Here is a 1,138,241-nt window from a genome sequence, read left to right as displayed (position 1 = left end):
CAAACCACAGACCTATGGCATCTGCCCTCACAGCTGGGCCTGACCATCAAGCCTTGTTTTGTTTCCTTGTCCCCTGATTTTGTGTGTTTTGTTTGAGACAGGGTCTCGCTTTTGTCGCCCACACTGGCATGGGGCAACCTCGACTCACTGCAGCCTCCAGATCCTGGGTTCAGTAACAGACTGGGCAATGTAGTGAGACCCCATCTCTACAAAAAATAGAAAAATTAGCCAGGCATGGTGGTGCGTCCCTGTAGTCCTAGCTACTTGGGAGGCTAAGGTGGGAGGATCACTTGAACCTGGGGAGGTCCAAGACTGCAATGAGCTGTGATCAAGCCACTGTAATCCTGTCTGGGTGGCAGAGTGAGACCCTGTCTCAAAAAAAAAAAAAAAAAAAGAAAATTAGCTGAGCATAGTGGCATGCGCATGTAGTCCCAGCTACACCAGAAAACAGAGGCTGAGGTGAGAGGATCCCTTAAGCCCAGGAGTCGGGGACTGCAGTATGCCATGATCATGCCACTGCACTCCAGCCTGACAATAGAGCAAGACCCTGACTCTAACAATAATTAAAGATAGGTAGATAGATAGTTGGCAGGGACAGAGAAAGTTTCTTGAAACTGACCCTGGCCCCCTCAAGCCTCCAGCCTGGTGTCAGGGAGCAAATAGTCCACCTACTTGGGGGCAAACCTCCCCCTAGAGCAGCTGGGGGCCGTGCTTTCATTCACCATCAGGTGGCAGGGGCAGGCTTCCTTCCACCCCTCAGCTCAGTCCCCAAGAGCCATTCTAGAATCTAAATGGTCTGTATTACAGCAATCAGCTCTGAAAATGCTGGCAGCAGGCTTCTTAGAGAGAAATTGAGCACATTCTTGAGAGGAAAGGAGCCTTGAGTCAGAGTCATGAAAGGGGGAAACTATAACTGTCCTGTGAAAACACAGCAGAATTTATGACAAAATGCCAGCCTTGCCATACACAAATTATTCTATAAAAAGATGGGGCTTAGCCGGGCGCAGTGGCTCATGCCTGTAATCCCAGCACTTAGAGAGGCTGAGGCAGGCGGATCACGAGGTCAAGAGATTGAGACCATCCTGGCCAACATGGTGAAACCCTGTCTCTACTAAAAATACAAAAATTAGCTGGGCGTGGTGGCTTGCGCCTGTAGTCCCAGCTATTCGGGAGGCTGAGGTAGGATAATTGCTTGAACCCAGAAGGCGGAGGTTGCAGTGAGCTATGATCGCGCCACTGCACTCCAGCCTGGCGCCTGGCCACAGACCAAGACTCTGTCTCAAAAAAAAAAAAAAAGATGGGGCTTTACAAGGCCAAGGCAGGAGAACCACTTTAGGTCTGGATTTCAAGAACATCCTGGGCAACAAAGGAACATTGTCTCTACAAAAATTTTAAAAACTAGCCAAACGTGGTGGCACGTGCCTGTAGTCCCAGCTGCTCAGGAGGCTAAGGTGGGAGGATCACTTGAGCCCAGGAGGTTGAGGCTGCAGTGAACTCTGATTGCGCCACTGAACTCCAGTCCTCCAATCTGGGCAACAGAGCAAGACCTTGTTTTGGCAGCTGGGCCTGAGCTTCCCCTGAGAATGCTAACAGTTCAGACAAAACAAGAAAACGGGAAACTTTGTGAAGTGTGCTAAACAGTCTACCTTCTCCTCTTTGCTCTCAACTCCATCTGATGGGGAAGAGTCTTCTATGCCCAGATGCTTTTTCAAGGAGGTTCGTTTTCCACAGCTAGACCAGGAAAATATTAATTGCTGGTACAGGTACCAATCCCTGAAGTGACAGAAGCTGTGATATTATGAAATATATATTTGGTCTTCATCTTAATTTCTTGGCACAGAACTCCTAAAATCTCAAGAATCTCTGAAGCGATGTCTTTTCATATGCTAATGAGTTGACTGATAACTGGTAGCCCTTAAGACTCCATAAAAAAACAAAAAGGGCAGGGTTTAGAGAGCTTCCAGATAACTGCACACGTGAAGCTTCCTGGAGAACTGAGTGCTTGGGGAAGGCATGGAAGCTCCCCACCCATTCCTCTGCACCTCACCCTATGCATCTCTTCATCTCTATCTTTATAATATTAAGCCAGTAAAAGTGTTTCTTGGAGTTCCGTGAGACACTTTAGCAAATTAACCAAACCCAAGGAGGGGGTCATGAGAACCCTACTTTATAGCTGGTTGGTCAGAAGCACAGGTAAAATCTGGGGCTTGTGATTGGCATCAAAAGTGAGGGGCTGCTTTGTGGAATGAGCCCTCGATCTGTGAGGTCAGACACTACCTGCAGATAGGTCGTGTCAGAATGGACTGAATTAGAGGTTGGAATGTTGGGGAAAACCCCTATACACTTGGTCACAAGTCTTTTGTGTTGATTGTTGTGGGGTGACAGCGGAAGAAACACTGTTTTTTCCAGCTGGTCTTCTCTACTCAGGGGCCTACAAGTCTTAGCAGTAACTACATACTTCACACTGTGCATGGCACATTATTGCTTTACAGACATCATCTCACCCCTGGGTGGTCTAAGTTATGAACACACTCATTATACAGATAAAGAAAAAAGACTCAGAAGTTCCATAGACTGGACAAGGACATAGCTGAAGACCAAAGTCTGTACCTCCAATCATTTTATTATTCCAGTTTCCAGGGGTATGGATATATAAAAAAGGGGGTCCCTGCTTGACAGCTTAGATTCCTCTGGTTGAGGAGGCTATTTGTTGAGGTTTGAGGCAGAGAGCTCAGGAGCAACTAGCCAGGCAGCCTGGCCAGGGCCTCTGTTGCAATCCTCAGCTCTCCGCTCCTGACTCGGCATCATCACTCTGGATGCTGGCACTGGAGCTGCTCGAAGGCTCATCCAGGGAGGCAGCCTCGGCAGCAGCTTTTGCTGCCCTCAGCTTTTGCTGCTTCTGATACTTCACCCTGCGGTTCTGGAACCAGACTCTCACCTATAATTGGAGACAGTGGGGCAAAGATCAGAATGTGACCAGCAGGTCTCACTGCTTCCCAATTCCTAGAGTGAACACCTCCCTCTGCCTGGCCAATGTTTGCTCTTCCTTCTCAGGAAGGCGCCTCCTCCAAAACACCCCATTCTATAATTCCAGACAACATTCATTCATCCGAGTATTTATTGAGTGTGATGTTGATACAGTGGTGAGCAACAGAGGCAAGCTGCCTGCCCTCATGGAGCTCACAAGCTAGTGAAGAAACACTGGCAACAAACATGTAAACAAACGAAGAGCTATGTAAACACAAAAGGGGGTACAAACAGGGATTTGGGTAGAGGAGTCCTCCCCTGAGGAACCAGCACTAAAGCTGAGGCTCAAAGGAAGGGAGGCCCACCTGATGGGGACAGAGAAGAGCAGGACCGCAGGGCAGGGAACAACCTGTAGAAAGGCACTGAACCAAGCTTGGAGTGTTTGAGGTCTAGGAAGGAGCAAAGCATGGATGAGAGAGGAGAAAATCAAAGGAGGGAAATGGGAGAGGTCAGCAGGTGCCAGATCACCCAGCACCTGGAAGATCATAGATAAGGAGTGCTACCTGTGGGGAGTTTACGTGGGCCCACATAATCCTATTTACATATGGAGTGCACTGTGCACCTGGCTGCTGTGTGAAGCATGGATGGCAGCAGAAGCAGGAAGACAGGAGGGAGGCCACCACAGCGGCCCAGGGAGAGCTGGGGCATACACTAGGGGTGATGGAGAGAAGTGAAGCCACTCCAGCTGTATTTTGGAGGTAGAAATGACAAGGCTCACTGATGGTTGGAAGTGGGGAAGAAGGAGGAATCTAGGATGATTGGGTTTTTGAGTAACCAGGTGGATGGTGGAGTCATGTATGGGAAAGGAACAGATTTGGGCAGGAAAAAAGTCAGAAATTGAGGTTTAAACTTGGGTTTGAGATACGTGCCCACGAGACATCTAAGTGGAGTCACCAAGAAGGTAGTTAGAGATAAAGTCAGATGAGATGGTTGTGCTGAGGATACAAATTTGGGAGTTATTGGGTTATAGATGGTATTTTAAGCCATGGGAATGAATAAATGAGACCAGCTGGGAAGAGATTTCGAGGTCTGCAAGGGAAAAGTAGCCTGCCAAGGAGACAGAGCTGGGAGGAAAAACCAAGACAGCATGGTGTCTGGAGGCTATGAGGCACATGTTTCAATAAGGGATGGGGTGGCTGAGTGTCCAGTACTGAGAGCTGCTGAGTGGTGGACTAGGTTGAAGAAAGGAAAGCATCTGTTGGCTTTGGCAACATGGAGGTTTATTAGGGACCTTGCTGAGAAGTTTTGATGCAATGGTAGGGAAAAGTCATGTTGGACTGTGTGAAGGAGTGAGTGGGAGGTGAGGACAGGGACAAAGTGAACATGACAAGTTCTTGAGAAGTTTGCCGTGAAAGGAGCAGAGAAATGATTTAATAGCTGGAGAGGAATATAGGGATCAAAGAAATATTGATTATAGTTAGTCTCTTGAATGTCTACTTAATTTTACTAGCAGGTCCTTATTTGGCATGGAAACACTTTGTTATCAAGTTTTAGACTAATAACCTAAGTTAATATCTTATGTTGTTCACATAATGTAACTTCAAATGGGACTGTTTCTTTCATTATATAGAGAGTGCAAAAAGTCAGGGCCTGCCCCCCTCAACAGCCTGGCACAGGGAAGAGGGTCCATGTCTTCCTCCCACCCTCCGCTTAGGGCCTTGCTGAGGTAGTGTCTATCCCCAGGTGCAGCGCAGGCCCAACAGGAGTCCCTGCTTCCACCTGGTTCTCTGTAAGATTAAGCCGAGCTGCCAGCTGGGCTCTCTTCTTCCCCACCAGATTGTGCTGTTTTACAAACATTCTCTCCAACTCTTCCAGCTGCTCCAAGTTAAACATAGTTCGGACTCTCTTTTGCTGTCTCTCTGTGTCCTGTAGGTCCTCCGTTGGGGCCCAGCCTGGGAAGGCCCGGAGTCTTGAGCAATGAGCCAGCTCCAAGCCTAAAGAGCAACCAGCAGCAGGAGAGGTTAGTCAGAAGCCCCCTGCGCACCCATCTTGGCAGAGTGAGAAGGCACACCCAGCTCCATTACCTTGCCTTCCCCTTGGCTAGGTAACAGGGCAAGAAGACCGTGAGAAGAGACTGTGCAGAAACAACAGGAAACAAACAAATGGAAAAGAAGGGACAACGCGATGAGACTGTCTGCCACCACTGCTCTCAGGCAAGTGGCTTAACTTCTGGCCCCAAATAAGGGTTGCCAAACCTCCCTTCTCTTTGCCTTGCTCTCCTTTCCTTGACTGCTTCTGGCAATGCCATAGGATGGGCAGGGAAAGGAGCCCCCCAGGGGTTCACCCTTTTAATTCAGTGAACAAATATTATACTTTTTGAATGTCTACCGTGTGTCATGCATGGTTTCAGGACAAAATAGAAAATCTCTGTCTTTATGGAGCTTACATTTTAGAAGTGAGGTCAGAAGAGATACAAGTCAGAAGAGTGGGTTGAGCTGAGGACACAAATTTGGGAATCATTGCTGAGCACGGTGGCTCATTCCTGTAATTCCAGCACTTTGGGAGTCCAAAGTGGGCAGATCACTTGAGATCAGAAGTTCTAGACCAGCCTGGCCAACATGGTGAAACCCCGTCTCTACTAAAAATGCAAAAATTAGGTGGGCATGGTGGTGCACACCTATAATCCCAGCTACTTGGGAGGCTGAGGCAGGAGAATCACTTGAACCCAGGAAGCAGAGGTTGTAGTCAGCCAAGATCGAGCCCACTCCACTCTAATCTGAGTGACAGAGAGAGACTTGGTCTCAATTAAAAAAAAAATTGGGAGTCATCAGCTTATATAGATGGTATTTTAAGCCATGGGAGTAGATGAGACCAAGCTGTGGGCCACTGGAGATACATCAACCAGGAGCAGTTCCTAAGTCAAGTCTTGATGGAGATGAGGGAGTGAGCCATTGGGCTATCTGGGAGGCGAGTATTCTAGGCAGAAGAATGTCAAGTGCAATGCTAACACTACTCAGCCCCCGCTAGCCTTGGGGAGGCCTCAGGGCTGACAGACAGACTGCCCCAACAAAGGGAGTGCATCTGGGGTTCTGGCTGCTCAGAACTCCAACCACTGGGCCCACTAAGCTAACCACGTGCCTGCCAAGGTAGACTAAAAGATCAGGAAAAGCCCATCAGACATACAGCCTGGTGTACCTAGTCTGCCTTGTTTCAGAATTGGAAGTTGACCTTTGGAGAAGAAAGTAGGCTGTATTATGTGTTCCTTAAGAGCTCTAGTTGAGGCTAGGCATGGTGGCTCATGCCTGTAATCCCAGCACTTTGGGAGGCTGAGGCGGGCAGATCACCTGAGGTCAGGAGTTCAAGACCAGCCTGGCCAACATGGTGAAACTCTGTCTCTACTAAAAATACAAAAATTAGCTGGGTGTGGTGGTGGGCACCTGTAATTCCAGCTACTTGGAAGGCTGAGGCAGGAGAATCACTTGAACCTGGAAGGTGGAGGTTGCAGTGAGCCGAGATCGTGTCACTACACTCCAGCCTGGGTGATAGAGTGAGACTCTGTCTCAAAAACAAACAAACAAAAAAACCAAGAGCTCTAGTTGCAATCCTAGCTCTGCCACCAATTACCAGCCACAGGACCTTGGGCAAGTCAGTATACTTCTCTGAGCCTTGATTTCCTCATATGTAAAATGGTGATAATAATCCCTACTTCCAGATATGTCATAAAGATTTTAACATGGTGCTGTCTGGGCGCGGTGGCCCACACCTGTAATCCCGGCACTCTGGGAGGCTGAGGTGGGAGTTCATCGCTTGAGCCCAGGAATTTGAGACCACCCTGGGCAACATGGCAAAACTCCATCTCTATAAAAACTTTAAAAATTAGCCAGGTGTGGTGGTGCACAACTGTAGTCCCAGCTACTTAGGAGGCTGAAGCAGCAGGATCACTTAAGCCCGGGAGGCAGAGGTTGTAGTGAGCAGAAATCACACCTTGGCAATAGAATAAGACCCTGTCTCAACAACTACTGCTACAGCAACAAAAACAAAAACATATGATGCTTACAGGGTGCTTAGCACTGTGCCAGGCACAGAGCAAGAAGAAAGTCAATGGTTATTATAAAAATTAAAACAGAAGTGATAATGCAATGGGGAAGAGAGGGATTATTTCCAAATCTATGAAAAATTAAGCTGGATCCACATCCAATACCTTGCACTAAAAAGAAAATCCAAATGAAGGAAATATTTAAATGTAGAAAGGTAAACCCACAACAATTTAGAAAAAAAAACAGGGGGAAGTTATTTTATGACCTCACAGTGAGGAAGCTCTTTCCAAGTATCATATAAAACACAGGGCCAGGCACAGTGTCTCATGACTGTAATCCTAGCAGTTTAAGAGGCTGAGGAGGGAGGATCACTTGAGCCCAGCAGTTCAAGATCAGCCTGGGTAATATAGTGAGACTCTACCTCTACCAAAAAAAACTGTTTTTAATTAGCCGAGTATGGTAGCGGATGCCTGTGGTCCCTGCTATTCGGGAGGCTGAGACAGAAGGAGTGCTTAAGCCTGTGCACCACTGCACTCCAGCTTGAGTGACAGAGAACCTGTCTCAAAAAAAAAAAAAAGGACAGAACTCATTTGTAAAAAGACATCAAACATAAAAAAGTTAAATTTTTTTTCTATGTAATGAAAGAAAACCACCATACTCAAAGTCAAAGGCCAATAAACAGAAAAAATTTTGCAACTCATTACAGTTAAAGGGCTAATTTCTTTTTTCTTTCTTTTTTTTTTTTTAATTTTTCGAGACAAGGTCTTGTTCTGTCACCCAGGCTGGAGTGCAGTGGCTTGACCTCGGCTCACTGCAACTTCTGCCTCCCAGGTGCAAGCAATCTTCCCACTTCAGCCCCGGCAAGTAGCTGGGACAACAGGTGTGCACCACCATGCGCAGCTAATTTATGTCTTTTTAGTAGAGATGGGGTTTTGCCATGTTACCCAGGCTGGTCTCAACTCCTGAGCTCAAGTGATCCACACACCTTGATCTCCTTCCAGAGTGCTGGGGTTACAGGCCTGAGCCACTGCACCCTGCCAGGGCTAATTTCCTCAATAGAAAACAGCATCTATAAATAGATTGTTTTAAATGACCAACTATACATATGGGCAAAATAAAGAACAGATAGTACAGAAAAATACAAATGGCTCTTAAACATGAAAATATGTATTTTTCACAGAAAAATACAAATGGCTCTTAAACATGAAAATATGCTCCATTTCACTTATGTTACAGAAATGCACATTGAACTAACACAGAGATACTGTTTTCCTTCTATCAGATTGGCTAAACTAAGATGGACATTATGTAGGTGAGATTGAAGGAGAAGGGAGCACTCTCACACAGCTGGTTTTGAAGTCCAGGAGGGCAGAGGGGCTACAAGCTTTGTGGAGGGCTATCTGGCAAAACTACCGCAAGCCCAGCCCAGCTATACTAGAATAGCCTATGTGCAAGGTTATTCATTGCTGTGCTGTATATAATAGCAGTGACAAAAAATCAATGGGACCTAATTAAACAAATTATGATATATTCCTACAATGGGCTACTCTGTGGTTGTAAAAGAAACTCTTTATGGATTGGAAAAATCTCCAAGATATATGATCAAGTGACTAGAGTAAGGTACAGAGTGTATGGTGAGTGTGGGGAAATGAAAGAATAGACATGTTTGTGTATATCTGTATTCAGGTAATAAATATGCATAAAATATCTCAAGAAGTAGGTGGCTAGGTGACAGGCAAAAGAGAAAAGTACTCTTCATATATTTCATATATCTTAGTATAAATTTTGACATTTGGACTGTGTAGATATAATACCCATGCAAAAACTAACTTGAGGCCGGTGCAGTGGCTCACACGTGTAATCCCAGCACTTTGGGAGGCTGAGGTGGGCAGATCATTTGAAGTCAGGAGTTCAAAACCAGCCTGGCCAACAGGGTGAAACCCTGTCTTTACTAAAAATACAAAAATTAGCCAGGCGCGGTGGCTCAAGCCTGTAATCCCAGCACTTTGGGAGGCCGAGGTGGGTGGATCACGAGGTCAAGAGATCGAGACCATCCTGGTCAAAATGGTGAAACCCTGTCTCTACTAAAAATACAAAAAATGAGCTGGGCATGGTGGCGCGTGCCTGTAATCCCAGCTACTCAGGAGGCTGAGGCAGGAGAATTGCCTGAACCCAGGAGGCGGAGGTTGCGGTGAGCCGAGATCGCGCCATTGCACTCCAGCCTGGGTAACAAGAGCGAAACTCCGTCTCAAAAAAAAAAAAAAAAAAATACAAAAATTAGCCGGATGTGGTGGTGGGCGCCTGTAATTCCAGCCACTCTGAAGGCTGAGGCATGAGAATCACTTAAGTCCGGAAGGTGGAGGTTGCAGTGAGCAGAGATCTCACCACTGCACTCCAGCTTGGGAGACAGAGCGAGACTCGGTCTCAAAACAAAACAAAACAAAAAACAACAACAAAAAAAACTAGCTTGAAAATGAGACAACACAACTGTAACATGAAGTAGCAAACTTTAATTCAGACCTCAGGTGTGTGAAGAGCTCAGAGAAAGGTGACTTGGAGTGATTGGCACAGCTCCCAGATCCAGTGGTGTTGAATTTGGATGGGGCTGGCAGTCCAGGGGTTAATGCACTGCTGAAATGGGGTGAGGAAATGCAGGACTGAGGCCGGTGCCCTGAGTAGGAATCCAGCAAGATTGTGTTACAGTTATCTTGGTATGGGTTGATAAGGCCTGGACTAACTTTGCTCCTGTTTTCTTCGTGGGGCCTTGGGGAAACATGAACCTGGCAACCAAAAATGGCAAAAGCACATGTAAGGTGGATGTTTAATGCTAGAGGGCAAAGTTCCCTCTACAGTTATTTATTTTATTTTTTTTTTTGAGATAGAGTCTCATTGTCGCCCAGGCTGGAGTGCAGTCATGCAATCTCCGCTCACTGCAACCTCTGCCTCTCAGGTTCAAGTGATTCTCCTGCCTCAGACTCCTGAGTAGATGGGATTACAAATGCGCCCCACCACGCCCAGCTAATTTTTGTATTTTTAGTAGAGACAGGGTTTCACCTTGTTGGCCAGGCTGGTCTCGAACTCCTGTCCTCAGGTGATCCACTCGCCTTGGCCTCCCAAAGTGCTGAGATTACAGGCCTGAGCCACCGTACCCGGTTTTACAGTTGCTTTCTCCTGAGATTTAAGTGCCTGGCCCTTAAGCACCACTTTAGAGCACTGCAGCCATGCAGGCTCAGAGCGGAGAAGTGATGCCCAAGTTCACAGACGTGAGCTGTGGCAGTGGTATTCGCTCAACAGCACGGTCCGGAGCATCCACTTCTCCCCAGGGGAAAAAGAAAAAAAAAAACAGGGCCATCGGTTCGGGTTGAGAGCCGCTTTGGGAAGCGTGTGTGCCACCAAGCGCTACCCCGGGGTGTGCGAGGCAGTCAAGGAACGGAAGCAGGGCTGGGTCCCCGTGCAGCCCCAGCGTTGACCTCCTGCCCACCGCATTTCCGCACTGCGCCGCCCTCACACCCATCCTCTCCCACCTCAGCAGCGTGCAAGGAAAGCTTCGCACCAGAGGCTTTCTCGGCAAGACTGTCTCGGTCCTCTGCTTCAGCGGCAAGGTCAACGGTGGCAGAGCCCCTTCCCACTCCAGCCATGTGTGACTCACAACCCAGTGCCCTCTCCTGCCCTCTCCGCCGGCGGTGGCGACCTTGGCCCTCCAGTCCGGGCGCGCAGTACCTGTGACGCCGAGGTCCCGCAGGCCGCAGACGGGAGCCACGCGCGGCCCCGGCACGGGGCGCGGGCAGCACAGCGGGTAGAGACTCACGCTCAGATAGGCAGGCGGCCACGATGCCCGGCACGGCCAGGACAGACTCTGGGCAGTGCACGGAGAAGGAGCTGTCCAGAGGTTCGGGTGGGCGCAGGCGGAGCCCGACAGCGGGGAGGCAGCCGGCGCGAGGGGGTCGGGCCTCGCCAGGATGGCCTCGACGGAGAAGGGGGACTGGAACCCTTCTCCCCGTCCGGGAGTGCGGGGCGTGTTCTGGCCTGTGGGGGACCCGAGCGCCGGAGAGGGGCTAGGGCCAGAGCGCGGAGGCCGGACCCGAGTGCCCGAGGGAGCGGGCGGCACGCTGCCTGGCGGCCTGGGGCTGGGCTTGGCGCGGCCCATGCCCGGACGGGAGCAAGGAGGGGAGCTCGGGAGGAGTGAGAAGATTCTGCAAATGGTACGAGCAAGACCGGTTGTCTGGGAACGTCCGGCGCTGGGTGTCCGGCGCTGGGCGGAGGCGCTTAAATTTGGCGGGGCGGGGCATGGGGCGGCCTCTCCACACTGCGGCTCGGGCGGGGCCCCCAAAGCCTTTGAGTGCCCGCCCTGGGCGAGGCAAGGTGGGCACGGCACCAAAGAGTGTGTTCCCTCCCTTCAGCCGCTTTTTAAAATGCCCACCCTGGGGCGATCAGGGGAAGGACCCTGAGCTCTCTGGTGATCCTGGGCGAGACGCTCAGCTTCGGTCAGGTGAGCAGGGATGTTCGTTTCCCTGGGGCCTTGCAGAGGCAGAGCTGTGATCTGGCGAGAGGTAGGGCAGTGCCTGCGGGTCCTGGCCTCAGCTGATCCGCGCCATCCTGACCCAGAAGGCTCCGCCAGATTCACCCAGGTGAATTCACCAGATTCACGCAGACTTTTTTTTTTTTTTTGAGGCAGAGTTTCGCTCTTGTTACCCAGGCTGGAGTGCAATGGCGCGATCTCGGCTCACCGCAACCTCCGCCTCCTGGGTTCAGGCAATTCTCCTGCCTCAGCCTCCTGAGTAGCTGGGATTACAGGCACGCGCCACCATGCCCAGCTAATTTTTTGTATTTTTAGTAGAGACGGGGTTTCACCATGTTGACCAGGATGGTCTCGATCTCTTGACCTCGTGATCCACCCACCTCGGCCTCCCAAAGTGCTGGGATTACAGGTGTGAGCCACCGCGCCCGGCCCGCAGACTTTTTTTTTTAGTTTACATATTTTATTTATAAGCACGGTGATAAGTAAATTTCCCACCCTGGCCCTAGCCTTTTAATATCCCTGCCTTGAGATACCAATATAGTTACCAATTTCTTTCTTTTTTTTAAAAAAAAAACTTTTTGGCCAGGTGCAGTGGCTCATGCCTATCATCCAGTACTTTGGGAGGCTGAGGCTCGAGGATCACTTTAGCCCAGGATTTGATTTGATTTGATTTCAGGGTAAAAGATATGGCTACTATGTCTCTAGCTCTGGACTTTTAGTATATAACTCTCTGTGTTTCCATATATAATTGTCAGTTTTCTGTTGTGTCATTTATTCCTTCTTCAGACTGTGAACTCCTGAGCATAAGCATTAATATCACCAATGTACTTGTTAGTAAATACAGTAAAAGAAGTTAACAGAACTGCCTTGATTCAAATTCCCTAGGTATGTGGTTTTAACTTGCATTTATTTCCCTGAAGACCCTTCAATGTGAGCATCTTTGTATATGCTTATCAGCCACTTGGATATCCTCTTTTGTGTGAAGTGCCTGTTCAACTGGTTTGCTTATTTTTGTATTGGGTCACTATCTTTTTCCTATTGTAAGAGTTTTCTGTATAGATAATTTGGAATCAAGTCCTTTGTTTTAATATATACAGAAGCAGAGAACTTCTGTCACTCTGTGGTCTGCCTTTTCATTCTTTTAGTAGTCTTTTTTTATTTTTATTTTTATTTTTGAGATGGAGTTGCCCAGGCTAGAGGGCAGTGGCATAATCTCGCTCACTGTAACCTTTGCCTCCCAGGTTCAAGCGATTCTCCTGCCTCAGTAGCTGGGATTACAGGCACCTGCCATCATGCTGGGCTAATTTTTGTATTTTTAGTAGTGACAGTTTCACCTTGTTGGCCAAGCTGGTCCGGAACTCCTAACCTCAAGTGATCCACTGGCTATGGCCTCTCAAAGTGCTGGGATTACTACCACACCCAGCTCTAGTGGTCCTTTTGATGAACAAAAAAATCCTAATTTTTTTGAAGTTTAAGAATCTGCTTTTGTGTCTTTTAAATGAAATATTTGCCTACCCCAAGTCATGGAGATATTCTCCGGGCATTTTTCTGATTCTTCATTATTTTACCTTTTACATTTAGGTCTATAATTGATTTTTGTGTAGGTGTTAGGGAAATGACGTTTTAAGGATAAGTCAAAATCTGAAGTTATAAAGGAAAATATTCATTGATTCCAAGACACAAAATGAAAGTATACCAAAAATAAAGCAAAACTAATAACAGACGGTATTTTTTAAATTATGCATTTACTTTTGAGACAGAGTTTTGCTGTTGTTACCCAGGCTGCAATGGCACCATATTGGCTCACTGCAACCTCCACCTCCTGGGTTAAAGCAATTCTCCTGCCTCAGCCTCCCAAGTAGCTGGGATTACAGGCACTTGCCACCACGCCCAGCTAATTTTTTGTATTTTTAGTAGAGAAGGGGTTTCACCATGATGGCCAGGCTGGTCTTGAACTCCTGACCTCTGGTGATCCACCTGCCTCGGCCTCCCAAAGTGGTGGGACTACAGGCATGAGCCACTGCACCTGGCCCTATAGCAGACTTTAAAAAGACCACTGAGACAGGATAGTACATGAACTAGGCACTTTATAAAAGGAAATATCTGAAAGCTTAAAACCATATGTGGCTGGGTGCGGTGGCTCACACATGTAATCATAGCACTTTGGGAGGCCGAGGCGGGCAGATCACTCGAGGTCAGGAGCTCAAGGACAGCCTGGCCAACATGGTGAAACCCCATCTCTACTAAAAATAGAAAAATTAGCCAGGCATGGGGGCAGGCGCTTGTAATCCCAGCTACTCAGGAGGCTGAGGCAGGAGAATCTCTTCAACCCAGGAGGCAGTTGCCGTGAGCCAACATTGCGCCACTGCACTCCAGCCTAGACAACAAGAGCGAGACTCTGTCTCAAAAATAATTAAATAATTAATTAAAAATAAATAAATAACTTTTTTTTTCTATGGCACACAAGGAAGAACCAGTGATCTCTTTACCCCTGGCAACCTCTGGTAAGGGTTATTTATGCCTTTAAATCTAATTAGGTCACAGAATCAATTCTAGGTGACCCAGACTGAACTCATCACTCACTAAGGTTCTGTTGCTCTTAGAACCATGTCCAGTAGCATATTCTCTATTAGTCATGATCCAATCAGAGAAGTAGGACCCCTAGGAGTGACAAAGAATAAAGGATATGTTTTTGAGATGAGGATCTTGCTATGTTGCCCAGGTGCCTCTTGAACTCCTGAACTCAATGATTCTCTTGCCTCGGCCTCCTGAGTAGCTGAGATTACAGGTGCACACAGAATAAAGGATTCCTGTGCCTGACAGAATGAAGGATTTATTTTTATTTTTTTCATCATATTCAACCCTAAAGAACAAAGGGATTTTATTATGGGAATTTGACCTTACACAATTGTGGGAACTGGTAATAGGTCTCTGTGAGGATATTACTTCATTGTCTGGGTCTGGGAATAAAGTCCACAGGCAGGCATTGGGGAGGGAAAGATGGATGTGAAGTGGGAGAATGAGGACACACTGGTACCCAGGAAGAAAAGCAAGAATGAGCTAAAACCTGCCTCAGTCTCACACCACCTCCAAGCCTCTCATTTTGTTAATGCAGGTGACATGCAAGGAAGTCTGGTGTCCTTCATTCTGAAACTAAGTACACACTTAGCTCAGGAGCTGGGGAAACTGAAGAGGGTCTGTTGGGAGCTAAAGGAATTACATGCCCAGCTGTTGCCCCCATCAGCAAAATGAGCCAGCAGATCTGCCATAATGCATGTGAGCCGCTATAGCACCTGCCCGGAACTGCTAAAACATGGCTGCTGCTTCACTTCCAGGTCCTGAGCATCATGCCCAAAACCATGCAGGGAAGGAAATTATGGGAAATGTAGTTCCAGCTTAGATAAGTTGACACAACACAAAGTCATATATAAAAAGGTTTAAACATGTATAACATAAAACATAAATACCTTGATAAAGGTCTAAAGGCATTCTTAGGCATGATAAACATGACAATCAAAATAAAGATGATTGTCGCCTTTATCATGCCTAAGAATGCCTTTAGACTTTTATCTAACAGCAGGGCAGGAGAAGGGAGTAGGATTAGGGAGGGTCACCTGGGCTGTCAACTTTCTGTATTGTTTTATCTCTTAACACAAAACAACCATACTGGGAATTTGACCTTACACGAATGTTTTTAAAATGTTGTAAAAATGTTTGATAAAACTGAATAGTGGCAGGTGTATGGATATCCTCTTTATTATTCTCTATACTTGTCTATAGATTTGAAGTGTTTCACATTTTTTCCCTACCCCCCTGTATTTAAAAAAAGTTTTTGGCCAGGCACAGTGGCTCACGCCTGTAGTCCCAGCACTTTGGGAGGCTGAGGTAGGCAGATCACTTGAGGTCAGGAGTTCCAGACCAGCCTGGCCAACATGGTGAATCCCCATCTCTACTAAAAATACAAAAATTAGCTGGACGTGGTGGTAGGCACCTAAAATCCCAGCTACTTGGGAGGCTGAGAAGAATCACTTGAACCCGGGAGGTGGGGGTTGCAGTGAGCCAAGATTGCACCACTGTACTCCAGCCTGGGCAATAGAGTGAGACTCCATCTCAAAATAAAGAAATAAATAAATATTTTTTAAAAGCTTTTTTTGTAGTGATGGGGCCTTGCCATGTTGCCCAGGCTGGTCTCAAACTCCTGGCCAAAGGTGATCCTCTTGCCTTGGCCTCAAAGGGCTGGGATTATAGGTGTGAGGCATCTAGCCCAGCCACTCCCTCCCCCTTGCCTCCTTGCCACTGTATTTTTATTTTTATTTTTATTTTTATTTTTATTTTTTTTTGAGACAGAGTTTCACCTTTGTTGACCAGGCTGGAGTGCAATGGCACTATCTCAGCTCACTGCAACTTCTGCCTCCCAGGTTCAAGCAATTTTCCTACCTCAGCCTCCTGAGTAGCTGGGATTACAAGCATGTGCCACCACGCTCGGCTAATTTTTTGTGTTTTTAGTAGAGATAGGGTTTCACCATGTTGGCCAGGCTGGTTTTAAAATCCTGACCTCAGATGATCCAACCGCCTTGGCCTCCCAAAGTGCTGGGATTACAGGCATGAGCCACCATGTCCAGCCAACACTGTATTTTTTAAAAGATAAAATACAACTTGAGAAAATGTCACAAAAGAAGAACCAGTCGATAGACAAGTTTCCCTAGCATAAAAAAGTTCTGATGGCCAGGTACGGTGGCTCACACCTGTAACCCTAGCACTTTGGGAGGCTGAGGTGGGTAGATCACCTGAGGTTAGTGTAAGGCCGGCTGCCTCACCGGGAGCTCAGACGCATACCCCCACGACTTTTTTCCGAAAGCTCAGACATGCTCGGGCATGTTCCCTTTTCCCCTTCTTGCACAGCCTGGCTTTCCCTTAAAGAACCCAGTATGCAAGCAGGGTCTTGTGATTCTAGCCAATAAGCAGCCAAGTCTTTCTAGCCAATAGCAGCCGAGTCTTTCTAGCCAATAGCAGCCGAGTAATTCTAACCAATAGCAGCCAAGTCCTGTATGCAAACAAAGGCTTGTAACCTTACCCAATAGTAGTCCTGCTCTCCCACAACCAATCGAGCTCCTTCACTCCCTATAAAACCCCACGTCTAGGCCGGGCGCAGTGGCTCAAGCCTGTAATCCCAGCACTTTGGGAGGCCGAGGTGGGTGGATCACGAGGTCAAGAGATCGAGACCATCCTGGTCAACATGGTGAAACCGTGTCTCTAATACAAAAAATTAACTGGGCATGGTGGCGCGTGCCTGTAATCCCAGCTACTCAGGAGGCTGAGGCGGGAGAATTGCCTGAACCCAGGAGGCGGAGGTTGCGGTGAGCCAAGATCGCACCATTGCACTCCAGCCTGGGTAACAAGAGCGAAACTCCGTCTCAAAAAAAAAACCCACGTCTGAGAGGAGTCCGTGCGACTTCTCCGGCCCCTCCTGTCGGACCGCAGAACCTCGCCCGGGAGCCTGAATAAATTCCTTCATATTGGATCTTCTTGGCCTCATCATATTGGCCTCAGTTTCTTCTTTTTAAACTCAGCAAGAACAAACCTTACAGTTAGGAGTTCAAATCTCTATTAAAAATATAAAAATTAGACGGGCATTGTGGCAGATGCCTATAATCCCAGCTACTCGGGAGGCTGAGGCAGGAGAATTCCTTGAACCTAGGAGGCGGAGGTTGCAGTGAGCCGAGACTGTGCCGTTGCACAGTCTGGGGAACAAGAGTGAGACTCCATCTCGAAACAAACAAAAAAAAAGTTTTTACAAATCAATAAGGAAAAAGCAGATAGCCCCGAAGACAAATGAGCAACATAAGTCACAGAAGACATACAAACAGATTATGAGGAACTCATTAAAAGATGCTTAATGTTCTTAAAAGATTGTAAGTACATTAAGATGCTTAAATTGATATAAATATGATAAATGATATTTTTGACTATTTGAGTCTCAGGATTAAAAAGATCAATAATATCCAGTATTGGTAAAAATATAGGGAAATAGGCTGTCTCATATATTACAGGTAGGCATGTAAATTAGTTCCATTTTTTTGGAGAATTTTTTAAAATTTGTATTTCTTTTTTTTTTTTTTTTTGAGGCAGGGTCTTGCTCTGTCACCCAGGCTGGAGTGCAGTGGGGTGATCTTGGCTTACTCCAACCTCCGTTCCCAGGTGCAAGCCATCCTCCTACCTCCACCTCATGAGTAGCTGGGACCACAGGCACATGCCACCGCACCCAGCAATTTTTTTGTAGTTTTAGTAGAGACAGAGTCTTGCCATGTTGCCCAGGCTGGTCTCAAACACCTGAGCTCAAGCAATTCGCTGGCCTCAGCCGCCCAAATTGCTGGGATTACAGGCATCAGCCATTGTGCCTGGCATTTTTTTTTTTTAAAATGGGGTTTCACCATGTTGGTCAGGCTGGTCTTGAACTCCCGAACTCAGGTGATCTGCCCGCCTTGGCCTCCAAAGTGCTTGGATTACAGGCGTGAGCCACCGTGCCCGGACTTTTTTTTTTTTAGATAGAGATGGAGTCTCACTATGTTACCCAGGCTGGTCTTAAACTCCTGGGCTCAAGCAATTCGCCTGCCTCAGCCTCTCAAAGTGCTGGGATCACAGGAGTGAACCACTGAGCCCAGCCTGGAGAATAATTTGCAGCTACTAAAATGTTTAAAGATTCCTTTTCAAAGATTCCTATATAAGGATGTACGTTTGGCTTTTCCTTCAGGGGGAAAAAAAAAAGGATGTATGTTGTGGCACCTCTTATAGTAGCAAAAGCCTAGAGATAACTTAAGCATTCCATAGATCTTTAATGCCTAGAAGCAACCCAGAATTTTCTTTTTTTTTTTTTTTTTAATTTTTTTTCTTTTTAAAGATGGGGTTTCACCATGTTGATCAGGCTGGTCTTGAACTCCCGACCTCAGGTGATCCACCCGCCTTGGCCTCCAAAGTGCTTGGATTACAGGCGTAAGCCACCATGCCCGGCCGCAACCCAGAATTTTCTGATGAAATTAATTTTGGCACTCACCTTGAACAGTTTTGTTTTTCTCACTTAACCATGGAAATTCCTCCAAGCTACTCAGTTTATATCTAACTCATTCTTTTTAGTGTCTGCATAATGTTCCACAGTATGGGTGGATCACAATTTATTCAACCTTTCTTCTGTTGAAAGGCATTCATGTTTCCTACTTCTGCCCTACAAACAGAACTGATAATAAACATTATTTTAAACATATATTGTACACTGGCTCTTTTATTTCTGTGCAAAAAGATCCCTGAATAGTATTAATGGGCAGAAACCATTACCATGGACAGAAATAGTATTAATGGACATAAGTAGTCCATGCCAGGGACTCAGCCAAAAGAAAGTAAAAATATTTTAAAAGAACAAATAAATTTGTCCAGAAGCTCTCAAGCTGTCCTCCAACCAAATTCCTCCCCACTTTCCAAATCTTTCTCCCCACTAAAGGATTCTTCCTTTTTTGTCTAAACCCATTAGTATGCAAGTGAACTGGGTATCAAGGAGGAGAAGGAGGGGGAAATGGTAATAATAATAATGGGTAATATTTACAGATCACTTTTTTTTTTTTTTTTGAGATGGAGTTTCGCTCTTGTTACCCAGGCTGGAGTGCAATGGCGCGATCTCGGCTCACCGCAACCTCCGCCTCCTGGGTTCAGTCAATTCTCCTGCCTCAGTCTCCTGAGTAGCTGGGATTACAGGCACGTGCCACTATGCCCAGCTAATTTTTTTGTATTTTTAGTAGAGACGGGGTTTCACCATGTTGACCAGGATGGTCTCGATCTCTTGATCTCGTGATCCGCCCACCTCAGCCTCCCAAAGTGCTGGGATTACAGGCTTGAGCCACCGCGCCCGGCCTACAGATCACTTAAGCTTTGCACTTGAGTTATCTCAAGTAGAGAATGAGTTTCCTTCTCTGGATTGAGGGAAGAAATTTTTTTTTTTTTTTTTTTGAGATGGAGTCTCACTCTGTTGCCCAGGCTAGAGTGCAATGGCACAAGATCAGCTCACTGCAACCTCTGCCTCCCAGGTTCAAGCGATTCTTCTGCCCCAGCCTCCTGGGGTAGCTGGGATTACAGGCCTGCACCACCATGCCTGGCTAATGTTTGTATTTTTAGTAGAGACAGGGTTTCACCATGTTGGCCAGGCTGGTAGCAAACTCCCGACTTCGTGATCCCTCCACCTCAGCCTCCCAAAGTGCTGGGATTATAGGTGGGAGCTACCACGCCCGCCTGAAGGAAGAACATTTTGAGGGCTGGTTGAGATTTCAGAGCCACTGAGGAAGATGTGTTAGGAAGCCCCTTTGCTGCCCTTTCTCCCAACGCCCTCATGAATCCTTGTCCCTTTTCTCCTTTTTCACTATCCTTTTGTGGGGTCTTTCTTCATGTCTCTTTCTTTCTCTCGCTCACTCTCTTCCCTCCCCCACTCTCTTCCCTCCCCTATCTTTGTCCCTCCCTCTATCCCTTGCTTCCTCTTTCTCTCTCTTTTCTTCTTTCTTGTCTTTCCAAAGGGAAGCTTTTCTTGCAGAAGAAAGGTGCTAAATGGTGATGATGCAGTTCGTTGGAGCTGGATGGAGGGCTGCCAGGCATTGTGCCTTAAGTCAAGCCCAGCCTGCAGGGTCAGAGGGCCTCAGAGCTGCCTTGGGGAAGCCCCATGCCTCCTCCCCCTGCCCCCTGCCCCCTGCCCCCTGCCTGGGCTGTCGAAGCTTCAGCCCACACCTGCTTCTCCCCTCCCCTGCCCCTCCTGCTTCCCCTGCACCTGACAGGCCAAGAGCAAACAAGGTTGGTTGTTTGTTCCTCCCTCCCCGGAATGCACAGCTGACACATTGCACTTTGCAGTTACCTAGTGTTTCCTAACTTTTTATTATGTATGCTGCTTTTAAGACTTTCTCTGAAATCCTATGCCCTTCAATTAGACTGAAGTCGACAAGCATTTACTTGTTTGAGGCCTATTCGATGTGTTGGGTTTTATGAGGGGTACAAAGAGCAATGAAATATACAATTCCTGCTCAATAGGAGTCTTATGGTGGGAGTGGAGGGAGGGGACAGAAAGACTCGTCCACAACTAGCTAATGCAACTGCCAAACTAAAGGGACAGATTCTATGGGAGTACAAAGGATGGAGAGATTAGTAATAACTTCATAGGCCAGGCGCAGTGGTTCACACCTGTAATCCCAGAGACCAGCCTGGCCAACATAGTGAAGCTCCATCTCTACTAAAAATACACAATTAGCCAGGTGTGGTGGTGCATGTCTGTAACCCCAGCTACTTGGTAGGCTGAGGCAGGAAAATTGTTTGAACCTGGCAGGTGGAGGTTGCAGTGAGCCAAGATCACACCACTGCACTCCAGCCTGGGCAACAGGTGAGACTCCATCTCAAAATAAATGAATAAATTTTTTAAAAAAATAGTAACTTCATAGGTCCAGGAGGGTTCTGTGGAGGAGATTTTCCTCTGTAGAAACATTCAAAAAGAGAGAGGCATATTAAGGGATGACAGTGGGTGAGATCACACAGAGAGAAAATGCTGTAGTAAAGGGTCTTGTATGGATCCCTTGGGGACTTCTATGTTTAAGGACAGCAAGGACAGAGGAAGAAGGATTAGTCAGAGAGGAAGGTTGAAAGCCAGGGAAAATAACCATTGTACAGTGAGATAAGTATGTTTTCTATCCATTTGGAGTACTTTATAGCTGGTTGGGACTTTAGCAGCAAACTAGTCAAAGCCCTTCCTTTTTTTTTTTTTTTTTTGAGACAGAGTCTCACTCTGTCACCCAGGCTGGAGTGCAGTGGCGTGATCTTGGCTCACTGCAACCTCCACCTCCCAGGTTCAAGCAATTCTCCTGCCTCGGCCTCCCAGGTAGCTTGGACTACAGGTGCCCACCACCAGGTCTGGCTAATTTTTGTATTTTTAGTAGAGACGGGGTTTCACCGTGTTGGCCAGGCTGGTCTCGAACTCCTGACCTCAGGTGATCCACTCTCCTCAGCCTCCCAAAGTTCTGGGATTACAGGTATAAGCTACGGTGCCTGGCCCTGGCTCATTTTTTTTTTTTTTTGAGACGGAGTTTCGCTCTTGTTACCCAGGCTGGAGTGCAATGGTGCAATCTCGGCTCACCACAACCTCCGTCTCCTGGGTTCAGGCAATTCTCCCGCCTCAGCCTCCTGAGTAGCTGGGATTACAGGCACGCACCACCATGCCCAGCTAATTTTTTTTTGTATTAGTAGAGACGGGGTTTCACCATGTTGACCAGGATGGTCTCGATCTCTTGACCTCGTGATCCACCCACCTTGGCCTCCCAAAGTGCTGGGATTACAGGCTTGAGCCACCGCACCTGGCCTTCTGGCTCATTTTTTAAGTTCTTTTTTTTTTTTTTTTTTTTTTTTTTTTTTTTTTTGCAGAGATAGGCTTTTGCTATGTTGCTCAGGCTGGTCTCAAATTCCTGATCTCAAGCAATCTTCTTGCCTAGCCTCCCAAAGTGTTGGGATTATTGTGTGAGCCACTGTGTGCCTGCCCTGAAAGCCCTTTCTTATACTGAAAAGGGAAGACATTGAAGTGTGGAGTGATTTGCCCAAGAAAAAACTCAGTCCAGGACTGTGAACCTCCAGCTCACTCTGCACACCCCTGTGACAATCCAAGATCCGCTTCTGCACCTTATTCAACTTTTCATCCACTAGTCATACCTTCCATGGTGCTTAGCACATATTGGTTGAGTTGAATTCTCTCTCTCTCCTATCACTCTAGTTTCTGAAAAAAGGGACAAGAAGGCCAGGCACAGTGGCTCATGCCTGTAATTCCAGCACTTTGGGAGGCTGAGGCGGGCAGATCATGAGGTCAGTCGTTCGAGACCAGCCTGGCCAACCTGGTGAAACCCATCTCTACTAAAAATACAAAAATTATTCAGCCGTGGTAGCACGTGCCTGTAGTCTCAGCTGCTCAGGAGGCTGAGGCAGGAGAATTGCTTGAACCTGGGAGGCAGAGGTTGCAGTGAGCCAAGATTGCACCACTGCACTCCAGCCTGGGTGACAGACCAAGACTCCATCTCAAAAAAAAAGGGACAAGAAAGAGGAATGATCCTCCAGTGACCCCCTATTATACCACAAGCATATTGCAAGGGGCACACCTGTGCATTCTTTTTGATCCCTACAATCATAGTGTTATCCCCATTTTACAAATGAGGAAACTGGATCTTGGACAGTAATGAGATTTGTGTTACAACTAGTGATCTGCCAGAATTCAAACCTATTAGGTTGGTACAAAAGTAATTGTGGCTTTTGCTTTTGAAACTAATAGCAAAAACCACAATTACTTTTTTTTTTTTTTTTAAGCCAAGGTTCTCTCTGTCACTCAGGCTGGAGTGCAGTGGCCCAGTCTTAGCTCACTGCAACCTCCGCCTCCTGAGTTCAAGCAATTCTTCTGCCTCAGCCTCCTGATTAGCTGGGATTACAGGCGCATGCCACCACACCCGGCTCACTTTTTTGTATTTTTAGTAGAGACGGGGTTTTACCATGTTTGCCATGCTGGTCTCGAACTCTTGACCTCAGGCAATCTGCCCCACTTGGCCTCCCAAAGTGCTGGGATTACAGATGTGAGCCACCATGCCCAGCATAACCACAATTACTTTTGCACCAACCTAATAGTTCTGTGGACTCAAATCCCACAATGACAGTGTGAGGAAGGAGGTTTATTTCCTTTGTGGTGTAAGTGGGAGATGGAGTTGTAAAAGGGGGAGAGAATCATTTTAAGGGGCCATTATTTTATTTTATTTATTTATTTTGAGACGGAGTTTCGCTCTTGTTGCCCAGGCTGGAGTGCAATGGCGCGATCTTGGCTCACCGCAACCTCCTCCTCCCGGGTTCAGGCAGTTCTCCTGCCTCAGCCTCCTGAGTAGCTGGGATTACAGGCACGTGTCACTATGCCCAGCTAATTTTTTGTATTTTTAGTAGAGACGGGGTTTCACCATGTTGACCAGGATGTTCTCGATCTCTTGACCTTGTGATCCACCCACCTCGGCCTCCCAAAGTGCTGGGATTACAGGTTTGAGCCACCGTGCCCGGCCTATTTATTTTTTTTAAAGACGGGGTTTCACCATGTTGGCCAGGATGGTCTCGATCTCCTGACCTCGTGATCCACCCGCCCTGGTCTCCCAAAGTGCTGAGGTTACAGGCGTGAGTCACCGCGCCCGGCTATTTTATTTTATTTTTTGAGACAGAGTCTTGCTCTGTCACCTAGGCTGGAGTGCTGTGGTGCAATCCTGGCTCACTGTAACCTCCACCTCCCAGGTTCAAGCTATTTTCTTGCCTCAGCTTCCTGAGTAGCCCAGATTACAGGTGCCCGCCACCAAGCCCAACTCATTTTTGTATTTTTAGCAGAGACAACATTTCCCCATGTTGGCCAGGCCAGTCTTCAACCCCTGACTTTAAATGATCTACCCTCTTCAGCCTCCCAAAGTGCTGGGGTTACAGGCATGAGCCACTGTACCCAGAGGGAGACAGTTAATTTTAACTACTCATAACTGACTGAACTTCCAATTCCTATAGGAGAGGCAAACAAAGGTATGAGTTCTTTAAAAATCACTACCTGTCTTAGACTTCAGCTCCTTTTACAGCATCTTCACCATTTAAACCTGATCTGAGGGGTATTGTTGAAATGGACAGACACAAAGAGAGTTGGGTTGTGATGTGTGTAACCTCCCCAAGTGCCATACATAGATGGAGTCAGAGAGGGGAGAGGATGCAAGAACCACCTAGAAATAAGTTTCTGTGCTCAGGAAAAGCAGGTGGTGGTGGTGGCGGTGGTGACGTGTGTGTCTTACAGGTAGATAGTGTGAGGCAGGGGCAAGAGGACAGTCTTGCTGTAAGCCTTACATACCAGCTCAGACCTTCCCTCCTCCCCGGGAAGCTTTTCAGAGCTCCTTCACAAATGAGTTTCTAGGGTTGTCACTGAGCCTTTGCCATTCACTACTAAGACTAGAGAGGTTGAGTCCAGGAGGAGGGAAGGTTGGGAGAAAATGGGTGCGGGAGGGCACTGGAAGTCCTGGGAAACCTCATTATCCCGGCCAAGCACAGAGGCTGGACCTTGCCACCACTGGGGGTCTAAGAGTGGGATGGGGGCTCTGGTTGGCTGTTTGTTCAGCACTGAACTGAGGTTCCTGTTAGGAAGTTTGTGTCCAGACGGATTTGTTTGCTGTTCACACTTGCGGGGAGAGCTGCCCCTTGGAGGCCTGGCTTCAAACATAGGCATGAGTGTGGGAAGGGGGATTATGGGTTGAACTCAGAGTCCCCAGAATCCAGGGAAAGTCAACATCTATAAGCTCCTTTTTTTTTCCCTCTCCACCCAATCTTTAGAACATGTGAATACAAGCTCTTGAAGAGGAGAATAAAGGGTTGGACCCCACTGGAAGCTGTATAATATGGCGAGGGGCTCAGACCTGACTTCCTCTCTTCCAGAGAGGAACCATGCGGGGCTAGTCCCATGAGGAGTTCTGAGTCAGGAAGGGTTTAGAGTTTGGCTTCCCCACTCACCAGGGGAACTCCTTAGTGAGGAACAAATTATCCTAATGGTAGAGTTCACCTCTGAGATTCTGACTTAGTTGGTCTGGGGTGTGGCTGGGTGTTGGGATCTGGAAAAGCTTCTTAGGTGATTCCACTGTGCAGCCAAGTCTGAAAACCACTGGCTCTAGAGGCTGCCAGCTCCTCAAACCTTAATGTGAGCACAGATCCCCAGGGCATCTAGTTCAGTTGTAGCTGCTGACCTGGGAGGTCTAGGGTAGGGCTTTAGGTTCTGCATTCTAACACTCTCCCAGGGGATGCTTGTGCTCCTGGTCCAGGGACCACTTGTCAAGCAGCAAGACTCTGGCCTGCTTTAGACTCTTTATTCCATTTGTCCTCACTGCTCAGAGGGAAAGGAATAGAGCCATGTCTCCAGGCTTCCTCCACCTTTTCACCTAGACCACTCCTTCCCTCCACCCTATTTGATAGTGATCAACAGACCTCATAGCTTCTTGGGCCAAGGCTGGTCCTCTAGGCCTTCTCCAGTTCTAAATGGACAAAACAGATCTCTGACCCTGCCTTGAAACAAACCAATTCAACTAACCCCAGTTGGGGAGTGTGGCAGAGTGGGGCAAAGGGTGGGAGCAAAAGCAGTAGGCGTGGGCAGGGCATGGTGGCACGTGTCTATAGTCCCAGCTACTTGAGAGGCTGAGGTGGGAGGATCTCTTGAGCCTAGGAGTTTGAGATCACGGTGTAATATAATTGTACCTGTGAATAGCAACTGCATGCCAGCCTGGGAAATATATTGAGACCTGACTCTAAAAAATTAAATAATAATAAAAAGTAGCAGGCACATCTTCTCCTAGTCCTTTTAGGAACTCAGGCCTGCTGGGCAGGTAAGACATAAACATTGTGTGGTAGGGTGTGTTTCCAAAGATGACTGCAATAAAATCTTCCTTTCCACATGCCTTGTTGCAAAGTGACCTTGCCATTTCCCCAACCCCTCTTCTTTGATCTGGGCCAGCCCTATGATTTGTTTTGGTTAATAGAATGTGGAGAGAGTGATGCTGTGTAACTTTTGAGGCTGGCCCTTATGACCTGAGGCTTTCCTTCACTGCTTGGGATTTTCACTCTTGAGATCCAGCTGCCATGTGAAGAAGCCCAAGCTAGTCATGCAGAGAGGGAGACAGAGAGGTCCCAGCCTCCCTGCCCACCATACTAAGACCCTAGATTTGTGAATGAAGCTATCCTGGCTATTATAGCCCCAGCCACCATCTGATTCTAACCAACACAAGCTACACAATTTGCAGACCCCAATGCACAATGGAAATGCAAAATCCATTGTTCAAAAAGTATTTAGAAACTAACTGCAGGATCCCTCTGAGTGTGGGGCCCTCTGCAGCTACACAGGTTGCATGCCTGTGAAGTTGACCCTGACTGCAACCTTATAAGATATCCCAGCTGATACCACATGAAATAGAAGAACATCCCAGCTGAGCCCTGCCCAAATTCCTGACCCCTAAAATTGTGACTGAAATAGTTGTTGTTTTCAACCACAAAGTTTTAGAGTGGTTTTTACAGAACAGTAGATAACCAAAACAAACTACATAGTATGACTTTTATAGAATGGGAGATCCCTGAAAGGAGGTCCTGACAGGTCAATGACTCGGGAATCTCAAACTATAGGCCAAATTCCAGTCTCTTAGTAAATGATAATACTTGTTCACTAAATCTCCAGATCTGTGAAGATGAGGACAGTCCACAGAATGCAATAGAGTCAAGAACTAACTATAATTTGACTAGATGTGGTGACTAATGCCTGTAATCCCAGCACTTTGGGAGGCTGAGGTGGGCGGATCACCTGAGGTCAGGAGTTCAAGACCAGCCTGGCCAACACGGTGAAACCCCATCTCTACTAAAAATGCAAAAATTAGCCAGTTGTGGTGGCACACACCTGTAGTCCCAGCTACTTAGGAGGCTGAGGAAGGAGAGTTGCTTGAATCCAGGAGGAAGAGACTTTAGTGAGCTGAGATTGCGCCACTGAACTCCAGCTTGGGCAACAGAGCAAAACTCTGTCCCCCCGCCAAAAAAGAACAAAGAACTAACTATAATTCAGTGTTTGAATGTGTAAATTTCCCAGAATACGCTGACCTCGCTGAAGACAGAGGAATGCAGGGATAGGACTACCACTCTTGCTTTGCCTTTTCCTTGGAGGAGACAACTTGAAGAAGCCAAGGAAGGAAGGTCTTTGGCATCAGGCAGACACAGGATTACATCAGGCTTGTGTGCATTCACCCTGTGAGAGCGACATCCTCCTCATCTGTCCCCATCCTACTCCTTCAACAGCCTTTCCTATCTCAGAAAATGGCAGCTTCATCCTGCCAGCTGCTCAGGGCAGAAAACTCAGAGTCATCCATGGATATACTCTTTCTCTCACTCTCACATCCAGTTCAGCAGGACCATCCTCTTGGCTGTACCTTCAAAATACATTGAGGCCAGGCACAGTGACTCATGCCTGTAATCCAAACACTTTGGGAGATCAAGGCAGGCAGACCGCTTGAGTCCAGGAGTTTGAGATGAGCCGGGGCAACATGGCAGAAACCCTATCTCTACAAAAAATACAAAAATTAGCTTGAGCCAAAGAGGCAGAGGTTGCAATGAGCCGAGATCGCACCACTGCACTCCAGCCTAGGTGACAGAGCAAGACTTTGTCTCAAAAACCAAAAAATACATTCAGAATCTGACCTCCTCATCCCCTTCCACTGACAATCCTGCAGGCCAAGCCTCCTGTCTCTCACTGGGACCAGTGCAGTAGCTCTCTTCTCCCTTACTTTGCCCCTTCTCCCTCAGCAGCCTTCAGCACAGGAGCAACCAGAGTGGCTCTGGTAAAGGGAGTCAGGTCATGTCACTCTGAGCAGAGGCTCAAGACCCTCCAGTGACTCCCCAAGTCAGCCCATATGAGGGCTGACAAGGTCCTATCCTCTTTCTCTATAAACTCGCCCACTGCAATCCCCTTCTCTTGCTCTGCTCCCCGACACTGGCTCTCTGGCTTTCCCTTGACCGTGTGTGCTCCTGCCTCAGAACCTTCGCATTCGCTGCTCCTGCTGCCTGGAGTGTTTGCCCTCCAGATGTCTGCGTGGCTCATTCCCTTACTTGCTTTGAGTCTTTGACGAAATGTCACCTTTTGAATGAGGTCTGGCTGGGTGCAGTGGCTCATGCCTATAATCTCAGCACTGTGGGATGCCGAAGTGGGTGGATCACCTGAGGTCAGGAGTTCGAGACCAGCTTGGCCAACATGGTGAAACCCTTTCTCTACTAAAAATACAAAAAAATTAGCCAGGTGTGGTGGCACACCTGTAATCCCAGCTATTCGGGAGGCTGAGGCAGGAGAATTGCTTGAACCTGGGAGACGGAGGTTGCAGTGAGATGAGATAGCGCCATGGCACTCCAGCCTGGACAACAAGAGTGATATTCTGTCTCAAGAATAATAAATAAATAAATAAATAAGGTCTTTCTTGACCTGACCAAAATGGAAATTTTGGCTTCTATTCCTTATTTTCCCTGTATTGCTTAGTTTTTCTCCGTATCACCATCCAAAAGATATCTTATTTATTTTTATTACCTTTTTCAACAAGAATGTATGCTCCCTATGGGCAGAATTTGTTTTGTTTTGTTTTTATAGAGATAGGGTGCCCACATGTTGCCCAGGCTGTACTTCAATTCCTGGGCTCAGGGGATCCTCCTGCCTCAGCCTCCAGAGAAGCTGGAACTATAGGTGTGCACCATCATGCCTGGCCATGACAGAGATTTTGCTCTGCTTTCTTAACTGCTTTTTCTCCTTGGTGCCTAGAACTGAGCCTAGGAACCCCATAGATATTTGTTATATGAATAAACCAATGAATGAACCTAGTTGATAATAGCTTCACCTGATACAGCCCACTTCACTGGACTGAGTTGAGTCTAAAGGAGGTAATAAAGGCACAGTTGTGGAGCAGGAGTTCATACACACATACGTGTGGGAATCAGGGAGGGGACATGAACTGGGCAGTAGCAGCTCATCAGTTTAGTGTCTGCATCTTTGGCCAGGTGTTCCTTTCAAGAAGCCAGGTAAGCCATCGCCAGCCTAGGATTCTGGTTTAGGATTAACAGGGCTTCAGCCTTCATCTAGGGAATTCTGGATAGGGATTGATTTGGCCTAAATATATTGCCATATCAGTTGAAACTTGTAGCCTTTCTTTTTCTTTTCCCCTTCCTTCCTTCCTTCCTTCCTTCCTTCCTTCCTTCCTTCCTTCCTTCCTTCCTTCCTTCCCTCTCTCCCTCCCTCCTTCCCTCCTTCCCTCCTTCCCTCCCTCCTTCCTTCCCACCCTCCAGGCTGGCAACAAAGTGAAACACTGTCTCAGAAACAAACAAACAAAAACCAAAAATTAGCTAGGCATGGTGGAACGCACCTGTAGTCCCAGCTATTTGGGAGGCTGAGACAGGAGAATCACTTGAACCTGGGAGGTTCCTCCTTCCCTCCTGCTTTTCTTTTCTTTTCTTTTTTTTTCCCCAGGCCCCTCCTCGACCCCCTTTTCTTTTCTTTCTTCTTCTTCTTCTTCTTTTTTTTTTTTAAGACAGAACTTTGCTCTTGTTGCCCGGGCTGGAGTGCAATGGTGTGATTTTGGCTCACTGCAACATCTGCCTCCTGGGTTCATTTGATTCTCCTTCCTCAGTCTCCCAAGTAGCTGGGATTACAGGCATGCACCACCACCACACCTGGCTAATTTTTGTATTTTTATTAGAGACATCGTTTCACCATGTTGGCCAGGCTGGTTTTGAACTCCTGACCTCAGGTGATCTATCCACCCTGGCCTCCCAAAGTTCTGGGATTACACCACTCCCAGCCAAATGTATTTCTTTTCTTTCTTTCTTTTCTTTTCTTTTCTTTTTTTTTTTTTTGAGATGGAGTCTCACTCTGTCACCCAGGGTGGATGGAGTACAACAGCATGATCTTGGCTCACTACATCCTCTGCTTCCCAGGTTCAAGTGATTCTCCTGCCTCAGCAACCTGAGTAGGTGGGACTACAGATGCGTTCCACCACGCCCAGCTCATTTTTGTTTTTTTTTTAGTTTGTCTCTGAGACAGTGTCTCACTTTGTTGCCCGCACTGGAGTGCAGTGGTCTGATCTCTGCTCACTTCAACTTCCACCTCTCAGGTTCAATCAATTCTCCTGCCTCAGCCTCCCAAGTAGCTGGGATTACAGGCGGGCAGCACCACACCTGGCTAATTTTTGTATTTTTAGTAGAGATGGGGTTTTGCCATGTTGTCCAGGCTGGTCTTGAACTCCTGGGCTTAAGTGATCTGCCCATCTTGGCCTCCCAAATTTCTGAGACTACAGGCATGACCTTGAACCACTGCACCACTGCACCCAGCCAAAACTTGTAGCTTTTCTAAGCAAACATAAATACCTGAACTCAAGCAAGCTCCTCTACCCACCTCTCTCCAAATCTTATATTTAGTTCATCATTTAATTCAGTGATGCTCAGCCTTTTTTCTGTATTTTTTTTTTTTTTGAGACGGAGTCTCACTCTGTCACCAAGGCTGGAGTGCAGTGAATTTTCTTCTAGCTTTTTCACAAAATTATCTATCACTGCTTTTGCTTTTGCTTGCGTTGTTCTGCTGCCATATACTTTGACTACTATGATTCTGGTCCTTCTTGTATTATTTGGATTATGGTGTTTGCTGTATTTTGTATATGCTTTATTTTTGAACCACCACGACCCATCACCACGCCGACAAAGTGGTTCTTCAAAGCGAAACATAGCGGCAGTTCCCTGTGACCAGCGGCCACGGCCTTCGGGGGCCTAGAGGTGCCTCTCCAGCAGCCACCTCTGACGACCCTATATCCCTCCGGACCTCCTCGATTCAACTTCTCCTTCGACCTCCTTTCTGGTGCCCGGGACGCTGTCGAACTTCGTTGGCCAGCAACGACCCATGTAGAGGCCTTGGGGGCTTCTCCGTGTTGGGACATGGTTCCAAGAAAGGTCGCGTCCAACGTTGTTGCCGTCCAGCTCTGCTCAACCTGACCGTGCCGTCGTAGGACTAAAGTCCCTACTTTTATTTTTAAATGATTTTTTTTTCTTTTGGATCTCAGGAGCAGAGGGCTGAGATAATCTCTCGTGCTTTTTCGTGGGCATTGCCATCAGAGGTCCACACCAGACCCCACTCTTCATTCTGTCTTTTCCTCTTTCTCCCCATTTCCTCCTCCTCTCCTAGTAAGCCCGTCTCTTGTATATTTGCTATTGATTAGTTATGGATCCATGTAAAATGTGCATGGCTGTTCTGTATACGTGTTTTTAATTTACATAAATGGTATCGTTATAATTTTTTTTCTTTTTTAAAACTATTTTTAAAGTCTCTCTTTGGTGCTGTATGCACAGAAGTTTCATTGCTTCTAATAGCTGTTTTCTAGTATTTCATGTTGCAGATGAAAAGTCTACCGTCAGGTTGACTATTTGTAGAAAATCTTTGTTGTTAAAAAGCTTGGAAGAGCCGGTTGTGGTGGCGCGTGGCTGTAGTCCCAGCTACTCGGGAGGCTGAGGTGGGAGGATCGCTTGAGCCCAGGAGTTCTGGGCTGCAGTGCACTATGCCGATCGGGTGTCCGCACTAAGTTCGGCATCAATATGGTGACCTCCCGGAAGCGGGGGACCACCAGGTTGCCTAAGGAGGGGTGAACCGGCCCAGGTTGGAAACGGAGCAGGTCAAAACTCCTGTGCTGACCAGTAGTGGGATTGCGCCTGTGAATAGCCACTGCACTCAAGCCTGGGCAACATAGCGAGACCCCGTCTCTCAAAAAAAAAAAGCTTGGAAGAGCCGGGCGCAGTGGCTCACGCCTGTAATCCCAGCACTTTGGGAGGCCGAGGTGGGTGGATCACCTGGGGTCAGGAGTTCAAGACCAGCCTGGCCGTCATGGTGAAACCCCGTCTCTACTAAAAATACAAAAAATTAGCTGGGCATGGTGGCGCATGCCTGTAATCCCAGCTACTCAGGAGGCTGAGGCAAGAGAATTGCCTGAACCCAGGAGGCGGAGGCTGCGGTAAACCGAGATCGCGCCATTGCACTCCAGCCTGGGTAACAAGAGCGAAACTCTGTCTCCAAAAAAAAAAAAAGAAAGAAAGAAAGAAAAGAAAAAAAAAAGAAGAAACCCCATCTCTACTAAAAATACAAAATTAACTGGGCGTGGTGGCACGCGCCTGTGGTCCCAGCTACTCGGGAGGCTGAGGCGGAAGAATCGCTTGAACCCAGAAGGCGGAGGTTACAGTGAGCCGAGATTGCACCACTGCACTCCAGCCTGGCGACAGAGCAAGACTCCATCTCAAAATAATAATAATAATAATAATAAATGAAAAATTTAAAAGCTTGGAAGGTTTTTTTCTTTATCGTCAGTATTCAGAAGTTTCAGGAAGATGATTGGATGTGTATCTTCTCTGAACATGCCTTTCCAACTGCAGGCAATAGGCAGTTGGAGGGGGTAGTTATCGAGTTTTGGATGTGATGAGTCTGAGCTTTCTGAGAAACAGCCTAGTGGAGCTACCTGACCAGAAACCCCATTTTCCCAGTCTCCACAGAGCTGTACGAGGGGTCCCGTGCTCTGGAGAATTTAAGCCTCCGTTAGTGGTCTGTAAAAGTCTAGACTTGCTGTTGGGAAACCTGGGCTCCAGTCTTGCTGCTTGATGCAGCAACGTCACGGAGTCCCCCTGAAAAGTGGGGTGATAGTGTCAGGTGGTACTGAGCCCACTGATGGAGACAGCATTTTGTTTTGTAAACGCTTGTGCCTCCAGGGCGCTGTCCCAGAGAGGACGCGGGAACGCGCTGGGATGTAAGCGATGGGGTACTCCAGAAACCCAGGAACTGAAGGGCCTAGCGGACGGAGGCCGTCATTTCTCGCAGCGGGCAGCAGGGGGCGCGCGCAAACCGTACGATGCTGGCGCCTGACCTCGCGGCTGCGGGCCGGGACGCACCCAGCAGGGCTCCGCAGAGCTGGCGAGCGCGCGGGAAAGGGCTGTGCCGGGAAGGAGAGAAGGGGTCTGTGCTTCGAAGGAATCTGTACGCCAAGATGATCCTAACTCCTTACACAGGAGCTTCGAAGCTACGGGAAATGAAGCTGGAGCGGAGGAGGAGGGGAGGTGTGCTGTGCCCCGAGGGCAGTAAAGGATGGGTGGGGAGGAGGAACGGGGACGCTGTGTCTAGCGCTGACCATCGCTGCGCTCGGGCTGCTGGAGTCACTGCTTGCTAACTGTGGGGAAGAAATAAGCTTTTCCCGTCCCTTTTCCCGGGAGGAAGACCCGGCCACTTCTGGAAGTCCCAGCAGCTCACTACGGAATTTAGGGGAGGGTGAAGAAGAGAGGTCGTGGAGCGGGGAAGTGGCTTGGTCAGTTCGGAAGCACCAATAGCATAGGACTTCATAACCTCCCAAGAAGAGGGCTGGTTGCAAAGCGTCATCGCCTCCCAGGGGCTGGGTTGGGGGTGTCCCAGGAGCCAGTCAGAGTGAGGCATGAGTGGGGAGTCCCTGCGTGCCTCCAGAGAGGGGGCCCACTTGGGCACAGGCGCCCCAGCGACCAACCTACTGCCCTTTCAATCCCCTGCGTCTTTGATCCTATCCTAGGCCAAACCTCCCAGCCCAAACTGAACATACCGCTTCTTTGAAGGAAAAGGCAGGGGCTAAAGACCTTCACAGAGGGACCCTGAGATAGAATCAGATGCTAAATTTGCTTACAGCACTCTGAGCTGGAAAACTGGAAAGCTTCCTGAAGGAAGATGCTGGGAGCTAGCTGAGCCCTGATAGTGGGCAGGATTTGGAGAAGCCCGGGCAAAGGCTTGTTTGTAGAAATGAGCAGTCTGCCTGGGGAACGGGAAGGAGCTGGGATTTGGGATTTGTGGGGCGGGAGGGCAAGGCCAGGGCCAGAGGAACTCTAGCTGCGCTGCAACCAGGAGAGGAGCTGGTTCTGGAGTTCTAGGCTGTCCTTCCGACCTCTGGGGTTCCTGAGATCTGGTTTAAGACTAGGACTCAGACTCTGGGGTTACTGGACGCCTGCCGAAGTCTCGCTTCTCGGAGCAACTGAGGACTCAGCGCTGTGGCTGCGGTCCGCAAGTTCCCTGGACATCACGGGCGTCGTGCCCACAGCCCCGCTCTGCGGCCGAGGCCGCGGGCACTGACCCCTAAGTGTGCATCGGACGGGTCCCCACCACTCTCCAGTCGTCACCCCTCCGCCTTTGGGTGTTTTTCCTTCCTTTCCGCAACCAGTTCCCCATTCCCCTCGCCCCACCAGGCAGATGAAGAACTAGGGGTGCGGAGACCGGAGGGTTAGAGCCAGGCCTAACCCGGGCGCGGCGAGGAGTGCCTGAGCGTGGGGCGAAAGGAGACCGTGCCCGGATGGCCTCTCCCGAAGGAAAAACCCATCGCTCCCCACCCGGTGCCTGCCTCCCCGAGTCTCCCCCGGGGCGGGCGCCGAGGGCTACCGGGCGCTGGGGCCGGGGTCTCCTTCCCCCACCACCGAGTCACGCCCGGGCAGGCGCCGCCGCGGGCGGAATCGAGCACTGGGGATTGAGGCGGCGGCCGCGTGTTTGCCCAGCGCCCGCCCCCGCCGCCGCGAGCCCTAATCTCCGATACACTTGCGAGTTGGCTTCCTGCCCCGGGGCCCCGGCTCTGCAAGCAAACAGGCCGAGCGCGGCGCTGCATCCGAAATGCGGCATTTGAGCAGCGCGGCGAAGGCGAGCGGGGCGCGGCCCACCCGCGTAATTGCCCTTCTCAGCTCCTAATCCCCCGGCTGGACCCCTCCCGCGGGCTGCAGCCCATTGATTGGCGCGGGAGCCGCCGGCTCAGCCCAGCCCTCGAGGGGCAGCCACAACCCCCACCCTGGGCCCAGGAGGCTGTCAGGACCTCCGCAGGGTCTTTCCGGACTCAGGAGCGGGAGCGTGCCCCTGGAAAGGGCAGCGAGATTGCCTGGGAAAAGATAGGGTTGGGGAGAAGAGGGACGTCCAAAAACTTGCAATGGAGCCCAGGCTGAGAAAGGCGGAACCCCAGACCTCGCTGTCCTGGTAAAGGAGACAGTGCAGAAGGCTGGTAAGCGCGGCTGGGCTTGACACCCCTGAGAGCTCACTGTGGAGCCCAGGTTAGGAGGTCCCCAACCACCCAAACGCAAATCACCCTCAAGATCCGGTACTTCTGCAGTGGCCTGATCCTGCTTCCTGTGATCTGCCCAGAAGAACCTGGGCCTGACCTGGGTGGAATGCCAAGTGCTCCGAGCTGGGAAATAGACATGGTGCATTCCACAAGATAGGGGTCAGTGCAGGTGAGGAGAGAAATAGGTTCTGTGGAGCCTTTGGGGGCAAACCCACTGATGACTGGGTAATAGCTTCACAGGGACAAGACCCAATTGCCATCTGGGGTGACTTTTGTTTCTTCCCTCCCACCTTTCAGCTTCCTATCTAGGCCTAAGCTTACACACCTGTCCCCTCCCAGAACAGCCACCCTAGGTCAAGAAAACCGAGCGTTTGCCAACTGAGTCGACCTCCCTGGGTCTAGGCCCGCAGTTCAAAGCCTGACTTCTCCGTGTAGGGACAAGGCTTGCTGCTGTGGCCCTCTGGGGTCTGGTGAGCAGGGGTCTCTTCTGACACCCTGGGAACAAACGCTGGGGTTGGGGGTAGAGGCTGGGCCAATGTAAGAACACAACAGCACAGACACAGGAGAGAAATCAGGCTTCTGGCTAAGAGGAATTAGTGCAATCTAGACCCTCATGCCTGTGACCCCCCTTTATTACCCTTGAACAGGGCTGGACTAGGGTAAGGCAAGTAACGTTCCATTGAGGCACACGTCTTAAGGAGGCACTCCCTCTCAAGGCCTTGTAAATGCAGGGTTAGCACCTGAAGGAATGCCTCTTTAATTTTGCACCCCGGGTGCCTCCTCCCCTCACTCTCATCCTCGGCCTGCCTTCATCTTGCCTAAGAGAGCTATCCCCTGGCCTGAGGCAGCTCCAGTCACTCCCATAACCTGTTGATTTGGGAGTCAGAGCCCTCCCCCGCCCCACCACCTAGAAGTAGCTGTCATCCTCACTATTCACTTGGTTGGTACTGACTGTATCTTAGGTGGAACAGCCTGAGGCAGGGACCTCATGCCTTGCAGTCACTGCCAAGAGAAGTAACTGTGTTATTCAGACCCAAAGCTAGGTTCTATTCAGACATGGAGTGCTGAATAATAGCTGATAAAATAAATACCCTATGTCTCCCACCCTCTGCTCAGCCCCTCAGCCTGAGTGTGAGTTTGCACAATTGGTGTGTGCTTGTTATGTTGTATGTCTTCTGGTTCTAAGCCCTGTTTCTTTCTTTCTTTCTTTTCTTTTTTTTTTTTTTTGAGATGAGTCTTGCTCTGTCACCCAGGCTTGAGTGCAATGGTGCTATTTTGGCTCACTGCAACCTCCACCTCCCAGGTTGAAGCAGTTTTCCTGCCTCAGCTTCCCAAGTAGGTGGAATTACAGGCACGTACCACCATGCCCAGCTAAAAATTTTTTGTATTTTTTAGTATAGACGGGGTTTTGCCATGTTAGCCAGGGTGATCTTGAACTCCTGACCTTGTGATTCTCCTGCCTTGGCCTCCCAAAGTGCTGGGATTACAGGCTTGAGCCACCACACCTGGCCAGTCCTGTTTCACTTTCCAGCTGGATGCTGAGTTCCCTGAGGGCAGGGACCAAGCCTGTCCTGGAACTCCTTATCTGCCCTGTATGATGAACCCTGAGGCCCTCTCACCCACCTCTGAAGACTTTGGTCAGACAAGTCCTCCTAATGCCTATTTCTGGTTGAGGAGAGGGTGATCCAGGTCATGTGTCTCTAGTGACAGAGCTGGACGGAAGTCAAGGTTCTGGGTCCTAGAAGCCTCTCTTTGTGCATGGACTATGAGATCTCCTCATACTCAGTAATTGCATCAGGCAAATTATGAAGATGAGGCCAGGCTCTATGGCTCACACCTATAATCTCAGCACTTTTGGAGGCTCGGGCAGGCAGATCACTTGGGGTCAGGAGTTTGTGACCAGCCTGGCCAACATGGTAAAACCCCATCTCTACTAAAAATACAAGAATTAGGCCAGGCACAGTGGCTCATGCCTGTAATCCCAGCAGTTTGGGAGGCCAAGACCAGTGGATCACCTGAGGTCAGGCGTTTGAGACCAGCCTGGCCAACATGGCAAAACCCCGTCTCTACTAAAAATATGAAAATTAGCTGATTGTGATGGCGGGCACTTGTAATCTTAGCCACTCAGGAGGCTGAGGCAGGAGAATCACTTGAACCCAGGAGGCGGAGGTTGCAGTGACCCGAGATCATACCACTGCACTCCAGCCTGGGTGACAGAGGGAGACTCCATCTTAAAAAAAAAAAAATTATTGAAGATGCAATATTCTCTGACTCACATATGTAGTTATGGGCTGGCAGAAGTTTCTCAGCCCTTCTCGTCGCCCAACTACAATGAATGTGACGGTACACATGTGAGCGGGCAGGGGTGTGCATATCTGTTGGTGTGTGTGTCTGTGTGTGTTGTCTGCTATATTCAAATGTGTGTGCCTGGGGAGTTGTGTGCATGTGAGTGGTGTGTGTGGATTCTGTTGGATATGAGTGTAGGTTTGTGAAGGTGTTGCTGGGTGTGTGTGTATTTTCTCCTGGACTGTCTGTGTCTTTGTAATGTTTGCTAAGGGTAAGGGTAAGTGGTGTCTGTGGGGCATGTCTCCAGGGTGTGTGGTGCTGGCTGCGATGTTTACATGCAATGCCTGCTCTGTGTGCATGTAGGGGGCTGGGGTGCCTGCAGGCTACATCATAATGATGTAAAATGCCTGGTGAAATCCCCCTCCCAGTGACTGTGCCAGCCAGAGGCTGCTACCCCTTAGAAGCAACCAGGGAGGGTCTGGGAAGTCCACTGTCTCAGGCTGTCAGGAAGCTGAGGGACCACAGTAATTGCTATGCCCAGGGGCATGGAGATCTAGGCAGGGACAGGTGCTGGCTACAATAGGTAGACAAAGGCCAGTGCCTGGAAGCCTTGAATCTGTGTGAATACAGATGGCAAGGCTACATGCACAACACAGATCTCAAGCAGGGGATAAGGATGGACATGTGAAGTCTGGATCTCAATCCAGACAACATATTCAGGCTCAGGACAGTTCAGAAGGAGAGGAGCCCTGGGAGAAGACTGAGCTCAGATGGTGGGGGCAGGTGGGGAAAGAAGTGAGCCAGCTCTGGAGGGCCAGGCTAATCCATATGGCACCCTGCTGGGCAGAGGCAGCTCTATGCCAGGGCACAGGACTTGGTGAGGGGAACAAGAGCTGGACCTCAGTCCCATTGCCTCCCTGGCTGGGTGCCCTCTTATAGGAGCCCAACTGTATATGGTGACCCTGGATGTTGGCCTGGGAACCCATGATCTTCTACTTCATCTGGGGCTAGCAGAGGACTGAGGGGCTGAGAAGAAGACATGGTCCTATGATCTGGAGGAGAGGGAAGGCCTGGCCAGAAGGGACTGGCTGTGCAGCAGGATAGCTGGAGGCCTGTTGGCTGGGCATCCTGCTTCCTGGATCCTGGGCTGGTCTTGACAGCAAAGTCAGGGCAAAATTGTACCAGCAAGCCACAACCTTCCTGCTCCACAGAGCACTAGAATGGCCACTCATCAGCCACAACAGGACTATAATGACTACCAAGAAGAGAAGACAAAACAGCAGGGGGTGGGTAGACAAGAAAGGAGTGTTCAGAAAGAAGCCTGAAAGAGGAGAGGAGAGAAGCTCCTGAGTAGTAGCAGCAACCTACCAGCTAGATTTATAACCTCCAACTACTACTTTCTGGCCTCACTGTTGTCACCTGACTATGAGGATTGGAATAAAATGAATTTAAGTCTCTTACTTTTGACTAGGACTGACCCAGGCTGGCCTTTCACCAGCTCCTGTCCCCATTCCCAAGGGAAGCTGGGTCAGGGGTAGAGAGTGTGGACGACTTAGTGTGGTCCATCCTCAGACCAGAAACCCAGGTCAGGGCCCACACATTACTGTCTGAAACACCATGTTCAGGTGTGAACAAAGATGCTTGGCTACTGTAGACTTTCAGTTCCAAGAAGGGCTGTGTCTTTCTTCACTCAATGGAAGAATCAAATTAGGAGCTTGGCTGGGTGTGGTGACTCACACCTGTAATCCCAGCACTTTGGAAGGCTGAGGCAAGAGGATCACTTGAGATCAGGAGTTCAAGACCAGCCTGGGCAACATAGTGAGACCGCCCCCCCATCTCTTACAAAAGAAAAAAAAAAAGATTCCCAGGACTGAGATTCTGGGAAACTCAGCCAAACTCCAGAGCTGATGCAAATAGCATGGGACCTTTTTTTTTTTGGTCACTGGGGTCTAGAGGACAGACAAGGGCAAGAGGCAAAGAATTCCAGCCTTTACAGGTCACAGAGAAAGTGGAGGAGGAGGAGGTAGCTGATGCCTCCACACCCAGGAGGGAAGGGGAAGTGATAAGCAAGATTTTTCACCCTTTCAGTAAAACAAAAAAAAATTATTTCTCCTATTTCCTTCTCTGAGATTAATGATAAACTGTCTATCCCCTAAAAGAAAATGATAAAGACTCTAATTTTACTTGGAGGCTTAGAAATACCATTTCTACGCAAAACAGGGAGCCCATAATCAGACTTGAGCGGGGCAGAGCTTTGATAGAAAATGTTTTCCTCTCTCCCTCTATTTCTTCCCCTCGCAAACCAAGATGCCCGACAGCTAAGAACAATGCTCAATAAAGTGAAATAATATTTTAGTCAAAATAGGCCGAGACTGCTCCCAGCCAACTGTAAATTAGCATTTTGAGGGCAAATATGCAGACAATTTGAGATAATGAAGCCTGATTATTCAATCCAATGAATGTTAACTAGGGAGCAGAGGCTCCACAGCCTTATCTCACTCCCTTCCATTTATTTTTTTAATCGTTTCACATTTGAACTCTTTATTTGTTTCTGTTTTTTGCACCCCCCTTCCTCTGTCTCTGTCTCTCTCTGTCCCTCTCTCTCTCTCTCTCTCTCTCTCACACACACACACACACACAAACACACACGCACAGCTACAGAAGGGAACCCTCGCGAGGGCTGTCAGTCTTTCCACCCAGCCTGGCCTTTGGGTTGGGGTCAGTACACCCCATGGAGCCCCTACTGTGTGCATGGTCCTTTGTAGAGTTGCAAGGGCTTGGGGGTCAATGTGCACGAAACAGATGACACAGTCCCTGCTTCTCAGGGCTTAGAGCAGGACTGGGCGCAGGAGCTGGAGAATGGCAGGTTTATAAAGAACATGGTGGGTGTGTGTGGGGCTCAGGGAAGCAGCAGGTAGAAGGACATGAAATTTGAAACAACAGAAGAAATGCCTTTTTCATGTCCCTCAATCCGCCCTCCATGAAAGGTCTGTGGGGAGCACCCCCTGCCTCCAGGAATCATGGAAAACTTTCTTAAATTATTTTTTAAGAAATAATTATTTTTAAAAAATAATAATTATTTTTTAAGAAATCCTGTTCCAGACAGGATTCACTACATAAATTGCAAGACCCAGTGCAAAATGAAACGCAAGGCAACTTATCCAAAAATCATGGAGAATTTCAAGATAGTCATGGCGGAACATTATGACACCAAGCAGGGGCACCTTCTGAGCTCAGGGCCCAGGCGACTGCACAGGCCACACACCCATGAGCTGGCCCAGCTCCAGCAGCTAAGGGGCAGCCTCAAAACCTGGTGGAGGTAACCTAAGGTGGCCTTCTGAAGGAGGGAGGAAGTCCTTCTCAAGTGAGGAGAGCGGTTTCTGAGACCCTAGGAGGGTCCCAGTTGACTAGGGCTAGCCCCTGGGGTTGGCGGTGCCATAGGCAGGAGCCCCAGCGCCTGAATAGCTGTCAGCACAGCTTTTCCCCTTGAAGGGGGTTTCCCCTTGAAGATGCCTATCCTTCAGCCTAGAGATAATGCTTACTTGGTGGTGGAAAGAACAGCTCCCACCTGGGCGAGGCTTCCCGCTGCTGTGGTACTCACTTGGCCTTAGCCTCTTCCTTGGGTCCTGGCCCTGCTGTTTCCCTCACCAGTGCGGCCTCCCAGTCCCTCCCCTGTTCCCATGAGCTCTTGCCTGGGGCCAGCCCCTGCAGCTGCCCTTCCCTTGGGGCTCCCTTACCACCCCTCACGGTGTGTGCAGCAGGAAGTCCCCACCCGAGCACGGCCTCCCGCCTTGTCTGCCCTGCTCCTCCGCTTGCCCACTCCCCACCAGACCTCCTGCTCTCCCTGTTCACCACTCTCATCCTCCTGCTGCCTCTGCTCCTGCTGGGCCCTTACCTGAAGGGTCTGCAGCCCCCTCCCACCTCCTGTCTCCTCTCTTTCCACCCATCCCTTCACACCCAGCCAAAGAGCTCAGCTCTACCTTTTACGGGGTGTGCTCTTGGGTGGGTGATTTCACCTCCCTGAGCCTTAGTTTCCCTGTGGGTAAACGGGGTTGTCATAGGGCCTGTCTCAGGAGGTGAATGAGAAGACTGACCCAGCTGGTGCAGGTAAAGCAAGCCCGGGCTGGCCTACCTGAATGTGCATACCTGTTAGCTTGCACTCTGGGAAGCCTCTGGGAAGCTTCTGAACACCACAGCCAGTCAGGCCAGCTGCCCTCCCAGAACTTCTGTAGCCTTTGGAATCCTGGTCACACAGTGTAGCCTGCGTTCTTACTCTTTCCTCCACCTGGTATGAGTTTCCCAAGAGTGGTGTGGTGGACACTCAGGATGGGCTCCCTCAGCCTCCCATGCCACCCTCTTTTTGTCTGGAGAGGCTGGATATTAAGAACTGCATCTCCCAGACTCCCTTGCAGCTAGGCTTCTGGAAGTGAATTGGGTGATACCGATCAGGACTCCTGAAACTCAGAAGGTGGACATGAGACTCTTTGCTGCCCTGGGTTTATAATGGCTAGCAAGGTAGAAGAAACACGGTTGCCTTTTTTCTGCAGCAGATTTCCATTGTCCAGCCTCTAGCTTCTGGGTGTCAAGAGGCAAAAGCTGTTATTTCAGTAATGGCTTGATTCTGGTTGGTCTCTTTCTCTCTCTCTCCCCTCCCCTCCCCTTCCCTTCCTTTCTTTCTTTATTTTCCTTTTCCTTTCTTTTCTTTTCTTTTTTCTTTTGAGACAGTCTCACTTTGTCGCCCAGGCTGGAGTGCAGTGGTGCAATAATGACTCACTGCAGCTCCAACCTCCTGGGTTCAAGCAATCCTCCCACCCCAGCTTCCCAAGTAGCTGGGACTATAGATGCCATGAGGCCCAGGTAATTTTTAAATGTTTTGCAGAGACGGGGTCTCAGACTCCTGCTTTAGATTACAGGTATAAGCCACTGTGTCCAGCTGATTCTGGGTTTCTTGATCTCCGTATTGTAACTACAGTGGTTTCAAACTCAGTTCAAGGGGTGGTCTCAGAGGTTGTAGTGCCACTGGGAGTCATTTCAGAATTCTGGAATTCTTTCCTGGATGTTCAGATTAGAACCCACCATTCTGGCCTTTCCAACAATTTCGAAAGTATCTAATTCTCTATTAAATCTCTCCTTGGTGTCTGGACGTACTGGATCATGCCTGGAATCTGAACATTTTGGAAGGCTGAGGAGAAGGATCACTTGAGCCCAAAAGTTTGAGAACAGCCTGGGCAATATAGTGAGATCCACCTACCCCCTGTCTCTACAAAAATATAAGTTTAAAAAATTAGCTGGGCATGGTGGTATGTGCCTGTAGTCTCAGCTTCTTGGGAGGCTGAGGTAGGAGGATGGCTTCTTGGGAGCCTGAGGTAGGAGGATGGCTTCAGCCTGGGAAATTGAGGTTGCAGTGAGCTATGATCATGCCATTACACTCTAGCCTATCTCAAAAAAAAAAAAAAAAGAAAGAAAGAAAGAAAAGAAAAAGAAAATCTCTCTTTGGTTAAAATGCCCAGAGGGGCTTTCTACATTAAATCCTGACAGGCACAGGAACAAACTAAGCCGTCTCTTCCTCCTATAGCCCCACAGCACAGCACCTAGCATAGATCTCCCTCTCCCTAAGAAAGCCTCATGCTCCGTACCAGCTGACCGGCACCAAGGCTGGTCTCTGAGCTGCCTGAGCACATGCTGGACATTTGCTTCTTTGTGCATCATTCATTTCCTGCCCTTGCCCTGCTCTGTCCTCTATGCAGGAAGCTGACGCCTGCAAATTACATCTCCCTTGTCCATGTGCACAGTGCCTTGTCCACTGGTTTCATGTTGGGTTCAACCAATGCAAGGCACTGGTGAGAAACTGGAGGGTGAGAGAAGGGGAAAGGCCAGAGCATTTCTTGTCCTCTCTCTTGTCCTCTCTCTCTCTCTCTGCTTCCAGTGGCAACTATTTTGTGGAGCCAGCTTCACATTTTGGGAACATGCACCATGGCCCCCCAGCTCCCAGCTGTTGGCCCCTCCAGAGTTAAACCTCTGCCCTGGCACCCTGGCTCCTGGAGTCATGTAAATACTATCTCCCTGCTCTAACTTTCTAGATCTATGGGTAGTAGCAGCTCCTGAAATTGCTAATCTTCAAGTTGCCTCACCTGCCCCTGTTTTCAGTTCTTTCCAACACTGCCATAACTGGTTCTTAAATGAAATCACCTCTCTAGTGAGCTACCTGGTAAGCGGGGTTTTTCTGACAGTGTGGTTCCTTCTACCCGCTGCAAGTGGGGCTTGGAGCCACGTCTTCCCTCCTGGCGGACACAGTCTGTCTCCCCTGTGGCCTCCCTGGCCATTTTGTCCTGGCCCAGCCTGAAGAAACATCTGGGTAAAATCCTTGGGGGTCCCTTTCCCCAGCTGGGGAGTAGGGGGGCAGGGGAGGAGGCAGGGTGAATGGCAGCTTTTGCCAACACCTCACTCTTCTCGACATGTTTACTCACAGGCTGTCTGGGAAGTGAGAATCCTCCCTAATGCATGTTTCACCCAATTAAATAATTAACTCCAAGTGTTGCTCAGCATCCTCGCCTCTCGCCTTCCAGTCCTGGAGGCTTCCTCATGCCAGGCCTCCACTGCTGCTGCTGCTGCTGCTGAGACAGGAGCCTAGTGGGAGGAGCCAGGAGTGGGGGACAGTGCCCCTGGTGCTTCTGTACAGGGTGAGGGAGATAAATGCGCCCAAGGGGGAAAGTAAGGAGAGCTGTTCAGACAGGAGGCTGAGGGGAGGCTGAGGCTCACAAGAGGCGGCATTAGAACCTTCTGGAGCCTTTCTATTTAATATTAAGTCCTTCAAGGTTTTCCCTCTCCCCTGATTCTTCCCATACCCCGCAGCAGGGTTCTTGTTCCTTCAAGGTAGGGGAAAGGAAGGGACACAGGCTTCTTCCTAATGGGTGGTCTTGAGTTATGAGGCCTTACGGAGCTGAGCTGCTCTCCTAACTGGACAGTCAGGTAAGGAATCCTGAGGGGAGAGACTACATATATTCATACTGTGGAATATCACTCAGCCCTTAAAAAGAACAAGATACATCTACCTGTACAGATAGGAAAAGATCTGTAAGATACTATGAAGTGAAAAAACACTTAATTTAAGTAAAAATAATGTGCATATGTATGCCTATACTTGTCTACCTATGCAAGAAGGACTGGGATTAGGCACACCGAACTATTCCAAGGGGTGACCTCTGTGCCTTAAAATGGAGTGGGGAGAAGGCTAGTGCTCTCATTTTATTCTCTGTACCCCTGAAATGCCTGATGCTTACAAGAACGTGCTATTATATCACTGCCACAATTAAAACAGCAATAGAGGCAGGAGGCGGTGGCTCATGCCTGTATTTCCAGCACTTTGGAAGGCTGAGGCAGGTGGATCACCTGAGGTCAGGAGTTCAAGACCAGCCTGGCTATCATGGTGAAACCTCATCTCTATAAAAATACAAAAATTAGCCAGGCATGATGGTAGGCACCTGTAATCCAAGCTACCCAAGGGGCTGAGGCAGGAGAATCAGCTGGATCCGGGAGGTGGAGGTTGCAGCAAGCCAAGATCTCACCATGGCACTCCAGCCTGGGTGACAGTGAGATTCCATCTTAAAAAACACAAACAAACAAACAAAACCAATACAGTGAGGAATTTTTTTTTGTACTTTTTTTTTTTTAATCGTACTCTAAGTTCCGGGGTACATGTGCAGATCATGCAGGATTGTTGCATAGGTACATACACAGCAATGTGGTTTGCTGCCTCCATCCCCCTGTCACCTATATCTGGCATTTCTCCCCACATCATCCCTCCGCAACCTCCCACCCCCTGCTGTCCCTCCCCTCAACAGACCCCAGTGTGTGTTGCTTCCTCCCTGTGTCCATGTGTTCTCATTGTTCAACGCATGCCTATGAGTGAGAACATGTGGTGTTTGATTTTCTGTTCTTGTGTCAGTTTGCTGAGAATGATGATTTTCAGATTCATCCATGTCCCTACAAAGGACACGAACTCATCGCTTTTTATGGCTGCATAGTACTCCATGGTGTATATGTGCCACATTTTCCTTGTCCAGTCTATCATCGATGGGCATTTGGGCTGGTTCCAGGTCTTTGCTATTGTAAACAGTGCCGCAATGAACATACGTGTGCATGTGTCTTTATAATAGAAAGATTTATAATCCTTTGGGTACATATTCAGTAATGAGATTGCTGGGTCAAATGGAATTTCTATTTCTAGATCCTTGAGGAATAGCCACACTGTCTTCCACAATGGTTGAACTAATTTACACTCCCACCAACAGTGTAAAAGTGTTCCTATTTCTCCACATACAGTGGGGAATATTAAAGTAAAAAAAGAAACAACCATGTTTTTAAAAAATGGCATAGAGGAGCATGTGCGAGTTAGGACTTTTTTTTTTTTTTTTTTTTTTTTTTTTTTTTTTTTTTTTGAGATGGAGTCTCACTCCGTCACCCAGGCTGGAAGGCAGTAGTACAATCTCGGCTCACTGCAACCTTCGCCTCCCGGGTTTAAGCAATTCTCTGCCTCAGCCTCCTGAGTAGCTGGGATTACAGGTGCCCACCATCATGCCCAGCTAATTTTTTTTTCAAGATGGGGTTTCATCGTGATGGCCAGGCTGGTCTTGAACTCCTGACCTCAGGTGATCCACCCGCCTTGGCCTCCCTAAGTGCTAGGATTACAGGCGTGAGCCACCACACCTGGCAGCCCAGCTGATTTTTATATTTTTAGTACAGACGGGGTTTCACCATCTTGGCCAGGCTGGTCTTGAACTCCTGACCTCGTGATCCACCCACTTTGGCCTCCCAAAGTGCTGGGATTACAGGCATGAGCCACCATGCCCGGCGGAAAATACATTCTTTTTTTCTTTTTTTCCTTTTTCTGTACCTCCAATCATTTTATTATTCCAGTTTCCAGGGGTATGGATATATAAAAAAGGGGGTCCCTGCTTGACAACTTAGATTCCTCTGGTTGAGGAGACTATTTGTTGAGGTTTGAGGCAGAGAGCTCAGGAGCAACTAGCCAGGCAGCCTGGCCAGGGCCTCTGTCGCAATCCTCAGCTCTCCACTCCTGACTCGGCATCATCACTCTGGATGCTGGCACTGGAGCTGCTCGAAGGCTCATCCGGGGAGGCAACCTCGGCAGCAGCTTTTGCTGCCCTCAGCTTTTGCTGCTTCTGATACTTCACCCTGCGGTTCTGGAACCAGACTCTCACCTGGTTCTCTGTAAGATTAAGCCGAGCTGCCAGCTGGGCTCTCTTCTTCCCCACCAGATTGTGCTGTTTTACAAACATTCTCTCCAACTCTTCCAGCTGCTCCAAGTTAAACATAGTTCGGACTCTCTTTTGCTGTCTCTCTGTGTCCTGTAGGTCCTCCGCTGGGGCCCAGCCTGGGAAGGCCCAGAGTCTTGAGCAATGAGCCAGCTCCAAGCCTGTGACGCGGAGGCCCCGCAGGCCGCAGACGGGAGCCACGCGCGGCCCTGGTACGGGGCGCGGGCAGCACAGCGGGCAGAGACTCACGCTCAGATAGGCAGGCGGCCACGATGCCCGGCACGGCCAGGACAGACCCTGGGCAGTGCACGGAGAAGGAGCTGTCCAGAGGTTCTGGTGGGCGCAGGCGGAGCTCGACAGCGGGGAGGCAGCCGGCGCGAGGGGGTCGGGCCTCGCCAGGATGGCCTCGACGGAGAAGGGGGACTGGAACCGTCCGGGAGTGCTAGGCGTGTTCTGGCCCGTGGGGGATCCGAGCGCCGGAGAGCGGCTAGGGCCAGAGCGCGGAGGCCGGACCCGAGTGCCTGAGGGAGCGGGCGGCACGCTGCCTGGCGGCCTGGGACTGGGCTTGGCGCGGCCCATGCCCGGACAGGAGCAAGGAGGGGAGCTCGGGAGGAGTGAGAAGATTCTGCAAATGGTACGAGCAAGACCGGTTGTCTGGGAGCGTCCGGCGCTGGAAAATACATTCTTAACCCTAAGGAGTTTAGATTCTTGAATCAATATTTTTCTATCATTTTTGCCTGAAATCACAGTAAGAAATAGATTTTCATCAGATCCCAGTATACACATGCATACTTATATTTTTGTATTTGAAACAGACTTTCCAGTAAATAATGCTTGCATTTAGTATACATCATGCACCCTGGTATTTTCTAATTTTCCCTTTAAAAATACTGGTTGTGGCCGGGTGCGGCAGCTCATGCCTATAATCCCAGTACTTTCAGAGGTAGAGGCGAGCGTATCACCTGAGGTCAGGAGTTTGAGATCACCCTGGCCAACATGGTGAAACCACGTCTCAACTAAAAACATAAAACAAAGTTAGCCAGGTATGGTGGCGGATGCCTGTAATCCCAGCTACTTAGAAGGCTGAGATGAGAGAATCACTGGAACTCAGGAGGTGGAGATTGCAGTGAGCCAAGATCATGCCACCATTGCACTCCAGCCTGGGACACAAAAGCGAGACTCTGACTCAAAAACAAAAAAAATACTGGTTATGACTTTCTTTATGTGTGTGTGTATGTATTTATTTATTTTTGAGGCAAGGTCTCACTCTGTCACCCAGGCTGGAGTGCAGTGGTGCAATCTCAGTTCAATGCAACCTCTGCATCTTGGGTTCAAGCAATTTTTAGTAGATGTGGGGTTTCACCATGTTGGCCAGGCTGGTTTCAAACTTCTGGCCTCAAGTGATCCGTCTGCCTCGGCCTCCCAAAGTGCTCGGATTATAGGCTTGAGCCACTGCACCCGGGCTAAAAATACTGGTTGTGACCTACTAAATAGATTTCATGAGCATTAATGGGTTCCAGACAGCAGTTTGGAGAAACTGCCTCAACTAATGGGGCTCTGGGCCCTCTTGGGAAAGGTTTGACCATCAAGCTGTCAGGGACCCAACAGGTCAGGAGGGAATCCCTTAAGTCTTTTCAGCCTCAAGTCCCTGAAGGAATGGGAAGAGGGGTCCTTCCAGACGTGACCACCGGGTGGCAGTGCCGGCTTCATTTCCCACCAATCCAGGTGCCAGCCCAGAGGCTTATCTTTTCTTTTTCTAGTTTTAAGGAGCAGGGAGTTTAGTAGGCAAAAAGAAGGGGGAAGGGAGAAAGAAGAAGCTCTCCTGTACAGATGGGGGGGTCCAAAGCCGAGAAAGGGAACCCCTGAGGCTTATTTTTTAAAACACTTATAAACCAGAATTGAACCATTGCCTATCTGCCAGCCCACCTCCACAGTGCTCCTGAACTGGAAAGCATTTGAGATGGCACCCAAATAGGAAAACAGGAACCCAAGGCACTCTGGATGAGAGGCCCAGACCTCCTTCTCCGCTAGTGTAGCCCAGTCAAGAATGGAAGCTAATCACACCCAGGTTCAAAACCCAAGTCCTTACTACTAGTTGTGTGGCCTTGGGCAAGTTCCTTAACCTCCCTTGTCTGTTTCCTCATCTGTGAAACGGGCATAGATAATAATACCTCCTTCTCTCAAGGAGCTGTAAAGGCAAAGTGAGCCAATACATGCAGAGCCCGGAGCTGAGCGCCTCAGAGCCAGCGGTAAGTAATAACAAGCTATCATTAGACTGCTTTCCCTTCTGATTCTACCCTCTGTGGAGGTGGCATGGCATTGGGAAGTGCATTAGGGGTCAATTAACTGCAGAAATGAATGAAACCCTGGAGAGCCCATTTCCACCCTCTGCCCTAGGCAAGCAGTAGGCTGGAGCCATGGGAGTGAGGGGTGGTGAGGGTGAGGGGAGGGTGGGGTATGGCAGGCTCTGATGGGGCTGATAAGCCACGACTCCCAACTCCCACTCCCTGGTGACTGAGTCCTGAGCCCTGCGGCCTGTGGCCTGGCCACTACCCCCTGACTTTTCCTTCTCACCCCACCCCGCAGGAGCCAGGCCTATCTCTGCCATCACTGGCCCTCGAGCCAGGCCTACCCTTCCCCTGACCCTATGGGGCGGGGCAGGAGACAAACTGAGCCCTGTAGACCCAGGGACAGCTCTTTCCACCCTCTCTGTGCCACCCTATCTTCCCCTTCCTTCCCTCCACACCTCTTCCAGGTGCACGGCTCCTGCCTGTGGCCAAGGCTGCCTCCTCCACAGGGCTCTGCATCCCCGGCAGCCTCCCATTTCCCTCCGCCCCTCTCTGGCCCCACTGAAAAGCATCCTTAATGTACCCCTTCCCGAAAGCCTTCCCCTAACACAGGTCTCTTCTCCATGCACACCCAGAGCCAGGCCTCTCTCCACCATCACTGAGCCCCATGGCCAGCACCTTCAACTTCCTCATCTTCTGAATATTAGGGCATGATGCTATCTATTTAGAAAACAGCTTCCAGAATATTAAAAGTATACCTTGGAAAAGGCCATTTTCCTTCTTTTGAAATTGCCTAATTTGGCATAAACAATGCTAGGGTGGGAAACAAAGAACCAGAGAAGTAACCGCAGCGTTAAGATTTGAACACAGTAATATTCACTCTTCCTGGTGTACAGGGTTATGAGCTTTGACAAATGCGGAGAGCCCTATGCCACTACCAAAATCAAGATATAAGATAATTTCAGGCTCCCCCCAAATTTCCTTTACTGTCTCATTTCAGTCAACTGCACCTCCACCCCTAAGCCCTGGCAACCACTCATCTGCTCTCCTTCCCTATAGTTTCACCTCTTCCAAAAGTGTCATCTGGCCAGGTGCAGTGGCTCACGTCTGTAATCCCAGCACTTTGGGAGGCTGAGGCGGGTGGATCACGCGGTCAAGACATCAAGACCATCCTGGCCAACATGGTGAAACCCCGTCTCTACTAAAAATACAAAAATTAGCTGAGGGTTTGGCACACTCCTGTAGTCCAAGCTACTCGGGGGCTGAGGCGGAAGAATCACTTGAACCTGGGAGGCGGAGGTTGCAGTGAGCTGAGGCTGCACCACTGCACTCCAGCCTGGCGACAGAGCAAGACTCTATCTCAAAAAAAAAAAAAATATATCATCTAAGTAGAATGCTACAGCATGTAGCCTTTTGAGTCTGCATTGACTCAATGCATTTGAGAATCGTTCTTATTATTGCATTTATCAATAATTTGTTCCTTTTTTATTGCTGGGTAGTGTTCCATTGTCTATATGTTCTATGGTTGATTCACTCATTATCAGTTGACAGATATTGGGTAGTTTCCAGCTGGGGACTATTATAAATAAAGCTGCTATATGTACATTGGTGTACAGGTTTTATAAGAATATGCATTTTCGGGCCAGGTGCAATGTCTCACACCTGTAATCCCAGCACTTTGGGAGGCTGAGGCGGGCAGATCACCTGAGGTCCGGAGTTCAAGACCAGCCTGGCCAACATGGAGAAACCCTGTCTCTAGTAAAAAATACAAAATTAGCTGGACATGGTGGCAGATGCCTGTAATCCCAGCTACTTAGGAGGCTGAGATAAGAGAATCCCTTGAACCCGGGAGGCGGAGGTTGTGGTGAGCTGAGATCGTGCCATTGATTTTGCTCCAGCCTGGGCAACAAGAGCTAAACTCCATCTCAAAAAAAAAGAAAAAAAAGAATATGCATTTTCAGCTAGTCATGGTAGCTCATGCCTATAATCCCAGCACTTTAACATACCAGTTATTTATTTTATTTTATTTATTTTTGAGACAGAGTCTCGCTCTGTCACCCAGGCTGGAGTGCAGTGGTCTGATCTCAGCTCACTGCAATCTCTGCCTTCTGGGTTCAAGTGATTCTCCTGCCTCAGCCTCCCGAGTAGCTGGAATTACAGCCATGCACCACCACGCCTGACTTTTTTTTTTTTTTTTTTTTTTTTTTTTTTTTTTGTATTTTTAGTAGAGACAAGGTTTCACCATGTTGGCCAGGTTGGTCTTGAACTCCTGACTTCAGGTGATCTGCCTGCCTTGGCCTTCCAAAGTGAGCCACAGCACCTAGCCTCAGTTATTTATTATTATTATTATTATTATTGCTTCAAATAGCTTTATTTCCATTTGGTCCAAGGCTTGTAAGGGTAGTTAGAAAGCTGCCTAGTGGCTGGAGGGAGAGGCTTAGGCAGAAGCCCTGTTATTTTGCAAAGGCCCTTCATAAGTGGCTGGGCTGAGTAGGCTCTTAGTCGTGCTTGAGAGTGAGCCTTTCAAAGAGATACTCGCCCAGCCCAGCCTGTGGGCCGGCCAGCCTGCGGAGGTTGGTCAGGTGGTCACCCATCTTCTTGATGATTTTCACTTCCTCATCTAGAAAGTGACTCTCCAGGAAGTCACAGAGATGGGGGGTCCGTGCGGGCAGAACCCAGGGCATGAAGATCCAAAAGGGCCTGGTTTAGATTTTTCTCCAGGGCCATGGTGGCTTCCATGGCATCCAGGGTTTTACCCCACTCATCTTGAGCCGGCTTCTTGATGTCCTGAAAGAGAGCGCGGCCGCCATGCTGGTTTTGCATCTTCAGGAGACGCTCGTAGCCCTCGTGCTTCTCGGCCACTTCGCGGAAGAAGTGGCTCACGCCTTCCAGAGCTACATCATCGCGGTCGACATGGTAGCCCAGAGAGAGGTAGGTGTAGGAAGCCTGCAGGTACACATTGACCAGGCGGTTGACGGCTGCCTCCACATCGGTGGAATAATTCTGACGAATCTGGGAGCTCATGGTTGGTCGGCAAAAAGGAGCTAACCACAAAAATGGTGTTAGCAGGTTCCCGGAAGCAGGAGATGACTGAGAAGATGGTCCCGGAGGTTGCAACTGGAGAGGAAATTGGAGGGCGGTCGGAGGCTGGAAGAAAGAGTCCCGGGGATCTGTTCCGTCCAAACACTGTTGGAGCAAGAGACAGATCCGCGGGACCGCCGAACTGCTATCAAGTTATTTTAAAATAAAGAAAGAGCAGCCAGGCACAGTGGCTCACGCCTGTAATCCCACTACTTTGGGAGGCTGAGGCGGGTGGATCACCTGAGGTCGGGAGTTCGAGACCAGCCTGACAGACATGGAGAAACCCCATCTCCACTAAAAATACAAAATTAGCCAGGCGTGGTGTTGCATGCCTGTAATCCCAGCTATTTGAAAGGCTGAGGCAAGAGAATGGCTTGAACCCGGGAGGCAGAGGTTGTGGTGAGCTGAGATTGCACCGTTGCACTCCAGCCTGGACAAGAGTGAAATTCCATCTCAAAAAATAAAAATAAAGAGCAAGTCCATTTCCCAGTCTTCTAGCTCTCCATTATCTTTTTCTTTGCATTTTTCTAAATATATTGTGTGTGTATGTGTATGTATCTGAATATGTGTATGTGTGTACGTGAAAAAATATAGTCTTTTTGGCCAGGCATGGTGGCTTATGCCTGTAATCCCAGCACTTTGGGTGGCCGAGGCAGGTGAATCACCTGAGGTCAAGAGTTTGAGACCAGCCTGGCCAAAATGATGAAACCCCATCTCTACTAAAAATACAAAAATTAGCTGAATGTGGTGGCAGGTGCCTGTAATCCCAGCTATTTGGGAGGCTGGGGCAGGAGAATCACTTGAACCCAGGAGGCAGAGGTTGCAGTGAGTCGAAATTGCGCCATTGCACTCCAGCTGGGTGAGAAGAGCAAGACTTTGTCTAAAAAAATAAAAAGGGCCGGGCACGGGTCGCTCATGCCTGTAATCTCAGCACTTTGGGAGGCGGAGGTGGGTGGATCATGAGGTCAGAAGATCGATCGAGACCATCCTGGCCAACATGGTGAAACCCTGTCTCTACTAAAAATACAAAAATTAGCCAGGCATGGTGGCACGCACCTGTAGCCTCAGCTACTCCGGAGGCACAGGAGAATCGCCTGAACCCGGGAGATGGAGGTTGCAGTGAGCCAAGTCACTGCACGCACACACACACACACACAAAAGAATACCAACCCGACTCAGCATCTTGCTACCCGCAAGAGCTGTTCCTCACCTGCCTGCCCCAGCTTTGTTTCTGGAGCTGCCATATTCATAAATGTACTGTTGCCCCTCTCTTCTACCACTAGTCACCCAAAGTTCTCCTTCCCAAAGTTTTTCCCACCAACCACCCTAGGGCTAGGCTGCTTTTAACAATACAGGCTAACTTTTACTCACCATTTACTGTGTGCCACGCAGTGTCAAGAATTGCCAACCAGTTGTGTCTTCGGTGGACAGAGAAAAAAAAAAAAAAGAATTGCCAACCAGTTGTAAATTTCACACAAACTTGTAAGAATACTATTAGCACTTAATAGTGAAGATTCAGTAACACAGCTAATAAGGATGGATTCAGGATTTGGTCCTAAGCAGTCTAGAGCCTGTGCATGTGGCAATGCCCTTGCACCCTCTTACTCATTGAGATTGTCTTTTTTTTTTTTTTTTAAGATGGGGTTTCTCCTTGATGGCCAGGCTGGTCTTGAACTCCTGACCTCAGGTGATCCACCCACCTCGGCCTCCCAAAGTGCTAGGATTACAGGCGTGAGCCACCGTGCCCAGCTGAGATTGTCTTATAACAATCTTTAGACCTTTAGACTTTACCAAATATGCCCTTCACTTGGCTCACAGATTGGTCTTCCTAGAGAAGGGGTTTCCAACCCCGGGCTACTGACTGGTGTGGGTCTGGTGGCCTATTAGGAACCAGGCCACACAGCAGGAGTTGAGTGGTAGGTCAGTAGCATTACCACCTGAGGTCTGCCTCCTGTCAAATAAGAGGCATTAGATTCTCATAGGAGCACGAACCCTATTGTGAAGTATGCTTGTGAGGGATATAGGTTGCTTGTTCCTTATGAGAATCTAATGCATGATGATCTGTCACTGTCTCCCATCACCCCCAGATGGAACTGTTTAGTTGCAGGAAAACAAGCTCAGGGATCCCACTGATTCTACATTATGGTGAGTTGTATAATTATTTCATTATATATTGCAATGTAATAATAATAGAAATAAAGTGCTTCTTTTTAGGAAAAAAAGAAAAAATAATAAAAAATAAAAAATTTTTAAAAACTGCTGCAAATTGAGGTTCTGCAAAAAAAAAGAAAAAGAAAAAAAGTGCACAATAAATGTACCATGCAGCTGGGTGTGGTGGCTCATGCCTGTAATCTCAGTACTTTGGGAGGCCGAGGTGGGTGGATCACCTGGGGTAAGAAGTTCGAGACCAGCGTGACCAACATGGTGAAACCCTATCTCTACTAAAAATACAAAAATTAGCCTGGTGTGGTGGTGCATGCCTATAATCCCAGCTACTCAGGAGGCTGAGGCAGAGAATTGCTTGAACCTGGGAAGTGGAGGTTGAGGTGAGCCGAGATCACGCCATTGCACTCCAGCCTGGGCAACGAGAGTGAAATTCTGTCTCAAAAAAGAAAACAAGTAACATGCTGCTGGAATCATCCCCCCTACCCCTCCATCCATGGAAAAATGTTCTTCACAAAACTGGTCCCTGGTTCCAAAAGGTTGGGCACTGCTGGACTAGAACACTGCTCTAATTAAACAACTCCGATCAAAAGCCTTCACTGTCTCCAAGGAAAGCCCCAATGCCAGACTTGCCATTCAGGGCCCTCCATGCATGGGGCCCAACCTGCCCATCCTGCCTCCCGTGGGCACTGTACCCTCCAGCTGTCCCTGGTGTGACCCTCTCATTCTCACATCGCCATCTCAGCTCATGCTGAGGAGTACCATCACCATCTCAGCGAGGCCAAATCTAACCCAGCCTTTGTGGTTCAGCTGAATGCCACTTCCTCCACAAAGCCCCCACTTCACAAATAAAAGTCGGCATAAAAAAGAAATACCTTCAATTTGTACCCCAAAATTTCCTCTCCCTTAACATGAATCCCATCCTCTACGCTCCCACCCCAGTCATTCTTACCCTCTTGAAGGTCTCATTTTAGCAACTACGCTGGACTGAAATCAGTTTGGCCAAAATCAAGCTGAATGGCATAACATTTTTATTTATTTATTTATTTATTTATTTATTTATTTAGAGACAGAGTTTCGCTCTGTTCCAGGCTGGAGTGCAGTGGTACAATCTCCATCACTGCAACCTCCACTTCCTGAGTTCAAGCGAGTCTCCTGTCTCAGCTTCCCGAGTAGCTGGGATTACATGTGCCCACCATCACACCTAGCTAATTTTTGTATTTTTAGTAGAGATGGGGTTTCACCATGTTGGCCAGGCTGGTCTTGAACTCCTGACCTCAGGTGGTCCACCTGCCTCGGCCTCCTGAAGTGCTGAAATTATAGGTGTGAGCCACTGTGCCTGGCCAATTTAATTTTTTTAAAAAGAAAATATTCCAAAGTCATTTAAAATTTATTTACTTATTTCTGGCTGGTTAATAAATTTACATTGTTAAAAATTCACTTTTTGGCTGGGCATAGTGGCTCACACCTGTAATCCCAGCATTTTGGGAGGCTCAGGCAGGTGGATCACGATGTCAGAAGTTCAAGACCAGCCTGACCAAAATGGTGAAAACCCATCTCTACTAAAAATACAAAAATAAGCTGGGTGTGGTAACATGCACCTGTAATCCCAGCTACTCAGGAGACTGAGGCAGGAGAATTGCTTGAACCCAGGAGGCGGAGATTTCAGTGAGCCGAGATTGTACCACAGCACTCCAGCCTGGGTGACAGAGTGACTCCATCTCCAAAAAAAAAAAAATCAATAGTTTCTGCCTCCTAGGCTCAAGCCATCCTCCCACCTCAGCCTCCCAAGTAACTGGGTCTACAGGCATGCACCACCATGCCTGAGTAATTTCTGTATTTTGTGTAGAGATGGGGTTTTGCCATGTTGCCCAGGCTGGTCTTGAACATAGGAGCTCAAGCTATCTGTCCGCGTCAGCCTCCCAAAAGAGCCACCTGCCCAGCCTCAAAAATCCTCAAGATAAAATGAGTACGAAGTAAAATCCTTCCTTCTTCCTGTCTCCCAGCCACCCAGTTCTTTTCCTTACAGGAACCAAATTTTATTAGTATCTTATGTATTCTCTCAGAGATATTTTGTTGTGGTAGGTTTTTTTTTTCTTTTGAGACAGAGTCTTGCTCTGTTGCCAGGCTGGAGTGCAGTGGCGCTATCTCAGCTCACTGCAACCTCCACCTCCTGGGTTCAAGCGATTCTACTACCTCAGCCTCCCAAGTAGCTGGGATTACAGGCAGCATGCGCCGCCATGCCCAGATAATTTTTGTATTTTTAGTAGAGACGGGGTTTCACCATGTTGGCCAGGATGGTCTTGATCTCTTGACCTCATGATCTACCCGCCTCAGCCTCCCAAAGTGCTGGCATTACAGGCATGAGCCACTGTTCCTGGCTGTGGTAGATTTCTTTTTTTTTTTTTTTAGCGGCAAGATCTAAGTGTATGTGGTAGTTTTTAAATGTCTAACATTTATATGATACTCTCCCCTTCAGGAGATGACATTTAATTCCACTCCCCTTGAGTGTGGGTTGGACTTAGTGACTTGCTAATAGAATAATAACACATAGACATTCTATTCTAGCAAATAGAATATAGCAAATGTGGTGGTGATTACAGGCGTGAGTCACTGCCCCCGTCCTGGAATTCTGGGTGTTCTTTATGTACGTTTGTTTGATGGTATTTTCTGACTTTTCCTGAAATGAGCATGTATTACTTTGTGATATAAAAATATGATAAAACGGGTCGGGCACAGTGGCTCACGCCTGTAATCTCAGCACTTTGGAAGGCCGAGGTGGGTGGATCACGAGGTCAAGAGATCGAGACCATCCTGGTCAACATAGTGAAACCCTGTCTCTACTAAAAATACAAAAAATTAGCTGGGAATGGTGGTGAGTGCCTATAATCCCAGCTACTTAGGAGGCTGAGGCAGGAGAATTGCCTGACCCCAGGAGGCGGAGATTGCGGTGAGCTGAGATCGCGCCATTGCACTCCAGCCTGGGTAACAAGAGCGAAACTCCATCTCAAAAAAAAAAAAGTATGATAAAACATTAAAAAAATTAAAATTATATCATTAGATATGTTTGTTCCAGTTAGTTACTTATAGTTGGACCATTATTTTGTAGTAAATCTCATCTTGCTAGGTATTTATTTGACCTAACCAATCCCTTACTGGACATGTAAATAATTCCATCTTAAACCATATGACTTTTGCCCACATGTTATATTACCTACTCAATCCCCCTTCTCTTGTCCTTCTTCTGCAACTTCTCCTCACGGGTTCCAGTTCCTTCCCATCTGCAATTAAACCCCCTCGGGTCTCTCCCATTAAAACAAACAACACTGCTCTCTGCCCCTTCTTCTCTCCTAAACTCTGGTTCCACCTTTCTTGAACACTGCTCCACCTTTTGCCTTCCTCTATTAAGCAGAAGTGTTCTCTCAATCTCCTTGTGGCTAATAGACGCTTCTCGGTCCCTTATTACTCAGAGACGCCACCTCTCACTCCTTCCCGAAGCACTCTCCCTGGGTTTCCAGGTCACACACTCTTTCCCTGCCTGTCTAACTGCTCCCCTGTGGGCTCCTATGCTTCAGAGCCAGTGACCTTGGGGTTTGGCTCTGTCGTCCTCTCCTCACTCTACACCCCCTCTCTGGGGGCTCATTTGCCCCCATGGCTTCAGTTACCTCTGTCTGTCGAGGGCTACCAACAGATCCTATCAGCTCCCAGCTGTCACTGCTAGTGCTAACCTGAATAGCAGCCACCTAATAAGCCCCTTGCTGGGAAACGCCCCACATACTCAGCTTGTCCCACGCAGGACCCATCATCTCACACCCCTAGCCTCTCTCATTTGTTCTTCCCTGTTTCCATTCCAATTTCTCAGGCTAGAAACTTGGGGGAGACTCCCCTCTCTTCCTCAGACTCCACACACAGCCTGGCACTCAGGAGTAGTTAATAAATATTAATATTTATTTAATGACTAATCAACCACTGCGTCCGGATGACTTTATCTTCTGGATGACACTAAAAGGGATTCTGTTGGCCTGCTTCCACCATCTTCGCTTGTGTTACTTGTCTGTCTCTCCGTGCGGCTATGGGACCCATCTCGGAAGTGGCAGAGCTGTGAACCCAAGACACCTTAAGATGCTACGGGAGAATGAAATCCAGGTTGCTTTCAGGGCGACGTGCTGTGGGACCTCATGCTGTACCCCAGGCGTCCCTACTTCCATCCAGGAGGAAGGGCGCCTTTTGAGCTGCATGTCCTTAGGGCTGCATCCGAAGGGGCAGCTCCTTCTAAGCACCCAAAGGCGAGGCGAGTCCAGGTCCGGCAGGCTGCACCCCCCTCATATTGGCTCTGTCTGGCTGAGCCCAGGGGCGTGGGGGGCTTTCGGGAGGTGTGCCCCTAGGCTGTGAGCTAGGGGAGGAAGGGTGTGCGTCTAGTGGATGAGTGGGAGCAGTGAGGATGACCCGGGTCTGGGAAAGGACGGATGACCGACTTCCTCACTGCTCTCAGCCCACCCGGGAGGCGGCCTTCCTGGTTGGAGCCAAGCGACCTGAGTCCGTGGAGAGACGCCAGGTTGGAACCCTGATCTGGCAGCGCCTCCAGGAGCCGGGCTGCTCGCAGGAGTGGGAGTTCTGGGACAGCAGCAGAGGGCGCCCTTGGTTCATCGCCGCGCCCTGCAGAAGGTGCCTGGGGACTTAGGGGCGCACGTTCCACTGGCAGCGGAACAGAGGGTAAGGCCAGAGGCAAGGCAAGCTCCAGTCAGGAGAGCAGGCAGGAGGAGGATGAGATCTGGTAGGAGGCACTCTGTTGTACAATGACCGTGACAGCGGGGATGGAACCGGGATAGGAGTTAGGATGTGATAGGAAGGTTCTGATGAGCCATGTGTGTGGGGAGCAAGTGTGAGGGCCTGGTGAGCTGACTTCCGCCTTTGTCTCCTGGATGACATCCAGAACTCGGATAGGAATACAGGAGAGGGGCCGTGTGATACGGTCAGGGAAAGGGAGTAGGGTTTTGTGGAAAATGAGGTCCTGAGGTCATCCTGTAGGAAATGTGTACTGGCAATAGACAAATAATTCTGGAGCTCTGGGGAAAGGCTAGATCTGGGATCATTATTTTGTGTGCAACCATGCAAGCTCTGAAGTGGTTGAGAGTGCCCAAGTTTCAGGATAAAGGTGGGCCCAAGGCAGAAGCGCTGGGAAGTGTCAGCATCAAAGGGACTGGGGGTGTACATTCCAGAGAGGTGGGAGAGAAACCAAGGGAGTATGTGGTGAATGCAAGGGGCCAAAGAGTCTAAAAGTGGATGAGGCCGGGAGCAGTGGCTTAGGCCTGTAATCCCAGAACTTTGAGAGGCTGAGGCGGGTGGATCACTTGAGGTCAGGAATTAGAGACCAGCCTGGCAAACATGGCAAAACCTGGTCTCTACTAAAAATACAAAAATTAGCTGGGCGTGGTGGCAGACATGGTAGTCTCAGCTATTCGGGAGGCTGAGGCAGGAGTTTGAATCTGGGAGGTGGAGGTTGCAGTGAGCCAAGATTGCACCACTGCATTCCAGCCTGGGCGACAGAGCAAGGCTCAGTCTCAAAAAAAGAAGAAGAAGAAGAAAAAAGGCCGGGCGCAGTGGCTCAAGCCTGTAATCCTAGCACTTTGGGAGGCCAAGGTGGGTGAATCACCTGAGGTCAGGAGTTCAAGACCAGCCTGACCATCATGGTGAAACCCCATCTTAAATAAATAAATAAATAAATAAATAAAATAAAATAAAATAAAAAAAGGTGGCTGAGTGCTGCATTTGCCTGCCCTCTAAAGAAAGTTTGTGCTGGGCGCGGTGGCTCATGCCTGTAATCCTAGCACTTTGGGAGGCCGAGGCGGGTGGATCACGAGGTCAAGAGATCGAGACCGTCCTGGTCAACATGGTGAAACCCCGTCTCTACTAAAAAATACAAAAAATTAGCTGGGCATGGTGGCGCATGCCTGTAATCCCAGCTACTCAGGAGGCTGAGGCAGGAGAATTGCCTGAACCCAGGAGGCGGAGGTTGCAGTGAGCCAAGATTGCGCCATTGCACTCCAGCCTGGGTAACAAGAGTGAAACTGTCTCAAAAAAAAAAAAAAAAGAAACTTTGCCAGTCTTGTCCCAGGATCTTTTATGATGTATGGTCCCAAGTGGGAAAAGAGAGACAAACTAAGAGGCTGGAGGGAAGCTGGGGCCCTCAGCCAGAGAAGCGAAGTTTAACTATTCAATATAAGCAGGTGTGTTGAGAGGGTTGTTAAAGAAAGGAAGTCCATGGTGGGGGCAGGGGTGGGGTCCCTGCACTGGGGCTTAAGGAAAGCTTCAGGGTTTGAAAGTGTAAGGTTTTCCAAAACAGTTCTAGGGAAAAAGAGAACTGGGAGGGAAGATCAAATGGGTCTTTAAAAGTGTGTTCTAGTGGAGTATAAATTGAATTTCTTTTTTATTTCTATTTGGAAGTCAAATAACACATATTTGAATAGGACTCTATATCTATGTTGAACCACATAGGACCTCAGCTTTCAGTAGAATTAATTAAAATTTAGCAAGCTAGGATTAGAAAAAAACCTTAACATGACAAAGGGAAACAATCAGAAATCAATTGCATACTTAATAGTAAAATGGTGAAAGCATTCTCACAAAATCTAAGACCAACTCATAAATGCCCACTATCATTGCTATTATTCAACATTATACTGATGGGCCTACTAAAACAAGAAGACAAAAGAAAGTATACATTCTGGGCCAGGCACCATGGCATGAGCCTTGTGATCCCAGCACTTTGGGAGGCCAAAGCAGGCGGATTACCTGAGGTCAGGAGTTCAAGACCAGCCTGGAAAACATAGCAAAAACCCATCTCTACTAAAACTACAAAAATCAGCCAGGCATGGTGGCAGGTGACTGTAATCCCAGCTACTTGGGAGGCTGAGGCAGAGAATTGCTTGAACCCAGGAGGCAGAAGGTGTAGCGAGCCGAGATTGCACCACTGCACTCCAGTCTGGATAACAGAGCAAGACTCCATCTCAAAAAAAAAAGTATATATTTGGAAATATTAACTGGAATTCACCTATTGGAAACTTTCCTCTATTAACTACTTGACCAAAACGCAACTAAAAATATCATTATTTGCAGATGCTGTTACTATATTATGTACCTAGAAAAGAGAGTTAACAGAAAAACTATTATAACTCACAAGATAATTAAGTGGCCACTACAAGATTAACACATAAAAATCAATAGTGTTTCTATATTCTGCCTCCCCTCCTCACAGGCATTCTTTGTTTTATTGGAGCATTTAAAGTGAATTTCAGATATATTTATGGATCAACTGCTACTTCTTAGTTCTCCTACATACCAGTAACAAGTGATTAAAAAATACAAAGGTCAAAAGATACCATAATTACTCAATACAAGCAACATTTGTTTACCTACATGTTTATCAATTGATTTGCTCACCATTCCTTCTTGAATCTCTGACATTCCTTATAGGATCATTTTCCTTCTTCCTGAAGAATAGTCCTTGGCAGTTCTTTAGGACAGGTTTATTGGTGCTAAATCAGTTTCTGTTTATCTGGATATGTCCTTAACTCACCTAATTCTTCAAAGTTGGTTTTGCTGATATATGATTCTAGCATGACAGTTATTTTCTCTTAGTTCTTAGACTTAGTCCTTTCTCTTAGTTCTGTGTTATTCTGTTGTCTTTCGTTTCTTTTGTTTTTTTTTTTTTGTTTTGTTTTTGAGACAGTCTCACTCTGTTGCCCAGGCTGGAGAATTGCCCAGGTTCAAGCAATTCTCGTGCCTCAGCCTCCCAAATAGCTGGGATTACAGGCATGTGCCACCATACCCAGCTAATTTTTGTGTTTTTAGTAGAGACAGGGTTTCACCACGTTGGCCAGGTTAGTCTTGAGCTCCCAACCTCAGGTGATCTGCCCACCTTGGCCTCCCAAAGTTCTGGGATTACAGGCGTGAGCCACTGTGCCTGGCCTATTCTGTTATCTTCTGTTTTGCACTCTTACTTTTGAGAAAGTCAGTTCAATAGTTTCTTTGTAGATGATACAACTTTTCTTTCTGATTACCTTTTTTAAAAAAAAAATCTTATGGAAAATTTTATAAACGTACCCCAAAGTAGAGAGAACAGCATAATGAACTGCTACATTCCCCACATCCAACTTCAACAGTTTAATGACATTTTGCTGATAATGTCTCTAAATTCTGCCTCCCTTCCTCACAGGCATTCTTTGTTTTACTGGAGCATTTAAAGCAAATTTCAGATATATTCATGGACCAAGCTTATTTCTTAGACATAAGGACCTTTCACTTTATTTTTATGTTAATTTTTAAATATCTAATTCCTTATGCATGTTTAAAAGTGGATGAGTATCCCCATTGCCAGTTTGATTGTTCCAAAAAGCCCTTTTTACAGTTGGTTTGTTGGACTCAGCATCCAAAGTCCACACTGTGCATTTTGTCTTTTAGGTCTCCTTTCAGCTATAACAGTCCCTCTCCATCCCTTTCTTACGATATTTATTTGTTGATTTGAAACAGGCCATTTGTCCTGCAGAATTTCCCACAATCAGATTTTGGCTTCCTCATGGTGTCATCTTACTTTTTCCTCCAGCCCCTGTATTTCCCATAAATACTGATATGTAGAGCCTTAATTTATTATTTTGGTATTTTTTTGGCAAAAACATGTCACAGGTGACACTGTGTACTTTCTATTATGTCAGTCTAGGAGGTACATTGTGCGTGGTTGTTGTGCTTTGGTGTTAAATTAATCAATTACTTAACTAGGGATTGCAAAATGGTGGTTTCCCTCCAATTCTGTCATTCCTTATCTAATTATTAGCTGGAATTCACCCACTGGAAACTTTCCTTTATTAATAACTTGACCAAAACACAACTAATATCCTATGATTGATAAGGTGTGGCAGTGTGTGTGTATGTGTAATGATGGAAATTTTCAGTAAAATGAAGTTATTATTTATTATGATGCTGCTAATACTATCTCATCTTTAGCAAATGTCCCTTCAAGTTGATTCCTGTGTCCTTTTAATTTATTAAATAATTTGTTTATTTGAGATGGAGTCTCACTCTGTTGCCCAGGCTGGAGTACAGTGGCACCATCTCAGCTCACTGCAACCTCTACCTCCTAGGTTCAAGTGATTCTCCTTTCTCAGCCTCCTGAGTGGCTGGGACTACAGGTGTGAGCCAACATGCCCGACTAATTTTTTTTTTTTTTTTTTTGGTATTTTTAGTAGAGATGTTTTTTTGCCATGTTGGCCAGAGTGGTCTCAAACTCCTGACCTCAAGTGATCCACCCACCTCAGTCTCCCAAAGCGCTTGGATTACAGATGTGATTCCCTGCACCCCACCTCCTGTGTCCTCGACCTTAGTCATTGCTGACAACTTCCTTTCTTTATAGCTCAACCAGATTTCCCAGGTTTCTCTTGTCCATTTCTTGCCCTAGAACTGGCACCAGCCATTTCTCCAGGGAGCGCTAGTTCCTTTTAGTGAGCAAAATTGGGCACTAAGTGTGCTGATTGCTACTAGGTTGTCATTTCTTCAGAGGACAGAGCTGGAAAATACATATTAAAAATAAGACATGAGTTTATATTGATATTCCTAATTCAGTTGTGAGAGGATACAATCTTTTTTTTTTTTTTTCAGACAGAGTCTTGCTCTGTCACCCAAGCTGGAATGTAATAACACAATCTCAGCTCACTGCAAAGTCAGTCTCCTGCGTTCAAGCAATTCTGCCTCAGCCTCCCAAGTAGCTAGGATTACAGGTGCCTGCCAGCACACCCGGCTAATTTTTGTATTTTTAATAGAGACAGGGTTTCTCCATGTTGGCCAGGCTGGTCTCAAATTCCTGATCTCAGGTGATCCACCTGTCTCGGCCTCCCAAAGTGCTGGAGTTACAGGCATGAGTCACCATACCTAGCCAAATAATAAAATCTTTAACTGAACTTTTATTTTCAATCTCTGGCTGCTTTTACAACTTTGTTTTCAATATTCTTCAATTTCCTTACAAGAATCCTACGTGTGAAATTCTTTGTATTTATACTTTTTGATTTTATAGTCCTAGAAATGGGAACCTACAGCAAAATTTACAGAATTAAAACATAGAAATAACTTAAGGCCAGGCGTGGTGGCTTACGCTTGTAATCCAAGCACTTTGGAGGCCAAGGTGGGCGGATCACCTGAGGTTGGGAGTTCAACACCAGCCTGACCAACATGGTGAAACCCTGTCTTAAAAAATAATAATAAATAAATAAATAGAAATAACTTGAAGGTCCATCAGTAGGGCGAGAGTTTCATGAACTATAGAGCATCAGTAAAATGAAACACTATGGAATAATTCAAATCAAGAAGAGATGGACCGAATGTGTGATGACATTAAAAATCTCTAATGCATTGGGTTAGGCCATTCTTGCATTGCTATAAATCCCTGAGGCTGGATAATTTTTTTTTTTTGAGACGAAGTCTTGCTCTGTCGCCAGGCTGGAGTGCAGTAGCGCGATCTCGGCTCACTGCAGCTTCCGCCTCCCGGGTTCAAGCAATTCTCCTGCCTCAGCCTCCTGAGTAGCTGGGACTACAGGCATGCACCACCAGGCCCAGCTAATTTTTGTATTTCTTAGTACAGACGGGATTTCACCATGTTGGCCAGGATGATCTCGATCTCTTGACCTCGTGATCCACCTGCCTCGGCCTCCCAAAGTGTTGGGATTACAGGCGTGAGCCATCGCGCCCGGCCAAGGCTGGATAATTTGTAAAGAAAAGGGGCAAAAAAAAAAAGAAAGAAATAAAAGGGGCTTAAATGGCTCACAGTTCTGTAAACCATACAAGCATGGCAGCAGCAGCATCTGCTTGGCTTCTGGGGAGACTTTAGGGAACTTTTGCTCACGGCAGAAGGTGAAGCGGGAGCAGGTACATCACATGGTGAGAGCAGGAGCAAGAGAGAGTGAGGGAGGTGCCACACCCTTTAAACTGAGTCACTATTTAGAAAACAGCACCAAGCCATGAGGGATCCACCCCTATGACTCAAACACCTCCCACAGACCCCATCTTCAACACTGGGGACCCTATCTCAACATGAGATTTGGAGAGGACAGACATCTAAACTATATCATACATGTTGTCAAGTGAAAAAGCAAGCCAGGATTCTATGTGACATGACCCAACTTATTACTGGCAAAACCAAGCCAGAAAAAGGCTTTGAAGAGTCCACAGCAATCTGTTACTAATAGTTCTGTCTGGGGCAGGAGGATGCAGAAGTAGGGGGTGGTGGCTTCCTTCCAGACACTCAGCTAAGGCTGAGTTTTACTCTTTATATACATTGGTATGGTTTGATTTCTTTTTTCTTTTGGTATCACCAGAATGTATTTACATATTACTTGTGTAAATTTCCTTTTAAAAAGGAGGTTGTCTGCAATGTCAATTGCCTCAGAGAGGCCAAGAAAGGACTGTAAGAGTCCACTGAATTTGGCAGCTTGGAGGATATTGGTGACTCCACGAAGAGCTGCCAGTGGGGTGGACACCAGACTGTAGGGGTGAGGAGAGAGCCAGAGGGGGCATGGAAGTGGGAAGGTAGCCTGTGAAAGGAGGGAGAAGGGTGGGAAGACACTAGATAAGAGCATAAAGCAGGGTAAGTACAGGTTTCAGTTGGATGGTGTTTGAGAGCACAGGGGCAGCTTGAGCCAGGTTTGATGGGCAAGGTGTGCTTCTAAACACAGGAACAAGAAACCAGAAGTTGGAAGTCAGGAAGTTCCTGATCAGGAACAGGTTGGGAAGCACAGATGGGTCAGGATGATTTGTTAAGGAAAAAGGCATGAACATTATTTAAGGACATTAGTGGCCCGTTTCTCTGAGTGTGTGTGTTGTGTATGATGTATAGTATGGGGGCTGGGGATATTGGTGCCAGATTAAAGGAGACCTGCAGAGCAGGATTGTTGAAGTTGCATAGGGGACCCTTGTTTGGGGCAGGTGCAGGAGAAGCTTGAGGGGCTAGGTTGAGAGTGCTGTGGGAGATGGCTTTAAGGATGTCCCTATGAGTCCAGTTGAATAAGAAAGGGAGTTGGAAAGGAAAGTATCTAATACTATACCTGGCATGTAATAGGTGCTTGATACATACTTGTTGACTGTTGTCAAGGCAAGTGTTGTGAGACTAATAGTGTAATAGGCTGGACAGGCACAGTGGCTTATGCCTATAATCCCAGCACTTTGGGAGGCCGAGGTAGGCAGATCACCTGAGGTCAGGAATTCCAAAGACCAGCCAGGCCAACATGGTGAAACCCCGTCTCTACTAAAAATACAAAAATACAGGCATGGTGGCAAATGCCTGTAGTCCTAGGTACTGAGGAGACTGAGGCAGGAGAATTGCTTGAACCCAGGAGGCAGAAGTTGCAGTGAGCCAAGATTGTGCCACTGCACTCCAGCCATTCCAGCCTGGGTGACAGAGTGAGACTCCATCTCAAAAAAAAAAAAAAAAAAAAAAAAGCAGAATATTGAGAGGTTAGGATTTTAACAGTGGGGCGGGAATGTTTTGGTTCAGCTGTGCCTTAATGGAAGGTGGTGGAGGATAAGGTATTTGAGGCAATTACAGAACAGGGGGGATTTTAGAGTGCTGGAAAACTTAAAAATGGGGGTGCCCAACTCCAGTTTGTCTCAGCTTTTCCAGTGTTCAGTCTCTGGCCTCCCTATTCACTTGTCTTTGATTATACACACTCCTCTGCCCACGCCATTACTGGCCCTTTAGTTGACAAGTTGAAGCCTGGCCAATCTCCTAGGCACACCTCGAACGATTATAACACTCTGGCTGAGCATTCTCTACTGCCTCAGGATTTGCTTTCACCTGACTTACAGATCTTCAGCCAATGCAGGGTTTTGTCTGTAAGGCCCTGAGCATCCTGTGATGATGTGAGTATCTATTTACCCACTCAGAGAGAAAGGGACTATTAGAGTACAAAGATTAGATATTTCTTTGTTGTTCAGACCCTGTCAACTTTCTAAAACTTTCCCGTAAGCACCATATCTACCCCTTGCATTATCCCAGAGAGTTACAATGACACAGGAAATATGAGCAGAGGGAGTCTGGTGGTGCGGGCAGGGATGGCACCTTACCTTGGAGACCCTATGGATTGTGGTCTGTGCATTCAATTTGCTGAACCAGACACTTGAATTTTGGGGGATCCCCAGAGTAAATAATCTCACCAGGACTAATTGACACTGGCCAGCTTGATAAGAGATTCATGTGCAAACCAGATCTAAATTTTTATCTGCAGTAGGAAATATATTGTTCAAAAGGTGCCTCCTGTATGCATACTTCTCCCTCAAGAGATCTCTAGGCTCAGGGCTTTAAAACCTCCTGTGCCCTGATGACTCTCAGATAGGTATCTCTAGCCTCAGTCTCTCTCTTTATTTATTTATCTATCTCTTCTTCTTCTTCTTTTTTTTTTTTTTAGACGAAGTTTCGCTCTTGTTACCCAGGCTGGAGTGCAATGGCGCGATCTCGGCTCACCGCAACCTCCACCTCCTGGGTTCAAGCAATTATCCTGCCTCAGCCTCCCAAGTAGCTGGGATTACAGGCACGCGCCACCATGCCCAGCTAATTTTTTAATATATTTAGTAGAGACGGGGTTTCACCTTGTTGACCAGGATGGTCTCGATCTCTTGACCTCGTGATCCACCCGCCTCGGCCTCCCAAAGTGCTGGGATTACAGACGTGAGCCACTGCGCCCGGCTCTATCTCTTCTTCTTTTTTTTTTTTTTGAGACGGAGTTTTGCTCTTGTTACCCAGGCTGGAGTGCAATGGCGCGATCTCGGCTCACCGCAACCTCCGTCTCCTGGGTTCAGGCAATTCTCTTGTCTCAGCCTCCTGAGTAGCTGGGATTACAGGCACGCGCCACCATGCCCAGCTAATTTTTTGTATTAGTAGAGACGGGGTTTCACCATGTTGACCAGGATGGTCTCGATCTCTTGACCTCGTGATCCACCCGCCTCGGCCTCCCAAAGTGCTGGGATTACAGGTTTGAGCCACCGCGCCCGGCCGCTCTATCTCTTCTTTAAGTTGACTAGTAGGCATCTCTTGGCTGCTCCAGTTTTTGCTAAGCTGGGATTTTGCTTGGGCTGTTGGCTCCCTACCCAAGTTAAACACAAGAGAAATTAGAGAGGGAAACGTGAAATCCAGGAAATAACAACAGAGAAGAAACCCCTGGGGAGTTGACAGACTGTTTAGAACTGAGGAGTGTGTACATGCATGTGGGTTGGGGGGTGCCTGCAGCCTGAGGGGGGTGACTGTGATGGTAAAGACAAGGAAGAGAAAAGTGATTGACTCTCTCCTCTTGACTCTCCTACACCTTTGCATTAGCCAGTCATCGCTTGTCCTCACCGCAGAACTACAGAGCCTCAGACCACTCGTCAGGATGTCCATGGGGATGAACTCAGGGCAGCACAGAGCCCTGCCAGGGTGAGGAGTTGAATTAGGGAACAACCATTTTTGAGCAATCCCTCCACTCTTTCCCCTCCAAATCGCTAGCCTGGCCTATCCCATCAGTGGAGACAGCTTCCTTCCAACCACAGGGTGGAAAGTGAAACCAAGACCCCTGGGCAGGATGAAAACAAACTTGTGGTTGTGCAGAATCTGGGGTGCTCCACTGAAGATCTGAGTGCTCATCCTCTCCTTGAACTTAACAGGCTGGTGGATACTAAGGAGTGGACTTCTGCCTTCCCCAAAGGGCATTACAAGGCAATAGTGAGACACTTGAAGGGCAAAACTAAACCAGAAGAAAAAAGGATTGCACAACATATAACACCAGAAACAGCAGGACTGGGCAGGAGTATTAGTACAGATGGACCAACGATTTAAAATCAGCTCTATAGGCTGGGCACAGTGGCTCATGCCTGTAATCCCAGTGTTCTGGAAAATCTTACCTGACAATAAACCCAAGCAGCACTCAGGGGATCAGAGGAACACACTTTATTACGCTGGCGGGCCCAGAAGGGTTTGCACTCAAAAGTCTGGACCCCGGCTAAGAAAAGTACACAGTTTTTATAGGTAAAGAGGCAGGGGAAGTAACTCAAGACTTTAGACAATGCAGCAGGTTTTAGACAACGCAGCAGTTTCTCTTAAGGCTTTCCAGTTAGTAAGCAATAAGCTGATGTACAGAAGCAGAAAGAGGCAGTTACTAACAAAAATAGGGACAGTCTCCAAATAGGGACAGTTACAGACAACTTGCTGACAAAATTCTGGGCAAAATTTCCACTTCACCAGCACTTTGGGAGGCCAAGGCAGGCTGATCACTTGAGTTCAGGAATTTGAAACCAGCCTTGCCAACATGATGAAATCCTGTCTCCACTAAAAATACAAAAATTAGCCAGGTGTGATGGTGGGCACCTGTAATGCCACCTACTCAGGAGGCTGCGGGAAGAGAATCACCTGAACCCAGGAGGCAGAAGTTGCAGTGAGCTGAGATCACGCCACTGCACTCCAGCCTGGGCAACAGAGTGTGACTCTATCTTAAAAAAAAAAAATCAGTTCTATAAATACATAAGATATGATAAGTAAGGTATGAGCAATGTAAAACAGAACAAGAAAAAAGTTAAAAGGACCAAATGAAAATAGTAGATATGGGCTGGGCGCAGTGGCTCACGCCTGTAATCCCAGCACGTTAGGAGGCTGAGGTGGGCGGATCACCTGAGGTCAGGAGTTCGAGACCAGCCTGACCAATATGGTGAAAACCCATCTTTAAAAAGAAAATAAAATAAAAATAAAACATTAGGTATTAAAAAGATAATGGAAAGAAAGAACAAATAAACCAGGTAAGTAATACATGAAAAATAAATTAGAATATCATATTTAGAAACTGTAAGAGGGACTCACTGAAGAATGAGGAGGAGAAAAATAAAGTTAAGAAATAAGAAGATGTAGGGCCGGGTGCGGTGGCTCACGCCTGTAATTCCAGCACTTTGGGAGGCCGAGACGGGTGGATCACGAGGCCAAGAGATCGAGACCATCCTGGTCAACATGGTGAAACCCCGTCTCTACTAAAAATACAAAAAATTAGCTGGGCATGGTGGTGCATGCCTGTAATCCCAGCTACTCAGGAGGCTGAGGCAGGAGAATTGCCTGACCCCAGGAAGAGGAGGTTGCGGTGAACCGAGATCACGCCATTGCACTCCAGCCTGAGTAACAAGAGTGAAACTCCGTCTCAAAAAAGAAAGAAAGAAAGAAAGAAAAGAAATAAGAAGACTAGAAGCAGAATACCCACGTTCATATAATGGGAATCCAGAAGAAAACAACAAAAATGAATGGAAAAATATATATATATTTATTTTATTTTGTTTTATTTTATTTTATTTTTTTGAGACAGAATCTCACTCCATCACCAGGCGCCAGACTGGAGTTCAATGGCGCAACCTCCACTCACTGCAACCTCCGCCTCCTGGGTTCAAGCAATTCTCCTGCCTCAGCCTCCCGAGTAGCTGGGACCACAGGCGTGTGCCACCACGCCCGGCTAATTTTTGTATTAGTAGAGACAGGGTTTCACCATGGCCAGGATGGTCTCAATCTCTTGACCTCGTGATCCACCCACGTCGGCCTCCCAAAGTGCTGGGATTACAGGTGTGAGCCACCGTGCCCGGCATCTAGAAACATTTTACAATAGAAAAAAAGTTAAAAACATTTTGGAGAAAGTACTCAAGAAGAAAAACAAACCTAGAAGACTTTGCAAGAAATATTTAAATAAGGGTTATTAAATACATTGGTGACATATTCTGTTGTCTAAACAACAACAGCAAGAATAGCAACAGACTTAAGACCAAAGTCAAAGGGAAAGCATACCCATAAGAATCCCAAATTGGCCAGATGTGGTGGCTCATGCCTGTAATCCCAGCACTCTGGGAGGCCAAGGCGGATGGATCACCTGAGGTCAGGAGTTCGAGACCAGCCTAGTGAACATGGTGAAACCCCGTCTCTACTAAAAAAATACAAAAAATTAGCTGGGTGTGGTGGCGGGTGCCTGTAATCCCAGCTACTCGGGAGGTTGAGGCAGGAGAACTTCTTGAACTCAGTGGGCGGAGGTTGCAGTAAGCCAAGATTGTGCCACTGCACTCCAGCTTGGGCAATAGAGGGAGACTCCATCTCAAAAAAAAAAAAAAAAAAGAAGAAGAAGAAGAATCCCAAATTAAAATTCTGGGCAATATTACATTGATAGTGGGTTGTGAGTATGTAGAAATTTGGGAAATCCCCAAATATTTGGAAATTAAACAACATATTTTTACATTATCTATGGATCAAAGAAGAAATCACAGGGAAAATTATTAAATCTTTTGTATTAAGTGAAAAAGAAAATGCAACATATCAAAATATATGGGATGCAGCAAATAAGTGTTTAAGGAGACTGTATAGCTATAAATACCTACATTAGAAAAGAATGGTCTTATATCAACAATCTAAGCTTCTACTTTAAGAAACTAGACTCTATTAAAAAAAAAAAAAAGACCGGGCGCAGTGGCTCACTCCTGTAATCCCTTTGCCTGTAAGCACTTTGGGAGGCCGAGGTGAGTGGATTGTTTGAGGTCAGGAGTTTGAGAACAGCCTGGCCAACATGGTGAAACCCCATCTCTATAATAAATAAATAAATAAATAGAAATAAAAATAAACTAGAAAAAGAAGAACCAAGGGCCGGGCGCGGTGGCTCACGTTTGTAATCCCAGCACTTTGGGAGGCCGAGAAGGGTGGATCACGAGGGCAAGAGATCGAGACCATCCTGGTCAACATGGTGAAACCCCCGTCTCTACTAAAAACACAAAAAATTAGCTGGGCACGGTGGCGCGTGTCTGTAATCCCAGCTACTCAGGAGGCTGAGGCAGGAGAATTGCCCAAATCCAGGAGGTGGAGGTTGCGGTGAGCCGAGATTGCACCATTGCACTCCAGCCTGGGCAGCAAGAGTGAAACTCCATCTCAGAAAAAAAAAAAAAAAAAAAAAAGAAGAACCAATTAAATCTGAAGCAAACAGCAAGAAGAAAATAATAAAGATTGGCATAGAAAAAAAATAGAGAAAAATCAGTAAAACAAAGGGTCCGTTTTTTTGAAAAGGTTAACAAAATTGAGAAATTTTTAGCAAGACCAAGAGAACGAGAAAACATAAATTACAAAATCACTACTGACCACACAGAAACAAAAATAATTCCAAGGAAATATTACAAATTGAACAATTTGGATGAAATGGACAAATTCCCAGAAAGATACAGATTAACAAAACTGACTCAAGAAGAAATAAAAAGTCTGAATAGGCCTATAGCAAGTAAAGAAATGGAATCAGTATTTAAAATCTCCCCACAAAGAAAAACCCAGTCACAGAATACTTTACTAGTGAATTCTATCAAATAATTTAAAAATACATAATACTGGCTGGGCGCAGTGGCTCAAGCCTGTAATCCCAGCACTTTGGGAGACCGAGGCGGGTGAATCACGAGGTCAAGAGATCGAGACCATCCTGGTCGATATGGTGAAACCCCATCTCTACTAAAAATACAAAAAATTATCTGGGCATGGTGGCGCATGCCTGTAATCCCAGCTACTCAGGAGGTTGAGGCAAGAGAATTGCCTGAACCCAGGAGGCAGAGGTTGCGGTGAGCCAAGATCGCGCCATTGCACTCCAGCCTGGGTAACAAGAGCGAAACTCCATCTCAAAAAAAAAAAAAAAAAAAAATACATAATACCAATCTTTCACAAATTATTTCAGAAAATAGGGGAGGAAAGTACACTTCCCAAGTTATTCTGTGAGGCCAGTATTATCCTGATTCAAACCAAAGATATCCCATGAAAAGAAAACTACAGACCAATAACCTTTTTGAACATAGATGCAAAAATCCTTAGCACAAAATTAGCAAATAAAACACAGCAACACATAAATAGAAGTATATGTCATGACCAAGAGGGCTTTATCCCAGGAAAGCAAGGTTGATTTAACATCTGAAAACCAATTTAGATGAATCACTGTAGTAATAAAATAAAGGACAAGGCTGAGTGCAGTGGTTCACACCTGCAATTCCAGTACTTTGGGAGACTGAGACAGGCGGATCACGAGGTCAGGAGTTCAAAACCAGCCTGACCAACATGGTGAAGGAGTTCGAGACCAACTTGACCAACATGGTGAAACCCTGTCTCTATTAAAAAAATATATTTAATTTAATTTAATTTGAAAAAATAAAATAAAGGACAAAAATCGTATAATCTCAACAGATGCAGAAAAGACATTTGACAAAATCCAACGTTCACTGATGATTTAAAAAAAAAAACAACCCTCTTAGGAGGCCGAGGTAGGTGGATCACCTGAGGTCAGGAGTTCAAAACCAGCCTGGCCATCATGGTGAAACCCCATCTTTGAAAAAAAAAAAACACTCAAACTTGGAATAAAAGGGAACTTTCTTAACTTGATAAAGCATATCTAACTGAAACCTACCATCAACATTACGTATAATGATAAAAACTGAATGTTTCTCTTTAAGATCAGGAACAAGGCAAGGATATCGGCTCTTGCCTCTTCTAATTAACATTGTCCTGGAGGTTCAAGTCAGTGTGATAAGGCCAAAAAATAAAAATAAAGGCATCCACATTAGAAAATAAGTAAAACTGTCTTTTTTTCACAGATGACATGATCCTGTATATAGAAACAACAAACTACTATTGTCACCTATAATCTCAGCACTTAGGGAGGCCAAGGCAGGCAGATTGCTTGAGCCAGCCTGGGCAACATAGCAAGGACCTTCTCTAAAACAAAACAAAACAGAAAAACTACTATTGTTAAGGTAGCAATATTGTAATATTGCCCAAATTGACCTGCAAGTTTAATGCAATCCTGTGATGTAATAAGAAATAAATATGTATTTGATCTCTGCCCTGGTTTCCTAGCACAGAACTAAAACTCTTGTGATTTCCCTGAGTGATAGGGGTGAGAGGAACACTTTGGTTATTCATAAAAAGCCCCTTTCAACCATACTGGAGTTTATGCTAATAAGGTGACTCTTGGAGGATGGGGGCTGGTTGACAGAGGAACCAACCTTGTAATTAGAGGGTTGGAATTTTCAGCCCCATCTCCTTGACCTGTGGGGAGAGGAGAAGGGCTGAAGATTGATGCCAATCACAGAAGGTCAATGATTTAATAAATTGTGCCTATATAATGAGACCTCCATAAAAACCCTAAGTGACAGGGTTTGGAGATCTTCCAGAACACATTAAGGTCCTGGGAGGGTGCAGGGCCTGAAAGGCCATGAAAGCTCTGTGCCCCTCCCTCCTTGTACCCTGTCTTGTGCATCTTTTCCATTTGGCTGTTTCTGAGTTGTATCCCTTATAATAAACTGTAGCTGTAAGTACTCAGCTGAGTTCTGTGAGCCACTACAGCAGATTATTGAATCTGAAAAGGGGGTTGTGGGAACCCCTCATTGTAGCTATGTCACACAGAAGTGTGGGTAACCTGAAGACCCATTACTTGAGACTGGCATTTGAAGTCAGGGGCAGTATTGTGGGACTCAGTCCTTAAGCTGTGGGGTCTCACTAACCAGGTAGCTACTGTCAAAATTGAATTGAGTCATTGGAGACCCAACTGGTGCTTGCAGAGAACTGAAGAATTGCTTGATGTGGGGGGGGGAAATAATCCCAGACATTTGGTTTTAGAAGTGTTTTTGAGTATAGAAAAATCTGTTCATTTTTTCCTTTAAATCCCTATCAAAATCTTCATTTTTTAAGCTCGCAGAAATTGGCAAGCTTATTCTAAAATTAATATGGAAATGCAAAGGATCCAGAATAGCAAAAACGATCTTGGAAAAGAACAAAACTGGAGGATTCACACTTTTCTGATTTCAAAACTTACGACAAAGCTACAATAATCAAAACAATGTGGTTCAGGATAAGGATAGACGTATAGGCCAATGGAATAGGATTGAGAGCTCAGATCTCACATGTAAGGTCAATTTATTTTTGGCCAAGCCCAAGGATGCCAAGGCAATTCAGTGGGAAAAAGATATTTAATACAGTGTTGGTAAGGATGTGGAGAAACTGGAGCCAGGCGTGGTGGCTCACACCTGTAATCCCAGCACTTTGGGAGGCTGAGGTGGGTGGATCACTTGAGGTCAGAAGTTTGAGACCAGCCTGGCCAACATGGTGAACCTCCATCTCTACTAAAAATACAAAAATATTAGCTGGGTGTTGGGGCACATGATAGTCTCAGATATTCGGGAGTTTGAGGCAGGAGAATTGCTTGAGCTCAGGAGTCAGAAGTTGCATTGAGCTGAGATTGTGCCATTGCACTCTAGCCTGGGCAACAGAGGGAGACTCCGTCTCAAAAAAACAAAAACAACAAAAAAAAGAGAGAATGTTAAATGTGACAGCCACTTTGAAGAACAGTTTGGTAGTTTTTTTTTTTTTTTTTTTGAGACAGAGTCTTGCTCTGTCACCAGGTACCAGACTGGAGTGCAGTGGTGCAATCTCGGCTCACCACAACCGCTGCCTCCCAGGTTCAAGCAATTCTCCTGCCTCAGCCTCCCGAGTAGCTGGGACTACAGGCGTGCACCACTACACCCAGCTGATTTTTGTATTTTAGTAGAAACGGGGTTTCACTATGTTGGCCAGGATGGTCTTGATCTCTTGACCTTGTGATCCACCCACCTCGGCCTCCCAAAATGCTGGGATTACAGGCATGAGCCACCATGCCCTGCCTGGTATTTCCTTAAAAAATTAAAATTAAACTTATCATTTGACCCAGAAATTCCATTCCTAGGTATCTACTCAAAAGAAATGAAAACATATGTCCACAAAGACTTGTACATGAATATTCATAGCAGCAATATTCATAATAACCCCAAACAGGAAACAGTCCAAATAGCCATCAACAGGTTAATGGATAAACAAAATGTGGTATAGTCACACTACAGAACACAGCATAAAAAGGAACTACTTTTTAGTAAAAAGGTCAGGCATAGTAGCTCACATTTATATTATAATCCCAGTACTTTGGGAGGCTTGGGTGGGAAGATCCCTTGAACCCAGGAGTTGGAGACCAGCCTGGGTAACATAGAAAGATCCTATCTCTAGAATAATAATAATAATAAAAGATGAAAAAAAAGGAACTACTAATATACACTATGACATAGATGATCCTCAAAAATATTATACTAAGTGAAAGACAGACATAAAGACTATATATTGTATTATCTCATTTATATATATATTTATATTTTGTTTGTTTATTTTGTGTTTTTGAGACAGAATCTCACTCTGTTGCCCAGGCTGGAGTGCAGTGGCATGATCTCTGCTCACTGCAACCTCTGCCTCCCAGATTCAAGCAATTGTCCTGCCTCAGCCTCCAGTGTAGCTGAGATTGTGGGCATGTGCCATCACACCCGGCTAATTTTTGTATTTTTTGTGGAGATGGGGCCTGTACCGCCCCACCTTGCCTCTCCCTTCCTCCCTTCCTCCTTTCCTCCCTTTTTTGACAGAGTCTCCCTCTGTTGCCCAGGTTGGAGTATAGTGGCATGGTCTTGGCTCACTGCAATCTCCACCTCCCAAGTTCAAGCGATTCTCATGCAGCTGGGATTACAGGTGCGCATGTAATCCTGGGATTACACCTAGCTAATTTTCATATTTTTAGCAGAGATGGAGTTTCAACATATTGGCCAGGCTAGTCTTGAACTCCTGACCTCAAGTGATCCACCCGCCTGAGCCTCCTGAAGTGCTGGGATTACAGGCGTGAGCCACCACGGCCGACCAAATCTGTGCTGTTTTAAGTGACCAAGTTCATGGTAATTGTTACAGTGGCAACAGGAAGTTAATATTACTATAATATCCAACCTCAAGCATATTTGATTTCTATAATTTTTGAATTAGTTGTAAACATAGAAAATTCTAAAATTTCACATTAAAATCTGGATTTATAGTTCTGTTATTGTTATTTAACTGGAAAATTAGACAGCATAGATCTTCCCCAACAGCATGGCAGTACTAACTGCCTGGAGCTTGGCTAGGATGCCCCAGGACCCTGGGGCCCGCTTGCCTCCCTGTGATGCCCGCACGGCTCCTACAGGCATAGGAGTGTGTGACTTCCACTTTAGGCTGCGTACCAGGGCTTCCTGCAGCCATATTTGGATCTGAGGATGTGACTGAGTCACTTTGAATGAATGTGACTTTTTTTTTTTACTAGCATGAATTACACTTATCCGCTTTTTGAGAGGTTCAAAAGGGGGACAAGAGGGGCTACTTCTCCAGCTGCCTGATTATTTCAGCCTGTATCATCTATACATCTTCTGGCTGAAAATCACCTGCCCATGTTATTGCAGGGACTTGTTCTTTTTATCAAGCTTCCGACTTTTCTGAAATATTTGGCGAGTGACAGAGTCTCTCCTCTTCATACTTCACTTGTATTTTCTGCTTTGCCATGTACTGATGCTTACCTCCTGGAGCTCCAGGACCACCACCCTCTCTTGAAAGATGAGAGCATCGGCCAGGCACAGGGTCTCACATCTGTAATCCCAGCACTTTGGGAGGCCAAGGCAGGTGGATCACCTGCAGTTGGGAGTTCGAGACCAGCCTGACCAACAGGGAGAAACCCCGTTTCTACTAAAAATACAAAATTAACTGGGTGTGGTCGCGCGTGCCTGTAATCTCAGCTACTCGGGAGGCTGAGGCAAGAGAATCACTTGAACCCAGGAGGTGGAGGTTGCGGTGAGCTGATATAGTGCCATTGCACTCCAGCCTGGGCAATAAGAACGAAACTCTGTCTCAAAAAAAAAAAAAAAGAAAGAAAAGAAAAAAGAAAGATGAGAGCATCTTGGCACCCTCAGCAGTGCAGGAAAAGGGGGCACTGAGAATGTTGTTTTCTGTCTGGGACAGGGACACAGGCCTGTTTAATTATTTGCTTCAGCACAGGTGGAAGGTTAACAGACTTATCTGAAATCTTGGTGTGAATTACAATGCACAAAAAAAGAAATCTTAAAAGTATACATTAGAATGCTCTAGTACTCAGAGGCCAAGCTTTTCCACTTAAGTTTCCTCCTGAGCACTCCCGCTCCCTATCCCTCAAGAAATGATACCCATAGCAACTCCCTCCACCCTGAGTCCTGGTCTCCTGCAGCCCTTGTCTTAGGTTAGGATTCTGAGGCTGGTCTTTCAAAAAGACTGACAGCTTTACCAAAATTGACCCACTGGCTGCACCCCCATCCCCATCTGAGAATACCATGATCCTCCAGTCTGCAGTCTGGATCAGCGGCCTGGGCTTTGGCACTGTCAGCAAGTCCCTCCGGAGTCTTCATGCTGAAGAGGAGTTCCCCTGGAGTTCTTCCGGTTGCCTTCCTGGCCCTCCTCCCATTTTCCTCTGGGTAACTGCTTCAACCAGGATATACCCGCACCCTTGCCCAAAACATGGCTACAGAGACTGCCTGGTCTGAATCATATTTTTTAAAAAGAAGCGTTTTTCTAATCCTTAAATGATTTTGCATTGCCCTTAGGAGGAAATCCCAAATTCTTAGTGGCCCATGAGGCCCTGAAGGGTGGTGCCTGCCTTTCCTCCTGCTCAGGCCCCACCAGCCTTTTCCTTCCCTCCCTCAATTGCCTTTGTTCAATTTTTTTTTTTTTTTTTCAGATGGAGTTTCACTCTTGTTGCCCAGGCTGGAGTGCCATAGTGCTATCTCAGCTCACTGCAACCTCTGTTTCCCAGGTTCAAGCAATTCTGCCACAGTCTCCCGAGTAGCTGAGACTACAGGCATGCGCCACCATGCCCGGCTAATTTTATATTTTTAGTAGAGACAGGGTTTCACCATGTTGGTCAGGCTGGTCTGGAACTCCTGACCCCAGGTGATCCACCCACCTTGGCCTTCCAAAGTGCTGGGATTACAGGTGTGAGCCACTGGGCCCAGCCTCCTTCTCTTCTTCTCTTTCTTTCCTCTTCTTTTTTCTTTTCTCTTTTTGAGACAGGGTCTTGTTCTGCCACCCAGGTTGTAGTACAGTGGCATGATCATAGCTCACTGCAGCCTCAAACTCCTAGGCTCAAGCAGTCCTCTTGCCTCTGCCTCCTGAGTAATTGGAACTATGGGTGTGTGCCCCCACTAGCAGCTAATTTTTTTTTTTTTCCTGTAGAGATGAGGTCTCACTATATTGCCCAGGCTGGTCTGGAACTCCTGGGCTCCAGAGATCCACCTGCCTTGGCCTCCTAAAGTGTTGGAGTTACAGAGATGAGCCATCATGTCCAGCATTACTATTTTAAGTCATGCAGAAATCCACATACTTATATTAATACAACATTCTTTGAACACCTGTGTGAGGATTTCCATAGGGTAAAGTCTTAGAAATGGAGTTGCCAGATTAAAGGAACCACCCATTTAAAATTGTTGATAGATATTACTGAATTTATTTCCAAAAAGGTTGTGCCAGTTTGTGTTTACATCAAGGGTATCCTTCCCCATCACTGCTGTATTAATTTCAATTTTAAACTAGTAGTGAGGTTAAGCATTTTTTCATGGGGTTAATTGCCCTTTATATTTCACTTGTGAACTATTCATTCAAATTCTTCAAGTAGTTGAGTAGAATGCCAAATATAAAAAATAAACTCATATATATATTAGACAGAGAGAAAAGGCACCTCCCACGCTGTCATGGGAGAGGACCCAGAGAGGGAATCTTAAATTCCTATATTTTATTCTGTTACTTTAGTACAGTTTCATGTTTAGATCTTTATTCTATCTGACATCTTTTTTATGAGCTGAGATTTACCTTTACATTTAATATTTATTACTATTATTTTTTACAAATAAAAGTAAAATTGTCTTTTTCCTACATATTTGAAATACCGTCTTTATAACAGATCAAATTGTATACATATGTAAGACTATTTCCAGACTTTCTATTCTGTTTCTGCTGACTCTGTAGATTTCTGGCTCCATCTCACATTGTTTTAATTATTACAGCTTTATAATACATACCTGGTACCTATTAAGCACTCACCAAATATTTGTTACCCTCTGAATCTACTCTTTTGAACATGCTTTGAAATCAATTTGTCAAGTTATTAAAAAATTTATTGAGATTTTAAATTCTTTTGCTTTCAAATTCTTTTTTTTTTTTTTTTTTTTTTGAGACAGAGTCTTGCTTTGTTGCCAGGCACCAGGCTGGAGTGCAGTGGGGCAATCTCGGCTCACTGCAATCTCCACCTCCCGAGTTCAAGCAATTCTCCTGCCTCAGCCTCCTGAGTAGTGGGACTATAGATGCGTGCCACCATGCCCAGCTAATTTTTGTATTTTTTAGTAGAGACGGGGTTTCACCACGTTGGCCAGGATGGTCTCGATCTCTTGACCTCGTGATCTGCCCGCCTCGGCCTCCCAAAGTGCTGGGATTACAGGCGTGAGCCACTAAGCCCGGCCTACTTTCAAATTCTTTATGCAATATTTTTTTTAAATTGACCCACAAACTACACACAGATGGGGTCTTGCTGTGTCATCCAGGCTAGTTTGAAATTCCTGGGCTCAAGTAATCCTCCTGCCTCTACCTCACAAGTAGCTAGGATTATAGGCACATGCCACCACACCAGGCTGCAATTGTATTTTAAGCATATCTTTTATTAATAGCATATGTTTGCATTTAGTGTTTTTAAATATCATCTGAAAGTACTTAATTTTAATTGGCGAGTTTCTGCCAATCAATTATAGCGCTACAGATAGATTTAGTCTTGTCATCTTCTGTTATTTCATGTTGCTTTTTAAATACTCCCTTATTGTTTTTCTTGTTTTCTGTCATTTGTTTTCTGGCCTGTGTTTTCTTTGTTGCTTTTCCCCATTCCTTTTTTTTTTTTTTAGACAGAGTCTCACTCCATCACCAGGCGCCAGGCTGGAGTGCAGTGGCGTGACCTCAGCTCACTGCAACCTCTGCCTCCCGGGTTCAAACAATTCTCCTGCCTCAGCCTCCCTAGTAGCTGGGACTACAGGTGTGCGCCACCACACCCAGCTAATTTTTTTGTATTTTTAGTAGAGATGGGGTTTCACCATGTTGGCCAGGATGGTCTCGATCTCTTGACCTCGTGATCCGCCCGCCTTGGCCTCCCAAAGTGCTGGGATTACAGGCGTGAGCCACCGCACCCGGCCTTCCCCACTCCTAACAATTTGAAAAATGTAATTGTGTGCAACACACAATTTACTCATGTATCAAACCTGCACACGTATCCACCAAACCTAAAGTTGGAAAGAAAAGAACGTGTAATTTTTCAAAACTATTACTTTAGTTTTTCATTTGGTTTTGTTTCTTTTCTCTGTTCTTTCCTCCCCTAGAGACCAGATCTCTGTCCATCACCCGGGCTGGAGTGAAGTGACTCAATCACAGCTCACTGTTGCCTGAAACTTCTGGGCTCAAGCCATCCTCCCTTTTCAGTTTCCTGAGTCATTGGCCTATTTTTAAACTTTTAAATAAATACGCTTATGCCTGTGCAATTCCAAAAGTCACTACTTTTAGAGACCGAGAGAGCAATCAGAGAGAATATAAATAGGGACTTTGAAAATCTAAACAGGCCGGGCGCGGTGGCTCACGCCTGTAATCCCAGCACTTTGGGAGGCCGAGGCGGGCGGATCACCTGAGGTTCAGAGTTCAAGACCAGCCTGACCAATATGGTGAAACCCTGTCTCTAAAAAAAAAATCTAAACAATACAATTAATACATTTGATCTATTAGATACAATTGAACTCCACACCCAGCAGAGAATTCACATGCTTTTTAAGCGCTAGAGGAATACTTAAATTGGCCTAAAAGGAACTGTAATAAGTGTCACAGAATCAGTATCATATAGACTAAAATTAGAAGTGAATAATAAAAATAAGGCTGAAAAGCACATGACTTATAATTTGCTGGCTCTACTGTCCCTTCTGATCTCTACTACCTGCTCATCCCTCTTGGATTGCTGGATGGCTCGGGGAAACTGGAAATTTTTACTCTACACAGCGATTTAGTTCTTCAGCATCTCCTCTCAAACTCAGCTCACAGACCAACTGTCCTCATTAAGAACCCATCCATGTGCCCAGCAAAAACAAAAGGGTCATCTTCTGATTTACCAGGATCCACCTTCCTAAGTTTTTTTTTTTTTTTTTAAATTGTTTTGTTTTTTTTTTTGGACAGAGTCTTGCTCTGTTACTGAGGCTGCAGTGCAGTGGCACGATCTTGGCTCACTACAACCTCTGCTTCCGGGGTTCAAGTGATTCTCTTGCCTCTGCCTAATAGATGGGATTACAGGCATCCGCCACCACACTGTACTAATTTTTTTGAATTTTTAGTAGAGATGGGGTTTCACCATGGTGGCCAGGCTGGTCACGAACTCCTGACCTCAAGTGATCTGCCTGCCTCAGTCACCCAAAGTTCTGGGATTATAGGCATGAATCACCACACCCAGCCCTAAGAAGATTTTACTGGCAGCTTACATACACACTAGTAAGCAGTATCTATTGACCTTCCTTCTCCACCTTTATGAAAAGAGAATAAATAAGCTAAAAACACTGTGGTAATTCCCTCCTCCTTTTTCCCTTCCCCACTCCACCTTTTGGGCATGTTTTGTCATTTTTGTTTCTTTCTTAAATCAACAAATATTTCTTGAGCACCTGCTGTGTGCCAGGCACAGCAGTGGAAGCTAAAGATGTGGAGGTCAACCAGGCAGGTGTGGTTCCTGCTCTCATGGAGCTTACAGTCTAGCAAGGAAAGAGACACAAACACGAATAACCACTCAAACAAGTATAACATTGCCCCTGTGGATGGTGATGACAGCCTGTGGTAAGGAGATCTTACTATTAAAGACAGTTATTCAATGACATTTGTTAAAGCATGGTAAGGAAGACTTTATTCAAGACCATGACAATAGGCATAGGGATCACTACAGTGGGATTTTTCAACAGGGGAAAGAGACTGGGCTCAATTCTGAATACAGCATGGGCAAGTGGGAATTTGTAGCCAAGAAGCAGGGTGGGGTCAGTGGATGGTAAATGACTAAGAGCTAACATCTAGGTTAAGGGGTCATTCTGGCTAAACCGACCTCACAGGATTCTTGCTAAAGTCAGTCCAGGTGATCAGCTATCACCCCAGGGGATAGGGGAGGGTGCGAAACCCAATCAGATATCAAGGGTAATCGAGATCAGATATCCAAGGGAGGTGTTCTTGATGACTTAGCAAGATTCCTTGCTAAAACTAGATTTTACAAGGAAATGCGCAGATGGGCCTAGGACAAAGTTCAGGAGGTTGACCGAAGTTTAGTCAAGCAAAGAATCTTTGTCACTGCCTGGCCAGGGAGCCCAGGGAAGGCTGGACTGTTAGAGGGATGCTGGGATGATGTCAGTGGAGGGGTAGGAGTTACTTTGGTAAAGAGGAGGGAATAGTGTGCTGGGAGGAGGCAATAGCACGTGCAAAGCCCTTGTGGCAGGAAGGAGCAAGGTAAATGTGAGAGACAGAAAGGAAGCAGCCTGCCTGGGTCATTGTGAGGCCCGGAGAGGCTGCAGAGGTGGGCCAGGACCAGGCCATACACAGCCTGGCTGGTCAGGCTGGGGGCGTGATTCTAAGAGCTGTGAAAAACCATTATGATTATTTTGTTTTTGTTTTTATTTGTGTTGTTAAATATAACATGAATTTAGAAAATCACATCAAGCAAATGTACCATTTAATGAATTACTATAAAGTAAACATCACAGATGGGAGGAAACTGAGGAGACACGATGACTAAATGCAGTGTGGGATCCTGGATTGGATCTTGGAACGGAAAAAAAAATTAATGGGAAAACTGGTTAAATCTGAATAAAGTCTGTCGTCTAGTTAATTGTATTGTACCAAATGTTGGTTTCTTAGTTTGGACAAAAAGAAAAAAAAGTAGGGAAAAAGTATTATGTACTAGTAAAATGTTAACATGAAGGGAAGCTGAGTGAAGTGTATATGGGAACTTTCTATACTATCTTTGTAACTTTCTGTAAATCTAAAATTATTCCAAAAAAAATTTAAGCTGACAAATACAAAAAACATACTCAAATCCAGAAAATAATATGATTTTAAAAATTAACTTACAACCTGTGGGATTGTAAAAAAGAAAAAAAAATTAACTGCCTCACCTACTTCTGCAGTACTTTTTCCCTACTTTTTTTGGGTTTCATTCGATTGTGTCTTTTTTTGTTTTTTTCCAGACGGAGCCTCGCTCTTGTGGCCGAGGCTGGAATGCAGTGGCGCAATCTCAGCTCATTTCTGTTAAAACATGCACTCTAAGTGAAGAGACCCCCAAACAGGCTTTGTGTGAGCAACACGGCTGTTTATTCACCTGGGTGCAGGTAGGCTGAGGCCTAAAAGGGCATCAGCGGAGGGCAGAGGGATAGGAGTTGGTTTTATATGTTTGCGATAAACAATGGAAAGTTACAGAAGTAACTTTAGGGCAGTTTTTTGCAAGCTGGGAGGGGGTCGGAGGGTGTGGAGTCACAAGGTTGACCAAGGTCAGTTACAAGGTCCAATGGCCTTATCAATTGGAGCAGGAATGAGGAACAATAGAGAATGTGTTAATTTAAGTTAAGTAGGCACCTCAGGGGTTGATCATTTCTTCCTCTTTTCATGGTCTTCCAGTTACTTTAGATTTTCCAGGAACTCATCTGGAGTGTCCATGCAGGTCACAGAGGTTAACATGGCATCTAGTGGGCGGTCAGTCGGCCTAAAAGATCTTACAACTTCTGCCTCAGCCTCCTGAGTAGCTGGGATTACAGATGCCTACCACCACACTGGCTAATCTTTGTACTTTTAGTAAAGACAACGTTTCGCCATGTTGGCCAGGCTGGTCTCTAACTCCTGACCTCAGGTGATCCGCCCGCCTCAGGCTCCCAAAGTGCTGGGATTACAGGCATGAACCACTGGGCCCAAACTTGATCATGTCTTATATAACAATGATTTTGTAATATTTTGTAGAGTTAGAATAAAATGTAATTTAGTCTTTTTTTTGTTTGTTTTTTTGAGACAGAGTTTTGCTCTTTCACCCAGGCTGGAGTGTAATGGCGTGATCTTGGGTCATTACAACTCCTGCCTCTCAGGTTCAAACAATTCTCCTGCCTCAGCTTCCCAGTAGCTGGGATTACAGGCGTCCGCCACCACACCCAGCTTATTCTTGTACTTTTAGTAGAGACAGGGTTTCACTATGTTGGCCAGGCTGTTCTCAAACTCCTGACCTTGTGATCTGCCCGCCTTGGCCTCCCAAAGTGCTGGGACTATAGGCGTGAGCCACTGTGCCCAGCCTAATCTTTTTTTTTTTTTTTTTTAATGCAGATAAAACTAAAAGATAGTGTTCAGGGCTTGCACTTGGGAGATGCATTTGACAATGACATGCACAGCATAGGTCCCCTCAAGGGCAGATATATCCTGTTAGTTTCCTCTTCTTCATGATGGTTTCTTGGTTTTTCCTTGTGTATCCTGATCTTGACACTTTTGAAGGGTACTGATTGGGTATCTTGAAGGATGGTGTTCAATTTGGATTTGTCTGATGTCTTTCTCTTGATTAGAAAGCAGCTATGGGTTTTTGGAAAGGCACAGAGTTGATAGGCATGTTTTTTCTTTCTTTCTGTTTTTTTTTTTTTTTTTTTGAGACGGAGTTTCGCTCTTGTCACCCAGGCTGGAGTGCAATGGCGCGATCTCGGCTCACCGCAACCTCCGCCTCCTGGGTTCAGGCAATTCTCCTGCCTCAGCCTCCTGAATAGCTGGGATTACAGGCACGCGCCACCATGCCCAGCTAATTTTTTGTATTTTTAGTAGAGATGGGGTTTCACCATGTTGGTCTCGATCTCTTGACCTCGTGATCCACCCACCTCGGCCTCCCAAAGTGCTGGGATTACAGGCGTGAACCACTGCGCCTGGCCTCTTCCTGTTTTTTTTTTTTGAGACAGTCTTCTTCTGTCGCCCGGGCTGGAACAGTGGTGTGATCTCAGCTCACTGCAACCTCCACCTCCTGGGTTCAAGCAATTCTCCTGTCTGAGCCTCCTGAGTAGCTGGGATTACGGGCACGTGCTACTATGCCCAGCTAATTTTTTTGTATTTTTAGTAGAGATGGGATTTTGTCATGTTGGCCAGGCTGGTGTCGACCTCAAGTGATCTGCCCTCCTAGGCCTCCCAAGTGCTGGAATTACAGGCGTGAGCCACCACGCTGCATATCAGGGGTACATGCTGTCCTTGGGACTTATCACTGGTGATGTTAATCTGGACCACTTGATTAAGGTGATACCTGCCAGGTTTTGCTATTGTAAAATTGCTATTTTTCATACTCTGTTCTTTGAAGGTGAGTCTCTGAGTCCAGCCCACACTCAAGAATAGGGAAATTAAACTCTACCTTTTATGTAATATATCTACATATATTACTTAGAATGCCGTAAGGCAGATTTTTCTCTTTTCTCTCATTTACTTTATTTATTCAATCATTTATTGATATCACTATAGATACATGAATATTTACTTTATTTCATGGGTTATAGTCCAATACTATTGTAATTTCTTTTGTGGCTCAAAGTATTCCAGCTCTGACCATTGGGAGCTTGTTTCTGGTTGGCTCCTGCAGTCTCTTGACATACTGCACCTTCCTCACCCCCTTTTCTTCCCTGACAACTTCCTTACTTTTTGGCATTACAAAATGACCCAGGCTAACCTTGTGTTTTCTCTGCCCTGGTCCTAGAATCAGATATTTCTTGAAGGAGTCTGGTTCTTTATATTGGAGGACAGTATTTAGAAACCATGATCTGACTGCTAGATGTGCTCATTGCTACTGGTGTATTTACCTATTTTTAAAAATGTGTTTTTCAAGTTTTAAGGTTCTTCTACCTCTTTTTTTTTTTTTTTTTTTTTTTGCAATTTGTTGAAAAATACTGGATTTTTTTGGCAATTTGTTGAAAAAACTGGATTGTTTGCTGTTTGTTGAAAAAAACTGCGTTGTCAGATAAAGTTTCCCATTGTCTGAATTTTGCTGATTGCATCCCTATGTTATTGGTTTAATGCTTTCTCTGTCCCATATATTTCCTGTAAATTTATATATAGTTGCATATAGACGTTTGATCAGATTCTGGTTAAATTGGGGGGTGGGACAAAACTACCTCATAGACCGTGATGTATTCTTCCATCAGGAGGCACACAGTTCCTAGTTATCTCTTTTATGTTTGTGGTGTCAACAGCCATTGACAATCGCTGCTTAGATCCATTAATTCCTTATGGGCTATGAAATGGTGCTATTCCAACTCAATAATTCCTACTTCATTCATTTTCTGGAACACTTCTATATTTCAAATCTTTGGCTTGTTATTCTTATTGGTGTTCAATTTGTTGTGCCTTTGTCCAGTAGAAGCATCTTGACTTGTCTCCAGATCCTTTTGACACAATCCTGGTGGTCTTTAGTGGCTTTCCTACAAAATGGCATCTGGGAATCAGGAAAGAGGCAACAACGCCCTCTGCAGTGTCTAGGTGGGAGTGCTTCTTTCCCTTGAAAAAGAAAACACTTCATGGTTAGGGCCTTCAGAGATTGATGAAGAGAGGGAATAAAGGAGAGGGACCAGGTGGGGATGCGGAAGATGATGAGTTCAACTTTTAATTTTATTATGGGCTGAATCGTGTGCCTTCAAAATTTATATATTGAAATCCTAACCCCAGTGCTCCAGAATGTGACTGTACTTAGAGATAGGGCCTCCTTCTTTCCTTTTTTGAGACAGAGTCTTACTCTGTCTTCCAGGATGGAAAACAGTGGCACAATCATGGTTCACTGCAGCCTCGAACTCTTGGGCTCAAGTAATGAACATGAATATAGTCTTTTTTTTTTCTTTCTTTTTTTTTTTTACTTGGAGTCTTGCTCTGTTGCCCAGGCTGGAGGGCAATGGTGTGATCTTGGCTCACTGCAACCTCTGCCTCCCAGGTTCAAGTGATTCTCCTGCCTCAGCCTCCCAAGTAGCTGAGATTATAGGCAGGCACCATCACACCTGGTGAATTTTTGTATTTTTAGTACAGATGGGGTTTCACCATGTTGGCCAGGCTGGTCTCAAACTCCTGACCTCAAGTAATCCACCCGCCTCAGCCTCCCAAAGTACTAGGATTACAGGCGTGAGCCACCGTGCCCGGCCTGAATATAGAGTCTTTAAAGAGATGATTAGGGTAAAATAAGGTCAATTAATGGGGGCTAATTCAATCTGACTGGTGTCCTTGTAAGAAAAGGAGGTTAGGGCTGAGAGTGGTGACCAAGAGGTAATCCCAGCACTTTGGGAGGCCAAGGCTGGAAGATTGCCTGATGCCAGGTGTTCAAGACCAGCCCAGTAAGCATAGTGAGACTTTAGTCTCTACAAAAGTAAAAAATTAGGTGTGGCGATGCATACCTGTAGTACCAGATACTGGAGAGGCTGAGGAGGGAAGATCACTTGAGCCCAGAAGTTCAAGGCTGCAGTGAGCTATGATTGTGTCACTGCACTGTAGCCTGGGCAACAGAGCAAAAACCCTGCCTCTAAAAATAAATAAATAAAATTTAAAAAGGTAACAAGAGATAGGGTATAATCAATACACAGACTGAGAAACAACCATATGAGATCATATAAGAAGGTGGCCAACTGGAAGCCAAGGAGAGAGGCCTCAGAAGAAACTAAACCTGCCAACACCTTGATCTTGAACTCCTGGCCTCCAAAACTGTGATGTTTTAGTCACCCAGTCTATATTATTTTGTTATGGCAGCCCTAGCAAACTAATAAAATTTGTTGAATTTGAAAGTATGGGCTGGGTGTGGTGGCGCACACCTGTAATCCCAGCACTTTAGGAGGCCGAGGTGGGTGGATCATGAGGTCAGAAGTTCAAGACCAGCCTGGCCAATATGGTGAAACCCCGTCTCTATTTAAAAAAAAAAAAAGAAAGAAAAAAGAAAGTATGTGTGCGTATACAATGAATACATGCAATTTTATATGTCAACTTAAAAATAAATAAATTTGAATTTGGATGCCAGGCGTGGTGGTTCATGCCTATAATCCTAGCACTTTGGGAGACCAAGGTGGGCAGATCGCTTGAGCCAAGGAGTTCAAGACCAGCCTGAGCAACATGGTGAAATCCCATTTCTACAAAAGATAGGAAAATTAGCCAGGTGTGGTGGCAGGTGCCTGTGGTTCCAGCTACTCAGGAGGCTGAGGCTGAGGATCACTTGAGTCCTGGATGTTGAGACTGTCGTGAGCCATGATTGCACCACTGCACTCCAGCCTGGGCAACCCCCTGCTTTGGGGGAAAAAAATTTGGGAAAGGAAGAGAAGCCCCCTGAAGGAGACCCAGAGGGTTTAAAGGAGAGGCAGGAGCAAAGGCATGAAAGAGTGGAGTCCCAGAGGCAGAGAATAGGTTTGAGACAGTTTGGAGGAAGGCAGTGGTTAACTACCACATGCAGAAGGGAGGTTAAGATAAGGACTGAAGGAGGGCCTGAGATTTTGCAATTGTGAATGCAAAAACCACTAGGATGGAGAGCCAGGCTGCTGTGGAGTGGGGTATGAATGGGGCAGTGAGCAGATAAAGTCAGGGGAAGTTAATCATATTTAGGAAATGTCTCAGAAAGAAGGACATGGTACCGGCTGATGTTGAAAGCGTGTTGTGGTTTTCTGGCTTTGTTGGGAAGGACGTGAGCATATTTATATGATGAGAGGAGGAGACAGTGGATGAGAGGTACAGAAATGAAGGATAGGATAGAACCCTGGACTGCCTCAAAGTAGTAGAAGGAAAATTAAGCACTCAGGAACAACTCTTCCTCTGAGATGCAAAAAATGCAGGTGGAGATTGTAGGTTTGGGGTAGGAACCTGGAGATGAATATTGATGTTCAACTTTTTGTGTGGACACATGTTTTCATGTCTCTTGGATGTATACCTAGGAGTGTGAAATTGCTGGGTCATATGGTTACTCCATGTTAACAACTGAGGATCTGTCAAACTGTTTTCCAAAGTGGCTGCACTGTTTTACATTCCTACCAGCAGTGTATGAGTTTCCAGCGTCTTCACAACCGGAAAACACTTGTCATCTGTCTTTTTATTATATCCATTCTGGTTGGTGTGAAGTGATACCTCATTGTGATTTTGATTTACATTTCCCTAATGGCTAGTGGTTTTAGTGTCTTTTCACGTGCATGTTGGCCACTATATATCTTCTATGAGAATTATGTATTCAAATCATGTGCCCATTTTTAAACTGGGTTGTCTTTTTATTGTTCTTCTGTTGTTTTTGTAGACAAAAGACCTTACGGCTCATGCTTGTAATCCCAGCACTTTGAGAGGCTGAGGTGAGTAGATCACCTGAGGTCGGGAGTTTGAGACCAGCCTGATCAACAAGGAGAAACCCTGTCTCTATAAAAAATAATAATAATAATTTAAAAAAAAAAGAAAGAAAAGGCCTCACTCTGTTGCCAAGCAGTGGCAAGTTCATAGCCTACTGCAGCCTCAAATTCCTAGAGCTCAAGGGATCCTCCTGCCTCAGTCTCCCAAGTAGCTAGGACTACAGGTTAGTGCCACCATGCCTGGCTAGTTAAGAAAAAAAATACTTTTTGGCCTGGCGCAGTGGCTCATGCCTGTAATCCCAGCACTTTGGGAGGCCAAAGCAGGAGGATCACAAGGTCAGGAGTTCAAGACCAGTTTCAACATGGTGAAACCCTTTATCTACTGAAAATACAAAAAAATTAGCCAGGCAATGGTGGTGCATGCCTTTAATCCTAGCTATTCAGGAGGCTGAGGCAGAAGAATTGCTTGAACCCGGGAGGCGGAGGTTACAGTGAGCCAAGATCGTACCAGTGCACTCCAGCCTGATTGACAGAGCAAGACTCTGTTTCAAAAATAAATAAATAGGAGGTGGGTGGGCAATAAAAAAATAAAAATTAAAAAAATAAATAATTTTTTTTTTTTGTAGAGATGAAGTGTTTTTATGCCCAGGCTAGTCTCAAATTCCTGGCCTCAAGCAATCCTCTTGCCTTGGCCTCCCAAAGCATTGGGACTACAGTGTGAGTCACTGTACTCAGCCTGTCTTTTTATTGTTGAATTATAAGAGTTCTTTATGGTTAGAAAGAAAAAAAAAAGAATTCTTTATATATTTTGGATACTAGCTCCTTATGAGATATATGATTTGTAAATACTTTCATCCTGTGGAGTGTCTTTTCACTTTTTTTTTTTTTTAATACATACAATGTGATGCCAGGGAGGATTGTCACTTTTTTTTAAAATGGTATTCTTTGAAGCCTAAAAGTTTTAAATTTAGATAGAATCCAGTTTGTTTTGTTTTATTTTATTTATTTATTTTGAGATGGAGTCTTACTCTGTCACCAGGCTGGAGTGCAGTGGTGTGATCTTGGCTCACTGCAACCTCTGCCTCCCAGATTCTAGCAATCCTCCTATCTCAGCCTCCCAAGTAGCTGGGACTACAGGCACCCGCCACCACACCCAGCTATTTTTTGTATTTTTAGTACAGTTGGAGTTTCACCATATTGGCCAGGATGGTCTCAATCTCTCGACCTCATGATTTGCCCACCTCTGGCTCCCAAAGTGTTGGGATTATAGGCATAAGCCACTGCATCCAGCTGTTATTCTTTTTCAAGGTCGATTTGGCTATTTTGGGTCCTGTGCATTTCCATGTCCTTATCAGGATCAGCTTCCCAACTTTTGCAAAAACAGCAGTTGGAATTTTGAAAAGGAATATGTTGAACCTGTAGCACAATTTGGTGAGTATTGCCAACTTAACAATATTAAGTCTTCACTTCCATGAACGTGAAATACCTTTCTATGTATTTAGGTTATTAATTTCTTTCAACAATGTTTTGTAGTTTCCAGGGTATGAGTCTTTAACTTCTTCTTCTTTTTTTTTTTGAGACAGGTTCTCGCTCTGTTGCCCAGGCTGGAGTGCAGTGGCACGATTAACCTCTGCCTCCCACGTTCAAGCTATTCTCATGCCTCAGCCTCCCAAGTAGCTGGGACTATAGGTGTGCACCACCACGCCCAGGTAATTTTTGTATTTTTTAGTAGAGACGGGGTTTCACTATGTTGGCCAGGATGGTCTAGATCTCTCTTTTTTCTTTTTTTTTTTTTTTTGAGACGGAGTTTCGCTCTTGTTACCCAGGCTGGAGTGCAATGGCGCGATCTCGGCTCACCGCAACCTCCGCCTCCTGGGTTCAGGCAATTCTCCTGCCTCAGCCTCCGGAGTAGGTGGGATTACAGGCATGCGCCACCATGCCCAGCTAATTTTTTGTATTTTTAGTAGAGACGGGGTTTCACCATGTTGACCAGGATGGTGTCGATCTCTTGACCTCGTGATCCACCTGCTTAGGCCTCCCAAAGTGCTGGGATTACAGGCGTGAGCCACCGCGCCCGGCTCTACCATTTACTTTATATATATTATCACTCTTGGCTATGAGTCTGTATACTAAAGAAAAATTACATATATATACACACACATACACGTACACACGCACATAATCACATTTACCCTTGAAGACAACCATTTAAAGCAAGTGCTATTGCTCCCCTCATTTTCACTGATGAGGAAATGGAAGCAGAAAGAGCTTGGGTGATTTTCCCAAGTCTCCAACTGGAAAATTGCAGAGACTGAGTGACTCTACTGCCTATGGCACTCTACTTTCACACCAGCTTTTTGGTCGTCCAAGCACTAGATCCATTTAAAGTTAAAAAAGTAGGAAGTGTTCTCATACCCATTTTACAGATGAAGATTGAGGTAACCAAGGTTACAAGAGTCAGGACGAACCCCCCACTTTAATAGTGAATTCCTCGGCCAGGCACGGTGGCTCATGCCTGTAATCCCAGCACTTTGGGAGGCCAAGGCAGGTGGATCACAAGGTCAGGAGTTTCAGACCAGCCTGGCCAATATGAAACCCCATCTCAATAATAATAATAATAAAAAGTGAATTCCTCAAGGGCTTTACAAGTGAGGATATCATCACTAAACTTCAACTAACATAAATGGGTCACTCCTTTAGCAGTTGTCTTTCATCTGTTTGCCTGCTCTCCAACATGACTGCTCCTACCTCCTCCCTCCCTTCCTCCTTCCTCCACCAAGGAAGAGCAAAGCACCAGGAAAGGGGAAAGGGTGGGGAGAACTCAGATGGCTCCTCTGCCTCACCTGCCCTCTGGCTCTCTTTCCTCCTGCCTTGGCCCTTGTAGATTGGCAAGCTCAAGCTTCCTGTTGGCTGTGGACTGTGGCTTGCTATAGGAGGGCAGCGAAGCCAGCCAAGGCTCCCACCCCAGGTTGCCTGGCCCTAGAAGGAAAGGTGGGTCTGCTAGCTGTCTGTGGCTGAGAAAAGAGCAGAAACACCAGATACTGAGGTCTCGGCCATCTAAAAGTGTGTTTCCTCTTCTAGAAGATGAGACTCTCCCCCAACTCCCTGCAGCAGCCTGCATAAGAGTTAGGCAAGAAGACCCTGGAACCATCAGTTTCCTCTGCCTCCCCAGGGCTAGGTGTCCTCACCGCCTTCCTGGGTCTCTCTCGTCCATTGGAGGCAGTTCTTGCTTGAAAAGCACCCGCCTATGTGTAACTTCCACTCATTGCTCCCTCTTCAATATCCCTAAGCCCATTTGCTTTCCCATGTAGACACTTCAACATGTATTTGTCCTGCTCTTCCAGCTACATTTTCCTCTGTTTTTCACCTCACCTTCCCGCAGCTATTTTCTAGGCCCCTCTTTATAGCAGAGCCACATGCCCAGGTCCAAGTCCTGGTGCCCCCACTTACTAGCTGTATAAGTGTGGGCAAATTACTGAACCCTACTGAGTCTGTATTTGCAAATTTTGTATTTGCCATATTGGCCAGACCGGTCTCGAACTCCTGACTTCAGGTGATCTGCACATTTTGGCCTCCCAAAGTTCTGGGATTACAGGTGTCAGTGAGCCATTGCGCCTGACCTAGACTTCTTTTGTTAAATTCATTTCTAAGTATTTTATTTTTTGATGTTATTATAAATGGAATTGTTTTAATTTTATTTTCAATTGTTCATTGCTAGTATATAGAAATATAATAGATTTGAGTGTGTTGATCTTGTACCCAAATAACCTTGCTGAACTCATTTATTCACCCTAACAGATTTCAGTGAACTCCTTAGGATTTTCTATTTACAAGATCACGTAGTCTACAAATAGAGATAGTTTTACTTTCCCTTTCCAATCTAGATGGCTTTATTTCTTCTTCTTGCCTAATTGCCCTAGCTAGAACCTCAAGCGCATGTTGAAATAGAAGTGAAGAGAGAGGACGTTCTTGTCGTATTCCAATCCTAGGGAGTATACCATGATTTTGAATGGGATGTCTATGGTTTATAAAGATGTCAATTGTCTGGGCATGGTGACTCACACCTATAATCCTAGCACTTTGGGATGCCAAGGTGGGTGGATCATCTGAGGTCAGGAGTTCGAGATCAGCCTGGCCAACACGGAGAAACCTCATCTCCACCCATCCAACATGGAGAAATATCATCGCTTGAACCTGGGAGGTGGAGGTTGCAGTGAGCTGAGATAGCACCATTGCACTCCAGCCTGGAGAAAAAGAGCGAAACTCCATCTCAAAAAAAAAAAGTGTCAATTTTTTCTTACAATAAGTTGTCTCATAAATCCAAATAGAATTAGAGCTCATGTGGATGGATACATAAGTGAGAGTATAAGATCTTTGAGTGGAGATTTGCTCTTTCGTTGTAATGAAAACATTTAAAAGGCAACAACAATTAAAACAGAACCATATAAATCTCAGTGAAAGAGAATATGGAGTTGAGACCCTGTCTACAAGTATATGTATAAACTTAAACCCAATGGCTAAGGTATAGGGCTTTGCAACAAATATTGGGAAACTTGGATAGCTGTTGGGGGAGAGCAGGTTAGAGAGTCACCTGAAATCATTCACCAAAATAGTTCCTAGAAGAATTTAAAGAAAAATGAAGGAACAAACAAAAATCCAAACAACTTAAAAACTTGAAAAAATCCAAATGAATATTATTGGACCTGTAAGTTTGGAAGAACTCAAGCTTATAACAATGGAAGAAATTCAAGGATTTGATTATCTAATTTTATTTACTTTATTTAGACAGCGTCTGAGCTCTGTCACCCAGGCTGGAGTGCAGTGGCATGGTAATGGCTCACTGAAGTTAGGCCCTCCTGGGATCAAGCAATCCTCCTGCCTCAGACCTACTCCAACCACCCGCCTCCAATTTAAAAACAATTTTTTTTTCTTTTTTTTTGACTGGTAATAGAATTTATTCAAATATGCCTTAATATAAGCGCTGGGGCTTGCCCATGGTGCTCTTGATATATAAGGCCCAGACATTCTGCCAGTTTTTCTTGAGCAATGACACCAAGAAATTGACAGCCAGGTGAATGTTATACACAAGCTCATCTGTCATCTTCACGTGACCAACAGCCACAGCTAGACATAACACCTTCTTCATTTGGAACTTGATGGTGGACTTTACCTCATCCACTTTGGCCACCATGTTTTCTTTGTGCGTGAGCAGGGAGGGGAACTTTCCTGCCTTATTTAGAAAAATATGGAACGCTTTACGAATTTGCGTGTCATCCTTGCGCAGGGGCCATGCTAATCTTCTCTGTATCGTTCCAATTTTAGTATATGTGCTGCTGAAGTAAGCGCTAAAAACAATTTTTATTTTTATTTTTTCATTTTTTTTTTTTTTTGAGACAGAGTTTCGCTGTTGTTACCCAGACTGGAGTGCAATGGCGCGATCTCGGCTCACCGCAACCTCCGCCTCCTGGGTTCAAGCAACTCTCCTGCCTCAGCCTCCTGAGTAGCTGGGACTACAGGCGTGCGCCACCATGCCCAGCTAATTTTTGTATTTTTAGTAGAGATGGGGTTTCACCATGTTGACCAGGATGGTCTCGATCTCTTGACCTCGTGATCCACCCGCCTCGGCCTCCCAAAGTGCTGGGATTATAGGCGTGAGCCACCTCGCCCGACCTAAAAACAATTTTTAAAAACAGACACAGTCTTGCTATGTTGTCCAGGCTGGTCTCGAACTCCTGAGCTCAAGCAGTCTTCCTGCATTGGCCTCCCAAATTGCTAGGGTTACCCGCATGAGCCACTGTACTCAGCTCACCTAACGTCTTATGTCAAAAACGTTGTCGGCCGAGCGCCATGCTTCACGCCTGTAATCTCAGCACTTTGGGAGGCCAAGAGGGGCAGATCATGAGGTCAGGAGTTCAAGACCAGCCTGACCAACATAATGAAAGCCCATCTCTACTAAAAATACAAAAATTAGCCGGGTATGGTGGCGCATGCCTGTAATCCCAGCTACTCGAGGCTGAGGCAGAAAAATTGCTTGAACCTAGGAGGTGAAGTTTGTGGTGAGCCGAGATCACGCCATTGCACTCCAGCCTGGCAACAAGGTGAAATTCTGTTTCAAAAAACAAAACAAACAAACAAAAAAACCCACATGTCTAGGCTGGGAGCGGTGGCTAGCACCTGTAATCCCAGTACTTTGGGAGGCTGAGTAGGCTGGATCACCTGAGGTCAGGAGTTTGAGACCAGCCTAGCCAACATGGCAAAATCGAGTTTCTATTAAAAATGCAATAATTAGCTGGGCGTGGGTGTGCACACCTGTAGTCCTAGCTTCTCAGGAGGCTGAGGCAGGAGAATTGCTTGAACCTGGGAGGTGAAATTTGCAGTGCGCCGAGATTGTGCCACTGCACTTCAGCCTGGGTGACAGAGTGAGACTCCATCTCAAAAAAAAAAAAAAATCTGCAGTAAATATGAACAACAAAGTGTTACTATTCTTTTTCTTTTTCTTTTGAGACAGGGCCTCACTCTGATACCCAGGCTGAGGTACAATGACATTATCACAGCTTATTGCAACTTTGACTTCTTGAGCTCAGGTGATCCTCCCACCTCAGTAGGAGCCTCCTGAGTAGCTGGGACTACAGACATGTGCCACCACACCCAGCTAATTTTTGTATTTTTTTTTTAGAGATACGGTTTTACCATGTTGGCCAGGCTGATCTCGAACTTCTGGACTCAGGCAATCCTCCCTCCTCAGCCCCTCGAAGTGCTGGGATTACAGCCATGAGCCACTGTCCCTGGCCATGTTACTATTCTTAACATATAAAGCATTCATGTAAATATTTAATAAGAAATTAAAGCTTCATAGAACAATGAGCACAGAAAATGGACAATTCAGAAAATAGACAATTCATTAAAGGAGGATATACAAATGACTAATAACTGAAAAGAAGTTCAATCTCACTGGCAATCAAAGAAATGCAAATGAAACAACAAGAAGGAACAACCTTTTGCCTTCAGCAAAGATTTCTAAGATGATGATTCATGCTCATTACTGCTTAAGGGCTGTTGAGATAGCTCTCATAGTAACCCTTTGAGGTAATTTCCTACTAGCAGGCCCATTTTACAGAGGCGGAAACAGACTCAGTAGGGTTCAGTAATTTGCCCGCATTTATACAGCTAGTAAGTGGGGGCACCAGGACTTGGACCTGGGCATGTGGCTCTGCTATAAAGAGGGGCCTAGAAAATAGCTGCGGGAAGGTGAGGTGAAAAACAGAGGGAAATGTAGCTGGAAGAGCAGGATAAATATATGTTGAAGTGTCTACATGGGAAAGCAAATGGGCTTAGGGATATTGAAGAGGGAGCAATGAGTGGAAGTTACACATAGGCGGGTGCTTTTCAAACAAGAACTGCCTCCAATGGACTAGAGAGGCCCAGGAAGGCGGTGAGGACACCTAGCCCTGGGGAGGCAGAGGAAACTGATGGTTCCAGGGTCTTCTTGCCTAACTCTTATGCAGGCTGCTGCAGGGAGTTGGGGGAGAGTCTCATCTTCTAGAGGAGGAAACACACCTTTAGATGGCCGAGACCTCAGTATCTGGTGTTTCTGCTCTTTTCTCAGCCACAGACAGCTAGCAGACCCACCTTTTCCTTCTAGGGCCAGGCAACCTGGGGTGGGAGCCTTGGCTGGCTTCGCTGCCCTCCTATAGCAAGCCACAGTCCACAGCCAACAGGAAGCTTGAGCTTGCCAATCTACAAGGGCCAAGGCAGGAGGAAAGAGAGCCAGAGGGCAGGTGAGGCAGAGGAGCCATCTGAGTTCTCCCCACCCTTTCCCCTTTCCTGGTGCTTTGCTCTTCCTTGGTGGAGGAAGGAGGAAGGGAGGGAGGAGGTAGGAGCAGTCATGTTGGAGAGCAGGCAAACAGATGAAAGACAACTGCTAAAGGAGTGACCCATTTATGTTAGTTGAAGTTTAGTGATGATATCCTCACTTGTAAAGCCCTTGAGGAATTCACTCTTTTTATTATTATTATTATTATTGAGATGGGGTTTCATATTGGCCAGGCTGGTCTGAAACTCCTGACCTTGTGATCCACCTGCCTTGGCCTCCCAAAGTGCTGGGATTACAGGCATGAGCCACCGTGCCTGGCCGAGGAATTCACTATTAAAGTGGGGGGTTCGTCCTGACTCTTGTAACCTTGGTTACCTCAATCTTCATCTGTAAAATGGGTATGAGAACACTTCCTACTTTTTTAACTTTAAATGGATCTAGTGCTTGGACGACCAAAAAGCTGGTGTGAAAGTAGAGTGCCATAGGCAGTAGAGTCACTCAGTCTCTGCAATTTTCCAGTTGGAGACTTGGGAAAATCACCCAAGCTCTTTCTGCTTCCATTTCCTCATCAGTGAAAATGAGGGGAGCAATAGCACTTGCTTTAAATGGTTGTCTTCAAGGGTAAATGTGATTATGTGCGTGTGTACGTGTATGTGTGTGTATATATATGTAATTTTTCTTTAGTATACAGACTCATAGCCAAGAGTGATAATATATATAAAGTAAATGGTAGAGCCGGGCGCGGTGGCTCACGCCTGTAATCCCAGCACTTTGGGAGGCCGAGGCGGGTGGATCACAAGGTTAAGAGATCTAGAGTATCCTGGCCAACATGGTCAAACCCTGTCTCTACTAAAAAATACAAAAATTATCTGGGCATGGTGGCGCGCGCCTGTAGTCCTCAGCTACTCCGGAGGTTGAGGCAGGAGAATTGCCTGAACCCAGGTGGCGGAGATTGCAGTGAGCTGAGATTGTGCCACTGCACTCCAGCCTAGCGCCTGGAGACAGAGCAAGATTTTGTCTCAAAAAAAAAAAGTAAATGGTAGAACCAGGACTCCAAAGCCCACAGATTTAATAGTTACACTCTAGATGTCTCAAAACCATAAAAACAAACACACATAGTATAAAGACTAGAAAGAAATACAACAAATTATTAACAGTGTTTATTTCTGTATGGTTGGATTATGATTTATTTTCATTTTTTCGAGACAGAGTCTCACTGTTGCACAGACTGGAGTGCAGTGGTATGATCTTAGCTCACTGCAACTTCCATCTCCGGGGTTCAAATTATTCTCATGCCTCAGCCTCCTGAGTAGCTATGATTACAGGTGTGCCCCACCACGCCCAGCTAATTTTCATATTTTTAGTAGAGACAGGGTTTCACCATGTTGGTCAGGCTGGCCTCAAATTCCTGACCTCAAGTGATCCACCCGCCTCGGCCTCCCGAAGTGCTGGAATTATAGGCATAAGCCACTGCACCCAGCCTCATTTTTTATTTTTTTGAGACAGAGTCTTGCTCAGTTGCCCAGGCTGGAATGTAGGGCTCAATCTTGGCTCATTGCAACCTCCACCTCCCAGATTCAAGTGATCCTTGTGCCTCAGCCTCTGGAGTAGCTGGGACTACAGGTGACCGCCACCACACCCAGGTATTTTTTTTTTTGGTCTTTTTAGTAGAGATGGGGTTTCATCATGTTGCCCAGGCTGGTCTTGAACTCTTGGCTTCAAGTGATCCACCAGCCTTGGCCTCCCAAAGTGCTGGGATTACAGGTGTGAGCCACTGTGCCTGGCCTAAGGTAAGAATCATTATCCCTATTATCCAGATGAAAAAATAAGGCCGAGAAAGGTTAGAAAGTTGGCTTAAACTTCGGGTTTCATAGCTACTAAGAGGCAGAAAGCCAAGATCTGTAGGTGGATCTGGCTGTCTCCAAAGCTAGGTGCTATCATCAGGGATGCTGGACCGTGGGGCTGGTGCCTAGGACTTCCCCACACCAGTCTTCTGATGGAAGAGTTAAGGTGGGAGGCTGTGAGGACTGGGCCTATGCTGGATGTGCTCTCATGGGTCTCCTCTGCCTGCTCTATTGGTTTCCTAGGTTCATATTCCTGGTAGAGGGCATAGCTTGGAAGGTGGACAGTCAAGGGGTGCCGTGGAGTCTCCCTAAGCAATACCTGTTTCTCCTGTTGGGTATCCTATAGAGCAGTGCTTCCTAACCTTTTTGGCACCAGGGACCAGTTTCCATGGACTGGGGGTGGCAGGGATGGTTTCAGGATGATTCAAGTGCTTTACATTTACTGTGCACTTTATTTCTCTTATTACATTATGATATATAATGAAGTAATACAGCTCACCATAATGTAGAATCAGTGGGAACTCTGAGCTTGATTTCCTGCAACCAGATGGTCTCATCTGGGGATGGGAGACAGTGACAGATCATCAGGCATTAGATTCTTATAAGGAACATGCAACCTAGATCCTTTGCATGGGCAGTTCACAATAGGGGTTGCACTCCCTAGGAGAATCTAATGCCATAGGAGGTGGAGCTCAGGCAGTGATGTGATAGGACTGTAGGACGTGGCTGTAAATACAGACGAAGTTTCACCAGCTAAGACCACCACTCACCTCCTACTGTGCTGCCCAGTTCCCAACAAGCCATGGAGAGCTACCAGTCTGTGACCCAAGGGTTGGGGACCCCTGGTATAGAGGAACTAAAAATAATAGAATAACTACAAAAGACTGAGGGATGGAAGTGGGTGTTAAGGCAATAGACAGTGGCCAGTCCTGATAAATCCAGACGTAGCTATGTGAGCATGTTATGTAGTGATGTGGAGGTAACCATTAGACCTGAAAACATCAGTGGCTTTAAGCACTATCCCTGGATTGAAGGATGGAGAGGGAGTTCTTGCTTTTCATTGTAAGCTCTTCTGTCATATTTGATTTTTTTAAAAAGCTGTGTGTATTATTTTAAAATTATTATTTTAAAAGAACAGGTTTGTTTTCTGTTTTTGTTTTTTGGTATAGGCTTTGGGGGCATCTAGGGGATTCACATCCCTTCCCCATCTAAGCTGAAATTTTATCTCCTGGAAAATAGGGATAAAAACCATACTCACCCCATGGAGTTGCTCTGAGGATAAAATGAGGTAATGCATATAAAAGCACACAGACCAGAGTTGGCTGAAATTCAGCATCTATAATTACTAAACATTGTTATTATCAATAATAAACCAAATATGCAGTTAATACCCGAGCCCTGGCACATAGTAGGCACTTAATAATGGGTGAAAGTAGTTACTTAACCCCTCACCAAGGCCTTATAATTCCGCCCCCAACCCGTGACATACTGGCCCCAAGGCTCCGAGTGAACACTTAAATATTGATGTGGTTACTCATTTATTCATCACTCGGCTCTCCGCCGCAGAGTTCGAGGAGGGTGAGCCCCGCTCTCTGGCCTCCCGCGCAGCGGCCTGGTCGCATGCAGGTCCACTGCGCCGGGAGGTTGGAGGCGGCGGCAGCTCACCCGCTTCCAGGTCGCCGATGCGGGACGGTCACGTGGCCGGGCGGTAGTCGCTCCGGTTTCACTCGGGCATTTTCCAGGGCAGGGGCGGACTGGAGGAAGGGAGATCAAGGCCCGGGGTCAGGGGAGCGGCAGGGGTCCCCATCACCCTAAGTCCGCGCCAAGAGGATGGCCATCCCGGGAGGGGCGGGCCAGGACCCTTTTAGGACAAGGGCTTTCCAGAGCAAGGACTTCTTGAAGGAAGACGCGGGATTGGCCTGGAGGCGCAGAGCGGGTTTTTTGTACTGGCCGCCGGTGTTGGGCTCCCCACAGGCGAGGCGGGGTTGCTTCAGGCGCCCCCAGCCAGGGGCGGGGCCACCGCGAGAGCCCCGCCTACCCTCTGCAGAGGCCGCGCGCCGCCCCGTCCCGCTCCGGGCGGGTCTGCGGCGGCAGGGGCGCAAGCAGCGTACCCGCAGCCCTGTCGCACCGCCACGCGGGTCGGGGCGGCGGGCGCGGGGCGGGGCAGGGGGCGGGGCGCTGACGTCGCGGGGCGGGGAGGCGGCGGCAGGTCGGCCCGGCCCAGCCCGCAGCGGCAGTGGCGCTCGGAGCCGGCTTCGGACAGCCCTCCGCCGCGGCCGAGTTTGTCTCCAGGTCCCGGGGTTTGCACCGGCTCGGCCGGCCCTCGCCCGCCGCTTCCCCGCCATGGCCCTGGTGCGGGGCACGGAGCCGGCGGCGGGGCCTTCCCGCTGGCTTCCCACGCACGTCCAGGTGACTGTGCTGCGGGCCCGCGGGCTGCGGGGCAAGAGCTCGGGCGCGGGCAGCACCAGCGACGCGTACACGGTGATCCAGGTGGGCCGCGAGAAGTACAGCACGTCGGTGGTGGAGAAGACGCACGGCTGCCCAGAGTGGCGTGAGGAGTGCTCCTTCGAGCTGCCGCCCGGCGCCCTGGATGGCCTGCTGCGGGCGCAGGAGGCCGACGCGGGCCAGCCCTGGGCCGCGGGCTCCGCCGCCGCCTGCGAGCTGGTGCTCACCACCATGCACCGCTCACTCATCGGCGTCGACAAGTTCCTGGGCCAGGCTACGGTGGCGCTGGACGAGGTCTTCGGCGCAGGCCGCGCCCAGCACACGCAGTGAGTCGAGGGCGCGGGGGCACAGAAACGGCTAAAGACCTAACCGGTCTGGACTGGTGGGGGATCAGGACCTCTGAAGTTCGGCTGGGCCGGCGAGCCCCTTGCCTCACGCTCAAGGGCGTAAACCGACAGACCCGTTGCTTCTTCGCATTTCGGGGTCGCCTTCAGGCTCCCCGAACGTGCGCTGTGAGGGGCTCGGCCGCTGGTGGGTCCGTGGGAGGACTGGGGGAGTTTTAAGTGGTGGCGAACGTTAGGAGTAGATTGTCAAGTAAAGTTAGGAATGAGATCCAGAGGCTTTGGGGCTATGGAAACCTCAAGAAGGGCAATCTTGGGGCCACTCTTAGAACCTCTGGGCCTGCCTCCCTTTCCTCAAAGGGGAGGAGAACTGCGGGCACCTGTCCCTCAGGGGAGTGGAAAGGAACAGCCTTGCCCTGCGGGGGAAGGAAGTCCAGGTGTCTTCCTCCAGGGCTAGGTTGAATGTTGATTTCCCCTCTAAAGGTAGAAGCTGGCTGCAGAGGGCATCTGCCTCTTGCCTGGCTCTCAAGATGCCCTCCACCATCTAGAGATGCCCCACCTGGATCCCGTCTTGTGTCCCTGGTCTGGGGACTGGAGGAGCTCCTAAGTAAAGGAAGGAAACGCTTGAGTCAGCTTTCCAGTGGCCTGCCTGTCTGCCCTGCCCTGCCTGCCTGAGGTAGAGGCAGCCGCATGGTTAATGCACAGCGGGAGATTATCTCCTGGTCACTCCACCTCAATGGGCCAGTGGGTTTTTTAATCATTTATTTTGGCAGCATTTAACCTTGCCTGTGTTAAGATCAAAGCTTCAGCCTTGGAGCCCCATTTCCTGTTTTGGGCTTGGACAGGAGCTGGAAGCCAGTCCCCAGGGCTGACAGCCTGCTGTGAGATCAGTCAAATGGTTAACTTCGGAGTGACCTGGGTAGGAGGGTAAGGGGATTGGGGCAGGACTGTGCCTTAGGTCTGGAGAGGTGCTGGAAAGGTTTGCCCCAGTGGCATGGCATCCATTGAGTAAATAAATCCAGGAAGGCTTGCTGGAGGAGGGAGATGAACCTGGTGCAAACCCAAATGAAAGCAGGATTTAGGTAGAAAGGATCTGACCTTGAATGTTTTCCGAAACGTGGGTGTGGAATGGCCTTCTTGGCTGGCTCTCTGTGGCCTAGGATGGGGAGGGTGTTATTGCAGGGCAAGTTCCAGGCGTGGCTGTGACCTGACTCCCTCTACCCATCCCCTGGCCTGCTCCCCTCCTTCCTTCATGACTTGCTGTTTGGTGGCTGGGTGTAGGATCATGTGGTATAGCGTGGCCCTTGTTTTGTTTTTTTCCTCCTTTCTGTCCTCTCCCTCCTGCCTGGTCCCTGGAGCCCAAGGGGGTGGGTATGTGGGGCAAAAAGCTCTCCCCTGGATCTCTTACCCCATTCTTTTTCAGAAGAGGTGCCTGTCCCCCAAATCATTCCGCCCCTTCCCCCAGTCCTTCACCCTCCACCAATCAGCTACTCTGACCAGACTGGTAGATGACACATCTGTTCGGGGGTGCTGGGGGAATAGGAGGAGGCAGACCAAAAAAAGGCTCCAGGCCTGCAGGGAGCAGCTTCTTTGTTTTTTCCAGTCCCTGCCCTTGCTTTCCTCTTGGCCTCTGGATCTTCCTTAGCTGAGCTGGCCAAGCCTGTAGGTCCAGGTGGTCCTATTTTCAGCCAAGAACAGTCTGTCTTGGAGAATTTGACTTACCACCCCTTGATCTGAATGGGAGCCTTAGTTTACTTTATAGAAATCATCTTTTCCACCAGGATCTTTCCACACCCACCTGGCTGTTTTCTCTGATGTATCAACTTGATTTATTTATAGAACCGGGAGGGAACAGGAGTAAGGAGGGTCACTTAGGGAGGACAGAGGAAAGTCTGTGAAGTTGACCTGGTCCTCTAGTTTACTGGACCTAACAGCATGCCCACTGACAGAGGAGGAGGGCTGTCACCCCCACAGTGGTCCCCACCTCTGGCTCTACTGGCTATTCCTGGTGGTATTTTCTGGAGCACCCTGGTGTGGGCTACTGGGACTGAGTCTAAATGCTTCCTGGTAGGGAGAGGGCAAGGCAGAGAAGACCAGGGTGTACCCTCCTCAGCTTTGAATAATGGTAGAACAGTATCTACTCCTTAACTCCAGGAGTTGGCTCTGGTGGTCTCAGGCAGGGCAGATGGTGGACCTTTGCCAAGAGAGAACCTGAGTGGGGAAGAGTACTGTCGTGGTTAGGAAGGGGCTGTGGAGTGGCACTGGACAGATCCCAGTCTCAAAACTGCCACCTGTGTTTACAGGTGGCAAGTCATGTAAACTCTTGGTGCTTCAGTTTTCACATCTGTAAAATGGAGATAATTTACACCTTCATAGGGCTAATAATGTGAGGGATGAAATGAAAATGCAACTTAAGTACCTAGTGCAGTCCCTGTACATGGCAGGTGGTCAGTACAGAGCCGTGATGGTGAAGGGAGCTTTTGGTAACAGTGTCTGGTAGCCGTAGTGTGGAAGAGTTCCCTTGCCCTAGAAGACCTTCTTATGTGATGGGGGAGAGAGTCCAGAACTTAGAGCCTAGGAAAGCCTTAGGATGGATTACGCATAAGAGTACGAGAGTTGCCAACAAAATGAGCTGGCCCTTTGCAGCTCTCTGCGTTCTATTTGCTGCTAGAGGGTCAAGAACTAGGGCTGGGCTTGAGAGGCCTCTGCAGTCCTGAAGCCAGGCTCAGATAAGCCTGCATCTCTACAGCTTTCCTCCCTGGCAGTCCTGCCTGGAGCTGACCCTGCCCTGTTGGGAAGGAAGGACGGCCCAGGACTTAAAAACCTGGAGGCTGGGGTTTCACTCCCAGTTCTGTGACTTACCAGCAGGCAGGTTACTTACCCCACTTTCTCACTTCTAAAAAGATTATGATAATAATCCTAGAGCTGTACAGATTAAATAAGACATCATCTGTAAAAGCCTTAATATAGTTCTGGATACATAGAAACTCTCAAAATATTGAGAGTGCGGTGGTGACTCTGGGGCCCTCTGCTTTGTGTGATGATGGTTGCTGGGGTTGTAGGTGCCTCAGCAGCCTCCAAAGGTCTTGTGTCAGTGGGGCAGTCTTTGAGATGAGGAATTTAATCGGAGGCTTCCAAATAATTGAAGAGGAGATTCTCAAAACAAAATGTAATGGTAGTACACAAGGAAACTAATGATCTCCACCTCCCTCAGTAGAACTGTCCAGGGATCGCCATGGTTCCCGTGGGTCTGGAAATCCTGAGATGCTTCTCAGCGATTTATTTTCTGGTTTTTACCTTCAACATCCTTATTTTTTTTCTTTTTTCTTTTTTTTTTTTTTTTGAGACAGCATCTCACTCTGTTGCCCAGGTTGGAGTGCAGTGGTGGGATCTTGGCTCACTGCAATCTCTGCCTCCCAGGTTTAAGCAATTCTCGCCTCAGCCTCCCGAGTACCTGGGATTAGAGACACGCACCACCACATCCGGCTAATTTTTGTATTGTTAGTAGAGACAGGTTTCGCCATGTTGGCCAGGCTGGTCTCAAACTGGTGACCTCAGGTAATCCACTTGCCTTGGCTTCCCAAAGTGTTGGGATTATAGGCATGAGCCACTGGGCCTGGCCCAACATTCTCCTTAGCACTCTCCAGTGGGTGCCCTGTGTTTGCCTCCCTGCCTCCCAAGACAGGGATGGGATGGTGGTGGTTAGTTAGTGCTTTTGTTCCCTGTGGGGTCAGATGGGTCATTTGGACCTTTCTGGCCTTTATGCTGTTGGTGTGGATCATACCCCCAAGGGAGTGGACCTGGATATATCAGGAGAGGGAGGGAAGGAAGCAGCAGCAAACGTTTTGGAGAAGACAGGGCATCTCCCATAAGGCCATTTTGCTTGGGGAGACCTGGTCTTTGCCCTCTGGAATGCTGGTCTTTGTGTGTTTTACGGGAGGAGGAGAGAGCACAACTCTGTTATGTGGAGCCCCTGTCCACCTTCTCCCTTATCCTGATAGGGGTGAAATGAATGGTCCCTGTGGTAAGGCCTGGAGTGTGGTAAGGCCTGGAGTATGGCAGCCAGGATCATCATCCCGGGCCTGCTGGATCAATGGTTAGAGGCTGGGCTCTTGGGAAAGCAAAGGCTGTGGGTTCAGCTTGAGTTGGGATCAGTTTGTCTTTTTTCATCACAAAGACTAAAACCGTTGTGACCATGAATCGTGGCCCCCAAGAGGCTCCATCAGCCCCTGCTTAGACTGTGGCACTGGGCAAGGGAGCTTGGGGACCCATGACTGTGGAGGATGTAGGTTGGAGACAAGAGCCTTCTGCCTGGCTGGTCATGGTGTTCTGAGACCTCCTTAGGAGGGTGGGTTTGGGGGCACTGGGTGGTGCCGGAGGGGACATGCATCCTGTTGGCCTAAGGTTGGGATGGTCTTTGAGGGCTTCCATCTATGCCCTAGCCCACAGACAGCCTGCATGAAACTGTTGTGGGCAGATGGTGTGTGACCCCACAGCCTTCTCTCTGCTGGCTTCTGGGTGTGACTGCTCCTCGGGAAACAGCCATGGTGACTTGAGCCCCTGGCCTTGGCTCCTGCTCCAGCCCCAGAGCTGGCATGGGAGGCCTGTGGGGCTGCTGGGGAGGTCTGCTCTGGCTGCAGAGGAAGGGTGTGGCTGCACTCAGAAGCCAGTCATTGGTATGCAGAGGCTCCACTGCCCTTAGTTATGGGGTAGTTTTTATTTGGGGTTTGAGCAGCAGCGTCTGGGGGTGTGGGGTGGGGTAGGAAGTGTGACTCCTCAGTCAGGCTGGTCAGCTTCTCTTCTCTAGCCCAGCAGCTTCCCCTGCCCTCCCCATCTGCCCCTGGCTCTGAGCCCTGGCTGGGAACAGGGAGTTTCAAGGGACCTGTGGTCAGCCCCATCTCTGCCCTGCCTGCCCCTCCTTGTAGGCAGCTGGCTGCAAGGCACAACTCAGCAGAGCCACATCCTGGTGACCTTGAGGGCTGACCTTCTGTGCTAGGAGCTGCCCGCCCCACTTGTCACTGCTGCCACCTCAGTGCTGTGACGTTCTTGTCTAAACCACTGGTCTGGCCTTGTTCAGATGTTCTCCAGCCCTTCCCACCCTGTGCAGGGACAGATGATTAACACAAGAACAGGAGCTGTCATTGCTCTGCTCTAGGGGAAGCAGTTCTCTTTTTCTTTCCTCTGCAAAATGGTGTTGCCATGAAGCAGTTTTGTTCTTCCCCACGGCCAAGTAATAAAAATGAGTCCTCTGTGCACCTGGCAGTCCCGTCTGGAGGAGTCTGATCACTGTACCCCTACTAAGGTGGCCTGAGGTTCTTTCTACCTTGGGAACAATGGTGGCCAGAGAGGAGAAGGGCTTGGACGGTCACATGAGGCCTCTGTGTGGAGCTGGGGCCTTGCCACTCAGGAGCAGTAAGTGGGGCCTCCCAAACCAGGGTTCCCAGGAGCAGCCAGCACCTCCGAGAAGCTGCTGGGTAGGGGGTACCACAGGCCACCTTGACCTTCTGTTCTCTTGGTAGTGGGGAAGGGAGCACACCCTTACTCATGGGACTGCAGCATGGGAGTTGGAAGAGGGCTCAGATGAGGAAATTGAGGCTTGCAGAGGGAGAGCAGCACACTCTTACCACCCAGCACTTAGTGGAGGCTGTGCTCTGTGTGGTTTCCATTAGACCCTGGCAGCCCACAGAGCTGCAGGATTTTGGGTGAAGGAGAGATGGCATTCAGAGCCCTGCATGCATCCCAGGGTTTCTGTGGAAGTGCCTGTGGGGTTTTAGAGAGATGGGGACATCGGGCTTCTCTGCTGACCTGGAAGAGCAGTGCAGTCCAAAGGCAGTTCTGGAGGCCTGAAAGGCCAAGTGTAGACTATTGGTGGGGGAGACCTGGATATCCCCCTACTCTTGGAGGAAGTTCTGCGGCCAAGTGCTGTGTTTTGGGGCCTAGGCAGGGAGCCCTGGAGATGTTCAGAGCAGACAGAGCCACTGGGGCCGGCTGTGGTCAAGACAGACCTCTGTAAGGAGGGCACATACACCAGAGATCTGTTGGCCATCATGGAACCCATCTGCCTCCCCAGCCTCCTCTGAATCCCCACACCCGGAGCATGTGGCACTCTGTTTTGGTGCATTATTTTCATTGCCTGGTTGGTATAGTTTGTTGCTGATGAAGGCCTCTCTAGGTGCTGGCACTGTTCTAAAGACTGGACTTCTATTTGCCCACGGCAAGTCCTTGAGGTGTAGGTGCTGTTTAACAGCTGAGGAAACCTTGGCACGGAGCGGTATAGTGACTTTTCTTTTTCTTCCTTTTTTTGGGGTGGGGTCAGGGTCTGGCTCCTTCACTCGGGCTGGAGTGCAGTGGTGCCATCATAGCTCACTGCAGCCGTGAACTCCTGGGCTCAAGTGATCTTCTTGCCTGAGCTTCCCAAAGTGCTGAGATTATAGGCATGAGTCACTGGACTTGAACTGAGTTGGCTTTTTTTTTCCCTAAAGGCACACAGTACATGGCAAACTTAGGATGTGAACCCACGCAGTCTGGCTTCAGAGTCTATGCTCTTGGCTACCACACCACACTGCCCACCTCAGTCTTCCCCTATGACTCTGCTCTGCACAGGGCCAGGCACTCAGCCGCTGCCTGCCGAGGATTCCTCTCTCCTTCTTGACATGGATCTTGGGCGTTAATTTGGTGCTCTGTAAGCATGATCTGCTTCTCCTGGGTGAGCCCTTGGTTTATTGGGATAAGCACATTTGGTCTGCAGCTCTAGCCTTGTGTCTGTCCCAGAGGCTGAGGGTGTTGTCTGGTACTTTGGGAGGGAATCGCTGCAACCAGATACCTCTCAGGAGTGGAGTGAGGGCTGAGTGTGGTGACTTACACCTGTAATCCCAGCACTTTGGGAGGCCAAGTCAGGAGGATCACTGGAGGCCAAGAGTTCAAGAGCAACCTAAGAACATAGCAAGACTCCATTTCTACAAAAATACAAAAATTAGCTGGGTGTCGTGGTACGTGCCAGTAGTCCCGGCTACTCAGGAGGCTGAGGTGGGAGGATGACTTGAGCCCTGGGGGTCAAGGCTGTAATGAACAATGATTGCCCCACTGTATTCCACCCTGGGTAACAAAGCGGAAAAAAAAAAAAAAGAGTGGAATGAGGCCTGAGACTATTGGCCAGGGCGCTTTCCACCCGGGGGAGATTTGCTTCCTTCAAGCAGAGCTTGGGGGTATCAGCACATACCAGACTCTGTGATCCTTCCTTAGACGTCACATGCTGGTTTTACTGTGACAAAACACCAAGCTATCCTATTCTTCTTCCTGCAGCAATATAGTTATTTGCTGTTTTTCCCCTTCTGTTTAACAACATCCAGGAAGCAACTACTGGACAACCATTGTAACTACTGTGCCTAGGTCAGTGCTGTGGAGGAAACCAGGGAAATGAAGTGGGTAGCCTTCTCTCTAGAAGGGCTAAAATATGTTTGAGACAAGCCTAACGCAGCAAGGACAATTCCTCTGCAAAGCAGCATATAAAAAGTTTGAGAGCCGGGCAGGGTGGCTCACGCCTGTAATCCCAGCACTTTGGGAGGCTGAGTCGGGCAGATCAGGAGGTCAGGAGTTCAAGACCAGCCTGGCCAATATGGTGAAACCCCGTCTCTACTAAAAATACAAAAATTAGCCAGGTATGGTGGTATGCGCTTGTAGTCCCAGCTACTCTGGAGGCTGTGGCAGAAGAACCGCTCGAACCCAAGAGGTGGAGGTTGCAGTGAGCAGAGATCGTGCCATTGCACTCCAGCTTAGGTGACAGTGCATGACTGTCTAAAATAATAATAATAATAAATAAATAAATAAATAAATAAACAAACATGTGAGAGAATGAGGATGTCAGGAGAAGGGAGAACTCACCAGTCGGAGTGATCAGGTGGGCTTCTTGGGAGAGGCGAGGCCTTGAATAACAGATGAGACCTGATTGGAGGCAGGGTGAGTTGGAGGCAGGGAAACTGTGAGTGTGGTGGGACTGGGCCAGGAGAGTGAGTGAGGCGAGCCAAGCATAGTTTCCTGTGTTCTGCTCTCAGCAAAACAGCCTGACTTTCTTTACTTTCTATTTACTGTTTTTTTTTATGGAGATGGAATCTTGCACTGTCACCTGGGCTGGAGTGCAATGGCTCGATCTCGGCTCACTGCCATCTCTGCCTCCCAGATTGACACGATTCTCCTGCCTCTTCTGAATAGCTGTGATTACAGGTACATACCACCACACTCGGCTAATTTTTTGTATTTTTAGTAGAGACGGGGGTTCACCAAGTTGGCCAGACTGGTCTTGTACTTCTAACCTTGTGATCCACCCGCTTCGGCCTTTCAAAGTGCTGGGATTACAGGCATGAGCCACTGTGCCCAGCCACTTTTTTTTTTTTTTTTTTGAGATAGAATCTTGCTCTGTTGCCCAGGCTGGAGTACAGTGGTATGATCTTGGCTCACTGCAACCTTTGCTTCCCAAGTTCAAGCGATTCTCCTGCCTCAGCCTCCCAAGTTGCTTGGACCACAGGTGCATGCCACTACGCCCAGATAATTTTTGTGTTTTTAGTAGAGATGCGGTTTTGCCATGTTGGCCAAGCTGGTCTCCAACTCCTAACCTCAAGTGATACCCCTGCCTCAGCCTCCCAAAGTGCTGGAATTACAGGAGTGAGCCACTGCACCTGGCCCCTATTTACTTTTGAGTAGTTCACCTGGTCCAAATTCTAAAGGTACAGAAGGGCACAAATGAAAAAACTTTCCCTTGCCCCAACCTTGAATCACCTAGCTCCTCTCTTCAGAGGCATCCAGTATTACCAGTTCTTGTGTAACCTTCCAAAGGTATTTTCTGCATTTTGAGGCAAATGCATTGTGTATTTTCTTCCCTCCCTCCTTTCTGTTTGCCCAGATGCAATATTCTCACCACACAGTTATATACCTCCCATGAGCCTGGTGGGGGAGTTACTGTTTTTTTCTCCCTCTTGTGGAGTCTAAACTGAGACCTTGGCAGAGGGGTCTCAGAAGACAAAACCATTGCCACTTGGTTTTGTCTTCCTGGATCTGAGTCTCCTGCTCAGTGTGAATAGGGGTTAGGAGCACACTGGGGAGGGGGATGTGTTAAGTGGAATTTCTTCTTTGTTTTTCCACTTGCCAGAGATCCCCTGAGAGCAGTCATCCTGCTGGTTCTCTCCTTCCTCCTGGGCAGGGTTGTTGCTTTTTGGTCCTGGGCCACCTCACTTACATGGGGCTAATACTGGCCTGTAAAAGGCCTTTGATAGACAACCCACATCTTTCTGTGTGGTTTGACCTACTTTTAAGGATGGCTTCCCAGCATCACCTCATTTCATTCATCCCTGAGGGCAGATGGGGGACCATCATCTTTGCAAATACGGAGACTGGGGTCTCAGGAGGTAGACTGACCTGTCTAAGGTCACACAACTCTTTAGTGGCAGCCAGATTTCTGATATCTAAGCCTGATGCTTTTCTCTGTACATTGTTCTATCACCCCTACATCTTTTTTCTGTTGCTTTCTGTGGTTTGACTTGTCTCCAGGCATTTTTGCAGCTTTTCCTTGTGCTGGGTGAGCTGACTGTGACAGACCGTTGGAGCTACAGCACCAGGATGAGGATTAGACGAAGCGCTTGTGCCCAGGAGGGAGGGAGGCTGGACCTGGCTGTAGTCTGAGGAGGGCCGAGTGAGCTGTCCCCACAGAGGCAGGGGGAGCTAATGAGAACCTGGGCTCCCTCCAAGAGTTGCTGGTGCCAGGCATGGTGCCAGAGGAGGTGATAAGAATCATCTTCTGGCCTGATAAGAGGCCGTATCCTGTCCTGCAATTATGTCTGGCTTGCAGTTTTACTGTAGATACCAAATCAAAGGGTTGGGTAGGCAGTGGATGCCGGGAGACAGCAGGGGTTGGCTTGAGACCCACACAGCTCCTGTGTGCTGGTGTGAGGCAGGCTGCTGGGAGAGGAGAGGAGGCATCAGGGTGGAGAAGGCTGTGGGGAAAAGGGTTTTCCAACTGTCTCACCAAACTCTGATTATAATAGTTCTAGTTTTACTTTACCTTGTCTTTAGCTGCCTGATTTTATCACCCTCATTTTATAGAGGTGAAATGGCTGCTTCAAGCCATTTAGTAAGGCAGAGCCAGGATTAGAACCCAGGTCTCCCATCTTCTAGTCCTCCGTGGTTCTCACACAATGCCCTTAATATCATTGTTTTTCCAACTTATTTCTGAGACGAAAGCTGAGCCCTGCCAATTCCGTCATTTACCCAGTACATGTTAGAAGATGTTCTACATCTTGGGCCCCGTCTCAGGTGGTGAGAGATAGGTGGTAGATGACTGTCCCTGCTGCCAACAGTAGTGACAGTCCAGAATGGAGGGGCTCTGCCATAGTTCTGATGCAGGAGGTGAAAAGGGGGTGCTTCCAGGGGACCCCCTGGCCTTCCTACCTTCCCCATTGTTCCTGTCCTAGTTCAGGCTTTAAAAAAAAATTTTTTTTTTAACCTCTGCTCTGGACTGTTACCTTAGCTCCTGCAGCCATTTTATAAACCAGAGTGCCGGTTTATTAATTAATGGTGAGAAATAACTGCTAAGGCACTAGGAGTTGCTTAGGTCAGTCTGACCATGGGACCTGCCCTGGGCTGTGACTGCCCCTTGCTGGTCCCCTGCCTCAGCTCTCTGCTGTCCCTTTCCCTGCCGTCCCTCCCTCTTCCTGCAACATAGTGTCAGTCCTATCCTTGTGTTGTACCCTGTCATGCATTTCAAGGCCCAGAATACAACTGTGTCTCCTTAGTGTGACGTTAGGGGCAGTCTCCTCCTCCTGTTGCACATCTGTAGTCTGTGTGTTGTGTTCCTCACACCCGGAATGTCTCCCTAACCCGTCCTCACCTCTTTCCCACCTGTTGTTCAGGGCCCAGTTTAAATGCCACGTCCTGCACCCTCCTCCTGAAATCATCAAACCCCTCCCCTTGAGCCTTCCTGTGCGTTTCATTTGTGCATTTTTTGTGGTGTCAGTCACCACCTTCCGTCCGCTATGTGGCTGTCTTCTCCACCAAGGCATAAGCTCTTCAGAGACACCTTGGTTCTTGTTCCTGGCAAATACTTGGGGGACACTGGAGCAGAGGCCTGGCTGAGGTCTCCTCTGGTTGGGTGGGATCTCGCCGATGTATGCTTTGTGTCATTAAGGGGTGGTGGTTGTCAGGCTGGCTGTCAAGATCCCATGTGGGGCTGTCAGCCCTGGTGCAGTGGTGAGCAGGTGGGCTGATGAGTTCACAGGTGTTCACAGGGGTGCTGATGAGTGCAGAGGGAGGAGAGCAGGGGTTGGGGTTCAGTCTTAAGGAGAGAAAGCCTGTGTCCTGGCCCGAGACCTGCCCCGCCTGACCTCTGTAGGAGTCTGATGTCAATCCACCATCAGTCCCAGGTGGGAGCAGGAGAGTGTCAATGCACCCTAAATGCTTCAGTATGCCTCTCCAGACCACTCCAACAGATGTGGGTGCCTTTAAAAAAACATAGCCTTAATCCCATCCTCACACAAAATCAACAATTCCTTAATAATCATCTAATACCCAGCCCACATGTAAGTTGTCCTGATATCTAAAATGCCTCTTCATAGGTGGTTTGTTGAGTCAGGAGCCAAATGGGTACCTGGCTGTTATGTCTGCCCATGGCATATCTCCCCCTTTGGACAGTTCCTGCCCCTCCAGTTCATGCTGTCACCTGGTGAGGAACCAGGCCATCTGTCTTTGAGACTGTCAGACATTATGGCCCTGGCTACTTGGTTCCTTGTGATGGCCTGTACCCTGATTCACCACCCCTGGACACTAGGTCCCCTGGCAAGAGTCCTTCCAAGGGGCTGGCCAAGGCTTGCCTCACCTGGGGAGGCCCACCTGACTGCAGCCCACCCTCAGCGAAGCCCTGATGAAGCAGTGGGTTCTGGATGGTTAGCCCCCCAGCTATTCTGAGTCCTCCCCTGACACCAGCCTTTCTCCCAGAGCTTTCGGTGTCCATTGATGATTGTCTGTATAGGTCTGAATTTCTTCTATACCAGCAGGAAGACTGGCATAAAGATGAGCTTTCTCTCTCACTATTTGGTCACTGCAGCAGGAATGGCAGGCCGGCGTAGGTTGCAGTGAACTGAGATTGCACCACTGCACTCCAGCCTGGACGACAGAGCGAGACTCCATCTCAAACACACACACACACACACACACACACACACACGCGTGCGCACGCGCACACACACACACCCTGTTGGGAATGGCAGGAGTGACGATTCTTGGCCATTATTTTTCAGTTTGGGGCCAGGCATGGTGGCTTATGCCTGTAATCCCAACACTTTTGGAGGCCAAGGCGGGCAGATCACTTGAGGTCAGGAGTTCAAGACCAGCCTGGCCAACATGGTGAACCCCCATCTCTACTGGAAACACAAAAATTGGCTGGGTGTGGTAGCACATGTCTTTAGTCCCAGCTATTCAGGAGGCTGAGGCAGGAGAATCGCCTGAACCAGGAAGGCGGAGGTTGCAGTGAGCCAAGATTGCACCACTGCATTCCAGCCTGGGCGACAGAGCGCGACTCCATCTCAAAAAAAAAACAAAAAACCACACAACCAAAAAAACCCGTTATTTTTCACTTTGGTGGTGACTTTCACACTAAATATTTGCCCTGCCCATGGTACTGTCCATGATACCAGTCATTGAAGGCTGCAGGCCTTTTGTGGGCACATGATTTCTTTTGTTTTTTTCTTTTTCTTTTTCTTTATTTTTTTTTATAAGATGGGGTTTCACCATGTTGGTCAGGCTGGTCTTGAACTCCCGGCCTCAGGTGATCTGCCCGCCTTGGCCTCCAAAGTGCTTGGATTACAGGCATGAGCCACTATGCCCGGCCCACATGATTTCATCTATACAGTGTCACTTGAAACGGCGTATCACTGGCCTGCGGTGGAAATCTGGGGCCGGCAGTATTATGGGCAGGTGTTATGGTGTTTTCCCCAACACATGCTTTTTGAGTCATATGCCTGTCCAGAGGGTTCCTCTGGAGCCCCAGAGTCTCCCTTTTGTACCAGCTCTAAGGGAAGCTAGGTAGGGGGAGCGAGGCTGGGAAAGGAGGCCTGGATCAGTATTTCTTCCTCTCCTTCACATTGGTACCCTACTTTCCCTCTTAGAGGACTCTCCCACCCAGTATTTTGGGGCAGCTCTGTTGTCATGACTAAGTTCATCTTGACTTCATTTGCATTGGGGTTGGAGTTTTATTCCTACAACGGTCAGCTCTCCAGGCCCCTTGTCCCCAGGGTGGTGGTAGCTGTTCGCCAGCTGAGGTAAACCCTGTCTTTGGAAGAGGCTGGGGCAGTGGGTTGCAGCCATAGCAGGTGAGGCTCAGGTGGAGACCAGCCCAGGGAAATTGGGGACTGCGATGTTGGGGACATGATCAAAACTAGCTCTGGAGTAGCCTGCTCCCAGCTAGCAGGTGCACGTGGCTGTTGTTGTTTCTCTGGAGTCACCTTCATCGGCATGCAAGGGTTTGAGGGTCAGCCTGAGCACTGTGGCGTGACGCTAGGGAACCTGAGGGCCTTTGGCCAGCTTCTTGCCCTTCACCAGGCCCCCTCCCTATTCTCCTAGCTGGGTGGGAAATGGGAGCAGCACCCATCTTCTGCTTGGAGCTCTCAGCCTGGGTGTCATGCAGTGGGCAGGGAGGGGAGGACCTGGCCTTCTGCTGAGTTTGCTCCCTTCCCACTCTAAAGCAGGTATTCCCAGCCCTTTTGGGTCCATGGATTCCTTCTCAAATAAGGTCTTTAAATATACAGCATTGTGAAGTACACCAATGATGTTGAAGTATAGTTCTCAATACAAAAGCCAGCACTTTGGGTGGCCGAGGTGGGCAGATCACCTGAGGTCAGGAGTTCGAGACCAGCCTGGCCAACATGGTGAAACCACATCTCTACTAAAAATACAAAAACTAGCTGGGCATGGTAGTGGGCACCTGTAAGCCCAGCTACTTGGGAGGCTGAGACAGGAGAATTGCTTGAACCCAGGAGGTGGAGGTTGCAGTGAGCCGAGACTGTGCCGTTGCACTCTAGCCTGGACAACAAGAGTGAAACTCTGACTCAAAAAACAAAACAAAAAACAAACAAACAAAAAAAACAAAAAACAGTTTACTAAAGAAACATACATGCTTTATTACTGTATTAAATAATGAGATCTACTGGAGGTCTAATGACTTTACAATTCAAAGTAGTGATGAGTGTAAATATTTGTGACATCTGTAACAGCTAAAATGTGATAGGAAAGTAATCCAGTTTCTCTTAGTGACAAATGTATAGGTGCTGCTTCTATACTACTACTGTTGCAAAAATTCATAGTTGGAAGACATGCTAAATTTTGTTAGAGATTAGGGGAAATAAGGATGTGATTTTTCTTCCCATCTAACACATACCCCGTGCTCTACAGAAATAGAGGGGTAACTTTACTTTAGATTCCTTGGTTGGACAGAGACATGGGAGCTCCTGGGTGTGGGGGTGAGTGTGCGTTGTACTTGCAGAGGGAGGCAGCATAGTACAGTGGTCAGGGTTGGGGGCTCTGGAGGCAGAGAGCCTGAGTTCCAGTTCTGGCTCTCCTGCTTACTGTGTGACTGGACCCAGGGCATGTCTCCTTACCTCAGTGCTCACACCTGCTGAATGTGAGAGCTGATGCTCCTGTGCATTTCCCATGTAGCCGGGCCCTGTTCTGAGCGCTCCACGCATAGGACATGGAATCCTCATGCAAGTTGAAGATCCCTTATTCCAAATGCTTGGGACAGAAGTGTTTTGGAGTTTGGATTTTGGAATATTTGTATTATCTGGCCAGTTGAGCATCCCTAATATAAAAATCAAAAATGCTTCAGTGAACATTTCCTTTGAGCACCATCAACATTGATGCTCAAAAAGTTTTGGAGCATTTCAGATTTCAGATTTTTGGATTGGGGATACTCAGCCTGTTGTCTTGTGAGGGGAGGGTAGGCTGCTACCACCATTTTATAGATAGGTGAGGAAACGGAGACATAGAGATGAGGTCACACCACCAGCACATGGTGGGGCTGGGGCTTAACCCAGGCTGCCTGGCGCCAAAGTCCATGCTCTTAGCCACTCCCAGGGTCTGCCTCCCATATCAACCTCACAGTGTTGTTAAAGAGGATTGAATAAGATGTAATTCCACGTATTCAGTGCTTAGTATCGTGCCAGCACACAGTAAGTGCTAACTGAGTGATTGTAGTTGGTAATGGGGATAAGATTAGTGGCCTTTTAGGGCCAAGAGATGGGATAGAGTTGGGTCAACTCCTCTATTCACAAAGCTGGACACTTCCCACAGCTGGCTGGGCATCTTCTCTCCCAGGGAAGTTAGTGAGATTCTTAGCTTAGCTGGGGGGCCGAGGAAGTGCCTCACAGTAAAAGAAGGTGTCATTTTGGAAACCTCCCTTTAAGTCTGGCATCTCTGGCTCCTGCCCTCCGGAGGCTTCTGTTTGTAGGGCGGGGTGGGGATCCTCTTTACTCTTTGGGAGCTCCAGCTCTCACGACTAAGACCCATGGGTTTGTAGCAATAGAAAACCGTGGAGCAGTTGTGAAGGGGGCCCAGGTTAGTCACAGAATAATTTGTTGGCTCATTGAGCAAATATTTGAGTGTCTACTGTTAAGTGCTGGAGGTACAGAGATGAGCAGAATAATGCAGTTGGCTGTAGAGCGAGGGAAGACAGATGCTAACAAGCCCTATACGTGTGCAGCATTTTGCCACGTGGATGTGCGCATGGGGACACATGCGTGCGCACACACACAGTGCCAGCTTGTGGTCAGTATGATGATGCAAGAGGGTGAGGGGGGCAGAGCGCAGTGGCTCATGCCTGTAATCCAGCACTTTGGGAGGCTGAGGCAGGAGGATCACCTGAGGTTGGGAGTTCAAGACCAGCCTGACCAACATGGAGAAACACCGTATCCACTAAAAATGCAAAATTAGCCAGGCATGGTGGCGCATGCCTGTAATCCCAGCTATGTGGGAGGCTGAGGCAGGAGAGTTGCTTGAACCTAGGAGGTGGAGATTGCGGTGAGCCGAGATTGCATCATTGCACTCCAGCCTGGGCAACAAGAGCGAAATACCATATTAAAAAAAAAGCACAACAAAAAAACAGGGTGAGGGGTAGTTGCAGTTGAGGTACTTGGGGAAGATTGAGGAGGCTCGAATGAACAGAGCCCTGACTCAAGCGAGTAAGTAAACCGTGGCCAGAAGGTCTGGCCTGCATCTCAGGCAGAGGGAGCAGCAGGTGTAGTGGCCTTGAGGTGGGAACACAGCTGATGGGTTCAGGGACACCAGGAGGACCAGTGTGTCCCAAGTGGAATGAGAGATGCAGACAGTCGTAGGAGCCAAGCCCCAAAAGAAGCTGAGTGAGGGAGGGAGGGTGGGGCATGATGAGCTTCAGACTTCACGTCTTTGCTGGGTGGAATGTGGACGTTAGATAAGCAGGGAGTTCTAATGTCCGTCAGGGAGGTGGTGGTGAATGAAACAATGGGGTGACAGCGGTGAGGGGATGAGTTCTGGAGATAATTGCTGGTAGAGTAGACAGAGTTCCAAGTTTAGATGTACGGTGTGAGGAGGAAAAAGAGACAAATCTGGTTTCTAGGTTTGGAGTCTGGAATAAATGATGGGTGGGGGCTTAGAAAGGGGCATTGTTATTTGGGTCTGAATTTTGGACTGATAAGAATTGGGGGTGAGTAGGTGTGTCTGGGCCTGCTGTTATAGCTACCCCCAGCCCCCATGCCCCTGCCTGTCTCTGACTGGAGTCCCCTGTCACTTGCATGGGTATGTGTGACAGCTGGCCCAGGTCGGCTCTCCCCTGAATTCAGGGCCTCCCTACTTATGCTACACGGCATCAGTTAGCCCAGCTGCATTTCCTGAGAACTGGGTGGAGAGCTGGTTATGAGGGTCTGGGGACCCCACCAGCAGGAATAACTAGGGCTGTAATCTTGGGGAAGGTGAACAGACTTACTCCTCTCCAACCCTTCCATCTGCTTTGTCCTCTGCTTCGGGGGTGGATGCGAGGAGGCTGAGGGCCAAGTGCCAAGTCCACATGGGGTCTGCGAACTTTGTCCGGCAGAGAGAGCCTGGGGGAGGTGTTCCAGCTGAGCTGGGGGCCCCCTGTAAGAGCTTCCCTGTGGTCCCAGCCTCTCAGGAATTCTGGACCCTGATGGCTACTGGGGGAGGCTGGGCTGCTCTCTGACAAGGTTTTGAGGGGCTGAGGACTGGACAGAACCCCGAGGCCCCCTCAGGGCATCTCAGGGCTCTGTGTTCTGGGATTGTGTCAACCTTTTGAAAGGGGGTTTGGTCTTCAGGGTCTTTGATGTGTATGCAGGCCTTTTCCAGTCTCTGTCCTCTCAGGGTACCCAGGGCAGGAGTATGTGCATTCAGCTTTTCTGAAAGATGCTAAACCTTAAAGGTTAAGGGCATGGCTTGGAGTCGGGCACCTTCATATTCAAGTTCCAGCTTCATTACTTACTAGCTGTGTGGCCCTGGGCAAGTTACAAACCGTCTCTACAACTTAGTTTTCTCATCTGTAAAATGGTCCTCCCATCTCCTGGGCTGGCTGTGTGGATAGTGAAAGAGCTGCAGAGCCGGGCACACAGTGAGCCCTCAGCAGGGTCAGCTCTGGCCATTCTCTAGCCCCCTTGTGTGCAGTGCTCTGCAGAGGTGTGTCCCCTGAGCCAGCAGCAGCATGGGCAGCTGGGAGCTCTCTCAGGCCCACCTACACTTTGGGTATCAGAATACACATTTTAACAAGATCCAGTGATTTTGCACTTTGCAGTTTGAGAAGCACTGATGTGTGTCTTCTGAAGAGCAGCATCGGTAGCTGCGTGCGCCTCTTCAGTTACAAAGAATTTTCTCTTACGGTGCCTTTCCATACTGTGCCCATCATGTTCTGGTTGCAGAGGCACCTGGGACAAGTCCCAGATAATCATCAACTTCATCAAAACCCTTGTGTCCTGAGCATGTGCTGCCTGGGCCTTGGAGAGTTCAAGTGCCCCAGATGGTGCTCCTAACAGAGAGGTGGAGTCAAGGTGGGTGCTTTGCAGGTGGAGCAGTTTAGTCCCTGCAGTGAAGGATGTGCCGGTCGGTGATATATGTGCTGCAGGCAGCCCGGAGTTTGATCACCAGGTGGGTGTCAGGGGAATTGTACGGGGGCAGAATCACTGTCCTTCCTGTTGTTTTGGTGACAGTGTTGTTTCTGAAGTGGTTTCTGAACTAGGAGGCCTAATTCATCTTAAAATTCTTTTTTTTTTTTTAAGACAGAGTCTTGCTCTGTCACCCAGGCTGGAGTGTAGTGGCGCAATCTCGGCTCACTGCAAACTCCGCCCCCTGGGTTCAAGCTATTTTCCTGCCTCAGCCTCCTGAGTAGCTGGGATTACAGGCACATGCCACCATGCTAGGCTAATTTTGTATCTTTAGTAGAGACAGGGTTTCACCATATTGGCCAGGCTGATCTCAAACTCCTGACCTTGTGATCTGCCCGCCTCCCAAAGTGCTGGGATTATAGGTGTGAGCCCCCACATAAGGCCAACACTCCTAATTTCTAGAAAGTGCTTAATGCTGCCTGCTCCTCCCCCATGTGTTCCTTTGGTAACTTACCCACTCCTGGAGGAGGGATGAGTATTTCTAGGGTCAGTCCTCTCAGAAGCAGCGTGTCCTCGGGATTTGGGAAGGCAAGCCTTACTGGGCAGGAAAGAGACACAGGCTTCTCCCAGGTACCGACTGCGTGTCCTTGAGGACAAGCCCAGGTGGAGAGAACATTGGCCGCTGACCTTGGAGTGATACAAAGTGGCAGGTACCATCCTTGTGATTCTCACTTGGGGTCTAGGTGAGTTTGCTCATCTGTGAAGCCTCGCCCCCAACCACGCTGAGAAATATAGATAACCAGGCTGGGACCTTCTAGTTCAATAAGTCAGGGTGGCATCTTGGGTGGATTTATATCTATATATAAATCCTGCACTGATGCATAGCAGGCTTGGGTGCCACAGCTATGAAGCTCTGAAAATGAGAGCTGTCTTGTGAGCTACTGTTTAGATGAATGTTGGGACCTTGGTCACATCCTGATTGATTTTAGCCATGTCTCTGTCCTGGACGAGAGTAACAGGTCAGGCCTCAGCTTGGGCTTTGGAATTCCTAGGGCTGAAGGGCCTGGTGAAGGACACTGAGAGGGAGAAAAAGCCTTGGTCAGGTAGGGAGGAAGGAGCAGGAGCAGAAGCTCCAAAACTGGAAACCAGGGCCTGTCTCTCCCATGGTCAGATCTTGGAGAGTTGAGGTTGCTTTTTTTTTTGAGACAGGGTCTCACTCTGTTACCCAGGCTGGAGTGAAGTGCTGTGATCTTGGCTAACTGCAACCTCCACCTCCTGGGTTCAAGTGATTCTCATATCTTCAGCCTCTCGAGCAGCTGGGATTGCAGACATGAACCACCACACCCAGCTAATTACTGCATTTTTAGTAGAGACAGGGTTTCACCATGCTGGTCAGGCTGGTCTTGAACTCCTGACCTCAAGTGATCCACCTCCCTTCACCTCCCAAAGTGCTGGGATTACAGGCGTAAGCCACTACGCCCAGCTGAAGTTGAATATTAAAGGATCTGGCACCTTCCCTTGAAGGCCAGGCACAGTGATCGGCGTCAGAGATTCAATAGCAAGAGTCCTAGTTGCTCACAGTTGTGGGAGAGAATGAGAGGATAAGTGGGAAGCACTGGCTGCTTGCCGACCAAGCTTGGCATGCCTTAGCCTCTGAGAGGATGGTTGTTCCCACCTGAGGGCCAAGGAAATGGAGGCTGAGGGAGGTGAGCTGGTCAGTGGGGGACCGAGCACTCACCACCACGCCCTGCTATCAGGCTCATTCAGATGAAAGTTGCAGCTCCAAACTGTGCATGTGTGATTTCTTTACTTTGGAGCTGTGTGTCCCAGGGGATAGTCAGTCAATATCCATAGGAAACACAGTCTAGGTGGGGAAACCTTGGGTGCCCAGGACATGACAACACCAGGCGGTCCTGGAGCACAGTGCTGCCAGATCTGGCTGTAGGGTGAGTTTGATTCAGAGTGTGTATGCCAGGCCAGCAGGATGATGGCAGCTGAGGGAGCTTCCCAGGGAGGTGGGATTTGAACTAGGTCACAGGACCCTGCTGTCACATTCTCCGTGAGAGCTTCAGTCTCTAGGGATGAGGTGCTTAGAGCCCGTTTGCTTTGCTGTGTGTGGGACTCTGAGAAAAGAAAGTCTCCATTTGTTTTCATCGCGGGCTCCCCCTTGACAGCGTTCATAGTTTCCCATCCTCTGGTGGACCATGTCATGGTGCCCGTCAGGTCTGTGGGGCTGTCTGTTCCAGGCACCGGGAAGCAGGAGCTCTGGGGAGGGGGAAGATTTGGCCATCTGCTCGTGTAGGCCACACTTCTGGGAGAAGGCCTGCTCTGGTTGAGTCCCTGGGGTGCCCAGGGTGCCGGGCAGAGTCCCAATCAGTCCTGCTCTTGACTGGGCTGCAGAGGGAGGTGGGGCTGGAAGGAGGTAGATGGGTGACAGTAACTGGGGTCCAGAGGTCGGTCCTGGCCCTTCTCTACTTCACTGTGCTCTTGATGATGGGAGAGCCTGAAACATATTCAGGGAAGCCTTTTCTTTTTCCTTCCTTGCTTCCTGGAAAAATAGGTACAAAGAGAAACCCAAATTCCCCGTGGGGGAGGGGCGGGCAGAACAGGAGAAGGGGAAGTGACCTTATAGGTTAGGGAGTTCCAAAAGGTCCTAGTGGCAGAGGACCTGAGCCTTGGTCTCCCGCCTTTCTCTGAGGGCTGAGAGGCAGAGGACAGCGGCCCGTTCTGTGGCTCAGGAAGCTGAGATGAGATAGGAGTGGAAGCTTTCCCTTGTCTCTTTTTCCTATTAACACAGTAATATATGCTCCTTATAAAACATTCAAATAGGACAAAAATAGGCAGTGTAGGAAGTGCTAGTTCCCTGCAGCCTCACCTCCCTGCCCGGCCCCTAGGTAATTGCGTTGCCGCTGTGGTGTGTGCAGTGTGATCGGCTGGAGCCGAGGGCCCCAACCTGTCTGCCCCAGCAAAGACTGGCCCTGCTTGCTGATCTAGTTACTCAAGGCTTGGGTGATTTGGGGCTAGAGTCCATACCCTTCTCTTTTGCCCCACCTCCCAGGACCTTCCTATGCTAGACAGGGCCTACTCCAGGTTTAGGGAAAGCCACTAGGGCGTGGTCTCTAAATAGGTAAAGGGTCAGGCCCAGGATGGCCATTGGGCTGAGAACGTCAAGGTGTAAGGCTATTGATGCTGTAGCTGGTCTTTCTGTCAAACTTCCTCTCCTGCCCCACAGACACCCTTACACACACATCCTTCGGTCTGTCTCTCTTGCTTGGCCTCTCCTCCCCTCACTCCCTGCCTGTGCCTCAAGAGAGAGGCACACACACCCTAGGACATGGTGCACCATCTGTCCCTACCCCGCCTTCTCAGGGGATCGTCTGTCAGGTTTGAGAAGGAAAACCAACAGCCTTGACTTAGCCTGCTCCAGCCTTGGAGTGGGTCTCCAAGGAGGTGGGACAGGCCGGCCGTAGCCCACCAGGGTTTCATCGTGATGGGCTCTTCTACGGGGATGGTAGTCGGAGGTGCCCCAGGAAGCCTTTTTTTTTTTTTAACTTCAACATTAAATAAAAAATAATCAAAATACTACCACCAGTACCATTAAGCTTTTGCAGTGACTTAATTTTGGATCTTTGGATGTATAGGGACTTTTCACACAAAGGCTCCCCATGCCCCACCCTGTGTCCACCAGAAGCTGGGGAGCTGGCACTGTGGGGTGGGCAGAGGTGTCCCCTGCACCATTGACTGCAGCTTGGGTGGCTGTGTGTGTGTGTGTGTGTGCGCGCGCGCGCGCATGCTGTGCAGTGTCTTATTAACATCTTGCATTAGTGTGGCATGTTTATTGTATTTGAAAGCCAACATCAATACATCATTGTTAACTAGGGTCTATATATTACATTAGGTTCACTCGTTGTATTGTGCAATCTGTGGGTGTATGACAATGTGTGCCCATTGGTATGGTAGCATGCAGGATAGTTTTTCTCTCCTGAAAAGTCCCTGTGCTCTGCCTATTCACTCCTCTGTCCTCCCTTCAATCCCCCAGCAACCACTGACCTTTTCACCGTTTCCATAGTTTTGCCTTTTGCAGAATGTCAAATAGTTATGTCATGCAAGCATGAAGGCTTTTCGGATTGTCTTCTTTCGCTTATGTATGTAAGACCCATCCCTGTGTGTTCATGGCTTGGTGGCCTGTTTCTTCTTATCATTAAGTAGTATTCTGTTGTCTGGATGTACCACAGTTTGCTTATCTGTTCACCTACTGGAGGACACCTTGGCAGCTTCCAAGTTTTGGCAGTCACGAACAGAGTTGCTATAAACATTTGTGTGGAGGTTTTTCTGTGGACGTAAGTTTTCACCTCAGTAGTTTAAGTACCAAGAAGCGTGATTGCTCCTTGTATGGAAAGATTTTGCTTAGTTCTCTAAGAAACTGCTAACCCCTGCACAAGAACATCCCTCCCCAGTAGGGCAGGCCCCAGCCACCCTGTGCGGTGGCCATGTGTATTGGGGGCTGTCTCTGTGTCTCTCTGGGCACAGTGGGTGTGCACTGGGAAGAACTTAGGCTTTGGGGAGCTGGACGCCTGGCTCTGAGACTCCACTGTCCTTTACCAACCACCTGTTTTTGGATGGGTCCCTTTACCTCTGAGCCTCACCCTCCTGGTCTGTACAATGGGGTAGTGCCTCTTACCTCACACACTTCTTGGGAGGTGTATGTGGGAGCAAAGGCCCTCACGCTGCTTGTAACTCACTGTAGATGCTCAGCAGGTGCGAGTGCTCTTTGTCTTTCCTGGGTCTCTTTCTGCCATTCTTGTCTGCTCCTCCATCTTGTAGAGGTATTCCTGACAGGGCTTGGAGTGAGTCAGTGTGTGAGGGGTGTGTGTGTGTGTGTGTGTGTGTGCGTGCGTGTGTACGTACATGAGTATGTGCACTAGCTTTCCTGTGTTCCTGGCCCTGGGCCTCTGGGTGAGCTGTTCTTTCCTGGGCTCACTGGTGCCTGGGAGTAGAGCTTTGGCTGGGACTGGCCAGAGGAGATGATATCAACAGGGAGAAATGTGGGTAGGTCTGTCTGTGCTGGGGCATGGAGATGGGAGGGGAGGGCTCTCCCAAGCTCAGCCTTGCCCCTCTGGGCCTCAGAGTTTCACATATAGGGGATATGGGGGATAGGAGGGGTCTCTGAGCTCCAGGAGAAGGTCCTGGGGTGGGAGGGGGCATGGCGTGGTAACTGCCGCCCTACCTCGTGGCATCCGAGGAGCTTCCCCATTCAGGATGTGGTTTTCTCCATCATGGAGACATTTTGGTTAGTTTCTCAGCTGCATCTGAGGCCTGGAAGCCCAGGCCTATGGGTCAGAGCAGGAGCCTTTGGGGAGAGGCTGTCAGTGACCCTCAGAGCAAGGGTGGGTCCGGGTGGTGTCTGGTACTGGGTGGGAGTGAGGCTCCCTGGGCCCATGACTGAGCTCTGCCTGCTCCCCTCCTCTCACAGGTGGTACAAGCTGCACTCCAAGGCAGGCAAGAAGGAGAAGGAACGTGGCGAGATCGAAGTCACCATCCAGTTCACACGCAACAACCTGAGTGCCAGCATGTTTGACCTGTCCATGAAGGACAAGCCAAGGTCCCCCTTCAGCAAGATCAAGGACAAGATGAAGGGCAAGAAGAAGTATGATCTGGAATCTGCCTCTGCCATCCTCCCAAGCAGCGCCATAGAGGATCCTGACCTGGGCAGCCTGGGCAAGATGGGCAAAGCCAAAGGCTTCTTCCTCCGCAACAAGCTGCGCAAGTCGTCCCTGACCCAGTCCAACACCTCTCTGGGCTCGGACAGCACCCTGTCCTCAGCCAGTGGGAGCCTGGCCTACCAGGGGCCTGGCGCCGAGCTCCTCACCCGCTCACCGAGCCGCAGCAGCTGGCTGTCCACTGAAGGGGGTGAGTAAGCACAGGCCGCCACCCTGGGGAGCAGGGTGCTGGCTTTTCCCTTGGGTGATGGTGAAGACCTGGGGCCAGGAAATGGGGCTTCTCTTCCTGGGAGCTAACTGGGTGTGTTTCCTCTACAGGCAGGGAGTCTGCACAGTCCCCCAAGCTGTTCACCCACAAGAGGACCTACAGCGACGAGGCCAGCCAGATGCGCGCGGCTCCTCCTCGGGCCCTTCTTGATCTTCAGGGCCACCTGGATGCTGCCTCCCGCTCTTCGCTCTGTGTCAATGGGAGCCATATTTACAACGAGGAGCCCCAGGCCCCTGTGCGGCACCGCAGCTCCATCTCGGGCTCATTCCCATCCTCTGGCTCCTTGCAAGCTGTCTCTTCCCGGGCCTCCGAGGAGGGGCCTCGCTCCACAGATGACTCCTGGGCCAGAGGCAGTCGTAGCAACAGCGGCTCAGAGGCAGTGCTTGGACAGGAGGAGCCGAGTGCTCAAGCTAAAGTCCTGGCCCTTGGGGCCAGCCGCCCTGGAGAAGAGGCGGGGGCCCAGCTGCCAGAGGGCAAGCCCGTCCAGGTCGCCACACCCATAGTGGCCTCCTCTGAGGCTGTGGCAGAGAAGGAGGGATCCCGGAAGGAGGAACGCAAGCCCCGGATGGGCCTCTTCCACCACCACCACCAGGGCCTAAGTCGGAGCGAGTTGGGGCGCCGAAGCTCTCTGGGGGAGAAGGGGGGTCCTGCCCTGGGGGCCTCCCCACATCACTCGTCCAGTGGGGAGGAAAAGACCAAGAGTAGCTGGTTTGGCTTGAGAGAAGCCAAGGAACCAACTCAGAAACCCAGGTATGTCCTTGGCAAGACCAGCTTTGCTCCTTGGGGAGGATGCTGGGGTGTGTGCTGCCTGGACCCTGGGGCAGGGAGGAAGGAGCAGATGTGAACCTCAGGCAGGCTGCTGGGGCTCTGGCTTTGCATGGTTAAGTGGGGGTATCTCTCTAAGCCAAGGTTTGTTCTGTGCGCACGGACACAGGTGAGTTACCAGGGCACAGTGCTCTGAGAATCCCATGGATTGAGGGGTCCGACTTCTCAGCCCTAGGCCTTGCTGCATGAGTTGGCATGCCTACCCCCTGAGCTGGAGGGAAGCAGGGAAAGTCCATTTGTATGAATTCTTTGCTTCCTGACCTCTTGCCCTCTGGCCTCAAGGTAAGGAAGCTGTGGCAGTAGAGAGATGAGAACTGGAGACTGCACCCTCAGACTTCCCTCCCTCTCTGGAGCTAGAGGACCTCTCCCCAGCTGTCTCTGTGATCACTTCCCTCTGGGAGACGGGAGTCAAATAACTGAGGCCTCCACCCCTTCCCCCATACATTCACCCCCAGTTGCTTCCCAGCCTGGCAAGAGGCTGTGGGCAGCTCCTATGAAATTTCTAACCCATCTCTGTCCCCAGAGATGCTGGGGGCTCTGGCTCTCTCTGGTGTCTCTTGGTCTTGAGGTTTGGCACTGTGGGAAGTGCTGGCAGTAGCTGCTCCATTTTGAATGTACTGAGTCCCCCAGTTCAGGTCCTGGGCAGAGCCCCTGGCCCCCACCCTTTGCTTCCTCTTAACTCTGAGCCAGGGGAGGCTGCAGAATTGTATAGCAGGGTCCAGGGAAGGACTCTAGGCACAGGTCACAGAAGCATGTGTCCCACCTTCCCAAGGGCTTGGGGCCAGCTGCTGATGGGCAACATCTGTGGCAGCCCTGGCCAGTGTGGCAAGGGCCACTGTTTCTCAACAAGCCTGCCCTTCCCACTCCACAGCTGTGTGGACAGGTTTAGAGGACAAGCACAGTAGCGAGGGGGCAAAAGCAAGTAGTGAGGGGGCAGAGGAAGGACCCTAAACCTGTTGCCCAGAGGGGAGAGGAGTCTTGTAGTCCTGGCTTTTCCTTTCCCTGTGGCACTCTGAGTCTGCTGAGAGGAGTGGAGGGAGACATGCAGGTCTTTCTAGATTTGGGCCATGATAAGCAGGCAACCCCTGTTAGACCCTTATAGACAGGGGCATGGGGGGTGGATCAGTTTCAGAGGCATGCCACTCCCTGCCTCCCCTGCTTGGTACAGCAGCCCCTGTCCCTCTGCCCAGCCCATACTCATCAGAGCCCAGGCGAGCTGCTGGCCATCTGCGGGGGAAGATTGGGAAGAAGGGGACAGGCCTTTCCTAGGTGCCAGGCTGAGCCTGGTGGCCCTATGACAGCCAGCCAGTGGTATTTGGAAGTGATAGGTAGGGTAGAGGGAGCTGGCAGGAGACCAGGACAGGACATTTGCTGGGAGGAGCTGAGGGCCTGGATTGAAAGGGTCAGACCATGGGCTCAGTGTGGTTGTCTGTATGGTGTCTCTGGGCCTTTTCTGGGTCAGGGCGAATGCTGCGGCCATTTGCAGGTGAGTGCCCAGGCTTTGGGCTTGGACGCCCGCAGGCCTGACTGTGAGTCTTGGGTTTTCACTGGCCTGGGGCACTTATAGTCTCCATCCTCTTTCTCCTGCTTCCCGTGTCTCCTAATGGTGTCTTGGAGTCTGGTGGATTTGGGTCACTGATGGCCATAAGGAAGCTGAGGTTTCTGTCCTGCTCTCACTTGAATTCTGAGCCTTATCTTTAGCAGGATGGAGGGCACTCAGCATCCCTCCCTAGATACGGTCCATTTGCAGGCTGCGGCTGCAGGGCCAGGCTCTGTGGTCGTGCATTCAGATGGGGTGGGAGGGGCTGTCAGATGTGACACCTGGCCTTTGAGCTCAGTCAGCAGCATCCTGGCCTCATGTGCCTTGCAGAGAGGGGAAGGGTGGCCTGGAAGAAAGGACTGTTGGCACTTCCCCAGAGGGCTTGCTTAGCTGAGGAGAGGCGAGGTGGGCTGCCTCATGGCAGGAAACTGTGGGTTAGACCCAGAAATGGAGTGACTGAATGTAGCTGCAGGATCTCCAGCTGGGGCCTGGGGAGCCTGTCCCCAGGTCTAGAGACTGGGGGCCTCTGCCCTGGGGCTATGGTTGCAGATTGCGGGATGTTCCTCACTGGCAAGAACAGCGGCGCCCTCTAGTGCTCCCGTGTGGCACTGATGCCCCACAGAGAGGCCTGAGGCTGAACGTAATCGAGTGCAGTATCCAAAGAAAGGCTGCTGCCACTGGGAAGGAATGAACGAGGCTATGCAGGGCGGAAAAGAGGCTCCCGCTGTTCTTCTGACTTGGCCTTCGTCTGCTGGGGCCCATGGTGGTCACACTAGGCCCCTACCAGTGTGTGCCGGAGCAAGTAGTAGGTAGTTGAGACCAAGCTTGTCTCAGCCACAGGACTTGGCCTCGCTCCCCGCCCTGTTATGAGCCATTCACGCTGAGCTGCATTGCAGGCTACTTCTTGTGTGTTTGAGGACAGGCAAGACCTCGCATGTGAAACCCGCCAGGGCCAAAGCGGATTGTCTTTGTGTCTATCCAAGGTCGTGCTGTGTTCCCCTGATCCCTGCCCCCCACACTAACTGTGGGACTCTATGCACAGAAGGGGATCAAATGTGGATTACAAAAACTTTTAAAGTTGGAAATAAGTGTGGTACAAAGAGGTACGTGTATCATTATGGTGGCCTCTGGCAATCTCCGCAGTGCCTCCCCACACCAGGTGTGGTAGGCAGCAAGGTCCCTGTGGGCCTGGAATGTGCTGTGGCAGCGGAAGGAGCTTGGCTGCATTCTTGGTGGTGTAAATGGATAACTCTCACGTGCGCCCAGTGGCTTGGAGTTAGTGCAGCCTCACGTCCTGCTTATGCCTGTTCTCCTGGCATGGTTACTGTATTAACAGTGCTCTGGTTTGGAAGATAAATGATACGCTCTCACTACTTACAGCTTACAAGGCCCCTCTGTCACCTCATGGTGCTCAGGTGATGGGAGAGGATTTCTGTCTCTTGGACATGTTTTCTGGACATTGGGCCCATCTCAGGAGGGTCAGGAGGTCATGCCTCAGGAGGGAAGGCTGAAGGCATGTTGCTGGAGGTGGGCGTGCCTCCAAGGCTGGCTTTGGCCTTTGGGGGATTGCCTGGTAGAGAGCCTGTGCAGATCCACTTGCCATCTCTGGGACCAGTGTGTGGAAGAGACACACTAAGGAAGAGGAAGCCTAAGGAATTACTGTCCACTAGTGACACCTGGCCTTCAGCAGAGGTAGCCCTACAGAGGCAGAATGTTTAAGAAAAGGGGCTGTTGGGGTGAACAGGTGGTTCCTGTGTTGAATGGCAGGTTTAACCAATTGTTCAAAGCTTCCTGCAGGCAGTAAAGTTTTATTCCCTTAGGTTGTGGGAGCAGAGACATCTGGACTTCTGACTTCCTTCCCAGCATTTGGTCCTAAAAGAGAACACAAGTCAGCATATGTTGTTGCCCCCACCACTTGGGGGTGGGGAGACTGTGCCAGGCTGGCACGGTGGGTTCTAGGATGCAAAGGTGTTTGTTTGTTCTCAGAGCACGGCCTGCAAAGACAAGTGCACATGGGAATATGTCCATGACCTGGGCCAGGCGGAGTGGGAGGGAGATGCTTTGAAGTGAGAACCTTCAGAATGTGCACTTGATGTGGAGCAAGGGAGAGGAAGGCATGAAGGAGGGATGTGTTACCGGATAGGCAGGTGGACAGGATGCTCTCAGAAGTGCTGCTGGCTCAGTAAGGCCCGCCAGGCCCGGTGCTTGGAGTCCCTTCCTCCAGGGAGAGCCCTTTGCTGATTCCATGCCAACAGGTTTGTGTGTACCTCTGGGGAGCTGGTGGGGAGAAGGGAGGTTTTCGAGCCTAACCTGGGGCTCCCACTCTACTCCCCTGCCGCTCTTGTCCCTGTAGTTCTGACTGCCAGCCAGATTGCTGAAGGACTGCAAGGGTGAGTGCAGGCCAGGCCAGGGCTGAGGAGGCAGAGCTAAGCTTGGTGCTTTTAATGTTGATGGGACTCTCTTCCTTAAAGGGGGCTGGGGAGAGAAGTAGCTCAAAGTGCTCTAGCCCTATTCCTGGGGGCCCTGGTCCTATAGGCAGGGTTGGGCTGAGTGCAGTGTGGATGCTGTAATGGTGAGTGGGCTGAGGTCAGGCTCTTTACCTGCTGGTGGTGTATGTTGCTTCTCACTCCCCTTGGTCCCCAAGGCTGGCATGTGTGCCTTGGCCTGGGGCTTGTCTGGAATGAAGGAAGAAAGGACGTCTGCTGGGGTTGAGGCTCTGGGCCCATGATTCTTCCTCTTTTGGTATCTTCACCGTGTCCGTAGAGGCAGAGTAGTAGTGGGAAGCCCAGGTGGGGTGGGAACAGGTGGGAATTTTTACCTCCCTCTTCCTCCAACTCTAGGTGGAGGGGATGAGACTGAAAATTTACCCTTGGGTGGGGAGTTATTGTAAGGGGAAAAATAGGGTCAGGAGACTCTCTGGAAGCTCATTCTTATGAGAAATCCATGGGTTTGGGACCCAGCTGTGTTCTGCCCATGAGGCTGACCTCCCAGCTCCCAGAACCATCTTTGGAGCCACCTGTGATTTTTGGCTGGATTTCTTCCTGTGGTCTGCCCCTGGTGGTAGCTACTGAGCTGACCTGCCTCAGCCCAGCTCTGTGTGGGCCTGCCTTCTTCGGGCCCTGGGTTCCTGGGAGAATCTGGGCAAGCTCTAGACAGCTCATCCTCTCTCCATAGGTGCCCTTCCTACCCCAAGCCACACTCCTTATGGGCTGGCTGGTAGAGCCTGGCTTCTGCCCCTTCAGGACTTACTGCCCGCATTTCCTATGGAAGAAGCTGATTGGCTTGAAAAGATGGATGTGTAGGAGTTTCCCCAGGATATTTCCACCTGGACAGGCAGGAGCCAAGGAATGGGGGTCCTGGAAGCTTAGAGCCAGGGCTGGGAGACCAGCCATGAGGAGGGAGACTGCCCAGAAAGCGGAGGGTGAGGTCACTGAGGTCTGCCTCTGACAGGTGGCTCAGTGGCAAGGCAGCCTTCTGTGTCCTGGGGAAGTGAGAAGCGCTAGTTTGAGAGCACACCCCTGCCCGAATCTCTAGAGTTGGCTGCTCTCTAGATAAGCACCAGTGCAGGGAGCGTTCCTCCCAGAAAGGACCCTGCTCTGGACACTTGAAGGCCAGCACCTGTTCTCCAGTGTCCTAAGAGGACCTGTCCTGTCCCCATCCCCAGAGTCCCTGAGAAGCCCCTGGTGACATCCAGAGTTGCTGCTGACACATTGCCAACCTTGGGAGACAAAGGCTGGACCGTCAGGGCACCTGTTGATTGGCTTTCTCCACAGGTGGCTTATCTTCATTAGTCAGTTAGGCTGCCCTTCAAAGAAATGAGACACCTTTTCATACCTGATGACAACCTGTCATTACTTCCTGCTTCTGCAGGTGATCAATAGAACCCAATCTGTTTCAAATATCAGAATTCCAGGTGCCCTGCGAGGTGCTATAAGTGCTAGCTTTGTCGAGATACCTAGGCCTGGCCTTTCTCTGGTCTCTTTATCCCCCCATGCCAGCTGGCATTTCCTTTGCTCTTAGTCCTAAAAGGTGCCAGGCACAGTGGCTCATGTTTGTAATCCCAGCACTTTGGGAGGCCGAGGTGGGCAGATCATGAGGTCAGGAGTTCGAGACCAGTCTGGCCAACATGGTGAAACCTTGTCTCTCCTAAAAATACAAAAATTGTCCAGGTGTGGTGGTACACGCTAAGGCACCAGAATGACTTGAGCCCAGGAGGCAGAAGTTGCAGTGAGCCGAGATTGCGCCACTGCACTCACTCTACCCTACCCTGGGTGAGGGGCAGACTCTATCTTAAAAAAAAAAAAAAAAAAAGGTGTAAGGCACTTTCGGATTAGTTTTGGATTAGTTTCCCTAGATGTAAATTCATTGTTGAGTAGAACCTTAGAAGCTTCAGCATGGGATAGAGGGAAGAACACTTGGTTTAGGTTTGGATCCTGCCTGTCAAATGGAATGATTTCCCTCTGGGGTTGGAGTGAGGATTAAAATAGCTCTGCCCAGCATCTTTCTCCTTGAGAGGCACTCAATAATGTTACATGTTGGGGTCTTCCCTGTGTCCCCTGGCCCAAGTAGGTAAATCCAGCCCATGTGTGTGTTGTGGCCCCTGGTCCTGAGGCGGGGGTGGGGCATGGGACTCAGGGGCCTTTCCAGTCTTGGCATTAACCAGGAGGCTCACGGTTTTGTCTCCCTCCACAGCCTGGACGTGTCTCCTCAGGTAGAATCTGACCCAGCTGCTCTTCCTCACCACCTCCCCTGCTCCCCCTGGGCTCTGGCCCCCCCTACTCCTGCTCCCACTGCTGCTCCCATGCTAAGCACTAACCTTTTTGCAGCTGCCTCCCCCGCTGCTGCCACTGCTGCTGCCACCACCACCGCCGCCCCTGAAGCCACCCCACCTGGATTCTTGGGTCTCACCAACCCGTTCCTCACCTCTTTGCAGAGCAACCCCTTCTTCGAGGAGCTCATAGCCGACATAGCACTAAACTCTCCTTCACCTGCTCCCTCTCTCCCCAGTGCCTCGAGGGCCAGCCCCACCCCCCTGGCCTCCCCTGGGAAAGCCCTGCCTGAGTGGGACAACACCTTCAACATCTTTGCTGCCAGCAGGCTGCGTCCAGAGGCCAGGAGCAAGATCCTGGCCCCTGCAGGAGTGGGGCTGGAGGCCGCACGGCTGCAAGACCCAGGCCCCGGGGCCGTGACTGCGAAGGCAGCCGAGCCCGAGAGAGAGCCCGGGGGAGGAGGAGGAAGAGGTGGGAGCAGCGTGTGGCTGGAGCCCAGGGTTCCTCTGGACTTAGGACTGGACCACCAGAGCACAAGTGCAGCTGACCTGGGGCCTGTTGGGTCTGTAGGGACTGGTGTGCCCGCCTCGTCAGCTCAGCTGCAGCTGAGAGCCTCAGCGTCAGAACCAGACAGGGAGCTGCCAGCCCTGGAAGGGGAAGAAGGGCAGAGTCCAGCAGACAGTGGGACATCTCTGTTTAGCTCCCCAGAAGTGATCAGTGTGTGGGAGAGGCTGCCGGGCCCAGACAGCGCTGCTGAGGGCCAGGACAATCAGGCCTCCCAAGGCGAAAACCAGCTTTGCCGTGATGTCGAGACAGCTGACGATGCCTGGCCTTGGGATGTGGTCACCATTTCTCCTGCAGCTGAGATGGCCTCACTCGTCTTGCGGGGAGAGTCTGATGAGCCTCTGCCCCAGGTGCAGCCTGAATTGCCAGAAACTGTGAGCCCCCAGGGGAGCGAGGGGCTTCCCCCGCTGGAGCCTGAGCCTAAACCCGGGTGGGCGTCTGACGAGGGGCTGCAGCCCAGCACCCCACCTCCCAAGCCACCGCGCCTCTTCACACCCTCAAGATCCCAGGAGGAGGAGAAGGCCGCAGCGGGGCTGAGTAACAGGGGGTCAGAGACAGAGGGAGAAGATGCCTCCCCAAGTGCACTGGTTGTCAGTCCCCCAAAGACAAAGGAGGAGGGAGAGAAGCCCGAGTCGGAGGAGTCTGACAGCCACTCCTCTGCAACCCTGCTGGACGAGCCTGGCCTGGAAGAGCTAGTGGAGGATGCTAGCCCTACTGTGTCTGGGTCCTGCCTATCTGCGCCCACCAGCTGCCCTGAGGGTCCTGCCCTCATACCGTGTCACTCAAAGAGCTTGCCTCTTCAGAGTCAGCAGGGGTCTCTAGAGATTGGAGAAGGCCCTGAGGATCCTGAGGCCCAGGGCCAGGGTCCAGTAGGAGAGGCCCTTGGGTCCCCATCAGTTACCTCCCAGCAGGCTGATGTGTGGGTCTCCAAGGAAGATGCCTTGAACCCCTTCTTGTTTCAGGGGAGCCGAGATCCTCCCAGCCTCTCATCTGCATCCCCACCAGGGTCCAGGGAATCTTCTATTCATTCTGGCCCAGAAGAGCTGCCCACTCCCCCAGAGCCTGGTTTTCCACCGCCCCCTCTCCCGCCTTGGGCCAGCCACCACCGTGAGCCCAGCCCTCCGTGCTCTCCCCTGTCTGGAGCCTGGCCCCCGACCTCATCCTCCCCACCACCAGGGGAGCCAGCCTCACTCCCTGGCCCCCTTGAGCCCTCCCCACCTGGGGGCTCCCCTGCCCCACTTGGGGAGGACCTCGCTGCAGCCACCCCAGCCTCCCCGCTTGTGCTTCTGCCCTTGGAGACACGACCAGCTGAGGAGCCGCAGCCCAGTGCCAGGTGAGCATCCACCCCTGAGAACACTGTCTAGGAGGAAGAGGGTGGACAGGGGGCAGAACAGCCCAAGGGACTGAGGGTTCACACTCCAGCCTCATCCTTTGTAGGGGCAGGTAAGGGTCTCTTTTACCCCAGGGGTGAGACGGTACGGGCTTTGAAGACATGAGCTCTCTGTGGTACCACCTCTGAAGCTGCCTTCTTGGGACCTGGGATAATCAAGGCAGACCCCCACAAGCCAGGGGTTTGGAAAACAGAACCGATGAGGTACAGGGCATAAAGAATTAACTGAGGGGAGCCGATGTGGATTGGCAGGGAAGGACAGCTGTGCTGTGGGCCTTTCTGGAGCGGGTGCACTTGGCCACAGGGGAGCTGTGGGCGGGGGGCAGTGGAGCTTGTCAAGTAGGGGGCAGTTCTTGGGGCAGACCGTGGGAGAGCAGGCTGGCAGTGGAGCCTTGAGCAGTTTCCTGTTCAGCTAGAGTGAGGGTGCAGCCTGGGGAAGGCAGAGAGCCAGAGGAGGGACCAGCACTTAGTTCAGAAAAGAAAGCTGGAGACAAATTCAGAGGAAAAAAAGGAAAAACTAAAACACTTCCACATATGTAACTGTCAGAAGAAAGGTTTCCCACCCTCAGCAGTTGCTTCGTTGGTTTGCATTTGGTGCCTTTCAGGGGTTGGTTCCGATGCACTTAGGACTGCTGAGTGGACAGCAGATTCCTGTGTGATTGTACTCACTGTGGCACTGGTATGTTTGGAAGAATTATGAAGCTGTGACCTCACCAGGTAGCTGGTGAGGGGTGATGTGAGCAGAGGCCTGGAGACTCAGGGCACTGGGAAGTGAAGGGTGTGACTTAGAAGGCAGCAAGTCCCTCTGGGATGGTAGTGCTCTAGGAGGACCAAGTGAAGGAGGGGAGAGCAGGACAGGCTCCAGCACTGGCCTCCCAACCAGGCACTCATGTTTCATCATCCACATTCACTGAGCATCTTACTATGTGTCAGACACTGAACAGATGAAAGACATGGTCCTCACTCCATTCCCAAGGAATGTCCAGTCCACTGGGGAAGACAGAGTGGACCCAAGAAGGGAAGAAGCCCCAGGGGGCCAGCACTACATATGGGGACCGGATAGGAGGGAGTCCAGGCTGCCCCCAGCATCCCTCCCTGGTGGTGGTTGTGACTCTGCTCCCTTGAGCTGAGGGAGAGGACGTGGGGGAGCTGGTGGTTGCAGTGTCCTCGGCTGGCCCTGCTGTCTGCCAGTATGACCTCTAATCATACTTGCCACTTTTTATAAGTTTTATTCTTCCCAGAGTTGGCTTCATGTCTGTATTGGGCTTGTTTCCTCTATCATGAAGTGGATGGGCCAAATAGAGCTGTCTCATTCCTCAAAGGAGGAAATAGAGGCCATGAAAGCTGCAGGGTTTAGGATCCTGGATCCCTCTGATGTAGGGGGCAAACAAGCCAAGGCCTCCGGGTCCCTCATTCAATGCACTTTTATGCTACACTGGTCATCCTCCCCTTCCCTGGCACAGCCCATAGGTGGCATTAGAGCTGCTTTTACACCCCCATCCCTAGTGCAGGCTCCTAGGTGGCAGGAAAGGACTGAGATGTATTCTTTTTCTCAACTGTCTGCCCAGAGCCTGGGTGCTCTGCCGCTTTTCCCGGTTTGTGAGAATGAATGCATAGATCTAGTCTGAGAGTCTTTGGGTCTGGGTGATCCTTCCTTCAGTGGAGTTCAGAGCCTTGGACTAAGCCATTTTGCTTTCTATTCCTGAATGGTCTAAATCCTCTGTGAAGTAAGCATAGATTTGTAAGAGGGTCCCCCTGGACAGGATAGTTGATTTGGAGGCCTGATGCAGTTTATGTTACACAGTTTATATAACTGTCACAGGGTGCTGGAGGATCCCAGAGGAGGGTCATCTCAGCCTGGAGGGATCAGGAAGGCTTCCTGGAGGAAGTGGACTTGCACAACTGTGAAACATGAGTAGGAATTAGCCAATGGGAGGAAGAGGCAGTGTTGTTCCATATGGAAGACTAGCTTTTGTAAGAGCTTGATAAGAATGTGGCTGGGGGAGTAACAGACCATGAAGAAAGGGCAGGGGCCAGATTGTGTTAGAGATAGTATTTTCTTACCTTGATAGAAGCCATTAAAGGATTCTCAAGCTTTGGAAAAGCTGAGCCCACTATCCTGCAGCAGAATGGGTTGGAGGTGGGCAAGACTGAGATGGAGCAGCTGATTTAGTGGCTGTGGCTGGAAGAAAGGTTTAAGCAGTGGCCTAGAGAGGAGCAGGGTGGCTTGAGAAGGCAGGAAGGTAGCAGGGCTTGATTGTTAAGGTTGAGGCTGAAGAGGATGAGCCAGAGGGACTCCCAGGCTTCTGACTTTCTGATCTGAGCCAGGGGAGACCAGAGGTGCTCCTCACTGCTGGAGCAGCACAGAGGAGGTGTGGTGGGGAGTGGGATGCACCTGAGGGGAAACCCAGGGGAGCAAGCCAGCCTGCACCTGACTCTGCAGGTCTAGGGTCCAGGGGGTGTGGTCTGGGCTAGAGATGGAGATTAGGGGGTTGTAGGAGCCAGGGAGGAGGAGAACAGAGAACCCAAGGGCAGACTAGCAGTTGTTAAGACTGAGAAGGGGCTGTGGGGTCAGAAGACGAGATGGAGGTCTTGAAGGGAAGGGGAGGCGAGCAGCCTAAAGGAAGGAGTGGTCCAAGTGTCACTTCCACAGAGGTCAGTGAGGTGAGAACCAGCAGGGCTTGGTGACCTCAGCAAGTCCACTTGTGGTGGGCTGGTAGGGACTGACATCCTGTTCTAATGGGTTAAGGAGCCAATAAAAGGTAAGAAGTTAGACAAATGTAGTCTCCATCCTGCGGAGAGGCTTGGGTGAGAAGAAAGGGGAAGGTGACTGGGAGTGTTAGCTAGAGCAAATACAAGGTCAAGGGAGGGTTTTGCAGAGCTGTGGAAACGCCGATGGGAAGCAACCCATAGAGAGAGCTGGGTGACCAAGTGTCCCAGTTTGCCCAGGTTTTAGCACTCAAAGTCTCATGTCCTGAGAATCCTGACAGTCCTGGGAAACCTGGGAACTTGGGAGGGTTGGTCACCACAGTAGAGGAAGGTTACAGTATAGAAGAGGATGGAAGGAAGATGGCTAGAGGAGGGCATCGGCTGACAGAGGCTGGGTGCAGGTGCAGAAGAGTCTGTAGCATGGCCTCTGCTGTCCCCGTAAAGGGGCCAGATCACCAGGTGAATAAGGGAGTGAAATGGGGAGGGAGCAGATGGTGGGGCAGGGATTGAGGCCAGCCCAGGGGGTTGCTGGACACGGGTTGCAGTACAGCCCAGGAGTACTGGACATGGCTGCCCGAGACCTTGACTCTGTAGGGGCAGCCACCACCCAGTGCTGGGCTTTTTGCCCAGCAGACCTGGAGGTTCCCAAGGGAAGGCAGCCTCACCTTTGACCCGTGCCACCCTTCTCTCCGCATAACCCATCTCTTGTACGTCTTTGCAGTCCCCACCCTGTGAAGCCCCTCAGTGCCGCTGCTGTGGAGGGCAGCCCCGACAGGAAGCAGTCCCGCTCCAGTCTGAGCACAGCCCTGAGTAGTGGGCTGGAGAAACTCAAAACAGTCACATCTGGGGGCATTCAGCCTGTGACCCAGGCCCCCCAGGCTGGCCAGACGGACACCAAGAGGCTGAAGGTAAGGCCCAGCAGGGTGTCGGGGGCATCTGACAGAATGTGTGGTGGAGTCTTAGGGCTTGGTCCTGGGGAGGGTGGGGCAGTGAGTAGGCCAGGTCCCCTACACCAGAGTCCTGAAGCCAGTTAGGCCATCTCTGGCATTGGAGACAGGCAGCCCAGGGCCCTGTGGTGGTGAAACTTAGGTGTTGGTGGGCAGGCGGGCGGGCAGACAGGCAGGCAGGCCTGGAGCTGCCCTGCTCACTGTCTTCGGTCTGGCCACAGGACTCAGCTGTGCTGGACCAGTCGGCCAAGTACTACCACCTGACCCACGATGAGCTCATCAGTCTGCTCCTGCAGCGGGAGCGGGAGCTGAGCCAGCGGGACGAGCATGTGCAGGAACTGGAGAGCTACATTGACCGGCTTCTGGTGCGGATCATGGAGACCTCACCCACGCTGCTGCAGATCCCCCCGGATCCCCCCAAATAGCCTTCCTCACCCCACCCCCAGGAGGGTTGGCATGGACCTGCTGCTGCCTGCCCTCCCTCCTGCTGAACTCTCATCTGCGGCGGGTCATCATCTGTCCCGCCTCATCACTCCTTGCCCCCCTCTCCTGCCTCGACTGGGGCTGCTGGAAGGGGGGCGCTCTGGATTCCCTCTGGAGGCATCAGGTTCTGTGCACAACTTGCTTGTCTTTGGGAGCCCTGGGTCTTTCCCACCTGCCTATTTTGGAACTCTTCCCCCCAAGACAGAGCAGGGGTGAGTTGTAGCTTGATGCGGTATCTGGGACAAGACTGGTTGCTAGCACATACTTTATTACGCCGCAAGGATGGTCAGCCATTTCTTCCCACAGCTAAACCCTCATCCCCTTCATTTTCCTCCAGTCTCTGGAGGGGCTTCTAGTATTACTGGGACAAGGACCACGCTGCCTGTTTGTGAGTTATGGGCAACCAGGGTGCCTGCTCTTCAGCCTCACACCCATTCCCCTGAGGGCAAGGAGCCTGTGTGATCTGGGCCAGTCTCTGCCACGTCCTGAGTCTGTTTCAGTCTCGAGCTGTCTGTCAGGCGAGTGCCGTGTGGACAGAGGTAGATGATGTGTATTCTTTAGGCTGCTCCCTACCCCCTCTGACCTTCCAAAGGTGTCACATGGGAATGTGTGGGGTGCAGAGGCGGGTGCAGGGAGAGCTCCTCCTTGCTTTTCAAGCTCTTGCCCACCTCCAACATGTAGGCCCCTCCAGGCTGGGGCTTGGGGCTGCTTATGTTTTGGGGATCAAGCCTCCGTGTCTATTCTTGTTGCCTGTCCAGATGCCAAAACTCTGTGTTGCTGCAGAGTTTGAACTTTTGGAAACCAATTAAAATGTGCCTTTTGTGGGCAGGGTCAAGAGCCCCTGGATGTTGACCTCTCCCGCTGTGTGGCGTCCCCCTCCCACCTGTTGAATACATAGGGATGGCTCTCTCAGCGCCCTGGGAATGAGAATAGGTGGCCCTGCTGTGTGCTCTTCCCCTTTCCTAGAATTAATCTCTTGGTCTGGCCAAGTTACTGCACCCTCAACCTTCCTGCCATCTTCCCTTCCCTCAACCCCAATAGGAGGATCCCAGGATAAAAACTACTGCTGGGCAAGTGGGCAGGCTACTGCTGACTCTCATTTTGTCTGGACTCAGAACTTAGCCATGCTAGACCAGTCAGCTTGCCTGTAAGTGGGAGGTCCCACTATACCTTTGGGAGACACCTATACTTAGGAAAAAACCTCTGTTGCCCTCCCATCCATCCACTAAGCTGCTGTCCCAGCCTGTCCTTCTGTCCCAGGACCTTGCCTGGCTTGGCTGCAGTGCACTTTGAAATGAAGTGTCTGTCCTTTGGCCCAGCCCCTAGTTTGCTTGTAGAAAATATGGCAGGCTTCCCCAAGGCATCTGTAAGGAAACTTGGCAGCTTTGGCCACCCTGAATTAGCAAAAATGGGGGGTGATGAGGTACTGAAGGAGGATACTTATGGCCTAGTGAGGAGGCAAGAGCTCCTCTGCGACCACCGCTTCTTCAGGAGAGGGCCTGTGGGCTTGCTTGGAAGGCCTTGGGCAGACACGAGCCCTCTGGGTGATGTCTGTCTGCCACAAGGATGGAGCAGAGGAGCGCCACACATGGAGGAAAGCCCTTGTAATATTAACTACCTTTAACTCCACTCATCAGAGCTGAGAAAAGTGTCCACTAGTCCCCAGGGCTTCAGTCATGCTTTTTGGGGGTCACTGGGTATTAGAGAAGTAAGTATCTTTTCTGAGAGAGGGGGAGTCACCCCCCTACTGGGTATTCATCTGGGCTTTATTCAGTCCCATCCCTGGCCCTGACCTTTGATTGTGGGCCTCCCTAATGCCCAGGGCATGGATGTCTTCAGAGGAGTTTTTGAATCGAAGCCCAGCGTCCTTGTTGATGTTTCTTCTCCTAGCCACACTTGGAGGAGAGTGGGCAGGGAGCAGGCATGGTTCTGCTTTGCTGTTTGTCTTCCTAGTTGTAACTCCTGTTTATAAAGAGCTTGTTCTTCATGTTTTAAGCACTTTATGAAGAATAAAACATTCATGTACTGCAGGTGGCTCTTGTGTTCCTGTTTTGGAAAGAACAGGTACAGGAGGCTGCTGTGGGAGAAGGCACCTTAAATCCAGGTGATGGGATTCTTGGATGACACTGTCCCCGCCCTGACATCAGGGGGCAGCAGCACAGTGTTGCCCAGTAGCCTGAACTGAGTCTTTTCTCACTCCCAGGATACCCACATTTATTGGGCACTTAAGATGGGCCCATTTATTGGTAATACAGAGAGTAAGAAATAGATTCCTATTCTCAAGTTGCATGGTCTAACGGGGGAATGGAAGACAGAAATCTAAGATACAAATTGTTCTTCATAGCTAGCTAGAATCTCCCTCCAGCTTTATGAAAAGTGTTTCTTGTGGTTCAACTACTAGAGGATGAAAAACTTTGCTACAGCTCATGCAGTGTCCAGAAACACTGACAGACATGAGCCAACTCTGCACGTCACCATGAGACTGAGACCCAAAGTAGGGTTCCCTAGAGTCAAGACCAAATATTTCTACTGTCATCTTGGGTAAAACAGGCAGCTCCCCAACTCCCCCAGCCTGGGCCACTGATCAGGTAATTCAGCTGGGAATATTCAGTTAATCCATTCTGCAACTGTGTGTGTTTATTATCCATGCTGGTGCTTACTCCACAATCTGTAGTACTCCCCCTTACCTAACGCCCTCCCCACCCACCAGTCCCAAGTTCTCCTGCCCAGGAATTAGGCCCAGGAGGGATCTTCCTTGGTTTGCCAGAGAAGGTGAAGGTTGCCAAGGCCCTTAAGTCCCCACTGATGAACTCACAGCCAACACATATTTGAGTCTGTACTGTGAGCTCTCTTATGTCTGGTTCTGAAGATTTAAGTGAATTATAAAATCACAGTCCCTGCCCTGTGAACCTTACAGTAAGAAAGACTGTCTAAAACAGTAAGTAATCGTGAATGCAAGCGATAAGTGCTGGGCGCCACGGAACCTGTATGGGATTTTGTGGAAGCAGTGATGGACTGGGAAATGCAATGTTTAGGCTGAAGCCAGAAAGACAGGCAGCATCAGGCGAAGATTTAGTCTTCTGGGTACAGAATGTTTAGGGGTCGGAGGGGGAGGGGCAGGTCCCAGTATGCTCCAGGAACTGAGTGTTAGGGCAGCCGGAGAGCACAGGCGAGTAGGCAGGGTGGCGACGGAGGAAACTATGAGAAGGTTCCGCAGTGCAACTCCCTGCAGAAAGCCTTCTGAGGTTAACCCTACTCCGCCTGGAGTCTTTGCCCATCTGGTCTCAGGTCGGGCCCGCTCGAATGGGACTCTACTGGGCTGCCTGGCCTCGGGAGCGACGGCCACGGCAGCAACTTTAACTTCTGGGTGCAGGTAAGCAGCGAGGGGTGACCCGTGGTCCCCTGTGGGGATCTAAGCGTAGACAGGAACACCATTTGTGGGCTGCCGACCTTGTACCTTGCAACGCGGGCGGCGCGCACCGAGACCTCTCCGTTCCGCCGCAACTCCGCAGTCTAAGGTTTTAAGCGCCATGACGCGAAAAACTACACTCCCCACAACCCCTTGCGCATCTCTCGCTGCGGTTGCTTAAGGCCAATCGGGAGAGGAAGCTGTGGCGGGGGCCGAGGAGGGACATTTTAAAAGGGCCGGAGATTGCGGGCGTCAGTGGCCATGGCGGATACAGCGACTACAGCACCGGTAGCGGCAGCTAGTGCCGCTAGCGCGTCGAGCGATGCACCTCCTTTCCAACTGGGCAAACCTCGCTTCCAGCAGGTGAGGACCGGGCTGTGGTCTGCGGGCCTCGGGTGGCAGAGACAGGGCCAGCAAACTCCCCTCCAAAGTCCCCTTCAGCCCGAGGGTCTCCCACCCGCGGCCGGCGGAGCCTGCAGCTAGCGCCTGGGGGGACCTCGGCCACAGCCACCCCGTTCCCATTGGTCAGCGGGGCGGGCTCGGACTTCCACTGTGGCTTCCCATTGGCTCTTGGCGCCGTCATTCCCCGGCTGCCCGCGCCCTCTAGCCTTTCCCGCCCGCGGCGCCCTGTGATTGGCCGCCGCCGGCTGCGGTCAGGGTCCCGAGCGCCCCGCTCCGAGCGGCTGCTCAGGGTCTCTCCCGGCTGTGCAGCTGCCCGCCCGGAGCGTAAAGTTCTAGTCCGGCCCTGGATGCGAAGTTGGCGTGGCCGGGATGCCTTCTAACTTTTTTCTCCGGTGGGGACTGACGTTCCTTTCGAGCTGCTGGCGGAGCCGCCGGGCAGCATCGCGCCCCGCGGTCATCCCCCAGCCCTGGCCCCCAAGCCGGGCCCGGCGCGCGCGGCGGGTTTGGGGGCGAGTGCCGAGGCGAGAGGCGGCCCGGCGACCCCCGTGCCCGCGCCCCCTCGCGGGCTGAGGATTCGCTGACGCAGCTAGCCGGCCGCTGCCCTGCGGGGATGCAGCCCGGGCGTGCGGGGGAAACGCTGTGTCATCCCCTGAGACCGCCCTCCCTTCGAGGGGCTCGGGAGCCCCCCCCACCTCTCCTTCGCTGCGTCCTCTGCAGAGGTCTCCCGCGCCTGGGCCCTCGCACCGCAGGGCACTGGCTCTAGGCAGACCCGCTTGTGATCTTCGGGACACGGCGACAGGGGTTCTTTCCTTCCGGGACCCCCTCTGGGTCGTCGCCGACTCGGTCCTGGTCTGCGGAGGCGCGGGTGGAACGCCGAGCCCGGGCTTCTAGCTGGGCCCGGAGCCGGAGAGGGGCCGCTCCCGCGCCCCAGACTCTCCGGCTGGCTAGCCTCCCACACCGAGGAGACGGAGTTTATTAGGAAACGGACAGAGAGACCGCTGAAGTGAACCGGGGATTGCTAGGGGTGGGCGGCAGCCGAAGCGGCCAGAAAAGAACTTTGCAGGAAGAAAGGAAATTGTGCAAAGGTCGGTGCGGTGGATTTTTTTTTTTTTTTTTTTTTTTTCCAAATCGTGGTGGTTGAAGGGGGACAGGTTCCAGCAAAAGGGGGCCTCGAGCTTCGCTGATAATTAGGGAACTTGGCTCCTGAGCCGTCTGAAAAAAATGTCCCCAGTGTTTCTTAACAGGACTTTAATTCCTTTTAAAAGTAGGCCATCTCAGCATGTAGGTATCCAAGGCGAGACTGGCATTTTCCTTCCAGCGTAGGAGGCCATCTAGGGTGAGATTATTGGGGTGCACACCTCTTCGCCAGCATACGTCTTTGGCCACCCTGAGTGGGATCCTCATAGCTCTGCATACAGTCTGTCCTGTGGTCCTCTAAATGTTTGCTGTGTGATGACTTGGTTTCCTCAATCCCCCTGCAGGCCTCTTGCCAGAAGGAGTTGAACTTGTCCTTCTCTGCCTCTGTCTTACCCTGATAGAGGCAGGTTAGGCTGAACTTGCCCTTCTCTGCCTCTGTCTTACCCTGATAGAGGCAGGTTAGGCATATAGTAATGTGCCGAGTAAAAGATTTGTGAGTTTTTTTTCTCTCCAGGTGTCTATCTGTATGTGGCACTTGGGACATTAAGTTACCCAAAAGACATTTATCAAATATGTCTTAGTGGCTTAGATGACTGAGCCCTTTGTTGTGAGCACTGCTCTAGAGCTATAGATAAATATTTTGAGGTTATTGTTCCTGCAACCATTGCGGTACTTCTTTTTGGCACCGCTCTTGAAGGTAGTAAAAGTATTTGTTTTATCCACTTTTGAAGCTCCCTTCTCCATCATAGTGACCTGCATAAAGCACATTACATGTGATTCATCAATGTTAAGCATCTTCTCTTTCTTCCACACCTGCTCCTCCTGCGTGGCTCCCTGGCTTGCAAGCAGCCCAACTTGCCACCCAATCAATGCAGTCAGAAACCTGGGAGCCTCCTGTGTTCTTTCCTTCTCCCTCACCCTCTAAATGGAACCAGAGACCCAGTGATCTTACCTCTTACACAGCTCTCAAGTCTACCCATCTCTACTGCCAGAATCCTGGACCAAGCTCTCATCGTCTGTTTCCTGGGCCACTGACTGCAGTAGCCTCGCAGCAGGTCTTCCTGCTTCCATTCTGGCCCTCTTCCAGCGCCTCCTCCTTCTGCAAGGCTGTGTCCCAACAATGCAGATCTGATCAAGGGACTCCCCACCCCCTTGCACCTTTAAATACCCTCCAATGGCTTCCCCTGGTTCTGAGATAAAGACCTCACTTCTGAAGGGGCCCTGAAAGTGTGCATGGCCCACCCCTCTGACTAATTCTTCCTTAAATCACACCATCCACCCACCCACCCACACCTTGCACCCTCCCTCACATCACACTGGCTGCTTTTCAGCCTCTGAACCCACCATGTTTCCTCCCACCACTGGGCCGTCTGCTTGGAACATCACCTCTTCCTCTGTCCTAACTCTTGTTCCCACTCTTTATCCCTGGTGTATCCATGAAGTATCACTTTCTTGGAGAAGCCTCCTGCCACTCCCAGATTGAATTTTTGACTGTTCCCTTACTGCAAAGCACCTATCTCAGTGTATACATTGATTTGTGATGATTATTTCCTTGCCGTTTGTGTCTCCCTTTCAACTGTGGACTTTGTGGAAGTGAGGGCTGTGTCTGCCTTCACTCCATGTTGCCTCTCCCAAAGCTCAGCACAGTGCCTGGCAGTTAAGAGGTGCTTAATGAAAATTTGTTGTATACCTGAATATCTTGGAGACAGTTAGGGCTTTGCAGACTTGAATTAAATTGACTTGTAAGATTGTGATTGGGGAGGTGGGCCAACTTTTTTCCAAATTCTCCCTTAGGGATCTTATAAAATTACAGCCAAGTGGGGGCATGTTTGACAGTGTAAGATTCATCAGTGCTGAGACACCCCAGAGTTGGAGTGTCTCTAAGGAGGTGAGTCTAAAGACACAAAGGTCGGCCACATATGTACTGGGTTGACAAGCTCTTTTAGGGCCCATCCTACATCTCTCTGTCCTGCCCTGGCATGTAATAGTTGTGTAATATGTGCTCATAGTACCTTGGGCTGGCCTGACACAAGCCTACTTCAAGGTGGTTGATAATCCAGGGTTCATTCCCAGCACCCATGCCAGGGACATGACTCTTGTTCCCCAACTAATCTCACCACTTTCTGCAGGATTTGGCACCAAGGTCTTTCCTTATTCCCTGGAGTCACTCCAGAACTCTTCTTTACTTCCTCAAGGGTCTCCCTGTGCAAATGGACAGGGGGAGGAAGAGGGTGGAGGGTGTGGAGGATCAGAGGGTGAAGAAAGATGATGAGTGTTGGTCTGTGACCATCTTTCTCCCCATAAGATGGTGATGATAGCCAAGCATCATTCCATCCTTTTTGTGTATTGTCTTATTCAATTTTCACAACAACCCTGTGAGGCAGATGTAATGATCTTCATTTTATGGGTAATAAAACTGCAGCACACAAACAGATTAAGTAACTTCCCAGTCAGTCTGGCTCCAGAGTTCATATTTGTTTATTTATTTGTTGTCAACTTTTTATTATGGAAGTTAACAAACATATAAATCTGGAGACAGTTGTCAGTGAACCCTTATGCACCCATCATCCAGTTTCAGCAGTTGCCAACTTAAAGCCAACTTTGTTTCATCTATACACCCAACCCCCACAACTCATATTAATGAACTATTCTGAAGCAAAGCCCAAACATCCCATCATTTCATTGAACCTATTAGTAGGTGTCTCTTAAAAAATAAAGACTCTTTAGTTAGCTTTTTGAAAATGAACTTTTTTACTTTGGAATAATTTTAGACTTACAGAAGTCAAAAGACAATAGAGAATTAATTCCTGCCTAGCCCTCATCCATTGTCCTCTATTATCGTCTTGCATTGCCACAATACATTTTTCAAAACTAAGAAACTAACACTGGTACGTTATCATTAACTACACTCCAGACTTCGTTGAATTTTACTGTTTTTTTACACGAATGCCTCCTTTCTGTCCCAGCATCCCATCCAGGAACATGTTACATTTAGTTACCCTGTCTCTTTAGCCTCCTCTGGTCTGTGACAGTCATAGTACCTGGGAGTTTTTCTCAGACTTTGCTTGTTTTTGATGACCTTGACAATTTTGGAAGGTTTTTTTGTAGAGTGTCCCTCAACTTGAGTTTGCCTACTGTCTTTCTTTTGGGTAGACTGGAGTTATGGTTTTCTTTTGTTTTCTTTTGTTTTGTTTTGAGACTGGAGTCTTGCTCTGTTGCCCAGACTGGAGTGCAGTGGTGCGATCTCGGCTCAGTGCAACTTCTGTCTCCCAGGTCCAGGTGATTCTCTTGCCTCAGTCTGCCGAGTAGCTGGGATTACAGGCATGAGCCATTACACCTAGCTAATTCTTGTGTTTTTAGTAGAGACAGGGTTTCACCATGTTGGCTAGGATGGTTTCAATCTCGTGATCCACCCGCCTTGGTCTCCCAGAGTGCTGGGATTACAGGCGTGAGCCACTGCACCTGGCCTCAGAGTTATGGGTTTTAGGGGAAGTATATCACAGAGGTGAAGTGCTCTCTTTATCATATGATATTGGGGGTTTTTTGATTCGTTTAACATAACCACACCCTTAAAACCTAAAATCATTATTTCTTTTTTCTCTTTTTTAGAGACAGGGTTTCTGTCTGTCACCCAAACTAGAGTACAGTAGAACAGTAGGGCTCAAGCAATCCTCTGGCCTCAACCTCTGGGTTAGCCACCATGCACAGCCATATTTATATATATATTTTTGTAGAGACAGGTGTCTTGCTATTTTTCCCAGGCTGGTATCAAACTCCTGACCTCTAATGATTCTTCTGCTTCAGCCTCCCAAAATGATGGGATTTATAGGCATGTAAATAAGCCACTGTGTCTGGCCCATTAATTCTTAATATCATCAAGTAGCCAGTCACTATTTATATTTCCTTGATCATCACATTATTTGTAGTTGGTTTGTTTGAATCAGGATCCCATAAGCCCCACATATGATTACCTTTGAGTATTTCTCTTTTGTATCTTTTATTTATTTTTTTGGAGACAGAGTCTCTATCACCCAGGCAGGAGTACAGTGGTGTGATGTCAGCTCACTGTAACCTCCGCCTCCGGGATTCAATTGATCCTCCTGCCTTAGCCTCCTGAGTTGCTGGGATTACAGGTGTATGCCACCCCACCCAGCTAATTTTTGAATTTTTAGTAGAGATGGGGTTTCGCCATGTTGGCCAGGCTGGTCTCAAACTTCTGACCTCAGGTGATCCACTTGCCTCCACCTCCCAAAGTTCTGAGATTACAGGCATGAGCCACTGCACCTGGCCTTTTTTGTATCTTTTAATCTGTTAGTTTTGTCTTCCTCTTTTCTCTTTATATTTGTTGAAGAAATGGTTGTTTGTCCCTGTAGAATTCCCTCCTTCTCAGTGTAGCTAATGGCATCTCTGTGATAGTGGTTAGCATGTTCCTTTGTTCCTTGTGCATTTAACTACTACTCCAAGTGCCTAGTCAAAGGGAGGAGATGACAACACAGCACCCAGGGAACCTCTGAGAGCTACTTTGCTTCTTTTCCTCTTCCTTTTCTGCTCATTTCCTCTCCTGAACTCACTGTTTGCCCTTCTGGCCCAGACACCATGTTTACCAAGTTGGGGCCTCCGGACAGGAAACAAACACACATACTTTCTTCCATTTGTGTTTCAGTCCATTTATAAATTGTTGTCCAGGGCCAGGCGCAGTGTCTCATGCTTGTAATCCCAGCACTTTGGCACTTTGGGAGGCTAAGGTGGGCAAATCACTTGATGCCAGGAGTTTGAGACCAGCCTGGCCAACATGGTGAAACCCCATCTCTACTAAAAATACAAAAAATTAGCTGGGCGTGGTGGCAGACACCTGTAATCCCAGCTACTCAGGAGACTGATGCAGAATTGCTTGGACATGAGAGGCGGAGGTTGCAGTGAGCTGAGATCGTACCATTGCACTCCAGCCTGGGCAACAAGAGCAAAATTCCATCTCAAAAAAAAAAAAAAGATTTGTTGTCCAGGTGCAGTGGCTCATGCCTATAATCCCAGCATTTTGGGAGGCCAACACAGGAGGATTGCTTGAGGCTAGGAACTTGAGACCATCCTGGACAATATAGTGAGACCCCATGTCTACAAAAATTTTGAAAACCAACTGAGCATGGTAGCATGCCCTTGTAGTCCCAGCTACTTGGGAGGCTGGGGCAGGAGGATCCCTTGAACCCAGAAGTCTGAAGCTGGAGTGAGCTATGATCACACAGCTGCACTTCAGCTGGGCAACAGAATGAGACCCTGTCTCAAAATAAGAAAGAAGGAAAGAAGTTTTTTTAACAACTTCCGGCAAGGTGTGGTGGCTCATGCTTGTAATCCCAGCACTTTGAGAGGCGGAGATGGGCAGATCACTTGATTCCAGAAGTTTGAGACAAGCCCAGGCAACATAGTGAAACCCTGTCTCTACAAAAAATATAAAAATTAGCCCTGTGTGGTGACACACAGGAGTAGCCTGTAGTCCCAGCTACTCCAAAGGCTGAGGTGGGAGAATCACCTGAGTCCAGAAAGTAGTGGTTGCAATGAGCTGTGTCATGCCACTGCACTCCAGCCTGAGTGACAAAGTGAGACTGTGTCTCAAAAGCAAAAATTCCTTGCTCCTTTGGAAGTCTCATTTATCTGCTGAGATGACTGGGGGTATGAGTGTGCTGGGGATCAAGGCCTAGGTGAGCAGAGCAGGCTGGTTCCACAGGGCTGCCTCTGGGGCATGGAGAGCTTGCTTGCTGGGCAGAAAAATGCTTTCTTCACTTCAAGGTTGGAAGGTTTGTGTGGGCTGAGAGTTGGGAGGCAAGGGGGAAATTTCTCTTAGTTTGCTTGAAATAAAGTTCTAAAATCACAGTACCCTGCAGGTAGTTATGTATTTTAATCATTTTCTTCCTATAGCCGAGACAGTGAGTTTTTTCTAGTGCTGCTCTTGGGCTGGTTTGTGCAGTGAAGAGGGGTCATCATTTCCAGGAGTCACACTGGGCAAGTTTTAAAATAGACACTGATGCCTGGAGGCCACCCCCAGAGCAATAGAATCAGAATCTGTGGGTGTATGGCCTGGTTTTTGAAGTACCCAGGTAGTTCAAGGTGCAGCTGATTCAGGACTACTGGGCTGGCGCAGCCTTTCTGCTTTGGGTTGTAGGTTCAGTGAGTATATTATTCTTAATCCTGAAGAGCAGTAATTTGGAGGTCTGGTGTGTGTAGTTGGGGGGCAGTGTCAGCCTCTGGGATATTTGTCCTCAGCTGCTGCTCTCAAGGCCTGGTCTCCCTGGGGGTCTGCAGATGGGAGAGAGCTGGCTGGTGGAGGTGGGAAGGCAGCTGCTGCTGCAGGCCCCAGGCTCCTGCTGAGAATTAGCTGACTCACCTTTCTTGTGAAGGGAAAGAGAAGGAATCACTTGGCTGACTCATTCTTCCTGCAAAGAAAAAGGGGAGGAAAATCATCCACTGATTGTGTGATTGGGTAAAGATGGGAGCTGAATTTGGGAGGGAGGCTCTACATTTTAGATGATTGAGAAAATGAAAATGAACTGTGACTGAGAAAGTAAAAACCTTCCTTGCCATTCATCTGGCAGGGAGGACAGACACAGCCAGCTGCAAAGAAACAGTGTTTCTCACAAGAGCTATAAAGTATGGGAACAACCTTCTTCCAGTAACCACCTCTTTCATACTCCTGTCTCACTCTGTAAGGTCCTAGACTGCCAGGAACTTTGCTGTTTAAATCATATCATTAGGAATGAACCGTCCACCTCTTGATTGGCAGGTCTAAGTCACTCTGCCTCAGAGAATCGACCCATAGCTGCAAATAAGGGGTTCCTGGTCATAACATTTCTCATTACTTTTAACTTTATAGTTTTTAAGGAAACAAGACTATGAGTCATTGGTCCAGATCTATGTTGACTCCTTTCCACACAGTCTTGCTTTCCTTGGAGCCTGTTGAAGCACTGCTTCATTTAAATTTTACTCTACTTTCCTTAAATCAAATTCTATGCTAAATATTTTTTTCTTTGTTTGTCAAGGCACCCCATAATTCCTCTGTTGTGTGCCCTTCTTAGTTGAGTGAGTCAGTAAATCTGACTTTGTCAGACTATAGGTTTGTTGTCTCTATAGTGGGTAGATGGGTGGGTCTTAGGCCAATCTGTGCCTGACATTTCCAACTCAGAATCTCTTTCTTGAATCTCAGTCCAAGTGTTTGCTGAAAAATTACATCTGGAAGGCCCTTTAAATATCTCAGACTAATATAATCAATACAGAGTTTTTATCTTCCTCCCGCTTAATCTGTATGCTTCTTGCTGTCCCTATTCTGGTTAACAAACATTCATGTCTCACTAGAAAGCTAGGCATCATCTGTGGATGCTCTTCCTCATTTCCCTACAGTCAGTCAGCCTTGCTACCTCCAGGACTTAGCACAGTGCTGGGCACACAGTGGGCCCCCTTGGTACTGGGTTGAATGGTGAATGAATGAAGAGACCACAGGAGTCTGGTGCAGCTTCTGATCCTAAGCTTCATGCCTTCATCCTCTTGCATTTACCCTCCTCTGTTAGGTAAACTCATCCACCCTGTGGTCCCAGCTCCACTGGGATACCTCCTTGACTCACACTAGGAAGACATAAGAAGAACTCTGTGTGTCCCCAGTACACTTTGTGATGCTTCATTTAAGCTCTGATCGGTGTTTTGTAGTTACTTATTTATTTGTTTATAGTTATTAGTCTGTCTTGATGGGCTCTGAGCTCTTTGAAGCCTTGTTCATTTGGTATCCCCTGAGCCTAGCTCATTAGGAGTTTCTCGATGTCTGTGGACCAAAATGCTTTATCTGGGAGTCTCCCCCGTTAGCTGTGGTTGAAAGTGACACAAGAAGGCTGGCAGGGCTGGGGGCTGGATGAAGACTGTGCCAACTGCAGGACAAGTCAGAGGCTGAAGTTTCTGCCGGACCATCTTCAAGAAGTTGCTTTGCTCAGGCCATTCTCCTTGCAGGTTCTCTCGTCTGCCCCTGGTCATCCTCTTCCCTCCTTGGACCACTGGCCGCCATACTGCTATCCTTTCCTAATCCTGTCCTCCCTTCAAAGCCCAGCCCACCTCTACCACACCCAGAAGCCTTGAGGCCATTGGCTGCTCATCAGCCCACTCATGCATTCCTGTGGCAGGAGACACTTCTTTTCAGATATGTAAGGAGACTTGGAACCAGGGAGGATAAGGAAGGAACATTCAATAGCCCATGTCCTTCAGGAGCTCATAATCAAGTGTAATACTTAAAATATCAGTTCATATTTTACTTTATTTATTTATTTTTCTTTTTTGAGACAGAGTCTCACTCTGTTGCCCAGACTGGAGTGCAATGGTATGGTCTCGGCTCACTGGAACCTCTGCCTCCTGGGTTCAAATAATTCTCCTGCCTCGGCCTCTTGAGTAGCTGGGACTACAGGTGCCCACCAACATGCCCGGCTAGTTTTTGTGTTTTTCTTTTAGTAGAGACAGGGTTTTATCATATTGGTCAGGCTGGTTTCAAACTCCTGACCTCAAGTGATCCACCCATCTCAGCCTCCGAAAGTGCTGGGATTACAGGTGTGAGCCACCATGCCCAGCCTTTACTTTATTTTATATTATTTTTGGAGACAGGCACTTGCTCTGTCACCCAGGCTGGAATGCAGTGGCATGATCCTGGCTCACTGCAGCCTCGAACTTCTGGGCTGAAGTGGTCCTCATACCTCAGCCTCCTAAGTAGCTGGGACTACTTACCACTATGCCTGGCTAATTTTTAAAATTTTTTTGTAGATAATGGGGTCTCACTGTGTTGCCCAGGCTGATCTCAAACTCCTGGGCTCAAGTGATACTATCATTCAGCCTCCCAAGTAGCTGGGATTATAGGAGCAAGCCTCTGTGACCAGCTTGCATTTTGCTCTAAATATATATTTTTAAATATAGTATCATTTCTGTGTATTATGTATAATATTGATTTTTTTATTTCAAAAGCAATTTACAGACTTGGAAATATAAATCGTATATAAGCCTATTACCCAGAGGCAATCTCTGTTAGTATTTTAGTGTATTTTCATTTAGCTTTTTTGAAAATACAATTTTTGCCTTTTTATTTTGGAATACTTTCAGTCTTACAGAAACGTTGCAAGAAGTAAAAGGAAAACTTCCTATACCCTTTGCCTAGACAACCAATTTTTAGCATCTTATCACATTTCCTTTATTATTCTCTTTGTCTACAGGTAATCATAAAGTCTAGACACGTAGCAAATATACATGATATCATCAGGACATCTTTAATCTGTAAATAAATGAAATTATAGTACCTACATGTCCAGATTTTATGGCTGCTCTGTATTTTTGCATGTTATTTTTCTTCAACTATTTACGAATAGGCTGTATTCATTCATTTCCTAATACATCAGCTATATCTCCTTTTTTTTTTTTTTTTTTTTTGAGACGGAGTCTTGCTTTGTTGCCCAGACTGGAGTGCGGTGGTGTGATCTTGGCTCACTGCAACCTCCACCTCCCAGGTTCAAGTGATTCTCTTGCCTCAGCCTCCCAAGTAGCTGGGATTACAGGTATGTGCCACTGCAGCTGGCTAAATTTTGTATTTTTAGTGGAGAAGGGGTTTCACCCTGTTGGCAAGGCTGGTCTCGAACCCCTGACCTCAGGTGATCTGCCCGCCTTGGCCTCCCAAAGTGCTGGAATTACAGGCGTGAGCCACCGTGCTTGGTCTAGCATGTATTTCTTAAGAATAAGGACATTCTCTTATATAACCACAATGTAGTAAGTACATTCAGGAGATTTAACATGGATACAACACTTTTATTAAGCTATGGCCCGTATTCCACTTTTGTCACTTTTCTTAGTAATGCTCTTGAAATCATTCCCCACTCTAATCCAGGATCCAGTCCTGAGTCACACAATGCATCTAGTTCTCTCTTTAGTTTCTTTAATGTGGAACTGTCTCATTCTCAGTCTTTCTTTGTCTTTATGACATTGACGTATTTGAAGAGCAAAACCAATTAATTTATGGAATGTCCCTCAATTTGGGTTTGTTTTGTTTTCTCATGATTAGATTCAGTCCCTTTGGAATATTATGTGAGTGATGCTGTGAACTTCTCAGATTATCGCATTTGGAAGAACACGCTGTGCCACCTACCCTTCATTGATCCTTTTAACATGTCCCCATCATTTTTGGGGGGTAAGACTTCATTACTTTCTGGTGCAACAAAATGTACCAGTTTCATCTTGTACCCTCCCTTCTCCAGCCTTCAAATCAGCTCCTTTCGTAAAGAACCCTGGTCCCTCTTAGTGGACCAGGATCTAGATGTCATTTGGTCTTTTTGCTTTTCACTTAGTATCTGTCTAGCTCTGTTTATCTGCTTGTTTATTGAGTTGGAATCACACTGCTTATATGCATTTCATAAAATTATGAGCATTATTCCATGTCATAAATGTTTGAAAACATAGTTTTAAAGGCTGCATAGTATTTGGTTTTATGAATGGGCCATCATTTATTTAACCATCCACCTTTGTAAATAATACAGCAGCGAACATCTTGGTGTATCCACCTGACCACATCTTTGAACATCTTGGATTGTTTCCTTAGACAACCTTCTTAAGGGTGAAATTTTGCCAGGAGAGCATTGTGAGCCTCCCCTATGTATGTCTTAAATGGGGAAATGGTCCAGGCTGTCTGGATTATAAGAGGTTAGAGAGGCAGCTGTTTCTGTTAGGAATGGATTGAAGCTTGATCTGGTTTGTTACAGACAGCACCTGGAAAGTGGTGGCATTAGGGGTTAGAGGTTGCTTCATGCAGGGGTGCCATGGTGGAAGAGAAATGGAAGTGGGATAAGAACTCTTGTGTTGGGGGACTTTGAGATGACCTGGAGCCTATTGCATGGTCTTTATTGGGAAGGGAAAGGAACAGGAATTGACTGCAGAGTCTCGTGTCCTACTAAATAAGGGGAGAGAATGTGGAGGCTTCTGTTTTCTCCACTCTGCAAAGGATGGTGCTTGGAGAGTTGTGGGGCTCCAGGGAGGAATTTGGGGCAGAGCCCAGAGTGTAGTGAGGCATGAACGCCCAGCGATTGCAGCTTCCCCTTCATCCCTGAGCTTGGCACCCTCCATCTTCCCCTTGAGCTCGGCTTTGCCCAGCTGGCTTAGTCCCCGGGACAGAAGGCCCAGCAGCCCCGTTGCTTGGTTTCCTTTCATTGTGCTCTAATGCCTGTGGCCACACTTAGCACAAAGCCCTCCTTTTCCATGGCCCTTGCTCTGGGGCAAGGTTGAGGGAGCTGCTCCTTGTCCTGCACCTCAGCAGCTACAGGGCTATGGGTGAAGGATGACCTGAGGGTTGTGAGCTTGGTGCTTTCAGGCTTGAGCTGCGCTTGGGGACCTCTCCCTGGGGGCAGAGCTGGATCTTGGGGAGGAACCCTGTGGGGGGAAGGTAGGACACTGTATCACTTGAGGTCCTCAGCAAGGAAGGGGGTCTGGGGACCAGGCCTCACCTTCAGCCTGCGTGTCCAGGGATGCTTGGGAGCTTCTAAAGGGCTCAGAATAGATCTCAGGGCATTGGGAGAGAAGGGGGAAAATGGGAGGCACCTGGACGAGCAGATGGGCCTGTCCCTGAGTATCTCAGTGGTCTCTCTGAGTTGACTTTGGAAAACTGTCAACCCTAGGAAAGCTGTCTTCAGATTTTTGAGGCCTCATTGGCATTTATTACCCACATGGGGAGTTCTGGGGACTGGGGGACCCCAATCATAAAGGAGAGCTGTGGGTGGGGTTCCTCAGTGTCTGGAGTAGGGTGTACAGCAACTGATCCTTTTACTCTTCTCTCTCATCCCCTTCCTCAGACATCCTTCTATGGCCGCTTCAGGCACTTCTTGGATATCATCGACCCTCGCACACTCTTTGTCACTGAGGTAAGTCATGGCTGTCACCCTCAGTGGCCCTTTGGCCTTTGTACCTTGTCATTTCAGAATATGTGGGTCATTAAGGGGCCAGGGAGGGTGAGGATGGGGGAGTGAAGAGAATAGGGGAGGTGGGAGGTGAGAGGAAGGTAACAAATTCTCTCTACCTGTAACTATCTATGTATCTATGTGTCTGTCTGCCTCTGTCTGAGTTCATACATTGTGCTGTATGCTTTTCACATAATGTCATTTGGGTCTCTCAACACCCCTTCAAGATAGATATTATTGTTATTATTTAAAACTTTAATGAAATTATTGTCAAGTACCTAAATTATTTGCTCATTAGAAAAGTTCCTGTAGTACAAATATGTTTAAGTAGAAAAAAAAGTATCCTTTAATCATCCACCCTACTTAGTTCTGTTTTCTCATAGATAACAGCTGTTAATGGCTTTTAACATCAAGTTATTAAGATATAATTTACCTTTCCTAGGTGTGCAGTTCTTTGAGTTTTGACAGTCATATTCAGTCATGTATCCACCATCACAGTTGAATTAGTCTGGTCTCAAACTGCTATAAAGACATACCTGAGACTGGGTAATTAATAAAGGAAAGTGGTTAAATTGTCTCACAGTTCCTCATGGCTGGGGAGGCCTCAGGAAATGATCATGGTGGAAGAGGAAGTAGGCACCTTCTTCACAAGGTGGCAGGAGAGAGAGGAATGGAGGAGGAACTTCCGAGCACTTATAAAACCAGCAGATCTCATGAGAACTCACTATCACGAGAAGAGCATGGGGGAAACCACTCCCGTGATTCGGTCACCTCCCACCACGTCCCTCCCTCAACATGTGGGGATTCTGGGGTTTACAGTTTGAGATGAGATTTGGGTGGGGACACAGAACCAAACCATATGGACAATCAAGATGTGAAGCATTTTCATCACTCTAACGTGTTCCCTCATACCAGTTTATAATCAATTCCTCCCTGTCTCCGCCCCTTGTCAGCCAATCATCTGCTTTCTGTTTCTATTGTTTTGCTGTTTCCAGAATGTCTTATAAGTGGAATCCTACAGTATGCAGCCTTTTGTGTCTGGCTTCTTTCCCTTAACATAATGCTTTTGAGGCTGGGTGCAATGGCTCACACCTATAATGGAGGATTGCTGGAGTTCAGTAGTTCAAGACCAACCTGGGCAACATAGTGAGATCTGTCTCTACAAAAATTTAAAAAATTAGCCCAGTGTGGTGCATGCTTGTAGTCCCAGCTACTTGGGAGGCTCAGGTGGGAGGATTCCTTGAGCTTGAGAGATTGAGGCTGCAGTGAACCATGATTGTGGCGCTGTACTCCAGCCTGAGTAACAGAGCGAGACGCTGTCTTTTAAAAAAAATGCTTTTGGGATTCATTTGTGTCATTGCACGTATTAGTAATTAATCCCTTCTTCTGCTGAGTAAAGTGTCCCATTGAAAGGATGTTCCAGAATTTGTTTATCCATTTGCTTATTGATAAACACCTGGGTTCTTTCCAGTTTTTTGGCTATTATGAATAAAACTACTATGAACATTCTTTGTGTGGATATATGCTTTCATTTCTCTTGAAGGAATAAGAATGGGATTGCTGGATCCTATGATAAGTATGGTAAATATATGTTTAACTTTTTCAGAAACCGCCAAACTATTGTTCAAAGGGCTGTACATTTTACATTTCCATGAGCAATGCATGGGAGTTTCAGTTGCTCCACTTCCTCACCAACACTTGCTATTGTCACATTTAAAACTCTTTTTTTATTCAACCATTCTAAGAAGTATGTCTTGACAGACTTTTTATATGTATTTACAAATGTGTGTAGGAATACATGTACATATAAAATATTGGTTTTTTTTTTTTTTTCAGACAGGGTCTTGTTTTGTCGCCCAGGCTGGAGTGCAGTGGCGCATTCTCAGCTCATTGCAACCTCTACTTCCCAGATTCAAGCAATTCTCGTGTTTCAGCCTCCTGAGTAGCTGGGATTACAGGCGTACACCACCATGCCTGGCTAATTTTTTGTATTTTCACTAGAGACTGGGTTTTGCCATGTTGGCCAGGCTTGTCTCAAACTCCTTTTCTCAAGAAATCCACCTCAGCCTCCCAAATTGCTGGGAAAATAGGTGTGAGCCACCGTGCCCAGCCTAAAATGTCAAATATTTATTAAGTACTATAAACAAGGCAATTTGTAAGCATTTTACATGCATTAGCTTATCAGATTAACTCAAAGCAGCCCTAAGATGTCGATGCTATTGTAAGTTCCATTTTACACATGAAGAAACAGACAGACTAGAAGTTAAGCCTCATGCATATGGTGTTGGCAAGTGATGGAGCCAGGGTATGAACCCAGGTACACTGGTCTCCAGACCCTTATTCTCACCCCATTTGCATTCCTGTTCAAATAACTTGAGTTTAGGGAACTTGACCAAGATGACACGGCAGAAGGCCTGAGTATTGGTCCTGGCCCCAACGTGGGCAGCACTTCACTGCACATCTTCTCTGTACTGACGTTGGCTTACATGCTTTAAGCCCTGGAGTTGACCAGTTCTGGGAGAGAAAAGTCATGATAGAAGGGAGCACAAGGCTTGCTGGGCACCTGGGCCTAGAACCAGGCCCTGTCGTGTTTAGGGGAGCAGCTCAGTAACATGAAATGTGGGAATTACCCTGGCATGTGGTTTCCTACTGCATCTCAGAAGGACAAAGGGCTTAGGTATTTTAGTAGCTGACCTGGCCTCTGTCTGGATTCTCCTAAGAAGTAATCAAGGAATAATCAATGCAATTACATAAGTTGGAAGAGCACAGAATTAGAGAAACTACTTAATCTGGCCCACCTAATGTCCTGGGAGGTAGCGCGCAATGGTTGCTGCCTAGCTGGAGGAAATTTGGATGAGCCCCTTTGTCTGTGATGATGGGAGAACAGTAGAGGTCATGAGGACTTGAGGAGGTGGCTCTGGAAGCTGGGGAGTCCAGAAGTAGAAAGAGCCTAGGCAGCTTGAGCCATCTGGTGACCTGGTTCTGAGGGACATTAGCTGAACCAATGGAGAAACTCCTCTTCAGGGAATTTTGCAACTACTTCTTTGTAGTTTCTTCCAATTGACCAAGCTTTAAAAAGATCCCAACCCTTGTATGTGTAATAAGGCAGAGGAAATTTTATTCACTGTAATTTCTCTTAGGAAGAAGGCTGTCTTTGTTCTAAGAATGCCTTGAACAAAGCTTCAGAGGAGAAGCTTGCTCTGCTTGACAGAGAGAAGAATGGTGCATTTTGATCCTCAATGGAGAAAGGAGAGGGAAGGAAGAGGAGAAAAAAACAGTGGGAAGGAGAGCATGATACTGGGATGGGCTGAAAGACCAATAAAGAAATGCCACAGTGAGGTGTGGCTGGGGCTCTTTTGAGTTAATGATGCTTACTGTGTTTGTGAGAACTGTGAATTTGCGCTGTTATTCCCTCTACCATAATTCCTGGGAAGTTGTCAGAAAATATACCTGGTTTGTGAAATCTCTACAAGGGATTATTTAGGGGGATTTTGTTGTTGTTGTTGTTGTTGTTGAGGCAGAGTCTCACTTTGTTGCCCAGTTTGGAGTGCAGTGGCATGATCTCAGGTCACTGCAGCCTCTCTCTGCCTCCTGGCCTCAAGCAATTCTCATGCTAGCAGCCTCCTGATTAGCTGGGACTACAAGTGCATGCTACCACGCTCAGATAATTTTTCTATTTTTGTAGAGACAGGGTTTCGCTATGTTGTTCAGGCTGGCGAAAGTGATCGGCCCGCTTTGGCCTCCCAGAGTGCTGGGATTACAGGAGTGAGCCACTGTGCCTGGCCATTTGGGGGAATCTTGAAAGGCTGTGAGTCTCCTTGCCAGGGTGCAGTGTGTGCAGAATTATTTCCAATGAAATAAGTCACCAGGATCTTGCAGAAGCAAAAGGGAGAAATCTTTGGCCTTCCGTGTAGGCCAGGGAATTAGATCTAGATCTCTAAGGGCAAGGCTGTATGACATCTGAATTACTCTTAATTATGGACCAAAGATGGAAGGCATTTGCTATTCTGAATTCAATAATTACTTAAGGAAATGAATGGCTGACACATCATCATCATGTAGGGCATAGAAAACTAACTGAAATAGTATTAATAACAGCAATTCAATACTAGAACTGGTGTTATAATCTGAAACTATTTGAGGTGTATTATAGGATAGAATAAATAATTATACTGATGTGGAGAACCAGCGTTCTCACTGTGGGAGATGAGTGATACAAGTATAGAGTAGGGGAAAAGACAGAAAGGACTATGTGATGTTGTATTTGAATTAGAGGTACCAATATGCACTCATCACACACATACACACAAACATTCTCTCTCTCTCTCACTCACAAACACACAATTTCCTAATTTTCTGTCTCTGTTTTCTGAAAGGGTGTAGAACTTAGGAACACCACAGTAACAATGAACACAGCACCCAGATCTTGGTTTCTAAATACCACTACCCACAAAAAGGGCCTCTTGGATACATGGTAGGATCCAGGTCTGAGGCTGCATGTGTTGCTACAGAAAGCAAGAAAATGATCAAAGAATGATGGAGACACAGGAACTGGCTTAAAAGGAAATCCACTGGCCACATTGGGACAATTTGAGCATTAAGAAAAACAGCAATGGATTATAAGACATTGAATTTAAAAAAAATCCATGAGTCCGTAAGCTATGGTTTGAATGTGTTCATTCCATACTTGATGGTGAATGTGATAGTGTTAAGAGGTGGGGACTTTATGAGATGATTAGACTGTGACTGGAATTAAGACCCTTATAAAAAAGGCTTCCCACAGCTGCTAGGGTCTCTTGCCCTTCTGCCTTCTTCCCTATGAGGACACAGTGTTTCTGCCCTCTGAAGGATGCAGACCTCACCAGACACTGAATGCTTTTTCCTTGATCTTGGACTTCCAGCCTCCAGAACTGTGAGAAATAAGTTTCTGTTCTTTATAAATTACCCATCTGTGGTATTCGGTTATAGCAGCACAGACGGAATACAACAGAAATTGATACCACAGAAGTGGGGTGTTGCTATAACAAATACTTAAAAATGTGGAAGCAGCTCTGGAGCTTGGTAAAGGGTAGAGGCTGGAACAGTTTTGAAATGAGTGCTGGAAAAAGTCTCATTGCCATGAACAGAGCATTAAAGGCGATTCAGGTGAGGGCTCAGAAGAGCTGTAGGGAAAGCCTCCTTCTTTTTAGAAGTAACTTACATGATGGTGACAGTGAAGACCCTTCTGATAAGGTGTGAGACAGAAATAAGGAACAAGGTATTGGAAATGGGGGAAAGGCCATTATTACAAAGTGACAAAGAACTTGGCTAAATTATGCCTGTGTCCTAGGATTTTGTAGAAGGCAGGACTTAAGAGCAGTGAACTAGGATATATGGCAGAAGAAATCTCTAAGCAGCAAAGCGTTCAGGATGCTTCATGGCTTCTCTTAACTGCTTATAGTAAAATAGAAGAGTGAAACAATTCAACGATAGAATTTATAATGAAAAGGGAAGCAGAACCTACATATTTGGAAAATTCTCAGCCTGGCCATGTAAAGAATAAAAAATCATGTTTAGGAGAAAAAACCAGGAGTGTGGCCAAGTGACTGTTTGATAAGGAGATTAGTATGGCTAGAAGGAAGTCAGGTTCTATTCATTAAGACAATGAGAGAATGACCCCCAGAGGCATTTCAGATCTTTGAGGTTGCCACATTCATCACAAACCCAGAGTACCAAGGCCTTAGCGGTAGAAGTTTCTAGTGGGGAGTACAGAGTGTCCATGGGACTTCAGGGCTCACTGCTCGTTGTCTCTCCCCACTGTTACTGGCACAGTGCTTCTCAGCCACCCCAGCTGTGGCTCAGGCAGACCCAGGTGCAGCTTGGGCCACTGCTGCAGAGGCACAAGGGTAAGCCTTGGCAGCATCCATTTGGTGCTAACTCTGCAGGTGTGTGTGTGAGCTGGGGCTGCAGGGCTACCTCCACCCAGATTTCAAAGGACGTTGCAGACAACCTTGGGGACCATGCAGAAAGTTACCGCAGGGGTGGAGCCACTGCAGTTTTCACCAGGGCAGTGCTTGGTGGCATTGTGGAGATAGGGCTGTCCCTGCAACCCAAGAACAGTAGCGCCACCAGCATGCAACACTAGCCTGGGAAAACCACAGGAATACAACGTTAGTGTGTGAGAGCTGAAGTGTGGCTGTCTGGCAAAGCCATGGGAGTGGGGCTGTCCAAGGCCTTGGGCGCCCAACCCCTGCACCAGTGTGTCTAGAAGGCAGGACTTGGAATCAGAAGTAATTCTGACAATCGAATGTTGTTTGCCCTGTTGGATTTTAGATTTACTGAGGACCTAGTACTTCTTTTTTTTTTTTGTACTTCTCCCTTTTGGAAGATCAATGTTCATTTTGTGCCTGTCCCACCACTGTACTTTGGAAGCATATACTTTGTTTGATTTTTACAGGCTCACAACTGGAGGGAAATTTGCCTCAGGATGAATCACACCTTTGAGTCTCATCCATATCTAATTTAGAGGATTCTAGATGAGACTCTGGACTTGAGATTTTTGAGTTGCTGCTCGAATGACTGACTTTCAGAGCTACTAAGATGGAATGAATATATGTGAGAAGGACATAAATGAGGGGGCGGTGGGGTGAGATGCTGTGGCTGAAATGTGTTCCATCCAAAATTCAAGTGTTGAAACTTAATGGCAAATGTGATCGTATTAAGACATGAGGCCTTTAAGAGGTGATTAGACCATGAGGGCAGCTCCCTTATGAATGGAATTGAGGTCCTTATAAAAGAGGCCTGGCTGGGTGTGGTGGCTCATGCCTGTAATTGCAGCACTTTGAGAGGCCAAGGCTCAAGAATCACTTGAGCCCAGAAGTTTGAGACTAACCTGGGCAACACGGCCAGACCCCATCTCTAAAAAATTTCTTTTTAAATTAGCTGGGTGTGGTGGCATGCACCTGTAATCCCAGCTACTGGAATCACTTGAGCCTGGGAGGTCAAGGCTGCAGTGAACTGTGATCATGCCACTGCACTCCAGTCTGGATGACAAAGTAAGACCCTGTTTCAAAAAATAAAAGAGGCTTCACACAGCATTTAGTCCTCTTGCCATTCTGTCGTGTCGAAGACACAGCCTTCCTCCCCTCAGAAAGATGCTGCCCTCACCAGACACCAAATCCTAGTTCTTAGTCTTGGACTTCCAGCTTCTGGAATTGTGAGGAATAAATTTCTGTTCTTTATGAATTATTTAGTCTGTGGCATTCTGTCATAGCAGCACAGATAGTCTAAGATACCATAGTAATACTAAAAATGTGGGTGGGGAAGCGCCTCTTTTTACCTTTGGTAACTCTCAGTGAAGTAACTGATTCTGTCCAGGATCATTAATAAAAACTATTTCCAAAGAGTAAAACATTATTGGGAAACTGAATACTCATTTGATCTCAAAGTATCACTCTGCGATTACTTAACAGTTACAAAGAGGAAAGGGTACCTTTATAATGGAGACCTTTAAAAAGTCTTCATTCAGAAATTTCATTTCCAGAAATTTATCCAAAGGAATTAAGAGAACTACAGTGAGATTTATATACAAGGATATTAATTGCAGTATTATTTATAATGGTGTACACCTTTTAGCTAGATGACCAAACTTAGCATCCCTAACAATTGAAGAAAACCTGACATTGTGTGCTTCCTGATGTGATGTGATTCTGGTAGTAATTCCTAAATACTGGAAGACATATAAAAGTCTAAAGAAAATAAAAACTGCTCATCATCCAGCCTGCTAGAAATAATCACCATTAACATTTTGGTGCATATGTATGTACAATATTGGGATGACTGGCTGGGTATAGTGGCTCATGCCTATAATCCTAGTACTTTGGAAGGCCGAGGCAGGTGGATCACCTGAGGTCAGAAGTTTGAGATCAGCCTGGGCAACATGGTGTGGTGGCACATGCCTGTAATCCAGCTACTCCTGAGGCTGAGGCACAAGAATTTTGAACCTGGGAGGTGGAGGTTTCAGTGTGCCGAGATCATGTTACTGCACTCCAGCCTGGGTGACAGAGATTCTGTCTCAAAAACAAACAAAAAAACCAAAAAAATTGGGATGATGATATAATATGAATATATCTATATCTCTATTTAAATATAGTGAATCATGCACATATGCATGATATTTATATATATGATACATAGATGTCATACATGGTTATTTATATAGAGATGGATATCCATGGTATGCATGATACCTATAGTATATACTTTATGAGTATATGAGCATTTTTTCATGTCATGAAATGTTTCGAAGTGTTTAACTGCACAATAATTCATCACATGGTTATTCTGTATAACTTATTTTCTCTATTGACCATTTAGGTGGTTTCAAGACTTTTTCATAAATAATATTGCAATTAATATCCTCATACAAAAATCTGACTGTACTTCCTTTAATTCCTTTGGATGCATTTCTAGAAGTGGAATATCCAGATGAAAGACTTTAGATAATATTTCTAAATTTACCGTATTAGTCTGTTCTCATGCTGCTAATAAAGACATTCCCAAGACTGGATAATTATAAAGGAAAGAAATTTAATGGACTCCTATTTCCACATGGGGAGTCCTCACAATCATGGTGGAAAGTGAATGAGGAGCAAAGTCACATCTTACATGGCAGCAGGCAAGAGAGCTTGTGTAGGGGAACTCTCATTTATAAAACCATCAGATCTCGTGAGACTTACTCACTACCATGAGAACAGTATGGGGGAAATTGCGTCTATGATTCAGTTATCTCCATTTGGCCCAGCCCTTGACATGTGTGGATTATTACAATTCAAGATGAGATTTTGGTGGCAATACAGCCAAACCATGTCATTGTCCTGCAAATTGTACTAACCTGTACCAAGATTTTATATTTATACTCCCAATAGCAGCAAGTGAGGATGTCTATTTAAATGTATTCTAGAAAAGGAAAAATAGCTAAAACAGAAAAAAGAAAAAAATGTATTTTAGACAGCACTAGATAGTGTAACTTTAAAACATTGAATGGGATTTTTAAATTTAAAACATACCCATTGTCAGTATCCTTCAAGTTCTTGTCCATCTGCATACATTTTGGCTGTTATGACATTGAACACGTACTTTTTTATTATTTTCATTTCTAAGTCTTTATAACTTTACAAAAAATTAGGATGCAGTGTCAACAATCATGGTTCACTGCAGCCTTAGCCTCTCAAGCTTGAGATCCTCCCACCTCAGCCTCACAAGTAGCTGGGACTACACCAAGTCTTTATTATTTTTAAAAATCAAGTTTTGTAGCGTAAATAATCATCCCATTACACTTTGTGGTCTAACAGATAGATTGTTTCCTATCTTTTGCTTTCTTGCACAGAACAGTCTTAGACATACCACTTTTTTTTTTGAGATGGAGTCTCGCTCTATCACCCAGGTGGGAGTGCAGTGGTGTAATCTCAGTTCACTACAGCCTCCACCTCTCAGGTTCAAGCAACTCTCCTGCCTCAGCCTCCCGAGTAGCTGGGACTACAGGTATGTGCCACCACACCTGGCTAACTTTTGTATTTTTAGTAGATACGGGGTTTCACCATGTTGGCCAGGCTGGTCTCGAACTCCTGACTTCAAGTAATCTGCCTGCCTCGGCTTCCCAAAGTGCTGGGATTACAGGCATGAGTCACTGCGCCCAGCCAACATATCACTTGTAGTTTTTGCTAAATTTACTGTTTAGAATAAACTCCCAAGAGTAGGGTAGCCAGACTGGAAGCCATGGTCGTATTCAGAGTTCTTGGGATAGGTGGATTGGTTTCTTTCCTGAAGGGATGCGCAACCTGTCATGCTGCTAGAACTGCATCAGTTTACCTCACTTGGCCTCCTAAGGTGACTAGAGGTCAGGGCAGGGAAAGCCATGTGTCTCTGGTTCCCCTTCTTTGGGCCTCTTAGAGGGTGGGCTCCTGGCTAATGGGAGCCAAGGACCCATCCCAGCATAGACAGGTAGAACCCTGGGGGTTCTAGGACTGCTGGGTGGGAACATGGAGTTTGGGATGGTTGAGGGAAGACAGGAGAAAAGCTTGGGACTTTGCCTGCGCATAACCATTACCTTTGGCCTTCAAGACCCACTGCTTAGAGGTGACTCTAGTAATGGTCAAGCCTTGGTAAGGATGCACGGCCCTGCCCTCGGCGGTGCAAGATTGGCCCAGTGAGAACAGCTACTGAACCATCAAGGCATGGTGGAACATAACCTCTCTGCCATCCTGCATGCCCCACTGCCAATTCCTCACCCCCATACCACCCCACAGTCTTTTACTTCTGTAAGCATTTGGGCTTCCAAACTGCCTGAAATGGCCCATGTTTCAGCTATACCTGCCTCCTTTCTAAGCATGTTCTCTGTTTTTCCTGTGTTAGGCTGGGCTCAGCTTTGAAAGTAAAAGAGGCTGTTTTTTCACTTGGGGTGCCCTGCCTCAGAGGCCATCATTTCTGGGGGGCTTCCGGTATTACTGAGGTTTCTTTGGGAGACGGTTGCTGGCGTGAGTACAGCAGGTTCTTCTGTGCAGGTGGCTCATGGAAATGGCTCTGAAATAGAGGTGAGGTTTCCTGGGGTTTCTAGGTGTCACTCACCCACTCTGTTACCTTGGGCAAGGAAGAACCCTTCCCTCTTGGCCCCAGTTTTCTCAGAGAGGGAATGGCCCTCATGTTTCTAGGATGTGGACCTGCAGAGAGGTAATCTTATCCACATCCCGTGTGAACAGGGCACGGTCTCCCCAAGAAGAGATGGGTTTTGCTTCCGATGACTCGTCCTTAGCTTTCCTTTTTGTGCCTCTTTTTCTTCCTTGTCCCCCTGTCCCCATTTCCCTCCATTGAGGTATCCTGCCCTCTTCCACCCTTCCCCCTCACACAGGGCCTTGAGGCAGGACCAGTGGGGCCAGGATTCTTCTCTGTTCAAATTCTGTTCTGCTGGAGCAGACCTCCCGGGTGCAGGCCCTCCAGAGGGATCTTCTGGAGACCACCCTCCTCTCAAATAAATGAAGGGACTCGCATGGTGAAACTTGCTGGCAGGCTGGCAATGGAGTAGTGTTTGGGAGCAGCATCCTGGGCTGTGTCCTCCCGCTACCCCCAGCTGGATCCCTCACAACCTTTGTGTTCAGGGGCTGGTGCCTGTTTGTTCCTGGTTGAAAAGATTTCCTGCAGAGTTCACCCTGCCACCCACCTTTCCCCACCCCTCAAATACTCAGGCCCTTCTGCCGAGCCTCACAGTCCAGGGGCATGTTTAAACAGGGAGACTCTCCTCTCATTCCCCAGGTGTCCATGATATAGGCCCTTTCTCTGAAACAGGGGCACCAGCCCCTAGGACAGCCAGGCCACAGTGCCCTCTCCAGACAAGTGGCCTGGGGCCTTGCCTGTCCCACAGGCCTGGAGCCCCAGCCCCTCAGCCTTTGACAGAGGTTTCCTAAGGTCCAAGGCCAGGCTGTAGCTCTCAGAGGTAGAAAAGCAGATTCCAGCTTCCTTCAGTCCTGGGCCCTCAGATTTGTCTGCAGGAACCTTGGATCTCATTCTCCCTCAACCAATGCCCTTCGCCAAGATTAGGGCTCTTTGGATTTTATTCTTTTGGCAGGAGGGCTCCCTTTGATGACTGTGTCAAGTGAGATGGAATCTGGCCAGGTTGTTATAGGAACTCAGGAGAATCCCTAGAGTGGGCAAAATAATGAGAACACGGGGCTATTCACCAATTCAGCATTGGAAAGTAGAGCATTCATTGTCTAGTTCCGCAGAGGCTGAGATGATGGGAGGGGCAGGCTTAAGGGTGGGGGCCTCACTGCATCACTAGGAGGCTTTAGGGGTATTGAGGGTGTGTGTGGTGGGGTATACAGAGAGGGGTCTGACTAAACTCGGTTCAAATACTAAATCATCCACTTGCTATTTTTGTGACTTTAAGCAAGTTAAAACAAATAACAGAATCCAATTTTGTTGATAAACGTATTATGTCTAGAAGGAAAATCATCCTCACTTTTAGAGTGGTTATCTCAGGGGTGTGTTTACATGTTTAAGATTACTTTTTGTACTTTTTCATGTTTTTTTCTGATATTTTCTTTAAACAGCATGAATTACTTGTAAAATGGGGAAAAAATAAAAACAACTACAAAGCTCTCTCCACTTTGGAAATGAACAGTACCTAGGAAGAAGGGGCTCTTTGGAATCTAGGAACTGCTGGACCCTTCCATATTTGGAAGGGAAGGCACAGTACTTTTCAGTCTTCAAGCCATTGCAAGTGAGAAAAGTGTTCTTGGCCCCCAGACTGCGTACGGTTCTGTCTTGGGCCAGGCCTGGGTTAGACCAGTGCTGGCCACCACAGTGTTTCACATGTGGGTGCTTCACATGCAGGCCTGAGGGGTCGAGGGTGGCCTCACTGGTTTGTCTGGGTTGGCTGTTCATTTTCCACTCTGTCGGCCAGCTCAGAAAATCCTGCCTGCCCCACTGAGGGCCCTTCCTGAGACTGCATTCTTCTTTTAGACTAAGGGGCCTATGTTGAGGCCTCTGCACTCCCATGCCTAGCCAGTCTCATCTCTCCATCAAAAGGGGAACAGGGCAGCTTCACTGGGTTTCTTCCCCCGTCTGGGCTTCCTTGGTGTCTTGGTCCCTCATCTGGACCTTGATATGAGCTTCCTTCTATCACTGTTGTGTTTATTGTTTTTGCTGTTATTTATTTTTTTGAGACAGCGTCACTCTGTTGCCCAGGCTGGAGTGCAGTGGTGCGATCTTGGCTCACTTCAACCCCCACCTCCTGGATTCAAGTGATTCTTCTGCCTCAGCCTCCTGAGTAGCTGGGGTTACAGGGGTGTACCACCACACCCAGCTAATTTTTGTATTTTTAGTAGATACAGGGGTTTCACCAGTCAGTCTGGTCTTGAATTCCTGACCTCATGATCTGCCCACCTTGGTCTCCCAAAGTGCTGAGATTACAGGCATGAGCCACTGCACCCAGCCTAAAAGCTTTCAAGGTTAATTAAGATTAAAGTTCCTTCTGACACCCTTTGCCAAGTCTTGGCCATTTCCTTCTACCCCGAGGTAACCCCAGCCACCAGGTTGGTTGCTCTCCTTTTAGGGCTTTTCTCATACATTGACATATACATATAAATGTTCATATAGGAAATACTGTTTTATATGTGTGTGTTGTTTATTTGATACAAGAAACAGCATCATACTGCTGGGCCATTTGCTTTTTCACTCAACAAAATATCTTGGAGAGATGACCATGGAAGCACACATCGCTCTACTTCACTTTTTAAACTGCCAAGTAAGAACATTTAGGTGGTATTTCTTTATTATTTTGTGTGTATCCCATGAACTGAGGGCAGGCCCAAGACCTTTTGCTTGCAGTATTTGATACTGATGTAATCCCACAAAAGATTTGCAGGAGCCCTGGATCTGTGCCTCTCAATGTCTCTTTTCTTTCTTTTGCAGAGACGTCTCAGAGAGGCTGTGCAGCTACTGGAGGATTATAAGAATGGGACCCTGCGCCCAGGGGTCACCAATGAACAGGTAACCCTGTGGGAGGTGGGAGCATGGCCAGTGGGGAAGGGAAGGAGAGTGATACATTCACAACCCCTTCCCTGCAGCCAGAACCACTTATTTCCTCCAGTATCTACTTCTGCTGGTACATAACCACTGTGGACTAAAAGCTCTTTGGAGATGGCCAGATCTCTCCTGTGCTCCAGGTCCAGTGGGAAACATAGAGGCTGATAAGACTAGGGTGACCCAAAGGTAGTGACTTGGTGAGGCCGGCTTGCACTGGCTTGCGAGAGCTGACTGTGTGCATCTCTTCCCAATTCCACATTCAGGGACAACACAGTGGGAGCTTGAAATCAACCATGATTGGAGTATTTATACTATAGAAGTTGACAAATGCTACAAATCAGGACTTTTTCTCCAGAGAACAGATTACTAAACCAGCATACCACTGTTCAAAAAATTCAGGTTAAGGGTGGGAAGGATCCAGGAGAATGTTGAGGATTAGGCTAGTATACTGTCGTTTTATTTTTTAATATCATGTAGGAACTTGAATTAGAGATACCTGAAATGTTGAAGATTGTGTTTTGTTTTGTGGAGGGGCAGGGGAATATAGTACTCGATGATTACAGAGACTGATGGTTCATGTGCCAAAGTCTATCTTTTTGTTCATAAACTTTATTTCAAAAACTTTTTCACATTTTGGGAAGCCGAGGCGGGCGGATCACAAGGTCAAGAGATTGAGACCATCCTGGCCAACATGGTGAAACCCCGTCTCTACTAAAAATACAAAAATCAACTGGGTGTGGCGGCATGCGCCTGTAGTCCCAGCTACTCGGGAGGCTGAGGCAGGAGAATTGCTTGAACCTGGGAGGCGGAGGTTGCAGTTAACCGAGATTGTGCCACTGCACTCCTGCCTGGCGCCTGGCGCCTGGCGACACAGTGAGACTCTGTCTCAAAAAAAAAAAAAAATCCTGGAAGAAATGGTCAACCCCTGCAGCACCTAACTAACCTGAGACATTCTTCTATTGTTTCTTATTCCAGCCTCAACTGACAAAGCCACTGGACTTTGTAATTGAGCTTGGCCAACCTCATGACTCCAGACCCTATGACCCCTTCCCAGCTTGCAAACCTGCAATCCCTTCCCAGCTTGTAAAAAACCACCAACTGCAACTTTTGTAACTTTCCACTGCCTCCCCTGCAACCTATAAAACCAACTCCTGGGCGGGCGCGGTGGCTCACGCCTGTAATCCCAGCACTTTGGGAGGCCGAGGCGGGTGGATCATGAGGTCAAGAGATCGAGACCATCCTGGTCAACATGGTGAAACCCCGTCTCTACTAAAAATACAAAAAATTAGCTGGGCATGGTGGCGTGTGCCTGTAATCCCAGCTACTCAAGAGGCTGGGGCAGGAGAATTGCCTGAACCCAGGAGGCGGAGGTTGCAGTGAGCTAAGATCGCGCCATTGCACTCCAGCCTGGGTAACAAGAGCAAAACTCCGTCTCAAAAAAAAAAAAAAAACCAACTCCTGTCCCACCACCCTTCGCTGACACCCTTTTCGGCCTCAGCCCACCTGCACCCAGATGAATAAACAGCCATGTTGGTCACAAAAAAAAAACAAAAAATAAAAAACAAACAAAAAAAACTTTTTCAAACATTAATTTAAATATTTTCAAAGTCATGTGTACATAATTCAAGAAGTCAAATAGTACTAAAATGCTTATAAGGGGCCAGGCATGGTGGCTCACACCCATAATCCTAGCACTTTGGGAGACTGAGACAGGCAGATTGCCTGAGCTCAGGAGTTTGAAAAGAGCTTGGGCAACATGGTGAAACCCTGTTTCTACTAAAATACAAAAGAAATTACCCGGATGTGTCGGTGTGTGCCTCTAATCCTAGCTACTCAGGAGGCTGAGGCAGGAGAATCTCTTGAGCCTGGGAGATGGAGGTTGCAGTGAGCTGAGATCACACCGTTGCACTCCAGCCTGGGCCACAAAGCGGAACTGTCTCAAAAATTAATAAAATTAAAAAATAATGCTTATAAGGAAAAATAGTATATGCTCCCCATCCCTCCCCAGTTCCCATGCCTGTTCCCTAGGAGCAAATACTTTTCACTGTTCTTCAGATAGAATTCTGTATTCTATATTTCAGACGAATATGCTTATCTACACTGCTATTTCTCAATTAGTTTTTTTGGATTATCTATTATGGTAGTTGAGGATTCAGCTCTCTTATCATCCAATCCTCTAAACACACTTCTTTCCCCCATCCATACCCACTCTTGAAATAGTTATCATGGTTTTGGGGCCTATACATATTCAGTCTTCATGTTGTTACAATTATAGAAATAACATTTACTGCATAGTCAGACTGGCTGTATCATGATTATGTCTCTTTTTCAAATTTGTTTTATCTGGGGTTAATAACTACCTCAGATTTTTTCATTGGCATACTTTGCTTTGTACTATCTCTCACTCCCACTGTACCCTCCCATGGCCTTTCAATACAATCATGCACCACATAATGACATTTTGGTCAACAAAGGATCACATATATGACAGTGGTCCCATAAGATGATAATGGGGACCAGGCATGGTGGCTCATGCCTGTAATCCCAGCACTTTGGGAGGCCAAGGTGGGCAGATCACTTGAGGTCAAGAGTTTGAGACCCTCTTGGCCAACATGATGAAACCCTGTCTCTACTAAAAATTTTAAAATTAGCCAGGTATGGTGGTGCATGCTTTTAATCCCAGCTACTTGGAAGGCTGAGGCGGACGTTGAGGGGATTGCTTGAACCTGGGAGGTGTAGGTTGCAGTGAGTCAAGATCGTGCCATTGCACTCTGGCCTGGGTGGCAGAGTGATACCCTGTCTCAAAAAAAAAAAGATGATAATGCAACTGAAAAATTCCTATTGCCTGGAGATGTCTTGATTATCCTGACCCTGTGCAGGCCTGTGTTTGTGTCTTAGTTTTTAGCTAGTTTTGAGAGTTTAAATAGTTTTTAAAAAGTTGAAAATTTTAAAATAGAAAACTTACAGAATAAGGATATAAAGAATAAGGACATAAAGAAAAATGTTTTTGTACAGCTGTACAATGTGTTTGTGTTTTAAACTAAGTATTATAAAAGTCAGAAAGTTAAAATTTAAAATTTTATAAAGTAAAAATGATACAGCAAGCTAAGTGTCATTTTATTGAGTAAATAGTACTTTTTTTTTTTTTTAAGAGACAAGATCTTGCTCTATCACCCAGTCCTGGAGTGCAGTGGGGGATGTAGCTCACTGTAACCTCAAACTCTTGGGCTTAAGCTATCCTCCCACCTCAGTCTCCCGAGTAATTGGGACTATAGGTACACACCACCACACCTGGCTAATTTTTTATTTAAAAAAAAATTAGTGTGCTTAAGTGTACAGTGTTGATAAAGTCTACAGTACTGTACAGTAATGTCCTAGGCCTTCACATTCACGCATCATACATTCAGTGACTCACCACAGCAACTGCTAGTCCTGCAAGCTCCACTCATGGTAAGTGCCCAATGCAGGTAACCATTTTTTATCTTCTATGCCATATTTTTATTGAACCATTACTATATTTACATATACAGATATCCACCATTGTGTTACAGTTGCCTGTGTATTCAGTATAGTAATATATTATCCAGGCTTGTAGCCGGGAGCAGTAGGCTATACCTACCATGTAGCCTATGTGTGTAGCAGGGTTGCCCATCTAGGTTTGTGTAAGGGCGCTCTATGCTGTTTGCACAATGATGAAATCACCTAATGATGCATTTCTCAGAACATATCCCTGTTGTTAAGTGATGCATGACTGTATTTTCAGTCCTCCTTTCAATCTGAAGATTTCTGACTTTGAGTTTCTTTTTGTTTTCCTGAAATTTTTCTTTCTGGGGCCTACCTCCGAGTTCCAGGTCTTCCTTTTTCTTAGCATATTTCATCATTTTGGCGGAACACCTCTTCTAGTAGCTTCCAGAAAAAGGGTAAATGAGAAGAAAGTTTTGAGTCTTTTTATGTCTGAAAAATTATAATTCTGCACTCAGCCTTAATTGACAGTTTGGCTGAGGAGAAAATTCTAGGTTGACAATCATTTTCCTTCAGATTTTGAAGACCATTGCGCTATTTTCTTCTGGGTTCCAATATAGCTGTTGAAAAACCTGATGCCGTTTCATTCCTGATTCTTTGCGGTCTGTTTTCTTTCTTTGGAAATATTTAGGATCGTCTCTTTATCTGTGAAATTTGTTTCTGAAATTCCACAATGCTGTTTCTTTTAAAATGTATCATTTTGGATTCTTGATGACCCCTTTCAATTTGAAGACTCCTGTCTTCAGTTCTGGCAAAATTTTTAATTGCTTTCATCATTTTTTTCTTTCATCCTGGAACTTCTGTTAGTCAAATATTAGGCATTGTAGGCTGACACGTAGGTTTTCTCACCTTTTTTCTCTTCTATCCATCACTATGGACCAGATGTGAGGGTAGGGCTTTGGGGAATAGAGCAGGTAGGAAGCTGGATGAGGTTCTTAATCTGCACCACCAGAAACCAGGCAGTGACAGTGAAAGCACAGGATACCGTGGGAGAGCTATGGAAGGGGTGACCCTCCCAGACTCGGGGCGTCTGGAAGAAATTTCTTGCCTGAGATGTGAGGGCTGACAGGGCTGGTGAAGAGCGGGTAGGGGTGGTCCAGGCAAGGAGGCACACACTGTGCTAGAGGTAGAGGGAGCAAGACCCTGCAGAAGGAGGGAATGGGCGAATGTGCTAGACTGGAACATGGTGATGGGAGTGGAGGGCAGATGCATGAGTGGAAGCAGCACCTTGTCTAGATGCCCCTGTGCAGGGCCCTGGGGGAGTGACAGACTCACAGTGCCTGCTTACGCAGGGCTCACCTGAAGGCATGTGCACCGTGTGCTGAGTCATGGGCAGCCGTCAGCCAGGAGGGCAGGCTGCGATCTCCTCTTTCCCGAGCAGTGGGACTTCTCTCTGGCCATGAGCATCTAAGACCCTGGACGGTGTGACCCGGTACCGCACCCTACCCAGGCCGAAGCAGTCCCCAGCCCCTTTTGTGTTTTTCTCAGACCTGTGAGAGTTAGATCCTGCCTCTATGCCCTCCTGACCCTGTGTTTGCTCCCAGCCCAAGCTCCGCTCTGCCCCTTTCTTGCTGAGGTTGGCCTCTCGGGATCCGTTCCAGCTCCCATAGTTTGGAGAATGAAGCCACATTTCCTCCTCTTTGCTCCCTTCAGTAGCTTAAAGCTGCCTGTCCTGTTTCCTGGACCTCCTTTGTTTTCTGTCCTGAAAACCCCCATGTGCCTCCAGGGAGCTGGGGAGGAGGGGAACTGGGGGAGTGGTTTGGCACTAGCTGTGCTTCCTGATTCTGGCTCCTGTTGGTGGTGCCTGCAGTGTCCATCTGGTGGCTGGGTAGCACAGTGCTCTAGGTGTGAGCCTGCCACTATGGCCCCCTAGAGGCAGATCCTCCCTATCCCTCCCTTCCCCCAGCCTCCTGGGTCCCCCAGCACCAGCTCTCACAAATGCTTCCCTCCCTGGGCTTCAGTCAGCCAATCTACACCCTCCTCTGGCCTCCACAGACATAGGAACAGAGGGGATGGGTGGTGACATGGCAGCTCAGGACTTGGGGGGCTTAGCAATTCATAATTAACAGTCACTGTTCCTGGCCCAGGCTAGCCCTGCTCATCTGAAGCAGCCTGGGTGGTTCTTGGTCTCAGTCTGGACAGCGGCCTTGCCTGCACCTGGGCTCTGCGGCTACTCTGATGCCATTGCAGGTGTGTGGGCTAGAAACCTGCAACTGGGTCCCGAGGCCTGCAGGTCATCCTGGTGTTGTGGGTGGGACTGATTAACTTGTGACACTCTCCTTTGCTACCCAACTTGTCATATAACCTGCCTTTCAGGTACAACACCTCACCAGTGGGTGTGCGCAAATGTATCAATAGTTTGTTCTCTCCTGATGGCCTTGGTTTGGTCTTCTGTTGTGTGTGGCTGCTCTCTCCAGGACTATTACCTTGTTAAAACGTTGCTATACCAGCTGAGTGCAGTGGCTCACACCTGTAATCCCAGCACTTTGAAGGCCGAGGTGGGTGGATCACCTAAGGTCAGGAGTTCGAGACCAGCCTGACCAATATAGTAAAAACCCGTCTCTACTAAAAATACAAAAATTAGCCAGGTGTGGTGGCAAACACCTGTAGTACCAGCTACTTGGGAGGCTGAGACAGGAGAATTGCTTGAGGCGGAGGTTGCAGTAAGCCAAGATCACGCCACTGCACTCCAGCCCGGGTGACAGAGTGAGACTCTGTTTCAAAAAAATAAAAAGGTTGCTATATCAATGAATCACTGGTTCCTAGGACAAAATAAAAATGAGTGTAATTTACCTTTTGGGTTTAGCAGGTGAAAATTTGATGAGTTAGGAACCCTAATAAGGACTGTAGCTATCAGTTAAAAAAACAAAGCCATAGTGTGCAAAAATGTAAGCATAGACACAGCCAACTAAATTTCTGAATGTTGACTCTGATCTGTACACTTGTATGTGCTGGGGCTTTGCCAGAATGGTTTGGTATGGATGGAGGTGGGTGGGGCTAAATATGGAAGACCCCCTCCCCATGGCGAGCCTCTACTCCCTGTGTGCTTTTGAAGTGCTGGGTATTGTACCATACGTACCAGCACTTTCCACATATTATCTCAGCTAATTTTCCCATAAACTTGTCAGTAGGTACCTATATAAACCCTATTTTACAGGCAAGAAAACTGAGACTCAGAGAGGTTGCATTATTTGCCTGAGGTCACATAGCTAGTATGTGGTACGGTAGAGATCTGACACTGGGCCTCGTAGATCTAATGGGAGAGACATCTTCTGGAAGTGAGAGAGACAGAGAGAAAAGAGTTAAGAGAGAGAAAGCTGGAAGGAAGTTGGAGGGTACAGGCCAGACTGTGAAAGTCTTTGAAAACCAGGCAGAGATGCTGGATGCATTGTATGGGGTAAGAGGAAGCTACTGAAAGCTGTTGAGCGAGGGAGTAGCATGACCGTGGTATTGTGGTAGGATCAGTCGGTGGCAGTGCCAGAGTGGACTGGGAGGAGTAAGTGCTATTACGGAAACCAGCTTGGAAGCGACTGGAGTGATTGGGAGTGCGGTGAGTAGGTTATTGGGAACCACTGTAGCTCCTGAGTGGTGGGACTTGTCCATCATTCCACATTCCTCAGAGGTCGGGAACCAGCCAACCTTTCATAAGTGCCTACCCTGCAGCCAGTGTAATGAATGTGTGGGTTGCTCAGAACCCTCATGCAGGATGGATTTCTGTCTGTGACCTGCCTAGGAGAAAGAGTTGCTGGGATGCAAGAGATCCTGCAAGTCTTCTCTGGCAGAAAGGAAATGGGGTCAGCTGTGTTTGGGCTTTGCTGAAAATAGCTGAGCAAATACCAGAGGTTTAAAAATACTTGTGCCCCAAGTCTTCTGTGGGTGTCAGCAAGTTTGTCAGATGCTGAAGGGAAGGCTTGGCTGACCCACCTGTCTTACCCCGACTCCTAGCATCAAGCTGTGTGGATCCTGGTCAGCACCCTTCCCCTCTGGGCCAGCCCCAGCGTGGCCCTAACTGATAGCACAGAACAGAAGAGTGATGAGTATAAGCTAAGTCATTTGTATGATGTGCTAGGTGTCGTACTGAGTGCTGTAGATGCATCTGTGGGCTGGGTCCCTGAAGTGGCCTCCCAGATGATCTTCCCATGCTAGTTGGGTCCCTTTGTCCATTGCCAATACAGCAGACAGAGTGATCTGTGAAATTATACATGACATTGTTTGTTCCTCTGCTCCAGGGCTTCTCAGACTTGGCACAATTGGCATTTGGAGCCAGATTATTCTTTTTGCAAGGGCTGTCCAGTGTACTGAGGGTGTTCAGCAACATGCCTGGCTTTGACCCATTAGATCCCAGTAGCTTCCCCTCCCTAGTCATGATGACCAAAAATGTTTCCTGATGTTGCCAAATGTCCCCTGGGTGCAAAATCCACCCCCAGTTGAGAACCACTGCTCTAGTAGAAACTATAGTGTTCCTCTTTTGCACTTAGAGTAAAAGCCATAGTCCTTAACCTGGCCTGCAAAGCCCCCAGTCCTCTCTGACCTTGTCTCCTACTGCTCTCTCCTGTTGGGTTCACACCAGTCACACCAGCCTCCTTGCTGTCTCTCAGACCTGCCAGATAGGCCCACTTCTGCCTCAGGGCCTTTGCACTGGCTGTTCTGTTGGCCAGAACAATCTCTCGCTAGATAGCTGCCTGACTCATTCCCTCCTTCAAGTGTTTCCTCCAATATCACCTCAATGAGACCCACCCTAACCATCTTATGTCTGTAATCTGCATCTCTGCTACCAGCTCACACTCGCTATCCTCTTGCCTTGTTCTGTTTTCCCTAGTTTCCTGAAGCACGTATCCTTCTAACATGTCAGAGAATTTCCTTATTTATTGTTTGTGTTGCTTATCGTTTGTCTGACTGCGCAACCCTGTAAACTCTACAAAAGCGGAGATTTTGGTCTGTTTTTTTGTGACTGATGTATCCTTAGCACCTAGAGCAGTGCTCAGCACATAGTAGATGCTTAATAAATATTTGTTAAATAAGTGAATTTGTTAAATGAATTATTTTCACAATAACCTTCAAAGTATTCACATCCTCATATTACAAATGAGGAAGAGGAGGCTCAGAAAGATTAAGTACATTGCCCTAAATCACACAGCCAGCAAGTGGGAGAATTTAAACCCCAGTCTGGATAGAAACAAGCTGCACGTATAGGGAAGTTGCAACTGCTGCTGTGTGCTATGCAGCAGAACTGGGCAAAGAGTCTCCTCTTTCGTGAGTCTGTAGAATTGGGGGTACCCTCACCCGACATAGATTTGCAAAAAGTACATATTACCTGGGAGTAACCATGGTTACAAAATTAATGGTGAGGTATAATGCGATTGGCCCAACTGATAAATTAGGAAGTTTTTTTTGTTTGTTTTATGGAGGCATTCTTTGCCTTACAGAAGGATCCCCTTCAGGCTCTGTTTAATTACCTTCTGGAGGTTGTTTTAAATAGGCTCTGTCTTTGCTGCCTTGGGAGGTTTGGAGAAGCAGCTTGGAAGGAGGCAGAGGGGAAGGGGAGTGAGCCAGATTGGGGGTGGGGCTGGGCCTTTCCTCCTCCCTCTGGGTGCTGGGGATGTGCCCTGCTCTGGTCGAGAAGCCCAGTTGATGAATGTGCTCTACTCCTCCCTTGGACTCTTTCAGATGGCAGCTCAGCCGAGATGCTGGCTGTTTTTGAAATTATCCAACTTCTGGGATCTTCCAGCCACCTCTCACCCAGATTGCTTCTCCACACCTCCTCCTTGTCCTCATTCATCGAGTTGAGAAATCAAGCAAGGTTCAAAGTCTCATATCCACACTGACTTGTTGTTGGAGCCAATAAGTCCCAAGGGATCAAAGCTGCATATTTTTATGCTCAGCAGAGGCACAGAGGAGATGGGCTGAGCCCACACGAGATTAGGTCTTAAGCAGGAATTGTAGTTTAAAGTGGAGATGATTCAGTGGTCTAGTGAGAGGGTGCTGCGGGCTCCCTGTCCTAGATTCCCAGTGTGGATGGCCTGTCCACTGTACCTCATTTGACCTCTCATCGAACTCTTTACATCCCAGGATGATCCTCCCCTATCACTTGTTCACAGGGTTGGCTTGTAAAACTTCAAACTAGCAACTAACTCTTGGCTTGTGGGTGGTACCTTCCCTGCTGACATTTTTGCATCCAATATTTAACCCGTTAAAGTCAACGTTTAATCCAGCAGGTCCCATGGAAAAGCGTAGACCCAAGGAGTCAGACCTGAGTCCTTGTCCTGTTCTCCCTCTAAACTGGGCCTGGTATCATACACCACAGGACAGGAAGGGGCCCTGGAGAGACTTGCTTCTACCTCCTGTCCCTGCTTCTGCCTAATTTAAAAACAATACAAGTCTAAGCTGTGAGGTAACTTGCACAGGCAGACTATGTAAGTTAGTGACTGAGAGAGGGTCAAAGTCCATGATCCTGACTGTTGTCACTGCAGCCTGGAGATGGGATCAGCCCAAACAAGATAAGATCATGACTAGGAATTTTTCTTGAAAATGGAGATGTTCCTCCCACCTCACCCAAAACCTCTGAGGCTGGTGTGTTGTCAGGTGCCTCAAAAAGAGCCTCAGGCACCACTTTAGCTTCCATTTCTTTCTTTCTTCCCTGGAAATCTTTCCCTGATATCACTGGAGGCAGTTTCCTGTAACCCCAAATGGGTTATATTTGTTAAAGTGATACTAGCTGCTATAACAAAAAGATCCCGAAATGCACTAGCTTAAATGAGACAGTTTATTTCTCTCCTGTGTAACAGCTCAAGTTCCAGGTGGGCAAGTCGCTCCGCTCCACAGGATCATTCAGGGACCCAGGCTCCTTCCATCACCTATCTCTACCATCTCTTTGTGTGTTGTGCTATATTCATGGCTGAGACTGGGCTGTAGCCACATTCTTGCACTGGCTCACAGCAAGGGGACGGAAAGCATGGAGGGGGAGGCACTGGCCTGGAAAAGGCACATTACTTCCCCTCAGATGCCACTGGGAGTCTCAGCCACATGGACAAGCCTCATTGCAGAGGAGGATGGGAAATGTGTAGCAGGCCAGCCACTTGCCAGCTTCTGTTCCATGACTATGGACAACAGGAGATAGATTTTATTGGACAGTTTGTGGTCTGTACCATAAGGGTCGATGAAGGGTTTGGAATTTGTGCATCTTCTATTGTATTTTTCTAGTAGTTACCTTTAATTTTTAAACAAATATTTTAAAGTAAGTAATATATGAACAAGATACAGAATTCTAAAGATATTTAAAAAATAGGGTTTTTAAAAAAAAAAAAAAAAAGTCTCCCTTTTTCTCTCCCCTGTTGCCCATTTTCCTTCCCTAATCATTGGTTTCTTTTGTATTATGCCAGAGATAGCTGTATAATTTATCCATTTTCTTTAAATGCTCACAATATAATAACTCCAGTGAAATTCACCAGAGCATGGTTTGCAATAGCAGAAAGATAAGACAGTCACAAAAGAGTAAGTACCATGTGATTCCACTTATATGAGATACCTAGTGTAGTGAATGTCATGGAAACAGAAACAGACAGTGGTTTCCAGGAGCTGGAGAAGGGAGGAATGCGTAGGTCGCGTTTAATGGGTAGAGGGTTGCAGGTGGGGAAGCTGGCGGTGTTTTGGAGATGGTTGGTGGTGATGTCTGCCCATGATGTGAACATACTCAACGCCAGAGAACTGTATACTTAAAAATGGTTGAGATGGTGAATTTTATGTTATGTATATTTTACCACAATGAGAAATGAGAAATAGCTTAAAAGTCCATCAATAGGAGACAGTTTATAAAATATTCTGTCTGGGCAGGGTGGCTCACACCTGTAATCCCAGCACTTTGGGAGGCTGAGGTAAGAGGATTGCTTGATGCCAGGAGTTTGTGACCAGCCTGTTCAATATAGGCAAGATCCTGTCTCTACAACAACAGCAACAATAACACACACACACACACACACACACACACACACACACACACACACATATATTTGTTTATTCATTCAAGGGTTTTGGTTGGAAGAATAAGACTGTTTTCTGTGCACTCATGTGGAAAGACCTCCCAAATATATGACGTGCCTGAGGGGCAGAACAGTGCAGTGGTAAGCTAGCCTTTAGAGATGGAGGCATGTGGTAGTTAAGGGTAGGGACTCTAGGCCGGGCGCGGTGGCTCACGCTTGTAATCCCAGCACTTTGGGAGGCTGAGGTGGGCGGATCACGAGGTCAAGAGATCGGGACCATCCCGGCCAACATGGTGAAACCCCGTCTCTACTAAAAAATACAAAAATTAGCTGGGCATGGTGGCGCACCCCTGTAGTCCCAGCTACTCGGGAGGCTGAGGCAGGAGAATTGCTTGAACCCAGGAGGCGGAGACTGCAGTGAGCCGAGATTGCGCCACTGCACTCCAGCCTGGTGCCTGGCGACAGAGCAAGACTCTGACTCAAAAAAAAAAAAAAAAAAGGGTAGGGACTCTGGAGCCAGACTGCTTGGGTTCAAATCCCAGGGCTGTGAGACTTTGTTTTTTTTGTTGTTGTTTGTTTGATTTTAGGTTTGTTTTGTTTTGTTTTGTTTTTTTGAAACAGAGTTTCACTCCTGTCACCTAAGCTGGAGGGCAATGGTGTGATCTCAGCTCACTGCAGCCTCCGTTTCTTGGGTTCAGGCGATTTTCCTGCCTCAGCCTCCCAAGGAGCTGAGACTACAGGCATGCACCACTGCGCCTGGCTAATTTTTGTATTTTTTCTAGAGATGGGATTTCACTATGTTGCCCAGGCTGGTCTCAAAACTCCTGAGCTCAAGTGATCCGCCTGCCTCAGCCTCCCAAAGTGCTGAGATTACAGGTCTGAGCCATGGCGCCCAGTCTTCTTTGGGACTTTGGGCAAGTCACTTAATCTCTCTGAGCCTCAGTTTTCACATCTATAAAAATGAGAGATATATTAATCCCAACATCCTAGGGTCGTTGAGGGGATTAAATAAGTGAATAAATCACTCTGGCCAACTTCAGACGTTGATGTGCTCCAGTGCGGGGGAGACTCAGATGAGGAGGCCTGGATGCCTGTCTCCGTCCTGCCACCGGCCCCTGGGGCCCTGGCTTAGTCACGTAGTCTCTCTGAGATGCCTTACCTAGTCTAAAGAGCATCTGTCTACCTCCCAGGCATTTGGGGGATAAAACAATAGAGATGAAGTTAAAATTTGAAAGATGATTAAATCCTTGAAAAAAATATTGCTCATTTGAATTGCTTCCATTTTAGGCAAAACTATTGAGCACGTTCTATGAGTCAAATATTTTATATATACATATGTCATTTAACGCTCAGTGTTAGTCAGATTGAGCCAAATGTTAGTACAAATAACGCCCAGGTTTTGGGGGCTGAACACAGTCAGGTCTGTTTCTCATTCACATCTGACTCCATTGCAACTCGGGGACCTGGCAGAGGCCAAAGATGATGCCAAGATGCCTCCTTTCACTTATGTCTTCTAGTGCCCCACTGTCCTCCACTGGATCCTCTGCGGGAGGCTCTGTGGACAGGCCTGGAACAGGCAAACGTCATTTCCACCCACAGTCCATTAGCCAGCACCCGGTCCCAGGAGGCCACTTGACTTCGGGGGAGGCTGGGAAGTATAGGCTTAGCTGTGTGCCCATAAATGCAGACTGCCAGGGCCCCCTCCCTTACAACAACTCATGTTACTGATGGAGAACCAGCCACTGAGGCAAAGTGATTTGCTCAGGGCCACACACGCAGTAAGTGATAGAGTCAGGATTTGTCCCCTCTCTCTTTTTCATTGTATCCTCACGTCTGTGTGCTCTGAAGATGGTAGAGTGTTTTAAAATGTTCTTTATTTCCTGCATTGTCTCCTTTCCTCAGAATTCCTTTTTCTTCTAGAATTCCTTTTCTATGTATACATGTGTAGGCTCACTGAGCAATGATCTGTTTCATTGGGGTCCTCCAAATATCAGTATTTCTAGGCGGAGCTGACTATGTCATGCTCAGTGCAAAATAGAAATGCAAGACCCTTGTTCAAAAAACAGAAAGAACCTTTTCCTTCCTTTCTGAGTTCTCTCTCTCCCCTTATTTTCTCTCTACCTGGCAAGGTGTTTTTTTATTTGCTATTTAATGTTTTTCTTCCTTAGCTACAGGGGACACTCGTGGGACAAGTGCAGACCCTCACAGGCACCCGAAGTCCTGCCTCACATGGTCCTCCCTGTGCCCAGCTCTCTGACAGGAGTAGAGGGTGCAGCAGCCTCTGGGTGGCCAAGAACCCAGTTCAGGGAGGTGGCTGAGGCAGTGAGAGGCAGGACCACATGTGAGCTGAGGCTCCAGGCGCATTGTTCCACTGGACTTAACTTATAAAGTGCAAACTCAAAGATAAAGATACAGTCATGCCTCACCTAACATCAAGGATATGTTCCGAGAAATGCATCATTACGTGATTTTGTCATTATGGGAACATCAGAGAGTGCGCTTACACAAACCTAAATGGTAGAGCCTACTCCACACCTAGGCTGTATGGGGTAGCCTGTTGCTCCTGGGCTACACACCTGGACAACATGTTACTCTACTGAATACTGCAGGCAATTGGAACACATGGTATTTGTGTATCTAAACATAGACAAGGTACAGTAAAAATATGATATAAAAGATTAAAAAGATGGGGCTGGGCAGAGTGGCTCATGCTTGTAATCCTAATACTTTAGAAGGCTGAAGTGGGAGGATTGCTTGAGCCCAGGAGTTGGAGACCAGCCTGGGCAACATAGGGAGACCATATTTCTACAAAAAGACACAAAAAATTAGCTAGTGTGATGGCATACACCTGTGTGCCCATAAATGCAGACTGCCAGGCCACCCTCCCAGAACTATAGTAGCTGGGACTAGCTGTAGTCCCAGCTAGTCCCAGCTACTCAGGAGGCTGAGGTGGGAGGATTACTTGAACTGGAGAGGTGGAGGCTGCAGTGAGCTGTGATAATACCACTGCACTCCAGCCTGGGTGACAGAGCAAGCCCTGTCAAAAAAAAAAAAAACAGTACACCTTCATAGAACACTTACCATGAATGGAGCTTGCAGGACTGGAAGTTGCTCTGAGTGAATTAGTGAGTGCTCTGTGAATGTGAAGGCCTAGGACATGACTGTATACTACTGTAGACTTTATAAACCTGTATCCTTGGGCTGCACTAAATTTATTTAAAAATTTTTCTCTCTTCAAAATAAATTAACCTTAGCTTACTGTAACTTTACTTCATAAACTTGTAAATTTTTAAAACTTTTTGACTCTTTTGTAATAACACTTAGCTTAAAGCATATACATACTGTACAACTGTACAAAAAAATTCTTGTCCATAAGCTCTTTTCTATTTTTAAACATTTTTACTTTTTTTAAAAACTTTTTTAATGTTTTTGTTAAAAAGTAAGACACACTCGTATTATCCTAGGCCTACATGCAGTCAAGATCATTAATATCATTCTTTTATCTCCACATCTTGTCTCACTGGAAAGTCTCTAGGGACAGTAATATGCTGGAGCTGTCATCTCCTATGACATAGGAGCTCCATCTCCTATGCCTCTTTCTGGAATACCCCCTGAAGGGCCTGCCTGAGGCTGTTTTACAGTTTGTTTGGTTTTTTAAAATATAAGTAGAAGGTATACACTCTATAATAATAAGTAACTGGGCACAGTGGCTCACGCCTTTAATCCCAGCACTTTGGGAGGCTGAGGCAGGTGGATTACCTGAGGTCAGGAGTTTGAGACTAGCCTGGCCAACACGGTGAAACCCCATCTCTACTAAAAATACAAAAATAAGCTGGTTGTGGTGGCACGCCCCCCTGTAATCCCAGCTATTCAGGAGGCTGAGGCAGGAGAATCACTTGAACCTGGGAGGTGGAGGTTGCAGTGAGACAAGATCATTGCACTCCAGCCTGGGCAACAAAAGCATCTCAAACTCTGTCTCAAAAATAATAATAGTATTAATAATAATAAATAATAATAAAAAGTGTGGCATAGTAAACATAAACCAGTAACATTGTCTATTATTGTCAGGTGTTGTGTAACCATACATAATTATAAGTGCTAGACAGCAATGCAGTAGATTTGTTTACACCAGCATTACCACAAATGTGAGTAATGCATTGTACTGTGACTTCAGGACAGCCACGAGGTCACGGGCCATAGGAATTTTTCAGCTCTCTTGTAATCATATGGGACCACTATTGTATATGTGGTTTGTCATTGACCAAAATGTCCTTAGGTGGCAATGCCTGTATTAAAGTCAAGACAGCAACCATGTTGGGTGAGGTGGCTCACACCTATAATCCCAGCTACTGAGGAGGCTGAGGCAAAAGAATAACTTGAACCTGGGAGGTGGAGTTTGCAGAGGGCCGAGATCATGCCACTGCACTCCTGCCTGGGTGACAGAGTAAAAAATAGCAACCACATGGTATCAGACCACTGGAACAGGGACCTCCTTCTCAGCATTGTGCTAATGGTCTGTTCATGAATCCAGCCTTCTTAGTGGGTCATTTCTCTGGGAGCCTTTCTGTTTCTCTGGAGAAGGTGTCTCCATCCTCCTGCCTATGGTGTCCTGGGAGCTGGATGCAAATGGACTCCTTGAGAGACCTGTATTCAGCACTCAGACCCTTGCCTGGTCCCCCTGGTCCCCCTGTGCCTGTGACCATATCTGCTGTGCTGATTCAGCTTCTCTGGAGAATAAACCTCCATCACCTGGGTGGGGACTTTGGGCCTTCCTGGTCTGTGCACAGGGACATTTGCAACCTCTCTCCCTGTTTTTTGGCCCTGCTGCCTGCACCTTTGCAGTGTCTGGAGTGTCTAGTTGAGCTGAGCCCACCCACTCCCCACTGAGCATGTGGGGGGCACTTCCACCCTATGCAGCATTGCCGACCGCTCACCTCTTTCATCAGCTCACCACCTTTCAAAGATGTGTGCCATCTTCCGCCTGCTATCATGTCCCCTTCCTCCCTGAGGGGGTTTTCAGCTGGTTTATTCTTTTGCTGTTCTTTTATTGAGGATTTGGGAAGAAAAGGAGATGAAGCTGTGCATTGGCCTCACTGTGCCTTTCCAGAAGTCAACTTAAGTCTAAGGTATACGTCTGTTTTAGAAGATGATATTCCTTCATGAGGCACATATTGAGCACCTACTGTGTGCTAAGCCTGTGGGGATGGGACGCGCTAGGAGACAGTGCTGAAGAGCCAGTTCCTGCCTCTGAGGGGCCTGACTGTGAATCCAGAGGGGAGAGGATGCAGAAGGTTATGACTGAGGGGGAGGGTGTGGGGTGTCAGAAGTCTGTACACAGGGCCTGGGGTGGCACCAGGGACAGAACCCAGACTTGAGGGTGCACTTCAGGAAGGTGCTTACTGAGCAGAGAGAGGAGGATCAGCCTTTTATTTTTATTTACTTTTTTTTTTTTTTTAATAATCTCTTTGCTGTTAGGCTCTCACTTAACCTTTGTGCTAGAAGTGATTCTGCTTTTGGCTTTTCTCTCATCAGCCCCTCTCTGTTCCCCAATTATTATTTTTTTTAAATCAACTCCTTCTAATCTGCCTGGGTCTGGAATAGCAGACAATCAAGTGTGTTGGAAATGTGTCTAAAATAAGAGTTAATTAGGCTGTGAAGTAAGGTTTGAGGAACTCAGCTGTGAGTAAAATGCATAAACTTTAATGTATCAATTTTATAACTTCTATTTTTACTACCCAGTAGCCTTCTTAACTTCTGCAGCTTAATTTATGTTCCAGATGACCAACATTGCCATATACATGAGGCATAACAACCATTCTATTATAAAACTTTAAACATCAGCTGCTGTCTGTATATTTCTTCTATCCGCATAGCCTTCTTTCTCCATTAAAAAGATATACCAGGCCTTTGGTTTGCCCATGGTGTAAATTTTTTATTTTTTATTTTTGAGACAGGGTCTCGCTCTGTCATCCAGGCTGGAGTACTGTGGCACAGTCATGGTTCACTGCAGCCTCTACCTCCTGGGCCCAAGCGTTTTCCTTGCCTCAGTCTACTGAGTAGCTGGGTCCACAGGCACATGCCACCACGCCCGCTAATTTTTAAATTTTTTTTGTAGAGATGGGGTCTCCCTTTGTTGCCCAGGGTAGACTGATTCTGGGCTCAGTGATTCTCTTGCTTTTGGCCTCCCAAAGTGTTGGAACTACAGGTGTGTGCCACTGTGCCTGGCCCCCAGCCCACAGTGTAAATTTTTATTTACCATGTTTCTTTGATTTTAAAAGGCCTACTTTATCACATTATAACATCTGTAAAATGAAATGAGTCTTTTAATTGATGGGGGTCTTGATATTACATCATAGTTTCCTTTCGTATGTGGCACATAATAGTGTATGTTAGGATCAGTGGTGTCTTAGATTCAATGCAATACAGTATTTAGGTCATTTGATGGGATTGACAAATTATTCTGTTTCTCCAGCCTGTCTCTGTGCTGGAAAGAGACAACCTCATCGTCATTTGAAAGGAACTTTTTTCTCCCTATAGCCTTCTTATAATAATAGCAAGCATAATAATGCCAACAACAGTAAGCACTTATAAGCACATGATACTGTGCTGACACTGCTCTGAGAGCTTCCCATTCACCTCTTAAATGACTCTGTGTTAGAGGCGTGGCTATTATGCCCATTCCACAGATGAGGAAACTGAGGCTGAGAGGTAGAAGTGGCACAGCAGGGAATCCAGGCTATCTCTGAAGAAATTGTATATACTATGCTGCCACTAGTGATTCTGGGAGACAGTTGAAGTATCTTCATTTAAATCAGAGGTTTTTTTTTTTTTACTTAGTTTATTAAACTAATAAATCAGAGGTTTTTACTTGCTTATGACTTAGAGTCAACTAGGGAGCTTTAGGAAAATGCTGAAAAAATTCTCCAAGGAATTCTTGAGTGCAGGCAGAGTCAAGAACCCCTGGCTTACTTGATCCACCTGAGGTCCCCTAGCTTTGTCATTCTGGAGCCTCTCTGGCCCTTACTATCTGATGCCACACCTCCGGGATAGGACAGCTGCCCAGTGTGGGCTGGCAGGGACAGCCCAAGCCTCTTATGCTTTTGGAGCTGAATCCCTTGGTTAGAAAACATGGGTGGGAAACCTTAAACTGATATGTGCTTTTAATTTTTGTTCCTCATTTTCTTTTCCTTTCTCTCTCTTTCTTCCAGCTCTGGAGTGCACAGAAAATCAAGCAGGTAATCCAGTTTTGGATTCTTTATTTCCTTCTTCATGCTATCCTGGACTCCACCCTGCCCTGTCCCAGGGATTTAGTGGAAGCCCCTCCTCCCATGGCTCTTCTGTGCTCTCACATTTGCCCTTGGCCTCCCTCATCCCTTCCTCCTCCTCGGGCATCCGAGGGCCAGAGTCTGTGAAGCCTGGAGATCAGGCCAGGCCGGCCTTTCCCTGGGTTCTCTGAGCTCCGGGAAGAGACAGGGCTCTGCCCACAAAATCCTTCTTGACCTCGTGTGCCAGGCATGGGGGTAGAGGGCCTGTAAGGTAGACACGATCCCGTTCCCCATGGACTTTGCTCTCCCCTACATTCAGCTTTTAGGGTAAGTCAGGAGGAGGAGTGCTGTCTGTTTATGGCCCATGTTTTGGTATTCTTTTGCCTTGAGTGGTGTAAAGGCCTAACTGACGACAAGGCAACATACAGCCACTATGTTTGAATCTTCTCAGGGAAGTTGTCCTCTTCCCTCCTTCCTCCCCTAATGCCTCTGCTTGTCTTCCTCGTCCCTCCTCTTCCCCCTTCCCCCTCCCTGCATAGCTGTCCCCACCCATTCTCTGTTCTCGCTCTTGCCAGGCTATTCTACACCCGGACACCAATGAGAAGATCTTCATGCCCTTTAGAATGTCAGGTAAGCTCCTGGGGCCCTTCTGGTTCTGGTCAGACTGGGGTGCTTACTCCAGTCACAGCTCCAGGAGTGTCCAGATGTGTTGGCCTAAGGATCACAGCCTGTCACAATTGTGGCCACATTTGCACCTACACGTTCACCTCGGCTCAACCGGACAAGACACTGGCCAGGCCTCAGAATCCTCTATGGAGCTTGCCTGCCTTTTCTGCATGAGCAGTTGGTGTGGAGCTGGGGCTTCCACAGGTGAATCTGGTTGTCCCTGCCACCACCCAACCCACATCACTCAGCACCCACCAGGACAGCCTCAGTGATGCCTCCATAAGCAAGCCCTGGCTTCTACAAGTCATTCCCCATCTCTTATCCATGCATGACCTGCTGTTTCCTTCCAAGTCATACTCCCTGCCCTGCCCTTTTAGGCAGCCAGTCTCCAGCTTAATTTTCTGTTCTCTGATCCTGCAATGAGCTCTCCCTTCCCTTCAGAATGGATGCACTGTTATTGCACTTGCACTGCTGTGCATATACAGTAAGGTGGGATTCCTGTTCTGTGGAGACCAGTGGGCAGAGTGGGAGACAAGATCCCTACCCCAGGAAGTCCTATGGTCACTGAAGGGGCAGCTGTGTATATGTGGGCTCTAGGGCTTAGAAAGCACTGGCATGTACACGAGCTGGGCTGGCATGCTTGTCTCCCCAACGGTTCTGAGAGTCACTGCAGAGTCACACTCATGGGTGTGCTGATGCCTCCTCCTTGCCATTTCTCAGTGCAGTGGGATGCACCCATCTTGAGTGATGAGGGTGGGATGGGAGGGTACTGCTGCTGCTGCCTTGGGAAGGCCTCAGGGGGCTGGAGGAAGGCAGTCTCAGTCAAATGGGTCAGTCAGGCTCCCCACCCCCAGAGAGCCTGACCTCATTGTGGGCAAGAAAATAAACAACCAGGAAGTGGATGGACATGTGATGTTATTGGGTAAACTGGGTCAGTGAGTGCCCTGTGACCCCCTTGCTTTGTCATGTCAGAACTCCAAGGCTTTGAGCATTTTTTTTTCTTTATATTTGAGACAGAGTCTCACTCTGTTGCCCAGGCTGGAGTGCAGTGGCGTGATCTCTGCTCATTGCAGCCTCCACTGGCCAGATTCAAGCAATGCCTTAGCCTCCTGAGTAGCTGGGACTGCAGGCACACACCACCATGCCCGGCTAATTTTTGTATTTTTTAGTAGAGCCGGGTTTTCACCATGTTGGCCAGGCTGGTCTTGAACTCCTGACCTCAAATGATCCATCTGCTTCGATTTCCCAAAGTGCCAGGAAGGGCTCTGAGCATCTTACGGTTGTGGTTGTAGACGCCCCCAGTCCCTGTACCCGGCATAGCAGGCTCTCACCCTGAGCCTGGCTTCACTTGTAATTCCTGACCTTTTTGAGTCATGCATTCCTCTGAAGCCCCAGTCAAACTCTGGTTCTCTCCCCAGAGAGCAGTGATTCTCTCCCCAGAGAGCAGTGAGTAGGAGAGTGATGGCTCATGTGTGTGCATGATTATGCACACTCAGGATGCAAAGCTTCACTTGAGATGTAAGTCAGATAAGCCCGATCCTGCTGTCCAGCCACTGCTTACCGGCTGCCACGGTTAGAGGTTGGGGACAGGAGGCTGTCCACTGATAGCAGTTGGAGCTGTGGAGGGAGCCTTGCCTGGGGGCTGAGAGCAGTGAGAAGGCCATACCCAGGGCCTGGCTGCACTTCACCCTTGCTCCCTACTGAGCCACTGGGGATGCCACAGATTTAAGAAGCTCTGGCACTTAGAAGTGCATGGCTCAGATGGGGAGGGAATTTTCTTTCCAGAAATGGCCATGATGCTGGGGAAGTAAGGGCCTGTGTTAGAAAGACAAGCTAAGGGAAGAAGGAAGACATTCTGGGGTCCTTGGAGGATGTTCAGCTTCACGTAGTGAGTGTGCGCAGGGGTGTCATGCCTCGCAGGAAATCGTGGGAGGATCACCACATGTGGAGCGGTGGTGCTCGAGGCAGCGGCAGCCCTGCCTGCAGGAACAGGCCTCTGGGTTTCAGTGGAGAGTGAAAGCTGCCTGGCCAAACACAGCAGAGAAGAGGAGGCTGGGGACACAGGGGACCCTCTGCCCTGGCGAGGGCTGAGCTGGGAAAGGATCTGTGAGATTGGAGATGCCTCCCGCCTAACTGACCTGAGCCCCTTCGTCAGGACCATTGACGGCCTCAGACCTAACCTGGAAGCTCCTGGGTATCTCAGGTGAGATTCGGATGGATTTTAAGGCCTGACTCTTTTCTTCTTGTTCACAGGTTACATTCCTTTTGGGACGCCAATTGTAAGTGTTACTTTCAAAGGATTTCCTTTTAAAAAATTATTTTAAATAATGTCTAATGTTACATTATTGCTCACAGATATTTGACTGAGTTGTTGATTCAGGATAAATCAATTCCTGGAGGGAAATTACCAAATAAAATAATACGTATTTCTTACCGTTTCTCTTGATGCTGATTGGCAAACCTCTTTTCATAAAAAGCCTGGGCCGGGCGCGGTGGCTCACGCCTGTAATCCCAGCACTTTGGGAGGCCGAGGCGGGTGGATCACGAGGTCAAGAGATCGAGACCATCCTGGTCAACGTGGTGAAACCCCGTCTCTACTAAAAATACAAAAAAATTAGCTGGGCACAGTGGCTCATGCCTGTAATCCCAGCTACTCAGGAGGCTGAGGCAGGAGAATTGCCTGAACCCAGGAGGCAGAGGTTGAGGTGAGCCGAGATCGCTCCGTTGCACTCCAGCCTGGGTAACGAGTGAAACTCCGTCTCAAAAAAAAAAAAAAATAAAAAATAAAAATAAATAAAAAGCCTGATGACTTAAATCCAGTGTGAGTCGAAATTGCCTTCTTCCCTGCACGTTTTCTGTCCCCAGTGTTGTCATTAGCACCTGCTAGTCATAGAGAAGTTTTCTCAAAGAACTTGGGAAGTAGGAGTGGAAGCATGCCTTCTGAAAAATCTAAGTTTAAAATTAATTCAGAAAGAATTTTCAGCACTTTTTTTGTTCAGTTTTAGAATCAGGATTATGTTTACACTTTATTTTTATTGGAATAAAACATACAGAAAGGTGCATTCATCATAAATGTACAGCTTGGTAAATTTTCAAAAAGCAAGCATATCCAGTAAACATCATTTAGATAAGGAATCAGTCTAGTATTCTCCCAACTGAGCTACTTCAGCCAGCTCACTTAAAGATTCAGAACTTCATCAGCATCTCAGAAAGCTCACATGTGTCCTTCCCAGTCACCACCCCCATAGGAAATCACTTTTCTGACTTTTGTATTTTAGTTTTGCTTGTTACTGAATTTTATATAAATGGAATCATCAGCATGTGCTTGTTTGTGTCTGGCTGCTTTTACTCCATATTGTGAGATTTGTTCGTATTGTTATCTGTAAGGTTTTTCTTTTTTTATTGCTATATAATATTCCATTGCCATAAAAATTCAGAATTTCTTTATACTACTGTTGGTGAACATTTGGGTTTTTCTAGTTTTGGGTTTACAACAAATAGTGCTGTTTTGAACATGCTTGTACAAGTCTTTTAGTGGATATATGCTCTCATTCCTCTTTGATATAGACCTAGGAGGCTAAATTAAAGCAGGTAACAACTATAATAAATGCAATATGTGATCCGAGAATGGATCTGGGTTGGAGCAGGTGGTGTGTAAACTGTATTGCAGTTTCTTACAATGCTAAAGATGCACTTACAATGATAACCCTACTTTTAGGTATTTATCTAAGATAAATGAATATGTTTGTCTGCACAAAGAACTGTATGTGAATGTTTATAGTAGCATTTTTCACATTAGTCTAAAACTGGAAGCAGACAAAAATGACCAACAGATGTAAAACTACTGGGTAAAGAACTAATTGAGAACAGGATATTTGCCTAGTCTCAAATTTTTCTATAGCTATCATAGATATTATTCCTTCTATGTTAATAATAGTTGGCATCCTCTTCAGTTTCCCTTCTGCCTCTTCCTTTAATGTTTTCTTGAAACTATCAGTATTTAGGCTGGGCGTGGTGGCTCACGCCTGTAATCCAAGCACTTTGGAGGCCAGGCGGATCACCTGAGGTCTGGAGTTCAAGACACTATCAGTATTTAGATACTGTTAATACAGTCTTTGTGTGTGTTTTTTAATTCAGTATTTAAAAATTTACTCCTGTCATTATTTATTTTGATATGCAAATTGGGCCACTTTTGACCCAACCTTAAAGCAGTTTCTCTATTTGACATGTCCCCTTAGTCTTTGAGAGCTTCAGTACTCTCTGACACAACAGGATATTCTCGGTTCATCTTTTCTTTCCCCTTCCCTTCCCCTTCCCCTCCCCTTTCCATCTTCTTCTCCTCCCCTTCCCCTCTTTTCTTTCCTCTCTTTCCTTCCCTCCCTCCCTCCCTCCTTCTCTGTCTTCCTTCCTTTTGTTCTTTTTTCTTTTATTTTGTCTCATTCTGTCACCCAGGCTGGAGTGCAGTGGCAGGATCATGGCTTACTGAAACCTCAAACTCCTGGGCTCAAGTGATCCTCTTGCCTCAGCCTCCCGAGTAGCTAGGACTACAGGCATGTGCCACGATGCCCAGCTGACTTCTCAAAATTTTTTTGTAGAGATGGAGTCTCATTATGCTGCCCAACCTTGTCTTGAACTCCTGAGAGAAAGCATCTTCCCACCTCAGCTTCCTGAAGTGCTGAGATTACAGATTTGTCTGTACAGTACTTTCTTTGCCCCCATCCTAGAATAATTGATTTCTCCAAGGAGCCCTATTTCCTTTTAGAGGGAAATGATACTTAGAAACCAAGATCTTCATGCTAGGTGTACTCATTGTTACTGGAGTGTCATTGCTTCTAGCATTCTTAGAGCTAAGTGATACAGCTTTTAAAAATTCATGAGTTTATACTGATACCTCTAATTCCCATCAGACATCTCAGTGTTCATTTGTTCTCCCATTTCATATTTGGATCTCCTTTCTCCCCGAATGAGAATCTAACAACATTTTTACTCACTTGCTAAATCTTACACATACAGATAAGAGTTTTCAGAATTGCTACACCAATACCGCTCTCAAAATACGTATTAACTAAAGCCTAAGATTTCTTTGAAGTTCTTTTTGTCCTTAGAAAGTATCCTATTGAGAGTACACAGTCAGAGAACCATGTTCAAAAGTTACTTGAATTAATTTTTTTCTTATGTGTTTGTGTTATCTATTTGATATGCAGTTAGGTTTAACTGATTTCTATTGGCATTCCATTTTAGTTGTTTCCCCATTTTTATTAATTTATTTTTTGATATTTAGGAGATAGGAATAGTTTAAAAGTTAAAGCTGTTTAAAAAGATATAAAAGTTCCACTCCCTATCCCTTCTACCTCCTTCTCACTCATCCTCTATAGGTAAACAACTTCTCCTTATTTTTTTTTCCGTAAGAATAAACAGATACAAATATCTGCTTTCCTCTTTTTTTCTTATATAAAGAGTAGTATACTGTATACAGATGTGTCTGACTTAACGATAGTTCAACTTACAATTATTTGACTTTATGATATGTGACAGCAATATACATTGAGTGGAAACTGTGCTGACAATTTTGAATTTTGATCCTTTCCTGCGCTAGAGATATGTGACATGATACTTTAACCATGATGGGCAGCGGCAGGAAGTGCAGCTCCCAGTTAGCCATGTGATCATGGGGTAAACAACCCATACTGCAATGTACAGTGTTGCCAGTGTATTTTTGAATATTGCATTCTGTGTTCCGCATCCCATCATGTCAACAAAATGCCCATTTTCAACTTATGATATGTTCAATTTATCGTGGTTTAGCAGGCATAACCACATCATAAGTTGAGAAGCATCTGTATACCCTTTTGCACAATGTTTTTTTTTACTCCATTTATGTTTCTTTTCTTTTCTTTTTTGAGACAGAGTTTCGCTCTCTCTGTCACCCAGGCTGGAGTGCAGTGACATGATCTTGGCTCACTGCAGTCTCTGCCTTCCCGGGTTCAAGCGATTCTCTTGCCCCAGCTATTACAGGCGTGCACCTCCATGCCCAGCTAATTTTTATATTTCTAGTAGAAATGGGATTTTGCCATGTTGGCCAGGCTGGTCTTGAACTCCTTGCCTTAAGTGTTGGGATTACAGGTATGAGTCACTGTGACAGCTCTTCGATTTGATATATCTTGAAATCACTGTATATCGATTTATAGAGCTCTTCTTCATTATTATTTTTTACAGCTATATAGTATTCTATTAAGTGGAAGTACCATGATTTATTTAATTTCTTACATTAGATTATTTGTAATACTTTGCCATCATGAATAATGTCAAAATGATAATCGTGTGATATTGTTGGAACATACCTTGAGGCTGAATTCCTAGGTTCTATGGAAGGACTATTAAATAGACATTTCTAGCAAGATTGATCAAGACAAAAGAGAGAAGATATAAATAAACAGTATTAGCAATAATAAGTACAGTAATTATAGATGCAGTAGCAGATTAAAAGATCAGAATGCATTGAACAACCCAAGGCAATACCTTTAAAGACTTAGAAGAAATGAATACATTTCTGGGAAAATATAGCTTACCAAAACTGCCTAGAAAGACAAAATATAGAGTCTTTTTTGTTTTCTTTTTTGGAGACAGGATGTCACTCTGTCTCCCAGGCTGGAGTGCAGTGACACAATCATGGCTCTCTGCAGCCTCAAATTCCTGGGCTCAAGTGATCCCTTCTGCCTCAGTCTCTCAAAGTGTTGGGATTACAGGCATAAGTCGTCACATCTGGCCTTAAAATCTGAATAGACCTATAAATAGAAGGAAATTTAATTTGCAGTTTAAAATATTTGCACCAAAGAAGAAACAATCCAAAAATTATCACTGGGCTCTGATCTTCCAGGTGACTATAGCCAAAGGAATAGCTTAACTCCATTTTATAAAGCTTTTAAAAGAGAAAAAAGTACCAGGCGTGGTGGCTCATGCCTCTAATCCCAGCACTTTGGGAAGCTAAGGCAGGGGGATTGTTTGAGCCCAGGAGTTCGAGACCGGCCTGGGCAACATAGCAAGACCTTGTCTGTTTTAGAAAAAACAAAGAGAGAGGAAAAAAAGGAAATCTTCTCAGTTCATTTATGAGGCACTTTGAGACTAATACCAAAGTAAGTATAAGAAAGAAAAAGTGTAAGTCAATATCACTTCTGAAATTACATGTAAAACTTATGAAATAAAGTAATAGCAAACTGAATCCAGCAATACATCAAAGTACATCATAACGAAATGCCTTTTACCAAATATAACATTAGAGAATGTATTAATATAGTTCATCACACTAAGAAACTGAAGGAGAAACATAATTTTCCCAGTAGATAAAGAAAAAGCATTTGATAAAATAAAATATAACTCAATTTACAGTAATAATTATTATGATAAAAACAGATCAGATTAGGTCTAGAAGGAACTTTCTTAACTTGATACTGTCTATAAAAAAAATATGTAAACCAACCATAGCAACTCCTGTCTTCAAGATGAAACAGAGGTAAATTCTTAATGTCTTGGACAGGTTAAGAATGCCTGATAATGTTGCTTCTATCTAATATTTTCCTGGAAGACTAGCAAATGCAGTAAGACATGAAAAAATAAACAACGGGTATTAGAGTTGGAAAGAAAGAAACAAAAACATTTATGAGAATAGACAAGTTTTTGGAACTATTTAAAAAGATTTCTGGATGTAAGACAAGTATACAAAAAAATTTTGTATGCCTATAAACCTAAAACAAACATCTAGAATGTGATTTTTATAAAAGCTGTCATTTACAATAGTATTTTAGACAATAAGGGATGTAAAAATAAATTAAAGAAAAACTATTCAAGACCTTTATGTTGCAACTTTTACAACTTTATTGAAGAACATTGAAGATCTAAATAAATGGAGAGCTATATTATTTTGTTTTCTTCAAATTAAAATCTATATTCAATGTACTTTCAGTCATATTCTCAGCAGGATTTGTCATGGAACTTCACAAGTTGCTATGAAAAATTATATGAATACAAGCTAAGGGATAAGAATAGCCAAGACAAGAATAAGGTGGTGGGATAGGACTCACCCTACCAAATATTATAAGACAACTTGGTTATGGTACAGGGATAAGCAAATATGTCAGTGGAACAGAACAGAGAACTTGGAGACATGCCCACATGGAAACTTAAGATTTGACTAAGGTGGCATTACAAATCAGTGGAGAAAAAGGACAAACCATTTAATAGTTTTATATGGTGCTGAGACAGCTGGCTACCTATCTGGAAAAGAAAGAAAGTCTCTACATCACCTTATACACAAAAGGACATTTAAATATGAAAAGAAAATATTTGCAGCAATGTTTATGATAGCAAAAAATTGGAAACCGCTGAAATTCCATCAACAAGAAGTGAATCAGTCATGGCTTAGTCACGCAGTGGAATACTTAACACAGGAAAGAAAACAATGAGCAAGGGCGACATTTATGAATATGAATAAGTCTCAAAAACAATGTTGAATGAAAAAATAGTAGCAGAGTAGTAATGCTCTCTGTCATTTATATAACGTTAAAAAATATGCAAAGCAATATTATATATAGTTTATGAGTACATTTTTAATGCATCCTTAAAAACATTCATGGGAACAATAAGCACCAGGCTTCGTGATACTGTTTACCTCTGGGGAGAGAGAACGCAATGAAATTTAGCAGAACAGGGGGTGCTTCATTTGTATTTATAGTGTTTCATCTTTTAAAAACATCTTCACAAAAAATTGACGAAATAAGATTGGACATATATGGGTGCTCGTTATCCTCTAGACTTTTCTGTATCCTTGAAATATTTCATTTTATACATATATTTAAAAATATATAAATATATCGAGAGAGGTATTATTCACATCTCTATTTTTATGTCGTTGCCCTGAAACTACTACATTGTTCTGAAATATTCTGAGAAAGGTTTATAAATTTCCCACCATAATTGTGTGTATGTTCGTGTGTGTGTTTCATTTCTTTGCATTTCTTGCAGATGTTACTGTATAGATTTCAATGCAGTGGTGTTTGGTGTGTTCAGACAGTTTTGTCTTCGTGATATCATCTCTGTTTCTCAGACAGACACACACACACATACACGCACACGAAATATCCCTATTTCATTGATTATTCTTGCCTTGAATTTTACTTATATTAATATTTTTATTCCTTTTTTGCTTAACTGACTTGCATTCCATATCATTGCCTATACGTTTGTGTCAAAGTCATTTAATTTCTGTGCCATTTTGTATTACACATCTCTTTTGGACAAAATATAGCTAAATTCTACTTTTGCTGCATAAAAAGGCTACTTACATTTAACCCAGTTTGAGAAACACTGCCTTTAATTTTAATGAGAAATGGAACCCATTTGTATTTATTCTGCCACTGATAATTATGACTGCATATCCCAGCTGTCAAATGGGTTTTGTTGTTGTTGTTAGCTTTTATTAAGCTTTGTTATTGTTTCCACTTCTTTTCCTGATTTATACTGGAGGATAGATCTTTTAGTTTCTTTAGTGTGGAAGGGGAGCATTCTAATTTTCTCTACTTAACATTCATCTGTAATATTTTGTAGTACAGAGAGGTTGCATTATATATACTTTATAATCAAGAATCAAATAATAAATATGACTTCCCCAACCCTACCTATATAGGAAGAGACTTTTAGCATGCAGTTTCCCTCTACTCTCCACTTGATTATTTTACCTCCATACACCTGCCAAGTTTTTGGAAATCATTTGGAATGTCATCAGATTTATAAAGTCTTTCTTAACACCTGTATTATACTTTACAATTATTTAGGCTGTGTGTGTCTATGTGTTGTTTGGCTAGAATACGTTTTTGAATGATATTCAGAGTATATGGGCAATATGCCTTTCTGAATCTTTGCATATCTGGAGATATTTTTTTCCCTTTCATACATGAACAATAGTTGGCCTGATTTTCTTTTCCTTTCTAGGTAAACTTCCCCCCTTCCCCTGGAATAGTTTGGTATTTTTTCTCTGTATCTTTGGAGTTCAGAAATATCTCCCAGGATTTAAAAAAAAATCTTCTCTGTATATTTTATAAAATTATACAAGTAATACATGAATATGTTCTTTGGGATTCAAAAATACCACCAAGAATGTTTTAAAAGTTACACAAGAAATACATGAATGTTCTCTCAGCTCAGAATTTAAACAATACAAACAAAAGTAGAGGTCTTTGTGATGCTCCTCAACCCCAAATCTCTGCCCAGAGTCACCTCTGTAAGAAGTTTAATGTATGTCTCTAGGCTTTTTCTAGATATCTGCATACATATAAGTCATCATTTAAAGTTTTTTTTTGTTTTGTGGATTTTTCCATTAAAAATATAACAGTATACTTATTTATCTATGGTTAACTTATGACACTTAGCAGTTTGCCTCCATACCGACTGGCTTCATTTATTTGTTCATTTGTTTGTTTTCTCTGCCGAGTGGCATCTTCTCCTCCAGTGTGATGGGTTGAGGTTCTTTCTGATTATTTGCTATTGGAAACAATTGTGCTGTGAAAAATCTATGTAAAGCCATTTTTGCACAAGGATAAGGGTTTCTCAAGGGCACTTCCAGAAAGTGAATTTGCTGCCTAAAAAGCTACGCACATTTACATCTTTAACAGATATGGCTCAATTTCCCTTCAAAAAACAGTATTTCCCCACGCTTTTGTAACACTAGTATTCATTCATCTTTTTAACATTTTTGCCAATCCAATGGGGGAGGGGGTATATTCTCATTATGGTTTTAATTTTTATTTCCATAAACACCAAAAAGATTTTGGTGCTTTTAAAATCTATTTATTGGCTATTTGTATTCCCTCTTCTCTGAATTACCTGTTCATACTCTTTGTCCATTCTTCCATGGGCCATATTTTTCTAGTTGATTTGTAAGAGCTCTTTATATATTCTGGACATTAATCCTTTGGTTTATATATATGGCAAGTCTCTTCTCCAGCTGCTTATCCCTTATTCTCTGGTGTCTTTGTTATAGAAAAGTTTTAAATATTGAAGTCTTTAAATATAATGATCTATCTTTTGATTGATTTTGAGCCTTTTTCCACTCCTCCCCTCTAGCTCCTTTATTAAAGTAACTTAGGCCAGGAGTGGTGGCTCATAACTGTGATCCCAGTACTTTGGGAGGCCAAGGTGGGAGGATTGCTTGAGTCCAGGAGTTTGAGACCAGTCTGGGCAACATAGGGAGATCCCATTTCTACAAAAAAGTTAGAACATTAGCTAGGCATGTTGGTTTGCACCTGTGGTCCTGGTTGCTTGGGAGGCTGAGGTGGGAGGATCACTTGAGCCCAGGAGTTTGAGGCCTTAGTGAGTTTTGATTGTGCCACTGCGCTTCAGCCTGGGTGGCAGAGTGAGACCCTGTCTCAAAATAAATACATAAATTATATTACGATAAAATAAAATAGATTTGTTAAAGCTATGTCTTGGAATCAGCTCTTGGATATATTTATCAATTCTATATTTTAATTATTCATTTATACTTTTTAAAAATAATATCCTTTTTTTCCTCCTTTCTTTGTTTGTGGTTGGTTTTCTTACTTTTTGCCTTGAATGCTTAGTTTATTTATTTTCCTTTTAATGAAAGTGTTTAGTGCTGTGAATTTGCCTCTGAATATATCTAAAACATGGTTATATCTGATATGTTTTCATATATAGTGATCTTATGTTGTTATTTTCTAAATAAGCTTGAAATTATAATTTCAAATCTTCTTTAGTCAATTAGAAGAACACATTTTAAATTCTAAGTGGTTGGGTTTTAAAAAATGTATTCTTTTGTTATTTTCTAGCTTATTTTCAGAGAGTGACCTCCACAATTTTGCCATTTTGGATTTATTGTGGTTTTCTTTGTAGCATGGTATCTAAATATGTCAGTTAGGATCAGGATCATCTGCATGTAACAAAGTCCAAAATAACAGTAGTTTAAACAAAATAGTTTATTTCTCTCTTACTTCAAAGAAGTTTGGAGATAGGCAGGATCCTCACAATGTCATGGTTGTCTATTGTAATGTACTGGCTTCTATTGTAAAAAGTCACCCCCATAGCCCAAGATGGCTGCTGAAGTTCCAGCCATCACAGTCACATTCCAGAGAGGAGAAAGAAAAGAAGAATAGTAGACTGTATCTCTCAACTGAGTTACATTTATCTTTAAGATACAGACTCTCTTTAAAAAGGAGTCTTTTTGGAATTTCCATGTAACAGTTCTGCTTACATTTCATTTAGAATTTAGCTGGGTATATAGTTGATTCCCCAATTTTATAAGGAGTCTATTAGTAAGAAAGAAGGGAAGAATGATTGATAGGTAGGCAAACAAGAATGACATAATAACTTTTATAAATTTTCCATTAACACTTTAAAAGATACACAATTTGGTAATATCATCTTTTTGTCAAACCGGAGAACTGGGTATTTGAAATGGCAAAAGTTGAATGTGGGGCCCATTTTTCCCTGAGAAGCCAAATGGACCCTTACACAATTACCAGCTGCCATCAGGTGGGAAGAACTGGCTAACCCAGTAGATGCCAGCACTGCCTTCAATTCACAAGGGGTTACTGAGGCGTTTCCACTCTCTCCTTACCTTACCCAAGAAAAGCCCATCATCGCAGGGTCCCTGTGGCCCTATAGGCAGGAGGGGGACGTGGATGCCAATCCACTCCCATGCCATTCAGGGGTCCATTACTGAGGCAGATGCTGTGAATGTCCTATCAGGACCAATCCTCTCCCAGCCTGGAGCAAACATCCCTCTATGAATAAACACGTATGGTGTAAGAAGAGGATGCCCTGACCCCCAAGATCCTGTGTGAATACTTGTTGGAGGCGAAATGGGCAGCATGGCCTGGGACACCTCCCAGCAGCTCTCTGAGGCAGCCAGAAATGACAGGGCTCACCTGTTCCCACTTCCTAGGCCCAGATATCTGTATTCTGAGGTTCAGAACAGCCGAGCCAGAGGCTGGGTCTCCAGAGGAGCCATTGGATTTGGAGAACTTGTGGCCTTCCACCTTGGCACTTTCACGTAGACAAGCAACATGGTCCATCCCCACTCCTTCCCACCCCCAGGCCACTGCCTCGCCTTGTGTGGAAGGAGCATGCTGGCTGCTCCAGCGCTTCCTGCAGCCCCATCAGCTCCTCTGAGGCCCTGCCGTCACCTGGTAGCACGGAACATTTCAGCAAATGCCTGGTCTGAAGGGGAGTGAAGGTTCCAGTCCACACCTTAGGAAAGCCCCTGGTCTGATGGAGTGGGTAAGAAAATATACGCATGCAGAAGCCACTAAAAATGCTTACCAAAATAGAAACGAGGGTGCCAGCGAATGTGCTAGGAACTGGGTCCCTGAGTGATGAAGGGAAGGGGCGAGTAAGGCTGGCAGGTGCCTGAACTGAGAAGCTTCTGGAAACCACAGTCAAGCTGCCTTCTGCCCAGGTGAACATCCCCAGCTTGACCCTGATGCTGTTCCCACTGTGCCCGGGAGTCACCTCGCCCTACTCTGCTCACCCCCTGGTGCTCAGGAGAAACAAGCTGGTTTTCTCCCAGAGGCTGGTGCCAGTTTAGTCAGCAGATTTCACAGATCCACTGGCAACCATGTAGTGTCTTATTTTAAGCTTAACATTTGAAGATGGGAACTTTTTCCCCCTTCGGTGTGTGGCAAAGAGATCCCAATTTATACATAAGCACCACAGCTAAGCCGGTGCACCAAGGCTGTCCCTGAGGCTCTGCGGTTCATCGCTCCTTTTCTTCAGGTATCTTTCCAGAAAAACCCTGCCAGCATGGTCGCTTCTGATACATGGCCTCTCCCTTCCCAGGTTTCCCCTAAGCGCAGCACTGCCGCTTCCTTGCACGTGGCCGGAGAGAGGCAGAACTAGGCTTGGCCCTGATGGTCTGGCCTCATCCTGCCCGCTCTCTCCATTTCTCCACTGCTCCTGTGCCCGCTTCCCTTGGCTGCTGTGGAATGCCTCGGATGCCAGGGCCTGGGTTTCCCTCATGGGCCCAGGGCTCTCCCAGAGAGCATTTGTGCCTCTCTCAGCCCTGAGCTCCCCACAGTGCTGCTTCCCACCCTTCCCTTCCCCTGTCATATCTGTAACTCTCAGAACTCAGGAACTATTTCCAGCCCAGAGTGCTGAGGAGGACGGACTGTGAACACCTAGTCATTGAGTCTGGTGGCCTTAGGTTAAGTCTAAATCCAATTTCTGTCTTGAGACATTAAGAGCTTGGACTTTGTACTTTGCACTTCTTCATTTTAACACACAGATGATCACTTGGACTTAGAGATGCCAGGTATCAGTAGGTGCTGGTGTAGGTCACTTCATCTCCAGGGGTAGGGTAGACCACAAAGAGTTCACTTTATGTTAGGACTTGGCATGTTCCAGGGCCCTCCTAACATCTCCCAAGCTTCCTCATCCCTCCTTTTCTTTTTTGCACATTTAAATCCCAATCCTAGTGTTCTCCCTGGCCTTCCTCTAGCATTACCGGACCCCAGCCTCGTTGACCTAGTTCACCACACAGGAGGTGTCTCTCCACTGAAGCTAGAATCAACCAATTGATATGGGGTAAACGTTAATTTGACAGAGAGATCTTCTTTAACTGCTGGCATCCTTTAAGTAGCAACACCCCCAATACACTGAAGTGTAACTTTCAGATCATTAGCCACATAAATCAGAAGACGGAGACAAAGTAGAAAGAAAAAATAGGATACTTGTTGGGTATTGGGGTACTGGGGCCCATGGCGGGTCTATCAATGACAAAGAGGAACATTTTGGAGTTGAGCAAGTCAGTGTGGCAGAAAGGGATGAGATGTAAAGACACTTGCTCTACCTGCGAGGGCTCCTGGGTATGCAGGGAGGCAACATTGAGGGGCCTCATTTCTCTGAAGCTCATGGAAGCTCTCAGGGAAGACAGACTTTCCACAGCTTTTTCCTGCTGAGATGAATGGTGCAGAGAAGGCACACAGGGTGCCGGGGAGCGGGTGATGGACCTAACCTCACTATGAGGGTCAGAGGAGACTTCCTGGAGGAAGTGATGCCTAAGCTAAAACCTGAAGGATAAGGAAGGAGGGATTAGCCAAGTAGAGGTGGGGTGAAGGGTGAGAGGGTTTATTTCCACCATTATTTTGGCAAATGAGACAGTTCTGTACCCCGTAGTCTTCCCCTGGCTTCTGTTTTACCGCCCAGTTGTTTTGATGCATACCCCATTTCCTCTCCAGATTTCCGACGCTTTTTAAAAAAAAAAAAACCCTTCTCCTGTAGTTTGAATCAGTTTTGTATGGGAGGTGGCCAAGGGGGTGGGGGCTTGCTCAGTTCTGAGTCCTGATATCATGGAACACAGAACTGTGGCAGTGGCCTTACCCTTCCTGCCTTTATCTTCAGCTGTTCATGTCCCACTTCTGTTCAAGCAGATTGAGATATTTGGGGGTGCCTCTCTCCCAGATTGAGACCTCATCTTTCTGCAGCAGTTAGAATACTCTGAAGGAGGAGGTCCAAAGTGAAGATGTGATTTTTCTTGTAGCAAGTTACCATATGGGTGCCATTGGCCCCATTCCTTACTCTGTCTGGAGACAAGGCTCAAGCACAAACTGCCCCTCTTCCTGGGCCTGTCAAGGCAGCCCCAGAGTTGGGCTAATAGCCCCTAGGTTGGGTGGGTTTGATAAGCAAGGCTGCTTAGGAACCAACATCCCTAGTGAAGACTTAATTCAAGGCATATTCATAATGGTACAAAATTTTGGATTAAAAAGGACAGTATAGCATATGTAGTAAGCCATGTATTAGCTAGCTCTTGCTACCACAGTGCCGTGTAGAAAACGTCCACAACACTTCAGTGGCATCCGTGAGCATTCATTCATTCATTTTTTTTTTTTTTTTTTGAGACAGCCTCGCTCTGTGGGCTCTGTTGCCCAGGGTAGAGTGCAATGGTGCAATCTCGGCTCACTGCAACCTCCACCTCCTGGGTTTAAGCAATTCTTGTGCCTCAGCCTCCCAAACAGCTAGGATTACAGTCATCTGCCACCACCCTCAACTATTTTTTGCATTTTTACTAGAGATGGGATTTCGCCATGTTGGCCCAGTGGGTCTCGAACTCCTGACCTCAGGTCTTCCTCCTGCCTCGGACTCCCAAAGTGCTGGGATTGCAGGTGTGAGTCACTGTGCCTGGCCCTGTGAGCATTCATTCTTAGGGATCTGCGGTTGACTGGGGTTTGCTGGTCTAGACAAAACTTGACTGAGGCAGTTCTGCATCTCACTGTGGTCAGCTGAAGGTGACCTGACCTGGGATGGACTGTGCCCTCCTGTCTCTCCTCCTCCTTAGACCAGGAATTTGTCAGGGATATCTTCTTGTGGCAATGTTAGATGCCCAGCAGGGTAAGCAGCAAGGCATGAGGCCCCTGAGGCAGGACTCAGAACTGACACACTGCCACATCCTCCCACATGCCATCGGCCAGAGCAAGTCATATGGCCAAGTGGAGCCAAAAAGAGGGGAAATAAATTCCTCCTGGGATGAGGCTGTGGCAAGGATATGGATGCAGGGAGTGGGAAATAATCTGGACCAAAGACTCAATTTCCCACCCCACCCCCCTGCAATTAGGACTTAATAAAAGGAGTCAGGAGCGGATTGTCCCAGTCCAGCAGAGGTCTTTCCCTGGCCAAGAATTATTTAATGACTAGCAGTGTTCTTCCATACCCGAGTGTGGGCCCAGCTTAGTGCTGAATGCCATTGGGAGCATCAGGAGAACAGGGAAAAGCCCTAATTTTACCTTCTGGAGCTCTGTTCCCTGAAGGTTAAGACTTGTGTTCCAAGACAAGATGGAGATGAGACGATGTTCGGTGGTGTAATGCTGACTGCAGAGCTCAGAGAAAGAAACCAGCAAAGGCCAGGAAAGAACTCCATGGGAGAACAGGAATGACACTAGCAACTGGCACCCAGGGAGTGTTTGCTGCAGGACACATGCTGAGCCCAGTTCCTTCCACACCTTACTTCCTCATAACCATCCTGAGAGGTACCGGGATTGTCCTCCGCTTGACAGGTGAAGAAACAGGCACAAAGATCTTGTGTGACTTGCCTGTGGTAACACAGCTGGTAAATGCTGGCACCAGCATTTGATGACCAGAGCCTGAGCGTTAATCACTAGGTCCATGGCAGAACACCCAAGGGGAAGGGAAACAGCAAAAGTACAGACAGATGTGCAGAGGACTCAGCTGCCAGGGGGCTGGAGCAGCAGAGAGGACTTCAGCCATGTTACGAACTATAAATGGGAGCAGAGATAGGATGTGCGATTTGGCCAAGGTCCTGCAGCAAGATAGGGTGGAGGCTGGGCTAGAAATCCTAGCTGTTGGCTCCTGTTTCCCTCTCCTTCCACTTTCCTTGGTACCAGCCACATTCTGGGCGCTCTCCACCCGTCTGCGTGGCCACGCCTGAATCGTTTCCCTCTTGGAAGAGGTGCAATCCACTGGCATTGAAGCTGGGTGGACTGGCTCCCTCTCTCTATCCATCTCTTTCTTCCTTTCCCCTGCCATGTTCTGGAAAGGGCAGCGGGAGAGAATGTGGGCAGGTTGCACCAGAGATATACATCTGAGAGCTGAAGGGAACATTTATTTTTAATTTAGACTTAAAAAGAAAAAAGGAAGTTATAAAATATCTGCTCTTGCTCCTGGGATTGTGCAGATGGTGCTGCATTTTGCCTAATAGGGAATAGGGCTGGCATCCTCGTGCTTTTGGTCCCCGCCTGACTGTAAGGACCTGGAGGGCAGGATCCCTGCTTCCCTGCCTCAGCCTCACATGGCCCCCTAAGGCTCCGTTTGGCCGGTGCAGCTCAGTGCTCCCTGTCTTCTAACCTCAGCCTCTCCAGACTCTCTTCTGGGCTCCCAAACCTCCTCTGCAGTCAGACCAGTCTCTCCACTGTCTCAGTTGTCCCTGCTCCTGTGTCTGCACCCCCTCGACTCACTCCTACCTCCGCCTTCATTATATAGCCGGGACACACTCACCCCTCCCTTCCTGAACTCCTGTTTGAATGTTAAAATTTATCAACTTTACTCACACCCAAATACCTCATTAAATCATCCTGTCATTTTCAAGTCTAGGTGTTATAAAGGATGTTCTCCTACATTTTCTTGTCTGGTTTTTGTTTTTATTGTGATTAAGGAGTGTGTGTGTGTGTGTGTGTGTGCGCGCGCGCGCGTGCATGCGGGCACATATGCGCATTCCTTCCTCTTCTCTGGCATTCTCCATTGGGAACAGCAAACAACTTGGTACACAGAAGAAGCTCCCCATAAATGGATGTGGAGTGCTGACTGGATCCCCTCTCTCTCTGTGCTCAGGGGGATGAGTTGGAAAAGGAGCACCCTAAAATCAGTCAGGGCCCCCAAGCCAGGAACCAGGAGACCTGATTCTCTAGCTTGCAGTGAAGCCATGGACAGATTGCTGAATTTCTCTAAGCCTCAGTTGTCCCATTTGCAAAATATCAAAAGTAATGTCTGCTTTGATCCCCAGGGTTAGTATGAGGATTATGGTAAGTGAAATGCTTGGCAAAATCTATCAGTCAGTCCATCTCTTTAAGAAAGAATGAGGATACTTATAACAGTTAGAGGTGGCAGCATGGACCCCACACCCATGTTAGGGCAGGAGGTTGGGATAGGAGGTGGGGGTTGTCCAACAAATTAAAAGCTCACTGGTCACAGAGCCATGGGCAATGTGTGTGTGTGTGTGTGTGTGTGTGTGTGTGTGTGTGTCTGTGTGTGTGTGTGTTACATAGCCCGGATACTAGTTTAGTTTAGACCTCCAGTTTGTTCTGGAAAATACTTGATGTCACTTTTAAAAATGCATGCCACTAAAGATAAATCAAGTGAAGATGAAAATGAGACAAAGAGAAGGTTAGGAAAGGGAAGATAAAATGAAGCCAGAGTGAGGTTTGGATACAGAATCTAGCAGTGTGGGTCTGTACACTTGGCAGATATGGCCATGGAGAGCTGGCCTGAACTTCTTGATGGTGCAGAGAGACTCAGTTAAATGGCCCAGTGTCTGCAAGGCACACCAGTTACTCAGATGCACAGTTTCTGACACTGAGACTGGAAAATCTTTCCCCTGAGAGGATTATAAAGGGAACCCTGTGGTGGTGTGGGCAGTGTCCTGGACAGCAGTCGTCTGTTAAATGCAGTGAGTCCCATTGGGCTGTATCTTATGACGTTCTTGGTGGTCCAAGCACAGTTCCAGGGGTAAGTATTGATTCAGGGGAGAAGACAGTGTAGTCCATAAGATACCATGTTCAGTAGATTCCAGATCAGGGGATGACCTGCTGGGCTCCAAACAGTGAACAGCCTTATTAACTTCCTCCGGTGGTAGGAGGCAGTCAGACCTGCATACACTACACATACGAGCACATTCCCCTTCACCCACCCCCCGCCCTGTCCCTCTCCCTTCTCTAGGCTCGGTGTCCTCCCTCTGGTCTGGCTTCTAACTGGGCCCCCAGCTAGGAGGAGGTCCTTGGTTTCCTGGGATACTCCTTAGCAGATGGGATCCTATTACAGACAATGAAACCGTCTCTGTTGATTTCACACCTACTACCCAAAATCTGGGAGTAGAATTTTAAACTGAGGTCAATGCCTTCACTTCCATAGGTAAGAAAGTTAGAGCCCCAAAGGGGGTCATCTTCTGCCAGAGATCACACAAGGACGGAGCTAAGTCTAAGATCCAAGTTCCCCTGATTCCCACTTTAGTTCCCTGAGCTGCCATTGCAAAGAAAAAAAAATCAAGTTGGGACCTCATTCTGGGGGAGAAAATCTCATAATTCCTCATTGGAGCTACGAAATAGCTTTATATTATAAAATTTTATTCAAACTGATACGAGCCAATAAATATAGATTGTGTGTGTGTGTTTGCTGTTTTAAAACATTTTAATGTTTAAAACATGATTTACTAATGCTGCTGGGGATGTCTAGAATTTGATTTACTCCATATTATTGAGTGTTTATACTTGTTCCTTACAGAAATTCTTGCCAAAGAGCCATTTTATCTATAGGAATAATAAATAAGTCAATATGTGGATGGTTGTGCACATTTTTCCCATATGCAGCGGGACTTGGTAGATGTTATTTTGCCTACAAACACTCAAAAGGTAAACTGGAGAGATGCATGTGGATCCCTGAAGTCCAAGCCTTGGCCAGTGTCAAAATCAGACCGTTCATCTTGGCTTAAACCAAAAAAAACAGTCAGCAAGTCTAGGTCTTAGGTGATATTTGGGCTTTGGGAATAATGGATCCACACCTGTGTTTCCATACTTAGCCATATGTGTATGTTTGTTTATTTCTTCATTCATTCCTTTACTCATTCAACAAATATTAGAAATCTATGTTTCATTCAGTCACTTAAACATGGTGTAGGTTTTTGCTTTATGGAAATTTACAGATAACATACAAATTCCCCCAACTTGTATTTACAAAGCACTTAAGGCCTTTGAAATTATTTTTGGTTAATTCTCACAAAAATCTTATGGGATGGCTAGGGTGAGAAGGAGTCATGTAACCTGAGTGGAAACGAAGGGATTCCTTTTGTTTGCTTGTTTTTATTGCCCCCCAGTTGTGGAAATTAATGCAGCATGTCTGTTGTTAAAAAGAATACAGAAATATTTAAGTTTGTGCAAAAGTATCCTGTAACCCAGCCTCCAGAGAGATCCATGCTACAGATTTTTTCATGCTTAGAGGTGTGTGTGTATGCATGCGTTTGTGTATATGGTTATATATATAAGACGATTTTTCTTTAAATAAATAAGAATATAATGTAATTCTGCAACTATAATGTAATTCTATAATATAATTCTGCAACTTGGTTTTTTTCCATGGCACACCCTCTCCCTCAGTGGGCCTCAGTTTGTGTGGACATGGCATACCACATCAGTTTGTACAGATCCAGCTCACTCGTTTGTGGCAGTGTATTTTTTCTTTGTGAAAGCATAGGATGTTTCTTTTGCCTTTTTCAGCATTTCTTCTCTCTTGCTCATAGGTAGTCGGTCTTCTCTTGCCCAACCAGACACTGGCATCCACTATTTTCTGGCAGGTAACAGTCTCCCAGCAAACAGGGCTCCTGAAGGAAGGGCCCACACACGTAGTGGTTAAGAACTCCCTGTGCTAGTGTCTCCTGCCCCGTCCAGACCCTACACAGGGTCAGTCCACCCCCACACCTCCCCTAGCCCAGAACCGACTGAAGGAAAACTAGGACTTTGGCCCTGCTGAGCAGGTCTCCAGCAGTCCAGCATGTCTCAAGCCACCGTGTGTCACTCTAACCTCTGGACATAGGTGATGAGGGCTGCGTGTCCCTGCCTGAAACATGCTGGCTTGCCCCCACTCTGCCCCTTGGCTGCTTGTCTGGAGGCCAGTGACCCTGAGGCCCATAGCCTCATTTTGACATCAGCCTCCCCCACATCTACAGAGGATGGTAAATCCACGCCTAACCTGAGGTCGTGAAGTGCATCACAAACCCTGGTCCCTGCCCTTGGAGACAGTCTGAGGTGAGACTCCATGAAAATAGTTGAGGATGTCTCTGTGTTTGTGTGTGCAGAGAAAGAGGGGCAGGAGAAAAACCTATCTGTCTTCTAGGAGAAAATGTCAGTCTTTCCCTGAACAAAACTCCTGACAGCCTCTGTGTCTGGGAACCGGAAGTGCAGGACATGGGACTGGGAGATTTTTGAAAGAAGCGCAGGACTGTCAGTCATTCTAGGCCACTTTTTGTCCAGCAAGTCATATAATAAAGATGGTGTGACAAAGGCAGTAGGGTGTGCAGGGGCAGTGAATGCCATCATTCCAGGAGAGTTAACTGTCTCAGTATCAGGTGGACTGCTGGGGTGCACAGGACCTCATCCAGGAACCGAGAGGCTTCCCAAGATGCAGGGCTTCCAGTGCTAACACCAGCACAGTCCTGGGCAAACCAGGATGGTGAGCCATGCTAACCAGCAGCATGGGCGGCACCATGTGAGCTGGAGACTGCATGCTGTGCCTTTCTGGGGATGTGTGGCCTCCTGGGGTCCAGGTCTGGCTTCCCAGGAGGTGACCACTCCCCTGACGTCTCTCATCATTGCCTTTCAGTGGCTGAACCAGAGCCACAATGCCTGTGTCAACTATGCAAACCGCAATGCTACCAAGGTGAGCATCACTGCCCTCTGCCCAGTAGTGGGGTTCAGGATGGGAAGGCCCAGTCAGCCTCCCTACAGCGTGACATGTCACCATCAGTGGCTGCCTCTTGGTTAAGCATTGCCCTCCTCCAGATATCTTGTTTAAAATGCCAACCCTTCAGGTTGATTGGCTGACTCAGACAGTACTTGGCTGAGGTCAGCTGGAGTCTCTGGGCTGGGAGTCCTCTGGGGAGGGGCTGTTTACATGAAGTGAAGAAGGCCCATTAAATGGGAGCAGTGCAAGGGATGAGTTTCGCTGGCTTTTGGATTCTTTGATAGCTCCTACACATGGGTTTTGGATCATGATGATATCAGCTACTTGGGGACCAAATTCCCCTAAAGCTTCCTCCAAGCTTTCTGGAAGCTGCCTCAGTGTCCCCAGCTCCTGACTGCTGGCCACAAGCTGAAGAGCTGCTCCTGAGTGGGGAGGATCCAGGGCTGGTACCTCCTCCCCAAAGTCCCCTGCACTCCTTGGAGAGCTTGTGGTGGAGGCCTAGTCACCCTTCTGTTGTCCAGGAAGGGCATGCTGGGCCCCTGCTTTGATGGCAAGGCCACATCTCCCCTACTTCAGTTCAAAGGCAAAAAAGGCAGGATGCATCTAGGTCCCCTTTGGGAGCCGGTTGGTTTGCGGGTAGAGGAGAGTCTTAACATTTGCTAACCCTGGGGGAGAGGAGGGGAGTTAGGAGCTGACCTGGGCCATAGGAATTGAGAGGCCTGATACTCTCTGAGTACCCCTGACATCTAAACCTCCAACCCAGGTCTCTCTCATAGGCTTCATATATGGACATCTCTGCTTGGATGACTCCCATTTATCTTAAACTAAACATCTCTAAACCTGCAATTGTAGCACAGGACAAGTTCCTTAGCTTTTTCTTAATTGTCTGAGTTGGAACTTGGGATATATTTTTCTGTAGCGATATTGGGCAGCTATCATCTGTTGACGTGGGAGCCCAGTTGTTCCATGGGCTGACCAGGCCTATGAGAGCCTTAACCCTGGCATTTCTACCTAGAAAGCGCTCCAGGTGCCAAACAGCCCCCTTGCAACATTTAGCCTCTAAACTGAAGACTGCTTGCCCCAGCCATCAGTGGTCCTTGTTGGGCTTGCTGTTCTCCACCTCCAGCTAGCACTATCTGCCAGTGACCTTTTTACAACAGGGCAGGAGTGAAGTAGGCCCTTCAGCATCTCCCTGGATAATAGCGCTTCATATTTCTACATTGGGAACTGAGCTGAGGGTGGCTGATTCCTTGTGGTCCTGTGGGACCTCTTTTCACCCACTTTCCAGGCTGGTGGGCAGGATGCTTCTTGCTGGCTGGGACAGCTTACGAGGGGGAGTATGGGAGCTTTGGGCACCCAGTGGGCCTGAAATTCTGCCTCTGTTTTACAGCCTTCACCTGCATCCAAGTTCATCCAGGGCTACCTGGGAGCTGTCATCAGCGCCGTCTCCATTGCTGTGAGTACTCCCTCCCTTGCTCCTTCTTGGCTCTGCTGCTTTGGGGCCACCGCACTCAGCATTGCACATGGATGCTTCTCTGAGGGCCAGGCCAGGCAATGATGTGGCAGACAGGTTTCTGTGGGTGGGCTGTCAGGACAGGCTTTCCAGGCCAAGAAGAGGCTCCAGTAGACAGAGCACAACCTGGCGCTCCCTGTTTTGGAGAGCAGGTGAGGAGGTGAGGTGGTGCCTAGGGACACCAAGGCAGAGCATCTTCCTTGAGTGGGGCCGCGGTTGCCCAGCACTCTGCTTAGAAGAGCCGCTCCGCATTCTCAGTAATGTGGCTGGGGCAGGGGGCGCACAGGAATGACCCTGCAAGGCTGGCCCATGTGCCCACTCCCCTGAACTCTTGCTGAGCTGCCAGGATGCTGCTGTTCCCTCTCTGTGGCCTTACTGGTGGCACACGTCCATCCTCTCCTGAAGACCTGTCAGTGCTGAAGACAGGGGCATTAGGCTCACTCTGAGTCTCCACAGTACTTTGAGGCCAGAGCAGCTACTCATTAGGGGAGGTTCAGAGACCGAGCGTGAGCTTAGGGTAGGTGTGACTCCCTGCTTCCCAGAGAAGGTCAGAGGGCAAGTGACACAGTCAGGGGCCTGGGTCAGAGCCAGAGTAGATGCTTAAGCTGCCAGGGCCTTCTGCACACTTGTCCCACCCTGAGTCCACCGCTGTGCCTACATCTGGCTCTCTCTGGATCCCCACTGGGCTGGCCATCTATAGCTGACTCTAGAGGGCAAAGGACCCCTTCACAACTCTGTCATTTCATTCATTACACAATAAATTAATGTAACTGGTAAGAAAAAATAATTAGAAAATGAAAACCAAACAACATTCACATAGCTGAGCACAATGGGGCATGCCTGTAGTCCTAGCTACTCAGGAGGCTGAGGTGGGAGGATCACTTGAGCCCAGGTGTTGGAATCTGTAGTGTGCTATAATTGCACCTGTGAACAGCCTCTGCACTTCACCAGGGCAACACAGCGAGACCTCATTTGAAAAAACAAAAGGCCGGGTGCAGTGGCTCACGCCTGTAATCCCAACACTTTGGGAGGCTGAGGCAGGTGGATCACCTGGGTCTAGAGGTCAAGACCAGCCTGGCCAAGATGAGGAAACCCCATCTCTACTAAAAAAATACAAAAATTAGTCAATATCATGATGGGCACCTATAATCCTAGCTACTCAACCCAGGAGAATTGCTTGAACCTGGGAGGCAGAGGTTGCACTGAGCCAAGATCACGCCACTGCACTCCATCTCCCCACCAAAAAAGATAATAATAAATAAATAATAAAACTTGAAAAAAATTAGGAAAAAAAAAACCATTCAGCTGGGCAAGATGGTGTGCCCCTGTATTCCCAGCTACCCAGGAGGCTGAGATGGAAGGATCACATATGACCAAGTTGGGCAGCATAGCAAGACCTTATCTCTAATGAAAAAGAAAACATTCACATATAATGAAGAATTCATATATAATAACATTTTGGTAAAACCCACTTTCCTCATCTTTCCGGTGCCATTAAGTAAATACTGTATAATAACTGTTCACAGCTGTATAATCACCCATTGTACCATACACTACAGTTTAATTCACCATCCTTCTAAAGGAGGGATTTGGGGTTGTCCTGAAATGGCCTCATTTATTTCACTCCCACGTAGACCAAGTCATCTCCAAATAGCTGTGAAGTGGGATGTCCCATCTCATGCCCAAAATCTCTTCCCTAAATCCTTACGTCTTCACAAAAGCAAGAAGCCAGACATTGCAGACCTATTCAGATGACTCACCAAGAGACTGCTGACCTGCCACCCTACTTGCCCTGCAGCCCAGCTGGAGACTTCATCTGGGATTCTGACAAACTGGGGGTCCCTTATTCTGGGGACTTGCTGGGTGAAGGCCAAGGGCTCTCCTGAGTAGGGGAAAGGGCTTTGTCACCTCCTCCTTGTTCCTTTTGATGAGAGAAGCTGATAGTAGGCTTAGCTTAACAGATCAAAAATCCCCTTCCCTTCTTTGAGACTCGGGGTGAGGTGGGAAGAGGAGGCCACATAGGGAAGGATGCTGAGTGGCCCTGAATGGAAAGGCGTGAGTGAAGGGGATCATTGTCCTGCTGGACTTCCTTCTGCAGGCCTGGGGCACGGAGAACAAGAATTCAGTTTCTCAGCCTGGGTAACATGGCAAAATCCTATCTGGTAATATGGCAAAATCCTATCTCTACCAAAAATGCAAAAAAAATTAGTAAGGCATGGTGGTGTACACCTGTAGTCCCAGGTACCCAGGAGGCTGAGGTGGGAGAATCGCTTGAGCCCGGAAGGTCAAGACTGCAGTGAGCCATGATTGTGCCACGACACTGCAGCCTGGGCGACAGAGCAAAACACTATCTCAAAAAAAACTTTTTCTGAGAGCTCCAAGCCCTCTGTATGTCCAGTCCTTGCTGCCCCAACTGAGGGACCGTCAGCCATTCCATCCCAACACTTGCCAAGGCAAACCTAGCACAGATTTGTGTGGTATGGATTCTGAAGACAGAGTTATTGGGGGACTTGGAGCCCTCTGGGGTTCCCAGAGCTGAGAACTTGCTAGGCAGGGGCTGCACCTCACTTGGGGCTGTGCCTGTGCTGGGTACTCCCTCCTTTCTCCTCTCTGGGAGCTCCTGCAGCCCTTGAAAGGCTTTCCCCAACCACTCCAGCCCGTACCACTCTCCCTCCCTACAAGTCCTGGAAACTCCTGTCCTCCCCACTCATACTCAATTTCACCGTGTCCCCTTCCCCTCAGTGTTCTGCAGTCTCAGCCCTATCCTCACTGGATTACAAGTTAACCAGGGACAGGCACCATGGTTTCTCCCCCATGGAGAGGAGCACAGGCCACTGCCCCATAAATACTTCTTAATTAGGCCGCTGATTGATCGCTGGCCTTGAGGCCCCTCTCCTTTCCGATCTGCAAGTCCTAGCGGTGGCAACGTCCCTCTGCCTGACGTCTTCACACAGTGAGGGTCTAACTCTGGCAGATGGAGTGGAGTTTCTGACTTGGAAAATCGGCAGCTTGCTTGCTTTTCTTTTGTGTGTGTAAATCACAAAACCTCTGAAGAAAGAGGCTTTATTTTATTTTCCTTTCCCTTGTTCTCTGGAACCCCAGGTCCCATAGCCTCATTAACTGATCTCTGCTTCAATTAGTGACAAATCCCCTCCCAGGGTGAGCCTGTTAGGAGGAGATGACCTGCAAACAAGTGTCATGGCCCCAGTGGTTGGCCCAGCTCTGGCATTAATTAAAACGAGTCCCTACAAGCAGGTGGCATGGATGGGGGCCGACAGGCTGCGAGCAGTTCCTTGGGACTGAGGGCAAGTGGGAGTGGGGGCCAGCCTCTTCTGGGGGCCCTGAGAGCCCCCTCCCCCACTCAGAGGAGCCCTGACCTTGGCAAGTGACCCCGGGATCAGGGATCCCCAGTTTGCATGCCCCCAAGTGAAGTCTCTGGCTGGTTGCTGGACCACCAGGGTGGGATTAGCAGCCTCTTGGTGAACCTTCTAAATAGATTTGACAATGTCTGGCTGCTTGCTTGAGAATAAAAAAGAAATCCCGTCTTAAGTTATTTTTGAAATCTAACAGTTTGCTGTCTTTTAACAAAGGAAGCCTCTCTCAATCCTCACTGTTTTTTAGTTTGAGAGTTTGTGTTAAGTGTTTCTGTGGGCGGCCCTCCCCCGGCCCCAGCTACACGAGGGTGAGAGGAGGCAAGACCCGTTGACTCCCATCTGGGGACTGTGATGTGCCAGCACTTTGCAGGCTCTGGGGGCTGCTGGGACTAGTGTATCCTTCAAGGCGCTGAGAGGGGAAGCTAGAACGCTCTGTGGTATAATCAGAATTATGATGAAGGTGACCGAAGGGTGTGGTGGGAGCAGGGGAGGGGCCCCTACTTCACACAGGGCTGACTTGTAGGGCAGAGTGGAGAGATCCAGGGGCTGACAGGATGGGTGTTCCAGAGAGAGGGCTCGGCACATGCAGAGATGCAGAGGAGAGCATGACCAACTCCAAGCGCAGAACAGGAGGGTAGCCAGCAGGTAGGGAGTGATGGTGATCGTGAGTGGAGGAGGATCAGGGCCAGTCAAGAGGCGCTGTGAGTGCCTTGCTCAGGGGGAAGGAGGCCACACCTAGAGCCCTGCCTGGGCTCTGGGAACTGGGTGTTGCAGAGGGTGAAGGTAGAAGTGGGCTGGAAGAGAAGGGGTGGGGCCACCCTCATGGACGAGGGGCCTGGATGAGGATGGATGTGAGGCTGCAGAGGAAGACTCAGGGATGAAGGGCTGTGGGCCAGTCAGGAGCTACCTGGGGGAGCCACATGATGACAGGCACTTCATGTCCATTCCTCACACCCTTCCTTCCAGCTGGGTCTTAGCTCCCTGAGGTCTTTCCCTGTTGGGGCAATGCTGAGCTCCATTCCCAAAGGGTCTGGGCCCTGGGGGGTCCTTTCTGTGTAGGATGCAGTGACTGTTAACCTTCACTACCAGACACTGGCATTGAAAGAGGGGTTCCAGGGGATTGCTGGGCTGAACCTGTTCACCTTCCAGTTCCCATTGCTTACTGACTACTCCATATCCCTGGATAGTCAGACTGGAATGGCTAGCACTTCTGGAGTTTCCTACAGTGCACCAGGCATTATTTAAGTGTTCACCCTCATTTTACAGATGAGGAGACTGAGGCATGGAGGTGAAGTAAGTGACAGGGCCTACCCAGGCTTAATCACACACAGAGACCCCTTTTTCCTCCTGCTCGCATAAGGAAGTGAGAAGAGCCAAGTGGTGTTCTCAGCTTCTAGGTTGGAGAAGCTATTACCATGCCGCCTGGTAGACAAGTCCTTCCCCAGTTACTCTGAGAGCAGTGGGGACTGGAAGACATTTTTTGAGAGGTTCTTTAGGTGGAACAGAGTTCAACCCTCTGCTCGCCTTCATACTTGGTTCCTGGGCTTGTATTTTCTAACCATAGTCGTCAGTGGCATGTATTTGTCCCTGGCCCAGAGCATGCCCCGCCACCTGCAAGACAGGGCCTGGCTGGCTCTGTGGTGGAGGGTGTATCCCAGGCCCTCTGTTCTTCTCCAGGCTGGAGAGAGGTAGCAGGGTGACAGCACCTGGGAATCCTGGACCAGACTGTTGTCTTGCTGGGTTCAGGGTTTGGAGGGCCCATGGCACGGACCCTGTAGCAGAATCTGCAGTGTTCAGAAGCCTGCAGACAGTGACGGTGGCAGTGCGGGTCAGACACCGAAAGCAGCTCTGTGTCTTTTCTGGGTAGGAAAAGTTGTTGCCCCCTCCTATGTAGAAGGGGTCTGCTGTAATCAGTTTCCCAGCAGGCAGCCCCCAGCCCTTGTGGGGCATGGTTCAGGGGTCAGGGTTGGTCACTATTGCCAGCAAACAAGCTATTTGGTCACTGCTGGAGCAACTGATGTTTTAGCCTGTGCAGAGCTCTGCCCAGCTACTTGGCCACTTTGCTGCTGACTCCATTGCCAAGCAACAGGCTGGCTGGGGGTTGGAGAACAGTTGACCTCCGTGGAGGGTCTTGGGTCCACTTGACCACCAATGTGGTCTACCAAGTGCGCCCTCTGGTGGATATCTTTGGTACTTCAGCGATTCCTTGACCTTCCCCAACCCTTGCCCACAGTGCCCACACAAACCCCTAACCCTTGGTTACATTGTTATCCGCCACCTAAGAGGGACCCTCCTTTTAGGCATGCCCCTTACTCCATTGTTCTTTAGGGTCATTTGGACCCTCATAATGACTGGTGCAGCAGAGTCTGCAGACTGTCGTCTGAGTGCCCTGCAGACAACTTGGTATTTCATGCTTCTGATCCTCAGCTGAGTCCCGCTCCCTTCCTAGCCTCCTACTCATCCTTCAGGGCTCAGTTAAGCATCCCCTTCCTCAGGAGCCTCATGAACCTTGGGCCCACTCCCTTAAGGCACCTCCTCGTAGCAGGTAGCCAGATCCTTGCAAGCAAGCAAGCCAAGCAGTCCTGCATGGCTGTGTGGCTCTTCCAGTGCCACTGAAGGCTTTAAGTAAGTCGCCATGTGTTTTCAGACTTCACTCTGACTGCTGTAAAGAGTAGATGGTTGGGGGCAAGAGTGGAAGCAGGGGGCCTGGTTAGGAGGCACACAGTCATCCAGGGTGAGAGGCTGTGTGCCGAGTAGTGGGAGCAGGGAGAGCAAACAGCTGCATTCATGACATCTGGAAGATGCACCAAGGTGCCATGGTTACATATGGACCCGGGGAGGCTCCTGCCCAGGAATGCTCTGAGGTCTCTGGCATGAGAAGCAGAGCTGGAAATGGGCGAGGAGGCTGGGGTGTGGATGAGGAAGAGCAAGACAGCCTTCATTTGGGGTGTGAGAAGGTGGAGCGCCTAGAGCCCTTGGACACAGAGGCATCTGCCAGGCAATGGATATTCAGGCTGGAGTGGGGACGCAGATGGGGGAGAGGGATGCAGGCATTCTTCCAGCCCCATCCAGTGTCTCCTTGCTGGCCTGCAGTTGGCCCAGAAAGCCCTTGGTACTTAAGGCCATCAGCTGCGTAGCTCATGACACTAAAGATTTGGTGTCTGAAGCTCCCACCCCACCCACAGTTCCTCGTGCTGGTCGGCTCTGTTCCCATCTCCATGGGGACTGTCATGAAGCTGGCCTTTCCCCCGTTTTCCCCTGGTCTTCTATCAGCTGCTCATGGCAAATTCACTGGCCCAGTAGCCAGACCTTGGAAATAGGTGGTCAAGAAGGCCTATTGCTTCCTTCAGGATGTTGCTGATGTCCTGTGGGGCCTGAGCTCTGGTTTTCCCAGAACTCCTGTCTGCTGGCCATATGGGAAACTCTTGCGCAGAATCCACACCCTGTTTGTTTTCCCCATCTACCAAAATGGAGCTCCTGTTTGGTTACTTTCTATTTTGTGGCTTATTTGGATGCTGTTAAAACAGATCCTGGGGACCCTCAGCAGTCATTGTTCCGCATCTCATTATCTTTCCTGAACCCGATTATTAGCTCTGATTTTTCTGATCGCTAGCTGCTGTTTGTGATGAGCTGTGTGCCATTAATACCAGCTGGTTCCCTTAAACAGGACCCACCGTGCCAGGGAAAACGAGCTGGCATTCAGAGCCACCAGCCTTTTGGCTTTTTAATTTTAACAGACTCCACCAAATGTTCCAGGCCAAAGGGCCCTGAGGAACTAGAACAGACGGGCTCCCAACCCCTGGTCTGCAGCCATCTTGGGTTCCTTCTCAGGCTATGGCTGTCCTAGGTGCTGGGGTGGTAAGACCTTGGCTGGGGCCCGGGAAGGGGTAAGGGTAAGTGGCCATTTGCCTCCTCTGTGTCCAGGCCCTCCCTGCCATTGGGCAGTATAACCTCACTGACTCCTCGTGAGGTCATAGTTACATACATGCCCAGGTCTCCTCCCCACTTTGCTGGTCCCCAGCCCCTTTCTTGGGCTCAGGCATGTTGGTCATACTCTCAGAAACATGTGTGCCTCACTAAATGTCACTCATCCATGCTGGTAGACCCTGGTGAACTTCAGGGAAGGAGGGGCCAGAAACCTGGGACAAGGACATTGTTTTCTCTCTTTATTCCTCCCTACCCTGGGGTGGGGGAGACAGGGTGGGTCACTCACTCTGGGCTGTGCCAGTCCTAGCCAGGAAGAACGGCCAATAGTGGGTGGGAGGCTTCCGAGAGAGGGAGGCAAATGTGACAGCTGCTTTTCCTCCTTTCCCTCCTGCTGCTCTGCAGCCCTGCCCACCTCCAAGAGGCTATCCTGGGGAAGGGTCCCAGCCTCTCTGCTCTCACTTCCTTAAGGGAATGGCTTTTGCTCCCCACCTCTTCCAGCACTTTCTGCATCCTCTCAAATTGGCATGCAGGATTTTGAACCCAGATCTTCTGACTTCCGGCTGCCAGGGACAGGGGTGGTTCAGGGCCCTATCTTCCCTGCAGGAGTTGCCTTCTATTTTCTACCCTCTGCACACCAGGCCCAAGGTGGCCATTATCAGGGAGGTGCTTGCTATGCAGATGTGCCATTAAAAGGCATGTGGACATGAACGAATCCCTCCTTCAGGCGGAAGACAATGGAAAAGTGATAGCACCGTGGTTAGGAGGAAAGCGTTGAAACTAGCAGGCTGTGTGTTCACATCCTAGCTTTACTTGCCTCATAATAGCTGTCTATCCTTGAGCAAAATTATTTAACCTCTCTGGACCTGTCTGTATCTGTAAAAAGAGCCAACATGGTCTATCTAAAAGCCTTGTCATGGGGATCTCATTAAGATATTTCATGTGAATATGTGCTGAGTGGCCTCACGTAGGAGGTGCTCGCTGACATCTACCGAGCCCCCCTCCTCTTCATCACTACTGCCCGTCTGCGTGTCCTCCAGCCTCCTCCCACGCTTTCTCTCACTGCACTTTTTTGGGGGTGAGGGAGACCATTTCTGAGTCACTCACTCCTGGACTTGATGAATTCCATTTGTGTAGCGGGGGCAGCAGGGCCCAGTGTGAGCGGGCAGCTCCCCAGCCCTGCCCTCGATACCACTGAAGTGTGTCCGCACTGTGATGCCCCTGCTTGCCTCCCAGCCTTCCCTCAAGCGAGCTGGGAGGACAAGGACTGGACTCTGAGGATCAGCCTGAGACTGAAGATGGAGGCTGTGTTCCCGAGAGCCCAGGCTGGGTTTCCCAGGAAGCACTCTGGCTCCACAGGATGCTGTTGTCTTCCTGGGTCTCACAGTTGCAGCTTGGACTGGGCTGTTTCTGCCTTGCCGCACCCTGCCCCAACAGCAGCAGCAACCTGGCAGCCCTGAAGGCCTTCCCAAGGCTCTGCGTCTTTGCCAGCCACCCATAACATTAAGGCCAGAGCCAGGCCTGAGGGCACAGGGTGGCCTGCTGAGCCACCAGGTGTGCCAGAGCTGACAGCAGGCTGCCCCGGCCCATCAGGCCAGGAGTCCTGCCACTGCTCCTCCCCCGCTTCCCAGGAAAGACAGTGCAGGGACTGGCTTTGGCCTCTGTCTGGGGAAGCAGAGGCCTCTCAACTCAACTCCTAGTCTGGTTTCATGCGTCTTGTCATTTCTACCTCCAGGCCTGCAGTGGTATGCATTTCTCCACCAGAAAGTCCTTCTCTTTCTAGCCTAACCCCATCTTTCTCTCCTCCGCAAAGCCCCACTCCCAGCCTTTGCTGTCTCCATGCAGTCATTTGCTTGTTGGTTCCTGCATTTATTCCTCAGTCACCAGTTTATTGAGCATGTACTATGTGCCAGTGAGTGCAACCCTAAGTGGTGGACATACAAAGATGAAAAAGGTGCAGTCACCCCTCCCAGTCCAGTGACATGATTATATAACTTCATTTATTGAGGTATCTTACATGCCAAGCCTACACCCAACACTTTACATACATTCTTATACCAGCACTTGGATGTTGTAGGTATTCCCATCTCTTTTTACAGATAGGTAAACTGAGGCAGAAAAAGATGAAATGACTTACCTGCTTAAGGTCCCACTGTAAGTGACACTGGAGGTGGAACTCAGAGGTGGGCCTGAAAGAACAGGTGTGGACTGAGTGGAGGAGGGAGGCATCCCAGGCATGGGAGGAAGGCTCACAGAGCATCTGATGAACAGCAAACTGGACTCTCGGGGTTGAACGTGGGGTTTGGGGAAGTGGGGAAGAGGTTATGGAGGCCAAGGCCGCTGTGCGAAGGGGGTGACACCTTCTCAGGCAGGTTGGTCATAGAGAGGAGCTGATGTGGCAGACATGAGAAAGCCTGTGCTTTAGAAAGATGAAAGGGTCAATGGGATGGACTGGATGGACTGGAGTGATGAGGCAGGCAGGGGCTGGGGTGAGGCGCCTGGCATCCTGGGCCAGGTAACAGGAGTGAAGGTGATGACAGTGAGTCCAGGATGTCTGTCTCACCCTCCGTCCTGCTCTGAGCTATGCTGCTTAGTCCTGCAGCCTGTGGGCAGGTGTGGGGGTCTCTCTGTCCTGAGTCCTTATGGTCTGGCTGGGCCCAGACCTGGACCTACTGTGGGGTTTCAGAAAGGTGGTGCTTAGGGGCTGGGGTGGGAAGGAGGCCTTTCTATGCTTACATTTATTCATGGAGTATATATCCTTCTAGCAGCAACCGCCACGGCATCCCATCCCTTTTCCCCTCTGCAGCATGTGTGTGAGTGTGTAAATGTGTGTGTATGTGTTGATGCTTTACCTTTCTCCCTCTTTCTCATGGGCCAGTTACCTGGGATGACTGGGCAGTGGTACTTTAAACAGCCACACTGGACCTCTGCAAACTCAGGTGATGCTGAGGATTAGGTGTGTGAGGCGCAGTTGTGGGAAAAGATGACATCCCCCACTCTCTGGTCTTCCTCCAGTCCAGCCCCTCCTCCCAGAAGCCACTGCAGCCTCATGTACTTTTCCTGTGTTTTTATTTTTTCTTTCCAAGGTGGGCCTTAATGTCCTGGTTCAGAAAGCCAACAAGTTCACCCCAGCCACCCGCCTTCTCATCCAGAGGTTTGTGCCGTTCCCTGCTGTAGGTAAGACCTGTACAGCACATAGAGATGTGTACTGTGGGTGGGTGTGGTGGACCGCGGGGCTCCCGGGAGACAGATGACCTTTCTACACCTCTCCTGATTCCCAGAGGGCACCCGGCTGGGGGGATTGGCACAAAATATGTAGCTAAAAGACAGGATCGTGGGGTCCCACTGACCAGCTCCATCCTGAGATTCTGCTTTTAGCATAGGGATTCTTAGCCTGAGGTCCCAGACCCCCAGGGGGTCAATAGACAGAATGCCGCACATCCCATGAGCTTGGTCTGGGAAGAGATTTACATTAACCTCTAACTGCATTTTAACATTTCCTTCCATGACGAATGTAGGCAGCAAACCACAGTCAGAAGCAGGACCTGTGACTTTGTCACCAGTAGAAATCACAGATGTTTTCATGGCACATTACAGTTGTTGCAGAAATCTTAAAATATCATTTATGCTCAACACTAGTTCATATTATCATTTTTTTTTTTTGAGACAGAATTTTGCTCTTGTCACCCAGGCCAGAGTGCAGTGGCATGATCTTGGCTCACTGTAACCTCTACTTCCCGGATTCAAGCAATTCTCCTGCTTCAGCCTCCCAAGTAACTGGAATTACAGGCATTCACCACCACGCCCAGCTAATTTTGTATTTTTAGTAGAGACGGCATTTCACCATCTTAGCCAGGCTGGTCTTGAACTCCTGACCTCATGATTCACCCGCCTCAGCCTCCCAAAGTGCTGGGATTACAGGCTTGAGCCACCACACCCACCCGCTAATTCATATTTAATACATCAACTGATAGATATTGTTTTTAATTCTTTAGTTAAAAAGCTCATCTATTACTATATCACAGTTTAAAAATAGTTTGATAATTTCTTTCAGGATGATCCCTTTGTGATCCTATATTCTTTGTTTTATGCATTTAGAAACATTATTCTGAGAGGGATAGGTACATAGGCCTCACCAGACTGCCAGAGTGGTTCCTGGCACGAAAGAAGGTTGGAAGCTTCTGCTAATATAGGTTTCAAGACTTTGGGCATTGTGACCCTCTAGGTTTCAGAGGCCTTCGCTCTACACAGGTGATTGTGGGCACACAGGTATATGTGGAGGGGATTTCTCCTGCCTTCAGCTGCATCTTTGCTGAACTCGGAGTCTATGAGCTCACGATAGATGCCCCAGGCCGGGGCCTTGGAGATACCACAAAGGCCTGCCTGGCCCTTAAGAAGCCTACACCTTGTTTGGGGAGAAGGACAAAATAGCGGAAGGAGTTTTTAAAACTAAAAAGAAATAATATTGAGAGCAATGTAAGGCAGTGCATAGTTAGTTGTCAAGAGAGAAGGATAAACCAGTGCTTGAACCGTAACACTGGAGCTCCCCATCTGTGCCCAAGGACGATGGGGACAGGCCCTACACAGGGCATGAGGACCCATGCCCTCTGTGGCACCAAGGCACAGTCTGAAGAGGCAGAGTCAGACCCAGGTTCACGGTCCTGACCCTGATCATCATCTCCAGGGCCCTGCTTCTCAATCTGTAAAATGTGGGCACCAGTACCCACCTTCCTACAGCCCAGAGCTCTGGGAGGAGCAATTGAGGCCACAAACAAGTTTCAACTGAGGAGAAGGTGCTTTGAAGCACCTGCAAAGCCCCTGTGAGAGGGTGGGAAGTCATTGCTGGGCAGTCCCACCCCTGGATGGCCCAGAGGCTAATGAACTCCCAGAACCAGCCACCTGGCTCAGCCTCAGCTGGCCCAGATAATTGCTATGGCAACTCCACACTTTTAATGAACTTTCAGCTATTTCTGTCGTGGGCCATTAATGGAATAACCCTTTAGATCTGACTTCGTTAAGGGGCCTAATAAAGCAAACACGGCTGCCCAACTGGTGTTCCTGGCCATTCAGCCTGCAGGGTCAGATGCAGCCTGAGAAGGGGCAGCACTCGGCTGCACTGGGCTGGATCTGGGATTCGGCCAAGATGTAATCTGTACTTAGCCAAGCTTTAGATAAGAACTTTGCCGGGGGCCCATTCCAGCCCTACCAGCCATCTTGCTGTGTGACCTTGGAGTGGTCTTAACCTCTCTGGGACATCTTCAGGAGGAGGGTCCCTGCTTCAGGTCTGAGACTTTCTGACCTGCCCCTCTTCAGGCTCCAGCTTAATTCCCTTTCTCTCTTCTTTTTGGGAATGAGGCTTCAGCCGCTCACACAGGTGCAGCCACTGTTGGAGTCTTGAGATCCTGCACATCCCTCGAGGGTCACATAATGTGGTTTTCAGCCCTGACAGTCCTAGCTCACCAGGATCCAGGGAGAGGCAGGCCCTTTGTGGCTTCTTCCTCCAGCCTGGCTGCTGAGTCCTGGCTGGGTGCCTGCCTGACTTCTGCCCCAGCCCCAGTCTCCCCTCCCCACACACAGGCTTCCATCTCTCTGGTCCCCATGTTCTCCAGCCCTCTCATCTTCAAGTGGGCTCTTGCGGACAGCCCTAATTAATGTTGATACAGTTGCAAGATGAATAGGTATGGCCCTTACCCTCCAGGGACTCAAAAGTCCCCTGGTCCTCTCAGGTCACTGTCCAGTCCCTGTGCTTGGCCCCTCTTTACCTTATCCCCAGGACCCTTAGCCAGACAGAATATCTCTAAGCTGCACTGGGTGCTGGCAGGGCCTAGGTCCCACCCGGCATTCACTCCAGAACTCCGAGGCTAGGCCAGACCAGGCTGGGCCACCATTAAAGGTGACCAAGAAGCAGGCTTAGGCTATGCTTGACCTTGTGGAGGGTCCCCTGTCCCTTTAGGCTGCTTGCAGAGACAGGAATCAGTAAGTGAAGAGTGCACATGGGAAGGAGGTTGGGGCAAGTGGCAATGATCAATTAGGCCCTCGTTGTTGGGATGTGAGTGAAGTGGGAGGGGTCTTCAGGGTGATGGGGGGTCCTGAAGAGGCTTCTACTCTGTGGTCAGAGGCCACATCCCAGCTCTCATCCTTCTGAGCTGGCTGGGAACTCAGGCTCTGGGGAACAAGGAAGCCCCAGGAGTCAGTTTCTTCTTCCCAAGGCTCTGCCAGCTCCTCCACAGGCTCCAGCCTGAAGCCTGGGAGGTGGGTCACACGCCACTTGAGTGACCTGAGACACACATGCTTGGGCCCCACACCGAACTCCACCACTCCTACCCCATCCTACCTGCTGTCTCCTCATCTGGAAATGAGGCCTCTGACCAGACCTCCCTTCAGCCAGGGCCTCTGTGACCGCAGGCCTCCTGAGGTTTGCAGAGCTCTTAGGGGCTGCACAGCTCCCCTCATGTTCCCCAGGAGGCCTCTCTTCTCCCTCAGTTCTCCTCTTTCTGTGCTGGGAGGGTCTGAAGGCAGAGTGTGCCATCCCCCTCTTACAGAAGAATGAACAAAGTCAGACTTGCTGTAAGAGATACTGAGCTAGCCAAAGCCCAGGCCTCCCAGGCCCAGCCCAGAGCTCTTTCAAGCCCCATGGGATAGCCCCTCACTCCTATAGCTGAGAAACTGAGCACTGTGGCCACAGGCAGCCAAGGCTACTCAGTGTCCTCCCTGTTCTGCCTCCAAGTTCTCCCCTAGTTTTCCAGAATGTGTGTGTGTGTGTGTGTGCGCACATGCCTGTGTCACATGACTGATGTGTGTGGACACACGTGTGCTGAGTACGTGGGAAGTCCTGGGATGCTCACTACAGCCATTTCTCTCCCCTTGGAGAGAGGCGGTTTCAGGGCCATGCTGTGCCCCTGGTCTAGAACAGCAATCGTGTGGAAGATCGCAGTTTCTATTTATACATGGAGATGTTAGGAAAGACGGTGAGCCCAGGAGCATGTGCGCTGGCATCGGAATCGATTGGGGACTGGTAATTAATTTGCTTAGACCTTAATTAATTCTCCAGTTCTTTCTTATTTGTGGACTGTCACGCCTAATTGTGTTCAGGAGCTCAAGCTCGGAGCGGGCCCTCCGTTAATTGACGTATGGTTGCTGCGAGGTGAAGTTAATGGCTTGGGAAGCTGGGCAAACAGTGTAATTAAAGGTCAGTAGAGGAGGCATCGGAAAAATACACACCCCCAGGTCCAGCCACCAGTCTCTGTGAGCAGAGTCCGTTCCAGCAGATGCAGGCCCCACAGGCTTCTTGAGGGGCCTTGGAGGAGAGGGACTGGAGCAGTTACCAGCAGGAAGGAGGGTCAGGTTCCAGGTCCCAAGGCGGGCAGTGGCCAGGGGAATAAACACATCTCAATAACAGTAATGGGTGGGGCAGGGGCTTTAGGGAGGTGGAGACCACGTTGTCACATCTATAAAGCTGGCCCTCTAGATTCCCGGTAGGTGTGTGCAGGGGAGGGCAGGAAGTCCTGAAGGTCACCCCAGGCTGCCTGGCTACATCCACTTGGAGCAGGGAACAGGCAGTGAGTGTCATGTGCTCATCAAGACCCCTAGCTTGGCCCTTAGCTCCCGAAGAGGGAGGCTTGAGCCTTGGCATCAGCCAGCTGCTCCTTCTAAGGAGAACAAGCTTCCTGCAGGCACCGGAAATGCCAGCCTCAGCAGCTTCTTGCTGAGAAATGACTTCCTGTGCTGTCCTCCGCAATCTCTTATGTTAAATGTCACAATGTATTTTGTTGCCATGAAAAGATCTCTGTGTTCATCAGTGAGTCCGTTGCCCAAGGGTGTCCTGGCAGTGTTTGAGAGGTCTTCTGTTCATTCACAGGTAGGCAAACCTGCTCCCCCACATCCATACCCCCTTCTCCCCCAGTCTGCATGGGCCTTTGTGTCATTGAACCCCTCTTCACTTCACTGCTCCCACTTTGTGCTCAGTCCATCCTGCTTCCTCCATCTAGGAGGTGGCCATGGCAGTTCTGCCCAAGTCTGGGGGTAGGCCCCTGTGAGCAGGAGGCGGCAGCATGCACCCGTGGCAGCTGTGTGACATCAAGGTCCCTGCATCAAGGTCAGTGGTGCTTCATGTGGCATCCATGTGCTTCATGTGGCATCCATGCCCTTCAGGCAACTCCGGATGCCATGAGTCCTTTCTTGGACCTACCCTGCTCTTGCCTCTCCTGTGCCCCACTGCAGCCGTGATTCCTGCCATCCTTCTCTTTTCCCTCTTGCTGGGCCCTGGGCCTTTGCATGTGGCCCTGATGTCTGGATACCTGCTCTACCTATTGCCTCAAGTCACCCTCTGCTCTCCCTCGACTGCCAAGCCTTTGTGACTCAGTTGAAACACCATCTCCTCTTGGAAGCCCTCTCTGGGAGTCCCAGCCAGGGTTAGATGGCAGCTACCTATGTGTACCAGTGTCTATCTGGGGACTGCCCATATTGTTTCCAAGCCTGCCTCTCCCATCAGACAGTGAGTGCCCCAAGACAGGGAGTAGATCTCATCCACCACCTCAGCCCCTCAGTGCCTGGCACACAGTCGGTGCCCAATGTGGGTTTATTCAATGATCAAACGAGTGCATTAGCACAAAAGGTTTGAGATGAGGCACTCGCAGAAGAACCTCACCCTGATGGCAGTGGTGCCCAGATTCTGTAGCTACCTGGACATTTATCTGGACCTTTTCCACTTTTTAAAATTGTTTTCGAGTGCTCTGTTTTCTTATATACATTTTTACCATCACTGTGGTCCACTCTTAGTCAGCAGGCCTAGAGTGATAGACCATGGGCCCACCCCTTTCCAGGTCATCCTGGGCACATTATCCAAACTTTCCAGGCTGTGATGGCCCCATTTATAAAATGGAATATTAGTATCTCTAAGCAAAATTTTCATGGGGATTAAACATGTCAATTTCCCAGCATAGCATGAGCACCTACTAAATGTTGATCCTCTTCCAGCTCCACTCTGTTCCTCCTGCCCCAATCGGGTGGCAAGAACCAGAGAAGACACATTCCTGCCATCAGGAAACTTGTTCTTTTGGGGGTAAAAGGTGGTCAGATGTTGAAAATGGCACACACACACACACAAAACAAAAATTCTGGTGATAAGGGCAATTAAGTTTTTTTTGTATATATACTTTCAGTTCTAGGGCACATGTGCAGAACGTGCAGGTTTGTTACATAGGTATACACGTGCCATGGTGGTTTGCTGCATCCATTACCCCGTCATCTACATTAGGTATTTTTCCCTCCCCTATCCCCCTACTCCCTGCTATCCCTCCCCTAGCCCCCCACCCCTTGACAGGCCCCGGTGTGTGATGTTCTTCTTCCTGTGTTCATGTGTTCTCATTGTTCAACACCCACTTATGAGTGAGAACATAAGGTGTTTGGTTTTCTGTAGTTGTGTCAGTTTGCTGAGAATGATGGTTTCTAGCTTTATCCATGTTCCTGCAAATGACATGAACTTATCCTTTTTTATGGCTGCATAGTATTCCATGGTGCATATGTGCCACATTTTCTTTATCCAGTCTATCATTGATGGGCATTTGGGTTGGTTCCAAGACTTTGTTATCGTGAACAGTGCTGCAATAAACATATGTGTGCATGTGTCTTTATAATAGAATGATTTATAATCCTTTGGGTATATACCCAGTAATGGGATTTCTGGATCCTTGAGGAATCGCCACATTGTCTTCCACAATGGTTGAACTAATTTACACTCCCACCAACAGTGTAAAAACACTGCTATTTCTCCACATCCTCTCCAGCATCTGTTCTCTGATTTTTTAATGATCGCCTTTCTAACTGACGTGAGATGGTAGCTCAGTGTGGTTTTGATTTACATTTCTCTAATGACCATTGATAATGGCTTTTTTTCATATGTTTGTTGGCTACATAAATGTCTTCTTTTGAGAAGTGTCTGTTATATCCTTCGCCCACTTTTTGATGGGGTTGTTTTTTTCTTGTAAATTTGTTTAAGTTCTTTGTAGATTCTGGATATTAGCCCTTTGTTAGGTGAGTAGATTGCAAAAATTTTTTCCCATTCTGTTGGTTGCCGCTTCACTCTAATGATAGTTTCTTTTGCTGTGCAGAAGCTCTTTAGTTTAATTAGATCCCGTTTGTCTATTTTGGCTTCTGTTGCCAGATAAGGGCAATAAAGTTTTGTAGAGGATGAAACCCATTTGATATTCTCTCTAAATTATCTTCCATCACCTCTAAGATTTTAGGAATCTAATAAGAACTGAATTATTTAGGGAGAGGATGTTTGTTGAAAAAGGCTGGGAATCATTATATCATGTTATCAAAGAAATATGTGGGCATGGTGGTGTGGATTTTGAGGAGCTATGGAAGGCTGAGATGGGCTGGGTGCTGGAATTGGTGGCAACCTCAGAACTGGCATGGACCCCTGGTGTGCGTCAGGCCCCAAGAGGACACAGGCGGTGGGTCAGAGGCAGCCAGAGGGAAGTCTCCAGTGGCGTGTCCCAGGGCCCTGTCTTCAGTCTCATTCCCTTCAGTTATTTTGACTGCCTTAGACGGAGGAGGCCTATGGCTCACATTCAAGAAACAGGGACACCAACCTGGCAGGGATTGTGAATTCATGGGCAAGAGCACCAGGATCTAAAAAGAACCGTTAAGGTGGGCCGATGAGATCTCACAAGGTTTGATGTAAGTCTTGCTGTTCAAAAAAATGTAAGTGTACAAGTGTGAGGGTGCCAAGACCTGACTTAGCTAAAGTTCTCAGGACAGAGATCTGGGGATCTTGTGGGCCGTGTGCTCAGAATGCGTCCCTGGTGTGGTGTGTGCTTCTGATGAAGCTCACTCAGATTTCAGCTGCATTACTAAAGATAGAACATCCAGAACAAAGGAGTCTGTTTAATTCTGGCTCTACACGTCAAGAGTAGCTCTGATAAGTGGTAGCACCACAAGAGTGACAGGATCTTCTGAAAAAAATGAGAGTCTGTTATTGGAATGAGCTGCCTGACCCCTGGATTTGAGGGAAATGTCTGCTATGAGGGGCACTTGCATATGACCAAGTCACCTGTTTCTAAGCAGCTTGCTCAGGATCTAGCATACAGTAGGTGCTCCATAAGTGCTTGTTGCGTAAATGGCTTTCCAGTTCCAGGGTTTTATAATTCCTGAAATCCAGAAGATAGAGAATCCCAGAGGCAGAGAAAGTGGGGAAGTGTAATGTGGAGGGAGGGAGGGGTTATGAATGCTTGAGAAAGCAGTGGGCCTGGCTGGGCTGGGCTGGCCTACTGGGGAACAGAGGAGGGCATGTAGGCACTATGAGTGTTAGCTTGGGGTTTGAGCTTTATCTTTGGTTGATGGGGAACCACTGAAGAATCTCAAGCTAAGAGGCAGCTGTGATAAAAAGGGGCTTTTTAGAAGATGGCTGTGTTAACAGGAATCATATTAAGAGATTCCAAGCTTCCGAGTCAGCCTACACCTAGGCTTACAGGCTGGTTTTTCAATCCAGAAATTCCCAGTCCTGAGTCAGTGACACTTCAATATGGGTTGTGAAACTCTCCCCAAATTCTCAAGCTATTTAAAAGAAAATTTGTGCTGCTTACTTAGCACTGCCTCTCAGGTGGAATAACAGGGATTATTGTGAAATCAAGCAAATACGAGGGCTTACATCTTTCTTTGATAATCATCACTCTAAGGCAGAGGGGTTATATTCTGCTGTGATTCGAGTGTGAGAGAGTATGTGTGAGTGTGTAAAGGTGGTGATGTGCATACATGTACATTTTCAATGCATAGACCATCCCAGACAGGGACATGAGAACCTGGCTACAGTGGCTGCCTCTGGGGAGGAGGTGAAGCTTAGGGTTGGGAAGGAGACTTACTTTTTATTATTTCTCCTATTACACCATTTGAATCATTGACTGTATTGCCCACAACAGTGGAAGGAAGGAAGAGAGGGAGGGAGAAGAGAAGAGAGAGGAGAGGGGAGGCCAGCATTACCTCCCACTTCTTGCAGATGAGGAAGTAAAATCTGGAAGTACTTAGCCCAACATCAGTCTGGAGCCAGAATAGCAACTTAAGTCTCACAGTTGCTACTAGAGTGCTTGTTTGTTTTAAAGAAAACGGCTCTATTTCTTTCTGATAATACGTAATAGTATAAACAATCCTACTTCTTTCTCCAGAGTCAAGCTTAGTATATATCCCTACAAATTCAAGTTAACACCTATAAGTGTATGAATTTCTGCCTATTATATCTATATGTAGTGTAAATAATGTCTATAGAAATATAATTTAATACAAATGGGTTTATATGTAATACAGAATATATATATTTACAGAATAATATATATATTTTTTTCTGTAAACTGCTTTTTAACCTCACAGTCAAGTTTAGATGTCTTTCCATGGCAGTCATAAAATTCTAACTTCTCCTTAATAGTCACAATAGTTTCTTCCATGGCTATTTTTAAATTATTTAATTATTTATTTATTTTTAGATGAAGTCTTGCACCGTCACCCAGGCTGGAGTGCATTCGCATGATCTCGGCTCACTGCAACCTCCACCTCCTGGGTTCAAGCAATTTTTCTGTCTCAGCCTCCCGAGTAGCTGGAATTACAGGCATGTGCCCCCACAACCGGCTAATTTTTGTATTTTTAGTGGAGACAGGGTTTTGCCATGTTGGCCAGGCTGGTCTTGAAATCCTGACCCCAGGTGATCCACCCACCTCAGCCTCTCAATGTGCTGGGATTATAGGCATGAGCAACCATGGTTGGCCTATTTTTTTAATTATGAAATTTTTCTATTAACAGAAAATTGAAGAAATAGAGAAAGAGAATGTTAGATACATTCAAAGCACCCTGTGCCCTCTGCCTTCTTGATTCTGGTTTCTTTCTCTCCCCACAGAAGGCACTGACCTGGAGTTAGTGTATGCTCACCATTTAGGTTTCTGTTTTAGCGTATGTGCATGTACCATAAGCCATCAATTGTATTGTTCATTAATTTTTTAAAATTCATATTAACTGTACCATACTGTACATGTCCTTTTGAAACTTGCCTTTTGTTGTGGTTTTGAAATTTATTTATGTTAATACATATACATTCATTTCAGCTGCCATAGGCATTTGTTCTGTGTGGCTATCCACAGGTGATTAACTGGGGACATTTAGGTAGTTTCCAGTCTCTCATTATTATACAGTCCTGCTCTAAACAACCTTGTACTCTAAACAGCTCATGTGCGCATGAGTAAGACTTTCTCCTGGGCAAAACTTTTCAAACCTTTATCTGTATTATAATCACCTGGGGAACTTAAACACATATGGGCCTACTTCAGCTTTGGTTTCACTTGTGCAGCAGGTGCTGTGAATTGCCAGGCTAGGATGTGTACCCAGATATGGAATGGACACACTAGAGTGTACGCACGTTTCTAACTTCATTAAATATTGCCAGGTAGGCATATGGGCTTTTACCCAACCTGCAGGGTATGAATTTTTGTTTCCCTACCTCCTTTTCGACATTTGGTATTATCAATCTCGTAAAATTTTTGTTCATCTGGGCCAGGTGCAGTGGCTCACACCTGTAATCTCAGCATTTTGGAAGGCTGAGGCAGGTGGATCACCTGAGGTCAGGAGTTCAAGACCAGCTTGGCCAACATGATAAAATCCCATCTCTACTAAAAATACAAAAATTAGCTGGGCATGGTGGTGGCCACCTGTAATCGCACTTACTTGGGAGGCTGAGGCAGGAGAATCACTTGAACCCAGGAGGTGGAGGTTGCAGTGAGCTGGTGCAATCTTGGCTCACTGCAGTTTCTGCCTCCTGGTTCAGGCAATTCTCCTGCCTCAGCCTCATGAGTAGCTGGGACTACAGGCGTGTGCCAGCACACCCAGCTAATTTTTGTATTTTTAATAGAGATGGGGTTTCTCCATGTTGGCCAGGCTGGTCTCGAACTCCTGACCTCAAGTGATCCACCTGCGTCAGCCTCCCAAAGTGCTGGGATTACAGGCATGAGTGACCACATCCGCCTAGAGTTTCTTAACAACACAAAATGTATATACCAGGAAGGAATATTTATCTGACTATACATTAAACTGTATAAGAGAAGACATCATGTTGTGAGAAAAACAAGTCACAGGCTGGAACAGCTATTTGTAAACCCTTTAACCAATGAGGTTTAGTCTCCAAAACCTATAAAGAACTGCAGATTTTTTTCCCTCAGATCTAGAAACCTAACCTTGATTATTAGTAAGATCGAGTTCATGTTTATTAGTTTTTTAATCTTTTATGAATTATCTACTCATTTATTTTTTCATGATTTTGATCACCATATCTTTTTCTTAATTTTTAAAGCCTTTACACATTGTATGGCTATTTTGGCTAAAATTAGCTGAAACCCTCAACACAAACTGTTGAGGTTTAAATAATAAGGGAATCTATTATTACTTTACAAAAAGGGGGTCTCAGGTGGGGCATCCAGGGTGGTTCCCCCGACACTACTGTGCTGGCTTCCCTGTGGGCTTCATCTCAGGCTCCAAGCATCACATCCAGTCCCACAGTGTTCAGAGGATCGCCTCTCACCCCTTCTTAGATGGGAGGAGACCTTCCCTAGAAGTCCCCAGCAGATATTCCTGGTTGTCTGGGATCAGGTCATGTGCTTCTTCCTAGACCAGTCACTGCCTGTTGGAGGATTATTACTATTAGTTTGGATTAATCTCAGAGGGGTAGAATAGCTCTTGGGAGTCAGTCGTCATGACCTCCATAACTTAAGATTAGTAGCCCTTTGTTTATCATATGTAATAAATATCACTTCCGAGGTCCCCATTTCTTATAGTATGGTTTCTAAATCGATCTTGAATGCCGTGTTTCTAAGATGCCTGAGTTATAAGAGGTATTAACATAATAGCCTTTTAGAAGAAGAGAGAACTATAATTAGTGTCCATTGGAAGGAATAAGCCAGCATTCACTTACACATTCAATACAAGTCACTTTCTTTAGTACCACAGAGTTGGAGTCTAAGCCTCCTTCACATTTTTCTTGTTCTTTTTTGGGCATTGGTTGTTAAACACAGCATCGTGGCCACCACTGCTTTTTGTAGTCCTGCTTCTAATCTTGACTCCTTTAGCCCATTTAAGATGAATGGTATAATTTCAAAGCATGTAAAAGAATATTGGGAATTTTTTGTTTGCATTTCTGATTTGGTTATACTTGTGTCTCATTTTTTTTCTTTACTTGAAGAAAAAATATTCCTGAAATTAATCAGCTCCTTTAAGAAGCTGTAGGTACCGAAGTGTGGGACCCAAGACTAGGTTACATCAATCCCTGTTCTCTTTAAAATTTGTGTGATCTTCTTCAAGAAGTTTGGCAGTTTTTTTTGGGGGGGGGGATTGTAATTGAAACATGATTATATTCTCACTCTAAAAATTTAAATATTATAGAAAAATTTGATGTAAAAACGTGGAAGTCTTTCAACAATCCCTAATTCTCAAATTGAATTCCTTTCCCTAAGCGGACCACTCTGTGAGCTGTGAACCTTCCAAAACATTACCTGTGGATTTATGCACACATATATGTGCATATGTCAATTACAGGGTTTTACATACAGTAAATCATCATGTACATACTCAGTAGCTTTTTTCACATAACAGTTTGTTTTGGAGATCTTCCCATGTGAGTTCCCTAATGGTGGACATTTAGGTTGTTTCTAATTATTTGCTCTTACAAACAGTGCTATAATTAACATCCTTGTAAATGTCTCTTTGTGCATATGGGCAAGCATTTCTTTAGGGTAGCTATCTATGGTTTGGCAATTTCTACTGTCTTTAATTGCATTGCCTGGTATCTGGCAGACGATCTTCTGCATGTACAATAACTTTTCATGTCCGTGCTCCATTATAGTGTAAGTTTTAGAAAGATGTTTTAGGCAACAATTAGGAATCTAAGTTTAAGTTCAAATTCTGTATGGATTGCTGTGGTCAGCTGAGGTGACACTTGAATGAACGGATAGCTCTGCACATGGCTAAGTTCACACATGTACAGGCAATTTTGAGTAGAAGGTAAGGTTCCTTTTTTGCTGACTTTCATTGTAAGGCACATCATGATTTTTAAAACATTAAAATCTGGGAAAGTGCATTGTAGAATTGAGGAGTTATGGTAGTTTATTTTCCCCAAATCAGTAGCCTATTGCTACGCGTCCATGTTTAAATGGTCCTTTCCCTGTGAGTTGATATAACGGCTTTTCCACCAATTAATTTCCCCAACAGGTGGGTGTGTTGCAGGACCAGGGTACTGCATGGATCTGCTTGTCTATTCTTGCCCTAGTTTGGGGGGCAGGCTCCCCTATGATCTTCTTTTGGAAAACTTTCTTGCACATTTGTCTTTCCATGTACTGCTCTTTCTTCTTCCCCACACTGCCCCTTTTACACTGGGTGCTTCATTAGCTTTTCACAATCCATGATTTTGCATCGTAATGGGTCAGATGTGAGAACATCTGCAGCAGGCAAGAGCAAATTTTCCTCGGGACTTAACACTGAGCTTGCCATCATCAAGAAGTCATGCCTTTCTCTCTCCTCTTTCTCTCTCATTCCTTGACATCTCCCACATTGCTGCTCAAACATCAGTTATGCCTGAGTCTTGAGTGGTGTCAGTCTGAGTTGAAAATGTGCCAGCTTTCTTAACATCATTACTAACAGGCTGCTTAATTAACCTGCTGATACCATCAATAATAGATCTGGCTGGTGTGTTAGAGAGGAGACCCGTGGCCCAGGGTTGTGCGTGCTCTCGTTCTCTCTCTCTCTCTGTCTCTCTCTCTCTCTCTCTGTATCGTTTGCTTAGTCTCAGTGTCCCTGTCACAAGAACTGGACTTGCCGGGAGTGGGATGGGAGGGATCTGGGACAGTTTGAAAAGGATATGGCAGAATTGAAAGTTCCAGATGAACTCATGGAAATGAAATCAATGTGACAGGCTGGCATTCCCATTGCTGAAGGGCAGGGATGGCTGGTAGCCTGTGCATACAGCAGGTGCTCAATAAATGGCTAACCAGTGTACACAGTCAACAGAATTGCTTGCAGGTCATGTACCATCTATGGAGGCAGTAAGAACTGGCTGTTTCAAGGGAGGAGCCTGGGGGGTACCATCATTCTGAGATGGCTTTTAGGGTTTTCTCTGTCTTTTTTTCCATCCAGGCAGCTTTGGAGATGTCCTGGAGGGGCTGGTTGAGGGGAAGGAGGCTGGGTTTTTACTTCCTTTTATGCTTCATCTTTCTTCTCAGTGGTTTTGTGTTTGAACCAAAGCTGTCCTGCTTGGCCCATGTTTTATGTTTGGGGATTATGGGGAGGGAGGGAGATGCTGCCATGAACCAGGGCTGGTCCACCACCACCTGCAGATCCACACTCTCTTCTCTTTGTCCCCGCTATGCATACACACCTAAAATGGGGGCTAGAGGCATTTAAGCTATCCCCAGCTTCCCCTGACCTGGGCATGGGCACAGGTGCAGAGGCTGACATTTTGTGTGAGCTCAGCCAGCACCCAGAAATCCCATGGAGACCCTAAATGCTGCCCTTTATTTTATCCTGGGAGAAGCCGAGGTGGGGTTGGGGTGGCAATGGCTTAAGTTCCCAGAGTGAACTGGTAGCTCCCGACCTTAGCAGGATGCTTGTCTCCTGGACCACATTCCTGTAACTTTGCCTTTCCTGGAATGGTGGTGGTGATATGGTGGACAGGGTTCTCAGAGGGCAGGGATGGATGCCTTTCAGGGCAGAAATCCCCACTATCCTCTTCAACAGTTTTCTTTTCTTTTCTTTTCTTTTTTTCTGAGACAGAGTTTCGCTCTTGTTACCCAGGCTGAAGTGCAATGGCACAATCTCGGCTCACTGCAACCTCCGCCTCCTGGGTTCAAGCAATTCTCCTGCCTCAGCCTCCCGAGTAGCTGGGACTACAGGCGAACGCCACCACACCCAGCTAATTTTTGCATTTTTAGTAGAGACAGGGTTTCACCACGTTGACCAGGATGGTCTCTATCTCTTGACCTCGTGATCCACCCGCCTCGGCCTCCCAAAGTGCTGGGATTATAGGCATGAGCCACCTCGCCCGGCCTCTTCAACAATTTTCTTAGGTCTCCTGGGAACCGAGAGCATGACCGCCCCAAGGGCGTGAGGGATGCATAGCCTCCCTACGGCCACTAGAGGGTGTGTCACTAACACAGAGTCCAGGTGGCCGCTTCCCAAGGCCACCCTGAGGGGCCCTTCTGGGCCCTGAGCCCTGGGTGCCTGGGGCTGAGAGGGGAGAGATACAGAGCCAGAATTGGAACCCAAGCCTGATGGTCCCAAACTCAGGCTTCCAACCCCTCTCTGTCATGCCCTGCTGACCGGATCTCCTTTACCTTGGATTCAGCTTCCTAATTCTGTCCCTCACTGCCTGTGGTAAAAATGAGGGTTTCTCAATGTCAGCACCATTGACATTTTGGGGCCAGATAATCCTTTAGTGGGGAGACTGTCCTGTGCCTTGTGGGATGTTTAGCAGCATCCCTGGCCTCTACCCACCAGATGCCTGCAGCAACCTCCGACCCCCAGATTACAATCACTGAAAATGCCCTCAGATGTGGCCAAATGCCCCACAAATCCGCCCCTGGTGGAGAACAGCTGTTTAGAGCAGGTGAGCATGCCTGTTGCGGGGCAGGAAACCCTGGGCCGCAGAAGGACTGCCTTTGGTTCCTGCTGCGCTGAACGTTGGTGGAAGCAGGAGTGATGCTCGAAGATGGCGTGTGTGCTGTAAATACATTTTAGAACTGTATTTGGCCTCCTGCTTTTCTTCTCCAAAGACTGCAGAGCCTCTCTGTCTTGCCCTGTTTATTCCACCTCCCTATTTTAATGAAACAGGCGACTGAGGCCCCCAGGGTCTCAAGCCACACCTCACCCACAGAACCTTGTCTCCCAGCTGTGAGCACCCTGGACCGCTTGTTGGCTCAGGCCCCAGGAGCATCTGTGGTCTCCCTCCCACTCCGCCTGCCCACTAGGCCCCGCCACCCTCCAGCTCCCCAAACCCTGGTGCCTCCCCCCACTGGAGGGAGGGGGAAGCAGCAGGTGTTGATGCTAATCAGCGTTCACAGCCCAGAACTGCAGTCGCTCCCAGGCTCACACACTCCCCAAAATTAAACACTCATTATACAAAATTAATTGACATTAATTAGCAAAAATTAAAACTTTAAACACAGCAAGGCGCTTTGGGGGGAGGAGTGAGGCAGGCAGGCTCCGAAATTTGTCACCCCCTACTCCCCACCTGCCCACCCCTCCCAGGTTCCCCCACTTCCAGCCTGAAGCAAGGCTGGGAGAGTTCAGGCAGGGTCAACACCCACACTGCACCAGGCCATGGAGCCTGCCCAGTCATGTGAGTCCCAGGCCAGGGGAGCAGAAGGAGGCTCCCTGAGCTAGTCGCCAACTGATGCGTGGCCCCAGACTTCAGCAACCAGTACTTCACTACGGAACCAGGAATCCTCCCCTTAGCCCAGGTCCCCAGGATCTCAGAGGGCAGAGGGGCCTAGCCAAAGGCAGGAACTCAACCATAGGAAGCAAGAATGGAGAAGGTCTTCCTTTAACTCAGCCCACCGCCCCCGCCCTAACCCTCCTGCCCCATGGGTATTCAGGAGGCATAGGCACTGTAGCCTTTCTGCTCTGTCCCACTCTGCTGTGTGACCTCAGATAAGTCACTCCTCTTCTCTGATCCTCAGTGTTCCATCCATATGATGAGGGGGTGGTGCTGGGTGAACACTGAGGTTTCTGCCTCTCTGGCACCTGCTTTCAGGGTAGGCAAATTTCTGGGAACCTGATTCACTCGGAGACAGAGGGGGTTGAATGTGGGATGGGTAATTCAAGAGAATGGGGCAGCCCAAGGGCCCCAGTGACAGTGGAACATCAGGCCTGGGTTGGTGGGGAATGTGGCTTCAGGCCAGAGAGCCCTCCCAGATGGACACCCACTTGGCCTGGCTAGGGGGCCTGCCCCAGAGGAGAGGAAAGCAGCCTCTAGATACGTGGCCGCTCCCTGAGCCCAGGTTCCCAAGGGCCCCCAGATCCCTTGCCAGGCTAATAGGCAGATGGACAACAGAACCACCCCTTCCCCAACCTTTGCCCATGCATTTGAACGCAGAACCCTGTGGCTTGGGTAGGGAGAAGCACAGTGACCTCCCTTCAAGTGGAATGCCATCCTCCTCCTCATCCTGCTCTCTGCACCCCCTCTCTCTGCAGCTAGTGCCAATATCTGCAATGTGGTCCTGATGCGGTACGGGGAGCTGGAGGAAGGGATTGATGTCCTGGACAGCGATGGCAACCTCGTGGGCTCCTCCAAGATCGCAGCCAGACACGTGGGTCTGGGGGCTTGCAGGGTTGGGGAGGCCAGCAACAGGGAGGGGAGTGGTTTTCCCTTAGCATATGTCTTCCACAGGCTTCTCTCCAGAGTACCCTGGTTTTCGCCTCTTGATGTCTCCTCCTCACCCCGCCCCCACCTCCAGCCTGCATGAGTTCAGGCCTCTGGCTTCCAGCCTGTTCCCCTGGACATGCCCTCACTGCTGTGAAAAGTCCTATCTCTTGTCCCAGCCCCTCAGGATCCAGATTCTTGCTTGTCTCACCCAGAGGAGGTGTTAATTGGTGAGGGCAGAGGAGACTCTCCCAGAGCTCTCTTCCCTCTCCCTCTGCCCAGGGCCCTGCCTCCCAGGCCCTTCACATCCTCTTAGATAGGGCAAGGAAGCCTAGGAGGCCAGTGGCTTATGGTTCTGGGGTAATAGGCACTTCTGCAGGTGAGAGCTCACCGGGGAGCGAGTGCCGTGAGGTCCAGGGATTTGAGGCTTGCAGAGGTTTAGAGAATATTTTGTTACAAGACCCTCTTTCACCCCTGGTTACATAGGCTCCACCACTCTAGCAATTGCAGTTTAAAAAATGAAAACACAGGCCAGGCATGGTGGCTTACGCCTGTAATCTTAGCACTTTGGGGGGCTAAGGGGGTGGTCACCTGAGGTCAGGAGTTTGAGACCAGTTTGGCCAACATTGCGAAACCCCATCTCTACTAAAAATACAAAAATTAGCCAGGTATGGTGGTGGATGCCTATAATCTCAGCTACTAGAGAGGCAAAGGCAGGAGAATTGCTTGAACCAGGGGGACAGAGGTTACATTGAGCCAGGATTGCGCCACTGCACTCCAGCTTGGGCGAAAGAATGAAACTTCGTTTCCAAAAAAAAAAAGAAAGTGCAGCCCATGTGTACATCCCCCTCTCCTTTCCTAGCCTTTGTCCAGATGATGGTTAGTGGCTTGTCCTGCTGCCCTGGGCTCTGGCCTCTGTGCTGGGCATGGGACAGGATGGGGGCTGAGGGTGAGCCATGAAGTGGTTGAGCATGCACGCCTGCTCTAGCCACTGTCCTCATCAGCTCCCATGAAGGCTCCCAAGCCCTACCCCAGTCATGAGGCCTTCTTATTCAGACTTTGGTCTGGGAAGAGCTCTGTCCAAGTCAGTGTCCCTCCAGGGTTTTTAGGACAAGGGGCTGGGGGTGTCGTGCTCACACTGCATCCTCTGCTGCCTGCACTGGCACTGGACCCTCATGTTATTCCCAAACCTGTTCCAGAGACTGGAGGGGCCTCTCCCAGGCCTTCCTGAGGCTGACCATAAAGAGCCTAGGTTCCTGGGAGAAATGTTCAGCCCTGAGCCCATCAGCAGAGGGTATTTAGTCTCAGTTTCCTACCTTCCTATCCCAGCCCTATTCTTTTCCCCAGCCCCCATGAGGGAGGACAGCCATGATAATTCCTCTCAGTGTCATACAACAAGGAAACCCAAGTGGTCTGGGCTCTCTTCAGTCTGGCTTGCTTAGTTCTCTGCTGTCTGGGGAGGGACTCCTGGCGTCTGTGGGCTGTGAGCTGTTCCTGGAGCCTCATCTGAGGACTGGCACTCCTGGGGCTAAAGGAACTCACCACAATGGCTGTTGGAGCTCAGAATCACCACTGAGCTGTTCTCCGGCCAGGGACACCGCCCCCCCTCCCTCCCCAGGAATCCCTTGGGAGCCCCTGGAGCAAGGCCCCAGGCAGACCCCCAGGGAAACCCTGCAGACACCCAACTGAAGAGTGTCTCCCTTATAGATCACACCTCTTGTCACTGAGAAACTCATCCATAGCCAAGAGACACAAGATCTTGCAAATCTTTGTCTTTAAGACATGTTTAAAAAATAAATAAATACGAGGCTCATGCCTGTAATCCCAGGACTTTGGGAGGCTGAGGTGGGCCGATCACCTGAGGTCAGAAGTTCGAGACCAGCCTGGCCAACATGGTGAAACCCCATCTCTACTAAAAATACCAAAATTAGCTGAGTGTGGTAGCTCATGACTGTAATCCCAGCTACTGGGGAGGCTGAGGCAGGAGAATCCCTTGAACCCTGGAGGCAGAGGCTACAGTGAGCCAAGACCACACCACTGCACTCCAGCCTGGGTGACAGAGCGAGACTCCATTTCAACAACAACAAAAAGTAAATTCCAGAAGCTCGGTCTTCCTCTGGCTCCATGAGCCCCAGTGGCTCAACAGGCCCCAGCTGTCTGTGTCAGCCTTGCTTTTAGAGCTGCTCCCCAGTCCCCGTGCGCACTGGGCATGGGAGGCTGCACCCGCCACCCCCAAGGTGCTCAACCACCTCCCTGAGCACTGCGCATTCCTGGGGCTGCCAGGGTGTCCCCCACATGTGGCAAATGATGGGAATCTGCTCTTCTCAGATGTGTGTGGTAAGACCATTGGAGCCTGGACATAGTGGCTCACGCCTGTAACCCCAACACTGGGATGCTGAGGTGGGTGGATCACCTGAGATCAGAAGTTCTAGACCAGCCTGACCAACATGGTGAAACCCCATCCCATCCCTACTAAAATACAAAAATTAGCCAGGCATAGTGGTGTGCACCTGTAATCCCAGCTACTCAGGAGGCTGAGACAGGAGAATCACTTGAACCTGGGAGGCGGAAGTTGTAGTGAACTGAGATCACGCCACTGCACTCCAGCCTGGGGGCCAGAGCAAGACTGTCTCAAAAAAAAAGATAAAAGAAGGCCAGTGGCTTTTTTTGATGTTTGGAATGTGACTTCCTGAGCAATCCCATGAATAATGCCATTCAGCCAAATGTGCATTGTGGTGGCACACACCTAGGGCTCCACGTGGGTGTGTTGTCTCATTACCAGCCATCAGGCCCCTCTCACCACAGCCTCTGCCTGCCCCTCAGGCCCTGCTGGAGACGGCGCTGACGCGAGTGGTCCTGCCCATGCCCATCCTGGTGCTACCCCCGATCATCATGTCCATGCTGGAGAAGTGAGTTGGGGCAGCCAGGATGGAGGGGCCACCCTCGGGGAGGAGAGGGAGAGGGAGGGAGAACCAGCTGGCCCAGGCAAGGGATGAGGGGGCAGCAGGAAGCCCGTCCCAGTTTGTATAGAGGGTGGAAGGTGTCTTGCTCTGTCTCGGACTCTCCAGGTGGTGCCATGGAATCACTCTGTGAGAATTCTTGGACTTTTACTATTCAGGACCCTGGGCTAAGTGCCACGAGGGGTACCAGGATGACAGTGCTGGCCCTCCCCTGAGGAGCTGGTGGTTCGGGGGTTTGTGTGCTCACATGCTCTCAGTGAATAGTGCAGGACCATTTATGAAGGCAGAGGCTGAGGATTCAGGGAGGAAGATGAGATTCAGGTAGGTATCCGCTATGGGGCAAATCACCACCTTACTGAGCCTCAGTTTTTCTGCTTGCAAAATATAAATAGTAATAGCCTCCTGCCTCCCTCAGAGGGATGTTCTAAGCACTCATATCTGTCATGACTGTAAAGAAATGAGAGAGCATAATAATAGTAATGGAGTGAGTCTATTAATTAATGAGTGCTAAACTGAAGGGGTGGACTGAAATGCTGCTGGAGAAAAGGCTGCGTGGAGAGGGCAGGCCCTGGGAGAAGGCAAGGGGAGGGTCTTAGGTGGAGGGGGCCTGAAGGCACAGACCCCTGGCTGGTCAGGTGACAGCAAGGAGACCCTACTCCATGGGGACACCTCAAGATAGCAGCTGGAATTGGGGGTGTGTGGGATAAGGATAGGGATGGGGGTATTCCATCTGGGGTTCTAGGACAAGGGATTCTTCCCTGTTTGGGGACTTTCTTATTCCCACAATATGAATTATAATAACTGACATTTGTTAAGCACTTACATATCCCAGTCCTCTCTCAGTCAAGTTTCTGCCCGAATGCCACCTCCTCAAAGAGGTCGTCCCTGACTACCCCATCAGAAGTCACCATTTCTCATTACTACCTCTCCCTTGCAATCCTTTATTTTTCTTACGGCCCTTATCCATATCTGAGATTGTTCCTCTAGTTGCATATTCTCTGTCTGCTCTACTAGAATGTCATCTCCATGAGGCACGTCCATCCTTTTGTTCACTGCCCTGCCCAGCATCTAGCACAGTTCCTGGCATACAGTAGATGCTCAGTAAGCATCTATGAGTGAGTGAATGAATTCTCTCATTTCACCTTCAGGACAGCACAATAAGGTAAGTATAATATCCTCATTCTACAGATGAGGAGAGGAAGGCAAAGACAGGTTGTATCATCCGCTTATGGTCATCTACTAGGAAATAGCAGAGCCAGCAGTGGCTCAGGAATATGGCTGCAAAGCTTGGTCTCTTCAAGCCACACTGGCTGCCTCTTGCATCTTCAGGTCACACCATGCAATCAGCGTGTGTTTGAGTCCTGCCCTCAATGGAAATGGGAGGAGTAGATTTGGGGTCTGATCTCAGGAAGCCTGTGTTTTTATAAGGGTGATGGACAAGACCTGTACACAGGTCAGCTGCAGGTGACAGCAGGCAGTGAGTGAACTCAGCCAAGGTGACCTTGAGAAGAGGAAGCACTGTGGGCCCAGCAGTAAGGAGGGCTGGTCCCCAGAGAGGGGCTGCGGCCAACCCAGAGAGCAGGATAGGATTTTTGTGGAAGGGCGTGCTTTCTGGGCAGGGTGTAGGCCTGTGGCATGGACACTGAGGTGTCCAGCCTGGCTAAAGGGAAGTACACTCATGGGGCCAGCTGATGAGGGGTCCTGTGTGCCCAGCTGAGATGATTCCTCTCTCACCCTAGAAGAGGGTGGAGCCTCTGGGGATACCTGAGCATGGGCATGGCCTGGTGAGCACTGGGATTAAGAAAATTCCTGTGGTATGGAAGTTTGCAGCAGACAAAAACAGGTGTAGTCTCTTTTGTGCCCCTGACTCATATATGTAGCCCCTTCATGAACTGAGTTCCCTAAATACCAGGGACTGCATGTACGCACAGGGAGCCAGCAGGGCAGGTGAGGAAGGTAGTTCTGTCCTTGAGACTGCTGAGTCCTGAACCTTGGAATTCTGGAGCAGGTTCAGTGAGCACTGCTCATTCTGTTACCTGCACCACAAGTTCAGTGAGGTAGAACGCTCGCACAAGTCAAGTGCAGCAGCTTGATTCCTCACGGGTAGGCTTCAGGGACAATGGGTGCCTGAGACTTATGGCACGCTGGTGCCCCATGGCTTGAGGAAGCTGCCCAGGGAGGATGGAGTCTCTTCCACCCACATACCACATCACACTGCAACTGAGGGAGCCTGAAAGCACTCCACCCTGGGGTTTGCACCCAGGGGGACATCGGCTTGCTGTGCTAAAGTGTTGCAGGACATCCTGTTCCAGAAGAGGTGGGAACATGAGCCCAGGCTGTCCCAGAGAGTCCCTCCTTATCTCAAGATGCTGTATTCCCAGCACATCTACAGCTATCCTGAGAATGACAAGAAGGCGGGGGGTGGGGTGTGAAGCTGGGTCAGCTACGCTCATCCAGGGACCTGTCCTTCTGCAAGAATTTGCTGGGGAAAAACATGCTCTGCGATGCCTCTCCAGTTGGCAGAGATGTTGGCAGAAAATGGAATGATGGTTAGTGTCCCATTAGCTTGAGGGCTTGAACTTGGCTTTGGGAGTCATGGTGAAACAGGAAAAGTTTCCTTGTCTCCCTCAAAGGGAGTATGATGGGGGTATGGCTTGCTTCTTCAGTGCCCCACTGCTCAAACCTCTAGGGGAGCATACAGAGGGACAGGTTGTGGGGCTCCACCCCCACAACAGTGTCCAGGAGTGAGTGTTTACAGCTGAAGCCCCAGTGGGCGTGTGTTACAGGGTGCTTTTTTAGTTTAGCCATTCATAGGCAGCTTGTGTTAGCTCAATTAGACTCCTCCCTTATCGCAAGGACAGAGGGCTTTCTTTATCCCGGGGTTCTTCCCTTGGTGTCCCAGAAGAATTGGATCATACGTGGGCTTGGAGAATGAGTGCAAGGTTTCATTGAGTGGAAATAGCTCTCAGCAGATAGGGGAGCCAGAAGGGAGATTGGTTTTCCCCTGGAGTCAGGCTGTTCAGCGGCCCAGGTTCTCCTCCCTACTGCCCCAGCCAACCTCCGCATTGTTCTGCTAGTCGGTGGCCAGCGTCTGTCAGTGTGCTCTTCTGCCAATGTGCTCCCCTCGATGTCCTCTCAACATCCAGCCACTTGTGTGTTTCTCCACTGATGTGCTCTTCTGGATGTCCACCTGCCTGTGTATCTGCCTGCTAGGGTCTCGGGGTTTTGTTGTTTTGTTTTTTTTTTGAGACAGAGTTTCGCTTTTTGTTGCCCAGACTGGAGTGCAGTGGCATGATCTTGGTTCACCGAAACCTCCACCTCCTGGGTTCAAGTGATTCTCCTGTCTCAGCCTCCTGAGTAGCTGGGACTACAAGCTCGTGCCACCATGCCTGGCTAATTTTTGTATTTTTAGTAGAGATGGGGTTTCACCGTGTTGGCTAGGCTGGTCTCGAACTCCTGACCTCAGGTGATCCACCTGCCTTGGTCTCCCAAAGTGCTGGGATTACAGGCGTTAGCCACTGCACCTGGCCAGGTCTCAGGGCTTTTTTAGGCACAGGATCAGGGTGTGGCAGGCCAGGGTGGTCTTGGGAAATGCAACATTTGTGCAGGAAAACAAAAAATGCCTGTCCCCACTTAGGTCCCTGGGCCCCTGGGTGCAGGCATGGGGGTGGAGCCCTAACCAGGGGCCACGCCCTTCCCTTCCCCCATTCCCTATCATTTAAAGGGACCATGCCCTTCCCTTCCCAGCACTTCCCTTCCCCACTTCCGTATCAATGGGAAGTAGGGTGATGATTCTGGGTCTGAACCTCCCCAGCCTGGGACTTGTCTAGTGTCTGGGGTGCCACATACTCTCACATCTCAGGCTCCAAAGGAGCCCCTGTGATAAGGTGAAGAGAGGTCAGAGTTTGGTGTTCCTGGCAGCCTCATGTTTCATTGGTCCTTCCCTTGAGTTCCTTGGAGGGTCCCTGGGAAAAGAAGAGCTCAGCCCAGCTTCCCCCAAGAATATGAAGATGAATAATACCCAGTTTATGCCCTCGAAGGCTTGCTAATCTCACATGTACTCTGGAAGTGCAGGACTGTGTGGTAGGAGAGGCAGGGCAATGTAGCAGAGCGATCTGAGGCTCTGGTAGGAAAATAAAATCTAGATTCCTGCTCCACCTCTTTCTGCCAGTCTAATGTGGTTGTGGAGCCTCTCTCAGTCTCAGTTTCCCACCTGGAAAATGTGGACACTGCCCTTCATCACCTTACTCGTTGGGGCTTTGCATTTTGCACCACCCAGCAGTTCTTTGGCTCTTTGTTGGGGGCCTGCCACGCACCCCATAGCCTTTGGGTGCAGGGGCACTAGTGCAGGGCCTCCGCTGAGGAGGCTGATGAGGAAGGCAGCCCCCATTCTTTTGGGGAGCCCCTGTTTGGGTGAGGGAGTCAGGACAGCCAGGGAAGAAAAGACAAAAGAACACTTACAAAGCAGCCTATGTGCAAATTAATGGAGTGCAAACTAAAACTGTGCTCCAAGTGCTGAAGGAATGCACAGCAATGGTGGGGACAAGCTGTTGTGTGGGGCCAGGGGCTGGGACCTGCGTTGCTTCGCCTCTGGCGTCAGTTGATACTCTCAGAGCCAAGATCCCTGGGCTTCCTGCTGGGAAGAGAAAGGTGGGAGCTCTGCGTGTTCAGTTGGCCTTGACTCTGAGACTGAAAGGAGAAGAATCTCAAGTCAGAAGCAGAGGAGCTTCCATCCCCAACCCAGAGCACTGGGCTGCCTCTGGGGCTGCAGTCCACTGAGTGCCATCCCTCCCTCTCCACCACCCTCCAGCTCCCCTGAGTGTACCAGGGGTTCACACTGCAGCACCAACCTTGTTGGGGAGGAAGCTAGTTTTAGACCCAGGGTGGATCAGGAGGGCTCTAGCTGGCTCAGACCCAGCCCAGCTTTCCAGTCCCTGGAATGAAGGGGGCCAACAGAGGCACCAGGCTGGGTCTGAGTTGGCTCTGGGTCCAGGCCACAGCCCTGAGTCCGCTCCCCCAGCTTCCTTTACTTCCTGGACTCCGGGTCTTTCCTTTCTCCCAAGCATTGCACATCTCTCCATCTGCATATTTTAATTCCCCCAGCTGCTTTTCTATCCCTCCTTGCCATTTTCCTCCCCCCTCCTCTCCCCCTGTCCTGCTGTGTTCACTCTCTGGCCTGCTCTGGGCTGGGGCTTCCAAGGCTCCTGTTTCAGCCTCAGGCCTGCCTCCTTCCTGAGCTGGGATCCCAGGCCTGGGGCTTCCTGGACCCCTTTCGCAGTGAAGACTTCAACCAGCCACCCTGAGAAAGGAGCCTTGGTCACAGCCCCGCAGGAAGGGGTCTGTCCAGTGTCCCCACAAGCAGGTCCCAAGGACTGAGCCCATGGCCTGCTGTTCACCTGCCATCAAGGAGCTCCTCTGTTTATTTTTCTCACCCTTCCCTGCTCTCACGGCTGTGAGCAGGGACGGACCCTTGGAGCTGTGCTTCCAGGGACTCCACACCTTTCTAGTCACTGCCACTGGAACAGGAGGGCAGCCCCATCCTTCCACAGCCTCCTCCAAGCAGGGCTATGGGCCCTGTATGAAGCTTGGAGAATGAGCTTTGTGTCCCCCTCTCCTCCTTGTCTTGCTTGAGAAGTTCATCTCAGGGCACTCTCAGCCTTATTCCCAGCCCCTCCGTGACCCCTAAGGAAGCCCAGGCTGGCATGGGCTAGCATGGAGGAGAGAGAGAGGATGGGGATGCTATCTGTGGGTTAGGGGGATCAGAGGGATTTGAGGTTGATTTAGGCACCTTGGTCCTGCTGCTCAATCCTGTGGAAACTCCCCTTTCCAATTGCTTAATTCAGGCCAAATTTAGCAGCTGGACAAACCTCGGGGTCTGGGCCAGTGGGAAGGGCTGCAGGACAGGTGGGCTACCAGTATCCTACCATCCTGCAGGTAGCATGAGCAATAGCAACAACAATAATGACACGCATTCTCTGAGCACTTACTGTATGCCAGACCAGGACTCACCCTTTTGCTTGCATAGTATTTGCAAGTAATGGGATCTTTATTTATTTATTTATTTATTTTCTTAGGCAGAGTCTTGCTCTATGGGCTGGAGTGCAGTGGTGTGATCTTGGCTCACTGAAACCTCCATTTCCCAGGTTCAAGAGATTGTCCTGCCTCAGCCTCCCGAGTAGCTGAGACTATGGGCGTGTGCTACCACACCAGGCTAATTTTTGTATTTTCAGTAGAAGCGAGGTTTCACCACATTGGCCAGTCTGGTCTTGAACCCCTGACCTCAGATGATCCGCCCGCCTTGGCCTCCCAAAATGCTGGGATTACAGATGGAATCTTTATTAATACCTGAGCAGGAACATCCAGGGGCAGGATTTGTCAGAAGTGTGATCTGGGATCACCCTTTTAGACTTCATGAAGGGTTGATTAAAATGCACATTTCCAGGTCCAGTGCCCATTGAATCTGGATTTCTTGGTTGTAAGCAGCCCCTGGGAGTTTGCATGTTTAACTAGCTGCCCAGCCCATCTGATACACTTTAACTTTTGAAAACTACTCCCAATTTTGCTGCCTTAGGCCCAGGTGCTGTTGGGATTCTCGTCTCAAGAGGTCAAGGTATATGGGGTTTACTGCCCTCCTACATTGGGGCTCTGCCCTTAGGAGGGCCCCTTACCTGCCTGTGGCCATGGTCAGCCCTGCTGGGGGCGGCAGACAAGAGCCTGGATTATTTCCCCTTCACACCAGGAGCCTGTCACTTGAGGCTGCCAGTTACTGAGGTCAGATTTAGTGCCTGCCCAACATCCCCCGGTACAAAGTCTAGTCATCCCAGGCCTCCCCAAGTGGAATGCTGCTGTCCCCGATGAAGGGCCTGCTGTATTAGGCAAAACGGGAAGCTCCAAGGAACGTGGTACAGGCACATTGGCCAGTTGGTATGTCCCCACACTGTCTGGGGATCCTGGGCCCTGCAGGGAGGTTTATCATGCCCTCTCTCCTGCCCAGGAAACCAGCTCCGAAGCCAGCCATAGGGAGAGGGTGCCAGCTGTGTTGTGTTGGTGACAAAGCTGGCAAAGGAGACCAGCTGGGGTGACAGCACCCTCGGGGAGTCAGGCATCCAGGCAGCAGCTCTGCTGGCCTCTTGCAGACTTGGTCTTGGATGAGTCACTGCCCCCTCTGTGGCCCTTGGGTTTAAATGGATGAGGTGGCCAGTGGGTATCTTCTATTTTCTCACACAGAGGAGGATCACCTCTCTCCTGGCTGGCATGTGCCCACGTGTATGTGCTTTGTCATCTCCCCTGAACTTTGGACCTACTTTTGTTGGTTGGTTGTTTAATTATGTGCCACCTCAAGATCGATCTTAGGTTCCTATGAGTCTCCTCAGGAACAGGGGCCGACAGCCTCTTCCAGCGTCTCTCCCACATGGGGCCTTCTTGGCATGGAGCTGTATGCATGGTGGGCGGGTGCCCCGAAAGTGCTCATTCGTGAACTGAGTAGTTGAGAGTTCAGCCAGCCATGCCCTTCAAGGCAGGGCCTTGGGATAGGAGTGCCCATTGGGAAAGGTCCCAAAGACCTAACTCCGCTATGTCCATTTAGCTGCACACTGGCACTGCTCCCAGAACCACGCTTCCTGGGCCCTGAGACAGAGTGGGACCCAGCATGGTGGCTGGCAGCCGGCCCACCTCACCTTGGGGTCTCATGGGGCTCTCTCCTCTCTCCCCCACAGGACGACTCTCCTGCAGGCGCGCCCCCGGCTGCTCCTCCCCGTGCAAAGCCTCGTGTGCCTGGCAGCCTTCGGCCTGGCCCTGCCGCTGGCCATCAGCCTCTTCCCGCAGATGTCAGAGGTCAGTGGGGAGGGGCTCAAGGACAGGGCAGGGAACACCATTTGGTGATTTCTGAACAAATACTCATATCATGCCGACGCCTTAGCACTGCTAGGTGCTGGGGCTGGAATTGTGCATGAGGCTGACCCAGGCTCTGCCCCTCAGAGTGAGGGTCACACAGTCAACACCGTGATTAAACAGAGGCCAGCAGATGAGGAGCCGGGAGTGTTAGGGTGGGAGAAGCTCCACTGGGTGTGGAAGGAGACAGCAGACCAAACTGAGCCTAGAGGGAAGTGGCATTTCACTGGGACTGGGAGTGTGGCTGGAGTTGGCCAGATGAAAAGGGATGGGAGGGGAGATAAGAGGTTGGCGGACACCTGGTGTGAAGGTTCTGAGGGGAGGAAGCACATGCCATGTCCAAGAGCTGACCAAAGTCTGCAGCACGACCAGAGAGTGCCACAAGGTGACATGGCCCAAGAATGAGGGGCTGAGGCTGGGTGGTGTCAGGAACTTGGAAGCTGAAACAGAGAGGGTGAATGTCCTCCTAAGGGCTGTGCAAGGCAGACCACAGATTCCTGATTCTGAGCGGCCCTTGTGCTGCTGCATGGGGCTGGGTTGGAGCTCCGGAGAAGGAACCATCAGGAGGCTGTGGCAGGCGTCCAGCAAGCAGTGATGGTGGCTTGGACCAGGCTGTTGGCAGTGGGCATGGAGAGAAGGGCCCCTAAAGAGGGAGTCAGGAGGCAGCTTCTTCAGGATCCGGTGAAGAGCTGTCTGTGGTGGGAGGGAATGGGAGCCGGCTGGATGTGCGCCTGGCTTTTGGTTTTGAGCAACCAGACAGATGTAGGTGCTTAACGAGATGGAGCCATGTGGGGGCAGGTTTGAGGGAGGGCAGCGGGTCAGTTGGATGGACACGCGGGGTTGAGGAGCCTGTGGGATGTTGGCCCTGCATCTGGAATGAGGAGAGAGGCTTAGACTGGAGGGATAGAAGTAGAGGATACCAACATGCGAATGGCGCTGGAAGTGAGTGAGGGTGGTAGGTGAGGCTCCCACCCCAGTGGGGTCCAAGGACAAGCAGCCAGGGGGTGAGGGCAGAGCCGGACCACATGTGATCAGGATAAGTGGGCATCCACAGGGTCAGACTCTGCCGAGAGGTCACACTTCATGAGATTACAGAGTATCCATTGGTGTCTCAGGCAATATAGCCAAACCCTGTTCCCAAAGAGGGGGCCCAGGTGACAGGTAAGGGGAAAAATGAGAAAGACAGGTCCACAGCTGCAACAAGATGTGATATTAGGAGGGGCTTTTATTTATGTATTTGTCCTTGGTTTTTTAAGGGGGGGGAACAGAGTCTCGCTCTGTCACCCAGTCTGGAGTACAGTGGCACGATCTTGGCTCACTGCAGCCTCCACCTCCCAGGTTCAAACAGTTCTCTGCCTCAGTCTCCCGAGTAGCTGGGATTACGGGCACCGCCACCATGCCTAGCTAATTTTTGTATTTTTAGTAGAGACGGGGTTTCACCATCTTGGCCAGGCTGGTCTCGAACTCCTGACCTTGTGATCCTCCTGCCGCAGCCTCCCAGAGTGCTGCCCAGCCTATCCTTGTTTTAAATGGGAGAGACAGGGGCTTGTGTAAATGCAGTAGGGAAGGCACCAGGAGAGATGCTGAGGACACTGAGAGGATGATGCTGGGGGAGGAAAGTCCATGAAGAAGAGGGGGAACCAGAACACAGACGAGGGAATCAGCCTTGGCACGGGGAGACCCCTCCCCACTTCAGTAGGTGGAAGAGGAGTGGGGTGGGAGTAAGATACCGCTGGGCATGGGGTTCAGGGGTGGGAAAATTGAAGAAGTTGTTCCAGTGGCTCCTGTGTTCTTGTGACTGAGCAGAGAGGAGTGGAAGGGGCAGAAAGTCAGGGGTCTGAGGACACAAAGAAGGGGTGAGACATCCAGAGGGGAGAATGAGAGGTGAGGGAGGCTGAGCAACACATAGTCTGGGGGTGTGGCCAGGGCCTGTTCACCAGAAGGTGCTATGGGCCAGAACAGGGAGGGCCAAACTTTCTGCTGGAGTTTTGTCAGGTTGAGAGTAAGGGGGCTTCAGAGATGGGCAACAGCCTAGAGGAGCCGAGGACCACAGGATCCATGCTGGGTTGGAGTGAAGGTGGGAGCTAAGCTGACGGAGAGGAGCAGACCCAAGAGGGCCCAGAAGGTGTCTGCACTGACTGAGCTCACAAGAAGACAGGGGCTGTGGCCAGAGGGAGTTGCTTCTGAATCTGTGATTTCAGGATGGACCTGCTTCAGTCAGGGCCCCATGTGAGGTAGGGGAGAGGTAAGGGCTCCTGGAGAGAGAAATTGGGGAAGTGAAAACAAGAGGCTGGGGGTATTGGGGCTTCGAGGACTTAGAGCAGGAGGAGGGGGTGACCTGCCTTAGGCCCCAATGTCCCTGGGAGGCGAGAACTGGGGTGGCTTCCTTCCAGAGCCCCAGAGTTTGAGGAGGACTCCCACTCTCTGGGAGTGGGGCTCCTGTCTTGGGGGACACCATTCAAGGCACACCAGGATGGAAGTCAGCAGGACCTCATCTCATACCTACAGGGCCCAGCCTTGTCATGGATGCTGGGATGCTCCCTCCCCTACCTCCCACCCCGGGAAAGCTGCAGTCTGGGAACTCCAAATGGAGCCGTGGGCTCTGGGTTGCCTAGGAGCCCTGAAGAGGGAAGGGCCGGTATTTCTCAGTGGTCTCTGGCATCCCTGTCCCAGCCCAGCACTCCCTTAAGCCATTGTATCTGTCTGTGCAATCAGCCTGAGCCCAGGGTCCTAGGCCAGGGCCAGAGTCACCCATGTGCTTGTATGTACTTCTGTGCTTCTAGTAGCTCTCATAACTCCGCCTGCCTGCACAGAGAAGGGACCTAGGGCAAAGAAAATGCATGACACAGAATTAAAGACCCTCCCAATTGGAAGGATTTTCAGGGTCATCCAGTTCACCTTGCTCCTGGCTTTTCTGGGGAATTGGTGGCCCAGAAAAGCCATGGTACTAGCCCAAGGTCGCAGAAGCCAGGTGCTCATAGGAGAGGAAACACCAGAGGGCTTGGACTCCAAGTCCAAGCCCCTAGGAAATGCTACATCTGATTGTTTTCTGTGGCTGAGTTTCTCTCCTTAGTCAACCACCTTGCCTGCCTTGGGACAGCTAAGAGAAGAGGGAGCTGGGGGCTGCACTGTGGTGGGAAGGGTCTAGAAGTGCTGCAGGTCTTTGGCAGGTGTTCCTCTGGAGCACATAATGGAGAGATGGCCACCATTCACCCACCAGGCCTCCAGCTCTGGCTGCAAAGCAGTGGTGGAAAGTGAGCCACCCTGGTCTCACAGATGGTGCAGGTCAAAGCCCAGGCTCCCCTCTCCCGCCATGCCTACCTCGAATAAACATGGGAGTTAGTTCTTCTGCGTATTTAACCTAAGTCCCTCTTATTGCAATCCAAGCCCCTCTCTCTAGATTGGGAAGAGGATAGTCATTGCATGTTAAGTCTTTGTCCTCTGGGAAGGGAGGGTAGAAGCATGATTTTCAGAGCTTCCTCCTCAGCTACATGGATCCCAACAAGATGCAGGCTGGCCTGGGCATTATGGGGTGTTTTGAGGCCTGTCTGGAACCCATGGCACCAAAACCTTCAGCCAACTTGCTGAGAGGACCTTGTTCCCCTGTTCACTCTTCCAATTAATTCTCCCTAACAAGGTGCTTCTTCTGCCGTATGGGGATCATGTCTCACGTCCCAGAAGCCAGTGGGATTTGCCACAATAAGTCTGGGCTTGCTTGGGCTGACCCAACCTTGCCAAAAGCCACCAAGGTTGTCAACAGAAGTAATCACTGGAACACCAATTAATTAATCAGGGAACTCTGAGATAGAATTTAGGAACTAGTTCCTAAAATGGGTGGCCTGCAGTGATTGGTATGGGGTTTCCAACTTACTAACCCCAGAGATTGAGGCAAGGACTTCAATCCTTCTCTCAATTCCTGGGGGAGAGTTTTGTCTGCTCTTTTCAAATTAGTAGTTTTGCCTGTTAAAATGGTACTGAGGGTCAAATTGCAAATAATAATAATGGCTACTATTTGCCAAGTATCTATTGGACCAGGCAGCGTGCTGGGAGCTTGGCATGCCTTACTGTATTAAGTCTTCCTAATGCCCTTTAAGTCCAAAACATTGAACATCAAGTGGTGATTCCTAAACAGTCAGATAGCTCTGGGGAGAGATTTTGACTGGAAATATGGAACCTTCAGTGCATAGGGGAAAATTGAAGCTGAGAAAGGGGATGCGGTCAACTACAGGAGAAAGAAAAACCATCAAGAAGGGAAAGAAGCAGCCAAGGGCACAGGGAGCACCCAGATGGAGTAGCTTCATGGAAGCTTCAAAGAGGAGGGGCTGTCTGCAGAGTGGGTGAGTGCAGCGAGGTCTAGAAGGAGCGGAGGAGACCTGGGTGGCCATAGCTAGACAGGGCAGTCTAGGAGGCAACATGGTAGTCAGTTTCTTCTTTGTTCAGAATATTGAGCTCAGGGATGGGGAACAGTGGGAGAATACAGCAAAGAAACTGTGAGATGGAGATTAGGGGGGCTTGGAGAGAGGGCAGTGATGGGGAAGGAATGCCCAGAGCCCAAGGTGGGAAGGCACGGCCTCTGTGGAGTCCCCGGGTCCAGTGAGTAGAGGGGCCTAGCTGGCTATGGTGGGGAAATGGGGGCCCAGATCCTGACAGTTCTCCAAGGTAGGTACCAATATTCCTTGTTTACCAATGAGGAAACTGAGGCACATTAAGATAAGACCTTGTCCAAGAGCCAAAGTTGCTGATGATGGAGCAGGCTTTGTACCCAGGCAGAAGGAGTCTGACCCTCCCCAGCCCACCCATACCTTACTATATAAAGAAGAGGCCCACTTCTGGGCCCCAGACTGCTTGCTGCTAATTTATCAGCAGGAACGTCCCAGTACCCTCACCCAGCCCTCCTCCCTTCCGCAGGAAATCTGTGTGTTTTCACAGGGACCTTTTGGAGTAAGTGTTTATGTCATTTCCAACCCAGAGGTGAGGAAGGGGCAGGGCAGTGGAGGGGCTGGAGGGAGGATAAAGGGCCAACAGATGGGGCAGGGAACCTCCTTGTGGTTGTGAGAACTGGGGAGCAGAGCCTGGGCTCCCTTCTGGACCCCAGTGCTCTTGCCCATGCAGGGAGTACAGGGTCTGCCCTGGTGGATGAGGTGGATCTGGAAACCTACCCTACCAGCCTGTCCCCAAACTTGGACGGGCCCATCATAGCCAGAATCTGCTCCCTGCCCCATGGAGCCTGGGCACTTTCCTCTTTTTCTTGTTACAAGAATGGCCACTTAGGAGCCCTTTGGTCTCAGCGAGCCTCCCTGCTGGTGGTAGAGACAAAACTCAGTAAACAAGAACTGTCAGGTGACAGCACAGGTGATGATGGAACTAAAGCAGAGGCTGCACTGCAGCTTGCCAGGGCCTCTGTAGGTGGGGTTGGTGATGGATGCCTCCCTTGTGGTAGGGCCAGATTGTGGTGGCCTTTCTGGCCTTGTCCCCATTGGCAGTTGGGGCTCTGGATTCCAGGCAAATGGGGTCCTCTCTGTCCTCCCCACCACAACGCAGACATACACTGGGGCCTCAAGTCCCTCGAGGGAGATGTGCAGGGTCCAGTGTCCGGGAACATGGGCTTGGCTACCACAAGAGGCTGGAGTGGGCGGTGGCAAATGTCCCTCTAACTCTGACAGCCGGTATTCCCCACCTGGGAGTGCTTCCAATCCCATTTCATGATCCTCATGTCTCTCTGGAGCAGGCAGCAGTACCTTGGCCAAGGCCCCTCCCCAGGTCCCTGCCTCTGTTTCTGCCTCGATCTTTCTTTGTGCCTCTTTATCCCTTCCTTGATTCCTCCGCGGCTCTCCCCCACCCCAGTCCCCTCTCTTTTCCTCACTCTTCCCCCAGGAGCTCGGGGGCTGGGGAATGGGGCTGCACGTACAAGCCGGAGCCATTGTTCAACAATCTGTTTTTGTCTTCATCTTGTTGGCAGGCGGCAGGAGAGGAGCAAAAGGTTAATGAGGCACTGTGCAGCGGGATTACTGCGTGAACGGGCGGGCGGCGGGCGGGCGAGCCAGCCGTGGTGACAGGGAACTAATTAGGAGCAGTTTAACAGGAGGAAAAAGTGAAATCTCCTCTTCACCAACTGTCAATAATTAGCTGATTTGGTGAGGCTGAAATGTGTCCACAGAAGGTGGGGCTTGTCTGTGGATGAGTGAGGCGTGGGGAGTGGGGGCAGCCAGGGGCTCGACCCTGTCCCTAGGTGATGTTGGGGTGGAGGGGCCATCCTGTGGCCCCAAGGCCTGCCCCCTGCCCCTCTGACTGGCATCCCTCTGCCTCAACTCTCCGTATGACCTTGGGTCTTAACCTCAAAGACCTCAGTTTCCCCAGCTGGAAGATGAGGTGTTGGAACTCAGTTTCTTCCTGTAAGAACTGAGTTTCTCCCAGTAAGATTAGGGAATTGAAAACTCGAGACAGGGCCCTGGTGCTAGACAGTGGTCTGAGTGAGTCCACTTAAGTCACGTGCTGCCCCTCAGGTGCCCGGCCTGCAGCAAGGGTATGCCCTCTGGGAGCCACCCTCCAGGGCTGGGCCTGGCAAGTGGGCAGGGCCTTGGCCTTCCTGGGAACTCGTCTAATGGCCCCTAGACCCTCACTGGCTCCTTTGTCCTCCCTGCAGCTGTCGGGGCTGAGGGGGGAGATGAGAGAGATTGGGCAGTGTGCCCCCTGGCTGGGGCTCCAAGCAGGGGAGAAGGCCCTGGGCCGCCCTCGTAGGGGCTGGAGGCCATGAGCGTGTGTCTCTTCCCTGCCTCAGCTGTTGCAGGGGCCCCTAGGGGCAGGAGTGAGGCTCACTGGCCAGGAGGCTTGTTTCCTGTGGGCCTGTTCCCTCCTGTTTGTCTTGTTGATTTGTTGGCCTCTGGCCTCTGCCTTCCCTGAGACCTCAGCGAAGAACCCGTCTCCCCCTGCACCCATGCCACCTGCTCCTGCCCCTTCTAGCTTTTGCCAAGTGCCTTGACTAGAAGAAAAGTCATCCTAAGAGACCCCCAGGGCCAGGGCTGCCTGCTCTGAGCCTCCCATGTCAGCCCTGGGAACTCCCCAGGCCCCTCCCTCTGCGCTGAGCCCCTCATCACGTCAGCTCTAGAGGGTTCTAGGGATTAGAAGCCATGTTCTGAGGAAGGCTAAAGCTTTCCCTGCATTCTCAGCACCATTTATGAGCCATGTCCCATCCTGGCCACAGAGGGTGGCTCTTAGAGGCCACACCCATGTGGTAGCTGAGGCAGGAGGGCCAAGCCCAGCCACCCCTTACTCCTTCCTGCCTCCCCACTTACAGCTGTCAGGGTTAAGAAACAGAGAGGCACACCCTCCCTTATGGGCAAAAATGTGGGTACCCAAACCTCCACTATCTCCACCCTCTTACCAGCCCTGATGAAAATGGCAGTTTTGATGAACCAGCCTGACTAGACAGCTGTGAGCCACCAGAAGCAAAGGTCCCCCCTTCTTATCTCCCTTTCTCTGAGAACGTATTTGGACCCTCAACCAAATATAGGGAAGAGTAACCAGAAGTAAAGGTTCCCCCCAGCTTATCTCCCTTTCTCTGAGAAAATATTTGGACCCCCAACCAAGAATAGGGAAGAGTTGGGAATAAGCGGGAATGTGAGTCCACATTCAAGCTGTTCTAGAAATGGCGCCTCCTCCAGGAAGTCCTCCCTGATCTTCCCCACCAGGATCTGTCTCACCTCACCTGTGTAGGCTCTGGTGGCGTGTTTTCTGGTTTGCATCTTCCTCCTTGGGACAATAGACCTTTCTTCCTTCCTTGACACATAAGGTGTTCCTGTAGCTAAGAACTAGTACTCTTTATCAATACCAAGTACAGAGCGTGGCTCATCTGGGTTCACCGTGACTTTGTTGGTTCCTGCTTCTCCCACTCTCCCAGGGTTGATGCGAGGCCAGAGACAATGTCTAGGGGACATTGTGTCCCTCCTGAGTCCAAAGCAGCGTTCAGCGTCTCCCAGAGCAAGGGCCTCCTCCCCTCCAGTCTCAAATCCATCTCCTACTTTGCTTGGAGATGTTTGTTTGGGGTTTTTCTCGTTTACTGGTTTAATCAGTCCCTACTGAACTCTAAAGTGGGCTATTTTTGCCATCAGAAATCTGCTGCCTCCCCGCCCGCTGCTTTCTTGGAGTTTGCCCACAGGACCCCCCAGGAGGGACGAATGGGAATGGCAAAGCTGCTTGGAGCCCAGGAACGCCAACGCCACCTGTCATGTTGCCGTTCTCCACACCCCCACCCCAAACCTGCATGCACACACAGGCTTGCACACATAAGCGTGCACGCAGGAACATGCACACATGCCCGGATGGCAGGCCTCGGCCGGGCTGCCTGACAGCCTTTCCCCACTTGTTCTCCTTTCCAGGACCTTCTAGGACACCTACCTGAATCCAGGACAGGGAGGGAGAAGGGTTGGTTGTGCAGAGCTTCCGTTAAAGGCATTAATATGTGCAAAGTGGAAGAAGCCTGGCCCGCAGCAAGGCTCAGCCCTGCAAGCTGAGTGAGCGGGACTGGGGCTGAGTGTGGGTACCTGGGGTCCTGCCCTCTTTACACAGCATCACGCAGGTTTCTAAGCCTCCAAAGGGCCAGCCTGTCCATTTTGTGATACCATCCTCATCCTGGGCCCAGGAGATCTTAGAAAATCTTCCCAGCATACATGTGGGGAAACTGAGGCCTCAAAGCTGAGAAGATAGAGGACAGAGAAATGATTCTGAGATTGGTCCACCAGAGGGCACCCAGGAATGGTGCAAAGCTCCAAAATGGTAGGGGGCGGGGTGTGGTCTGAGCATTTGCTGGGTACACATAGCACAGGGGAGACGGAAAAGTGTAAGACAGGATTCTCACCTGTGAGGCACTTCAGTGTCATTTAATTCAGCTGTTACTGAGGACCTACTGTGTACAAGGGACAGGGATACCAAGCTCCCTGGAGCGACTGGGGTGGGGGGAACTACTGTAGTCACACCTCTGTAGAGTGCAAATGAGCCTGTGCCTTTGGATGGAATGGAGATAAAAGCATGTGCTGGGGACACCAGAGGCAGCAGCAGTGGATTTGGTCTAAGAAGATCAGGGGAGGCTTCCTGGAGGAGGCAGCCTTAGAGGGTCGGGATATAGCCTGGACTCAGGCCTCAAAGCTAGACTTAGAATGTACAGGAAATGGACAGCAGTTGATGGGTGAAGAAACTGGAGAATGTCCCAGAAGGCCTGGAGTGTCCAGCTGAGGGGTCTTTCACTAAGAAGGTAGTGGGAGCCTAGAGCCAGCACCAGAGGCCTGACTCAGGGGTCCAGGGGTCTAGGCTTAGGCCTCAGCTGCTCCCCAGCCCCAGCCTAATGCCTCTGGCTCCCAAGGACACTCGGGATAGCTTTCCTAAAGGTGGTACCTGGTTGTGTGTGTGTCTGAGCAGGACACGAGGCCTGCCCAGCCCTGGTGAGAAAGGGTGGGATGTTGTACCCAGTGGACAAGGCAGTTCCAGGCCTGGCAGAAGCCTCAGGCACACAGGGTCAGGCAGGTGCCCACCTGGGCTTTGGGCCCTGTGTCAATGTTGCCACCTCCTCCTGACCCTCAGAAGCCCAGACCTCTGGCCAGGAGCAGGTGGTGGCTTTGAGCTATGTCACAGGGTCTCACTGAACACCCCACCCCCCTAGCCCTGTGCCTTTGAAAAGGAGGCAGAAAAGTCACCAGAAGAAAGACCAGGAGGAGGAAGTTCTTTGTAGTAGGTAAAAGCCCCTGAGAATGGGGCACAGGCGGGGGATCCAGTTTCCTGTTTATGTCTCTGCACCTTAGCTCCAGGTTCAAATATGTAAACTATCCGCTGGCCTGGCTGCAGGTGTGTGTGCTCCCAGGCTGTAGAGGCAGAGGTGGCCCCAAACGCATTCCTGACTCTAGCCCCCCACCCACAGTAAGCCATGAGACAGAGACAAATAGCTCAAGGTTAACCCTTCCCAAGCCACAAGGGAAGGTGATTGGCTGTTCTAGCTGGGCCTTGGGGTGCCCGGGGAGGCTGGGGAGATGCTGGACGGGATGCTCCATGTCTGGGGACATCTCCTGGAGGAGCAGCAGGGTCTGAGCAGGGTTGGAAGGGTGGGGTGGCACTCCAATACTGAGAGGGGCACATCCGGAGGGAGCTGACTGGGAACTGGTGTGCAGGCTCTGCCTGGAAGTCAGGGAGTGCTAGCAGGGCGACACTGCTTCTTTCATGGCGGGGTGGGGTGATCCTGGCAGCCCACTTCTGTGGCGGTGAGGGGAGGGACCATCAGCCAGTGCTCCATGGTCCCTGCAGCCCCTGCCCTTCAGGGCTTTGGCTTTCCATCCCAACACCCCCTCCCTTGGGAGCCCCTGTTGACTGGCTCTCGGGTGCCAGGGGAGGAGCCTACCAGTTGGAAGAGACTGGACCCACAGATTCCAGCCTGCCCTGCCCCGAACTGGCTGTCTGGGGCTGGGCCACCCCTTCTTCCTATGGCCATTCCTTGTCCTCTCTCCTCATCTTCTTATCCTTTAGAGAAGGCCCCTCAGAGCCAGTTTGTGGTCACAGCCAAGTCCCTGCACCTCAACCCAATACCCTGGGGCTCTGGCCTTTTCCAGGGTGGGGCTGAGTTGGACAGCAGGAGGGGATGCTCTCTTGTCCTTGCCCAAACCTGTGTCACCTTCATTACCCACGGGTCCAGAGGCCACTGCCAGGCAAGACCCTGGATATGGTTTCCTTGGAGAAAACTTGGCCCCACGCTTAACCTCAGAGAGGTGGTCTTCAAGGGAGACACTTAATTCTTGATGGACAGGGGAGGAAATATCACATATAGGCCAGCAGGCAACTCAGGGGTTCCTGCCCCAGCCTCCACCAGCAAAGCCCAGTGGGGACCCCAGTGGTCCCAATACCCATGAGACCTAGAGATGGTGGCCATCAACCTAGCACCTGGCCAGAGAGCTTGGAGGGGTCCTAACAAATGACCATTTGAATTGGCCTGGGGTAGAGTGAGCGGCTGTGAACCAGGATCAGCACTGGGTGGGGAATTGGGCAATATGGATCTCAGGCAGTCGCTGAAATCCAGTCGCCAAGACCAAAGCCTCTGAGTCCTTATTGGGACCACTCAGAAAACTCTGTTTGCCTGATGCTCACGGCTGCTCAGTGTTTGTGACACCCTCTGTCACTGTGTCCACTCCTCAGGCTGGTCCCCCAAGGCCACCATCACGGGCTTGTTCCTTCACTTGCCCTTCAAATGTGCCTGTTCCCCAGGCCTTGGCACCCACCCCTCCGTCTGCTTCCCTGGGCCAGCTTCTCCACTCTGGAGGCTCTGGCTGTGCTCACACATCCCAGGCGCTCTCTCCTGCCCAGAGCTCCAGAGCCTGGACCCATCTGTCTCCCAGGCCTCTCCACCTGGGGAACCCACTGGCACCCCAGACTCAATGTGGCCACCCTGAGCCTACCACCCCCCACCCTGGCCCATTCCCTCCCTCTGAGAATGGCGTCACCAGCCACCCCAGCTCCTGAGCTAGAATTAGGAGTCATCCAACGCACAGTCATCCTCAACACCTCCCTCTCACCCCCACGTGGAATTGGTCATCAACTCCTGTGGATTTCATCTTCAGAAAGGCTCCTCCTGTCTGCCCCCACTGGCAGCATTATAGGGCAGGACCGGGCACTTCTCTGATTCCCACAGATGCTCCCCAGGAGGCCTCCCCACCCCTTCCTTACCCCTCCAGTCCATCCTCCACACCCACCATCCTAAAAAAGACCTTTCTAAGACAGTCTAAGGCCAGGCACAGTGGCTCACCCCTGAATCCCAACACCGGAAGGCTGAGGTGGGAGGATCACTTGAGGCCAAGAGTTCAATATTAGCCTGGGGCAGCATAGCGAGACCATGTCTCTATAAAACATTTTTAAATAATTTAAAAATTAGCCAGGCATAGTGGCACATGCCTGTAGTCCTAGCTACTCAGGAAGCTGGGGCAAGAGGATGGCTTCAGCCTAAGAGTTCGAGCCTGCAGTGAGCTGCAGTCACACTACTCCAGCCTGGGTGACAGTGAGATCCTAGCTCAAGAAAAAAATAAAAACAGGGTCTGGGTATGGCCCACTCCTGCTCAGAGTCCTTCTGTGGCTCCCTGTTGCCCTCAGATAAAATGCTGACACCTTCATGCAGACTACAAGATTTCTGCCTGTCCCAGCCACACCTCCATTTCCTGCCATATTTCCACATCCAACATTGCCCCGCCTCCCAGAAACGGGCTGTGCTAGCCAGCTAATACTTTTTTCTTCACCTAGCAAGCTTGGTCTGCCCTTTCTGATCAAAATCCTCCATTCTCTTCCTGGCCCACCTCCTCTGAGAAGTCTTCCTTCCTTGTTCCTTCATCGATACATTGGAATGCCCAGCCCCTCCCCAGTTGCCATGGCACTCTGCATGTCTCTCTGGACTCCATCTGCTTTCACCAGCCAACTCCTCTCTAGACTGTAAGCTTCTCGAGGGCATGAGCTCTCTGTGTGCCCAGCCTGGGTATCTGGTGTTGGCGACCATCAACATCTGCTGACATGAGAGTGAATTGACTTGAAATGAGAGAGGAAGCCTAGGATGCCAGGTCTGTCTCCGGGCCCCCACTCCCGATCCCTCAGCCACCTCCCCCAGGAGGCTTCCCACTGCCTGTGTCTCCCCCTGCTCCTACCTGCTGCCCTCAGTGTGGCGGGGAGCCCAGGGGAGACGGGGTGCCAGGAGGAGGCGGCCTCGATCTCCCCCGGGGCCAACGTGCTCTAGGGAGTGGCACAGTGGGCCGTGGCCCTGGGCCGTGGTCCTCCCTGGTGGTGCTGAGCAGCCTCTCCGATTTTAATGTGGGCCTCAGTGCTTCAGTGAAAGCCGGCATGGGAAGTTGCTAATAATGGCACTAAAATAAAATATGCTACATCTGTTATGGGTAGCAGAACAAAATTAGCTGCTCACACCTCTGACATCCAAGATGTCTTAACTTAAAATACTCCTTGGCTTACTTTACATCATTTACTGATTATATTTAAAAGAAATACAATTTTGCAATTACTGTTCTTTCCAGCGTGATATCTATGCATCATTTTCCTTTTATGTTTATATATTTCTCCTTCATTAGTGCAGTCTGAAGGGTGATTAGGATTCTTCAAACATTTTACAGAGGTTAAACGTTGATTAAGATTTAATTATTACTGTAAATAGCTTGGAATGACATATGGTGCAAAAGCCTGACATATGTGCATTTGAATAAATGAAGTGCTATTTCCCAGGATGCCTCAGTAGCTGTTTAACAGCTTTCCCGAAGGGTTATGTTACACCTCATGGTAAGATTGCTGGGATGTTATATTTTGTTGGTTTTTGCAGCTGAAAGCTAAGAACAGTTTTCCAGTTTTTTAAAAACATTGAATATTTTAAATACCTAAATTGTTTTGCACAAATTTTTGCTAATTTGTCTAACTAGGTTAAACATTTTCAAAAGCATTTAGATTTTTAAGCGTGGGCGCTGTGCATTGTGTCAGTGGCAGCGTGGGGACGAGGGGAGCTGGCGGGGTGGAGGGGACTGGGGGTGGCAGGGGTGGGGTGGGAGAAGGTGGTTTGAGGAGAGGGTGTGGGGAAGAGGCCTGGGCCCTCAACCTAGCTCTCCTCTGTCTGGCCATCTTGGGTGACCAGACTTGAACAATGGGGTACCAGGGACTACAGAGGAAGGGTCCTCCTTCTCCCACTGTGCCCACCAGCTCTAGTCCACACCATAATCCCTCTTTGCGTGGACTCTGCTGTGCACAGCCCGGGCATGACAGAGCTCTCTGAAGGCCAGGCTGGTCTGTGCCACCTTCTGCCCACTTCCCAGGGTTGCCACATCTTGACATATGGCGGGTGCCCAGAACCAAGTTCAACCAACCTAAGTTTCAAGAGGCCTGGTGCCTCCTTGACTGTGTCCAGGGCAAATGTCCAGCGGGGACCTTCTCACTGCAGGAGTGTCTTCCTCACCAGCCCCCCTCAAGCTAGGGGCTCAGGCGTGAGATGAAGGCTGACCTCGGGGCTGATGTGGTGTCTCCAGGGGGACCCTGTCTTCCAGTGCCTACTACCTCTTCCTTCTGCCCACGTATTCCACGCTGAGGGAGCACCTACTGTGTAGCAGCATTGTGCCAGGCTTTGAGGACACAGGGGTGAGCCAGATCCACACGTCTGCTGCCTCAGGGAGCTTGTGATCTAACGTGGAGAGGCCAGGATGGGAGAAGTTCAGGGAGCTATGGGGGCCACAGAGGTGGCCACACCCAGCCTGGGGGAGGAAAGGTGGCTAAAGCTGAGACACGCAAGATGATGAGCTGAAGATGGGAGAGCGGAGTAGGGGCAGGAATGGAAGTAGGAGGGGGCATCTCTGGACAACTCGGGCAAAGACCAGAGTGCAGATGCAGCCCAGGGTGTGCGAGGAACCAAAATCAGTCCATGAACCCTGTGTCTCCAGTCCAAGGGGCAGGGTGGTGCGGGGATCTGACTTGATCCCTGAGGATCAGGGTGCCACAGAGCCATTTCACAGTGAAGAGAGGCAGGGGCGGACTTGCAGTTTAGAAGGCCAGCACTGGCTGTGGTGGGGAATGGACTGGGCTGGGTGAGACCTTGTGGGGAGGGCGGGGGAGAGGACGCAAAGAGGCTCCAGAGTCTTTGGCCAGAGCGCCACTCACTGGATGGCCACGTCATTCCCAAGATGAGGGGCTGGGTGGGGCCAGGGAAGAGGCGGGTTCAGTTCCATTTCAGGTGGGTTGAGTTCAGGTTCCTGTGAGACATCCACAGCAAAGTCTGGCAGGCAGGCAGCTGTGAACCTGAGGCTCCAGGGAGAAACAAGACTGGAGAACTCTGGTGTGGGGTAACCTGGGGCATGTGCAGAGAAGAAGGCCCAGCCAGGCCAAGTCCCCAGGACCCACAGGAGCATGCAGTGGGTGTCGTGAAATGGGAGGTGGCAGTGACCTTGGAGAGAAAGATTTTTCTGGAGTGTGGTGAGAACAGAAGCCAGATTTCCTGTGGGTTGAAAAGTCAGTGGGAGGAAAGGAGGTGGACACAGCCATTGTAGACAGTTTTTTAAAGAAACATGGCTGCTGGGGAGGAGAGATACCAGGTAGTAGCTGGGCCTGCCTCAGGGTGAAGGGAAGGTGTCATCAGGGAAGATTCCTGTGTGTGGAACACTAACAGGCAAAGGTGGGAGAGAGGGATGATGACCCAGGAGGGGGTCCTGGAGTGGGCAGGGGACGGGGAGCCAGGTGGGCTTCTGTCCTGCGAGGGTAGGGATGGCAGCTGTGGGGTAGCAGGAGGGCAGGTGGGAAGCCATGCATGGACACGGGAGGCAGCGGGTTTGATGACAGGAAGCTGAGGGGTTCTCCTCTGACACCTTCAGCTTTTTCTCTGAGTAAGAGGAAGTCTCACGTGCCCGGGATGAGTGGGAGCAGGGTGGGTAAGATGGCTGAGGAGAGGACAGCAGCAGGTGTCCGGTGGCCTCTGAGAGTGGGTGAGGGAGCTGACCTGGCTATGAGGGCCGGGGTAGGGTGGTTGTCGGCCATGAGTGAGGGTCCAGCCAAAGTCAAAAACAGGGACTTTTGAAGGTCTCCATTACATGGTCAGGTTCAAGTGTAGGAGCAGGGTGCATGGCAGGATTCTCCAAAGCAGGGTTTCTGCCAGCAGAGTGGGAGGAACCCTTGGGCTAGGGAGTAGATGAAGGGATGGCCCCCAGAATCCATGTTGCAGGGGTGGGGAAGATGTAAAGACTGAGTGGTAGGAGTATGGGTCCTGAGGTCTAGTGGGCTGGAAACAAAAGCAGGAGTGAGTGGGGTGCGGGAAGGACAGGGGCTGAAGAACCCAGGAGGGTGGGGTTTGGATGGAAGGAGTTGAGGTGGAGCAGCCCTGGGTGGTCATCGGGTCCAGGGGATGGCCCTGGGCAGGGCTGTGGTAGGTCTGCAGTTTGGTGGACATGGTTCTTGGAGGTGAGGGGGATGGAGAACTCAGAGGCCAGCGTGTAGGATGTCCACCCACGTGGACATGCCATCAGAAGAAAGAGGCCAGGTCTGGGCTGGAAGGGGTGCTGTGAGCCCCATGGCGGAAGGGCAGTGGAGAAGGAAGATTTGTCACTAGGTAGGGTATGTAAACCCTGGCTGGGGCAGACATGGGGGGTGCAGAGGGATAGAGCTCTGGGCCCCAGGGTGGTCCTCACTGCAGCTCCCAGCCCTGCTATTTGTGCCTTCCCACTCGCCCACTTTTCCTCTTTGTTCTCTCTCCGCAGATTGAAACGTCCCAATTAGAGCCGGAGATAGCCCGGGCCACAAGCAGCCGGACAGTGGTATACAACAAGGGGCTGTGAGTGTGGTCAGCGGCCTGGGGACAGAGCACTGTGCAGCTGGGGAGCTATGGGGCAGGGCCAGAGACTCAGGCTGCACCTGCGGGGAGCCGCATGCCAACCCCAGCAGTCCCGGGCCCGGGAGAGTGCTCAACCTGTGGTGGAGGGAAACTGACCCATTCACATTTTAACATAGGGGAGAGGAGTTATAACACATTTCCTACAAAGCATAATCAAGTGCATTTCTGGGCCTTACGTGGGGTTGTCAAAACTCCACTCAGCACAATTATGTGAGAAGCTGAAAAATCGTAGCGTGCCCATGGGGTAGAATTAGAATCCTTTTATACTTTTGATTTCTTTTTTATTTTTATTTTTTATCAGAATCAAATCTGAGCCTTAGTTTCAGCTGACTGGAAATGGCAGGAGGACAGGTGGGGGGAGCCAGATTAGGCCTAGAGCTGGGTTGGTTTGGTGGCCAGGCTGGCAAATTTAGGATATTACAGTGGCCAGCCCAGATGGCTCCCCAGGCTGGCATGGGGAGGGGAGAGAAGGAGGTCTGCACTCCACAGGATGAACTAGCCATGACGAAGGTCCTCAGGAAGTGGTCCAGGGGATCAGGGAGCACTGGAGGCCTCTGCACAATTGTGTGGGCAGCTAGATCTGAATGTAGCCAGCCCATGTCCATTCCAGAGCTGCAAACCTCTGAGTGAAGCCCAGTGACCCTGGAGCTAGGGTCCCCTTTCGTGGAGCTCTGATTCAGGGCCCCTGAGGTGACCCCAGCTCCAGGCAAGAAGCCCAGAGAAGGAATGGTGCTTGGCAGGAGCCATGGACCTGCACTTGACCTCTTTGAGAAGATCCTCCTTCCAGGCCCCAGGCTGGACGCTGGGCACTGGGGCTGAGAGTGGGGCTGGAACTGGGCTCGCTGCCTTCTGCAGAGCTTCTCCAGCCACCAAGTCTGCCTGCCCCATCCCATCCCTTTCTAAGCAGGAAGGTCTCATGCCTGAGAATGCCTAGGCCAGCTCCTTAGACACCTATCAGAGAAGCAGCATCAACCCAGGAACAGCTGGGCCTGGCTCTGGCCCTAAATGGCATTGTGATGTCGGACAAATTCATTTCTTTCTGTGAGCCTCCGCTCCCTGTCTGAAACCAGAAGACTGGATCAAGGGGTTCCCACTGGCTCCTCCAGCAAGACCTTGTCTTTGCCTGTTGTGCCTAGATGCTGGTCATCCTGGGCACATCCCCAATGTGGACACTGGACTGGGAAGGGGGCAGGCCCCTTTGGACCAGCAATTGGCCTCAGAACCTGGACCTTGCCTTCTGTATGTGACCCCATATCCCGGGAGCACTTGACCTTTGCCAAACACTTTACAGTTCTGGAGGAGGAGGTAACACAGATGCCTGGGCCTGATGGTGTGGCCTCTCACTCCTGCAGCCTCAGAGGCCCCTTGCTGCCAGCTCCCATCTCCTTCCCATTTGCTGGCCAGGAAGGAAGAGCAAGCTCTACAGAGGGAAGCAGAACCTGGGGTGGGTGTGAGCAGGTGACCCCTCATCTGAAAGGCCCAAACCAAGGGGAAGCACTGGCCTCAGTGCAGCCCTCTCCTGACCCCACCTGGAAAGTAAGCCTCCACCTGCAGCCCCGGGCCTCCCTCCCCTGGGGACTCCACCTCAAGGGAGATTTGGGCCAGAGGCGAACATGCATGTGTAGGAAAAGGCTGGCACAGGGCAGCATCTTAGTAAGTGTGCTGAGGCAGGTCTTCCTTGGGCATTGCGGTTGCCTCTCTGCCAACCCCTGGTTCCCACAGCTGGCTCTGCAGCGCATTGCCCTGAGGGGCCTGCCATTCTCTTGAGGAGCGGCCCACCTGCTGCCTGTGAGGAGAGGGAGAGGCTTAGACAAGCCTGGAGGACAAAGCACTGGGGGAATGGGGGGGTGCCATGGTGTTGGAGTGGCAGGCTTTTTTGAGCCAATCCCACCATCATGTGAATATGCCAATGACTGCTGTGCTGTGCCGGTTTCTAGGCCTGGATTAGGGGCTGGCATGTCTGGGTCCTCTTTTGAAAAGCTCACTTTAAGCTCACCCTGCTCCTACCTATCATAGAGTCATCTTCTTGTGCACTTTATCTTGAGACCAAAACTGCCTAACCACCCCCCTGCCCTCCCCTTGCCAGAGGCCTGGCAGAGATGGGTGCCCTGGCCCAGCCTATGGCCTCAGCATCTCATAACTCACTTGGTTTGTCTCCCCAGTGATTTCCATCATGCTCGCAAATGCAGTTTCAGGTGAGCCGAGGGGTCTGCTCCTGTGGCGGTACAGTGGCAGAGGATCCAGATAGCCCAGGGTGAGGGTGACAGAGAGACAGTGGGCCATGCCACTAGGCCCCGGTCTGGCTTTGGAAAGCCCCGTGAGGGGAAACCTTCACCCAGCACCCATGTCCCACTTTGCTGATGCCCAAGGAAGGGAGGCCTGAGGGGTAGATTGGTTCATGCCTGGGGCGGAGACTGAGCCCGGAACCACAGTCAGGGCGGGTGGGGCTGGCCAGCTGTGCCAGAACACAGGCCACACCTGCAGTGGTTCTCCAGCCCTGGTGTCCCTGCCCAGCCCTCCTCTGGTCACTTCAAACATTCCCTCAGGCTTGGGGATGCCCTTCTTCCATTTCCAGACAGTAATGTGAGGGTGCAGGGACCAGAACCCCAAAATGTCAAGCTGGCCATGGAGTCAAGCTGGCCGACAGACTCCTTTCACTTCCTGGTTATGAGCTGACTTGTTTCGCGTTCTGGCCTCTGGCCTGGGAGAAGGGCAGGAGCCTAGAGGAGAAAGGCCGGTGGACAGACCTGGGGTGGTCGTTGAGCCTGGACCAGTGAGAGTGGGGCCCCAGCACACAAGCCTCAGCCACTCCCAGGGGCCTTTGCAGTGTCTTTTTAACCTTCTCAGAATATTTCTCAATCTATGTGATTTATGTAATACTAATGAGCTTTGGGCAATAAATAAGGGATTTAAAGCATCAGGGTGTGGCTTTGTGAATTGTGGGTGGGAAGGGAGGCGGTGTATGGAACCCAGTGGAAAAGGGAAGGACTGCCTGAGGATTTTGTGGGAAGGCCCCCAAGGAAGGTGCAGACCCAGGTTCCAGGCTGGATCGGGCCAGCTGGGAGGCCCAGAGGGAAGGGGAGAGGAAAGGATGGAGACCATGTGAGGGCGCAGGGGTGAAACTCCGCAGGACTCCCCTTACAGAGTGTTATTGAGCACTCACTAAGGAGCCCGCCCTCAAGGAAGGTGAGTAAATAAGACTTGGTAGATTCCCATACTGTTTATATCCATGGGGCTGGGAGGCCGGAGGGGATCATTCCTGGACCACCTGGAGCCAAGAGAGGCCTCCTAGGGAGGGAAGATTTGAGCCAAGTGGAAAGGTGCCTCATGGCTGCAGTGTGTGTGGTACCAGCCCTGGGAGCTCTTCCTCTTCTTAACTCCTCCACTATCCCTTGTGGCTGGGACTTGGCCACCTCCTGATAGCAATGGTTCTCTTCTTCCAGGCAGCCCCCAGAGTTCCCTGCAGAGAGAAGGGGGCGGGGAGCTGGAAAGCCATCATGGTTGGGGTCAGACAGACCCCAGTTCCAGCCGTAGCTTGGCCCAGCGTGACTGGGACTTCTAGTTAGATGCTTCCTTTATTCACCCATCAATTTGGTCAGACGTTTATTGACACCGTCTCTAACTGAGCCTTGGTGTCCTTACCTATAAAATGCCAAGAACAGCCTCACTCCCTGGACTGTTGTAAGGATGGAGAGCTGGAGCAGGAATGTGCCCGGACTCCTCTTTCCCATCCCAGGTGTGTGGGGGAGGGCCTGCCTCCTCTTCTGGGCGCTGGGCCCCTCACCATTAGAGAGAGGAGAGAAAGGGATGGGGGAGGGGGCCGTTCTCAAAGTGATACCTCTGGGCCAGGGGCTTCTGGTCTCTGGGGAATTTCTTTGCTAAGAGCTCCACAGGCCACAGCCTCCATCCGGGGCGGAAATCCTTGACTCTCAGGACAGACACAAATCCCTCCTGGGAGCTGTTTGTTGTTTTTAGCTGGTTTGGGGGCTCAGCTCCTACCCAGCCCAGAGATCATTAACACTCCAGGAATGTGGCCTCCCCTGCCCCCAGCCCCTCCTGCCTGGCCCATGGGGCCTCCCTCCTCCCACTCAGGCCACGGTTAGAAGGAGAGTCAGAATGTGAGGGGATGGGGACCACGATGAGTGACCCTGATGCCTCAGGCACCTAGCCTCATTTTCATAGCTCCCTCAGTCCCCTAAAGCTGCGGCAGTTTCTGCCATCTCACCCATCCCTCTGCCACCAATTAGCTCCCAAAACAGGAATGCCTCAGCCACTTCCTCAAAGGCCTAACCCCTGCATGCCCACCCTTCCCTGTAGAACTGAGTCTCTCTGGACAATGGCTGAAAAGTGTTCACTTTCCACCCTGCACAATGAGCAGCTGCTGGCAGCCTCGCCTAAGGCCAGAGCTGGTCTCCTTCCCTTCCCCACAAGGACACCTTCTCAGCCACAGCAAGAATCTGGGGCCCACCCCAGCTCCCTGGGTCTTACGGAGGGGTGGAGAAGAGAACAAAGGGAGAGAGAAGATGGACAAATGGACAGACAGGCCCCAGACCACCAGACCCTCTCCTGGAAGACCCCATGCAAATCCATGAGGAAGTGAGGGAAGGGGCCACCCTGCATCCCAGGCCATCAGATGTTATTAGAGAATAGAAGGGAGACCCAGGAGCGGTGCTATGGCCACAGGCCAGCGGAGAGCCCCTTGAGGCTTTAAGTAGACGAGTAGAAAGACCTGGCTACAGAGTGGAGGGTGGAGTGGACACAGGCAGGCTGCTGGGGGAACTGGGTGAGGGACCCCTGCAGCAGTCATGGTGAGGAAGATGTGGGCCACGTGGTGGAGATGGAGGGGGAAGGAGAGAAGTGAAGATTCAGGACTGCTCAGCTCTCCATGAGGGTGGCAGAGAGAAGTAAAGGATGACCCTAGGTTCCTGACTTAGGCAGCAGAGAGGGGGCCATTTCTGAGCTAAGGCACAGAGAAGGAGGAACAAACCCACAGGAAAGGGGATGCATTCTGATTTACAAGGCATCGGAGGCTTCTGGGAGGTAACCAAGTGGACACCAAGAGACAATGAGGAATGCTGGCCTGGAGCTCAGGAGACAGGCCGGGATGGGGAATGTGGATGTGCCTGTTATCCATGTCTAGGGAGCACCTGGAGCTGGAGGAGCAGAGATGGCCACCCAGGGAGGAGTGGCCTCTTCTGAGAGGAAGACTGGAACGGAGCTTTGAGGAGCCCCACCTCTGAGGTCTGGGCAGAGACAAGGCAGCTCAGCCACAAGGGAGGTGTGAGGGCTGAGCTGTGTCCTCCCAGAACTCATCTGTGGAATCCCAATGCCCAGGGCCTCCGAATGTGACTGTATTTGGAGAAGGGTCTTTACAGAGGTTGTGAAGTTAAGATGTGGTTATGAAGGTGGCTCTCATCCAAATGAGAATCCAAAATGACTGATGTCCTTTTAAGAAGAGGAGATTGGATGCAGCCACACTAGAGGAAGAAGACCCTGGAAAGACGAAACTGCCATCCACAGATCAAGGAGAGAGGCTTCAGAAGAAACCTGTCTTGCCAGCCCCTAACTCAGGCTGGTAGCCTCCAGTGCTAGGAGGAAATACATTTTGGTTGTCGAAGCCACTCAGTCTGAGTGCTTTGTCATGGTGGCCCAGCGCACCAAGGTGAGAGGTGAGGAAGGTGGGGAGGGCGTGGCATTGCAGAGGACAGTGATGGGAGTGCTTCAGGCAGAAGGGGCTTCCATGTATTTCACTGAGGCCGAAGAGGTAAAGGCAGACACAGACCAAGGCAGGCCCCATGGAGGACCCAGAGAGAAGGGCCTCAATGGGATGTGGTCAGGGCAAAAGACAGATCTCCACAGGTCGAGAAGTCAGTAGAACTCCCACCGATGGCTGGCGTAGCTCATTCCTTCATGAAATTTGGCTGACGGGCAGGAGTGGGGCAGCGTGACATGGAGCTGAGGGGGCGCTTAGAAGGTGGACCCTCAGGCAAGAGTCAGAAGAGAACATGTCGCAGAAGGAGTTGCAACAGCCTCTCAGTGAGCACCTCCAGGCAGGGAGACTCTGAAGCCAAGGTTGGAGGTAGGGGGTAGGGGTGGGTCCTCCTGAGCCAAAAGGGGAGAAAGTGGCAGGTGGTGACAGGAGGCAGGTGGAGAGGAAGGGCTGGCTGCAGGCAGTGTGGGGTTGAGGGCAGGGAGCTCCTGCCCCTCCAGATCCACTCTGCACCTGTCCACCTGCTCTGATGCTGGAAGCCGACTAAGGGCTTGCTGTCTGGCTTCCACCACTGGGAGTCACAGCAGGAAACTGGAGGGTTGGAGGAGTGAGGCTGGGGGATTTTTCCCTCCTGGTCCCTCCTGCCATCTCTGGGTCTCTCTGTACCGAAGGTCACAGCTCCTGCCTGGAAGCCCTCTTCAGCCAGCTGTCTCGTCCAAGTTCCAGTAGCTGCCCCTGCCTCCTGCCTCTTCAGGCCTCAGGGCCATACGGGCTCCCCATTGTTACCAGCTCTGGGGTACTGCACCATCCCTGTGGGTTCCCCAAAATTCAATTGTTCCTGTAGTAAACTCCTCAAAGTGCTGTCTGAAGGTACCATCTGACTGATGCAATGGTGTCCCCTTCCAGGGCTGTCTCTGAAGGTAAGAGTAAGGCCCTCTGCTGAGAGTCAGGCAGAAGAGAGGCTTGGAGGGAGGGGGACAGGTTGAGACATTGCCTTTGGAGACGGAAGACGACTTACCAACAGGGCGAGGCCTCAACTGAGGCTGGGACCTGCAACATTGAGGGGCACTGTCCCGCACAGCTGCCTGCTGTCCTCACAGACTCAACTGCACGGGCAGGTGGAGAAGCCAGTTCAAGCAGGGTTTCAATTCTGTCAGGCAAGTGCAACCAAGGAATAGTGGGACAAGGATGTGTCGGAAAGAGAGTGGGGGGCTGAGGGCCCCCCACAAGGTCCTGCACTGCTGCAGAGGGAAAGGAGCAAGCCAGCGACTGGGAAGAGCTCGGGGTTCAACGGGAAAAGACACCCGCATGTGTGATTTGAGAGAAGGCCCCATTCTGGGCTCTGCTCATCCCTGAGAGGGTGGTGAGGGGGAGAAGAGGGAGTGAGAGGCTAGGATGATAGGTGGACTGTCCATGCAGACCCCAAGGTCTAGGGGACAGGAAGACTGTAAGCCATAGCCACAGTTTTCACAAATGAGGGGCCATGACCGGGCCACGCAGCCACAGACCGCACACGTGCACAGCCGCACACATGCACAGCCGAACGCCCACAGGCACCCACAGTCACACTTGCACACACACCCACAGCCCTCCCAGACACTCCAAACACCCTCACATGCACTCACCCTCACACACACCCCAGACAGCAGATGGGGCGCTCGGGTAATTGGTTAAACCTGTTCCGATGTCTGGCTCCGCCTTGGCAGCGCCCGTCTGACAGGAAAGCTGGCTGGGCCTGCACCGCTCAGCCTGCTGGCTGCCCCTCCCCTCCGCTCCCCTTGCCTGCAGGGCTGCCCTGGAGTGGGGCTACAGAGGAGGCCCTGGCTGGCTCCCTGCGGGCAGAGCCCAGTTCACTTAGCCAGGGCGCCTCGATGCCTCCGGGAAGCGGTCCCAGCACCTGTGAGGAGGAGGTGGTGCACACCCAGTGCAGAGATGCTAGGAGCCTGAGCCATACTGCTGCGAAGGCCGTGGGGACAAGTCCTGGAAAGTTCCACGGACAAGAGGATGTGCAAAGATCAGTCCCTGAAGGTGAGGCGTGTGGATTCGGCCACCAGGGTTCAGAACAGGTCCCCTGAGCTACCTCTACTTCAGCTGCATACAATTTGGAGCTCCTACAGGTGCTCATGATACCTCAGCCCACGAGATCTGCAAGCCCTGGGGGACCAGCCCAGCTGAGGGGAATGGACAACCTGGGCTCCCTCAGAGAAGGCCTGGCCACGCAGCGCCTGCCCACCAAGGGCACCAGCAGGCCAGTGTCCTAGTGTCCTCACCCTCTGCAGGATCCCCCGGATCTCCAGGTGGGAGGAGCCGTTGGGGGAGGGAAGGGAGCAGCAGTCCTCGTCGTCTTCCCTTCTCGGCTGCATCTGTGTCTCTTCGAGAGAGACTTTGGTTTGTTCCCTGGAGAGGGCCCAAAAACTCCCAAATTAGCAAACCTGGCAAGCCCGCAGCTCAGAAAATAGTTCATCCTGATTCCATGTTTTTCAGGCTCACAGAAGCCTTTATTAATGAAGTCACAACACCAATATTTACCGTCTGCAGGGAGAGGCACAACATGGGGGGTGGATGGGAGTATGGCAGGGACTCCCCGCCCCACCCCCCGCAGGCCTGGCCTCAGGAGATTGGCAGGTTTCCTTGGGTCCCTTCCAGCCCTTTATTCGGATGACAGGGGGTGCTCTGCTGTGATCTTCCTGGACCCCCTCCCCCTATCAAGTGAGGCAGGATCTTGAGAGGAACAGCTCAGCCCTTTCTCCATCCCCGACTGGGGCCAAAAGGATGACTCTTCCTCGCACCTTCCTTCCACACCTGGGCATGTGTGCTCCCAGAAGTGATCCCCCTGCTTGGCAGTAAGGGTCTCCATGTGGGTTAATCTGGACTTATCCAGGTCAGGACTTTCAAGAGGTGCAGAATGCATTCCTGGCTGATGGAGGGAGACAGGGCGTTGGGATGGGACAAAGCCCTTTGGTTTCTAGCATTGACTGGACGGACACAAGTGAGGTGGGCAGAGGCAGGGGAGAGACGCTGAGAGTGGGAATGGACCTCGGTCTGTGGCCCCAGCAGAAGGACCTTGTGTGTTTGGATCCCTGTATGTGACCCAGGCCGCAAGGCTGGGCCTCTGACCTCTTTCCAGTGAGTTCAACATTGATCGAGCACCCAACATTCCAGGTGGGAAGAACAGCATGAGCGAAGGCACAGCACAGGGAAAACCTGTGGCTCACTCAGGGACGGGGATGGGGACACTGAAGCAGATACGAGGAGCAAGGCAAGAAGACAGGGCAGAGGAGCTAAGGGGGTAACTCTGCCCTGTTTGGGTGCAAGGAAGAGAAACCTAGCTGCAGCATGGAGGGCCTCCTTTGAAGTGGGCCTTGTCCTTGACATTCACAGAAGCCTTCCTGGAGAAGCAGGGCCCGGCCAGTGGCAGGGGGAGCTGCGGGAGGGGGGGCGGTGGGGGGGCTGCAATAGGGAGGTGTGGTTGGGAAGCCAGTTTAGACTCCATCCGCCAGATGGGAATGGATGGGGCTGGGGAGGAGAGGAAGCTTAAGGAAGATTCCCAGGTTTCCTGTGGCCGGAGAAACCATGTACATGGCTAATGCTGTTTGCCAAGGTGGGTGATCCTGGAGAAGCACAGGTGGGGAGGTGAGTCCAGCTGTGGATGTGTTGGCTTTGAGGTGCTGAGGGGCAGGGGGTGCAGCAGGCAGCTGGCTTGATGGGTCTGCAGCTCAGCAGAGGTCAGCTAAAGACACAGAGCAGGGAGCCAAAGAGAAGTCCTGGAAGTGGATGTGAGCCCCCGAGGCAGAGGGCACAGCTACCAGGCAGGGGAGCAAGGGCGGACCTGGGGATGGCCAGAGGTGACAAGGCATGGCACACACTGAATGAACTCAGGCTGGAGGAGGAGTCAGAGCTACTGAAATGAAGGCAGAGCGGGGTGGGAGAGTCCAGGAGGGCATGGCCAGCAGATTGGGGAGCAGGTGAACCCAGGCAGGAAGTGGTTGAGTTTGGCCACAAGGGGGTGGCCAGTGACTGTGGTTGGTGACTGTCATTAGCACCAGTGGAATGGTGGCACGGAGGCCAAAGAGCAGAGGTTTCAGGAGCACATGGGAGGTGAAGAAGAAAGAGGTCTGGATGTCGTAAGGGAAAGACTTAGGAATGCAGATTTGCTTGTCAGGAAACCTTCATCCTGACAAGTGGGAAAGACGAATGGACAAACAGAAGGGCAGGTGAACGCAAGAGCTCAGCGGGCCCAGTGCATTGCTCTTTCTTGGGCTGGGAAGGCCATGCATGAATCCCTCGGGACTGGTTGCAGGCTCAGCCTCAAGCCCTGTCTCTGCAGTCTTAACTTGCCCAGGGGTTCTCCAAGGACAGGTGAGCATCCTGGTGGGCCCAGGACTTAGGTCTGGAATCGTCAGGCTTTGTGAATGGTGTTCCCTCCCCCAGGCCCCCCTGCTCCCCTTTCCTCTGGTTTCTCCTCCACTGGAGAAGCCACCAGAATCTCTAAGCAGAGGGAAGCACTCTCCCTCTCCCACTGAACTAGCTGGACCTGATTCCCACCCCTCAATACGTTAAGACAGACCTGGGCCCGTCCTCCCTCAAGATACAGGGTGGCCCTTCCCTAGGTCTAGCTTATTTCTCCTGCTGTGGAGCTGGAGGTAGAGACCAGGGTCCCCCAACAAAAGAGAGGAGTTAATGAATTACCCTTGCCCCACCCCCCACCAGTACCCCACCCCAGGCTCCCAGACCCTGAATGCGTTTGCTCTACCAGCCCCCACTGGCCCTCAGAGCCAGAATCTACCACCCCAGGCTCTGGGGCTGGAGCTGGATGCCCGTGTCATTAAGAGAGAGGCTTTTATTATTCCCATAGGGAAGGGAGACACAGGAGATCACTAAACTACAGAGGTGCCTGGAAAATAAATTAAAACAGAAACGCATCAAAACAAAAGGGAACTCGGAGACATGGAGAGCAGCTGGGAGGCTGTGGTGGCAGGCGGCCCGCCCAGGCAGGCAGGCTCTCCGAGGAGAAAGCCAAGTGGTCCCAGGCCTCAGCCAGCCCATTGCTTGTCCCTCTTGTCAATGGCGGCCCCGGGCTTCGAGCCCTGTGGGGCCATGACTCCAGGCCTTCCCGAAGCCTGGCCAGGGAGTGGCCAGAGTCCAGCTTGGGCCCATGCAGGGGCCTGGCCAGCAGCAAGCAGCACTCTGCCCTCGTGGGTTTGTGGTTGCCCACCCTAGTCATTGGAGGTGACATCGATGTCCTCCCCATTGGCCTGCTTCGTGGCGATGCGCCACCGGTTGATGTGATGGGAGCCCTTCTTCTTCTGCTCGGACTCAGGCCCTTCCTCCTCCAGCTTCTGCCGTTTGTATTTTGTCCTCCGGTTCTGGAACCACACCTTCACCTGGGCCAGGGAGGGAGGGGCACAGATGAGAAACTCAGGAGGCCCCCAGAGCAGCCACGGGGGCCTCAACACTCAGGCCGAGCTGTGAGAGCCTGATGGGAAGACAGAGGCTACATGGGGTCAGGTCCCCCAGGCCAGGGTCCCCTCTGACCAGCTGCCCCCGTGGGTCTGACATTCACAGAAGGGGACAGCAGGGCAGGAAGAGGACACAGTGGGCCAGAGAGAAGGGTGGTTTTCCTGCTCCTCTCACACAGGGTCATAGAGCCGATGCGCATCCTAGCTCCACTAGCCCCGGCAAAGCAAAGCCAAGGTGGGGGAGCCCAGGCTCCAGAAGCCGGCAGACCTGGGGCTCCACAGTTTCTAGAGGAAAGCTCGTAATGAATCCTTCACGGAGTGGATGTGAACAGTAAATGAGAGAGCCTCATGGGTTCCCATGAGCTCCCACAGGGCCCAAAGTGGACACCACCCCACGGCCCAGCCCCATGCCCTTTTCCATACACAGAGGCAGAGTGGGCATGGCGTCATAACCAGGAGGTGGTGTCGCTAACAAAAGCAGTGCCTGGACAGCCAGGCTACCCCTGGGGGCACAGAACCCGCTGCTAGACTCCAACCTCACACACTGTGTGGTCTCCTTCTTCAGGGGAGGCTTTCTTAGCAACCTCATGTGGCTCTCCCCTGCCCCTCATCAAAGGCAGAGCTGTAGAGGCTGGAGCTGGGCAGGTTGGGGGGCCTTGTCCCTCAGGTGTCAGCTCCTCAGGGTAGTCCAAAACCCACCAGTGAGACCTCATTCTCCTTGGGCAGACAAGGACAGGGAGGAGGCGGGTCTGAGGGAGGTGTCCTGCCCTTCACGGACAGCTCTAGACCTTCTGTCCCCACAGCGCTGGCTCCTGCAGCCCATCCAGATGTGGGACCAGGTCACACAAGGAACAGTCAGGAGAAGCCCAGGGGACAGAAGGGAGCTCCACTTTGAACCCAGGGAGCCCCCTATTCTGTGTCTGGCAGTGAGAGCCCTGGCAAGGTATGGGGTGGGATTCAAACAGAAACTGGACAACCATCCTTCATGATGGAGGAGGCATGAGGTGGAGGGCAGGTCTATGGGTCTAAGCCATCTCCTCTAGGAAGCCTCCCTAGACTTTATCCCCTTTCTTATCCCACTCTTTTGCCTCCTCCTCCAGCATCTGTTCAGTGTCCAGGACACAGCCCTGAATGTCCTCTCATGTATAATCTGGGAGGCTTGCCCTGGCTGCTGGACTAGCCGTAGTGCTTGTGGACTGTGGAGAAAGCCTTCGTCTGTCAACTCTATCTGACTCCATGGTTCTTTACTTAGCTTTGCAGAATCAGGCCAGACCCAAACCATCTTCAGCGTTGGCAGGAGGATCCTGGGTGCTGATTCTCAGCTAAGTCCCTTCCCCCTCTGGGCTTCAGTCCTTCACGCCTAGGAGAAATGTTGTGGGGACCCTTGCAGCTCCAGGGTACCTTTTGGACTCTTGCTCCAGAGGACCCCTGGGGGAGGAGGTGCAGAGGGCAGGCTACAAGGCATGGATGGTTTCCAGGAAATGACAGCACATTTAAAAGCAAGTGGGTGTGACCAACTGCAGCTGTGCAAACGGTGGTGCGTGGCAGAGCTGCGGGTGAGGAATGGTGGGGAGCCTCTTGGTTTCAGCAGCAGCAGTGATGCTGAGGGGAGATCCTTGAACCCTGGGCGGGGCTGAGGGCAGGTCTCAGAAAGACTGCCAGGTCCAGCCCCTGCTCCCAGAGAACTGGGGCAGAGCACAGGCCTTAGCCACAAGGCCAAGCCGTGTATCCAGAGGCAGGCCTGGCCCCTGGGCCCTACAGATGGTTTCACGCTCAGGAGGTGCTGCCCCCACACCCTTCTCAGGCTGTCCTCTCTATCCCACCTACCTCAGGACTTCCCCTCACAGTCCCCTCTTGCCAGGGCTTCCACTGTGCCATCTGCCCTGGTTTGAGAGCACTGATTTTAGAGCACTGAGGTGGGGATGGGGGCAGCTGGAACTCAGTGCTTGCAGAGCAGCCAGCCAGGGGCAGGAAAGCTAGCCCAGGAAGGGGGGCACCTGACTTCAATGGATGGAGTAAGGGCAAGGGGATTCTTCCTTCATTTGTAAGCCCATAACCTGTACACCTCACCTAGGCTGGCAGTAGAGGACGGTGGGGGCTCTGGGCACAGGCTGCCGGACTCCAAGCCCACCTATCTTTAGGCACAGAGCCACCTGGACCCTGGGTGGTTCTCAGCACAACCATTTGGCAGCGGCCTGGCCCCTGCCCCCCACCCTGGAGCCTGCTGTGACTATGCCTGTCAGTGGGCGGGTGAGCTCACCCTGCCTCCTGCTTGTGACTCAGGGCTAGATGCAGGGCCAGGGCGTCATTCCTGAGAAGCCCGAGTGGGCTGGCCGAGGGTGCCCGTCAGGTGATGAGGGCAGCACCAGGTACTGAGAGCCCTTTTCTGTACCTTCCTCCCTCCACACACACTTGCAAGTGTCCTTCAGGAAGGAAACTCTGACAGTCACATTAGCCTGTAGTGGGACGGACCCAGCATGCTGCCCTTGTCTAGCAACACTGGCTCAAAGAAGGAAAGCTTTGATGGAGGCTTCAGGCACAGGGTAGGCCAGAGGCAGCTTCCTAGGTCACCCAAGTGAAAGGAGATTCTGAATATTTTCTCCATGAACAATACTGGGGTCAAGTAGGCATCTCTCTAGGAACAGGGACATAACACCCTCTCCCTGAGCCGCCTGGCCATCTTCCAGAGAACGGCCTTCGGCTGAGTGTCCAGATGCTATTTACAAAGACTGCAATAACAGGGTGGTGCTTATGACTTCATAGCAGTAGTGGAAACGCCAGGATGCACAGGCCTGGCACAGTGTGATCACAACCATAGAAAAACAAAATCTACACACGGCGAAAAAAGACTAGAAGGAAATGTACCCAAAGTGTGGGTGACGTTTCTTTCTTCTTTCTACTTTTCTGAATGTCCCTTAATAGTTATTGATAACGAGTTATTTTTTACTTGGAAAAAGAAAAGGAACGGGGCTCTGAGTGTATTAGGAGATAAGAGTGACATTTCATGACCTCTCCAACCCAGCTGGGCAACTCTGGATCCTCCAGAGCCCCTTCCCTAGAGAACACAGGCCCTGGGAAGGAGCCAGGTCATATGGCTGCCCCATCACCTGCCTGTATTCCTTAGTACCTTTTCCCAGTCTCAGTAACAGTGACCCCCACTGTGCACTAATTTATTATTTACATCTGTCTCCTCATGGGACTGTGAGACTGGAGAACCAAAGTGGTGTGTGAGTCCCAGTGCCCTGCCCCGAGGACATGTTCCATGTAGAGTCATCTGGCTGGACAGAGGCAAGGTGACCTAGCCCTATGCTCTAGGCAAGAGGTACCTGGGCCAGACCTGGAAAACAGGAGAAAATGAATAGAAGAGGGGGAGAATTCTAATCACCAAAGGGTTTAGGAAGTGCTCAATGATAGAGACAGGATCTTTTTCTTAGTTTTGTGGACACTTTTGCAAGAGGGCCAGTTCTTAATCCTCCACGTGGTAAATTGGATTGGCCACTTTTAGGGGAAGTTGGAGGAGGGAGACCTACTGCTGGGCAGAAGAAGGGATGGCTTGAGTCAGGCAGAATGAAGAATGTGAAACTGCTGTGGATGAATGAATGTATCAATTTGCTAGAGAATTGATCAATGTATGCATTAATGAATGAAGGCATGGATGTAAGAACAAAAGGAAAAATGAACTAACAAACAAGCAAACTATATCTCCAGCCAATGTTTCACAACTAATCAGACTTTACTGTGGAACAATCTGTTATTTTGAATGAACGAGGTCTGGATTCCTTCTTTTTCACTATTCCTGCAAATGGAAAAGTCTGTGGCTCCAGGCCCCTGCACACTCTCAGGTGAATAACTGTCTTGTCTTCAAAGAGTTCAAATATCCCAGAATAGACAGAAGCCTGGAGACATCAATCAAGCCACCCTTCAGCCTACTCTCTTCCTTGGGGACCCATTTCCTATCATTTGATCATGTGAGCTGTTCCTATTCTCAAGGTCAAGCCCAATGCCATGCTAAGTTCAACCCTCACTCCAGTAAGCTGAGGTCACCTCTAGCTCCCCACAAACCATAACCATAATCTCCTAAGCCTCCCTATCTCCTCCTCTTTCAGCCCAGCCTGGACCCTTCCTCTCTCTCTCAGGGAGACATCATAAGATTCTCCTCAGGACATGTCTCCGGTCCCAGCTCCTCAGAGAACCACTCTAATCTCCTTTATCTCCCCCTCATCCTCCCACACAGGACTCCCGGAACATGAGATGCAGAAGTTCTTGAAGAAAAGCCAAGACTTAGAGAAGAGATGTGGACACACCGTGAGCTAGAAACAAATGTCTCTCAATTTTTCCCTAAAATTCAGGTCACCTGGATAACCCCCTCTTATTCAACCCTCTAAGGGTAGAACATTCCAGAGCAGGAAAGGACCCTCCAAATCCTCCTTTCCATGCCTCTGAGGGGAAAAAGCCATAGTCAGGTGACCATATACTCCTGCCTCCCAAGATCTCCCTGCCCTCGGGCTCCAAGATGGTGGCTGGTCTTGACAGCCCCTGCTCTATCCACCTGCCTGCCTCAAACCCTCCCCTTCTTTCCCTCCAACGTATCCTAGGTATCCCCCTCAAGCCTTGCAGGTCTGAGGCCTCCTGGAGTCTTCTCAAGCATTTCTCTCCTGACACCCCTAAGCACACAGCTGTGACTTCAAGGGGACCCTAGTCATTCATCCTGTGCATGTTTCACAAGTGTGCAAGCTTTGCACTTAGCCACATCACTTAGTGAGGAATCTTCAAAGCCACAGACCACATTTCTGTACCCTTTGCCCGCACCGCTCAGCTAAACTCTAACCCAGACAAGGTCAAGAAACACCTGCTGGTCTGTTCAGAGGAGAAGGAGTAGCTGGAAACACTGACCAGATCAGCCTGGAGCGACCAGATGCTTTCTCTCACTCCCCCTTAAACTAACTTACCCCTTCCCCTTACACACACATGAACACACACAGAAGCATGCAAGCTGCACTCCATGTCATGTGACTGCCTAATGGCATCTGACGTGTACCTATGCTATCATCTGACCTTTGGGCATCAATCACATGAAGCCCGTTGGTGCCCCACACGGTGGGCAGACATATGTTGCACACACCCATTATACACACTCATTCAACCTGAGCCTCTGAAATGACCCAGGCCCGGGTCTGCCCAACCAGCAAAGAGAACTGAAGCTTGGACTGGTACCTTACTGGTCATCCTCCAGGGCTGCACCATAGCAGTGATGAGCAAGTCATCAGAACCTGAAGGTAGAACTAGCTCCTGTCCAGGGCTCTTCCCTCACCTCCTAGATTGAGGCACTGGCCTTCCCAGCACAAATATCCCACTCTTACTAAACACATACAGTCACTCAGCGTGCCCACCTCCCAGCACCTCATGTGAAGCTTTGGGAGGGCACAGACCTCTGAGCTCTGGATTAAGAGCTCACTCACACACTGAGCTGAGTAACTAACCCTTCCAGAAGTTTTATCTACAAAGTGGTATATGTATAATCTAAATCAACAATCAGCTGAGGAAGTGCAAGGGAAAGATAGGAGGAGAGGGACAGGGAGGAAGCAGTGACAGCAGAGAGCAAGGGCAGTGACTGACAAAGTTAGTATGTATTTGTTTGGGCAAAGAGAAATGTGCTCATTAATTCAATACATGTTTATTGAGCATCTACTCCATCCTGGGCACTGACATGGGCCCTGTGAGAAATAGACAGGCTTGGCCTCTGCCTCCCAGAGCTAAGATGCTCAGGCCTGTTACTCATCACAATCACCCAGATAACTGTTTTTAAACTTTTTCCTGCACCCTATGCTGGACCTCCTAAGAAGATCTCCTGGGTGAGGCCCAGAAGTCTGTATTTTAAGATCTCCCTGAGAGACGCATGCTGCTGGTCTACAGATTGATGTTTGGACATGGAAGATAATTAAGTAATAACAGTAAAGTTTGATGCATAGCATGATAGGCAGGGGCTGTGCGGTGAGCTCTGAGAATGAGGAGAAGGGAGTATACAGAAACACAGAGAAGTAGAATGTAGAGGAGCCACAGAAACTCGGCTAGAAAAATCTCTGGAATTTGTGTCATTCATTCTCACAGATACAGAAACTGAGGCCCAGAGAGAAGACAAAGCCAGAGCCAATAAGATAATAGATAACCATTAGCAGATGTATGAATATGCTGTCAGTTGCTAAACAGCTCTGTAGAGATGAAGTTTGAGATGAATGGTGGACACAGAGAAGATAAAATAGATGACGAAAATAATGAACAGATGGGTAAATAGTACTTATTGTTATGAATAATGTATAATTAATAGAAAAATAAGAAATATAAATTAACCAGTTTGGTGAGGCAGTTTAATGACAGTAGACAGAAGTAGATGGCTAGATGTAAAACAGGGACAGATTAGAGCTTTGAGAGACAGGTATAGATATTAACAGTAGAAATGCATGGCAGGGGGCTGATGGGGGTGACTGATGCTTGACAAATAGCTGATGGCTGCAAATGACAGGTAAGCTTGCCTGGTAAGTACCAAGAGGTGGCTAGAGAAGTAGTTAATTATATATCCTGGCTCCAAATGATAAGTTATGAGGGCAACAGAAGGTAGTGTTGATGATGGAAACCAGATAAAGCAGGAAGAACGCTGGACTAAGAGGACACCCAGGTTTGGATCTTCTTATGCTACTAATCTGACATACTACCTTAAACAAAGGTAAGGGACTAGAGATGGTGATTAATATTATTTGAACTCATATGAGGTACCTTTGTTAATCATTAAACAACCCATTTTCTGGATGAGGAAACCAGAGCTCAGAGAGGTGAAGTAACTTGCCCAGGGTTACACAGTAAGTTAGCAGGTATTTAAAATTGTGTTTGCCTGCCTGGGAAGCTCTGCGCAGTACATCTCCCATCTCAGGGTCTTCACCTGGAAGGACAGGCTGCCACAGAAGGTTCCTCAGGCTCAATCAAACCTCTCCTCATTCTTTTTGTTATACCATATGCAAAAAGCATTTACAGATGGAAAGATTAGCCCTGAGTTTTGATAGTTAATGAAGCTGGATGCATTATGTTATTCTATCTGATTTTGTTTAAAATATATGTTTTAAATGTCTCAATAAAAATGAAAGAAACAATCGATCCATTTACTAACTAGCATTGTTAGGAACAAATATTGACAGGCAGCTAGAGTCAGTTTGAAAGAGAGTTAATTAAAAATGCTCTCACTGAGCTAAAAAATTGAAAGTTTAAAAACAATGACATTATTTCAACAAGTGTTAATCTGTGGGTGGTAAGATTATAAACCATTTTTGTTTTCTTACACTTCTGCAATTAAAATTTAATAAATATTACTTTTTAAATGAAGTTAATTATAAACACCATTCTTAAACTGACACCTTGTTTCAAACAATAATTTTAAAACACTGCCAGGAGGGAAAAGGGAGTGTTATTTTATTAACTTATTTTTTTAAACAGATCTTTCTTTGAAACGTTTTTAAAATTAACTCTTGTTTTGTAAGCTTTTCCCCTGTAGTTAGAACAGCCCAGCCAGCAAATCTGAAAACCCATGGGTCCTGCCTCCCGCCCTGTGAGCGATTTGTCGATTAAGTGGGGCATCAGATAGATATGATGACAATAGATGATGCCAAAATGCCACCGAAGGAGGAGAGGGTGAGGTCCCCTGAGGAGAGCTGGGGATGCAGCTTGGGTCTGGGCTTCCTCACTAGGTTCCCTTCCTATTCTCGCTGCTAAAGGGAGGCTCCGGCTGCCCCCCAAGCCGGGTATCTTCTCACTGCCCGGGACGTGGGAGGGGATGGTGGTGTCTTGGAAGGGGAAAGACCAGGAGGAAAGGGGACCGTAGGGCAGACCTCTCGCAAATCTGGGAGCCAGTAGGCACGCAAGGCCCATTCAGAGACTGAAATCTGCCTTGAGGGCAGCAGCTGGGCTGCGGGTCGCTGAGCCGCACTCCAATACGTGGGACCCTGGTGGACCAAGAGCTTATGCAGTGCTCCCAGGCAGCATTTATTTATGGCAAAGTCTTTACTTACAATGAACCCAAATCCACCTCCCTCTAACTTTCATCTAATTCTTTAATTTTTTTCCCTTAAATTAATGATCAGTTACAAAAATACTACACAGTAATTGTTAATTTCAGTCGGTTCAAGCCTGGACACCGTTGGAGTTTATCCCCTCTCCCACTCGACAGCCTTCTCAGTGATTCAGAGCAGCCCCTGAGAACCCGGGGTCTGCTTCCCACCAGGCCCAGGCCCAGGCCCCTCAGATGCTCCGTGAGTGCACACTGTGACTTCCACAGCCCTACCAGCCGGCCTGCGCCGGATCAGTGCCACCCTCGGACCTCAAGCAGGGGCTGTCCACTCCCTGGCTAAGCCCCTCTGTTGATAGTCTGAGAACACCTGGGCTTTCTCCCCAGACTATCCCTGCTGGTGGGCAGCCAAGGCCCCATCAGTTTTGCCCAGGAATAGCAGCAAAGCCAGTGCGGACTGGCTCCCCGCAGGACTATGAGCGCCCCGGCACAGTGTGGGGGAAAGGGCTGCAGGAATGCCAGGGCTGGGGCCAGCTCCAGTGGCCTCGGTGCTGCCTGCGCTGCCCGCTCCCGAGGCGGCCCGCTTCCTCCAGGGAAGCTGGTCTCCCTGTGATGGTCTTTGGGAGCCGGGCTCGGGATACAGTTTGCATTTACTCTGCCTCCTGCTAGGTCCTTAGCGCTTGACGAAAGTCCTGCGGCCTTAGCAGGGGCACGCAGTCTCCAGGAAGGGGCTCTAAAGACGGGCTTGATCGCAGCGCCGCGGGGAATGGGGGCCTTTTGGAACCCAGCAGGTGAGACTCGAGGCTGGGCTGGAGCGGGCTCAGGGACTCTCCTGCACCCGCGCACCCTCAACTCCACTTGGGCCCCGCGCGCAGCGCCCGGCGCCGCGCGACCGGAGGTAATTACCTGCGTCTCGGAGAGGCTGAGGCTGCCGGCCAGCTGCTTCCGCTCGGCGCCCACTACGTAGTGGTTCTTTTCGAAGGCGCGCTCCAGCCGCAGCAGCTGCGAAGGCGAGAAGGCCGTGCGGATCCGCTTGGGCTTGCGTGCGAAGGGGCCGTGCAGAAGCAGCCCGTCCTGGGGCACGTCGCTGGCTGCTGCCCCGCCGCCGACGGCAACAGACGCAGGTACAGACAGAGAGAAGGGGCGCCGTGAGCCGGGGCCGGCGGATACCGGCCTCCAGCCCCGCTCCCACGTGCCCTGCCCTCTCCATTCCTCGGTACGCACACACACCCCATTTCTCCCTTTGCCCCTTTGCTGCCCCTTTCCTAGTCCACTCCCCTCCCCAACTCCTCCCCACACTCGAGAGCCATTCCGCGGGGTGGGCGGGCGGGTGACGCGGGGAATAACAGCGCTGCAGAGCCCTCTGTTAGGCCAAGAGATGGTCCAGACCCCGCGAGGCGCCGACTAGCCCAAATCCACAACGCCTGGGGCAGCGGAAGTGGCCAAGAAAAGTCCCTTGGCGCTCTTTCTCCGCCCTTTCCCAGAGGGGCTGCCCTGGCCACTAGCCCCAACCATTTGCTTTTAGCTAACTGGTCGCAAAGCATCTCCCTCCAAGAAGACTAAGGGTAGAGGCAGCGCTGCGGGTCAGAAAGGTAATAAGGGGAGCAGCAGGGTTCTAGGCACACCCTTGCCAAACACAGATTCAAGAACTAGAAGGTACCCAAGGAGCAATCCCTTCACACCTGCTTGCACTATTCTTGTGGCTGAATGCTCAGGCTACTAGCTCATTAAAAACTCCTGCCAACAGGCTCTAGCTCTGTCTTGCAGGGGGTATAAATAGGCCAGTAGCTAGGTCAGTGGTCCAGGCAGCACCTGGAATTGGAAAGTCAGGCTCCTTCTTCCCCCTTCTCCACCTTTGCCTCCCCAGGTCTTGGCTGTCCAGAGACCCAGCCTCTAGCGTAAGCCCCAACCCCCCACCCCAACATACACACTGGAAACTCCCAAGTACTGTCTGGTGGGAAAAGCTTCATCCCTGCTTCATCCCTGAATAGTCCCTTGCTAAAGAAACATGTGTATAAATATCTAGATGTCATCTTTCTCTCTAATATATATAGATATAGATATATTGGTTTCTGCATGGGCGTGTGTAAATATATGTTCCAGCCTCCCTACTGTCTTTTTCTCCCATCTACTGTATAGGATTTTTAGAGTGTGACTGTCCCTTAGCAAATGTTGGCCAGCATAGGGACTCAGCTCCCACATGCAGGAGGAGGGGATAACTCTGGACTGGATGAAGCTGGGGTAGGGGAGATTGGGGTCAGGAATGATCAATGCCAAAACAAGCCTCCACCCACAGCCCCTGTCTCAATGAACCCCCCACTAGACCTTCACACAATCTCTGGCTTGTCACAGGCCCTGACACAGGACCTTTGTCACAGGCCCTGACAAAATCACCCATGGATTCTCATGCAAGGGCTCATAACAGCCTCCTATCCACCAACACCACAGAACCCTAGATGGAATATTTTGACAGAATTAGCTGTTGGGATTGACTGATCCAATTAACTTCTTCAGAGATGGCTACTGGTTGGATTTGATTTGACCTGTTGTTTTGCTCTAAGACAATCACCTGGATAATTCAGTTGACATCACCCATCTCTGGAAATATCTATGTAAGTGAAGCAAAGGCATACAATTGAGATGCTGTAGCTAAAATTCTCCAGGTAACTGTCCTTGTCCCTTTTCTGGTGGAAACTGCCTGACCTTACTTCCTCCAAGTCTCTGGGCTTTGGGTACTTAAACAGGCCAACTTTTTGCTGGTGTTTTCTGTGGAACAGAGTTGCTAGGATTGGGGGACTATTGCCTGGGAGAAGTCAGTCACTAACCTCCAGTCACCTTATCAATTTCAAGTGGTTAGATCTGTGTGGCTACAAAAATGGTGGGACCACATCATAGGGAGAAGGATGAGGGACACCCCATTTCGTTATTCAAGTGGGGGCAGATCTAGGGCCCTCGGGTCTGACTGAAGGAAGAGAAGTTTGACTTGGGGTAGTGGAACAGACAGATGGTCAGGGGAGGTGGTCTGGCAGAGAGAAATAAAGGTCAGAGAAACAAATATGGAGCCTGCTCCAGGTGGGGAATAAGGAAGATTAAAGTCTCTGGGGTGGAGCCAGTGAGGTAGGCCAGGGAAAGGTGGGTGGAAAGCAAATGCTGCTTGCTGATGTTAACAACTTGCTTCAAAAAACAACATTGTTATGAACCTGGGTGAAGTCCCAACAGTGGTTTCCTCCAGACAAATGAACCAGAGAGGGACAGAGAAAGCCTAGCTCATCCCAGCGCTGGCAGGGTTTGGCCTCAGCTGCTGGGCTGGCCTAGGTTGGTCAGAAGTGAGGCTGCAATGTGGAAAGCCCTGTAAGTGTGTGACTAGGATGCAGAGGTGTGATGGGCAGTGTGGGGCTGAGGAAGCAGGTTTGCAGTCCGCTCCAGTGTACGTGGCTTAGTGACTATGTTGTGATTCTGTCGTGTATGTCACCTGTGTGGTGGAGTGCTCTGTGTTTGTCTTTATAAACCAGATTAGAGGATGAAGGCGACAAGCTTCTGCCCAACATACACGCTCCTCTGCCTCAAGTCTGGTTATTTTAGGGAAATGCTAGGTTGCTTTGGGTCTGCCTTACTGAGAAAACGTCCCCAGGTCATTGTCATGTCCAGTTGTGGTAGACAGCATGTGTCCTAAAGGGCATATTCACATGCATGTGCAAAAACATAGGGGTCCTTCTACCCCATCACAGAGAAGCAGGATACTGCAAGATTAGTCAAGATGCTAAGTGATGACAGGTTATTTGATTCCAAAAGAATAAGGATGTTTCCCTGTTAGAAAGAGGATGTTTCCTACACCAGCCATCCTGAGAAACAGATCAATTGCTACAGATTTCTGCAAAGACAAGGGTGATGCCTTAAGTGCACAAGTACCTGTACCCCTCTGACCTGTGGGAAGGAGGCCAGAACCCCAACTACCAGGGCTTCAGTTTCCCTTGACTGGACCACAAGGGCAGAACAAACTTGGGGCTAGGGTGCGGCCTGTTTGGACGCAGTAGTTCCGAGCTGTGAGAACGCGCTGTCAGTTTCAGACTAGGACAGTTAGCAAAGTGGAAAGGGACTGGCATAGCCTTCCCAGGAGCTAGGGAAATGAACACCCCTCTCCCCACTGCCTCCTTACCCCTCCGATTTTTCTACAGCTGCTCTTTTAGGGTCCCTTCAAGGGAATGGCTGGGAACTAGCAACAGAATCTCAGGAATGAGGCGGCTGGAGGTGGGGGCTAGGGTTCCGAAACACCCGGCGTCGGAACTGCGGTCTTTGCTGGAGAGGCCGCCGCTGGCCTGGGGCTCAGGGCCAGACGGCTGGGCGGAGGGCCCTAGGGCTAGGAGGAGGAGAGGCAGGACGGGCAGCGGAGATAACCTCATTCCCACTCTTCCTGCCCGTACAAAGGCGACCTTAGAAGCTCTGGCTCATTTTCGTTGCGGGTCCAGGGGAGGGGGGAGGGCTAGGTCTCTAGAGCCCCATCCCGGCGTTGGTCCCAGGCCCGGAAAGTTCCTGATCTCGGGGAAACAGCACCGAAAAGCGGCCCAATCTTGGTCTTCGCCTGCCCCTCCCCTTTGGGCCTCGCGAGCAGCTCCGACCTTCGGGGTCCGGGATGATTCCGCATTCGCTTTTCCCCTTCCCCTGCCTCGGTAAGCAGAGACGCCGCTTCCCCGCGCGCCAGGACCGCGGCGCCCAAGCGCGCTGCGCACAGAGCACAGACATGTTCCTTTTCGTTCGTGTGGGGTTTCGTTTGTTGCATTAAAACGGGGCCGAAAAGAGCATCGCTGAGACCCGGTTCTCTAGAAAACGCGGCGCCGGAGGGCCCGAGACGGCTCGACTCCCAGCCCCGAGGCCTGGCCGGGACCGGAGGGCGCAGAGCTGCCGGGGAGCGCAGCGGTCTGCAGCGGCGACGATGGGCCCCGAAGCCACAGTGCTTCAGGGTTCGAAAAGTCCTTCAGTACCCAACGGATTTCCGGGTCTGAAAACGCAGCCACACTTGGGTTCATCTCCGCGTCCAGACTCGGTTCTTGAGAGAAAAATCCAACTGTTTGTGCAACTCGATAACGTACCCGCTAGAACTGAGGGCTCGGAGAGCGGCGGCAATTTCCAAGAGGGTTTTGCGGAGGATTTATTCGCCTCGCCCGGCTGGAGAAGCTCAGAGCCGGAGCTGGATCTCTCTCGAGGCGCCCCCGGCCCTCGGCGCCCCGAGGCGGGAACTGCGGCGCGGAGGGCGTCGGGTACTGTATTCGAAGCCGAGGGTACGGCCCAGGAGGCCGCCTCCGGACAAGCTGAACCGCTGGAGGCCACAGGACCTAGGAGCGGCCCCGCCCTCTCCTCCCAGCCCCTGTCCCTCCACCAGCCTCCAACCCGACAGCCCCTCGGCAGGCCGCGGTGGACTGAGGGCTCCCACACTGCCCCAACTCCAACTCGGCCCCTGGGCGCCAGGTTTCGAGACCCAGGCTGTGGATCGAGCCCATGGAGGACCACGGTAGATTGCTCAATTTTGAAAACATCCTCATTTTATCAGTAAACATTTATTTTTAAGTGGCAGAAACTCTTGCCCAAGGCAGAGGACATTGTAGGCATTTTTGTTTTTTCGGATTTGGATTTGGGCAAGTCTTTGAAATCTTCAAAGAGGAGATAAAGCTGCCCACAACAATTCTTATTCTAGTAATTACATTCTCTGGTTTTGTGAGATCTGCCAGGTTAGCATCTATTGGCCAGGTGGGGCTGAAAAAATTGCCTGACAAATCGGGACCCGGGAAAGCAGCTTTCTGTGAAAGTCAAAGCGTCAAGAGGTAATTTTTATTTTATTATCTAAATAATTGTGCCAAACATCTAATTGACTGTAGACCTAGACTGTAGGCCGTCACATTAGCTCCCGGAGCCGAAGCTCCAGCCATGCCCCTTTCATTTGTTTCTCTGAAAGCAGGGTTACCTAGCTCTGAGCCATGGACCCTCCTCACAAGGCTGTGGTGTGCTGTACACTAATAAAATAAAACTAGAAACTAAAACGATTACTGTATAAATCAAGGCCACTCTTTAAAATAAAAAGAAATAAAAGAAAAACTCCAACAAATTTCAAGGAAGAAAACGAACTCAAACAAATGCAACTCTCTTTTCTCCAGGAAAGTCAGATAATTGAAACGTGTGTGTGTGTGTGTGTGTGTGTGTGTGTGTGTAAGAATAGTGGGGGGTCCTCATTAGCAAGCCGACTGCAGGGTGCAAACCCCGGGGCTCGGACTGGCTACGACCTTAAAAGCCCTCTGCCCCCGCCCCCTGCCCAGGAAGACTGGCCTCAGTACTCCAGCAACCGGGTGGGATCCCGCCCGATGGCGGCTAGCAACGGTGGAAGCCAGTTTGCTTATAGCAAACCTTCCCCACCTTGGGTAGGAGAGGCACGTGTGACTTGGAGAAGTCGGGCCAAGGTTGCCGAGAAACATCCCAAGACAGCCGGGCCCTCGACACTGAACATTAACTCTCCCGATTCGCCCTCCCCGCTGCCCTTGCGTCCCACAGAGCTAGGGCACGAGGATGGACTTTCCCCTGCCCGGACGCGCCAGCGAAGGCTGAGATCTGGGAGGTGGTAGTGGACATGCGAGCGAAGTGTGGTGCCAGGTCAAGCCGGGTGGAGGGAGAGCCGGCGGAGTTGTACTCTGGGGCTGAGACTGGCTCAGCCGGGAGAGAGAATTGGGCAGGCCGCGGCGAGGGCCAGCAGAAGCTCCGAGGACGCGCCTGGGCTTGCGTCCGAACTGTTATCGTTTCTAGAAAAGCCTGGAGGTCTCCACCTGGTTTCCTGGGAGAGAGACCAACGCAGCAGAGGCGCCGGTGGGTCCTGTACGGCTCTTCCCTGCCTGGGAATCAACCTCTGTGGACCCGCAGCCTTCTGGGCAGTAACTTCTGAACAGCCCCGCGCGCCCCCGAGCCTCCCCCGCATCGCCGCAGCGCGGGCGCCGGCCGGCCGCCTCGGCAGGCACAGCATGGGCACTCACCCTGGAAGCGGTGGCCGAAGAAGCGGTTCCGCAGGACCCAGGGGTAGAAATGGAGAGGGTCCCGGTGTTGGGCGCCGAAGAAGGAGTGCGGGGGCTGCAACGGGGAGGCGCCCAGCTGGTGCGCCGGGTGCACGGTCAGCGCGGGGTGGTTCATGGCCTCGGGGAACACGAGCTCGGGCCCACCGTAGAGCGAGCGGCCGGCGCCCGCGGCGGCCGCGGCGGGGAAGCCACTCACGAAGGCCGCCTCCGCCGCGCTGGGGTGAGGGTAGTTGAGCGCCGTGGGCCGGAGCGGTTCCTCGGAGGCGGCCGCCGCCAGGAGATGGGAGCCCGCGCCCCCGCCGCCAGTGCCCCCGCCGGTGCCGCCGTCCTTGGCCACCAAGGACTCTATGGTAAAGCCGCGCTTGGCCGCGGGCTGGAACATGGTCGCAGCCGCCGGAGCTGTACGAGGCAGCCGGGTTCTGGGGAGCGCTCCGCGTCCTGGCGCCGCCGCCGTGCGGGGTGTGCACCCAGCCAGGCACATGCACACCCGCCCGCACCCCTCACCTCCCCCGCCCGCCCGCTCGCGCTCGGCCCCCGCGGGCGAGCCAGGCGCGGAGTGGCGAGGGGTGTGTGAGCTAGCGAGAGCAGGGTCCGGCCACAGCGCACAGCCAGGCACGGCGGCTGCTGCGGCGGAGCGGGCAGCTCCAGGCGCCCGCACAGGCGCGGGCTCCGTGCGAGGCTGCGAGCTGCCGGTAAGGCCCGAGGGTTGAGCCCGGCTCCCTCCTTTCGGAGTCCCGCCAGGACCGACCCCAGACCCCGGTCTCCCCGCACTGCCCTGCCCGGCCCTGGCCGCCCAGCGCTGCGAAGCGCGAGTTAGCGGGCACCTGCCCCGCGCTCGCCCATTGGCCGCCGCTCACCTGCCCCAAGGTGGGGGGCGGGGCGGGGCGGGGCGAGGGACGGCGGGTGGGGAGGGAGCCCGCAGTCGGAGGCAAAAGCCGGACTGGAGCCTTCGCGGGGAGATCCAGGTCTCCTCCTCCCCTAGCCACTGGCCTCTCCTCGCGACTCCGCCCTTTAGCTGAGTCTGGTGGCCGCTGCCGCCGTCTCAACCCACGCGGGAGCAGAAGAAGGCGCCCGAAGGGCTTGGAGCTAAACTCTAACCCCCGCTCCGCGGTGTGTAGCTCAGCCGAACTCTCCCATTCGTCCCGGGATGTCGTTTCAGTTCTGAGAACTTGGATCCGAGCGGAGGGTGGGTGTTTGGGGTCCAACACATTGGTTTTCCCGAAAACCAGCTCTCTGCTCCCCTGGTTTCCGGGACCCTCCCACTCACCCACCATCGACCTCCTGGGCCGCTGTCTGAAGCTGCGGCCTTGTTCCTGAGGTTTCGCGCTTTCTGGATGTCACGGGGACAGCTCTGGAAAGGGGACGCTCACTCCCTTCCCGAGGGGCCAGGTGGGGCACGGAGCGGGAGAAGTCGCCGGAGCGGTCACACCGTCGCCCTCCAGCTGTTCGCGGGGCTGGAAGCAGCTCCTGTGCCCAGCCACGGCGCCGCGACCGGCTCGGACCAGAACGGCGGGCCTCGGCGCAGGGCGATCCACCTTCCACGCCTTCTCTGCTCGCGGGGCTCAAGTGTCGGTGGGCCGGACCAGGCCAGGGCCTCGGAGACACTGTGGCTTCAACTGAAGCTGGCCAATAGCCCGAGCCCATCCCGAGAGGACACGCAGGCCGTCCGGACACGCAGCGGCAGCCTGACCTCCCTCGACCTTCACCTTCCACCCATGACCACGGAACCGCGGACGACTCTGCTCTGACCAGTTTCCGTGTTGCGCACGAATTCCCCGGGGGAGAGAGGACGACTGGCCGCGAGAGCCTGGACTCTGCAAACTTTCCCACCCCGACCTTCCAGGCCGTAGGAAGGCGCCGCCGCGAGGCCTAGGAGGGCGCGGGCTGCGGTGGGGAGGCTGGGACCTGGACCTTGCCAGCGCACCGCGGAGAGGGAGCCGCAGAGAGTTCTGATTCCTCGACGCTGCCAGGGTCCGTCCGAGCGGCCTGAGAGCTGACCGGGCGCGCGGATCCGGGCTGGGCCTGCCGACGCCCCAAGGCCACGGGGTCCGCGCGCCGCGCAACTCTGTGGGGACTCCAGGCCGGGTCTTGGCAGCGGCTCGTCTGAGCGCCGGGAGCCGCGGTTTGCAGAGCGCTCCGGGCGCCCCGGCCGCCACAAAGCGGGTTAAAGTCTATTTTCCACTTCACTGCTCCGAAAAGCCCCCGCGCGCCGACGCCGTTCCGGCCCCCTTGGGCGAGGTGGGGAGGGGCGGCCAGGGGCGGGGAGGCGAGGCGGCCGCACCCTGCACTCCTCCGCGTCCTGGGAACCCCGGGGCCTGGCACGGCGCAGACACCGCCGAGGCGCCTTCGTAAGGAATGATGGAATCCGTGGCGAGCGCCGGGGTCTCTTTCGCTGGCCTCTCCGAAGATTTCCGGCTTTCTGTGATGGTCTTTTCCTCTCTCCCGTTTCTGTCTCAGGCACTTTATCTTCCCCTTCTCCTGCCTCCCGGCTCCCCTCCCTCCCGACTTTTCCTCCCCTGATTTCTTCGCCCTCCTCCTTTTCCCACCCTCAGTCTGGGAAAAGGGGAAGTGCCGCCGAGTGGGGGACCAGGACTCGACCAGGCCGTATCTCTGAGGGAGCGGGGGCGCGGAAGTGGGCAGAGGTACAGAAGGAGATTTTCACTCCATATGGAAGGAGACGACGACGGGATTTTGTTGGAGCAAGGTTCCCACAGGGATGCGGGTTCAGTTGGGTAAACGTTGCCTGGGCCTGTGCTCTGCGGCGACTGAGCAAGTGCTGGGGGCTGAGACAAGACGGGAGCCCAGCAAGCTGAACTCGGCCCCAGGGCCTTGCGCTCTTAGCTTGTGAATGAATCCCACCCGTCCTGTCGCAGACCCCCGCTTCCTACCCCCACCGCGAGGCTGGCCAGGGGCTGCGAACCTGTTTAACTGGTCAGGTGGAGCCTGGAATCTACCGCCTGCCCTAGACTCACATCTACACTGGCTATCTCTTCATTCATTCGTGTGGCTCTGGGTATACTTGTTCATATCTAAATCGAAAGACCTTTATTATAATACCACTTTCCCTTGCAAGGCTTTCAAATGCTGACACCTCTACTCGGGAGGCTTAGGCAGGAAGATCTCTCGAGCCCAGGAGGTCGAGGCTCCAGTGATCCGTGATCCGACCACTACACTCCTGCCTGGGCGACACAGGGAGATCCCATCTCTAAAACAAACAACAAAAATGTTGACATCCAGCTGTCTGTCATTAACTCCACTTTACAGATGAGGAAACAGCAGAGGATCAGTAACCTGAGTCTGGTCACCGTCTGGGTTGGGCTGGGACAGCCCAGGGGTCCCAGCCTGACCTAGGTTCCACTCTCATTCCATCTCTACCAGGATGCAGCTGGAGACTTCCCTGGGGAGAGGGAGGGGGTGGCTGGAATGCGCTGGGCGATAGTAATTCTGTTTTCATCCTCCCTCATCTTTCACTCTCCCAGCGCCCCTTTCTGTCAGCTTCCTCTCCTGTAATTCCCTAATTTTCTTCCATAGCTCTGCTTATCTCTATCGCTTTCCCAGTTTCCTCTATTTTCACTCCTCTTAGGACCTCTTCTCCTGTAGTTTCCCCTGCGGCAGGTTAAGAGAAGAATATGTCACCCGCGGGGGCGGGGGGGCCTCTAAGCCTGCCACTGTGTTCTGGATTCAGTATCAGTGCCCCAACCCCCACCCAATCTCCTGTGCCATCTCCCCTGCCCTGTTCCTCCGAAAGTCTCATACTGTTCCCTCTATCACCATCCCCTACAACTGATCTTATACACAAATACTTCCCCTCTTCACCACCGGACAGCTGCCCATCTTAACCAAAACCTGTTTCCCCCACCAGCTTCTGTTCCCTGCCCTTCCTTTTTCCTCCCACCCAAGCCGCTGAGCTCTGCCAGAGGCCGGAGGCTCCTCACGCTGGAGTACCCTACACACCACCTATCTTCAGGCTGCTTACCTTTCACTTTGCCCGGTCCAACCTCCCACCCGCTTCCTGGAGTTCCCATCTCCTGCAACCGAGAGCCTCACTTTCTGGAGAACAGCCCAATGCCTCCTAGGCTGATACAGCCTGGCCTACCTATTGTGGCTCTGGCCCCACATTAAGGTTTTCTCTCCCTGCCTCCCTCTATCTCTGGAATAAGCTGGCCCCAAATCCAGACTCTCTTGTTTATCAGTGGTGAGCCCTGGGCCAATTATTTTGCCTCAGCTTGTGTATCTGTGAAATGGCAAGCATTATATGGGACCTCTGTGAGGATTAAATGAGATAACATATGTGTGCACTGGATCAATGTCTGACTCCAGAGAAGCACTGGGTTCAAGTTACTGTTCCTGCCTTTGTCCATGCAGAGAACTTGGGAATCACCTCAAATCCTCACTCTCTCATCCTCCACATCCAATCAGTGCTAGTTGTCCAGTTATGTAATTCTCAAGTCTATATCCTTTTCCTTTGGCTTCTTTGCTGGCTAACTTCATTATTTACAACTCAGTTATCTCCCTGCGAAGCTCCCACCCCATTCTTTCATGGTATTCACCTGTGCGATGGGGTTGTGTGTCTCCATCTGTCTCCCTCATCAGGCCAAGACTCCCTGCTCCCTCTAGCTGGGAAGCTGCTATGTACATCTCCCCCCAGCACAAGCCAGGCAATGTTTCTCCAACAGAGCTCTTGTGAGAATTTGGACGAGCAGCACCCGCAGCCATCTCTCACCTTTCTCCTCCCTCTTTCCTATTCAGCCTGACTTCATCTTTATGTCTCCTTGCCTTACAAAGAGGTTTCTGCCCTCATGTTTCCCTCAATCTGTTGACTTTTCTTTCCCTCAATCTGTTGACAAAACTTCTTGAATGATTTTTAGTCTCTCTCCAACTCTCTCACTTGCCCTCTACCCAAGCCTTTGCAACCAGACTTGGACACCCATCATATTAGGAAAATGGCTTGCAAAAGCTCCAGACATTTCATTATAGTGTCAGGATGAGAGCAACATGTGCTTATAGAGATCACAATAAGTTCAACCTCGTGGAGTTACTGAGACTAAATGAGTTATAATCTCCACCTGATGAACTTAGAGCAGTGCCTGGAAAATAGTAGGCTTTCGATAAACATTAACTGCTATTATTTCACAGAGCTGTGCTGTCCAATATAGAAGCTAGGAGCCAAATGTGGTTATATGGTACCTGAGAAGTGGATGGCCCAAATTGAGATGTTCTGTAAATGTGAATACCCACTGCATTTAGTGTTTAAATAGGCTTAGTGCTAAAAAATTTAAAATATTAATATTTTCTATATTAATTACCCGTAGTAATGGATATATTGAGTACAAGAAAATATCTTAATAGATAATTTTATTAAGCCACTAGAACATTTAAAATTACATATGTGTCTCACATTATATTTCTGTTGGACAGTTATAAAAAATACAGATAATCCAAAAGGGGGGAGTAAAGGGAAAACAGAGATCTCATAATTGTCAAATCCTATCACCCAGAAACAACCTTGTAAAATTCGTATAGTATATCCTTCCATATCCTTCAGTTCTTTCTAAACGTGCCTCCCTTTTAAAACAGTGTGCTGTACATATTATTGTAACTTCTTTACATCTTTGCCTCTCATTAAATATTCTTTATATAGTTTATAAATTTTCACTGTTTTTACAAAATTTTGACAAACAGCTCCAGAGCTGTATCTTACTGCATGTGTGTTTCTTTTCTACATATTTCTAGCCATATAATTTCCAGATAGGCAATATTTTAATTCTGTTGATTCATTGTCACCAGTTTGGCCTCTGGAAATGTTCTATACAGTTATTATTCCACAGGCAGACTTTAAGAATCTCTCTTCATCCTCTGAAATGTTCATTAGGACACCTTATTTCCAAATTTGAGTCTTTTTTAGTCACGATTGTTCATAGGCTCCTCAGCATTTGAGCACCTTCAATCCCCTTTTCTTTTGGAAACTCTCTTCCCTTTATTTTTCAAAAAAGATGCTTGCCTGGATCTGCCACCTCTGGGAGTTGTTCCTTCATGGGCTACACTTTCTTCTCCTAACTGTGGTTATCCATGAAGACATCTTTATCCTTAGCCTTTCCCTCATTCCATGTATTATGCCATCTATCTATCTATCTATCTATCTATCATCTGTCTATCTCTATTTTATCATTATCCATTCCCACAGTTTCAACCAATACCGTAATGCAGACCTTGGCAGGTTTGTAATGCCAGCCCTATATTTTTCCCCAGATCAAGTCACTGATTTTCAAATGCTCGTGAGATGCTTCCTGGAGGGGTCCTACAGGCCCCCTAGACACTCACCATACCCCCTAAACTGAGCTCAGCATCATCCCCACCAAGTCTGTGCCTCTCTGGCTTCTCTCTTCTGACAATGGCTGCCCCTTTCTGCAGGACACCTAAAAGGCATCTGTTATATCCCCTTTCTCTCGGTCACTGCTTTGTACATCAGTTAGTCTTTGCATTCTTTGGTTTCTTTCTGTTCTCCTTGCCTCTGATTTGGATTCTTGTTACTTTTTCCCAGTGATTCTCTTATGATAGCCATTAGTGATCTCTCTACAATTCATCTTACACGTGGCTGGCTACCAGATTTCTACAACACAACTCTAACCTGTTAAAATTTTTTCACACAATTCTGGAACCAGGGTTGTTTCTTTATGTCTCTGTGACTCAGTTTTTCATCAGCAATCTTAATAAGACCTACTCTGAATAGTTAAGAGAATTAGAATGAGGTGGTTCATGCATCGCTCTTAGCACATAGTAAGCACTCAGTAAACATTAACTGTTGTGTCACTGTTCCAATAAAGTTTGAACTTCTAAGCTTGGCATTCGAGGCCCTTCATGAGCAAGTTGTACCTTTCTAGCCTCATATCTTCTGCTCACCTTTGGGTAGCCTGCCCCCTGACAATACTGCCACCAGCCAGGGCATTCATCCAGGGACTCTGTGATCTCTGTGCATGTCCTGTACATTTGCTTTGCTCAAAAACATTACTCCACGCCAGGTACAATGGTTTACACCTGTAATCTCAGCACTCTGGTAGGCTACACCAGAAAGACTGCTTGAGACCAGGAGTTCAAGACCAGCCTGGGCAACCTTGTGTCTACAAAAAATTAAAAATATTAGCCAGGCGTCATGGTGCATGCCTGTAGTCCCAGCTACTCTGGGGGCTGAGGTGGGAGAATCACTTGAGCCTAAGAGTTCAAGGCTGCAGTCAGCCATGATCACACCACTATACTCCAGCCTGGGTGACAGAGTGAGATCCTGTCTTAAAAAAAAAAAAAAAAATTACTGCAGAGTGTGTATCAGTCCAACTTCTGAGAGGAGGAAAATTGTCAATAGTGCACATAGTCAACTATTTAGAATGCCAACTTCATGAGAACGTCTAGTTTGTTCACTGCTGTTTTTTCAACACAACATGGTTGCCTGGCATATAATAAATGCTCATTAAAGATTTGTTGACTGAACATATAAATGTGAGAAACATGACTCAAGGTTCCATTTGTTCTGAGATGTGTAAAAATGCAAGTTTTCATCATAATAGAATGTAAAGAAGATACAATCCTTGCCCTGTAAGGTTTGCCACACCTCCCAAGAGAGCTGGAATTCTTGCCTGATCCTCAGGGTGGGCTTCCCATCCTAGGCCCCATCTTTGAAGAAGATGCTTCTTGCAGAGCCTCTGACTGCTGGGAAAGGAAACCCAGACACTTTGAACTGAGAGCCTGCCCAATAATTGTCTAAACTCTTGAGTGGGAAGGACTATAAATTCCAAGTTTCTAGTGTGACTCTATTACATAAAATGTGTGAACTTGGAGCAAATATCCCTTTCTTCCGAAAAAAAAAACACTTCAATGGATGCCTTGTAAATGCAAAGATAAACCACTTCAACGGATGCCTCATTTTTGCAAAGATAAACCGAAGACTTAATTCTTGAATGGAATCTACTAGAGATCGCAAACTCAAGTGTTCTGCATAATGTATAAATGTCTTCTCTTTAACAGGATATTATCTTCACAGGTTATTTTATCTGAGCAAAATGTTGCTTTTTAACATTTGGCTCTAGTCTGCTCTGTCTCTGAAAATTAGGGTTCCTTCTTGGGAATATATATGCATTCTGATTCAAATTGTTCTCTATCAAACTGGAAAATGAAGGGTAGGGAGGCCTATATTTTCATCTCCCACTGGTAGAGAACTTTTTTTTTTTTTTTTTGAGACAGAGTCTCACTCTGTCACCTAGGCTAGAATGCAGTGATGCAGTCATAGCTCACTGCAGCCTCAAACTCCTGGGCTTAAGCAATCCTCTCGGTTCAGCCTCCCAAGTAGCTGGGACTATAGGTCTTTGCCACCACACCCAGCTAATTTGGTAGAGTGTTTTGACTTGAATTGCCAAGCCCACCCTGAGCTGTTCTGCTGAATGCTCACTCAGAATTTCAGTTTAGAAGGAATTTTTGGACTTTGGGAAATGTATTTGCATCAGATAATTATGTAGTGGGAGATTGGCTCAATGGGGCTCTGGGCAAGCTCAGCCCCTAGGAGTTCTGGAATGGGCACACTGACTCTTGCACATAAATGAGAGGTGAATGAGAGCAGGTGAGATTTGGGCTGGAGCTGGGAGACGGTTTCCCCTCCCTAAAACTAGAGGGGCTGGACCTACGGGAGGGAAGAATTGTGATTTTGCTATTACAGGGATGGGACTATCAACCAGCAGACATTTGGGCCATGAAATGCAATTGAAAAATGGGGCCATTTGGTATAGCTCAATGTCAAGACACTTCAATAGGCCCATCCCTACCTATTTTGTTGTTCTGCTGGCCTGATGACCTGCCTGACTCCCACCTGCCCACTTATACAAATTTATTTGTTCATATCTGGATCTGAACAGCTTTGTATTACACAACAAACACATTGTGTACGTTTTCTGAGTTGTTGAATAATTTGGCTAGGGTCATTTGTAGATTCTTTGTGAGCGTGATTATCTGAATATGATGTCAAATTTGTTTCTAATAATATGGTACACTAGATGTCCAGAGAGACTTCCCAATACAGAACATCTAAGAACTTGTTTTATTGTGATTTTTAATTTAAAAAAATTCCAAACATACATAAAGATAGACAAAATAGTATAATGAATACTCACATCCCTATAACCTAGATTTTATAATTATTAACATTTTTCCATTTTGCCTCATCCTTTTTTCTCTGAAGTATTTTATTTATTTATTTATTTAACAGAAACATGGTATCTCTCTGTCACCCAGGCTGGAATGCAGTGGCACAATCAAAACTCACTGCCTCCTCAAACTCCTGGGCTCAGCCTCCCAAGTAGCTGGGACTACTGGCATATGACTGCACTGGGCTAATTTTATTATTATTATTACTATTTGGAGAGATGGGAGTCTCACCATGTTGTCCAGGCTGGTCTTGACCTTCTTGCCTCAAGCAGTCCTCCCATCTTGGCCTCCCAAAGTGCTGGGATTACAGGCATAAGCCACTGTGCCTGCCTTGAAATATTTTCAAGTAAATTACAGCCATCATGATGTTTAACTACTGAATCCCTCACTATGAATCTCTATTGGGAATTCTTTTTTTTAAAAAGCCAACTTTCATTATGGGAAATTTTAAACATATTTTGTAGAGAGAACAGTATAACAAACCTCTATATATTTACCATTTAATATTAGTTAATAATTTTTTGCTCATCTTATAAATATCTTTTAGAATGATGGTTGCACTTGCACAAAAGTAAAGAAAAATCCCTGGTTTCCCAGAGATCATATAAAGTTTGAATTGAGACAAGGAAGTGAGTTCTGAAGCTAGAGTGTGTGTTAGAACAAACTCCAATTCCCTGGTGGCCCAGAGCTTGGGTTTTAAAGGGCTCCAAGTGGGAGGGATAACACTTGGGATTCATCCAAGGCAGGAAGTCAGAGCAAAGATTCCTGAAAGGTGACATCCTTACTGACTGAATGAGAAAAAATTTCACCCCAACAAAGGGAGGTGGTGGGCATATGTGCCTGTCTCAGCTTTGATGCTGTGTAGAAGGGGAAGAAAAGAAAACATGTTTTCCTCAGAGTTTCCAACCACAGCCCCACTCTCACTTGGATTTGGGACCAAACATTTTAGGAGGCCCTAAAAGACCCCAGGCTGAAAATTTAGTATTTATTGGCCGAAGAAAACAAGTGTAATTATTCCTCTTCTAGAGGAATATATTTGATAGCCAGACGATTTCCCCAGATAAAGTTCCAAGAAAGATAAACTCATAATCAAAAGTCATCAAATATACAGGAAAATAAACTATCACAAACTGCAGAATGAGGCCTTCAAAAAGACCACATATATTAGAATTATCAAACATAGACTATAAAATATGTCACAATATAAAAGAGGGAATTAAAAAGAAACTAAATAATACCTCGTGTAAGAGCGTAAAATGGTACAACTCTGGAAAATTATTTGGCAGTCTGAAATAAAGTTATAACCACTCAGCCATTCTACTCTTAGATATATGCACAAATGAAAAGAGTGCATATGTCTACAGGTGATTGTTTCCAGTCACCAAAAATTTAAAACAATCTATATGCCCATAAACAGCAGGATAAATAAATTGCTAGATTCATACAATGAAATGCAGCAAAAAATAATAATAATAATAAAATAACTATTGACCCATGCAACAACATAAATATATCTCAAATACATTATTGGGTAAAAGAAGCTAGACAGAAAAATGTGTGTGCTGTAAGATTCCATTTATATGGCACCTTAGAACCGGCAAAATTAATCTATGTTGTTAAAAGTCAGAATAGCAGGCCAAGTGTGGTGGCGCCACCTGTTATCCCAGCACTTTGGGAGACCAAGACAGAAGGATCCTTGAACCCAGGAGTTTGAGATCAGCCTGGCCAACATAGGAAGACTCTGTCTCTACCAAAAAAGAAAAAAATAGTCAAGTGTTGTGGCACATGCCTGTGGTCACAGTTACTTAGAAGGCTGAAGCAGGATTGCCTGAGCCCAGGAGGTTGCTGCTGTAGGAAGCCATGATTGTGCCACTGCATTCCATCCTGGGCAACAGAGTGAGACCTTGTCTCAAAAAAAAAAAAAAAGAAAAAGATTCCAAAGTAAGAAAAGCAGTTATCTCCAATGAATTATTGACTGGAAAGTGGCACAGTGGAATGTTTTGAGGTACTGGAAATGTCTATATTTTAGCCTTGTGTTTACATGGATGTATACATAGAGGAAAGTTAATCAAGACATATACTTCATATTTATGCATCTTACAGAATATAAATTTCAACTCAGAGTAAACAGAGGACCCAACTGATTTGGGAAAGTACCAAAGAGAAATAAAAATTATAATAACTAAAATTAGAAACTTAATAAGAAATTAGCAGATTAGATGTAGCAGAAGAGAGAATTCATGAACTAGAAATCAGAAGAGCTGAGGAAATGCAACACAGAGAAAGGCAAAGCTGTGGGTACATTGAGAGGTTACGCAAGATGGAGGGTTGTGTCTGAAGGATTATCATGTATCTAACCAGGGTTCTAGAAGTAGGAAATAGAGGGACTCAGGGAGAGGCTTCCTTGGAAGAGCTAATGGCTAAGAGCTTTTTAAAATTTGATAAGCCAATTGCTATGGTATGAATGTTTGTCCCCTTCAAAACTCATGTTGAAACTTAGTCTCCAACACGGCAGTATGAAAGGGTAGGGCCTTTAAGATGTGATCAGGTCATAAGGTCTCTGTCCTCATGAGTAGACTAAACCATTAATGGATTAGTGGGTTAATGAGTTATCATGGGAGTGAGACTGGTGGCTTTATAAGAAGAGAAAGAGCAACCTGAGCTAGCATTTTAGCTTCCTCTCCACATGATTCCCTGCACTGCCTTGGGACTAAAAAGACTCTCACCAAATGTGGCCCCTCAACCTTGGACTTCTCAGCCTCCATAAGTGTAAGAAATAAATTTATTTTCTTTATAAATTACCCAGTTTTAGGTATTCTGTTGTAAGCAAAAGAAAATTAACTAAGATAGCAATCCTTGAAATAAAGCCCATTGAAATCCAACAAGATAGATAAATCTACATATAGGCAATGTAATTGCAGAATGGGAAAGGAAAAGGGATCTTAAAAGTAGCTAGAGAGAGGCCAGGCGTGGTGGCTCATGCCTGTAATCCCAGCACTTTGGGAGGCTGAGGCGGGCAGATCACTTGAGGCTAGGAGTTTGAGACCAACCTGGGAAATATAGTGAAACCCCATCTCTACTAAAAATGCAAAAATTAACTGGGTGTGGTGGCGTGCACCTGTAGTCCCAGCTACTTGGGAGACTGAGGCAGGAAAATAATTCGAACCTGGGAGGCAGAGGTTGCAGTGAGCTGAGCTCATGCCACTTCACTCCAGCCTGGGCAACAGAACGCGAAACCCCGTCTTTAAAAAAGAAAGACAGAAAGAAAAAGTAGCCAGAGAGAAAATATAGATTATTAGAAATCGACAATTGGACTGACAACCAATTCTCAACAGTGAATAACAGGAGAGAGTGGGATGTATCTTTGAAGATAACTACATATATAGTTATTACATATATATAACTTTGATAAGTTATTTTCAAAGCACTGAGAGAAAATAATTTACAACCTAGAATTGTATTTCCAACAAAAATTGTCTTTCAAAATAAGAGTGAAATAAAGACATTTTCAAACAAATAAAAAATGAAAATTTCTACCAACTGACCCTCCTTACAGGAATTTTAGGCAGAAGAAAATTATTGTAGAAAAAATGTCTGAGCTGAAAAGATGAATAGTGAGTACAGTTAATAGAATATAAATGAATATTTACTATATAAAACAGTAATGTCCTTTTATAATTTGTAGGACTAAAAAATAGAAATAAATATTGAACAACAACAGCATCTAAGTTGGGGCAGTGTGGCGATTAACATTAAAGTACATTTGGATCATACATGTTTTCTAAAGGAGAGTAAAGATGATGATTAACTTTAGATTTGGAGAAATGAAACGTGCCATCCAAGGAATAGAAGTGGGCTATTACTTCCAAATCAGTACCAGGAAAAAAATAGAATTTAAAAAACTAGGACAAAAGATAATTAAATAGCAATAAAACAGTTTCTTAATAAAAACAATAGTCGGGAGAAAAACCTTAAATCCATGGTTTCTAGGCTATAGCAGGAGTGCATCACTAGGCTGAAAGAGCCTTGCTTTGGGACATTAATCTTGTTAGAAAATAACTGAGAAAACCTGGAAAGTGTCTTAACAAGAAGTGTTAGAGAATCTGTCATTGGCATTCTCCTCTTGTAGATGGAACACAATCACTGAGCAATTCTAAATAAATACTTAAATCACAGGAATCTAAAAAGTGATGTCAAAACAAAGGTTTGAGTTTCTATTTTTCACAACAATTTCCAAGAGTTTATCACCAAATTATGATGCCAATAATAATAGTGAGGAGTAGTCAAATATTTCATCATCAAGAAGAAATGTGAGTTGACATGAGGGTGGGTAGGGAGAGGAACACATTTTAAGCCAAGATTCTGCACATGGCTTGAAATTTGAAAGGAAGTAATAGGCCTTCTCACCCTCAAACTACCTTTAAAGTACAAAAAGTTCAAGGCAAATGAAAACATTAAAAAAAAAATCTGAGTAATTGGATTTTTCATGGATGGAACAGAGCACTGTAAAGGACATGCACTTCTGTTACCCATTCTAGTTGTTCTGCTGAAACAATTCAGGAATGAAAGAGCAATCATAACTTGAAAAAATTTTCTGTAAGTTTTCAGAACACCAGAAAAAATATAAAATGCATTTATATCTGGTGTAGTTTTATAGTAAACATATATTTTTTGGTGATGTACACTGTTTTTTGTGAAGTATTACCTGATTAACTAAAACCTAATGAGGAAAGTAGGATGTATTTGAAGCTGAAGATATTTTATTTCTGGGTAAATTGTGTCTGTCATGGGCATAGGGAATCTAATTTGTAAATGAAGGCAAGTGTTTTGAGTTTGAAATAAAAAAAGAGGACTTCATAACTAATTTAAGTGGGTTTCTACAAATTGTGCAAACTTGTGAAACTTGCAAGTTACTTAACCTTTAAGTGCTAATTTCCTTATCTGAAAAATGGGAATAAATCATAAAACCTACCTTGGAGTTTTTTGGAAGGATCCCATGAGTGTGTATATATGTAAAGCACTTAGAATAGTAATAGTGTCTGGCACATAGCAATTATTTAGAATTATTAATGAAATAATATACATGGGTGTTGTTTCCATAAACCACTCATAAGATACAATGAGACAGCTGAGGGTAAAATGGTGCCTAGCTCTCAACCTGTGCATGCTCCCTGCAGAAAATGTCCAAGGCCATCTTAATTAAATAGCCCTTCACAGGTGCTATGATGTGTTAGTCTGTTTTTGTGTTGCTATAAAGAAATACCTGGCCGGGCATGGTAGCTCACGCCTGTAATCCTAGCACTTTGGGAGGCCGAGGTGGGTGGATCACCTGAGGTCAGGAGTTCAAAACCAGCCTGGCCATCATGGTGAAACCCCATCTTGAAAAAAAAAAGAAGTATCTGAGACTGGGTAATTTATAAAGACAAGAGGTTTATTTGGCTCATGGTTTTGCGGGCTGTGCAAGCCTGGCTCAGCATCTGCTCAGCTTCTGGTGAGGCCTCAGGGAGATTTCACTAATGGCGGATATCAACTGGGGGCAGGCATGTCACATGGTGAGAGGGGGAGGAAGGGGTAAGGGGAGGTCCCAGACTCCTAAACAACTCAAACTCAGAGGGCGCCTCCGGGCCAGTCATGAGAGATCCACCCCTATGATTCAATACCTCCACCAAGCCCCATGTCCAACATTGGGGATCACAGCTCAACATGAGATTTGGAAGGGACACACATTCAAACCATATCACATGGGCATGGATTAGATCACTGGGAGGCTCTCACACCCAATTATTATGGAAGCCGATTTTAATAAAATGTATGGCTGTGTCTACACTGGAGCTGCTGATACAAGTGGAAGATTTGATGTGTTGCCACAACGTTTATGGAAGATGAGCCAAAAGCTTTATACACACATTGTCATGTACATCTTGGGGAGTCATTGGTGTTGAGATTTGTCGGGATATGAAAGAACTCTGAAGTGATCTCAGTACTGTCAATTATTTGTATGACACTATTCATGCATCTCTGAAAAGCTGGCAAATTTTCAAAACATTTGTAAGTGGAATGGAAGCATACTGGAAACTCCAGGACTATTGAAAATGTGTCGGATTATTGATCATGATCGAGGGGCTTCTGCAGATTATTCAAACATGGAAAGATGTGTCAAAATGTACAGGTGGCCAGTGCAGTGAGGTCTTGACTGATTTTTGTTTCCAAATTTCAATTCACCTTTTGTTTATAAATTTTAACAAAATTTAAACAATGGGCTAAGTATTACAGGCACTGTTTTTCTAAGTAGCTTCTAATTGAAACTAAAGACATTTTTCTTTTTTCCATCCAAGGTTAAATCAGTATTTCATGGTTTGTCATCTCACAGAAGCAATAAATACTTTTAAACCATTTGAGACAAAACAGAGAAATTATGCCAATATGTAATCCCCAAAGGTTTCCAAGAGGAAAAAAAATTCTTTTAAGAAAAAAAAGTTTGTGATAATTAAGGTAATATATTTTCCCCTACTACTTCAGAAAAACAATTTAGTATAAATGCTTATTTCCAATAAATAGTGGCCATATCACTAAACTTATGTTTTTCAAAAACCATTAATAGCAAAATGAAAGAAATTTCAGCAACACTTTCTCATGGGACAGTATGTTAAATCAAGAAATAATTGGATACATGCAAAAATTTTCAGTGTGTCTGTCTGCCATGCCCACACCTCCACACACCCCTTACTGGTCCTGGGTGAACCCTATGGCCTTCCTTCTGGTCACAGCCAATTGCATCAGGGTGGTCCCCATGGGCTTATCACTGAACTTGATTTGGGGCCAGGCTCAATGAGGTTCTCTCTAAGGCATTTGAACTAAGTGCCCCAAAGGGGAGGGATATTTGGTAATGGGCAGTGGGCAGAGTGAGTGCGGCAAAACTGGGAGGTGGGACAGTGGCTGGAGCATGTAGGTCTGCCCCTCAGTGTGAGCCCAGGAGAGCAGTCCCCGTCGAGAGGCCCTCCTGGCTTCAATCCTCATCCCCCACCCCAAAGGCCTCTTGTATTCCAGGTCAGGAGCACTTCCTTTAACATGAAACTGCCCTACCCATGTCTATCTCCCCCAAGCAGCTCTTAAGACGTTGAGAGCAGTGCTTATGTCTGTTATCTCACTCTCCTCTCCAGCAGATGGTCTCCAGGCACGCTAGGAAATGGGTTGATTAGGTTAAGAGGGCAGTCAGGAAATCCGGCCAGCTGAAGGATGCGATGAGTGTGGAAGGCACTGCAGGAGGGGACTCTCGACTGGATCCCCTGGATGGTGGCCATCAGTGGTGGGGAGAGGCCTGGAGAAGTCTCAGAAACCTGCTGTTGAGAACAGTGGCCTGATAATGTAGACACTCGCCCCCAGGAGAGCGGCTCCATGTGAGCCTCTCTGCTTCAAAGGCATCTGTTATCTAGTCTCACCCACCTCTCTCTAACAGACCGCAAACCACCAGGCTAGCTGGAATCCACGTTCCCATCCCATGCCCATTCCCTGCACAGTGCTTTTGCTCACAGGGTTTGGGCCAGCTAGCATGCCTTCTTTCTCCCCATCAATGCCAACCCTGCTCAACCTTCAAGGCCTGTTTTAGTCTCTCGTCTTCCAAGCAGCCCTCCCTACCCATTGCCCCTAAGCGGTGCTCTTCGGAGTTGTCAGATTGCCACTTACACTTGTATTGGCACAACTCAGGAAGGCCATGTGGAAGAGACCACGGATTCCAGGGCCAGGACATGAACAGAACAAGGTGCCCACTACTCTTGGTTCTCATGCAGAAATTCAGGCCCTCCTCACCCACTTTTTGCCTCAATCTATGGCCCATCCCCCAAAACAAAAGGAGAGTCAGAGAGGTTCCTTTCTCCCACATCCATGTCTGGGTCTGCAGTGTGTCCAGGGAGCCTCTGGTTTTAGCACTTCTAGAAAGAAGCCTCCTCAAAGGCACAGGGACACTTCTCCCAGGCTGCAGCCCACCCATCACTCCTACCCAGTCCTGGGGACAGCCCTGTCTCTGCCCCACCCTGCAACATCAGCCCAGGCCCCCAGACCCAGCCCTTTGCAGCCAACCCTCATTTGACCTATGAAGGGGCTGAAAAAGAGGCCCTAGGCCAACCAGATGCTCCCTTTTAGAAATGTGAACTGAGAGACATGGAAGGCAGTTGCCGTTCAGTGTGGGCCTAGGCCTTGAGAACAGGCCTGCATGCATGCTGAAGTCACAGGGAACAAAGATGAAGTGTGAGCAGAGGCGGCGTGCTGGGAGAGAGGGAGGGGATGCGCGCCGACTGGCAGACACCACAATGGGCCCCTGAGAGACAAGGCTTGGGCTCCCGTTCCCACTCATCAGACATCTGGACAGCAAACCCCAGAGCAAAAGAGGCTCCACAGGAACAGCACAGGCCAGGCTTGCCTGGGGAGTAGGACAGGCCAAGGAAGGTGCTGAGGATGTGAAGGATGGGGAAGATTTAGCCAAGCAGGAGAGGGGAGGGAGGGACTTTCCTGGAGGTGAGAATGTTTACCATGGACCTCCAGGGGACATAGGCTGTGACTGCCATAGCCGCAAATATTACAACTGTGGGTAAAATGGTGGAAATTTCTTTTTTTTGAGACAGAGTCTCAGTCGCCTACACTGCTGGAGTTCAGTGGGAGATCTCAGCTTACCGAAACCTCCCCTTCCTGGGTCCAAGCAATTCTCCTGCATCAGCCTCCTGAGTAGCTTGGACTACAGGCACACACCACCATGCCTGGCCAACTTTTTTTTTTTTTTTTTTTTTGGATTTTTAATCGAGATGGGGTTTTGCCATGTTGGCCAGGCTGATCTCAAACTCCTGACCTCAGGTGATCCACCCACCTCAGCCTCGCAAAGTGCTCGGACTATAGGTGTGAACCACTGCACCTGGCCAAAATAATGGAAATTTAATAGAGGTCTGAAACAGCAGAACTACATTTGCTTTGAGCAGAGTAAATACATCTGCCTTTCTTCCTTCTTCCCTTCTCCCCTTCCTTCCTTCCTTCCTTCCTTTCTTCTCTCTTTCCTTTTTTCCCTCCTTCCTTCCTTCCTTCCCTCCTTCCTTCCCTTCTGTCCTTCTTCCCCCGCTCCTTCCTTCCTTCTCTCCTTCCTCTCCCTCTTACAAATTACACTATCTTATGTATCAAGGTATTGCATGTTCTCTGTGGAAAAATTTTCAAGATACAGAAAAGCAAAAAAAGCTCGATAAAATCCCACCACTCAGATATTATTTTTAGATCTTACCGTTAATAATAATCATAATAGATAACATTTGTTGGGCTCTTTCTAGATACAAGACACTGCTCCAAGACTTTTCATGCATTATTTTATTTCTCACGACCGTATGAGATGGATATTCTTTTTTACTCTACTTAACAGATGAGGACACTATTGAAGTGGGCGACAGAACTGTGACTTGAATTCAAGCAGGCTGACTCAAGCGATAATCAGTGTTCAAAATTTTGATGTACATATCTGTGGTCTTTTGAAAAAGTTCATAAACTGACATGGACTTCTTTTGTGTTTCTTTTTACAATATAAGTTTTGAAAAAATGTCAAGTAACGAAGGCATAGCTTAGATACTTTATGTTGTTCAAATAATGTATCTGTGCAACAGAGAGTTAAAAATACAGATGATTTGAGAGAGGAAAACGAAAATCACTTGGAATCCTGCCACCCAAAAGACCGCTGTTTACATTTAGGCCTCTATCCCCAACTCCTGGAATGAATTTAAGATTAGGAACACAGGTGTGGCTCCTGAAGCCGGCACCTACACTCAGGGAGTCTTTCAATGGCCTGGGGAATCACAGGGGCTTTCAGCAGTTAGATGCACAGCGAAGGATGTGAATTGTGTTTGGAATCAGCCTGTTCATGTTGAATGTTGCACAAAATCTTTATAAACCACCCTGGTTGCAGCAGAAAGAGAGCTGAGCTGGGGAGTCAATGAAGCTGGTCTCTCTTCCCCTCCCAAGAGGCCCAAGGCCAGGGAAGTCATTTCCTATGCGGGCCTCAGTTTTCTCATCTGTATAGTGAGCCACTACTATTCTAGCAGGGAGTGACTGGCAGCAGAGCTTCCTTTCTGAGTTATCTGCAGTATTTTGGGCGATTCCTGACACAGTTCCCACCCAGCTCTGGCACAAGAAACAAGAGGGCCGGTATTATGAAAGGGCTGGGGTCAGGGAACACCAAAGGCTTAAGGCCTCCCAAACGAGGGTGTGAGCTCTATTTTCCTGGAGGGCTGGGCCAGCCAAGCCGATTAGGGGCCCGGAGCAGCTGTGGGCTGAGGGAGGCCGCTGGGAGTAAGGGGATTGAAACGGCTCTTTCCCACCCTCTCCCCCACCAGCCTGCTCTGTGTAAAAATTCCAAACTCCCAATCAAACCCCCTTCTCTTTTCTCCTTTCATTCACCTGCCCATCTTCCTCTCCTCTTCTCTCCTTTTCTATCCAAACTCATAATTAATCGCTCAAGGCAAAAGTAATGAATGTTAATTGGCCATCTGTAGGAAGACTAATTAAAATCTACCACGCTGGGGTTTCAAACATACCTATAGCAACGGAGTGAATCGGGAATGAGGCGAGGAGGGACTGAGGTAACAGCTGAAAGCCTGCAAAACACCATTGGGCTTAGGTGTGAGGGAACGACGCCAGAGAGGGGCCGAGATGCTGGGGAGAGGGAGAGATGGAGAGGGAGGAAAAAACTTCCTCCATTTGCCGCGCCACTGCAGGACCTGGCATTTTGTGGCTGTTCTGTTTTGTGTTCAACAAACATTTACACATTTCCTTCTCACTGGACATGGCCTAAGTGGTCTGCAGCTTGTCAACACACAATTGTTGTACCCCAGTCACAGGCCTCAACGCACTCATTTATCCAGGGACACCAGCCCCGTGTCAAAATCACACACACATGCCGGTTCAATCTCATGCACAGCTTTGCATGAGTTCCTGCTTGCAAGGTAACAACCTGTCACGTGTGCACACGTGCACACCCGATTATGAATGGAGAGCAACCCAGAAATACAACATGTGGTTATATACCACCACTCATAATCACATACAGGTACACTGTTGATGCATACATGATCGAAACACACAGACCCACTGGTAGTTTTCAAAGTTACACTCACATTCACACAATAGGCTTATAGGTGTGCGTGTACAGCTACACACCCAAAGCCACATTTGCATGCCATACCGTTATCTGGTAAGTTTTACATTGGAATGCTTATACACAGGTACACGTACAATTATACCCTTCCATGCGTAAGCAAAGCTGAATGTTGAAACCTCCATAAGACTAATTCTAGGGTAGCAAACAGTTATACACACACACACACACACACACACACACACACAGCTTGGTCTAGGGCGGGCCCATGTGTGATTCATATACATCCATAATGTGCATACATGGAGACCCAGGTCCCTGGTGAGAACACACTCCAGGTGATGGCTTCTGGGCTTGAACTGCTGATACAAGTCTTTGGCTTCATCTTTTCTCTCAGAACACCCTGCTGTGAGCACCACAAGCATCCAAAGCCTGTTAGATTGTCCCATCCAGCCTTCAGGCAGAAAGAACCATGGATCTGAGAACAGTCTGAGAGATGGCCCGGGGTTAAGATGGTCTCTGATGAGGCCAGGACGGGGTTGAGGGTGCCAGCCTGTGGGATGGGTGGCAGGGCCTTTCTATTCATGTCTTGAAGGGGTCAGCTCCGCGGGTCGGGGGGGATTAAACGGGGTGGGTATGGCATTGTGGGAAGCGCACCGATACAGGGGTGTGGTCCCTTTGGCCAGGGTCCCTCTTTCCTCTGACTCGGAGTAAAAAAGCTGCCCTCCTTACTAGATAGCTTCTGGGGCCTCTTTCTTATTGCTATAAAATTTCTCTATGATAAGCTTAGATTAAAGCAGGAGGAAGTGCAAACACAAAAAAAGAACGTCCTGACATTTGGGGCAGGGAGGGGGGTTGGAAAGAGTCAGCAGAGAAAAGTTTCTACCCAAGATCCTTACAGGAAAAGCCTCACCATTCTCAAGTCATCCAGGCAATGCGCCAACACGCCGTGTTCCTGGAGACTTGGTGTTTGAGGTTCTTGGACCTTTTGCAGCCCAGAGTCGGTGCCCAAGGCCCATCCTCAGGTCCAGCAAGGAGAGTGGCGTGGAGAAGAGCGGGTTGGACGAGGGCAATGTTCTCGGCACCCCAGAGGGACCTGGGTGCGGGATCCATTCCCAGAACTGGGAGTAAGACACAAGAAGGACTTCCCAGCTCTCAGAGAACAATCCCTGACTACCAGAAGTGACGGACGTACACCAGGCCAGGTGCTTATCACCGCCTCTCTGGGTTCCTTCCAGGTGGTATGGCTACCTGACATCCCAACCTGACAAGTAGGAGACCCAGATGCTCTGAGAAGTGACTGCCCAGGCCACGAGACAGGCCACAGAAGCCCAAGTCCAGTGGGCCATCTCCTAAAGCTGGGCGGCCCCATGGCCACTCCCTGTGCAGGAAGGGAAGGAGCAGACCTGCTTTTCAGGGCTTGGACTTCCTGGAGAGCCTCCGGGCCCTTGGGAATCTCCCTCTGCCGACTAAGGCCTCAGAATTCTCTGGGAGGAACAGGCATGCACACACACTCTCACACTTACACACACACAGTCCTATGACAGCTTCTACATTTGGAGCTGACAGATGTGCAAGGTAACAGCTCGGCAACGCCTGTGCAGCTGAGGCCCTGGCGTCGCGAACAGGAATATTTCCAGCAAGGCTCAGGGCGGCTGCGTGAGCGCACGCCCGGGTGTGTGTGTGTGTGTGAGTGTGTGTATGTGAGAGAGAGAAGGAGGGAGGGAGAAAGGGAGTATGAGCGTGTGCGAGTGTGTGAGGGTGTGTGGCTTCTCCCGCCATCTCTCTCCCTCCATCTAAATCTGTCTTACTACATTTTCGAATCTTTCTGCCACTCTGTTTCCTCCCTGTGTTTCTGTCCCTTTCTCCATCTTCCTCTCTCACTGTCCGGCTTGCCCTGTCTCTGTCTTTGATTCTTGTGGTGTCTGCTTTTGTTTCTCTGCCTGGATGCTCCAGAGCAGAGAGGGGACTTACCTCCTCTCAACTCCTCACTTTGCCCCGTCCCTTTCCTGTGTCACCTGGGCAGGCCAGAAGGAGGGACTCAGAAAAAGCCCATTTTGTTCCAGAAAATGATGCAGCTGTCTCTGTCCTCTGCACAGGGCGCCTGTCCTGCCCAGGGGGTCAGATAGGGGATCTGGGGCTGTCCTTGGGCGGTCCTGTGGATAAGAGACCGCTAGACAGCTTTCAGATTAGTTAGCTAAGGAACCACGCTGAGCCACTGAGGTCAGCAGGGGGAGGAGCCCCCAAGGGATAGGCATGTCCTTCTCTCTCCCTTCCTCCTTTACCCCAACTCCTCACTGAAAATAGAAATCCGGGGCTCCCCCAGCTCACACGAAGGGCCCTTAGGGCTGAGGATGCACTTAGCACGGCTGAAAGGAGAGACAAAGGGTGAGGTAGGGGAGGCTGGCTGGGAAGCAACAATAATTCCCTGGTGGGAGTGGGCTCTACTTCAAAAGTCTGAGACAACATCTGCGCTCTGCGCTGCTCCCCGTCTCCCAGCACCGCAGGTGGGAGACCTCAGGACTGGGGAGTGGGGCAAGGATGGCTGGCTCCAGGCTCAGAGCCCTGCCTTCTATCGGCTCCTGCCGCTGACCCCAGAGGTTCGGAGTGATTCCTCAGCTCACTTCCAACAAGCTGTCTTGTGGTTTCTGGTCCACTCCCCTCCTCTTTTACACCCCAGATCACTGAGAGATGATGTGAGGGCTGGAGAGGTGCCACCCAATGGGGTCTCCACCCAGGGGACTGGGAGTCATCTTCACCCACGTCCCTGTCACCACACGGGAGCCCAGCGGTGAGGGCATGCATGGGCGCTCTTGGGTGTGCTCACACAGGGGTGTGCACACCTGCCATGTGAGTCAGAATAATCACGTGCATTCTAGCCTATGCCACCCTGTTCTGTGGGGAAGGATGAAGGTGAAGGAGGCCAGAAGGCAGCATCCCAGGGCCCGGCTCTCTGGGGTGAGGCACGGGGAGATGCTGGGATGGAGTAGTCCTGGGCGAGTGACCCTGATGGCTGACAACAGACTCAGCACCAGCCTGGCTGTGGGGCATGCGTGTGTATTCACGGGAGGAAGGACAGGAATTGGGGATTGAGGGGAAGCTCTTGACCACACTAATCCCAGCTGGTCATGCTCTTGGACACTGACTTTGGCCTGGAATATTCCCCTCACTACCCCCTGCCCCTCACAAGCCAGCTGCTGGCCCCAGTGCAGGTGTATTAAACACAAAACCAAAAACTGCCAGTGCTCTCACACCAAAGACAAAGAAGAACCTTGTTTGTCTTTAGGCTCATCTATGGCCCTGCTCGCTCCAGCAGCTGGGCCCTGGGCATGTGCAGGCATGTATTTGTGTGTGCACTCGCATGTGCTCATGTGTGTGGTGGCCAAGGCCAGGTCATGCAGGCGGGGAACACAGATGGTTAGCCCCTGGAGGGTGGCTGCTTATGGCCTAGAGGCCACCACAAAAGCCTCCCTGCCCCAGTGTCTGAGGACCTGGGGAGGCTGAGTCCAGGGTTGGGAACAAGGTCTGGAAAATCTCTGTGGGCAGAGACTGTGGGTCACTGAAGAGGCCTTGGGACCTGGCAGGAAGAGTGATGCTGCCCCTCCCTGATCTCCCCAATTCCCTGGTGCCCGCCTGCCCGCCCCCCGCCCAGTCTAGAATCCTGGGCTGCAGGGAGAGACAGGCCAAGGGAGCACTTCCGAAGCTCCTATGTCTCTGGGCTCAGAGAAGACAAATGTCAGGCATGGGAGGGCCTCGCCACCTCGTGGGGACATGCGGTACTCCTCACTAAGCTCCTGGGCAACCAGCCTAGCGGGGAGGGAGGGAGTCAACCCCAGTGGATTATCCACAGAGTAGGACTGGCACTGACCACCCTCACACTCCCACGGGAGCAAGGGGCCGAGGGAGGAAACCTACCCACCACCCACCACGGCACAAAAGGAAGCCCAGACTGCCATAATCCACCACCTGACCACATAAGAAACGCCTCAGAGGAAGGTGTCCAGGAAGGAATCTTGGAGTTCACTGCTCTAAGGAAACTGAAGCCCAGAGAGACAGCAGGGCTCTGCCCAACACCCCACGGCACCTCTGTCACAGACAGCGTAGTGAGACTGAAGGTTCCTGACTCTAAAGCTCATGTATTTTCCTGTAAGCCCAAGTCAAGGTGTCCAGACCAGACTCCACCCTCACCTCTAGGAGGCTGAATAGGGGCAGTACAGTGAGAGTTTTTGCCTCAAGTCAGCCAGGGGAGGATGTCTGGGCCGACTAGAGGAGAGGAGGCTGCCAGCGGGGCTCCAGGATGATCTGGATCTTCATATTGAAAGGCAATAAATACTAGCATCTACGGGGCACTTACCGACTGGAATGCTAGCACTGTGTTGAGCATTTACAAACATTAGATCGCTTAATGTTCAAAACAACCCTTTAGGGTAGGTGCCATTAGAATCCACATTTTTCAGATGAGGAAACTGAGGCACAGAGAAGAAACTTGCCCTGGGTTACCAGCTGGTAAGTGGCAGAGCAGGAACCTGAGCCCAACGATTTTGACTTCAGTGGGGGCATGAGGGCAAGGGCTCTGCTGGACCAGTAAAGAGCTCGCTCATTCCCTCCTAGGGGACCAGGCAGGCTGTTGCCAACTTCAGCCGCCAGCCTGCCCTTCAGCAAGAGGAGCCGCCCGGGGTTCTCCGGGAGGCGCGGCCTCCATGCGCCCTCTGCTGAGCACAAGGAGGAATTCCCTTCTGCACACTCAAGAGCCAGGCTGAGTCCTGTAGTCAGCTAGCAGGGGACCACGTTTCCTCCTCCCAAATATGGCCGGGGCCAGGGTGCTGGCTGCAGACCACCACGGCTGTGACGCTCAAGCCCAGCCTACGTCCACCAACCTGCGCAAGGGTTGGCTTGGTGGCAGCCCTGATTTCTCAGAGCTTCCCTCTCTTGGAATCTTGCCCATCTCCCCCAAAGGCATGCTGGTCCCAAGCCCACCCCACCGAGGACCTGGACCATGGGCCAGATGGACAATGCCAAGAGGGCCAACAGCAGCTGGCATCCATTCACAGCATTGCCATGTGGACAGGGGGTGGAATTGGGAATCCGCAGAAAGTCAGGGAGAGGACCCAGGCTCCAAGGCCAAGCGGAGAGCAGGCTGTAAGTTGGGCCCTGAAAGATGGGTATTCTGAACAGCCCAGGGTGAGAAAAGGGCTGTCAAGGTTGGGGTCAGTGAGGGCAACAGCACAAAAGAGCAGGCATCTGGGCATGCCGACTGTGGGCAACTTGGGACCTGGGCTTGCCACTGAGTGGGGCTCAATGATTGGAGGCAGATGGCCCCAGGACAGCTCCCTAGGAAATAAGGACAACACCTCACATTTGGGTTAACTGCCTCGGGAATGACTTTGGGCCCAGTGAACCAGGCAGTTAGTCACAGGCCCTGTATCAGATGAGAAAGCAAGCATGAAGAAAGGACAATCTGTATTTTATTTGTATCGGCCTTTGCGGTGTATAGACACCCAGGAGCCCCTTCTCCCAGCCTGGGGAAGGGATGGTGGATTCTGGAGGAAGGAGACATCAGTGAGGACACAGAGTTCAACAGAAGGCCCTTCTCCTCTCAGCCAGGGGCATGTGTGTGGGCTGGAACTTATACTGTCTGCACACTTCCTCCCCTCCAGGCCATCGAATCTACATGGGTGCTCCTATTCAACACCAGATCACTCTTTCGTCTCCCCATGGGCTTGCTATGAGCAGGAGACACAACTTCTTCTCCAGCTTCTTTTCCTGCTCTTCCCACCCCTTAAGTTCTATTCCTGGGGATAGAGATGCCAATACCCATAACCTCTCTCCTAAGCCTCCTCATAACCCAGGGTGCACAGCACACACTACTGACAACTGGTTAAGGCCAACGACCTGCGAGCTCACAGCTGGCTGTGCCTCAGGGCAGGGCAGTAGGCATGAGTGCTTATATATCTAAGGCAGGACTGCCCTATGACAAGGTGTAGGGAGCCACGGGGCTCTGGGGTATGTCTGAGTGGGGACAAAAAGGTTCAGGAAGCCAAAGGCATGGGCTTATTTGTCATAGAAGTCCACGTGGGCTCCAGACTTGAACTCATTCTTTTGTAGCAAGCTCAGCAGTTTCTGGGCTGACACCCTGCAATCCACCAGCTCTCCCTTTGCCTTCAGCTCCTGCAGTCCTTTTCGCATGTCTGGGTCCATGGAGGTCTCCCGGGCCAACTGCTGCATGTCTGTGTCCAAAGGACCTAGAGGATGAAAAGCAGATGATGAGGGAACATGGCCGAGGCAGGGACAGAAGGTTTCAGGTCTCCGTTGTATGTTGGGGGTGGGCCTGAGTCAGGTCTGGCCAGAGGAAACACGTCATCTTGGCTGAAATGTGTGGTCAGGGTTGCCAAAGGCTCCAATTTGTCACTATTGAATTCTGGGCTGAAATCCAAAAGCTCATGAACACGGACTCTCCAGACTACCATGTCTAAACCCAAGCTCCTCATCTGTTCAACCAGCACTACCTCCTGACATCCCCATTTCTATTAGTCAAGTATTCTTTTTCCAGAGTCAAAACCTCCATCACCTCCTCCTTCCATGCCCCATCGCAAACACAGCCAACCAGGCACCAGGTAGGACCCTTCAGCATCTACACATCCCAACCATCAGGCCCTTTTTACAACCTTGCTTCTCTCCCTGCCTTAGCTCCTTCTGTAGCCCACTACTAAACTCATTCTACTCACACATCACTGGGGGCCAGGTGCAGTGGTTCATGCCTGTAATCCCAGCACTTTAAGAGGCTGAGGTGGGAGGAACACTTGAGGTCAGGAGTTTGAGACCAGCCTGGCCAACATGGTGAAACCCCGTCTCTACTAAAAATACAAAAATTAGCCAGGCATGGTGGCACATGCCTGTAGTCCCAGCTACTCTGGAGGCTGAGGCATGAGAATCACCTGAGCCCGGGAGGCAGAGGTTGCTGTGAGCCAATATCACACCACTGGACTCCAGCCTGGTGACAGAGCAAGACTGTCTCAAAAAAACAAACAAAAACATCATTGGGATCACACCATTCCTCTGCTCAAAACCACTCAACAGCTTCCCAACAGACTGGCCTAGTACTCAAGGCACCTCTGTCTGCTCTCCTCTGGGCACACCACCTACCCTACAGGCAAACAGGACGATCTGCCACTCCCACAATGAGCCATCACACCTTCATTTCCTTTTATCAGGAATGCCTTCCACCTGCTAACAACCAAGGTCAATGTCCAGTTCAGCTACCTCCAATAAAGCCATCCCTAGTCTCCCCCGAAGGGAATTGTTCCCTTCTTGAACTGTTGTAAGCATGTTCTGTTCTTCACATAGGAATCACTCATGCACCCCAGAATTTGCAGTTAATGGTCCTCAGGGGCAGAAAATCAGAGAATTCCAGGGCTGAAAGAAGAATCTCTCTCCTGGTCCTTGACTGTTTTCCAGTGACCTGTGCATCCCTGCCGAGAGGGGACTTGCTGCCTTTCCAAACAGCCCATCCTATCTCTGAGCACCTGTTAGAACATTCTTCCCGAGACCAAAATGAAAACCTTGGTTCAGGCCCTGGGGACCTCCTGAAAAATCTCAGCTCCCTCATAATGCCCAGGGCAGCCTCCTGAGACCAAACACAGCCATGTGGCCTCTGCTCCTAGCTGTAGCTTACATTTGATCACCACCGTTTGTGCGAGTCCTTGGGCTGGGCTCAGAGTGGATGATGAGTTGAATGTCGGTTGCAAGAATAACTGCGCATGTATGTTGGGGGCGGGGGTGGTCGGGGGTGGTAGGGGCTGGGGTACTGGAGAACATGAGGAAGAACCTGGACGCAAGGTGGGATCTGGCCCTGCCACATCTGTGCTTTGTGCAAGCCATTCTACCTGTCTGCCCTGAGATCCTGGTCCTACTCCCCAGGGGCACAGACTACTGGATCTCTGCCCAAGTTGCTAGGCATTCCAGGGCTGCTCTGTTACCACCTTCTGACTGCAGCAACCTCAAGCCTAGAAGAGAATCCTATTAAGAAAGGGGTGCTGTGGCATCAGAAACCAGACCCAGTATCACAAAACTCCCTGTCCTTTGGTGTTCATGAGAACAAGGGCTCTACCGTTATTTATCCCAGTATCCCCCATAGTGTTCCAGCACAGTTCAGCTGGGGATAGTCAGCGCTCAACAATGTCTGTCCGCTCTCCATGCAGCTAGCATGTCCTGCAGCCTGCCTTAGTGCAGTGCTTTGCTAGGTGCTATGCACAGCGCCAAGGCTTTCCTGTCAAGGGAGGGAAGGAGGCAAGCAAACATATGCAGACAATATGGTGTGGTCAGTCCTATTTAACAATGAGGCAACACATCAGAGGTCAGGGTCATTTTCACATACAGTATCTCATTCAGTCTTCCAAAGTGCCCTGTGAGGCAGGAAGCATCTTCCCCATTTCCCAGGAGGAAGGCCTGAAACTCGAAACCCAGTCTTCTCCCAAACTCCATCTAATATCTTAGACTTTCCTGCCTCAAACCTCCAGTCCAGGCAACTCCTCATTCTCTGCCAGTATCCCAGCCCCTGCCAGCTCTTACTTCCTTAGGTCCATATTTCCCCTAAGGGGTGATGGGTCATGATTCAGGAACGAAATACTCTGTGGGTTGTTTCCTGGAGGGAGTGGACTAGGCCGCTTGCCCAGCCCCCAGAGGGGGACCAGTGGGTCCTGGAGGACAGGGATGGCAGGACTTCCCACCTACCTGGGGCATAGTTCAGCACCCTCACGTTAGGTTCCTCCAGCGCTAGGACCTGGAACAGCATATCACGAGCAGCCTTTCCTGCACAGTACAGCGCCCAGCCTTTGAAGGGCTGCAGGGCACAGAGGGACGAGATGTTAACCACGGTTCTGTTGAGGCCAGGACTAGCCGGGAAGGCCTTCAAGACGCCGGAAGTCAGGCAGAGCATGGAGGTCAAGTTCAGCGCCCAGTAGTTGTTCACTTGAGTGGAGTCACTCAGGTCTGTGAAGCCTTTGGACACATCCCCAAGAGAGCCTGAAAAACCAGAGCTTAGGAGTAACTCAGTGCAGATAGGGCTTTCTTCTCCCCCAGCTCTCTGCAAGTTCCTCCAGATATCCTCTTCCCATGCAGACCTAGAGGAAGAAGCTGCCTAGCGCTTCTGAAGAGGCTTCTCTCTACCCCAGCTCTGCGGACAGACACACCTGGGGAACCCAGCCATCCCAAGCTGAGAAGGCACATTTTACACATTTGCAGAATGAGAAGGCACAGTTTACTGCCTTGCCCTGGGGCTGAGGGATAGACTTCTAGGGGTCCTTTGGAAAAGCAGGGAGTTTACTAGTTTGAAGACTCCAAGCCCTGACTCAGGCCTCCACCAGAGGGCGCAGAGCAAGGGGATCGGGAAAGTTCCACAGGCGCTTTGGAAAACCCGGCTGGCCAATTTTCCAGCAAGTGGAGCAGACTGTTGCCCCGACGGCACCGAGTCTCCCCGTACACCTCGCCTACATTTGCTACTCAAACTGGAACAACTAGGGCTTTGGATTTCCAGGCGTCCTATCCGACTCCCTAGGAGTCGCTCTTAAATTCGCCAGCGGTCGAGGAAGTGGACACTCACATGGGAGTCCGCTCCAGCCCCGGTGTCTTACCCGCGTTGTTGATGAGCAGCAGTCGCTGCAGCCCCTTGGGCCTGGGGAGCTCGCGCAGGGCGCTGAGCAGCTGCTGCAAGCCAGCCTCGGCGCCCAGGTCGGCGGGCACCCGCACCACGCGCAGGCCAGACCGCTCGGCGCCCAGCTCGGCCTCCAGCTGCCGCAGTGCCTCGTCATTGCGGGCGTTAAGGACCAGCACGGAGCCGCGCGACAGCAGCGAGGCCAGGAGCGGGGCCAGCGCCCGGCCGAAGCCGCGGGAGGCCCCGGTCAGCACGCACACAGCACGCCCCAGGCCGCGCTCCATGCTACCGTCCTCCGCGCTACCGTCCTCCGCCGGTGGCGCTGGGCCCAGAGACCAGGTGGGAGGCCGGGCGGCGGTGGAAGGGGTGGGACCACGACGGGTGTGGGCGGGGCCGCCCTGCCGGGGAGGGGCCGGAACCTCAGGCTTCGGGCCGCAAGGACCCAGGGGTGCTGGTTCCACCTGAATCTGGTTCCCTTGGCTGCTGGTAGCGGAAGTCAAGCTGTGGGCGGGAGCCCAGTCCGTGTCAAGGGGCTAAATAGAAAGCGCTAGCAGGCGCGGCCCACACGGAAAGCCCTAGCCGGGTTCCCGGAGCTGCCTTGCTCTTCGCCCGCACGCTCAACCCCCGGCTGGGACGCATGCTCGGAATTTCCTCCCAGTTCCAGCCCTAACTTCTTTGCACAACTGACCTCTTCCAGGGCAGGCCCTGAACTCGGTGCTGGGCGTCCCCCTGGTCATGGCCAGTGAAAGCCCTGAATGAAGCTCATGCCCATTTAGGGATTGAGGTCTCTGCTGGCTTGGGAGCAGACCGCTGTCTGGATGACAGGAGCTTCCTCTGGGAGAACCACAGTGGCTCCAAGTGATAATAAAACCTTTCCCTTTTACTAGACTGTGAGCAGCTCCTTGCTGTCACCAGTACCCTCTGCCTCTTTGAGATTTCTGATTTCTGTTCCTAAAAGTGTATTCCTTAGGATTCTGCCCCTGCTCATGCTACAGTCTCCCTGGTAGCGATTCTGTCCACTCTCAGCTTCGAGTTTATGCAGTCATCTGTCTGTACCTCCAGGTAGGTGCTTCAGAAAATTCACATTTTTTTTTTCTAGGAGAGAGGGAACGTGAGACAAGTTGGCATGCAGCTGCATGTATTAAAAATGAATCTCTTCATGGTTTCCTTCTTTATGGCCAAATGGTATTCCATTATGTATATACATATGTTCAAATATTGTGTATGAGTTTTTAAAAAATGAATCTCTTTAGAGTTTAGCAAGGGCAGTAAGTAAGTAACCTCTGATAACAACTCAATTCCCCACAGGGCTGATCCCTCCCCTGGGGCTAAACAGCAAAGTTACCTTCCAACTATTATTGCCAATTCCAAGAAAGAAACAACTTGGAAGAAACTTTTTTTTTTTTTTTTTTTTTAGGTCTCGCTCTGTGGCCCAAACTGGAGTGCAATGGTGCAATCACAGTTTACGGCAGCCTTGAGCTGTTGCGCTCGAGCAATCCTTCCACCTCAGGCTCCTGAGTAGCTAGGACTACAGGTGCACCACCACGCTTGGCTAATTGTTTTTAAGCTTTTGGTATTTTAACGCTGATAGGACCCTGTATACATGTATACCATTTGAAGTTGCCCTGCTTTTCACTTAGCTATTCACACTGAAAGATAAAGATCTTATTGGCCCAACAGCCTACTCTTTAAAGAATTTTAATAGCTTCTCCCTGCTCTCCTTAGAAGCAACCTGCTCTCCTTCAACCTGCCTTAGAAGACAGGTTGATGAAAGCACGATCCCATCCATCCATTCATGTGACATTTATTAAATTTCTACCATCTGTCAGACTTTGAAGAAAAGGAGGGGACAATGAAGGGATGGCAAAGCATCAGACTTAGCCTCTTCTGAACCTAGCTGCTTCTAGGAGGAACCACTTAGGAACAGCCCCTAAGGAGAGTGTGGTTTTCCTAGACTAGGAGAGAGTCTGGAAAATTCTTTTCTGAGGAAGACGATTATCTGCTTTAGCTAATTTTTGTATTTTTTGTAGACATGGATCTTGCTATGTTGCCCAGTCTGGCCTTGAAATCCTGATTTAAAGCAGTTTTGCTATCTTGGCTTGCCAAAGTGCAGCAATTATAGGTGTAAGCCACTGCACCTGGCCAACAGTAACTTTTTTTAAAAAAAAGATACAAATGTCTGAAAGGTAAGAAATATGTAAAAATTGTGTTAAAAACATAAGCCTGATGAAGGACATGGGTAGGGGAATGGGTGAAATTTGAATATGGTCTGTAGGTTAGTTATTGGCATTGAATCATTTCCTGATTTTGACCAAAGAACTATTGTTATATCAGAGAATGTTCTTGTTTTTGGAAATACACAGAAGTATTTAGTAAAGGGGCATCATATCTGCAACTTACTTTCAAATGTTTCTGAAAAAAAGTAGAATGAGTAAGGCAATGGTAAAATGTTAACATTTAGGAAACCTGCATTAAAAATATTCAGAAATTCTTTATACTATTCTTGAAACTTTTACGAAGTCTGAAATTATTTCTAACTAACAAAGTTTTTACAATGAACCATACTTGGCTCATGCCTATAATCCCAGCACTTTGGGAGGTTGAGGGAGGAGGATCACCTGAAGTTAGGAGTTTGAGACCAGCCTGGCCAACATAGTGTAAGCCATCTTTACTAAAAATATAAAAATTAGCTGAGTGTGGTGGTGCATGCCTGTATTCCCAGCTACTCAGGAGGCTGAGGCAGGAGAATCGCTTGAAGCCAGGAGGCAGAAGTTGCAGTGAGCTGATATCACACTACTGTATTCTAGCCTGGGTGACAGAGCAAAACTCCATCTCAAAAAAAAAAAAAAAAAAAAAAAAGAACCATACTTACAAGTCAAAAATAAAGTTTAAAAAAAAGTGAGCAAAGGATGTGAATAGACATTTATCCAAAGAAATTACACAAATGGCCAATAAGCACATAGAAAGATGTTCAACATAATTTGCCATCAGAGAGATACAAATTAAAATTACAATGAGATACCACTTCACATCCATTAAGATGGCTAAAATAAAACAGACAGATAACAAATATTGGCAGGTGATATGATTTGGCTGTGTCCCCATCCAAATCTCATCTTGAATTATAGTTTCCACAATTCCCATGTGTCATGGGAGGGACCCAGTAGGAGGTTAATTGAATCATGGAGGCAGGTCTTTCACATGCTGTTATTGTGATAGTGAGTAAGTCTCATGGGATCTGATGGTTTTATAAATGAGAGTTCCCCTGCATAAGCTCCCTCTTGCCTGCCACCATGTAAGACGTGCCTTTCACCTTTCATCTTCCACTATGATTATGAGGCCTCCCCAGACATGTGGAACTGTGAATACATTAATCCTCTTTTTCTTTATAAGTTACCCAGTCTTGGGTATATCTTTATCAGCAGTGGGAAAATGGACTAATACAGTAAATTGGTACTGAGAGTGGGGTGCTTCTGTAGAGATACCTGAAAATGTGGAAGTAACTTTGGAACTGGGTAACAGGCAGAGGTTGGAACAGTTTGGAGGACTCAGAAGATAAGAAAGTGTGGGAAAGTCTGGAACTTCCTAGAGACTTGTTGAATAGCTTTGACCAAAATGTTGATAGTGATATGAACAATAAGGTCCAGGCAGAGGTGGTCTCAGATGGAGATAAGGAACTTGGGAACTGGAGTAAAGGTCACTCTTGCTATGCAAAGAGACTGGCAGCATTTTGCCCCTGCCCTAGAGATCTGTGGAACTTCAAACTTGAGAGAGATGATTTAGGGTCTCCAGCAGAAGAAACTTCTAAGCAGTGAAGGATTAGAGAGGAAGCAATGCGTAAAAATTTGGAAAATTTGCAGCCTGATAATGCAATAGAAAAGAAAACTTCATTTTCTAGGGAGAAGTTCAAGCTCACTGCAGAAATTTGCATAAGTAACAAGGAGCCAAATAAGTAACAGGAAGCCAAGACAATGAGGAAGGTGTCTCCAGGGCATGTCAGAGACCTTCACAGCAGTCCCTTCCATCACAGGCCCAGAGACCTAGAAGGAAAAAATTGTTTCAAGGACTGGGCCCAGAACCCCTTGCTGTGTGCAGCCTAGGAACTTGATACCGTGTGTCGAGCTGCTCCAGCCATGGCTGAAAGAGGCCAAGGCACAGCTCATGCTGTGGCTTCAGAGGATGAAAGCCCCAAGCTTTGGCAGCTTCCACATGGTGTTGAGCTTGCTGATGCGGAGAAGTCAAGAATTGAGGTTTGGGAACCTCCACCATTTCAGAAGATATATGGAAATACCTGGATGTCCAGGCAGAAGTTTGCTGCAGGGCAGGGCCCTCATGGAGAATGTCTGCTAGGTCAGTACATAAAGGAAATGTGGGTTTGAAGCCCAGACACAGAGTCGCCACTGGGGCACTACCTAGTGGAGCTGTGAGAAAAGTGTCATGATCCTCCAGACATCGGAATGGTAGATCCACCAACAGCTTTCACCATAAGCCTGGAAAAGCCACAGACACTCAATGCCAGCCCATGAAAGCAGCCAGGAGGGAGGCTGTACCCTGCAAAGCCATAGGGGTGGGGCTGCCCAAGGCCACGGGAGCCCACCTCTTGCATCAGCATGACCTGGATGTGAGACATGGATTCGAAGGAAATAATTTTGGAACCTTAAGGTTTAATGACTGCCCTATTGGATTTTGGACTTCCAAGGAGTCTGTAGCCCCTTTGTTTTGGCCAATTTCTCCCATTTGGAATAGCTATATTTACTCAATGCCTGTATCCCCATTTTATCTAGGAAGTAACTAACTTGCTTTTCATTTTACAGGCTCAGAGGCAGAAGGGACTTGCCTTATCTCAGATGAGACTTTGGACTGTAGACTTTTGAGTTAATGCTGAGATGAGTTAAGACTTTGGGTGACTGTTAGGAAGGCATGACTGGTTTTGAAATGTGAGAACATGAGATTTGGAGGGGCCAGGGGTGAAATGATATGGTTTGGCTGTGTCCCCACCCATATCTAATCTTGAATTCTATCTCCCACAATTCCCACATGTGGGAGGGACTCCATGGGAGGTAACTGAATCATGGGGGCAGTCTTTCCCGTGTTCTTCTCATGGTAGTGAATAAGTCTCACTAGATCTGATGGCTTTATAAATGGGATTTCCCCTGTGCAAGCTCTCTTGCCTGCCACCAAGTAAGACATGTCTTTGGCCAGGCATGGTGGCTTACGCCTGTAATCCCAGCACTTTGGGAGGCCAAGGCAGGCAGATCATTTGAGGTCAGGAGTTTGAGACCAGCCTGGCCAACATGGTGAAACCCCATCTCTACTAAAAATACAAAAATTAGCTGGGCATGGTGGTGCATGCCCGTAATCCCAGCTACTTGGGAGGCTGAGGCCAGAGAATTGCTAGAACCCAGGAGGCGGGGGTTGCAGTGAGCCAAGATTGTGCCACTGCACTCCAGCTTGGGTGACAGAGTGAGACTCCATCTCAAAAACAAACAAACAAACAAACAAACAAAACACGGTGTGCCTTTTGCCTCCTAAGTAGCTGGGATTACATGGGATTACAGGTGTGTGCCACCACGCCCAGCTAATTTTTGTATTTTTAGTAGAGACAGGGTTTCACCCTGTTGGCCAGGCTGGTCTCAAACTTCTGACCTCAAGTGATCTGCCGCCTTGGCCTCTTAAAGTGTTGGCATTACAGGCATGAGCCACTGCACCCGGCCTGGAGGCCAGAATTCTGAAATCAAGGTATCAGTAGGGTTATACTCCCTCCAAAGTTTCTAGGGGGAGAATTCTTCCTTGACTCTTCCAGCTCCTGGTGGCTCCAGGCATTGCTACCAGCAATCCTCAATGTTCCTTGGCTTATAGCTGTGTAACTCCAAACTTTGCCTCTAACTTTACATGGCCTTCTTCTCTGTATGTGACTTGTCATTGAATTTAGGACCTGTCCTGAATCCAGGATTATCTCATCTCAAGAAACTAAATTTAATTATAGTTACAAATAAGGTCATATTTTTTCCAAATATGATCATATTCACAGGTTTCAAGTAGACATATCTTTTGAGGTCGAGGAGGGGGGACATACAACTCAACCCATTAGGATATATGATAGAGAAGCAGGGCTTTCTCATTAAGAAATTTGCTGGACAATTGAGCCCCAAATCTTGGCTTTTAGCCAAATTTGAAAAACTGATTTTTGAGAGATACACACAAAGGAAGCACCAAACACATTTCAATGGATACATTTATGAAGACACTGTTTCTGACATCCCAGTCATCACTTTTATGACATGGAAGTTACTGGAGCGAGTGAGTAATGCTTTTTGAAAAGGATGGGAACAATAAGATTTCATGTAGCTTATGGGCTTTCTGGGCAAATTTGAGTAAAGGGAAAAGGACTGGGAAGCAGAGGCACACAGAGAACAAAGATGTGTTTGATAAGAAAGATGGCAATGAAGTGAACCTGGGCTGGGTTAGGAAAGCAGGCTTTCATCCCTGCAGTGGCACTCCAGCTTCAGAAGGTCAATGCTGGACAGCTCCCACCTTTTCTTAGTAGCTTGAAAGAAAGGAAAAGACAGCCACGGTCCCTCTGCCTTCCTTTCCGCCAAGACCAAGCATTTCATCCCCCTCCCCCTACCCCCACCCCAAACTCATCTTTTCTTTATTGCTTCCTTTGTTCTGGGATTTCTCAATAATGTGTCACCTGGTGACAGCAGCTTTATGCATATTCTTTAGTTTCATTCATTCATTCATTTATGCATTCATTCAATAACTATTTATTCTATTTACTGAGTACCTACCAAGTACCAGACTTTGAAGACACCACGTTCATGCCACATATAGGTACTAGAGATACATCAATTTACAGAATAGGTAAAAATTCCTGTCTTCCTCAGGCTTACATTTTTGGAGAGAGAAACAGACAAAAAACAAATAAATAAATAAAACCTACGGTATGTTGGATGGAGCTTTGGTTTGAATATGTCCCCCAAGGTTCATGTGTTGGAAATTTTTTTTTGAGACAGGGTCTCACTCTGTTGCTCAAGCTGGAGTGCAGTGGCATGATCTAGGTGCACTGCAACCCCCACTTCCCAGGCTAAAGAGCTTCTCCCACCTCAGCCTCCTAAGTATCTGGGACTACAGGTGCATGCCACCATGCTCAGCTAATTTTTAAATTTTTTGTAGAGATGAGGTCTCACTATATTGCCCAGTCTGATCTCAAACTCCTGGACTCAAGCAATCCTCCCACCTGGATCTTCCAAAGTGCTGGGATTATAGGTGTGAGTCATGGCGCCCAGCCGTGTGTTAGAAACTTAATCCTTAATGCAACAGTGTTGGGAGGTGGAGCATAATAGGTAATTAGGCCAGTGGGCTCTGCCCTTGTGAATGGATTAATGCCATTGTCACATGAGTGAGTTATTATTGCAGGAGTGGGCTTGTTATAAAAGTGAGTTTGGGCTGGGCATGGTGGCTCATGACTGTAATCCCAGCACTTTGAGAGGCCAAAGCAGGTGGATTGCCTGAGCTCAGGAGTTTGAGACCTGCCTGGGAAACATGGTGAAACCTCATCTCTACTAAAAATTCAAAAAATTAGCTGGGCATGGTGGTGCGTGCCTGTAGTCCCAGCTACTCTGGTGGCTGAGGCATGATAAGTGCTTGAATTTGGGAAAGCAGACCTTGCAGTGAACTGAGATTGCACCACTGCACTCCAGTCTGGGTGACAGAGTGAGATTCTATCTTAAAAAAAAAAGAGTTTGGCTCTCTTGCTCTCTCATTCTCACACATACTCTCTTGTCCTTCTGCCTCTGCCATGGAATGGTGCAGCACAAAGGCCATTGCCAGAGTCTTGTGCCATGCTCTTGGGCTTCTCAGCCTCCATAATTATGAGCCTAATAAACTTCTATTGTTTATAAATTACCCATCTCAGGTATTCTGTTGTAGCAGCATAAAACAGACTAATATACATGATGATAAGTTTCAAAGGAAAATAAAACAAAGATGGTAGTTATGGAGTGCTGAGGTGGAGAGTGCTTGCAATTTAATACTGGGTGATCAGAGAATGCCACATTGAAAGCATAGTATTTCAGAAGAGAGCAGTAGGAGGTGAGAGAATGGCCCATGCAGCTATCCAGAGGAAGACTATTATTTCAGGCAGAGAAAACAGCAAGCACAGAGGCTCCTAAGTGGGAGGCTGCCTGGGTGGTCTGAAGAACAGGGAAAGGGCAGGGTTGCTTTAGTAGTGTTAGCAAGGCTAACACTACTATATATATATATATATAATAAGTATATATATACAATAAATATAAATATATATATATATATTTGGAGTGAAAAGGAGAGGTCTAGACTGTTGGTACAAATTTGAAAGTCTTCATCAGATAGATAGAAAAAGAGACAGATACAGGGCTACCAAATGAAATAAAGGACATCTAGTTAAATTTTAAACAAATAATTTTTAGTACATCTGATGCAATATTTGGCATATACTTATACAAAAAGTTATTTGTTACTTATCTGAAATTCAGGCTTAACTGTATTTTTGTTTGTTAAATCTAGCATTCCTAGCCTGAGAATCACTGGCCATGGAGGCAGGAGGAAAGTCATGAAAGTGTGACGTCTTGGAAGTATAATACAATTTTAAAAGTACTTCAAGAAGAAATGTGTTATCAAAATTTCACAAACTCCTGGTAAGTCAAGTAAATAGAGAATTGATTTAGTAAAATGGAAGTCATTGATGACCTTCATATGAGATGTTTCTGTGAAATGGTGGGTGCAAAAGTTTGGTTGAAGTAGGTTCAAGAGAGAATAGAGGCAAGGAACAGAAAAATGCCAAGGGCAGGATGTGTCGTTTGCATGAAAAAATGCCAAGGGCAGGATGTGTTGTTTACTCACTATCCATTTTTCTGTTACTGTTGAATCTTAGTCACAGATCTACAGCTGAAGCACAGAATACTGTTGGTAGCCCCAAGGATCATTCCATGTTTCCCTGTTTACAACAGGTTTTCTCCCATATGGACCTGCTTGTTTGCAGGACACATTCTCCTCCTGTCACCGTCTGATTCTAATTTCTGGAGCCTCTGTCTCTGCTTACAGTACTGTCTGCGGGGACCCCACTCCCCAGATTAGAAGATGCCAGTGTCAGCTTCCCTCAAAATTATATGTTACCATCAATATAATGTGTTTAGCAATGCTAATAAGACAAATGAGGTGTGTCATTAAGAATTGCAGCTGACATCTGAATATTCATTGCAAATACAAGTAAGCATGCTAGATGCAACTTGAAGTGAAAATAGCATTCATTATATACTTTTTATGTGTTGACATTTTATTACACTTTAAAGTATTATTGCAAGAGTAAAATTATGAGGTAATTAATGATGACTATAAAAACTGTTAATTTTAAATATCAAAAATTGCTAAGAGACTTTAAGCATGGTGACTCATGCCTGGAATCCTAGTACTTTGGGAGGCTGAGGTAGGAGGATTGCCTGAGTCTAGGGGTTTGGGACTAGCCTGGGCAACATAGGGAGACCTCATCTCTATAAAATAAAAAAATTAGCTGGATGTGGTGGCACATGCCTGTGGTCCCAGCTACTTGGGAGGCTGACGAGGGAGGATTACTTGAGCCCAGGAGGACTCAAGCTGTGATTGCACCACTGTATTCCAGCCTGGGTGACCCAGCGAGAACCTCTCTCTCTCTCTCTCTCTCTCAAAAAAAGAGATTTTAAGTAAATAGGGGGAATAGATTGAACTAATAGAAACCTTAAACAAGTACGTGAGATAATTTAGGAACAAATTTTTATTTCTTTTGATTGAATAAGCATTTAAATTATAAATAATAATACAGGCAAAAAAATTAAAATTACAACTGAAAACTGCTATAAACAGAAAACTTTGTAAGGTCACTAGTATAAAATAAATATTCTGAAATCAATAGTTTCACAGCTCATTAGAAGACATAATAGAAGACTACATCTAATAGGGCAAAAAAGAGAGAATAGTAGGTATAAATTTTAGCAAAAATGTGCATATCTACATAAGGAAAACTAAAACTTTGCCAAAGAACAAAAAAGTAGATGAGAATAGAAAACTATAAAGTGTTCTTGAACAGGAAGACTCAGCATTATATTACAAAGATGTTAGTTCTCCTTAAATTAATTAAATATTTTTAATAGAATCTCGATAAAAATACTAAGTGTTTTTCTCAAATGAAACCAGCAAGAATAGATATAAACTAAATGTAATGCTGGGCACTAGATTAAATCCTGTATTGGAGGTGGGAGAAATGCTAAAAAGGGTATTATTGGGTCAAAGGGCAAAATAAAAACATGAATGGTTGAATAGATACAAGTATTGTATCAATGTAAATTCATGAGGTTGGTCATTGTGCTGTGATTATGTACAAGAATATTCCTAGTTTTAGGAAATGCACATTTGGGGAACTGAGGGGTAAAGACCATGATGTATGAAATTTATCCTTAGATGGGTCAGCAAAAAAGTTATGTATGAAAGAGGAGAAGAAGAGAAGATGAAACTACAAAACAAATATTAACAAGTGTGATCCTGGGTAAAGGTATGTGGCTATTTTTGTACTACTTTTGTGTTTGCAACAATTTGTGAATTTAAATGTATTCCAAATAAAGAGTAAAAAAGAAAAGAATGGGTAGAAAGAGTCTGAAAAGAAGAGCAATTGAAGGAGATTAGTCTGACCATAAAGATACTATTGAAATGGTATGGTTTTGGTACATGTATAGACACACAGACAAAGAAACAGAAAGAAAAGTACAGAAAAGGTTGACTAGCATAGGGAAATTTAGTTTATTATAAAGGAGGCATCTCAATGTCAATAAATTGTGTTGTGATAACTGGGTATCTATCTGGAAAAGATAAAGTTGGATCCATAACCCACACTATTCCTCAAGATAAACTCCAAATGTAGTAAAGATTTTTATAGAAAAAAAAACCCCTCAAAAATAGTAGAAGAAAATATGGACAAATTTCTTTGTAACATTGGAGTGAGGAAGGCCTTTCTATGATTCGAAGTCCAGAAACCAAATAAAAAGAGATTTATATATTTTACTACACAAAAAGATTCTGATGACACAAAAGTAGTTATAAGGCAGAGAAAAATAGGAAATGTTTTTGCATTTCATAAGACTGAAGAAGGGGTTTTTGTTGTTGTTTTTTTTTTTTTTGAGACAGAGTCTTGCTCTGTCGCCCAGGCTGGAGTGCAGTGGCACAATCCTGGGTCACTGCAACTTCTGCCTCCCAGGTTCAAGCAATTCTCTTGCCTCAGCCTCCTGAGTAGCTGGGATTATAAGTGAACACCACTATGCCGAGCTAATTTTTGTATTTTTAGTAAAGATGGGGTCTTGAACTCCTGACCTCAAGTGATCTACCTACCTTGTAAGGTTGCTAATATAAAATAAATATTCTGAAATCAATAGTGTCATCGCACCTCCCAAAATGTCATCATACCCACCCCCTCTTTGTTTTTTAAAGATATAAGGATTTCATTGAAATGAAGACAAAAAGACAACCCAATAAAAATAGACAAAGGATATGAACAGATAATTCTGAGAAAAAGAAATACAAATGACTTTAAACTCATAGAAGATGCTCAATTTCACTCAAAATATGAGAGCTGCAAATTAAAACAAAATTGACATGCCATTTATCATCTATGAGCTTGGTTAAAAAAAAATCCAAATGTTTGATGACACATAATTTTGGCAAGAAACTCTTATGCATTGCTTATTGGAGTCCCAAAGATTACAATCCTATGTAAAGCAATTTGGAAATATCTCAAAATTACACGTTTCTACCCTCTGACCAGTAATCTCACTTCTGGAAACTTACATCAAATATACTTCACATGCATGAAATAACTTGTGTTAAAGGTCATGCATGGCAGCATTGGTTATAACAACAAAACACCGGAAAAGATCCAAATGGACCTAGTTAAGTACTCTTAAGATACAGCCTACAGAATGGAATAATAGGCAGCTATAAAAATGAATGAAAATTGCTCTTTATACTGATGTGAAAAAATCTCTAGAATATACTGAATGAAGAAGGCAAAGTAAAAAATAGAAAAAAGTGTATCTTATGCAAAACGCAATCCTGTGCAATAAAGGGGGGAATAAAAATACATATTTAGATTTTCTGTATTCACATATTAAATACTGGAAAGAGCCTCAATAAATTATAAAACTAGTCAGCTATAGAGGAGGGAGAGGGAAGTTGGGGTGAAAGTGAATATACTCAGGGTGAGTCTTTTGCATTACTTTGACTTTTTAAACCATCTAAATGTATTCCCTCTTCAAAAAATAAACAAACAGCTCCTTAAAAACATAAATGTTCTTAAAAAGTTAGGAGTGATAATAGAATTATAATCTTTGTAGACTTGCTTGGTATTTTAGCATTCATAACGTTCAATGAAATCTTCAAAAACAATATTTAATTTTTAGATAGTATCATTTAGCTTTGAGTCTTTAGAAAAAAAGTCTTATTTGAGAGAGTCTAAAAAAAAAAAGAAGTCCTATTTGAGAATTGTTTACATCTTGTTGAGGATGACTTCAAAGGAGAATATCAACTTTGCCACCCTAGAGTTTATAAGGAGGAAAACTCTAAAATGATGTAGAAAACCACCATGTTGAAACAGCTTTGATTAAGATAGAATATAAACAATGAATAGACTAAGTTCTGAGAAAGATGAGGTATCTCAAACCCATTCTGTTTTCACTAATCAAATTTCAAAACAACAGGCTTTTAAAAAGTGTTTCAAGAAGATAGTTCCTTTTACTCTTGAGTCTATGCAAAAATTTAAATAGAAAGCTTGATAAAAATATTGCTATAGACTGCCAACTATTTTTAGTGGTAGATGAAGGATTTTTGACATTTGATGAAGATATAAAGTTCCTTCTATAAAATGTGTTACTAAAAGCAGTTTCTAGAATTAAAGTCTGCTGTGTATAAGAAGGTTAATGATATTATTAAATGTGCTACTTTTATACCCTCTATATCAGACACTTGGACATGAAGAAACAACCAGAAGTTTTTTTAAAATAAAGATAGCACGATGGGTTACTGGCAATAAACAGAAAGAGAGTAGATCTTTTCCATATTCTTCAGCCAAAGCAAACTATGTGATATACAAGATACTGTGGAGTTGCCTTTGCCGTGTCGTGTACTTATTTGAGATGTTCACAGAAGATAACGCAACACTTATGACATATTAGGAAGGCTGCTTAAATAGCAAAATAAAGCCTTGACCTTTTACTTTGCAGATCACTGTAGCAACACAACAACCCATGTGATTTGCAGAGAAAAGAGTTTACTGCCTGGAACCTGCCGTAGCCATAATCAACTCGGTTGTCTTGTGAGGGCAATATTCCTTTCACTGAAACCCGTTGTAAAGATCCTCCTATCAGCTTATTCTAGTGACAGTTGTGAAACTGATGAACATGCAGTAAAACCTGAGATGCAGATGTTGTGATGGTTAATATTAAGCACCAACTTGATTGGATCAAAGAATGCAAAGTGTTGTTCTTGGATGTGTCTGTGAGGGTATTGCCAAAGGAGATTAACATGTGAGTCATCGGATTGGGAGAGGCAGACCCACCCTCAATCTGGGTGGGTACCATCTAATCAACTGCCAGTGCAGCTAGATTAAAGCAGGCAGAAGTTGGAAAGAGCAGACTTGCTGAGTCTTCTGGTCTTCATCTTTCTCCCGTGCTGGATGCTTCCTGCCCTCAAACATCAGACTCCCAAGTTGTTCATTGTTCAGCTTTTTGACCCTTGGACTGACACTAATGATTTACTAGGGCCTCTCGGGTCTTCGGCCACAGACTGAAGGCTGCACTGTCCGCTTCCCTACCTTTGAGGTTTTGGGACTCACGCGGGCTTCCTCACTCCTCAGCTTGCAGATAGCCTATTGTGGGACTTCACTTTGTGATCATATGAGTCAATTATCCTAATAAACTCCCCTTTGTACATACATATTTCCTACTAGTTCTGACCCTTTAGAGAACTCTGACTAATACAGATGTAAATTCAGAATTTAAATTATATAATTCCATCTTATCCTATTTCAAGATTTAGGATTTAAAGTCAAATATTTTCTCAAGTGATTGTTTTGCAGCAGCAAGTACATGGGAAAAATATTGTAAATAAAATTATATTTGAGGACAATTATCTTAAATCTGATTTTGAAAATATTAGAGGCCAGGCATAGTGGCTCGCACCTGTCATTCTAGCAAGATTACAGGAGTGAGCCATCATGCCTGGCCTCTGAATAGTTTGGGAGGCTAAGCCAGGAGGATCATTTGAGGACAAGAGTTTGAGACCAGTGTCAGCAATAAAGCAAGACTCTATCTCTACAAAAAATTAAAAATTTAGCCTGGTGTGGTGGCACATATGTAGTCCAACTACTCAGGTGGCTGAAGCAGGAGGGTCACTTCAGTCCAGGAGTTTGAGGTTACTGTGAGCTATGACTGGGCCACTACCACACTCCAGCTTGGGTGACACAGTGATACCCTATCTCAAAAAAGAAAAAAAAAAAAGAAAATAGTCATAAAGCATTTTCTTTCAGCAGTGCACTAAGCTTCAGTTTGTAAAACTGCCATAATGAAAATGTACTGTTACCATCAACTTAATCTTTAATCAATAATGAAAGAAGATGTTTTTACCTTGATCAGGTACTATTAAAGAGAAAGAAAAGTTCAATAGCATGGTAGCGGCATCACCATAAGCAGTGTCTAAATGGCAGAGAAAGCCAAAAAAAAATATTTTGCTCTTGTACCCACCTCCGATGAAAATGAGCATCTATTTAGAATTACAGATATTCAGTATAGTAACCACAGGAGCAAACTGACAGTGCTGATGAATTACTATAATGGGTTAAAATCTGACGATTAACACTGTAATAATACAATTCAAAAAACTGTATATTTATATTCAAGTGTTCATGGCAGCATTATTCACAATAGCCCCAAATTGGAAACAATGTGAAAGTCCATCAGCTGGTAAATGGATAAATAAAATTGCTGTATCCATACAACCCTTGACAATAAAAAGGAACAAAGTCCTGATATATGCCACAACGTAGGTGAACCTCATGAAAGAAGCCAGACAATGCATAACTACGTATTGTATAATTCCACTTATATGAAATTTCTAGAAAGGGCAAAACTATAGAGTCAGAAGGAAAATCAGTGGTTATCTCAGACTAGGAGTGGAAGAGCGATGAGCTGCAAATAAGCATGAGATAGCTTTTTACAGTGATAGGAAGGTTCTAAAACTAGATTACAACTGTCAGAGTTATACAGTACAGCTCTTAATTTAGTGTTTTGATCCATTATGAATTAATTTTTTGCTTTGCCTAAACAACAGACATTTATTTTCTCATAGTTTTGGAGACTAGAAGTCCAAGATCAAGGTGGTGTTGGGGCTGGTGTCTGGTGAGGGCTCTCCTCCTGGCAGGAGATGGCCACCTTCTCATTGCGTTCTCACATGGACTTTCCTCTGTGTGCATGGGCAGACAGAGAGCACTCTCTGCTGTCTCTGCCTCACTGCAAACAAGAGGATCATCAGAAGACTAAGTGTCCCTCTCTCTCTCATGGGGGGCCACCTCTTCCTTCGAGGCCATTACAGCCACAACCTCACCAACCCATCTGACAAGGGAGTCAGGCTGATCTCGAACACCTGGGCTCAAGCAATCCTCCCATCTCAGCCTCCCAAAGTACTGGGACAAACATGAGCCACTGTGCTCTGCCAGATGGCTATTAAAAAAAAAAAAGAAAAAAGAAAATAACAAGTGTTTTAAGGATGTGGAGCAACTGGATCTCTTGTGTACTGTTAGTGGGAATGTAAAATGGTAGATATTTTACATCCTCCTTTCAACTTAGGTGATTTTTATTTCATTTTCTTGCCTAATTCTTTGGCTGGAACTTCCAATACTATATTGAATAGAAGTGGTGAAAGTTGGCATCCTTATCTTGTTCCTGATCTTAGAGGAAAAGTTTTTAGTCTTTCACCATTGATTATGATATTTGCTATGGGTTTTTCATATATGGCTTTTATTACATTGAGGTGATAGTCCTTCTATTTCTAGTTTAATGTGTATTTTTTTTTTTTATCATAAAAGGGTGTTGAATTTTGTCAAATGCTTTTTCTATGTCAATTGAGAAGATCAAGTGGTTTTTCTCCCCACAAAACCTGTTAATGTGGTGTATTATAATAATGGATTTTCAAAGGTTGAACCATCCTTTCATTCCAGGAATAAATCTCACTGGGCTATGATATGTAATTCTTTTAATGTGCTGCCGAGTTCAGTTTGCTGAAGATTTTGTTGAGGATTTTTGCATCACTGTTCATAAAGGATATTAGTTTGTAGTTTTCTTCTCTTGTAGTATCTTTTTTTGGCTTTGGTAGCAGAGTAATGCTGATCTCATAGAAAGAGTCAGGGAATGTTTTCTCTTCTTCAGTTTTTTGGAAAAGTTTAAGAAGGATTGGCATTAGTTCTTTAAATGTTTGGTGGAATTCACCAGTGATGCCATTAGATCCAGGGCTTTTCCTTTCTTTTCTTTTCTTTTCTTTTCTTTTCTTTCTTTCTTTCTTTTTTTTTTTTTGAGACAGTCTCGTTCTGTCACCCAGGCTGGAGTGCAGTGGTGATCTCAGCTCACTGCAATCTCCACCTCTTGGGTTCAAGGGATTCTTGTGCCACAGCTATCCAAGTAGTTGAAATTACAGGCACGTGCCACCACAGCTGGTTAATTTTTGTATTTTTAGTAGAGACAGTGTTTTGCCACATTGGCCAGGCTAGTCTTGATCTCCTGGCCTCAAGTTATCTGCCTGCCTCAGCCTCCCAAAGTGCTGGGATTACCGGCATGACCCACCATGCCCGGTCTAGATCTAGGGCTTTTCTGATGCCCCAAATCTGGAGATTTTTAATTAATGATTCAATTTCCTTATTCTTTATAGGTCTACTCAGATTCTCTGTTTCTTCATAATTTAATCTTGATAGATTTTGTATTTCTAGGAATTTGTCCATTTCATGTGGGTTTTTCAATTTGTTGACATACAATTGTTCTTCACACTCTCTTATAATCGTTTTTATATCTGTAGAATCAGTAATAATCTCCCCACTTTCATTTCCAGTTTTGGTAATTGATGGCTTCTTCTTCTTCTTCTTATTTTTTTTTTGAGACTGGGTCTTGCTCTGTCTCTTAGGCTGGAGTGCAGTGGCCTGATCATGGCTTATTGCAGCCTCGACATCCCAGGCTTAAGCAGTCCTCCCACTTCACCCTCCTGAGTGGCTGGGACTACAGGGGTACACCATCATACCCAGTTAATTAAAAAAAAAATTTTTTTTTTTTTAGAGATAGAATCTCACTATGTTGCCCAGGCTGATCTCAAACCCCTGGGCTCAAGTCATCCACCAACCGCAGCCTCCCAAAGTGCTGGGATTACAGATGTGAGCCACTGCAACTGGCCTCATTTTAAAAGTCCATCTAGCTAAATGTTTGTTATATTCAAAGAACCAGCTTTTGGTTTTATTAATTTTCTTTGTTATTTTTCTGTTCTCTACTCTGTTGATCTCTGTGCTCATCTTGTAAGTTTCCTTTTTTATGCTAGCTTTGGGTTTAGTTTGCTCTTCTTTTTCTAGTTCCGTAAGTTTTAAAGTTAGGTTTGACATCTTTCTGTTTTAATGTAAACATGTAAGCTATAAATTTCTACTACAGCACTGCCTTAAGGCACAAGACCATAAATTTTGGTGTGCTTTGTTTTCATTTGCATTTGAATTTCTTCTCTGATTTATTGGTTATTTTCATAAGTTTGTAAATTTTCTGGTTTTATGTCTTTTTTTTTTAATTTTTTATTTTTTATTGCATTTTAGGTTTTGGGGTACATGTGAAGAACATGCAAGATTGTTGCATAGGTACACACATGGCAGTGTGATTTGCTGCCTTCCTCCCCATCACCTATATCTGGCATTTTTCCCCATGCTATCTCTCCCCAACTCCCCACCCCTTGCTGTCCCTCCCCTATTTCCCCCCGACAGAACCCAATGTGTGATGCTCCCCTCCCTGTGTCCATGTGTTCTCATTGTTCAACACCCACCTATGAGTGAGAACATACAGTGTTTGATTTTCTGTTCTTCTGTCAGTTTGCTGAGAATGATGGTTTCCAGGTTCATCCATGTCCCTACAAAGGACATGAACTCATCATTTTTGATGGCTGCATAGTATTCCATGGTGTTTATGTGCCACATTTTCCCTGTCCAGTCTATCATCGATGGGCATTTGGGTTGGTTCCAGGTCTTTGCTATTGTAAACAGTGTTGCAATGAACATTCGTGTGCATGTGTCCTTACAGTAGAACGATTTATAATCCTTTGGATATATACCCAGTAATGGGATTGCTGGGTCAAATGGAATTTTTATTTCTAGGTCCTTGAGGAATCGCCACACTGTCTTCCACAATGGTTGAACTAATTTACATTCCCACCAACAGTGTAAAAATGTTCCTGTTTCTCCACATCCTCTCCAGCATCTGTTGTCTCCAGATATTTTAATGATGGCCATTCTAACTGGTGTGAGATGGTATCTCAATGTAGTTTTGATTTGCATTTCTCTAATGACCAGTGATGATGAGCATTTTTTCATATGTTTGTTGGCCTCATGTATGTCTCCTTTTGTAAAGTGTCTGTTCATATCCTTCACCCACTTTTGAATGGGCTTGTTTGTTTTTTTCTTGTAAATCTGTTTTAGTTCTTTGTAGATTCTGGATATCAGCCATTTGTCAGATGGGTAGAATGCAAAAATTTTTTCCCATTCTGTTGGTTGCCGATTCACTCTAATGACTGTTTCTTTTGCTGTGCAGAAGCTGTGGAGTTTGATTAGGTCCAATTTGTCTATTTTGGCTTTTGTTGCCAATGCTTTTTGTGTTTTGGTCATGAAGTCCTTGCCTACACCTATGTCCTGAATGGTTTTGCTTAGATTTTTTTCTATGACTTTTATGGTGTTAGGTCTTATGTTTAAGTCTTTAATCCATCTGGAGTTAATTTTAGTGTAAGGTGTCAGGAAGGGGTCCAGTTTCTGCTTTCTTCACATGGCTAGCCAGTTTTCCCAACACCACTTATTAAACAGGGAATCCTTTCCCCATTGCTTGTTTTTGTCAGGTTTGTCAAAGATCGGATGGTTGTAGATATGTTGTGTTGCCTCCGAAGCCTCTGTTCTGTTCCATTGGTCTATAGCTCTGTTTTGGCACCAGTACCATGCTGTTTTGATTACTGTAGGCTTGTAGTATAGTTTGAAGTCTGGTAGTGTAATGCCTCCTGCTTTGTTCTTTTTGCTTAGAATTGACTTGGCTATGCGGGCTCTCTTTTGGTTCCATATGAAGTTTGAGGTGTTTTTTTCCAGTTCTGTGAAGAAGGTCATTGGTAGCTTGATGGGGATAGCATTGAATCTGTAAATTACATTGGGCAGTATGGCCATTTTCACGATATTGATTCTTCCTAACCATGAATGTGGAATGTTTCTTCATCTGTTTGTGTCCTCTCTGATTTTGTTGAGCAATGGTTTGTAGTTCTCCTTGAAGAGGTCCTTTACGTTCCTTGTTAGTTGTATTCCTAGGTATTTTCTTCTCTTTGTAGCAATTGTGAATGGCAGTTCGTTCTTGATTTGGCTCTTTTTAAGTCTGTTATTGGTGTATAGGAATGCTTGTGATTTTTGCACATTGATTTTGTATCCTGAGACTTTGCTGAAGTTGCTTATCAGTTTCAGGAGATTTGGGGCTGAGACGATGGGGTCTTCTAGATATACAATCATGTCATCTGCAAATAGAGACAATTTGACTTCCTCCTTTCCTGTTTGAATACCCTTTATTTCTTTTTCTTGCCTGATTGCTCTGGCTAGAACTTCCAATACTATATTGAATAGGAGTAGTGAGAGAGGGCATCCTTGTCTAGTGCCAGATTTCAAAGGGAATGCTTCCAGTTTTTGCCCATTCAGTATGATATTGGCTGTTGGTTTGTCGTAAATAGCTTTTATTATTTTGAGATATGTTCAGTCAATACCTAGTTTATTGAGGGCTTTTAGCATAAAGCGCTGTTGAATTTTGTCGAAGGCCTTCTCCGCATCAATTGAGATAATCATGTGGTTTTTGTCTTTGGTTCTGTTTATGTGGTGAATTATGTTTATAGACTTGCATATGTTGAACCAGCCTTGCATCCCTGGGATGAATCCTACTTGATCATGGTGGATAAGCTTTTTGATGTGCTGTTGCAATTGGTTTGCCAGTATTTTATTGAAGATTTTTACATCTATGTTCATCATGGATATTGGCCTGAAGTTTTCTTTTCTTGCTGAGTCTTTGCCAGGTTTTGGTATCAGGATGATGTTGGTCTCATACAATGATTTGGGAAGGATTCTCTCCTTTTGGATTGTTTGGAATCGTTTCAGAAGGAATGGTACCAGCTCCTCTTTATATGTCTGGTAGAATTCAGCTGTGAACTCATCTGGACCTGGGCTTTTTTTGGGTGGTATGCTCTTAATTGCTTCCTCAACTTCAGACCTTGTTATTGGTCTGTTCAGGGTTTTGACTTCTTCCTGGTTTAGGCTTGGGAGGATGCAAGTGTCCAGGAATTTATCCATTTCTTCCAGGTTTACTAGTTTATGTGCATAGAGTTGTTTGTAATAATCTCTGATGATGGTTTGTATTTCTGTGGAATCTGTGGTGATATCCCCTTTATCATTTTTTATTGCATCTATTTGATTCTTCTCCCTTTTCTTTTTTATTAATCTGGCTAGTGGTCTATTTTGTTGATCTTTTCGAAAAACCAGCTCCTGAATTTATTGATCTTTTGAAGGGTTTTTTGTGTCTCTATCTCCTTCAGTTCTGCTCTGATCTTAGTTTTTTCTTGTCTTCTGCTAGGTTTTAAGTTTTTTTGATCTTGCTCCTCTAGCTCTTTCAATTTTGATGATAAGGTGTCGATTTTAGATCTCTCCTTGCTTCTCATGTGGGCATTTATTGCTATATATTTTCCTCTAGAGACTGTTTTAAGTGTGTCCCAGAGATTCTGGTATGTTGTGTCTTCATTCTCGTTTGTGTCGAAGAACATCTTTATTTCTGCCTTCATTTCATTGTTTATCCAGTCGACATTCAAGAGCCAGTTGTTCAGTTTCCATGAAGCTGTGAGGTTCTGAGTTAGTTTCTGAATTCTGAGTTCTAACTTGATTGCACTGTGGTCTGAGAGACTGTTTGTTATGATTTCCATTCTTTTGCATTTGCTGAGGAGTGATTTACTTCTAATTATGTGGTCAATTTTAGAGTAGGTGTGATGTGGTGCTGAGAAGAATGTATATTCTGTGGATTTGGGGTGGAGAGTTCTGTAAATGTCTATTAGGTTTGCTTGTTCCAGGTCTGAGTTGAAATCCTGGATATCCTTGTTAATTTTCTGTCTCATTGATTTGTCTAATATTGACAATGGTGTGTTGAAGTCTCCCACTATTATTGTGTGGGAGTCTTAGTCTCTTTGTAAGTCATTAAGAACTTGCCTTATGTATCTGGGTTCTCCTGTATTGGGTGTGTATATATTTAGGATCGTTAGCTCTTCTTGTTGCATTGATCCTTTTACCATTATGTAATGTCCTTCTTTGTCTCTTTTGATCTTTGTTGGTTTAAAGTCTATTTTATCAGAGATGAGAATTGCAACTCCTGCTTTTTTTTGCTCTCCATTTGCTTGGTAAATCTTCCTCCATCCCTTTATTTTGAGCTTTTGTGTATCCTTGCATGTGAGATGGGTTTCCTGGATACAGCACACCGATGGGTTTTGGCTTTTTATCCAATTTGCCAGTCTGTCTTTTGATTGGGGCATTTAGCCCATTTACATTTAGGGTTAATATTGTTATGTGTGAATTTGGTCCTGCCATTTTGATGCTAGCTGGCTGTTTTGCCCATTAGTTGATGCAGTTTCTTCACTGTGTTGATGCTCTTTACCATTTGGTATGTTTTTTGAGTGGCTGGTACTGGTTGTTTCTTTCTATGTTTAGTGCTTCTTTCAGGAGCTCTTGTAAAGCAGGCCTGGTGGTGATTAAATCTCTGAGTACTTGCTTGTTTGCAAAGGATTTTATTTTTCCTTCACTTATGAAGCTTTGTTTGGCTGGATGTGAAATTCTGGGTTGAAAGTTCTTTTCTTTAAGGATGTTGAATATTGGCCCCCACTCTCTTCTGGCTTGTAGGGTTTCTGCTGAAAGATCTGCTGTGAGTCTGATGGGCTTCCCTTTGTGGGTAACCCGACCTTTCTCTCTGGCTGCCCTCAGCATTTTCTCCTTCATTTCAACCCTGGTGAATCTGACGATTATGTGCCTTGGGGTTGCTCTTCTTGAGGAATATCTTTGTGGTGTTCTCTGTATTTCCTGGACTTGAATATTGGCCTGTCTTGCCAGGTTGGGGAAGTTTTCCTGGATAATATCCTGAAGAGTATTTTCCAGCTTGGATTCATTCTCTCTGTCACATTCAGGTACATCTATCAAACGTAGGTCTTTTCACATAGTGCCATATTTTTTGGAGACTTTGTTCATTCCTTTTTTCTCTATTCTTGCCTTCTCGTTTTATTTCATTGAGTTGATCTTAGACCTCTGATATCCTTTCTTCTGCTTGGTCAATTCGGCTGTTGAAACTTGTGTATGCTTTGCAGAGTTCTCGTGTTGTGTTTTTCAGCTCCATCAATTCACTTCTATTCCTCTCTAAGTTGTTTATTCTCGTTAGCATTTCATCAAATCTTTTTTTCAAGGTTCTTAGTTTCTTTGCATTGGGTTAGAACATGTTCTTTTAGCTTACAGAAGTTTCTTATTACCCACCTTCTGAAGCCTGATTCTGTCAATTCATCACACTCATTCTCCATCCAGCCTTGTTCCCTTGCTGGTGAGGAGTTGTGGTCCCTTGTTGGAGGAGAGGTGTTCCGGTTTCAGGCATTTTCATCCTTTTTGCACTGGTTTCTTCCCATCTTTGTGGATTTATCCACCTGTCATCTTTGTAGTTGTTGACTTTCAGATTGGGTCTCTGAGTGGACATCCCGTTTGTTGATGATGAAGTTATTTCTTTCTGTTTCTTAGTTTTCCTTCTAACTTTCCCGTTTGTTGATGATGAAGTTATTTCTTTCTGTTTCTTAGTTTTCCATCTGGTCCCTCTGCTGTAGGACTGCTGAGGTCCACTCCAGGCCCTGCTTGCCTGGGGATCACCTGCAGCAGCTGCAGAACAGTAAGGGTTGCTGCCAGTTTCTTCTTCTACTATCTTTGTCCCAGAAGGATACCTGCCAGATGTCAGTCTGATCTCTCCTTTATGAGGTGACTCTTTGGATATATGTGGGTCAGGGAGCTGCTTGAGGATACAGTCTGTCCTTTATAGGAGCTCGAGTGCTGAGCTGTGAGCTCCATTGTTCATTCAGAGCTGCTGGGCAGGTACGTTTAAGTCTGCTGCAGCAGAACTCATAAACCCCACCCCCCCTTTTTTTTCCCCAGGTGCTCTGTCCCAGGGAGTTAGGGCTTTATTTATGAGTTTCTGTTGCACTGTTGGCTTTTTTCAGGGCTGCCCTGCTGAGCGAGGAGGCAGCCTAGTCACTGTCTGCCTGCAGAGGCTTTGCTGAGCTGCTGTGGGCTCCGCCCAGCTGCTGTGTGAACTTCCCTGCAGTCCTGTTTATAAGGGGGGAGTTGGAACTGCCTCGGCAATGGCAGCCCACCTCTATAATGGTGGACTCTCTCTGTAATGGTGGACTGCCTCAGCAAAGGCGGACTGCCTCAGCAATGGTAAACTACCACCATAGTGGTGGACTGCCTCGGTAATGGTGGACGCCCCTCCCCCACAGAGCTGGACCATCTCGGGTTCAGCTGTCCCTGCTGTGAAACTCTCAATCCAGAGCATTTCCGATTGCTGTTTTTTGTGGGGGTGGGACCAGCTGAGCCTGATCACCTGGCTCCCTGCCTCAAAGCCCCTTTTTTTTTTCTTTTTTTAGTTGAATGGTTGATTCTGTCTCCCAGGTGTTCTAGTTGCCTGTTGAAAAGGCACCGGGATCTGTGTGATTTCCCATGCGGCAACCCACTGCACCAGCTGAAACAGCTGCACTGAGATTCACGCTGCTTTTTGCCCAGGAATCTCCTGGCCTGGCTCCCTGTTTAAGTCCCCTTTTTAATCAGATGAATGGGTGACTCTGTCTCCCAGGAGCTCCAATCGCCAGCTAAAACGGCTCCCGGACCTGTGTATTTTGTATGGAGAACGGCCGTGCTGGGGCGCCAGCAAAACAGCCACTCTGACGAAAACAGCTGTGCCAGCCAAAACAGCCGTGGGGGCCAAATCAGCCACGCTGACGACCCATGGGGCTCCTCCACCTGGGAATCTCCTGGTCTATGGGCAATAAAAAATCCGTCTGGAAATGCAGCATCCACTCACCCTCTGTGCTTTCGCTGGGAGCTGCAATCCTGAGCTGCTCCTAATTGGCCATCTTGGATCCCTTCTCTGTTTTTTTTTTTTTTTTTTTTCTTTTCTCTTCTTTTTCACATTGTTTTGATTAGTAAACATGACTATTTAGTATCAGATATAAATTATGAGTGCCATAAATTAGTACCATTTCTACTTACTATCCACAATTACCAGAATAATCTTTTAACTTCATAATTCCTATTTTTTTCTATCCTTTTACTTTACAACTAATCTCAGCTTCTTTAGATTTTTAAAAGTAGGTGCTTTATAATACATTTTCATCAAGAAATACATTTAACTAAAAAAGAAGTTAAATGAAATGCTCTTATATATTGAATTATCAAGAATACCAGAATACCAAAGAATAATAATTCATAGTTTATGTAATACATTTTCATAAAGTCAAATACATTATTTCATTTGATCCTTACGATGTTTCTGAAATAAATTATCACCATTTTATAGTTGAGGCAACTTAGACAGTGGCAGAGCTGGAATGAGAATTAAGAACTGATTGATTGTCGGGCGTGGTGGCTCATGCTTGTAATCCCAGCACTTTGGGAGGCCGAGGCGGGTGGATCACGAGGTCAAGAGATCGAGACCATCCTGGTCAACATGGTGAAACCCCGTCTCTACTAAAAATACAGAAAATTAGCTGGGCATGGTGGCGCATGCCTGTAATCCCAGCTACTCAGGAGGCTGAGGCAGGAGAATTGCCTGAACCCAGGAGGCGGAGGTTGCGGTGAGCCGAGATTGCGCCATTGCACTCCAGCCTGGGTAACAAGAGCGAAACTCTGTCTCAAAAAAAAAAAAAAAAAACCAAAAAAAACTGATTGATTTACTTACATTTCCCTATATGTTATATAATCAGAACAATATTCTATGTAGGATTGTAAAAAGGTTAAAATATCCAATAAGAATGATAGTGTAAGGCCAGGCATAGTGACTCATACCTGTAATCCTGGGGCTTTAGGGTGCTGAGGCGAGAGGATCATGTGCTGTCAGAAGTTTGAGAATAGCTTGGGTAACACAGCAAGACCTGTCTCTACAAAAAATAAAAATTGGCTGGGCATGGGGCACATGCCTTAATTCCAGCTACTTGGGAGGCTGAGTCAGGAGAATTGCTTGAGCTCAAGTTCAAGGCTGCAGTGAGCTATGATTGCACTGTATAACCACCTAGTGGATTTACCCTGCCTGCTGCCTAGACAAAGCCGATTTACCAAGACAGGGGAATTGCAATAAAGAGTAATTCAAGCAGAGCCATCTATGTAGGCAATCAGAGTTTTTTTATTACTGAAATCAGTCTCCCCATTGACAGTGGGGTTTTGAAGTCTCCAACATTTATTTTAGAAATGTCTATTTTTTTCTTCAGTTCTGTCAGTTTTTGCTTGATAAGTTTTGATTGTCTGTTATTAGGTGCATAAATGTTTATAATTATTATATCTTCTTGCTACATTGAACCTCTTATTAATATATGATGTCCTTCTTTGTCTCTCTTAATCTTTTTTGACTTAAAGTCTATTTCGTCCATTGTTAGAATAGCAACCTCTGCTCTCTTTTGTTGCTATTTGCATGGAGTATCTTTTTCCATTGTTTCATGTTCAGTCTTTCGTGTCTTTGAATCTAAAGTGAGCCTCTTGCAGACAGCATATAGTTCAATCATGTTTTTCTGTCCCTACTGCTAATTTATTTTGATTAAAGAGTTTAACTCATTTACATTTAAAACAATGAAGGATGAGGAGCTACTTCTGTCATTTTGCTGGGTGTTTTCTATATGTCTTGTAGATTTTTGTCCCTCATTTCCTACATTACTATCTTCTTTTGCATTTAATTGATAATTTGTAATGAAAATTTTCAATTCCTCTTTCATTTCCTTTTGTATACATTCTATAGCTGTTTGCTTTGTGTTTAGCATGGAGATTTCATTTATTATCCTAAAGTTATAATATTCTAACTTGAAATTATACCAGTTTAATGTCAATAACATACAAAATTCTGCTCCTTTACAGCTCTGCCCTTATACTTTCAGCTTTCAGTACCACAAAATTACATCCCTATACATTTTGTGCCTGAAAACATAAATTAATAATTCTTTTAAGTACATCTGTCTCTTAAATTATGTAAAAATTAAAATGTACAGTTACAAACCAAAGTTATAGTAATACTGGCTTATCTTTTATTTCTTTTTTAAAAATTATTTTATTTCATTTTATTTTTATAGAGACAAGGTCTTGCTCTGTTGCCCAGGCTGGAGTGCAGTGGCACAATCATAGCTCACTGCAACCTCAGACTTCTGGGCTGAGTGAACCTCCCACCTCAGCCTCCTGAGTAGTTGGGACTATAGGTGCATTCCATCATGCCTGGATAATTTTTAAATTTTTTGTAGAGACTATGTTGCCCAACCTGGTCTCCAACTCCTGATCTCAAGTGTTCCTCCCACCTTGGCCTCCCAAAGTGTTGAGATTACAGGTGTGAGCCACCATACCCAGCAATACTGGCTTTTAGACGAATATTTCTTTAAAAAATATATTAGTCTCTTTTTGTCATGTAGCATCTTTTAAGTCATATAGAAACAAAAAATGATGCCACAAACTATTGTTAAAATATGCTAGCTTTTATAATTGCCCATGTATTTAGCTATTGAGATCTTTTTTTCTTCATGTGGTTTTGAGTTACTGTCTAGTATCCTTTCATTTCACCTTGCATGACTCCTTTGAGCATTTCTTGCAAGGCAGCTGTAGTGGTAATGAACTCCCTCAGCTTTTGTTTATTTGAGATTGTCTTAATTTCTTTCCCACTTTTGGAAGACATATATAGTCATCCCTTGGTATTTGTGAAATATTTGTTCCAGGATACCCTGTAGATACCAAAATGCATGGATTTTCAAGTTTCTTATGTAAAATTGCATAGTATTTGCATTTAGCCTATGCACAACTCACGTATACTTTATATACATGGTTGCTTATAATACCTAATACAATATAAATGCAATGTAAATAGTTGTTATATTATATTCAGAATTGTTTTTAAATTTGTATTATTAAAAACAAAATTTTAGGCTGGGCATGGTTGCTGACATCTGTAATCCCAGTATTTTGGGAGTCCAAGATGGGAGGATCACTTGAGGCTAGGAGTTTAAGACCAGCTGGGGCAACATAGTGAGACCCTGTCTCCATAAAAAAACTTAAAAATTAGCTGGGTGTGGTGGTACATGCCTATAGTCCTAGCTACTTGGGAGGCTGAGGCAGGAGGATTTCTTGAGTCCAGTAGTCAAGACTGCAGTGAGGTATGATCATGCCACTGTACTCCGGCCTAGGCAATAGAGCAAGGACTCATTTCTGTTTATAAATATATATATTTTTGATACACAGTTGGTTAAATCTGTGGATGTGGAATCTAGAAGCTAGGTTTTTGTTAGTTTGCTCATGACATCATCATTTATTTATGGCACCAAAAAGTTGTGTTCAATATTAATTGAATGGTTAAATAAAATAAAGCACATTGAAGATTATCTATGATGCAACCATTAGAATTATATTTGAATTCTAAACTCGGAAGGCTGAGCTTATGGAGCTTTTTTTTTTCCTTTTCCTTTTTTTCTTTTCTTTTTCTTTCTTTTCTTTTCTTTTTTTTTTTTTTTTTTTATGTTCTGGCTTCCAAAAGGAAAAAAGAGTAAAATGAAGAGAGGGAAAAAAGGGCATTAGCCCTTTAAGTGTCTTGGAAGTCATGTCAGCCAGAGACGGAGGGAGTAACAGTGGAGGGAGGTACTACAACAATAGCTGCTGCCTCTTTGTCTTTTTTTTTTTTTTCTTTTTGAGATGGAGTCTCACTCCCTCCCCCAGGCTGGAGTACAGTGGCATGATCACTGCTCACTGCAGCCTTGACTTCCCAGGCACAAATCATCCTCCCACCTCAACCTCCCTAGTCACTGGAAATACAGGTGCATACCACTATGCCCAGCTAGTTTAAAAAATTTTTTTGTAGTGACCGGGTCTCACTATGTTGACTGGGCTGATCTCAAATTCCTGGGCTCAAATGTTCCTTCCACCTCAGCCTTCCCAAGTGCCTTTGTCTTCACTTCTGTGATTAGAAGCAACAGTAGACCATCAAAGCACAGATCCCTGATAGCTGAAGGACCAAGGTCCTTTTTGCCCACCCTTGGCTCCCACAGGCTGTTTGCGTCTACTGCAGGAACACATGCATTGCTGTCTGTCATGGGGCAGGAGTGGGAATTAATTACTGCTACTATGCTAAGAACTGAAATTGACTGAAATTAACTACCCATTAAGGTTCAAACCTTTTCCTAGCAGTTGCAATCTTTCAGTAGACTCCAGATTTCTAAAATAGTTATATCAGACAGATGCTGCCAGTGTAATTGTTTTCTAGGTGAGGAGACAGATTCTTGGTGCTTCCCTGAATCCTGAGTTAATTTTTGTGTATGGTATGAGGTAAAGGTCCAACTTCATTTCTTTTGCATGTGGATATCCTGTTTTCCCAAAACACCATGAAGAGACTGTCCTTTCCCCCATTGAATAGTCTTGGCACCCTTGTCAAAAACCAAATAGATATGAAGATTTATTTTGACTTTATTCCATTGATCTATATGTCTACCCTTATGCCAATACCACACTGTTTTGATGACTGTGGCTTTGTAGTAAGACTTTGAAATTGGGAAGTGTGAGTCCTTCAACTTTGTTCTTTTTCAAAATTGTTTTGACTCTTTGGGGTCCCTTGAAATTCCATATGAATTTTGGGAAGGGCTTTTCCTGTTCTGAGAAAACAAAACAGTAAAAGAAAAAAATGCCATTGGGATTTTTGATAGGGATTAGATTAAATCTGTATATCCCTTTCGGTAGTATTGTTAGCTTAATGATACTGAGTTTTCCAATGTATGAAGTGCGATATTTTTCCATTTACTTAGGTCTTCTTTAACTTTCTTCAGCAATGTTTTGGGGCTTTTTTTTTTTTTTTGGTAAATAAGTTTTGTCCCTTTTTAGCTAATCTCTGAGTATCTTCTTTTTGATTTTAAAAATGGAATTGTTATCTTAATTTCATTTTTGAAATGTTCGTTGCTAATGTATAGAAATACAGCTAATTTCTGTTTGCTGATTTTGTATATTGCAACTTTGCTGAATTCACTTATTAGCTCTATTCTATGTGTATGTGTGTGTGCACACACGTGTGTAATTTTTACGTTCTTTCATGTATGAGATCATGTCATCTGTTTATAGAGGTAATTTTACTTCTTTTCCAATTTGGCTTTTATTTCATTTTCTTGCCTTCTTGTTCTACCTAGGACTTCCAGTACTGTGTTTAATAGAAGTGGCAAGAGTGGGCATCCTTGTCTCGTTCTTGATCTCTTGTGAAGGTTTTCAGTTTTTCACCATTGAGTGTGATGTTTGCTATGGGTTTTTTGCGGATTGCCTTTATCCTATTGAAGAAGTTCCCCTCTGTTCCTATTTTATTGAGTGTATTTATCATGAAAGAGTGTTGGATTTTTATCAAATGCTTTTTTGCATCAATTGAGATTATCATATGAGATTTCCTCTTTCATTCTTTTTCTTTTCTTTTCTTTTTTTTTAGACAGAGTCTTACTCTCTCACTCTGTCGCCCAGGCTCCTCTGTCTCATGGGTTCAAGTGTTTCTCCTGCCTCAGTCTCCTGAGTAGCTGGGACTACAAGCATGCACCACCATGCCCAGTTAATTTTTGTAGTTTTTGGTAAAGACAGGGTTTCACTGTGTTGGCCAGACTGGTCTTTCATTCTTTTAATATGGTGTATTTCACTGATTAATTTTCATATATTAAACCAACTTTCCATTCCTGGGATGAATCCTACTTGGTAATGGGTATGATTCTTTTAATGTGCTGCTGGATTCAGTTTGCATTTTGTTGAGGATATTTGCATGTATATTCACCAGTGATATTGTTCTGTAGTTCTTTTTTCTCATAATGTCATTGTGTGGCTTTGGTATATTGGGTAATAGTAAAAGATGTGAACAATACAGTTAAAACTTTGACTTAAAAGATATATGCTCTGTGTGTGTGTGTGTGTGTGTGTGTGTGTGAATAGCTATTTTTTTCAATTACTCAAAACATCGACAATTTATCATATACATTAAGGTTTCCATAAATACCCCAAATTCTCTTAATACAATGTCACAAAATAAAAAACAGAAATAAAATAATTGTCCAAAAACTCAATTGGTGTTCTAAAAGTATCTTTGCAAATAACTCAGGTAAAAGAAATAAAAGTCTGTTCAGAAAATAGTAACAGGCCAGGCATGGTGGCTCATGCCTGTAATCGCAGCACTTTGGGAGGCTGAGGCGGGCAGATCACTTGAGGTCAGGAGTTTGAGACCAGCTTGGGAAATACTAAGAAATACCACCCCTAAACCCTATCTCTAAAAATAAAAAAATTAGCCAGGCATAGTGGCGTATGCCTGTAGTCCCAGCTACTTGGGAGGGTGAGGCAGGAGAATTGCTTGAACCCAGGAGGCAGAGGTTGCAGTCAGCTGAGATCGCACCACTGCACTCCAGCATGGGTGACAGAGCAAGACTCCAACTCAAAAAAAAAAAAAATTGTAACAGTGAGAACACTATTTTATATAACAACAAAATTGTTCCCAGAGGAAAATTTATGTTACTAAATCTTTGTATTAGAAAGAAAGAAGTAGCAAAAACAAATGAGTCAAGTATTTACCTTGTAGAAATTCAGATTCTTTGTTTGCAAAAGCAGAAATCAACTCAGACAAAATAAAACATAAATTCTTGTTTCAGTTTATAGAACTGAAAGAGAAAGCTGAAAAGTTAGGCCCCAAAAGAGCAGGAACCAGGATGACTCTGGGGAACCAGGTAACAGAAAGCAATGAATCAGCTGCAGGATGAATCAGCTACCAGATGAATTAGCTACAGCTGTTCTCAGTCTTATTTTTCTTAAGATTCAGTTGCCATGGAGAGAGCATCCAACGATCCTAAGTTAGGTTTCACATCTATTTTTTAATCTAAAAATATTCAGTGCATCTTAATTGATTGTCTGCCAATTATTATCCAATAGAGAAATGTTAGTTCGCCAAGAAAAATTAAGGCAGTATTATCAGAAGAAGGGGCAATGGATGTGGGGTGGCAAAAATAACAAATTGTTCCTTAGAAGCTAGATTTTTATTAGTTTGTTCACTATATCATCATTTATTTATAGCATCAAAAAGTTATGTGTTCAATGTTAATTGAATGGTTAAATAAAATATAGCACATCTAAGATAGTTTATGATGCAACCATTAGAATTATGTTTTAAATTAATATTTAAAGATGGAAAAATCATTATGGAAAAATAGAAAAAATAGAATAAAATCTGTATACTGTCTATGAATTAGATTTCATTTAAAAGTTTTATTTCTGCATAAAACCAACACCTGAAAAAATTCATCAAAATGTGAATAGTAGAATTGTAGCTTTTTTTTCTCTTTTTCCATATACGTGTGCATAAAAAACATGCATATATGTGTGCACACACACATATTTGTAATGGGTTGAATCACAAGCCCTAAAAAGATCTATATCTTTTTAAAAAGATGTCCTAATACCCATGCTCCTGAATAGTGTCTTTGTAGATATAATTGGGTTAATGATCTTGAGATGAGCTCATCCTAGATCATCTGGATGGGTCCTAAATTTAACAATCCATATATAGGAGACAGAAGAGAAGACACAGACACAGAGAAAGCCATGGCCATGTGAGGACGGAGACCGAGATTGGAGTTATGAAGCTATAAGCCAAGGAACTCCTGGAATCACCAGAAGCTGGAAGAGGCAAGAAACAGTTCTCCTCTAGAGCCCTTGGAGGGAGCACAGCCCTGCTGACATCTTGAGTTCAGCCTTTTGCTCTTCAGAACTGGCAGAGAATAAATCTGTGTTGTTACCCAGTTTGTGGTAATTTGTCCCAGCATTCCTAGAAAAGATATCTATATATCTATATCTATATATATGTGCGCACAAATAAACAGCAGTCTTTCTATGTGTTATACAAGATGTGTTTTCTCCAATTTTCCATATTTTTCCACAATAAAGATATTAATATATTGTTTTAAAAGTTGGGTATAAAGAAATTTAGCAAATTTAATATCAGACAAAATAAAAGTTAAGGAAAAAATTCAGTGGCCTTTGTTCTCCTAGGGCCCTTCCCTATGAGAAGCCCGCCTCTGTGACTCAGGGAACCCCTCCAGCCGCGTCTCCTGTTCGCTGCTTTGAAGGCTTGGGCTCTGATGTAGGCCTCTTCCTTTGTGACTTCGTTCGGATTCCTGTTTCTCCTTCCCAGCTTCTGGCTTCGCTTTGCTTGGCTGGGGTTGACTGGAACTTTGGTTTCTCACCTTTGGCTGCGGCCACCTGAGTTCCTGCCCTGCGTGACCCTGGCACTCCGCATCCTGGCTTCTCCCTTGTCTGGGCAGGGATAATTAATTGCACATTTACACCAACTTTTCAGGTGCCCACAGCCCACAGCACGCATGGAGGGATGGTGGGTAAACGTGACGGTAACATGCCTGCACCTCCTGTGAATTCCGAAAACAAGTGCAAGGTAGGGCTTGTTTCCTACGCCAAGGGCTGGGGATTAAGGTGACTTCCTTTTGTTGGTAGGGTGGGGTGGTGGGAAGACCAGGCACTGAAAACTCAGGCCACCTTATTTTGGGAAACCCAGAAGTAGAAAGTGGACCTTCATGTCCTGGATGTTCTCATTGCCTGGTCTCCCCAGATGCCCCCAACATGAAAATCATGTTGAGAAGCAGGTGTGGATCCTGGAGAGCCTGTAGCTCTGCTGGGAGACCCCGCCTGACGGAGACCCCTCCCAACAGCACCCTCAGCATCCCAACCCGTCTTACGCCAGAGCTGCCATGCCACCACTAGGTGGCGCCAAAGCGCAGCCGGGACCTGGTGGGTTCGGGCGAGCAGCCTCAGCCTAGCAAAGTCCGTAAGACCGAGAGTCTGCTGCTGCGTTGGTTTCTGGGCCTCTGTCTACAGAACCCCTCCAGGGGTTGAAACTGCCCTGAATAATGTAGGAAAATCCCCCCAGCTAGAGATGTGATATTGTAAAGTGCACGTTTCCGGGACAAACGGAATCAATAAGCCTTGCAGAAGTCAGCCCACAGTAGCTGCGTGAACAATGAAGGTTGTCAAAGGACTGGAGGAGATCGGTCAGCCTCACGTGTCTTCAGATCCTGGAGTTGCTTGCGAGAATATGCAAAGATTTCCCTTTGCCCAAGAGGGGCACTCAGATGGCTGGGAAAGTGGAAGTGGCCTCGAGGTCCAGTGCAGAAATGCATGTGCCGAAAACTAGGAAACATGGGAAACAGGTCGCTGAGCTAATCTCTGTGGAAGGCCTCAATGCCAGAGGGCAAGACGACGTATATCTCAATGGATGCTAAAGTGGAAAGGTGATAACCCCAGAACATTCAGATGCCCCTCCCTTGATGCCACAAAAGTATCCCCATGACTTAGATCCAGTCATGGAAAAGGTGGAAAAGGGGAAACACCAATTGGGAAAATCCTGGAAAAAAAATTATTCAGTTTACCTGGAGATGATTAACATTATGTGTGTGTGTGGTTGGTGGTTTGTTGTCGTTTTTATTTTTTTAAGTTATTTAAAAAAAATTTCGGGGAGAGAGATCCAAGATGGCTGATTACTAGCAACTCGGGATTGTAGTTCCCAGAGAAAATGCACAGAACGAGAGGACACCACACTTTCAGACTAATTTTTGTTACCCACGGACCAGAAGATTCCCAGCAGAGGAGCCCCACGGGTCGCCAGGGTGACTCTTGTTGTGGTGGTTTTACCAGTGCCCGGGCACGGCGGTTCTCGGTGCAGAGTAAACAGGACTGGGTCCCCTTTTGGTCGACGTTTGGAGCTCTGGGAAGGCAGAGTTGCCCATTTACTTGATTGAAAAAGGGACTCAAGAGGGAAGCCAGACCGGAGATTCCTGGGCAGAAAAGCACCATGAATCTTAATGCTGCTGTTTTAGCTGGCACAGTGGGTTGCTCAGATTTCAGCATTGGGAATCAACAAGTTGGACGTCCACTCAGAGACCTAATTTGAAAGTAGGCAATTACAAAGGTGACAGGTGGATGAACTCACAATGACGGGAAGAAACCAGCGTAAAAAGGCTGAGCATACCCAAGATCAGAATCAGTCTCCTTCTACAGGTGATCACAGTTCCTCATCAACAAGAGAACCTGATGGAGAAAGAGTACATTCCATTAACAGATTTAGGCTTCAGAAAGTGGATAATAAGGAACTTTACTGAGCTAAAAGAACATGTTCTAGCTCAATATAAAGAAACTAAGAACTTTGCAAAAAGGTTTGACAAAATGCTAATGAGAATTGACAACTTAGAGAGGAATATAAGTGAATTAATGGAATTGAAGAACACAATACGAGAACTTTGCAAAGTATGCACAGGTTTTAACAGTCAAATTGATCAAGCAGAAGAAAGGATATCAGAGGTCGAAGACCAACTTAATGAAATGAAATGAGAAGACAAGATTAGAGAAGAAAGAGTAAAGAGGAATGAGCAAAGTCTCCAAGAAATATGGGACTATGTGAAAAGACCTAATTTACGATTGATAGGTATACCTGAATGTCATGAAGAGAATGAATCCAAGTTGGAAAATATTCTTCAGAATATTATTCAGGAAAACTTTCCTAATCTAGTAAGGCAGGACAATACTCAACTCCAGCTAATCCAGAGAACACCACAAAGATATTCCTCAAGTAGAGCAACTCCAAGACACATAATCGCTAGATTCACTAGGGTTGAAATAAAGGAGAAAATTCTAAGGGCAGCTGGAGAGAAAGGTCACGTTACGCATAAAGGGAAGCCTATCAGACTCACAGCAGATCTCTCATCAGAAACCCTACAAACTAGAAGAGAGTGGGGGTCAATATTTAATATCCTCAAAGAAAGAATTTTCAACCCAGAATCTCATATCCAGCCAAACAAAGCTTCGTAAGTGAAGGAAAAATAAAATTTTTTTGTGAACAAGCAAGCACTCAGATTTCATCACCACCAGGCCTGCTTTACAAGAGCTTCTGAAAGAAGCAGTACAAACAGAAAGGAACAACCAGTATCAGTCATCCCAAAAATTTACGAAAAAGTAAAGAGTATCTCTATAATGAAGAATCTACATCAACTAATGGGCAAAATAGCCAGCTAGCATTAAATGACAATATTGAACTCACAAATATTAATATTAATTCTAAATTTAAATGGATTAAATGCCCCAATCAAAGACACAGACAGGTAAATTGAATAAAAAGTCAAAACCCATCGGTACGCTGTATCCAGATCTGTTTCACAAGCAACGACATACAAAGACTCAAAACAAAGAGATGGAGGAAGATTCACCAATTAAATGGAGAGCAAAAAAAAAAAAACAAAAAAACACCGGAGTTATAACTTTCGTCTCCCACAAAATAGACTTTAATAGTAATAAAGACTAAAAGAAACAAAGAAAGACATTACATAATGGTAAAAGGATCAATGCAACAACAGGAGTTAATGATTGTAAATATATATGCACCCAATACAGGAGCACCCAGATACATAAGACAAGTTCTTAATGACTTACAAAGAGACCTGGACTCCCGCACAATAATAGCGGGAGATTTTGACACCACATTGTTAATATTTGATGGATCAATGACATAGAAAATTAATAGGGACATCTATGATTTGAACTTAGACCTGGAATAAGTAAACTTAGTGAATATTTATAGAATTCTCCATCCCAGGTCCACAGGACATACATTTTTCTCAGTATCACATTACACCTATTTTGAAAGTGACTACATAATTGGAAGTAAATCACTCTTCAGCATTTGCATAGCATTTCACAGACTTAAATGAAATATTGGTTGGCTGTTTGTTTGTTATTTTCTTACCTTATTCCTCACTGTCTCCGTTGTTAAGCACAATTATCGGCATAAAAGAGGTTTTTAATACCTATTTTGAGATTGCATTCCAGCTCGGGCAATAGAGCAAGACTCCTGTTCTCTCTCCCCCTTTTTCTTTCTCTTTCTTTCTTTCTCTCATTAAAAAAAAAAAAATTCTGTGAGTACATGCATTAGGAGTAATGGATATTCAAAATAGAGGGAAAATGTGTAATAGAAAATAATGTTACATTTTCTAACCAAACTTGAAGCTGTGGCCTGTGAAAAGTGTATCAGCTACAGATAGTCATAAAAATGGACTGCATATCAGAAACTTTAATAAATTTTCAGAAGCAGAAATCATATAGACCACATCCTCTAGCCACATCGTAACCAGTGAATATCTTGAAACAAAACAACATGAAAACCCAACCACTTGAAAATCAAAAAAGAGGGAAAATTATCCAACAGCACAAGAGTCATAGAGAAATTAAGATGACCATATCAGGTTCTTTAGAAAAAAAAAGAATAAGAAAATGCAACATTTTAAGCGTGAGATACATGGACAAAGCTGTGTTTTCAGATATAATTTCATAGCTTTAAGAGCTTTTGTTAGCTGAGAGAGAATTAATAAACTGAATATTCCACTTTGAATTTTAGAAAAATAAAAAGGCCATTAAAAAGAGAGTAAAGACAAAACTATGAAAATAATTTTAAAAAGAACAGTTAGCTATTTTTAAAAAGTAAAAGACAAATTTCACTAGAAGAAAATGCAAAATACCAACCCCTTATTTACCTTATACTTTAGGAAGCACTTAGCCGTCAGTCTTAGTAGAAGGTCTTCCTCCCTCTACTTTGCCCATTGTATCCCTTTAAAAAAGTCAGAATACACCCTTCCTCATAGGTTAGAGCTCATGCCCAATAGATTTAAAGGTGACCTTGGAATCCTGCAGGTTCCATACCTGCATATCCTAGATAAGATAGGGAACAGTCCTCCTTTAGGTTGCTTGACAAGATTGGCATAAGGATGAAATGATTTACTATAACCAATTGGAATGTGCTTCCCCTTTTGTGTGAGTGTGTGTGTGTGTTCACAAGTGGGTGTGTGTTGTATTCTTTCAATCTTGGAATTACCCTAACTTGTTGCATCCAGATAGTTTCTAGGCATCCAATCCCAATACAGAAGCACATTTTTTTGTGTGTGTTCCACGGCCAGCGATGAACATGCCTTATAAACCAAGAATTTTGATTAGTTACAATTTTGCACCCAATGTAAAAAAAAGGAAAAGGCTCCCAGAAAGGAACTAGCCTGATTTCCTTGTTCACCTATGATATGGTTAGGGTTTGTGCCCCTCCTCAAATCTCATCTTGAATTGTAATCCCCATAATCCCCATAATCCCAACGTGTCAAAGGAGAGACCAGATAATTACGTCATGAGGGTGGTTTCTTCCGTGCTGTTCTCATGATAGTGAGTGAGTTCTCAAGAGATGTGATGGTTTTTTAAGAGGCTCTCCCCCCTTTGCTTGGCATTCCTCCTTCCTGCTGCCTTGTGAAGGTCCTTGTTTCCCCTTCCCCTTCCACCATGATGGTAAGTTTCCTGAGGTCTCCCCAACCATGCTGAACTGTGAGCCAATTAAACCTCTTTTCTTCATAAATTACCCAGTCTCAGGCAGTTCTTTATAGCAGTACAAAAACGGATTAATACAACCTATATCAATCATTTGTAATTAACCAAGAATCATATGCCAGGAACTCAGTGCCAAACAATCACTGTCTTATTTACCCTCTCATCATGAGGGAGGTACTATTATTATTGCCGCTTAATAGGGCTCACAGAGGGGTAAAAGTGACATGCCCAGCATGACACAGCTAGGCCAATGCTGAGTCCTGAGTATAAATGAAGTGTGGAGTATAAATGAAGTTTGAATAGCTTCAAAGATACTGTTCTTATCATTATGCTATAACCTCTCATGCTTTAAAATGTTTTGTCTATTCTTGTTGTATGCATATGCAAAATACTATGTATGCTTGCCTTGGCATTTTTTTTTTTTTTTTTTTTTTTTTTGATCCTACAATAGACCTGAAGCAGGAGCCCTAGCAAAACCTGAGCATGGGGACCATGTTGTAATCTGACCACCACAAGGTGGCAGTAGAATCCAAAGGTTTTCCACCTTGCTGTTCACGTATCTGCGCAGGTAGGGGAGGTCTCCCTGTTCTCAAAATCCTTTGGTCTCTAGTCTGACTTCAGAGTCAACTTTGCATCATTCCACCACACTGCCTCCCAACAAAATGAACAACACAGCACTGGTTTTCTTCAAGACACCACTGTTGTTAATATACAGTGAATTTTCTGTGCTTGAGTACCATTCCAGATATAAATTGTATAAAGCAGCTACTCCATATACTGAATGTTTAGAAATTTATTTTGTTTTACAAAGTGTTCGTTTTAATTTATGAATAATATAATAATATGAAGCTTTCCTGACTTGCCACTTCTTTTTTTTTTTTCGAGACAGAGTCCCACTCTGTCGCCCAGGTTGGAGTGCAGTGGTGCGATCTTGGCTCACTGCAACCTCTACATCCTGGGGTTCAAGCAATTCTCATGCCTCAGCCTCCTGAATAGCTGGGACTATAGGCATGCACCACTATACCTGGCTAATTTTTGTATTTTTAGTAGAGGCAGGGTTTTGCCCTGTTGGTCAGGCTGGTCTTGAACACTTAATCTCAAGTGATCTGTCTGCTTTGGCCTTTCAAAGTGCTAGAATTACAAGCATGAGCAACTGTGGAAAAACTGGAATCCTCATGCACTGCTGGTGGGAATATAAAATGGGACTGCCCCTTCTTCCTCCTCCTCCTCTTCTTCTTCTTCCTTTTTTTTTGAGATGGAGTTTTGCTCTTGTTGCCAGGTTTGAGTTCAATGGCATGATCTTGGCTCATGCAACCTCCGCCTCCCGGGTTCAAGCGATTCTCCTGCCTCAACCTCCCAAGTAGCTGGGATTACAGGTATGCTCTAGCACACCCAGCTAATTTTGTAATTTTTTTAGTAGAGATGGGGTTTCTCCATGCTGATCAGGCTGATCTCGAACTCCTGACCTCAGGTGATCTGCCCACCTTAGCCTCCCAAAGTGCTGGGATTACAGGCATGAGTCACTGCGCCTGGCCAGGGACTGCTTCTTTGGAAAATGATCTGTCAGTTCCTCAGTTCTTCGAGTGTTAAATACAGAGTTACTACTTGACCTGGCAATTGTACTTCTGCATATATACCTAAGAAAAATGAAAACATATGTCAACACAAAAAATTGCGCATACATTTTTATAGCAACATTATTCATAATAGTCAAAAGGTAGAAACAACCCAAACACCCATCAGTGAACAAATGCATGAGTACTTTGTGATGTATTCATATAATAGAAAATTATTCAACCATAAAAAGGAATGAAGTACTGATACATTCTACAACTTGGTGAAACTTACAAACATTGTTAAGTGGCAGAAGCCAGAAACAAAATGTTGCATGTCATATCATCTTATTTACATGAAATGTCCAGAATAGAGAAATCTATAGAGACAGAAAGTGGATTAGTGGTTGCTTAGGACTGGATAGGGAAAAGGTATGGGGTTTCTTTTTGAGGTGATAAAAATGTTCTAAAATTGTAGTGATGGTCACACAACTTTGTGAATACATTAAAAAACATTGAATTGCACACTTCAAATGTGTGAATGGTATGGCATGTGAATTTTGTCTCAATGAAGCTGTTACAGAAATAAAAACAAATTGTCATCTTATATCACAGGTAAAATATGTTCTCCTTAGCAAAGCAATCTTCCTGAACATGTTATTAATGGTGGAGTTTTGAGGGGTTTCTTGTTTGCTTGTTTGTTTTAGTTTCCCTCTACTTCTTATATTATATCTGTTGCCATCAAGTTGCTTTTCTTCCTGTTTATCATGGACTCTGTTTTTCATGTTGGAGGCTTTCCTCAAATGTCTGGTGATGCCTAGTTATCCAGAGGAGCATTAGAGAGTTGATTGGAAGATGTGTGTGTGTGTGTGTGTGTGTGTGTGTGTGTGTGTGAGAGAGAGAGAGAGAGAGAGAGAGAGAGAGAGAGAGGGAGAGAGAGAGAGATGGGCACTTACTAACTAGTGGGCCAATGAGAGTGAAAGTGTTCTACCAGTCCTCCAGCGGTAGGTGAATGGGAGGTAGGGGAGGGGCCCAGTTGTTTCACTAGGGAACTCAAATGTCAGCACTGAGTCATCTTTCTTAGGTTGGTCAGCTTCTCCTGGGGTTCTCCAGTCTGCAGCGTGAGTATGTGAGCCCAGCCCAGCATCCCGCATCTGAGTAGATGATCACATGTTAAATGCTTATCCAGAGGCATAAGCATTAGGCTTGGGAACACAGGGGATTGGGGGCTTATCTTGCCATGGGCTCAGAGTACAATCAGTCACTCCTTTCTGGAATTTGGGATAAGAGGGATAGGAATGTCTTTCTTATCTACTTCATAGAGTTGTTGGGAGGGTAGAACCAGACAAAGCATATGAATATGCTCTGGAAATAGTAAAACACCATAGGGGCATATTACTGAGCACTGGAAAGAGAGGAAAAGGGAGGACTGTTGTTCTCAAGGTTTCGAAATAGAGGAGGTGGCTGGGTAGGCTGACGTTATACCTCAGTGTGTTTCATGCTGTGATAAAGGCTGGCACAGAGTCTAGGGAGGACATGTGGGATGTGGCTCTCATTCCATGTTGTTGTGGGGAGAGATCAGGAAAGCCTTCCCAGAAGTCATCTTCAAGGATGAGTAGTGGGTAATTAAGAGTAGAAGGGAGAGTGATCTGCAAAGCCCAGAAGCATGAAAGTGAATCGTGTGATTAAGAAATTACATGTGGCTTCCTATGGCTGGGTGTGGGCTATGAATGGAGCCCCGTGAGGCTGGGTGCTGTGGTTTGGCTGCAGCGTGTCCTCACCAAAACTCATGCTGAAATGTGATCCCCAATGTGGCTATTGTGGGAGGTGGGCCTAGTGGGAGGTGTTTGTGTCACGAAGGCAGATCCATCATTAGTAGTTTAATGTCCTCTTTTAGGGGTGAGTGAGTTTTCTCTTGTGCTCTCTCAGAAATGGATTAATTCCCGGAGATCAGGTTGTTAAAAAGAGTCTGGCTTCCTCAGTTTCTCTTTCTTACTTTCTCTCTTACTATGTGATCTCTTTGCACCCACCCACTCCCCTTCTGCTTCCTGCCATGCCTTGAAGCAGCACGAGACCCTCACCAGCTGCCCAGTCTCGAACCTTCCAGACACCAAAATCATGAGCCAACTAGACCTCCTTTCTTTATAAATTACCCAGTCTCGGGTATACTGCTATAGCAACATGAAACAAACTAAGATTCTGCAGATGCTGGCAGGGTCGGTAACAGATCTGATACATCCTCCTAAGGGTCTGTATTTGAATTTTATCCTGAAGACAGCTTTATGACTTAATCAGATGTGCAATTGTAGACATCACATCCTTCTTCAGTTAGTGTGGAAAATGACTTGGGGGGATGATGCTGGAATCAAGGAGGCCAGTGAGGGGGCTGTTGCAATAAGTCAAAAACTGGAAGAATGAATATAGAGGAAGGATGGATTTGAGAGATATTTACAAGGCGAAACCCACAGCACTTGGTGAATAGCAATATGGGGAATGAGAAGAAAAAGGCATCAAGGCTGGCTCCCCGGTTTCTGGCCTGCACAAAGGATAAATGGTGATTTTCAGTCTCTGAGAATGGAGCACAGAAGTGGATTTCACCCATTAGTTCTGTAAATATTTATTGAGCACCTACTATATGCCGGTCACTCTGCAGAACACTGGGGATACAACAGTGAGCAAAATAATACCATGTTTGCCTTCAAGGAATGTACAATATAGTGAGGTAAATAGATATTATAAAATAATCAGAAAACTATGTGATTACGAATTGGGGAGTGTGTGCAGGGGCTTTTAAGAAAATATATCTCATGGTCTAATTTAGAGTTTTTGATTGGGGCAGGTTTCCTTCAGGAAGTGATGTTTGCAATAAGGTCTGGAGGATGAAGGGGAATGGAAGTGAGGGGTGGGGGCAGTGGAGGAGGGAGGAGTGTCCCAGGGTAAGGGGCCAGTGTGATGGACAGCTGAGGTAGCTTGAAATTGGATAGTGAGTGGGAAGTGGTGCAAAGTAAAGTAGGGGCTTGGGGGACTAAAAATTTGTGTTTTTTCATGGTATCAATGGAAGGCCTTTCAACTGTTTGAAGCAGATTAATGTTATAATCTGATTTGTTTTTTAAATATCTGCAAAATGATTTGGAGTGGGGTAAACATGTCAGGAGGATAAAGCTGTGGTCTAAGTGAGAGATGATGGTGGCATGAGGGTGGCACTGCGGAAAGGGAGAAGGAGCCTACTTAGAACCTGGGGTTGAGGGATGAAAGATGCATTTACAATACAAGGAGGAGGCAATTTTCCTGCAACCATACTCAGCCTTCCACACATACTCACACCTTCATTTACACTTTCTCTCCCCTTTCCTTGTGGACTCAGTGCTTTGCTACTTGCACAAATGCATGGATGCCAACAACAGACGCCCATATCTCTGGTGTTCTTTCTCTGTCAGTCCTTGGAGGGAAAGTTTTCTCTGTCCATCATCTCAGAGAGAGAAATCAGGGTGGCTTTGGGTAAGGAGATAAACACACAGGAGTGAGATGAGTAGAGTGAGATCCCAAGATGTGGTCACTCTAGCTCAACGAATGTGTGACTTCAGTTGGCTGGGCCCTCCCCCTGAACCCTGGAGAAAAGCTAGCCAGCTGCTCCTCTGTAGACCAAGATCCCTGAGTCCTGGTCCCTGGAGAAGTTGCACCAGAGTGCCATGGTGACAGAGGTCATGTGACAGACGTAATCCCCCCTGCGCCCCACCCTCCCGCAGTGCCCCAAGGACTCAGTGCACCACAGGTGGCAGAAGGCCTGGGAACCGGACCCCTGGGCTTTCCTACAGGGCTGCTTAGTTGTCTTGGCAACTGACACAGCTGAGCTGGGGTGTTTTTTTGACTTCAGCCCTCCATGATGGGCTAGTCAAACCCAGCCTGAGACAAGGGGTAGAAGGGCTAGTGTAGGAAATGCCAGAGGCCACTGAGGAAGGAGGCAGGTGCAGAGAGATGAAGAGAAGCTAGCCACTGGCCTCCAAGCAACAGAATCAAAAGCAAGGAAATGCTCAAAAAACAAAAGGATGGGGGCATGTCAAGAAGATACGGGAACCGACCTAAATGAGCTCCCAGTGGCCAAAGCTAAAATAATTTGTACAATAAAATAAATAGTATGGTATTGAGTTATTGCCCAAAATATAAAATGAATACATGTGTGTTTATAATGATAAAAGTATATGTTTGAATAGGTAAATGGGGGGTGATGAGAGAGATCTTCTTTCCCAAGAATTTTATTTAACATGTGTAGATATTTCCTCCTCTAGGACATGGAGCTGAGTTCCCCTTCCACCCATGACGGTGGATTTGACTTAGTGACTAGATTCTAAAGAAGACAGTTTGGAAAGGGAAAAATAGTAACATCAGGGTGGAAGAGCCTGGCAAACACTGCCTTAACCAGCGCATGTTGCATAAACATTGTGTGCATTTATATACCCATCACTACAATGCAATGAGAAGGCATCTTACTTCTGTGGTTTTCACTTCCAAAAACCCATAATCCCAGCCTAGTTATGAGGAAAACATCAGCCAAACCCAGACTGAAGAACAGCCTACAAAATATGTGACCAGTACTTCCCCAAACCAGCAAGCTCATGAAAAACAAGGAAAGCCTGAAAAACCACCACAGATTGAGAAAACCAAGAGACATAATGGCAAAATGCAATGTGAGATCTAGAACTGGATCTTGGAGCAGAAGAGGACATTCATGGAAAAGCCCAGTGAAATCCAAATGAAATTTGAGTGTAGTTAACAGAAATATCCCAATGCTGGTTTCTTAGTTTTGATAGCATACCATGTAATATGAGATGATAATATCAGGGAAAACTGCAACTGGGTCAAGGTATAAGGCTTCTCTGCATTCTTTTCACAAATTTTCTCTAAATCTAAAATTATTCCAAAATAAAAAGTTCATTAAATATATGTATGTAGGCCAGGCACAGTGGCTCACGCCTGTAATCTCAGCACTTTGGGAGGCCAAGGTAGGTGGATCACTTGAGGTCAGGAGTTTGAGAACAGCTTGACCACCATGATGAAACCTCGTCTCTACTAAAAATACAAAAATTAGCGGGGTGTGGTGGCAGATGCCTGTAATCCCAGCTACTCGGGAGGCTGAGGCAGGAGAATAATTTGAATCTGAGACGCGGAGGTTGCAGTGAGCTGAGATCGTGCCATTGCACTCTAGCCTGGGTAACAGAGTGAGACTCCATCTTAAAAAAAGAAATGTACATTGATTCAGTACATGAAGAGCATCCTCATTTTTTTCACTGCTGCATAGTACTCCATTGTGTGGACTTACTATAATTTATTTAACCAAGTCTCCTACTGTTTGGTATTTAGGTTGTTTCTTCTTGTTATTAAAAACAGCGGTAAGCCCGGATGCAGTGACTCATTCCTGTAATCCCAGCATTTTGGGAGGCCGAGGTGGGCAGATAGACCATCCTGGCCAACATGGTAAAATCCCGTCTCTACTAAAATACAAAAACTTAGCTGGGCGTGGTGGTGCACACCTGTAATCCCAGCTGCTTGGGAGGCTGAGGCAGGGAAGTCGCTTGAACCCGAGAGGCAGAGGTTCCAGTGAGCCAAGATCATGCCACTGCACTCCAGTCTGGGCAACAGTTCGAGACTCTGCCTCAAAAAAACAAACAAACAAACAAAAAACAGCGGTATGCTATGTTTCCCAGTCTGGTCTCGAACTTCTGCCTCAAGTGATTTTCCTGCCTCAGCCTTCCGAAGTGCTGGGATTACAGATGTGAGCCACATGCCCAGCCCTGCTATAAGTTTTAATTTTAATTTTTCTTGTTATATATAGGGCTGAGCATCTTTTCATTTGTTTCCAAGGCTTTCTTTTCTTTTTCTATGAACTGTCTTTAGAGAATATTTTTGTAAAAAAGCAAAAACAAAAGGCTGAGCACAGTGGTTCACATCTGTAATCCCAGCAGTTTGGGAGGTCAAGGTGGGAGGATTGCTTGAGTCCAGGAGTTCAAGTCTACCCTGGGCCACAGAGTGAGACTCCCATCTCTACAAAAAGTTTAAAAAATTAGCTGGGTGTAGTGGCACATGCCTGTAGTCCCAGCTACTGGGGAGGCTGAAATGGGAGGATCAATTGAGCATGAGAAGTTAAGGCTGCAGTGAGCTATGATTGCACCACTGCACTCCAGCCAAAGGGACAGAGTGAGATTCTGTTTCAAAAAAAAAAAAAACAAAAACAAAAACAACAACAAAAACCCTCCAAACCTTCTAGATGTTAAAATTCCCAAAACATCAAAAAATTGGAAAGAAGAGGATGGTAATGAACTTAGCAGTTTGCAGGTTCTAGGCAGCAACTCTAGGCTGCTGAGGCAAAGTTCTCACTTCTGGGGCTCACCGCCTCACTGGGGGGCTGCTTTCATCCTCCTGGCCAAGGTTCTGTCCCTGGCTTTCCGCATAGTGGTCTGCTCAACAATGCCTGGCCGTAAAACTGGGAATGGTGCTGAGTGGGCTCTGGCAGATAAGGCTTAAAGCTGGGGGGAAAAAAACCCACATACAACAAAACTCTCCAAAAACAAACCAAGAAAAATGCTAAGTACCTCATATTCCTAAAGAAAGTTGCCAAGAATTTAAATCACACCTCTCTCCCAGGGATTATGAAGAGGGGGTGAAAATGGCCCCCACCACTGACGACAATCAGCACCCTCTGTGAGAAGCGGGAGGAAGGAGTCTTTTCCTGTGAGGGTCAAGTCTCCTGGCCACTCTTCCCACAAGCCAGGTCAGGAAGAGACTCGAAGAGGACAATTCACAGAGACTGGGAGAGAATGGTGCTCCGTTTCCTGAGGGATGTCAGCTTAGACAGTGGAATTCCTGATCTTGCCCTGGTTTAATCTAAGCATCAAAGAAGAGAGATAGTAGCAGGGAGGAAGCAAGAGCAGCCTGCATTAGTGTCAAGCTGCCTGAGCTTCCTGGCAAGCTGGGCAAGCTGGGCTGGGCTTCCCGACAGGCAGTAATCCCTTGCCCTGTCCCCGGCCTGAATGAAAGGGGCTGTGGGTCTGATGTGTTAGAGGATCAGGTGCTGACCCTCTGCCAGCCTGGTCCTCTCCAGTGTCTGAGACGTCGACGGGGCCAAGGGGATGGATGTGCCCACCCAAAACCTGTGCCTCACCCTGTAGACCGTGGTCCAAGACCCAGGACTCCAGAATTCCCTGCCCAAATGGATCTGAGCTCCCTCTGGCACCTGTGTGGGTCTCTTCCTTCGCATCCTGAGGGCAGACCATGCTGCTGCAGTTGTATTCACCCTCCACGTCTAAGGAATGGCCAAGGAGCCGCTGTTTGTACAGCTGTGGATGGAGTGTGGACGTTCAAGGCATCCACACATGTGCAGATCTAATGGTCAGAGCCTAGGCAAAGAGTGTTTCTTGCCACACCTGCATGTTCTCACATGGAAAGCCGAGCAGTCAGATGATTCTAAATTCAAATCTGGCCTTCTAGGTCATCATAAAGGTATATTTATTAAGGTATGAGGATAGAACATATCTTATTTAGATTGACTTATAACTTCTACATCAGCAGACATGTGGTATGTGGGTCTCCATGTTTGCCCTTGCTGCAGACCTGGCAATGTCAGTGTGGGCTGGCAGGCAGGACCCCATCCCAAAGGACCATCAACTGTCACGGAACCCTGGCACTGGGAAGATAAGAGATGTCCTCCTATGGGTGGGAGCTGAAGGAGGTGGAAGGTGTTGAGCTGCATCACCCATATCAGGGAGGAGCAGAGTGGGACAGGTCACAGAGTCCTGGAAAGAACTCTGGGCATCCCAACTCTATTCAAGATGGAGGTGAGCATGGTACATGTTTACCTGTGTAACAAACCTGCACATGTGTCATGGAACTTTAAGTTAAATTTAAAGAAAGAATAAAATCTAATAATAAAAAATTAAAAGAAATAATGAAATAGAATGAAAGAGAACAGAATTTATCAGTGTGTATCTCATCCAAAAAAAAAAAAAAAAAAAAGACAGGGGCAAGCGACTGGGGATGGAAGGAAAGCATTTTCCAGAAGCACCCAGAAGCTTTCCTTTTGGTCTTATTGCCCAGAAGTGGGTTACACGGCCACTCTAGGGAAGCTGGTTTCTAACAGCATATCTTACAAAGGGGAACAGAATTGTCAGTCTTATCTCATGGTTCTCAAACCTGGGTGCACATCATCATCACCTGGGCAGCTTTTAAAAAAAACCAATGACCCAGACCAGCTAAGTCAGAATTTCTGAGGATATAACCAGAATTGTCATTTTGAAAAATCTCCACAAATGATTTTAAAAAGAATTTATTATTGTTTTATTTATGTATTTATTTATTTTCAAGACAGGGTCTTGCTGTGTCGCCCAGGCTGGAGTACTGTGGCATAGTCTTCTGCCTCCCGAGCTCTAGCGATCCTCCCACCTGAGCCTGCTAAGTAGCTGGGACCATAGGTACACACCAACATGCCCAGCTAATTTTTTGTAGAGACAGAGTTTTACCATGTTGCCCAGGCAGATCTTGAACTCCTAAGCTCAAGCAATCCTCCTGCCTCAGCCTCCTAACGTGCTGGGATTACAGGCAGGAGCCACCATGCCTGACCTACAAAATAATATTATAGTACAATATGCATGGAAGAATTGACCATTTTAACCTCCATGGGTGATTCTGAAGCACTTGAGGACTGAGAATCACTAAACAATTATTATTTACAGCCCATGGCCCAACACTCTGCCTTGAACTACATTCAAGTTCTTTCAGCAAGAAAGAAGAGACAAGGCTATGTCTGCGTTACCTGCCACAGTACACGAAGCCAGACAGTACTGTGGCCATCGTCCCCAGAAAAGGGTTGAAAAATGAAGTGTCCCCAAGTCCCCTTTCCTCTTGTTGGACTATAATTTTGAAAGATAGTGGTGGGTTTGGAGCAAGCTATTCCAGGCTGAAGGAATAGTACAGTAAAGATCAGGAGAAGACATTTTGGGTTTGAAAAGCCTCTAAATATCAGGGAACCCGGGACTCAGTTCTTGAATTTCTTCTTCGGTCTGTGCTCACTCCCTCAGGAATCCCATCCAGTTTTATGGATTTAATAACATGTACATTTTTATGACTCCCAAATTTGCATCTCCAGCCCTAATCTCACATGAACTCTAGACTCATATATTTAACTGCCTACTTGACACTGCAACTTGAATGTAAAGTAGACCTAACATGTTCAAAATCAAATTCCCAATTTCACCATCCACCTCCTCAACTTGATCTCTCCCAAGTCTTCTGGATCTTAGAAAACAGAAACTCCATTCCTCCATTTGCTCAGGCCAAAAACCTCAGAATCATCCTTGACTCCTCTCTTTCTCTCACACCATATGTCTAATCCATCAGCAAAATTTGCCAGCTCTGCTTTTGAAATACATCTGAAATCCAAATGCTTCTCACCACCCCTGTAGTGAGACTGCCACTGTGTCCAAGCCATCATCGACTCTTGCCCAAACAGTCACAGTAGCCTCCTTCTAATTTATGTGCCTGCTTCCCTCCTTCTGGTCTGACAATCTGTTCTCCACAGAAAGGCCAGAGTAACCTTTTAACACATAAGTCAGATCCTATCGCTCCTCTTCTTAGGAGACTCGGAGTCTTCCATCCAGCCCCAGTTACTTCTCTGCCCATGACTTTACCGCACTCCTCACTCATTCCACTGATGACCATGCCTTGATGTTCCTTGACCAGCTGGGAAGTGTTCTATTCAAGGTATTTGCAGTTGCTGGTCTCTCAGGCTCTTGTATGTTTCCCAGGTCTCCACATGGCTCTCTCCCTCACTTTCCCTTTCAGAAAGGTCTCTCAAGATGAGCCATCTTAGGTGAGATTTAAACCACTTCAGGTAGGTGGTCTCCCAAGCTCTCCAAAGACCACCTAGCATTGTCTTCCCTATTGCTCCCCATCGTCCTTACCTTGCTTTATTTTCTTTATAACACTGATCACATCTGACATCTACAATTATTTGTGTTATCATCTCCACCTCTTCTTGTGTTCCTAGTACCTAATATAGTGCCTGGCACATAGATGGTGTTCAATACATTTTTATAGAGTCGAATGAGGAATATAAGGATGGAGGACATTAGAAAGTTTAGGAAGGGGCTGGATTTTAGTGCCATGCTAAAGGTCTCAGTTTCATTTTGCTGGCAGTAATCATTAAGCATTTATAATAGGGTATGATATGCAGGATAGTGGCCCCAAAAGACGTCCACATCCTAACCCATAGAATCTGTGAATATGTTACCTTACATGACAAAAGGGATTTTGCAGATATGATTAAGGATCTTGAAATGGGAGATTAGCCAGGATGATCCAGGTGAGGCCGGTGTAATCACAGGGGTCCTTATAAGTGAGGAGGGATGCAGGAAAATCAGAGTCAGAGAAGATGTAATGAGGAAGCAGTGATCAGAACGGTTGGCTATCTGGTGTTATGGATTTAAGAGACCATAAGCAGAGGAATGCAGTCAGTCCATAGAGGCTGGAAAGGTCAAGGAAATGGATTCTCCCTGCAGGCCTCCAGAAAGAATGCAGTCTTGCTGACACTTTAAGTCCAGTGAAACTCATTTTAGACTTCTGACCTACAGAACTATAAGATAATACATTTGTTGTTTTAAGTCATTAAGTTTGTGGTAATTTAGTACTGCAGCAAAAGGAAACTAATACGTGGTAGTTGTGATGTAATTTTTATGGTATAGGAATATGACTCCATCACATCTCTACAAACTAAACCTCAAGATAGTTGCATCTGTAGCCTCTCCCTGTTAAAATGGATGAATACCCCTGCCCCTATCAAAAGCTGGTATTAACTGCCTATTCCCCAAAATATCATTAGAAAAATCTGTTAATCATCTTTAAAGTAGCTGTGTTAGACTCACTGTAATAAAGGACCTACACCCCTTTGCTGGAATCTTAGTAGTGGCTCAAGATGGAGAAATTAGAACGGGGTATTTATTGAGTTTTAGGGCCTAGGCTAGATGGTTTGAAGGTGGGTTTTGCAAGGTGGGAAACTGGTTAGGATTGGATAACAAAGTATAAAACAGCTAAGGATTGGTGGGCACAGTTAGGCGAAGGTTTTGAAGTAAGTCTTCATGAACAAGTTATTTTAGCTGGTTCATAGTATTACCTTCCAGGAACAGATATTTTCTGGAGCAATCAGTTATTTTCACTTGGTCTCAGTATCGTCTAACACAAGGACGTGTTATGTTCTTGTGTTACGCCCTGTCCCAGCATTGTTAAATTTAGTAATGTGGAATTATGCTGGTATCAGCTCTCTCCAAACACTCTGCTAGTGGTGTGGGTTTCAGTCCTTCTCTTTACTCAGGACTTTAGTTCTCCAACTTTACCTCTCTCTTGAGCAATGTCGATTATCCCTCTCTACTCAATCATTCTCACCTTGAACAAAATAAAAAAATAAAAAACTCCCCACCAGCCCCTTTGACATGTGCCCTATTTCTGTTTCTCTTTATAGAAAAATTTCTTGATAGAGCTGTCCATGGTGATGGTGGTCACCTCTTCATCCTCTATTCCAGCTGGCTGTCCCTCCTTTGCCTTCTCTGCTCCTGCTGCACCAGCCTTCTTTTAGGTCCCTGGAACACTCTAGACGTGTTTCTGCCTTAGGGCTTTTTACTGTCTGTCCCCCTTGCCTGCCCTGCTCCCCATCATTCACTGTCTTCTCATGTCACTTCTCATGTTATGGGCTTCTTCTTGTCACTCAGAGCTTGAGCTTAAATTTCACTTCCTCAGAAACACCCTCTCTAACCATCAGTCTAGAAATGACCTGTGCAGGCTCATTATGCTACTCCATTAAAAAATATTTACTGATTCTCATTGTGGTAAAATATACATAGCACAGCCAGGCATGGTGGCTCACGCCTGTAATCCCAGCTCTTCGGGAGGCCGAGGTGGGCGGATCACAAGGTCAGGAGTTTGAGACCAGCCTGGCCAATATGGTGAAACCCTGTCTCTATTAAAAATACAAAAAAAAAAAAAAAAAATTAGCCAGGCTTGGTGTCATATGCCTGTAGTCGAGAGGCTACTTGAGAGGCTGAGGCAGAATTGCTTGAACCCGGGAGGCGGAGGTTGCAGTGAGCTGAGAGATCAAGCCACCACACTCCAGCCTGGGCGACAGAGTGAGACTCCATCTCAATATATGGAGTCTCTCTCTCTCTTTCTCTATATATATATATCACATAATTTACCATTTTAACCATTTTAAGTGTGCAATTCAGTGACATTAATTGCATACGCATTGTTATACAATCATCACTGTTATCCATCTCCAGAACTTTTTCATCTTCTCAAACTGAAACCCTGTATCCATTAAACAACAATACTTCATTCCTCCCTCCCTTCAGCCCTTGGCAACCTCCATTCTACTGTCTGTTTCTATGAATTTCAGTATTTTAGGTCCTCCATCATAGTGGCATCATGCAATATTTGTCCTTTTTTGTCTGGCTTATTTTATTTAGCCTGTTTTCAGGTTTCATTCGTGTTGTAGCATGTGTCAGAATTTCATTCCTTTTTAATAATGAATAATATTCCATTGCATTATATCTATATACCACATTTTATTTATCTGTTCATCTGTCAATGAGCATTTGGGTGGTTTCTACCTATTGACTATTGCGAATAATGTTGTTACAAACACTGGTGTACAAGTATCTCTCTGAGTCCCTCCTCTCAATTCTTTTGGCTGTAGGCCTAGAAGTGGAATTGCTGTATCGTATGGTAGTTTTAGCTTTAATTTTTGAAGAAGTACCACAGTGGTTTCCATAGTGGCTGTAACATTTTGTATTCCCATCAGCAATATACAAGTATTCCAGTTTCTCCACATCCACACCAATACTTGTTATTTTGTTTGTTCATAATAGCCATCTTAATGGATGTGGGTAGTATGTCACTCCATTTTAATTCTTTAAATAGCCTCTGCAACTATCCGAGATTTTACACACACACACATACACACACACATCCCCTTTTCTCCCCTGACCATATGGTATCCTCCATAAGCACAGGGATGTTGCCTCTCTTGTTTACCACTGTATCTTCAGCATCTAAGAATGCCTGACAAGTAGTATCTACAACAACGGTTACAATAGCAACAGCAAATAAAATAGTCAACATTTATACAGGACTACTTATATGCCAGACACTTTTATTTTTATTTATTTATTTATTTATTTATTTATTTATTTGAGACGGAGTTTCACTCTTGTTACCCAGGCTGGAGTGCAATGGCGCGATCTTGGCTCACCGCAACCTCCGCCTCCTGGGTTCAGGCAATTCTGCCTCAGCCTCCTGAGTAGCTGGGATTACAGGCACGCGCCACCATGCCCAGCTAATTTTTTTTGTATTTTTAGTAGAGACGGGGTTTCACCATGTTGACCAGGATGGTCTCGATATCTTGACCTCGTGATCCAACCGCCTCGGCCTCCCAAAGTGCTGGGATTACAGGCGTGAGCCACCGCGCCCGGCCACACTTATTTTTGAGATCAGGTCTCATTCTGTTGCTAGAGTGCAGTGGCATGATCATGGCTTACTGCAGCCTTGAACTGCTGGGCTCAAATGATCTTCCCACCTCACCCTCCTGAGTACCCAGGTCCACAGGTGTGCATCACCATGCCCAGCTAATTAAAAAAATGTTTTTGTAGAGATGGGGTTTCCCTATGTTGCTGGTGTTGAACTTCTAGGCTCAGGTGGTCCTTCCTCCCTGGCCTTCCGAAGTGCTGGGACCACAGGCATGGGCCACCATGCCCAGCCTCAGGCACTGTCTTATAACAATATAACATTCATGTAGGAGAGATATTATTATTATCTGGATTTTACAGATAGAAAAATGGAAGCACAAGGGATGTCAGCAACTTGCCCAAGTTTACACAGTTGGTGTCACTGTCATTGCTCCAAAAATACTTTTTGAATAGAAGAGCAAAGGAATGAATACTGGTGAAGGAGGATTTTAGGAAAATAAATTGGTGAATTATTATAAAAGTCCTGGCACAAGATGTTGCACCTTGACATGTGGTACTAGCAATGGTGCAAGACGAGGAATGCAGAGATCCAAGCCACTGTGGAAACAGAATCCTTGACAAGATTTCATGGTGTAAACGTGTATTGAGGGGTGTCTCTCTAATGTGCAAAAAAATTAGATTGCTGACCAGATGTGGTAACTCATGACTGTATTCCTAGAACTTTGGGAGGCCGAGGTGGGAGGATCGCTTGAGCTCAGGAGTTTGAGACCAGTCTGGGCAATATAGAGAGACTTCCATCTCTACGAAAAAAAAAAATTGTTGGGCATGGTAGTGCATGCCTGTAGTTCCAGCTACTCAGTAGGGAAGTGGGAAGGGGCTGAGGCAGGAGGATGGCTTGAGCCTGGGAGGTCAAGGCTGCAGTGAGCCATGATCGTGCCACTGCTCTACAGCCTGGGCAACAGAGCAAGACCCTGTCTAAAAAAAATTAGAATGCCTAGGATGGGCACATAGGTTGTGAGAGAGGGGTCTTCAAGACAGACTAGAGGTAAGAAATAAGCTAACCCCAAACAGTTCTGATCACACCATACATTTGGTACTTGGTTATTTTCAACTAAGCAGATTGTTGTATTTGCCTTTGTGGAGTTTCCTCTCTGGTGTAGAACAGGATAATGTATCAAGTTTTTATTTTGTCTTCTATTCTCCTGATTTTCTTCTCTCATTGCAAGGAGGCAGCCAGGCTTTGGATACAATTGGCAGAGCCATTAGCAAGGCAAAGCAGAAAGGAAAACAGTCAGAAGGAAATCTAAATTCCGTGCTCCCTGGGGAGGAGGAGTAGGCTAGTATCTGAAGGGATAAGGCTGAAGTGGAGAGGTAGAGAGGAAGGGAGAGCCCTTCAAGATTTGGGGGTAGTTCCCAAGCAGACGGGAACCCTAAGCTGCCCCCTTGGGGCACCCCAGACAGGTGGTGAGACGGTAAAAGGAATGGCTTCTGAGTGGACTCCAGACCCCAGGGGTCCTAACCCCACAATACCTCCTAAGGGGAGGAGCGGTCTGGGAGTTGCAGAGCTACTTTACATGGCCACCAAGGCTGGGGCAATGAGCATCTCACCTGGAGAGTCCCCTAAATGTTCTGCTCTAGGAAAGCCCCTTAGGTCTTTTCCCTTCCCTAGATTGGGACTGAATTTCTCACTAATCAAACAGAATGGGGATTTGGAGGTAGATTTAAATTGATTGAAGGGAATTGAAGTAACATACCACTTCCTGCATATTCAATTTATAAAGCAAAATGTATACCTGCTTTGCATATGCTATACCACCTTCCCCAAACAGATGAGAGAAGCTCTCTGAAGGTACAGATCACCTTCATCATTCGTTTGGTCATCAAATATTTATTAAGCACCTACTATGTGCCAGGCACTGATTTATGTTCTGAGAATACATTAAACAAATCAGCCATGATCCCTGCCCCTTTTGGATTTACAGTCTGGTGAGGGAGAAAGAAAACAAACATACACAGAAATATTGTTTAATTACAAACGGGGATGAGTGGGATGAAGGAAAAGGATGAAGTCTTCATCTTAGCCTTAGATGATCTAATTCAGGAGCTGGCCATTAAGCCAGTGCTGTCCCAGTGAGAGGAACCAGGGGAACTAAGATAGCCCATGCCTCTGCTCCTCTATTGGAGCAGCATCTGGACCTGAGGCCTGGGCCCAGTGCTGCTTTCTAGAATGGTCAGGCTCTCCCCATCCTTTCAATTTTGACTTTTAATACTGCAACTTCAATTCCCACGCTCAGGTGGTCCCACACTCTGTTTGTTACTATGTCTAAGGAGATGACTAATCTAAGACCTATAAACTCTGACTTGTCATGCAGGTCTCATACCAATTGCAAAAGCCTGAAGTGGTCCAGGTCTTAGTGTGTTTGGGGGTCTGAAAGGTGGCTGATGTCGCTGGAGGGGAGTGGATACAGGTGGATACAGGACAAGCGGAACAGGATGAAGCTGGGAGTGGCCAGGGGGAAGGTCACCAGGGCCATGGTATAGTTTGGATTTTATTCTAAGTGCAATGGGGCTATGTAAGGATTTAAGGTAGAGGAATGTCTGTCTTGTTTTGGTTTTAAAGCATATCCCATAATGCCAAGCACTAGGGTAAACAGCTGTCTGTTTGGTTGCTTGATGATTACTTGCCAAATTTGAATTAAAGTAGGAGTTAGTGGAGAGAGGGAGAGAATCCCTCTCTGGAGATACTTTTCTTAAGGCTAACAGAGACAGGCAAGTGAAAACCCCCAAAGTTCAGAGTTGAAGCTCTTACAAGTTTCCAGCTACTTTAAAGTAAAGCAGCCTTGTCACAGCCAGATACTGGAAAAGTTGATGAGTCGTCCTAATTTCCTCTTGCTCAGCTTTTCCCTTTTCCAGTCTGAAAAAATCATAGGAACATTTTTTTTTGGTAATCCCCTGTGTTTCCTAATTTAGACTAATGTGTCAGAGATTCCAGGCCATCTGAGTAGAGCAAAGTTCTGAGTGAAGCTTACAGTTATAGAAGACAAATAAGTTAGGATGAAGGACAGGGAGGAAAGCTATCCACCCATGGAAAGAGATCTCTGAGCAAAGGAATGGATCTCCAAAATCAAGATCACAGACGTTGTCTCAGGCAGGAACATGTGGACGATGTCTGAGTTCCTTACTAAGCTCGATGGAAACAAGGGTGATGTCAGTATGATTGTGGACTCAGGGGCCTGGCAGAGACGGAGGGTGACATTACTGCCCAGGGGACCCAGTGAGCTCACACTCCAGGGAGGCCTCTTCACAGCCCCCAGTGACACCTGGAACAGCAAACATGTCCAAGAGGGCCCTGGGGGCTGAGCTGTTTTTGTTGCTGCTCAATTATCATTCTTTGTCTTTATCCTTCTGCCAGCATAGAATCATCCCTGAATATCATGGAGCGAGATAGAAGGAAAGAGTATTGATGCGCACGGCACCTAGGCAATATTAGGCCTTATAGGGAGACAGACTTCTTCCTCTAAGAGAACCATCTGCTGGAACAGACCCCTGCCTCTAAGAAGCTCATGGTATATGTGGAGAGACAGACTTGCAAACTACTAAAAGCAAAAAATTAAAATAAAAAGTGTATGAGCTTTGAGGTTATGCCTGGCTACTAACCTCAGTCTGTCACTTGATTATTAACCATCTGACCTTGGGCAAGTTATTTAACCATGCTGAGCTTCAGTTTTTTGATAAATAAAATGAAGACAACAGTTCTTGTCTTACAGCAGATGATTGTGAGAATTAAATGAAAGAAATCATATTATAGTCCTAGCACCCAGCAGGTGCTTCATAAATGGTAGCTGTGATTATTGCAATGACTCAAAGTCACACAGTGTGACAGGAACAATATAGAGTGATTGCCTGTCTGGGGTGGAAGGGAAGGCTTATCTTTACATAGGAAGGCCACACAAGCTGGATCTCAAAGAATGAATTCATCAATTAAGCAACAGAGAGGAAGGGGAAGAGTATTTCAAACATAAAGAGCAGAGTAGGGCAGTCTCGGTGGTTCATGCCTGTAATCCCACCACTTTGGGAGGCCAAGGCAGGTGGATCACTTGAGGTGAGTCAAGACAAGCCTGGCCAACATAGTGAAACCCTGCCTCTATTAAAAATACAAAAATTAGCTGGGCGTGGTGGTGCATAGTGTAGTCCCAGCTACTTGGGAGGCTGAGGCAGGAGAATCACTTGAACCTGGGAGGCAGAGGTTGCAGTGAATGAAGATCATGCCACTGCACTCCAGCCTGGGCAATAGAGTGAGACTCTATCTCAAAAACAAAACAGCAAGTAGTTAAGTTTAATTTACTTCAGTTCAAGCTATGTTAACTAAGTATCTTCTCTGCCAGGCCCTTTGTTAAAGTGCTAGGGCCACTGAAGTAAATATAATGTTAATATTGACAATTTAAGTACTTTGCATCTATTAATTCAATTTAATCCTATGAGGTAGATGCTAGTATCATCCCCATATGATGGATTAGGAAACTGACGCATAGAGAGATTAATAATTTGCCAAATCACACAGCTAAAAACTGGTAGAGTCAGGTTATTATTATTATTTTTTGGGAGATGGGGTTTCACCATGTTGGCCAGGGTGGTCTTGGACTCTTAACCTCAGGCAATCCGCCTGCCTCAGCCTCCCAAAGTGCTCCGATTATAGGCATGAGCCACCGCGCCCAGCTTGAGTGAGTCAGGATTTTAAACTATACAGTCTGACCCCAGAATCTGTGCTCCTCACTACTCTGCTAGTAGAGGAAGAGCTGTCCTGAGGGTAAGAAAGTGGTAAAATCATATGATAATTTCTGGGACAGAGGTATACACAGGAGATCATGAGGCCAAAGGGGAGAATGAGATCATATAGGGAAGAATCCCCAGAGGAGACAGTAACTCTGCAGTTGAGTCTTACAGAATCAGTGTGTTGTTCCAGGTGGAATGAACAACACTAGTAAAGCAATGTTAAGAATGAAGGCAAGTAGACTGATTATAATAGATCTGATGTGAGATGCAAGGACCTGGACTAGGTAGGGATGGATGAGATAAAGAGGAGTGAACAGAAAAGCAAAATTAGCAGGATTTGGTTGTCTATTGGAGGTAGGACATAAGGAAAAAGGAGGAATCTAGGATGGCTACCAAGTTTCTGGTGAGAGCACCTGGGTGTCATTAACTGGATGAATTTGAGACGTGAGAGAGCATAAAATCAATTTTGAAGTACCTAAAGACACTTAAGAGTAGGATCCCTTCAACAAAATAGTTGGAGACCTCATTTTTCCATTTTCGATAATGGGTAGAACAACTAGGAACAAGAGAACAGTAGACTTGAACAACAGTAGAACACATATTCTTCTTAAGAGCACAAAGAACACTCTTTATGAGAGATCACACACATACAGTTTAAAAGATTGAAATAACACAAAATATGTGTTCTGCACCACAATGGAATTAAGTTAGACATCAGTAGCAGAAGGAAATTTGGGAATTCACAAATATATAGAAATTAAACAACACATTCATAATAACCAGTGGGTTAAAAAAATCACAAGGGAAATTAGAAAATTTCTCAAGATGAATGGAAATCAAAACACAACATACCAACACTTATGGGATACAGCTAAAACAGTACCAAGAGGGAAATTTATAGCTATAAATGCATATATTAAAAAAGAAGAAAGTTCCCAAATTAATAACTTAAACTTCTGCCTTGAGAAATCAGAAAAATAAGAGCAAATTCAATCTAAAGCAAGCAGAAGAGAGGAAATAATAAAGATTAGAGAACAAATAAATGAAACAATAGAATAAGGCAGTAAATCAAAAGCTGGTTCTTTGAAAAGATCAACAGAATGGAAAGACCTTTAGCTAGACTGACCAAGACAAACAGAGGGAAGACTCTCCTTCTCTAAATATTGTAACTTTAGTAAAGAAGTGCAAGGGTTGGCACTAAAATCTGCAAAATATTTTTGTTTTGCAGCTAAAAAAATTGATAAAGAGCAAAATAAATGGAAAGATATGCCATGTCCATTGATCAAAAAAGTTAGTAGTCTTAAGACGGTAATATCTCATAACTGAACTGCAGATTCACTAAGTCCTTATCAAAACTCACTAGGTGGCTGTTTTTGTTTTTGTTGTTGTTGTTGTTGCGGAAATTGACAAGCTTATCCTAAAATTCTTTTGGAAATGCAGGGACCTAGAATAGCCAATCTTGAAAAAGAAGAACAAAGTTGGAGGGCTCACCCTTCCTAATTTTGAAACTTACTACAAAGTTATAGTAATCAAGAAAAGTGTTGTACTGACATAAAAGTAGAAACATCGATGCCTGAAATCTAATTCAGAGTCCAGAAATAAACCCTTACATTTATAATCAATTGATTTTCAACAAGAATGACAAGATAATTCAATAGGGAAAGAATAGTCTTTTTCAATAAATGGTATGTAGACAATAGGGCATCCACATGCAAAAGAATGAAATTGGAGCCCTATCTCACAGCATTTATAAAAATTAACTTGAAATGGATACAGACCTGAGCTAATACCATAAAACTGTTAGATAAAGACATAGGATAAACATTCATTGGCTTGAGTTAGGCAATGGCCAGGTGTGGTGACTCAAATCTGTAGTTCCAGCATTTTGGGAGGCTGAGGTGAACAGATCACCTGAGCTCAGGAGTTCAAGAGCAGCCTGGCCAACATGGTGAAACCCCGTCTCTACTAAAAATACAATAATTAGCCGGGCATGGTGAGGGGTGTCTGTAATCCCAGCTACTTGGGAGGCTGAGACAGGAGAATCACTTCAACCTGGGAGACCCAGGTTACAGTGAGCCAAGATCATGCTACTGCACCCTATCCTGAGTGAGAGAGCGAGACTCTGTCTCAAAAAAAAAAAAAAAAAAAAAAAAGTTGTAACTGCCACTAATTGGAGTGTGTATTCAGGGCAACTTGAATCTATGCTCCCAGGTGGCCTTCTTCAACCTTTGTGCTTGCATAAACTCTTTTTAAACTAGATTCTGAACTTTTGGATTTTTTAGGTTGACATTTGATGAGAAAAAAATGGATATCCAGCCAGGGCAGCTGTCTGTGTGGAATTTGCACATTCTCCCTATGTCTGCCTGCATTTTCTCCTGGTACTTTGGTTTTCCTCCCCAAACTTCGGTTTTCCTCCCACATCCCAAAGATGTTCACGTTAGGTTCTTGGCATATCTAAATTGTTTCTGTCTGAGTGAATGTGGGTGTGTGTGAGTACACCCTGCCACCAAATGGCGTTCTCTCCAGGGTTGGTGCCTATCTTACATCCTGAGCTGTTGGGATAGGCTCTGGCCACCTGCAACCCTGAATTGGCATAAGTGAATTGGAAAATGAATGAATACACTTATTGTACAAGACATTCTAAAGTATCTGTTAATCATTTGGTGCACAACAATGAATGATGCTGCACTAAAGCCCTCAGTGATTGTTTTTGAATCTTGGGTGGGAGTTACTCCTTATAATTTTTGCATTGTAAACATGTATTCCTGGATGTAACCCACCACCCCTACAACTGCTGTCACTCACTGGTTCACCAAAAAAAATGGGTAAATCATTATCTTGTTTTTATTAATCTTTAAAAAAACGTATGTCTAGCTCTTATTTCGGTATTTAACGGTGGCAGTATTTTGGTGTTTATTTAGAAGTTTGGTAATGTTTTTGAGACCAGAAATAGGCCGTAGGAACTTAACTCTTGTCTATATCAATGAACTGTGGTAACATTGGTTCATTATACACAGTTATGCCTTAACTTTCAGTTTCCAAGAACCTATTGGTGATTTTAAGTGACGACTTACTGTATTAAGGTAAAAGGTGAAGCCACGAATGGATTGCTTCTGTGGCACCAGGAAACTGGCTGGGATAGTTGGGATTGATTCATGAAGTCAGAGTTGTCAGCATGCATAGTCCTGATGTTGAAGTTCCTCAGGATGATGATAAGGAACAGGGTGGAGAGAAAAGCTGTTGAAGAAGGAAATTTCCCTGACCCCTTCTTGGGTGGGAACTGGAGTGTACAAGCACTGGCAGGGGCGATCTCCACTCACTTGCTGCTCCCCCGCTTGTGGAAAGGAGAGTGCAGATGAATGGGTGCAGGAGCTAGGAGAAGAACTTTTGGGTGCCAGCAAGACCCAACTCCATACAGGCCCTGTAGCATTGTCTAGGGGAGGGTGCCCATGACCCCTGAAGCCCCAGAGGAAGTGTTGCAATGCCCTTTTAGTTTGCCATCCATGGACAGCTTAAGTGTTAGCAGCTCAGAGGAGGGTCAGTATGACAGACTTTTGCACCTGCACCTGGCATCCAGGAGGAATGAGGTCACACAGAGTTGAAGATGGTAAATGTGGGGGATTTTATTGCTGATGAAGGTGGCTCTCAGTGGGGAGGGGAGCTGTAAAGGGGACAGAGCGGGAAGGTAATCTTTCCTCAGAGCTACTCTGTCAAGCTATCCCTTTGAAGTCAAGCCCCTTATCTCCAATGTTCAACCATAGTCTCTGACGTTTAGCTGCTTCTCCTCTCTGCTGGTTGAGCCTGGGGTTTTTATGGGCACAGGATTGGGGGTGAGGCGGGCCATGGGTGGTTTTGGAAAAGGCAACATTCGAGCAGGAAAATTATATGTTCTCACTTTGGGTTCCAGGCTTGAGGGTGGGGCCCTTCCTGGGGACCTGCTCTCTTCTGTCCAGAATTTCCCTGCCTCCTGTCCCTATCACTGTGATCCAAGAGGTAACATTTCCAAGGAATAAGGACATTAGTAGATAATTATGGCACAATCTGATTCCCTAGACTTCAAAGGAGAGTTGGGGAATCAGGGTGTTATAACAGCCTAGACATGGTGGTGGAGAGTAGTGAGAATGCTGATGCCGCCTATCTACTGATGCGGGAGAAGAGAAAACCAGTTCATTCTAGGTAAGTGGAGGGATGTGGTTTTGTGAAGAGGTCTTGGAAAGGATACAATCCATTATATTAATGTAGAAGCTGAGGCAGAGTGGCAGAATGATCACACAATAAACTCGTGGCCCTAAGGGCCTGGGTGGGGCAGCATGGGCTACTGGTTAGGAAATAGGCTTTTGAATCAGATGGACCTGCTTTGAATATCAGCTTCATTACCTACTGTATATGAGATGTGGGGTGCCGCTTAATATTTCAACTTTCTCATCTGTAAAATGGGACACATGATGTTTATTGCAAAGGATTGTTGTAAGAATTTAATGAGGTTGATGTATATGAAGTACTTACTTTGTATATTGTGCCTGCCACACAGAAAGTGCTCAACACATTTTTTGTTTGTTTGTTTTTGAGGTGGAGTCTCACTCTTTCACCCAGGCAGGAGCGCAATGGTGTGATCTCAGCTCACAGCAACCTCCACCTACCAGGTTCAAGTGATTCTCCTGCCTCAGCCTCCTGAGTAGCTGGGATTACAGGCACCTGCCACCACACCCAGTTAATTTTTATATTTTTAGTAGAGACGTGGTTTCATCAGGTTGGCCAGGCTGATTTCAAACTCTTGAACTCAAGTGATTCACCTACTTCGGCCTCCCAAAGTGCTGGGATTACAGTCATGAGCCACTGTGCCCAGTCTGCTCAATACATTTTAACCACTAATGCTGGAACTGAATCAATGGGACTCACATTCTTTCTATTTGGAGGACATTAACATTAGACAGGCCATCTTCACTGGAGGGTTCCAATACTGCTTACTCCAGACTCATTCCCTGTTGCTAAGATATGTGACTTCTGGCCTCTGTGGAGGCTCACAAGAACTGCTGACAGTAGCAGAAGCTAGTTTAACCACTACTGAACATATCTCATCTATGCAGCAGCCTGCTTCCTGTGATGGGTGAAAAATTTGCTGAGTGAGATGCTAAAATGGGTGTCTGAAGGGACCCTCGGTCATGTATTTCAAGAGATCTTTAGGAATACAAAAGGCTCCATACTCTCCCTACCTCTCCTACATCTGTTTGGAATTGTTTAAACATGAGTAATAGAACAAAACGAGGACAGCCAGAGATTATCTGGAAACAGGTTTATCAACTTTCTCTCTTCCTGGCAAACCAGGACTTATAACCCATTCCCCTCACTGCTGGTTTATTGTTAAAATGTGTTTTTGGTTAATAACTACTATTTTTATTTAAAAAGCAATGCAGCCAGGCACGGTGGGTCATGCCTGTAATCTCAGCACTTTGGGAGGCTGAGGTGGGTGGATCACAGTGTCAGGAGTTCAAGACCAGCCTTGCCAAGATGATGAAACCTCGGCTTTACTAAAAATACAAAAATTAGCCTGGTGTGGTGGCGGGTGCCTGTAATCACAGCTCCTCAGGAGAACAAGGCAGAGAATTGCTTGAACCCGGGAGGTGGAGTTTGCAGTGAGCCGAGATCGTGCCATTGCACTCCAGCCTGGGTGACAGAGCGAGACTCTGTCTCAGGAAACAAACAAACAAACAAAAAAAAAAGCAATGCATGCACAAGGAAAATAATTTCAAGAGTGCAAATGATAGATAATTAAAAATACCTTCTTTCTACTTCAGACCACTTCTTTCCAATTTTTTTCCTGGCTGCCACTACTATTAACATTATTTTGGTCATCTTTTCAGAAATATTCTATGTAATATTATATATATGTATGTGTATATGTGTATATCAAAGCATATATGTGAATATTTATTATTATTATTATTATTTTGAGACAGAGTCTTTCTTTGTCACCAGGCGCCATGCTGGAGTGCAGTGGCGCGATCTTGGCTCACTGCAACCTTCGCCTCCCGGGTTCAAGCAATTTTCTGCCTCAGCCTCCCGAGTAGCTGGGACTATAGACGCATGCCACCAAGCCCAGCTAATTTTTATATTTCAGTAGAGATGGGGTTTCACTATGTTGGCCAGGATGGTCTCGATCTCTTGACCTCGTGATTCGCCCACCTCAGCCTCCCAAAGTATTTATCCTTTTAAAAAGCAAATGAGGACAGAGTTTATATATTGTTTCATGCCTTGCTTTTTTCCACTCAACACTACAGCTTGGAGACAGCTTCATGTATGAATGTAGAGTCTTTTGTCTTTCTTTTTAATGATTGCATAATAGTCTATAGTATGGTTGTAGCACAAACTATTTAGCCTAAACTTCCAGTTTGGTTCTTCTCACATGCCTTTTTTTTTGTCAGTGGAAACCCTCTTCTACTAGTTACTCTAGTACCAAACCTTGGAGTAATATCCAGCCTCCTTCTTGGTATCTAGTAAATCTTGGCAATTCTCCCATTTTGAGGTTTTTCCTACTTGTTCATTCTTTTTCATTCTCATTGCTGCTTCCCTGGTTTAGGCCTTATCATCTCCTATAGTGTTTTCCTATCTTCAAATTCTCTATCTCTGCACATCTGGTACATTTTCTCTTCACCAAATTTCCTAATGCCCAGATTCTGATTGTGTCACTCCTCTTAAAAACCTTCCGTGGCTTCCATTCATTGTGTTATGCAAAAACTCAAGCACTCATCAATAAATCTGATTTTTAGATTGTAACTGGGGAGTTTATGAAATGCAGATGCCTGGATCAGAACCTCCAGATGAATGACCGTTAATCAGTCTGTATTAAAAAAATAATGTTTCCAGGTGCATCTGTTGCAGTTTGTTGTTGGATCAGTGGAACCGTTAGAACAAAGTTCACATTTCTCAGACCAGTATTTAAGGCTCCTCACAATTTCTCTCCAACATACCTTTCCTGATCCATCCCTACTACTACTTCTTTACAGGTCAGCGCAAATGAAATTCTTTTTTGCTGTCTGGGTTCTCCTCACAGCTTCCAGTTATGCCTTTTAACCTTCAAAACCCGGTCTCTTTATGAACTCTTGGCAACCAGAAGAGATCCCTGAACTCCATTCTCTGAAATGGCTTACAGCCCACAGTTTTGAGCTCTCCAGCTCCTCATCTCCCCCACTAGATTGTAAGGCCTCTGTCAGACATTAAGTTAGTGTTTATTATTTGCACCTACAGAGCCTTTGCACTTTGTGGCAAAGGTGGTTAACAAGAATTTATAGGCTTAGTGCCACTGCCTGCCTTGATCATCACTGGTTACGCAGTGTTGTTAACTGTTTTTAGCTTATAGTGGGCTTTCAACAAGTATTTGTGGATTCAATGCATAAATGAACGGAATCCAACCTAGCACTTCCCAGAGAACTACAAATCCCAGGGGACTTTGCGCAGAACGCCGACGGACGCGGTGACGCAAGGGGGCGTGCCAAGCCTGAGGGAGGGGTCGGCCTGCGGGTAGCTAGAGGCTGGGGCGGCTGTGGAGCCTGGGGTTGGAGAGAGAGTGTGGGGCAGCTAAAAGGTGAGCCAAGCCGACGGAGGGGACGCGCTGCGGGGCGCCCCCAGTCTATGGAGCGGGGTAAGATGGCGGAGGCGGAGAGCCTGGAGACAGCGGCAGAGCACGAGCGGATCCTGCGAGAGATCGAGAGCACTGACACGGCCTGCATCGGGCCCACGCTCAGGTATCCCGGGTGCCGGGGCCACCGACGGGCGGGAACGGGCGGGAACGGGCGGGACGAGGCAGGCTCCTCTGGGTCTGGACTCCGGCTGGCTGTCCCCAGGGCCGGCGCCGGCCCCTCCCTTCGGAGAGACCCTGCATCCCGGGCGAGGCGGGTCTCCCTTCGCAGCTCCGACGCGGGGTCCCTTCCCGGCGCTCCACCGCCCAGTGACTCAGGAGGCTCCCGCTGCCTCCCTCCGGGCTAGAGCAGCCTTCGTTCTCCCTCCGAGCTGGCCCGGCGCTGGGGAACGAGAGGGCACCCGACAGATGGTGGTGGCTCTCGGCATGTCTTCCCCCGGGACATCACCCTTCTCCCTCAGACTCCAACTCCGTCCTGTCCTAGACAGGAGTCCTGCTCTTCAGACAACACAGAATTTCACTCCACGGTCTGGTGCTCGAAATCAAAGTCTTGGCTCAGAATCACAGCCGCTTCTCAGAAACGAGTCCCTGAAAATCCTAGGCCTGGATGGAAGTTCCCCCAACCCGCGCTCCTCTCCTGGGAGCCGCTGCTCCTTTATCCCTGCTTCCCTGTTACCGGCACGACCCTCGCCCACGGTGCAGCTTCCTCATTGCTGGGGAAAATTGACCCTGCTGCCGCCCCCAGTTACCACTTTTTTTTTTGCAGTCACATCTCCATTTTATTTGGAGATGTCAAAAGAAATCCCGACTTACCTCAACTTATTTAACAAATTTAGGTAGCACTTGTTACATAAAGTTCAAGACGTATAAAGTGATTTACAAATGTAACTTATTTAAGCCACAAAACAACCGTATTAGGTAGGTTCTATTACTCTCCTTTTACAGCTGGGGCACAGAGAGGTTAAGTGACTTGCCCAAGGTCACAGAAAAAATCAAGTGGGGACTCAGATTCCTGCTCGGGTAGCCTGGAGCCAGACACTTAGCCACTGTTGTTCTGCCTCAGCTGGGGATTACCGGCTACCCCAACTTCCTGTTGATAATTACTCACTAAGCCCAGTTTTTTTTTTGTTTTTGTTTTTGTTTTGAGACGGAATTTTGCTTTTAGTGCCCAGGCTGGAGTGCAGTGGCGCGATCTTGGTTCACTGCAACCTCCGCCTCCCAGGTTCAAGCGAGTCTCCTCCCTCAGCCTCCCGAGTAGCTGGGATTGCAGGTGCATGCCACCACGCCCGGATAATTTTATATTTTTAGTAGAGACGAGGTTTCACCATGTTGGCCAGGCTGGTCTCGAACTCTTGACCTCAGGTGATCCACCTGCCTCGGCCTCCCAAAGTGCTGGGATTACAGGTGTGAGCCATCACGCCCAGCCTAAGCCCAGTTTTGAACTACTTTCCCCTTTCCCCTCATGTTTCTGGTGTTCTAGAACAAAACAGACTCATCCTTATCCCATACTGTTGTGCATTCTGATCTCCATGGAGCCAATACCTAGATAACTATCTTACCCTTCTTGCACAGTCTTGGGTCACTGCCCCTCCCGTCAGAAAACTTATTACTCACTGCTTGCGTTTTCATGGAGTGAGTTGACTCAGCAAAGACTAATTGAAGGAGGGCAGGCTGAAAACTACTCCTCATCTCCATCTGCACAGCTTCCTTCTCAAGGACACATTGTTAGCACATTTCTTCCAGTACCACCCCGGGTCATAACTATCCTTAGTAGTTTGCCTTTTGTCTCTTTATTTATGAAAAGTAATGGCAAAAACCACCTAATATTCATTTTATTGAGACAAGGTCTCCCTCTGTCTCCTAGGCTGCAGTGCCGTGATGTGATCATAGCTCACTGCAGCCTTGACCTCCTGCGCTCAGATCCTCCCACCTAAGCCTCCCGAGTAGCTGAGACTACAGCTGTGCACCACCACCACACCTGGCTAAGTTTTTAACTTTTTCTTGAGATAGGATTTTGCGGTGTTGCCAAGGCTGGTCTCAAACTCTTAGGGTCAAATGATCCTCCCACCTTAGGCTCCCAAAGTGTTGGGATTACAGGCATGAGCCACTGTGCCTGGCCCCTTTGTTCCTTTAAAGTGACTTTTAGCTCCCGTTTTTGGAGCAGTTCTTCCACACAGTTGCCTGTCTGTCCACCAATCCCCATTGCCTTATGATCGGGACCATTGTGCTTCTCTCAGTTCCCATTTTCTTCAGCTCATAAGGGTCAGTGATCCTACACACTTTTCCTGTATATTTCAAATCATCTCTAGATTACTTATAATACCTAATATAATGTAAATACCATGTAAATATATGTTATACTGTATTGTTTAGGTAATAATGACAAGACATATGTCTGTAGCATGTTTAGTACAAATGCAACCATTCTTTTTTTTGAGACAGGGTCCCAATCTGTTGCTCAGGTTGGAGTGCAGTGGCACAGTCACTGCAATCACTGCTCACTGCAGCCTCGACCTCCTGGTGATTCTCCCGCCTCAGCCTCCTGAGTAGCTGGGACTACAGGCATATGCCTCCATACCTGGCTACTTTCTTATATTATATGTAGAGATGGGGCTTCACCATGTTGCCCAGGCTGGTCTTGAATTCCTGGGTTCAAGCAATCCACCTGCGTTAGCCTTCCAAAGTGCTGGGATTACAAGCGAGAACCACTGCGCCCAGCCACTGTCCAACTGTCCAATTATTTTTTTTTTTTTGAAAAAAACTTTGATTTCAGACGTTGGTTGAACCTGCAGATACAGAGGGTCAACTGTATATACATTACAGTTTAAAAATAAGTTGCCCAGTCTCCCTAAAACTTGTTTCATTGTTATTACTGAGTTTTTTTTCCACTGAAAAGTGGGATTTTGTGTAGGGAGATAAGATTAAGAGATCTTTTACCCTAAGGGGACATTGTTAAAAAAAAAAGTTTGAGACTCACTACCAGTTTTAGTTGCTTTTCCTGACTTTCTATGTGATTATCATGAGCTTTTCATTTTTGGTCTCAACCCTTTTTTTTTTTTTAAATAGATTACACTAAATTTTACTATCAGACCCAGGGTTCATTCACCTGAACATCCTAGAATACAAGGAGTACCCACTGTCTTTGTCTTTACTCTGGCTGTCCCTACCCATATTCATAGGGGATGATCTCACCTTTTTTCCTTATTCTGTTCAGAGGCAGTAGCATGCACAGACTTGATGTTTCAGATCCCGTGCCTTACTTAGGATGTGCCTCTATTGTCATTATCTCCTGTTTTTCATCACTATCATTAAACAGCTTTGATTAAGGCAGTGGCTCTCTTGCCTTAACTACTCAACTGTAAATCTCAGACTTCTCTACTCTTCATATTATATCTTTCCTCTTCCTTCCATCTTTTGAGGTAACATTGTAAAGACACCAGATTCTTAACTGTTCCTGAGATAGGTTTTCTAGCTGTAGAGAAACCAAAGAACAAAGTAAATTGAGAGCAGATATTAGATTAGTATATCTATCCTTAAAATACCTGCTCTTCAAAAAAATCCACTTGGCTATCTTGCCTGACCAGACTCTTTACTTTGCCAGCTATTATTTGTGTATCATTACTTGCTTGCTTTCTTTGCTATGATACTAGATTATTTTTCCAGTCTTACTCCTTTTTTGTTTGAGGAGTCACAGTGGCTTGACTTTTTCATTATATTACTATTATTATTTCAGTTTTGCACTGTACATGCAATGTTGGTAGATTCCCATATATCATAAGGTATACCACCTCTCCTTTTTCATTGTAATTCTGAAAGGCCCAAGCATATCCACACATGGAGAGGTTGTTGCCTAGCAAGTTCTTTCAGGAAAGTAGCTATCTCTTTCTTTGTCTTTATCTTAAAAATCATTTTATTATCTGTGAGTCCTAATTTTGGAAAGAGGCATATAAGATGTTAAAACCTGTCCTGTTTTTAAAATAGTATTGATTCCTGTTTTGTGTTATAAATACTAAATTTTTGATCACAAATCATGGACAATAGCTCTCTGTTTTCATTTTTCAAATCCCATCCTTATATCTCTACTCTTCCTTTATATCACTTACTCAGAAGTCATTTCTTCACTTTGTACTCTGGGTAATAGCAATTAACATTCAGTCTAATCGTTATTTAAGACTTTGTTTTCAAACTTAAAATTTTTTTTTTTTTTGAGACGGAGTCTCGCTCTGTTGCCCAGGCAGGAGTGCAGTGGCGCAATCTTGGCTCACTGCAACTTCTGCCTCCCAGGTTCAAGCAATTCTCTCACCTCAGCCTCCTGAGTAGCTGGGATTACAGGCACATGTCACCATGCCTGTTAATTTTTTGTATTTTTGTAAAGACAGGGTTTCACCATGTTGGTCAGGCTGGTCTCAAACTCCTGACCTCGTGATCTGCCTGCCTTGGCCTCCCAAAGTGTTGGGATTACAGGCGCGAGCCACCGTGCCCAACCTCAAACTTAAAATTTAATAGTGAAATACACTGCCATTTAAAAAACAGCTATATTGAGGTATAATTAATGTTATCATACAACTTACCCGTTTAGAGTGTACAATTAAATGTGTTTTGGTATGTATATTCTCAGAGTTGTGCAGCAATCACCACAACGTAAGTTTAGAAAATTTTCATTATCTCAAAAAGAAACCCTGTACCCATTAGTGGTCTCTTCATTCTGTTCCCTCTCCCTCCTAGGCAATCACTGCTTTTCTTTATGGATTTGGCTGTTCTGGACATCTGAACATTTTATATAAATGGAATCATACAATATGTGTTTTTTGGTAATTTAATGTTTTCAAGGTTCATCTATGTGGTAGCATGTTATCAGTACTTAATTTCTTTTTATCGATGAATAATAAATTCATTGTGTGGATGTACCACATTTTATTTGTTCATCAGTTTATGGACATTTGGGTTGTTTTCCATTTTGGGGCTGTGGAACAATGCTGCCATGGCCATTTGTATTCTAGTTTTTGTATAGGCATATGTTTTCATTTTTGCTGAATATGTACCTAGGAGGAATTTCTAGGCTGTATGGTATCTCTGTGTTTAGCATTGTGAGGAACTGCTAGTGTGTACCATTTTACATTCCTATAGCAATGTATCAGGGTTCCAATTTTTCCACATCCTTGTCAACACTTGTTATTATCTTTTTTACTTTGCCATCCTTGTGGGTGTGAAGTTGCATTTCATTGTAGTTTTGGTTTGTATTCCCCTAATAGCTAGTCTTTTCATGTGCTTATTGGTCATTGTTTATCCTTTTTGGATCCTTTGCCCATTTGCTTTTTTTAAATTTTTTATTTTTGGTTGAGTTGTAGGAGGTCTTTATGTATTCTGAATATGTCCTGTATCGATACATTATTTGCAATACTGTATCATATTATGTGATTTGTCTTTTTCACTTTTTGATATCTTTCATGTTCTAAACTTTGGCTGCACAAAAGCTTTTAATTTAAATGAAGTCCACTAATCATTTTTTTTTCTTATTTTGTCTCGTGCTTTTGATGTTGTTTTTAGGAAACTTTTGTATGATGCATGATCGTGAAGATTTGCTCCTATATTTTTCCTAAGTGTTGTATAATTTTATCTTTTACATTTAGATCTGTGATTCATTTTGAATTAGTTTTTGTTTATGATGTGAGGAAGAGTTTTCTGTATCATTCTTTGGCATGTGGCTATCCAGTTGTTCTAACACCATTTGTTGAGTGCTGTCTTTTTTTATGAAAACCCCAGATTCCTGGTTGATTTATTTTGATCTCCTTATCATGATTTATGTTCCTTATTTGTGGCAGAAATGCAACATTAACCCTGTTATTGAGTTTATTTGATTTTGCTAGTTAGCCTAACTTCCTTCATTTAGTATTCTCACCCAAGGAAGTTTGCTCTGGTTTTCAGCTAAAGGTTTTCTCTTTTTAGCTCAATTTCTGTATCATAAGAATGATCTGATTGCTATATTTGATCTTGGTAAAGAACTTTAGGGACTGATATTTGTTTTATGGAATTATTTTGTGTCATACTACCCAGTCTTGTGTAACATAAAGTATATTAATGATAAAGTCTTACCTTTTTAACTGTTAAAACAGTATGTCAGCATATGGAATTTGGAAACTAGATAAAAATTACTTATAATCCTATGACACAACTGCTGTTGTTTTGGTGCTTTTCCTTCTAGAACTTTGCCTTATATGTTTTATTGTTAAAAAGCTGTACTTATGGGTGTAGGAATAATTTCCTGTCTTGCTTTTTAAAGTTGTTTGTTTATAAAGCTAGCTCTTACAAGAAACAAATTGAAGGGAATATTTTCAAAAGGCTGTTTTATTTAAGGTCATTTGATAATTAAAAATGCGGGAACCTGGCATCCCCACTTACTACTTCTGTGACTTTGGCCACATGGCTCTTATTTTTCCATCCAGCACCCCCTCCCATTAATTCATTTGTACAGAGATCAGTTAATCATAATCCTTGGTTCATGACACTTTCTCATTATAGGTCCATGGCTCTCTTTAATAAATTAAATCAACTTACTTTTACAAGCAACTTACCACCCAAGTGGGCAAATTTTTCTCATCTAAAAAATGATGAGAAAAATGAAGAGAAAGCATCCTTCATGGTATCTGCTACTGCCTAGCAAGGTACCAAGCTAAGACTACTGCCTAGCAAGTATCATGAAGGATGCTTCCTTTCTCTCTCTCTTTTTTCTTTTCTTTCTTTCTGTTTTTTTTTTTTTTTTTTTTTTTTTTTAGACAGAGTCTTCTTCTGTTGCCAGGCGCCAGGCTGGAGTGCAGTAGCACAATCTCTGCTCAGTGTAACCTCCGCCTCCCGGGTTCAAGCAATTCTCCTGCCTCAGCCTCCTGAATAGCTTAGACTACAGGCGCATGCCACCATGCTCAGCTAATTTTTGTATTTTTTAGTAGAGATGGGGTTTCACCATGTTGGCCAGGATGGTCTCGATCTCTTGACTTCGTGATCTGCCCCCCTTGACCTCCCAAAGTGCTGGGATTACAGGCATGAGCCACTGTGCCTGGCCTCTTTTTTCTTTTCATACTCTTCCTCCAACGTAGATGGGGTGCCATGGTACTTGTGTGAGTCATCTTCTGCCTTTACCCTTGGGTTTGCTATGTGGACTTAAGTATTTCTATTTTTTTGAGTTTTGTTTGTTTAGTGGGTAGCCTATTTTTTTTTTTCCTTTTCCTGCTCGCACATATCTAAGGGATATCATACTTATCAATAATCAGATCCTGGGAGGGCTTATTTTGGGATGGAGTGGAGAATGGAGGAGGAGATAGAAAATAAATGTATAAAAGCCCTTCAGGTGATTGTGATATACTCCATCCTTGACAATCACTGAGGGGGAAGGACATTCCCATTGCTCATGGCTTATTTTTTTAATAGTAGTTCCCTTTTAAAAAGAACATTTTTATATTGTAATTATAAATGTAATAGAATGACTTAAGAAGAAACAGACAACTAACTTAATTCTACTACCTTCCTACCACTTTTATATTTTTATATTTCCTTTTAACTTTTTTCATATGCATTTTATTACATTAAGTATTAGATGATTATTATGTGTCTTGCCTTTTCAGTTAACATGTCATATACAGGTTTATACATTATAATGATGTCACTTTAGTGGCTTTATTAATGAATTGATTCATTCATATGTTCATTCAATACTGAGCAATGTCTGTGTGCCAGATACTCTTCCAGGCTCTGGGGTACAGCAGGCAATAACATAGACAAGCCTCTACCTTTATGGTGCTTATGGAGTCTGTAGTGGGCACTTACAGAATAAATAAATAAATAAATATATAATGTAATGCTATTTAGCAATTAATGTTACATAATGACTGGGTTATTGGTTTCAATTAGGGGGTTAGAAAAGGTAGCTTTGGCAAAGGTTTGAATAGAGTGAAGCAACAAGCCATATAGCTCTCTGTGAGGAAAATACCTTCCATACAAAGGGAACAGTAAGTGCCAAGGCCCTCAGGAAAAGGATAATGGTGGGAAGTGATTGTAGGAAAGTAGTCAGGGTCCAGATCATGTAGACTAGGGAAGAGATTTTATCTTAAGTGATATGGGAAGGTACAGGACAGTTTTTATTCTAAGTATTATGGGAAAGTACAGGAGAGTTTTGAGCAGGAAAGTGACATGTGGTCACTTAGATTAAACAAGGAATGTGGCCAGGTACGGTGGCTCATGCCTGCAATCCCTGAAATTTGGGAGGCTGAGGTGGACAGATCACTTGAGGCCAGGAGTTCAAGACAAGCCTGGCCAACATGGTGAAACTCCATCTCTACTAAAAATACAAAAATTAGCTGGGTGTGTTGGCAGGCACCTGTAATCCCAGCTACTCAGGAGGCTAAGGCAGGATAATTGCTTGAACCCTGGAGGTGGAGGTTGCAGTGAGTGGAGACTGCGCTACTGCACTCCAGGCTGAGTGACAGAGCAGACTCCGCCTCAAAAAGAACCACCACCACCACCAAGCAAGGAATGTTCTGGCTGCTGTGTGGAGACAGAGTAAGAGGAAACAGGGTAACCAGTTAAGGCATATTTGCAGTAATAAGAGGCAAGAGGTGGTTATGGCATGCAATATGGTATTAGGGAGGAGGTGATGGGAAGTAGCTGGATTTAGAATATGTTTTGAAGGTAGTGCCAAAATGGTGGATTAGTTATGGGAGTTAAAGAGAGGATCAAGGATGATTCCAAGGCTCTTGACCTAAGCAATCAGATGATGATGATGCCAATTATTAGGATAGGGAACAATGAGGAGAGGAACTTTACTTGTCTTTGAATAACTTATTACAGACTGACATTTATTTTTTGATTGTCTACCCTATTGGAATGTCTGTTTCAGGGATAAGGGATTTTGTTTCTTTTGTTTGTTGCTGTATCTTGGGAACCCAAAGGATGCCTGGCATATAGCTGGTGCTCAGTAAATATGTGTTGAATGAATAGAAGAATTTAAAAATTATATCACCAACTGTTAATTATCTGGGAATTAATTAACTGATTTGCAAGTTAACTTTCTTAAAAATATGACTACCTTTTGAGAGAAAAGAAACCTAATGAAAATTTAGAAAGCCTCCACATATCATAAATGTCTTTTTTTATAACTACATATAGTTTTATAGTTCTTCTTTCTCTTTATCAGTGAAAAGTGTGATCTAAAATAATTGGTCCCTAAAGCCTGTCATTCCTCAGTGTTTGTAGTGTTGTCAAAAGTTTGCAAGTTTAAGAATTGTAACTCTAGGCCGGGCGCGGTGGCTCAAGCCTGTAATCCCAGCACTTTGGGAGGCCGAGGCGGGTGGATCACGAGGTCAAGAGATCGAGACCATCCTGGTCAACATGGTGAAACCCCGTCTCTACTAATACAAAAAATTAGCTGGGCACGGTGGCGCGTGCCTGTAATCCCAGCTACTCAGGAGGCTGAGGCAGGAGAATTAATTGCCTGAACCCAGGAGGCGGAGATTGCGGTGAGCCGAGATCGCGCCATTGCGCTCCAGCCTGGGTATCAAGAGCGAAACTCCGTCTCAAAAAAAAAAAAAAAAAAAAAAAAAAAAGAATTGTAACTCTAATAATTAAAGCATTATAATCTGACTGTATGTTATATAAATAAAGCTTAACATTTAGCGAAAATTTGAAATTGTACATTTGGGTAAAAAGGGGTGGATAATGTTAAATAAGTTTCATCATAATATGGAATAGGAGGATAAATTTTTTTGTGGTTTGGTAAAGAGAAATTTGTTTTTTAAAAAATGTCCTCATTGAGTTATCAAGCAAACTGGAAAAATAAAAAAATTGTGAAGAAACTGTGGCAAACAAGACAATGTTGATTTGGTTCAGTTAGCTAGCAATGGGCTCTGTGTCTGATTTGAGTTAAATAGACCCAAATTTTCACTGAAGCTCTTCCAGTGGAGGTTATGCTGATTTGTTGTCTGATTGACTAGATTCAAACCACAGAAAAATTAGTAACCACAGAGAAAAATAAATGGGAGTGTAGCATTTGGTAAGTGTTCCTGTATTAAATTTCGAGAGTTTATTAGTTATCATCAGATCAAATGTGTAATTCTGAGGAACCTGAGCTCCTGGAAATCTTATTTGCACTAACTTTGAAAATAAAAAATGATACAGGTAAATTATCTTGTCTGGGTTTGAAATATTTTATTTAAAACATGGAAAGAAAAGGATATGAATCATAGATTTAATAAACATTTTTTATCTCATTCCTTTTATTTCCCCATTTAATTAGTTTGTTTACTCTTCCATTGCTTTCTTATGCAAATAGAAGCATATATTATCTTATTTTTTTCTTCCTTTTACAAAATAGTGTTATTGTATAGACTTCTGTAGCTTAGTTTTTTAGTTGTACATATATTTTGGAGATCTGTTCATATCAGTATATAGAGGTTTTCCTTATTTTTAAAAATAGCTACATACACTATTCCATTATGTAAATATACCATGGTTTATTCAACTAGTCCTCTGTTTCTGGATATTTGGATTATTTCCAGCCTTTTGCCAGAAAAAATAATGCAGCAGGGGATAGCCTTGAATATCGGTCATTTTTATTGTGCATTTTATTTTTGTTTTGTTTTGTTTTTGAGATGGAGTCTCACTCTGTCTCCCAAATGGGAGTGCAATGGCGTGATCTCTGCTCATTGCAACCTCTGCCTCCTGGGCTCAAGTGATTCTCCTTCCTCATCCTCGTGGGTCGCTGGGATTATAGGTGCCCATGACCATGCTTAGCTAAATTTTGTATTTTTAGTAGAGACAGGGTTTCATCACGTTGGCCAAGCTGGTTTTGAGCTCCTGATCTCAAATAATCTGTCCGCTTCCACCTCCCAAAGTGCTGGGATTACAGACCTGAGCCACTGCACCTGGCCTTTTGTACATTTCATACGGTATCTATAGGATAGATTCCCAGAAGTAAGATTGATAAGTAAATGATGAATGTATCTGGAGTTTGGTAAGTATTATCCACTTTAGAAGCTGTACCATTTTGTTCTCCCCCTAGCAGTCTATGAGATTGCTCATTTCTTTATAGCCCTTTCAATAAAGTTCTTCATAGCTTTTTTTTAACAACCCAAAGGCTTTTGGGCTTTTGCTAATATGATAAGTGTTAAATAGTATTTCAGTATAGTTTTTATTTTTATTTTTTTATTGTGAGTGAGGCTGAAAATCTCACAATAGTATGTTTAAGGTATTTTGTATGTGTGCTTTGCTTATTTTTTGTGTGTCTTTTGCTTATTTTTCTATAAGGGGGGTATTTTCTTTTTTGAAACAGGGTCTCTCCCTCTCTCGTCCTGGCTAGAGTGCAGTGGTACGATCTCAGCTCACTGCAACCTCTGCCTGCTGGACTCAAGCTATCCTCTCACCTTAGCCTCCTGAGTAGCTGGGACTACAGGTGTGTGCTACCACGCCCAGCTAATTTTTTGTATTTTCGGTAGAGACGGAGTTTCGCCATGTTGCCCAGGCTGCTCTCAAACTCCTGGGCTCAAGGTATCTGCCTGCCTCACCTCCCAAAGTGCTGGGATTACAGGTGTGAGCCACCATACCCGGCCCAGTTATTTTTCTTTTTGGTATTTGGGAGCCCAGGGTAAAGAACCTTTGATAGTTACATGTTCTTTAAATGCGTGATGAGTATGTACACTGAAATTAGTTGTGATTGCTAAATAAACCAATTTTTTAAGAAAGGAAAGCTTCAAACCTACCTCTTTATTATTTTAGTTATAAAGAGACATCAGTAAACAAAGGCATTTTAAAAGAATTTTAAAATATTATATTCGGATGCTGTGATAATTTGAAATTAGAAGCTTTTACTGGTGAATGCAGTTATATCATTAGATAATGCTGCTTCAGGCAGGTGTGGCGGCTCACATCTGTAATCCCAGCACTTTGGGAGACTGAGGTGGGTGGACCACTTGAGGTCAGGAGTTCGAGACCAGCCTGGTCAACATGGTGAAACCCCGTCTCTATTAAAAATACAAAAATAAATCGGGTGTGGTGGTGCAGGCCTGTAGTCCCAGCTACTCGGGAGGTTGAGGCACGAGAATCGCTTGAACCCAGGAGGCAGAGGTTGCAGTGAACTGAGATTGTGCTACTGCACTCTAGCCTGGGTGACTGAGCTAGCCTCTGTCTCAAAAAAAAAAAAAATACTGCTTCACATACAAATAAAATTCTTAGCAAATCAGGGAATATCAACAGTTTAATAAATTCTTTACCTTGAACTTTTATGGCATGTATTTGTATGTGTATGTTATGTTCAGCATCAACACAATATATGAATTAGTTATAAAAACTTATTGATGAAAACAATGATTTAGTATGGTTTTGCAAGTAGTTTAGAATTTTGGTGACACATCTCACATAGCTTTAGCTGGAATATGATACATATGAATATTAATTAGGTCATTGAGGAAAATAAAAATATTTTGATTCTTTTCATCATTGAAGTTGGTACTTTGTAGTATTCACTAATGATTTAATAATTATTGTAATCATATACTGAAATCAAACTTCTATCTGTAAGCAACTAGAAGAAATAAAAATAGTCACTTGTCTGTGAAATGTGTCACATTTTGAGATCCTGGGCATTTCAAGTTTGCTTAGGGAAAATAGCAAAAATAGTGAGGGAGAGAAGTTGGTAAAACTGTTACACACCTAAAATTAAATAAACACTTGAGATCTGAGGCGACTAACAAGTTATTTCTTAGTGATATCTGTCCTGGATTAGGAAAAGAAGAATAAACCCATTTCTGTGATGTAGTAGTGTCTGCTGGAATAGTTAGAAAGCAGGGGACATAGTATGCACAAAGAAAAACTGATATTGCATGGATTTTATTCCAGTATTTGAACTAAGGGGAGTTCATCTAAAGAACAGATAATAATAATGGAATATTTTAATGTTTTGGCTATTTTTAAAAAGCAGTTTGATGTCATATATTATAAATTGTATTTTATATTTCTAGGTATCTATAGAATGATAAATGTTTTCCTTTAAATTGCATGTCACTTAACATTTATATTTTATACCACATTTTGACTCTTTTTTGGGGGGATTAATTTTATTTTAACTTTGTTTCTGAGTTGTTCTCAATCTTCTTCTCCTCTTATTCTGGGTAATGGGCAATTGATTTTTCTTTATCTTTCTTTGTCTCTGATTATTTCCTTCCCTTGTTCTAGAAAGGAATTAGTTTCCAAAAAGCTGTGTAATTTAAAAAATGTACATAATAGATACACTGAAGGTGGTGAAGAAATTGGGGCAAAGGGAAAATAAGGGTAGGAAGGAGAATATGAAGTAAAGAGTAAAAGCAGTTAGAGGATTCAAAGTCAAAAAGTGGTTATTAGGAGAGGTACAATTATTCTTGGCTCTGAGTTTAACGTTAGAGAAGTGTTTTTCCCATGTGTCCTGACAGAGAAACCCCTGTATAATGTAACTTTGATATCCATATAGTAAATGCAGCAATATGTGATAGGCTCTTTGTTAGACTGCCATTTTGTGAAAGCATAAGGCGTAACCAAAGTAAAATTTAGTGAAAGCCTTCTTGCAAGGAGCCAAAATAAAGTGGTCCAGGAATACAGTTCTTTGCTGGTCTTGGCTTAATGAAGGCATAGATTTTATAATACCTAGAGAGTAGAAGGTGGAAATGCATTACTATTCTCCCCCTTGTGTTCAGTCTAGTCTCCATGATTTCTAATCTGAAAGAATGTATGTACCTCATGTGTGTTAATTTTTTATAAGTACAACTTTTAGTTGTCAAGCCTTTTGATAAGTATTGACTCTCATTGAGTTCAAGTGGTATTTTTCTGCCTTTTTTTCCCCGAATATGTCATTTGCCTGTGTTCTTGGTTAAGTACAGAGTGATATATGCTTTAAAAGTAAACCAGCTGTAGGTAGGTTTAATATTTTTTTATGAAAGTTGAAGAACCTGAATAAACTACCTTATGCCATTAAAATAAATGGAGAGAGGGCGAATACCCCAGGATAGGGTCAAGAGTCTTCCCTAAAGTAATCTGGGGTGCATTCTAGCACGGAAACTAATGCCGTTAATGCCACAATAATTTTGTTTGGTACCAAAATTTTGTTTGGTAACATCTTGCAAACTATAATATATCTTAAATTTGATGTTTAAAAAAAATCAACTCACCTTGGGCATTTGAAACATTACCAACAAATAAAATGACCAGAGATGTTTTGCCTTATACTGTATAATCTACAAATTATACTAGCGGGAAAAGGTATGCCTTATTAAGTAGATTATTTACTTACTAATTTCAGTAAGTAACTGGCATGTCTGGAACCTACCCTGTTCCAGAATTATAATTTTTTTTTGAGATATGTTAACTCCCAAGAGGGCAATGATTTAATGAAAGAAATTTAAGCATGTAATATAAATTGCATGCCTGTTAGAGCTTTAAAGTGTACATTACCCAGTGAAATATTTAAGGGAGCAAGAACCATCACAATGCAACCAACTAGATTACTTAATTTGGTTTGTGGTGATACGTATGGACTGGGACTCTGTTAAAACACCTACCTGTCATTTAGTCTTGAAGATCAGCATACTGACATGCACTTTGAACTTGCATGAATTTACTTTCAGTTACTACTGTGGTTTGATAATCAATTGATCATTACATAAAAGCAAAAGCAAAAACAATGACAACAATACAAAACTTCTTTTAGAACAGTTCTATCATTTTAGTATTTAGATGCCTCTCGTGTTTAGAACTCTAAATAAGTGTTCTATTGTATGTTAGATAAACGACGAAGGCCATTTGCCACACATGATGATTTGGATTAAAATATAGGCTCTCTTTCATTATATAGTTTTTGATTAAAAACCTGTGGAGGAACACAGACTTTCAATTTTAGCCTTGTTTTTACAGGTCTGGAACATGACAAATTCTGTGACTCAAGCATATCTTTTGGTACGATGATATTGTGTAGTGACATACTGATATCTTGTTGCACATTCCAGCCAAGTCTCTCTTCTTATTGTTCTCAATATCTCAATTTTCAAAACTTCTTTATTTTTTTCCCTTTGCAAATTGTGCCATTGTTTTTTTCCTCCTATTTGTGCTTCCCTTTATATCTCCCTACCAATTCCTGTAACTTAGAATTTTAAAACACACATTGTCCAGTGAAATACCTAAGTGAGCAAGAATCATCACAATGCAAACCAATTTCTACTTCCTGAGGAAGCTCTGGTGCTAATAAACAATGAAATTCTAAAGATAATGATATGAAATGTAGTCTTATCAAGCAATATGAATGAATAAAAATAGACAATAGGCTGGACTAAATTTATGCCATGAACCGTTTTTGGCATGGAGTTTGATTTAAGGAAAGACAACTTATGGAACATATATTTTAAAAAGGAAAAAAATAATGGAGCTAGCCAAGTATTTTGTTTTTGGTCAGGTAAAGGAGTTCCTTGACATTTATAAGGAAGAGATATACAATGATATTTTGTCATTGGATTAGCAAAAATAAGAGGAAAGTGAAATGAGAAGAGCTCCTGAAATCCCAAGAAAAATCGATTATTAGAGGCATTGTAAGTGGTAAATGTGGATTTGATGGTATACTTTTTTATTTGACTTTTAAAAATTTGGCTGGGTGTGGTAGTTGACACCTGCCATCTCAGCATGTTGGGAGGCTGAGGCAGGAGGATCACTTGAGGCCAGGAGTTTGAGAGCAGACTAGGAGATATAATGAGACCCTGGCCTCTGCAAAAAAGCAAAAATTAGCTGGGCATCCTGGCATGCACCATAGTCCCAACTAACTAGGGAGGCTGAGGTGGGAGAATCACCTGAGCCCAGGAGGTTGAGGCTGCAGTGAGCTAATGTCATGCCACTGCACTCCAGCCTGGGTGACAGAGTGGGACCCTGTCTCTGAAATAAAGAAATAAGTACAATTAAACTTTTTGAGATAATTATAGAATTCCCATGCAATTGTAAGAAATAATACAGAGATCCTCTTTATTCTAGATACTAGTCTACTGTTTGATATATGGTTTGCAAATTTTTTTTTTCCCGCTCTGTAGCTTGTCTTTTTACCCTCTTAAAAGGGTCTTTTGCAGATCAAAAATGTTTTAATTTTGATGAAGTCCAACTTATCAATTTTTCCTTGTATGGAGCAGGCCACAGTCTTTATTAGTGTAGCTATATGTAACATCCTGATATTGGGTAGACTGATTCTTCTTTATCTTGTTAAATATTTAATCTTCTTTATAAGAATATTTTAACCTTCTTTTATCAAAATAGTTTTAGCAAACATTTCTTTGCCTTTCTGTATAAATTTATTTTATTTATTTTTTAGAGATGGGGATCTCCCCCAGTCACCCAGGCTGGATGCAGTAGTGAAATCATAGCTCACTGCAGCCTCTAACTCTTGGGCTCAAGCTATTCTCCCACCTCAGCTTCCCTAGTAGCTGGGATTACATATACACAGGCCACAGTGCCTGACTGCCTTATATGTTTTAGAATAATCTTGTCTATGTCAGCAAAAAAGTCTTGCTGAGATTTTATAGAATTTGCATTAAATCTATATGTCAATTTGAGGAGAACTGACATTTTTACTAGTATGAGTCTTCCACTCCATGAACATGGTATGTATTTCCATTTATTGACTCTTTTGACTTTTTTCATCAGCATTGTATAGTTTTTAGCATACAAGGTTGGCACATGTTTTGTTAGATTTATCTGCAAGTAATTCATTTTTTTAAAGTGATTTTAAATGTTACTATATTTTTAACTTTGGTGTCTGTGTCTTCATTGCTATTATACAGAAATTCAGTTAGTCTTTGTATGTTTCTCTTGTATCTTTGTGATCTTGCTGGACTCATTTGTTAGTCTAGGAATTTTTTTGTAGTTTCCTGGGAATTTTCTACGTAAACAATACTGTTATCTGCAAATGGAGACAGTTTTCATTATTTGTTTCCAATTTGTATGCCTTTTATTTTCTTATTTCACTGGTTAGAACATCTAGGACTATGTTGACTAAGACTGGTGAAAGTGGGTATCTTTGCTTTTTTCCCGATCTTAAAGGGAAAGCATTCAGTCTTTTCTCATTAAGTATCATGTTAGCTTTAGGTTTTTTTGTGGATGCTCTTTATCAATTTAAGGAAGTTTTCCTCTATTCCTATTTTCTGAGAGTTTTTGTGAAACAGTAAATTTTGTTAAATGCTTAAAATGCATCATTTGATATGATCATGTGATTTAAAATATTTAGTCTGGTGGAATCTATCAGTTTGTTTTGAACATTGAATGAGCCTTGCCTCTTTGGAATAAACCTTACTTTTACACTTCTTTTTATTTATCTCTGGGTCTATTTGCTGATATTTTGTTAAGGATTTTTGATCTATACTTAGAGATATTGGTCTATAATTTTATTTGTTTTTTGTTGTCTTATGTCTAGTTTTGATATTAGAGTAATAGTAGTTTCTTAACATGAAGTGAGAAGTAGCCCCTCACTCCTCTTATATTTTCCGGAAGAGATTTTAGAATTCATGCTAATTCTGCTTCACACATTTGTAGAATTATTCAATGAAGCCATCGAGGCTTGGAGATTTTAAATTGCAAATTCAATTTCCTTCATAGTTATAGGACTATGTAAATTTTGTCGTTTTGGTGAGTTGTGGTAGTTTGTATTTTTTGAGGAATTGGTTTATTTCATCTAAGTTGTTACATTTATTGTGCCTTTTTTTTTTTTTTTTAGCAGTCTTGAGTCTTACTGTCACCCAGGTGTAGTACAGTGGCGTGATCTTGGCTCACTGCAACTGCTATCTTCCAGGCTGAAGCGATTCTCATGCCTCAGCCTCCTGAATAGCTGGGATTACAGCTGTGCACCACCACACCTGACTAATTTTTCTATTTTTAGTAGAGGTGGGCTGGTCTCGAACTCCTGGCCTCTAGTGATCTGCCCACCTCAGCCTCCCAAAGTCCTGGAATTTACAGGCCTGAGCCACCTCACCTGGCCTATTGTGTGTTTTGTTTTTTTTTTGAGATGAGGTTGCTCAGGCTGGAGCGCGGTGATGTGATCTTGGTTCACTGGTACCTTCACCTCCTACGTGATCATCTTACCTCATCCTCCCCAGTAGCTGGAACTACAGGTGAGCACCACCATGCCACCACTTTTTGTCTGTACAAAAAGTACAAATTTATTTACTTTTCATAGAGACAGGGTTTTGCCATGTCACCCAGCCTGGTCCAGAACTCCTGGACTCAAGTGATCTACCAGCCTCAGCCTTCCAAAGTGCTATTGTGCCTGGCCTATTGTTTTCTTTTATTATTGTTTGCTGACTACAGGACATATGGTGATATTCCCTTTTTCATTCTTTCTATTGGTATTGTATCATCTTTTTTGATTTGCTAAATATTTGTCAATTTCATCTTTTCAAAAAACCAAACTTTATATTTCTCTGTTGTTTTTCTGTTTTAAATTTTATTGATGTCTGTCCTTATTATTTCCTTCCTGCTGCTTACTTCGGGTTATTTTACTTTTTTCTTCTTAGGGCTTGAGGTATAGGAGCTTAGATTATTGATTTGAGATTTGTCCTCTTTTCTAATGTATACATTTAGGGTATTAACATTTTTCCTTCTAGCATTACTTTACCTGTATCCCATCAGTTTTGATATGATGTGTTTTCATTTTCATACACTTCAGTGTATTTTTATCTTATTATTTATTTATTTTAGAGACAAAGTCTCACTTTCTCATCCAGGCTGGGCTCAAAGAATCATCCTGTCTTAGCCACTTGAGTAGCTGGAACTGTAGGCACGTGCCACCACAGCCAGCTAATTTCAGTTTTTTTTTTTTTTGTAGAGATAGTGGTCTCACCATCTCATCCAGGCTTCAGTGTATTTTTTAAATTTCCTTTAGGCTCCTATTTGATTAATTATTTAAAAGAGTGTTGTTTAGTTTCCAAATGTTTGGACATTTTCTGTCTTTCTGTTATTGATTTCTAGTTTGATTTCATTGTGGTTGGAGAACATACTGTGTATGATTTCATTTCTTTTACATTTGTTACAGTTTGTGTTATGGCCCAGGATATGATTTTTCTTGGCATATGTTCTGTGTTTGCTTGAAAATAGTGTGTGTTCTACTGCTGCTAGGTGTTGTGTTTTGTAAACATTGAGTAAATTTCATTGGCTAATGGTGTTATCTGTTGATTTATGATTTTCTGTCTAGACAGAAACAATTGATTAGTTCTGTCAATTGTTGAGAGTTGGGTGGTGAAGTCTCTAAGTATAATTGTGGAATTATTATTTTTTTCTCTGATTTATCAGTTTTGCTTCACGTACTTAGAAGCTCTGTTCTTTGGTACATATACATTTAGTATTGCTGACCTTTTTTGTTTTTGATAATTTTCTTTGTTCTGAAGTCTACTTTATTTGATGATAATATAGGCATTCCTGCTTTGCTGTGATCAATGTTTAGATGATACATCATTTTCCATCCTTTTATTTTGAACCTGCCTGTACCATTATATTTGAAATGAATTTCCTATCAACAGTATATACTTGCATTGTTTTTTAAAATCTACTTCGTCAATCTTTATCTTTTAATTGGTGTATTTAAACCATTTACATTTAATGTGATTATTTATATCCTAAGGCTTAAGCTTGAAGTTTTATTTTTTTGTTTATTTTTTCTTTTTTGTTTCTGTTTTCTTTTTCATGCCTTCCTCTGTGTTATACTTGAATATTTATTTTGAACTCCATTTTGCTTTGTTTGTTGTGCTGCTGCTGCTATTGTTAATTGTTTTTTTTTTTGAGACAGGGTCTCACTCTGTCACTCAGGCTGAAGTGCAGTGGTGTAGTCATGGCTCACTGCATCCTCGACCTCTCAGGCACAAGTGATCGTCCCATCTCAGCCTCAGTAGCTGAGACTATACCACACCCAGCTAATATTTAATTGTCTTTCGTAGAGGCAGGGTTTTGCCATTTTGCCCAGGCTGATCATGAACTCCTGGGCTCAAGGAATTCTGCCTCTGCTTTCCAAAGTGTTGGAATTACAGGCATGAACCACCACAACTGGCTGTGTGTTTTGAGATAAGATCTCACTCTCTTGACCAGCTGGACTGTAGTGATATGATCATGGCTCATAGCTGCCTGAGTCTCCTGGGTTCCAGTGATCTTAGCCTCCCAAGTACCAAGTAGCTGGGACCATAGTTTTGTACCACTATGCCTAGCTTTTTTTTTTTTGTAGAGCCTGGGCCTCATTATGTTACCCAGGCTGGTCTTGAACTTCTGGGCTCAAGCCATCCTCCCGCCTTGGCCTCACATAGTGTTAGGATTACAGATATGAGCCACCACACTTGGCCTCTGTTGTGTTTTTGAGTGTACTTTTTAGTATAGTATTTTTTTCTGTGTGTGTATGGTTTCTCTAGATGCTGCATTACTTATATGTAACATCATAGTCTACTAGTGTGATTTTACCAGTTTGAATGAAACCTTGCCTTCCATTATGTCTCTTTACATCATCCACTGTTTATAATTGTGTTAAATATTTCCTACACATACCTTGGTATTATATCAGACAGTGTTTTAATTTTTTTCTTCAAGTGTCAAACTTAGTTTGGAAAACTTAGGAGATGTAAAGCCTATTGTTTTTACCCTTAGTTTTTCTTATGGTGTTTTTTCTTCCTTTTTAATGTTCCAGAATTCCTTTTTGTTGTTGTTGTTGTTAAATCATTTCTTTTCTAATTAGAGAACTTACTGTAGCCATAGTAGGTGTTATACTTATGGACTATAGGAGATGTTTTGATACAGGCATGCAAGGTGTAATAATCATATCATGGAAAATGGGATATATATCCCCTTAAACACTTATCCTTTCTGTTACAGACAATCCAGTTATATCTTTTAGTTATTTTTAAATTGTACAATTAAATTATTGACTATAGTTATCCTGTTGTGCTACCAAATACTAGGTCTTATTTATTCTTTTGATTTTTTTATGTACCCATTAACTATTCCCACCTCTCCCTGAACCATCCCATTACCCTTCCCAGCCTCTGGTAACCATACTTCTACTCTCTATCTCTATTAGTTCAATTGTTTTGACTTTTAGATACCACAAATAAGTGACCTCTAGTTGTAACCATGTTATTGCAAATGACAGGATCTCTTTCTTTTTAATGGCTGAATAGTACTCCATTGTATATAAGTACCACATTTTCTTTATCCATTCATCTGTTGATGGACACTAAGATTGCTTTTAAAACTTGACTGCTGTGAATAGTGCTATAATAAACATGGGAGTTTGATTTTATAAACTCATATGGAACCAAAAAGGAGCCCAAATAGTAAAAGCAATCCTAAGCAAAAAGAACAAAGCTGGAGACATCACATTATCTGACTTCATACTATACTATAGGGCTTCAGTAGCCAAAATGGCATGGTACTGGTACCAAAACAGATACATAGACAAATGGAACAGACTAGAGAGCCAAGAAATAAAGTCACACACCTACAATCATCTGATCTTTGACAAAATCAACAAAAACAAGCAATGGGGAAAGGACTCCTCATTTAATAAATGGTGCTGGGGTAACTGGCTAACCATATGCAAAAGACTGAAACTGGACTCCTTCCTTATACCATATACAAAAATAAACTCTAGATGGATTGATTAAAGACTTAACTGTAAAATCTAAAGCTATGAAAACTCTGGAAGAGAACCTAGGAAATACCATTCTGGACATAGGCACAGCCAAATATTTCATGATAACACCAAAGCAATTGAAATGAAAACAAAAATTGACAATTGAGACCTAATTAAAGAGAGAAACTACCAAATGAGAAAACAGAACAGACAACCTATAGAATGGGAGAAAATATTTGGAAACTATGCATCTGACAAAGGTCTAATATCCAGAATCTATAAGGACTTAAAGTAATAAGCAAAAAACAAAAACCCATTAAAAACTGGGCAAAGGCCATGAACAGACACCTTTCAAAAGAAGACACACATGCAGCCAGCAAGCATATTAGAAAAAAATGCTCAACATCACTAACCATTGGAGAAATGCAAATCAAAACCACAGTGACATAGTATCTCACACTAGTCAGACTGGCTGTTATTAAAAAGTTTTAGAAAATGATAGATGCTGGTGAGGTTGCAGAGAGAAAAGGGAATGCTTATACACTGCTGGCGGGAATATAAATTAGTTCAATCACTGTGGAAAGCAGTTTGGAGATTTCTCAAAACAGAGCTAACATTTGATCCAGTAATCCCATTACTGGGTATGTACCTAAAGGAAAATAAATCGTTCTTCCAAAAAGACACATGCACTTGTATGTTTATCGCATCACTATTCACAATAGCAAAGACATAGAATCATCCCGGTCTTTGCCAATCAGTGGTAGATTGGGTAAAGAAAATGTGGCTGGGCGCAGCAGTGGTTCACACCTGTAATCCCAGCACTTTGGAGGCCAAGGTAGGCAGATCACAAGGTCAGGAGATCGAGACCATCCTGGCTAACATGTTGAAACCCCGTCTCTACTAAAAATACGAAAAAAAATTAGCTGGGCGTGGTGGCCCAGGTGCACCTGTAGTCCTAGCTACTTGGGAGGCTGAGGCAGGAGAAGTACTTGAACCCGGGAGGTAGAGGTTGCAGTGAGCTGAGATCACACCACTGCACTCCAGCCTTGGTGACAGAGCAAGACTCCATCTCAAAAAAAAAAAAAACCAGAAAATGTACATATACACCATGGAACACTGTATAGCCATAAAAATGAATGAAATCATGATCTTTGCAGCAGCATGGATGTAGCTGGAGGCCATATTCCTAAGCAAATTAAGACAGGAACAGAAAACCAAATACTGCATATTCTCACTTATAAGTGGAAGCTAAACATTGAGTACACATGGACATAAAAGTGGGAACAGTAGATACTGGGGACTACTCAGTGGGGAGAGGAGTGGAGAATGGATTGAAAAACTACCTATTGGGTACTATGTCACCAGCTAGTGTTGGAATCTGTACCTGAGACCTTAGCATCATGCTATATACTCATTAACAAACCTGCACATGTATCCCCTGAATCTAAAATACAAGTTGAAATTATAAAAAAGAAAAAATAGAAAATGTATTTGTATATATAGTAGAATACTATTCAGCCTTCTGAAAGAAGGAAATCCTGTCATTTGTGACAACATGGATGAAGCTAGAAGTAATTATGCTAAGTAAAAGAAGCCAGGCACAGAAAGAGAAGTACTCCATGATATCACTTATATGCGGAATTGAAAAAAGTTGAACTCATAGAAGCGGAGGGTAGAATAGTGGTTGCCAGAGGCTGGAGGGGGACAGGATGGGGAGATACTGGTCAAGGTGTATGAAGTTTTAATTAGACAGGATGAATATGTTTAAGAGACCTACTATACAGCATGGTGACTGTAGTTAATAATAATGTACTGTATGTTTGAAAATTGCTGAGAGTAGTTCTTAAATGTTCGCAAAAAAAATGCGAGGTAATTACCTTGATTTAATCATTTCACAATGTATACATATGTCAAAACATCATATTGTACAGCATAAATTTATATGATTTTCATTTGTTGATTATGCCTTGACAAATACTAAAAATAAATTGTAAAAGTAAATAAGTGAAATTATATGTTTTTGCCATTAAAATAAAAATAAAGTAGCCTCTTTCAGTATACAAAGTTCTGGTAGTTTATAAAGCTGGGAAAACAAAGCCTACAAAGGTGCACCAGATTTAAACTGTCATCACCTCAGTTATCAAATTTATGCTTTGGACAATATGATCCAGAATTTGTCCCTGTTACCAGACTTACTAAAATAAGTCAGAAGTTTATTATAAGTAATTCTAAAAGAGAAAAAAATCCCAGGTGTCAGCATTGTGTTTTTATTTCTCACATCATCTCACAAACTTTGTCAGGAGTTTTGTTTTTGCTACCTGGCAGCCTTTGACAAACTAGGCACCAGGAGGACAAGTGCCATATTGCTTAGATCAGCTTTAGGTTACAACAGTTTGTCAATAGAAGGAGAGAAATTTCTCAAGATGTTTGAGGCAAAGTTCTAGAAGGTTTTCATTTTATTGCAACAAGTTATTAGAAAGACTTTGAAATTCTTTTGATTCTCCTTGTTTTCCTTAGTTGGCTAGTCTCTAAGGCCAATCACATATGGAGATGGTATCTGGGATATCTTTTTTAAGAGTTTAAAGGCTGGGCGCAGTGGCTTATGCCTGTAATCCCAGCACTTTGGGAGGCCAAGTCAGGTGGATCACCTGAGGTCAGGACTTCAAGACCAGCCTGGCCAACATGGTGAAACTCGTCTCTACTAAAAACACAAAAATTAGCCGGGCGTGGTGGCAGGCATCTGTAATCCCAGCTACTTGGGAGGCTGAGGCAGGAGAATTGCTTGAACCTGGGTGGCAGAGGTTGCAGTGAGCTGTGATTGCACCATTGCACTCCAGCCTGTGTTACAAGAGTGAAACTCCATCTCAAAAAATAAAAAAAAAAAGTTTAAATGAAGGATAAGTGATAATTTTATCTGGTCCAGAAATTCACATTGTTGTATACCTGAGTAGATATATGAGCATTTTTTTGCAAAATTATTTCTGGTGCTACTTTTTTGCAAAAAAGTAGCATTAGGTTCCGTTCATCAGATAAAAATTTTAAGTGACATTTTATCCAAATCAGTATGTTGTCAATATAATAATGACTTACTAATAAGCAGACCCCTCATTTTTCTATGGGTTCTAGGAAGAGCTTCATTAAATCTTGTTTATTGTAGCATTCCTGTTCTCTGAGGCATAATAGACAAAATTAGGCAGTCAGACCAATTAAATAAACAAGTAAATAAGAATTAAATTCACTCAGGAGCATATGAAGAGTATGAGTCTGCAGGAAAATCCTTTGAACTAGTTTTGCCTTTTCTACATCCTAGAATCAATAATCAAAGCAGTATTATTCCTGTTCGATGGAAGCCAAGGGTCACAGAACAACCTGTTCTTTGTCTGCCTGAACCTAGAATCCCAGGGCTGTATTTACTTTATCGGCAATAACTTGTAAAGATGAAGCTATAGGTTATATACATAGCTGGGAGGCTCCTGTCAGCCTAACCTCTGTGAACTATATACTCTGATATCTTAAAGATTTCTAATTAACTGTGGAGGTAGGAGTATGGTCTAAATTGGTTAATTTTTAAGTATGGTTGCTTTGTACAGTTGTGCTGGTTGTATAGTATGCAGCTGCACCATATCTAAGGTTGTGCCATTTATAGCTTAGAGAGTATAGATTTGTATATTTCTTAGGACAATTATAAAGCAGATGGCAGTCAAATATCTTGAACAATGGAAAGGTACTAGTGGGCAAGTATAGACCCTATTTTTAAGTATTAAAAATTTCTTTCAAAACTAAATGAGAACTCTAAACTTGCATTTATAGCTGCAATAATTTTAAGTGAATGGTCTATGTATTCCTTTTTTCCTGTGTTTATTATTTCTCCCACATTTTCCTTATTTTAATACTGATAGAATTCTTTCTTCTTCCCTTGTAGGAAAGAGCTCTTAATTTGCTCTTGAAGTGTTTTGGATTTTTATTTTTGATGTGTTTAGTTTGTTCACAATTTCATAAATGAAACCTTAATATGGATGTTCTTGCCATGTTGAGATGACAATACTTGGATCCAGTTAATAGCTCCATTGTATGTTGAATAAACCTCACATCTTTGCCAGAGATTTGGTTATTACTCAGTTGTGATTCTGTCATTGTGTGGTCAGTTGGGATTCCAAGTTAATTTGTTGTTGCTTGGAATTTCCAGAGAGTTGCTCTGGGTATCACTAGGCTCTTTATATTATTCACTATTTTGAGATGTTGTTTCTATAGTTGGTTTTGGAAATTTTATTTGTTCTTTTTGCATCCGTTGTCAGTGCAGTTGGAGTTACTGTCTTATTTCCGATATTTCTGAATATGCTTGAGATCTTTATCCCCCAAAGTTTATGAGCAAGCAGGATCTCCTGGTGGAGACATTACCTATATTTGTTTGAATTTGATTTATGTGGCACTAACAATTCCAAGAGGAATTTAAATTGGCCTTTCAGGTCACCAGGTTTTGAATTCATCTTAAGAAGTGGTTTTCTAACCGGAGTGTAGCAGAACCACTGGGAGGGCTTGTTAATACAGATTGCTGGGCTCAACCCTCAGAGTTTCTAATTCAGTAGGTCTGGGGTGGGGCCTGAGAATTTGCCTTTCTATCTAGTTTCAAATGATGCTCATGTTATTGGTTCAGCTACCATACTTTGAGAACACTGCTGTAAGATAAAATTGTTCTTTTTTGTATCTATATTTCATAGCATCTAGCATGAAAGGAAGTAGGTTTAGGTCTTTGAGAAAACTATCGGAATCTTAGATTTTTTTTTTTCCCCAAGATGAGAAGGGCCTTTTTTCTTTCTGATTTTGAAATAATACATCTATATAGTGAGGTAATTCAAACCATACAGAAAAACTTAATGATAAAAGAAAAAATTACTTAAAGCCACATTATCAATGTGGTAAATGTTTTGGTAAACATTTTAAATGTTTTCCTATGTATTTATAAACATTTATAATTTTATTTAAAATGGTTCCATTTATACTTGATATTTTATAGCCTAATAAAAGTCAACAATGTACAATAGACACAGATATATATTAAGTATTCTGTTATATAGATTGCACAATATATTTAGCCAATGATAGTGGTAAGCATTTAGATTGTAGTTTTTTTTTTTTTAGCAGATACAAGTTCTTATACTACATCTTTATATATGTGTCTAATAATCTTATTATGAGTTCCAAGAAGTGATATTGCTGGGTCAAAGGAGATGTACATTTACAATTTTGATGCATATTGTCAAACTGCCTTTCAGAAAGGCAGTTATGAGTTGACACTTCTGCTAACAGTGCCTGCACTTTGCCTGTAAAATGAAATGGTTTTAAGGAGACGGCAGTAACTTCCTTTACCTGAATCTTCTTATGGTAGAAAGGTTTTCTTTAAGACAGACAATGACTCTAGTTGGAGCAAATAAGAATTCTGATAGTTATGGAATGGTCAGAGGTCCTTAGTTCTATAGTATTCCTTCAAATTTCCATCATAGTTTTGATAGGATTATTTAAACTTGTTAAACTTCAAAACATTGTTCCGGACATTTCTTTATTTTCGTGTTATAGAAAGCACCTTCTTAGATGACAGCTGTATTATTTGTCCTTCGTAAGTTTTATGGAAAGTTTCTGAAAAGAGCTTTTACTGCAAGATAGAGACCATCAACAGTGCTTTAGAAATCATCTGGAGACCAGTGAAACAATTAAAAATATGCTTAAACTTTAGGGTGAAAGAAAATCTTTAAAATAAAGTCAGACCATTTTTTCAGTGATGTATTTTTTCATTTTATTAATTATCTCTATATCTTTTGACCTATTGATAAACAAACAGCACACTTTCCTTCTTTTAAGTGTGTTATTTATAAATTATATTCAAGTACTAAAATCTTTATGTTATCAAAAATACACAGAAATATAGAAATTTTAAAGGACAAGATAAAGATATTGCTAGAGCAGGGATGCCATTGTTTTCTTTCTGTACCTCAATAGAAATTGCTGTTCTAAGCAGGGCTTATTCTTAAAGTGCCATTTTCTACAGATAACAAGGGGCTTCCTAATTTGAGGCATATATCTGAACTGAACTTTTGTATCTATCACCGTTCTACCAAGCCCAAATACCCATTCTGATATTCCTAAGCACTGTAATGCACTTTAATGTTTCTTTAATGTTTTTAATATTTATTTAGCAAGCTTTGAAAAACTGGTTATTTGTAATCACCGCAGTAGGGAATGAGAGGGAAAGAGGGTATTATTATATTTGTTCCTTTAGGTAGATGGAGAAAGTCTCCTATTTTATATCGTTTATGTAGTGTACATCATCTTGACTTTAGATCCAGTTCTATTCAGATATTATAAAAGGTATCATAAAAATAATCTTGGCTCATCTCTTTTTATTACCTAATTTTATTATGGTAGTTAAGAGTCCAAGTTCAGACTCTGGAGTTAGATTACTTGAATTCTCTTTCTGGCTCTATTACTTATTTACTGTGTGACTTTGAGGGGGACACTTTATCTTTGTGTGCCTCACTTTTCTCATCTGTAAAATGGAGCTAGTAAGAGGAGCTCTCTTATAAGGCTGTTGTGAGAAATGATGTCTGTCTTGTAGCCAGTGCTTTTATTAAATGTTTGCTATTATTAGTAGTTATTATTACTAAATTAACTTCAAAATAATATACAAAGAAAAAACCTTGTTAAAAAATTCACCTATAAATTAGCCAACAGGTATATTGATTTTTTTTTTTTTTTTTATGACAGGCAGAATGGTATAACTTTCTGGAGTCCTCCTGCTTAGTTTTGAACGCTGGCTTTATTCACTTTGGTCAAATCAATTTATCTTTGCCTCTGATTATTCATCATTTAAGTGGGAGATAAGAATAGTGCTTATCTCAAAAAATTGTTATAAAAATTAAATGAATAGTTAGTTACATGTATAGAGCTTAGAAGAATGCCTGGGAATAATAAGTGATCGATAAGGATTATATATTTTATCTTTTACAGATAATTGAAAAAATACATTTATACATTTTACTTTTTAAAATCAATTATTTCATAAATTCTTTTTATGTTCACATTTGGTATATTGGGAATTTTTAATGTCTGTATACTACTTTTTTTTTTTTTGAGATAAGGTCTTGCTTTGTTGCCCAGGCTAGAGTGTGGTGGCACAATCTCAGCTCCCTGCAGCCTCCTCCTCCAGGCCTCAAACCATCCTCCCACCCCAGCCCTTGGAGAAACTGGGACTACAGGTGCATGCTACCATGCTCATCTAATTTTTGTATTTTTTGTAGAGATGGAGTTTTGCCATATCACCCAGGCTGGTCTTTAACTCCTGAGCTCAAGCGATTCTCCCACCTTCGCCTCCCAAAGTACAGAGATCACAGGTGTGAGCCACCATGTCGAGGCACTATTTTAAAATAGTGAGAAACTTTCAATTCTGAACAATAATTATCTTACCTCTATGTTAGAAATGAGGTGTTTTGTTTTGGTTTTCCTATTTCTTCAAAAAGAAAAGGTTATTCTTTTTATAAACATTTAAAAAATATAGTTTCTTTTGCATACATTTTTATATTAAAGTACATTTTAAAACTTTAGAACACATTTTATTTTATTTTAGTTTTTTAAGACAGGTTCTTGTTCTTTGGCTCAGGCTGGAGTGCAGTGGTGCTGTCACAGCTCACTGCTGCTTAGGCCTCCTGGGCTCAATTGCTCCTCCCACTTCAGCCTCCTGAGTAGCTGGGACTACAGGAACATGCCACAATACCAGGCTAATTTTTGTATTTTTAATAGAGATAGGATTTTGCTATGTTGCCCAGGTTGCTCTCAATCTCCTAGGCTCAAGTGATTCACCCACCTCGGCCTCCTAAAATGCTAGGATTATAGGCCTGAGCCCCTGCCTAGAACATATTTTATTTTATTTTATTTTTTGAGACAGGGTCTCTTTCTGTCTGTCACCCAGGCTGGAATGCAGTGGCAAGATCTTGGCTTACTGCAGCCTTGACCTCCTGGGCGCAAGTGATTCTCCCGCCTCAGCCTCCCAAGTAGCTGGGACTGTAGGAGCCTGCCACCATTCCTGGGTAATTTTTGTATTTTTTTGTAGAGACAAGGTTTCCCATGTTTGCCCAGGCTGGTCTTGTACTCCTGGGCTCAAGCAGTTCGTCTACCTCAGCCTCCTAAGGTGCTAGGATTATAGGTGTGAGCCACTGCACCCGACCTTAGAACACATTTTATATGTAGGTCAAATGACTGCATGTAAGTATACCTGGAAATAAATTCATCATTGTTACTATCTCATCTTACTGTCAAGCTTTTTGTTGTTGTTGTTGTTGTTACCCAGTTGCGCAACCTTTTATTTTACTGGGCTGTTAGTGAACTTTTTAACTGTATGTGTATGATACATATCGTCTTCTCCATGTTTTTATGAGTAATTATGGTGTTGCTTTGGCCTGTGTTCCCTATCTTTTGTGGCTCAGTCTTTAAAACTTGAAATAAAAATATATATGATATGGGATAATTTAGTTACTATTTGCTGAAATAATGGAATTTTTGTGGTTTATGGGAACCTAAGGGACCAAATATTTGAAAATGGCAAAGTGTGCAGATCACTGTATATATGCTGCTTTTCTCCTGCAATCTTAGAACCTGCTTAGGTGTCTCACAAATATGTGCTACTTAGTACTTTTGAGTCTCCACATAGTTATTTTGATTAGTATTAAAAATGTCTAGCATGTTGCTGTTTTAAGCCAATATGTTATAGATCAGAGTTTAACTTTAAAAAAAAAGTATTTAAATTTCATATACCTTTTTTTCTTTTTTTCAATTACAATCTGGTTACAGTAACTATGAGTTTGTGATAAATGTAGCTTAAGAATTGTTTAAAATTAGATGTAATTATTTTTCGCTGCTCTCTACGGTTACACAGAATGAATTCTCATTGTTTATGTTTGTCTTTTGCAAGAGGTAAATCTTTAGGATGGAAAATGGCCAAATTTACTTTTTGTCTTTGTAGGTGTTCTTATTTATTTATTTGGCTTATAAGCATTTCTTAAATATCTACTTTGTCAATTACTGTGTTAGTCCTAAGGGATGTAAAGACAAAATTATGAGAGCAGAGTTTACTAGGAGTATCTTTGACAGTATACTCAAATTCTTAACTTGAAAAATCATGTTTAAGTAATTTTTCTGAATGTCAGATATATTTTTATTCTCAAGGAAAGCAGTTCACAAAATATGAAAAATATAGGAAGTGAAATTTTTGCATCATCCCTTTTTTGAGTGGTTAGTTTTTTTCATTGAGAGTGGGGGTAGGGATGAAACAAAATTCTTCATATGCTGATAACTTTTATTTATTTATTTATTTTGAGATGAAGTCTCACTTTGTTGTGTAGGCCGGAGTGCAGTGGCACTATCTTAGCTTACTACATCCTCTGTCTCCCAGGTTCAAGTGATTCTCCTGCCTCAGCCTTCTGAGCAGCTGCAATGACAGGCACTCGCCACCACACCCAGCTAAGTTTTGTACTTTTAGTAGAGACAGGGTTTCATCATGTTGGCCAGGCTGGTCTCGAACTCCTGACATCAGGTGATCTGCCCACCTTGGCCTCCCAAAGTGTTGGTATTACAGGTTTGAGCCACTGTACCCAGCCTGATAATTGTTGAAGCTGGATGACAGGTACATAGTAGGAGATTGAGTTAATCTAGAACTTGAATCAAATGAAATATGATTTTGGTAAATATTTTGATGCAGTTTAGCATTTTTAGAAAAAAATAGGTTTAACTTATGGTAAATTAATTTTTGTGATTTAACATTTGATTCAGTTTGTAGTTAAGTAAAATTATGGTTTAGTCCTAGATTAACTGAATAAAGATGGTAAAAGATATCAGTAAAAACAAATATAGAAATAGCATATTACTTTTATAGTGGGTTTTAACATGTGACCAAAAAATATTACTTTCAATCATGTTTTTCTTTTCCTTTTTAATAAACAGAATATATCAAAATTTATTCTGGTATTTTCTAGATAATAAACTTTTCATTATGTACATTTTCAAAAATGCACAAGAGTAGAGAGACTAGTAATATGAATATCCCTTCATTTTCTTATCATATATATTTAGCTACTAGAAGAAGGGTGAATGGGGTCTGGTTTAATTTTTCTAGACTGCACAAATGTTCAGAGAGGCAATGCAGGCTATCTACTTGATGGTTTTATTTACAGATTATAAAAGTGAAGAGGAGTTTTAAGAGCACTGTCCAGAGAGTGGGTGATAAAGGCAAGGATACACTAGTATCCTTAAAGCTCATTTCAAATTCTACATTCTATATAAAGTAAACTGAGGCCCAGAGAGGTAAAGTGAATTGCTTGAGATCACAAAGTTTAGTTAGTTTGGGAATTTGGATTTAAGCTAGATTCTCTAACCTAAATCTGGTGCCTTTTCTCCTTAACTTTGTCTGTTAGCCGAGGATACTGTTTTGGCTATTTTTCTATGGCTTTGAGTTTATGGTAATATTTCCCAGTGTTGCAATGCTGGAATGATTTCTTGAGGGAGCCCTTACATTCTTAATTTAATTTTAGAGTCTCACTCTGTCTCCCAGACTGGAGTGCAGTGGTGCCATCTCGGCTCACTGTGACCTCTGCCTCCCAGATTCAAGCAATTCTCATCCCTCAGCCTCCCGAATAGCTGAGATTACAGTTGCCTGCCATGATGGTAGGCTAATTTTTGTATTTTTAGTAGAGACCGGGCTTTCCCATATTGGCTAGGTTGGTCTTGAATGCCTGACCTCAAGTGATCTGCCCACCTTGGCCTCCCCAAGTGCTGGGATTATAGGCATGAGCCACCACGCCCAGTCACATTTGTATTTTTTACTTCGTCTTTTCCCTCTGATCCATTCCCTACTTTGTTCCTTTTCTTATAAAATGTCCAAATGCTAGATCATTTTATCTTTTATATTCTATTATATAAAGACCTTCTCTTATCTTTTTATTATTCTTTTCCCACATTAAACTAAAAAATAGGATTTTTTTTTCAGAGACAAGAGTCTCTCACTGTTGCCCAGACTGGAGTGCAGTGACTCAATCACTGCAACCTCCACCTCCCAGGTTCAAGCCATTCTCTTGCCTCAGCCTCCTGAGTAGCTGGGATTACAGGTGGCCACCACAACGCCCAGGAAATTTTTTGTATTTTTAGGAGAGATGGGGTTTCGCCATGCTGGCCAGGCTGGTCTTGAACTCCTGACCTCATGATTTGCCCACCTCGGCCTCCCAAAGTGATGGGATTACAGGTGTGAGCTAAAGAAGTTCTTTAGCTAGCTAGAGTACCTTTCTTTTCTGAGGGGTTCAGAGAAAAGGGACTTATTTTGTCAGGACTAGGCAGAGATATGGCAAGAAACTGAGGAATGTTTTGTAAAAACAGCTCTTTCCTTATCACTTCAGAAGACCATCCTTGCTGAGGAAGAGGACCAAATTAATGTTGCCTGGTTAGTACAGGAAGGGTTGAATCAAAGAAAATGATGGTGTGGTCTGTGGTGCCCATTGGCTACGAGCATGATGATCCCAGTATTGGGATCTATTCCAGGGGAAGCTATTCCTATGGCTCCCATTCCTTTTTATCTAAAGTTCCCTTCCTCAATTTGAAGTCCTCTTAGAAGGCTAATTTACTCTGTGCCTCCCCTGCTGAGAAGTACTTGAACTTGAGATATATTTGTATAGCATTAACTCTGCCTTTTCGGGAAGTTTACTTTGTAATATAATCTTATTCCCTCTTGATAAAGTATCCCCTCCTCTTTTACGGGTACTCTCCTGAGGATGGAATGACATTCCCTCTGGTTGCAGATTGAGCTAGCTATTTCCTCTGGCAATGGAGATGAGTGGGGATGTCTAGGAGCACTCTTCCTCCAAATCTTCAGTATGTTGAATGGCATATGGGTTGTGCAAGGTAGAGGGCCTGTGTGTAACTGGCACTATGCCAAGATTTATGGGCTAGGAAGAATTTTTTAAATAGGATTCTAAGCAAGTGCTGTGGGGTGGAAGGGGAAGATAGAGACGTGAAAGTGAAGGTGAAGAGATTCATTTGTTAAAAAATGAATTATTTAGTGCCTAATATGTGTTCAGGATAGAAAGATCAATAAAATATGGTTCCTGTTCTTGAAGAGCACCTTGTCTAGTGGGGAAAAGGATTATGTAAACCAAGCTTGTCCAACCTGCAGCCCATGGGTTGCATGCGGCCCAGGGTGGCTTTGAATGTGGCCCAACACAAATTTATAAACTTTCTTAAAACATTATGAGGCTTTTTTTTTTTTTTTGAGACAGAGTCTTACTCTGTTGCCCAGGCTGGAGTGCAATGGCATGATCTCAGCTCACTGCAACCACCACCTCCCAGGTTCAAGTGATTTTCCTGCCTTGGCCTCTAGAGTAGCTGGGATTATAGGCACTTGCCATCACGCCCAGCTAATTTTGTATTTTTAGTAGAGATTGGGTTTCACCAGTGTTGGCCAGGCTGGTCTCAAACTCCTGACCTCAGGTGATCCACCAGCCTCCCAGAGTGCTGGGATTACAGGTGTGAGCCATTACACCCAGCCTCTCTGTCTCTTGTGTTCCTCTTCCACTTTTAAAAATGCTTGAAGGCTGGGCATGGTGGCTCACGCCTGTAATCCCAACACTTTGGAAGTCCAAAGTGGGCAGATCACCTGATGTTAGGAGTTCCAGACCAGCCTGGCCAACAATGGAAAGCCCGTCTCTACTAAAAATACAAAAATTATCTGGGTGTGGTGGCATGCACTTGTAGTCCCAACTATTTGGGAGGCTGAGGCAGGAGAATCACTTGAGCCTGGGAGGTGGAGGTTGCAGTTAGCGGTGATCATGCCACTGCACTCCAGCCTAGGTGACTGAGCAAGACTTGGTCTTAAAAACAAACAAACGAACAATCACTTGTGATTATGATGGGTCCACCTGATTAATCCAGGGTAATTGCTGTATGTCATGTCTGATAAGCAACTTTAATTTCACCCGTAACCTTGACTTGCCCTTGCCATGTGACCTAATATATTCATAAGTTCCAGTGATTAGGACATGGGCATCTTTAGGGGACCCTTATTCTGTCTGCCACAGAAAAGGGGCAGTTATTTGTCATTCACTTATTTAAAAACTTGTTTGATTTATTGCTTACAAAAGATATTTTTAATATTTTTGGGGGAACTGGAATCCAAATGTGATGAAATGTCTGGTTCCTTTCACCAAAATTACGTTTATGTGGAACTAGTTTCCAGAGGGGCCTATTAGACGTCCATCCTGGCTTTTAAGGCCTTTTCAGTCTAGCCCCAACCTAACCTCTGGCTCTCTTCTTCTCTAATTCCATCTTCCAACCCTAGTAATCTATGTTTCTAGGCCAGTGATTCTCATACTTGTCTGTACCTCAGAAGTATCTGTGAAATGACAAAAAAATTATATGCCCATTTGAGAATCGCTGATGTAGCCACACTGGACTAATTATTATTTCTAGATGACTGCATGTGTTTGTGTATTTCATGCTTTTGCCTTTGTGGTACCTTTGTATTTGCTTTGAATTTAATTTCTTTCCTTTCTTCCCTTTATCTCTGCTGGATAGATTCCTAATAATCAAGGTCTAGGTGAGATGGCATCTCTTCTATGATGTTTTCCTGACTCATTTCCTATTAGAATATCTCTGTTAATTTCTTTCCTACGTTATATATTTCTGTTTTGGCAATTTGCTCATTATGTGTACTTGTTCACATTTGTTTCCTGAACAGGTTTATGAATTTCTTGTTTCTATTACCTGTTATATACAGTAAATGAGTCATGGTAGGTGCTCAGTGTTTATTTGGTCATTTATCAAATAACAGTCACTGAATTTATTTATCTGCTTCTGGTTTGATCATAAGCTATCAGCACCTTCTCCAAGAAGTGAACAGAGGACATAGGTATTTAAAATCTCAGGATGACATTTGGGATTGTTTGAGTAAAATTAAAGGTTATGTGACATTTACTTTGGTGAGCTCTGGTCACCTTAAAGTTAGGCAGTTATCATTTCCAAGCAGCTGATACTGTCTTAAGAGATCCATGTGACTGCCAGTTGGAGACCCATGGGACACATACTTAAGATGCCATAGTCAGAGAAACAGTGGTTTCAAAAAAGAGCTCCACATCAAGTCAATTGGCAGATTTTCCGTGTTTGATCAAAATTGAGCTGCTTCTGCAAGGGCAACTGTTTAGCATGTGACAGGATGTTTGTATACGACGATTAATGTGAGTGTGCTGAGCAACATGGCATTGATTAGCAAGATGGTGATTAGTTGTTTATAAATTTGTATTTATCTCTCATGAGCCCCAGTGGACACCTCTTTCCTGGACTGAGATTTGGAGCAGCTCCTGCTGGCATACCATGGCTTATGTGGATGCTGAGTTATTTTCTCAACATGCTGTTTTCTTCCATTTTGTTAATGTGTTTCTACATACAATTTACCAGCTTTTTGCACATGTCATACTTGCTGCTCTGGGTAAAATTATTTTGGTATCCTCTTTTCTTATATCTCTCTTCTATTTCAAGTCTATACCTTCTCAGAGGCAAAAGGAGCTCGTCTTCTAGTTGAGTTATCCCCCTTTAATCATTTTACCTGAAACTCTACCCAGTGACTTCCTCTTACATCTATGTACCTTGCTAACCTGTTTGCAAGGGGTGTTCTTTTCACTGTTTTCTGTATGACAGCCATACTCATTTTTCAAGGCCAGTTCAAATGTCATCTCTTTTTTTCCTGATTCCTCCAGCTAGTTCAGTAGTTTATTTTATTTACTTCTAAAGACCATACCTGTTCATATCTCCAATATAGAATTTATTACATTACTCTTAGTAATGTAATAAATGGCAGTTCTTCTCTTCTCTCAAGACTAAGCATTTTACCTTTTTGTGAGTTTTATATTTGGAACCAATGTGTGATGGTATGATTTGGGATTGGTGAGGGATAAGCCTTTATTTTATAAAGTTACTCTATATTAAATGCAGCCTGTTCTTATTTTAGGAAAGAGTGGATATGAAAGTTCTGGTTCTGGAATTAGATTATTGAAACACAGTATGTACACTTAACATTTGGAAAATCTTTGTATATTCTTTTTTTTTGAGACGGAGTTTCACTCTTGTTACCCAGGCTGGAGTGCAATGGCGTGATCTCGGCTTACCGCAACCTCTGCCTCCTGGGTTCAGGCAATTCTCCTGCCTCAGCCTCCTGAGTAGCTGGGATTACAGGCACGCACCACCGTGCCCAGCTAATTTTTTGTATTTTTAGTAGAGACGGGGTTTCACCATATTGACCAGGATGGTCTCGATCTCTTGACCTCGTGATCCACCCGCCTCGGCCTCCCAAAGTACTGAGATTATAGGCATGAGCCACCGCGCCCGGCCTGTATATTCTTTATGTACCCTTTGTTTACCCTTTGTGTCGATCTGTGTTTGTTTGAAGACTACTGCCTGAAAGAAATTTTTGTGCATTTCCCAAAATTCAGTTGACAAGTAAAGGAAATGTTCACAGCACAAATGTACACAGTAGCTAAAACTTGAAAACAGTTCAGATGTCCAAAAATGTGATTGATAAAGAAATTATAGTATGTTCATACAGTAGAATATTATACAACAATGAAAATGGATGAACCATAGGTAAACCAGAACAATGAATTGAGTTCCTTATTTATGTAATATTGAAATAAACAGAACATAAAAGAATGCAGTCCTCTGATTCCCTTTTAAAATAGTCAAGAATAGGCAAAACTAATCAATATTGTTCATGTATGTATACATATGTGGTAAAATATAAAGGAGAACAAGAAAGTGGTTACCAGAAATCTTAAGGTAATGGTTTTCTGTGGGGGAAGGAAGTTAGTGATTGGAGAGAGATACTTGCTAGAGTAAAAGTAAAAATGATTGTGGTAACCAAGCAACTTTGGGCAAATTATCTCATCTGTTAGCCTCAGTTTTTTGACTATAAACTGGAATAATACAACCACCTAGTGAAAGTTATAAGGATTGAGATAAACTATATAAAACACTTAGCTCAGTGACTGGTTCATAGTAAACACTTAAGTGTAGTATTTTCCTTATTATATTGTGCGTCTCATGATGACTCGAAGCAGATGCTATAGGCTTTTGCTAGGGAGGATGAAGTTTGAAAGTGATGAAAGTGAAGTATGAAGAAAAGCTAGAAATGATAAGGACAAGGAAACATTTGAATGCTGCTGATACTTTATGCCATATACCGTGCTAATTGGGCATATCATTTTATTTGATCTTCAAAATAACCCCAAGACTAGATTCAGTTATGATAAGCAGAGTTAACTCATATCTTTTTGGCTTAGGTGTCATTATCACCATTTCATAGTAGATTAGTTCTACATCTAGATAAAAGGTTCACAGTTCTATATCTAACAAGTGGCCAAGCTGGGATTTGAACAGAGATTTTTTCACTGTGCTGTTATTAATGATTAAATTTGGCTTGGAAGTTGTTACGAAATAGTTCTTAGTCTGCATTCAGTATACATTTAAATGCTCTCAGAAGTAATTAACTGAGATGTATCTTTGAGAAAGTTCTAAGGAAGAACATTGGATTCTATCCAATTCCAGGGAGTTGCTCCATCTTCCATAGCTAGGCAACAGAACCTGGTTAAACTAATCCAGTTTATTACGGGGATCTAGGATACATTCTTTAACAGAACTCAGTCTAAAATACTGAAGCTTGGACTTTGGGAAATTATTTAGAATCTAAACTTCAGTGAATTCAAGATTATAGGCAAAAACTAACAGGGCTGGCTGCTGAATTATATTTCATGTTGATTCATTATATGTTCACTGCCTTTGATGTTTATTGTGGTTAGGCCAGGTTTGATAGTTTGCAATCAGATTTACTATGTACTTGAAGGTTTAAAAAGATAACTTAATTAAAGGTTCCTTATCGACTAGGTATTGTAGATACATATCCTTTGGGTATTGACTCCTTCCAAGCTCTTACATAATTTATTCTCACATCATTATTATTTGTTAATAAGCATTTATGTAGCCCTTGATTTTAAATTTATTTATTCCTGTTATTTTTAGTTGGCATGTAGTAATTGCACTTATTTATTTAGTTTTTTTTGAGACAGAATCTCGCTCTGTCACCAGACACCGGGCTGGAGTGCAGTGGGGATCTCGGCTCACTGCAACCTCCACCTCCCAGGTTCAAGCAGTTCTCCTGCCTCAGACTCCTGGGTAGCTGGGACTACAGGTGCACACCATCACACCCAGCTAATTTTTTATTTTTGTATTTTTTAGTAGAGATGGGGTTTCACCATGTTGGCCAGTATGGTCTCGATCTCTTGACCTCATGATCCGCCCGCCTTGGCCTCCCAAAGTGCTGGGATTACAGACTTGAGCCACTGCGCCCAGCCTTATTTAGTTTTTTGAAACAGGGTCTCACTCTGTTGCCCAGGCTGGAGTGCAGCGGCACTGTCTTCGTTGCCGCAGCCTTGACCTCCCTGGCTTAAGCCTTTCTCCAACTTCAACCTCTCTAACAGCTGGGACTACAGGAGTGTGCCATTATGCCTGGCTAGTTTTGCTTATTTTTTGTAGTAACAAGGCCTCACTATTTTACGCAGGCTGGTGAACTCCTGGGCTCAAGCAGTCCTTCTGCCTCAGCCTCCCAAAGTTTTGGGATTATAGGCATGAGCCAACACACCTGGCCAAGCGTACATATGCATGGGATACAGAGTGGCATTTTGATGCATGTATGCAATGTGTAATGATCAAATAAGGATAATTAGCATACCCATCACCTCAAACGTTTATCATTTCTTTGTGTTATGAATGTTTAAAATAGGATAACTACTAGCAGATGACAGTTATTGAAATCTCAATAATTTATTGAAAATATACACTAAATTATTCTTAACTATATTTACTCTGTAATGTGATAGAATACTAGAACTTATTCCTCCTATCTAGCTGTAATTTTGTATCCATGCACCATGGCTAGTCATCCTCCTCTTCCCCAATCTGTTCCCAGTCTCTAATAACCGTAGTTCCACTCTCTACTTCTATGAGTTCAATTATTTTAGCTCCCACATGTGAATGAGAACATGTGGTATCAAATGTATTTTCAATAGGCCTATTTTTAGTTCAGAAAGTATGGTTAATATTGTTTTCTATTTTGGCATATAGTTAAGTGACTTGTTAAAAACCACCTAGAGAATTGTAGTGATATCAAGATTTATGATTTATATTCCCAGCTACTTGTTAGTTCTAATAGTAATGCCCTAGTCTAATTTTCTAGACTCTTATTTTGTTTTCTCCCTAGCAGTTTTGTATTAAAATGGACTACTTTTGTCTTACCTCCTATATTACTTAAGAAAGGAGAAATGAATAATTTGTTTACTTAACTTTAAAATTTGTTTATTTAACTTAAAAATTTTGGCAGTCCAGAGTAAGTTGAAAGCATAGTTTTTGTGTGACTGCTTCAGATTCCAGAAACCAGTTGTAAAAGTCACAATCTTTACCTTATTTTAAGTTTGTTCCCTAAGAAAGAGCATATTATAGATTTATTCTGCCTGCAGTTGAATTATTAATGGAATACTAAATGCAGAATTCCTTTCTCATTTCCATTTAGATGAAAAACCCTCACTTTTGCCACTTGGGTTGTAGAAACTTACAAGTTAGTGCTTCTGCATTACTATTTTAATTTTCTTAGGTTGATGTGATTGTATTCAGTATTTTCCCTCTTATATTTAAAAATTTAAAGAATTACCTCACCAAAGGTTTCTACTGTTACCATGAGTGGAAGTATTTTTTGTGTTAGAGGCTGGGAATACCCTTAGCAGAGCAATCCATTTCACTTTACTGTTAGCATGGGGATTTATGGCTGCCAGATGGGAATTATTTTTCCTAGTTAGCCCTGTACCATTCTTCTGAGTGTGGTTAGCCTTATGGGGGCAATCTGTGAGCATCTAGGTAAATTGGTATAGGACTTGGTAAAATTTATGAAGAGAGGAAAAAAAGAGCAGTTTTGTTTTCTATTAATTAGATGGAGTAGACAGCAAATTATTTATTTTTCTGAACACTGGGAGTGCTAGTATATGAGTGTATCAAGTTCCCTTCTGCCATTTGCTGTCCAAACTTTTTATTAAGAAAAATCCCGATCATATGGGAGAGAGATCCAAGATGGCTGATCACTAGCAGCTCGGGCTCGTAATTCCCAGTGAAAGCGCAGAGAACGAGAGGACGCCACACTTTCAGACGAATATTTGTTGCTCACGGACTAGGAGATTCCCAGCAGAGGAGCCCCACGGGTCGCCAGGGCGACTCTTGTGGCCTGTGTGGCGGTTTTGCTGACGCCTTAGCGCACTAGATCTTGGTGCAGAGTCCGGAGATTCCCGGGCAGAAAAGCACCATCAATCTTAACACCGCTATTTTGGCCGGCGCAGTGGATTGCTCAGATTTCGGCGCTGGGAATCAACAAGTTGGACGTCAGCTCAGAGACCTAGTTAGAAAGTCGGTAATTACAAAGATGACAGACAGATAAATATATAATGAAGGGAAGAAACCAGTGTAAAAAGGCAGAGAATACTCAAAATCAGAATGCCTCTCCCTCTACAGGGATCGCAATTCCTCATCAGTAACGGAACAAGGCTTAATAGATTACGAGTGTGTTCCAGTAACAGAAGCAGGTTTCAAAACGTGGGTGAGAAGAAACTTCTGTGAATTAAAAGAACTTGTTCTAACCCAATGCAAAGAAACTAAGAATCTTGAAAGAAGGTTTGACGAAATGTTAACGAGAATGGACAATTTAGAGAAGAATATAAGTGAATTGATGGAGCTGAAAAACACAACACGAGAACTTCGCGAAGCATGCACAAGTTTAAACAGTCGAATTGATCAAGCAGAAGAAAGGATATCAGAAGTCGAGGACCAGCTCAGTGAAATGAAACGAGAAGACAAGAATGGAGAAAAAAGGATGAAAAGGAATGAGCAAAGTCTCCAGGAAATATGGGACTATGTGAAAAGACCTAATTTACGTTTGATAGGTGTACCTGAATGTGACGAAGAGAATGAATCCAAGTTGGAAAATACTCTTCAGGATATCATTCAGGAAAACTTTCCCAACCTGGCAAGGTGGGGTAATATTCAACTCCAGGTAATACAGAGAACACCACAAAGATATTCTTCAAGAAGACCAACCCCAAGGCACATAATTGCCAGATTTATTAGGGTTGAAATGAAGGAGAAAATACTAAGGGCAGCCAGAGAGAAAGGTCAGGTTACCCATAAAGGGAAACATATCAGACTTACAGCAGATCTCTCAGCAGAAACCCTACAAGCCAGAAAAGAGTGGGGACCAATATTTAACATCCTTGAAGAAAAGAACTTTCAACCCAGAATTTCCTATCCAGCCAAACTAAGCTTTATAATCGAAGGAAAAATTAAATCTTTTGCGAACAAACAAGTACTTAGAGAGTTCACCACCACCAGGCCTGCTTTACAAGAACTTCTGAAAGAAGCACTATACATATAAAGGAACAACCAATATCAGCCTTTCCAAAAATATATCAATAAGCAAAGAGCATTAACACAATGAAAAATTTACACTAACTAATGGGCAAAACAGCCAGCTAGCATCAAATGCCAGTATTAAACCTATATATATATTCTAATTGGATAAAAAGCCAAAAGCCATCGGTATGCTGCATCCAGACCCATCTCAAATGCAACGATACACAAAGACTCAAAACAAAGAGAAGGAGGAAGATTTATCAACCAACCAGAGAGTAAAAATAAACAAATAAACAAAAAGCAGGAGATGCGATTCTCGCCTCTGATAAAGTAGACTTTAAAGCAACAAAGAGCAAAAGAGGCAAAGAAGGACATTATATAATGGCAAAAGGATCAATGTAACAAAAAGAGCTAACGATTTTATAGATCAACGAGACAGAAAATTAACAAGGACATTCAGGACTTGAACTCAGACCCGGAACAAGTAAACTTAATAAACATTTATAGAACTCTCCACTTCAAATACACAAAACATACATTACCACCTCACACCTATGCCAAAAGTGACTACATAATTGGAAGTAAATCACTCCTCAGTAATCGCATAGCGTTTCATAGGTTTAAATGAAATATTGGTTGGCTGCTTGTTTGTTATTTTCTTCCCTTATTCCTTCCTGTCTACATCAAGTATAATTATTGGTATAAAAGAGGTTTTCAATACCCATTACTAAACTGCATTCTAGCCTGGGCAAGAAAGCAATACTCCCATTCTCTCTCTCTCTTTCTCTTCCTTTTTCTTCCTCTTCTTCGTTTTCTTTCTTTCTTTCAAAAATAAAAAAATAAACAAAAAATAAAAGGATAATGCAATTTAAAAAAAAATCTATCATATTCTGACACCTAATTCCTACCATTGTGGATGCCTCAATTTCTTGTTAATCAGCCTGCTCTGCTTAAAAAAAAAAAAGAAAAATCCCTAACTTGCAGAAAAATTGGAAGAAAAATCACCTGGATTCAATAATTAATTATTAACATTTTCGCATATTTACTTATCTATATACGTTTTTCCTCTATATGTCAGATTGGTTTTTTATTATATAGTTGCAAGAAAATTAAGCTTGGTGTCATCAGTTAGTAGTTAGCCTAATTTTCACATTCTGACGGAAAGGTAGAACATTTTGCCTTCTAAGTCCTGAAATGAACCAGTTTTGTTTTTGATATTAACATTAATCATTGATACAAACTTATTCATGTAATCAGACCCACCATTTAGGAACTTGGGAGACATAGCTAAAATGAAGTGGGAGACTGATATTAATTCATATTTGACTCAGAGTTGTTGTCAAGAATGCCAGTGTCTCTAAGCTGTGCCCTAACAAAACACCACACTTACCCATCTTAATCTCTTTCCTAAAGTTTTCCATCATACATTCCCTCAGGATGGGGATGAAGTAGGTAGAGGAAGAGTCAAAAGTAATTAGCATTTGTTGCTTGGAGCTAGATGTATCACATATGTTAGCTCATTGATCATAATGATTGGCAGTCTGGGTGGGACTTGTCAATACTGCTTCTTAGAAGGCAGTTGACAAAGGTCTTAGTTCCTTTGGGATTTTGGGAGGCTTGAAAGTGCTAAGTACAGAACTTGTAATTATGTTTTGTGCTTTTGCTCATTCTAATAAAAAAACTGGAAAATTATAAGGTAAACCAGCTCAAATACAGCTTAATTCTACCACATCAGTGTTTTCAGAAGAGATGGTGCCAAACATGGCCCCACACCCAGAATGAGCTAGACACAGCCCATGAAAGAAGCTAAATCAGAAATTCAGTGGGGAAGTTGTGACTCAGTCCAGGATCCTACAGAAAAAGCTGACGTGAGGATCTTAGGAGAAAACTAAAGCAACAAATGAAGTTGTAATTTGCTCAGGTTCTGCCAGTGGTAGCACAGGAATATGGGAGATTGTTTTTGTTTTTATCATTTCTAATTTTTTGAGACAGGATTACCCCCCACCTTTTTTTTGAGACTCTGTTGCCCATGCTGGAGTGCAGTGGTGCAATTATCGCTCACTTGCAGCTTCAACCACCTGGGCTCAAGTGATTCTTCCACCTCAGCCTCCAGAGTAGCCGGGACTACAGGTGCATACCCCTACACTTGGCTAATTTTTAAATTTTTTTGTAAAGATGGACTCTGACTATGTTTCCCAGGCTGGTCTTAAGTCATCTTGGGCTCAGGTCATCCTCCTGGCTTGGCCTCCCAAAGTGCTGGGATTATAGGTGTGAGCTACTGCACCAGACCCAGCTGGCAGATTCTTGATATTCCTGAAGGATATATGTTGTTAAGAACCCCAAATTCTGATACTTCATGGTTTGCAGGTAAAAAACAACAGCAAAGAAAGAACCCCACATTCCAGAATGTTGCTAATGAAATGTTGATGCTGCATAGTTTGCTAGGCTTATGCACAGGCTAAATGACTAGTCTTCCCATTCAACTTCACATCTATATTTGTACTGTTTTTGACAATAACAACAGTTAATGCTTATTCAATACTTACTTTGTGCTAGGCCCTATTTTAAGCAATTTAACATATTAGCTCATTTAATACAATAACTCTGTGAGGTCGATGAGGAAACAAGATCAGAGAGGTTGAATAATACAGAAATAGGTAGACTAAGGAACTGGGATTTGAACCTAGAGAGTCTTTGTTCTTAACTATTATGCTATATGAAAGCCACTGAACTATATCAGGTAAGAACCCTATGAGGTAGGCATTGTCTCATCTTTTTAATAAATTATTTATTTAAGGTCATGCTTGAATAGTAAAAATGTGTATACCAAGTATTAAAAAAAGGTCTTTTATTTATGTCTGTCTTACCTAGTTCTGATAGCTGAGTGGGTCTTCCTTTTAGTCTTGAATTTATACTGTCATGTCTTATAAGTTACACCAGTTCTGGCCTGGGCAACATGGTGAAACCCCATCTCTACAAGAAAAAAAAATACACAAAAAAATTAGCTGGGCATGATGGGACATCTTGTAGTCTCAGCTACTTGGGAGGCTGAGGTAAGAGGATCACCTTCAGTGAGCCCTGACTGCACCACTGCACTCCAGCCTGGGCAGCAGAGTGAGACTCTATCTCAAACAAACAAACAAACAAACAAACAAACAAACAAAAAGAAATTAGACCAGTAATCTCTTTCCGGGTCTTAATTAAAACCTTCTCAAAATTTGTGTCATATTTAAAAGTAAATTATATCTTAAACTTCCCTTAAGGCTATCTTTTATGGGAAGTAAAAAGAAAAAAAAAGATAAAGAAAACTCTGAGGCCGAGCATCATGGCTCACACCTGTAATCCCAGCACTTTGGGAGGCTGAGGCAGGTGGATCATTTGAGGTCAGGCAGTCAAGACCAGCCTAGCCAACATGGCAAAACCCTATCTCTACTAAAAGAAATACAAAAGTGGCGCACACCTATAATCTCAGCTACTTGGGAAACTGAGGTGGAGGAATTGCTTCAACCTGGGAGGCGGAGGTTGCAGTGAGCCGATATCGCACTACTGCCCTCCAGCCTGGGCAACAGAGTGAGACTCAAAAAAACAAAAACAAAACAAAATAAAATAAAATAAATAAAATAAAATAAAACCCTGGAGATTGAGGTGACTTTTTAAAGGTTTTCTGAGATGAATTCATACTTGGTACTAGTTGAGGGAATCACTTTCCAATAATATGTAATATATTTAAGGTTGTTAGGTGGTTGTTGTGGCTTATAGTTCATTGTGAGATTTCTTTGTGATCAGATTGCTTCTCTTGTATCTATGTTTATTTTTTCTTAATTCCTATAGTTCATAAGCCATACAATTTGGCATTTAAATTAGGGCAACTCAGTGTTGATGTCATCAACAATTCTCCCTCGTGATTGCCCTAATTAAGCCATCATTGTTTTTCACTTGGACAACATCCTTCTTACTAGTGTCTCTGTTTCATTTTTTATACTTTTTCAGCAAATGCATAGTTAAGATTGTCTACTATGTGTGAAATGCTGTGCTCAGCACTGAGCATTATCAGTAAATAAGACAGACATGGTGATTGGCTTAGTGGAGTATATAGACTACTGGTCAGTCCATTTTCCATACCATTGCTGTAAACTTACAGGAAAATCCAGATCAGATCTTTGCTGATTCTCTTTTGCCTACCATATAGGCTCATTATAGTCAGGTTTTAGCATACCTTAACAGTTCAAATAACTTCTTCAATGAAGGGAGTTTGGGTATTTCTGTAGAAGCAGAAACAATTATTTTCCTGATCCTAGTTCTCATAGCACTTTCTAAAAATCATCAACATAGTATCAGTGACATTGCATTACAGTTGTTTTTATTGGTCACCTCTAATAGTTTTTGAGGTTTTTGAAAGCAGGGATAATATTTTGTTCACTATTGTTTTATCCTTAGTGTGGAATACAGTATCTGGAATGTAAGTGCTCAATAAGTGTTTGAATTATGGTATCGTTTTTTTTACTTGCTATCATTTCATGCGTCTGTGTCTTATTTCTCCAACTTCTAGGTCACAGACTATCATATAATTTTTTTATATTTCTTCTGGTATCCATGTTGGTTTAGAGGACATAATCTAACTTTAAATATTTATTCATTGTTATGATTCTTTCAATATTTTCTATATGTTACCTTTCATTGTTTAGGAAAGCATTTCTTGCTCCCGTGTTTTGTAGAATGTCTTACTTAAATTTTTAAATTTTATTTTATTTTTAGTGAAGACAGGGTCTTGCTGTCTTGCCCAGGCTGATCTCAAACTCCTGGGCTCAAGTGATTCTCCTGTCTTGGCCTCCCAAAGAATGGGGATTACAGGTGTGAGCCAGCACACCTGGCCTGGCATTCAGTTTTATAAGGAAAGCAGAACATAAAAGTTTGGAAAATTTGCAGCCTGACTACGTGATAGAAAAGAAAAACCCATTTTCCCTGGAGAAATTCAAGCCAAGTGTTAATCCCCAAGACCCTGGGTAAAATGTCTCCAGGCAGCCCCTCCCATCACAGGCCTGGAGGCCCAAGAGGAAAAAGTGGTTTTGTAGGCTGAGCCCAGGGTCCTCATGCTGTGCGCAAGCCTAGGCACTTGGTGCCCTGTGTCCCAGCAGTGCCAATGTACAGCTCAGGCTATGGCTTCCGAGGGTGCAAGTCCCAAGACTTGGCAGCTTCCATGTGGTGGTGATCCTGTGGGTACACAGACATCAAGAGTTGAGGTTTGGGAACTTCCGCCTAGGTTTCAGAAGATGTATGGAAACACCTGGATGCCCAGGCAAAAGTTTGCTTCAGGGGCAGAGCCCTCATGAAGAACCTCTGCTAGGTCAGTGGAGAAGGGAAATGTGGGGTTGGAGCCTCCACACAGAGTCCCTATCTGGACACTGCCTAGTGGAGTTGCAAGAAGACCACTGTCCTCCAGACCCCAGAATGATAGATCCACTGACAGCTTGCACTGTGCTCCTGAAAAAGCCTCAGACACTCAGTGCTAGCCCATGAAAGCAGCTGAGAGGGAGGTTGTACCCTGCAAAGCCACAGGGTCAGAGTTGCCTAAGACTATGGGTACCTATCTTTCACATCAGCATGACCTGGATATAAGACCTGGAATCAAAGGAGATAATTTTGAAGCTTTAAAATTTGACTCACCAGCTGGATTTCAGACTTGCATGGGCTCTGTAACCCCTTTGTTTTGGCCAATTTCTCCCATTTGGAATGGCTGTATTTACCTAATACCTGTACCCGCATTGTACCTAGGAAGTAACTAGCTTGCTTCTGATTTTACAGGCTCATAGGTGGGAGGGACTTGCTTTGCCTCAGATGAGACTTTGGACTGTGGACTTTTGGGTTAATGCTGAAATGAGTAAAGACTTTGGGGGACTGTTGAGAAGGCATAGTTGGTTTTGAAATGTGAGGACATGAGATTTAGAGGAGCCAGGCATGAAATGATGTGGTTTGGCCTTGTCCCCACACAAATCTCAACTTGAATTGTATATCCCAGAATTCCCATGTGTTGTGGGAGGGACCCAGGGCAGGTAATTGAATCATGGTGGCCTGTCTTTCCCATGCTATTCTTGTGATAGTTGAATTAAGCCTCATGAGCTCTGATTGGTTTATCAGGAATTTCTACTTTTGCTTCTTCCTCATTTTCTCTTGCTGCCACCATATAAGAAATGCCTTTTACCTCCTGCCATGATTCTGAGGCCTTCTCGGCCATGTGGAACTGTAAATCCAATTAAACCTCTTTTTCTTCCCAGGCTTGGGTATGTCTTTAGCAGCTATGTGAATATGGACACTACCAAAACAATCTACAGATTCAATGCAATTCTTATCAAAGTGTCAATGTCATTTTTTGCATAAATAGAAAAAACGATTCTAAGATTCCCATGGAACCAAAAGAGCCTGAATAGCCAAAGCAATTCTGAACAAAAAGAACAAAGCTAGGGGCATCACACTGCCTGATTTTAAAATATATCATTAGGCAATAGTAACCAAAACAGCATGGTATTGGTATAAAAATAGACACATAGGCCAATGGGGAAGAATACAGAACCCAGAAATAAATCCACTTACTTACAGCCAACTGATTTTTGACAAAGGCACCCAAAGCATACATTGGGGAAAGGATATCCTCTTCAATCAACAGTGCTGGTGTAATATTGGGGTTCAGGGGTTAAGCGGTGCCCTCAGTTCCCCTGAGAGGACGTTTCTCCAGGTTCTTGGTCTCCTGCCCTCTTAAGAATGAGAGAGGGGACCACGGCACAGTGCGTAGTAAATGCCAGACTCAAAAGTGTTTGTAGAAAGTGATTTATTGAGAGAGAGAGAAAAACCAGAGAAGGAGAGAGAAACAGCTAACGCTAACACTGAGTGAGAGAATCCAGAAAGATGGAATCCAGGAGAGGAAAGCAGCTTCCACACTAAATGGGAGGGAATAGAGAGATGGAGTTTAGGAGGGAAAGACAGACTTCCATGAGAGTGTGGAAGGGGACTCCAGAGGAGAAGTCCAGGAGAGAGAAAGATGGCTTCCATGAAGGGAGTGTTCGTGGAAGGGGACCCAAACATGGAGTCCAAAGGGGTGTAGAAGAAGGGGACTTTTAATCTGGGAGGAACCCCCACCTTCTCTAAGACCCCTGGCCAATGAAAGGAGTTCCTTAGAACTTCCGCTGGAGTGATTGACTTTTGATTCTTCCCACTCTTGCCAAAATTTAACATAAACCATTAAATCTCCCAGATGGAGAGAGATGGGAGAGGGGCATGGCACTGGGAAGTTCTTGCCCTTAAAACTACGCCCCCTTGTGGACCCAGAAAGAGAACACCTTCCCTCACTGGGAACATTGGATATCCATATGTAAAAGAGTGACACTGGACTCCCTTCTCTCTCACTGTGTACAAAAATCAACTCAAGAAGGATTTAACATAAACATTAAACATAAGACCTGAAACTGTAAAACAACTGGAAGAAAACAGAGGAAACACTTCAAGACATTGGTTTAGGCAAAGATTATATGGCTAAGATCTCAAAGTACAGGTAACAAAACAAAAAATAGACGAACGGCAATATACTAAAAACTTTCTGCACAGCAAAGGAAATGACCAACAGTGAAGAGACAACCTGTTGAGTGGGAGAAAATATTTGCAACTCTTTATCTAACAAGGGATAATATCCAGACTATACAAAGAATTTAAACAGGAAAAAAATCCTCACAATTATTCTTGTTAAAAAGTAGGTAAAGGACATGGGTAGACATTTCTCAAAAGGAGACATAGAAATGACCAACAGGTATATTAAAAAATGCTCAACACCACTAATCATCAGGGAAATACAATCAAAACCATAGATATACTTTACCCTAGATAGAATGGCTATTATGAAAAAGACAAAAAATAACAGATACTGGAATGGGTGTGGAGTAAAGGGAGCTTTTATATACTTTCTCGAGAATGTAGATTAGTATAGCCACTATGGAAAACAATACGGAGGTTTCTCAAAAATAGAAATATCATGTGATATTTCTTTTTCCCTTCAAGGTACATGTGATTGCATGTCCTTTCCCCTTGGAAGTTAGTTGTGGCCATGTGATTTGTTTTGGCCAATCACACATGAGTTGAAGTCATATGAGTCACTTCCAAGTAGAAGTTTTAAGAGTCTGTTATTTCTTCACTATGCTTTCTTTTCCTCTGCCATAGTGACCTGCAGTGCTCTGGCAAATGGTATGCAGGGCAAATACGATATGTTGTCAGTTTATGTCAGTGCAATTTTATTGAAACATAGCCATACTCATTTGTTTATATATTGTCTATGGCAGCTTTTGCACTACAACAGCAAAATTGAATTGTTGTGATAGATGCCATATATCCCATGTAGCTGAAAATATTTACTTTGTGGCTATTCACAGAAAAAGTTTACTGACTGTAGATAATTGGCTGCTTCTCAGAGTGAGGACATTATAGAGGAGAGCCTCCTGCTGACCCACAGCGGACTCATATCATCAGCAAGACAGAAATCTTTGTTGTTTTAAACCACTGAAATTTTGAGGTTGGTTGTTACATAATCTAGTCTGTCATGGCAATCAGACTGTTTATAGGATTAAAAAAAATCAGTTTGCTCAGAGAGGAAGAAACCTTGTGGAGAGGAATAGTATGAAGAAAAAATGGATAGAAATGTTAGGGTAAGATTGGGAAAGTACCGGCTCTTAAGCTCAGAAATTTAGATTTTATTTAGAATCTTCAGTATGGATTCAGGACTCTGTATCTTTTTCAAGGGACAGAAGAGTAGCATGGCCAGAACTTTATGACAAAAACATTAATCTACCAATGGTTATATTAATAGAAGCATTGGGAATAGTAATTTAGTTAGGAATTTGATCACTTGTAAACCCAAAAGAAAAATAAAAACCCAATTTAAATGGAGGTTTTTTTTTTCTTCTTAGTGTAACAAGTTAAAAAAAACAACTGAACAAGGACTTCCGTATCCTTTTTAATGCTTAATAGCAACCTCAGATTTTGTGTAATATGAGCTGTTACACAGGGGCGGAAATATCATTGTAAAGGGAATGGTAATAGCTGCTGTTGAATTTTTATTTTCTTTGACTTCCTCTTTTTTAGATAAAGCAAGCACATCATATACTGTCATCTACTCAATGAAATTCGGTGTCAGATAGCCTAAGGTAGTATTTTAAAGTTAAAAACAGTCACTTTAGAATTAGATTTTACTCTTTATCTTGTTGCTTAATCTGCCGTGTATAGTGTGTGTTGAAGGAAACCTTTGTCAGCTTGCCAAGTTACATGAATGCAACTAAGAGTATACAGCAACTCTTCAAGATTTAGATAAAGTATTTTAGGGCACTGAATACTTCAGATTTTTTAATGCAGTTTTGTTCTACCTGTACTGTTCTGATAGAAGGAAAAAAAATAGAACAATAACAACAAAAAATGCTGTAAAAAATCTCTGTATAATCAGGTTATTTTATAAAGTGTTAGAACTTGTTCTTTTAGTCCTGTTTTGCTCTGGCGAAAGGAATGATTTCTTGCTTTGATTATATTGTCATAAGGGCATTTGGAAATTTAGAAAATTCATTGTATTGTAGGTATGTTTTTATTGTTTAGTAAGCTATTATTATTTCTTTGGGAATATATATTAATAATACAAAATGTTATGCAGATCATTTTTAAAAAGATATAAGTAGTATACAAATATTTCTTGTCTTTTTTCCAGATTATGAAAATAATACATGTAGTGGTTGGGACTGTTTAGTTGCAAATTACAGAAACTCAGTGTGATTAACTTAAACAAAAAAGTTTAAGTTACACCAACCATCTGAAAACATAGGGTGAAGTTGGTGTTAGGTAAGACTGTAACAAAGGACTTTTGTATTGACCAGAAGGCCTCTTCTCTTTTTCAGACTTCCTACTTTCCTCTTACCTCTTGTATCTTCTCTCCCTTCATTGTCTTCATCTTGTCCTAAAATGGTCTTTACCTATGTAACAAGGGGCATACACCAGCAACTTTAGGCGTCTATTATTATGTCTCTGAGACCAAAGAGGAAAAGGGCTTTTTTTTTTTTTTTTTTTTTTTTTTTGTCAACTTCAGTTATTATAATCTTAGGAAAATGATCTGATTTCCCACCCCTTAGACAATAGTCTAATTCTTACATGTTCTGGGACCTGGGATGTTATGCTTGGCCCAAACTTGGTCCTGTGTTTAATTTTATGGCTGCAGGTTGTGGAGTGTGTGGTCTTTTGCCAGAGAGCATTGGGATGGGGCTTGGGGTCCGACCAAAATAGTTGCCACTATAATGCTTATTGATGTAAATATGGAAATATTTAGAAAAACTTAAAATGGAGCAAAACTATTCATAAACTTACAAGCATATTTGCTTGACAATTTTTTTTACATTTTGAACATGTTTTCTATGTCATTGAAACACACATGCACACACATGTGCATATATATAAAATTTGTGGATGTATAGCATAAATGTATTTATGATGTTGCATAATGTTATGTATATTTTGTATGGGTGCAGCAAGTTATAATATACATTTATATAATGTAGTATATATATGCTTAAAATACAGTGGCAGATAGAGAAATGGATGAGTGTCAGATTCTGAGTTTTTATACTTTCATTGTAATTATGGCTCTACTCACTAGCTTTATAACTTGGGCAAATAATTTATCTTACCTGTGATTCAGTTTCTTTGTACAATGAAGGTAATACTGTCACCCTGTATCATGGGTGTAGTCTTGAGGTTTAGCAAGATAATAAGTGAAAAGTGTTTACAACAGTCATTTATAAGTAGTAAACATGGAATAAACATTAGCTATTGTTTTTATTAATACTGTAATATTTATGTTATACTATATATACTATATATGGACATATTCACTGTATATCTTAATATTATATTAACATACAGACAGACAGGTACATGTACATATTATATCCTGCTTTTGTTTTAAACTAATGTTTGTTTGCTCTATTGTATTTTTAGAAAATTAACAACCCTAAAGAGAATACATTCTGGAAATCCTTGGTGATCTTAACTTTCCTCTGAAGCATGACATTTTGGGAAAAACTTCACTTGTGTGTGATAGCCTTTACCCCAAAGGAGTGAAGTCTTTAGAAAGAATGGGAGATGACCAATAGCAAATCTTAGTCATGATTTATAGTCCTTCGCTTGAATGTGTTAGTTAGTGTGATTAGTACATCTCTTTCCTGAACTGAAAGGATAACTGTTTGGCACAAATAGGCTAAAGGTCAACCAGGGCCTCCTCACCAGTGTATGAAATGGTAATTTTTGGGTAACTAGTATACAGCACATTTGTTCCTACCTATCAAGGCACCAAAGAGTTGATTCTGTTTCTATTGTAAACAGTACATTATTCTGGAAGGAGCAGTATGCAGAATAGGGTTTGAGTATGAGTTTTCTGAACCTCTAAAATAGAAATAATAATGTTCCTTTTTTCTTGCAACTGTTTTTGTCTTGAAGCTTGTTTTGTTTAGTTTTAGCTCTTTTTTAGTTTGTCCAGTTAATCTTTTGGTTATTGAATGCTTAGAATATATTTTCCCAACCTTTCACTTTCAACCTATTTCTATCTTGGGATCTAAAGTGAGTCTTTTATACATGGCATATAGTAGGATCATGTTGTTAACTATTTTTAAAAAGTTCGTCATGTCAAAACAAAACAAAACAAAACAAAACAGGCTGGGCTCAGTGGCTCACGCCTTTAATCCTAGCACTGTGGGAGGCCAAGGCAGGCGGATCACAAGGTCAGGAGTTCAAGACCAGCCTGGCCAACATGGTAAAACATCATGTCTACTAAAAATACAAAAATTAGCTGGGCATGGTGGTGCACACCTGTAATCCCACCTACTAGGGAGGCTGAGGCATGAGAATTGCTTGAACCCAGGAGGCGGAGGTTGCGGGGAGCCAAGATTACGCCATTACATTCCAGCTCTGGGTGACAGAGCAAGACTTCATGGTGGTGGAGGTTGGGGGGGGGTAGAAAAACAAACAACAACAGCAACAACAAAAAGTCCATCATGTCAGTCTCTGCCTTTTAATTGGAGAGTTTAGTCCGTTTTCATTCACTGTAATTACTGATAAGGAAAGACTTACTTTTGCCATTTTGCTATTTATTTTATGTGTCTTCTGTATTTTTTGTTCCTTGGTTTCTCCATTACTGCCTTATTTTGTATTAGATAGGTATTTTCTAGTGTATCAGTTTGATTCATTCATTTTTAAACTATACATTTTTTTCTTTTTTGATCCCATTAAGAGTGAACATAATTGCTATAAATTTAAACTTATTTTCTTTGTGATTTTTCTGAGTGTTACAATTAACATCTTAATTTATGAATATCTGGTTTGATACCAATTTAGTTTCAATAGTATACAAAATCTTTGTTACTATATAGCTCCATTCTTTCTGTTATCATTATAAGTTACATCTTTATACATTGTATGCTCATCAACAGTGATATGTATTGTTTTATGCAGTCTTTTAAATCAAAAAAATGAAAAAGGAGGTATGAATTAAAAATTCAATAATATTGACCTTTATATTTACCTATACAGTTAACCTTTAACAGCGTTCTTTCTTTGTACGGATTTGAGTTACCAGTTAGTGTTTTTTGTTTCTAGCCTGAGGGACTTGCTTTAGTGTTTTCTATAGGGCAGGTTTTCTAGTGACAGACTCTCAGTTTTTGTTTATCTGGGGATATCTTAATTTCTTTTTCATTTTGGAGGATAGTTTTGCCAGATAATGAATTCTTGCTTAATGGTTTTTTTCTTTCAATATTTTGAATGTGTTATCTCACTGTCTTCTGGCCTATCGTTTCTGATGAGAAATTTGCTGTTCATCTCATTGAGGATCCTTGATACACAATGAGTTGCTTCTCTCTTGTTGCTTTCAAGAGTCTCAAGAGTCTTTCTTTTTCTAAGACAGAGTCTCACTCTGTCGCCCAGGCTGGAGTGTAGTGGCACAAGGATCTCAGCTCACTGCAACCTCTGCCTCCTGAGTTCAAGTGATTCTCCTGCCTCAGTCTCCTGAGTTGGGATTACAGGCATGCACCACCACGCCTGTCTAATTTTTGTATTTTTAGTAGAGACGGGGTTTTACTATGTTGGCCAGGCTGGTCTCAAACTTCTGACCTTGGATGATCCACTGAGTACTAGGATTACAGGCATGAGCCACCATGCCCAACCTATCTTGTATTTTGACAGTTTGATTATAGTGTGCCTTGGTGTGGACGTTTGTGAGTTTATTCTACTTGGAGTTTGTTGAACTTACTGGAAGTATATATTCATATTCTTCATCAGATTTAGGAAATTTTTGGTCGTTATTTCTTTAAATATTCTTTTTTTCCCCTCTCCTTTCCTTTTTGAACTACTGTTATATGTTGTATGTTGTATATGTATTATGTCCCAGATAGTAATCTTGTACTAACTTTCATAAATACATCTCCCCATTTTGTTGTTTATTTTTTCTTTTAAAGGTGCTATTTAAATATTGCAAATTCTTCACATGCTTAGGGGAAGGGAATCATGGATAATGTGAAACTGTCTTTCATATCTTCTCCAGTGTATATTTTCTTATTTCTGTATTCTACTCAGGTGCTATAATCTCTCACCTGGATTCCTTAGTTCTTTTGAATGTATTTTGTACTTGGATGTTTGTTCAAACTGATGTTTCTGAAACTCCTATTCTGCCATCTTGCTGACATCACTCCTCAGTTTTAATATCTAAAATAGCACATGCTGATATATATATATATATATATATATAATTCATATAAGGAAAAGCTCTTTAGGATACTCAGTAATTTTTATTTTTCCTCTTTTCTTTCTTTTTTAGAGATATGGTCTCACTATGTTGCCCAGGATGGGCTTGAACTCCTGGCCTTAAGCAATCCTTCTGCCTTGGCCTCACAAAATGTTGAGATTACAGATGTGAGCTACCACATCCAGCCTCTCAGTAATTTTTAATAATGTAAAGTGTTTTTTTGTCTATAAATTTGGTGAACTGCTTGTTTGGATAAAAAGAAGCTAAAGAGACATGACAACAAAATGTAATACATACTCTTAGACTGGATACTTTTCAGTAGGAAATGAAAATGCTCTAAAGAGCATTATGGGGATGATTGACAAAATTGGAATTTGGACTGTGGATTAGATTATAATTGTATCAATGTAAATTTCTTTAATTTGATGATGGTACTAGCATTATGTAAGAGAGGAGGTACCTACTATAGTTTTACTGGTACAATATGTAAAGTCTACTTACAAATGATTTAGAAAGATAAACATATGTATACATATATACATAGAAGAGAATGATAAAACAATATGGCAATAATGTTATAAATTAGTGAACTCTGCATAAAGGCTATACAAGAGTTCTCTGTGCAATGTGAAATTATTTCAAAATAAAAATTACAATTATAAAGTAATATATAAGTATCTTAGAAGCAATTTTTATGAATTAATTGGCAAGAGTTTTATTGTGCTTGTGATGACCCTGAAATGTTTCCATCAGTTGAAGACATTTGTGGTTGTGTAAGTACTTCGCAGTTGGCAACGCTTTTCAGAGGCTATTCTTTATGCTCTGCTGCCCCCTAGTGACTTTATGGTCATTAGCAATTGTTTCTTGCAAGCATAGTAAGTTGGAAATTTAGACCGCTATAATTATTTAAAAACAACTTAGTATCACCTGTAATCCCGGCACTTTGGGAGGCTGAGGTGGGCAGATCACAAGGTCAGGTGTTCGAGACCAGCTTGTCCAGCATGGTGAAACCCCATCTTTACTAAAAAATACAAAAAATTAGCCAGATATGGTGGCATGCACATGTAATCCCAGCTACTTGGGAGGCTGAGGCAGGAGAATTGCTTGAACCCAGAAGGCGGAGGTTGCAGTGAGCCGAGATTGCACCATTGCACTCCATCCTGGGCAACAGAGCAAGATTCTGTCTCAAAACAACAACAACAACAACAACAACAACAACAACAGCAACAACCCCCAAAAACTTAATATCAAGTGAAATAACTTTTATGGGGGCAAGGCAAGTTGTTATTGTGAAGCCATATCTAATGGCCTCCTTTTTTCTTTGAATTTTTTAAAAATTGTGTTTTTGTTCTTGTGATTCCTTTGTATTGCATCCTCAGTGCCTTCTCTCTCTTTCTCTCTTTTAAATGGTAATATTTATTGGTTTCTCACTCAAGAGCAACAATGAAACATAAATTGTGTATTCTTCTCTTCTTTCCTCTTAGCATTAAATATCAGTGAATAGTATTATCTTAGTGCTTTACTTTGTAGTCAAGCATACTTGATTTGGCCCATAATCTCTCATTTGTAATCCCCAAATCCTAAAGGCTCTAAAAACTATTTGTTGTCAAAACCTGCCTTAATTCATTTGGCAAGAAAACCTGATGTGAGTTGACTTAATATATTAATAATTTTCATATTTACCACTTTTTGAATATTCCTATATTTTACTGCTGAAATATGAAAGTGTTTGATTATGGAATGCTTCTTAAGATCTTACTGGGATGTTACATAATATGTGACAGATGAGCTGTACTTTTTAAAAAAATGTACAGAATTTTTAAAAACTGTACAGAATTTGGTATTATGAAACATTTTGCTACAAGGATTTTCGATTGGGGATTTTAGACCTGTAATTGATTTGCTTAGCCTCGACTCAGTTATCGATATGAGACAGTTGACTAGCTTATTCTACTTTCTATCTTCTCCTTTTTTTTCCTTAGGTATATAATTTTTATGTACTATTTTTATGTATCATACTTGATCACTTTTAATCTGACCTTGTTTTTGTCTTAGAGTTGCAGTTAAATATATTGTCTTCATTGACATTTTTTTCATTGAGGTTTTCTCTGTTATCTAATTTGGTTTGAGTTCGTCCTCTAGTAGTTGCCTTAACAAAGACTTATGTGAAAAATAATTTTTGAGTTATTGTGTATTCGGAATTTTAGCTCTATAGACTTTATATTCAAAAGCTAGCTTGGTTGAGATTAAAATTCTTGACTCATATTTTGTTTCCTTGAGTATCTCGTCTTCTGGTATTCAATGTTGCTGTAGAGAAGTCTGATATTTGTTAGTTTTTTTTTTTCCCTAAGTGCTTATTCTTTATTATTATTATTTTTGGCTGTCTATTGATTCTTCTTCCTATTTTATTTTATTTTAGTTTTGAGACAGAGTCTTGCTCTGTCGCCCAGGCTGGAGTGCAATGGCATGATCTTGGCTTACTGCAACTTCTGCCTTCTGGGTTCAAGTGACTCTCCTGTCTCAGCCTCCCCTGTAGCTGGGATTACAGGTGTGCACCACCATGCCTGGCTAATTTTTTTTTGTATTTTTAGTAGAGACAGGGTTTCGCCATGTTGGCCAGGCTAGTCTCAAACTCCTGACCTCAGGTGATCCTCCTGCCTTGGACTCCCAAAGTGCTGGGATTACAGGTGTGAGCCACTGCGCCTGGCCCTTCCTTTTTGAATCATTAGACATTACTTAAAGAATTTCAGCATGCACCCTTGACTCATTAGAGTCTAATATAAATTAATATTTCTATCACTTCCTTGACACTGCTAGGAATATGTAACACTTTTTCATTTATCTTCTTGTCATGAATTTTAATTTTACATGTAATTTTGTTCCCATACAACATTATCCTTATTATTTCATAGGGACACCATTCATGTATGTTTACTCTTTTGTTTGATTCTTCATTTCCTCCTCCATCTCTGTGCTTCATTCTGAGGTCACTTTCCTTTTGTGTGCAGAACTCCCCTTAGCATTTCTTTTAGTGCAGGACTCATTTATTTTGTTTGTATGAAAATATACATAATATATACTTTACCATTTTAACCATTTTTAAGCATACAGTTCAGTGGCATTAAGGATATACAAATTTTTATGTAACCAATACTGCCACCTGTCTCCAGAACTTGTCTAATCCTTCCAAATTGAAACTGTACTCATTAAGCAATAACTCCCTATTTTCCCCTTCTCCCAGCCCCTGGCAAGCAATATTCAATTTTCTGTCTCTACGAATTTGAATACTGCAGGTAATTCATGTAAACAGAATTATATATTATTTGTTCTTTTGTGACTGGCCTATTTTACTTAGCAGGATGTCTTTGAGGGTACATCCATGTTGTAGCATGTGTCGCAATTTCCTTCCCTTTTAGAGGCTGAATAATATTCCATTGTATTATTTACTACATTTTGTTTATCCATTCATCTTTTGATGGACACATGGGTTGCTTCTTCCTTTTAGCCCTTGTGTATAATATATCTATGAACATGGGTGTATAAATATTGCTTCCAGTCCTCCTTCAATTCTTTTGATTATAGACTCAGAATTGGAATTGCTGGATCATATGGTACTTTGATTTTTAATTTTTTCGAGAGCTAGTGTACTCTTTTCAAAAGCAGCTGGACCACATTTTTACAATACTTGTCTTAATTTTTAAAGGTTTTTTTTTTTGTTTGTTTGTTTGTTTGGTTTTTTTTGGAGACAGGGTCTGGTCTTGATCTGTTCTTGCTCTGGCTGGAGTAGTACAGTGGCACAATCATGGTTCACTGCAGCCTCGACCTCTTAAAGGGCATTTTTTGTTAGTAAAACATCGAAGGTAAAATTCTAGGCTGGTGGCTTATTTTTTCAGTGTTACTTAAAGTATTATTCAATTGCACTTTGACATATCTTCTCTGTTAAAAAATTAGCTCTTAGTCTTTTTGATTTTCCTTTGAAGGTAACGTAATTTTTCCTCTGGCAGCTTATAATACTTTTTTCTTTGTTTTCGGTTTTTGACAGTTTTATTATGATGTGCATAGGTGTACTGGTCTTTATTCTTATTTTTAAAAATGAAGTGTTGCCCATGGAATATTATGCAGCCATCAAGAACGATGAGTTCGCGTCCTTTGTAGAGACATGGATGAACCTGGAAGCCATCATTCTCAGCAAACTGACACAGGAACACAAAATCAAACACCGCATGTTCTCACTCATAGGCGGGTGTTGAACAATGGGAACACATGGACACAGGGAGGGGAGCACTACACACTGGGGTCTGTTGGGGGGAAATAGGGGAGGGACAGCCGGGGGTGGGAGGTTGGAGAGGGATAGCATGGGGAGAAATGCCACATATAGGTGAAGGGGAGGAAGGCAGCAAATCACACTGCCACGTGTGCACCTATGCAACAATCTTGCATGTTCTTCATATGTACCCCAAAATCTAAAATGCAGTTAAAAAAATGAGGTGTTGCTTTGTTGCTCAGGCTGGAGTACAGTGCACAGTTATAGCTCACTGCAAGTGATCCTCATGCCTCAGCCTCCCAAACAGCTGGGACTATAGGCACATGCTACTGTGCCTGGCTTTTTTATTTTATTTTTGTTTTTATTTGAGACAGGGTTTAACTTTGATGCCCACGCTGGTCTTGAACTCCTGGCTTCAAGCAATATTCTTGCCTCAGCCTCCCAAGGTGCTGGGATTACAGGTGTGAACTACCATGCCTGGCCAAGTATAGTTTTCTTTACATTCATCATGCTTTGGGTTTATAGGGCTTGAAACTGTGGACTGATATTTTTCGTAAGATTTTAGAAATACTTGGCTATGATGTCTTTAAATATTGTTTCTGCACAATTATACAATGATAAAATTTCTTTCAGGGGCGTTACAGATTTAAAAATATTTTCATAATATCAGTTAGATGTTATTTACTTTTTTTTTTTTTAAAGTTTGCATTCTCCTAGGGGAATAGAGTTGAATTTCTTAGAGGCTACGTGATATGAAAATATTATTTCAGTTATGAGTGTTATTTATAGTTGTATGTTCTTTTATTTAATTTTTTTTTTTTTAATTGCATTTTAGGTTTTGGGGTACATGTGAAAAACATGCAAGGTTGTTGCATAGGTGCATATGTGGCAGTATGATTTGCTGCCTCCCTCCCCTTCACCTATATCTGGCATTTCTCCCCATGCTATCCCTCCCCAACTCCCCACCCCCCCCGCTATCCCCCCTCCCCTCCAACAGACCCCCGTGTATAGTGCTCCCCTCCCTGTGTCCATGTGTTCTCCTTGTTCAACACCCACCTATGAGTGAGAACATGTGGTGTTTGATTTTGTGTTCTTGTGTCAGTTTGCTGAGAATGATGTTTTCCAGGTTCATCCATGTCCCTACGAAGGATGTGAACTCCTCTTTTTTAATGGCTGCATAATATTCCATGGTGTATATGTGCCACATTTTTCCTGTCCAGTCTATCATCGATGGGCATTTGGGCTGGTTCCAGGTCTTTGCTATTGTAAACTGTGTTGCAATGAACATTCTTGTGCATGTGTCCTTATAGTAGAACGATTTATAATCCTTTGGATATATGCCCAGTAATGGGATTGCTGGGTCAAATGGAATTTCTATTTCTAGGTCCTTGAGGAATTGCCACACTGTTTTCCACAGTGGTTGAACTAATTTACACTCCCACCAACAGTGTAAAAGTGTTCCTATTTCTCCACATCCTCTCCAGCATCTGTTGTCTCCAGATTTTTTAATGATCGCCATTCTAACTGGCGTGAGATGATATCTCAATGTAGTTTTGATTTGCATTTCTCTAATGACCAGTGATGATGAGCATTTTTTCATATGTTTGTTGGCCTCATGTATGTCTTCTTTTGTAAAGTATCTGTTCATATCCTTCGCCCATTTTTGAATGGGCTTGTTTGTTTTTTTCTTGTAAATCTTTTTTAGTTCATTGTAAATTCTGGATATCAGCCCTTTGTCAGACGGGTAGGCTGCAAAAATTTTTTCCCATTCTGTTGGTTGCCGATTCACTCTATTGACTGTTTCTTTTGCCGTGCAGAAGCTGTGGAGTTTGATTAGGTCCCATTTGTCTATTTTGGCTTTTGTTGCCAATGCTTTTGGTGTTTTGGTCATAAAGTCCTTGCCTACGCCTATGTCCTGAATGGTTTTGCCTAGGTTTCCTTTTAGTGTTTTTATGGTGTTACGTCTTATGTTTAAGTCTTTAATCCATCTGGAGTCAATTTTAGTGTAAGGTGTCAGGAAGGGGTCCAGTTTCTGTTTTCTGCATATGGCTAGCCAGTTTTCCCAACACCACTTATTGAACAGGGAATCCTTTCCCCATTGCTTGTTTTTTTCAGGTTTGTCAAAGATCAGGTGGTTGTAGATATGTTGTGTCGCCTCCGACGCCTCTGTTCTGTTCCATTGGTCTATATCTCTGTTTTGGTACCAGTACCATGCTGTTTTGATTACTGTAGCCTTGTAGTAGAGTTTGATGTCCAGTAGTGTGATGCCTCCCGCTTTGTTCTTTTTGCTTAGAATTGACTTGACTATGCAGGCTCTCTTTTGGTTCCATATGAAGTTTAAGGTGTTTTTTTCCAGTTCTGTGAGGAAGGTCATTGGTAGCTTGATGGGGATAGCGTTGAATTTGTAAATTACTTTGGGCAGTATGGCCATTTTCACGATATTAATTCTTCCTAACCATGAACATGGAATGTTTCTCCATCTGTTTGTGTCCTCTCTTATTTCGTTGAGCAGTGATTTGTAGTTCTCCTTGAAGAGGTCCTTTACGTTCCTTGTTAGTTGTATTCCTAGGTATTTTATTCTCTTTGTAGCAATTGTGAATGGCAGTTCGTTCTTGATTTGGCTCTCTTTAAGTCTGTTATTGGTGTATAGGAATGCTTGTGATTTTTGCACGTTGATTTTGTATCCTGAGACTTTGCTGAAGTTGCTTATCAGTTTCAGGAGATTTTGGGCTGAGGTGATAGGGTCTTCTAGATATACAATCATGTCATCTGCAAATAGAGACAATTTGACTTCCTCCTTTCCTAATCAAATACCCTTTATTTCTTTTTCTTGCTTGATTGCTCTGGCTAGAACTTCCAGTACTATATTGAATAGGAGTGGTGAGAGAGGGCATCCTTGTCTAGTGCCAGATTTCAAAGGGAATGCTTCCAGTTTTTGCCCATTCAGTATGATATTGGCTGTCGGTTTGTCATAAATAGCTTTTATTATTTTGAGATATGTTCCGTTGATACCTAGTTTATTGAGAGTTTTTAGCATAAAGGGCTGTTGAATTTTGTCAAAGGCCTTCTCTGCATCAATTGAGATAATCATGTCGTTTTTGTTTTTGGTTCTGTTTATGTGGTGAATTACATTTATAGACTTGCGTATATTGAACCAGCCTTGCATCCCCGGGATGAATCCTACTTGATCATGGTGGATAAGCTTTTTGATGTGTTGTTGTAATCGGCTTGCCAGTATTTTATTGAAGATTTTTGCATCTATGTTCATCATGGATATTGGCCCGTAGTTTTCTTTTCTTGTTGAGTCTGTGCCGGGTTTTGGTATGAGGATGATGTTGGTCTCATAAAATGATTTGGGAAGGATTCCCTCTTTTTGGATTATTTGGAATAGTTTCAGTAGGAATGGTACCAGTTCCTCTTTGTATGTCTGGTAGAATTCGGCTGTGAAACCATCTGGGCCTGGGCTTTTTTTGGGTGGTAGGCTCTTAATTGCTGCCTCGACTTCAGACCTTGTTATTGGTCTATTCAGGGTTTCGACTTCTTCCTGGTTTAGGCATGGGAGGAGGCTACTGTCCAGGAATTTATCCATTTCTTCCAGGTTTTCTAGGTTATGTGCATAGAGTTGTTTGTAATAATCTCTGATGATGGTTTGAATTTCTGTGGCATCTGTGGTGATATCCCCTTTATCATTTTTTATTGCATCTATTTGGTTATTCTCTCTTTTCTTTTTTATTAGTCTGGCTAGTGGTCTGTCTATTTTGTTGATCTTTTCAAAAAACCAGCTCCTGGATTTATTGATTTTTTGTAGGGTTTTTCGTGTCTCTATCTCCTTCAATTCTGCTTTGATCTTAGTTATTTCTTGTCTTCTGCTAGGTTTTGAGATTTTTTGATCTTGCTCCTCTAGCTCTTTCAATTTTGATGATAGAGTGTCAATTTTAGTTCTCTCCTTTCTTCTCATGTGGGCACTTATTGCTATATATTTTCCTCTAGAGACTGCTTTAAATGTGTCCCAGAGATTCTGGTATGTGGTGTCTTCGTTCTCGTTGGTTTCGAAGAACATCTTTATTTCTGCCTTCATTTCAGTGTTTATCCAGTCAACATTCAGGAGAAAGTTGTTCAATTTCCATGAGGCTGTGTGGTTCTGGGTTGGCTTCTGAATTCTGAGTTCTAACTTGATTGCACTGTGGTCTGAGAGACTGTTTGTTATGGTTTCCGTTCTTTTGCATTTGCTGAGGAGTGATTTACTTCCAATTATGTGGTCAATTTTAGAGTAGGTGTGATGTGGTGCTGAGAAGAATGTATATTCTGTGGATTTGGGCTGGAGAGTTCTGTAAATGTCTATTAGGTTTGCTTGTTCCAGGTCTGAGTTCAAGTCCTGGATATCCTTATTAATTTTCTGTCTCGTTGATCTGTCTAATATTGACAATGGTGTGTTGAAGTCTCCCACTATTAATGTGTGGGAGTCTAAGTCTCTTTTCAAGTCTTTAAGAACTTGCCTTATGTATCTGGGTGCTCCTGTATTAGGTGCATATATATTTAGGATCGTTAGCTCTTCTTGTTGCTTTGATCCTTTTACCATTATGTAATGTCCTTCTTTGTCTCTTTTGATCTTTGTTGTTTCTTCTCCCCAGGTGTTCTGGCCGAGGGGGTTAGCGCTTTATGCTTTTCAGCTGTGTTGCTACTGTTTTCCCTGCCCACAAGGTGGCAGTCTAGTCACACTCAGCCTGCAGAGGCTTCGCTGAGCTGTTTTGGGCTCCGCCCAGCTTCTGTGTGAGCTTCCCTGCAGTCCTGTGGGTGTAGTTAGAACTGCTTCCGCTATGCTGGCCCGCCCCTGTAGTGACGGAGTCTCTGTAGTGGCGAGTTGTCTTGGTTACGGAAAATTGCCCCAGGAACTGCAGGGTGTTTCCCGATGGAGGACGCCCCTCCTCCACAGAGCTGGACCGTCCCGGGTTCAGCCGTGTTTCCAGAGGGGCCCTCTTTGCCCGGTAATCTCTTGGCTTGCCTCCTTGCCACAGCTCCCCTTGCTGGCCCAGAGGGGACACAGTCTCGTTCACTTTGCTCAAGGAGCCGCTGCTCCCCGCCCCCGGTGCAGGCCGAGCGGCTGCTCTGGTCCAACCAGCAGCGCTGGGAACCCGTGGAGCTTCTCCACCTGTGAATCTCCTGGTCTGTGGGCAGTTAAAATCCGCTGCCCTGTGTGCCGCTGCGTCAGCCGAAGCAGCGGCTCTGAGATTCGTGGCGCTCCCTTGCCCGGGGTCTCCTGGCTTGGCTCCCTGCTTCAGCTCCCCTTGCTGGCTCAGAGGGAACTCTGTCTCTCTCACTCTGCATAAGAAGCCACTGCCCCCCGCCCCAGGGCGTAGGCTGAGCGGCCACGCCACTCAAACCAGCGGTGCTGGCGACCCGTGGGGCTTGTCCTCCTGTGAATCTCCTGGTCTGTGGGCAGTAAAAATCCGTCTGGAAATGCGGCGTCCACTCACCCTCTGCGCCTTCTCTCGGAGCTGCAATCCCGACTTCCTCCTAAGCGGCCATGTTGGATCCTCCCCCTTTTATTTAATTTTTTTTCCAGTTTTAATTTCTTTTTTTTTCAATTTTTATTTTATTTTTTTATGGAGCCTTGTTCTGTCACCCAGGCTGGAGTCTGGAGTACAGTGGCATGATCTTAGCTCACTTATCCTCCTCCTCTTGGGTTCAAGTGATTCTCCTGTCTCAGCCTCCTGAGTAGCTGGGATTACAGGCACGCGCCATTACGCCCAGCTAATTTTTATATTTTTAATAGAGACAGGGTTTTGCCATTTGTCCAGGCTGGTCTCGATCTCTTGACCTCAGACAATCCGCCTGCCTTCGCCTCCCAAAGTGGTGGAGTTACAAGCATGAGCCACTGCGCCTGGCCTTTTTTTTTTTTTTAAACACGGTCTCTCTGTCACCCAGGGTGGAGTATAGTGGTCTGATCTCTGCTCACTGCAACCTCCGCCTCCCAGGCTTAGGTGATTCTCCCACCTCAGCCTCCTGAGTAGCTGGGACCACAGGTGCATGCCACCATGCCTAAGTTATTTTTTTTGGTATTTTTTGTAGAGATGGGGTTTTGTCATGTTGCCCAGGCTGGTCTCAAACTCCTAGCCTCAAGCAATCCGCCTGCCTCAGCCTCCCAAAGTGTTGGGATTACAGGCTTGAGCCACTGTGCCTGGCCCAGTTACAGTTTTTATGTGGCTAATGTCAATAAACATAACCATATGTATAAAGGTTCTTGGGAAACCCAAGGGGGAATATATATATATACATATATTTATTTATTTATTTTTGAGATGGGGTTTTGCTCTTGTTTTCCAGGCTGGAGTGAAATAACACGATCTCAACTCACTACAACCTCTGCCTCCCAGGTTCAAGTGATTCCTTTTGCTGGGATTACAGCCACACTTGGCTAATTTTTTGTATTTTTAGTAGAGAAAGGGTTTCACTGTGTTGCCCAGGCTGGTCTCGAACTCCTGACCTCAGGTGATCCACCTGCCTTAGTCTCCCAAAGTGCTGGGATTACAGGCGTGAGCCACTACACTCGGCCAGGAAACCCAATAGTTTTTAAGAGTATAAAAACGGTGCCAGGTCAAAAAGTTTGAGAACTGCTGGCTGAGGGCTTTTGACTATGTCCTATATGTTTCATTTTTCTTATATTCTTCTGTATTTTACATTCTTTCCTTTCCTTGTTCTCTTTGTGCTTCAGTGTGGATATTTTTTCTTTTCTTTTCCTTATTTTATTTATTTATTTATTTTTTTGAGACAGGGTTTCACTCTGTCACCCAAACTGGAGGGCAGTGGCAAGATCTTGGCTCATTGCATCCTCAGCCCCCTGGGTTCAAGCGATTTTTGTGCTTCAGCCTCCCAGTAGCTGGGATTGTAGACATGCGTCACTACGTTTGGATAATTTTTATATTTTTGGTAGAGACAGGGTTTCACCATGTTGGTGAGGCTGGTCTCCAACTCCTAACCTCAAATGATCCATCAGCCTCATCCTCCCAAAGTGCTGGAATTACAGATGTGAGCCACCATGCCCAGCCTCAATGTGGATTTTTTCAATTGACTTATTTGCTGGTAAACCATCTATGGAGCTCTGAATTAAAAAAACCCAGTTCTGGGTTTTCTCCAGTTTTATAATTAAAAAAAATTATAAGGCTGTGGTGAAATTCTCCATCTTTTCATCTGTTTTCTTCTTTTCCTTTTTTCTTGTCATATTAATCATAGCCATTTTTAAAGTTTGTATTTGATAAGTTCAATATCTAGATCATCTGTTGAATCTTGATTTTTAGTCACATGATCTTCTCTCAGCGTGCCTAGTAATTTTGGACTGAATAGACATTAAAAAAATTGTGGAGGTTTTGGATGGTATTTTCTTCCTTAAGTGAAGGTCCCTCCCCTCTGCCCCCATTTTTTGTTAAGGAAGATGGTATGGCAGTGTCCCTTTTAATCCAGTTAACAACTTAACTGGCTAAATCTAGAGTTTGGCTTTAGCTAGGCTGTGACTGTCTCTGGCTCATTACTGCCTTATGTTATAGTCTTCCAGACATTCCAAAGAGCCTGGAGTGATGATTAGGGGCCTTTCCCTTGGTAGATCTTTAATTCTATGCTTTCCTTTATACATCAAGACTACCTAAAATTCTGTCATCTTGTCTGAGTCTTTTTGCTTTTCTTAATCTCTCTCCTTGTATAGCTAAAGAATTCAGCAAATGTGTTGAGAAAATAGTAAGAGTATTATGTTTTCTTCCCATTTTTCCTCTTCAGGATTCTAACCTCTTATGCCTCTAATTTAAGGTACCGGGGTTCTCCAAAACTGTCAAAAACTGATTTTTCTACCTTTTGGTGTTGGCTTTCTGCTTGTTCTTTTTACTGGGAACTTCAGCCTCTAGAATGCAGATGTGATATTTACCTCGAGGGTGAAAAAATGACTAAAGAATATTGGCTGACCCATTCTTAGCGTTTCCCTCTTCTCCAGTGTTTTGTTCCCTTAAGTTCTGGTTGTCTGAGCAGTTCTGTTTTTGTTTGCTTGTTTATTTGTTTGTTTTTTTTGAGATGGAGTCTTGCTCTGTCTCCCAGGCTGGAGTGCAATGGCGCGATGTCAGCTCACTGCAACCTGCGCCTCCCAGGTTCAAGCAATTCTCCCGCCTCAGCCTCCTGAGTGGCTGGGATTATAGGCACCCACCATCATGCCTGGCTAATTTTTGTCTTTTAGTAGAGGTGGGGTTTCACCATGTTGGCCAGGCTGGTCTTGAACTCCTGACCTCAGTGATCCACCTGCCTCAGCCTCCACCTGCCTCAGCCTCCCAAAGTGCTGGGATTATAGACATGAGCCACTGAGCCTGGCTGCCCAAGCAGTTCTGTAAGTCAGTCAGGAAATAACCCTTCATAAACAGGTATGCAGAAGACCTAGAGAGGTATTAGTTTATTTATTTTTATTTTAAAGTTTTTTTGAGAGAGAAGGTCTTGCTTTGTCCTGGCTGGAGTATACTGAAGCTCACTACAGCCTTGAACTCTTGGCCTAAAGTAATCCTCCTGACTCAGCCTTCCAAGTAGCTGGGACTACAGGCATGTGCCACCATGCCCAGCTAATTAAAAGAATTTTTTTTCCTTCCTAAATGGAAGGGACCTTATAAAATTGATTTTTTTTTTTTTTTGTAGTGATGGGGTCTCACCATGTTGCTCAGGCTGGTATTGAACTCTTGGGCTCAAGTCATCCTACCACCTCGGCTTCCCAAAGCACTGGGATTATAGATGCCAGAGTAAGACCCTGTCTCAAAGAAAAAAAAAAAAAAGAAAGAAAAAACACATTCAAATGGACTTTCTCTGGAAAACAGGAATGGAAATTCAAGAAGCTTAAACATTCTTGAGCAGGATAAACATAAGCAACCACACCTGGCTGAGAGTATCAGATTAGATTGGAGCAGGAGAAAGGAGAGTTTCAAGAAAAAGATTTCCAGAAAAAGGGATTCCAGCCAGGAAGGAATGTTAATATTAGTATGCAATCTGGCTTAAAAGGGAAGAATATTTATATAGTTAAAATAATACAAATATTATTTGTTGGTTTGCAGAGACAAAGTATTGGCTATCTATGAAAAACAATTATGATTATAGAACAGAATGTATGTTTTCAACTCTATCAGTGTAAAATTCATTTCCACAGTTGGGGAAAGTAAGGAAAAGATACAAAGGGAAAGTAAGGGGGCCAGGCATGTGGCTCATGCCTGTCATCCCAGCATGTTGGGAGGCTGAGGCAGGATTGCTTGAGCCCAGGAGTTTGAGAGCAACCTGCGTAACAGAGTGAGACTCCATCTTTACAAAAGATTTAAAAATTAGCTGGGTGTGGTGGCACATGCCTGTAGTCTCAGCTACTTTGGAAGCTAAGTTGGGAGGATTGCTTGAGCCTGGGAGTTCAGGGCTACAGTGAGCTGTGATCACACCACTGCACTCTATCTAGCTGGGGCAACAGAGTGAGACTCTGTCTCCAAAATCAGAGAAAATAAGGGAGAGGTAGTGATTCATTTTGCATAGTTGGGAATCAAGATAATCTGTTGTTAATAATAACAAGAAACAAAAGCATAACTATATTATTTATATTACAAAAGCAATCTTTAGAAAAACTAAAAGGGGTATGTAAGTATTGAGAGGAGAGGAAAAGGAATGATATGGTATGATGAGGTAATTCTTTATCAATTATTGTAGGAAGTAGAGAATATCTAAAATTGATACAAGGAAAATGGCAATATTATCTTTTTATTTTATATTATTTTAGTTTTTTAAGACAAGGTCTAGCTCTCTCACACATGCTGGAGTGCAGTTGCACAATCACAGCTCACTGTGGCCTTGACCTCCTGTGCTCAAGTGATCCTCCCACCTCAGCCTCCCGAGGTAGGTGGGACTACAGGCATGCCACCACACCCAACTAATTTTTGTATTTTTTGTAGATACAGGGTTTCACCATGTTGCCCAGGCTGGTCTCAAAATCCTGGGCTCAAGCAATCTGCCTGCTTTGGCCTCTCAAACTGCTGGGATTATAGGCTTGAACCACAGCACCCAGCCAATATTACATTATTTGAAGATATGGGCTTAATTCTAAAAAATTGAAAATATAAACATTTATAAAAGTTCAAATTGGGCCAGGCCTGGTGACTCATGCTTATAATCCTAGCACTTTGGGATGCCAGGGTGGGGCAGATTGTTTGAGGTCAGGAGTTCGAGACCAGCCTGGCCAACATGGTGAAACCCTGTCAACACCAAAAAAACAAAAATTAGCCAGGCGTGGTGGCATGTGCCAGTAGTCCTAGCTACTTGGAAGGCTGAGATAGGAGCATCACTTGAGTCTGGGACGTGAGGTTGCAGTGAGCCGAGATCATGCCACTGCACTCCAGCCTGGGTGCTAGAGTAAGACCTGTCTCAAAAAAAAAAAAAAAAAGAAAAAAGAAAAAACACATTGAAATTGACTTTCTCTGGAAAACAGGAATGGAAATTCAAGAAGCTTAAACATTCTTGAGCAGGATAAATATAAGCAACAAAACAACCACCAAGGTACTATACAAAGGAATGACAACAATAGCTCTAAATACAGGAAGGGGGAAATGGAAGTATATTCAATTAATTATAAAGAAATCAGGAAAAGAGGAAATAATTTATGTTAACACAATTACCTATATGACTAGGTTTAACTGTTATTTTGCTGTTTGTTTTTTGTTTGTCTCATCTTTTTTTGTCCCTTTATTTCTCATTTTATATTCTCCTTATCTGAATTGGAACAACCAAATGTTTTTAAATATACCATTATTCTGCAGTCTACCTTCAAATGATATCATACCTCTTTATATAGAACATAAAATCCTTAAAATAGTATATTTTCATTTCATGCATTGATCTTTGAGTTATTGTTAACTATATTTTACTTCTACATGTGTTTTGATTGCACAGTTCATTATTATCATTTTTGCTTTGAACAATCAACAATCTTTTTTAAAAAAAATCAGTTATCTTTTACAATAAATTTAAAAATAATAAAAATATTTTATATGTTCTTATATATTTACCAGTTTATTTGCTCCTTAATCCTTAGTGAAGATTCAGATTTTGAACAGATTTTATATTATTTTTGTCTGAGGAACTTACTTGAACAGTTTTTATAGTGCAGGTCTGCTGACAACAAATTTTCTAAGATGTTGCTTTGTTGATAGATATGTTTGCTGGGTATAAAATTATTGATTTACATTTTTTTCCTTTAGCACTTTACAGATATCTTTCCATTGTCTTTTTTCTTACATAATTTGGATGAGAAGTCTGTAGTCATTCTTTCTTTGTGTTTTAAATGTTATTTTCTTCCCTCTGTTTACTTTTGTATTTAAGGTTTATTTTTCTTTATTAGTGTTTGTTAGCAACTCCAAGAAGCCTTTTCTGACTAGTCCATTTCTGTACTGAACACTCCTTTATTTTGCATTGCTACATCACCTAAGTGTAACATATTTAAATGTTATAGTTATGAACAGGTTTTTCTTTTTTTAAAATTTGAAATGAGCAGTATGTTGTTCAGGGTGGTCTTGAACTCCTGGGCTCAAGAGAACCTTTGACTTCAGCCTCCCGAGTAGCTAGCTGGGATTACAGGCATGTGCCACCATGCTTAGCTCCTGAACAGTTTTATAATGACCTTTCATTATGGTTTCTTATATATTTCCTTACTCATTACAGTGTGGGATCCCTCAACGGAAGATATTCTTTTCTTTTCGTTTTTAGTAAATTTTCAGTAAATAGATACTAAATGAGACTATGGCAGGAAAGTGCCCAAACCACCTAACATATCCAGTATTGTTAAATTTCTGAGAAAACAGTGTCTATTTAATTTGCTGAGGTCACTTATTTTATTATTTAATAGTCAAAATTTTCTTGCCTTTTAAAAGTCTATTTCTTGTAATTTGGTACATTTTGAACATTAAAAAAAAAGATGCTGCCACATTCCCCCTTTAAATAAATAATCAAGTTACTCTATAGAGTGGAGAACTAGAATGTGGTGGTGATATTTCATAGCTTTGGGAGAGTGCCCTTAAATATAACCCTGTGGACAAGTAATTTATTGGTAAGCAACTTTGTTTCTTCAATGATGATTGGGGCCATAGTAGATCATCACTTTGTTGAGTTTAGAGTTCACCTGTGTAGAGTATTAGATTCTTTAAAGAAGTTATACAACCCAAACCAGATTGATCTATTGATAATGGAAGAGTAATGAAAGTGTACAGTAGGCCTCAGGTAAATATCTAACAAATTTTCATCATACGATATTTTATTTTTTGAGATGGAGTATTGCTCTTCACCCAGGTTGCAGTGCAGTGGCACAATCTCAGCTTACTGCAACCTCCTCCTCCTGGGTTCAAAAGATTCTCCTGCCTCAGCCTCTGGAGTAGCTGGGATTATAGGTGCGTGCCACCACGCCCAGCTAATTTTTGTATTTTTAGTGGAGATGGGGTTTCGCCATGTTGGCCAGACTGGTCTCGAACTCTTGACCTCAGGTGATCCACCTGTCTCAGCCTCCCAAAGTGCTGGGATAACAGGCGTGAGCCCCTGTGCCTAAGATCAGATGTCATTTTTTAGAGAAGTGAAATATGCTTTCCACAGTTACCCATTGCAATTTCTTAATTCCTTGTATTGAACTAATCATGCAGTTTTAGTGGTCTTTCTTTTCAGAAAGATGTCTCTTTTATATTAAGTTTTATCTTAAAATATTTGTATTGTTGATTTAGTTTTTCCTCAACTTTTATAATTTGAGTTTTATTATCAGTTGTGTTAAATTTTATTCTGATTGCTCTAGGACTATTTTTTTCAAATTCATGTGGATCAAAGTTGTTTCAGGTCTTTTTTTTTTCCTTCGGTGTTAACTTTGTCTACATGCTCATTTCAGGTCAGACATTTGATGAACATTATTATGTGTTTTAGGTTTTAGTCTTACCATTCATAGTATTAAAAATAAAATCAACTTGGTATTATTTATGTAGATGAACATATATTTGATTTCTTGATCTAAATAGAAAGTAAAATTATTGAATAGAGTGGACACTGAGATTAACTCCATGTAGAGATGTTTGACAAAAGTGAGGTCTTACTCTAAGTCTATGACCATCACTAAACTAACTCTGTCTTGAAACCTAAAAGGTTATGTAGCAAAGCTTCCTCTATGATATGCCAGGGCATTTTGCTGGGAGTATGATCCAGATCATTGGTTCTGGATGCTAACATTTGGAAATGATTTTTTGGTGGAACATCTGTGACCTTGAAACTATGAATTATCTTAAAATTTCTTTTCAAGAGAAGGAGCATATGAGAAGGAGGGTAAACAAAATATTTTGTTTATAATTTGCTATAACAAGAATTTAATACAGTTTAATATTAAACAGCTCTGGAGGCCTAAAATTTATCTCACTTGGTTTTCACTGGTGTTTCTCTCTGACACATGGTGTGAATCAACTGTTCTTCCAACTTGAAAGAGCAGAGAGTTCAGTGACGCAACTCCCTTGTTCTGGGAATTGTTTCCATTGTGCCTTCAAAAGGTAGGGACATGAAAAGCTTTGGCTCATGGCAAATTCTCTCCAAGTTGGACACAGTAGGGGGGCTGAATATTGGCTTAAGGAAGTGAGGTTGGTGACTTTTTCTATTCCCTGGACTTTTTTTCTAAAGAATCAATATTAACTTTTTCAAGTCTCTATTTGACTTTTATATGAATAACAGTCTTCCCCGTTAAAATGGGAAACCAGCAAATCTTCGTTTAAATGTTGGTGCATGCCGGGGGCTTTTTTCTTAGATTCTAGGGTTTCTGGGTTTCTGCGCTTCCCCACAGTAAATTTTTTCTTTTGTGAAAATCTTCCTGTACCTACTCAACAAAGGGAAACATGGAAATGGAAAGTTGAAATGGCAGTCATTGTCCCAAAAGGTCTCAAAAGACTGGAAAAATGAACCATAGTTAATAGTAGTAAATTGTAGATTCAAGCTATCAACTATATGCATATAGCAATATGGAAAAACACATGGAAAAATTTTATGACTCTGAATTCAATATAAAGCACGATATGACTGTCAAAACTGCATAAGCATTAATATTAGGCTATTTATAGGAGCTAAGTAACAAGGTTAAAGGAGATGGACTTTATTTTTCTAGTTTGATCATGCTTGATTTAAAAATTGCTAATATTTATACAATGGTTTTTGTGTGCCAGGTACTGTTCAGAATTCCTACATTATCTCATTTAATCTTCACACAGCGATTATGTGAATAGGTTCCTACCATTATCTGCATTTTGCTGATGTGGAAACTGAAGTGTACAGAGGTTTAATAAATTTGCCCAAGATCACACAACTATTAAGTAGCAGAACCAAAGCTCAAATCCTGGCTATGAAGCTTGTGTTCTTGCCCACTGTGTTATACTGCCTTTGTTGTTACACTTAAAGAAGAGTGACTGCTGGAACATATCCAGAGGGTGAAAACCATAATTGGAAGGCTGTTTATATGTAGAATAGTTGAATAATTTGAGATTGTTTAGTCTGGAGAAGGAAAAGAAGGGATCAAGGGCTTGTTCTCTGTGTCCTTTGAGGGAAAAAAAATAAGATAAATGGTGAAAATTATAGAAACATAAGTTTTAGTTTTGTGTAAGAACTTTGCAACATCTGTTGAAATGGGATTGGTTGCCTTGTAGGGAACTTCTTTTTACTAGAAATATTCTAGCAGAACCTGGACTAGTATTTATGGACATAGCTGGAAAATTTATTATGTTTATGAAATTGGACTGGATCATATCTGAGGTTCCTTTTTTCCCTGTCCACTTCATTGTTAAAGAGAGGTTATTACAATGGGCTAGTCTATACTGTCCTCAAACAAATGCTTCTAGAAAAAACATACAATATTGTTTCCTAACGGAAGCATGGCACCTATGCTGTGAGAGGAAGGACCAAATTTATTTTTGTGTAAAAATAATTTTTTTTTGTAAATAGCTTTATGATGTTTGTAGGGGTTTTTTTGCATATCTTGTTAGTGGACTAGGAAACGAAAGAAAGTGGCTTACTTTTCCAGTTGACAAATAAGTTACATAGTAATAGATCAGAGGTTCCATCATAATAACCATTGAAGCTACTGTCTTCTTTCCCCTTCCCATTTGAGGGATAATAAGAGAACGTTAACTGATGGGTTCTGTAGTTGCAGTGGAAGGGATCTAGGAATCTGTTTCATCAATTTTCAAAAAAGAATTTTAAGATATCAAATGTACATACTTTTTTTTTTTTGAGACAGAGTCTCACTTACTCTGTCACCTAGGCTGGGGTGCAGTGGTAAAAACATGGCTCACTGCAGCCTCGACCTGCAAGGTTCAAGTGATCATCCCTCCTCAGCCTCCTGAACAGCTGGAACCACAGGCACACACCACCATGCTCAGCTAATTCTTACAATTTTTGTAGATTGGGGTCTTGCCCGGGCTGGTCGTGAACTCCTTGGCTCAAGCAGTCTTACTGCCTCGGCCTCCCAAAGTGCTGGGATTAGAAGCAGGAGCCACCATGCCTGGCCCATATGTATATTTTAAAACAATCTTGACATCCTGATTAATTCCTAGAGGAAGTTAGAATATGGAAAAGAAACTGAATTTTAAAAATTCTGACCAATGGTGATTGCTTCCTGGGTTTGTGAGAGATCGATCCTGAGAAGTTTTCATTTCATTTGTTAACCTGAAAAAGGAACTCAGAGAGATAGACTGTCTAGAACAAAAGATTTTTTTTGGTACTAGCAAAGGTTTGCAATGTACGGTGTACATACTTTGAAAATCATAGGCTCACGTGAGGAAAACTGGGACAAACTGGAAGTTTTTAAAGACAAAGAGAAGTTCACACAAACTGCTTTGAAACAAAGCACATTGGTCTCAGGGACTCATTGTGGGAATTGGCACTAATTCATTTGAGGAGATAGTTGTTGCTAGGCAACTATCCACGTCTGAGTGTCTTATCTGAAATACTGTAGGCCAGAGGAAATTCTTGTGATAATCTCTGTTTGTTCTGTTTACAAGGTGCTAACAAGATGTGCAGCTATTTAGGGAATACAAGGGAAAGAGTTTGTTTGTGGCCTTCCCTCACTCCATTTTGGTTAAAGTTTTGACATAAGTGACTCCCTTTTGTTATTGTTAACTGCCACATTATTTTTTTAAAACATTTATTTCTTTTAGATTATTGAAAATTAGACTTCTGGTTACACTGAATTTTTGTTGTTTGGTTTTCATTTTAAGTAATATTTTATTGAGCATCTACTATGAACCAGGTAGTATTCTAGATTCTTAAATGCATTTTATTTTTTTTAGTTGGAAAAGCAATACATGTTTATTTAAGTAATAGATAAGTAATACAGAAATAGAAAAAATTCAGAATTGCATCATCTAAACATTGTATTAGTTTTTTGGTTTTCTTTCTGTCCTTGATTGTGTTTTCTATAGAATTGAATTAAAATATTTAGACATATTTATCTTTATATTGAATGTATATATAGTTTTACATCTGTTTTTTCACCTCATCTTCCTTTTCTTGCTCTCCTCTTCCTCTTCCTTTTACTCATCTTCCTTTTCCTCTCCCTCATCCTTTTCCTTCCATTTTATTATCCTTTATATAATTTTGGGAACCTGGGAAAGGTATGTGCTTCTGTGTATTGGCAATGTGAGAAAGGTTGCTTCATGTGCAAAATGATGATGATAATAACTATTCCCTGAGGATTATTTTTGGGGAATAAGTGAGTTAGTAAATATAAAATGTTTAACAGGATTTGGCTCATATTTTTAAAATGCTTATTTTTACTACTGTTTTATAATTTTGGGCTGAATTTAACCTTTAATGATCTGGATGATAGTGTGGTAATAAAATTGCCTAGATTTAAATTACTGGGTGGTCAAATCATTAGTCTCTGTGTGTGCTTTTCATATGAGTTGGTACTGTAAGTAACTTTTTTTCTGCTGATATTCTTGAGCCATCACTCCAAACTCAGAAATATATATCACAACTTTTTTTAGAACCATGATTAAATATAAATTGACTTAGCTATCCCACATGTTGTATGGCTGGATTTCCCTATGGACACCTATGACATCATTTAATAGAATGCTTAATCCAGGCCAAAATAAAGTAATAAAAAATTGTGAAATACCAGGATGTTTAGTGTTGTCCTTTGTTCAGCTGCCTATGACTATACATTACAGTGTCTAGGTTTGGCATGGGACTGATGTTTATCATTATGATATGAGTTCTTGGCTACTTTTATGTTCTTGCAAATTTAAACCTTTAACAGACTCCACCTCACCCTCCCAGTTAAAAACATCCCCCTTTAAAAAAGAGTTTGCCAACAGATTTTTTCTCTCCTTTGAGAGTTAACTTTGTAATTTGGAGCATGTAACCATGATGTTTGAGAGCTGTCTAACTGTTTCCATTGTTGAAGCCTGATTGTCCATGGTTTAATCATCAGTAGTTAAGGAATAAAGCAAAAAATGGCTCCAGGCTGCTCAGTACCATAAAAAATTTCCACCTGGAAGCAATTTTTTCTAAAAACCCATAGGGACTGCTGTCACCCTCCCCCTTCTATTGGCAGCAAGGGCCAGAAACACCAGTTCTCTTCAGAGCCAGGTCTTGTTGCAGTTTAATCATCTTCCTTCTCCTAGCTTCCAGAGAAGTTTAGAGGAGAGCTTGGGAAATAACAAATTATTGCCAGACACTCCTCTCCTCCTACAATGGATTTCCTTTAGTCATCTAAATTTCTCCTTTTCTTCCTCTGTTTCTTTCTTTTTCTATTTAACATTTAGCTAAAGTGCAAATTATTTGCATTGCTAGAACTTGAATTTACTTTTTGGTAAGAATATTTATTATTTAACTCTAGTGCTTATCTTTGGGGAAAGTTGAAATGTTGAAACATTTTTGGGCACTGCTTTAGGCTCTTTGTCGCTTTATAATGCTTTCTCTGTGGGATACAGCCATTGTTCCAGGTGTAAACTCTCAAGAAACTCATGGTCTTATAGGGGAGATAGACATGTAAATAAATCATTACTGTATAGAGTGTTCACCATAGTACCCTTTCAAAAATATGAACAAATAAACATTTCAAAGCAAAAGGGCATTAACTATGCTTTCCACCAGCAAATATCATTAGTGGTGCTGCCTATTCATTTCTAGGCTCATTATCCTAAATGTAACTTCTGGATAATACTAGGCATTTGTTCAAGAACTTTGAGGCAAAACAAGATGACAGCACTCCTGGTGAAATTTACCTCAAACCACATGTGGCTTCATAGGTTCAAGGCCAGTTCAAATTTATACAGTGTCAAAGTGAGAGCCAGTTGGTGAATGATTATACTATGACTGTTAAGGAGTAACTCTTATCCTATATCCTTATCATACACTCCTTGTCATGGATAGGGCTAGGTGCTTCAATAGATTTTGTTTCATCATTTAAAAAAATAGATTTCTTTTCTCTTTTTATTATTATTATTATTTTTTGAGGTGGAGTCTTACTCTGTCACCAGGCTGGAGTGCATTGGTGCAATCTGGGCTCACTGCAACCTCTGCCTCTTGGGTTCAAGCAATTCTCCTGCCTCAGCCAGCCTCCTGAGTAGCTGGGACAACAGGCACGCACCACCTTGCCCAGCTAATTATTTGTATTTTAGTAGAGATGGGGTTTCATCATGGACAGTATGGTCTCAATCTCTTGACCTCGTGATCCGCCCACCTTGGCCTCCCAAAGTGCTGGGATAACAGGCATGAGTCACCGTGCCCAGCCAAAAAATAGGGTTTTGAATATATTCCTTATAAAACTAGATTATGGGCAGGCGCAGTGGCTCATGCTTCTAATCTCAGCAATTTTGGGGGCTGAGGTGGGAGGATTGCTTGAGCCCAGAAGTTTGAGACCAGCCTGGGCAATGTAGTGAGACCCCATCTCTGAAAAAAAAAAAAAGCTGCATGTGGTAGTGCATACCTATAGTCCTAGGTACTCAGGAGATGGAGGCTAGAGTATCACTTAAGCCCAGGAGTTTGAGGCTGCAAGTGAGCTGTGATTGTGCCACTGTGCTCCAGAGTGGGCAACAGAGTAAGACACTGTCTATAAAAAGAAAAAACAAACAAAAAAACTATTAAAAAATGAAGTAAATAGAACTAGACTATTATATGCTGCAAAAGACTGTTATTGTAGATGAAATTTGGCTGGGCATGGTGGCTCACACCCTGTAATGCCAGCACTTTGGGAGGCTGAGGTGGGAGGATTGCTTGAGGCTAGGAGTTTGAGACTACCCTCAGTAATGTAGCAAGACCTCATCTCTACAAAAAAATAAAAAAAAGAAAAAAAGAAAAAAAAAAAGAAATTGGCCTCATTTGGGAAAAGATGCCTATTATCAGCAAGTAGGAAAAAATAGTATTGAATTTGAATCTTTAAGGAATGAACTCACGGTCTTGTTTGATGTAAATGCCTCCAGAGCATGCAAGCTTAAGCTCCTCATAGTTGCTTTGGTTTTATGAACAGTTTCTTAGGTTCTACCTTGTTGGTAAGAAGAGCAGCTTCTGAGCTGGACGTGGTGGCTCACACCTGTAATCCCAATACTTTGGAAGGCCAAGGTGGGAAAATTGCTTGACCCAGGAGTTTGAGACCATCTGCGGCAACATAGTGAGACCCTGTCTCTACAATAAAATAAAATAATTAGCTAGGTGTCGTGGTGCATGCCTGTAGTCCCAGCTACTCAGGAGGCTGAGGCAGGAGGATTGATTTAGACTGGGATATAGAGTGAGACCCTGTCTTAAAAACAAAACCTAAAAACTAAAAAGGTGAGCAGCTTCTGTATCAGGTTATAGTAGTTGTATTAAGGAGAGAGGTTTTAGGAAAGAGTTGAGTTTTGAGCTGAACCTTGAAAGATGAGTAGGAATTTGCCAGATAAGTGATAGTAAGGAGATTGCAGGTGGAGAGAATACATGCTACACTCAAGGAACTTCAAGTAGAGTTGTAGAGTAAATGTGGAGAGTATTCAGAGATAATGCTGGACATGGAGGGGGTCTTACATATTATGCTAGGGACTTTGGACTTTATCCTGAAACAAGATCCAAAAGTTGTGTGTATGTGTGTATGTGTTTCTGTTTTTTTTTTTTTTTTTTTTTTTTTGAGATGGAGTTTCGCTCTTGTTACCCAGGCTGGAGTGCAATGGCGCGATCTCGGCTCACCGCAACCTCCGCCTCCTGGGTTCAAGCAATTCTCCTGCCTCAGCCTCCTGAGTAGCTGAGACTACAGGCGTGCGCCACCATGCCCAGCTAATTTTTGTATTTTCAGTAGAGATGGTGTTTCACCATGTTGACCAGGATGGCCTCAATATCTTGACCTCGTGATCCACCCGCCTCGGCCTCCCAAAGTGCTGGGATTATAGGCGTGAGACACCGCGCCCAGCTGTGTGTGTGTGTTTCTTTCAGTTTCAAGTATAAGGTCTCATTTTAAAAATTACTGTCAAAGAAATATTGAAGATGGGTTGTTACGAATATAAGGGGAAAGTGGTAAAAATATTGTTCAGAATAGAGGTGATGAGGACATGAGTCAAAGTAGTAGCTGGGAGAGATAGGGAGGAAAAAGAGTATAGAAGAGCCATTATGGAATTAGAAGCAGTAGGTCTTGGTGACTAGTTATGAGGAGGGGTGACGTGGAGTGACGTGACAAGGTTAACCTACACATTTCTCGTTTAGGTAACTCAGTGGCTGGTGTTATTTTCAACTGAGATGGCGAATACTAGGAGAGAAACGTGAGTTTGGGTAGAAAGTTGAAGAATTCCTTTTTTTTTATATTAATTCAAGAGACATGCTCCTTGCTGTATTATTTGAGCTGGGTTTGAACTTCTGCTCAAGAGATCCTCCCGTTTCAGCCTTCTGAGTGGCTGGGACTGTAGGTGCATACCACCACACCCAGCTGAGTAGTTTTTGACATGCATAGTTTGCAGTGTCTTTGAGGATGAATGGTGGTTCGGTATTCAGTTTTATAGGACTTGACAGAGATAGGTTCTGGTGTTATTGATTTGGTAACCAGACTTGTTTAATACTTAAATCTGAGGTATTGATGAAATCTCTGAGGGTGTATATATGAAGAGTGAGAAGAAATGGTCAAGGAGGTATTCATGGGTAGAGGGAAGAAGAAGAATTATTGAAGGAGATTGAGAATGGGGAGAACCAAGAAGGAGTGTAATAGAAGCCCTGGGAATAGAGATTTTAAAAAGAGGGGATAGGGCCGGGCGCGGTGGCTCACGCCTGTAATCCCAGCACTTTGGGAGGCCGAGGCGGGCGGATCACGAGGTCAAGAGATCAAGACCATCCTGGTCAACATGGTGAAACCCCGTCTCTACTAAAAATACAAAAAATTAGCTGGGCATGGTGGCGCGTGCCTGTAATTCAGGAGAATTACCTGAACCCGGGAGGCGGAGGTTGCGGTGAGCCGAGATCGCGCCATTGCACTCCAACCTGGGTAACAAGAGCGAAACTCCGTCTCCAAAAAAAAAAAAAAGAGGGGATAATCAGTGGTGGCACATACAAAAGTGGAGTCAAGTAAGTGATGAACTTAAAAGTGGATATGTGATTTGACAATTAGTAGTCTTTTATTGACTTTAGCAGGAATAAGTTCATTGTGAGTGGTATAGGTAAGAAACAGATTATACTGGTTTGAAGAGCAAGTCTAATTTGAGGAAATGGAGGCAGTAAGTGTAGTGTGCTCTTTTAAAATCTTAACTGAGATTTTAAGTGGGGTGGGAGGGGGGAGAGAGAGAGAAAAGGAAGGGAAAAGATGCCAGAAGGAAATTTATCAGAAGAGATATTTTTATTTAGTGCATTTTTTTTTCTTTTAAAATAGCGGGCTCTGTGGTTTTGTTAAGATGGGGGCATGTTTTGTGAAGAGAAAGAAATCGGTAGAGATAAACATTTAAAAGTACAGAGCAACTTCCCCCACCAAAGAAAGGCTTGATGGAATAACCTTCCTGGAGTGGAAGAGATATGAGATTTTTAGAAATAGGATTAGTCTTGCATTGAGATCACTTATCTATTTCATAGAGATAAGAAGAAACAAATATAAGGGTAGACAGAGATATAGATAGGCTTGTGTATTGGAATGCAAGAAGTTAGGAATATTTTGTGCCTAATAAGCCTGAATTTTAAAAAATGTAACACATGCAATGCCATTCATTGTGAAAGACAGTTGTAGGATTGAGATTGGCATCTTAGAATGGTGACAGTTTGGAATAGATGCTGTAAGTAATGGAAGAATGAGCTGGTAAAAGGCATATCAAAAGTTTGCATGGGTCTAGGGGTCCATATATTTACATAATTAGCTCCATCATAGCAAGGTTCTGCACACTACTGAAGTTTAGCTATGAAGTTAAGGGATAAATAGGCAGCCAGTTCTAAATGTTTGATAGATGTAACTGAGCAGAGATAGGGGCTGCTTTTGGTAAAGCTTATGGGTCTTTTTATTTTGAGGGTCACAACTTCTCTTTTATCAATTCTGAAAACTTCTCAGCTATTTTTTTAAAAAATTACCTGTCTCTTATTTCTTACTAGAGCTCCCATTAAACCTATCGTATTCTCCATACTCTTCTTTAGTGTTTTCTATCTTTGTCTCTGTGCTGCATTTTGTACTTTTTATATATACACCTCCCAGTGAAGTATTTTCCCTTCTATTTCTTGTTTCAAATATCAGTTATTATAGTTTTTATTCTAAAAGTTCTACATTTCATTTCCAGTTTATCTATTTGTAAACCAAAAATAAAATTTTAAGATCCCCCCACCATCTCAATGGACCTTTCCTCTTGGTCAAGGGCATTCTAGAGTTAACCTGAAATTCGGGCAGTGATGGAAGAGGGAGTTGGACATGTCTCATTCTACCCCTGCAACATTAACATCAACACAGACCTTATGTCTGATGAGAAACATTTACGGACTATTCTCTCTGCAGCATGCTACTTGGAGGCTTCATCTGTATGATAAAACCTTGGTCTCTACAACTCCTTATTGTAACCCAGACATTCCTTTCTACTGATAATAATAACTCTTTGACCAGTTGCCAATCAGAAAAATTTTAAATCTATCTATGACCTGGAAGCCCTTCCCTGCTTCAAGTTGTCATGCCTTTCCAGATCAAACCAATCTAAATCTCACAGGTATTGATTGATATATTATGTCTTCCAAAAATATATAATGGCAAGCTGTACCCCAGCCACCTTGGACACATGTACTACCTTGGGCACCTGTCATCAGGACCTCCTGAGGCTATGTCACAAGCATATTCTTAACCGTGGCAAAATAAACTTTGTAAATTGACTGAGACCTATCTCAGATATTTTGAGTTCATATATTCTTTTTTTTGAGATGGAGTTTCACTCTTGTTACCCAGGCTGGAGTGCAATGGCGCGATCTCGGCTCACTGCAACCTCCGCCTCCTGGGTTCAGGCAGTTCTCCTGCCTCAGCCTCCTGAGTAGCTGGGATTACAGGCATGCACCACCATGCCCAGCTAATTTTTTGTATTTTTTTTTCGTAGAGACGGGGTTTCACCATGTTGACCAGGATGGTCTCGATCTCTTGACCTTGTGATCCACCCGCCTTGGCCTCCCAAAGTGCTGGGATTACAGGCGTGAGCCACCACGCCCGGCTGTATATATTCATTTTTGATAGCTTTTTTTCCCTTGATAAATCCCTTTTATATTTCTTTAAGCATCTTACACATTTATTTTTAATGTATATATATTAATTTTTAAGCCTTTGCAAGCCTGATTTTGCTATTTGTGTTTCTTCTGATTCTTGTTTTAATACTTTGTTTCCTTGTGTGTTTTATGATTTTTGATACTTAAGTTCCAGTTCAAAGGAGTACTATTTGTGAGAATTCCTAGATGTATGGGTTAAGCTATGTTTCTCTGGAGAAGATTTGCTTTCTCTTCAGTCAGTTATTTGAGGGTATTAACAACCATGCTGGGGCTACTTTAAAAATAAATTGTCAGTTGAGATTTCTCAGACCGCATAGTATTAACAGTATGAGTATAGACCTCCCTTCTGTGAGAAGGCTGGCATGTTATTTCAAATTATCAGGGGAATTTTCTCCTTCCCTTACCCAGAGCCAACACCAGATAGGCAAGTTTACTTGCAGTCTCCCTTTATGGGGAAGTATTTTTCTATTTTATCTTTCACTAAGGATGTATCCTTGGGTATCTTGGCTTTATTCATTTGAAGACCTCTGATTTGACTCCCCACCGTATGTAGGTAATAGGCCATGTCTCTTTTTCTCTATATGGCTATAAAATAGAAGCATTAGATCAGAGGTGATTAGAGTGATTAGTCTAAAGGTGGTTAGAGGTGATTAGGAGTTTGATAGTAGAAAGGTTTTTCATATGTATCCAGTCTTCCATACTGTTCATGGAACTTCATCCTATTTTGCCTGCTTTGTTCATTGTTATGTTTTAGAATGGAAACTATTCTGATGCCTTTCATCCATCCTCTTTCATGGACTTAATTGCTTATAGAGTTAGAGTTTTAAATTGTGGTCACTTCATTTTTGACCATGGGGTATCAGGAAATAACCACTTATGGGTGAAATTGGACCAGGAGTTGAATGTGGTGTTGTTAGGTCTGGTTCTTTCTCAGAAAATTAGAAAAAGTGTGTGTGTGTTTGTGTGTGTATAAGTATGTGTGTATGAGGTATGTATATATGTGTCACCCACATATATAGTATATATACTGTATATAATACATGCATTTATATACACAGTATACACAACATAAACATCTACAAATGAGGTTACTTACATTTATTAGAGTTTGATTCAGAGATTCTAGAAAACTTACATGGTCTATTTTGTTAAGTCCACATTAAATATACATGCGTCGGTGGATCATGACTATTCACTACAGTGTTTCTACCATACTAGTGTTAACCATTGTTAGTTTGTCTTTCTCTATTAATAGCTTAATGATACCTATCATCGGAACCATAATGATAATTTTAAGTGTGGAGACCGAAATGTTCAATTACTCTTTTTTTTTCTCTTAGTAGAATCATGTTTCAATAGTTAATACACAGTCTCTTAATATTTACATGTCTCTTCAGAGTAATTATTTAATTAAATATTTAGAGTGATACAAAAGTAATTGTGGTTTTGCCATTACTTTTAATTTTTGCCATTAAAAGTAATGGCAAAACCACCATTACTTTTGCACCACCCTACTACTTAATATCTTTTGTAAAGAATCTGGAAGAATTTTATCAACATGCCCTGGATTCAGACTCACTATGGTGGTGATAGATACTAAGTAAACTGGTCATTTCATTTAGCTCCAATATTGCATGTTTAAGTGTTAAACTTAACACTCTGAATTCCATGCAGTGAAACCAGAGCTAACCTACCAAGTATATTATAACTCCTAACCAACTGTATTAGTACTCTGCTTTCAGCAGTTTTCTAGGTTAGATTCAATGTGTATCACCAGTCTGTAGAGGTACTTTTTAAATGTCTTATCTTATAATTAGCAGCAACATTCATGATCCAACTTTTATATGCCAGATTTCATGACCACTACTGAAAGATGCAGGGGAAATAAAATCTTTTTGCACTTAATACAAATAGATACAAAGGACAAAGTGAAGCACTGAAAATCCTATTTTGCCTTTATAGCTTCAGTTACTGATGGTGATTACTTGTTCTAACAGTGTGACATTATCATAGTAGCAGTTATGGCAGTCTCTATGTTCTTAATTTGGAGTTTCCTTGCTTTCATTAGTTTATTTCCTAATAGTCTGTTGTTGATTTGACTGATGTTTTGTGACAGTTTCCCCTTCTCTACTTTCCTGTGGTATTTAACCAAAACCAGGTTTTAGTAGGCCCTTTGGCTAGGTGTCAGTTGAAACTGCTGTACCCTGTTTTTATTCCTCTGAAAATAGCCATCATTGGGGTTCCCTTCCTGCCTTGAGAGAGATCCACATCACAGCGTTCTTTTGGTTATATGGGCTATCTTCGTGTGAAGCCACCTGGATACCTTGGTATCTTCAGAACTGGAAAAGGATTTAAATGTATTTGATCAGCAGTACAAACATATTTGGGTATAGCGTTCAGCTTAGAATTCATTAACTAGCATATGCTTCTCTTGTCATTGATGATGATCTGATTGATCTACATCTTTATGTGCCCAGAGCATCCAGATTACAATACTAAGGTTGGAATTAAACTGATAGACAAACTGAAGTAAGGAGAAGGGACTTTAAACTCCTTTTGACCTCCTGCAGTTTCTCTTTCAACATCATGCACAAATCTGTTTTTCTACTTTATTTTTAACTTTTCAAATAAACAAAAATACTAATGATGCTTTTATGGAGCTTAATGAGAAGAAAATGTCTAAGCACTAAAACCATGACAGAAGTTTAAAAACATATATATGAAAAAGAAAAGACCAGAATAAACTCTGAAATTTTTTCCTTGGATTAATCAAAACCAAAACCAAAATGTTCAGTTCATTGTGTCTTGAAGTTCTCCGTGGTTCTGAAAACATCTCAACAGGAATGCTTTGTAACATGGGATACACTTTGGCATTCATCTCTGAAACAACTAGAAATCCTCATCAGTTAGTCTCCTACCTTTCCTTTTCTTTCTCCATCTTCATCATATATGAAGGACCGGCTCTGTGCCAGGAGGTGGAGATAAAATGGGTACAATATATTCACTGCCCACAAGAAGATTAGCATTCTAGTATGGGGAGATTGGCAAGTGAATGGACAATCAGATAAAGTTTAATAAATTTGTGAAGATGATAATCACAGAAGAGGAACACATAACTGAGTCTGTATGATTAGGGAAGGTTTCCTAGAGAAGGTACAAGCTGAAAATTGAGGGGAAAATGAGAGTTACTCTTAACTAAACTAGAAGCAAAGGGAGAAGAATGGTCTAGATCCAGGGAACAAGACTGCTTTGCATTGTGTAGGCTCTGACTTGCTATTGGTTGTTTCTTTGATTTCTTGTTACCTTTGCAGACTGAACAATGTGCCATCATTTAGGATACTTTCCTTTGCAAGTAGCAGAATATCAAGGGAAAGTGTCTTAAACAGTAGGAAATTTATTAAGTCATATAACATGATGTTTGGAGATAGGGTTGTTTCAGGATTGTATCACTATCAAAGACCCAAGTGTTTTTCATCTTCCCCTTTGCTATTCTAAGATTTTTTGGCAATATCTTCTTCCTTTTCAGAGTAGTTACTGCATCCCTAAACATTATGCTTTCACAGGACAATGTGTAAAGCAGGAAAAGCAGTTTCTTTTCCTGAATACTTCAGGAAAGAAAACCTTCTTTTGGACTCTCACTGCCAGATTTTCCTTCTCATTAGTGAGATGAGTGTGTCATGTGACCATATATTAACTGGTCACTGACAAAGAGAATGCAATTACCATGATTGGTTTACAGACCAATGAATATTTATCCCTGTGGTAGAATAGAAATATCAGAATGAATTGGGACTCTTCCAGTAGGAGGAAGAAGAGAATAATTGTGTAGGCACAACTAATAGGCAGCTTACTCGTCTTGAAGTAGAAGTTTGTCTTTCTCTTTTTAAAAGCACTTAGCTTTGTGCTGGGCTTCATACTGCATTAGCTTTTTCAAACTATGTTTTCTTTGAGGGTCAGGCCTAATTGTATCATAACAAGCAATGTAATTTTGATTAAGGCATTTAACTTGCGTTGGCCTCAGTTTCCTTGAGTATACAATGAGAGCTTTGTATTCCATCTCTAAGACCTCTTTCAACTAACATTTTGGGGCCCCATGTGACTTGCTTGCTTTCCTTGTTCTAAGAGATAGATTGATGCACTAGAGAGGGCACTTTCTAGCTATGTGAAGTTGGCAAGTTACTTCATCTTCTTAGATTACAGATTTCTCATTTATAAAATGGGAATAATGTCTAATTTATAAGGTGCATTGGATTTAATGAAATAACATAATGCTCATAACATTATTTTCCCCCCTTCTTTGACAAGCAAATTTGAGTTAATGTAGACTCTAAGCAAGTGATATAATCCTGTAGTGGTTCGGTACAGGGGAATGGTAAATATTTTTTCATGTAGAATTACTCAAGTGCCATTTTATAAATTAAGATCTCTTAATATGCACATGAAATTTAGGTGGGATATGGATATAGTATCATTATCATATTTAGAACTATGCATCAGATAGTTATACTAGGATAAATAATTTACTTTTTGCAAAAACCTGTGGTTTATTTGGGGGGTTTTGGAAACCAGACTCCACAGGGCAGCATTTATTTAGTTGTGTCAGAACGTAGGGTATAAAGAGTTTTGTTGATTGCCATGTATTTCTTCTTGTTTGCCTTTTACTGACTACTACTAGAATATTATTGAGATTTTCACAAATAATTAAACTAGTGCTGCGGTTTATTCCGTAGATTGTTTTGTTTGACTGCAACATAACCTGGATATGTCAAAAACCTATGCCTTTGTTCTCAGGATCCTGCTTACTAATAGTGATGGAAATTTAAACATTACAGTACTTTACACATCATTAGTAATCAGCTATAAGTCTCTGACCAACAAGTATTACGGAATATAATTTTTAGATTTTTAAGCAGTCCTATTTACTTGTAAGGCAACATCATTTCGAGGAATGTTAGAAAAGGGCCATCACTAGATGGCAGTCTTTCTCCACCTTAAGGTATTTGTTAAAAGAGGAAAAAAAGGCACAGTTTGTTCAACTGCAATGTTGACTACCAATATTAGATTAGCTTCAGTAGTAGATTTCTGACCTTTTCATTGTTTAAGTCTTGTTTATTTTTGTTTTTAGCCTTTTATAGCTGATAGATTCATTGATAGTTATACTTAAATATGCTTGAAATGCTGATTCATAGTGAACTGTTAGGTAGTGATCAGTTCATAATTGCCTTTTCCTTTGGTAGACAATTTGAAGAAAAACCTTTAAATTAGTGGTTTTTAACTGCTTTAATAACCAGATGGAAACTATGGGAAAATTTTCTCCTAATCATGCTTACATCTGCCTGTATATAGAAAATCCACATAGGATCTGGGAATCATGGATTTCCTGAAACATATGCATAGAACACAAAGTCTCTTAAACATAGTCTATATCCCCTGTTTTAAATATGGTTGTTTTATATTTTATTGTTATTATTATTATTTAATTCTCAAAATACTCTGGGGATCCACTGCAAACCTTTCATGTTATTCTGCATTATAATTAAAGAGAATATGACAATCATAATGGTCCTAAGATAGGAGTAACAGATGGTGAGTAGTGATAAGGAGGTAGAAACTTTATTAACTTGTGGTGTTTTTTGTTTTGTTTTTTAAAGAGATAGGGTCTCATTATGTTGACCAGGCTGGTTTTGAGCACCTAAAGCAATTCCTCTGTCTTGGCCTCCCAAAGTGCTGGGATTATCAGCATGGGCCACTACCCCTGGCCCATTAACTTGTTTTGAACTACTGCCTATTTATACTATTCTGCAAATGTATGATCTTAGCATTATTAAGTAAATTTGAAAGTGGAGGTGAATTGTAGATACTTAAAGCTAAGCTAGTACTTTTAAGAGAATTGTAATTGATTGCTTCCTATTTTCTAAATGAGAAAGCTGAGGGTCAGAGAGATTAACTGGATTGGCCAAAGACTTATAGCAAGCTAATTACAGTGCTAAGATGAAGGCTACGTAGGCAGCTAAAATCCACATTTCTTTTCTTAGGTTTTTGATTTTTTTTTTTTTAATGGGAAGATCATAGAGCCTAGGAAGGCATTATTAATATAAGTTCTGAATTTCTTTAGAGATTATCTTTTGTGATGTTAATGTAGATCTCTAGAGTGAAGAAATGAAAAGAAGTTTTGCCCAGTAGAAGGAACTACACTTGCCACCTAACTTAGAAGTACTACTGAGTCAGGGTGTACTGAATTTGAAACCAAGAGGTTGTCTAATATTGAATAATATGTCAGCTTATGCAGTTTATATTGAGGAGTTTTCAGTGATTCTTCCCAGTCTCCAAGTGTCAAGGTAAATGGGTATGTTTACATGAAAACATTTCTTTTCCTTTCCTTTGAAAAGGGGAAAAGTTAAGCTTATTTGAGATTACTTGAAATGTCAATGGTAGATTCTGTTAGGTATTCTAAACAGCTTTTTCAGGCAAGTGGTTATTCTACAGTTTTCCTGCTTGTCAAAGCAGGGATTGTTTATAATTTGTTTGACAATCTCCCTTTATTTCAAAGGAAGGAGAATGAATCCAGATTGCTCTGCCTTTTCTGAAGTAACTGTTCAGAATCTTGACTGGAAGCCAAACATGTACAGTCGTATGTTGCTTAGCAGAGAGGATATGTTCTGAAAAATGTGTCATTAGGTAATTTTGTTGTTGTGTGAACATCATAGAATGTACTTACACAAGCCTAGGTAGTATGTAGCCTACTACACACCTAGGCTGTATGGTATAGCCTATTGCTACTAGGCTGCAAACCTGTATGGTATGTTGCTGTACTTAATACTGTAGGCAATTATAACATACTGGTATTTGTATATCTAAATATAGAAAAGGTAATGTGTTGCACTACAACATTACAAAGGCTATGACTTCACTGCATAATACATTGGGACCACCATCGTATATGTGGTCCGTCGTTTGGTTTGTCTATGGTTACTGCTGAGTTTTGGGTGGTATAACTGATCTCCTGAGGGGAGTGTGTTATCTGATCCATAGGATCAGGGTAGTGATCCAGTACCCAGAAAGGATTATAGAACCAGGAAACATTGGCAATGAGCAAATGGGTATTTCTTGAACAAATGTCAGCAATCAGAGTCCTTAGAGATAGTGTTAGTCATTCTTTAGTCAATGATTGTTTACTTATTGTCTATTCCTTGTCTGGCACTGTTATAGAGGTACAGTAGTGAATATGGCAGACAAAATTCTTACCCTTGAGCTTATTAATCTAGTTGAGGTGGGTTGTGGGGTGGCAGAGATAAACAACATATCATGGATGATGAGGAGGAAGAGATTGTTCAAAGGTATAGGGGATGAACATTATTAGTATAAGAACTGCAAAAACAAAATTCTTGAGGCAGAGGCTTCAAAAAAAGCCAGGGTAGCTGGAACATAGAGGATGGAAGGGAATTTGGGTGGGAACTAGAGAGAGGAGAGAAATTAGGTTAGAGGGATAATGTGAGGTTAGATTATGTAGGGCCTTACAGGCAACGATAAAGATTCAAGATTTTTATTCTTTTATAAAGATAAGCCATTGAAGAGATTTAAGCAGGGGGATAACATATGAATTATTGCTTTAAAATGATCATTTTCATTACTGTGTGGAGTGTCTGTTTTGGGGCAAGGGGTGGAGTAGATAGAAAGTGCAGAATGGAGACTGTCAGGAAGCTGTTGCATTGGTCCAGTGTGGTTATAATATAGATTTAGACTTGTGTTTTGGTGGAAATGGTGGAACATGGTAAATTTTAAGACATGTTTCAGAGGTTGAGTTGTCAGGACTTATTAATGTATTGGATAGGGTATATGAAGGAAAGAGAGAGAGAGATAGATTTGGAGTCAATACTAGATTTTTGGCTTGGGCAAATGTATAGTGCTGTTAGCTGTAATAGGGTGGGTAGGTGGTTGGGAAATTTAAGGACGAACAGGTATAGGAGTGGAGATAGGTTAGTAATAATTTTTTTTTTTCCTATGTAAATACTGAGATGGCTTTAAAAAACCCAATTAGAGTTAAATAGTAGCTGGATATTTGAATCTAGTGCTCAGGGAAATGCTCTGAATTATAGGTATAGATTAAGAAATCAGCACTATGTGGATGACATTTTAAATCCATGGAATTAGAAGGCTTTGCTTGATGAAAGAGCATAGTACAGAATAGTAGAGGTCTTAGGAATGCTTAGGAATGTAGTAGAGGAGGAGCTAAGAATGGAGAGTGAGAAGGCACATCAGTAGAGGTTAAGAAAGATGTTAGTGTGGTATCATTGAAGTGTACAGGAGAGAGTGTTTAAAGGAGGAGAAAATATAAAACCATATTAAATGCTGCTATTAGGTGGAGTGAAATGAATACTTTAGTAAGGTAAAGAAGTGAGGAAGTGAAAGGGAGTTTTGCTGGGAAGGGGAAAGGGATGTGTAGTTAAAAGCAGTTTTTAAAAAGTCGTGTATAGACTGTGCGTGGTGGCTCATGCTTGTAATCTCAGCACTTTGGGAGGCAAAGGTGTGAGGATCATCCAAGGCCAGGAGTTCAAGATCAATCTGGCCAACATATTGAGACTTCATCTTTTATTAAAAAATAAAAACAATTATGTTTAAATAAAAGTTGTGTTTATATACCCATGAGAATCATCTGATAGAGAGGGAAAAATATATGATAGAGGAGGGATAAAAGGGAAAACTTGCAGGAATAAAATTCTTGAGACAACAAGAGGGACTGAATTACAGATAAGAGCTTGGAACACTTATTTTATTGTTACTAGAGGGTGGGGAGTAGGAGTTACAGATGTATAGTAGACTGATTGATTTTAATGAGCGAAGAGGAGGTAGTTCTCTGTGTCTATTTTTTTTCTGTAAAGTATATAGTCAGATCAGCAGCTGAGAGTAAAGGTATGAACATTTGAGGGGAGGACAAGGTAAGGTTCCCACACATATATATTGTAAAGAATGTAAAGTGGTTTTTCTGTGATGTGAGATGGGGGATAGTTGTAGTAGGATTATCCAGTGATATTGACTGCCTAATTTAGATTTGTAGTTACATGGCTGTCCTGAGTCTAGCCAGCACAGCTGTATGTTTTTTTCTCCAGCTGCGTTTGACTTCTTGAATATAGTCATGGAACAATCAGATAGCTGAATTTAACTAAAATTGAGCTTTTCTAGACTAGTTAAATTGAGAAGGGAAGGTACAAGGGAGTTATCATTCAGTCCTTTAATTTTGTGATGAATACTGTCAGGCACTCAAATATTTTGGAATGAATAAGAAAGCAAAATTTTGGATTTTCCTTAAAAATACTCATTTAACAACGAGGCACTGTTAATATACAATTGGGTTATCTTGTGGCTTATGTGCCCTAAATATCTAAAAAACAAATTTGCTTCTGGGTTTGTAATTCTGTTTCTCCTTCTTAGAAGTAACTGTGGTATAATCTTCATGCCATTTTTTTTCAAAGGTCTGTCTACGATGGTGAGGAACATGGACGTTTCATGGAGAAGCTTGAAACTCGTATCCGTAATCATGACCGAGAAATTGAGAAAATGTGCAACTTTCATTACCAGGGCTTTGTGGACTCTATAACTGAACTGCTAAAAGTGAGAGGAGAAGCCCAGAAACTCAAAGTAAGAAGGCTCTAAGAGACACTGTTTCTCTGTCCTGTGTTGGGGTTTTGACTAGGATTAAAGGATTAAGGATTATAACACAGAACACATATTTGTAGTGAAGATTTTTGTACAATTAGAAAGGAATTTATACTGAAATGCATATGCTTGAGATTATGGCTTTTTAGCTTAAAAGGATACACTTTTAAAGTTATATTTTAATTGGGATAACTACATGTGGACCGGAGCTGATCAGTAGCTGATTCTTTTAAACAGAAACTCAGTTTTGCTCTTCATGTTTCTGTTTTCTTGGTGGATAAAAGCTATCACTGTAGAATGACAGGATGTCAAGGCATTGCTATAAAATTCTTTGTAGCATGCCACCTAGGCCAAGAGAAAAACCAGTGGTTGTTGTAGAGGGTCTTCTACCAAAGAATGAAGGTTATTTCTTGATGTTACAGATTAAGGTTCAGTAAGGAGGCTAAGCACATGGTCTGGACCCTGGCATGGCAAAGTCACTTATCTTAGATAACTCACTTTGCTTGTTGATCTTAAATCTAACTAACTTCACTAAGCTCTTCTGTTCTTTCTAATGATCTATATGTAATTTGAGTTTTCTTTGTAAACACTCCTCATATGATCTGTAATAGTTTTATTTTCTTCTTTCAAGTCCTTATGCTTTTAATTCTTTTTCTTATTGAAATTTGAATTAAAATCCTAAAAGGATTTACATTGGTATGGGGTCAACTTGACAGTGAGTGTAAAATTCATTTTAAAAATACACTGACAAGAAAGCAAAGAAACAGTTTCACTGAGGGGCAAAGTGGGCAGTCAGACATTATATTGTATTCTAAAGCTATAATAATTTAAAAATTCAATTGATTGTAGAACATGACCTAAATCACTATGAAACTACCAAATTTCCTATTTAGCATGAATTTTTGTCTTTTGCTGATAAATATTAATATGTTTGATTATGTGGTGCTATCCTAGTCCCCATTGGGTCGAGGTATTATGTAATATATAATATGTACCTTAATATGTTTACAAAATCTTCAAAATTCTTAAGTTTAAACATATTAGGTCCTAAGGTTTTTTAAAAAAATTTATGGACCTGTACAACAGTATCCAGCCAGCTTAAGAAATAGTATATTGCCAACACAATTTAATCTCTCATTTGTACCCCCTCAGTTGCTTTCGTTACTTGAGAGGTAACAAGTCTTTTGATTTATTGTTTATGTTCTTTAATGCTTAGTTATTTTCATTTAAAGTAAGTTAGGTTTTTTTCCTTATTCAACATACCAAAATTAATTTCAGGGGAACTAAAGAGTTAAATGTAAAAAATAAAACCATAAAAGAACTAGTAGAAAATGTAGGTGAATACTTATATTATTTCGAGACATTTCTAAACAAAATTTCTAAACCAGAAAGAAAAAAATGGATAGATGTGACAACATTAAGAAGAAAGAACCTATTCTACCTACAAATTGAAACTTAAAAGGCAAATAATAAAAAATATTTACAAATACATACGGCAAATTGTTGATATCCTTATATATGAAGATTCTTGATAAAATAGGAAAAATATGAACATTCTCATAGAAAACTGAGAAATACGCAATAACATACAGTTTACATAAGAAGAAATATAAAGGAACTCTACAATTTAGAAAAAATTAAAGGAATGCAAATTTAAACAATAAGGTGTGAATCCTTAAATCCCCACATAGTTTTAGGATTTATTCTAAGGCCATAGGTGCATGTACAAGGATGTTCATGTGATGGTTTCTTTTAATAGGTAAAACTTAAAAGTGTTCCTAACATCATTTAATAGAGGATTACCAAAAGAAATTATGGTACATCTATTTGAAAGAGTAATAAACTTCAGTATAGTATAGAGGATATTTACCATGGGAAAGTATAAGAGGTATTTGCTTAATGTATGAAGCTGATTAAAAACTATGAATAGTTTTTTCTTTTTATAAATGAAATGCACATATTTTACATGCAAATAAATAAGCATAAAGAAGATTGGAAGACTGTATAACAAAATGGGTTATCAATAATCCCTTGATAATAAATAATTTTAATGTTTTCATTCTTGTGCCTTATGCCTCAGCCTCCCAAGTAGCTAGGAATACAGGTGTGTACCACCATGCCTGGCCAATTTTTGTAGTTTTAGTAGAAAAGGGGTTTTGCCATGTTGGCCAGGCTGGTCTTGAACTCCTGTCCTCAAGTGATCTGCCCATCTCAGCCTCCCAAAGTGTTGGTATTACAGGCATGAGCCACCATGCCTGGCCATATTAAAGAATCTTAATAGTGCTTCCTTCTATTTATTGGTCCATACATTTGTAATTCTTAAATTTTGTCGGCTGATCAGCCTCAGCTGGACAAAAGTATCTGAAATGCTTTTCTTTGTATTTTAAGTTTCCTGCAGTTTCAACTTACAATTTTAACTCTTCATTGGAAAACTCAGTGTTAAAGTGTACACATTAAAGCAAAATTTTCATTCAGTATAGGAAAATGATAAGTTGAAATCCATGTTAAGAAAATGAGGAAGACCTAAAACGAAGGAGATGGTGAAGAAGGGGCAGACTGCAGAGATGCTTATGAGATACAGTATCTCATCTATCTGGAATAGAGCCCATGACTCTCAGGTTTCTGGTTTGGGTGACAAATTAAGTATTAACTACCAAGTAGTTGGTAGTTCTAGTCATTCATATGGGGATTGAAATGGAGAGGGCCAGAATCTCATGGCTAGTTTGAATCCTCTCCCTAAAAAATGTATCCATGCATGAGAACATGAGAGTGTAAATTGAGAGCAATTTCTCATGACTTCATAGAGAAGCCCATAGAGTGATTCCTCTAGGGCATGCTTTCCAACCCTTTTCTTGTCACAGCATACATAGAAAGTGATATTTGAATGGCAGGCACCTGAGAATAAACTAGAGGGGTTTTGGGAGAATATGGGGCTTGTTTAAAAAAAAAAATCTTTACATTTTCTTTATGTATTATAATAAGAATAAAATACAGAGTATTAGGATATATTACAAATATATAAAAATGTTCTAAACAAATATTTTCATCATTTTAAAATGAGAAACTTGAACTTGATACCATGAAATAACCTTTTTTTGGTAACAGAGTCTTGCTCTGTTGCCTAGGCTGGAGTGCAGTGGCACGATCTTGGCTCACTGCAACCTCTGCCTCCCAGGTTAAAGTGATTCTCCTGCCTCAGCCTCCTAAATACAGGCGTGCCACCATGCCTGGCTAATTTTTGTATTTTTAGTAGAGTGGGGGTTTTGCCATGTTAACCAGGCTGGTCTGGAACTCCTCAGCCTGGGAGTTCCGCCTACCTCAGCCTTTCAAAGTTCTGGGCTTACAGGCATGAGCCACTGCACCTGGCCTGATAACTTTTTAAATAATTAGTTTTCTGCTTAAAATGACTACATGCTATGCAAATGTAATCAAGATGTTAAAAATGATACCCTCTTTGAATTTCTCATAGACACTATTCAAGAGAATCTCTTCTTATATGTAGATGATACAAAACATTGTTATTTCTGTATCTATTAAAAAAGTGATCCCCTGAAATTATACTAAAGAATTTTTTTTTAAATTTTTTTATTTTGAGACAGAGTCTCACTCTGTCACCTGGGCTGGAGTGCAGTGGCACAATCTTGGCTCATTGCAACTTCTGCCTCCTGGGTTCAAGCTATTCTTGTGCCTCGTGCCTCAGCCTCCCAAGTAGCTAGGACTACGGGCGTGTACCACCATGCCTAGCCAACTTTTGTGTTTTTAGTTGAGATGGGGTTTCGCCATGTGGGCCAGGCTGGTCTCGAACTCCTGTCCTCAAGTGATCTGCCTGTCTCAGCCTCCCTAAGTGTTGGTATTACAGGCATGAGCCACTATGCCTGGCGATATTAAAGAATCTCAATAGTGCTTCTTTCTATTTACTGGTCCATACATTTGTAATTCTTAAATTTTGTGGGAGGATCAGCCTCAACTAGACAAAAGTATCTGAAATGCATGAAAATAAACATATGGGGTTTCCTGGCAGGACCTGTGCATGCTATTTGTCCTCACCCAGCCATCTCATCTTCCTCTACTGATCTTGGGCTATTCTTTTCTATGCTCCTTAGACACCTGTATCCCATACTTCTCCCGTAGCTCCTTGGTGCCCTGGTCCATGAATGTCAGCACAATGTTTTGCATCTGGTTATTGGAGTAGTCATGTGGTGGGATACCTCCTTGGCGGGGTAGTACTGAATATAGCTCATAATGCTCCTGAAATGCTGATATCACTTGCTGGTTGGTACTCATCTTCTTTGCCTCTTAATTCCCTTGCCTTCCATCACATTTCTTCAAGTTGCAAGTTCCTTCAACTTGCTGAGAATGCCCCAGCAGGAATACCTGAACTGGAGGCTACTGTTTTAAGGTTTTAGTCTGTTTTAGGCTCTACCCAGACACTTTGAGGGCAGAGGGGATTAATGTCTAGTAGCACACCTGGGAGACTCTGCTCTAGGGGGATCCATTTGGCCTAGGTTCAGAACCTATGAAATAAAAAGTTTCCTGAACTCTAGAAAACAGTTTACAAAATGTGAAAAATTAAGTATTAACTACTGTCAATGCTATTTTAACATACCAATGAAAAGAAACTGTACTTCAAGATGCCCATTATTTCTTTTGATTCTCAATGTATACACACACACACTTCTTTGAATCAAAGAAAGTAGTGTCCTAGACTCCTAGACATACATCTAGTATAGTTTCTTTTCATTGTTTTTTTAATTTTTATTTTTTGAGACAGAGTGTTGCTCTGTCACCCCAAGCTGGAGTGCAGTGACATGATCTCAGCTCACTGCAACCTCCAACTCCTGGGTGCAAACGATTCTCCTGCCTCAGCCTCCTAAGTAGCTGGGACTACAGGTGCATGCCACCACAACCAACTAATTTTTGTATTTTTAGTAGAGATGGAGTTTCACCATGTTGGCCGGGCTGGTCTCGAACTTCTGGCCTCAAATGATCCACTGCCTCAGCCTCCCAGAGTGCTGGATTACAGGTGTGAGCCACTGCACCTGGCCTCTTTATTGTTGTGCATTGAAGTAGTTATTGAATGGTATTGACATTGTTATTATCTTTCTTTTTTTAAATTTTTATTCATTTATTTTTTTGAGATGGTGTTTTACTCTTTTGCCCAGGCTAGAGTGAAGTGGCAAGATCTCAGCTCACTGCAATCTTTGCCTCCACTGAGTTCAAGTGATTCTCCTGCCTCAGCCTCCTAAGTAGCTGGGATTACAGGTGCCTGTGACCACGCCTGGCTAATTTTTGTATTTTTAGTAGAGACAGGGTTTTACCATGTTGGCCAGGCTGGTCTCAAACTCCTGGCTTCAGGTGATCCACCTGACTTGGCCTCCCAAGGTGCTAGGATTACAGGTATGAGCCACCACACCCGACCCACAATTACTATCTTTCTTTCCGGAAGCACTGATTAGGTTCCTAGGGATATGTTTTAGAACCATGGTTTGCATGAAATTAATTTAGTGCACCTTGCTCAGTATTTTTACAAAAACTGAAATTAAATAGAATCAAACTGAATAGAAAACAAGAGAGTGCACTACATGTACTAAGGATAAATATTGTTTCTTGAAAATTGTGTGTGTGTATTCCCTGTATTTGTATACTGAATTGCAATGGAAAATGTATTTTTTACAGTGAGTTTAAGGTGAAAAAAAAGTGAGAAATGGTGCCTTCATAAGGCAAACAAGGCTACTCTAGTAGAGACAATGATGCTGAATTTAGGAGTATTTATGGAGGGTTGAATTTTAGGACATCTCCAGTTTAGGATAAAAAATACCTAATTTATTATTGAATAGCTACTGTAATGGGGATAGCATTATCACCCAAGGCAACCCATATGATTTTTTATTCACGTTGCTTGAACACTTTTTCTCATATTGGGCTGAATACTGTTTTCTGGTAACAAACACTGGTTTGAGTGATAATCTTCATTTTTAGGGAGCGACTTGACTTCTGACAGTTGTTCAGATATTTGAAGGACAGCCATTGTTTAAATATGGCTTATAGTATATAGGGTCCAGCTATAGTGTACAGTGTCTCCAAGTGAATATTTTACCTCTCTCGGCTAAAAATTCCTTCGTCTGTTTTTTATGTGGTATAGCTTTGACTCTTTCTCCAAATCTATTCACCTCTAACCATGCTTCAGCTTGTAAGGCCCTTCTTAAAACGTGGCATCCAACTGTAAATTTCATACTGTGGTATTACGACCTTACCATCTCCTTTATTCTAGACCAGGGGTTAGCAAACTCTGTCTCTTAGGCCAAATCCAGCTTGCCTCCTGTTTGTGTAAATAAAGTTTTATTGGAACACAGCCATGACCCTTCATTTACATTTATTTTCTTTATGGCTGCATTCCTGCTATGGAGGTAGAGTTGAATAGTTACAACAGAGACTGTATGGCTTGCAAAGCCTAAAATATTTACCATATGGCCCTTTATGGAAACAGATTGCTGACCCCCTTTTAGACAATGCTTCCATTAACATTGTCTTAGAGGTACATTTTGGACAGTTCGTCACTCTCAATTTGTATTAAGCTCAGTGTTTCACATGTGGTGCTATTAAGTGAATAATAAAGAGAGAATTTGCTGTTTTTTTGCCTCCTTTTCTGGTACTTTATAGAGGCTTTCTGGAGGAGTTCAGATTTCATTTTGTCTTTAGAAGGGGGTGCATACGGTAATCTGGTTTGAATGATAGTCCAGGAATAGAGTATATAGTTCAGAACAGTGATTTCAGAAATGTGCTTTTTAAAAAACTAGGTACTTGAGAAGATCTTCAGTTAAAGGGTATTATGTAAGATAAATTTGGAAAACATCCTATATGATATCCCTTTCTTGGGCATTTACAGTGCATGTCATTTTGTGTGTGTGTGTGTGTGTGTGTGTGTGTGTGTGTGTGTGTGCTTGCATGTGCATGGCTGTGTGCATGTGCAGAGTACCTGCTAACTAACATTTCTTGATGTCCTCAGGGACATAATAGGAAATGCTAGGTTAGGGGATGCATTGAAAGTATAAGGAGTGGCAATTATTGGTGGAAGGCTAGAAAGCCTTTGTTAAAAAACATTTTAGAAGTTAATATTGCTTATGTTTTGATATCACAGATGATGAGGAAATTACTGTTCTATATAATTAATTTTTTCCATCATTGAAATGTCAAAAGTGGATATCAAAAAAAGTAGATGCCATTTCCTTTAAATAATGAACTCTGGATCATTGAAAGGCTTATTCACCAATTTTTGACTATCTGATGGAGAGATTATGTCGGAAATTTGGAAGTATGGAAGTGTTAGGAGCTGTTGAGAATTAATGATCCAAAAAAACTTAAGGTAAAGCATTTTCTTGAAATTAAGATAATAAGCAAAGAGAAAAACTTTGACTTGAGTTAAAAAGTTTGATGTATACCCAACTTTTCCAGGAATACATTGGTGATAATGAGAAAAAATCTATGATAAAATTTGTTCTATTTTGTTTTTCTCTTCTCCTTTTCCTTTTGTCGCCCCAAAGTTAAAGTGTGATCTTTAGTTATTATAGTATTTTAGTTTAGAAATGTTCTCAACTCACCATATTTGTCAGTAAATTTTTCTTTTCAAAAGGTCATGCAAACATCGAGGATAAAAGTTGACATAATTTAAACTCAAGAGAATGCCACTTGACCAATATGTAGTGGAATACTGAAAATATCTAACTACCTATTCTCAATCTTTTCATATTAAATTTAGATATTTTTCAACTATTATCTAAATATTTGTTTTTTATGAGTTTAAATTGTCTTCTCTCCACAGAATCAAGTGACGGATACTAATAGAAAACTACAACATGAGGGAAAGGAAGTAAGACCAGCTTACCTTTTGAAGAAATCTTTTCTGTTTCATGCCATTCTCTTTTAATGACTATGTTGTTCATTTAATGGTTAAGACTGTAAGTAGTATGTTGGAAGTACTTGGACATTATTGTTGCTTTTCCTAATGTTTAACTGAATCAATTTACCATAGTCACTGGAAAGTCTAAGGAGAGAGGATACAGCCTTCTTAGTTGTGTTTTTAAATCATTGACTAGTCATATTACAGTAATGCTGTGCCTCTGTCTGGAATGTTATTTCCTCAATATTGACCTTCTTCAAATCTTTGCTCAAATATTGCCTTCTTAATGAGACCTTTCCTGACCACCTTATTTGAAGTTGTCTCATTCTTACCTGTGCTTTCTTTTGATCCTTTCCCACTTTTTCTTCATTGTGCCTATCATGCTCTGATATTACATTTAATATATTTTTACATATATATGTGTGTGTGTATATGTGTGTGTGTGTGTGTGTGTGTGTGTGTGTATCTGTCTGTCAACTTCCATTGGAAATTAAACTCCATGAGATTAGGAATTTTTGTTTGCTTTATTCATTGCTGTATCCCCTCCATCTACCTAAATAGTGAATGACAATGTGGATGCTCAACAAATATTTGTTTAAAAAGTTAATCAACCAGGCGCAGTGGCTGGGTTTACATGCTGTAATCGCAATGTTTTGGGAGGCTGAGGCGGGAGGATCACTTGAGGCCAGGAGTTTGAGACCAGCTTGGGCAACATAGTGAGACCGCATCTCTACCCTCCCACCCCCCTAAAAAAGAAATTGTAACCTGGTGTGGTAGTGCATGCCTATAGTCCCAGCTACTTGAGAGACTGAGGTGGGAGGATCTCTTAAGTCCAGGAGCTCGAGGTTGCATTAAGCCATGATTGCACCACTGCACTCTCAGCCTAGGTGACAGAGGGAGACCTTATCTCTATCCCCCCACCACGAAAAAAAAAATCATTGATTCTGTTAATTGACATATTTGTCATTTGAACCATCACAGTTTATAATATTATTTTACATCCACTTGTCATTTCATCCTCATGGCCAACAAAATCAGGACAGGTATTATCACTGTTTTATTGATGAGGAAACTAAAACAAATGATTTGCTAAATTTTACATAGTAATTGGCAAGGCTGGGACTAAAACCCAGGCTTTCTGACTTGTAGTAACATAACTGTTCTCTGTTATCTTGCTCCTTTGTTATCACCTAATACTTTTTTAATGTATTTTGATTGTTTCATCAATGACTTTTAGATTAGCTTTTGATTGTTTTATCAATGACTCAATCAGGACCATTCTCTTGTTCTTTTTTGCATGGTATCTAAGCAGATAACAGTATTTTTAAGGTATGGGTATGGGATAAATGCTGCAAGTAGATGTGTAGATCATTACTTTTTAAAGAAGTTTGCCTCACATTCTAAATTCTGCAGAGTACAATTTCTTCTAGTTACGTTATGGTATGACTTCAGATAGAAGGAATAAAAGTGATTTTCACTACACTGTTAACTCTTAGAAAAGCCAAATCTTTTAAGTGTGTGGTTTATTTGTTGAAATAGAGATTTAGTTGAAGATTGTTGTTTTCTCCCGGATAGCCCTTGTATTTTAGGACTTCATTTTACTTAGCTCTTCCTATTATTGTATGTATCTTGGGGAGAAAGTGGGAAAATGTGCAGGAATGTTTTACTGGTTAGGAAAGGCAGCACCTTAGTTCACTTGGCAGGTCTTACTATGGAACTGTCTGGGATTTTCTGATGAATTGAACATAGTGTGGAAAAATGTGACTGAAAACTTTTTATTTACAACCTTTGGCATAATTTAGTCTTTTTCCCTCTTGCCAAGCTGGTAATAGCGATGGAAGAGCTGAAGCAGTGTCGACTACAACAGAGAAATATTTCTGCCACTGTTGATAAATTAATGCTGTGTCTTCCAGGTGAGGAACTAGAAATGGAGAAGACTTCTTGGTGTAATTTTTTAGCTTTAATTAGGCTTTCTCTAAATCACGTTTGTGTATTCTTTTCTCTCTTTTAAGTCCTAGAGATGTACAGCAAACTGAGGGACCAGATGAAAACTAAAAGGTAAGATTTTTTTTTTTAATCAAACAGTTTTTACTTTATAAAATTTCTGTTATTTAGAATACTTTTAAGGTCCATATGCAGCATAACTTTTGAAAAAATAATTAAGTCTCTGACATCTTCTCAACCTTTTATATATTTATTGATTCATTTTAGATTTATTTATATGTATTAGTGGTATGCTAATGTGTTCCATCATGTATGTATTATGTTTAATAAATAATACTTATAGTTAGATTTTTAAAAGACCCAGTCTTCTAGGAAAAAGCATATACCTATTTTAGTGATAGTTGGTTTGAGATATGTTTTGATTTATTTAATAGTGTTGCAGAAAAAAATAGTACTGGTTTTGGTGTAAGAGTGCATTAGCTGGGGTTCTTCAGAAACAGAACCAGTAGCATGTTTGTGTGTGTGTGTGTGTGTGTGTGTGCACGTGTGTGCGCATGTGTGCCTGTATCTCTGTTTACCTACTGGAGAGGGAAGTATTTATTTTAAGGAATTGGCTAACATGATTGTGGAGTATAGCAAGTATAGCAAAAGCTGCATTGCAGGCGGGCAAGCTAGAGTCCCAGTGAAGAGTTAAGATTATAGCTTAAGTCCAGAGGGACTCTTCTGTATAATTCCCTCTTCCTTGGGCACTGTCAGCCTTTTTCCTATTAAGGTTTTCACCTGTGGTGGAATGAGGCCTATTCACATTTATGGAGGGTAATCATCTTTACTCATAGTCTATAACTTAAATGTTAACCTCATCTAAAAAATACCATCACAGAAACATCTAGAATAATATTTAACCAAATATCTGGGTCTTATGGCCCCCCAAGTTGCCACATAAAATAACTATCATCAAGGGGAAGGGTTCGGTTAAATTCAGAGGATTTCTTTTCTTTATGTTGTTTTCTTCTAGAGGAAAATCTACAGTGACTTTATAGTTCTGCTCCCCAAACTGGAATAAGCATCTCCAACCTCTCTGCCCTGAGATACCCTGAAGTATGATGGGGATATATGAAGCTATAGGATAAACGGAGCCTATGTTTCTGGAATGTTAGTTTTACCTAGGTTTTTAAGCAAAAAGTATACAATTGAAATGTATTTAATGTTGAGATAAGAATAGAAATATTATGAGCTGGGCACAGTGGCTCACGCCTATAATTCCAGCACTTTGGGAGGCTGAGGCAGGCGGATCACCTGAGGTCAAGACTTCAAGACCAGCCTGGCCAACATGGTGAAACCCCGTCTCTACTAAAAATACAAAAATTAGCTGGGAGTGGTGGCGCATACCTGTAATCCCAGATACTCAGGAGACTGAGACAGGAGAATCGCTTGAACACGCGAGGCAGAGGTTGCAGTGAGCCAAGATTGTGCCACTGCACTCCACTCCAGCCAAGGTAACAGAGTGAGACTCCATCTCACAAAAAAAAAAAAAAAGAAAGAAAGAAAGAAAGAAAGAAAAAGAAATATTATGGATAAAGAATTTTGAAGCTGAATCATTAGACATTAAATTTTTTTGTTTCTTCTGGTCATTTCCAAGATTTCCTTCTCTCCAGGAGGACATGCTCTCATAAGAGAACATGGTTAGAACACTATGAGAAGTTCTGTCTGAGATGTGAAAGTAGTATTAGTGCCCTAATAACCTTTTAGTAAAGTTCTAAAATTATAGAGAATTTAAGAATCACCTGTGAGCCAGGTGCAGTGGCTCACACCTATAATCCCAGAACTTTGGGAGGCTGAGGCAGGCAGATCACTTGAGGCTAGGAGTTCGAGATCTGCCTGGCCAATATGGCAAAACCCCATCTCTACTAAAAAACAAAAAAAGTAGCCGGGCATGGTGGTACACACCTGTAATCCTAGGTACTTGCATGAGAATTGGCTCACACGATAGCTCGAATTTGGGAGGCAGAGGTTGTGATGAGCCGAGATAGCATAATTGTACTCCAGCCTGGGTGACAGAGTGATATTGTCTAAAAAAAAAAAACCACCTGTGTACCAACTTCTCAGAATTAACAGATATTAACAGTTTTCCAGTTTTGATTCATATATATGTAAAGAAAAATAGTATATATATATATATATATATATATATATATATATATGGACAGAAAGAGGTGTGTGTATACACACACACACAGAGACTTTAAAAAATTACAGATAAAATTTATGTTCCCTTCTTCAGTCTTATTTCTTTCCTTACTCCTCTGAGGAAACCAGTATCATAAATTTATTGAATGTTTTTCTGGGCTCTGCTTTTAATATTTATAAATCATATATTGTTTTGTTTTGTGTTTAAAAAGTTTATGTAGATGATTCTTAGTCCTCATTTTGAGATCTGTGTATTCACTCAACAAAGATGAACTGAGTACCTACTATGCACTAGGTATTGCTCTTGGTGCTGGGGATATAACTATGAATAAAACAGATAAAAATATCCACCCTCTGGGGCTTGCATTACTAGTAGACAGCTTATTTCTTTAATAGATACAGTTTGCTCGTTTTAATCACTCTATGGTCGTCTATTATATACATAATTCACTTTTCCCCTGCCGGTTCCAGTGCTGTTCACCAATATTTCTGGCTACTTCCTTTGGCACAAGGTCATATTATATTTCCTGGGTTCCCTGTATATATTTACTGGGTTCCCAGTTCTGTGTGACTTTTTCTGGCTTATAAGATGTGAGCAAAAGTGGTATGTGTCACTTTGGGCTTAGCATTTAATTTCTCTCCAGAGTTTCTCTTATTTTCCCTTGTTCTTGAAAAATGGCAACTCCAAGATGCTAGTTGAGTTCCTGAGTAACTTCAGGGAGCAGAGCCTACCTGCCAACCTGTTATGAATGTATAACATGAGTAAGTTTTAAATCTTTGTTTTAAGCTCCTGAGATTTTTGGGGTGGTTATTGCTACAAGATAACTATCCTGACTGATACTATTAGGGACATTTGGTATGTTTCCAGTAGTAATGATAGACAGTGGTGCAATAAATATCCTTGTTCTTGTCTCCTTGGACTCATATTCAAAATTTCTTGACAGTGTTGTTCTTCAGATGTTGTCATGCATGCAAATGATATCATGTGGATTTGTTAAATATAGATTCTGATTGAATAGGTCTGGCTGGGGTCATTCCTGAGATTCTGCACTTCCTGTCATGCTCCCAGGTGATGCCAATTCTGTTGGTCTAGGGTCTATACCTAGAAGGAGATCAGCTGGATCAAAGAAAAAGTTTACATGTCTTCGATCTTATTGTTGTTCTCTATGGTGATTTCCCCATTCATCCTACCATTGGTATTTTGTGGGAAGTCCTGTTACTCTACCTCCTGGTAACATCTATATTGTCAAACTTTTTGATTTTTACTAGTCTGATGATTGTTAAGTGATAGATCACTATTGTGATTTTTATTTTATTTTTATTAGATTATTAGTGAATTTAGGTTTTAGGTATTTGGGTTTTCTATCATCTACTTGCTGACTGCTTTTAGGTTGTTTATTTTCTTTTTCATTTAAAGGAATTATATACTTTGGATGCCTTTTCCTGTTATATATTGTCTTCCAATGCATGGCTTATCTATTAACATTATATAATTAGTAGTATTTATTGTATAGTTTTTTTTTTATTGCATTTTAGGTTTTGGGGTACGTGTGAAAAACATGCAAGATTGTTGCATACGTGCATATGTGGCAGTGTGATTTGCTGCCTTCCTCCCCTTCACCTATATGTGGCATTTCTCCCCATGCTATCTCTCCCCAACTCCCCACCCCCCGCTGTCCCCCCGCAACAGACCCCAGTATATAGTGCTCCCCTCCCTGTGTCCATGTGTTCCCATTGTTCAACACTCGTCTATGAGTGAGAACATGCGATGTTTGATTTTGTGTTCTTGTGTCAGTTTGCTGAGAATGATGGTTTCCAGGTTCATCCATGTCCCTACAAAGGACGCGAACTCATCGTTTTTGATGGCTGCATAATATTCCATGGTGTATATGTGCCACATTTTTCCTGTCCAGTCTATCATCGATGGGCATTTGGGTTGGTTCCAGGTCTTTGCTATTGTAAACTGTGCTGCAGTGAACATTCGTGTGCATGTGTCCTTATAGTAGAACGATTTATAATCCTTTGGATATATACACAGTAATGGGATTGCTGGGTCAAATGGAATTTTTATTTCTAGGTCCTTGAGGAATCGCCACATTGTCTTCCACAATGGTTGAACTAATTTACACTCCCACCAACAGTGTAAAAGTGTTCCTATTTCTCCACATCCTCTCCAGCATCTGTTGTCTCCAGATTTTTTAATGATTGCCGTTCTAACTGCCGTGAGATGGTATCTCAATGTAGTTTTGATTTGCATTTCTCTAATGACCAGTGATGATGAGCATTTTTTCATATGCTTGTTGGACTCATGTATGTCTTCTTTTGTAAAGTATCTGTTCATATCCTTCGCCCATTTTTGAATGGGCTCGTTTGTTTTTTTCTTGTAAATCTGTTTTAGTTCGTTGTAAATTCTGGATATCAGCCCTTTGTCAGATGGGTAGGCTGCAAAAATTTTTTCCCATTCTGTTGGTTGCCGATTCACTCTATTGACTGTTTCTTTCACTGTGCAGAAGCTGTGGAGTTTGATTAGGTCCCATTTGTCTATTTTGGCTTTTGTTGCCATTGCTTTTGGTGTTTTGGTCATAAAGTCCTTGCCTACGCCTATGTCCTGAATGGTTTTGCCTAGGTTTTCTTCTAGGGTTTTTATGGTGTTAGGCCTTATGTTTAAGTCTTTAATCCATCTGGAGTTAATTTTAGTGTAAGGTGTCAGGAAGGGGTCCAGTTTCTGTCTGCATATGGCTAGCCAGTTTTCCCAACACCACTTATTAAACAGGGAATCCTTTCCCCATTGCTTGTTTTTATCGGGTTTGTCAAAGATCGGATGGTTGTAGATATGTTGTGTTGCCTCCGAGGCCTCTGTTCTGTTCCATTGGTCTATATCTCTGTTTTGGTACCAGTACCATGCTGTTTTGATTACTGTAGCCTTGTAGTAGAGTTTGATGTCCGGTAGTGTGATGCCTCCCGCTTTGTTCTTTTTGCTTAGAATTGACTTGGCTATGTGGGCTCTCTTTTGATTCCATATGAAGTTTAAGGTGGTTTTTTCCAGTTCTGTGAAGAAGGTCATTGGTAGCTTGATGGGGATAGCGTTGAATCTGTAAATTACTTTGGGCCGTATGGCCATTTTCACGATATTGATTCTTCCTAACCATGAACATGGAATGTTTCTCCATCTGTTTGTGTCCTCTCTTATTTCGTTGAGCAGTGGTTTGTAGTTCTCCTTGAAGAGGTCCTTTACGTTCCTTGTTAGTTGTATTCCTAGGTATTTTATTCTCTTTGTAGCAATTGTGAATGGCAGTTCGTTCTTGATTTGGCTCTCTTTAAGTCTGTTATTGGTGTATAGGAATGCTTGTGATTTTTGCACATTGATTTTGTATCCTGAGACTTTGCTGAAGTTGCTTATCAGTTTCAGGAGATTTTGGGCTGAGACGATGGGGTCTTTTAGATATACAATCATGTTGTCTGCAAATAGAGACAATTTGACTTCCTCCTTTCCTAATTGAATACCTTTATTTCTTTTTCTTGCCTGATTGCTCTGGCTAGAACTTCCAGTACTATATTGAATAGGAGTGGTGAGAGAGGGCATCCTTGTCTAGTGCCAGATTTCAAAGGGAATGCTTCCAGTTTTTGCCCATTCAGTATGATATTGGTTGTCGGTTTGTCGTAAATAGCTTTTATTATTTTGAGATACGTTTCGTCGATACCTAGTTTATTGAGGGTTTTTAGCATAAAGGGCTGTTGAATTTTGTCAAAGGCCTTTTCTGCATCAATTGAGATAATCATGTGGTTTTTGTCTTTGGTTCTGTTTATGTGGTGAATTATATTTATAGACTTGCGTATATTGAACCAGCCTTGCATCCCCGGGATGAATCCTACTTGATCATGGTGGATAAGCTTTTTGATGTGCTGCTGTAATCGGCTTGCCAGTATTTTATTGAAGATTTTTGCATCTATATTCATCATGGATATTGGCCCGTAGTTTTTTTTTCTTGTTGAGTCTGTGCCGGGTTTTGGTATGAGGATGATGTTGGTCTCATAAAATGATTTGGGAAGGATTCCCTCTTTTTGGATTATTTGGAATAGTTTCAGTAGGAATGGTACCAGTTCCTCTTTGTATGTCTGGGAGAATTCGGCTGTGAACCCATCTGGACCTGGGCTTTTTTTGGGTGGTAAGCTCTTAATTGCTGCCTCGACTTCAGACCTTGTTATTGGTCTATTCAGGGTTTCGACTTCTTCCTGGTTTAGGCTTGGGAGGAGGCAACTGTCCAGGAATTTATCCATTTCTTCCAGGTTTTCTAGGTTATGTGCATAGAGTTGTTTGTAATAATCTCTGATGATGGTTTGAATTTCTGTGGCATCTGTGGTGATATCCCCTTTTTCATTTTTTATTGCATCTATTTGATTATTCTCTCTTTTCTTTTTTATTAATCTGGCTAGTGGTCTATTTTGTTGATCTTTTCAAAAAACCAGCTGCTGGATTTATTGATTTTTTGTAGGGTTTTTCGTGTCTCTATCTCCTTAAATTCTGCTTTGATCTTAGTTATTTCTTGTCTTCTGCTAGGTTTTAAGTTTTTTTGATCTCGCTCCTCTAGCTCTTTCCATTTTGACGATAGGGTGTCAATTTTAGATCTCTCCTTTCTTCTCATGTGGGCACTTATTGCTATATATTTCCCTCTAGAGACTCCTTTAAATGTGTCCCAGAGATTCTGGTATGTGGTGTCTTCGTTCTCGTTGGTTTCGAAGAACATCTTTATTTCTGCCTTCGTTTCATTGTTTATCCAGTCAACATTCAGGAGAAAGTTGTTCATTTTCCATGAAGCTGTGTGGTTCTGGATTGGTTTCTGAATTCTGAGTTCTAACTTGATTGCACTGTGGTCTGAGAGACTGTTTGTTATGGTTTCCGTTCTTTTGCATTTGCTGAGGAGTGATTTACTTCCAATTATGTGGTCAGTTTTAGAGTAGGTGTGATGTGGTGCTGAGAAGAATGTATATTCTGTGGATTTGGGGTGGAGAGTTCTGTAAATGTCTATTAGGTTTGCTTGTTCCAGGTCTGAGTTGAAGTCCTGGATATCTTTGTTAATTTTCTGTTTCGTTGATCTGTCTAATATTGCCAATGGTGTATTGAAGTCTCCCACTATTATTGTGTGGGAGTCTAAGTCTCTTTGTAAGTCATTAAGAACTTGCCTTATGTATCTGGGTGCTCCTGTATTAGGTGCATATATATTTAGGATTTTTAGCTCTTCTTGTTGCATTGATCCTTTTACCATTATGTAATGTCCTTCTTTGTCTCTTTTGATCTTTGTTGCTTTAAAGTCTATTTTATCAGAGATGAGAATTGCAACTCCTGCTTTTTTTTGCTCTCCATTTGCTTGGTAAATCTTCCTCCATCCCTTTATTTTGAGCCTTTGTGTATCCTTGCATCTGAGATGGGTTTCCTGGATACAGCACACTGATGGGTTTTGGCTTTTTATCCAATTTGCCAGTCTGTGTCTTTTGATTGGGGCATTTAGTCCATTAACGTTTAGGGTTAATATTGTTATGTGTGAATTTGATCCTGCCATTTTGATGCTAGCCGGCTGTTTTGCCCATTGGTTGATGCAGATTCTTCATTGTGTTGATGCTCTTTACCATTTCGTGTGTTTTTGGAGTGGCTGGTACTGGTTGTTCTTTTCTATGTGTGGTGCCTCTTTCAGGAGCTCTTGTAAAGCCGGTCTGGTGGTGATGAAATCTGTGAGTACTTGCTTGTTCACAAAGGATTTTATTTTTCCTTCACTTATGAAGATTAGTTTGGCTGGATATGAAATTCTGGGTTCGAAGTTCTTTTCTTTAAGGATGTTGAATATCGGCCCCCACTCTCTTCTGGCTTGTAGGGTTTCTGCTGAGAGATCTGCTGTGATTCTGATGGGCTTCCCTTTGTGGGTAACCTGACCTTTCTCTCTGGCTGCCCTTAGTATTTTCTCCTTCATTTCAACCCTGGTGAATCTGACGATTATGTGCCTTGGGGTTGCTCTTCTTGAGGAATATCTTTGTGGTGTTCTCTGTATTTCCTGGACTTGAATATTGGCCTGCTTTGCTAGGTTGAGGAAGTTTTCCTGGATAATATCTTGAAGAGTATTTTCCAGCTTGGATGCATTCTCTTCGTCACATTCAAGTTCACCTATCAAACGTAGATTAGGTCTTTTCACATAGTCCCATATTTCTTGTTGACTTTGTTGATTCCTTTTTACCCTGTTTTCTCTAATCTTGCCTTCTCGTTTTATTTCATTGGGTTGATCTTCGACCTCTGATATCCTTTCTTCTGCCTGGTCAATTCGGCTGTTGAAACTTGTGCATGCTTCGCGAAGTTCTCGTGTTGTGTTTTTCAGCTCCATCAATTCACTCATATTCCTCTCTAAATTGTCCCTTCTCGTTAGCATTTCGTCAAGTCTTTTTTCAAGGTTCTTAGTTTCTTTGCATTGGGTTAGAACATGTTCTTTTAGCTCACAGAAGTTTCTTATTATCCACTTTCTGAAGGGTGATTCTGTCATTTCATCACACTCATTCTCCATCCAGTCTTGTTCCCTTGCTGGTGAGGAGTTGTGATCCCTTGTAGGAGGAGAGGTGTTCTGGTTTCTGGTGTTTTCATCCTTTTTGCGCTGGTTTCTTCCCATCTTTGTGGATTTATCCACCTGTCGACTTTGTAGTTGTTGACTTTCTGATTTTGGTAAGTTTAAGTCTGCAGCAGCAGAACTCATAAACCCCCTTTTTTTCCCCAGGTGCTCTGTCCCAGGGAGTTAGGGCTTTATGAATTTCTGCTGTGCTGCTGCCATTTTCCCTGCCCACAAGGAGGCAGCCTAGTCACTCTCAGCCTGCAGAGGCTTCGCTGAGCTGCCGTGGGCTCCACCCCGCTGCCGTGTGAACTTCCCTGCAGTCATGTTTATATGGGTGTAGTTAGAACTGCTTCTGCTATGTTGGCCCGCCTCTGTAGTGACGGACTCTCTGTGTAATGGCGGGTTGCCTTGGCGACAGCAGGTTGCCTCAGGAACTGCAGGCTGCCTCCGTAATGGCGGACGCCCCTCCTCCACAGAACTGGACCGTCCTGGGTTCAGTTGTGTTTGCCGTGAAAGTCTCAACCCAGAGTATTTCCAATTGCTGTTTTTTTGTTTTTGTTTTTGTTTTTGCGGGGGTGGGACCAGCCGGGCCTGGTCACCTGGCTCCCTCCCTCAGATCCTTTTGTTTTTTAGTTGAATGGTCGGCTCTCTACCAGGTGACCTGGTCGCCTGTTGAATAGGTGCTGGGATCTGTGTGATTTCCCATGCGGCGACCCACTGCGCTGGCTGAAACCGTGGCTCTGAGATTCGTGGCGCTTTTTTGCCTGGGAATCTCCTGGCCTGGCTCCCTGCTTCAGCTCCCATTGCTGGCTAAGAGGGGACACAGTCTTGTTTACTCTGCACTGGGAGCCGCTGCACCAGCTGAAACCGCGGTCCTGAGATTCGTGGTGCCTTTTTGCCTGGGAATCTCCTGGCCTGGCTCCCCGTTTCAGCTCCCCTTGCTAGCTAAGAGGGGACACAGTCTAGTTTACTCTGCACTGGGAACCCCTGCGCCAGGGGGCAGGCCAAACAGCTGCGCTGGCGACCCGTGGGGCTCCTCCGCTTGTGAATCTCCTGGTCTGTGGGCAGTAAAAATCCATCTGGAAATGCGGCGTCCACTCACCCTCTGCGCTTTCACTCGGACCTGCAATCCTGAGCTCCTCCTAACCGGCCATCTTGGATCTCTCTCTGCCTGTATAGTTGTTTTAAGTGTTGGTGTAATCAAATTTATTTTTTGGGTTTCAAAAAATTTTATTTTTAGACATTCTTAAGTTCAGTATAAATACGTGTCTTTTTCTTGAACCAGGTAAAGAAGGTTGCTAACATGACACACTATCATCCCCAATTACTTTAGTGGGGTTTCCTACAGATAAAGACATTCTTTTTTTTTTTTTCCAAGACGGAGTTTCGCTCTTGTTCCCAGTCTGGAGTGCGATGACGCGATCTCGGCTAACCGCAACCGCCACCTCCTGGGTTCAGGCAATTCTCCTGCCTCAGCCTCCTGAGTAGCTGGGATTACAGGCATGCGCCACCATGCCCAGCTAATTTTTTGCATTTTTAGTAGAGACGGGGTTTCACCATGTTGACCAGGATGGTCTCGATCTCTTGACCTCGTGATCCACTCGCCTTGGCCTCCCAAAGTGCTGGGATTACAGGCGTGAGCCACCGCGTCCGGCCTAAAGACATTCTTTCATACAGCCATAGTGCAACAGAGAATGGACATTAGCTTTGACATGTTTATAGCACCTAATCAGCATACCCAATTCAAGTTTTGCTAATTGTCTCAGTCATGTTCTTTCTAGCAAAAGGATCCAGTTCAAATCACATGTTGCTTTTAGTTGTCATGTCTTTTTCAGTTCTAGAACTGTCCTCAACCTTTCCTTGCCTTTCATGACCTTATTACTTTTGAAGATTACCTGCCAGTTATTCTGTATCTTGCTTTCTTTAAAAAGATCTCATCTGACAATCTCTGTTTTTAATTTAGACTGTTTAGATCTTTTACATTTCATACAGTTATCAACATATGGGCTTAAATCTACTGTCTTCTAATGTATTTTCCATTTATCCTACCTGTTCTTTGTTCCTTCTCTGTATTCTTGTCTTTTAAAAAAATCAATTTCTATATTTTAGGATGTTGTTTTGTATTTAGTAATGCGCTAATATTTATACCTCTTTGTTTATAATTTTTTCTTGTTCTCCTCAAGGTATTGGTTACAGGACCCCTGGGATAGGGGTCTGTAGACGCTTAAGTCCCTTATATAAATTGGCATGATATTTGCATGTAAGCTACCCACATCCTTCTAATACTTTCAGTCATCTCTAGATTACTTAGAATACCTAATACAATATAAATGCTATGTAAGTAGTTGTTACACTATTTTGTTTTATTCATTTAAAAAAATTTTTATTATTATTATTTTTATTGTACTTTGGGCTCTGGGGTACATGTGCACATCCTGCATCCTGCAGGATTGTTGCATAAGTACATACATGCCACATCTCCCCCTCCCCAACCATCGCCTACTTCAGGCATTTCTCCCGGTGTTATCCCTCCCCATCCTCCCTGCCCCCTGCTGTCCCCTCCCTCCCCTCCCCTTTCCTCCACCTCCCCAACTAGCCCAGTGAGTGTTGTTCCCTTCCCTGTGCCCAAGTGTTCTCATTTTCATCACACGCTTATGAGTGAAAACATGCAGTGTTTGGTTTTCTATTCTTGTGTCAATTTGCTGAGAATGATGGATTCTAGATTCATCCATGTCTCTACAAAGGACACGAGTTTGTCATTTTTTATGGCTGCATAGTATTTCATGGTGTATATGTGCCACATTTTCTTAGTTCACTAATTGATGGGCATTTGGGTTGATTCCAGGTCTTTGCTATTGTAAACAGTGCTGCAATGAACATACCTGTGCATTTGTCTTTATAATAGAACCTTTTTTTTTTTTTTGAGACAGAGTCTCACTCTGTCTCCCAGGCTGGAGTGCAGTGGTGCGATCTCAGCTCACTGCAACCTCCACCTCCTGAGTTCAAGTGGTTCTCCTGCCTCAGCCTCCTGTTTTTAAAAATATATTTGATTTGTAGTTGATTGAATTCACAGATCTGTAACCTGCAAATATAAAGGGCTGATAGTATTTTATTTTTTTCGTGGTTCCTTCTATCTTTACAATGTGTAACTTACAATGAGTCTTTAACTATTATACCAATCACACACAATGCAAGATTCTTATAACGATATTCCTGCATTTTACCCTCCTTTATGTCATTGCTGTCATGTTATTGTTATGTTATTATGTCATAAAGCCTGTGACAGCAATATAGTGTTACTGCCAATACATGTTCATTTTTCTGTAACTTTTAAAGAAATTAAAAAATTAAAGAGAAAAACTCTCATATATTTACCTACATTTAAAAAAAGTGTAGATCCAAGTTTGTATCTGGTATTATTTTTCCCTTTTGGTTAAAGGACATCCTTTAGTATTTCTTGTTGGATCAGTCTGCTGGCTATGAATTCTCTCAGAAATGCAGTATTTCTCAAAAAAGTATTTATTTCACCTTCAGTTTTTAAATTGAATTACAATTCATATATCACAACATTCATCATTTTTAAGTGTACAGTTGAATAGTTTTTAGTACATTCACATGGTTGTACCATCATCACCACTAGCTGATTCCAGGACATTTTCATTAACCGCAAAAGAAATCTTGTACCCATCCTCTTTCCTCTTTGCTCAAGCAACCACTAATCTACTTTCTGTGTCCATAGATTTGCCTATTCTGAGCATCTCATATAAATGGAATCATACAATATGCAGCCTTTTGTGTCTGACTTTTTCCACTTAGCATAATGGAAGGTTTTCAAGGTTCATTCATGTTGTAGCATGTATCACTGTTTCATTCCTTTTTATGGCTGAATACTCTCTCATTGTGTAGATATACTGCTTTTAGTTATCTTTTCATCAGTTGATGGACATTTGGGTTATTATCACTTTTTAGCTGTTAAGAATAATGCTGCTACAAATGTTCATTTACAAGCTTTTGTGTGAGCATATGCTTTCAGTTTTCTTGCAAATATACTTAGGAGTAGAATTTCTGGGTCACATGGTAAACACTTGGTGCACTTTGTCTCTTTGTATGTTTTATCATTTTGAGGAACTAACTGTTAGCTTCTTTTCCAAAGCACCTGCACCTTTTCATCTTCTCAACAGCAGCATAGATGTTTCCAGTTTCTGCATAGCCTAGTCAATACTTATTATTGTCTACCTAGGCCAGGCGTGATGACTTACGCCTGTAATCCTAGCACTTTGGGAGCCCGAGGTGGGCTGGCTTAAGGCCAGGAGTTTGAGATCAGCCTGGCTAACATGGTGAAACCTTATCCCTACTAAAGATACAGAAATGAGGTCGGTATGGTGGTCTGTGCCTGTAATCCCAGCTCCTCGGCAGGGCTGAGGCGTAAGGATTGCTTGAACCCAGAAGGCAGAGGTTGCAGTGAGCCAAGATCGCTGCACTCCAGCCTTGGCGACAGAATGAGACTCTGTTTCAAAAAGAAAAACACCAACAACAACAACAACAACAAAACCTTATTATTTGATTTTAATCTAGCCATCCTTGTGGATGTGAAATAGTATCTCATTGTTCACCATCATTTTTGAAAAATACTCTCGATGGGTATAGAATTTGAGGTTTATAGTTTCATTAGTTCATAAGACATGATTTCATTGTCTTCTGGCTTCTGCAGTTTCTGAGGAGAGATGTATGAGTAGCCCTGCCTTTGTCTCTCTGCATGTAATGTGTCTTTTCTCTAGCTGTTTAAAAACTTTTGTCTTTATCATTTGTTTCCAGATATTTGATTTTGTGCACTTTGGTGTAAATATGTGCACACATGTGTGTATTTATCCTGCTTGTGGTTTGTTTAACTTCTTGGATCTGTGGGTTTACAATTTTCGTAAAATCTGGAAAATGTTGACATTATTTTTCCAAAACCTTTTTTTGGTCCTTTTCCCATCACCATTTTGGGACTTCAGTTATATTAATATTTATGTTGGACAGCTTGATTAACCCCACAGGTGACTTGAAGATCTATTCTCCTCACCCCCACAGCCCTCTCTGTGCTTTGAGATAGATTTTATGACTGTGTTCAAGCACATTGATCTCTCTTATTTGCACTGTGTAATGTTTTAGTCCCTTTCAGTGACAGTTTCATTTCAGATAATATATTTTTCATGTATAGAAGTTACATTTGGCTTTTTATGTTTCATTTCTTTCATTATTTGTTTCTTTCTTTACATACATGTACATTATCCTAATTGCTGTTTTTATGTACTTCATTGCTAATTCTGCCACTTCTGGCATTTTTTTAAGATCTCTTTCTGCAGACTGATGTTGTTTTTCCTGATTGTAGGTCAGTTCTTTGCTTCTTATCATGTCTAGAAATTTTTGATTGAATAATGAGCATTATGTTGATGAGTGTTTGGATTTGGGGGTGCTTTTTTTTTTCCTTTAGAGAGTGTTGAGCTTTGTTTTAACAAATTGTCTGTTGATTGCAGATCAGTTTGTTACCTTCAAATCCAATTTTTAAGCTCTACTTAAAGGCCCACCTTTATTCCAGGGGCAGTTCAGCTTTACTAAGTAAGACTTGATCCTTTTATAATCTACTCTGAATAGCTCAAGAGTCCCCAGTGACTCTTTACTTTGACTGTTGAGAGTTTGAATGTTTATCTGCCTTGTCTGAGATCCTTGAAGTGTTCATCTTGCCTTCCCCTGGTTGGTCTCCCACTCTCTTTCTTCCTTCCTTCTGCCTGTCCATGTGGAATTTCACTTTCCGCATGCCTGTCCTAGTACTTAGCAGACTCCAGGGAACCCCCGTGTTCTTTTTCTGCATTGCTCTTTTTTCGGGGAACTCTGCCACACAATTTCAAGCTGCATCAACTTTCCTGAGCTATTATCGCTGATTCTTTTAAGTCGGCAAGGTTGCTGAGCTCTGTTTTGATGTTTTTCTGGCTGTTTTCATGACCTAGAAATCAACTTTAGGTAGATAATCCTGGTAATTATTAAACTCACCTTGTTTTTTTCCTTTTTTACAGAGATATCAGTTCTATGTTGCCTGATGTCCAATGTCTGAAAATGGTTGTTTCACATATTTTTGCCAATATTCTACGTGTTTATAAAGTGGGAAATCATGTCTGTTCCTTGTTAGGCTTTCATAGCTGAAAGTCTGGTTTTTTTTTTTTTTAACTATAAATACTGATTATTCTACTGCATTTTATGCTCCCTGAGGAAAGACATATTGAAAACCTTCAATAGGGAGAGAGATCCAAGATGGCTGATCACTAGCAGCTCGGGCTCGTAACTCCCAGTGAAAGCGCAGAGAACGAGAGGACGCCACACTTTCAGACGAATATTTGTTGCTCACGGACTAGGAGATTCCCAGCAGAGGAGCCCCACGGGTCGCCAGGGCGACTCTTGTGGCCAGCACGGCGGTTTTGCTGGCGCCTTAGCGCACTAGTTCTTGGTGCAGAGTCCGGAGATTCCCGGGCAGAAAAGCACCATCAATCTTAACACCGCTATTTTGGCCGGCGCAGTGGATTGCTCAGATTTTGGCGCTGGGAATCAACAAGTTGGACGTCAGCTCAGAGACCTAGTTAGAAAGTCGGTAATTACAAAGATGACAGACGGATAAATATATAATGAAGGGAAGAAACCAGCGTAAAAAGACAGAGAATACTCAAAATCAGAATGCCTCTCCCTCTACAGGGGATCGCAATTCCTCATCAGTAACGGAACAAGGCTTAATAGATTACGAGTGTGTTCCAATAACAGAAGCAGGCTTCAAAACGTGGGTGATAAGAAACTTCTGTGAATTAAAAGAACTTGTTCTAACCCAATGCAAAGAAACTAAGAACCTTGAAAAAAGGTTTGACGAAATGTTAACAAGAATGGACAATTTAGAGAAGAATATAAGTGAATTGATGGAGCTGAAAAACACAACACGAGAACTTCGCGAAGCATGCACAAGTTTAAACAGTCGAATTGATCAAGCAGAAGAAAGGATATCAGAAGTCGAGGACCAGCCCAGTGAAATGAAACGAGAAGACAAGAATGGAGAAAAAAGGATGAAAAGGAATGAGCAAAGTCTCCAGGAAATATGGGACTATGTGAAAAGACCTAATTTACGTTTGATAGGTGTACCTGAATGTGATGAAGAGAATGAATCCAAGTTGGAAAATACTCTTCAGGATATCATTCAGGAAAACTTTCCCAACCTGGCAAGGCAGGGTAATATTCAACTCCAGGTAATACAGAGAACACCACAAAGATATTCTTCAAGAAGACCAACCCCAAGGCACATAATTGCCAGATTTATTAGGGTTGAAATGAAGGAGAAAATACTAAGGGCAGCCAGAGAGAAAGGTCTGGTTACCCATAAAGGGAAACATATCAGACTTACAGCAGATCTCTCAGCAGAAACCCTACAAGCCAGAAAAGAGTGGGGACCAATATTTAACATCCTTGAAGAAAAGAACTTTCAACCCAGAATTTCCTATCCAGCCAAACTAAGCTTTATAATCGAAGGAAAAATTAAATCTTTTGCGAACAAACAAGTACTTAGAGACTTCACCACCACCAGGCCTGCTTTACAAGAGCTTCTGAAAGAAGCACTATACATATAAAGGAACAACCAATATCAGCCTTTCCAAAAATATATCAATAAGCAAAGAGCATTAACACAATGAAAAATTTACACTAACTAATGGGCAAAACAGCCAGCTAGCATCAAATGCCAGTATTAAACCTTTATATATATTCTAATTGGATAAAAAGCCAAAAGCCATCGGTATGCTGCATCCAGACCCATCTCACATGCAACGATACACAAAGACTCAAAGAGAAGGAGGAAGATTTATCAACCAATCAGAGAGTAAAAATAAACAAACAAAAAGCAGGAGACACAATTCTCGCCTCTGATAAAGTAGACTTTAAAGCAACAAAGATCAAAAGAGGCGAGGAATGACATTACATAATTGCAAAAGGATCAATGTAACAAGAAGAGCTAACGATTTTATAGATCAACGAGACAGAAAATTAACAAGGACATTCAGGACTTGAACTCAGACCTGGAACAAGTAAACTTAATAAACATTTATAGAACTCTCCACTTCAAATACATAAAACATACATTACCACCTCACACCTATTCCATAAGTGACTACATAATTGGAAGTAAATCACTCCTCAGTAATCGGATAGCATTTCATAGGTTTAAATGAAATATTGGTTGGCTGCTTGTTTGTTATTTTCTTCCCTTATTCCTTCCTGTCTACATCAAGTATAATTATTGGTATAAAAGAGGTTTTCAATAACCATTACTAAACTGCACTCTAGCCTGGGCAAGAAAGCAATACTCCCATTCTCTCTCTCTCTTTCTCTTCCTTTTTATTCCTCTTCTTCATTTTCTTTCTTTCCTTCCTTCTTTCTTTCTTTTCTTTCTTTTTCTTTCTTTCTTTCAAAAAAAAGAAAAAAAAAAAAGAAAACCTTCAATAGTTCCACATCAAATATTGAAAAAAAAAAATCAAACTTTTTTTCATAGACAAAAAGGTCACTTCTTATCTTTACAGTCTCATTTCTAACAACTCTGCCTATTGCTCACTTTTGCTTTAATTACATTTGAACTAAAGTGCTCTTGCTTTGGAGCCTTTGCACTTGGAATTCCCTCTGCCAGAAAGGAGCACTTTCCTCTCAAATGTCATTATATCATTTACAAAGAAAAAAAAAAAAAGACATGTGAACATCTTTCTATCTCTAGCACACAGAAGAGATTAAATATTTGTTAATGAAGCTCTTTGATTAAGAATGACACTAATATTTTTCTATGATGAAAGCTTTTTTTCATATTTGATCGTACTCTGAATTTTAAAACAGTTTCTTATAGATAGTTGCAATTTGCTTTCCATGATCACTTCCTAGAATTTTAGAAACCATCACTGTGAAAGAATTCCATGCTATGGCAAGAAGGTACCAACATTTAATTTGCTTGGAATCAATATTCTTCTTCTTGCTTTAGCATTCAACCATGTCTGCTCTTATGATCATGGCTATTCAGTTTGTAGGATTATTTAGAACCTCTTTCCCTGCCTTCTTCCCTTTTATTCTCTGCTCGTATTTTTTTTTTTTTTTCTTTTTTTGAGACAGAGTTTCGCTCGTTACCCAGGCTGGAGTGCAATGGCGTGATCTCGGCTCACCACAACCTCCGCCTCCTGGGTTCAGGCAATTCTCCTGCCTCAGCCTCCTGAGTAGCTGGGATTACAGGCATGCGCCACCATGCCCAGCTAATTTTTTGTATTTTTAGTAGAGACGGGGTTTCACCATGTTGACCAGGATGGTCTTGATCTCTTGATCTTGTGATCCACCCACCGTGGCCTCCCAAAGTGCTGGGATTACAGGCGTGAGCCACCGCGCCCGGCCCACTTGTATTTTCTTTACTTTAGTTCTGATTGTATCTCTGTTAAGGAGCCTGCATGAGAAGAGGGGAGAGAGTGACCACACATGCAAATGAAACTTAGGAATTTGCCTTTTGATTCAGTTTTAATAATGTTTGGAGATCGTCAAGAGTACATCAAAATCTAATTTTGGATTTCTGTGATCACTGGACATAATTTTTTTTCTTTTGGTGTCTGCTATACAGGTGTTAGTTAGCTATCATTCTTTAACCTGTCATGGATATTGAAATATACTAGACATTTGATTATTACTGATTTGTTATAGCTAAAATGTGACTATGCTAGGGGAGGGACAATGGGGAAATAGGGTGACATTCTTTGTTGCCAGGAATCACTGGGTTTTGTACTAATTAGCCTTGAAAAATGTGGAGCTATTTGACAGACCAGATGTTTTCAGCATGAGCCATGTGTCTCATCAGTGAATGTGCCTTGTGTCTGCAGGCAACATTGTTGAATTTTCCTCATTCTATAAACAATGTTCCAAAATATAATTAAACCCCAAAGTGTGTTTATCTTTTTGGCTTAATTTCTGGCTTTCTATCCATTCTAAAGTTTCTCTCTAGAGGAATTGCATTTTATTGCACATAGCTCTTCATACCTAATTGTAGTATAAACACCATTCTGTTTACACAAAACCATGTGAATTGTATTGTTTTTGAGCCTATAAAATTTTAATTAGAGCAATGATTTCAGATTTGACTATATTTGTACTTTTATTTCTATATTCAGGGGAAGAAACCTTTCTTCCTTCCATTTACTTGAACAAAGACCTTGACTTTTGGAACACTTTGGAAAACTTAAAAAAAAAAACAAAAACAAAAACAAGTAAAACCAGTTTCTAGTCTTTAGCATTTGTGGTACTAAATTCATGGAAGCAAGAAGACCTTAAGTGTCTGCTGTGAAAAATCATTCTTAAAGTCCAAAATAGAGATATAAGTCTTTTTCGTTTATTAGGATGGAACTGAATTTTTCTTATACCAAATATATAATGGGAAATGTGGAAATTAGGAAATTATAAGTATGAAGGAGAAATTTATCACTCATAATATTGCCATCCAAAGGAAAAATATCATGGCTAATATTTTTGTATTTATTTTTCTCTGTACTTTTGTGTGTGTGTTTTCAGTGATATATATCTCATACATGCATACATGTTCATAATTTATGTGTAAATATTTATAATTTTGAAGAATATTATGATTATCCTTGTGAAATATATATATTTTTTCAGTTGGAGCACCATTCCTGGAGGTACTGCAATTCCAGGTTGATGCATGGAGTGCATTAAATAAGTTCTCATTCTATCTCCTTGCTCCAAAAATCCATTTAATAAATATTGCCCTCTGATAAGAGGATGTATCAGCTATTAAACTGGTAAGATATATCAGATATTAAATTTGATCTTAGCCAAAAGGCCAAGAGGCAATAAGATCTGTTTTTGGAATGATTTTCATTCAACAATATTGTAAACATTTTGCTATTTTATTTGCCTTTTACTACATCTTATTAGATATCTAGGTTAGTTTTTTTAATTTGCTAATACAAATAACTCTATAATTCAAGAGGCTTATACATATTGCTATGCATCTTTTTAAAAAAAATTTATTTATTTTACTTTAGGTGCATACTGTATCTGGCATTTCTCCTCATGTTATCCCTCCCCACCCTGCGCTGTCTCTCCCATACCCGCTCCAACTGCCCCCAGTGTGTGATGCTCCTCTCCCTGAATCCATGTGTTCTTGTTGTTCAACACCCACCTATGAGTGAGAACATACGGTGTTTGATTTTCTGTTCTTGTGTCAGTTTGCTGAGAATGATGGTTTCCAGATTCATCCAAGTCCCTACAAAGGACACGAACTCATCGTTTTTTTTATGGCTGTGTAGTATTCCATGGTGTATATGTACCACATTTTCTTTGTCCAGTCTATCATCGATGGGCATTTGTGTTGGTTCCAGGTCTTTGCTATTGTACACAGGGCAATGAACATACATGTGCATGTGTCTTTATAGTAGAATGATTTATAATACTTTGGGTATATACCCAGAAATGGGATTGCTGGGTCAAATGGAATTTCTATTTCTAGATCCATGAGAAATTGCCACACTGTCTTCCACAATGGTTGAACTAATTTACACTCCCACCAGCTGTGTAAGAGTGTTCCTATTTCTCCACATCCTCGCCAGCATCTGTTGTCTCCAGATTTTTTAATGATCACCATTCTAACTGGCGTGAGATGATATCTCAGTGGGGTTTTGATTTGCATTTCTCTGATGACCAGTGATGATGAGCATTTTTTCATATGTTTGTTGGCCTCAGATCTGTCTTCTTTTGAAAAGTGTCTGTTCATATCCTTCGCCCACTTTTGAATGGGGTTGTTTTTTTCTTCTAAATCTGTTTTAGTTTTCTGTAGATTCTGGATATTAGCCCTTTGTCAGATGGGTAGATTGCAAAATTTTTTTCCCATTCTGTTGGTTGCCGATTCGCTCCAACGATGGTTTCTTTTGCTGTACAGAAGCTCTGGAGTTTAATTAGATCCCATTTGTCTATCTTGGCTTTTATTGCCATTGCTTTTGGTGTTTGAGTCATGAAGTCTTTGCCTATGCCTATGTCCTGAATGATTTTGCCTACATTTTCTTCTAGTGTTTTTATGGTGTTAGATTTTATGTTTAAATATTTGATCCATCTGGTGTTAATTTTAGTGTAAGGTGACAGGTAGGGGTCCAGTTTCTGCTTTCTGCACATTGCTAGCCAGTTTTCCCAACACCATTTATTAAACATGGAGTCCTCTCCCCATTGCTTGTTTTTGCTGGGTTTGTCAAAGATCACATGGTTGTAGATGTGTGGTGTTTCTTCTGGGGCCTCTGTTCTGTTCCATTGGTCTATGTCTGTTTTGGTACCAGTACCATGCTGTTTTGTTTACTGTAGCCTTGTGGTATAGTTTGAAGTCCAGCAATGTGATGCCTCCGGCTTTGTTCTTTTTGCTTAGGATTGTCTTGGCTATGCGGGGTCTTTTGTGATTCCATATGAAGTTTAAAGTGTTTTTTCCAGTTCTGGAAAGAAGGTCATTGGTAGCTTGATGGGGACAGCGTTGAATCTATAGATTACTTTGGGCAGTATGGCCATTTTCACGATATTGATTCTTCCTTACCATGAGCATGGAATGTTTCACCATCTATTTGTGTCCTCTCTTATTTCATTGAGCAGTGGTTTGTAGTTCTCCTTGAAGAGGTCCTTTACATCATTTGTTCGTTGTATTCCTAGGTATTTTATTCTCTTTGTAGCAATTGTGAATGGGAATTCACTCTTGATTTGGCTCTCTATTTGTCTGTTATTGGTATATAGGAATGCTTGTGATTTTTGCACATTGATTTTGTATCCTGAGACTTTGCTGAAGTTGCTTATCAGTTTGAGAAGAGTTTAGGCTGTATCATGATTCTAGATACACAATCATGTCATCTGCAAATAGAGACAGTTTAACTTCCTCCTTTCCTAATTGAATACCTTTATTTCTTTTTCTTACCTGATTGCTCTTGCTAGAACTTCCAATACTATGTTGAATAGGAGTGGTGATTGAGGGCATCCTTGTCTAGTGCCTTATTTCAAAGGGAATTCTTCCAGCTTTTGCCCGTTCAGTATGATATTGGCTGTAAGTTTGTCATATATAGGTTTTATCATTTTATGATATGTTCCATCAATACCTAGTTTATTGAGAGTTTTTAGTATGAAGGGCTGTTGAATTTTATTGAAGGCCTTCTTTGCATCAATTGAGATAATCATGTAGTTTTTGTCTTTGGTTCCGTTTATGTGACAGATTACATTTATGGATTTACGTATGTTGAACCAGCCTTGCATCCCCGGGATGAAGCCTACTTGGTCGTGAGGGATAAGCTTCTTGATGTGCTGTTGCAAGCTGTTTGCCAGTATTTTATTGAAGATTTTTTTTGTCAATGTTCATCATGGATATTGGCCTGAAGTTTTCTTTTTTAGTTGAGTCTCTGCCTGGTTTTGGCATCAGGATGATGTTGGTCTCATAAAATGAGTTAGGGAGGATTCCCTCCTTTTGTATTGTTTGATACAGTTTCAGAAGGAATGGAACCAGCTCCACTTTGTACATCTGATAGAATTCAGCTGTGAACCCGTCTGGATCAGGACTTTTTTTGGTTGGTAGAGCTATTGATTGCTGCCTCTACTTCAGTCCTTGTTATTGGTCTATTCGGGGTTTCGGCTTCCTCCTGGTTTAGTCTTGGTAGAGTACCAGTGTCTAGGAATTTATCCATTTCTTCCTGGTTTACTGGTTTATGTGTCGAGCTGTTTGTAGTAATCTCTGATGGTAGTTTGTATTTTTGTGGGATCAGTGGTGATATCCCCTTTATCGTTTTTTATTGCATCTATTTGATTCTCCTCTCTTTTCTTTTTTATTAATCTGGCTAGCGGTCTGTCTATTTTGTTGATCTTTTCAAAAAACCAGCTCCTGGATTTATTGATTTTTTTTGAAGGTTTTTTTGTTTCTCTATCTCCTTCGGTTCTGCTCTGATCTTAGTTATTTCTTGTCTTCTGCTAGCTTTTGAGTTTTTTCGATCTTGCTCCTCTAGCTCTTTCAATTTTGATGATAGGGTGTTGATTTTAGATCTTTCCTCTCTTCTCTGGTGGGCATTTATTGCTATAAATTTCCTTTTCGACACTGCTTTAAAGGTGTCCCAGAGGTTCTGGTAAGTTGTTTCTTCATTCTGGTTGGTTTTGAAGAACATCTTTGTTTCTGCCTTCATTTCATTGTTTATCCAGTCGACACTCAGAAGCAAGTTGTTCAGTTTCCAAGTGATTGTGCGGGTTTGAGTGTGTTTCTTGATCCTGAGTTCTAGTCTGATTGTGCTGTGGTCTGATAGACTGTTTGTTATGATTTCTGTTCTTTTGCATTTGCTGAGGAGTGATTTGCTTCCAATGATGTGGTCAATTTTAGAATAAATGCAATGTGGTGTTGAGAAAAATGTATATTCTGTGGATTTGGGGTGGAGCATTCTGTATAATTCTATTAGGTCCGCTTGGTCCAGCTCTGCATTCAAGTCCTGGATATCCTTGTTAATTTTCTGCCTCGTTGATTTGTCTAATATTGACAGTGGAATGTTGAAGTCTCCCAGTATTATTGTGTGGGAGTCTAAATCTCGTTTTAGGTCATTAAGAACTTGCTTTATGTATCTGGGTGCTCCTGTGTTGGGGGTGTATATATTTAGGATAGTTAGCTCTTCTTATTGCATTGATCCTTTTACCATTATATAGTGTCTTTCTTTGTCTCTTTTGATCTTTGTTGGTTTGAAGTCCATTTTATTAGAGACTAAGATTGCAACCCTTGCTTTTTTTTGTTCTCCATTTGCTTGGTAAATCTTCCATCCCTTTATTTTGAGTGTATATGTGTCTTTGTATGTGAGATGAGTTTCCTGAATACAGCACACTGAAGGGTTCTGACTTTTTATCCAGTTTGCCAGTCTGTGTCTTTTGATTGGGGTGTTTAGGGCATTTACATTCAATGTTAATATTGTTATGTGTGGATTTGATCCTGCCATTTTGTTACTGGCTGGTTTTCTTTCCCACTAGCTGACTCATTTTCTTCATTGCATTTTTGGTCTTTGCCAGCTGGTTTGCTTTTGCAGTGACTGGTACTTCTTCCTTTCTGTGCTTGGTGTTTCTTTCAGGAGCTCTTGTAGGGCAGGTCTGGTGGTGACAAAATCTCTCAATAATTGCTTGTCCATAAAGGATTTTATTTCTCCTTCACTTATGAAGCTTAGTTTGGCTGGATACGAGATTCTGGGCTGAAAGTTCTTTTCTTTAAGGATGTTGAATATTGGCCCCCACTCTCTTCTGGCTTATAGGGTTTCTGCTGAAAGATCTGCTGTGAGTCTGATGGGCTTCCCTTTGTGGGTGACCTGACCTTGCTCTCTGGCTGCCCTTAGCATTTTTTCCTTCATTTGAACCCTGGTGAATCTGATAATTATGTGCCTTGGGGTTGCTCTTCTTGAGGAATATCTTTGTGGAGTTCTCTGTATTTCTTGAATTTGAAATTTGGACTGCCTTGCTAGGCTTGGGAAATTCTCTTGGATAATATCCTGGAGCGTGTTTTCCAGCTTGGATTCATTCTCCCCATCATATTCAGGTACATCAGTCAAGCATAGATTAGGTCTTTTCACATAATCCCGTATTTCTTGGAGGCTTTGTTCATTTCTTTTCACTCTTTTTTCTCTTGTCTTGCCTTCTCTTTTTATTTCATTGAGTTGATCTTCAATCTTTGATATCCTTTCTTCTGCTTGATAATTCGGCTATTAAAACTTGTGTTTACTTCACATAGTTCTTGTGCTATGTTTTTCAACTCCATCAAGTCATTTATATTCTTCTCTAAGCTGATTATTCTAGTTAGCATTTCGTCTAACCTTTTTTCAAAGTTTTTGGTTTCTTTGCGTTGAGTTAGAACGTGTTCCTTTAGCTCAGAAAAGTTTGTTATCATCCACCTTCTGAAACCTGTTTCTGTCAATTCGTCACACTCCTTGATCAAGTTGTGATCCTGTGTTGTTGAGGAGTTGTGATCCCTTGAAGGAGAACAGGTGTTCTGGTCTTTGATGGTTTCATCTTTTTTGCACTGTTTTTTTCCTGTCTTTGTGGATTTACCTGGCTGTTGTGTCAGGGAGCTGCTTGATGAGGTCGCTTGTCTGCCTGTGGAGGCGCTACTGGGTTTCTAGGGACTCCTTCAGGTTACTAGAGAAGCTTCCTGTGTCTTTTTTGTTTATAATGGGAGATTAGGCCCGCCTCTTCTGCTGACCTGTAGGGGCTGCTGGGTTGTCAAGAATGCCGTCCCGTTGCTATGTAGGCTTCCTGTGGCTTTTGTTAAAACATGTAGCCCAGTCCCACCCCTCTAGTGGTGGGTTGTGCCCTTCCTCCACTGGGCTGGATCATTCAGCGTTCATCTCAGACTGTGGCACTGGCTGCACAACCCACTAGAGTCAGAGCTTCAGCCCTCTGGGGTTTGTGTGGGAGGATAGGGACCCGCCTAGCCGCACCTGACTGTCTCCCCTGTTCAGCTTCCTCTCTCTCCGGTCATGGGGTAGGGGCCCGCCCCGCTCCTCCCGCTTACAGCTCCCTCTCTCTCCGGGTGGGGGGAGGGGGCCATAGCTCAGTCCGCAGGCTCTTTTTCAACTCTGCGCTTGTAATTCCTGGCGCTTGACTGGCAAAGATCCCCTGTTCTTTGTATTGCTGAGGCCTTGGGGGAAGCGCTGTATCTGGACTGGAGCCCCAGAGGGGAAGCTGTCGACTCGCCGGTCAGATGCACTTTCTGGGTGAAGCAGCACCCCTCCCCGCCTCGGTCTGCCCTGAGTGGGATTTGCTCACTGTCAGATCAGACCCGTTGAAGTGCAACTGGTACCTTGGTTGGAGCTAGGAGATCTCTGGATTTCTGCGTCTCTCTCGCTGGGTGTTGTGCACTGGAGTTGTGTCTAATCGGCCATCTCGGATCGCTCATCTTTTTTTTTTTTTTTTAATGCAATTGCTTAAAGTAGTTATCTTGCTAAAATTATTCATTGAAAACTTATGTCATTAATAAAAACTTGTAAGCCGGCTGTGAATTCCATTTATTAAAACCCCTGATGTAATACACATTATCTTTTAAGAAATCTTTGGCAGTTTGATTTGCGTTTTTTCACATATCGGTTAAAAGGTTTTTTTTTAAATATATATGTTGGCCCTTTTTGGTTCTTTTGTCAGTTTTCTTTGTTCATTTTTTTTTTTTTTTTTTCTTGTTACAAAAACAACTCAGGTTTATTAATCTTTTTTTTTTTTTCCTTTTTTTTTTGAGATGGAGTCTCACTGTATCACCCAGGCTGGAGTTCAGTGGCGCCATCTCAGCTCACTGCAACCCCTGTCTCCCAGGTTCAAGCAATTCCCCTGCCTCAGCCTCTTGAGTAGCTGGGATTACAGGTGCATGCCACCATATCTGACTAATTTTTGTGTTTTTAGTGGAGAAGGGGTTTCACCATGTTGCCTAGGCTTGTGATCTCAGGTGATCCGCTGGCCTTGGCCTCCCAAAGTGCTGGAATTACAGGTGTGCGCCACCACGCCCAGCCTATTAATCTTTTATGTACAAATTACAAATAACCTTTACCAGTTTTTCTCTTTATTCTTATGTTTTTTTGCATAACTTATTTTGTTTTTACCTATTCAGCTTTATTAATCTTAGTTTTATTTGTCCTCTTATGCTTACAGAAGCTTTCCTATTAGACAGATATCATCTCTTTTATTATTATGGAATGTCCCTCTGTGTTATTAGCAATATATGTTGGCTTAAAATCTTTTGTATCTCATATTAATATAGCCATTTCAGCTCTTTTGTGGTTCCTTTTATTTATTTATTTATTTATTTATTTATTTTTTGTGATGGGTCTTACTTTAGTTATCCAGGCTAGAGTGCAGTGGCCTGATCTCAGCTCACTGCAGCCTCCGCCAATCCAGGTTTAACTGATCCTCCCACCTCAGCTTCCCAAGTAGTTGGGAATACAGGTGCGTGCCACCACACCTGGCTAATTTTTTGGGTAGAGATGAGGTTTTGCCTTGTTGCCCAGGGAGGTCTCAAACTCCTTAGCTCAAGTGATCTGCCCACCTTGACCTCCCAAAGTTTTGGCATTACAGGTGTAAGCCACCATGCCCAGCCTTATGGTGATTTTTTGTATGGTATATCTTCTTTCACCTTTTACTTTCGACTGATTTGTACCTTTGAATGTAAGTGTGTTTCTTGTTGACAATATTTAGTTGGATCATGATTTCTAAGTCCTGACAATGTTGGCCTTCCAATTGGAGTGCTTAGCCCATTCACATTTAATGTAATTATTGATATGATTGGATTTTTTTCTTTGTTTTCTATATTTTTCATGTCTTTTGTTTTTGTTGCTCTTTTACTGTCTTCTTTTGTGTTAAATATTTTGTAGTATGCTATTTGAATTCTTTTGATTTTTAAATGATACATATTTTTAATTTTTTTAGAGGTTGCTCTTTGGATTATAATATGCATCTTATCACAGGTCATTGCTGATATAAATTTGGTGTAATATATAGTAGAGTTTTGCTTCAATTAGCTTCATTTCAAAAGAGTAGGAACTCTTTTGTGCTGTTATTGTTATATATTACACTTACATAATTTGTAAACACAACGATAACAGTGTTATAATCATTGCTTTAACAAATCTTATCTTTTAAAGAAGTTAAGAAAAGATAAAAAATATTTTTATTCGTCTTTTATATTTAGCATGTATTTACTATTTCACATGTTCTTCATTTCTTTCTGTGAATTCAAGTTACCATCTGCTGTCATTTCCTTTCAGGCGTCCTTTAGTATTTCTTGTAAGGCAGGTCTGCTAGCAAGGAATTTTCTGTCTAGTTTATGTGGCAAGGTATCATATTTCACTTTGATTTTTAAGTAGTCATCAGCTAATGATTGGTTAGAGGTTACGCTTAAACAACCTTGAGTCAATAAGATTTCCACTCTTTGCCAATGAGTTTGTATGTGGGTTAGGGACTACATTTAAAAGCAGTTTTAAAGTCAGCTTAAACTTTCACCTACCTTCTTAGGTTTCCCACATGCTTGTCTATAGCCTCCTAGTCAGCCAGGGATGTGTGGACTGCTTAGACCCTTTTAGGTGTCCTGTAGGTATGCATAGCTTCTCAGCCAGCTAGCACTTGCAGAGAGTTTATCAAGCCCTTCTGTAGGTCTTCTATTTCTGACTTTCTTGTTAAATTTCTGGTTAGTCCTTTGGTCTTTTGTTTGCCCCAACCCAAATTGTAACTTTTGACCAATAGAGCTGGAGACTTTTCTTATTTATTTATTTATTTTTACTGAGTTTACTACTTTCACTAACAGCATTACTTAATGTGAGTTTTTTGCCCTCTGCTCCAAATTATGTCAGCCCCTCATGTAAGCAAAGCTGTTGGTTTTCATGACTAGCCATGGCCAGTGACCAGGGGCAGAGGAATTAGAGGGGGAGAGTGATGGAAGTAACCCCAGGCAAGAAAGCTACGGAGTCCCACTGTTGAGCAGTTATTATGAATAAACACTTCTTGATTTGTTGTTTTCTTTTGTTCAGTTTCCAGAGCCCTGAAATAGTTTTGGATAGTTTACATTTGTTTTCTTTGGATAGAAGATTTGCCCAGCTTTTCTGTGTGCCATAGTTGGAAGTCTAGCCTTGGATACTTCATTTTATAGGATGAATTTTTTTTTTGACATTGAGATGATAATTCTTTATTTCTTTTTCTTTTTATTTTTTTAAGACTGAGTCTCACTTCATCACCCAGGATGGAGTGCAGTGGTGTGATCTTGGCTCACTGAAACCTCCGCCTCTTGGGTTCAAGTGATTCTTGTGCCTCAGCTTCCTGAGTAGCTGAGATTACAGGTTTGCACCACCATGCCTGGCTAATATTTGTATATTTAGTAGAGATGCGGTTTCACTGTGTTGACCAGGCTAGTCTCGAACTCTTGGCCTCAAGTGATCCCCATGTCTTGGCCTCCCAAGGTGCTACGATTACAGGCATGATCCACCACACCTGGCCCCTTTTATTTCTTATGTCATTAATTTTATTGGTAGCTATTTTAAGTGTTATGCATTCTTTGGATAAAACCTTTTTTGATTATAATTTTCCAGTCTTTTAAAGTATGTGTTAATTTTTAATAATTTGAGATTCTTTTCACTGATGTTGTCATTAAAACTTAATGCTAGATTTGTCTTAATGCCATAGTGAAAACCAATTCAGGCTAGACATTTTGCCTAACCGTAAAGAAGACTGAGTGAGCTAAAGGTGATCAATTCCTTTTGTAGGCATTATCCTGCACTGAAAACTCTGGAACATCTAGAGCATACCTACCTGCCTCAAGTAAGCCACTATCGATTCTGCAAGGTGATGGTGGACAACATCCCCAAGCTTCGAGAAGAAATAAAAGATGTTTCTATGTCTGATCTCAAAGACTTTCTGGAGAGCATCCGCAAACATTCAGACAAAATTGGAGAGACTGCCATGAAGCAGGTAGGTCTTGGGTTTATGATAGTTTGGCCAGTGGCTTTATCAGTATTCAGTTCAACACAGATTTCTCTTTGCCAAGTGTCTAGTTGTTTCTTATTATTTTATGAAAGTCCTTCATCTTTATGGGAACACATGATTGAAAATGTTTTCATTTTTTTAGCAGAGCAATGGACAGTTATATTATTTTGCTCTGTAGATGTTCAGTAAATATTGATTAATTGTGATGGGGTTTACATTGAGGTTATGAAGAAATTTTTCTATTGTTTGTATAGTTCCCTTGACTTTACATAGAATTTGAAGCTCAAGATGTTTTAAAGTTCTCCTAGCTAATGACCTAAATTGTACTGCATGTGTCTTTGGCTGATTATTTACTATGTAAGCAAGGCAGTATGTTATATGTGCATATTTCTGATATTAATAGGTGTCAGTGAAAAAAGGCCTATTGGGAAATGCTTTGAATTATGATCACACAAAAAGATTTATTAACAGCTTATAAATTAATAAATATGTTAGCAGTATTTACATTTGTTAAAAAATTTTCATTCCTAAGTCACCAGTCATGAGGAATATCTAAATTTCTTTTTTTAAATTATGAATGAAAGATCAGTAATGTTTTACAGTGGTACTTGCTCACTTGAAATTTGTCACATTGATTTTGTTAAACATTTTTAGTATACTTGATGATGTAACCTACAGCAGCAAATAACAAGATTCAGTTGTTCATGGAAAGAACTTTTTGGTATATTCTTGAATAGATTATTTGTAGTTTTTATCATTCTGTGAGGAATGAGGGAATAGATTATATTTCAAATCGTATTTTAGGTCTCAATAGCCTTGATAATCTATTCAGATGTCTATTTGATCTATAATATCTGTTTGATCCTCCAAAAGAGATTTGCCAGTTACCCTTTTCTAAGGGAAGGCAGATATTTCCCCTTTCTTCTTTTAAATTTTGTCAGTGTTATGCTTTACAAAGTGCAGAGTTTAAAACTAGATGGTAAACCTGATAGAAATAATTATATGATTTCATTTTTTATGGTGGTGAACAAACAAAATTAATCAGTGACAATATACCTTTACATTACTGGGTACATATTTTGAATACAGGAATGAAGGTATCTTTCAAGATAATTCTTTGCTGTGGTTGGCTAAGTTTTTGCTAAACTTTTAACATATAGGAGAGTATAGTACAAAGCCTTTATGGAAGCTGCATTCTTAAAAATTGCTTTTTCTAGGCCTCTGCTTGAGAAATTAATTTACTTCCTTTTTGATGAAAGAGGAAGCCATGAAGAATATTACTTTATTTAACCTGAGGCTAGCTGGTCTCATCCCTTAATTATCTGAAGGAATTAAGACCCATGGGAGGGAAGTAACTTGCTCAAGTTCAAACAACCTGTAAAGGTCAGATCTGTATTAGAATGCAGATTGGGTTGAAATGAATTTGTCTACTCTGGTACTCAATCTGTGTAAACTATTAGCTGTTTGCTATATTTTTGTCTTATAAAGAAATGATGAAGAAATCTTTTGTGAATCTAGGACTTTTAATTAACTGATAAATTCTCATATCTCTATAAAATTTTTCATCTCAGGATCTTTGAGTAAAGATATGTTAACAGTTAAAAAATCTTTTGTAATACCTAGAACATAAGGAAGATAAGAGAGAGAAACTATCATGTACTTTGTACATAGTAGATGTTCAGCAGATGTTTGAATTCCCAGATAAGGGAGAGGAAGTAGTTTATTTCTCACTGCTTGGAGCCCAAAATAGTGTTTCTGGTTTGTGATGGTTTTCTTTGCAATGGTGATTTAGGGACTTAGCATCCTTCCATTGTGTGGCTCTTCCATCTTTAAGGTGGCTTTGAAGATTGCTTCAGAAGGGGAAAGACCAAAAAGTGTTGAATATGGGAAGGTCTTTAAGGGCAAGGCATGGATGTCACACATTACTTCTACTCATATTCTGTTGGTCTGAACTTAATTATATAGCCATACCTACCTGCAAGAGAGGCTGGAAAATGTAATCTCACTCATTCTCTAACAGGAGGAGGATAGAGGTTTGGTGAATAATAGCTAGTATCTGGACAATCTACCTTCTGGTCATCAAATGTCTCTTCATTCTTTCTCTCATACACAGAACACATTCATGCCTTCCCCAGGGGACAACAGTCCAATGGCCTATGTAGTCACTACATCCATCTCAAAGGCTAATATTTTCCAGGAATGCTCAACCCTCTCCATCAGATTCAGTGTAGCTCTTAGTGAGCTGGTAACTACTCAACTAAAGTTGGAAGTTAACTGCACTGGTGTCTCCTTCCACCCCCAATATACAATGAAGAAACTAGAATGAAATAACTATAACAAAAACTTTCATTTAGAAAAGGGAAGAACGGGAGACAAACAATATTCTCTGCTTCATAACAAATCATATAATCCACTTAGGCAGGCACTGGGAAGTTCCTCTACTCTGGTAGTAGGGGAATTTCCCTGCTTAGACCTGATTCTCTGGAAGGAATGCTTTTGCTCATTGTTCTCTTGAGCTCCTAGCTGCACCCTGGCTTTTCCTTGTTTATTTATTTATTTTTTAATGTACACTTCTGAAGTAGATGCTGGGAAATATACATTCCTTAGAAGGCATACTTCTCTTTCTCTCTCTTTATGTGTATATATCTATATCTGCAATTGTGTCTACATTTACATTTATATATGTCTTTTACTGCCGACTTTTTGCTTCTACAAGTTTAGGGGCCTGAGGGTTGGTTTAAGGTTCAGAACAAAGGTTTATTAATATTTAGCCCAGATGTGGTTTTTTTTTTTTTGTTGACATTATCATTCCCTCAAAAGGTAGTAGGCTTCTCATTTTTTTCTTTCCAATAGCTTCTGTGTGGACACCTTATCCACTGTTCTTCCCTAAATATAATTTTCAAGAATGATTTTGTTTTTCATCTCCTCTCTTTGGGGAAGTAGTGGACGTTGGGGAGCATAGCCCTCGCTTCATGTTTCTTTCTCAGTTTGATGGCTTTATATTGAGGTGACATGAAACAATGGGTGGTAAGATCATGCTTGAATCTGATCTCTGCCTCAAAGTTGAGTCACTTCGTTGAACTGGAAGTTTTCCTGGGACTTTATCGCTCAAGACTTTACTATTTTTTTTTCTCATGCTGTTTAAGATCTGTGTGTGTTCACCTTTCTAGCCCTGTGAGGCCTAAGTTTCTGGGACTAATTCTATTCCCTGTAATTTCAGTCTGCAAATGAGCTAATACTTTTCTGAGCTTATCTTTTTTATGCAATACCTTGCCAAAAGCAGAAAGTAAATACCGATGTACACTGTAACTCTCACTCTTCATTCACTTATAGTGCTACAGGCCTGGTAGGCATGTGGTATGCCCATTCACTTATTGTGGATTCCAATTTTACTAGTTGTTTTGCTACAGTATTATAGGGCTTCCCAGCCTTTTAACTTGTTAAATATATGTTCTTACTGCCCACTGCCTGACCACTAAACCAATGCTTTTTATTTTAGATTTTTTTGTTGGGGTAACACCACATTTCCAACACCAGTTTCTGTATTCATTAAATAATGTTCCCTGCTATAATAGACAAACTCTAAAATCTTATAATAGAAATTTTGTGTTTTGCTTATGTAAAGACCAAAATGCATGTCACTGGTAGGTGACTCTCCTCCAGATGATCTTCAAGAGATCTAGGACTCTTCCAACTTGTGGCTTTCAAGTGTACCACAGAAGGGGAAAGAGAGTAAGTAATGCCTGGAGGTTTTCAGGGATCAGTCTTATAAGTGGCACATCTAACTTCTGCCAATGGCCAGAGCTCCATCACTGCAGAGGAGGCTTGGAAATATACTCTAGTTGTGTGATCAGGAGGATGAAGAAATACGTTTGATGAATAGCTAAGCTAGTCTCTGCCATAATCTGCTATCACGTAGCCTAGAAAGATAAATATCTTCCACATATCTTGCTTTTTCCTCACAATCTTGTCTTTTCATCATTTTTCCCTATTTGTTTGCCTTCTAATTTACTAAATCAGTTTTTAGCATTGTCAGTGCTGCTATTTAGAACTTTATTATTATTTTTTAGTTCAACAATCACAGTTTTAGCTTTAAAGAATTTGTTCTTGTTCTTCTGTTCCTCCTGTATCATGGTAACTTATTTTTTCCAACATTTCTAAGTATGCTTCTTTAGAATCATACTGAGAAAACAGATTTGAAAGTCTTACTTAATATTGATAGTTGGTCTGGGCTCTTCTAGAAATTCTGTAGGTGACTGCTTTTTCTTGGTGAACATCCCTCTTTTTATTCTTCTACCCAGTGTGTCCTGAGTTGCTGCAGTGATCCATGGGTGGACTTTGTCCTTGATACTGTGGAGCCAGGTTGGTATACTGGCTTCTTTGTGGGATATACTAGCCAGAACATCACTAAAGGGTTTTTCCCTAATTAAACTCGAATGTGTAAGTTAAGGTCTAATCATTTATCTGAGATTATATTCTCAAACTGTTTGTTGTTCAATTTTATGAAAAGATAAAACACAAAAAATACTACTTGAGGATACTCTGAAGCATATATGGCATATTCATTCTTCTGTATGCAAGCTTTTATATAGAACTTTATCATTAGGAAGCTCTTTTTCTTTAATTGCATGTAGTCTGAAGGTCTAAAATGTAAAGGTCTTTAGATAGAACTTTATCGCTAGGAAGTTTTTTTTCTTTAATTGCATGTGAAAAACAGGATTCTAAAATGTCCTCCAGGATTCCTGCCCCCTTGTTTATACATCCTATAAAATCACCTCTTCTTGAGAGGGTGGGCTTGATCTAATCAGGGGAGCTCCTTTAAAAGAGGGCCAGGAGGTCAGTAATAGAAGATGTTAGAAAGATTAAGTGCTCCAGCAGATACTCTATTGTTGGTCTTGAAGAAACAAAGTGCCAGTTTTGGAGAGGACCACATGGCAGGAAACTGTAGGGAGCCTTGAGTTGCTAAGAATAATCCCCGCCTGACAGCCAGCAGTAAATGGGGACTTCAGTCCTACGACCACAAGGAACTGAATCCTGCCAACAACCTTAATGAGTTTAAAAGAAGACCCTGAGCTCCAGGTGAGAGAGACCACAGCAATGATTGACACCATGATTTTAGTCTGGTGAGACTCTAAACAAAAGGACCCAGTAAAAACGTTCTGAACTCCTGACCCAAGAGTTAACTCTGAGATAGTAATTGTGTGGCTTTAAGTTGCTAAATTTATAGCAGTTTGTTCCCCAGGAAAAGAAAACTAATACACTCTATTATTTTGGCCTAAAATAGAATTACTTAAAAAATTGTACATTGATATATTGCCTTTGGATCTAGGAAATAATTGTATAGTCTGGTTTAAAATGGTGTTTAGCTAGAAGTCTTTCAGTCTTCTGTCTTTCTTTCAATATCCCTGGGAAGTTGCAGAAAAGTAAGAAAATGTACAAATGTGAGAACCAGGAGAGAAGTTCAATCATTAGTGAATCTGAAGAGGAGTTTCAAAATTGTCCATTTTATTGCTCTACTTATACAGTAGTCCACCCTTATATGGTTTTACTTTTCATGGTTTCAGTTACCTGGAGTCAACTGCAGTTAAAAATATTAAATGGAAAATTTGAGAAATAAACAGTTCATAAACTTCAAGTTGTTCACTGTTTGGAGTAGTGTGATAAAATCTGTTCTGTCCCACCTGGGACTGAATCAATCACTCCTTGGTCCAATGTATCCATGCTTGTATATGTTACCTGCCCTATCTACTTGTGAGTCACTTAATAACCCTTTTGGTTATCAGACTGACTGTGGCAGTATTGCACTGCTTGTGTTCAAGCAACCCTTATTTTACTTAATAATGGCCCCAAAGTATAAGAGTAGTGATGCTGGCGTATGGTTTTAATTGTTCTATCTTATCATTTATTATTATTATTTGTGGTTAATCTCTTCCTGTGCTTAATTTATATATTAAACTTTATCATAGGTGTATACAGTTATAGAGGGCATGGTGCTGTCCATGGTTTCAGGGATATATGGGGGAACTTGGAACATACCTTCTGTGGATAAGGGGTGGGAGGGAATACTATAGTGAATTTTAAGTTAAGCAGTCATATTTTTATTTTTAACAAATCTTTTGGGTTTTCTTATTCCATTTGTTGCTGTCCTTTTGTTTTTCCATGGCAGTAGATTAAAAGCATTTATTGGACATACATATGGGTTCTGCCGTGGGAAATAGAGCCACCTTTAGAGCAGTAGAAAACCCTCCATCTTATCCTATCCCATTTTCTGTGTTGCTCTTCTTAAATACTGATCTGTGTGCTTCCAAAATACTGTGTATATCTTATTTTGGAGCTGTGACTTTAGTTTGATGTGATTTAAAAAAAAAAATCTTGAAAAAGTTCTTTGTTAATTGTCTACTGTTTTCTAGTTTCCTTTTGAGATTTATTTCTGGATTTCACTTATGGAATTGATTTCAGGAGAGAAGATCTGTATTGCATATTTTGATTAGTTTGCTTTAGGCTTTGTGGGACTAAATCACATTTGTAATGTAATCATTCTTGGCTAGGTTCACTTCTGTGTGAGCCCTTTAACAAAGGGAATGATTTATTTACTTTTACAATTCTAACTTGCCTTTGCCAGATTATATGGGTTATGTAACTGATGTTAAGGAAAGGAACTAATTGCGTATAAAAGATATTGAAGGCTCCTAGATACTATTCCTTGAGTAAATGGTTTTAAAAGAACTGACCCCTGGGTAAGATTAGTTGTCACCATGGTCCTTTAAACCTTTTACTTTACCTGGTTAAGTCTTTGCTACAGCAAAATTTACTCTTTAATGTATGGTATAGAACACCTTTTTACTTAGATCTGGCCCAGAACTAATGACTGAGTTCACATAGGCCATGTGTTGACCACCATGTAAAAGAAATATTGTTGAAGCCTCTTGTATGCTAGATATTATGCAAAACATGCAGAGTGTGGTCTTTGTAGTCAAAGAAGTTGGTCTGGCGTTCCTGGATTTACTTTCTTTTCTCTTCTTGACTTTGATATTTGTATATTTGTACCATTTTTTGCTTCTTACTCTTTTAAATAAATGAATGGTCTATGGGTGAGGTGGGATCTCATTTTTAAACATTTTTTTCTGCTTGCTTCAAAAAATTATTTGTATTACATATATTTCTGAAATATTTTGAACCTGACTTCAATGAAAAAGCACACATATATTATATGACCATTAAGTTTAGAAGATCAGTGTTTCTTTACTGGTATTGAGTTGGGGTAAGAGAAGAGAAATAATGTATTCCTTAAATCTAATTTATATATTTATGTATTTTTTGTTCATGTAATTTGTTTTTTGGGAGGATGAGGCAGGAGAATAACTTGAATCTGAGACGCAAATGTTGCAGTGAGCTGAGATTGCACCACTGCACTCCAGCCTGAGCGACAGAAGTGAAACTCCGTCTCAAACAAACAAAGATGTAATAAAATAATACAAATAAAAGCAATACAATATAACAACTTTTTGCATAATTTTTACATTGTGTTAGCTATTATAGATAATCCAGAGATGATATAAAATATAAAGGAGGTTGTACATAGGTTATATGCATACATTACACAATTTTATATAAGGGACTTGAGCATCCACAGTTATTGGTATTTGCAGAGAGGTCCTGGAAGTAATCTCTTGTGGATACTGAGGAATGACTATATATAGAAAGCTGTATTTTTAGCTTAGATTTTGTGTATAGTGCCATTAAAAGCTGGCTGGAACCATGGTGGTCTTAGCCTACTTTCGAGGGCTATCCTGCCCTTGAATTTGGTAATTTTACCCTGGTGCCAGAAGACTTGAGGGTAATGAGTATCTCTTTTTCAGACTGTGACATTGTTTTTTTGTTTTTAACTTAGGCTAAAGTCTGTTATTAATTTGTACCTTTCCTTTACCTCTGAATAAACCATATAAGAAAGCAAACAAATGCCAAAAAATAGTCCAGCCTTCTTCCCAACAGAGTGACTTCAGCTCTTCTTAGTTTACTAAACATATGGCTCTCTCAGCTTCCCCAGTGAAGAAGGCTGTGGCCTAATGGGGCATGTATTGTTTGACTTTCTTGTTAGGTCTTCAAGCAGAGTTTCTTCTATTAACCTTGAAGAAGGGAGCTATCTGTAACAATAGTTCATAAGCATTTTAGGGATATAAACTTTTTGAGAATGTAATGAAACTCTTGAACCTTCTTTTTAGAAAAATTATCATGTGCATGTAAAATGTTAGGGGATTTAGACACTCTCTGAAATAGATCTAATTTATATGTTCTTTGTGAGAGCCCTTTAAATTATTAAGGTCCATTATCAATGTCAGAATCAGTAGTATATTCTGAGATGCTTCTTTTCTAATTTCTTTATGATTTTTGAAGAGCATGTAATAGAAAAGATTGAATAAAATTGTAAACATCACAGTTTAATTTTTTACCACTAGTGAAAATGGATGCTAACATCACTAACCTATTAACAAATAGGTTCAAGGTGTTTGGTGAACTTTTCTGAGTAGCCAAGTTTAGATAATAGATGGGTATCAGAGAATAAGTTGACCTATATTGCATTTTGCTGTTGGCAGTGGTAAATTGGATAAGGTTGTGTTTTTGGACTTTGGTTTAGCTACAACTTCTCATGCTTTTGTCATTTACTTTTTCATTCTCCTTATTTCTGTTGTACAGTTAGTACAGAAGAAATAGAGAAGGGCAAGATAACAATGAAAAAGTTCTAATTTTGATTTGAAATAGCTAGAGATAACATAGTATGAGTAAGCTTAAAATTGGTATTCAGTACTATTCAGTGTGACATGAAAAGGCATTTTACTTTGGTGAAGAGTTTACCTCCTTTTTCACAGAGATAATGCCCCTTTTTCTTTATGCGTAACCTTGTCTCTTAACCAATGTCTTAGAGAAACTGAGGGCTATTAGGCAGACATTCTCTTGGCTTTCGGCACTCTTGTTCCTTAACTGTCTGTCTCCACCATTCTTTATTGCTTTAATTCCATTCTTAGAGGAAGAGATGATTCCTTCTGGTTAAGACTATTTCTTCCACCTGTGCTCAGTGTCATTTCCTTGTTCTGTCAGTTAATTCCTGTTTCTCCTCCCTTTATTTTTCAACCTTCCCCTCTCCAGTGACTTTACTTTGCACTTGACATGCCCAAGGTTCTTCTTTCATTGGCCCTATCACTGTACTCCTCCCCTCATCACCAAACCACCACATCCTTTTCTTCTCCTATTTCCTGTCTCTTTGAATGATATTACCATTGATCTAACATAGAAATCTGCCATGCTAAGAAATTCAGGCTTTACATACAGGTCCCTGAGGCTTTTAAGTTAGGAGTAGAAAGGGGAATGATTAGATTTAATGCTCTTTTTCATCCTTTCTACCAGTTGATTGAGATCACTGTCTTAGTTGTAGTGATATTAGTGTAGTAAGTAAAATATTGTGGGATGGTGGAGTATACACAATATTATAAACTGTAGATGCATTCTATTAGTAAAAGAATATTAGAACTATGGAGACTCTTACTTTCTGGCATAGTTAGGAATTTCTAATTTTTGGAAATAGAGATGGGACTAAATAGGCAGGGTCTGGCTCTGTCGCCCAGGCTAGAGTGCAGTTCTGCCTCCCTGGTTCAAGCCATCCTTCCACCTCAGCCTCCTGAGTAGCTGGAACCACATGCATGCACTACCATGCCTGGCTAATTTTTGTATTTTTTGTAGAGGCAGGTCTCTTTTTTTCCCGAGGCTGGTCTTGAACTCCTGAGTTCAAGTGATCTGCTCACCTTGTCTTCTAAAATTTTTGGTATTACAGGCATGAGCCACTGTGCCAAGCCTGAAGAGATTATTTTTTTCAGCTTTACTACATGACCTAGTGCATGGCAGCTTACTAGGAAAATTCAAAACATTTTTAGAAATTTTCTTTAAAAATTTCAATTTTCTGAAAAAGAAATGGAACATTTCTGCCCAATATCTGTATTTATAAATGATGTATGTGTACTGTTCTCGTTAGTTCAGTCAATGGTTACAAACTTTTTTGATTATGGGCTGCCATCAATAAAATATTTTTGTGTATATATACCCCATATATATATACACACACACATACACACACACACACATATATACATATATATATATATGCAGTATGCCATTTATATATATATATAAATCATACACACGTACTACTCTCATTAGCTAGTATGTTAGGGCAGGATATACATTTAGAGAGAGAAACATTGTTAATAATACATTTAAATCCTTGTACAGATAGCCTTCTTGGTAATTTCAAATTTTATACGTTCTTTTCTGTCATATCTGATCATTATGTTTACCACATGATATATTTGACCAGGGTATCTTAGCAGATATATCGGTTATTCATTGATGTGTAACAAACCACCCTAAGCTTAATAGCTTAAAAGAGTACTGATTTATTATTTTTTATGATACCATAGATAGCACTTCAGGCTGGGCACAGCTAGGGAATTTGTCAGCTGGCCTCACCAGGAATCACTCATGTTCCTGGCTGGCAGTTGGTATTAGTTGTTGGATAGGTTATCTCTGTTCTCCACATGGTATCTTATTCCACAGTAGACTAAACTGCTTCATCATTGCATGGTGGCTGTGTGGTTCAGAGAGGGAGAGAAGTCAAACTGCTGTGCCTCTTCAAACTCAGGCTCCAGAATTTGACAATGTCCACTACATTGCATTAGCCAAAACTAGTCACAAAGCCAATTTAGAGTCAAGAGGATGGAGAAGTGGCTCTTAACTCTTGATGAAAGAAGCAGCAGTGTCACATTGCAAAGGCACATGGGCACAGGGAGGGATGATCCGTTGGGGACCATTATTATAATGGTCTTAGCACATCAAGTTGAAGGTAGGTATTAACCCTGCTATTTTCTTATCATTTACATGTGTTGCTATTACTAGTATTGTTTACAAACCACAGGAATATTTTAGGAAAATTTTAAGGCTATTTGTCCATTTTGTACATGTTTAAAACTGGATAATCTAATTTTAGTTAACTGAGCACCTATAATCTACAACATAGCATAATAAACTGAAAGAAAATAACTAATTGAGAATATTACTGTCAACTCTTCTGCACTATCTTTCCTTAGTATAGTATATCTTGAATTCTATATGTGATACATAACTGACATATGGAGAGTAAGGAAGGGTATCAGTGTTGTTATTTTCAAATCAAATGTGAGTAACTTAGTTTCTTTGTTTTTTAAGATGAAAATTATATATATATATATAAAATATATGTTAAAAAACATATATATATATCAGTAGATTGTTTTTGGATAACCCTAAAACTTCAGAGCCATTGGTCTAACTGATGTGGAACAGTTAAGTGCCACAAGTGGTATTGTTATGTCCATTAGTGTCAGCCCTGACAGATGTGATTCAGCACGGCACTCTTCCTACTGCACTGGACTAAACCTTAGAGCCCCTTTCAACGCAAAAATCTAGGCCAGCCTTCAGGAATGGATAGTAAATGACACATAAGATAATTTTTTTTATTATTATTGTTATAAGAGATTCATTTTACTTGTGGAAGAGGTACGATGTTCATATATTTTAGAAGAGGCATTTTAGGAAAGATCTTAGCTATGTCTATGTGTGTGTTTGGGGGTTTGTATCCTGGAGCTAGGGAAATGCTGACTTAGTCTCTGCTTTACCGATTTATTTATTTTTGGATACTTATGGAGACAATTTCATCTATGCCTTAATAATTTTTTCTTTTTTTTTTAAGTACCAATGGCAACTTTGGTTTCTCTGTTAAAAAAAACCCAAAAAACTTTAAGAATACTTTCACATATTTTTAACTTGTGTTTATGATAAAGAAAATAAGTGCTTATTTCTAACATATGAGGTTTGTTTTAGTCCTCTTGTCTATGCAACCCAGTTCACAGTTGCAGTTTCCTGATGTATGTGAATTTGCTGATCTGAGTTCTTTAGCTTTTCATACACGGTTGTCCTATTGTACTGCAGGAGCTTTTGCTTTTACTAAGAATAAGAAGTTTACTACTGGAAAAGCCTTGTTAAAATTCTAGTGTACTGTCAGCTACTTCTCTTATAGCTGTGATTTTCTGTGTCTTGCTAACTAAAGAGAATGCTTCTTCCATGCAGCCAGCGAGATTAACAGATGTCCAAGTTGAACCCCAAAGCATCCAGCCATCTTTCCTGCTTTGACCCCGTAACCTCTCCCCTGGTTGGCAGTGTGCCTGTGTTGACAGTTCTCCTGGTTCAGCCAAAGGTGAAAGATAATTGCTTGTGGAGTAGCGGCTGGGATGGCATGTGTTTTTGTAGCAAGCATTCCCACCCCCGTCCCCAGGCAAAGCCTTGGATCTGGTACATATTTCAAAGCATGTGTTAAACTTTATGTGATACTGATTAAAATGGAGGGCTCCAGGGTGAATTGGCAGAGCCCCACAACTGCATCTGCCAAATGACATACAGAGAAAATGTCTTGCTACAAATGGAAGGGCTGAAACCTGTCTATCTTAGCAATATGCAAGCCTGCAAAAGGAAAGGTGACTCCGGCCATGTGTATATACACAGCCTGTGGAACATGCAGGATTCTTTAGCAACTCCTTTGTTCCTATGACATTTTAATCCAAAAGAAAGTCTTTTTATTTTCTTTTTCCTTTAAACAACAATAACAACAAAACTCATATGGAAATAATAGTTAGCTTTACCAAGTCAGTTCTCCATTTTCATTGAACATTTGTTTAAAAATCTAACTTGGACCAAAGATATAGTGGTAGAAGAATTATCCACCTTCTGAAACTAGATTTGTGAGTCACTGAGATAAGATCTGTGAAGTTCATTCTTTTATTTTTTTGAGACAGAGTCTTGCCGTGTCATCCAGGCTGTAGTGCTGTGGCACCATCTCAATTCACTGCAGCCTCTGCCTCCCAGGTTCAAGTGACTCTCCTGCCTCAGTTTCCTGAGAAGCTGGGAGTACAGGCTCCCACCACCATGCCTGGCTAATTTTTGTATTTTTAGTAGAGATGGGGTTTCACCATGTTGGCCAGGCTGGTCTCAAACTTCTGACCTCAAATGATCCACCCCGCAGTGCCTCTTTTAAAGTGCCAGGATTGCAGACATGAGCTACCATGCCCTGCCAGTTCATTCTTGAAGGAAGAAAGCTCTTTTCAAAGCAGAAAACTTGTATCCAGAGCTTTTAGATTCAAGATCTCCTTAGGACATTCTTTCTGAAAGAAATATGCATTTATATCATAGGCATAGATCAACACTTCCTCAAAGGCAATATAGACAACATTAGTATCTTATGTCACACTTCCTCGCCCTGCTTTTATGACAGTTAGGATAGAGAAACCTTCAGTTTTTTAAAGGGATTTATATATATATTTTTTTAGGAAAGCAGAAGGGGTAAGAAATTTATAGTAGTAAGGATGAGTGGCACAAGAGAAAAAAAAAAGCAAAAAGCAAGAAAAGTTTGTGGGAAGAGGAAGGTAAGTAGATTAACAGGAAGTAAACCAGGTTTCTAATTCATGGGTGAAGCAGAGAGAACAGGTATCAAATTAAGAATTACAAAATGTAGAATGGGTACTAAATATCAGTACAAAGCAGCCACAATAATATTGATTTATGGATTTAAGTAACCCCACCAAACTTTGATGTATCTCATCATGTTGACTCTCTGCTCCAGAGAATAAAGTATTGTTTGATCCCATGGATTGGCCTTTTATTTTTCAGAGTAGCTCAAAAGATGGCTTTGGGGATTCACTGTAAGATTTTGTTGTCATCTAGATTATACTTGAGGTGGAGAGGCATAATTTAAACAACTTCACAGGTGAAGAAAATAACTACACACAGCAGGTCCTGGATTAGGAAAATAAATACATTTTATTATTCAGAATGTGCTTTTATGAACTCTCTTTAAAAAATTGCAAGCCTTATACATATAGAGATATTCTAGTTTTCCTGGTGAGACCATCTGAGTCTGTTTTGCTTTTAAGTGTTTTCTGTGATGTGTTAGGTTTCTTTGTTAACTCAGATTGCTTCTTCTTTTCCTTCTTTTGAAGTGGGGGCAGGGAATATATAGGGAACTGAAAGAGAAAATGCTGGAGTTCTTTGGCTACCATTTTTGAGCTTTTATTGAATTTCATACAATTTCTTCATTTTCCTCTGGTATTAAAACTCAGTGTTTCAGTCACAAAGATAATTATTTCTAAACTGTAATTTTGACTTAATCTTCTTTAAGGATAGTTTAAGGGAGTTGATAATCTGTTTTTCTTTCTCCTAGAGTTTTAGTTGGGTCAAATAGGATTTGCCCCAAGGATATTAGTATTGACTTCATGTAAAAGAAGTTTGAAACCTAAGATTCCAGTTAGTTTCCTTTCTTGGGCTTTTGTAGAATATTTTACACAGGGAGAAATATGCAGCTGGATTGCAGTCAGCCACTAGATCCTAGTGAGTGCCTCTTTTTTCTAAGGATCATCTTAGAGTTTTGAATGGGTTGATTACTAAAAGGAAGCTTCATCTCATGTGAAGCGATCTTAATTGATAAAGAATATGGTGAAAAAGGAAGAGGAAAATTCTGTACACTTCTAGTATAGTGAAAGTTGTAAAAGAGAAGCAGGAATAATAGAAAAGGAGTAAGGAACTTATTAGTAATCATATAGTATGCTTAATTAACACTTTCACCTTGTTAACTTATTCTATGTGTGAATGATTATCTTTGTTCATTTATTCTTTCATTCAACACATAGTTATTGAGTATATGTTAAAAACAAGTTACTATACAGTATGTCAGATGGTGATATTTGCTATGCAGAAAATAAAGAGGGGAATGGGGGCTGGGTGCAGTGACTCACACCTGTAATCCCAGCACTTTGGAAGGCTGAGGCGGATGGATCACCCGAGGTCAGGATTTCGAGATCAGCCTGGCCAACATGGTGAAACCCCGTCTCTACTAAAAATGCAAAAAAAATTATCTGGGTGTGGTGGTGGGTGCCTGTAATCCCAGCTACTCAGAAGGCTGAGGCAGGAGAATCACTTGAAACCAGGAGGTAGAGGTTGCAGTGAGTTGAGATGGCGCTACTGCGCTCCAGCCTGGGCAACAAGGGTGAAACTCCGTATCAAAATAAAACATAAAAAAAGGCTGTAGAACATTGTATTGATCCCAGAGAAGCCTTGCTAGTTTATATTTTATTTTTATAAGCATTCCTGTTTTAAAAATTTTTTTATCCATCTAGTTCTGTTTTCTGAGATATTAATGAGAAATAGAATAAAAGTTGTTTATAAAATATTGACTCACCTATTCAACTTCATATACATAATGGTATTTTTTATAAGCTAAACTATGTTGTGTGTTAAGATTTTTCTCTTTTAAACTTTGATCCCTCAGTTGATAGTTCTATTTCTTGGTAGATGTATTAATTTTCTAGAGCTGCTATAACAAGGTACTACACACTAGGTGGCTTTTAAAAAACAACAGAAATTTATTCTCTCACAGGTCTGGAGCCTAGAAATCTAAAATCCAGGGGTAGGCTGGATTGGTTCCTTCTTCAGTGCTCACAGAGAATCTGTTTCATACTTTTCTCCTAGCTTATGGTTGTTGCCAGCAATCCTCTGTGTTCCTTGATTTATGACAGCATAATTCCAATCTCTGCCTCTTTCATCACACAGCATTTTCCTTGTGTGTCTGTATCTCTTCTTCTTTTTATTATGTTTAATTTATTTTAATTTTAAACAATAGAGATGGAGTCTTGCTTTGTCACCCAGGCTGGTCTTGAACTCCAGGGTTTAAACCATCTTTCTGCCTCAACCTCCCAAAGAATTGGGATTACAGATGTGAGCTACCATGCTCAACCTCTTCTTTTAAATATGCCAGTAATATTGGATTAAGGCCCACCCTGAAGACCTCATTTAACTTTATTACATCTGAAAAAACCCTACTTCCAAATAAGATCACATTCACAGGACTTAGGAATTAGTACTTTAACAAATATTTTTAGGGGACACAATTTAAGCTACAAAAGAATTTAAGTTGACTGAGTAGCTGACATGCTCAGCAGCTTTCTCCGTATTGTTGTGCCATGTGGACATGTAGAAATGAGCCTCAAGTACCCCAGAAATCTTTAGTGTAAGAAAGCCTATACTTCTTGAAAAACAAAGAAGATATAGCAGGCTCTATATTTAGAAACCGAGACTAATACCGTATATACAAAGTTGTTGAATTGCTTATTCTAGACTATTGCATTTGGGAAGTGAGTAGTGGTTAATCAATGACATTTTTGTGTGTGTGGCTGTTAATTACAAAGACTTACATTTGATGTTGTCAAGGGATTCAAAATAATCAATCCCTTGAGGGTCTTTTCAGGAAAAGTGAATTGACACGATCAACTGATATTTTAAATATTGAGGGAAATTGAGAATGAAGGAATGATTAGGCTAGTTTACCATAGAAAGTAAGATATTCTGCTTAATTTAGAATATAAGAGATTCTTCTTTATTTTTTCTCATGGAAATAAAATGATTGGAATATGTATAGGGACATGGAGATATGGGAAAAGAAGGCCATAAGTCATTTTTATGATCTATAGGAAGAGATATTTGTTAATTATAGCATTGCTATTCTGAGTTATCAATACCCAAGATGGTACTCAAATGACGCAAAGATTATTGATGATATGAAACATCTGTTTAGAGGTTTTATGTTATTATTGACATTTTTAGAAGTAGGTCAGTGTTTTTTCCTCATTGCCCTATAGGCAAGAAAAATAAGTGCACTGAACAAAAGCAACTTATTTGGGTAAGCCAGCTACAGAAACTTGGCAATAAACTGGTTTGAACTAACAGTTTAATTTCTGGGCTTTGATAAACCATCTCTGTCCTCCTGTTGTGAAGAATTCAAACTTATATAACAGATTGTCTTGGCTTAGTCATAGCTGGAATGAGAAGCTTAGCAATACTCTACTGGATGTTTTATGTATGATTTGGCCAGTCTCTTTAACTATCCCAGAAAACTTAGGGACACTTGAGCATGCACCTAGCTACATCCCCTGTGCTGCATTATGGACCCATGGGAAAGGAGGCAAACTCTGCCCACACTTGTGCATACTTAAACTGGCACATGGTGGTCAGATTGCAAGGAGAGACAGTAGAATCCCTAGGAGAACAAGCGTGTGAATAAAGATCCTGGCACAGCAGTCCAGAGTTTGCCACAGGGCCTGAATATCAGAAAGGAACACTGATTCAACCATTCAGACCTAGTCTTCTCCCTTAACTTCACTTCATAGCCAAGCAATTATATACCCTAGGATATGAAACTGAAAGATTATATCATTATATCAGACCTAGTCTTCTCCCCTAACTTCACTTCATAGCCAAGCAATCATATACCCTAGGATATATAACTGAAAGATTATATCCCAGTCCTTCTACTATGGTGTTTTTACTTTTAAATAAAGTAGATATTACAAAGGAAGGTATTTTTGTAAAGAAGGAAGAGAGACTCAGTGTGAGAGACTCCTATAGATATATGAAGTGGGCTGTGAGTGAGAATATGAGTGGAGACTGAGGTTTAGCCACTTTGAGAAGTGCTGTTTTTGAGCCAATGGGTTTAGAAATATAATAATGTGAGAGTAACCTAAAAGGATGCTCTGGTTAATGGGCGCAGGAGACATTCAGGTTGCATTTGCCTTGGGAAATTTAATATTGCAGGCAGGTATGATTTTTTAGTTTTGGCTACCCAATCATGAAATAAAGTCACATGTACCTTTCTGCTCAGTTGCTTTGGGCTAAAATTCTTATATCAGAGAAATGACACAATTATTGTGAATATGGAAGTTAATAAATAGCATTATTTTGAAAGTTTAAAATGGTAGTCATGAGTTTAGTTTTTATTTTTAACCTCAGTTTTCTTTTTGGACCTAATACATCACTTTATTGCTTTGGGCTCATTTTCTCATTGGTGAAAAGGAGATAATTAATATTTAACTATAATACAGAGTGATCAGTTTAGTACCATTAACTAAAAGATTGTACAGCTGTGCATAGATAATTTGGTAAAAGTGCTTAATAATGTTTGGTCCCCTGTCATTTACTACTAGGTATTAGCTTTCTTAAAGACAGGAAGAATTTGAGAGTGAACCTATAAGAGTGATTTTTACATTGAATAAGATAGTGACACAAATTAGTTCAGTTATCATGGTGGATGTAGCAGATGCTGTTAGTGCCCTGTTCATATCCCTTTAGTTCTTACCTGCAGTGCATGCTGATTGAACCTTCAGTTGCTAGCACCTGCATCTCTTTGCCAAAGGGCTTTCTCTGGAAGCCAGAAATGGGGAATTAATACCACCTCTTCTCTCCTGCCCGCTGCCCCCTGCCCCTGGCCCAGTAGCCCTCAGCTCATAACTCATGGAATTTGGTATATAAATACTTTAGTTTCCTTGCCCACCAGGAAGGAGGATGGTATGGAATACCTCTGAGGCAGGTATTCTATGCCATTTCTGAATTCCCCATCGAAATAAGTTTAGTCAACCTAACTTTCTTGATAACATATCCTTTATTGACTTTTTTCCATGTCTCACTTCCTCTTGTCTCAACTTGTCCTTTCTGGGGTCCTCGCCTAAATAAATTCCTTGGACTGAAATCCTTCTTTCAGGTCCTCCTTCTGGGGAACTTAAACTGAGACAGCAGTCATAAGTAATGAAAAGTCTGGACCCTATTTCTGTACATGCTCAGCAATAAATGTGAGTTTCTAATGGATCCAAGACATAGCATACTTATATAGCCACTTAACTTCAACTCCTATGGAAGTTATTCTCCCATTCCCTCCCCTTACCTCTAGAGTGATCTGGATGGACAGTTACCTTGGCAGGGTGGGGATGGGTCCTTTGTCAGTATCTTTTGGTGATTTTTTTGTGGGGGGCTGGTAAAATTACCCCAACAATGAGATTCTAGAATTTTTCTTGCATGCCAGCATTTTAAGAAGTGTAAGTGTGTGTGTGGCAGGGGGAAGGGTGCAGGAAGATTGGGGTTATCAGCATCTAAGCTCTCGTACTTAATCCCCTGTTTTCAGAATGGTATCCTTCTTCTCAATTGTTATAGCTGTGCCAGTCAGGAGATGCTTTTTTTTTACTGTATATAAAGAATAAACTTTTTGCTGTGGTGAGAGAGGGACAGTTGTTTGGCTAGATGAAGTAAGAAAGGTGATCTCAGGGTCTAACCTCTTCTTAAGCAGACTTTCAGCTAAACCCCTGTATGCTTCATTTTCTGCTTTTCCTTCCAGGGATACCCAGTGTTAGCAGTGTGATACAATCAAGCTGCCTTTTGGATTTCTTCACTACTCACTCTGTCTCCTTACCACACTGGACTAACTTGCAAAATTTTTGTTGCTGTTGGTTTTTCTTCTGTACCCATTGGTTTTATGGGGTTTTGCCTTTAAAAAAAAAAAGCTGCTTAATTTTGTTTAGTCGAGTTTTGAGGAGGGAGGTGAGCTTAGTGCATATGTTTGATCTGCCATCTTTAACTTGAAGTCACAGAAGTTAGTGTTCACCAAAGGAAACAAAAAAATAAAATAAGGCTGGCTAGGCACAGTGGCTCACGCCTGTAATCTCAGCAGTTTAGGAGGCCTAGGTGGGTGGATCACCTGAGGTCAGGAGTTCAAGACCAGCCTGGCCAACATGGTGAAACCCCATCTCTACTGAAAAATACAAAAAATTAGCTGGGCATGGTGGTGGGTGCCTGTCATCCCAGCTACTGAGGTGGCTGAGGCAGAAGAATTGCTTGAACCCAGGAGGCAGAGGTTGCAGTGAGCCAAGATTGTGCCATTGCACTCCAGCCTGGACAAAAAGAGTGAAACTCAGTCTCAAAATAAAAAAAAAAAAAAATAAGGCTATGGAGTCAACAGTATTGAAGAAAATATTAGGTTGCATATAGTGCCCCAGTCATTAACAATTTATATATTTGTGAGCATCTGAGGAAAAATATTTCAAGCAATTATTTCTTACCAGACTATCCATAAAATACTATAAAGTAAGAAAAACGTAGGAGTGAAAGTTGGGAAGTTGGGGAAGAACCGAAGGTTTTATGATTTTAGTGTATATGGGATATGTACTCCTTATTTGTGTAGGATATATTGAATATCATTTGGAATATAAGTGCTATTTATATGTATTATACTGGGCTGCTTCTTTTGTAGTCAGAGGGAATAAGACTTAGCAATAATACTTATTATTGCTTATATGAGAAGTTTAAGTCTTTGAACAGAAATAATTTAGAAAGTTTGATTAACTTTGTTGATGGGGTAAATAAAGAATTCAGTATCTTGCTTATGGTTATACAGAAGTCTCAAAACAGAACATGAATTCTTTATCTCTGAAACCTGGAACTTTTCACATACTACCCTGTAGCAAAAATCTGTACCTTATTTATAAGTTGTTTTGCTTTTAGGAATATCAGATCATACTTGTACATTCTAAGTTATCTGTTGAAAATAGTAATTTTTCTCTATGAGAGTTATCTCCCTCTTTTTACTCCATGGTACCGTTTATTTTACTCTATCTTAAACCTTGTTAACTCAGTAAATTTTGTATGTCGCATGTTTGTTAAGTTACAAAATTCTGTGGGTGGTTTTCCTGTCATGCTTCTTTCATTCCTTGGACTTAAAAGACTGAGCCTACCTAAGGAAATCCACTTTACCAAACTTCAGACTTCATGTACAATGGAAATTAAAAAACGAAAAACTCTTGGCTGAGCCTGAATGCTGAGAACCAGCTAAGTGGATTCCTCTGTCTGGAGAAAATTGGAAAATAAAGGGAATTATTAAGCTCAGCAAATGTAGTTGTTGATGGAAATGCTGACAGACTGGTCCTGCTTGGTGCCACTGTCATGAGAAGTCAGTCAATATTAGATGTATTGTAAGAGCTGCTACTTATATACAAGTTCTGTCTTGTAGGCTTTGTCACATATAAATAAACCCCTTCAAAAAAATGTTAAGTGATTTCCATAAAAAACATTTATTCTGTTCTCCTTCTTAAGCCAAATTCCTGTTGTTTATAGCTTCCTGTACCCAATTTTTCCTGATTGTCTCAAAAAGCAAAACATGTCCTGCATGGATTAAGCTGCTGAAATGCCTTTTAGGCATTGTTTATGAGTCTGCACTCTTTATTTTCAGAAAGAAAGCAAATACTTTAATGTCTTCCATATTCCATAAATCTGTCCCATGTTACAATTCAAAGCTGTGTGTGTTTTTGTTAGAAGGTACTTCTGGTTGTACTTAGAGTAGAAAAACTGCCTAAGAATGTTAGTGAATATTTGGGTGGTAGTGGCAGACTCCCCTAAAGGGGATCTAGCACTGGTTGAAAGCGCTATTGGTTTTTTGGATCAAAAAAAAAAAAAAAAGTTTCCAAAGGTGCTATTACAGCCAGTAGTTGTGTAGTCACTCTTTGATTGCTTTGCATCAGTGAGTTTCCTTTTTGGCTCATCCTTTGGGACCAATCTTCCCTCTGGGCAAACTTGCTAATTTACCACTTTTGACCCTACTGCTAAGTAGCACACAGAATGTGCCTGCCTACAGGTCTAAGTAGAGGGAAATTGGCTTTTCTTGCCACAAAATGAGACTGACTGTCTCTGGGGACTGCTCAAAAAGTTATTTGACTTGGAGATCAAAGTTTACTATTTTTTTCTTAACGTTTCATTTTTAAAAATTTCAGACGTACAGAAAAGTTGGGAGAATTGTATAGTCAACAACCATTTACCACTTAAATTCTATTAATATGATCAACCTCTTATAACTTGTTTTATTATATATCCATCTATTATTCATCAACCCATCACATCTTTTTATGCATTTTAAAGTAAGTTTGAGACATAAGTACACTTAACCTTTAAACACTTCAGGATGCATAATATTACTTAGAAGTCAATATTTGATTTTTTTCTTTTGAGGTAAGTTTTAAATACCACAAATCTACGCAAATCTGAAGCAAGTTTTTGACAAATGCTTAACCTAAAGCCCTATCAAATAGATACAGAACATTCCCATCATCCCAGAAACTTCTCTCATGTCCCTTTCCACTCAGCCCACTCCCCTCACCTCCCCATGGGCGACCATTGCTCTGATTTTTTTCCACTATAGTTAGTTTGTCTATTGTCGAACTTCATATAAATGGAATCATACAGTATGTACTCTTTTATATAAAACTTCTTTTATTCAGCATGATAATTTTGAGATGTTTCTATGTTATGTTTCAGTAGTTCATTTCATTAATGAGTAGTTGTATTCTCTTATATGAATTTAACAATTTGTTCATTATCCTGTTGATGAATACCTGGGATGTTTCAGTTTTGGGCTATTATGAATAAAGTTGCTCTGAACAACCTTATACAAGGATTTTTTGTGGATATATGTTTCATTTCTCTTGGGTAAATATACCTAGCAGTAGAATTCTAAATCAGAATTTTATGAGATACTGCCAAACCTTTTTGCAAAGTAGTTCTACCATTTTTTTGTTTCTTCAATTGCTGTACTTCCTGGCCAATATTATTTATTGTCAATCTTTTAAATTTTAATTATTCTGGTGGGTATATAGTATTAACTCATGGTGGTCAACATTCATTTTTTTTGGTTTAATCTGGGATATGAGGAATAAGAGATGAAAGGGATATAAAAATAAATTGCAGTCCAGTGTGGTGGCTCATACTTTAATCCCAGAGCTTTGGGGTGCTGAGATGGGCGGATCACTTGAGATCAGGAGTTCAAGACCAGCCTGACCGACATAGTGAAACCCTGTGTCTACTAAAAATACAAAAATTATTTGGGCATGGTGGCAGGTGCCTGTAATCCCAGCAACTTGAGAGGCTGAGGCAGGAGAATCGCTGGAACCCAGGAGGCAGAGGTTGCAGTGAGCTGAGATTGCGCCACTGTACTCCAGCCTGGGTGACAGAACGAGATTCTGTCTCAATAAATAAATAAATAAATAAATAAATAAATAAATAAATAAATTGCAGTGGCCTAGATAGTGAATTATCTGCCCTATTTTGGGACATGAGTGAAGCAATGAGTGAAGAAAGCACAAAGAAAAGAAGGATGAAAAGGTAGAATGATAAAGCAAATGACAAAGGAGCAACAACCTGAGAGATAGCTGGGCTGAAGTCACTTCAGAGAACTGGGGAAAAGAAGAATAGTAATTGGCTTAGGAAGTTCAATTTACTTGACTTCCCCCACATTTGAAAACATCTTTATTGTTTTGATATCTATGGGAAGAACTACTATTCATTATTTAAATTTAAAAAAATATATTATATAAAGGTGTATATGAACAGGAATGTAATCATCACTCAAAATCCCACTGCCCGCAGATTGCCACTGTTAACATTTTGTTGGAAAAGGTTTAGATTTTTGCTTATGTGTAAATGAGAATTATTTATCTATACATTCATGTATATATATAAATATTTGCAAAAATGGGCTTGAACTATGCGTACAAATTATAGCCATTCCATTCACCTCTTAGACATATTTAATGTCCATAAGTATAAATCTACCAAATCATTTAAAAAAGTTTATTATATAAATACCATAATTTATTCCTCTATTAGTGGCCATTGGATTTTTTCTCATTTTTTTAAAAAAGCCACTTTTTGAGCATCTGCTGTGTGTAAAGTTCTGAGTGGGCAGGGTTCAGGAAGGGGGAGAATCCACAATGAAGAAGACATAGCTCTGCCTTCTAGGAACTCATAATCTAGTGAAACTGAATCAGATGCTAAAAGCTTTCAAAGTAAGTGTTTTTCTTAGTAGAGAGTACAGGGAGTATATGGTAGTTTGTGCAAAAACTCTTTAAGTGAGGCTTAGTATGACATTATTGCTGTTCCTTTGTTGGTAAACCTGGGTAGCAAGATTGTCAAATGTTGATAGAATTCAATATTCTAAGAAGTATAGCAAATTAGTTGGAATTAGGAATAGACAGCTTTTGCTGTGGCTTTTAAATGTTGTTCCACAGAGCCCTGGAATTACATGAGAACTTTTATAGTGGTTCATTGAAAGCAGTAATAATTATAGAGGGTATATATCATCCGGTGTTTACCTGAAATCCCATAATAGGATTTGGAGGTCTAGTATATAAAATACCATGAAATAGTTTCTTAACCTTCGTGCTATGCATATAGAATCAAGAGGAATTTTCTCCTTCTGATTTTCTTTTCAGCTCTGTTTATAAAAAGTCAGAGGCAAATCAGTTTACATATCAATACTCAATAACTTTGTCACTAGGCAACTTACATCTTTTTAAATTCTTGATTGAATGAATAGTTCTGTTTTTCTTGGGTAATTTCTTCTTATCCCTTTATGGTCACTCTGATGGTTTATGTGAGCCTATCATCACTCCATTCAAAATTCATTTCAAACATGTTCTCTTTCAAGAAGCTTCTTAATGAGTTTTCTTACAGAAGGAATGGCAATTAAAAAAAGGTAAAAAGAAGAGAAGGAGGTAGAGAATATAAAAAGGAAACTGATAAAATATGTCTTGGAGTGTGTGGACTTTTTATATTACTACTATCTGTATTTTATCTGGTTTAAATTGTGATCCTCAACTCCTGGGATTTTGTTTCTTGAATTGTAAAAATAATCAGTCTATCCATTTGTGAAAAAGAAGTCTTAGGGAGAATGAGCAAATAGTTGGAACCATTGTGTTTCCAGCTGGTAAAGACACTATTTTCAAACGTTACTTTCATTGTGTTTAATACAGCTCAAGGGCCTTTTTCTAGCACCTTTTTTATTTGGCCATGTGTTTTGCCCACCTCATGGTGGGAAAGAGAACCCTGGTCAAGATTTTGGTTCTAGGAATTAACCAGCCATTGTAATTAGCACGATTTAAACCCTTCTCAGACAGATTGTATTAGCTCTTTTTTTTTTTTAAGAGACTCTGGTTAGAAATAATTGTATGAACTAAAATTAGGCCTTTCTTCTCTTTCTTGGCTAGTGGAGAGAAGGGACTTAGAAGAAGAGTTGTCATTTTAAATGGTGTATGCCTCTGGCAGCAAAAGCATTTTAAGTTATTTATATTGTTTTTAATAAATCAATACTGCACTATTGTTGTGGTTATTGTCTTTTAGGAAATCCGTGAACATTACTGCCATCTACTTTTTCTGAACTCTTGAGTCATAGAGCTAGTTTTTTTATGATTAAAATGTACATAGCTAACATTTTATATACTTCCTTAAGTATAGAGTTGACTCAAGTGTATAGTCCTCTGTATTTGACAGACGCTTTCATTTGTTACTCAACAGATTATCCTATGTGTATATATATACTGGACTTTTAGGACTAAGTCAGGGTATGGCTAAGCTGGTATACACTATTGCTTTTTTGTTAAGAGATTCATTCACTTAACAGTAATTGTTATTACTTTACTATTGTCTTTTAACAGTAATTATTATTACTTTACAATTGTCTTTTAAGGCTCTGAATCCCAACACAAAACAATTGCAACAGTAATTGTATCAGGTTTTGTGTTGGGATTCAGAGCTTTAAAAGGCATGTAAGACTCTTACCATCTAAGACTTAGAACCTAATAAACACAACAGACAAATCAGTGCTTATATTATGATACTATATTGGAGGAAGGCATATAGAGTTTTGGTGTGCTCACAGCAGCATCTGCATCAGGCTGAGATAAATATTGAGGGTGAATATGAGTTGGTTAGATAAATAAGGATGAAATTCTATTCCAGGCAGAGAGGATATTCTATTTCAAGGCTTGGACAAGTAGTTATTTGAGATCTGAATGAAGGGTATATTTATGGACGTGTGTTGAAAGATGAGAACAAAGGAGTATGCTGCAACTAGATCATGATAGACTTTATATACTAAATTAAAGAAATTGGAATTTTATCCTTAAAGCTAACATTGAAAATTTTAAGAAGGCATAAACTTATCAGAGTTGTATGTAAATGGGTGTGTGTATGAAGGTTGAAGATTCCTTGATAGCATTCAGAGGATAGGTTAAAGGAGGTCCAGTCTGGAGGCTGAGAGTCCACACTGAAGAGTGATAATACTCTAACTAAAGAACCATAACTTCTCCCATTAAGTTTGCTTGCTTCTGTCTTTTTTTTTCTCCTAGAGACGGTGTTTTACCATGTTGGCCAGGCTGGTGTCAAACTCCTAACCTCTGGTGATCCACCCACATTGATCTCTCAAAGTGAGCCACCAGGCCAGGCCAGATCAGAGTGCTTCTTATCTGTTAGGCACTGTTCTAAATGCTTTACATTAAGTCTCTGATTATCATTTTATTCTTAACACTAATTTGAGCTAATATTTTCTTGTCTCAATTTTACAAATAAGAAAATAGGCAAAGAGAGTTTACACGGCTAATAAGTGGCAGAGCCAGGATTTGAACCTAGGCAGCCACACTTCAGAGTCTATGATTTTTTAGAATCCTTTTCTTGAAATGATAGCAGACTTGCAGAAAACTTGCAGAAGTAGCACAAACAAGTCCATATACACTTTATCTGGATTCCCCAGAAGTTAGCATTTTTTCTATATTTGCTTTCTTCTTTTATTTCCACATATTTTTTTCTAAACAATTTTAGAGTTAGTTATAGACATAATGACATCTTCAGGAAAAAAAGCATTCTCTTACATAATCACATTATGAAAATCAGGAATTCATATTTATGTCATATTCTTATTAAATCTATAAATCTCGGGGAGAGAGATCCAAGATGGCTGATCACTAGCAGCTCGGGATTGTAGCTCCCAGAGAAAGCGCACAGAACGAGAGGACGCCACACTTTCAGACAAATTTTTGTTACCCACGGACCGGAAGATTCCCAGCGGAGGAGCCCCACCGGTCGCCAGGGCGACTCTTGTGGCTGGCGTCGCGGTTTTGCCGGTGCCTCGGCGCGGCGGTTCTTGGTGCAGAGTAAATGGGACTGGGTCCCCTTTTGATTGATGTTTGGAGCTCCGGGAAGGCAGAGTTGCCCATTTACCTGATTGAAGAAGGGACTCAAGAGGGAAGCCAGAACGGAGATTTCCGGGCAGAAAAGCACCACGAATCTTAATGCCACTGTTTTGGCTGGCGCAGTGGGTTGCTCAGATTTCGGCACTGGGAATCAACAAGTTGGACGTCCACTCAGAGACCTAATTTGAAAGTAGGCAATTACAAAGACGACAGGTGGATGAACTCACAATGATGGGAAGAAACCAGCGTAAAAAGGCTGAGAATACCCAAGATCAGAATGCATCTCCTTCTACAGGTGATCACAGTTCCACATCAACAAGAGAACCTGATGGAGAACGAGTGCGTTCCAATAACAGATTTAGGCTTCAGAAAGTGGATAATAAGGAACTTTACTGAGCTAAAAGAACATGTTCTAGCTCAATATAAAGAAACTAAGAACTTTGCAAAAAGGTTTGACAAAATGCTAACAAGAATTGACAACTTAGAGAGGAATATAAGTGAATTAATGGAATTGAAGAACACAATACGAGAACTTCGCAAAGTATACACAGGTTTTAACAGTCGAATTGAGCAAGCAGAAAAAAGGATATCAGAGGTCGAAGTCCAACGTAATGAAATGAAACGAGAAGACAAGATTAGAGAAGAAAGAATAAAAAGGAATGAGCAAAGTCTCCAAGAAATATGGGACTATGTGAAAAGACCTAATTTACGATTGATAGGTATACTTGAATGTCATGAAGAGAATGAATCCAAGTTGGAAAATATTCTTCAGAATATTATTCAGGAAAACTTTCCTAATCTAGTAAGGCAGGACAGTACTCAACTCCGGCTAATCCAGAGAACACCACAAAGATATTCCTCAAGTAGAGGAACTCCAAGATACATAATCACTAGATTCACTAGGGTTGAAATAAAGGAGAAAATTCTAAGGGCAGCTGGAGAGAAAGGTCATGTTACCCATAAAGGGAAGCCTATCAGACTCACAGCAGAACACTCACCAGAAACCCTACAAACTAGAAGAGAGTAGGGGTCAATATTCAATATCCTCAAAGAAAAGAATTTTCAACCCAGAATCTCATATCCAGCCAAACTAAGCTTCATAAGCGAAGGAAAAATAAAATTTTTCGTGAACAAGCAAGCACTCAGAGATTTCACCACCACCAGGCCTGCTTTACAAGAGCTTCTGAAAGAAGCACTACAAACAGAGAGGAACAACCAGTATCAGTCATCCCAAAAACTTACCAAAATGTAAAGAGTATCTCTATAATGAAGAATCTACATCAACTAATGGGCAAAATAGCCAGCTAGCATTAAATGACAATATTGAACTCACAAATATTAATATTAATTCTAAATTTAAATGGATTAAATGCTCCAATCAAAGACACAGACAGGTAAATTGAATAAAAAGTCAAAACCCATCGGTACGCTGTATCCAGATCTATTTCACAAGCAATGACATACAAAGACTCAAAACAAAGGGTTGGAGGAAGATTCACCAATTAAATGGACAGCAAAAAACAAAAACAAAAAAAAAAAAAACAGGAGTTGTAGCTTTCGTCTCTCACAAAATAGACTTTAATAGTAACAAAGACTAAAAGAAACAAAGAAGGACATTACATAATGGTAAAAGGATCAATGCAACAACAGGAGTTAATGATTGTAAATATATATGCACCCACACAGGAGCACCCAGATACATAAGACAAGTTCTTAATGACTTATAAAGAGACCTGGACTCCTGCACAGTAATAGCGGGAGATTTTGTCACCACATTGTTAATATTTGATGGATCAACGACATAGAAAATTAATAGGGACATCTATGATTTGAACTTAGACCTAGAATAAGTAAACATAGTGAATATTTATAGAATTTTCCACTGGAGGTCCACAAAACATACGTTTTTCTCAGTACCATATTACACCTATTTTGAAAGTGACTACATAATTGGAAGTAAATCACTCTTCAGCATTTGCATAGCATTTCACAGATTTAAATGAAATATTGGTTGGCTGTTTGTTTGTTATTTTCTTTCCTTATTCCTTCCTGTCTCCGTTGTTAAGCACAATTAGAAGTTTTTTAATACCTATTTTTAGATTGCATTCCAGCCCGGGCAATAGAGCAAGAATCCTGTTCTCTCTCCCCGTTTTTCTTTCTCTCTCTTCCTTCCTTCCTTCCTTCCTTCCTTCCTTCCTTCCTTCCTTCCTTCCTTCCTTCCTTCTTTCTTTCTTTCTTTCTTTCTTTCTTTCTTTCTTTCTTTCTTTCTTTCTTCTTTCCTTTCCTTTCCTTTCTCTCATTTAAAAAAAAAATCTATAAATCTTATCCAAAAAGAAAAATATTTGCTTAGGTCTAGGTGTCAATCCAGGTTCATTTGTCCAGAGTCTGCGCTCTTAATCTTTAATCTGTGCAGCCTTCCCTTGGCTGGATACCATTGCTAGTACTACCAGAATCATTGTTTCCAGCCAAGCATTGTTTATATTCCATTTCTCTTTTGAAATTTTTTGTTGCCATTTCCATCAGCTTCTAAGATTTAACAATTTTACAGTTCCTCTTTTCTCGTTTCTTCGGAGAATATTTTCTCCAATTAAGAATACACACTTTACTTTTTCTGTTACCTCTTCCCAATTCATTTTACAACTTTATGCCATCAGTGAAATCTCATGGAATTACTAGTTTTTAAATCAGAAATGTTATTCTTTCTGCCAAAATTCCTTCCATTTCTTAATGAAAATATACTTCCAAAAAACATAATCTTGACAGATTACAACTAAGAAACCCAGATTTCTTTGGTATTTACCTTTAAATATATTATTTTTAAACTGGGGTTCCTCATCTGGGGCCCATTCAAAGGGTTCAGGAGATCTATTAACCCTTGAAATTATATGCAAGATAGGCTGGGCACATTGGCTCACGCCTGTAATCCCAGCATTTTGGGAGGCTGAGGCGAGTGGATTGCTTGAGGTCAGGAGTTCAAGACCAGCCTGGCCAACATGATCAAACCTTGTCTCTACTAAAAAATACAAAAATTAGCTGGGTGTGCTGGCATGTGCCTATAATCCCAGCTACTTGGGAGGCTGAGGCAGGAGAATTGCTTGAATCCAGAAGGCAGAGGTTGCAGTGAGCCAAGATAATGCCATTGCACTCCAGTCTGGGTGACAGAGCCAGACTCCATCTCAGGAAAAAAAAAAAGAAAGAAAGAAAGAAAAGAAATTATATGTAAGATATGTGTATCTGGATGTATTTCTGGGGAGAGGATCCATAACTTTCATTAGGATTTCAAAGTGTTGGATAACGTGGAATAATTTTAAGAGTTACCCTATTAGTATGTTTACTTTAGAGGAGAAAGATTGTATCCTGAAGTATTATTTTTTGTGTCTTATGAAATCCTAGTAGATAACAAAACAATTGGCCCTCACAAATTCTAATTAAGTGCACATATTGAGAATTTATATTGCTCACCAATTTGATGTGTGCATGCACACATGTTAGTGTATCTATGTTCTAATTTAAACATACTGTTGCGTGTGTTTTAGCTATCAGTCTGCTCCAGTTCCTTTTTTGTTGTCATTGGAGACAGAGTCTTGTTCTGTCGACAGGCTGGAGTGCAGTGGCACGATCTTGGCTGACAGCAACCTTTGCCTCCTGGGCTCAAGCGATTCTTGTGCCTCAGCCTCAGGCTTCCAAGTAGCTGAGACTACAGTTTTGCACAAGCATACCTGGCTAATTTATGTAATTTTAGTAGAGATGGGGTTTCGCTATGTTGGCCACGAGGCCTACAACTCCTCGCCTCAAGTGATCGCCCACCTTGGCCTCCTAAAGTGTTGGGATTATAGGCATGAGCCACTGAGCCCAGCCTGCTCCAATTCCTTAATAAGCAGGCATATTTCCTTCCTGGTGGACCTCCAGCCACACTCTTACTACTGGGCAGTGAAATCAGATTGTACACTGGTGGCAGGAGTATTTATAGGCCTTGGAACAGAAATTGGTAACTGTGTTACAAATGTTTAGCAAGCCACATTTCATGACCTGCTTTGCAAGAAAAAATTGAAAACGTGAACAGCTGTTGGTGTGTTGGATTTGCATTTCTGAAATTTCAAATGAAGATAAAACATTAACAGCTGGAATAGATAGATTCCTGCAGTTGACCTAGTGCCTCAGGGTGTGCAGTACATTGATGTTGCCAGGCTGTTGGGTCCTGGTGAGAACTGTAGAGAGAGGGAGAATCTGAGAGGGAAAACATGTTTGTTATTCTTTTAAGTATTTTTTTAAAATTAAATCTAGATAGTCCTACTGGAATCTAGCAATCCTCTGTTGTCACTAAAAGAGTCTTTGATTTAGGTATTCCAGTGGTTGATTGTCCTTAGACCATTCATGTCTTAAAAATAATAAAGTAGTTGACTTCCTCATGGATTGCTCATCTTTTTATTTTGTATTTTCTGAGTTGTATGTCTTTAAGAGATTTCAATTCTGCTTCTAAATGTGTTTGGATTTTCTACTCCGTCTTCATGTTAGGCACTGTTGAGTACTCTTTTATGAAATCCAAAGACTTGAAGGCAGAATTAAACTTTGTTGATGAAATTACTTTAAGCAAGCCCACCTCTGATGATATTTGTGAATAAATTGTATTTTTTTTTCTCTCCTAGCAGTTATGAAGTAAACTGTCAAAGAATGTAGCACTGTTTGACTTCTAGGCCCACTGAAGCTCAACTCAAGAGTGTTTTGGAGAGGGTCCAGATGAAACAGGATTAAAAGTGTGAAGAGTAGACTTGAAGGTGTTGGATGTCTGAAGCTCTAGAGGAAATAGTAGGGGAGGAAGAGGAAAGGATCAGTCTTGACTGTTTTGAGCAGATATTTCTTCTAAGTTTGCTGATACTTATTATCCCTTTTTCCTTTTTTTTTAAAAATATAAAAATAGAGACGGTATTTCACCATGTTGCCCAGGGTGGTCTTAAACTCCTAGGCTCAAGGGATCCGCCTGCCTTGGCCTCCTTAAGTGCTGAGATTACAGATGTAAGCCATTGTGCTCCCTGATACTTACTCTTTACTGTCCTACACTCATTCCCCCATCTCTAAACAACTATAGGAAGGAAGTTCTAGGGCTTGTGCTATGCCAGGTGAGACTCAAATTAAAAATTTGGGCTGTACGGCTGAATCTTAGACTAAGATTCTATGCAAAAAGACTAGACATTCTGCTACTAAGATTTAGTGGAATTTATTTATGATGAGAATGATAGTCATTTGTGTTTTTCTTCTTTCTGGCTCGTTTGGGTCCAAAACATCACTCTCATGTATTTCTCATAAGGTGGATTAGCCCAGAACTTTTTTGTTCTGGGGGTTTTTGGTAGAATTCCTTTCTTGTTTGAAAGTCAAAACAGTCATGTAGTCAGTGGTAGTATCTTTTACAAGTTGCCTAGGAGGTATAAAGATCTTGTGATATGCGTCACTTCACAGGAATATAGTTGACATCTGATTAGGTAGGGACGATTTTTCTTGACTTCTTTGGTTAGAGTTACTGCTTCTGTATAAGAAATAGTGTTCATTGGTTCCCCCTCCACTTTCAACCACTAGACTCGTTAATCTTATTGAAGATTTCAAATTTTATATGTGGTCTGTGCAGGTAGCCAGATGCCATATGCTGTTAATTTCTCATTTTGTGAAGGCCAGATCATACAGCTGGAAATGATTGAAAAGAAAAGCATGTTCTTTTGTTTAACAAGACAAAGCCTATTGTGTACTCTGCTTCTGATGCTTAAAAGATGTATTCTTTTTTTTTTTAACTGCATAGTATGTGGGGCTAAAAGTTTTGAACTCTTCACTTCAGAAATTACTTTTCCAGACAAAAGAGCAAAACAATGTTTGTTTAAATTGTTCTCTGGAACATGACTGATAGTGTTTACAACATTTCTATGACATTTTGATCCTGTGGGGAGTACTTGGAGAGGTATTTAAAGTGCTTTTCACTAAATCAGATGCTTTGTAGTGTTTGAACCTTTTTTAAAAATCATTTGAAAGGTTGAAGTTCTGAGTTGAGAGACAGAAAATAGCCAGGGCATTCTCTAAAGACTAAGAATGGCTTATTATAAGTAAAACTGATTTTTTTCCCATCTCAAAAATTGAAATCCTACTTTTTTTTTTTTTAAACTGAATGAAATGTACACATATTGGTTCAGAGCCTGCTCTGTTCATGCCATATCCCTTCATAAGGGCTGTTTTCTGGAGTCTATCTTCTATTCAATGAGAACATTTTTGGAAAAAGTTACTGAAGGGGTGTCTGTATGTTTAGCTTAAAAAAAAATTCTACTACAGAGGGAGTATAGCTTGATTCAAGTGCCGGGGATGTATTAATAGAACGTAGAGGAAAGCACCACATAAGTATACTGAGCTGAAGATCGAGGATAAATAGAAAACTTTGTGTTTCTACATTGTTTTTTCTCCCCCTTTAAAAAAAAAAACTTTTTTGAGACATGGTCACACTTTGTCACCCAGGCTAGAGTGCAGTGGTGTGATTTTGGCTCACTGCAGCCTCAATCTCCCAGGCTCGAGTGATCCTCCCCATTTAGCCTCTTGAGTAGCTAAGATTACAGGCACATGCCACTGTGACTGGTTAATTTTTGTGTTTTTTGTAGAGACAGGATTTTGCCATGTTTCCCAGGCTGGTCTCAAACTCCGGGGCTCAAGTAATTTGCCCTGCCTCGGCCTCCCAAAGTGCTGGGATTACAGGCATGTGTACCACAGTGTCTGGCCTGTGTTTTCTAATCCTGATGTTCAACATGCCAGTTTAAGGCATTTAGCTGCTTGAAACTGCCTTAGGGATCTTACGAGCTGTAAAGAGGTGAATTGTTCAGAAGATTCTGTTTAATGGTATCAGACTAATAGAATATTTAAATGCTCTCTTTATATTAGGAGAGATCTTATAATTTTTTAATCAACTATGGCAATTTTGTCTTACAGAATTCTAAACATAAAAGTCAGTACAGTGTTAGAAAAACCAGTTAGTTTATGTTCCTTGATCATATAGCATTTATCAGTAAATCCTCCTTTGGATTGTACTATTTTGGGTGTATACCTGTACAAATCATAGTGGAACAGGATATTTTATTAGTGCTTGTTTGGAGTGGTATATAAAGAAACACATCAACCTGATTTTGTAGAGGGTTTATGCATCAGAGTTTGGCATTAGCCCAAAAATATGAAAAGTAATATATTTAGGAAGCATTTAAACATCATTGTTACACACATGTATTATTGTGCATTGCACAACTTAGTTACATTGACACTGTCTATTCTTTGGGTCTTTGTGATTTAAACAGATAAATAATGTTTTTCAGTCAGTGGTAGTGAAAGGTATATGATTTATTAGGTATATGATTTATTACCATTCAATAGACATAAACGAGTGTAGTAAATGAGATTATATAGAAATGCATATTATGTTAATGTTTGTGGACCTAAATGTGAAAAGTGAAGGACACTGAATGTTCAGATAGCACTGGTTCCAAGACTGTTAATTAACAAAATACTTTCTGTAAGTAAGAAGATGGGGAATCTGATCATCTGTAGAAGGTAGGACCTTCTTAATCTTAGAGCAAGACTTGAGAGAAATCTCACAAGGATGGTGTCCTTGAAATGGGATTGGGAGTATGCTTGATTGGTGGAAATTGAAAGGACCAAACTGGGGAGATAAGAAGTGAGATAGCTGAAACTTCCAGGTGAAACTCACTGATATAAAGAGATTATAGATTCTCATAAAATCAAAGTGATGACAGAAACCTTTGAAGTCATAGAATCTATCCTTTCTGCAAAAGCAAATATCCTTCTTCAGTGTTATTTCTAAATGAAGGGAAGTTTTAAATATTAAAAATAACTGAAAACTCGTTTGGTTGGTAGATAAATATTTCAGTATTTGCCATTTGTCAGACACTGTACTATTAATGTGATAGATACAAGTGTGAAGAGAATAATCTTTCTACTATGGGTCTTACTGTCCAACTGAGGGCTGATGGTGGTAAAAGACTAATCTTAGGAATTTAAAAACTAAATACATGTCTATAATTATGATAGAAATTATTTTCTTTACAGTGATAGAAACCTATCTTAAATTAGCTTAGTCAAAAAAAAAAAGGAGAAAAGGAATTTACTGGCACACATAATTGAAAGTTCCAGGAATGGATTTGCCTTTAAACACACATGGGTCTAGTGTGCTAAATAATCTGCTTTTCTTTGTGAAGACTTTATTGTTGAGGAAACTTTGACAATAAAGGGTGATAAGATGGCCTTCAGCAACTCTGGGCTTACACAGTGTCAAACATTAACCATATACTTCACTAGATAACTTCACCAAAAGCCCAGAATATAACTCAGCTTGAATCATATGCTCAATCTTAAACAAGACCAGAGGAATGGGGTATTCTGGCTAGGCAGAGTTGTAGACATCCCTGTGTTGGGAAAGACTGGGCTGGTAATCGACAGTCATATCTTTTCATTCAGTAAATACCAATACCCTACACTCTAGACGAGGTGAATCTGAATTATGGAGGCTGGAACCTGGGCAATAGTGTATATTTTCAAAGTTTCCCAGCTGATTCTAATATGTAGCCAGACTTGGTAAATACTGATGTAGGCCTTGAGAGTCGATGCCAGCCTTAAGAGTCAATGTAAAGATTTGTCTTTGAGTGACAAGGAAACCATTGGAGGATTTAAAAAAATATTATTATTTATAGTTTTATTGCTATTTTACTTGTTTTTTAATGAATTTTTTGATTGATACATGTTATATGCACATTTTTCAGAGTACATGTGATAATTTGATACATTCATGTAATCAAATCAGAGTAATTGGGATATCCATCCCCTTAAATATTTATCTTTTTTTTATGCTACGCACATTCCAGTTATTCTCTTCTAGCTATTTCAAAATGTACAATTGATTATTTACTGTAGTCACTCTATTGATATATTGAACATCCGGTCTTATTTCCTCTATCTAAGTGTATGTTTGTATCAATTAGTACTCTATCCCAGCCTCTGGTAACCATCAATCTACTCTCCATCTTCATGAGATCCACTTTTCAGGCTCTCACTTATTAGTGAGAACATGTGATATTTGTCTTTTTGTGCTTGGCTCATTTCACTTAATGTAATGGTTCTATCTATGTTGCTGAATATGACAGGATTTCATTCTCTTATGGCTGAGTAATATTCCATTGTGTATACATACCACATTTTCTTGATCTGTTTATCCATTGATGGACATGTAGGTGGATTCTATATTTTGTCTGTTGTGAATAGTGCTGCAATAAACATGAGAATGGGAGTGTAGATATCTCTTTGATATGTTGATTTCATTTTTTTTTTTTTTTTTGATATGTACTCAGTCGAGTTGCTGGCTCATATGGTAGTTCTGTTTTTAGTTTTTTTGAGGGACTTCCATACGGTTATCTGTTGTGACTTTACTTGTTTACCTTCCCACCAATAATGTATGAGGGTTCCCCTTTCTCCATATCCTTGCCAGCACCCTGCTATTCCCTGTCTTTTTGATAAAAGTCATTCTGATTGGGATGAGATGTGGTTTTGATTTGCATTTCTTTGATGATTAGTGAGGTTGAGCCTTTTCCTCCCTCCCTTCCTTTTTTTTTTTTTTTGAGCCGGAGTTTTGCTCTTGTTTCCCAGGCTGGAATGCAATGACATAATATCGGCTCCCTGCAACATCCAACTCGTGGATTCAAGCGATTCTTCCTCCTCAGCCTCCTGAGTATCTGGGATTACAGGCACCCACCACCACGCCTGGTGAATTATTTATTATTTTTAGTAGAGACAGGGTTTCACCATGTTGGCGACTGGTCTCGAACTCCTGACCTCAGGTGATCCACTCGCCTCAGCCTCCCAGAGTGCTAGGATTACAGGTGTGAGCCACAATGCCCGTCCAGAGCCTTTTTCATATACCCATTGTCCATTCATGTGTCTTCTTTTGAAAAAAGTATCTCTTCAGATCTTTCACCCATTTTTAAATGAGTTTTTTTTTTTTTTTTTTTTTTTTTTTTGCTATTGAGTTGTTTGAGCTCCTTATGTATTCTGGTTACTAGTCCCTTGTCAAATGTATAGTCTGCAAATATTTTCTTCTATTCTGTGGGTTGTCTCTTCACTTTGTTGATTATTTCTTTTGCTGTGCTAAAGCTTTTTAGCTTAATGTAATCCTGTTTGTCTGTTTTTGCTTTTGTTGCCTATGTTTTTGAGGTCCTACACAAAAAGTCTTTGTCCATCCAATGTTCTGGAGCATTTATTTCCCCAATGTTTTCTTCCAGTAGTTTCATAGTTCCAAGTCTTAGAATTTGATTTTGTATATGTTAAGTTTGAGATAGCTCTAAGACATCCAAGTAGAAATGTTCAGTAGGGTGATTGGATTGAATTTATGAATCTGAGGTTCCCAGGAGAGGCCTAAGCTGCTAGTATAATTCCGGGATTCATCATAGAACTGGATGGAATCACATAGAAAATAAGTGTCAGTAGAGAAGAAAGAACTCCAAGGACTGAGCACAGAAACTCTCCAACATTGGGAGGATGAGGAAAAGAGTAGCCAGCAAAAGAGATTGAGAATAGCATTCAGTAAAGAAGCAGAAGAGCCAGAAGGTGGAGGTGTTCCAGGTTCTTTCATAATGAAGAAAGTTTTCACTGAGAGAGGTAGAGGAAGTTCCTTAAAAGAAAGATTGTTGGGCAAATAATAGCATCATATCACAGAGTCTTGAATGTCATTTTGAGGATTTGGGCTTTTTACTGTTAGCCCTATCAAATATTTATGAATAGCAGAGGGGCATGATTAAGGTTATCTTTTAGGAAGGCTTACTGGTAAGGGTAAGCAGTATCTAGGCGTGATTAAACAAAAAGGGAACTAATTGAGAAAGTATTGCAGAATTTCAGGGATAAATGATATAGTCTAACTAATTGGTTCGATTCTGTGAAACCTAATACTGCCTTTTTTTAAGGAATATTTTATGATGCCCTTTTTACAGTCTTGAAATAATTAAACATAGCTATTAATAATATAATGATACAATTCAAAAATAATGATATACTAAATATAGTATAAACCAGAAATACAATGAAAATAATTTATAACAAAATACTATATATTTTATCTGTATATGCTTGAAGACATAATGAAATATTGACAGCATAGTGAAATAGTTGGATACTTGTTAACAGACACCTTGTGTGCTAAAGTACAAACTCATACCAGCATGCTGTATTTGCAATTTAAATGCCATAAGCAGCATTACAAGTGGTGTTTAATTTTTTGAGTTACTGAGGAACTTTTTATAGAGTTCTGAACAAACTACAAAATAGTTTCCCCTTAATTTATATGACTATTACATTTCTGAAAGTTCAGTGCATATGAAAGCTGTGCAAAACATGTATTTCATGAATACTAGCATTAAGTTATAGGTTCAGGTAACTAATTCAAGACATTTTCTTTTTGCTTACATGAAGGCCCACTGGGACATCAAATAGTTGAGAGTGATGTGAGATATTTCTTCCTTTTGTAGGACTATCCCACATATTTCAGGTTGTCTAGCATCTCTGGCTCTACCTACTGCCAATAGTGCCTGGCAACCCTGCTAATTATTGTGATAAAAAAATCTTCCACACGTTTCTCAACACATGCCTTCCTCCAACACACAGACTGTATAGAGATCCCTAGTTTAAAGTGTGATAGCATGTTTCATCTCTGTTTCTCCTCTTTAAAAATAACCTATGGTGGATTATGGAATCATGTTTTAACATTTTATGAATCATTAGGAAAGGATACTGTTTGGTTTGGTGTTTCTATAATTTTATAGATGTACATTCAAGTAGTTGGTGATGTTGATGGTAATGATATATTTATTTTAGTGTTAATTTCTTACTTTTTTTGAGCTCTGAAGCGTGCAAAAAAAAAAAAAAAAGACTATGAAAATGGTACCTCTACCCTCTACTTCATAAATCAGAATCACTTACCTACTTTGTTTTTTCCTCCTGTATTTTTTTTAAGTGAATCATCTTTCTTAGATTTCTATGACTAATTCAATATTGGATAAGGAAAGCTTGGCAGTGAACCTCCCATTTGTGAGCATTGTGAAAATTTCTCCACCACTTGCAGTGATTAGAACTTTTTGCTGTTGTCTTGATCTTGAGATACTGGTGATTGCCTCTCGGCCTTTTGGCTAAGATCAAGTGTGGAGATACTGGTGAACAATATTCCCAGGATTTATGACTATTTTTTCATATTGAGTAATGAGTTTCTTTTTTGTTTCTTTCTTTAAACTAATAGAATTTATTTTAATAAATAATAATATATTTTTAGATATAAGGTCTTGCTGTGTCACCCAGGCTAGAATGCAGTATTGTGATCACAACTCACTGTAGACTCAAATGTCTGGGCTCAAATAATTCACCTGCTTCAGACTCCCAAGTAGCTAGGACCACAGGTGCACATCAGCACACCCAGCAAATTTTTTTCATCTTTCATTTTAGAATTAGGGGATATATGTGCAGGTTTATTACGAAAGTATATTGTGTGATTCTGATTCTGAGATTTGGGGTGTAACTGAATATTACCCTGGTAGTGAGCATAATACCCAACAGGTAGTTTTTCAGCTCTTGCCCCTATCATTCTCTCTCCCCTCTAGTAGTCCCCAGTGTCTGTTGTTCTCATCTGTATGTCTGTGTGTACCCAGTGTTTAGCTCCCACTTACAAGTGAAAACATACAGTGTTTGGTTTTCTGTTTTTGCATTAGTTTACCTGGGATAATGGCTTCTAGCTGTGTCCATAATTTTGTTCTTTGTTATGGCTGCATAGCATTCCATGGTGTATATGTACCACATTTTCTTTATCTAATCTACTGTTGATGGGCACCTGGGCTGATTCCATGTTTCTGCTATTGTGACTAGCTCTGCAGTGAAGATATGGGTTGCATTTTTTTTATTTTGGTAGAACAAATTATTTTTCTTTGGGTATATACTCAGTAATGGGATTGCTTGGTCAAATGGTAGTTCAACTCTTGCTTCTTTGAGAAATATCTCAACTGTTCTCCATAGTGGCTAGACTAATTTACATTTTTACCTATAGTGTGTAAGTGTCCCCTTTTTTCTGCACTCACCAACATCTGTTATTTTTCAACTTCTTAACAAGAGCCATTCTGAGAAATGTGTGGTGGTATCTCATTGTGGTTTTGATTTAAACTGTTTATATTCAAGGTTAATATTGATATGTGAGATATTGTGGATTTCTGTAATGATTAGTGGTGGTGACCGTTTTTTCATATGTTTGAGGGCCACTTGTATGTCTTCTTTTGAGAAGTGTCTGTTCATGTCCTTTGCCCACTTTTATTGGGGTTATTGTTTTTTTGCTTATTGATTTAAGTTCATTATAGATTCTGGATATTAGACCTTTGTTGGACACATAGTTGGTGAATATTTTCTCCCATTCTGTAGGTTGCTTGTTTATTGATAATTTCTTTTGCTGTGCAGAAGCTCTTTAGTATAAATAGGTCACACTTGTTAATTTTTATCTTTGTTGCAATTGCTTTTGAGGACTTAGCCATGAATTATTTGCCAAGGCCAATATCAAGAAAGGTATTTCCTAGGATTTCTTCTAGAATTTTGTAGTTTGAGGTCTTACATATAATTCTTTAACCCATCTTGAGTTAATTTTTGTATATGGTGAAAGGTAGGGGTCCAGTTTCACCAGGGTGGCATCTAAAAAGGAAACTGGGGTGCCACTCTGTGCCTTTTAAGTGGGGCATTTAGATTGTTTATATTCATATGGGTAGCCAGTTATCCAAATACCATTTATTGAACAGGGAGTCTTTTCCCTATTGCTCTTTTTGTTGAGTTTGTCAAAGATCAGATGGTTATAGGTGTGTGGCTTTATTTCTGCGTTTTCTATTCTGTTCTATTGGTCTGTGTGTCTGTTTTTGTATCAGTATTGTGCTGTTTTGATTACTGTAGTCTTATAGTATAGTTTGAAGTCAGGTAGTGTGATTCTTCTAGCTTTGTCATTTTGCTTATGATTGCTTTGGCTATTGAGGCTCTTTTTTGGCTCCATATGAATTTTAGAATAGGGTTTTATAATTATTTGATGTAAGTAGTTTGATAGGAATAGTGCTGAATCTGTAAATTGCTTTGGGCAGTATGGCAATGTTAACAATATTGATTCTTCTAATCTATTAAATATGAGCATGAAATGTTTTTCCATTTGTTTGTGTCATCTCTAATTTCTTTCAGCAGTGTTTTGTAGTTCTCCCTATAGAAATCTTTCTCCTCTTTTGTTAGATGTATACTTAGGCATTTCTCTCTCTCTCTCTCTCTCTCTATTTCTCTCTCTCTCTTTCAGTGTGTGTGTGTATGTGTGTGTGTGTGTCTATTATAAATGGGATTGCATTCTTTTTTCTTTTTATTGCATTTTAGGTTTTGGGGTACATGTGAAGAACATGCAAGATTTGTAGAAATGCTACTGGTTTTTGTCCATTGATTTTTGTATCCTTTACTGACGTCCTTTATCATTTCCAGGAGCCTTTTGATGGAGTCTTTAGGGTTTTCTAAGTATATAATCATGTAGTCAATGGAGACAAATAGTTTGACTTCTTTTTTTCCCTTTTTAGATGCCTTTTATTTCTTTTTTTTCCTTGATTTTTCTGGCTAAGACTTCTAGCACTATATTGAATATGAATGGTGAGAGTGCACATCCTCCTCTTGTTATAGTTATGTGATCTGAGAGTGTGTGTGGTATGATTTCATTTTTAAAAAAATTTTTTGAGACTTACTATATGAACAAGCATGTGGTTGATCTTAGAATATATTCCATGTGCATATGAGAAGAATGTATATTGTGTGGTTATTAGGTGGTGGTCTGTAGATGTCTATTAGGTCCAGTTGGTTAAGTGTCAAGTTTAAGTTCTGGGTTTTTTTGTTAGTTTTCCATCTCAATGATCTGTATAACACTGTCAGTAGGGTGTTCAAGGCTTCCAATAGAACTTGTTTTATGTATCTGGGTGCTTCAGTGTGGAGTGTGTATATAGTTAGGATAGTTAGGTTTTGTTGAATCGAACCCTTTATTATTATGTAATACCCATCTTTGACCTTCTTGCCTGTTGTTGGTTTACATCTGGTTTATCTGATATAAGAATAGCAATCCCTGCTCTTTTGCATAATAGATCTTTCTCCATTCTTTTACTTTGAGTCCGTGAATGTTGTTACATGTGAAATGAGTCTCTTGAAGAAAGCAGATAATTGGGTCTTTTCTTTTTATTCACCTTGCCAGTCTGTGCCTTTTAAGTGGGGCATTTAGACTGTTTATATTCAAGGTTAGTATTGATATGTGAGATTTTATTACTGTTACTGTGTTATTAGCTGGTTGTTTATAGACTTGATTGTGTAGTTGCTTTAAAGAGTCTGTGGGCTATGTACTTAGGTGTGTTTTTGTGGCAGTGGGTATGTATAATTCTTTCATTTCTGTGTTTAGTGCTTTGTTAAATGCCTCTTTTAAGGCTGATCTAGTGGTAATGAATTCCTTTGGTGTTTGCTTGTCTGAAAAGGATTTTACTTCTCTGCTTATGAGGCTTAGTTTGGTGAGAAGTCAGATTCCTAGTTGGAATTTCTTGGACACCGAAAATAGGCCTCCAATCTCTTTTGGCTTTTGAAGTTTCTACTGAGAGGTCTGCTGCTTGCCTAATGGTGTTTCCTTTATAAGTGACTTCACCCTTCTCTGTAGCTGCTTTAAAATTTTTTTTTATCTTGACCTTGGTGGATCTGATGACTGTGCCTTGGGCATGGTCATCTTGTATAGTATTTCTCAGGGGTTCTCTACATTTCTTGAATTTGCATGTCAGCCTCTTGAATGAGTTGGGGAATTTTTCATGGAGTCTATCTTCAAATATTTTTTCCAAGTTGCTTACTCTCTGTTCTTCTCTCTCAGGAATGCCATTGAGTGATAGATTTGAACTCTTTACATAATCTCATATTTCTTGGAGTTTTTGTCCATTAAACATTTTTTTTCTTTATTTTTGTCTGAGTTGTTGCAGAGAACTAGTCTTCAAACTCTTAGATTCTTTACTCACCTTGGTCTATTCTGCTATTAATACTTCCAACTGTACTTTGAAATTCTTGTTGTTAATGTTTCATTTTCAGAAGTTTAGTTCTCAACTCTTGGGTTGTTTTACTAAATACCTTGGATTCCTTGGATTGGGTTTCAACCTTTTTCTGAATCTCAATGAGCTATCTTGCCATCCAGATTCTATTGAGTATAGTAAATTGGCTTCACTTCTGGGTGCATTCAGAGGGCCAAGCCTCTGTATGGGATCTTTATAGATTCATGCCCTGGATTTTACAGGCAATATGTACTGCCAAAATATTTTTGGTGCTGTCATTTTGGCTGTAATCCAGTAAATAGCATGTTTGTGTAATGGCCGGCAGATAGGCTCTTTCTCAGCCACACAGCTCTTGTATTTCAGTGTGTTAGCAACAGTGTTCTGTGGCATGTGTGGGAGAGAGATGACTCCCTAACCAGATTCACTCCTGGGCCTTAGGAAAGCCCCCTTCCATCAGTGGCACTGCACCTGTGTTTCGTTTGTTGGGTGTTCTGGGCCATGGTGCTCCCTTGGTCAGAGGCTGCGGCTGGCAAACAGGCTATACTCTTCCCAGACTGGCCCTCCAGAGGGAGGGATGCCCCAGTCTTGTACCAGCCCATGAACCCACATCCCAACCCTCTTCAGTATTCTCAGAGTGGGGGCTCCTCTTCTGCTCAAGCACTTGCCGCAGATCTTAGCTTCACACTTTCAAGCTGCATGCTACAACTCTGGAGTGTTGGGACTGGGCCCACAGCTCCATCCTTTGGCCCCTCTGGGATGGGCACTGGCTGTACCAGTGGATCCAAAGTGCTCTCAGGCCATTGGGAAAGCACTCAGGCAGGGCTGCCAGCATAGCACTGAGGCTGCACAATAGAGGCTATGAGATGCACACACTCCTGTGGAAGTGGCCAAACTGGGACCTTTCAAAGGGCTGGTGAGCAAGGGGACTACAGAATAGACATACTCCAGTCCCATGGGAAAGACAGGCCTGCTGTCTCTTGGCTAGTGATCAGCTGGGCTAGAGCTACTCACAAAAATATGGATAGCCTTGAAGGATGAGCACCTATGGCCACATTTTTCTGCAGCTGCTCTGTGCACAAAACTTCCTGGTCTCTGTGGAGGTTGGAGTTATGTCTCTGCCAATCTCCAGGCAGATCTCCCTGTCAATTTAACTGTCTTTGGGGCATCATGAGATCTCTTGCAGCTGGGATCCCAGAGTTTTGTGGCAGAAGTGGACCATCCCACCATCATGTCACTCCCCAACTTCCCTAAGAGCCATTCAAGGCTGGAAGCTAGTGCTGGCTTTCAGCAACTTCATGCAGGGATCCTGGCTTCCCCACTCTTCAGCCTCAGTGTCTTCATTGCTTCTCTATTGACTCTCAGTGTTTTCCCTCTGAAGATCTCTTTGAAGTATGCTGGTTTACTCAATATTTTGGTGTCTCTCAGTGGGAGCAGAGCACTTGTTTGCTGTGTGTAGTCAGTCATCTTGTTCTTTACTCCTGGCTAATTTAAAAAATTATTTTGTGGAAATGAGATCTTGCTATGTTGCCCAGGGTGGTTTCAAACTGCTGGTTTCCAACCATTCTCCTGCCTTGTATCTCAGAGTATTGAGATTACAGCTTTGAGCTACTGTTCCTGGTTGACTTTATTTTTTTACAATGGTTAGGTTTATGAAAAAGTCGAATGGAAAGTACATAGTTCCCAAATACTCCTTTACCTTCACCCTAAGGCAGTTTCCTCTGTTACTAACATTATGCATTAGTGTGATACTTTTTTTTTTAAACAATTGATGAGCCAATATTGATGCGTTATTATTAAATAAAGCTATAGCTTACATTAGGGTTTACCTTTTGCATTGTATATTCTGTAGCTTTTAAGAAATATATAATGACATATACCATTGCAATATTGTGGAATAGTTTTACTGCCCTAAAAGTCCTATGTATTCCACCTATTTATCCCTCCCCCTCCCTTTCTCAATCCCTGACAACCACAATCTTTTTACTATCTCCATAGTTTTGTCTTATCCAAAATGTAATACATTTGGAATCAAACAGCTTTAAATTTCTTTGTAAGTATAGCTTTTACTGCATCTTACAAGTTGTGGTTTCATTTTCATTTATTTCAAAATATTTTTAAATTTCTCTTGAGACTTCTCTTTGACTCATATATTATTTAAAAGTATTTTGTAATTTTCAAGTTTCTTCAAGAAAGCACTTCATAGCTAGGGTTTTCTAGCTATATATATATTCTATCAGTTTCTAAAACTACCTTTGTTATTCCTTTATAGTCAAATGTTTTTCCCAATCACTACACCCTGAAATAACTTATCTGTTCTCTGTCACTATAGTTTTGTCTCCTTGAGAATGCGATATATATTATACATATGTACACCTTTGAGACTAGCTTGTTTCATTCACCAGAATACCTCTGATATCAATCCAAATTATTGTGTGTGTCAATAGTTTATTCACTTTTATTGTTGAGTATTACTTCACTGTAAGGATGTACTACAAGTTGTTTATAGAATTGGCTGTTGATTGGCATTTGGTTTGTTTCTAGTTAACAGAGCCACTATAAACAATTGCGTATGAGTTTTTATGTGAACATACGTTTCTGTTGCTCTAGGGTAAATACTATGGAATGAAATTGCTGGGTCATAGGGTAGGTGAATGTTTTACTTTTTGAGAAATGGCTAGGCCAGGCACGGTGGCTCATGCCTGTAATTCCAGCACTTTGGGAGGCTGAGGCAGGCAGATCATGAGGTCAGGAGATCCAGACCATCCTGGCCAATATGGTGAAACCCTTTCTCTACTAAAAATACAAAAATTAGCTGGGCATGGTGGTGCATTCCTGTAATCTCAGCTACTTGGGAGGTTGAGGCAAGAGAATTGCTTGAACCAGGAAGTCTGAGGTTGCAGTGAGCCGAGATCGTGTGACTCTACTCTAGCCTGGCGACAGAGTGAGATCTATCTCAAAAAAAAAAAAAAAGAAAGAAAGAAAAATGAAAAAAAAAAAAAATGGCTAAACCGTTTTTCAGAATGGCTGGTCTATTTTGCATTTCCACCAGCAATGTCTGAGCATTCCAGTTGCTCTGTGTCCTCACCCAGCACTTGGTATTCTTAGCTTTTTCCCCTAGGTTTTATATACATATATGTCATTGTGGTTTAAATTTACATTTCTATAATGCTTAATGATCTTGAGCATATTTTCATGTGTTCATTTTACATTCAGTTGTACTCTTTGGTGAAGTGTCTATTCAAACATTTTTCCCATATTTAAATTGGGGTTGTTTCTTACTTTTGAATTGTGGGAGTTGTTCATGTATTCTGGATACAAGTCTTGCCAGACGTGTGATTTGCAGATATCTTCTTCCACTGGGTAGTTGGCTTTTTTTTTTTTTTTTAATTGCGTTTTAGGTTTTGGGGTACATGTGAAAAACATGCAAGGTTGTTGCATAGGTGCACATGTGGCAGTGTGATTTGCTGCCTTCCTCCCCTTCACCTATATGTGGCATTTCTCCCCATGCTATCTCTCCCCAACTCCCCACCCACCGCTGTCCCCCGCCAACAGACCCCAGTGTATAGTGCTCCCCTCCCTGTGTCCATGTGTTCCCATTGTTCAATACCCGTCTATGAGTGAGAACATGCGATGTTTGATTTTGTGTTCTTGTGTCAGTTTGCTGAGAATGATGGTTTCCAGGTTCATCCACGTCCCTACAAAGGACGCGAACTCATCGTTTTTGATGGCTGCATAATATTCCTTGGTGTATATGTGCCACATTTTTCCTGTCCAGTCTATCATCGATGGGCATTTGGGTTGGTTCCAGGTCTTTGCTATTGTAAACTGTGCTGCAATGAACATTCGAGTGCATGTGTCCTTATAGTAGAACGATTTTTTTAATTAATTAATTAATTTTTTTTTTTGAGACAGAGTTTCGCTCTTGTTACCCAGGCTGGAGTGCAATGGCGCAATCTCGACTCACTGCAACCTCCGCCTCCTGGGTTCAGGCAATTCTCCTGCCTCAGCCTCCTAAGTAGCTGGGATTACAGGCACATGCCACCATGTCCAGCTAATTTTTTGTATTTTTGGTAGAGACGGGGTTTCACCATGTTGACCAGGATGGTCTCGATCTCTTGACCTTGTGATCCACCCGCCTCAGCCTCTCAAAGTGCTGGGATTACAGGCGTGAGCCACCGCACCCAGCAGTAGAACGATTTATAATCCTTTGGATATATACCCAGTAATGGGATTGCTGGGTCAAATGGAATTTCTATTTCTAGGTCCTTGAGGAATCGCCACACTGTCTCCACAATGGTTGAACTAATTTACACTCCCACCAACAGTGTAAAAGTGTTCCTATTTCTCCACATCCTCTCCAGCATCTGTTTTCTCCAGATTTTTTAATGATCACCATTCTAACTGGCGTGAGATGGTATCTCAATGTAGTTTTGATTTGCATTTCTCTAATGACCAGTGATGATTAGCATTGTTTCATATGCTTGTTGGCCTCATGAATGTCTTCTTTTGTAAAGTATCTGTTTATATCCTTTGCCCATTTTTGAATGGGCTCGTTTGTTTTTTTCACGTAAATCTGTTTTAGTTCGTTGTAAATTCTGGATATCAGCCCTTTGTCAGATGGGTAGGCTGCAAAAATTTTTTCCCATTCTGTTGGTTGCCGATTCACTCTATTGACTGTTTCTTTCACCGTGCAGAAGCTGTGGAGTTTGATTAGGTCCCATTTGTCTATTTTGGCTTTTGTTGCCATTGCTTTTGGTGTTTTGGTCATAAAGTCCTTGCCTACGCCTATGTCCTGAATGGTTTTGCCTAGGTTTTCTTCTAGGGTTTTTATGGTGTTAGGCCTTATGTTTAAGTCTTTAATCCATCTGGAGTCAATTTTAGTGTAAGGTGTCAGGAAGGGGACAAGTTTCTGCTTTCTGCATATGGCTAGCCAGTTTTCCCAACACCACTTATTAAACAGGGAATCCTTTCCCCATTGCTTGTTTTTATCAGGTTTGTCAAAGATCGGATGATTGTAGATATATTGTGTTGCCTCCGAGGCCTCTGTTCTGTTCCATTGGTCTATATCTCTGTTTTGGTACCAGTACCATGCTGTTTTGATTACTGTAGCCTTGTAGCATAGTTTGATGTCTGGTAGTGTGATGCCTCCCGCTTTGTTCTTTTTGCTTAGAATTGACTTGGCTATGCGGGCTCTCTTTTGGTTCCATATGAAGTTTAAGGTGGTTTTTTCCAGTTCTGTGAAGAAGGTCATTGGTAGCTTGATGGGGATAGCGTTGAATCTGTAAATTACTTTGGGCAGTATGGCCATTTTCACGATATTGATTCTTCCTAACCATGAACATGGAATATTTCTCCAGCTGTTTGTGTCCTCTCTTATTTCATTGAGCAGTGGTTTGTAGTTCTCCTTGAAGAGGTCCTTTACGTTCCTTGTTAGTTGTATTCCTAGGTATTTTATTCTCTTTGTAGCAATTGTGAATGGCAGTTCGTTCTTGATTTGGCTCTCTTTAAGTCTGTTATTGGTGTATAGGAATGCTTGTGATTTTTGCACATTGATTTTGTATCCTGAGACTTTGCTGAAGTTGCTTACCAGTTTCAGGAGATTTTGGGCTGAGATGGTGGGGCCTTCTAGATATACAATCATGTCATCTGCAAATGGAGACAATTTGACTTCCTCCTTTCCTAATTGAATACCTTTATTTCTTCTTCTTGCCTGATTGCTCTGGCTAGAACTTCCAGTACTATATTGAATAGGAGTGGTGAGAGAGGGCATCCTTGTCTAGTGCCAGATTTCAAAGGGAATGCTTCCAGTTTTTGCCCACAATTCATTTCCATATCACAATTGATTTCCGTATCACAATTCAGTATGATATTGGCTGCTGGTTTGTCGTAAATAGCTTTTATTATTTTGAGATACATTCCATCGATACCTAGTTTATTGAGAGTTTTTAGCATAAAGGGCTGTTGAATTTTGTCGAAGGCCTTCTCTGCATCAATTGAGATAATCATGTGGTTTTTGTCTTTGGTTCTGTTTATGTGGTGAATTACATTTATAGACTTGCGTATATTGAACCAGCCTTGCATCCCCGGGATGAATCCTACTTGATCATGGTGGATAAGGTTTTTGATGTGCTGTTGTAATCGGCTTGCCAGTATTTTATTGAAGATTTTTGCATCTATGTTCATCATGGATATTGGCCTGTAGTTTTCTTTTCTTGTTGAGTCTCTACTGGGTTTTGGTATGAGGATGATGTTGGTCTCATAAAATGATTTGGGAAGGATTCCCTCTTTTTGGATTATTTGGAATAGTTTCAGAAGGAATAGTACCAGTTCCCCTTTGTATGTCTGGTAGAGTTCGGCTGTGAACCCATCTGGGCCTGGGCTTTTTTTGGGTGGTAGGCTCTTAATTGCTGCCTCGACTTCAGTCCTTGCTATTGGTCTATTCAGGGTTTCAACTTCTTCCTGGTTTAGACTTGGGAGGAGGCAACTGTCTAGGAATTTATCCATTTCTACCAGGTTTTCTAGTTTATGTGCATGGAGTTGTTTGTGATAATCTCTGATGACGGTTTGAATTTCTGTGGAATCTGTGGTGATATCCCCTTTATCATTTTTTATTGCATCTATTTGGTTATTCTCTCTTTTCTTTTTTATTAATCTGGCTAGTGGTCGGTCTATTTTGTTGATCTTTTCAGTAGGTGTGATGTGGTGCTGAGAAGAATGTATATTCTGTGGATTTGGGGTGGAGAGTTCTGTAAATGTCTGTTAGGTTTGCTTGTTCCAGGTCTGAGTTCAAGTCCTGGATATCCTTGTTAATTTTCTGTTTCGTTGATCTGTCTAATATTGCCAATGGTGTGTTGAAATATCCCACTATTATTGTTTGGGAGTCTAAGTCTCTTTGTAAGTCATTAAGAACTTGCCTTATGTATCTGGGTGCTCCTGTATTAGGTGCATATATATTTAGGATCATTAGCTCTTCTTGTTGCATTGATCCTTTTACCATTATGTAATGTCCTTCTTTGTCTCTTTTGATCTCTGTTGCTTTAAATTCTATTTTATCAGAGATGAGAATTGCAACTCCTGCTTTTTTTTGCTCTCCATTTGCTTGGTAAATCTTCCTCCATCCCTTTATTTTGAGCCTTTGTGTATCCTTGCATGTGAGATGGGTTTCCTGGATACAGCACACTGATGGGTTTTGGCTTTTTATCCAACTTGCCAGTCTGTATCTTTTGATTGGGGCATTTAGTCCGTTTACGTTTAGGGTTAAATTTGTTATGTGTGAATTTGATCCTGTCATTTTGATGCTAGCCGGCTGTTTTGCCCATTGGTTGATGCAGATTCTTCATTGTGTTGCTGCTCTTTACCATTTCGTGTGTTTTTGGAGTGGCTGGTACTGGTTGTTCTTTTCTATGTGTAGTGCCTCCTTCAGGAGCTCTTGTAAAGCCGGTCTGGTGGTGATGAAATCTCTGAGTACTTGCTTGTTCTCAAAGGATTTTATTTTTCCTTCACTTATGAAGCTCAGTTTGGCTGGATATGAAATTCTGGGTTCCAAGTTCTTTTCTTTAAGGATGTTGAATATCGGCCCCCACTCTCTTCTGGCTTGTAGGGTTTCTGCTGAGAGATCTGCTGTGATTCTGATGGGCTTCCCTTTGTGGGTAACCTGACCTTTCTCTCTGGCTGCCCTTAGCATTTTCTCCTTCATTTCAACCCTGGTGAATCTGATGATTATGTGCCTTGGGGTTGCTCTTCTTGAGGAATATCTTTGTGGTGTTCTCTGTATTTCCTGGACTTGAATATTGGCCTGCCTTGCTAGGTTGGGGAAGTTTTCCTGGATAATATCCTGAAGAGTATTTTCCAGCTTGGATGCATTCTCTTCATCACATTCGGGTACACCTATCAAACGTAGATTAGGTCTTTTCACATAGTCCCATATTTCTTGTTGACTTTGTTGATTCCTTTTTACCCTGTTTTCTCTAATCTTGCCTTCTCGTTTTATTTCATTGAGTTGATCTTCGACCTCTGATATCCTTTCTTCTGCTTGGTCAATTCGACTGTTGAAGCTTGTGCATGCTTCACGAAGATCTCGTGTTGTGTTTTTCAGCTCCGTCAATTCACTCATATTCCTCTCTAAGTTGTCCCTTCTCGTTAGCATTTCGTCAAGTCTTTTTTCAAGGTTCTTAGTTTCTTTGCATTGGGTTAGAACATGTTCTTTTAGCTCACTGAAGTTTCTTATTATCCACTTTCTGAAAGCTGATTCTGTCATTTCATCACACTCATTCTCCATCCAGTCTTGTTCCCTTGCTGGTGAGGAGTTGTGATCCCTTGTAGGAGGACAGGTGTTCTGGTTTCAGGTGTTTTCATCTTTTTTGTGCTGGTTTCTTCCCATCTTTGTGGATTTATCCACCCATCGACTTTGTAGTTACTGTCTTTCTGATTTTGGTAAGTTTAAGTCTGCAGCATCAGAACTCATAAACCCCCTTTTCTTCCCCCGAGGTGTTCTGTCCCAGGGAGTTAGGGCTTTATGAATTTCCACTGTGCTGCTGCCGTTTTCCCTGCCCACAAGGTGGCAGCCTAGTCACACTGAGCCTGCAGAGGCTTCGCTGAGTTGCTGTGGGCTCCGCCCACCTTCCGTGTGAACTTCCCTGCAGTCCTGTTTATATGGGTGTAGTTAGAACTGCTTCCGCTATGTTGGCCCGCCCCTGTAGTGATGGAGTCTCTGTAGTGGTGGGTTGCCTTGGCGATGGCAGATTGCCCTGGGAACTGCAGGGTGCCTCCGTAATGGTGGACACCCCTCCTCCACAGAGCTGGACCATTCCGGGTTCAGTTGTGTTTGCTGCATCTCTTTTTTCCCGGGAATCTCTTGGCCTGGCTCCCTGTTTTAGCTCCCCTTGCTGGCTAAGAGAGGACACCGTCTTGTTTGCTCTGCCCCAGGAGCTGCTGCGTTGGCTGAAACCGCGGCTCTGAGATTCGTGGCGCTTTTTTGCCTGGGAATCTCCTGGCCTGGCTCCCCGTTTCAGCTCCCCTTGCTGGCTTAGAGGGGACTCAGTCTCGTTCACTCTGCACTGGGAGCCGCTGCGCCAGGGCGCAGGCCAAGCTGCCGCACCGGCCAAAACAGTGGCGCTGGCGACCTATGGGTCTCCTCCGCCTGAGAATCTCCTGGTCTGTGGGCTGTGAAAATCCGTCTCAAAATGCGGCGTCCACTCACCCTCTGCGCTTTCTCTCGGACCTGCAATCCCGAGTTCCTCCTACCCGGCCATCTTGGATCCAATCCGGTAGTTTGCTTTTTAACAGTGTCTTTTGTAGAAGAAAATATTTAATATTGATTAAGTACAACTTACCAATTTTTAGAAAGTGGATCATGATTTTGGTGTCATATCTAAGAACTGTATGTCTCATGCTAGGCGATGAAGATTTTCTTCCAAATGCAGATTTTTACAATTAGATCTATGAGCAATTTTCAGTTGATTTTTGTGTGCGGTATACGATTTAGTTCAAGGTTCCTTCTCATCTTTCTCTCTTTTCCCAACTTCCTCTCTTCCTTTTCTCCCTCCCCGCACCCTCCTCCCTTTCCCCTTCCTTTTCTTCTTCCCTTCCTCCCTTCCTTCCTTTCTTTTTTTTCTCCCCTTTCTCCTTTCTCCAGTTTCTGTCTTTCTGAGTTGTTCCAACACCATTTAATTAATAGACTATTATTTCTCTGTTGAATTGTTTTGCAGTTTTGTTAAAAATCAACTTGCTATATTAGTGTGAATCTATTTTTGGAACGTCAGTTCTGGTCTACTGATGCCTATTAGTATCACTGGTATCTATCCCTTTCCCAGTAGTACAGTGGCATGATTACTGTAACTTTAAAATGAATCTTAAAATTTAATTTAATTTATTCTTCTTTTTAATAATTGTCTGTAACATTCTGGCTTCTTTGCTTCTTCTCTACATAAATTCTAGAATCAGTTTGTTTATATCTATACAAATTCCCGCTGAGATTTTTGTTGAAATTGCATTGAATCTGTGGCTCAATTTGTGCAGTATTGACATCTTTATTATGTTGGCTCTTCCAATTACTGAACATGGTATATCTCTTCATTCATTTAAATCTTTTTTGATTTTGCCAATTAGCATTTTGCAGTTTTTATTATCTAAATCATGTATATGTTTTGTTAGATTTATATCGATTATTTCATTTTTTTCAACTGTTATAAATGATATGAAATTTTTTTTGGTTTTAAATTGTTTATTCCCAGTTTATAGAAGTATTATTGATATTTATGATATTGATATTGGCCTTATATTGTACAAGCTTTTCATATTTACTTATTTGTTATAGTTTTTTTTTTTTTTTTTTGAGATTCCTTGCTATATTCAGCATGGATAATTATATTATCTGTGAATAGGGACAATTTAGTTTTTTTTCCTTGGTGATCTGTATGTACCATTGATTTTCAGTTTTCTGGTCCTTTTCTTTTTTGTTCTCAGCTAGAAAAGTGGATCTTTTGTTACTTCACTTTGGTGTAGACTTCCCCAATTGCACTTTCGTCCCAGGCTAAGCTCTGGGAAGACAGAGAGAAAGAAAAAATAACTGGGATTTGGCTGCACCCTCTTGGCCCCATAGCTCCACTGAGTGGGGAGAAAGGTTTCCTTCCCTTAGAGTTTAAGCTCTTGTGGGCTCTCTTTAGTGGCCAGTGCTACTTTTTCTTAGTGATTGCTTCTGGGCTATGGTGAGATGGAGAAAAGAAAGAGAAAAAGGAGAATTTCTTTATTTTCTCTGTGTATTAGGTGTTCCTTTTCTGCTCCTTAAGCCAAAACTAGAGGACTGGTCTTGGAGTTTCTTTTCCTACTTCCAAGTCTCTGGTACATTGAGTCCAGACCAGGAGACACCAGAAGGAAAAAGAAAAGGTTAACTTAGTGCCAGTTGTGTAATACTTCAATTTCTGGTCTTCTTCCTCAATCTACCTGCTATGATTTACTTTTTCAGAGTCTTTAAATAGCTGCTCCAAGACTTCTGTCAACATTTTGTAACTATTCAGAGAATTTTCAGTATGCTTACCTCATTTTACCTGAAATTGGACTCCATTAATGAAATTTTACAAGAAATGAGTGAAATCACACTCTCTTGTGTGTAGACTAAATAATTACAGAATAAATGCTCTCTTGATGTTGCCATAGTTATAATTGAAAATATTTTCTGATAGGACAATTAATAATCAAATGCATTGGTGGAGACCAAGTTTTGTCAGGAGACATTAAATGAGCATAATTTTTGTATTCTGCTTCTGAGCAAAATTCTGATGACACAACATATAATTTTTCTTTATCTGTGCCATTAGAAAGCGTTTTATTTCTAAACTGTCCTTATTAATTAAAGAGAATAGAAAAGACTAATTTTCCTAAGGCTGAGAAAGGATATTGCTTTCTTAATACTCATCTACAGATGTCACTAGAAATATGTACAGTAAGTATTTTTTGTTCACTGTATTTAAGATTGTTAAATTACCAATGGCTTTGTTTTTCTTTGTCAGCTTTTTCATGAGGTCAATCATGGTTTTAAAACATTAGGATAGTACTTCCTATTAGTAGACTGTGTTTTAATAGCCAATCCTTTACACTCACTGTAAAAAAGTGAGCATTGATGTAAGGAGAGAGTGAGGTGGATTAGTACAACAGACTATTATACCACTTTATGCTGTGATTCCTTATTTTAGATTTTGTCCATTCTTGTCTACGTGGGATAGACCTGTTGCTGTTTTTGGATTGCTTGACCCTTTTGTAAGCTAAAGATTTTAAGAGTTTAACATTACAAATACCTTAGGTTAATTGGCATATGCAGAACAAATGTGAATCAAACACAAAAATGATTCTTTTAAGAATTGTATTTATTGATGTGGTACTGAAATACTATACTGTTTACAATACAGAGCTAAGTGGGATTTTGAGTATGCTGAGAAGTTGACAGTTTGTGGTTCCTGAATAAAATATTGTCTTTGTAGGATAAAATAGGGAAAGATGTGTTCTTGAAATGATTATTCATAAATTTTTTCAAATCTGTTCTGTTTCCAGCTCAGGAGCCATTTTCTAACACTGTGGTCACTGCAATAGTGAAATTTTGGATGCAAAAAACCCCAATCAAAACCAAAAACCCCCTTCATAGAAGCCCGTCTGCAATTGTATAGCGAGATATAGATCCCTTATATAGACTTGGGGAAATAAAATATAGCTGTTAACATAGTTCTTCAATTTTCTTAACATAAAATAATTGGGATTTGGAGTAAAGAAATGTAGGAATTCAGTGTCAAGTGAATCATGGGTAGGCGGAAAGATTTTTTCGTCTAATATAGAGCCAGAGATCAGTCATCTTTTTTTGGTAGTCAGTTGATTTAATCAAGAGATCCCATGAAAATTATTTTTGAGAGATCCCATTGAGAGTTATTTGCTAGAGATCCCATGAGAGTTACTTGCTTCTTGTGTGACATTGTCTTCTTCAGATGAGAGTATAATATCTCATTTTAGGTTGTTTTATAACTTAAAATGTAGTCAAAGGACTGCAGTGTTTTAATATTGTGGATATTTCAGTTTATTTATTAATTTATTGTTGTTTCTACCTACTTCCAAAAATAATTTGAGGTACCTTCTGGGAAAAGATAAATCTATAAATACTTGGTTTAAATGAACAGTAATTTAGTAATGAAAATGATGGTGGATAGGAGGTATGACTAAAGAAAAGAGGAAATAGATGCCAGGAAATGAATTTAAGAAATTTACTATGTTTCAGTGCTTTACTCTGAATTTTCTGTGAGCCAAGATTAAAAAAGACATCATGGGTTGCATAATTTTTATCATTATCTGATTAAAAACAAGTATGTCTTTTTCAAGAGAATGCAGAGGTTTTTTATTTGTTTTTAACTAAAAGTAACTCTTGATTATGGAGCAGGGATCCATCATAATTATGGTATAAAATAATAAAACTATGTTTGTGAAAAATGAAAATGCTAACTCTCAATAGAAATATATACACTTATTAGAAAATATTTTTGTAGCTCTCTTCTCTTTCTCAGTTTCTTGTCATTTATAACATTCAAATGGCCAGTTGTGTAGGGAAGGCAAGTGGAAGCTCTATGCTGACTCCAGTACTGTAGTGTCAGAGTGATTAATTATATATAATTTATACTTAGAGATGACCACTGAGAGAGGAATTAGTTAATTTGCTCTTCTATGAATCCATTATAATATTTGAAAAACTGAGAGTTCAGACATGACACTAAGAACAATTACAAATTATTTTAATAGACAGATGTTTGGTTCATTTAACATTAAGAAAAGTATTTTTGGTTCTTGTAAATTATTGAGTTTTTTTGGTTGTTACATTGTTAAGTTGATTTTATCCTTTTTTTTAAACTAATTTTTAGTTTTTTTCCCCTAGTTTTTATATAGTATGTAATTATGTTTGATTTCTTTCCTTTCCTGTTTCTTCTGTCTGCTCCAGTTAATTCAGAGTAAATTGATCCTTTAAAGATCAAGGGCATATCTAAATTGGTTCTTTGAAGATGTTTCTCTGTTACCTTCAGTGTGGTTTTATGAAGAAAAAAACTAAAGAGCTGGACTGGATATTAACCTGTTCTCTGGACTTTATTTTCCAATATCTAGTGCTTTATTTTAATTATACATATATTTCTGCAAATTAGAATAATTCTTTCTTAATACAGAACATCTGGGCAATAAAAATAAAGAAAAATTGTATGCAATTAATACTTAGAAGTGACCACTGATACAGTTTCAGTGTTTGTTTTTGTGATTCTTTGATTAACTTTTAAAGTCAAGTAGTATATTGTGAACATTAGAAAAAGTAAATATGGCCGGGCGCGGTGGCTCACGCCTGTAATCCCAGCACTTTGGGAGGCCGAGACAGGTGGATCACGAGGTCAAGAGATCGAGACCATCCTGGTCAACATGGTGAAACCCTGTCTCTACTAAAAATACAAAAATTAGCTGGGCATGGTGGCGCACGCCTGTAATCCCAGCTACTCGGGAGGCTGAGGCAGGAGAATTGCTTGAGCCCAGGAGGCGGAGGTTGCGGTGAGCCGAGATCGCGCCATTGCACTCCAGCCTGGGTAACAAGAGCAAAACTCCGTCTCAAAAAAAAAAAAAAAAAAAAAGAAAAAGTAAATACATTTCAGACATAATAATTGCTAATATTTATCGAGTGCTTTATTTTTCTGTTCTGTGAATTTCTTATGGTAGATTCTCCAAGTCTAGTATGACTATTCCACAAACTCGTCAGAGACCCCAGCCTTTTCTGTTTGTCACTACTACCTCCAGTTCGAAGATGGCTATTTGAGTTTCAGTTGTCTTACCCATATTCCAGCCAGCAGAATTGCTCAAAAACTCCAAAAGAAAAAAAGAAAGAAAGAAAAGAAAAGAAAAAAGGAAAAACCTAATATTAAATGACAAGCTGGTGGGTGTGGTGGTCACACCTGTGATCCCAGTGCTTTGGAAGGCTGAGGCAAATTATATTTATATTTTTATTTATATTTTTGGACTGCAAATTTAAAATAGCTTTGGCATAAAGTTTTATCATCAGGAAAGGCAGAAAAGAAAGAAAAGATTCCTCATTCTCTTCTCTGCGCTCAGCATGTAAGAATTTTGCATACAATCCATAAAGCAAAAAAGGACACTTAGTTGTTCAATTTACATCACTGGAGGAGTCAAATATAACAGGACAAAACCAAACTTAAACTTTACACATCAGTTTTGAAACCTAGGTCTCCCTCTTTTTTGCATCACAAAGTGGTGTTTATTTCCTTTGGGTTTCTTTTGTCTAACCCTGCTAATTATAAATTTGAGAGAAATTAGGAAACTAACTTCAGATTTGATATATACACCTTTTGGGAATAAGATGTTGGAAGACAGTTATTAAAGACCTCTATGTAGATTGAAAGCTGGAGAAAAATCTGATCTCTAAAAGCATTCCTTAAAATTCATTATATTATGCCATAATATGTTATTATGGCACAATAGTTTATTCCAAACCAGTGTACTTGTACCAGACCTACAACCATTTTGATGTTATTAATACTTAATATCCATTTAGATTCATTTGTAGCAGTGCTGTTATCATAGCTATGGAAGCTTAGTGTATCCCATTGAAGCATATATATGGGAAAGTATATATTTGATAAAACCTTTACTTAGAAGTTAGTTTCAAAAGTTAGGTATCAAATTAAGAACTTTGGTCAGTCAATTAATATTGTACCTCTTTTAGAGGTATAATTTGGGGGCAAAATTAGATGATTTTTAGGTCTTTTTCAATTCGTCAGTATTTTCCCGCTCTAACATATTACTTTCTGGAAAACAGCAACAGGATTACAAAAGAGTAAGGTTTCCTTTTTTAAATTAAAAAAATATATACGTAACTGAGGTCTCACTATGTTGCCCAGGCTGTCCTTGAACTCCTGAGCTCAAGAGATCCTACCACCTCAGCTTCTCAGAATGCTGAGATTGCAGGTGTAAGCCACCATGCCTGGTCCTAATTTTTCCTTTTTTCTTTGTGATTATATATAAAACATATGCCTATTATATATTATCTTATATAATTATAATTAGATATATATTACTATATATTTTATATATAATAACTTATTTTAACTATAGATAATTTTGTAGAAAAAAGTAAAAATCACTTATATAAAAATCATTTATATATACATATATATTTATACAAGATGCTTTATAATTATATATGATATATGTTGTTGATGGTGAATAGTTTTCTGACCAGTCGCTAAGTAGCCTCACTAATTTCCTCTCAAGATTTCAGAAATGTTATTCTTCATCTATTGAGAAATAACTAATGTCAGAATCTGAGATGTTAATAATCAATATACAGAGAGCTATTTTTAGTGTAACATGAGCTTAGCAATGTTGACTTGAATGATCGATATGTATCCTATATAATCAGCAGAATGTAAGGTTTAGCTTTCTGTGCAGCTGCAGGAGACATATTTAATTAATACTGAAGCAATTATCTTGACAAGTAAATCAAACTCAATTAGATCTCAATTAGAACACTAACATTTTCTCAAATACTGTATGGTTGCCAGATGGTTAGACATTTTTTTGGTCTCCTTTCTCTTTCAAAGGTTGACTTTCCAGCTACTGTGTTTATTAGGTATAATTACTCAAGTTTTTTTTCTTATTTGGGGTGAGGGGAGTGGAATTAGAAAGGTAATACATTATATATCGTAACTCTTTTACCTGGCTTTGCATGGTTTTATTTTATAGAAATTTAGGAAAGTAAAATATTGACTCATTTATAAAATTAATAAATTTGAAACTAGAGATCACAGATTACTTAGAAAGGGAATTTTAGAAGGCATTTAATTGTTATCCCTAAGAGGGAGGCCAAATTATTATACTGGATCTATATATCATTGTGTGTCATATGTATATCTTCTCTTTCAATAGAATGGATGTCTAAATCTTTTTACACTCAGTAAAAAAGTAGGCATTCCAGCCACAAAGTGTTACTTAATGCTCCCTAAATAAATTATTGTATTAGGTTGGTGCAAAAGTAATTGCGGTTTTGCTGTTTTAATGGTGAAAACCACAATTATTTTTGTAACAACCAAATAGCATCTTTTACTAACCAATTAGTTATTCTTAGAGCAATTGTGTCTTCAGAGGTTTTCCTTTCAGGTCTTTTCAAAGGTGAACTCAATATCAGTTCATATTTGGCCACCTCACTTGTCTTTAATTTCCTGCATTTTATTTGGTTGTTCCCTCACAAATGAAAGTGGAGGGTAGTTTAGTGGAAGCAGTATTAAATCATGGATTAGAACTACAGCTTTGTGTTCAGACTGCCTGAATTTTGAGTCCTGGCTCTACCGTTTCCTAACAGTAAGGTTCTGAGCACAGAATTTAACTTTTATAATCTTCAGTTTAATTAATCTAGCTCAAAGGGTAGTTGAAAGATTAAAACAGATAAAGCACAGATTACTTCATATAATCGCAGGTCCACAGTATCACTCAGATTAGGCTGTTTTTATTGCTGTTATTGACTGGTTGATTCACTTTTTCTATGACTACTTGGGTAATACTAGTCTTTCAGTAACCTTAGGGTTCAAGATTTTTGTTTTTCTTTTTAAGAGATGGAGTCTCACCCAGGCTGGAGTGCAGTGCTGTTATCATAGCTCACTGTAGCCTTGAAATCCTGGGCTTTTTTTTTTTTTTTTTTTTTTAAGAAACTGCCAAAATATTTTCCAGAGTAGATGTACTGTTTTACATTCCTATCAGCTATGTTGAAGGATCTGATTTCTCTGCATTCTCTGAAGCATTTGATTTTGCCATTTTGTAATAGCCATTCTGATAGGAATTGTAGTGATGTTGAACATCTTTTCATGTGCGTGTCTGCCATTCCTATATTTCAGTAAATATATTTCTATGTCTTTTGCCTATTTTTTTTTTTTTTTTTGGGTGAGATGAAGTCTCACTCTGTCACCTAGGCTGGAGTGCAGTGGTACAATCTTGGCTCACTGCAACCTAAGCCTCTCAGGTTCAGGCGGCTCTCCTGCCTCAGCTTCCTGAGTAGCTGGGACTACAGGTGTGTGCCATCATGCCTGGTTAATTTTTTGTATTTTTAGTAGAGATGGGGTTTCACTGTGTTAGCCAGGAATCTGGTCTCGATCTCCTGACCTTGTGGTCCGTCTGCCTTGGCCTCCCAAAGTGCTGGGATTACAGGAGAGAGCCACTGCACCTGTCCTGTCCACTTTTTAATGGGGTTGTTTGTTCTTTTCTTGTAAGTTTGTTTAAGTTCCTTATACATGCTGTATGTAAGATGCGTAGTTTGCAAAAATTTTGCCCATTCTGTAGGTTGTCTGTTCACTTTGGTGATAGTTTCTTTTGCTGTGCAGCTCTTTTAGTTTAATTAGATCCCATTTGTCACTTTTTGCTTTTGTTGCAATTGCTTTTGGCAGCTTCATAATGAAATCTTTTCCTGTTCCTATGTCCAGAATGGTATTGTCTAGGTTGTCTTTCAGAGTTTTGTTGTTGTTGTTTTTGTTTTTTTTGGGGGAGACAGAGTTTTGCTTCTGTTGCCCAGGCTAGAGAGCAATGGCACGATGTCGGCTCACTGCAGCCTCTGCCTCCTTCCTCAGCCTCCCAAGTAGCTGGGATTACAGGTGCTCGCCACCACACCTGGCTAATTTTTTGTATTTTTAGTAGAAATGGGGTTTCTCCATGTTGGCCAGGCTGGTCTCACACTCCTGACCTCAGGTAATCCACCCAACTCAGCCTCTCAAAGTGCTGGGATTACAGGTGTGAGCCACCATGTCTATCCGTCTTTCAGGGTTTTTATAATTTTGGATTTTACATTTACGTCTTTAATCCATCTTGAGTTGATTTTTGTATATGGTGTAAGGAAGGGGTATCCAACTGGCTAGCTGGTTATTCCAGCAACTTTCATTGAATTGAAAATCCTTTCTTCATTGTTTTTGTCAGGTTTGTTAAAGGTCAGATAGTTATAGGTATGTGAGTTATTTCTGAGTTCTCTGTTCTATTCCATTGGTCTATGTGTGTGTTTTTATACTAGTTCCATGCTGTTTTGATTACTTTAGGCCTGTAATATAGTTTGAAGTCAGGTAGTATGATGCCTCTGGCTTTGTTCTTTTTGCTTAGAATTGCCTTGGCTATTTGGGCTCTTTTTTGGTTCCATGTGAATGTTAAAATGGCTTTTTTTTTTTTTTTTTTAAAGTGCCGTGAAGAATGTCAATAGTAGTTTAATAGGAATAACATTGAATCTATAAGTTGCTTTGGGCAGTATTGCCATTTTAATGATATTGATTCTTTCTATTTATGAGCATAGAATACTTTTTTATTTGTTTATTTCATTACTGATTTCATTAAGAAGTGTTTTGTAGTTCTCCTTGTAGAGATCTTTCACCTCCCTGGTGAGCTGTATTCCTGGGTAGTTTATTTTTGTGTGTGGCAGTTGTGAATGGGATTGCATTCCTGATTTGGCTCTCAAGTTGATGGTTGTTGCTGTATAGGAATGATAGTGATTTTTGCACATTGATTTTGTATCCTTAGGATTTGCTAAATTTTATCAGCTTAAGAAGCTTTTGGGCTGTGACTGTGGGGTTTTCTAGATACAAGATCATGTCATCTACAAATAGGACAAGTTTGACTTCCTGTTTTCCTATTTAGATGCTCTTTATTTCTTTTTTTTTTTTTTTTTTGAGACGGAGTCTTGCTCTGTCTCCAGGCTGGAGTGCAGTGGTGCAATCTCGGCTCACTGCAACCTCCGCCTCCTGGGTTCAAGCAATTCTTCCGCTTCAGCCTCCCGAGTAGCTGGGACTACAGGCGAGGCCACCACACCCGGCTAATTTTTTTTTGTATTTTAGAGTAGAGATGGGGTTTCATCATCGTGAGTATGGTCTCGATCTCTTGACCTTGTGATCCGCCCGCCTCAGCATCCCAAAGTGCTGGGATTACAGGTGTAAGCCACCGCGCCCGGCCAAGATGCTCTTTATTTCTTTCTCTTGCCTGATTGCCCTGGCCAGGACTTCCAATACTATATTTAATAGAAGTAGTGAGAGAGGACATTCTTATCTTGTGCATGTTTTCATGGGAATGCTTCCAGCTTTTGCCCATTTCATATTACATTGACTGTGGGTTTGGCTTTTATGATTTTGAGCTATGTTCCTTCAATACCTAGCTTATTGAGAGTTTTTAACATGAAGTAAAGTTGAATTTTATTGAAAGCCTTTTTTGCATCTGTTGAGATAATCATATGGTTTTTGTTTTGTTTTTTTTTTTTGAGACAGTCTTGCTCTGTTGCCCAGGCTGGAGTACAGTGTCACAATCTCAGCTCACTATAACCTCTGTCTCCTAGGTTCAAGCAATTTTTGTTCCTCAGTCTCCTGAGTAGCTGGAATTACAGGTGCATGCCATTACACCTGGCTAATTTTTGTATTTTTGGTAGAGATGGGTTTCACTATGTTGATCAGGCTAGTCTCGAACTCCTGACCTCAAGTTATCTGGCCTCTCAAATGGCTGGGATTATAGGCGTGAGCCACCGCACCCAGCTATCATGTGGTTTTTGTCTTTAGTTCTGTTTATGTGATGAATCATATTTATTGATGTGCATATATTGAACCAACCTTGCATCCCAGGGATAAAGCCTACATGTTCATGGTGGATAAGCTTTTTGATGTGCTACTGTGTTCAGTTTGTGAGTATTTTGTTGAGGATTTTTGTATCAATGTTCATCAAGGATATTGACATGAAGTTTTCTTTTTTTGTTGTGCCTCTGCCAGGTTTTGGTATCAGGATGATGGTGACCTCATAAAATGATCTCATATTGAGGTCTTCTCAATTTTTTTGAATAGTTTTAGCAGTAATGGTACCAGCTTTTCTTTGTACATCTGGTAGAATTCAGCTGTGAATCCATCTGGTCTTGGGCTTTTTTTTTTTTTTTTGGTTGGTAGGCTATTTATTACTGATTCAATTCCAGAGCTCAGTGTTGGTCTGTTTAGGGATTCAATTTCTTCCTGGTTCTGTCTGGGGAGGGTGTATATGTCCAGGAATTTATTCATTTCTTCTAGCTTTTCTAGTTATATGCATAGAAGTGTTCATAATATTCTCTGATGATTATTTGTATTTCTGTGGGGTCAATGGTAATATCCCCCTTGTCATTTGTGATTTTGTTTATTTGAATCTTCTTTCTTTTCTTCTTTTTTAGCCTAGCTAGCGGTCTATTTTATTAAGTTTTTCAAAAAACCAGCTCCTGGATTCATTGATCTTTTCAGTAGTTTTTTTGTGTCTCGGTCTCCTTCAGTTCATCTCTCATTTTGGTTATTTCTTGTGTTCTGCTAGATTTGGGATTAGTTTTTTCTTGGTTCTCTAGTTCTTTTAGTTGTGATATTAAGTTGTTACATTGAAATTTTTAAAAACTTTTTGATGTGGTCATTTAGTGCTATAAACTTCCCTGTTAACACTGCCTTAGCTCTGTCCCAGAGATTCTGGTATGTTGTATTTTTGTTCTCATTAGTTTTAAAGAACTTCTTGATGTCTGCCTTAATTTCATTATTTGTCCAAATGTTATTCAGAGCCTCAGCTCTATGAGGTCAGTTACCATCTTTTCTATACTGGCTGTTTTGTCTCTTGGCTCCTGTGTTCCTTTTTCCATGATTTGTATCTTCCTTAGTTTGGGTTTCAACATACTCCTGTAGCTCAATGATCTTTGTTCCTATCCATATTCTGAATTCTATTTTTGTCATTTCAGCCATCTCAGCCCAGATCAGAACCCTTGCTTGAGAGGTGATGCCGTTGTTTGGAGGAAAGACAGCACTCTGGCTTTTTGAGTTGTCAGGGTTCTTGCGTGGATTCTTTCTCATCCTTGTGGGCTTATCTTCCTTCAATCCCTGACCCTGCTGACCTTTGGATGGGTTTTTTTCTTTTAATCTATTGATGACCTTGAGAGTTTGATTGTGGTATAAGGTGGATTTAGCCAACTGGCTTCATTTCTGGAAGATTTTAGGGGGCCAACCCTCAGCCTCCAACTCCTGGACTCTGTGCTCTAATTCTGGGGGACTTATATTAGGCTCTTTTTTCTCTGGCTCTTCAAGGTTAGGAATCCACTATGTTGGGGAGGGGGCCCGATGTGCTCCCGGACCACTGGTCACTACAATGTGATAAGTGAGAAGTGTTTGGTAGTGTAGTGACAGTGGGATTTGTCCTTGTTTGTACATGGCAGTAGCAGCAGCAGCAGTAGTCGCAGCTGTGGCAAACTGCTAGTGGGTGCCAGGGTATCTGCCTCCATGCTGGCATTCACCACAGTGGCAGAAGCAGTGCAGTTTGGGGATGGACAGGGCCCTCAATGGCAACTGTGTGCAGTCATGTTGGAGGTGGTGTTGGATCAGGGACAGGGTGCTGGCAGGTGCATTTCTGGGTTCCTTCTCTATGCCTAGCAAGCAGGAATGGTCACTCAGGGTAGGGGAGGATGTGCCATTCTCTTCACAGTGTTAGTGCAAGAATGGAGCACTAGTAGGGTCAGGGCTGTCTCACTCTGTGTCTGCCAAGACTCTGTCTACAACCTGGTTGGCAGGGGAACACTGTACTTAGGTGTGCTTTTGTGGCAAGGAAAGCAACACCCACCTTTGCAGACACCACCAGTGAAGCAATGTGGGGAGCTGCTGTGGGCCCACAGGAAACTGCAGTATGGGGAGGGAGACTGTGAGATGGTGCAGGGCCATAGGGGTTGCCCCACCAGAGCTCTTTGCTGGTCAGACACTGTCTGCCAATGTGGAAGCTATGGTACAGGCCCACAGGCACCTGAGGATGCTCTGCAAGCAGGCATGGCCATGATGGGAGAGGGCAGACCAAGGGGTGCTCAGGTTGGTTTGGCCCTGTTTGATGGTTAAGACCACCCTGCAGAGTTCAGGGCACCTAGGGCTAAAGTCTTCTATGGGAGCAAGTTGAGCTTAGGGGGTGACCATTCTCGGCCATGCTTCACTACAGACAGTCTTGCACCAAACCCTCTGGGCTTCACATCAGTTGACTTGCTGCCCCTTCCACTTCTCTAAGCAGCTCTTGCTGCTAATTTGAGTGTCTGTGGTGGTTGAGGGGTCTCCTCTTGCCAGGTTTCCAGAGATCCATGAGGAGAACAGGTTGCTTCTTTCCAGTTCAACTCACCCATTCTCCCGGGCCTATGGTGGGCCAGGAATGAGTCTCATGTAGGGTTCCCAGCTTTCTCCCCCTGCAGTCCAGCTTCTGTGTCTTTCCCTCCATCCACTCTCGGTACCTTCCCTCAGATCTGTTAGGAGTATACCAGTTGTCTTGGTCCCTTGGTAGGAGCTATTCCACCTTGTTGCTTCTAGTCAGCCATCCTGCTGTCTCCTCCAGGACACTTCTTATTACCACTTCCATCTCATTACTTGTTATTGGTCTGTTCAGGTTTTGGATTTCTTCATTATTCAACCCTGGTAAGTTTGCATCTAGGAATGCATCCATGTCTTTTAAGTTTTCCAATTTATCGACATATAGTTACTTAAAGTAGCCTCTAGTGATCCTTTGAATTGCTGCCATAATGGTTGTAATGTCTCCTTTTTCTTCTCTGATTTAATCTATTTGGACCTTCTCTCTATTTTTCTTAGTCAGATAAAGGTTTGTTAATTTTATCTTTTCAGAAAACCAAGTTTTCATTTCATTGAATCTTTGTATTGTTTTCTTTATTTCAAGTTCTTATATTTCTGCTTTTATTTTATTTTTATTTTTTATTTTCTACTGATTTTGAGTTTTATTCACTCTTGCTTTTCTGGTTCTTTAAGATGCATGGTTAGATTTTTTGTTGGAAGTTTTTCTGCTTTTTTGATATACTACTTTTGCTATAAACTTTCTGTTTAGTACTACTTTTGCTGTATCCCAGAAGTTTTGGTATGTTATATTTCCATTATCATTTGGTTTCGAGATTTTTTTTTTTTTTTTTTTTGAGACAGTCTTGCTGTGTCATTCAGGCTGTACTGCAGTGGTGCGATCTTGGCTCACTGCAACCTCCACCTCCTGGGCTCAAGCTATCCTCATGCCTTAGCCTCCCAAGTATCTGGGACTAAAGGCGTGTGCCACCACGCCCGGCTAATTTTTGTATTTTTTGTAGATACAGGGCTTTGCTATGTTGGCCAGGCTGGTTTTGAACTCCTGACCTCAAGTGATCTGCCCACTTCAGCCTACCAAAGTGCTGGGATTACAGGTGCGAGCCATCGCACCTGGCCAGACTATGAGACCTTTGGGTAGGTTCTGTGTCCTTTGCCCACCTTTAAATGGGGTTCTTTGTTTTTTTCTTGTAAATTTGTTTAAGCCAAAATAGACAAATGGGACCTAATTAAACTCCAGAGCTTCTGCACAGCAAAAGAAACAATCATTAGAGTGAACCAGCAACCAACAGAATGGGAAAAAATTTTTGCAATCTCCCCATCTGAGAAAGGGCTAGTATCCAGAATCTACAAAGAACTAAAACAGATTTACAAGAAAAAAACAAACAAATCCATCCAAAAGTGGGAGAAGGATATGAACAGACACTTTTCAAAAGAAGACATATATGAGGCCACAAAACATATGAAAAAATGCTCATCATCACTGATTATTAGAGAAATGCAAATCAAAACCATATTGAGATACCACCTCACGCCAGTTAGAATGGCGATCATTAAAAAATCTGGAGACAACAGATGCTGGAGAGGATGTGGAGAAATAGGAACACTTTTACACTGTTGGTGGGAGTGTAAACTAGTTCACCCATTGTAGAAGACAGTGTGGCGCTTCCTCAAGGACCTAGAAATAGAAATTCCATTTGACCCAGCAATCCCATTACTGGGTATATACCCAAAGTATTATTAATCATTCTATTATAAAGACACATGCCCACATATGTTCATTGCTGCACTGTTTACAATAGCAAAGATCTGGAACCAACCCAAATGCCTATCGACGATAGACTGGACACGGAAAATGTGGCACATATACACCATGGAATACTATGCAGCCATAAAAAACGATGAGTTCGTGTCCTTTGTAGTGACATGGATGAATCTGGAAATCATCATTCTCAGCAAACTGACACAAGAACAGAAAATCAAACACCGCATGTCCTCACTCATAGGTGGGTGTTGAACAATGAGAACACATGGACACAGGGAGGGGAACATCACACACTAGGGTCTGTTGGAGGGGGCAAGGGGGTACAGCAGTGTGGGTGGGGAGGTCGGGGAGGGATAACATGGGAAGAAATGCCAGATGTTGGTGACGGGGGCATGGAGGCAGCAAACCACATTGCCATGTGTGAACCTATGCAACAGTACTGCGTGATCTGCACATGTACCCTAGAGCCTCCTAAAGTATAAAAATAAAAAAAAATTCCCATAAATGCTGTATATTAGACCTTTGTTGGATGCATAGTTTGCAAAAATTTTCTCCCATTCTATCTCTCTGATGATAGTTTCTCTTTGTACAGAATTTGTTTAGTTTAATTAGATTCCATTTGTCAATTTTTTCTTTTGTTGCAATTGCTTTGGCTTTTTTGGAATTCACATCTTTATTACTATATTTAATCTTGCAATTCATGAATGCAATTTTTTATTCATTTTGGTTTTTGACTTCTTTCAGCAGTATTTTGTTGTTTTCAGCATGTACATTCTGTACATAACTTGTTAGGTTTATATATATGTATATCTTTTTGTTTTAACAATTTTTTTGTAAGTGGTATTGTATTTTTAATTTTAGTGTCCACATGTTTATTAGTATTATGCTGAAATAAAATTGGTCTTTTGCTATTGATGTTATATCCTGTGACTTTGCTAAACTCATTTATTCGTTCTAGTATTTTTTTTTTTTTTGTAGATTGCTTGGAATAATCTACATAGGAATAACCTACATAGGTTATCGTGTCATTTGTAAATAGAGATAGTTTTATTTTTTCTTTCTGATATGTATGCTTTTTCTTTTCTTTCTTTCTTTTTTCTTTTTTTGGCCTTATTGCAATGGCTAGAACTGTATGTACTATATTGAATAGCAGCGGTTAGAGTGCATATCTTCTTCTTGCTCCTTGTCTTAGGGGGGAAATATTCAGCCTTTAACCACTTACTATGATGTCAACTATGAAATTTTTGTAGATTTTATCAAGTTGAGGAAATTCATCTCTATTTCTAGTATTCTGAGAATTTGCATTATGGATGGATGTTGGATTTTGTCAAGATTTTTTCTGCATCAATTGATTGGATCATATGGTTTGTTTTCTTTCTCTTCCTCTTTCTCTAGCACTGCAGCTGCTGCCATTGCGGTCTCTTCTTTCTTCTTCCTCTTTTTCTCCTTTTCCTCCTTCATCTTTTGTTTCTTCCTCTTCCATCTTTTTCTTCTTCCTCCTCCTCTTCCTTCTTCTTCTTCCTTCTTCCTCCTCCCTCTTCCCCTCGTTCCCTTCTCCTCCTCCTCCTTCTTCATCTTTCTTTCCCTGCCTTCTTTCCATTTCTCTTTTTTCCCTTCCCTTTTTTCTTCCTCTTCCTCTTCTTCTCTTCTTCATTTTTAAAAGATATTTAATACATGGTTTCATTACCACCTAGCTGGAATGCAGTGACATGATCATAGCTCATACAGTCTCAAATTCCTGAGGTCAAGCCATCCTCCTGCCTCAGCCTCCTGAATAGCTGGAACTACAGATGCATGCTAATGCACCTGCCTAATTTTTTAAAAGATTTTTTTTTTTTTTTTTTGGTAGAAATGGGGCTTCACTATGTTGCTTAGGTTCTTCTTGAACTTCTGGCCACAAGAAATCCTACTGCCTTGGCCTCATTTTTCTTCTTTAGATTTCCTTTCTTCTGTTATATCTTTAGACTGTAAATGATGTATCACATTAATTGATTTTTCAAATATTCAAGCAACCTTCAATTCCTGGAATAAACCCTACTTGGTCATGATGTATAATTCCTTTTGTAAATTGCTGAATTCTGCTTACTTGTATTTTGCTAAGATATTTATGTCTAAATGGATGAAGGATATTGGTCTGTAGTTTTCTATTTTAGTACTGTCTTTGTCTGGTTTTGACATCAGTGCTTCATAAAGTGAGTTGGGGAGGTTTTCCTTCCTCTTCTGCTTTCTGGAAAAGATTGTCTAGAATTGGTGTTCTTAAAATGTTTGGTGGAATTCTCTATTGAAACCATATGCACCTGGAAATTTTTTTAGGGGAGATTTTTAGTAAATTCAATTTCCTTCCCAGTTATAGAACTATTCAAATTATCTATTTAATATTGGGGGAAGGTGTAGTACTTTGTAGTTTTTGAGGAATTGGTCTATTCCATCTACTTTGTCAAGTTTATGTGTGTAGAGTCTTTTCTACCATAGCATTCCCTTATTATTATTTTCATGTCTGCACAGTCCATGGTGATAGCCATTGTTTCATTCTTAATTTGTACTTTTTCTCTTTTTTTCATTATCAGTCTTGTTTGAAGTTTGTCAATTTTACTGATATTTTCAAAGAACTACCTTTTTGTTTAATTGATTTTCTCTAACATTTTTCTGTTCTCAATTTAATTGATTTGTGTTTTTGTCCTTATGATTTTCTTCCTTCTGTGTGTTTTAGAATTACTTTGCTTTTCTCTTTCTAGTTTTTTGAAGTAGAAGCTTATTGATTTGAGACTTTTCCTGTTTTCTAATGTATACATATTGTGCTAGAAATTTCCTCCTTGTATTAGCTGTATCCTACTAATTTTGGTTTGCTTTATTTTCACTTTTATTCAGTTTAATGTATTTTTAATTTTTTTGAGATATTTTCTTGACCCATATAATATTTAGAAGTTTTTTTTTTTCTATTTGTTTAAATTTGTTGAGATGTGTTTTATGGCCCCTAATATGGTCTGTCTTTTTATATGTTCTGTTGATATTTGTAAAGAATGGATATTTTTCTGTTGTTATAAGGACAACACGAGTTTGACACTTCAGCAGCTTGATTAAGAAGATGTGAACCTTTTTTGAACCTTATTCTATAGATGTGATGTAGATCTTGTTGCTTGATGGTATTGATGAATTCTTCTATATCTTTGCTCATTTCCTGTCTAATTGTTCTACCAGTTGTTGAGGTGGGGTATTGAAGTCTCTATAAGTGTGGATTTGTCTATTTCTGCTTTCCATTCTATCACATGTCTGTTGAGACCATGTAAGGTTTCTTTGTTACTTTCTGTTGGTGTGTAAAATCCAAACTCCCTATTCTGCCTTTTCTGACACTGTCCCTAAGGTGGGGATGTGTTGGAGCACCGAATTATAGCCTGGAGGCATTGAAAGTCTTAGTTCCCTACTTGGTTTTGGGTGGGGTAGTGATAGGGCTTCGGTATTTTAGTTGTACTTAGCAGGAAGAGGAGGAAAATTGCATCTATTCTGTCTTTCTAGAAATGAAAGTCTTTTTTTATTAGCATTTTTTACAGCCTTTACAAAATATAAAACACACTTTTAGCACTAGGATTGTACAAATACAGGCTACAGATTGGCTTTAGGTCATGGGCTATAGTTTCCCAACATGAAAGCTGCCTATATCTTATTAGTCTCTTCTTAAGTCTTTCTCCTGCTTGCTCAGTATGCTGCAGCCACTGCCTTTTTCTTTTGTTCTTTCTTTTTTTAAGCTGCCAATGTTTTTGCTGTATTTGGACCTTCACACATGCTCTTTTTTCCATCTGGACCATTTTTATCTTCCTTATCCTCCTCTCCTATTTATTTGAAATATTTCAGCTTAAATATGTTTCCAAAGGGAGCTTTCTTGACCCTCAGCAATCTAAGTCAGATCCCCTGCTCTACTTCATAACACCGTTAACTTTTCCTTGATAGTACTTATTGCAATATCTTCTGCAAAATTTATTAGTGTGATTACTTGTTTAAAGTTTATTTTTAGTCTCACAAAACTTTAAGTTCTTTAATGGAGAGACCCTGTTTTACTTACCAGCTTACACTCTGTTAGGCACTTCAGCAGTTTGATTAAGGGGAAGCAGACTTTATGAGTCAGCTCCATGGTACTGTTCCAGGTGTTTTACCTGTATTTACCTATGTACCTATGTTTGCTAATTTAATATTTATATAAACCTGTAAGGCAAATATTATTCTTCTCTTTTACAGGTGAACATGCTGAAGCTCTAGGAGTTAAAGTAATTTATTGAAGGTTGGAAAGTTAGAATGGCCCAGAGTCCATTTTGTTTTAATCACACCAGGGGTTCTCTCTGAGGCATCAAAATCTTGATGGATATAGGGCATGGGGGAAGTGATACTAAAATAGCAGCAGCAGCAGCAACAGCAACAGCAACAACAACAACAACAACAACAACAACAACAGTAACACACATTGTATGATCCTGCCTAATTTCTTCCCCAGTTCCTGGGGTAGGGGTGGGAGGTTGGAGGTCTCTAGGAATGTACTCCTCTGTTTGGAATCCCTGTGCCTCCACCTCATGGCAGACAGAATACTTTTTGTTAAGGTGCTTAATATTTGATCAGAAAGGCAAAATTTGTGTTTTGCATTGATTGAGCTATAAAAAGAGTCAGAACATGCTATAATATAAAGTAGAAAAACAAAAATGTTAATGAGTATACCAAAAAGGGTACAGTTCATTCTAGTTTAAAGAAATTTGTTCACAAGGTATAGATTAAGAAAACTGGTGCCTGGTGGGCTCAGTGACTCACGCCTGTAATTCCAGCAATTTGGGAGGCTGAGGTGGGAGGATCACTTGAGCCCATGAGGTTGAGACCAGCCTGGGCAGCATAGGGAGGCTCAAACTCTACAAAGTATTAAAAATTAGCTGGGCATGGTGAAACAACTTGTAGTCCCAGCTATTTAGGAGGCTGAGGTAGGGGGATTGCTTGAGCCCAGGAGGTCGAGGCTGCAGTCAGCCATGATTGTGCCACTGTACTCCAGCCTGCGTAACAGAGTGAGACTCTGTCTCAAAAATTATTGAGAGAGAGAGAGAGAGAGAGAGAGAGAGAGAGAGAGAGAAGCTAGTGTTTGACAATTACTTGTAAGTATTTTTCATGTTGTTATCTATCCCATGCAAACATTAATTTTATTGAATGTTTTTTATTATCTACAGAGTCATTATGGTATATGTCATTAAATTATTTTTAGTAAATGCTGGATGTTAGATTATTTTCAGGTTTTAAAAGATATTAAAACACCAGCTATGTAACCATAACCATTTCCATATTTAAGATCATTTCTCTAGGATAGATTCTGAGAGATAGAATTATTGGATTAAAGAATATAGACACATTTAAGGTTCTTCCTACACATTAAAAAGGACCTTTCTGAGAGTTGGGATCCAAGATGGCCGAATAGGAACAGCTCTGAAGTGCAGTTCCCAGTGAGAACAATGCAGAGAGTGAGTGATCACAGCATTTCCAAACGAGTTATTATTGTCCACAGACCAGGAGATTCCTGGGCTGAAAAGTGCCATGAGTTTCCAGCCCAGCTGTTTCAGCTGGCACAGCGGGTCTCCGCACAAAAACTCACACAAATCTGGGCAGCTGTTTCAACTGGCGCCTGGAACACCTGAGAGACAGAGCCACCCATTCAACTGGAAAAAAGGGGGCCGAAACAGAGAGCCAGGTGATCTGGCTCTGCGGATCCCACCCCCACAAAGACCAGCAATCTGAAACGCTCTGGATTGAGAGTTTCACAACAAGCACAGCTGAACCCGGGATGGTCCAGCTCTGTTGGGAGAAGGGCGTCCGCCATTACCAAGACAGTCCACCATTACCGAGGCAGTCCACCATTACTGAGGCAGTCCACCATTACTGAGGCAGTCCACCATTACTGAGGCAATCCGCCATTACTGAGGCAGTCTGCCATTACAAAGGCAGTTCGCCATGACTGAGGCAGACTGCCATTACCGAGGCAGTTCTAACTATACCTCTATAAACAAAACAGCAAGGAATTCACACAGCAGCTGGGCAGAGCCCATGGCAGCTCAGCAATGCCTCTGCTGGCAGACTGTGACTAGGCTACATGCTAGCTGGGCAGGGCATCTCTGAAAAAAGGCAGCAGCACATCAGGAACTTATTAACAAAGCCCCACCTTCCTAGGACAGAGCACCTGGGGAAAAAAGTGGTTATGAGTTCTGCTGCAACAGACTTAAATGTACATGCCCAGCAGCTCTAAATGAAACAACAGAGCTCACAGCTCAGCACTTGAGTTCCTGTAAGGGTCAGACTGTCTCCTCAAGCAGCTCCCTGAGCCCTGTATATCCAAAGAGACATCTCATAAAGGAGGTCAGGCTGATATCTGGTGGGTGTCCTTCTGGATGAAGATAACAGAGAAGAAACTGGCAGAAACCCTTACTGTTCTGCAGCCACCACAGGTGATCCCCAGGTAAGTAGAGTGTGGAGTGAATCTCCAGCAGTCCTACAGCAAAGGGGCTTGACTGTTAGAAGGAAAAGTAAAAAGAAGAAAGAAAGAACTTCATCATCAACAAAGAGGATGTCCATCCAGAGACCCCATCTGAAAGTCACCAACTACAAAGACCACAGGTAGATAAATCCACAAAGATGGGAAGAAACCAGTGCAAAAAGGATGAAAACACCCAAAACCAGAACACCTCTCCTCCTCCAAGGGATCACAACTCCTTACCAGCAAGGGAACAAAGCTGGATAGAGAATGAGTCTGATGAATTGAAAGAAATAGGCTTCAGAAGGTGAGTAATAACAAACTTCTCAGAGCTAAAAGAGCATGTTCTAACCCAATGCAAAGAAATTAAGAACCTTGAAAAAAGGCTTGATGAAATGCTAACAAGAGTAAACAGCTTAGAGAAGAATATAAATCACTTGATGGAGCTGAAAAACACAACACGAGAACTTGGCGAAACATACACAAGTTTCAATAGCCAAATTGACCAAGCAGAAGAAAGGATATAAGAGATTGAAGATCAACTCAATGAAATAAAATGAGAAGGCAAGATTAGAGAAAAAAGAGTGAAAAGAAATGAACAAAGACTCCAAGAAATATGGGATTATGTGAAAAGACCAAATCTACGTTTGATAGGTGTACCTGAATATGATGGAGAGAATTAATCCAAGCTGGAAAACACTCTTCAGTATACTGTCCAGGAGAACTTCCCCAACCTAGCAAGGCAGGCCAATATTCAAGTCCAGGAAATACAGAGAACACCACAAAGATATTCCTCAAGAACAGCAACCCCAAGGCACATAATCATCAGATTCACCAGGGTTGAAATGAAGGAAAACATGCTAAGGGCAGCCAGAGAGAAAGGTCAGGTTACCCACAAAGGGAAGCCCATCAGACTCACAGCGGATGTCTCGGCAAAAACCCTACAAGCCAGAAGAGAGTGGGGGCCGATATTCAGCATCCTTAAAGAAAATAACTTTCAACCTAGAATTTCATATCCAGGCAAACTAAGCTTCATAAGCGAAGGAGAAATAAAATCCTTTACAAACAAGCAATTGCTGAGAGATTTCGTCACCGCCAGGCCTGCCTTACGAGTGCTCCAGAAAGAAGCACTAAACATAGAAAGGAACAACCAGTACCAGCCACTCCAAAAACGTACCAAATGGTAGCGCATCGACACAATGAAGAAACTGCATCAACTAAATGGGCAAAACAACCAACTAGCATCAAAATGGCAGGATCAAATTCATGCATAACAATATTAACCTTAAATGTAAATGAGCTAAATGCCCCAATCAAAAGACACAGACTGGCAAATTGGATAAAAAGTCAAAACCCATCAGTGTGCTGTGTTCAGGAGACCCATCTCATATGCAAGGACACACATAGGCTCAAAATAAAGGGATGGAGGAAGATTTACAAGCAAATGTAGCCCATTTGCTACATGGAAAGTTAGAATGGCCCAGAGTCCATTCTAACTTTCCAATCTTCAAGAAGTTACTTTAGCTCCTAGAGCTTCAGCATACTCACCTGTAAAAGAGAAGAATAATATTTGCCTTACAGGTTTATATAAATATTAAATTAGCAAACATAGCCACATAGGTAAATATAGGTAAAACACCTGGAACAGTACCATGGAGCTGACTCATATAAAGTCTGCTTCCCCTTAATCAAACTGCTGAAGTGGATAATAGAAAAAAGCAGGAGTTGCAATCTTAGTCTCTGATAAAATGGACTTTAAACCAACAAAGATCAAAAGAGACAAAGAAGGGCATTACATAATGGTAAAAGGATGAATGTAACAAGAAGAACTAACAATCCTAAATATATACATACCCAATACAGGAGCACCCAGATACATAAAGCAAATTCTCAATGACCTACAAAGAGACATAGACTCCCACACAATAATAGTCGGAGACTTTAACTCTCCATCTCCACTGCCAATATTAGACAGATCAACCAGACAGAAAATTAACAAGGATATCCAGTACTTGAACTCAGATCTGGACCAAGCAAATCTAATAGGCATCTACAGAACTCTCCACCCCAAATCCATAGAGTATACATTCTTAGCACCACATCACACCTACTCTAAAATTGACCACATAATTGGAAGTAAATCACTACTCAGCAAATGCAAAAGAATGGAAATCATAACAAACAGTCTTTCAGACCACAGTGCAATCAAATTAGAACTCAAGATTAAGAAACTAACTGAGAATCACACAACTTCATGGAAACTGAACAACTGGCTCTTGAATGTTGACTGGATAAACAATGAAATGAAGGCAGAAATAGAGATGTTCTTTGAAACCAACGAGAATGAAGACAAAACATACCAGAATCTCTGGGACACATTTAAAGCAGTGTGTAGAGGGAAATTTATAGCAATATATGCTCACATGAGAAGCAAGGAAGGATCTAAAATCGACAGCCTGTCATCAAAATTGAAAGAGCTAGAGGAGTAAGATCAAAAAAAGTCAAAAACTAGCACAAGACAAGAAATAACTAAGATCAGAGCAGAACCGAAGGAGATAGAGACACAAAAAACCCTTCAAAAAATCAATAAATCCAGGAGCTGGTTTTCTGAAAAGAGCAACAAAATGGACAGACTGCTAGCCAGATTAATAAAAAAGAAAAGAGAGAAGAATCAAATAGATGCAATAAAAAACGATAATGGGGATATCGCCACCGATTCCACAGAAATACAAACTACCATCAGAGATTACTACAAACAAGTCTATGCACGTAAACCAGTAAACCTGGAAGAAATGGTTAAATTCCTTGACACTTACACCCTCCCAAGCCTAAACGAGGAAGAAGTCGAAACTCTGAATAGACCAATAACAAGGGCTGAGTTGAGGCAGCAATTAATAGCCTACCAACCAAAAAAAGCCCAGGTCTAGATGGGTTCACAGCCAAATTCTGCCAGACATACAAAGAGGAGCTGGGCCGGGTGCAGTGGCTCACGCCTGTAATCCCAGCACTTTGGGAGGCTGAGGCGGGTAGATCACGAGGTCAAGAGATCGAGACCATCCTGGTCAACACGGTGAAACCCCGTCTCTACTACAAATACAAAAAAAATTAGCTGGGCATGGTGGCGCATGCCTGTAATCCCAGCTACTCAGGAGGCTGAGGCAGGAGAATTGCCTGAACCCAGGAGGCGGAGGTTGCGGTGAGCCGAGATCGCGCCATTGCACTCCAGCCTGGGTAACAAGAGTGAAACTCCGTCTCAAAAAAAAAAAGAGGAGCTGGTACCACTCCTTCTGAAACTATTCCAAACAATCCAAAAAGAGGGAATCCTTCCCACATCATTTTATGAGCCCAACATCATCCCGATACCAAAATCCAGCAGAGACTCAACAAAAAGGAAAACCTCAGGCCAATATCCATGATGAACATAGATGCAAAAATCTTCAATAAAATACTGGCAAACGGATTGCAACAGCACATCAAAAAGCTTATCCATCACAAACAAGTAAGCTTCATCCCGGGGATGCAAGGCTGGTTCAACATATGCAAGTCTATAAATGTAATCCACCACATAAACGGAACCAAAGACAAAAACCACATGATTATCTCAATAGATGCAGTGAAGGCCTTCAACAAAATTCACCAGCCCTTTATGCTAAAAGTCTCCATAAACTAGGTATCAGTGGAACATATCTCAAAATAATAAAAGCTATTTACAACAAACAAACAGCCAATATCATATTGAATGGGCAAAAACTGGAAGCATTCCCTTTGATAACTCACACCAGACAAGGATGCTCTCTCTAAGCACTCCTATTCAGTATAGAATTAGAAGTTCTAGCCAGAGCAATCAGGCAATAAAAAGAAATGAAGGGTATTCAATTAGGAAAGGAGGAAGTCAAATTGTCTCTATTTGCAGACAACATGATTGTATATTTAGAAGACCCCATTGTCTCAGCCCAAAATCTCCTGAAACTGATAAGCAACTTCAGCAAAGTCTCAGGATACAAAATCAATGTGAAGAAATCACAAGCATTCCTATACACCAATAACAGACTTAAAAAGAGCCAAATCAAGAATGGACTGCCATTCACAATTGCTACAAAGAGAATAAAATACCTAGGAATAAACTAACAAAGGATGTAAGGGACCTCTTCAAGGAGAACTATAAACCACTGCTCAAGCAAATGAGAGAGGACACAAACAGATGGAAAAACATTCCATGTTCATGGTTAGGAAGAATCAATATTGTGAAAATGGCCATACTGCCCAAAGTAATTTATAGATTCAACACTATCCCCATCAAGCTACCTATCACCCTCTTCACAGAACTGGAAAAAACCACCCGAAATTTATATGGAATCAAAAGAAGGCCCGCCTAGCCAAGACAATTCTAAGCAAAAAGAACAAAGCGGGAGGCATCATGCTACCTGACTTCAAACTATACTACAAGGCTACAGTAATCAAAACAGCATGATACTGGTACCAAAACAGAGATATAGACCAATGGAACAGGACAGAGGCCTCGGAGGCAACACCACACATCTACAACCATCTGATCTTTGACAAACCTGACAAAAACAAGCAATGGGGAAAGGATTGCCTGTTTAATAAATGGTGTTGGGAAAACTGGCTAGCCATGTGCAGAAAGCAGAAACTGGACCCCTTCCTGACACCTTACACTAAAATTAACTCCAGATAATCCAACACCAAAAAAACTCTAGAAGAAAACCTAGGCAAAACCATTCAGGACATACGCATAGGCAAGGACTTCATGACTAAAACACCAAAAGCATTGGCAACAAAAGCCAAGATAGACAAATGGGATCTAATTAAATTCCAGAGCTTCTGTACAGCAAAAGAAACCATCATTAGCGTGAATTGGCAACCAATAGAATGGGAAAAAATTTTTGCAATCTACCCATCTGACAAAGGGCTAATATCCAGAATCTACAAAGAACTAAAACAGATAAACAAGAAAAAAACAACCCCATTCAAAAGTGAGTAAAGGATATGAACAGACACTTTTCAAAAGAAGACATATATGAGGCCAAAAAACATATGAAAAAATGCTCATCATCACTGGTCATTAGAGAAATGCAAATCAAAACTACATTGAGATACCATCTCATCATGCCAGTTGGAATGGCGATCATTAAAAAATCTGGAGACAACAGATGCTGGAGAGGATGTGGAGAAATAGGAACACTTTTACACTGTTGATGGGAGTGTAAACTAGTTCAGTCATTGTGGAAAACAGCGTGGCACTTCCTCAAGGACCTAGAAATAGAAATACCATTTGACCCAGCAATCCAATTAGTGGATATATCTCCAAAGGATTATAAATCATTCTATTATAAAGACACATGCTCACATATGTTCATTGCGGCACTCTTTACAATACCAAAGACCTGGAACCAACCCAAATACCCATAGATGATAGACTGGACAAGGAAAATGTGGCACATATACACCATAGAGTACTATGCAGCCATAAAAAATGGTGAGTTTGTGTCCTTTGTAGGGACATGGATGGATCTAGAAACCATCGTTCTCAGCAAACTGACACAAGAACAGAAAATCAAACACTGCATGTTCTCACTGATAGGTGGGTGTTGAACAATGAGAACACATGGACAGGTGCATCACATACTGGGGTTTGTTGTGGGGGGACTAGGGGAGGGACAGTGGAGGATAGGGAGTTTGGGGAGAGATAACATGGGGAGAATTGCCAGATATAGATGATGGGGGGATGGAAGGAGCAAACCACATTGCCATGTAGGTACCTATGCAACAATCCTGCATGTTCTGCACATGTACCCCAGAACCTAAAGTGCTGTGAAAAAAAAAAGAAAAGGAACTTTCCAAATTGATATTTTACATTTACATTTTTACTGATTCTTTCAGTTTCTTTCATTGTACTCTTGCCAATAATTACTCGTTTCTTCAATCTTTTACAATTTCATAGGTTTTTAAAATTTTGCATTTCTAATCACTAATAATTCTAAACATTTTAACACATGTTTATCCACTAGATCTATTTCTCCTTTGTGAATTGTGTGTTTATTTCCCGTGTTCATACTTCTGTTCTATTGGGAACTTGTGCTTAGCTTTTTTTTTTTTTCTTTTTAAATCATCAGTTATATCCACTTTGATGTAGTATCACCTGTTCATCTTTTTGAGTTTTTTGATTTTCTATTTGCGTATTTATATTTGATACTTTAAAAAATGGTTTGTGTGTATTTTCCTTCTTTATATAACTCTTTAATCCATCTGGAATTTACCTTAAATTGCTTTTCATGTTGGCATCACCATGCATTTGATAATCTTTGTATTCTGTTATGAATATGTAACCCCTACAATGTACGTGTGTTTGTGCATTTTCTTTTACATGTTTGGTATCTGTTAAGCATTATGCTTGGATGGGGTGGGCTGGGTGTGGTGGCTCATGCCTGTAATCCAGCATTTTGGGAGGCCACATGGGTGGATTGCTTGAGCTTAGGATTTCTGGGAAAGCCTGTACAACATGGCGAAACTCCATCTCTACCAAAATACATAAATTAGCTAGGTGTGGTGGCGTGTGCCTGTAGTCCAAACTACTTGGGAGGCTGAGGTGGGTGGATCACTGGAGCCTGGGAAGTCAAGGCTGCAGTCAGCAGTGATCGTGCCACTGTACTCCAGCCTGAGTGACTGAGCAAGACCTTGTCTCAAATATATATGTGTGTGTGTGTGTGTGTATATATATATATAAATAATATCTATAGTGATATATATCACTCCATCATATATATATATATATAGAGAGAGAGAGTAGAGCCATAGAGGTCCTATGAAGTAACAGTGATATGGGATTATGGATAATTTATCTTTGACTCATTGAAATGTTACATTGTTTTATAAACAGTGATATATATATATATATACACACACACACACACACATATGTGCACACATATATACACAATGCATATATATACACACACTTGGATACATCTACAAACACATACATTCCTATACTTTAGAATTATCAGTGAGCTCTAATTGCCTGTTCACACACTGTCATTTATTTTTTTTTGCAACTTTTGTTTTTTGTAGGATGTTCTGATTAGTAGCAGTAATACAAAGTCATGATGAATGCACTGTTATGTAGTTTACTATGTTGGGGCATCACTTTGGGATTATTTAGTTTAGATTGGTGATTTGATATAGAGCCAGTGTTTCTCCTTTAGGATTGACTACCATGTCATTATGTGATTACTCATATTGCTACTTCCTCCTGAGATTTGTACTTGGGCATTAGAAATTTTTTTCTAATGGCATAAAATACAGTTAATATACTTTAGGATTGCTATTAATATTTTTCCTATTTGTTTAATTAACTAGGTTAAGAGTTCTTTTATGTTTTATTTTGACCTAGCAGTCATCCTGTATTTCCTAACTTTTGGTAGAATTATTGTTCATAAAAATGTAGAAAGTCTTTTTTTCTTTTTTGAATGAAAATAAATATTTATTGTGTCATATAGAAGGGTATATAGAAGTTTGATGACCTCAGAATGAGATACCAGAGGTCATAGTGAAAGAGATGGGAGAAGTCATGGTCATGGGTAGAAGTGGTTTTATTAGGTCAGTTTTTGCATATTCCGTTAACTCCAGGAATTTAACAGGTATGAGAATGAGTATAGAGAGGATAATGCAGTCTAAGGGGGTTAGTTACTGTTCAACTCTAGATGTTTATTTCCATGGGCAGTATACGCGTAATCTTACCAGACCATAATTGGTTTTTCGAGAGCTAGTGAAAACCTGGATTTTTGTGTCAATTCTCCTGATTTCTAAATATTGGGAGACCACACATTTGTGATCTCACACTTCTGAGTTCCAGAGAGCATGTGGGGATGACTGGCTAGAGGATGATAGATGATTAGAGGGTTAGGCTTCAGTCACTGAGGTAAATGGATATGAGGCATGATGGAATTAGTCCTCAAAGCCTATGAAGTGGCGAGTAACCAAATCTTTTGCTCCTGTCTTGAATGTTTACCTCTGAATTGGTGGGCTCCTCGAGGCTTGGCCTATATAATGTTACTCATGGCTTATGATGCTGCCCAAGGCTTGCAATTTGTTGAATATTAAAGATAAGAAGAAATTATAATAATGTGCAGTGAGTATTATAATAGAGAAAGTATAATGTATTTGTGAATCTCAGGAGAGGAATATCTAACCCAGGTTTGGATGATCAAAGGTATCCTATAAAAAGTGGTATATTAGCTGAGAGAAAGGAGTTTGATGAAGGTCAGGGCTCTGGGGATGGCATGTTGTGGGTAGAAGATAGAGTTTACAAAGTCTGAAGGCAAGAGTGGATGTGCATTTACAAACTGGAAGATAATTCACTTCTTGTAACTATTCTTCATTTTTAACATTGTTTTATACATCACTGCCATCCTAGTCAGTGTATTTATACGAAGTGAAGAAATAGCAATTGAATAAAAAGACTGATCAGCAGACAACTGGTTAACTATAAGGCACAATGATGAGTCTGTGAGAATAGAATACTGCTGTATTGCTGCTATTTTGTAGTAAAGTCCTTTGTGCTGAATACTGGCTTTTCCATCAGAATCAAAATGTTAAAGAGTATGTGTATTATATTTCCATTCATAGCAAATATGATAAATAACAGAATCAAGATTCTGAGAGATCTTTACAGAATTTTGAATCTGGCTTCATCTAATAGAATTAAATTTTATCTTGAGTTAATGTGAAATTTCTACTCTTAAATCTTAAAGAACTAATTGTAAGTAGAGGATGGGAACAGTTTATGAGCAATAGATATGGGGAGGTGGAGGAGGCATGGCAATATGGTTATTCAAAAAAGCCAAGGCTGTGTGACTAGTACTGCTCTAGTTTCTGAATGAGGGAGGTGATAGTCCTGTTTGCTTCTGTTTGGAATACACCTGGAATGTTATATTTAGCTTTGTGTGTCACAGTTCAAGGGAATATAAGTGAAGCAGAGTATCTTGGAGGAAAGAAAATAGATTAGCTATCTAACAAGACACCATTGCATATGAAGAACTAAAGATGTTTTTAACCTAGAACACAGAAAACTTTTGTGCCCATCAAAATGGCTTCATATTTTAAAAGGGTTAAACATGGAAAATTAATTAGACTTGTATTGTTTTGACACCAAGAAACTAGTATTATATTACATGGATAGAAAAAGCTTTGCCATTGGAGAAAGATTAGGGCACAGGCAGAAAGTAAAGGGATTAGATTTTTGAGGGTCTTAAGTATATATATATATATATATATATGTGTGTGTATATATATATATATATATATATATATATATATATACTTATGTATATATACTCTATATACATTTCTGCCTTTGTCATTTCTGGCTCTTATAACAAGGTACTGTATGTAGTCTCAATGGCTTATAAACAACAAATGTATTGCTCATGGTTCTGGAGGCTGAAAGTCCAAGATCAGAGTGCTATCATGGTTGGGTTCTGGCGAGGGCCCTCTTCTAGTTTGCAGACTACCATTTTCTCATATCCTTTTGTGGCTAAAAAACAGAGAGAGAGGTCTCTGGGATTTCTTTTATAAAGGCATTAATCCTATTCATGAAAGCTCCACCGTCCTGAACTTATCACTTCCACAGGCTCCACCTCCTAATACCATCATATTGTGGGTTAGAATTTCAACATATGAATTTTAGGGGTCACAAACAGCCTTTAACCCTTTTGTTATATAATCCCATAAGACTCAATACATTGAAGATTAATTTAAAAATAATTTTCTAGGTCCAGGCATGGGAGCTCACACCTGTAATCCCGTTGATTTGGGAGGTTGAGACAGGAGGATCTCTTGAGCCCAGGAGTTCGAGACCAGTATAAGCAATGCAGTGAGACTCTGTCTCTATAAAAAAGTAAAAGAAAAAATTAGGCAGGAGTGGTGGTGCATGCCTGTTGTCCTAGCTACTTGGGAGGCTGAGGTGGGAGGATTGCCTGAGCCCAGGAGTTTGAGGCTGTACTGAGCTATGATTGTGCTTCTGTACTCCAGGCTGGGAGACAGAGCAATATCCTATCTCAAAAAATAATAAAAATAATAATTTTCTACAAAACGATTTTCTACAAAAGCATCTCTATAAACACTTTTTATAAAATTTTAAAATAAAATATTGTTTACAGTTTGCTAATTCCATGTTTGCTTAAAACTGCGTTTAAAAAGTGATTTCTCCACTTCAAATGGCTTCTACATCCTACCCCTATATAACTAAGAACAACAAATGTAATCACAAAAATTCATACATCACAAAAATAACACAACGAAAAATGAGAGCTATGTGCAGTGCTGCATGCTTGTAGTTCCAGCTACCTGGCAGGGTGAGACGAGAGGTTTGTTTGAGCCCAGGAGTTTGAGTCCTGCCTGGGCAACATAACTAAATAGGAGAAATAGAGGAATTTCTTGTGAGTTAATTTTCTAACCTTGTCATTTTCCCAGTGGACCTAATGTACCAGGGACACACAAATCATCTTTTCTTCAAAAAGAGAGATTGCATGGAAAAAAATAACTGTCTGCTAGGCTTCCATAAAGTAAATACATCCAAGGCGGCCAAATTATGCATGGAAACTGATTAACACTTTTCATTACCAACTCATTTAAAAGCTTTTATTGTTAACTTTATTGATTTTTTCTTTGTATATAAAAATATAATACTTTTTACTTTAAACTAATTATGTCCAAAAAACTTCTGTATCACAGGAATGATTTATGTGGATGGAATACTGGTTGTATAAGAATCTGTGCAGCATAGTTTGTTAAATTACAAAGGTTCTGCTATATGAGCAGCAAGTCATTATACAGTCAGGCAATGGTCTCTGATGTGGCACCAGTAAAGGGAACACTGCTGAAATGCAGAGTGTTTTTAATATGTACATTTGCAAGGTCTTAGACTCAATTAGAGAAGGAATTTCGTTTGACTTTCAGTAATCTGAGAAGCAGAGATGAAGAAAGGAAAAATTTTGCATGCAGAATAGCAGTCAGAACAGCTAAAGAAAAATAAGGCACTGATTTTTCCATTTTGCTTACTCAAAATCTATGTAGGAATTCTGCCCCCAGTACTCTATCTTCATAAGAGCTCAGAAATCAATTTCTGCTTCCCTAACTACAAAACATATGTTATTTATCTGATACACTGCTGTCTTCCATAAATCTTCAACCCATATCCACTCTCTGAAATAGAATACTCATTTAGGCTCATTAAAAAGAAATTAAAGTTGCTTCTGAATACTATTATCTATCTAATAAGGCATAGACCAGAATCCTCTTAATTAAAATCATTGTGCAGCAGGGATCAATCTTTAGCCCACAACATAAGACTGAATATATATTAAGTAGCTAACAAACATATTCAAAAATAATATAAAAACAAAAAAGGGTTTTCTCCCCATTAAGTAGATTATGGCACAGTGGGGAGGGAAAACGCTCTTCCTTCTCATACTTTGGCAGTGTTTAATGGTAGTATAAATTATGCCAGTTAGATGCCAAAAAGTATTAAAATGTCATGATTTTATCTTTGTCATTATCTACTTGAGAAGACAAAACTATTACACATAGAAACTAACATGATGGTATATAAATAGCAAATAAACACAGGCATCATAGGCAGTTCCTAGTGAAGGTGATCAGAAAAGGGAGAGGCTACTGTTGATGGAATGATCAAGGAAAGATAAATAAGAGAATTCATAGCATCTCACAGTTTGAAGGAACTCTAAAATCATCTTGTCTGATAACCCATTTAAGTCTAGAGAAGGTACTTCTAAAAATTAGAACCTAACATCTTTGGTTGAGGATAAATCAAAATATTTCTTAATTTAGATTTGGGATCTATTATGCCAACTATTTATTATCTTCAGATGAACTTTAAATGCCATTGAGAGTCGCTGATGTCTTGTTAGACAGTGGTATTCTCTTCTTGATAAATACAGCTAGATGAATGCTGAAAGAGCCTTTCACTTCTATTGAATGTGAGTTCGTCTCTACAAGAATGAATTGAGGATTGTCTTGTATTTCATTTTTCTTATTCTTTTGTGTGAAAAAATAAGTTCTGAAAAATTTTTATTATTTTTTCCTGGGTTTGGTGAAGTTTCTGGGAGGGGGGAAGAACATAGCTTTAGATGACTTGACTTATAGAGTAGTCCTAATATGGGAAAGGAAGGGCTACTGTTATATTCTGAATGAGGGTAAATTCAAAAGGAAGGGATAGATTAGTACGAACTTTGAAGGATAGCCAGAACATATAAGTTTAGTCTCTTTGAAACCATGTAAAAGTAATAGTTTGGTAAAAACCACAGTAAATTCAGTTGAAAACCATTGTTTAGTGTAAATGATGACCACATGTGAATTGGAGGTGAGGATATTTCTGAACATAGGTTTGTAATAATCTGCTGTGGTGGTCTTGTAGCACTGGAAGGAAAATAGGAATATCCTCTAATATTATACGATTCAGTAAAAGATCAACAGTCTCAAGAGAATACATTACATTTGAGATCTTGAACAAAAGTGTAGGAATTTGGAGGTAATTGGTATCGCCTGGAGCCTTTCTCGGCATATGCTAGCAAATTTGGGAGGAAAAAAGTTCTCTTTCCAGATGTGTTACTTGGGAGTTTCTCATTATCTGCTGGAATGAAGACAATAGGGGAAACTAGAAACTGATGTTTCCTTGTCCTTCTTAGGGACAGGAAAGGGGGCCAGTCCTTCTCCAGAGTCTGGCAATAAATTTTGTGTGAGAGGTAACAGAAAGCAGTGAAAGTAGCAGAGCTGTCTTTGAGGGTTGTGGACATGTATTTAATGATATAATTATAGGCAAGTGTGAAAAGACTGTTTCAATCTTGTTTAGAATTTGATAAATGAATAAATGTTAAACAGTACTGAAATGTTAAACAGTACTGGAAGTCTTTTTTAGAGTTTTTTGGTTTTTTGTTTTTAAACTCTCTAGGTGAGGTGTGGTGGCTCATACCTGTAATCTCAGCAATTTGGGAGGCTGAGATGGGAAGATTACCAGACGCAGGAGTTTGAGACCAGCCTGAACAACCTAGTGAGATTCTGCTTCTGCAAATAAAACAAAACAAAACTACCCCAAACCCCCAAAAACTTCTATATGTTCTTAAGCTTAAATAAAGGTATGGAAAGATAGATTGCTAGGCTGTTATCATTGATTAGGGTGTAGAAGAATATGAAATAGGCAGGTAGTCCGTTTCAAATCTGAACTTTGTTGCTTAAAATTTATGTGACCTTGTAACACCTAACCTACTGGTGTCTGTTTCTTCTTTTATAGGTTTGATATAAAAATTAAATAAGATAACATGTGTAATATACTTAGAATGGTACCTGGCTAGTGGTACGTACTATATAAATACTTTTCGTTGTTGTTGTTGTTAAGAAACAGGGCCTTGCTCTGTTATCTAGGCTGGAGTGCTGTGGTACAATCATAGCTCATTGCAGCTTTAAACTTGTGGGCTCAAGTGGTCTTTCTGCCTCAGTCTCCTGAGTAGCTAGTACTACAGGTATGTGCCACTATACCTGGCTAAATTAAAAAAAAATTATTTTGTAGAGATCGTGCTATGTTGTTGCCCAGGCTGATCTTGAATTCTTGGTCTCAAATGATCCTCCTATCTTGGCCTCCCAAATTGGCAGGATTACAGGAGCGAGACATTATACCTGGTCAAAATCAGAGCATCTTATTTTTTATAAATAAGATCATTGTATTTTATTTACAAAGCATTTTTGCCAGGTGTAGTGGCTCACGCCTACAATCTCAACACTTTGAGAGGCCCAGGCAGAAGGTTATACCTTGGGGTTTGAGACCAGCCAGGGGTTTGAGGCCAGCCTGGGCAACATAGAGAAACACCTGTCTCTACAAAAAAGAAAAAAGAAAACTTTCCAGGCACGATGGCACATGCTAGCTGCTTGGGAAACAGATGAATGGATTATTTGAGCTCAGGAGTATGTGCCACTGCATTCCAGCCTGGGTGACAGGGCAAGACCCTGTCTCAAAAAAAAAAAAAAAAAAGATCTGATTTTGATCTTAGGGGAGAAAATGTAGAGAATGTAGAATTGCTCTTCATATCTTCATCCTTTATTTTAATTTCATTTAGGAGGACTAAAAACAGTAAAAAGATTAAAATTATCTTTCAGCATTTAGTTGTTTGTTATCTGCTATAGAAGTATAACTGCAGTTAGCCCATTCATTGTGTGTACTGCTACAAACTGCAGGGACAGTATCAAAGTTGACTTCTACCTGCCTGTCTGTAATTGGCTAGCAGAATTGTGCATTTATCAAGAAGGAGTTTATGGGAAGGCTATGGCAAGCATAGGAATAGCAGTACTTACTTTTAAAGTTGTGTTGCCTTTGGGCAGTGTGGGGAGGGGGAGGCTGTAAGAGTAAAACATTTTGAACATTTTGAATGGGAGATATTTAATCTGAGATTAGGGAACAGATGAATAACTCAGTGGTGGAGTCTAATTAAGGTGCTGGTCAGTTGGGGGTCATTGCACAGGGCCCTGAAACATTATGGGAGCAGATATACTTGGATAAACCTGTGGAGTTGGGGGGTAGTAACTAATAATAAAGGGAATATTCAAATAATAGATTATTTTGGCAGTTTTCTCTAAGGAAAGTTAGAATTGGTTAGTTGAAGGGCATTGTTTCTGTATTCTGTTTTTCAATCTGGGGCCTAAACTTACTAGGAATTATAGAGAAGATGCTAAGCTCTATCTCTGTTGTCCTTTTCTGTATTTGCTCATGTGGCATTTACCCTGGTGTCTAAATAAATGTTGAACTAAGACTTAAAGATTATCTGTTTAAACAAGTGCCATTACTGATTTTGCCAATGTGTCTCTGGCCCTCTAAAAGATATCTGGGTTAGAGGTATAGATATGTGAATCTACAGTATGCATATATGGTAGATGAAGATATGGCCTTAGAAGAGAACACCCCACTGTAGACTGAGAAGAGAAGAATGCTCAGGACAGTATTGTTTTAAATGGATTTTCTTTCATTTCTAAATAAACTTTTAAGAAAAGTATTCTATCCATACATCAAAGCTATACATAAGTGTACAGCTTAAATGTATTTTCCCAAAATGAACATACCCATGTGACCAGCATTCAGATCAAGATACCGAATATTATTGGTATCCCAGTAACTCCTTTCTTGCTCCATTCCAGTCCAATCTCTGTAACCTTTATCCTGATTGGGTCCTAGGGTATGCATGTGTTCAGCTGTAGTAGATACTACCAATCAGTTTTTCAGAGTGATTGTACTATCTACAATTCTACCAACAGAATGTGAGAATTCTAGTTGTTTCACATTCTAACTACACTTGGTATTTTCTTATTAATTTTAACCTTTCTTGGGCGTATGTTAATAGTATCAAATTGTGTTTTTTATTTGTATATTTCCCTAATAACTAATGATGTTTTCATATATTTATCAGCCATTTGGATATTCTCTCTTTTTTTTTTCTGAGACAAGGTCTGGCTCTGTCACCCAGGCTGGAGTGCAGTGGCAAGATCACAGCTAACTGCAACCTTTGCCTCCTAGGCTCAAGTGATCCTCCCACCTCAGCCTCCAAACTAGGTGGGACTATAGGTGCATGCCACCACACCTGGCTAATTTTTGTTTTTTTATGTAGAGACAGGGTTTCACCATGTTGCCCAGGCTGGTCTCAAACTCCTGAGCTTAAGCCGTCTACCTATCTTGACCTTCTAAAGTGGTGGGATTACAGGTGTGAGCCACCGCATCCAGCCTAGATAGAAAGTTCACTTTCTTTTACTTCATATAGAAACATTTTGGTTGTCTTTTTCTTAAAAATTTATGAGTTCTTCATATATTCTAAATTTTGAGTAGCTTTTAAAACATATATTTGTGGATCTTGCTGTGTGCAGATTCTAATTCAGTTGGTCTAGAGTGGGGCTGAGGAGAGTATTTTTTTTCTCAAACTTCATCAATTTTTTAAAATGTTATAAAATATAAACTTATGAAAACTTCATGTGTATAATATGAAAATAATTGCTTCCTATTCCAATCCTATAATATTACAGGTAATCATTGTAATGATTTAGCATATATTCTTATAGACTTTTTTTCTATACCAATGTAATTTTCTTTCTTCCTTTTTTTGAAAAATGTAAGTTATTTCTTTTCCCACTTATTGTGGCATGGACATCTTTTAAGTTAGTATATAAACATCTTCATTATAATATTATTTATTTTTAATTGACAAATAATACTTTATTTTTTTGAGGTATGCTGAAGAAGTCTTTCTCTATTTATTGGTCCACGTTAAAATATCTGACAATGCTTTTCCAGGATGTCAAGTTCTTCCTTTGATGAGATAGAGTTAAATTTCAGTAATATTATTGTATATGAGTCTACTGATTATTCTATATTTATCTGATTCATCTGTATTAATGTACATGTGAGAAAAAGAATTCTAAATTGGTTTCATTTTGAAGTGTAAACATTTGGTTGTCCAGCTACCTCATCTGTTCTCCTTTTTCATATATATACACATACATATATATGAAATACATATTTCCTTTTAAATTTCAACTTTTATTTTAGATACAGGGGATATGTGTAGATTTGTTACATGGGTATATTTTACCCAGGTAGTGAGCATAGTACCCAATAGGTAGATTTTCAAACCACATCCCCCTCCCTAATTTCCCCCTATAGTAGTCCACAGTGTTTATTGTTTCCATATTTATGTCCATATATGCTCAGTGTTTGGCTACAACTTGTAAGTTAGAAAATGCAGTATTTGGTTTTCTGTTCCTACATTAATTTGTTTAGGATTATGGCCTCCAGCTCCATCCATATTGCTGTAAAGGTAATAATTTCATTCCTTTTTTATGGTTTCATAGTATTCCATGATATATATGTACCACATTTTCTTTATCCAGTCCACCATTTATGGTCACTTAGATGGATTCCATGTCTTTGCTATTGTGAATAGTGCTGTGATGAACATACGGGTGCCTGTGTTTTTGGGCATAGTGATCAAAATATTTTTCTTTGGGCATATACCGAGTAATCAAATTGATGTGTCCAGTGGTAGCTCTACTTTAAGTTATTTGAGAACCCCAAAGCACTTTTCACAGTAGCTCAACTAATTTACATATCCATCAACAGTGTATAAGCGTTACTTTTTTCCACAGCTTTGCCACATCTGTTGCTTTTTGACTTTTAAATAATAGCCATTCTGACTGGTATAAGATGGTATTTCATTGTGGTTTTGGTTTGCATTTCTCCGATGATCAGTAATGATGAGCAGTTTTTCATATTTTTGTTGGTTGCTTATATGTCTTCTTTTGAGAAGTCTCTGTTCATATCCTTTGCCCATTTTTAATAGGGTTATTTGTTTTTTACTTGTTGATTTAAGTTCCTTATAGATTCTGGATTTTAGACCTTTGTCAAATGCATAGTTTATGAATATTTTTTTCCCTTCTGTAGGTTTTCTGTTTATTTTATTGATAGTTTCTTTTGCTGTATAGGAGCTCTTTAGTTTAACTAGCTTCCACTTTTCAGTGTATGTTTTTTGTTGCAATTGCTTTTGTGGACTTAGCCAAAAATTCTTTGCCAAGGCGGATATTGAGAAAAAGGTATTGGTGTTTCTTGATCCCCAGATCCATATACAGGCTATTCGGTGTCCATAAATGCCTAAGGAAGTTCCCCTCTTTATCTCCTGGTTCCCTGCCCTGCCCTTGTTTCATGAAGAGTCATTGTCAAAGCAGTCATGTGTCTGTACACTATGATTTTGTGGGATATATATTCTCTAGTTCATTTTTTATTAAATATCTAGCCCTTTGTTGTTAGTACCTTTCTAACAGCATTTCCAGTTTGAGTTTGATCCCTTGCCTTGCGTAAGCCAGAGACACTATTTCCTGTTTCCTTTGTGTATTCATTAAAAATGAAGCTCTAGGCCAAGGGTCGACAAACCATTTTTCTGTCAAGGGTCAGATAGAGAATGTTTTAGACTTTACAGATCATATAGTCTCTGTTACCACTATCTAACTGTGCTTTTGTGATTTGTGGAAAGCAACTGTAGATAATACTAACATGAATGAACATGGCTGTGTTACAAAAAAATTTATTTATACATTGAAATTTGAATTTCACAGAATTTTCATTTATCAAGACAACTTTTTTATTTTCAACCATTTAAAGATTTAAAAACTATTCTTAGCTTACTGACTATAGGCCAGATTTGGCTTGTGGGACAGTTTTTTGATCCCAGGTGTAGGCCACTAAGATTTTTTTTCTCCCTGATTCTCTAATTTTGGGCCCTTTTGCTTCCATGCACGCTTAACTGTGAAATTCAAGTGTTTTTCTGTTTCTCCAGTACTTCAGGCATTTTGCAGTGGGAAGATTTCAATATATATGTTGCTAGTTTCATAATCTGTTTTATCATTTGATATTAAGTAATATTTGATGAAATATGAAGACAAAATGGCAAACCATTCCTTATTTTAAATTTTATGACCCTGTCTGATTTATACTTTGTTTTGTATAACTATTAGAGTAGTATGCATATTATTTTTGTTCCGTGTTTTTATTTAAAATTTTTAGACTTTTCATTATATTGTCAGTCTCCCATCTTACTTTTTAACTCAATTAACTTTCTTATTTGGATATTGGAATTTTCCCTTCATATTGTTAATATTCATTATAACTGAGTATAGCCTTAAAAAAAGTGAAAACAATTTTTGTTTCCTTTCTTGTTTCATTTTGTTAAGATAGTTTACAAACATTAAAGGATGATTATGACCCTGTTTGAAGACAAGATCTTGTTTTATTACTTTTTTCACTCCAAATGAACTCTACCCAGCAAATTCCTGCTTAATAAAATGTTTTGTTATATGAACGTGGATCATTAAGTCAAAAAATACATTGAAATATTTAACTCTGATTTTATCATCATTAAAACCTCTTGAGTTGTTTATCCATAGACTTTTCCCCCGCTTTATAATGATGCAGTGGTTCCTCTCTCACCCATCCCAGATAATTGAAGCTGACATTTGTTGTAGCTTAAAAAAATACCAGATGCTACTGAGCTACATGACTTTCTTAAAAATATATTTTGTTCTTTTTTAAAGATATCCAATAAGAAAATTTTTGAGTATAGGCATCAATTCTATAATGTTTGGAATGTATATATGTGCTTAATAGAAAAAACTTGAAATAGTAGGGCTTAAACAAATACATAATTTATTTTTCTCTTGTAAGGAAGTATGGAGGAAGGCAGTCATCCAGGGCTGATAGAGCAGCAGTATGATGCTAATTGGGTCGCAGGCCTCTTCTGTCTTTCTGTTCAGACACCCAAATCCAGCTGTAGCTTTTAACCTCATGCTTTATTCTCCCATAATTTTAAGATAGTGGTTCTACCTTCAGCAAGAAGAAAAGGAGAAAACAAGAAACAAAGTAGATTATAAGCTAAGTCTTTCCCCTTTTGAAGAGCATTCTTAGAAACCTCACCTAATGACTTTGTATATGTCTCAAAATGTGATTTCTTTTTACTTAAATACACTGCCACTTCTAACAAGATTGGAATTCTGTTATTATGGGAGAAGGAGGGAATTGATAATGGATAGGCAAAGACCAGGATCTGTGTCATTTAGGATCCTACCTTTATGGAAACTTCAGAGGAGAATCATAGAATTGAAGTTTTTGCCACTAAGGCACAGTAGTGTTTATCATACCTGGTGCACCAAGATGATTTGTTTGTTTGTTTGTTTATTTATTTATTTATTTATTTTTGAGACAGAGTCTCACTCTGTTGCCCAGGCCAGAGTGCTATGGCATGATCTCGGCTCACTGCAACCGCTGCCTCTTGGGCTTAAGCCATTCTCGTGGCTCAGCCTTCCGGGTAGCTGGGACTAAAGGTGTGCTTTTCCACGCCTGGCTAATTTCTTTATTTCTGGTAGAGACAGGTTTTTGCCATGTTGCACAGGCTGGTCTCGAACTCCTGGCCTCAAGTGACAAGTGATCCACCCGCCTTGGCCTTCCAAAGTGTTGAGATTACAGGTGTGAGCCACCACACCTGGCCCCAAGATGATAATTTTTAATGTGAAATGTTTATATTTCTCTTTCTATGCATTTTTGTCAGTATAGTTGTGTATGTGCATTTTATCAGATTTAGATCATAGTACATATATGGTTTTTAATTATGAGTTTTATACTAAAATGTTATATAAAATAAACTTTTATCTTATAATTAAAATTTCTTTATTTCTGAAAGCTTCACAACTGTGTCCTGTGATATGGTTGTACCTTGGTTCGTTTACCAACTCTCCTACTGTTAAGCTTTAGTTAGATCATTTATTTATTTATTTATTTATGCAACCATGATTTTGGGGAAGAAATTTTAGATTCACAGAAAAGTTTCAAAGATAATATGAAGAGTTCTTGTAAACTTCTCAGCCAGTTCCCATATTGTTAACATCTTACATTTACCTTTGTCAAAACTAAGGCTCTGGTACTGGCATATTACTACTAACTAAAGTCTAGATTTATTTGTATTTCACCAGTTTTTCTACTAATTTCCTCTTTTTGTTTCAGGATCCAGTCCAGGGTAGAACATTATTTAGTTATCATGTCTTGTCAATCTCTTTAGTCCTGTGATGGTTTCTAAATATTTCCTTGTTTTTTGCTTTTCATGACCTTGACAAGTTTTTTTTTTTTTTGGTTTTTTTTTTTAAATCCAGACAGAGTCTTGCTCTATTGCCAAGACTGGAGTGCAGTGTCATGATCTTGGCTCACTGCAGCCTCCTGGGTTCAAGCGATTCTCGTGCCTCAGCCTCATGAGTAGCTGGGATTACAGGCATGTGCCACCATGCCTGGCTAATTTTTTTGTATATTTTAGTAGAGATGCAGTTTTGCTATGTTGGTCAGGCTGGTCTTGAACTCCTGTCCCCAAGTGATCCACCTGCCTTGGCCTCCCAAAGTGCTGGGGTTACAGGTGTGAGCCACTACACCTGGCCACCTCAACAAGTCTTGGGAGGTACTGGTGCACGTCTCCTGCTCTGGGTTTGTCTGGTGCATTTATTATTATTAGAGTAGGATATGGATTTTTAAAAAGGATATCACAGAAATGAAGTGCCCTTTTAATCATATAACATCAGGTAATTCGTGATACCTGCATGACATCACTCACTGGTGATGTGAACTTTCATCACAACCAAGGTGGTATTTGTCAGGTTTCTTCACTGCAGAGTTTTCTCTCTTTTTTTTTTCCTTTATTCTTTGAAAGTGGGCTGCTAAAGGCCGGGCATGGTGGCTCATGCCTGTAATCCCAGCACTTTGGGAGGCTGAGGTGGGCAGATCACTTGAGGTCGGGAGTTTGAGACCAGCCTGACCAACATGGAGAAACCCCGTCTTTACTAAAAATACAAAATTAGCTGGGCATGGTGCCACATGGCTGTAATCCCAGCTACTTGGGGGCTGAGGCAAGAGAATCACTTGAACCAAGGAGGTGGAGGTTGCGGTGAACTGAGATTGTGCCATTCCACTCCAGCCTGGGCAACAAGAGTGAAACTCCGCCTCAAAAAAAAAAAAAAAAAAGTGAGCCACTAAATGCAGCTCATGCTTAAGGTGGTGGTATGGGGCATGATGGGGGAGGGTATTAAATTTCACCTCTTGGCTGTGGTGTCTATGTAAACTATTTGGCATTCCTCTATAAGGAAGATTTGTCTCTTCTCTCCCCACCTCTCCCCACCTGTTATTAATTTATTGATTCACTCCTTTGTTTTTTTCAGTATGGACCCACGAATATCTTATACTTTGAGTTTTAATACAATACTATGTTATTTGTTTTGTTGCTCAGATTGTTCTAGTTTAGGCCATTGGAGGTTCTTTCAGGCTACCTTCTATATCCCTTAGTGTACCCCATGTTTTTATATTTTCAGCAATTGCTTAATCCCTGTCCCAGTCCAAGAATCATCCATTTTCTTTTCCATGTAACATTAAACACTACATTAATGGAATATGGTATTTAGAAAACAAGATCTGGTTGCTAGGAGTACTTGCTGCTACTTAGGCGTCATTGCTTCTATTAGGTTGGTACAAAAGTAATTGCAGTTTTGCTATTTTAATAGTTCTCTTCAATGAACAGCACAAAATAATATATGTTATGCCGACCTATGTATACACACATATACTTTTAGTTTTTTATATCTTTTAAATGGTTTGACCATTTTATGATTATGAAATATACCACTTATATTTCTGGTAATATGCTTTTTTCTGAGATTGATTTGCTTAATATTAAGATAGCCATACCCACCTGAAGCACTTACTTTAATATTTAATATAGTACCCATAGTATTTTAGACCTTGTCCAGCAATTGTTGCTCTGTGTTTGTTTGCCTAAGGATTTGTTTATTCCATCTTTATTTTTAAAGACTGTCTCCAACAGATATAAAATTCTGTTAATTTTTTCTTCAGCACTTTATTGTCTACTGATTTCATTGTTTCTGATGCCAGTTGTATTTGAATTATTTTTTCCCTAAATATAATGTGTCTAATTTTTCTTGCTGTTCCTAATGCTTTTTCTTTATTATTTGCACAGAGTTGACTAAGTATGAGTTTTTTTCTGTGTGTGTGCATGTGTGTTAGTTTTTATGTTTCTTGTTGTTATTGATCTTCTTGGACCTCTGGTTTGAAATCTTTTAGAAAACTTTTGGCCAGTATCTCCTCAAATATTTTTTTGTAGCGTATCTTTTGTTCTTGTCCTTCTGGGAATCCAATTATACCTTTATATACTCCTAGGTATTAATGAATGGGTCCTTGATCCCTTTTTCTGCACTTTGATAGTTTGGATTTATTAATGCTTTCTTCTGGTTTGTTTAGACTGCTTTTAAGAACATCCAATAAGTTCTTTTTTTCAGATATTATGTTTTTCAGTACTAGAGTTTTCTATTTGGTTCATTTTTTATTTAGCTGCTAAAATTGTCTACTTTTTCCCTCTTGTTTGAGCCTGTCTTTTCTCTAAATTCTTTATACATTTCAGTAGTTATTTAAGTTTTGTCTGCTAATTTGACTATCTAGGTTACTTATGGGTCTATTTTTTTTTTTTTTTAGATGGAGTCTCGCTCTGTCACCAGGTTGGAGTGCAATGGGGTGATCTTGGCTCACTGCAACCTCTGCCTCCTGGGTGCAAGCGATTCTCCTGCCTCATCCTCCTGAGCAGCTGGGACTACAGGCACACACCACCATGCCTGGCTTATTTTTGTATTTTTAGTAGAAACAAGGTTTCACCATATTGGCCAGGATGGTCTTGAACTCCTGACCTCATGATCTGCCCGCCTGGGCCTCCCAAAATGCTGGGATTATAGGTGTGAGCCACCACACCTGACTACTTATGGGTCTGGTTTTATTACTCTTTATTCTCCTGATTATGAGTCACATTTTTTTGCTTTTTCATGTCTCATAATTTTTTATTGTTTGCTCTTCCAACAGAGTATTGTGATCTGAGCACTGGATTTCCCTGTATTTTCTGATACCATCTTGATCTTCCTACATATTGCTTACTCAGTTTTCAACATGTGGGTGGAGTTGGGAAGTGAGGTGGTAATTGGAAGGTGAGAATAAGTGGCTTTGTGTTTGGGACTCATCTAGATTCCAGTCTCCCTATACCAGCCTAAGTGTCAGTATTGAAAATGTGTTTTCTCTTTATTACAATAAATTTCCCTCATCCATGGTAGATTTATTTCTTTTTCTGCTTATGACCCAGATTTGTTATCTGTTCCTAGTGATAATAATGGTTGCCAGTCTCTGCTAACATAGGGAGGGCTCATCTCTTTGTGATACTTTGTTCTTTAGATATTTTTCCCCATCCATATCTCTTTTGCCTTTTTAAAGAATTATTTTTTTCAATTTTTGGTATTTTTTTATGGAGGAAATAGTTTTGTAGCCATCTATAGCATAATTAGTGTTGAAACTCCTTTTGTAAAAATTTACTTTTTAAAAATTTCTTTCATCTTTGGCACAAGTTGCTGAAGCACTGACATGAATGGAAAGCAGCCCTAAATTTTATAGCGGCTGACTGTGTATAAACAATAAAAAAATGTGAAGAATCTTTGGTTTAATAATGATTGTATGCGTATTTGACTATTTGGGGAAGGAGATATGAAGTTGAGTTTAGCAAGAAGAATTAGGCTACTGATGATCATTAAAACTGAGAAATAAATAGTCTTTAGGTTATCAACTATTCTTAATGGTTTGTGAAATAAAGAACTTTTCACCCCTTAGAAAAAGGCCAATATGGAATTTAACTGTCTTTAGTATCTGGAAATCTTTCTGAACTTTTATTGTTTGTTCCTTATTTTTTGCTTTTGAAATTTGCCTCTGTTTACTGTCTTCCTTTGTGATGATAGAATACCATATGAACTTCTTACAGCTTTTCCATATTCCTTAAAGCTTTAGGCTTTTGTGTACCAAATATTAATGCTCCACTCTCATATACATAAAGTTGAAGAGTTCAGGGAAGAAATTGTTAGAATCTTGTACGTTGTGTTCTGCTTTTATTTATTAGCAGTGTCTATTCAGGTCTAAATAGCATCATTTAGTTCATTTAAACTTGTTATTTCGATTTTTGCGTTCTTTCATATTTGCTGAATTTGTATAAAACAATCCTACCTTCAGATAATACCTCATTTGCTTTTTCTCCTTTCTGATAATTTCTTCAATGTCATCTGTTTACTGTGAATTAGAATTCTTTTTTTTTAAATTGAGCATCAGTTTCATACTTATTTCATTCTGTCACTTAAATTAAGTTTACGAAAATTTTAGTACTAGGCCTCTGACCACCCACTAGAAAATCTTACTGAAGTCATATCTGTTTAACTGACCCAACATGTTTTACAGAATATTAGAAAATTTCTTTATTTATAAAGTTTTCTTAACTTGGAAGAATTATAATGTTGCTATAATGTTCAATTACCATGTAAGCCCCATTAAAAAGGAAGGCTGATTTTTTTCTGTGTATAGATCAGCGAATGACTGATAATACTCTGGTCTATGCCCTGAACTCTAAGATATAAAATACATTTATCATATTCACTTAAAGGCTTGCATTGAGCATTATACAGCATTTGTAAAAAATTTGTTTCTTGAGAGATTTTTCCAAAACTTAGATAATTTTAAAAAATTGGGTAGGTGTTTTAGTCCATTTCTACTGCTTTAGCAGAATACCACAGACTGTATAATTTATAAAGAAAAGAAGTTTATTTGGCTCACAGTTCTGGAGTCTGGGACATACAAGAGCATGGTGCTAGCATCTGGCAAGGGTCATCCCATGGGCGGAAGGGTGGAAGGCAGAAGAGAGTGCATGAGATAGAAAGAGGAAATCAGGCTGAGCTTATCCTTTGTATCAGGAACTCATTCCCTTGTAAGTTATGAGAGAAAGACTTTCCTTATAATCTGGAGAAATAACTTGAGACTTAGAGTTGGAGTTAGTTCAAATCTAACCTTATTTGGGGAACTTAAAAAAAATTGTCATTTGTTTTCCCTTTCATTCCTTCTGTGTTCTCCACCCATCCCATTCTGTAATCTTATTACTGTTCTAAGAATGGCAATATGTTTAAAATATCATAAGTTTAACAAGGAGAAAATGATTTCTCTGAAATACATTTGTTGTGTTGTATTGCATTAGTCATGAGGGTGATTTCTGGAAAGTTTGGTAGATTAAATCTTGATAACATCAGGTTCAAAGAAAGTTGGCCAGGTGTGGTGGCTCACACCTGTAATCCCAGCACTTTGGGAGGTGAAGGCAGGTGGATTCCTTAAGGTCAGCAGTTCAAGACCAGCCTGGCCAACATGGTGAAACCCTGTCTCCACTAAAAATACAAAAATTATCTGGGCATGGTGCTGCATGCCTGTAATCCCAGCTGCTCAGGAGGCTGAAGGAGGAGAATCTCTTGAACCTGGGAGGTTGCAGTGAACTGAAATTGGGCCACTGCATTCCAGCCTGGGTGACAGAGCAAGACCCTGTCTCAAAAAAAAAAAAAAAAAAAGAAGAAGAAGAAGAAAGGGAATATACTACATTTATATTTTTGGAAAGTGGTTATCTTCTAAACTTTATTTATTTATTTGTAGAAAAAGGGTCTTACTATTTTGCTTAGGCTGGTCTCCAACTCCTGTCCTCAAGTATGTTATATGTAAATTTTCACTGCCACAAAAGAAGTAGCACTCAAATATAAATTTCCTCAGCAAGGAAATTTACTTCTATAGAAGGGTATAGCTCACAGGTGGAACAATGGTGAACACACACCTGGACAAGGGAGGGGAAGGGGTTCTTATTCCTGATGGAGGTAACCCCTACTACTGTGATTTCTCAAACAGACTTAGTTATTATGCACTAATATAGTTTATTTTCTACATAGGCCAATAGGAATTAGTCTCATTTCTAACTACATAAATTTCAATCAATAGGTAACCTGTATTGGCTAGGGTTAGACTACACAGTCTAGGCTAATTCCAATTGGCCATTTTAAAGAGAGCAGGGGTATGAATTAGAGTGGCCAGGTGGGTAGTTTGGCGGGAAGGACAGTTACAGGACAGGTCAGAGCAGGTAACCAGGGGTCAAAGCAGGTGAACGGAACAGGTGACCGGAGCAGGTGACCAGGATGAGTCAGGATGGAGCAGGGGACTGGGAGAACAGATGTGAACTACTGATAGAACTGGTGGAAAAGGTTTTTACTGAAACTACAAGGAAGTTAGACTTTAAAATGGAGAATTAAAGAGTAAGAGAGCTGAACATACTGACATATTAGTTCTTGAAGAGAGACTTGGAGTTCACTATATCTAACAATTGATTTTCCTATCTTAGACTAAACGTTGTATTAGAACTATCACTAATATCTGGATTTTTTTTCAAGTAGAGATGGGTGGAAGTTTGTACTAATATACATAAAAGGTGTACTTTTTAGTGTTTACTGTTTACTTCATAGGCCTGTTTAACATTGTATGTGTATGTATACTTATTAACTTATGGCATGTGTGTGTGTGTGTGTATATATATATATGTATACAATATACTGTATACACACACACACACACACACACACACACATATATATGCAGTGGTGGTATATAACAATCCTTTTATCTTAACAGTATACTGAATATAAATAAGCTGGGTAAATGACCATTTGGGTCCTTGAAAGACTTCATTTAAATAATTGAAAGAATATGGACAATTTTGTTTGAAATTTATGTAGGTTAGAAATGAGACTAATTCCTACTGGCCTGTGTAGAAAATAAACTATGGTAGCGCACAATAACTAAGTCTGAGAAATCTTTATTTAGTTGTCTCTCTGATTCATTCCACTGATGGCCTGTAGAGGGCATTACATGTATAGTAAATATAGCTTTGTATTTTCAGTTTTTATCTAAAGTCATTTAGCCATTTAATCTAAAGTCATATAAGGTAAAATAGGTACTGAGTTATTATTTACATATCTATGACATGTCACATATATCAAGAGTGTTATTTTATGATGCTAGATTGAGGTAAAGATGATTATGAAACTATAACATTAATTCAGTTACAATGAAGGTTTGCTTTAGTTCCATTTTCTTTAAGTGTCTTTTCTTATTTTCTGAGGACTAAATGGAGAAAGTAGGCTTACAGGGATTTCGAGAAGAAATAAATAAACCTTCCTTGGAGTTGTTTGCCTGGAACGGATTAGTTAATAGTGCAGTCCTTAGTATATACATGTGCTAGTGTTATTTTTTCCTGGACTGCCACTGGAGTGATTCTCTCTACTGAACAAACAGAAAAAGAATAAAGGTTTCTTCTTATTACAGTCATTTTGTGAACTTAAAATGCAAAGATAATAGTTTAGTTACTTTTATATTTGAGACAAGTTAATACGATATAGTTAAAACTAGTACAAACTTATAAAATGCTTTTCCTCTGATCTGAGAGGACAATTATATAATCAAGATGAGCCTGGGAAGAGATTGTTAGATGGGACTCGGGATTGTGAAGCCCTCCCTACAGTAAACTGATTAAGTGACATGCCTTCTCATCTCATCCTGGGATTTTAGTGTTCCCCTCTGTAAATTGGAGAGTCTTTTTTTTTTTTTTTTTTTTTGAGATGGAGTCTAGCTCTGTTGCCCAGTCTGGAGTGCAATGGCATGATTTTGGCTCACTGCAACCTCTGCCTCCCAGATTCAAGCAATTCTCGGCCTCAGCCTCCCAAGTAGCTGGGATTACAGGTGCCCACCATCATGTCCAGCTAATTTTTGTATTTTTAGTAGAGACGGGGTTTTACCATCTTGGCCAGTCTGGTCTTGAATTCCTGACCTTGTGATCCACCTGGCTTGGCCTCCCAAAGTGCTGGGATTACAGGTGTGAGCCCCTGCGCCCGGCCAAGTTGGAGATTATTAATTGTAATCTTTATAGGTTGTGTTTTGCTTTCAGATTTTATGGGATTCCTAAGTGCATAGGAGATGCTTTTATATACACACATATACCATTGAATCATTACATAATAGGGCTATTACTACTTTAAATGTTGTTTAATTGTCAGTAACGGGGAAGAAATAATTTGTTAAAAGCTTGTCATATGGAAGAGTTTATTAACTAGGAAGTGTTTTTCTCTCTACTAAGAATGTTGTAATAGTTTCTCTAACTCTATCATGGTCTAGACCAGACTCAGAAATAAATTATTTTAATATAGTTTGGATGTGATCAGTAATAGAAGTACAGTTAAGCACATGAGAATATAACCGTAATGGTTAAGGGGTACAGCCAGTCTTACTGGTTTGCCTTTAAATCTTGTTTCTATCACTCTCTGGAATTTATAAGTTGTAATCACTTAAAACACCTCTGTAAACTTTAGTTTCCTCTTCTTTAAAGTGGGAATAATGAAAGTATCTATGTTGTAGAGTTGTTTGAATTTAAATAAAATAATCCAGATTACTAAAATGCCTGGCACATGAAGAACACTCACAAACATTATTATTACTGAATTCTTTTTGGTGTTCTTTTTAAGACTCAGAAGGATGGTAGGAATATTCTCATTTTAAGGGTAAAGTGAAAATTTCAAAATTATCTTTGACGAATCTGAAACCAGAGTTTACTCACAGGCTTTTTTAAAAATTTTTTTATGGGTTTAAGATTGTGAATAACACTAGCTCTCAGGGGCAGGTCTCCAGGTGTCTATAGATTTACTTCAGTAACACTGACTTTGGGTTTTGTATTATACTTCTTCCTAAGGTTGTTAGAGTCAGTAAATCATTGGGGGAATCTAGAAGATCAGTGTGACAGAAACTTCCATCAGTGTCAAATGACCAAGGACTAATAAATCTAAGGTGATTTTTTTTTTCTGGCACAGTTAATAATCATTTAGAAATGATCTTTATGGAACATATAAATGGAAAAACATTGTAGCATATCAAGATTCCAGTCCTGATATCAAAGGGGAATAAAAAGAGCCATAAGGGAAAAATGTAGTGGGTGGGGGAAGTCCTTGAAAAGTTGTTAACTTGGATAAGGGAAATACCAGTATCTCTGTGGTCTTTCAGGAACAAAAAACATCTTTTGCAGAGGGCCTAGTGTTTGAGCCAAGATATAAAGTGACCTTCATGGCTGGCTGGCTCAACCTCCAGTTTTCCTAGGGAGAAGTAGTCAGCATTGCTTCAGTCTTGACAGTGGGCAGCAGAGCACTTACCAGTGGGAAGCAAGGAAATGATGGTTGAAGCAAGGAATGACTGTTATTTCTTACCAGCAGATAGGTACACACTACTTGCTGAAATGATTCAGCAATTTAAAGTTAAGAGCTTTGAGACTTTGTGAATTACACATGGGGAGCATAGGACCCAGGAGGGTCAGCTCTGTTGGAATACTTCTGGGATTGCTCTATTCCTTCCTGCTTTGAATCACAAGCTGATGTGCAGTTGTAGGCTTTTTCTTCTTTTTCTCCTCACTCCCAACCTTATCCCCAAGTGTTCTTTGTCTATTTATAATAAAGTATTCTAGACAGCAGCAGGTAAAAATTCTCAGGTGCTGGGGGGCCAGGGGAGGGTAAAGAAGGTGTTTCATCTATCCTTTCAGTGTTTACGGTACTTCCATCTTTTAAAAGTGACATTATTCTATTCCACCCTGTCTCCCTGGAAAAAAACAGGCCTCTTGTCTGGATCTTTTTGTTTTAATGATTTCCGTGAAAAGGCTTTTACCCAGGCTCTGACATGACTGTCAGAACACACATTTAAATGTGAAACTGCTTAAAAGGCCATTGATACTCCCTGGTGGAAAAGAAAGTACTCTAAAAAAAAAAAAAAATCCATCTGTCCATACACAAGTTAACCCTATTTTCTTTCCCTTCCCAACCCCTCCTTCTCCACCTAGTGTTGCTTCTCATTCTCCTCCTCCTATTTTTGGGGAGAAGACGGGACCCATGACTCAGGTTAAAGCCAGAGCCTTGTTCCAACAAAATTTATGTGTCACCATCTCCTAGAAGCTGTCATTTTTAGACATTGATGACTGTGATTAATTTTATTCAAATCCAAGTATACTGAGTGGGGAGGAAGAATGCTTAATTTTGATCTAAGGCTGATATTCGATCTTAACAGGCTGCTCGTTTTGAATTTGGGGCTCATCTTTATGTGTCTTGGATATGTAAGCAAAAGTCAAAATCTTTGTGACAGAATGATGCTATTAATCTATACAACAGGAATTATATGTAGTATTTATAATCAAAAGCATATTTTGACATGAATGTATAAATTATTAGTGGGAATTAAAATTTATATCAGGTTGCTGTTCTATATAAGCCAGCTATTATAGCAGATGGATTCTGAAGTAACAGTCATATATTTGATAAGATTTAAATTAATGGATAGGCATGTGAATATGGAGCTGTCAACATGGTTGGTCTGTTCTCTTGGTGAGAGAATATTATGTCTTAACCATTAATCACGATGTTCATTATTCTCTTTCTCACATGGAGTATGTTGGTTTTGTTGAAGGAGCAAGAGACTTAAGCAGTAAAATCTATAACAAGAAAAACATTATGGCTACTGAAAATTATATTCATTCATGGAAAAAGTAATATAATTAATTATCCTGATTTTATCTATTATAATCATGCTACTTGAACTGACCAAGACATTCATGGTTACTTATAAATTCTTATGATCATCTCTTACGTCTTGCTTTCTTTCTCTGGGGTGAGTATTTTAAACTTCTCATGTTGCTCAATCACCCAAATTTACCTGATCCTACATTTCAGCAGATGATCTTTTCCTGAGGAAGGGGAAATAATTAGGTAGAGGTTTATAAGAGACCTAGGCCACTTAGAAGGACATTCTCACTCATTCATCTCTCCCCCTTTCCACCACCAACCAATGATTTTTCAATTGCTTCTGTAGTTTTACTTATTTCAGAATGTCATGTAGTTGGAATCATGTAGTATCTAGCCTTTCAAACTGGCTTCTTTCACTTAGCAGTATACATTTTTAGTGTTTCTCTCCACCTTTTCATGGTGTATTTCATTTTATTTCCAAATAATATTCCGCTGTATGAATATACCATAGTTTGCTTATCCATTCACTTTCTGAAGGACATCTTTGTTACTCCTAAGGTTTGGCATTTATGAATACAGCTGCTATAAACATTTGTGTGCAGGTTAATTTTCAACTAATTTGTGTAGATAACTAGGAACATGATTGGTGGATCATATGGTAAGGTGGATTCATTGGTGGATCATTTAGTTTTGTTCTTTGGAACTGCCAAAGTATCTGTACTATTTTGTATTCCCGCCAGCAATGAATGAGAGTTCCTGTTGCTCCACACCTTCACAAGCGTTTGTTATGGTGGCTCAAGCCTGTAATCCCAGCACTTTGGGAGGCCGAGGCGGGTGGATCACGAGGTCAAGAGATCGAGACCATCCTGGTCGACATGGTGAAACCCCGTCTCTACTAATACAAAAAATTAGCTGGGCACGGTGGTGCGTGCCTGTAATCCCAGCTACTCAGGAGGCTGAGGCAGGAGAATTGCCTGAACCCAGGAGGCGGAGGTTGCGGTGAGCCGAGATCGCGCCATTGCACTCCAGCCTGGGTATCAAGAGCGAAACTCCGTCTCAAAAAAAAAAAAAAAAAAAAAAAAAAAAAAAAAAATTTTAGCCATGCAGGTCTATAATGGTGTCTACTTGTTTTAATTAGAAATTTTCTCATAACAGATGAGGTTAAACATCTTTACATGTGATTATTTGCCATCTGTATATCTTTGATGAGGTGTTTGTTGAGATCCTTTCCCTCTTTTTTTGAAATAGGGTTGTTCAATTTCTTATTGAATTCTACAATCCAGTTTGTGCATTGTGTTTCATTTTGTTAACATTGTATTTACAGAGAAGATGTTTTAAATTGTAATGAACTCCAATTTATAACTTTTTCCTTTCTTAGATCGTGCTTTTGGTGTTGTATCTAAAAAGTCATTACTGAACCCAAGGTTATCTAGATTTTTCTCTTGTTATTGCCGAGAAGTTTTATATTTTTGTGTTTTACATTTAGGTCTATTATCCATTTAAGTCAATTTTTTTTAAACCATGTTAGGGTCTGTGTCTACATTCATTTTATTGCATGTGGCTTTCCAGCTGTTCCATCATCTGTTTGTTGAAATGACTCTCTTTGCCATTGGATTTTCTTGTCAAAAATCAGTTAACTATATTTGTGTGGGTCTATTTCTAGACTCTGTATTCCTTTCTTTTGATTTGTCTATTCTTTTGCCAATATCAAAGTCTTAATTATTTTAGCTTTTTTTTTTTTTTTTTTTTTTTGAGACAGGGCCTCACTCCATTGTCCAGGCTGGAGTGCAGTGGCCCAATCTTGGCTCAGTGTAACCTATGCCTCCTGGGCATTTCAAGGGAAACTCCCACCTCATCCTCCCCAGTAGCTGGGGCTAACAGGCGTATGCCACCACACTGGGCTAATTTTTGTATTTTTTGTAGAGATGGGATCTCACTATATTGCCCAAGTTGGTCTTGAACTTCTGGGCTCAAGTGGTTCAACTGCCTTGGCCTCCCAAAGTGCTGGGATTACAGGTGTAAGCTACTGTGCCCAGCCAATTTTACATTTTATATTAAGTCTTAAAGTTGGACACTGTTTGTCCTCTGACCTTCTTCCTCTTCTTCAGTATTATGTTGACTATTCTGTGTCTTTTACCTTTCCATACAAACGTTAGAATCAGTTTGTCAATATTCATAAAACAACTTACTAAAATTTTTTATTGGAATTGTGTTGAATCTTTAGATCATTTGGGGGAAATTGATACCTTAATATTGAATTTTCTTATCAATGAACATGGACTATCTCTTCATTTATTTAGATTTTCTTTGGTCTCTTTAATAAGAGTTTTGTAGTTTTCTTCCTGTAGGTTTTGTACATATTTTTTAGATTTATAACTTAGTGTTTCCTTGGGGTGCTAATGTAAATGGTGTTAGGTTTTGAATTTCAGTTTCTAATTGTTCATTGCTAGTATTTAGTAAAGCAACTGACTTTTGTATATTTACCTCTACCTGCAGCCTTGCTATAATCACTTAGTTTTAGGAGAGCTTTCTCCCACCCCAGTGATTCATTGGAATTTTCTAAAATAGACAATCATGTAATTGGCAAACAAAGACAGTTATATTTCCAATTTATGTACATTTTGTTTACTTTCCTTGCTTTATTGCATTAGCTAGGACTTCCAATATGATATTGTATAGTTGTGGTGAGAAGTGACATCTTTGTATTCTTCCTGATCTCAGGAGGAAAGCATTTAGTTTCTCACTGTCAAATATGATGTGATATAGTTTTTTAATGGATGTTCTTCATCACATTACAAAAGTTTCCCCTCTATTAGCAGTTTGCTGAGAGTTATGAGGAATGGTGTTGGTTTTTGTCAAATGCTTATTTTTTGTTTATTGATATGATTTTTTTGGTCTTTTTTAACCTATGGATGTGAGGGATTATATGAATTGATTTCTTAATGTTAAACCAGCCTTACACACCTATAATAAGCATTACTTGTTGTGGTGTTTAATTCTTTTTATACATTTTTGGATTTGCATTGCTATATTTTGTTGAGGATTTTTACATCAGTGTTCATTAGAGATATTGATCTGTAGTTTTCCTTTCTTGTAAGTTTTTAAATTTGTTCTTGATATGATAATATGGACTTAATAGAATGAGTTAGGAAGTATCTTTCTTCTTCTATTTTTTGAAAGAGATTGTAGAATTCAGTCATTTCTTTCATAAATGGTAGAGTTCACCAGTGAACCTATTTGGATTTGCTGCTTTCTGTCTTGAAAGGTTATTAATTATTAATTCAATTTTGTTTAATAGATATGGGATACAGATATATTTCTTGAAAGGTTATTATTAATTCAATTTTGTTTAATAGATATGGGATACAGATATATTTAAATTATGTATTTCCCACAAATTAATTCTGGTAGATTATATCTTTCAAGGAATTGCTCTGGTTCATCAAAGTTATCAAATTTGTAAGTATAGATTTGTTTATGATATTCTTTTGTTATCCTTGTAATGTCCATGGGATTGGTAGTGATGGTCTCCCTTATGTTTCTGCTATTTGTAATTTATGTCTTCTGTCTGTCTCCCTTTTTGCAGTTAGCCTGGCTAGAGATTTATCAATTTTACCAGTCTTTTCAAAGAACCAGCTTTTTATTTCATTCTCTCTGTTGTTTTTTTATTTTCATTTTTGGTGATTCCTACTCCAATGTTAATTATTCTTTCCTTTTGCTTACTTAAGTTTATATTGCTATGCTTTCTCTAGTTTCCTTAGGTGGAACTTAGATCTTTCTTCTTTTCTGGTTTTTGCATTCAATGGCTGTATACCACAAATTTTGATTAGTTATGTTTTAGGTTTTCTTTAGTTTACATTTTTTTTAAAGTTTCTCTTGAGACTTCTTTGGCTCATGTATTATTTAGAAGTATGTTGTTTAATCTCAAAATATTTTGGGATTTTCTATTATTGATTTCTTGTTCCATTCCTTTGTAGTCTGAGTGGGTACTTATTTTGTTTTCTATTATTTTAAATTTTTTGAGTGTGTTTTATGGCCATCAATGTGGTATGCCTTGGTGAATTTTCCATGTAAGCTTGAGAAAAATGTGTATTTTGCTGTTACTGAATGAAGTATTCTACAAATGTCAAGTAGATCCAGTTGTTCAGTTTAGCTATTACTGCTTTTCTACCTGCTGGATCTTTCAATTATTGATAGATGCATGTTGAATTCTCCAACTATAATAATAATAATTTTGTCCTTATCTTTTGAAGTTCTATCAGTTTTTGCCTTATGTATATTGGTGCTCCGTTTTTAGATGCATACCCATTAAGGACTGTTGTATCTTCTTGGAGAATTGACCCCTTTATCATTATATAATGCTTCTCTATATCCCTGATAATTTTATGTTCTGAAATCTGCTTTGTTTGAAAATGGTATAGTGACTCCAGTTTCTTTTTGTTACTGTTTGTGTGGTATGTTTCTCCATCTCTTTACTTATAATCTATGTGTGATTTTATATTTAAAGTGGATTTCTTATAGGCAACATACAGCTGTGTCTTTCTCTTTATCCACTCTTTCCATCTCTTTTAGTTGGTATAGTTGGACAATTCACATTTAAGGTGATTATTGATTTAGTTGGATTAATAGCTACTATATTTGTTACTTTTATATTGTTCTTATTATACTTATTTGTTCCTTTAAAAAAATGTTTTTTCCTGCCTTTTGTAGTTTTAATTATTTCATATGATTCCATTTTCCCTCTCAGCATATAATTATACTTTCTTTAAAATTTTTTTACCAGTTCTTGGTTTTGTAATATCCATTTATAATTAATCTAAGTCTACTTTCAAATAAGTGTATTATTTAGAAATATGTTGTTTAATCTCAAAATATTTTTCTATTTTGCTTCATATGCTTCATAGTAGGGCAGATACATTTTAACAGAGTATTCCCAATTCCTCCTTCTAGTTCCTTATAACATTGCTGTCGTTAATTTCCTTTATCCATAAACTATAATAATCTAATTCATTATTGGTATTATTAAAATTTTTAAATTGAGGTAAGATTTACATAACATAAAATTAACCATCATAAAGTGAACAATTTAGTGGCATTCAGTATATTCAGCTTTGTACAGCTATCTCTATTTACTCCTAAAACATTTCCATTTTCCCAAAAAGAAACCCTAAAACTACAGGGCATAGGGTTTCTTTTTGGGATAATGGAAACGTTTTAGGAGTACATAGAGATAGCTATGCAATAATTATTTCCCATTCTACCCTCTCTGTTAGATATGATGCACTGGATAATAAGATCTAATATAAATAGGATTTTAACATGAATATTTATGTTTATCTAGGTACGAGTTAGTCTGTATTTAATGTTTACTGTAGGAGTTAGTCTGTATTTAATGTTTACTGTAATTTTTGGTGTCAGAGCCTTCAATTTCCTCTTGTGTCCTTGTTTTTCTCTCCCCTGTTGTCTTTAGCTTTCCCTAGTAGTTCCTTTTTAAACAAAGTATTTGTTTTGTAGCTCTTTCCCTTGTAATTCACTGTTACTATTGTGGTGGTAAGGTTTTTGGGGTTGGAGGTGGGAAGCATTCTGTAGTCTTATGATTAAATAGCTCTCTGTTAAAAAAGATTGAACCAACATTCCTAGACTGTGACCTTCAGAGTTTTGTGACCTTTCTTCTTCTTTCTTTTTTTTTCTTTTCTTCCTTTATGTAAGAAAGGAAGACTAGAGGGAGTATATTTCAAAATGGTTACTTTTCTCCTTTCCCTGCTGGAAGCAGGAGGGAATTTTCTTGGATGTTCTCCATTGAGAAGCTGGAAAGCTCCTAAAGGTAAAACTCATGAGCCCCCTAAGACTGAGCCTCTAAGAGTTTTAACTTTTAACACTGTTCCAACAATTCATTATGTATCATTTAAGTTTTCCAACCTGTTACTGGGCAGGCACCAGGGGATTCTGCTTATGATAGTTGGAATTTCTCTGTATTCACCTTTCTCTCTAATATTCTGGGTAGCGGCTTGTCTTGAGACCTCAATTCTCTGATAGATCTGAAAAGAGTTGGTTTGTTTTCTAGTTTTTCATCTTTTTTTCTTGTGAGAATATGGGAGTCACAGCTTCTAAGCTTTTCACACTTTGGAACCAAAACCAGAAGTCTGTTCCACCTTGGCTTTTTATACTATTTTTAGAACTAATTCTTTCTGGGCTGTCTCCCCAGACCTCTCGTCTTTTGACATCTGTTATTACTGAGGAGAAGCTGGAGGCCTTCCTTTTCTTTTTATTCCCCCTGCTTGTGGTGTGGTGTGCTTCTTTTGACTTGGTGATAAGATCTTTAGACTTCAAGTTCAGGAATCTTTCTAGGCTATATTTTGGTATTAATTATTTCTTTTGGAACATGGTAGTCCTATTTGTGCAAATTGAGAACTTGAAACATTTTTTAGCATTCAATATTTTTATATTCTACTTGTTCTTTTCTCTTAATCTGAAAATTATTACAGTATGTTGGCATTCCATTGTCAGTTTTCTGTATTTATCATTATTTCTTTAATTTTTTTCATATTTTTTGTGTTTCCTTATTTTGTATCCATGTCTTTAAAAAAAACTTGTGTCAGTTCTCTCTTTTATGACCCTAATTTGGTATTGCCTCTGGCTTCTAAAGGGTTATTCTGTATTGCTTTTAAGTTTTTTCTGATTCTTCCATTAACTCTTATCACTCTTTAAAAGAATATTTTTTTGACATACTACTTTATGAAAGCATGTTGTTTCTCTTGTTTGATAACTTTTTCTGTGGTATTCTATTCATATTTTAAAATTTCTTTATACTATGGAAAAGTTTTTGTTTTTTCTTTTACTATACAAAATTATTTTTCCAAAATTTTTTCTTTTAATACAATTTTCATTTTTAAAAATTATTTTTATATGTCTTTCCTTTTTGTTCTGTTTTTTTCTCCATACTTATTAATTGTCTTTGTGTGTGTGTATGTGTGTGTATATATATATATATTTTGGAGACAGGATCTTGTTCTGTTGCCCAGGCTGGAGTGCAGTGGTGCCAATCTCGCCTCACTGCAACCTCTGCCTCCTGAGTTCAAGAGATTCTCCTGCTTCAGCCTCCCAAGTCGCTGGAATTACAAGCATATGCCACCATACCTGGCTAACTCTTCGTATTTTTAGTAGAGATGAGGTTTCAGCATGTTGGCCAGGTTGGTCTTGAACTCCTGACCTCATCCACCTGCCTCTGCGTCTCAGAGTGCTGGGATTATAGGTGTGAGTCACTGCATCTGGCCTGTCCGTGCTTATTAATTGTCTTTGAATGGGAATATTAATTTCTAGATCTGTATTTTCCAAAGACTATATTGTGCACAGATTTTCTTTGGTATCTTTCTTTCTTTAATTGTATACTATTTGAATCATCCTTTTGAAAATGAGCTAAAGAGCTAGAAAACTTTGGTTTTAAATTTCTGTGTAGAAATTCATTTATTATTTTAATCATTTGTTACTGTCTTCTAAATGTCAGGTTTTGTTGTAAATATTTAGGTACATTAGTCAACCGAACACATGGAAATCTTTTTTCTCATAGCAAAAACTGGACACTATAGTGGTCATTTAGCTTCTTGTTATCATCGGGGTAATGAATAAGTTGGCAGTAATAGGAAGACAGCAGAAACAAATTGGGTTATTTGTATCAAAACACTTTCTCCAAACATGTATAATTGTCTTTCTTTGGTGGTACATCTTATTCAAAGTATGGAGGTGGCTGGGCAGCATCCATCATCTCCTGGGTGTTTAGGCATTTCCCTACTTAAATTTAGATGGGTCATTGTAAAGCACTATGCTCATTTGCCTTTTTGTTTGCTAGGCTGACTGGTCTTTAGTATTAGGGTAGTATTGGCCTCTTAAAATGAGTTTGGATATGTTCTGTTCTCCATTTTCTGAAGTTGTTGTGTGGAATTGATATGTATATCTTCCTTAAATGTTTGATATAGACTGGTTACGTTGGCTCACACCTTGTAATCCTAACACTTTGGGTAGCCAGGATGGGAAGATTGCTTGAGCCTAAAAGTTTGAGAGCAGCCTGGGCCACATAGTGACACCCTGTCTCTACAAAAAATAAGAAAAATTAGCCAGGCATGGTATCATGCCCCTGTGGACCCAGCTATTTGGGAGGCTGAGTTTGGAGGATCACTTGAGCCCAGGAGGTCAAGGCTGAAATGAGCTTTGTTCATGCCACTGCACTCCAGCCTGGACAACACTATAAGAGCTTGTCTTAAAAATAACAGCAGCAACAAGAATGTTTGACAGAATTTACTAGAGAACCAACAGTCCTTGTGATTTACTTGTTGGGAGGTTTTTATCTACATGTTCCATTTCTTTAATATATATGAGGCTATTCAGGTTATCTTTTTCTTTTTGAGTTAGCTTTAGTAGTTTACATCCTACAAGGAGTTTGTTTTAACCAAGTTGTTGAATGTATAGGCATACAGTTGTTTGTAATATTCTATTTTTATCCATTGGATGTTGGGTTTGTAGTGATATTTTGCCTTTGATTCCTTAAAGTCTGTATCTAATAATTACAAATTTGAGGGCTCTATTATATTTCCTTCCTCTGATTTTTTTTTCTTAAGACCCCTATTGGTTTTTGTTCATCTTGTTTTACCTCCTTTTGTGCTTGGTTATTTTTGATTGCATCCCCGGCATTTGAAGGAAAAAATGGTTTTCTACAATAAGCAATTCTCTAATTCTCTCTGAACATCAACTGAATGTCCTACAATTTAGCTCAATAGTGACACTATCTAACAAGTTATAGCAGACCCCAGAGGTTAAAGACTCAGTCCTATAGTACTGCCCCCCTGCTAACAATCCCAAGGAGTATAAGTCCCTGTTTACCAATACTTCTGTTTAGCTTGGCTACAAACTGAGGGTTCTGCTGACTGCCTTTTCAGCTTTAATTATTTGCTGTAATGGTTTACAGAACTCAAAGAAATACTTTACTTCCTAATAAACACAGTTTATTAGAAAGGGTACAACTTAAGATTAGCCAAATGGAAGATACGCATAGGACAAGGTATGGAGGAAAGGCATCGAGATTCCATGGCCTCTTCAGGCATGCTACCCTTTCAGCATCTTGATGTGGTCACCATCTTGGAAGCTCCCTAAGCCTGTTGTTTAGGGTTTTTATGGAGGTTCCATTGTGTATACATGATTTATTAAATCATTGGCCACTGGTGATTAAACTAATTTCCACCCTTCCTTTCTTCTTGGATGTCAGGGAGAGGGGCTGAAAGTTTGAACCCTTTAATCCTGTGGTTGATTCCTCTAGTAACCAGCGCCCATCTGCCAAGAGTCATGTCATTAGAACAAACTCAGATATGGCTGAAAGGGGCTTATTATAAATAAAAAGGACACTCTTCTTACACTCAAAAATTCCAAGGGTTTTCAGGTGCTCTGTGCCGGGAACCAGGGACAAAACCCAAATATTATAACTAAAGATGCTCCCATCACTTTGTCACTTAGAAAGTTACAAGGGTTTTAGAAGCTCTGCGCTGGGAAGTGGGGATGAAGAGCAAATTATTATATTACAGCATCACAGCACTTTCATGTCAAAATTGTAGAAACCATTGAAAGTCTGGGATGATGGTATCTTTTTTTTGGAGAGGATTCATATTTGCTTTGATCAGACACCAGTGGACAGTATTATTCTAGGATCCTGGGGGACACTAGTACTTTGCAATCACCTTAATCCAGTTTCATGCTTAGTATGTGTTCCTGCAAGAGACGTTAGTCTAATCCCAGTGTACCATTGTCATAGAGTTCAAGTGTTCAGGGTTCCAACACAAAGTGAGGGATATACAAAAGCTATTGCTACTTGATAGAACTTGACTTTTGTATCTGTTTTCTAATACTTTGGCACTGTCAAAAGTGTCACTGAGTCACTCTGTCACCCCTCTAGTATTGGCAAATGCCCTCAAAGGAAGAATGGCTACAAATATTGGTCTCTCTTCCCCATGCCACTTCCCTTTCCTGGATACTGGCCTGAAAGATTTTCACCATCTTTTTAGCTCTCTGATGCCTTTAAGCAGATGGATTTTATATTTTGTTCTTCTTTTTCTTATCTAAATTATCTAGTTCACCATTGCCAGAAGTCGATATTCTTTACAATTATATATATTCACATTTGTTTTATAAAATTTTGATAATATTGTATATATAAATATATTTTTCAGAAAACTTAACATAATAACAACATTTCTCCAGGTAATCATTCTCTCAATACATGGTTTTAAAAATTAACTGAGTACTATTTCTTCGTATTTCTGTTGTATAAATTTCTCATTCTTTTTCCTGATGTGATTCCCTATGAGCAGATATTTATATTCCTTCCTTTAATTTCCCCTTTTTATTTGCTACATAATGATAGTTATAGATTCAAAATTATTTAGAGACCCTCTGCTTTATACATTAATGACTGTAAACTTGGTTATTTTTACATACCTGCTGTGATAACGAAGTTAAATTTCATTAGGAGGATGTATAGGAACCTTTAATATCTTGAGAAACACCTGGATTTTAAGTTAAAACTGGAAACAGAAGTTTGTGTGAGTGTATAGTTTTACACCTAGCAATAAGACAACACATGTCCATCTGATTTTAGAAAGATTTTATAAGTTTCAAATGGGTCTCTGACTTTGAGCCATTTTTGCTGTCATTTTTAATTAACTTTGTTCTCTTTTTCTTCTTATAGAAAGGCTGCTTTTGGTAATATTGTTTCTTAGGAATATGATGCCATTCAAAAGGTTATTATAAATGGTTTCTTAATATTGAGTGTCTCAGTCTCTTAAAAGGACTCAAAATATTAGCCAAAATGGGCAATAACTAGTCTGAACCTGAGGTTATATTAGCTGACTTTCAGCTCTGTAATAATCAACTCCAGTGATAATCACAAAACAACAAATTAGTTTGTATTTCTTTCTGAAACAAACATCACTAGCTTCATTGGTGGATAAAGATAAGACATTTAAAAATCACATACATAGACAGATGGTCCATATTAGCAGTTTTAATAACTTCATTTTTATTGACTCTGACAGCCTACTCCTCAGTTTTTGTGAGACATTTGTACTCGTCTTTTATTTTGGTAAACTGGATCTTGATTTATAATGTTTGGTCTTTCATAAATTGGGTACATTGTAATTTTTGCTATTCTTTTTTCTATGGCTCTTTTTACAGAACAGGTAATAGATATGTTCTCTCTGTTTACTCTGACACACTTCCTAGCTCTACTATGGTTCATGAAAACTCAATTTTTATAAGAAATTGGGGTCAACTTTTTAATTCATTGTTATAAGCTAGATTATGGTTCTTTTGTTTGGTCTATCATAGGTTGACTAAATGACAATTATGCTATCCATTTTCCTATGATACTTCTGAAAGGAAATAGGTAGTAGAGATATGATCTGTCTCCCTGTAATGGTACTGATCATACCTGTCTAGTGTGGTCCATAAAAATGATGTACCTTCTATGTTACCAGGAAGTTATTGATAAAGAAACATTAGATTATGGAAGAAGAAACTCATTTTAAAAATATGTGTTCTGTGCTAGTTACAGTGCTAGGCAGTTGCACATAAAGTGAAGTGAATGATTTTAATTTTGAACTTTTGAATCTTTAATAAAAACCCTCAATGTGGACAAAGCTAGGCTTTAGAATCCTTACTTTTTTGCCAGTTTTTTTTTTTGTTATATGTGCTATTTCTGGGGAATGTGAATCAAGCATAACATAGTTAATAATTTAATCAAGCATATTTTTGTTTGTTATTATTTCTGTTATATATTGATTGGGTTTCTTGATAGCTTTTCTTTAAATATTTTTATAGTGAGGACAGAAGTTTTCATTTTTATTATGTTTACAAACTACATTGTTATTCATATTATTTTTCTAGATTTGCTTTGTTACCAGTAGCTTATTATACTGGTATAATATGAATGGATCATAATCAAAATTTTCTTTATTTGGAGTTTTTTGCTTATGATAAGTTGTCTTATATGCATTTGAATCACCCATCCTTCATCTCATTAGCAATCTGCATAGCCAATGACTTCTAGCCACAACATTACTGAAATCCTAAGATCGTGCCTTATAGTCAAGGTAATTTACAGGAGAGGAGACTTATGTCCTGTCTTTTCTAGTAAACCACACTAAAGGTACATGTTTCCTCTGCTAAAAATTGGCCTCCTTCATCATTCTCCCTCTTTGGAGGGCAGCTTGGAGTACTACCCTTCACTTTGATGTGGTCTTTGAATTTCTTCTTTTCACTGGACTTCTTACAGAAGGCTTTATTTGAAACAGAATGTTTAAATCCAAATGTAGCTTTCTAACACATCATTTTTTTTTCATTCATTGCCATGTCAAGTAAGTTATATCAGATCTGTTATATCATTTTTTTGGGTGCAAACACATGAGGAGGAAAGAGTAAGCAGACATGGGGAGATAGTTCTAGTGACCCAGTGTGCACGCTCACAGCAACTTTTTAGATTCCCCTTAGTTTTGCTAGGGGAAAACTAAAGCTAATTTTCAGGAAGACACTACATCATAGTGGATCACTTGGAGCCAAAGAAATTACCAGATAGACCTGCATATCCTGTTCACTGCCAAAATTTAAAACATTACTCTTTTAACAAAAAATCCTTTTTTTTTCTGGAATATGTGCTTAGTTTTAGCATTTTGAATACTCAGTACACACTACTGAATGTTTTGCATTTTGATAACATTTTGGAAATTCAGAGCACTTTGTAATACTTTGTTGAAGATAGTAGAAGGAAATAAAATAATTTTTAGCTTTTAACTAGTTATTTCAACTCAAATATTATGCATATTAATTATTAAAGAGTTACTAAGTTTGTGTCAACTGTCTTACCAGAAAGTGTTATGGGGTTTTAAAAATTTATCTCTTTTTTCATTTCTGAAGTAAGATAAATGTTATATTCTACTTTTTTGTACTGAATTTATATTGTTTCAAGTGTCAAAATAATAAATATATAGAATTTAATGCTAAAACTATTTAAAAGGCTCAAAATTTTTATTTTTTAAGTGAGTAAAATCACACGAGGTTACACAAGTAGTTGCATTTAGAGCTACGAGTTAGGTATCATGACTCTTGTCTGGTGTTTTTTTCTTCCTGGTCTCACTGCCTTGTTGTTTTTTCATAGTAATTCTTTTAATTTTTTTACTTTCCTATGAAGAAGTCTATCAAGTAAGTGCAAATAACCTGTGTTGGTGTGAGTGTGTGTATGTCTATGTAAAGGGAAAAGGTAATATTTAAAAAGAGCAGGGAATTACTCTAATTCACGAGAGAATTCTGTAAAAATTTCATTATTGCTTCATACAAATTGTAATGTTTTGTATATGTCCATCTTATTACAAAGAGTTCTAATATTACAAATACCTCCTCACTCATCAATGAAATAAATATTTATTTATAATCTGGAGTTAAACCTTTCAGTTTTTAAAGGGTGGAGGATATCAATTATAATTTTAAAAAATTAAAATTATTAATTAATTTTTTTTCCAATCTGGTCAAGCTGTAATTTTATAGTTCAGTAGTGTTAAGTATGTTCACAGTGTTGTACAGCCAGTTTTTAGAACTTTTTAATCTTGCAAAACTGAAACTATATACCCACTGAAATTAACTTCCCATATTCCCTTGCTCCCAGCCCCTAGCAACCACCATTCTACGTTCTATTTCTACTAGTCTGACTGCCTGATATACCCCATAAGAGTGGTATCATACAGGTTTGTTTTTTTTTTTTTTTTTTGTATTTTTATGACTAGCTATTTCACTTAGCAAAATGTCCTCAGGGTTCATACATTCTGTAAAATGCAACAGAATTTTCTTATTTAAGACCACATAATATTTCATTGTATATGCCACATTTTCTTTATCCATTCATCCTTTGACGAATGTTTGGGTTGCTTTGACCACTTGGCTATTGTTAATATTGCTGCAACAGGCATGTGCTTGCAGATATTTCTTTGAGTTCATGCTCTAAGTTCTTTTGGATATTTACCTAGAAATGGGATTTCTGGATAGTGTTTTAATTTCATTTTAAATATTTTCGAGGAACCTCCATACTGTTTTCTGTAGTGGAAAACATTATTCATTCCCACCAACAATGCACAAGTTCTCCCATTTATCCATATCCTTGCCAACACTTGTCATTTTCTTTGTTTTTGATAGTGACCATCCTAATGGGTATGAGGATATTTCATGGTGGTTTTTGTAAGGCCGGTTGCCTCGCTGGGAGTTTGGACATGCCCACTCCCTCTCTGGGAGCTCAGACACGCCCATCCCCCTCCGTGCCTAGAAACCATGTCATCATCCCACACCCACTTCTGCACTTGGCACTAGGCTCTACACTCAGCACCTAGCCAGCCGTTGAAGAATCCCACCAAAATTTAAAAGAAGCCCTGCCAAAACCTGCCCAGTAGCATTTTGCATCCTGCTTACCTGCCAATGGCAGCTTGCCCCGCCCACAACCTGCTTCCCCGCAACCAATCAAGACGCGTCCATTCCCTATTAAACCCCACGTCTGAGAGGAGTCAAGCGCGACTTCTATGGCCCCTCCTGTCAGACCGCAGAACTTCGCAGGGGAGCTTAATAAATTCACATTCAATCTTCTTGTGCTGGCCTCAGTTTCCTCATTTTAAACTCAGCAATAACTCTTACAGTTTTAACTTGTGTTCTCTATCGATTGATGATGTTGACATCTTCATATTTTTGTTGGCCATTTGTATATATTCTTTCAAGAAATGTCTATTCAAGTCTTTTGCCCATTAAAAAGACTGGGTTAGTTTTCGTTGTTATTGCTGTTGTTATTGTTGTTGCATTTTAGGAATTCTTAACATAATATGGGTGTTAATCCCTTATCTGATATGTGATTTGTGAATATTTTCTCCCACTTTCTAGGCTGCCTTTTTACTCTGTTGATAATTCTCTTTGATGCTCAATGATTATAATTTTATTTATTTATTTGTTATTTACCAACAAAACCAACACAATTATTTTATATACATATTTTCTGTTAAAGATGAGGTGGCCCTAACATTATTATCATCATCATCTTAAAAATAATTTCTAATTTTATTTTAGATTCAGGTGGGCACATGGTTATCATCCAATTACATGTGTATATTGCATGATGTTAGCAATGTTAGTTGGGATGTGAATGATCCTTTTACTCAGATAATGAGCATAGTACCCAACAGTTAGTTTTTCACCCCTTTTCTTTCCCTTTATCTCCCCTCTTTATTAGTCAGTTTCTAGTGTCTGTTGTTGCCATCTTTATGTCTATGATTTTTCAGTGCTTAGTTCCCACTTATAAGTGAGAACCTGCAGTATTTGGTTTTCCTTTCCTGCATTAGTTTGCTTAGGATAGTGGTCTCTAGCTGCATCCGTGCTGCTGCAAATGACATGATTTCATTACTTTTTATGTATTCATAGTATTCCATGATGTATATAAACCACATTTTTTTTATCCAATCCACTGTTGATGGACACCTAGGTTGATTCCACACCTTTGCTATTGTGAATAGTGCTGTGATGAACATGTGAGTTCATATGTATTTTTGGTAGAATGATTTGTTTTCTTTTGGGTAGACACCCAGTAATTGGATTGCTAGGTCAAATGGTAGTTCCATTTTAAGTTATATGAAAAATCTCAAAACTGCTTTCCACAGTGGCTGAACTAATTTACATTCCCTCTGACAATGTATAAGCATTCTCTTTTCTCTGCAGCCTCACCAGCATCTGTTGTTTTTTGACTTTTTAATAGTAGCTATTCTGACTGGTGTAAGATGGTATCTCATTGTGGTTTTGATTTTCATTTCCCTGATGATTAGTGATGGTGAGCTTGTTTTTGTATTTTTGTTGGTTGCTTGTATGTCTTCTTTTGAGAAGTGCCTGTTCATTTCTTTTGCCCACTTTTTAATGGGGTTATTTGTTTTTACTTGTTGAAGTGTTCAAGTTCCTTATAGATTCTGGATATCAGATGCATAGTTTGCAAATATTTTCTCCCATTCTTTAGGTTGTCTGTTTTCTCTGTTGATAGTTTCTTTTGCTGTGTAGAAGCTCTTTAGTTTAATCAGGTCCTATTATCAATTTTTGTTTTTGTTGCGATTGCTTTTGTAGACTTAGACATAAGTTATTTCCCAAGGCTGATGTCTAGAATGGCATTTCCTAGGTTTTCTTCTAGCTTTTTAATAGTTTGAGGTTTTTCATTGAAATCTTTAGTTCATCATGAGTTAATTTTTGTGTATGTAAAAGATAGAGGTCCAGTTTTATTCTTCTGCATATAGTTAGCCAGTTATCCCAGCACCATTTATTGATTAAGAAGCCCTTTTCCCATTGCTTATTTTTGTCGACTTTGTAGAATCAGATGATTGTAGGTGTGTGGCTTTATTTCTGGGTTCTCTATTGTGTTCTTTTTGGTCTATACGTCAGTCGAATTGGTACCAACTCTTCTTTGTACATCTTGTAGAATTTGGGTATGAATACATCTAGTCCAGGGCTTTTTTAGGTTGATAGGTTTTTGTTTTTGTTTTTTTGTTACTGATATTATATTGGAACTTGATATTGGTCTAGCAGGATTTCACTGTCTTCCTGATTCAATCTTGAGAAGTTGTGTTTCTCAGGAATTTATTCATTTCCTCTGGATTTTCCAGTTTTTGTACATAGTGGTGTCCATACTAGGCCCTGAGCATCTTTTATATTTCTGTGATATCTCTTGTAATGCCACCTTTGTCATTTCTTTTCTTTCCTTTTTTTTTTTTTTTTTTTGCACTCTGTTACTGAGGCTGGAGTGCAGTGGCATGATCTTGGCTCACTGCAACCTTCGCCTCCTGGGTTCAAGTGATTCTTTTGCCTCAGCCTCCTGAGTAGCTGGGACTATATGCATGAGCCACCACACCTGGCAAATTTTGTATTTTTAGTAGGGACAGGGTTTCACTGTGTTGGCCAGGCCGGTCTCGAATTCCTGACCTCAGGTGAGCCACCTGCCTTGGTCTCCCAAAGTAACTGGAATTGCAGGCATGAGCCACTGTGCCTGGCCACCTTTGTCATTTCTGATTGTGCTTATTTAGATTTTCTCCCTTTATTCTTTGTTAATCTAGCTCATAATCAATCAACCTAGTTTATTCTTTAGAACAACCCACTTTTAATTTCATTGATCTTTTGTGTGCATTTTTGCATCTCAATATTGTTCAATTTTTCTCTAATGGTTTTTTCTTCTAGTAGCTTTGAGGTTGGTTTGTTCTTGTTTTTCTCATTTCTCTAGGTGAGATATTAGGTCATTAATTTCAGATCTTTCTAACTTTTTTAGGTAGATGTTTCAGGCTATAAACTTTCCTCTTAACACTGCTTTTGTTGCATCCTAGAGATTTTGGTATGTTGTGGCTCTGTATTCATTTATTTCAAAGAATATTTTGATTTCTTTCTTAGTTTGTTGTTTACTCAAAAGTTATTCAGGAACAAATTATTTAATTTCTATGTAATTGTGTGGTTTTGGGAGATCTTCTTGGTATTGATTTCTGTTTTTATTCCACTGTGCTCTGGTATGGTATGATTTCAGTTTTTCTTTTTTTAGTTGGTATGATTTCAGTTTTTTTTTTTTTAAATTTACTGAGACTTTCTCTATAGCCAATGATGTGATCCATCTTGGAGTATGTTCCTTGTATAGAGGAGAATGTATATTCGTGGTTGATAGGTGGAGTGTTCTCTAAATGTCTGTTAGGTCCAGTTGGTCCACTGTTGAATTTAAGTCTGGAATATCTGTTAGTTTTCTGCTTCTGTGGTCTGTCTGTTACCAGTGGAGTATTGAAGTCCTTCACTATTATTGTGTGGTCATCTGAGTCTTTTCCTAGGTTAAGAAGAACTTGTTTTATGAATCTGTGTTCTCCAATGTTAGGTGCATACATGTTTAGGGTAGTTAAGTCTTCTTGTTGAATTGCACCATTTGTCATTATATAATGCCCTTCTTTGTTCTTTTTTACAGTTGTTGGCTTAAAGTATGATTTATCGGATATAAGAATGATAACCTGTGCTTTTTTTGTTTTCTATTTGTGCCTATGAGTAGGCACAAATCCTTTACTTTGAGCCTATGGCTATCATTACATGTGAGATGGGTCTCCGGAAGACGGGATGGAAGGGCCTTGTTTTCTTTCTTTCTTTCTTTCTTTTATTTTTTTAAACCTAACTTGCATATCAGTACCTTCTAAGTAGGGTATTTAGACTGTTTATGTTCAAGGTTAATATTGATATTGTTAGCTGGTTGCTTTGTAGTTTCTATGGTGTTATTGCTTTATAGGGTCTTGTAGGCTATGTACTTAAGTATACTCTTGTGGTAGTAAGTATCGTTCTTTTGCTTCCATGTTTAGAACTCCCTTAAGGGGCCAGGGCAGTGGCTCATGCCTGTAATCCCAGCACTTTGGGAGGCTAAGGCAGGCAGATCACCTAAAGTCAGGAGTTTGAGACCAGTCTGGCCAACATGGTGAAACCCTGTCTCTATTAAAAACACAAAAAATTAGCCGACGTGGTGGCGTGCACCTGTAGTCCCAGCTACTCAGGAGGCTGAGGCATGAGAATTGCTTGAACCCCGGAGGCGGAGGTTGCAGTGACCTGAGATCACGCCACTGCACTCCAGCCTGGGTGACAGAGTGAGACTCTGTCAAAAAACAAAAACAAAAACCAAACAAAAAACAAAAAAACACAAAAAAACTCCCTTAAGGATTTCTTTTAAGGTGGGTCTAGTGTTTCCCTTAGTGTTTGCTTGTTTGGACAAGATTTTTTTTCTCCTTTGCTTGTGAAGCTTAGTTGGCTGGATATCAAATTCTTGGTTTGAATTTCTTTTCTGTAACAATACTGATGGTATTTTCCTAATCTGTCCTGTCTTGTAAGAGTTCCACTGAGAAGTTCACTGTTAGCCTCATGGGTATCATTTTGTATGTGACATGACTTTTTTCTCTAGCTACCTTCAAGATTTTTTCTTTAGAGTTGAGCTTGGATAGTGTGTTGACTATATGCCTTGATGATGTTCATGTTGTGTAGTATCTTGCAGGTGTTCTTTGGATTTCTTATATCTGTATGTCCACCTCTCCAGTGAGATTAGGGAGGTTTCCTTGAATTGTTCCTGAAATATGTTTTCCAGGTTGTTGACTTTTTCTTCTTCACGCTTAGGAATGCCAGTAATTCATAGGTTTGGTTGTTTTACATAGTCCTATAGTTCTTGAAGACTTTGTTCATTTTTAAAAATTCTTTTTTCTTTATTTTTATCTGACTGGGTTAGTTCAAAGACTGGTCTTTAAGCTCTGCAATTCTTTCTTCCTCTTTGTCCAGCCTATTGCTAAAACTTTCCATTGTATTTTGAAATTCCCTAAGTGAGTTTGTCAATTCCAGAAGCTCTAATTAATTTCTTTTTTTTTTTTTTTTTTTTTTTTTTTCGGAGTTTCGCTCTTGTTACCCAGGCTGGAGTGCAATGGCGCGATCTCGGCTCACCGCAACCTCCGCCTCCTGGGTTCAGGCAATTCTCCTGCCTCAGCCTCCTGAGTAGCTGGGATTACAGGCACGCGCCACCATGCCCAGCTAATTGTTTTTGTATTAATAGAGACGGGGTTTCACAATGTTGACCAGGATGGTCTCGATCTCTCGACCTCGTGATCCACCCGCCTCGGCCTCCCAAAGTGCTGGGATTACAGGCTTGAGCCACCGCGCCCGGCCAATTAATTTCTTTTAAATATATTTATCTTTCTTTTCATTTCCTTGGTTGATTTAGAAGTTTCTTTGTGTTGGTTTTCAACCTTTTCTTAGATCTCATTGAGCTTCCTTGTAGTCCCTTTTGAATTCTTTATCTGTTATTTCTAAATTTCCATTTTTGTAAGGAGTCATTGCTGGAGAGCTTTTGTGACCTTATGATGGTGTCACTACATTCAGATTTTTCATGGTGCAGAATATTTGTACTGCTTCCTTCTCAGCTAGAGATACTGGCACTTCTAATTTCTGTAATTCTTTTCTATTTTGGAGACAGGGTCTCACTTTATAATCCAGGCTGTAGTATAGTGGTATGATCTCAGCTCACTGCAACCTCCACCTCCTGGAATCAAGTGATCCTCCCACCTCAGCCTCCAAAATATCTGGGATCACAGCTACAGGCCCCAGGATATTTTCTTTCTTTCTGTTTTTTGGTTAGAGATGGAGTTTTGCCGTATTGCCCAGGCTGGTCTTGAACTCTGAGCTCAAGCAATCAGCCCACCTCGTCCTCCCAAAGTGCTGGGATTATAGGCATAAGCCACTACTCCTGGCCTGTAATCATTTTCGTGTGGGTGAAATTTTTAAATTTTTATTTTTTGCCCATATATATATATATATATACACGCACACACACATACATATATATATATATGTATATATATATATATATTTTTTCCTCTTCTCTTTTCCCCTCCCTAGGGCCTGTGACTACAGAGAATGTTGGGCAGGGTCTTTTGGCTTTTTTTCTATGGACTATGAACATCTGTCAGCAGATTTTATATTGAGTCTGTGATTGGACTTGGAAGCCAGTAGGTGGCGCATATTGGTCAGTGCTGATTGTGCCCAGTGTGGTTGGGTATATATCTGACCTTTTTTTATTGGGAGAAGCTCTCTGTTACCTCAGTTAGTGGGCTGATCTGTAGAGTGTACCCTGGTCTCAGCTCCCAGCTTTGCCCTGGCGGTTGAGGGTGGTGGTGAGTAAGATGGGAGGGGTCAGACCCAGCAGGCCCACCTATGGGTCCCACAGTGTCAGGCACAAGCACTAGTGCTGAAGGAGAATTCAGTAGGTGGCCACTAAGTGCCCAGAGGTATGCCTAGGTGTGGAGCTGGGAAATCTTGGTCCCAAGTTCTCTGCATGGGGCGGGGACTGTGGGAGGTGGAGGCTTCCCCAACTCCTTGTCCAGGAGAAGAGTGCTCCAGGAACCTGGAGATCTGCCTGGGCCTGGGGTAACTATTAGAACTTTAAAGGTGATATAGTGACCACCTTCCTTAATTTAAATACAAAAGGCCCTAAGTATAATAACCTTATTGATGGAAATTGCTTGGGGCTTGATGAAGGTGTAAGAAAACTACTTGTCTATTTATTTGTTTTAAAATATCACACAAAACACACACACACCACATAAACATACTCCTATGGCCAATAACATACAAATAACTTTTTTGAGATTATCTTAAGATGGCCTTTTTCCTTCATCTTAAATCACCTTTTGTTTGTTTGTTTTCATTTTGTTTGTTTGTTTGAATCTGATACTGGAGTTGCCAAAGAAAGATTCCAGAGCCAGTCCCAATAAGCGTGAAAAAACCATGGTTTGCAATTGCAGCTTTTTTACAGTTGTTTTTGTTTGGTGAAACTTGAAGTGGCAACTTTGGATTCTTCCTATCTTGATTTTGACATTTATTTTCCTGGTTATCCTTTGGGGTTCAGACACAAAACAGTCACAATTCCACTTTACTGTATTGTTGATGGGATGTTATTTTAGCTTTGGTTTCTCTTAGCCTGGGGAGTTGATATGTGGCTGGTTTAGTCAATTATATGACCACATGGAACAGAAGTAAGAGTTAGGAGGAATGAAAAGAGAAGATGGGAGAGTCAGTACGATGGTACAATGCTAGCGCAGTCTGGTTCCTTAATCTATGGGACTCTGAGAAGACTTTTGGAACTGACTATGGAGGGAACAAAACAAAGAAACATTTCTGTCAGCTCTTTGTCAAGGATTGTTTTACCTCTAGATTGTGCTCCAGGAGTGCTAAGTATTTATTGTGGGATTCCACATTCTGGCATTAGAAAAGTCTTAAGGCAGGAAGCAAGAAGTATACCATAAGTAGCCAAGCTGATGTCAGGTTACATTATGCAATGCTTCTAGACATGTTCAGAACTGGTTGCTGATGGTAGCTGGAATTATAGGTGAGACAGAGGATGTAAGTGAAGCACTAATGGTGTCCATTACAGCTACATAATACTTGAAATGTATGTAAATGCAAAATTTGTTATAACATACAATGATATTAGATGCCATTAATTATTATGTATATAAATATTGCTGGGTTTCAGATGTTTCCATAGTAGATAGTGAAACAAAATTCCTGGCCAGGCGTGGTGGCTCACGCCTGTAATCCCAGTACTTTGGGAGGCTGAGGCGGGTGGATCATTTGAGTCAGGAGTTTGAGAGCAGCCTGGTCAACATGGTGACACCCCATCTCTACTTAAAATACAAAAAATGTGCTGGGCATAGTGGCGTGTGCCTGTAATCCCAGCTACTTGGAAGGCTGAGAATTGCTTGAACCTAGGAGGCAGAGGTGGGGGACAGAGTGAGACCCTGTCTCCAAAAAAAAAAAATAGATTCCTATTTCTTTTTTAAAGGCAAGACATGTAGAGCTTGTTTGTTTGTTTTAATTCAAGAGACTTCACATGTATTTTCGCATTTGAGCCTTGTGGCAGCTCTGAGGTAGGTTTAATTAATCTTTTTCTTTTTTTATAGATAAGGATATTGCACAGAGAAGTAACCTACTCAATTAGTATGTTTCAGAGTATATCTTTTTCCAAGAAGCTTTGTTTCTCCCCTATTTAGAGCACCCTGTTATTGAAGCCTATATAATTATATTAGGCCTCCAAGGCTTCCAATCTATAAGCCTAAACCTCTTTTCAACTATTTTCTTATTCTGTAGGTCATTTATATGTATGCCTCTAATCCACTAGAGGTCAGAATTGGGTTGAGAAAGTCAGGAGCCTTTAGCTTTTGATTCTTAGTATTTTTAACTCCCTGAGTCTTATTGCTGAGTAGCCTTGGAAGTTGTGGTCCACAATAACTGTTTATTTAATGGCATATATAAGATGCCTCATAGACACACTTTGACCGTTTTAGAAGTGTTAATAGTGAATTAGTTTAACAGTCCAGGTTAGGTCATGCTTGTGGTTTCTCCCCTAACTTCTAATGGGTAGAAAAGCACTCAAGTCATGTCTTTTATAAATTTTTATTGGGCCAAATCTCATTTTCACATGGATTCTCTTTTGTTATCTCTTACCTTTATATAATAAATATCTAAATTTACTGTGTGTATGTCACTTTCTGGACCAGGGGCATTCTAAGAATGGTAAAGTGTTTTTCTTATCCTGAAAGAGTTGTATACACTGAGGTGCTTTACTGTTATTTTCACCTCAATACCCGACAGGTTTGCTGAACTCATCTTTTTTTATCCTGCATTCAACTTACTATTTTCATTGTTCTTACTGTTTAGAATGGTCCTATTGTCTAATCATTAAGGTGAGAATACTTGGAGTGATTCTTATTTTCTTCTTCTCTTTCATGTACTACATTTAAGTCAGTAAATTCTGTTACTTTTGCTTCTTAAAATCTGTTGTTACCTTTATTCAAGTTCTCATAATGTTATTTGGACTGTTTCAGTCATCTGTATTAGATTTCCTGTTTCCAGTCTTTGTCTTCTCCCAGTTGACTACTCCTCTACTCCTAGAGGGTTTGTCTGATCTGTAAAGCTGATCCCATTATTCCCTTGCTTACATTCTTTCATTGTTTCTCTAACAGTGAAACTGCTCTATATAGCATCTTTAACTTTATCTCCTGTTATTCCTTTATAAGCTATACTCTAATTATACAAAGTTACTTGCCATTCCCTGAGTGGATAATATTTTTTTATACATAGTCCTTTCTCATGCTGTTTCATTCTTCTGGGATGGTTACTCTTTCCATTTATCTCTGAAAAAAATCATATTTATCTTTTATCGTATTTATCTTTTCTTTGCCTATTTGCTTCCTGTAATAGTATGATGTGAGATTCAGGAGTCAGGGTCTCCATCTTATTTCTTTGTATCACCAGTGTGCAACACAATGCTTGGTACCATATAGACATTTAATACGTGTTTGACTGAAGGTAGGAGTACAGAGAGAAAGCATCATGAGTTAGAGCAGTGAGAAATAGCTTTCTAAAGGAAGAAGAATTTTAATTGAGTTTTGTAGAAAGGGTTAGATTGAAGCAGGGAAAGGTAATCAGGTAGAGAAATGGCATAACTAAAGATATAGAAGTGGAAATTTACCTAGTGTATTAGGAGGTAGAGTCTCATCTGATTGGAAGATTCATCTTGGAGGGTATTGGGTAAGTACATTGGAAAATTAGGTTTAGCTTCTATTATGGTGGAATTTAAGTGATCGATTATGGAGTTTAGGTTTGTTTAAAGCCCCTTCCCCCCGAATTTCCCTTATATTTAATTGGCATGATGAATAAATGTGATTTAAGAAGAGCCTGGCTGCATTAGGTAGGGGGATTGTAATGGGAAGGTGATTAGTTTCATTTTAGGTATGTTGGAAATGAGGCGATGGTGGAACACACATTAATAGTAGGAAATGGGACATGTGCTACTGGATTTTGGGAGAGTAGAAAGAGTGGTTTTGCTCAATTTCTCTATATTAGGAAATCAGAGAAGAATATATATGAGGGACTCTTGAGGAAGAGGTGGTTAAGTGCGTAAAAATTACTTACAAATAGATTGAACAACTAAGAAAATGAAAGCACCTAAATGCTTGCTAAGATCTAGCTGCTGTTTATATGCTGTGTACCCTGTCCTTCTACTCCAATCTAGTCAGCAGAAATCAGTCAGCTGCTTCTTTCCCACATTATTATAATGGTTGTCTCTGGAGGGATAGAATCAGTGGTCTTGATGAAACAGCATAGCATGTTAGAAAGTATCTATGAAGGGCTTTTTCTTTTTGTCATTGTCATGGACTTCAGTGCTTCATTTTCATGGACTTTAGTGTTACATTTTCAGTTTAATATATATTATATGTATTTATATATTTATATCTGTATTTAGTCTTTACCACCTCCTACAAGTTCCATAACATACATTTTGAATAGATGATAACTTTCATTTGTTCATTGCTTTTGAAACACTGACAATATTTTATTGATTGTGAAAGAAAAATAATTAACGGGATTCAATAAAATACAACTTACTTATGAAAGCGTTTGATTTTGCTGTACTGAAAGAGGTTAGAGTTAAGGGAGCAAATGATTACTCTCTAGTTGAGAGTTTGCTTTTTTAAAATATGAAAGTTTTAAAGGAAGTTCTACCTTCCTTTGTGCTTCTGGAGTCCTTGATCCCTTTTTGTATATTTTCCTTGAAAGTATGTGGGGAAGAACATATTACTTTTGAGAAAAATAGGAAGAATATTCTATTTAACTTGGTTTCAGAAAGGCTTAGAGGATATTGTGTCTTGTATAAACCTAAATTAAATGAGTTTGGGTAATTCTCTATCTCAGTTTGTTACTGAAGGCATGTATTTATGTAAATCTAACCAAAATATCAATGGGTAATATGTAGAGAAACAAGTATGTCCATTGATTGAAATCTCTGGAATGTACATTCTTTTCATTTTCTTGGCAGAAACTAGTTCACATAGTTGAAGTTTTTCTCTGCCTTGTTATAACTGTCTCATTTGACCATGCCTGGACTTCTTACACTTTATATTTATCTTCATTTCATTAATCTTATACAGAAGATTTGGAGACTGATTTTTCTCCTGGTCTAATTTCTATTTGCCACTGAGGAGAAATATCATATATTGATTAAGAAATGTATACTTTCAGAGGTCACATTCTCAAGCTTTGTATCTTGGGGTGATACCAAATATTACATTAAAAGAAAGAAAAAAAGAATAGTTCCATTGGGAAATGTTTTTGGAACATGCTGGATTAAGCCAAATTAAACAAGTTTCTTTAAAATAGGACTTCTCCTAGCTTTTATTCTGTTAGCATGTATTACATATCTATAAGAAGGCTTCATGGGATGCCGGGTTTCCTGTTGATTTGACCACAACTCATTTTTGGGAAACATTTTGGTCATGCTTTGAGGGACTGTTGGTGTAGTGGAAATATCACTGATTTGAAATTTAGGAGATCATAATTTGAGCTTCTGATTTACCACTCACTTGCCTTGTGACTTCAAACAAATCTTTTGTTTTCTAGCCTCAGTTTCCTGAGTGGTGATTAAGGTAACTTCTAGCTCTAATAACGTGTGGTTTAATATTTCTGTTGTTGACTCTGGATAGTCACACTTTCTACCTCTCTGTATCTATTGAAACCATGCCATCATTTCAGTAAATTTTTTTTTTTTAGGCTGAAGGGATTATGCTACCTTTTCTAGGGTTCAGAAGAAAAAAAACCCTTTAAAACCCTGCTTTCCACAGATCACAGTCATGGAATCCTATTGGATTACTTAGTTAAATAATTTTCTGAAGATAATTCATTCTCTTGATTTTATATTTCACTGGTCTCTTATATCCACATAACTGTTTTTAACAGTCTCTTAAGCCTAAACGAATTAAAATTAATTCTAAGCTCCTACCCTTTCTCCTCCAAACATTATGGTCTCAATATGGTATTTTCTTATAAAAGATAAATAGTAGGATTTTGCACTAATCTCCTGGCCTACTTAGGCAAAAATGGATAGATTTCTTTTTGTGAAGATTTAATGGATATATTAGAAAAGTATTATGATAATATTGACTGATTATCTGTTTTCTGTGTTAACTTGGAAAATGAGTTAAAATAGGATAGCTTCAGGGTTAAAAAGGTATACATTAATGTGTTTGGTTTTATATCTGAGACTAAAGCTTTATGTACCAAGGCCTTTTGTTGTAATATTTTAAGATACCAATTTGTTCAAAATTAGAAGTTCATTGAAAGCTTAATTAAGTTTTGTTTCTTTTTTCTTTCTTTCTCTCTCCCTACCCCCACCATTTTGGTGTGTTTGTGTGTGTTTTTCTCTATCCTAGGCCCAACAACAAAGAAACCTGGATAACATCGTCTTGCAACAACCCAGAATAGGTAGCAAGAGGAAATCTAAGAAAGATACATATATAATCTTTGATACAGAGATAGAAAGTACTAGTCCCAAGTCTGAACAGGATTCAGGAATTCTGGATGTTGAAGACGAGGAAGACGATGAAGAGGTAACTGACATTTGAAGTGGGGAAGTGAGACTTTTTATTTATTATTATTATACTTTAAGTTCTGGGGTACATATGCAGATCGTGCAGGTTTGTTACATAGGTATACATGTGCCATGGTGGTTGGCTGCATCCATCAACCTGTCATCTACATTAGGTATTTCTCCTAATGCTATCCCTCCCCTAACCCCCCGCCCCCACCAATAGGCTCTGGTATGTGATGTTCCCTTCCCTGTGTCCATGTGTTCTCATTGTTTAACTCCCACTTATGAGTGAGAACATGTGGTGTTTGGTTTTCTGTTCCTGTGTTAGTTTGCTGAGAGTGATAGTTTCCAGCTTCATCCATGTCCCTGCAAAGGACATGAACTCATTCTTTTTTATGGCTGCATATAGTATTCCGTGGTATGAATGTGCCACATTTTCTTTATCCAGTCTGGCATAGATGGGCATTTGGGTTGATTCCAAGTCTTTGCTTTTGTGAACAGTGCTGCAATAAACATATAGTGCATGTGTCTTTATAGCAGAATGATTTATAATCCTTTGGGTATATACCTAGTAGTAGGATTGCTGGGTCAAATGGTATTTCTAGTTCTAGATTCTTGAGGAGTTGCCACACTATCTTCCACAATGGTTCAACTAATTTACTGTCGCACCAACAGTGTTGAAGCATTCCTGTTTCTCCACATCCTCTCCAGCATCTGTTGTCTCCTTTTTAATGATTGCCATTCTAACTGACATGAGATGGCATCTCAATGTGGTTTTGATTTGCATTTTTCTAATGACCAGTGGTGATAAGCTTTTTTTCATATGTTTGTTGGCTGCATAAATTTTTTCTTTTGAGAAGTGTCTGTTCATATCTTTTACCTACTTTTTGATGGGGTTATTTTTTTCTCATACATTTGTTAAAGTTCTTTGTAGATTATGGATATTAGCCCTTTGTCAGATGGGTAGATTGCAAAATTTTTCTCCCATTCTGTAGGTTGCCTGTTCACTCTGATGATAGTTTCTTTTGCTGTGCAGAAGCTATTTAGTTTAATTAGATCCCATTTGTCAATTTTGGCTTTTCTTGCCATTGCTTTTGGTGTTTTAGTCATGAAATCTTTGCCAATGCCTATGTCCTGAATGGTATTGCCTAGGTTTTCTTCTAGGGTTTTTATGGTTTTAGGTCTTATGTTTAAATCTTTAATCCATCTTGAGTTAATTTTTGTGTAAGGTGTAAAGAAGGGGTCTAGTTTCAGTTTTCTGCATATGGCTAGACAATTTTCTCAACACCATTTATTAAATAAGGAATCCTTTTCTCCTTGCTTGTTTTTGTCAGGTTTGTCAAACATCAGATGGTTATAGATGTGTGGTGTTATTGCTGAGTCCTCTGTTCTGTTCCATTGGTCTATATATCTGTTTTGGTACCAGTACCATGCTGTTTTGGTTATTGTAACCTTGTAGTGTAGTCTGAAGTAAGGTAGTGTGATGCCTCCAGTTTTGTTCTTTTTGCTTAGGATTGTCTTGGCTATATGGGCTCTTTTTTGGTTCCATATGAAATTTAAAGTCACTTTTTTCTAATTATATGAAGAAAGTCAATGGTAGCTTGATGGGGATAGCATTTAATCTATAAATTACTTGGGGCAGTATGTCCATTTTCACAATATTAATTCTTCCTATCCATGAGCATGTAATGTTTTTCTATTTGTTTGTGTCCTCTCTTACTTCCTTAAGCAGTGGTTTGCAGTTCTCCTTGAAGAGGTCCTTTACATCCCTTGTAAGTTGTATTCCTAAGTATTTCATTCTCTTTGTAGCAATTGTGAATGGGAGTTCACTCATGATTTGGCTCTCTGTTTGTCTTTTTGGAATGCTTGTGATTTTTGCACATTAATTTTGTATCCTGAGACTTTGCTGAAGTTGCTTATCAGCTTAAGGAGTTTTTGAGATGATGGGGTTTTCTAAATATACAATCATGTCATCTGCAAAGAGAGACAATTTGACTTCCGCTCTTCCTAGTCGAATACCCTTTATTTCTTTCTCTTACCTGATTGCCCTGGCCAGAACTTCCAATACTATGTTGAATAGGTGTGGTGAAAGAGGAAATCCTTGTCTTGTGCTGGTTTTCAAAGGGAATGCTTCCACCTTTTGCCCATTCAGAATGATATTGGCTGTGGGTTTGTCATAAATAACTCTTGTTATTTTGAGATACATTCCATCAATACCTAGTTAATTGAGAGTTTTTAGCATGAAGGGTTGCTGAATTTTATCAAAGGCCTTTTCTGTATTTATTGAGTTAGTTATGTGGTTTTTGTTATTTGTTCTGTTAATGTGATGGATTACATTTATTGATTTGCGTGTGTTGAACCAGCCTTGTATCCCAGAAATGAAGCTGACTTGATTGTGGTTGATAAGCTTTTTGATGTGCTGCTGGATTCAGTTTGCCAGTATTTTATTGAGGATTTCTGCATTGATGTTCATCAGGGATACTGGCCTGAAATTTTCTTTTTTAGTTATGTCTCTGCCAGGTTTTGGTATTAGGATGATGCTGGCCTCATACAGTGAGTTAGGGAGGAGTCCCTCTTTTTCTCTTGTTTGGAATAGTTTCAGAAGGAATGGTACCAGCTCCTATTTGTACGTCTGGTAGAATTCAGCTGTGAATCTATCTGGTTTTGGGCTTTTTTTGCTTGGTAGGCTATTAAGTACTGCCTCAATTTCAGAACTTGTTATTGGTCTATTCAGGGATTTGACTTCTTCCTCGTTTAGTCTTGGGAGGGTGTATGTGTCCAGGAATTTATCCATTTCTTGTAGATGTTCTAGTTTATTTGCATAGGGGTGTTTATCGTAGTCTCTGATGGTAGTTTGTATTTCTGTGGGATCAGTGGTGATATCCCCTTTATCATTTTTTATTGTGTCTATTTGACTCTTCCTCTTTTCTTCTTTGTTAGTCTGGCTAGTAGTCTATCTGTTTTGTTAATGTTTTCAAAAAGCTAGCTCCTGGATTCATAGACTTTTTTTTGAAGGGTGTTTCGTGTCTGTATCTCCTTCAGTCCTGCTCTGATCTTAGTTATTTCTTGTCTTCTGCTAGCTTTTGATTTTGTTTGTTCTTGCTTCTCTAGTTCTTTTAATTGTAATGTAAGAGTATCAATTTTAGATATTTTCTGCTTTCCCCTGTGGGCATTTAGTACTATAAATTTCCCTCTGAACACTGCTTTAGCTGTGTCCTGGAGATTCTGGTACATTGTGTCTTTGTTCTTATTGGTTTCAAAGAACTTATTTATTTGTGCCTTAATTTATTATTTACCCAGTAGTCATTCAGGAGTAGCTTGTTCAGTTTCCATGCTGTTGTGCAGTTTTGAGTGAGTTTCTTAATCCTGAGTTCTAATTTGATTGCACTGTGGTCTGAGAGACTGTTTGTTATGATTTCCATTCTTTTGCATTTGCTGAGGAGTGTTTTACTTCCAATTATGTGGTCAATTTTAGAATAAGTGTGATGTGGTGCTAAGAAGAATGTATATTCTGTTAATTTGGGGTGGAGAGTTCTGTAGATGTCTATTAGGTCCACTTGGTCCAGAGCTAAGTTCAAGTCCTGAATATTCTTGTTAAGTTTCTGTCTCATTGATCTGTCTAATATTGACAGTGGGGTGTTAACATCTCCCATTATTAATGTGTGGGGTCTAAGTCTTTTTGTAGGTCGTTAAGAACTAGCTTTATGAATCTGGATGCTCCTGTATTGGGTGCATATGTATTTAGGATAGCTCTTCTTGTTGTGTTGATCCCTTTACCATTATGTAATGCTCTTCTTTGTCTTTTTTGATCTTTGTTGGTTTAAAGTCTGTTTTATCAGAGACTAGGATTGCAACCTCTGCTTTTTTTTTTTGCGTTCCATTTGCTTGGTAAATATTCCTCCATCCCTTTATTTTGAGCCATTTTCCCCGTCACTTTCAGGTACACCAGTGACACATAGGTTGGTCTTTTCACATAATCCCGTATTTCTTGGAGACTTTGTTCATTCCATTTCATTCTGTTTTCTCTAATCTTGTCTTCACGCTTTATTTCATTAAGTTGATCTTCAATCTCTGATATCTGGTTGATTGATTCAGCTATTGATACTTGTGTATGCTTCATGAAGTTCTCATGCTGTGTTTTTCAGCTCCATCAGGCCATTTATGGTCTTCTCTAAGCTGGTTATTCTAGTTAGTAATTCCTCTAACCTTTTTTCAAGATTCTTAGCTTTCTTGCATTGAGTTAGAACATGCTTCTTTAGCTCAGAGGAGTTTGTTGTTACCCACTTTCTGAAGCCTACTTCTGTCAATTTGTCAAACTCATTCTCTATCCAGTTTTGGGTTTTTTTACTGGCAAGGAGTTGTGACCCTTTGGAGGAGAAGAGGTGTTCTGGTTTTTGGAATTTTCAGCCTTTTTGCACTGGTTTTTCCTTATTTTCATGGATTTATCTACCTTTGGTCTTTGATGCTAGTGACCTTCAGATGGGGTTTTTGTGTGGACGTCCATTTTGTTAATGTAGATGCTATTCCTTTCTGTTTGTTAGTTTTCCTTCTAACAGTCATGCACCTCTGCTGCAGGTCTGCTGAAGTTTGCTGGAGGTCTACTCTAGACCCTATTTGCCTGGGTAATACCAGTGGAGGCTGCAGAACAGCAAAGATTGCTGCCTGTTCCTTCCTCTGGAAGCTTCCTCCCAGAGGGGCACCCATCAAATGCCAGCTGGAGCTCTTCTGTATGAGGTGTTCGTCTACCCCTATTGGGAGGTGTCTCCCAGTCAGGAGGCATGGGGGTCAGGGACCCACTTGAAGAGACAGTCTGTCCTTTAGCAGAGCTTGAGTGCTGTGCTGGGAGATCCACTGCTCTTTTCAGAGCCAGCAGGCAGGAACGTTTAAGTCTTCTGAAGCTGCATGCACAGCCACCCCTTCCCCTAAGTGCTCTGTCCCATGGAGATGGGAGTTTTATCTATAAGCCCCTGACTGAGGCTGCTGCCTCTCTTTCAGAGTTGCCCTGCCCAGAGAGGAGGAATCTAGAGAGGCACTCTGACTACAGCAGCTTTGCTAAGTTGTGGTGGGCTCTGCCCAGTTTGAACCTCCCAGTGGCTTTGTTTACACTGTGAGGGGAAAACTGCCTACTCAAACCTCAGTAATGGCAGACACCCTTCCCCCGACCAAGTTCAAGCATCTTAGGTTGACTTTGGACTGCCGTGCTGGTTGTGAGAATTTCAAGCTAGTGGATCTCAGCTTGCTGGGCTTCTTTGGGGTGGGATCCACTGAGCTAGACAACTTGCCTCCCTGGCTTCAGCCCCTTTTCCAGGATAGTGAATAATTCTGTCTCACTGATGGTCCAGGTGCCACTGGGTATTAAAAAAAAAACAACTCCTGCAGCTAGCTCAGTGTTTGCCCAAACAGCCGCCCAGGTTTCTGCTTGAAACCCAGGGCCCTGGTGGCATAGACACCTGAGGGAATCTCCTGGTCTGTGGGTTGTAAAGACCATGGGAAAAGAGTGGTATTTGGCCTATAGTGCACCATTCCTCATGGCACAGTCTCTTGTGCCTTCCCTTGGCTGGGGGAGGGAGTTCCCTGACTTGTTGCACTTCCTAGGTGAGTTGACACTCCATCCTGCTTTGGCTCACACTGCATGGGCTGCACCCACTGTCTAACCAGTCCCAATGTGATTACCTGGGTACCTGAGTTGGAAATGCAAAAATCACCCACCTTCTGCACTGATCTCACTGGGAGCTGCAGACCAGAGCTGTTCCTATTCAGTCATCTTGCCAGCCACCTGGAAAGTGAGACTATTTTTAAGCTTAAAGAGTATGATTGAGATGTGATGAAGAGTTTATCCATATAATATAGGTTGTGTGATCTTCTGGATATTAAATACCATTTGAATACAAATAAGACTCAATTTAAGGAAACTGAAGTTACATTAAGATAATTTAGATCCTGATTCTTTTTAAAGAATTTAAATTTTAAATTAATTGTTCTAGTTTTGAAAAGTTTCAGGGTTTTTAAATTCTGTACTGACTGGGAACTACCTTAAGGGAAGAATAGAGTTTATCTGCCTAGAGACAGGAAGTCTAGGTGACCTTGACTGAAACTGCAACAGTTACTCGAGATAAATAAAAAATGTTACTTCAAAAACTGAGGAGTGAACAAATAGATTTTTTACCTTGACAGTGGTTCAGAAGGAAAATACAAAAAGATTCCAGAAAGTTGAGAGTGCATTTCTGGAGGAAATAAATATGTGAGTGATTGCAAGGTAACTGGGAATGTTGTGACATAGTCATAACCTCATAGATTAGTTCTTTGTCACTGTTAGGGAGGAATAGGATTAAGTGCCTTAACTGGTACATATTTTTATATCTTTCTTTGTAGTTAGAAGTATGTTGTGTTTTTCTTCTTCTTATACTTTAAGTTCGGGAGTACATGGCAGATCTTGCAGGATTATTGCATAGGTATATACATGCTGTGGTGGTTTGCTGCCTCCATCCCCCTGTCACTTACACCAGGCATTTCTTCCAATGTTATCCCTCCCCAACCGCCACACCCCTGGCTATCCCTCCCCTAGCCCCCAACCCCAAACAGACCCCAGTGTGTGATGTTCTCCTCCCTGTGTCCATGTGTTCTCATTGTTCAACACCCACTTTTGAGTGAGAACATGCGGTATTTGGTTTTCTGTTCTTATGTCAGTTTGCTGAGAATGATGGTTTCCAGATTCATCCATGTCCCTATAAAGGACAGGAACTCATCTTTTCTATGGCTGCATAGTATTCCATGCTGTATATGTGCCACATTTTCTTTGTCCAGTCTATCATCGATGGGCATTTGGGTTGGTTCTAGGTCTTTGCTATTGTAAACAGTGCCGCAGTGAACATACGTGTGCATGTGTCTTTATAATAGAATGATTTATAATCCTTTGGATATATACCCAGTAATGGGATTGCTGGGTCAAATGGTATTTCTAGTTCTAGATCCTTGAGGAATCGCCACACTGTCTTCCACAATGGTTGAACTAATTTACACTCCCACCAACAGTGTAAGAGTGTTCCTATTTCTCCACATCCTCTCCAGCATCTGTTGTCTCCAGATTTTTTAATGATCACCATTCTAACTGGTATAAGATGGTATCTCAATGTGGTTTTGATTTGCATTTCTCTAATGACAGTGATGATGAGATTTTTTCATATGTTTGTTGGCCTCATATATGTCTTCTTTTGAAAGTATCTGTTCATATCCTTCGACCACTTTTTGATGAGGTTGTTTTTTTCTTATAAATCTGCTTTAGATTTTTTTTGATTGGTAGGCTATTATTTGCTGCCTCAACTTCAGACTTTGTTATTGGTCTATTCAGGGATACAGCTTCTTCCTGGTTTAGTCTTGGGAGGGTGTAAATGTACAGGAATATATCCATTTCTTCTATATTTACTGGTTTATGTGCATAGAGTTGTTTCTAGTAATCTCTGATACTAGTTTGTATTTCTGTGGAATCGGTAGTGATAGCCCCTTTATCATTTTTTATTGCAGCTATTTGATTCTTCTTTTTTATTAGTCTGGTTAGTGGTTTATTTTGTTGATCTTTTCAAAAAAACCCCAGCTCCTGGATTTATTGATTTTTTTGAAGGTTTTTTTGTCCTTCAGTTATGTCCTTCAGTTCTGCTCTGATCTTAGTTATTTCTTGTCTTCTGCTAGCTTTTGAACTTGTTTGATCTTGCTCCTCTAGCTCTTTCAATTTTGATGATAGGGTGTCGAGTTTAGATCTTTCCTTGCTTCTTATGTGGACATTTAATGCTATAAATTTCCCTGTAGACACTGCTTTAAATGTGTCCCAGAGATTCTGGTACATTGTGCCTTTGTTCTCATTGGTTTTGAAGAGCAACATTATTTATGCCTTAATTTCATTGTTTATCCATTTGTCATTCAAGAACAGGTTGTTCAGTTTCCATGTAGTTGTGCAGTTTTGAGTGAGTTTCTTAATCCTGAGTTCTAATTTGATTGCACTGTGGTCTGAGAGACTGTTTTGATTTCCGTTCTGTTGCATTTGCTGAGGAGTGATTTACTTCCAATTATGTGGTAAATTTTAGAGTAAATGTGATGTAGTGCTGAGAAGAATGTATATTCTGTGGATTTGGGGTGGACAGTTCTGTAGATATCTGTTAGGTCTGCTTGGTCCAGATCTGCATTCAAGTCCTGGATACCCTTGTTAATTTTCTGTCTTGTTCATCTGTCTAATATTGACAGTGGAGTGTTAATGTCTCCCACTATTATCGTGTGGGGGTCTATGTCTCTTTGTAGGTTGTTAAGAACTTGCTTTATGTATCTGGGTGCTCCTGTGTTGGGTGCATATATATTTAGGATAGTTAGCTCTTCTTGTTGCATTGATCCTCTTACCATTATGTAATGCCCTTCTTTGTCTCTTTTGATCTTTGTTGGTTTAAAGTCTGTTTTATCAGAGTCTAGGATTGCAACTCCTGCTTTTTTTTGCTCTCCAGTTCCTTGGTAAATCTTCTTCCATCCCTTTATTTTGAGTCTGTGTGTGTCTTTGCATGAGAGATGGGTCTCCTGAATACAGCACTCTGATGGATCTTGACTTTTTATCCAATTTGCCAGTCTGTGTCTTTTGATTGGGGCAGTTAGGCCGATTACATTTAAGGTTAATATTGTTACGTGTGAATTTTATCCTACCATTTTGATACTAGCTGGTTGTTTTGCCTGTTAGTTGATGCAGTTTCTTCATTGTGTCAATGGTCTTTACCATTTGGTACGTTTTTGCAGTGGCTGGTACTCGTTGTTCCTTTCCATGTGCAGTGCTTCCTTCAGGAGCTCTTGTAAGGCAGGTGTGGTGGTAATGAAATCTCTCAGCAATTGCTTGTCTGTAAAGGAGTTTATTTCTTCTTAGCTTATGAAGCTTAGTTTGGCTGGATATGAAATTCTGGGTTGAAAGTTCTTTTCTTTAAGGATGTTGAATATTGGCCCCCACTCTCTTCTGGCTTGTAGGGTTTCTGCCAAGAGATCCACTGTGAGTCTGATGGGCTTCCCTTTGTGGGTAACCTGACCTTTCTCTCTGGTTGCCCTTAGCATTTATTCCTTCATTTCAACCCTGGTGAATCTGACAATTATGTGCCTTGGGGTTGCTGTTTTTGAGGAATATCTTTGTGGTGTTCTCTGTATTTCCCGGATTTGAATGTTGGCCTGTCTTGCTAGGTTGGGGAAGTTCTGGATAATATCCTGAAGAGGTATTTTCCAGCTTGGATTCATTCTCCCTGTCACTTTCACTTACACCAAAGAAACGTAGATTAGATCTTTTCACATAATCCCATGTTTCTTGGAGGCTTTGTTCATTTCTTTTCACTCTTTTTTCTCTAATGTTGCCTTCTCATTTTATTTCCTTGATTTGATCTTCAGTCTCTGATATCTTTTCTTTTGCTTGATTGATTCGGCTATTAAAACTCGTGTATGCTTCGCAAAGTTCTCATGCTATGTTTTTCAGCTCCATCAAGTCGTTTATGTTTTTCTCTAAGCTGGTTATTCTGGTTAGCATTTTGTCTAACCTTTTTTCAAGGTTTTTAGTTTCTTTGTGTTGGGTTAGAACATGTTCCTTTAGCTCAGAGAAGTTTGATATTGCCCACCTTCTGAAGCCTGCTACTATCAATTCATCCAACTCATTCTCCATCCTGTTTTGTTCACTTGCTGGTTAGGAGTTGTAATCCCTTGGAGGAGGAGAGGCATTCTTGTCTTTGATGATTCCATCCTTTTTGCACTGATTTCTTCCCATCTTCGTGGGAATTTATCTACCTTTGGTCTTTGAAGTTGGTGATTCTGGATGGGGTCCCTGAGTGGATGTCCTTTCTGTTGATGTTGAAGCTATTTCTTTTTGTTTTTTAGTTTTCCTTTTATCATTCAGTTCCCTTTGCTGTAGGACTGCTGGAGGTCCACTCCAGACCTTACTTGCCTTGGCATCACCTGTGGGGAATGCAGAACAGTAAGGACTGATGCCTGTTCTTTCCTCTGGTAGCTTCATCCCAGAAGGGTACCCACCAGATTTCAGCTGGAGCTCTCCTGTATGAGGCATCTTTTTGGTTATAGGGGGGTCAGGGAGCTGCTCAAGAAGACAGTCTGTCCCTTATTGGAGCTCAAGTGCTGTGTTGGGAGCGCCATTGCTCCCTTTAGGGCTGCTGGGCAGGCAGGGACACTTAAGTCTGCTATAGCGGAACTCACAATTGCCCCTATTCCCAGGTGCTCTGTCACGGGAAGGTGGGGTTTTATTTTTAAGTCCCTGCCATGCTGCTGCCTTTTTTTGGAGATGCCCTGTCCAGCAAGAAGGGAGTCTAGTCAGAGTCTATCTGCAGAGGGACTGCTGGGCTGCCATGGGCTCTGTCCAGCTGATGTGTGAGCTTCCTCTGGCTTTTGTTTACACAGGTAAGATTAGAACTGCCTCAGCAATGGTGGACACCCTTCCCCCCGCCGAGCTCGATCTTCCTGGTTGGAGCTCGAACTGATGTGCTGGTTGTGAAACTCTCAAGCCAGAGGGTTTCAGTTTGTTGGTCCTTGTGGGGGTGGGATCCGCCGAGCCATATCACCTGGTTCCCTGCTTTCAGCTTCTCCTCTTTCTGGGGAGCCAGAAGCTCTGTCTCGCAGGCTCTCCAGGCACCAGCCAACACATCTGCCCAGATTTGCACTGACAGCCCACGGTGCCAGCTGGAGCAGCCACTCAGATTTGTGCTGGTAACTTGCAGTGTTTGTCAGCCTGGTGGGGATCTCCTGGTCTGGGGGTTGTAAAGACCTTGGGAGAAGCACAGTATCTGAACTGGAGTGCTGGAGGGGAAAAGTCCCCAATGGCCTCCTTTCGGTAGGAGGAAAGTCATCCTGCCAGTTGCACTTCCCATGTGAGTCAGCACCCTGCCCTGCCTTGGTTTGCCCTCCTTGGGCTACACCCACTATCCAGCCAGTCCCATTGAGATGAACCTGGTTGGAAGTACGGAGATCACTCACCTTCTGTGTCACTCTTGCTGGGAACTGTGCTCCAGAGCTGTTCCTATTCGGCTATCTTGGCGGAAGTCCCTAATGTGTTTTTTAAAAATAAAACTATTATGACCTTTGAGATTTCCTGTTAAAATGTTTTTTCTAAATATTTATCATTTGCTTTAACTGGATGTCTCTTTTTGAGTGTGGTGTTTAGGCACATGAGCTTTACAGTCAGACAGACTGTATTCAAATCCTGGCTCTGCCATTTAAGTTTTAAAAAATTATTAATAATTATATCATTTACTTTTTAAATGGCTACTGACAGCCAGGTGCGGTGATTCACGCCTGTAATTCCTGCACTTTGGGAGGCTGAGGTGGGTGGATCACTTAAGGTCAGAAGTTCAAGACCGGCCTGGCCAAGATGGTGAAACTCTGTCTTTACTAAAACTACAAAAAATTACCCAGGTGTGGTGTCAGGTACTTGTAGTCCTAGCTACTTGGGAGGCTGAGGCAGGAGAATCACTTGAATCCAGGAGGCAGAGGTTGTGGTGAGCCTAGGTCACACTTCTGCATTCCAGCCTAAGCAATACAGTGAGACTCCGTCTCAAAAAAAAAAAGACCACTGACATGGGTAAGGAATTATTCACTCTTGTATTCAGGTAGACTTTCTTTCTTTAAGTGCTTGTTTTCTTTTGTTTCCTTTCTCCAGAAAAAACTGGATTCACTATTTCTTTCCCATGCTTGTTTCCTGTTAAGCCCTCACTACCCTCTAGCTTTTCTCTCCTCAAAAACGTGTCCTAATTTTGTAATATTGGGTAAATTGTTTAATGGTTAAACTGAATGTCTTCACCTATTAAGTAGAGGCAGTAGTCTCTACCCCATAGGATTTCACAAATGCCTGCTCTTAAAGGGTAGTAAGTAAAATTGGTTTCTGTCCAATCTTCATTACTCCTCCTTACTGACTTCTGTTATGTATCTCTACTGTCGTTATGCCTACCTCTATTATTATTCCTCTTTGACTTCAAAAATTGACTTGGCAATGTTTAAACTGTTTAGGCTGAAAAACAAATAAAGATGTTATTTTTATGTCTAAAACCTTAGCATTTAAGTTTGATAGAACATCTCAGGAGCTATCATAAAAATGTAAACTACTACATTCTTTTATATAAGTTTCATTATTGAGGGGACACATTTCTGCTATTATTTTTTTTTGAGGCAGTCTCCTGCACTGTCACCCGCTCTTGAATGCAGTGGCACCATCTTGGCTTACTGCAACCTCTGCCTCCCAGGTTCAAGCAATTCTCTTGCCTCAGCCTCCTGAGTAGCTGGGATTACAGGCGCTCACCACCACGCCCAGCTAATTTATTGTATTTTTAGTAGAGACAGGGTTTCACCATGTTGGCTAAGCTGGTCTCAAACTCCTGACCTTGTGATTAGCCCTCCTTGGCCTCCCAAAGTACTGAGATTACAGGCGTGAGCCACCACACCTGGCCCATACTTCTGCTATTTAAGTGAATAATTTTATTTATTATTTTTAGTTAAAGTTTACATTTTACTAAGACATGTTTCTTATGTAAATGAAGTACATTAATAGTTAACAATGCTTGAAAATTTCAACCTATCCCTATTGCACTTGGATTGCAAAAACTCTTAATAGCTCTTAATAGAGCTAAGAAAAATCTTTTGAGTGTTAGCTATTGGACCACTTTGAAGTAAAATGAACCAACTATTTGCCTAATGACCCGTGGAGATAGAAAGATATAGAGGGGACTTTATTCCCCTGAATATTTTCTGGCATTCTCTCTTCTTGCCTAGAATGACTAGCGTGTTAGGATATGGATCCATCCTGGAGGACAAATTTTCAGATATTAGACTTTATCACAGATGATCAGTTATAGTGGTAGCACAATAAAGCATCGGTCTCAAGAAAGACTAACTAACTCCTTGAATCTACATTTTGAGTACCCATCAAGAAGATGAAATTCTGTCAGATACCGTGGCTTATGGATTAGGCGTGGTATATGCCTTTGGATAATACTACCTTAAGAGATGGTTAGATGATAAGATGAAAAATGAAATATTTACACAGTTCTTATATGTCTTTGAAACCATGATATGTAAAAGGAAACCATTCATTATCATTGACCTGTTGAAGATCCTGGGTAAGTTCCTTTTAAGTTTTGTGCCGTGCTCCTTCTTTGCCTTGTCCTGTGAGGTCCAGAGATGAAGAAAGTGAGACTTGTAAAATGCGTTGGAGGTTTCTCATAAAAGTAGTATCATAAGAATGTACTTGAAAGTTAATATTTTTAAATGATTCCATGTCTCAAATCAAGCAATTCATATTAAAGATTTGCTGATTGAGCTCTTACAACAAAAATTCAGCACTTCACTGTCATCTAATGGCATTCTATCTTAAAAAAAATTGTACCTTATATTTATTTACTTCTCAGTTTGAATCTTCTTCAAGTTCACATTCTTAATCTCAAACCTCATGTAGAGAATTATTTATTTAGATGTTTCCAAACTGGTTTCTTGGCATAGTTCTTGCATGGTGTGAATAAATTCTTCAGATAAGGTCTTTCGTGACCCACTGTGACGTTCTGACCTTCATTCCTGTCATTCTTCAACAGACCTCATTGAGAACAGCATAGTTTTTGGAATATTGTGACTTTTAATCTGTAAGCATGGTAGCTATGGCATGAATCTTGTATGGCAGTCATTCTTAATCTGTTTGGGGTCATGTATTACTTTGAAAGTTTGGTAAAAATATATGAAGTCATTTCCCAGTAAAATGTACATACATACTGTCCCAAAAAGTTTTGCATGAAATTTCAGGGGGTTCATGGAATTCATTTTACCCCTAGGACCCAACTTAAGAATGGTGTTTTAGAATAATGTTTCCTGAAATTTAATGTGCATAGGAATCACCTGGGAAGCATATTAAAGTTCAGATTGAGATTCTACAGGTCAAGAATGAGTCTGAGTCTGCATTTTTGAACAAGGTCCCAGGTGAGGGTGGAGCTTTTGATCCCTGGAGCACACTTCGAGTTGCAAGATGATACAGGAACATGACTAAGCTTTTTTAGTGAGTAAATAAAACAAACAAATGAATGTTTAGGTCTCCTACTGATATTTTGTTAATATGATTTAAACTCTTTTTCTGACAGTAAATGCAGTCCGTTGCTTACCAGCATTTTAAATAAAATTTTATAATTCTAGTTTAATAAGTTTAGGTACTTCCTTTACTCTCTGAAGAACTTTTTGCTCTTTCCTGTGCTTTTAGTGCAAATATAATTTTCATTGAATAACATTTTAAGGCTATTTACTGTGTCTTTAGCTTAATGATACATAAAAGGAGATCATGGAATAAGGTGGGTAGGAAAAGTCAACCACCTAGAACACGGCTCTACACATAGTAAGTAGATAGTTAATATATTGTTAAACTGAAATAAAGTTTGTATTAGAAATGGGAAAAACTTAACAATCTGGGGAACTGAAGATGAAGTCTCAAAAGTAAATTGTCATTTTGAATGGAAACACAACTTACATGTTGAACCATCTGAAGGAATCTGTCTTTTCCCACCCCCAGCTTATTGAAGTACAAGAGTCAGTCTCTTAATGATTGCTGAAGGGTGTTACAAAGAAACATATTTCTAGTAAAATTCTCCATTTTTATTTTATTTTGGTTAAGCTAAGAAAAGAGTCACAAGATAAGGTTTTTTTTTTTTTGCTTAAAACTAATCATATATTAAAGTTGGACTATATGAAACTGCTGATATTTAACCATTTCTGATAAAAAATGTAATTCGATCGATTAAAAAAAAAAAAAGAGACGAGGCCTCACTGTGTTACTGAGGCTTGTCTCCAACTCCTGAGCTCTCAAGTGATCCTCCTGCCTTAGCTTCCCAAAGTGCTGGGATTACAGCCATCATGCCCAGCCAATTCAATTGATTTTTAATGGAAATATGATTTAGGAAATTGGGATTGAATATCACCCTGTGGGCATATGCAGGTGTTAATGTTCTTTTCTAAATCTCAAGATAGAACTTAAAAAAATTAGAAGTAGTTAACATTTTAGATTGAGAATGTGTTTATGGATCTAGACTCATCAGGAATATCAATTTTGAGATATTTGAAGATAAAATGCAATGAAACCATCAAGATGATATATTATTTTTGAGAAGGAGGGTGATAGCATCTACTGGGAATAGGCTTGTTATGAGGATTAAATGAAATGTATATAATGCCTTTGTCACAGTCCTTGTACATACAGTGCTATCAGTATATAATAGTTACTATTATGACATTATGGCTGTGTGCTTTTTTGAATAAAGGTGAAATAGAAGTTGGTATAATTTTTGGCAATCTATATTTGCATGGACTGATGAACATCATCTACTATAAACAACAGCAACAAAAAAACCCTGCTGAAATAAAGAAGTATTAAGAAACAGTTTGAAAAAGCAGGGCCTTTTTTTTTTTTCTTTTTTTTCTAGGTTACTTCAGAGCTTCTGCATTCTTAGAATATTTCACTGATACCACATTTATGACATACCACATATTGTAGTTTGTACCTCTCTTAATTTATTTATCAACTGTTAAGGAACAGTGGTGACCATGTCATCCACACCAGTGGTCATAGAGTATGGGTCATATAAATATTTGTTGACCAAATGATTCATGTCAGATTTCTCCCTCTAGATTTTGGTGTCTCTTTTGAAGTATAGAATTAACAGGAGGGAATTGTGAATTTAAATACAAATGCCATGTAATAGAAAGCCTTCTGGGATGTCTTGATTATTGTACTGTAGTAGTTTTGAAGTAACAGGGTGTATTAATTTGCTAGGGGTACCATAAGAAAATGCTATAGAATGGGTGATTTAAACAATAAAAATCTGTTTTCTCACAATTCTGGAGGCTGGCTGTCCAAGATCAAGGTTCTACCAGGGTTGGTTTCTCCTAAGGGCTCTCTCCTTGACTTGCAGATAGCCGCCTTCTAGCCATATCCTCATACAGCTTTTTTCTTTGCTTACCTCCTCTTTGTATAAGGTGTATCTTCCTCTTTTTATAAGGATACCAGACCTGTTGAAATAGAACCCCGTTCTTATGATCTCATTTAACTTTAATTACCTCTTTAAACCAAATACAGTTACATTGAGTCTAAGGACTTCAACATAGGAATTTGCAGGGGAGACACAATTATAGTCATAACACAATTTAGTTATAGCACAGGGTGTTTGGAAAATATACAAAAAAGATTCATTTTTAGAATGTACAATTTTTTTTCTTTGTGGTATTAGGGCAAGTTATATAATTTCTCTTAAGCATCCCTTTTCTCACCTATGAAATTGTGACAATAATTAGGCCAAATTGCTTGTAAAAATTGTGATTGTAATATTTGACCCAAATTTCAAAATATTGATTGTAAAACTTTCTATTGACAAGAAGGTAACAGAAAATGAGGATCATTTCTTGATAAGTTAAAGGCTACTTTTAGAGGTTTAGAGTTAAAACTTAAATAAATGCTGCCTTTAGAAGTTTAGAGGTTAAACCATAGGTTGCAGATTCTCAACCTATGGGCCAGAAACAGCTTGCATACTGGTTGTTGGCCTACACAATGCTTAAAAAATTTTAAATTAGTTACCAACCTCTAAAAGTCAATTAGCATCACATAAAAATCTAGATTTCTAATTTAGATTTTTTCTAAGCATGATAGTAATAGACTGGCCATGAGTAGCAATGTTGCTATCAAGGATATGGTTTAATGTGATGATTAAAATTTAATATCACTTATATTGTCTATCCAAAAAAATGGCAAAATAAAAGACAGACTGACAGGACCACATTGATGTGGAAAAAAAATGTTGTGCTTTGTAAAAATAAATAATAGTCCTTGATATTTCATATACCAAGTATGTCTATTAAGAGAATATGATTTAAAATTGCCAGCATCCATCACTTAGTCCCAATACCCATTGATACCTGTAGCTCTGAATTTTAAAATTCGATTCTTAATGAAAGCTGGCCTATTAAGGACATATGCAGTCAAAAGAAAAGTAAATGCCCATATATATAATCAAATACCAAAAGGCCAATTTAGAAGTTTGAATGAAAACATTAAGGCATGTTTTAGACAGTCTGTTTTGGGTTTCTTATTCCTATTCTTTGATCTTTTAGGTCTATCCATTGGTAAAGATATATTATGACTCACATCAACTCAAAGTTTTTAAAATTTTTTTTGTTGTGGTGATAGTATAAATGTCCTGTTATTTTGAAATCATTTGCCTCAATTACAAACTAACTTCTACCACTCTTTTCAGGTTTTGTAGAATTTCTCTTTTGTATTCTCATTGATTATTCAACCCCTTTTACCTTGCAATTTAATGCAAGGTAAAAGGGGTTGAATAATCAATAAGTAATTGAAACTGGAATATAATCCTTTACCCCTTTGTCCTTGCTGAGAATGCCTTATTCTACTTTTCTCTGAAGGACCCCTCATTTTCACCTCTTCTGTAATACCCTCTTATAAAAATTTTCTTTTACTTTTGAAGAAGTTTAGATCTTCAGAAAAGTTATGCATATGGTATCCACATATACTTCACTTAAGTAGTCCACTTATTAAAACTTGACACTTCCTCTCTCTCAAAAATTTGATTTTGAAAGAACAGAGGTATGTGTGTATATGTGTGTTTGTGTGTGTGATTATTTCCTTTCTCTCCCAAAACTGAGCCATTTGGAAGAAAGGGGCATGCATTATTCATAATATTTGGAACTCCAAATACTGAAATCTGTGTTTCCTGACAATAACATTCTTCTACATAAGTACAATACAATGATTACTTTGGGAAATTTGACATTGATAGTGACACTACCCCTTAATATACAACCTTTATATAAATATCTCTAGTTGTTCGAATAATGTTCTTCCTGGCAGATTTTTTTTCCTTCATTTTTTTCCTTGCACCCACATCCAGACAAATTTTACACCTGAGTTTTTATGTCTGTTTAGTCTCCCTTAATATTCATCTGTTTAGGTACATCTGGTTATGTCCTCATGACTAGAGTCAGGTTAATCATTTTTGGCAGGAATATTACAAAGGTAGTAATAAGTTCTTTTCATTGCATCACATATGGAGACACATATTGGTTAAAATGGTCTAGATTTCTTCACCATAAAGGTACCCGGCCCCCTTTGTAATTAGCAATACATTTAGACCATGTGTCAATCCTATTCCCAAACAGCTTGTCACCCACTGGTTTCGGAATTCATTGATGCTTCTTTCCGGAATCATATATTACTCTGGTTGTTATAAGATACTGTGATTTTCTGTTTTTTTTATTTCTTTCACATTTATTTGTCAGCATTCTTCTATAAAAAACTTTCCTTTTCTCCCCTTATTTTTTGTAGTATCAGTATGGGCACATGGATAATCATTTTATATACAGTAAGCTATATTCCATCTTGTCTTTTATTTTGATTTTCCGCTTGTTCCAAATCATCTATCCAGTTTTTGAGCCCTTTTCTTTTCTTTAATTTCTTTTGTTTTCCACAAGAAACCCCAGGTTCTGTCCCAGCCCTAGCATCAGCCATTTCTTCAGAGAGCTCTAATTTATTACTAACATGGCATTAGGTATGCTCCTTTTGTAGACAGAGCTAAGAAATATACCTGCTACATTAATGTGTAGACATTAAAAAAATAAATCGCGAGTTAAAGCTAATACTTCTAATTCCAGTCTAATGTAATAGATTTTTTTCTGTCATTCTACATTTGTATCTGCAATATTCCGGTTTCCAAGGTATCAGTATGTTAACTCATTTGGATAATTATATCACACACAGAAAATAGTTGCAGAATTATTATGCAAATGTCACTAAAAGCAATAAAGTTATTAAGTTCAGGATTTCTTTGCAGTTCTTTTAATCCTACAGCATATCCCACTAAGTCTGTATAGTTCAGAGTGCTATGTTCAAAGATTCTTTTGGCTAGTTTTCTTTTCTTCTGTTCGATTGTTACCAAATTGATATATAATTATTTTCATTTATTTCTTTTTGTATTATTTTTTAGGGTTCAACTATCCTTATTTATTTAAATTTTTGACTATTTAAAATATGAACATGGTTCAAAGGCAAAACTATATAAGAAGATATGTTCAGTGAAATCTCATTCTCATCCTTATCCTTTCCACACTGCTCCTACCCACCTTTTGTAAGTAATAAGTGTTGTTAGTTTTTGTGTGTATACCCTTCATTATACCTTAAGCAACATAATTATAATAGCATAATACATATATGTTTTTGTACTTTGTTTTTTTCACTTGAAAATATATTCTGAAAATTACTTCATATCAGTTCACAGAAATCTTTCTCATTCTATTTTTACTGCTAAATAGCACTCAATTGTTTGGATGTACCATAGTTTATTCAGCCATTCTATACATGGATACGAAATGATTTTCAATGTTTTTCTATTGAAAAGTGGTATTTTAACTGCACAGCTATTAGAATAGCTAAAATAAAAAAATACTGACATTACCACGCACTGGCAAAGATACAGAGCAAATGGAACCTCATATATTGCTATGAAAATGTGAAATGATAAAGTCTCTTTGGAAAACAGTTTGGCAGTTTATTATAACATTGAACATACAGCTAGAAGTGGTCATATATATGACCTGGCAATCTCACTCCTGGGTATTGAACCAGCATATTCACTCAGAAACCTGCAGCTTAATATTTATAGCAGCTTTGTGCATATACTACTAAAACTAGAAACACCCTAAATGTCCTTCAATGGAAGAAGGTATAAATGAACTGTGGTATGTCCATAACTGAAGTATCACTCTGAAATAAAAAGGAATAAACTGCAGATGCAGGAAACAACGCGATGAATCTCAAATGGATTATGCTGAATGAAAAAAGCCAGATTCAAAAGGCTACATACTATATGAGTATATCCATATGACAATCCTAAAAAATTCAAAAATCTAGAGATAGAAAATGGATCAGTGTTTGCCAAGAGCTAGGTGTCAGGAAACAGTTTGACTACAAAGGGGCATAGGGAATTTTGGGGAGTGCTTGAACTGTTTCTTCTTATCTTGGTTATCATTGATGATTACAGGTCTAAATGCATTTGTTAGAACTTACAGAATTGTTTACAAGAAAGTGAATTTTACCATATGCAAAACACTTTAAAACTTAAAAAAAAATAAAAACCTGAGAGTTGTGTTTCCATGTGGTTGGAGCTATATCCTCAGCGTATGTTTCCAGAAGCAGGATTGTTGAGTCAAGGGGTAAATGCATGTATAATTTTGCATTATGTCAAATTCTCCTCCATAGGGGTTATAATATTTTCTATACCCCACCACCCATCCCAGCAATGTATGAGTTGCCTATTTTCTCACTTCTTCTTTGAGTATTTATTTTAAGCTTTTGAATTTTTGCTAGTCTCATAGATAAGAAATAGATCTCTTTGTAGTTTTAATTTTCATTTCTATTACTATGGATAAAGTTGAGTATCTTGTAAGTTTCAGGGCTATTTATATATCTTTTTGTTTTGTAAACCGCTTATGTCTTTTGCCTATTTTTTTAATGATTTTATTTTTTGTTTTTTCCTTCATTGTTTATTAGTTCTTTATATATTAGGGATATCTGTTCTTTACCTATAATATTGTAACATTTTTAACCTACTTTTCCTCACCTTAATTTTTTTATCCTCTCAGACTTTTTATATTTAATACCAAATAGTGCTAAATTGCCTCTTTTGCCTAAAGGGTTAGAGTTTCATAGCATATAGTAGACCCTTTTTAAATAAAGACTAGTTGCATTTTTGTTTCACCAGTGTTCAGCTTTTTTTTTTTTTTTTTTTTTTTTTTGAGATAGGGTCTTGCTCTCTCACTCAGGCTAGAGTACAGTGGCATGATCTCAGCTCACTGCAGCCTCGACCCCCCAGGCTCAGGTGATCCTCCCATCTCAGCCTCCTGAGTAGCTGGGGGTACAGGCATGTGCCACAACACCTGGTTAAGTTCTGTAGTTTTTTTGTAGAGATGGGATTTTGTCATGTTGCACAGGCTGGTCTCGAACTCCTTGGCTCAAGCGATCCACCTGCAAGTGCTGGGATTACAGGTGTGAGCCACCATGCCTGGCCCCCAGTGTTCAGCTTTAAGCAGAGAATTCTTCAGGGACTATCCTGTGGCATTGGTCACAAGTTTTTTGCAGTGCCTGAGTAAGGAGAAATGGTTTTTCTTGATTTTGTTCTGCTTAGTGCAAACACTTGAGTAGATAAAGTAGTAATCTGCTTAGGGATTTCTCAGAAAGAATCCTAATAATTTGTGAGAAGCTCTGTGGCATAATTTTGTACTTTTTTTTAGGGTAGGGCTCTAGCCACTGTGTTCTTATATGCTCAAAGTCTTCAAATTCTTTATACTTTTGCTAATTCTGGTCATTTAAAATTATAAGCCTTCCAGTTTGTTGGTGTTTCTGTGGTGTTTAGCTGTGTAAAAGCTCATGTCCAAATGAATTCTACTCTCCTTTTCTCTGAATTTTGGGAAGCAACATAGTCCTGAAATGCACACTGGTGAAAAATGTTTGCCAGATATTTCCTGGCTTATAGGCATAATATGGACTGTCAAAATTGATCCTCTGAATGCAAAGTCAGTGCCCCTTTGCTAATCATTTGTTGTCTGATCTCTGCAGAAAAATTACTGGTACATTTTAATGAGTTGAGATCTAAGTAATGCTCAGAAATGGGGACCAAGTCCCTGCATTTGTTTACCAATATGGAGAAACGATTTTGTACTCAAATAATTAATGAGAAAGATATCTAAATTCCTGGCAAACCTCTGTCAAACTCTTGGGATGATCCATCTACTTTGAAAGCCTTCTTAAGAGAAAAATAAATGCCATGTGGGTGTATGAGAGAGTGTGTGTGTGTGTCTGTGTATTTGTGTGTCTTCTGATACAGCTGTGAGAACAATGGGGCTAGAGTGTACTAATTCATTTCTGTTTTGATGTGCTGTCTTTATCAGCAGCAGAGGTAAATCTCTCATAATATTATCGCTACTCTTCTTGAGTAGAGGGAGGCAAGCAATATTTTCTTATAGTGTATTCCCCTTTTCTAAGGGTATGCTTATACAGCAGTAAAGCTGGTAGAGTTATATTTTTACTTGGAGATGATTTTTCTTTCTTGCCTTCCTTCACTAGTGAGTTTTTTAAAATAGTGGAAATAGTTATGAACTCTTAATCCTTTTAGGGGAAGGGTTAGAAAAATATTAAATGAATACGTCTGATAGAAGTTGAATGACATATATTTTAAAAATCAAAATCTCCTTTTTTAAATATGTAAAGGCATTTTTCTTATATGCTATGAGAGGAACTTAGCCATTTACTTTTCCATTTTTAGAGACTTTTTTTTTTTCTTTTGCCTGAACTAAGATGTATTAGAGAAGAAGAAAAAGATATCCTAGTAGTCATATCCTGGTGTTTTGTAAAAATTTTTGTAACCAGAAATGTTGCTGTTTCTTTTCATCCTGATCATCTAATTTTCCCATGTCTGTGCTGAATCTTTATATCTTCTGTAGTAAATATTTTCTGCAGGTGCTCATCTGTTTTTCAGGGGGCTGCTGATTAATCCCATTTCAAAATTTATATTTATTTTGGAACATCCTGTATCTTCAGACTCTTTTTAGTCATCTATACATTGGTCTCATGTGTTAGCTGGTATCTTTATAGAATAATGCTATTTAACAAGCCTTTGATTCAAGCTGTTAATAGATACTATAAAAATGTAAGAATCATTATATCAAAACAGTCAGATTAGCCACATATATCGGTACCTAGTTGATACCAAACGTGGATGCCAGTATGATCCATTAGATACCAATTCATGAGCCTAATCTGTCAATGATTTCTAGTAGATATGTGAAAGTGTAATATAGAAGAATATAATAGTTGCTTCCATGATATCTACCTCTGGATATTGAAGTTCAAACATTCTCAAATTCTTTTACTAACTCATTATTTATCTGTTATTGAAACTGTATCCTAGTTCTTTTAGTTTATATAATATTATAATATGATATGAGGCACAGATATCTTAGTTATAGAATCTAAAATCTTACATACTGTTTGATCCTCTGGAAAAAAAAAGAGGTTTGAACTGGCAAAAGGCACTAATGCTTTCCAAACTATGTAGGGAATTAGGCAGCTGCTGTCCTTGGTGATGAAATTGTTTCACGTGAATTCTTAAGGAAAACAACTAGTTAAAAAAGCGAGATAATCTTGAATATACTATTTGTGGCTACTATTTGTATCTTCATAGATCTGTTTGAACCTCTAGAAAAATATAGACTCCAGTATCTTAAAGTCTTGAGTTCCTGACTGCCAGGCAGAGGAAATGTTTAACTATTCTAATCATGTTTCTGTATCTCAGAAAGAAAGCCCTTATGAGAGGAAATGACAACGTCCTACCACAAAGTTATCTCTTATCAGTTATAGTCGCAGTCGATAATGATTTGTCACATTTGGACATGTGTAAAATGCAAGGGCTGTGTTATTTTCTTTGGAAAGGAAAAAATTAGATGAAGCTGATAAAGAAGGAGTCATGGCTTTTGTTAGGAGACAGAAACCATTAGAAACAGTTATTGTTAGCTTAGGAAAGTGTCCTTGGACCCTTTCCTCTGCCCCAGCTGAAATCTAAACCTGCTTGAATCATTCTTTGCAACTTGAGGGGAGGGAGGGTCAAAGAAAAGGAAAAAGTATGAATATAGCTTTGACAGAGAGTTAGCATTTTAAATGGAGAACAAGATGTGGAGCTTAAAACAGACCCATTTCTGTGAGTCAGGAAAAACTGCATTTTCTTCTGATACTCTTCCCCACTCCTATTTATTTAGATTTTTGAAAGTTCATTTTTTATTCTTCCAGACATGTAGCATTCCTTCACATCCAATGTATGTTGCTCTTCTCCTTTTGCCTTTCTGTAGTTGTGATTCTTTTTCGTTAGTGGCAGCAGAGAAAACACATCTCGCTCTAAGCAACATGAGTCAGTGCATACTTTACATACCTTTATCCTCACAGCACTCTTCTTGGTTCCTCACAGTGTTCATTCCTAGTGTTCCTCACAGAGGGGAGCATAGAGGAAAAATGATTTCTAAATATTAAGCTATTTTGGGAGTAGAGGGAAAGGTTGTGAACGGAAGCCCCATTTTAGTCCCTTTTCTTTTTGTCTAGGTTTCTGTGTACTGCCTTCAAAGCAGGCAGTCCTGTGCGTAGGAAGACTTAACTGGAAGATGGTTCCAGTGGTTAAGAAATAATTATGACAATACTTACAAGTCAGAGCACTATAGCCAGTTTGAAGCTGATAGAATGATGTCACAACAGCCTCAGAGAGAATAGATTTGGTTCTAAATATTTGTTGGAGATGACAAAAAAAAAAGGCCTTTGTCTCCTTTTTAAATATATCCACTTTTTTAAATAGTCTGCCCAGATAAACTAGTGTTAGCCCATTAGTAATCAAACGTCTTTGTTATGGGTCCCTTTTACCTTATTTATCACAGATTTCTAGGGACATTCTCCCTTAATGTGGATGTTCATTCTACAGGGATAGGTCTGACATGTAAAAGGGCTAAGGCATGTCTGAGAAATGGCTACAGGCAGTTTCCTTTTGAGTGAAACTATGGTTCTGAGACGAAGTTAAACAAAATAAACTACATGGAAAAGAACATACAAACAAAGTTATGATTGAATTTGCTACTCAAAATTAGGGAAGAAAAAATCTTTAAACTTTTGTAAATGTATAACAAAGAATTTTATAATAATTAATTCTAAACAAAAGAAAAACATGTCGTTTCCTATACATATCAAATTTTTAAATATGTTTTCTTCTTATCTTTTTTCATATACATGTGTAGTTTTTATGTAGTTTAAATACTATTGTGACTATCATGTTTGATGTTTTAAAATTTTTCTTCTTTTGAGATTGTGTTTTGCTTAGCTGTGGGCTCTGGCTTTTTGGCAAGATAAAAGAAATTTTCCTCATATTTTGGCAAGATAAAATAGGCTCTGGTTTTCTGTCAAGATAAAATAAATTTCCTTTAGCTCTCTACTTTTCAATCCAAAAGAGGAGACTGTAAAGATGTTTTAGTGTTGTGGTCATTTCAAATAAGAGTGCCTGAAATGATCACCTGTGGATTCTTTGTGTAATTAAGAAGAAAATTAGTGTCTATTTGCATTCTTACAATTTTTGTATGCTTTTTGATTCTACTCTTTTTAAACTGCAGGCTGCACATCTGACCATAATTTTTTTTTTCAGTAATTTGCAATGCTCATTAACGCTTCTAAAAGTTTTTTTTTTTTTTTTTATTAAGTAAAGTTATTCTTGGGACATGGTATAGGATCTTAACCATTTAACTATCAGTGTGCTTACAGAGTATATAGTGCTATCAAGGAACTTAAATATAGAGATTTAATCTTTGCTCTCATGGGTGTGAAGCAGATGAACAGAATAGTTGCTTAATATGGTTAATAAGCTTGAACCATAAATATAAAGGTGTGATGGTTTCAGAGGGAAAAGAATGTAGGTGTTGCGCTGTTAAATTTTAGAATTAGTAGATTTCATTTAGAAAAGTATCTTGATAAAGCAGCTATGGCTCAAAAGAAGAAATGAGGTTTACTTTATGAAATAAGGGAAAATGACCTTGTAATTAAGAATCAACCCTGCTCAATTTAGATGTGCCTGCTGCTTATATTCTGATTATATATATATGTATATATATTTTAATATATATATAATTATATTATAATTATAATATATATATAAATTAGTTACCAGTGTTACAGTAAAAACTTCAGGCAGGTCTTTATTTTGATTATTTCTTTATGCTTTTTTCTGTTTCTTGTTTTGTTTTGTTTTGTTCAACATTTACTTTCAGTATTTCCTTTTATTCTTGTTAAACCCCTATAAATCAGCTGATTGTTTTCTTTTTCAACTGAGGAAATCAGGGCCAAAGTAAATTGTGAATTACTCTTGTCAGATCACATAGCAAATCAATTTTAGCATTGAAACTAGACTCCAGTTCTTACCTGATTTTTTTTCTTTTACTTTCTCTTTGGATATTTAGATTTAATTAACATACACTATTCACATTAAAATCTGTTGGTTACCTCTTGGTTTGACTTTTCCATTATTGTCTTCTTTTTCACAGAATCTCCCCTCTTTTCGTAGCATATTTCTATATTTGATTGCATGCTGACAAGTATTGATGAATTATTGTGCTCTTCAGAAGTTGGCTGACAGGCCATGATTCATACTGTGTGGGAAGTTTTTTTTTGACTACTACAACTTAGTTTTTTATGTAAACTGTCATATCTTTTAGGAAATAAAGTTGTCATGAAAGGTGCTTTCTCACATGGTTCTTATTTTCCCTTTAGAGTCCCATGGCCAAAGATGTATCTCTAAAGGCAAATGCAGGATTGGTGCCACCTGTTTCTCTTCTCTGCTACCAATCTTTGTGGTCTTTGTCCCAGCGTTGGTGTATATCTTCACAGTTTATTAATCCTATGGGTAAAACATAAGAACTAGGTCTTTGGAAACCTATTTTTTTGTTTGTTTTGTCTTTCTCACTTAGAAGCTAGAACTGGCCTTTATAAAAAGAACGAAACACTTGAGTAGCAACAATTAATGTAGTTGTCCTTAATAGCATTGTTTGAATTTTGTTTTGTTATAATCTTATGTTTGCAGGTACCTGGGGCCCAAGATTTGGTGGATTTTTCTCCAGTTTATCGATGTCTACACATATATTCTGTCCTGGTGAGTCTTTATCCGGCTCTGCCTAATAAAGATGTACGTTGAGTTCAAAACTTTGCTTTCTCAATTTTTGGTAGGTTTTCGGTTTATTATTAAGAGTGAGAAATGAGAAAATTCTTGTTGTTTAAGGACTGTTCATTATAAAAAACAATTCATTTGTTCTTGAATCTTTTATGTTTTTATGCGATACGCTATGGCTAGTGACATTTCTATCAGTCATCAATAAATCAGTAGCTTATAACTAGAAGTAGTCATATACATCCAGATTTCTGTTTTTAATTGAATAACATAGTTATTTAAATAACAGTATTCTATCTTTACATATTAAAATAGTATTTGTGAAAATGTTTACTTTTTTATGTCTAATGGCAGTTATTCCTTTTGTCATATCAAGCATATGAAAAAGGGAACCTCTCTGTCTGGGGGATATTATAGATGTTAATAATATTCTAAGAAATAATCCCTTTCTCCATTTTGGTAGTACACTCACATGAATACACATAGATACATAGAAAGTGAATAAAAAATTAAACTCTAGTATCAACCAAGACAAATTGGTGAGAGAAGCCCATTATTTTTATTTTTATTTTTTTTAACAGAAACTTTCAATGATGCTTATATCAGGTTGTTTCTGATATGTTCAAGTATGTCTTATTGCCCAGTCTCTTATCAATTCTCTTTGTTAATACATATATACAAACATATATAAGTAAGTATATATATACTTACATATATATACACATATATAAATACACATATATATGTATGTATGTGTATATATATATGTATATATATATTTTTTGAGACAGAGTTTCACTCTTATTGCCCAGACTGGAGTGCAATGGGGGCGATCTCAGCTCACTGCAACCTCTGCCTCCAGTGTTCAAGCAATTCTCCCGCCTCAGCCTCCCAAGTAGCTGGTATTACAGGCATGCGCCACCATGTCTGGCTAATTTTGTATTTTTAGTAGACTTAGGGGGTTTCTCCATGTTGGTCAGGCTGGTGGTCTTGAACTCCTGACCTCGGGTGATCCACCCACCTCTGCCTCCCAAAGTGCTGGAATTACAGGCGTGAGCCACTGCGCCCAGCCTTTTTGTTCATATATATATATATATATATATATATATATATATATTTTTTTTTTTGAGACGGAGTTTCGCTCTTGTTACCCAGACTGGAGTGCAATGGCGCAATCTCGGCTCACCGCAACCTCCGCCTCCTGGGTTCAGGCAATTCTCCTGCCTCAGCCTCCTGAGTAGCTGGGATTACAGGCACGCGTCACCATGCCCAGCTAATTTTTTGTATTTTTAGTAGAGACGGAGTTTCACCATGTTGACCAGGATGGTCTCGATTTCTTGACCTCGTGATCCACCCGCCTCGGCCTCCCAAAGTTGTTCATATATTTAACACAGTGTCACTTGGTCATTACGCCTGACATTCTGGGATACTGACCTGTGGACTTCATGATCTGAAGTATTTTGTGGTAGTTTTATTAGTTTGATAAAAAATCAGGTAATTTCCTCTTCTCTCTCCCAGTTCTTCATCTTCTTCTCCTTTCTTTTTCTCTCTCCGCTCCCTTTACACTCTCTCTCTCTCTCTACCATTTAGTTTTTTTTTTAATAGGCGGTTAAAGTAGTGAATACTAAAAATTATATGTTATAATGTGATTTTTGTATTTACATTTGAATATAAGTAGACCTCACTAGTATAGATATCCATACTGGGATCATTCTAATAGTGGAGAGGCATTAGAATTGAATTTAATATGCACTAGCAGCAATTTCTCAGAAGACATTCTTTTTTTTTTTTTTGGTTTTATAAAGAAGTTCTGAATATTTTACTACTAAAGTAGCATATACACGTTTAGAAATTTTAAAGTTACAAAAAGTAAATAAAACAGAAAGCATGAAAATAAAATTATAATTGCCTACAATTTCACACCTAGAACCACCGTTATTTAGGTTTTATGTATTTACATCTAATATTTTCAGACTTTTTAACAAAAATGAAATACATTGTCTAATATATGTACAATTAAAAAACTTTTATTTTAGGTTTGGGGGTACATGTGAAGGTTTGTTACATAGGTAAACTCATGTCATGGGGGTTTGTTGTATAGATTATTTCATCACCCAGGAATTAAACCTGTGCCCAAAAGTTATCTCTTCTGCTCCTCACCCTCCTCCTACCCTCTCCTCCCTCAAGTAGACCCCAGTGTCTACTGTTTCCTTCTTTGTGTTCATAAGTTCTCATCATTTAGCCTCCACTTATAAGTGAGAATATGAGGTATTTGTTTTTCTGTTCCTGCATTAGTTTGCTGAGAATAACAGCCTCCAGCTCCTTCCATGTTCCTGCGAAATACATGATCTCATTCTTTTTTATGGCTGCACATTACCATTCTTGTTATATAAAGGTGAAGCTCAATGTAGATTGAATTGTATCAAGGCATCTAAAACAATTAGACAATTTTTTTCGATCACAGGTATAGATAAGAAATCATATACATCTTAGATTGTGACACTCTATTATCATTTCATAAAGGGCCCCCCTCTTGTATTTTATTTTGTTTTGTTATATTTTTTTCCATTCATTCACTGTTTATAAGCCCAGTTGTCTCACATCTCCAACCATACTAACACTAATATATGTAATATGTGGTCTTAGATGTGTCTATATCCTTGAAAAATATGTAATCATTTGTATATGTATGTACTTTTAATTTACTCAAATGCTGTTGTGCTATGGATCTAGTTTCCATTTCTCTGGTTATTAGTAAAAATTGTGCTGTTCCTTATAGACTAGTGGATCTTTTTAGATTTTTCTTCCATAAAGTGCTCATTTTTAACCTTAGTTCAATTTTTTATATTGGATTTTTTGCTTGTTTCCCTTCTCTTCTGAAAGAGAAATTTCAGAAATTTCTCATATATTGTAGATACTGACAGTTTAGAATGTTAAAAATGTCTTTTTTTTCTTTACAATTTGTCACCAGACTCTAAACTATGTCTATGTTATGTTCAGTGAAACAGAAATATTTTGTTTTCATGTAATCACATTCATCAGTTTTAACCATATAAGTTTATACTTTTGAGGTTTTTTTTGAAACTCTTTATCCTGATGTCAGAATATTCCCTTTACATTATCTTTAATATTTTACCATTTACATTTTCATCTTAATCCATCTTGGGTTCATCATTGTATATAAGGGTGCTTTAGAAAGTTCATGGAAAAAGGAAATTAAAATATCAAAATAAAACATTTAAACTTTATTTTTCAACAGAAGCTCCATCAAGTTCAAGACACGTTTGTAAACAATTATACTAGCCATTTAGTCCATCTCTATAGAATTGAGGTCCTAGAAATTTAACTGTGTCAAGGTAGTCTTTAGTACATTATTAACTGAAGAAAAATAGTCGCCCTTTAAAGGTTTTTCTTTTTTAAATTAATAAACAAAAAGAAGTTACAAGAAGCTAAATCAGGACTGTAAAGTGGATGTCTAATGATTTCCCATTGAAACTCTTGCAAAATTGCCGTCATTTGATGAAGGGAGTGAACAGAAGCATTGTTGTAGTGGAGGAGGACTATATAGTGAAGCTTTCCCAGGCATATTTCTGCTAAAGTTTTGGCTCAAAGTCTCATAATAAGCAGATGTTATTGTTCTTCGGCTCTCCAGGAAGTCAACAAGTAAAATGCTTTCAGCATTTCAAAAATCTGTTGCCTCAACCTTTGCTCTTGACTGGTGTGCTTTTGCTTTGACTAAACTACTTTAATCTCTTGGTAGCCATTGCTTTGATTGTGCCTTGTCTTCGGGACTATACTGGGAAAGCCATGTTTCTCTTCTGCTACAGTTCTTCAAAGAAATTGTTTTAGTTCGTTGTCACACTGCTATAAAGAATTCTACCTGAGGCTGGGTGCAGTGGCTCATGCCTGTAGTCCCAGCACTTTGGGAGGCTGAGATGGATGGATTGCTTGAAGTCAGGAGTTCAAGACTAGCCTGGACCACATAACAAAACTCCGTCTCTACTAAAAATACAAAAATTAGCTGGGCGTAGTGATGGGTGCCTGTAATCCCAACTACTCAGGAGGCTGAGGCAGGAAAAGCACTTGAACCTATGATGTAGAGGTTGTAGTGCTACTGTACTCCAGCCTGAGTGACAAAGTGAGACTGTGTCTCAGAAAAAAAAAAGAACACTACCTAAAACTGGGTAATTATAAAGGAAAGAGGTTTATTTGACTCACAGTTCTGCAGGCTTAACAGGAAGCATAGCTAGGTGGCCTCAGGAAACTTATAATTATGGTGGAAGGTGAAGGAGAAGCAGGCACTTTCTTCACAAGGTGGCAGGCAGGTAAGAGAATGAATATGAGGACAGGTAAAACTGCCATTCTAAAGCTATCAGATCTTGTGAGAGCACTCACTATCATAAGAATAGCATGGGAGAAACTGCCCCCATAATCTAATCACTTCCCTCCTTTGACATGTAGGCATTACAATTTGAAATGAGATTTGGTTGGGGACACAGAGCCAAACCATATCATAAATGGTTCAGAATCTTGATTCCCCACTTGTTTAAAATTTCCATTGAAAGTGCTCTGCTCTTTTCTGCAGCTGATCTGAGTGCAGTGGTTTTGCATTGAGTGGAAAATTTGCTTGACTTTAATTTTTCAGGGAGAATTGTGTAATCTAAAGCAATTGAGAAGTCTATGGTGTTGGCTATTGTTTATACTGTTAATTATCAGTTCTCTTCAATTAGGGCACAAACAAGATTGTTTTCTCAAAAATTGATGTGACTGGTCTGTCATTGCAGGCTTCATTTTCAACATTGTCTCATCCCTTCTTAAAACAAGTTATCCGTTTATAAGCTGCTGATTTCTTTGGGGCATTGTCCTTATAAACTTTTTGTAAAGCTTTAGTGATTTCACCATTCTTCTACCCAAGCTTTACCATAAATTTGGTATTTATGCTTGCTTCAATTTTAACAGAATTCATGTTGCTCCAATAGAGGCTCTTTTCAAACTGAGGTCTTATCCTTTTTAGTGCCTCAAACTAGATGCTATTCAGACATATTATAACAAGTTAGTAGAAGCTTATTTTGGTGTAAAAATATTTTGAAATCCATGCATAGTTTGTTCAAAATATGCATTTTCCATGAACTCTTAATGAACTTTTTGAAGACCCCTTGTATAATATAGGGCTTTATATTTTTCCATATGATGAATTCAGTTTTATCATTTCCATCTACTGTGTGATCTGCATATCACTCAGTGATTTCTGATAGTACTCTGGCATATACTAAATTTCAACATTTACATGGTTTTGTTTCTGAGCTCATTTTTTGTTATATTAGATTATATAATATATTAAAATAGATGGTGTAAAGTAAGTCCCTTCCCATGTCTTGTCTTTAAAATTGCATTAGCTACTTGTAGACCTTTATTTTTTCATATATATATTATAATAAGTTTGAGATTATTCAAAAAGTCCTTCTAGAATTTTGTTTTGAATTGATTGAATTTGTAGTTACATTTTGGGAAGAATTGACAACTTTAGAATGCTAAGTCCTCCTATTAATGGAGGAGTAAGATCTTTTAAATTATTTAATTGTGCTTTCCCTCAAACTCATGCTAATAGTTTTGGGCGTTCTTTGTTAGATAAATAGCAAAATACTTAGGATAGTTTTTGTTGCAGTTTTCTACTTTATTTTCTAATTAGTTATTGCTGATTTTGAGGAACAGTATTGATTTTTATAAGTTGATCTTACATCTAGAAACGTTGCTCAACTCTTCTATTGGTTCTAATAGGCTTTTTGGTTCATAAGTTTTCTGTGTAGTCAGTCATATTGTCTGCAGATAGTGACTTTTTTTTTTTCCTATTTGTATATCTCATTATTCTTTTTATTATCTTATTGTATTGACTGGAATCATCATTGCTTCATTGTTCAGTAAGGTGATAGTGAAACTCCTTGTCTTATATATGAATTTTTTTCATTGACTAAGCATTATAATAGGTTTTTGGTAAATAATTTTTACTAGTTATTCATAGACTCTTCATAATCTTTTAAGAAAACATAAATGTGTGTTGAATTTTACTGAAGGTTTTCTATACTTATTAACATATTTATTCTTAGTTTATGAATATGGTGAATTTCATTGATAGATTTTTTTTTGATATTAACTCATCCTTGCATTCATTAGATAAACTCAATTTGATGAACATGTATTACTACTTTTATAACATCCTGTAAAATTTAACTCCTTTTTATTGTTGCTTTATTTTTTATTTTTTGTGTTTGTACGTTTGGCCATATGTAATACAGCCCTGAAATTTTCATTTTTGGTGTGTTCTCCTTAGATGGTTTGTAAGTCAGTGTTGTTTTAGCTTCATTAAAATTAGTTGAACATCTCCCCCTTTTTTCTGTTTTATGAAATGACTTATATAAGAGTTATCTGTCTCTTGAAAATTGTGTAGAACTCATATATGCAATAATATACATTTTTCCTTTGCCACACAGTTATTCCTTTCTCCCTTAACATCTTGTTTTTGTGCTCCATGATTTTGTTTACTCTCTTCAATAGCATATATGGATAAGGGAGTTCACAGTTGTAATTAAGCCAATAGTCTGTAGAAATCATATTTACTCACATCAAGTTTTAAGGTTAAGAGTAAGCCTCATAATTCAAAATTTAATGATTTTTTTCCCTCAAATAACATAAGGTCTGTAAAATGGCTAGTTTTTTTTTTGTTTAATGTTATATCCTCCAGTACCAACATTACTTGGCATATAGTAAGTACTCAGTAAATATTAGTAAATAGTTGCATGAATAAATAAGTAGTAACTAAAGAATCCAGTACATTTGTTTGAACATGTGTTGATTCAAATCTTATGATTTGTTTCCTTGCTTACAAAACACTTACTGAATTTCTCTTCTGCATGGAAGGAATTTGGAAAAGCAAGAATATATAAAAGCTAAGGCCTTATGCTTTAATATGATTACAGTATACCAGGAGAGAAGCTGTATTCGTTGAATGACTATAATATGACTGCATTGTATCTTATCACTGTACGTATGTTAGTTTTTATAAGCTATTAAGATTTTATGATACTAAAATATAACTGATTTTGCTCAAGTGAACTCTAATAGTGATTCATGAGTATTTAAATAATTTGATCACATTTACTAGTTGTATGGTGTTAGACTACCTTTCTCATATATGAAATAAGATAATACTTACCTTACAGCAGCTTATAAATGGATAATGTGTTTTAAGAAGGGATGAGACAATGTTGAAAATGAAGCCTGCAGTGACATTGAATAAATAGTGCCTAACTCAATCACTGACTTGCATAGTTGGCATTTAATATATGGCAGTTATCTGGTAGTTATTATGTATCTCTGATGCTGATGATTAGATACAGTATTGGTATTTTAAAAAGTGTTTGGCATTAACTATAGACATGTAGATAGGGGTTCTGGTCTCTGTCATCAATATACAAATTTTTAAATATTCACACAATTGTACGGTGACCATATATAGTCCCAAGCTATGTAGAAACTACTACATACTGGTTATTATTTAGGGATGATAAAGCTCTAGAAAAGCAGGAGAACCTTCAACTGCCCACTTAAAAGTAAATTCTACACAGTAGTATTCCCTACTGTTGAAGTATTTTATATTCATAAATTATCTATAGCAATTATTAAGGCATTGTTTATATGGCAGAAACAGGTCTCTTCTCCCATTCGTAGTGTTTCCTAATTTTGAAAAGGTACAGTTAGTGGTAGAAACCCAGTTCTATTTTCTGGAGAATATATGTTTATTTTCTGGACATTGATTTTCTAGGTCTATAGGGACTTTAAATAAATACTCAGATATCTCCATTAGAAAAGAAAGGACCAGAGATGTATAACTTCTAGCGCTGACTCTTCATAGCACTTTTGGGGCTGTAATTTGTTACCTCTCTTTGTTATCTCATTCTCAGGTCACAAATTGGCATTATTGCATAGTGAAGGATAGTTCCTCATAATATTAATTACAAAGATTTTTAAAAAATGGATTATTTAATATAAATATTTGTAATATAAGTTTTTCTTATTTTCTAATATAATTAATATTAATATTAGGCCTTAAGAAAAAGGATTTAGGAATAGAGAAATGGGGATTGAGGAGAAAATAAACCACATCTCTCACATTCCTTTACATTCCAATACTTGTCTCTACTTCTTCCCTTTTCATTCTCTCATCAACTCAGTATATTAATCTTCTGTTTTTAGCACTTTCTGAATCTGTATTTTTCTGGACCTTTTGGCTCTGACTTTGTTGATCATTTTCACTTTATAATTCTTAATCTCTGTCTTCATTTATAGTATGTTTTTCTTCTTTTCTACCAGCCTGTCTGATAGTTGTTGCCTGTTCTGGTCTTTGTGAGCTTTACTTCTTTAGTGTCCTTCATTGTTCCCAGGGTTTTACCCTTGTCCCACTTTTGTTTGTCTCTTGCCTTTCTTGAATGGTATAATCTAGCCTCATGATTTGGAATGCTAATGACTCCCAAACCTATATCTTCAGTCCTCAGCTTTCCCTTGAGCTTAAAACTTGTATATATTGACTACTGAACAGAACCTTTTGGATATTCACAGGCACTATAAACTCTGTATCTCTCTATGTTTTAAAATGAAGGCATTATCTCTTGCCTCTCCTGCCCATCTGCATTTCTAGTGATGCCAGTTAATAGTATCATCTATGTAGTCACCAGCCAGAAACCTAAACTCTTTGGTTTTTCTGAATACCATCCAAATCTTATTTCCTAAATATAGTTTTACTCCATCTCATCTTTCCCTGTCCTAAAATTATTGCTCTAGTTCAGATTCTCATCAGAATTATTGAAAATAGTCTCCTTATCTGGTCTCCCTACCATTATCTTACACCCTTAACTCAGTTCTCACTATAGTAATAATAATCTATTCAACATACAAATCTGACATATATGCTATCTGCATAAAATTCTGTAATGCTGTAATTGGAGTAAAATGTAGAAGTATAGAATACAATATAATATATATAGACAGTCTTCCATGTCTTATCATCCATATTTCCTGATGCATACCACCTTACTTTATTGATACTAAATAAAATACTTCCAATTCTCTGAATGTACCATGCCTCTCATTCTTTCTTTCCTTATGCTAGTCCTTCTGCCTGAATTACTATTCTTATTTATCTTACTACTTCTTATTTATTTTATACTTGTATCCTCCAACAGTTTTTTTTTTATGTTTCAGCTTGAACTCAGTGGACCTTCTTCTCCTTCACATAGGATCCAGTGTATATTTATATTACTGCTTAACTTTATTATATCATCATATTCTAAATGTGTTGTTTTTCCTCAACAGATTGTAAGCTCTTTTAGGGCAGGTATATTTATTCATCTTTTCTTAGTCCCAGTACTTAGCACTTAGTATTAGTAGTATGTAATACTCAGTAAGTGTTTGTTTTTGGTTTTGAATGATAACTACTCTCCTTTTGACCTGCAAATGAATTCAGTATTCTAGTCGCAGGCACTGTTACACAATATCAGGGCTGGGACCTATATGAGGGAAAACAGTTCTATTGGTGTCCAACGGAAGGATCATAACATAAGTAACAAAAAGTTCTAATATTTTGTCATTTACAATAGTGTTTATCTGAACTTTTGGCCTGGAGGATAACAAGGCACTCTTTGAATAAACATGGCAATATTTATTATTTTTAGTGAAACCGACCTTCCACTCACCCCCCTTTTATGGCTTTGCTGCTTATAAATTCCCAAAGGATTATTTGAAAAATCCTACTTATATCTGCCAGCCTTATCAGTAGGGCAGGAGTTCATGTATTGTAACAGGAGGTCAGATTTCGGTCATGGTCTTATAGATGGGGCCAAGCACCTGCAAATTCTTCCTTTGGTGACCGAAGTGAAGTACAATATCAAACAGGCAGTGAGACTTTTCTAGGAAGTGCTGAACTTTGGCAGGAAGGGCAAACTTTGGCAGGGGGAGGGGAGGGAAGAAAGTGAACAAAGGTCAGATAGTGGTTAATTGAGACATGGTCTTTGATATAGTAATGCAGTGGAAGTGTGCAGGGCAAAGGTAGAAGCATTTTATGGAATCATTTAAAAATTTTTATATGGTTTGAATCTTCACATTCACATACAGTTTTGAGATGAGCAGATAAGGGGCAGGATATAAAATATTTTATAGTAATTGAAGAAAAATATGTTTTTAAGAGGGGAAACAAACTAAAAATTGCTGTTAAGCAAATGATGGATAATAATAATTTGAGGTTTTTGTATGTAGTGTAGTGGTAGTTATAAAGATGGATGGACTATGTGTCTGATGAAGACAGACTATTCTGTCTTGTAGATATTTATGAACTTTATTGACTCAGTCGGCTCTAATCCTCAAACCTATCTCAGTGTGGACAAAGATCTGCATGTACTTTAAGCTCCTTTATATACTGAAACATCCTCTGGATCTACTCCAGTTCACTCCTTACCCTTCTATCACTGAAAGGGTGTATGTACATCCCATAACAAGTAGCTTAGGTGTCATTAAGAGAGAATGGAGGGGCAAACCTATAAATGTATCCATAAGCTTAGCTTGTGAGTCCTTTTTGTGATCTTCTTATGGTATCTTGATCTCAAGCTATCTACATCATCTTCTCATTAACAGTTTAAATTCCTAGATGTAAAAAATGTTGACAAAATGTACACCTTTGATTTATATTCTTTCCTGTGTATGTGTTATAATAAAAAGTTTAAAGATTTCTGACATCTTGGGACAATCCATAGCAATTATAGAAATACATGGATATTTTTAGTAAGCAGCAATCCCCCAGTGTTACATGAATCATAAGAACTTCAGTTGAATTATTGAATTCTGCTCCATTCACTGTAAAATACCCTAAGATATAAGGGAATTCAGAATATCATTGTTCAGTGAATGATTTCAAAGGCTCTATGAAGTACAGTATTTCTGTTAAATTTTCTTAATCAAGGGGCCTTTAAGATTTGATGAAATCTCTGAATGCTTTCAGCAGGCAAAATGCCCATATGTGCATGCTTGTGAAATTTGGCTTAAAATTTCAGAGGCTTCCCCAATCCCTGAATCTCATACATAGACCCAGAAGGAATCCCTCCTCTAAAAGGAAGTACAGAGTTAGGTTTCAGGTATCTATTGACTACAGACGTTTGCCCCAGAATAGTTTACCCCAGTTCCATTTGAGTATCTCCTTTTATAAGCCTTATAAGAACTCTCTACCACGTCTTTTTCTTAAATTTGAAAGTCTTGCCAAAATCTAAATTTAAAAGCATATTTCAAAGTGACCTTATTTCTGTGTCATAAATCTTTATTCCCTGAGCAGCCATTATGCATGGCAAGCTGATGACCTGTTTTTCTGCTAGGAGTAAGTTAGCCTTAGCAGTTAAACTAATAGTTTTGTCTCCTGAATTCTTCTGCTTAAAGGGATTCAGAGCACAGATTTAGAAACAGGTATGAGAAGTGTTTTCAATTGATCTCCCTGAGCATAGTAATTGTGTTACATTTCAGAATATTTTTCTACTAATTTGCTTTTAATACATATTTAAATAGTATAGATTCACTATAATTAGAAGTGAATCAGCAGCAGAGCTACAGTTTACTCATAATCTCCCTCTCTCTCTCTGTTTTTTTAAATTTGGAGTTGGAGTCTTATTCTGTTGCCCAGGCTGGAGTGCAGTGGCGCCATCTTGGCTCATTCTGCCTCCTGAATTCAAGCAATTCTCCTGCCTCAGCCTTCCGAGTAGCTGGGATTACAGGCATATACCACCACACCTGGCTAATTTTTGTGTTTTTAGTAGAGATGAGGTTTCACCATGTTGGCCAGACTGGTCTTGAACTCTCGACCTCAGGTGATCTGCCCACCTCCGCATCCCAAAGTGCTGGGGTTACAGGCGTGAGCCACCGTGCCTGGCCATAATCTCTGTATAGTCCCTTATGGCCATTGCAGGAGTTTAGGGTGGAATGGTGTAAGATGCTCAATAGTCTTGCTAGAACATGGTTCTCCCATTCTAATCTGAAGATTTCTACTGGTATAGTGTACACTGAAAGCTGGGAGAAACTACGGAAACCATCGTCATGTAACTACAGATAATAGCAAGGAAAGGATTAGGAGAGCGGAAAAAGGAACAGACATAAGCAGTTCTAAGTGACATGTTTCCTGAGGTGTTAAGATAATTTCTTAATGAAATTGTTTAAAGAACTTAAGTAGCTACTGGCTTTTATAGTAAAGCACTTGGGAAATAAATAAATAAAGAGTCTAAAACACTACTGAAGTTTTCAATTAAAAATGACGAGTTTTAGTATTCTCAAAGTTAGATTTACGATCCTTTTGCAGTAGTATTTGAAGGGTTGTTGTTTATATATATTAATATAATATCATCTTGAATTTTATGTAACACTTTGCTCTGCAATTTCATAGTGCTTCAAAGATTTGACTACATCAAATCAATGATGTGGTAAATATGGGGAAAACACCTCGTTATGTAGAAACTACCTCACTCTGAATTATGGTATGAAATAGTTCCTTTTTGGCCCTTGAATGAAGATTTTAGGGTTCTTGTTCTTGCATATTTACCAGAAGCACTGTTGCTATTTAATAACAAACAAATTTAGTTTAATTATTTAATAACCCATAAATTTAGCAGTAGGAATTGGAACATACACTTAAAGCTAATCTGAAGGATTGGGTGTATTTTCAGTAGTCAACTTGATTTTTTTTTTTAAATGAGATACTTTTAAAAAAAAGTGGTCAAACATTTCTGGTATATCTTGATATTAAGAAAATTGATTGGCAAATGAAAAAAAGAGACACATCAGCCTCATATAATTTTTGCCAGTGCATCTCGCCAACCATTGATCTGGCAGTGAAAGGTAATAAACAAATAGATCTGTGACTGGTACTTTTAGCTTTTATTAAAACTGATAGTACTTCCCATAGAATTGTATTTTTTTTAAGAGCTATCTTGATTCTATTTTAAATATTGGAAATGTTGTGTTTTTTTAAAATTAATTTTATGTAACTGTAGTAAATATCTATTACGTGAACTCTCAATTTCTCACAAAGACACTTGAATTAACATCTAAATTGGTTTTTGTATAAACACAAGTGGGGTCGTTTACTATTCCTATACTAGAAATTAAGGCAAATGGGAAATGTCTGTAAAAATGCAAATTTCTAGGTGCTTAGGGTTTGTGAATAACTTTCTTTCTTTTTAAATATTTACAAAGATGACATTACAAAGGTAGGGAAAAAGTACTTTATTTTACCAGTGATAAGAAATGGGAAATTGTTTATACAATTGCATTGCCAGAGATACAATTTGATGATCCAGATTTCTCTATGTTTCTGGAGCTGTATTTGTAGGAAACACTAGTTTCATCAATTTATTTGTTAAAAAACATAAAGGAGGGCACCTGCTTTTTCAAATGTCGTTGAAACTTGGTGTGCTATATTGTTGTCTTGGGCTTTTTACAGTTAATATTAGTATATTTAAGTATATTCTTAGAAGATCTACCAAAAAAAGAAAAGTTTAACTTTATTCAAGCTGTCAGGTCCTAATACACTCACTGAAATATATACAGAGATGGCAAAGACTTTCTGCTTTCAAAAAGTTTCTAATTTAGTGGATCTAAAGAAAAGCTGCTTTGTAAGATACCTGATAAGGTCTTTTTTTTTTTTTTTTAAATCCATCATATTTGTTTGAAACATATACATTTTTCTTGGAAAATAAGAAAAAAAAGTTGAGCTTGTAGTGGAAAAGCTTTCGTGAGAACAGTAATTTGAAATGAATAGGTGTCATTTTCAAATCTTTTAGGATATCATTGGTTTTAGAGAGGAATTCTGATGTTTATGCCTTGAAATTTATTTTTAAGAAATTCAGGTGACTGTTTAATTTTCAAGAGTGGATATTTAGACACTATTCCTCTTGATCTGTCTGTAATGGTTTTATTTTATTTTAAATGTACTTTATTTTCCATCTCAAAATATTCATCTGCTATTTCACACCATCTAAAACAAATGCAAGTTACACCTTTGAGAAGCCAATTTATGCTATTGTAAAAGAACTGGAAGCTTTCTGATTTGTTTCCATGGTAATCTTGAGTACTCCTGAACAATAAGAATATATTTTAAGTAGTTTCTTTAGAGATATTTTTTAATGTGGAAAGTTTTGCCCTGAAATATTTCGTAACTCCTAGTCCATCTCTGACACTTAACAGGTTGTCTCATCACTCTCCTGCCATATCTCACTGCCTCCTAGTTTCAATGACCCAGTAGTGCCTGGTGAGGTTAGATAGGTATAAACACTACATAGATCTTAGAGAAAAAACTAAGGGTGAGATACTTTGTGCACTGCATTGATAAGCACACAGGAAAAGCCAGTTTTACTGATAACTTTCCTGCAGTATGGGCTAATGGGCCCTGGTTTGTAGTAGCTCTGATCTAACTTTTTATGATTGTCACATTGCTCTTTTAACCTGGTGACCTTATTACCCATGGGCATACACATAATTTGGCCTTGAATAAAACAAGGCAGGGGAAAAAGAGAGAGTGTGTGTTTGTTTTGATCTCTAGACATGCTTGCATTCATTTTTCCAAAATGCTTACTTTGGGAAGATTGAACTTCTCAAGTGTGCTTACCTGCTTTTTAATAATAATATCTCATGTTAACAGCTTTAGACACCACAATAATATAATAACTTCTTTTCAAACTCTGACAAACAAGAAACAATTCATTTTCCATATAACACTCAGAATCCTTCTAAATACAATTTTAACCTTATCAAGACTGTGCTTAAAATACTTCGGTTTCCCATTTTTCTCAGAATAAAGTAAGTTTCTTTATGTAGTCTGTATAGTCTTCCATATTCTATCCTTAGCAAAACTCTGTCACCTCATTTCTGGTTGTTCTTTCCTCCTGCCTACTCGGTCTGTGTGCTAGATACACCTTACTCCATGTGCTCTCACAATGAAGCTTTTCCATAGGCAGTTCTCTTCCCTGAAACATACTTCTCATTTTCTTTTTTCTTTTTGGTGACTCTTCCAAATTATGCCAAATTTCTTCCATTACTGAGATTTCTGGATTTTTATTTACAACCTTCTCTCCCTTATCTCAGATGTCCAATCAGATCTTTTACACATTTTGCTTCCTTTTCCTATTTCTGCATTTTTTCCCCTACAACCTAATTTGGTTGTAACTGCCAGATTTGTTTGTTCATTTTAAATTTTCAAAATTTCAGCTTTTTTTTGTGGCTTGCCCAAAATGCCCTTTATTACCTATTTAATATTTGTCCCAATAGTTTTGACTATCATGACAGGGACACATAAATAACTACAGCTAGAGCCTCATGATCTAAACAATGAAAGATCATATAAGGGAGAAAAGGAGTTTCTTTTTCTTTTATAGGTGAGTTTGGTTATTCAGACGTTTATGTAAGTGGCATATACCAAAATGATCTTCTTAACCAGGAACAAATACCATAGCTGGAGCTCATATTTATTTCGGGTTGGTTATAGTAAGTCTAATGAAGCATTTGTTTTTTAACCTATGAATAGGATTGATTTATTTTAAATTGTGAAAGTTTGAAAAAGCTGAGTTTGGGACTGTAGTAAGTTCTCTACTTTTTCAGATTCTTATACCTCAAACCAAGACTCTAGAGTTGAAATGCTGGAAACTCTAGAGGTGAAACTGAAACCAGCAATCTGGAGGTGAAATAGTTTAGGGGCTTAATACTGGACTAGAAGCTCAGTCTCTTTACCTGTCCCTATTCAAGACTTTCTCAGGGAATGTAAGCAAGATGCATCTCATTTTTTTATTTCAGATTCTTTAACTAGAGTTTCTGAAAATCTCAGAATTCTGGGTTATTGTTACCCCATAGAAGGAGCTGAATAAATAACTGAAATGAATGAATGAATGAAGTACTTCAAGAAAGTACTATGTGAAAAATTAAGATACCTATAAAAGGCTGTGAAGTATGCTAAGAAGATGTAGTTATTTTGATTGAGGTTAATATAGTTCTTTGTTCTATTAAATAGAATGTTAATAATTAAGGTTAGAGATTTCTCATTGCCCTCAAATTATAGGAAATGTTGACATACTTTTTACAGTATGAAAATGAGGTCAGCTGGGTGCAGTGGCTCACACCTGTAATCCCAGCACTTTGGGAGTCGAGGCGGGCAGACTGCTTGAGCCCAGGAATGTGAGACCAGCCTGGGCAACATGACAAAACACTGCAAACAATAGTATTTATCTCACAGTGTCTCTACGAGAATGAAATGAAAGAATCTATGTAAAAACACCTGGTAAAATAGCTGGAATATTACTAAATCATAAAGAAACATTTCTTTTCACAACCTGCACATACTCTGCCTACACCCCTCTCCTCACCACATACTCATATTATAAAAAGGACTTTTAAAGAATGCGAAGGGAAAGGAATAAGACCAGGAACTAGACTAATACGTGTGTTGACATAGATCCACAGATAGGCAAAAAAACGTGTACATTTCCCATCCACATTTAATGTTACCTTTATAAAAATTATAATCTAGAGATTAAAAACCATGAAATGTTAGGAGAGAAGGACTTTTGTATACTCTGTTTGAATGCACTTATTTACCAAGAGGCTATAGTCTAGGTGCCAGAAAAAGAAAGAAGAAAGGAAGAAAGGGAGGAAGAAAGGAGATAAAGGAAAAAGGAAATAAGGAAAGGGAGAAAGGAATGGAGGAAGAAAGGAATGTTTTTCAGAAATGCTGTATTAGTTTGTTTTCATGTTGCTGATAAAGACATACCTGAGACTGGGAAGAAAAAGAAATTTAATTGGACTTACAGTTCTACATGACTGGTGAGGCTTCAGAAGCATGGAGGGAGGTGAAAGGTATTTCTTACGTGGCGGCAGCAAGAGAAAATGACAGAGAAGCAAAGCGGAAACCCTGGATAAACCCAACAGATCTCGTGAGACTTATTCAGTATCATGAGAATAGCAGGGGAAAACCAGCCCCATGATTCAGTTACCACTCCTTGAGTCCCTCCCACAACATGTGGGAATTCTGGGAGATACAGTTCAAGTTGAGATTTTGGTAGGGACACAGCCAAACCACATCAAATGCCAATCACAAAAGATAAAAGATCAGGAATTTTTCAGATTAAAAGAAGCCAAAGAGACTACAACGAAATGCAACACATTGTCATAAACCAAGGATTTGCAAATTTTTTCTGCAAAGGTCCTGATAGTAAATATTTTAGGCCATTGTGTCTCTCTCATAGACACTTAATATTACTGTTATAGTGCAAAACATCCAGACACACTAAATTAATTAATTAATGTGGTTGTACTCCAATAAAACTTTATTTACCTAGTGGGTAATGGAATGGATTTGATCCATGGGCCATGGTTTGCTTATCCCTGTTCTAGAGTGTATCTTCTACCTAAGGGAAAATATGCTATAAAGGATATTTTTTGGTTCATTGAAAAATTGAAATGCGAGCAGTAGATTAGGAAGATTTTAACTTTTCAGAAATTGTATTCTGTGGTTATGTAAGCAGTTATTCTCAGGAATGCACAAGGCAGTATTTAGGAATAAATAGATATGACACATATAACATAATTTCAAATCATTAAGAAAAAATATGTATGTAGTAAATGATTTGTAAAGAGCAAATGATAAAACATATGGGGCAAAATATTAACAGCAGGTGAGTCTGGGTAAAGGCTGCATGGGTTTTTTTGGTACTATCCTTGAAAGTTTTCTGTAATTTGGAATTTCTAAATAAAAAATTAAAAGTATATTTAGTCAAATATGCAGTACACACACACACACGCACAGCCCACAGGAAAGGAAAAGATGAGAAATTTTGAAGCTCTTTTATACTCCCTTGCTAGATACCTATAAAAAAGAGAAAAGTTAACCAAAATATGAGTTGAAATGAAAATCTGTGATTAATGTAGCAAGGAAAGCCGGCAAACATCATCCTTGGCCTAATCTGAATGCACTTAGTTACCAAGAGGCTGTAGTCTAGGGGCAAGAGGTTTTAGTGCAGTCTAAAAATGATGTTGGGAGCCACATTTTCCAGACTGCAAAACACAGGGTACCTTGTTTAGTCAGCACAGTTTAGGTCAAATGTGGTTATGAAAAACAGATGAATTCTGGTGATCAAGTTGTACTTTGACAAATATCCCATTGTTTGAACATGTAGTAATTTCTGAAAAATGTGAAGCAGCTTGGACTGCAGAGATTGAGTTCTCTCTTCTCAACTCTCTTGCCTGCTCACAAAGGTCTTGTCATCGTGGGGAGTAGAAATAACAGGGCAGGAGAAGTATGTTAGGTGCTCCCCTCCCCCTCCTTTTTCCCCTTTTCTTTGCTCTACTGGCAAACCAAGCAGTTCTGGGCAGGCTGTTTTGTCAGCTGGAGGTCTTGCACTACTCTGGGCTTTGGGGGCAGCTTTTGTGCTTCAGTTTTGCAGATATTGCTGTGTTCTAGTGAGTTAGATACTTTGAATTCATCCCATTGATAAAAAAAAAATTGGTACTCAAGGTTAGGGAGGCATTGTTATATGTATGTGTTTCACTGGCTCCTCTGGCTGTGATCTGAGAGTCGTTATTTTTGCCAATGCATATTTCCTGCTCAAGAGGCTCGTCCATAGAGTTGTGTTCCTACACCTTGAGAACTACAGTAATAATACAGTAGGCCAGAGATGGTTGGTGCAGAGAACTATACATAGAGTGAAATCCTCTTTGTTTGATTTGTCTGTTTATATATATATATGTTTGCATTGCACTGTTTCGTTGCTTTAGGATGTCTCACTTCATTTACTTTGTTTATTTGTTTATTCAATAAATATTTATTGCATTCTTATAGTATGCAGAACACATGGTTTATTGTTGTGCCTTTGGACAGAATTTCTGTTCTGTATGGTTTAGTCTGGTGCTGTGCTATCTAATGTGGTAGCTACTAGCCAAGTGTGGCTTTCGATTACTTGCAGCATGAATAATCTGAATCAAGATGTGCTGTTAAGTGTAAGATACAGACCAAAGACTCATTGCCAAAAAAGGAATGTAAAATATTTTATTAATAATGTTGATATTGATTTGCATACTAAAATAATATTTTTGATATATTAGACTACATAAAATATATTATAAAATTTAACAGTACCTGCAGTTTTTTTTACTGTGGTTACCAGAAGATTTTAAAGTGTCTATTGGTGTTCATATTTGTGGCTTACATTATATTTCTGTTGAATATCACTGCTTATCAGATATGAATGAATATATAATGAACCCTGAGTATTTTTCCCCCTCTCTCTTATAGTGAATAAATTTCTTGTGCAGTGGCTCACACTTGTAATCCCAGCACTTTGGGATGCCAAGGCAGGAGGATCACTTGAGGCCAGGAGTTTCATACCAGCCTGGGCAACATAGCAAGACCTTATCCTCACAAAAATTAAAAACGAAAATTTGCCAGGTGTGGTTGTACATACCTGCAGTCATAGCTACTTTGGGAGGTGAGGTGGGAGGATTGCTTGAGCCCAGGAGTTTGAGGAAATGGTGAGCTATGAGCATGCTACTGCACTGAAACCTGTCACAAAAAAATTTTATTTTTCTTAGTCATTTCTGGTGTTATTACATTTAACATTTTCATAAAAGAATATCAACCATGATTATTAAGCCCTCTTTTAATCTTCTTTCCATTTTGGCGATGGTCAGTACATCTTAACATCAGTTCTTGTCAACTTGATATACATTTCTGAATAAATTTAAAACCTGGTGAGAGTCTCTGGACAACCTGATTCATTAATACGAACTTGATGTTTACAAAAGTAATGAATATGACCCAGAAATCTTGGTGCTGCTATCCCCATCAATTCTGCTAGAATTTTTATATAAGCTACTCAAACCATAAGGAGAATCTCTATTTTTTTTTTTTCTTTTTTGAGAAAGTGCCTCGTCCTTTTGCCCAGGCTGGGAGTGTAGTGGTGTGATAGTGGCTTGCTACAGCCTTGAACCTCCCAGGCTCAAGCAATCTTCCCACTTCAGCCTCCAGAGTATTTGGGACTATAGGCACGTGCCACAATGCCTGGCCAGGTTTTTTGTGTTTTTTTTTTTTTTTTTTTTTTTTTTTTTGCTATTTTTTGTAGGGATGTGGGTTTTTCCATGTTGCCCAGGCTGGTCTTGAACTCCTGGGCTCAGTGATATGGTCTGCCTGCCTTGGCCTCCCACGGTGTTGAGATTATAGGTGTGAGCCACCACTTCTGGCCTATTTTGTTTTTCTAACTATTCCAGCTACAGAGAAATTAGGGTATCTGTGAAAAATCTACAGGAAAGATCTTACTGAATAACTAAATTTTAGAGGGATTCCCAGTAAAGTCAGGAAGAAGGTAAAGACAAATGCTGGGACAAAGATGCACACTACCAGCCATCATGTCCATTATTTCCAAAGTCTGAGGCCAAGGGAAAAGAAAAGGAAAGAAGATAGGTGGGTTTAAAAATCAGCAAAATATACGCAGTAGCCTTTCTCTACGTTAATTATACCTATGAAGAAAATACAGTTTAAAATAAATACACCTTCTAATAGGTTATATAGATTAACCTAAAATATGTACAAGGCCTTTATTATGAAAATTTCAAAATTCTTTTAAAGGACATAAGAAGTGCTGAATAAATGGAGAGAGCTAATTCTTCATAGATAGGTTGTTCATATAATGTGAAGTTGTTGATTTGGTTTCTCCTCAATTTAATTTGTAAAATCAATGGTTTCAAATAACAGTGTTAATAGGAAGTTTGTAGTGACTTGGGAGACCTTTTTCTGATTCATCCAAAGTTGCCATGCTGTATGGGCTAGTGGCCAGCCGTCAAGGCTGGAGGCCACATTGTGATGGGCCATATCTCAAAGAAGCTCTCTTGCATTTCTACAAGGAAATGTTTATGAGGGTATTTATTTGGCATTTATTTTGGTACTTATTTTTTTGGTAGCAAAGAGGAGAGGCAATTAATTGACTGATTCATCACTGGGGGAATGGGTTAGTAAAATTGGTATTTACAGCCCCCAAAGTATGTACGTCTAATATGTATCAATAAAAAACCTTTACAGTTTTTAAGAAGTGATATTTAAAAATTAGTGTTTACATATGATTGATTGAAAGCAATATGCAACATATAGCAAACAGTTATAAATAATGAACAATATTTAAATATAGTAATATATACATGTAGATTTCAGAAATATGCTGGGGGATCAAAGTAAGAAATAATACAGTTGATAGTGCAATGTATATAAATATGTATACTATTATTTTGAGTTTGTTTTAATTTATATAAATAAGCATTTTAAAAATATAAATAAATATAAAATGTTAACTTGAATGACATATACTCAAATGGGTGGCTGCACTAATGAGGGGAATGGGATTGGAAATGGGACATGAATGACAAAAAATTTAAAAATAGCAAGACTGCATGCATCAACAATGTGTCTTGAACTGAGGGAATATTTTAAAATCAATTCTTTGTATGTGATTCTCTATAAAAAGTTAATGAAAAGCTTTAAACTGTTTTTGCTTGAATGTCATATTATCAGAGATATTCCATTGGTATTTGTCAAAAGGCTGTCACTGGGATTTTCCTATAACAGTATTTTTACCCTGAAAATCTTGACAGAATTTCCGTAAAACACTGGTGGAACATTTTGTATCTTTCTTATCTTTCTTCTGTGCAACTTGAAAACCAGCAATTCTTTTTAAGGCCATTAATGCACATGTCAGGCCACAGACAAAGTGGTTTTCCTTACCCGGATTAGAGAACCAATATCCAAAGACTTTGGTGCTTACAGCAAGCAACATGTACCCCTCTAATGTCCCTAATGTGAATTCTTAGTAACCACACATTCTTTGAAGTTCAGTCTTTCCACCGAAAACAACAACTAAAAAACTAAGTAACTAGTGCTTTAGTACAACTATATTCATTTAGCAAATATTTGTTGCAGGTACATTTAATTATGTACCCGTGGGTTTCAAACCAAGTAGCACAAGAGACTCTGAAGAAGTGCAAATAGGGATTTCTTGCCAAGAAAAGAAAAAAGAGTTCCTTGTTAAAAACATGAATGATATTGAGTTTCTTGTTCTTAAAGAGTGTGTATTAAAATAGGCAAAGAGATGTATATGATCTGATTACCAAGTTTAGTATTTGCATTTTAAGCTTGTCATCTCTAGTTAATGGGAAACACTTGTTTTGAAATAGTTTTGATGGCGGTTTCCTGAAACCACTTTAGGCCTGAAGTCCAGTGTGACTTAGTCTTAAAAGTGTGATCTGAGGAAGGTGAGAGTTCCAGAAGGAAACCTTCATTCATTCCTGGAGAAAAGAAACCAAAAGCTACCCTTGTCTGGAAGTGGAGACTATGGAACTAAGCAGAAAAAAACTACATAGAAAAGAAGGGTAAAGTAGAAACAATATGACATAATATCAGAAAACAATTGCATTGTTCTCAATGATCTTTGTAACTTTGGCTTTCAGTTTTCTTATAGTGACAGAAATTGCAACATAAAGAGTTGTAGAGAAGAATAAATGAGATAATGAGATTTTAAAAAATAAACTCTTAGCTATCACTATGCCTACCTAGTACATAATAGGTATGATGAATCTTTAATATATATTATTCTTTCTTTCTTTTTTTTTCTTTGAGACTGAGTCTTGCTCTGTCATCCAGGCTGGAATACAGTGGCGCAATCTCAGCTCACTGCAACCTCCGTCTCCTGGGTTCAAGCAATTTTCCTGCCTCAGCCTCCTGAGTAGCTGGGATTACAGGCATGTGCCACCACGCCCAGCTAATTTTTATATTTTTAGTATAGACAGGGATTCACCAGGTTGGACAGTCTGGTCTTAAACTCCTGACCTCGTGATCCGCCTGCCTTGGCCTCCCAAAGTGCTGGCATTACAGGTGTTAGCCACTGTGCCCAGCCAAGAATTTATTTTTAAGCATACATAAGGTTGCCCCTACTTCCTCAAACCTTAAATCCAATCCCTATGTAAGTCAAGCCTCTTAGGTAAAGTTTATTTTTATGAAATATAAAGTTAAAATATATCATCTTAAGTTTTAAGTGTATGCCTTTTAAATGTGAAACATAGATTATTTCACTTTTCTATTCCGTTTTTTCAATATAATCAAAAATACTTGTCTCCTGTGGCCTTTATGAAATATTCTTTATGAGCATGGCAAACACAGAGGATCTAGTTTAATTTTTAGTGCTATATCTATCTCCTCCTCAAGCAGTTGTTGAAGGTACAAAAAAAGAAAATAACCAAAGTTATGACATGCTCATTAAAAGGAAGAATAATTTTTGTCATTTTCTTTTTGGTTTGACAATACTTAGTTATAACCCTATTTTATAGTCAACATCCCACACTGCTGAATCCTTTCAAATTTAGGAGCTTTGTATTTTCCCACAGCACTTTCACACATACTGTGTCTCATTAAGTCTCACTATACTAGTCTGACACAAACAGGTTTTATAGTGAATATCTAATATTCACTTGATGGTTAAAGGAATTGAGGTTCAGTGGGATTAATTTATCTGCTCAGTGGATCACAGAGATAGTGATTAGCAAAACTGGATCAAAGCCTGTTCTTATGCATCATATCTAAAGCCTCCTTTTATTTTATAGTATCATTGATGTTTCTGTTGCAGGGACAAATACTGTGCAGTTAAGACAAAGACTTTTTCTAAAATGATACATTCTGAAGGTATTATTAAAAAATAAATACATTGGCATTGTTTTGCATTAATTCTTGCCTTTGAAGTGTGAGGAGAAAGAGCTGTTTATACAATATTTAATTGAAGTAATGTTCTTGGTAGTTTCTGGAAAAACTATATTAAAAATTATAGTCATGCCCTACCTTCTAATTGGCAAAAACTTGGAAATCAGATATAAGGACGTGGAGAAAGACAGTCATGTAAACCACATTGGTTTTGGCTTAGAAAAATGACTGGGTAGAGAGAGATGATGAGCAAAATATGTTTAACAGTTCGCTTCAAAGATTGGGACTGTTGCCTTGTGAGAAACTCTAATAATGTGTTAGTGTCGTCATACAAGGTCTCTTTGGGCCTGTCAGGGTTCTGCAACTGTGATGTAAAATTTCAGCCTTGCTGAGATAGTTCTCTAAAGTTCATCCTAAGGATTTATTTTTAATGAGAAATTACCCTATGCTCTCTGCTCTTCACTATAGACCTGACTTGGGAAAATCAGGAGGGGAGGGGCAGGTGCTAATACTGCTGTTTTGAAAGGATCACTGCCAGGTTTAAGTTAGGCAGAGCCAAGCTCATTCTGGACTAGTCTTAGGGTAGATCATCCTTCATTGAATTGCCAAATAACCCTTTATAATGCCAGGTTATTGTGCAGTTTGTTCCAGGATCAGGCTGCATTTGGGCCCTCCCATTCAGAAAAGAGCAAAAATTTCCCCTCTTTCCAGGCATGGCTTTAGTACTCTCTTATGGGAGACCTTCAGATATTTGACTATTTCAAAATAACTTTTGTTGAAATTTAGGAATAATTTTAGGTAAAATTATTTTACGTAAAATTATTTCTACTGTGTAGGATGTCTTCTGATGTCTGAAGTCATCCCATGTAGTTATCCCAGAGTTGTGTACTTGATAGTTACCGCATTTTTTACTGTGGGAGATCATCAGATAGCCAGCTACTATGTCTGTAGTCACAAATTGTAGATGCCAGGGTCAAAAGCATTGGCTTTGTGGTCATCTTATTGCTACCAGTAAAGTGAGTTCTTTTCTGGGTACTATTAACTCCAATCCTGTCTAACTCTAGGCATAGGACAGGAACTACTTTTATTCCTGCCTATGAGCTTTTAGGAAACCTCTCTTTTTTTACTTCTTGTGTTTTTACCTTTACTGTTCATTCCACTATTGTCTGCTTTAGACTGTTTCTATTCTGACCTGTTGCAATTAGTCAGTGGACATTATGATGCCTTTGATATAGATATTTGTATTACTTTTTATTTCTTTAAGAAAAGAGAACTAAGGAAATGCTTTTATGTATTTTTCTAAATGTCATTGTTCATCATTTTTAGATAAAATAGAAAAATTTGAAGAAATCAAATTACTTGCAATTTCACAGTTTTGGTCTGCTTCCTTGCCGACATTATCCTTTAGACATGTTTAATTTATTTTTTTTTTAATTTAATCATACTATATTTCTTTATAATGTGCTTTCTCTCCTTTAACATATACCATATCACAGATATTCATGTGAATAAATATAGACCCAATGTTATTGTTTTTGTTTCTACTGCATGCAGTGTTTTTGGAGATGATCATTATGATGATAATGGCTACCATTTATTGAGTACTTACTGCATTCTAGGTACCATATTATATGATTTGCATACATTTTCTTATTTCATCTTTATGACAGCACTGACAAGTATATGTTAATATATTCATTTTGCAGGTAAGGCAATTGAGGCGATTTAGAGAAATAAAATAAATTTCTTAAGATCACATACTTTGCGGTAAGCCAAAGCTCCAAACTCCTAATATTAGAATGTGAGCCTAAGTTCTTTTACCTGTTCACATTTAAATACTTTTGCCTTCACTTATCTGATTATCATTTTAGGTAAAATTATTAATTTGAATTAAAGGGCATATTCATTTAAAGTTTTCTGATACCTACTAGCCACTCAGAAACGTCAAAACTTTGCATTCCTTAGAAAAAGAATTTTGGTGTACAGTTTTACCATATTCTCAACTATACTGGGTGTTGTGTTGTTTTATTATTTGGTAGGGAAAAAAATGGCATAATGTTAATTTCACTTGTATTTTAAAAATCACTATTTATTATGGACATTTTTCTAATGTTTAGAGGCCATTCATTTCCTTTTTGTATATGCACAGAATGTTTATGTTTTATTTATTAAGAAAAATACTTTTTTGTCTGATATGTGTGTTTTGGAATTCATATATGTTGTTGCATTTATCAGTATGTTTTCCCTTTTTATTCTGGGGTGGTATTCCATTTTATAAATACCAAAGGACATTGGGCTGTTTCCACTTTGGAGCTTATAGTGAATCAAGCTGCTATGGCTTTTTTTTTTTTTTTTTTTTTGAGAAAGAGCCTTGCTCTTGTTGCCCTGACTGAAGGCATGATCTCGGCTCACTGCAATCTTCACCTCCTGGGTTCAAGTGATTCTCCTGCCTCAGCCTCCTGAGTAGCTGGGATTATAGGTGCCCACCACCACACCTGGCTAATTTTTATATTCTTAGTAGAGATGGTGTTTCACCGTGTTGGCCAGACTGGTCTCGAACTCCTGACCTTGTGATCCACCCAACTCAGCCTCCCGAAGTGCTGGGATTACAGGCGTGAGCCACTGTGCCTGGCCTGCTATGGCATTCTTATACAAGTCTTTTAAATGGACCTAGGTACTCTTCTGTCTTGAAAAAAATACTTACTAGCTATCTTTTTGTTGAGGATATCTAGATTTCCATTGAAGTCAGATAAAATACCCTGTATATTTCAACACTTTGAAACTTAGGGAGATTTTCTTAATGGTCTAGCACATAGTATAATTTGGTAAATGTCAGTATGCACTTGAAAAGAATGTAGATTTTATAGTTGTTAGAGTGTTCTACAAATGACATTTTGACTTGCCATTACTTTCTGATTTAGTTCTGACAGTACATGGAGAAAATATTTAAGATAATTGTATTATAAATGGAGAAGGATAGAGATGTAAAGGGAAGTAAGGTTTTTACACTTCTCTGGAACTGGTAAAATGGAAACACCAGTATCCTATGGTAAATTATATATGTATAATGTAATATCTAGATTAACCACTAAAAAATGTATAAATAGATGCCCTTGAAAACACTGCAAATACATAAAAATGGAATTCTAAAAAATGATTATTGAGGGAACCCATAGGAAGGCAAGACAAAGGAAACAAACTAAAAACAAACAAACAAAAAACAGACAGAAGTAAGCTCTAACCTGTAAATAGTTGTATTGAATGCAAATTATCTAAATATATCAATAAAAATGCAGATATTGATAAAATGGATTAAGAAATATTGTCTATAGGAAAATCAATTTAAATATAATGATCCAGCAGGTCGAAAGTAAAAAGGAAGGGAAAAAATACAACATGGAAACATTGATCAAAGAAAAGCAGAGTAGTCTCTATTAATATAAAATGAAGTAGACCTCAGAGCAAAGAAAATTACCAGAAACAGAGGTATACTATATAATGGTAAAAGGGTCAATCCATCAAGAAGTTGTATAACTTTAAATGATTATGCCCCAAACAACAAAACTGCAAAATATATGAAGTAAAAACTCATAAAACAGAGAGGATAAATGGATGAATCCACTATTATAGTTAAAAATTTCAAAACTCCTAAAAATTTATAAAACGACTGGGCAGGATTTCAGCAAGGATATTAAAAAAAAAGTCAACCAGTAAGATGATAAACTGACATTTATAGAACACTGTATACAACATCAGTAGAATATGCATTCTTTTCAAGCATCCATAGAACATATACTAAGAGCATACCCCAGGCAAACAGACTTCAGCAAATTTTGAAATTGCACATAAACCTCAGTGGAATCAGACTAGAAATTAGTAACACAACTATAACAAGAAAATCTCCAAAAAATCTGAAACTAGATAATCCATTTATATATAATGCCTGAGTCTAAGGGGAAGTCTCAAAGGAAATAAAATTATGTATTGAACTGAATGAAAATTAAGATTTGTGGGACATAGTGTTGAGAATGAAATTTATAACACTAAACTGTTTATACTGGAAAAGAGTAAAAGTCTCAAATGAATAATATAAGCTCTCATCTCTAAAACCTAGGGAAAGAAAGGCAAAATAATCCCAAGGCAAGTAGAATGAATGAAAGAATAATAAGAGCCAAAATCATGAAATTGAAAGCTGGAAACAATAGAGGAAATCAGTGAAATAAAGAGATTTTTCTCTTTCCAAGATTTATAAAGTGGACAGACTTCCAACATGACTGACAAAAAGAAAGAATAAACAGATTATTAATATTAGGCATAAAACTAAAAGAAGGAATATCAATAGAGACACTATTGATATGAAAAGGATAAAAAGAGAACACCATGAACAATTCTACATACAGAAATTTGACAATATAAAAGACATTTGTTAATTCTCTGAAAAACACAAACTACCACAATTCATCCAATATGAAATGGATAGTATGAATAGCCCTATGGCTATGAGGGAAATTGAATTAATAATTTATAAACTTCCATCTAGGACTGGGCACAGTGGCTCACAACTGTAATCCCAGCACTTTGGCAGGCTGAAGTGGGAGGATCGTTTGAGCCCAGGAGTTTGAGACCCGTCTGGGCAACACAGTGAGATCCCATCTCTAAAAACAAACAAACAAACCAAAGAAACAAAAACTTCTTTCTAAAATCTTCAGGCTCAGATGGGTTCACTGGGGAATGCTACCAAACATTTATAGACGAATTAACACCAATTCTGCAGAATCTCTTACAGAAATCAGAAATGGAGGGAATACTTTTCAATTCATTTTATGCAAAATTTTAAAACAAAATGTTAAATAGATTACAATAATATATAAAGTGAATATTTGACCAAATCAGGTTTATTTCAGGGTTTTGTAAGGAAAAAAAATCACATGATCATACCATTTGATGCAGAAAAAGCATTTGACAAAATCCAAAACACATTCATGCTTTAAAACAACAACAAAACTTCTTCAAAACAACTTCTTCAACAACAAAACTGGATAAAAAATATGCAAAAACCATGTTCCCCTAAAATTAGGAGCAAAGCAAAAATATCTGCTCTCACAACTTTTATTCAATATAGTGCTGGCAGTTTTATCCAGTGCATTAGCATAAAGAAAGGAGATAAAGGGCATGAAGAATGGAAAGAAAGAAATAGAACTATGTTATTTGCAAATAACCCAATGATTGTCTATACTGAAAATCCTGAAGAATCCAGTACTAGGACTAATAAGTGAACCACCTAGTACTAATAAGTGAGTGCAGCAAGATGGCAGGATATAAGATAACATATATTAATTAATTATTCTCCTGTATACTCACAATGAATATGTAACACTAAAAGTTAAAATATAATACTATTCATGATTGCTTAACAAAAAGAAATTCTTATATTTAAATCTAAGAAAAATCTACCATATTTGCATGCTGAAAACTACTAAATGCTGATGGATAAAATCGAATATGTTAATAGATGGAGAGACATACTGTGTGTGTAGATTGGAAGACTCAACATAGTAAACATACCAGTTTTTCCTAGGTTTTTACAAAGATATAATGAAATTTTTATAAAGTTCCAGCAAGATTTTTGTAGATACAAACAAGATTATTCTAAAATTTGTATTCAAAGGCAAAATAACTAGAATAGCTAAGACAAATTTTTAAAAAAGAATAAATTAGAGAAATTAACTCATGCAATTTCAAGACTTATTATATAGCTACAGCAGTCAAGATGGCATGGTATTGGCAGAGGCTAGACTGATACATCAGTGAGACAGAATAGAGAATCCAGGAATAGATTCACACAAATATTTGACAAAAATAATTCAACAGATAGTGCCAGAACAATTGAACAGCCATAGACCAAAGAGAGAGTGAGAGTGAGCGTGAGAGAGAACTTTGAGCTAACCTCCCATTTTATGCAAAAATTATTATTACATTTTATACAAAATAGATTATGAACTTAAATGCAAAACTATGCAAACTTCAAAACATTTAGAAAAAAATAGAGGAAAATCTTCAGAATCTAAGGATAGTAAGAGTTCTTCAATTTCCCTCTAAAAGTACGAACTTTCTTTTAGTGTAAAGGAAAAAAATTGGTTAGCTGGACCTCATCAAAATTAAACACTTTTACTCTACGGAAGACTTTGCTGAGGATAAAAGATACAGTGAAGTGGGAGAAAATATTGGCAAACCACATATCCAGGAAATGAGTCCTTACATATCTAGAATATATAAGTACTTTAAAAAACTCAAACAAACAAATAAAAGAAACAATGCAAGTAGGAAAATGAGCAAAAGGCATGAAGAAACAATTCACCAAGGCAGATATACTGATGGCATATAAGCACATGAAAAGATATTCAACATCATTAGTCATTAGAGGAATTAAAATTAAGGTCACTACACTCCTATCAGAATAGTGACATCAAATGTGCATGAGGTTGCTGGTAAGAATATAAAATAGTAAAATGTAAAATAGCATAGTCACTCTGGAAAACAATTTGGCAATTTCTTGAAAAATTAAACAACAACTTCCATATGACACTGCAATTGTACTCCTGGGCATTTGTCCCAGAGAAATAAAAATAAAATAAATGAAATGAAAACAAGTAGATTTCAGGCAGAAAACTATACAGGAGTGTTTATAATAGCTTCATTTATAATAGCCCCAAACTGGAAACAACCTAGATGTTCTTTAACAGGTGAATTGTTAAATACCTACGGTACATTTATATCATAGAATACTACTCAGCAATATAAAGAACTGTTGATACATGCAACAAACTAGATGAATCTCTAGAGGTTTATGCTGAGTAAAATAAGCTAATCACAGAAGGTTACATACTCCATAATTTCATTTTTGTAACATTCTTAAAATGACAGAATTATATATTACATAGAAATGAATATAGAAATTATATAGAAATTGAGAACAGATTAGTGGTTCCTGGCATTGAAGTAGGAAATAGAGATGGAGAGCAGTGGATATGACTGTAAAAAGATAACTTGAAGGATTCTTGTGTCTGGAAATGTGCATCTTGACTCTAACAGTATCAACATCCTGATAGAGTGAATATTGTACATAATATAGTTCCCTAAAATGTTTACATTTGGGGACTGGGTAGAGTACACATGGGGTCTGTCTCTGTTACTTCTTATAACTCCATGTGAATTTGTAATTAATTCTTTCATAATAAAAAGTCTGAATAAAAATTGGTGATGAAGCAAATTTTATTCAACTTTTAGTTTCCTTTTTTCTCTTCATCTGTATTCTTAGATTATTTATCAGATGTAGATCTAATATTTATCCACTTTCTCTGTTTTTACTATTCTGCCTATTTTCTGAACATCTGAAGTTTAGTATGACAGATTTATTTATTCTTAGATTCTAAATTGGTCAGTTTCTATACAGTTTCTGTTAATAGGGGGTGAGGGAAGGCATAGATTATTTATACGAGATTTCCCCAGTCCTCACTTAACTATACAAAAGGCTATTTTTGTGTGTGTATGTGTAGCAAATGTGATTTTGAGATGCTGGGAGAAACCATGTGTCTTTAATAAAATATCCATTACACACATTTATATATCATAAAAATAACGTGTATAACTCTCAGTTTATAAAGTACTTTGAGCCTCAGATTTTGTGCTTTTCCTGGCGTTGACTTCCTTATATACATGGGAAGTCACTTAGAAGCTCTATGCCTAGTTTTCTTGTGTAAAATCTTATACTGTACCTTCTGTTTAAGCCAGTACTTTCCATTATGAGGATTATTAACAATCTCTCATTGCCTTCATCTGTAACATGTTGGTATTATTTTAATTTACATTTTGAAATGCGACATTTTCCTATTAGCTCTTTAGAAATTGTTAAGAGGCTCTATTCCTTTTGGCAACATGAAACAGGTTAAATTGTTTGCATGGAAAATTTTAAACTTCCAAACTGTGAAGCACCTTAGCAATTTAGAAGATTGACAAGTGTAAGTTAGGTCAGCAGAAAAGACTTAAAAATTGGCAAGTGTGAAATTGAGTATATGAATAATAACTTTAGAAAACTACCAACTTTTGGAATAGTTCTTTGGAGAAAATGTAGAAAAGCCCGATTTTGTTCATGGTAATAAAAGTAATGACTCTCCTTTCTCATCATATGCAGACATTCCGTTAAGAATTTTTGGTGTCCTATTTTTGGGCAAATAATTTTGTTTACTTCTTTGCTCACATGCCCTTAGGTAGTTACTGGCATGTTAGGGACCACTGAAGAAAATGATGGGATTTGGGGGTAGTGGGGAGTTGTAATTTTAGTGTAAAAATTTTTAAAAATAGTAAAATAACTTGCATCTTATTTGTTTTATATTAAAAATTTTCTTATCTACAAATTGTATAAATCATATTATTTGAATAATTAGCCCATTAAAGTGCACAGTTATATGCAGGTAATTCAGTTAAGGGTTTCCCTAACAAAAGGGATATTTACCTTAAAAGTGAAATTCAATTTTTTTTCTAATGAATTAACCTTCATCATTGAGGAAGTCTGCCTTTGTTGTTGTTGTTCTACAGGTAGGTAAGTTGTAATTTTAAGCAGTTTGGTTTGCTAAGTATGATTAAGAACCATTCCCTTTGAGGTTTACCCTTTCACTTCTAAGGTACAACTGTTTATCATCTTGGGTCAAAGGTTATAAAAAGTAGTCATCAATTAAAGCTTTATTGGTTGTAATTGGTAATGCTATGAAAGGAGCCAGCCAAACTGAATCTGATAATAAAAGACTCTTTGTTAAAATATTTAATAAATTAACACTCTGTCTTGGAGAGGGGAAGCTAATTACAAAGGCCAAGATTGTTAATCATGTTTACTTTCTTCAAAAGCACAGACTCAACTACTCCATAATCATCAAACATCAGATTTCTTTCTTTTCTTTTTTAAAGTCCTACAGATTCCATCAGCCCCCGGAGGGGATGCTCTTCTATGACTCATGCTTGGGATATAGCAGCAGGAGGAAATGCCAAGACAAACATAGGTTTTAAGGGAACCTTAAAAATAAACAGGACTCTGTTAGAACATCAGACTGCCTCTGCTCTTTTCAAATAAGGGTCAGAAGTTTATGTAGATTAATTGTGTAGGCTAATTAAGTGATATCAAGAATTAGGATATTTGGAAGTAATGATATTTTTAATGATAAATTATCTATCAAAGTAAGTATCCTTTCTCCATATACAGTTTTTTTGTGAGGCGTTTTGACAGTGTTGTGGCTCTTGAAGTTTAGACATTTTTCTTTTTCATTTTTGAGGGTACATACTAGGTATATATATTTATGGGGTAGATGAGGTGTTTTGATATAGGCATACAATGTGAAATAAGCACATTATGAAGAATGGGGTATCCATCCTTTCAAGTATTTATTCATTGAGTTGCAAACAATCCAGTTACACTTTTTAAGTTATTTTAAAACATACAGTTAAGGTTTTTTTTTACTTTTATTTTAAGGTCAGGAGTATACATGCAGGTTTATTACATAAGTAAACTTGTGATTTAGACATTTTCCAAAGCCCTAATACATATAAGTGGAGCTGTGACACACACCTTCATGTCTCTTGAATGACCTTGTCATGGGAACTCTGGGAATTGGCTTTTACATCTGGGAATTCACTGTTTCTAGATTTAAGCAATAGGGGGCATCTTGGGTTTGTTCTTTTCACATATTTCTGTAGTCTGATCTTTAGGGCAGTTCTAATGAAAGAAAATTCTGCTTTGAACCTGCTGTGCAAATTAGCCATATGGTGAAGTGTAATATCCCGCTGAACATCATTACGGGACTCTATGAAAACTACTCCCCTTTTCACATGGAAGCAAATTAAAATGGCCCTTTCAGTTTTTTTTTTTTTTTTTAAACTCTGACTAAACCTGTCTTCACTTGGATGCTGTGACAGTTAAAAGGGAATTGCAGCTGCAGTCAGGGTGGTGAAATTACAGGCTTTCCTCAAGACCTAGTGGAAATATTGCTTCCTGTAGGCAAAGGTGGAAGAACAATGCTGTGTGCTTCCCTTCTTCCTTTCCCTTCCCTTGTTCTTTATGTAGTTGTCTTTAGTTGCTTCTCAATCCAAGGGTTAATTTTCTGTTATTGGGACAGACGTGAAGAACTCAGCCCACTCTCCAATAGACCCCATGCCAATATCTACCAGGAAAGACCCAGTAGATAAGAGCTATTTAGCCAAATAATGGCATAGTAAATATTTACTGAAGAGAATATAAGGTCTGCCCCCTTTTTCCTGCTGTGTAGACAGATTGCCCATATATCAGTATAAATATTTTTCTCTGCAAAAATAAGGATGTAATGTGCCACTAATGTTTAGAGGCATGGAGCTCAATAATGGTTTGAAATCTTCTGGATTTCTGTGTATATGGTGAACATTGTCACATTTCATGAAGAAAAGGAAATCCTTGGAAAGATGTTTCATCTGGCTGTCTCTTTCCCTCCCAAGAATGGGATCATGTGATTCTGACTTATTTGATTACTGGTGTACATCAAATGTCTGAATTTGTAACCTACAGCAGCTAAAATTCAGCTTTGAGTTATATTAGTAGTAAATTTTACTACTTTTATATGCAAAACCAAAAAGCCTCATTCATTTGCCCACATTGAGTGGCAATATTTTTTGTGTTCCTATGTTTTTATCCAGACAAGTGTCTGGACACATGGAGAAGAATTTGAGGTTGTCACTGGTGTTTTTATTTTTATTTTTAAACATTTATTCAGAGCCCATGTTAGTTCCAGCATTTGTATGGTGACAGTTAGTAGTATGGATTTGAAGAAAAGGAATTCAACCATTGTTGTGGAGTAAAAGTGGATCATGCTGAACTATGATGCTGGAGAAAAGATTTTTGTTGCAAAGTTCAATGAAAAAAGTATATAGACTATGACCCTATTTATATGTGTGTGTACGTACATATATGTGAAATATTGATCTATTTAGAATAGGGCAAAGTCTGTAAGGATATTAGATCTTGGTGAATGGGCCAAATGGAAACCGCAAACAAAGCCTGAAATAAGGTATGATCTAGAAAGAGGTAGTTATGCTCAAAATAGAGTGTTGGGAAAATAAAACAATATAAAACAAAATAAGATCTGAGAAAAATATATTGAATAGGGAATATGTCAAAAAGTAACAAGTAGTTATCTCTGCATTATGAGATTATGAATGGCTTCATTTTTTCTTTTTGCCCAATTTGTGTTTAGTTTTTCTATAAGTCACATATTTTACTTTTGTAATTAATAATAACTTAAAAAGAGATAAACAATGTAGAAAACACAGCTATAAACAAAAGGTTAAAAAAAGAAACTATTTCCAACATTGCCTGAGAAGTGTGTTATTTTCTGATAAAATCCAGTGCAAGGACTAATTATAAGACTGAGAATAGCAGTGGCTTTTATAGCATTTGACAATTTGCACCCTTCCCCAGGAAGTACATAGGGTGTGATATAATATTGAATATTTAAATTAAATATGAATTTAGTAAATCAAGTACCCAGTTAATTGAAGAAGAGCTTAACAGAACTTGGAGAATATTTTTTCTCTTGTTTGGGCATTAAGTAAATACAGGATATGTGTTGTGGTTATTTAGCTCTTCTTATATAGTTTCTTTATAACTAAATGATAAAAAAAAGTGGAGATTTCATTATAATAATACAGTCTTAAGTATTTAGGTTAAATTTCAGATGGTATATATGTATTCAATATAAAAAATGTCAAACAGGCTGGGCACGGTGGCTTACACCTGTAATCCCAGCAATTTGGGAGGCCGAGGCAGATGGATCACAAGGTCACGAGATTGAGACCATCTTGGCTAACACGGTGAAACCTCATCTCTACTAAAAATACAAAAACATTAGCTGGGCATGGTGGCACGCGCCTGTAGTCCCAGCTACTTGGGAGGTTGAGGCAGGAGAATCACTTGAACCCCGGGAGGTGGAAGTTGCAGTGAGCTGAGCTCACACCACTGCACTCCAGCCTGGGTGACAGAGCTAGATTCCGTCTAAAAAAAAAAGAATATAAACAAAGCCTTGCTTGGCTTCTATGTCTTTCTGTGTCTGTATTTTTTAACTTTTATCAAAATACTTTAGATGCATAAAAATCTGAAAAGTTACACCATTGATAAGTAAGACTGATAATTAGCATTTTGTCTGAATTTGAGTAAAATTTTCTCTGTTGGGCCAAATGAATGGATTGAGAAATTTAGCTGTTAGGTGATGTATTTTGATGTTATAAGCAGAGCAAATCATAACTTAGAAGACATTTTATGCCTTTCCCATTGTATGCCTTCTAGGTTAAAAATAGGTTCCTGAATTTATGAATATATTAGCCAGTGTTTTAGTCCATTTGTACTGCTATAACAAAATACCAAAGATTGGGTAATTTATAAGCAATAGAAACTTATTTCTTATGGTTCTGGAGGCTGCGAAGTCCAAGATCAAACCAATAATAGGTTCTTTTGTCTGGTGAAGGCTGCTCTTTGCTTCCAGATGGCACTTTATTGCTGCATCCTCCAGAGGAAAAGAATGCAGGGAAGGAACTCTGTGTTTCCACATGGCAGAAGAGATGGGAGGGGGCAAATCCACTCCCTCAGAGTCTTTTATAGGGGCCCTAATTCCATTCATGAGGGCCCTCCCCTTATCACTTAATCACCTCTTAAAAGCTGCATCTCTTATTACTATGTTGGTGGTTAAGTTTCAACATATTAATTTTGGTGGACACATTTAGACCATAGCAGTTGGCAACCCTTGTGGTGCATGGATTTTTCATTTTAAGGCTCCCAGAGTATGGGGCAAGGGGAATAGGGTAATTAGGTAGGGTACTGCTGGTACAGTTCGTCCTGTGCTGGAAAATATTCAAAATAATGGTGCCGTATAGGAAGATTCTGTATCACCCTGTTTTTTATTCAGTTTAAGAAGTTCAGATTATTAAACACTGGGAACTGTGTGGTAGGAGAGTATTTGTTCACATTTTATAGGCCAGTTGCTTGCTAGATGCTGGAATCAGTTTGTAGATTGCCTTTGGCATGTATTTGGACCTGGGCACATCTGTCTATGAGTTGCCGCTTCCATAATGATGTTAGATCTATAGCCAGATAAATGATGAATGGACCAAATGCAAACCACAAACCAAGCCTGAAAGTACTGGTCCAGAAATAGCTCCTCTCATTCAAAATAGAGTAATTGGGAAAACAAAACATAATAAAACAAAATGATGTCTGAGAAAATGTATTGAATAGAAAGTGTCAAAGAACATCATCCTAAAATTCCAGAGGAAACGTGACACTAAAAATGATTTTCTGTAGGAATCAAAAGAAAATTCTACCTCTATGAAACAGGAACAAAAAACTTTAAAAGAATAAATGGAGATAAAAAAATTATATGACAAGAGTAGAAATACTTACAAATAAATGATTATTACAGTAGGAGATTAAGGGCAAATATCAAAGTGGAGGCTTATAAGAAATTATAGATTAATAATTTATTCGGGCTGGGCGCAGTGGCTCACGCCTGTAATCCCAGCACTTTGGGAGGCCGAGGCGGGTGGATAACTAGGTCAAGAGATCTAGACCATCCTGGTCAACATGGTGAAACCCCATCTCTATTAAAAATACAAAAAATTAGCTGGGCACGGTGGTGCGTGCCTGTAATCCCAGCTACTCAGGAGGCTGAGGCAGGAGAATTGCCTGAACCCAGGAGGCGGAGGTTGCGGTGAGCCGAGATCGCGCTATTGCACTTCAGCCTGGGTAACAAGAGCGAAACTTCGTCTCAAAAAAAAATAATAATAATTTATTCACACATTTAATTATTTATTCAAAATTGCATACCAGTTACATGTCTGGCATTGTTGTAGGAGCTGGGAACACAACAATAAACAAGATGAACTGAGACTTTTTCTCATGAAACTTGCATCCTAATAAAAGAAGACAGACAGTAAACAATATCACATGGAGACATGTGCTAACCAAAGAATTAAAAGGGTTATGTGTTAGGCAAAATTTCCATTTTAGGTTGAGTAGTAGAAAAGTCTTTTCTAAGTAGTTGATGTTCAAAGTTTGAGTTATAAGAAAGAGCCACACATTTCCTGATGGTTCATGTCCTTTGGAGTTTTGTGCTAGATTCTTTTGTATTTTAATTCTACATGCATTTCATAGAGTCCTTTCTCTAAAGGCCTTGGTTACTATCTCTCTGCTAATGATTATGATTCTCTTGATCTATAGACCCAAATATGCCAGTTCCCGAGCACTTCTTGGAAGTCATCAATTCAATATGCCCAGTACATTAGTCATCATTATCAATCTTCCCAAATGTGGTCAATTCTCATTTTTCATGGTAGTTATGTTCTATAAAGTCACTGGAAACACTGAGTGAGTGAATGAATACTGAGCCATTGCTTTTAGGGGAAATACAGGATTAGTTTTCTGTGAGCTTCTGGTCACATTTTCATCAACCAATGAATGCATAACCTTTATTTATGCGTGTTTCTGTTTAAGGATATGTTATTTAATATATCAATTCATTAACATTGAACTCATAGCCGACAGCACTATACTCATGCCTGAGAGAAATTTATCTACCATGTGGGTTTTCTCTGTAAGGCCCATCACAGTTTTTTTGAGCTTAGAAATGCTAGACAACATGTCAGCACTATGGTTGGAGACCGTTTTAAACGGCAAAATCAGCAACCAAACGTGCAGAAATGCAAAACAATGTGTCACTGGGTAGATTATGAAAATGATACCCATTTACAGCATGAAAACTAGAATAAGAAAGCAGAGCATTGCCTTGTTTAAACCTTATCTAGAAATATATGCATTAGGCAACTCAAATTTTTCACCCCTCTGCATGTGTCTGTTGAATGACCATGAAAGAACTATGAGTATTCCTTTTTGGTTTACAAATGAATTTTAGCAAGCAGACAAATACACAAATACAGAATCTGTGAATAATGATCTACTGTTTATTCCATCAAGTTATGTTCCCTGTCTCACAAATGAAACCACCATCAAACCAGTTACCCATGTTAGAAACTTTGTATCAGCCTTCTTTCCTTCTTATTCTTTATCACCCATGTCCAATTAATTTCTAGCGTAAACCTCCTAAATACATCTCAGATTCTAACTGATCTTTTGAATTTTAAATTTTCCCTTTCTTTATTCTACTCTTTGAGGTACAACTTCCAAAATATCTAAAACGCTTATGGTCACTAGAGTACAAATACCTTAACATAATTTATGAAGCCTTCCTGCCTCATCTCTTGTCAGCCCTATACCTTATACCTCATGTTCAGCCATCAAGAACTTCTTTCAGATTCTTTGGATATGTGATGCCTTTTTTCCATTTAGCCTCTTTGTCTCCACCAGGAACATTGTTTTCCCCCTTTCTCTCTTTCTGGCTTATTCTTCTGACTCATTCTTCAATTAGAAGTATAAATGTCTCTCACACTTCCCCCCCAACACATACACACACACACACACACACACACACACACACACACACCCTACTTTAATCCATAGGATTCTGTAGTTCATTTTAATGTAATTGCTTGTTTAATTGTCAGTCTTCCATAGTAGGCTATAAATTCAGTGAGTACAGTGTGCCTATCACATGGTATATATCACATGGTAATATATACTTAGTATATATTAAGTGACTTGGTTTTTGGTGAGATTGTGTGTATTAACACAAAACTTTTGGAGCAGTGTAATACTTATGACATAAAGTAGGAAAAAATACAACTTTTACTTGCCTGCTTATTGTTTTATATCTATTTGCTTATGTCTTCAGCAGTTTTTTTTTTAATGTTAATGATTGAAAGAGCTTGGAGCTTAAGCGAAACTTCTATACTTCATCTAGTGACTTCTCTGAATAGACAGGCACTTCACCAGTTACTCAACTTGACTGGTCAAATATCTATGTCTCAAATTCCACCTTTAAGTATTAAGTTAACAAAATTGGCAGAGGGAACAGAATAACCAAAGGTGAATTTAGCAGCTCCTAAGGAAACTCCAGCTCATTTTTGTTAATGGGAAGCCAGACCTATTAGATAAATTGCTCTGTTCTTTTGTTTTTATTCTATTAAAGGAATACTTGAAAGGCAAAACTATATCCAGTTTAGAATTAAAGAGAAGCTCCTGATTTGGTTTTTATGTGGAATTTCATCTTGTATAGTTTCTATCATTTATAACAAAAAATTAAATTAGTATATGGTATAATTAGAGAGAATGCTTTCCCTAAATTCTCAAGTAAGTGTATCTTGGCTCCAAAGCATATTGAATATGTAATGTCACACTACAATAATAAAGGTTCTTTAGGGCTGTTAACCTTAAAATGAAAAGCCCTTTAGTGAATACAGAATGTAACATTTAATAATGCTACTATGCTGTGAAATGCTGACAAGTTGAGAATAACTTTAACAAACCAACTAGCAGTTTCCTCTTATTTCTTAAATGGAATCATTTGCTTCCTCATTAATTTATGGATGAAAAAAGCCTTGAAATAGCTGTGTTAATGTTTGATTTCATTTTAGAGGCAGAAAAACTTGGATACAGTTATAATCACTTTTGAACTTTAAAACTGTTGTTTTTAAGCTACACCAGGATTCAACAAACCATGACCCATGGACCAAATCCAGCCTGCTACCTGTTTCTGTAGGGCCTATGAACTCAAAATGGTTTTTAAATTTTTAAGATGAAAAGAAAAGGAATATTTCACGACAGGTGAAAACTGTGAAAAATTATAATTTGTTTCCATAAACAAGGTTTTATTGGAACACAGCCATACTTGTTTATGGCCGCTTTTGCACTACAGCAGCAGAATTGAGTAGCTGTCCACCAAGCCCTCATATATTTACTATCCTATTCTTTATAGAAAATGTTTGCCAACCCCTGAGCTACACTAGTGTCTTTACATGACTTAGTACCTTAAGTCAACTTTCTTAATTTTTTAGGACCAGTTGGGGAATCTAACAAATAAATCATCTTGAATAAAGTTCTTTATTTTTCAGGAAGGCAGAGGAAAACTAAACTAGGTATTGCATGGCATTTATACTTTTTTTTAGGTGGATGGGGCTTTTAATTTAATCATTGATTTTATCTTATTTTTAAAATAAGCACTTGCATGAGATAGTGTTCTAAGAGCTTTATAACTCCTCTAAATCCTCATCACAACCATATGATGCTGGCATCTCTACAAATGAGATAACCATGGCATACCTATTAGTGAAAGTTAAATAGTGGAACTTAAATTAGTAGAAGAAAGTTATACAGCTATTTATAGCAGTTGTATAGCTAATAAGGGACAGAATCACGATTCAAATGTAATAACCTCTGGTTCCAAAATCAATGCTGTTTACCACTGTGGTATACTGTCTTTCCATTTTTACTCTTGTTTATTTAGAAAAGCTTTGGATTAAGAGTAGAATTCAGTAATAAGTGGGGCATGATAATCTAAATTCATTGAGTTTGTATTAGTTTCCTAGAGCCACTGTAACAAAGCGCCATAAATTGAGTGGCTTAAAACAACAGAAATTTATTCTGTCCCAGTTTTGGAGGCTAAAATTCCAAAATCAAGGCATCAGAAGGGCCATGTTCTCCCTGAGACTAGGTAGAGTCTTTTGTTGTGTTTCTCTAGCTCCTGCTGGTGATCAACAATCTCTGATGTTCCCTGGCTTGCAGCTGCATCACTCTACTCTCTGCCTCTGTCATAACATGGTGTTCTCCCTGTGTGTCTCTGTCTTTTCATTTTGGCTTTTCAGGACACCAGACATACTGTATTAAGGTCCCTTCCACTAATAGGATCACATCTTAATTTAACTAATTACATGTACAGTGGCCCTATTTCCAAATATAACTATATTCTGAAGTTCCACGAAGAATATGAATTTTGGGAGACCACTTTTTAACCCAGTACACAGCTCATGAGTCAGATGTTATTCTGTAGAGGACTTCTCATTTTAAGCCCAGATACCATAAATGAACCAAGAATCTTCACGCTTTTGTTTTTTTTCGGGTTTAATCCTGTGCTAGTTATACCCTAAGGCGGATACTAATATACTGTTCTCAGTTTCTGCTTTTTTTCCTGCTTCCTATTGCCCCTTTGTTCATGATTCGTTGGAAAGCTGGTTTTTATTCTGGACATTTTCCTTCTGGAATGTTCTGTGAGTTTTTTAAGGAACATTTTCTTACCTATTATCATAACTTATGGAAAGGTTGGTTTCTCTTCTTTCTTGTGAGTTTGAGATAGTTGATTCAGATACCAGCTTTGGTGTACTGGTGGTTAAGTTCTTGTAGTTTCCTTGTAAGGATATTTTATACCCACCCTTACAGGTTTGTAAGTAAGGTTCAATAAATGGCAATAGTTATTTTTATTTTCTATCGTTATCATCACTGTTAAAATAGCAGATTTTGAGAAATGTGGTACTACCAAATTCCAGACCTGGGATCTTCTCTTTTCCCTTGAAATATAGAAGTAATTGGTTCAATTGTGTCAAAACCATTTCTGTTTTCTTTATTTTGCAGGGTGCCCGGGAAACATTTGAGAATTACTACCGAAAACAGAGGCGAAAACAGGCTCGTTTGGTACTTCAACCTCCGTCTAACATGGTAGGATTACTGTCTTCACTTTTCTCACATTTTTACTTTTCCTTGTTGTTATCTTTTGATGCTTGTGTGTGTGTATGTATACTGTATTCTCAGATCACTTTTGGTGGATGCGACTTGCAGTAAGAAAACATTATCGATTGATTGCTGTGTGTCACTCAGTGTTCTAAGTACTGGATATGTGCTGTCCCATTTCCGCTTCGTTGGTAGATAATATTATTATTTTTACCTTATCAGATATCATCTAGGGAACTGAGCCTTAAGAGATTAAGTGACTGATTTTAACTTTTTTTAAAGTAACAGAACAGAAACAATAACTTTCTTCTTTGCTTTGTTGCAGCATGAAACGTTAGATGGCTACAGGAAGTATTTTAATCAAATTGTAGGGTAGGTATATGTATATATTTATTTATTTAAGTTTATACACTTTCAATACGTAGATTTGTGAGAGTTGGAAAAATAAATCAAGTTTTCCTTGGGAAATTCTTTTTCTTTTTTTTAAATTCATTTTCTTTTTTTTAATTCTTAAGACAAGGTTTGTTTTTGATTTTTTGATGATTTAAAAGGAACATCCTGCTGGTTTCAACATTATATTGTTGGAGGGCACTTTGTGGATAAAGTGAGAAAAACATTGAATTGTAATCTTATTATACTTTATGTTTTGTTTCTTTGTTTTTGGTAGATGGAACCAAATAATCATCAAAAGTTGGCAAACTTTTTCCGAAAGGGCCAGATAGTAAAATATTTTAGGCTTAGTAGGCCGTATGGTCTCTGTCACAACTGTTTAGCTCTGTTGCTGTAGTGCTAAAGTAGCTATAGACAATACGTAAATGATGAGCATGGCTATGTTCCAATAAAACAATCTTTATAAAAACAGGCAGTGGGCTAGGTTTATCCCACGGGCTAATATAGTTTGCCACCCTCATCTAGAGTGTATATAGTGGTATGGAATTGCATTTCCCAAATAAACATCCCAGTATAGGCAGCTTGTTCAAATAGCAAAATAATGACTTTGCAGTAAATAGAAAAGGAAATAACTTGGATTCGTCATCAGGTTTGTTTTTTTTCAGATTTAAATTGTTTCAATATAATTAGTAGTTATTAAAATATATCATAAAAATTCCCTAATAAAGAAGTTTTTTTCATTAATATGAACATTTAGGCAAGGCAATGAAAAGTACATTTTAAATGCATAATAACAAGAAGCCACAACAAGATTGTTGAAAAATAACTTTGCACTTTTGAAACCTTTATATGATGCCTTTTCAACACTTTGATGAGAGAGTTTGCATGAGGGAATTATTTTGATATTTTGTGCATTGGGTTCTTAAAATATATATATATAAATAATACATAACATATATGAGGTATATAACATATATTAGCTTTTATGACCTCTTTAAAATTTGCTTTTTGAAATGTATTGATGGCTGGGTGTTTTCTTATATAACAAAATTTGCCTCTATTACTTCTACACATTTTCCTCCCTTTTAAACTACTGGATACCACTGTTAACATTTAATAGAAATGTAATACAAATGTAACTCTTTATATCTCTAGGAGTACTTAAGAAGATATCATAATCACAGACATAATTTTTAGTCCAAGTAGTCTGATTTCATTTATGATATTCAGATAACTGAGTAACTTTCTTCATTTTGTTAGTAGTTAGTGGTCATTTCAATAAAACAATGACTACTAACTTTGCATTTGATGATATCTCTTAATGCTTGTAAAACCCCAGAGATAGTAATATAACTGTAAATTCTGACAGCTGTGCTTTCTTTTTTCCTCAATCTTAGCTTTTTTGTGGTTGAAGATCACATTTTACATACAACCCAGGGCTTAGTTAATAGAGCCTACATTGATGAACTGTGGGAAATGGCACTTTCAAAAACCATCGCAGCACTCCGTACCCATTCGGTATGTAAGAAGCCCAAGGGAAGTTGTTATTTAGAGCTGATTATCTATATACTATTCAGTATTTTACTGCTTTAAAATCCACGTGTGTCTTTGCAATCACTCACTTGGAGCTATACATGTCCTTCAAAGACATAGAAGTAGCTCCTTCAAATTGTCACATTTTCTACCACTGAGCTACTTTTATAGATGCCCTTTGCAATAAGAAAACAGCAGCTAATGTCTGTTGATTATTCTATGAGTCAGGTGTTATTTTGTGTACTTTATACATACTCTCTTATTTCATCCTCACTACAACTCTAAAAAGGTAGGTATTATTATTATTATTATTATTATGTTTACCTTACAGTCTGGGAAATTGAACTTGAAAGGCTAGGTAACCAGCATAAGGCCATACAGTAAGAAGTAGAAGTTAGATTGAAACCCAGATGGTCTGACTCTAGAGCCCATGTTCTTAGCCACTATACCATTTTGCCTTCTATAGTTCCTACTAATATTATAAACACTGATTTGGTTCACAGTTCTGCTGTTACTTTTTGAAAAAAAAAAAAAATGTTCATAACATATTAAGTTGCCTAATTTTCTGTTCCTGTGATCTATTGATATATTTAAATGTGGCAGGTAGAGAATGCTGGCTCTGAATTAATCATTCATTCATTCATTCCTTTAGTATTTCTTAAAGATTGATTATGCTTCAGTAGTGGGAATATGACAGTGAACAAGATAGATAGTCTTTGCTCTCAGAGAGTTATATTTTGATTAGAAGATATATCCAGTAAACATGTGAACAAGAATATCAGTGATCATGCAATGCAGACAAGGAAGATAGAATGACAGAGTGAAATAGGATGTTTGCTTTTGAAGTGCATTCAGAGATTAAAATATCAATAAGTCACCATTTATGCAAAGAAGTCCAATTAAATGTTCATTTTAGGCCTAAAGAACAGTAGTGCAAGAAGTCTTATCTCGAAGTGTTTGAGGAAAAATAGTGAGGAGTCAATGGTAGAAGGTAATTTAGCATTAAAACAATTTCTTTAAATGACTGTACTATCCATCTAGTTGTGCTAGCTAGAAACTTAAAAATCATCTGGCCCCTTGAACTCCCTTTTCTAATTCATCCGCAGGTGTTCCAGACAGAGTAAATACTGTGTGTAAAATCTATTTTAAGGGAACATAGCCCTCTCAGAGACCTGAAAGAAGTCCAGAGTGGATAGAACATAGGGTGAAGTAAGAAAGGAGAAGTAGATAGAAGCCATGTTATTTAGGATCTACTTGACCTTTTAACCAGTGGGCTGAATGGAGTGTGTTGTGTGTGGATGTGTTCAAGGTGAAGGGTGGGATAACTTGGAGTAAGATGATCAGATTTACATTTTGAAAGATTATTCTGGCTTAAGTGTGGACAGTGGATGAGGGGTAAGAATAAATTCAAAAACAATTACTAGGCTAGTCTAGTATTTCAGGCAAGTGATAATGATAGTTTGGGTCAAGGATTGATAGATATGGAGAGATATGGATGAATTCAAGAGATTTTTAGAAAGTAGATTAATTGTATTTTCTGATGAATTAGATAGAAGAGGTAAAAAGAAAATAACTGTCAAGGAAATGCCTAGGTGAATGGTTTCCTTTCTTGGATGATAGTGTTAGTAGTTTTGTTCATCATCCCTTACATAGTATTAGCTTTCTGATATATACATTTAAAGGACCTTTTTGAATATATAAATAATATACAATAATATATAAATTATATGTAAATAAACAATATACAATATATAATAGGTTTTAAATAGAAACATGTTGTTTTTCATTTAATGGTTAATCAATTTGATTTAATTTTAATATACATAATATTGCATTTTAGTAGTTTGATAGTAGTTAGTAGTTTTTGATACAAACCTGTAAGGGTGGGTCCAAAATATCCTTACAAGGAAACTACCAGAACTTAACCACTAGCACACCAATGTTGGTTTCTGTTAGTAGTTTTGATAGTAGTTAGTAGTTTTTGGTAGTGTTAGTAGTTTTGATGGTTTGGAGTGGGGAGATGATGAGTTAATATTTGAAATGATTACTTTGTGATGCCTTTGTGCCATCCAAGCAGCAAGATCTAGATTGGTTGATATGTATGTGGGTTTGAACCAAAAAGGATATGTTATTATTGAATGTGTTGCAAATATTTCTCCTTTTTTATTTTTACTTATGTTTTTTGTTATAGTACACAGACTCTTAAATATTGATATATCTAATAATACTTATCTTAATTTTAATTTTCTCTCATTGTAAATATGTAACCAAGGACTTGATCTGACATTTAATCATTTTATTCTTTTCTCATAATAAAATCTGGCAAACTTGAAACATTTTTTACATGTTTTTTCATGTTGTGAGATTTTGAAAAAGTTGCTTATTTTATAATTAGATTTACACGTTTATATATTTACAACCACCTGTTATTTACTTTCATTTATACTATGATTAAGGATCTCATTTTTAAATTTTTTTTGCAGTACTGTACCCATTGTCTTAGGATCATTTGTTGAGTGCCTTACTTTTCCCCCTTGAGTTGTATGTTCTAAAATGTAAACATTATAAAAATATGTTTCTATATTATAATAGAAATTTTTATTAAGAACAATTTAGTCATCATCCCTTGCATGGTTATTGTTAGTTCTCTGATATATAAATTTAAAGGCCCCTTTTGAATATATAAGTAAACAATATACAATATATAATGGGTTTTAAATAGGAACATGCTGTGTTTTTTGTTTAATGTCTAATGAATTTGACTTAATTTTAATATACATAATATTGTATTCTTGGATTATATTATTATTTTTAACTGATTCATTTGATATTTTGGGCTTTTAAAGAAAATTTTTGTTTTGTTTTTATCTAGTTATTGAAAACATTGCAGTTAATACTCTTATACACATATCTTTGCACAATTATTCATAACTACAGCAAATTCTTAAGAAGTGAAAATAGTGAGTTAAATTATTTGGACATTTCTTAGATTCTAAATATTGCTCATTTGCTCTCCCAAACTATTGAACTATTTAACACTCTGAGCAGCATCTATTAGAATGCCTGTTTCTCTATTCTTTTTACTCCATAGAAAGTTATGTTTAAAAACAGAATATCATTTCTAATGTCAGAAATTGTAACTTATTTTATTACGCTTTTAAAAAAATAATACTGATATTAGGCCGGGTGTGGTGGATCAGGATCACACCTGTAATTCCAGCACTTTGGAAGGCCAAGGAGGGTGGATCACCTGAGGTCAGGAGTTCAAGACCAGCCTGGCTAACATGGTAAAACCTCGTCTCTACTAAAAATACAAAAATTAGCTGGGCATGGGCATGGTGGCTCACACCTGTAATTCCAGCACTTTGGGAGGCCGAGCCAGGTGGATCACAAGGTCAACAGATTGAGACCATCCTGGCCAACATGGTGAAACCCTGTCTCTACTAAAAATACAAAAATTAGCTGAGTGTGGTGTTACATGCCTATAGTCCCAGCTACTCAGGAGGCTGAGGCAGGAGAATCACTTGAACCCAGGAGGCAGAGGTTGCAGTAAGCCGAGATCATGCCATTGCACTCCAGCCTGGGCGACAGAGCAAGACTCCATCTCAAAAACAAGAAAAGAAAATTTTTTAAAAATTAGCTGGGCATGATAACGTGGGCATGTAGTCACAGCTAGTTGGTAGGCTGAGGGAGAAGAATCACTGGAACCTGGGAGGCAGAGGGTACAGTGAGCTGAGATAGTGCCACTGCACTCCAGCCTGGGTAACAGAGTAGGACTTCATCTCAAAAACAAACCAAAACAAAAAAACTGATATTGAAATATCTCTTCACATCTTATTTGTATATCTTCATAGAATTTCTTGTTTATATACATTGCCTTTATCTTATATTTTCACAAGTTTTTAAACATTGTACCATTATTGAAACATGGACGTTAGCCTTTAATCTTAACATTAACCTCATCTGATAATATATTGTAAATATTTTTTCTTAATGTCTCTTGCCTTTTCTGCAGCTTCAAAAAATTTTAACATTTTTGAGTAATTTCATTGATCATTTACTTTATGTGTTCTTTATTCCAAAGCATATGTGTTTGTTTATCTTTATTTGATTTTAGTATTTCTGTAGTTTCTTTTTCTACAACCATCAAAAGGTTGTTTTAGCATAGGGTGTGAGATTGGACTCTCTTTAATTATTTTGAAGATGACTCATCACTTCCAATAACATCATTGTGATAATCTGCTGTCTTAGTGGGCCCAGACTACCATAAGAAATACTGTAGACTGGGTCGCTTAAATGACAGAAATTTATTTTCTTACTAGAGAATGAAAGTCATAGATTAAGTTGACAACACAGTTAGTTACTGGTGAGGGTTCTCTTCCTGGTTTACAGAAGGCTAACCTTCTCACTCTGTCCTCACTTGACCTTTCCTCAGTGCATGCCTGCTGAAGAGGGATTGCTCTCTCCTCTTTTTATAAGGAGAACAATCCCATTGGATTAAGGCCTCACAAGTATCACTTCATTTGATGTTAATTACCTCCCAAAGGCCCCATCTCCAAATATAGCCTTACTGGGAGATAGGGCATCAACATGTGGTTTTGGGGGCGGAAACAACATTCTGTCTATCTGTCCTTTCCGTACATTTTTGAAGGCTACCTTTTATACATTATGTTTACACTAAGGTTTGTTACTAGAACATATGATTTGAATTCGCTCTTCTTGAATCAATTACAACATTGTTGTAGTTATTATATCTGATATTGATTGTGTGGCTTAATTTTTATTTATTTATTCATTTATTTTTATTTTATTTTTGAGACAGAGTTTCACGCTCTCTCACCTAGGTTGGAGTGCAATGGTGTGATCTAGGCTCACGGCAACCTCCACCTCGCAGATTTGAGCAATTCTCCTGCCTCAGTCTCTCAAATAGCTGGAATTACAGGTGCCTGCCACCACGCCCGGCCAACTTTTCGTATTTTTAGTAGAGATGGGATTTCGCCATCCTCCTGCCTTGGCCTCCCAAAGAACTCAGATTATAGGGATCAGCCACTGTGCCCGGCTGGCTTAATTTTTTATAGGATATGTGTATCCTCTTAAAACCTCTTTTAAAAATATGCTATTTATCCCCTTACCATTATTCCAGTTAACTTGAATATCACTTCATTACAACCCTTCCACCTCTAATACCCACACCTAAAAATTGAGATATAATTTGGTTGTGCAGCAAATCTATAAAGTAATTGACATATTTCAGGCTCTGGTATTTTTCACCAAAGAAGATACGTATTTTGGTTATTTATTTGCCTTTCATGTCTTTTGGTAAAATATGGAATAATACTTCCCATCAAAGTATTATTTTTAGGTGTTTTATGGTTTTTTTTTTTTTGGCAGGTAATATTTTGTGGAAGGTTTTTTTCCCCCCATCATATTATTAACTAGTATTACTGTCATTCTGTGGGAGAAAAGTTTCTGATTTTTGTTTATTTTGTATCTCTCCATTTCACTGAATTCTCCAATTTATTTTGTTTCCTGAAAAAAGTTATCTTTCCTTTAGAAATCAGATTCATTCCATGCACTTTTTTTTTCTAAAGCAAAGTTTTTTTGTGTTCCTGATGCATTTGGGAATGTAACAAATCTCTAAATCTCTCAGTAGAAAAATGTACCCTCTCTTCTTCAGCATGCAATTTTATTTGATACTATTAAGAGCAGGACACTTTTCAGGTGTGCTGACTTTTTAAAAAGTGTAGATCTGTGGAGAAACTTAATCTTAAAGGAGTTTTTCTTTGTAGATCTGTTGTATATTTTTAACTGAAGAGTAAATGACAAAATACCTTCTTTTTTAAAATCATTAGTTTAGCATTGATCTGTAGAGGCAAAAAGTAGATTAGTGGTTGCTTAGGAATTAAAGAGGTGATAGCTAAAGGATATGTATGGAGTTTGATCTTACTTTATTATTTTTTTAATTTTATTTTTAGTTCTGGGCTACATGTGCGGGATGTATAGGTTTGTTACATAGGTTTCATTTTAAAGTAAAGAAAATTTCCTAAGCTTGACTGTGATAATGGCTGCAGATATCTGTGAATATACAAACAACTAAAAACTGTTGAATTATATACTTTAAATGGGTGAGTTGTATGGTATGAGAATTATGTCTCAACAAAGTTATTGACAAACAACTCAGCATTACACAGATTTACTCACTTAACCATTTTATACATTAAGAGACAGAGTGTTGGTGCCACAAATGCTGACTGTATTTCATGTCACTATTTATTGTATTAGTAGTATCCAACAAACAAAACAAAATAAGAACAACCCAAACATCAGATCAAATCTCAAAAACACTGTGTCTTTGTGACTGCATTATTTATCAAATGTTTATATATTTTTGTAGCATTATATGTGGCTATTTAATATTACTCTTTACTTCTTCTGATTATTAGTATAAATCGAAATATTTTGAAAGATTCAATATTTCATGTATTAATATGTGCAGCAATCTCAATGCTGATTTTAAAACATAAGATCTTACATAATCTACCTCACTTAGTAAATTTAGCCATATATAAAAAGATTTAATATGCCTATCATAAAGGAGAGTTCATTTCAGGAATCGTTCAATATTAAAAGATCTGCTAATATGATTGTTAATGATAATATGATAATACTGAACAGGTATTTTTAAGATTCGACCATACCAATTATACTAGTTCTTTAGTACAAAATATGAACAAACACCAAGAGTCATAAAATATTTGAAGAAAACCAATTATATCACATGGAAGATAACAGTAAGCAAATAGAATAGCTGTTCTTTAGCAAATACAATTATGGACTAGAAAAATTTGCAAAGTAATATTTATAATATTAGGAATATAGAAGACTAGGTTATTCATACCAATCCCTCAGCAGGAAACAATTGAAAGTGCTGCATTTTATATACAACATATGAGATATTCATTTAAGTCTTAAAGTACTTAGTAAGGATAGTAAGGAATTACTCAGCTAAATCCAAGGGAAATGAGTAGATAGTTAGGTTAAACACTCAAGCTGCCTTTTTCTTGAGATCCCTTCTTAGTCCGGAGTTCGTAACTCAAACTTGGATTTTCACAGCCTCTTGGGCCTATTCGAGATGGAGAGTCTAATATGCTGACCTTCCCCCAATAAGCTGGAAAGGACTATTCCTTTCAGGTTAAGGGTGAACCAGAAGTAGAAGAAAAAAACAGTCAAAATTCTTCCCTCCAATAAATCTCCTATCTAGGCAGTTTTATCTTCAGTTTTGTTCTTACATAAACTCTCAGAAAATAGACATGAGGAAATGCCAATTAGTCTTAATTTTTCCCCTTTTTTTTCTTTTCTCAATCCTTATCATGCATACATAATCTTGATATTGAAACCAGATGAGGGTAGTATAAGAACTTGTAAATGCTTAAATATAGATCAGGCTTATTTATACATATAGATAAGAAGTCTTAAAATATTAGAAAACAGAATCCAGCCATTTTCAACAAACATTAATATATTTGGTTGAGTTTCTAGTAGCAAATGCTAGCTTAGTTCAATATTACAAAGTCTGATAATATAATGCACATAATTGTAGATTAAAAAACAAAAAATATAGTCATTTCAGTAGATACAGAAAAGCAATTAATAAAACACACAATAAACTTACTGTAAACATTTTTTCATAAATTAGAAATGGGAGAATTTCCTTAAACTGATAAAATCAATCCTTAAAAGCATATTCAAGATAGTCAAGACCCCTGTGGAGAAATTCTAAAACATCATTGAGAGATTAAAATGGGTTAAAGAAGACCTAAGTAAAATTGACGGCTATACCATGTTCATTCATTGGAAGAATTATTATTATAAATATATCAGTTCTTTCAAAATTGACCTACAGATTTAATTTAGTATCAATCATAATTTCAGTAGTTTTATTACAGGGAAGATGGGTACCTTACAACCTAATTATAAAATTTCAGACTAGTACAAAAGCCAAGAGCAGTCTTACTCCTTAAGACTGAAAATAAGGTATTTGGGTTTCTTCTACTAGATATCAAGACAATTGAAAAATCATATTAAGATACTCTGATATTGTCATTGGATGGCTAATGGATCTCCAAACAGTCTCACACATATATGGATCCTTGGGATATATTAGGTGGCATTGAAGGTCAGTGGGTAGAAGATAGACTTGAATGAATAGCAGTGGGACAACTGACTGTCATGATGGAGGAAAGTGTACACCAAAGATTGAAATTTCAGATGGATAAAATATGAAAATATGAAAGCCAAAACCATAAATTTTTTAGAAGATAATATGAGAAATTATCTTTATGATTCAGGATATGGAAGGAGTTCTTAACTGAAAACTAAAAGCATTATCCATAAATGAAAAGATTCAGACCCAAAACACCAAACTGCATTAAAATTGTAAGAAAAACCTCACAAAAAATAGTAGAAAAATATGCCACATGGTGAAAAATGGTATTTGTATATACCAGCAAAGAACTAATATAGAATATATGAAGAATTCCTATCAAATTATTATAATAAATATAGACATCTCACATGAGAAAAAATGAGCAAAGTACAAATTTTACAAAAAAAGGAATCCACCTGGCTGGGAAAACATGTAAAAGATGTTCAGCCTTCTTAGTATATTGATAAAATGCAAACTAGAACCAAATGAGGTAACATTATGCAAGAATTAGCAGTACTAATGTTGATAAAGATGGAGCAATAGAAACTCTGATACACTACTAAGGGTATAAGTTTAAATTGATAAGACACTTTGAAAAAGTGTAACATCTTATAAACTTAAATATCCCTGTGGATCAACCTTTCTGTAACTATATTCTCTTCAGTAATTTGCCGTAATACACCATAATAAACATACAAGAATATCTTTCTAGCATTGTTGGCTTTTAAAATGATAAATGACTTAAATGTCCATCAGTAGTAAAATGGATAATCTGGGTTAAACTCAAACATTGGATACTATAGAGCATGAAAATAACCAAAGTATAGCTATATACAATAGCATTCATGAATTTTCACAAATACAATGTTTAATGAAAGAAGCAAGAAAGAAAATTATATGTATGTCTTATTTCCATTTATATAATGTTGAGAGAGAAAATATTAAGTCTGAGTATTTAGGTGGATACTATAGGAGAATGAAAAGACTAGCTATAGACTGAGGTAAATCTTTTTGAATCACATATCTGAACATATCTGATAAAAGACTGGTGTTCCAAATATACAATGAATTCTTAAATTTAAAGAAGAAAATGAGGCCTGGCATGGTGGTGGCTCATGCTTGTAATGCCAGCACTTTGGGAAGCCAAAGCAGGAGGATCACTTGATTCCAGGAGTTTGAAACCAGCCTGGGCAACTTAGTGAGACACCATCTACAAAAACGTTTAAAAATTAACCAGACATGTGCCTGTGGTCCCAGCTACTCAAGAGGCTGAAGTGGGAGGATTGCTTGATCCTGGGAACCTGAGGGTGTAGTGAGCCATGATCATACTACTACAGTCCAGCTGGAGTGACAGAGTGAGACCCTGTCTCAAAAAAAAAAAAAAAAAAAAAAAAAAAAGATGCTCATCATCCTATGTCATCAAGGAAATCCACAACACTAACAGCACCAAATGCTGGAGAAAATGTGAAGCGTCAGGGATTCTCATTTGTTGCTAGTGGGAATGGAAAATGGTACAGATAGCTTTGAAGACTGACAGTTTTTTATAAAACTAAACATAGTCTTACTATATAATCTAGTAGGTGTATGTCTAGGAATTTTTCCAAATGAGTTGAAAACTTACTTCCACACTAAAACCTTCACATAGATGTGTATAATAGCTTGTTTATAATTGCCAAAACGTGGAAACAACCATGTTTGTCAGTGAGTGAATGGAGAAACAAACTGTGGTACATTCATATATTGGAATATTATTCAGTGATATAAAAAATGAGCTCTCAATCCATGAAAGGACATGGAGGAACCTTAAATGCATATTGCTAAATGAAAGGGAGCCAATCTGAAAAGGCTACATACTATATGATCCCAACTGTATGACAATCTGGAAAAGGCAAAACTATCGAGACAATAAAACTATCACTGGTTGCCTGGGGTTTAGGAGAGTGAAGGATGGGATGAATAAGCAGAGCACAGGGGATTTGGGGGACAGCAAGACAGTTCTCTATGATATAATGGTGGAACATATCAATTTATGTATGTTAAAACCATAAAATATATATCATAGAGTAAACCCTAATGTAAACTAGGAATTTTGTTTAATAATATTATGTTGATATTGGCTCATCCATTATAACAATTATGCCATAGTAATACAAGATATTGTAACAGGGGAAACTATGTGGGTGTATGTGTGAAGGGATATATGGGAACTATCTGTATTTTCTACGAAGTTTTCTTTTTTTTTTTTTCCTAAAAGGAGAGGAATTTTGTACTAAGTTTTCTTGTACACCTAAAACTTCCCTAAAAGATAAAAAAATCCTATTAAAAATACGAACAAATAAAAACTAAGGAAACACATGGAAATGATTATCATAAAAGTAAGAATATTGTTTTCCTGAGTAGGGAGACGGATTGATGATTAGAGCATCTGGGAGTTTCTGGCATGCTGGTACTTGTAAACTTGTACATAAAGGTTTTATTTATTTTTCTTTATGTATACTATATTCCTAATTACAAGAAATTTAGGAAGGAGGAAAATGATGGAAGCAAGCCAAAGGATAGTATGAATCCAAGATAAAAATTGGCTTCTTAGACTTCTATGTTGGTGTCTTAGTCCTATGATGATAAGAATTGAGATATTCAATTAAAAGATTAAATGGATAAGACTGTATATTATGCTGATCAAGAAGCTAATGTGAAATGCGTACCCCAAAATACAGAGAACAGAGACACAGGGATAGAAAATAGGAAAGGAAAGTTAAAAAACAAGGATAGTTGGTATAGACGTTTGACTATATCTAACAGAGATTTAGAAAGGAAATATAGTGACAAAAGAGGGGACTGTAGTAATAAAATAAAAAAAGGAGAAATTCCAGGGCAGTGAAAAAAGAGCAGATTCTTAAAGTCGAAAGGATACACTGAGTGTCAAACAGGGTAACTGATGGGAGACAATTTTTTATATCTGAAATTTTGTATTTTAGTTTGAAGGCATTTTTAAACATGTGAGGTTTCAAAGTTTACTCTTTACTGATCCTATATTTATATTTATTTTTGTTTATATTTTTGAGACGTAGTCTCACTTTGTCACCCGGGGTGGAGTGCAGTGATTCAGTCTCTGCTCACCGCAACCTCTGCCTCCCAGGTTCAAGCAATTCATGTGCCTCAGCCTCATGAGTAGCTGGGACCACAGGCATGCACCACTATGCCCAGCTAATTTTTGTATTTTTAGTGGGGACAAGATTTTGCCATTATGGCCAGGCTGTCCTGCAGTTCCTGACCTCAGGTGTCTGCTGGCCTTGGCCTCCCACAGTGCTGGGATTACAGGTGTGAGCCACCACGCCCAGCCTCTTTACCCATCCTATCTTTAAAAACGTCTTATTCTTCAAAAACTAAAAACAAAATCCAAAATGTAAGATGAGATAGGATTAAATAAAATGTATGCCAAAAATTAGTATAATTCATAGATAAATCTAAATAACTGATTATTATTTGTAATTAATGCTATTAATTCCTACAGAAGGAGAGACATCATGTTTAATTGTTATTTTAGGCCAAGTGTTGTGGCTCATGCTTGTAATTTCAGTACTTTGGGAGACCAAGGCAGGTGGATTGCTTAAGCCCAGTAGTTTGAGATCAGCTTGGGCAACATAATGAAACTCCATCTCTACCAAAGAAAAAGAAAAAAAAAAATTAGCCAGATGTGGTGGTATGCACCTATAGTCCCAGCTGCTTGTGGGGGCTGAGGTGGGAGGATTGCCTGAACCCAGGGGGTTGAGGCTACAGTGAGCTGTGGTTCTGTCACTGCACTCTAGCCTGGGTGACACAGTGAAACCCTGTCCAAAAAAAGGTGTTTTTTTTTTTTTTTTTTTTTTAATGAAGACTCCAAATTTTACTTCAAGTAAATAATGGGCAAAAGGGATATAATTTATTAACCATAAAAAGATAATTAAAAAGAGCTGATTCAATAAAAACACTAAAGGAAATTTTAAAAAGCATACTGAAAAGTGGCATGAGTAGGTTCATAAATGTCAGTAATCCCAGGTTTATCAATCCATTTATGTTGCTATAAGGGAGTACTTTAGATGAGGGTAATTTACAAAGAAAAGAGCTTTATTTTGCTCAAGGTTCTTCAAGCTGTACATGAAGTATAGTGCCAGCATCTGCTTCTGGTGAGAGCCTCAGGAAGCTTACAGTCATGGCAGAAGGCAAAGGGGAGTTAGTGTGTCACATTGTGAGAGAGGGAATGAGGGCAAGGGGTGGGTTCGCCAAGCTTTTTAAACAACTAGCTCCAACATGAACTCATCACCTCAGGGGAAGGCACTGGGCTATTCATGAGGAGATCCACCTTCAAAACCCAAACACCTCCCACTAGGTGCCACCTTTAACACTGGGTATCACATTTTAATGTAAGATTTGGAGGGGACAAATATCCAAACCATATCACTAGGAAATGCCAAACCATTAAAAAATTTTATACTATGTTTAGTAGGAGATATTCATAAATTAAGATTAGCTGAAAAGATTGAAAGTAAAGATGGGAAGCAGAAGTAGTGGTATTCTACGAGTAAAATAGAATTGAAGTTGAAGATCTTCAAATGGGATAGGAGAGGGGTATTTCATACTGATGTTAGTTTAAACTTAGTGAAAAGATAATAGCCCTTTTATTAGGAGGCATCAATATATTTAAAACAAAAACTGCTAGTAATATGAAGAGAAATGGAAAAGCTGCATAATTATGGGAGAATTCAAAACACCTCTTTGAAGACTTGAGAGATCAATGAGAGAGCAAGTAACAAAAATTATAAATAAAGAATTTGAATATGAAAAGCAATGAACTTTTGCAATAATGACATACACATCTTTGTATCCTGCCCACATAAATTATATTCCATGTCAGTTAACTTTTCTAATTTGTTGATATGAGGTTACACATGGACTTTATTTATAATTTCTATTTTCCTCTGTGCTTATTTTCTCTTTTGTATTTCTTATATTGTTTAGCATTATTTTCTCTTTATTGTTTAATCAGTTTTGTCTAAGTTTATTTTATTGATTTTATTTTTAACTTGGTCTTTGGTTCAATTAATCAAATCTTCCATATCCTTTTTTTATTTCATTAGTTTCTGTTTTTAATTTAATTAATTTTATTCTCTCATTTACTTATGGTTCATTTGGCTTTCCCTCATAGTTTCATGAGATCAGTGCATACTTTATTTATTTTCAATCTTTTGTATTTTATAATGTTTACATAAAGGGATATAAATTTCTTTTGAAAATGAGTGTAGCCACATACCATAGTTTTTGATACGAAGTAGTTTATGCTCGTTCATTTTAAAATGGGTCAATTTTGTTTTCTTCTTCAACCAAAGAGTTATTTACAAGTACGTTTTTTAATACCCAAGTTTTAAAAATATAAATCACGGTTATTGAACTTGCTGTATTCAGCTGTTCCCTGGCTGAATCTGGTGTTACCTTATACCGGGAAAGTGTTTAATTATATCTAGGGAAAGAATTTACCAGGTAAAGAATTTGCCAGGTAAAGCATTAAACAATTAAATAAATAAAAATTTAATTGCATTTTTATTAATATGTTTTTTCTCCTTTGTCTTTTGTTTACTTCAGTCTTACTGCTCTGATCCAAACCTTGTGTTAGATTTGAAGAACCTCATTGTGCTTTTTGCTGACACACTTCAGGTATGTGACTTCTGTTTACATATGCTTATCTAGATTAATGTTTCATTGGCTCTAAATCTTTTTCTTGACTGGATTTGGTGGCTTTTGCCTGTAATCCCAGCTCTTTGGAAGCCTGAGGTAGGATAATTGCTTGAGTCCAGAAGTTCAAGACTAGCCTCAGAAACATAGTGAGACTCCATCTCTACAAAAAATAAAAAATCAGCAGGGAGTGGTAGTACATTCCTGTAGTCCCAGCCACTTGGGCAGAGGTGGTGGGGAGGCGAGAGAATTGCTTGAGCATAGGAGTTCAAGCCTGTGGTGAGCTATGGTCTTGTCACTGTATTCTTGCATGGGTGATAGGGACCCTGTCACAAAGAAAAAAAAATCTGGCTAGGCACAGTTGCTCACACCTGTAATCTCAGGACTTTGGGAGGCGGAGGTGGGCGGATCACTTGAGGTCAGGAGTTTGAGACTAGCAGGGAACATGGTGAAACCCTGTTTTTACTCAAAATGCAAAGATCAGCTGGGTGTGGTGGTGGGCACCTGTAATCCCAGTTACTTGGGAGGCTGAGCAGGAGAATTGCTTGAACCTGGGAGGTAGAAGTTACAGTGAGCTGAGATAGTGCCACGGCACTCTAGCCTGGGCAACAGAGTGAAACTCTGTTTTAAAAAAACAAAACAGAAAAAAAAATCCACATGAGCTTGAATAAGTTACCTTGTAGTTTTAGGTTGGGTTTATTTTCCTAGGAACTAGGTCTTTTAATCTCTTTATAGCATTTCCTGGGTTTTACCCTGAGCCATTATGTTTCATATGTAGTTACTGCCTCTTTTTTTCTCTCACGTCAAATCAATTAATTAAATTACTGACTACATTAGTTTTTCAAAATGTTCTTAATTCATATATAGCACCTGAGTTAGTCTGCAGTGTTTTGTTTTTTGTAGTTTTTTTTTTTTTCGAGATGGAGTCTTACTCTGTCACCCAGGCTGGAGTGCTGGAGTGCAATGGCGCAATCTCGGCTCACTGCAACCTCCACCTCTTGGGTTCAAGCGATTCTCCCGACTCAGCCTCCTGAGATGGGGTTTCATCATTTTGGCCAGGCTGGTCTCCAACTCCTGACCTCAGGTGATCCACCTGCTTTGGCCTCCCAAAGTGCTGGGATTACAGGTGTGAGCCACCACACCCGGTCTACAGTTTCTTTAACTACCATCTTGAATAATAATTGTTGATTTGAACCACATGTTGTATCTAATAGACTCGCATTAGAAGTGGATGAGATTTGAAGCATTTTTACTTTCCCTTCTGTGAACTCTTACTATAGGTAGTAGGACTTACAGGAAGTGTTGTAGGGAGGACTTAGCTGACAGTATACCCTTTATATATTGATTTTAATTTTCCTCTTTTTCTCATTGGCTTAAACATTTTGGTAGGTATTATTTAAATTTTGAGAGGTAAATGCTAGATATTGAATTGGTGTGAATGAAAGATTCTAACATTATGGTTTTATTTAATTTGCTGTCCAAAGAATGTAATTTTTTTCAGTACTTTATCCCTCTTATTTTGCTAAAAAAAAAAAACTCCTTAGAAAATGAAGTTATTTTCTTATTTTGTTTCAGGTGTATGGTTTCCCTGTAAATCAGCTTTTTGACATGCTGTTAGAAATCAGAGACCAATATAGTGAGACTCTGCTAAAGAAGTGGGCAGGTATTTTCAGGTGAGAAATGATTTATAGTCATATGTGTGTGTATGTTCATGTGCATTAGTATACACACATGTATTTATGCACAAAGGTTTTCGGATGTAATAGGCAGCAGGTATAGGTTGCTTATATTTTGTAGCTACTCTAGGTTATTATCCAGAATTCAAATAAACTGTGAGAATATTCAGAATGATGTTTCCAAGATATCCAGTCTCAGTGTATTGGTGTCTGCTGCAGTGGGAAGTCGCCAAACCCTATTTTGCCTTTTTGTTTCCTTGGATAAGTGTCAGATTCCTTGGTTTATCATTCAGATCATCTTGGTGTCACCTTATTCTGTTATTTGGTTTTCACTTTGAGGTTCATGTCTAGTCTACAACGCAGTTATAGTGAGTAGCATTCGAGCACTTAGGAATAATTTAGGCTTTTGGAAAATCGGTTTTGATGACTCACTCATGTTGTTCCTCATCATCTTCCCTCTCTACACACAGTGAAGGGGCCTGTTACAGCCCAGTGTTTGAAGTCTGTTATTTAAGTAGTTATTGCAACATGCAATAATAATAAGAAAGTTATTTTGTCACATATCTCACAGATGTCTCCTCGGACTGTGCTCTTGGCACATAACCCATGTCAACTCATTTGTTTCTTCTCTTTTTTAACCTTTCCTGCTTTACTTTAAGTGATTATCCTGCCTATTTCAAGACCCCTTTTCCTGATCAGTTTGTCCTGTTTTCAAACTCTTATAGCTTTAAGATCTTACATTTTTCCTTTACTCTTACTCTTCATGGTTTGTGAACATATATCTCTGATCATCACATAGTCCAATTTATCTGTATATTAATATAAATATTTACATTTCTAAAACCTAGATTTAGATGATGGTATAATTGTATTTAAGGGAGTATTATCTCTGTAAGATTTTTGAAAATTAATAGCATGATATATCTATAGTCTTAGAGGCTCTCATCTGATGCCTTCAGTGACTCTTCTGTTTTGATTTTGGTAGTATGGTCCCTACTACTAGAGAATACCCAGTTTATTTAAGGAGAGAGAACCTGTAGATTGAAAAAAAATGTCATCATTGATATGGAGCAATAGGTGAAGTTAATGAAAATAGTTTGAATTTATTATTGAAGTTACTCTATTTGTAAATTTCAAAAGTTAGAATAGAACATGATTTTAAAAAACTTATCAATGGGCCAGGGGCAGTGGCTCATGTCTGTAATCCCAGAACTTTGGGAGCCAAGGTGGGAAGATCCCTTGAGGCCAGGAGTTTGAGACCATCCTGGGTAACATAGCAAGATTCCATCTCTACAAAATGTTAAACAATTAGCCTGGTATGGTGGTGAGCAACTGTAGTTTCAGCTACTTGGGAGGCTGTGGTGGGAGGATTACTTGAGCCCCAGAGTTTGAGGTTACAGTGAGCTGTGATCATGCCACTGCAATCCAGCCTGGGTGACAGAGCAAGACCCTGTCTCTAATAATAATAATCCAAATATATGTTCATATGTCATATTAAACCAAGCAGAAAATTATCTTTGCCTTTTCTAGAGCATACATTCTTTTGTTGTTTACTTCTCACTTACATTAAAATGTTCTGACCTATTTGTAAATCTCAAATCCTGAGAGATCATGTTTGCAATTGTGGTCCATTTGTTTCAGAGTATAGTTTTCTTTTTGTCTTCTTTAAATCTAAAGCCAAATACCTATATTATGGAAGGAATATAATAGGGACTGGGAAATGTTCATTTTGGGTTGTCGTATATATATTAAGATTAGAGTTCATCAGAAAAGTATTTGTGATTAACCCACTTCCCGCTCCCCTCCTCTCCTCTCCCCTTCCGCCTGTTTATCCTTCCCTTTTCTTTGTCTATCCTTTGATTCGTAGAAACATACTTGATTCTGACAACTACAGTCCTATACCAGTAACAAGTGAAGAGGTGTACAAAAAGGTAGTAGGACAATTCCCATTTCAAGATATAGAACTGGAAAAGGTAAGGAATACTTTAAAATAAACTTCTCTGGTTGTTTTGGCATCCTCTTAACAACTTTCATTGGATTAGTTTCATTGAAAGCATTACCTTCAACTCAATGAGTTAGATCTCTAAAACACTTTCAAAGGATTCTTTTTTCTTTTTCTTTCTTTTACTTTTCTTTTTCTTTCTTTCTTTTTTTCCTTTACTTTAATCACCTTTCTGACAATGAAGGACTCTTTTTGGGGAAGACCAGAATTTCCTGATTTGGGAATCAGCAGATGGCTATCACCTCTGAAGTGTTTGGAGGATTGCTGTGGATGTTCTAATTCAGTTTACACTTTGAAATACTTGTTTTTATTATAATTTAGAGTAATTTTTCCCCACAACATAAAATTTACCCTTCGTTGTATATAATTCTGTTGATTTTGACAATTCATTTAGTTGTGTATCCATTATGACAATATTGATAACAAACAGCTCTATTGTACCAAAAAAAAAAAATTCTTTAATGATGCCCCTTTATAAAACCCCTCCCTTAATCCAGCCCCGGGACACCAGCAACCTGGACTCTGTATATCTACTTTTGCCTTTTTTAGAATGCCATATAAATGGAATTGTGTAGTGTATAATTTCTTGAGACTGACTTCTTTGATATAACATAATGCTTTTGAGATTCATCCAAGTTGTTGCATGTATCATGGTTGATTCCCTTTTATTGCTGAGTATGTAACACAATTTGTTTATCTCTTTCCATGATGAAGGACATTTGAATTATTATTTTATTTAAATTTATGTCTTTTTAATATCAGAAAGCTTTGGGAGATATTTTCTTATATTTGAGGTTGTTAAGGAAACAATTTACAATGTGGAATAATGTTCTTTTTGCAACCTAAATAATTTATAAATATCTTCGATGTTTGTTGGTTTGTGATTTGATTTCATTACTTCTTGCATTTACAGCAGCCATTTCCAAAAAAGTTTCCTTTCTCTGAATTTGTGCCAAAAGTTTACAACCAAATTAAAGAATTTATCTACGCTTGTTTGAAGTTTTCGGAAGATCTTCATCTAAGGTATAATATAGTAGAAATGCAACCAATGCTAAGACTGTGACTCCATATATTTAGATATTCTGAAAAATGTTTGATATTCCCATCAGCTCTGATTTTGGAAATCTTAATAATTAGCTCTTCACTGCGTAGCACTGCTATATTTATATAGTCATGATGAAAGAGAAGATTGGTAACTTGAATAATTTAAAAAGTTTATATTACCTATCTTATTCTTGACTTTCTTTATAGATTTGCATTTCAACATGTTCTATTAATGAGAATTCACTAGAAAATTATAGGCTGGGTGCAGTGGCTCATTCCTGTAATCCCATCACTTTGGGAGGCTGAGGCAGGAGGATTGCTTCAGTCTAGTAGTTCAAGATAGCAAGACCCCCATCTTTAAAGAAAAAAATATATACAAAAAATACTAATTTTAACATTCTACTTAATGAAATGTTAAGGCCAGAAGGGGAGTATCAGATAAAATCCTTTGGAAACATTATTGCTCTTGTATATATATGTTTCTATACATGCTAAAGTGTAGGTTCTTTTGTTTCTTTTTTCATGTATTGGTTTATTCACCATACATTTTGGCTAATATATTATGTGTCAGATGCTGCTTGGTATAGAAATAATTAAGATGCTGAAAATGTGGTCCCTGTCTTCAAGGAGTACCTAGTCTGATTAAGAAGCTGAGCAATTAATGATAAGTGCTGGCGAAACATAGAAGCCAAGGAAAACACAAATGAGATTGTTCGACAATTCCTTTTGCAGGATGGAAACACTTTATCTTTGTTCAGCACAATATGCCCTGTACCCAGCTCAGAATTTTTTTTTAATGAGTGTATCTATGAAATGAATGGAAAGCATGGTATGCCAGCCTATTCTGAAAAAAAAAAATAGTTGGGAAATAGTTTGAGCCACTTCTTTGTTAACTGTTCTTACTAAGAAAATAAATGAAACTTGGGGTTTGTACAATTAATTTGTTCTTTTTTCTGAAAATGTAATTGTTTTCACAGAAATATTCTCTTGAAAATGAGATGTGTCTTTTGAAGTTACAAACCAAAAATTTTTACCCTGGATTTCCATCCCCCACCCTCCTGGTCCCCACTTAATTAATATAAGTGACCTTATATCAGACAATTGTCTGTAGGGTATGTTAGGAATATTATTGCAGATGAATCATTATAAGTTCATTGCAAAATTACTCTTTCTATCTTCTTTTGGTGGAAAGGTAATATGGCAAAAGGAATAATATTAGTAACAGGATAATGTCAGATGCCTTTTTCTTGCCTGAATATGTTAAGTTTTTGCCTGAAAACTTCCTTTGATATTTTTCACATTTAAAATTAAAATAAAACATTCAACTCAGGCAGATTTTAGAAAAAGCTGGATGCCTTTTATCCATCAGTTGGCATTTATCTTATATCCTAGAATATGCTTACCTTATAACCTGGAGTGACAGAGATTGCTTTGTCAGTCATACCTGTTTTGTAGTGGAGGTTAACATGGAACACGAGACAATTTGTATAAAAACAATTATTTCTTTTAAATGCAGGCTCTCAAAACGAGAAATTGCTGCATTCAGATTTTAATGCAGCTTTAAGAATAATTCTCTTAATTTTCTCTTTTACACTAGACAGAAGAGGCTGAAGAGCATGATAAATATTGACAAAATTTGTAATTGCATGAGTTCTGAATATACAAAACTTTCTTTTTGAAAGATTTTTAAAAATAGCAAATGAATGGCATTTCTATGGTAAAATAATATTCTAGCATTCATACTCAACATAAAAAAGAATATATACACATACATATATGAGAGCTCCTCTTTTACATTATGTTAATAAAATTAGATGTTTGTAAGGAATTCAGGAGATATAGAACAGCTTAAAGAGGAACAATGTAAATGACCCCAAACTTTACCACATAGTAATAACATTTCTTATATGGTTTTTTCTTTTAGTCTTGCTTCCAAGTGAATTCACGCACACTCACAGCATTTTTACAAACATATTACTATGAAATACTTCTGTTTCTGTATCTAACAATGTAGGGGAGGACGGGACAGACAAGCTATAAAATTAAAACTTTTCCGGAACTCATCAGAGAGGTGTAGTTACCAGGAAACTAAGTAGCCTGAAAAGATGAGACTGGTCTCTCTAAGGAGACAGAGTCCCACACTTGTGGCAGAATCGGAAAGTTGTAACTGCCATACATGTAAAAATGACAAAAACAACTGAAGTCTTAATGTATTGTTAACAGTATACTGTGAGCCAGCCTGACAATATAGAACCCAGAAGAAAAGGTGAAACAAATAGAACAAAGTGCCCAAGGTCTGTAGGGCAATTTCAAATGATATAAGTAGGAGAAGACTGAGAGAACTGGCAAGAAGAAAGACTTTAAAAGATGGTGGCTGAGAATATTCCAAAAGATAATGAAAGGCATCAAACAAGAAATTCAAGATTTTAAGAACCCCAATTCAGATAAATAATAGCAACAACAAGAAACAAACAAAAATATTTGAAGACATTATATTCAAACTGGTGAAAATTAAAGGTAAAGAGAATGTTTAGAAGGCATTCCCAAAAATAAAAATTATATGGTAGTATAATGATAAGAATTATAATAAACTTCTTTTCTGAAACTATGCAAGTCAGAGAAAATGGAATGACATTCTTAAGGTACTCAAAGAAAAAAAAAATAACCAGAATTCTATAGACAGAAAATCAGTTTTCAGAAATGAAGACAAACTATATTTTTTTCAGCCAACAAGAGCTAGGAGAGTTTTTTATAGTACTTTTTCTCACTTACAATAAATATTACTTGCTGCTGCTATTATTATTTTATTATTATTACCACAAGTACCACTGGCACCCTGTTTGCCTAAATAATTCTGCTACCTGCTATGACTGACTTTTAGTGCTTCTTTTTCAGCTCAACTGAAGTTGATGACATGATTCGTAAATCAACAAACCTTTTGCTAACCAGGACTCTGAGCAACTCTCTGCAGAATGTCATTAAAAGGAAGAATATTGGGCTTACTGAGGTAAACCTGCTCCTAATGAAGGCAGCCAAGCCAATATGTGGACAGATGTCCTAAGCTCTGGGCCTTATGTCTGAATCATTATAACTTTCTACATGCTCATCCTGATAGGCATCTAATGGTGAAAGTGGAAAATGAAATCCCTTGTTCTTTTCTTTGGTCACCTTTGAGAAATTTATTTTTTCTAAAAAATTCATTTTAGTAATTTCATTGTTTTTACTAAACTTTTCTTTCTGAAGTTGTTAGGATAAATTTCTCTTACTTGCCATTGATTATATGAAAAAATATTTATTTTTAGAATATAGTGAGCATCAGGTTCCAATCAAATGAATAGCAGTTCATGTACAAACGCAGAATGTGAAATCACATTTTGCTTGCATCAGTTATTGATGTCAAGGATATTGCAATCATAGTTCTTGGTTAGTGTCAGACTCAGCCTTTATTTTTGAGATATCTCATGTATGAAAGGTAAATTACTCTTTATCAGCTTGTAATCTGCCAAAGGACTAGATATTTGGGATCAAGGAAATCTGCAAGAAAGGCAACAGTCACATTTTTATAGAGGTTTATGGAATCTCCTAGAGGAGGGATATTTTACATACATTGAATGCAGTACCTTGGCAAATGAAATTTGTTGTATTGGTGTGTAGTTCTAAAATTTAGATGTGAAGTTCTCTCTCTTGGAAACTCAAGATTGCATAGTAACCTCAATCTGTTATTCACTGGACATTGTAGTGCCTAAAGTGGGAGGAGTTTAGAAGAATTTTTTTCACAAGAAAAGGGAAAGGCTGTTGGCCATATGTTTTACCTGTAGAGGTGGTGCAGTTTGGAAGTCAGTTACTCTAGGAAAAATTGACATTTAAAATGTACACTGTCAACGATGATGGTGAAATCCAGCAAAAGGTTAATGATACTGACCTATAGGTAAAGACAGCTGGAAGCCAGGTGAGCATTTACTTTTGATTTTTAAGTTATTTTCTCTTTCTCTGAATTAAGATTTAAAAAAAATATTAAAAGATGGGACATTGGAAGTGATTAATTTCTACTTATAGCAAACTTTTCTTTCAATTGGAAATTACCTTGGACTTTATTTGGGATAATCCCCTCATTTTACAGAGCTTCTTTTCTATTGCCTGGTACAGAAATATTAGGCATTTGCCTTTATGTATCTGAAAAATAGCTAACTTCCTTTATAATCAAGAAGGTTATAGAAAGGGAAAGTTGGAGTGAAAATTAGGAAGTCCTGCTTGTGTTAGATCATAGTGTTTTTTTTTTCTGGACAGGAAGTTTATTACTTATTTTGTGAACTATCTCTTCATTATAACTCTTCATGTAACTGTTTTTATGTCATTCAATTCAGCAATCTCTTAAAAACAAATGTTATAACAAGCAGCATAGCAAGAACATGGTCTGATAGAAATAGCTTTGACCTCAGAAGAATCTTGGGTTCAGTTCTGGCTGTGCCATTGGTTTACTGTGACATTTTAAGAGAAAGGCCTAACTTCTCAGCTTGGGTTTCAGGAAACACTGTACAGGTCAGGTAATAATAGGAAGAATCAGTAGGAGATTATCAAGGAAGAACCATGTAATTCTTGGCACCATTTCATTGAATACTAAATGTTATTCCTTCCTTAGTCATTGGGTATTTTTAAGGAACTATACTTTCAATATCTTTGCATATGAATACAGAAACATTCATACACTTTCATTTATTTTTGTTATTATGGTAGTGTGTAATGTATAGACACATACACATAAAGTGATTTATTTTTTGTTACCAACTAGACACAGTTTGAATAATTACACTACCTACCTTTGGAAAGAGAAGACATCCTTCTTTATGAGTAACTAAAGTGAGTTCACATCTGGAATCATCATCACAATAGGTAATATTTGTGGAGCAGTTTATATTCTTCAGCCCACTCACAGATTTTATTTCGGTTAGTACAGTAACATTTGAAGCAGGCTGGGCATGTGTTATTATTCCCATTTTATAGACAGTCTAATTAAAGTCCAAGGAGATTGCCTGAGGTCATACAGCTAGCAAACATGGTAGAAATTAGACATAAATCTAATTTTTTTTCTCCCAAACCTATTCACTTCTACTGTGTTGTACTGCCTTCCATATTGATTTAATTATTTCATCCTAACAAAAATTGAGATTTTTATAAGTGGTCCATAGTAACATGGATATTGTTCTAGTTAGAGATGGTTTTATGTTAGATAGCAGAAATCCTCTCAAATAATAGAATTATGATAAGCCCACAAAACTTACAGAATCCTATTTCAGGATGTCAGATAATTCTCTTAGGACTTGAGAATTCCTATAAACTAATGTCTGTCTGTCTGCCCTTCTTGTGGGTTTACACATTGTTTAGTCTGTTTTGGGGTTACACAGTCGCATCTTTTCTTTTTCTATGCATATGCTCTCTCCTTTTTCCTCATGGCTTCGTTTCCCTGTGTTCAACATTACCTTTCAGTTTTAGCACCGCTAGAACATGAATGCCTTTCTCTTTCAAACTTTATGTGACTGTTCATTATTTATTTAGTGAGAATGGCTATTTCCTAGGGGTGCCTCATAAGATCTGTGAAAAATGCAATTGAGTATTGGTTAAGATTGTATGTTCTAATGCATGCTGCCTGGGTTCCAGTTCTGGCCCTCTTAATAACTGTGCCCTTGGGCAAATTACTTGCCTTTCTATGTAAAATGGGGACAATGATAGCATGTATTTCACAGCAATGTTGTGAAGACTAAATGAGCATGTAAAGTACTTAGTGTACCTGGTATATAGCAAATACTCTATGCATATTACCTGTTATTATTAAGAGGTCTAAGCAGTCAAGCACTGATGAATACTAATACAGAAATGGAGATTTCTAAGAGAAGTAAAAAATTAGAACAAGGTGTTCTATAAGATAATTTGTTTATTACCTTTACAATTTTTAAAATATATGCTCTCTATTAGGCACTGATTCCATGCCCTTAGGATAAATCAGTGAACAACAACAATATATTTGCTTACATTCTACTGGAGAAAACAGATAATAAATAATAAACAAAATAAGTAAATTTTGTAGTATGATTTAAGGTAGTGAATTCTAAGAAAGAAGAAGTACCTGGGTTAAGGAAATCAGGATTCTGGTAGATGTTCTAGGTTGGTCTTATTTTTATAATAGCATCTTGAGGGTGAGTTATTATTGCAGGAAGAAAAGCATTTTAGGCAGAGATTAGAGCCAGAGCAAAGGCCTGAAAGTAGGAAAGTTCTTGGCAAGTACAGGGAAGAATAGGAGGCTTGGGTAGCTGGAGTGGATTGAACAAGGGGAAGAAAAGCGATGGGTTAGATTAGAGAGGTATCAAGCATTCATGGTAGGCCATTGTAAAGCCTTTTGCTTTTATTTTGTGTGAAATGAGGAGCTATTGTAGGATTTTGTTTAATGACATGATCTGACTTACATTTTGAAAGGATCACCTTGACTCGTGGTAGTGAGAATAAACTGTAGGGTGGAAACAAGGAGACCAGTTAGGGGATTATGACAAAAATCTAGTAAGACTGGGTGGTAGCTATGGACAGTGATAAAATTTTAAGTGTAGAACTAGCATGCTTTCCTGATGATTGGATATAAAGGAAGAGAAAAAGTAAAGAGTTGCAGGTAACTCCAGGATTTTTAGACTTGAGCAACTAGAAGGCTGTATATACCATGAACTAAGATAGGAAAAACTTTAGGCAGAGCTAAATCTGCAGTGAGAGAACATTGGGAATTTGATTTTGGACATATTAAATTTATAGTATTTATTAGACATGTAAGTTGAGATGTTGAGTAAGCAGTTGTGTATATGAATATGGAGCTTGGGAGTGAGGTTTGGCCAGGAGATAACAATTTGGGAGAATATAAATATTTATAATCATGCAACTGGATACATCACCGAGGGAATGAATAAAGATGGGAAAGAAAAGAGGATGAAGAATTGAACTTTTGGGTATTTTGATATTAAGAAACCAGGAGAAAAGAGGAACCAACAAAGGAGATTGGGAAGGAGCCACCAGAGAAGTAGGAAAAAACAAAACAAAGCAAAAACAGGAGTGTATATAGTATATAAAGAATGAGAGAGTGATCAATTATGACAAATACTGCTGACTGATAAGAAGAAGGTGAAGAATTACCATTGTATTTAGCAATTTGGAGTAAGTTAGTGACCTTGATAAGAGCACTTTTAGTAAAATGGTGGTAGGAAATTCCTGATTTAGTAGGTTTTAAAGAGAATGGCTCCTGCAGAGAGGAATTTCAAATAACTAACATAGATATTGTTGCCACTATGAGGTGAGTGTGAACTGTGCTTATTGACTTGCTTCCAAAAAGTAGGGGGTAGGCTGGGCGTGGTGGCTCACGCCTGTAATCACAGCACTTTGCTAGGCTAAGGTGGGCAGATCATGAGGTCAGGAGATGGAGACCAGCCTGGCCAACATGGTGAAATCCCGTCTCTACTGAAATACAAAAATTAGCTGGGTGTGGTGACGTGCACCTGTTCCCAGCTACTCAGGAGGCTGAGGCAGGAGAATCGTTTGAACCAGGGAATCTGAGGTTGCTATGAGCTGAGATCATCATGCCACTGTACTCCAGCCTGGTGACAGAGCAAAGCTCCATCTTAAAAACAAAGAAAAAAGTACAGGGTAGAAGGAGGAAAAAGTAACTTTACAGTGAAGAAACCTGGCAGACACTGCCTTGCTCAAGTGTTCCAGGTTAACATCATCAGTGATACATTATGTTGATATTATGTACCTTTCATATGATTTGAGGAGAGGGCACTTTGCCTCTGTGTTATCCCTCCCTAAACCCATAAGCTCCGTCTGACCATGGGAAAATATTAAACCCAAATTGAAAGACATGCTATAACGTACTTGACCCGTACTCCTTACAACTGTCAGTGTAATCAAAAAGAAAGAAAATCTGATAAACTGTCATAGACCAGAGACTAAGAAAACATGACAACTAAATATAATGTTGTATCTCAGATGGAATCCGGAAACAAAGAACATTAAGGAAAAACTAGTGACATCTGAATAAAGTACAGCATTCAATTAGTAACGCACTTGTGTTGGTTTCTTAGTTGTCACAAATGTACTATAGTAATGTAAGATGTTAACAATAAGGGAAACTGGGTGAGGAGTATATGGGAACTCTGCAACTTTTTTGTAAATATAAATACAAAATGATCCTAAAATAAAGAGTTTATTTAAATAAAAGAATTAAAGAATGGAAAGAGAAGAATTGGAGACAGCAAATATAAGACAGGTTTTTCAAGGAATTTTGTTTCCAAGGGAAACAAAGAAATCGGGTGATAGCTAGCCGGAGAAGTGGATTAAGACAGGTTTTTTTTGGTCCTATGTTTTAATAGGACAAAGAGCAGCCTGTTATTTATTGTGGGAATGATACAGTATCGAGATAGATAGATAGATAGATAGATAGATAGATAGATAAACAAACAAACAAATAAATAAATAAATAAAGGATGATGTAGGAGAAGGGAAGAAATCTCTGGTGCAATGTCCTTGAGTAAGTGAGTTTAAGATAGAATGCACAATTAAAGGGATTGGCATTAGATAGTGTCAAGTTCACCTCTGGGTAACAGATAAGAATCAGAGTGTGTGAAAGCAAATGGTAGTGTTTGGGAAAGTGTTTGCCTGGCTCCAAATGTTCAGTTTTCCCAGTGAATGCAGGGTCTTCAATAAACGTGCAGATGAGAGAGCAAGCATGGGAGTTGAAGGAGAAAGAAGGTGTGATGTAGTCCTCTGGGGGTACGGAAAATAAAGAATTGATTTGTGCCAGATAATGTGATTATGTGGTAAGATTACGTGCCCATTCTTGAATAGTGGACGTGAATTAAGGTGAAACTAGCCAGCATGATTATGTATTTTTCTCTCTTTCTTTCTCTTCCTTCCTTCCTTCTCTTTCTTTCTTTCCTTTCTTTTTCTTTCTCTTTCTTTCTCTTTTTCTTTATCTCCTCCTCCCCTCCCCAACCCTCCCCTCCCCTCCCCTCCCCTCTCCTCTCCTCTCCCTCTTCTCTCTTTTTCATCTTACTCTGTCTCCCAGGCCGGAGTACAGTGGCCCAATCTTGACTCAATGTAACCTCTACCTCCTGGGTTCAAGAGAGTCTCCTAACTCTGCCTCCCAAGTAGCTGGGATTACAGGCGTGTGCCACCACAACCAACTAATTTTTGTATTTTTAGTAGAAATGATGTTTCACCATGTTGGCCAGGCTGGTCTCACACTCCTGACTTCAGGTAATTCACCTGCCTTGGCCTCCCAAAGTGCTGGGATTACAAGCGTGAGCCACCACGCCCAGGCATGATAGTATATTTTCTTAAACCATGTTTAGCTGGAAACTGTAATATTATTAGTTCATATCAATACTAGTTCTAAAGAATTGGGTTTATTTTTATCTGCTACTTCATTATTTACAGTAGTATTTATGTTTAATTATTTATAATATGGAGAAAGAAGTTCAGAGTTCCTTCTAGTGATATCATATTCAGTATTTGTATTTTTATGATCACAGGGCACTACTGTGATGTAGTGCCCTACACATACCTAATATGGTAATAGAGACCTGAAGAAATGACCAATGCTTTGTATTCATTCTTTGCTTTTAGTATAATTTAGATTGATGACCACATGATTCTATCCTCTCATTTTCCACAATACATTTATCTCCTCACTCTCTTGTTAACAGAAGTGATATTGCTCACATTGTTAAAATGTTTTGTACTTAAGTCTTGTCAAATATAAAGTTTGCACTGTATCTTGGAATTCATAAGCAGTAGTTTCATAAATTGTAGTGTTTTAGGTATTTTAATCATGGAGATGGTATAAAATGAGTGGTTTACACAATTTTTTGTACCCTGACTGGGTGAAATGGAGATCAAATCCCTTGGAGTCTCAGTGAGAGCTCATTTTTGTGAATGAGAACCAATACTATTTAGTTTTTTGTCTTGCAGATTTAACAGTTGAGAGGCATTGGTGGTGTGAAGAGGAGTGTGACTTCTCATTTTCTTGCTTTGGATTAGTCCTTTTGAAGCTTTGTTTTACTGAATTGTTTGTTTTGGAAAACATGCTAAAAAGCAGTTTTAATAGCAGATGTGTATACTCCAGAAATAATTTATAGTTGGGAATGGAAACCTCTTCTTGGAATTTAGGACTTAGTTTTGAACTATGGAAGATGATGAAGATATTTTCTGGGGTTTGTCAAGAATAGAATGTCATCATGGTTCAGGTTCCACTGGGGTGTTTTTGAGCAGACTTGGAGGAGAAATAACCTCCATGAGAAATAGGAATGCTTTTACACTGTTGCTGGGAATGTAAATTAGTTGAACCATTGTGGAAGATAGTATGTCTATTCCTTAAGGATCTAGAACCAGAAATACCATTTGACCCAGCAACCCATTACTGGGTACAAACCGAAAGGAATATACATCATTATACTCTAAAGACACATGCACACATATGTTTATTGCAGGACTGTTTACAATAGCAAAGTCATGGAACCAACCCAAATGTCCATCAATTATAGACTAAAGAAAATGTAGTACATATACACCATGGAATACTATGCAGCCATAAAAAGGAATGAGATCATGTCCTTTGCAGAGACATGGATGAAGCTGGAAGCTATCATCCTCAGCAAAGTAACACAGGAACAGAAAACCAAACACTGCATGTTCACACTCCATAAGTGGGAGTTAAACAATGAGAACATATGGACACAGGGAGGGGAACAACACACACCAGGGCTTCTTGGGCCCTGTTGTGGGGTGGGGGGCGAGGGGAGGGAACTTAGAAGATGGGTCAGTAGGTGCAGCAAACCACTATGGCCCACATACCTATGTAGTAAACCTGCACGTTCTGCACATGTATCCCAGAACTTAATGTAAAATTAAAAAAAGGAAAAGAAATGACCTCCACAGTGTGTTTTGTGCCTTTCTCATTAGATTTTCTCTGATACAAGGAAGGAGAGACAGAAAAATTTTCTGATTCTTAATGGTTTTTCACTTAAGTGACTTGTGTCATTTAGTTGTGAGAGATAGCTGTTTGACTTATAATGTTCTTTTTTGACAATTCTCATAGAACTTTATGTAAGAGATAATCAATATTTGATCTCTTGTTAGATTTGTGTCATTGAAATAATGTTTAGGACAGTTTGGATTATTGCAGTGTTATAGATTGTAAGATACTGAGAAGTAGTTGGTAAAAATATCATCAAGGGCACTCAAACTCTGATGAAAGTTATCTGAAATTGCTTTATTTTATCTTTCAATTTGAAATTATGCCCAAAGCTTCTGGTTTTACATTAGTAAATGCCCTTGTAAGGATTTTGGTAGCTGTCATTCAGGAGCAGTTATCACTTAGACCTCATTAACAGGCAATATTCTCTCTGAAAATGACATGGTATCTGCTGTAATCCTACAGTGTCTTAATAGTCTATTCTGTCCTCAGCAATGAAACATTTCAAAAAATGACTGGCAACCAACTGATGTAATTCATGGTGATCTTTTGTGTTGACAGATCTTTAAAAATCATAGGAAATTACTACTGTACCCAGTGAAGCCACCTCCCATTTTTTAATTTAACTGCCAATATCCTGTAAAACAGGACAATTTTCTCTTTGACTGCCACTGTTTTTTATTTCAATAACATGCCATGATTCCTCCTTATTATTAGGATTTCTTTTGATAGACAGAATGTGTTTCCATAGGTAATACTGATTTTAAAATAGAAATTTTTCAGTTCTCCAAATTAACTCTCTTAATTTTCTGACTTCCACATCAAGACAACCTTGCCAGTAGCCACCTTCCCACTCAGGAAGAAGAATGATTTAATTCAGACAATTTAAATGTTTTAAAATGATTTTAGTCCTCTTTTGAAGGAGAAAATGATGAGAGCAAGAGAGTGACGAACTGCTTATTTTGGTGGTTATCTTTTTCTAGAGCACTCCAAAGTTAAAAGGTTGATGTTTTTGGTAGTTTTATAGGATATAGTAGTCTTGTGTGCAAAACTCAAAATCTTGAATTCAAACTGTGGAATGAATGGAAAAGGGAGCTGATGTATATGAACTTGTCTGATGAGTTGTGAAGGAAAATATGGAGATCTAGTCCCAGTGTTGCCCTAACTTTTCATGTAAGAGAGTTTGTTGAAATTGTATCTCTGTGTTTTTGCCCTTTGTTATTGTGTTTCAAAGTAGTTATTTTCCTAAGATTGTCAGCATGATCCTTAGTGGAGTGGAAGGGTATTGGGTATTCTTTTTCTTAGTAGAAACCAGTACTAGAACATTGTCATTATGAGTTGACATGTACTTTTTCGGAATGAAGTATGTTCTTTCATCCTGTGCTGGATGAAGTGGAAGAAGTAACAATGCATTTTCTGATTACAGTCCTATCTGTATTTTTGTTTAATATTCCAGACCATAACATAATTCTCCAAAAAAAAAATTCCAACTTTTTAAAATTGTTTTGAAATATCATGTATTATAAACTTCATCTTTAGTTCCAGTTTCTGCTTTGTGTCATTTGCCACCCCACATCCCTCTGGCTCACTATCTCACTAGACCAAAAGACCTAGATTAATTTATTGCCTTAAACAGCAAAACTCCCCCTACCTGCCACAAACTCACCATCAGACATTTTCTTTCTTTTTTTTTTTAATTGTATTTTAGGTTTTGGGGAACATGTGAAGAACATGCAAGATTGTTGCGTAGGTACACACGTGGCACTGTGATTTGCTGCCTTCCTTCCCTTCACCTATATCTGGCATTTCTCCCCATGATATCTCTCCCCAACTCCCCACCCCCTGCTGTCCCCTCCTCTATTTACCCCCAACAGACCCCAGTGTGTAGTGCTCCCCTCCCTGTGTCCATGTGTTCTCATTGTTCAACACCCACCTATGAGTGAGAACATGCAGTGTTTGATTTTGTGTTCTTGTGTCAGTTTGCTGAGAATGATGGTTTCCAGGTTCATCCATGTCCCTACAAAGGACACGAACTCATCGTTTTTGATGGCTGCATAATATTCCATGGCATATATGTGCCACATTTTCCCTGTCCAGTCTATCATCGATGGGCATTTAGGTTGGTTCCAGGTCTTTGCTATTGTAAACTGTGCTGCAATGAACGTTAGTGTGCATGTGTCCTTATAGTAGAACGATTTATAATCCTTTGGATATATACCCAGTAATGGGATTGCTGGGTCAAATGGAATTTCTATTTCTAGGTCCTTGAGGAATCGCCACACTGTCTTCCACAATGGTTGAACTAATTTATACTCCCACCAACAGTGTAAAAGTGTTCCTATTTCTCCACATCCTCTCCAGTATCTGTCTCCAGATTTTTTAATGATCACCATTCTAACTGGCGTGAGATGGTATCTCAATGTAGTTTTGATTTGCATTTCTCTAATGAGCAGTGATGATGATCATTTTTTTGTATGTTTGTTGGCCTCATGTATGTCTTCTTTTGTAAAGTGTCTGTTCATATCCTTCGCCCACTTTTGAATGGGCTTGTTTGTTTTTTTCTTGTAAATCTGCTTTAGTTCTTGGTAAATTCTGGATGTCAGCCCTTTGTCAGATGGGTAAACTGCAAAAATTTTTTCCCATTCTGTTGGTTGCCGATTCACTCTAATGACTGTTTCTTTTGCTGTGCAGAAGCTGTGGAGTTTGATTAGGTCCTATCTGTCTATTTTGGCTTTTGTTGCCAATGCTTTTGGTGTTTTGGTCATGAAGTCCTTGCCTACACCTATGTCCTGAATGGTTTTGCATAGGTTTTCTTCTAGGGTTTTTTATGGTGCTAGGTCTTATGTTTAAGTCTTTAATCCATCTGGAGTTAATTTTAGTGTAAGGTATCAGAAGGGGTCCAGTTTCTGCTTTCTGCACATGGCTAGCCAGTTTTCCCAACACCATTTATTAAACAGGGAATCCTTTCTCCATTGCTTGTTTTTGTCTGAAATTGAGGCAGCAATTAAGAGGCTACCATCCAAAAAAAGCCCAGGTCCAGATGGGTTCACAGCCAAATTCTCCCAGACATACAAAGAGGAGCTGGTACCATTCCTTCTGAAACTATTCCAAATAATCCAAAAAGAGGGAGTCCTTCCCAAATCATTTTATGAGACCAACATCATCCTGATACCAAAATCCGGCAGAGACTCAACAAGAAAAGAAAACTTCAGGCCAATATCCATGACGAACATAGATGCAAAAATCTTCAATAAAATACTGGCAAGCTGATTGCAACAGCACATCAAAAAACTTATCCACCATGATCAAGTAGGATTCATCCCGGGGATGCAAGGCTGGTTCATCATACATAAGTCTATAAATGTAATTCACCACATAAACAGAATCAAAGACAAAAACTACATGATTATCTCAATTGACGCAGAGAAGGCCTTTGACAAAATTCAACAGCCCTTTATGCTAAAAACCCTCAATAAACTAGGTATTGACGGAACGTATCTTAAAATAATAAAAGCTATTTATGACAAACCCACAGCCAATATCATACTGAATGGGCAAAAACTGGAAGCATTCCCTTTGAAATCTGGCACTAGACAAGGATGCCCTCTCTCACCACTCCTATTCAATATAGTATTGGAAGTTCTAGCCAGAGCAATCAGGCAAGAAAAAGAAATAAAACATATTCAAATAGGAAAGGAGGAAGTCAAATTGTCTCTATTTGCAGATGACATGATTGTATATCTAGAAGACCCTATCGTCTCAGCCCAAAATCTCCTGAAACTGATAAGCAACTTCAGTAAAGTCTCAGGATACAAAATCAATGTGCAAAAATCACAAGCATTCCTATACACCAATAACAGACTTAAAGAGAGCCAAATCAAGAACGAACTGCCATTCACAACTGCTACAAAGAGAATAAAATACCTAGGAATACAACTAACAAGGAATGTAAAGGACCTCTTCAAGGAGAACTACAAACCACTGCTCAACGAAATAAGAGAGGACACCACAGATGGAGAAACATTCCATGTTCAAGGTTAGGAAGCATCAATATCGTGAAAATGGCCATACTCCCCAAAGTAATTTACAAATTCAGCACTATCCCCATCAAGCTACCAATGACCTTCTTCACAGAACTCAAAAAAACCACCTTAAACTTCATATGGAACCAAAAGAGAGCCCACATAGCCAAGTCAATTCTAAGCAAAAAGAACAAAGCGGGAGGCATCACACTACTGGACTTCAAACTATACTACAAGGCTACAGTAATCAAGACATATTCTTATAAAAATGCAAAGTAAAGATGTAGTAAAGAGAAACAAAAAAAGAGTTTCATTCTATTTCTTGTTTGTATTTCCTTTAGACTCTAGGGAATGCGAATAGTTTTAATAGTTTAATAGTTAAGCAATAAGTAATAGATACCACTTTTTTTCCCTCTTCTTTTTACTAGAGTAGAATCAGAACATGGAGTGGTCTAGTTGTTTGCAGACCCAGAATCTTATATTTTAGTGTAACGTACACAATCATGCAGTACGTCAGGGCTACCGTATTATGCTTATGCTAAAAGGTACTGGCAGAAGTCATTTAGATGAGTACATAATTGGAGGGTATGGGACATAGTATTAGTTCCATTTAGGCTATGTGATCTAAAGAAAATCACTTGATTTTCATTTCTGTTATAATAAAATGGAAGTTATAATTATGTCCATTTAACTACATTTCCAAGTTTATGGGAAAACAATGTAGGAAAATGAATCATGAAGTTCTTCAGAATCCTTAATTCTGTACAGACAATAATAGTTATTCTTTTTCGTCTTCTTTTCAAGTAATTTGTAGAAGACAACCTTTTTTTTTTAACAATCTGTTCTATGTAAGAAAAGATAAATAGTGTTAACAACAGAGTATTTAATCCTCACAATAACTTTGTAAAGTAGACATTATTAGTGATGTTTTACAGATAAGGAGATAGGGTTATAAAAGTTAAGAAACTTTCCCATGACCAAATAAGTAATAATAATAAAGTAAGTGGTTAATTTTATGGTTACTTTCACTTTGATGGCCATGTTTTTTCTTCCACAAACTGATGGAGTTTATTAACATATTGTAATCTCGCCTAACATCTCTCTGTTCATCATGCATAATTTTGAAACATCTTGTTGCCATTTTAATTATTCCTGTTCATTTAGTGATTATTTATTTAGTTCATTTGGCAATGTTTTAATTGGCAGGCACCATGCTAAACAGTAGCAATTTTTGTCCTTAGTCTAGTCTTTTTTAAACAGAAGAAAACATACCTTTAAAATAGAGTGATAAGTGTTCCCATAATAGGGGTTAACACAGAATATTTTGGAATACTGTATTAGTCCATTTTCATACTGCTATAAAGAACTGCCAGAGACTGGATAATTTATAAGGAAAGAGGTTTAATTGACTCACAGTTCAGCATGGCTTGGGAGGCCTCAGGAAACTTACAATCATGGCATAAGGCAAAGGGGAAGCAAGGACCCTCTTCACAAGGTGGCAAGAAGAAGTGCTGAGCAAAGTGGGAAGAGCCCCTTATAAAACCACCAGATCTCATGAGAACTCACTCACTATCATGAGAACAGCTTGGGGGAAACTGTACCCATGATTCAGTTACCTCCACCTGGTCTGTCCCTTGATACATGGGATTATGGGGATTATGGAGATTACAATTAAAGATGAGATTTGGGTGGGGACACAAGACCTGACCATATCAAAGGCTTCCTAGAAGAGGTAAAATGAACGTCCATGCTTTAACATGTGTTTTACCAGAGTATGGATCACCTTTGCCATCATGCCTTTCATTTGTTTTGTACCAGCAGATTCATACTGAGCCATTCATTCTGGGGTGAATAGTCAAATGACTTTTACATGTGCTTGTTATTTTCTAGCTTGTCCAGATTATTATCAACACAACACATTTGGAGAAATCCTGTAAGTACTTGGAAGAATTTATCACCAACATCACTAATGTGCTTCCAGAGACAGTTCACACTACCAAGCTCTATGGCACCACAACTTTTAAGGTGAGAATCCCTACAGTTCTGTGAAACTGCTCTGGTGTACACAGTCCAGGACATTCTACCTAACATGACCTTGTTTCTGCAAGATGGTTTATAACATGCTTTTGAGAATAAGTGTTTATGATATGTTTGATTTCCCTTCTCTATTTTCTTTGAAAAAATAAATACCATTGCTAGTTTTTGGGTGTTTAAACAAGACAAAACAGCTACAACTGTGTCTCTAAACCCTTCCTTATATTTTGTACATGTAAATCACCATTTCCTAAGTTGAGCCCCAGCACAGTCAGATTTTCTACTAAGCTGTCCCCTGCTCACTGTATCCTGTGACCAAATTTTTTTTTTTTAAACCAGATCTTGCTCTGTTGCCCAGAATGGAGTATAGTGGTGCAATCTTGGCTCACCACAATGTCTGCCTCCTGGGTTCAAGCAATTCTCATGCTTCGTCCTCCGAAGTAGTTGGGATTACATGCGTGTACCACCATGCCCAGCTAATTTTTAGTATTTTTAGTCGAGATGGAGTTTCACCATGTTGCCTAGGCTGGTCTTGAATTCCTGGGCTCAAGCGATCCACCTACCTTGGCTTCACAAAGTGCTGGGATTACAGGCATGAGCCACCACGCATGGCCCTGCGACCAATTTTTTAATCTTACTTTTTTCTTTTTGAGACGGAGTTTCACTCTTGTTACCCAGGCTGGAGTGCAATGGCGCGATCTCGGCTCACCGCAACCCCCGCCTCCTGGGTTCAGGCAATTCTCCTTCCTCAGCCTCCCGAGTAGCTGGGATTACAGACACGCGCCACCATGCCCAGCTAATTTTTTGTATTTTTTTTTTTTTTTTAGTAGAGATGGGGTTTCACCATGTTGACCAGGATGGTCTCGATCTCTTGACCTCGTGATCCACCCACCTTGGCCTCCCAAAGTGCTGGGATTACAGGCTTGAGCCACCGCACCCAGCCCAATCTTACTTTTTAATGAGAAATTTCTGTCCCTGCTTTTCCAGTTAGTAATTTTATAATTTCACATATCCATAGCACTAGTTTTGATCCAGAGCTAGATCAAATGGGAAGAAATGACAATCATTTAGAACAAAAGAAGTATTGATGGTAGATGAGTTTCTGGAAGGTAAATGCTATAGCTCAGAGCAGCTTTAATAAACTCTTTCATATTATGTGAGCTTTAAATAGGTATTAAGCAGTAAAAGTAATAGGATAACATCTCAAACATTAAAAATGTAGATCTGACGTACAGCCTACTTATATGGTTTGAGTTTTTGTTTATATTGTTGTTATTTGATTGTTTTAGTTTTAAAACATATTCTCTGTTACCCTTTTGAAATCCAGAAATTGATATTAATTAAATGTACAGTTGTAGAGTTGAAACTATGATTTATGTCACCTGTTGTCTGCTTTTTTCCATAAGCTTATCCTGTTTCTCTATTTTTGGTACATTATTTTGACAGTAGGCACACCAAACAATTTTGGTACATTATTTTGGTACATTATTTTGATTTATACTGCTATTACACTTTGTGGCAGATAAAAATTGTTGGTATGACTTACTATTTTTCTATTGTTTGAAAAAATGCAGTGTTGAATCAGAAAATATTTATGAATCTATGTGATTAGGTCAGCTATTAGATTAAGTTACACATTCATCAAGTGGCTGTAAATTATTTTTTAAAAAATAGCAATAAAATTATAATAGCAAAGACCTGGAACCAACCCAAATGCCCATCGATGATAGACTGGACAAAGAAAATGTGGCAGATATACACCATGGAATACTATGCAGCCATAAAAAATGATGAGTTTGTGTCCTTTGTAGGGACATGTATGAATCTGGAAACGATAACTCTCAGCAAACTGACACAAGAACAGAAAATCAAACACCGCATGTTCTCACTCATAGGCGGGTGTTGAACAATGAGAACACATGGACACAGGGAGGGTAGCATCACACACTGGGGTCTGTTGAGGGGGCCAGGGGAGGTACAGCAAGGGGGTGGGGAGGTCAGGGAGGTATAATATAGGGAGAAATGCCAGATATAGCTGACGGGGGAATGGAGGCAGCAAACCACATTGCCATGTGTGTACCTATGCAACAATCCTGCATGATCTGCACATGTACCCCAGAACCTAAAGTACAATAAAAAAAATTCATTACACATCATGTTATGTTCATATCATGACTTCCAAATTTTTCAAGGATGTCTAATGATATTAATATGGATGTGCTTTTAGTGAGGAAAAGAATTATTTAATAAAAAAGCCCTGAGAATGAGTATGGAATACAAGAGCTTTAAGAGCTTCAGAATGACCTTAGGCAGTTTCATAGGAATTATAATTACTCTTAAATACTAGCATTATTATGGAGCTTGGGCAATAAATTTATCAAAAAATATTTTTATGTTTGCTCTTCTGTGAAAGCCAAATTTTCTCTAGGAAACAAAATGTAAAAATAAATAGTTCAGTGTTAAATAGGTAATAGGGAGTTAGGGAACTGGAACGTGAGGTCCCTTTATATTTGTCTTTCAAATGAAGGATATGTGGTATCTACTGATACTCTTTCTCTCAACCCATCTAAGATTTTTTTATGTCAATGGTTTTTCAAATTACATTCAGAAATTCTCTCAAAGGATGGCTTGTGTATTTTGTTATTGCTCTAGCATGAAAAAATGCCGAAGGAAAATTAAAGGCTGCTAGGAAGCCATAGGGGCTGAACAGCCAGTTAAATACTTAGTGAAGGAGAAGTTCTGGAGACCACTAAAGGTCATGTTGACAGTGCTTATTGGAAAGACTGATTGCTTAAAACACACTGAAAATTTATTTTTACCAGGGCTGTTTCAGACTAGCTAACCCAGAACTCAATATAAACATGGCAATTATAACAGCTACATGTGTATTTTCCTAAGCTACTGTTTCCAGAAAACTTTCCCTTGCAGATGGAAACCTTTATGCTGGAAAAGGGGTAGAAAGTGTGAAGGTCTTTAAGGTATTTTCTTGCAGAGTTCCCTCTTATTTCTGCCATGTGTGACATAATCAAGCTGGCATCCTTAGCTTTCCTTATTCATGAGATTTTCCTCACTCTCTTACAAAAGAGAATGAAAGTGTTTATTAATTTACTCCATTATAAATATTGCTTTCGTATCTACTATGTGACCATCTGGTAGATTCTTGGGGAGAGACAGAATAAGTACTTTGTCCCTGGACTTAAAGTTTATGATCTACAGTAAGACAGACACTATACTGGAATAATACATTAGATGTATTCAATCCCTCATTTATTTAACAAGTTTTAGTACAGTATCGACTACAAATTAGGGGAAGTTTCAGGGATGAACAAAAAAAATGAGTCTCCTGACTTTACAGATATATTTTAATGAATTAGTAGATGATAAACAAACATAGAAATCTAATATAATGGCAAATAGTTATAAGAACTAGGAAAAATAATAAATGACCTGAAGGAAGTGAGAAATTAAATCATTTGGATTTCTGATGGATATGCATTCCTGTCAAAGGGAACAACACAGTGGTAGATACGGGTGTGTTCAAGAAATAGCAAGGGGGTCAATCTTGCAATGATGTATCTATCACTACTGGTAGAGATGATTAGAGATGAAGTATTCAGGAGTTAGATGATTTCGATACTGTACATTGTATTCTGAAATGAGATGCAAAGTCATTAGAAGATTAAGTTGTGGGGGGTAATGCTTGAATTATCATTTAATGTGATACTGATTTTTATGTAGAAATAAATATACTGCAATTTAGTAAAAGGAAAAGAAGAAAGTCTAACTGGGAGGGTAGTTGCAGTATTCCAGGCAAGAGATAATGGTCACTTGGACTAGTGGTAGAGGTAGAAGTGGTGAGAAATACTTTTGAAGGTATAGGTGGCAGGTCTTACTACTAGATTGCGTATGTGTATTAAGAAAGAGAGAGGAGTCAAGGGTAGTTCCAAAACTTTTGAACTGAGCAAACTGGATGAATACCGTTTACTGAGATGGGGAAAACTTAGAGAACAATACATTGGGAGAGCAGAAATAAAATTTAGACTTCCATTTTTGATACATTAAGCTTGAGATATTTAATTGATAGCTATATAGAGGTATTAAATTGGCAGGACAAAATCATAGCTGAAGATAAAAATTTAGAGTTCAACAGTGTAAAGATGATATTTGGTGCCATAGGATGGACTTTCTTCTGGGATTTGAGTGTAGATAAAGGAAAGGTGTGATTATTGAGATCCAGGAGACTTCAACATGGACAGGTTCAAAAGAGGAGAATTCCAAAGAGAATGAGGTCCCAGCTTTAGAATCTCCAAAAAAGACTTCCCAGACATGTGTAAGTTGGAATGAATCTTGGAACCAGCAGGATATTTCCAGGCAGAGAATGGATAAAGAGGGAATGAGGGATATTTTAATGTCGTGCAAAGATGAAATGGTCAAATAAAGCCAGTATTCAGCATAGAATTAGGATGGCAGTGAGATACAGAAATAGATAAATGCCAACCTGAGAAGCACTTTGTTTTATATTAATAGATAATTTGGACTTTAGTCTAAATTCTTTGAAAGACTTCAAATGAGGGAGTGTTGCATTTTAAAAAATAAACATTCTACTGTGCCTCATTGAAAGGAAGGAAAGAACTAAAAAAAGAAGAAAAGAAAAGATGAAAGTAAGAAAGGAAAGGAGAGGAAAGAAGGAAGAAATAACAACATCAATCACAATTACAGTTTAGGATGAGAGGAAATTGATTTCCTAAAAGTCTTTATGTAACTGTGCTAATAAATTTGAGGGTCTGTAGGAAATAGATATGATGTGATAAGGAAACGATATGGAAGAGGAAAGCTTAAAGATAGCTGACTAGAGGTATTTCATACTTGCCTCCTCCACTAGGAAGAACCAACATAATGAGTAGATGATCACACTTCAAATAGATCATCCGAGAGAGAACACTGGAATTCAACAGAAAAGTGACAGTAAATGCCTAAACAAGGAAGGGGAGGGAAGCGAGTAGTCTGCTCAGTAGGATCAGCTGGGAGCTGAGGGAGACTCCTTAATATGAGGAAAAGGTTAGTGAGAAACTGTCAGTGGTGTCCGCTTCCACTATGGACTCCTGAAATCCTGGTCACAGGAGAGTCTCTTGAGCCTCACTTGCCCTGAAACTTACATAGGAAGATGCTGGGAGATTGTGTGATGACACTTGTCCAGGGAAGGAGCTCACACTGAGTCACACATCTCCCGTGAGACCTAAGCAACTATAGCAAGGAACCATTTTAGAGCCCTGCTTCCAACAGAGCACATTATCCTGTAGACCACTGGCACTGGGGCTTAGGTGCAGGAGAAGCACGCTTGCTGCCTCCCAGCTTAGGCGCCAGTGACCAGGGGCCACCCACACCAGGGGCTGAGATGCTATTACAATGCAGGCTGCTGCCATTGCAACTGAGGCATGAGTAAGGTGTCAGCTACTGCAGAGGGGCTGAGGAAAGAGTGCCACTTGGGCTTTGGTGAAAATGATGTGTATGTTTTCCACCTGCTGACCTAGGCTGCCCAATACTGAGGGTGGCACTACTGAAGGTGGCACTGCCCTCCCCAGTGGCAGGGAAGCAGCACAGCTGCTCCACCTATCACTAGTTAATTTCACTTTTCTAGGGATGGCCTCACCCCTAACTACCGAAACCGTGCCTGCACTCATCAAGAGGCTTGAGGACAAGCTTGGCTCAGTTTTGCCCTGCCACCCCCAACCCCTATGCCGGAGCACACAATCAGGGAGCAAGGGGATCACCTAGCCCAGTCCACCACAGTTGGCACCTGAACACTCCCGCAGGTGCCCGAGGTTGGGCCTACCCACATGACTGCTATTACCACAGCTGGCACCTACCTGCATGCACCACCTGTGGGCCTGGAGACTAGCCCACTCGGCTGAACACAACTAACAGCAACACTAGTGTGCATCAGTTGGGACTGAGCTTCTGCACAGCAGAAGAAACTATCATTCTCGGTAAACTAACGCAAGAACAGAAAACCAAACACCGCATATTTTCACTCATAAGTGGGAGATGAATGATTTGAACACATGGACACAGGGAAGGGAACGTCACACACCAGGGCCTGTTCAGGGGGTGTGGGGCTAGGGGAGGGATAGCATTAGGAGAAATACCTAATGTAGATGACAGGGTGATGGATGCAGCCAACCACCATGGCATATGTACACCTATGTAACAAACCTGCACGTTCTGTACATGTACCCCAGAACTTAAAGTATTTACAAAAATTCCATCAAAGAAACTATGGAATAAGAGAACATAAACACAGGGCAATAGCAAGAAAATTACTGAGTTGACAGTTCTTTTTTTTTTTAATGTACTTTTTATCAACTGCATCACCATGTACAAAACAGCAACTATATAGTCATATCTAGTAGGAAGTCAGCCAAAAAAAAATTAAAACTATTCTATCAAGTGGAAACTTAGGTTTATATCCATGATTGTCAATGATTTACCTTGTCCTAAATGGATGTTGTACCATGAGGTATTAGCTAATATCATATGTTGGCTAAAACATTAAAAATTATGTTTATCTTTAAAAAAAAATTAGGAGAGAGACTTTTCCCTAACTTATTCTGTAAGGTCAGCATTACCCTGATACCAAAACCAGACAAGGAACAACAAAAGAAAACTACAAACCGACATCCCTGAAGAAAATAGATGCAAAAATTATCAGCAACATAATAGCAAACTGAATTCAATTAAAAGATAATACACCATGATCAAATGGGATTTAGACCAAGGGTGCAAGGATGGTTTAATATATCCAAATAAGTAAATGTGGAACTTCACATCAACAGAATGAAGGGCAAAAAACAATATGATTATCTTAATAGATGCAGAAAAATATTTGATAAAATTTAACATCCCTTAACAATTAAAACTCCCAAAAGCCAAGTATAGAGGAAACATACCTCACAATAATAAAGGCCACATATAGAAGACCCATAGCTAACAATATCTTGAATGGGAAGAGGTTGACTGCCTTTTTTTAAGAATGGCTAAAAGCTGGAACCATTCCCCAAGACAATTATGCTCGTTCTAACAACTCCTATTCAACATAGTATTGGAAGTCTGAGCTAGGACAGTCAGAGAAGAGAAAGAAATAAATGGCATCCAAATTGGAAAACAAGAAGTCAAATTATCCTTCTTTGCTGATGATATCATCTTTCATTTAGAAAAACTAGAAGACTTCATCAAAAAACTCTGAGAGCTGATAAACAAATTCAGTAAATTTGCAGAATATAAAATCAACACACAAAAATCAGTAGCCTTTTTATTCTCCAATAATGAAACAGTAAAAAAGAAATCAAGAAGGCAGTTTTCATTTACAATAGCTTCAAAACATTGAAATACCCAGGAGTAAGGTTAACCAAGGAGGTGAAAAATATCTACAATTAAAACTACACTGATGGAAGAAATGGACAAGGAAACAAATAAATGGAAATACCATACTCATAGATCAGAAGAATTAATATCATGAAAATGACCATAGTTTCACAAGCAGTCTATAGATTCAATACATTCCCTATCAAAGTATCAGTGTCATCTTTCACAGAAATAGAAAACACAATCATAAAATTCATAGGGAACCAGAAAAGAACATGAATAACCAAAACAATCCATAGCAAAATCTAAAAGTACATACAAATAAATGAGGGACTGAAGTAAGATTAGGAATGCATGAATGATTAGAAGATAAAAGGAGGAAAATATGAGTATATTGAAAGATACTAAAAAGTTATTTTATATGTTAACACATATTGTCATTAAAATTTCTTGAGTAGTTTTACTGTAACTGACAAATTCAAGAGGCAGAAAAATCAGTATATATGGTTGAAATGAATGACACCATCAATCAAGTGAATCTAATGGACATTTATTGAATGTTTTGTCCAACAACAACTCATGCAAAATATTCACCAAGACACACCATATTCTAGACAATAGAATATCCTTTAAGTAGAAATAATATTAATGTTGCTTTCAGACAGTGTGAAATTAAACTAGAAATAAGTAACAGAAAGATAGAAAATACCAAATTATTTGGAGATTAAGCAACATATTTCAAAATAAAATGTGGTCAAAGAAAAAGTCTCATGAGAAATAGTATTTCAAAATAAATGAGCATTGAAACACAACTTATAATTTGTGAGAGGCAGTGAAAGCATTACTCAGAGGGAAATTTGTACCATTAATAGCATATATTAAAAAGAAAAAAGATCCAAATTTAATAATCTATACTTACACCATAGGAAACTAGCTAAAGAACAATTTAAATCCAAAGTATGTAATAATAATAATAATAAAAATTAGAGCAGAAATCAATGAAAATGGAAACCAGTAGAGAAAGTCAGTAGAGAAAGTCAGTAGAGAAAATCCTGGATGGATGAATAGGTGGAATTCAGTAGATTTTTAGGGCAGTGAAACTATCTAAATGATACTGTAATGGTGAATTAGTGACATTATGGATTTTTAAATACCCATAGAACTGTGTATCACAATGATTACACCCTAATATAAACTATGGACTTTAGTTGATTATAAAATACCAACATCATTTCATTAATTGTAAAAATTGTACCACACCAATTTTAAATAGGGGTAAAAGCATGGAATGTGGTGGTATATACAGATGCAGTGTACTTTCTGCTTAACTTTTATTTAAACCCGACACACTAAAAACTAAAGACTTTTAATGAAAAAGACTTTTAGCAAAACAAATTCAAGGACACTTTCAAGATTATTATACGAGTAATGTAAAGATGAAAATATAGAAGTGCTTATTGAAATATTTAGACTTGTTGAAAACTATAAAACATAGAAGAAAAAATTGAAGACATAAAGAAAAATATATTATAGTTTGTGTATTGAAGAATTAATATTGTTAGAATTTCCGTATTATCCAAAGTGATCTACATATTCAATACAATTCCTATCTGAATTCTAATGACATTTTTCACAGAAATGGAGTAAATAATAGTAAGATTCATATGGAACCACTAAAGACTTCAAATAGCAGAAGCAATCTTGAGCAGAAAGAACAAAGCTGGAGGCATCAGTCTACCTGACTTCAAAACCTACTGCAAGTCATAATAATCAAAATAGCATGATTCTGGCATAAAAACATACACACAGACCAGTGGAACAAAATAGTTCTGATATAATTTTATTCATGTATAGTCAATTAATTTTTGACAAAGATGCCAAGAACACACAAAAGGGGAAAGGATAATCTCTGAAAAAAACAGTGTTGGGAAAACTGGATATCCACATCTACAAGAATGAAATTCATTCCTCACCTCACACCATAGATAAAAACATAAAATGGATTAAAGACTTAAACATAAGACCTGAAACTAAAACTGCTACAAAATAATATAGGCAAAAAGCTCCATAGCATTGGCCTGGGCAATGAGTTTTTTTTAAAGCTATGACCCCAAAAGCACAAGCAACGAATGTTAAAAAAGACAAATGAGATTGATTATATCAAACAGAAAAGATTTTGCATAGCAAAGGAAACAATCAACAGTTGAAAGATAACCTACAAAAGGCAGAATAGGTAGGGTGTGGTGGCTCATGCCTGTAATCCCAGTACTTTGGGAGGCAGAGGTGGGGGAATCACTTGAGGTCAAGAGTTCGAAACTAGCTTGGCCAACATGGAGAAACCCAATCTCTACTAAAAATACAAAAATTAGCCAGGCATAGTGGCATGCTTCTGTAATCCCAGCTACTCAGGAGGCTGAGGCAGGAGAATCACTTGAACCCGGGAGGCAGAGGTTGCAGTGAGCCAAGATTGTGCCACTTTAGCCTAGATGACAGAATGAGACTCTGTCTCAAAAAAACCCAAAAAACAAAAAACAAAACAAAACAAAATGAATGGCAGAATATATTTCCAAATGATACAGCAGACAAGGGATGCATTTCCAGAATATATAAAGAGCTAAAACAATTCAGTAGCAAGAAAACAACCCAATGAGAAAATAGGCAAAGCATTTGAATAGACATTTCTCAAGAGAAGACATGTAAGTGACCAAGAGATATATGAAAAAATATTCAACATCATTAGTCATCAGAAAAATACAAACTAAAACTACAATGATATATCACTTGCCACCTGTTAGGATGACTATTATCAAAAAGATAAATGGTAAGTATTGGAGATACCAATACTTACCAACATCATTTCATTAATTTGAGATCATGTGGAGAAAAGGGAACCCTTATACAGCGTTGGGAATGTAAATTATTTATAGCCATTGTGGAAAACAGTATGGAGTTTCCCTGCAAAATTGAAAATAGAAGTATTATATGTTTCAGCAATCACACTACTGGGTATATTTCCAGAGGAAATGAAATCAGTATGTCAGTGAGATATCTGCACTCCCATGTTCATTGCTACATTTTCCACAATAGCCAAGATATTGATTTGACCTAAGTGTCTGTCAACTGGTGAATGCATAAAGAAAATATAGTATGTATACAGAATGGAATACTATACACCTTACAAAAGAAAGAAATCCTGCCATTTGCAGCAACATGGATACATCATGGGGACATTACGTTAAGTGAAATAAGGCAGATACAGAAAGAAGAATATGCATGATCTCATATGTAGAGTCTAAAAATGTTGACTTCATAGAAACAGAGAATAGAATGGTAGTTACCAAAGCTGAGGAATATGGTTGGGGTGTTTTTGGTCAAAGGCTAAAAATTTTCAGTTAGATAGACGGAATTAGCTCGAGATTTATTCTATAACATGATGATTATAGTTAATAACCATGTATTATATTCTTTTTTTTTTTTTTTTTTTTTTTTTTTTAGAAATTACTTTTTTTTTTTTTTTTTATTGCATTTTAGGTTTTGGGGTACATGTGAAGAACATGCAAGGTTGTTGCACAGGTGCACACCTGGCAGTATGATTTGCTGCCTCCCTCCCCTTCACCTATATCTGGCATTTCTCCCCATGCTATCCCTCCCCAACTCCCCACCCCCCCACTATCCCCCCTCCCCCCAACAGACCCCCGTGTATAGTGCTCCCCTCCCTGTGTCCATGTGTTCTCCTTGTTCAACACCCGCCTATGAGTGAGAACATGTGGTGTTTGATTTTGTGTTCTTGTGTCAGTTTGCTGAGAATGATGTTTTCCAGGTTCATCCATGTCCCTACGAAGGATGTGAACTCCTCCTTTTTAATGGCTGCATAATATTCCATGGTGTATATGTGCCACATTTTTCCTGTCCAGTCTATCATCGATGGGCATTTGGGCTGGTTCCAGGTCTTTGCTATTGTAAACTGTGCTGCAATGAACATTCGTGTGCATGTGTCCTTATAGTAGAACGATTTATAATCCTTTGGATATATGCCCAGTAATGGGATTGCTGGGTCAAATGGAATTTCTATTTCTAGGTCCTTGAGGAATCGCCACACTGTTTTCCACAGTGGTTGAACTAATTTACACTCCCACCAACAGTGTAAAAGTGTTCCTATTTCTCCACATCCTCTCCAGCATCTGTTGTCTCCAGATTTTTTAATGATCGCCATTCTAACTGGCGTGAGATGGTATCTCAATGTAGTTTTGATTTGCATTTCTCTAATGACCAGTGATGATGAGCATTTTTTCATATGTTTGTTGGCCTCATGTATGTCTTCTTTTGTAAAGTATCTGTTCATATCCTTCGCCCATTTTTGAATGGGCTTGTTTGTTTTTTTTTTTCTTGTAAATCTTTTTTAGTTCATTGTAAATTCTGGATATCAGCCCTTTGTCAGACGGGTAGGCTGCAAAAATTTTTTCCCATTCTGTTGGTTGCCGATTCACTCTATTGACTGTTTCTTTTGCCGTGCAAAAGCTGTGGAGTTTGATTAGGTCCCATTTGTCTATTTTGGCTTTTGTTGCCAATGCTTTTGGTGTTTTGGTCATAAAGTCCTTGCCTACGCCTATGTCCTGAATGGTTTTGCCTAGGTTTCCTTCTAGTGTTTTTATGGTGTTACGTCTTATGTTTAAGTCTTTAATCCATCTGGAGTCAATTTTAGTGTAAGGTGTCAGGAAGGGGTCCAGTTTCTGCTTTCTGCATATGGCTAGCCAGTTTTCCCAACACCACTTATTGAACATGGAATCCTTTCCCCATTGCTTGTTTTTTTCAGGTTTGTCAAAGATCAGGTGGTTGTAGATATGTTGTGTCGCCTCCGACGTCTCTGTTCTGTTCCATTGGTCTATATCTCTGTTTTGGTACCAGTACCATGCTGTTTTGATTACTGTAGCCTTGTAGTATAGTTTGAAGTCCGGTAGTGTGATGCCTCCTGCTTTGTTCTTTTTGCTTAGAATTGACTTGGCTATGCGGGCTCTCTTTTGGTTCCATATGAAGTTTAAGGTGGTTTTTTCCAGTTCTGTGAGGAAGGTCATTGGTAGCTTGATGGGGATAGCGTTGAATCTGTAAATTACTTTGGGCAGTATGGCCATTTTCACGATATTAATTCTTCCTAACCATGAACATGGAATGTTTCTCCATCTGTTTGTGTCCTCTTTTATTTCGTTGAGCAGTGATTTGTAGTTCTCCTTGAAGAGGTCCTTTACGTTCCTTGTTAGTTGTATTCCTAGGTATTTTATTCTCTTTGTAGCAATTGTGAATGGCAGTTCGTTCTTGATTTGGCTCTCTTTAAGTCTGTTATTGGTGTATAGGAATGCTTGTGATTTTTGCACATTGATTTTGTATCCTGAGACTTTGCTGAAGTTGCTTATCAGTTTCAGGAGATTTTGGGCTGAGGTGATAGGGTCTTCTAGATATACAATCATGTCGTCTGCAAATAGAGACAATTTGACTTCCTCCTTTCCTAATTGAATACCCTTTATTTCTTTTTCTTGCCTTATTGCTCTGGCTAGAACTTCCAGTACTATATTGAATAGGAGTGGTGAGAGAGGGCATCCTTGTCTAGTGCCGGATTTCAAAGGGAATGCTTCCAGTTTTTGCCCATTCAGTATGATATTGGCTGTCGGTTTGTCATAAATAGCTTTTATTATTTTGAGATACGTTCCATCGATACCTAGTTTATTGAGGGTTTTTAGCATAAAGGGCTGTTGAATTTTGTCGAAGGCCTTCTCTGCATCAATTGAGATAATCATGTGGTTTTTGTCTTTGGTTCTGTTTATGTGGTGAATTACATTTATAGACTTGCGTATATTGAACCAGCCTTGCATCCCCGGGATGAATCCTACTTGATCATGGTGGATAAGCTTTTTGATGTGCTGTTGTAATCGGCTTGCCAGTATTTTATTGAAGATTTTTGCATCTATGTTCATCATGGATATTGGCCTGTAGTTTTCTTTTCTTGTTGAGTCTCTGCCGGGTTTTGGTATTAGGATGATGTTGGTCTCATAAAATGATTTGGGAAGGATTCCCTCTTTTTGGATTATTTGGAATAGTTTCAGTAGGAATGGTACCAGTTCCTCTTTGTATGTCTGGTAGAATTCGGCTGTGAGACCATCTGGGCCTGGGCTTTTTTTGGGTGGTAGGCTCTTAATTGCTGCCTCGACTTCAGACCTTGTTATTGGTCTATTCAGGGTTTCGACTTCTTCCTGGTTTAGGCATGGGAGGAGACTACTGTCCAGGAATTTATCCATTTCTTCCAGGTTTTCTAATTTATGTGCATAGAGTTGTTTGTAATAATCTCTGATGATGGTTTGAATTTCTGTGGCATCTGTGGTGATATCCCCTTTATCATTTTTTATTGCATCTATTTGGTTATTCTCTCTTTTCTTTTTTATTAGTTTGGCTAGTGGTCTGTCTATTTTGTTGATCTTTTCAAAAAACCAGCTCCTGGATTTATTGATTTTTTGTAGGGTTTTTCGTGTCTCTATCTCCTTCATTTCTGCTTTGATCTTAGTTATTTCTTGTCTTCTGCTAGGTTTTGAGTTTTTTTGATCTTGCTCCTCTAGCTCTTTCAATTTTGATGATAGGGTGTCAATTTTAGTTCTCTCCTTTCTTCTCATGTGGGCACTTATTGCTATATATTTTCCTCTAGAGACTGCTTTAAATGTGTCCCAGAGATTCTGGTATGTGGTGTCTTCATTCTCGTTGGTTTCGAAGAACATCTTTATTTCTGCCTTCATTTCTGTGTTTATCCAGTCAACATTCAGGAGAAAGTTGTTCAATTTCCATGAGGATGTGCGGTTCTGGGTGGGCTTCTGAATTCTGAGTTCTAACTTGATTGCACTGTGGTCTGAGAGACTGTTTGTTATGGTTTCTGTTCTTTTGCATTTGCTGAGGAGTGATTTACTTCCAATTATGTGGTCAATTTTAGAGTAGGTGTGATGTGGTGCTGAGAAGAATGTATATTCTCTGGATTTGGGCTGGAGAGTTCTGTAAATATCTATTAGGTTTGCTTGTTCCAGGTCTGAGTTCAAGTCCTGGATATCCTTATTAATTTTCTGTCTCGTTGATCTGTCTAATATTGACAACGGTGTGTTGAAGTCTCCCACTATTATTGTGTGGGAGTCTAAGTCTCTTTGTAAGTCTTTAAGAACTTGCCTTATGTATCTGGGTGCTCCTGTATTAGGTGCATATATATTTAGGATCGTTAGCTCTTCTTGTTGTATTGATCCTTTTACCATTATGTAATGTCCTTCTTTGTCTCTTTTGATCTTTGTTGCTTTAAAGTCTATGTTATCAGAGATGAGAATTGCAACTCCTGCTTTTTTTTGCTCTCCATTTGCTTGGTAAATCTTCCTCCATCCCTTTATTTTGAGCCTTTGTGTATCCTTGCATGTGAGGTGGGTTTCCTGGATACAGCACACTGATGGGTTTTGGCTTTTTATCCAATTTGCCAGTCTGTGTCTTTTGATTGGGGCATTTAGTCCATTTACATTTAGGGTTAATATTGTTATGTGTGAGTTTGGTCCTGTCATTTTGATGCTAGCTGGCTGTTTTGCCCATTGGTTGATGGAGATTCTTCATTGTGTTGCTGCTCTTTACCATTTCGTGCGTTTTTGGAGTGGCTGGTGCTGGTTGTTTTTTTCTATGTGTAGTGTCTCCTTCAGGAGCTCTTGTAAAGCTGGTCTGGTGGTGATGAAATCTGTGAGTACTTGCTTGTTCACAAAGGATTTTATTTTTCCTTCACTTATGAAGCTTAGTTTGGCTGGATATGAAATTCTGGGTTGAAAGTTCTTTTCTTTAAGGATGTTGAATATCGGCCCCCACTCTCTTCTGGCCTGTAGGGTTTCTGCTGAGAGATCTGCTGCTGATGGGTTTCCCTTTGTGGGTAACCCGACCTTTCTCTCTGGCTGCCCTTAGTATTTTCTCCTTCATTTCAACCCTGGTGAATCTGATGATTATGTGCCTTGGGGTTGCTCTTCTAGAGGAATATCTTTGTGGTGTTCTCTGTATTTCTTGGACTTGAATCTTGGCCTGCCTTGCTAGGTTGGGGAAGTTTTCCTGGATAATATCCTGAAGAGTATTTTCCAGCTTGGATGCATTCTCTTCGTCACATTCAGGTACACCTATCAAACGTAGATTAGGTCTTTTCACGTAGTCCCATATTTCTTGTTGACTCTGTTCATTCCTTTTTACCTTGTTTTCTCTAATCTTCCCTTCTCGTTTTATTTCATTGAGTTGATCTTCAACTTCTGATATCCTTTCTTCTGCTTGGTCAATTCTGCTGTTGAAACTTGTACATGCTTCACGAAGTTCTCGTGTTGTGTTTTTCAGCTCCATCAATTCATTCATATTCCTCTCTAAGTTGTCCATTCTCGTTAGCATTTCGTCAAGTCTTTTTTCAAGGTTCTTAGTTTCTTTGCATTGGGTTAGAACATGTTCTTTTAGCTCACAGAAGTTTCTTATTATCCATTTTCTGAAAGCTGATTCTGTCATTTCATCACACTCATTCTCCGTCCAGTCTTGTTCCCGTGCTGGTGAGGAGTTATGCTGCCTTGTAGGGGGAGAGGTGTTCTGGTTTTGGGTGTTTTCATCCTTTTTGCGCTGGTTTCTTCCCATCTTTGTGGATTTATCCGCCTATTGACTTTGTAGCTGCTGTCTTTCTGATTTTGGTAATTTTAAGTCTGCAGCAGCTGAACTCATAAACCTCCTTTTCTTCTCCCCAGGTGTTCTGGCCCAGGGGTTTAGCACTTTATGTTTTTCAGCTGTGTTGCTACCGTTTTCCCTGCCCACAAGGTGGCAGTCTAGTCACACTCAGCCTGCAGAGGCTTCGCTGAGCTGCTGTGGGCTCCGCCCAGCTTCCGTGTGAGCTTCCCAGCAGTCCTGTGGGTGTAGTTAGAACTGCTTCCGCTATGCTGGCCCGCCCCTGTAGTGACGGAGTCTCTGTAGTGGCGGGTTGTCTTGGTTACGGAAAATTGCCCCGGGAACTGCAGGGTGTTTCCCGATGGAGGACGCCCCTCCCCCACAGAGCTGAACCGTCCCGGGTTCAGCCGTGTTTCTAGAGGGTCCCTCTTTGTCCTGTAATCTCTTGGCTTGCCTCCTTGCCACAGTTCCCCTTGCTGGCCCAGAGGGGACACAGTCTCGTTCACTTTGTTCAAGGAGCCGCTGCTCCCCGCCCCCCGTGCAGGCCGAGCGGCTGCTCCGGTCCAACCAGCGGCGCTGGGAATGCGGGGAGCTTCTCCGCGCAATTAAAATCCGCTGCCCTGTGTGCCGCTGCGTCAGCCGAAGCAGCGGCTCTGAGATTCGTGGCACTCCCTTGCCCGGGGGTCTCCTGGCTTGGCTCCCTGCTTCAGCTCCCCTTTCTGGCTCAGAGGGAACTCTGTCTCTCTCGCTCTGCGCAAGAAGCCACTGCCCCCCGCTCCAGGGCGTAGGCTGAGCGGCCACTCCGCTCAAACCAGCGGCGCTGGAGACCCGTGGGGCTTTTCCTCCTGTGAATCTCCTGGTCTGTGGGCAGTAAAAGTCCGTCTGGAAATGCGGCGTCCACTCACCCTCTGCGCCTTCTCTCGGAGCTGCAATCCCGACTTCCTCTTAAGTGGCCATCTTGGATCGATCTCTGTATTATATTCTTGAAAAATGCTAGCAGAGTACTTTTATGTATTCCTACCTCATAAAATAAGTATGAGGGGTAATGCATATGTTAATTATTAGGTTGGTGCAAAAGTAATTGTACTTTTTGCCATTAAAAGCAGTTTCTTTTACACCAACCTTAGCTCAGTTTAGCCATTTCACATTGTATATATATTTCTAAGCATTAAGTTGTACATAACAAATATATATAACTTTGTATAATTTTTATTTATCGATCAAATTTTATAAAGCATTGTTCATGTAAGTAAATATAGTCACTGATTATATTATAGTATGTAAATATATTGCAAAATTATTCAGATTTAAAATATGTGAAAATGTAGAGAACAGTACAAATTACAGAGAAATTTGAGAGATACAGAACTCATTTTCTGACTGTGGAGGAAAGAATGGAATTTAATATGTTGATTAGATCTCTGCTTTGGTCTGAATTGAACAGGTAAAGAGTGATAAACATGAGGAGTTTCAACCTGGTCCTACTTTTGCTTTTTGAGATGGAGTCTCACTCTGTTGCCTAGGCTGGAGTGCAGTGGTGTGATCTCAGTTCACTGCAGCCTCCGCCTCCTGGGTTGAAGCAATTCTTCTGCCTCAGCCTCCTGAGTAGCTGAGAGTACAGGAACCTACCATCATGCCTGGCTAATTTTTGTATTTAGTAGAGAGGGGGTTTAACCATGTTGGCCAGGCTGGTCTTGAAGTCCTGACCTCAGGTGATCCACCCACTTTTGCCTCCCAAAGTGCTGGGATTATAGGCATGAGCCCCCGCGCCCGGCCACTTATTTCAAAGTTTGTCTGGGTCAGAGATGTCCATGAAACACTAGCTTATATGGTTCTTGAATTAGAATGATTTTGGAGTAGATCTGTACTGAAGATAGAGATACTGGAAGTTATAGGAATTAATTAAATCACCCAAAGAAAGTTAGAAGATTTGTGTCCAGAGAAGTGAAAGGAAAGCCAGGAGAAAACCATCTCATGAAATCCACAGAAAGACAGAGTTTTAAATAGAGAGTATTTAACAGAAATTAAGGAAGATCAGACTGAAAGGGATTATTGAATGTGGTGGCAAGTACTTCATAAGTTACTCTGTACAAGTCTATGTTGATGGAATTTTAGCATTGGAATACTGGTGTCATGGCGTAATGTATGATCATTTGTCCTGAAAATATTTTTGTAACAATATTAATCCCACCACATCTCTTAGACCTTTAATATGCTAGTATATTTCATGAATCTCTTATATAGGTATCTAAAACTTGTATGATCTGGGCATTCTGCTTTTATTTTAGCATCTCTTAGGATGCAAACAAAAAATTTTTTAAAAACTACACAATGCTTTTAAAAAAGAAAAAAATTAAAAAAGATTGTGATATGACTCAGTATTCCCAGTTATATTGCTAGTTACTTAATGGATGTAAGTGTGAGATGACTCTAAGCTCATAGAAATGTCTGCCCTGTTCATATTAAAATCAGAGTGATTTTTCAAATTTTATATTTTTTCACAGGATGCTAGACATGCAGCTGAAGAAGAAATTTATACCAACTTAAACCAGAAGATTGACCAGTTCCTACAGCTGGCAGACTATGACTGGATGACCGGAGATTTGGACAACAAAGCTAGTGATTACCTGGTAGACCTCATTGCCTTTCTTCGTAGCACCTTTGCTGTATTTACACACCTTCCTGTAAGTGACATTTACTCTTACTTTGTCCTTTATATATAAAAAAGTTTCCTTATAATTTAGTTTAATGAAAGATACTAGTTTCTGCTGTAACTACCCAGGAAGATCTTTAGTATAGAAAAGCTCATGCTATATTTATTAACTCTTAATCATATTTAGAGGCTACTTCCATCATTTTTTCATTGATCGTTGTGTTTTTTTCATTCTAAAAATGGTTCCTGGTATTATGTCTGCTTATCTTCCTATGATGTTCAAGGTAATTAGTACAAAGACATTATAAAAGCCTTGTTAGAATTAGAAAAGAAAGTTAGAATTTCAGATATGCATATTTTAGTTTTATAATATTCTTTAATATTTTTATATAAACTGAAATTGTTTGATGAAATGCTCCATCTTTTTATCTAATTTGTCTGTCTTTTCTCTATTTTGTTAAGCATATTAATTGTAGACTTTTGAAATCATTCTTTACTACTTCTTATATACATTATACATACACATATTGGTGGATTTTTTTTTCTCTTGGCTTTCGGTCATGTGGTCCTGTCTCTTTCTAATATTTTTTGGTTGATGTTAGACATTGTGTAAAATATATGGAGATTCCAGGTGGTGTTATCTTCCACCAAAAAAGGTTCATGTTTTCCCTTACTAAGTATATAGAATGGGCAGGTAGGTGGGTTGTGGTTTGAAGCTGACCACCTTAGTACCATCATGGACTAATTTGGTTTAATATTGGGTTGCAGTTATAATGTACTTTGTTTGCCGTTGTTGGGAGGATATGGTTCTGCAGAATTTTTAACAACTGCCTGATATGTCACTGTCTTTTTAGCACCAGAGAAATAGAAATTCCTACTTTTCACGGAAACCTTATGTGTTTAGCTTCCTGTACTCCTTTGTTTTAGAATCTGGCAAATATTTTGAGAAGGAGACGTAGCATTACCCAGCATCAGCAATTGCTGACAGGAGAAAAAGTGGTTGGGAGTTGTCAGTGTTAATTTACCATCCCTAATGAGGTTTCAGCTCCTCCTATGATCTGAATGTTTGTGTACCCCGAAAAGTCATATGTTGAATCTAAGAACCAGTGTGATTACATTTGGAGATGCCTTGGGAGGTGGTAGATTATGAGGGTAGAGCCTTACAAATGGGATTAGTATACTTATAAAAGAGACTTCAGAGAGCTGCCGTCTTCCTTCTGGCCATGTGAGGATAAAGGGATACAGGAAGACCACTCTTTTTTTTTTTTTTTTTTTTTTTTTGCGCTAGGAGATAGGCCTTTGTCAGATACCGAATCTGCTGGTACCTTGATGTTGGACTTCCAGGCCTCCAAAACTGTGAGAATTCTGTTGTTTATAAGCTACCAGTCTGTGAGATTTTGTTACATTATTCTGAATGGACTAAGATAGTTCCCGTCATTTTTAGGCATCCTTCTATTAGTGAGTCTTTTTCTCTGAAACACCGTGAAACTGTGAGAAATCTCCTTGCTTTTAAGAGATTCTTTAGAATTCAGTAAATGTCTTGAAGGTAAAAACTAGTCCTCAAATCTCTAATTTTGGCACTCTAGTCCATTGGAAGCAGCAAAGATTTCTTTTCTTTTCTTTTTTTTTTAACCCTCTAGTAGTTAGTCTCTGCCTGGTTTTAAGCTTCTCAGTACGTTGCCCATGCCTACGTGTCTCAAATGCCCACAGGGAAAGCTGCAGATCCTCAGCTCACCTTTACAAGGTTCTGTCCTCTCTGCAGTTTCATTCCCTTTTATTTTCATTGATTCACAGCACCTGATATCTTTTAGCATGTTTTCTCTACATGTTTTACTTCTTCTCCTGGTTTTTCCTCCTGGGAGCATTTACCTGCAGAAAATTATATCATTTTATCAAGTTTCCTCTTGATACCAAAGCCAGACAAAAAGAGCACGCACAAAAAAACTGTGAGTTAATCTCACAATTATGGATAAAAATAAAATAAATAAAATTTTAACAAGTCAATTCCAAGTGTTTTAAGAAAGTAATTTAGTACTCATGTGTAGGATTTATTCCAGAAATGAAAGGATGGTTTGATATCTAAAAAAAAATCTGTTGATATAATTTATCACATTAGTAAGTGAAAGAGATAAAGTATCTTGATGTATTCTAGAAAGATATTTTATTACATCCAGCCTACATTCTTGATTTAAAAACAAAGTTTACTAAATTTCAAGCAGTATAATATTTCAATAACATGATAAAGAACATCTTTTTGAAATTTAGTAGCCACTATAGATTTAACAGTAGAACAATAAAACATTTATTTTCATTTACTTCAGGAATTGGGTGAAGATGCTTCTCATCAATGCTTTAGAAGTTCTATCAAATAAATGTAAAAAAAGAATAAATTATATTATTATGAGCCATGCATGTCTTAGTTCATTCCTTTTGCCATAATAAGATACCTTAGACTGAGAGATTTATTAACAAAAATTTATTTCTCACAGTTCTGGAGGCTGAAAAGTCCAACATCAAGATGTCAGCAGATTGAGTGTCTGATGAAGTCCTTTTCCTCATAAATGACACCTCTGTATCCTTACATAGCAGAGAAGGCAAAAAGGACAAACTCACTCCCTCAATCCCTTAAGGGCACTAATCCAATTAATGAGGGATGTAATCATTTCTGAAAAGGCCTCCCACACAAAAATTAAAAATTAAAAAAATATATAAAAGTTGCATTAGGGATTAAATTTCAATATGAATTTTGGAGAGGCTCAAACATTTCAAACTACAGCACATGCATATTATTATTTATAAGTTATTATCTAGATAGAAAATACTAAAAATTCATCAAGACCAATAAGAATTTAGGTTAGATGGTTCACTTAGAAAACAAGTAAACTTTTCTTATATTAGCAATACCCACATAGAAAATATATTGTCAAAAATGTCTTACTTATTATTGAGACATAGGTATAATTTCTGTATGCAGCTACTTAGCAAATAAATGTAGAAATAATGTGACAACATCACAGAGTAACATAAAAGAGACTTCCTTATGCACAAATATATCTGGTATTCCAGTATGGGACTATTTCATTTTGTAGAAAGTTGTTTCAAATTGAATTGCTATGAGTACCAAGTAAATTTGTTTAGGGAGGAATCTTATTGAAATAATTCTGAAATTTATTTGTAAACAAAAATGGACAATATTTGGTAAAAAAAAATAAATTATTAACAAACAAATTTTGTAATTCTAGTAATAAGACATACATATTAAACTTGTGATATTTTTGACTATAAATTAGTTAGAAATAAGAAAATGGTAACATTCAGTATTTATGAGAAATAATTGTTGAAATAGGTATTTTGATAGATTGCTGGCAGGGGTCTTAGTTATTATTGTCTTTTTGGAGGTCAGTTTTTCAATACGCTGCAGAAATCCTTTAAAATTTGCTTATTTTTTACTATGTAATTCCCCTTTTGGAATTTAATGAAATAATCATGGGTGTATTATAAAATTCAGATATAACTATATTTAATACAATATTGTATTTGTATAGCAAGGAGTTGATATAAATTAAAAGTCCATTAAGCAAATGTGTTCACAAACTAAATTACTGTATAGTCATATAATGTAATATCATTCATTCATTAAATTAATGTAAATGTATATTTATTCATTAAAAAATGTTCATTATTTTTTAATTGGAAAAACAGGTATGATCTTATTTTAATTAATACATATATACACATTAAATATCCATATTATGTATGGTGTAAGTCTAGAATTGTATACTCCATGGTTTATCCTTATTTCTATGCAGCTTTTTGGTTTTCCTTTTTGTTTGTGTTTTTAGAAAATGTTTTCTGAATTGAAACATTTACTGCTTTTATAATGGGGGGTGTGGAGGTGATATTTAGAAGAATTATTTTCTATCTCAAGAATTATTGTCTTTGATAACTAATTTTTACATACATACATACATACATATATATTTATTTTATTTATTTATTTTTTTGAGACGGAGTCTCGTTCTGACACCAGGTTATAGTGCAGTGGCGCAATCTCGACCCACTGCAACCTCTGCCTTCCGCTTCAGGTGATTCTTCCGCCTCAGCCGCCCGAGTAGCTGGGACTACAGGTGCGCATCACCACGCCCGGCTAATTTTGTATTTTTTGGTAGAGATGGGATTTCACCATGTTGGTCAGGACGATCTTGATCTCTTGACCTCATGATCCACCTGCCTCGGCTTCCCAAAGTGCTGGGATTACGGGCGTGAGCCACTGCACCCGGCCTAATTTATATTTTTAAATTGCTTTTGCCAGCCTACCTGTCCCCATTTCATCATGCTGTTATATTTCAGCACCACACTTTGTGTTCCTTACTTTAACCTCTCGGTCATTTAGAAGCAGTAGTGTGGATCAGACTGGTGCTTGTCTGAGTTAAAGTACATGCTTTTTCTACCTGTAGAGTTGTGAACTTTCTTGCAAGGCTATACTGTAAGTAATTAGTTGAGGTTTATTTTTCCCTTTTTCGTTTATTCTAAACTGCTATTTTTACCTAAATACTGTATAACCTCTCAGTGTGGATAGAGTTGATTCTACCACTCTTACTGTAGAACCACTTTACCATGTACCATTCAGAATCAAAGTAGGGAGTAACTGACAGGCTTAAGTCCTTAATATTGCTTCCATTGATGCCACATTTCTGTCTTGTCTACACTTTTCTGAAGCTACACTTTTAAAATTAATTGGATTCAACAACCATTATAGTCTCTAGAATCAGGTGACTTTTTAAACTACTCTACCTGATTTTCCACAAAATAGATTGCTCAACATTTGTGCTTATATTGCCCAGAATGCTAGATAGTTTCCTTATGGAACCTGGTATTAGTCACAAAACAGAACTGTGTCTAAGATTTGCCCTTGTGCATTATGAGAGAAAGAATGGGAGAGAAAAGAGTTCATTTCTGAAAAAGAACCCAAATCATTTGTGTTTTACTTACTATAAATATTTTCGTTTCATATTTGAAATTCTGTGGCTGGAGTAGCTCTCTGTCAGAAAGATTGATTAATAGAAAAAAAGTATATGGAGAGGACTGGAAGACAAGGCAAATTCTATCTTATTCTTTTACATTTTAGAATCCCCAGTTTCTCTTAATTCTCAGGGATATTTTGTTACCACATCATAGCTGCAACATAGCCAGGGGGATAGGTCAATGCCTAGAAGTGTGTTTGTGTGTGACACAGAGAGAGAGAGAGAGAGAGAGAGAGGGAGAGTATGAGTTTATTTGTTTGTAGATTATTCTCATTGTTAGACAGTCAGTGATCAGAGGGGAAAATTATTTAATTTTGCAACTGTTTTTTTCCCTTGAAGTTTTTGTGACCTAGGAGGCCTGCCTATCTTCATGAGGCACCCAGAAATGACTGTAATAATATTTTCCACATTTAGAGTTTTTAAATCTTACTGTTTCCCTTGAGTTAAGAGATGAGGTAAGTACACACACATTTTTTTCAGACTTCAGTCGTATAATTTACAGTTGCATGCACAGTTACCCATTTTGCATGCTCAGCATAAGAGCATATTTTTGAGAATTTATTCTTGTTATCCTGATAATTATCTTTCAGAAATGCTTAAGAGAGAAAATGCTGTCTCAAGTAACAGACCCAGAAGATGGAATCCTGAGTTTGTTTTCCCTGTCTGCTGTTAATATTAATTTGTATGACATGGGGCAAGGTCTCTCATAGCCCACCTTGGTTTGTGAGTTAAGCATGGAAATTCTTGTAGTTTCTTTGTCTAGTAATACAGTGAGATGTATCCCTGGCCTTACTTTCTGGGCAGCTGATAGGTCATCCTTAAGAGAAAATTATTTTCTACATACAAGTTTCTGAAATTCTTCCAATTAAAAACCCTTTAAAAACTGACATTTCTTTTAGTACTCAATTTATTTCCAGAAATTGTTACCATCTCCGACCTAACCAAATGATTATGCTACTGAAGAACTGTCAATACAAACTGTCAGTACTCCCATTAAGTACAAAATCTTTTCTGTGCCCATCAGACTTTTCATAATGGGACCTTAAACTACCTTTCTGTCTTTTTCTTTGTCTCTGTCTCTCTTTTCTATTTACCAAAGATTCTCCTCCCATAATGAAGTAATGCTCTTTGTTAAGCACACCCAGCTGTTTTCTACCCTGGGTCTTTGTTTTTTAAAATGCCTTTTCATCTACTTTTACTGCTTTTGCCCTTTAACTACACATGTTGAAATCTTACATCATTCAAGGTTCCTTTTAAGTACCACACCTTCTATGAAGCCTTATCAGTTCTCCTAACCAGATGTAACGTCTTCCTTTGTGGCACTTTTTAAAATGCCACTAACTAAATTTTATCTTGGACTGGATGTGTCATTCATTTGTGCACTTTATTCAGGAAAGGAGACAATGGTAATTAAGCATCTGCTGTGTTCCAGATGCTTTACATGTGTTATATGTCATCCCAGTTGATGAGGACTCAAAATACCCCAATCAGATAAGTATTAATATTATTATTACATCTTATGATGAGAGCATAAAATCAAGGAGGATATATACTTTGTAAAGGATACAGCAAATAGAGGAAAGGGTTAGGATTTAAACAAATTTATTCGACTTAAAATTTTTTCTATTATGCCATCCTATTAGATTGATTACCAACTATGGACTTGTGAATCCTGTGGATAAAGACCTTGTCCTATTCATCTATATTTCTGTGTATAGTGCAGCAGCTTGCATAAAATAGTGCATAGTACGTTTGTATGGAGTTTACATGTTTTGAATAATAAACTAAGCGAATTCCTGCCTGGGCATTGACAGTCATTTTTGGGTCATACGTCATTAAAAGTAACCATTTAATTATAGAAAAGAGAAGTCATAAGCTATTATTTTGAGATAATGACCAAAAATTTGCATAGGTTAAAATTCTAAATTGGTCTTTCTCCTTCCATATTCTCTTGTTTCTCCAAATAAGAAAGAGTATGGTTTTCAAGTGACAGAATTTTAATTATAAAATGCCTTGCATTCATGTATTACTTAGTAATGTTCAAATTTCTTTCATATGTCATTATGCCATTTCTTTGTTTAAAAAAGCAACCTCTATGCTATATGGACAGTCACTGTTTTCCCCAGTTAATAAATATGGTAATTGAGGCCTAACAGGGTCTTGCCCAAAGGTCAGAAAATTAATCAATAGTGGGGCTGGATCCTAGGTCATTTTACCTTGGGTCATGCTTTTTTCACTATATCAAGCTGTCTCTTAACATTTAACAATAGCTAATAACTTTTGAGTACATACCATATACCAGGTACTATGCAAAGTGTCCTCTCCCTCTCTGTCTCTTTCTTTCTGTGTGTGTGTGTATACATATACCACCCACACATAGGTGCATGTGTTCTAATGTACATATATGTATATATGTATTAATATATATATTTATTCTCATTTATTCCTTGCAACAAATTTGTGAAAACATTGTTTTCTCCCAGTTTATAAATTAGAAAAGAAAAACTAGAATAGCTTATATGTTAGTAAACATAGAGAGGTTTACTATTGTGTCAAAAATTACTCATCTAGACTTAGTGGATCTGGGGTGTAAACTGCCTTCAAAGCCCTTGTTCCTCCACACTAGGGTACATAATACCTCTACCTATGTATGAGAAGCACTAAGCTATGTTTCATAGGGCTGACATTTAAATACCTTTTTCTCTGTGGGATTCTTATTCAGAATCTTTTTTTTAGTGTATAAAATTTTAGTCATGGTGACCAGAACAGTTCCCAGTAGGGGGGTTAAATTGTGGTAATGTCCCTATAAAGTAGAAACTCTATCTGGTAACGAGAAATATACCAATAAGTTTGTTGCCTATTTATAACCTAACTTGAGTTCCCTTATTTGATATCTTATGTGGAAATTTCTCTCATCTACTGATAAAAATGATCCTGTAAGTTGGCCCAATTCCTATGACTTTCTCTGAAACAAAATAAAAAAGTTTCAGATGTCCTCAAAAAGGACTAGAGGCATCAAATCCTTTAGGATACAACCACATTTTTCTTCATTACATTAATTACATAGATAGATCCAGGATTCAAGATTTTTTTTTTTCTTTTTCCTGGATGGAGCACAAATTACTGATTTACTAATGATTTTTCTGCCTATCAAGAAATTGATTCATGTTTCCTGTTTCCTTGCAGTTAACATTTAGGTTATTTGAGCTACATGGAGTACACTGAAATAAAAAACATTTGCTTCTTATCAGTGTGGTATTGGGATCTTTTGTTTAGTTAATCACTTAAATTCTTTAGAAGTTTTGTATTTCTTCAGAAATATCTTTGCGTGTTGAGCTATTACTTAGCAATTTTCTCCCCATAAAGCTACTATTACCAAGCCAGAGCTGTACTTTCTGGTAGCATCCAGCCAGTAATCCTTTGCCTCTTTAATGATAATGACCTTTGAATCTTCTTCTGCTTATATAATTATTAAATAAAAGCTTAAGTATGTTTGGTTCCAAATAGAGTCATTTACTTCTAATCCTGTTTTTGTTGATAGAAAATGAGGATAATCTGGAATTTAACATAGTGCAAAATTCCAGACTTGCAAATCTTCATACTTGATTTCCTTTTCTTTTTCTATTTCTTGTTTTTTTTTTTTTTGAGTCTCACTCTGTCACCCAGACTGGAATGCCATGATGCAATAACAGCTCATTGCAGGCTCGCCCTCTCAAACTCAAGCAATCCTCCCACATCAGTGTTACAAGTAGCTAGGACTACAGGCATGTGCTGCCATTCCTGGCTAATTTATTAATTTTTTGTGGAGATGGTGGTCTCACTATGTTCCCTAGGTTGGTCTTGAACTCCTTGACTCAAGCGATCTTCCTGCCTTGGCCTCCCAAGGTGCTGGGATTATAGGCATGAGCCACTGCACCTGGTAAGAGAGTCAGAGATTCCAGTGAGAATATGTTAGCTATTGCTATACTTGGTCGTTTTAGTATTTTTGATACCTGATATGGTTTGGCTCTGTGTGCCTACCCAAATCTCATCTTGAATTGTAATAATCCCCACATGTCAAGGGCAGGACCAGGTGGAGATCATTGAATCATGGGAGTAGTTTCCTCCATGCTGTTCACATGATAGTGAGATCTGATGGTTTTACAAGGGGCTTCCCCCTTCCCTCATCACTCATTCTCTCTCCTGCTGCCCTATGAAGGGTACTTTCTGCCGTGATTGTAAGTTTCCTGAGACCTGCCCAGCTATGCGGAACTGTGAGTCAATTAAACTTCTTTCTTCTTTTCTTTATAGATTACCCAGTTTTGGGTATTTCTTCATAGCAGTGTGAGAATAAACTAATACAATACCTTTAAAAGATGGTGAGGAGATGGCTTATATTCTTTCTTATTGATACTAAAGTTGTGGGGTGTTGAGTTTTATCCAAGGACAAAACAGTATTTCAACATTGCTAATATCAGCAAATAATTAAAAACCTTAATTGTGTAAATAATAGGCAAACTGTTATATGAACCTTAATACTATTATTCAGTGAAATGTCATGCATTTACTAAAACTAATTTTATGAAGTTTAAATTATAACCTTGCAAAGCACTTATAATATGTTAAATGAAAGAAATAGAATGAAAGTTTTATAAGCAAAATGATTGTAATGTGTAAAAACATGTTCATAGTGAGAAAAAAGTTCACCAGGAAATATTTTAAATTAAAATAATTATGTGTCACTTCTTATTTTTCTTCAAAATTATTATTGGCATTTTAAAAATCGTTAAACATTTCATTTATTTAAAAAAAGTTTTAGGCTGGGTTTGATGGCTCACACCTGTAATCTCAGCACTTTGGGAGACTGAGGCGGGGGGATCACAAGGTCAGGAGATCTAGATCATTGTGGCTAACATGGTGAAACCCCTTCTCTACTAAAAATACAAAAAATTAGCTGGATGTGGTGTCATGTGCCTGTAGTCCAAGTTATCCGGGAGGCAGAGGCAGGAGAATTGCTTGAATCTGGGAGGTGGAGATTGCAGTGAGGAGAGATTGTGCTATTGCACTCCAGCCTGGACAACAAGAGTGAAACTCTCAAAAAAAAAAAAAAAGTTTTAGATCTTTACAGCTTCTCTCTCAGTTCAGATTTCCTTTTGCTTATAAATTCAAGTGAAACAAAAACCACACTTTTAGATTCTTTTATGTGCCAGTATTCTTCATTTACTCATCCTTGTTTGCAAAGTAACCCCTTTTTACTTAATTGTAAATTTAGGTATAGGTAGGTTAAATCATTGCTTAAGACCCTATAAATAATGTATTTTTGGAATACAGATTTAAATTGAGGTCTCTCTGATTCCAAAGCATGTACTCTTTTTGCTACAGTAAACTAGTTACTTTTCCACTAATATTTCCAAGTCTAAAGGAAGATGTTTGAGTCTGTAGGGGTGCTGGTGAATTGAGGTTTCTGAGCAAACTTCTAGGCAAGGGGACTGAGAAGCATGGTTGAGATTAGATCAAGAACGATAAAGCACAACTGAGGACAACTGAGGATGCGTGATCATTATAAAGAAGAGCAGCCGTGGAAGAACATAGGCAGAGTTTCTTTTTATGTTAGTTTGTTTCTAGATGTGCCTTCCAGGAACACTGGTTTTTCTGTTGCTCTCTGTTCAGAAATTTTTAATAATTTCCACTTTTTAAAGTGTAAGTACTATCCACATTAAATACGTTACTTATAATTCCCTTACATAAAGCTGTGACTTCAGCCAAATATATCTGTTCATTGTTCCCAAACATACTGTGCTTATTCCTGGCTGTAGACCCTTTTCATGGTTTTCCTTCTTCTCTGAATGACTTCTCATCTCACTTTCAAATCCTTCCCTCCTTTAAAATACAGCTTAATACCTGTTTTCCCCATGAGATCTTTTAGGACTGTTCACCCTTTTTCCCACAATTCATACCTCAAGATTTGATTTTCTTGTGAACTCCTATAGATATTATTGTCTGAATTTTCTACTTGAATCTTCAGATATATGATCTTAAATATTGTTTGCTATATTTTTCCCTTACCATCAACTAATGTTACATATTATTTGAAGGAAAGTGTCTCAGACTTTTTAACATGGCCAACATTGAGTAGATATCCAGTCAATGTCATGATGAGATTGGAATGTCTAATAGGGACATCATGTATGGAATAGTGTCCTCCAACTCAGATGACTATTTGCCTTTACATGACATCTATTTTCATTACAACTCTTCATTATAAATGTATTTTGCTTATAATTCTACTTCATTAAGAATGATGTTGAGAGTTCACTGTAAATGTAATTATCAAAGTTCCAAAGGAACAAAATATTGCTGCTTGGAATATTGCAGTGAGGTCATTCTAAACTACTTTTTTACTTCTTTGACAAGAGGACAAATTTGAGCCTGCAAATTGGTGTTGGGATACCTTAGCATATGTATTGTACATGTTGGTGTGAGGATTTCACAGTTAAATGAGCAATAGGAAGGTGGTATATGCCATTGTTCTGCAATGCTTTCATGGTGGTTTGTAACCACAATTTTAATATAGTTTAGTAAGTGCTTGAACTTCTCCAAACAAATAACACAGAATGTTGGAAATCACACACAGTCTATACTTGCCTCTGAGACTTCCCTCTCTTTGAATTAGCCATTGCAGGCTTCTTGTTCTTTAGCTCCTTGCTGATAGGTGAAGTCTGCTCTCTACCCAAGGAAAAACTACCTTCTTAAAAAGTGATTAGGGACACACACACACACACACACACACACACACTCTCTCACAAAGACAAAAAGTGAATTTTCTACCCTGCAATACATCGCTGAATGCATTTTGTTACATATTTTTAAAAAGTATTTCTGTTAAGGGCATCCACTTGTTATTTTTATTTCATGTAGAATTATCTTATTGCCTTTATATATTTCTGCAAATGAATAATTTACTGTCTTTAACTGTTCTAACATGGTAACAAAGCAAGGAAGTTTTATTTCATGTTTTTGTGTATGTTTTCTTTTATTGGCCTACTATCTTTTTGTTTTCACTTGTTTCCTTTAATCTTTGTTTATCTTGATAACTCCTTTGAAAGATAATCTTAGGATTAGGAAATGACAGATCTGAAAATGGGAAGCAGTCTTTCAACAGACTAGCAGGTCCTAACTCTGTAATCTCAAGAAGTTTAACATGAACCGTTTGTAAGGCTAATTTTCTTTTGTGCCTATGTTTTTTTAGTTATGAGCACACATTCCTGTTGGAAGTATGTAAATCTAAGGATTCTTCATTAGAACTATATTCTTGGTGCCATATTGACAATATCTGTATTTTTGCTATTGTAAAACAGATACAGTGAGATTATTAAAAGAATCACATTGATATGCTACATTGCAGGTGGTAAAGGAAATAGGTGGTATCAGTTCCCTAGGGGACATTTAATTGTGATCTTTCCTTAGGGTTTCCCTTCCCTTTGGCAGTTGTCCACTGGGATCCTTCCAGTGTTTTTTGTTTATCTTTTTACCTTCCTGGTAGAACCTGGCTCCCTTGTGTAGGGCCGGGAATGAGTCTAATGAGCATACGGTTTATGGCTTCAATAGTAATGTTTAAAATTCTAGTCCTAGTCTAGCTCTAATGTTAGTCTACGGCCTCAGTCAACTGCTAATGATATGACTATGGCTATTCCTAATCATACTTACTGTATGCTATTGAGGGAAGATTACTGAATGTAACACAATTATTTTACTAATGCTAACTCTAGAAAGTCAAGAGAAATTTCCAGTGACCTTCTGTATGATTCAGTGAATTCCTGTAATTATGGTATATAAGACTTGATCTGCTTTTGATTAAAAAACATTGCTACCCAAAACTACCAAACCATGACATCTTCATAGGAGTATCTCATGAATATCTGCTTGTCTTATTAACTCTCTTTTGCTCTTAGTTAGCAAGTAAACTCACTGTTTTAATTCCTTTACTTTTTACAAATAATGTGATACTTACGTGATTAACGTTTAATATGTCTGTACCCTCTGTGGTATATGACCTCTGTCTTTTTAGGTCCCTTTGGTAAACTTGCCAGGCTGTTTCTGATTTCATGAAGCTGGAACAGATATTTGACTTAAATGCTTTTAGTCCAAAAGCCTGGGGAGCACTCTGAAAAAGTGACTGTATCCACATACCAGAGTTTTGATATATATATATATATATATATATATATATTTTTTCCTTCTATTTGTTAAGATACGTTTGCAGGCCATTTTACCCTCTCTACATAAATAGGGTATGGGAACTGGGTAGCTTGTAACAGTTTTCTTGAGTACTGATTTTGTCTGTTTATTATTTTCTCCAAAGGAGAGTTGTCAAATTATTATAGATAGAAAAGAAGTTACAGCTGGTGGCCATAAATATCATTCCTGACCCTTATTAATTTGCTGTATTTTATTTAGAGTAAGATTTGAATACCTAACAGCTCTTTGCTTTTTCTTATGGAAATGGAAAAACCAAGTACTGGAAGAAGTGCTTGTATGGAAGATGAGTGAGACCTGTTACAAATTGTTCTAAGAAGTAGAAGTTAGAGAAAGAGAAATGAAAGTATGAACTAGTTAATTCATGGACAACATTGTAACAGAGAATAGCTGATTCTCTGGAATGGTGCAAAGGCAATCTATGTGTAGGACAGAGTATTAAACTAGAACTGTAAGTCATCCAACCCTGAGATTTCTTTGCTTCTACCTCTATGTGCTGGAACTACATAGGAAGAATTACTTGGTATATAGTTTCCCACAGCATCTGTTTAGTATAATGTTTAAAGGTCATCCAAAATAATACAACTGTAAAAGCATATTGGACATTCAACTTATAGTAAGGACAATTTTAGATCAAGACCTGAATTTAGAGGAATTTTTACATTATATTTTTATATTTTTCTTATTTATGAAAATATTTATATTAGTTCAGTATGGTTATATAATTTCATTGGGAAGAATCATTTCTAAAAATTCATTATAATTTTATTCTTCCATTACTGCAATACAAAAAATGATAATGCTGTAGGACAAATTGGAAAGTGAAATAAGGAACATAGCTTCCAAAAGTAGAGTGCTACAAACAAATTTAGAGTTTACTGCTCTGGCTGAGATTTCCAAAAGCTTTATAATATGAGCTGAGATATATTTTTCTTTTAGGCTTAAGTATGGAAAACAATAGGCTTGTGTTATTTTGTCTGTTTTCACAGTCTGGCACTATGAAATTTCATACGACTCTTTTAAAACTTGTGAACATGTAAAAGAATGCTATAGAACATGTAATAGAGTGACACTATCTCCCCAAAAGCCTTAACCATCTTCCTAGATGCAACTGTGACAGTAATAGTGTCTCATGAAAAACTGGGACGAAGCTTACACTAAAGTGAACTGATCTGTGGTTAGTGTTCTGTCTAGTTTTTTGAACACAGCTCTGAACTCAGTATTTATAGAGAATTTAGTTTTGGGCCATTTACATGGGAAGATATTATTGATTTAACCAGATGCTCCAAACCAAGGGAGTATTTTTAGTAGTACAAAATATAATCATTTTTGCTAATTCTTCTTCTTCTTTTTTTTTTTTTTTTTTCTGAGATGGAGTCTCACTCTGTCACCCAGGCTAGAGTGCAGTGGCGCGATCTCGGCTTACTGCAACCTCCACCTCCCAGATTCGAGCAATTCTCCTGCCTCAGCCTCCCGAGTAGCTGGGACTACAGGCGTGTGTCACCACACCCGGCTACTTTTTGTATTTTTAGTAGAGATAGGGTTTCACCATGTTAGCCAGGATGATCTTGATCTCCTGACCTGTGATTTGCCTGCCTTGGCCTCCCAAAGTGCCGGGATTACAGGCATGAGCCACCGTGCCCAGCCCTCATTTTTGCTAATTCTTGTACTCTACTTTGATGTTACATATAGCTTGTTATTTCAGTGGTCTGGTTTAACATTTAGTTCATTTGTTCTCTGTTCCACAGTAAAATTTCTTCATTACTTGGGAGACAATGATAATAGATTATCTTTAATTTTCTACCCCAGGTTATTATTGTTTAGTATACCTTAATTAAAAATACATGAAGCAAATATTGAAAATATATTGTTTTTCACATTGTAAAATATTCCCTATAAGTTGATTTTGGAAATAACTACCTACCTATCTTGAATACCATTTGAGATGTGTTCTCTAGCTAGAGATAGACAATTATGTTTTTCAAAAAGATGAGGAGTGTCAAAAAATTATATAACAGTTCGGTAAGTGTAAGGGTTCTTAGGTTCTTGCCGAGTTTAAAAAAAAGAAACTGAGGCCAGCACAAGAAGATCCAACGTGAATTTATTCCTCTCCCGGGCGAGGTTCTGCGGTCCGACAGGAGGGGCCGGAGGAGTTGTGCGGACTCCTCTCAGATGTGGGGTTTTATAGAGAGTGGAGACATTTGATTGGGAAAGGGAAAACCACTAGGCAGAGGATATAGTGTATATAAAGAAACAGGAGAATGAAAATAATCATGGAACTTTTAGAAACTATGAGGGGATGTTTTTTGAGGTATTGTAGAATATGAAGTTAGTAACATGGATAGGGTCTTGGAACATGAAGGCCTTAAATGCCACATTGGGAAATGGGACTCTACTGAAAATGATGAAGCATAAATGAATACAGGAAGTTACTGATTAAATTGCATTTAAGGGCAATCATTTGCAGTTTCATGAGTGAATTAGAGTATAATATGAATGATGGGCAAGAAATCATTTAGTAAATATTCTAGTATTTCTGGTGAGAGATTGAGAGATAATGAACAGTTATTACCAAGTCAGTGGCAGTGGGATTTTAGAGGAGAGGACTAATGCAAGTAAGATTATAAATAATAAGTATAATCTTAATTGGATTCCCCAGATCATCTCTGCAAGTACAAATAAGGAAAGACACAGCTTAGCATCAAATCCTATGACCAAAGTTTGCAGAGTCCAGGAGTCTCAATAAATGTCACTGGTGAAATATAGCTTCTAAAACAGGTTATGTTAACTTAGATTGCATTGCTATTAATAGAAATATAATATTTGAAATTAGCAGCATTGTGGTCCTGTATCTGCTGTATTTTAGTCTAGCCACACTTAATGTATTGAATTTTATTCTGGCCCTACCTTTAGAAAGGATGTCAATATATTGGAGTTCATAAAGAGAGAGGGACTAAATGACTTGAATTTTTTAGTATAGAAGTGTAAAGACTCTGAGTAACATACTGTCTTAACATATTTGAAGGTATATCAAACAGATTTGATTTTATTACAAGATAATTGCTAGATACTTCCAGAGAGATAGATGTTAGTTTAATAGACATTTCTTAGATGTCTATCATACACAAGGTACTACATTAAGTGTTATTGATACAAAAATGAAATAAACATCGTCCTTCCCTCAAGCAGCTAGCTCAGAGTTTAATGGAATAGAAATAATGAAATTCATAAGAGGAACATTTTTGCAAAGATAAATTTGTTTTTTAGAGGTTGTAAAAGGTGTTGAATACAAGACAGGTGGATGTTTGAACAATTTCTAACATTCTTAAATTGTGTTAGTTTGAAGCAGGAATTTCTTTATTTAAAACTTTGATTTTAAGTTCAGGGATACATGTGTGGGTTTGTTATATAGGTAACCCAGGGGTTTGTTTTGCAGATTATTTCATCACCCAGGTATTCAGCCTAATACCCAGTAGCTGTTTTTTCTACTCCATTCCTTTTTCCCACTCTACTCCCTCTTGTACACACCATTGTCTGTTGTTCAGTTCTTTGTATTCATGTGTTCTTGTCATTTATCTCCCACTTATAAGTGAGAACATGTGGTATTTGGTTTTCTGTTCCTGCTTTAGTTTGCTAATAGTCTTAGCTCTATCCATGTTCCCACAAAAGACCTGATATTCTTTTTTATGCCTGCATAATATTCCGTGGTGTATATATACCAAATTTTCTTTATCCAGTCTGTCATTGATATGCATTTAGGTTGATTTCATGTCTTTGTTATTGTGAATGGACATTTGCGTGCATGTGTCTTTATGGCAGAATGATTTGTATTCCTCTGGTTATATTCCCAGTAATGGGATTATTGGGTCAAATGGTAGTTCTGCTTTTAGCACTTTGAGGAATTGCCATACTGCTTCCCACAATGGTTGAACTGATTTACACTCCCCAAAATAGTGTGTAATGAGGTGTGTTCCCCTTTCTCTGAAACCTCATAACCTCTGTTATTTTTGTTTACTTTTTAATAGCCATTCTGACTGGTGTGAAATGGTATCTCGTTGTGGTTTTGATTTGTATTTCTCTAATGATCACTGATATTGAGCTTTTTTACATATGCTTGTTGGCCACATGTATGTCTTTTGAAAAGTGTCTGTTCATGTCCTTTACCTACTTTTTTATGGGGTTGTGATATGGTTTGGCCGTGTCCCCACCCAAATTTTATCTTGAATTTCCGTGTGTTGTGGGAGGGACCCAATGGGAGATAATTGGATCATAGGGACAGGTCTTTCCCATGCTGTTCTCAAGACAGTGAATATGTCTCTTGAGATCTGGGGTTTTAAAAAGGGGAATTTCCCTGCACAAGCTCTGTCTCTTTTTGCCTGCTGCCATCCACGTAAGATATGACTTGTTCTTCCTTTTACCATGATTGGGATGCCTCCTCAGCCATGTGGGGAACTGTAAGCCCATTAAACCTCTTTCTTTTGTAAATTGCCCAATCTCAGGTATGTCTTTATCAGCAGCGTGAAAACAGACTAATACTAAATTGGTACCAGTAGAGTGGGGACCTGCTGAAAAGATAACCAAAAATGTGGAAACAACTTTGGAACTGGGTAATGGGCATAGGTTGGAACAGTTTTGAGGGTCCAGGAGAAGACGGGAAAATGTGGGAAAGTGTGGAACTTTTAGAGACTTGTTGAATGGCTTTGACCAAAAGCCTGATCACAATATGGACAATAAGGTCCAAGTTGAGGTGGTCTCAAATGGAGATGAGGAACTTGTTGGGAACTGGAGCAAAGGTGATTCTTGTTGTGTTTTAGCAAAGAGACTGGCGGCATTTTACTCCTTCTCTAGAGAGTTGTGGAACTTTGAACTTCAGATAAGTGATTTAGGGTATCTGGTGGAAGAAATTTCTAAGCAGCAAAGCATTCAAAGGGCAACTTGGAGGCTGTTAAAAGCATTCCATTTTAAAAGGGAAACAGCATGAAAGTTTGGAAAATTTGCAGCCTGACAATGTGATAGAAAAAAAATCCTATTTTCTGAAGAAAAATTCAAGCCAGCTGCAGAAATTTGCATTAGTAATGAGGATCTTAATGTTAATCCCCAAGACAATGGGAAAAATGTCGTCTGGCATGTCAGAGGTTTTCATGGCAGCCCCTCCCATCATGGGCCTGGAAGCCTAGGCAGAGAAAATGGTTTTGTGGGCTGGGCCCAAGGTCCCAGTGCTGTGTGCAGTCTAGAGATTTGGTGCCCTGCATCACAACTGCTCCAGCTGTGACTAAAATGGGCCATGGTTACAGCTCATGCCCTTGCTTCAGGGAGTGCCAGCCCCATGCCTTGGCACCTTCTATGTGTTGTTGAGCCTGTGTGTAGACAGAAGTCAATAATTGAGGTTTGGGAACCTCCACCAAGATTTCAGAGGATGAGTAGAAATGCCTGGATGTCCAGGTAGAAGTTTGCTGCAGGGCAGGACTCTCACGGAGAACCTCTGCTACAGCAGTGCGGAAGGGAAATATGGGGTGGAAGCCCCCAGACAGAGTCTCTACTGGGGCACCACCTAGTGGAGTTGTGAGAAGAGGGCTACCATCTTCCAGACCCCAGAATGGTAGGTCCATCTACAGCTTGCACTGTGCACCTGGAAAAGCCAGAGGATACTCAGTGCCAGCCTGTGAAAGCAGCCAGGAGGGACACTGTACCCTGCAAAGCCACACAGGCCGAGCTGCCTTAGATCATGGGAATCCCCTCTTGCATCAGCATGACCTGGATGTGAGACATGGAGTTAAAGGAGATCATTTTTGAGCTTTAAGATTTGGCTGCCCCACTGGATTTTGGACTTGCATGGGGTTGTAACCCCTTTGTTTTGGCCACTTTCTCATTTGGAATGGCTGTATTTACCCAATGCCTGTACCCCCATTGTATCTAGGAAGTAACTAACTTGCTTTTGATTTTACAGGCTCATAGGTGGAAGGAACGTTCCTTGTCCTAATTGAGACTTTCGACTGTGGACTCTTGAGTTAATGCTGAAATGAGTTAAGACTTGGGGGACTGTTGGGAAGGCATGATTGGTTTTGAAATGTGTGGATATGAGATTTAGGAGGGCCTAGAGGCAGAATGATATCGTTTGGCTGTGTCTCCACCCAATTCTCGTCTTCAGTTGTAGCTCCTGTAATTCCCACATGTCATGGGAGGGACCTGGTAGGAGGTAATTGAATCATGGTTGTGGGTCATTCCCATGCTGTTTGCATGATAGTGAGTAAGTCTCATGAGATATGATGGTTGTAAAAATGGGAGTTCCCCTGCACATATTCTCTCTTGTCTCCTGCTATGTAAGACATGCCTTTCACCTTCCACCATGATTGTGAGGCCTCCCCAGCCACATAGACTTGGGAGTCTGTTAAACCTCTTTTTCTTTATAACTTACCCAGTCTTAGGTATATTTTTATCAGCAGCATGAAAATGGGCTAATACGTGGTGTAAGAAAGGGGTCCAACTTCAGTCTTCTGCATATGGCTAGCCAGTTATCCCAGCATCATTTATTGAATAGGGAGTTCTTTCTCCATTACTTGTTTTTGACAGCTTTCTCAAAGATCAGATGGTTGTATATATGTGGTCTTATTTCTGGGTTCTCTATTCTGTTCCATTTGTCAATGTGTCTTTTCTTGTACCTGTACCATGCTATTTTGGTTATTGTAGCCCTGTAATATAGTTTGAAGTCGGTAGTATGATGCCTTCTGCTTTGTTCTTTTTGTTTGGGATTGCCTTGACTATTCAGACTCATTTTTGGTTCCATATGAATTTTTACATAGTTTTTTTCTAGTTCTGTGAAGAATCCCAATGGTAGTTTGATGGGAATAGCATTGAATTTTTGAATTTCTTTGAGCAGTATGGCCATTTTAACAATATTGATTCTTCCTATTCATGAACATGGATTTATTTATTTGTGTCCTCTCTTTATTTTTTATTTTAACTAAAAAATTTTTTTTTCCTTCTCTTATTTTTTGAGCAGTGATTTGCAATTTTCCTTGCAGAGAGCTTTAACCTCCCTACTTAGCTGTATTCCTAGGTATTTTATTCTTTTTGTTTCAGCTATGAATGAGACTGCATTCCTGATTTGGCTCTCGGCTTGGCTGTTGTTGGTGTATAGGAATGCTAGTGATTTTTGTATATTGATTTTGTCTCCTGAAACTTTGCTGAAGTTGTTGATCAGCTTAAGAAGCTTTTGGGCTGAGACAATGTGGTTTTCTAGATATAGAATCTAGAAACTGGAGGGATAGTTTGCTGACCATTTCAATGCCATTTATTTCTTTCTCTTGCCTGATTACCTTGGCCAGAACTTCCATTACTATGTAGAATAGGAGTGGTGAGAGAGGGCATCCTTGTCTTGTGCCATTTTTGGGGGGGAATGCTTTCAGCTTTTGCCCATTTAGTATGATGTTTGCTGTCAGTTTGTCATACATGAGTCTTATTGTTTTGAGATATCTTCCTTAAATACCTAGTTTATTGAGTTTTTAACATGAATGGATATTGAATTTTATTTTAAGTGTTTTCTGCATCTACTGAGATAATCGTGTGTGTGTGTGTGTGTGTGTGTGTGTGTGTGTGTGTGTGTGTGTTTAGAGTCGGAGTTTCACTATGTTGGCCAGGCTGCTCTTTTTTTTTTATTATTGCGTTTTAGGTTTGGGGGTACATGTGAAGAACGTGCGAGATTGTTGCATAGGTACACACGTGTCAGTGTGATGTGCTGCCCTCCTCCCCATCACCTATATCTGGCATTTCTCCCCATGCTATCTTTGCCCACCTACCCACCCGCCCTCTGTCCCTCCCCTATTTCCCCTGAACAGACCTCAGTGTGTGATGCTCCCCTCCCTGTGTCCATATATTCTCATTGTTCAACACCCACCTATGAGTGAGAACATGTGCTGTTTGATTTTCTGTTCTTGTGTCAGTTTGCTGAGAATAATGGTTTCCAGGTTCATCCATGTCCCTACAAAGGACACAAACTCATCATTTTTGATGACTGCATAGTATTCCATGGTGTCTATGTGCCACATTTTCCCTGTCCAGTCTATCATCGATGGGCATTTGGGTTGGTTCCAGGTCTTTGCTATTGGAAACTGTGCTGCAGGGAACATTCGCATGCATGTGTCCTTATAGTAGAACGATTTATAATCCTTTGGATATATACTCAGTAATGGGATTGCTGGGTCAAATGGAATTTCTATTTCTAGGTCCTTGAGAAATCGCCACACTGTCTTCCACAATGGTTGAACTAATTTATACTCCCAGTAACAGTGTAGAAGTGTTCCTATTTCTCCACATCCTCTCCAGCATCTGTTGTCTCCAGATTTTTTAATGATCGTCATTCTAACTGGCCTGAGGTGGTATCTCAAGATACCAATGTAGTTTTGATTTGCATTTCTCTAATGAACAGTGATGATGAGCATTTTTTCATATGTTTGTTGGCCTCATGTATGTCTTCTTTTGTAAAGTGTCTGTTCATGTCCTTTACCCACTTTTGAACGGGCTTGTTTGTTTTTTTCTTGTAAATCTGTTTTAGTTCTTTGTAGATTCTGCACATCAGCCCTTTGTCAGATGGGTAGATTGCAAAAATTTTTTCCCATTCTGTTGGTTGCCAATGCACTCTAATGACTGTTTCTTTTGCTGTGCAGAAGCTATGGAGTTCGATTAGGTCTCATTTGTCTATTTTGGCTTTTGTTGCCAATGCTTTTAGTGTTTTGGTCATGAAGTCCTTGCCTATGCCTATGTCCTGAATGGTTTTGCCTAGATTTTCTTCTAGGGTTTCTATGGTGTTAGGTCTTATGTTTAAGTCTTTAATCCATCTGGCATTAATTTTAGTGTAAGGTGTCAGGAAGGGGTCCAGTTTCTGCTTTCTGCACTTGGCTAGCCAGTTTTCCCAACACCATTTATTAAACAGGGAATCCTTTCCCCATTGCTTGTTTTTGTGAGGTTTGTCAAATATCGGATGGATGTAGATGTGTGGTGTTGCCTCTGAGGCCTCTGTTCTGTTCCATTGGTCTATATCTCTGTTTTGGTACCACTATCATGCTGTTTTGATTATTGTAGCATTGTAGTATAGTTTGAAGTCCAGTAGTGTGATGCCTCCTGCTTTGTTTTTTTTGCTTAGAATTGACTTGGCTATGCAGGCTCTCTTTTGGTTCCATATGAAGTTTAAGGTGGTTTTTTCCAGTTCTGAGAAGAAGGTCATTGGTAGCTTGATGGGGATAGCGTTGAATCTGTAAATTACTTTGGGCAGTATGGCCATTTTCATGATACTGATTCTTCCTAACCATGAGCATGGAATGTTTCTCCATCTGTTTGTGTCTTCTCTTATTTCGTTGAGCAGTGGTTTGTAGTTCTCCTTGAAGAGGTCCTTTTCATCCTTTGTTAGTTGTATTCCAGGTATTTTATTCTCTTTGTAGCAATTGTGAATGGCAGTTCGTTCTTGATTTGGCTCTCTTTAAGTCTGTTATTGGCGTATAGGAATGCTTATGATTTTTGCACATTGATTTTGTATCCTGAGACTTTGCTGAAGTTGCTTATCAGTTTCAGGAGATTTTGGGCTTAGACGATGGGTTCTTCTAGATATACAATTATGTCGTCTGCAAATAGAGACAATCTGACTTCCTCCTTTCCTATTTGAATACACTTAATTTCTTTTTCTTGCCTGATTCCTCTGGCTAGAACTTCCAATAGTGTATTGAATAGGAGTTGTGAGAGAGGGCATCCTTGTCAAGTACCAGATTTCAAAGGGAATGCTTACAGTTTTTGTCCATTCAGTATGATATTGGCTGTGAGTTTCTCGTAAATAGCTTTTATTATTTTGAGATATGTTCTGTCAATACCTAGTTTATTGAGGGCTTTTAGCATAAAGGGCTGTTGAATTTTGTCAAAGGCCTTCTCTGCGTCGATTGAGATAATCATGTGGTTTTTGTCTTTGGTTCTGTTTATGTGGTGAATTATGTTTATAGACTTGTATATGTTGAACCAGCCTTGCATCCCTGGGATGAAGCCTACTTGATCGTGGTAGATAGGCTTTTTGATGTGCTGTTGCAATCAGCTTGCCAGTATTTTATTGAAGATTTTGCATCTATGTTCATCATGGATATTGGCCTGAAGTTTTCTTTTCTTGCTGAGTCTCTGCCAGGTTTTGGTATCAGGATGATGTTGGTCTCATAAATTGATTTGGGAAGGCTTCCCTCTTTTTGGATTGTTTAGAATAGTTTCTGAAGGAATGGTACCAGCTCCTCTTTGTATGTCTGGGAGAATTCGGCTGTGAATCCGTCTGGACCTGGGCTTTTTTTGGGTGGTAGCCTCTTAATTGCTGCCTCAACTTCAGACCTTGTTATTGGTCTATTCAGGTATTCAGCTTCTTCCTGGTTTAGGCTTGGGAGTATGCAGATGTCCAGGAATTTATCCATTTCTTCCAGGTTTACTAGTTTATGTGCATAGAGATGTTTGTAATAATCTCTGATGATGGTTTGAATTTCTGTGAAATCTGTGGTGATATCCCCTTTATCATTTTTTATTGCATGTATTTGATTATTCTCTCTTTTCTTTTTTATTAATCTGGCTAGTGGTGTGTCTATTTTGTTGATCCTTTTGAAAAACCAGCTCCTGGATTTATTGATTTTTTGAAGTGTTTTTTATGTCTCTATCTCCTTCAGTTCTCCTCTGATCTTAGTTATTTCTTGTCTTCTTCTAGCTTTTGAGTTTTTTTGGTCTTGTTCCCCTAGCTCTTTCAATTTTGACGATAGGGTGTCGATTTTAGATCTTTCCTTCCTTCTCATGTGGGCATTTATTGCTATATATTTTCCTCTAGACACTGCTTTAAATGTGTCCCAGACATTCTGGTATGTTGTGTTTTCATTCTCGTTGGTTTCAAAGAACATCCTTATTTCTGCCTTCATTTCATTGTTTATCCAGTCAACATTCAAGAGCCAGTTGTTCAGTTTCCATGAAGCTGTGCAGTTCTGAGTTAGTTTCTGAATTCTGAGTTCTAACTTGATTGCACTGTGGTCTGAGAGACTGTTTTTTATGATTTCCATTCTTTTGCATTTGCTGAGGAGTGATTTACTTCCAATTATGTGGTCAGTTTTAGAGTGGGTGTGATGTGGTGCTGAGAAGAATGTATATTCTGTGGATTTGGGGTGGAGAGTTCTGTAAATGTCTATTAGGTTTGCTTGGTCCATATTTGAGTTCAAGTACTAGATATCCTTGTTAATTTTCTGTCTCGTTGATCTGTGTAATATTGACAATGGGGTGTTAAAGTCTCCCAGTATTATTGTGTGGGAGTCTAAGTATCTTTTTAAGTCATTAAGAACTTGCTTTATGTATCTGGGTGCTCCTGTATTGGGTGTATATATGTTTAGGATTATTAGCTCTTCTTGTTGCATTGATCCTTTTAACATTATGTAATATCCTTCGTTGTCTCTTTTGATATTTTTTGGGTTAAAGTCTATTTTATCTGAGATGAGAGTTGCAATTCCTGCTTTTTTTTGCTCTGCATTTGCTTGGTAAATCTTCCTCCATCCCTTTATTTTGAGGCTTTGTGTATCCTTGCATGTGAGATGGGTTTCCTGGATACAGCACACTGATGGGTTTTGGCTTTTTATCCAATTTGCCAGTCTGTATCTTTCGATTGGGGCATTTAGTCCATTTACATTTAGGGTTAATATTGTTATGTGTGAATTTGTTCCTGCCATTTTGATGCTAGCTGGCTGTTTTGCCTGTTAGTTGATGCAGTTTATTCATTGTGTTGATGCTCTTTACCATTTGGTATGTTTTTTGAGTGGCTGGTACTGGTTGTTCCTTTCTATGTATAGTGCGTATTTCAGGAGCTCTTGTAAAGCAGGCCTGGTGGTGATGAAATCTCTGAGTACTTGCTTGCTCGTAAAGGATTTTATTTTTCCTTCACTTACGAAGGTTAGTTTGGCTGGATGTGAAATTCTGGGTTGAAAATTCTTTTATTTAAGGATGTTGAATATTGGCCCCCACTCTCTTCTGGCTTGTAGGGTTTCTGCTGAGAGATATGCTGTGAGTCTGATGGGCCTCTCTTTGTGGGTAACCTGACCTTTCTCTCTGGCTGCCCTTAGCATTTTCTCCTTCATTTCAACTCTGGTGTATCTGACGATTATGTGCCTTGGGGTTGCTCTTCTTGAGGAATATCTTTGTGGTGTTCTCTGTATTTCCTGGACTTGAATATTGGCCTGCCTTGCTAGGTTGGGGAAGTTTTCCTGGATGATATCCTGAAAAGTATTTTCCAGCTTGGATTCATTGTCTCCATCACATTCAGGTACATCTATCAAACATAGATTAGGTCTTTTCACATAGTCCCATATTTCTTGTTGACTTTGTTCATTCCTTTTTACCCATTTTTCTCTAATCTTCCCTTTTCATTTTATTTCATTGAGTTGATCTTCGACCTCTGATATCCTTTCTTCTGCTTGGTCAATTCAGCTGTTGAAACTTGTGTATGCTTCGCGAAGTTCTCGTGTTGTGTTTTTCAGCTCCATCAATTCACTTATCTTCCTCTCTAAGTTATTTATTCTCATTAGCATTTCGTCATATCTTTTTTCTAGCTTCTTAGTTTCTTTGCTTTGGGTTAGAACATGTTCTTTTAGCTCCAAGAAGTTTCTTATTATCCGCCTTCTGAAGCTTGATTCTGTCAATTCGTCACACTTATTCTCCATCCAGCCTTGTTCCCTTGCTGGTGAGGAGTTGTGATCCCTTGTAGGAGGAGAAGAGGTGTTCTGGTTTCACATGTTTTCATCCTTTTTGTGCTGGTTTCTTCCCATCTTTGTGGATTTATCCACCTGTCATCTTTGTCGTTGTTGGCTTTCAGATTGGGTCTCTGAGTGGATTTCCAGTTTGTTGATGATGAAGTTATTTCTTTCTGTTTCTTAGTTTTCCCACTACCAGTCAGGCCCCTCTGCTGTAGGTCTGCCGAGGTCCACTCCAGGCCCTGCTTGCCTGGGGGTCACCTGCAGCGGCTGCAGAATAGTAAGGGTTGCAACCATTTTCTTCTTCTGCTATCTTTGTCCCTGAAGGATACCCACCTTATGTCAGTCTGAACTCTCTTTTATGAGGTGACTCTTTGGATATACAAGGGTCAAGGAGCTGCTTGAGGAGACAGTCTGTCCTTTATAGGAGCTCAAGTGCTGAGCTGTTGTTCATTCAGAGCTGCTGGGGAGGTGCGTTTAAGACTGCTGCAGCAGACCTCATAACCCCCACTTTTTTTTTCCCAGATGCTCTGTCCTGGGGAGTTAGGGCTTTATTTATGAGTTTCTGTTGTGCTTCTGGCTTTTTTCAGGGCTGCCCTGCCCAGCAAGGAGGCAGCCTAGTCACTCTCTGCCACAGAGGCTTTGCTGAGCTGCTATGGGCTCCGCCCAGCTGACATGTTTACTTCCCTGCAGTCCTGTTTATATGGGTATAGTTAGAACGCCTGGGCAATGGCGGCCCGCCTCTGTAATGGCACACTCTCTTTGTAATGGCAGGCTGCCTCGGCAACGGTGGGCTGCCTTAGCAATGGTGGACTACCTCCGTAGTGGTGGAGTGCCTCAGTAATGGCGGACGCCCCTCCCCCACAGAGCTGGACCATCTCGGGTTCAGCTGGGCTTGCTGTGAAACTCTCAATGCAGAACGTTTCAGATTGCTGTTTTTTTGTGGGGGTGGTACCAGCTGAGCTTGATCACCTGGCTCCCTGCCTCAGAGCCCTTTTTTTTTAGTTGAACAGGTGAGTCTGTGTCCCAGGTGTTCCAGTTGCCTGTTGAAAAGGTGCCAGGATCTGTGTGATTTCCCATGCGGAACCCACAGCACCGGCTGAAACAGCCGTGCTGAGATTCGTAGTGCTTTTTTGCCCGGGAATCTCCTGGCCTGGCTCCCTGTTTCAGTCCCCTTTTTTTAATCAGTTGAATGGGTGACTCTATCCCAGGAGCTCCAATCTCCAGCTAAAAGGGCGCCCCGACCCATGTATCTTGTACAGAGAACCGCCGTCCCAGGGCACAGGCCAAAACTGCCTCACCGGCCAAAACAGCTGTCCTGGCAACCCATGGGGCGCCTCCGCCTAGGAATCTCCTGGTCTGTGGGTGATAAAAATCTGTCTGGAAATGCAGTGTCCACTCACTCTCTGCGCTTTCTCTGGGAGCTGCAATCCTGAGCTGCTCCTAATTGGCCATCTTGGATCCGTCTCCAGCCAGGCTGGTCTTGAACTCCTGACCTTGTGATCCACCTGTCTCAGCCTCCCAAAGTGCTGGGATTACAGGCATGAGCCACCATCCCTGGCCAATCATGTGGTTTTTGTCTTTAGTTCTGTTTATATGATGAATCACATTTATTGATTTGCACATGTTGAACCAACCTTGCATCCTAGGAATTAAGCCTACTTGATCATAGTGAATAAGCTTTTTGACATGGTGCTCAATTTGGTTTGCCAGTATTTTGTTGAGGATTTTTGTATCAATGTTCATCAAGAATATTGGCCTGAAGTTTTCTTTTTTTGTTGTCTCTCTTCCAGGTTATGGTATCAGGATGAGGCTGGCCTTGTAGAGTGCATTAGGGAGGAATTGGAATAGTTTCAGTAGGAAAGATACAAGCTCTTCTTAGTACATCTAGTAGAATTTAACTGTGAATCTATCTGGTCCTGGGCTTTTTTTTTCTGGCGGGGGAGGTTGGTAAATGGTAGTACTCAATTTCGGTACTCATTATTGGTCTGCTTGGGGATTCAGTTTCTTCCTGGTTTAGTCTTGTGAGGGTGCATGTGTCCAGAAACATATCTATTAGTTCTAGATTTTCTAGTTGATGTGCATAGAGATGTTTATAATATTCTCTGATGGTTTTTATATTTCTGTGGGTTGAGTGGTAATATCTTCATTGTCTCTGATTGTGTTTATTTGAATCTTCTCTTTTTCCTTCTTTATTATTTAGTTAATGGTCTATCTATTGCATTAATTTTTTTTTTCAGAAAAGAAGCTTCTATATTTGTTTATCATTTGAATTTTTTTGGGGTCTTTATCTCCTTCAGTTCAGCTCTGATTTTGTTTTTTTCTTGTCTTCTTCTAGCTTTGGGATTTGTTTGCCCTTGTTTCTCTAGTTCTTTTAGTTGTGATGTTAGATGGTTAAATTGAGATATTTGTAAGTTTTTCATGTTGGTATTTAGTGCTAAAAATGTCCCATTTAACACTGCCTTAGCCATGTCCCAGAGCTTCTGGTATGTTGTACTTTTATAGTTAGTTCTTGTTGAATAGAAATAAGAGAAATAAGATCTTTTTAAGAAAAGCAAAGGCTGAGAGAATTTGTTACCCCCAGACTTGCCGTACAAGAACTGCTGATGGAAGCACTAAGTATGGAAAGAAAAGACCATTAGCATCTACTACAAAGCACACAGAAGTACATAGACCAGGTACACTATAAAGCAACCACATAAAAAAGTCTGCAAATAGCCAGTTGATAAAGGGTACAGATACAGTCTTTACCATTGTGTAATGCCCATCTTTGTATTTTTAAAAAAATCTTTGTTGTTTTAAAGTCTGTTTTTTTCAGAAAGTAGGATAGCAGCCCCTGCTCTTTTCTGTTTTTCATTTGCTTGGTAGATTTTCCTCCATCCCTTTATTTTGTGCCTATGTATGACATTGCATGTGAGATGGGTCTCTTCAAGACACCATACCAATGAGTCTTGGTCCTTTATCCAGCTTTCCACTCTGTGTCTTTTATTTAAGGCATTAAGCCCATTTACATTTAAGGTTAGTATTGAAAATGTGTTGATTTGTTCCTGTCCTCATGACATTAGCTGGTTACTGCAGACTGATTTATGTGGTTGCTTTATAGTGTACCTGGTCTGTGTACTTCAGTGTGTTTTGTAGTGGCTGCTAATGTTCTCTCCTTTCCATATTTAGTGCTTCCTCCAGGAGCTCTTGTAAGGCAGGTTTGGTAGTAATGAAGTCCCTCAGCATTTGCTTGTCTGGAAAGGATCTTATTTCTCCTTCACTTATGAAGCTTAGTTTGGCCAGATAAGAAATTTTGAGTTATAATTTTTTTTCTTTAAGAATGTTGAAATATTGGCCCGCTAGTCTCTTTTGGCTTATAGGGTTTCCAGTGAAACTTTCACTGTTAGTCTGATGGGCTTCCCTCTGTAGGTGACCTGGCCTTTATTTCTCACTGTCCTTAACATTTTTTCTTTCCCTTTTCAACCCTGGAGAGCTGAAGCCAACTGGGATAGAAGTGGACCCCAGCACAGCACAATTTCCCTATGAAAGTGTGACCAGACTGCTTCTTTTAGCAGGTCCCCAATCCTATTTCACCTGACTAGGTGAGACCTCCCAACTGGGGTCCTCAGTCTCCTCTTACAGGTGCATTTGGGCTGGCAGCAGGTCCATACCTCCTTGGTACAGAGCTCTTAGAGGAAGGGGAAGGCTGCAATCTTTCCTGTTTCTCAGCCTTCACTGCTGATACCTCCAAGTACCCCAAAATTTGAGGTGCCTAGGGACTAGACCAAATGAACTCCCAGCAAACCACAGCAGCCATATGGAAAAGTGGCCAATTTGTATTAAAAAAAAAAATCCAAAGGTCAGCAATCTGAATGATTGAAGGTGGATGAGCCCACAAAAATGAGAAAGAATCAGTGCAAGACACTGAAAGGTAAAAAAGCCAGAGTACCCTCTTTCTTCCAAATGACTCTATCACCTCTCCAGCAAGGGTTCAGAACTGGGCTGAGGCTGAGATGGCTGAAATGACAGAAATAGAATTCAGAATATGGGTATAAACGAACTTCACTGAGCTAAAGGAGTATGTTGGAAGCGAATGCAAGGAAACTAAATATCATGATAAAACATTGCAGGAGCCAACAGACAAAATCTCCAGTATACGGAAGAATGTAACCAACCTAACAGAGCTGAAAAACACAGTATAAGAATTCCATAATTCAATCACAAGTATTAATAGTGGAATAGAACAGGTATATTAAAGAATCTCAGAGCTTAAAGATTGTCTCTCTGAAATAAGTCAGGCAGATAAGAACAGAGAAAAAAGAATGAAAAGGAATGAAGAAAACCTTGAAAAAACATTGGAATTTACAACTGATTTGTACCTGAAAATGCTGGGGAGAATGGAACCAATTTGGAAAACATATTTCAGGATATCTTCCATGAGAATTTTCGCAACCTAGCTAGACAAGGCAGTGTTCAAATTCAGTAAATTCAGAGAACCCCAGTTAAATATCCCTAAGACATAAAATTTTACTTTTTTCTTTAGAAAGCCTTGTATATCAATAGAATACACTAACTGTTCTAAGTTGCTTTACAAATATTTATTCTTTAAGAATCCTGTGAGATTGGTAAAGTTATTTTATTCCTTTTGCAAATGAAGATCAATCACACAGAATTATGTAAGATGCCCAAGGTAACAGCTAGTAAGTGGCATAGGTAGGATTTTTCTGCCTCTAGTTCTTGAGTAATAGCATCATTAACCTTTCTGGAATTAACTTACTATTTCTTAGTAGTTGATTAATAGCTGTTTCTCAAGAAAGCATAGTGTAAGTTAAGTAAAATTAGGCTTTAGAAAACATTTTACAAGAAAATTCTATCCTAGACAATTTCTCTGATGTTTGAATATCTTCATTCAGACATCCTATAGCAAGACTCTCAAGCAGGACCTGAGGTGTTAATGAAAAAAGAATGCATTAAAAGTGTGTTGAAGTTTAAGATGTTAATTTATGTTACATTTAGTTTGCCATAATAATGAAAGTGATTTCAAAAAGAGTAATGAAAAGAAAACATGTAATATACTGGGCTATATGAATGTTTTTCTCTCTCTTTTTTTCTTTTTTTTTTTAATTGCATTTTAGGTTTTCTGGTACATGTGAAGAACATGCAAGATTGTTGCATAGGTACATACATGTCAATGTGGTTTGCTGCCTTCCTCCCCATCACCTATATCTGACATTTCTCCCCATGTTATGTTTTTTTCTTAAGAGATAGGGTTCTTACTCTGTCACCCAGTCTGAAGTGCAGTGTTGACTGTGGTGGCACAATTAGAGATCACTGCATCCTCAAACTGCTGGACTTAAGTGGTCTTCCCAACTCAGCTTCCTGAGTAACTAGGACTATAGGCACATGCCACGATACTTAACAAATTTTTAAATTTTCTTTGGAGATGAGGTCTTGCTATGTTGCATGGACTGCTCTCAAACTCCTGGCCTCAAGTGATCCTACAACCTCCATTTCCCAAAGCACTGGGATTACATGTGTCAGCCACTATGCCCAGCCAAAGTTTTTGGGTTTTGTTTTTTTTTTTTTTTTTAACAAAGGTTGATAGCTACAGGCCCCAATTTCAGAATCATCACATTTTTCTTTTTGGTGTTTTTCTTATTGAGTTTTAATATATCTTTGTAGCCTACTGACCTAGATAAATTGGTATAAACAATTCTAATTGTTTCCTTTGCATTGTTTAGTCTATTTTATTATCATGTGTACAGCTTTAGAATAACATGAGCTCCTGAAGTTCTCTGCTTTCAGTTTAGTTCAATAAATGCTTATTGAGTATCTAATATATACTCAATGATCCGCCACATGGTGAGGTTATAAAAATGAGATTTCTTCTCTGGAGAAGAATATAGTGACACGATGTGAAGTATTGCAAATTTAACTACATGAATTATATTAACAGTCCAGCTGTCCTAAATATGTTCTTTAGGAATAATTCATAACTAAAATAAATAAATGATTTTAATATATCACTAAATACATTTCATCTAGGTTTAATTATTTGCTGTCATTAAAGACTTATGTAAAAGCATAATCTGATCCAGTTTTTGTTCCTACATCCATATTAGATAAGAGCAAATTGTTAATTCAGTGTTCATATGAGAGGAGTTAATATGCAGCAAAATTTATTGAAAAAGTTATCAAAATAATTGTTTTAAATTTAGCTGGGAACTGGTTGGAACCCACTGCAGCTTAGCAAAGCTGCTGTAGCCAGACTCCCTCTCTAGATTCCTCCTCTCTGTGCAGGGCATCTCTGAAAGTGAGGTGGCAGCCCCAGTCAGGGGCATATAGATAAAACTCCCATGTCCCCTAGGACAGAGCACCTGGGGAAAGGGGCGGCTGTAGGCGCAGCTTCAGCAGACTTAAACATTCCTGCCTGCTGGCTCTGAAGAGAGCAGCAGATCTCCCAGCAAAGAGTTTGAGCTCTGCTAAGGGACAGACGACCTCCTCAAGTGGGTCCCTGACCCCCATGCCTCCTGAATGGGAGACACCTCGCAGCACGGGTTGACAGACACCTCATACAGGACAGCTCCAGCTGGCATCTGGTGGATGCCCCTCTGGGACAAGGCTTCCAGAGGAAGGAGCAGGTAGCAATCTTGGTTGTTCTGCAGCCTCTGCTGGTGATACTTAGGCAAACAGGGTCTGGAGTGGACCTCCAGCAAACCCCAGCAGACCTGCAGAAGAGGGGCCTGACTGTTAGAAGTAAAACTAACAAATGGAATGCAATAACATCAATACCAACAAAAAGGACACTCATGGAGAAACCTCATCCATAGGTCATCAGCATCAAAGATCAAAGGTAGATAAATCCACGAAGATGAGGAAAACCAGCGCAAAAATGCTGAAAATTTCAAAAATCAGAATGACTCTTTTTTTCCAAAGGATCACAGTTCCTTGCCAGCAAGGGAAGAAAACTGGACAGAATGAGTTTGACAGATTGACAAAAGTAGGCCTCAGAAGGTGGATAATAACAAATTCCTCTGAGCTAAAGGAGCATGTTGTAACCCAATGCAAGTGAGCTAAGAACCTTGATAAAAGGTTACAGGAACTGCTAACTAGAATAACCAGTTTAGAAAAGACCATAAATAGTCATTTAGCACAATAGGCTGTGCTCAATGGAGCTGAAAAACACAGCACAGAACTTTGTGAGGCATACACAAGTATCAGTAAGTAGTCAAATTGATCACGTGGAATAAAGGATATCAGATATTGAAGATCAACTTAATGAAGCATGAAGGAAGATTAGAGAAAAATAAAATAAAAAGGAATGAACAAAGCTTCCAAGAAATACAGGGCTATGTGGAAAGACCAAACCTATAATTGATTGGTATACCTGAAAGTGACAGGGAGAATGGAACCAAGTTGGAAATCATGCTTCAGGATATTATCCAGGAGAACTTTCCCAATCTATCAAGACAGGCCCACATTCAAATTCAGGAAATACAGAGAATACCACAAAGATACTCCTGAGAAGAAGAACCCCAAGACACAATCATCAGATTCACCAAGGTTGAAGTGAAGGGAAAAATATTAAGGGCAGCCAGAGAGACAGGTCAGGTTGCCCAAAAAAGGGAAGCCCATTGGACTAACAGCAGATTTCTCTGGAGAAATCTGAAAAGCCAGAAGAGAGTGGGGGCCAATATTTAACATTCTTAAAGAAAAGAATTTTCAACCCAGAACTTCATAGCCAGCCGAACTAAGCTTCATAAACGAAGGAGAAATAAAATCCTTTACAAACAAGCAAATGCTGAGGGAGTTTGTCACCAGCAGGCCTGCCTTAAAAGAGCTCCTGAAGGATGCACTAAATATGGAAAGGAAAAACCAGTACCAGCCACTTCAAAAACATACCAAAATGTAAAGACCATCAACACTATGGAGAACTGCATCAACTAATGTACAAAATAACCAGCTAGCATCATAATTACAGGATCAGGTTCACACATAACAATATTAACCTTAAATGTATGTGGGCTGAATGCCCCAATTAAAAGACACAGATGGGCAAATTGGATAAAGAGTCAAGATCCATCAGTGTGCTGTATTTAGGCGACCCATCTCATGTGCAAAGACAGACATAGGCTCAAAATAAAGGGATGGAGAAAGATTTACAAAGCAAATGGCAAGCTAAATAAGCAGGGTTGCAATCTTAGTCTCTGATGAAAAGACTTTTAAACAAAGATTTAAAAAGACAAAGAAGGGCATTACATAATGGTAAAGGGATCAGTGCAATAAGAAGCGCTATCTTAAATATATATGCACCAATGCAGGAGCATCCAGATTCATAACGCAAGTTCTTAGAGACCTACAAAGAAACTTAGACTCCCACACAATTATGGTGGGAGACTTTAACACCCCACCTGTCAATATTAGATAGATCAACGAAAAGAAAATTAACAAGGACATTCAGTACTTGAGCTTAGCTCTGGACCAAGTGGACCTAATAGACGTTTACAGAACTCACCACCACCAATCAATAGAATATGCATTTTTCTCAGCACCACATATCACTTATCCTGAAATTGACCACATATGTGGAAGTAAAACACTTCTTAGCAAATGCAAAAGAATGGAAATCATAATAAACAGTCTCTCAGACCACAGCATAATCAAATTAGAACTCAGGATTAAGAAACTTACTCAAAACCACACAACTACATGGAAACTGAACAACCTGCTCCTGAATGACTACTGGGTAAATAACAAAATTAAGGCAGAAATAAATAAGTTCTTTGAAACTTTATAGATGAGCAGAAGGTACTGGCTGCATCAGTAGTTTATTTTTCCCGTCTTATAAAACTCTGTAAGTAATATGATGAAAAGATGTAGTCTTCTCAGATTTCTTGTGTCTTTACTTGTATATGGCTTTTAAAGCATTTATATTATTACATAGTTTCAAAATTTTGTCCTTCAAAATAATCTTCTTGGAAAGCTATACAGTTTTCCCCATAACAATGTATTTGGAGCCACTGTATAGATCTTTTATGTTTTGTGAAGAAAATTTATCATCTTAAACAGTGTAATTTCCCTTAATTATTCCTTCATCCACGCAATATTTGTTAAATGCCCACAGAATGCAAGAGACTACGCTAAAGCAGTCTCCTATCTTTTTTGTCATTTTTGACTCTAGTGCAGAGTTCCTCACCTTTGGCACTATTGATGTGTTGGGGTGATCAGTTCTTTGTTGTGGGGGTGTTCTACGCACTTTAGGATAATTAGCTACATTCCTGGCCTTTACCGATTCAGTGCCAGTAGTGTTCCCCACCTCACAAATTGTGACAACCAAAACTGTTTCCAGGCATTGCCCAACGTCACTTGAAGAGAATAATTATGCCCAGTTGAGAATCACTTTTTTGCCTGAATTAGAACATTAAACAACAATTTCAGATAGTTAAGTAATTACTAACATTGAAATTAATAAAATAATGGTTGTGAAAGCTGTTCTAAAAGGGAATTCCAAGAGTATTTCAGAGAGTGATTGTCATTAATGTCTTATCTGCTATGATTATCTAAATTCTGATATTTATATTAAACAAATCAAACCACTTTCTGTTTATATTTAGTCATTAGTTGTTCTTGGTAAAAGGAGACCTGTTTGTTTTGAGCAGGACTTATTTAATCATCTCGAAATCATCTTCAACTTAAAAAAAAGTTTCAGTTATCTTTCAATATCTTCATGTTTTTATTTTTCTTTTCTATTTTGGATAGGAATGGCTAACCCAATGGTAGGGTTAGTCCATTGAAAACAATTGGTGCTCATTTGATAAAAAGTGTCCAGGATAATTTTAGGCATCAAATGCAAACATCAGGATATGTGACCCCCACGATGACTTTCAGAAAAGTTTTAGAATATTGACAGTGTCATAGGATCAACTGAAAGGTAAAGATAATTTGTTTGCTTCTGCCTTAAAAGAGCTAAATTATTGAAAATGTCCTAGAACACTTGAAGTTTGACATAAAATTTAAATATTATCACAAATTAAAAGGTCTATTATTTGATTTCCTTTCATCATTTACTTTAAATTGTCAGAAACTTATGTAAAAACTGAAATTCTAGGAGTTCTAAGAAAGATAACTGATTGAGCTGACTTTTTTCCTGAAACACTCTCTGAAAAGGACAAAAAGAACCAAAGATAGAGGTGTAAGCTTTAGCCATAAATGATACAATAGCACTGACTTTTGCTCCATTACACTTACGGCAAAGATTATTTTCTAGATATTGTTGTCATGGGATCTTTGGGGGTTGCTTTTCTGGCTGGAAACCTGTGACCAGTGGCACCTTTGCCTAAGTTTTACTTGGGCCTGCTGGGCTCGTTCCACCCACTCAGCCTGGTAGGCTGTGCTCACCTCATGCTACCAGCCTGGATCCCATGCCTCCAAGGGAGACTGCAAACCAAGCGTGGAGTGGGGAGGAGTGTATGAGCGAGCATGGGGTCCAGCCACTGTGCAGTCGGACTTGTCTACTGCTGCCACAGGGCAGGCAGCCCCAGGTGCTGACATGGTCTCCAGCTCTCTGCAAGGGTGCAGCTGGACCTGGTGCAAGGCAAGCAGCTTCCCCAGCTGGTACCAGGGAATGCGGTGGCACCCAGAAGCTTGTAGACACCATGAACCACAGGACCCCAAAGAGGGAGTCACAGCCCTGGCTCTGGGAGCTCCCAGGTCTGGTTTACCCAAAGGGCCACAGCTCTTGTCTCCTTCTCTTTGCTTGGAATGTGGCAAGCAAGGGGCATATTTCAGCCCTATTAGTATTAAAGCACTTTTAGCCCTGCCATTTGGTGGGTTCCAAGTTCTTGTCCTGCAACCAGCAAGAATGAGGTACACAGACAAATGAAGGGTGACCAAGAGGAAGAGGAGCTTTTTGGAGTGATAGAACAGCTCAGAGGAGATCCACAGGGTACAGCTCATTTCTATAGCCACAGTGACCTGTGGAGCGTTCAGCTCCTAGGAGAGGTAGCGCCTCTTTGCAGGCAGGTCATCCCAATACGTTTCACCTCCCAACAGAAAGGGTAGCTCCTCTCTTCAGTTGATTGTCCCGTTGTAGGTGCGGCCTTACCAGGGACTCGCCCCCTTCCACTCAGGAGCCTCTCTGTGCCCTGCTGCTGACCATGGTGCCCAGCCTGCTCAGGCTGCTCGGGCCAAGGGTCACCTGCAAGCCAGTGCTTACTTCATCTCAACCCCTGCTCAAGTTCCCCACAATGCTTGTTGGTGCTCAAAGTCCAGAGGGGGCTGAGGCAGCAGGGAGATGGCATGTCAGTGCTGCCTCAAGCATGCACTGGGCTATGCCTCAAGCATCCTGCTGGGCTATAACAGTGCCTGCGCTTAGCCCCAATCATACTCCAAGATGGGAGTGGGCACCAGGAATGGAGAGAGGCCAGGCAATGGGAGCAGACACCCCTGAGGCTGTGGGGGCAGTAGGGGCCTTCCCGGGTCCCTGAGAGTGCAGAGTGCAGAGACACCCAGGTCCTGTGCTTATGAGGTTGGGGCTCCTGTCTGCTCTGTGGAGCATGCTGGCAGCTCTGGCCATGCCTCCTTTCAGCCTGGGGCAGGGTCTCAAAGTCCTCACTGGGCCCCTCTCTGCCTATCCCTCTGTGCCCGACCTTGCTGCTCCCCTGCCAGCAGGTGTCTTGGCCAGGCCCCATCACTGTGGCCACCGGGGCAGCTGGCTCCAGGGGGCTCCCACTTGTCCTTTGCTCCTTCAGGTTCTGTGAAGCATGGTACTGTCCCAGGCCCAGCTCTGCCAACCCCATTCTCCCTCCCTGTGGTGACAACTGGCAATGAGGGTCTGGAGAGGCGGAAGCTCTGGGCCTAGGAGCCTGTCCCATCCAGCTGCACGAGGGTGGTGGTAGTGCAGTTGGCTGCCTCAGGGATGTGGGGCACAGGGGATCCATTGCTGCCATTGCTGCCCCTGCAGCCACTCCTGCTGCCACAGCTTGCACCTCCTCCCTGCAGCTGGAGTGGTGGCAGTGGCCACTCTGGACAGCCTGCCGCTGCCATCATTGATAATATTTGAACTAAATTAAAGTTAGATGTCAAATGCTGATGCATGTATCCCTAAGTTCAGAAAGAACTTACCAGTAACACTTAACTGGGAAATAAGAGCACTAGGGATATGAGTGGCAAGTAGCAAATTGGGACTAATAGAAGAGTTGGGGTCTGATGGAGGATCATGTTGTACTCTCTATTTTTCTTATCCTAATACCCTCCTGTGGAAAAATCCTTCCAATGGTGCTGCTGCCTCTGTAATGGGCAATGCCTAACGTCTAAGAAAACTACCCTATGGAACATGGCATGGTCTCAGGACAAATGAGTCATCCAATTTCATAAGAAAATATTTGGAGACACTATATTTGACTTTAGGTCCTTGCTATATTCACTCTTTTCTACTTCCCTCTACCTTCTTTTGAGAGCATCTGAAGGATGAATAGATGTTATATCCAATCAATTCTAGCTTTGCAGCTCATGTTATAGAAATTTGTTTGAAAAGTTACTTGATAAGTAGAGAAATTCAACCACACTAATCATAACAAATAGCAGATATACTTAAACTCCCCTCTTCTAATATAAATGACAACTTCAGACCAGTATATGAGTACTACCAAAAAGAAATAAGATAAATGAAAACAGAAAGGCAAATAAGGAAAATATTTTGAAAAAAGAACTATTTGGGGAAATGAAGAACATTTTAAGAAAAATTTTCAACAGGAGATAAAATGATCATAGGCTTTATGATAAGAGATCAAGGAAGAGATTTAAGAGATCAAGATATAGATAAAAGGATACTAAGTAAGATTAGAAGAGATTTGGCAGACGGGGATGAGCAAAGCTATCAAAAATAATTAAAACCACATTAGATCCAGGAAGATGTAGAGTGAATAATGTAGCAGATGTTCTTAATGAGTTGGAGGAAATAGTTCAGAAAAAATCACACAAAATGTAGTGAGGTAGAAATTAAAAACTACTTGGTGGAAATGTTATCGATATAGAGGGAAAAGCTATCCCTGAAATTAAAACTGCAATCTATAGATTAAGAGGGTTTACTAAATACCAGGAAAATGTAACAAAGACTGAAAGACAGACTTTTAAGATTTAAAACATTTCATAAGCGTGACTAGACTAAGAAAAACGTCACCTACAATGTTTTTAAAAATCAAGTTGGTCTCATATTTTCTTCTCAGACTTCAAGTGATGGTATAGTATCTATAAAGTATTGAAGAAAAATAGATGAAATTTTCAAAAATAAGAAATTATAGCTTCTATGATCTGTTTCTAAAAACATATTGAAGGTAAAGCAAAAGAAGGAATGCATAAATGGCAAAATTACCATCTAGCAGGATTGGTGATGAACATGTTAAACATGAAATCAGATAGACTAGGAAAAAGGGATGTAATACTGGAATTCTTAAATAGAAGATAAATAATAATTTGATGATAGTTAACTGAGACAAAAAGTTCAGAAAGAACTGGCAATATGTAGATTTGGGGAGAGGGGTTGGAGGAAAGATCATATTAATATGCTGATTGCTTCATCTTTCTTAGGACAGTTGGTTTTGGATGTATATAAATGGAAAAATGTGGGTTAAGCATACTATTGTATTTAATCAATTCTAAGAAACATTTCTGAAATTAGAATATGTCTTCCAATCAGTAATAACATAGTCATAATTGGCACCATATTTTCTTTCAAGATCATTTAAAAATAACAAAGCATCTTATAGTTAATGACATTTTAGAGTGCTTTAAATATAGATTTTAAATACATAAAGTCATCACTAATAGACCTAAAACCTGACAATTGCATGTATTTTCTAAGTTAATAATTGAAGGGAAGAAGGGGAAATTTCAAAACTAATAAAATCCAGGCCATAAAGCAAAAGATAGAAAGCAAAATAAACAGTAGGTAAGGAGGCAATAGAAAATAAGAGTTAAGAACTCAAAATGTGAAGTCAGAATAACTTGTGTTTAAATTGTGATGCTATGTTCTCACTTGTAAGTGGGAGCTAAATGTTGAGAACACGTGGACACATAGAAGAGACCAACACACACCGGGGCCCATGGGAGGGAGGAGGGTAGGAGGAGGGAGAGATTCAGGAAAAAAATAACTAATGGGTACTAGGCTTAACACGTGGGTAATGAAATAATCTGTACAACAAACTCCCATGACACAAGTTTACCTATGTAGCAAACCTGCACATTTACCCCTGAACTTAAAAGTTAAAAGAAAAGTGTGATGCTATCAAATATGGAGATATAGTCAGCAAATTATCTATGTATCAGTAATCCTGACAATTAGATATGTTTCTATTTGATAATTGTTTACTCATAAAAGCAGTCATATTAATAGACTTGAAGAAGTCAAATCGAGCTACAATTAGAGTCATATTTCAAGGAAAATGTATAGCCTCAGTTTTTCTAGTTTTAATCTAGTAAGAATGCAAAACAAATAAGTTTTTAAAAAATCAGCAGGAAAAGGAAAGCAACAGAAATTCATAGTAAAAACTATTAATCTATGGTTAAATATCAACTTGTTATATTTAAGAACTTGTTCTCTGATATAAAAGTCAATAGTAGTTGGGGAAATGAAGAAAGCTGAAAATACACAAAATTATGGATAAAAATTGGGAGATGACTTAAAATACAGAGCAAATTAAAAGAATGCCACAATTTTGCACAAGTTTTATATGTACTAAAATTTGAAAATGTGGATGCAATAGAAGACTTTCTAGGGAATTTAAAACTGGTTTAAAAGGAGATAGAAAAATCTAATTGGAAAAAAGCATAATGGAAAGAGTAAAACAGTCAAGGAGCTTATCTACCTGTACCTATTAATTACATCTTCTGGATGGCTTCACAGATGAATTTTTTGTAAATTATCAAGAAATGTGTAATATTAACTTACGACATATTAAAACTACTGTCCCCCAATCATCAATATAGAAGGCAAAAATACCAGTTACATTTATTAGACAATGTAATATTGATACAAAAACCTGACATTGAAAAGACAAAAACAATCTGCAGGTCAATCTTGCACAATATTGATGAGAATCATCTTAGAAAATGTAGCAAATGCAATTCAGCAGTGTATTAACATATTCTTTTGCCAAAAGAGGTTCATTCCAGGAATGCTGAGTTACTTCAATAAAATTCTCAGCAATATGTAATGAAGAAATAAAAAGATTAAATTTTGAATACATAAAAAACGTTTGATATGATTGAATATATATAACCTGAAATGGATAAACAATTTCTTTTAATAAGTGTGTGTGTTCATGTGTATGTTTGCGTGTGTGTATGTGTGTGTGCTTGTGTGTATGTGTGTGCTTGCATGCACAGGGTTGCATGTATGTATGTGTGAGTAGATATCTGTGGGACAAAACGAAGATTGTTTCCTAGTACCACTATTATTTAATATTTTTCACTGGAGGTGCTAGCTAAAGCAGTTATGTAAAAGCATTAAGTTATAAATGTTGGGAAAAGAAGAGAAAATTATTACTTGCCAATTATATGATCCTGTATCTAGAATACCATGAAACTTAACTAGAGAACAATTAGCAACATAAAATACATTATTTAACAAATTCTTAATTTTTAATTTTCTTATATATGAATCAAAACCCATAAAATGTAATGGATGAAAATATCACATTCATAATAGCAACAAAAATATTAGAACATTTATGAATAAACACAAAGTATGTGAATGCTATATTGGAGAATTTCTAAAATGCTACAAAGTATCATAAAGTAATCTTTTCATATGTGGCAAGATATTTGTAGAATGTCAATTAGTCATTAGTACAATGCAGCCCAATAAAAATTCTCCTGAAATTTGCTTTGGAATTTATTAAAAGTAGGTGAAATTTATCTGGAAATTAGAATGTGACAAAAAGGAATGATAATAAAACTATTTTAAAAATAAAGAGAACACACTTTTCTCACCTAATTTGGAAGATTAGTATCATGCCAAATTTTGGCATTTAAAAGAATCTAAAGAATGTTTAGTTCCATGGAATAGAGTAGATAATCTAGAAATAGACTTAAGTTTAGTTGGGAATTTCGTATATGTAAAGATATTTCAGATCACTGGGAACAAGGATGGGTTATAGAATAATTAATGTTGTAACAATAGAGTTAAGATGGAGAAAAAATGAATTCCTTTTACTATCCTTACACCAAAGACTTTAATATTAGTTTTTTTAAAAAAATCATAAAGTACTACAAGAAAACGTAGTGGCTATTTTCTAAGTGTGGTACAAAATTCAGGAGCCATAAAGGGAAAATGTGTTAAATTTGATTATGAAGACTCATGGTACTTATCTGTCAAAATCACCATTAACAGTCAAAAGTCAAAGCAGGACATACTGGGCTAATTTCTTAATAAACGCTATACTTTATATATAAATTAAAATAATACCAGCTAAAAATATATAAGATCAAGATAATAGACAAGGCACACATGTCCAAATATTCATTCACCCTGCATTCCATAAAATGATGAGCAGATCCTTTTTTTAATGGAAACAAATTAATAACCTTGCTGAGAAATAAGAAAGGAAGTCATTGGCATATCAGAGATTAAGGGATTTCTGAATACCAAAAATAAACTATATTAGTTTATTTGGAAAAAGAAAACTATAGCAAACCATCCTCTAAAGATCAGATAGTAAATTGCTCTGATACTGCTTTACTAAGCCCAGGATCGTTGTGTTCACTTCTTATTCTCTTATTTCACTGCTGGATAGCTCAATTGCTGGATGAACAGGATAAGTGTATTGAGAACTATCTCAAGAGAAAGCTCCCTGGATTTCTGCAGACTCCAGCCTGTTTGCATAGTGCTCCAGGAGGAGCCCTTGGTTTCTTCTCTGCATTGATATCAATGAATAGAACTGACATGACAAGAAAGATATGTAACTTCATGACACCCATGATAGCAGTTCCCAGAGCTCTCTTGAGTTCTCAGGATAAGCTTAATCCTTTTACACATAAATTATATTTTATTCCTTCATTTTTTTCCTTTTTTTTGTTTTGGTTGTACAAATCCTTCTCAGACTCTTCCCCAGCACCCAATGTGTGGTTAACAAGAACATTTATGTGGCCCAGCATCTACCTGCTTACGTTTGTTTCATTTTTTTTTTTTTAGCATTGCCATAGGGTGGGGTCCTATTACCAATGCAATTGTGAGATTCTGTGTCCCACATCTTTCACTAAGACTTTTAACACCTCTTTGTATGATAAGCTACCCACATGCATGTGGTTAAAGGAGTTCCAATCATTCCAAGTTTCTGACTGCCCTTTTTACTAGTTTTGCTGTTATCTGTCTCCATAAGACTTGACTGTTTTGTCATTCCACAAGGTCTGTCTCACTTCCACAAACTTCTGTCAGATTTACTGATGACTTACTAGTATCTGTTCATTGTACCATAATAATTTTTTTTTCAGTTCTTTCTACTCAACACAATTGATACAAGTCAGAAATAGACTCTGGGACAATTGTCAGAGGAGATAAAATGGACTATGAGACACCTTCTCGCCAACTATTATATACATTGTGGGGCCCCAGAAGGCAAAGAGAGAGAGGGGAAAATAGAATATCTGAAGAAATAATAGCTGAAAACTTTCCAAAATTGATGGAAGACATGAATATAAACATGCAAGAAACTCAACATACTCAAAATTGTATGAAATAAAAGAGACCAACACTCAGACACATTAAAAATAAAACTTTTGAAATACAGAGAGAACCTGGAAAGTAACAAGAGATAAGTGACTTGTCACATACAAGGGATCCTTGATAAAATTATGAGTACATAGCTCATCAGAAATGTTGGAGGCCATAAAGCAGTGGGCTGTTATATCAAAGCATTAAAAGAAAAAAAACAAACTGTGAACCAAGAATTCTATATCTGTAAAAGTTGTCCTTCAAAAGTGAAGGAGATGTGTTCTCATTGTTCAAAACCCACCTATGAGTGAGAAGATGCAGTGTTTGATTTTCTGTTCTTCTGTCAGTTTGCTGAGAATGATGGTTTCCAGGTTCATCCATGTCCCTACATAGGTGATGAGGAGGAAGGCAGCAAATCACACTGCCATGTGTGTACCTATGCAGCAATCTTGTATGTTCTTCACATGTACCCCAAAACCTAAAATGCAATTAAAAAAAAAGTGAAGGAGAAAGTAAAGCATCCCCACATAAACAAAAACTAGGGACCTAATTACCACTAAATCTTTGTGACCCAATTCAAGAATGTTCTCCATTCCCAGGGCAAAGCAGCAGCCCTTGCATCTTCTGTCCAGCAAAATTTCAGAATTTACATGGATAAGTGGCTGCTGTGTGTTTCCCATTTGTCCCCTTTTCAATTTGGAGATATATTCAAGTTATATTAGTCCCATTCTGCAATTATATGTTAGATATTTGAGGGGTACCTAACCTATCTTTTTAGTTTATTAAGTCTCCAGAGTAAAAGGTATCACATTTGGATTTTAAATAAGAGCTATTGCAAGAATCGGGACTTGGTGAGTCTATTGCCACAACTGGAAAAGAGTTAGGGTTATCTCCCCTGAGGACCATTATTATTTTCCTCAATTATTTGCTAGCTCTCTCTGTGAGAGAATTCTAATTCCCTACCCAGTAACATCTAGCTTGGCTGTGTGACTTCCTTTGTCCAGTGAGATATAAACAGAAGGGATGAATGTCACTTCAAAACAGAATCCTTAAGAACCAATTTGCTGCCATGGCTGTTACCCCTCTGTCATGAAAGCTGATGTCCTAGAAGAGGGATACATCTTCAGCTTGACTGACAGCTGACATGTAACATAAGCAAGAAGTAAATCTTTGTAGTTGCAAGTCACAATGATTTGGGCATTTTTGTTGCTGCAGCATAACCTAATTGAAACTGTCTGATAAGTCACTATAGTATTGGTCAAAATTTGTGTATTCATCTCTAGAATCCTGAAGAGGGTAAGCCTTCAAACTTTCTTAGCAATCACTTTTTCTCTGCACTTTACTAATGAAGATATAATGTAAATAAATCCATTACTGCTTTTTGGCACTATTCCATATATAATATACATATTATGTATACCAAGATCCTAATTGCTTTATGATGAGGTCAATGCATATCAGAAGTTTCACTTTGTGCTACCTATTCTTCCTCATTAATGGGGAAAAGCTGTGTTCTGTCAACAGTTTTATTCAGTTGGCTTTTACATTTGCATGGTTACATCTAGTAGAATCTGGGATCTAAGTCCGATCATTACACTTTGGACACTTTGAGACAGTGAGTTGTAGCATCTGTTTCTGATTGATTACACTCTCACCAAAAAAAAAAAAAAAACACAGATGGAATGACTTTCATACATTTTAAAGCAAATTGTCAGTATATTTTTAACAGTTTTCAAGGTACTTTTCAAACTTAGATTTTTTTTTGTTTGTTTTAGACTAGGAAGATTTTACTTCTTTACTACTTTTTTGCCATAGCCACAATGAGTCAGACTTTGATCAGTGTATTTTTTTTGGAGGACTCCAGGCTCAGCATCTTTTACTTTGTATCAGTCAATAATTCAATTTGTAAGCTTTCAGAACTCCATAGCTAAGTATTTGAGAGACTGAGGTAAAAGCATCATTTGGGACATTTGACTTCTTTAATTTATCTGAACTTAGAACCTCAAAGCTCATTATCTTTCCTGACTTGAAAATGTGAATGAATACCTGAGTCTTAAAGATCCCTCAGGGTTGCTATAGCAATTGATTATATGTCTTAAAAGAAAAATATGTAAAAATACAAAATGTTCATATCATTTATATAAATATTTTTACCCAATCTGTGACAGAATAGTACTTGTTATCAACTTAACTCAGCCAAGGCAGTGGGCATAGAGTCTTAAGTGTTAGTTTGAGACCACCCTGGGCAATGTGGCAAAACCTTGTCTCTACCAAAAACAAAAACAAACAAACAAAAAAAACTAACAGTAAAGGAAACGTCATAGAATTATATTGTAATCCAGTAATTATCTGGCCGTTGATCTTGTGCTAACCATCTTGAATTGTAAGTATTAACAGAACTGAGCCCTTTCAGTGAGGTGGTAAACTTATGTAGAGCTGAATATCGTATTCTTGGGATGTATCTTGAATCTGTCTAACTGACTTGAATTGAACTTGGGTACTCAAGAATTTGGCACCAAAAAATGACTAAGCAGAGCTAGTGAAGGTCATTAATTTCTAAAGTTTAGCTGATTGACACTGAGTGCATCTGTTTCTCAAAAGGCTGTTCTCTTGGAATATTAATATCCCTGCACAGAGGGCCTCTGTCCGTGTTATGTGGAAATGGCAGGGTTCTTTGTCGTCTTGTCACATTAGCTAACTGGAGTCAAGCACTCAACCTTGAAACTAATTTTTTTTCAGTTGTGGATAAGTATTTATAAAACTGTTTTTTTGGACATCTAGTAATTGGACAATTAGATAAATTATTCATATACTTGAGAAGAAGCCAATGGTTATTTTTCAAGGGTTTTTGGAAAGCATTGTGTAGTTGATTCATTGTTTAGCAATTGTGCTGTTGTTATGGGATTTTAGAAAAATTATTTATAGAATACTTAGTGCAGAGCCTTGGAATTCTCTTAATGTCAGGGAAAGGACACCAAGAGATCTCAAAAACAGACTTACTTGTAAAATTAGAGATGACAGAGGTCTTTAACTCCTTTTAGCTTATGAAATAAAGCTAAGATATGTTTAGAAAGAGTAATATGTTCTCTTTCATATGTGAATATCTAATTAGTGATTTGCTATCTGTAACATGCTTTTGTTGATTTTATCAATATGTTACAAAACAAAAAATGGGAATGTTAACCAGGTTACTAAAATCGACTGTGCCTATAGAAAAGACTTGGAAATTTGGATTGACTGCAAGTTTAGATTTAATGAACAAGATTGTAGGTCTGCCAAAAAGCTAAATTGATCTTAGACTGAGCTATAAATGAATGTTATCTAACAGTTTGAAGTGTGATTCATGGAACAGTAGTGTCAATATCACTAGACAACTTGAAATGCAAAAGCTCATTAGATGTGGTGACTCATGTGGCCTGCAATCCCAGCTACTCAGGAGGCTGAAGTGGCAGGAATTGGTTGAAGCCAGGAGTTTGAGACCAACCTGAGCAGCATAGAAAGACCCCATCTCTTAAAAAAAAAAAAAAAAAGGCAAAATCTCAGACCCTATATCAGACCTTCTGAGTCAGAAACTTGGACATTAGCTTAGTAACCTGTGTTGTAATAAGTACTCCAGGTAATTGTGATATATGCTGAAGTTTAAGGACTTCTGGTCTAGGCCGGACGCGGTGGCTCACATCTGTAATCCTAGCACTTTGGGAGGCTGAGGCAGGTGGAGAACCTGAGGTAAGGAGTTTGAGACCAGCCTTGCCAACATGGTGAAACCCCATCTCTACTAAAAATGCAAAAATTAGCCAGGCATGGTGGCACATGCCTGTAATCCAAGCCACTCAGGAGGCTGAGGCAGGAGAATGGCTTGAACTTGGGAGGCGGAGGTTGCAGTGAGCTGAGATTGTGCCATTGCACTCCAGCCTGGGCAACAAGAGCAAAACTCTGTCTCAAAACAACAACAACAACAACAACAAAAAACTTCTGGTCTAGAATAAAAGCCTATTCTACTTTACGCTGGTTAGAACATGCCAGAATCAATTATTTTGCTTATTTGATAGTCTCAAAAGATGCTGATGAGCTAGAGTACTTCTACAAGAAAATGCTGTTATAGAAATGACTAAAAACTAAATCCTGTGGAGATATGTGAAAGAAATTTTGTTTATTTAGCCTAGAAAAAAAGATAACTTAGAGGGTTGAGATACTTAATTGTTGCCTTCAGTAGCTAATGTGTTATCTTAGCTCCGAAAAGAACTAAGCAAAATAACTTTTTGGCAAAAGTGTCTCCTTGATTTAATGAGCTTCATTTTTTTGCAGACATTTGTATTAAGTTCCAGACATCCTCTTAATAGCAGTGTTGTGGTAATCATTTAGGTAGTGGGTTGAATCAGATGGCCGCTACTCGAGGACTTTTCTAGCACCTAGAGTGTATATCTATGACTTGCAATGACTGCATACTCTCAGTAGGCTTCTGGTTATTACCTAGAGCAGTGTTCTCAGATTTCAGTGATGTATGATTCCCTCTTAACAGAAAATATTTTTATTTCACCTCTGTTCACCTCTAGGTAGTGTTAGATTTCTGAATTAAACCTAATTTTTCTTCAGCCTAAAACAGACATTATTTCACTGTTTTGTAGCCTGTTGATGTCAGTCTTATTTATTTTTCTGTTTTAACCTATCTGTTTTTTCTTTCTTGTTACTGTTAAGATTTTTATCTGTTTATATCTTTGACTGACATTCTTCATAATTCTTCAGACATTTTTCTAGTCCAGTCTACTCTTTATGCCATTCATTTATTTTTAAATTTCAATGACAGTATATTTCTGGAAGTACTGTTTGGTTCTTCTTCATATGTGTTTGTTTCATAGTATTCTATTATTTTGTAATGATTTATATTACCTTTATCTTGTTTTTCATCTTAAATATACATGTTTTATCTAACTTTCAAAAAGTTCCTTCATCTCAGGTTTTTGTCTAGCTTTTGATTCTACTCGTTGATATTTAGACTCTGTCTCCTCAGGCATCATTTCTTTATGCAGTTTAAAATTTTTGATTATGAGCTCATTTTTCACAGGAATTGCTTTTACTATGAAAACTCATGTTTCCTGGATTATACAAGTGTTCATGTTGAGCTATTTTGCATTTGTTTTTCCTGGTTGTCTCAGGGGTTTTACTAATCCAGGACCAGATTCTGCTCATATTATGACTTAGGCATTCATATACTACATGGGTATTATAAATTCTGACAGCAAACCCACATTCGTAATTTGATTTCTCATGAGAGACTAGTTTTTCCCTCCACCACCAAGTGCACGGGGAAACCAAGTTTTCATGTCACTTTAATCTTCTCCTTTTTCAATAAAAGTATAGCCTTTTGAAGTCCCATCTATATGCTGGAGGCTAGTTTATTTCTCCATTTCTTCTGGAGAACCCAGGGCCTATTTCTCTATTGGTACTAAAGTCCAATATGTAGCTGCTATGTAATTCTGGCCTCGTGTTCTCCTGAGATCTCAGCAAAATCAGCCTAAGAGCTTACTCCTCTGGCTTGTTTCCTGTTCCTTTCTAGCACCAAGAGATTTCCTTTTTTTTCAAGCTCAGATATGTAAGTAAAAGGATTATTATGTTTAATTTACAATGTCTATTTTTATTTGTTTGTTGAGACAGGGTCTCACTCTGTCACCCAGGCTGGAGTGCAGTGGCACAATCACGACTCACTGCAGCCTTGACTTCCTGGAGCTCAAGAGATCCTCCCACCTCAGCCTCCTAAGTATCTGGGACCACAGGTGTGCACCACCACACCCAGCTAATTTTTTGTATTTTTAGTAGAGAGGGTTTCACTATGTTGCCCAGGCTGGTCTTGAACTCTTGAGCTCAGGCTCTCCACCCACCTTGGCCTCCCAAAGTACTGGGACTACATGAATAACTCACTGTGCCTCACCTATAATTTCTGTGTTTTATCTCAACTCAGTCTGCCATGTGCCAGAGCTAAAATTTCTTGGCTACTAGAATTCTCTCCCAACTTTTTTTTTTCTTAGTAGTGTTACCTTCATGCATATAAAGTAGGTATAAATACATTATACATATAGTTCTTATACATCTATAAATCAAAAATAAATTTATAACTTAAATATAAAAATTTGCAACCAGTATAAGTAAAATTAAAATTAGCTTCAGAAGATTGATGTTGTTTGCCAAAGCTAAAATGCTGTACTCAACATGAATATAGTAATATCTTTTAACATGTGGTGTGTGATTTTTCAGTATTTCTACCGCTTTCATCTAACCATTTGTAAGATTTTTTTTTTGGAGTGTTTGGTAAGCTGATTTGACCTTCACCTGATACAATTACATAAAGGCCTATGTATAGCCATTTGCTTGTGGCAGAAATGTTTCTTACTTGATATTAACCTAATTGTTAACACAGACACAAGTTGAGATACTGAAATCACATAGTAGTTTTCAGTTATAACTATAAGCATTCAGATGAAACAGACCATACTTATTTTATTTTTTAGACAGTCATTATAAAAAGGAGAACAATTTTTCAGAAATATTCCAATAAGAACCATGGTACCTGTCATTGGAAATAAGATTGATCATTGCTGATCTACGACATTGGTGATACAGTTGCTTGACTTAAAAAAAGTCAGTCTCTGGGAATGATGGTTGCAAATGACAGAATATGCAGCTTCAAAATTGTCCTACAGGAGCATTGAAGAATAAGAAGAAAGTGTCAGAACCAATTTTGTCAGGACTCTGAAGAAGAGTCAAAGGATTACAGCAGCAAAATGAACGTTGAATCAAGATAAAGGCAACTCAGAAATGGTTGGAAAGCTGTGTGCAATTTTTACTTGCCCTTGCCCCTCACCTTCCCCTGTGGGGGAACAATGCAGCTCATATTCCCATTATAGAACCCTGTTTATTAGTTCCAGAGGGAGCAGAACATGTCTTTATTTTTAAGGTTTTTATTTTTTTAATGACAGGGTCTTGCTCTGTTGCCAAGGCTGGACTGTAGTGTGCAGTACAGTTGCACAGTTGTAGTTCACTGTAGCCTTGAACTCCTGGGCTTAAGTGATCCTCCCACCTCAGCCTCCCAAGTATCTAGGGCTACAGGCATGCACCACCATGTCTGGGTAATTTTTTATTTTTATAGAGATAAGGTCTCACTATGTTTCCCAGGCTGATCTCAAACTACTGTCCTTAAGCAATCCTCCCACTTTGGCCTTCCAAAGCACTAGAATTACAGGCATGAGCCACTATACTGGCCCCTAGTGTTATGTTTTATTCATAAATTATTGTGTATGTTTGTTCTAACCTATTTAGAGCTACCTCAATGAAGACACTTGTCTTTGTTTTGTGGAATTTAAAACTCAGACCAGAAAAGTAATGAGCAGCGTTTCAAAATGATATAAAATGAAATAAAAACCTACAGGTATGTGGAAGAAAAAGTTACAATGCAGACATATAATAGGCTGTCTAAATCCCAAGAGGAAAAACTGGGGTAGATCTTTGGGAAATTAGGATATTCAAAAGTATCTTTATCCTGGTAAATTTGTAAAGCCATGTGTATGCTAAAGTGCAGTATACTCAGAAAAGACTTAAAGAGACCCTAATCTTTCACCTGAAGTCAATGTCTGGACTGTGCAAGCCTGTATAAATTCTGAAATGCTCCAACAGAGACTCAATTTACATTGACTGGGACAGGTGTTTGGTTGTTTTTGTTTTTTTGGTCTTGGTTTTTAAAATTTTTATTGGGTGTATTTTTTGTGTTGCTCCTGATATTCAAGGAAATCTCCATCAAAACTTTAGCTCTACATGAACTGAAAGAACAGAGATTTTATTACCACCCATGATGGAATATAGTCTTTGCAAAAGTAGTGGAAAAGAGGCTACTGTAGCCTGAACAATTAAAATAAGCAAACACCGTGGAAAGGGAGGATCTGAGTTCGAGTTACTACCTTATAGTATTCAAGCAGCTAGTTTTCAACACAAAAATCACAAAGTATACAACAAAACAGGAAAGTATGGCCTGTTTGAAGTAGCAAAATACATTGACAGAAACTGTTTGAGAAAGCCCAGAGAAAGAGTTTAAGACAAATGTCTTAAATAAATTCAAAGAGCTAAAGGAAAACATAAACAAAGAACTAAAGGAACCAAAGAAATTCTGGGGCCAAAAAGCACAGTAACTGAAATGAAGAATTCACTAGAGGGATTCATCACCAGATTTGAATAGTCAGAATTAAGAATGAGCAAACATGAAGATCATATAAGAAATTATCCAGTATTGGGAGCAGAAGGGATAAAGAATCAAGCAAAGTGCAGAGCATAAGGCCCTGTGAGTTTCCATAAAGCAGACTACTGTACACATTATGGGATCCCAAAATAAGAGAGAGAGAAAGGAGAAGAGAGAATATTTGAAGAAATTAGGGCTGTACATTTCCCAAATTTGATGAAATATTTGAATCTACAAATCCAAGAAGTCTAATGAGCTCTAATTAGAAAGAACTCAAAGAGATCCACACTGAGACACATTATAATGAACCTCTCAAAAGACATAAACAAAGAGACAATGTTAAAAGCAGCAAGAAAGAAGTGACTTGTAACATACAAGAGATCTTCAATAAATTAGCAGCAGTTTTCTCATCAGAAACATTAGAGGCCAGAGGCAGTGGGTTAATATATTTAAAGTGCTTAGGGGGCAGAGGGTGGGGGAAACAACCAAAACTGTCAACTAGGAATTCTACATCTGGCAAAATGTTTCCTCAAAACTAATGTGGAATTTAACACATTTCTAGATAGATAAAATCTGTGGGAGTTTGTTATAACTAGACAAGCCCTACAAGAAATGCTAACAGATTCTTTTATGGTGAAATGAAAGGAAAGGAAAGTAGATAGTAAATCAAGGCCATATGAAGAAATAAAAATCTTTGGCAAAAGTAAATTTATGGGAAAATATAAAAACCAGTGCTATATTTTTCGCTTACAAGTCCAATTTTATTTCTACATGATTTAAAAGACAAATGCGTAAAGGTAATTGTAACAATTTTATTAAGCACAAATATGTAAAATGTAATTTATGACAACTATGTGAAGATAACCTAGATGAAAAATGACAAATTCCTAGAAACACACACATTACCTAAACTGACTGAAGAATAAATAGAAAATCGTAACAGACCTATAATAGAAGGGAGAGATTTTGTAACAAAAAGCCTCCTGGTAAAGAAAAGTCCAGAACTAGATGGTTTCAGTGGAGAATTCTACCAAACATTTAAAAAAGAATTAATACAAATTCTTACATTTTTTGCAAATAGTAAGAGGAAATGCTTCCTAACTCTTTCTATGAGGACATTTTTTGTTTGTCCAAAATATTATTTGTTCTTCATTTTTGAAGTATTTAAAGAAAAATCTTATGTCAGAAATCTCATTATCTTCTTGCATTTGTCATTTCTGTTGAACAGTCAACTGTCAATACTATTGATGCTTTAAGTTTTTTCCTCTAGCTGTTTATATGATTTTGGTTTTACCCTTAATTTTTTGTATTTATGCTGTAATGTTGCTGGGTGTGGGATTCTTGTAATTTATCTTTTAATGGAAACTTTCTGTTTCTGAGTCATTTCACTTAAGATCATGGACCCTAGTTCCATCCATGTTGATGGAAAAGACATGATTTCATTCTTTCTCCATGATATACATATACACACACACACACACACACACACACACACACATACACACACATATATGTATATACACACACACAAACACATACATACATACATGATTTCGTTCTTTTTTCATGATATATAGATTATAATATATATAAGTACATTGCAGAACATATATATATGTATATATCATGAAAAGTTATATATATAACATTTCTTCCTCTCTTTCTTTCTTTTTTAAGACAGAATTTTGCTCCTGTTGCCCAGGCTGGAGTGCAATGGTGTGATCTTGGCTCACTGCACCCTCTGCCTCCTGAATTGAAGCGATTCTCCTGCCTCAGCCTTTCAAGTACCTGTGATTACAGGCACCTGTGACCATACCTGGCTAATCTTTGTATTTTTAGTAGAGACAAGGTTTCACCACATTGGCCAGGCTGGTCTTGAACTCCTGACCTCAGGTGATCCGCCCGCCTTGGCCTCCCAAAGTGCTGGGATTACAGGCGTGAGCAATTGCTCCCAGCCATATGTAACATTTTCTTACATGGAACTCGTCTCCTTGAGGTCCTTCTATTTCGAGCTCATTAACATAAATGTTATATCTATATCTATATTTATCTGTCTCTCTATATATAACATTTGTTTGTCCAACCTTCTGTTCATGGACACTTAGGTTGATTTCTTATCTTTCATATGATGAACGGTGCTGTGATAAATATATGAGAGTAGGTATGTTTTTGCTGTAATGATTTTTATTTTTGGGGGGGTAGATACCCAGTAGTGGGATTGCTGGGTCCAATTGTAGTTCGTTTTTAGTTTTCCGAGAAATTTTTATGCTGTCTTCTATATAGGCTATATTAATTTACATTCCAGCCTATGGTGTATAAGCATTCCCTTTTCTCCACATTGTCACCAATATCTGTTGTTTTTTGACTTTTTAATAATAGCTATTTTGACTGGTATAAGATGGTATCTGATTGTGGTTTTGTTTTTCTCTGATAATTAATGATGTTGAGCTTTTTTTATATATGTTTGTTGGCTGCTTATGTCTTCCTTTAGGAAATGTCTGCTCATGTCTTTTGCCCATTTTTAATGGGGTTATGTATTTTTTTATTGTTGATTTGTTTGACTTTCTTATAGCTTCTTGATATTTGCCCTTTGTCAGATGCATAGTTTGCAAAGATTTTCTTCCATTCTGTGTTTTATCTGTTTATTCTGTTGGTTATTTCTTTCACTGTGCAGAAGCTTTCTAGTTTAATTAAGTTCAATTTTTCTATTTTTTTTTTGTTCTATTTGCTTTTGAGAACTTAATCATAATTATTTGCCTAGGCCAATGTTTAGAATAGTTTTTCTTATATTTTGTTTTCGGATTTTTTGGTTTCAGATCTTGCATTTTGGTCTTTGATCCATCTTATGTTAATTTTTGTATATGGTGAGAGAGATATGTTCAGTTTCATTCTTCTGCGTATGTCTATCCAATTTTCCCAACACTGGGAAAATTTTACTAAATAGAGTTTCTTTATTTACTAAATAGAGGTCCTGTCTACAGTGTATATTTTTGTTTACTTTGTTGAAGATCAGTGGTTATAGATATGTGACTTGATTTTTGTGTTCTCTATTTTCCATTGATCTACGTGGCTATTTTTGTAACAGTACCATGCTGTTTTGATTACTATAGCCTTGTAGTAAAAGTGAGAGAATGTGTTGCCTTCAGCTTTGTTCTTTTTACATAGCATTGCTTTGGCTATTTGTTTTCTTTTTAGATTCCATATGAATTTTAGTATTGTTTTTTCTATTTCTGTGAAAAGTCGCATTGACATTTTGATAGAAATTGCATTGAATCTCTAGATCACTTTGGGCAGTATGTTAATTTTAATTATATTGATTCTTCCAGTCCATGAACATGGGGTGTTTTTCCATTTGATTGTATCATCTATGATTTCTTTTATCAGTATTTTTTTATTTTCCTCATAGAGATCTTTTACCAACTTGATTAAATGTATTCCTGGGCATTTTATTATTTTGTAGCTGTTGTAAATGGGATTGAATTCTTAATTTGGTTCTCAGCTTGATTATTATTTTGTACATTGATTTTTTTATCTTGAAACTTTACTAAAGTTATTTATCAAATCCCAGAGTCATTTGGTGTTGTCTTTAGGGTTTTCTAGTTACAGAATCATATCATCAGCAAAAAGAGATAGTTTAACTTCTTCTTTGCCTATTTGGATACTTTTTATTTGTTCCTCTTGCCTGATTACTCTAGTTAAGATTTCCAGTACCGTGTTGAATGGGACTGGTGAAAGTAGGCATCTTTGTCTTGTTCCAGTTTTTAGGGAGAATGCTTTCATCTTTTCCCTGTTCAATATGATGTTGGCTGTGGGTTTGTTGTATATTGCTTTTATTATTTTGAGGTATGTTTCTTCTGTACCTAGTTGTTGAGTGTTTTTATCATGAAGGAATGCTGAATTTTATCAAATGCTTTTTCAAATCACACTTATTGATTTGCATATATTGAACTGTCTTTTCATCTTTCGAATGAAACACATTGGATTGTGGTATATTATATTTTTGATGTTTTGCTGGATCATATGCTCATACATAGTTGATAAGTTAATCAGGGATATTGGCCTATAATTTTCTTTTTTTTTTTGAAGGCAATTTTATAACTTTATTTGATATTCTTTTTTTTAACTTTTTATTTATTATATTTTTAAAATTGTACTTTAGATTCTGGATTGCATGTGCAGATCATGCATAGGTATATACATGGCAGTGTGGTTTGCTGCCCCCATCACCCTGTCACCTATATCTGACATTTCTCCCCATGTTATCCCTCCCCAACCTCCCTACCCACACTGTCCCTCCTCTAGTCCCCTCCAACAGACCCCAGTGTGTGATGCTTCCCTCCCTGTGTCCATGTGTTCTCATTGTTCAACACCTGCCTGTGAGTGAGAACGTGAGGTGTTTGATTTTCTGTTCTTGTGTCAGTGTGCTGAGAATGATGGTTTCCAGGTTCATCCATGTCCATACAAAGGACATGAACTCATCGTTTTTTATAGCTGCATAGTATTCCATGGTGTCCATGTGCCACATTTTCCTTGTCCAGTCCATCATCGATGGGCATTTGAGTTGGTTCCAGGTCTTTGCTATTGTAAACAGTGCCACAATGAACATACGTGTGCATGTGTCTTTATAAGAGAATGATTTATAATCCTTTGGATATATACCCAGTAATGGGATTGCTGGGTCAAATGGAATTTCTATTTCTAAGTCCTTGAGGAATCACCACACTGTCTACCACAATGGTTGAACTAATTTACACTCCCACCAATAGTTTAAGAATGTTCCTATTTCTCCACATCCTCTCCAGCATCTGTTGTCTCCAGATTTTTTAATGATCACCATTCTAACTGGCATGAGATGGTATCTCAATGTGGTTTTTATTTGCATTTCTCTAATGACCAGTGATGATGAGTATTTTTTCATATGTTTGTTGGCTTCATATATGTCTTCTTTTGAAAAGTGTCTGTTTATATCCTTTGCCCACTTTTGGATGGGTTTGTTTGTTTTTTTCCTGTAAATCTGTTTTAGCTCTTTGTAGATTCTGGATAATTAGCCCTTTGTCAGATGGGTAGATTGCAAAAATTTTTTCCCATTCTGTTGGTTGCCAATGCACTCTAATGACTGTTTCTTTTGCTGTACAGAAGCTCTGAAGTTTAATTAGATCCCATTTGTCTATTTTGGCTTTTATAGCCATTGCTTTTGGTGTTTTAGTCATGAAGTCCTTGCCTATGCCTATGTCCTGGATGGTTTTGCCTAGGTTTTCTTCTAGGGTTTTTATGGTGTTAGGTCTTATGTTTAAGTCCTTAGTCCATCTGGAGTTAATTTTAGTGTAAGGTGTCAGGAAGGGGTCCAGTTTCTGCTTTCTGCACATTGCTAGCCAGTTTTCCCACCACCATTTATTAAACAGGGGATCCTTTCCCCATTGCTTGTTTTTGTCAAGTTTGTCAAAGATTAGGTAGTTGTAGATGTGTGGCCTATAATTTTCTTTTCTTTTCTTTTTTTTTTGGCTGCGTCACTGCCTGGCTTTGATATCAGGGTTTCTGGCTTCAAAGAATGAATTAGTGAGGATTTACTATTTTCTTTTTATTGTGTTATGTTTTTCTTTCATTGAAAACAGTTTATTTAATACTGTAGATACCAGAGTTTCTTAAAGTTTCCCTTTCTATCATCTAATATATAATTTTTTAAGACTTGCTTATTCTCTATTTTGAATGCTATATTAATCAGGATGCTCCAGAGAAACAAAACCAATTGTGAATTTTGTGTGTGTGTGTGTGTGTGTGTGTGTGTGTGTAGACAGAGTTTTTTTTTTTTTGGAGACAGAGTCTTGCTCTGTTGCCCAGGCTGGAATTCAGTGGCATGATCTCAGCTCACTGCAATCTCTGCCTCCTGGGTTCAAGCCATTCTTATGCCTCAGCCACCTAAATAGCTGAGGTTACTAGTGTGCACCACCCTGCCCAGCTAATTTTTGCATTTTTAGTAGAGACAAAGTTTCACATGTTGGTCAGGCTGGTCTCAAACTCTTGACCTCAAGTGATCCACCTGCCTTGGCCTCTCAAAGTACTAGGATTTACAGGTATGAGCCACTGGGTCTGGCTGGAGAGAGAGATTTGAAATTGGCAAGCTGGAGAGCCCGGTGAGTCAATGTGTAGGTTCAGTTTTTGAGTGCCTGAGGTTTGTCTTCCGTTCTGAACACTGGTAGACTTGAGACCCGAGAAGAGCTGATGCTTTAGTTGACAAAGACCAGAAAAGACTGATGTTCAGGTCAAGGCAGTTCAGAAGAGTTCAGACTTAATTGCATGGTGGTCTGGCTTTTTGTTCTAGTCAAGCCTTAGGTTAATTGGATGAGGTTCGCATCAGAAAGGGCAGTTTGCTTTATTCGAGTCTACTGATTCAAATGTTAATCTCATCCAAAAACACCTTTACAGATAAAGAGAATAATATTTGTCCAAATATCTGAGCACCTGGTGGCTCAATCAATTTGACACATAAAATTAACCATTACAAATGCTGAACCTTTTCCTTTGTTTTGCAGTATTTTGTTCTTGTGCCCAGTGCTAATATCTTATTTCCCTCCTTTCTCTATGTCAGATATGGTGGGATCTTTACAGATTGTATACTTTGAACAAACAAGTTGATTATTTTTTTCGGCCCCATTTGATGGCTTTCTCATCCTTTATATTCACATCATTTATATGCCTAATGATGAGCACATCTCTCATGTGATTTCAGATTCTACTGGCTTTCACATAGTTAATAGGTGTCACTAGTATCAGATAATCAAGTTCAATTCCTTGAATGTATAAGAGTATATTTTCTTACATAAGAAGAACTCCAGAAATGATATTAGTCAGAGACTGAGGAATATCAGGGCTGAGGTCTTTGTTATTCTTTTGACTATTTCCTCAAGGTTCCAAGATAGCTGGCAAATTCTAACCATCACAATTATATTAAAGTCAAGAGGAAGAAGGAAAGAAGGAGGAAGAGAAAGAGACAAAAGCGCTTCTACAGGAATTGCTGCTTTCAAATTCTTTGCCTTTCCTATCTGACAACAGGCTGAGAATTATAATTTTTGTAACTTTTCATATTGCCATGGATTATTATTGTTGAGATAAAAGGCAGAGCATAGATAATGGGTAAGCAGGCAACATATTTTGAAAATACATTATTTTTTCAGTAGAGCTCACATCTTCTTCCAGTCACCAGTAATGTGAAAAATTTTCTGAATTTGTTGAGTACAATTTGATTAATAAATATCTAGCATGCCCTATTACAAAGATTCTTATTTCTTGTTATTACTTTGCTTTGCTCAGGGGACTATTTATCTTCAATAACACGATTTGGCAGGTTTTTTACCTTTTACTTCTGCATGATTACATAAGAAAGAGGCTGAGTAGCAGGGAGTAGGTGAAGTCACTAGGAATAGGGAGAACCATAATCTAACATAATGTCTAGGACTAGCAAACTGTAGAGCCTGGTTCTCTGTAGCACTTTATCCAGGTACTTCGTGAACAGGGGATAGATGGTAGAGGACTTTTCGAGGATGTTTGATGTCCCATATTCTGAGTCCTAGGTAGGTTTTTCTCAGTTCACCTTTTGTCTTCTACTTAGGATCACTTGTGATTTTGTTGATCTTTATTTTAGCATTGTTGTGACTTTTCCTCTTTTTCTGGGTCTATGCTATTTAATAATAGTTAGAAGCTAAATTTAGGGGCTGTTTGCCAGACAAAATTTTTTCAGTGAATATTTATTTTAACAGCCATTTGGTTTCATTACCTTTTAATGAGTTCTTTGATAGCAAGTTCCTTAATTAACAAGGCAGTCTTTCAGGTTTCCTCTTCTCTAATTGTTAACATATTTTGGTGCTTTCACACAGATGCACTGTGATGAAGTTTCCTCTTTTACATCTCCTTTTTGGGCCATTCAGAAGTGATGAAGAGGGTAGGGAGAATATGCAGCATGGTTGTTTTGTAAAGATATAAATGATTTAAGAGTATTTATCCTCTCAAACTGAGTGAAATATTTATGTTTCATGTTCTCTTCTCTATAACATGATTAACTCAGTGGATTTCTAGGTGTACAAAAGTTAACTATTAGTCTAGTTCGTAGTACAATTTTATGTTAAATTTTGCTATAACCAGTTTTTAAGAAATGTGGAATATTTAGCTCTGTCTGGGACAACCATATAAAATTTCCTTTTAAATTTCCCTTAACCTATGAACAATACTTCTCAACAAGATGGGAATATTTTATAATAAAGTATCTATTATTCATTGAGCATCAGTTATGTGCCATACACTGTACAGGGCTATATATTATATTATCTCATTTGTTGCATGCAGTCTCTATTAAGTTGGTGACATTATCTGCATTTTACTTCTAAGGAAGATGAGTCTAACCAAGATTAAATAACTGTCCTAAAGGTCACATAACTAAAAGCACCAAGATTTGACCCTAAGTTAATATAAACCCAAATCTTTGCTCGTTCTCTATATATCACTTCCTTTTTAGTCCTATCTTGTTTTTACTACCACTTCCCAAAATATGGATGTGATGGTTCATGCACCATTCTCACATATTGAGGTTAATTAAAGAGCTCATTAAATTCTAGTAAAGCATATCTTAAATGATTTCCCTCAGAGAAACCTAAGGTTTTAAGTATTCTGAAATGAAGCATTTGTTATTGGCAGAAAATAATGACCAAAGCACCTACAGGATACTTTAGCTCAAAAAAGCAAAAAGAAACTAGGGCTAATGAGGTGTTTGGGAGGAGAAATGCTCTTATTTAGGGTATTGACCAGTTAGGAACTGAGTAATAAGTTGTATGTGGAAGTTAAAAGAGACTAGCTGGCAGACAGTCAGGCGTCTACCATTGTATTTTGTAAACTTTCTCCTATGGCTGTGGTGTGTTTTTTCCAAGCCCACTTAATTTTTTATGAGGTTTGTAAAGGTCTTGAATAAACAATTGAGATTGTAGAGGTTTTCCTGGAAGCTTTAGTTAATATTTTAATACTTTTGCTTTGTCACATTATTAAATGGCTTATTGGAAAGTTTGAAAGACAAGATTTCTATTTTATTTTTTCTTCTTTTTTTGTTCTAGCAGTTAAGCATCAAAATTGGATTTAGTTTTTGGTTGATTCCCTTTCTTCCTTTTAATTTAAACTTTATATTTCTACAGATCATCCTTGGATTGGGGATCTGGCAACTGGGAGGCCTCCACTTAAAATGCACTTCAAGTGAAATTACAGTTTAGAGGGTGTGTCGTGAAACTAAGTCAGTGACTATAAATATATGTAGTAAGAGAGGACTGAAAAAGGGGCAATGGGAATTGGATAGGATCGGAAAACAGGAACTAATAGAGCTTTGTAGATTATTTCATCATGACCTTTTGCTCATTAATATTTGAATCAGATTCTTTGGCATATTGGTTGTAGTCTGGTGAAACGTCAAGCATAGCAGAGACTGAATACCTTCAAAGACATGTCTTTATTAATGAGATGACTTGGTAAAGTTAACCTTTAAGCTGAACAGGAGTTGAGGAAAGAGAAAGGAAGAGTTTTTATTTTTCATTATGACTAATTCTCGTTCTCTGGAGGTTTATATACTAATAATTTTTGTTATTTATAGGATACTTTATATTACCTCAATTTCAGTTTTTAAGCTGCTTAAAAAAATTCCCATGTCGTTGTTTTTGGGATGTAATGAGGGTCACCTAGCAAGCCCCACCACTTTTTTGAAACCTTCTCTGACTGTTGTGCCCTTGTAACTTTGTCGACTAAAGTCATATAGGGCTTAGAGTTTATTATGCTCAATTTAGCACTTAATTGCATGTTCTCCTTGATTTGCTTCAGAAGAGGAAATACATTTTCCACTTTTTTGCACAGACAGAATTATTTGGTTTAAAAAAAGAAAATCATATGACTATGAAAGATATACTTTGTAAAATATGATGCCTTTGTAAAATACTTATATTTTAAGCAAGTATACCTAATGTCATTTTCAATTATTTACTATATAGGATCATAGGAATAAAAGTTATAATAATCAGAAGATATTGACTAAATACATAACATATAATCCAGGTGCTGTATTAAAAGTGTATGAAACAAGATGTATTTATATTTAGCTATTATAATAATTCTGTTTGGCAGATAAGGAAATTGAGATGATGGTAAAGTCAGTGTTCTAGAGCATCACATTTAAAGTGTATATTGGTTTTCATTAAACCACATGTCTGTAATTTTTCTATTTATTTTTATATATTTTTTGTCTTTGCTTTTGCTCTGACACTGTTACTAGTCCTTGGCAGAACATATAAGGTGTTTGCTGGTGGTGTTATTGTTGTTTTGAATTGGGCATGCACTGATTCACAGCTATACCCTTTATCCTTTACTGTAAATTTGGAGACACATGTATACACATTTTGTAAATAAAGCAAAAATGTTTGCCAAGATCACAATGGAAATCAATACTAAGGCATCGAAGAGTCTTGACCAGAAATAAATTCTTTAAATATCTATTATAGTTTTCTCTAGTTTCATATAAATTTAGTAAATTAAAAAGATTCTTTTTGGGTTCTAATTGTGATACCATAGTATCAGTCTTATCCTCTAATCATAAACAACCATGAAAACCTGGAGAAAATATAAAATTACACCATTGCCAAGTGAAAGAAGGGATCAGTGTTTGCGATGTCTGTAAGTATAGGATTTAGATAAGCAGGATACCAAAGAGGAGAGAACACATGGAGAAGAAACTACTCTAAAAAATCTTCATTAATCTCCCCTTTTTCCTTGGCTCATTTCTAAGCTGCAGGTGCAGAGGGCACACTCTGGGGACTTTGAAGACAGCAGCTGCTAGAATTCTGATTGCTGAGCAAATATTCTAGAAATTGCATAGCAGACACATTGAGGATTGGCCCATAGAGAGAGCAGATGAATAGTTTGTGCTTTCAGTTAAAATATCAATAAGGCCATACACAGGGATTAACTATAAGGTCCTCTCAGAGTAAGGGCAAAACTAACATGGACCCATTGTAATAATGTTTAAAAACAAGCCTGAAAAAATCAAGATGATCCATCAGTAATTTAGCTATCTGCTAGAACAAAACTGAAAACTCTACTGAGGCTGATAAGATAATCTAGTCTCTATACCACTTTGTCTGCAATTTTTGCCATACAAAACAAAATTTTCTAAGATGCTAGTAAGTGGAGAAAACTGACCTAAAATCAAAAGTTCAAATAGTCAATAGAAGCAGATCATGAGCTGATCCAGATATTGATATTAGCAAAGACTTCAAATAGCTATGATTAATATGTTTAAGAAAACAGGGGAACGAATAGACAAAATGTACCAAAAGATGAATTATTTGAATTGAGATTAAGAATCACATGTGGAGTGTGGCCAGGGTCTAAGGTGAGGTACCTCACTGGGCTGCTGCCCCAGCTAGACTGCCGTTATGGAACTTAGCACTGAATGTCTCCAGGGGAAGCTGCAACAGGACCCAGAGGCATGGAGGTAGAAGACATAATGCTCAGGTGTTGCACATCCAGGTTCCTAGTCCTGGTGTGTTGGCCAAGTCCAAGGTTAAGCCACTGCTTCAGGGATACCAGCTGATGAATGCATGTCCAGCTGAAAATCTCTTGTGTGTCCATGCCTTTGCATGGAAAACCCTGACCCTAGAGCAAGTGGGCCCATGAGCAGCAGAAATGAGGAACCAGGACCTTCCCAGACATTAAATTATAAATCAAGATTTTTAAAAAAGAATGAAATGTGTATTCTAGAATAGCAAAATATAAAATCTGTAATAAGAGCTCATTACATGAATTTTTAAAAATCTAGTGAATTGGTTTAAAAACAGACTTAACAAAGAAGAATTCAAGATTAATGAACTCAAATACAAGTCTGTAAAAACATCCAAACTGAAACACACAGAGTAATAAAAGAGATGTGAGGCTCAATATGTTGCTTAGGCTGGACTTGAACTCCTGGGCTCATGGGATCCTCCATCTTAGCTTTCTGAGTAGTTGGGATTACAGGTGTGTACCATCATGCCCAGCCCTAAAATTTTTATTTTTAATTATAAGAATGGAATGGAGCATATGAGATAGGTAGAATGCAGTTAAAAGGTTTTAAATGAATGTACTTGGACTCCCAGAAGGAGAAGAGAGAGAGAATGATACAAAGCAGTACTTAAAGAATTTTGTACTTGAGAATGCTTGATAATTTTCTGTATCTGAAGAAATGCATCAGTCCACAGATTTTGGAAGCTCAGTAGCCCACACAGGATAAGCTTAAAGAAAACTATAGCTAGGCACATAATGGTTCGATTGCTAATATTAAAGAAAAAAAAAAAAATCTTAAAGCAGCCAGAGAACAAGGACACATTTATGGGAAAACAATAACAATTATGGTTGACTTTGTATAAAAATAATGAAGGCCAGAAGACAATGGAATGAAATGTATAAAATTCCAAAAGAGGAACACAACTGCAAATGCACAGTTCAGTACTCAGCAAAAATATATTTCAAAAAAATGTTGAGGTGGTCACTACTGGCTGTGGTGTAATAGCTAGTACCAGACTTGATTTCAACCATAAACATCTAGAATACTGTACAAAAAAAGTGAAACAACTGTTTTTAAATATTGTACACCAGGGAGTGCAGGACAGTGATCCATGAGAGAAGACTAACAAATGAAGTGTAAACCCAGCAATCTCTTAGAAGTACTTTGCAAAATTGCTGTGCAAGAAAGGGTAAACCCAAGCAGAGCATAGCAGTAGGGATAAAAAGACAATGACTGCAGTTTGGGGACAAAATGACTGCAATTTACAAGGAAGCAGTTTGGGAATGATGTTTTCTTTAGAAAAATAACACTGCATTGAGATTTCTTTGCGGCTTTGGCTGAATACTAAGCTGTTAATGTATAGGGGGAAACGTCCATGAGGTTACACAAACAAACAAATTGTGAGGGCACAGAAGCTAAGTACAATTGCTAGAACTCAAACAAAGAGGGGGAGATGTTCAAATTACAACCTGTAAGAAGCGAAAGGTCTCACTGAACTGAAACAGCAGAGACAGCAAATGAGAGGCTAGTCATTAGGTCTAAAGTAGCATTTAGTACTGGACCTAATAATATAGTATTGGGCCTCTAGATAAAAGATAATTCTGATCTCTGCATAAAAGTGCATACTAGTAAGCTTCAAAATTTCACATTGATTCAGAACTTAATTATTTGCTATAACAAAGCCCAACACTCCTTAAGGAAATTTAACAAAATACTGATACTTAACAGCCAACATTCACAATATCCAGCATTCAATAAAGATTTACTAGGTATGCCAAGAAGCAGGAAAATGTGATCCATAACAAGGAGGAAAATCAGTCCATAGAAACATCCAAATATGACAGAAGTGACAGAATTAGAAGGCAAATGCTTTAACAGTGCTTATATGCTCATACACACATGCTCAATATGTTCAATATTTAAAGGTAAATATAAATGTAATGAGAGTAATAGAAGTTATATAAAAAGGAATCAAATGGAACTTCTAATAACAAAAATGTGATATCTAAAATGAAAATTACACTGAATTGTGTTAATAGAAATTAGCAACTATAGAAAATAAGTTTGGAGAACTTAAAAGACATAGCAATGGAAATCATGCAAACTGAAGTTCAGGAGGAGAAACAATAGAGGAAGAATTTTTATTGCACCTCAGATACTTATGGGACAGACAGTATATCTAACTGCCTTCTCAGAAAAAGAAGAAAGGAAGAATAAAGTATTTGAAGAAATAGTTACTAAAAAATTTTGAGAGTTGATTAAAAAAACCTTGCTGAAAAACAATGATAAAAAGAATATCTTAGAAGCAACTATGGAAAAAATACACAGTACATATAGAGAACAACTGATGAAATGACTGGATACTTCTTTTTATGTATCAGAAACTATGCAAACCAAAAGATAATGAAATGACATGATTAAAATGCTGAAATAATAAAAAAAGAACTATCGCCAAGGAATATTATAGTCAGCAAAAATTAAGGTGTAATAATGACTTTTTTAGACAACCAAAAGCTGAGGGAATTTATTGACAGAAGATGTGAATTTCAGGAAATATCAAATTAAGTTTTTCAAAAATAATATAAAATTGAAGCTTGCATCTACACAGAGGAACAAAGAACACCGGAAATGAAAAATATGTAGGAAAGATAAAATTTTTTTTCTCAAATTTTGTTTATTTTATATATAATGGACTTTAAAAGCAAAAATAATGACAATATGTATATTCATAACATATATAGAAGTAAAATATATGAAAGTAATCACATGGATGAGGTAAATGCAAGAATATTGTTCTTATGTATGAAATTGTGTAACATAATTTAAGATAAACTGTGATAATTTAAAGAGACTTATTGTAAAGCCTTGAACAGCTACTAAATGTATAAAAGAAGGAAATAAAACTATTAAGTCAAAAGTGGAAATAAAATAGCATTATAAAGAACATTTAGGTAATATTAAAGCAGGCAGGAAAATAGAAAAAAGGAAACAGAGCAGATTAGACAAAAAGAAAACTAAGATCAACATAATAGATTTAAATCCAACTGTACTGTGAATTATATTAAGTATAATTAATTATATGGTGTAAACACTCCAAATAAATGGCAGAGATTTATTACTCTGGATAAAGCAGAATGGCTCAACTATATTTGGTCTACAAGAACATCATTCTAATTTATAAAGACATAGATTGGTCAGAAGTAATAGCAAGGAATAAGATATACCATGCAAATACCATCATTAAAAAATTGAGTTTCTGTATTAATGTCTGGTAAAGTAGACCTAAGAAATAGAATTATTCTAGGGAAAAAGATTGACATTTCGTTATAATAAAAGGACCAATTCATCAAGAAGACATTACAATCTTAAGTGTGTCTGCACTCAGTAACAAATCTTCAAAATGAATCAAACAAAAACTGGCAGAACTAAAAAGATAAATTGACAAATTCATAATTACAGTTGCTAATTTTAACACTCCTTTCGGTAATTATTAAATGGAATATCAGTAAGGATATAGAAGACTTGAACAACAATATACAACTTGACTTAATTCATGTTTATTTATAGGATATTACACCACTAATAGCAGCTTTTTTTTTCTTTTCTTAGTGCATATATTCACTAAGCTAGACCATACCCCGGGCTATAAAACATGCCTCAATAAATTCAAAAGGGGTAAAATTTTATAGACTAAGTTTGTCATCTACAACACAATTAAATTAGAAATCAACAACAGATATATTGCAAAAATATCATCAAATCTTTAGATATTAGACAACATACTTCTAAATAACCTCTTTCTTAAGGAAGAAACCACAAAGAAATTTAGAAAATACTTTAAACTGAAAAAAATGAAAACACTATCACAATTTGTGGGATGCCACTGATGCACTGGGTGGAGCAGTTTCTTAACCTTGGTTGTATCGACATTTCAGACCAGTTATGTTTGACTGTTCAGGGTGTTATAGGATGTTTATCAGTATCCCTGGCTCTGCCCACAATATGCCAATAGTGTTTCTCTCCTCCTTCCACCTTTTGCCAGTTGTGACAACTAAAAGTGTCTTCAGACATTGCCAGATGTCCCTGGGGACAAAATTGCTCTCAGTTGAGAACTGCTAGCTTAAAGGAAAATTTATCACTTTAAGTATTTACATTATAAAAGGAGTAAGGTCCAAAATCAAGTAAGGTCCAAGTTTTGCCTTATGAAGCTAAAAAAAGAAGAGCAAATTGAAACCCAACTCAATAGGAAGAAGGAACTAATAAATATAAGAGCAGAAATTAATGAAATAGTAAATGAACACAATAGTGGAAGAAATAAAACACTTCTTTTAAAAAAGTAATACATTGGTTAAGAAAAAAGAAGATTCAAATTGCTAACGTCAGGCATAAAAATAGGAATATCACTACAGACCCTCAGAAACTTTGGAAACTAAAAGTATAGTAAAGTAAAATATGAACAACTTTATTCCAATTAACTTGACCATGTAGATTACTTGGTTAAATTCTTTGAATTACACAAATTACAAATTTATAAAAGACACAAATTACAGATTACTTAAGAATAAACAGAAAATCCACATAGGCTTATTTGAATACATATTTTAAAACCCTCCCACAAAGAAACTGCAGGCTGAGATTTCTTCACTAGTGAATTCTATCAGATATTTCTGAGAGAAATTAAACAATTCTAAGCAAAATTCTTCACAAAACGAAGAGGTAGAGGATACATTTCTGAACTTATTTTATGAGACCAACATTACCCTAATAGCAAAATCAAACAATGACGATATAAGAACACAACATTATAGACTAATATCCTGCATAAACATGTACTCAAAATCTACACGATAGTAGCAAATGAAATCCAGAATTATATTTTCAAAAGATACACTGTGCCTCAGTAAGGTGTATTGCCTAAGTTATATAATTGTGTGTGTGAGTGTATCCATGTGCTCATCTTAATATGTACACAGAAAGCATTTAACAAAATTGAACACCCTTTCACGAAAAATAAAATTCTCTCGACAGTGTAATCTAGTCTTATGTAATCTGATAAGGATATGTGTGAGAAATCTACAGCTAACATTTTAATTAATGATGAAAGACTGAATATTTTACTTCTCAAGTCAGGAAAAAGGCAACTGTATGAATGAATCTCAGAAACATGTTGAGCAAAAGAAGCTATGCACAAGACAGAACAGTAACATAGAATTATTTTTAAAAAGTTGCATTCTATTACATTTATTTAAGGTGTACAACATGATGTTATGGAATACATATAGATTGTAAAAGGGTTACTGTAGTGAAACAAATTAACATATCCATCATCTTATACTGTTTCCCATATTTTCTCTGTGTGTTGGGCAAGAGCAACTAAAATCTGTTCATTTAGCATGAATACCATATATAGTACAGTTTCATTACTTATGGTCCTCATCTTGTGTATTAGATCTCTAGATTTATTCATCCTATATATTAGCTACTTTGTATCCTCTGACCTACATCTCCCCATTTCCTTTCTCCCCACCCCATCACCACTCCTGGTAACCACTGTTTTGTCCTTTGTCACTGCATATATATATATACACACACACACACACACACACACACACACACACACACACACACACACACATATATATATTTCATGTTGTGGCAAATGGCAAGATCTTGTTCTTTTTTTAGGGCCGAATAATATGGCATTGTATATTATGTTCTAGTGTCTTTCTTCATTCATTGGTGGAAAGACACTTAGGTTATTTCCGTATCTTAGCTACTGTGAATAATGCTGGAATGGACATGGGAGTGCAGATATCTTTACCAGGTGGTGATTTCACTTCTTTTGAGTTTATGGCCAGAGGAGAGATTGCTGGTTCTGTGAAGTTCAAGAACCAACAAAAATTATGGGTGTCTAAGTCAAAAGTTGTTATCTCAGCATATGGGTGGGTCTACTGATTTGAAAGGGAAGAAATTTCAGGTTTATGGAAATGCTCTGTGTCATTATCTGGATAGCAGTTTCATAGGTTTTTTTATTTACCAGAGGTCTACCATCTTATTGTAGGCTCTACTCATGTCATCAAATAACATCACATGTCTTTCCCAGTGTATTTCAGCCATCATCATTTGGATTCATGTTCTTTAGCTGTTAGGAAACATTTGTCTACAGTGGGGATTTGTACATTCTTTTAATGAGTGAACATTTATACATACTCTAATTGAAATTAAGAATATTTTTTGAACAAGATTGTAATTCTTCCTAAGATATGGATTCAATTGTGGGAGAATATATTTGGAGAGAATGTGTGATTCTAAGGTGATATAGGTATAAAGGTGGATTAAGACCTTGCCATGGGATTTCTCCAGCACATAGAAACAAAAGTTCCGGCACAAGTCCCTGATAATAAAAACATATGGGAATTTCCAGAACTTGATCCTCAGAATGCAACTGAGCATCCATCCTAAGAAAACAGACATATTCCAAAATATCCCCCAAATCTTTAGGTATTAGACTACATACTTCTAAACAACCTCTTTCTCAAGAAAGAAACCATGAGGAAATTTAGAAAATATTTTGAGCTGAACAAAAATGAAAACACTACCTATCACGATTTGTGGGATGCCACTGATGCACTGCACAAGGCTTAATGCTCTGGGAATGAAGTAGCCTCACCCATAACTATGAGACATGGAAGAAAAGGGAACAAGATTGCTTCCTTGTTCAATTAAGGCAGGAAATGTAAAGGGGCAATCCAAAAACTCAAGTTCCATGGGCAGGCAGAAGTAAGATCCTAGTAGAATTCAGACTAGAGCATTAAGGAAACAGAGCCACTGTCAGAAAGGTTATTTCAGAGGAACTGGTACACAGAAGAAAAGAGCATTTTATAAGGTAGCTTTACATTCTCTATGAGTAGTTCTTACTTGCCTTGCTAGTTCAGTTTCTGTGTCAGAACTTTTCTCTATTTTACAGTGAAATAACTCACTGAGTAACTAGAGAAAGATAAAGTTTGAGGTGACAAAATGTAAGCCAAAGACCCAGGAAGCAAAAGAGAGTTGGTGTGAAAGGACAGCTCTCCTTCACATAATACTTTCAGGCTCTTATTCCATATTTCTTACTCTCAAACTTGCTAAGATTATCCACAGAAAGAGAAAATTTGCCTTTGGCCACTTGAAGCCATTTAGATAAGATTTTTTATGATCTGGGACTTAGGATCTGTTCCTAATATGTTGACAAAGAGCTGTGGTTGTGATATGGGAGAGGAGCAGGAAAATGCTGGGAAGGGAAGGGTGTGGTCCCTGGCAAGGGCTCCACCCCGGGCCTGTGCCCACAAGTCTAGGTGAGGATAGGCATTTCTGTTTTGTGCCCAAATGTTGCATTTTCCAAACCACTCTGTCCTGCCACACCCCCATCCTGTGCCTGTAAAAACCCTGAGACCCTAGCGGGCAGAGACACAAGTGGCCGGACATCTAGAGGAACACACCGATGGAAGAACACACAAGTGGCTGAATGTTTAGAGGAACACACCAGCAGAAAAAGACACAAGCAACTGGATGTTGAGAGGAACACACCGGCGGGAGAACACACAAGCGACTGGATGTCAAGAGGAGCACACCGGCAGACACCAGCAGGTGCTGGCGGGCTGACTGGTGGAATAATAGTTTGGTTGGGGCATTCAGAGGAGAGCCTGGCCACTAAGCGGCTCGACTACAGGGGAAAACTACCTTTCCTTTCCATCTCCCTTCTGGCTCCCCATCCATTTCTGAGGGCTGCTACTACTCAATAAAAAACCTTGCACTGATTCTCCAAGCCCATGTGTGATCCGATTCTTCTGGTACACCAAGGCAAGAACCCCAGGATACAGAAAGCCCTGTTCTTTCAATAAGGCAGAGGGTATAATTGAGCTGATAGACATAAGCTGCCTACAAATGGAAAAACTAAAAGAGCACCTTGTAGCATATGCCCACTGGGGCTTCAGGAGCTCTAAGCATTTGCGCCTAGATGCTGCCATGGGGTGAGAGCCCCACAACCTACCTGTCTGCATGCTTCCCCTAGAGTTCTGAGCAGCGGGGCACCGAAGAAGCAAGCCACTCCCCCTGTCACATGCCCTGCTAGGGGAATAAGGGAATTTTTCTCATTTAGAGTTCATTCTGTTGTAAATACCTGCTATGAATGAACTAAAACATTCTTTTAGTGTTTCCTTAGATGAGGAAGAGGGAAAGAAACTTAATCAGTACCCTGGGGTTTCAGATTTGTGTGATTTTTATCTTCCTGTTCTCTCACCCCTAGTCACAGAGCAACCAAAAGATGTAGCAAGTACTAGAAGACCTTTTACTGTGAGGCAGGATCAAATGATTGTTAACAGTTTTTGGAGTCTGGCAGGGCTGGATTTGAATTCAAACTCCACCACTTACAAGTTATATTCAAATTGTTTAATGTCTGTTTTCATAAATATCTCATGGAGTTCTTGTGAGCATTATATGAGATAATATTTTCAAAACATTTGATGTATAGTCAGTGCTTAATAAATGGAAAAAGCCTCTGTGGTGATGCGGTAGAGATGGTAGAGGTGTTGAAGATGGCGATGGTTTTTCTGCGTTCTTCACCTCTACTCGCTTGCATTTAGTACTGACACAGCACTTAGTACTATAATTGAAATACATAGTAATTGAATGTAATGAATACTGAGCTTTCAGTATTTTGAAGGAGTTTGTGAGGTCTGTACACATTTGTCATAATTCTGTTTAATTTTGTCTTTGGGTAAGAAACAGTGACTGTCTCTCTTTTCTTAGAAGATAATCAGAGATCCTCAAGACATAAAGTTAGGTATCAATTGTATTCCTACTTTGCACAGTCTTGAGCTATACTTCGTTTAGGTATATCAAAACAAAAAAGTCATAGTTTCTTTCCTTGGAAACCATTTACTGTTTTTCTTTTATTTAGTAAACTTTTTTTTTTTTTTTTTGAGTTGGGAGTCTTGTTCTGTTGCCCAGGCTGGAGTGCAAAGGGATGATCTCGGCCTACTGCAGCCTCCGCCTCGTGGGTTCAAGCAATTCTCCTGCCTCAGCCTCCCGAGTAGCTGAGATTACAGATGCCCACCACCATGTGCGGCTATTTTTTGTATTTTTAGTGAGTTGAGGTTTCACCATATTGGCCAGGCTGGTCTCTTGGCCAGGCTGGTCTTAAATTCCTGACCTCATGATCTGCCCACCTCAGCTTCCCAAAGTGCTGGGATTACAGGCGTAAGCAAGCGTGCCTGGCCCAAGTAAACTTTTTAGTGCTATATTACATATGCACAAAAAAAGGGAACAAATCATGAGTGTACACTGGATGCTTTTTCTCAAATGTAATACTCTATGTAAGCACCATTCAGAAAATGTTAAGTAGAAGACCTCAGGACCCCTTTGAGTAACTGCTTTTCCAAGGTATAGAAGGGATTATAAGCAGGAACATAACATGTCTTTGGGATGGTTATTCTTGCCTGGTTTCAAATTTTATATAACTGGAGTTATACTATACACCTGATTTTTTTTTTATTGCATTTTAGGTTTTGGGGTACATGTGAAGAACATGCAAGATTGTTGCATAGGTGCATACGTGGCAGTGTGATTTGCTACCTTCCTCCCCTTCACCTATCTGTGGCATTTCTTCTCATGCTATCTCTCCCCAACTCCCCACCCCCCGCTGTCCCTCCCCTATTTCCCCCCAACAGACCCCAGTGTGTAGTGCTCTCCTCCCTGTGTCCATGTGTTCTCATTGTTCAACACCCGCTTATGAGTGAGAACATGCAGTGTTTGATTTTGTGTTCTTGTGTCAGTTTGCTGAGAATGATGGTTTCCAGGTTCATCCATGTCCCTACAAAGGACACGAACTCATTGTTTTTGATGGCTGCATAATATTCCATGGTGTATATGTGCCACATTTTCCCTGTCCAGTCTATCTATACACCTGATTTTTTTAATCTGCCTTCTTTGGTTCAAAATCATGTTTGTGAGAGTAATTCATGTTGTTACATGCAGTGAGAATTTGTTCATTTTTTTTTTTTTAAATTGGTAAGTGTATTAGTCCATTCTTGCATTGCTATAAAGAAATACCTTAGACTTGGTAATTTACAAAAAAACAGGTTTAATTGGCTTGTGGTTCTGCAGGCTGTGCAGGAAGAATGATATTTCCATCTGTTTGGCTTCTGGGGAGGCCTCAGGAAACTTACAATCATGGCGAAAGGCCAAGGGGGAGCTGGCACTTCTTACATGGCAGGAACAGGAGAAAGAGAGAGAGGCAGAGGGAGGTGCCACACTCTTTTAAACAACCAGATCTCATAAGAACTCACTATTGTGAGAAAAGCACCAAAGGGGGTGGTGCTAAACCATTTCTGAGAAACCAATCCCATGATCCAATCACCTCCCACCAGGCCCCACCTCCAACACTGGGGATTATAGTTCAACCTGAGATTTAGTGGGGACACAAATTCAAACCGTATCATTCCACCTCTGGCCCATCTAAATCTATAACTAATTCATTGAAAGCTTTTCTTTTTTTTTTTTATCATGAAAGGATGTCGAGTTTTTTCAGATGCCTTTTCTGCATCTACTGAGTTGATCGTATAGCTTTTGTCCTTCATTGTATTAATGTGGTGTATCCCATGTATTGATTTGCATATGTTGAACCATCTTTGCATCCCAAAGATAAATCCCACTTGATTGTGGTGAACATTCCTTTTAATGTGCTGTTGAATTCAGTTAGTATTTTGCTGAGGATTTTTGCATCTATGTTTATTAGTCATGTTGACCTATAATTTCCCTTTTTTGGTATTATCTTTATCTGGTTTGTGTATCAGGGTAATGATGGTCTCATAAAATTAGTTTGGAGGTTTTCCTTCCTCTTCAGTTTTCTGGAAAAGTTTGAGAAGGATTGGTAATAGTTTTTACCTAGATATTTAGTAGAATTCACCAGTGAAGCCATCAGGTTCTGACCTTTTCTTTGGTAGAATATTTTGGTTAATGATTCAATTTATTTTTAGTCATTATTGGTCTATTTAGATTTTTTATTTCTTCCTGATTCACTGTTGGTAGTTTGTATGTCTAGGAATTTATCTATTTCTTTTAGGATATCCAATTTGTTGGTGTATATTTGTTCATAGTGGTCTCTTATAGTAATTTGTATTTCTGTATACTTAACTGTAATCTGAGTCATCTCTCTTTTTCTTAGTATAGCCAAAAGTTTATTGATTTTGTTTTCCTTTTCAAAAACCTACCTCTTAATTTTGTTGATCTTTTCTATTGGTTTTCTAGTTTTATGTTATTCATTTCTGCTCTGATCTTTATTATTTCCTTCTTTTTACTCACTTAGTTTATTCTTGGTTTTTCTAGTTCATTTGAGGTATAATATTAGGTTCTTTGAGATCTTCCATTTTTTTGATGTAGGCATTTATTGCTATAAATGTTCCTTTTAAAACTGCTTTTTATGCATCCCATAGTTCTGGTATGTTGTTTCCATTTTCATTTGTCTCAAGAGCAAACTATGTACCTTTTAAGTTAATGTACATGCATGAAATGACAATGCATCTATCTTCCAGTACAAAGTATTATGGTATAAGTTGAATATGCAAGACAGTAAATTGGGAGAGAGTAGCAGTTAAAGAGGGTGATTTTAATTATGGAATGTGAATCAGGGCATATTTTGAAGGAAATGAGTTGATTTGTTACCAAAGAGGTACATGGTGAAAATAAAAAGAGAATTTTTATGAGTCTTAACTCTGGCCTAGTTTTGGTTATCACTATGATAATATCTGGTCTTTGAATTAACATGAATTTTCTCATAGGCTTACTCCTGGGCTCTTCTCAAAACTTACAAAAAGGTATTCTAACTGGATTGAGAAATGGTATAAACTACTTAAATGTTTTTGTAGATAACTTTCATTTCATGTAGTTGATATTTATTGACTGTCTTGGAGTGCATAAATATTATAAATGCATTGAGAGGCAGCTTGATTTTGCCTGTAGAGCTAGTTGCAAGACCTGTATCCCAAATATCCCTGAATCACAGATTTTTTTGTGTGTTCAAAATATGATGTGATAGCTCATTTTTCCTCTTGTCTGACATTCTGTCTTTATTATTATGAAGTCTCTTTGCCCTGGTATATACATAGTTTTGTAAAGTATAGCTGATGCATGATTATGACTGATTTGAAATTGTTCCTAGAGGTATTCAATGACAGTTTTATAGGAAATTTGGTCAGATTAGGTTTTCTTATGTTCCAGATTCTTACATCGTCCTATAGATTTTGGCTGTAAGCTTCTTAATATGAGTCGCCATCATATTAAGATTACTTAATGAAGAAGGTGAAACCACCAATTTTTATTGCCTTGTAATTGTTTGTTATTGCTTGAGTCTGTGTTTATTCTTTCCTAGCGAGTCTATGAATAGCATTTTAATGGAGAGCAGAAATGAGGAAGAGAGTGGAGAGTGGACCATGAATTAGCAAAGCTCCAACTTCCTTTCTAGGATTAGGACAATATTTAACAATGAAGCCATACATTTCTGCAATTATAGTTTTGTTTGGAAATAAAGAATTACCTTGAGAAAATGTAGTTTTGAAAATGGTTGGAGGGCAATTAAGTAACCTAGTATGTCAGAGTAAAATAACATGTATGTGTTTAGCTATTGATACATATTTGAGATGTTCCATCTGTGTTATATATCTATCAATAGAGAGCTAAACACATACATGTTATATTATACATATATTTGGGTTTTTATTTTTGAGACAGAGTCTTGCTTTATCACCCATGCTGGAGTGTAGTGGCACAATCTCGGCTCACTGCAACCTCCACCTCCCAGGTTGAAGTGATTCTCATGCCTTAGCCTTCCAAATAGCTGGGACTAAAGGTGCATGCCACCACACCCATCTAATTTTTGTATTTTAAGTAGAGACAAGCTTTTACCATGTTGGCCAGGCTATTCTTGAACTTCTGACCTCATGTGATCCGCCTGCCTCAGCCTCCCAAACTGTTGGGATTACAGGCATGAGCCACTGCACATGGCAGATATATATTGATACAGACTTGAAAATCAAGTCTGTGTTTCATGTTAATGCTAAAGTTAATAAGTGATTTAATATGTTGAGATGAGTAATGAGTCAGAAGCATCAAATAGCTTACCAAAATCACACAGTTAACAAATGGTAAAGACAAAAATTCAAACTTGGTACTTTCTGACTCTGAACAATCTTATTTTCATTTTACCCAGTCACCTTTGGTTCTCCTTGTCAGTCTCCATTGGCCACTAAAACAAGACTTTCAAATGCTGTTTTCTCAACCTCTGACTTTACTGGGCTTTTAACTCTTTGATTTTCTCATCATCTCAGTGTTCAGCCTAGTGGGTCCTTTTAGTGTCTGTCTTGGTCTAGATAAGGATGTTAGACCACAGTTAAAAAGTATGTCTTCTTTTGTAAAGTGTCTGTTCATATCCTTTGCCCACTTTTGAATGGGCTTGTTTGTTTTTTTCTTGTAAATCTGTTTTAGTTCTTTGTAGATTCTGGATATAAGTCCTTTGTTAGATGGGTAAACTGCAAAAATTTTTTCCCATTCTGTTGGTTGCCGAATCACTCTAATGACTGTTTCTTTTGCTGTGCAGAAGCAATGGAGTTTGATTAGGTCCCATTTGTCTATTTTGGCTTTTGTTGCCAATGCTTTTGGTGTTTTGGTCATGAAGTCCTTGCCTACGCCTATGTCCTGAATGCCTAGATTTTCTTCTAGGGTTTTTATGCTGTTAGGTCTTATGTTTAAGTCTTTAATCCATCTGGAGTTAATTTTAGTGTAAGGTGTCAAGAAGGGGTCCAGTTTCTGCTTTTTGCACATGGCTAGCCAGTTTTCCCAACACCATTTATTAAACAGGGAATCCTTTCCCCATTGCTTGTTTTTGTCAGGTTTATCAAAGATCGGATGGTTGTAGATATGTTGTGTTGCCTCCGAGGCCTCTGTTCTGTTCCATTGGTCTGTATCTCTGTTTTGGTACCAGTACCATGCTGTTTTGATTACTGTAGCCTTGTAGTATAGTTTGAAGTCCAGTAGTGTGATGCCTCCCGCTTTGTTCTTTTTGCTTAGAATTGACTTGGCTATGCAGGCTCTCTTTTGGTTCCATATGAAGTTTAAGGTGGTTTTTTCCAGTTCTGTGAAGAAGGTCATTGGTAGCTTGATGGGGATAGCGTTGAATCTGTAAATTACTTTGGGCAGTATGGCCATTTTCACGATATTGATTCTTCCTAACCATGAACATGGAATGTTTCTCCATCTGTTTGTGTCCTCTCTTATTTTGTTGAGCAGTGGTTTGTAGTTCTCCTTGAAGACGTCCTTTTCATCCTTTGTTAGTTGTATTCCAGGTATTTTATTCTCTTTGTAGCAATTGTGAATGGCAGTTTGTTCTTGATTTGGCTCTCTTTAAGTCTGTTATTGGTGTATAGGAATGCTTGTGATTTTTGCACATTGATTTTGTATCCTGAGACTTTACTGAAGTTCCTTATCAGTTTCAGGAGATTTTGGGCTGAGACGATGGGGTCTTCTAGATATACAATCATGTCGTCTGCAAATAGAGACAATTTGAATTCCCCCTTTCCTATTTGAATACATTTTATTTCTTTTTCTTGCCTAATTGCTCTGGCTAGAACTTCCAATAGTGTATTGAATAGGAGTTGTGAGAGAGGGCATCCTTGTCTAGTGCCAGATTTCAAAGGGAATGCTTCCAGTTTTTGCCCATTCAGTATGATATTGGCTGTTGGTTTGTCGTAAATAGCTTTTATTATTTTGAGATACGTTCCGTCGATACCTAGTTTATTGAGGGTTTTTAGCATAAAGGGCTGTTGAATTTTGTCAAAGGTCTTCTCTGCATCAATTGAGATAATCATGTGATTTTTGTCTTTGGTTCTGTTTATGTGGTGAATTACGTTTATAGACTTGCATATGTTGAACCAATCTTTCATCCCCGGGATGAATCCTACTTGATCATGGTGGATAAGCTTTTTGATGTGCTGTTGTAATCGGCTTGCCAGTATTTTATTGAGGATTTTTGCATCTATGTTCATCATGGATATTGGCCTGAAGTTTTCTTTTTTTTTTTTTTGAGACTCTGCCGGGTTTTGGTATCAGGATTATGTTGGTCTCAAAAATGATTTGGGAAGGATTCCCTCTTTTTGGATTGTTTGGAATAATTTCAGGAGGAATGGTACTAGCTCCTCTTTGTATGTCTGGTAGAATTCGGCTGTGAACCCATCTGGACCTGGGCTTTTTTTGGGTTGTAGGATCTTAATTGCTGCCTCAATTTCAGCCCTTGTTATTGGTCTATTCAGGGTTTCGACTTCTTCCTGGTTTAGGCTTGGGAGGATGCAAATGTCCAGGTATTTATCCATGTCTTCCAGGTTTCCTAGTTTATGTGCATAGAGTTGTTTGTAATAATCTCTGATGATGGTTTGAATTTCTATGGAATCTGTGGTGATATCCCCTTTATCATTTTTTATTGCATGTATTTGATTATTCTCTCTTTTCTTTTTTATTAATCTGGCTAGCGGTAGGTCTATTTTGTTGATCTTTTCGAAAAACCAGCTCCTGGATTTATTGATTTTTTGAAGGGTTTTTTATATCTCTATCTCCTTCAGTTCTGCTCTGATCTTAGTTATTTCTTGTCTTCTGCTAGCTTTTGAGTTTTTTTGATCTTGCTCCTCTAGCTCTTTCAATTTTGATGACAGGGTATCAATTTTAGATCTCTCCTTGCTTCTCATGTGGGCACTTATTGCTATATATTTTCTTCTAGAGACTCCTTTAAATGTGTCCCAGAGATTCTGGTATGTTGTGTCTTCATTCTTGTTGGTTTTGAAGAACATCTTTATTTCTGCCTTCTTTTCATTGTTTATTCAGTCAACATTCAAGAGCGAGTTGTTCAGTTTCCATGAAGCTGTGCGGTTCTGAGTTACTTTCTGAATTCTGAGTTCTAACTTGATTGCACTGTGGTCTGAGAGACTGTTTGTTTTGATTTCTATTCTTTTGCATTTGCTGAGGAGTGATTTACTTCCAATTATATGGTCAATTTTAGAGTCGGTGTGATGTGGTGCTGAGAAGAATGTATATTTTGTGGATTTGGGGTGGAGTTCTGTAAATGTCTATTAGGTTTGCTTGTTTCAAGTCTTAGTTCAAGTTCTGGATATCCTTTTTAATTCTCTGTCTAGCTGATCTGTCTAATATTGACAATGGGGTGTTCAAGTCTCACAGTATTATTGTGTGGGAGTCTAAGTCTCTTTGTAAGTCATTAAGAACTTGCCTTATGTATCTGGATTCTCCTGTATTGGGTGCATATATATTTAGGATCGTCACCTCTTCTTGTTGCATTGATCCTTTTACCATTATGTAATGTCCTTCTTTGTCTCTTTTGATCTTTGATGCTTTAAAGTCTATTTTATCAGAGACGAGAATTGCAACTCCTGCTTTTTTTTTGCTCTCCATTTGCTTGGTAAATCTTCCTCCACCCCTTTATGTTGAGCCTTTGTGTATCCTTGCATATGAGATGGGTTTCCTGGATACAGCACACCAATGGGTTTTGGCTTTTTATCCAATTTGCCAGTCTGTATCTTTTGATTGGGGCATTTAGTCCATTTACATTTAGGGTTAATGTTATGTGTGAATTTGATACTGCCATTTTGATGCTAGCTGGCTGTTTTGCCCATTCGTTGATGCAGATTCTTCATTGTGTTCATGCTCTTTACCATTTGGTATGTTTTTTGAGTGGCTGGTACTGGTTTTTCCTTTCTATGTATAGTGCGTATTTCAGGAGCTCTTGTAAAGCAGGCCTGGTGGTGATTAAATCTCTGAGTACTTGCTTGTTCACAAAGGGTTTTATTTTTCCTTCAGTTATGAAGCTTAGTTTGCCTGGATATGAAATTCTGGGTTGAAAGTTCTTTTCTTTAAGGATGTTGAATATTGGTCCCCACTCTCTTCTGGCTTGTAGGGTTTCTGCTGAGAGATCTGCTGTGATTCTGATGGGCTTCCCTTTGTGGGTAACCCGACCTTTCTCTCTGGCTGCCCTTAGCATTTTCTCCTTCATTTCAACCCTGGTGAATCTGATGATTATGTGCCTTGGGGTTGCTCTTCTTGAGGAATATCTTTGTGGTGTTCTCTGTATTTCCTGGACTTGAATATTGGTCTGCCTTGCTAGGTTGGGGAAGTTTTCCTCGATAATATCCTGAAGAGTATTTTCCAGCTTGGATTCATTGTCTTCGTTACATTCAGGTACACCTATCAAACGTAGATTAGGTCTTTTCACATAGTGCCATATTTCTTGTTGACTTTGTTCATTCCTTTTTACCCTGTTTTCTCTAATCTTGCCTTCTTGTTTTATTTCATTGAGTTGATCTTCGACCTCTGATATTCTTTCTTCTGCTTGGTCAATTCAGCAGTTGAAACTTGTGCATGCTTTGCGAAGTTCTCGTGTTGTGTTTTTTGGCTCCATCAATTCACTTATAGTCCTCTCTAAGTTGTCCATTCTCGTTAGCATTTCGTCAAATCTTTTTTCAAGGTTCTTGGTTTCTTTGCATTGGGTTAGAACATGTTCTTTTAGCTCACCAAAATTTCCTATTACCCACCTTTTGAAGCCTGATTCTGTCACTTCATCACACTCATTCTCCATCCAGCCTTGTTCTTTTGGTGACGAGGAGTTGTGATCCCTTGTAGGAGGAGAGGTGTTCTGGTTTCTGGTGTTTTCATCCTTTTTGTGCTGGTTTCTTCCCATCTTTGTGGATTTATCCACCTGTCGTCTTTGTAGTTGCTGACTTTCAGATTGGGTCTCTGAGTTGACGTCCTGTTTGTTGATGATGAAGTTATTTCTGTTTCTTATTTTTCCTTCTAACAGTCTGGCCCCTCTGCTGTAGGACTGCTGAGGTGCACTCCAGGGCCTGCTTGCATGGGGATCACCTGCAGCAGCTGCAGAATAGTAAGGGTTGTTACCAATTTCTTCTTCAGCTATCTTTGTCCCAGAAGGATGCCCACCAAATGTCAGTCTGAGCTCTCCTTTATGAAGTGACTCTTTGGATATATGGGGGTCAGGGAGCTGCTTGAGGAGACAGTCTATCCTTTATAGGAGCTCAAGTGCTGAACTGTGAGCTCTGTTGTTCATTCAGAGCTGCTGGGCAGGTACATTTAAATCTGCTGCAGCAGAACTCATAAACCCCTTTTTTTTCCCAGGTGTTCTGTCCCGGGGAGTTAGGGCTTTATTTATGAGTTTTTGTTGTGCTGCTGCCTTTTTTTTCAGGGCTGCCCTGCCCAGCAAGGAGGCAGCCTAGTCACTGTCTGCCTGCAGAGTCTTTGCTGAGCTGCTGTGGGCTCCGCCCAGCTGCTGTGTGAACTTCCCTGCAGTCCTGTTCATACGGGTGTAGTTAGAACTGCCTCGGCAATGGTGGCCCACCTTTGTAATGGCGGACTCTCTCTGTAATGGTGGGTTGCGTCGGTAACGGCGGGTTGCCTTGGCAATGGCAGGCTGCCTCAGCAATGGCAGACTACCTCCATAGTGGTGGAGTGCCTCGGTAATGGCGGACGCCCCTCCTCCACAGAGCTGGACCGTTCCGGTTTCAGCTGTGTTTGCTTTGAAACTCTCAACCCAGAGCATTTCCAATTGCTGTTTTTTTTTGGGAGGGTGGAACCAACCTAGCCTGAGACACTTTATAAAAGAAGACATACATGAGGCCAACAAACATATGAAAAAATGCTCATCATCACTGGTCGTTAGAGAAATGCAAATCAAAACTACATTGAGATACCATGTCATGCCCGTTAGAATGGCGATCATTAAAAAATTTGGAGACAATAAATGCTGGAGAGGATGTGGAGAAATAGGAACACTTTTACACTGTTGGGAGTGTAAATTAGTTCAACCATTGTGGAAGACAGTGTGGCAATTCCTCAAAGACCTAGAAATAGAAATTCCATTTGATTCAGCAATCCCATTACTGGGTATATATCCAAAGGATTATAAATCGTTCTACTATAAGGACACATGCACACGAATGTTCATTGCAGCACAGTTTACTATAGCAAAGACCTGGAACCAACCCAAATGCCTATCGATGATAGACTGGACAGGGAAAATGTGGCACATATACACCATGGAATATTATGCAGCCATCAAAAACGATGAGTTTGTGTCCTTTGTAGGGACATGGATGAATCTGGAAACCATCATTCTCAGCAAACTGACACAAGAACCCAAAATCAAACACCGCATGTTCTCACTCATAGGTGGGTGTTGAACAATGAGAACACATGGACACAGGGAGGAGAGCACTACACACTGGGGTCTGTTAGGGGGAAATAGGGGAGGGACAGCAGGGGGTGGGGAGTTGGGGAGAGATAGCATGGGGAGAAATGCCAGATATAGGTGAAGGGGAGAAAGGCAGCAAATCACACTGCCACTTGTGTACCTATGCAACAATCTTGCATGTTCTTCACATGTACCCCAAAACCTAAAATACAATAAAAATAAAAAATAAAATTAAAAAAAGACATGAGAAATCCAAGGAAAAATAAAATAAAATAAAATAAAATAAAAAGTATGACCCAGCAGATACTGTGCATTTGAAGAATTGGCTCCTGAACTACCACTACTTTTCCCCTCTGTTATTTTCTGGAACTGTTTAGCCCAACTGTTTCAGTGTAATACGCTGATACAGTATAATACATAACTTCTTTTTAGGTGATATATTACCTCGATATATCTCAGGAATGACACAGATTAAGAACTGAGTAGAAGTACCTAATAATTGTATGAGTTTGTTGAAATTTCTTAAACTCATTGAGTTTTAGTTTATTTATGTACAAGAAAAGAATAATACTAATTTCTTGGGGGTAATTATCAGGATTATGTAAAGATACCAAATGCCTAAGTGTAGCATATCTGGTGTGTAATACTTCCCAAGAGATAGCAGTTTCTTAACCTTTTCTCTGATTTCTGATCCGCTATGCTATCTCTAGTCATCTGCTTTAGTTTTGCTTCATTCATTCACTCTATCCCCACTCTCCTTGTTGAAAAGCTATAGTCTCACTTTTTTTTTTTTTTTTTTTTTGGTTTTCGTTTTTTGGTTGTTTTCTTTTTTTTTTTTTTTTTTTTTTTTGAGACGGAGTTTCGCTCTTGATACCCAGGCTGGAGCGCAATGGCGCGATCTCGGCTCACCGCAATCTCCGCCTCCTGGGTTCAGGCAATTCTCCTGCCTCAGCCTCCTGAGTAGCTGGGATTACAGGCACGCGCCACCGTGCCCAGCTAATTTTTTGTATTAGTAGAGACGGGGTTTCACCATGTTGACCAAGATGGTCTCGATCTCTTGACCTCGTGATCCACCCGCCTCGGCCTCCCAAAGTGCTGGGATTACAGGCTTGAGCCACCGCGCCCGGCCTGGTTGTTTTCTTTTAACTTTTAGGTTTAGGAGTATATGGGCAGGTTTGTTACCTAGGTATTTACTCATGTCATGAAGGTTTGGTGTACAGATGATCTGGTCACCCAGGTACTAAGCATAGTACCTGATAGGTATTTTTTCTGATCTCTTCTCCCATCTTCCACCCTCAAGTAGGCCCTACTGTGTGTTCTTACCCTCTTTGTGACCATGCTTTCTCTTTATTTAGCTCCTTCTTGTAAATGAGAACATGAGGCATTTGGTTTTCTGTTCCTGCTTTAGTTTGCTAAGGTTAAGGGTCTCCAGTGTCTTCCACATTGCTGCAAATAACATGATCTTATTCTTTCTTTATGGCTGTGTACTATCCCATGGTGTATAGGTAACTAATTTTCTTCATTCAGTCTACCATTGATGGGCATTTAGGTTTATTGTATGGCTTTGCTATTGTGAATAGTACTGCAGTGAACCTATGTGTGTATGTGTCTTCATGGTAGAAAAATATATATTCGTTTGGTTATATATTCAATGGCAGGATTACTGTGTTGATTGGTATTCTGTTTTTAATTCTTTGAGGAATCACCACACTGCTTTCCACAATGGCTAAACTAATTTACACTCTGATCCAGCAATGTGTAATTACTCTCTTTTCTCTGCAACCTTGCCAGCATCTGTTTTATTTTTTTTTTTCATTTTTTAAAAATAGTAGCCATTCTGACTAGTGTGAGATGATGTCTCATTTTGGTTTTGATTTGCATTTCTCTAATGATTAGTGATGTTGAACATTTTGTCATGTGCTCGTTGGCCACATGTATGACTTCTTTTGAAAAGTTGCTGTTTATTTCCTTTGCTTACTTTTTAAGGGGGTTGGTTTGTTTATTTGCTTGTAAATTTGTTTAAATTCCTTATAGATTGTGGACCTCAGACCTTTGCCAGATGCATAGTTTGTAAATATTTTCTTCCATTCTGTTTTCTATTTTGATAGTTTATTTTGTGGGTTTTCTCTTTTCTGTTTTGATAGTTTATTTTGCTGTGCAGAAGCTCTTAGGTTTAATTATATCTCATCTGTCAATTTTCGCTTTTGTTGCAATTGCTTTCAGGGTCTTCGTCATGAAATCTTTGCTAGTTCCCTTGTACAGAATTGTGTTTACTAGGTTATCTTCCAAGGTTTTTATAGATTTAGGTTTTACATATAAGTCTTTAATCCATCTTGTGTTGTGATTTTTGTGTATGGTATAAGGAAGGGGTTTGATTCCAATCTTCTGCATACGGCTATTCTGCTTAAAAGCTTCTTGAGCTGATAAACAACTTCAGTTAAGTTTCAGAAGAGAAAATCAATGTACAAAAATCAGTAGCATTCCTGTACACCAATAGCATCCAATAGCCCGAAGTAGAAAGCTAAATCAGGAACCCAATCTCATTCACAATTGCCACAAAAAGAATAAATTACCTAGATATACAGCTAACCAGGGACATGAAAGAGCTCTACAATGAGAAGTATGAAATGCTGCTCAGATAAATCAGAGATGACACAAAGTAATGGAAAAACATTCCATATTCTTGAGTAGGAAGAAGGAATGTAGTTAAAAAGGCGATACTGCTCAAAGCAATTTACAGATTCAATGCTGTTCCTGTCAAACTATCAATAACATTCCTCACAGAACTAGAAAAATCTATTTAAAAATTCATGTAGAACCAAAAAAGACCCTGAATAGCCAAAGCAATGCTAAGCAAAAAGAACAAAGCTGGAGGCATCACGTTATCTGACTTCAAATTATACCACAGGGCTACAGTAACCAAAAGAGCATGATACTGGTACAAAAACAGACATATAGACTGACGGAATGGAATAGAGTGCCCAGAAATAGTGCCACACACCAAGACCATCTGATCTTCAACAGAGCTGACAAAAACAAGCAATCGATGTTCAGTAAGTTATGCTGGTCTCACACCTTTGTCACCTCTGCAAGTTCACAGTGGGCATAGCCTGACCATTATGTTGAACCCTATTTTTCTTTGTAGGTACCTGTCTTAGGTCTCTAGTGGGTTTAATTAAAACCAAGTAATTTAATGTGGATTACTTTTATAATGTAACTTTTCTCTTTAGAGTTTGTTTTTGCCTCTATTGTATCTTTTCCACTTGATCTCTAAATTAGCTCCTAACTTAAGTATTCCAATTTGTTGTTTTAAATCATCCAGAGTGTGGCTTATCAGAAAATACAAATGAAACCATAGAGAGGAGGAAAATTTATAATATGTATACTAAATTGGTCATCTTTTTTTAAGTGATGAATAAGATTTTAGTTAAATATATACAAATTTAGAAAATATTCAATTGCACAAAGTAATCAAAGACATAAAATCCATAAAATATCTTTGTTTAAATTAGTATAAAAATTAGCAGAAAAACTTATAAAAGTACTTAGTACTGATGATTCTGCAATGAAGTAATACTCTACGAATATCTAGGGACAATGCAAATGAGAACATACCATAAGCAGAGCCATTTAACTGGATATTTGGGAGTCTAGCTTTCACTTGTGTTTGTCTTCATATATAAGCATATGCATTATGAATCACAGTATTGATACCCCTCATCCTAGTAGCTTCAAATAGTAATTCTAAATAAATTATCCAAAGTATATAAAATTATGTAAAATTGAAAATTATAATAATATTATTTATGTATAGTTTTTTCTGTTTAAATCCTGCTAGATTCATTGAAGACCCTGGCCCAGTATGACATATGAAAAAAAAAATAAAAGGGACACTGTAGTCACACTCTTGCATTTTTGTGATCTCATACTAGAACTGACTTACTCTGTTTATAATAGCCAAAAGAAAAAGAAAGAAAAAGAAATAACCTAAATCTCCAGCATGAGAAGAATGGCCAAATAAATCGTGGCTTACTTCCAAAAAGAAATATTATGGAACAATTAAAGGAATAAACTACAACTAGGTGCAATATACTTCAAAATCTTCACATTCATAATATTCAACCAAAAAAGGAGGTTGCAGAAGGACATACATAATATTATAGAAAGTATCAAAATATGGAAAATAATACAACATATTGTTTCTGGTTATATACTTGTCATAATAGTACTTTTTAAAAACAAATGAGATACCTAATATCAATAATGGTCATCTCGGAGGAGAGGGAAGAAAATGATTAAGGAGGTAACACAGGGGCTTAAACTGTATTTGTAATGTTTAGAGGATATGTAAGTATTCATCTTATGATTCTATATATTTTTCTATGTGGCTGAAAGATTTTATAATTTCAAAAAAGAATGATGATTCACCAAATAATTTGATCATAGTCTTTTAAAAACATGTATCATCCTGTCTTTTGAAACAGATGATAAATAACAGATATAAAATTTATAATTCACTAAATGTACTTTGAATCTTTACAGAAGACAGTAAAATATTAATTTTAAAATCCATATTTTCAAAATTAACTTAGAGTTTATATTAATAAATCTGAGTATTTTCTAAGAAAACAAAATGCATCTCCTTAATTATTTTTTTCAGGTAAACTTTTTGTTAATTCTTTTCATTTTATATGTGTTAAATCATAAAGCAGTAAACAGTAGTTTCTAGATACAGTAGGGATTGTTGTTCACATTTGCTTTTTAAGAATTTTTTTTTGAAGGGAAGTTTTTGAAATTTATTGTCTGTAGAATATTGTTTCTCACATAAGATTTTGAATATTGTTTGTCTGCTGTCCATTTAGAAAGGAAGTAGTTCTTGACTAAATAGCTGGGCCTTGTGAATTTCAGCTTAGTGTTACAGCCACCATGACTGATGTTGATGGAGCTATTATATAAGATGATTGCCATCAGATGCTTTAATTCCAAGATTATTTGAATGGAAGGGTATTATGATAAGGAGAACCTTAGAGAAATTTCTAATTGAAAAAGAAATGATTTTAAGTTTTGTTGAAATTTTATTTTAATTTATATTAAATTCATTAACTTCATGATTTACACTGTTGTATTTCAGGGAAAGGTGGCCCAGACAGCATGTATGTCAGCTTGCAAGCATTTAGCCACATCCTTGATGCAACTTTTGCTGGAAGCTGAAGTGCGACAGCTCACCTTGGGAGCATTACAGCAGTTCAACTTGGATGTCAGAGAATGTGAACGTAAGACAGTGAACATCCCTTTGCTTGTTTGTCTTACCAGCAAACTCAGAGAATACCTAGATAACAGAGATAATTTTTAGAATATCTAGAAATAGAATTTGTCAGCAAGCTAAGTTGAACTCCCAGAAGTGCTTAGACCCGTATTTAAAACAGAAGATCTCTATCTACAAGGAAGTCTGCTGTCTATAAGGAATATAAGGGAGGTATGCATTTAATAGACACTGAAGTAAACCTGATTTTTCAAAGACTTCAAAAGAATGCAGTTTTGAACTACTTTCTCCTACTATTCTGTTTAAAAACTAGCTATATCTTATATGCAAACTCTTATTAGTCTAAAGAACAAATTCTGTGTGCATTAATTAGTCAGAAATGCTTTCTATTATAAGAAATAAAAAACTTTAGATAGAGTGGCTTAAACAAATAAATTTTATTTTTCTCAAAGGCAGTAAGTTGCTGTATTGATTTAGTTGCTCAGTCATGTCATTATGGACCCCAAGCTCTTTTGTTTCTTCTCCTTTGGTATATATAATTAGAGTGTGAACTCTTCATTCTCATAATATATTACAGTCAGAAGAGACCCACATTCAAGACAGGAAATGGATCTATTCCTTTTATTAAGAAAATAAGAACCTTTTCAGGAGATCCCTGACAAACTTTCCTGTATGTCTCATTGAAATGCTGCCATATGATCATTGCTAGCTCTATGGGAGGCTGGGAGATTGAGTACCTGACAGAGTGAAAGAGGAACATCATTATTGGCAGAGTTGACTCATCATAAATCATCTACTTGAAGTTGAATGCGAAATTAGGCTCTAGTTAGGAAAGAATGAAGAGCTGTCTGTGAGAAATGAAAATGAACAAGAAATGTTATGACTCTTTGAATTTTTTCTTATTCTAAGAAAATTAAAATGGGAAATTACATGAGTCTGCTGACACCCTTGCCCCACATTTTTATTTTACTACTTATTGGTTTCCTTTGGTTGACTATTGATGGCTTGAAATTAAAGTTTTATTGGCAATGCTATTTTTAATTTAAAAAGGTATTAATAGAACTTCTAGGTATAGCCATCATAAAGTAAAAGATATCAAAGTTACCCTTTTGTCATAAACAACTGTAAAACTGGATAAACTGCATGAAGCAACGCTTTTCATGTGTCCTTTTAAATTTCTTTCATAGCATTTTATAGTTTGTAAGATCTTTGATTTCTTTGGTTAAATAATTTCCTAGGTGTTTAATTTTATTTGTGGCTATTGTAAATGGGATTACTTTTTAATTTCTTCTTCAGATTGTTCACTGTTGGCATATAGAACTGCTACTGATTTTTGTATGCTGATTTTGTATCCTGCAACTTTACTAATTTATCAGTTCTAATCTTTTTTTGTGTGTGTGGTAGAGGCTTTAGGTTTTACTAAATATAATATCATATTATTTGCAAACAAGGATAATTGACCTCTTCCTTTTCAAGTTGGATGACCCTTTTTTCTTTCTCTTGTTTAATTGCTCTAGGTAGGATTTTTAGTACTATGTTGAATAACAATGGTGAAAGTAGGCATCCTAGTTCTGTTCTACTTCTTAGAGAAAAAGCTTTTGGTTTTTCTCCATTCAGTTTGATATTAGCTGTGGATCTGTCATATGTGGCTTTTACTTTGTTGAGGTAATGTTTCTTCTACACCCAATTTTTTTAGGGTTTTTATCATGAAGCGATGTTGAATTTTATGTAATGCTTTTCAGCATCAGTTGGAATGATCATATGGTTCTTTTGATGGCTGGAAATTAAGGTTTTATTGGCACTGCTATTTTTAATTTAAAAAGGCATTAATATCCTTCATTCTCTTCATATGTTGTATCACATTGATTGACTTGCCTATGTTGAACCATCCTTGCATCCTTGGGATAAATCCCATTTGGTCATGATAAATGATCTTTTTAATGTATTGTTGAATTCAGTTTGCTAGTATTTTGTTGAGAATTTTTGTATTAATATTCATCAGAGATATTGGCATGTAGTTTTCTTTTTTGATATGTCTTTGATATTAGTATCAGGGTAATACTGACCTTGTAGAATGAGTTTGGAAGTATTCCCTCCTCCTCTATTTTTCAGAACAGTTTGAGTAGGATTGGTATTAGTTTTTCTTTTTTTCTTTTTCTTAATATATATATATATTATATATATATTTTATTGCATTTTAGGTTCTGGGGTACATGTAAAGAACATGAAGTATTGTTGCATAGGTACATACTTGGCAATGTGGTTTGCTGCCTCCATCCCCATCACCTATATCTGGTATTTCTCCCCATGTTATCCCACCCCAACTCTCTACCCCGCACTGTCCCTCCACTAGGCTTCCCCAACTGACCTCAGTGTGTGATGCTCCCCTCCCTGTGTCCATGTGTTCTCATTGTTTAACACCTGCCTATGAGTGAGAACATGTGGTGCTTGATTCTCTGTTCCTGTGTCAGTTAGCTGAGAATGATGGTTTCCATGTTCATCCATGTCCCTATAAAGAACACAAACTCATCATTTTTTATGGCTGCATAATATTCCATGGTGTCTATGTGCCACATTTTCCCTGTCCAGTCTATTATCAACGGGCATTTGGGTTGGTTCCAAGTCTTTGCTATTGTAAACAGTGCTGCAATGAACATACGTGTGCATGTGTCCTTATAATAGAATGATTTATAATCCTTTGGATATATACCCAGTAATGGGATTGCTGGGTCAAATGGAATTTCTATTTCTAGGTCCTTGAGGAATCGCCACACTGTCTTCCACAATGGTTGAACTAATTTACACTCCCACCAACAGTGTAAAAGTGTTTTTATTTCTCCACATCCTCTCCAGCATTTGTTGTCTCCAAATTTTTTAATGATCGCCGTTCTAACTGGCATGACATGGTATCTCAGTGTAGTTTTGACTTGCATTTCTCTAATGACCAGTGATGAGCATTTTTTCATGTTTGTTGACCTCATATATGTCTTCTTTAGAAAAGTGTCTGTTTATATCTTTTGCCCACTTTTGAATGGGTTTGTTTGTTTTTTCCTTGCAAATCTGTTTTAGTTCTTTGTAGATTTTGGATATAAGTCCTTTGTTAGATGGGTAGATTGCAAAAATGTTTTCCCATTCTGTTGGTTGCCACTTCACTCCAGTGATTATTTCTTTTGTTGTGCAGAAGCTCTGGAGTTTAATTAGGTCCCATTTGTCTATTTTGGCTTTTGTTGCCAATGCTTTTGGTGTTTTAGTCATGAAGTCCTTGCCTATGTCTATGTCCTGAATGGTTTTGCCTAGGTTTTCTTCTAAGGTTTTTATGGTGTTAGGTCTTATGTTTAAGTCTTTAATCCATCTGGAGCTAATTTTAGTGTAAGGTGTCAGGAAGGGGTCCAGTTTCTGCTTTCTTCACATGGCTAGCCAGTTTTCCCAACACCATTTATTAAACAGGGAATCCTTTCCCCATTGCTTTTGTCAGGTTTGTCAAAGATCAAATGGTTGTAGATGTGTGGCATTGCCTCCAAGGCCTCTGTTGTGTTCCATTGGTTTATATGTCTGTTTTGGTACCAGTACCATGCTGTTTTTGCTTACGGTAGCCTTGTAGTATAGTTTGAAGTCAGGTAGCATGATGCCTCCCGCTTTGTTCTTTTTGCTTAGAATTGACTTGGCTATGCGGGCTCTCTTTTGGTTCCATATGAAGTTTAAGGTGGTTTTTTTCCAGTTCTGTGAAGAAGGTCATTGGTAGCTTGATGGGGATAGCGTTGAATCTGTAAATTACTTTGGACAGTATGGCCATTTTCATGATACTGATTCTTCCTAACCATGAGCATGGAATGTTTCTCCATCTGTTTGTGTCTTCTCTTATTTTCTTGAGCAGTGGTTTGTAGTTCTCCTTGAAGACGTCCTTTACATCCTTTGTTAGTTGCATTCCTAGGTGTTTTATTCTCTTTGTAGCAATTGTGAATGGCAGTTCGTTCTTGATTTGGCTCTCTTTAAGTCTGTTATTGGTGTATAGGAATGCTTGTGATTTTGCACATTGATTTTGTATCCTGAGACTTTGCTGAAGTTGCTTATCAGTTTCAGGAGATTTTGGGCTGAGACGATAGAGTCTTCTAAATATACAATCATGTCATCTGCAAATAGGGACAATTTGATTTCCTCCTTTCCTAATTGAATACCTTTTATTTCTTTTTCTTGCCTGATTGCTCTGGCTAGAACTTCCAATAGTGTATTGAATAGGAGTGGTGAGAGAGGGCATCCTTGTCTAGTGCCAGATTTCAAAGGGAATGCTTCCAGTTTTTGCCCATTCAGTATGATATTGGCTGTTGGTTTGTTGTAAATAGCTTTTATTATTTTGAGATAGGTTCCATCAATACCTAGTTTAGTGAGATTTTTTAACATAAAGGGCTGTTGAATTTTGTCAAAGGCCTTCTCTGCATCAATTGAGATAATCATGTGGTTTTTGTCTTTGGTTCTGTTTATGTGGTGAATTACGTTTTTAGACTAGCGTATGTTGAATCAGCCTTGCATCCCCGGGATGAAGCCTACTTGATCGTGATGGATAAGCTTTATGATATGCTGTTGCAATTGGTTTGCCAGTATTTTATTGAAGATTTTGCATCTATGTTCATCATGGATATTGGCCTGTAGTTTTCTTTTCTTGTTGAGTCTCTGCCGGGTTTTGGTATCAGGATTATGTTGGTCTCAGAAAAAGATTTGGGGAGGTTCCCTCTTTTTGGATTGTTTGGAATAGTTTCAGAAGGAATGGTACCAGCTTCTCTTTGTATGTCTGGTAGAATTCGGCTGTGAACCATCTGGACCTGGGCTTTTTTTGGTTGGTAGGCTATATTGCTGCCTCAACTCAACCCTTGTTATTGGTCTATTCAGGATTTCAACTTCTTCCTGGTTTAGTCTTGGGAGGGTATAAGTGTTCAGGAATTTTTCAGTTTCTTCCCCATTTAGTGGTTTATGTGCTTAGAGTTGTTTTTAGTAATCTCTGATGGTGGTTTGTATTTCTGTGGAATCTGTAGTGATATCCCCCTTATTGTTTTGTATTGCATGTATTTGATTCTTCTCTCTTTTCTTTTTTATCAATCTGGCTAGTGGTCTATTTTGTTGATCTTTTCAAAAAACCAGCTCCTGGATTTATTGATTTTTTGAAGGGTTTTTTGTGTCTCTATCTCCTTCAGTTCTGCTCTGATCTTAGTTATTTCTTGTCTTGTGCTAGCTTTTGAGGTTTTTTGATATTGCTCCTCCAGCTCTTTCAATTTTGATGATAGGGTGTTGATTTTAGATCTTCTTTGCTTCTCATGTGGGCATTTAGTGCTATAAACTTTCCTCTAGACACTGCTTTAAATGTGTTCCAGAGATTCGAGTACGTTATGTCTTCGTTCTCGTTGGTTTTGAAGAACATCTTTATTTCTGCCTTCATTTCATTGTTTATCCAGTCAATATTCAAGAGCCAGTTGTTCAGTTTCCATGAAGTTATGTGGTTCTGAGTTAGCTTTTCTTTAAATGTTTGATATAATTCTGTAGTGAAACCATTTGGTCCTGGGCCTTTCTTTACTGGCAGACTTTTTATTATGGTTTCAGTCTTGTTAGTTGTTACTGGTTTGTGTTCCAGGGCCTGGAATGGGAGCCTCCTGACTCTGCCTGGTGCCCTATCCTTCTGTGACTGAGCTGGTATCCAAGACACATGACAGAGTCCTCTTTGCTATGCTCTCCTGTTAAGCAGAAGGAAAGACTCATTTTCTAGCTCTGAGCTGCACTGCCTGGGATTGGCAGAGAGGTAGTGCAAGCACTCCCTCAGCCGCCCTGGCTGGGTATACAGCCCAGGGCATACACCACCCTAATCCTCTGGCTGTGAGCCCAGTCTAATGCTAAAAGTTGCAGTCCTTGTGTTCTAGACTTTCTTTCAAGTTTACCCAGGACCCCAGAGCACTTTGGCCTGTAGTGGTGAGGCTTGCTGAGAAACTCACGTTCTGACCTCTGGAATAGATGATTCTCCTTTGGCTAGGCCTGGTCCATATGTTCCCTCCATGTGTGGGTGCTGACTGAGCCCAGCCAGCACAGCTTTTTTCTCCACTACGACAGGGCAGCACTGAGTTCAATGTAAAGTCCTCCAGTTGCTGCACTCTCCCTTCCCCAACTGCACAAGCTCTCCAAGCCATTCAGCCACTTCCAGGGGATGGAGGAGGGATGGCATCAGCAATACAAGATTGTCTTTCTGCCCATCTTCAATGCCTCTTTTAGTGATATGATGTTAAATCTAGGAAGCATGATTGCTCACCTGATTTTTGGTTCTTGTGCCAGTGCTTTTCTGTCTGCAGATACTTGTTAAAATTTGTTGTTTATGCGGGGGTGGAGCTGGGGAGGGGAGATCAGACAAATGATGTAATCTTATATTCTACCATCTTGTTCCACCTCTTGAATGTAATTTTCAGTATGATTGGACTTAAATCTATCACCTTGCTATTTGTTTTCTATTTCCTTTCTCATACTTTGTTCATTTTTCTTCTTTCATTGCTTTTCTTCTAGATTAACTAGCGTTCTTTTTAACTAGTTTTTTTAATGCGATCTATAGTTTATTAGCTCCAACTCTTTATTTTATATTTTAGTTTTTGTTACTGGGTTTCCAATATACATATTTAACACAGAATACCTTAAAATAATAATATACCATTTTGCATTAATGTAAGAATATTAGAAAAGGATTGTTTCCCTCTCTTTTGTCCTTTGTGCTATCGTTGTTATACATATTACTTCTATATCATCTATAAACCCCACAATACATTATTACTGCATCTTTGCTTTAATCACTCATTTATTTTATAAAATGTCTAGATGTGATTAATATATATTTCATAACTACCCATATATTTAATATATTCTATATTCTTCTTATCTTTCTGCAGATTCAGATTTCTATATGATATCATTTTTAGTCTACTGAGGAGCTTCCTTCAATGTAAATTATAGTGCAATTCAACTTGTGTTAAATTCTCTAAACTTTTTTTGGTGAAATCTTTAGTTTGCCTTCACTTTGGAAAGATATTTTCATTGTATGATGAATCCTAGGTTGACAGGTTTTTGTTTTGTTTTGTTTTGTTTTGTGTTTTTTTGTTCAACACTTTAAAGAGTTTGAACTATTTTCTTTTGATTGATATAGTTTCTGATGGGAAGTTTTTTGCTATCTTTGTTCCTCTGTACAAATTATTTCTCATTTTCTCTACTTTTTTGAGATTTTTATCACTGGTTCTCAGCAATTTCATTAGGCTGTGTCTTTGGGATTGTTTAGGTTATCTGCTTACAATTCATTGAGTTTGGACATGCAAGTTTATACTTTTTATTATATTTGAGAAGGCTTTTGCCATTATTTCTTTGAATATCTTTTCTGCCTCTCCTTTTTGTCTGAAACTTCCATTACAAATATTTTAGACCACTTCACATTGTCCTGTAGGTTACTGATACTCTGTTTATTTTCTTTTCAATCTTCTTTATGTGCTTCATTTTGGATAGTTTCTATGTTTCTATTGGTGTCTTCAAGTTCTTTGAATTTTCCTTTTGCAGTATCTAATCTGCTGTTTATTTCAAGGCATCTGTCATTTGAGGTGTTGGTTTTTTACTTGTCTATGAACACCATTTGCTTCTTTTTGATATCTTCCATTGCTTTCTTCATAATATTCCTGTTCCTCTACCTTCTTAACATATGGAACATTCTTATAAAAGCTATTTAACAGTCCTGTTCTACCAGTTCCATCATGTGTATATTTTCCATGTTATTCATATTTTTCACCAGATTATAGGTCATATTTTCTTGTTTCTTTGCATCCTGATCATTTACAGGATTTTATATTGTTGGATGCTGTATTTTGTTGTATTCCTTTAAATATTACATTTTGTTCTGACATGCATTTTAGTTATTTGCAATTGGATTCATTCAAGACTTGCTCTTAAGTATATAGTGGATCCATAGCAGCTTTTTGTCCAGGTCTAATTTATCACCAATTCTAAAGCAGTACCCTTTGGAGAATTCTGCCTGATGCTTTGGATATCTCAGAGGTCTTTAAACTCTGGATGGTGGAAACACAAAGCATGCTCAGCCCCATAAGACTTTCACAAACTGTTTTCCTTTTCATTTCTAGTGGTTCTTTCTCAGGTATTTGATAATTGCCTCCCATACATACACAAATTAGTACTCCACCAAATATCCAAAGGACCCTTCTGTAGTTTTCCTGGATGTTCCGTTTTGCAGCTTCCTTCTTTCTGATACTCGGTCTTGTAAATATTTGTTGCCTTGAACTCCTGTACTCTAGTCTCTGACTTTTCAACTCAGTAAGACAGACAACCATTCAGTTCTCTCCCTTTGCCTGCTTTGTAGCACAGTCTGGAAGCTGTCTCTAGAGTAGCTCGCCTCGCTTGCTTTCCTACTCAGAATCATTATGTCTGTGTTCTGCATTGCCTTTTGTCCAGTATCTAAAGCCATTCTTTCAGATGCCTTGTACCGTTTTCCAAGTTTCCAGGGTTTTTTTTGTTTGTTTGTTTGTTTGTTTTTTTGAGATGAAGTCTTGCTCTGTCATGCATGCTGGAGTGCAGTGGTGTAACCTTGGCTCACTGCAACCTCCACCTCCCAGGTTCAAGCAATTCTCCTGCCTCAGCCTCTTGAGTAGCTGGGACTACAGGTGCACGCCACCATGCCCGGCTGATTTTTGTATTTTTAGTAGAGACAGGGTTTCACCATGTTGGCCAGGCTGGTCTTGAACTCCTGACCTCAATGATCCACCTGCCTCAGCCTCCCAAAATGCTGGGATTACAGGCGTGAGCCGCTGCACCTGGCCTCCAGGTTTTTTTTTACACTGGAAAGATTAGTGCTGTGCCTATTAGTTTATCATAACCAGTGGCAGAATCAAGTGAATATGTCTCAATAATTTTACGGTTTTTAAAAATGAAAGCAATATCTATTCATTGTGGAAAATGATGGGGAGAAAAGAAAAGTACAGAAAGAAGATAAAAACTACCCTAATCTTACCATTCAGAAATAAGCACACTCCCATGCCTTTCATCTAGACATGAAAATATACAACAGCAACAGAACTGTTTCTAGAAGTTGTCCGTCACATTCCTTGCATCTAATTAGTCAAAATTGTTTCACATTCCTCTCTCTTAACCAATTATTTAGTAGCAGAATGAAAAGATAATGATTGGCTAAACCAATCAAAATTGATTCTTGAAATCAGAATGAAGTCATCCTTTTCTGAATTCTGAGGAAAAAGTAGAAGCTCATTCTCTTATAAAGAAAAGGAAGGAAAGGGCTTTGGTGAAGGCAATCAACCAGTACTACCGGTTAAATAACAAAGTCTGGTGAATTTTTGGAAATGATCACAAGAAGACTGCATTTTGACAGAGATAAGAGATAAACATGGATTAAGGATGATAAAGTTAAAATGTATGCACTTTCAGGAGTGGTGATGGACTGGGAGAAGCAGTGAAGAGTAAGAGTAATGCCCATCTTATCGCTTGATTTTTAATGAGCAGCTTCTTGTGAGAACCATAGGAGAATCTGCATCCTTAATGCAGAGCCAGCTTTCAGTTAAGACTAAAAGAACATTTAACGAAAAGGTGGAAACACAATAGAGTTTGCTAACCATGTAAAAGGGCTTCCAGATAGCCAATATCTTATCTGAAAAGCCACTTGGTATTTGTAATAACCTTTCAGACTTAGATTCAAATTGAAACCAACATTTGAAGGGCAAGATGGTACACGAATAACCACATCAGCACTGAAAATTTTTTTCTATATATATTGTAGAGCCACTTATGTTCATTGATTTAGAATTTAATGTATCATTCCTGATTGGCAGTAATTTGTCTGTCAAGAAACTTTCCATGGACATTTATTTTACTTAAAAGAAAGAACTCTATTCTATGTCTTTCCCTATACCACCCCCCTCATTTTTTTTCTTTAGATGCTCAGTGGTCTATAAAAAAATCTTAAAGAAATGATACATAAAATTCAAGTAACTATACAGAGGCGTATAAAAGCAGTCCCAAATGACAAGATAATTAACACTTACATCTTTCTACCCAGTGGTGTGTGCGTGAGGTATTTTCCCTTTTTGTCTGTGAGCCCTTGAAAGAACTGTATAGGTCCTGAAAGAAATCAAACTCTGGCCACGATAAAATGTGAATGTACCTTGAGTGTTTTTGAATATGAAGTCAGGTCTGTCATTTTCTTAGGTCCCAAATGCATAGAGGTATTATATGCACTACCAAGAGTCTGAGATACTCAGTTAGGATAGTGTAGTCATTAATAGAGATTTTAGAGTCTCTTCAACAGAATGGATTCAGGTTCCCACTTACTTTTAGTGTTGCCATGTGTAAATTATTTAACCCATTACAACTCCATTTATTAAGTAGGAATAATAACATTACTGATTATAAAGATGAGAGAGTTTGGATTAAATGAGATAATACATGAAAGGCTGTATTTCATTGTGTGATAAAGCACTAAGTATGCACTAATAATTATTCGCTGCTCCTATTTTTGTCATCATCATCATCATCAGTAGCAGCAGTTAACAAATCTGCTAATTCATATTCAGCATATGCAGCATATCTCAGAAGGTCTTTTGCAGAGTACTTGAAGATTTGTCACAGTTTGTGAATTTATTAGGTTTAATTTTGTATAAGAAATTGACTTTGCTTCTTGGTAGTTGTTTGTGAAGTTTCTATGGCTGTCCTGAAAAGTATGATCTAGAACTGATGATGATTTTCTAATTTTCAGCTTGATTATTTTACAAGCAATCAGCCAGTTCAGCTGTTTACTACAGATGGTAACTACTGCTTAGGGTGCCATTATCTAACATGCGTATTATTGTTAGGTAATTCTTGCCAACAGACTACCAAACCAAGTAACTCAAAAGTGGAAGTCACTTGAAATTTACTAGATGTGATGAAATCATTGTTTTTCCTTTAAAAATTGATAATGACCTCTGTGTTTTTCTGCTTTGTATGGATTTCATCTTACATCTCCATATGTTTGTATGTTTTATATTTGGTTTTGGACATTAGAGCATTGGGTCCTGGCAGAGAAACTGAGATTTAAACACCAGCAGGTGTTGATTGCCTAATAGCTTCTAGATCTAACTTAGGCTATTGTATCTCTCATGCACTAAGATGTTTAGTCTGTGTCTGGGTTTGGAATTTCCTAAGCTTTCTCTTTCTATATTAAAAATGAGGAAGTCTAAATTCATATTCTAGCTCAACCACTTGTTACCAGCATTAATTCACTAATCTGCTCATTTAGTCAGCAGATATATATGGGCCCTACTCTATGCAAAATACCATGGTTGGAGGCTGGAGATAAGATGAGAAATCATGGATTTTAAATAGGAAGGTGACTCTATTAGATTTGTATTTCAGAAGGAACTTGCATTTCGTAGGAGCCTCAGAGAGTGGTAAGAAGGCCATTGCAGTAATCTATGGTAGAGATGATTTGGTAGCCTCAGGATATGTTTGTATGATAATTCAAGCCACAAGAGTGAATGAATCAGTTCATTCTTAACCTCTCTGAGCCCATCAGTAAACTAAAAATACTAATCCCTGCTATATTTTTCTCACATTATTGTTATAAAGTCAAATTAGATAATATATGTAGAATCTTTTGAAACTTCCATGGAAATGTTATTTATTATAATTTGTTATAATTATCATTTCTTTATCTATATGCCTTTATGTGTTTTCTTTCCTATTTCCACTGATTTATGGTCTATAATGTTAAATATTTTCAGTTTTCAATATTCTGCATAGCTCCCTAAATTATTCAAAAGATTGTACATTAAAAATATAATTAAACTGGGCCGGGCGCAGTGGCTCATGCCTGTAATCCAAGCACTTTGGAGGCCAAGGCGGGCGGATCACCTGAGGTCAGGAGTTCAAGACCAGCCTGACCAACATGGTGAAACCCCGTCTTTAAAAAAAACATATATATATAATTAAACCAAATCCAGGACACATGTCTTTGCAAGGAAATGTAGCAATAATTGCATCTTTTTAAATGTAATGTAATCCATCATTTCCCAAGACCCATGAATTTTTTTCACAGTATAAACTGGATCCATGAACAGGAGGGATAGAATGCATCTTATCACATTTTCTCAGATCTTGATGATTGATTAATCTAGGCTTTGGTTTACTCTTTTGAAAGGGAACAAGGACCTCCAGAACCTCCATATCACCATTCTTACCATAATAACCCTAACTGTCCAGGTAAAGAAACCAATGTAGAGATTTTGCCTAAACGCAGGTTTTAGGGAAACAACTTCAGAGTAAATCTTTGTCTCACTGAGTCTATTGTGATATATGCTAGTGGCAGAACAGCATTTACTACTTAACCTCCTGACTCTGAGTGAAAGATCACATCATCCCTGAAGAATTTATTTTCACTCAAAGTCACTATCCAATAGTTCCTGAAAAGTTTGAAAGTTTCCATCTCTTTGTGTATATTCACAAAAATAAATGGCTAAAAGTTTGTGATGTAGCTGACTCTCCTCTGACTCAGGTGTGAAATGTTTTAGTGAATATTAACAGGCAAACCTTATAGGCTTGCTTGTGATTTTGCCACTGGGACATCCTAACTGAAGAATTTTTATGAAGAGATCTCACTGAACCCTAGGTACCAGGCATCAACAACTACCGATTGGCATAACTGTGCCTACTTCATTTTGTTTTCTCCACTACTTGAGCCCAGCTATCCTTGCCTCCCCAGTTCCATATAATTAATTATCCACCTGTGGTCTGAGAGTCCCTTACAGGGTTTCAGGCATTCCATTACCAATTTCTTCCTAATGTGAGGGAAAAAGAAGAGGAGAGAGTCCTGAGGACCCTGGTAAGAAACATAGGGAAAGCATATATGACAGATCCACACCATTATTCTTCTATTGCAGCCTTTCCAGTTTATATTATGCAACGGGACCTTTACATCAGCAAATCAAGCTTCTCCAGTGAGATGTCCTAGGGCAATTAAGTTGTCAGTCAAAATTATGTTTAGTCATCCTTGAAGAAGTAATGCAAAATGCATAACCATAGTTTTCCCTGTTTTTGCTGAGGCTACCTAGAAAACTCTGACATTTCCTTCTGGATATAATTTCTTTCTTCTCTACTCTTATTTTGCTTTCTACCCTTAACACATGTTGTATGTAGATCCTAGTCACAAGACAAGATTCACTAAGGGACAGAACTTAGCAGAACAAAATGCTACTCTTCTCTGGGAATGGGGTTGCAATGGAAAGTATTTTGGAGAAGAATGAGGGATCAAGGTTCTATGATTTCTTTCATGATCCTTTCCTTTATCAAGAAAATATGATGGGGTTATGAAGGCAACAGAAACTTGAAATCAACTTATCATTTGATTTTCAGCTTATTCAACTATCCAGCTGCCGAAGGAAGGGGATTACTGCAATAGAGCTTCATTATATTTCTGTGTTTTCTTAGAATCCTGAGATGGGTATTCTAGGAAGGACAAGAATTGGCCTCATTTTTATCCTAAGTTACCCAGTATTGTTAAAAGTGATCACATGGCTTATATTCCTCAATTTCTTTAAATTTATAAATGGCAGCAGACACTAGTCCTCCATAGCTTCTCCCTCAGTGGGAACATTCACAAGTGACTTGAGATAATACCTTAATTATGAGCTTGGCTGCCATGTTCCACAGACTGTTGGCTTTCCATCCTGGGAAATGAAGTTTTACTATAAAGAAGTATCTGAGAAGGTGAGGTGCTGTGGCTCACACCTGTAATCTTAGCAGTTTGAGAGGCTGAGGCGGGCGGATCATTTGAGCTCAGGAGTTTAAGACTAGCCAGGCCAACATGGCGAAACATCCCTGTCTCTACAAAAATACAAAAATTGGCGGGATGTGGTGGCACATGCCTGGGTCTCAGCTACCCAGGAGTCTGAGATAGAGGATTGCTTGAGCCTGGGAGGCAGAGGTTGCAGTGAGCCAAGATTGCACCACTGTACTCCAGCCTGGGTGACAGAGTGAGACGCTATCTGAAAAAAAAAAAAAAAGTATCTGAGGCTGGTTAATTTATAAAGAAAAGAGGTTTATTTGGCTTATGGCTCTTCAAGCTGTGCAAGAAGCACGGCGCCAGCATCTCCTTCTGGTGAGGGCCTCAGGAAGCTTCTAGTCATGGTGGAAAGGGAAGGGGGAGCCAGCATGTCACATGGCAAGAGAAAGAGCCAGAGAACTGAGGGAAGAGCCATGCTCTTTTAAACAACTAGCTCTCACATGAACTCATTACTGTGTGGAGGGCACCAAGCCATTTATTAGGGATCTGCTCCCCTGACCCAAACACCTTCCACTAGGCCCCACCTTCAGCATTGGGAATTATGTTTCAAAATGAGATTTGGAGGAGACAAATATACAAACATATATGAAGGGAAGTCTCAATCCTCTTTTCCCTATCATCACCTGCTAAGTAATTCCAAACATTCTACTTTCTCTTTTGTTTGGCAACTCATTCCCTAATAATAATCTGTCTTAATTAGAGTATGTTTATTTGCAACTCTCTTGGTCCACTTGTCCTGCTATAACAAAATGCCTGGGACTAGGTAATTTATAAATAATAGAAATTAATTTCTCACAGTTCTGGAGGCTAAAAGTTTAAGATTGTCAGGTTTAGTGTCTGGCATGGGCCTGAAAACTGCTTCTAACATGGTGCCTTATTGCTGCGTCCTCTGGAAGTTTCAAATGCTGGGTTCTCACAAGGTAGAAGGGGTAGAAGGGCAAAAAGGGCCTAGCTAGTTTCCTCCATTCCTTTTATAAGATTACCAATCCCATACGTGATGGCTGAGCCCTTATGCCCTAATCACATCCTAAAAATTTTACCTCTTAATCTTGTTGCGTTGAAGATTAAATTTCACCATGAATTTTAGAGTGGACACTAACATTCAAACAATAGAGCAAGGAGCAAAAAATCTATTCAAACCAGTTCAAGAATAAAGGAGGGCTTACTTTAAATATATGCAATTCATAGAGTCTAAGAAAAAGGTAAACAGTAGATTAGTCGGGGCAAGGATCTTCTCTGCCCCACTTAGTCCTGTCTCCTTAAGACTTAGCATAGTGCCCGCCATATGGTATTTTAATAATAAATATTTGTTGAATGAATAAATATGCAATTAGCAATTACTTCAGTTTCTAGATCTGTTTGGTCAGCTCTAAAGATGGGAGGGAGTTGAGGTAGGAAGTAGCTTAGGGTAGATATCATGAGATGTGAGTAATAGGGAAAACTGGGATGTGGTTGGAATCTTAAGGAATATTCTCTTACCATGGTGTGCAACTGGAGAGTCAATGAATGGCAATTTTAGTACATACATTCTACCACAAACTTGTATGGATTATAAAGCCTTATTTGCCACCAAAAATCAATTTTTAATATGCCAGCAATATAGTACATAATAACTAAAATCGTAGGTGTTGGAAATAGATTGATTGTCCCTGGATCTTTAATTTAGTAGTTTGGTCATACTCAACTTCTCCTCTAAACTTTACTTTTTTCATTTGTAAAATGAAGTTATATTTGTACCTATCTCATAGATGTGTGATGTATAAGTGAATAATTACTATTATAAATGCTCAGTAATTATTAGCAGGCATTATTGTCATTGTCATTATCATTGGAAAGAGTACTGGGCTGGAGATCATTGTATTGTAACCTCAGTGTTGCCAATAACTAGCTATCGTCTTGGTTTTGGGTATTCATTAAACCTTGTTTGGGCTTTGGACTCCTCATTTATAAAATGAGAAAGGTGGACTAGGTGATCTCTGAATTTCCATTTAGTTCCAAGATATTAAGATTTATTATGAGAAGGGGGATCATATGGATAGCTTAATGTCTATGGAGAGTTTTTAGAAGTATTAAATGAGATAATGCATGTGAAATGCTCTACAGATCACAGAACATAAATACATATTGTAAGTACCAGATAAATATTAAATGTGTTCATATAGTTTTCATTATAGTTATATATTATGCCATGTTTACCATGGACTTATATAGTAGTTCCCCCCATCTATGCAGTATATATTCCAAGAGCCTCAGTGGAAGCCTGAAACCATGGATAGTACTGAACCTTATACAGTTATACATTGCTTAGTGACACAAATGTGTTCTGAGAAGTGCTTCGTAAGGCGGTTTCATTGTTGTGGGAACATCATATAGGTTTGTACTTACACAAACCTAAAGGTATATAGCCTACTACATACCTAGGCTACAAACCTGTACAGCATGTACAATACTGTATACTGTAGGCAATTGTAACACAGTCAGTGGTATCTAGAATTTGTGTATCTAAAGAGAAAAAGTAACGTGTTATGCTGTCATTACGATGGCTACAGCATCACTAGGCAATAGGAATTTTTCAGTTCCATTATCATCTTTTTTTTTTTTTTTTGAGACACAGTCTGACTCTCTTGCCCAGGCTGGAGTGCAGTGGCACTATCTCAGCTCACCGCAACCTCTGCTTCCCAAGTTCAAGCAATCCTTCTTCAGCCTCGCAAGTAGCTGGGATTACAAGTGTGTACCACCATGCTCGGCTAATTTTTGCATTTTTATTAGAGACAGGGTTTCACCATGTTTGCCAAGCTGGTCTCTAACTCCTGGCCTCAAGTGATCTACGTGCCTCAGCCTCCCAAAGTGCTGGAATTGCAGGCATGAGCCACCATGCCCAGCCCAGTTCCATTATAATCTTATGGGACCGCCATCATATATACAATTGGTTGTTGAGTAAACATCATTATACAACATATAAATATATACACTATGCTTTTTCCTGTGCATACCTCCCTGTGTTAAAGCTTAGTTTATAAATTAGACACAATAAGAGATTAACAATGAGAACTAATAATAAAATAGAACAATTATAACAATATGCTGTAATAAAAGTTATGTGAATATGATCTCTCTCTCAAAATATCTTACTGTACTGTACTCACCTTCATCTTTTTATGTTGATGTCAGATGATAAAATGCCTATTTGATGAGATGAAGTGAAGAGTATTCTAGAAGTAATCAATTCACACATTTTAAATTGTGCACCATTCTGAGTGGTGTGATGAAATCTTGGCTGCCACACTTAGGGAAATAAATCATCCTTTTGTCCACTGTATTCACCTCTATATGCTACCTGCCTGTTAATCGTTAGTCACTTAGTGGCCGTCTCAGATCTCAGATCTGCTCTCTTAGTAGGACAGTGCTTATGTTCAAGTGACTCTTATTTTACTAAATAATGGCCCCACAGAGCCAGGGTAGTGATATAATATTTTTAGCCAGTGGTTGACCATAGATGACTGCAACCATGGAAAGTGAAATGGTAGATAAAGGAAAGACTACTATATTCAGAGTATATGCAAGCAGAAAGCAGGCTTTGGGTGTTTGCTATCAGGGCCTCTTGTAAAGTCAATGGCCATGTAATAAGGTCAATAATTTTTTACTAAAAGAAACTTTATATATGATTCTTTAAGGCAGGACTGTCTCATGTAGTCTGCATTATACTATTTACTGTTAGTTTTTTAGTTTTTTTTGTTTTGGGTTTTTTTTGTTGTTGTTGTTTTTTAAGATACAAGATCTGGAGTATGGTAGCTATTCACAGGGGCAATCATAGCATACTACAGCCTTGAACTCCTGGGTTTAAGCAATCCTCCTGACTTAGCCTCTTGAGTAGCTAGGACTACAGGCATGTACCACCATGCCTGGCTGGATAAAGTTGGTTTCAGAAGAAAATCAAACTGTCTATTCAAGATCTGAAGCACTGTAGTATTCTGGTAGAGACGTTAGTGTGGTTATGAGTGAGATCAGAGTTGCCATAATAAAACATGTTAGCTAAGCAGTCCTGAACCTCAGAAGAAGCTGAAGAATATGAATAAATTTATTTTGGAAACTTGGGTATTTGAACATGAACATACTGGTAGAAATGTATTTTAAAAAGAAAAATTGGCTCCACATGAAATTAAATAAGTCTTGGAAATGTTTAATCATTGCAGTAAACAGCACCATTTCATGCTAAGGAGTTCTTATAAAACATTTTAAATATACTTCCTTTTCAATTATAGTATATTTTTAATACTTTATCCAAAGGATACTTTACAAATTATATCTTAGACATTTGATACCTCCTCAAGAATTAAAAGAGCAATCTTAAGAACGGAAGGTTTAAAGAGAGACAAATGGAGGAAGTTTGAACCCAATAAAATTTTGAACTTCGTCTACTAGGTTAAATGACAATAACAGACGTCCCTTTTGTTAGAGAATTTATAGTGCTTTAAAATGTAAATTTCCTATGGGTGTACTACTAAAGGATATGTCGTGGGTTTCAATATTAATAATTTTCAGTCACTTACCTGCTATCCTTAGCCTCATCCTTCTGAATTATAATTTTTAAATAAACTTCTTTATGCCCTCTCCCGTCTGAGAAACATTAAGATCAGAAGATGGATGATAAAGTTTGTATGCAGAAAAATAAACCTGTTTTCTATAATTTGCAGTGCACTGCACATTTGAAAATCTAAGGATAGTTGTTATTGCTTTAAAATGATGAAGACTATGACTTGCTCCAAGAGAAAAGCTCCATGGCTAATGAATTTTGTCTTTTGCTTGCCCAACTAGTTAATGGAATCAGAGAAATATTTTATGTTTTTTACAATAATGCTTTTATTCTCTACCAGAAATATATAGGGATTTGAGTCGCCAATCTTTGTCAGAGCATACCTTCTTCATTCATTTTATAATTTGATTTCCTTTTTTTCAGTTTTGTTCTGTATTTATGTTTCTAAATTCTCTTTTGAATTTAATATTTGCAGTGAAACTTACAGATTTACAAAGGAAAATCATTAAGTTGGCAATTATATATGTGTGTATATATATGTATATATGCATACAATAATCAATAGTTCATTCATTCTCTTTGTTTCTTGTTTTCTCTATAGGAGTTGGCACACTGCAGATATTTTATATAAGAAATTATACCTAAAACTCAAGAGTAGTGGGAAAGTGTATGATGAAAATAGCGACCATAGTCTGATATCATTTTCTTAGGCACACAACTCTCAATCAACTTATGTAAAAGCTTTTTTGGAAAGATATAGATTGTCTCTCCTCCACCTCCCAGGCCCTTAACAGTTTTTTTTTAAAAGCAGGATTGAGTTTGGATTCTTAGATCTAAAATGGTGTGGGAAGTACACGAACTGCAAATCTTTTCATCATCAAAAATAGGTAGTACAAAAGCACTGCTTTGTTTGCTGTTGTCTTACCATGCCTACAAGGCTTATCCTGCTGGGTGCTATGCTTTTATGATGTGCCTTTCTTGGCTATGGAGAACCCAAATAGAAGCCCTCCTGGCCATTAAAATGGCAATTTCACTTCTCTTTGACTACAGATGATGAACTGTATACCCTCTGAGAGGGCTTTTCTCAGACATGGGTCAATGAGTAGTACCCACTCAGCTGTTATTTTAGTTTATGGAATGAAGTTCCTTGAATTCCAGGAGATAAGGCAGTCATTGTTTCTCTGAGCCCATTGCCAGATACCTGGTCATTTGATAGTAGGTGCTGCCAACCTGAACAGTGGGGAAAGGCAACCTGCTTCTCCTTATCTTGGCCTAAGATGCCATCCTTGTCAAGAAAATGGAGATGGATCATGCTGCTCTAACCTTGTCATACATCATTGTCAAGCCATGTATTGGTTTCCACAGATTGGCCAATGCAAACAAAGTACCGTTTCTGGTATCAGAAGTTACTTGGATGCTGGGAATGTTCGTAATAAGGGAGAGTACAAAGGACCTACTACATGAAAGATCATAATTCACAAATGAACTTTTCTGTGGAAAGTTCTCTCAATACCCTAAAATGCTGTCTGGCTGTTTGGTAAATATGGTACTTACTTCATTTCTAACTATGGACCCTGGCTGGTTGCTCTTTGAAACCATTTAGCTGTTTCCTTCTGGTTTTATTTCAAGGGATATTAAGGTGGCGGGGGCAGTGGCAGTGAGAGATCTAATTTATTCAACTAATAGTTTATAAAAGGTCATTTCCTGATGCATAGGTTTGAAAAGGAGAGGGACAGATGTATTTTTTAGTTGTTATCCCAAGCTTGCTGCTCTTTCACTCTTTCTCTACATTTCCAATCTTAACTGTTTCAGATTTCATTTCTTCTTTTTTTGCAACTTTGTGACCTTATACACCTTAAGTTTCATGGACCACAAACAGTAAGTAATGCCATTTCAAAGAAGAAAAACTATGTTGTGGTTATTACTATTTTCATATCACTTGACCCTGGTTCCAGGCTTTCCAGGCTTGGTAAGACATGTTTTGTCCCAGTTAAAGTAGATCCTAGGAATTTCTTAATTTCCAAAACCTTTTTACTGTTGTTTTTTACTAGAAACTGTAAGAAACAATTATTTAAAGTTTTTGTTACAGCTGGGCATGGTAGGTCATGCCTGTAATCCTAGCACTTTGGAAGACTAAGGTGGGTGGATCACTTCAGGTCAGGAGTTTGAAACCAGTATGACCAATATGGTGAAATCCCTGTCTCTACTAAAAGTACCAGAAAAGTAGCCAGGCATGGTGGCAGGTGCCTGTAATCCCAGCTACTTGAGGGGCTGAGGCAGGAGGATCATTTGAACCCGGGAGGCAGACGTTACAGTGAGCCGAGATGGCACCACTGCACTGCAGCCTGGGTGTCAGAGCAAGACTCCGTCTCAAAAATAAAATAAAATAAAGTTTTCATTATGGGGATTAATCCCCATAATTTGCTTGAAAACACATAGAAGCATTTTCAGGGATAAACAAGTCAGTAGAAAGAACAACCCATCTTAATCATTTCAAACCAGAGACCTCACCTTTAGCTCAAGGGCAGTGTGTTGTCATCTCTTTCTGCTCTATCAGCTAATTCCAAACATCACCTCAGCTGCAAGTTATTTTAATTCTTTAGCACTGGTGCCTCTCCTTCCATCAAGCCATTTGTTCTTCCTTTCACTCATGTAGGCCAAAGTCCTAATGTTCATAGTATGCCCCAGTCTCCCAAGAGTTTCTGATGCATTCACTGCTCTTGCTTGTCTCCCAGTGTTTACACTAGTACATTTTATATTTTTTTTGGCCCTTGCTTCGTGTTGTTAGGGCTGATGTCGGTAAACTATTTGGGCTCTTTTATAGGGTATAAACCAGGAAACCATATTAAATACCATGTCTACTTAGAAATTATTTTAATTGTTGCAAGTTGACAGATTTCTGCTCAGGTCTCTTAAGAAATTCCCATAACATTTTAATTCATCTACTGCCTTTAGGTAGAATAACACCTTATATATCTCAAAAAAATTGATTACAGTCCTAACTTTTGTAAGATCTTTTTTTAAAAAAATAAGACATTTTAAAAAGTATGCCTTTCCATCATCACTCACTCCAGCATACCAGCATTTAACAGATTCTGATTTGGATTCTGCTGTTTTAATTAAATCATATTTTTAATCTACTTTTAGTATTACAAGTATTAAGATTTGTCCTCTTTCTTTCTCTTTAATCTATTTGCATTTATGTGCATGAAAGAGAGGAAAAGGAGAGAGAGAAAAAACCCAGATATCACCTTAGCATTCTCAGTTTCATATTTCTGAGATTGAAATTTAGAAAAATTGAAGAAAATATCATTGCCAACATTTCCATTTAGAAAAGCTGAAGTTCCAAAAGCTAGTAAGCCAATGTATAGAATTTTTAAAGCCCTGCCTTTAATGTTCTATGCTGGTGGTTGACTCTATTTTCCTTCTATTTTCTACTCCTTTTCTGGAAGGAACAGGTGATATGGTAGGGTCACTAGCGGGCTAATGTACATTTGGATGGGTGAATTGAGGCCTATGTTTTTGTCTTTGTTTAACCACTAATAGCTATGAATTTGTGCAACTCAGCTAATCCCTTTCAGAATTTTTCTGTAATTTGTTATATGTAAATTGGTTGCACTAAAATCCCCAGTTGGACTAGATGACTAAGTGTTATCCATTTAAGTGAGATGAAGTAGGTTGGAAAGTGTGTTCTGAAAGTCAGTAGTATGTATAAATTGTGAGAGAAAATAAAGAGCATACTAAATAGTTCTCTTAAATTAGTTCATTTTGACTAGAAAATAGGGTGAAGTGAAGTGGGGTGGTCGAAAGGAAATCATGGAAAGATAAGTTATTGTTAGATCTTGCAAGATGTATTAAGAAGCATATATTTTATTCTAAGAACACTGAGAGCTGTTTATGTTTTAAGTATGAGAGTGACATAATCATTTTCTACTTTGGAAAAATCATTATAGAAAAAGTGTGAAAAATCCATAGAGGAGAGGCAAGACTAGATGTAGAAACCAGTTAGAAGTAGGGTGGCCAGATAAAAAACAGGATGCCCAGTTAAATTTAAAGTTCAAGGGTTAAAAAAAAAAAGATAAATCACTTCATGGTATAAGCACGTCTCAAATATTACAGGTTATATGCATATGTCCTAAGGACAATAAGTATTGCTTTAGTAAGAAGGAAGCCAAAGAAAGAGTACTTTTAGTGGAAGAAGGGTGCTGGAAACCAAATTGCAGAATTGAGGAATGAATGGAAGATAAAGATGTTGAATCAGTGTTTGTAAACAAGTCTTTCAGAATTGATTTGAAAGAGAAGAAACAAGGGATTTATTTCACTTCCTCTGAGAAGTTCAGTGGAAGTGAAATAACAATGTTGCTTAACAATAGCAACATTTTTCTTATGTTGCTATTTATTGTTAAGCCTAATGACTATGAACTGTTTAATTGTAAATAACACCAAACATATAATGGGACCACAAATAAAAGAGAAAATATTCTTAATTTATTTTCTTTGTAGGCATCAGTAAAATTTTCCTAATAAACTTTTTCTTCTTTCTGTCATTCTCTCCTCTTTTATTCTGAATGATGCACCTTTCTGGAGAAATTCAGGTCTGCTCACTTTTTTACCAAATCCAGCTGTCAGACTGCTTGAGGCCTGCCCTTCCCCTCTGACTCACTGGAATCTCTTTCTCAGCTGTCTGCCTGTCAATGGATGGAAACAAGGTGTAGCATGATCCCCTGCCCAGACAATTAACCAGGGGAAAGGGTGAGGTTCTTGAATCTCCCCTACAAAAGCATTTGTGAGGACTTTTTCAACAAGAAACATTTTAAAGACAGGGCTGCTTTTAATACTTGAAATGCTCATTTATCCTCTATAACTACTGGCACTTAAGATATTCCTTAAAAAGCACCAGTCTATCATGGAAAGAAGTTGCTTATGTACCTTGAGAAAAAGTTCATTTCCTTTTCCTCAAACTAATCTAAATTCCATTTAAACACCAATCTCCTTCTCTCAGCAGTACCTAAGAGTTCAAATGCCTAATGCTTCCTCTAGAGCTCCTGTTGTGTCTGAAGTCAAATCTTTGACGCCTTACCTAATAACTACCAGCTTAAGGTCTCAGGTTTCATTGGCAGAGATCCTCTTCTCCTTTTTATTTTTTTTAAATTTGTTTGTTTTAGAAAAAGAGAAAAGAGAAAACACCACATCAAACTGAGCTCTCTTAGTGGCAAGTTTATATTCTCTAGTAAGATGGATCCTAAGTCTAGCTCTTGACCTCTGAAAATAAATTCATTAACCTGTATAAGCAGAATGACAGACTGTTATCTATGTTAATATTGATCTAATTGCATACATTTAGCCTGGATATTAGATCATTGTTTTAATACTTCACATTAAAATTCAATATTGGGGGAAAATTATCAACTAATCCTAGAACAATTCCGTGAAGCAAAGAAGGAAAACTAGAAAATCTAGAAAATATTAACTTCTTCCAGGAAAGATATGCATAATGTTTTACTATGCCATTATCAAAAATGGTCTCTAACAATAAAGACTGTTTTAATATAATATATTTAATTTTCAGTTCATTGAAGAGGCGGCCACGTAGTTAATAATGCATGTTGTTATTTTATTGCATCCAAGGCCAATAGTTTTCACATTACTTTTGCTGGGACGTATATGGCTATAATCTAGTTATTAAAATGGACCTAATATCAAATTGTACTGCCCTTAATCCAGATTGGACTGTGTTCTGACCACAATTCTCTGACGCCAACTGAGTATCCTACAATTCAATCTAACTGTTACTTCCCAGAGTTAGCAGAGACCCCACAAATTGAGGGGTCAGTCCCATAGGACTGCCCCGCTTCAGATTCTAGTTGAAAGTCTCAGGTGTCCCCAGGCTACCTGCACTTCTGCCCAGTCAATCACAGACTAAGGCTTCCCACAATCTCTTCAGTTTGAATAATTTGCTAGAACAACTCACAGGACTCACTGAAAGCTCTGTACTTACAATTATAGTTTTATTATAAAGGATACAACTCAGGAACAACCAAATGGAAGAGACACATAGGACTTGGTTGAGGTGGGGAGTATACTGATCTTCCATGTCTCCTCCTCATGGAATCTGAGTGTGTCTGCCTCTCAGCTTATCAGTGTTTTCACCAATCAGGAAACTGCACTGTGTTTTAGTGTCCAGAGTTTTTATATGGGACTTTGTTGCATAGGCAAGATTGATTAAATCATTAGTCGCATGATTGAGCTCAATCTACAGTCCTTCTCTCCTCCCGGAGGTCAGGGATGGGGCTCAAAGCTCCAACTGTCCGATCACATAATTGGTCTTTATGGCATGGCCAGCCCCTCCCCTTCAGATTTTCTAAGGTACCACCGTCAGTTACCTCATTAACATAAACTCAGATATTGCCAAAAAGAGCTCATTATAAATAACAAAATGTATACCATCACTCAGGAAATTCCAAGAGTTTTTTAAGCTCTATGCCAGCAGCGAGGGACAAAGACCAGATACCTTCCTTATTATATCACAGACCTTAAGAGTATATTCGATTCAGTCCCATAGCTTTAAACAAGTGAAATATTATCTTCATTTTACAACTGAGACATCTGGCACTGAGAACGTACATGTTTGGCCCAAGGTCACATAGCTAGTAAATTCTAAAAGGGCTAGAATCCCCATTACCTTAGCCAATGATATGTTCATTTTCTGTGGACATTAACTTAGAGTATGAGACTAAGTTTTGCTAGCAGATTGTAAGACCATCTATGAAATATATAGGAGAGAAACTTTATGTCCTTTCAGCTTGGAAACGGCCATGCTGACTTTAAAAAGTATATATGTAGATAGATACATAGTTCTTTTAACATGAGAAACACCCTGTGTGGAACCTACCTTTATAATTTTCAGACTCTCACCTTTTTTCAAAATGTATGCCATGCCTCCACCTTGCTCAAGAGTCCTGAACATTAGTCTTAATACTTTTCTTGTTAATGATCTGCATTTATTTTATACTGTACACTTATAAAACAATTTGCAGTGTTTGCAGTTGTAGCTCAGGTTTGCTACTGTCATCATTGGCTGGTGAAACTGAGACAGAGATTTTTGTCCTGAAACTTATATGCTGATCAGCTGTCATCATTTAAAAAATGTTATATACTACTGCTTACCAAAAGCGATTTGTGACCACTTTCAACATGATACATTTGAAAAATGAATAAATTAGATATAAGAAAGTAAAAATGAGATGAAGACAAGAATACAAGGATTTGTAGAGAGATAATAAAAAGGTACTGATAAGCATGTTGAAGTGTGTACAAAATATATAGCTCTCTCATCATCTAAGAGGGCAACATTCTTTAAGTTCCAAATGCTAAGAGAATTTTCTCATAATGGGAACTGAGTAAAAGTCCTATGATATGAATATTTATGTTCCCCCAAAATTAATATGTTGAAATCCTAAACTTCAAAGCAACCGTATTAGGAAGTGAGGCCTTTAGGTTAGGTCATCAAGACAGAGACCTCATAAACAGGATTAGTGCCGTTATGAAAGTGACCCCAGAGAGATCCCTTACCCCTTTTACATAATGAGCCTACCATAAGCAGGTGTTATCTATGAACCAGAAAACAGGTCCAACTGAATCTGTAGGTGCCTTGATCTTCGAGTTCCCATCCCAGAAATGTGAGAAATGAATTTCTGTTGTTTATAAGCTCCTCACTCTCTGGTATTTTATTATAACAGCCTGAATAGGCTAACACAAGAAGCCATAGTGTAGTATCACGGACATTTGCTTCCATTCCAAATTCATAGCCAATATAAAAATAGAATTTATATTGCTATGTGCTTTGGTAGTACACTTTCCTTGTCATTCCAGAATCTTAAGACATTCTTTATATACTTCATTTTGGTTTCCATTTGTTATAATCAATGTCACCTAGAGCTATGATGTTCAATACTTTTGCTACCAGCCACAAAAGGCTGTTGAGCACTTGAATTGTCGGTAGTCAGAAATGACATGTGCTATAAGTGTAAAATACATACTAGATTTTGAAAAATATAAAATATCTTAATAATTTTGAAAATATTTCATGTTCAAAATATATTTTAGAAATATTGAGTTAAACAAAATATAGTCTTAAATTTAAAATTAATTTTACTTGTTTCTTTTTGTAATGTGTCTTTTAGAAATCTAAAAATTACTCACGTGGTTTACATTTCTATTTAGACAGTGCTTTTTTAGAGAACTTGATTTTCACTGTTTTGTTAAATGTCCTACAGAATGCTTTCTCAATGTAAAATTTCAGATAGCCATAGCTTCAGATATATGTTCATATGGCAGAATAATCAGTGCCGAACAAACACATGGATAAAATCAAGTTTTTAAAAGCATAGTAAAAATATCAAGGATATAAAGTTACTGCTTTGGTACATCAGTCTTTCTCATCTCTCAGGAAGCCCACCCCTTTCATGGCAGATCTTCAACTTTCCTAGAGATTATGCACAGAAGCACTACTGATTGCCAATTGGGAGGGGCCTTGTTTTGAAAGATATATGGTGAAATTGACCCTCATTTTGAAAAATTTTGAAGCATTTGGGGACTTTGGAGGAAAATTGTGACTTTAGATAGATATATATATTTTAATGAAAAGAATATTTTATATGTATAAAAAGGAATGTGTAAAGTGAATATTTGTTTTTGATATTCTAGGATGGGAGTTGCATATTAAAATAATAGACTTAAAGGGATTAGATTGTAACTGATTCACTAACTTAACCTTTTAGACCTTTTAAAATCTATTAATAAAAAAGTCTTCAGCAATGACAAATACTCCTTTCATTGTGGGATCCAAAGATTGTAGATTGAAGTCCTAGGACACCTTCATTATCCTTGGGTGTTATTTGTCTATGGAATACTAATGGAAAATCCAATGCTATATAGCCTGCTATTGTTCTGCCACTTGTAATATTCTTTACTTTCCTTAACTCTTCCTCCTTTATAAGGAACCATACATTGCAAAAATCACTGGTTTAATTCAGTTAATATACCTAAAATATTCATGTCCATCATTTAGGATATTTCCTTAGATGAAAAGCAGTATTTCATTTTCGTAAAGGTCCTCAGTGGCCATGGACTCCATGAACTGGTAGAAATTGATATCATCTTTGTTTTTTAAATCTTGAAGTGAAATTGGTTTTTGGTTTACCTTTTGAGATTCAGCTCACTAATTTCCTTAAACTATTTACTGATTATTCTTCTATGTTAGGCAAGACATAGAAATAGGCTTCTCCAGTTTTCTAGGTTTACTCCTCCTAAACCAGTGCCTGTCTCCAGATAAACGTATGTTGTCATTAACATTAGTCACTCACTGCAAGTGCCTAGATCCTCATTTCTTCTCAATGCACATGGTACAGCCAGATGGAGATTGATCTGCCTATTTACTTAGCAGCAGCAGGAAGGACTCTTCATGCTTGTGGCTATCTTCTAGTTTATGGGGGATTAATTCCTTATTTAATAAAAAAGCCATGTCTATCTGTCTTAGTTCTCAATTGTAAGAAGATGGGAGAATTGAACTTTAGAAAAAATTTATAAATACATTTGGAGTACTGGTTCGGCATTTGCTATCAGATTTCATTATTATCAATTTTAATCACATTTGCTACAATAAATACTTTGAGAACACGTTAGAGTTAGCCTTCACTTTCCTCTGCACTTTTTATAAATAATTTTCTAGCAGACTTTATTTTTTAGTGCAGTTTTAGGTTCCCAGCAAAACTCAGTGGAAAGTACAGAGTTCCAATATACTCCCTGCCCCACCACACGTATAGCTTCCTCTGCGATCAACACCCTGCATGAGAGTGGCACAATTGTTATAATCAGTGAATCTACAATGACACATCCTTATTACCAAAAGTCTGTTCTTTCCATTAGGATTCATTCTTGGTGTTGTACATTCTATGGATTTGGACAAATGTATAGTAACATGAATCTACCATTGTAATTTTATAGAGAATAGTTTCATTGTCCTAAAAATCCTCTGTTTTGCAACCATTCATCCCTCCCTTTCTTCTGTCTTCTAGCAAGCATTGATCCCTTACTGTCTCCATAATTTTCCCTTATCTAGAATGGCATATAGTTGGAATCATACAATATGTAGCCTTTTTGATTGGCTTCTGTCATTTAGTAACCAAAAAACATTTAGGTTCCTTTATGTTTTTTCATGGCTTGATAGCCCATTTCTTTTTAGTACTAAATAATGTTCCCTTGTCTGGAAATAGCACAGTTTATTTATCCATTCACCTACTAAAGGACATCTTGGTTATTTCCAGTTTTGGGAATTATAAATACAGTTGCTGTAAACATCCATTTCCAGAATCCTATGTGGACATAAGTTTTCAACTCATTTGAGTAATACCAAGTAATAAAATTGCTGAGTCGACAATAAGAGTTTAGGAGAAATAGGAAGTACCAGGAATCAGTTTTCCCACCTAGGCAATAATTAAACTGGTGGAATTGGATGTAACTATTTTGGAACTGTGGTGTCTATAAAAAGCTTGCAACTTCCAGGGGAAGGCTTGGATGTTAAAATGTGGTTAATTTTGATCAACTTTATTTCTTAGTACACTAATAGCTACCCATACTTAACCCCCAAGTCCATGTTGGGCAATTGTGTATGTGTTCCCAAAGCAGCTTTCCCAAAGCAGCTTACACACAGTTTGTGGGAGTGAGAGTGGGCAAAAATGACCTTGTCCTCCAAGTATTGGGTGATTGTCTTCTGATTGCTGAATGCTGCTTCTAATCACAGAGGTTCAGGCAGGAGAGGGACGACCATTCTTTTTTGTTTTCCAAGGATTGTTGCTAATCCCTGCCCCTCTTGCTAAAGTGATGTCAGGAGATTTAAAGGGCTGGTGCTTTTTTCCCCTACTTCTCTTCATTTATTTTTTCTTTTTCCTAATTTGGGAGCCAAACATTAAAGACTAGGACATTCAACTAGTAACTGCATAATTGGAGAAAATTAGAAACTAACTGTAGAGGTTCAGAGAAGGGCATCTGCTCAGAAAAGATGTGAGAGGGCCTGAAGTTTACATATCAGGCTGATCCTTGCCATAGACATGGTCTATAACAATCAACAAAACAATAAACAAAAGCAGTAACAAAAAACAGCAAACCCTAGAGAAGGGGAAGAATGTTTTTTTCCAAAGTTGCCACATTATTAGATTCAAATGTCCACTTTTCAACTAAAAATCACAAGGAATGCAAAGAAACAGTTAAGTATTGCCCATGCAAAGCAAAAAAAAAAACATCAACAGAAACTCCTCTTGGAAAAGACCTGATGGTGGATCTACTAGACAAAGACTTTAAAACAACTCTTTTAAAGATACTCGAAGAACTAAAGAAAAATGTGAAGAAACTCATGGAATTGACGTATGAGCAAAATAGAGATAGCAATAAAGAGATATAAAACTTAAAACAAAACCAAAAATAAATTTTGGAGCTGAAAAGTATGACAAATGAAAATTGTACTAAAGGGATTCAAAGGCAGATTTAAGCAGAAATAAAAACGAATCAATGAATGGGAAGATAAGACAATGGAGATTATTGAGTAACGAATAGAAAGAAAAATGATTGGAAAAAGTAAACAGAAACTAAGGGACATGTGGGATCCATCAAATGGACCAATCTAGCCATTTGGAAGTCCCCAAGGACGAGAGAGAAATGGGTACAGAGACTATTTCAAGAAATAATGACTGGAATTTTTCTAAACTTTCTGAAAGATATAAATATAAACATGCAAGAAGAACTTGAACTGAAAGATCTTGGAAGACCCTTTGTAAACATTTCTGTCTTGGTGCTTACAAGACTCATTACATACAAAGGATCCTTAATAAGATGATGAGTAGTTTTTTTATTATAAACTTTGGAGGCCAGAGGCAGTAGGTCAATATATTCAAAATACTAGAAGAAAAAACTATCAATGTATATTTTTCCAGATATGTATATGTAATTTTAAACATATAATTTGATAAACATATTTAGAAAAATTATCCTTGAAAAGTGAGGGACAAATTAAGACACTACCAGATAAATAGCTAAGGAATTTCTTTCCTACTAGACCTGCCATGCAATAAATGCTCAAGGGAATCCTGTAAAGTGAAATAGAAGTGCACTAGACAGTTACTTGAAGCCATATGAAGAAATGAAGATCTCAATCAAGGTACATATATGGGCAATTATAAAAGCTAGTATTATTATCATAATGGTGGCAACTTCTTTTTGTTTTGTCTGTTTGTTTTGAGATAAGAGTCTCGATCTACAGCCCAGTCTGGAGTGCAGTGATGCAATCTTGGCTCACTGCAACCTCCACCTCCCGGCTTCAAGCAATTCTTGTGCCTCAGCCTCCCAAGCAGCTGGAACTAAGAGGTGCATGTCACCATGCCCAGATAATTTTTTGGATTTTTAGTAGAGATGGGGTTTCACCATGTTGGCCAGACCAGGTTGTTATTGGACTCCTGGCCTCAAGTGATCCACCTGCCTTGGCCTTTCAAAGTTCTGGGATTACTAGAAGTGAGCCAACATGCCCAGCCTTCTTTTTGTTTTTTGTTTAAGAGAATAATACATTAGAAAAATTACTAATCTAAAATTTGGTATTCAGAAATTAACAAAGAATGTAAAAGACCCCCTCACTAGGCTTAATAATATCCCATTGAATATATATAAAACATTTTCTTTCTCCATTGGCCAATAATGAGCACTTAAGTTGCTTTCATGTCTTGGCTAATATGAATAATGCTGTAGTGAACATGGGAGTGCAGATATCTCTTTGAGATACTGATTTCATTTCCTTTGGATATATATACCCAGAAGTGGGATTACTGGATCATATGGTAACTCTAGTTTTAATCATTTTTCTTTTCATTGTTTTTGGGTTTTTTTGAGTTTTTTGTTGTTGTTTTTGTTGATGTTTTCAGAGACACAGTGTCTTGCTATGTTTCCCAGGCTGGTGTTAGCCTCCCACCTCAGCATTCTGAGTAACTGGGATGACAGACATACAAGCAACCACACCTAACTCATTTTAATATTCTCAGGAACCTCCATTATCTTTATCAAAATGGCTGTACTTATTTACACTTCCAATAACAGTATACAAGGGTTTCTTCTTTTCCACACCCTCACCAATGTTTGTTATGTCTTGTATTTTTGATGATAGCCATCCTAACAAGTTGTATTTAGGGTGATTATCTTATTGTGGTTTGATTTGCATTTCTCTGATGACTTGTGATTTTGAGCACTATTTCGTATACCTGATAGACATTTGTGTGTCTTTTTTGGAAAAATATCTATTTAGGTCCTTTGCTCAAGCTAAAGGCTTGTCAATTTTATCTTTTCAAGAAAGCTAACTCTTAGTTTTATTGAACTTTTCTCTTTTTTTCTAGTCTCTATTTTATTTATTATGCTCTGATCTTTATCATTTCCTTCCAATTTTGTGCTTAGTTTGTTCTTTTTGTAGTTGCTTGATGTGTGAAGTTAGGTTTTTTTTTTGATAACTTTTTTTTCCTTAATGTAGGTATTAACAAATACCTAATAATTCTGATACCTAATAAATTCTAATAAGAATAAACTTCCCTTTTAATATTGCTTTTTATGCATCCCATAAGTTTTGATATATTGTGTTTCTGTTTTTATTTGTCTCAATATGCTTTTTGATTTCCTTTTTGATTTCTTATTTGACCCATTGGTTATTTATAAATGTGTTGTTTAATTTCCACATATTTCTGAGTTTTTATAACTTCTTATTTATTTCTATTTTTATATGCCATTATGCTCAGTAAAGATACTTGAGATGATTACAGTCATCTTAAATTTGTTAAGACATGTTTTGTGACTCAACATAGGACCTATCCTGTAGAACATTTTCTGTGCACTTGAGAAGAATATATATTCTACTACTGTTGGATAGAATATTCTTATATATTTGGTAGGTTCATTTGGTCTATAGTGTCATTCGAGTCTGATGTTTTCTTAGTGCTTTTCTTTCTGGATGATGTGGTATTGAAGTCCCCTGTCATTGTATTGCTGTATTTCTCCTTTCTGCTCTGTTAATATTTGCTTCATATATTAAGTGTTCCAATGTTAGGTGCATATATGCTTACAACTGTTATATCTTCTTGATGAATTGATTGCTTTATCATTATATAGTTACCTTCTTTGTCTTTTTTGACAGATTTTTCCCAAAAAGTGTGTATTTTGTCTTATATAAGACAAGACTTTTAATTATCGTTAGCATGGAATGTCTTTCCTCATCCGTTCACTTTGTTTGTTGTGTCCTTAAGGCTAACACGAATCTATTGTAGTAATTTGCTATATGTTCTGGATACAAGTCCTTTGTCAGACATGATTTGTAGATATTATTCTTTTTAAAATTATGGTAAGAACACATACATGAAATTTACTCTCTTAAATTTTTAGGTGTACAGTATTGAATTGTTAATGATAGGTACAATGTCCTACAACCCCCTGTCTTTCTTGAAGTCAGAGATCTAGTGAGTTTCATATTTAAAATATAAACAGGCAAATAATAGTTTACATCATACAGTCATACCTAGATAATTAATGGTATTTATTTTTTATGATTACATGTCGATACAAGAACACTTACACAAGTATACTCAGATGAATCTCCAAGGAGCTTTTCCCTTCTACCTCCTCCTCCTTCTCTTTTTCTCTCTCCTTGACATTGTTCTCCCTTTGTTCTTACTTCCTGATGTTCTGGCGGTCCTTTCTCTGACCAGTAGGATCTGAATTGTATTCCCTATGGAGTACATCAACTCCTTTCTGTAATTAGCTTAGTGGAACCACTGCGATGTGATGCAAGAGGCTTGACTTCCCCAGAGCCACATCTGATAGTCTGGCACACCCTTCATCTGTTGCTCCAGGGAGCCAGATACCAGGAAACCATTATGTTAATACAGCAACAACAGTTCTTATTTTTTCATTCCCACAAAAAAATACATGTGACCTAACATGATCTTAAGTTATAAACAAGTACCCAGTATACTTAGGTATAGCTTACCCAGTATATATACCCAGTATAGCTTACCAGGTATATGTCCCAAGTAAAGCTTAAGCTGTATGGTACTGAGTTTTCCCACTTACCTGGCATTTTGGCCAAAACCAAATCCCTAATACAGTCAGCAAGAGGAGGTGATACTATTTTGTCCATTGTCTGAACGGGAAGTTTACTGGGAATAATAGTATACTGATGTGATCTTGGTTCCAAGATTGTTAACATTTTGCAGATTATCTTCTCACCTTCCTCTTATTTGAACAAATTATTTTTTTCTCCCAAAATTGCTGTTTTACATGCTTGCCAGACATTGCACTAGTTTTGCTTTTCTGAAATACATTTTACTTTGTTGCTCATCTTCCTTTGAAAACTGTTCTTGTTCTATGACATTTTGCAAAGATTTAGAAAATTTAGTTTTATGTTTTCTTCTCACAGTCTTCTTTTGATAAACTCCCAAATGTCGTATCTACATATATAGATTATAGACTAATGCAGTTGTTTTGACTTCTCGAAGCCCCTTCTAACTCTCACTCTACCATTGTATTCTAATTTAGTATTCTAATGCTCTTTTATATATCTTGCTTTCTTCAACCAAGTGTGAATGTACCAAATTAATTTTTTTTCTTTCCCATTTGGCTAAGTGACAGAGTTTGCTAATTTTAAGATCAGCCTTCAAGAAATCCAGGAAGCATTTTGAAATTGGTGGAATTCTTCCTTTTTCCCCTTTGGTAACTTCATTATAATGTGAAGATTATTAGAAATGTAAAATTATAGCATATTTTTGAAAAATTAATATTGTTTTTAAAATGATTACCACATATCATAGATGTTTGTGTGTATGAGAATGTGAAGGGTTAGATATTTGGCAAGTAAAGTATATTAGTGATTTTCTTTCTTCTCTTGTACGTTTACTGACAATATGCCTTCTTTCCTGTAACTTTGTATACCTCCTTTTAATTTTTTTAAGTGAAAATGTTTCTTCTTAAATTTCAAATGAATTGGCAGTTTCCTCACTGAAAGATTTTGCACATTTGCAAATGGTATCTTGGAGCCAGGTCCTGACACCAGCTTTGACTCTGTGGGTTTTTACCATGCATGATTGGACAGGGGCAGGGCAGAACTGCTGGGAAGAGCCAAGCTTTCTGGAGAATGGGTTGATACCTGTCAGAGGCTCTCCTATCCTGGACACGTTTCCCAAGAAGAAGCCACCTTGCTAGTCTCACTGAACTTTGATTCAATCTTTCAGCAATAAGAGTTGGTCAAAGATAGGGTTTGGTTCTGCGTTGAGTGGAGCAAGTACCTTGATGATGCTTTAATCTCTGATGCTGGCTTGGATCACTTAGATACTGAAAACCTACTACAAACTCTGGATTGCAAAGATAAGTCCAGAAAGGGAATTTCCATTATGATTCACTCATGTATCCATTGGTTCCACTTGGCCAAAATTGCATGTATTTACCCCTTTCTATGATGTCAAAGAAGGACAATTTTAATTAGCAATTCTGAGAGAGGCTTCTTGTGTGTACATACAATCAATTTATGGATGCATCAGCATATTACGAGAGACTAGGAGACTCTTGCCCCTCTCTCGTGGTATTTTTCTCTTCTCTTTCTGTCAAGCAGCATCTGAAAATTTGGGTTTACAGACCAATCCTAGTTGCCAATAATACTAAATCTTGAACAAATTATATCTCTTGTTTCTAGGGAAGGTACTGCAGTGTGAGCTCCACTACATAATGTGTATGTGTATGTATGTGTATGTTCTTCCATTTCCTTCTCTCAGGTTGTAAAAGTAGTCTGTATTTATTTTTAAAGTTTATAAAATGTAAAGAAAAAACCTACCCTCATAACCTTCCTCTGTGTAGCAGCCTTGGGTAACATGATGAAGTGAGTGCTTGCTATCATGTTTTCTGTGCACATTATATTTTATATAGTTGAGATTAGACTATATACAAATTCCCCTGTATTTTTAAAAATATTCACACTTTCTAATACTATTAACATTTTAAAATATATTTTAAATTTAATTATGTTTCTGAGGGCATATTGAATCACAAAGTTACAAAATATCTATTTTATACATTTATTAAATTTTTAAAACAATACTAATGAAAATTACTATGCTGTAGCTAAAACACTAGCAATTAATAATATCAGTTTCCTTTAAATGAAGTAATTAAATATGAACCTATAAATAAATTTGTAATGCCAGCTCACTAACTCATCACTGAACAATAGCTGAATTTTTTCCTCATGTTTTGTCCTTAATATAGAACAGTGTTTCTTAACCTTTTTGGGCTACCAACCCTCTGAGAATTCAGTGAAAGCTATGAACCTTCTTTGCAGAGAAATGGATATTTACACACAAAAAAACTAATTATAATGATAATCAATTATGATATGCTAGGCACTCTGCCAACTGCTTTACATGTGTTATTCTGTTTAATCCTCATAGCAGCACTATAAGGAATGCTCTATTATCCTCATTTTTTAGATAAAGATGTTGACGTATGAAGAAGTTAAGTAAATTGTGTAAGCCCATAGAGCTACTAAGTGGAAAACTGGGGTTCAGATTCTGATTTTTTTATTGCTCCAAAGCATATCCTCTTAATCAATGTGCATATAATTTTAGGGAGCTCATGACTTCCTAAAGCCTGCTTATTGATACTCAGATTAAGGACCCCTTACCTATTACAATCCAGAGATTTTCATTGGCAGTGAAGAGTACATGTGGCTAATGAATCTTGCTATTTGTGTAACTTACTTAATTAAAACACAATATTGGTTGAACGTCTACTATTTTGAATGCATGTTAGGTTTTGTGAAATGGTCTTTATTCCTAAGGAGTTTGCTATCTATGTGGGAAGAGAATTATACACATAAAGCAATGAGAAAAATACAAATGTGAAGTTGAATATATAGTCATTAGACATTTCCATGAGCTATAAGTGAAAATTAATGTCTTCACTTTGTCATACCTGATGCAACTGTCATTCTTTGATTCCTTGATTTATAAAAGGGGCAATCAAACCTAAAAGGCCACCATATCCTTTGGGAACCTGGAAGATTCAGTGTGTCATAAAAATGAGGTCTATAAAATGACTCTGAGAACTAAATATGTATCACATCCAGATTCCTAAGTTGTTTCATCAGCTTAATCTATTAGCCCCAGGGAGCATGCCCAATAAGGAGATTCAAGAGTGTGTAGCCAGCTCCCAAACATCCAGATGGGTGGTTCTGTTGAGTTGGACATATATAGGACGACAGAACATCTTGATAGTTGCTGCCATTTTGACTCAAGTAGGGTTTGTACTTACAGAGAAGACTTCAGATGCTTCAGGTGATACAGGCAGGATAGACTTGAGTTATGTAATACCAGTAGTGATAATCTATCAACCTTGGAAGAAACCATCAAGTATGGGAAGCTTATTTTAGCTGACCACCTAACAATTCAGGCAGTCAAAAAGAATAGCTGTGGCTGTACTGCGAAGAATTGCTATTAACAAGAGCAATTGTACATTTAACTCGAATAGCACTCACATATGAGGTTATCACAGATTGGCTATTGTAGATATAAACAAGGGATTATATCAAGTTTTTTATTAACATGGCCTTTATAAAATATTCATACAGTTTTAGAATTTTACTTTTTTTTTTTTTTGAGACTGAGTTTCGCTCTTGTTGCCCAGGCGGGAGTGCAATGGCACAATCTTGGCTCAGCACAACCTCCGCCTCCCATGTACAAGCAATTCTCCCGTATCAGCCACCCAAGTGGCTCAGATTACAGGCATGCACCACCATGCCCAGCTGATTTTTTTGTATTTAGTAGAGACGGGTTTCACCATGTTAGTCAGCCTGGTTGAGAACTCCTGACCTCAGGTGATCCACCCACCTCTGCCTCCCAAAGTGGTGGTATTACAGGTGTGCGCCACCACACCCAGCCAGAATTTGACTCTTAAAAGTTTTATCATGTGGGCAATATATGATAGAATTAATTTATATATAGCATTTGAATTTTCTTCTCAAAGCAAATAGAAACTTTAGTACTGCTAATCTTGCCATATAGTTTATCTCTTTCCATTTATGAGGCATTTTTATTTTAAATGTCTACAATAAGAATTGTGTATATTGTTGTTTAATACATCTGTGCTATATTTTAATTAGTTTAATAAATTGATTTAAATTTCATTTTTTATAATGTTCTCATAATTTCTGGAAACTAAGTTGCTAGCATTATTTTAAAAAGCAGGGCAAGGGTTTTATGAAATGCTGTTATGTCTGAGAAGCCCCCAAATGGAAACTATTTTTGAAGAACAGAAGTTCCTACCTTGTTCGTAAATTATCATTTGGATCTATCCAGCCACTAGTTGTTGGAAGTAATTTTCTAGACATATATGCAAATATCTTGATAGATTTTATTGATTGATTCCAAAAGAATATGATACCAACTCTGTATAGTTTCTTAAATTCAGTCCTGCTAGAAATGTAATTTGAAGGAGAACATTCCTTTTTATATTACTTTGAACAGACACTTGAGTTGCTTTTGAGGTAAGTAGCAGATTGGATATGGGCTTCATAGAGAGAACTGTCCAACTTTTGCATTTGTTGTCTCTGTGTGTGTGTGTGTGTGCGCTTGTGCGCATGCATATGTGTAGGGAACTTAAGACCTTTTGATTTCATAATAAGCAGGGCTCAGGGACAATAAAATTTGACATTCTTAACTGTTACTGGTTTTTGTCCCCATATCCCTGTACAGCCATCTTCTTTTTAACGACATAGAAGCCAGAGTCATAAACTGAGCATGTACCCAAGGCACCACTGTAAACTGCAAATAGTGTTCATGAAGTCTCTTCAGGCTAAGATTAAATTGGGGTAGAGGAAGGGGAAGAAAGAAGTTTTGAGAGTGGAATGGAAGTAGAAGTCAAGGACAAAGAATATGCTAGAAGGACAGACATGTGCAAATGTTCCTTAAGTTTTGCAGTGAGATTTATTCAGATGGGCCTTTTCATATCTGTAAATATTCCTTTGCTCAAAAGCCAAGCCGTGTGTGTGTGTGTGTGTGTTGGCAATAATGCAGTCATGAGATAATACAAATAATCAGTGAGGGAATAATTAATGATGTGGTAGGGAATATTTTTTGATAAATGCTTGGGGAATGAGGTGACAAGCGTGAAATTAGAAAATTCCTTCAGCGATCTAAAATATAAATAGCTTTCGGAACTGAAAAGAGTTTCACAGCTGAAGATTTTATTGTGTTGGGAGGAAAAACTTTTTTCTCTCCCCCACTCCCTCCTCCTTTGCAAGTTGTTTGTCCATTCACAAAACAAATACTCTGAAGCCCAGCGCAGCTCATGGGAATAAATTTCAGGTCGAATTAGTACAGTTTCCTTGCTGTCAGGATGCTGGAATTAATGGTGTTTTGATGACACGAATTTTGAAGGGCAAACAAAGAAGCTGAAGGGAGAGAGACATGACTCCTTAGAAGCTTGGTCCTCCTCTCACCCAGCTTCTCTTGTCTTCCCTGTCATCCGTCTGCCAATCTCCCTGTCCATGGTTAGTTAAAGGCGCTTTTTATCCTCTTTTCTTTCCCACAGAGTTTGCCAGATCCGGCCCGGTGCCTGGGTTCCAGGAGGACACGCTGCAGTTGGCCTTCATCGACTTGAGACAAGTAAGTCTTTGTGTTTTTGTTTTTTGTTTTTCTTTTAAGATGTGTGACTGAAGACCATCAGGTCTTAAGGAAAAGGGGAAGGGAGGGGGATTGGCGTTGGTGATTCACATTGGAGACCTAAGGGCTTTCCCTGTATTTGAGGCCACCTCTTTTATTTAGCTATCTGGGATCCTTAGCTATGGTGGAGTTAAAGGTTTTGTGGGTAGAAGGGAAGGCAGGGGGTGGGAGGAGGGACCCAGAGTAGAGGGACTCAAGTGACCCTCAAGTGATGCGACCCATTGTGCTGTTGTTGGCTTTTGCAGACATAGCAAAAAGATAACTCAGCAAACCAATGCTAAGCAGGTGCACTGATGCAGAGACTGCCTGCTTGGAGAACTTTTGTTTGTAGATAATGTGGCCAGCAGCATTTAAGAAAAATGAAATATTTTATATTCTGGATTGTTGGTTTGGTTTGTTGACTTTTTCCTATTGCCTTATGTCTTCCCACCTCCTCCTTTGTAGAATGTGGTCAGCCATGAGTAACTAAGTGGTCGTTTTGAAGATGATTAAAGTCCTGGACCAGTCATGCTAATCCTATTAAAGTAATATGATGAAAGATGATAGTTGGGCATACCTGAGCTTTGGCAAGCCCATTAGATAGAACCAGTCATTCTCTAGGACTGTTTCTTGCAGATTGAACTGGGTGGGTTGGTAGACCTTGGTGGTTTGGATATGGGGAACAGGGTGGGCAGGGGCCTAGTGAGGGAGAGAGTTAACTGGGCTCTGTCATCTCTTCACTCTTAAGATGGATGGGGTTGGATAGGAAGTGTGAATGAAGTAAGAATCAATGACGGATGCTTCTTTCCTATTAAAACAATCTTTTTTTTTTGTCTGTTTAAAAAAGGGGGCTGGCTTTGTTTCTCCTGCCATAATGATGCAGTGCCTCTTGTTTTCAGAGCTGACATAGTTTGCATTCTGAAAACTTTTAGATGCCCAGGGTATTTCTTAAAGCTGCAGGACCCCATGTATCAGTAGTTTCCTTACCACTGTGACTCGATTCATGCTGGAACAGCTTTTAACCCATAATGGATGGCCTGAGCTACCCCTGAATCCTTGTAGATGGGTGGTGTAATCTGTCATCTGATGACAATTCTGGAAAGCACTGTTAAGCAGAAAACAGAAAATTGTGTGTCTATAGACCTGCCAAAGTTTGAGGATTCAGGCTGTGTCCCAGAAACGTGTGTCAACTTAATATTTGGGGGCCAAGGTGGGGGTTCTCTTACGCATAAAGGATTTGCCAGCATGATCACAAATGGAGCTATCTCTTCCCACACTTAAGACCTTCCACCTGTAGATTTAGCAGCTCAACTGAGACATTCAGGTTTTAACCCCTTGACTGATATACAATTGAAAGATTGAGATTTTGGTTTAGGGTTTTGTGGAGTGATATCTGTTGGATTCCCTCCCACTCTCCTGTTTCTTCTCAGAAACTTCTAACCCAATTGGCTTTTCTTGGAAAGCAGAAATTGAATTTCATTGGAGAAACACATCCAAGGAAAAATGTTTCCGTTCTCACTATTCAAGAGAAGGAAGCATGGTTATTCTCTCTAGTTTGTGGTTTTGGTCCCTATGGAAAGGAACTAGTGTTCACAGAAAATGTTAACTAAGGGAGTAAGTTAGAAAGCACAGCCAAAATAAGGTGGATCAGAGCCGGGAATGAATGTGCAAGTACTTGTAAGCTGTCAGTGAGCACTGTTGTTTATGCTTAAGTTCCTATTTTCTATTATATTTCTCTTCCCAGAGTTACTTTTATAATGTTTTAACAGTAGAAACCCAAAATTCAAAATTTTACTGGTAATAAAAGAGTATGCCTCTTTCTATTCAGTCTGTCACCTAATTTCTACTTATACCTGTCTCTGCTGAAGCAGCTTAAAGGGATAATTTTTCTAACCTAGAGTTTGAAAATTTTCTTTAGTTCTTAGTCTAGTTCATTATTAGTAGGCCTCCAGTAGGTTGAGTCATTGTGAAAAAAAAAAGATCCCTCCTATGCTGAAGATATTTCTCTCTTTGCAGTTTATCTTCATCATTCTCAGAGTTTATTTAAAGTGAGCATCTTTTTAAAAGGAGACTTCTGAACTATAGAGATGTTTAAACTCTAAATAGAAAACCTGGGACTCCGTTTTCCTAAACATTTAGGCTTCTAAAATAGAATTCTTGAATTTTGGGATTGGAGGCTAATCTTAAAAATTATGTAACATAACATTAGGCTTTATACTTCAATCTCTGTACAGCACCCCAGACTTTGATTGAATATCTTGCTTGAGGAAGATCCACTACCCCAAAGCAGCAAGTTCCACCTTAGGACAATATGATTATTAGAAAGATATTTCTTAAGTTGGCTAAAATCTGTCTCACTTAACCTTAATTCTTTAAATCTTTATATTTTTATTTGGGCATCCTCAATGAAAGGAATGGACTTTCTAGTCCTCATTTATTGGGCTTCCTATTTGCTAGTATTTGAGTCTTTTTCACATGTTGCATTGTTACCTATTTCTCATCTAGCCCTTACAGGGTTGATTTTATGGACCAGAACTGGAGACTACTCTCACTGGTCTGTGTTTTTCTTTCAGATATACTATTAAGAACATAGATTTTTGTTTTCATTATATAATGAACGATCTAAACCTGTAACTGACCTCCTGAGTTAGTTATCTAGCTTAACTGATTTAATCATTATACCCTTAATAAGTCAAAGATAAAAATATTAAATAGAAATGGCATAAGTTAAAGGAAGAAGCCAAAGTTAAGGCAAATTATAGGGTACACACTCATGTAAGAAGGGGATCTACTCCAGTGCAGTACAGCAAGAATATTCTTTCACCATCATTGAGTGTGTTTGCCTCGCTGTTTTATATGTGTATTCTGAGCATACTTTCATAGTCGCTTGCTTTAGAGAGTTTCAGACAGTATCAATTGAATGAATAATTTTAAAATATTCAAAACATGGAATATTTGATGAAATCATCTTTGTATGAACTATAATAACAGTGTCATTTAAAGGCTATAGAATTTCATTAGGAAGCAAATTAGATGCAGATAGCAAAACTATTCATCCTTTTTCACTTGTCCTATTCTCACTTTTCTACTTCTTAAGAAAAAGAGAGAAATAACATTTTGAATATACAAGCTTTCATGATATTTTATATTCGTGTGGCACTTCATACTTAACATACAAATAAGTTAAACCTCATTTGTCAGATTTCTGAGTTTGGAAAACCTCCTATTAATAATAATGTGAATTAGATAGTATAAATCAAAATCCCCTTCTCTAGCATTTTGTGTTTTCTATCTTTATGAGTTCATAGAAGTAGGATTGCAGTATGACTTCCCATGCAAAAATCAAATACATGTGTATATTTCCATTAAAATTCAAATTTGGGTTAATGCTGAATTTGAAGAAGGACATCTCAAAGGCTCATTTAATTAGCTATCTTAAAGTGGTATGTACATACCAAGTGCTGACTTTTAATGGTTCATAACTGAGAATTATAATATAGGACCAATATATACTATATAGAATCGACCAATATAGTAGATTCTCAGTACTTTATTCTTTTAACTGTGGCATGGTTTATCTTTTTATTCCATGGTTAAGCATTAAGTAGATAATGCTGTTGTTCACTAGAATCTGATTTTCACTTCAGTTTATTTTATCAAACTCTTAAGTGCCTACTGTTTACAAATCACAACCTAAGTGCTGTGGGAATACACAAATGAATATAGTGTAATCTGTGCCCTCTGGGAGCAAAGGAATGACCAGCAAATACTTGATTCTAATATATGGCACACTGTGATAAGTACTACATTGAAGGATGAAGCCATTATGTATGTTTCAGTTACTTCGGTGACTTTTGCTACATAATAAATTACCCCACAACATGTTGGCTTAAAACAAGAACCACTTATGAAGCTCAACTTTCTACAGATTAGCAATCTAGGGTAGATTCAGTTGGGCTTACTCATACTTTGAGGTCTGCTGCTAGATTGGCTAGGGACTGGTCTAGGATGCCTTAGCTAAGGCTACTCTTTTCTACTCCCTGTGATCTCTCACCTACAAAAAACCTAGTCTAGATTTGTTCACATGGCATCTTGGCAGAGTTCCAAGAAAGTAACAGAAAGTGTGCAAACTCCTTGAGGCCTACACTTAGAGCTAGCAAACCATCACTTCTACCACATTCTTGTGGCTACAGCTAGTCACAAGGCCAGTCCAAATTCAAGAAACGGGGACATAAACTCCAATTTACACTGTAGTTGAGCTATAAGACATATACAAACAATGCAAATGAGGAGCAAGGTTGTACCTATAAGTGAAGAAAGAGGCCATGAAGTAGAGAGGCCTATGTGTGCCTGAGTAGCTATAAAATATCTCATGGAAAAGGTGAAGAGTCATACTGAAAGTCAAGCATTGTAAAGGGAAGAAAATGTTTAGACATAGAAAATAGCAGATTTAAGTTTTGTTAAAAACATGGTGTTTTTGTATGCTAGTTTAGTTAGCATCTAGATTGTCTTTTCTCTTTTAAGTATTAGGCTGATCTCTTGAAACCCCATTATTTTTTGTTGTTTGGCCTCCTCATATACCTCTTCTTTTATGTCCTATGTATTCTTTTCCTCATTAAATGGTACTATTTGCAGGCTACTCTGAAACATTTCACATTTCTGTTATTCACTTTCATTGAAAGAGCTTCTTAACTTCCTTAGATAATTGTTTGCATTATTTATTTAATCTATAATAGTTCACCTTCCATGTTTGACCAAAGGTTTGAGGGTGTTCCTTTTCTTAGCAACATCCCATTATTTTCTGTTCCTTGGCCCCAGCAGTTACTTACTTCTGATATATACTTAAGTTTTTATAAAGCTGAATGAATTGGGTTGTAACATTGCATCAGATCTCGTGAATGGAGCTTGTTGGCAACGACTCTTATACAGCAAGCCATCCCAAGATATCTAGGGCTTTTTTTAGATTGAGCTGTTGATATTCCCCCTAGGCCAGTTATTCCCCAATTTCTAACCTACAGTCTAAAGTAAACACAGTGCATTTCCATTGCAGACACTTAACCTGCCTCGAAAACAACTATAGGACCTAAGAGAAATAGCTGCATATTTCTTCTGAAATGTTGAGCAAATTCTACTGCTATTCCTTTGAGAGGTATAGAGGTAAAACCAGTACCTTCAGTTAGTTAGCACCCATTGGGAAAACTTGAGAACAACTCAAAAACTTAACTTTATAGAACTGCCCCTCCTACTTCTCATCCTGTCATGATCCTCTTCAATAAAATTTTGGTTTTTAAATCAAATTGCCCAAATCTAATGAATATTATGTGTTCCTATGAATACATATTGAATATTATGTATTCTCCCTTTGCTTGACTGTGGTGGCTCCTTCCAAAAATCTTAACTTTAATAATCATTTGTATTTTAGCCTCAGTGGAAAACTCATTTATATCAAAAGCTGATTTTTGTTTTCTGATACAGCAACACACCAAAAAGGCATGTTGTCCACAGGATTTATTTTTTAATGTTTTACCATAACCAATCTAAACTACCCCCTAACTAGGAGGCTTCATAAGAGATGGGGCTGGGGTGGGGCAGGCCCACATCTCAAAAGGCCAGAGACAACAGTCTTCTCTTTTTCATTACAACCATTAAACTATTAACAGGAAGCCATCTCCCACATGTACTTAATGTTGGTCCTGAACCTGCTGGCATGTACCTTAGGTTTTGGGAGGTGAACTGTAGTTTTCCCAAATGTTTACTGAGCAGTTGCCAAGGTGTTTTGATGAAGAGAAGTGTCAGGGTAGGTAGTAGGGGCAAGTTTTTATGAAAAGATATTCTTGGTAGAGAAAATACAGTTCTTTGCAGACCTTCTAGTTGGAAAATGTATGGACCAGTAATGTCAGTAGAAATACTCTTCAAATGCTCATTTGAAATATTCTGTTAACCTTCAGATTGTGTATGATCTTGAATAATGGCCTATAAAACTGGAGGTCATCTATACCATAGTCAGAAATCAAATAACTTGATAACTCATGGAATTAGAAGATGTCATTACTATGACTGTTGTGGATAATAGGATTAGAAGGAATGAGTTAAGCCATAAAGTACATTATCTTGGAAGAGATTATCTGTACCACTGATAAAGTAGCATGTATACATGAGGAGGGCAGATGAGAATTGAAATTCAGGGTCATCATATCCCAAAGGCATTTGGTGGTTAGAAGAGGATATAGTAATATCAGACCGCCTGCACAGATCTCTTTGCAGATACAGAGCCACTAAAAGTCCTGCAGACTATATTTCATATCTTGACAGAGCCATAGCACTTGGATATAGATATAGACCTTCATAATCAGGAAGTGTTCATTCATTTATTCAACACTGTGCCTAGCACAGTGGTAGATACAATGCAGTGAATAAAACAGGCCCTCACCTTTATGACACTTGCAGTCTTATATAAATTCTCTTCTTCCCGTAGTCTCTCTTCAGGTGGCCTGGTGCTCCAAGAAATGTCACTTTACCTAGATTTTTACTTTTGGTATTGATGCTATAGTTCAGTTTTGGAAACAGCTATAGAGTTTTCTGGCAAGATCTCTAGGGCAAGGCCAACTCTGCTGTATACAGATACACAGACTTTCAGAAAAGACATTTTAGCTGTGATTTAACAGCCTGACATAAATAAGATAGTCAACTTCAAAACGTGGTCCTTTGGTTTTTGGAAGCAGAGTTTTCTGGTCGTTTTGCTAAAATTGTATTGCCCAAGTTTTTTTGACAGACACCTATAACCTTCAAGGTGTTACCTCCAACATCAAAGGAAGCTCTGATGGGAAATAATTTCTATTCCTAAGTATGGGCAGGGGAGAGGTAACAGCTTCTGGGCATGATTCTGTAAAAAATAGAAGAAGGAACACTATGAGAATAGGTTTCATTGAGCCAGACCTTTGACTTTATATCAAAGGCTGGATCAACATATGCAAGGATAGGGCACAGGTGAGTAAAGTTTTCAGCTTTGGGAATGCTTTAGCAGTTTCTCCAAACCAGATCTACCTCCTTATCTTGCTTGGGACGTTAGTAACTAGAGCCATCAGAGGAAATTAGTGGAGGAATTGCCAGTAATACGTAACAAATTCTGGGATTTGCTGAATGTCCTTGGTTGAATGGAGGAGAATCTACTCTAGAACTGCCAAGACTTTGCCTCACTTCATACCGGCTTCTTAACTGGGGAGGAAGTGAGTTTGGAAATTCGACCTCAGGGCATATTTTTGATTTAACACAGAGTTCATATTTTGCAGACCAGGATCTCATTAAATAATATCCAAACAGAGCATAACTCTTTGGTATAGAAAATCGTGTAAGATGTCATTTAAGTGCCAGGAAAAGACCAACATTTAATATGGCATGATAGCATGTTTGGAAGGCCATTTCCTATTTGTTATCCTCTTACTATGAAAATCATTTTAGTATCTCTGGGGTCTAACTTCCTAAAAGTCCTCACGGGATTGTTTCAGGATATTGGGAATCAGAGGAGAGGGAGTATTTGTAGTCGATGATAACCACACTAAAACAATGGTAGTCTTATAAGAGGTAGACTCTTTTTTATTTTTATTTTAATGGGGAAGGGGTCCTGGAAGAGAAGGTGGAAGGGAAGGTGGAAGGGATGATGAACTCCACTGTGGTTTTCCTCAGGGAGCAAGCACACCCACTTAGTAGTAATGTAAGCCCCAAACAGTTGGTTCTTTGCACAGTTGTATGTGGTAGAAAGGTAACTTCTGGACCTCTTTGAGGGTTCTTCCCTGGAGAGTTTGTGTGTCTGGAAATGCTAATTCATGAATGACACAAACTGTGGGCCTCATCAAAATAAACTATTGTAAATGGCAGATATGTGAAGACAAGCAGCAGGTGAAGGTCCTTCAGTCTGGAGCAGTTCTGACAACCTTTTGGGTAGCAAGAGATAAAATCCTAGGCTTTTGACATATTTCCCCATGAAAAATTAATGAGGTTTGGCCTTCTGACTCATGGGTCTCCCAGGCTAAGAGTTTTCCACTGTTGCTTTCAACCCATATTGCCGCTGTCTAACCTAACGCTGGGCTGTCCAGAACTTTCTACTTCATCCTGGAGGCAGAGCCCTACTACTTAGAGGTTACTACCACAGTATATTATATTGGTACAAAAGTAATTGCGCTTTTGCCGTTGATAGTAATGGTAAAAACTGCAATTACTTTTGCATCAACCTAATAGAACACCCTTTCCATTAGATGTTAGAAGGACCTTTTTCAGAACTGCCAATCTAATCTATGACAACTCTTCTACTCCTGTGCTTCAGTAGAACAACGACTGTAACTTTTGATGTGGACATGATGCCAGCATCACTCTAGATAGCCTCACAGCAAAGTCTATCAATTCAGAGGCATTGATTTCATTTCATTTCAGCTCTTGAGTGAAGAGCTAACAAGCATAACATAGTAAGCCACCTAGAAATTTCTACCTTAGTCTGTAGACAGCATTGTCGATCTTCTCATGCTCTATCATTAGGGACCTAGGTAACCTGTGAGACGACATTGTACTACTTTCGGCTTCTCCCAACAAATAAAGCCTGAGAGATTCAGGAGGTTTCTCCCTGACCTCTACCATACAGCATGAATATGCACATCCACAAACATGGAATGTGTAAGTTTCCAAGACAATCACATCTTTATGAGAAGGGATAGGAGAGTCATTACCAACGAATTTCCCTGGGAGTTGCAGTGGTGTCAGAGGCTGTTGTGGTGGTACTGGCTGAGTGAAAACTGCTAGGTTCCGAACACTAATCTCATCTTCATTAACCGCACCGTATAGCTTTCTGCTAGAGGACGCGCAGGCCAAGGAAAAGCCTTGGATCTAATTTCTAACTACTGCAGTCTACTGGTAGCCGCTGGAGGGCAGCAGAGAGTGACAACAAAGGTCCAGATTTAGGCAACTAGGACGTATTTCAGTGTACGAAGAAAGAAGCCCCCTTAGCTATAATAGAATTAACTACCTGGGAGCCACAGTTACAAGCATGGACCTCTGGGGAACAAGGACCAAAGAGTGAATCCAGAACCCTAATCTGAGGGTTAAAACGCTTCCTTCTAGGGCAAGTTTAGAAACCAGAATAGGTAAAGGTATGCAGTAGACTGATTAGGAAAGGGGAACTGGATGGCATCAGTGAAGGGAGAAAACCAAAAGGACAGTCTAAAGTGTCAAGTCCCAAGAGGACAAGCGAAGATGGAACAGGAATCAGGTAGCTTCTGGACCTCTTTCAGGGTTCTTCCCTGGAGAGTTTGTGTCTAGAAATGCTAGCTCATGAATGACAGGCACTGTCAAGCATGGGCCTTATCAGATTAAACTATTATAAATGGCAGATATGTGAAGACAAGCAGCAAATGAAAGCCCTTCAGTTCATAGCAGTTCTGACAACCTTTCGGGTAGCAGGAGATAAAACACCAGGTTTGAATGAAAGAAAGATGTACAGTGGGAGGCAAGCCAGACTGAGTGGGTTAAAGAGGAAAAAGTACAGTCAGGAGAGATTGATTCTCTGAGGCAATGGTACCCAGGAAGGAGCCTCGTGTAGGGTGCATATCAGCAAGGAGGGATCTGCAAAGGGAACAATTTCACATACAACCAGCTATATCTATGGGATTCTCATCTCTTAAATAGTAATAGCTGCTGCTTGATTCACTAGCATCATTTCTTTCTTGGTTTGTTGATTTCAAGGGTAAAATAACTTGTTGAGAATGTGGAAAGAGTGAGAGAGATTATGTGACATTCTCAGTTGTGATTAAGGAATTGTTATACATGAAATGAAATTGAACGTGGGCATAAAGCCTTTCTGTATAACATTTGTGTGAAAGGACATCCTGTTTTCCTAGAATAGCTTTTGATATTCCCTCTTCATTTTTTTATACTGTAACACTTGCTAAGAATATACAGTAGAAAAGAAAAATGGGATCTGATGACTAGTTATATAGGCAAGATCCCAATAAGTCCAGAGACTTAAGATCTATTCCTAGTAGGTTAGCAGAGAGAGCTGTGTTTGGAGTCTCTTTATGCTGAATGCTCAGCATTTTTCCAAACCCCCTTAGGTATGAAGAAACAAAATTCTTGCTCGGCCTGTTAAGTTCTAGTGTCTCCCTCTTTTCCTCAAGCCCTCAAGCATCAGAAAATAGGGCTTCTGTAACCACACATTTCAGGAGCCCTCTACCAGGTGACAGGGCAGCATGGTGGTTAGGTTTGGAACTAAGCAGACCTTGGGTTACTAGCTGTGACATTCAGCGAATTATTGACTTCTCTGAGATGCCATTTCTGAGACTATAAAATGAAAATTTTAAATAGCTTATAAGGCTTATGATGTTAGAGTAAGCATTAAAGGCAGTATAATTATGCTTTTTATTATTTGGTAAGCATTTAATTAATGAAGTAGCTATTATTATTACTTCTACTATTGCTGTCACTATATTGTAGTAGCCTACTTGAGAAGTCTGCCTGCATGGAAATGGTATCTAGATGAAAGTCAGGCAACCTGGAGTGATCGTTTAACTCTTGCTGATTCATTACATGACAAGATACTTGTGCCTTTAGCTACTGGCTCGTACTGGGGCTCCCCCTGTTTCTCGAAAGTAAGGAATTGAGAATGATAACAATTAAATGTTCCAAGTTCTGAGCATAGAGGTAACCGAAAAGAAAATAAGCCTTGAGTTAATTTTTCATGTGTAACCAAATAATAAGTTATCTGCTTTATTTTTCTCTGTTAAAAAAGTACTGTTTATGAAAATATTACTATAGTATATTAAAAATAGTTTTCAAAGATGAAAAATAAGGCCTAACTAAATCTTTTATCTTAACATAATTGTTTTTTTATCTTGTGAGGCTCTTTCTGATCTTTTTTTTATATGCTTATTTGTAATGCTTATGTCCTTTTATATTTAACTTTTAAATTTAACATATCCTAAACATTTTTAGGCTGCTAATTCTTAAATCAATTTTATTCAGGTGTAATCTAATGTAAAATATAATGTATAAAAAACGTGCCCATTTTAAGGGTACAACTACATGTAACCACAACCACCACCACCACCACAACCAAGAACGTTTCTATCATGCCAAAAAGGTTCCTTGTGTGTCTTTGTAATTAGTCCCATCCCTTTGTCCCCAAACAACCACTGATCTGCTCTTTATCACTATAGCTTAGTTGGTATTTTCTAGAATTATATGTAAATCCTAGAATTTATATTCTTTTGTACACCCTTTGTGTCTGGCTTCTTTCATTCAGCATATTTTGAGATTCATCCATGGTGCTGGGCGTGTCAATAGTTCATTCTTTTTTATTGAAGAGTTATATTTTTCATATGGATATATCATAATTATCCATTTACCTTTGACATTTTTGGACATTTCGTTCTTTCCATTTTGGGGTATTATGAGTAAAACTGCTGTGAACATTCATTTGCAAATGTTTGTATAAACGTATATTTTTATTTCTCCTGGGTAATACTAGGAATGGAATTGTTGGGCCTATGATAAGTGTAGGTGTAACTTAATGTTTTTTTAAATGTCCAGCTGTTTTGGAAAGTGGTTGTACCATTTTCAATTCCTGCCAGCAGTGGATGAGCATACCATTTGTTCCACAAGCTCTTCAACACTTGGTGTTAACAGCATTTTGTTCGTTTCTTGGTTAATTGAGGCATACTTTACATGTAGTAAATTCATCCTTCTTAAACGTACAGATTTATAAATTTTTACAAACTTACACAGTTGTGTAACCACTACCAAGATCACAGAATATTTCCATTTATCAGAAATTTATTTTATGCCTCTTTGCAATGACTCTTCTTCCTCTAGTCTATTCCCTGGCAACAACTGCTCTGATCTCTGGCACTATATGGTTTTGTCTTTCCCAGAATGCCATATTAATGGAATAATACATATAAACAGAAACATACTTTCAATTTTCTCTTCTTTCACTTAGCATGGTGATTTTGAGATTCATCTGTGTTTTTGCATATGTCAGTACTCCATTCATTTTTTTTTTTTTTTTTTTTTTGAGATGAAGTCTCTCTCTGTCTCCCAGGCTGGAATGCAGTGGCACAATCTCAGCTATTGCAATCTCTGCCTCCCAGGTTCAAGTGATTTCTCCTGCCTCAGCCTCCTGAGTAGCTGGTACTATAAGCGCTCACCACCATGCCCAGCTAATTTTTGTATTTTTAGTAGTATTTTTAGTAGAGACAAGGTTTCACCATGTTGACTGGGCTGGTCTCGAACTCCTGACCTCAGGCGATCCACCCACCTCAGCCTCCCAAAGTGCTGGGTTTACAGGCGTGAGCCACCGCACCCGACCTCCATTCATTTTTTTATTGCAGAACAAGTATTCCATAATGTGGATTATTTGATTACTCATTTACCATTTGATAAATATTTGATTTGTTTCCAGTTTGGGGGATATTGTGAATAAAGCCACAATAAACATTTGTGTATAGGTTTTTATGTGAACATATATTTCGATTTCTCCAGAGTTACTGGGTATATATACGTATTGTAAGTGTATGTTTAACTTTGTAAGAAATTATCAAACTGCTTTCCAATGTGACTTTGCCATTCTGTAGTCCTACCAGCAATATATGAGAATTGCAGTTGCTCTGCACGTTGCTAGTATTGTCAGTATTTTTTTCAATTTGGGCTATTCTAATACATGTATAGAAATATGTTGTGAGGTTTTAATCTGCATTACCCTAATGAGTAATGATGCCGAGAATCTGTTCTGTGTGCTTATTTGGTGTTTAATGTATTTGTTCAAATATTTTATTCAGTTTCTTTTCTCCTGTGTTTAATGCATTTGTATCTCTTCTCTTATGTTTAATATGTTTGTTCAAATATTTTATTCAGTTTTAAAAACAATTCTTATTATTGAATAGTGAAAGTTTTTTATATATTTTGGTCAACAGGCCATTTCCTTAAAGTATCTTTCAAAAAGATTAAGTTTTTTCTTCATATTTTAGTGATATCCAGTTATAATGTCATTTTTTTCATGTCTCATGCTCTCTGTATCCTACCTTAAGAAGTCTTTGCCTAACCCAAGGTCACAAAGGTCTATATCCTGTGTTTTCATCTAGGAGTTCATATTGTTAGGTTTTATGCTTAGGTCTATAATGATACATTTTGAATTAATTTTTCAATATGACATGAGGTATGGCCAAGGTTCATATTTTTATATGGCATGTACAGTTGTTCCAGCACCATTTGTTAAAAAGACTATGCTTTCTCCATTGATGCACCTTGATACCTTGCTTAGAAATCAATTCACCATATATGTGTCAGTCTCCTTCTGCATTCTCTATGTTATGTTCACTTGGCCTATATGTCTGTCCTCTTGCTATGTCTTGATCTTACTTTTATATTGTTTTGAAATCAAGCACTTCGAGTCCTCCAACTTTTCTTTTTCAAAGTTGTTTTGTTTATTCTAAGCCATATACATGTAAATATACAAACATATATGTAAAAATATATATAAATATATATATCTTAGAATCAATTTGTCAATTTCTTAAAAAAAAGGCTTGCTGGAATTTTCATTAGGATTATATTGAATTTAGAGATCAGTTTGGGGAAAATTGATGTTCTGACACTTTTAGTCTTCTAATCCATGAACACAATTCTATGTCTCCATTTATTTATTTGAATTCTTTCTTTAGTGCTTTGTAGTTTTCAGCAAATCTTGCTCATATTTTGTTAGATTTATTCCAAAGTGTTCCATATTCATTGTAAGTGGTATTATTTTAATTTTGATGTTTAATTGTTCATTGCAAATGTATAGAAATATACAATTGGTTTTTGTATGTTGACGTTGAATCTCAAATTTGCTAAACTCACTTATCAGATGTAGTCATTTTTATACAGTTTTGGGGAGTTTTTAGGTGGATGCTTATGGCATCTGTGAATAAAAACCGTTTTCCTTCTTTCTTTCCAGTCTAGATAACTTTTGTTTTGTTGTCTTATGTTGCTAGGAACTCCAATACAAGGTTAAATAGGTGCTGAGAGCAGGTGTCATCATTGCCTTGTTTCTGATCTTAGTCTTTCAACATTAAATATGATGACAAGTGTAAGTTTTTTGTTTTTTGTTTTTTTTGAGACGGAGTTTCGCTCTTGTTACCTAGGCTGGAGTGCAATGGCGCGATCTCGGCTCACCGCAACCTCCGCCTCCTGGGTTCAGGCAATTCTCCTGCCTCAGCCTCCTGAGTAGCTGGGATTACAGGCACGCGCCACCATGCCCAGCTAATTTTTTGTATTTTTAGTACAGACGGGGTTTCACCATGTTGACCGGGATGGTCTCGATCTCTTGACCTCGTGATCCACCCGCCTCGGCCTCCCAAAGTGCTGGGATTACAGGCTTGAGCCACCGTGCCCGGCCAAGTTTTTTATGCCCTTTGTCAGTTCAGCAAGTTTCTTTTATTTCTTATTATCATTAAAGTTTTTATTATAAATGCTCCATCAGTTTAATAGACCATCATTTAATTAACTATTATTATTTCTAAACTTATATGTTATTTCTAATGTTTTGTTTTTATAAATTATATTTATATTTAAATTATAATATATTCGTATCTAAAGCCTTTTTATCTGAATTACTCCTTAATGTAAATTATTTATATAAGGGTTATGAGCATTTTTATGGGTTTTAAATGTATTGCTGATTCATAAGAAAGGGTCATACCAATTTAAATTACTTCTGGAAGTATAATCATGCATTCGTTTTACAGGCGTCCATCCAACATAGGTTCTTATGATTTTAAGGGCTTTTTTTTTGTTGTTGTTGTTAACTTCATAGGTGTAAGAGTGTACCCTTATTTCATATTCCACTTTTTAATGCTATACATAAAGTAGTATTAAGCAGCCCATGAACCTCAGTAAGGGTGTGAATTTACCAGTGTTCTTATTTTCAATTCTTAGTGCCCTATTCTGTGATAGAAGGTATTTTACACTTTGATTTGATGCATGTCTAATTTAACCTTAGCTTATTACAATCAAATAAGAGAATCAGAACTAACACTTGTAAAAAGTTAACTACTAGAGGTGGGTGGATTACTTGAGGTCAGGAGTTCAAGACCAGGCTGGCCCACATGGTGAAACCCAGTTTCTACTAAAAGTACAAAATTAGCTGGGCATGGTGGTACACGCCTGTAGTCCCAGCTACTTGGGAGCCTGAGGCAGGAGAATTACTTGAACTCGGGAGGGGGAGGTTGCATTGGGCTGAGATCGCAGCATTGCACTCCAGCCTGGGTGACAGAGCAAGACTCTGTCTCTAAAAAAAAAGTTAACTACTAGTAAAATACAGCATGTAACTAAGTGCCAAATGAGTAGTATGAAAGCACTGTATGAGTTTGGAGGGAAGAAGTATTTCTGTGCCATTAGAAATGATGATTCTTGCTTTTTTTTTGTTACTGTTTTTACAATGAGTCAGTAGGAACTGATGTTGTTTCTTAGTTTTATTTTGGTTTTTAGTTTTTATGAAGGTGTCTTGGTTCTGTGACCAACACATTCGATAATCACTCTTCATAGTATCTCTGAAAACTATGGTCATCTGGGGAATTTAATCCCATGCTGATAATAAAAAATGTTCAAACCTTTGCTTGTCTCCAGTGGTGCTACAGAAAAGAGTCTTCTATTGGCCAGCAAAGTGAAGGTGAACTTCTCTATTTTCTGGACTGTGTTAAAAAAGAAATATGCTCTAAAAACCTAATCTAAGTATTGAGCTGTTCATCTAAGCTAAGCATCAGTCTCAGAGAGGTCTCCCAAATTCTTCCTAGAGCTTTGATGCTTTGGGCCTAATTAAGACAAAAACAATATTATGGCCCTTATAGCAATATTATGGCCCTCTGACAAGCCACTACAGTAGTCTTTAGGATTTAGTGTCTTGGAAACACAAGAGACTAGGAGTGACAATGGAGAGGAAGTGGTTGTCAGAAGCTACTGGTACACCAAGGCTATGTTAAAAAGAATGATCTCAAACAGTAGTAAATTGGCAGCATTATTAAAAGTGGATGTGTGTGATGAGGTAAGATAGATGTAATCATTCTTCTTGGTGTTTATACTGCTTATCATTCTTATTTGTCAATACAAGCACTGTGCGTGTGTGTGTGTGTGTGTGATGTGTTCATACATGCTTCTCTGTGTTCTAAATCCATATGGTGTTCTTAATTATTTCTTCCCTTACAAACTCTGAGAGAAGTAATTAAAAGGAAGAAGGTGGTTTTCTGTGTGTTTTTTCTGAGGTACCAGCTTCTTCCATCTGTCTTTCTGTGTGGACATTTCTTCCCTCATTGCCTGCTTGATGAAATGATAGTGCATGGAGATGTTTAATTTAATTAGTGGGAGGTAATGATAAGTTATAGGGATGGGAAAGGGGCATTTGGAGTGAATATGTTCATGGTTATTTCTGCAAAGTGTGAAATTGTATTTTTTTTTACTTCTCTTGTTCTGTTTTATGCCCTTGCTATTGATGACTTTTTTTTTCTTTTCTTCCCTTCTGCCACCTACTATTTAAACACACACACACACACACACACACACACACACACAATTATCATCATATCATTTGCTTGCTTAAAAAGCTCTCTGTTGCCCAAAGAACAAAAGACAAATCCCTAGCAAAGCAGGTCTGGTCCCAGCTAGTCTTTCTAGTCTCCTTTTTCTGTCACTCTTCCCCATGTAACCTTTCCCCAGACAACTCTTAACACTTCCTTGATCCCAAAGCTGGGTAAGCTTTAGGCTGCCTCTGACTATACAGAGTGCTCTCTTGGTAGAGTGACAAATGCATTCTCTTCCTTCACAGCTTGGCTCAAATGTCATCTTCTTTATAAATCCTTCACAACCGCCTCAGGCAGATTTAATTGTCCCCCCTTTGGGTCCCTGACATTTTGTATGCCCCTTCATTACAAATGCTCTTGTAATTACTTGTTTAGTCATCTGCTTTCACCTTTAGCTTCTGAGTTCACTAAGGGCAGGAACCCTGTTTTATTTATCCATGAAAGCCCAGTCCCTCAGTGGGTAACATAGTTCCTATTTCAGAATTGCTTGCTGAATGTATTGACTTAATACTGTTGTGTGGCATTTTAGAAGTAAATGGAACTAGATTGAATTTCTGAATAATATTTGTACTCAAACTCCCATAAATAAATAGATTCATCGTTTTCCTCCTACTCTTTGCTCGTCAGTTTACTTGAATCTTATTAAATGAATTGCAGAGGTCACAGCCCTGGAAAAGGCAGGACCAAATACAGGTAAAGGGAACTTAGGTGGCAGTCCCTGGAACCTAGTACATAAGGACTTTCTCTAGTGAGAGCTGCTGAAGGAGGGCTATCAAGGACATGCTCCACGCAGCTAGATGGTTCATGCCAGAGAGGAGCATAGCTCCTCACCTGATAAATCACTCTTACTGCTTCAACAGGAGATGACTTTTCAGACTAAACACTTGGTCATATTCTTCCAGTCCTGGTGAGCACTTGAGTTCAAGTATCAGCTATTGCCTTTTTATACCTATGGGAGCTATTTTTCTTAATGTTAGTATACCCTTGGAGTTCATCTAGAATTTCATCCTTGTTCTATGAGACATATGTAGCCCACTTAACTGAGCTCCAAAATTGTGCCAGAATGTCAGTCCAAACTCTACAACCAATTCAAGATATTAAAATCTTTCTAGGAATGATCCTAAAGTAGTCTACAAATAATCCTTGCTGAAGCAGTGAGGAGTTTTGAGTGAGACTGATTAATGTGTTAAAAATATAACATAGCCTTATTCTCTATGCTAGAAATATAATTATCTTCATCAGATATGATAATAGAAAATTCTTTGTGTGCTATAGTTTATTATAGGTTAAAATGTCGTAAAGATAAGTTCTCAATTTCCTCATTGCCCCCATAAAAAAACCTATTCGTTTTAAAGCTCTCTTTGTCTCAATTAATGGCAATTCTACTTTTTCTTCTAGGAATAGAACCTATGGAGTCATCCTTGACTCTTTCCTCTCACACATCACACATTCAATCTGTCAGCAAATTATGTTTTCTCTCTCTTTAAAATATGCCAGAAACCAACCACTTTTAACTATCATTTCTCTTCTCATGATTCAAGTAATTAAGTATTCTCGCAATAGCTTTTTAACTGGTCTCCACGATTCTGCCTTTGCCCAGGCCATAACCAGTAGGACAGTAAATGTGTGAAACAGTTAAAACAAGTCAGATCATGTCACTCCTCTACCTAAAATCACACGGGGGCTTCCTGTTTGATATTAAGTATAAACCAAAGTCCTTTTAATGATCTATAAGATCCTATGGAGCCTTCATACACACATATACACCTTTTAACTCTGTGACTCCTTTTTTCCTCAGTCATTCTGCTTTCACTCTGATAGGCTACCTATTGTTTCTTAGACATGCTGGATACACTCCCATCTCAGGGCCCTTGCACTTGATATGACTCTTTCTGGAGGGCTCTTTTCCAGATACCTGTTTTACTTGTTCCTTCATCTTGTTCAGGTCTTTACTCAAGTCACTTAAAGTTCACCTCATTGAGATGTTTCCCATTTAAGATCGCGACTTCCCACTGACTACCTCCACCACCTCCTTACCAAACCATAACCAAAGCAAAACTCTATTCTCTTTCCTCTCCATTATTCTCTGAAGAATTTATCATCTTCTAGTATACTCTGCATCTTACATATCTTGTTCTCCTCCCCCTACTAAAAAGTGATTTTCACAAGTGTAGGGATTTTGCCCATTTTTTGAACAATTTTATTCTAAGTGCCTGGAACAATTCTTAGTACATAGTAGCCCTTCAGTAAGCGTTTGTTGAAGGAAAACTGTAATCTCAACATACTTGCCTAGTTTTATGTACTAAGTGGTTAATAAGCTTTAGGCATGAATTGTTCTACAAAGCAAGATAATGAACCATTAAAAGTAGGAATTTTAGAAAGAGTTTTGATCATTGGTTTTAAAGTTTGTTGTACATATTTGATATAAACTCCATACCTTTCTATGAAGTAGAGATAGGATTTTCCTAAAAGTGTTCTTGGTCCTGGATTTCTTTGATTCACAATATAGATTGATACATACCTGCTGATAAATGTTCCTCCCTAATAACATGTCACCCAGGATGATAATGTTGATACATTTGGTATGGAGAGAAAAACTGTGAGCCAGGAGCCAAAGTCTCTGTCACAGTTGGCAACGAGACTTAAGGAAACCCAGCTTATCAAGAAATGCAAAAGTCACCTGAAAATGGTCAAAGTAAATTCATAGAACATGTTTGCAAGCAGTGTTTTGGTAAATGGAAAACTGACTCCAGATTGGAAAAGTGTGTTGTGAATTTTAATATTGTATAGGGAAAGTGTAGCCTCTTATTCCAGCAGAGTACAGTAGAGTATAATGAGACACAGATAATTTAGTCAATAACCAGGTGATTGTGACAACCCAGGATAATGAGTGTCAATATGCCAGGAAGAGAGAGGCAGGAGAAGTGTCCTCACTGCAGAGTGATAGCACAGGTACAATATTTTGGATAACAATAATCATAATAGCAAAGATATTTAAATAGCATAGCCTTAAGTTAGGGTAATTATAATTCAGTAGTAGTATCCTGAGAGGTGGCAGAGAAATCTAAAGTAAGCTATTCAGGGCTAATTAGGCACCTTCTGTTACTTTCCTCATGCTCTTTTCCTTCATTCCCTTTCTCAGTGTGGTTCTCAGTGTCCTGGAGGGTCTAGCCTGTTGAAATCTCCCACTGCTTTTACAGGGCATCTGGCAACAGCTCACTATTCTCAAGTAGCAAAATTGCCTGGACAGGGATTATAGTATTTAATTGCTAAATCTGTGACTAGCTAATTGCATAGATGCTTGGGTTGGGAGGCCCGGACAGGACAACTGACTCTTCAAAATGTAATTTTTAAAAATTTCATTCTGGATAAGAATGTAAAGTCTGTGGTTTTATGTTAGTTGTATCCCATAATATGCTGGACAGCATAAGTTTCAGAGATTTCTTTGTTCTGGCTCCTGCTTTTTGTGAGGTAATAGAGTTTTAAAAGTCTTGGCAAAAAGGCAGATGTGGCAGAGGTGAAGCCATTAACCTTTTTTGCTACTTTCTCTTTCCTATTGTCTTTCCCCAGAATCTAGTGATAATTTTACATATACATACCCCTCTAAAATCTCTTATGCAGAGATAGTAAGTTTTAAATTGTATACTGTCTGTGGTTCTCTAAACATACTGGCCCCTGAACAAAATTAGCTCGTTGCTTTTCATAAGTCATCCCTTATTTTTTTTGTTATATAAGTAATGAATTTTTTTAACTTCTATTTAAGTTCAGGGGTACATGTGCAGGATATACAGGTTTGTTACTTGGGTAAACATGTGTTATGGAGGTTTATTGTTGTACCGATTATTTCTTCACCTAGGTATTAAACCTAGTACTCATTAGTTATTTTTCTTGACCCTTTCTCATTTCCTGCCCACCTCCCTCCGTTAGACCCCAGTGTGTGTTGTTCCCCTCTGTGTATCCATGTGTTACCCCTATTATTTTTTAAAGGTGTTCTTTATTGCGTTTCTAATAGTGCTGAGGCTAGAATTTCTTACATTAGTAGTGATTAACATGGTTCTACTCATTTTTGTCCCCCTCATTGAGACACTAGAATAAAGTGGCTGAGAAATTAGCATCAACTTAGCAATAATGGAGCCACCTCCTATGGATCACCTCAGGATATGGAATACTGAAGAGGAAGTTAGAATACTTGTGATACTGACAGGACCTAGGTGATTTTGGGAATGTCTCTGCTTTGTATTTTTATTTCCCCAATGTAAAATGAAAAAATTAGATTAGATAATCCTCATTTACACTTTTTTATGTCCTATGACTCTTAATCATCCTCACTAACAATAGACTTTTCCTTTTAAACGATGGTTTCACCCTTAACTTTTTATATGTGCTTGCTAAAAATTCTGTATTTGAGTTTTAGAAGATGGCATTTGTTCAGTAGGAGGCAATTTATCTTTCCTATTGCTAATGATCCTCAGCTTATGACATAGGATCCACCCAACTCTTTTAATTAATACTTTTGAATTCACATGTATCTACCTCATAGAACTTAATTGACTCAGTTGGAAAAAAGAAAAAATATTGACAACAGGCGATGGTCTGCTTGGTTTCTCCTTTTGAAAATCCGAGGTAAGGACCTTGACTGCCAGTAATGAAACCAACCATCTAGATGTGCAAGTTTTCTCCAGGCACCTTGCTTTAGGAAGTTCTAGCCATGATCTATTACTCCATTGCCTGGAGCAAGACATTCATGGAGAAAAATCTCTGAGTGTTCAGCCAATTTAGCAGTTCATAGGTTGAGTGTTCTGAGATATTTCAGGATATTATGTGCAAAATTAAAATTTGTGTGGTCACTGCCCGAGAATCAGCATCATTAAAGATGACAGGACCAGGAAGTAAAAGACTGGGCAAAAGAGCTTGAATAAAGTGAGGAAATCAGTAAGCATGAACAGCCAAAACATAAGAATCTTCAAGATAATTGTCCCTTTAGATCTAATCTAAGCCTATCCCTCTGATTGCTCCTTCTCAGGCTTTCTTTTGGGGCTTCTTTTCCTCTATCCATCTCTTAATATTGTATTTCAGAGTTTTATCTTCAGTCCGCTGTTCTTCATTTACTCTCTATATTTTACCTGGCTGAAAATATATGTCTGATTGTGTGTGTGTGTGTGTGTGTGTGTGTGTGTGTGGCAGAATAATATCCTCCCTCCCTACGAGATATCCACATCTTAATCCCTAGGATGTGGGACTATGTTACCTTATAGGGTAAAAGAGATTTTGCAGATGTGGTATTAAAGACCTTGAGATGGTAAGATTATCCTGATTATCTTGGTGGGTCCAATCTAATCCCATAAATCCTTAAAAGCCAAAGAAAGAGGCAGAAAAAGTGGTTCAGAGAGATGAGGTGGAAGAAGAAGGGGAAAGAGTTGAAGTGTGAGAGGAACTCCACCTGCCCTGCTGGTTTTGAAGATGGAAGAAGGAGGCCATGACCCAAAAGTATAGGTGACCTCTCTAAAGGCTGGGAATGATCCTCAACTGGCAGCTTGCAAGGAAATGGGGATCTCAGTTCTACAACTGCAAGGAACTGAATTCTGCCAACAACCCACATGAGCAAGGAAACATACCTTATCCTGGAGCCTCCAGAAAAGAATGTAACCCTGCCAACACCTTATTTTAGTCCAGTAACATCCTTATTGTACTTCTAACCTGCAGAACTATGAGGTAATAAAATTCTGTCGCTTAAGCCACTAACTTTGTAGTACAATTATGGGAACAATAGAACATTAATACAACATATATTCTCTCTTTTCTTGTCAATGTCAGTTTATATTAAGCTACTCAATAGCGGGATGCAGTACAGCAGAAAGAAAAACAATGTGGTCTGTGCAATTAGACAGAGCTGAGTTTGAATCTTGCTTCTGTTATGTCTTAGCTGAATGACTTTGAGAAAATACCATTTTTTTTTTTTTTGAGATGGAGTTTTGCTCTTGTTGCCCAGGCTGGAGTGCAATGGCGAGATCTCGGCTCACCGCAACCTCTATCTCCCAGGTTCCAGTGATTTTCCTGCCTCAGCCTCCTGAGTAGCTGGAATTACAGGCATGTGCCACTATGCCCAGCTAATTTTGTATTTTTAGTAGAGATGGGGTTTTTCCATGTTGATCAGGCTGATCTCAAACTCCTGACCTCAGGTGATCTGCCCACCTCAGCCTCCCAAAGTGTTGGGATTACAGGTGTGAGCCACCACACCCGGCTAAGAAAATACCTTTCTGAGCTTGTTTGCTTGTTTCTTTTCTCTAGAAAATGGCCATAATATTAATACTAGCTCTGTGTATGTATATGTGTATGTATGTGTGTGTATTAAATGAAATAACACATGCAAGATGCCTGGCATGTGGTAGAAGTTTAATAAATAGTAGTGATTAGTATAAGAAAAATTAAAGCCAACATTCCCATATCTTAGGTATTAAACGAAGCATCATACTTAAATATGACATTGAAAGAGCAAGCAATAAAAGATAAAAATAAATTGGACTTCTCAAATTAAAAACTCGTTTCTTTTGTTTGCTTTTTATTTTTATTACAAACTTTTTTATTTCAAAGGCCATGATCAAGAAAGTGAAAGACAACTCATACAATGGGAAATAATCTTTGCACATCATAAAACTGGTAAGAGACTTCTATCCAGAATATATAAAGAACTCTTACAATTAAACAATAAAAAGACAACCCAATTTAAATATAGGCAAGGGATTTGAATAGGCATTTCTTCAAGGAAAGCATGCAAATGTATAATAAGCACATGATAAGATGCTTACTATCTTTAGTCATTAGGGAAATACATAGCAAAGCACACTGAGATACCACTTCATACCCACTAGGTTGGCTGTAATTTAAAAAAATGGAAAATAAGTTGACAAAGGTGTAGAGAAATTGGATGCCTCCTAAGTTGTTGGTGGGAATGTAATATGGTGCTGCCACTGTGGAAAACAGCTTGCTGTTTCCTCAAAAAATTAAAGAGAATTACCATATGACCCAGCAGTTTCTTTCCTGGACATATACTGAAAATTACTGAAAACAAGTGTTTGAACAAAAACTTGGACATGAATGTTTAGAGCAACACTGTTCACCATAGCCAAAAGGTAGAAACCAGCTAGATGTCTATCAACTGATTAATGGATAAACAAAATGTGTAATATTTCTACACATTCATTTCTTTTGATGGCTGAATAATATTATTCAGCCATCAAAAGAAAAGAAATACTGATATATGGATGAACCTTGAAAAAACTATGCTAAGTGAAAGAAGTCAAACACAAAAAGTCATATATTATGTGATTCTTTTATATGAAATATTCAGAATAGGCAAATCCTTAGAGATAGAAAGGTTAGTGGATGTCAGGGACAGGGGATTGCGGAGTGACTGCTTAATGGGTATGGATTTCCTTTTAGGGTGATGAAAAAGTTCTGGAACTAGATAGGTAATGGTGGTTGTACAACATTGTGAATGTACTTAATGCCACTGAATTTGTACATTTTAAAACAGTTAAAATGGTAAATTAAGGGCTGGCACCTGTAATCCCAGCACTTTGGGAGGCGGAGGCAGGCAGATCATGAGGCCAAGAGATTGACACCATCCTGGCCAATATATTGAAACCCCGTCTTTACTAAAAATACAAAAATTAGCTAGGCATGGTGATGCGCACCTGTAATCCCACCTATTCGGGAGGCTGAGGCAGGAGAATTGCTTGAACCCAGGAGGTAGAAGTTGCAATGAGCCGAGATTGCGCCACTGCGCTCCAGACTGGGGACAGAGCAAGACTCTCTCAATAAAAAGGTAAATTAAGTTTCACTGTAGATAATCAGGAAATGGTAAGGAATAGTCAACTTATTTATATGTGTGTGCTGAACTAGGATCAGTGAGTGAAAGAATTTGAGAAATCTTAGAATAGGTAAAACTGAATATGGATGGATAATGACTTTATAGCATATGGAGAAATAATCCAGGCATGGGATTTAACTTGGATGCTATCATGATTTAGTATCTTTGTTTTTATTTAAATGGTGAGATTTGAGAGTAAATGAGGTTCAGCCTAATTTTCAGTAATTCCTGACCTTAGTGAAGGGCTTATATCAAGGATTCACTTGAAGGCAAAGTTTTGGAAAAAATTACAAATATTGATCCTTAATTTGGCACCAAATGATAAGAGCCAAATCAATCCCCTATAGTAGACAAATCATTCTCCTCTTTCTAAGCTCTATTTCTCATCTGCTGCTTCTGTCTCACTTTCCTTCTAGAAAAGTCACTAGGTGATCATTTAGGATTAATCACAGAAATAAAGAAAAATGAAAGCAGGAAGACTTCAGGGCAATTTTGATGGGTATAGAAAGCAACATCACCCCTTTGGTCATAGGGTTATCTTTTCCTTTCTCATAATTCTGCTTGAGATGACTTATATTTTAAGGTTTTAAATCAATCTAATTTCTATTTGATTTGTCATCTTGCACGTTTAACAGAAACTAAGAGAAAATAAAAGCAGTTTGGTGTAAGTATTTCCTCTAGACATTTGTAGTCATCATCTTCATTTACATTATAGAAAATTCCTTTCTTTTCCTACTAATAAAAAGTAAAAGAAAGCAGACAAGGTTGTTTAACTACAGTAGTTTTAGATATTATTATGAAGAATTGCCTGCCTGGGGATGGGAAAAGTCGTAATGTTGGAATATCAGAAACTTCCCTAGAAATGTACATATATGGAGATTGTTATTAGCCTTGAACAAACTAGATGATGTCTTTCTGGCCCAGAATGTTAGCCCATTGTTTTTATTTACTGAAAGCTTTAAGTTCCAGCTGCCTAATAAAAGAAATGACAATAATGCCAGACACTCTCCTAAGCACTTTACATGTACTAACTCACTTAAACCTCACAACACTTCTGTGAGATAAATACTACTGTTAGTCTCATTTTACAGGTGTCTTCTCAGTAGCAGAAACGAATTAGCTAGAAAGGTTGTTTTACTTTAGCTTAATGTAATCTTCCTTATCCATACCATTACTTATTTATTTCATCACTGTCCCTCTTCCACGTTTCTTAGGTCTCTTGGTCTAGGTTTTCAATATGTCTAGAGTACAAAATAATTGATTTTGAAAATTAGTAATGCCATAAATGTATGACTCTAGAGCTGAGGTATTTAAAGATATGATCCACTGTCATGGAAGGTAGGTAGTATTTGGGGTTGATAGTTCTTGTTGGGCATATGCAGTGGACACATGGGCATTTCCTGGAGGGTTTGGGATTATTTGGACCTAATGAGGTAAGTGGAAAAAGAAAATATTGAAGTGTTGTGGTCTTTGCTGAGTATTCCTACTTTAAGGTCTCTGCAGAAGAGATTTCTTTACCTATTCAGTTATATAAGGCTTTCAAATGAGTCAAATGCTTTAACTCAGCAATTCTGATGCATTTTCAACAACGGACTCTGAAAGTCAATGTAGCTATGTCTTTGCAATGGATGATTATTTCTTCTATTTTATATTACAAACATTAAAAAGTATTTGTCTGATACAGACTTTATTAAGTTTACTCTTTGTGTTATTCCTCTGGAGTACATATTGATATAAATCCATTGAACCTTTATTGAATGCAAGGTACACTAAACTTTGAGTGGAAAAGATATATAAGAACTGGCCTTTAACCTTGGTTTATAGTCTTGTAGGGAAACAGTATATTCAGTATCATGTCCTAAAACTTCTGAGGCAAAGAATGCCTACTTGCCAATAGCCTGAAAAAAGTGGGGAGTCTCTGCTGTAGAAATTGAAGTTTTCTATAGTTTACCAGAGACAGCAGACATTCAATAAGTAGTTTTGAATAAATTGTACTGGATACCGAGAGAGCTTTAACCTAGTGACAGATATTAATGATATTCAAGAGTAGCTCAGTAAAATGCAGCTGGAGCGAGGGGAGTGAAAATCCTACGGTGAGTGCATTTGAAGACACCAAAGAGGGAAAGGGCATGTGTGGCCAGATGATCCAGAACCATATGGATCAAGTTAGAATTTTGCACTATATCATTGCAGTAATGGGAAGCCACTGTAGATTGTAAGAAATGAATGTGATGAGACTTGAGTATTTAAAAGGTTGTTCTGATTGTAATGTGGAGGAGAGACAGGAAAAGGGCTTTTAAGGACTTGGGAAAACATGTGAGGAGGTTCCTTAGTTTATTATATGAAGTAAATTATTATGGTCCTAATCCTAAAAGGTATGATAAAATGAGCACCTAAAAAAGGAACATGAAGATTATCTCACTTGTGAACACAGATACAAATATCTTAAATAAAATAATCTAGTAATGTATAACTAGTTATTGGGACCTATTATCACATTTTTCCCAGAATTTTGGAGATTAAGTGCACCTGGAAACTTCACTGCCCATTACAACAGACAAGGATGTTATGAAGTGTAGTTAGATATAATTGAGTAAATTACCAAGGTTGTTTTGTAGAATAGTTTGGCAGTAGACAATGAGGATCATAAAACTGACCACTATTTTTGACTTAAAAATAATATTTACCTTTATAAAATTACTTAAAGAGGGTAAAAGAAAAGTACTAAATAAGATGTTTGTAACTGTACCATTACTATTTTTAATAAAGAAATATGAGAAACATTACAAATATCTAACAGTTGAGAGAAGTTAAACTATTGTTGTTAATTACAATTGAATATTGCCATTAAAATAACAAATTTGTGAACTAGGTTAATGTGCATGTGGGGCATAATACACATAAAATGTACAACAAAGTAATGTTTTAAAAAGGTCAGAAAATAGCATATTCATAATGACACAATTATATAAAAATATATTTTTTAATGTTAAAAATAGAAAGCACTTGTAGAGTTTGAGTCATTATTTAAGGTTAAGTCACCTAACTCTCTTAGACTCAGTTTCATAAACTGTGAAATGAGAATATTTTATTATAAAGGTATACATTTTCATTTTAATTCTGATCTACTATTTACCTTTTTTTATAATAATGTTTAAATGAGTGAATTTATGAATATCTCTTTTTTAAAATGTTAATGTATCTTGAGAGATCCCTTAATGTGAGTCACCCTATTCAGGGTAGGAAGTGTTCTTTCCCTCAACTGAGCCTGCCCTCCCCAAGAAGGAAAATGTATTCAGGATTCTCAGGACCCTGGGGCCATGCTGCTTGCTCCCCCTTTTGGAATAGAAGAACAAGACAGAAGGCCCTAGTCATATATTATGTAAACCAAATCAGAACTTCTGAGCCCTAGATTGTAACCCTTTTATTTCATTGGCTTCTTGGGATAACTTGAATATAGTTAGCCAGTGTTCACAGTTTTAGCAAACATAAAAGTATTCTGAAGAATTGGTAGAGATTCATTTTCTAAAAATTTGGAGCATAGTAATACTTTGAAATTTTTTTGTTTATTACAGCAGATAAGAATTTGGTACAGTACATTAGAGTGAAACTTTATGTAACTGTTTAATCATTGCAAGTGCATGAGCTATCTATTATTATCTGTATTTTTTTAGTGAAGAAACTGAAGCACAGAAGCTTATGAATTTGTCCAGGATCATATTAGATCTTATAGGTCTTATAGATCTCTTATATAGAATGCAGTATATAATTGATAATCATAATCTACTTTGCATTCTAAGATGAATAATTGGATTATATAATTTTAGTATTCACAGGTACCAGTTACCTTTGCATGAAGACAAAACTTCTAACTTTCCTTCACAGGGTTTACAAGGGACAACTGAATAAGAATATGATTTGGAGAGGACCAAAAACCATCTCATACATAACATATACACACTGAACTGTCTAAGCATTTCCATGAAATAAATAAGTTTCCCCACTAGCTTCAGAGCCAAAGCTAACCTGGCATTCAAATACATGAACTTAAGAATATGACCCTGGACAAATTCATAACCTTCTGTGCCTCAGTTTCTTCACTAACAAAATACAGATAATAATAGCTACCTCATGCACTGGATTACTACTTGTCATGTAGTGAATATTTAATAAATGTGACTTGTAGTTATATGATTTAGTGTACCTCTCAGGAACTTCTTGGTCTTTTAGATATGTACTCCCTTTAGATGTAATGATCAGAAATACATGTCTGCTCCCAATACTTGTACCAGGAGCTCCTGGGCTCCCGTTTTCTCAAGAAACCTTTTCCTCAACTCAACTGCCTGATATTTGCTCAAAATAACCTAGCCCCAATCTTACTGAATTTGCTGTTTATTGTCTAGGGGCTCTTGCAGCTTCAAAGCTGTCAGGTTCCTAAATAGCAGTTTTTCATTTTTGTAAAGGAGATTAATAACAGAACTAATATAACCAAAAGCAGGGCCTCTACTGAATGCAGAGTTAACTAAGCTTTTCATACCATGCAGAGTCTTTTTACTAGAGGATGATCTTTGAGTTTATTTTCTACTATGGAAAGTTTACTCTTTCTACTCCAAAGTCTGTTTCATTTAGAATGACTCTTCAAGTATCCCCCCCAAAATGAAAACATGCATACCTTTACCAATTATGAAAATTAGAATAATAATAAGGTATCATTTTCCAACTATCAGATTGGTAAAATATAATTTAATCCTTAATATCTAGTGTTAGGCAAAGAAAAAAAATGTTAAAACTGGGTGAAGCTATAGAGTATAAACTGGTGTGCCATGTTTGAGGACAGTTTGAGTAATAACTAAGTATTTTAAACAATATCTTCTATTTCACCTCTGGTAATCTCTTCTGTTCAGTAATATTCTGTTAAGGAAATACATATGTACAAGAATATAAGTATAAAATTTTCATTATAGTATTCTGTATAAGAGTAAGAAATTAGAACAAATTTAAATGTCCATTATAGAAGAATGGCTAAATTATGGATGAGTCATACTGTGGAATACTACACATTCCTTAAAAAGGTTGAGGCAGTCATATGTACTGACATGAAATAATTTCCAAGACTGGAGAATGGAGAAAAAAAAGCAAGACAGGATAAATGCGCACCTGGGAGTGATACAGAGACAGAGAAGCCTCCCCCACCCAGGGGAGCAGCTCTGCAGAGTCAGCAGGCAGGGGCTAGTCTGAACCCCTAGCACAGAACACTCACCTCATGGAAGAGTGGCCAGAATGTTCTCCACACAGGTCCTGGTCCTCACTTCTCCTCACTGGACAGGGCTGCCCAACCTGGGACTCCTGCACAACTGCCCTGCCCCTGCCTGACCACTTCTATCAGAGGCAGCCCAGCAGTTAAAGGAACACCCACACACAGAGGTGAAAAAGAACCAATTCAAGAACTCTAGCAACACAAATGACCAGAATGTTTTTATCCTTTAAATGATCACACTACTTCAACAAGGTTCTTAATTAGGTTGAGTTGGCTAAAGTGACAGAAATAGAATTCACAATATGGATAGGAACAAAGATGATCAAGATTTAGGAGAACAGCAAAACCCAATCCAAGGAAACTAAGAATAATAATAAAATGATACAGGAGCAGACAGACAAAATAGCCTATATAAAAAAGAATATAACTGATCTGATAGAGTTGAAAAACCAAGCTGAGGAAAGAATCTTGGAACTTTAAGACTGGCTCTGTTAAGAAAGAAAGACAAAAATAAAGAGAAAAGAATAAAAAGGAATGAACAAAACCTCCATGAAATATGGGATTATGTAAAGAGGCCAAATCTACAAATTATTGGCATCCCTGAATGGGATGCGAAGAAACCAAACAACTTGGAAAATATATTTTAGAATATCATCCTTGAAAACTTCCCAACCCCCGCTAGGGAGGCCAACAGTCAAGTTTAGGAAATACAGAAAACCCCTGCAAGATTCTACACAACAAGATCATCCCCAAGACACATAATCATCAGATTTTCCAAAGTTGAAATAGAAGAATGTTAAAGATAGAGAGAAAGGGCAGGTCACCTTCAAAGGGAACCCCATCAGGCTAACAGCAAATCTCAGCAGAAACCCTATAAGCCAGAAGAGATTGTGGGCCTATATTCAACATTCTTAAAGAAAAAACTTCAACCAAGAATTTCATATCCATCCAAACTAAGCTTCCTCAGTAAAGAAGAAATACAATCCTTTTCAGATAAGCAGATGCTAAGGGAATTTGTTATCATCAGAACCACCTTACAGAAGATCTTGAAAGAAGCACTAAATATGGAAAGAAAAGATTGTTCCCAACCAATACAAAAACGGACTTAAGTACACAGACTAGTGACACTATAAAGCAATCACACAAATAAGCCTGCATAATAACCAGCTAACAACACAATGACAAGATTAAATCCACACATATCAAAAATATAAATAGGCTAAACGCCACATTTTAAAGGCACAGAGTGGCAAGCTGAATAAAAAATAAGACTCAGTGACATGCTGTCTACATGAGACCCATCTCACACACAGTGACACCCATAGGCTCAAAATAAAAGGATGGGGGAAAATCTACCAAGCAAATGGAAATCAGAAAAAACAGGCATTGCACTCTTAATTTTAGGCAAAATAGATTTTAAACCAACAAAGATCAAGAAAGACAAAGAAGGACATTACACAGTGGTAAAGGGTTCAATTCAACAAGAAGACCTAATTATCCTAAATATATATGTACCCAACACAGGAGCACCTAGATTCATAAAGCAAGTTCTTAGAGATCTACAAAAAGACCTAGAATCCCACACAATAACAACACTCCACTGACAGTAAGTGACAGATCATTGCAAGAGAAAATTAACAAAGATATTCAAGACCTGAACTCAACATCAGACCAAATGGATCTGACAGACTTCTATAAAACTCTCCACCCAAAAGCAACAGAATATACATTCTTCTCATTGCCACATGGCATATGCTCTTAAATTGACTACACAATCGAACATAAAACAATCCTCAGCAAATGCAAAAGAATCAAAATCATACCAAACACACTTTTGGACCATAGTGTAATAAAAATAGAAATCAAGACTAAAATAGTCACTCAAAAGCATATAATTACATGGTAATTAAACAACCTGCTCCTGAATGACTTTGGGGTAAATAATGAAATTAAGGTAGAAATTAAGAATGTATTTGAAACTAATGAGAAGGTACAACATACCAGTATCCCTGGGACATAACTAAGGCAGTGAAAAGATGAAACTTTATAGCACTAAATGCCCACATCAAAAAGTTAGAAATATTGTAATTAACAACCTAACATCATAACTAAAAGAACTAAAGAACCAAGAGCAAACCACCCTAAAGCTAGCAGAAGATGAGAAATAACCAAAATCAGAGCTGAACTCAAGGAAATCGAGACACAACAAACCATTCTCAGGATCAACAAATCCAAGAGTTTGTTTTTTGAAAAAATTAATAAGATAGGCTGCTAACTAGAGTAATAAAAAAGATGCAAAATACAAATAAATACAATAGGAAACAACAAAGGGGATGTTACCACTGACCCCAAAAAAATATAAATAACCATCAGCGACTACTATGAACACCTACATGTGCACACACTAGAATACCTAGAAGAGATAGATAAATTCCTGGACGTGTACACCCCCTAAGCCTGAACCAGGAAGAAATTGATGCCCTGAACCGAGCAATAACAAGCCCTGAATTGAATCAGTAATAAATAGCCTGCCAACCATAAAAAGTCCAGGACTAGATGGATTCACAGCCAAATTCTACCAGATGAACAAAGAAGAGCTGGTATCATTCCCACTGAAACCATTAAAAAAGCTGAGGAGGGACTCCTTCCCAACTCCTTCTATGAGGCCAGCATTATCCTGATACCAAAACATGGCAGAGATATAAACACACTAAAAGAAAACTTCAGGCCAATATCCTTGATGAACAGTGACACAAAAATCCTCAGCAAAATACTTGCAAACCAAATTCAGCAGCACATCAAAAAAACTAACCCACCATGATCAAGTAGGTTTTTACCCCGGGATACAAGGTTGGTTCAACATATGCAAATCAATAAATGTGATTCATCACATGAACAGAACTAAAGGCAAAAATCACATGATTATATCAATAGATGTAGTAAAGGCTTTTGATAAAACTAAACATTCCTTCATGTTAAAAACACTCAATAACTAGATATTGAAGGAACATACCTCAAAATAGTAAGAGCCATCTATAACAAACCCACATCCAACATCACACTGAATGAGCAAAACCTGGAAGTATTCCACTCACAAACCAGCACAAAACAAGGATTCCCTCTGTCACCATTCCTATTCAACATAGTATTGGAAGTCCTGGTCAGAGCAGTCAGGCAAGAGAAAGAAATAAAGGACATCTAAATGAGAAGAGAGGAAATCAAACTATCCTTGTTTGCAGATGATATGATTCTATACCTAGAAAACCCCATATTCTTGGCCCAAAAGCTCCTTCAGCTGATACACAACCTCAGCAAAGTTTCAAGATACAGAATCAATGTACAAAAATCACTACTCTTCCTATACACCACCAACAGCCAACTGAAAGCCAAATCAGGAGTGTAATTCCATTCACAATTGCCACAAAAAGAATAAAATACTTAGAAATACAGCTAACCAGGGAGGTGAAAGATCTCTACAATGAGAATTACAAAACACTGCTCAAAGAAACAAGAGATGACATGAACAAATGGAAAAACATTCCATGCTTATGGATAGGAAGAATCAATATCATCAAAATGACCATACTGCTCAAAGCAGTTTTACAGATTCAGTGCTATTTCTGTTAAACTATCAATGATCCTCTTCAGAACTAGAAAAAACCTGTTTAAAAATTTGTATGGAATCAAAGAAGAGCCTGAGTAGCCAAGACAATTCTAAACAAAAAGAACAAAGCTGGAGGCATCATGTTACCTGACTTCAGAGTGTACTACAGGACTAGTGTAACCAAAACAGCATGGTACTGTTTCAAAAACAGGCACATAGACCAATGGAACAGAGTAGAGAGTGCAGAAACAAGGCTGCACACCTACAACCATCTGAACTTTGACAAAGCTGACATAAACAAGCAATGGTAAAAAGAATACCTATTCAATAAATGGTGCTTAGATAACTAGTTAGCAATATGCAGAAGATTGAAACTCAACCCCTTCCTTACACCATATACAAAAATCAACTCAAGATGGATTGAAGACTTAAGTGTAGAACCAAAAACTATAAACACCCTGGAAAACAACCTAGGCATTATCATTCTGGACATAGGAATGGGCAAAGATTTCATGATGAAGATACCAAAGACAATCACAACAAAAGCAAAAATTGGCAAATAGGGTCCCATTAGATCTAAGAGCTTCTGCACAGCAAAAGAAATGATCAACAGTATGAACAGACAACCTACAGAATGGGAGAAGATACTTGCAAACTGTGTATCTGACAAAGATCTAATAGCCAGCATCTGTAAGCAACTTAAATTTATAAGCAAAAAAACAAAAAACTCCATTAAAAAGTGGGCACAGGATATGAACAGATACTTTTCAAAAGACATACATGATAAAGTTCAATATCACTGATCATTGGAGAAATGCAGATCAAAACCACAGTGAGATGCCATCTCACACCAGTCCGAATGGCTGTTATAAACAAGTCAAAAGATAACAGACACTGGCAAGATTGCAGAGAAAACAGAATGCTTATACACTTTTGGTGGGATGTAAATTAGTTCAACCATTGTAGAAAGCAGTGTGGCCATTCCTTCAAGAGCTAAAAACAGAACTACCGTTCAACCTTGCAATCCCATTACTAGATATATACCCAAGGGAATATAAGTTCTTCTGTGTATAAACACATATGTGTGTATGTTCATTGCGGCACTATTCACAGTAGCAAAGACATTGAATCAACCTAAATGCTCATCAGTGATAGACTGATAAAGAAAATATGATACATATATAGCATGGAATACTACACAGCCATAAAAAAGAGCAAGATCATGTCCTTTGCAGGAACATAGATGAGTTAGAGGCTATCAGTTTTAGCAAACTAACCCAGGAACAGAAAACCAAGTACCACATATTTGCACTTATAAGTGGGAGCTAAATCATGAGTACACACAGACACAAAGAGGGGAAGAACAGACACTGAAGCCAGGGTGGAGGGTGTGAGGAGGGAGAGGAATGGGAAAAAAAAAACTGTGAGTACTGGGCTTAGTACCTGAGTGACAAAATAATCTGTACTGCAAACTCCTGTGACACAAGTTTACCTATGTAATAAACCTTCACATGTACCCCTGAACCTCAAATAAGAGTAAAAAAGATTTACAAGACATATTAAATTTAAAAAGTAAGTCACCAAACAATGTAAAATTCCACCTTCACCTAAAAATTTATCTATATTTACCTACATATCTGTATTTGTTAACAGCTAAATTATCTTTTCATCTTGAAGAAATAGGGTTTCAGGAGGGAAGAAAGGGAGAATTTCCACTTGTATTTGATTGCATTCTTTTAACCTTTAAATTACTTTTTCAAAATATAGCAAATTATAGAGAATAAATGTAAAGATGAAAAATCTTGTTTAGGAAATTGTAAATTCTTTGTCCTCCTTCCTTCTGTAGGTTTAGCCTCTACAGAATAGCACCGAAAGAATAGTCTTCTTTTCAGATGACTGTAACTAATCTTCCTTGGGGAATTTAGTTCACAAGTAGAAACTGAGGGAAAAACCAGAAAAGCATTCTGTTTATCTTGCATCTTCCTTTGCTTAATTTCATCCCATTACACCTAGTTAGTTTTAGTCTCTTAACATATGTTTTACTCTTCTCTCCTCCTTGATAGTCATATTCCTTAAATACCTAGAGGATTAGTTATGATCATGTCTTTTCTATTTCCATTTTCAAAGTATTATGTATACATCCCTTTTATTGTGAAATACCTGGAACACTTTTTAGGAGGAGGAAAAATAGAAATAAAAATAATCATAACGAATCCTCATCTGTCTGCTCTACTCTCCACCTAAATGTATGCTATAAGAGGCTCTCAATAAATACTGAATGAATTATCTTTGTCTAAATATTTATGGAGTTCTTTAGAACTCCCTGTCTTCCCTGTTCATGTGTGCTATGAAGAGAACAGTGGCATTGTCATTAGGAAATTCAAGGAAATTTAACTGTCTGGTTTTTGGCAACTTAGAAGGCGTTTCCTCTTGCAGAGTCTGAAGGACCCATGTTTCTTCTCCTCCAAACATATTAAGGTACTATTTCAGCGAGGTCATACTATATCACATTAGAAACTTACTGTTTTATATTAGGAAGTGCCAGAATGAAGAAATATTATTGTATATTCAGCACATCAGAATTGTACACTAATTTATTCAGGAACAAATATATTTTAATATATTATTATTTAATATTATTGAAAATTGAGATATACATGTTGAGGATTCTGTTATAACTCTCTCTGGGTATCCCTGGACAAATTCATAGCCACTCTAGTCCTTGAATTCTTCATCTTTAAGAGGATGTCCTTGTATTTATTTTACAGAGAAATTATGAAGTAGTACTTGTCAGAACCACTCCTTATAAGATGTTTAACTTCTTCCTCTTTTGTGTAATCTCTTTTTCTATATTCTGAAAAAAATATATATTTTAAGTCTGTTTTTCTCTTCTCAATTTTATGTACAATAATCTAATCTGTTATAAAATAAATATATTAGAAGGAACTTTAAATTGTGATACAGTCTAATGGTCAGCCTTTAGGTAGACACATGCTTCAAGAAGTCAGAGCAGAGTCACCTTTTCTCTACTTGAAAACCTTCAATCATTCAGCATGTGGTTCCTGTTCTTTAAGCCTTGTTCCACTTCTTACTATTTTAGTAAACACTAACTGTGGTGTGCCTTGACCATAGACAGCAGCTCAGCATCTACTCACTTGACAGGATCTTGAAACTTGAGAGACTCATTAAACTTAAGAGACAATTTTAACTTACCTGTTTATCATTTTTATTAGTTATCTACTGCTACCAAACAAATTACTCCAGGTTTGCTAGCATAAAATAACACGTACTTATTATCTTACAGTTTCTGTGGTTTAAGAAACAAGGGTGGCTTATCTTTGTTCCCTGGCTCAGGGTTTACCCCAAGGCTGCCGTCATTCCAAAGCTCTGCTGGGAAGGATTCACTTTCTAGCTTATCCACATGATTTTGGAGTTTCCAGCTACTTTAAGTTGTTGGATTGAGGCCTCAGTTTCTCAAGAGCTGGGGTCACAGGCCTCGTTCCACATGAGCTTCCCTATAGAGCTCCTCACAACTTGGCAGCTTAGTTCATCAGAGCAAGCAAGTGAATAGGTAAAAAAGTATGATGGTGACTTTTGTCACAGTCTTTTGGAACCTAACCACAGAAGTGACACCTCATCACTTTTGCCATTTTCTATTCTTTTCTTCTAGTCTGGGTTTAAGGAGGTGCTAATGCCATACCTGCTGACATGTCCAGAAACAAGATTGAAAATATCCAATTGTTTCTTATCAAAATAAAAAATTTCACCTACAAGTAGCTTTTTAGAGATTTAAGGTCCATACCAGTCAGCTAAATTCATTCCTAGGATAAACATTCAAACTAGGGGTATTGGTTCAGCAAGTCACTTGACAGGATCTTGAAACCAAATATCCCTAAGGTGTTCCTTTTTTCTCTAAATATCCCCCAGGTCTCCCTTTTTTCTCTAGATCATTTAAAAGGTTGGAATAAAAGATAACTTGAGGCATGGCTGTCTGAGAATTTCTAGTTTTTACAGATGACAGAACATCTATACTGCAGAGTAGATCAATACATGCTTAAAGCTCGGCTTATTTCCCTCCTATAGAAGTGAACACCTGTAACAATTAACCAGGCAGTGACCAGGAATTACCATTGGAACACTGTTACCATTGGAAGTTGTTCCTTATGAAGCAAGGCAGAAAATCAGATACTTTGGTAAGAAAGGGACTCTTGAGGTAACAAGGCTAGTAGGGTATCCCTTTCCCAGTATACCAGAATCTCACCCATCTTAGGTGATTAGGGTGACAGTTTAATAGCATGTGCCAGACAGGTACATATACTAAAGGAAATTTCTTGTCTTCTAAAGGCTCCATTCTCCCCAGCTTTACTGTCCCTTTGTAGTGCTGTGTGCCATCTGTTAAACCTTGTGGCTGAAGGCATTCTTTGAATTTTTGATGGATTTTTTTTCTGTATCTATCTCCATGTTTTTGATAGCATTAATTTTAGATATTTTGATAGGTATTTCATATAGAAATGAGTTTTAGGTTCTTAAAATAGAGAGAAAAATATTATTAATACATAACAAGAGTGTTTATTCTGGGAAATCTGTAGTAAATTTAGGAGAGAGAAAGAGGCAAACCAAGGGTATCTGCTTTAAAAATCAAGAGGGTTTTCTTGTTCCTATTTTATTATTCTTTCTTTCTTTTTTTTTTTTTTTTTTTTTTTTTGGAGACGGAGTTTCGCTCTTGTTACCCAGGCTGGAGTGCAATGGCGCGACATCGGCTCACCGCAACCTCCGCCTCCTGGGTTCAGGCAATTATCCTGCCTCAGCCTCCTGAATAGCTGGGATTACAGGCTTTCTTTCTTTTTTAAATTTTTTTATTTTATTTTAGAGACAGGTCTTGCTCTGTTGCTCACAGCTGGAGTACAGTGGTACTGTCATAGCTCACTGTAACCTCAAACTCCTAGGTTCAAGTGGTCCTCCCCACTCAGCCTCCCAGGTATCTAGGACTACAGGTGTGCACCAATTTTATTAAATTTTAAACTCTTTTTCTTTTTTCTAAGAAACTATGTTACCCAGGCTGGTCTAGAAGTGCTGGTATTACAAGCATGAGCCCCTGTGCCTGGCCCCTTGTGTTTTTTTTAAATGGTAAATTGAAGCTCAGAAGTTTGTGTATTGGTCCTGGTTGTACCTTTAGATGCAGTGAACAATAAGTCACATTACATTATGCTGTAACTATGTCTGGATTTATTACGAGTCCCATAGTTCTACTTCCCTGATAACTGGCTCTTCCTTTATGCCCCTTTCTCCTCCTAGCACTTTGAAGACACACATTTGGCAGTACTTTTCTTACAACTCCAATGTGGTGGAAGTGAGAGCCCTGCCAATTAGAAACATTGCAGACTTCATCCATACTGTAATATATCAAAATATCTTTCCCTGTCCCTTCTCAAATCAAGCTCAGGAAGCAGACAAGATTAAAGTTCTTACTCTTAATTCCGTATTCCAGCCTGGGTTTGTCATACTCATAAAATGAGTTACAGGAACTTAGGTCTTCACCCTAAAGTAAACTATATTGTTGCTACATTCACCAGAGCTCCATGAGACTTGTGACAGACCCTTAGGCCTGCATTTATATTACAGAAAAACCAAGTTTTCTTCTCTATAGAATGAACATGTCAAAAGAAATTAAGTAGAGATTTAAGAGACTGCTCTTCAATGAGACCATATTTGGGTCATTCTAGTTTTAAAATATTCATTGAAACTCTAGTTTTACATTTTCTTCTTATAATTGTAATAAATAATGACTATCTATTAGTATATGGCACAGTCTCTTACAAAAGTAATATGAGAGTAGAGAACATAGAGCTGTATTTCTTATTTCGTATGGTATCATCTAATATTGGAGAAGGATTTAAATCAATTAGGCTGACTCCAGACATTTTCCCTATAGCAAGGTTCAGCAAACTATGGCTCCTTGCCTGTTTTTATAAACACAGTTGTGTAAGAACATAACCATGCCCACTTATTTGTCTATTATCTGTGTCTGAATTTGCACTACATTGGCAGAGTTGAGTACTTGAAACAGAGAAAGTATGGCATGCAAAGCCTAAAACATTCACCCTCTGGCCCTTTACAGGAAAAGTTTGCCACTCCCTGCTCTACAGCATTATATACAAGAAAGTGAAAACACTTAGAAACTTTTAAAGGAGAAAAGTTTCCGTAATATAATCAAGTTGTTCATGTTTTTAGACATTAGAAATATGTGTATATATTTTAAAGTAAAAGGATGTGGTTGTATAGAAGCACTGGTGGGTAGCATTAAAAATTGACAGGCAGCATTAAAAATTTTTTAAACATATTAGAGTCTGAGGAAATTTTTTTTTTTTGAGATGGAGTCTTGCTCTGTCGCCAGACTGAAGTGCAGTGGCACGATCTCAGCTCACTGAAACCTCTGCCTCCTAGGTTCAAGTGATTCTCCTGCCTCAGCCTCCCGAGTATCTGGGATTACAGGAGTGCGCCACCATGCCCAGCTGATTTTTGTATTTTAGTAGGGATGGGGTTTCACCATGTTGGCCAGGATGGTCTCAATCTCCTGACCTTGTGATCCACCCACCTCAGCATCCCAAAGTGTTGGGATTACAGGCGTGAGCCACTGCTTCCGGCCAGAGTAAGTCTTGAGAGACATATTTGTAATGTTTAAAAACATTTAAGATGCTTTATGTAAATATTTTTAAATACTTAAAAATAAGGAACTAGGTCTGAAATCCCTGATTATATCAATCAGATTGGGAAATGAGAAGTATGGAATAGATTGTCTTTAATTCTTTTTTTTTTTTTTTTTGAAAGAAAGAAAGAAAGAAAAAGAATAAAGAAGAGGAGGAAAAAGGAAGAGAAAGAGAGAGAGAGAATGGGAGTATTGCTTCCTTGCCCAGGCTAGAATGCAGTTTAGTAATGGGTATTGAAAACCTCTTTCATACCAATAATTATACTTGATGTAAACCGGAAGGAATAAGGGAAGAAAATAACAAACGAGCAGCCAACCAATATTTCATTTAAACCTATAAAATGCTATGCGATTACTGAGGAGTGATTTACTTCCAATTATGTAGTCACTTATGGAATAGGTGTGAGGTGGTAATGTATGTTTTATGTATTTGAAGTGGAGAGTTCTATAAATGTTTATTAAGTTTACTTGTTCCGGGTCTGATTTCAAGTCCTGGATGTCCTTGTTAATTTTCTGTCTCGTTGATCTATAAAATCGTTAGCTCTTCTTGTTACATTGATCCTTTTGCCATTATGTAATGTCCTTCTTTGCCTCTTTTGCTCTTTGTTGCTTTAAAGTCTACTTTATCAGAGGCGAGAATTGCATCTGCTGCTTTTTATTTATTTGTTTATTTTTACTCTCTGATTGGTTGATAAATCTTCCTCCTTCTCTTTGTTTTGAGTCTTTGTGTATTGTTGCATGAGAGATGGGTCTGGATGCAACATACCAATGGGTTTTGGCTTTTTATCCGATTAGAATATATATAACTTTAATACTGGCATTTGATGCTAGCTGGCTGTTTTGCCCATTAGTTAGTGTAAATTTTTCGTTGTGTTAATGTTCTTTTCTTTTTGATATATTTTTAGAAAGGCTGATATTGGTTGTTCCTTTATATGTATAGTGCTTCTTTCAGAAGCTCTTGTAAAGCAGGCCTGGTGGTGGTGAACTCTCTAAGTACTTGTTTGTTCGCAAAGGATTTAATTTTTCCTTCGATTATAAAGCTTAGTTTGGCTGGATAGGAAATTCTGGGTTGAAAGTTCTTTTCTTTAAGGATGTTAAATATTGGTCCCCACTCTTTTCTGGCTTGTAGGGTTTCTGCTGAGAGATCTGCTGTAAGTCTGATAGGTTTCCCTTTATGGGTAACCTGACCTTTCTCTCTGGCTGCCCTTAGTATTTTCTCCTTCATTTCAACCCTAATAAATCTGGCAATTATATGCCTTGGGGTTGGTCTTCTTGAAGAATATCTTTGTGGTGTTCTCTGTATTACCTGGAGTTGAATATTACCCTGCCTTGCCAGGTTGGGAAAGTTTTCCTGAATGACATCCTGAAGAGTATTTTCCAACTTGGATTCATTCTCTTCATCACATTCAGGTACACCTATCAAACGTAAATTAGGTCTTTTCACATAGTCCCATATTTCCTGGAGACTTTGCTCATTCCTTTTCATCCTTTTTTCTCCAATCTTGTCTTCTCGTTTCATTTCACTGAGCTGGTTCTCGACTTCTGATATCTTTTCTTCTACTTGATCAATTCGACTGTTTAAACTTGTGCATGCTTCGCGAAGTTCTCCTGTTGTGTTTTTCAGCTCCATCAATTCACTTATATTCCTCTCTAAATTGTCCATTCTCGTTAACATTTCGTCAAACCTTTTTTCAAGGTTCTTAGTTTCTTTGCATTGGGTTAGAACAAGTTCTTTTAATTCACAGAAGTTTCTTATCACCCACGTTTTGAAACCTGCTTCTGTTATTGGAACACACTCGTAATCTATTAAGCCTTGTTCCGATACTGATGAGGAATTGCGATCCCCTGTAGAGGGAGAGGCATTCTGATTTTGAGTATTCTCTGCCTTTTTACACTGATTTCTTCCCTTCATTATATATTTATCCGTCTGTTGTCTTTGTAATTACTGACTTTCTAACTAGGTCTCTGAACAGACGTCCAACTTGTTGATTCCCAGCGCCGAAATCTGAGCAATCCACTGCGCCGGCCAAAATAGCGGTGTTAAGATTGATGGTGCTTTTCTGCCCGGGAATCTCTGGACTCTGCACCAAAAACTGGTGCGCTAAGGCACCAGCAAAACCGCCGCGCCGGCCACAAGAGTCGCCCTGGTGACACGTGGGGCTCCTCTGCTGGGAATCTCCTGGTCTGTGAGCAACAAATATTCGTCTGAAAGTGTGGCGTCCTCTTGTTCTCTGCGCTTTCACTGGGAACTACGAGCCCGAGCTGCTAGTGATCAGCCATTTTGGATCTCTCTCCCCTGTCTTTAATTCTTGAAACTAATTGCTCGTATTTTAAAAATTGAATTGGCATTATTTATATATATATATTTTACATTATTAGCAAAAACAAAATCAAAGAAGGTATCTATGTAGCAAATGAAAGAAAGCAAAGGAAACAACAAAGCATAAAACCATAAAAGAAGGCCAAAAATTATCATTATGATAATAAATGTAAGCGCTATTTTTGAGTGTGGATGGCTCATCTCAGATTCATAGTTGAAGAGGACATTGATATATACAATTCCAATCTACTTAGGAATTATCTCGTTTTTAACAAATACTCATCTAATGAAACATTAATGGTTTACTGTTTATCATAAGCCTACCCTCATTGTCACTTTATCTGATATTAACCAGTAGGATAAATGGAATAGCTGTTACCCCTAACATATCTTCTTCCTTGGGTCCTCTAATCTGTGCCCATTTTGTGGCTCCATTCTTCTACTATATTCTATAGTATATTCTTCTACTATATTATAAAAACATAAGCACTAGATAGGGACTGAAATGAGTAGGACTCATTTAGGATATCCAGCTTTGTGTGCCTCAACAAACAGCAACTAGTAAGCCAACTGCTGGTGAGGATGCAGAGCAAGTGAATCACTCATTTATATAATGCTGATGGGAACATAAAATGGTACTATCACTCTGGAAAATAGTTTGTCAGTTTCTTATATAATTAAATATATTTACAAACCATGCAAATCAACAATTCCACTTCTGGCATTTTTTCTGGAGAAATGAAAATATGTTTGCACTAAAACTTGTACAAGAATGTTAAAAGTAGCTTTATTCATAATGACCAAATACTGGAAATAATCCAAATGTACTTCAGTGGATGAAAGGATAAACTGTGGCCCATCTATACAATAGAATACTACTCAGCAATAAACGGTATTAACCTATTGATAAAAATCTTAGCTGGCTCTCAAGAGCATTATGCTGAGTCAAAAAAAAGCCAGTTTCAAAGTTATACATTGTATGATTCCATTTATATAACATTCTGTAAGTGACAAAAGAGTAATGATAGAGAACACATCAGTGGTTGCCAGAGATTAGAGTTGCAGAAGGGAGAAGCTGTGACTAGTAGTAAGTAAAACAAAGGAGTTTCTTTATGGTGATGAAACAGTTCTGCATTCTGATTGTTGTGATGGTTACATGGATCAACACGTGATAAATTTGTATAGAATCGTATTCAGCGCATGTGCACACACACACACAAAGGGTGCATGTAAAAACTGGTGAAATCAAACAAGGTCTGTATCTGAATTCCTAACACTGTACCAACCATCAGTTAACTGGTTTTTGATAATGTCCTGTGATTATATGAGGTATTATCATTGGGGAAAGCTGTTTGAAGGATATACAGAAACTCTGTGCTACTTTTGTAATTTCTTGTGAGTCTATTTCAGAATAGAAAATAATATTTAAAAAAAGCAGGAACTATGCAACAAAAGGACAGCTACTCACTTTTATGGATTGATGTAGACCAGAAGTTATGAAACCTGGTAGATCTTCAGATTCACTTAAAGGAGTTTATAAGATACACACACACACACAAACACACACACAGAATCAGGATCTTTAGAAACTGAGCCAAGGAATCTGTATTTTCAGAAAATTGTCTAAGGTTAGAAAACACTATGATAGAGCCTGGTTGCTAAGCCAGGGATAGGAATGGGGGAAACTGGTGAGTCTGTTCTGTATTAACCCTTGATTGTGATTCTCAAATCTGTTCCATTCTTGTTAGTGTGAAAATCCTTTTCAATTTTGGCAATAGGTTAAGCATCCGTTTTAGAGTTTTGCATTGTTATGCATTTTAACTTTTTCTCTAAATTTTTATGAATATTTCAGTGGGAAGTTTCTTGAGGTTGTGTCATTAGCTACTAATCAGTTGCCAATTTAAACCAGAAGCTGGACAATAGTATTCTTATAGATGTACCTTGTCTTTACCTCATTCACATGTGAATTGTGACTTGATTCCAGTTTTTCTCAGTGAGAGATTGGAGAGTTCTACTTTATTTGATCAGTTTTTCACACCGATATGGCATCAACATCAATAAGGTTTCCCTCAAAATTAGCTAATGAGTGGAAAACAGCCAAGTCACACCACAGTGAAGACATCAGTTAGGAAAATTACATCCAAAACCTAACAGAGGCTGTCACTGAAGTTTTGTTTATGAAAGTTGGAAAAGCTTTTCTCTCTCAGCCACTGACATTCCTGATGTATTGATTTTCTGCTGAAAATTATCCAAAGATGTTTTCAGACATTAACTGATGAAAGCCCAATTTATTGAAGGTGGAGGAGAATGTAAAGAGCCCTTATATTTATGAATTCCTCAGACAGACATGGCAACCTTTTAATAGCTATAGTTGACCAGGTTATTTTGTGCATATGAAAAATCAGTTGTGGACCTAAGAATATGACCCATTGTGTAGAAGAGACAGATATCTGATATCCAGTGCAGAGAACACTGGATCACTGATCAAGAAACTTGCACATTTACCCTGACTCTGCCACTAACTAAAAACATATCTTTGGCCAGATTGTCTAACTATTCTAGCCTCAATCTCTTTGTCTATAAAAACTGGGGATAGAGATTATGCTAAGTTAACACTTTCAAGCATTTATGAGTTATGAAATTTACAGTAATTGTAATTTCATGATCAGCCCTCTCTAGAATTTAAAAAGCATGCTATTCTTTAATGATATATAATAAAGAAGCATACTAAAGAAAAATTCAGATTTTGCTTATTAAAGTATTTCATGCTAGTAGGTGCAAGTATTTCTCTAAAAATAATAGTCTCAATATGAATAATGTTTAATCCCACTGAATAAAAAGTCGCATTGAATATAAACATTTTAAGTATCAGTTTTTAAAAGACTAATGATATTTTTATGTATATTATAAGGATTCTGATCAATAAGTGTAATTACAAATTTTGTTGAAGATCACCTTTGAGACTTATTTGAAAAATTGTAATTATTCTTATGTTCTTCATTTATTTTTATTTTTTACTGTTCTTTATGTTTTCTGCCTGTAACAAATAGTCTATTATGGACAAAATTTAGGCAATATATGAGTGTATTAGTCATGGTTCTCTGGAGGAACAGAACTAATAGTCTGTGTAAGATGTGTAATATATATCTATATAAGTTTATATGTGTGTGTATGTATATAATTTACATATGTATGTGTATGTATACACACACACATACAGATTAATAAGCAATTGGCTCACATGATAATGGAGGCTGACAAATTCAAAGACATGCAGTTAGCAAGCTGGAGACCCAGCAGAGCCCACTGAAGTTCAAAGGCCTGAGAACCAGGAGAGCCAATGGTGTAGTTCTAGTCCAGATGCCAGCAGGCTTGAGACCCAGAAAAAGTGAATGGTTTGGTTCGAGTCCAAAGGTAAATAAAAACTGATGTCTCAGTTCAAAGGTAGTCAAGTAGGAGGAATTTTTCACAGAAAAGTCAATCTTTTTGTTCTCTTCGGGCCTTCAAATAATTAGGTGAGGCCCGTCCACATTAGAAAGCACAAGCTACCTTTTTTTTTAGAGATGAGGTCTCACTTTGTTGCCCAGGCTGAAGTGCAGTGGTGTGATCATAGCTCATTGTAACCTTGATCTTCTGGGCCCTCCCACCTCAGCCTCAGGAACTACAGGCATGAGCCACTGCACCTGGCTGGCAATCTTCTTTTGTCAGTCTACCAATTCAGGTGTTAATCTCATCCAGAAATACCCTCACAGAGACACCCAGAATAATGTTTGACCAAAGATCTGGGCATTCTATGGCTGAGTAAAGTTGATACATAAAATTAACCATCTCAACAAGCAAAAATGAGAACATTTTCAAATTTTATAATAGTTAAAAAATACACACACACACACACACACACACACACACACACACAGCACCTAGCTGTTATTAGCTGAGTGGAATACCAGTGAAGTGTCTGGATCATGAGTACAGCTTTCTGATCTACTGGCTGCTGCTCATGGCTTACTCTGTATTCACTTAGAGGATCTCAAGCACTACATATTTAAAGAGGGAAAGTAAATATTCTATTTACGGACATTTTCAAGTAAACATTTTATTGTAGAACAGAAAGATCTATAAATCATAATTATACGGCTTTGTGCATTTTCACAAAATGAATACACTCATGAAACTCAGATCAAAATACCGAATATTACCAACATCCCTCAAAGCCCCCTTGTTGCTGGTTCCAGTCCCAATGCCTCACACCCAAAAGTAATTAATATGTATATTTCTCTCTTTTTTTTGGTCTATGAGGCATTTTATTTGTAAATATGTGTTACATCTCTAGAAAAAGAATCCCAGGATTTTCCCTCTGTATGTTTTCATCTTGCTTCTTCATGGTCCATGATACCAACTGAGGTTGTCAGTACAATGAAACCAAACTGGTGGGATGGAAGCAGATTATTCTGTCATTTTTCTAGATCTTTGAGTTGCACATCAAATCTGGGGCTGATCACTCTATACTTGTTTAGCCTGCCTGTGAGGTTCACAATAATTTTTCCAGCTCTGTGATTATCTATGATTTCAAATTCACCAATGTAACCATGCTTCATCAACACAGTTAGAAACTGGATGATGACTTTAGAGTACAGCCTAATAAGAACCTGGCATTTGCCTCTTTTTGGCATTGTTGATGCTCTTAGGAGCATCATCTAGGACATTCATGCACACCATTTTGGTGGTGTGGAAAGAGTTTATATGTATACATACACATATAATATATAATACATATTTATATATTTATATTAAAATATATAATGCATATATCAATATATAAATATATAATATATACATATTTATATATTGATATATGCATTATATATTAATATATACATTATATATATTTAATATAAATATATAATATATAAATATATTTGTATGTTAACAAATATATTAATATATAAATATATTTATGTTATAAATTATATATATTTATATATTATATATTTATATGTGATATGTAATATTTATATATTATAAATAATATATAATATAAATATATTTTTATATGTAAATACATTATATTATATATTAATATATATAATGTATATATATATTAATATATAAATATGTGTGTATATATGTATTTCTATCAGATTGACTAGTTGGCCAGTTTTGTGCTTTATATGAGTGAGATTATGTAGTATCTACTCTTTTATGTCTAGCTTCTTTCATTAAACATTATATTGATGAGAGTCATCCAAAGTGTTGCATGAAGCAGTTTATTCTTTCTCATTTCTGTAAAGTGTTGTATTATATGAATATGCCATAATTTGTTTGTTTTTTTGAGACAGAGTCTTGCTCTGTCGCCAGGCGCCAGGCTGGAGTGCAGTGGCGCGATCTCAGCTCACTGCAACCTCCACCTCCCAGGCTCAAGCAATTCTCCTGCCTCAGCCTCCCGAGTAGCTGGGACTACAGGCACATGCCACCCCGCCCAGCTAATTTTTGTATTTTTTTAATAGAGATGGGGTTTCACCATGTTGGCCAGGATGGTCTCCATCTCTCGACGTCGTGATCCGCCTGCCTCAGCTTCCCAAAGTGCTGGGATTCCAGGCGTGAGCCACTGCGCCCGGCCGCCATAATTTGTTATATCGATCTCTGTTTGATTGTTGATGGACATTTGGGTTGTTTACAGGTTGGGTTTGTTTGTTTGTTTGTTTTTACAAATAATGCTGCTTTGAACAGTCTTGTATATATCTTTTAGTGTACTCATTTCAGTTGGATATATACCTAGGATTGCAATTGCTGGTCATAGAGTCTATGTATGTCATAGAGTCTATGTATGTACTAATACTAGTTTTTCAAAGTGATTTTATCAGTTTATACCAAGAGCAAAGATAGCTCAAGTTGTTCCACATCTCGAAAACACATGGTATCATATTGGCATTTTAATTTTAGCCATTCTAGTGAATGTGTATGGTATCTCATTGTAAGTTTTTTTCTATTTCCCTAATACTAATGATCTTGAGCAACCCTTTCATAGGTTAATTGGCCATTTTGATACCTTATTTTTGAAGTAGCATTTCATGTCCCTTGCCAAATTTTCTATTGGATTTCCTTGTGTAAAATTGGCTTTTCAGGTTTTAGTATCAAAGTTATACAAGTCTCATAAAAATAAATTGAAAGTTTTCCTTAATTTTATTACTGAGGAAGAATTTATGTAAAATTGGCTTCTTTCTTCACTGTTATAAAGATTTACCAGTGAAATTATATGTACCAGGGAATTTCTTTATGGGAAACTTGTTAATTATGGACTTAATTTCTTTAATACATAGTGACTAGTCAGATCTCCTACTTACTCTTATATCAGTTTTGGTGAATTGTGTTTTCTAGGAATTTGTGTGTTTTATCTAAATTTCCAAATCTGTTGGCATAAAGTCATTCATAATATTTTCTCATTATATTTTTAATATCCGGAAGATCTGCAGTTATATGTCCTTTTTCATTCCTACTATTAGTAATTGTGCCTTCTTTGTTTTATCTTCACATTGTTGATGGAGGTTTATCATTTTTACTAGCCTTTTCAACAAAGCATTTCTTTGCCTTTGTTGGTTCCACCTTACATTTATATTCTGTTTCTCCAATTTTTTTCTATTAGCAGTAGCAGGATCAATAGTAGTTTGCTATTCTTTAACTTCTTGAGATGCATACCTAGATCCATAATTCTTCTTTAGTCTTTATTTTTTAATGTATGCATTTAAAGCAGTACATTTTCCTTGAGACACATTTTTAGCTTTGCCCCACAGATCTTGATCTGTTTTTCCTTTTAGTATTCAACTCAAAATATTTTCTAATTTCTATTTTAATTTCCTCTTGAAACATGAGTAATTTAGTTGGGTGGATTACACTGATTTATTTTCAAATGTTAATTCAACCTTGGAATTTAAGCCTGGGATAAATTCCACTTAGTTATGGTATACAATTCTTTTTATACATTGTTGGATTTAATTTGCTGGTATTTTGTTGAGGATGTTTGCATCTATGTTTATGAGCAATGTTTATCTGTCGTTTTCTTGTGATATCTTTGGCAAGTCTTGATATTAGGGTAATGCTGGCCTCAAAGAACAGATTAGGAAGTGTCCTTCTACTGTGTTTTGAAAGATTTTGTAGATAATTCCTATAATTTTGTCCTTAAATATTTGGTAGAATTCACCAGTAAACCCACCTGTACTTGAAGCTTTCTGTTTTAGGAGGTTGCTATTATTGATTCAATTTCTATAATATCTATATGCTTTTTCAGATTGACTACTTCTTCTTGTGTGAGTTTTGTCAGACAGTGTTTTTCACAGAATTGATCTGTTTAATCTAGGTTATCAAATTTGTGGGCAAAAAGTTGTTCACAATATTTCTTCCTCATGGAATACTAGAGCTGGCTATAATTGGGTTATTTCCCCTCCTCTAGGTCAGTTAGGCTTTGATAAAATCCCAGCAGATTAGGGATTAAGTTAGGGTCTGGTTAACTAGTTTCTCCTGAAGCAGACCTTGTTAAGAAATACAGAGTGTTCTGGTGTATTTCAGAATGGTTCCTTTACCCCTCCCCCTGCTGAAACTCAGATAATTTTTTTCCTAATATTTATTGTGAGAATTTGGCCAACCTCCTAGAGTTAAAGCTCACAAAATCATGCCCCTCCCCCTACTCTTCCATGACTGGGTTCTCCTGGAGATTTTATCTCTTAGACTTGTCCAGTCTTAGCCTTCAGCAATTTCTCAATTACAGTTCATGTTTTCCTGCTGCAGCACTGGTTCCCATAGAGGTTTCTGCTTCCAGTATGTTGTGATTCTCTTTACCTCTCTGTCCCTCCAATCTGAGAGGCAGCACTTTACCCTGTGCTCTTACTTCTCTTACAAATCTAGGAATTGTTGATTTTTCAGTTTGTTCAGCTTTTACTTGCTAGAATGGAGTGGTGACTTCCAAGCTCCTCTCATGCATAACTGAAACCTGAAGTCCCTGTAGCTGTCTTTTTGTATTGATTTCTAGCTTGATTGTACTGTGGTTAGAAAATATAATGGAATTATTCCTAGTCCTTTGAAGATTTTCAGAGTTACCTTTTGGCTTAGCATATGGTGTATTTTGGTAAATGTCTTATATGCGCTTTAAGAGATGTTTTCAGCAGTTATTGGGTGTAGTAGTCTATAGACATCAATTAAATAGAGCTTGTTAATCACGATAGGAAAGGTTCTATATCGCTAATGATTTTTTGGCTTTGTTCTAATTGTTTTGTCAGTTATCAAGAGAGATGTACAACTCTCAAATTATGATTATGCATTTATTTCTCCTATTAGTCCTGCCAGTTTTTCTTAACATATATTAATGCTGTGTTACTAGGTGCATATAAATTTAGGATTGTTGCATCTTCTGGGCAGATCAACTCTTCTAACATTATGATATTCCTTTTTTTAATGCTTCTTGCCTGAGAGTCTACTTTGTCTGATATTGGTATAGTCAAGCCAGCTTTTATTTTGGCTAGTATTTGCATGATATATATTTTTCCATCATTTTATTTTCAACTTTTCAAGATTGTTCATTTTAAGATATGCTCTAATAAGCAGCGTGGAGAGTGTTTGCTTCTTTGTTCTAATAAGGCCTGCTTTTTAATTGGAATATTTAGTTAATTTTCATTTAAATTAATTACTGATATATTGGGCTTTAAATATACTCTTATACTTTCTGTTTTCCACTTCTGTTTCTTTTTTCTTTTTTTAACTTTTTCCTACTTTCCTGCCTTTTAAAATAGTAATTATATTTACCATTTTATTTTCTATTAGCCTGTTAGTTATACTATTTTTTATCCTTTTACTCGTTGTCCTGAACTCTACGACAATCATTCTTATCTTATTAGTCTAACATAATTATAACAAATCTCAGAAAATCTTCAACTTTAAGCTACTTTAATCCAATTTATCACAATTCTGCATTTTTATTGATGCTATCATGTTTTTTGACTTCATAAATATTTTAAATCCCAAAGATCATTAGTATTATTTGTAGTATAGACAATGTTTATTTACATGTATCCATCTATTTACCCTTTTGTTGCTGTTCATATTTTTTAAAATATTTATTTTAGTGTAGGCCTATAGATGTTGAATTATGTCAGCTTTTGTTTGCCTGGAAAAGTCTTTTTATTGGCAGAGGGTGAGGGGGCTCGATTATTGAAGAACATTTTCCTTAGTATTGAATTTTAAGATGCCAATTTTTTTTTTTTTAGCATTCAAAAACATAGTTCCATTGTCTTCTGGTTTCCATCATTTAAAAAAATAAAGTCAAGTGTCAATCTTGTTGCAGCTTCTTGGAAGATGATGTATCTTTTTTATTTGTCTATATTTATTCTTTTTAAAATTTTTATTGTTTTAGAGATGTGATCTCACTATGTTGCCCAGAATGTTTTCTTCATCCTCAGTTTTTGGCAGTTTTACTCTAATGTGCCTTGGTGTGGTTTTCTTTGTGTTTTTCCAGTGTAGGGTTTAAGATTCCTCTTGAACCTGTGACTTGATGTCTTTCATCAGTTTAGAAAATTTGCAGTTATCTTCAAATTGTCTTTTTCCCCCGTTCTCAATCTTTCTTTGGGTCTGTATATGCACATATGTTGGCCCTTTTCACTATATCCCATATTTCTGCTTTCTGCTTCAGTCTAGATTTTGCTTCTGTCTAGATATTTTGTACTCACCAGTATTCCAGTTTACTCATCCTCTATCCAGTCTGTCCTTAAATATCTCTGCTATATTCTTAGTTTTAACTATTATATTTTTTAGGGCTAGAATTTATTTTTTAAATATTTTAATTGTGTGGTAAAATTCTGCATTTTGTTCTCTATTTTAATGTCTGTTTCTGACTTCACTCACCTATAGTACTATTTCTATTGTCCGCTTTTCTCCTGTTTCTGTTCTTGGTAAGTCTGACAACTTTTTACTGAATCCTAGCTGTTAGACATGAAAAATTGTAGTGGCCCTAGATACTCTCTTCTAGAGAGATTCATTCTATTTTCTGGCAGGCATCTAGAGTAAAGGGGTATCATCACCTCAATACATTCAGGAACTTTGTAGTTCTGCAGCAGCAATGTAATTTTGCAGCAATGTGGTTTTTCAAAGGCTCAGTCTACATTTTGCTCATACAAACTATTATAGGTATCCCTTTATGTGTCCCAACTGGGAGCATAGAGCATTTTAGCAAAGCTCCTCCTAGGTGGAACCTGGACTCCAGTTTTTGTCTTCCCAGTATCAAGAGTCTTCATATAACTCTATTTTTTAGCCATTTTTCTGCTTGGCTTTCTGTCCTTTACCTGCTATAGCTTAGCATTGGCCCATGCCAATAGGCTGTTTTCTGTTCCTCTCTTTTCTCTGCATTTAGCTCCCCAGTATCATCAAACTCTAGTTTTGGTTTATCCAGCTCTGTGAGTTTGTCAGAAGTTCTCTTAGCTTCTTTGCCTCTCTTTCAACACCAAGAATATATGGATGTGGAATTTTGTATTCATCTCAGTGAGCTCCCCTTCTTTTCCAGATCTTGTATCCTCAAGTCCTGGATGACTCAGCAACTCTCTGATACTTTCAAGCAGTCTTTTTATTTTAAAATGGTTGTTTCTGGTTTTTCTAATTGTCTTTGATAGAATATTGGTCTGCTACAAACTACTCCATGATACCCCAAAACTTGTTTAGTGATTTAAAATATAACTTCTAACTGATGTCATCACCATCTTTAACACTTTGAAACCTCAAGGGTTCCTAACCATGGCTAGACTAAATGATCTTTGAAGTTATGTTTAATTTTAATGATCAGTGATTCTTTCAGGTTAACATTTTAGACTTTTATACCCATATTGGTGTACAGGAAATGGTCATTTCTTTTTGCCCAATTCTAACATCTGTGTTATCTTGACATTTTTCTAGAAAAAAGGGGTTATGAGCACAAGGTGTGTGAAAAGCAGAAAAAATAGTGAGTTCTGTGTTTGAAACATATCTGAGTTAATTTATGAAACAGGCATAGGTTATGAAGGGCAATAAAAGGACTCTCAAAAAAATATGAAAATGAATCAGGGAAATAAAAGTAAAGAAAAGAGGTAAAGGACAGAACTAGAATACTAAAAAAAAATTAATGAAGACCAGAAGTTGTAATGACTAAGGCCCTACATGGATTAAGTGCTCAATATATGCTTGCCATGAGACAAATGAAAAATGTATTTTTGAGAAGCCTTTCTTGGGTTCAGTAAAGCAGATTTTTGTTGTTGTTGCCATCATTGTTAGATGTTGTTATTCCTCAGTCATGAGTTTCTAAATGACTTAGTACCTTTACAAAAGTTGTCTAGACTTAGCATATAATCTCAGCACATTGGAAGGGTGAAGTGAGTGGATTGCTTGAGCTCAGAAATTTGAGACTAGCCTGGGCAACACAGCAAAACGCTATCTCTACAAAAAAAAATGTTGTACATGCCTATAGTCCCAGCTACTTGAAAGGCTGAGGTGGGAGCATGCCTTGAGCCTTGGAGGCAGAGGTTGCAGTGGGCCAAGATCACACCACTGTACTCCAACCTGGGTAATAGAGCCAGACCTTGTCTCAAAAACGTAAAAAAAAAGAAAAATTGTCTACACTTTTTCTGCTATTTCAATAATATTGATCCATAAGAAAAAGGTAAATTTAGTAGGATTTTGCTATCAAAATTTTGTGAAGAATATGGTCTCCAGCTCTCAGAATCATGTTTTATCACATACCAAAAAAAAAAACTGTTCTTCAATATTGGACCATTATACAATTTGTGTGTGGATCAAGTCCAAATTCTCAAATCCATCTGATTCTCTACTCTAGCCATTTAAATTCTAATCTTAAGGACTAGGTTAGATAAAGGGAAACTAAAGTGTGATTTTATAACTCCAGAAGACCTCGCAGAGGAATAAAAGAGCAGATCTTAGAACTGGAAAATAGTCCTGTGACTTTAGGACTTTCTGAGAATATCCAGTCTCTGTTCTAGCTCCAGGTTAGCCCTGATTTAAATACTAAAGAGGAAGAGCTAAAGTTAGAAGGAAGAGATAATAAAGGGAAGGATACAGTGATTGGAATGAAAATGCTTTTGGTATACTTGCCCTACAAATTGCATATGGCCTGAGTCTGCCTTTTATCGTAGTAAAGTCCTGAATCTAGTTGAATTTAATATATCCTGAGGGTTACCCTGGAACAAACCCAGAGCACTGAGTTTTTTTCACACTCATCCCACAGCTTTAATCTGCTAGAGGTAAGCTTGTATCCTTAAACCCTTTGGATATTAAATACAAATTACCTGAGTATTCAAAATTTTGACAATTGACTTGCAAAGTCATCGATTTATTTCTTTTGTGTCTCTCCTTTGACCCTTTATGTACCTAGGGTCTCACACAAGGCCCTGAATCAAATATGCACTAGGAACAGTGCTAGATATTTTCATATTTTTTTTTTTGAGACGGAGTTTCACTCTTGTTGTCCAGGCTGGAGTGCAATGGCGCAATCTTGACTCACTGCAACCTCCAAATCCCAGGTTCAAGCGATTCTCCTGCCTCACCCTCCCAAATAGCTGGGATTACAGGCATGTGCCACTATGCCTAGCTAATTTTGTATTTTTAGTAGAGAAGGGGTTTCTCCATGTTGGTCAGGCTGATCTTGAGCTCCCAATCTCAGGCGATCCGCCCACCTTGGCCTCCCAAAGTGATGGGATTACAGGCATGAGCCACTGCGCCTGGCCATAAATCTTATTTTTTTATCCAAAGAATAATCTTGTGAGGTAGAAATTATTATGCCACCTATAGAGATGGGAAACAGATACTCAAAATGTTCTCAATGCCATACAGCCATTAAGTAGCAAATTCTAAATTTGAGCCCCAGCGTTCTGACTTCAAGTTCAGTGTTCTTTTTAGGACCCCAGAGGATTTCAATATATATTTGGTTGATTGTTGATTGAGAAAGAACAATTCTCTTAAAATGAAAAGCAGACTTTAAATGACTTCCTTGCCTTGGTTTGACACTCACCACCTCCTTTTGAATGTCAGACAAGGGAAAAGATCAGTTTAATTGTTGCCATTTATAAGTGGGAAAGTTGAGACCAAATACGCTTTATTGAAGGCCTCAGCTTTCAATTATCATTCTACATTTCTCATTAAGGAAAGTTGAGATGCATGGAGGTTGTCACCTTGTTGAAGGTCAAATGGAGTGTTTCTGCAATGAATAGAGTCTGATGTGATGACTAGTCTCATATGATCCCTGTGATGACTAAGGATTTCTGGATGAATGCAGAGTGAGAAAGAGGAGATTTCATTCCTGCCCACTTAAAATGACAAATTCTGCACTGAAAGTAAGTTTTTCCAATCTGAGGCAGATTAGTGTATTTATTGAGTTTAATGTAGCAAACAATTTTTGAATGCTTAGTATGAGCTATGACTTATGAGGAGAACATATAAACAGGCCAAAGCTCCTGCCTTCAAGAAATAATTTTTAAAATTTTTATAATTTCTGATTTTTATTTCATACATATATATTGCAATTGAGCAAAATTAGTAACCTTGGAAGAAAGATGAAAAACAGTCAGTCTCCACCGGTGGTTACAGAATTGAAATGATAATTTGATGGGAAAAATGTTATTCCTGTAGCCCTAGGGTAATTAAGTTTGGTAAAATGGTTTGACACTTACAAATACCTACTTTTGGCCAGACACAGTGGCTCAAACCTGTAATCCCAGCACTTTGAGAGGCCGAGGATCACTTGAGGTCAGAAGTTCGAGACCAGCCTAGCTGACATGGTGAAACCTCATCTCTACTGAAAATGCAAAGAAATTAGCTGGGTGTGGTGGCAGGCGCCTGTAATCCCAACTACTTGGGAAGCTGAGGTACAAGAATCGTTTCAACTTGGGAGGCGGAGGTTGCAGTGAGCCAAGGTCGTCCCACTGTACTCTGCACTCCAGCATGGGTGACAGAGTGAGTCTCTGTCTCCAAAAAAAAAAGGAAAAAAAGAAAAAAAAATGAATACCTACTTTCTAATTACTACTAACATCCACATCTTACTAGCTTTGAAGCTGTGTTGCATAGAAGCCAGTAGTTCTATTGAGCTCCCTTGAGTATGATTCTATGCTGTGGTGATAGAAGTTAGGGAAATGGAGGAAGGCTGAAGGGCTGAGCTGATAGGTCTCTGGGTGATTTAACCTAATTTGCATAAGCAGCTTTGACACTATATTTTTATATATTGGACTTCTTTATAAAATGTATTTGCGGGGGGAAAAAAACAGGCTCTACAACTGAAAAAATGTAAATCACTGGCTTCAGCAAAAATAACAAAACATTCAGTCTTTTATGTGAGAGCACTCAACTAAATGCTTTGTGGTCTTGCAGCAACCAAAAATTACCTCCCTGATTTGGAAAGCAGAATTGAAATAATCTGTGGTTAAGATTTAAGGGTGAAAAAGGCTGTTAGACCACTCACTTGTTTGCCAAAAAGATCCTCTGAAGAAGGAATGAGTGAACATGATAGAAATTATCATTTTATCAAAGAAGATTGACAAGGCATATCAGGCTGTAAGAAAGCAGACCAACCAGATGGTGATTTAAGTGCCAGGGAAGACCTCTAAGCAAGTTGAGGCAAGGTCCCATGCTACACATAATTGTTTCAAGAGGAATAGATGGCCAAGAATAAAATATGCTATTGGATTCTATACTTACTTTTGGTTTCTTTAAGTCAACTTACAAAATGAACAAGCAGTTGAGTCATTTATATCATTTGGAAAAAAATAATTAAAACAAAAATCAGCTTAGCTCTGTGAAATGGGAAATGAGATTTCCATTTCACTTCACAGAGGGTGAGTGATGACTTAAGCAGAAAGCATGAGAAAAAGCTTTCAGGCTACTTGTTTTTAGTTTGAGATTTTAAGTAGGAAAATGGGTCAGATGGTCCTAGAGAGCATTTCTACAAAACTTGTCATTCTGGCACACGATACATATAAAAAAATAACATCTGAAATGACTCCTCTCATTGATGTTAACTGGGTTCTTTTAGCCTAAATGATAAGAGAAAGAACGCTTATCTGCAGAAAGCACCTACCTCTCTGAGAAGTTCCTTTTCTATACCTACTCAATGAGAGAGTAGCAGGAAGTCCGCTTTTGTCCCAGGTTCCTTCCATACAAAATCAGGCTTCCACTATTGTGATCACCTAAGAATGTAATACATGGCTGCTTTTGAGCCAGTTTTGTTTCTGGCAGTGATGCAGTCATCAGGTATCTAGAAACTCCTATAAGACTCTATCCCAAAAGTGCTGGCCCTTCCCCCATGAGCCAGAATCACCTCACTAAAATGGCCACTGACACTGAACCCCTCAGAACTCCAAAGGTCTGGCATTGTGTCTCTCCTTCCCTTTTCCACCCTCCTCTATCTCCATCCCTCTTCCTTCTCCATCCCCCACTCCCTACTTCCTTCATAGCTACTAAGTGCTCTCTCAGGAATGTTTGAAGGTGAGGATTTAGGTCTGGGCAACCTGTTAAAAATATGAATTGTTACCATGAACTCTGAGTGGCCTTTCAGTGTGCTGACAGAAATTTACTCCATGTAGACCACCCCCCACAAAAAAATTAAGCAGGTAAGGTCATTTGGAGTTGAAACAAGCATGTAGTCGGTGTGTTTGAAAATGAAATTATAATTAACCTGCTGATGGCTGTGAGGTGTTACCTTGAACTCTGTGTGGCCTCTTGGCACAGCGGCTGAACTTGCTTTATTGAATACCCAGAGACCTGAACAGGTGAAATCAGGATATGTCCGGGGCCAATTGTACTTTTAGAAAGATTATATCTTTTTTAGTGCCGATTGTAAGATGATTGAGGATTAATTGAGCAGGACTAATAAGAAAATAAAAATGAGCTTGACCATCCTGAGGAAAATGACTTTACCTGCCCACGTTGTGAATTGATTTCTGAAGTGATGAGAGGTTACCAGGCCTGAGAGTGGCCTAGAAGATTATTGCAATTTGGAAATCATAGCATCTACATGTTTAGGAAACCTTTGTAATTACCAGCTGTGAGCCATGAAGTGTTGCTTGAATTCCAAGTGATCTGTTGACAAATGGGTTGGACAACTTTATGGAACTATTCAAAATGAGGTAGGTAAAACCCTACAGCAGGAACTTAGCATTGTTAATGACAAGGAGGGGTGGTGAGGTCATTTTATGGTGTAGAATGAATGCATCTCAGATAAACTTTAACTCTATCTTGTCCATGAAATGTTATTTTAAAGTAAATATGCAAATTACTAACTTACATAATCAGTGAAATTGAATAATGGTGCTAGTGGGTTATCTAGTGGGTACTAGGTTAAGGGAATACTATAAACGATTTATTTGATAGAGTCACTCCTGACAGCTGGTCACTGCTTTAGAGTGGCAAAAAAATCTATCTTATCCCTTTGTCACACTGAATAAAAAAGAACTCTGCATCATTCTGTTGCCTCTGTCTTCATATCTATTCCCTCTAATTATGTAATATCATTCCATGGTAAAGTTACATTTTATAAAAGCAAAAAAATTTGGGTCCCTTTTTGTTTTGGCTGAGAACATCTATCGTTAGACTAAACAAACTGTTTAGTTTCACTCTGTGCTTTTGACAGACTGGCTGGAATGAATGCTCCTATTGGCTTAATAAACAAAGAATAATAATCCAAAATGGTTTTTATTACTGGGTGGATTTACACTATTCATGGGATTGGAATGATCTAATTGTTCACATCTCTGCTTAAAGTATTATATATATAAGTAACACTGAAGTTTTCCTATTTCAAAAGAAGTTTCAGTTAGGACACACATATAAACCTGCTTTGCCTTCCCAACTCCTCCCTTAATAGTAGCTTGTGTTAAATACTCTTGTCTTTCCTGTAGAATACTTAAATGAGAAAGAAACTTCACATGGTACTCACTGGTAACCGAGGCTCCTTATCTCAAATAAATGTCGTTTCACTTGATTGGTGATTAAGGTTTGACATTGCAAAATACTTTGTATTTGTCCAGTGTATTTTATCTCAAGCAAATGCACAAGTTTAGAAATGGACTAGAACCTTTACAGCAATTATAGGCTTGATCATGTCAGCTTAGTATTTTTAAAACATTGACTGTCCAGTCCCATTTTAGGATCCTGTTTAGATTTTGGTGGACTTTTATGTTATATTTCTGTGTAACTTGGAATACTTGTCTAAATGGGTAGGACCTCAGATAATTTTATTTCTCTTATTCTAATACCTAGTACATATTCTCCAACTTACAGATACATTCAGATATTTAGAAGCATCACAGTTTGTTTGTTCTGTTTCTACACTCTGGGCTGTTTCATTTGTTTCTCAGTATCTGCCTTCCTCTGAAGCCTTCCTTCATCATTTCATTCCCAACTCTGAACTCTTATTATATTGTCTATATCATGTGTAATGGTGGCAGATATATCATAAAACTTACATAGATATCCACATTAACATCAGCACATATCATAAACCTTATTGTAGTTATTTTACATATTTCTCTCAGTATTCCCACTGCTTAAGCATAGTAGACCTGTCCCCACCCCTGTTACTGCTAAAATGACCTTTCTGAAATACAAATTGGATTGATCATTACTCTGCTTAAACCTGTTCAAGGTCTATCACCTCCAAGGAAAGTCCCTTGCATACAAGTACCTTCTCAGGCCAGCCCCTGCCTGCCTTTCCAGCTGCATTTTCTACCATTCCCTTGTTATATCCACATCAAATATGTTGCTGTTCCCCAAGCATGACATAGTTTATTTCCTTTAGCTAGGCACCTATTTATCTGGCAAACATTAACTCAACTTTTAAGATTCAGATCAGATGTCTCCTCCCCTGGGAACCTTTCCCTGACTCTCCCAGGGAGGGACTGGCCCACCCTTTATACTTCTTGAACACCTCACACAAAGATTTGTTATAGCATATCATACTATACTGTGTTTATTTGCCTGTATGTCTCCTCTACTGGCTGTGAACTATTTAAGATAGAGATTGTTGTCTTACTCATTTTTATATCCTTATCTCAGTTCCTGGCACACAACAGCTGTTCAGTTAATGCTTGTCAAATGAATGAATGAATGAACAAACAAATGAGCAAACATCTTTTTTAAAAATAGAATTAAAAGGAAGTCAAATAATTTCCAGTGAGAGAGATGCTTAGAAATTAAAGTGTTTTACATTGATATGTCCTGCTTTTTGAGATAATTGTAAAGGGGCCTTTGTGTATTTCAGCAGGGACTTGAATGTCTTGAAATTCAAGACCATGGATACAGCGGCTTGATTTGAGAAAGTCCTCTAGTTTGAGTTGAAGTGATTATTTCCATTATAGTTTATCATACCTAGATTTCAAAGTAGGTCAGGTGGATAGATGTAAGGGCAATTTGACTGTAACTAGGAGAGCAGAGTCTAAAATCTCATCTTTTACTTTCTCCTTAATGCAGTATCTCAGAAAACGAACACTTTTCCTTAGCGTTCTGCAATGTTTGTGGCCTAACCTTAATTGGAGGGAATTATTCACTATTCCTCCCACCTGCTTTGTACTTTTAATCATTCTAATCAATAATAAGACCCAAGCAATGGCCAGTTCTGTCAAAAATTAGCACAAAAGAATGATGCCAGTAACATCCTATTCAGGAGCCCATAGGGCTCCCCCTGTCAGCCATCTCTCAGTCTCAAAATCCAGAAGCACAACTCTTAAAATTTGATCTTGTGTTTCTTTCCTGTTACTGAGACTTAGTTGTTCTACTCTCCAGGGCTCTCTAAGCAGGTAACAGAAGCAATTTAGGAATATATAGTGAGGAATGCTGTTTTATAGGAGACGAAAACACAGCACACCAAGGTTAAGTAGTTTGTGAGATGATGTTGAATAGGTTCAGGCACAGGTCAATGCCGTGGTGAGGAAAGCACCTAGGTATACTTGACAGATAGTCCCCTTTGCTAAACACCCAACTTCTCCACCCTGTGCAGTTTAACTTGTGCCAGTGATCACAGGATTTGCTGAATGAATTACCATAATTGGATTTAATTCAGGAAGAGGATGTTTTCTGTACACACCAAACAGGCTGCATACTGGATTCTTTTGCCTAGATGACAGGGATGAAGAAACCCAACAGGAAATGCATCTTTGCAAATTAGAAAAGTTGATGAGCTAAGTCCTGCAAACATTGGGCACTTATCCAAGGTGAACTCCTAGTGACCTCCTGGCACCTTGGCTCACCTCACTGCACTTCACAGCCAGAAGCATACCAGGTGGATTCACTTTCTTACCTCCCTGATAAGGCAATAGGACCTTGCCACACCCAGACTCACATCCATTCTCCCTTCCTGCTTCCGCTGACCTCAAGTCTGATAAAAATCCAGAGTGATAATGCTATTGAGGTACAGGCCATAAACTATATCAGTATGTACGTAAGTGGAGGGAGGGGAAAGGGGGAGGAAAAAGCAAAAAAAGCCAAATGGAGAGTTCAGCTTTACCTCTAGGTGACCTTGGCAGTATGTGGAGTGGAAGGGAAATTGCCAGGAACTTTCAGCCTTTTTTTTTTTGAGCATTGTTTTGACTTGGCTTTGCTACAGAGCAACTTTTAGGGACCGAGGCAAAATATAGGTCATTGTGAACTGCAGGTGCAGTTTTGATCTGGAACTATGTATAATGTGTTGTGGTATGTGTGCAAACCCAGAAGTATTTATCAAGATGAAAACGTGAGTTTTTCTCTATAGGTAAACAGGCTACTTTAAATAAGGACCAACATCAGAAGGTGTTTTTCCCTAAAATCAAAAGGATACAGTAGACCCTCTCCCCTTTTTCTTTTTCTCCCTCTCCTTGCCCTTCTCCCTCCTTGCCTCCCAGCCTCCTTCAGTCCCTCTCTCTGTATCCCTCTCTCCTTTCTCACTGCCTTTTTCCGGGACTCTCTCCTTTGGTAGATCATCCTTCTCTATTGTGAAACACCTTATTTGACAAACACAGACTTTGACTCTTAAGGCCCCCTCCTCAGGAGATATTGCTTAATGTAGGCAGACTCACTCAAGGATGATGAATCAGCAAGATAATCAAAAGGCTAGGATTTTAACTATTACACTGAAGTAGTCAGAACATTCAGACCACCATACAAAAAGAACATATCCCAACAAATGAAAGGGGAAGAGTTTTAAAACACCTTACTCTGGGTCGCAGTCATGTCACTTAATCCCTCATACCATCTGTTCCCTCAGTTTCTCAACATAATAGGAAACACGTCAAAGCACCTGGCTGCTAAAACAATAGGCACTGTCTCTGGACTGAGAGAAAGATCTAGAGGGAGCATTACTCAAGCAATAATGTACTTAAGAACTGCTAGCAGACATTGCTTGAGTTGCTCATTTCTTCCTTCCAAACTATTCTGTACACACAAAGAAGATTCAAAGAGCAGAGGTTTAAATTTCAGCAAGAAACATTTAGATTACTTTAGAAATTTTCTGCCACCTATTTCTTTCTTTCTTTCTTTCTTTTTTTTTTTGAGACAGAGTTTTGTTTTGTCGCCAGGCGCCAGGCTGGAGTGCAGTGGTGCAACCTCGGCTTACTGCAACCTCCGCCTCCTGAGTTCAAGCAATTCTCCTGCCTCAGTCTCCCGAGTAGCTGGGACTACAGGCGCGCGTGCCACCATGCCCAGCTAATTTTTGTATTTTTTAGTAGAGACGGGGTTTCACCATGTTGGCCAGGATGGTTTCGATCTCTTGACCTCGTGATCTGCCCACCTCGGCCTCCCAAAGTGCTGGGATTCCAGGCATGAGCCACCGCGCCCGGCTCTACCACCTATTTCTCTAGGGAAGGAACCATTTAGGTGATGCTTAATACAAAGGAAATTCCATTTTATTCATCTTCTGAACATTGTGATTTTTGAAGATTAATAAATTATTGAATTATTAAATTTAATGCATTATTATTATTTATTTATTTATTATTTTTTTGAGACAGAGTCTTCACTTTTGTCACCCAGGCTGGAATGCAGTGGCACAATCTTGGCTCACTGCAACCTCTGCCTCCCAGGTTCAAGCAATTCTTTTGACTCAGCCTCCTGAGTAGCTGGTACTACAGGCATGCACCACTACGCCTGGCTAATTTTTGCATTTTTAGTAGAGACAGGGTTTCACCATATTGGCTAGGCTGGTCTCGAACTCCTGACCTCATGATCCTCCTGCCTTGGCCTCCCAAAGTGCTAGGATTACAGGCGTGAGCCACTGTTACCGGCCTAATGCCTTATTATTAAATGCAATAAATTATTATAAACTTATTAAATATTAAAGGGGAAACAGAAAATGCTGATGAGAAGCAAACAGCTAAGAAAAGCAATTTTATTATGTCTTCAACAGATACTTATGATGTGTTCTGTATAACATGGGTAGGAACTTGGGCAAGGGTGTTGGGTAGGTAGATGGATTCCACTGGAGGTTTCTTCAAAGTTTGTGGTTGAATATGTCTGAAGACTTCAAATTTTTTAGTCTTTTATTTCAAATGTTTATTGATATTTGGAGGAATGTGACATCTAGCATTGTCTCTATTATGGAGAGGAGTGAGACTTGGAGTGGACAGATACTTTAGGAAAACTTTTTGGTCTTTGTTTGTGATTTGTGCCTTTTGATACCTGCCCAGGATCCCCTGAGACCACTCCTACTCCTTCCAGGCTGCTTAGAATGAAGACCAGTCACCACTACCTTCCACTACCCCAAATTTTGACCACTCAGGGGTTTTAGCACTTGCCAACAGGAAGTCTCATTGCTGTGACCTCTGGAACCTATGCTTCTGGAGGGAGCAGTGGTCCAGAGTTGCCATCAGCTATACCTCTGCAGTTCCGTGAGCCTAAAATACCCAGGCCTAAGGTCGGCTAACCCAGACCAATGATGATGTGAAGATATGAGGGGCTGGGGTACATCTGGGAGGCTTTCACTCCCTGTTTACCACCTCACATCCTGAACCTGTTCACCTCTTCACATGACCCATTATTATGATGGGAATATGCCATAGTCTTCATATATGATGAATTAAGAAAAGAATAGTTCACTTCAAAGACCCTTGAAAAACGCTTCCTCATCCCTTTCATTTTTTCCTATCATTCTTTGAAGATTTCCTGTGTACTAGGCAAATCTAGGTAGTGTATTCATATGTTTGTTATCTCAGGTAACTCTCCAAAGACCATGTGATATAAAAATTATTTCCATTTTATAGATGAAGATACTAATGCTCAAAGAGGTTAAGCAGCTTAGTCAAAGTCATACTAAGTGGCTGAACCAGGAGTTGAACCCAGATATTTTGATGTCAAAGGTTTTTTTTTTTTTTTTTTTTTTTTTTAAGAGAGGGTCTCCCTATGTTCCTGAGGCTGGTCTTGAACTCCTAGGTTCAAGCAATTTGCCCACCTCAGCCACCCAAAGTGCTGGAATTATAGGTGTGAGCCACTGCACTGGCCAGAGATCTTAATTGTTATCTTGTTTTACCTGCTGTCTCCAGTGACCTTGCCTAGAACCAGTGTAGCTGAATGGCTGGCTCATATCTAAAATAGCAGGCATTCGTTCAGATAGCCATGAGCTCTCTGCCTTTTCAGAGGAAATGTTAAATAGTGCTAAGTTTTTACTTCTGTTCAGAATTCTTTACACTCAATATATGTGTTTCTCCATACTTTAAAGTAAATACAGTCAAGTGACTGGCTCCTTTGAGAACTATTTTATTGCATAAATTTAAATATAATAACAAATACTATATTCCCACTGTCCAGACTTGAAAATTAACATTTTGTTTGTTTCAGCTTTATTTTTATGTAGAACTCTATGCAGTTAGTAAGAATAAATATAAAAGAAACATAGTTAAAGGAGAAGAAATAAAAGAAGGAACAATTATAATGTATATAACATCCTGATTGATCCCCAGGCCCAGGCAAGCCCATTTCCACCGTGAATTTGGTATTTATTTTTTAGGGTTTTTAAAAAAATGCTTTTAAGCCATATATGAATATGTTAGTCCATTCTTGTGTTGCTATAAAGAAATGTCTGAGGCTGGATAATTTGTAAAGAAAAGAAGTTTAATTGGTTCATTGTTCTGTAGGCTGTACACAAAGCACAGTGCTGGCATCTGCTTCTGATGAGGAAGCTTACAGCCATGGTGGAAGGTGAGGGGGAGCCAGCATGTCTCATGGCAAGAATGGGAGCAAGAGATAGAGGTGGGGAGGTGCCACACTCCTTTAAACAACTAGATTTCGCATGAACTCAGAGAACTCACTCATTATCTCAAGGACAGCCCCAAGTCACTCATGAGGGATCCACCTCTATGACCCAAACACCTTCTACCAGGTCCTGCCTCCTACATTGGAGCTCACATTTCAACATGAGATTCAGAGGGGACACATATCCAAATGATATCAATTAGTATTTACAAGCAACAGGTAGTGTTGCTTTATATGTTTTCCAACTTATATACATATGTCACACTATATATCATTCTGCAACATTATTTCATTATTATTTTCAAGATTTCTCCAAGCCAATAATGACATTTCATTTGCTCCTTTTATATGTTGAGCTGGTCAGAGTGGCTCACACCTGTAATCCCAACACTTTGGGAGGCCGGGGCAGGTAGATTGCTTGAGGCCAAGAGTTCAAGATCAGCCTACCCGGCATCACAAAACCTTGTCTATACTACAAATACAAAAATTAGCTGGGTGTGGTGGTACATGCCTGTAGTCCCAGCTACTTGAGAGGCTGAGGCGTGAGAATTGCTTGAACCCAGGAGGTGGAGGTTGCAGTGAGCTGAGATCATGCCATTGCACGCTAGCTTGGGCAACAGAGCAAGACTCTGTCTCAAAAACAAAAAACCAAGCAAAACAAATTCCAAAACCTTTTATGTGTTGTATCGTCTTCCAGTATATTAATATGTCACATTTTATTGTCATTTCTTCTATTAATAAATATTCAAGATATTCCCATTTTTGTTGCTGTTACAAATAGTACTTCACAGAACATTCTTATGTTTGTTTCCTTGTGTATATATACGAGTGTTCCTTGGTGAGTTTTACCTAGGAGTATACCTAGAAGTAGAATGACTGATTCACTGAATCATTTTGTCTTGATGCATATCAGTTTTTATTTGTTGAGATGACCCCAAGTGAAATTTCTTAGAAATGTCGTCTACTGGATACCCTAAATTATCTTTCTCAAGTTCAAAGTTCCACGGATGTCTAGGGCAAAGGCAAAAATGCTGCCAGACTCTTTGCTAAAGCATAGTAAGAGTCACCTTTGCTCCAATTCCCAAAAAGTTCCTCATCTCCATCTGAGACCATCTCAGCCTGGACTTCATTGTTCATATCACTATCAACATTTTAGTCAAAACCATTCAACAAGTCTCTAGGAAGTTCCAAACGTTTCACATCTTCTTGTCTTCTTCTAAGCCCTCCAAACTATTACAACCTCTGCCTGTTATCCAGTTCCAAAGTCACTTCCACATTTTCAGGTATCTTTATAGCAGCACCCCCCTCTCTGTGGTGCCAATTTACTGTATTAGTTAGTCCATTTTCATGCTGCTGTAAGGACATACCTGAGACTGGGTAATTCATAAAGAAGAGGTTTAATTTGACTCACAGTTCAGCATGGCTGAGGAAGCCTCAGGAAACTTAAAATCATGGCAGGAAGCACCTCTTCACAGGGTGGCAGGAGAGAGAATGAGAGCCAGCAGGGTAAATGCCAGATGCTTATAAAATCATCAGATTTTGTGAGACTCACTCATTATCATGAGAACAGCATGGAAAAACTGCCCCATGATTCAGTTACCTCCACCTGGTCCCACCCTTGACACATGGGGATTATTACAATTCAAAGTGAGATTTGGGTGGGGACACAGAGTCAAACCCTATTGTGGTATACATTGGTTTATTTTATTTATTTATTTATTTTTTGAGACAGAGTTTTGCTCTTGTCACCCAGGCTAGAGTGCAATGATGTGATCTTCGCTCACTGCAACCTCTGCCTCACAGGTTCAAGCAATTCTCCTGCCTCAGCCTCCCAAGTAGCTGGGATTACAGGCACCCACCATCACGCCCAGCTAATTGTTGTATTTTTGTAAAGACGGGGTTTCACCATACTGGCCAGGTTAGTCTCAAACTCCTGACCTCAGGTAATTTGCCCGCCTTGGCCTCCCAAAGTGCTGGGCACTGCGCCCAGCCTCAAGGTATATGTTTATAGTAAGAGAACAAAGGAAGGAATAGTGTCAATGTTGAGTATAGAAACAATAGACTCAGTGTCCCATGAGTGTCTTTAACATTGTTCTCATTCAATGGATGGAATGACAGTCTTCAGCTCTATAGGCGGGAAAGATCAACATGGTTTAGATGAGCACACAGTATATGACATCTGCTCTGTATTGGTTCATTATCTTTTTTTATATACTTGGATGTAGGCCCATTCTTTAATTCAGAAAAAGGAAGTAAAATGTCTTATGCCATTGAAATATCAGCCAACTCTGTGGTATTCTAAGCAAACTCCTTTCAGAATCTTCATAGCATTCTGCCTGCCTATCTGTCTGCCTGCCTATCAGAATGCTTTACTATAGTGTCTGTAGCAGAAGCTGAAGAGAATTACCCTTTGCAGGAGTGGCTGAGAACAGGGAGACTATACATTGTCTGGATATTCTGCTGTATGGATATAGTATTTATTTACTTTATTTAGTGGCTGTGGCTATGGCTGTGACTTTATCTTCTTCTAGCTAATTTTCCAGCATAACAGGATAAGACCACTCCCGCCATTATGACTAACCATACAGTGAACAATGAGGGCTTTTGGATTGCACTTTATAGAATTGCTTTATTCAACCTCTCCTTCCAACCCCTTTGGGAAAGAATTGACAATTGATATTTCTCTTTTGGATTTCTCAGTGGACTCAGCATTCCTAGGTTTAGTTTCTATTTATTATTTGGCTTGTAAAATTCATTGCTCTGGGGATAAGACTGGCTTGTGTCCAGCATAATAGTTTTCTGCTTACTAGTCTACACAGTGGCAGGAGTGGAAGGACAATGTGGCTTGCCCCACCCCTTTCTCAGTTGTTCTTTTCATATTCTACTCCAAACATAGCAGTGCCCTACTCCCAAACAAATAAGGATTGAATATCACTTTTGGCCATGGAGCATAGTCTGTTCCCAGCAACCTATCTTCAGTCATGGAAAGTTCAGGTATATCATAGTCAAAGTACTACACAGCTGACCATACAGAGACATGCAGGCCAGGTCTGACACTGGCTGCTATCCTGTTGTTAACCTACTCTAGTAGGTCGTTATCCAGACCAGCTCACTCTGGGAGCCAGTTAATTTCACAGGGCAGGTTTAGTCCATTGACAAAAGAGGAATTCCTGTATCTTTTGTATTGTGAGACTTTCATGGAATTTCCAATCTGATATCAAAAATTAGTTCTGTTTCTAAATTGTCCACCCAACTTTGGATCTTGCTTCCGGAGGACAATCTTCAGTGTTAGGTATGGCTATATTCTGTTTATCCATTTTCTAATATCAGTGTGGCTTGTTTATTATTAGTTGTTGAATTTCTTTAAGGCAGGCCTTATTCTCTTTTTTGTTAATTTGAATTCTCAATGCCTTTTGTCTTGTTGATTTGCAGTCTGTATTTTGAAAGTGAATCTAAAACTTATAGGAGGTGGGAAAGATACACAGTGAACTCACCTAAGTCAAATCTCAGCCAGTATGAAACCAGAATGCTATTTTGCTCAGTGCTCTTGAACTTGATTTTAACTATTGCCCCAGAGGTAATATACGTTGCTTCATTCTACACCTTTGCTCTATACATTTTATATTCAAAATTCAGATTAAGAGGTGCGTATACCTTATAAGCCAAGACTTCCCCTCCCCATCACAACTCAGACCAATATTTAGTGCTTTGAATTTCTTCTGAAATCAGATGAGATTGAGCACGTTCAGGGTGGTATGTCTGTAGACTGAATTTCTTTATTATTTGTAAGCTGTCTTTAATGTCAGGGGATACTGTTGCCTCGGTAAGTTTGAGATTTCAGCTAGGAGGTGCAGAGAACCTGTCTGGACTGTAGTACTGGGCCTCTTAAACAAAGACCAGAAGCCACTCATATGCTTTGATCCTCTCCTACTAGATCCTTTAAGACCTTTACACAGAGAGGTTACCTGAGATATATCTTGTTTTCCTTTGTGGGCAGGAATGGAGACCCAAGCAAAGGAATTAAGCTGGTCTAGGAGAAGGAAGTTCTTGATCCTAAGACTCATTATTTTTCATTAATCCCTTTGTCATCATAAAAACTCTGTAATCCATATTGAAAAAGACAAATTCAGATTTTTTTCTAACTGATAGGTTATTTTCAGTGTGATATAGGGAAAGAATACTAGCTGAGAATCAGGAGATCTATGTCCTATTTTCTATCTCTGCCACTACCTGGCTGTGTAAATGTGAGCAAGTAATCTAACCTTCCTGGGCATCTCTTTCATCAGCTGTAACTGGAGGCAGTTAGCTATGATAATAAGTCCATACCTAAGGCATTGCGTTTCATTTGGAGCATTATATTTGAAGGAAGACTCTGCTAACGTACATTAGAAGAAAAAGTTAACCAGGTTGGCAAGAGGTCTAGAAACCTTGTTAAAAGAACTAGGGCTATTTCAGCCTGAAAAAAGAGAAGATTGGTAGATTTATAATATCCACCCTCAAATATATGAAAATCTAACTTATAGAGAACTATATGAGTGTACTTACTTTTGTGTTGCTAACTAGAACCTGTGATTCGAAGTTAAAGGAAAGCAGATAGCTTCAGTATAAGAGAAAAAAACTTGACAATAGCTGGAGTTCTCAGAATTTGGAACAGGCTCTATTTCCTATAACTAGAGGTATGCCAGCAGAAAACAGATTCACATTTGCAAGGGGTGTTTTATATTGTGTAGCAAATTATACTAAATGATTTCCAAGGTCTCTTCCAAAGCTAAAAGTCTGTGATTTTCTTAGTAGACAAACTCAAACTTCTTCCAGCCTTCAGCTCTATGATTCTAAAAGATCTATATATTTTAATAAACTTTTCTTTAAAATTATAAGTATGAAAAGAATAGATATGGCATGTTGTTTTATTACTTTCCAATCTGGCAGGACTTCTCAGTGTCTGATATGATCACAAGTTCCCTGGAGGGGGTGCTCCAAGCATGTTCTACTTATTCCACCTCCCTCCAAGCACATCTGCCACTTTTTTTTCCTTCTTCTTAGTGATTTTTGTATTTCTTTGAATCTTTACAGGTGGTAACAATTTTGCTTCATCTGACTTGATGGTATGAAATTCTAAATAGTTGGGGGTCATTTGGAGTGATTACTTTTTTCTTTGTATTCTGGGAGCCTGCGGGAGTGTGTTTGGAACTGCTTAGTTTATAGTCCTTGTCAACATAAACTCTTTATTCATCTTTCCATGTCTCTGAAGAACAGACAGAGGGAGTTCATGATATCACAGATGTCATGCAACAGACACATGCAGAGTAACCAGAATTATAATAGTTCTAAACTGGATATATTTAGTAACTTTCATATTTCTAAGTCAATGGTTTAGGGAAAAGAAATTCTGTAGTTATCACCAGATAGAAAATAAGACCTCAATTTTGGTGGATAGTCTCCCTAATAGGAATTCTGCTGGAATCCCCTCCTGCATATGGGAATAGCTTCCCCTTACCATCCTTTCAAGGATTAAGTTACCAAGAATTGCAGCTATTACAAGGAAATTGCCAAAATCTTCTCTGTTCTCTTATCAAATGATCTGGTTGGCTCTTTTTTACTATCCCATTTCCCTTGGTGAAATCTTCTGGAGCCTGTGTTTTATATGATGTTTTTTTCCATTACAATTTCAGGGTGTTTGAAATCCTGTCTAGATTATTGGCCATGGGGCAGGAAAAGGGAATCTTTGAACTTGATCTGTGTGGTGATATATTTTAAATCAGTTTCTTACTACTTCACAGAGGTTGTGCTAATGACACTCTGCTCATAATTGTTGCCTTGCACAATAAAAACTGGATACAACTTCTGTTATCCTACAGGCTGGCTACAAACCATGGATTTTTAGAATTAGGTTACATATTTTCTTAATGCCCTAATCAGCCTTGCCCCACCCTGTGATATCGCTGGAAGTCCAACAGTCTCCATGGACAATAGCACTCCCCTTAGATATACACATAGTTCAATTTCCCTTCATATAACTGCATTTCTACAATATATAATTAAAGTGACTAGTGACTGCTTATTATTTTATATAAACTTTATTATCTATAAACATGAAGAGGGATCTCAATCACTGCTACATTACATTCCTCTCCTCTCTCCTCTCTCCTTTTCCTTTCCTCTCTTCTCTCCTCTCCTTTCTCCTTTCCTTTCCCCTCCCCTCCCCTCCCCTCCCCTCCCCTCCCCTCCCCTCCTCTCCCCGACAGATTCTCACTATGTCACTCAGGTTGGAATACAGTGGTGTGATCATGGCTCACTGCAGCCTTGACCTTCTGGGCTCAAGTGATCCTCACACCTCAGCCTCCTGAGTAGCTGGGACTACAGGTGTGTACCACCATGCCTGGCTAATTTTTGTATTTTTTTTTTTTTTTGTAGAAAGAAGGTTTCACCATGTTGCCTAGGCTGGTCTCAAACTCTTGGGCTTAAGTGATTTGTCTGCCTCAGCTTCTCAAAGTGCTGGGATTACCAGTGTGAGCCACTGTGCATGGCTGCACTGCTACACTTTGAAAGCAAAAAATGCAGCATGGCATGCTAGTTGAATTATTCAGTAAAAAAATGGCTAATAAGAGCAACCCAATTAGAACTCTCATACATCATTGATGGGCATATAAAATGGTATAACTGCTATGGAAAATGGTTTGGCAGTTTCTTACGAAAGTAAACAGGTACTTAACCGTATAACTCAGCAAATCCAATCATAGGTGTTTATCCAAGATAAAAATATATGTCTACGAAAAGACTTGTAAAAGAATGTTCATAGCAACTGCATTAGTAATTTAAAGAAGATGAAAGATCCCAAGAGTTCATGAATAGGAGAATGGATAAACAAATTGTAGTATATTTAACAATTGAATACTATTCTTCAGTAAAAAGAAAATAACTACTGATACACACAGCAACACAGATACATCTCTAAAACATACTGAATAAAAGAAATACGCAAAAGAGAACATATTTTATGCTCTCGTTTATGTGAAATTTTACAGGTGACAATCTGTAATTTATAGATCAAACAAAACTAATCTAGGCTGGAAAAAAATCAAAACAGTGTTGCCTCTGAGGGGTGGTACTGGGTGATGAAAATATTCTATCTTCATAGGAGTTTGGGTTACATCAGTGTATGCATTTGTCAGAGCACATCTAAACTGTACACTTAAGATTTGTGCATTCATTATATATAAATGTTACCTCAAAATAAAAAGTACAACTGTATGCAAGTATTGAACTCTGGTTAATGATACCACGATAAAATCATCTACAACTTCAAAATATGTCAAAGTATAGTTGAAAAAAATATATATATATATAATGAAAAAACAAATATAGTAAAATACAAATTGTAGAATTTAGAAGGTGAGTGTATGGATGTTCACTGTTAAATTATTTCAAGTTTCTGTATGTTTGAAATTTTTTGAATTAATGTTAGCAGGGATGGTTAGGAAGCAGTAACAGGCACAATGACAAGAAAAGCCAAGTTTAAAGTTCTTAATGGAATAATTGCTGTCTTTGTCTGTATTTGGGCCTTCTAAAATCTTTTATTATTATTATAATTACTCATTTGTTTACTGTAAAAGCATTCATAGGGCCTGGTGTGGTGGCTCATGCCTATAATCCCAGCATTTTGAGTGGCTAAGGCAGGAGGATCACTTGAGCCAGGCAACATAGGGAGACCCTCATCTCTACAAAAAAAAAAAAAATTAACCAGGAGTGGTGGTTCCTACCTGTAGTCCCAGCTACTCAGGAGGCTAAGGTGAGAGGACCGCTTGAGTCCCCAAGGTCAAGGCTGCAATGAGCTGTGACTGTGCCACTGCAGTCCAGCCTGGATGACAGAGTGCAACCCTGTCTCAAAGATAAAAATAAAAACATTCATAAAGCGCCTATTCCATGTTGAGCCCTGGACAAAGTGCTGAGAACATCAAGATAAAACAAACATAAACCCTACTGTAAGGAGCTCACAGTCGAATGAGAGAGGTAAGGAATGCTCCAGTACTGTTCACGCTTGACTTTACATAAAGACCCTATTTTCTTGCTGTCTCTGTCAGACTAGTCTGAGAGTTTGAAAAGAAATAATTACGAGAATAGTGGGCCATCTAGCTTCAAAGGATGTGTTAAGAATCTAATCATAATAGGCTTGTAGCCTTAAATTACTTACAAGACTGTGAATTTTAGTGAGTAAGCCAATTTCCTCCTAAAAACTTCAGGTTGGAAGTTCCCAGAGAGTGTCCTTTTTGCAGGACTTAAAAACAGAATCATGAGAGCCACTTGATTGAGATATTTCTGTGCCCATTTAACTCCAACTCTCCAAAGAGACTGGAGTTGTAGGAACTAGAAAACTGTCTGGGACCATGTGACTTCCTCCCATCAACTCTGTACTATCCTGTGGCTGTGTAGGCTATGGTTGACAAGCCCAGTCCTGGGAAATTGGGTGGTTTGAAATGAACAGAAAAAAATAACTCCTGCTTTGATCTTCCTCAGAATAGGAGGGCATCAGTGTTTCATTGATCTTTCTAAGTCATACTGATTCTGAAGAATTCACAAATCCTGTCTCCATAAGGATATTCTGATAGCTGACAGACATGTAATTCAAGCTTTATGTGTTAACAGCCCTTGTTAACACACTGCATTCAGCTAATGGTAAACATTAGAATAATACATTGCCTTTAGTATTGATTTAATGACCAAAGATTAATAGTGGTTTTTCATTCTGCTAAGATTGGGCTTACTCAGGATCAATTAATTTTGATGATTAAATTTAGGCTCTAAAACAAACGTAATTTATCCAATTCTAATATTGTCTGTTTGAGATTAAATTCAGGGGAGAAAAAGGTTAATCTGAGAGCCAAGAAGATAACCTAAGCATTTTTTTCACTTATTTAGTCAAACAGAGTTGTTTTTTTTTCACTTATTTAGTCAAACAGAGCCTTTGCTAAGAAACAAAGATATGGTTTTTTTGTTTTTTTTTTTTAAGCTGCATGACTTCTAAAACATGGAAAAGATTTTGTGAATATTATTCTCAGATGTGGCAAATCCATGTTAGGACTGGTTTATACTCAAACACTTTGAACAATACCTGTTTCACCTGGCCTGTGTCATGTCACATATGTGCATTCTATTTGTGGGGAGAAAACACTTTGCACAGTCATTTTGTTCCCAGAATATGATGAGATGGGGCAGGAGGGAGTCAGCCTAGGGACAGTGACTGCTTGTGCAGAACAAAGGATATTGAGGGTTACTTTACGCCCAAATTCCATGCCCCTGGAACCTGGAATAAATAGATTCCAGATATTTGCTTTTACATTCAGACTCCTTGTGTTCATACAATACACAGTCCAAGCCATGCAAATATTTAAGTGCTGAAAATTATGAGAATATGTCTCTAATGCCAAATATAAAATTTAGCACTAGCAGGAATTCAGTAATCATATAGCTCTGTGATTCCCAAACTTGGTTAATCTTGAATTACCTTGCAGCTATTTAAAAATAGATTTCAGAGCTGCAGTGATTCTGATTTAGCAGGTTAGAAGTAGGGGCAGTGTGATGAGTGCTGAGAATCTATAGTTGCAAGTAAGCCTCCAACATGATTCAGATGATCAGCCAGTTTTAAACTATACTTACCTGTACTCACTACTTCTCTCAGCTTTACAGAAGTAGCAACTAATGCCCAGAGAATTTGTGATCTGCCCAGTCACACAGTTAAAGCCAGAGCTAGAACTCTAATCTAATTCCCATTCCAGTGTCTTTTCATTCTACCCCGAAGCAGCAGTTGCAAAGATCAGCTATTTCATGCTTTTTCTATGTACTGAAGTCACTTAAGTTTTCTAAACTTTAATTACTCTATCTGCAAAATGATTTGATAATATCTTCATTGCGATATTACTTTCCTGTGGCTGCCATAATCAATTACTTATAAAATTCATGGCTTAAAACAAGAATTTTATTTCTAACAGTTCTGGCAACCACAGTCAAGATGTAAGAAGGGCTGTGCTCCCTCCAAAGCCTCTAGGGGAGAATCCTTCCTTGCCTTCAGCTTCTGGTGGCCCTATGAGCTCCCTGATTTGTGGCTTTGTATAACTCCAATCTCTCCCTCCATCTTTACATGACCTCTTTTCCTCATGTCTTCTCTTCTTTCTCTTATAAGGACTTTTGTTATTCAATTAGGGCCTACCCAGTTGATCCAGAATGGTGTCACCTTGAGATCCTTGACTGAATTACATCTAAAAAGATCCTTTTTCCAAATAAGCTCACATTCACAGATACCTGAGGTTAGGACTTAGACAAATCATTTTTGGTATCACCATCCAACCAACTGTAGTTTATCCTCTGGCTCTCAAAAATTAACATTTATCCTACATGCAAAACATGTTCAATCTTTCCCCACATCCCCAGAAGTCTCAATCCATTATTGCATTAACTCTAAATATCATCAGCTAAATATCATCAGCTCAGAAGTCCTGCATTTCATCATCTAAATCATCTAATCAGATATGGGTTATCCTCTGGGTATGATCCACCCTGGGGCAAAATTCTTCTTTATCTGTGAAACTGTCAACTTAGAAAAGAAATGATCTGTTTCCAAAATACGGTGGTGGCATAGGGATACAATAGACATTTTCATTCCAAAAGAGAGAAACTGAGGGAATAAAGGAGCCACCAGTTCCAAGCAAGTTTGAATCCAGCGAGGCAATTTACATTAGATTTCAAGGCCTGGAACTAATCATCTATAGCTCTTGGCACTGCCCTCCAGGCCTGTGGTGGCTTCATCAGCATCTACTTCTGCACCCATGGCTCTGACTTAGAAGTCATCCTTTCCTTTTCCTGAAGGGTAGTACATATTTGCAGCTAAGTAGCTTTATCATCCCATTTTTCTGCTTACAGAATTTTAAGTCCAACAGCACTCCTTCACTTTCTCTTGTCTCTGTCCTTTTTAGTCTAAGCTGGCAGTATTTCTACTGATAAACATTCCTTAAAACCTTGTAGGTGTCCTGTATATGTCACATAAATCCATGCCATTAGACAGAAGGCTCCTATATAGGTCTTTACCGTGTAGCCCCATCTCTGTTTTTGGCTTCTGCTGAGATGGTTGAGTGGATAAATGTGTGACATGCCGAGTCTCTTCAGCGAAAGGTTGGCCAGCCACACCCTTGGCTTGATAGCCAGAGCATACTTTCCTTAAGAGTAAGTTTCCTAATTTTGGCATTCTTTGTAATCTGTATAGGCCAAGAACCCTCCAAATCATCAAGTATTTGTTTCTTTCTGCCTAATATTTCCTTTTTCAATTTATCTCTTTTCAAATTCATTGCTTACAAGCTCTACTTTCTACTCAACTGTAAAACACAATTCAGCCGAGTTTTCTGTCACTATGTAACAAAGATCACTTTTCCTTCAGTTTCCAGTAACATGTTCTTCATTTCCTTCTGAGACCTCACCAGAGCACCTTTAATGTTTATATTTCTACCAACCATTCTCTTCGTGATGTTACTATGCATTTTCTAAGATGATAGAATCTTTCTCTACCAGGGCTCAATTATTTCTGAGCCCTCACCAGAATTGTCATTTTTCCTTTTCTTTTTTATTTTTTATTTTTATTTTTTAATTTTTTTTTTTGGAGACAGGGTCTCACTCTATTGCCTAGGCTGAGTACAGTGGTGCAGTCATGGCTCACAGCAGCCTCGATGCCCACCCCCCTCGCCGTCAACCAGCCTAGGTGTCCTCTTATCTTAGCCTCCCAAGTAGCTGGGACTACAGACACATGCCACCATGCCTGGCTAATTAAAAAAAAATTTTTTTTGTAGAGATGGAGTTTTGCCATGTTGCCCAGGCTGATCTCAAACTCCTGGGCTCAAGTGATCCACCCTTCTTGGCCTCCCAAAGTAACTAGGATTATAAGTATGAGACACCACACCTGGTCCTGAATTGCATTTAATGTTTGTATATATTTCTACCAACAATATCTTCAACGTAGGCTTTTTCAATCATTTGCCTCAAAAGTTTACCAGCCTCTGCCCATTCTCCAATTCCATAGCCATTTCTACATGTTTAGGTATTTATTACAATAGCACTTATCTTATAGTTAACCAAATCTGTATTAGTTTCCTGTGGCTATTATAACAAAATTACTATAAACTTGGTGGGTTAAAACAAAAGAAATTTATTCTCTCACAGGTCTGGAAGCCAGAAATCTGAAATCAAGGCATTCGCAGAGCTGTGGTCCTTCTGAAGGCTCTAAGGGAGACTCTTTCCTTTTCTCTTCCAGCATCTAATGGTTCTTGGAATTCCTTGGCTTGTGATTTACATAATTCCATTCTCTACCTCTGTCTTCTCCTCACGTCTTCTACTCTTCTGCCTCTTTTAAGGATACTCGTCATTGGGTTTAGGGATCCATTCAGTTAATCCAGGATTATTTCAAAGACCCTTATACCAAATAAGGTCACATTCCTAAGTACTCAGGATTAAGATTTGGACATACCTTTTTCTTTAACTTTTATTTTAGGTTCAAGGGTATGTGTGCAGGTTTGTTGTATACGTAAATTGCATGTCATAGGGGTTTGGTGTGCAGATTTTTTTGTCACTCAAGCATAGTAGCTGATAGGCAGTTCTTCAGTCCTCATCCTTTTCCTACCCTCCACTCTGGAGTAGGCCCCAGTGACGGTTGTTCCCTTTTTTGTGTTCAAATGTACTCAGTGTTTCGCTTCCACTTATAAATGTGAAAACGTGGTATTTGGTTTTCTGTTCTTGTGTTAGCCCACTTAGGATAATAGCTTCCAGCTCCATCCATGTTGCAGCAAAGGGCATGATCTCATTCTTTTTTATGGCTGCATAGTATTCCATGGTGTATATGTACCACAATTCCCTTATCCAGCCTACCATTGATGGGCATTTAGGTTGATTCCATGGCTTTGCTATTGTGAATAGTGCTCTGATAAACATACTCATGTGTGTGTCTTTATGGTAGAATGATTTACATTCCTTTGGGTATATACCTGACAATGGGATTGCTGGGTCAAATGGCAATTCTGTTTTAAGTTCTTTCAGACATCACCAAACTGCTTTCTGCAATGGCTGAACTAATTTACATTCCCACAGCAGTGTATACACATTTCTTTTTCTCTGCATCCTCACCAGCGTCTGTTATTTTTTGACTTTCTAGTAATAGCCATTCTGGCTGGTGTGAGATGGTATCTCATGGTTTTGATTTGCATTCCTCAGATGATTGGTGATGTTGAGCATTTTTTCATATGCTTTTTGGCCACATGTATGTCTTTTTCTGAAAAGTGTCTATGGTCTTTGCCTGCTTTTTAATGGGGTTGTTTATTTTTTGCTCATAAATTCAAGTTCCTTATAGATTGGATATATTTTTTTGAGGGTCACCATTCAACCCGCTGCAGTTTCCAAATGTAAGTGAAGCATATTACTTCTAAAGCTCCTTTCTAGTACTGCGATCTGTGATTTGTTTTTCAACTTTTATTATAGATTAAGGGTTGCATGTGTTGGTTTATTACATGGGTATATTGTATGATGCTGAGGGTTGGGGCACAGATGATCCCATCACCCAGGTAGTGAGCATAGTGCCCAATGGGTTGTTTTTCAAACCATTCTCCCCTCCCTCCCTGATAGGTGATTTTTTTGTCAGTGTGCTTAATGTGTATTATTCATTCATTCCTCACAACTTGTAAAGCAGGTATTATCATTACCATTGTATAGTTGAGAAACTGAGGCTCAGAACTATGAAGCGACTCACTCAGTATCACAAAGTATATAAAAGAACCAGGATTTGAACCCACATCTTCCAGATGACAAAACTTAAGCTTTTACTCTTTTCATTATATTGCCTTGCAACATTTTTATTAGAATAGAGGAAAACTTTGTGGAACAGTATTTTACTCCTATGACAATAGTATATTCCATCAGCCCCAAACACACACATGCACACACACACTCAAGAAGACTATTTACATAGGCAATAGTGGCAGACACTTCACCCCTGTTTATATAAATGCAATTAAGTAAAATTACATAATTTCCAAAAGTTGCTGTAACCCCTTCTATGGCTCCAGCGCCCATCTTCCCTTTCCCATGCCCTAATACTACTCAGTAGAATAATTGGAAGATAATGCAACATTTATGTAGTGATAGGAATCATCCAGTAAAGACAGAGGGAAAAGTTAATGCTTTTAGTGAGAAAGGGGATAATTGCAGGAATAAAGCCCTTGAGTATACAGAAAGGAGTGGAATTAAGTGCACAAAGTGATAGGACAAGGATTGTTTATTCATTGTAAGAGAAGAAGGGGGAGAAAATATGGGTTCAGATGTGAGAGTGTTGATAGATTTGTTGGTAATAAAATTGTGTAAACAAAAATAGTTATCTAATGTTGATGTTGATCAGATGTGAGGTTTTACACATGCTAAACATTAAATGAAAAGTCTCAAATTTTATTTCAGTTATAGTTATGCTATTCATGACTATACATAATGGATGAAGTTACAAAAGGGCAGAACTAAGGAAATACTAAAGCATTGTCATTGCATGCAATAATCAATACATTCTTTGTAGGAGAAATCACAATATGGGCAAATGTATATTTGCCTGGAACTCAATTTTCTCAAGAGCTATCAAAGTTATGTTTTGAAACTTTATGTCATTTGTCCTACTTAGAAAAATTAAAATTAAAATGCTGTCTTCAAACTCTCACATGTATCTCACTAACTAACTTCTTAGTGGTTCTAACTATCTTGCAGATGAATGCCTTTAGTTTCACATGAATAATAGTGGGAATGGATGTGGTCCATATGTATTCCTACCCCTGGAGAACTAACCCAGTTGACATGCATATGACAGCAGGTGTGTCATTGTCATACCCATTCCTTCCAGATAAGGCATTTAAATTAAATATTCCTTTAGGTCATCTTAGTGTGATGGAAAACAAATTGTGTTACCTAAACATAAATTCCTGTATACACTTTGAACACATGGTGCCTAGAAAACCTATTCTGAGAGATTAGTTTATAATGAAAAGCTTGGAATCCAAGTAGGAAAAGTTCCTCAAAGAACAAGATCAGGAACAAGCATGCTAAGAAATAAAGTAGACAGCAAAAAGAAAAAAAAGGCAACTATGGAGATGTTGCCAATATTAAATACAAAGTAAGCAAGTAAAGGCCAATGTGGACAGATTGCTTAAGCTCATGAGTTCAAGACCAGCTTGGGCAACACAGTAAGACCCTGTCTCTATAAAAAAATACAAAAAATTAGCCAGCTACTCAGCTAACCCAGCTACTGGGGAGAGTGAGATGAGAGGGTTGAGAGGCGGAGGCTGGCTGCAGTGAGCTGTGATCACGCCACTCCACTCCAGCCTGGGCAACAGCAAAACCTCATCTCAAAAATGAAAGGAAACAAACGAAAACCAAAGTAAGTAAGTGAAATAGTGAAGACCTTTGCTTCTTTTATCTTCAGGAAACAAATCGAAATTGAGTGTTGTTTTTTTTTTTTTTACAAGTGAAAAGAGTAAGAGGAACTGTAAATTTTCCAAAAAATCATAATAGATTTCAAATCAAGTAAATGTATTGCTTACAGAAATCTGACTTTTCTTGCCAAATATGTTCATGTCTGGCTGGGTGCAGTGACTCACACCTGTAATTGCAGCAATTTAGGGGGCTGAGGTGGAAAGATTCCTTGAGCTCAGGAGTTAAAGGGCACCCTGGGCAACATGACAAAACCCTGTCTCTACAAAAAAAAATACAAAAATGTGCCAGGTCTGGTGGCACACACCTGTAGTCCCAGCTCAGGAGGATGATGTAGGGGGATCGCTTGAACCTGGGAGGCAGAAGTTGCAGCGAGCCAAGATCATGCTATTGCACTCCAGCCTGAGTGACAGAACAAGACCCTGTCTCAAAAAATAAAATTAAATTAAAATTTTAAAAATATGCTCCTGTCTAGACAGTACTATCATGATCAGAAAGGTACTGATCAATTTGGTCTGATATAATAGAGGCTGCAACCAAGCAATACATTATGACTTTGATTGGTACTGTGCTTATACAAGAATTTGGAGACTGTTTTCATCCTCCAAATTATAAAAATCATTGAAACTTGATCATAGATTTCTCTACTATGTCATTTAAGCTTTGTGTTATAATCTGCATGAAAGATTTTCTTGAAATAACTCAAGAGTAAAGCATTCATTTATTCAACAAAAAATCGCTGTAAAGTGTATTACCACGAACCAGACAATAAGGATTCTACAGTAAATGAGATAAGCCAAGTCACTACATTCAGGAAGCTTACATTCTAGTGAGTAAATCAGGATTGAGTAACTCACCCCTTATGTTTAACCTAAATAACTTGATAAAGCTATTAGGTTAGATTGGACTGTATGAAGCTACCAATATTTAATAAAAACAGCAATTTCATGCAGTTCAACCAGCTATTAATTAGGTAAATGCCTACTGACCATTCCAAAGAAGAAGAGATTTTTTTTTCCTGTGCCATTGACATAACTTTCTTGTCATAAAACAGAAATGATCATAAGAAGCAAATAAATTATTGGGTAGTGATAGTGAAAATAAACTACACATTTGACTTTTGTAGATATTGATATTAGAAATATCCACTTGGAAGAAATTTTACAAATTTTTTACAAAGTTAAAGATAAAAATCCTGTATACTTTTTTGTCTACCATCTCACGTATAAGAATTCATGCAAAAAAAAAATTCTTTCCTAGAATTCAGTACCAGGAAAATGTTTACCTCCTTTTTCTCTTTTTTCCTTTTTTAAAAAGAGACAAGGTCTCATTCTGTTGCCCAGGCTGGAGTACAAGTGGTATGATCGTAGCTCACTGCAGCCTCCAACTCCTGGGCTCAAGCAGTCCTCCCACCTCAGCCTCCTGAGTAGCTGGGACTGCAGGCACGTGACACCATGCCTGGCTAATTTTTAAATTTGTTTTGGAGAGACAGGCTCTCACTATTTTGCCCAGGCAGGTCTCGAACTCCTGTGCCCAAGAACTCCTTGCACCTTGGCCTCCCAAAAGCCTGAGATTACAGGCTCGAGTTACCACACCCAGCCTTGTTTGCCTCTTCAGATGAATTCTATTGAAACTAGAAATTTGATGTATTTTCTGTTTTTGTTTGACAGCCAAGAAACCAGTACAACTACATTTAATGTTCTTTTACAGTGATCAATTCACCCAGATTCCTGGTTCATCTGTTTTTCTTTCCTAGTTTTGTAATCTATTCTTTTTCTATTTTGTCTTATATTGTATATATTTTAATGTTGCAGGCCACCTTATGTCTTTTTCTGGTAGTAGGTAGTATGAATAATAATTTAGATGTTAATGTAAAACTCTTTTTTGTTTATTCTACAAATACTAATAGAGCATTTACTTTGCTAGACACAAGAGATTAAGCAATGAACAAGAAAGGCAACATCCATGCAAGGTGTAATTATAGGTGAAAATGAACTTTTAGTATTCCCAAATAAATGGACAGTTTGAGGTCTTGGTGGAAAACTTTGTGGATATTCAGAAAGCTGAGTCAACTTCAGACAACACTCTTTAAGTGAACCTATGCTGTTTATGGTTCATGGTAAAATAGTGAAAATTGGGATAAATTTAAGCTTAAGTGTCTCTCCCTGTGAAGAGTTTACAGTTTTGCGAATCCAGATAAAACCATTATGTTTGAAGTGTCTCTACTAAGTGCTATTTATGATAAAATGATGATTTATCACACCTAGATCCCTTCTTCAAAGAGCTTCAATCTAGTTGATAAATAAGAACACAAATTGAAGATTAAAGGAATGAGGATAGTACAGGTACTTATACCTGTCATGGGACATGGAATTATAATAAGGAAAAAATTGTAAGTTTTTAAAGTTGTTATTCTTGTCATCATCATTTTTGTATTATCTAAGTAGTTCAGATTCTAGCAGAGGAAGTCAGGTATTGTGGAAATTGTTTCTAAGAGATTAGAGAACAAACCAATATCCCAGAGTAACCTTGACAGAATCACTGTCTGAGATTTGGTTGTATATTATTATAGAATCTTTGACGAAAGCCTCCTCAGGGACAGCTAGTCTATCTCCCATTTTCCAGGCATCTTCCATCTATACCATAAAAAGATAGATGACTCTCTAAGATTCTTAAGAAAGAGATCCAAGTTCAAGTTCAGAGCATCTTAATATGCCTTCCAAACTTCCCCGTAAGATGAATCGAAAAAATAATTAAAGGACCAAAAGTATTCACTTTGAAAAAACTACCAACTGCCCTTACTTCCCTGCCTCCCAGAAAGAATGTTATCTGTGGGCCAGTCATCATATTCTAATAAACTTGCAAATTTCCCATTTTTGCTTTCCAAGGCAGCTGTAGAAAAGGACCTGGGAGTTTACATGAGTAGTTGCAGTTACAAACTTCAGCCTGCCAAAAAGGATCTTAATTTCATAGCAAATCTAAAAGGGAGGACTTTTGACATCTGGGTGGACCTGGAAAGGCCAGGGACACACCATCAGTTCATCACAGTATATTATCCTTGAGAAACCTTGGAAGAGCTACAGGGAGATTGGAAACTTTTTTAAAGGCACGAAGCAAGCAACTGCATCTGTGTGATAATGGCAGCAACCCCAGTGTCCTTTTTCTCTTAGGCAGTAGTCTCTGCTGAATTCTTTCCCCTACTACTTTAGGTAACCTATTGCTGTAACTTCAACAACTTTCGGATCCTCAGAGTTGGAGTTATAATTCTGTATCTTGGACACGTGGTGGTATCAGCAGTACAACTCCCAGGGTCTGCCCATGTCTTCCTTTTCACTTCTTCATTTCTGAGATGGGAATAAGATTGACCAAATAATCCACAAAACAGTATCTGTGTTCACTAAGAAAATTTAAAACATTTATCAGAAAAATTATTTTTGTATTCTTAATGACAAAAAATATTTACCTTATAGCACAAAGTCCTACCTTCTGCATTTCTAGGTGGCAGATTTTGTTACCCTCTTCTAGAAAAGTGTGTTTGGTGCAGTGTGGACCATTTTCCTCTATAGGCAAAGAATTGTAAAGTTGCTAAATATGGATCACACCATGGGGAACTGTATTGTGGAAACTCAAAAACTAACTAAATAAATAAATAAACAAAAAGAACACCAAGTTCTTAAAAGATCATCTCTTTCACCTCCCTGCCTTTATAGATTTAAAATGGAAAATGATTTCAGAGAAATGTTCTCCAACCTATTTCTCAGTATTCCAGATCAGTTTAGCTCTGTCTCCATAGATAGGATAACAACTGCTTCCTAAATTAATGTATTCCAGACTGGATGCAGTGGCTCACGCCTGTAAACCCAGTACATTGGAAGGCTGAGGCAGGAGGATTACTTGAGCCCAGGAGTTCAAGACCAGCCTGGGAAAAATAACGAGACCCTGTCTCTTAAAAAAACTCACTTTGTTAATTAGTGAACCTATTCCAGAATTTATTGACATTCCAAACTTACATGAGTAAGTCAGTCATCTAATTCTGAGCACCTACTGTGTGCCAGGTACTATACATAAAACAATGAAAACTGTAAGTCTCCCCTCATGGAGTTACCATTCTAGGGAATAAAACAGGTAGTCTAATATGACAGTAAGTTGGATGCTATGAAATGGGAGGTATAAAGTGTTAGGAACACATAATTTATAGGGACCTAGCTTTATCTGGAAGAGTTGGGGACAGCTTTTGTTAAAAAGTGACATCTAAACTGAAACTTGAAGATGAGTGACACAAGGCTGGGCATGGCGGTTCACACCTGTAATCCGAACACTTTGGAAGACTGAAGTGGGAAGATTGCTTGAGGTTAGGAATTCAAGATGAGCCTGGACAACTTAGTGAGACCCTGTCCCTATGTAAAAAAATAAAATAAAATAAGTAAATTAATGAACTTATTTAAAAGAGTGGCAAAGACCGATGCATTTGAAGAACTATGAGAATCCAGCATTTTATCCAAAAAACAATTAGCCATCAATGGAGTTTAAACAAGGCACTGATCTAATGAGTGGTTTTTTTTTTTTTAATCATTCTAACTGCAGAAAGAACTAATGTAAGAGACTAACCTGGAGATTTTTTTTTGCAGTAGTTCAGATTTTTTCTTAAAAAGGTGACTTTTTAAAATTGGTAAGTGAATATTAACATATTGTTATTAAGTTCCATAATTTACATAGAAGTTTGCTCTTGGCCGGGCACGGTGGCTCATGCCTGTAATCCCAGCACTTTGGGAGGCCGAGGCGGGTGGATCACGAGGTCAAGAGATCGAGACCATCCTGGTCAACATGGTGAAACCCGTCTCTACTAAAAATACAAAAAATTAGCTGGGCATGGTGGCGCGTGCCTGTAATCCCAGCTACTCAGGAGGCTGAGGCAGGAGAATTGCCTGAACCCAGGAGGTGGAGGTTGCAGTGAGCCGAGATCGCGCCATTGCACTCCAGCCTGGGTAACAAGAGCAAAACTCCGTCTCAAAAAAAAAAAAAAAGTTTGCTCTTTTTATTGTACATTCTACAGGTTTTGGCAAATATGTAACATTTATCAACCATTATGTATTGTACAGAATAGTTTCACTGTCCTGTGCTCCACCTCTTCTTCTCTTCCTCACCTTCCCTGAACCCCTGGCAACTTTTTACTGTCTTCATAGTTTTGTCCTTTCAGAAATGTCATATCTTTGGAATCATACGACACATAGCCTTTTCAGATTGGCATTTTTCACTACCAGTATGTTCTCAAGGTTGCTCCATGTCTTTCTGTGGCTTGATAGCTCATTTCTTTTTAACATTGAATAATATCCCATTGTAAGGATGTATCACAGTTTGTCCATTCATGTGGATGTCCAGTTGTTCCAGCAACTTTTGCTGAAAAGACTATTAAATTGCCTTTCCTTGTTTGACTATATATAGTTCAGTTTACTATATTTGTGTGAATTTATTTCTAGGCTTTTTCTTCTGTCCCATTGATGTCTTTTTCTGTTCTTTTCCCAATACCCACCATTTTGATTGCTGCAGATTTATGGTAAGTTTTAGAAACAGATAGTGTCTTTTGCCTTTTTTCTCTTTCATTAATGTGTTGGCTATAATGGATCTTTTACCTTTCTATATAAACTTTAGATAATCAGTTTGTCGATATTCACAAAATAACTTGGTGGGATTTTGATTGGGATTGTATTGAAACTATACACCAAGTTGGAAACAGCTAATATCTTGACAATGCTGAGTCTTCCTATCCATGAACATAGAATATCTCTTCATTTCCTTAGATCTTCTTTGATTTCTCTGATCATATTTTTGTAGTTTTCCTCATATAAATCTGTATATGTTTTGTTAATTCATACCTAAGTATTTCATTTTTTGGAGTGATAATGTAAATGATATTGTGTATTTAATTTCAAATTTCAGTTTTTCATTACTGGTATATAAGATAGCTATTGGATCATGATTCAAGATGGCTGAATAGGAACAGCTCTGGAGCACAGTTCCCAGTGAGAACAGTGCAGAGGGTGAGTGCTCACCGCATTTTCAAACAAGTTTTCACTGCCCACAGACCAGGAGATTCCAGGGGCGAAAAGCACCATGAGTTTTCAGCATGGTGGTTTCACCTGGTGCCGAATTGGCGCACAGAAACTAACACAAGTCTGGGCCATTTCGACTGGCACCTGGAATTCCTGGGAGACAGAGCTGCCCATTCAACTGAAAGGGAGGGGGCTGAAACAGGGAGCCAGGTGATCTGGTTCGGCGTGTATCACCCCCACAAAACAAGCAATCTGAAATGCTCTGGATTGAAAGTTTCACAGCAAGTGCAGCTGGACCCAGGACAGTCCAGCTTAGTGGGGGAAAGGGCATCCCCCACTACTGAGGCAGTTCACACAGCAGCTGGGCAGAGCCTGTGGCAGCTCAACAACACCTCTTCTGGCAGACTGTGACTAGACTACTCCATGCAGGGCAGGGAATCTGTGAAAAAAGGCAGCGGCACGACAGGAACTTATAAATAAAGCCGACCTTCCTAGAACAGAGAACCTGGGAAAAGAGGTGGTTATGAGTTCAGCTGCAGCAGACTTAAAGGTACTTGCCCAGCATCTCTGCAGGGAACAAGGGAGCTCCCAGCACAGTACTTGAGCTCCTATAAGGGACAGACTGTCTCCTCAAGCAACTCCCTGACACCCATATACCCAAAGAGACACCCCATAAAGGAGAGCTCAGGCCGAAATCTGGTGGGTACCCTTCTGGGATGAGGATAGCAGAGGAAGAAACCAGTGGCAACCCTTGTTGTTCTGCAGCCCCCACGGGCGATCCCCAGGTGAGCTGGGTCTGGAGTGGACCTCCAGTGGTCCTGCAGCAAAGGGGCCTGACTGTTAGAAGGAAAACTAAGAAGCAGAAAAAAAATAGCTTCAACATCAACAAAAAGGACGTCCACTCAGAGACCCCATCCGAAAGTCACCAACTACAAAGACCACAGGTAGATAAAGCCACTAAGATAGGAAGAAACCAGTGCAAAAAGGATGAAAACACCAAAAACCAGAACACCTCTCCTCCTCCAAGGGATCACAACTCCTCACCAGCTAGGGATCAAAGATGGATGGAGAATGAATCTGATGAATTGACAGAAACAGGCTTCAGAAGATGGGTAATAACAAACTTCTCAGAGCTAAAAGAACATGTGCTAACCCAATGCAAAGAAACTAAGAACCTATAAAAAATGTTAGATGAGATGCTAACTAGAATAAACAGCTTAGAGAAGAATATAAACAACTTGATGGAGCTCAGAAACACAGCACGAGAACTTCACAAAGCATACACAAATTTCAATAGCCGAATTGACCAAGCAGAAGAAAGGATATCACAGATTGAAGATCAACTCAATGAAATAAAACAAGAAGGCAAGAATAGAGAAAAAAGAGTGAAAAGAAATGAACAAAGCCTCCAAGAAATATGGGATTATGTGAAAAGACCTAATGTGTGTTTGATAGGTATACCTGAATGTGACAGAGAGAATGAATCCAAGCTAGAAAACACTCTTCAGGATATTATCCAGGAGAACTTCCCCAACCTAGCAAGGCAGGCCAACATTCAAATCCAGGAAATACAGAGAACACCACAAAGATATTCCTCAAGAAGAGCCACCCCAAGGCACATAATCGTCAGATTCACCAGGGTTGAAATGAAGGAAAAAATGCTAAGGGCAGCAATAGATAAAGCTCAGGTTACCCACAAAGGGAAGCCCATCAGACTCACAGCAGATCTCTCGGCAGAAACCCTACAAGCCAGAAGAGAGTAGGGGCCAATATTCAACATCCTTATAGAAAAGGACTTTCAACCTAGAATTTCATATCCAGTCAAACTAAGCTTCATAAGCAAAGGAGAAAGAAAATCCTTTATGGACAAGCAATTGCTGAGAGATTTCATCACCACCAGGCCTGCCTTACAAGAGCTCCTGAGAGAAGCACTAAACAAGGAAAGGAACAACCAGTACCAGCTACTCCAAAAATGTACCAAATGGGAAAGACCATGGACATGTGAATAAAATGTGTCAACTAACAGGCAAAAGGACCAGCTAGCATCAAAATGGCAGGATCAAATTCACACGTAACAATATTAACCTTAAATGTAAATGGACTAAATGCCCCAATCAAAAGACACAGACTGGCAAATTGGATAAAAAGTCAAAACCCATCGGTGTGCTGTATTCAGGAAACCCATCTCATGTGCAAGGACACACATAGGCTAAAAGTAAAGAGATGGAGGAAGATTTACCAAGCAAATGGAGAGCAATAAAAAAAAACAAAAACAACAGCAACAACAAAACAGGAGTTGCAATCCTAGTCTCTGATAAAATGGACTTTAAACCAACAAAGATCAAAAGAGACAAGGGCATTACATAATGGTAAAAGGATCAATGCATCAAGAAGAGCTAACAATCCTAAATATATATGTACCCAATACAGGAGCAGCCAGGTACATAAAGCAAGTTCTTAACAACCTACAAAGAGACTTAGACTCCCACACAAAAATAGTGGGAGACTTTAACACTCCACTGTCAATATTAGATCAATGAGACAGAAAATCAACAAGGATAACCAGGACTTGAACTTAGATCTGAACCAAGCAGACCTAATAGACATCTACAGAAATCTCCACCCCAAATCCACAGAATATACATTCTTCTCAGCACTGCATTGCACCTACTCTAAAATTGACCACATAATTGGAAGTAAATCACTCCTCAGCAAATGCAAAAGAACAGAAATCATAACAAACAGTCTGACAGACCACAGTGCAATCAAATTAGAACTCAGAATTCAGAAACTAACTCAGAATCACACAACTTCATGTAAACAGAACAACTGGCTCCTGAATGTAGACTGGATAAACAATAAAATGAAGGCAGAAATAAAGATGTTTTTCAAAACCATTGAGAATGAAGTCACAATGTACCAGAATCTCTGGGACACATTTAAAGCAGTGTCTAGAGGGAAATTTACAGCAATAAATGCCCACCAGAGAAGCGAGGAACAATCTAAAATTGACACTCTATCATCAAAATTGAAAGAGCTGGAGGAGCAAGATAAAAAAAAAAACTCAAAACCTAGCAGAAGACAAGAAATAACTAAGATCAGAGCAGAACTGAAGGAGATAGAGACACAAAAAACCCTTCAAAAAATCAATAAATCCAGGAGCTGGTTTTTTGAAAAGATCAACAAAATAGACCGCTAGCCAGATTAATAAAAAAGAAAAAGGAGAAGAATCAAATAGATGCAATAAAAAATGATAAAGGGGATATCACCACTGACTCCACAGAAATATAAATTACATTCAGAGATTACTACAAACAACTCTATGCACATAAATCAGTAAACCTGGAAGAAATTGATAAATTCCTAGACACTTGCACCCTCCCAAGCCTAAACCAGGAAAAAGTTGAAACCTTGAACAGACCAATAACAAAGGCTGAAATTGAGGCAGCAATTAATAGCCTACTAACCAAAAAAGCCCAGGTCCACACAGGTTCACAGGTGAATGCTACCAGATGTACAAAGAGGAGCTGATACCATTATTTCTGAAACTATTCCAAACAATACAAAAAGTGGGAATCCTTCCCATATCATTTTATGAGACCAACATCATCCTGATACCAAAACCAGGCAGAGATTCAACAAAAAAAGAAAACTTCAGGCCAATATCCGTGATGAACATAGATGCAAAAATCTTCAATAAAATACTGGCAAACCGATTGCAACAGCACATCAAAAAGCTTATCCATCACAATCAAGTAGGCTTCATTCCAGGGATACAAGGCTGGTTCAACATACGCAAGTCTATAAGCATAATCCACCACATAAACAGAACCAAAGACAAAAACCAATGATTATCTCAATAGATGCAGAGACGGCCTTCAACAAAATTCAGCAGCCCTTTATGCTAAAAACTCTCAATAAACTAGGTATTGAAGGAATGTATCTCAAAATAATAAAAGCTATTTATGACAAACCAACAGCCAATATCATACTGAATGGGCAAAAACTGGAAGCATTCCCTTTGAAATCTGGCACTAGACAAGGATGCCCTCTGTCACTACTCCTATTCAATATAGTATTGGAAGTTCTAGCCAGAGCAATTTGGTAAGAAAAAAAAAATAAAGAGTATTCAATTAGGAAAAGAGGAAGTCAAATTGTCTCTATTTACAGACGACATGATTGTATGTTTAGAGGACCCTATTGTCTCAGCCCAAAATCTCCTTAAATTGATAAGCAACTTCAGCAAAGTCTCAGGATACAAAATCAATGTGAAGAAATCACAAGCATTTCTATACACCAATAACAGACTAACAGAGAGCCAAATCATGAGTGAACTCCCATTCACAATTGCTACAAAGAGGATAAAACACCTAGGAATACAACTAACAAAGGATGTAAAGGACCTCTTCAAGGAGAACTACAAACCACTACTCAAGGAAATAAGAGAGGACACAAACAAATGGAGAAACGTTCCATGCTCATGGTTAGGAAGAATCAATATCTTGAAAATGTCCATACTGCCCAAAGTAATTTATAGATTCAATGCTATCCCCATCAAGCTACCAATGACCTTCTTCACAGAACTAGAAAAAACCACCTTAAACTTTATGTGGAACCAAAAGAGGACCTGCATAGCTAAGACAATCCTAAGCAAAAAGAACAAAGCCAGAAGCATCATGCTACCTGATTTCAAACTATACTACAAAGCTACAGTAATCAAAACAGCATGGTACTGGTACCAAAACAGAGACATAGACCAATGGAACAGAACAGAGGCCTTGGAGGCAATGCCACACATCTACAACCATCTGATCTTTGACAAATCTGACAAAAAAAAGGAATGGGGAAAGGATTCTCTGTTTAATAAATGGTGTTGGGAAATCTGGCTAGCAATGTGCAGAAAGAAGAAACTGGACCCCTTCCTGACACCTTACACTAAAATTAACTCCAGATGGATTAAAGACTTAAACATAAGACCTAACACTATAAAAATCATAGAAGAAAACCTAGGCAAAACCATTCAGAACGTAGGCATAGGCAAGGACTTCATGACTAAAACACCAAAGGCATTGGCAACAAAAACCAAAATAGACAAATGGGACCTAATTAAACTCCAGAGCTTCTGTACAGCAAAAGAAACAATCATTAGAGTGAACTCGCAACCAACAGAATGGAAAAAAATTTTTGCAATCTACCCATCTGACAAAGGGCTAATATCCAGAATCTACAAAGAACTAAAACAGATTTACAGGAAAAAAACAAACCCATCCAAAAGTGGGAGAAGACTATGAACAGGCACTTTTCAAAAGAAGACATACATGAGGCCAAAAAACATATGGAAAAATTCTCATCATCACTAATTATTAGAGAAATGCAAATCAAAACCACATTGAGATACCACCTCACGCCAGTTAGGGCAATTATTAAAAAGTCTAGAGACAACAGATGCTGGAGAGGATGTGGTGAGATAGTAACACTTTTACACTGTTGGTGGGAGTGTAAACTAGTTCACCCATTGTGGAAGACAGTGTGGCGCTTCCTCAAGGACCTAGAAATAGAAATTCCATTTGACCCAGCAATCCTGTTACTGGGTATATATCCAAAGGATTACAAATCATTCTCTTATAAAGACACACGCACACATATGTTCATAGCTGCACCATTTACAATAGCAAAGACCTGGAACTAACCCAAATGCCCATCGACGATAGACTGGACAAGGAAAATGTGGCACATAGACACCATGGAATACTATGCAGCCATAAAAAATGATGAGTTTATGTCCTTTGTAGGGACATGGATGAATCTGGAAACCATCATTCTCAGCAAACTGACACAAGAACAGAAAATCAAACACCCCATGTTCTCACTCATAGGCGGCTGTTGAACAATGAGAACACATGGACACAGGGAGGGGAACATCACACACTGGGTCTGTTTGGGGGGAAAGGGAGGGACAGAGGGGGAATGGGGGGGTTGGGGAGGGATATTATGGGGAGAGATGCCAGATGTAGGTGACGTGGGGATGGAGGCAGCAAACCATATTGCCATATGTGTACCTATGCAAAAATCATGCATGATCTGCACATGTACCCCAGAACCTAAATTACAATTGAAAAAAAAGATAGCTATTGACTTTTATATATTAACCTTGTATTCTGTACCCTCACTATAGTTGCTTACCAGTTGCTGTAACATTCCATTATTATTTTAATGTTTATGATGTTTCAGTCATGATAGCCCCTCTTTCATTTCTGATATTGGTAATTTGTGTCTTCAATCTTTTTTTCTTAGATAGCCTGGCTAGAAGTTTATTGATATTTTCAAAGAACCAGGTTTTTGTCAATTTTCATCAGTTTCAATTATATTGGTTTCTACCCTAATTTTTATTGCTTTTTTTCTTCTGATTACTTTGGATTTAATATGCTCTTATTTCTTCTAGTTTTCTTTTCTGAAAGCTTAGAATATTGATTTTAGATCTTTTTTCTCTGGCAATATATGCGTTAAGTGTTATAAATTTCCTTTTGAAAATTACTTTTGCTGCCTTCACTAATTTTAATAAGTTGTATTTTCATTTAGTTGAAAATATTATTTAATTTCCCTCGACATGACTATTTTGACTCATGCTTTATCCAGAAATGTATTGTTTAATCTCCAGGTTTCTTTTTTACATTTCTCATTTATCTCCATTATGGCATTAATAGAGCTCACTTTGTATCATTTCTACTTGTTTAAATCTGTTAAGGTATATCTTATGGCCCAGAATGTGGCTATTTTTAGTGAATATTCTATATGACTTTGAGAAGAATGTATATTCTGTTCTTGTTGGTTGAAGTTTTCTGTGAATGCCAATTTGGTCCACTTGATTGATGGTGCTATTCAGTTCAGCTATTTTCTTACTGATTTTTCTGCCTGGGGATCTGGCCACTACTGATAATGGTGTGTTGAAGCCTCTAACTATAATAGTGAGTTAATGTATTTCTCCTTGCAAGTCTATCAGTTATTGCCAAATGTACTTTTACATTCAGTTCTTAGGTGCATACTTGCTGTTATGAACTGTTATGTCCTTTTGGAGAATTAGCCTTTTTATCATTATGTAATGCTCCTCTTTATCCCTGATAATTTTCTGTGTTCTGAAACCTGCTCTCTCTGAAGTTAAGACAGTTACTCCCATTTTCTTTTTATTAGTGTTAGCATAGTATATCTTTCTCCATCTCTTTACTTTTAATCTACCGGTGATATTGTTTGGCTGTGTCACCACAAAAATCTCATCTTAAATTGTAGTACTCATAAACCCCATGTGTCATGGGAGGGACCAGGTGGGGATAATTGAATCATGGGGGTGTTTTCCCCATCCTATTCTTGTGATAGTGAGTTAGTGCTCATGAGATCTGATGGTTTTGTAGGGGGCTTCCCCTTTCACTGGATACTCATTCTTCTCCTTCCTGCCACCATGTGAATAAGGATGTGTTTCCTTCTACCTCCACCATGATTGTAAGTTTCCTGAGGCCTCCTCAGCCATGCTGACCTGTGAGTCAATTAAACCTCTTTTCTTTATAAATTACCCAGTCTCAGGTGTGTCCTTATAGCACCATGAAAATGGACTAATACAGTAAATTGGTGCTGCAGAGTGGGATGCTTCTATAAAGATACCTGAAAATATGGAAGTGACTTTGTAACTAGGTAACAGACAGAGGTTGGAACAGTTTGGAGGGCTCAGAAGAAGACAGGAAAATGTGAGAATGTTTGGAACTTCCTAGAGACTTGTTGAAGAGCTTTGACCAAAATGCTGATAGTGGTTTGGACAATGAAGTCCAGGCTGAGGTAGTCTCAGATGGAGATGGTGAACTTGTTGGGAACTGGAGTAGAGGTCACTCTTGTTATGCAAAGAGACTGGCAGCATTTTGCCCCTGCCCTAGAGATCTGTGGAACCTTGGACTTGAGAGAGATGACTTAGTGTATCTGGTGGAAGGCATTTCTAAGTGGCAACACATTCAAAAGGAAGAAGAGCATAAAAGTTTGGAAAATTAGGAGCCTGATGATGCAACAAAAAAGAAAAACCCATTTTCTGGGGAGAAATTCAAGCTCACTGCAGAAAGTTGCATAAGTAATGAGGAGCTGAATGTTAATTACCAAGACAAAATGGGGAATATGTCTTCAGGGCATGTCAGAGACCTTCATGGCATCACAGACCCTGAGGCCTAGGAGGAAAAAATGGTTTCATGGGCCAGGCCCAGGTGCCCTCTGCTGGGTGCGGTCTACAGACTTGGTGTCCTGCATTCTAGCTGCTCCAGCTGTGGCTAAAAGGGACCAAGGTACAGCTCCAGTCATAGCTTCAGAGGGTGTGAGCCCTAAGCCTTGGCAGCTTTCACATGGTGTTAAGACTGTGGATGCATCGAAGTCAAGAACTGAGGTTAGCCAACCTCTACCTAGATTCCAGCGGATGTATAGAAATGCCTGGGTGTCCAGGCAGAAGTTTGCTGCAGGAGTGAATCCCTCATTGAGAACATCTAAAAGAGCAGTGCAGAAGTTAAATGTGGGATCAGAGCCCCTACACAGAGTCCCCACTGGGACATTGCCTAGTAGAGCTGTGAGAGGAGGGCTACCGTCCTCCAGACTCCAGAATGGTAGATCCACCAACAGCTTTCACCTTGAGCCCAAAAATGCCACCAGCACTCAACATCAGCCTGTGAAAGTGCCAGGAGGAGAGCTGTACCCTGCAAAACCACAGATGTGGAGCTGCCCAAGTCCATTGGAGCCCTCCTCTTGCATCAGTATAAACTGGATGTGAGACATGGGGTCTAAGGAGATCATTTTGGTACTTGAAAATTTGATGACTGCCATATTGGATTTCAGACTTTCATGGGGCCTATAGCCCCTTTGTTTTGGCAAATTTCTTCCATTTCAAATGGTGGTATTTACACAATGCCTGTATCCCCACTGTATCTAAGAAATAACTAACTTGCTTTTGATTTTACAGGCTCATAAGTGGAAGGGACTTGCCTTGTCTCAGATAAAACCTTAGACTTGGACTTTTGAGTTAATGTTGAAATGAGTTAAGACTTTGAGGGACTGTTGGAAGGGCATGGTTGTAGTTTGAATTGTGAGGACATGAGATTTGGGAGGGGTCAGAGGTTGAATGATATGGTTTGGTCCCCACCCAAATCTCATCTTGAATTTTAGTTCCCATAATTTCCACATGTTGTGGGAGGGACCAGGTGGTGATAATTGAATCATGGGGGCAGTTTCCCTCATCTTGTTCCTGTGATAGTGAGTTAGTTCTTACAAGATCTGATGGCTTTATAAGGGGCTTTCCCTTTAACTGGGCACTCATACTTCTCCTTCCTGCCACCATGCGAAGAAGAATATGTTTGCATCCCCTTCTGCCATGATTGTAAGTTTCCTGAGGCCTCCCAGTCATGCTTAATTGTGAATCATTAAACCTCTTTTCTTTATAAATTACCCAGTCTTGGGTATGGCCTTACAGCAGCATGAGAATGGACTGATACAACCTGTGCATTTATATTTTCAATGGATTTCTTGGCCAGGCACAGTGGCTCAAGCCTGTATTCCCAATACTTTGAAAGGCCAAGGCAGGAGGATCTCTTAAGCCCAAGTGTTTAAGACCAGCCTGGGCAACACAGTGAGAACCCATCTCTACAAAAAAAAAGTTTTAATATTAGCAAGGTATGGTAGCACATGCCTATTATCCTAGCTACTCAGGAAGCTGAGGTGGGATAATCACTTGACCCCATGAGCTCAAGGTTCAGTGAGCTTTGATGGCACTACTGCACTCTAGCCTGGGTGACAGAGTGAGACCTTGCCTATAAATAAATAAATAAATAATAGTTTCTTATATGTAGCATGTAATTGGGTCTTATTATTTTATTCACTCTGAAAATCTCTGTCTTTTCATTGGCATTTAGTCCATTTTATGTTTGAAGTGACTATTGATATTATTGGATTATTATCTACTGTATCTGTTGCTGTTTTGATTATCTTGTTCTTGGTTCCTTTTTTTTTTATCTTTCATTCTTTTCTTACCCTTTGTGATTTTAATTGAACATTTTAATAATTCTTTTTCCTTTCTCTTAGCATATCATATGGTTTCCCTAGAGCTCGCAATATACATTTACGAAAAACACAGGTTTACCTTCAAATAACACTATGCTGCATCATGTGTACTGCAAATACATTATAACAGAGTTTTTCCAATTCTTCCCTCTCATTTAGCTTATGACAGTTAAATGAATAAACTGTCATTTTTTCACTTATTCATAACTATAGTTGCTGAATACATTGTTGTTATTTTTGTTCTAAACAAAGTGTTGTCTGTTAGGCCAATTAAGAATAAGAAAAGTAGGATTTTCTATGGCCTTTATTTATGCCTTATTTTGGTCTCTCTCTCTTTTTTATTTTATTTTATTTTGAGACAGAGTCTAGTGTCACCCAGGCTGGAGTGCAGTGGCATGATGATAGCTCACTGCAGCCTCGACCTCCTGGGCTCAAGTGGTCTTCCTCTCAGGCTCCCAAGTAGCTGAGACTACAGCTGTGTGCCACCATGCCTGGCTAATTTTTATTTTACTCATTGTAGAGACAAGGTCTTACTATGTTGCCCAGGCTGGTCACTCCTGGGCTCAGCAATCCTCCCACCTCGGCGTCCCAAAGTGCTGGGATTACAGGGGTGAGCCACCACACCTGGCCAAGCTTTTTCTTTAGATCCACTTTTCTGATAGATATTATTTTCTTTCTTTTCTGAAGAACTTCTTTTAAAATTCTTGCAAGGCAGGTCTACTGCCTTGCACAAATTCCCTCAATATTTGTTTGTTTGAGGAAGTCTTTATTTCACTTTCACTTTTAAAGGATAATCTCTCCAGGTCTAGAATTCTTTATTTGTGGATTTTTTCTTTCAACATTTTAAATATTTCTATCTTCTTGCTTCCATGGTTTCTGAGAAAAGTCAGATGTCATTCTTATCCTTGCTTATATAGAGATAAGATTCTCCCCCATCCCCCCTCCTCGGGTTCTTATAAGGTTTTTTCTTTTCCTTTGATTTTCTGTAGTTTGAATATATCTCTAAGTGTAGGAGTTTTTGGTATTTATCTTGCTTTATGTTCTCCAAGCTTCCTGGATCTGTGGTTTGATATCTCTAGGAAAATTCTCAGTTACCTCAAGTATTTCTTCTGTTCCTTTCTTTCTTCTCATTTTGATATTCTCGTTACAAATATATTACACCTTTAGCAATTGTCCCACGATTCTTAGAAATCTTGTCTGTCTTTTTCATACTTTTTCTCTTTGCATTTCAGTTTTGGAAATTTTCATTGACATTTCTTCAAGCTCAGATTCTTTCCTTAGCCATATACAGTCCATTGAGGAGCCCATCAAAGGTATTCTACATTTCTGTTACAGTGTGTTTTTTATTTCCAGCCATTCCTTTAGATTGCTTCTTTGAGTTTCCATTTCTCTGCTTATATTTACCCATGTGGTCTTGCATGTTGTTTATTTTTCCACTAGAACCCTAAGTATATTAATCACAGTTGTTTTAAATTCCCAGTCTGATAATTCTAACATCTTTGATATATCCAAGTCTGTTTCTGACACTTGTTCTGTCTCTTTAGACTGTGTGTTTTTTCCGTTCGTATGCCCTGTAATTTTTGTTAAAAGCCAGACATGATGTACTGGGTAAAAGAAATGGAGACAAAGAGGCCTTCTGTGTGAGATTTTATGACTATCTGGATAGGGGTTAGACTGTGTTTACTGTTTGCTATAGTCATAAGTGTCAGAGGCTAAAATTTTTTTCTGGTGGCCTTATATTTTGTCTCCCCTGGTGTCTTTGAGTTCCACTAGACACATCTTTTAAAATAAGGTCTGTTTACATCTTTAATATATGACCATTTTCAATAGTTAAATTAGTAAACATACATTTACAATTACTGATTTATTTATTTATTCCCTAATTATTTTATTTGTAGTTGATTTAACTTGAAGCAGTGTTAATAATTATATTTTTATTAATATCACTCATCTAATATATAAACATTTAACTTTAACACCATCAGACTCATTTAAAGAAAACATGGATCATTCACAAAATGAGTCATATATTGGGCTAAATAAGTCTTCTCCTAGACCAAATATCATTAAAAAAAATAAAAAATAAAATGGCCAGGTGCGGTGGCTCATGCCTGTAATCCCAATACTTTGGGATGCCAAGGTGGGCGGATCACAAAGTCAAGAGATCAAGACCATCCTGCCAACAAGGTGAAACCCTGTCTCTACTGAAAATACAAAAATTAGCTGGGAGTGGTGGCATGTGCCTGTAGTCTCAGCTGCTTAGCCTGAGGCAGGAGAATCACTTGAACCAGGGAAGCGGAGGTTGCAGTGAGCCGAGATTGTGCCACTGCACTCCAGTCTGGCAACAGAGTGAAACTCTGTCTCAAAAAATAAAATAAAATAAAGTCTGAGATATGCTGTTCTTTCAGTTACATTCCCCTGTTATTATACAGGAATCCTGTTGATATAGTCATAAGGTATGTAGGGAAGGGAAGCATTTTATAGTCCTATGGTGAGTTCTCAGTCTTTTAGTGTAACTTTGCCCCTGGGATGTGACCTTCACAAGTGCTTCTTAGTTGATTTCCTCCCCCAAACCTTAGGTGACATATGAAAGCTAGAGGAGGCTGGAATTCAATTTTTCCCTTTCCCTGTATGGAAGGGTAGAGTAGGCTGAAGCTGAATATTTCTCTTCCCCACGTTGGCTGGGTTCTAGTAAAACTCCAGTCAGTTTCCTCTTGAAGAAAACTGCTTAAAAAGCAAAGGCCTCCCACTATGACCTGTAACAAGACAGGGATATCTACTTTTATCATTTCTATTCAACACTGTACTGGAGGTGCTAGCTAGGGCAATTAGGCAAGAAAAGGAAATAGAAGGCAGTCAGTTAGGCTCTTGTGAAATAGTTGCTGTTGAGGGCAAGCTTCAACAATAGAACAGAATGTTCAAGGTGTATTTCAAAATGGCTACCTCTCTCCTCCCCCTACCAGAAGCATGAGGAAAGTTTTCTCCAGTCTTCACTGAGAATAATTTGGCTAGGCTTCTGTGGGTAAAACTCATGAAAGTGTGGGGATCCCCCTAAAACTGCCCCATTGCCAGAGTTTTTATCTTTCAATCTTGTCCACAACAAGCCTCTAACTGTTTACAAATTACAGCTTCAGTTTTTCTGTCCTAGTACTGACTCCAGTGGTGATTTCTGATCCCTTGTTTCTGCTCCAGTAAAGTGTATTCTCTGTATCCACCAGCATGTCTGTCCAATTTTTGAGGGAATCACTCTAATCTCTAATGGATCTAAGACAACTTACTGATTTTTATTTACTTTTTCCTTGTTGCAAGAACTGTAGTGACAAATTCTCAGTCTCTTATATGCTAGACTAGAAACTGGTAGTCATTATCTCTCTTTTTAACTTATGCTACATGGTTTAAATGGGTTTCTTTTTTTTTTTTTCTTTATAGTAACATATAGCACTCCTATTAAGTAGTCTGGTAAGTGCCTTATCTTATCCAGCAGATGATTGTAGGCCAGGGATCTGACCAGTCACTGTCATTGTTCATCTCAAATGACCCTTCATGGACAACCTCATCCTTTTAATTTTTTGCTAACATCTGGGCTCAAGAGAACTTCAGAGTAAAAGTCATTTGGAATATATATAGGTCATTCCTATGCATGTTCCCTTGTTTCCTCAACAGTCAGTTGGAGCACTATACATTTTAGTGTTGCTTTTTTTTTTTTTTTAATCTGTAGGTGTTAAATTAGAATGGTTTTCTGTTTTGGGCTTTGATACTCTGGAGGATAGGAGTCAAATGCATTTTTCTCTTTGGTTATATTGTATTGTTATTTGTTTTTCCTCTTGAAGAAAGTGTTAAACCTTTCAAAAACCGCTTAAAAAGCAAAGCCTTCCCCCATGACCTAGAATAAGACAGGGATATCTGCTTTCACCATTTCTATTCAACACTGGACTGGAGGTGCTAGCTAGGGCAATTAGGCAAGAAAAGGAAATCAAAGGCATTCAGATTGGAAAGGTAGAAATAACACTACCTTTATTTGTAGACGACATGATATTATATTTAGAATATTCTAAGTAATCCACTAAAAATCTATTAGAACTGACAAATGAAGCCAGCAAGGTTGCAAGATACAGCTGTGTATTTGTATCTTTGTATATTACACAGAAAATTTGTAAATTATTTATATTTCTGTACAGTAGTAAGAAAGTAAAAATGAAATGATGAAAAGTGAGATAAAATCAAAAAGAATGAAATATTAATACATAGTAATAAATTCAACAAATGAAATACAAGATTTATTTTTAAAACTGTAAAACATTATTGAAAGAAATTGAAGAACACCAAAATATATGGAAATATATCTCATGCTCATGGATTGGTAGACTAAATATTGTTAAAATGGCAGTATGCTCAAAATTGATTTATAGATTCAGCACAATTCTTATTAAAATCCCTGTTGGCTTATTTGCAGAAATTGATAAGCTGATCTCAAACTTTAAAGGGAAATACAAGAATAGTGAAAACAATCTTGAGAAAGAACAAAGTTGGAAGATTCACACTTCTTGATTTCAAAATTTTGTACAAAGCTATAATAATCAGAATTACATTATACTGGCACTAAGGATAGACATGTAGCTCAATAGAATAGAGTTGAAGTTCAGGAAAAAACCCTTGCATTTATGGCCAATTAATTTTTGACAAGTATGTGAAGACAATTTAGTGAGGGAAAGAATAGTCTTTTCCACAAATGGTACTGTGACAACTGGATATCCACAGGCAAAGGAATGAAATTGGATCCTTTAATACACAACAAAAAAATTAATTCAGTGTGTGTCAAATACCTAAATGTAAAACTAAAACTATAATCCTGAGAAAGAAACATTGAAGTAAATCTTCTAACCTTGGGTTAGGCAACACCATCTTAGATATGATACTAAACACGCACATGAAGACGGGAAAAGTAGATTTGACTTAATCAAAATTAAAAACAAGCTGGGTGCAGTGGTTCACGCTTGAATCCCAACACTTAGAGAGGCCAAGGTGGGAAGATTACTTGAATTTGAGACTAGCCTGGGCAACATGGTGAAACCCCAACTCTACGAAAAATGTGAAAACTTAGCCAGGCGCGGTGGTGCACACCTGTAGTCCCAGCTGCCCGGGAGGCTAAAGTGGGAGGATCTGAACCTAGGAGGTTGAGGCTGCAGTGAGCTGTGATTACTCCACTGTACTCTAGCCTGGGCAACAGAATGAAACTCTGTCTAAAATACAAACAACAAGCTAAAAACATTTGAGCTACTAACAATACCATCAAGAAAGTACAAAGACAAACCACAGAATGGGAGAAAATACTGGCAAATCATGTATCTGGTAAGAAACTTATATCTAGAATACATAAATAATTTTACAACTCGATAATAAAAAGATAGCATAATTTTAAAATGTAAATGATTTAAATAGACATTTCTCCAAAGAAAATATACAAATGGCCAATAAATACATGAAAAAATGCTTAGCATCATTAGTCATTAGGGAAATTAAAATAAAAACCACAAGAGATATCATTACACACCCACTAGGATAGCTAGAATAAAAAAGACAAGTAACAACAAGCGTTGGTGGGGATGTGGAGAAATGGAAACTTTCATACATTGCTGGGGAAATGCAAAATGATACAGCCAATTTAGGAAAGAGTCTGGCAGTTCCTCAAAAAGTTAAACAGGGAGTTACCATATAACCTAGCAATTCCATTCCTATGTGTATACTCAAAATGAAAATATTTATCCATACCAAAACTTGTACATGAATGTTCATAGCAGCATTATTCATAATAGCCAACAAATGAAAATAACCCAAATAGGCTGGGTATGGTGGCTCATGCCTGTAATCCCAGCACTTTGGGAGGCCAAGGCAGGCAGATCACGCCATCGGGAGTTCGAGATCAGCCTGACCAATATGGTGAAACCCCGTCTCTACTGAAAATACAGAAATTAGCCGGGCGTGGTGGTGCACACCTGTAGTCCCAGCTACTTAGGAGGCTGAGGCTGGAGACTAGCTTGAACCCAGGAGGCAGAGTTTGCAGTGAGCCAAGATTGCGCCACTGCACTCCAGCCTGGGCAACAGACGAGACTCTGTCTTAAAAAAGAAAAAAAAAAGAAAAAGAAAAGAACCCAAATGGCTATGAACTGATTAATGGAAAAACAAAATATCCATACAATGAAATATTATGTAGCAATAAAAGGGAATGAAGTAATGATGTGTGCGACAACACGGATGAACCTTGAAAATCACACATTAAGTGAACGAAACAAGCACAAAAGACCACATGTTATGTGATTCCATTTACGTGAAAGTTCAGAATAGGCAAATCTATAGAGACAGAAGTAGACTAGTAACTGCCAGAAGCTAGGGGATGGGAATGAGGAGTAACTGAAAATGGGTACAGGGTTTCTTTTTGGAGTGATGAAAATGTTCTAAAGTAACTGAATTCTGTGATTAGCCTAAAGACCATTGAGATGTATACTTTAAGTGGGTGAATTATATGCTATGTTAATCATATCTTAGCTAAGCTGTTTTAAAAAAAAGAAAAGAAAAAAGCAAATGCTTCCCCAAGTCCCAAAGTGAGAGAAACTTTTGTTTCCTTCTTTCTTTCCAGTCTTGGCTCTCTCCTGCCTCTTCTCCACCCACACTTAAAGTCAGCAGCCTCCAAGGATCACTCAGTTTACAGCCTCTGCTGCCATAATGTCAAACTCTGTAGAAATATATTATACAAAGCAGAAATCAAAAAGTCGTAGCATGTGAAGTCCGACACAAACTGGCAATTACACAGAGATTCAGAGGTCAGGCAGGGGGCGAGGGTAAGGACAGGGTTGACTCTGTAACACATTTAAATTCACTTTGCCATCTAGCAAATTGTAGCATGCTTTAGATTTTCAGCCAGAAGCTTCACTTCATTTATAGTCAGTTTTCTTAGTGTTTTGTTCATAATCTATATGTTGGTTTCTTTGCATATTTTTTCTTATGTATATTTGCTGAATCTTTGTTTCCTTGAAAAATTTTCCCTCTTCTATTAAACATGTTTGATTTGAAATTTTTATACTTATTTTCAACCTCTTGATTATATGCTCTAAGAGAAAAGTATATCTGGCCAATGATAAAAACCAATGAGCAAAAGTAAAAAAGGTGGCATCCCGATGACCAGATAGCTTTCACACAGCACACATGCCTTGCTAGCTTGGAGAAGTTCACATCTTAGTGACTCATTGAACTTCAGAAATTTAACATTTTGCATTCCCACTGCCTCATGTAATGCCTGTTACTTCTTATGTGCTCCTTAAATATTTATGAGTGAATGAACCAATGAATGAACTATGTAATAGCCTCCACCTGGCACTGGCACATCCACTTTTTTCTGTTTTCCATGGACCACTTTTTCCCAAGTCTGTCTTTCTACCTTGAAATCTCAGGAAGTATTGACTATGTGTAGATTTTATAGCAATATCATCTTTCTACTTAGCAAGTAGGAAGTCATTCCAGAAGAGAGAAAAACAGGACTACTACTCTGCTGTGTTTGATTATGGGACTCATAATCAGTTGTTGATAGTTATCAGAGGTAGCACAGACTTTGCCAACAAGCAGTGGAGTCACCTGAGACAGTGCAGGAGAAACTAAGACTGCCCATGGGCCCCAGAATTTCAATAGCCCTCTTTGCTTGTCCCAGTATTAATCTATTTATACTAAATCTGGCAAGATGACAATTAAGTCAAGAGTTGCCAGGAAAATAACCATGTCTTTGAAGACTCTTCTGCTGAGTCACAGAAATTTCAACCACTTTGCCTTTGAAATGCATTGCTAATTGATTGAATCATCGTGGGCCAAACATGTCAAAACAATTCGGAGACAAGGACAGTGCTAGCATGAAGTTTCCAGGAGATGCTGTAGAAACTAAAATTACTTGAATTTATTGGTAGCTGTCTTGCTGGAAAGTGTGTTGAAAATTACATTGTATCTAAAAACTAAATATTTAGTGACTTTGGATATCTAAATTTAAGATAGTAATGACAAGCCAGTGCCAGGATGTGATTTTTCTACTTCTCTTTGCCCTCAGAATAACGTATCCAACTGGTCATTTTCCAAGCGCAGAGAAAACCAGGATTCGGAATATTTCAAACCATTTAACCTCCTCTTGTGTATTAGTGGCCTAATATTACTGCCCTGTTCTCCAGCTGACATACTCCTGCAAGCATAAATCAATACTGACTATGCTGGTAAGCAACCACTGTTACTGAAGGGATTATGCACTTTGATTTGCCAAGAGGCTGCCTGCTCTGGTAAGGAGAGGAACATTCTCAGTTCATTTTGGTTCAGCTTAAGAAGTAAAGGGAAGTAAATTAATTCTTCTAGACATTAGTTTTCATTTCCATAAAATGTGAGTAGGAATCCTTTCTTCTTAGAATGATTAATACAGCATTTGCTAGATCTTTTAAGCTCTATCATCAACTGACATCCGTTAAGCACTTCTATATGGATATTTTAGCCTTTAAAGGTTTACAGTGCCCTTGAAGGAGAGGCAAAATATACCGATAAAAAGATAAGCCACAGTGCAAAGTGGTGTATTATAAATACCAAGTAAACAGTACAGATAGTGGGAAGAAAAGGTGATGGCAGAGGCTGCACTGGTATGGAAAGGCTACCTGGGGAGACCAAGGACCTTAACCGTGCAGCAAAGGGGCAGACAAGGATGGCACCACATGAAAGAGGCAGCACTTCAAAGGACCGTGGCTGAGAAAGAGGTCTAGAGTAAAAGAAGTTATAAACAGGAAAGTCCCATACACCTATGAAGAGGGATTATTATTATATTTCACTCAATTTCTAGACAGCACCATTTAGAAGCTAGATTTGTCGTTTAGATTCAGGAATGCATGTGCAGGTTTGTTATATAGGTAAATTGCATGTCACAGGGGTTTGATGTGCAGATTATTTTGTCACCCAGGTAATAAGCAAAGTACCCAATAGGTAGTTTTTCAGTCCTCTCCCTCCTCCCAGCCTCCACCTTCAAGTAGGCCCTGGTGTTTGTTCTGCCCTCCTTTGTGTCCATGTGTACTTGATATTTAGCTCCTAAGTGAGCTAAATAAGTGAAAACATGCAATATTTGGTTTGTTGTTCCTGTATTCATTCACTTAATATTATGGCCTCCAGCTCCATCCATGTTTCTGAAAAGGACATGATCTCATTCTTTTTATGGGTATATAGTATTCCATGGTAGATATATACCACATTTTCTTTATCCAGTCTACTGTTGATGGGCATTTCAGTTGATTCCATGTCTTTGCTATTGTGAATAGTGCTGCAGTGAACGTATGTGTGCTTGTGTCTTTATGGTAGGATGATTTCTATTCCTTTGGTATATTTCTGTACCTAGTAGTGGGACTGCTGGGTCAAATAATACTTCTAATTTAAGTTCTTTGAGAAATTGCCACATGCTTTCCACAATGGCTGAACTAATTTACATTCCCACCAGCAGTGTATAAGCATTTCCTTTTCTCTACAGTCTCGCCAACATCTGTTGTTTTTGTTTACTTTTTAATAGTAGCCTTTCTGACTGGTATGAGATGGTATCTCATGGTTTTGATTTGCATTTCTCTAATGATTTTACATGTTTTCATATGCTGGTTGGCTGCTTGTGTGTCTTCTTTTGAAAAGTGTCTATTCATGTCCTTTACCCACTTTTTTATGGGCTTATTTTTTACTTGTTAACTTATGTTCCTAATAGATTCTGGATAATAGACCTTGGTCAGATGCACAGTTTGCCAATATTTTCTCCCATTCTATAGGTTGTCTGTTTACTCTGTTGATAGTTTCTTTTGCGGTGCAGAAGCTCTTTAGTTTAATTAGGTATCATTTGTTAATTTTTGTTTTAGCTTTTGCAACAAAATTTTCATAAAGAAAAACAAGATTTTCATAATGAAATCTTTGCTGGGGCCTATGTCCAGAATGTATTGTCTAGGTTATCTTCTAGGATTTTTATAGTTTTAGATTTTACATTTAATTCTTTAATCCATCTTGAGTTTATTTTTGTATATAAAGAAGGGGTCCAGCTTCAATCTTCTGCATATGGGAAGCCACTACCACTGGGCCGGATACTCTAGCAGGCATTGCCCACCTGGCTACCAGTGTCTATTGGATGGGGCACATGCCCTACCATCCAGGTGCTTCCTGGGACAACAAGAGGCCACAGACTCCAGCTGAGTTCACCCGGAAGTGGGACTGCTGGGCTGGAAGCTCCAGCAGGCATTGCCCACCTGACTACCAGTGGTGGGGGAAGGTGGGAGCACACACCTGCTGCGGCTGACAGCCACAGTCGGGCTGAAACAGGACCGATAGGCCAGAAGCTGGAGCGAAGCACCATCCAGTGAGGGTGTGGAGCAATCTTAGTGCTCCCAGGTGCCACAACTGTGGTCTCTGTTGAGGCTGTGGCACTGGTTCTGGTCTGCTCTAGGACATAAGGCTTGTAGAGGTCCCCTTGGACTCAAGAGTTGCCCCCACAGAATATCCAGGTGGCTTTCTGCCTCAGTCTAGAAGCTCAGTAGGGGGTTGCGAGGAGGATGAGGGAGATTCTCCCATTCCCATTCTCGTACAAGTTCCTGTGGAGGGTGTGAATCCCCCAGGTGGCTGTCCTTCACCCCCCTTTTCCCATATTGGAGAGGTTTTCCTGGCTCCTCACAGAGCCCAGACAGGCTGGGGCCCAGCTTCACTCCTCTCTGCTCTGTGTTCCCTTCTGCCTTGATGGGTCCTGACATGGTTTCTCAGACGATCGGCCCGCAGGGTCAGTGTTCACCAACCGTTTTCTTTCCTCTCCATCACATGACGCACTTGAGCTGCTTCTAGTTCACCACCCTGGCCCCTCCTGCCAATCTGCCTGAATTTCCTAGTCTCTTTTATTTAATCACAAACTATGGTTCCACAGTTATGTGATCCTTTGAGACTTTTGATCCTCATCGTAGCGTTTTTTTTTTTTGGTGATGGAGTCTCACTCAGTCACCCAGGCTGGAGTGCAGTGGCGCAATCTTGGCTTACTGCACCCTCCACCTTCCTAGTTCAAGTAATTCTCCTGCCTCAGCCTCCTGATTAACTGGGATTATAGGAACCTGCAACCATGCCCAGCTAATTTTTGTATTTATGTTAGAGACAGCGGTTCACCGTGTTGCATAGGCTGGTCTCGAACTCCTGACCTCAGGTGATCCACCCACCTTGGCCTCCCAAAGTTCTGGGATTACAGGTGTGAGCCACTGCACCCAGCTCGGGTTTCTTTATAATAAAAGTAATACATATTTATCATGAAAATTTTGAAATATGGCATATCACAAATTTGAAATAATATTGTTTAAGATATTATTTACATAGATTTCTGTCTTGTATTTTTCACTTAATGTTATAAGGATCTGTTAAAAACTACACAAACATTCTTTTTTATATTCTGCCTTTTAAACTGTAATTTTTAATGATTTTTCTGTGGTTAGACATTTAGATGGCTTCTAGTTTGCCCTAGTATAAATAACATTACAATGAACATCTGGTATTTTTATCTTTATCTAGATTTTCTCAAGAGTTTCTTACAATCAGTTCCCAGAAGAAGAATTACTAGGTTAAACTATGTGACTGTTTAATGACTCTTACATATATTAACAAATTACTTTCTAGAACATTTTTACCAATTTACTCCCATATATAATACATGAGAGGGCCCATTTTAATCTCACTATAACCAATATTAAGTATTCTCAGTTTTAAAAAAATCTTTGCTAATAGGCAGAGGCTGAGTGCTGTGGCTCACACCTGTAATACCAACACTTTGGGAGGCCAAGGCAGGCAGATCACTTGAAGTCAGGAGTTTGAGACAAGCCTGGCCAACATATTGAAACCCTGTCTCTACTAAAAATACAAAAAATTATCCAGGAGTGGTGGTGCATGCCTGTGGTCCCAGCTACTCTGGAGGCTGAGGCAGGAGAATCATTTGAACCTGGAGGCGGAGGTTGCAGTGAGCCAAGATTGCACCATTGCACTCCAGCCTGGGTAACAGAGCCAGATTGTGCCCTCCCTCTAAAAAAAACAAAATACACACACACACCCCCACACACATATATATATTTGCTAATATGCAAAATGTATATATATCTATCTCTATATATGTATATATATGCTAATAGGTAAAATATATCTCATTGTTTTAATTTGCATTTCTTTGATTACCCTTGCAGCTGAGCATTCTTTAATGTTTATTATGCATTTGTGTTTCTTCATTGGTGAAGTTTTTCATAATGTCCACTGTCCTTTGCTCATGCATGTTTCATGGGCATATCAAATTTTCATCAGTTGAAGTTCTTCGTATAGTAGAGTTACTTACTCTTTTGTCGTATTTACTAAAGAAAGATTTTTCCCAGCTTATTTGCCCATTTTTTGATATACTTGTTTTAAATTTGTATGTATTCAGATTTATAACCTCCTTTTGTGATTTCTGCTATTGCTTTTATTCATCAAAAAGAATAAGAATTTCTCTTATTGTTCTATTCTGATTCTGATTCACAATCAGAAATAAGATTAATACCCTATTTTCTTCTTTATTATTCTGTTTTAAAATATTTAGATTACAAATGCATCTAGAATTTATTTTGGAAAAGGATCTGAGGCTAGGATTTAATTTATTTTTGTTTCATACAGCCAATTTTCCCAGCACTCTTGTTGACTAATCTATTTTCCCAGATTTGGCAATCAGGTCCTTTAAATTTACAGTGCTATTAATTACTTAGAGAGAGTGAGAGCAGAGAAAGAGAGGGAGTGTATATACGCATATGTTCATGGGTAATAGGAAGTTGGGAAAGTTGGGAAAATCTTTCACTACGTTAAACCAGCAATAGATTCCACTTTTCATGGGCACTCTTAAGTCAAATGTATTCAGTAAGTTTAATTTTATTAAATCACTGTTAACTGCTTTATTCTTTATCTCTACCTGTTTTCATTGACTGGAAAAGCATTTTAACTGTTTCTTTTGACTTTTTTAAAACCACTGTTCTCCAACACATACCTGCAAAGCCTGTTTCTTCACTCTTAGAAATATGTAATTTTTATTCCTGCTTTCATTCATATTGTTCACTGCCTAAAATATTGTCTATCTGACTATTCCTAGCAGTACTTCAATACTCACATCAAATTCTAATTCCTACAGCTAGCTTTAATAGTTCTTTGCTCTGAATTCTAGTAGCACTCAGTGTCTGTATCTAACAATTGAACACTTACATTTATTTTATCCTATATGTAAATCTTATTTTACCAGCTATTGTAAACTTTTCACAGAATCTATTTCTTCTCTTCCCAGTACCTAACAAAAAGAATTTTTTAAAACATCATTTAAATATATGGACCAGGTCATTAGTTAAAATGTTAGAATGGAGGAAATTCATTGTTATATATTTATGACCCTCACTGCCAGCATCTCGTGTTAGTATAAGAGACTGTAGAATAGAGGCAAAATAAATTCTTATCCTCATTTGACACAAGAAGGAATTGCATTGCCAAAAGATAGTGATATGCCTTTAATTACTTAAAGACGTCATTCAGAAGTTAGACCTCCCAAATTCAATTTTGTCTTGTTACTAGTTCTTCCCTTTCCAAAGCTACTTTATCAAATTATTTTTTCTAATTTAGTTCATATTTCTCAAAGTCGGTTCCACGAACTATAGTTCCATAACATGCTAAGTGTTCTGTGGTGAAGGAGTTCCATAGTAAATAAATTTGGGACATGCTGAGTTAAATTGTATTGAGTTTCTTTATAGCAGGACTTGTCAGGACCCTTAATATGGCACTGACCATAGTTAATCACATTTACTAGTTGCAGAACTTCCCCCACCCCCTTTTTTTTCCATAGAGACTCTGTGAATGTACTTTGGGAAATAGTGCTGCTCCATTCCTTACCCTCCGTACTCACCTCATTTCTTCCTGCTTTGTCTGTTCCTTCTTTGGTTTTCTATCTAGGGTACATTGTTCAGTAAAGTGATCTTGCCTTTTAAGATGCTTTGAGATGGGAATACCTGTCAGAAAGAATCCCTTGTTATGATATAATTATATATACAATACCACAAAAATGGCCACAGCTTCCCTAACAGTGTAAATTTTAAGGCAAGTTATTAGGTAGCACATGGTATCTATTTGAACACAGGCAACTTTTCTGAAATATTTTGAGTTAATGTGCTGTAATTTACTGATTTGAATCTTTATTGGGAATTCAGGTTGTCTCTTAATTTTGCTTTAGCAGGTGACTCTATAATAAACATTTTCATGTGGTATTAGCTATAATAGAATGAAAATTGAATAGATATTTGCATTTGTGGATTGTCTGTCTCTTCTTCCTTTTATGGATGCTCTACAGCCTTCACTGGGAACTCCTTGCCTGTCTCTCTCCGATAATACCTGGCTTCTTTCAGGTCTGGAAAGAGATGTCTTGCTTATTGTTATAATCATAAATTGTTGCAGTAAACTTGTCCTGTTGTCATAAAGAGTGTACCTTTAAAGCATATGGTAACATGACCCTGCTTTGCTCAATTTCAGACAACTTGAATTTTCTAACTCCTAATCTCCACCTGCTTCTCCTGGTTCATAATCTTCATAAATTCTCTCATCACTGTCAGAGTTAGATCTTCTTAAAGATGTCTCCCTGTCTCAAATGTAGTATGTCTTGAACTCCATGCTTTACTTTTTCTCCTCTTCCTACCTGCTTTACCATTTTTCTCTTTTCTTCCTCCCCATTAAAGACATCACTACTCAATAAGTCACTCAAACTAAGAAACCTGAGATTTATTCTTGATTCTTCTTTTTCTCCCATTTTACTCATTTTCCTAGACATAGGGTGCATTATCAAGTGATATCAACTCCATGCCCTACCATGCCTCATCAGCCTCATGCTTAGACACTTTTGGTCACTACCCTTTGTCTAAATGATCAAAACCAAACTTCCTTCTCCTGGATTAAATCTAAACTTCCTGACTCCAGTCTACTTTAACAGCTTTTTCTACTTTTTCTGTCTCATCTATGCTTCAATCATACCTTCCCCAATGCCTTGCCCTTTTATATCTTTGTATCTTTGCAATCACTGTTCCTCCATCATCAATACCCTCCTTGGCCTGGTGAAGAACATTAGGAACCACATTAGTTGTGTAACACTAAAATGAAGCTATCACCTCCTTAGTTTTGCTAAGTTGAGTAAAATTATAAGCATCCTAAGGAAAGATTCTTGTTAGAAAGAAGGCATATGGATTTAAATTATTTATTTATAATTTTATTGCAGTGATTAAAGGAAAGTGATATTTTTTAAGGTTTGCTTTATAGCATCTTTGTGGCCAATATTTGTAAATGCTCCATAGATGCTTGAAACAATGTGTATTTTCTAGTAAATGAATGCAACATTATATATCCAGTGGATAAAACATACCAGTTGTGCTATTCAAATCTAGTACATTTTTACTAATTTTTAAAAATCTGCTTTATCAATTACTGAAAGAAGAGTTAAAATCTCCCTCTGTGATTATGGTGTATCAATTTACCCTTATAGTTTCTGTTTTCACTTTGTGTAGTTGTATATTTTGAGACTATGTTATTGGGTATGTAAACATTTAGAAATTTTATGTCCTCTTGGTGAATTATTATTTCTTCAATGTGTGGTGACTTTTTTATTCCTGTTAATGCTTTTTACCTGATAGTTCTTACTGGACCAATTTTCCTTTTTAGTATTTGCTCAGTGCGTCTTTTTACATTGCTTGACTTTGAACTTTCCGTATCCTCATATTTTAAATTTATGTCTTATAGGCAGCATAAAGTTAGATTTGCTTATTAATACAATCTGAGAACCTCTATCTTTGGACCATTGAATTGGATTTAGATCATTGCTATCTTTTTAACATCTTATTGAGCTATTTACCATACCTTTTATTTGCTTCTCTTGTTTTGTTTTTATCTTTTATTTTGTATATTTTGGTTTTAAAATATTAGCATTACAAGTATGAATGTATGGAATGCAGACAGAATTCTTTTTGTTTTATATAGTGGTTGTTGATTCAATTGCTTCCTACCTATCTAACGAATTTACAGACAATTTGCTTCTAGTTAAGAAGGCAGAAAACATATAGTCTCAGATCTCAAAGCCCTTGTTTTGCTTTTGACATTATTTAATTGACTGACAGAGATGTCAAATATATATTATCATCATCAGTTGGCTGTTCACTTACTGTACCAATTCACTGATGTGCCAAGTCTAGTGACTTAATGAGCAAAGTTAGTCCCTTCATAAGTGCTGCCAGAATGAGAGTGCTTTGGTGATGGCATTATGACCTAGTTAAAGTGAACATAAAACCTAGATTCACACTTTTCTTTAAAACATGACAACCTAAGTAAACCTAGATTTTTAAAGGGAATGGCAGGGGAAAATGGAATAATGAAACAACTTGCTCATTAGGAGTACAACTTTACTTTCCATTAACACCAAACTGCCGTATAGTTCCTTGCATGAATGGTGCTATTTTCTTCCTTCCTGTCTTTCCTTCTACTGCCTCCTCCCCTGTTGGGATAGTCTTGTCTTTTTCCCCCTTTTTAAAAAATAAACTTTTGGGGGAATAATTTTAGATTTACAGAAAAGTTGCAAAGATAGTATTTAAGAGTGCCTGTGTGCCCTCACTCAGTTTCCCCTAATGTTAACGTCTGTTTTTTTATTACAGTGAAACATTTGTCACAACTAAGAAATTAACAATGATACATTACTATTACCTAAACTGTAGACTTTATTTGAATTTCACTAGTTTTTCTACTAATGCCATTTTTCTGTTTTAAGATCCAATTGAGGATACCTCCTTGCATTTAATCATCATATCTCCTTAGTCTCTCTGTCTTCTGTTTGTTTTTTAAATCCTCATTCCCCTCTTTTTCCAACAAATGGTTGTTTTACATTCTCTTTATATTATTTTAAAAGGGATTTTACATTCTATTTCTAGTCTTTTAGAAGTTACCAACACACTGTTTCTTAGGGTGTGGAGAGAGAGTCAGTCACACATGTAGCTGTTGCTGTGGTAGTATAAATGGATACAACTTCTAAGAAGGGAATTTAATGTGCATATGTGCATGTCTTGATCCAGCAGCTCCCCTCCAGGGACTCAGTCCTACAGATTTATATACTTGCATGCATTTACCAGATATTCACTGTGTCATTTTTTATAGTTGTTTAATAGGATACTAATAAAGAGGTGCTTTATATATGGATAAGAAATGATGCCCAATATATTGTTAAATGAATGGGGATGGGGGTGAAAAATGTAAAACAATATATTTAGTATGCTACGATAAAAAGGTTTTCTTATCATCTCCCTATACCAAGGGGTAGATTTGTTTTCTGGTCTACCCTTTCACATAGGTTCAGCTCTTGAAGAGCCCTGTCTTTACACAGGAGTCTCATTTCTAACCTTGCTCCATAGACAAGTCTAAGTAATTGTCTCCAGTCTCCATGTAGGCTTGTAAATTTAAGCCTCAGATACCTCCCTATCCTGTAGGGCCACTAAGTGAATTTTCATGTTATTATCTCATTCCAGTAATGATTTTTTAATTCAATGTCAAATGTGTCAACAACTCTTTCACCTAGAAATATGAAATATGAAAATTAAGTAAAGAGTAATGTCTGTAAGGAACTTAGCCCAATACCTGACACATAAAGTGCTCAGTAAGCATTAACTTGTCGTTATTATTTTGTTATACTTTTCTGACTGTTGTTAGACTTGTTATTGATATTTATATTGCCATTTCTTAAACTTTCTTTACTTACACTTCTTTTAATGAACATAAAAATATTATATCCTATGTAGTATTATTTCAGATTATAAAATAAAGCAGTTTTACATCTAAAATAAAATAGGCTGGGTGCAGTGGCTCATGCCTTTAATCCCAGCACCTTGGGAGGCCACGGTGGGTAGATCACTTCAGCCTAGGAGTTTGAGACCAACCTGGGCAACATGGAGAAACCCAGTCTCTACTAAAAGAAGATATATATATATCTTTTGTATATATATACATACATATGTGTATATATACGCACACAAAAAAAAAATTAGCTGGACATGGTGGCATGTATCCGTAGGGCCAGCTACTTGGGAGACTGAGGTGGGAGGACCACTTGAACACAGGAAGTTGAGGCTGCAGTGAGTGGAGATTGTACCACTGCACTCCATCCTGGGCAACAGAGCGAGACCTTATCTTAAAGAAATAAGTAAGAACAGTGATAATTCTCAATACGCTTTTTCAAACTATAGATATATTTGCTCCTTCCTCTTTTTCTCCCGAAGAAGATTCTGATGTACATCCTTCCCGTGAAAGAGTATTTGTACCCTACTTGAGACCCATTTATTTAGTGTGTTTCCAATTTTGTATTGTCCATCTTATTATTAAATTTTTTTCCTGGGAATTCTGTAGTATATATCTTTGTACATATGGCATTTTTAGTCTAGTAGATTATTCCATTCAGGTAAATGTTTATGAGTGAAATCATTGTGGCAAGGGGTAGAAATATTTTTGTGATTTACAAGAAATATTTTTGTGATTTTCAAAATGATTTGTCATTGTGCTATTTGCAGTGGAAGAATATACTGATTTTACGAAAATCTTGCAAAGGAGTTAATACTTTTAATTTATTTGCTAATCATTAGGTATAAAATAGAAACTTCTCATTGCTTTGCTATTTCCTTGATTACTAGCAAATGCAAACTAGATGTTTATATAACATACATATCTGATATCTTTTATTAATTTAATACATATTGGCAGGCATAAATCTCAAAAATCCTCATTTGGGTTCTGAAAAAATTTGGAGGTTAAATAAACCAAAAAAAGGAGAGAAATTAAACAGAAAGTGACTGTGTTTATAAACAAGCAGTCTTTAAACATAAGACCATTGTGGTAATTGGAATAGTCTGTATTCCAAAATGTCCTGCTTAATAGATGCCAAGTTCACCAACTAGCTGGGAAAAGACAGAGCAATGTGTTTACCCCCAAGGTAGTCAGACAAGGCAAATCTGAATTCCTAGGCTCCATAATTACTCTCTACCCAAAAACTTATGCCCCAGTCCATCTGAGTGTTTGCGTTAGGGAGTCTATCCTCCTGAAGTGTTACAGGACTCTTGTTTTAAAACAAACAAACAAACTAACTAACAAACTTAAAACAGGCTTTCACTAGGTCTGAGAACCTTCTGTCTTTATAAATGTATTTAATAATAAATCAGAAACACATGTTCTTTTTCCAAATACCATTTTAATTCAAAAAAGCCCTTTTCATTAGATGATATATACACAATGTCTACAGATTACAAATGCAAAAAAATTAACTGTAAACTATACAAGGATGCTTGGGAAAAAAATCTTAACAGGATAGTAATCAGAGATGCTAACCCTTCTGGCTTGCTCTGTTTGCAATCTACCATTCATCAGAAATACTGTCCAGGGAGAGCCTGAAATGGTTTCATAATCTGAACCACAAAGGGATAACTCAGATTTTTGTCTTTTATAAACTGCACTCATAACTTGAAGGTTTACTCACTTTCCCGAAATCTAAATGTGTATGGTCCAATTTAAAACAAGCTGAACGACTCTTTCTGTTTTGTTGTATTGTTTTTCCACTGTATTTTCTGAGTAGTAGTCTCTCAGTGGCTGTTAGCTATTGAAATCAGTTAACCCTCATAACTTCATCAGCCTGTTGGGCTCTTTCTACATTTTCACCAAATTAGAGCAGAGCCTGCTGACCAAGGAACAGGCAGCTGTGGTTTTTGGCATGGAGTTGGGGGAGGGGTATAGATCAGAGAAGATGAATCTCAGAAACATACTGAACACAGATGCTATTGCTGCTACGCATTTTCAGTGCTGTGACTCACATATATAACCACTAATCTGTGAAGACAGAGTGAGTATATTGCAAACCCTCACATGAAAGTACCTCCTCAATGCCTTAGCCTCACCTTGTTGCTTCAATTACTAAAGGATAATGAATACATGAGACGCCTAGCAGGAGAGTTCCCTCTGCCGATTTAGGGCTCAGAGTAGCTTGTGATGAGTTATTTGAAATGCTGCAGATGTGTTAAGTGAGGTACACAGCTCATTGGGCAATAATAATATTTTCAAAAAATGACCCAATGTAGCCCACCAGCTGCATGACCTATCTCTAACACAGGCCAGTACTAGGTATTTCCTGAGAAAGATACTGGTACCCCATAAGGACACAATTATGGAACACTATATGTATCATAAGAAGGAAGGTTATATGCTCTTTCCAGCTGATAATCAGCTTAGCTTCTAGTCCAGGACATTTTATCTATTTTTGAGATTATCCATAACTAGGTACAGTGACACTCAAATATATAACAAGGTTTTTGTATTTTAAGATGATTAAGAACCTTCTTGAATAAATTGTCCCTTGCCTTTGGCTCTGCCTATAAAAATATAATTATTATATACTTGTTCTTACATCTACACACAAAAAAATTTGCCCCATACCTTAAGGGCCACGTTTCCTGTAGAAAGTCTTTTCTGATAAAATCTGGACACAGAACCAGCCCTTTGAACTTTTCCACACATTGCATTTTCCTAGAGCAGTGTGTACTGGCAGTCATAGTATTCCCTATATCTTCTAGGACTCACTATTCAAGTACCTAGAACACACCAGGTAGTGGGATCCACCAAACAAAAGAACAGAAGTTACAGATGTTTAAGAGTCCCCATCTTTCCTGACTATTCCATTAGTGAATTCTCCATGAAGCTCTTACTGACATGTCATTGTGAGTTCATGGGTCATTTCTCAATACTTCTGGATCTCTGCTCAGTCATCTCTTACCTTTTCCTTCATCTCCCTTGCCTTTACCCAGTTTCACCTCCTCATCCTGACGCTCTTAATTGGCTGGCTAATTCACAAGAGTTTTCCCAAACCAAAGAGAAGACAGATAAAAGAATTTAGTCAGAGTATTTATGATTTTCAGATATAACGTCAGTCAAATAGAACATGATTTTAAATATCTTCTGGGCCCAAACCCAGAGCTGAGTATAGTGACCATTCAAAAGAAATTAGCTCTGCCTTTGGGTAATTTAAAAGTTAATTATTCTTAGAGGATCATTCGTTCATTCAACACATGTTTGCTAAACCTTTTCTAAGTCCCAGGCAGTTGAGATACATCAATGAACAAAACAGGCTGAGATTATGGAGTTTACAGTTTAGGGTAGTTTATAGTTCATGGAGTTTACAGTTTAGGGTTTACCTCATGGAGTTTACAGTTTAGTGTAGAGGAGTAAGGAAATAGATAAATAATAAGCATAATTAATAGATTCTGTAGTTGTGGTTATAAATAAGTACTGTGGAAGGAATTAGAAAGCAGAAGAAGGGAAAGGGATTGGAGAGTATGGGGATTTGGGAGAACAGGTTGCAGTATTAGATACTGCAGTCAGAGTAGGCCTTACTGAGGTGAGAGGTGACAGTGCCTTGAGGGAGATTAACTAGGGGAATATCTGAGAGAATAGCATTCCAGACAGTGGGAGAGCCATGATTTATCACTTAAAATATACAGGCACTTTTAAATTTAGTAATTTAACGTAGATTGCTTTTTTTTTTTCACATGTAGAAACTCACTGTACCAACTGATTATCAATCCTGGATTTAAGTGGCTTTCATTTGAGGCAGATTTTAGACAGAAGCCATTGTCTTTGTTTTACAAATTGAGAAAAGTAAGTCACAAAAAAGAAACGGGACTAACTAAGGGGTGGGGGAAGGATGAAGAGAAATTGAGTAATGGGTACAAATATATGGTTTGATAGAAGAAATAAGATCTAGTGTTCAGTAGATCAGTAGAGTGACTATGGTTTACAGTCATCTATTGTACATTTCAAAATAGCTAGAGAGAATAACTTAAATGTTTTTAGCATACAGAAAAGCCAAATATTTAAGGTGATGGATATCCCAAGTAAACTGATTCGGTGTTTACAAATTATGTGACTGCATTAAATTATTACATGTTCCCCAAAACTATGTATACCTATTATACCTCAGTAAAAAAATTAGTAAGAAAAGAAACGTCTTTAGAGTCACAAAACTGAACATTACCCAGGGTACAGTGTTTGAGGTTAGTACTGCAGTAGTGTGTTGTGCACAGGTTGTCTTCATTGGTCCTTAGAGATTTTTTTTATAAAGTAAATTGGTTTCAGACATTTACTTTGATATGATGTTGTCACCAATTTCCCTATGCAATCTAATAAACTTGTTTTAAAGTAAGTTAAATGAATTTCAGTGAAGAGATGTAATATATTGCCTGGAGATCTTAAATACAAGTCTACATCACTTTTTAGTGGCCAGTACCACACTGTACTTTCTTTGAATGCCCTGCAAATTATTAGGGATGTTTTCATGCAGGTCAGAGTGCCCATCTGGAAAGTTTCTAGGGCTAATAATAGGAGTCTGCTTGTGATCATCACTGCTGCCCCCAGGGGGCATGAGGAGGCAGCCCTCCTTCCTGTATTTTCTAGTTGCCTTGGCCAGATTCTAGAGAACAGCACATCTGCTTGGGTTCAACTGGGGGAGAGGCAGCAGAGATAGGACTTGCAGGTAGCAGGGCCAGCACCTAGGAGCAATTGAGAAAGAGTGGAGTATAGTCCTTAAATGAGCTCAATCCACTTTCTCCCGGCCCTGGAAAATACGAATGCCAGCAGATACATTCACTTAATTTCCATCTATGGATACCTAGTGGAGTCTTAACATTAAAAGCTTATTAAAACATTTCTGTAGTATTTAAAATTTCCAAATCCCTTTACAGTTCTTTATTGGCTACTTAATCTCTGCAGCTTCCCTGAGAAGCAACTTGGTACTTTCATCCCCATTTTAGAGATTAGACATAAAAAGGTTAAGTGCCGTGAGTCAGGTCCCCAGTAACTTCACAGTACACAAACTCGTCTTCAACTGTGACTCTACCAGCACAAATCACTTAACCAATCTGAGCCTTAGTTTTTCACAAATACATGGGATACTAATGACCTTTGTACTACCTATTGCAAAAAATGGTTGTGAAAATAAAATGAGGCAAACTGAAAGTGCTATAACGATAGTTATAATTAGGTAATGGATTAAGGCAGAAGGACGCTGCAGCCTCATTATTTCATGTTTAGGGAGTGCTACTTGTTTGGGGCCAGAGCAAAACAAAATGAAAAGAGAAAACCTATGACTGACCCTCTAACAACACTAATTCCTTCCTCCCCCTGTTTGACTTAGCTTAGGTTAGAGTAGGGAAGAGAAGGAAAACAAAGAATAGCAAACTAAATATTTAAAGATTGAGGAATGCTAGGCGGAGAAAAATGAAAGAGGTAAAAATGTGAGTCTTCAAGACTAGAATGACAATATTATAAACTGCTAATCTTGGCAGAAGACTTATTGTAAAGATCCAAGATGGCTGATCACTAGCAGCTCGGGCTCGTAGTTCCCAGTGAAAGCGCAGAGAACGAGAGGACGCCACACTTTCAGACGAATATTTGTTGCTCACGGGCCAGGAGATTCCCAGCAGAGGAGCCCCACATGTCGCCAGGGCGACTCGTGTGGCCGGCGCGGCAGTTTTGCTGGTGCCTTAGCGCGCCAGTTTTTGGTGCAGAGTCCGGAGATTCCTGGGCAGAAAAGCACCATCCATCTTATCACCGCTGTTTTGGCCAGTGCAGTGGATTGCTCAGAATTCGGCGCTGGGAATCAACAAGTTGGATGTCTGCTCAGAGAAGTAGTTAGAAAGTCGGTAATTACAAAGACAACAGACGGATAAATATATAATGAAGGGAAGAAATCAGCGTAAAAAGGCAGAGAATACTCAAAATCAGAATGCCTCTCCCTCTACAGGGGATCGCAATTCCTCATCAGTAACGGAACAAGGCTTAATAGATTACGAGTGTGTTCCAATAACAGAAGCAGGCTTCAAAACGTGGGTGATAAGAAAATTCTGTGAATTAAAAGAACTTGTTCTAACCCAATGCAAAGAAACTAAGAACCTTGAAAAAAGGTTTGACGAAATGTTAACGAGAATGGACAATTTAGAGAGGAATATAAGTGAATTGATGGAGCTGAAAAACACAACACGAGAACTTCGCGAAGCATGCACAAGTTTAAACAGTCGAATTGATCAAGTAGAAGAAAGGACATCAGAAGTCGAGAACCAGCTCAGTGAAATGAAACGAGAAGACAAGATTGGAGAAAAAAGGATGAAAAGGAATGAGCAAGGTCTCCAGGAAATATGGGACTATGTGAAAAGACCTAATTTACGTTTGATAGGTGTACCTAAATGTGATGAAGAGAATGAATCCAAGTTGGAAAATACTCTTCAGGATGTCATTCAGGAAAACTTTCCCAACCTGGCAAGGCAGGGTAATATTCAACTCCAGGTAATACAGAGAACACCACAAAGATATTCTTCAAGAAGACCAACCCCAAGGCACATAATTGCCAGATTTTAATAAATCTGGCAATTTCAACCCTAATGGGTTGAAATGAAGGAGAAAATACTAAGGGCAGCCAGAGAGAAAGGTCAGGTTACCCATAAAGGGAAACCTATCAGACTTACAGCAGATCTCTCAGCAGAAACCCTACAAGCCAGAAAAGAGTGGGGACCAATATTTAACATCCTTAAAGAAAAGAACTTTCAACCCAGAATTTCCTATCCAGCCAAACTAAGCTTTATAATCGAAGGAAAAATTAAATCCTTTGCGAACAAACAAGTACTTAGAGAGTTCACCACCACCAGGCCTGCTTTACAAGAGCTTCTGAAAGAAGCACTATACATATAAAGGAACAACCAATATCAGCCTTTCTAAAAATATATCAAAAAGAAAAGAACATTAACACAACGAAAAATTTACACTAACTAATGGGCAAAACAGCCAGCTAGCATCAAATGCCAGTATTAAAGTTATATATATTCTAATCGGATAAAAAGCCAAAACCCATTGGTATGCTGCATCCAGACCCATCTCACATGTAACGATACACAAAGACTCAAAACAAAGAGAAGGAGGAAGGTTTATCAACCAATCAGAGAGTAAAAATAAACAAATAAATAAAAAGCAGCAGATGCAATTCTCGCCTCTGATAAAGTAGACTTTAAAGCAACAAAGAGCAAAAGAGGCAAAGAAGGACATTACATAATGGCAAAAGGATCAATGTAACAAGAAGAGCTAACGATTTTATAGATCAACGAGACAGAAAATTAACAAGGACATCCAGAACTTGAACTCAGACCGGAACAAGTAAACTTAATAAACATTTATAGAACTCTCCACTTCAAATACATAAAACATACATTACCACCTCACACCTATTCCATAAGTGACTACATAATTGGAAGTAAATCACTCCTCAGTAATCGCGTAGCATTTCATAGGTTTAAATGAAATATTGGTTGGCTGCTCGTTTGTTATTTTCTTCCCTTATTCCTTCCTGTTTACATCAAGTATAATTATTGGTATGAAAGAGGTTTTCAATACCCATTACTAAACTGCATTCTAGCCTGGGCAAGGAAGCAATACTCCCATTCTCTCTCTCTCTTTCTCTTCCTTTTTCCTCCTCTTCTTTATTCTTTTTCTATCTTTCTTTCTTTCTTTCAAAAATAAAAAAATAAAAAAATAAAAAAAGTTAGAAACATAAAAGTTAGACACTGCCACAATAATCATATTTCTGAAATGTAAATTTGATCACATGATTCTCTTACCTATATACTTCTAAAAAAACAAAAAGACTTATTGTATGAACTCAAGCAGTATTGCGGCACAGAGAGAGGGGCTTAAAACTCGAGAGCAGAGAATTCTTTAGTAGCTGGATTCTGCTGTCCAAACCATTGGTCTGTATCCCAGATCTGGTAGTGATCATTCAAGATCATATAGTCCTGCTCTCTTTCCCCTCCTTCTTACCCTTGCTCCCTCCTGCCACTGTCTGAGCCAAGCTTTAGAAAATGAGACCAATAACAGTTATCAGTGTTCACACACTGGCTAGGCACTTCTAGGCACTTGATAATTGCAATGGATGTTCCCTTCAGCCTTCTCTTTTCTGGTCTTAGGAATCCCAGACCAATTCTTTCTTTCAGTATTATCACTGTGGAATGCCAGTGCCTCTTGTTGCCCAGAGAAAGCAAGGCCCCCTGATACAAACAACCACAGGTACAATTAAGTTACTAAGACATTGGTTGTTATTTTCATTTTCTCCAGTTTTTTTCCTTCATTCATTTTTTTTTTTTTTTTTTTTTTTAAGAAATGGCATATTAAGATAGAGTTAAAGAATCAAGGAAATATAAAAACTGGAGCAAGCAATGAGGCATAAATGCAAAGAAGAGGTTCTGGGAACAGATGAAAACTTAGCAATGTAAGGAACAGCGTCAGAGGACAGTGAAGAAATAAGTCATTACTAATCAGGTTAAGTTGGTTAATTAAAGTGATGAGTAATTGTTATAAATACTAATACATAGATACATACATATACATATATACACATACACATAGTATGTTTTGGGACAGTTATTGAGTGACCTTTTTATTCTAGGTTGAGTCCCTAGAAATTAAGGCAGAATCAAAGAATTCGTGAACATGCATAAATGCTAAACTGTAAATGACTTTATGCTTAGGATTAAAGTTCTTTAGCTACTATAACGGGAAACAACCTGAAAAATTCAGCTTGCTGTTGACTTGAACACTAAGTAGCCACTTTGCAGCCTCACTGTGCACACCACAAATGCATTTATGAGGTATAGTTGACAAAAGGCAAGTATGTGATTTTTTTTCTTTGAGTGTACATTGACTTATAAACTGGCAAAACTTCCTCCCTTCATCTCCCCTAATAGTATACATTCTCCTTTTTCCAAAGAGCCCTTCAGTGATTTGGAACAAGTTACTTAACCTCTCTGGACTTATTCTTTTCATCTGTAAAGTGGGTTTTTTTAATAAACCCTGCCTCATTATCTTTAATTATGTTGTTTGAATATAATTAACATAATATATAAAAATGCTTAGCACAGTGTCTGGCACATGATAACCATATTAGTGCTATTACTTACTAAATGCTTATATGCTAGGTCCTGTCCAAGTTGAGGCACAAAGAAAATAAAGCATCATCAAGGAGCCTTAAGATGCTCATCACCTTTTTAATTCCTGGAAGTTCCTAACTGAAAGTGCCAGATATCATTCCTTTGAAGCAGACCCCAAGAAGGAAGCTCTCAGGCACCCATATTCATGCTGTGATTGTCTTTTATCTTTTTCCCTGACCTCCACTCTTGTGTCTGGCCCTCTGAAGGCATAATTCTTCCTCTCCTACCTTGAACAAGGAGGGCCCCTGTTTTGTAAGATCGTGCCTTGGCCATTAGATCAGAAGCTCCCCAGTGGGGGATTTTTTCTTACTCTGTTGGCAAGCACTTGGCACATAGTGAGTCTTGCGCACAGTGAGTGTTCTGAAAGTACCTATTTTTTATACCAGCTCCTTTTTGTAGCTGAGGGACTGTATGTAGCAGAGGTAGTTAATACTCTCATTCTGTGCCACTGAGTTTAGAAGTCTGACTCGGATATCTGTGCTCTACCAACTCAGAATATCTGGTTTCTTGACCCTCCTCTTTCAAGAAAAATGGAGAGAAAGTATCTAAGAAGGAGGGATTGTGAGGTTTAGGTACCAGAATTGCATAATGTTTTTTAATCTCCAACTTCTTCTGACCTGTGAATATTGGTATTACCAGGGCGGGTCTGCAATGGAAAATAAGGCATTATAGTGGGATTCTATGGAAAACACACAATGTAAACCTTTAATCCACAAAATTGGTCCATAAAATAGGAGAGGGGAGAATATTTTGATTCAGGCCATCTTCAAATCCGCAAAATAGGGAGGGGAGAATACCTTGTTTCAGGCTACCTTCTTCTCTTAGTTTGGTTTCTATACTTTTTTTTTTTTTTTGAGACGTAGTCTCACTCTGTCACCCAGGCATGATCTCGCTGCAACCTCTGCCTCCCAGGTGCAAGCAATTCTCCTGCCTTAGCCTCCACAGTAGCTAGGATTACAGATGTGTGCCACCACGCCCAGCTAATTTTTGTATTTTAGTAGAGATGGGATTTCACCATGTTGGCCAGGATGATCCCAAACTCCTGACCTCAGGTGATCCGCCATGGTCTCCCTGTTGCCAGTCCTGTCTGCTGAATCTTCATCTCTGCCTCTCAAAGATCCTCCAACCATAACTCTTTTATGACACTTAGTGCTTTCTACCTTGCATATAGAACCATGTGTGAATATCCTGTCTTTGCTAGATTAGAAGTATGCGAAGTCGCTGTCCTGCAATTTTTCACCCCCTTTAATTATCAGGGTTCATGCTTTTATAAACTACACAGAACATACTAGTCTATGGAATCAGTTGCCTATATTCAGTTCCATGCTAGTTGAAGGTAACCTTTCAGTGCCTTAGTTTCCTCATTTGTGAAAAGAAGACAATAATAGAATCAGCAGAGATACTGTGAAGATTAAATAAGGAAATTAGATGGACAATACCTGACATATATAGTTAGCACTCAGTAAGTATTAGCTGCTTGCTGCTGTTGCTGCTGATACTGATGCTGGTGAGTCAGATAACAGTGTCCTTCCTCAGGGCTTCTTCATAGTTCCTTCATAGAACCTCAAGTTTCTATGCTTGCTTCTAAGGTGATAACTTTCCCATAAAAAAGAGACTTCTTTCATCATGGGTATGAGTAGCTGTTACGATATTAGCTCATTAAAAGTGGAATCTATCCTTACTTAACTTTATATTCTGTGAAACATAAAGTGCTGTGAAAACAGATGTTAATGTCTTTTTTTTTAAAGACAGTCTCGCTCTGTCGCCCAGGCTGGAGTGCAGTGGCACAATCTCGGCTCACTACAACCTCCGCCTCCTGAGTTCAAGCAATTCTCCTGCCTCAGCCTCCTGAGTAGCTGGGCGCACTCTACCACGCCCAGCTAATTTTTTGTATTTTTAGTAGAGAAGGGGTTTCACCATGTTGTCCAGGATGGTCTCAATCTCTTGACCTTGTGATCCACCCACCTCAGCGTCCCAAAGTGCTGGGATTACAGGCGTGAGCCACCGTGCCTGGCAATTAATGTCTTAAAATTTATTTTTCACATCTAAAAACTAATACATGCTCATTAAATAAGTTTAGAAAACATATAAAATTCTGAAGGAAGAAAATTACCTATTGTCATACTAACCAGAGATAATAACTGTAACTATTTTGATGTATCTCCTTTCCTCACTTAATACACACACACACACACACCCCCACACACATTTTGCATAAGTGAGCTCATACTATATATTCTTTAGTATGTGCACTATAATACTGGCTATTTTAAGAACATTTCTTCCTGTATTTTTACAAACAATTAAAATTATCATTAATGCACTATAAATTACATTAGCATTCCCCTATTGTTGGATTTTACCAATTTTTAATTGTTATAAATCTATAGTGGTCATATTGGTATATAAAGTTTTTTAGTATATGAGATGATTTAATACAAGTTCTCAGGAATAAAATTACTGTGTCAAGAATATCAATGACAGAATACAGGATGCTTATTTTATTTTAGTTTTCAGCATCCATTTTCTTCCCTCTCTTGAAAATCGAGTCAACATTTGATTAACACCAATCTTCCATAATTCTAATTTTCCAGTAGTCCTTAGCATTTATATATTCAAAAAATAAAAGTAAAGGTGAGGAAGTGTCTCTGTAGAGGAATGGCCTGGCATGGGATGTGAGAGTCTGAGCAGGTTTAAGAGGATGTGAATGCATGAAGGGTGCCTTTACTGAGGCATAATTTACATACATAGGAATTTATTCTTTGTAGTGTGGAACTCTGACAAGTGCATACATTCATGTAACCACCATAGTAAGCATGATATAAAACAGTTCCATCACCCTAAAAAAATTCTTTCATCCCCTTTATATTCAAAGCCTTCTTCCATTCCCAGCCTCTGGAAATCACTGATCTGTTTTCTGTCCCAATATTTGTGCCTTTTCTAGATTGTTATGTAAATGGAATCATACAATATTATTCTTTCTGGCTCCTTTCACTTTGTATAATGCATTTGAGATTCATCCATATTGTAGCATGTATCTGGAGTTCATTCTTTTGTATTGTTGAGTAGTATTCTATCCTACAGATAGACTTCTGTTCATTTATTCATTCACCAGTTAAAGGGAACATCTAGGTTGTTTGTAGTTTTTTGCAATTAATGAATAAAGCCATTTTAAGCATTCATATATAGGATTTTTCTGTGAACTTAAGTTTTCATTTAGCTTTCATAGTAACCTAGGAGTGAGATTGCTGGCTTATATGTTAAGCCTTATGAGAAACTGCTGAACTGTTTTCAAAAATAGATGTACAGTTTTTTAAAAAATTTGAGCAACTCTAATAGGTGATATCTTACTGTGGCTTTAATTCACATTTCCCCGATGACCATTGACACTGTATGTCTTCTCATGTGCTTATTTCTCACCTGTATCTTCCTAGGGGAAGTATCTATCCAAATCTTTTTACTATTTTTAAAGTTGGGTTGGTTTTCTTGTTACTGACTTTTGAAGGTTCTTTTTATATCCTGGATACAAATCTTTTATCATATATGTGATCTGCAAATATTTTCTCCCGGTCTGTGGCTGTTTTTTCATTCTCTTTTAAAGTGCAAAGGGTCTTAATTTTGATGAAGCCTAATTTTATGAATTTTTACATTTTAGATTGTGTACTTTAAGTTGTATCTAAGAAATCTTTACCTAAACCAAGCTCATAAAGATTTTCTTCTAGAAGTTTTACAGATGTAGGTTTTACATTTAGGTATATGATTTGTTTTTAATTTTTGTATGTGGTACAATGGATAGATTGGAGTTGGATTTTTGGTTTTTTTTTTTTAATTTGCTTTGCTTTTTAAGTGTAGTGGACTGAGTGATGGCCCCCAAAAAAGATGTGTTCACATCCTAATCCACAGATCCTGTGAATATTACTTCGAATGGCAAAAGATATGATTAACTTAAGTATCTTGAGAGGAGGACTTTATCCTGTATTATCCAGGTGGGCCCCAAATACAATCATATATATCCTCATATGAGAGGAAGAGGGATTTTTGAGACACACAGAAGAGAAGGAGATAATGTAACCACAGCAGCAGAAATTGGAATGATGTGCCCACAAGCCAATAAGCCACCAGAAGTTGGAAGAGGCAAAGATCAGATTGTCCTCAAGAGCCTTCAAAGAGAATGCTGCCCTTCCAACATCTTGATTTTGGACTTCTGGTCTCCAGAACTGGGAAGGAATACTTTTCTGTTGTTTTAAGCTACTCAGTTTATGATAATTTGGCACAGCAGTCACAAGAAATTTATAAAATGCCTATCCACTTCTTTCAGCACCATTTGTTGAGAAAGCTCCCATTTCTCCATTGAATTGCCTTTCCACCTTTGTCAAAACTGGTGACCACACATATGTGTTGGATCTACTTCTGGACTGTCTAGTCCAGTACATTGATCTATATGTCTTTCATTTTACTGGCATTACTTTGTTGTAATTACTGTAGCTTTATAGTAACTTTTGAAAACAAGTAATGTGAATCCTCCAACTTGTTTTTCTTTTCAAAATTTCTTTTAATAATTTCTTTGATTTTCTCTATAAATTTTAGAATCAGCATATCAATTTCCACCAAAAAAAATTAACTGAAATTTTAATTGGAATTATGTTGAATCTATAGATCAGTTCAGAAAATCTGACATCTTCATAATCTTGAGTCTTTCAATCCATGAATATGGTATATTTCTTCATTTGTTTAGGTCTTCTTTGATTACTGTCATCATTTTGTAGCTTTCAGCATACAGATCTGGCATGGAAGTATTATGTTTTTTGGTGCTGTTGTAGATGGTGCTTTAAAGAAACCTAATTTTTAATTGTTTGTTGCTAAAATATAGTGTTAGGATAGATTTATTTCTATAATAACCCTGTATCCTGTTATCTTATTAAACTTAATTAATATGAGTAGCTGTTAGGTAGATTTTGGGGGGCTTTTCTGTATAGCTGACCTTATCACGTATTAATAGTGCTATTTCTTCCTTTTCAATCTGTGAGCCTTTTAGTTCTTTTTTTTTTTTTTTTTTTTTCTTATTGCATTGCCTCCACTACTGTGTTGAAAAGAACTGGTAAAAGTGGACATTCTTTTCATTATTTATTGATTTATTTATTTAGCTTTAAATTCTGGGATACATATGCAGAACATGCAGGTTTGTTACATAGGTATACATGTGCCATGGTAGTTTGCTGTACCTATCAACCCATCACCTAGGTTTTAAGCCCCACATGCATTAGCTGTTTTTCCTAATGCTCTCCCTGCCCTCATGCCCTCACCCCAACAGACCCTGGTGTGTGTTGTTCCCCTCCTTGTGTCCAATGTCTTCTCATTGTTCAGCTCCCACTTATGAATGAGAACATGTGGTATTTGGTTTTCTCTTCCTGTGTTTGCTGAGAATGATGGCTTCCAGCTTCACCCATGTTCCAGCAAAGGACATGATCTCATTCCTTTTTATGACTACATACTATTCCATGGTGTTTATATACCACATTTTCTTTATCCAGTCTATCACTGATGGGCATTTGGGTTGGTTCTATGTCTTTGCTATTGTGAATAGTGCTGCAGTAAACATACATGTGCATGTGTCTTTATAAAGGAATGATACCCAGTAATGAGATTGCTGGGTCAAATGGTATTTCTGGTTCTAGATCCTTGAGGAATCGCCACACTGTCTTCCACAATGGTTGAACTAATTTATACTCCTACCAACAGTGTAAAAGCATTCCTACTTCTCCACATCCTCTCCAGCATCTGTTGTTTCTTGACTTTTTAATAATTGCCATTCTGACTGGTGTGAGATGCTATCTCATTATGGTTTTGATTTGCATTTTTCTAATGACCAGTGATGTTGAACTTTTCTTCATATGTTTGTTGAATTCATAAATGTCTTCTTTTGAGAAGTTTCTGTTCATGTCCTTTGCCCAAAAAGTAGACATTCTTGTTTTGTCTTCCCTTTGTGCTTCATCTCACAGTGTCTTTACCCAGATGTTTAGTTTTGACATTGATTATTAATTGCTTGCTAGTTTAGTTTTGAGGGGTAGAAGTGTTCATATTTTCTGTTCTTGGTGATCCTTTTCCTACCTCAGCAATAAGGGATGTCTAAGGATCTGGACCCAGTTCATTTTTCTGTCTTTCTCCCATAGATACAAGGTTTGTTTTGTTTTGTTTTGTTTTGTTGTTTTTTTATTCCATTCACCACAGCTGCACAGGGTCTTCCCTTGTGCCCTGAGGGCAATAGGGTTTGCTGCCCTTTCTTTCCTTCTTTCTTCCAGAAGGAGGCCTTTTCTGGTCTCCTGCCCTACTTCCAATCTCTTATGAACAATGAAATCTATGAGGAAGTCTCCTAATAGGTATAAGTTTCTCATGTCTATTGATTCCAGAGGTTCTGTACTCACACTTACAGTAGCCCACACTCAGCTTTTAGCAATTTGTTAACAATTTCAGCTGGCTTCTTTCAGCTGACTTCTTTCAGCTTGCTTTGCACCCAGCATGTGTCCCAGGTAAGCAAAAGCTCATATCCCCTGTCTGTTTGAAGGTGTCTGTCTTTTTTAGACTTCAGTCTAGTTGGTTCTGCAACCAACTTCTTATGAAGTTTTTACTCTGATTTCCTAGGTCATTTGAGGATAGTGATAGTAACAATTTTTTTCTTGGAATCTAAGTTTAGGTAATAAGCATTATGTGAAGTAAGGGAGTGAGATAGTTTGGGGAGATAATGTGAAGGAGAAGATGCATCTGCTTTGGCCTTTTGGTTACTGGGTGATGGTAGAATGATAAATTAAACAGATGTAATGAAACTTGTGCCTAGTCCAGGGCAATTCCAGAATGAAACATGATTTCTCCTCCCTAACATCCTACCTCAAGGGAGAATCTTGAAACAATAAGACGACTAATTTGGATATCCATCCCATCTTTTGGTGTTCAGCCTGCCAAGAGAAGTGTTCCCAAGGCCCTCTCTCACCATTCAGCAAGAGGAGAGATGTGATGTCCCCATGAGTAGCTCTTGCTCCCCATTTCCAATATAAGCCAGACTCTTATGATTAATGAGAGAGGACATTCACTTGTGCTTTTGAAAGATGGATCATTGTGAAAAAGCCCAACCTTGTTTGCTGCATTTCCTCCCTAAAAGCAGTCAGTCTTGACAGAAGCTATGCAACTCATCCTGTCTCCCATTAACAATGACCTCAACTGTTTGTTTTAAAGAGTTCACAACCCCAAAGCAAAATTTTCGCGTACAAAAACATAGCATCAACCTTTTGGAAAAGCTTCCTTTGAGTTCTCAGCTTTTGTTTCTGTTCATAAAATCGAATCTTTGTACAGTAAGTGGGAGTTTCCCATCAATGTCATTGATATGGTCTTAAAGAAAGATGGCTACTAGTGGCCATCTCCTCACATACCTGATTCATTATAACTGCAGATCAGCTGATAAGTGCAAAGTATGGGCAGCCCAACAAAAATAGAAGAAATGACTCCTCAAAAACATGGTAGACTGGCTGGGGAATCCTAGCCATAAGAGACACTGAAAAGGGGCTTGGATTACCACAGCCATGTGTGGTAACAAGTAATCTTAAGGGAGAATACTTAGCACATCCTGTGCTCCAGGCCTCAGTCACAATTTTCAGTAACATCAAATGACAATATGAAAGAAATGATGTATTTTTGACTTTAGTTTTCCACAGTAGGAACGGGCTTTATGGGGTGGTGGGCAGAACAGTATCAGTGGAGCACCTTCTTAAGCAAGAACAGAGTTTCTGTTCCAAGAGCTACCAGCCTACAGAGGAAAAACCAGTCTTCCCTTGTTTTAGTCCATTTGGGCTGCTATAACAAAATACCATAAACTGAGTAACCTATAAACAACAGAAATTTACGTCTCACAATTGTGAGAAGTCCAAGATCAAGGCAGATTCGGTGTCTGTTGAGGGTACACTTTCTGGTTCATGGAGCCTTCTTGCTGTGTCCTAGCATGAAGGAAGGGGTAAGGAGTTTCTCTCAAGGTCTCTTTTATGGGGTCACTAATTCCATTGATGAGGCTTCTGCCCCATGACCTAATCACCTCCCAAAGGCCCCACATCCTAATACTATCACCTTGGAGCTAGGATTTCATTGTATGAATTTTGGGGAGATGTACTCATTTAGATCATAGCACACCTGGAAGACTCCCTATCAGGAAGTTCCATCCTGAAGTTCTAACAAGAGTCACTATAGAGATTCTAAGGCAATTCATTCCTCCATTTTCTCCATGTCCAGTGGACTGTTATATCCAGAAAGGTGAAGTTGATACCCACAAATTGCCTCTGCCTAAGTTTACAAAACAGATGGCTGTCTAACCTGTTCCTAGAATTTCTCTAGGAGGAATATTTCAACCTGTCTGATTACTTATTACTACATTAACAAGATAACCCAAACTTAGTGACTTTAAGTAACAACCATTTTATTTGTTCATAATCCTGTGGATCAGAAATTTGGCCAGAGCTTAGCTGGGCAGTTTTACATGGTATTAGCTAGCATCTCTCATGAGGTTGCAATCAGATGGTTGCTGGGGTTGAAATACCAGGATGGCTTCACTCACAAGTCTGGTACCTTGGCAGGGTTGGCTGGGAGGCCAGGACCCCTCTTTACCTCTCCATATGGCTAGCTTAGCCTTCTTTATTTAGCAACTGGATTTTGAGAGTGAGTATTCCAAATGGTGAAGCAGAAGCTAGTATCTGTTAAGGCCCAGCCTTAGAAGGTATATAGCATCACTTTTACCATATTCTCTTGAGGAAAACAAGTCCTAAAGCTAGCCCATACTCAGAGAGAAGGTAATAGGCTCTGTCTTTTGATGGGAAAGTGACAACGTTATTTTACAAAACAACACATGGGACGGGAGTTATTGTTGCAGGCATCTTTGGAAGCACACTCTACTACACCACCTAAGGTTCCCTTCCAGTGCCTCTTACACTGCTGTAGTAAGAACTGTTTTGTATTTAACCTAAGCATCATGTTAAATACAAAAGACCAATTGATATTCAAGTCTTTTTGCTCACTTTATAATGGAGCTAGAGAATGTAAATGTTGTCACTATCCCTACATTCCTGAAAGGCTGATTATTATTGGCTTGAGCTCTGCTTCTCTTACATAAGATTAGAAGTTGTGAGGAAGAACCTGAAAGCAGACAAGATGCAAATTCTTGGTCCATTTTCCCCATTATTATCTAAGTCAAATGCATTTTTATTAAGTTAAAGGTGTTTTATTATGCACTCAGGGATTTTCAGTTCAGTTAATATGCTTGATACGACATTTAATTTTTTTTACTGCTTTGTTCTTTTATCCCTTCTTAGTACCAGCACCTCCAAGTCCTCTTTTATAGGGCTGTTATTTTCTAGGGCTATTCTGTTCCTATGTGCATTGAAAACTCAGATTTATCTCTGTGATACGTTAGTAATTAACGCAAATCTCTACAAGTCATAAAACAGCCTGCCCTGCCCCAAGAAACTAGAATTGTGGAGTGGACTAAGAGCTGAATCAGGCTGTTGGTAGCTGGTGGATACCATTACACCCTTTGAAAACACCGTTTTTGCTCCTTACATGTAGACATCCCCCAAGGGCAAAATGCTACCTTCCTACTGAGAGAGGCACCAACTAGGCCTAGGGCAGACCCTGTCAACCACCTTTGAAAGAGCACTCATTTTGATACACCATTCTTGGGCCAAAGGGAGAAATGCCCTCTGCATATTCCAAAGCAATGGAGCCTCTTTTTTTTTCTTTTTTTTTTTTTTTCCACTTCAGCACACTTGAGGGATTCCACACACTCCCATCTGTGTTAGAGGCTCATGGCTCATTAGAGCAGTGAGTCTTGGGGAGAGCTATGTGGTTTGGAAAAAGTCCACCATTGAGAATCACTGGGATAAACTTTAAGCAGCGTAAGATAACTGGGTGACAGAAAAAGTCAAACCAAAGCAACAGGTAAAGCGAATTGATATACAACCTCCTAAATCCTTCATACAGTTTCTAAGACTGACAAAAACAAATACACTTTATCCAAAATCACATTTGTTTCATAGCAATTTAGATTATGCTACCTGACCATATATCAGATTTACAATGGGAAGTAGGGAGATGTATGTTAAAAATCATTCAGAACTGTGCACATCACCTTCTAGTAATTTCATCATGCATGGTGGTTCATGTGAAATCTCCATAAAACCCAGCCTGTGGTGGGTGTGGTATAATGTTCCATCTTAAGCAAGGACAAAGTTTTTGTTTCTGTTATGGCTTCACGTTGTCTTGGGTACATGGTAGGCATTCATTAAATGATGGGTAAGTAAATGTGCATGTGCAGAAAAAACAGGGCCCAGCCTTAGTCCTGACCTTAAACGAGACTTCTCCAAAGGCTTTCCTTTGCCTGACGGTACAGCTCTAGCAGAAGAAGAGGGCCCATTTTCTCACCTCAGTCTCTCATTGGGGATTACAGAACATTTATTAATAGCAAGTAAGTTTCAGAACCAGAAAAGGGCCCTTGGAAATCAGTTAGTCCAAAAACTTCATTTTATTGGAGAAATTGGGTCCAGAAATATTATGACTTTCTAGGATCACCTGTCATTACATCTGTAACTGAGTCTATGCAAGGGGACATGGAAACTGGTCCACTGAGGAATGAGTCTTAGAGGTTGCAGGTGCCCAAGCAGTTAGTGAAGATAGAATGTATTTCAGGTCGAGGGGGAAGAGGGTACAATTGCTAATACTTTCCTGAATCAACCCTGGCTAGAGAAAGCTGTGGCTGCCTGGAGGAAACAGGAGGTGGTCTTTCACCTTCTATAGATAACATTTAACTCAGACTAATCAGCACCCTCAAATAAGTGCCAAGCAAAAACATTTTGAAGAAATGCCTTTGTAAACAAGGGTGTTCTCTTGTAACCCAGACATAATATCCAAGATTCCACAGCCGACTGCTTTTTTGGGATATATGTGTGCTTTGCTGAGGAAACAAGGACGGAGATTCCAAAATTTCCACCTCACCACTGAAGACTTGTATTCCCACCTTGCTGCTTCCCGCCACCCACCAAAGAAAAAGTAAAATAAATAAAATTTAAAAAGAAGTGCAAACCAAGCTTGCATGGGCACTGTGCCCAGAGAAGTAGACACACTGACTTGTAAGATGAGGCACAGCCCCCTTTGGGATAGCTGCCAGAAAACTGTACAAACTTCTGGAAATTATAATGACGCAGGGGCCCTTTGAGGAAGGTAGGTATCCTGGAAAACACCTGGTCCCTTAGCTTTGAAATAGATGGCAGGTCAAGAGAGGGGGCAGTTCATTATATTTTTTGAGTGTCTATTGTGTCCAGTACTGTGCTAGGAAATGAGTATCCAGTAATCCAGTATGAACAAAATATTATCGTCTGCTCTCTTCCTTCTGAACTTTCTGTGGTGATCCCTACCATACTTCACATTGGCATGTTCATTTTATTTAGCATTAATGGAAAGTTAACAGTATGTCATCCAAAAAATGCATTTTGATTGACTTACGTATGTGGATCTGGCTTCTTAATTAATTGTAAACTCCTTGAGGGAAGAAGTTATATTTTCTCCTTTCTTGGTAGTCTTCATAGCATTTGACATGATGGTACATCAGAGAAAATACTCAATAAAGGTTGACTGAGTAGATGCCATAAAAAATCATATTTGGAGACAAACCAGGGAAGAGTAGGGAGGAGGCTGAGAGCAAGCAAAGGTTTAGGACCCAAAAGATCAGCACTCCCTACACATGGCAGCTACAGATACCCACCAAAAGAAAGTCTTAGTATTTGTAATTCTTTTTTAAAAAAAATGCCTACATAATCCATGTGTAGCAGCAGCATTAGATGCATCATATTTGAATGTGAAAAGCAACAACATAAAAATGTTATCACTAAGGACCAAATTTAAATACCAGTAATTTTAAGAAAGAGAGGAGTCTGCCTTGATGATGGTCCTTGGTAAGTGAGAGTGTATTCAGATGTGCACAGTTGTATTTTCAGCACCCTAGCCTTGATTTTGACACTCTCAGGATGAGTTACACTAATTCTCTGATGTAGCTGTAAGCCTTTACTTAAGGAAAAAAATGCTATAATGATCAGAAATGTAACAAGAGCCCAGTTTTTAAAGGAGCCACTTTTTTTCTGCTATAAGCATAGGTCTGCATTGGGTCCTTGGCTTAAATACATCTAGTTTCTAATAGAATGGGATACTCACACTTCCTACTAGGAGGGGAGGTGCTAAGATAAAGAATTTTACGGAAGTCTGAGCTTTGCTTCTTTAGAAACCTGAAAAAAAATTTTTTTTTAGAGACAAGGTCTGGATCTGTTGCCCAGGCTGGAGTGCAGTGGCACAATCTTGGCTCACTGCAACCTCTGCTTCCTGGGCTCAAGCCATCCTCCCACCTCAGCCTCAGAAACCTGAAAATTTAAGAAAGAAGATTTTATTATAGCAGGATAGAAACAGCTAAGGAACTTTGACTTGTTCAGTCCTGGTAAATGCTCACAGTTAATGAAGGGAGAGACAACTAAGTAAGATTAAATATTTCAAGCTACTTCTGGTAACAAGATTGTATCTGTAACTCCTTGCCTATGTATTCATTTTATATAAGAGTTTCTGGAAAGTAGAGATGAACAGCTGTATTGGTTAAAATCCATAGAAAAGGAATTTCTTAATGCTTAGTGACACTGGAAGATTTCTAGTAAGAGAATACAAGAGAGCTCTTCGGATCTGGTGTTTGTGAGGTAAAAGGAGCAGGCACCCTGAGTTTGATTCTGAGGCGGCGGGCTGGATCTCAGGATCTAGAAAAGGGTTAAGATGAGACCTGAATTTAAAACAGAGCCACCATTCAACCCAGAAATCCCTTTACTGGGTATACACCTAAAGGAAAATAAATCATTCTACCAAAAAGGCACATGCATTTGTATGTTCATTGCCACGTTATTCACAACAGCAAAGACATTGAATTATCTTAGGTGCCCATCGGTAGTGGATTGGATAAAGAAAATGTGGTACATATACACCATGGAATATTATGCAACCATGAAAGGAATTAAATTATGTCCTTTGCAGCAACATGGATGCAGCTAGAGGTCATAGCCTAAGCAAATTAATCCAGGAACAGAAAACCAAACACTGTATGTTCTGAATTATAAGTGAGAACTAAACATTGAGCTCACATAGACATAAATATGGGAACAACAGACACTGCAGACTACTAGATGGAGGAGAGAAGGAGCGGAACATGGATGGAAAAACTGCTTATTGGGTACTGTGCTCACTACTTGGGTGATGGAATCTGTACCCCAAACCTCAGCATCATGTAATATACCCACATAACAAACCTGCACATACACCCCCTGTATCTAAAATAAAAATTAAAGTTTTTTTTAAAAGATAAGACCTGACATCCCTTTGGCTGTTTTGTAATCTATCACTCACTCGTGCCAGTTGGAGAGTATAAATTTGCATAGTCAGTAAGTTTGAACCAAGAAATGAGAATATATTTGAAAACATTTTATGAACTATAAAGTACTTTCTTTTTTTTTTTAACTTGTTTTATTGTATTTTAGATATTGGGGTACATGTGGAGAACATGCAAAATTGTTGCATAGGTACACACATGGCAGTGTGATTTGCTGCCTTCCTCCCCATCATCTATATCTGGCATTTCTCTCCATGCTCTCTCTCCCCACCTCCCCACCCCCTGCTGTCCCTCCCCTATTTCCCCCCAACAGACCCCAGTGTGTAGTGCTCCCCTCCCTGTGTCCATGTGTTCTCATTGTTCAACACCCACCTATGAGTGAGAACATGCAGTGTTTGATTTTGTGTTCTTGTGTCAGTTTGCTGAGAATGATGGTTTCCAGGTTCATCCATGTCCCTACAAAGGACACGAACTCATCGTTTTTGATGGCTGCATAATATTCCATGGTGTATATGTGCCACATTTTCCCTGTCCAGTCTATCATTGATGGGCATTTGGGTTGGTTCCAGGTCTTTGCTATTGTAAACTGTGCTGCAGTGAACATTCGTGTGCATGTGTCCTTATGTGAACTATAAAGTACTTTCTAAGTGCAAGTTAGCACTCTCCTTGTTCCAGGGATTTTCAACTTGTTCTCATTATTTTCATTACACTTATATGATTTAGGAATAGGGCAAGGAAGCATGGTATTTTATAGTAGAAAGGGATCATTGAGATCATAAACCTAAAGCTTTTTGTTTAGTGAGATAGTCCCTCTTGTATTTCTGACAAATGTTCATCAAAGCATCTAATACTTCCATTCAAAAACACTCTGATACCTGCTAATGGGAATGTAAATTGATACACTATTCTGGAAAACAGTTTATTGATGGATATCAAAAGCTTTGACCTAGAATTCTGCTTCCAGGAATTTACCATCATGATCAATTATCACTGTCGTTGCTAACATTTGTTCAGCATTTGCTCCATAAAAGGCACTGTCCTGAGTGCTTTGTGTGAATTAACTCTTTCAATATGCATGCCTACCTAATTATATGTATACTACTATCTTCACTATATAAATGATGAGACTGGATTATAGAGGTTAGATAACTTGCCCAAGGTCACAAAGCTGATGAGTAGCTATCTAGATCCAGAGTTGACACTTTTAACCACTGTGCTGTATTGTAGCTCACACTATTCCGTAAGCAAACACTTGAAGAAATGTACAAAGATGTATATTCAAGTATTTCCATCAAGACATTGGGTAATATAGAAAAAGATTGGAGAAAAAAAGCTCAAAATGCCCATCAATAAAGGGATTTGTTCAACTTAGTATGGTATATAGCTGTTAAAAATAGATTCTGAGAAGTATAAAAATGGTTACATTTATCTATGTGTATTTACATGTGAAAGATGTCTATTCTGTATTAGTTGGAAAAATCTGCTCTTGACAGTATCTATAATTTGCTCTATTTTTGGTTAGAAAAAGAATCTTAAAGGCTAGATACCAAATTGTTGACAGTCATTATCCCTATGGAATGAGATTATGTATGATGGTTTCCCATTATGCTTTTCTGAATCAAATAAGTTTTTTCTGAATTTTTCTTGCATAAAGCATATATTGTTTTTATAAAGAAATGCACAATAAAACTACATCATCTTGGGGAAAATACAAAAGAAATAGAACTTACTCTACTTTCACACATATATCTCATTCTGTTCCAGCACATTCCACTAATGAACAACTGTCTTTATTGTAAGGTGTATCCTTAGTTAATACATCAAGAGCTTTTTGTTAGTCTCTGTGGAGTTTAGTCACAGTATGTTGAGGTCCCACCATGTGTCCCTTGCTTAAAGAGTTGATGTTCTATTCTGGGAAATATGAGCATAAAACACTTGGGCTTCTCTCTGTATCAACATCTGGTTTACTGACATAATCAACGGTTCAACTGTGAGGCACAAACAGTTGGAAGAATAGAAAAATACATGGTACAGTGCTTCCTGTGTACCATGAACAATAGGTCCAAATGGAGTTCAGAGAAGGGATAAATCTAAGGAACTGATAGTAGTATTCAAGAAGGTTTCCTACAGGAGATGAGTACTTAAGCAGGGTCTTGAAGGATGGTAGGGAAAGGAGAAGGCTATTTTATTCAGTATGACTGGCATGAACTTTGGTAGATTTCCTTAATTCTATGTTTCTAAGACTCTACTCTCATATTTAAAGATGCATTGAGTCAGATAGACCTAGTTTCAGATTCTAACTTCCTACTAGCAATGTGATTCTGAGGAGTTGCTTAAATTGTCCTGTGGCTCAATTACCTTATGTAAAACAGGCATGAGAGTATCTTCCTCTTAGAATCACACTAATTGAGACTGTACCAATAATGCATTTAATATATACCTGGCCCATGTGGCTCCCAGTGAAAGTACATTTTATTATCCTTTTCCCCTGTGTTTCTACCAGTAGTCTCATCTCACACAGAACTCACACTGAGAGGCAGGAATCCATTCTCTTTCTTCTCCAAGTCCAGGCCAGAGTTTTGAACACAGGTTGCCCCTGGGGACCACCAGAGATTGACTTCAGAACTCCCACGCAAAGCTTCAGTATCCCCAATATTGCCCTGACACTGGCCATTTCACTTCCTGGCTCATCTCTGTGTGTCAGAGGCAATGCCTGAGAATTTCCACAGGCCTGTTTTTTGACTCCTGGCTGATTCTTACAAGCAGCAAGAGATCTTGCCGAGAGTCAGAGCTAAGCTAAGCCATCAGCTGCCTTCCTCATGTGGATGGACCCTGGACTTCACTGCTTTTATGGACAAGGACTTGCCAACTATAGAAACAATGAGCCTCTTTAGCACCCCTGTCACTGCCATAGGGTAACCAGAGACAGAACGACTCCTTTCCAAAGGTGGCTTTCCTGGCCAGCGCCTATCACCTCAGTCTGGGCTTCCTGACCACTTTTTACAATTCTTTTGGATCAAATAGAGCACTCCCTGGCCTTTTCTGGTTATAGAGGTCTCATTGTTTCATGGTCACACAGGCCTTTTGCAGGAGTATCTTGGCTTTGGAATCCTAGAGGGTTTAACAAATTTCACTTCAGTGGAATATCCATTTTTTTTTCTACTTTAAGCATAAAATAGTGAATCATAGAAATAAATATTCTTAGGTCATCTGGTCAGTCTCCTGGGTACAGCTACAGGGTGTTTCCTTTAGAACAGGGTCTAGTCTTTATCCAGTCTGTGTTTAAATGTCCCAGATGTTGGGGCTTCCTCATCTCTCATAGCAGCTCAAAGAACAAAACGAACAGTGTTTGCTCGCAGCCTTCTTTCCCCTGCCTGCTGCCCTGTCAGTTGCCCCATGCCCTCTCTCTTCCGTTCTCTTTCTCTGGCAAAAGTATTACTTCAGGGATACCCTTCAAGAGAAGCCAGGAGCAAGGACCAGAGCAGGTTTGTGTTTCACCTGTGGACTTTCAGACTGTCTGGAGATAGAACCAGGAGCACCTCAGCTATTGTGTTGAGTTTTAGGCTTTTGCAGTCTTGTAGAGCTTTTGTTTCTCTCACATGGCCAAATTTCTTTCCCCTTCTTTCTGGGACACCTATGCAATGTTTTCTCTTTTGTTCAGAGCTGTGAAAAGGAACTGTTTGTTTGACTGTGTGTTTCCCTTTTTTAAACTCCCCCCACCCCAAACCCATTGCTCTCTTCCTCTCCCAAAGAAGAAAGAGGAAAGCAAGGCACAATAATACTTCTGTAAATTTATGGCCACTCTGTAATGTTTAATCACAGCTACGTGACTGGGGGCTTCAGAGCAGGCGTACAAGTTCAGCGCAAGGTGAATCTTGTCTGAGATAATCTGAAAGTTCATTCAGAGGTGAGGGCAGCAGCCTCTTGCAGACGGCTGAGGTTAACAGGAGGTCACCTGCTTTTTTTTTTTTTTCTGGTCTTCTCCCCTTTAATGTGTAAACAAAGAGAAAATGTAACTTCCAATGAACTTGGCATATGTTGTGCTCACGCTAATCTTGGCCTGGCCAACTGTAAACAGTCCAATATCCTGTGGCTGAGCCTTTCCACCCATTCTCTGCCTTTCGGAGAACGTGAAGAAACATTAACAGAAGACAGAGACTAGAACCTTGTGGAGCCAGACCCCGGAACCCCAGAGAACCTCAAGGAGCCAGGGGGCGGGGAGCTCAGAAAGCGGTGTATGCTGTGCTACATTCAGGCCTTGCCAGAACTGTGGCCTCCTACCATACCTTCTCACAATCATCAGTCAGCACACATTTTTTTGAGATCCTTCTCTATTCCACCACCTAGTGCTAAACACTAAGAAGACAAAAATGGACAAGCCCATAAGCTGCTAACAGGCTGAAAGGTGAGAGTATCTGTTATCTGACCTTAGAGATAGAAGGAAGATGGACAGGGACTTTGCTGATATCCAGAGAAAGCAGAAGACAGCGTCAAGATAGAACTCCATTGGAAGTTCCTTCCCACTGTAGGGCTGTGCTGTGGTTTCCTTCCAGCCCATTTGCAGGAAGGCCTCCAGGCCAGAGAATCCCAGAAGCTTAGAGAGGCAGTGTATAATACATTGAAGGCCCACAGCCTCAGCATCAACAACTTACAGAAGAGCAGTGGCCACTTGATTTCTTACCAACTCTAATTTACCATAATCCCAATTCCTTGGCAGTCCAGAGCGTCTGGGCCAGTATAGACATGCATAGGGAACATACCTCTGTTGCACCTCAGCAGCCTCCTTGGGAATGTGGGAATAAAATTAGTTCTCCAACATTGGGAGCAGGAATAATTGCTTAGTGAATTATTGATGGCAAGTATTAAATCTCAAACTAGCTTCTAGAACCCCTTATCCATTTGAGGATTATTCAGGAATATAGACTTTTTACTCTTTTAGGCAATATAGGACCATTTTAGTTGTATGAGTTGATAATGGAAGTCCAATGGTATTGAGCAGCCAGGAAAATGCAGCCTTTAGCTGTGAAATTCCCTTTGTACTGTGCTTGATACCACTCTGTGACCAGCAAATAGAAATCCCCTTGACTCTACTCGATGCTAAGTATATCACACATACTATGGGCCGAGACATTTGTCAGGTAGAAGCACAGAAAAAGATCCTTGCCCTTAAAGAGCGTATAATCTCCCTGGGAAGGCAAGACAAAAGAAATAATTCATAATTTAAGATAGGCTATGATACTACCAATTGAAATATTGTGCCTGGGACCGATGGAAAAGACCTTCTTAAGGATCTCTTAGAATGGGAAGGATTTAGATAGGACAAAGGGAAAAGAAGCGGCATTGTAAATCGGAGGACAGCAAGTGTGAAGGAGTGAAGGCAGGAATAAGTTTGCCATCTTCACTGTCCTTATCATCATCATCACCAGTATTTGCTGAACATTTGTGCCAGGCACTATGCTGAATACTCTACCAAGGCAAATATTATTTTCATGTTAAAGAGAGGTTAGTAACTTGCCCACAAGCATATAAGTGAGAAATGATGAACGTCGTAAACTGGCCGGCTCCTAGGTAGAATGATCTGGATTTGCCTCACCACCACTCCTCAGTGTGACTCTCAGGATTCCTAAACTCCCTACCCTCTGCCCCCAGCTCAGTGCTGTAAAATGTTTGTGAAATCCATAAAGGGGACAGGAGGTGGGAAAGTTTAGGGAAAATTTAGCTGCTAAAGACATCTTCAAGTCAGGAATGTGACTTGTCCTCAGATGAGAAGGACTAGTCAAGGAGACTGGCTAAAACAAGATGATGGTGATTTTTCAATATCACCTTGGTATCTACTTTTGAATGATTTTCTTGTAGACATGGGAGAGATCTCAGGTAAAAGGATAGATTGTTTCTCCCACAGCTTGCTCCTGGTATTTAAACTGTGGGTGGTCCCCTCTGAATAATTACTGCTTATGATCTGGCCCTTGATAAGGTCATAGAAGGAACTCTGCTTCCACGGAACAAGTCACATGGATAAATGTTAATCTGGAGAATGTCTGTCTGTCCTGGCGTCACACAGAATACGGACATGATGGTTCTGGGGTAGGGAGAAGTGAATTGTAACTTGGATGAAAGCCAGGGGCTCCTGTCTATATTATATTGAAGCAAAAGTCAGAACAATTCCTGTTGTTTTAAAGTTCACAAAAGGCAGTTTTTAGTTGTTTTTTAAAAATCTTCTTGAATAATAATGATACTCTGTGGTAATGGGGAGAATGTCTATCTGTCCTAGGCTCACAGAATATGGACATGATGGTTCTGGGATTGGGAGAAGGGAATTGTAACTTGGATGAAGGCCAGGGGCTCCTGTCTATATTACATTGAAGCAAAAGTCAGAACAACTCCTGTTGTTTTAAAGTTCACAAAGGGCAGTTTTTAGTTGCTTTTTAAAAATCTCCTTGAATAATAATGATACCCTGTGGTAATGGTGGTGTTAACTGTAATAACAAGATGAAGTTTTCAAGTGCTTTCACTTACTGTATCTTTTTTCATATCCTTATTCTGATTGAGAAACTGCCTCACTACAGGCCATGCTATTGACCAGAAATGGTAAATACATAGATCTAATGTTGGATTAAGACTCCCGTGCCATCAGAGACTAAGACCTTATTGCTCTAGCCACACAAGAAATTAGAGGATTAAGCTTGTCCATGCAGAATAAGGCAAGAAGTCTTTTCATCCTAGCATCTCTGAGAATGATACCAAGCTTTGCCACACCAAAGAGGTTTCTTTCTTCTCCTAGTATCTTCTTCCCATCCAACTCAAACACTGCTAATGGGCACTTAGATGCATCTTGAAGAAATTCAACAATTTATTGAAGTTCAAGGAAAACGTAAATTTGGACTTTCAATTCAGTAGCTTGCAACCTCACACAATAACTGTGAAAGCAGAGCCTGTTCCTCTCTGCCATCCCGGGTCAGCCTCAAATACTTTGGAAATCTTATAGAGACTTGCTGATCCATTCCCAAAGGCTTAGAAAATGGGGATGTAACTCCCTAACATTATAATTCAGAGAAGAAATAATTTGTGTTTATCTTAATTCTGGTCAGGGTAGGCATAGTGATGTCAGCTTTACTGTGCTTTCTTTATTCCTCTGCATGTTCTCTTCCAAGGAGAGATGAATTTCCTTTCAATTATTTCAATAAGAGTCTTGCCTGGACTAATCATCTGAGTTTCTTCTGCCACTTGCTGTGAGACCAAATTCAGGGAGTATTTAAGCTGGTTCACTAAATAGCCTGATATTTTTATATCATTTCACATATACAGTGATACAGGCTGATAATCCCTTCTTACCGTACTCACCTAGCATGCTGCCTGCTCCCCGAGTACAAGCAACATCCCATTCTTCTATCATCTGGAAACACAGTTGTACAAATTTCCATCATGAAACAATTGATATATACATTGTAGTATATTTAAGTGTACTTCTACCGTGGAAAATACTAATTGGCAGCTAAATGAACTAGACTTAGATGTATCAACATGGATAGATATTGAAAACATAAGACTCAATGAAAAAAGCAAGTTGCAGAATATTATACATAATGTCACATAGGTATGCACAATATATGTGTGTGTGTATATATATATATATATGTACTAAAACACAAAACATTACCATGTATTATTTATCTATTAAAAGTATAAAAACCTGTAGCAGGTACATAACAAAATCATGATAGCAGCCTTCATCAGGAAGGTGAAGGAAAGAAGAGAAGGCCTTTATTTATAATGTTTTACCTTTTTATAATGTTTTATTTTTTAAAACAAAGGGAGGACTGAAGTAAACTGGACAAATCATTAACATTTGTTCGCTGGGGTAAGATGCATTTTATATTCTCTTTTATTTTTATTTTATTTTATTTTTTTGAGACAGAGTCTCACTCTGTTGCCCAGGCTGGATTGCAATGGCAGACTCTCAGCTCACCACAACCTCCGTCTCCCGGGTTCAAGTGACTCTCCTGCCTCAGCCTCCTGAGTAGCTGGGATTACAGGAGTGCGGCTGGCTAATTTTTGTATTTTTAGTAGAGACAGCATTTCACCTTGTTGGTCAGGCTGGTCTCGAACTCCTAACCTCGTGATCTGCCCGCCTCAGTCTCCCAAAGTGCTGGGATTACAGATATGAGCCACCACGCCCAGCCTATTTTTATTTTTTAATTAAAAAATGAAACTCCCTTTTCTTCTTCTTTGCTTCACTAGCCACCTGACCCGTGTACTATTCTCAAAGATTTTGGTTCTCCTCCAGCTGATTAAATTGCATCATACAGTAGAAAGAAAGTGGATTCAAATCAGGGGCCTGTATTCCAACCACAGTCCCATTCATGGTAGCTTTGCCATAATGAATCTTTCCTGATCTCAGTTTCCTCCTCTGCAAGATGAAATAATCTACAATTCCTCACAGTCTGTCATTTTATCAGTCTCATTTCTGCTAAATGCTAACAACTACTCTCTATCCCATAGCTTCACTGGGTGGGCACAGTGGCTTGAACCTGTAATCCCAGCACTTTGAAAGGCCAAGACAGTGGGAGAATGGGGATCACTTGAGCCAAGAGTTTGAGACTAGCTCTGGCAAAACAGCAAAACCTTGTCTCTATAAACTATATATATAAATTTTAAAAAAATTCATTAGATTTAGAATCTTAGAGCTGGAAGGGACATTAGATATCTGGTCAGTAAACATGAGTTTTAGAAGGAATCATAAGTTGCAAGATTCCTAGTGACAAATCCAAGGCTACAAAGCTTGTCTTCTGTCTTCTATTTTGGAAGTCTAAAGACCTTTCAAGCTGAGAGCTGTGGCTCATGCCTGTAATTCCAACACTTTTGGAGGCCGAGTGGGTGGATAACCTGAGGTCAGGAGTTCAAGACCAGCCTAGCCAATATTGTGAAACCCCTATCTCTACTAAAAATACAAAAATTAGCTGGGCATGGTGGTACACACTTGTAGTCCCAGCTACTTGGGAGGCTGAGGCAGGAGAATCACTTGAACTTGGGAGGCGGAGGTTACAGTGAGTTGAGATCATGCCATTGCACTCCAGCCTGGGCGACCAGAGCAAAACTCTGTCTCAAAAAAATTAAAATTAAAATTAAAAAAATAAAAATAAAAACCTCTCAAAAGCTGAAGGAATATGTCTGCAGCTACCAAAGGAAAGCAGGATGACTAAAGGTATGTTTGTTAACCAAAAGACAGATAGTATGGAACAAACTGAAAGGTCTAGGGTTTCCGGATGTTTTGAAAATGCCAGGCAGAATTTGGGCAAAAATTGTTTCATATAGGATGCTTAACCCCTCAGATGAGAATTCTGAGAAGTAATATTGTGACTGTTTCTGGCATGAGGACAGTTTTAGAAAGGAGATTGTGATAGAAAAGGAAGGATATTCATGGTCATTAGGGAATGGCGGTAGAGAGGAAGCTATTTGTCCTACTAGGGTTTAGGTAATTTAAAACTTCACTGTTTCTTTGAGCTTTAACTGCCTTTGGTCATTGAAACCTGCCACAGGCCCTTAGCCAGCCTTACCCTCTTATAAAAATTCACAGTGAGCAAAAACAAAGAGAAAAATTAAGACATATCTCTTCACTTTCCCCAGACTCCCAAATACACACAGATTTCTGAATAGTCTTGAGCAAGTTGTGCTTCGTAGACTTGGCCAAGATTTTTAGCAAGCACTTACCTACTGGGCCTGCTTGTATGCATTGCCTTTGAGGATCTTGGAATCAAGTGTGGTGTTGAACAAAGGTGTAAGGTAACCTTACCCTTTAAATCAGTTGCCTAATAAAATCACCTTGAAAATCTAAATAGAATTTCCAATCTTCCCTGGTGAGTGGCTCATTATTACAGCCTAGTTGTCAGAGATCACAGTGACTCACTAGCCAGCTCTGGGTGGGACTCTGTTCTTTAGTCTGATATTCACACTTGTAGCACCACTCTCTCTTCATGTGGTTCCCTTAGTGAATTCTGTTGCTTCCTGAAGTCTCATTGAGTTTCTGCTCTGCTCTTCTTGGAGGTTCTTTCCAGCTTTAAACTTGTAGCTCATGAGTAAAGGCTAGGGAAGCCAAGCAATGATTCAACCGGCCCTTGTCACACAGTCATAGTTGCCTCATACCAGGATGTAAATATGGTCCCCACTTTGGACTTTCCTGGCTCAGGCACCACAGATTTGTAGTAATCTGATTTCAATGTTCTTTCCTGTTGAATTGTGTAAGTACTGGCGTAGCTTAAGCAAAAGACGCATATGAAAGAACTCAGAGATGTATTGGTTCATCTGCTTTTGTTTGGAATGAGAACAGTTATGCAGAACACAGTGGTGACCTGAGCTCTTGGCATAGTAGAAGGATGTTGAAGAGACTTAACTTCAAATCTAGAAGCTTTGAAGTTAAAGAGGCTTACATTCATATCTAAGGCCTATATTTACTAACTTTATTAACTTGGAAAAAGTCACTTAAACCTTTCTTATTCACTTCTAGGAAAACAATAACCTATCTCACAGAATTGTGTAAAGTATCCAATAAGATTATCTAAGTTAAACATATATCACTTAGCCAACACTTGGTTCTCAATAAATATCTATACACATCTTTTTTCTCTGTCTTATAATTGGACTTGGCCTGATCTGAAAAGTCTTTTCAAAATGGACCAGCTAGTAGAGAAAGGGGGAAAGGAGGAAGCAGCCTGCTCTGTGAGAGAACAGGCCCTTAATGCTCTGTTGGTTTTTCTTGGAGGCAGGAGTCCTTTTGGGATCTGTCTGTTCTGAAGGCCATTGGTTTAGCTCATGTGAAAACATGGTGTTCTAAGCAGCCTTGACAACACTGGCTTGAACCTGGAATACATTTCTTTTCATGTTGGCCCTATTTCCTCTTCGTGGGACAGATGTGTCAGTTCAGCTGGTGGGCAAAAGTTAGGACTGATAATGATCCTAATTAATGTGGTATACCCTGCTGATGAGAGAAAGTTCTGGGAGTGTGAGAGGCATGTAAATCATGGGGCAATATCCAACATTCTCCTCTTTGGTCTGCCCTGTGTCCTATCCAGCTTCAAAACCCTATACGAAAGTTTCAGACTGATGGCCCAACGAGTGATCAGCATAATGTTTTTAAAACATCTATGTGTGAATACCTTTAGGAGGATTATGTACTCTCTAGTTTTCCATAGCCCCCTCTACTCACTATCGTATTTCACCTGCCTGATTCATCATTGTATTGTGTGCCTGGTCTCTAAAGGCAACTGATTTTGAAAACCCTGCCTTGTGGTCATGTTTTAGTCTTCCCTGTCTCCTCCAACATTCAATCAGCCTACAAATCCTTCAGTCGGACCTGAGACAGTGGCCATCAATTCCTCTGTCATCCTGTTGTTGCCATCCCAACTCATTGTCTTAGATCTTCCTGACTAGAAATTTTCTCCTCAAGTCCATTTTGTATGCTACTGCCAAATTAATCCCACTAAATAAATTGCTACTGAAATGTTACCACTCCCCATGGAATATAGTTTTTGTTTTAAGTCCATAGATTGGGAGTCAGTACTCCCTGTAGTCTGACCCCACCTACTTTCTCTTCAGTCTTTCCACTGCTGTTCCTTTATATGCCCTCTGCTTTTATCCAATTAGCCCTTGACCAAGGCCCAAAAAGGAATGGAGGAAAAGATCAGGCTTGGGAGTCAGATAGTCATGGGTCCACGTTCTGACTCCGTCACTTACTGCATATGTTCCTTTTGGCTCATTCTTATAACCTTTTTGGGATGTCTTTTCTTTATGTATAAAATGGAGGTACCTACCTCTTCTGCTGTTGATTTTCCTGGGGATTAAATGAAATGGATAAGTAAGATACCTAGCCCAGTATGGAACGTAATAGGTATTCAAGAAATGTCTATTTTCTTCTTCCCTTGAATATATCTCAGCTACTCCTATTTCTGCTCCTTTGCCCCCTTTAGTCTCTTTACTAGAAATTCCCTTCATTCTCTTCTGTTTATCTAAATCATGCCCATCTTTTTGGCAGACTGGAACTTAAAATATTTTGGGCCTGATTTTGCCTTGATCTGAATGCATATGTACTCAGTGCCTGGGCCCCTCCTTTGACCCTCAAGGACGGATAGCATGCTCGTGAACACTTTTTATCTATTTCTTTAATCCCACTTATGTCCAAAGTATACTTGAAGTGGCTTGTTAAATTTTTACATAAAAGCTAATTAGTGAATAGAATTCAAAGGAGGAAAAGAAATTCAATGACAAAGGAAATAGCAAATATACCACCACTGTGGGTCTGAAACTATAGCCTTCCTGGGAACTAGTGTTTACTTAACAATATATTTGGGAACCAGAACCCTTTTGAAATTTGAAGTTTATGGGTGGAAAACAAACAAAAAGGATCCCCAAAGGATCCCTTGGTGGTCAAGAACCACTTATGTAATGCTTCTTTGCTGAATCTGTTGATTAGTTCCAAAATTTGGCAATGAAATTCTGAGTTGCAATTTTATTCAGTCTCTAGCCTTCAAATCCAGGTGAACAAAATCGATTTTAAATGCATATCTAATTGGACTAAAGATTTTAGGAAGGTAATTTGTCTAGTGCCGAGTCTTTCTACCTGACTCAAACATATTTCACAGGCCACTGAGAGCCTGGCTTATTCCAAATTTACCCAGGATATAAAGACATTACCTGCTTTACCATCCCTTAATGTTAGTATTTTTTCTTCTGCCTGTCATAAGATGCCTGGGTTGTAATTTGTAATAATGACTTATATAAGGCAAGATGTAATTTTCTACAACTATATTTCTTAATTTATCCATTTATAAAAAAGGACTTGAATCATTTTCATTATGAATTTGCAGTAGTTTTCCATGCAGGTTATTACCCAATGTCTCCAAAGTTTTTTGATTAAAAATCCACTGTTGGTAAAAGACATTTTAAGGGCTTACCCTAATATAGTTGTGTGTATAAAAAGTTATTAATAAATTATAATTAGACATTGAGTAGCTGCAAAAGGTTATTCCCATGTATACCTTTCTTCCTACTTCAGTTTAAGAAACAGAACATTATTATTACCTTTGAAAGTCTGCTTCTACACACACGTACTAATGTTAATAATTCAAGGTACAGTATGTACTTAGATTAAGTAAAGTTCATTTTTCCTAATAATGAATACAAATAATATTATAAATAGTTTTTTTAATAATTTCAGATTGGGGGACTGACTTATCAAATCTGATTAGCTTATTATTAATTTATAATGTGGCTGATAAAGAGCTTGTATTTTGATTAGGAGATTTTTGAGCTCTGCCATCTTCTTGATGTTGCTTACACTTACGTTGTTAATATTATCTTCACTCTGTGTTCTCTTTGAAGGGATTTTTAAAGCCACTTAGTCATTTTGTCCAGAAAGGGCAGGTAGTTTAGTTAACAACTCTATAATATAGTCCCTAATCACCCACCTAGGAACCTTTAACAAGTCACAATATACTGAAAGAAAATAAACACTGGTCCATGGCCCCTACCTTCTTCTCCTACACCTGGGGCAGCAGTTCCATTCAAATTTACACCTGCCTGCTTCCACCGCCCAACAAGGGACAACTCAGTCAGCCTATGACAGGGGCCTCCCATCCTCCCCTTGAACATGTATGTATGTATACATGGTTATTATCAACCATTGTGGTAATAGGTTTTCCTTCTGCTCCCTGAAGCAGGATAGAAGCTGTCCTTAGTGAGAAATGGCCCTGCAGGATAGTCTCTGACTCAAAGAAATGCTTAGTGTTGGCATTTTTATTTGAGAGTCTTCCCCTAGGCACCAGCTGGAAACAACAGGAGAACCTTAAGCCTCCCTGTCTTTCTTCTTTTCTCTTTACCCAGAGAGAAAAGGTGAAAAGTTTAGACAGAATACCTTTAAACCCACATTTATGAGGCAAATAAATATTTCTCAGGGTGATGTTCCCTTTCAGAAGAAGCTGCTGATAGGCAATTGGTCACTGATAAAGAGCTTAATGAAGCCTCCATCCACCTGGAGCTGGGCTGCAGGGAAAGCAGGGAGCTGCAAAAGCCGCTCTTTGTGCCTTCCCCTACCTCCTTCTCTGCCTCACTCAACTAGGAAAAAGAAGAGGAGGTCAGACCTAGAGCCAGGAACCAGCCTATTATTGGCCGTTGTTGAAAAGCTCAGTTATAAGCTTGCCCTGCTAATCTACAGAGATCAGAAAACTTGGAACCTCTCTCCACCATAATTCCGTAGCCTATGGAAAATCCAAAGGCCTCCTCCAGATTTCTGTGAATTCGTGGACACCTCCAGTCTTCTTGCTTCTTATACTCCCAGTTCCATAGTGCAATTCTGCAGCTTTCTAGCTGTATAACAGCTTCTGCTCTGAGTTGCACACACACAGAGAGAGAGAGAGAATGAGAGAGAGAGAGAATGAGAGAGAGAGAGAGGAATCAGTCACCCAAGCAATTGGGAGGAGAGTGGATTTGTCTAAAGACTGGGATTGAGGGGTTGGGTTAGTAAAGAAGATAGATTGTGTCATGAACTGCACAGCAGTTTTGAAAAGTCACTTATTAGATACCCCAGGTCTCCAAAGTTGTCTGGAACCACAATACCATGAAGGATTTTCTTCTTAGCCCTTCTCACACATATTAGTTAAATCTCCTCTCTTCACATTCTGCCTCTCAAGAACCAGAATACCAAATTCTTTCTACCTTCTCTACTGGATGTCTTGGCACCTTGGGGGTCTCACCAAGCAGGATATTTCCCCAAACATGTTTTTCTCCCATAAAATAATTATTACAACAGTTGTTAAGATAATTAATTTTATGCCATCTCATTACAACGCGAAGGGTATCCCTAAAGCCATTTTTTTCTTCTTCCTTTAATAAGTATTAGATGTCTTACATCTGAGACAATTTCAGAGCATACTGCCCTCCCTGCCTTGGATCTAGAGGCAAACCTTTTCTGTAAAAGAATGAATACTGGATATTTTAAGCTTCCCATGCCATATGGTCTCTGTCACAACTACTTACCTCAGCTGTTATAGCATACAAGCAGCCATAGATAATTATGTAAATCAGTGAACATGGCTATGTTTCAACATAACTTTATTTACAAAAACAAGTGTTGACTGTAGTTTTCCATCTCCTGATCTAGAAAAAAGCAGGTAGCAGCAGTGATGAGAACAAGCAGAGAATTCTCTAGGCTAAAATCGATCTCCTTAGCTTAGTGTATGAGGCCTCATTTGTCTTGGTTATTCCCTGAGAGATGTAGCCATGTCAAATTCCTTGCTTGACACTCCCACCCCACCCCTACCAGTCACCACCTACCTGGCTCAGGCTTAGATGCCCTTCTTTTAACTTTCTTTGTAATGTGCTAGAGTACCTGTTAGAGCATCCACATCATTCTGTATCTGTTTATTTACCAAACTGAGTTCCTCAAGATTGGAGATATCATCTTAACATTCTTTCTTATGCAGTACCTAGAAGAGTGACTGAGACATTGTTGGTACTCAATTTATGTTTGTTAAAATAAGCCCTGCTTTCCATTTTCTACATTTGCCCAGATTTCTGTGTCAGGAAGCACTTCTGAGGAGACTCAGAAGGCAGACGGATGCCCTTCTTGAATCACAGAAGCCCAGCACCAGAGACAAGGAGTTGGGGGAATCGTGGGCAATAAACACAAATGGGTCATTGGTCAATTCTGTGCTTTTTAGTAGACTTCACAATTGTTCACTCAATCTGCTCTCAGCTACTGATAGGAGCTATTATGATTCCACTTCTGAATCAGAAAAACAAATTTGGTGTCATGCCTGGGGTCACACTGTCAGTCAGAGGACCCTCAGCTCTGGGACTTTTTTTTAGTGTACTCTTCTGCCTCCAAAACACAGGCAGATGTGGATCAGTGATTATAAAAAATACTTTACAATGATGTGATTAGTTTCATCCTGCCAAAGGCAGGGAGTGGACAAATGAAGCTTCTCCAGGCTTAGTGTTCTGTATGTTACTGAAAGTGGACTGCACTTTATACAGTGGCCATGTTCTGAAGTGGTAGCATTTTTAGAATTTTTCTTGGATTATATATTAAGTGTCCCAGAAAAGCATGTTATTTGAAATCATTTTGTAGTCAATCCTGTTTAATATGAAGAATTCTTCTGAAATGTATATAGACTGCAAATTCAGGTTTTCCTGCATCAAGTTTACTTCAAGGTCACGCCTGCTTTGAGAGCACAGTTCTCTACAGGACTCAGTGTTCCTGCTCAAACGAAAACCTGTAAAGAAAGTCACCCCTGGGGAAGAGGGGTGTGGCCACTGTCAGTATGTCTTAGCATCTGTGTCTGTCTATATGGCTACCTTAGCTCGTACTATACTTTGCTCCCCATTGGAATCTTTGCAGGTTTTCTGGAAAGAGGAGGCTTTCTCTAACATGAGGTAGGCCCCATGCTGCTTACTAAGACCCAGCCCACATGTCACCAAACATCTACTGTGTTCCTAGTCACTAGTCATGGCTATATTCCTTGGAACCTTGAAATCAAATGTCTGGGACTGGATTCCCACTCACCTGTTATACATATCATCTCTCCTGTTTGATTCTTCCTGCTTCCTCATACAACTTCTCTTCTAGTGCTGGCCAAGAGGACCCTAGGTTTGGTCCATTTGGAATGTTTGATGTGAGAAGCACAAAGTGTAAGTCTCTCCCACCATCTAGCCAATATTGTTGCTACAAAATGTTAGCTGACCTATTTAATCCTTGTACCATGTCTTTGCTGACATATTGAGAATCTAGACATTTGCTGAGAATCTAGACATTTGCTAGTCTGTGCTGTTGAGGAGTCAGAAGGAGAAAACGTAAGCCGCATCCTTGGGGAGCTCCCATCTACATGGGAGCTGAGGCTCATATCCCAAGAATTGGCAATGGAAGTAGGGTACATCCAACAGTTCTCTTCACCCATGAATAAGCGTGATATGAATTGGTTTGGTAACAAACAGTCTAGGAGGAGGAGGAACAAGCAGGCCATTCTCTACCAGGTTCCACATTTTTATTTTCTGAGTTTTTTTGAATAATCCTTTCTGCCAAAGAAAACATAAGAGTACCCCCAGGATGGCTTGCTTGAATATTGCCTATGATTTTTACTTGACAATTTCTTTCTAATCCTTTAACTATAAGCAACTCATCCATCTAATTTATTTCTAGACTTGCTGCTGGAGACATGTATATTTGTGTGCACTAACAAGGATCAACAGAGTCCTGCTTTATCGTAATAATAACGCATTCCTAAGGTCCTTCCTGGAACTTTGCATTTTGTTCTACTATTATAATGCTGTCTGTTCTCTGTCCAGTTAACTCGCTGTATGGCCTTGGACTTGTTTTCACTTTGACTTGTTTGAATTTTTCTAGTCTTTCTCAGCTACTATTGCAAAAAAGAAAGTCTGTTCAGAAATTTGGCCTAGTCTCAGATGAGTATCTAACTCAGACACAATCAATCAGGATTAAAAAAGTCAAAACAACAACAACAAAAACCAGCTATGGCATCTTGGGGAGTGTGAGCCAACAAACCATCTCTACCACTTGTCTGCTTTGTGATTTTTAGCAAGTTGCTTATGCTTTCTAGTTCTTGGTCCTCTCCACTCTCCCCCACCCTCCATGAAATCAGAATTGTAAATTGAGTCTTACTAAGCCAAAGGAATTTTCTGAAAAACAAAAACAAAACAAGGAAATATAGCAGAGGCAGCTTTAGCACTTAGCCAAAGCCCTAGTTAAGAGTCACATAGATAAAAGTTATAGAGGAGGAAAAAAAGTATCCTATCATAGTGACCTGTTTAATATACAACCTAATTAAAAATGTCTCCCTTTGTCATATCCTTTTCCACTTATACATATTTTTGTATAATAACCAGTAATCACATAATTTACCATTTTATATAGCTTATAAAGTACCACATAAACGACTTCACTATTTGGGTTCCCCTGTTCTATTAAATACTACAAACAGATAACTCTGTGTTTGAAATCAAAGCATCACTAGTGATGGGTTGAGTTTGCTTTTGATTGAATTAGCCATAAAATTTATCAGAATGTCCTACTCTAAAAATCTAACACTCACCTGTTCTACCAAGTTAACATGAAATGCTCCAAAATGTAATGTCTGGTCTGCCTTGAAAATGACTTCACTCATCTAGTATACAAAACAGCATTTTTATGAATAAATCAAGAATATAATCATTAATGAGAAATGAGCTTCTAGGTAGTGAGTTCTAGGATACACCATTACATGAAAAAAGAAAGTGTAAAAGAGTAGCTATGATATGCTACCCTTCAAGAGAGAAAGAGGAAGATAAAAGAAAATATACATGTGTCTGCTTATTGGAGTAAAACAAACAAAAGAAAGATAAACCAGAAACTAGATTGGTTATCTACAGGAATGAATAGAAAGATGTAGAAAGAAGTGGAAAGAATGGGAACAGGTTGGGATGAGGAAGGAGTAATACTTCTCTGAGTACACATTTTTATATTGCTGTTACTCTCAGGACTATAGTATTGTTTCACATACCCCAAAATTAAGAATGAAAAACAACCAGAATGTGGGAGAATCAAAAATGGAACACAGGCAGTGAAAAATGAACGTAACTGAATTATAAAAGAATAAAGTAACCATATTGAAAGTAGTGACAAAGAAAATAACTAACCTAAGTAACTTTAGAAATCACCATTTTCTGAGGCAGGAGGATCACTTGAGTTCAGGAGTTCCAGACCAGCCTGGGAAACATAGCAGGACCTCATCTCTACAAAAATAAAAATTAAAAAGTTAGCCTGGGCATAGTGGGGTGTGCCTGTAGTCCTAGCTACTCAGGGAGGTGAAGGTGGGAGGATTACTTGATCCCAGGAGTTGTAGGCTGCAGTGAGCTCTGATTGCACCACTGCACTCCAGCCTGGGCAACAGAGCAATAATTGGTCTCTAAGAAAGAAAGAGAGAGAGAGAGAGGGAGGGACAGAGAGGGAGAGAAAGAGAAGAAATAGGCTGGGCACGGTGGCTCACACCTGTAATCCTAGCACTTTGGGAGGCCAAGGCCAGTGGATCACCTGAGGTTGTGAGTTTGAGACCAGCCTCACCAACATAGGGAAACCCTGTCTCTACTAAAAATACAAAATTAGCTGGGCGTGATGATGCATGCCTGTAATAATCCCAGCTACTCGGGAGACTGAGGCAGGAGAATCACTTGAACCCAGGAGGAGGAGGTTGCAGTGAGCAGAGATCACGCCATTGCACTCCAGCCTGGGCAACAAGAGTGAAACTCCATCTCAAAAAGAAAAAAAAGAAAGAAAGAGAGAGAAGAGAGAAAAGAAAGAAACCTGTATTTTGACTGAAAACTTTAAGGACAAAAACAAAAAGAACTTTGAAAAGATACCTTCATCTAATTTGTTTCTTACAGGCGTATGGGTTAGCAATTCTGAAATCACTTTATACTAGAATTGAACAAATAAGTCAAACACATTATAAATAACAGCAGCCAGATTTCTCACTATCAGAGAAAGAAATGATAAATAAGGAAAGAGGGAAGAAACTAGAAAGAATCTCATAGTTCTGGATTGGAATTGAAGACATCAGTATGAACTCATGACATTAATATATGTATACAAATAGATACAGAAATAGAGATGTGTGTGTGAGTTAGTAAACATATATATTTTCCTTAGCTCTGTCCGCTGAGATGGTCTGGATGCAAGAATACTCCAATAGAAATGAGCATGCTAACTGCTCAGATCTTGTTTTCTAAATACTATTCTCCAATAGAAGGACCCAGAGCACCTTGGAAAAGCAATTGATTCCAGGGCTGGAGCAGGGAAAGGTATAAGACGAGCTTGGAACCTCTCATGGTATCATGAAGTGATGTTCAGAAAAGGATGGGGCAGGTCGAAAATACACAGGAAAGCCAGTGTTAAGGAGCTCCTTGCCACTTGGGACAATTGGGACAATTGGTACCAAAACAGTAGGCATAGTATGAATATCAGCCATTGAAAAAGTAGGAACCCATGAGCTTGTGCCAATAGCAAATAGATTAATGAGGGGAAGAGGGAAGAGAGAGCACTTGCTTACAGTAGAATGAGTGACAACTCATAAATGTGGAAGGAAGGATGGTGTTAGCAGTTTGCAGCCATCATAGTAAAGATTGGGTTAGGCAAGAATCCTCACTGGGTAGCAGTAATTTGAACGTCTTAAATTATGTTCACCGTTCCAAAGGAAAACTAATACCTAGACATTGGGAGAAATCAGACAACTTAATCAGGTGATCAAAATTGATATCACCATGTATGCTGAAAAAGTAATCTCTAAAATAACTTTAAGAAATCAGGTTTTTCAGTTTTTCCAACTAGACTTTTTTTGATATTCATTCACTTTTCTTATCGGCTCCCCAACAGACAAACGGTAAAAGGCTCCCTAGGTTCTTTTTTGAATTTGTGAAAAAAACTTTAATTGAAAAACTGCTATCCTTTTTTATAGTTCTTTCCGTAGCAGTTGAGGGAAAACATATCGAAATGCGTAAAGCACAGTACTGGAAGAACTTGAGCACGAGGGGCACTCTCAGTATCTGTTGTGGTCCCCAGGAGAAGTAAAGAGGAGAACACAGGACAGAAATACTGACGCTGGAGTAGAAAGTCAAGGAAAATTTTCTTCCAAAGGAGAACTCTCTGAGGCCTTGGGTCAGCAGAAGGAAGTGGTAGAAGCCTTTTCACTTGCCAGTGAAAATAGGCATGACCTGAAAATGGCCTGAGGGGCCATTTGGGACCATCCTGGCCCAGACCAACTAGCGTGCTTGTCTCTCTCCTCCCCTCCTTCTCTCGTCTCTAAAATCCCTCTCTCGGCTGAGGGTGTAGGGGCTTTTCTCAGTTTTAGGTTTGGGACTTCAGCCAATTCCCAGACTGCTTCAGGAAGTTCATAACAGCTATTCTAAGAGACTGGATGAAGTGGAGACTTGGCCAAATAGGGCAAGGCCCATACTGCCTGTTTGCCCAGCTGCACAGTGAAGACAGACATGGAGGAAGATGTGCCTAGAGCCCAGGCTCTGGCATTGGCTATGATTGCACTCTCAGCCTCTCTGCCTTTGTTCTGCACAGCCAGCCATCTGCTTGTCTTCATCAGCAGTTACCTATCTCCTGGGAAGGGAGAAATGGAGAACGTCTTGAGTCAAAAAGTACTAATATGGGGGTTCTACCTCTGTGCAGTGATGTGAGTCTGGCCCTGTCCCCCTCTAGAAGCTTCTGTTTGTTTGTTTTGCTTAGTTACAATTTTTGAATATTTGTTGGAATGATGCCTGAGGCTAAAACTGGCTGGGGAGGAAAGCCTTTGACAGAAGTTTAGTTTCTCTCCGTCAAAATCTCCCCCAGTGTCAGAACTCAGCTTACCCTCAGAAAGCTCTCGTTGTCTTTTCACGCGTGTAGCTCTTGGCACTTCTCTTTAACACTCATAACCCAATTCTAGACTGTCTGTCCTCAATCACAGGCTCATCTACTGTGGTCCTGATTTCCATCTTCTCAGCCTGTCTGCATAGGCATAACACATATTGCCTCTTATATTGCTACATAAGCCATTTATGCCTTGGTTCAGTGTTTCTTATTGTCTGTGTGTATATAGGCATGTGTATATGTCTGTATTACCTAAGTCACTTGGGCTAAGTCAGTATAGCAAGACACAAAACTGATACTTGAACCCAGACCTTTTAACCTTGAATTCAAACAATGGCATATGCGGCACTGGATTACATCTACCTTTATTTGTTCTTTGTTGAATACTGAGAATGGTTCTTGGCATGTGGAAGGCATTTGATAAGCATTTATTAAATGAATAAGTGAATGATTATGATATTATTATTATATCTGATTCTGGCCAGTGTGAGTTTCTTTACAGGGTTGCCTCTGAGAGCTAACTGCCAGCATATAGTCTCAGCAACGTTTCCATACTGCGTATGGTGGAGATAAGTCTGCCACCTGTTTACTCATTTATTTTCTTGGTTGAAAGAATAGTCAGTAGCTATTCTTTTTCTTACTACATTTTAATTTTTATGTATCCGATTTATTAGCTGGTAGTGAAGGCTGGTGAAGTTTCTGGCATCTTGGTTTGTCTTGCCTGTCTGACTAATCCCTGGGGTGGGGTTTGGATATTTTACAGCTTTTGGATCTTTTCATCCAGTGGGATTGGTCAACCTACCTTGCTGACTATGGTCAGCCCAACTGCAAGTACCTCCGGGTAAACCCAGTGACTGCTCTGACCCTGCTTGAGAAGTAAGTACCTAGTCCAGTGGTCTGCAATGGGAGGTGAGGAGACAGGGTTGGGGGGCTGGTATAGAAGATAATTTTACCACTGCCGATACCTTAAAGATAGCCTTGTTCTTGAAGTTGCCATAGGCCACGGGTGCTGTCAGCAGTCTCAATCACTGGACTTGGCAGGCCAGTCTTCCTCTTGTGGCTTCTTAATTCCTGAGCCCCCAACAAGCTAGGCCAAGTATGGGTCGGAATTGGACTTCGACATTACATTCTAGTTCAATGGGAGCAAAGCATCTCTTACTAGAGATGGCAAGAGAAGAAAGGAGAAATGGCTTGGTTTGGGGCTCAGGCCAGCCTGGTAAACAGAATGAGGCTGCCCTAGTCGTCTGGGGTATGATGCTGGATAGTGCAACTCCACAGAACAGATGGCTTCTCTGGTTCCTAGTAGAGAAGCCCTAGAAATTATTGAGAATTACTGAAACCTTCACCTGTCCTCACTCCCACCCCACCAGACTGAGCTTATATTGTGCTGACCATCCCAACAAAGCTGTCTTGGAGAAGGTGTCTGATTATTCCCTTAGGCAGTCACTACCCTGCAGAGGATTCCCTGCCACAGAGCTGTGGCCTCTCTGAAGCAGAGGTGCTACCACTGAAAGTAGGTTAGCAGCTCTAGGACATCTCAGGGCTAACCGATATGTTACCCAGAAGCTGGTAAATGCTATCTATTACAGCCTGGCTCTGGCTTTTACTAACCTATTAGAGAGCTGTCAGGCCAGAGGCCAAGACCCACATAAAAAGGCAGCTTTCTCTTGAAATCTGAAAAACTAGTCAATCCCCAGCTGCTTAGAAGAGTGCCCTGCATCTAGGCATTGTTGTAAGTCTACATATATGGCCAGTCAACCGTGTCTGAAATCCTAGGAAGGCAAGGCTTGGAGTCCAGGAGGGCAGAGTGGAGCCTTAAGCAGGAGAGCTCAAGGTCTGTCCTTCTTACTGTGTAATATAAAAGGGGGAGCAAAGGGGAAGAGGTGAACGGTAGGCAAGAGCATGATGCAGGGGTATGTATTTGGAGCCAAGAGACTAAAAACTCAGACTGCAGTTTTCTCCTGACCACATCAGAGGCTGATGTTTCCATTTTAACTTTGTTTCCCATGGTTCTCTCTCCCACTGACCTTCCTCCCTAGGATATCTAGAGAGTAAGTATATTATTCACTTGGGCCTTTTCCCTCACTTTGAGGCAAGTCCTTCTGGTTTCCTCTTTGACACTAATGACTACACTAAAATCCCTAGTCTCTGAGTTGTCCCCGCCCTGACATACTAATCTACTAAACCAGCCTGGTGCCAACTGGCTGGCTGCCTTCTCTATCCTTGGCCCTTAGAGTGACCCTTGGCTTACCAATTCCTTTGGGGCTGGGAGTGGTGGCAGAGATTTTCTCCCATTGGTGCCAGGTAAAGGGTTGTTCCCATTCAGCTTCTTGGCACACACAATACTCTTGCTAGTGTGGGGCCTGAAATAAAGCCATGATAAAAGGTAGCTCCTCAGCAGCCTCCCCTACCTCTTGGTGGCTTTAAAGTCTAGAGCCCGCATCTCCCACAAAAGACCCTTTATTAGAGGCAAGGCTTAATCCCACGGTTCTTGGTGCCAAGCTGAAAGAAGGGAACATTTTGACCTTTGAGTTGGTGCTTAAATGGTCATAATTAATGGTCATATGTGTCCTTCAAGTGGGCTCTGGGATTCCCTTCAGTCATTTACTTCTCTCAGCAGTCCTTTACTCCTCTGATCCCAAGAATCTCTGGATCCAGGAAATACTGGTTCATCCACTTCCTATGGCTCAACAATAGTCTAAAATAATTAGCCCCTCCCTGCCATTCTGGAGCATTGGCCAGTAAAGAAGCTCTATGCTTAGCCCTAGCAAATCAGAAGAGTTTAGAAGCTTCCTTCCAGACACAGTAGGGCAAAGGCCACCCAGATCACTACAGTCTGTATCTCCCAGCCTCATAGGAATTGATCCCTTTACCTGACTTATTCCTGCTTTTCCACAGCCAGCTCTACCATCAGATCTTGCCAGTCTCTCCTTTTCAACCTGGCCCTTCTTAGCAGGGTGAAACAGGAAGACCCCAAGACTTGCTAAAGACATTTAGGGAAAAGAAGTGGCCCCTGTGTCATTGAGACGTGGCCATAGCTATTAATAAAATAGAATGGGATACTGGGCTTTCAGAATGGGATGGGAGGTGGGAGAGCTGGCTTTTGATTTCGGAGCATTCCTGAGTAGAAACCAGCAGGCCACCATTAGCCCTCAGGGTACTTGAGTTTATCTTTACAGTGCCTCATTCCAACTCTAGGTCTTAATGGCCAAGAAGTTCTAGCTTCTGGGGCCAAAGACTACCCTCTTTCTCCTAGATATTACAGGAGCCTCCCCATGGGAGCTGAAAGCCAGCTGGCTCCCTGTCTCTCAGCTGCTTCCAGGAATCATGAAATTAATGATAATGTAGGATATTAAACTAAATGTCCTATGAATACAGGAAGTGGTTTTCTTCATTTTGTGTGTTTGTTTTATGTTGTTGTTAATGTTTAGATATATCGTATACCCAGCAGAGGAAAGGGAATCTTTCTCTGGGACTATCTAAAGCCAGGACAGTTCCACAAACCTAATTATGCAACTAGCGTGTAAGGGAACAAATACAGTAATTATCAGAGCCTTGAGGACTCTCATGCTTTCTCTTCAATAAGCCCAGTCACTTCCCCTTCTTCTTCCACTCCAAGCACAGGCCTCCTCATGTGGGTGGTCGTACCTTATATTCAGTGTTCTGAGTTTGCTTGATGAGCAATTCCAGCCTGAAGGCCCTTGAGCTTAGATCAGTGAGAGAATTCCTAATTCATTTATGGCTATCACTGGCAGCCAGAGCCACACAGCCGTGGTGCTCATTAGAAACTTCTTGCCCTTATGGAATATATGCATTATAAATTTATATCATATATACCAAACATAAATACCCTTGTGGGATCTCTGGCCTTTTGACTCACTGGCCCCTAATCTGCTCCTCTGCAAAGGGCCACCCACAGTCGGGGGAGGGGGGAAATGGTGCAGGATTGGCCAAAGGCCCCTGAGAAATATGACTAGAGGCAATTTATAGCCCAGTGCCATGTTCCTTCTCTACCCTTTTCTAGCCTGTCTCCATACAGCCCAAGGAGCAGTGAAGTCAGAGAGCTGGCCCACCTCTGGTGAAGACTGGCCTGCCCCCATCCCAGAGAGAAATCTGTCTCGGCACTGTTCTCAATTGTCTAACCCTAGAACTAGCAGTGGGGCTGGTGTGTAGAGGCTGGGACAAGAGTTAGTGGCCACCAATAGATGTGAGGGATTGTGGGCCCTCTGCAGGGAATAGCAGATTCCTGAATTCTGTCACAATTGCTTAGTCAGACTTGGGGGTTCTGTGACTATCTCAGCCCAGTCCTGACTTTCTTGTCTCTGTTTCCCAGTTAGGGCTCTCTATCTGAAAGAACCACTGGCCAGAATTGCCCATGGTTTGTGTTCTAGGAATATGCCATCTGTGAAGCTTTAGCATGGCACAGAGGTCAAAAGTATGGGGGTACAGACAGCCATTGAGAACTCAAGGGCTTCTCATGTAAAAAGCTCTGGTTTATGGAGTGAGAGGATGGCCCAGCCCTTTGGCACATGCTTTCCTCAGCACCATACTCTCTTAGCCACCACACCGCCTATCTGCCCTTACCCTGAGAAAAAGGAGGTGAGTCAAGCCCTTAGTTTTGTTAGGAATGTGATGGAATAGCCAGCTAGAGTGAGGTTTTGAAATACACAGTGGCTTGCGGTTATTCATGTTCTCTTGGAATTGCTAGTTAAGAGCACTTTTCCTGCTTTACCTTTCAAATATTATCTCTAAGGTCCCATTAGTATTTGGTAGGTTCATGAGGTAATGAGTGGATCCTAGACATTCTATAAGGGCTTACTGGCCAGCAGAGCTGTGCCATGTCCCAGACACCTATAGCAGGTACACACCTGCTGAGAAAAGAGAATAAACTAGGTGGATCCAGGTATAAAGGATAGGGAGATTGGCCCCTCCAAAACTGGCTCTTAACCAATTTCCAAAGATGACTGAAGTTGGGAGGGCTATGGGTGCCAGAATGCCAGCTTCCTGATGAGTAGGTGAGTGTGGGCCTGACAGTGGAGATAATCCGGACTCTCTCATTACTCTGGGTAGTCGTTAAGATGCATTGCCATCCTGCCTTCTGCAGGTTCTCCTTCCACCATTGTTTCCTCAAACACATTGCCCTCTTTCTTTCTTTCTCTGTTTAGAATGAAGGATACTAGCCGCAAGAACAACATGTTTGCACAGTTTCGGAAAAATGAGCGAGACAAGCAGAAACTTATTGACACTGTGGCCAAGCAGCTCCGAGGACTCATCAGCAGCCACCACTCATGAAGGGTGGCCCTGGACCCCCAGAGGCGACCTGCTGCAGCCCCCTAGTGTGGGATCCAGCCCTAGCTGACCCTGCATTTGTGCATTCTTCTTCAAAGAGAGCATATGTATTTTTTTATTAACCCCTGTGCAGTATTCACATAACATTGCCCTATAGTAAAAAAGGCACAAAAATAAGCAAGTACATGAGATGTTGCTAGGCTGGGACTCGGGGGAAGTTATTACTACACTATCTGTGTTATCTTAGAGATGGTGGTGTCATCAGTCCCAGTGTGATGAACCACCTTTCAGCCATGGCTCTAAAGCATAGGTCTGGGGCTCGGGGACCACAAAAAGTGGTGCTTGGCACTGAGAGGTAGAGTGAGCAAAAGCATACTAAAATATGTCCTGTTCACTCTTGGATGCCCATTCGCCACATAGATGAGGCTGATTCTTCTCAATGCAAGGAAAGGGCCTGGCAAATGTTACTATTTAGTACACTAAGGGCAGTTCTAGAGGGTCATCTCCTCAGAGTGCTGACTTTCACTGGCTTGTGAACAAGCATGGCATGTGGCAAGATGACAGCTTCATTCCAATCCCCTAAGGATGGCAGTTTCTTTAGCCTAGATCTGGCTTTTACTGCAAATTTTTCTGGGGCAGGATACAGCTAGGTAGGCAGTGGTAATAATTGGATCCCATGTTTAACTGCAGATTGCCCCCTCTAGGAGCGTTGAGTCTCAACCCAAGGAGTTTTTCTGGATCTTGAAAGCCAGTTTTCATGGAATCAGAGGCCCATTCCTTTCCCTGTTCATCTCATTTCCTTCATTCACAGTTAGAGCACTTGATTCAGGATGTAGATCAACAGTTATTTCCATAGGTCTTCACAGAGCGTCTCAGACTTAGCCTTCTCCAGTAATGCCATTGAAGTAGGTCAGATTTCAGAAGCCTAAAGATGGCCCTTACCTTATCCTTCGGTGAAACCTGAGGATTAGTTGGGATTATTCCTTTATGTTTTAAAACGAGCTTTTTGGCTACCATCTTGAAGGAAATGTCACCGGCTCTGCACTGTGGGGGCAGCCACGATTGGGCTCGATGTCCCTAGGGATGGAGACACTGTTACCATAAAGTCGACAGAGCCAGCCATGGCTTGTGGCTTGTTGCCTCTGGCCCAACTGTTGTTCACTAAATCATATCCTAGATATTATTTCATTGCTCAAGCCAAGGTTCCCCCTCTTTTGATATCCCCAAAGCCATCTTTGGCTTTGTCTGAGAAAGATTACCTATAATCCTATCCCCCATACTCTAGAGCCTGGAGCAGCTTAGCTTGGAGGCTGCATTCATTGTCCCAGATAGACTCCTGAGACTTAATGCAAGGGCTTTGCTGTGAGGTCAGTCAGGGGAAACTGTATTTTAAGACACTTCAGAAAGATACTACTATGGCTACTGGCAAGAGAATAATTGTGCATCACCGAACGATGACAAATACGCCACACAGGCATTTCCAGCTTGGATTAGTGGGAGGAAAGACTCATCAAACAGAATTCTTCACTACCTTTGTCAGCTACTGAGTTGCTTCTGGGGAGGGAAGAACTTCCTTTCCCCCCTCCCCACCCCCTACCTCACCATAACCTATCACATTTTGATAGCCCCTGGGAAGAGGATAGGCACACAGACACACAAACTTCCTCAAAGCAGGAGAAACCAGGCTACATGTGAGCTCTGCAGGCGCCTGCCGAGGCTCATCCTGAGGGCTGGGTGGTTGGCTGGGGTTTCAGGATGAAGGTAAGGGATGAGCAATGCCACCTAGAACTTGATAAGCCAAGAGAAGGTAGGAGTCAAAATGGCATCTCCAAGCTCTCACCTTTGTTGAAACAGGTGAGAAACGATTATACTAATCTGAAGTTCTATTGCTTGAAAAGGACTCAAAACACTTTTCTATGCTAGTATGCTGTTGGCAAGAAGATCTCTTCAGCTTTGAGTGCTGAGAGACTGAAGTGGAAATGGAGAGACACGTAAGCATGCCAACAGTGTTTGTCTTTTTAGAGGATCATCATTCCCAATCTGGTCTCAAACCTCTACCTTGGAAGAACTATGCTATAGAGGAAAAGGCGGACAAGGTGGAGGAACAGGGGTTATTCTGCACAGAAGTCCCATGAAAAAAAAAGCTTATTCAAACTTAAAATATGAAGATGGACCCTTTGATATACCTTCTCTTCCTTCTTAGTTTGCCTTCCTTCTTAGTTTACCTTATCTAACAAAAAGCAACATGCAGTTACTGAGCTGTGTGTAGAGACATACTGTTGGTGGGCCAGGGAAGGTAAAAACAGGGACCAAAAATGTCAAGTTTTTGAATGAGAAAAGTGGGATGTTTTTAGTTTTGTCTGTAGGCCTGTAGCTGGACCAACCCTTGAGAGGACTTGTGCAAAGTATATGTGCCCGGAACCATCAGACTCCTCAGAAATGGCCTCAAATACCTAGAGATGTAGAAGAACACTGGAGGGCCTCAATAAGAGGGCAAGCACACAGAAGGCTAGAAGCCCATATGGCATCTGGTCAGGATGAACCCTTGGCCAAGTTCTTGGGGAAACCAGATCTATATTCCTGAAGGGACAGTCTGGTTTGGAACTCTACTGGGTTTCAGTAGTAATATAGGCTGCTTGCATCATTTTAACATTCATAGGAAAATCTCTTTAAGCAGACTATAAATGAAGCTGTTATGGGTGGGAAGGAACTGAAAATGGGAACCAGGAAATGAGACCCTGTTGGCAAAGGGAGTGTACAGCTTCCAGGGTGCCTTGCCCGCTGTTCTCATTACATACCAGTCCTCTAAGTCAGTCTAGCCTTACTGTACACTTGACAGGTACTTACTCAGCAAGTCCCAGACCCATGGCCTTTTATCTCCCAACATCGGCTTTGGCCATGACCTTCCTCATCGGGCCTCTGAGCACACTCCCTGGGAACTGCTGCAGAAATTCCCCTGCGTTAGCCTCCCTTCTCCCAGGACTCCTCTCTTGACTGCAATTGCCTCTTCTTTTATTTTTATTTTTTTGCCTGCATTCACAACTACTTTTCACAAAGGTGTTGGAAATGGCATTTTTATTTTGCACAGATAGTTGCACATTTATCGAGAAAATTAGGAAAGTCCATTTTTAACTCCAAAGGGAAATTTTTTCTCTAAAACTTACTAGTAAAGCTACTGATACAGATGGGCCGCATGGTTAGGGGAAAGCTCCTCCGTGAAAAGAGCATGTTTATTCCTCTTGTACATTTTCCTCTTTTAACTGCTATTAAACAAGAAAGCCTACATACCTGTTTCAAAAGCCATGGTGTTGTCTCATGGGTGTTTTGTTCTTCATCCCTTTTGCACAGTGCAGCTGCGTTGGTAAACTGGATGGCTGACATTGCATCCCCACTTAGCTGGACTGAGGACTAGAGCAGGTGAGAAGAGCCTGGTGGGGAAGAGAAAGCCTCCCTTCCACATAAGGCAAGGAGCCCTACTATGGCCTTGGAAACATCCCTGACCCCTGGGTTAGGTTTTCCTGCCTATGCAGCTAACACTGGCATCATCAAGAAGAACTTTTCAAAATGTTGAGTTATGTGGAGCACTGGATTAGGCAACTTGGAGCCCAGTGTTGAACACTAGCCCTGCCATGGAAAGGCTCCCAGTCAAGAGGGAGTGATGTCGGATTATCCAGAACAAAGGCAGGCTGGAAAAAAGAAAAAAATGAGCCTATTTTAGACTCTGTGCAGGAGGGGTGCAGTCATTCTGGCCTAGTGAAGGAAAGGGTCTGGTTGGGAAAGACAACTCAGATGAAACAGGATGTTAATTAGCTGGGCCTTGAAGGAATACAAGTCAAATTTTGTTAAGTCATAGGAATGAGTATTTTTAGTGCAGACCACATTAGAGTACAGTGTTGGCATAAGCCTGGTATGTTCTGGGAGGTAATGAAGAACCTCCTAGGCACATCTGGAACCATGGTAAGTAAGACCAGCAATGCCAGTGTAGCAACACTCAGCCTGCTTTCTCTCCAGGCTAGCACACAAGCAATGGGAATAGACCAGAAAGAATTTTCTTCAGTAAAAAGTCTGACTGCTGCAACTGGGCTTTCATTCCCAAGAGACCTGGGCTTCGATCCCTGCAATGCCACTTACTAGCCTCTGACCTTGAAGAAGTACTAAACTAACTCCCTAAATATCATCATCCTCATCCATGAAAGCAGAATGGTGTCTCTAACTTACAGGTTTGTGGTAAAGTGTAAATGAGCTGTGGAAGTTCAAAATGCTTAGCCAGTACCAAGCAATAGCACATGCAGTATTTAAGGCCTTTTCCTCCCTACCTTCCAGTTCCACAACATGCCTCATGGCTGAGCACTGGGCAAGTGTCCAGGGCTTCTCTGCCTCCTGGCATCCTCTCCCCAAGTCCACTACAAGGTTGGGGGTAGCTATGCCCCCCAAGCACCTGTAAATGAAACAGAGGGACACGCCTTTCAAATCACCCAGCCATCTGGCTCTGAAGACAGCCTGTGCTTCCAGTGGAATCTGCCTGTCCACACTACTGGAATCTTCTCTGCTCTCACTTTGGTGCCAAAACTTTTACCTTCTTCTATTGGGAGTTCTTAACCAGGGGTCCAAGAACCCTCACAGATGTGTGTGTGTGTTTGCATGCATGTGTTCATGCCACCCATTTTTTTCTGGAAAGAAGGTTGATGGCTTTCATCAATGTGTAAGAAAGATTCATGACTAAAATACTGAATAGTAACCAAATCCCTTCGGATATGTAGATCTCCCATGAGGGAAAGCCAGAAGCTCTGAGCAGTGACTCGTCTCCCTGCCTCATAGAGCTCTGGTGGATTTTTCAAGCCCTGCTGGTCTGCCACCTACCTTCTCCAGGAGCCTCCCCCGAATCCCATGTCACACTTAAAAATCGGTGAAACCACTGCTTCTGGCTTTCTCTCTCAGCACACGGGTACTGAGGGAAGACAGGAGGACTCTGCTCTCCTGAAAATACTGAGGCTTCCAACTGGTTGGGGAGGTGACAGACAGCTCAGTACAGAGACATGGGCCGTCACAGTCAAACAACCTGACTCACCCAGAACATTTCCCACAGCCTCAGCACTAACTGTTACGACTTCCGCAGAAGGCCTTGTCCAGAGAGGGACCAGCAACCCTGTGGGGTACTCTAAGGCAGAAAAACAAAGCAAATCAAAACAGCCCAGGGAAGGATGTGAAGCCGTCACCACCTTGCCCTTTTTCTCACAGCTGGGCTTCTTATCTGCCTGCCAGGCAGATGCGGATGGGGAATAGCTGGTGGGAGATAAGAGGAGGCAGGGAAAGAAAGTGCCAAACCCTTTCCCCAGAGGCCTCGTTTTGAGTTTAATGGGCAGAGTTTGCGGGAATGAGAGAGCCTGTGGGCCCTAGGGACCAGAAAACAAAGGCTCTTGAGGAAGTGCAAGGAGGAGGAGGAGAGGAGTGAGGGCTAGGTATTGTGTGGGAGAGCTACCCCTCTATCTGTTTCAATCGCTGGTGGGGTTAGGGTTACCCTGCATTTGGGAACCCAGCTGCTTTGTGGGGTCTGTGACATCAGCTGTTGTGATGGTAATGGATGGGCCTCTCACAGGGGGCACCCCCTCCTTGGCCAGCCCCTGGAGAAGATAGAAGCTTCTGTCCCCTCAGGGTGGGGGTCGGCTGCAGGCCCAGAATCAGACCCAAGACAACAGCCCCCCTCCTACCAGTCTGAACCCACTGCTAAGTGTACCTTCCAAGCCCAAACTATGACCTTCCTCTCTCCAAAGCTCCAGAAAAGGAATGGAATCTGAACATTGAGACGCTTTTCTGGCCCTAAACAATCCTCCCATTCTCTAGGCTCAATGATGGGTCTATTTCCTCCTGTAAATGGGTCTCGTAATCTTCAACTTTTACCTTTGCTTCTAAGGGTAATTAATTGGATCTGCCTCTTGTTCTTCCCACACACTCCCCTCTCTGTTACAAGGCTCAGGTTATGCTAGGTAGATGGCTTTCTTTGTATTCCATGGGGTGCTTATTCTTAAAACTGATGGAGTAAGGCCCTGCCCTCTCCAGTGATCCCCTTCTCCAGAGAAGCCTGCTGGGGAAAACACCACTTCTGTTGGTACTTGAAAGGGGCCTATGACTGCACCAGCCAAAGGCTTTTCAGATAGCCAGTTTTGAGCAACCATTTTGCTTTTCCCCAAGATTTTAGGGAAAGTGTTTTCAGGTAACACTCTCAGGAGCAAAGTGGGAATTCATCAATGGTCTGGACACTGGAGACAGAGAGGCAAAAATGGGCAGCACCTGGCCCAGCAAATGGCACATGGGCACCCATGGTCAAGTGAACGAGTTTTTCAGAGAGGCAGTCATGCAAATGTGGGGGCTGTGAGAGCAGCACTCTTGCTGGGAGGACTATTTTGCCATTGGCATTGTTTAGAATTGCCAGCATATAGTAGATAATAAAAAAGCAAGCTAACTTTTAGTCTGTTTTATTGTGGTTTTAAAATTTTTGACAAACATGTACCATGCTACCCTTGTCATGCCACAGAGCAGGGAACAGGTTGCAAACAGGTTGCAAAGAGTCAGGTGAGAAACCAAAGTAGCAGTTTAATTCCTGATGGGCAGGATGTGGTCCTGGTGGTAGTGATTATGTGTGTGTGCATGAGTACTGTGTATGTGTATGTGTATGTGTATGTGTATGTGTATGTGTATGTGTATGTGTATGTGTATGTGGGTATCTGACAGAAATAGGGCTTTCCCCACTAAACCCTACTCCCATTTCCCACAGCTGATCACTGTTAATAATAGTATGATGATATTCTGTCCCATTATTTTAATCTGTATATACTGTCACAAAAATTATAATCCTAGTGTATTATATTACAGTTTTACTTTTTACTTAATTTATCTTAAATATATTTCATTGGTAACATACAGAATTTTTTCATCCTTTATAAAGCCCATAAACTTCTTCCATTGCATGAATGTACCATGAGTTTATTTAACCAGTTCTGAATTGATGGATATTTAGAATGCTTCCAGTATTCCACTCTTATAACAATACTGCAAGATATTTGTATATATCTTTGCCTACTTGCTTAGTTATTTCCATAGCGTAAAATTTCAAGCATGGAATTGGTGGGTTAAAAGCTATGAATATTGGCCAGGTGCAGTGGCTCATGCCTATAATCCCAGCACTCTGGGAGGCCAAGGCAGGCAGATCACCTGAGGTCAGGAGTTCAAGACCAGCCTGGCCAACATGGTGAAAACCCATCTCTACTAAAAACACAAAAATTAACCAGGCATGGTGGCATGCCCCTGTAATCCCAGCTACTCGGGAGGCTGAGGCAGGAGAATCAACAGAACCTGGGAGGCAGAGGTTGCAGTGAGCCAAGATCAGGCCACACTGCGCTCCAGCCTGGGTGACAGAGTAAGGACTCTGTCTCAAGAAAAAAAAAAGCTATGAATATTATAAATGCTAATAGAAAGTACATAATTACTCTTGAAAATCACCAATTTACACTCTCTCCAATAGGTTATGAAAGAATCTGTCTCCCTACGAAATCTCAGCCCTAAGTAATATTAATGTTTTTTTCATTTTTGTCAGTCTTTGAAATGAAAAATAATTTTCCTGTGTTCTTATTTACATTAATTTATAGTGAACTTAAGCATCTACTGATATTGTGTGTTGGTTATTTGTATTTCCTCTTGTATTAACTATTGAAATAGTCTGCCTTTGAAAAAATTTGGTTATTTTCTTTTTGTATTGATTTGTAGTTCTTTGTTTTGGGGATTTTAGCTATTTGTCATTTGCATTGTAAATGTTTTCCCAGTTTGCCTTTTGAGTTTGTTCATTGGTTCATATTAGTTAGAACCCTTTATTTTGTAGGTAACAAAAAACCCAACTCAGAAAATATTTATTGACTGAAAATCCAAAGGTGGTTCAGGGTTAGGATGATTCAGTGACTAAAATACAATGTGAAGACTGTTTCCTTTCCTCCCCTCTACTCCGTCTTTTATGGTACGAAGACCATCCTAAATCTTACTTCCCTCATGGTGGCTAAATGGCTGCCATTTTTCTAGATTTCACATCCTCACACTATACTGTGCAGAAACTTCCAGTGACTCTCTTAGAAGAGCAAGGAACTTTTTAATCCAATAAGCCTCTAATATTGAGAGCTCTAAATTGGATTATATGTCATTCTTTTTTATCCGGAGCAGGCCATGAGTTTACTGTTTTTATCAGGGTTACTTGAACCAATCACTGTGGCAAGGGCAACAAGATTACCCTGATAGGTTAAAGCAATCAATCAAGTCTCACCCTTGGAATTTAGAGTAAGGAGGTACGGATCGCTACCCTCAAACAAACTGCATAGCAGCTAGACAACCAGGAAGATGGTGGAGAGAATGTCGAAGAGACAGCCACAATATTCACTACATGGTATTTTTTGCTGTGTAGGTTTTTGTTTTCTTCTTTTTTTTGTTCTTTTTTGAGACAGGGTCTCATTCTGTCACCCAGACTGGAATGTGTCAGCATGATCAAGGTTTGCTGCAGCTTTTACCTCCCTGGCTCAAGTAAATCCTTCCACCTTAGCCTCCTGAGTAGTTGATGCTACAGGCATGTACCACCATGCCCACCTGATTTTTTATTTTTTGTAGAGACAGGGGTCTCACTTTGTTGCCCAGGCTGGTCTCAAACTCCTAGACTCAAGTGATCCTCCCACCTCAGCCTCCTAATGTGCTGGGATTACAAGTGTGACTCATCACACCTGGCCAGTCTTTCATTCTTGGAATGTCAAATTACAAGACTTTTCCTTTATAATGTTTAGATTTCGTGTAATACTTAGATTTCCCCACTTCAAAATTATAAAAATATTGGCCCATGTTTTCTTCTGTTACTTCATTTTTAGTATATTAATCATTTATCAATTTGAAATTTCCTTTGAGTTGAGGAGCATGATAGGGATCCAGCTTTTTCTTTTTTCCAAATGGCTAACTAGTTGTCTGCAACATCATTGATTAATTTTAAAATGCCATCTTTATCATGTGTTTAATTCATATTTATCTTTGTTCTATTTGGGATTTTCTTTATGGTCTCATGATCATTCTGTTTCTGAGCCATTACCACATTGTTTTAATTACCATATCTTTGTAATCTGCTTTAACATCTAGTAGTCCATTCCTACTAGAGGAAATACATCATACTTTCCTCTTTCAGAATGTTCCCAGATATTTATTCTTCCAGGTTAATTTTATAATTTTTTATTTCCAATGTTCTATTGTGATTTGATTGGAGTTGCATTGAATTTATAAAAGAATTTGCAGGTTAAGGACATATTTGTAACACAAAGACTGCCTATGCAGGGCCCTATTCATTTATTCATCATATTCACATTCCTCAAACAGTTTAACATTTTCTGCATTTGGATTCTTCACATTTTTTACTTAGTACAGTCATAAATGTTTTATGTTTTCATTGCTGTTTTCATTCATGTTTTATGTGTTCTTTTTTGTTTTAATTACAAAAGTAATATGTACTCATCTATGAGATTTGCAAAAATTTTAAAGTCTGATATTACCAATTACTGTTGAGGATATGTAGAAACAGGATGTCATAAAGGTGAGAAAATAAATTAATACACCTACTTTATAGAGAAGCTTGGTGGTACAGATCCAAATCCCTTATTGGCAATTCAGAAATTGAAAATGCTCATTCTTTCTTTACTAATTTGGTGCAAAATCTGACCTGATGGTAAGTTATTTATCATCTGTATTTATCCTACTTAATGTGGATGTTTATACTTTTCAACACAGAAAAAGTAATCTATTTGATTATGTCTATTTCCCAAACCCTACTAAGGGTGTTATATATGGCACATATGCCATATTGCCTTTCTAAAATTCAATAAATCTTATTCTGAAACATATCTGGCCCCAAGGGTTTTGAACAAGATATTATGGACCTGTATCTAGTAGAGTTAAACATGTGCATAGCCTAGAGAAATCTAGCCACATGTGCACAGGGAGACATGTATAGGAATGTTTATTACAGCACTGTTTGTAATAATGAATAATTAGAAATAACCTAAATGTTCATCAGTGGGAGAATAGATAAATTGTGATCTATTAATTTAATAGAATACTACACAGCGGTTAAAATGAACTATAGCTACATGGGTCAACATGAATAAATATTTTTGAAAGTTGTTGATTTTTTTTAAAGCAAGTTGGATTATAGATAACAATACAATTTAAACTTTGAAAATGTGCATGAGGATGATAAACACCAAATGTGGTATAGTAGTTATCTCTGCAGAGGGAAGAAAAAAATGAGGGACATGGGGATACAAAGTAGGATTTTTAACTTTATGAAGTCTAATTTCTTTTATAAAATTAAATGAATATAGCAAAATGTCAAAATGTTTTCATAAATAGATTTGTATTCCATATAATGTTTCTCAGTCTTTTTAGTGACTGCATAGTATTCCTCAGTGTGACTCTACCTTAATTTGCTTAGCCATTTCTTCATTATTTAACTTGTTTTCACTTGCTAATCATTACAAGAACTACTGAAGCAAACATCTTTGATATCCTTTTGCATATATACAAACATTCTGTAGATTAGTTATGTCAATTGTCTTTTTTTTAAAAAAGGCTGTACCACTTTATACCCTTACCAGCAACATGGGAGAGGGCCTATTTCCTTGCACTGTCAGTAAGACTGTCAAACTGGAGTGAGGAGAAATGGCGAATTAATTTTCAATTGCCAGTTTCTGTTGGGCTGAATCATCTTTCCGCATCTTAGCCATTTTTAGATATTCTCAATAAATTGCCTGTTGATAACTTCATCAATTAGAAGTGTGTTCAGCTACTCATTCAAAATGGCCTATGAGTGCAGTAAAGAACTGAGGAGGGCTTCTTTTGGTTTGGGGGCTTTTGGAGCTTTTTTGTTTTGTTTTTGGTTTTTGAAGTGTGAAGAATTCTAGAGGCTTAGGCATAAACAATACAGGACTGAAGCAGCAGAGACCTAGACACTCTCTGTCTTTCTGTTCTGTCATCCTTAGTATGTTTATCATTTAATAGGCACAGAAGAGCTGCTTCACCTCCAGACATCACATTCACTTTCCAGGAAGGAAGAAGGAAAAAAAAGCAAAGAGATAAAGAACCATGTAGGCTGAGTCCCTTTCTTAAAAGCCTATGATTTCCATCTTTCCTTAGGCTTAAAGATTTACTTTTTAAGTAAATTATGTAAGTATTCTCAAAATTATTTATTTATATTTATTTTTAGAGCTAGAGTCTTGCTCTGTCACGCAGGCTGGAGTGTGGTGTCCTATTCATAGCTCGTGGCAGCCTCAAACTCCTGGCTCAAGTGATCCTCCTACCTCAGCCTCCCAAATGTAAATTACTATTTTAAAATATTTCTTCATATTACCTCCTCTTACATCTTCTTTGGCCAGAACTGGATCACATGGGCACCCCCAAACCAATCATGACCAGAGGGAGTACGATCATCATGTCTGGTTAATACCAATGATGGTTCATACCCTGTAAGTTCCTGTAGCTGTAAGCAGGATGTTTGTTTTTTTTTTTTCACAGCTTTATCCTCAGTATCTAGAAGAATTTCTGCCACATAAAATATGCTTAAGTTTGTTGAATGAACTGACTATATGCATGAATGGAAAGATAAATGGATAGAATAGGGGCAGGATATCAAGGTGTCTTCACCACCAGTCGAGCCAGTCTGAGTGCTTTCTGCAGGCAGATGAGGGGAAATGAATGTTGGTCAAGAGATGGGATCTGTCACAAGGTCCTTGACCCACTGATCCTCTTGATGCTAATTACATACTTGTTCAGTATATATGAGCAAATATTTTATCCTAGTCTTTCACTTCCTTTTAAGTAAAATTTTTATTTTGGAATAATTTTAGGTTTAGAGAAAAGTTGCAGAGTGGTAGAGAGTTCCCATATATTACTCACTCAATAAGCCCTATTGTTAAAGTCTTACGTTACCATGGACGTTTGTGAAAACTGCTTATACCAACATTGGCACATAGTATTAACTAAACTTGGACTTCATTCGGATTTCACCAGTTTTTCCAGTAATGTTTTCTTTCTGTTCCAGGATTTAGTATAGGATATTATATTGGATTTAGTTGTCATATCTCTTTAGTGTCCTCTGGTCTGTGACAGTTTCTCAGTCTTTCTTTCTTTCCCATGACCTTAACAGTTTTGAGGAGTGATAAGTATTTTGTAAAATGTTCCTTACTTTGTGTTGGTCCGAAGTTTTTCTCTTGATTAGACTGGGCTTATGGTTTTTTTGAAAGAATACACCAAAGGTGAGGTGACTTCCTTATCCTGTATCAGTGTATACATGATATCCACATGACATAATTGGTGATGTTAACCTTCATCACTAGTTAAGGCAGCGTTTGCCAGGTTTATCCACTGTAAAATTACTACTTTTCCCTTTCCATATTTTACTTATTAGAGGAAAGTGACTAATTGCAGCCTATACTGAAGGGGCAGAAAAGAGCAGGAGGGTTAAGCTTTACCTCCCACAAAGACTATCTCAATAAATTATTTGGAATTCTGTAAGACAGAATTGTCTCTTCAACACCATTTATGTGTTTATTAGACCAATAATTTAAGTCACGTATTTATATCAGTATGAAATTATCTGCATTTTTTTGCACTTATTTTAGGCTTTCTTCTTTTCGTGTTTATTGAGATGTAACTCACAACATAAAACTCACCATTTCAAAGCATACAGTTCAGTGGTTTACAGTATATTCACAATGTTGTGCAACCAACATTGTCTACCTTCAGAACATGTCTATCATCCCAAAAGGAAATTCTATACCTGTTAGTAATTGCTCCCAATTCCCCTCTTCCCCTGTCTCCCTAATCTACTTTCTCTCTCTATGAATTTGCCTATTCTGGACATCTCATACAAGTAGAATCATATAATATGTAACCTTTTATACCTGGCTTCCCTTAGCATAATGTTTTTAAGGTTCATCCATGTCATAGCATATTCAGTATTTCATATCTGTTATGGCTGAATAATATTCCATTGTATGCCACATTTTGTTTATCCGTTCATCTATTGATGAGGCCGTGGGCTGTTTCCACTTTTTGGTCATTTCCAGTAATGCTGCTATGAATATCAGTACACAAGTTTTTGTTTGAACATGTGTTTTCAATTCTCTTAGGTATATACCTGGGAGTAAAATTGCTGTGTCATACAGTAACTATGTTTAAATTGTTGCAAAACTGCTAAAATGTTTTCTAAAGCAGTTGCTTCATTTACTATTCCTATCAGCAAAATATAAGCGTTCCAATTTCTCCACATTCTTGCTAACACTTTCTATTTTCTGTTTTTGTGTGTGTGTTTTTAAATAATAGTCACCCTAGTGGGTGTGAAGAGGCATCTCACTCTAGTTTTGACTTGCATTTTCCTAATGACCAACAATGTTGAGAATTTTTCCATGTAGTTATTGACCATTTGTATATCATCATGACCATTTGAATATCATATTCAAATTCTTTACTTATTTTTAAATTGGGTTATTTGTTTTTTAATTGTTGACTTGTAAGGGTTCTTTAGATAGTCTGGATTTTAGATCCTTATCAGTTAGATGATTTACAAATATTTTAACCCACTCTATGGATCTTTTCACTTTTTGACAGTATCCTTGATGCAAAAGGTTTTAAATTTTGATGAGGTCCAAATTTATCCATCTTTTTCTTGTTTTTGCTTGTGCTTTTGGTATAATATCTAAGAATCTAAGAAACAACTGCTTAATCCTAAGTCATGAAGATTTACACCTTTGTTTCCCTCTAAGAGTTTTATGGTTTTAGCTCTTACAATTAGGTCTTTGATCCACTTTGAACTGATTTTTGTATATGGACAACTCAGATTATATTGTGTTTTCCAAACACCATTTGTTGAAAAGACCATTCTTTCCCATTGAATGGTCTTGGCCTCCATGCTGAAAATCAATTAATTATAGATCTATGGCTTTATATCTGGACTCGAAGTTCTCTTCCATTGATCTATGTAGCTATCCTTTGGCCTTATGTATTTATTCTATCCTTTAGATTACAATCTAATTCCATGTTGCTTACCTATTTTTTTGCTTAAATTATTCCAGGTGTGGCCACTGGGAGCTCTCTCAGGGTGGCTCCTATGTGCCTTTCACATACCCCTATCCTTTGTGTTTTGATGATTTCCTTGCTTTATGACACTCAAGATGCTGCAAGATTATCTTATACTTTCCCTGTCCCAGCCCTAGCATTAACCAGTTCTTCACGGAGCACTGTCTCCTTTTATTGAAGAATGGTATTTTAAAACCAAGAACTGGGTGCTGGGTATGCTCATTGCTACTGGGGTGTCATTGCTTTTATGCTGTTAGCAGACAGAGCTAGATACTGTATTATATATGATAATGCATGTATATACATATTTCTAATTGTTTCTGTATCTATATATCTCTGTGTGTTTTATGAGGCATGAGGCATATATATGTATGTGTGTGTATATATATCACTTGAGTTCATACTGATGTCTCCAACTGTAATCCAGTACCCCAGGGACCATTCTAGTCTTTCCTTAATGCTTATCTCTCTCCAAGAGTGAGATCCTGTCTCCTACCATCTACTAGCCATTTACTTAGTTATTCCACTCTTGCATACAGTTTCATAATTATTAACCTATACTTCCAACCTTCACCTATTTTTAATGTTTATGGTAGCTTTTATCAGACAGATATTTGAAATTTAATATAGTTTAATCAGTCTTTTCCTTTAAGCTCTTGAGTTTTGTATCTTATATAGAAAAGCTTTCTAACCCACCACCACTACCAGATTATAAAATATTTTATTTTTGTTTTATATTTAAATATTAAAGCTATCTAGATTTCATTTGGGGTCATAGAAAAGGCAAAATACAACCTTTTTTTCAAATGGCTACCTAAAGATCCTAAGTGCTTATATTATTATCAGTCAGTCCTTTCCTCACTGCTTTGCGGTACATGGGTCTGTTTCTACACTCTATTCCACTGGTCTATTTCTGTGCCAAGATGAGATCATTTTAGTTTATGTAGCCTTAAAATATGTTCTGGTATTTAATAGAGAAAGGCTCCCACTATTGATCTTTTTCAAAAATGTCTAGTCTCTCCTTGTGTATTTAGTTTCACAGATGAGCTTCAGAATTACTTTGTGAAATGTCATTTTAAAAATCTCTTGGGGATTTTGATTAGGATTACATTGAATGTATTAAATTTGGGAGAAATTGACATCCCAATATGATAAGTCTCTATTTAGATTTTTTTTTAATGTATTTCACAAAGAATTATGTTTTCTTCCCATAAGTCTTACATGACTCATGAATTCACATTACTCACATGAATTCATATGAATATGAACATTATTTGCTATATATTTAAAATTATATTTCCAAGGTTATTACAAACATATAAGGAAGCTATTGATTATGTTCATCATGTAGCCAAAGAAGTTATTGCATGTTTTTATTAGTTCTAATAGGTTTGCAGTTGATTCCCTGGAAAATTCTACTGTAGTTAGTCCTAATATCCATGTAAATAATGTAGAGGATACTTTATATAACTTTGTGGAAACAAATCTGTAAACCTAAAGGAAGATGGATGATGCTTCTAGAAAAATGTGTATTACCAGGATTGAACCAAGTAAACACAGAAAACCCCCAAAGAGCAATAATCATGAAAGAAGTTGAGAAAGTTGTCCAAGATATGTCACTAATATTTATATATTTATGCTTTAGCTTTTCCCTTACATTTCTGATTTTTTTCTGATTTAATTGGCTGAGACAACCAGACAGTGTTGTATAATGATGGTAATGGTAAGAACTTGTCTCTCCTTGCTTCGGTTGAAGTGGTTCCAATGTTATTAATTGTGAGGCTTGCTATAGGTTTATCAACTTAAGGGAGTTTTCTTCTCTTCCTAGCTTATTGTTACTTTTTATAAGAAATTAGCATTGAATTTTATCAAATACTTCTTTTTAGCCTCTATTGGAATCGATTTTTTTCTTACCTTTTAATATAGTAAAGACCTAATGTTGAAACATCTTTTGGTTCACTTACAATTTTAGCCTGCTTAGTCAAAATGTCTTATTATTTTGGCAAACATCTGTATTTTACTTGGTGATATTTAATTTATGATTTTTATATAAATATTCATAAGTAAGATTTGTCTATACTTAACTCTTTCTTTTCTTTCTTTATCCTTCCTTCCTTCCTTCCTTCTCTCTCTCTGTCTCTCTCTCTTTCTTTCTTTCCTTCTTTCTTTCTGGCAGAGTTTCACTTTGTCACCCAGGCTGGAGTGCATTGGCCCAATCACGGCTCACTGCAGCCTCAACTTCCCAGGCTTGAGCAATTCTCTCACCTCAGCCTTCTAAGCACCTGGGACTACAGGTGTGCACCACCATGTCCAGCTAACTTTTAAAAAATATTTTGTAGAGGCAGGGTCTCACCATATTGCCTAGGCTGGTATCAAACTCCTGGGTTCAAGCAATCCTCCCTCCTCATCCTCCCAAGGTGCTAGGATTACAGACATGAGCCACCACACCCAGCCATGCATATAACTGTTCCTATGCTGCCTTTAAAAGGTTTTGTTTTGGTATGTAGGAATAATTTTTTTTGACAATTCTTATTCTTCCTCTCTTTGCTTTAGTGTATCAAGGGTCATCTGTTTCTTGACAAAACTTGTAAAACTAACTTCATCTGGAGCAAGGGAAGATAGCTAGAGTGCTGGTCACTGATGATTTGTGATTCCTATAACACATCAGATGACTCTGTAGATGGGGGAGAAGCAGTTAGGGTGGGATGTAACCTACCAAAACGGGTTACCAGAAGACTTCAATGGTACACATTTTCCTAAACAAATTCATACCCAATCTGAAGATGCCTCTACTCTGAGAACAGCGGAAATGAGGATGGAGATGCGGATCATATTTAAGTATCAACTCGAAAGGTAAATTAATGAATTAATGGACTTTGAGTTAACTAAGTAGTCAAGGAGGTGGGAAAATGACAGAGTTGCTAGAAGCAAAATATTCCAGAGGAGGGCTGGTTTGAAAGAAGATGAGGAATTCAATTTTGGACACATGTGACAGTATTTTTTGGAAGCTTGGTGAAAGAAAGAGAATGGATGCACAGTGCCGTCACATGGTTGTGTAATACAACACAACTAGCTTCATTGTGTAGATCAGTCAACCCAGAGGCCCAGAAAGGGTACGTGAACTCCCTAAGGTCTTTTAATTCTAATTACCTTGCTCTTTCCTTTGCACCCCATCCTTTGTGAAATGTCAGCCCAGAGTTCATTGGCATTAAGGGAAAGTCTTTCTACGCTAAGAGAGATATTGGCTTGGTTATAGACAGAAGGGGAGAAACATTTAGAAACAGCTAAGATAAAGCTGTTTGAGATAGAATTGAGTGAGATCCTGAAGTACATAAGAGATAATTTATTCAGAAAAACACTTATTGACAGCATAGACACTAGAAACATGAAGAAGAAGAACGCATAGTTTCAGTATTTAAAGTCCTTTGAATCCATCAAGAGAAAAGAGTATATAATTAACTGCCTGACTTCCCAGCTCCTACCTACACAACCTACCTCACTCCTTCCTCACCTCCTCTCTCCCGCTACCCCATGGTTTCCTGAGGCAGGATCCATTTCTGCATTAATTGCCAAGGTTGGTGGGGGCTTGTATAAATGAGAAAGAAAGGCTTACAGTGATATAAGTGCTAGGATGGTCTGCACAGGACATTCTGGAGCACCAAGGAAGGAATGGCAAACCGGAAAACTTCACAAAGAATATGATGCTAGATTTGGATTTTGAAAGATAAGTAGGAGTTTACCAGGCAGCGAAAGGAGGATGTTTAAAGCAGAATGATATTAAAAGGAGAGATATTCAAAGCAGTGGCAATTGCCATGTGTAAAGGCTTACGTCACTTTACACCTATCAGACTGACAAATCAAACAGTGGAATCATGCAAGTTGGGATGAGGGAGGCGGCATCTTTGTGTGCTGCAGAGGAGCTGGACTACAGCAGCATCTGGAGAGTCGTCCAGCAGAACTTGTAAGCACATCCCCTAGGACCTGGTAAGTTTCCTCCTGGTTAAACACGCAGAGAAAATGAATTTACCGCCACTGCAGAAATAAGCAGTTGGAGGCAATCTAGGTGTCTGTCACTTATATTTGGGAATATTTTGCAGCAGTCAGAAGTAACAAACTAGAAGTACATAAGGCAACATGAATATATCTCAAAACAATGTTAAATGTCTTTTTAAAAATCCAAACAAGAGAGGTCTATAGCGCAAGATCATTGATGAAAGTTAAAAATGCATCCGTACATAAGACAGCACTGTTTTCAAGGATACGCATCCCTCACCAGGGCCATACACCAACACAATGGAGTGTGTGTCTGGAGGCAGAAGCTGAGGATCAAGAGTGGGGCTGGCAACTGAAGAGGAAAAGGAGGCTAGAGTAAAGCCTGCACTGGCTGCAACATTGAACTGAGGAGTACGATGATTGGTTTCCTACTCATCAGCTGTAAATGAAGGCCCTAGAAGTATAGACTGTATGGTATGCTTTCTTCACAGAAGAAGATGGGTGAAGCCAAGGGAGCCCAGAGCTGAGGCTGGGACAGAGGCTGCAGTCAGAGTGCCAGCCTGGGTAATGGCCCCTGGTCCTCAGGGCAACAGGCAGCCGCTAACAGCTTTTTTTTTTTTTTTTGAGATGGAGTCTCACTCTGTCGCCCAGGCTGGATTGCAGTGACACAATCTTGGCTCACTGCAACCTCTGCCTCCCAGGTTCAAGTAATTCTCTACCTTAGCCTCCCGAGCAGCTGGGATTATAGGCACGTGCCACCACCCGGCTAATTTTTGTATTTTAGCAGAGACGGGGTTTCACCATCTTGGCCAGGCTGGTCTTGAACTCCTGATCTTGTGGTCCACCCGTCTTGCTAACAGCTTTTAAGCAGGAAAGAACATTTTGTCTTAAAAAGGATAAGGAGTGACTTGGACAGTGTCGTGTTTAGACACACCTACTTTAAAATTACAGGAGAAAAATACAGAAATCAGAATGAGTGTGGGTAGGAGGGGCAGCACAGCCGTGGGTAGTCTGGAATGGTGCCCTCCAAGGTCCATGTAGGGACCCATAGTGGACCATCTTCTTTTGGAAGAGAAGCAGTCATTGGTTTCACCCATCTCAGTAGACCTCTTGAGTGGTGGGAAGGCCTCCAGCAGCAGTGAGGCTGGAGTGAGGTTGTCTCTCCCCTCCTAACCCATTCCCTCCTCCGTTCCTGGCTACCCTGGCACAGAAAGCAGAAGACTCAAGTTCTAATTCCAGTTCTTCCTTCTGGTTCCACAAGTGACCTTAGACAGGTCACACCTCTCTGGGCCTCACTTTCCTTGTTTTCCCTTTTCAGCTTGTACTTTCTTTGGCTCCATATGATTTCCCTAGTAATAGCCCCCAACAGGGAAATCCTGCCCCTCCCAAAATCCCCGACCTGTCTCCAAAGTCCTGACATCCTCCTTCATCTTCCAGATCCACTGCCCCACCTTGGTGAGGAGGAGCAACAAATTGGTATTGTAATGGCCCTGCTGATTGCATTATGGGTGTCTAATGCAATATGCCCTCATGAGGACCATCCATCAGGGCAGAGCCCCTCCCCGATCCCTGCCACCACAGTCACATTAGCCAGGCAGCCCATTTATCACTACTGCACACCTCCATGGAGACTGGCCTAGACAGATGAGGGGCCAAATCAGATTTATGGGGAGGAATTGTGGAAAAAATCAGCCCCATCCATCTCTTAGACACTGAGGAGGGAGCCCTGTATCTCTACTCCCAAAGGCTCCTTAGGGAAACGGGTGCTAATCGAGAAACCAGCCACGTTGCCTTTGTTTTCCTTAAGGCCCATTCTTGAGCCCCCGTGTTGCCTAGCAGAGTCCTAGAACTGGTCCTCTAAGAGGTCACAATTTTTGGACAAAGCCTCTGCCAGGATCAGGACACAGTGCCCAGAGTTGGCCACAGCTTTGAAGAGTTCCAGAGCATGTCTTCAAGGGGTTTCTGGGTTGGGTTGATCGCTGCAAAGAGTGGGGAGTAGGCACCGAGCTGAGCTTAGGAATGAGACCAGTCCTGGGGCAACCTTCACATGAAGGGGTGACTGCACCCCAGCTTTCCCTCTGGGCCGAGGCCTTGCTTAGGGCTTGTTTTAACTCTCCCTGGACAGACTGGGCGATTCTCTGTCAGTGCATGGGGACGACTTGGAGGGGTTGAGAGTGGGGTAGGACAAGAGGGCAACAGCTATCTTCCAGGTCCCCGGATTTGCGGAGCCTGAGACTTGTATGATCTGAGGAAGCCTCTTTAAGAAAATAACAAAGAATTCTTATTCTAGGGCTTTGCAAGGAGCCTGTCCACATGAGGGTTCCTAAAGCTTCAGCTTCCTTGGCCTCGCCGTGAGTCGGTGCTGGCTGTGGGCCTGACACACCGCCAAGGGCTTTACATGCATTATCTTTTTACATGATCCTCACAACTATCAATTGTCCTGTAAGGCAAGACTTATTTTCTCCATTTTTATGAGAAAATTGCACCTCAGAAAGGTGAAGTGACTTGGCCAAGACTGTACAGCTGGTAAGTGACAGAACCAGGTCCATTCAACTCCACATTCCACAGTAGAAGGAGCTCTGCTCACTCCTCTGCCCCCTGGCCCGAGTTGAGTTGCTTAGTTATGCGGCGGCTGGGAGGAGCCTCTGGCCCAAATGTCCTCTCTCTCCACAGTTGCTCTGTAACCAGTGCTGTGGCTGCCCTAGGGGTGGGGGCCGAGAGCGACCAGGCAGATGCAGAAACAGGGACAGGAAAGGTTAGAGAAAGCCTGTAACAGAGCCAGAGGGATCAGCTGATGAGTGCTCTAAGCCCGGGGCTGCTCCTCCCCTATAATAGTCAAGCTTGCCTCCCCTAGACTGACCATGGCCCCATGGGAACTGGGTCCTGGTGGGTTGAGCTCAGAGGCTGAGCAGAGGAGGAAGCCCACATCTAGGGGAAGGTAGAAGCCATGCAGGGTCTTTTCCTATTGGTGTGGGCTTCTCTGAGAAGGCTGCCCCACCCCATGCCCATGTCCATCCCAGCACAACTTCCTTTTTCCTCTCCATATGTGCTCTGGTGTGGGGTCCCTCACACAGCAGTCAGGCCAATCATGGCTTCTCTGGGTAGGAAGGTCCTGAGACTGGTGGGTGGCCCTCTTCCTGCCAGGCAAGAGTCTCAGAGCCATGAAGCTCAGCCCCTGAACCAGCTCAAGGAGAATGGGGAGGGGCTGGGCATGTGTGGCCTGGCAGAGATCATGTGAATGTCTGTGAGCAGGGCAGAGCGCCTGTGAGAGCAAGAATGTGGTGTGCATCCACCCAGCAGAGGAAGCTTTGCCTGCTTTTCCCCGCTCATTTGGTCTCCATCTGGCGGTCTTGCCAGGGAGCTTCCCCATAGTTGCCAGTTGTTCAGAGCAATGCCTCATCCCTCTCAGAGGCCGCACCTAGCCCAAGGCTGTCTGAGCTGGTGCTTTGATAACTAGCATTATCATGTGGAGACCTTGCCCAAGCACCTCCATCCTCCTCCCTCTCCATCACCTATCAGCTGCCTTTCTCTCCTTGCTGGCCTCTAAATGCAAATTTCAGGTAGAGGCTCAAATTGCTAGCTTCTGAGTTCCTTGACAACCCTGAGATTCTAAGTGTTAAGGGGAAACAGCCGGGCGAGGTGGCTCATGCCTGTAATCTCAGCACTTTAGAAGGTCGAGGCAGGCAGATCACTTGAAGTCAGGAGTTTGAGACCAGTCTGGCCAACATGGCAAAACCCTGTCTCTACTAAAAATAGGCAAATTAGTTGGGCATGATGGCACGTGACTGTAGTCCCAGCTACTCAGGAGGCTGAGGCAGGAGAATTGCTTGAACCCAGAAAGTGGAGGTTGAAGTGAGCTGAGATCATATCACTGCACTCCAGCCTGTGACAGAGCAAGGCTGCCTCAGAAAATAAATAAATAAATAAATAAATAAATAAATAAATAAATAAATAAGTACTAAGGGGAAGCAAACAAAAGGAATAATCTCTTTCAAGTGAGGCTAACCAGGGTGTGTGGGCAAAGGAAAGAGGTTGCTGTTTCCCAGACCTCTTTCCTCTCTTTGTACCTTCAACGCTGGTGTTTCTGGGGCTCTCTGCTCTCGGTGTAGGCTTCTCTACTCCTGTGTCCCCCATTAGCATGTGAATGCAGATGATGTCCAAAGCTCTCTCTCTTGCCCAGATCTGTTTTCTGTACTCCAGACCTCTACGTCCAACAGCCAGCAGAGCGCTCCACTGGAATATCCCTTCACCACCTGGAGCCTACTCTGGCCCAAACCAAACAGCATCTTGTCCCCCAAGTCTTCTCTTTCTCCCAGGTTCCCCAGCTCAGTGCATATCATCACCACACACCGTTTCCCAGGCTGGAATCCCCGCCTCGCTCCCCACCACCTGCCCCCACACCTAATCAGTTGCCAAATCTGTCCACTTTTTAATTCTAACTCTGAATATTTCTCAAATCTGTATATTTCTCTTCATCATCACTGCAACTAGCTTAGTTTAGTCTTTAGTATGCCAGCTAGCAGCTCAGATTTTAATCCATATTCCCTGGATTTGAATTTAAGAGATTAAATGTAACCTCAAAAGTACAGGTGGATGAACTTGGGCAAGCTACTGAACCACTCAGTATCTCAGAGTCTTCCTCCGTAAAGCAAGGAAAACAGTATCTACCTATCCACCTCGTGGGGTTGCTGTGAGGGCCAGCTGAAGTAAGTGAAGTGCTTTTTAAAGTGCTCAGCATGTAGGAAGGTGCTAAATAAGTGTTAGTTTTATGATTTTGTTATTATCATTTTTACTGTTATTACCCGAGTTCTCACCACAGTCTCCTAACAGGCCTCCCTGCCTCAACTCTTACTCCGTTATAACCCATTCTCCACACTGGAGAAGCACCGGAGGCCTCGACAGGTGAAGTATATTGCTCAAGCTAGTAAGTGGCAGAGCAGATTTTAAGCCCACCTCTCATTGACTCCAGAGCCCTGTTATTAGCCACTAAGGCACTCTGCCTGTTTGCAAGTGTGAAGCATTAATACATTTGGAATAGCAGGATAGTGAGAAAAGAATGAAACCAACAGAGGGAAAATTGGAAGAGAGACTCAGAGGTGGTCCAGATTTTCCATACAGAAGGGATATCATAGCTGCCATCTGGTTGCTGGGGGTGGGACTCCAGGGAACTGGTATTGAAGCTGGGTTTGAACAGGAAGCATAGCGCTTTGGTGGGGATGCTGATGGACAGAATGTGCTAGAGAGGCCAGTTCTCCCAAGAACTTCTTGGGCAGAGTGGTCAGGCCCAGGCAGTGGGGAGCAGGTGAAATCATCACAGGCATGTGCCAGAATAACCTTGGCTGTCAGAACAGTGGAGACGGCGAGTGGGAGTCTCACGGGAAATTGTTCCTCCTATGTTCCAGCCACCGCACCGATGTCTGGAGAAGAAATTAGCTAAAGCTCCAGCAACAGGGCCCTGTGAGCTTGGAGCTGGGCTGTAGGTGTGAGAAGAAAGATGGATGTTCAGGCACCTCCCGGCCTCTCTGCTCTGCCTCTCCACCTCCTGAGAGGCAAAGGGCAGGAGTCCCGGCCCCAGGGGAGAGGAAGTGATTTGGACTTGGGAGGGAAGAGCTCTGCCAGCTAGATTCTCAGGTTGGCTCTGCTCTCCGAGGTCTCTGGGCGAGGCTGCTGGTGAGCCGGTTGGCCTGCCTGCGGGAGGCTTATGAACAAAAGCCAGCTGGGCGCAGCACCACAGGGTGGACTTGCTTCAGGCGTCGTCTCTAAGCTCTGGATAAGGGGATATTTTTCCTCTCGGCCTTCAGCATCTGAGGCTGGTCACTTAGGCTGTCAGCTTCCTTTCTGCTCCCAAAGAATGGGAACCTATGAGACAAAGAGTCCAGAGCCCCTGTGTACTCTGCTTCCAGCCCAAACCTGCCCCACAGTCCAATCTTCTCCATCTAGCAATCCCTGGAGTTCAGGTGCAGGACTGAACTTTGAATGGTGGGGAGAAGCCCACCCTGTTCTTGTCCCAACTGTACCCCTAAGGAGAAGCTGGCTGGACAGGCTGAGATGAATGGTGTGGAGGACACTGTACCTGGGTGAGTGACCTCTCAGAGGAGGCTGCTCTGGCATGGAAAGGGGACCTGGGAGTCCTGATGGGAAGAGGCTGTGCCCCAGCTTGTCTGCTTCAGCCTGTGCAAAAATGAACAATGTTCCTTTTAAAAATCAACAATCTTGCGATTTCTGGGATCTGTGAGAGTTTTGCAGCTTGAGTGGAGGGTGGGGGGAAGCAGTTTTTAACACCAAGCAACACGAAGACAAATTCACTGAAAGCCACCCAACCACATCCCCCGCTTTTCATATCCATGTTTTACCTTTGACAAAAGCTCTGGGTTCTCTGTCATGCCTCTTTTTTCTTCCTGGATCCCAATTGTCAAGCCTTCAAGAAAATGCACTTCAGTCCTTTGTCACTGAGTGTAATTTGATAAACTGAGCAGAAACACACTGCTCTCCCCATCCTTTCAAAAACTGTTACTGCCAGAGAAAGAGGATGAGGGAACGAGATCTGAGGTCTTTGAATGGACGTTTAAGCACGAGCGCATGCCCACACTCACACACACACACACACACACACACAGTCTCGTACACATACCGGGACATAGAGTTGCTTTGGTGGGAGGAGGTTGAATCCTAGATTCTTGTGTGTGGGGCCCTGGCCCTGGGGTCCTGGGACGAATGCCCTCCCAGCTCCTAGCGACTCCCCTAGTTGCAGGCCCTTGTTGCAACCGCCCAGTGGGCGGTGCCAGGGCAGGTTTCAGGCTATAAAGGGCTCTTGGCTCCCCGGCCTGAGGGAACGCCATCGCTGCGGCAGTGTCGCTGCCAGCCACAGCCAGCTTGGGGCACTGACGGTGTCCCATCTCCACCGAGCAGGCTACTCTTTTCCAGGCAGTGCCGATTTGGACACAGCTGTCAGCTGCGTTCCTCGCACCTACCCGTTCTCTCCATTGGCAAGTCCTTTTTTGGATTGCTTTCGTTGGGGTTGGGTGCGGGGTGGGTGGAAGGAGGACTGAGTTTGGGGGCTTTGCCAGGGGAGGATGGGGGTATTTCCAATTCTTTTTGAAAATTGCTTTTGAAGCATGTCTCTGAAGCTGAGATTTCTGATATGAGGTATGATGTGAGGCTTGTTCCATATTCGGGCAAAGGAGAAAGAAGCAAAGTTCATTCCCAAAGGCCACCTCCTTCCTAGAGGGCTGCAGAGGAGTGGGTGAGGGGCTCCCTCCTTGCTGTTCCTCTCCGAGGGACTGGGACTAAGGGGCCAGGCTGTGCCTGCATCTGGCTCTGTCAGGTAGCAATGCCTGGATATCGGTTATCTTTAAAACAAAACAAAATCAAAATCTGAAGATACCCTGGGGGTGGGGTGGGAGCAAGTCACACCAAGGAACAAAGAAGAAGGCAGCCTTTAAGAAAGGAACACACAGAACCCAGAACCCAGCTTCACTTCAGCAGCGCTCAAACAGAGGATGGCCTCTCCATGGGGCGGGTGGGCTGGGAGGGTTTCTGGCAGCTGGTGGTTTTCAAGGGGTCAGTGTATTCTCTAAACAGCCTCAGGGAGGAGGAGAGTTTAGCCCGTCCAGGCTCTAGGAAGGCAGAATTCCTGGGACTGCGTTGATTTCCAAGCCGAGCCGGGTTGAGCGCCCCCATACACTGGACAGCAGGGATCCCAGCCCCTGTCAGGACAGCCAGATACAGGCAGGGAGTGTCCTCTAAGCTGTCCTTGAGGACTGGGCACTGGAGGGGGCTGCCGGTCTTGTGGCGCCAGCTCTGGAGGGAGGGCCCGAAGTGGGAGAAGGGTAGGCACCTAGGCCTCAGATGAATATCTGGGCCACAAGCTGGGTTCCAGGGGGAAAGGGGAATCCCTGACCCACCGGAGTCGCAGTTTCTGCTCTGGCTCTGGAGAAGGGTCTGCACAGGACCTGCCGCCCCCGTCCCTCTCCACAGCTCCTCAGAAATGTCGCTTCCCCACGGGACTTGGGATCTTACAGGCAAAGGGCCCCACCACTGTCAGTCAGTATATCAAGAAGACTTAGAACAGAAGGGAGCCAGCCTGAGGCCCTGGGGAGAATGAGAAGGAGCCAGGAGATGAGAGCTTTTTCCAAGGGCTCCTTCGTGCCAGCCAGGCAGGACAGGGCTAAGAGCAAAGAGCTCCCTGAGGCAGGATCCCAGGCTTTGTCCCTCGGGCTAGACAGCCCAAGGTGCAGGCCAGAGGCCGAGAGGACTTGAGCAAACTCTGCTGGTCCCTGAACACACAGCCCTGCCTCCTGCTCACTGCCTCCCGGGCTCTTTGCTTTCTGGACACCCTGGCCGGTAGGGCCAAGCAGTCGCCTGGATCCTGGACTTTTCCCCCTTTCTGCTTGGCTCTGATTGGAGGAATTAGAGATGGTTTTACAGAAAAGAAAGCAAATTAGCATCAATTGAACAAATTCAGGGCCAAGACTACACAAAATTGAGTGGAAAATTGACAGCTCCCTCTGTTGTCGGCTTTAGCTGTCAGAAGCATGGACATTAGACAATGAGGAAGCTGCCGTAAGGACAGGATCTCATGGCTCCTGGAGATGTGTGCCTGTTTGGTGGGAGGAGAAACAGGACGATACAACGGGGGTGGGGGATTGAAGGACTCTGGGCCTCTGTTTTCTCATCAATACAAAAAGTAACTTGTAAATCTAATACCTAAAAACCGTATGATCTCACTGGGCTGTGGTGGAGTTGAAATAAAATAATAGCTGTGGGAGAACATTGCTGGCCACACAGGACTGCACGCATGTAAGGGACTATCTTCATTCCCTTGGGTGTAGCAAGTCCAGGGCAGACTGCACCCCTGTGCAGCTCTGGGTCTCAGTGAGCAGCAGGACTCTAGGCAGACCTGCCCCTGTGGTCAAGGTTTTCTGAGCTCCGGAAGTGGGTGCAAAGGCTGTGCCTGCTCATAGCGTGCATATTCCAAGAGTGCCTGAGGCCTACCCTCCCTATTTCCCAGGCCCTCTCTGCCGAAGACTGCAGACGTCGCCAGGCAGCTCCACTTGAGCCAGCATCGCCTCACTCATTTCCCAGGCTGCTCGGACTGATTTCAAAGTGCCAGAAAGGCTACAGGGACATGTGAGGCCGGCCCTGAACTGTAACACTGTAGGCAATAGCTGAAGCCCGGGGGTGTGTCCTGGGCCCATGGGAAAGAGTTGTGTGGTGTGTGTGTGTGTGTGTGTGTGTGTGTGGTGGGAGGGTGGCAGTCTGGGAGTTCCTGTGACATTAGCTACAACCAGCTGACGGGAGAAGGATGCTCACTGGGCAACAGGTGTATCATTCCAAGGCTAGAATGAGGCAATATCCTGTCCTAGAACATGCTTGTGCTCCCGGGGCCTCAGGAGTTGAGCTGTGCCCCAGCTTTGGGGCAGCCTACAAGGGGCCATACTTTTGTGGCCACAGTGATACTTGGTAGTATTGGGATTCAGTCTGGGCTTTGAGACAGGGTCAATCTGTGACCAGGATTAAGGATCATTCTGGGATTAGGCTCAGGGGTCTGTTTTAGGTCAGGGTTACAGGCTACACTGAGGTTTGGAGCAGGGCTCTGTCTGGGACGAGAGTCAGAAGTCCATCTGAGGTTAGTGAAAGTGCTCTGATGGAATCCGACTGGCAAAGACAGTTGCTGAGTTTTCGCTGTCCTAGCCACCTCTTCACAAGCCTGTCCACGGCCTCAGCACCCCCGCTCTCCACAGCACCTCCGGGAAGTCTTAGAGTGGAATACCAAGGCTCTCTTTTTCATCTTTCCCAAGTACTTTTCGAGATTTGAGCAGAGAGGCGGTTTCAATTAGGAAATCCAGCGACTATTGGTGTGGGGCTGTGCCATCCCTGCAGACTCTCCGCAGGATCCCACTTGGCACAGGGCGTTAAGGACTCAGAATTTCTCCCCCACACCCCTCCCAATGCCTCCTCTTTCCTGGAACAGGAAAAGAGGCTGGGCAGTGGAGGACAAAAGGGCATAAAAGCCACCCCCACCCCGGGAGTAAGGAGATAGGGGAGAAGGCAATGGCGTCTTGGGGACTTCTGGGGCTGTGGGCCCCACCGGAAGACACCTCTGTGGTTTCTTGGGTTGGTGGCTGGGAGGTGGGTGTTTTGTGACTGTGACGTGTGTGTGTGCGCGTGTGTGTGTGCGCGCACGCGTGTGCACGCACGGGTGCTCAGTGTCAGCCTGTGCATCTATCTGCATCACTATAAAGCTGTGTGCCTGTCTGTCCTTTCGAAGACAGAGATTTCCACGGCTGGGTTTTCCAGGGTTACTTGCCCATTTCACCACCTTGTGGCCAATGCTGTGTCTGGGGGTCAGGCTAGATTCTTAGAGCTTTTCAAGCCAGCAAAGCCTCAACAATCTCCCCCACCCCATTTTATGTTAGCTTCATCCTCAGATGGGGTGTGGGGTGTCTCTGGCCCTCCAAGGTGCCCTGTTCAGATGTGACTGTCCTGTGAAACCACCCTACTCCGAGGGTGCTTCCTAGCTCCCTTCACACTGGTCCTGACAGGGCCTTCGTGAGTGACTGGCCCCAAGCATCCTGGGGCGGAAGTCTGAGGGCACTGAGGCAGGAGCGGGGTGCTTTAGGAGCCTACAAGCCGGCCCTTTGGAGCTGATCTCCCACTAGGAAAGGCGAGTGCAGAAAGGGTGCAGAAGGAATCGTTTCCTCGAATCTGTAGTACTATAACTGTCCACTAGGTGGGGTTCCAGGGCAGAGCGTGAAGCCGAGGTGACCCAGAGCTGGGGGCTAGACCAGCGTTTAGATCTCTTGCCATATCAGCCTCGGAAGCGCTCACACAGAGAGGGACAACACATCTGCGCGCACGTTAGACGCTCACATACAGTCCGGTCTCGTGAACTCTAAAGCAGAACTCGTACTAGGTGCAGGCAAGGTGTTAAAAGTCTAGTATCGTTGACACACACACCACTCTTAAAGATGGGATATCCACTCTTGCTCCGGGAGTGCGATAGCGAACGCCAGAGCCAAGGGGGCTGAGGGAAGCCGGATGCCCGGGAGAGGGAAAGGCAAGCACTAGCGAGACCGGTGTCGGGGTTGCTGTGCGCAGCTCCGTGTTAGCACAGGCTCGCAGGAAGAGAGGCCAGATGACAGATGCACGGATGCGCAGACACACTCACGGCTCTAGAAAGAATACACAAACCTACAGACAAGCAGCCTCGCTCCTCAGACGTCGGCCCGACGCAAGGCCACGCGCGCGAACACACAGGTGCGGCCCCGGGCCACACGCACACCGCACACAGGCACGCGCGCCCGGCCCTCTGCTGCCAGCGCTGAGAAGGTGGCCGTGCTCACCTAGCATGTTTATTTACTCATTTGTATCAATGAACGTTTGTGCCCGTCTTCTCCCGCCTCTGGGTACCGGGGCCGCCGCGTTTGTCCCCGCGCAGGACAATTGTCCGGACCAGCATCGGGGTTCCCCGACGCTGCGGGCGGTGGACGGGGACTACAAAAGCAGGAGAGGGGGGGTCCCGAAGTGTCGGAGAGGAGGGGCTGCAGAGTCAGCAGCCTGGGACGCTTACGGGGACAGGGGAAACTCCGAGTCCCGCAGGGTAAGAGACATTTGGCGGGGGCGGACCTTATCATCGGAGGTGTGAGGAGGTAGGGATTGGGAATGGGGGATCTGGGTTAGGGGGATTGGGGCTGGTAACTGAGGGGTCCCTGGAGATAGGAGCCAGCGGGGTCCCGCGGGTTGGGAGCTCCAGACCCTAGGCACAGGTTCGAGGGGTTTGGTCGCCACCCAGTCGAGGGGGCAGTCGGGCCAGGACCTCCGCTGCCGGGGCTCTGGCCCAGTAGAGACTGCTCGGAGCTGAGGAGGGGGCCACTGACCTGGGAAGGAGGAAAAGAGGGAGGGAAGCAGCCTAGAAGCCAAGCGGGCACTAAGCGAGTGCGCACCGTGTGTGTGTGCGGGCGTGTGTGTGTGTGTGCGCGCGGGGGCGTGTGTGTTGTGTGTGTGTGTGTGTGCGCGTAGGTGCGCGCGCGTGTGTCTCATCTCGTCCGTCTGTAGGCGCTGGGCTCGGCGAGACGCCGGAGAGAAAGAAGAGGAGGCGAGAGGTGAACTGAGTTTGATCCTGCGGCGGCTACAAGTGGGTCCCGGGCGGGCTGCGGGCGGCGGGCGGCCGGGGCGGGGCGGGAGGCCGGGCTGTGCTCTCCAGCTCCGGCCGCGGGCCCGGCCTCTCACCACGCCTCCGGCTTTGTGAGCGCGCGGGTGGGGGGGTGCTGGCGGAGCGCCCACGGCGCAGCCTCCCGCCTCTATATAAACACACGCATCGCCTCGCTTTGGACTCAAATTCACATTGAGAGAAGCTTTTAAAACCACCAGCCCTGAAATCCTGCCTCCTGCTTTTCCCCCTCTTTCATTCCTTTTGCCTTCCTTTCTTTTTCCCCCCCCCCCCCCAGCAGCAACTCCAGAGCCGCGAGACCGCGTCCCGGGACGGACTGCCTTTTCTTAATTGATACAATAGCCCAGCTCGGGTTTTCCACCTCCTCCCCCAACCCCACCCCGCCTCACCCCTCCCGCCCGCCGCCGCCGCCGCCGCCCCAGCGCCCGCCCGGGGCTCTGTCGCCGGCTGCGTCCCGTCCCGGCCGCGGCCCGCCGGCTCCGCACCCGCGCTCTGGCTGCCGCGCCTGCCTCGCCGCCTCGCCAGCCGCGCCTGCCTCGGGGGTGCTGCGGCGGCTTTGGGGCTCGGGCGCGCCGCCCGGGGCAGCCCAGGGACGTCTGGGCTCCGGCCTCTCCACTCGCCTCAGCCGGGGTCTTCTCCCTCGCCCCCAAAGTTTCTGGGTTCGTTGGAATTTTTGGATTCAGGATTTTTTTCCTTCCTTTTTTCTTTTTTTCACCTAGGAATTTTGGGGCCATACTGCAATACTTTTGAGAAATCGACCGCACTTGCTCTCCGCTAGCTCTCTGCCCCCTTCTTTTTTTTTTTCGAGCAGGGGAAGGGGCTTACGAGAGAGGCTCCCTCCCGCTGGACAAAGTTTTCCAAAGTTTTCCGAGTGTGATGGTAGCGGGGAGAGCAAACCCACCAGCTTGACTCACGGCTTCATCTCACCTCCCCTAGAGCAGCCCGTAAGCCCGCTATAAAGGAACAATCAAACAAACAAACAAACAAAGTTGCACCCCTGTCGCCTCGTGTCTCCTCTCTTCTTTTAGGCAATTTTTTTCCTCCCTCTCTCCGCTCCCCTCGCAGCCTCCACTCCCCTTCCCTTGGCCCCTTCCTCCTTCTCTGTTTCGGCTGGAGGTGCCAGGACCCCCGGCCGCAGCCTCCCCTCCCCCGCCGCTCTGGTCCCCTCCCGTCGGGCCCTCCCCTCCCCCTCTGCGGCCGGCACAGCCAATCCCCCGAGCGGCCGCCAACATGCTCTTTGAGGGCTTGGAGCTGGTGTCGGCGCTGGCCACCCTCGCCGCGTGCCTGGTGTCCGTGACGCTGCTGCTGGCCGTGTCGCAGCAGCTGTGGCAGCTGCGCTGGGCCGCCACTCGCGACAAGAGCTGCAAGCTGCCCATCCCCAAGGGATCCATGGGCTTCCCGCTCATCGGAGAGACCGGCCACTGGTTGCTGCAGGTAAGGGCGCGCTCGCTCCGCTGCTCTCCGCGGTCCGCTAGCTGAGAGCGCGGGGCGGACGGAGCGGCGGGCCGGCCAGGGGGCGCCGGGAGCCTGAAGGCACTGGTCCCCGCCCCGCCCCTTCCCTTCCCTCTTCTCGGCCGCCGCAGCCCGGGCTTCCCCTGTCCGCCGGCAGCGCAGTTCCGGGACCACGGGCGCCCGCGGCGCAGGTTCAGGAGGCTGGTTAGAGGAGTTCCCAGACCTGAGAGGGCTCCCAAGACAGACTTGCCTGGGTCGCCGCTGGCCTGGCAGGGGGGCGTGGAGCGCCCCGGGGGCGCCCAGCGCGGCGTGAGCCCCAGGGAGCGTCCGGTCCAGAGCTTCTGCCACCTCTCCTCGGTGCTCAGCCCCAGTCGCCCTCGGCTTTCTGGGGTTGGCTGTGTCGCTGGGAGCCGAAAATTGAGTCGGGAGCTGAGGGGGCAGCTTGAATTGCCGTTTTAAAACTGTGTTCCCGTGGCGCCGTCGGCAGCGCCAGGTACAGCTACCCTGGTCCGCGATCTGTGCGAGTCTGTCTGTTTTGTGGTGGAAGAGGAGGAAGGTAACCCAAGGAAAAATGAGAAGCCGGAGAAGCCAGGGCTCTCGGCTTTCGGGGAAAAGGGTCTATTTACTTATTGGGTGGGGACAGTTTGGCAGGAGAGGGAAACTTGGGAGAGGTGAGTGTGGGATCCATGGAGAGAGTGCGTGTGTGCTTGTTAGATGCCGCACAGCCCCACTCTGCTGGTGATAATGGGGGTGGGGAGCGTGAGGGACCAGACCCAGGTAGGTAATGGGGAGATTAACCTGGAGTTAACCTCATCCAGTGCTAGACAATCGCTTTTGCAATGTGAAACACACCAGTTTTCTTCTTGGGGTGGGGGGCGCCTCTGTGGTACCTGGCGGGAGGTGTATTTGTGTGTACACGCGTTTGTCCTGTTAAGGGAAGCAGGGATGTCCTGAAACTAACAGTACCGGCACCAGAGAGGTGAAGCGAAAGGTGAGCGCTGGGATCTGTGGGTTTAGAGGTGCGAAAGCTTGGCTTGAAATTAACAGACGCGTGCAATCCTCGCGCGCACACACACACACACACACACACTCACCCTGCCCTGGGCCGAATGACAGCGAAGCGGGGGTGGGGAGGAGGTTCGAGGTTCCTCTGCCCTGTGGTCTTTCCACGTCCCGAATTTGGCCCTTCTCTTTTTGGGGTTGTTCGTGTAATGAAGTGGGGGGTCCCTTCAACCAATGGAAGTATCGCCCCCATCCCTCGCAAAGAAATCCCCAGAGCCTCTCCCTCGACACCACACTTAAAAGATCAACTGCAGCGGTGTTCTAGGCTTTGGGCCGCGACTTAGGAAATAAAATAACTTGGGCAACGGCTCCCGCCTTTTAGAGCTAGTCTGCTGAATCCACGGGCTGTCACCACCCACCCCCATTTCGTTTCCTGACCTCTCTCTGCCCCACCCCCCGCCAGGCCCCCCGTGACCTTTTCTCCGAATCCCACAAGAGCCGCTGGGGGTCAGCGTCCAACCTGCACAGAAGTTGGGGAGGGGGAAACCTACCCCTTCCCATCCCTCCAGCGCGGGGCCCTAGAGCCGGCGGGGTAGAGGGAAATAGGGGGTACGTGTACAGGAGCGCCTAAGGGGTTAATGAGAGCCCTCTGAGTCCCAGCGTTATTTTTTCGGAGTCATTTATCAGATTTTACGGGGGACCTCCAAGGGCTCTCCGTTTCCACCGAGCGCCATCTAAACAGAGCCCAGGGCTAAAAATACAACATTTTTGTATAAATTGGACTCGCGGCCCGAGCGGCCGCCCCTATGAAAGTCCTCTTTGTGAAGACCGTGGAAACGGCGGACAAATAACTCTTTATTAATGCCACAAAAAACGCACTTTAATTATAGTTAGGCAGATCAGAGGCGGGGGGTGGGGGCGAGGCGGCGGCGACCTCGGAAAATTCACAACCCAACTTTTGTGTTGAAAGAAAAGAAAAACAGAGGAAAAGAAGGAGAGGAGAGACGGAGGGTGAGACGGAGCGAGTGAGACGGTTATAGCAGACGGAGGGAGGGAACCCTTCACCTCACCACCCCCTCTGTCGCACTCCCACCTCCGCCTAGATTTTTCTTAAAGGGGAAGACGCCGTCTAGAAAGGCTGCAAGGCGGGGGGGAACTCTCCCCGTCCTCCAACCCGGGAGAGGGGACAGCGTTCTCGCGGCCCAGCCCCCCTCCTAGCTGCTCAGGCGCTCCCGGCTCGTTCCCCGTCGCGCGCAGGGGCCGGAGGCGCATGTGGAAAAGTGATTAGGACTCCGGGTTCTGCAGAGTCACTTTTCGGCTGTACTCGGGTGTGTGCATATTTAGCTGGAGAATAGTTTTCCTTGGAAGAAAGGAAAGTGAGGAGGGGGACTAACCCGGGATGGGGGGCTGAGTTGTCCCCTTGGGAGTGCAGGAGCTGATAGATCTGGAGTCCGAGTCCGTACGCCGGTGGGCGGGCAGGAGGGGCGGCTGGGCAGGAGGGGCGGCTGGGCAGGAGGGGCGGCTGGACAGGTGGCGCCCCTCCCCTTTTCCTCCGGTGCTGCCGGGGCAGAAGAAGGGTTAACGTGGGGTGGGGTAGCGAGTGCCGACGTCAAAGGTGAGCGGGACGCCCCTGCCCCCGCCCCTCTGAGGTCCCCACAGTTTCCGGTACCCGCGCGGGACCGGCTCCGCTAGCCGTTCCGACAGCCTGGCCGGGCCCCGGCCCCACAGTCCTCGGCTAGCGCCGCCACCGCCGAGGATCCTGTTACCTGCGCGGGTCGCCCCGCCCGGCCCCACCCCGCCCCGCGCTCGGGTTCCAGACTCCAGGGCGGCATCCAAAGTCCGTCTCCGTTATTTCCAGGGCAAAATGCAGTAGGAAAATCGCTGCTTTTGGCCCGTGACCCCGCCCAGCCAAGTCCTCCGAGGGCCGCCGGGTCCCTGCGCGGGCCACACCGGAGAGCGGAGGAAACTCCAACCCCCATCTGTAGATGCTGCCTCGGGGCACCGACCGCCTGCCGCTATAAATAATCTTTGGCCTACGGCCACCCCGCGGGGTCTCGCCAACCCGTGGCCCGGAGCCTGGAAATATTTATTCCGAGAGGCTCCCGAGCGCGGGGTAGGGGTGAGGGGTGGGGGCGGAGACTCCCACTTCGGGTCCAGCGGTCCGGAATACCTCTTTACTCTCGAAAGTCATTACTAAAAAACAGCCTCCTGGGGGTGCCCCTGGGCCTCCACTTCCTTGCGTTATTTATTATTCTCTAGGCCCTACTTCCCAGTTCTTGTGCACGCTATGAAAAATAAAACCTGTGTGCGTGTCTGTGTGAGTGTGTTTAGTGGGGCAAGGGGGCAGGTGACAGTGCCCCCGGTTGGGGTCCGCCGCCCCTCCCTCGCGGGCCCTCTGCAGAAGTGTACCCTGAGACGGACCCCGGTGTGGCTCCCGCAGGGTTCTGGCTTCCAGTCGTCGCGGAGGGAGAAGTATGGCAACGTGTTCAAGACGCACTTGTTGGGGCGGCCGCTGATACGCGTGACCGGCGCGGAGAACGTGCGAAAGATCCTCATGGGCGAGCACCACCTCGTAAGCACCGAGTGGCCACGCAGCACGCGCATGTTGCTGGGCCCCAACACGGTCTCCAATTCCATTGGCGACATCCACCGCAACAAGCGCAAGGTAAGAACTCTGCCCCCTTTCTTCCGCGCACCCACCCCCACCTCGGGGCAAGGAGTTCGTGGAGCCCTGGGAAATGCCCCCTACCGAATCTGTGCCCCCACTTTGCGCACCATGCTTGAAGACCCAACAGTTCTGCTCCTACAAGGCCTCGAGCCTGGATCCAGGGCCTACACCAGCCTCCTCTTTGTCCCTTATCCTGCTGGCCGACTGCGCCGTGGCTACCACCAACGGTGGCTTGGAAGAGCTTGAGCGTGCAGGGTCTGGGTTGTCGATCGCCTGTCCTTGCCTTGCTCCACAGAGCTGGAAAAAGAAGGGGGCGGGACAGTTGGCCAGCGTTCGCCTTTCGCCACGTTTCCCAGGGAATTCCGAGGACTGGAGACCGATCATTCCAAAATCAAAGCTGCCCTTCCCACCCACGCTGCTTGAAGGGAGGCGCAAGCAGGCGCGGCGCGTGCAAGTTGGGGACAGCTTGCACTTCTCTAGGCCCCCTCCGAGAGAAGTGCGGCGAGCTTTGGGCCTCGGAGCACAGAGGCCTGGGCCATGAGGGAAGGAAGGGCGGGCGGGGTCGGGGGAGAGCAGGCGAGGCACGAGCGGGGATCAAAGCGCACCCACCCCCCTGAAAGAGGAAGGGAAAGTGGGTGTTTATCCCTTGGATTTCCCGAGCGACTGGAGGAGGTGCGGAGGAGGCGCACACGGGGCAGGCCCCCGCCCCTCCCGGCTGCGTCCGTCTCCCAGCGCGGGCGGCACGTGCTGTTTGAACTGCAGTAACCCGAAAGCGGAGCCGGCGGGCCGGCCCTAAGCCGCCCCGGAGGGAGGCTGCGCGACCTCCCCCACTCCCTTTTTTTCCTTTGGATCAGAGGACTCATCCAGGTTTGAAACCTAAGGAAAGGAAGCGGCGGCAGACCGGGGAGGTGGGGAGGCGGACTCCCTCGCCAGGGGCCGGGTGTGCGGTGGTCTTGGAGAAAGTGCGGAGCCGTCTACTCGCTGGCGCATCCTGTAGCACTTGACGTTCTGAACAGCCTGTGAAGGGTAATTCTTAAAGGCAGACAAAAGAAGAAACAAACCGAGGAGACTGGGCTGATCCCCGCCCCCACACCAGTTCCCTTCTACAGCCTGCATTTCAGGAACTGGAAAGGCGCTCCCAAAGTCCTCTCTTCCATCTGCCCCACTCCTAGCCCCACTCCTAGCTGGAAGCAGTTATCACAGCCGGGGGGGCGGCGGGAGAGGGGTTCTGGGGAGTGGCGGGGAGGGGGCTGGAGGCTTCAGAATGAGGGCTTTTCAAAGGTGTTGGGCAGTTATTTTTCTCTCAGCCTTTGCAGCTCCACCACAGGCCCGTTTGAAAGAGTGAGGAGAGAGGAGGCTCAGCTCCAAAGGAGATGGCTGCTTCCTGACCTCCGCTTTCCGCAGGCTTTGCCAGAAGGGAATTATTGTCCCCTTTTCGCGGAAGGGGCCACTGAGGTGTAGAGCAGTTGAACCGGGTCAAGAGATAAATTTCCGGAGAGCCTGCAACACGGGACTGCATCGTCTATGGAATAGTCTCTAGGCCCCCGAGGAGAATCCTTCTCTGCCCTGCCCGCCTGGGGCTGCTGGACCCTGGGGTGGACAGTGAGTGCTTAGAGAAAGGCAGTGCGGCCAGGACCAGATTGTGAGATCCTGGGGTCCAGAGGGTTTTGGGGTGAGGACGTGGACTTGGGGTTCCACCCACCCTGGGCCTGACTTGGCCTGAGGCCTCCAGGTGTTGGCCAGGAAGGGCTTGCCAGGAAAGCCCCAAGGTTTTTTGGCCTACACTGTCCATTTACAGAAGAGGGAGAAGGAAGGGAGGGTGCAGATGGTCAGTGCTGGAGGAATACGGGGGAAAGGGAGAGACAGGGCTGGGGCTGGGTCGGGGCAGAAAGCGAGGGCCCTGACTGAGGTGGGGTGGCTGCCTATTCAGAACAGCCCATCCTTTAGCTTCCTGGGGATGCGTGGGGAGTCACCAGAAGCTGGTTCATCCTGCCAGAGGCCTGAGAGCTAAATGCAGGGCCCCCTCTTTGTGTGTAGCTAGCAGTTTTATGCTTGCCATGTTGGGGGGAGGGAGTGGAATGAGAAATGGGTAGGTAGCTAGACAAAAGGATCCTTCCCCCCAAATCTGCCTAATTGATTATCTAAGTTTACTGACATGGAAGTCCCGGGGCTAGGTAGGCAGAATCTAGCTGGAGGATAGGAGAACACTCAGGGCCACTGTTTCTAAATATCCATATTGCTCCTGGAGAGAATGGCCCATCTGTTGGACCCAAGGCCTGGTGGACTCAGTGTGGCCAAGGTGGGGGCTGCTGTGTGCCTCGCACATTGCCTTATCCGGCCCTTGCTGGAGTCAGGGGCTTGGCTGCAGTGTGGGCTGCTGGGCCAGGACTGGCCTGGTTAGGAGGTACGTGCGGGAAGTGGGGCCCAGGTGTGCTGGGGCCCGGCTGGTAGGGAACTGGAGCGTCACTGTTTCCACTGGGGCTGGTGGCCCACTCTGCCTCCGGGAGGTCTGACCAGATGTGTTGGAGGGGGCTCCTCACTGCCATCACTGCACTCCAGGTGTTTGCCCTGGCTGCCCTGGTGGTCTTGGGCCAGCAGGGGTGGGTGGGGTTGCCAGGGAAAAAGTCCAAGAAAGTCTTGCCCAGTCTACCAGAATCATCTCTGGAAGCCAGCCCAGTGTCCTTGCAGCCAGAGCCTCAGACTCCCTCCCTGCTCCTGGGTTACCCCTCCCCTGCCCAGGGCCTGGGGTATCTCTGATGGATAGGGGAGGGACCCCATCTCGCTTTGTGTGTAGAGAGCGTGCAGAATTGCCCTAGAAAAGCAGATGGAGTCTGGTTACTAAGGTGAGGGTGATAACAGTTGTTTAAAACATGGAGAAGGAGCTAGGGAATCATTCTAGAAGCTTCCTATGCCCAGCCAGGATTGGGCCTGTCCTCTTTTCCTTTGGAGATAGGACTGGACCTCTATGCATCAAGAACCCAGCAGCTTCAGGGCACCCCTGAACAGTGGCCTGGAGTTACCCTCAGGGAACTTGGAGGTATTTCAGGGGAGGGACTTAGCCTTGGAGTCCCTGGACTGGGGAGACCTCAGGAGTGGTAGTCTTGCCCCTTCTACACAAACCCCTGCCTACAAGGCCTTCGGGGCCTGAAGCCAAGGTGAGGGACTAGGCTTTGGAGGTAGGGGTCAAGAAACCCTGCCTGTCCACCCAATGTCCCTGACCTTTGGGTCTCATCTTGGAAGCTTGTACTGGGGTCTGTGTTGGAATGGAGCGGCCAGGAGAAGCCTCGGCAGGAGGATGGTGCCAGGAGTACCCATGGTTGTGGGGTCCTGGGGAAGGCTAGCCCACACTGGCTTTAGGAGGCCTTGGACAAAGGCACAGCCTCTGGCTACAGTGATGTCCACCAGGCTCAGCTCAGGGCAGAAGGTCCAGCCTGCGCTGGATGGAAGGCCAGTGGCACAGCCAGGCAACTCTGCTGCTGGGAGATCTGCCCCAGCCTCCGGGCATAGGCACAATGCCTTTTTTCTGCCAACATAAGTCCTTTACCCAAAAGTTACTGTAGCACCAGTGGGTGGGCACAGGGGCTGCTGAGGGGGCGGGTGGCAGGAGCGAATCTATCTGAAGGTCAGTGGGGGAGGGAACCCATGGTCAGCTGCCAGGGCGCCTGGGAGTGGGCGCCTCCCTCTGCATGCCCTTGTGCCAGGCAGTGGGTGGGTGGGCGGCCTGGATGCGGGGGCCAGCCCTTCTCTCTGTCCCTCCTTTCTGTGTCCTTCTCCCAAGTCAGGGAGGGGTCCAAGGCTGTGGTGCTGATGCGTTTGCTCACTCTCCCAGCCTTGGAAGACAAAGGTGGCCTTGGTGGGGAGTGAGAAGGCTTGGTGGGGTCTGCCCTGGCCCTGGCCCTCCCATGCTGGTCGCTGTATCTGTCCTGGGTCCCCTAGGCCTAAAAAGAGGCAGCTGCAGGGCCCTGAGACATGCCAGGACCACACCAGCGTGGTGGGGACAGCTGGCCTCACCCTGAGAGTGGACTTCACCCTGAGGAGGTTCCCCTTCAGGACCCTTGGATAAATTCAGAGCCCACCAGGCCTGGCAGAGGGCAGCTCTGTGGGAATTGGAGTGGTGGGAAGCAGGGAGTTCAGGGCCTCTGGTGGCTGTGGCCAGCCATGCTCTGCACTGTGGCCTTGGAAGGGCCCCTTGGGAGGGCCCGTCCCCACCCACAGCTTTCTAAGGCGGGGCTTCCTGATGGCTGGAGGCAGGAGAGGTAAGAGCAACCGGGCAGATCTCAGAATCTGTGTCTCTGCAGGTATTTGCCAAGAGCTGCCCGCCTCTCCTTGTCTTGCCCACCTTGTGCTATGTGGAAGAGTTAGGGCAGTGGGGGGCATGTCTCCAGGTGGGATGATCACAGCTGGAGTCAAATGGGGGGCAGGCGCTCTGCTCCAACTGCTGGAGCCTGTTGGGGATCTGGGCCAGCCTCCCCACAACCAGAGGGACTGAGTGTGCCCAGCCCCACACACCCGGATTGGACATTTCCAATTCTGGGTGAAGCTGCCTGGCATTTCCAGTGGGCCAGGGTGAAGCTGAGGCTCAGTGGAAATGCCAGGCAGCTGGGAAGATGACGTCCTCTCACCCTCCTTGCCTGAATATAAAGTACACACCTTGGCGTCACCCCTGTGTGGACGGCTGCCTCAGCGGCGGCCTGCCCTCTGTTACTCTTTCCACTCTGCAGGCCGAGGCTCCGGTGGCTTGGCCGGGTGGCCTGCCCAGGCCCCCACCCTCCTGGGCAGCTGCTTCCATTCCTCCCAGTCTGAGTCACTGGCCCGGGCAGTGGGTCCCTGCTTCAGCTCTGCCGGCTCCTGCGCCCATCCATTTGTCCATCTGTCCACACCGACCAGCAGAGAAGGGGGAGGCTGTCTGGCTGAGCAAGTGTGGCACGCAGGGCCATAGGGGTTCACAGAGCGACTTCCCTCCCAGGGCACTGGGTGAGAGGCGGGAGGGGTGAGGACGCCTGGTCGGGGAGAAGGCACTTGTAGAAATACTGATGGGGAATCTGAGCCTTCACCAGCCCCTCGGGGTGCCCCCAGACCCTTGTGGGATCAGCTCCCACTCCGGAGGGAGGAGAGAAGCAAAGGTGCGGACTCCCGAGCCTCTGGCGTCCTTGGGGGCTTGGCGGGAGTTGTCCAAGGCCATCCCTCCCAGCGAGTGCCCTCATCCCTCCTGCCCGAGCCTCTGAGGCTGCAGCAGGTAAACCTGGACAGGCGATCCTGCTCCTGCGACAGTGCTTCGCTCTCCCCTGCACCAGCCCTGGTGGGAAGGCCATACCTGCCGCTCCCTCTGCAGGGTTTGGTCTGGGCCTGGGCTGGCTTTCAGTGACCTTTGTCCGGCCTTCTTGGCTGACTTTTGGGAATTCCGAGGGAAGCCCCAGAGGGAAACAAAGCAGCTTGGCTCCTGCGATGCCTGTGGTCAGGGAAGTAGCTGCGGCCCGAACCCTTCCTCTCTTCACTCAGAGCCGCTCCCTGGCACCTTCCCAGTATGCCCCAGTCCTGACCCTAGCAGGCGGCAGCCTCAGACCCAGCCCTCCCTGACGCAGCCCCGGCAGCCCTCTGCCCCAGCCCGGGCCTCCGCCTCCGCCTCCGCCGTCCTTCGTGGCCGGTGGTGGTTTCAGAGCTGCCCCAGCTTCCGGAACTGCCTTCGTTGTTACCCCTGGGCACAGACCCAGGGATGAGGCCCTGGAGGCCTCCCAGGCTGGGGAGGCCCCTATGCCTGTGGAGCAGCTGGGCTAGAGGAAGGGGCCTGGACCTGGTGCCTCTGAACCCAGCCCCTGGGGCTGGAGTGCCCTCCACTCACCTTTGCTGGGCTTCTTATTTGGGCGGTTTCTCCACCTCGCGGTGGGCTCTGAGGAGCGTCATGGACAGCCCGGTGGAAAGGCCCTCAGAAGGGCCAGTCAGGCCTCTCATGAACCCAGAGGGGAAACAGCTCCAGGAGGGGCAGCAGCCTGCTGGCTGTCACTCAGCAAGTCAGCTGCGGCAAAGACAGAGTCCTGGAACTGCCTTCACTTCTCTTCCAGAAGCCTCAGCCCCAGGGGCCTGCAGGTGCTGGGTGGCAGTGGCTTTTCCAGGATTCCAGCTTCTGGCCTTGCCCATGGACCCCCCTCCCCCCGGGGTCAGGTGTGGACCCCGGTCCTCGGAGTCCTCCTCTCAGTTCCAGGTCCCCCCGGCCTTCTCTCTTCCTGAACTGTCCCTGCCTGCCCTCCAGGGCCCCCAAGGCCTGGGAAGGAGTAGTTCAGCCGGCCATCGCTAGAGGGCGCAGGAAACGGAACCCATAGGGCAGGGCAGAGCTTGTCCATGGGTGAGGTGGGGGCCTCCACGCTCCCCCTTTTGAAACCCTGGGATGGCCCCTCCCGGGCCACTATAGCCCGTTTGGGGTGCGTGAGTGGGGGCTGGAAGGCACTCTCCAGGGAATTTGAGCATTGCCAAGTTCTGGGCCGCTTTGAAGGGATAGCATCTGCTTAGGGGCAGGTGGGTGCTGATGTTTGGGAGCTGATGTTTTTGGGTGCAGATGTTGACGTGCTCAGTGGATTGAAAGGAGGTCACCTGGCTCCACCTCACTGTTTTACAAATGAGGAAACTGAGGCTTGGGGGAGCAGGTGGCCACTCGGCCATAATTACACTGTAAGTTGCTGAATGATGCACAGTTACAACTCAGCCCCTTTTCCGTCACCCACTGCACCTTAGAGCCCACTGGCTTCGACTTTGGCTGGGCCTGGTGGAGGTGGCCTCTGCCTTTTCCCCACTCCTCATGTCTGTCTTTGGATCAGGTCTCCCATGTGTTGGGGGCCCTGGCCAGCCCCTACCCTGCACCCTCCATGACAGAACCCCTAGTCCATCCTCGGCTGGCTGGCTCTGGGCCAGCTATGACCTCTCTGGCCCTCCCTGTCCCACCTCTGGGCTCTCTGTCCCGCCATGGAGGTCTGGTGGCCGCAGAGTGATTTTCCTGCCCTCTGTCTCGTTTCCTGATGCACTTTCCCTTCCTATGTACGGCTGTCTGCTCACCCCGTTGTCTGCTCACCTTGTGGCTCTCTGCTGTCTGGAAGGGATGCTTCATTGGCTGGTGCTGGGCTCCAGGATAAAGGCGCCCTCCCATTCCCCCAAGACCCTTCATTTGCCCAAAGGCTGAACCTGGAATCCTAAGGACACGAGGGTTGGGGGTTGAAGCAAACAAGCACTGCCTTTATCCATCACTCTCTGAAGGGAGGCAGCAGTTAGAGGCCCCTGGAAATTCCGTGACCCCCAAAACTGGGCAAGGTGTGAATGACCCATCTGGGCCTAGGCTGACCTAGGCGACCTCCTATCATCCTTCTACCTCTCAGTTGTCCCTTTGTAGCAGGCCTGCCCCAAACAGTGCAGGCCTCTCTGCCCCTTGCCGGCCTCCTGCCCTCCCTCCCTCCCTCCCTCCACCGGGAATTTCGGAATGAAAGTGCTATTGTGAACGCCTGGCTGGGCCACTGAAGGGCCAGCACTGTTATTTCTGCAAACCAGCCCTCCCATTAGCCATGCAGGGCCCAGGCCAGGAAAATGTTACCTTTCCTCCCTGAGCTGACTGCAGGGGAAATTCTCACATTTACAGTTTGTGCGGTGGTTGTGTTTGGGGGGCAGGAGGGGAGGGTGGCGCGTGTGTATGGTTTGCACGGGGTGGAATGGGGGGCTCCTTCTTCTGCTTGTCCCTCCCCTCCCGGCCTTTACTTGGTGCTAGTGGCAGGGGGCACTCCCCCTTTTCATCTGAACTCTGGTGGGTTGGAGGCTGCTGCTTGTGAGTGAGACCCACGGGCTATTGGTAAATAAACTAACATCCTCCCCTTTCCTCCACACATGAAAAACTTGTGCTGGGAGACCTGGGTGAGGAGGGGTGGCGAGGGGGCTGCGGAGCCAGTCGGGAGGACGGAAGGCAGGGAGGTGGAAACAAGCAGGACTCACTGGCCACTTCCAGTGGCCGTGGAAGATGCCGGGAATTCACAGGGCTTCTGTTTGTCTTTATGATCTTTGGGGGTGGAAAGCCATTGCCCCCAACCCCCCGGTTCTGGACCTGGCCTCACTGAAGGCCTTTTAATGGCACAACTGTTAATACACTTCCTAGAATCTGCACCCAGTAGGTGTTTCCCACAAGTGATAAGTTTTGGTTCTCAGGAAGTCCTGCTTGAGGTCTAGTCTCAGGCTTTCTTGCTGTCCCATCCGTGGAGTGGCTTTCCCCCGAGGGCCGTCCCTACTTCCCTGTGCGGTCCGATACCTGTGCTCCACTTCTCCCGGCACGCCTGCCCTTTGTCCTGCGATTCCACAATGGGCTTTGCAGTGTAAGGGCAGCCTCCCTGCCCTGGCCCGCTCAGCCCCCACTTGTGCCCCTCGCAAGCCACATCCCCCAAAGACTTGCTGGCAGCTGGCCTGCCCAGCTCCCAAGGCTTTGCTATTGTGTGGAAGCTGAAGTTCTCCCTGGTCACATTCATCCTTGAGGCAAAGTGAGGGGCTGGACAGGGGCGGGCTGTGCCAGTTGGCTCACCCACCCACCTCTCTGCCTTCCAGGTCTTTTCCAAGATCTTCAGCCACGAGGCCCTGGAAAGCTACCTGCCCAAGATCCAGCTGGTGATCCAGGACACACTACGTGCCTGGAGCAGCCACCCCGAGGCCATCAACGTGTACCAGGAGGCACAGAAGCTGACCTTCCGCATGGCCATCCGGGTGCTGCTGGGCTTCAGCATCCCTGAGGAGGACCTCGGGCACCTCTTTGAGGTCTACCAGCAGTTTGTGGAGAACGTCTTCTCCCTGCCTGTCGACCTGCCCTTCAGCGGCTACCGGCGGGTGAGCACCCGGGGCCTGGGAGGAGAGGGGCAGGGGCACCCGTGAGCCTCCTCTCGGGTGGTGGGTGGCTGACCCCGAGACAGGAACCTAGGCATGGGGCCCATGGCGGAGGGAGAGGTGTCAGCGTCAGGTAGGAGGAGGCTGGAGTCTTCCCTGGTGATCCCGAGGCTCAGATGGGAGCCTGCCCTTCCATGTGGGTGACAGCCCTTTCTCCCCGCAGGGCATTCAGGCCCGGCAGATCCTGCAGAAGGGACTGGAGAAGGCAATCCGGGAAAAGCTGCAGTGCACACAGGGCAAGGACTACTCAGACGCCCTGGACCTCCTCATCGAGAGCAGCAAGGAGCACGGGAAGGAGATGACCATGCAGGAGCTGAAGGTGGGGGGCACATGCCCCTTGCTGGCAGCACCAGCACCCACACTCCATTCTGAGCTTTCCCTGGTGGAAATGTGCCCGGCCCTTTCTACCCCCCTTTAGTCCCACCCCACACATGCTTTCTGAGCAGTGGCTGGAGACGGTGAAACTGGAGGCAAAGTCCATGTCTCTGCCCCTGCTGTGCAGGATGCAATGGGGCACCCTCCCCTCCCCATGGCCTGCAGGGAGCTCAGGCCTGGGAGTGATCTCAGTTCATGTCCTGGTCCCAATATCCCTAGGAGGCCATCTAAGGAAACGCAGGCCCACAAGGGGAAACCACTTGCTTGATGCCAGCCTCAGCCCTTGGGGAAGAGCAGGGGAGATTTGGATGTGGGGTCTCCTCCCCTACCCCCAGCCTTTTCAGGTTGCTGGCACTTTGCATCCCCTCCCATTCCCCCCGTGCCTGGTGAACCCAGCTGTGCTCCACGCAGGGCCTGCTTGCCCTGCTTTGAGTGGATGTTTCACCCGAGGAGGGCTCACTCACCTGTCCCCACCTGAGCTCTGCAGGCCCCTCCACTGCTGGTGCCCATGGACACTCACTGCAGCCTCCCCTGCCCGCTGTCTTTGCCTCCCCATATTCTAGCTCCAGCTTCTTTACTGGGGAGGTAGGAAGAAGCCCTAGTGGTTTTCCCATTATAGTCAGCTTTCTGATTTATGGGGGGTGCCGTGGCCAGTAATGGACCCAGGTCCCTTCATTCCTCTCCCTGGGCCCAGAGTCCACATTTGGGAAATGCAAGGATTGCTATGAGATGGCCTGCTGGGGCCTTTCTATGGGGAACCCATGGCCCTGGTGTCCTGCTCCCCAGAGAGCCCTGGCGGGGTCTTCAGGTCCTCTGGAGGTCACCTCCCCTCAGCCTCATCCCAGGTCTCCAGGGGTGTGGCCCCAGGCTGCCTGCCAGACCCCATTGGCTCCTCTGACTCCCCCTAACGTCCTCCTGTGTTGGAGGAAGGGGCTGGCACTGGGAGTGGGAAGGCCCAGGTTTAGCCCCACATTGCCCACAGTGCACACGCACACCTGCGCGCAGGGCCTGGCTCCTTGGGATTTGTTCTTTTTCTCCTGTGAGCCCACTGCATATCAGGCCTGTGGGGCTGGCCCAGGACCCCAGCAGTGAGTGAGAAGTGGCCCTACTTCAAGGGACTCTAGGCCAGTGCTCTGCCTGTGTCACAGCAGTTTTGTCTTCTGCCCAGCCAGGGACTGGCTGTGACTCTCATGTCCATGGTGACACTAATGCCCCTGCACATGAGGCTCAGAGGAAGCAGAATTCACTGCAGGAAGCAGGCAGGGCCCAGCACAGATGACCTGGGCACAGGGGCCACTGGCCGAATGGGGCGGCCCCTGCCTGGCCGAACCCAGACCTCCAACAATGCCTCTCCTCTGTGGCCTACAGGATGGGACCCTGGAGCTGATCTTTGCGGCTTATGCAACCACGGCCAGCGCCAGCACCTCACTCATCATGCAGCTGCTGAAGCACCCCGCTGTGCTGGAGAAGCTGCGGGAGGAGCTGCGGGCTCATGGCATCCTGCATAGCGGCGGCTGCCCCTGTGAGGGCACCCTGCGCCTGGACACGCTCAGTGGGCTGCGCTACCTGGACTGCGTCATCAAGGAGGTCATGCGCCTGTTCACGCCCATTTCTGGCGGCTACCGCACTGTGCTGCAGACCTTCGAGCTCGATGTGAGGCTGGGTCCGTGGTGCGGGGGGTGGGGAGGCGGGGGCAGTATGATGGGGGTGAGATGGAAGACCAGCTTCCACTTCGGGGACTTCAGGTCTGATGGGGAGCCAGTGCTTGCTTCAGGGAGCTTTCAGTCTGATGGGAGAAGCACGCCCCAAATGCAGTCAGATGAAAGCAAGCTGGGTGGCGTATGTGAGTTGCATGTGCACATCTACAGATAAGAGCCTGGACTAACATGCTGCGTGTGGCAGGCTGGCCAGGCCTTGGGGGCCACTGTGGGGTGTTTCTAGGAAGAGGCAGGTTTGAACATCCGGGCTGGGCAGGGATCCAGCAGTCCTGGTCCCTCTGCGGGCCCCTCCGGCTCTCACCACCTGCTCCCCGGCCCCCCTTTTGATCCAGGGTTTCCAGATCCCCAAAGGCTGGAGTGTCATGTACAGCATCCGGGACACCCACGACACAGCGCCCGTGTTCAAAGATGTGAACGTGTTCGACCCCGACCGCTTCAGCCAGGCGCGGAGCGAGGACAAGGACGGCCGCTTCCATTACCTCCCGTTCGGTGGTGGCGTCCGAACCTGCCTGGGCAAGCACCTGGCCAAGCTGTTCCTGAAGGTGCTGGCGGTGGAGCTGGCCAGCACCAGCCGCTTTGAGCTGGCCACGCGGACCTTCCCCCGCATCACCCTGGTCCCCGTCCTGCACCCCGTGGATGGCCTCAGCGTCAAGTTCTTTGGCCTGGACTCCAACCAGAACAAGATCCTGCCGGAGACAGAGGCCATGCTGAGCGCCACTGTCTAACCCAAGCCCACCCGCCTCAGCCCAGCCCAGGCAGTGGGGAGGCGGTGATGGGAGGTAGAAACCTGTGTGTGGGAGGGGCCAGAATGGGGAGGGCAAGTGGCCTCCATACTTGCCCTTCCCTGGTCCCCCTCCCTGGCAAACCCTACCCAAAGCCAGTGGGCTCCATCCTTCCTAGGGCCGGGCTCCCCTTCTGGGTCCCGCTTCCCTCCAGCCACTCCGAATTTCCCACCAGCTCAGCCCCTGGGAAGGGCGTGGCGGGGGCTCTGCATGCCCGTGACAGTGTTAGGTGTCAGCTCGTGCTACGGTGTTCTTGTGATGTTCTGAAATGCCCCTTCCCTCCATTCCCTTCGGACCCTTTTAGCTGCAGCTGGGGGACGGGAAGAGCGGTGCCCCCTTTGGCACACTCTTCAGCGTCTCCTCCTCCTGTGTCCCCACCGTGTCTGCCCAGGAACAGTATCCTGGGTAGCAGGAGTCGGCCTTGGGGCGGGGGCTGCCACTAACCTGGAGACTGTCTTTCCTCATGCCCCCGTTCCTGCCCTCCCCCGCTGGTTTGGACATTTGAAATTATTGCTGCTACTTGTTCTGTCCTCTGACCTTGGGGCAAAGGATCCCCAGGTCCTGTCTCCCCAGCATCCTCCCTCGTGGCCCTGGGTAGGTGCACTGATACCCCCACCTCCCCAGCCCCTATGAACCAGGCCCTGCTACACACTCGGGCCTGTGGCCCTCGGCTCATGCGCTACCCGCCCCCATATTTATTCACTGATAGAGAATCTTGGGGATGCTGGGGTCTGGAGCAAACATCTCCTCTCCTGCATGCCCTAGCCTGTGTTCCAGCTGTCCTGGCCAGACTTCTGTGAGTGAAGAGGAAGGGGTCTCTGGTCAAACCCAGCCCCCAGGCCTAGGGTTGAACAGCCTTCCCCGGCTCTGGGCATTATTATTTGGGTTTAATCTCGGAACCTCACTCCTGGGCTGAAGTCTGGAGCCTCTGCCTTGTCCCTGGTGGAGAAGGGACATGGCCCATTGCTTCCTCCCTGTCCTGTCAAAAACCCTGATCAGGTAGATTTGGAGGTGGCCAAGATTTCCTGCTTGGCCCCTGTTCACCCCAGTGCCCCTGACTCCAGTGCGTGAGTATGGGGAAAGATACGGGTTCTTCTGATGGGGTGCCAGGGCCTCCGTCTTCCTTTCCTTAACCCTCCCCCTTTGCCCTCAACCCTGAAAAAGGTGTCCTGGAAGTCCCTTCCACCTCTATGCCACTGTCTGCTTAGCCCAGCTCAGGGGTGGGGAAGAGGCGAAAGTGTGGGGGAGGGGAGCGCAGCGGCAGTCCTGCCTGGGAGCTGACTCTGGGCGGTGTGGGCTCTGGGCAGCTGCGGGGAGGCTGCCGCCAGAGCTGAAGAGGTGGCTACGTGCGGTTTGTCAGAGGGATTGGGTTGGAAACTGGCCATTTGGGATGACTGGGTGAAAGAGGAGTAGCTCCTGCCACTGGCGTTTTGAGTGTTGGCGATTTGGGATGCCTCCTGGGGATGGTTTGGGGCCTTCGATGAATCTCTAAGCAGTTGTGTCTGTTTTCAGATTTTTCCTTGCTTTCTGTGTTTCTCTATTGGTTTTTGATGCTGTCGAAAACACAGAAGAATGAAGGACATCGCAGTCCCCAATCGCTGCTGTGAGCACCTCAGCGGCTCCCTGAAACCAGATCCCGTGGGCAGCCCCACAGACCAACCCTGACCCCACCCACGGCCACCCTGACCGTAGACTTCAGGAACAGCCCATACCATGCAGACTCTCTACAATCCCCGACTCAGATGTTTCATTTATTTCCTGCTTTTCCACTACTAAAAAAAAGTGTGGAACAGACGTTACTGGCAAAAATAGTTCAACGTTTTTAAAAACATTGGTAAAAATCCCTTAATCACCCCCAATTCTCAAAAAATGGGCCAGAATGGGTAAAGACTTGTCAAAGCTTGCAATATAGCTACATAGTGCACCCGAAACCTATTCCCCCCACCCCAACACACAAAACCAGTATCTGCAAGGTTCTTTTGCCTTTAGGCTGATCCAGCTGGCCCTGAACCACTTGCTTTTGCCTATCTAGGGGAGCAGTAAGTGGAACTTCAGACAAGAAGCCCGCTGGGTCTGGTCCAGGGGAGGGGCAGGGGGCATGGGGCTGGGAGGTCTCAGGGACCTTCCCTTGGGGTGGCCAGCCTGGTAGGGGGCAGAGAAGGAAAAGCTGAGGGGGGTCCCTGTGAGGGAGGAGAGAAGGATCATTTGCCCCGCTGGGTCTCAAAGGCAATGAGAAGAGAGCCGAAGAAAGCTCTGGCTGGCTGACAGGTTCCCTGTGTTGTAATTCGCCCCTCCTTTCAGCTCTTCAGTCAGATACTGTGTCTGTGTGTGTGTGCGCGTGTTTCATAGATCTAGCGTTAGATGGGTGATATTTCTCACTTATCATCCCTAACTGTTGTAACTTGACCTAAAAAAGACGAAACCCACAGAACTCTTCCTGCCACAGGCTTGCAGATTGAAGCACTTTCAATGTTGGGCGCTGGCGTTTGTGTTCCGGGCACCACCATGACCCTGCCCAGATGGCGATAGTATTTTATACACAAACTTTTTTTTCATAAATGTTATAATTTTGTGTCTGTCTTTATAAACTATTATAAGTACTATTTTTGTTATAATTCAAAATAGATATTTAGTATAAAGTTTTTGCTGTTAAATATTTGTTATTTAGTAAAATATGAATTTTGCTCTATTGTAAACATGGTTCAAAATATTAATATGTTTTTATCACAGTTGTTTTAATATTGAAAAAGCACTTGTGTGTTTTGTTTTGATATGAAACTGGTACCGTGTGAGTGTTTTTGCTGTCGTGGTTTTAATCTGTATATAATATTCCATGTTGCATATTAAAAAAATGAATGTTGTGCATTTTGTGATTTTGGAAATACTCAGTGTGGCTCTTTCATAGGCTTCCATAATAAACCATGGGGACTCACCCTCATCTCCGTTGCCTCTCTGCTCTCTGCCTTCTCAGCTTTACTGAAAGGGTCCTCCTGGGCCACCTGTGTTCACATCAGCAATGCCCTGTCCACTTTGTCATCTAGGAAGCCCTTCCCTAAAACCTCTGTCCTGTGAGGCCAGTTCGCTGTTCCTTGCATGCAGGCACAGAGGTCTGTGTCAGAGTCTGGGAGAAGGAGGTTCCCTGGGAAGGGGAGAGAGAACCAGTTAGCCTATTGTGGGAGGGGCAGCGGGGAGGACTTTCCGAGTGTGGCCATGGCTGGTGGGGGGTGTCTCGGGGACAGAGGGACCGAGAGTTCTGAGCCTGTCTTGTTAACCTGAGCGAGGACACTGATGTTCACAGTGACGTGGCAAATTGGGGAGCAGAATTCGGTTCTGACATGCGGCCTCGAGTCCCACGCCAGCACTTCTCAAAGCCTGTTTGGTGGGTGTTGTGGGATCACATAGATTCCAGGATCAAATGAGTTTGGGAAGTGGGTTAAACACAGTCATCCTGGTTCCCCTTCTGCAGGCCTTGTCAGAACCTTGAGCCCCAGGATGCGTAGCCTCAGGGGCAGTAGAGTGTGGGGTAGACACAGCTGCAGCGTTCTCCACGCCTGTTTGAGGGCTGAAACCCTGTCCTCCTGCGCTGATTATCTCATTTCACAGAGAGATCCGCAGCCTGTCACAGAGGCCTGAGGCGAGGACCAGCAATGGGCATGGCTCTCAGTGCTTCGAAAAGCAACCCCCCAGGTGGTTCCTGGGATGGGAGGCTGTGGGTGGTGAGGGAGGGCGATGACGGAGCCTCAGCCCCTCAAGCTGCACACTGGGAACTAGGAAAGGCCAAAGCGTGGCCAGGCTGGCCCTAGCTTCTGCACCGCTCTGGTCCCATCACCACAGCCTGAGGGCAAAGGCCCACCCCGAGCTGGCCCGAGAAGAGCCCATTTGTGGCTGGAGCATTTCTTTTCAGTACAGTCAGTCGGACTCAACCTCGGCTCGGAGCACCCTGACCCAGGCACACCCTGGGGGTGCAGGGCCTGGCTCTGCCTGGGTCTTAGAGCCTGGCCACCCAGAAGAGAAGGACCTGCCATCAGAGCAATGTCACCAGAGCAGGATGCTCAGCAGCCTTGAGCCCAGCTCACCTGCTCTGGCATCCTTTCCGCCTCACCTCCCCGCTCTGCACTGTGAAGGGGCTCCAGCCCTCCACTCCCGCAGGATGGGAAAAAGGGCAGGGACTTTCCTACAGCCACAAAAAACAGACGGTAGTACTGGGAGCCTGCCCTACTCCGCACACGCGCGCTCCAAGGGGCACCCTCAGACGGAGGCCCCCAGCGTCCTGAGAAGCAGTGAAAAGCCCCAGCTTCTGCAGGGAATCCTGCCAGGAAAGGTGGTCGCTTTCCAGAGAGTAAATTCCATCCCTCCTGGTGGAATGTCCTGTGTGGCAGCAGAAGCAACGGAAGCACGGCTCCTGGGCTGCCTCAGCCTGACCACCCTGCTCGAGGTAGGCGGGCCCAGCTGGGCAGGCGGCTGGCCCTGTCATCACCCACGCTGTCCTTGCCTCTCCCCCCTGGGCCCAGTGGGTCAATGACGTCCCCGACGTGGTCGCCTACCCCAGGGATCTCCTGGCCTGGAAGAAGAACAACAGAGACTGCCGTGGACAGACAAACACGGACTCTGTTTGTCCAGGAATTGGGGCGCCAGTTTGGAGGGAACTCGCAGACCGCACACTCTGCCACTTCTTTGCACTTTTCCAAAACAGCCTGGCCTTGGCCGGGCCGGGTTGCCCAGGGTGGCAGGGGGCTGGGAGCCAGGAACAGAGCCGGGAAAAGCAGGGCTGGGGGGCCAGCGTGGGGGGTAAACAGGTGAGGACAGGAACGCTGCTCTGCTGGATCTGCTTAGCTCTGACATGCCTTGGAGGGGAGATGGAGAAGCAGGCAAGAGGGGAAGAGGGAGAGGGGCAGATGAAGAGAGAGGGAGGAGAGGGAGGGAAAGGAGGTAGAGAAGTGAGGAGATGGGAGGAGGAGGAGAGAGACAATGCCCTTGTCTGGCCTCCCAGGAGACTCTTCTTCCAGCCCCTTCAGCTTTGGCTCCTCCCTGTGAGAAGAACCCCCAATAACCGCTAAGTGCTGGTGCTCTGAGACTCTGGCCTCCTCCAACACCTCCTCCATCACGTGCAGCAGGTGAGTGACAGGGAGCAGGAGAGAGATGGGGACCCCAGAAAGGTTTCTGTGTGAGTGGGGTGCTGTAACCGTGCCCTCCCCAGGCTGTTTGAAGCACAGTGAGGGCTCCTTGGCTACCAGTAGCCATGGCTTTGGCATGCCTTCCTTCCTGAAGTTTCCTCTTCTGGGACTGGGGCTTAGCTTCACTCTGAGCCAAATGTTATGTAGAACACATTAGGAGTGCTTCCCCTGGAGTGGTGGCCCTGGAGACACACTTGGAAGGTCTTTCTCTGAGCCTGGAGCTGCAAGGACTCTTCTTGGCCTAACTTGGGTTACATGCCCAGCCCTGGCCAAGAGGACGGCTTCCTCTGATTAGGTAGCTTGGAGTGGGGTCAGAGGGGTGGTGCAGGTTTGGCAGCCCAAGGTAGAGCGGAGAAGGAAGTGCAGGAAGGGACAGGTGGATGTGGACATTACTCCAGAGCACAGCTGGGGTGGGAGGGGAAGGAACTAGCAAGCAGAGGAAGACCAGGGCTGCTGGACTGTGCAGGGTGCTGGAAGAGCGTGGGCAGTGAGTGGCATTTTGAGAGTGGAGATGCTGTAAGTGGAAGCCCTCACTGCTTCATGCCAGGTTGTTTGCACTCCTATGCTATTAGTTCCTTCTCGCGACATGCTCCCAAGGGCTTTGTGTGACTATGTGTGTGTGTGTGTGTGTGCGCGCGCGTGTGTGTGTGTACTGTTTACTTTGAAATAATTATAGATTCACAGGAAGTTGCAAAGATAGAGCAAGAGAAGCCCTGTGTACTCTATATCCATTTGTGATTGTAGTGGAATCTCAAAACAGGAAATTGACATTGGTACAACGCACAGAAACGCACCACATGACCCTGTTGTTTTAGTCAGCAATGGACCTCATATTCGATGGTGGTCCCATGTGATTATAGTGGAGCTGAAAGATTCCTATCACCTAGTGACATCGCAGCATAACACATCGCCTTTTCTGTGCTTAGATACACAAATGCCACTGTGTTCAGGGCTGGACAAAGTGACCGAGAGCACACAGGATAGTCCACAGTATTCAGTACAGTAACACACTGCACAGGCTCATAGCCCAGGAGCGATAGGCCGCACCGTACAGCCCAGGTGTGTAGCAGGCTCTGCCGCCTATGTTTGTGTAATACATTCTGTGACAGTCTTATGACAAAATCGCCTGAAGAGGCATTTCTCAGAACGTATCCCTGTTTTTAAGTGATGTGTGACTGGATGGGTACAGTTGTGCCTTTTTATCACACCTGTAGATTTGTGGACCACCACGGCAATGCGGATGCAGGACTGTTCCATCACCACAAAGATCTCCCTCCCTCCTGCCGCCTTTCACAGCCACACCCACCCCTGCCCCCACCCACCACTTTCCCCAGCTCCTGGATGCAGCTAATCTGTTCTCCATATTTAGAATTTTGTCATTGCAAGGTTATATAAATGGAATCATACAGGATGTAATGTTTTGGGACTGGCTTTTTCCATATAACATCAAGACCAGCCTGGCCCACATGGTGAAACCCAGTCTCTACTGAAAATACAAAAAATTAGCCGGGCATGTTGGTGGGCACCTGTAATCCCAGCCACTTGGGAGGCTGAGGCAGGAGAATCGCTAGAACTTGGCAAGTGGAGGTTGCAGTGAGCCGAGATCACGCCATTGTACTCCAGCCTGGGCGACAAGAGAGAAACTCCGTCTCAAAAAAAAAAAAAAAAAGTCATCCAAGTTGTTCCATGTGTCAATAGTCTGTTCATTTTTGTTGCTGAGTAGCGTTCCATGGTATGGATGTGCCAGTTTGTTTACCATTCACCCATCAAAGAACATCTGTATTGTTTCCAGCTTTGGCTGTTACACAGAGAGCTGCTATGGACATCTGTGTATGCTGTTTTATGTGAACACCCGTTTTTATTTCTTTGGGATAAACTTCTATGAATGCAATTTCTGGGTCATATGGTAGTTGAATGGTTAGTTTTATAAGAAACTGCCAAACCGTTTTCCAGAGTGGCTGTGCCGTTTTCCATTCCCACCAGCAACATATGAGCGATCCAGTTTCCCATACCCTCACCAGCATTTGGTATCATCATTATTTTTAATGATAGCTATTCTTATAGGTTCATAGTGGTATCTCATTATGGTTTTAATTTGCCTTTCCCCAATGGCTAGGGAAACATCTTTCATATATGAGCTATCTGTAAATCCTGTTGGGTAATGAGGGTATTCAGGTCTTTTGCTCATTTCCTAACTGAATTGTTTGTTTTTTACTGCTGAACTCTGAGTTCTTTGCATATTCTGCATATTCTAGTAACTAGTCCTTTGTTGGATGTGGCTTGAAAATATTTTCTCCCATTCCGTAGCTTGACTTCTCATCCTGTTAACAGAGACTTTCACAAAGCGACACTTTTAATTTTCATGAGGTCTTCGTTATTAATTTTTTTCTTTTACTTATTGTGCTTTGTTTCCACTTATTTATTTATTTAGAGACAGGGTTTCACTATGTTGCCCAGGCTGGTCTTGAACTCCAGAGCTCAGGTGACCTGCCCGCCTCAGCCTCTCGAAGTGCTGGGATTACAGGCATGAGCTACCACACCATGACTGATTGATTGTGCTTTTCGTATCAAGCCTAAGAATTCTGCTTAATTCAAGATCCTGAAGATTTTTTGCTATTTTTTTTACAAGTTTTATAGTTTCAATTTTTTCAATGAAGTCTATAAATTCCAAAGAAGATGTGAAATTTAAGTTTAAGGTTGTTGTGGGTGGGATTTTTGGTTTTTGTTACTGTTTTAGTTTTTGCTTACAGATTTCCAATTGCTCCAGTACCATTTGTTCACAGGAGTAACTGTCATCCATTAAATTGCTTTTCACCTGTGACTAAAGTTGGCTGGGCATATTTGTATGAGTTTATTTCTGGCACCTCTTCTATTGGTCAATGTGTCTATCAGATAAAGGAATTTCTTCTACTCTGTTCTTCTTTTTAAAAGGTTTTTTCTTTTCTTTTCTTTTCTTTTTTTTTTTTTGTGTGTATGGATTCTTGCTATGTTGTCCAGGCAAAATTCCAACTCCTGGGCTCAAGTGATCCTCAGTTTCCTGAGTAGCTGGGACTACAAGCATGCACTATCGTGCCTGGCTTCATTCTTCTTTTTGAAGGGTATTGTACCTATTCTAAGACCTGTGCCTTTCCATATACATTTTAGAGAAAGCTTGTATATGTTGGCAAAAACTTTGCTAGGATTTTTATAGAAATCGAATTGAACTTTTAAATCAATTTTTGGGGAAATGACATCTTCATTATATAGAGTCTTCCAATCCATGGACATATGTCTCTCCATTTATTTAGTTCTTTGCTGATTTCTTTCATTAGTATTTCACAATTTTCAACATACAGATCTTGTATATGATATGTAAGTGTGTATCTAAGTATTTCGTTTTCTTTGGAGTGATTGTAAATATTATGCATGTGTTTTTTTGAAAAACTAATAGACTTCATTTTTCAGAGTGGTTTTAGGTTTACTTATTCATCAATTGTGATTTACAAGATGAGGAATAATTTAGTTTTGCAGGGACCCGTATTTCTTTTATTTCTGTTTTAGATCCCTTGTATCATTTCCTATTCAGAGAGCTTCCTTTCGACATTCTTTAAAGGTAGGTCGCTAGCCACAAATTCTTTTGCTCTTCATCTGAGAATGTCTGTTTCCCCTTCATTTCTGCAGAATACCTTTGTTCACCCGATGTAGAATTCGCCGTCGACAGTTATTTGGTTTCAACATTTGTAAAGGCTGTGCCACTTCCTTACGGTCTCAGTAGTTTCAGATGAGAAATTTTTCATTTAAATTGGTGTGCCCCTAGAATTAATGTGTCATTTCTCTCTGGCTGCTTTCAAGATTTTCCTTTCATCTTTAGTTTTTTGCTGTGTCTTGGCATGAATTGTTTTGGGCTTATCCTATAGGAATTCACTCAGGTTCTTGTGTCTGTGGGCTTACGTTTTTCGTCAAAGCTGGGATTTCAGCCATTAATCCTTAGAGTACTTTTTCATCTTCCCCTCTCGTTCTTTTGGGATGCCAACATACAAATGTTGGGTCTTTGCCATTTTTGTATAGATCCTTGAGACTGTTTATTTACTTCTTGTAGTCTGTTTTCTCCCTGTTCAGATTGGATAAATTCCATTATTCTGCCCTCAAGTTTACTCACTTTTTTTTCTCTGTCATCCCCATTCTGCTACTGAGCCCATCTAATGAGTCTTTTTTGCTCATTGTAGTTTTCAGTTTTATAGCTTTCCTTTTTTATAGTGTATATTTCTTTGTTGAGATTTTCTATTTTTTCCTTTGTTTCAAGAGCATTTGTAATTGTTTGTTGAAGCGTTTTTATGATGGATGCTTTAAAATTCTTGTCAGATAATTTCAAGGCTTGTTCTCATTCTTGTTGTTGGCATCAGTTATTGTTCTCATTCAAGTTGTGATCTTCCTGATTCTGTGTATGATGTGTGATCTTTTATTGTATACTGTACATTTGGGCTGTTAGGTTAGGAGACTCTGGGTCCTATAGAAATTTCTCATGTCAGTAGTCAGTCACCTTGACTAGGTTTAGCACAACAGACCTGACTTGTTTTTATGAACTGTAGTTCCAATGAAAATTTAATTTTCAGAGTCTTCGTAATGCGATTTTGATTTCATTAGTTTATCTAGTGCCATTGAGGCCCCCACTAACCCTTCTGGTAGAATGGCAAAAGGAGCCTCCCTAGGCTGAGCTGCCTGATGCCTCTGGGTAGGAGGAGGGAGTCTCTGGCTTGCAGTAATAAAGAGTTCTTCCAGGCTGGGCACTTGTAGCAGAATATCCCTTTCCTTGATCAAAGGCTAGAGATCTGTTGTGGTGTAATTACCTTGGTTGTTCCACCTGGACTCCTGGTGTCTCTGGGTGGAGAAGGTGAGTATCAAGCCAGTAGGACGACAGGGTTTCCCAGGCTGGGTACTTGTCTTGATTACTGTAGCTATACAATAAGTCATCAAGTTGGGTGGAACTATTTCTTCCATGTTATTTTCTTCTTTCTCAATATTGTTTTAGTTATTCTAGTTCCTTTGCCTTTCATATACATTTTAGCACAACCTTGTCTATATATATGAAAATTCTTGCTGGGATTTTGATAGAAATTGTGTTAAACCTGTATGTCAATTTGGGGATAAATGATACCTTGCAGCCCAAGGTTGGAATGGGCAGGTGATGGGGGAAAGAACAGATGGAGACCAATGTTACTCTAGAGGAAGGGGAAGGAGCTAGCAAGGTAGTGAGTGGGCTGATGGGAATGGTGGGGTGGTAAATGACATTTTAAGAGTGGCGAGGCTCTAAGTCGAAGCCATTGCTGCTCCCTTTGACATTATTCGCCTTATTGTCAACTACTTCTCCATCAGAACAAAGCCATGTTCCCAAGGGCTTTGTGTGACTGTGTGTATGTCTATGTATGTATTTTAGAAAGTCAAAGTGCACCAACAGTAACACACATATCCTGCTGGGAATGTTAATAATGGGGAAGCTATGCACGTGTGGGAACAGCAGGCATATGGGAAATCTCTGTACCTTCCTCTCAATTGTGCTGTGAACCTAATGCTGCTCTAAGAAAAAAGTCTTGAAAAAAAAAACACACATACACAAACAAAAAGAACTGTGAATATCCTAGTGATAGGTAAGAGAGGCAAGGGAGTACAAGCCTAATCATTCTGTTATATAAAAAATGTTCAACTTGTGGATGTTGATGCACAGATATTGGTTATTGGGGGAATTCAGAATTAACATATGTTACTGGGACTTAAGAAGGTTGAAATGGTTGCAGATTTTGGCTTAATGGGCTGCACAAAGATTTCTTGAGTTAACACCCCACAAGTGCAGGCAACCAAAGTCACCATGGAGAAATGGGATCACATCAAGTTAACCCATTTATGTGGATTTTCGCACAAATTTTTTTGTGTGAAAAATCAGACCTTGGCGATTACCTTGAGCAGTAGGATATAAATAACTCCCACAAGCTTAGCATTCCGATAATAGAACACTGGGCCAAAAATGGGTTAAAAAGTGTCTGCTTCTACAGCAAAGGAAACAATCAACAAAGTGAAGAGCCAACCCACAGAGTGGGAGAAAGTATCTGCCAACTGCCCGTCTGAGAACGGAGTAACCAGAAAATATAAGGAGCCCAAACAACCCCGTAGGAAAAAATCTAACAATAAAAAAATGGCAAAATATTTGAATAGGTACTACTTTAAGTCTTCGAATTTCAAAAATAAGATAACTCTGGAAATGGAAACACCTCTCCCGTCTTCTCTGTGAATATTTACTAAGCGTTTTGCATGATGCCTTGGTTACAATAGGCTAACACTAAATACACATTCCTGTTTTGTTTTTCTGAGACAGGATCTTGATCTGTTATCCAGGCTGGAGTGTAGTGGTGCGATCACAGTTCACTGCTGCCCTGAATTCCTGGGCTCAAGTGATCCTCCCTCCTCAGCCTCCTGAGTAGTTAAGACTATAGGTGCGTGCCACCATGTCTGGCTAATTTTTAACATTTTTATAGAGATGGGGGTCTCACCATGTTGCCCAGGCTGGTCTGAAACTCCTGGGCTCAAGCCATCCTCCTTCCTTGGCCTCCCAAAGTACTGGGATTACAGGCAAGAGCCACCGTGCCAGGTCCATTTGTTGAATCTGAAGAAATCAAAGCAGGGCTGAATTTCATATGTGGGACCCTGGATGTAGACAGAGATGTCGAGATGTTCAGAGACGTACTCATCAATGTGACTCAGCTCCAGTGGCTTTTCGGTGGTGGATCTCCCAGTCTGCCATTTCAGTTTCTCAGAAGGATTACAGCTGACTGGTGTGGTTTGCTGTCATTCTGCTCTAAGAGAAACCAGAATTGGAAAGTCCCCCAAGGTCCTCCACTAGTTTGAAGAGAAGGTGGAGAAAAAGAGAGTGACATTAAGTCAGATGTGGCCTAATGGTTTCTATTAGTGACAGAAAAGGCCAACGGGTGGGTGTGGATTGTGTCAGGGACTTCCTGCCTCTTCTCAGAGAGACAGTGTGAACCCTTCCTAAGGGGAGGGCTTACCTTACAAGTCCACTCCACAGACACTTTTTCATCTGTTTATCCCCTTCTCTCACTTATTTATTCCCCATTCCAGGATTTAGAACCAGTTTTTCATCCCTTTGAACAGATTAGGAGATTAGAGAATGAAGAGAAGGGGCATGGGTAGGCCCAATCCTATCACCACACACTTTCCAACTAAACTTCCAGGCCCAACCCAAAGGCACATTCACCCGAAGCAAAGCTCCATCAGGCCAAATCTCAGTTCAACCAAAGCATTGGGCTATCCTTTGCGGCTGATAGCAAGAATGAGAAATCCCCGTCCAGTTCCAACCTGCCCATGGTTGCTTCCACCCGGCTAGGGGCTGGGAAAGATGCGTTAACCCCTCTTGGAGGGCTGTATCCTAGTGACACCTCCCAAGGGTGGGTGGCTCACACCAACAGATGCCGAACTGGTGGTGTCAACTCAAGACACAACCCACACAGCTTTGCCTGTCACCAGCCAGATGGCTCTTCTTTATTAATTTCATAATTCAAGTCTTGATTGAGTTCCACAACCCATGAATAACTTGAAATCCCAGTTAGGTCATGGGTTGGTTATAAAAAGCATTACAAATTTCTAAGTACAAATATGTACTTGGCACCACACTTAGCTATTCCAAGCCTCTTCCCCAGGTCTTCCTCCCACCGCGTCCCTTTCATTGCCTAACCCAACTGCCTCAGAGACCTTCCTGCTGTTGGAGGAGGCAGGTGTCGGGAGCCTGCAGCCCTGCCGTGATCCTCAGAGTTGACACTGTGGGTGTCGCACAGGGACTGGGGAGTCTGGGGACTGCAGTCCAGTCCGTCCTCTACCTGTGGGGTGCCTGGTCAATGAGATCAAGGACTCCCATCTCTGTGCCTCGGTTCTCTCATCTGAAAAGTGAGGAGGTGGATGTGAGCTTCCTTCTTGCTCCAAAGTTAGATCGGTTCAGATTCTTTCAATTGCAAGTAAAAGAGACTAAACAGCAGTAGCTTCAGCACCAAAAGGAATTTCTTGGGAGGACTCTGGATGTCTCATGGACTCCAAGGAAGACCCAACTCGAAGCCATAGAAAGGGGTTTGCCCTGGAGACCCCAGCAGTGGGATTGTGGTGTTGTCTTCTCATCAGTGTGACTCAGTTCCAGCAGCTTTTCGGTGGTGGCTCTCCCAGTCTGCCATTTCAGTTTCTCAGACGAGAGCATCTGACTGGTCCGGCTGTGTCTACCTTCAAGCTAGTTAGCTCTGTCCCAGGAAACAGGATCATTCAGCACAAATAAGGCAGCTGAGAAGTGGGGTGGCCAGAGAGATCCATCTTGCCTAAAGTTTCCACGCCAGGTATCAATGATATTTATAAAACTCAACCCAAAAAGTTTCATCATAAAGTCAGTGCATAATCAGGAAAGCAAAGCAGAGAAATTATTCATGTGGGATAGAATAAATCAGAGATGACTTCCTGTAGGAAGGTGTTCCATTTTTTTTCACAGGGTCCTAGATACATGGCCTGTCTAAAAGACCACCAGCTCTCACTTCTTCACAAGTCACCCTGATTCTTGCCACTTTGGAGTTCTCTGCCAAGACCTGACATCTCATCTAGTGCTTTCTAATTCTCTGGCTGCAGATATGTTCCTGGTGTCTGGTGTGACCTCAAGACTATTCCCTCTATTAAGTGAAGAACTTGGTGTATCTGCCTCCGTTCTTACCCACCATGTAGGAGAATGATTCGGTGTTGAAGAACACTGCATGGGGTTACTGAGACAATGTGAGTCAGCAGTGTCTGCTGCCTGCAGGCCCCGGCCGGGTGGTGGTGAGCTCCAGATGAAGGTCTCCGGGAGCCTGCAAAGGGCTCGCCTTCCTCCCGGCACAGTGTCGGGGGCTGTGGGACCGGTGCTGGCCCTTGTGAGAAGAGCATGGTAATGCATGAGGGGGGCAAAAAGTCAAGCGTGCAGCTACACTAAGTGCTGGTGGAGGACGGAGCCCAGGAATTCTTACACTTGACGGGCGTGGAAAACATTGAACGAGTCTGGAAAATGCTTCGGGAGAAGTTCATCAAGCTGATGTGGCTCTTCTGTCCTCAGATGACCCTGCAGCCCATCCCCATGTCTGCAGGTGCAGGAGTGCACTTGAGGGCCCCAAAGTGCAGATGACCCAGATGGCCATGACCTGGGATTCCTGGATGGCCTCAGGAGGACTTTGCACTCTCGGTATTGTATTTACAATTTTTGTTTTTGTGACTTCTTGGAGGTGAGAGTTCATAGCTTCCACCGCTTTCCAAAGGGGTCCAGAGATCTCTGGAGGTTAAGAGTCAGTGCTCTATATTTAGGTCAGAGGTGTGGTTTCATGTGTGTCTCCTCCAAACCGCTGTTGAAATGTATATCCCAGTGTTGGAGGTGGGGCCTGGTGGGAGGTGCTGGGGTCACAGGGGCAGAGCGGCCCCTCATGGCAGTGAGTGAATTTTCACTCTCTGAGTTCATGCAACATCCAGTTGCTTAAAAGGAGCAGGCCCCACCCCCTTGCTCCCTCCCTCAATATGTGACACGCCTGCTCCCGCTTCACCTTCTGCCATGAGTGAACGTTCCCTGGGGCCTCCCCAGAAGCCGAACAGATGCTGGTGCCATGCTTCTGGACAGCTCGCAAAAACACGAGCCAAGTATACCTCTTTTCTTTATGAATTACCCAGCCTCAGGCCTGCCTTTCTTTCTGTCTTTCTCACTTTTTTCTCTTTCTCTTTCTTTCTTTCTTTTTTCTTTCTTCCTCCTTTCTCTTTTCTTCTTTTCTTTCTTTCTCTTTCTCTCTTTCTTTCTTTCTTTTCTCTTTCCTTCTTTTCTTTCTCTCTTTCTTTCTCTCTTTCTCTCTCTTTCTTTCTTTCTTTTTTTTCTTTCTTTTCTTTCCCTTTGTTCTTTCTTGCTGGAGTCTCGTTCTGTCACCCAGGCTGGAGAGTAATGGCTCACTGCAACCTTTGCCACCCAGGTTCAAGCAATTCTCCTGCTTGAGTCTCCTAAGTAGCTAGGATTACAGGTGCCTGCCACCACGCTGGCTAATTTTTGTATTTTTAGTAGAGTTGAGGTTTCACCATGTTGGTCAGGCTGGTCTCGAACTCGTGACCTCATGATCTGCCCACTTCAGCCTCCCAAAATGTGGTATTACAGGTGTGAGCCACTGCACCCAGCACCCCCTCACCCTTTTTTTTTTTTTAAAGGGACAGAGTCTCACTCTGTCATCCAGACTGAAGTACGGTAGCATGATCATGGCTCACTGCAGCCTCGACCTCCCTGGTTCAAGCACCCCTTCTGCCTCAGCCCCCTGAGTAGCTGGGACCGCAGGTGCATGCCACATGCCCAGCTAATTTTTAAATTTGTCAGTAGAGATGGGATCTCACTATGTTGCCCAGTCTGGTCTCAAACTCCTGGCCTAAAGTGATCCTCCCACCTCAGCCTCCCATAGTGCTAGGATTACAGGTGTGAGTCAAAACAGACCAACAGTCAGTAACAGTAATTAATAAGAGAGAATTCGGATTCATCATTTCTACTGTGTCCCAGGCTCCATTATCCCTTTTTACAGAAACTGAGGCTTTGAGTGCTGAGTGACTTGCCCAAGGTTCTACAGCTACAAAGTCAGAATCATCTCAGAGGATGTCTTGGGGCTTTCTGCCAGAATGGGGAAGAGCTGCCGAGGGTCCTGGTCTGCAGCTTTCTGGAAACTGTGGGCCTCTCCAGGCTCAGAGCGAAGACTGGTGAGGGTGGGGCCTGATGGGCCTGGGGCACAGGTGCAGAAGCTCCAGATGGGGGTCTAAGCTGTGAGACGTGGCATCCTTCCCTTTTTGTAGGGCTGGCAGAGAGGGAGCTGAACAAGGGGACAAAGCAGGCCCCTCCTCGGGCCCTGAGAAAGCCAGAGAAAGTGTGGCTTCTGCAGCCGATGCTCCGGCCTGCAGGAGGCCCTGGGGCTGCGGCTGCTCCTGGGGGCTCCTTGGCAGTGGCAGCTGGGGGCTGTGCCTGGGAGGCTGGGAGGAGGGACAGAACCTGGAGAGGAGTCAGGGCAAGTGTGGGCTCAAACTGGAGAAAGGGGCATGTGGTGTGCCCTGAGGGGTCAAACCTGCAGCACTCTTCAGGGTGGGGGAAGGCGACGAGGCACCATCGCTTAAGAAAACAACCTGGGGGTCAGGGCTGGCCCCAAGCCTGGCTGAGTAGCACTTGGAGAGAATGGGTGGGGCCCATGACAGGGTGTGGAAGGAAGGGTTGAAGGCCGGGAAGTGATCTTTCGTCGGGCCTTAGCATCAGCTCCACCCTCACTGGAGGGCTGGGTCCTCTGGAGGGCAGGATGGTGTCTGCCCTGGAGTAAGGGTCTGCTGGGCCTCTCACTTGCTAGTGACTGGGCAGTGTGCTTCTCTGCCCCTCAGGCCGCACTCACGGGCTCAGGCTTTCAGACAGAGGGGGTGTGCCAGGAGGAGGAGAAAGAGGAGTGGAGGGTGCCCCAGGGCTGGGCTTCAAAGGGAGCCCAGTTCAAGTTGTCTGGGGAATCTGAGCACCTTTCCTACCCTCGGTGCCACCCTTTCCTGGCACTTTCACTGCCTCCTGTCCATCAGTCTCCTGTCTGTCAGTCAGCGGGCTGAGTCAGAGATGCCCTGGGGCTGGGGGCCGCCTGCCAAAGGCTTGACTCACTGAGAGTGGCTGACTGGTTTCCCTAGCCTCTGCCCCTCCCTGTCACAACATGCAGAGGGGCTGCGGCTGGGGGAGCATTCAGAATCTCACTCCTGGCCATCTCGTTCCTGGGCGGATCTTCCCTGAGAGCAAGGGGGCTTCCCAGACTGCTAGGAGGGTTGGGGAGCCTCGGCCAGCCCTGCCTGGGATGCCCAGCCTGCTGAACTGGGCATTTGCAGCTCCGGCTGTGGTTCTGACCCTTTTTTTTCTTTCTTTTTTTAATGGTACTTTAAGTTCTGGGGTACATATGCAGATCTTGCAGGATCGTTGAATAGGTATACACAGGCCATGGTGGTTTGCTGTCTCTATCCCCTCCATCACCTACATCCCCCCATCACCTACATCAGGTATTTCTCCCAATGTTAGCCCTCCTCATCCTCCCCACCCCCTACTCTCCCTCCCCTAGTCCCCCACCCCCAACAGACCCCAATGTGTGATGTTCCCCTCCCTGTAACCATGTGTTCTCATTGTTCAACACCCGCCTATGAGTGAGAATATGCCGTGTTCGGTTTTCTGTTCTTGTTAGTTTGCTGAGAATGGTTTCCAGATTCATCCATGTCCTTAGAAAGGACATGAACTCATGGCTGCATAGTATTCCATGGTGTATAGGTACCACATTTTCTTTGTCCAGTCTATCATTGATGGGCATTTGGGTTGGTTCCAGGTCTTTGCTATTGTAAACAGTGCCACAATGAAAGTACGTGTGCATGTGTCTTTATAATAGAACGATTTATAATCCTTTGGGTATATGCCCAGTAATGGGATTGCTGGGTCAAATGGAATTTCTATTTCTAGGTCCTTGAGGAATCGCCACACTGTCTTCCACAATGTTTGAACTAATTTACACTCCAACCAACAGTGTAAAAGTGTTCCTACCAAAGCAATCAGGCAAGAAAAAGAAATAAATGGCATTCAATTAGGAAAAGAAGAAGTCAAATTGTCTCTATTTGCAGATGACATGATTGCATATCTAGAAGACCCCATTGTCTCAGCCCAAAATCTCCTTAAGCTGATAAGCAACTTCAGCAAAATCTCAGGATACAAAATCAATGTGAAGAAATCACAAGCATTTCTATACACCAATAACAGACAAACAGAGAGCCAAATCATGAGCGAACTCCCATTCACAATTGCTACAAAGAGATAAAACACCTAGGAATACAACTAACAAAGGATGCAAAGGACCTCTTCAAGGAGAACTACAAACCACTGCTCAAGGAAATAAGAGAAGATGCAAACAGATGGAGAAACATTCCATGCTCATGGTTAGGAAGAATCAATGTCGTGAAAATGGCCATACTGCCCAAAGTAATTTATAGATTCATCAGTTTCCCCATCAAACTACCATTGACCTTCTTCACAGAACTGGAAAAAAACACTTTAAATTTCATATGGTTCTGGCCCTTTCTAACTGCACGCCTGAGGAAGCCCTGGCTCATGGCGAGCCTTATTCCCCTCCTTCCTCCAGGAGGGTTGGAAGTTGAGGGTCATAACAGACCTGAGCGGACTTAGGTGGGGACTAGCAGAACTGATGTCTCAGTAACAAAGATTCAGTCCGACTCAGGGCAGACAACCTCCCACAGGGAAACATCTTTTCTCCTCCTGTCAAGGAAACAAAAATATG

At 41.4% G+C, this 1,138,241-nt stretch overlaps 8 protein-coding genes, 3 non-coding genes and 1 pseudogene across 26 annotated transcripts; 4 read left to right on the top strand and 8 right to left on the bottom strand.

The window, feature by feature from the left end:
- Positions 1 to 2,779: 2,779 nt before the first annotated feature.
- On the bottom strand, positions 2,780 to 11,151 carry LOC105733299 (homeobox protein notochord-like). The gene is made up of 3 exons (XM_012475642.3): positions 10,725 to 11,151; positions 4,747 to 4,961; positions 2,780 to 2,938 (listed from the first exon to the last, which is right to left on the bottom strand). The coding sequence occupies exons 1-3, from the start codon at positions 11,149 to 11,151 to the stop codon at positions 2,780 to 2,782; spliced, it is 801 nt and encodes a 266-aa protein (XP_012331065.2).
- A 35,399-nt stretch (positions 11,152 to 46,550) lies between these two features.
- NOTO (notochord homeobox) lies at positions 46,551 to 47,350 on the bottom strand. The gene has a single exon (XM_012475614.3). The coding sequence runs from the start codon at positions 47,348 to 47,350 to the stop codon at positions 46,559 to 46,561; it is 792 nt and encodes a 263-aa protein (XP_012331037.1). The 3' UTR covers positions 46,551 to 46,558.
- Positions 47,351 to 51,438: 4,088 nt separating this feature from the next.
- Positions 51,439 to 52,104, bottom strand: LOC105733285 (ferritin light chain-like; annotated as a pseudogene).
- Positions 52,105 to 95,809: 43,705 nt separating this feature from the next.
- Positions 95,810 to 95,916, bottom strand: LOC135269886 (U6 spliceosomal RNA). The gene has a single exon (XR_010338124.1). It is a non-coding gene; the product is annotated as a U6 spliceosomal RNA (small nuclear RNA).
- Positions 95,917 to 102,570: 6,654 nt separating this feature from the next.
- On the top strand, positions 102,571 to 140,543 carry RAB11FIP5 (RAB11 family interacting protein 5). 2 transcript variants are annotated; one of them, XM_064364239.1, is made up of 6 exons: positions 102,571 to 102,998; positions 126,600 to 127,036; positions 127,165 to 127,864; positions 134,172 to 136,145; positions 139,633 to 139,819; positions 140,080 to 140,543. In XM_064364239.1, the coding sequence occupies exons 1-6, from the start codon at positions 102,571 to 102,573 to the stop codon at positions 140,281 to 140,283; spliced, it is 3,930 nt and encodes a 1,309-aa protein (XP_064220309.1). In that variant the 3' UTR covers positions 140,284 to 140,543. The 2 variants fall into 2 exon arrangements, with proteins under 2 accessions (XP_064220309.1, XP_012331102.1); XM_012475679.3 differs by lacking the exon at positions 134,172 to 136,145.
- Positions 140,544 to 143,658: 3,115 nt separating this feature from the next.
- On the top strand, positions 143,659 to 271,747 carry SFXN5 (sideroflexin 5). 9 transcript variants are annotated; one of them, XM_064364237.1, is made up of 14 exons: positions 143,659 to 143,714; positions 157,130 to 157,198; positions 170,681 to 170,758; positions 189,501 to 189,527; positions 190,133 to 190,187; positions 192,477 to 192,502; positions 211,249 to 211,302; positions 212,328 to 212,384; positions 213,799 to 213,864; positions 224,306 to 224,396; positions 241,434 to 241,549; positions 244,426 to 244,511; positions 252,278 to 252,395; positions 268,697 to 271,747. In XM_064364237.1, the coding sequence occupies exons 5-14, from the start codon at positions 190,169 to 190,171 to the stop codon at positions 268,772 to 268,774; spliced, it is 711 nt and encodes a 236-aa protein (XP_064220307.1). In that variant the 5' UTR covers positions 143,659 to 143,714; positions 157,130 to 157,198; positions 170,681 to 170,758; positions 189,501 to 189,527; positions 190,133 to 190,168; the 3' UTR covers positions 268,775 to 271,747. The 9 variants fall into 9 exon arrangements, with proteins under 9 accessions (XP_064220307.1, XP_012331085.1, XP_021526411.1 ...); XM_012475662.2 differs by lacking the exon at positions 143,659 to 143,714 and adding an exon at positions 143,973 to 144,113; XM_021670736.2 differs by lacking the exons at positions 143,659 to 143,714; positions 268,697 to 271,747 and adding exons at positions 143,973 to 144,113; positions 256,681 to 262,635.
- Positions 271,748 to 277,991: 6,244 nt separating this feature from the next.
- EMX1 (empty spiracles homeobox 1) lies at positions 277,992 to 295,913 on the bottom strand. 2 transcript variants are annotated; one of them, XM_012475703.2, is made up of 3 exons: positions 295,060 to 295,913; positions 288,956 to 289,140; positions 277,992 to 279,924 (listed from the first exon to the last, which is right to left on the bottom strand). In XM_012475703.2, exons 1-3 carry the CDS (start codon positions 295,577 to 295,579, stop codon positions 279,757 to 279,759), a joined length of 873 nt encoding a protein of 290 aa, XP_012331126.1. In that variant the 5' UTR covers positions 295,580 to 295,913; the 3' UTR covers positions 277,992 to 279,756. The 2 variants fall into 2 exon arrangements, with proteins under 2 accessions (XP_012331126.1, XP_021526406.1); XM_021670731.2 differs by having other exon boundaries at positions 279,358 to 279,924; positions 288,956 to 289,136; positions 295,056 to 295,480.
- A 24,935-nt stretch (positions 295,914 to 320,848) lies between these two features.
- On the bottom strand, positions 320,849 to 325,376 carry SPR (sepiapterin reductase). The gene is made up of 3 exons (XM_012475699.3): positions 325,033 to 325,376; positions 324,134 to 324,424; positions 320,849 to 321,645 (listed from the first exon to the last, which is right to left on the bottom strand). The coding sequence occupies exons 1-3, from the start codon at positions 325,334 to 325,336 to the stop codon at positions 321,455 to 321,457; spliced, it is 786 nt and encodes a 261-aa protein (XP_012331122.2). The 5' UTR covers positions 325,337 to 325,376; the 3' UTR covers positions 320,849 to 321,454.
- An 8,244-nt stretch (positions 325,377 to 333,620) lies between these two features.
- EXOC6B (exocyst complex component 6B) lies at positions 333,621 to 1,075,822 on the top strand. Of its 5 annotated transcripts, XM_064364233.1 has the most exons (23): positions 333,621 to 333,730; positions 335,526 to 335,616; positions 483,950 to 484,115; positions 491,953 to 492,000; positions 493,853 to 493,943; positions 494,043 to 494,088; positions 523,061 to 523,265; positions 655,183 to 655,359; positions 682,034 to 682,102; positions 724,498 to 724,581; positions 724,919 to 724,965; positions 726,381 to 726,501; positions 740,342 to 740,413; positions 742,007 to 742,104; positions 743,975 to 744,080; positions 745,023 to 745,132; positions 748,049 to 748,160; positions 762,068 to 762,202; positions 780,757 to 780,936; positions 868,794 to 868,935; positions 907,958 to 908,031; positions 1,067,994 to 1,068,106; positions 1,072,396 to 1,074,262. In XM_064364233.1, the coding sequence occupies exons 3-23, from the start codon at positions 483,984 to 483,986 to the stop codon at positions 1,072,520 to 1,072,522; spliced, it is 2,289 nt and encodes a 762-aa protein (XP_064220303.1). In that variant the 5' UTR covers positions 333,621 to 333,730; positions 335,526 to 335,616; positions 483,950 to 483,983; the 3' UTR covers positions 1,072,523 to 1,074,262. The 5 variants fall into 5 exon arrangements, with proteins under 5 accessions (XP_064220303.1, XP_012331072.1, XP_064220304.1 ...); XM_012475649.2 differs by lacking the exons at positions 333,621 to 333,730; positions 335,526 to 335,616 and adding an exon at positions 390,401 to 390,636 and having other exon boundaries at positions 1,072,396 to 1,075,822; XM_064364234.1 differs by lacking the exons at positions 333,621 to 333,730; positions 335,526 to 335,616; positions 655,183 to 655,359 and adding an exon at positions 390,435 to 390,636.
- Positions 463,635 to 463,699, bottom strand: LOC135269834 (small nucleolar RNA SNORD78). Its single transcript, XR_010338084.1, has one exon. It is a non-coding gene; the product is annotated as a small nucleolar RNA SNORD78 (small nucleolar RNA).
- On the bottom strand, positions 513,448 to 513,645 carry LOC135269861 (U2 spliceosomal RNA). Its single transcript, XR_010338108.1, has one exon. It is a non-coding gene; the product is annotated as a U2 spliceosomal RNA (small nuclear RNA).
- A 28,234-nt stretch (positions 1,075,823 to 1,104,056) lies between the features above and the next one.
- CYP26B1 (cytochrome P450 family 26 subfamily B member 1) lies at positions 1,104,057 to 1,122,659 on the top strand. 2 transcript variants are annotated; one of them, XM_012475700.2, is made up of 6 exons: positions 1,104,057 to 1,104,260; positions 1,107,721 to 1,107,945; positions 1,116,514 to 1,116,789; positions 1,117,010 to 1,117,165; positions 1,118,590 to 1,118,874; positions 1,119,272 to 1,122,659. In XM_012475700.2, exons 1-6 carry the CDS (start codon positions 1,104,057 to 1,104,059, stop codon positions 1,119,662 to 1,119,664), a joined length of 1,539 nt encoding a protein of 512 aa, XP_012331123.1. In that variant the 3' UTR covers positions 1,119,665 to 1,122,659. The 2 variants fall into 2 exon arrangements, with proteins under 2 accessions (XP_012331123.1, XP_012331124.1); XM_012475701.2 differs by lacking the exon at positions 1,104,057 to 1,104,260 and adding an exon at positions 1,104,683 to 1,104,771.
- The last annotated feature ends 15,582 nt before the right edge of the window (positions 1,122,660 to 1,138,241 follow it).

The sequence above is a fragment of the Aotus nancymaae genome, unplaced genomic scaffold, assembly GCF_030222135.1.
Source record: "Aotus nancymaae isolate 86718 unplaced genomic scaffold, 86718_ANA_hifiasm-v0.15.2.pri h1tg000057l, whole genome shotgun sequence".
NCBI lineage: Eukaryota > Metazoa > Chordata > Mammalia > Primates > Aotidae > Aotus > Aotus nancymaae.
Note: the sequence above shows the minus strand (reverse complement) of the source record. Positions and strands in the feature narration are given on the sequence as shown.

Excerpts from the sequence above, each read along its gene's own strand:
- CYP26B1 (XM_012475700.2), top strand. The coding sequence starts at position 1,104,057 with ATGCTCTTTGAGGGCTTGGAGCTGGTGTCGGCGCTGGCCACCCTCGCC. Across the intron at positions 1,104,261-1,107,720 it reads CCGGCCACTGGTTGCTGCAG|GGTTCTGGCTTCCAGTCGTC; the intron begins GTAAGGGCGCGC and ends TGGCTCCCGCAG. Across the intron at positions 1,116,790-1,117,009 it reads CCTTCAGCGGCTACCGGCGG|GGCATTCAGGCCCGGCAGAT; the intron begins GTGAGCACCCGG and ends TTCTCCCCGCAG.
- LOC105733299 (XM_012475642.3), bottom strand. The coding sequence starts at position 11,151 with ATGGGCCGCGCCAAGCCCAGCCCCAGGCCGCCAGGCAGCGTGCCGCCC. Across the intron at positions 4,962-10,724 it reads GCGGGACCTCGGCGTCACAG|GCTTGGAGCTGGCTCATTGC; the intron begins GTACTGCGCGCC and ends GTTGCTCTTTAG. Across the intron at positions 2,939-4,746 it reads TTAATCTTACAGAGAACCAG|GTGAGAGTCTGGTTCCAGAA; the intron begins GTGGAAGCAGGG and ends CTCCAATTATAG.
- SFXN5 (XM_021670736.2), top strand. The coding sequence starts at position 144,012 with ATGGCGGATACAGCGACTACAGCACCGGTAGCGGCAGCTAGTGCCGCT. Across the intron at positions 157,199-170,680 it reads GCACACTCTTTGTCACTGAG|AGACGTCTCAGAGAGGCTGT; the intron begins GTAAGTCATGGC and ends TTTCTTTTGCAG. Across the intron at positions 212,385-213,798 it reads CAAACCGCAATGCTACCAAG|CCTTCACCTGCATCCAAGTT; the intron begins GTGAGCATCACT and ends TCTGTTTTACAG.
- EMX1 (XM_012475703.2), bottom strand. The coding sequence starts at position 295,579 with ATGTGCCTGGCTGGGTGCACACCCCGCACGGCGGCGGCGCCAGGACGC. Across the intron at positions 289,141-295,059 it reads CTTCGGCCACCGCTTCCAGG|CCAGCGACGTGCCCCAGGAC; the intron begins GTGAGTGCCCAT and ends GCGGGGCAGCAG. Across the intron at positions 279,925-288,955 it reads TCAGCCTCTCCGAGACGCAG|GTGAAGGTGTGGTTCCAGAA; the intron begins GTAATTACCTCC and ends TCCCTGGCCCAG.
- NOTO (XM_012475614.3), bottom strand. The coding sequence starts at position 47,350 with ATGGGCCGCGCCAAGCCCAGTCCCAGGCCGCCAGGCAGCGTGCCGCCC.
- SPR (XM_012475699.3), bottom strand. The coding sequence starts at position 325,336 with ATGGAGCGCGGCCTGGGGCGTGCTGTGTGCGTGCTGACCGGGGCCTCC. Across the intron at positions 324,425-325,032 it reads GCTGCTCATCAACAACGCGG|GCTCTCTTGGGGATGTGTCC; the intron begins GTAAGACACCGG and ends CTGGTTTTTCAG. Across the intron at positions 321,646-324,133 it reads GGTGCTGAACTATGCCCCAG|GTCCTTTGGACACAGACATG; the intron begins GTAGGTGGGAAG and ends TTCATCCTCTAG.
- RAB11FIP5 (XM_064364239.1), top strand. The coding sequence starts at position 102,571 with ATGGCCCTGGTGCGGGGCACGGAGCCGGCGGCGGGGCCTTCCCGCTGG. Across the intron at positions 102,999-126,599 it reads GGCCGCGCCCAGCACACGCA|GTGGTACAAGCTGCACTCCA; the intron begins GTGAGTCGAGGG and ends CTCCTCTCACAG. Across the intron at positions 136,146-139,632 it reads GAGCCGCAGCCCAGTGCCAG|TCCCCACCCTGTGAAGCCCC; the intron begins GTGAGCATCCAC and ends ACGTCTTTGCAG.
- EXOC6B (XM_012475649.2), top strand. The coding sequence starts at position 390,524 with ATGGAGCGGGGTAAGATGGCGGAGGCGGAGAGCCTGGAGACAGCGGCA. Across the intron at positions 682,103-724,497 it reads TACACATATATTCTGTCCTG|GGTGCCCGGGAAACATTTGA; the intron begins GTGAGTCTTTAT and ends TTTATTTTGCAG. Across the intron at positions 868,936-907,957 it reads GGATGTCAGAGAATGTGAAC|AGTTTGCCAGATCCGGCCCG; the intron begins GTAAGACAGTGA and ends TCTTTCCCACAG.